The 854,899-nt window shown below is 36.0% G+C and overlaps 2 protein-coding genes and 1 non-coding gene across 4 annotated transcripts; 2 read left to right on the plus strand and 1 right to left on the minus strand.

Annotated features, from left to right (window-relative positions):
• Positions 1 to 240,032: 240,032 nt before the first annotated feature.
• Positions 240,033 to 772,914, plus strand: Nbea (neurobeachin). Of its 2 annotated transcripts, none has more exons than XM_042685587.1 (58): positions 240,033 to 240,377; positions 285,363 to 285,594; positions 289,064 to 289,164; positions 289,399 to 289,494; positions 292,544 to 292,665; positions 294,861 to 294,987; positions 299,829 to 299,948; positions 301,368 to 301,514; positions 311,003 to 311,200; positions 312,684 to 312,817; positions 336,868 to 336,976; positions 340,070 to 340,222; positions 344,765 to 344,933; positions 349,864 to 349,943; positions 350,551 to 350,613; positions 350,707 to 350,804; positions 352,312 to 352,404; positions 361,720 to 361,828; positions 371,892 to 371,973; positions 372,194 to 372,317; positions 373,269 to 373,461; positions 375,876 to 376,892; positions 378,683 to 378,900; positions 381,335 to 381,488; positions 387,217 to 387,225; positions 389,041 to 389,221; positions 391,016 to 391,146; positions 394,315 to 394,422; positions 397,782 to 397,950; positions 399,807 to 399,902; positions 407,582 to 408,020; positions 418,804 to 418,958; positions 421,215 to 421,341; positions 430,692 to 430,819; positions 458,199 to 458,260; positions 475,277 to 475,341; positions 500,494 to 500,602; positions 504,593 to 504,759; positions 558,665 to 558,789; positions 576,354 to 576,497; positions 600,061 to 600,197; positions 664,758 to 664,875; positions 665,792 to 665,894; positions 671,152 to 671,267; positions 681,163 to 681,275; positions 698,731 to 698,871; positions 712,966 to 713,085; positions 726,376 to 726,528; positions 735,553 to 735,720; positions 748,378 to 748,467; positions 750,943 to 751,135; positions 752,865 to 752,936; positions 755,044 to 755,199; positions 755,390 to 755,560; positions 764,947 to 765,048; positions 766,720 to 766,916; positions 767,905 to 768,056; positions 771,078 to 772,914. In XM_042685587.1, the coding sequence occupies exons 1-58, from the start codon at positions 240,033 to 240,035 to the stop codon at positions 771,166 to 771,168; spliced, it is 8,892 nt and encodes a 2,963-aa protein (XP_042541521.1). In that variant the 3' UTR covers positions 771,169 to 772,914. The 2 variants fall into 2 exon arrangements, with proteins under 2 accessions (XP_042541521.1, XP_042541522.1); XM_042685588.1 differs by having other exon boundaries at positions 750,958 to 751,135.
• On the plus strand, positions 406,457 to 406,620 carry LOC122112936. Its single transcript, XR_006148314.1, has one exon. It is a non-coding gene; the product is annotated as a U1 spliceosomal RNA (small nuclear RNA).
• Positions 602,109 to 603,773, minus strand: Mab21l1 (mab-21 like 1). Its single transcript, XM_042685590.1, has one exon. It carries the CDS (start codon positions 603,771 to 603,773, stop codon positions 602,694 to 602,696), a length of 1,080 nt encoding a protein of 359 aa, XP_042541524.1. The 3' UTR covers positions 602,109 to 602,693.
• Positions 772,915 to 854,899: the final 81,985 nt, after the last annotated feature.

The following is an 854,899-nucleotide window of genomic DNA, read 5'->3' on the forward strand; positions in this document are numbered from 1 at the left end:
CTCTGGCTGGATTTATACAATTCCATAAAGCTGTTTTCTTAAGGAACGATTAAATGACCAACTTGAAGATGAAGCTGACTTGCTCTGCACAGACACTTTAAACATGAATATTTCAGTGCATTATTGCCACTAAGGATCTTTCCAGTGGAAAAGAACTTAAAAACATAACTACTGTTACTCATCATTTCAAAGATTAAAAAAATAAATTTGTAGGGTAAAAAAAGATTACTAAATATTGACTATGGGCTTAATGCTAACTTAGCTACATTATGTTCTCTACCAACCCAGGACTCACAATAGATAACAGTTAAATAAACAAATAATTATAGCAAAGTGTTAACTGCTAGAAGCAAAGATGAACTCTGTACAGACGAAAAAATGTATTATCTTTCTCTGACACCAAAATCATATAAGCCATATCCACTTTGTTCTGCACTAAATGATTTTTAATCTCCAACAAAAGAAAAGGGATATTGCTGGAGAGTCCAAATATGAATAAAAGATCTGTTTGAAGCACATAAAATGAAACAAGGAAAAAAGATGAATATGAACATGAGACTTTCCAACTTTTTTCTTTACAATCTTCTCAAAACTCACCAGTTGTGTGCAATATTCTATCCAGGCAACCCTTATGTTGGAAGACAGTTTAATAAGTGAATCTTCCTAAAATGCTAATGATTTGTAGCCTAAGACCTCATCACACATGCCAGAAGGTCATGTTATGAAAGTATTGAGAGACCATGTGACTTATATTTCTGAACCTGACTGTTCTGCCCTGATTTGTTCACATCAAAATACTTGAGTTTTCAATCCCATCCAGATGAAATATTGGTCTAATCAACCTGGGTTCAGATATAAGTAATTTAGTAAACAGTTGGGCATAATATAAACTTTTGTTATAATCCATAGCAATAACAAAATGATTGTTTTTATTTGAATTACTAGCAAACTGGAGATCTCTAACCGGAAAATCAGAACTCTGAAATGTTCCAAAGTCTAAAACTTTATGAACATCATATTAGCCAATACCAAGAAATTTTAGATTTCAGAGCATTTCTGATTATAGATTTGCAGATAAAAGATACACGGGCAGTAAAATCTGTTCAAATATTTCCTACCTAAAAATTCCAAAATATGAAACACTTTCTATCCTGTCCCAAGTGTTTCAAATAAGAGACACAAGCCATAATCATGGAGGAAATGACTCCATCTTTTTAATGGCCTAGGTCCTATTTTTTGTTTCCTCTTTTTCTTTTTCATAGGAAAACTCAAAATCATGATAAGGTAATGTTTAATGAAATGCCTTAATATATACATGTCATAACTGAAAACAACATTCTCATGTAGTAAGGTTCCAACAACTTAACAGCAAAATCCCAGACAAGCTACAAACAGAAAGTCTATAACTCTTATATGTACTATTTAGAGGGAAAATAAACGATGAATGAACCTCAGAAGAAGCTAATGGAATAAAATACATCTTATTTATAGAACAGAGCTTCTCACAAAAGTCAGCATAGAAGGTGTTTTAAGAGGGTTTTATAGACCATCCAAGAACAAGGGTTACTTGAGCTTTAAGGCCCAGCCAGTTGGGACTCTGAGATCTAAGCTCCAGGCTAAGGTAAGTGGGTCAGAGGTCTCCAAACAGGAACATGGAGAAAACCAAAGATAATTTCACAGCAAAACTAGAGCTAAAAAATAAATCAAGCAGCAAGCCAAACAGGAAAGAAATATGTCTAAGATATGGGAGCCAGGGCAGGCTAAAAGTACCAAGATAGGGCACAGAAAGTCTCTTGGAAAAACACCTGGAACTCCTTTTCTTGCCCCTTTAAGGTATTGATAGCTTCCTTGGAAGCTATGAAACTATAAGAAAAGTGGGGGAAGATGTTGGGTTGGGAGGGATGGGTGACATTGATCAAGATGCATTATACTTAAAGCCAATTTGATGAATGGTAAATCCTTTGTACAATTACTTAAAGATAATAAAAGAATAATTTATACGATGAGAAGACTGAAGCAGCCCTTGTTAGAGTATGTTATGTAGCATGCACTTTAAGAAAAAAAGATTCTAAAATTAAGATATGTTAGATTGTAGTAGGTGAAGGTTAGGAAGCCAAAAGAGATAGAGGGATTTTAAATTCCTTTCCATTTTATTCAGATTTCATTTCCCAAAGTACCAAATTACTTTGGTTTCACTAAACTTAATCCCAAACTCAAAGCCTCAGTTCATTAAAAATTGCAATGCCTATCACTCTCCAAGGCTAAGTCAGATAGTTCAAACCTTCAGCAAAGCCTTTTTTAATAGTTTCAAGAAAATTATACATCAAAACTCTTATTGAGGCTGCCTGGCAACAAAACTAATTGCAATACATAAACTCACTGAATACCCTTAGTACATCAAATCTTTACTCAAATGTATAAAAAATTTCCTCCAGCCAAATACATAAAAGACTGTATAATGTAAAAAATATTATCTGTAATATCATATTTCTATCTTGCTTTGCTTAAAACGTATGTGAAAAAATCAATCTACTTCTGGAAATTATCCATTTCTCAAAATCAGAACTTTAATATCTCTTTACTTTTTCCCATCACCTTCATGTTGTGACATGTTTTCTGATTTTTTGTGGAGTTGATTTCTCTTGAAACCATGAAGATCTCTCTGGTGGCATCCATCTGAATGCCTACCCTGCTAAATAGCCTTCCATTCTATTCATAGCACTTTAGTTTGGTAGCAGAGCCCTTAAACTAGTCACGTCAGAACACATTCTGATATCTGACTTGTTTTTATAATGCTGAAAACTATGAGCTTGACAATTCTAATAAAGCATTCAACTCTATGCAGAGACTCCTACAATAAAAATAAAGAAGTAGTATAGTAATAGAGGAATGAAACTCCACAGAGCAAACCTTTTGAACATCTAATGGACAGCTTAACAACATGAGTATCAGAAAGCTGAAACAAGATTGTTTGGGGTGATGAATGTATGAAAAAGAGAAAAGGAAACAAATATACAAAAACACTCAATATAGTTACATGATAAAGGAAGTGGGAACTAGAAAATGAGTCTAGGGACGAAACCAACAAGATGGGGGACAAAAATGGAAGAGATAACTTTGATCAAGATGCACTACATACATAGATAAGCATGCTAAATTGTAATCTCCTTGTCCTATCATTTGAAGTTCAGAACAGAAATCAGGAAGAGTATTTGTAGTCTATATTACCAGACTAATTTTTGTAAAACAAAATTAGGAATATTGTAAAACCTCATAAATTTTACTATCACTGATATTAGTTACTTTAAAGTAGTGATTTCACCTTTGTAAATACCATATATTATTAAAATCATATCTCATCACAAATTCATATCATATATATGTCATATGTACTATAAGCATCAATTCTATGTATGAGTAATATCCTTTATGATCACATATATTACTCATAATTATTTATATGATTCATATAGATATATCCTAGGCTAGGGATTAAACCCAGGACTATGTGCATGCTAATAATGAGGTTTTCACTTCAGTAAACTGTCAGATATTATTCATTTACCCCTCATCATTTGAGCAAGGTGATTGTCATTTATTTATTCTATCCCCCAGAGTTTTAAATTCTTTAAAAAAAAAACAAAAAATTAATGGAAAACTTCTTGGTTTCTAAAACTAAGCTTTAGAATATAAGGACTTGGCTTTTCTGTGATCTGCACTTTGACTGGATTGTTCATTCTGAAGCCTGCAACCATTTAACTATATGTTTAAACCATCTTTTCCCTTCCTACAGTGATGTTTTAGTTTAAGGCCCCAATCTGTACTAAAGATTGATAAAAAATAATTTTACTCTTCCCATTTGATTATGACTAGTAAGAGTCTGAGATAATCTGACAGGAAAAGCAGCACTATCTGAATAACACTTTGCAAAACAATGCTAATTTGATATATCAGAATTCAAAAAAGCATTCAGAAATGCAAAATAAATCACAATCATATTCTGCTCAGGAAACAGCCACAGTTACAGAAAAATGACAAAAGGGCCAGGCTTCACCATGAAAAGCCCACCTAACTAACAACAAATAGACTACTTCTAGTGAAATTCTAGAAAACTGTACTGAACCATAACAAACAGAAAATAATCACATTTACTAGGCAAATCAGACATTCCAATTAGTATCACTTATACCAACACAGTCACAGCATTAAAATTCCCCAGAACTTAAAATTAAAAGGCAATATAATCGTCTATACTGGTTCCTAAATTATTGAATAATGAAGTTAGACACACTCCTAAAGTCAAAATAAATATAAGCATGTTGACACATTCAAAATTAAAGTACCATTAATTGGAAATTATCCAACCTGGCTCTTTCTGAAACATGTTAAGGCTAGACCACATTGGATCTTCCCTGTAGGCTTCTATTCTCCTGTTTTATGAACCTAAGGGCAGCTGTGAATCCCAAAAAGCCTATGTCTATGCTACACAATGCAAGCCCTTTATGAGCAATCATCTTTCAAAGTTCATTACAAGCGGTAAGAGTGTGCAATATTAGGAGAAGAGTATGGAATGGGCACAAAATTCAGCATAAGCTGAACAAACAAGTGATTTTTATCTTTTGACAATAGTCAGATGGATTTTTAATATCCAGGAAGAATTATTTGGGCTTTCCCTTCTGCCCACTATTGTTTCCTTCGGCAGTGCTCATGAATGCATGTGATTTAAGATCTGTGAAGTCAGTGGAAGCAGAGCAATATACTATTTAGCACAGCAGGCTCTGGAGAAAGAGGTTTTAGATTTAAATCCTTGTTTCCACCATTTCTTTTTATGAGAGCGTGGACAAGTGGATGTGCAAGTTCTACTGTCAAATGGGAATAAAAAACTGCACTACCTCTCTAGGTTGGCTGTGAGAATTGAGAGTGCCAGTTAAAGTTCTTGACATAGTGGCTAGCACATGGTCAATGCCTAGAAAATTGTAGTTATTACCATTAATGGTACTTTACACATGTAGGTACTCAATAATTGTTGATTGAACAGATAGATAGATGCAGCCTTGGTTGAAATAAAAGAAAACAGTTGGCGCCTGTAGGCAAAAGCTCAATTATTGTAGACATAAGTCTTGTATGCAACCTGTTTTCTATCATTTATCTATCTGGGCATACCAGAAATGTTGAACTAGAAAATTCCCAGAAAAAGATCAGCCCTGCAAATAGTTCCAGGGAATTGACATGATCAAAAAGGGTAATTTTAGGCTCTAATTTTCTCAATTTTTCAATATATACAGGGGCTTAAAAAAATTAACCCATAGCCGGGCATCGGTAGCTCACATGTGTAATCTTAGCTACTCAGGAGGCTGAGATCTGAGGAACACGGTTCAATGCCAGCCCGGACAGCAAAATCCATTGGATTCTTATCTCTAATAAACCACCAGAAAAAAAACAGAAATGGCTCTGTGGCTCAAGTGGTAGAGCGCTTGCCTTGAGCTGAAGAGCTGAGGGACAGCACCCAGGCCCAGAATTCAAGCCCCACGACCAACAAAACAAAAAATCAAAACCAAAAATATACTCATAAGAACCCCTGCTTTCCTAGAAATTTCTCTCCCAAACTTTGAAGGAGTTCAAAATATATCACCCACAAATATGCGACTTTGACATAGTGATTATTTTGAGCTGAAAGAAAGTAAGAATCATCCAACTCAAGGATGGCCTTTCACTTTCCACTCGGCTATATAAAAACAAAATATAGATTACCTCTTTTGCAAAGGAAATTACATTCATTAAGTAATTTTTTTTATTACCAGGCATATATACTAGGATGACAGGTATTCTGAGACAACTTTTATTACTTGATAGACTTTGCCTACTTCCCAAAGCAATACGTATTCACTACATATTCTCCACACCACTCATCTTCCCATAATTCGCCACAAACACCCCACAGATATCCTGAACCTGAATTTCCTTAGTAACCCCAGTCCAGAATCACATACAACTTTAGCTGCTCTATACTGAGTCAATTTTCATGAGATTTCCATGTGTGTGTACTTAGTAATTAAAATGGTTTTCCTATTCCTCTGTTTATATCAATTTAATTAATAGATCAGCTAAAGAACCTGAAGGGTTGGAGATTTTTAAATTTCCACCTAAAACTCTAATAAAAGGCTAATAAAATAAGTCTCATTTACTCATAAGGAAATAAGAATTATTATCTCATATAGGTGAAGAAATTAGGAGTCATAATACTTTGACAACTTGTCCAAATACACATCTACTAACAGGTATAGTCCATAATCAAGCTTATGTTTTAAATTGCATTTTCAGGGCAGTTTGACCATTATTTCATCTAAAACTGCATGAAACACTTTCTATGTATCTGACAGTTATTTCTGAATTAGGATTACATATGTAAATAATACCTTCAGAATGTTTGTAATTTAATTTATTTCAAAAAACAGACAAATGAATTCAAAATCCCACTCCCATGTTCTAAATGATCTGTAGAAACTGGGTTCTAAGGGCCAGCCCAGGGCTCTGATCGAACACATCATCATCTTATCTGGTCATATATACATAGCTTTTGACCTTTTCTGTTTGTCCCAGACATATACTAGTTATTGCAAATAAGGGAAACCATACCAGACACCCTGAAAACATAACAGGAAAGAACAGGAGAAACCCTAGGTCTCCTAGGCACAGGCCAAAATTTTCTCAATAGGGATCCAGAATCACAACAAATCAAAGGAAGATTGAACAAATAGGACTGCATGAAGCTGCAGAGCTTCTGCATGGCAAAGGACATAGCTAGCAAGATCAATAGAAAGCCCACAGATTGGGAGAAGATCTTCACTAGCCATACAACACACAACAGTCTCATATCTAAAATATACTTGGAACTCAAAAAATTAAATCCTCCAACAACAAATCCTCAAAGAAACAACTGCCCGACAAACAACTGGGTTAAAGACTTATAGAAAAACTTCTCTAAAGAGGAAATAAGAATGGTCAATAGACACATGAAGAAATGCTCAACCTCTCTAGCCATAAAAGAAATGCAAATCAAAACAACATTGAGATTCCACCTTATCCCAGTTAGAAGGGTTAGAATCAAGAACTCTAATAACTACAGAAGCTGCAGGGGATGTGGCCAAAAGGGAACCCTACTGCATTGTTGATGGGAGTGTAAACTTGTTCAATGACTCTAGAAGGAAGTACGGAGGTTCCTCAAAAGACTTCACATAGAGCTCCCCTATGACCCAGCAATCCACTTTTGGGCATTTACCTGAATGATTCCCAAACAAGACCATACTAAAGCTACCAGCACAATTATGTTTATTGCAGCATTATTTACCATAGCTAAGATATGGAACCAACTCAGATGCTCCTCAGTAGATGAATGGATCAAGAAAATGTGGTTTATATATACAATGGAATTCTATGCCTCCATCAGAAAGAATGACATCACCACATTTGTTAGTTATTGGAAAGACTTGGAAAAAATTATATTAAGTGAAGTAAGCCCAACCCATAGAAACTGGATTCTAAAGGCCACCCCAAGGCTCTGATCAAACACACCAGGTGATTAGACTTGGAAAATTGAGTCTTCCCAGAGTAAGAAACCATGTGTATAGGCTTAGGAATGGAAAGGAAGCTTTCCTAGAATGGGTTTTGAAGGATTAATGAGAGTTGTTTAAGCAGGGAACTAGAAGGAAGAGTGAGATATTAGGAGAGAGGAAAAAATATCAGACTTTTGAGAAATGAAACTCATTTGGAAAAAATAGTAGCTTCATGTCACTAAATTAAGGGGAGGCAGAAGAAAGAAGACTCCAATGTAGTTAACTACAGACAAGTCCTCCATGATCCCAAGAACCTCATCTCTGAAAACAGAAAACCAGGGCAGCAGAGGTGGTGTTAGTTTACAAGTGGCACAGCAGCAGTTTGCTCCCTCCTGTCCTCCACCCTAAATTGTCAGATTATGTTAAATGAGCCCTGACTACAGTCAGGAAGAGGAGCATTAAGATCTTTGGAGCTACTTCCTGCTGAAAGGGAGTAATGTGGTATAGCTGTCAGTGTTAGGGCTTGTCATGGAGGGTAGATTGTCCAGAGGTACTTGGTAATCGGTGGTTTTCATTTCCATCAACATTTGTAGTTTGAAATTTCCTAAGCAAGTAGAGACAAATGTGATTAGCAAATTTAAGATATGTGCTCTGAAAATGAGTAGAAGTAGAATAGCGGCCAGGTGGTCCCCAAAATAGAAGGAACCAAGTCAGAGGGAGCCATGACTTTACCTGGTCCCAGATCTGCAAGGTGACTTGTGATTGTAGAGATTGCTCCCCAAGCAATTCTTATTTTTTTAATAATTAGATTTCCTCTGGAAAAGTCTATTACTATAATTGGAATGGCCAGTTAAAATTTATTTCTTACGAACACTGGAACCAAGCCAATAGCAGACTTTAACATACAAAACACATCTTTTAAGATGAGACAGAAAATTTTCAAATTACATTTAAGTTGTTACACCTTCCAAAGCTAATCAAAGTACAGGAAAGTCAGAACAAAATTAGTAGTTATCAATTTTCTGTTCCTTATCATACCAAAGATCAATCTCTCTCATTAGGTATGCTGAACAAATGTAAACTCATTATGCCAAAGACCTTGTCCTGCTTATAGGCTTCCTTAATCTAATGCTTTATCAACATCCCCAGGCTCCAAGGTTTAAAAGCACACCTCTTCTACATATTCACTGTCCATTTCAGTCAGAGCAAATGACATCAATGTTCCATAGACTTTAATTTGAAGCAAGTAGACATATGAGATGAAGGTATCTAGATGGATAGGAGAAATGAAGCAAGAGCATGCTATACAGTGGCCTACATACAGATCATTACAGAAAATAACAAAACAAAGTTTGAGTGATATATTGGTTTCATAATCTAAAAGAAATAACTAAGAGTAAGAAGAATTTACATCTTGAGATGCCAACCATACAATAACTTAAGATAAACACAGAATGGTTATCATGCATTCTGGAGGTCCAGTAGGCGAGGTCATCCATGAGGTAAGGCCGAGAACAAAGGAGAAAGAGAGGCAAGTACCTTCCAATCACAAGGGGCCTCACAGTTAACCTCTAAAGGAGTTACATTACACAACAGTCACAGAGATGTACACCAGAGGCTGAACAATTCAATGTGTGAAAATTTCAGTTATCTAAACTTCATACAAAACTTTAAATAAACCTGGCTTAAATAATACATTGGTTCCTTTTCTAACATAATTTCTGAGGTTGTGCTCTAGCACAGGAAATTTAATCTGAGAGCACTAAGGATGTTTAGTTTTCTTGGTATACTATAAAACTTCATGAATGTAACTGTCCAAAAAAACAGGAAGTCAGAAGGGCTGAAGGACATATGAACTTGCCCCCCTTTAAGGATCTCTTCCTTATTCCTTTTAAATGAAACTCCCTTCCATCCCATTTAATAGGCAAGCCCCTAGCTTGATCCATCCTATCTCTATCTGCCCCCACAGAAACTAGAAAAATGTAATTTTTAGTTGGTTGGAGGACCATGCTTACTTAGAATAATAAGGAACATAATATATAAGTAAGGTCATTTTGATATTTCTGCATTTGTTTGCAGAAATAGCTTCACAGAAGAGTTGAACAGAAAGCACAGAGCTCCAATGTGTCCTTTCCCCCTTTCCCACATGCTCAGTTCCCCTAGTATGAACATCTCGCTTCAGTGAGATATGCTCTTACTCTAACTGATGAACCCATTTTTTTTTTTACTATCAGTAACCAAAGTTCTTGGCTCACATTTTGGGTTATTTTTGTGTTGTGCAATTTTGTGAGTTCAGACAAACATATTTTAATTCTGCTACATTATTTTTAGTATATTGGGGTCCTCAAGAGATGGGTGAAGGCCAGGCCCTTCTTGACTTGAATTAGACTCTGATGAAAAAAGACTATCTCCAAAACACAGCATTTTTTTCCCATAAACAACACAGAAGTTGAACAACTTTTGCATCACAATGGAAGAAAAATGACATTTCAGGAAAAACAGGACCTCCAGGTCTTACATGTGCCTTGGCCTTTGGTATAGGACAGATCAGGAGATGGATCAGAAGAAAACATCCAAGGCAAGGAACTCTTATTCAGGACTATCAGAAATCCTACTGGCAAAAATGAGCTAGCATCTCTCTAGGCTATGGAATACTCCCCACTAAAATTTCTCAGCACTTAGTGTCCAATTCCCATAAAATAAGGTGAATTAATTCAGTGATATTCTAGCAAGATCACTCTGTGTGGAGAATGGATAGGAAAAGAACCAAAATGGAGGCACAAAGACTTGTTGGATGAGATAAGGCAATTTTATGAACAATATTTTTTGAGCTTGGGGGATTAGAAGAGAAGTTGGCAACTGTATTCTGTAAAGGTCACATAGTAAATATTTTAGAATGAGCGAGACATATGTCTTTGTCACAACTACTTAATTCTACCCTCTGAATAGCTTATAGAAGATGGTAAGGCAAATGAATGAGTACCTGTGTATCAAGAAAATATTATTGGGGAGTAGCTCAAGTGGTGAAGTAATCTGCTCAGTAAGTATAAGCACTGAGTTAAAACTCCACTCCTGTGGGGAAAAAAATGCATGAAAGATCAAATTATAATTATAAGACTGAAAACTAGTTTTGTAAGTCATTAGGTAAAGGAAAAATAAGTATGATGGGGACATGTAACATTTTTATTATTTACTTATCCTTAATAATTATGTAGTATTTGAAATGTTAGATTTAAGAACACTTAGTTGGTTCTTACTGAGTGCTTTTATCCCACAGCATATGGAGCTATAAGATTACTAAAGAGCTATGACATTATTTGCTAACCTAAGTGTGACTTAGAGTAGACATTTTCCAGGAACTGGGGGAATCTTTGTGAACTGAAATGACAGGGCAGTCATCTTGGGGCCAGAGATCCACAGCCATAGGAGAGAATTCAAAGCAGGAGGAGAGGTACAAGCAGCAGAGGCAGGGTTGGAAGCCAACCTTGGTGGATGGGGATAAGGTAGAATGGCAGTTCTCAGCCTGGGAGCTTAAGACCTTAGGGAAAACAATTACAGCTACATGGTACTTAAGGACCATAACATTATCTTGAAACTGAAGTAATCCCCATCAGCTAGTGGTGTCCACAGTTTTCAGTGCAGCAAGGTGCCTATACACAGGGTAGGAGCCACAATGTACATACAGCCTATTTGTGCTTACAAAACAAAAAGAACCATTCTTATTTCCTCTTCAGAGAAGTTTAAGTCTTTAGCTGACTGTTGATGGGGTGGTTGTTTCTTTGAAGAATTGTTGTTGGGGGATTTAGTTTTTTGAGTTCTAATGCTCAACTTCTCTAGCCATAAAAGAAATGCAAATCAAAACTACATTGAGATTCCACCTCACCCCAGGTAGAAGGGCTAGAATCAAGAAATCTGGTAACAACAGATGCTGCAGGAGATGTGGCCAAAAGGGAACCCTACTGCATTGTTGGTGGGAGTGTAAACTTGTTCAACCACTTTGGAAAGCAGTATGGAGGTTCCTCAAAACACTCCACATAAAGCTCCCCTATGATCCAGCAATTCCTCTTGGGGCATTTACCCAAATGATCACAAACAAGACCATACTAAAGCTACCAGCAAAACTATGTTTATTGCAGCATTATTTATCATAGTTAAGATATGGAACCATCCCAGATGCTCCTCAGTAGATTAATGGATCAAGAAAATGTGATATATATATATATATAGGAATTCTATACCTCCATCAGAAAGAATGACATCGCCCCTTTTGTTAGGAAATGGAAAGACTTGGAAAAATGTATATTAAGTGAAGTAAGTCAGGCCCAAAGAAACATAGGTCCCATGGTTTCCCTTATTTGCAATAACTAGAATAAGTCTAGGACAAGCACAAAAGGTCAAAAGCTATGTACATATGACCAGATAAGATGATGTTAAGTGAAATGAACCCCAAGATAGGGACATAACTGTTTTTTTTTCTTTCTTGCTAGTGGTTTTTAACGTCTTTAAAATGTACTATATGATTTTTTTTGCTTCCTTTGTATGTGCTTTCCCCATGGCATAACCCCTGATTTCACTGTATTTGACGCTGGTGCCCTTGTATTTGATGTTAGTACATCTTATATATACATTTTTCTAATTTGGAGAGGGGAAGGGAAATAACAAAATGCTGAAATAAGAATACAGATTTACCCATTATAACAATGAGATGTACAAGACACTATGTTGAAAATGAACTTTACAACTAGGGGGGGAGGGAGGAGTTGGGAGGTGGGGAGGTAAGGGATAGTAGGGGATAAACCAAGGAGAAAGTAATAATATTTGAAAAGAAATATGCTCATTACCATACTCATGTAACTATAGCCCCTCTGTACACTATTTTTACAAAAATAAAAATAAAAAAGCAAAAAAGAATACTATCTAATTTCATATAGGTATATTCTATGGTGTTCAGACAATAATGAAATCACATAAGCATTTTTTCAAAATATGTGTCCATTGTTAAGTCCCACTACTATATTGCAATGGTTCTATAAACTAAACTTAATTTCTAACTTCTGGAAGACAAAAGAAGATGGAACTCATACAAAAATACTGACTTTTCTCAAATGTATTAGATTTTACTATAATTAAGGAAATACATGTTTATCTTAAGATAGTACTATATTTATTTAGAGTCTGTTATAGTGTCTCTGTTAATAAAAATTAAAATGGAATCCCTCTAGTTAAGAAGTAAGCACTATTTTAGCTTTAAAAAGAAGATTCTTAAACATGAAAAGATAGACTCTATTGTACCAATAAATCCAAGAGATCCATTCTTCTGACTAGACAAATAAAAGCTTGAGGAAAGTAGAGTGTATAAAGCTATAGAGCAGTCCAGCCATCCTACAGAAAAGTAAAAACACTCTTCGAAGCAGTGGACAGATAAAAGACACAAAAGAATGCAAGCATTCATGCTCTAGCTCTAAGCAAAAAAGCTCAGGGTCAGCACCCAGACCCTGAGTTCAGAAGGAGCACAAACACAAACATGAAAGGAAAGAAGTAGAAAGTTACTGTTACATAGTAAGACCTGTATATAATGTATGTGAGCCAACTGATCTCATCTATATTAATAATAATAGCTAATCATAGGTTATTCCAGGATGTTTTAAGATTTGAAAAGTAAATATTAATATATTAAAGGAAAAAACTAATGTATCATCTTGAGAAGCGATTTAAAAAACAGTAAATTTTGCCTTACATTCATGATGGAGGAATTATATCTTAATATTAATTGATTTAGAAAATACAAGATAAAACACAATAAATGAATCCAATAACACTTTTAAATGAATTTGATTTTCCTGAATAATAGCTAATTTGATAAATGTCAACAAAAGAAACCCTCAATAAACTTCATAGTAAAGCAATGGAAAAGATTGCTATTACTTTTCAGAGTAAGGTATGATCTTATAACCACATATGAAAAGAGTCCCCAAATCTCATTTCCTTACAGTATAAGTTTATTGTGCATACTTGATGAAAATCACTGGTCATATTTGATGTTACCCAATGTTTAGGCCCCAAATACTACATCTTGGTCTTGTATCATACAAACATCATACACACAGGTATCTGTCCAAAGATATCTTTTAGAGTATTATGTAGTAAACACAATTTGGTGAGCCTCTTTATAGCTATTGGTAAAGTGGCTACAAATTATAATAAGTCCTTGCTATAGATCATGAAAAATTTTTTTGAATTAACAAATCTATAACTACATAAGAAAAGCTCTGGAACTATACACAGAAAACAGTAAATCATATCTGGTCAGGTTGTAGAACTGGGAAATGTGATGGAGATATTCTATTTTCTAACTGTCTACTTTCATGGTGCTTAACTGTATTGTCCAATAGTTATATGCTACATGATTATTCCAGTTTGAAATCAAAATTTTAAATATTCTACATGTATTGATTTTTTGCCTTTTTGCTTTGAGTATATATGGTTATACATTTTTTACTCTTTCCCTCACCCCCACTCCTCCATCCCCAAGTTGTACAGATCGTTTCCAACATAGTGTCTTGTGTATATCGCTGTTGCATTGGTTCCCCCCTTGTCCTTTGTCTCATCATTCTGTGGTTACCCTTCCCTTCCCTAATTCAAATAAATGTGTACACAATATAAGGGTAGCAATGCATTCTTAAACTGTTGTTTTTGCAAGCCTTTGGATTTCTCTGAATTCATTTTATGTGCTCCTCTGCCACACTGTTTGCTACAGAAATGTTAGAAAAGAAACCTTGGGCTGAACATATGACTTGTTGGTAGGCCACCTGACCAGCAAGTGTGAGGCCTTGAGTTCAAGCCACAGTAAAATAAAACTAGGAATGCTGGCACATACCTGAAGTTTCACCACTCAAGAGATTGAGGCAGGAGGATGGCAGGTTCCAGGCTAGCCAAGGTTACATAGCAAGACCTTGTGTAACGAAAAACATGATTAAAAGTATGTGTAAATAGTACTCATTGAAGGATTGACCCCCACCCTATCATCTCAGGTACATACAGACACCAGGCAAAACCCAGGTATTCATGGATGAACTTCACATGCAAGCAGGGCTGTAAACAACTGAAGAGCCCAACCGAAAAGTCCCCACCTCCCTAGATCTAATGGCCTTTTCATTAACCAATTCCTCCTTGCTCAGACCCCATATAAGCTCAACCTCAAATCCATCCTCTTACACCACCTCCATAATTCACAGAAAGTCTGTGCCCCTTGCTGGCAATAAGTAATCCTAGCTTGTTGAGAAGCAGTCTGGTCTATTCTTTTTTCCTTTCTCCTCCATTTTCCCAACACTCTTAATTTTTATATTGTAACTATATATCATTTAGATTTGAATTATACTTTTGGGAAATGTGTATTGTTGTTTTTGCTTTCATTCTGTAGGTATTCATTTCTTGTCTTATATGTGTCCTATCCTAACTGATTTTGTGTTTTTCTCATGGATATTGTAAAGCCCTTATTTTAGCAGTGTAACTGAAAAAGGATTTGCAAATTTAATAAAATCTTGAGAGCTCTGGAATAGAGACACCAGGGTCTTCGAGAAAATAGATACCTCTTATTAGGCAGATAAGGAAAACTTTAGTGAAAGTTTATATACTTATTGTCCTAAAAGTTAATAACTATCTATACTTACTCTTTTATTTGCTATAAAGTTGAACTCTTATGTAAACATATTTAGTAACAAGGGAAAAAAACTTCCCTGTAAAATATGAAAGTCCAATAGGTTTAAGAAATGATGATTTAGAACCTTCATATTAAGAATGTTTTCTAGAAGAACTATTTATCTAAACTGTTTATGATTTATTTTAAATAAAGTATGTGTACAATAGTCAAGATATAGAAACAGCTCAGATGCCCGACAATAGATGAGTGGTTCCAAAAACAGTGGTACCTATACACAATGGAATATTACACAAGCATTAGAATGAGCAAAATAATGTCATTTGTATGGAATAGGGTGGAACTAGAACAAATGATGTTAAATGAGGTAAACTAAGCTCAGAGAGACAAATAGTGCATGTTCCCTTTGACATACAGAAATCAGATATAAAATGCACTGGGATATGATAAATCACACAGGATTCTAGATACTAATATACAATGAGACCAAAAGAGGATACTCTTAGGAAAGAATCACAAAGGCGCAATGCCTAAGTGCCTCTTCATATGTATATAAAATAAATGCATACTGAAACTTCAAGACATGGAAACAAGAGACCTCTTTTTTCCCTTCTTTCTTTCTTTTTCTTTTTTCAGTTTTCAGTTTTTGAGGATTCTGTCTTCTTTACCTTACGTATGGTATATTCAAGCATAAATCTTCAGAAGGGTTTGGGGGGAGGGTACAAAACTCAAGGGGGAAAATGGTGAAAAATGGAGCTCTAAGTAAACTTTACAACTAATGGATGGAAATGGGAAGGAGGGACTGGGAGAGAATGAGAAAAGAGAAGGCACTATATGAAAGAAACTGTACTTATTACCTGACTCGTGTAATTGTAATCCCTTTATACATCTCATCTATAATAAAATAAGTTAATTTTTTAAAAGTGTGCTTACTTTCATGTGTACTAAGCTATTTTGTCATATAAGTGTGTGTGCCAGTATTTGGGCTTGAATAGACAGCCTTAGCACTGTTTTTGAGTTTTTTCACTCAAGGTTGATGCTCTACCACTTTTACCACACCTCCACTTCTGGCTTTTAAGTATCTAATTGGAGGTACAAGTCTTATGGACTTTTTTTACTCTGGCTGTCTTCATATCCTGATCCTCATATCTGTTTCCTGAGTAGCTAGGATTATAGGCAAGAACCACCATTGCCCAGGTTCTGGAAGTTAATTGTATCTACAGACTACATCTCACCATGATTACCAAAAGAAACTAATGCTACGTAACCCTACTTCTTTAGGGGATTGTGCAGATTTTTCTGAAAACAAAACATAATTTAATTCTTGCATAAATTATTTTAAAACCTAAGTGACTCGAACAGATTAAATCCTAGGCAGATTTTCAGTTCAACAGCAATAGGACTAGAATAATGAAATACTTTCTTCAGTTCAGGAACTACTTTTGGGAAACTAGAAAAGTTGGATGGAAGTCAGAACACTAAAATTCCACAGCTAGATCTAGCAATTATTTTACTGTTTTCTTTTTTTCCTCTTGTTACATTGGTTTATGCAGTGGTTGTTGTGGTTTTATGATATTGGTATTATATTTGTACACAGGGCCTAATGCTTGCTCAATTTGCTTACATGATTGGTGCTCTATCACTTGAGCCATACCTTCAGCCCTGCTTCTTTTTGGTTATTTTGGTAATAGGGTCTCATGGACTTTTCTTCCTGATCTAGCTTTGAAACAAGAGCCACAGAATCTCAGCCTCCTGAGTAGGTAGGTCTCATATGCACGAACCACTGATACCCAGCTAACATTCATTCACTTTTGAATGAACTTGTGCTGCCAGGGTAGACGCCTGCTGTAAATCCAGTTCAAATATTATGTTGGTTTATTCCCATGGAAGTCCTTCAGTCCCTAGGTAAACCTTACCTTGATCATGCCATATAATTGCTGTTGACCAGCCATGGTGAAGCTATGCCTGTGCACAAGTGATCACAGGTATCTATGTTGTCATCAATCCAATTAAGTTATGTGCATTGACATATGAACAGAGAATCAAATTTCCACTTAAAACATCTGTGTGATGTTTGCACACAATGATTTAACATTGGTAAGAAAAGCTATGATGTACAAGGAGGGGTGTAGAAACAGCCATGGGAAAAGAATTTGATCTTAGTAAAACAAAAATCTGTTATTGGAAGAGGGTCTACAATATTCCCTATTTTCTTGCAAAAAACAACCAAAGTATGTTCTAGGTATTAAAATATAAGTTCTAAACAGATGAATCTGAATCACAGCATAGTGGTGCAGGTTTGTAACTCCAGCTGCTTGGGAGGTGGATATAGAATTTGATGACAGCCTAAGCCAAATTAGTGAGACCTATCTCAAAAAGAAAATTAATGCAAAATGGCTGGAGGTGTGGCTCAGGTAGCTTAAGACCTCCCTATAGGGAGGGAGGGAGAGAGGAAGGGAGGAAAGAAAGTAAAAGAAAGAGAGGAAGGGAGGAAGGCAGGAAAGGAGGAAGGGAGGAAGGGAGGGAGGAAAAAATATCTATGTTATACTTTGTTACTAAGATACAAAGAGAAAATTGGCAATCACACCTAAGCAGCACATGTGAGAAATGAGAGTGCCGGAGCCATTAGAATGGATGAAAAGACTTTCAGAGCAATGAGAGGCTGATGACAGATTTGGGCATCAAGAAGGACTAGTATTAAAGCATCAAGCAGCATTTGTCACAAACTCCCTTCTTTTTTTTTTCTTTTTTGTGGTGGTCATGGGGCTTGAACTCTGGGCCTGAGCTCTACAGCTCAAGGCTAGCACTCTACCACTTGAGCCATAGCACCACTTCCGGTTTTCTGGTGGTTTATTGGAGATAAGAGTCTCCAGGACTTTCCTGCCTGAGCTGGCTTTGAACCACAATCCTCAGATCTCAGGCTCCTGAGTAGCTAGGATTACAGGTGTGAGCCACCGATACTGGCAAAAGCTCCCTTCTTTGAATAGGAAATAGCTAACTTCTGGCCCAGATGATTTAATTAAGAAAAATACAAAATTGAATGAGGTCAAATAGGACATCCTAATGAAACCTTAACTTTCTTTGAAATTATACTATTAATGTCATAAAAACCAAGAAATCAAAATCATGAGTTTAAAATTACAAAAAGTAGCTAATCACTGTGATAAGATGAAAAATGGCTAATGGCCAGAAGATTGATTTCATGTTCATGTTAACCCACAAAAAGTTTAGGATACGTATTTTCCCCTAAATATTAATGTGCTCTTTTCTTATCCATCAATGACTCTTCTGCTCAAGTAAGGTATATAAAAACAAAAAACGGATGAAAGTTGCTAAATCTTATAAGAAACTTCCCGGACAAAAGACTCCACCAATTGTCTTAGTTCTGCTAATCAGTTCAAGACTATGCTCCTTCACTAGGTACTAGTTGCCCATGTCTGTATTCCTAACTGAGAATAGGAAGATGGAAGTTCGAAGTTCAAGGCCAGCCATGGCAAAATCCCCTTCTCAACCCATATCTGGGTATAGTGGCAGGCATCTAGTATCTTAAGCTACATGAGAGGCTGAGATTTAGAGGACCAGGATGCCAAGCTATCTAAGCAGGAAAGTCCACAAGACTCTCTTTCTGTGGAAGGAAAGCTGAACATGGTGGAACATGATTGTAATGTCACCCATAATGGGAGTAAGCAGATCATTATGCTTTCCTAGGCCTGGATCAGAACAGAGACCTTACTAAAAAATAAAAATTAAAAAAAAAAATGCTTTCCTAGGCCTGGATCAGAACAGAGACCTTACTAAAAAATAAAAATTAAAAAAAAAAAAAATGCTTTCCTAGGCCTGGATCAGAACAGAGACCTTACTAAAAAATAAAAATTTAAAAAAAATGCTTTCCTAGGCCTGGATCAGAACAGAGACCTTACTAAAAAATAAAAATTAAAAAAAAATGCTTTCCTAGGCCTGGATCAGAACAGAGACCTTACTAAAAAATAAAAATTAAAAAAAAAATGCTTTCCTAGGCCTGGATCAGAACAGAGACCTTACTAAAAAATAAAAATTATTAAAAAAAAAATGCTTTCCTAGGCCTGGATCAGAACAGAGACCTTACTAAAAAATAAAAATTAAAAAAAAGTGCTTTCCTAGGCCTGGATCAGAACAGAGATCTTATTTAAAAAAAATTTTTTAAAAAAAAGCAAAGGGCTGGAAATGCAGCCTTGTGGTAGAGTGTTTACCTAGAAGCCCTTGGTTCGATTCCTCAGTACCACATAAACAGAAAAAGCCATAAATGACTCTGGCTCAAGTAATAGAGTGCTAGCCTTGAACAAATGAAGCTCAAGGACAGTGCCCAGGCACTGAGTTCAAGCCCTGGGACTGGCCAAAAAAAAAAAAGAAGAAGAAAAAGAGTGAAAATTAGGACTGAAAGTGTATCTCAGTGATGTCAAACTACCCTACCCAGCAAGAATATGTTCCAAGTGGAAACTTGTTCAACCACTTTGGAAAGCAGTATGGAGGTTCCTCAAAAGACTCCACATAGAGCTCCCTTATGACCCAGCAATCCCACTTTGGGGCATTTACCTAAATGATCACAAACAAGACCACACTAAAGCTATCAGCACAACTGTACTTATTGCAGCATTATTTACCATAGTTAAGATATGGAACCAACCCAGATGCCCCTCAGTAGATGAATGGATCAAGAAAATGTGGGATATATACACAATGGAATTCTATGCCTCCATCACAAAGAATGACATTGGCCCATTTGTTAGGAAACGGAAAGACTTGGAAAAAATTATATTAAGTGAAGTAAGTCAGGCCCAAAGAAATGTAGGTCCCATGGTTTCCCTTATTTGGAATAACCAGTGTATGTCTGAGACAAGCAGAAAAGGTCAGATAAGTTGATGTTAGGGAAATTAACCCCAAGGTAAGTATTCAAATGTATTTTTTTCTTTCATGCAATTGTTTCTAACATATTTATAAGATGATTTCTTTGTTGCCTTGTATGTCCCTCCCCCATGGTATAACCCCTGTTTTCACTGTATTTGATGTTGGTATAATTTGTGGAGGGGAAGGAAAAAAACAAATCGTTTAAACAGGGATACAGGTGAACTCATTGCACCAATGAGATGTACAAGTTGTTATGTCGAAAAACAAACTTTACAACTTTGGTGGGGGGGAGTGGAGAATAGGGGGAGATATTGGACGGGTTAGGAAGGGGAAACACAGAAGGAGGCAACAATGCTTGATAAGAAATGTACTCATTATCTTGCCCATGTACTTGTAACTCCTCTGTATGGTATTTTTACAATCAAAAATGAAAAAATATGTTCTTTCATAATGTGTAAGTTTCTTATTTCTGGCAGCCTCAGTAAACAATTGCCAACCTGTAGTGTTTTCACTTGCCAACTCTTGATTTTTTCCAAACATTTAGGTTTATTTTTTAATTTTATTTTATTGTCAAAGAGATGTACAGAAGGCTTACACTTACATATGTAAGGTAGGGAATACATTTCTTGTCAAACATTGTTACCATACCTCATTTTTCTCCCACTTTCCCTCTCCCCCAATCCTCCTCCCCCAAGTTGTAAAGTTCATTTCCAACATAAATGTCTTGTGAGCACCGCTGTTACATTCATCCTTTGTCCTTTGTCTTACCATTTTGTTGTTCCTTCCCTAATTCATATACATGTATATACAATACACAGGGTAATGAACTCCAAGATATGGAAACAAAACACTATGTATAGTTATTTCTTTTTTCTTTCATTTTGTTCTTTTTTCCCCTATGGTTTATCCCTTGTTGTCACTGTACTTGATTTTGGTACCTTATGTATTGTATATTCATTTACCAATTATTTAATGACCACTGAAGGAAAGAACAGGAGTCTCATCACTATCTGCAATCAATCCCTACCCCTATTTTCCATCAAGAACAAACAAATTTTTATTTGATTAAGATGAAAAATTTTGTCTTGTTGCTCCATCCATCCCTTTCTTTTGTGTACAGTCTATTGTATGCAATAGATTTCATGTCCATGTTGAATCACTGTGTTTAAACTTTTTGAAGTTTTGTGGAATGTTTTTTGGATTAACCAAATTAATTCATTGAGAGCAGGCTGAAACAGAGCTTTTGAAAACTCAAACCCAGTGAAATACTGATGTTCCCACATTGTTCAACTCCTCACCCTAAGTGTTTATGTAAAAAGTTCATTCATAAATAAGCCCAATTAGTTCAACTTGGGCTGAAATAATTGTCTTGAAAACTCAAACCTTGTGAAAACCTGGTGTTCTCATATTTTCCAACTCCTCCAACTAAGTTAGTATGCAATAGTTCAAAGTAAGTGAATAGGTATAAGTTCATTTGGCTGTCAACAATGATGGTCAGCTTGTTTATGGTGGATAGATACCTGATCAGACCTGGTATCTTAGAAACAATTCCAGAGAAAATAACAATGTATTCCTTTAAAAATATCTCATCGAACCCAGACACTTGTAGCTCACATCTATAATCCAAGCAACTCAGGAAGGTGAGATATGAGAATCCTGGCTCAAAGACAGTTTGGGAAGAAAGCCCATGAGATTCTTATCTCCAATTAACCCCAAAAGAGCCAGAAGTGGAGATGTGACTCAAGTGGTAGAGTTGTTAGCCTTGAGGACAAAAGTTCAGAGACAGTGCCCAGGCCCAGGATTCAAGCCACAAGATTGGAAAATGTAGTCTCATCATCCAGGCTTTTGATAACATAAAGAATAATATATCTAAGCACCAGTGGCTTACACCTACAATCCCAGCTTCTTGGGAGGCTGAGATCTGAGGATAGTCATTCAGAGCAAGTTTGGCCACATAATTTCTCATCAACCAGTAAAAAAAGCCTAAAGTAGAGCAATAGCTCAAATGGTAGAACAGTAATTAGCCTTGAGCATAAAAGCTCAAGGATATACGCTGGACCTGAGTTCAAGCCCCAGGACTGGCTATATATATATATATATATATATATATATATATATATATATATGCTGGCAATTTGGCTCAAATGATATAGCACTGGTCTAGCAGGACTGAGGCAAATATAATATAAGCATTTCTGGATCGCAGTCAAGAGATATTTAGAAGAGTCAGACTGTGAATAGGAAGAGTTGTTACTTTAGCCAATCCATTTTCCTTATAGGTATTTCTTTTGAAAGAAATTTACAATATATTACTTTTAAACTATGCTCAATAACTCTGAAAGTCTTCTTCAATATGTTTAAGTATGAAAAAAAGATTTGATATCTGACAGAAAGTATTGAGCCATGATTTAATTTGTAGCATTTTATCTTTCTTAGTGGTATATGAAATAATAGTACATCTTAAAATCCATGACTGCTTCCATCTGATGAAATTCAGTATATTTTTGGCTCATTGATTTTTTTAGTTCTCTGTGACAGTTTGGACACCCATATATGCGTATCTTATGGGCTGCCATTTCCACTGGTTGAAGTTCAATTTCAAATTCTTGATCCTAACTTTATTGAGCCATTCAGCTTCACCAAGACACTGGGCAAGCTGTCAGAGATCTTTCTCTGGAGTTCTCTTTAAGGAGTAAGAAGGAGGGTAATATTTGCTAATAAAATAGTTTAATAGCTTTTTACCTTTGCCATAAATATCCTACAAATAATTGATATAAATTTCCCTTATTTCCCAGGCATTTTAGAATACGTTAACTAGTGTTTTAAATACTAACTTAGGCATTGCTCATCCTAATGAAATTTACTTTTTCATGGTCTTTCTGGATTTGTTTCTTTGGTCTTCTAATTAACCATTAGTCAAAATACTAAACCTCAGGAAGGTTAATTAGAGAAGCATGTTTTTCTAGTTTCATAATCCATGTAAAAATAATCATGTAAGGCATCACAAAAATGTAGCATTCTCTCATTGAATGTCATGGGCTCTGAAAAAAACAGCCTGCTGACAAGCATGATAAGCTATATTTAGCACATCACCTTTTTAGAACATTTGTGGTTGTTAATTATGACCATTTGGAGCTCACAGATGGTATATGAAATTGTAGTGTTCTGTTTTAAATAATGAGGGGGGTGGTATAATAAAGAAATTGCAGTGAAACTAAAGGTTGGTGCAGAATATTGTGTATTGATTATCTATGATACATAGTACCTGGGTTATAAATAGTGCTTTATGCTTTGTTTCTAGTCACAGTTTCATCTGCCATTCTGATCTGGGTTTTTTGTTTGTTTGTTTGTATGTTTTTTAGCATGGCTTCTATCACATTGCCTCTTAATTAGATTTATTTGTTTCTATCTTCCTTTTTGCAGCTCAGCTTGAATCCCAAGGCTTCACAGTCAAACAGAAATTTAATGTATCCTTCAGTCAATGCATTCTTCTTCCTAATTTCCTCTTTCCTTTGCTGATTGCCACCCATGATCCTAGAGACTATCTATGCCTATTTGTTCCTCAAAATCAGCCAGTCCTCTAAGGCCTAGTTTAGGTACCAGGATCTCCATAAAGCATCTCCCTCCTGAATTCTAAGTGCACATGCAAATAGTACGTAAATAAATCATTCTCCAAATATATTATCATGTAGGCTGAGCTCAACAAGATGGTTAGGTTGCAAGAAACAGAGGACCTGACATGATCTTTAGCTTTCCTCAATACACAAAATGGAAATGCAGATGAGAACAGAGTGAGTGGGTAGTTAATAAACACCTGTTGAGTAACATTTCTGGAAAATAGCACTTTGAGCCTCATTTTCTTAAAGCATAGCAAGCTGAGTCTAGCAGCTGGTTATTTATAGAATACTGGCTCTGATATTCAGGGCCCCAGTTGTATTGATTACACTATTTGGCAACGTGTTTTATTTGTTATTGCTTAGCATTTTAATATTTCTACCATCAAGATTAATAAGAATCTTAAGAAAACAGTATATAAGTACAAACTAGATCTTAAAAGTTACCTAGAAGGAAATTATTAGGCTCGATCAGCTACAAAATGGTTACATTTACAGCACTTAAATTAGAAAGCAAAAGTTTGCTATAAATTGCTATAAACCAAAGAAAAGGAGGAAGAATACGATAAAGAATCCAAGGTAGTAATCATATTAAGTGAAGTAAGACAGACCCAAAGAAATACAGGCCCCATGGTTTCCCTCAATTGCAATAATTAATATACGTCTAGGATAATTTTATCATGAGCAGAAAAGCTCAAAAGCTATATACATATAACCATATAAGATGATGCTAAGTGAAATGAACCCCAAGATATGAACACAAGAGGTTTTTCTTTGTTGTTGTTGTTTTTAATGTAGTATGTGATTGTTTTCATTTCCTTTGTATGTCCTTCCCCTATAGTATATCCCCTGTTGTCATCCTACTTGATACCCTGCATGTTGTATGTACATTTGTCTAATGTGAGGAGGAGAAGGTAAGTAACAAAACACTAAAACAAGGACACAGAATGACCCATTGCAACAATGATACCCACAAGACAGTATACTGGAAATGAACTTTATAACTTCGGGTTGGGGAGAATGAGGGAGTGGGGGAGGGAAGAGATAATGGAAGACTAATAAGGGAAGGCATAACAATGCTAGACAAGAAATGTACTCATTGCTTTATTCATGTAACTGTAACCCCTCTGTACAGCATCTTTACAATAAAATAAAAATTTTAAAAAAGAATCCAAGGTAAAAGAAATTCAGATATCTTGTCTCTCCCATCAGTGAGATGGAAGCTACCCTGCACGTTTCCCTGAGCAGCCACTTTTCACAGTGTCTTGACACCATGTGCAATTCCAATGCACTAATTTTGCATATATATGTCTCTATTTATAGGCATTATTGGGGTTTGAACTCAGAGCTTTAAACTCACTACATAAATGCTTGAGCCATCCCTCTAGCCCTCTTGTTCTAGTTATTTTTGAGATAGGGTCTCACTTCTTGCCCAACCCAGCCTGATGACAATCCTACTGGCACTTCCTGCCATAGGCAGAAAGGGGGTCTTATAAACATTTTGTGTGGTTGACCTCAAATCATAATCCTTCTGGTCTCCACTTCCCCAAATAGATAGCATTACAAGTGTGAGCCACCAATGTCCAATATGTCCATTCTTGAGGTCATAAATGCAATTGTTCCTTCAGCAACAACCCCTTATTTTGAACCTCACATTAAAATCTGCACAAAATACTATGATTGTGGAAGTGTTACCTAGATAGACACCTGAAATTTGACAGCCGAAATAGCAAGAGAACTCAGTTACTTTCCAGTTTTGCAGCACAGCTGTGTGTATGATTTTTAACACCTCCTCTTAAGCCAGTATTGCCTGGGCTTGACTTTCCAGCAAAGTTGTTGGTAAGAGAAGGCAGACAGGCTATTGGAAGCCTCAGCCTCCTTCATTATATATTATTTTGTTTTCTACAACTATCTGTGTTGCACCTGCCTTTCCAAAAGCCTAGACATTTCAGAATAGGAAGTATGTCATATTTATGTAGGTTCATCCTACAATGTCAGTACGGCGATGAACAAATTGGAAACATAAAATATGTACTTTGGTGATTGATTGCTTTCTTACAAGAAATGAATAGAATAGTTTGCATATGAAAGAAACAAAGTCAAAATAACCAATTACAGAAAATCTAATTATGAACTACATTCCCCATGCAGAATTCACCAGAAGATAGAGATTTCCAAAACTCTCCAACTCAGAATTTTAGATATAGACAGACATGTATGAAATTTTAATGTAAGTTGAGCACCAGTAGAAAATGTCTGTTATCCTAGCTACTTGTGAGGCAGAAATCAAAAAGATAATGATTTTTTTTTTGCGGGGGGCGGGGGGGGGGGGGGGTCCGGTCGTGGGGCCTGAACTCTGGGCCTGGGCGTTGTCCCTCAGCTCTTCAGCTCAAGGCTAGCACTCTACCACTTGAGCCACAGCACCACTTCCGGCTTTTTTTTTTTTTTTGCTTATGTGGTGCTGAGGAATCGAACCCAGGGCCTCAGGCATGCAAGGCAAGCGCTCTACCACTGAGCCACCTTCCCAGCCCAAGATAATGAGTTTTGAGGGCTGCACTTGCAAAATATTTGTAAGACCCATCTTAACCAATAGTTGGGTATGATGGTAAATGCATATCATCCCAGCTGTATATAAAGGATAAATAAGAGGACTGCAGTCCAGGCCAATGCTGGCATACACAAGACCCTATACTTATGTAAGCAGAACTTATTTTTTCATTAATCCTCTGCTTTTCACATCATATTAGTTCTGTCTAACTGTGCATGCAAATTTTCCCCCTTCTCAGTATTCATGCATTTATTCAGCCTTGAAAAGATACTTAAAAAGCACCTAAGTCCTAGGGACTATAAATGATACTGAACACTCGCAACTAGTAAGGAACAAGGGTGTGTGTGTGTGTGTGTGTGTGTGTGTGTGTGTGTGTGTGTGTGTGTGCCAGTTCTGGGGCTTAAACTCTGGGCCTGGGTGCCATTCTTGAGCTTTTTTGCTGAAGATTCGCACTCTACTAGGTGAGCTATATCTCCACTTTTGGCTTTCTTATTTTTATTTTTTGGTAGTTAAATGGACATAAGAGTCTCATAGACTTTCCTGCCTGAGTTGACTTCAAACCACAGTCCTCAGTTAACAGCTTCCTGAGTGGCAAGGATCATAAGCAGGAGCCACCAGCACCTGCCAACACAAGGTTTTAAGTGTATGCAGTAGTGGAAGAAAGTTTCTTGTGCAGTCAAGTGAAAGTAAAAACACTGTTACACTGTTATACTGACTTTGTGAGAAGCATTTGATAAGACTAGCTAAAAATTTACCATTCTCCATTGTCTCCCATTTTAGCAAATATTTTTCCCTATTACTTCAGTATTTCTTCAGAAGACAAAGGATTCTGTAAATGGAATAGCAGGTGTGTGTCAGGTATAATTATGTCCTAATAAAGGTATCCTTTTCTATAAGATTTCTGATGATTGAGTGCTTGCTTTGTGGTTTGTTTTCTAATTACAATCAATCATCTCATCCTTGAAGTCATTCTGGTAACACATCTCTGCTGCTATTTTGGGATCTATGACAAATCATATGCTCTATACTAATTCAGAAAAGTCTTTCATTGAATAACTCTCATAAAATACCACTTTAAAGAAGATACAAACAGTTGTGATTCTAGGAGTTGGCTCTACTTCAAACAGACAGGAAATTAAGTTCATTAGGCCAGTTAACCCCTCAACGAATGCTAAGGGAAGGTCAGGTCTCATCGCTACAATAAGTCACTTGCTGCTCTTGAGAATAGATAGATATACCTCACCAAATGTCTCCCTCATGATAATCTTACTTCTAAATTACAGTTAAAACAAAAATGGTTTGGGGAAAGCTAATACACAAACCTAAATTTACAACAGGTTAAAAGCCACTAATATCACTGGGCAATGATGGCTCATGCCTGTAATGCTAGAGATCTGAGGACTGTGGTTCAAAGACAGCTCAGCAGAAAAGACTGTGAGACTCTTATCTCTAATTAACCAGAAAAGGTTGAAAGTGTAGGTGTGGCTCAAATAGTAGAGCAGCTGCCTTGAGTGAAAAAGCTGAGCAAGAACAAGAGGCCCTGAGTCCAAGCCCAATATTGTCACACACACAAACACACAGGCACATAGAAAAACAGAACTAATAACATGAACTTTCTTCTCCTAGGTGCTAGTGATTCATATAGGTATATGATTTATATATATATGGTTAAATAGATAATTATATATATACATATATAATTATAGCTGCCTGGGAGGCTGAGAATCATGGTTCAAAGACAGCCTTAACAGAAAAGTTACCTTGATTCTATGTCCAAAATAACTAACAAAAAGCAGGGCTGGAGGCATTGCTTAGTCTGCCAAGCTTAAAGCCCATGAATTCAAATCTCAGAATTGAAGAAGATAAAATGAAAAATAAAACAAGTATCTTTCATACAGATGATTGCAAGAACCTTAAAGAGTTTATCATAAAAGGAGGAAAGGACACAAATAATCACTTCAGAGGAGCTAAGTGTACATTTATCCTTATCTGCAGTTGTGGCAAAAATTGAGTCCAATTTGGAGCTTGCAGAATTTTTCCACAATTTGTCATATTATATGCCACCCTTTTATCTGTCAATTTCCTGGCTTCTAGTGACAAGTGATTTAACTTATATTCAAACTACATATATATTCAAGTCTTTATACAAACTATCATTTGTTTTCTGTATAGTTAAAATAAGAGTTCAAAGGATTTTCTGAATTTCAAGTCATGAGAAGACCTCAATTGTTCCCAACTTAATTATTGTCTGGGCATGTTGGGAAAGAAGAAGCAAAGGCTTCTCAAACGGATTTTAATTCTTATATAGGCTTGGTGCTCCAACCTGTTGAAGAACTAGATTTATTTACTGGATGTATAAGTGGAAACACAATGAAACTAGAGAACATAAAAATAAAGACTGTAAGAACTAAGTACCTGATTATAGTAACATCCTTCTCCCTAGATGACTAGCTCTATAACTATGGGCTTCATATGGAGGAACTGGGTTGTATCTGTGTCAGGTAAGAAGACATGAATGAAGCTGGGACACTTAGGAAGAGCACTTAGACAGTAGCACATTTTAGTCTACCTCCACTGTGCCCAAAATGTCACTGCCCTGGGGCTCCTCAGACTTCCTGGTCATCACATTGAGAAGACCTAAGACCAATAGAAAATAATTGTATGGTGTGACAGACATCTGAAAAAGCACTCATGTCTTATTGCGCTTGCTCTTACTAGTCAAGTGGGAAGAATAAGGGTTGCCTTTATAGAATGTTTTGTTGGTAAGACATTTCCCCAAAATGTGTGTGGATTTCAATCAGCAGAGTTCTAGCTGCACAAGTGGTTAACCACTCCATGTGATTTACCCTTGAATTGAGAACAGAGGAAATCAGAAGGTCTAGGTTTCTATAATACAAAGTCGATTTTGCTATGGAAATTTATTCTACACTGGCAGAATGAAGAAGAAATGTGATAGGATCATAGACAGACTATTTAACAAAACAATTACTCTTGTCTGAATTATTCAGGGCAAAGGGTTTCTCCTCCTTACAAAATAGCCTCATAAAGGTAAAATAGCCTTATCTAAATTTCTAACTACGATCATTTTTTAAATAATAGAAATAAAAGATTTAAGAAACTAATTTTAAAAAATTAGCTGGGCAACGGTGGCTCATGCCTATAATCCTAGCTATTCAAGAGACTGAGATCTGATGATCATGGTCCGAAGACAGCCCTGGCCAAAAAAAAAAAAAAGTCTATGAGATTCTTCTCTTCAATTAATCACAGAAAAATCTGGAAGTGGAACTGTGGCTCAAGTGGTAGAGGGCTAGCTTTGAGTAGAAGCAGCGTGGGGACAGCACCCAGACCCAGAGTTCAATCCTCAGGACCCGCAAAAGAAAAATAGTAACAATTACAAACAGTGAGGGAAAGTTTCAAAGTTCACCTATAAAGCAGAAAACCATATTAATTGAAGACAGGGTCTTTCAGAATGAAGCTACCCAGAATTCCTTGGGGTTTTAATTTACCTGAAAAATCATTTTTGTTTTTTGCTGTTGTTGTTGGGGTTTTTTTTTGCTATCACTTAGAAGATAGTTTTGTAGTAAAAAACCAATTTCTCACACTTCCTTGGACCATTTTGTTGATTTCTGACACTCCACATATGCAAAAATCATTTACTCAAAGTGACTAGCAAAGTGGAAAAATTAGAGTTCCATGGTTTACAGATTGAAATTTATACAGATTTTACAGCTTTGCTTTTAAAGAAAGGAAAATGTTTTCTCCAGTTAAGAAATCACTCCAACAGACGGGTCTATCTCTTCCATTTTTATTTCTAGTTGGCTTATGGGAGAATTACCCTGGACATAGTGATAAATTTGAAATAATAGGAACTGCTGAGAGGAGGAATTCTTTCTTTTTTGCTTGTAAAGTACAATGAGGACACAACAGTAGCATACAGAATCTGAAGGAATCAGAAACCATAAAAGTAATACTGTGCTTCTTGTTTTGTAGACAATGTCTAAAACAAGAGTTAAATTTATCTGGTTTCCCATTATTTAATAATGATTCAGCTGAAACTTCAATCCTAGGAGACAACTTAGCTAGTCAATTACTTCCATGTGAATCCAGCATTTCTGGTGATGTATATGTAACATTACAATTAGAAGTGATCAAACATCCAATAATTAAGCAGAGAACGTGGCATCTTTATTTTTATTGGAGGGTTGTGAATGAAGGTGAAAATAAGCTAGAAATTGCTGGTTGATATAACTCCACAATTCAAGTCAATTCTAGCTCTACTAGATAAAGTCAGCACTATCATTATCTATTTCTCGTTCCATGTGTAGATTTGCTAGGTTTGTATATGTCTTTGCCTGCTACTTGCTCAACCCATTGACTATCGATACCCATATACTCTTCAGAAAGTTTAAACTGTTCTTGTCTGATATTTAATTTATTTGTGAGCAACCTACCCTTTCTCACCACCTCACAATCATCTCCAGTGTGTTTCAGAGCAGGGCTCTGTATAGTCAATTCAGAAATTATTAATCCTCTGCCAAAATCTCTCAAGAAGTAATTTCTCAGAAGCCACAAGTTTCAACAGATTCTCTGTAGCATTATGCCCCATATATTTCTAAGCCTGGACCTTGCTAGCACTTTAGAAGCTTGATTTTTCTACACTACACTAGGAAGGTCAGTAGTAGAAATAATGATAGTAGTAATTGTGATAGCTAGCATTCATTGAGTATCTATGACCTAAGAAGCTGGTTCAAAGCAGTTTAGGCAGAGAAATCTGAGAGACTCTATCTCCAAAATAACTACCAAAACACTGGACTGTGGGCATGGCTTAAGTGGTAGCGTGCCAGCCAAGGAAATGCAAGGTCTTGAGTTTAGACCCCTAAGAGGTAAAATGTCAAATATGTAATCTCATTTAATCTTCATAATAATACAAATGTTACTGTCTTTTTTTATTCTCATGATTTTTATTATGATTTTATTAAGTTATTATACAGAGTGGTTACAATCCCATAAGTCACATAAAACTGACTTCAGTTCTTGGACAATATCACCCTTTCCTTTGCTTTCTCATGATTAAAGTATGGATAAGTAAAAGATCTATCAGTTGATTGATTCTAGAAGAAATGATTTGCTAACTTATCCCATCTGTGTTGACTTGCTACCTTCTAGTGAACTCTAAAGACATGCCTCAAAAATATATTTACAGATTTACATCATTATAATAGTTACACAGAAATATTTATCATTGTTCTGGTAATAAAAATGCATTCCAGATTATTGCAATTTCTAATTAAAAGTTAAGGTTTATAACTTAAACATTAATTCATCTATATCTTTCTCCTAGATGTTAATGTCATACCATCATATGTATAGATGTGTGTGTGAATGTATGCGTGTACATATGATATATTCAAATATGCATAAACCCGAATTCATATATAGTTCATATGACTCTATTTCAAAGATATAGAGGCTCCAATATAAAAATATAGAATTAAGCATTTAACAACACATAAACTTCACTTAGTAATTTAGAGTACTATTCACTGCATATGTGTATATATGACTTGTGCTTAAATCTATTTGTGTATGTATACAAATATGTATAGTACAATATGTGTATATATGCATATGAATCATATTTATTGTTCAGGATACAATATTTGAAAAGTATTATTATTTTTAAAAATTTATTTTCTTATTTGATGTTACTGTCTTGAAGGTAGAAGCAAAGCCCTTGAAATGATAAGTAAATTGTTCAAGAATATGCAAGCAATTGTAGCAGAGATAACTGTTTTCTCTTACTATTATACCCTGGATTGCCACAATATTATGTGCCTTAAGGCCTTCTTATGGTTTATTCTGACTACCATGTCAGTCATTGCTTTGTTTACTTCCTTCACTTTAGAAACTCTACCTCCAGCATTGTAAAAGAAAAAGCACATTCGAACCATTTGTTGAAAAGACTGTCTTCCGGCCTAAGTTTTGGGCTCTCTTATCAAATGTTAAAGGGCTATAGGTCTATGAGTTTCTTTCTGGGTCATCTATTCTGTTCTGTTGGTCTTCAGGCCTATTTTTGTGCCAGTACCATGCTGTGTTTATTACTATGGCGTTGTAGTAATGTTTGAAGTTTGATATTGATACTCCTCCAGCATTATCCGACTGCTAAGGATTACTTTTTCTATTCAAGGTCTTCTGTTGTTTCATATAAATTTTTGTATTGCTTTCTCTATCTCATTGAAGAAGGATGTTGGGATCTTGATGGGTATTCCATTGAATTTGTAGATAACTGTGAACACTATTGCCATTTTCACAGTGTTAATTCTTCTAAATCAAGAGCATGCAAAGTCTTTTCATTTTCTTAAGTCTTCTTCAATTTCCTTCCTTAAATGGTTAGTTTTCACTACACAGGTCCTTCACATCTTTGAGTACGTTGCCATGAATCAGGTACTCAAAAGGAGTGGGATGGGGTAAAGGAGAAAGTGGTAGACAAATGAAGAGAAGAGGGGTAGGACTTGGACAAGAACCCAATGTATATCCTACAAAATTAAGAAGAATGAGGGATGGAATGAGGAGAGGAAGGATAGGTGAGAATATCACAAACTGCTTTGTTAAATGGTAACACATTTGTACAACTACATAAAGATAATAATTTAAAAAGAAAAAGATAAAGCATGCTCTATGACTTTCTCTATGAAGTCTTCCTTAGCTACCTATCAGAGAAAAGGGGATCAGTTTTCTTCCAGTCTTTGCACAGTTACACACACATACACACACACACACACACACATACACACATACATCTACACATACACATACACACACAACTCAGACTTCTGAGTTACACACACATACACATACACACATACACATCTACACGATCCTTATTCTACTCATCATTACAAAAGAGTGTAAAGAAACTTTGGGAGAAAGTAAATATGTTAATCATGGTTATGGTTTTATGGATAAATAATATCCTCAAAATATATCAAATATAATTTATGTCATGTATAATATAGTTGTATCAATGCTTATCAAATTGCACCACCTAAATGTGCTCAATTTGTCAATTCATATCAACAAAGCTATCAAATAAGGTGACAATAATCAAAACGCATTATTCTCAGAAATGGCATGTTGAATTGAAATTCCTTTGTACAATTACTTGAGGATAATAAAAATTCAAACAGATTTTAAAAAATTAATATATTATTAAGGATAATATGTCATATTATTATTAAGGATAATATGTTATATATAATATTATTTCTTTTTTTAACATTTACATTGTGATTATTTTTTTATTGTGAAAATACTGTACAGAGGGGTTACAATTACATGGGCAAGATAATGAGTACTTTTCTTATCAAGCATTGTAGCCTCCTCCTTTGTTTCCCCTTCCCATCCCTTCCCATCCTTCCCCAATCCTCCCCGCTCCCCCCAGCCCCCACCAAAGTTGTAAAGTCGTTTTTGACATAATGACTTGTACATCTTATTGTTGCAATGGGTCCACCTGTATCCCTATTTAAATGATTTGTTTTTCCCCTTCCCCTCCACAAATTATACCGACATCAAATACAGTGAAAGCAGGGGTTATTCTAATGTATATTTTTAAATGTTGCTAGCCAGGCACCTGTGGCTCATACCTCTAATCTAGCTACTCAGGAGGCTGAGATCTAGAGGACTGTGGATCAAAGCCAGCTTAGGCAGAAAAATCCAAAAGACTTCATCTCCAAAATAACTAGCAAAAATCTAGATTGGAGGCATGGCTCAAGTGTAGAGCTCTGGCCAAACAAATGCAGACTTCTGAGTTAACCCCCACAAGGCTGGCAAAGGTTTGGTTAGTTTTTAAAAATGTTGTACCTTGTACCTTGTGTACTATATGAGATAAAATGAGTTATTGGCCTGGCGCTGGTAGCTCACGCCTGTAATCTTAGCTACTCAGGAGGCTGAGATCTGAGGATCGTGGTTCAAAGCCACCCCAGGCAGGAAACTCCATGAGACTCTTATCTTCAATAAACCACTAGAAAACTGGAAATGGCATTGTGGCTCAAGCGGTAGAGTGCTTGCCTTGAGCTGAAGAGCTGAGGAATAGCGCAAGCCCAGAGTTCAAGCCCTATGACCGACCAAAATAAAATAAAATAAAAATGAGTTATTAACAAACATTATATACCATGTTAACTTTTTCCAGTTATTTCTTTTTTAATATATATTTTTATTGTAAAGATACTGTTCAGAGGGGTTACAGTTACATGAGTAAGGTAATGAGTACATTTCCTCTCGAGCATTGCTACCCCCTCCTTTGTTTTCCCCTACCATCCCTTCCCTCCCACCTATTATGTTAACTTTGAGGGAAATGAAGTTTATAAATGTAGACTGAAGTGTGCTTATAGTGTGAAACCACAGTGGATAGCTATTTTCAGGACCTGATATTGGAAATCTCTCTATGTCTATTCAGAAAACAAACCAGCTTATTTTTTAGACATATTATAGGCTATTTGTACACACAATACAGAAGTGACTGAGTCATGAATTCTACCACCAAACTATATCCAGAATATGACTCCTTCTCACCACCCCCAGTGAATGCTACTCTATTCATAAAATCCCATCTTTCCTCTAGATCTTACAATAGACTTCCACCTCCTCCTCCTCCTGCTTGTGCCTCTCCCAGCCTTTTTCTTTCTTTCTGATGCTGATTTTCAAAATCAGTGCTTGGCACATGCCAGGAAAACTACCTCTGAACTATAATCCCACCACCAGCCCTTAAATCCTGTTTTTAACACAACCCCAGGCACCTTCAGGCTTTTGTGCTCAAAGCTCTTCAAAGACTCCTTGGTAGAAGCCGAAGTTCTTCCAGGGGCCTTACGCTCTTTCCCATAAATATCACTTTCCTCCTTCTGTCTATTCCATTTACATTTACACTTGCTATTGCATAGCACGCTTCTGCCTCAGGTCCTCCAACATCCTTGGCTGAGAAACTATGTGCTTCCACACAGCTCAATTAAAACTCTTACCCTCTTCAGGGATTGATACAATCGTCACTCCTCTCACTCCAATTTCCACCTTATTCTTCAATGTAACTTTCCACATTATCTGCCATACTATGCATTTAACTTGTTTGGACTATCAGATTGATTGTATTCATGGCCCTCATTATTGCCTTTCATGCATTTATGTGTTTTGCAAAATGATTTATCATTCTATCAAAGAGAAAAAAACGGACTCTCTCTTCCCACCCTTGACCCTAGGGTGGTCTTAGGAATTTCTTTATCAACTGAATACACCAGAAGCAACAGTGAGTCAGGACCAAGGGAGACCATCAAGAGGCATTATACAGTTCTGTTCTCTCCCTCTCCCTCTCCCTCTCCCTCCATCTCCCTCTCCCTCTCCCTCTCCCTCTCCCTTTCCCTCTCCCTCTCTCTCTTCTTCACTCCCCCCACCTCTGTTTTTTTCCCAATACTAGGTTTTGAACTCAGGTCCTAGACTCTCTCCCTGAGCTTCTTTTTGCTTAAGGTAAGCCCTCCACTGTTTGAACCACAACACCACTTCTGGCTTTTTCTGGGTAGTTTATTGAAGGTAAGAGTCTCATGGAATTCCCTGACTAGGCTGGATTTAAATCACAATCCTAGATCTCAGCTGCCTGAGTAGGTAGGATGATAGGTGTGAGCTACCAGCACCAGGCTCTGGTCTCTCTTTTGCTTTTCTCCTCTGCCTTTGCCATGAGTACAAGCTCAGCCCAGATTAGAGCTAGACTCATGAGCATGGCAGGTAAATCCAGCCTAGGACAAGCACTATAAGGAAGTTGGGGGACTGGGCTTTTTATAAAATTTGCCCACACATGCACATAACAAGCCTCAAATCCCTTTTTGGGGGACAGTACTGGGACTTGAACACACGGCCTAGACACTAGCCCTGAATTTCTTTACTCAAAGCTAGTACTTTACCATCCAAATCACTGCTTTTTTTGTTAATTAATTGGAGATAAGAATCTCACATACTTTCTACATAGATTGGTTTCAAAGTATGGACCTCAGATTTCAGTCTTCTGAGTAGTTAGGATTACAGGCGTGAGCCACAGGTGAGATGTCTGGCTCAAATTCCCTCTAAAAGGCATAATTTAGATCACAATCATATCCTTAATTTTAAAAAAGTCACAGCAGATGTTATTATTGCATTTAATAATGTGAATTCTCAAACACATTTTCAGAGACAAAAATCTGGATACTAAACTTCTTTGCTAATACTTGAGAAATGTTTTCAGGGATAAGCAGAGCAGGCAACAGGCAACGTGATCCAAAACTACCACATAGAATCCCTTGCCAAAGAGCGCTAGTGACAAAGACCCAGTAACAGATAAACTTTCACTGTTAGACATTCATTTCTTTAGTCTGAAAAAATCTGTTTTCAAGAGTCATTTATTTCATTACTTAGTTATCATTATCTAGTAGCAGCTAAGCATAAAACATTGTTAGAGTAATATATATATGTACATATATATATATATATTATTCCCACCCTCAAAAGCTTGAAATATAGTTGCAATAAATATGAGTAATTGCAAGAGAGAAAGGGACTCCTAAAATTATTTTCAGCAAAGCAATCCTTCTCTGCTTAAGAAAATTGATGACTAGGACTGAGGATGCAGCTCTAATGATGTGTGGACAGCCAAAAAAAAAAGGAAGAGAAGTGGGAGAGGAAGAGGGAGGGAGAGAGGGAGTAAAGTAAGTAGATAGCTAGGATGGAATTATTTCATAAAAATTCAATTTTCAATTATTTTGTGAAAAATAAGTCATCTATTTCTTCATACTCCTTAGTATCATGCTCAAATGTATCATGAAATGGGAATAGAAGCCTTCTAAAATAACATTTCTGGGCTGGGAAGTTGGCTGAGTGGTAGAGTGCTTGCCTCACATACATGAAGCCCTGGGTTCAATTCCTCAGCACCACATAAACAGAAAAAAGCTGGATGTGGCATTGTGGGTCAAGTAGTAGGGCACTATCCTTGAGCTGAAGAGCTGAGGGATAGTACCCAGGCCCAGAGTTCTGCCCCCAGGATGGACTAAATAAATAAAATAGCATTTCCATTTCAGTTAGTTCTTTTTTGTTTTGATGTGTTTTGTTTTTTCAGGTTCAAGTCAGGACTCAAGCTGGATGCCTGCCACTTTAGCTCATTTACTAGCACTCTGTCATCTGAACCATGCCTTCAACCCCTTAAGTACTCTTTTGTAGGAAGCTGCACTTGACTATACAGCTCAAGAAGTAACATGAGCTAACTCTGGACTCTTTTTCCATTCCAGAGTACCAAGAAATTCAGTAATGTCACTTTCATTTCCTTCTTCTTTCTTTGATTGCTTTAATAACAAACAACCATGAGACAAAGAGATATCATAATTAATACTTATTGACGTAAAAAGCCAAAGATGTGTATCACATGTTTTGTTGGATAAATGATTTACTCATGCATTATTGGCATATGAACTCACTGTACTAATAATCAAATAAAATACTCATGGTGGAAATACCTCAGAGATATGTATCAATGAAAACCATACCCAGGATACATTTTTGTCTCTATCTCTGTCTCTGTCTGTCTGTCTGTCTGTCTGTCTGTCTCTCCTCGTTCTCTTCCTCCCAGGACTAAGACATCTGGCTGCTTGGGTTGGTTTCAATCCTCCATTCTCAGATCTCAGCCTCCTGAGTAGCTAATGTCAGGCTTGATATATTGGCACCTGGTCAAGTGATACTTTTCACAGGACTGTTGTGCTTATTTACTTTGTGTAGAATCATTACAATACTGATACAACAGATATTAGGAGCTAAGCTTGCTTTCCAATATCAAATAGATATAAACTTTACTAAGCAAACACTGATGATGTGATAACTCAGATACAAACTCTTTAACTCATACATCACAAACTCAGGTATTGTTGCCTTAATAGTATATTGTCTGTAGTGTCTGTGAAACTTTTCTCTTATAATTTGTGTGTGTGTGTGTGTGTGTGTGTGTGTGTGTGTGTGTGTGTGTGTATTTGGTCAGTTGTGGGGCTTGAACTCAGGGCCTGGGCACTGTCCCTAACTCTCTTTGTGCTCAAGACTAGCATTCTATCAACTGAGCCACAGATACACTTCCAGTTTATTTTGTTTTTGAGTGGTTAAAGAGTCTCACAGTGACTTTTCTGCTCTATGGTCCTCATATTTCAGCTTTTTGAGTAGCTAGGATTACAGGAGTGAGCCACAAGTGCCCAGCTTCTTTTACATTTTTAAAGACTTCATCCTGTACTTCCAGACAGATTATTTCCATTTCTTGAGTGATCTTGGAGAATAAACTTGTTTTCTGTGTAAATGAAGCAAAATTAAAACAACTTTATAGCAGTTATCTGACTGATAACTTCTATTTCACACACACAGAGTGCTTCTTTTCCAAGGAACAAAATAAGTGTAACAAAGGTACTAAAAATGCCTAACTCATAGGAATTCAGGGATACAAATGGAATTTAAGTTACAGGGAATGTACTAAGCTTGCCTGGAATTTGGCAAGGTCAAATAAGTTTAGACCACAGCTTTATTTTTTTTTCCAAAATGTGACACAAGACCCATAAGCTTAAAGAAAACAATTGCTACTCATAACCTCGAGCACAAATTGCTTCAAGAAGAGGTCCGCTTGAGTCACATGCAATTCTTTCTTTAATACACATGACCAGTCATCAGTTACAGGTCATTGAAGATTTTTCATCTTGTTTACCAAAAATTCCTGCTGTAATAAGTGAGCAAAAATATACTGAGTACCTTTGGGGAAGAAAACTTGGTCCATTGTGTTGGAGGACTCAGCTCACATGGGATGGCTGGTGAGTTCCATTCCATTGAGATTTCTGTCTCTGAACTACATGTGCAAAATATGTAACCCTTAATGTGTAAATGTGTCTGAATTTCTGGAAACCTCTTCCCTCTCCAACAGTTTTATCCTACAGAATAACGCCTTTTATTAGGCTATCTATTACACTGAAATGGTCTTTAATTATCGTTGGCTGGATCAGTAAAAGCATCGCTGTGACCCTCTGAATGCTGCTCTTGGTTCTCATACTTAGAATCATTTCATTTGTCTCTAAGTTTAAGCATGAAATGTATACCAGGCTTGGTGCCACATTTGAGAAGCCAGTACTCAACTCTATAGCCAGCAGGTTTACACATCAACCCTTGACATTTTAAGTAAAACTTGATTAAGTCACTCGGTTTTCTGTAAAGAGGGTTCCTGTATTGTAATTGGTGTGGTCTTTGTCCTGGGTACCTGGCATGGAGCTTAGAATATACTTTGATTTTCCAAATGAGAGAATCTCTTCATTGTTCATGAATCCCTTGGGTCATCTCCGAGTTTATACTATTGAGATGACTTCAGAGAGGAGCTGGTCACCAGAAAGATAAATTGTATTATTGGTAAGTAGTCTTTGAGCGAGCCTGATCTCTGTGGATAAGTGAAAGGCCAGAGATGGCCAATGATTCAATCGGCCATGCCTATGCAATGAAACTCTAATTAAAACTCTGAGCACCAAGATTCAGGAGAGCATTCTGGTTGGGGAACACATTCAATACATCAATAAGGGAAGGGAAAAGAAAAAAGTAAACACATTGACCCTATTGGGGAAAAAACAATGAAAACCCTTTGAAACTTTACCTAAATTTCTCTTCACATGACTGTTCCTCTTTATATCTAATACAAAAAGAAACCCCTATAGGTGTAAGACTTTTCTGAATGGTCTAAGTTGCTTTAGTATATCAAACAAGACTGGCTCATGGTAATTCCAAATTAATAAGCCAGAGATCAGAAATACAGGTAACTTGGGATTCCCCCAAGATAGTCACTGGCTTCTGAAGTAAAGATAATCTTGTAGGACTATGCCCTGAAATCTGTGCATCTGGTGTTAAGTCTGCATAGTTCCCATCAGAACTTCACTGCAGTACATAAAGGTTCATATCTATTGTTGGACCTTTTTTTTGTCAGTCATTGGGGCTTCAACTCTGGGCCTGGGCCCTGTCCCTCAGCTCTTCAGCTCAAGGCAAGTGCTCTACCACTTGAGCCACAGCACCACTTCCTATTTTCTGATGGTTTATTGGAGATAAGAGTCTCACAGACTTCCCTGCCCAGGCTGGCTTTGAACTGCAATCCTCAGATCTCAGCCTCCTGAATAGCTGGGATTACAGGTGTGAGCCAGCAGCACCTGGCTAATGTTGGACTTTCAAAGGGCTCTTTAACCTAATTTCCTCTGCTCTACAGAGTCCTAAAGAGTTTCCCAAATGAAATAAAAGTTCTCATAAAACACATTAAGAAAGCTACCTTAGCCATGAAGAGCAGTCGGTTTCCATTCATTTAAAAAAATAGCTGTGTAAATTAAAAGATGCTTCAGATATGCAAGGTAGAATAAGATTTACACTCTCTTCTAATCTAAATTTACAATGAGAGAAAGAAGAAAGAAAAAGAAAGAGAGAGAGAGAGAAAAAAACTTAGAGAATATAATCAGAGTGAAAGGAAGAGTGATCCTTCATTCCTTGTCTTCTCTACCTAACATGCTTTTCATTCTAGTTCCTCCCATCCTAGCCCATTTCTTGTCACTGCATTTTACAGTTGCTTCTTATGCACCTTAACAGATTTAGAAACAGAACAAGAAAAAATCTTATACTGAACAAACCAAATGCACTTGGCCTATTTCCAAACACATGTGAAGCTAGAACTGTCATTAGTAATAAAAACTTCATTTTCTCCATGACTTCCTTTCTCTCTAAATGTGTTCTTACCTCAGTTTATTGATCACTACACCAGAAAAAGTATTTGGTTTGTTAATTCTAAATCACTCTGCCTTTTATTAAAGCAACTCACCCTTTCATCTCATATTGATGTTTTAATGAATGAAACATTACTACTTTTCCAAAGTTAAAGAGAATAGATCCAAACATTTTATTTATATATATATTTTTGGGGGGGAGTCAGTTGTGGGGCCTGAACCCTGGGCCTGGGCGCTGTCCCTCAGCTCTTCAGCTCAAGGCTAGTGCTCTACCACTTGAGCCACAGCACCACTTCTGGCTTTTTTTCTGCTTATGTGGTGCTAAGGAATCGAACCCAGGGCCTCATGCATGCGAGGCAAGCACTTTACCACTGAGCCAACTTCACAGCCCCGCAAACATTTTAAATGTAAAGATCTATATATATGACCATTGGACTGAAAACATGAAATGTCTATGAAATAAAATAATTAAAAATAAATTAACAGGTCATTGGACATTCAGACCCAAAGTAAGGGCAAAGTTTTGCAAAGACTTTAAATTTCATCCAAAAAAGTTTATGTTTATGACTATAAATGCATGTGTGTGCCTTTGTAAATGGTAAATGAAGCATTGGAAACAAAGAATTCTAAAATTTGTATGCCCTGAAGGTTACTTTTAAAGGAAGGATGGAAGGAAGGAAAGAAGAAAGGAAGGAAGGAACGAACAAACGAAGGAACGAATGAAGGAGGGAGGGAAGGAAGAAGGAAAGAGAGAGAGAAAGAAAGAAGGGAGGGAGGGCAGGAGAGAGAAATGGAAGGAGGGAGGGAGGGAGAGAAGGGGTAGGAAGGAAAGAGGGAGAAAGGGAGAGAAGGAAGGAAGGAAGGAAGGAAGGAAGGAAGGAAGGAAGGAAGAAAGAAAGAAAGAAAGAAAGAAAGAAAAAAAGAAAGAAAGAAAGAAAGAAAGAAAGAAAGAAAGAAAGACAGACAGACAAAAAGACAGAAAGAAAGAGAAACATAATAAAATGAGGTGGTCTGAATATCTTTAAAAAGGAATTGTACACACATACACACACACACATACACCAAAATTGCTTATGCTGATGGAAATAGTGGTAATAAAGGAAAATAGTGCACTATCTTACCCATTGATTGTTCAATAGAACAATAGTTTAGACAATCCAAAAGAATGAATCATCTGTTATCTGCTCAGGACTGCAGCCCAGTACTACTACTGCCATAGTTACTACCACCACCCTACCACTAGGAGAACTCTTCACTCCCCCAAAGGCTGTTATTCTAGTCTTTCCAGAAACTATAACTCCAGAGTTAATGCCTTAATCTGTATGCACTCAGGAAGCAAAATTTGAGGACACAGAATATACTAGGGAAGAAGCTAAGGTCAGGGATCATTTTCAGTTAGGCTGAGTACCCACTCACCACAGGACCCTGCTAGCTGACAGGAGATTGTCCCTAAGGAATATCTTTGAGATGTCTCTGGAATAAGAAAGTGCTTGAATGCAGCATTTAGATGTGTACTGCTATTTCTCCTATTTATCTTCTAGATACAGTGACCCACACAAGTGCTCATGACAAATACCGTTTATGGCACTTCAATGCATAAAAGAGCTTTACCTACCTACTATGTTAAAACCATCACGGCCATCCAGAATGGAGAAATGGCTCTCCCCATTTTAGAAAAACCTGTGTTGCCTATCAACCCCAAGTTTATGTGTAGTGGAGTCAAATTCACAGAGTCACTTGGGTAATGTGGAAAACTTCTTTTCTCTTCTTCATAGATTATGTCATCACACAGCCAACCAGCATGAAGGTCATTAGGAGTCAGCTAAACATCATGCTCCATTGCCTCCTACTGCCGTCTGCCTGTGTGAGAAGAACAGCTGTGTTCATTCCTATGCAGCAACACCCAAAAGAGAGCTTTGAACGTAAGTCTAATTGTATATAAAAATGCTACAAGTTCACTTACAACGGAGACAGCCCTCCAAGGAAGCCATGTAAAAGTGAACACACCAGCAAATTATCTTCGTATTTAAGGAATAAGGTCTTGTAAAGACACACCCGAAAATATGCCACTGAATTTCTTTGGAATGTGTTCAGGAGGTGAAAATAACTGAAGAAATTGGCCAGCTTTCAGTATCTCACATTATTCCCAGCCATCTGTGCCATGTACTTACGAAGATGGTGCTCAGTGCTTAAAATTCTCATCAAAGGAAATGTGAATAGCCAGTTTACAACCTGTGAGAAACAGGGAAGGAATGCGTTCTTTCAGAGCCCCACAGTTCAGATTTACAGTGAGCACGTGTCTCTGTGGGTGGCTGTGCTTGTTTCGTAAAAGGAGATAATTGCACACACCACCAAATAACAAAACAAAAGGGGAAAATGTGTGTGGGAGGTGGGAGTGAGATGGTGGAATAATTTAATTACTGTCAGGTGGTTTTCAAGCTGTACTGGGGCGGTGGGGGCGGGGGGAGAGCAGGGATGCCTTGAACACTATCTATTACCCAGAAAACAACTTGAGTTTTTAATTTCTGTTAATTTTTGTCCAAATAACTCCAAAAGTTCTTAACAATTTTAACAATTTGAAAGCCTGTAATTAATTACTAAATCAGTTGTTATTTGTTCCAAGCACAAAGCTAGAGAAATCAAACACTAGTTAAATTAGGGTATCCGAAGGTAGTAATTCTTGAACTGTTCCAGAATTGCTAGCTGCATTCTGCACGAAGCTGAAGACTATCTATCTCTAGACTATTCTACAATTCTCTAGTATCCTGTGAACAGTATCTGTGTCTGGAGTTCATAGATACTGCTAACTCATCATCCATTTGTGGGAGGTGCCAAAACTGTTGAAGAGGTAGTTTTCATCTGACAAAATGGTTATGGTCTGAAACTAAAATGTTCCCAAAAGATCGTGTGCTAAAGCCTTGGTTGCAAGCCTGTGGCACTACTGGATGGTATCTGTAGCAGGTAGGACCAAAGGCAAGAATTTAGGCATTTGGCCACTTGGGATGTGCTCTTAACAGTGATAAGGTGATTACATACCCCTGAAGAGTTTCTCTCTGTGTCTCTTCTCTGTCTCTTTCTCTCTCTATCTCCCTGTCTCTCTCCCTTCTCTCTCTCCTTCCCCTCTCATTTTCATCCTCCACATATTCCTCATCATAACCTTCTGCTTCACTACAGGCTCAAAGTGATGGATCCAAGTGACTATGAATACCTCTAAAAACTGGGAGCCAAAGTAACTGTGAACCAAAAGTTGATTTTCTCTCAAATTTTGTCACAGTGACAAAAAGATGACTAACATAAAGGAATCAAGGAAAGAGTAAATGGCCATCCATTACAGGAAGAAGAGTTGGTTTCTATTGGGGATCAGAGAAAGGACACATATCCTCCTGACAACACAGCTACAACTCTGCAGGCTCTGCCCAGCTTTCGAGGTCATAGGCTTTGGGGAGGACACTGCAAGGTAGCATGAGTGAAGCACGCGGTGGGATTGGTAAGCAATCTGATGGAAGAGATACAGAACATAGTACCCTGGGTGCCTTCTGAGTCCCACCAGCTGTGACAGCTTACAAGCAAGAAGAACAAGGAAAGGTGAAATCTTGGGGAGAGAGTGTGGGTTGAGAGCTCACCACCGAGTGTGTTTCACTGAAATATATGCATGCTATGTGCTCTCCTGGATTTTGGCTTTGGCATATGTCAGTGTGGACAGTTCCACGGCAGTCACAAAAGTTGCAGCAACAAAATGTTCTAAAGAGCTCAGGAATTGTCAGCCTACAATAGCAAGCTAGAAAGAGGCAATGTTATATTGGTAACTTGGGCCATTCGGTGTAGATCTTAGCATAGGAATCATGGCAGGTCAATTGAAATTATCTCTGTAATGACAAACATATAAAGCCAGCTCTCCTGAATCTAAGAGACCAAGTTGATAGGCTACCCATCTCCCCTTCAAACTCGCCATCCCTCTCCACAATCTCCTCCAAAACTATGCCTGGAACATTAGATCTAGTTGAAAAATTATATTAGCAAATACTTTGTGAAAAGTGATCGATCGATATCAGATCTACACCCATACACTTAACAGTGTTACCTCTCAACATGTCAACAGATAATGTCAAAGTATTCAGTGATTATCACATGACTAGTTAGAAAAAATACTGAGATCTGAGAGCATCTTTGAATACACAAAAGATTACAACTATCATTTTGACATACTACAGAGTTAATTATATGCCAATAAAAGTCAACAATTGTTAAACCATTATGGTTACTGAAATCCAAATGGCATTGTTTGTGAATCATTGGATCAAAGCTATTAGGATCAGTAAATTAATCATTGTGTTCTTTGATATAGCACAGAAAAGTGTTTGCTGATTTGTAATGTTCTGGGTTAATCAGAGAGAAGTGCTTGGGCTGAACCCAGTGCCTTGGTTACAAGTACGTCATCAGCCACACTTAAACCAGGAAATACAGGATTCTCAGGAAGTATACTTGATAATGAAACCACTGTGAGCCCAAATTAGCCAATAGCTGACATTGCTCTTCATCCTGAAATAATGTAATCCTATTTCACAAGACAATCCAGTGGTGGAGAGTTAGCCAGGGAAACCTAAGAGATCTTTTCCCTAGCTTTGCAACCAGTTCATGTGATTTCAGACAACCAGATATTAATGACTCGCCTATGTTTCAGCTTCTCTTTTTTTTCAAAGTCTTGGATATAGGCAGCAGTAATAGCATTTATAAGTTCACACCAGGCAAATCTACTGGACTCAGAGCTTTTATTAATGCCAAAGACAACGTTTTATTCCATAACCATTCGGCACATTGCTTGGTACAGTAACCATTCAACTAATGTTTGCTAAATTATTAACAATCAGAATGCCAAATGCTTAATTGAGCCTATTAGTCACTAGCTGCTTAGACAGGCTTTATTACTGTCCATTGACAATGTTAAATACAGGGCTGGGAATGGGTAGTCCACTCACAGAGTTACAGGGGAAAGTTTGGTATGCCAGGCTATCCCAAAAAGCCACACTGCCCCACTCCCTGGCTTATCTCTGTGAAAGGGAAAAACACTGCATGAAAAATTCAAGAATTCCAAGTCTCCTTATATCTGCTTCTCTGATTTTTTAGCAGTCATGACATAAATACCAACAAAATAGTACTGGAATAGAAGATAATTTTTTAATGTTTATTTCTGGAGATTTCATAGGAATCATCATGTCTTGTGGTGAATGATTACAAATGGAATCTCCTTTATATTGAACAGGAAAAAACATGCACAGACAAATGGACTAAGGAAGCCTTGTTCAGAGGGAGGACTGGGCATATCCAGTTTCTGACCTCTATGATGATTTGCAATCAGACACCTGAGTGATGCTGTAGAGAAAGAACACCTGTGCTTAGCATTACAAAGCTGTTAATAAGCGTGTAAAGTGGAATAGATCCTAGGCCTGGGGTCAAAAGGAATAGATTTGAGGTTTGTCCCTCACTCCCTGTGTGACCCTACATGCTACACTTAACCTATCTAAGTGTTGAAGATCATAACTATTCCTCTTTTTCAGCCTTCCTATGAGACATAGATAAAAACAGCTATGTTTTGAAAGGTTCTGCAAACTGTTGCACACATTATACGTGTTACTCATTATTCTTTTATACATGCTTCTTTCTGTTTATGCAGTAGGAAGTATTCTAACCTGCAGGAACATAACCTCTTGTAAAGCAGTGACTCGGACTCCCTACTGAAAACTTGTAGTGAATTCCAGCTGGTCAGTGAGCAAAACTCAACCCTCAAATTCAGCCGGTGCCCATGTATCAGTGCACACTCAAGATATTTATATCTTGTAAAGTCCTATTTAAAATACCAAGTTTGGTTTTCAATTCTGGTGCTTCCAATATCAGAGTGATTTTTTTGACACCCAGAAATTTTAAGATTGACATTTGTTCCAAGCCTATGACATTTAATATTTTTTTCCTTTACAGTTAAAACTAGTATCTGTCACATAGACAAGTTGAATTTTCATTCACATCTAAAAGTGTAATGACCAAACTTTGCAGTTGTATTTTGCATGAAAATGTTTCCATTTGATAGAAAAGGCTGAAATGTCAAAAGTATGAAATGCTACCCAACCAATTTCTGCTTCCCTATTAACCTGCAATACTTTCTCTGTAAAATAAGCAATTTGTGATGTATTTTCATGGCCCAGTTCCTCTGGTCATTATTAACAGACAAAAATTTTTATGAGTTTCATACTTTTCTATTTCGAATAATGGTGCATATTACAGAAGAAAAATATGCTTAGGTACCATAATTGTCTTGGGTTTCTAGTTAACCATCTTTTTCCCTAAATAGGTGGACTACTCATTGATTTTCTTGTTGCTTTTTTCTGTCCTCTCAAGCCTCGGTCATTGGCCCCTCACAGCTACTGGGCCACTTTCCTATCACCTAAGGGAGGAAAGGTGAGACATCCCATTTCTCCACTCTGGGTTTTATCAAGCTGGGTCTGCAGAACCACACAGAGAAGGGATTGCAGGTTCCATGTTTGCTGTTCTTCCTTCTTGTGCTATCATCAATGACAGTCCAATGGGCCCAGATCTCTGGATGTTTGGTGAGGCCAGACACTGTGCAGGGAACCACCCCAGAACCATCTGTCTCCATAGAAACAGACACATGGGCAGCAGAAGAACCTCCACCCAGCCAGGTGGAGACCACCACAGTGGAGAGATGCCAAAAGCTAGCATATGGAGAAAAACAAGAAACACTGAAGGGAAGACTGAATTTTCTGTGCAAGATCATTTCTCTAGCTGATTTTTAAGAAAAAGGGAGAAGGATAGACCTTAGATAAGTGGAAGTGAAGTTTTAATTGTTCATTTAGTTACACATAATTTCCTCCAGGTCAGACTATTCCAAGCTCATTTCAATGTTCATAACTGTGGATCTGCTCAATTTTCATTATGGACGAGTAGCAAGCAAGTAGTTGATCATGAAAACTATTGCCTACACTTGGCAAATAATCAGTCCCCATTTAAAGCCCTCATCAAGTGGTACACATGATGTGATCTATTAAGTACTTGGCTCTCTCTCTCTCTCCTCTCATTAATTTCATACAGTGATTCCTAATGATCACATTTCAGAAATTGTCAGAAACATTTTTCTCCTTTTGTTGCTTGTTGCCAAGCGAGAACAATCTTGTAATGACACCACACGCTTCAACATGCCTTTTCATAATGAGTCTTTAGGGGAATATTCAACTTAGGAGAATTAAAAAAACAGTCTGCTACTTCCCATAACATCAAAACCACAGGAACACAGTTGTGCATGCATAAAACCACAGTTATAATGCCTTCAACAAAGCAAGCATTACCCTGCATAAATTATGGCTCATAGCTGTCAATCAATACAAATGCAGTAATCGTATTTATGAATATATACACTTTAAGATGATTAATAAATGTCATTGGTTACCATTTCTAAGAACAACATAAGAGAGATATAAAAACAAAACAAAACAAAGAAAGTAAAGTCTCAGCTTTGCCTTTGAAAAAGTCTGGTATGCATGACACATGAGGAAAAGCTCAGGTGCTCAGTAGTAATCCTCCTAAAAAGCAGGATACGTTTGTTCTGTTTTATCACCACTCAAAATCAAACCTAGTCATTAGCATTGGTCTCAAAATAAACCAGTGATTAATAATCAGTGAAGGGAAATAAGCTGGTAAATGTCCATGCACTTCTATAAAACTCTGTCCAAATGACTTCCCATTTGTGACCAGAAGGGCAGAAGTGGCAGCCACTGTCAAAGTTACCAGGAGTGAAATGCAGTGATTGGTTTCCACCAGAATCACCCAAAAGATTTTTATTTTTAAAGAAATGCCCTCTGAGTTCAGTGCAATGATACATCACTGTTTCTATGATATTACAATGTTGGGTTTGGTACATGATAAAAAAATTATTGGAGTCCAACACTGGTGGCTCACACTTATAATTTTAGCTACTCGGGAGGCTAAGATCTGAGGATAGCAGTTCAAAACTAGTCTTGACAGAAAAAAAATCCATGAGAATTTTATTCTAATTAGTCACCAAAAATCAAAAGTAGAACTGTAGTTTAAGAGGATAAGTGCCAACCCAGACACCAAAGTTAGTAAGAATCTTATCTGTAACCACCGAAATGCTGCATAAGGGGAATGGCTCAAGTAATACAATACCAAGCTTGAGTGGAAAAACCTAATTACAAGCAAAAGACCCTGAGTTTAAGCCCCAATATTACCACACAATTGTGCTATGTTGGACATAGCACAATTTTTGGATATTTCAAAGATGTTTTCAAGAAGTCTAATCATTCACTTTACTTATCAAGTACTCTTGATTAGTATTATTTGTTTTAAAATGCTTACCTGGATAGTGATTCTTAAATACATAGACATAACAAGTAAAAATGAGTAGATACTTCAGAGAGTTAGATAAGAACAGAGGAAAAGAGTTCAATCTGGCAGTTACTGAAAACACACCATGTGCCTAGAGCATTTCCAGATGCAGGGATCAGTCAGAAATTCATGACTATTTTTCAAAATGCCTGAGATAATCATCTTCCAATGAAGAATATTTCATTTTGCCTTATAGTTTCAGAGGTTGTAGTTCATTATCAAGGGCCTTGGTGCTCTGGGCGCGAGGTGAGGCAACACTTTAGGGTAGAAATGTGACAAAGGAATAAGCTATTCATGGTAGTCAGGAAGCAAACAGAGAGGAAAGGATAAAATCCCCTTCAAGCTACGCACACCTAATACCTTGCTTCTTCCACTTCTTTCCTTGCTTTCTCCTCTCCTAAAGATTCCACCAGGCTCCCAGTCATGCCACAAGCTATGGACAGAACCTTTAGCACATAGGTCTTTGGGGACAATTATCCATCATGCACTCTATTTCTAATCTTCATAATAAATTATTACAGTTCCCATTCCATCTCAGATAAAGTTCATCTGGTATTTTTTTAAAAAAGGAGTGAGTCTAGGGGCTAAGAATGTAGCTTAGCAGTAGAAAGCTTGCCTAGCATCAAGCCCTAGGTTCATTTCCTCAGAAGTGGTACTGTAGTTCAAGTGATAGAGTGCTAGCCTTGAGCAACTAAAAAAAAAAAAAAAAAGGCTCAGGGACAGTGCCCTGAGTTCAAGTCCCAAGACTGGCAAAAAAATAAAGAATGGGTCTACTTCAGGACAGAAAAGGACCCTAAAATTGACTCTACTTTGTGATGATTCTTTTAAATATTTGAGAGAGAGAGAGAGAAATTCATCTAGAGGAAACTACAAGTATTGGTCAATGTCAATTTTCAGATACTTTCAGATACTTTGAAAACCCTATTAAAGTGCCACTAGGGAATATTATATGGAGTAAGTTGTTTCAGAGCTTATAAATATGGTGATTTAGTGTATATTGTTTGAATGTATAGGGGTGTTATTGTTTGAATGCATAGGCATGTTCATATGAGTGAATATGGTATGTGTGTGTGTTAAGATGTGTATACATGTTAGGGGTGGGAACATGATAAAAGCATATCTAGCACTTTATTGCTTTTTTAATTTTATTTTATTGTAAAGATGCTGTACAGAGGGGTTACAGTTACATGAGTAAGGCAATGAGTACTTTTCTTGTCAAGCATTGTTACCCCTTTCCTTATTATTCTCCCACTATCCCTTCCATCCCCCACCTCCCTCACTCCTTACCCATCCCTGAAGCTGTAAAATGAATTCCAATATAGTGTCTTGTGGGTATCATTGTTGCAATGGGTCATCCTGTTTCAGCATTTTGTTATTCCCCTTCCCCTCCCCAAATTAGACAAATGTATATACAAGATGCAAGGTACCAAAATCAAGTACAGTGACAGAGGATATATACCATATAACTAACACACACACACACACACACACACACACACACACACACACACACACATACTATAAGGGGAAGAACATACAAAGGAAACAAAAAAAATCACGTAGTACATTAAAAACAACAACAACAAAGAAAGACCTATTGTGTCCATATTTTGGGGTTCATTTCACTTAGCATCATTTTATATGGTCAGCTCCTCTATGACCCAGCAATCACACTTTTAGGCATTTACCCAAATAATCACAAACAAGGCCATACTAAAGCTACCAGCACAACTATGTTTATTGCAGCATTATTTACCATAGCTAAGATATGGAACCAACCCAGATGCCCCTCAGTAGATGAATGGATCAAGAAAATGTGGTAGATATATACATGGAATTCTATGCTTCCATCAGAAAGAATGATACTACCCCATTTGTTAGGAAATGGAAGACTTGGCAAAAAACATATTAAGTGAAGTAAGCCAGGCCCAAAAAACATTTTCAATAATTAGTATATAACTAGGATAATTTTATCAGATGAGCAGAAATGCACAAAAGCTATGTACATATGACCTCATTATTGCTTTTTGATCCTCTAAATAGCCACTTACCTGGAACAACAGACTCAGCACTGCTTCTCACCTAACTCATCCTTCTGAAGGCTAAATTTCCTTTCAGATGTCAGCTCTGCAGAGTTGCTTTCCCAGACCAAGCCAATTAGAGTTGACTCATATCCCCACTCCATTCTACATCATGATTTCGTTTGTTCATTGCTGTAGTAATGACATTTTATTTATTTCACCACAGCAATGCAGGCTCTGTGAGAAAATGTCTGTCTTGTTCATTTATTATATTCCAGGACCTTAAACCAGTGAGAATAGGTAGTTGATTTTCAGTTTTAAAAAGGGAGGGGTTGAATATAGAGAATAATTACCGTATGTATGGATCCTCAATTAAAAGATCCATAAGCTAACCAAATGAACTGATACACAAAGAAGAATTCTGTGCTAAGTCATGATCAGTGGCCTCTAGGCCTAAGAGATAAATGTCATTCAAATGCTGCAGTTGTGTGCAGAGAATTTTAATGGCAGTAATCATAGGCAAGGGAAATTGTTCATGCTCCATGCTTTAGTCTCTTCTTTAATATGGTAATATAATTATATATGCTATAAAAATTTCTATGCATCTAAAATAAACAAGAAGTTTCCCATAGCAAAACTGTATAAATTTCTGAAAATGAATTTTTATGATTTGGTGGCTTCCTTTTTACTGTATCTCCCTATGTATGATTATTTCAACTTCTATTATCTGTTACAAAGACATAATGATAGCTGTCATAAATCTGAAGTAACTATACTAGCAACTTAAAATAGCATTAAAACAAAAAAATGTATCTTGAATTTGAGGTAATTTCAAACTGGCAATGTGTCAGTCCATTAAAAGATATAATAAGCAAAATCATAGGCATAAAAATATAGCTCATAACTATATAAAGTAAAAACTAACGGTACTAAAGAAACAATCCAGCAATAGTAGTCAGAGATGTCACTATCACACTGTAATAATACATATAACTATCACACTGCAATAATACATATAACAACTCGTAAGGAAGTCAACAAGTAAAGGAATTCACAGTACTATAAACCAACAAAATGCAACAGACAGCTACAGAAAAATATAGGGCTCAAGACATGTTTCCAGTCAAGAATCATCAGTTTAGCAAGCACAGGGCCATGAGTTCAAACCTCAGTACAAACAAACAAGAGAAGGAAAGAAAGAGAGAGAGTGAGAGACAGAGACAGAGAGAGAAAGAGAGGGGGAGGGATGGAGGGAGGAATGGAGGGAGGAAGACCCACATAACAGGAGAATATACATTCTTCTCAATTATACATATAAGATTCACCAAGACTAATTATATTGAATCATCAGCCTAGCAAGCACAGGGCCATGAGTTCAAACCTCAGTAGAAACAAACAAGAGAAGGAAAGAAAGAAAGAGGGGGGGGAGGGAGGGAGGAAGACTCACATAACTGGAGAATATACATTCTTCTCAATTACACATATAACATTCTCCAAGACTAATTATATTTTAGGCCATGAAACATGCCAAATTTAAAAGGATTTAAATGATGAAAGCATATTCCCTCACCACAATAGAAATAAATTAGAAATTAATACCCAAAGAGACTTAAAGAATACACAAATATATGGAAACGAACAAAATCCAAAGTGATCAATGGTCAGATAAGAAATCATAAAGGAAATTAGAAACAAATTGATCTGAATTATTTTATTTTGGGGTTGTGGGGGCTAAACTCTGGGCTGGACTGGTGGTGACACCTCTGTCCTCCAATTGAAGACCACCACCAAGTGGTCCCATTATGGGTGGCTTATTGCAAATTATTACATGTGATATTACCATAAAGAACAAATGAATTTCAAGGTCATATAACCATAACCAATGAAAATGTGCCAAACCTACCTTGCATGGCTCATCTATGTAATTCTATATAACCTACCTCTATAAAAACCTATCCTCCCCGGAGCTCAAAGTTCTCCATCTTTCCTGGTAGTAGGAAATGGACCCTGAATGCCTGTAATAAAGTGCCTAGCTCCTTTAACTGGGTGTCTTGGAGTCTCTTTTGGATCTGGGATATTATATTTTATCTACCTTTCCTCAGTATCTCAGAACTTTCTATCTTTGATAGTCAAGTCTTATACAGTAAGTTTCCCTGAAACACTGAGGAAACAGTTGTCAGAAGAAAATTAATACCCACAAACACACTATTTTTGTTTTTTTGGTTCCGGTCGTGGGGCCTGAGCTCTGGGCCTGGGCGCTGTCCCTCAGCTCTTCAGCTCAAGGCTAGCGCTCTACCACTTTAGCCACAGCGCCACTTCTGGCTTTTTTCTTTTTGCTTATGTGGTGCTGAGGAATCGAACCCAGGGCCTTAGGCCTGCAGGGCAAGCGCTCTACCACTGAGCCACCTTCCCAGCTCAAACACACTATTTTTTAAAAAGAGGTGGTTGGGGGCATGATTGATGGCAGAGCAAGCCTATAAACCTAGCACTTGGGAGACTCAGCTAGGAATCTGGGGGAATTTGAGACATGGGCTACCTAGTGAGTTCAGGCAGGCTTGAAATAATATAGTGAACCCCTAACTCTGAAACCTGAGGGTTGGGGTTAAAGTGTAGCATTAGAGGACTTTCCTAGCACTAGGCCTTGAGTTTAATCCCCTGAACCAAACAACAACAACAAAAAGCTCAAGTAAGTAATCTAATTCCTCTTATTATCAAAATAGGGGGAAAAAAGCAAACTAAACCCAAACCAAATAATATACGTTCTGTATACCTTTGTCTGTTGTAAATAGTGGAGCAGACACATAATAAACATGGTTATTGTGACTGGCTTTTTCACTTAGTAGCAAGACCATTTTCAAGATTCAAGGAGTCTTCAAGTATCAGAATTTCATTTTGTAATTGGTAAATAATAATCTTTTGTAAATATATAGCGATAGGAATAGGTATCTCTATTATTTTTCCAGTTTATCAATTGATTTCTACAAGCAAACAATAACACTTGATATTTTTCTAAGTACTGAAATCATCCTAATGATTGTGAAGCTGAAGTTGTAGCTTTTATTTGTATTTCCTTTTTTATTTTATTTTATTTTTTTTGTAGTTCATGGGGCTTGAACTCTGGGCCTAGGCACTGTCCCTCAGCTCTTCAGTTCAATGCTAGAACTCTACCACTTGAGCCACAGTGCCACTTCCAGCTTGTTCTGCTTATGTGGTGCTGAGGCATCAAACCTTCCCAGCCCCTATCTGTATTTCTTTAATAAGTGATACTTCTAAGAATATTTCTTTTTATTTTTTTGTCAGTCATGGGGCTTGAACTCTGGGCTTAGGCACTATCCCTCAGCTCTCAGCTCAAGGCGAGCGCTCTACTGCTTGAGCCACAGCGCCACTTCCGGTTTTCTAGTGGTTTATTGGAGATAAGAGTCTCACGGACTTTCCTGCCCGGGCTGGCTTTGAACCAGGATCCTCAGATCTCAGCCTCCTAAGTAGCTAGGATTACAGGCGTAAGCCACCGGTGCCCAGCTTCTAAAAATATTTCTATATGTTGATTGGCCACTTTTATACTTTTATTGGGGTGATATCCAATCAAATCCTGACATTACAGGATGTCAAAGAATTGGAACATACATTATATATTCTTTTCCAGATTGGCTTCTTTTCGTTAGTGACATGCATTTAATGTTATCCCATAGCTGGAGGTATTGCTTAAGTGACAGAGCACTTACCCAGCGATTGCAACGCCCTCAGTTCAAATCCCAGTACTGCCATTAATAAATAAATAAACCTCCTCAATATCTTTTAAATATGAATATTTCTCTTAGCTATGAATAATATTGCACTGACTCGATTGCCACAGCATATCAATACACCTGCAGAAGAACATCATGGTTATCTACATTTTAAAAGTTATTAATAAAGCTTCATTAGCATTCATCTGCAGACTTTCAAGTGAACATCGATTTTCAACTAATCTCAGTAAAATGCCAAGAATCAGAATTGTGGGATTATATGGCAAGAGTGCGCTAAATTTTGTAAGAAATTGTTAAAATTGTTATATTTTCTTATTTGCTGTGTGTGCTAATACAGGGGCTTGAACTCAAGGCCTTGTGGTCTTGCTTGACTTTTTCATTCAAGGCTGGTGCTTTACCACTTAAGCCATACTTCTATTCCCCCCAAATTATTTTAACATGAATTAAAAACTCTAAGTCTCAAACAGAAGAATAAAGCTACCTGAAAAGGAGACCAGAAAACAATGATCATATTCCAGAAACACAAGCACACAAACTTCTGAGAGTTCTAAGCACAGAGAGGTCTAACAAATTGTCTGCATGAATGTCATCAGTCATTTATGGTAAAGGAAGATGATTGTTGTCCAAGGTGCAAGCACACAGATAATGTGTCTCCCAGATAGCCTTCCTTTGAAAATTAGTTGAAATGGATTCTTAACTGTCCAAAGGGTAGAGCAAATGAAGAATTCAAGGATGGAGTAGTTGTTGAATTAGAAGGCAGCATTGGTAAATACAGTGTGCACTGTTCTTTCTAATTACAACATATCCTCCACTGGAGGTTTGTAGGACTAGTGTTTTCTGGATGCCATCTATCTCTATTGCCAGTGTACACATGCTGCTGTAACTACTTGGCTGTTGCTTCCTTTACACTGTGAGGTTCTTAGGCATAGACAGCATATACTGTTCCTTTCATGTGTTGGATATCCCAGCCACCTCCATGACACCTGGCATCAGAGTTGATACTACATTGTTTGTGAATGAATGAGTGTAAGCAAATGAATCTGATGCTTCTTCCCACTTGATGACCATGTGTTTGTGACATGTGTCTCTGTTTTATGAATTCCTCAAGGGCAAAGAATAAGCCTTGTCTCTGGATGCTGCTAAATTTAGTACTAATATTTGCTGAATTTATTGAACTGAATCCTTTGCCACACCTTCCCATTTGCCTAAAACTCCTGCCAGGGTACAGGATAGGCTGTTTTGCATCACCATGTCTTCGTGTATGTTGTGTGTTAGCCTAGATTCTTTTTCTTTTTTTAATTGTGAAAATACCATACAGAGGGGTTACAATTACATGGGCAAGGTAATGAGTACATTTCTTATCAAGCATTGTTGCCTCCTCCTTTGTTTCCCCTTCCCATCCCTTCCCATCTCCCCCCCACACTCACCCCATGCCCCCCATGCCAAAGTTGTAAAGTTCATTTTCGACATAACATCTTGTACATCTCATTGTTGCAATGGGTCCACCTATATCCCTATTTAAACGATTTGTTTTTTCCCTTCCCCTCCACAAATTATACCAACATCAAATACAGTGAAAACAGAGGTTATACCATGGGGGAGGGACATACAAAGCAACAAAGACAAGGAGCGGATATCTTCATCCTGCAGAAGATAGCCTAGATTCTTTTACCCACCTTGCCAGTTCTGAGAAGTTTCAACAGCCTCACTGAAAACTCCAACTCTGTCTGTTCTGTGGATGCTGAGGTGCCACATGCTGTTCCTATGGCAACTGGCCATACTGTATCAAAATAATAGCCCTATTTGCTTGCTAGCTTGCCTCACACAATGGAAGGTGGGCTCCTTGAAAGAAATGATTTTGATTTTTCTGTTACCTAATACATAGGCATTATAGAAGTAACTCATAATTTCCAGGTTTCCTAATGCTAAAGGAATAAACTTCCTAAACAAATTAGATGAACCGACTACTAAAGAGTCTACATGGACAGGTGAGTAATTGGTGATTTACCTATTCAGATGGTTTTGTTGTTGTTGTTGATTTGTGCCAGTACTAGGGTTTGAACTCAGGGCCTCATGCTCCTCCATATTTATTTTTCATTTGCTCAAGTCTGGCACCTCAGTTGCACCACAGTTCCCATTTCTAGCTTTTTGGTGATTAATTGGAGATGAGTCTTACAGACTTTCCTGCCCAAGCTGCCCTTGAACTGTGATCCTCAGATCTCAGCCTTCTAAGTAGCTAAGATTACCCTCATGAGACACCAGCACCTGGCCAGGAGAGTTTTTAATACACAGTACAACTAGTTTATCAGCTGACATGGAAGAAGAAAAAAAAGGGAATTCCATGCATCCAAAAAGGGTCTGCAAAGGCTAGGCCTTTTTAATTTTCATGGGTTTATGTTTTGTCTTGATATGGAGGACAAGTTTGTTCTCTCTTTGTCTTAAGTTTCCATTGCTTTCAGTTTTGATAAAAGAAGCTGCGCACAAAGTTTATCTTATACAGAAAAAATTCTGTCTTTTGGCTACAGTTACGATGCTTTGCTGCTTTCAAGCTTTTTCCTTGAAATTGAAAGAGAAAGGAGAAAAATTGTTTGGTGTCTTTTCAAGTTTTTCATCTCATTAAGAGTTAAACCAAGAAGTGTTCCTTATCCAATTTTCTTTTGGTTGATTGTATTAGACTAATTCTCTCTGACATGTAAAAATGCAGTAATTTTTGATAGAGGATTTAATTAAAGTTTTTATGGGAGAATGTAGTCAGTCTTTTAAACCGTTGGGTGTTTTTTAATGATTAGACTTTCTGAGATATACTCACTGCAACCAGACTTGTTTGCTCCATAGTTGGTTTTTCTTGCATTTATTTTTGCTGAGGTGGTATTTCCGCCCCCTTGCTCTTGAAGGATTGAGACAATCTAACCTGTCTAGCTACTGAGAAGGTTTCCCTGTAAAGTAGTTTTAAGTGGCACACCTGCTGAGAAACGGCTCACACATAAGGAGAACTGAAGTGCACACCTTGTCTAAGAGACTACAAGCAGTTTTGGATGGACAAAGAGACCTGGAACAACATAATCCATGGCATACTAAAAGGAACTTAAAAGTACTGACATAAATTAATCCAGAAAATACGCAACAGCAAATACTTTGGAACTGATATATAGGGATTATATTGAAACAGAAAAAAAAACCAAGGTATTATAAGATTAGCCAGTCATTCTTTATAGACTCACCAAAGTAAGGATGTCCTAGAAAACAGCCTTTCACTTCTATTTTTGACAATGTCAAATCCATATCCTAAACCTGAACTGCTCTATATACAGCCAAACATTGGAGAAGAGGTGTTCAGGATTTAATTTCTTTAACATATGAGAGGTTAAACTTGTTGCTTCTTGCTTACAAATACAAGAAATAGAAATCCTGCTATTAATGTCCCCACTCAATTGTTACCACAAACATTAATAATGTTTTATTATTCTTGCCATTTACTGGTCTAACCTTAGCAAAGTAAGAGTTCTAGAACAGGATCAGGGTGCTGGGATTGTATCTCAGTGGTAGAATGCTTGCCTAGCATGCACAAGTTTGGGATTCAATTATTAGCAATATATATATATATATATATATATATATATATATATACACACACACACACACACACACACATATATCACCTTTATACAATTATTTAATGATAATAAACAATAAATAAAGTAAGTGACAAAGACTTCCAATGTTCAAAATTCAGGAAAAAACAGAATAATTCAGCTAATACATATGCATGAATGCACACATGAAAAGGAAGTTAATCTTAAATACTGAAATGGATTTTAAAATTAAATTCATTTTAAATAACCATTATCTACAACATTATCTTTGTACCTGTGAGATTCTAGTATAATAATTAATACTAATATAAAGAAAAATATATAGTAACCTAATATTGTTAAAAATATGAATTTTTTATTTTTATAGTTTTATATATATGTAATATGCTAATTTTATTATATTGTTACCTTTTAGAGCCATACTATCTGGTATTGTTAACTGATAGCTTGCTAGACAGTTTCAAATACAACTGAGCACTTGAAATGTAGCTAGTCTAAATTAAGTTAATATAAAATGTACCTGGAATATTGAAGACTTAGTAAGATTTCAAAATGTAAAATATTACAGTTGTTTTTACATTTTGATTACATGTTTTTTTTAACTGTATCTACTAGAAGATGTTAAATTATACATGAAGCTCATACTGTATTTCCAATAGACAGTGTTATTGTAGGATATCTCAGTAGAGTTAATTTCTCAGAAGCAATTATCAGTTAGGGGGTTTTGAGAAATCTACCAAACAACACTTGCAATCAATAAATATAATTTTCTATTGGCTATTTTAATGATACAAAAATTATACTGCCTAATCCCAAAATATACATTGTAGATTTAAAAGTCTAATTTAGAATACAGAAATAAATTTCCAAAGCCTATATGTTTATTTTGCTTTTCTCATTTTAATTTTATTGATTCCTAACAGAAGATTTTGTACATTTGTATACAGAGCAAAATATGGTATTAATTATAAGGCAAGAACTCAAAAAATTATGTCAAGTGAGATTTGATAATTACATAAGATAAAATGTGACCAAAACTAACCTCTTTGGAGAAGAAAAATCCAGTATATTACATATTTTTAGACAAAAAAGAATGCCAGTGCTTTTATGGACTATCAAAGATACTAATAGGTAGAATTAGATTTGGAAAAGTCTCTTGTAGGAAAAAACCTATTATCTACCAAGATTTTTCATTGATATGCTCTCTACAGGCCATCAAGATAACGTCATTCGGCCTATGAATTCCAAAACATCATATCTCATAGTTTTTGTTTTGTTGTTTTCTTTTAACTGAAGCACTTCTGAAATGCTAAATTACTTTCTGGCCATTGAACTTTACTTCAGTGACCTATTTTATTCCAGAAATTATCTATCTACCCAAACAGCACCTGGACCACGCACAATACAGCATGTGCTGACTGGCAGTGCCAGGCTGCTTCCGGCATGAGTGTTTTAGAATGACTACTCAGGATGGAGATAGTTGACCCTGCAGAAAAGCCATCCTTTGGATTTTCTCCTAAAACTCATTTGAAAGTTACCTCCCACTGCTTGCTCAGTGTCAAGCCTGATCACTCACCCCAGTTGTTCTTTTTTTTTTTTTTTGGTCGATCGTGGGGCTTGAACTCTGGGCCTGGGTGCTGTCCCTGAGCTCTTCAGCTCAAAGCAAGTTGAGCTACAATACCACTTCCGGTTTTCTAGTGGTTTATTGGAGATAAGAGTCTCACAGACTTTCCTGCTCGGGCTGGCTTTGAACTGTGATCCTCAGATCTCAGCCTCCTGAGTAGCTGGGATTACAGGTGTGAACCACCGGGGCCCGTCCCCCATTTGTTCTTTTGTTACCTAAACCCATGAAGTATTCTTGCTTGCACTTCTAAAATGTCAGGTAGATTGTACAACTAATGTATGCTAATAAAAACAAATAAGTAAAATGTTAGATGGAGAAAAGAGGAAGGCATAGCTTCACTGTCAAGGAGTAAAAATACTTATAAGATCATTTGGGAATACCACTTGCTCCTGAGGTCAACAAAATTGACAAAAAAAATCAATTCTGCATCTACATTACAGGTAAAGGAATATACTTCAGGTGCCTCCTTTCCTCTAAAGCTTGTTTACTCACAGCCGGTGCTCTGTCACTTGAACCACACTTCTAGCCCAGCTTTTTGCTAGTTAACTTAGATGAAATCTTGTGAATTCTTCCTGGGCTGACATCCAACTGGTATCTTTCAAAGTCTCAGCCCCCTGGGCCACCAGCACCTAGATATTTCCTTTTATAAAAAATATAAAAGTTGGGGCTGGGAAGGTGGCTCAGTGGTACAGCGCTTGCCTTGCATGCATGAGGCTCTGGGTTCGATGCCTCGCACCACATAAGCAGAAAAAGCTGGAAGTGGCACCAAGTGGTAGAGAGCTAGCCTTGAGCTGAAGAGCTGAGGGATAGCGAGCGCCCAGGCCCAGAGTCCAGGCCTCATGACTGATTTTTTTTTTTAAGTCAATTTGAGAGCAAAGGCAAAATAAAGCCTTGTTAAATGTTTGAACATGATCTTATCCATAAATAGGGATCCCAGCTATAGAACAACCACCTCACCTTCCACTGTACCAACATGCCATGGGATCTCCCCAATAGACATACTCAACCTAGAATCGCCCAGGTACTCAAGCTTTTAGTATTTGGATTGACCAAAGAAAGAATGTGCAAGGGGCTGGGAAGGTGGCTCAGTGGTTAGAGCGCTTGCCATGCATGCCTGAGGCCCTGGGTTCGATTCCTCAGCACCACATAAGCAAAAAGAAAAAAGCCGGAAATGGCGCTGTGGCTCAAGTGGTAGAGTGCTAGCCTTGAGCTGAAGAGCTGAGGGACAGCGCCCAGGCCCAGAGTTCAGGCCTCACCACCGGACCCCAAAAAAAAAGAAAGAATGTGCAAGGACCTTGGGGGGAAAGAAACATGAAAAAAAAGAAAGAAAAGAAAAAGCAAGAGAAAGAGAGAAATGGACTGATGTGAGTCATGCTCAATCAACCTCTGAGATGAGATAATTTGAGGGGGAAACACATGAAACTTCACACATCCAAGGTACAAGATGTCACTTCACAGGATCTAGTGGTATGAGCAGGTTCTCAGACATAGTGAAGCAAGCCAGGAGCAGGTTGGTATGGCAGAGGTAATAATACTTCACCAATGCTCCCATAAAGAAGGAAGCAAACATGTAGAAGACACACTAACCTTCCTCCTCAGTAACATAGTCTTGCCTTCATCATGTTCTTCATTGTCTTGTCATCACATTAGCACAGCCACAATGTCAACATATTGCCTCTCAAAGGGGAAAACAAGCTGTTGAGAGACAACTTCTCAAATACTTTTAAGAAGGTGATTTATGGGAATCACTCTTTCTTTCCAGCCCTCATGCAGTGTGAGGCAGAGCCCAGAAAACCAGCAAGTATGTACTGTGGCCATTGTTCCACTACAGCTGCTGTCTCTGTGGACAGATACTTTCTCGGGTGGGTTGTCTGTTGGGTCAGATAGGAGATTGGAGGTCTGGGTCAAATGCTTGATCGAGACAAAGCTTAGGAGACTGAAGAAACAGAGTCTAGCCAACCTATTTGTGAGTTCCCTTGCTTGTGAATTCACCTCAGATCATGGAGAGGCCTATATGCTTTCGGATCACATGCAATTTGTCTACCAGGGGATGAAGCACAAGGCAACAGAGTGTGAGGTCAGAATCTCCAATCCTAGGAGTGATATATTTGCTAAATATTTGAAACACTAAGGCATAAAGTATAAAACTAGCTCAACATTTCAGATTACAATTTTTCATCTGAATGAGTATTTCAATATTTATTCCATTATTATTTACTAGATGTGTACATGAATATAATAGTAAATATTTTTCAAAATTGAGTAACATTTTAAATTTCTCTAGAAAAGGTCATATCGAAAGGAATCTGTAATAACACCCCTGGTTAAAACATTGCCAACTAAATGCATCTGTCTCATAATTTTGCATTGCCTTGAAATGGAATATAATTTATATTAAAATTACCATATGCCTGTTGAGCATGTAATAGTGCTATGTTTTGAGATAGGTCCTAGGAGTTCAAGAAGAACAAGATGTTATAACATGCCTTTCTTATATTGCTTAATTCTATTTAGTTCTGCTACAGAAGACCAGAAAAGTAACAGCATGGAATGAACCCCTCAGAAGTGTTAGGCACAGTGAGCAAGTTATAAGAAACTCAGCAAAACTCAGAAAACACATGGCATATATAGGTAATAAGTAAAGCAGGTAACTTGTAACAGAGGAAAAAGTCATTGAATATGTTAAATATGGTAACTTGTAAAATATGTTAGCTAACCATTGATCCATAGAATAAATTTTGAAGCTAATGAAACAAAAGAACATTTTTTGGGGGGGAGGGGTCCAGTCGTGGGGCCTGAACTCTGGGTCTGGACGCTGTCCCTCAGCTCTTCAGCTCAAGGCTAGCGCTCTACCACTTGAGCCACAGCGCCACTTCCGGCTTTCTTTTTGCTTATGTGGTGCTGGGGAATTGAACCCAGGGCCTCATGCATGCAGGCAAGCCTCTACCACTGAGCCACCTTCCCAGCCCAACAAAAGGACATTTTTAAACATAGAAATAAATTTAAAAACAGTATCTTGCCATATCTAGGACGAAACTGCATTCACCTACTCTGTGAAGGCTAATATGGCCTCACCAGGGCTCATGTGTTCTCAGTTTTTTGTCAGTTGGCCTGAGATTTCTTCTCTGTGAACCTGCAGCTCAAACTTCAATGCTATTCCTTATAACCTAACCATACCATCAGCAAAGAACACTGAGCTCTTCTAGCTTCTCATCTCTACACCAGCAGCAAGAAAGGGAACAACAAAAGATACGCAAGCATTATGGTAATTGTGTAATTCTACCTACTCATATCCTAAACTAAGAATATTAGCTTACTTGAATCTGCTTCCCCTGACTTCTTGTGATGAATTTTAATTTGATTCAATGAAATGAGGTAACTCAATTTTATTTTGATTATAGAGCCTTTGTGGCTTCAGTAGCCTTAAGGTAAGCCTTGCATGATAGGGCTGATCTAGAAGATTCTAACCATTTAGATAGTTGAGGATTAGATGACTCAACTAAATCCTAAATAACTTCATTTTGACATATGCTTCATAAACAAGATTGCTCCATAAGACAAAGTCAAGGCTTCACTGTTGAAAAATTATGTTATCTCTAGTAAGGCACCAGTGGCACATGCCTGCAATCCTACTACTTAGGAGGCTAAGGTCTGAAGATTGCAATTTGAAGCCAGCCTAGACAAGTGAATCTATGAGATTGTAATCTCATAGATTAACCATCAATAAACCAGACGTGGCTGAAGTGATAGACCTCTAGCCTTGAGCAAAAATGCTCAGGAGAAAAACTCAGGTCTCAGGACAAAATAAATAAATACAGGCTCAAAATACATATATACATATATACATAGTTATATACATACATACATTGTAAAAATTATGCTCCCTCTTTAATATCTGTACTGAACTTTACTTTAAGCCTTTGAGGGAAAAATTCATGCTTTACTTTTGCTTCAACACACTTAACTATCATCAATAACAGTATAGACAATTGTACTATGTTGAATAAATGTCAATGAATAAATGCAATGCAGAATTTTACATATGAATATTTTATATATTGACTCTAACAAAGCTTACCAGCAGACCAAATAAACTTTATTAAAATTGCAGGAATTAGGTTATCCTGACAGGTTGTCATGGTAAAATACTAAACTCCCCCTAGACAGGACTGAGAGATGAAAATGACTTCCATGACTTACTTAGAGGTTCAGGATTCCAGAACCAGTACATTTCAACCTGATTCCAATTTTAATTACAACAAAGATCCTAAACCCTTCTCTTTCTTGTAAAAGTTAAGTCAAAGTCAGCAAATACCTCTGACATGGAAAAAGCAACCCTATGTCATCAGGCTGGATTTGCTGAGAAACAGCAGAGCAGAGAAGTAATGTGAAAGTTGGGGTAAGGTCAAGCCCCAATACATGAAAAAGGGGAGGTGGGAGAAAAAGAAAAAGAGGAGGAAGAAAAGAAAGAGGAGAAGAAGGAGGGGGAGGAAGAGGAAAGGTGGAAGGAAGAAGACAGGAACGAAAGGGAAAAAGGAGAGAGGAAGGGAGGGGGGAAGGAAAGAAGGAGGGAGGAAGGAATGGAGGGAAAGCTGAATTAGAATGGAAGTATTTGTTTAATTTATCTGGGATGATTTTTAAATCAGAGACCTGTTAGATAAATTATAGTTCATTCCAACAGTATAATATTTACAACTGTTTAAAAAGCTGAAAACAACTTAAGAAGTGACATGAAACAATCTATATTGTCAAGTCAAGAAGCAGTTTGTACAGCATGCTAATGCCTTGTTTTTTAAAAATTATGAATAGCTGCTTGTGTATAGACTCAGTTTTGTGCAGTACTTTGTAGTGTTCTCTCTAGGAAGAAGTGCCCTAGAAATCAGACTTGGCTTTTGGTTTGGGATATTTAATTTTTACAAGTCTTCACGTAATTTGGCTGAAAAGATTAAAATGCAGTACAATGATTAAAACAATTTCTTAAATTTAAAATCAAGCATTTTTACAAAGGCTCTTTAATAAAAATATGTAAAATTGAATATATTAAATAAATCAATTTCTAATCATGTTTTAGTCCACAGCATACTGTGAAATGGAAGATTTCTCATTTAATATTTCACAAAGTAGATAAGAGACTGTAGGCTCTGAGTGCTTTATATACGGATATGCATTGGAGTATTTTTCTTTCTAATTGATAAATATGGGAAAGAGTCACTGATGAGCTAAGTCTTATTCAACTTAGAGGTTCTAGTATAGTTGATTTCACAAACTTTAAAAATTAAAGAAAACCTTTGTGACCAATAAGAAGCAGGGCACCTTAGGTGAGCGCATCAAATCCCAAATTGTGAATCTGACTCTTTGCAAACAGGACAGAGAAAAAAATGAAAAATATTTATATGCCTGGCCTAGTTATTCACCTGCACCCCAAAGTAAATAATAATTTAATAAATACTAGGTAACTAATACAGTTTAGTGGTTAAGTGGAGATATAGTTATTTTATATACACATTGACATTCAAAAACATAAGCTTTTTGGGTCAGGAAGGTGGCTTGGTGGTAGAGTGTTTGCCTTGAATGCATGAGGCCCTGGGTTCAATTCCTCAGCACCACATAAGCAGAAAAAGCCAGAAGTGGTATGGTGGCTCAAGTGATAGAGTGCTAGCTTTGAGTTGAAGAGCTGAGGGATAGTGCCCAGGCCCAGAGGTAAGGCCCCATGACCAACAAAAAAACAAAAACAAAAACTGAAACAAACATAAGTCTATTGCCTTATTTAAATAAAATATAAAATCCTACAGATTCTTGGTCATTGCTGTCCTCTGCCTATCCAAGTGTCTCTCCCAAATAGCCCAATACCTACTTGAATCGGGAATAATTCACCACTCAATATATTTGCAATTAGCTGCTTCCAATGGCTCGGGTACATGAAATTACCAAACTATTGTTCTAATTTCTTACACAGTTGTAAAATTCATCTGATATGATTTCTTTAAGTACAGAGGTTTGTTAAAAAAACAACAACAAAGAAACACAAAAAAGCAGTTCATATATTGACCTTTGAGAAATGAAGACCTTGAATTCAGATCATAAAGATAATAAGAATTTACATTTGAAATAGCAAAAACTAAATTTATCTTCCTGAGGGTTGATATATAAAGATAAGTATGAAAACAATTCATCTATCATTTTTTTATTGCCTTCGTAAACACAGATAAGGCATCATTTGTCTGGAACTTTAGTGAAGACTCATGTTGGTATCTTACATATTCAAAAGCAGCTTATGTTTAAGTGATTAGTCCTTGAAGACAAAGGTAAACTGGATAAAATCACCTTTGGGTCTACATGCTGTCAACTAACAATTATCAGATCATTTTTTATTTGTGCCTAAAACACAAACTAATTACTTTTGCAAATGAGCAGCCATAGTTGCTTTATGAACATCCTAATCTATAATCCTACTAAGGAGATCAAAACAAGCAGACCCAAGAAAGGCTTCGAGAGACCTAAGTAGCTGAATGGAAGTTAATGTGTAGCAGCAAGCGCAGTGGGGTCACCCACTGAGAAAGCCCAAAGCTATTTGGGGTCCTCAGGAACTTTCACTCTTCCCAATCTCTCAGACATAGAAGGAAGGGAGCCAGGTAACTCCTCACCACCATCAAGTGACCTGAGAGGGTTTATACCACTCCCTTTCAGCAGGGACTTCATTGTCCTGGGGCCAACCAAGGTCCAAAAATATTAATGGTATATTCTAGAAATAAAAGATGTAGAAGTTTTGAGTAAATCTTATGGTAGTATCTTCTTATGATTATCCAATTTTATTATTGGTAATCATTGTTCATCTCTTATTGTGCCTAATTTCTAAATTAAATGTTGCAATAAGAATGCTTGTACAGGGAAAAGCATAGTATGTAATGAGTTCTGTGTTATCCATGATTTCTGGCATCCATTGGCTATTTTGGAACATGTTCATTATGGGTATGAGAGGGATAACTAGCTGACCCCAACTAAGTACTTGGGGTGGGGGTGAAATGGGGAAGGAGAGAAAGGTCAACATGGCAGGGACTATGACATACGTTATAGACACAGATTTTAAGAAAAACAAGGTGCAAGATATTAAACGTCTCACTGGGGCCTTCATGCTCCCTGGTGTGTGTGTTTGGTTGGGGGAGGGGAGGTTGGAGGGAGGGTTGTCCAATCAGATTGTGGCTACCACTTAACCAATCAGACCAAAGATATACAAAGGAAGAGGAACAGGACCCAGATATTTGGTAGACCCAGATATTTGGTAGGCCCAGACAAGATGGCTGCAGATACCTAATAGGGGTCTCCCCTCTTTTCAGAGCCTACTCTTGCTAACTCTTCTTTCTTCCCTTTTGGGGTGTGTGTGTGTGTGTGTGTGTGTGTGTGTGTGTGTGTGTGTGTGTGTGTGTGTGTGTGTGTGTGTGTGTGTTTGTGTGTGTGTGTGCACGCACGGGTGCGCACGCACATGCACACCTATGCACATACGCATGCATATGTGCCATTACTGAGGCTTGAACTCAAGGCCTTGGTGCTGTCCCTTAGTTGATTCTATTTAAGGCTGGCACTCTACCACTTGAGCCACAGTGCCACTTCTGGCTTGATGGTTAATTGAAGATGAGTCTTAGAAATTTTTGCCCAGATTGGCTTTGAACTGCATTCTTCATATCTCAGCCTCCTGAGTAGGATTACAGGTTTGTGCCACTATTGGTACCTGGCCTCCTTTTACTTGCAAATAAAATTACTCTTGAAGCACTTTCCTGCTTTTTCATTTTTTGACACAGAAAAAGAACCTACCCCTAGATGGTGTCAGATAAGCAAAGACCACTGTATGGTCTGAGTGAAAGGGGATGGGGAGGGGGGGTGAGGAGACAGACAGACAAGGGGGGAGGGTCCCCGGAGGTGACAGACAAACTGACAAAGACAGAGAAGTACCCAGATGTAAATACACAGAGACACAAAGACACAGAAGCAGAGGAAGAATAACTAGATATTTCTCAGTGTGTATGTGTACATTAAAGAAGGCCCTAAAGGAGAAAGGAGATGAAAATTAGAAGCAGTGTGAGATGTTTGGATGAAGGAACAAGCTTAAAGGAGATCTTTACTCCATGACTCCAATGAACATCCTACTAGGGAAATAAAGCAGGATGATTTCCAAGTGCAATTTTTTTCTGAGCTCTAGCTTCTTTTCAGTCTACTGAAATGGCATCACAATGAGGCAGTACCTCAAACATGTACTTAAAAAGAAATAGAAGAACAGAAGCCCCACAGTTTCCTTGAGTCTTGGGAAGTCTGTTTAGAAGAAAAGGAGTTGTTGTACATGACATTCCTATGACTAGGACAACCTTCACTGGATACTTGGGGATGCCCAGCCTTACCTATATTGAGCTAATGAGCTTTCTGGCACAAGGGGAAGCAACCTCAACTCTAAGAGCGTGATGGGGCTCTGTGCTTCTTCAAACACAGACTTGTGCTTCTAAAAACAGCTATTTTGACCTGTGTCTACTCAGAACTTACCTGGCCCCTAACCATGGAAAGCGAAGTGTGCATTTTAAAACTATTTCTGACACATGAGGGGAAATTTCTTCACTTTTGAACCTTAGCAAAGTGGTTTAAGGGCAGGAAAGGCCATTCTACTTTCACAAAAACCACCACATCAAACTCTAACATTTGTGTTCAGTGGTGAAAACTATTCCAACTATGCCACTATAGCATATTGGGATCGTGAAAAGAAGAAAAAAAATTGAGACAGTATTTGATCTCTTTAGTTGCACTCAAAAATTGCTGAACTCCATAGTTTATTAGGGACACAATCAACAAAACAAGCAAAAAAAAAAAAAGGCCTGGAATTTATTCTGATTATTTTAATCGAATTTAACAGATTTTTGTATAAGAATAATCAAAAAAGAGGAAGTATGTGGAATTGGAAAGAACAACTAATAGATGCAACTACAAATCCAAGTATAAATCTTTCCAGTGCTGTCAAGCCTAGAAAGAGGAGAATTATATAATGAAATACAGGAGAGAAGGGCTAGAGGTCCTTATGCAGATGCAAGCTGATTAAAATTAGCACTTCATGAAATTGCTGCTTTTTTTTTTTAGCTGAAACTCGATTCTAAGTGGGACACAGCTATAAAAGTAAAAAGTCCTCATTTTTCAATCTATGCTGAAGGCTTTTCCCTGTGTGACCTTGTTTGGTGCTTTTAACATAAGACTATAAAAGGCAAGAACTGTTACAATAGTTTTTCCTTACTCTTGGGTTGGTTGTTATGAAAAACTAATGTGCTTGTCTGGAAGCATAGAAACTAGGTTGGTAGTAAGAAAACTCAAATCCAAAGTCCAGGACCCAGAAAAGTCACATCTTTGGACAAATTATTTAATTATTGGGTTAGAGATTCACCCTTAATACTCATTCATAAAGAAGCTGAGAGAAGGTAAGAGCAACTTTTCACAATGCCTGATGATAGACAGATGACACTTAGTAGTGGCTCTATTGTCATCAATATTCATAAATGGTATTACTATAGGGAAGGGAAAACATTGTTCTTCCCCTCTCTCCTCCAGACAGGTACCTACAAAGTAAATAGACAAAAGACCGACTAACCAGAGATCAAACCTAAGTTTGTTCTTTTTACTTTTCTTTTTTCTTTTTCTTTCTCTCTCTTTCCTTCTTTCTTCCTTTCCTTCTTTGTTTTCTGTTACTAAAGCTTGAACAAGGGCTTCATGGTTTTGTGTGACTTTTGTGCTCAAGGTTGGAAATCCATCATTTGAGCAACAGTTCTACCAGTTCCACTCTAGCTTTTTGCTGGTAAATTAGAAAATCTCATACTTTCTTGCCCAAGATGGCTTCAAACTGTGATCTTCAGATCTCAGCTTGCTGAGTAGCTAGGATCACTAGCATGAGCCAAAAACCTACATTTCTTTTATGTGAATGCATGCATGCTTGTTGGGGAGGGGGTCCTAGAACTTAAACTTAGGGCTTAGGCACTGTCCTTGAGCTTCTTTTGCTCAAAACTAGTGGTCTACCACTTGAACCACAGCTCTACTTCTAGCTTTTTGGTAGTTTTAATGGAGATAAAAGTTTCATGGATTTTCCTGCTCAGGCTGGTTTCAAACTATGGTCCTCAGATCTTATCCTCCTGAATAGCTAGGATTACAGGCATGAGCCTTCAGCACCTGGCAAGTGTGCATTTCTTAATATCATGAACATACTTGAGAGTACTCTATGATGAACTCTGAGACTTAGTAAGAACTTAAACTTCTGTCATTTTAACAAAAGACTAATACATTATAGAAAAATAATAAGGTGAAGGAAAGGACTGGATTTCCAAGGAAGAAAATTGTGAGGAGGTAAATAGATGAGAGAAAGTACTGGAAGACAGGAACCAGATCATAGGGGTTGATATATGCCTTTCTCAGGCATTGTCTGTAGGCTTATGAACTATAGAGATGTCTACAGTGGCTGAGGTTCCTTTCTAGAAGAGATGAGGAAAACAATCAGTGCAAATTTATGTCCTGGATTGCAGACAAATAGGATAGAGAGATTTTTTTTTAACATATCTGCTTCTTTTTAGTTGCATTTATTTGGCTAGAAATAATCCTGACATCCAAGTAGCAGACGAGGGGTAGCTTCTTCTGCTATCCTTTAGTACTCAGTTTCCCAAGTGTTACTAGTACATCTATGCTATACTGAGTGCTACACTTGAGTTTACAATGAAATTTTATCATGTCGCAAGTGGACAGATAACGTGAGTCCATTTGATTTGAGAGACAAGAGGTTAAGGTCAAGCAGGACTTTTAACTGCAATTAGCCTTACATGGCTGACTCAGTGCCCGTATGCCATGACACACGAGTCTGTGACCTGGGACTTCTGCAAAATTGTAGCAAAAGATGGAAAGGCTAAATTCTAAGCCTATTTTGTTCCGTTAGTATTTGTAAGATAATATCTCCTTCTGAGATATTTTCCTCATGCGATCAGACTAATTTTGGCGGGCTACCCTACCAACTTTGCCAATTACACCCAAGCATTTTCTGCCTTGTACTTGGACTGCATCGACTAGTGAAGCCCACTCCGTTCTGCTGACTCACCATGATCAAAAGAAGGTCATGTTGCCCGTCACTGGCATTTTTCAGAGATGTACAAATTGGACTAAAACACTGGCAATTAATATTCCACTCATCTCTGCATGACACATACAATATTAAAAGTGGCACTTCACTTGCATAGAACTGGAATGAAATTATGGGAAAAGATGAAGTGTTTTAAAGACCCACATCAGTGCATTTTACTTCCACTCAAGAAAAGACTGAGGTAAAGTGTAGTTTGCGGACACATTGCTTATCACATTTCTCCCAGAATAAGAAATTTTAGGCAGGAAATAGATAACATCCCTATTCTTACAGCACTTCAAAATCCCTGAAAGCATCTGATATTTATCTTGTCATTTAAATAGCTTCATCATTTTAAGTTAGTACAGGAGGCAAAAATCACACATGCCTTGACTCTGAACCCCTAATTTCCCAGATACTATAATCACACCCAAACCTTACCAGACTTCTGCAAAGCTATGGACAATGGTGGTAACAAGTCCAAAGTTTGGTTTCAGGTGGATCCTGACCCCTATCTGTCTGGAATAACCTGCCTTCGCTACTAAATTTCCAGAAGTCACAGGGGTTTGGAAGACAATCTGACCCCTTCCTTCTTGTGCTCTATTGTAGTACTTTCCTTCCATACCTCCTTCAAATCTTCATCCAAATGACACTTTCATGAGCACTAAGTCACTTTTCCTAAAAAATGATGGTACTTTCTCTGCTCCCATCTCTACTTAACTTTTCTCTCTAGCACTCCTCATCTTTCACTTCTCATCTTTCACATATTCAAATATTTCTTGTATGGTCCTTATTTCCATCTTCTATGGAGACATATCTTGCTTATCTCTTCCCTCCCTCCACTTGAGTGTAAGGCCCATCAGAGATTCTGCTATGTTGATTCATTGTTATGCCCTCAGGACCAAAGACAGCACTTGGTATACAGTGTCAAATACTTGTTGAATGTGTGAAAGAGATCTTCACCTCCTGGATTCCAGAGTCTATAAGCTTCCCTCTTACGTCCCTGGGGCCACTTATCAAATTATTTTATCTTATAAAATTAATAATAATTTAGAAATGAGATAAAAGGATAACTTGTTCTGATTTAGTGTCATGCTGAATCATTGTCTGACACCTCTACTCAGGGATTTCTTTAACACTCCGATGAAATAGATCTTAGTTTATCATACTGTGTACAGCTGATTAGAGCCTGAGAGCTCTAGGAAGTTACATGGCAAGTCAAAGGTTTTGTCTGATAGAATTGAAATGAATTCTGTGTAGAACAATAAAACCCCAAAGGTGCTGCTTTTATTTGCACTATCAGACATAAGATGGTTGGTCCTAATCTAGTTTTTCTTCATTGGTTTTTAATACCCATCATTTATTTAATAATAAACAATACTCAAGTACATTTTCTCAGTTAGTTTAGTTTGAGACAGTATAGCTATGAAGCCCAAACTGGTCTTGAACTTAAGATCTTCCTGTCTCAGCCTCCAAAGTGTCAGGATTACAGGTATTTGCTACCATGCCTATGTTCTTAAGTGCCTTTGAACCAATTTCATCACCCTATTGGTTCTATTGGAAATTTGTTAAATAAATTTGTTATGTGGGCTCATTCTATATCTGTATAAGAAAAAGACTTTTTACATTTTTATATTTTCTCAATGCTGTGGTTTGAGAGGTTGCCTCAAAAAGTCATATTGAAGCTGAGCACCAGTGGCTCACACCCACAATTCTAGCTACTTAGAAGGCTGAGATCTGAGGATCACAGTTCAAAGCCAGCCCAGGCAGGAAAATTCCATGAGACTCTTATCTCCAATAAATCACCAGAAAACTGGAAGTGTCCCTGTGACTCAAGTAGTAGAGCACTTGCCTTGAGCTGAAGAGCTGAGGGACAGTGCCCAGACCCAGAGTTCAAGCCCCATGACTCACAAAAATAAAAACCCATTGCCATTGTAGTCATATTAAGAGGAAGAACCTCCAGCTGGTGATTAGAATGGGTTAGGGCAGGAGTATGTGAGTTCTTTCAGGAATGAGATCCTGCTGAAAAATTTTTAAATGACTTGGCTGGGATTTTCTCTCCTTGTCTCAATGTTGCTGTTTGCCTTTCTGTTTTGTTACAATAAAGAATCAAAGCCCTTTCCAGATCCAATGCCAGACTCTTGCATTTCCCAGCCTCCAGAAACATGAGCCTAATAAACTCCTATTGTTCAAAAATTACTCAAACTGTGTGCTGTGTTATAACATTAGAATGGTCTACTATCATTGGGAAGTTATCCCACCAAGATGGACAAATGGATGATCATAGATTATGTCAGAAGTGGAAAATCTGGTTTGTTACTATTTTGATTTTGGTCAGATTATTGGAAAGCTCTATTTTAAGAATGTTCCCACTGGAAAGGGGACAAGGTCATTGAGATCTGGGCCATCGCGTTGTGATTCTTGGTTATCTGTTCCCCTGGAGCTAATGGTACAGAGCTGAAGCAGCAAGCTACTTGCCCAGGTGTTTTCAAGAGAAAAATCTTTCTAAAGTGAAGTGAATTTGAAATATTTCACTATACCTGATTGTATTAATAAGATAGAATGCAGTTCTCATAAAGAGCTCTACAGTTCTCATAAAGAGCTCTATTGTGATCATTTTATCGCTAATACGAGCCATTGCATAAATCTAATGTTGCCAGAATTTGCAGACAATAATGCTCTAATAATTTTAATAATTTTAATGTGCCATCATTCCCACACTCATTTCGAAAAAAACGGAAAAAATTATCAGAAACTCCTAGCTAGAAGATATTTCTATATCAGAATCTTAGCTTGTATAGACAAAATGAATATTTAGACCTATTAGACTTCTTTTATTAGAGTTTGACTTTTCAAACATCATTTAAAAGCATCATCCTCCTGATTTTATCTAGGTAGAAAATAATACAAGAAACATCACAATAAATCCCTAATTGCTTTGTTTTCCTCCCATATCTTTTGTACCATACCACTGGTGTTTGAATTCAAGATCTTGCACTAACTATGCAGTCACTCTAAAGCAGGCCCTACTTGTTTTCTCATGAACACTATTTAATCTGAATTCCTCAAAATTATCATATTACTTTAAGATTAGACAAGCATATGTTTTCAATGATGGAAAACATGATTGAATAGGATTTTAACTGATGACTTTTATACCAACAGTGATTGTGGACTGTAGTATACCAGTTTTCACATAATTAACAAAATAATTAACATTAAGAATATAGCTGGTGCTGGTTACTCATTCTTGAAATACTAGGTACTCAAGAGGCTGTTATACAAAAATCAAGGTTCAAAACCAGCCCAGACAAGAAGGTCTTGAGACCCTTATCTCCTATTAACCACCAAAAAGCCAGATATGGAACTATGGCACAAGTAGTAGAGCATTAGCCTTGAGTGAAAAAGTGAAGGAACAGTGCTGAGGCCTTGGTTCCAGCCCCAGGATAGTCAAGAGAGAGAAAGATACTACTAAATTGAGTTCATTAGTGAATAAGCTTGGAATCTCTGACTATTTCTAATAAGAGAACAGAAGATTCGTCAGGAAGCATAGATTTCAGTTTATTTTGTTTGTTTGCCAATATTTGTGCATGAACTCAGGGTTTTACAATCTTGCTCTGCATTTTCCGCTCACAGCTGGGGTTGTGCCCTATGTGCCATACCTCCACTTCTAGTATTTTATTGGTTAATTGGAGATAAGAGCCCTTAGATATCAGCCTCCTGTGTAGCTGCGATTATAGATATGAGCTATTAGCATTCTCTCTCTCTTTTTAACTAATATGGGTTTATAGTTAAGCTTCAGTATCTGTGAAGGATCACTTAAAATGTTTCCAGATCTCCAGTATTAAAAAACATGGATGCTCTGCAGCTACATGCAATCTCATCCATGTTTTTTTAATACTGGAGACCCTGTTAGTTTAAAAAATCCGTATTACACCATGATCAAAAAGGATTCATTTCAGGGATGCAAAGCTGTTAATATTACTCATCACATCAACAGAAGCAAGAATAAGAGCCACATGGTTATCTCAATAGATGCAGCAAAAGCATTCCGCAAGATCCAACACCCCTTTATGATGAAGGTTTTGGAAAAATTAGGAATCCATGGAACATTCCTCAATACAATAAAGGCTGTATATGACAAACCTACAGCCAGCATTATACTCAATGGTGAAAAACTAAAGCCATTTCCTCTTAACTCAGGAACAAGACAAGGATGTCCATTCTATCCACTTCTCTTCAACCTAGTATTAGAATGCCTAGCCACAGCAATAAGACAAGACACAGACATAAAGGGGATCCAAATAGGGAAAGAAGAAATAAAACTCTCCCTCTTTGCAGATGACATGATCTTGTACTTAAAGAATCCCATAGACTCCACTCTCAAATTACTCAAGCTGATTCAAAACTTTGGCAAAGTAGCAGGGTATAAAATTAACCCTCAAAAATCAATGGCTTTTCTGTATGCCAACAATGAGAAAAGCGGGGCTGAAATTAGGAAAGCAACCCCATTTGTAATAGGCCCACAAAAAATAAAATACCTAGGAATTAACTTAACCAAAGAAGTGAAGGACTTCTATGATGAACACTTTAAAAACTTGAAAAAGGAAATCAAAACAGAACTTAGAAAATGGGAAAAACTCCCATGCTCCTGGATTGGAAAGATTAACATGGTGAAAATGGCAATACTTCCCAAGGCTATCTACAAATTTAATGCAATACCTATCAAAATTCCAACCTCATTCTTCAAGGAAATAGAAGAGGCAATCCAAAAATTCATATGGAACAATAAAAGACCCCAAATAGCAAAAATGCTCTCAACAGAAAGAACACTGCTGGAGGAATATCAATACCAAATTTCAAACTCTACTATAAAGCCATAGTAACCAAAACAGCTTGGTACTGGCACAAGAACAGACCTCAGGACCAATGGAATAGAATTGAAAACCCAGAAATGAACCTACAGACCTATAGCCATCTAATCTTTGATAAGGGAGCTAAAAAAATAGAATGGAAGAAAGCCAGCCTCTTCAGTAAATGGTGCTGGCAAAATTGGTTAACTACTTGTAGAAAACTAAAGCTAGATCCTTATATATCACCCTGCACCAGAATTGACTCCAAATGAATCAAAGCACTCGGAGTCAAAGCAGACACTCTGAAAACATTACAGGATGAAATAGGAAAAACACTAGGTCTCCTGGGCGCAGGCCGAAATTTTCTGAATAGAGACCCAGAAACACAACAAATCAAAGAAAGGTTGGACAAATGGGATTGCATGAAATTGCAGAGCTTCTGCATGGCAAAGGACATAGCTTGCAAGATCAATAGAAAGCCCACAGATTGGAAGAAGATATTCACTAGCCATACAACAGACAAGGGTCTCATATCTAAAATATACTTGGAACTTAAAAAATTAAGTCCCCCAACAACAAATCTCCAAAGAAACAACTGCCCAATAAATAAGTGGGCTAAAGACTTAAAGAGAAACTTCTCTGAAGAAGAAAGAAGGATGGCCAATAGACACATGAAGAAATGCTCAACCTCCCTAGCCATAAAAGAAATGCAAATCAAAACAACATTGAGATATCACCTCACCCCAGTTAGAATGGCAAAAATCAAGAACTCTAACAACAACAGATGCTGGAGGAGATGTGGACAGAAGGGAACCTTACTTCATTGTTGGTGGGAGTGTAAACTTGTTCAACCACTTTGGAAAGTAGTATGGAGGTTCCTCAAAAGACTCCACATAGAGCTCCCCTATGACCCAGCAGTCCCACTTTTGGGCATTTACCCAAATGTTTACAAACAAGACCACACTAAAGCTACCAGCACAACTATGTTTATTGCAGCATTATTTACCATAGCTAAGATCTGGAACCAACCCAGATGCCCCTCAGTAGATAAATGGATCAAGAAAATGTGGTATATATACACAATGGAATTCTATGCCTCCATCAGAAAGAATTCGTTAGGAAATGGAAAGACTTGGAATAAATTATATTAAGTGAAGTAAGCCAAGCCCAAAGAAACATAGGTCCCATGATTTCCCTTATTTGCAATATCTAGTATATGTATGAGTCAAGCAGAAAAGGTCAGATAATGTGATGTTAGGAAAATGAACCCTAAGATATGTATTTTAAATGTTTTTTTCTTTCATGCATTTGTTTCTAACGCAATTATAAGATTATTTCTTTGTTGCTTTGTATGTCCCTCCCCCACAGTGTAACCCCTGCTTCCACTATATTTGATGTCCGTATAATTTGTGGAGGGGAAGGGGAAAAACAAGTCGTTTAAATAAGGATACAGGTGGACCTGTTGCAACAATGGGAAGTACAAGTTGTCATGTCAAAAACGAACTTTACAACTTGGGGGGGGGAGGATTGGGTGGGGGGGAGGGAGGATGGGAAGGGATGGGAAGGGTAAACAAAGGAGGAGGCTACAATGCTTGAGAAGAAATGTACTCACTATCTTGCCCATGTAATTGTAACCCCTCTGTACAGTATTTTCACAATAAAAAAAAGAAAAAGAAAAGAGAGAAAAAAAGATTCTTATCTAGGATTGAACTGGGAACATCTCAAGAGCTTAATATCATGATGGCTAGTGGGGCAATTTTTTGGAGAATTATGTGCAAAGAACACAAAATTATACTTTGTATCAATGTAGGGAGGAAATAAAGCTCTCAGATAAACATTATAAAAAAATCCATATTAGTTTAAAAAAAAGAGAGAAATCGGAGTGCTAGTTTCCCTTATTTTCAATAATTAGTATATATCTGGGACAAGCAGAAAAGGTCAGATAAGAAGATGTTTAGCAAAATGAACCCCCAGATAGGGACACAATGGTTTTTTTTTCTTTCTTCCTATTGTTTCTAATGTATTTATAAGGGGTACTATGTGATTTTTTTTTGTTGCTTTGTATGTCCTTCCCCCATGGTATAACCCCTGTTTTCACTGTATTTGATGTAGGTATAATTTGGCGAGTGGAAGGGAAAAAACTAAATGTTTCGTGCTACAGGTTGACCCATTGCAACAATGAGATGTACAAGTTGTTATGTCGAAATACGAACTTTACAACTTTGGTGGGGGCGGGGGGGAGGATCATGTGGAGGGAGGTGGGGGGAGTATGGAAGGGATAGGAAGGGGAAACAAAGAGGAGGCAACAATGTTTGATAAGAAATGTACTCGTTATCTTGTCCATGTAATTGTAACTCCTCTGTACGGTATTCTTACAATAAAAAAAAATATATCAGCAAAAAAAAAAAGAAAAGAAAAATGAACTTTACAATTTAGGCAGGGAGGGGGAAGTATAGTTGTGGAGATGGGAGGGAAGAGATGGGAGGGGAAAAATAAAGGAGGAGGCAACAATGCTTGATAAGAAATGTACTCATTACCTTGCTCATGTAACTGTAACCCCTCTGTACAGTATTTTTACATTAAAAAACTTATTTAAAAAACATGGATGATCAAACCATTTATACAAAATGACTTAGTATTTGCATATGATCTATACTTATCTTGCATATACATTTTATCATCTCTAGATTAATAGTATCTAATATAATGTAAATACTATTTCATAGTCGTTACACTATATTGTTTAAGAGGTTATAACAAAAAGCCTGCACCTATTCAGTATAGTTTTATTTTTCCCTAAATATTTTCAGCCCTAGATGGGCACTGGTGATTCACACCTATAATCATAGCTACTCAGGTGGATGAGATCAGAAGATTTTTTTCAAAGGCAGCCCAGGCAGAAAAGCCTATGAGAGTCCTGTCTCTAATAAACTACTCTAAAAAACTGGAAGTGATGCTGTGGTAGAGTGCTAGCCTTGAACAAAAGAAGCTTAGAGACAGAGACCAGGCCAAGAATTCAAGCCACCAGGACCAGGAGGAGGATGTATATATATGCAACAATGGGCTGAATATATTATATATAAATATATTATATAATAAATATATATAAATATATATTATATTACATATACTGCATGAATATATATTAATTATATATTACATATAATATATACAAATATATATAAATATATATTCAGCCAATAGGTGCATAAATTCATGGATACTAAATTTCCAAATTTCCAGATCTGGAAGTCAGACTATATACATAAGTACTGGCTTCATAATATGTTGCAACGAGGTTTCATATTTAGTCATGTAAGCATATCTCAACAGGGATGCCATTAGCATTTTGGATCAGGTAAATTCTTTTTGTTAGGAACTGTCCATGGTACAACATCTAGCATCCTCCACTCACTAGATGCAATTAAGCTGGCCATCCCTGTGCCAGCGGTGTTAATGAAATTATGGCTAACATTTCCTGGAAACAAAATTGACAACTATTGTATTAGTGAAACCATTTATTTTTGCCATCTTAAGAGCAACAAAATGAAACCAATGCCAATGGTTCACACTTGTAATCATCAGAATGCTGTGATCCAGCTTCAAAGCCAGCCCAGGAAAGACAAATCTAGAGACTCATATCTCCAATTAACCAACAAAAGTCCAGAAGTAGAGACATGGCCCAACTGTTAGAGCACCAAACATAAGCAAAAGAGCCAAGTGAGACCAAGAAATCCTGAGTACAAGACCAGTACTGTCACAAGAAAAATAATAGATACATGAAGAGTCAAATTGGTATTGGCTTTCTTCTGACTTTCTAAAATATTCATGTTTACCAGTTTTACCCCATATAAATACATCTTGTTTTCTGTGCTAAATATAAGTTATTTCAGTTCAAAGTTAAAAGTAATATAGGTTAGCCAAGCACCAGTGGCTCACGCCTGTAATCCTAGCTACTCACTACTCAGGAGGCTGAGATCTGAGGATCCTGGTTCAAAGCCAGCCCCGGCAGGAAAGTCTGTGAAACTTTTATCTCCAATAAACCACCAGAAAACCAGAAGTGGTGCTCTAGCTCAAGTTGTAGAGCACTAGCCTTGAGCTGAAGAGCTGAGGGACAGCGCTCAGGCCCAGAATTCAACCCCATGACCAACCAAAAAAAAAAAAAAAGTAATATAGGTTATTTATATTACCAGAAACAAGAGTGGCAGAAAAACTATGACTGTAGAAAAGGTAATGAAGTGAACATAAAAGGAGAGGCAGAATTTTATCCTACAATTAAATATCTTGCTTTAGAGTGTAAATGAAGATAATGAAAGTTAAAACTTAAATTGTGGAAGGAATGCAAAAAGTAATTTTGTTGTTTTGACTTCTAAAAAATACAAATGATGAACCTAAAAATAAGCAATGATAGGTTAAAATTTTGGCAACGTCAATGCAGCTCTAATAAGGTAATTCATAAAAGCTATAGAAAGAAAGAATCTTGTAAATCCTTCATGGCCAAGTATTATGTTCACACAAAATGACAATTCTGTCTTCTTTCCATTAAAGTTGGTCTTAGAGTACAGAATTTGCTCTTATCAAAAGGAGGGAAAGGTTATTATTCATCTTTTGTGTAATCTGCCAGGTAGTAGAGAGTCTATATATTATTAGAATAACTTCCTGTGTTTTTGCATTGTCCTTGATTATTAAAAAAAGAAAAGAAAAATTCTCACTGAAAGAGCTAGAGTCATGATTGCTTCTTCTGCACTTATTTTAATATATTTCATTGTAATTTTGATTAATAAATAGCCCAGATAAAACTATTCATGTACTCCAGTATCTATGATTCTCCCTCAATATATTACCAAATTTCTTTTGATAGCTCTTTTGATCTTTACCTTCTCAAGATCACTTTTTAAGAAGAAAGAAAGAAATCTGATGATCTTGCTCTTTTGCCTAAACTGTCATGGGATTTTCCAGAGATAATCGGCGAACAAAAGAATAAAAAACACAGGTTTTTTATTTTCCTTTAGGTATTGATTCTCATTGCTATTGAAACAAATTGTCATAAGTTTAGTGATTTAAAGCAAAACTCTCTTTTACAGCTATGGAGACCAGGAGTCCAAAATGCATTTAATAGGTTAAAATAAAGGAGGAGGCAGGGCTCTTTCCTCCTGGAGATTCTAGGGAGAGAATGTTTCCTTGCTTTTATCACCTTCTAAAGGCTTCCTGAATCCCTTATCTTGTGGCCTTTTACTCCACCTCCAAAACATCATTTCAATCTCTGCTTACATTCTCACATCACTTTCTGCCTTATTTATTATTATACATATGATTGTATTGAATCTACCTCCATAAACCAGGATAATTTTTGAAAATAATTAATCACAATTCCAAAAATTGCTTTTGCCCTAGAGAGTAACATTGCAATGGTTGATCTCGCTCTTCAACTTGACTGGATTGAAACATGTGAAGTATGCTTCTAGGTGTGTCTTTGAGGAGATTTCTAGAAATAATTGGCATGTGGGTCAGTATACTGAATGGGGAAGACCCTCTATGGATTTGAGTAGTACAGTCCAATAGGCTGGGACACAAAAAGCTGAAGTAAGGGGAAGTTATGTATATGACAAGCTCTATTTCCTTCAACTTGTGTGTTTGTAGGTGATATCAGACTCAAGATTCTTCACTCCTTGAATGTGTACTTGGACTATTTAAGGAACATATGAGAGGCTTTCAGACTTAGATTGGGGCTATGTTTTTGTCCCTCTTTGTTCTGAGACTTTTAGTTGCTTAGGCTGTGCAGATCTTGCTCTCCAGCATTCAGAAAAACACTGTGGAACCAGCTTCTGATCATGTAAACAAATCTAATAAAACCTTTTGTGTGTGTGTTGGAACTAGGTCTTGAAATCAGGACTGGGATGCTGTCCCTTAGCTTTTCACTCAAAGCTAATGACCACATGAGTCACACAAGTACAGTTCCAGCCTTTGATATTCCTAATTGGATAGAAGAGTCCACCAACTTTCATGCCAAAGGTTGGCTTTGAGCCAAGATCTTCAGATCTCAGCCACCTGAGTAGCTATGCTTAAAGGCATGAGCTACTGACCACCCAGCCTAAATCCCTTTGTATAATTGATTGTAATAAATATGTTTTTATAATCCTTTCTTATCTATTGATTCTGTTTCTTCTTATCTACTGACTCTGTTATTCAAGTAAAACCCTGAATAATACAATTATGTTCATAGATTTCAGTGATTAGCATATGAAGATCTTCGGTGGGCCTATTATCCATCCTACCACATTTATATAAAAAAGAGAAGTATCTAAAAGAATAAGGATACCTAGTAAGTTCCATATATTTAAATAGCTCCACGTTATTATAAAAGCTATGAAGGAAATTTGGTAACTGAAATAAGAAACAGGCTTCCTCATGTTAATTTTGTACAAGAAGAGCATCATTGATATTAATATGTTTTATAGATCAGGCAGATTGAAAGGCAAATTGATCGACTTTGAAATTTGGCAGTACCCTGGTTATTTATAGTAAGTTCACATGCCCAAAAGAAATAATGGCCAGAGCCTTATGAAAACATTATGTGTGCCAAAAGACAAAATTAACTAAAACAATTGTAGATCTAATGTATTTGGGATTCGTGAATCTGGGAAGCCTCCGTTCTGGGAAAGAGAATGAGAACTTCTACTGGGTAAAGAGCAATGAGCTTTATAGCCAGGTGCAAGTGGCTCACAACTGTAATCTTAGCTACTCAGGAGGCTGAGATCTGAGGATCGTGGTTCAAAGCCAGCCCGGGCAGGAAAGTCTGTGAAGCTCTTCTCTTCTCTTCTCTGGTAACCACCAGAAAACCAAAAGTGGCACTGCAACTCAAGTGGTAGAGTGCTAGACTTGAGCTGAAAAGCTGAGGGAGAGCGCTCAGGCCCAGAGTTCAAGCCCCACAACCGACAAAAAATTTAAAAAAATTAAAAAAAAATAAAAGAGCAATGAGCTTTGTAAGGCAGGAATAGAAACCTGGTGCTGGGGGCTCATACCTGTGATCCTAACTAGTCAGGAGGCTGAGATCTCAGGATCCTGGTTCAAAGCCAGCTCAGGCAAGGAAGACAGTGGACTCACCATCAAAAATCTAGAAGTGAAGTTATAGATTCACATATAGAGTGCCAGCCTTAAGAGAAAAAGCTGAGCAAGAGCACTAGACTCTCAGTTTAAGTCCCAGTACCAGAGCATGAAGTACACAGTACATGAAGTACCAGTGCATGATGTACATACACACACACACACACACACACACACACACACACACACACACACACACACCAAGAAATAGAACCAAAAAGAATTAGTTAAAATCAGATTACTTCAAACTATGTTCTTATAAGGGTTAAGGTAGAGAGGACTCTATACTGTACAGCTTAAGTAGCTCATTAAGGGGTTTGTCTATTAACTCTTATTTCTCTTCTTCTTCTTTTTTTTTTTTTTTGAAAGATGAGGAACTTCAGCACGAGGAACTCCATTTTGTTTTAGTCTTTTGGGCCTAGTACAAACACTCAACCCAAACTAAGGGCATCCCATAAATCTTACTTAATGTACTCTAACAAAGAATTTACTCCTCTGTATTCTGTTTATTGGTCACTGGAAAGGAAATATGGATGTAATGCCATTTTGTTCTCATCTCCACCTTGGTGTCTTGCCCATAGTGAAGACTCTATACCCAGTTCTAAGAACTGCAGGTGTGTCAAGGGTTATTAAGCTCCAGGTAAGTCTTGCTCCAAGGAATTCGTGCCCTGATTACCTGATTATTTCCCCTAGATAACCTCTAAATAGTTTGTTTTGCTTCTTTTCTCTCTTTCCTTCCCCTAGGTTTATAATAAACCCATAACCTACAAATAAGCAAAGAAGAGTACAGAATACAGTGTCCTGAACTAAAAAGGAGGGATTTCATGTAGCATTTGTTTGGGAAATCCCTCAAATTAATTGTAAGGTTTTCTTGGTCAAATGCTAGTGATAAGCTCACCATTAAAGAACAAAGATTATACATGTATGTGGTGCAAAGACATATGTGTGGAGCAGAAGCCTACAGAATTTTCCCAGGAAATGATTTAGCACCTTTTCAATTGTAAGGTTCCCCGAAAAGGAAACCTTTCACATGGTTCAGGGCGGGGGTGAGGGGAAAGCAAACTGCTGGCCCGCAGGAGATGAGGATGTACCAAGACAGAGGGGAAGGAAAAAGAGAAAAAGAGAGAAAGAGGAGGGTACTTTTGTTGAGCCGGATTCCATAGGGAAAGGCAGGAAGGCAGGACCACAGTGGCTGTGGAAGTCATCTCAGAGCTGGGGAAAGTCTCATTGTCCGCGGGAGGCATGCCCAGGGCGGTTCAGGAAATGACCTCAGCAAATGAGTAAGTGACCTCAGAGCCTGAGATCCTTTGCTGACTCACAGGCAGGTGATTGACAGTCAGGTGACTACTGGTTTCCGGCAGGTGAAGAGGAAGTGGGGGAGGGGTTGTTTTCCCAGGTAGACCTAACACCAATGACTTCCAAGTTTCCAGGTTATAAGGGCAGTCAGGAAGGTTAGGCAGCTTGACAGATTGTGATGACCTGGGGGGGCGAGGGGGGGGGGGGGCAGGGCGGCACCAGGGGACAATTCAGCTTAACCAATTTATTAGTATTGAGGTGAAAGCTATAAACAGGAGATGCATAAGTTTGGTTTTCTATATATGTATAGAAACAATAAGACATTTTGTTCCCACTTCGTAATAAAAAGGTTATTTTTTTTAATGTCACCTGAAATTTCTTATGAAATTTCCCAACAGAAGTTAATTCTCTGGACTTATAATTAGTACCATAGAAATCTAGATTTGCTAACCACACTCAGGGAGGCTCATATGTTTAATTAAGTAAAATTACAGAGGCTGGCTATGGTGGCTTATACCTGTAATCCTAGCAATGTAGAAGATGTGGGTCACAGGATCAAGGTCTGAGATTGGCCCCAGGGAAATATACATTCCATTTGGGAAATATAAAATAACTGCATTAAAGAAAAATATTAGAGGTGTATTTTAAGTAATAGAGTACCTGCTTAGAATGGCCAATCTCTTTTATCCTTAAGCAACAACTTATGACCACCCTGGAAAACTTCACTGTCTTGTGTTAATGATTTTGTTAAAATAAAATCATGATTTTCATAAAAATGCACAGTGAAGCCATATCAAAGATTTATTTCAAATGTTAAACAAGCAGCTTATTCCAGTAATGTCCAAAGAAAATTTGAAGAACACATGCATAGGCAGAAGAATAATGAAAGAAAGTTGCAAATAGACACTAGATACAAATTAGCTTCTTTATGGATAAGGAGAAAACATCTTTGCCTCTGAACTACTAAACAGAATGTGTGTGTGTGTGTGTGTGTGTGTGTGTGTGTGTGAATAAGAGCCATATGCATTGCTAGTTGTCTACAACTAAAAGTTTTTAAATAATAAAAGGTAGAGATACCCTAGACAGAGTATTAGGTAGAGTACTTGATCAACATTTATTTATTTAGTCCACCTCTAAGTCTTTCATCATTTTTCCAAACACCTAAGACATTCATATTCTTCTCTCTCATTTGTTTTTCTTTTTCTGTAGAGGCTTCTAAGCCTATTCCATGAAATTTGGAATTCATGTTCTTTTACCTGAAAAAAATGACAACATAAATTACATTAGCATCAAGAAATTCCAATAGACATACTTCCTTCCCAATAATTTCATCACCATATGTAGAGTCCCCCTGGGGGTTGCTTGCATAGCCTCGCACACCCTTGTGTGAATCTCAAGTTCATTGGCTCCTTGAAGACCCTGAACCTCCCAAAGAAAGCATGGACATGAAGTAAACAATCCTATAATCAAAGCTAAAAGCCAGCCAGTCACCATCTCCCCTCATGATAGAAAAGAACTAAACTCAATGTAACTGTTAGAAGTAAGCCATATCCAAGAAACTTTCCAATTCAGCAAACACGCTGAAGGTTGGACTACTCAAAATACCTGGCTTTCTGTAGGCTGTCAGTGGATGAAGTTTCTGGAACCCTGGAACCAGCCTCTTCTCCAGGCTCTTCTCTAAGCCAATACCAGGCCTTCAGGCATTTATTTTTGTTCTCTCTGAGCTAATCTGAAAGTGATCCCCTACTTGAATAGACTTCACCTCTGAAGGCAAGATTTCCAATACATAAGCTGAAGTCATTTTAGATTCCCTAAATGCCTCAGAAACCCATATGCAAATATATGCAAATAAGGTACACCACAGAGTAATTAAAATAAAGTCTAGTAGCCTTAAATAGACACCAAATAATAGCTCTAGGAGAGCTAATTAATTCTATTGTTTACAACCATTCCCTTTGTTAGCTGACTTTTCCCCCCAAATGAAGAGCCAATGCATTTTGTTAGCTTCTCTGACAAAAAGACAAAGGAACACTGCAGTTATTATCAGTCTCATTGTTATCTGTAACAACGTAGCATAGCCATAATAATTTCTATTAACTAGACAGAAAAATAATTCAGAAATGGGATCACCACTTGTAAAGCTTTTCAAGGTCTGGCTCCTGCTTACAACTTCAGCCTCATTTCTTCTGCAACCTTTCCCACAACTCTTCAACAAGCTCTGCACTGAATTCCTTCAAGTCCCACAATCCTACCAGCTGGAGTCCCATATCAAAGATGACATACTTGTCTGTGCTTTCCATCAGAAGGCAGAACAAAGAAAAGCAGGTAATTATGCCATCGCTTTTCCTTTAAAGATGCAAATGTTGGGGCATGTATAGGGGGACATAAGGCTGAAGAGACACTGGTCAGAGAAGTGCCTGAAAGTTGAAACACTTGACTGAGAATTATAGGAAAAATACAGCAGCCCCCTAGGGCTATATATGACAAGCTTCGTAGAGTTCTGAGTATAAGACAAAGGAGAGAGACTAGGAATGGAGCTTAAGAAGTAGTATGCCAGACTCTGACTGGATTTGCCAGGATGAGGAACTTGTATTCCATCTACTAGGGAGAAAGTTACTGGAGAGCACTCAGTAAATGAATAATGGAATACACCCTCCATCTAGAATCTGCCTCTCTATGGAAGGGAAAAGAGGGCAAAGACAGAAAGGGCAGCCCTGCTAGCCAGAAGCTCTTGTAGTAATGTCTGAGAGAGAACATGGTAGCTTTGGTTGAAGCAGTGGCAATGAACAAGGAACACATTTTAAAGATGTTAAGAATGGAGATAATTGACTAACCTGATAAGCAATTGGAATGAAGAAAGTTCTGAACGAGAACAAATTAGGAATCAACATCAACATTTTGTTGTTGAACAACTCTACAGAATGTAATTCTGCATTGAGATATGGTCAGAGTTCCAGGATTAGAAGTAGAAATATGGACTACTATATTGAATGTGTTGTAAAATGATGATGATCTGATATCTGATAGAGCTGACACTTTGGAAGGCACTTGTGATTTAAGTAGGGGACATTGTTGCCAGGACAAGGGAACCCCTTAAGGAGATAATTAGCAGAGCAGGAAAATGATGATAATGCCTAAAGTGGGGCAGAGATTAAGAAAGGATAGATTCAAAGAGCATTTACAGAGGCAAATTGTTTCCTTCCTTCCCTCCAACTATGCAAGCATTAGTCACAAGTTCAAGACTGTTAATTGCTTTTATAGAATCAGTAATCACAAAACTTTGGGCTTGTATTTTTTTTTATTATGGTATCTATAGCCTTCTCAAAAGTTCAAGCATAAAATGGTCAAAGATATTCTAACTTTCTATTTTTTGTGGAGTTAATGGAGTGATTTACTGACAAAGACTGATTATAAACTTTACAGAAATCCCAAGGCCTTCTCATAAGCCCATCTGTACATATCTAAAGTACATAGCTGGAGAGGTGGCTCAAGTGGTAGAGTACCTGAGTTTAACTCATAATGAGAGAAAGGAAGAGAGAGAGAAATAAAAGAAAGAGAGAAGGAAGGAAGGGAGGGAGGGAGGGAGGGAGGAAGGAAGGAAGGAAGGAAGGAAGGAGTAAGAAGACAAGTATGAGGAAGAAAGGAAGGAAGGAAAGGAGGAAGAGAAGGAAGGAAAGAAAGAAGGAAGGGAGAGAAAAAGGAACGGAGGGAGGAATGAAGGAGAAAGAGAAAATAAAATCGTAAGTACCATTACAATATAGAAATCCTGCTAATTTAGCTTACCAGAAGCCTACCCCTGTCTTCCATATCTGATCACTCCCAATATCAAATTAGAGTCTTTATTTCTACCACCCCAACATGACATCTGTGGTGGTAGACTCTGTCAGCAGTTTGAATTAGCCATGATACTTTCTCTTAGTAATTATCAGTCCGTGACTCCCACACAGTTCCTTCACTATTAATGCCAATGCTGTACTTGGAATTATTCCCAGTTCAATACTGCAATATATTTCCCCTTCTTGCAATAATATTGAAGCATATGCCATCTTATCATTTTAGGTTTCTCTTTGACATTACCCAGGTCCCAGAGCTAATTGGTCCAGAGCTAGAACTCTGGTTTCTAATGCTGTGTTGTCTCAACCACACCACACTGCTACAGATCTTTTAACTTTTCATTTACTTATAAATATTTAAACAGCTCTCTACAGATCTACAGAACAATAAAGAAGCCACATTTTAAATAATCCATACTTATACCCAAAGGTACATTAGAGCTAAAACCATATAATTAATAGCCACTTACTTACCCGAGATCAATATATTCCTGGCTGAGATGAGTGATTGGTTTTGAACATAACACAAAAGAGATATGGTAGAGTGAATATGACTAGATGATACTGACAGATGGACAAATGAAGATAATAAAGGGGAGAGGGACTTGCAATTGAATTTGGGAGGGGGAGGAGGATAAAAGACCAGTACCCATCAGGCCAATTCTTAAAACTTGTGTCACAACACACCCCAGGGAAAGATGGAGATATCAAGGAGTAATGGTGGCCTTTAAACTAAGAACCTTGACTGAGAATTTGTAGGTCCAATCTTCTGCTCTAGGCCCAACATTCTGGATGTTTCATTGAGTTTTTAATTAATTTTTGTACGGTTATTGTAAAGGTGATATACACAGAGGTTACAGTTACATGAGTCAGGAAATGAGCAGTGCCGCCCCTTCTTCGCTCTCTCCCAGATTTTCCCTCCCATCCTCCCCAACAGTTGTATAGTTCGTTTTCAATATAGTGTCTACTGAGTACCACCATTGCATTTGTTCACCCTTTGTTGTATTATTCTGTGCTCCCCACTTACCCTCCACCAAACAGATAAACTTACATCTAAGACAAAAGGTACAGTTAACAAAAGCAGTAACAAAGGATATAATAAAAACAAAAGCAAAAATACTCTTCTTTTCATTTTTTGAGTTCATTTCAATAAATATCATTTTATATGATCATATGCTATTGAGCTTTTGTGATCCACTACTAAGACTATCCTCTACTGGTCTCACTAGAGTCCTGTATAATTTATCATGTCCAAGTATATTTCTTTGTCTTTTACTATCCAGTTTACTTGTCAATTTATAAGCACTTCTAGTTAAAACGAATGACAGAAACCATGCAACTTATGTTTGTTTGGGTCTGGCTTACTTCCAAGTCTTTCCATTTCCTTTCGAATGGGACAATGTCATTCTTTTTTATAGAAGTATAGACTTCCATTATAATATGGAATATTATATTGTGTATATATAATATTGTGTATATGTACAGTACATTTTCTTGATCCATTCATCCATTGAGGGGTATCTGGATTGATCCTATATCTTGGCTATGACAAAAATAAATAAATAAATACTGCAATGAATGTGGTTGTGTGTGGCCTTATTTTGTGGTCTATTAGATAAAGGCCCAGGAATAGAATTGCTGGGTCATAGTGAAGCTCTGTGTTTAGTCTTTTGAGGAACTTCCATACTGCTTTCCAGAGTTTACATTCCACCAGCAGTGTAGTAGCATTCCTTTTTGGCCATATCCTCACCAGTATCTGTTATTATTAGTTTTCTTGATAATGGCCATTCTAACTAGGGTGAGGTAGAATCTCAATATTGTTATGATTTGCATTTCTTTTATGGCCAGAGATGAAGACTTCTTCATGGATCTATTTTAACTGATTAATTTTATGTGATAATTCTAAATAAGGAGTGGAAAAACTGACATTCTAAGGAAAAACCTACAATCAAAACAAAACAAGAACTGGATGCATCTGTAATCCTAGCTCCTCAAGAGGCTGACATCTAAGGATTACAGTTCAAAGCTAATCTGGGCAGAAAAGTCTGTGTAATAGTGATCTTAATAAACTTACTAATTACTATGTTGAATATGAACTATACAACTTGTGGGTGGGGGATTGGGAAGGGAAAAGCTTGGAGAAAATAAAGGAAGAGTTAACATTATTCAAAAAGAAATGTATTTATTACCTGACTTATGTAACTGTAACCCCTCTGTACATCACCTTTATAGTAACAATTAAAAATAAAAAACAAAACCAAAAAGGTATAAGTGGATCTACAGCTCAGCTGGTGGAGCACTTGCCTTTAGTGAAACAAATATAAGGTATAGAAAGCATTTAGATCCGAGATCAAGCCCTACTACTGGCATACACACTCAAGAAAAAGATAAGAAAACAGAGGAAAGAAGGAAGGAATGAAGGAAGGAAAGAAGGAAGGAGGAAGGAAGGAAGGAAAGAGAGAGAGAGAAAGAGAGAGGGGAGGAGGTAATGAAATGAGGTGAACTGAATATCTTTGCCTCCTTTGATGAAAATTTAGTCAGGCTTCTCTGAGCTCTTGTCTTGATTAGTCTTCAACCTCAGTTCACATCTTTGCTAGGTCTTTATGGCCCAATATTAGTAAGAATCCGTAAGTCATTGATAGTCAATTATTCTCCATCTGAATTGAACAATTGGTTTAGTGTAGTCAGGATATCTCTCACTCTAGATGTCTCCTCTGAGTAATTTTCTACCCACCTAACTCCTCATTCTGCCTGGTGGGTCACAAATCCCCAGCTAACTTTGCTGATAACCATACTAAAGTTATCAGCACAACTATGTTTATTGCAGCATTATTTACCGTAGCTAAGATATGGAACCAACCCATATGCCCCTCAAGAAAATATGGTTTATATATACAATGGAATTCTATGTCTCCATCAGAAAGGATGGCATCACCTCATTTGTTAGGAAATGGAAAGGGTTGGAAAAATTATATTAAGTGAAGTAAGCCAAGCTCAAAGAAACATAGGTCCCATGGTTTCCCTTATTTGCAATAACTAGTATATGTCTGGGACAAGTAGAAAAGGTCAAAAGGTATGTACATATGACCAAATAAGATGATATTAAGTAAAATGAACCCCAAGATAGGGACACAGTGATTTTTTTCTTTCTTGCTATTGTTTCTAATGTATTTATAATGTGCCATGTGATTTTTCTGTTTTTTGTATGTTCCTCCCCCAAGTATAAGCCATGTTTTCACTGTATTTGGTGTCGTTGCCCTGCATCTTGTAATTTGGGAAGGGGAAGGGAAAAAACAAAATGCTTAAATAGGGATACAGGTTGACCCATTGTAACAATGAGATGCATAAGACACTACAAACGAGCTTTACAATTTAGGGGGGGTTGTGGGGGGAGTTAGTGGTGTAGTTGTGGAGGTGGAAGGGATGGTAGGGAAAAACAAAGGAGGAGGTAACAATGCTTGATAGGAAATGTACTCATTACCTTGCTCATGTAACTGTAACCAGTCTGTACAGTATTTTTATAATAAAAATAAATGTATGGACCCGTTGCAACAATGAGAAGTACAAGTTGTCATGTCGAAAACGAACTTTACAACTTTGGTAGGAGGGGGGCGGATGGGGGGGGGAGGCTGGGAAGGGATGGGAAGGGGAAAAAAGGAGGAGGCTACAATGCTTGATAAGAAATGTACTCATTACCTTGCCCATGTAATTGTAACCCCTCTGTACAGTATTTTCAAAATAAAAAATAAATTGAGAAAAAGGGAAAGGTGCTAAAATTACCCTAAGAAGTTCTTAATATTATTTAATTGAAATGATACTTATGACTCTATTACACTTATTGCATTCTGCCTTTCACATTCTTTTTCTGTTGGTGGTGGTGGTCATGGGGCTTGAAGTCTGAGCCTGGGTGCTATCCCTGAGCTCTTCAGCTCAAGGCAAGCACTCTACCACTTTTCCCACAGTGGCACTTCTGGTTTTCTGTTGGTTAATTGGAGATAAGAGTCTCATCGACTTTCTTGTCTGGGCTGGCTTTGAACTGCCATCCTCAGATCTCAACCTCCTGAGTAGCTAGGATTACAGGTGTGAGCCACCAGTGCTCAGCTCTTTTTCACACATTTCTTTGTCTTTATCATTTCAGCATAGGGATCATGTCTACCATGAAAATAATCTTCTCCATAGAATCTGATACTTTTCATATAACTCACATAGACTGAGGGGTTGGAGATTGAAACAATGAAGGCTTCGGCTTTGATTTGGATGTTTATCTTTCCAAATGTCCAGTAAATGTGGTTGCCATTATAACAGAATTAAGAGGTGGGACCTTGGACTGGACTACAAGGACTCTCATCTTTCTTTTTACCTTTTTATAGTTTCTACTGCACAGAAAGAAAGAAGGCCCTTGATTTCAGCCTCCAGAACGGTGAGCCAATAAATTTCTATTCGTGATATATTTCTTAGTCTCAAGTACTCTGCTGTAGTATCACAGAATGGGCTAAAACACCACCCTTATAGCATCATTGAAGTACTAACTCTAAGAGAGGTTGCACTTTGTTCCCCTGATTTGCTTTGTTAAAATAAATTTTAGGTAACATTACTAGCTTACATTTATTAAAATTGTACACCAAGCCTGCACTAAATCTTTTATTTATTATCTTCTTTACCATCTGTAACAACACTACAATGTGGATTATCATCATGGGCCTGGGCACTATCCGAACTTTTTGGCTAAAGACTAATGCTTTACCACTGCTGACTTTTTTGGTAGTTAATTGGAGATAAAAGTATCCTGGACTTCTGCCAGGTTTCAAGCTGCAATTCTCATATCTCAACCTCCTGAGTGGCTGGGATTACAGGCATGAGCCACAGTACCTGGTGAGTAAATTTCATTTCTGTATGCCCCTAGCCAAGTACATGCAAGTATATTGTTTTCTGTATCATCATCATCTTTTTAAATCTAGGCCCAAATCACTCCTCCATTACCTCTAATCCTTATATCTTGGGCCACTGCTTAAAGGACAAAGCTAGAACTGGAGAGCATAAAGTGGTAGAGCACTTCCAACATCAATGCTGCCAAAAATATAAAAGAGGCATGGGGAATTGGGATGAAGATCTACAACATATCTAGATGTTGCTTTTACTGGGTGCTTGAAGCCTGTAAAGAGGAGCCCCACCACTCCAAAAGAGAAAAGCTAACTCTACCACTTTGAGCCACAGCTCCACTTATGGTTTTTTGAGTGGTTAACTGGAGATAAGAGTTTCATGGGGAGTTTTCTGCCCAGGCTGGCTTAGAATCCTGATTCTCAGAGCTCAGCCTCCTGAGTAGCTAGGATTACAGGCATGAGCCACTGGTGCCTGGCTAGTAGATGTGATTCTTGTGGTCACCAAGATTCTCTTTCTTTTATATCCACTGAACCCCTCCAATCACAAGTGCCTTACCCCAGGCCAGTCCAGCATTCCTAGGATTTGCCTGGGGCAAAGCAGATTTACCATGTCATCTAATAAGCCATTAAGGCACAGATTTCTCTCTTGACTTTTAAAAGGCTTTTTCCCTCCATTAAGCTCTTATAAATGAAAAATATTGATGAGGATTATGAAGCTTGTTTTAAAAACTGAAGATCATTTCTTGCTGGTGAATTGGCTTAAAAAATTTGAATAATGTAGTGGCATGGGTAGCAAACAAATTTTTATAAAAAGTTAAACAGTAAAAATAGGCAAATAGTAAATATATTCAGATAGTCGTTTTATATACAGCCTTTTAAAAATATAAAGACTAGTCTTAGCTCCAGTACTTTTGTAGGACCACAAGATTTGAGAGAGAAAGGGGAACTTTTAGGTATAGAAGGGTAAAATGTGGCAGATACAATATGGTGTTTCTTGTTTCCTTGGTATCTTGGCCTCCTGCTCAAATGTTTCTTCTTCCTATAATACTTTGGGAGCCAATGAAAAGAGCCAGAGCAGCACTTGCACAAGCCATCAATCATCAGCACAAAGCTCAAGGGTGGAGCTATGGGAGGGGCCCTATACAATAAAATCCACCCTGTGGATTGCATCCTGATGGAGAATTTCTGCTACTCTCTTTCATGGCCTTCTGGTCACTTTCAAATAAACTTACTCTGTTTACCTAATACTTATCTGGTGTGTGTGTGTGGGTGTGTGTGTGTGTGTGTGTGTGTGTGTGTGTGTGTGTGTGTGTATGTGTGTGTGTGTGTGTTGTTGATGTTGGTGGTGGTGGTGGTGGTGGTGGTGGTGGTGGTTTTTTGTCAGTAGTGAGGCCTGAATTCTGGACCTGGGTGGTGTCCCTCATCTCTTCAGCTCAAGGCCAGCATTTTACCACTTAAGCCACAGCACCACTTCGGAATTTTTTTTCTGCTTATGTGGTGCTGAGGCATCAAAGCCAGGGCCTCGTGCATACAAAGCAAGGACTCTATCACTGGGCCACCGTCCCAGCCCCAAACACTTATCTGTTTAATTTTCTAAAGGGTAGAGGGCAGAAACCTTCTCCTAAATCATATCAAACTCATTTTAGAAAGAGAGGGAGACAGAAAGAGAGAGAATTTTAAGGCATTTCTACATCTACTTGTCTATATTGAGTTCAGATCGATCAAGAATTTCATGCCTACTGGGAAGCAGATATTAGGACTGTTGAGTTTTATATGTCTAGACTGATGTTTGATCTGTGACTGGAATTTTAAGATTTAGGATGTAAAAAGCTCTTTTTCAAACATATGAATATGTTTATATGTCTTCACTGTATGTTGATATCTACAATTTAGAAAGGCCTTTAAATATTGTTGTGAGACTATGTAATACTTTCCTAGCTGCAGATGGCGAATTAGATTATAAAATCACTTCAATTAAACCTACTCTAGTTGACTTATATAATGGATTATATAACTGAATATTCATAAAATACCACATATGAGGGAAATTGAAATTCCAATAAATTTAGTATCTTAAAATAAAGTATTTTTAATAAAACTAGCTGCTATTTCAGGAATTCCAGTTCACATAATTATCTAACCCTTATTATTTTTGGTTTAATAAAAACAAGTCTTTTCTGAGTTAGCAGCATTATTACACAAGACCACACTTTATATTTTACTTAAGTATATTCTTCTTTTTTTTTTTTTGCCAGTCCCTGAGGCTTGAACTCTAGGCCTGAGCACTGTCCCTGAGCTATCTTTGCTGAAGGGCAGTACACTACCTCTTGAACCACACTTCTGGCTTTTTTGAGTAGTTTGTTGGAGATAAGAGTCTCATGTAGTTTCCTGCCTGGGCTGGCTTCAAACAGTGACCCTCAGATCTCAGCCTCCTAAGTAGCTAGGATTATAGGCCTGAGCCACCTGTGCCTGACTACTTAAGTATATTTTTCTCAAATAACAGGTTTTCTGATGGAATAGTATTTCTAAATGTTTAAATTATGAAAAAATATTATGTAAATATTTCAGTGGATATTATATTTTATAATGTGTCAGTTAATAATAGATTCCATAATGTTTAGGTAACAAAATATTGGACTGATGCTAAATTGAGTAAATTATTTACTTGCTACTTAGATCATAAGATGGAATACTGAATCATTCATTAGTAAGCACAATCTATTTTTGTGTGTCTGTGTGCCCATCCTGGGGTTTGAACTCAGAGCCAATACACTGACCCTGAGTTTTTTGACTCAAAACTAGTGCTCTATCACTTGAGCTATAGCACCACTTTTACATTTTTGCACCAGGCTAAGTTCATCTATTTTTAATCACATGTTTGTAAGGTATATAAAGCTCTATGTTTGAGGTTATATTAATGTCACTTTGAAAACATGTATTATAAATAACAAGTAGAAAATTGTAGTGAGCACAGGGAAAAGTAATCTTATATTTAAACTGGTAAGATCTGGCTTACCATACCATTAAATATTATATTGCTGAATAAGTAGAATACCTCTCTGTCTCTGTTTCTCTGTTTCTCTCTTCTATATCTCTCTTCCTCACCTAATCACTCTTGGTTTTTCATTGTTGTAATTTTGTATTTGAGACAGAATCTAGCTATGTAGACCAGACTGTACAATTATATATAACCCTCATACCTCAGCATCCTGCATACATCGTCATGTATTATTAATTTTCTTTCTTAAAATGATAGAGCCTTATGTTCTGTATAATCTATCTAGATGACAAAGATTATTCATCTTAGAGAAAAAAGATGGTCCATATTCACTTTATAATTCCTTTAATTATTTAAGAAAAAATATTTTTCTTAACTGAAGGGCCCAAGTGATAGAGTGCCAGCCTTGAGCAAAAATGTCAAGCAAAAGCAACAAGGCCCTGAATTCAAGCCCTAGTACTGGCACCGAAAATCAAAATGGATACGTAGTTATCTAATGATTCCGAGAGCCAAATATCTCTTGATCCTGTCTTAATCAAGCATTCAAACTTCTCAATAGCCTTTGATATTCGCCTTTCCAAAATCAAAACATAATTCCCATCTCTTGCATGCTAAAAAATATCTTGGAGATTGTCTAGAAATGTAGGAATTTGTTCATTGGCATGTGCAAAGAGAAACACTACAAATAATTAGACTTCTATGGATATTACTTTTGATGACATGCATGGGAACAATTGTTGAAGAGATACTCAATCTTCCCTGTTAAATTTGTATGAGAAAAAGATTATGGGTATGAATATTTCTGTCATTATATATTGCCAGACCTCTTGCTATGATGTTTCATATGTTTCCAATTATTAGCAGCTTAGAGCTTCTTTAATTTTAGACAGGATAGTGATATCTATCAGTTTCAGTGACTTTTAAAATGTTAAGTGGGTCACAACTTGAATCTAGTGTCTCTGAGTTCAGTTGTCTTCAATGAAGATTTAATTCACTTGGTAATGTTATCGTAGCAATATACAGATGTTAAAAACCATCTCCAGTTGAACTGTACTGTTCATTTGATTTTCTTGATATACTCTTGTTGCATTCTTCCTGTATAATCTGTGTATTTATGCTATGTCAGGACGATTACATAGCTCAAGGTTTCTTTTCCACAATGACTATTTTTATAAATGAGATGTAGTATTTATGCTGTTGTTTGAAATAAGTCTAGTCATTATGTTTATGTTATGTTTTATCTGAATTTTTTAAATCAAATGGATTATCTTGTTTTGCATGCCATGACAAAAAAAATCCCGGTTGTCTTATTCTTGGAAAACATGCTCCTTAGAACTTGTACTTTTGAAATAGGTCAATAAATTAAACAAAACAATTTTAAGCCTATTGTAGCATCCAGTTTTGTGCTTTAGCTTTACTCTGATACGTCCCTCCAAGTACACCAGGCAAGCAGATGGTCTCATCTTCCACAAAGTGGACCCTTTTGGACCCTGTGAGATGAACTCTAATGGGTACTTCAAGGTAGAGGCTTTTGTCTAAACAACATTAATACCATACCGGTAGAACAAGTTAGGACTTCTCAAACCTTAATTCAGAAGCACTTAGGTAGCCGGGCGCCGGTGGCTCACGCCTGTAATCCTAGCTACTCAGGAGGCTGAGATCTGAGAATCGCGGTTCAAAGCCAGCCCGGGCAGAAAAGACCGTGAGACTCCTATCTCCAATAAACCACTAGAAAACCGGAAGTGGCGCTGTAGCTCAAGTGGTAGAGCGCTCGCCTTGAGCTGAAGAGCTGAGGGACAGCGCCCAGGCCCAGAGTTCAAGCCCCATGACCGACAAAAAAAAAAAAAAAAAAAAGAAGCACTTAGGTTAAGACTCAGTACCTTACTCATGTAACTGTAATCCCTCTGTACAGCATCTTAACAATAAAATTACATTTTAAAAAAGACTGCAAGCTCAAGATTTCACAGAACATGAACTAGTTACAGAGGACTAAATGATAATAAAATTGTTCTTTTCTAAATTCTGTGACCCTTCCTAAATGTAAACTTTTAGTCTCCATTGAGTTCATTTCACTTATTTTCTCTTTCTTTACATCTCTGGCTTGATCTGACCACAAACTCCAGCAATGCTGCAAAGTTTCTGGTTGGTGGTGTTGTTATTGTTTTAAATTTTCCAACATTCTCTATCCTCCCTTGACAGTCAAAACTGACTGTCTTCTTGGTGGACCTCAAAAGTTGCCATAGTGAAACCCTCCTCTTTTCTGAAGTAGAATCTCATTCTCCTCTTTTTATACTTTTCCCCGTACTTCTCATACAACACAGCTTACACATTCTTTATGACAAAAACCATGTGGAAGACACATTCTTTTAAGCCCTCTTGTAAGGTCTACATTCTACTCTCACAGCTGATTGACAGTTTGATCATTTGGAAGACTTTGTGTCATTGTTGTCTAGTAAATGTCCTTGGGATTACTCATCCTTTTATGTTACTGCTATCACCATCCTGATCTCTGGAAGGGTTTAGTTTAACTTGGTATTATTATTATTTTTTTGTAAATGTTGCTAGGTATATCTTTTATTCATATTCCTTTTTCAGGTACTTGGAAATTGTGTTCACTTCTGATATTCAGTCTCTCAGTATAGGAAATTTTCCTTCAACTATTTCTTCTATTTTTTATGTATCCCCCATTACAATTTCTGTGGTACAAGTGTGAGGATAACTTCTATTTTCATTCCTGTTGTCTAATTCTTTATCTTTTTGCTACTTTTCTCTGAATATTTCTTGCTAAAAAAAAATTATGAGTAAAACATCATCCTTCAGCCCTTCCATTCTATCTTTAATAGTTTCAATATCCAGGAGTGCTTTGTTCTCTGGATGATCTCAAAAAATAAACAAGTAAAAAAGAAGCAACTAGTGTTCTTTCAGCACTACAATCAAAATATTTTCTTGTCTCTTTGAGGATATTAATGGTGGCTTAGTTTTAAGTTTCTCCTACAGGCTGCATCATGTCTTCTCTTGTCTATATTGGTTCAGTTGATGAGAAGCTTTTCTCATCTTACCTAGCACTGGTAAGTCCATTATTCAGGAACAGTCCATTGATTCCAAAGCCTAACTTTCTTGGCCTTTTTGCCCTTATGGGTTCATTCCTTTTTTATTCCTTCATTGTTATTCAGTGAAACTTTAACAGAAGGAAGGAAGGAAGGAAGGAAGGAAGGAAGGAAGGAAGGAAGGAAGGAAGGAAGGAAGGAAGGAAGGGAGGGAGGGAGGGAGGGAGGGAGGGAGGGAGGGAGGGAGGGAGGGAGGAAGGGAGGGAGGGAAAAGATTTCTTGATTATAGCCATTCTAACTGGGATGAGGTGGAATCTCAATGTTGTTTTGATTTGCATTTCTTTTATGGCCAGAGAAGTTGATCATTTCTTCATACATCTATTGGTCATTCTTATTTCCTCTTCAGAGAAGTATCTTTTTAAGTTTTTACCCCACTTATTAATGGGCAGTTGTTTCTTTGAGGATTTGTTTTTGGGGATTTGATTTTTTGAGTTCTAAGTATATTTTAGATATGAGGCCCTTGTCCGTTGTATGGCTAGTGAAGATCTTCTCCCAATCCGTGGGCTTTTTACTAATCTTGTTAGCCCTGTCCTTTGCCATGTAGAAGCTCTGCAAGTTCATGCAGTCCCATTTGTCCAACCTTTCTTTGATTTGTTATGTTTCTGGGTCTCTATTAAGAAAATTTCAGCCAAGGAGCCCTAGAGTTTCTCCTATTCCTTCCTGTAATGTTTTCAGGGTGTCTGCTTTTACTTCAAGGTCTTTAATCCATTTGAAATTGATTCTGGTGCAGGGTGATATGTAAGGATCTAACTTTAGTTTTCTACAAGTGTTTAACCAATTTTGCCAGCACCATTTACTGAAGAGGCTGTCTTTCTTCCATCCTATTTTGGGGGGCTCCCTAATTAGTATATAGCTAGGATAAGCTTAGCAGATGAGCAGATGAACTAGACACAAGAGGTTTTTCTTTGCTGTTGTTGTTCTCACTGTACTATGTGATTTCTTTTTTCTTTTGAGGTATTTTTCCCCCTATGGTTTATCCACTGTTCTCACTGCATTCAATCTTGGTACCCTAGGTATTTTATATATGTTTATCTGAACTAGGAAAAGGAATGGGAACAACAAAATGGTAAGGCAAAGGACAAAGGGGGAACCTATGTAACAGCAATACTCACAAAACAATATGTTGGAAATGATCTGTACGCTTGGGAGAGGTTTGGAGGGGAAGGAAAGAGGGAGCAAAATGAGGGAAGGGGTAACAAGTTAGACAAAAAAAAATGTAATCACTACCCTCGTATATCACCTTGACAATAAAATAAAATTTTAAAAAACAAAAAAAAAGAAAGGAAGAGAGGAGAGAAGACACAAAAATATACATCTGTACTAACTTCACTATGTTTAAATAGCTTCCTGTTGATTGGTTAAATGGGCTTTTAATTTTTTTTTTTTTTTGGGTCCGGTCGTGGGGCCTGAACTCTGGGCCTGGGTGCTGTCCCTCAGCTCTTCAGCTCAAGGCTAGCGCTCTACCACTTGAGCCACAGCGCCACTTCCGGCTTTTTTCTTTTTGCTTATGTGGTGCTGAGGAATCGAACCCAGGGCCTCATGCATGCAAGGCAAGCGCTCTACCACTGAGCCACCTTCCCAGCCGGGCTTTTAATTTTTTAAGTCTTTAACTTTTTTTCTGTTCCCCTATTTGCTTCAAAGCAAATAACCAAGCTACTGCTAAGTATAAAAAGTTCTAAGTGTAATAAATTTTTCATTCTCTTGTGACAAATGTATTAATTAAAAAAAAAAAAAAACAACAGAGAAAGGAGTCTTTATTATCCACATGGCAACTACACCCCACTATTTGGTTAGTGTAGTGAAGTAAGGTCTTTTTCCCAGCAGCGGTATTAAAGGGAAAAACCACACACAGGTGTTGTTTGTCAAAGTGAGCAAGCAGATTTACAGAAGCAAAACATAGCCTTGAGCTGCAGAAGCAGAAGCAAAACATAGCCTTGAGCAGGGGTAGTATATTTTAAATCTCAAAACATTAGAAACTCATTCCCATGGTTGGAGGTGCACTGAATACATTATTTTTTTTAACATCTAAAATATCACATTAGGCACTTTCCAGGAAGTATTCACCTGTTCTCTAGGGCACTCTCAGTTTAAAGGAAGAATTCAATTCCTAGATTCTCAAGTCTTCCTAAGCCCATATTCATAGAATGGTCAGTTGGCAGTGGGAAGAACTTTCAAAAAATTCCCCCCAATTTTTTAAAGAAATGCAAAAAAGTGGGCTGGGAAGGTGGCTCAGTGATAGAGCGCTTGCCTTGCATGCCTGAGGCCCTGGGTTCGATTCCTCAGCACCACATAAGCAAAAAGCCGGAAGTGGCGCTGTGGCTCAAGTGGTAGAGCGCTAGCCTTGAGCTGAAGAGCTGAGGGACAGTGCCCAGGCCCAGAGTTCAGGCCCCACGACCGGACTCAAAAAAAAAAAAAAAAAAAAAAAGAAATGCAAAAAAGTTATTATAAAATATATGATTGAGACTGGGAAGGTGGCTCAGTGGTAGAGCGCTTGCCTTGCATGCCTGAGGCCCTGGGTTTGATTCCTCAGCTCCACATAAGCAAAAAGAAAAAAGCCGGAAGTGGTGCTGTGGCTCAAGTGGTAGGGTATTAGCCTTGAGCTGAAGAGCTGAAGGACAGTGCCCAGGCCCAGAGTTCAGGATCCATGACCGGACTCAAAAAATATATATATATAAAATGTATGATTAAATCTTTGTAGGATGATAATGCCTTCCCAATAGCTCCTATGGCCTAAAATAAACTTTTAATTCAAACACTTGCAAAAGTCATAGACACATGCTTCACATCTATTTGAAGTACCCTGGAGATGTGCAGGACTCTAAAAATTTGGAGGACACTAAAATGACAGAAAGATTAGAATGCTTTCCCAGGAAACTAGAAAGGCCTTAATGCTTACCAGTCACAACACTTGTAAGAAAATAAGAAGGAAATGGGAGAAGTTACTAAAGAGAAGTAAAGAACATCCCTTCCCTGACCAATATCTCCAATGTCTTTAGTTTACTTGCTGACCTAAAATCATCCATCAGATGATATAACCACTGTGAGTAGGAAGACTTCAGGGATTGACATGCAAATAAGTACTCTAGGCAACCTACACTACTTAAATTCTGTTCACGGAGGAATAGTTGGGGTGTTCATTTGCATTGCATTGGTTAGTTCCCAAAAAAAGCACATTGAGTTCACAGCCATTTTACAGCACTCCCTGTCAGATTTCCGGAACCATCTGAAGTGTCAGGACAAAGGTGATGGTGGCAATGAGCTCTGTAAGTCATAGGAAGACAACATGCCTTCTATTGGGAGCATAAATCTTCCTTAAGATGTGCATCATACAAACAGAGTCTGCCAACTAGTGTGAATACCTCTTGTTTAAGAAAAGCTCTCAGATCACACATTAGGCCCTATTCTGACTTAATCTCTGGACTGCCATGTCTGGGCTTCCAACTGAGCTCCTCTTTGAATCATATCTCACTTTAATGTTACTGCATCTGCTTCTTATTTGTAAAGGGTGAACTTTGAGAGAAGAAATGCTTCTTTCTTTAATCCACAGCAATATTTATGGCTGCAGGGGAATTCCAGTCTTGTCCTTTGGCAAGCTCACAGCTCTCAATTTAAACAAGCAAAGCAAATGCATTTTCTCTCCTTCACTGAAAAGAGCTGTGGTCAACAGGAATTTGTCTCTGAAAAGTATATCCATTTCAATTGTTTTAGTATTAATAAAGAAATAAAAGCAAACAAATGAAAAGGTCATCTTATCTTTCCTGCAGCATCTTTGTAAAACAGCCTGTTTCAGTTTTAAATCATTATTGTTCTCTGGTTTTGTTTGGGTTTGGGTGTTTTTCTTTTTGTGCTGGTAGCAGGGCTTGAACTCAGGGCCTTATGCCTTCACTAAGTTTTTCTGCTCATGATTGGTGCTCTACCACTTCAGCCACCTCTCTAGTTTGGCATTTTGGTGGTTAGTTGGAGATGAGATTCACTCAGAATTTTCTAGTTGGGCTGGCTTCTAACCTTAATCCTTAAATCTCAGCCGTTTTCATAGCTGGAATCATAGGTGTAAACCACTGGTGCCTGGCTTTGGGGCTTTGTTTATTTAGCAACCTCTTATAAGGTCTCAAGGCCCAGGCTAGCTTTGAAGTCGCTAACTTTGAACTAACTCTTGTCTCCACCTGCTATATCCTGGAATTACAGGCACTGGGATTACTATGTACTGGGATTACATGGGGTTCAACTTTGTTAGCTGTGGTTGGTAGCACCTACATTTGTTCTCTAGCCATCAACTTTTTTGTGGTGGGAGGGTGGCTAAAAATCACTTTTTAGACATTGTAAAAGGATATAGTTGTTTTCTAAAGGAAAGAATACCAGGTATCTGGTAGGTTGTATGATGTTGAGCAGAGATGCAATGGAGAATGTTATGCTTACAAATAGGATGGAACAGGGCCAATGATAGCATGTTTTCTTTGGATTGAGTGAAACTTTATTACAGTGACTATTTTGGTAATGAGTTACAAATGACCTGGGGAAAACCCCAACAAGTCTCACTTCAAACATGTGTTCTTCAGCATGAGGTAATTATTTCAGATATGTTGATATAATGTAATTTATCAGTCTTATTCATGAAGCTGATTTAATTTGGGTCTATTACCAACTACATTCTGATGATCCCCTGGAGTTAAATTCTAGCCATTTTTATAAGCAACATTCTAAATGATCTGGTTTCTCAACCTGACAAGGATTATGAAGATACAATACATAAACATAACTCAATAGCTCACATAGTGAGTGATTATTTATGAACAATAAACTGCAAATGGTCACCTCTTCAACAAATGTCTGCCTGGGTTCCTAATGCCTTTAATATCATCTACTTCCTTTCAGCATATTAGTTCTGCTTCACAGGTATAATGCAAACATTTTTTATCACATGCAAACAATAGTAAACTCTATATTCCTCAACTTTTACAACCCAGTGTAAATATTTAACATGGATCTCATGTTCCATCTTCTCAAAACACTTTTCATGTGAGAGAAATGGATTTTAATTCTATTCTTGATATTAAAGAATAGAGATACAAAGGATAAACTGACTACTCATGAGGTCTCTGACACACTGAAATATGAATTCAGAATGATTAAGATGCATTGTTTTAGCACACACAACTTTCCATCAGAAAACATCTTGGTGGAAAGTGTAGGCTTTGTCATGTCTTACTGGTATTCTTTTCCCAGGAATCATTTATTCCTATATTCTCCACCAAACAGTCCAAAAATAATCATTAATGGCATAATCATTTAGGACCTCTAAAACTGTTGAAAATGAATCTGATGGATTAAAAGTTCTGCCCTTTTATGAGTATCATTACCATAATTTGATATATACAGAGTTTTTATTGAGCACTTACCTTAGTCTGTGTCATGCTGTTGTAACAGAATTCCTAATATTAGATCATTTGCAATGAACATAAATGTATTTCTCATAGTTTTAGAGCCTGGGAAATCCAAGATCAAGAAACCAATGTCCTGTGAGGGCCTTCTGACTAAGCTATCCCATGGCAGACACAGAAGGGCAAAAGAGGGCAAGAGGGGACCAAACATGAAGTATCACTCATCGGATAACAAACACACTTGTGTGACAGTGAATGTTCTATCACAATAAGAACATAAATTAATTCATGGGAAAAAAAAAACACTCCTGGCCTAAACACCTGCCATTATCTTCCACCTTCCATCAACTCCACATTGAGGATTGAGTTTTGAGCATATGAACTTTGGGGGACACATTCAAACCCAAGTACTTTTATCATTCTTAAATAATGACAAAAGATTGAGGCACTTTTTTTTAATCTCTTCAGGCCACAAAACATATTAAAATATTTATGTCTTTTTGACATTACTTAGAATAAGTAAATAGTTGATCAAAAGAATAAGCATTTTCACAAAGCTAATATTTGTAACATTAATAACTATCAATACAATAAATTATTTGAAGTATTATTTTTAGGGACTAGTTGATTATCCAGGAGAAAACCCTATTCTACTGACCATGAGTGTCATTTTAGTTTGAAAGTAATTCCTTTCTTGAAGGCAAAGTCCTGTTCAAAGTAATAGTGATTTCACACTCTAGAGAGAGAGCAATTCCAATTGAAAGCTTACCATACTACACAATTTTATTTTGTAGTGAATAAATATTTTGTTTTATATATTGACCAGAAAATAATGTGTTTATAAAAATTATGGAATAATTACTAGAAGGGAGACAAAAAGAGATGAATTTAACTATCATTTATTGATAAAAGGGTCAGCCCAGATGGCTTAACTTAAAAATATGAACATATTTCAGTGAACTTGATAAAATAATGCAGTCATATTTCTCTGCTTTTAGTATCATTTCCTATCATAGCCAATATTTTCTGATTTGAAAAGAAACAAGAGCTTCAGAGTGAACTATGGGGGAGGAATAAAGAAATAAAATGATTACATATTCCAAAAAGAGATCAATCATGGTTGAATGGTCTGCGATTGGGTTGACAGAGAAAAGGAGAATGAAATAAATGGGAATGTCTCAATCAGAGCACATGTATAGAATTTAAAGAAATGTAAGTCCACTGTAAGTAGCATATGTAAAGAGAGATCTCAAAGTGCCAGAGACTGAAAATACACAGAGCCTAGAGCTAAAATGAGAGTTTATTCTACACTTTTCAAAGCCATATGTCTTCCCTTGATTCTGTGTCTCTATTCTGGCCTCTAGGTTTTAAAATTTTCTCTTGAAATTTGTTTCCTGTACTTAGTGTGACAGTGCATACTTGTAATCCTAGCACTGGAGTAGCTAAGACAGGGAGATTGCAAGTTCAAGGTCAGCCTGAGCTACATTGCAAGATCTGGATTTGCTTGTGTTACATAAAGAAAGTCAATGCCCCCACCTCCCCCAAAAATAAAGTATCTTATTTCTTCATACCAAAATCCTTGACACATAAATGATTCCAATTAATCACAGCACTTAATAACTCTCATCCCAGATTACAAGAGGGAATTATTCAATGGCCTGTATTGGCTCCATAATGACTGACTCAGTGTGATTCATACATCTGCCTTCTGTGGGTTAAATAAAATGTCTCCTTGGATAAATGTCCACTTGGAAAAGGATTGGCCCTCAGGGTAGAACTATTGGAAGGGACTGTGGATCTTTAAAAGGTAGAGCCTATTGGGCAGCTTTTAGATCATTGGGGGCATGAACTCAGAGAGAATTGAGAAACTACAGTTTCTTCCTTTAGATTCCTGGCCACATCCTCTACCACATCCTCCTACAAGGATGTTCTGTCCTTCCACATGCCCAGACAAAATGGAGCTAACCAATCATGCACTATAGCTTTTTTCTACTGACAAATTGATTACCTCAGATGGTTTTTTATACTTGCAGAAATCTGGCTAAACTATACCCTTTCCCATCAGACCTGGGAGAGGAAGAACCATACAGAAATATGGTTGCCCCTATTTTGAAGTATGATCTCTAAAATGGAGTTGTAGAAAGACAGTAAATGTCCAGCAACTGTATACTGAGGAGTAGAATGACCCATGTTGAGGGGTTATATAGAAAGCTCCTCCTTGTTTATCAGACCTAAGCATGAGGGTAGACAGCAGAGGTATTATACTGCAAAGTAAAGAGACTGGTATAAAAAAGTAACGATTTAGCCAAGCACTGGAAAACCACTGGTAGGTTGCCCTAATCCTAGCTACTCAGAAGGCTTTTCTTCCCTGAAGCCAGCCCAGGAAGAAAAGTCAAAAAACATTTGTCTCCAATTAATCAGTAAAACCCTCACTGAAAGCATAGCTCAAGTGGTAAACTGTCAATCATGAGCAAAAAGTAGTCACTTAAATTTTCTATAAAATTATATATATACATACAAAAATTATATATATATATATATATACACATATAGCAGGAGAAGAGACATAGTGACAGATTTAGAAAGCTTGCTATGTGAATTTTGCTTAGAGCAAAAGATCAACCAAGGCCATTTTAGAAATTGAAAAAGAATGCTAATGGTTGAGACATCAAAATTATCTTCTTGAAGTGCTATTTTAAAGATATTGTTATCATAAAATGCTGTCAATAAAATAAGCAATAGTATTTCTATTTATTAATAGTTAAATGTAAGCCAAAAGAAAACTTTCATAATAAAAGTCATGTATTAGAGTGGGGGGGTGGGAAAAAATAAATAAATAAAAGCCATGTATCAAAAGTAATCTGTCCATTAGCAGTTATAAAAGCAAAATTCAAAAGTCCAAATCTATACTTCTGGGTTACTATATTAAGTGAATTTACAAAAATAACTCAATCTTTCTCATACGTTTGATGCAGAATTCCTTATATGTTGAAAAATTAGAATTCTTTCTAATAAATAACAAATTTAGTAATCTTAGTGGTTTAAAATACTTTTATTTCATATATGAAGTATTATTTTCCCAAATAACAGATACCTTTGCTTTCTTGGTTTACCTAGCATTCTTTCATAACTAAAACATGTGTCCAACAATTTATATCCAAACAGTTTTAATATTTTCCAATGTGCTTGTTACAATGAGAAATTAATTTAAAAGTAGTGGAACATCTCCTTAAAGGGTATATTTCTAGAACTCTTTTTCTATTTCTATAATGAAATGTTTTGATATTTCACATGGTAGTCTTTTATACACTAAATTGATCATAAATATATAGATATATGTATAATTACATATATGTTCAAGAACACAAAAAATACAAATCACTATGTATTCTAACTATATGTAATATTCTCCTGTATTTTCCCTGTTGTATTGCTAGGATTTTATTGTTTTCTTTTGCCTTTTGCTTGTACTCCAGGGCTCATGCTGACTCAGCTTTCTTGCTCACAGAGCGTGCTTTGCCACTTGAGCTACAGACCCAATACAACTTTCTAATGGTTAATTGGAGATGGAGCCTCTTAGACTTACCTGCCCCAGCTGCCTTTGAACCATAATCTTCCAGGGCTCATCCTCCTAAGTGGCTAGGATTATAGGCATGAGCTACCAGCATCCTGCTGTTCAACTGTTGTTTTTTTAATATGCTAATCACAACCTAGTAAGTTAATTCTACAACCTACTAATAAGTTGGAATCTATAGTTTGAAAAACACTTCACTAGACCAATTAAATATTGTATTTTACTTTGGATTTCTTCCATTAATCGAGCATCTGGAAACAGATTCTGATTTTTGGAAATTATAGCTAAGACCTATGTATGACCATAAATGTTCGTCCTAGTAACTCACACCGCCTTTCTCTACAAATTAGTATGGCTGGTGTCACTGTAAATCTTGAAGGCATTTCCTTTATCTGCAGAAAGTATCTACTTTCAAGTGGAGAAAAGAATCCCCACTGAAAAACAAACTAGACCACATAGTAAATCTAGCAGAAAGTGATGAATGAGCTTGGTTGTCAGCAGAACCCAGTGCTCTTCCTTTACAAAGTGTGAATAGGACCTCAAATTCATCTTCCTTAATATGTTACCATGTAGTGTGGTGTTTTAGAGATAGATTTGCTGGTTAATAATTAATCAGAAAGAATCTACTAAAAGCCTCAGAAGGGAGAATTAATGGGTAAGATTTTCCCTGCATGGAGAAAGGTTTACAACAATGACACTGTAACATAATACATTAAAGATAAAATAGCTATAGCCTATAAAAAGTGTAATCTATGCTACTTGAGGGCAGTGGAGAATTGTGGTTCAAGGCCATCCTGAGCATAAAAGTTTCCAAACTTCATCTCAACCAACACCAGGGTAGAGTGGTGAGCTGTAAACCCAGCTACAGGGGAAGCAAATGATTGGGTGCAGTGTCCTTCAGACTGCTCTTTTTCACTATAAGCACTCTATCATTGCTTGGTTTGGGTCTTTTGCCCCACTTTGACTGGAAGCTTACCTTATTCACTGTGGAATACACAATTCTTATCCCAGTGTCCAGAACACTGATACTCAAATCATGAATGAGTAAGCAGATGGATGTAAGTCAATGAGTTTTTGAAAATACAAATGGTCACATGTTTGCTGCTCCCAAGTAGCAATGGTCTAAGAGCACTCTGGCATACTCTGATCATCTGCTGAAAAGCATCCTCATTTTGTTCCTACTCACCAAACCAAGAAGACTTTGGTCAATTTTAGTTTCCCCCTCCCCATCTTTCCCTCTTGTATCCCAGTCAACTAATCTTTATTGAGTTCCTGCCATGGGCCAGCAACCACAATATCTTGAATCCATCTGTTCCTCTCCACTTCTTATTCCATACACTTTTCTTTCTTGGATGATTCCAGCAGCCTCTTAAATCTTCCTTGTGTGCTGCCCTCAATATACCCTCACCCTAGTCTATTCTACTCATGGCTGGCCAAGTAATCTTTCTATAATATTACACATCATTTCTCTGCTCAAAATCCTCAGAACCAAACTCTGGAGTCTGACATAGAAGACTCACCCTTGTTCCCTAGGGTCTTTCCCCTTTACATCAATTGTATACCTCACTCACATAGCAAAACTCTTACACTTTGGGAGAAGCATCAATATTCTGTTTTCAAAAGGCAGAATCAGTTTGGGGTGGTATAGGTCATATACTTTGTGGAGCACTATCACAAATAGAATGGGAGAATCAAATGGATCTTCAGTTTGGAATCTCTAAAATGTCAGCTCAATCTTGGGCTGGAAAGAAGACTCAGGGCAGAGGGAAGAGACAGCACCTGCTGCCCTGTGAACAAGTGTCAAAGCCGAGATTCCAACAAGGTTCTTAGGATCACAGCTGGTTCTGGAGTGGGAAGCATGTCCTTCCTCACCATATGTCATTCTTTCCACCAAGGGACAAAATTGTATCCACATTTAGATCAGAGGCCATGTTTTTTATTTTTTTTAATTTTATTTGAAGGGTGATTCACAGAGGGATTACACTTATATAAGTCCAGTAATGAGTACATTTCTTTTTGAACAGTGCCACCCTTCCCTCATTCTCTCCCAGTTTTTCCTCTGCCAACACCCTCTCCCAACTTGTATAGTTCATTTCCAACATAGTGTCTGGTGGACCTCACTGCTCAATTGGGTCACCCTTTGTCCTACTGTTTCTGTGCATCCCCTTATCCTCCCCAAATCAGATAAACTTGCATACAAGACAAAGGGTACAGAAATGAAAAACAGCAAAAAAAAAAAAGGGGGGGGGGAGGGAACCACAGGAAAAAAAAGAAAGAAAAGAACCACAAACAGTACCGTCTTGTTTCCATTTCAGTAAGCATCATTTCATATTATCATATGCACATAGCAAATCCTTGTGATGCTCTCCTAGGAATAACCTTCTTCATTCTCACTATGTGAATGTTTACAGTACGCTTTAATTAATTAATCATGTCTAAGTATAATTATTTGTCTTTTACTGTCAAAGAGCCCTTATTTATTTATTTATTTACTTGTTTGTTTATTTTTGCTGGGATTGGGGCTTGAACTCAGGGCTTTGCACTCTTACTCAGATTTTTGCTCATGGATGGTACTCTACAATTTGAGTGACACCTCTAGTTCAGCCTTTTTGTTGGTTCATTGGAGGTAAGAGTATCAAGCTGGCTTCAGACCATGGGCATTGGATCTCAGCGTTGTAGGTATCTAGGGTTCTAAATGTTATTCACCAGTGCCTGGCTTCAAAAGCACTAACCTTTATCTAACAATGCCTGGTAAGGCCGTATTTACAGATGAGCAGTAAACTGAGTCACCCTTAAACATCAAAACTTTGCACTTGCAGAGGACTTTCTGATCTCCATTAATGAGTTTCAAGGATTTTTTTTTTTCATTCCACAGCCCCAGTCAGAATGACTTTACAGAGCATTCTGAGTTTCCTCATAACTGATTTGATGTGGCCCTTAGGCGTTTTCCTGTACTTATCAGAGTCCTTAGCCCAGAGGTAGGGAGTGGGGCTCAGAGACAAAGAGCTTGCCTAGCGTGCAAGATTCTAACCCCAGGAGTGCAAAGAAAAATAAAAGATCAGACTGGACTAGAGGAATGGCTCAAATAGTAAAGCTCCTACCTAACAAGTAAGATCAGAGTACAAACCCCAGTATCACATACATTAAAAATCATATTTATTTTGATGATATTAAACCCCAATAAATCCAAAATATTACTTCAATTTTTTTAAACTTACACTTTGTGAATGCACCATGCTGCTGAATCACACATAATCTGAACATCCCACTACTTGTCTTAAATATCCCTTCTGTATTTCACATGAAACATTCCTGCTTATCTAATGTTCATTATATATGTGTGTGTGTTTCTTCCATTTCAACTTAAGGATTTGAAATATATTGCATTCTTTTTGGTTAGTATAGGGATCTGAACCTTCCAATTATAATACATATTGATTACATATGACAAATGTTTCCAGATATTGAGAAATGTCCTGGCTAAGTGCCATTACTAGTAAAAATAAATGAATAAATTAATTAAGAACAACGATATAAATGTCACTCTCATATTCTTCACTCATCTGCACATTTCTTGAGCCCCAGTGAGAACCTCTATTCCATTATTTCCTCTCTACCATTTTACCTCCTACACTCTAACTACATCCTCTCTTCCCTAACCCTGTCAGTCATTGCACGTAACACAAGGCCTGGCACGCAGTATGTGCTTAATACATATTTGTTGCTTTCTTGATTTGAGTCCAATTTCCTCATCCTCAGAATGGAGGATCGCCTTATTACTGACTACTTCCTAGAAATGTGAAAAATGTTTAAGTAAGAAGGCAAACATTTTTAATTAGGGCATTATATCAAATAAAGCCATGTTACTGTTACTACAATAACATTGGCTCTCCTCTATTAGTTTTATCCTCCCAGACTTTCAATGGTTCCTATATTGCATCTGCTGTAAAATACTATAGTTTACATACAAAACATTACTCCAAATGGCCCATGTGTAGAGGAAGGTTTGGTACTCAGCTTGGGGGCTATTTGAGCAGGTGCTGGTAACTTAGAGGGTGAGGTATACTTGGAGAAAGAAGATCACTTAAGAAAGAGTTCTTGGGGATGTGTTTTTCCTGCTCCCTGTCCCTCTACACACACGATTCTGGGAATCAAACCCAGGGCCTCATGCATACTAAGCAAGTACTTTAGTCTTGAGCCATGTGACCAATCCTTCATAGTCACCATTCTGAAAGGGGTTCTACTATCCTCCATTGTGTAGCCTCTTCCCACAACAAAACTCTATTCAGCACAAAATGTTGTTAGAGCTTTTGGGAAATAATGATCTAAGCTGAGAGCTCATATAAAATAAGAGTCAGCTGGGGAGAAGGATGGGAAGATTGTACAGCTGAGGTGCAAGAGTCAGAAAACAGTGTTCCAGGGAGAACTACTTATATGAAGGAATGCTACACTGATTGATTTCCCAATGTTGTGATAAAATGCATATAGCATAAATTTACTATTTTAACCATGCTCAAGTATTCCACTCTGTGGTGCTAAAGACATTCACATTGGTTTTTAAACTATCATCACCCTTCACCTCTGAGGTTTTTCATCTTTCCAAATAAAATTCTGCACCCATTAAGTCACCCATTAAGCATTAACTTCCAAGTCTATCCCTTCCTCAGCTCTTGGCAACCATAATTCTACATTCTACATCCTCGCCGTATGAATTGCAATGCTCTGGTTCCTCCTAAAGTGTAATAATACAATACTTGTCCCTTTGGATCTGGCTCATTTCACTTCAAAATGTTTTCTAAGTTCACCCAAGTTATAGCCTATTACAAAGTCTCTTATTTTATTCATCCATCCATCAATGGACACTTGAGCTGCTTTTGGCCTTTTGGCTATTATAAATAATGCTGCTATGAACATGAGTATATGAGAATCTGTCCAAGTCCCTCCTGTTAGTTCTTTGAGGAATATACCTAGTCACTCACCAATTATTTTTAGCAATCAATTCCCTGGTATTGTTCTAGTACTTGGTATGTTCTGAGAAAATACCCAAGATCCCTCCATATGGAATTTATGTTTTAGGAAAAATAAACAACAAGCAAGCAAATAAGATCAATTCGGAGAGCACTGCTTATAGAGAAAATGAGCAGAGAAGGTATGGAGACAAGACTAGAAAGGGAGTGAGATGCAAAACAGTGGCAGGAATCTTATTAGGCAGATCAGCCATGCCAGGACTCATATTTCATTTTATAGGCAATGAAAAATTTAAAGAAGTTAAATAAATTTTCCAAGGTCACAGAGCTAATAAATCCTACAAACCAGGTCAGAATCCTGTATCACTGCCTATTATTATTTTATATACTTTCTTTTTTTAGTTGGAAGGTCAAGTTAGGGCACATACTTATCAGACACAAAACCCTGTGTCCTACTTCTCAGACATCTGATCTTCTCTTTCTGTTATTACACTTCTTTCTGGAATCAATTTTATGAATGACAGATGAACATTTTAATGTTTTACTTATCCACGTTTACTCTATACCCAGCTGTGCCCTGGTGTTTCCTCTTTGCTTGTTTAAAGAGATTTCCTACAAGTACAAGATAAAATGATATTGATTCTGAAAAGAAATGTCATACTTGCCTATAGCCTAGCTTTAAAATAAACAACTTCTGTTCCACTCAAAACAAAATATCACATATGACCCAAGTAAGTAATATCTGACAAAATAGAGAAGCATTCTGTCAAACAGAAAGAACACTGTTTCTGCTAACCTTTGCTTTCATTCAAGGTCATGTGCAGCTTCCATAAATATTACATGAAACCTGTTTTGCAAAGAATTATTCTGTCTATGAAGATTTATAAAGACAGAAGTCCATTGGCAATGTCTACCTTTTTAAATATTACGAGCTTGTACTTTCTAGCAAGAGAAGGAAGTGGCCCTTTCTCACTGAGTATGCAGATGTTCTTTCATATAAGACTAAGACCTTAAAACAGTTAATGTATGCAGGAAGATTTATCTTAGGTCCTTTAAGAAAGAATGGGCCAAGTGTCTGGATGTCTGCTATCCAATTCAAAACTCAAACTTCATTGGTTAAATGATCAAGAATAAGTTAAGGCACAAAGTTTTTATCAGGGAAAAAGATAAGATTCTTCTTGTAGTCTTACTTAATATTCTGATGCAACATGAGTTGTTATCAAATTTAAAAAGTGAGTGGATTCTGGAAAAAAAGTGGCTCACACCTGTAATTTTTATTATTCAGAGGCTGAGATATAAATATCTCAGTGCAAAGCCAGCCTGAGAAGAAAAGCCCATGGGATGCTTATCTCCAATTAACCACCAAATAATCCATGAGTGGAGGTGTTACTCAAAGGGTACTGCACCAGCTTTGAGCAAAACAGCCAAGAAGGAACAAGAGGCCCTGAGTTCAAGCCCTATCAGCAGTGCACATGCACATGAACACACACAATACAAACACACACACAACACAAACACACACACACACATACACACAGAGCGAATAGGTTTTCTTCCCCTTTAAAGTACTTTATAAGAGATGGCCAGATTTTGTTTATTATGTTACTTTATCAACAAAAGTGTTTGAATAACTTACATGTAAAATACTTTATTAGATACTATTGAAATTACAGTGTAATGACATGAAGCTAAACATCTTATTAGATATGTGTGTGTGATTTGATTTATCTAGGATAATTTTTTAAAATAACACTGTATATGAAAATATCCAACATACCTTAGCAAAGTTTTATGTTCTTAAAGATCCCATAATTACTACAAAGGGATCTCTTATATTTATCTTTTAGAATTGACCTCAAATACAATTCTTCAAAAATACTTTTTAATATAAGAATACAGGAAGTTGTATTGCTTTTCACAGGATCTCCTTTGGCCTCTTTGTCACTCTCCAGCTGGCATTTTCCATTATTCAACAGTCAACACATTTTTATTAAGAATCAGGCTCAGTGCCTGATACTGAAACTGTGAAGGTGAACAAGGAAGGTGAGGTTACTACTGTGTCATATATGATCTGAGTAGGGAGACAACGACAGCAATCATATGAAGTTCCTAGTTCCCGTGACAGGGAAAGCAGAATTACCATTGAATAACATCCAACCAGGGTCTACCACAGCAGGAAGAGGTAGACAAGAGAACTGGCAGGGAAACACTCCAAAGAAAGAAGCATTTATCATACCCCCAAGAACTATTTTAAGATCACCTTGTTAACAAGGGGAAGAGCCCAAATTTTAAACCTAGGTTTCATACATAATTCTTCTGAGTCCTCTCTGATATACTGCTGGGTGGTCCAGTCCAATACCATACTCCCAACTGGTTCGTTTTTGAATTAGTCACACCTACCTAAATTACTAGATGAGCTTGAGGGGACCCTCGGCACTGTGCTTTGCAAGCTATACCATTATATTTACTTTTAATCCTTTGTTGCCTTGATTTTAGAAGTAAATTTAAATTTGAACTGAGACCAAGGCACTCTTTGGCAACGCCAGAATCCTTATTCACTGCCAAACTCTTGAAAAGTTCTCTGATTCCTCCTACTCCTACACTTCCTGGTTAATCAAAAGGCTCAGTGCTGGCAATTTCTGTTGTAGATTGGGATCTATCTCAACTCAGATAGAAGTTACTAGAATTTCCTCTCTGTAAGACCCTATCTGAAAAACAACCTAAAGCAAAATGAGCTAGAGGTGAATTCAGTAGTAAAGTAAGGCCCTGAGTTTAAACTCCAGGACTGCCAAAAATAAATTAATAAATAATTGCATATGCAAAAATGATTTATTTGTATATGTACATGTCTGCTTTCTATTGGACTGTCCCTATTAGCCTCCAAACAATTACAGATATCTTTTGGTATCAGTTATTCTTTTTTCCTGAATTTTGCATAAAAGCAGAAAACATGAAGAATCTATTTTTCATTTGCTTCATCCTTGATTATGTAAATGGTGGTCTTTGAAATAATACCTGAAATCTTTTTTTCATTATTTAAATATGAAAGGCCTTGTTATAACAAAGCCTGGTACGAACAGTCCTACGGAATGTGATGATAATTAATACACAACATGTATTAAACTCTTACTATATACAGGTTCCAATCTAAGAACTTTATGTATGGTATGCTTTCATATTAGTGAGAATGAATAGGAGCAAGGATTCTTAACCATGACAGTAGCAGGACAGAGAAGGAAGCCAAGTCCCTGAGTAATTAGAAAGGGTGAGAGAATGGGTAGACTTAAATAGGAACAGATGGTGCTATGATAGTTCAATACAGCTTACCCCAAACAGCTCATGTGTTAGTCTTGTCACTGGGTGTGGTACTATTAGGTACGTTTAAGAGGGAGGACCTAGTGAGAAATGGCTAGGTCATGGAGGCTCCCTTCCTAAGAAGGATTAATTACAGTCTCAGGATGTATCTTCTCAAAAGTGGTTGTTATAAAGAGTAAGCCTGGTCCCTGAAGGCTTCTGGCTTCTAGGCTTATCTGCTCACTCGCAAAGATGCACATGCTGTCATGATGTCACCTCTTTTCTCTTACCAAAGACTCAGTCTTAGGTAATTTATTTTATTTTTATTGTTAAGGTAATATACAGAGGGGTTGCAGTTACATTCGTAAGGCAATAAGTACATTTCTTGTTGAACATTGTTATCCCCTCCCTCATTTTTCTCCTACATTCCCTTCCTCCCATTCCCCTCAAATTGTAAACTTCCTTTCTCACAAGACAATATGAGGGAAATGATATTTTATTAATGCAATAAAAAATACAATGAAGAAGAAAATGGTAGGAGAGGAAAGTGGTATATGTTGGAGATATGAGGGGAAAAAAACTGCTGCTACTCTAAACCTAAGCAAAGCTAGAAGTCCTGTCACTGTAATCTGGAGAAGACAAGAAACTAAATTCCACACAAAATAGAAATAAGATAGTGTAGAACACTTAGGGCATAACTGAGTTCTAATAGCCAACTCATACACACAAACACAGGATAAAGTGAAATAATCTTTGGTAAATATAGTATCTCTACTTCAAAACTTTATTCTAGTAAATGGACCATAAGAGAAATGAGTTCTATAACATATTTTCTTTAATCTTGCCTAACTCGATAGTTAATCAAACAACACCACACATATCTCAAGACAGAGTTCGCTGCTAGATCTTCAGTAGTAGACAACAACTCTAGAATGGAGGAAATGCTTGATAATTTTACCAGTGAATTAGACAGTAGAGAAATAGATTAATGAATAAAGAATTTATGCAATTTGTTTATTGTCTTCATTCCTGGTTTTCTCCTTATAAAATTGTGTGTATCTATGTTATATTGTAGTAAGATATTTGGCATTTGACCCAAGCTCCTGCTCAGAAATTTAAGGAAATCTCAGAAGCACTGTTACCAGAACCAAAAAAAAAAAAAAGACATGTTTTGTGTGTACCTCTAGACACAACCATCTACTTTTCCCAAATTTCCCTAGTGTTTTATCATTTGCTGGCTTAGTATGTGAAATATTTTAATACTGAGATAGGAGTCCACTAGTACAGTCGCCCTAAGACACGTTCTGCTCAGTTTCTACAAGATGTCACCTCAGTAATGTTTGAATCCTAGTGACATGATTATGCTGTCCTTTACTTATCTGGATTAATATCTCCAACTAAGTGTTATCCTATTAATATCAGGTACTCACTGTTCCCTTTAAAGTGGCAGAGAAAGCACAGATTTACATATTAACTTAACAAAAACCTATATATACAACCAGAGAACACAATAATTGTTACATGATTTCCAAGTAGTGATTTCTACTTCTAATATCCGAATCTCTACCTTTCCATACAGAAACACAGAAACATCTCAGAAGACAAGCTTGTATCTTAAATGATATCCTCAACACTTAGGTGGGTATTTGCTGTAGAAATGAACAAATGGTCTACTAATGAATAAATACTGAGTTAATCTGTCAGGTTGACACACAAGGTTCATTGGATTTCAATCTCTATTCCATGCTGTAGAAGAGGCAGTAACACGGAATCTTTATCTCAGTACCTGTCCTAGCTTTCAAATATAACATTAAGCATTTTATCCCCAAGAATTATCAGGGCATCACAATTGTCCTCCTTTCCCAATTTATTCACACTGAGCAGGAAAAAAATCAAATCGTTTAGTGAATCTTGGTGTCTCTTATTGACTGGCTCTTCCCAACTGAGAGGAGTCAAAACAAACTCATTGCATCTGTCAAACCCGAACAATCTCCAAAAGGCCTCTCCAATTTTTGTAGAGGTAGCCCTAATAATAGTTTGATGAAATCCCCTTTATATTCCTGGGGAAGCAGGAAGAAGTTCTGGAAATTAGACCTAGTATTTTATCCCAGTAATAACTAGACATTTTCATCTATTTTGCTAAATATCAAATCAAAATAAGCAAGGTCTAGACCTAAATTTTGAAATAATAAAAATGATCCATTTTCCTTTTTAGTGTAAATGTGGATTAAATTTAATATTCTTTCTAGAGAAGCAAAATAGAAGAAGGAAAAATTATAAGGTAATGAAGACAGACTGTTCTAGTATTTAATACATTTTGGATCTTTGGGAGGAAAAACATATAACTTATCATAGCTTTTTCTATCCATTAGAGACATTTTCTTCTTGAGGAAGAACTGAGTCCTCATAAGATGACAACCATGAAGGTCTTGTGAATTCTACTAATGCAGCATAGTAGTTTGCTTAACCAGGAATAGCTATTTGGCATATCTCACAGTTCTCTCAAACATTTCCTTCTGTAGAGTCTCCATTAAGGAGGAAAAGCTTTTAAGTAAGTGCATGGAAATGAAAAGCAGCCTTTTAAATCTTTCATAGAAAGAAATTAATAACAAACATTTTTAAACATCTATAATTAAAACAATTTATGGTCTAGGGAGAAAAAACATTCCATTACTCTCCCAGGAAGAGGGACAGGCAACTGGTCAGTTCTGAGCCAAATTCTTTAAGCCAGAACATTTCGTAGGTGCTATCCACTGTGTTTTTCATTTCAATTGTTACGGCAGACCTGTCAATTAGTTTTATTATTCCCTCATTGTATAGAGAAGTTAAATCTTGAAGACACTCCAAAATCAAATGCAAATAAATGTTTTCAATTAATACTATCTCTTTCAAATGTAACATGGGTCAGATTTTGAATTTTAGTAATGGATAATATGGCTTCTCTTTCTGAACTTGGTCTAATCTTAAGGTGGAAAAGAACACAGGGAGGGGGAAGTCCATCCCAAAGAAGCAGAGGATGTGGTACAGGGAGTTCACAGTTACGAAAAACAGAGCAGCTCCAGTGTGGAAAGGGAAAGGAAATGATGAGAGGGAACCACAGTTTCCTACACGTCAGAGCTTCTCCCTCAGTTTTCTGCCTATGCCTGTACAACTCCCCCTCCCCCACCTTCCTTCTTCCATCAGCTTGAGCAAACCCAATGAGCTTCTAAGGAGAAAGTCCAAAGCATAGACATGAAGATGAATAATGCTCACAACATGCCAAAAAAGCAGTAACTCATCCTATTAAAGATCATTATGCTCCCCAAGACCAAGACCATCATTGCCCAAGCACAGTTCTTTCCATGAGAAAGTGCCCATCTTCTCTCAATATGGAAAAGGCTAATAGAACTTCAAGTTTTCTCCCCAAGATCTGAATATTGGTCATTATCTTCCCCAAGATATAGTTATGCTACAGACAAGAGATTATACATCCTCGTTGCAATTCCCAGTCTACCATCTTTGAGCAGCTCCAGCAAGTCACTATGTTTGTACCATAGTTAATCTGAGAGAAAGAATTATGATTTCATACTCCTGAGCTACACTTGCCTTTCAGGTAGAGTGATTTTAAAAAAAACCTGAAGAGTCCTTGGTTGTTGCAAAAATTGTTGAAAATTAGACCACATTGGGTGCTAGCATCTCACACCTGTAACCATAAGCTGCTCAGGAAGCTGAGACTTAGAGGATCTAGGTCAAAGCCAGCCTAACTGAAGAAGTCCACCAGACTCCCAATCCCAAACAACCAGCCAAAACCTGTGCTAGAGGCATGGCTCAACTGGAAGAGCAGCAGCCATGAGCAAGAAAGCAAGTGAACACGAAACCATCAGTTCAAGTCTCATGAAGAGCGAAAGAAAAAAGAAAGAAAGAAAGAAAGAAAGAAAGGAAGGAAGGAAGGAAGGAAGGAAGGAAGGAAGGAAGGAAGGAAGGAAGGAAGGAAGGAAGGAAGGAAGGAAGGAAGGAAAGGAAGGAAGGAAGGAAGAAAGAAAGAAAAGCAGGGAGGCAGGAAGAAGGAAGGAAGGAAGGAAGGGAGAGAAGTGAAGAGATGAGAGGAGAGGAAAGGAAAGGAAAGGAAAGGAGAGTTAGGCCAGTAAATTTTCTAGAGTGAGTTGCTACACCAGAAACAAATGAACCACATCAAGGGGAAAAGACATGGGCCTGGACAGCAGGGAAGATCCTCTGACCCAGAGTAAAGAACCAGAGCTCACTAGCAGCAAAGGGCTCAGATTCAAGCATTGTCTAGGCACTCAAGAGATCTCATCGTGGTATAAATGAGGAAGGCCCAAGAGAGCCACAAAACCTGTTAATCAAGAGTGACAACTCAGAAATCTGAGAATTTATATTCACCTAGTCTTAGTTTCCATCACTTACAGAAAGAAAATGAACAATCATAATTAAAACAACTCCTGCTCCAGATACAGAACACTCTGTACAAGGTGAAGGGTGTCATTAAAAACCTAAAGACACTGAGAAATCATTGAAGACTTTCTCAGTAGAGCTCACAATGACAATGGGATCTGTTTTAAGAAGGAAAATGTTTTAGGCACAAACTTGCAGTGAACAAACATACAACCCAAATACAATATTATTACAAAGACAGGCAGAGAAACATAAAACGGGGTCTATAATACAAGGAGAACAGCTGGAGATTTTCCTTCTATCAGCTGAAGTCATTAGCCTCAGACAATGAAGTCAAAGCCAAGAAATAAGCACATCTTCCCTGTTCCTCTACAGCATGGATTTGGATTAAAAGACATTCATTTTCAGTTCTGTGGTCTTACAGAAAAGACTTTATTAAAGACCCCTCTGTATGGCACCAAATTTTGACAACTCTGTAACATTTTTCCACTAGTCAAGATGTTTTACATTAAAAAATGCTAAGAGGATTGTGAAATACCAGAATGGAACTCAGAGATGAAAATTTGCTGGGAATGGAGAAAGTAGTTATACAGTCATACCTAAAGAACGAGATCAAGAATATATATATATATATATATATATATATATATATATATATACATATGCATATAAAAATAGGAAGTTGGTCTACTTAATTGTGAAAGAATAAAAAGTCAGATCTAAACAGAAAAAGCTGTGTATGTTTTTCCAAGTCCTGGAAGACATTATTCATTCATTCATCCATTCATTCAGAAAACATTGTGTTTCAAGTATTTCTTTAGGCACTAGCAAAGCAGCTGTACTAATAGAAAGCACCTGTCCACAAAGAAACTATATCCTAGTTAGAAGACAAACAACAAATAACTATACAATATGTGTGACAGACATATATAATTATAAAGAAACATTCAAATAAAGCAGGTTGAAAGAAAAAGGAAAGAAAATAGAATTTATGGTGATCAGGAAAGTCCATGATGATAAAATTAATAACTGAGTAGAAATCTTTTTTGAAGGGAAAATCTGTTCCAAAAAATCAAGATGAAAAAGAAGATCCCAGATAGAGAAAAGAATAAGTACAAAAGTCTTGAACTAGACATATCTGAAGAAAACCTATTAGACCAATATGACTTGAATTGAGCAAATCAAATGAGGTGGTAGAGGCCATGGTAAGATTAGTTCATGTGAGACCTTATAAGCCAGAGTAAAACATTGGATTATACTGTGAATGTGATGTGAAATCATTGGAAAGTTCTGAGCAAAGAAAGGACTGGATCATCTCTCTCTTTAAGAAATATTATTCTCAGGGGAAGGAGGGGTGGGGGAGATGAAAAGGGATGGGAAGAGGAAACAAAGGAGGAGGCAACAAGGCTTGATAAGAAATGTACTCATTACCTTGCTCATGTAATTGTAACCCCTCTGTACGGTATTTTCACAATAATAAATAAATAAATATTATTCTAGAATTGAAAACCCAGAAATGAACCTACAGACCTATAGCCATCTAATCTTCGATAAGGGAGCTAAAATAATAGAATGGAAGAAAGACAACCTCTTCAGTAAATGGTGCTGGCAAATTTGGTTAACTACTTGTAGAAAACTAAAGCTAGATCCCTATATATCACCCTGCACCAGAATCAACTCCAAATGGATCAAAGACCTCGGAGTCAATGCAAACACTCCGAAAACATTACAGGATGGAATAGGAGAAACCCTAGGTCTCCTTGGCTCAGGCGGAAAGTTTCTTAATAGAGACCCAGAAACACAACAAATCAAAGAAAGGTTGGACAAATGGGATTGCATGAAGTTGCAGAGCTTCTGCATGGCAAAGGACATAGCTAGCAAGATCAATAGAAAGCCCACAGATTGGGAGAAGATCTTCACTAGCCATACAACAGACAAGGGTCTCATATCTAAAATATACTTGGAACTTAAAAAATTAAATCCCCCAACAACAAATCCTCAAAGAAACAACTGCTCAATAAATAAGTGGGCTAAAGACTTAAAGAGAAACTTCTCTGAAGAAGAAAGAAGGATGGCCAATAGACACATGAAGAAATGCTCAACCTCCCTAGCCATAAAAGAAATGCAAATCAAAACAACATTGAGATACCACCTCACCCCAGTTAGAATGGCTATAATCAAGAACTCTAACAACAACAGATGCTGGAGGGGATGTGGACAGAAGGGAACCTTACTTCATTGTTGGTGGGAGTGTAAACTTGTTCAACACTTTGGAAAGCAGTATGGAGCCTCCTCCAAAGACTCCACATAGAGCTCCCCTATGACCCAGCAGTTCCACTTTTGGGCATTTACCCAAATGTTTACAAACAAGACCACACTAAAGCTACCAGCACAACTATGTTTATTGCAGCATTATTTACCATAGCTAAGATATGGAACCAACCCAGATGCCCCTCAGTAGATGAATGGATCAAGAAAATGTGGTATATATACACAATGGAATTCTATGCCTCCATCAGAAAGAATGACATTGCCCCATTTGTTAAGAAATGGAAAGGCTTGGAAAAAAATTATATTAAGTGAAATAAGCCAAGCCCAAAGAAACATAGGTCCCATGGTTTCCCTTATTTGCAATATCTAGTATATGTATGAGTCAAGCAGAAAAGGTCAGATAATGTGATGTTAGGAAAATGAACCCTTAGATATGTATTCTAATGTTTTTTCTTTCATGCATTTGTTTCTAAAGCATTTATAAGATTATTTCTTTGTTGTTTTGTATGTCCCTCCCCCACAGCATATCCCCTGCTTTCACTATATTTGATGTCGGTATAATTTGTGGCGGAGATGGGGAAAAGTAAGTCATTTAAGTATGCAGGTGGACCCATTGCAACAATGAGAAGTACAAGTTGTCATGTCAAAAACAAACTTTACAACTTTGGTGTGGGGGGGGGGGGGGAGGATTAGGTAGGGGGGGGAGGCTGGGAAGGGATGTGAAGGGTAAATAAAGGAGGAGGCTGCAATGCTTGATAAGAAATGTACTCATTATCTTGCCCATGAAATTGTAACCCCTCTGTACAATATATTCACAAAAAAATAAAAGTAAAAAAATAACAAATAAAAAAAGAAATATTATTCTGACTGTTATATAGAGTATGAGTCAGGGGACATGGTGGAAATAAGGAGGTCAGGAAGTGGTGACTGTATTAGTTCAGGAAGAAAATGATAGAACAAAGCCAGGGGCAGATGAAGTGATGAGATGTGATCGTCGATGTGATATATTCTTTGAGATTGAGGCAGCAGAGCTTGCAAGCAAATTGATATTGGTTGTGGGGGAAAAAAAGGAAAGTCAGATTGACCCACAGAATTTGTTCAGAGGCACAAAGAAATGGTGGTACTACTTAGTAAATGGAAAGTACTCAGGTCATTGGGATAGAGAGAGAGGTCTGGTTATAAGGCTAGAGGGGGAAAAAGTAAGCTTCAGATTTGTTTAGTTTGTGGTGTCTACTGGAGTTCCAAATGTAAGATGAAGATTGGATAAAAGTATACAGTTCAAGAGATCCTGGCACTGGAGATATAAATGTGATCTCTCAGCATATGGGTCTTAGTGAAATTACCTGGAGAGTGAATGCAAACAGAAAAGAGAGAGCTTGGACTGCGAACATAGATCAATGGTAAAGTAGTTGCCTAGCATGTGTGAGCATAGGGAAAAAATTGAAAGAAAATGAAACAAAGAGAGGTGAACAGACTGAACACAGGGCAATTCTAAATTGACAGGTTGAGCATTGAGAAGAAATCTGCAAATTATACTGACATTGAGCAGCTAAGAATGTGTGAAGAAATCAGAGGAAGATGCCATCCAAGAAACTAAAGTAAAGAAAACCTTTCAAAAAGAGAGGCAGCCAGCCACTGGTGACTCATGTCTATAATCTGAGCTATTTGGAAAGGTGGGATTAGCCTGAAAGAGGGAAGATTGAGTTTCCAGGCTACCTAGGCTGAAAAGTTCTCATGACATCTCATTCAATAGCTGAGTATGGTGGCACACATGTGTCTTATCAGTTATGATAGGAAGGGTAAAATAAGCTGATCAGAGTCTAGACATAATCCCAGGCAGGAAGTAAGATATTATCTTAATAATAACCTGTGCGGAAGAGGAACTTACATACTCATGTTCATTGATGAACTATTCAAAAATAGCCAAGCTATGGAAACAGCCCAAATGCCCTACAACAGATAAATGGATTAAGAAAATGCAGTTCATATACACAATAGAGTATTATTCAACTTTAAAGAAAAATGAAATTACATCACTGGCAGAAAAATAGATGGAATTAAAGAACATCATGTTGCTCAAAAGTATGTCAGAGTCATTGGCTGGGAAGGTGGCTCAGTGGTAGAGAGCATGCCTTGCATGCATGAGGCCCTGGGTTCGATTCTCAGCACCACATAAGCAGAAAAAAAAAAGCCAGAAGTGATGCTATGGCTCAAGTGGTAGTGCGCTAGCCTTGAGTTGAAGAGCTGAGGGACAGTGCCCAGGCCCAGAGTTCAGGCCCCACAACCGGACCCAAAAAAAAAAAAAAAGTGTGTCAGATTCAGTAGGACAAAGGTAAAGTATTTTCTCTCATATGCAGATATTAGCTCTGAAAGATAAACATATACAAAAACACCCACAGGATCTCCTATACAAATATATGTCTCAAATGAGGGGATTGGGGTTGAATGAGGAGAGAATAATAGAGGAAGAACAATACTGCAATATGAGGCATCTGTCAATAAAGAGAGCAAAATGAAACTCAGTGAAAGCTGTTGACTAACAGGCAACAATGAATGAAGGAAAAAAGGAATATACAGCCAGGCACCAGTGGCTCACGCCTGTAATCCTAGCTACTCAAGAGGCTGAGATATGATGATCGTGGTTCAAAGCCAGCCCAGGCAGGAAAATATGTGAGACTCTTATCTCCAATTAACCACCAGAAAACTGGAAGTGGCACTGTGGCTCAAGAGGTAAAGTGTTCACCTTGAGCTGATGAGCTCAGGGACAGCATCCAGGCCCAGAGTTCAAGCCCCACCATTGACAAGAAAGAAAGAAAGAGAGAAAGAGAGAAAGAGAGAAAGAGAGAAAGAGAGAGAGAGAGAGAGAGAGAGAGAGAAAGAGAGAGAAAGAGAGAGAGAAAGAGAGAGAGAGAGAAAGAAAGAGAGAGAGGGAGAAAGAAAGAAAGACAATAAAGAAGATAAAGAATATACAAAGTAGTCAATCTGATTAAACTACTGTACATGCATGTGTGAAATGCATTGGTGCTCCCCTCTGAATGATTAGCATACACTGAAAAATTGGAGGAGAGCAGTATAAAACAAGTCCTGTGTGGGAGATGGGCACTAGTGTGGAGGAATGCAGAGAGGATGAAGGAGAGTGAATATGGTCAAAATACTTGATGTACATGTATGAAAACAAAACAATGAAGCTTGCTGAGACGAAGAAGTGGGATGAGAACATGTGGGAGAGTGACAGAGAAATGAGTCTGATCACGGTACATGGTATGTATATGTAGACAAGTCAAAATAGTGGCCACTTGTTCAAATAAATGATACTAGCAAAAAATGTGATAAAGAGATAAATAGATTCTAGCTTTTTAGATTAATTTTTAAGAAGTGTATAAATGAACTGGAAGTGTGGCTCAGCAGAAGAGAACTTGACAAGCAAGCATGAGACTCCAAGTTCAAATCACAGTACTTCCAAAAAGAAGTATAAAATAAACTATGCAAGGAAAGATGCTCATCGAAACCTCATGCTTCTGAAGAACACATGCTAGAGGCTGAGATGTCACCACTAGTCATGGCAACAAAAAGGCCATTCAACATTCCTGTAACTATAGTTTCAGTGGGGTGGTGAAAACAAAAGGCCTGATTAAGTTTTGAAATTAATACCAAAAGCGTTCATTTAAACATAAAAATAGTCTCTCGAGACTGAAATAAATCTGTCCTTATGTATAGATAAAATAATTGTACATATACAAAATAAAATGATAAAGCCCAAGTATTGTAATAATGATTAGATAAAATCAGCACTACTGTCAGACATAAAACCAAAAGGGTCATGTTACACTAAAATGTAAAGATATTTTAAAAAGATAGTAGCAACAAAAGCTACAAGGCAGTTAGGAATGAAACTGTAAAATACTGTTGAAAGACATTAAAGGCCTGAATAAATCAGAGACAAACTATGCTCACTCATAGAGAAAGTCAGTCATCTAAATGTGTGCACTTTCCCATATTTATTGAGTCCTTCTAGGCAGTTCCAATCAGATTCTCAATGGGGTTTCTGCTGGAATGTGTTAAGCTGATTGCAGGCTTACATGGGTAAGCTGCAGATCAAGAAGAGTCAAAATGGATTTGAAGAAAAAAACAGATGGCAAGAGTCATAAAACTGTGGTTACTGTACAAAGTTTTATAACATAAACAATAATATATAAAGATACAAAGGAGACACAGACAGATGTGGCAATCATATATGCCAAAATCAGGGCACAGTCTGTTAGTTTCAGTCTTCAATAATTATATGTGAAACAGGTGCCCGTGGCTCACAGAAGGATGAGATCAGAAGATTGTAGTTTACCGATAGAATGGAAGTCCATGAGACTCATCTCCAATTAACCAACCAAAAGCCAAAAGTGGAGCTGTGGCTTGAGCAGAAAAATAAAGACAAGTAAGCAACAGCACTCAGGCTCTGAGTTCAAGTCTCTCAGTACCAGCACAGAGAAAAGAAAGAATTCAATGTGCAAGAGACTTATTTGAGGGGAAGTCACTGAAAGGAAGGAAGGAGAGGAAGCAGGAAGACGTTGAAGAGTGTGAGTTCATGAACATTAAGTGGGAGGAGTCTGCGAGTTCAGCAAGGGTCTAGGGAAGTTGTGGTGAGGCCATCTTTGCAATACTTTGAGGGCTTACCCCCCAATCAAGGTGTAGAAAGCTCAATTAGTGTTAACAGTGTTTGGAGTAGACTTTGGGGAGGTGTTTAGATCATGCAAGCAGAACCTTTGCAATTGGTTTAATGTCTTCTAGAGAAGAATTGGCTAGTCATCTCAGGGGTCATGCCTCATTTCTCTTTTCGCATGGTCCCTTTGCACTGATGCTTCTGCTGTGAAATAGCATGGCACCCTCACCAGAGGCAGGTGCACCTAGATTCTCTAGCCTCCAGAACCTGTAAAATACCTCTTGCCTATACACATTACCCAGTTTCAGGTATTCTATTATCACTACTGGAAGCAGAATAAGACAGTCACCTATTGGAGAAGGTCTTGTATCTAACGGAAGTTGGCCTGAACTTATATCTGTATACTGCTCAGCCATTGCTGGGAGCTTCCAGGTTGGAACCCATGGTAAATTTAGAAGTGAGACAGCTAGGACTATCATCAACTTTACTCCCCAAAGCAGGAGATTTGAACAACCTGGTTTTCATAGTGTGGTCCCATTAGTTCTCAGTGTGTTGTCTGTGATGGCAGATGAAGAGGGAGGATTGGTGATGATTTAAGAGAGAAGGAAGAGCTCTAAATGTGGTCATGATATTTTCCTCAAGAAGCTAAGTGGTGGAGACAACACTGCCCAGTGTATTATTTTATCTACTTACTCTACATAGTTATTTATTTACCTACTTTGAGTGAATAAGAGTTTAAAGAGTCAAAGCCATGCTTGCATGGAATTTTACCATAATGAGATCTAACACAGGATTAAGTCATCTACAGCCTTTGGATGCTGAGATTCAGTTCCTTGAAGGAAATATGACATGAGAAAGAAGGAAATTTTCAGGACAGAAGCCCCTAAGTGTGGATGGAGGATGGAGGATGAGTCTCAAGGAAGCTCAAGGAAGATTGTCTCTCCCAATCCAGAAAGAGAAATTGAACTCCCAGGTAAAGGTGAAGATAGTAGAATGGGTTCCTCAGTGGCAGACGAGCACATTTTTCATGATGGATGTTTCCTCAGTCAAATAAGAAGTGAGCTGATAAGCTGAGAAAGAGGAAGAGAAGTGGTTTGTAGGTTTGTAGAGAGTAGAATGCCAAGGAGTCCCTGAGGGTGCACTTGAGGTTTGTGGTCAGAGATTTAAAATGATACCAGTCAGCATACTATACTCTTCCTACCAGCATATACAGGCTGCCTTTGGCTCAGAGATAGGAGGCCTGGCCTTAGGCATGGTGAGGTTTCCTCAAGCAAGTATGATAAAGGAGAACCAGGACAGGGGTTTAAGAATGCAGGAAAGGGGTATTACAGGAGTGAGGATACAAGTGAAACAATGGTGGGAAATGGAAAACAGTGCTGGCACTGGGTTAGGGGATCCTAGCATTGGGCTAAAACACTACTGGAATGGGGGCAAAAAGACAATACATGATAATCAGAGTATATAATATTCAAGCTTGTGATTCTAAAAGTAAGTAGAGTGCCTGGTTTAGGCTGCAGTGAAAAGAGTACGGGTTTGAGGCTGCAAGAGAAAATGAAAATTGCAAGCTAATGAAGTAACCCAGAGGTCAGAAAAGTAGATGGCTGTTGTGTTGATGTTAAAGTCATATCAACTAATGACCTTAATAGTAGTAAAGGGGGAAAAAAAGCAAATTGAGCACAAAACTAGTGAATAGCAAAAATCATTTAACTTCCTTTTTCCACAAGCAGAAATGACTTAAAAAGCTAGCAATAATATCAACCCAAAAGGAAAAGGAAAGGTCTCATTGGCAAGTATGAAACTTTTTTCTATGAGAACAATTTTGGAGTAGTAGTGGCTCTCTCTTTCCTGATTTTATTAGGAAAAATATCAAACATAAAGAACACAGGAGTGAAATTGTAAGATGAACTGTGATTTACTGATTTCTTAGATTGAAATACTTCAACTATTAGCATACTTGCGCTTTTTATTTAATTTTTTAATGTTGTATTTTTCTGAGATAACTTAAGTAAATTCCAGACATCAAGCATTTTTATCCCTGTTTGTTCATATGTTTCTCTAAAAATAAGGACATTTTCTATGTAACTATAAATTATCACGCATAAAAATTTCACAATTATTATTAATATTCTCTACTACCAATTTCATATTCAAATTTCTTCAGCTGTTCCAAAGTATCTTGAACAGCTTGTTGGCCTTGAAACAGGTTGCAATCAAGAAGTACATGCTATGTGTCTTTAAGTCTCTTTAGAACAAAGAGTAAACTTTTTCCCCAAAGGCATGTGCATGTACACACACACACACACACACACACCAGATCTATAAAATTCCCCTGTTCTGTATTTATCTGATTATTTTCTTATGACACTATTTCTTTCTCCCTTTTCTTTTCCCCAGTATTTTCCATAAGCTGGAAGTCAAATTTAAATATTTTATTACTTTCAGATAAGCATTTCTAGCCAGAATAAATTGTAGGCAACGCCATGAAGTTCCTCTTGCTTCTCTTCATGGCCACTCTACTGTTCTTTTCACTACTTTGGCCTGGCCAGAACAATGCCCAAGGGATGTCCACTGCACATTCTTCCACCAATGAACAGAGATTGTCAAGATTCCAATGGTTCAGACCAACTCTAGCCCCTTTCTGTTACTCTGGCCCTCAAATTCTCCCTGGGTTTTGCTGGCACAGTTTAAGTTTCAGGAGATCATTTAGTTGTCCCCTATAGTCCTCACAGATCATAATCGCCATCCACGTTGTCTTAAAAAGAAGGGATGAGTTATATTTAACATTAGAGTGAGTTTATCATTCATTCAAAAACCTCCCGTCATACACTTGATGTACCTGTCAGAAAAGTACAGATCTGGTATACTGCAGAATTCTTTGTAGAGATTATATAAATCCTTTCATTTAAAATAGTCTTTATATTCATAATACACAAAGGGAAATGGCAAAATTGATTTTATGGCAAATATGAGGGATTTTATCCTTAGTGATAAACACCAAAAATTATAAAATGTCATTTTTTAAATGGATGTCAAATTTCTTTTGTGATCCCGAAATTGGAAAATATTTCTAAATACATCCCCTGATAGTAACTGACAGTGGCTCTGGTGTTCTCTAATCTTCCATTTTGAATGTGTCAGAAATACAAAGAAATGCTCTTCAGAATATATTTCCTGAAGAGGAAAACTTCCTCACAGATTGAACTTATTCCAGTGACTCAACTTGCTTCTTGTTTCCCCAAGTTAATTGTAAGATAGAACAAACAAGAATGGGATTGCGTTATAGCAGAAATGAGTCTGAGCCCAGAAGCTTCTATGTAAATACGAATAGCCATTACTGACTCCCCAGGATAGGCACAGGTTGCTCCAGTAGAGATGGAGACTGAGGTATCTCCATTGAAAAACATTGGAAAGCTGTCTACATAATTCTTAGTATTTCTTTGAGGCACTGATCTAAATTATCCTTACCTAAAACCCACAGGAACAGCAATGTACATTAACAAAGTAGGTTGCTGCCTACATGCCTTCATTTGAAGGTGCCCTCAAGCTCTCCCTGAGAATGTACAGTAAGTACCCTGGTGCCTAAAATTTACAGAATGGGACTCATTCTTCCAGGCTTTCAGAAGGCTCCTGGCAAATGTTGAAAAGTTTCTTGGAAGAAAGTACAGCTTATAGCTAAGAAAGCTCTTAAAGATCACATGTGCCCCATTTTCACTCCCAATTATTTTTCTATAGTATCTCCAGCAAGTTATATAACTTCTCTGTTCCATTTAATGCTCTGATAATTAAAAATAAGCACTCTTCAAAAATGAGAATTTATTTTAAATTCAATAAAATATCATAAGAAACCAAGGAAAGAAAAGCTCTGCCAATCTCTGGCAGAATCTGAAGTAACTGTGAGAAAATAATTTTCCAGTGCCAGTCTCTCTCCCTACTTTGTGCTTCTCAAAAAACTCATCATCTTCTGTCTTATAGTCTTCTCTGATTATCCATCTTAAACATGACCATAACGGGTAGCCTCCTAACTGAGTCTTCGGGTCTTTAATTTAGTCACTTCTTATTGAAGGTTTGTTTTTGTTTGTTTGCTTTTGTTTTGTTTTTTTGTTGGTACTAGGGCTTAATCCTGAACTGAAGGTCTCATGGCTGGCTCAACTTGTTTATTAGGCTGGTGTTTTATGATTTGAACCATGTTTCTAGCTCATATGTTGCTGGTTACTTTGGAAGATGGTGTCTTTTGGATTTCTTTTGCCTGGCTTGGCTTCAAACTTCTGTCTTCTATATCTCAGCCTCCCACGTAGCTAAGATTACAAGCCACCAGAACTTAGCATTTATTCTTTTTTGAATACTTAATTGATAATTAATTGTAAATATTCACTTCAATGTTTAATTGATATGTAATTGTATATAGTTAATGTGTATCATGTGATCGTTTGATATATTTGTACACTTTGAGATAATTACTACAAAGAGGTAAATATGGATAAAGATACACTCTATGTGTTTGTGAAAATACCACACTGAAACTCTCTTGTACAATGACTATTATACAAGACTCACAGAAATGAGTCTCTAGCATAATTTCTGAATCTCATTACTCATCCCCAAAATACAAGCCATGTTAGCTAAGGAAATTTGTGAAATTTTCCTTAGGATTGAGGTATTTTATTGAGGTACATTATTTCCTTAAGATTTGAGGTATTTTATTGATTGCCTACTTAAATAAACTTAAAATGGCATATTATCCTTCAGTGCTTTTTTTAAGAAAATGCCATTTACTCAATTCATTTAATATAATTGACCTCACTGATGGTGATTGTCTTCGCATTTCATCTACATTTCAATATTAGCAAAGTAGACAAATTTTGCCTGACTTCTTGGAATGCCTTCTTGAGACCAGGTTTACTTTAATAACTCCATTTTATATTAAAAAACCCAGGTTACTATCTAGACATTGGTGGTTTATGGCTATGAATCTAGCTGAGATCTAAGGATTACAGTAGCACTTCAAAGCCAGCCTGTGAGACTCATCTCCAACCAACTACTAAAAAAGTTGAAATTAGAGCCCTGGCTCAAGTGGCAGAGTATTACCCTTGAGCACAAAAGCTCAGGCACAACACTCAGGCCCTGAGTTCAAGCCCTAAGATTAGCACACACACAAAAAGCAAAGAAAAAAAGTTCACAGTTTTCAAACTACTCTTGCAGATCCACCATTGTTCCCGGTGACAATTTGTGGTGGCTTTTAAAGACATAACACACTCACTTTTGTAGACTTTGCTCTCTTATTTCTGTTCAGCTGGGCCAGTGATGCTTCTTCAAGACAGAAGGCTGCCAGTGCATGATTCATAGCTCCACTTTTTTGGGGCAGTATTGAGGTTTAAACTCAGGGTCTCACACTTGTTTGGCTGGTACTCTTACTACTTTAGACAAACCTCCCGGGTCATGTGTAGAACAGTCTCACTTCCCACCTGAGAAGTGAGCCATGTACTTTGTAGACTTCTTGTCATTTCTAGAATAACTTGCACCCACCAATTGAGATGGAGTCTCTTAAACGTTCCTGTTTGGGTTGCCCTGAAACCATGATTCTCCCCAGGTCATGGTTCTTTTTGTTTTGTTTTGTTTCCCTCCCCCGCCCCCAGTACCTGCATTTAAACTCAGAGCTTCTCACTGGCTCCATGTGCATTCTCAAGCTGGTGCTATCACATGAGCCATACCTACCTCCAGGTTGTTGTTAATTATTCTGGAGACAGTCTCACAACCTGGCTTCAAACCATGATCTTCCAGATCTCAGTCTTCTGAGTATATAGGATTAATGTGATCCACCAGTGTCTATCAACGATTCCATTTTTGAAATGACAAACGTTATCATTTTAAAATGATAAACAGAGGTTTGGGTGATGCCTCAGTGGTAGAGCACTTGCCTTGCTTGTGTGTAGCCCTGCATTTGGTTTCATCTCAGCTCCAAATAAAACAAAATAAAATTACCAAATCCTTTTCAGCATACCATGAAACAATTTTGGAGAAGATGTAAATGAAAAAGGAGCAAAATGAAAGACAGAACACCACAGCTAATCCCAATGGCTGTTACAGAAAAAAAACATTTACTGATAACTTGTTAAGGTATAGTAAGGCAGACTTCATTCAAGTTTTTCATGACCATAGAAATGGGATTTTGCAGCACAATAGAAATATTAGGCTCAACCCTGAATACAGTATAAACAAGTGGGGATTTACAGCCAAGACATTAAATCAGGGAAAGATCTAGGACAGAGAGAATTCTGGATACATCAACCTTAAAAAAAACCAGACTGGATGAAGGCAATCAGTCATCATCCAAAGGATGATGAAGAGTGAGGAACCTGATCATATATCAAAGGTGATTAGACATTAGCTATAGGGTGTTATTGTCAAACTGACTTAGGATACTTGCTAAAACTGGATTTCACAAGGAAGTACAGGGATAGGTCCAAAAGAAGATTCACAGGCCTGACAAGTGAAGAATCTTTGTCCATACTAAAAGAAAACATTCAGGATATGAAGACCCTGAAAAGTCAGAGAGGCTAAAGAAGTAGTACCCAATCTTAAAACAAGGAGACAGTTCAGGAACTATCTCGTACTTTTTTATTATCCAAGGTAATCTGATATTCTCTGTTGTTCCAAACCTCTTGTTATCTTCCACCACTGGTTTAAAAAAAATCTTGAGCAGTTACTACCATATTTATACCACAACCTCAGAGATAAAATAAAGAGCCTGCAGTATTTTTACAGCTATCTTAAAGAAATAGATACCTTACAAAGTTGCACTCTTTGGAGACTAGTGTATAAAATGTAGACAAGTCCTCTGTAGGTCTAAGAAAAGAACATTGTGTGCAATTGGACCTATGAATTCATGTCACACATGAATTATAGGGAAATACTATAAAAACAATCTTAACAGCAATTTGTATTGGATATGTTTCATATCGGCTTCTCAGTTCCACACTCATGAAATATTAATGTTCTTGGAGCAAAACCCAACTCTCCAGTATCTGAAACATTTATTTGGAACTACACTAAGAATATCAAGAGATAAGACAGCAGAGAAAGCAAGTCAATGCAACCACAAAAGTCTACTCCCAGAATAAGTGTGGTAAAAGAGAAATACTGAGAGATCATGGAATGGCATCTTGTCCAGTTGTATCCTTAGTTCTCCAGTCCCTCAGACTACTGCTGCCCCTGTGCAAATCATAGGAAGGGTAAAACTACTAAAATCAACTGTTTGTGGAATAGGAGGACTGGTACTTGCTTAGCTTTTAGCTCCTTTGCAACTTGTGCTGGTTTCTGAACCTGCTATCTTCATAAAGACCATATAGTAATGCCTGATATTTGCAATAATAAGCTACTTGATGGTGTAAAATAGGATCATAAAGGAGAAATTATTTTTGAAACATTGAAAACTGCTCTGTAAAATCTACAATGAAATTATGGTAGGACTTTTTTCTTCAGAAACCAAAGAATGACTATTTCTGCTCCAAGAAACTACAGAGTTGTAGTAATTTTCTTTTCTTGGATTTAAGCAGCACAAGGAAGATGGTTCTTTTTTAAAATGCATTTTTATTGTTAAAATACTGTACAGAGGAGTTACATTTACATAAGCAAGGTAAGAGTACATTTCATACCAAGCATCGTTATCTCCTCCTTTGTTTTTCCCCTACCATCCCTTCCCTCCCATCTCCACAACTACACTTCCCCCTACTCCACCTAAATTGTAAAGTTCCTTTTTCAACATAGTATCTTGCACATCTCATTGTTACAATGGGGCAACCAGTATCCCTATTTAAGCACTTTCTTTTATCGTTTCTTACCATCATTTCACCAGACCTCCTAGGCTTTTGATACAGTTGAGAATTTTATTGAGCTATTTCTCAAGGCAACCAAGGCCCAGAGCAATGCTATATTTCAACATTTTATTATATCAGCACTCCACTTTTTTTTTTTTTAATTTTATTTTATTTTATTTGAGAACATACTGTACAGAGGGGTTACAATTACATGGTCAGGATAATGCATACATTTCTTACCAAGCATTGCAGCCTCCTCCTTTGTTTACCCTTCACCTCCCTTCCCAGCCTCCCCCCTCCCCCCCACCCAGTCATACCCCCCCTCCCCCCCCCTCCGGCATTGTAAAGCTGGTTTTGACATGACATTTTGTACTTCTCATTGTTGCAACAGGTCCACCTGAATCCTTAAACGACTTGTTTGTCCCCATCTCCTCCACATGTTATACTGACATCAAATATAGTGAAAGCAGGGGTTACACTGTGGGGGAGGGACATACAAAGCAACCAAGAAATAATCTTATAAATGCGTTAGAAACACATGCATGAAAGAAACAAAAACATTAAAATACATATTTGAGGGTTCGTTTTCCTAACATCACATTCTCTGACTTTTTCCGCTTGACTCATACCTATACTAGATATTGCAAATAAGGGAAACCATGGGACCTATGTTTCTTTGGGCCTGGCTTACTTCACTTAATATAATTTTTTCCAAGCCTTTCCATTTCCTAACAAATGGGGCAATGTCATTCTTTCTGATGGAGGCATAGAATTCCATTGTGTATATATACCACATTTTCTTGATCTATTCATCTATTGAGGGGCATCTGGGTTGGTTCCATATCTTAGCTATGGTAAATAAGGCTGCAATAAACATAGTTGACAGCACTCCACTTTTAAGGAATCTTTTTCTGATTATCTATGAATTGATTCAATAAACCACTCCAAAACCTAGTAGTATCAAACAAAAGTAAACATTAATCCATTTACAAATTAGAAATTTGTAATTGGAAATTGGAACAGGGCCTAAGAAAAACAATTTGTTTTTATACTACAGGGTCATTTAAGGCTGCTTGAATGAAATCTGAAGGATCTACTTTCAAGATGGCTCAACTGTGCAAGCTGGTGGCAGACATCAACCAGAGCTCGCCTGGAGTTATGAACTTGTCCATGTGGACTGCCTCACAGCCTGCCAAGAGAGACATCCCAAGACAGAAAGAAAAAGTCATGATCTTTGAAACTACCATTGTATCCTTTCTACTCTCTTCTGTTTTCTCTTGTTTTATCATATTGGCAGGAACACCCAGAACAATGGTGTATAGTAATGATGATTGTAAAGATTCTTCATTTATTCTGACTTATAATGAGTCCAGAGAGTTAGCATTGGCATGACTATTTAGGGGATGTGAAAGAAGTATGCACTTAAATCTAGCTTGCTAAGATATTTTATCAGGCATAAACATTGATTTTTTTTGCCCATTCTTATTGACATCAGTGAAGATGATCATATGATGTCTTGTTTAAGCCCATTAAAATAGTGGATTACATCAAAATATTTCCAAACCACTAAATCCTCCTATTTCTTAAATAAATCTGACCTATTGTCTTATGTTAATTTATTGATATCATTTGTATGTCTTCCTTTCTGAAACCAAACTAAAAGTTCCTTAAGATCAGAAGACATTGCTTTTTCTAAGCAATTTCAACTACTAGTATTGGATGGGTACTTAACAATGCTCAATAGGAAATGGACTCATTACCTTGCTCATATAACTATAACCCCTCTGCACAGTATCTTTACAATAAAAATATATATTTAAAGAAATGCCTACAGAATGAATTATAGATGTTCAATAACTTTGTATAAAATCATTGGTGTCTCATTTCCTGTGGGAAGGGGGAATAGAGTTTATCTGTGATTGACAGTCCTTAAGCTTCTCCATTCTCTCTGTTGTGTACATTGCTTGGTCAAGGCTATCATGTCTATAGCCTTAATGCTGCAACTGGATAAATACTTATTGCCCATAGAATGTCTTCCGAAGGAGACAAGTTGCAATTTGTTTCCCACAGTATTCTCTCTCTCTTTCTTTTCTCTCACTTCATATACACATACACATGCATACACACACACACACACACACACACACACACACACCACCACCACCACCACCACCACCACCACCTTACCTTATAAAGGCAACCCCTTCCCAAATAGCTAATGGAAATGCAACATCAATGCAGTAGTTCATTATTATTGCTGGAAAATGTGGGCTTTAACACATGTTTACTGACTTCCTTTCTTAAAACTATAGGGTTCTGAATTCCTGCGTCTGTTCTTCATGCTTCAGTAAACAAGCAGCAAGGAACTAAATTCAAATTTAAGCATATCTGCCAGATTTCAGTGTGTTTCCATGGCTAAGGTATGCTGATGAGTTCCAACAGTAGCCTTAATCACAAACAATTTCCTCCACCATTTGGAGAGACATTAGCAATGTCTTTACTTTTTAAATCAGTACATTTTTTAATATAGAGAAGGCAAATGAAAGCCACATAACCAAATTCAAGCTCTGACTCCAAACTTTTGTCCACAGATTGACATATTCAACATCACTGCAAGTCTTATGGCAAGTAGAATATTTTGAAGCATAATAAAATTCCAAACACAGAAACAAAAAAAAAAAAAAATTAAAGGATACAAGCTTATAGAGAAAAAGTTTATCTATAAGTTTTAGAAAGATTTTTTCAAAGAGTTTAAATCATAAGATGTTGTTACTGGACTAATAGATATTAATACCTAATTGATTTTGCCACCTGAAAGATGTTAAAGCCTTAAAATAATGTGTCTTGTATATGGCAGATACTCGGTAATGAAACCATCTCAGAATTGTAATGGAATTATAGGACCTTTGAAAGTACCAAATGAGATAATATAGATGAAAAGTGTAGATCAGAGCCTAGCACCAAAGCTGAGTATTGTAGGCACTGAATATAGTTGAATCTGTCTCAGTTCTCATTCGCTGAAAACAAATATTCAGGTAAAATCTCTTCAATAAAGCCATTTTTACCATAATTCAAAGAATAATGATAAGCAAGCATATATATTAAATACAAGGAACAGTAAGTGGTGCTGTCGGTCAAATTGGTAGAACACTAGCCTTGAGAAAAAGAGCTCAGGGACAGTGCCCAGCCCTAAGTTCAAGCCCCACAACCAACAAAAAAATAAATAAAAATAAAAATAACAGTATTATATAAGTAGAAGGGAACAGCGCTGGATTTAAAGTGAGAAGAGAAAAAAAAAACTAAGTTTGGGTCCCACTAAAAATAAAGTTCAAGTTTTCCCACTGTCCAGCTGTCTGGGCATCTCTTTTCACTAAACTTGCCTGATCACCCATTTTCTTACTTATAAGAATGGAAATATCTGGGTGCTGGTGACTTACACCTACAATTATAGCTACTCACCAGTCTGAGATCTAAAGATCATGATTAGAAGCCAGCCCACACAGAAAAGCCCATGATATTCTTATCTCCAATTAACTTCCCAAAAGCCAGAAGAGAAATGTGGTTAAAGTGGTAGATTGCCAGCCTTAAGCATAAAAGCTCAGGGCCAGTGCCAGGGACCTGATTTCAAGCCCTAGAACCAGCACGCGCACACACACACACACACACACACACACACACACACACAAATGGAAATAATAGCATCATATAACATATCTTGCAAAGTTAGTGAGTACAAAATCACATGAGATCACTCATTGGAATTAACTACATAAATGAACGATTATTATTGCTATTACACTAGTATTTTTAATTTTACCTCCTCCAAACTGAATCTTTTGAAAAAGATGATAAATAATTTACCTGATATAGCACAAGAAATTTCAACAAGCATATAAAAATGAATACATAACGTTTCCTAATGGTATACAGTTTTATTTAAAAAAAGAAATCACTGAAAAATCAGACTTAATGAATATATTTTGTACTTAGTGCAGTGAAGGACTTAGTTCACATAGTTTTCATCAAGGAAGTTCTTATATAACTTAATAACCAGCTTAGTAGTAGCAAGTAGAGAATAATATAACAAAGACCTTAAAACCATTCACTGACTCACCACTCACTATTCAATTCCAGAACATATTTTCAGACATTTAAAAAAGTAACAGGTAAGTTAGCTAAGGTGTAAAATATAAACTAGCTTTGAATGAACTAGAACAAATAAATTTGAAAAGAAATTAAATAAATACATGTCACCTAATTCATCACAAAATAACATGCAGAGGCTTTAAACATAAAAAGGCTAAATCACACATCAAGATATCTTTGCGATAATTGGACATTTTATTTTTCACAATGAAGTGTTAAACAGTGAGGCATGGTTTCCTAGTAACGACAGTAATGCTAGGTAAATAAGATAGAACTCAGCTTACAGCAATCACCAGCCATTCACTTTCCATCAAGAGGTTGAAATCTCTTGGATGCCTTCTTTTTCATTCCCATTATTACAAAGAAGGAAAAAAAGAAATTGACTTCTAAATATGCAATCATTTGTTCAAAATTTGGAGAAGACATTGAAGTAGTGACCCAGTGTCCCTTATAGACTCTTCCTAACATGTACATGATTATCCTTAACAAGATCATCCTTGCCCAAAGGGTGAAGGAAAAGGCTTACTATATTGGCATAAGTTGTGAAGGGCTGTAGTCAACCTCACCTCAATTCATTAATGTCTGAAGTCTGAAATTCTACATTTAGAAGTAACCTTTGCTTTTGTTTACCTGAGAACATGGACTTGGTTTGTTCTAGTTTTTAATGTGAGACATTCTGTCCCCAAGTTTTTAAATGGAAATTTTTTATGTATGAAGCCTTTAACCTTTCTCCTGATAAGATCTTCCTTCCTCAACTCTAATGTATTCCCATATATACGTGTACATCCAGAAATACATAATATAAGATTGTAGATGGCTAGCACCATTTTCAAACCTTTTAAGCATGTACTACATGGTTTTTATTGTGTTTTATGCAGCAATAACTATGCATTTACAGTTTCTGTAGCATCACTAGAATCCTGAACAGAGTACCTTAATACTTTGGACTCTTTGAAAGACCTGTGCTAAGTGATAGCATTGTGTAATACTGAGAATGTAAATCTAATTCCTATATGATTTCCTCTTTCTTCAAGAAACTATTTAAAATATTTTCCTTTCCAGTACCTTCCTAAGTGCCATTCCATCTTCTTTTCTACTGCTCATGCACATAAATATGTTTTTTAAAAAACTTAAAATGAGAGGTTTATACAAGGTCATAACCCTCCATAATTTAATGTCGGTTATAGGGTTTCTGGAAACCTTAGCAATTACAAAGATGTCATACATGTTAAGTATGAAAGAGATATATCCAATTAACTTGAGAAAAATAGGCAGTTTTCAGAGCATGAAAAGAAAGTTAAAGGACTAACATATCAATGCTTTGAATACCAAGTCTCATTCACTAGAAATCAAAACAGACTACTAAATCTATTGTCTCAGTGACAAAAACCAGTGCTACAGTTTTATTTTTTTCTCAACTTGAGGTTCTGTGTTAAATTCTGGACATGGAATCAGCCTTTGGGTTAACCATGTCATTTAAATAGTATTATAAAATTAAACCAAGAACAAGCACAAAATTTATTCATGGGCCCAAGGGAAGGCAATTTTTAATTGTTACTCAGGATGCAGAAAATGTGATTATAAAGCACTTGTATAATTGTTTTTGTTTGTTTGTTTTTGTCTAAACTGTAATGACCCAGTCAAGAGGCCACCAGCTTTCATAGTTTCAGAATAAATAACCCTTGCCCCTTAGGCATTAATAAGAAACAGCACTCAGGGGTATCCAGGTAGGTCACATCCTCTATGATGATAAGACAAACATTTTAAAAATAAACTGTATATAAGCAATAGAATATAAGAAAATATTAAATTTTAAAGCTTAAAAAATAATTTAAACAGTCCACTATGGTGGCTTACATCTATTATACCAGCTATGAAGGAGGCTATGATCAGGAGGATTGCAGTTCAAGGTCATCTCAGGGGAAAAGCTTGTAAGATCCCATCTCAACCATTAATAAGGTGGAATGATAGTGCATATCTAATAAATAAAGTGATGTGGGGAGCATAGATAGGAGGATGGCTGATTCAGGCCAGTCCAGTAATAAATGCGAAGCCCTATTCAAAATATAGCTAAATCAAAGAGAAGTTTTTTGGTTTTTTTATTGTGAAAATACCATACAGAGGGGTTACAATTACATGAGCAAGGTAGTGAGTACATTTCTTATCAAGCATTGTTGCATCCTCCTTTGTTTACCCTTCCCATCCCTTCCCATCTCCCACCCCGGTCCCCACTCCTAAGTTGTAATGTTCGTTTTTCGACATAACGACTTGTACATCTCATTGTTGCGTTGGGTCCACCTGTATCCCTATTTAAACGATTTGGTTTTTTCCTTCCCCTCCACAAATTATACCAACATCAAATACAGTGAAAACAAGGGTTATACTGTGGGGGGAGGACATACAAAGCAACAAAGAAATATCTTATAAATATGTTAGAAACAATCGCAAGAAAAAAAAAGACATTTGAATACTTATCTTGGGGTTCATTTCACCTAACATCAACTTATCTGACCTTTTCTGCTTGTCTCAGACATATACTAGTTATTGCAAATAAGGGAAACTATGAGACCTATATTTCTTTGGGCCTGGCTTATTTCACTTAATATAATTTTTCCCAAGTCTTTCCATTTCCTAACAAATGGGGCAATGTCATTCTTTCTGCTGGAGGCATACAATTTCATACACCACATTTTCTTGATCCATTCATATACTGATGGCCATCTGGGTTGGTTCCATATCTTAGCTATGGTAAATAATGCTGCAATAAACATAGTTGTGCTGGTAGCTTTAGTATGGTCTTGCCTTGCAAAGGTGAGACTCTGAGTTCAAACCCCAGTGCCCTCCCATACACACACAAATAGATGATAGATAGATAGATAGATAGATAGATAGATAGATAGATAGATAGATAGATAGATAGATAGATAGATAGATGATAGTAGATTTTAAGTCATATTTTCAGTATTTATGCAAAAATCTTATAATACTCTCTTAAGCAAAGTATAATTAAATGGGTGACTATCAACTTATTTCTACCACAAAATAGACAACACAATCTATTCATGTCCAATTTCTATGGGCCTTAGGTCTGAGCCTGATGCCAACTATAATGACAATTTAGGAACTCTGCATATGGGAACCTAGCCATCAGGCAAATTCTGGAAGTAGGTTTGTTTGATTTATCCCCCCTTGGTGAATGTGAGCAGACTTGTGACTGCTTCAATCAATTTGACAGAGCTACCGTCATGCCAAGTGACTTGAGTCTCAGTCAGGAAAGGCCACACAATTTCTGACTCTTGGAATTCTTGTTTGGAATATTTCCTTTTAGGAAACTCCCTCTGGAAACCCAGACCATTCTGTATCAAACTCAAGTCACCTGAAAAATGCTTGTAAAGGTGCTCCGATTAACCGTCTCAACTGATCTATCCTTACAGTGTGTGAAGGAAGAAGCCATTAATTAGATTACTGGCTCTCAAAGTTCAGTATGCATCTGAGTCCACAGGAGGGCTTGGAAATGTCAACCATGGAGCCCTGCTGCTTGAGTTATCTGCTCCAGTTAATCTGAGATGTTCCTAAACAGTAGTATTTATCAATTTCCAGGAAATGTAGAGGCTACACTTTGAGAATCAGTGTCCTAGATGAATTGGGCACAGTTTGATGGGTTACCCAAGATTGTGGAGCAGAGATAAGCCATCCCTATTCTTCTCTGTCTGGAATTCTGACACATCATAGCCATGAGCACAATTATTCCACTTTTTCTTTTCACTCAAGGAGATGTATTAGTATGAAAATGAATTAAATTATGAAATAAATTAAATGATAAGAAAATTTTGATTCATTGTAATTGATCTTAAAAGTACAGGAATCACAAACTTTTATGCTTTTGAGATTTACCTCTGATTTTAATGCAATGAAGCATACCTAAGGAAACATCCCTGGTGTCTCATATGTGGAAGTTTCCCTTGAAAAATTGCATGCTTTGGAATCAGAGCTGGATTTGAATCTCATCTCTGCTTGTTAAAGTAGCAAAGCAATTAGCAAGGAAGAGGCTTTTTTTTATATACCTGGGTTAAAGCTCCAGTTTACTACCTTCTAGCTTGACCTGGAAGAAAATACTTAACCTTCCTAAGCCTCTGTTTCAACATTCTTAAAATGATCTGAAAAGATTGTTGTGATTATTCAGTGATAAAATGTTCCTAAGATGATGCCTGACATTAAGAAATCATTCTATCAAGATTTTATGCAATGGTATGTGCCCCTGTTTTAGGCTTCTTATTTCTCTAGGCATTTCAATATACCTACAGCCACGTACCCATGGCTCATGCCTATAATCCTAGCTACTTAGAAGGCTGAAATCTGTGAATCAAGTTACCAGGCCAGCCTGGACACAGAAATTCAAGAGATTTATCTATAATTAACCAGCAAAAAGCCAGAAGTGGAGGTGTAGTGCAAGTAGTAGAGCAGCAGTCATGAGTGAAAAAGTAAAGCCAGAACAAAAGGTAAGGTCCTAGGTTCAAGACCCCCCCAAAAAAATAAAAACCAGTGTACAAATATCTACTTTGTGAGATGAGATGACTGTTAGGGTTAAATAACAGCCCAACAATAAATGTTCATTACCATTATTATTGCTAGAACACATTTCCTCCTATAAAAAGCATGTCAGCAACTTTGGTTTTGATGAAATGGAGTTTAATGTGGGAGGCAGGCAATATAATGCATAGAGGGTCTTAGTTTGGCATTGAGTACACAGGGAGTAGGTCACGATTGAATGACAGAATCAAAGGGAGTTCTGAAAGTCTGTTCATGTGCATTCTGAGGCTAATATAACACCTGAACTAAAGCATTCTGCTAATAGCCCTGGTGTATCAGATGCAAGCAGTTCTGAATCAAGCAGCACAACTCATTCCTCAGCCCCCAGATATCTCTTTCTCTCTTGAACCCAACATACAGGATCCAGACATCACCCCTACTAGACTCTTTGTTGATTGATTAGGAGATGTGCAGAAGATCCTCTGGACTGTAGTCCAGTAATGAACATGTCAGTTAACACCAAAATGACCGTTTTCAGTAATGAAGAGGGACTTTAAAAAATAACCTACACCATAGTAATCAAAACAGCTTGGTACTGGCACAAGAACAGACCTCAGGACCAATGGAATAGAATTGAAAACCCAGAAATGAACCTACAGACCTATAGCCATCTAATCTTCGATAAGGGAGCTAAAAAAAATAGAATGGAAGAAAGACAGCCTCTTCAGTAAATGGTGCTGGCAAAATTGGTTAACTACTTGTAGAAAACTAAAGCTAAATTCTTTTTTTTTTTTTTTTTTTGCCGGTCGTGGGGCTTGAACTCTGGGCCTGGGCACTGTCCCTCAGCTCTTCAGCTCAAGGCGAGCGCTCTACCATTTGAGCTACAGCGCCACTTACGGTTTTCTGGTGGTTTATTGGAGATAGGAGTCTTAAGGTCTTTCCTGCCCGGGCTGGCTTTGAACTGCCATCCTCAGATCTCAGCCTCCTGAGTAGCTAGGATTACAGGCGTGAGCCACCAGCGCCCGGCTAAAGCTAAATTCTTATATATCACCCTGCACCAGAATCAACTCCAAATGGATCAAAGACCTCAGAGTCAAAGCAGACACTCTGAAAACATTACAGGATGGAATAGGAGAAACCCTAGGTCTCCTTGGCTCAGGCCGAAATTTTCTTAATAGAGATCCGGAAACACAACAAATCAAAGAAAGGTTGGACAAATGGGATTGCATGAAATCGCAGAGCTTCTGAATGGCAAAGGACATAGCTAGCAAGATCAAGAGAAAGCCCACGGATTGGGAGAAGATCTTCACTAGCCATACAACAGACAAGGGTCTCATATCTAAAATATACCCGGAATTCAAAAAATTAAATCCCCTTACAACAAATCTTCAAAGAAACAACTGCCCAATAAATAAGTAGGCTAAAGATTTAAAGAGAAACTTCTCTGAAGAGGAAAGAAGGATGGCCAATAAACACATGAAGAAATGCTCAACCTCTCTAGCCATAAAAGAAATGCAAATCAAAACAACATTAAGATACCACCTCAATCCAGTTAGAATGGGCTATAATCAAGATCTCTAATAACAACAGATGCTGGAGGAGATGTGGACAAAAGGGAACCTTACTGGGAGTGTAAACTTGTTCAACCACTTTGGAAAGTAGTATGGAGGTTCCTCAAAAAGCTCCACATAGAACTCCCCTATGACCCAGCAATCCCACTTTTGGGCACTTACCCAAATGTTTACAAACAAGACTACACTAAAGCTACCAGGGACAAACTATGTTTATTGCAGCCTTATTTACCATAGCTAAGATATGGAACCAACCCAGATGCCCCTCAGTAGATGAATGGACTAAGAAAATGTGGTATATATACACAATGGAATTCTATGCCTCCATCAGAAAGAATGACATTGACCATTTGTTAGGAAATGGAAAGACTTGGAATAAATTATATTGGAAATGGAAAGACTTGGAATAAATTATATTAAATGAAGTAAGCCAGGCCCAAAGAGACATAGGTCCCACGGTTTCCCTTATTTGCAATAACTAGTATATGTGTGAGTCAAGCAGAAAAGGTCAGTTAAGTTGATGTTAAGAAAATGAACCCTAAGATATATATTCAAATGTTTTTTTTCTTTCATGCGATTGTTTCTAACACATTTATAAGATTATTTCTTTGTTGCTTTGTATGTCTCTCCCCCACGGTATAACCCCTGCTTTCACTGTATTTGATGTTGTTATAATTTGTGGAGGGGAAGGGAAAAAACAAATCGTTAAATAGGGATACAGGTGGACCCATTGCAAATGAGATGTATAAGTCGTTATGTCAAAAACGAACTTTACAACTTTGTGGTGGGGGGGGGGGGGGGGGGGGGGGGGGGGGGGGGGAAGGAAAGTTGGGTGGGGAGGGAGGAGGGGATGGGAAGGGGAAACAAAGGAGGAGGCTACAATGCTTGATAAGAAATGCACTCAAGGGGGGGTAGGGGGGGCAGGGGAGAATGGGAAGGGATGGGAAGGGGAAACAAAGGAAGAGGCTACAATGCTTGATAAGAAATGTACTCATTATCTTGCCCATGTAATTGTAACTCCTCTGTACAGTATTTTCACAATAAAAATAAATAAATAAATTTAAAAAAATTAAAAAATAAAAAGAAATGCACTCATTATCTTACCCATGTAATTGTAACCCCTCTGTACAGTATTTTCACAATAAAAAAAAATAAAGGATATACTATGATGATTAAAAAAAACAACCTACAGGGAACCACAGAATTATGATCCATTTTAATATAATGATGGGTCCAAAGATTTCCATTTTGAAACATTTTTTTCTCAGTTCAGATAAAGCACAATAAGAAGCTACTTTCTCCTTAGTCTGTCCTATTACAAATTATACAAGGCACTGACATACTTCCCGTTAATAATTTCTTTTCTCATGATATGTTTCATTCTAGAAGAAAACTTAAGGAAATTTTCATCTCTCTGTATAGGAAAAACTTTCTAAATATAAGACATAAAAATCATAAAGTATTGTTATTATATAAAAATTGAACTATGTAACTTGAATGCCGAGATAGGAGAAGGAACAGAGGGGAAGAATTGTGGAAGAGGTGATTCTGAACAAAATGCCTTGTACTCATGACTTAGGAAATTATGCCTTCTCTGTACAACTACTTAGTGATAAATTTTTACAATAATGAATAAAGTAAAATAATCACAAGGTAAAAAAATACATCTATTTGATTCCAAAACTTAGAAACTTTGGCGGAAGAGGTATCACTGATCAATACTCATTGTACACATGAATTGACATGTTAAATTGAAATACCTTTGTACAACTATTTAAAGAAAATAAAAAGTTGTTTAAAATCTTCCCCACAATGATGAGACACCATAAGCTAAATTAAAATTAAGAAATAAGTTCATCCACAGGGCATCTATATTCTTAATATGCAAATAACTCATTCATATATTGGCAAAAACATTAACAGATATTCTACCTCATTAGAAGAAAAAATTGCAAATTGGAACTATATTCCTTTTCCCTCTTAGCAAATTAGCAAAGATTTAAAATATGTTATAATTTTATGTTGGTGAAAGTTCATTGAGATCAATATCTGTATGACCTTTCATTAAATGATCTAATTTTTCTAGAAAGTAGGTTGGTTAAGTAAAATAGAAGTTATAAAAATATGTTCAGTGCTTGATCCAGTAAGCCTATATCTAAAAAAAAAAGGTAAATTTCCTTAGGAAATAATCAGTTTCAATTAAAATTTCAATACAAAGATGTTAACCAGTTTTATTTAAAATAGCAAAACTGGTAGAAAAACAGACATTTGGCACTAATGGTCAAATTTAGTTTTTTATATTTATAGGAATATATTAATTTTATCATTTCTACCAGTTCTTAAGGATTTAGATAAATGTATGCAAGAAATTAATGAAAAGTAATCAAGACACATAACAGTTCCTATGTAGGAGAGGATGTATTTGTAGTAGCTGACAGAGTCCATTCTGACCTCTGTAGGAAATAAGGTTGTGATCACTGGCTATCATGGGCACAAAAGATGAGGAGTCATGGCACACACACACACGTACACACACACACGCACACATACACACACACACACACACACACACACACACACACACACATTTTGCAGCATCCCAAGTGGTATCCACAGGTTTTGATCCTTTATTAGTACATTCATGTATAGAAGGTGGGTATTTATGTCTGTGTGCAAAAATCATGATAGGTGGGTAGTTATTTTCTTTCTCTTTGTTCCCCTCAATTTTTCCATGATAAATACTACTGAAAAATATTGAATATTTTAAGCTAAAGAAGAAATAGCAAGCGTAAGAACTTTTCTGCCTACCCCTGGCACAAATCCCTGAGACCACCTTATAAGAGGTGACTTGTCTTTCTACTGGGAGGAAAGGAGAGTGTCCCATAGCTCATCAACTCTTGATGCCTGTCACTTTTTTCCATGGCTTTTCACTCATCATACAATATAGCATAAAAGCACTCAGGTTTAATCTTTTTTTTCTGGCTTTTATTTTCTTAAAATGGTTCCTATGTCACATAAAATTTGAATCTGTATGCCTTCCCCCCACCAACCCCTTTTGTTACCAGAGTTTCAGCTAGTGAATCTTAAGGTAAGGAGACAAAAAAAAGGGTATTTTCCCTCTGCCACTTTGACATTGTACACATGTTTTATATTCATTGTTCTGTTTTGTTTGGTTTGATTTGTATATATCCAAACCATTTAAGTGATAGAATCTTACATACACACTGGGGAAGGCCCCCAAGTGTACAGGAATTTTTTAATATATATGTATATGTGTGTGTGTATATATATATATATATAAATCAGTTTTAGAGTTTGTATGCTCTTTTGTTTCTTTTTCTAGAAGATAAATGTATTAGGAGTTAGGCATGTCTTCCCAGATATAGGTTAACCCCAAATCTCTTCAAATTTGCTTATGAGTAAGAATATGGCCTTTGTCTCTTATAGAAATCCAAGCACGTGATAGAAGAGTTCTGTGAATGAGCTTTTTTTTTTAAAAAAAAATCAATTTTCCATCAATATAAATAGTCAAAAGGTCTGAAACCAAGAAGTTCCACATCTGAATGTGCCAGTCTTCTGGTAAGGTATTAAAATTTTAAAACAATTGACACTTTTAGCTTCTTGTGCTAATCTATCAAATACTGGGTCCTGGTCACACTGAAAGCTGATTTGGGTATTTTGGAAGTCTACGTTGCTTTGCCGAGAGCACCTTCAAAGTAGAAAAATGAGTCAAGATGGTGCCAGAGCAGGATGTCTGCTGGCTGGTTAGACTCCCTCAGAATTGAAAACTACAGTCTTCAGGGGAATCAGGGACAAAGGACCCAGATGCAGCTTTTTCTTTAATTAGCTCTGTGACATGAGACAAGTCATTTTCTCTGTTCTCTTCCTGACTTTCCACATTTGTAATATGAAAATATACTGTTACTGCCCTCCAGGGCATAATAGATGAGCATAAATTGAGTAAAAGATGTGTGATGCATAAGCTAGCGGGAGGCTACGTTTCCTACTGGGTCTCACTCCCGGAAGACTGTGTACAAATCCCTCCTAAGGTGTTAACTGATAATTAGGATGTTAACTAGCAGCTAAGCAGTCAGTGATATTGGTACTTCTAAAAAGGAATTAAGTGGTGGGAATGCACCAAATTTCAGAACTGGATGGTATCAGTAAGATGTCAAGTACTGATCCTCCAGGGAGTTTGGGAGAAGGAAGAAGTCAGATATAGTTTCTCATTCTCTTGAAACTAAAACCCATTAGGACAATTAGGCACTTTCTATTAATTCACATTGGGCCATAGTTGAGCGAATTCTCACCTTGTTCTCAGTTGATGCTTGCCTTCCTTTGCTCCTTCCTTATGTTCAGTATGAACAAAAGAAGAAGTGTGAAGATTAACCATCAGTACCCAGAGTTAGAACAGCCTTTGTTTAAGAACTAGTTATTGGAGAAAGACTATATACCCTACATCTTTTGTGTGATAACTTAAATCTACAGGGAAATAATGAATAAATAATGACAGATTTGATTTACTGAGTCTGAAGGGGTTTTTCCTGATGGGAAAAAAAAATCATTATAAACAAAGACAAAAGTAACACAAACTGAAAGTAATTTCAACCCAATTATTTCATAATTTATTAAAATACCCATAAATATTAATTTGAAACATTAGACATGTTTTCCAGAAAGCCTTCACTAATCCCTCTTATTCAATCCCCATCCCCCCCCCCCCCCCACATAACATCTTTGCATAGCCTCTTTATGGTTCCTTCTTTACCCTCCTCTATATCCTAGCAGATTCAACAAATACTTCCTCTGTATAGGATATGATATTATATGCTTCCTATCTATAAGCATATAGCAGAGAAAATCATGAAAAAATGTTACCATGGGTTACATTACATCACTGAGAAGAATTTACATTTTCTAATTGTAGACTTTGTTGTTTAAGTTATCTAAACTCAAATAGCTGAAACATGATGAGTCTTGCTTTTCACTTATTTAGATTCTGAATGAAATGTAGCAAGATGCACTTATGAAATATATATGCTAGGTGATATACTTTATATGTAAAAGTATTTTATAGATGTCTATTTCTCTTCGTTAGGCAGAAAGATAATATGTTTTGAGTTTTGTAATAAAAAGATATATACACATGCATTAAAGCATGTGGTAAAAGTATGTAAAGTGATATTTTGTGTAAAATTAAAGATACTTTAAAGTTTAATTAAAATTGTGGCTGCCTTAAATGATAGAATGCTAGCCTTGAGCACAAAGAGCTCAAGGATAGCACTCAAGACCTGAGTTCAAGCCCAGGACCATCACAAAAAATAAAATTAAAATTAAAAGCTTGACTCTACCCCAGGGTAACTGTTCTTTGTGACTGAAGGTAAATCATATTATCATGAGCCCCTGAATAGAAAAAGAAACTTATCTAAGGTAAAATTTTTTTCTTTTAATTTTAAAGTTAAAAATTAAATTAAATCGAAAAGCTAAAAATATGCATTTCCACTATAATTGATTTGAGATAAATCATTTATTCCAGCGAGTGATATCTTTCCAGCTGTGCAGCCTTCTAACTATTCTCCATCGAAGTAGTAAAATCTGAATTTCCTCTATTCCTTTGGTGTATGTCTCAGTTTCTCAGTGTTACTCTATTATGATTTCCTGAAATAGTGCCAAATCCAGTCATCTTAAAACTAAATAACGAGGAACTCAGATGTGGCTTTATCCACAATGTTAAGCTGTATTTGTATATATCATATAATTCTCATACAACTTGCAACAAGTTAGATGACCCTGCATGACCTTGCATCAGGCCAACTATGAAGGGGTTAAACCCTGCCCCAGGTTGCCCTAAAACCGCTGCCAAAAAGGCTCCAATTAGGCTCACTGGAACAGCAGGAGCCCCCTGCAGCCATGTGGATGAGCAGAATCGGCAGCAGGGAAAGTACAGGGGTACAAACTAGCAGCAGGGACCATAAATGGGGTCAGCCAGGAGGGGAAGCCAGAAGGTTCAGGCAGGGGTGAGGCAGAGTCTATGCTTTGGTGCATAAGTATTCATTATATGAATGATTTGATGTGGTGGGAACTTTCATCTCACCTGGGACTGGCACTTTCTCAGATAAAGAGGGTCAGTGTATAATGCCCCTAGTATACTGCAGAAAACCAGGAAGATAGGGTTTCTTTTTCATATATGTCCATTCTTTTTAATAGGCTTCCTTTGTAGTAGACTTGGGACACCAGAAAGGCAGATGGAGGGAATTAGGCTGAACAAGGCCCTGAAAGGCAGAAGCTCTCTCATTTGCTAACATTATGCCCTCCCCCTTTCATTCTGCTGCTACACTGACTATTCCCAGCCTTCCTTAACAGAGACAGACATAGCATTATTGCAAATAAAATTTTAGTTTAGTGAATTTAGGGGACATAGTCAATGATTTAGGAAGTTTTATTTCATGTGAATATTTTAGAATAATACAAGAATGAAGTCCTTGTTATTCTTTCATTTATTACCCTTATCTGAAGACAAAATGGAGCATTGAAAAATAATTATATATACACATATATTCTTTTCTGAATAAGCATTTATAGAGCAATATAGCAAGACTTATGAAAGGCTCAAAGGTCATCTGATTTTATATAAAAGGTAGACATGTTAGCAAATTTTTTTCCACAATGCATGTTAAGTGTCATCTTAAAGGTAGTAAGTATAAGCCAGCTCACACCTGAGGCTCACACCTGTAATCCAGCTATTCAGAAGGCTGAGATCTGAGGGTCATGGTTCAAAGCCAGCCCAGGCAGGAAACTCCATGAGACTCTTATCTCCAATAAACTACTTAAAAAACATTGAAGTGGTGCTGTGGCTCAAGTTTTAGGGCCCTCACCTTGGGTAAAAGAAGCTCAGGGGCAGCACGAGGCCCAGAGTTCAAGCTCTAAGACTAGCAAAAAAAAAAGGCAATAAGTTAATAAGTATAACCTTGAAGGTAATAATGAAGGAAGTTATTAGGGGACTAGAGACTTTAAGATACCAGAAATATGTCAAGAAATAAATAGTGAAATCTAACCAAAGTTTGGGAGGTTCCATAAGACAAATTTTTGATCTGAGGCATTAGGGTGAGCAGCTCAGTGCTTTGTAGATGAGGGTTGAAGGGAACTTTAAACAGAAGATTGCATTTCCAAAGGTTCAGATAAATGGAGCAACAATGCTGTGCTCAGTAGCATCACAAAATTCAAAATGAAGTGAGTGTGCAGTTTGATAAAAGAAAAAGTGAAAAAGGGGCTCGTAAGGTGGCTCAGTGGTAGAGTACCTTGCATGCATGCATGAGGCCCTTAGTTCGATTCCTCAACACCACATAAGCCAAAAAATGGGAAGGTGGCTCAGTGGTAGAGTGCTTGCCTTGCATGCATGAGACCCTGGGTTCGATTTCTCAGCACCACATAAGCAGAAAACCCTGGAAGTGGCATTGTGGCTCAAGTGGTAGAGCTCTAGCCTTGAGCTGAAGAGCTGAGGGAAAGCGCCCTGGCCCAGAGTTTAGGCCCCACAACTGGAAAAAAGAAAAAGTGAAAGAATTTTTCAGTCAGCCTAAATCCTTGGACTTCTTATAAACATGGTATCATTGCTTAATAACTTAAATAAGGAACCAGTTTGCAGACTGAAATAAGGAAAAGAGGAGAGATTGAAGAGTATGTAGACTGGGTACAGGGAGACCAGCTTAGATGATACTTGTTAAAGCTTTTCTGAAAGATGTTGGGGTTCTAAGATGACTTTAGACTTTAAACTGTGAAAAGGTGATTTCAGAATGAAACCATTGGGTCACTAAATCCCAAATGAGCTGTGCTAAATCTGATTGTAATTATGATGTTTAAAAAAAAAAGAGCTCTAGACTAGAGAGCTGGGCCACTGCCTTCACAAAAGATGACAGAGGACTGGAGATGTGCTTGTGAGTTAGGGGAGATTGAATATAAAGGCTTTTTATTGCATTACATCTAACTGCAAATGATGTACCTTGCTTAGAACTATGCTGAAACCTTTTACCAGGGATAGAACTGGAAATAAATGTAGTAAAATTAGAATGTTGGAGAAAGAGAAAGTAGAGAAAAACTTATTATATGTTAGTATATCACTGGAACTTAGGTTCTACTGCTGAGATATGAGTACTAAAATTTTGCTTCCAGGTCTCCTGGGCCAGGCCAGACATAAGGAGAATTCAAGCCTCCTTTCCAGTTTCACTGTAATTTCATCTGGGAAGCTGAATGAATACCATATCCTTTTAGGAAACCATTCACATTCTCCAACAATAATCTTTTCAGGAGTCACCATGTTCTGATCTTCCTTACTTAGCCTCATTCAGCTTATGAACTGTTTCACCTGAAAGAACCAATCAGAATCCCACTATTTTTTGTCCTCCATCAGATCTAAAGGATATGGAAGCTCATTTTAGATGCTAAATACAGAGTGGACGAGGAAGAAACAAGAGCAATAAGTAGGCAGTACATGCCTCGACTAGATGATAACTAAAATGGTAAGAAGATGAATAGGTTTGAGGCTATTTACAGGACCTGGAGGAGAAATTGAAAGAAGGTACTAAAGGAGAGAAGGAAAATGCTGAGTGGCTATTCTGGTTATTGAGCTTCTTGAAAATTCCATTGTAGATCTGGTGAAGCTGAAGAACCTGTGAGACCTCTTAGTAAGGCTATCCAGTTGGTCAGATGTATATATTTATAAGTCAGAAGAGAAATCTAGACTGGATTCAATGATTCCTAGGTCATCAACATTTAACTAACTATGTTCAGATCTCCTTGGAAGAATGAAATGAATACAAATAGATAAGTCTCCAGAGAAACATTTATATTTAAAAATTAGAGATAAAAAGTCTTTGGTGCTAAGCTCTCATAAAATCCTTAGATCTGAAAAAGAAATATTTTTTGAGACCAATTGAGGGCAGATAAATCCTCTAGACTCTGTAGTGCCAATTAACCAACAAAAAGCTGTGGAAAGAAAGAAAGAAAGAAAGAAAGAGAGAGAGAGAGAAAGAAAGAAAGAGAGAAAGAAAGAGAGAGAGAAAGAGAGAGAGAAAGAAAGAAAGAGAGAGAAAGAAAGAAAGAGAGAAAGAAAGAAAGAGAGAAAGAAAGAAGAGAGAGAAAGAAAGAGAGAGAGAAAGAAAGAAAGAGAGAAAGAAAGAAAGACGAGAGAAGAGAAGAGAAGAGAGAGAGAAGAGAGAGAGAGAAAAGAAGGAATGAAGGAAGGAAGGAAGGAAGAAAAAGAAAGAAAGAAAAAAGAAAGAAAGGGAGGGAGGGAGGAAGGAAGGAAGGAAGGAAGGAAGAAAAAAAGAAAGAAAGAGAAAGAACGAAAGAATAGAGAAAAGAAAAGAAAAAAAGAGGGTGTAGCTCAAGAGATATCATAGCAAAGATATGGAATAGCCCAGATGTTCCTCATGGATGAATGGACAAAGAAAATGTTGTATATATACACAATGGAATTCTGTTCATCCATCAGGAAGAATGATATCATATCATTCATAAGGAAATAGACTTGGAAAAAATTATGTCATGTGACAGAAGCAAAAGTTGCATGGTTCCCCTCATTGTGGTAGCTAGAATTTGCCTATAAATCTATAAGTAAACACACTAAGTGGTATGCAAGCCATTACAATGAATTAACTTAAGTGTAATAGACTTTATGGAGAGCTCAAGTAATACAATTCCTTGGGGAAGACTAAGCCAAAGTCCAACAAAATAAGTACCAAAAAATGAGTATTTGCAAGGGGGTAGGGCAAAGGAGAAAGGAGTTAAGTGGAGAAAATGCAGTCAAGAATTTAGTGCATGTACCATGAAATTAAGAAAAATAGGGAAGGAGTGGGTCAGAGAAGGGTGAAAGTGTTGAAGAGATGATACAGCTCAAGATGCATTGCATAGACAAACTTCTTGGTTACATGGCAAAAACAATTCAATACATGTCCTACAAAATGAAGACAAGTAAGGGAAGAAGTGGGTTAGGAAGGGTGAGTGAGAATATAGAAAGAGGTGACATTGATCAAAATGCATTGTATTCACAAACTGCTTGGTTGAATGGCAACTCCTTTGTACAACTACTTAAGGATAATAAAAATATAAAAAGTTCACCACTTGTATACAGAAATCAATTTTTGCGTGTTAATTCATATATTGTAACTTTTTTAAAGTATTTTATATTAAGATTTTTTTTCAATTTTCTCCTGATTTTATTGTTACTATTTTGTGTATATTTTTATTGTAAAAATACTGTACAGAAGGGTTACAGTTACATGAGGAAGGTAATGAGTACATTTCTGATTGAGCATTGTTACCTCCTTCTTTGTTTTTCCCCTACCATCTCTTCTCTCCCCACCTCCACAACTCCTCGTGTATTCTTTATTATTTTTAAGTGTAAGATAGAAAAATATGGACGATTTGACTTCTTCCTTTTCTACTCATCTCCCTTTCACTTCTTGCTCTGTTGCACTGGCTAAGAACTCAACCACCATATTGAGTGAGAGTAAAGAAAGAAAAGAGGACTTGGGTGGTGGAGAGATAAGGGAATATGATGAAGATGCATCTTGATGTATCAAGATGCATTTATGATAAACTGATATGTTCAATGGTAATCCCTTTGAAAAACTACTCAAACATAATAATAAACATAATTTAAAACAAAATAGTTGTGGTTCAAGAGAAAAAGCGGAGTGAAAGTATGAGGTCTGAGTTCAAACCCTGGCATCTGCACAAAAGAAAAAAAAATGAACCTTTGGGAAAGTCTAAAAACTCTACTAAAGAGGTAGAAAACAAAGCAGGAAAAGGAAAATTTATAGATATGTACAAGAAAGAAAGCATTGCTAAGATTTATTAAATGTCGCTGAGAAATCAAACGAGATAATTGCTAAAACTGTTCGATAGTTTTGAGGACACAGAGAGCAGTTTTAAATGAGATGGTAAGAGCAAAAAAAAATATGATGCCTTGTATGGAAAAATGCAAAGAAGAAATGGAGGCAGATATATTTGCTAAACTAGCCTGTGAAGGAGAGGAAAGAGAAAGAGTACATGAAGCAGGACCTGTAAAGAAGGTAGTATGAGACTGGAGACAAGATGTAAAAACAAAATGATGAAAGACTGATAATGAGACAATCACACACACAAATATGGAATCCATCAATAAGACAGAAATCAAAGTAAAAGTACTGAGAATGTGAGTGACTGCAAATTAATTATAACACATGTTGGTTTGCAGGTTCAGTTCAAATTCTTGTTCTAGTACTTAATAAAATTCCTTATCTGTGAAATGAGGATCATCTTTATTTAAAAAGTATCTGTTTGAAAGTATGCTTATCATTCAGTAAAAATTTATGACACTTGAGTTTTTCTTTCTTTCTTTGCAGGATAAATCAAAGGGGAAAGACGCCTTCAATACAAATATAGATGTATAAAACAAATCTTCATGCATGAAGGGAAGTTATTATTTTCATGTTCAAAGTTCATTGTATTCTGTGATATTGTCAAACCATGACATATATTTTATACCACTTTAAAATCCATTCGGTTGTCCATTTTTGTCTCCTAACAACTCTGTGAAGCAAGTAGGGCAGGTATTCTTGTCCTTTGTTAAAGTTATAGAAACTAGGGGCACACCAAGGTTAAGGAATCCATTCTCAGCAGCCAAGCCTTAGTTACTAGCAGTGGAAGCTGGACAGTTCCTGTGGAGTTTGGTGCTTTCTTAGGGGCTTGTAATATGTAAATAAAAACTCAGTGCAATATCAGTAGCGCCTCTAGGACAATAATATAGAAAATTTTGGTTTCACTTGAATTTTTAGAAATGAACGTAGGGAATCAGTTTAAGTTCTTTTCAACTGAAATTCATTTCATCCCCACAATGACTTAATTCCCTGGCATTGGATCCTCCTTGCTCTGAGCTTGGCCAAGTGCTACAGAAATCTGGGAATGGAGAAATTTAGTCCTGAGATGCAGTGAGTAGGCAAAGAAAGAAAGAACGCACCCAAGAGTGACACAGCAGGAAGAGAAAGGAAACTCAGGCACTACCTCCAGGAGAGAGAGGTCTCTGGCAAAACGGAATTGCAAAAGAACATAGATGTCAACCCAAACAACAATATTTGTGTCACTTCTGCTCCTAGAAATAATAATAAAAAGCTGACTTCAACTTCTGTACTATTTTAAAATAAATCTTGGAACTATATTAATTGTCTTACATAACACCACAAACAATATTTAAACAACAGGTTTTTGGGGTTTTTTTCTCACAGTACTATAAACAGGAAGTCCCTATGGAACTGTGGGCAAATTTAGTTCCTCATACGGGATCTTCCTGTTTGCAAATGGCTACCACCTTGCTGTATCCTCACATGGCCTTTCCTCTATGCTTAGAAAAGTGAAATCTCGGGGGCTGGGAAGGTGGCTCAGTGGTACAGCACTTGCCTTGCATGCCTGAGGCCCTGGGTTCGATTCCTCAGCACCACATAAGCAAAAAGAAAAAAGCCGGAAGTGGCCCTGTGGCTCAAGTGGTAGAGCGCTCGCCTTGAGCTGAAGAGCTGAGGGACAGCGCCCAGGCCCAGAGTTCAGGCCCCACGACCGGAACCCCCCCCCCCCCAAAAAAAAAGTGAGCTCCCTTCTCATAAGGGTACTAGTCACAAAGAATTGAAATTGTGACCTCAGGAACCTTCATTATTTCTCTAAATATAATCACATTGTTTAGGACCTCAACATATAAGTTTTGATAGGGTTATAATGCTGTCTATAACAGGAAATCAAATCTGTGATTTCTCAAACTAAAGTATACAAATAAATAAATGATATTTAAATGAGTAACCTGGAAGCTAAAAGAAGTTATAACTGAATAATTAAGGGCTAGAACTCATGAGAAGAAAACATGAGAACAATAAGACATAACATGAGAATGACAAAAATATTACAGCTTGAGGAGAGAAAGTAATCATGTACTTGATTTCAGGATGCCCCTGAATTGACAGAAGAGAACAGACTTAAAGTGATTGTGGAGATTCAGATGGATATACAAGTAGCATGACCAAGCAAGATTGCTCAACTTAAAAAAATATTATATAGTTTTATTGTAAAGATACTGTACAGAGGAGTTACAGTTACATAAGTAAGGTAATGAGTACATTTCCTATTGAGCATTGTTACCTTCTCCTATTTTTTTCTCCTACCATCCCTTCCCTCCCCATCTCTCCAACTCCTCCTTCCCCTCCCCCACCCCCCAAAATTGTGAAGTTCATTTTCAACATCGTGTCTTGTACATCTCATTGTTACAATGGGTCAACCTGTATCCTTATTTCAGCATTTTGTTATTTCCCTTCCCCTCCCCAAACTAGAAAAATGTATATACAAGATTCAGGGCACCTGAATCAAATACAGTGAAAACAGGGGTTATACCATGGGAGATTAACATACAAAAGAAAAAAAATTACATAGTACATTATAAATACATTAAAAACAACAGCAAGAAAGATATAACCTCTTGTGTCTCTAGCTTGGGGTTCATATCACTTAAGCTATGTACATATGACCATATAAGATGATGCCAAAAAAAAAAAGAATTTTTAAACCAACTTGTATAAGACTTCAAAAGAAAGAACAAGTGAATACATTTTTAGAAGGAAAGAAATATTGAAAAGGCTTGTCTTCTCATCTACATAGCCAGAAAATGATGGAAAAACATCAACAATCCTAGAGAGAAAATAAGACCCCTCCAAAATCTCAAAAGCATCCAAGATACCCTATCCAAAGGAAAAAAAATTATCACACAAAATAAATACCTGCATAACTCTGTTTACTGCAGCACTGTTTACAATAGCTAAAATACAGAGTCAAGTTAGGTGTCCATCAGTGGATTAATGTGTTAAGTTGAATGGACAAATGATATCTGGCATTGGGTCCTCCTTGGTAGAAATGACACGAGTATTATTTGGTCATAAAATCCTGCCATTTGTATCAGGAGAGATTTTATTGTGCTAAGTGAAATAAACAAGATACAGAAGAGGACTACCATATATCCATAAATGGAAATTAGAAAAAGCTGACATAAACATTGAATAGTGACTACCAGAGGCTGGGAAGGTTATAGGGTTAGGGGAAATGTTGGATAAAGGAAAGTTGGATTTGATTGGTGCATGTTGTATGCATGTTTTGAAATATCACATTGAACCTCATTCACATGAAAATTAATACATGTTAATGAAAAGGAAAGAAGCTGAAAGGAAATGGCAGTGAATGTTTAACTTTGCAATGTGAATATACAAACTTAAATGGATAATAACTGAGAATGTGTAAAACAAGGATTCTTGAAATAACATAACCATGCTATAAAAAAAAATTAAGTTGACCAAAATAAACCATACTCAGAGGGACAAGTGATTTCACATATGAGCTTTCTCTCATATGAGCTTTCTCACACATGAGCTTTCTCTCCTATGGGGAATCAGTGGGAGGGGGAAAGTAGGAGAAATGTTAGAAAACAGGAATAGTTGGGGAAAATGAGGAGTTTATATGATCAAAGTATATTATATGCGTGAATGAAGATGTCACTATAAACCCACACTTTACAAAATTAATATGCACTAATAAAAATCAAAGAGAATATTTATAATGATTTGAAAATAAAAATGATCTCAATAAAAAGCTAGCTTCAAAATTTGATGAAAATACATATTGCCATATATTTGGGAAAGCAATTGATATACCTATTAAAATTTCAAATACACTTTCCATAATCCTAGAAGCAATACTCTCAGAAAACAAAATTTCTAGTATATATATATATATGAATATGATATTTATGCACCATTGTGTTAATGGCAAATACAGAAACAAAGAAAAATCCATATATTCATGAATAGTTCAATAAATTGTAGTATATCTACAACATGGAATAGACCATAGTTTTAAAGAATGAATTAAATCTCTACTAAATGATTTGGATTAAATCTATAAATAACTGATTTCCATGAAATATAGTCAAATGAAAAAGACAGGGTGATACTATATGTACTCAGGTTAGCATTTCTTAAACATTAGTTACAATATAGTCTCAGATTGATGGGGGTGGGATGATATTTTCATATAATTTTCTATATGATGACCACTATTTAGATAAATCTCCCTCTAATTCTCCTCTTATACCTAGAAAAAGCCTAATCTTCCTCCCTAGGCTAGCTTAAGGACCACATTCTCAGGAAGGCATTCCCAGTTCCTTAGCTCAAGTTGGATCCTTATCTTATTTGCTTCCCTATTTAAGCTTTTCCCTCTATCACAGCTCTCATGACACATTATAATAAGTATTTTAATTGCTGATCTTTCCCACCTAAGCATGATTTGTGTGAATAGAGACTATCTATCTCATTCACTCCCAGCTTCTTGCACAGTTCCTAACATTAACTAGGGGCTCCAAGCTCAATTAGTATTGATTTAATGAGTGAATAATTCCCTGATAAGGCTCTCAAGGACATTGGTAACATCACTAACATCATCAGTAGCCTGCTTCACTTCCAGTAGTTTAGCATCTTATGTCTCAGCAAGTACTTACTTATTGAATATGACTAGTTGACAGGAGGTATCATAATCATGATACACGAAAGATCTTGTGTCTGATTTCTTATGCAAATCACTGGAGTGTTGGTGATAATGTATATTTATAAGCAGAGATCTTACTAAAGAGATGCGACCTTGCCACATCTAACTACTTGGAGCCCTTCTGTAGTTTCATAGATAAAGGCATGGAAATTCGATCCAAAATGTGCCTAATTTTAGTCTAATTATCAAATTTGAATTTGGGATACTGAGAGATTCTAAAATAATATACTAAAATAATATACAAAATCAGGGCTAAATGTGTGCTAGGGCTGTGCAAAGTCCAGAATAAGCATACCTAGAGAGAGAAGAGGAACCCATGCAGAGAGAAGCAGAGGAACAAAGAAAGTCTGCAGGGATTGTCCAGTACTATAAGGAATAAAAAGAGCATCTCCACTTATCTGTTCATTCACTCATCCATTCATATACTTGCAGAACTTACTAGGGTTTCTACATTACAACAGGTGCTGATATTCAACAATAAATGGGACAACCAAAGTAATACCTTCATAGGGATAGAAGTCAAAAGAAGAAAGAAAGAAAGAAAGAAAGAAAGAAAGAAAGAAAGAAAGAAAGAAAGAAAGAAAGAAAGAAAGAAAGAAAGAAAGAAAGAAAGAAAGAAAGGAGGGAGGGAGGGAGGGAGGGAGGGGAGGGAGGGAGGGAGGGAGGGAGGGAGGGAGGGAGGGAGGGAAGGAAGGAAGGAAGGAAGGGAAGGAAGGAAGGAAGGAAGGAAGGAAGGAAGGAAGGAAGAAAAGAAGAAAGAAAGAAAGAAAGAAAGAAAGAAAGAAAGAAAGAAAGAAAGAAAGAAAGAAAGAAAGAAAGAAAGAAAGAAAGAAAGAAAGAAAGAAAGAAAGAAAGAAAGAAAGAAAGAAAGAAAGAAAGCACCTATCAGGAACTGAAGGGAAACAGTGCACAGTGGTAGTATAGAGAAAGTTCCAAATGCTTAGGGAACATAAAACAGGGGAATCCAACCTGGTGCAGGCAGCTTTTTCTGCAGATTTTTCAAAACCAATCCCATGTGGAACCATTGTCACTCATTCCCGTCCTTCAGTACTTATGAAACTACTCTTTATCCGCTCCAAAATGAGACCTTTTTCCTACTTCATTCAGTATCTGATACCTGATTATTTTATCTGTCCAACACATTTTTGGGAGCTATCATATTATAAACTGTCTTCTTCCGGGTGAAGCTATGATCACAATATGCCAACTCTCCAGCCCCTCAGTCTGGCCAATCAAAACCCTCGAAGTTCCAGCTACTGTGATTGGCTCAGAGGTTGGCATAAAACACCTCACGGTGACTCAATATCCTTTTGTGGAGACTGAAAAAGATTGAGAGAACTGTCTCTGCCCTTCTCAAATCTCTACACTAGGGGCTTTTAAGATTGAAGCTGTTGGGACCATTTTTTGCTGTGTTATTTTTTTGTGTTGTGAGAAAATGCCAGAGTTTAAAAGAGGAAGATTTATTTTGGTTCAGAAGTTTTAGTCCATCATAACAGGGAGTGTGTGGAATAGCAGAACAGCTCACATTATGAAAACCAGGAGTGAGAGAGAAATAGTCTATGCTAGAGGCTTTCTTCTTTATGCTTTTTATTCCATGTGGACCCTTAGTCTATGGGAAGATGTTGCCCACATTCAGGGAATATCTGTCCCTATAGTTAATCCTTTCTAAACAAACACACACACACACACACCCCTGAAGTGAGCTCCTAAGTGCTATTCAATCCAATCAATTTGACAATTAAGACTAACAATTACAATTGGTAAATTATAAGGATTCTTGATGACATCTTTTTAAGCACTTGGGTTTTCCATAATTTCCATGAGCCAGTGAATTCTTTGCCTTCTTTACTAATGTAATTGCCCTCACTAACAACTAAAAGTGTCCTCATTAATACAGCTATCCTAGATAATGTCTGTTCCAAGCACAAATAAACTGTTACCAAAATGATTTAGTGGAGATAGGCCTAGAGAAGACAAAACTGACTTGTCCTGCCTCTTCCCCTATTATTTCCCAGGTTGTAATAACTCACTGTATACTACTTTCCCCTAAAGTTATTGATTTGGTTGCACCAGTGTTTGCCACAATGGTGATTCCCTCAATCTCCTCCTTCTACACTAGGATGACTGTCTTCAATCCCCAACTCCAACCCTGCTCCATTGATGTACAAACTGAAAGAATGTCCACTGGGAAATTAAGAACCTATTAAATGATTTCTTTTGAAGAAGTAAAATTATAACATGAATTTTATTATCCAGCTAAAATATAATTTTTCTTTGGCAAATATTGATATGCAATTAATATATTAGTATTTGTCATAGAAAAATATATTTTATATAATATATATTTTACATATTATATATGATCAGATTATTCATGACCCTTAAATCATGCCAGAGAGTAAGTGTATTTTTTGAAGCCTGGTAAAAATGTGTAGAAAGAGTTACAGAAACAATCAGACATAGGTATCTAGCAGATAACAGAAAAATTGTTTTTATCCAGATTTTCTCTCCTTTTAAATGCATAGCAGCCCTGAGCTAAAACTAAAACACAGAAAACTGGAATTATTTTTAATTTAAAAAAATCTCCCATACTGTAAGCTAGGTTCCTAAAGCTATAGGATTTTGGAACCAGAAATAATTTTTGCTCCATTACTCTAAAAATTCCAGAAAATACTGTTTGGACTGGAATCTTTATTTTTAAAAACTGTTTGTTAATAAATATTCTGATGATGAGCTCGATATTAAAATAAATCACTACATTTTGTTTTATTAACAATCTAATAAGATGAAACTCTTTCAAGCACCATTATGCTTTTAGTATTTTCAAATTCCATTTGGATTTATTATTCCTGCATCAGTTTTTGAAGACTGGCACTAACTGTTCTGCACTAGCAATCCTGCCATTAACTCATCTTCCAAAATAAGTCAGAGGCCAGAATCAGTCAATACACTTTTATTTTGATGAACTACTAATTACAGCTTTATTTTAAAATATAAATATTGCTATTTTTACACAAGAACATCGACTGAGATTTTAAGCATCTATATTTGTGTTCATATTTAAAATGTTTCCTTATTTAATAAATTAAGCAAAAAAAAGAAAGATGAAAGATTCTTCCCCATAACCATCTTAAAATATTCTCTTGGTAATGTTACGATATTTAAGAATTGTTGAAAAATATTTCTATCTTGTATACATAGATGAAACAATATATACTTGCAGAAGACTAAATATATACTTGCATGCAGACTAAATAATTCTACATGATGTGATTCTGGAGAATCTTCATCTTCAAAAATTTGAACTGAGGCAGTGAGCTCTTTAAGAGATAAAAACTAATTGTAAATGCTGCTTTTTAGAAGAGATTATGGTAATTCTCAAGGGATTGTAAATTGTTATAAAATGGATCTTTATTGTTTTGTGTGTTTTGGTATCCTATGTTGACATGTAGTCTCTCCATTCTGCACATGCTCTTGCTTGGCTGCATCTATCATGATGTTATCCATTTAAGGAGATCCTTTCCAAAGTCAATAACATGCTGATTGGACTTTCAACTATGGTCTTTTTTCTTTTTTCGTTAAAAAAAATAAAATCATTTAACAGTATCTGAGAACAGGGGCCTTTGTACTTCCATATACTCTCATGGTCAACTGGCATTGTCTGGCCATAGATGAACAAATCAAATTTCCTATTAGCATGATGTACTAAAGGGACAGAAAAGAGATCAATGAGTTTTTTAGAAGAGTAGAAAGGAGGCAAGCAAGGAAGGTCTAGAATGACTTCACAAATCTCCGAGAGACAAGGAAAGATCAGAAAAGCCCTGGATTACTAGATTACTGGGAGTTGTGAAGACAATAAAAGGTAGGGAATAATGTCAAAGGACCAACACAGTTCACTGGCTTACCATCTTATATAGCATGAATTCTATTTAACAACGTTTTCAAAATACACTATCAGAATCATAGCATTGAGAATAGTCTGAAAGGGAGAAGGAATTCCCCTTATGTAAGCTCACAGAGATAGGGAGCTGACTTTAGCAATGAAATTTAATTATTTTTTCTATTCTCTCATGTATGTATTCTGCTATACCTTACTGCACAAGCTGAAAAAAAAATCAATAAATGCATTCATTAATGATTTAGTAGAACCCAAAAGTAAAGAAAAACTGGAGCCACTCCACAAGTCCCCTATTTTGTCAAAAATGATTAAAGTGTAATCAGGGCTTGTGATGCTAACAGAACTGTGGAAACAAGAATGCTGAGGATTCTGCTGCTTTTGCAGCCACTTCCCATAGGAAGTAGCTGCCTCTCTGACCTTAGAGTCTGCATATCCACAGTGACTGAGTAATAGAAAACTAGAATATGTTCTTGTACAGGGTTCTTCCTTCTTTCCCTTCATTATGCACTAAAAGATATCTAGTAAAATATAAGACATCAGCTTAGAATATGTTAATGCTCATAAATTAAGTTGCTCACAGAAGGTGATCAATTTTTAATGTTTACATTCAAGATGTTCTTTTTAATTAACACTTAGCTACATTTGTACTCTGTTCATTGCAGAAAATGTCTGAACTTGCAGAGCACTGCAATAAGTTGTAAGACATCAAACTACAGTAATTTTTCAAAGTTTCCCTGTTCACCTAAAGAAAAAGGACTTAGCCTCAAAGGGTGGACATTATGAAGAGACCAAAGTGTCTTAGGAAGCAATGGGAAGTTACTCTGAATACACAGGTATTTCGAAAACTACTTATATTACTGATAGGGAGGTGAAAATTCTCCATCCAAACTGTCTATAATATACTCTAAGACATGAAGAATCAAGTGATTTTCCAACTCAGACAAAGTTCATTAATTTAGAAGTCACTGAGTTTTAATTAAAAGTACTTGTTAACTACATAGAACCATGGGAAGCAGATTGTTTACTAGCTGTGTAACCTTGAGAAATTAACTCATTATAGTAAAAATTAGATTCATAACCAATGGTTGTTTTGATGCATATTAAAGAAAGTGGTGCTGCCAACTCAATTGAAATAGGCACCACTTCTAGGACTTGAACTCAGGACCTCTTGCTCTTGCCCAGCTTTCTTGCTCACAGCTAGTACTCTATCATCAGATATAGCTATACTAGAGTGCAGTCCTTGCTAGATAATTGTAAATAGATTCCTCAGATTTCCCTGCCCATACTGGTGCTGAATCAAGATTTACAAGTTTCAGCCTCCTGAGTAGCTAAGATTACAAGCTTGAGCCACTGACATCTGGCTAAAAGTAATTTTTAAAACTAGAATAGATACTTGTCATTCATACAGAGATTTTTTTCTCTTTTGATTTCTTTCTATTTTGTTCTGCTTTTTTTTAGAAAATTGTAAGCATGTCTAATGCAAATTCTTAGTGCTAATCTGAATTCTTAGTTGGTGATAGAGAATATTTCAAGCTTAGATGAAAATAGGAAGAAAAGAGAAAATTTGACATTAGTGAAGATGGGTGGGGTCAAGTCAGGTTTTGAAGATTGATTCAAAATGGATTTGGGCAAAAGGGATAGAAGTTTTCATATCCAAATAGCGTAAGCTACCTGTTGAGCAATTAATTAGAAATGTATATATTTATTATTGAAGGTAGACTAGCTGCATGGGAAGATCTCAAGCCATGTATTTGGTATTAAGTATCCTAAAGTGTGAATTTTTATATTTATAAATACTTTCCACCTATGAAAAATTCCAATAATTCCTATAAACCTTGCTTTCAGATATCTATAGGAATCATTGGTAGGTTATATATTAGAATCATTACTCAAGCCCATGACAAGTTACTTGTGCACTACATCAGAAAAAGAATGAATATATCCCTGTAATATATTTAAAACAGTTATGAGAAGCTTTCTGGTCTATATTTCTTGGATAGTCCTTATCATTTGCCGTATATAGAACTAGGAAAAATTATTTTTAGCAAATCCAAGTTTCATTTACCTATATTTTATCCAATTTGCCAAATATCTTCTAAGTGTTGCAATGTTCTAACAGCCATAAAGAATATGTTCATTCAATAGAACTGATGTAAATCTTTATTCACTTTCACTACTGCACACAGAAATTTTATTTGAACCTTTTTCATAATAAAGTACTTGTCTTTTGTTCTTAAAAAAAAAAAAGGACACCAAAATGAGGCTTGGTTTTATAAAGTAAATGGCTCAAGGATGTTAAGAAAGTAAAGCAAACTTATTCAAATGACTTTTTGCTATCCTAACAATTAGTGCATTTTTAATCCATATATCTGTGAAAGAAATTATTCCACTTTATTAGTAAGAAATTCTAATTCTTTCTGGGCACCAGTGGTTCACATCTGTAATCCTGGCTACTCAGGAGGCTGAGATCTGAAGATCATGGTTTGAAGCCAGGCTGAGCAGGAAAGTCCCTGAGATTCTGATCTCCAATTAACTACCAAAAAAATCAGAAGTAGATCTGTGGTTCAAGTAGTAAAGTGCTAACCTTAAGCAAAAAAAAAAAAAAAAAAAAAAAAAAAGCTCAGGGACAGCACTCAGGCCAAGTTCAAGCCCCAGAACATATATGTGCACACACACGCACACACACACACACACACACACACACACACACACACACACACACAGAGAGAAAGAAAGAGAGAGAGAGAGAGATTAGAATTCTTATAATCAAGAACTTTAGAAAGGCACACCCATTCTGAAATAGCAACCCCTATTCCTTGAAAGTATATTTTTCATTTTGTTAAATTTAAATATTGATTTCCTATGTGATAGTTGAGTCACTATAAGTCAAACTGGGTAGTAAAGCTATCTAACTTTTAGAAGAGCAAGTAGCTCCAGTGCAAAATAACAGTCTGGATCGATGTTTATCCATCCCGATTCATATCAGATTGACTGAATTGCTTTCAAATTAGTACAACACCCAGACCTCATGCAGGTCACTTTTTAAATCGAATGAGAGATTTAAAACAAAACAAAAAAAGCACTATCCGAAATGTAGGAAAGTGAGTAATATCCAAATGCATTGTGTATATGCATAAAGATTCATAAGAAAACTCACTGAAAGCAACAGAGGATGTTAATATGACCAAAGCAAAACATATGTATATCTGTAATGCCTTAGTCCTCTTTGTGCAATAAATATACTCTAAAGAAAATGATGTAAAGCAGGAGTAAACTAAAGAAATGAAAACAGGTTTGATTGAAAGATGGATACCAGAGAGAGCTAGAGGACAAACACAGGATGAAGGAGGATGAGCATGCCACTTTATATGAGTATACAAAAGTAGAACTATGAAACCTGTTGAAATTGTTTTAAGAAAGAAAAGGGAACCAAGCGTTAGTTGCGCACATCTGTAATCCTAGCTATTCAGAGAGTGCTGAGATCTGAGGATGACATTTTAAAGCCAGCTCATGCAAGAAAGCCCTTGAGAATCCTATTTCCAATTATTTACACACACACACACACACACACACACACACACACACAAACAACAAACACTCACAAGTGGAGCTGTGGCTCAAGTGGTAAAATGGCACCCTTGAGCGAAAAAGCTATGGGACAATGTCTAAGCTCTGAATTCAAGCCCAGTACAACACACACACACACACACACACACACACACACACACACATATACACACAGTGGGGAAGAGGTGAGAGAAGATGAGGGATAGTGAATTTTATCCTTTATCCGGGTATATTGTGTGCATGCATGGAAATTTCACAATGAAACTCTTTTGTAACTACGAATGAAAATGAAATTTTAAATTAAAAAAACCTTAAACATAAAAATATATTCTCTAGCTGGTTGGCTTTAATGAGCAGACAGGATTTAAAACCACTGTTTCAGATAAAGCCTTTGCTTTGTTTTAGAAAAAAAGAACCATTCAAAGTGTTCTGTCCATCATAGCTCCTTGAATAGGAAGAATGATCAATAAATGTCAGATCCTTTAGCATTTGAATCCATCAGTAGTCAGCAAACTTTGTCTGTAACAGATCAGAAAGTAAATACCTTAGACATAGCATGTCATAAGGTCTCTGCAGGACTCTTACAACCACTTCAGCCTATCATCTTGGCACCAAAGCAGCCACACACACTCTGAGCTCAATGGGCCTGGCAACAAAACTTAGAAAAGCAGGTGACAGATTGGTTTGGGCCTGCTGTCCCAGTTTGCCAACCCATATAGTACATCTCATCTCCTCTGAGGCCTCTGCAACTTACTGTAGCGTTATCATTATAACTTTAACCTATAGCTTTAAAATATGTCTTTCTAAAACATTGCTACAGATTAAACAACTAAGTAGCCATTATACTTAGTTAATGATTATTAAAGAAATTATATAAATAAGAATGACCAAAATAATAACTACTGTACTTCTGATGAGATTACTATTTCTAAAGTATTGATTACTAGTGAATTTCATTAAATATTATCTAGGCTAGCTAAAATAACTTGATAAGTTATGCCTACTGAGTAGAAAGTGATTAAATAGAAATTCCCTAGTGCTACTGATGCTAACAGACAAGAACTGCTTAATTGTTTCATAGGAAGTACCATGCTCACCTATGGGACACACTGGTTGTTATATAAGGCCATTTTCCTCCACAGAAAAGATATTGCCAATCAGTTAGAACTGAGCCTGGAGTTGATCTCCCAATATTTCTTAACATTATACAAGCAGTCACCACAAATAAAAAATCATAGACAAAATGAAATCCAGATGATTTTTTTTGGGGGGGGTCCGGACATGGGACCTGAACTCTGGGACTGGGTGCTGTCCCTCAGCTCTTTAGCTCAAGGCTAGCGCTCTACCACTTGAGCCACAACGCCACTTCTGGCTTTTTTTTTTTCTTTTTGCTTATGTGGTGCTGGGGAATTGAACCCAGGGCCTCATGCATATAAGACAAGCGCTCTACCACTGAGCCACCTTCCCAGCCCCAAATCCAGATGATTTTAACACAATACAGTATATGTTTTCAATGCAGAAAACAAGCAAGAAACCTTCCTCTCTCTTGGAATATGAATATTCTCTCATCCCCCACAGATGAGTATGCTGATCTTACAAGGGAACATAGAGCCACAAGCTTATATTAGAAATGCAGAGATCTGCAGCAAGCCACGCTCTTCTCCAAAGAAGGTAGTCAGCATTTTGCATAGTATATTTGGAAAAAAGCAGATTTCCCAGAAATCAATGGATAAATGGTCTATAGCTAAACACTATAATTCAAACTTATGCAAAAATGAGTCAAAATACCAGTGGCTCACATCTGTAATCCTAGCTACAAAGTATTGTGGTTCGAAGCCAGCCCAGGGAGAAAATTCCAAAAACAAACAAACAAATCAACAAAAACAACTCTTACCTCCAACTAACCACCAGAAAACCAGAAGTAGAGCTGTGGCTCAAAGTGGTAGAGAGCTAGTCTTGAGCAAAAGAGCTTGGGACAGCACCCAGGCCCAGGCCCTGAGTTCAAGCCCCATGACAAACAAACAAACAAAAAAGTCAAAATTTATATCATTTATATAAAAAATAAACCCTGAAGCAGAGATTGGTCTGGAACTGGAGAGTTATGAGCTACAGAACTTGATCCAGCTTAGCCAAAAACTTTTTGTTTAGCCTAGTTGTTCACAGCATCTTCTCTCATCCTAATTCTCCTCCATCTGGTTTCTCATCCTTTGCTGTGCTAGGTCAGCTAGCTAGCTGGTGGTGGTCCAGAAAAACAAAGGACAAGGGCTTTTGAGCCCAGAACATAGGCACAACTACCTCAACTGCACTCTATCGATCGAAGCAAGATTTTTATCCATTGATAAATAAAGATACTCTACCTCTTGGTGGGAGGAGTTACAGGGTGCTGGAACCTTGGTTTAAAATCTGCCATTCATGGTAGAGCTCTCCTCTCATTTAATATATTCTGTTTCTTCATAGAATTCTGAACTAAATAAACCCTTGTTAATTATTATGTATGGCTAGCAGGACCAGATGGGATTTCTCTGGCACTATCTTAAGATTCTGAGGCTCTGAATGCCCACAGTGAATAAGCAGTTGGTCTAATAAAATTCCATCATAATGAAACTTATTTCTGTCTAAGCATGCCAGTACATCTTACATATTCACCCCCACTTCATATCTAATTTCACAGATTTAAAAGAAGGGAACTTAAATAGCATCTAACTCCATAGTAAGTACAACTGCCAGTTCAGAGAAAAATATAATTTTTACTTCTTTAAAATAATAAGTGAAGATCCATAGGGAAGTAATTATGTTTTCCTATAAATAGGATACTTCCTTTATTGAGTAGTACAATAAGGATACATTTAAGTCACTGAAGGTCTTGTATGTGGCTATAGATACAGACAGGTAGGCAACGTGACCAGTTTTCTGATTTTTTTTTTTTTTTTTTTTTACCGCTCCTGGGGCTTGAACGCAGGGCCTGGGCACTGTCTCTGAGCTTCTTTTGCTCAAGGCTAGCACTATACCCACTTAAGCCACAGTGTCACTTTCAGCTTTTTCTGTGTATTTGGTACTGAGGAATCAAACCCAGGACTTCAGGCGTGCTAGGCAAGCACTCTACCACTAAGCTACATTCCCAGCCCACTTTTCCAATTTTCTAAAAGAGAAATAGGGACAGGAAACCTAAGAATCTTACTGAAGGTCACAAAGCTATTTAATGACAAAACTTATGACACTAGCCAAAACTCCCAGTTGAAGAAGAACAAAAAAATGTTTTGCCAGTGCTCCATTAAAACAATGCCAAAGATTCAGAAGTCATATTAGTCTTCATTCAACAGGTGGTAGTGAGGTCAGGGGTCAATAGACTTTTTCCTGTAAAGGGCCAGTTAACAATTATTTTAGGTTTTATAGGACATGAAGCATCATGATACACCATGCAAATCTTTTTATGTATATTTTTATCATAAAGATACTGTACAGAGGGGTTACAGTTACATGAGTAAGGTAATGAGTACATTTCCTATCTAGCTTTGTTACTCCCTCCTTTGTTTTTCCCCTACTATCCCTTCCCTCCCCACCTTCCCAACTCCTCCCTCCCCCACCAAGTTATAAATTTTGTTTTCAACATATTGTAGCACAAAACAGACATAGGCTTGCAATAAAAAATGAGTATATCTGTAGTCCACTTTATAAACAGTCTAGGTTTGATTAATAGGCCATAGTTTCAAGCACTTATGACTGAGTGAAGCTTAAACTATTAAGAACCATCTCCATTTTTTCCATATTACCATGTTACATCCACAATAATACTATACGTTCATTATAGGTAGTTTTAACCCTTTCAATTTGGGGTTTTATTGTTGTATAAGTTGATTATGACCCCCAGACTTCATATGTTGAAGTCAAAACCATCTCAGCATATGAAATTATCTACACATAGGTTCTTTCTAGGAAATCAATTAAAATAATTTATTAGGATAGGTCCTAATCCAATATGATAGGTGTCCTTACAAAAACAAGAAAAGAGCCAGGTGCTGGTTGCTCATGCCTGTCATCCTAGCTACTCAAGAGGCTGAGATCTGAAGATCTGGATTCAAAGCCAGCTCCAGCATTAAAGGCAATAAACTCCGTGAGACTCTTATCTCCAATTAACCACCAGAAAACCAGAAGTGGCACTGTGGCTCAAGTGATAGAGTGCTCCCATTGAGCTGAAAAGTTCAGGGACAGCATCCAGGCCCAAAGTTCAAGCCCCATGACCGACAAAAAAAAAAAGTTCCAGGCATTGGTGGCTCACACATGTAATCTTAGCTACATGGGAGGCTGAGAACTAGAGGACTGTGGGTTTCAAAGTCAGACATAGAAAAATCTGTGAGATTTTATCCAAAATAACCAGAGAAAAGTTGGACTAGAAGCATCACTCAAACAATATAGCACCAGCCAAGCAAGAAAGCCAAACAAGTACAAGATTCTAAATTGAAATGCCAGTGCCAGTTTTGTTTTGTATTTTTTTAAAGGAAAAATTTGAAGACTAGCACCTGGAGAACAGAAAGACACAAATGCAACCATGAAGAAACCCATCTGTATAAGGATCTTGAAACAGATTCTTCCTTATGGTCTTCAGAAGGGACCATCTTGGAACTTCCAGACTATAAAACTGTGAAAAAATACATTCTATTGCTTATGTCATCCTGTAGATGCAACAATCCCTCACATATTAATATATTATAGTACTTGTCCTATCCAAGAGCAAGAAGTAGCAATGTGACAGGTTCTAACCTGGACTTTAAGAAACCTTGAACTTTTTCTTTAATGTATCTTCTATTGCTATGGGGGAAAAGTACACCCTGATGCTATTCTGTTGGTGTAATAAGCATGAGACACTCTTGAAGTAGACCCATTCTACCCAAGCCCAACCACTAGATCATATGTAGCTACACAAGCAGTTAATAAATTATTTCTGAGAAGCCACTGGGGTTGGGAACACATTCTTACACAGAAATTGCTAATTGATGAAAAAGTTTAACAATAAATGAGTTACCAAAATAGAACTGTTCATGTCAAATACTGAACTATGGCTTTTTCCCATCTATATATGCTTTGTTTCCTCAATTGCAACTTCTCCCAATGAAAGTAGTAATGAATGCTCACGAGTGAATTAAGAGTCAGTTGTCTATCTTTTAACATAGGGGAGCAAATATACTATAGAGTCCTACTCTTCACTTGGTGTTTGAAAAAAAAAATCTGCACTGCTTCCAACAGGTTTGTTTTTATCAGCCAGACTATTTTTTTTTATTGTGAGAATACCATACAGAGGGATTACAATTACATGGGCAAGATAATGCGTACATTTCTTATCAAGCATTGTTGCCTCCTCCTTTGTTTCCCCTTCCCATACCCCCTACCCCCTCCTACCTGATCCTCTCTCCCAACCAAAGTTGTAAAGTTCGTTTTTCGACATAACAACTTGTACATCTCATTGCTGCAATGCAGCCAGGCTATTTCTTTAGAGATAGACCTATAGACAGATATTTTATTATTCTTATGAGCTAAATAGTACAATCTGTAGGAAACACACTGGAATGTAAAATATTCCTTAAATAGACAGCAATAGACTTTTAATTGTTTTTTACTCCTAAGCTTGTAGAAAGCTAAGTAGCCTTTTGGTCTTAGTTTTTAATGGATAGAATTTGATTAGGCTCATTGATTTGACCTATGGTGAGGGTTGGGGTCCATGTGGTAGCAGTATAACTTTGAGAAGGGCTGAGCACAAGTGTTACAAAGTTACTAAAAGTACATGGGTCAGTTACCCTTGTAGTCCGTGCCTGTATAATCAATCAAAAGCCCCAAAAACCAAGGTTTGAGTAAACATCCCTGCATGCTGTCACCCATTATTGTGGGAAAACCTAAAACCTGCTTGTTACTTCATAGAGAAAGAACAACTAATGCCTCATCTCTCCTAGATTCTGCCCTTTTAGCATTTTGCCTTTGCTGATCTTATATACTTTTCTTTAAAGTGGTAAGCCATAATTGTTGAGTCTAATTTTGTGAGCCCTATTATCAAATCATTGAAATCAGAGGTAATATTGGAGGGTAGGCTGGGAGGAGAGGATGGGGAAGAACTCATTTCTTTGTAAACATCCATGACTGAAAAATATAAGGTTGTCATTAATGACTCCTCCACTGACTGTGTATATAATGACTAGGACCCTGCTGTGTTATACATTGAAGGTCTAAACATGACATGTGTATGAGTCTCCCAAGCTTATTTATACTTGAACAAACCACAGAAACTGGAGAAGGCCTGAATTGGCCCTATCGTCTTGATAAAAAGGGTATTAACATTGCCATTGGCCCATTGATCTTTAAAGGACACAGATTTCCCTTTAACCACTCACATAGAAAACTTGCAGTCCAGGCTCAAAATTCCCACTGAACCATTTGCAATCTGTGAGACACTAAACAATTTCAATAAACTCTCTTAGCCTTGGTTTCTACTTGAAAAATAGAAAAATAGCAACTACCACACAGAATTAATGTGAAGTTTAAAGAAAAATAACACATGTGCAATTGAGTACAATGTTAAGAGTGGATGTTTCTTCCCTACTAGCCTACTGGCAGAAACTGCCATTCTATTAGAAAACATAGGGTTAAAAGGATCTTATCTTTCCTTTTCATCTTTTTACCTTTCTCTATCTTCTAAGGGAAATTTATTTTGCCATGCTAAAGAATGTGTGTGTGTGTGTGTGTGTCTGTGTGTGTATGCACGTGTGTACCCACATGCTCCATGGAACTTGTTTTTGTAGGTCTGGTTCTGAAAGCCTTTAGAGTAAATGTGAAAGTTGATGGGAGATGGGATATAAAAAGGATTTTTAAGAAGTTTGTCCCTTCTTCAAAATATTTGTGAATCACAGGTATAGACCTAAGTAACTTTAACTTGTTATACCGAAATTCGGGGACCCCCAAAAGACCACCAGAGACCACGATCAATGTAAGCAACAAAAAGCCGGTTTATTGCAAGCTCGAGCTTGGTCCTCCGCGCACATGATAACTGGTGATGCTAAGAGGCCCTGAGCATAGAATCAGGGCCGTTTTTATAGTATTGAACAAACAACTTTAAGGAACTTTTACATAAGAAATTACATGATTGGTTAAAATTTATATTTAAAGCAAGCTTAACTGGGCAATTAATGATTGGCTGACCTTTACAGAAAAATGTCTTTGGTCCATAGCTTGACCAAGGTTACCAGTCACACCCAAGGTTACTACTAGTCACACCCAAGGTTACCAGTCACACCCAAGGTTACCAGTCACACCCAAGGTTACCAGTCACACCCGGACCAACAGAATGAATGGCATGTCTCGCCCTGGGCTCTGAAGAATGGGTTGGTTAGAAACTCTTAGTCCTAGGTGGGTGTGGGGGGCAACACCACTTGGGGGCTAACACCTGCCTTAAGCAAACGCCATCTATGGCTCCAAGAATTGTGCATGGCTTTCTGTCATAAATTCCTAGCATTGGGGCTAAAATGGATCAGGAGTCAAGTCGCTGAACTGAGATGGACTGTTAAACAAAAATGGAGTTTCTTAGGTTTCTTAAAACATTATATTTCTTCCCTAGAGCCTTACTGCCTCGGCCTCCAGGAGGGGCGTTGCAGCTGTGGGGATAATTCTGAGGACTTTGCCCCCTTGGTCAGGGTTGTAAACCCTTTGAAGACTTTTACTAAGCAACTCTAGGCTCCCAGGCTGACATTCCACTACTGAGTAACTAAAACCAGTCACAGTTAAAATTATACAAAAACCATACAATCATCTAGCACAAAGCAATTCATACAGAAGCAAAAATGGCTGTTAGGTGCTTTCATATATATCTGTATATATATATATATATATATATATATATATATATATATATATATATATATATATATGATTATTTTTTTACGTTCTTCAAACTTACATAAAAATCACAGTTCAAAGAGTAATACAGAGGACCAAAGAACAGTCCCTATTTCTCTATGGACTGGACCTGAAAACAGAGCATCATATTCTTGAATTTGTCTTGCTTTACAAAAATTTTTCCATTGAGTTTCTCTTAAGCTCTATGTCTTTAAGTTATATCAATGAAAAAATAGATTTAAAAAAACTCTTTTTTGGATTCTTTTTTTTTATTGCGGGGGGGGGGGGGGTCAGTTGTGGGGCCTGAACTCGGCCTGGGCACTGTCCCTCAGCTCTTCAGCTTAAGGCTACACTCTACCACGTGAGCCCCAGATCCACTTCCAGGTTTTTCTGCTGAGGAATCACACCCAGGGCCCCATGCATGCAAGGCAAGCACTCTACCACTGAGCCACCTTCCCACTCACCCCCCCCCCCAAAAAAAAAACCTCTTTTCTAATTTGGAGACTTTCTTTCAGTGTAATGCAACATTAGAGAAATTTATTCAGAATTTAAGACCATAAAGAAGTATTTCCCTTTAAGATCTAGTATGTTTTCTTCCTCTGCATACTAATAAGCATGTAGTTTTGACTGACATTCAGATCAGAGACAAGTTTCCAGCCCAACTTTTGTACTGATTTAAACTCTTAAATTCTGCCTATCTGGACTTTGAACTGCCTTCTTTTCATGTGCCCAGGTCAGACTTGGTAGTAGAGGAGGATAAAACAGAATTTGGAAGTTGTCTGTAAAGACATAGACTTGTTTTGTGTGGGAATAGGAAAAAGTATCTGCGAATAGACTTAAGAAAATTGAAAACAAATCATCCTGAATTTAGAGACTACAGTAAGCCCACATGTACAAAGTAGAGTGTTAAGACGCCTTAAGAAACTCCTTATAAAACTTGACCCAGCTTAAAAGATCTAGTGATGAAAACAAGTGTAGTGTTTTAGTTTTAAAATTTAAAATTCTTCCATGGTGAGAATTCAATTCATGGTCAGGTGACTATAAAATATACAGTTTCAATTTTAAAGGACCAAGAGATTAAACCTTGGACCTCACCATATGAGACTAAATGTTCTTGAAGATTATGGCTTAGAAGTTTAAGCAGCTGGAGGTGAAATAGTTTGCAACTGAACAATCTAGATGATTAAGTGAAGTACCACTCAGAGCACCCATAACTTATCTCTGTGATTATAGCATCAACAGTAGGCCTTGATTTAAAAAGAAAAATACTTGATCCATTAGTGCCACCAAAACACAGTACAACAAAGCCTTCTCTTTGAGGGACTTTGAATTGGTTTCATTAACAAAATCTGCATGCCCACTTCAGTTCTCTTTAACTAAATTTGTATAAAAATAAGCATTTTAATCTGTTTGCTTATATAAACTAAAGACAAGACAGAAAGAACACATCAAGGAACCTTAGAAATCATCTAACCTTTAGACTTGAAGTATTATAGGTTTGAAACTAAAATTCACAAAGACTAGAATCACACGGCTCACCTAAAGGCAGAAAACTACTAAAGGGTTTACATTTCTGTGTAAACTCCCACTTCTGCCAGAAAAGCACAGTTATTCTGCCCCTAAATACTCCAAAGACATAAAAAGTTATATTTATGCCATTTCTGCTACAAAAACAAAGACCCACAGTGCAACAACTTCTCATGCTACCCCACAGTTCACATTTGCTTTTTTCTCCTACAAATTATACAATTTGAACTTGTTTTTAAATTTTCAAATCCCCATATAATTTACATATTCCATAAAATTCCCAAGCGACAATACTGAGCATATGTGTTGATGGTAGAGACAAATTTTATCCTAGAACCTGTTACTACATGTCTTTCTTTATAAATCTTTTCAATGTTATTTTATGACTCCAGATTTTCTTTAAAAATTTCCATGGACCAATATTTCTATATTTTCCACTAAGGTTCATTTAGTCCTTCTGAATTAAAAAAAAAAAAAGTAACCTACAGCTATAAATCTATTCCTCAGTAGGGAAATTATACTGTGCAATTCTTGACAGCCTACTTTTCCTCTTGGATTCTTCCGTCCAATAATACTTCCGTTAACTCTGGTTTGTTTACATTAACTCTCTTTTGTCCTAATTTCCATTTCACAAAGTAATTCTACCTACTGAGTAAGTAGGTAGAAGTTTAATATAGGAAAATAATGCAACTTTAAAGAAAGATGTAGAACAGAATCAAGGTCATGTAAAAACAAAACAGGTACATTGTTAAGATTTTGTTTACTTACATCTGTGTCCCATTTTCTTTCTTTTTGTTTTGTTTGTTTTTGTTTTTGTTTTATACCAGTAGTAAAGCTTGAACTCAGGGCCTAGACATGGTCCCAGAGCGTTTTTGCTCCAAGTTGGTTCTTACCACTTGAGCCACAGTTTTTTGTTTTGTTTTGTTTTTTGTTTTTTAATTATTGTGAAAATACTGTACGGGGGGGGGGGGGGGGTTACAATTACATGGGCAAGGTAATGAGTACATTTCTTATCAAGCATTGTAGCCTCCTCCTTTGTTTCCCCTTCCCATCCCATCCTCCCCCCACCCTCCACCCAACCCCCTCACCCCCACCTAAGTTGTAAAGTTCGTTTTCCACATAACGACTTGTACATCTCATTGTTGCAATGGTTCCACCTATATTTCTGTTTAAACAATTTGTTTTTTCCCTTCCCCTTCATAAATTATAACAACATCAAATACAGTGAAAGCAGATGTTATACCATGGGGGAGAGACATACAAAGCAACAAAGAAATCATCTTACAATATGTTAGAAACAATTGCATGAAAGAAAAAAAACATTTGAATACATATCTTAGGGTTCATTTCACTAACATCAACTTATATGATCTTTTCTGCCTGTCTCAGACATATACTAGTTATTGCAAAGAAGGGAAACAATGGGACCTATGTTTCTTTGGGCCTGGCTTACTTCACTTAATATAATTTTTCCAAGTCTTTCCATTTCCTAATAAATGGGGCATTGTCATTCTTTCTGATGGAGACATAGAATTCCATTGTGTATGTATGCCACATTTTCTTGATCCATTCATTGACTGAGGGGCATTTGGGTTGGTTCCATATCTTAGCTATGGTAAATAATGCTGCAATAAACATAGTTGTGCTGGTAGCTTTAGTGTAGTCTTGTCTGTGAACATTTGGGTAAATGTCCAAAAGTGGGATTGCTGGGTCATAGGGGAGCTCTATGTGGAGTCTTTGGAGGAACCTCCATACTGCTTTCCAAAGTGGTTGAACAAGTTTACACTCTCACCAACAATGAAGTAAGGTTCCCTTCTGTCCACATCCCCTCCAGCATCTGTTGTTATTAGAGTTCTTGATTATAGCCATTCTAACTGGGGTGAGGTGGTATCTCAATGTTGTTTTGATTTGCATTTCTTTTATGGCTAGGGAGCTTGAGCATTTCTTTATGTGTCTATTGGCATCCTTCTTTCTTCTTCAGAGAAGATTCTCTTTAAGTCTTTAGCCCACTTATTTATTGGGCAGTTGTTTCTTTGAAGATTTGTTGTTGGGGGATTTAATTTTTTGAGTTCCAGGTATGTTTTGGATATGAGGCCCTTGTCTGTTGTATGGCTAGTGAAGATCTTCTCCCAATCCGTGGTCTTCCTATTGATCTTGCTAGCTATGTCCTTTGCCATGCAGAAGCTCTGCAACTTCATGCAATCCCATTTGTCCAACCTTTCTTTGATTTGTTGTGTTTTTGGGTCTTTATTAAGAAATTTAGGGCCTGTGCCAAGGAGACCTAGGGTTTCTCCTATTCCATCCTGTAATGTTTTCAGAGTGTCTGCTTTGACTCCGAGGTCTTTGATCCACTTGGAGTTGATTCTGGTGTGGGGTGATATATAAGGATCTAGCTTTAGTTTTCTACAAGTGATTAACCAATTTTGCCAGCACTATTTACTAAAGAGGCTGTCTTTCTTCCATTCTATTTTTTTAGCTACTTTATCAAAATTAGATGGCTATAGGTCTGTAGGTTCATTTTCAATTCTATTCCATTGGTCCTGAGGTCTGTTCTTGTGCCAGTACCAAGCTGTTTTGATTACTATGGCTTTATAGTAGAGTTTGAAATTTGGTATTGATATTCCTCCAGCAGTGTTCTTTCTGTTGAGGATCGTTTTTGCTATTCGGGGTCTTTTATTGTTCCGTATGAATTTTTGGATTGCCTCTTCTATTTTCTTGAAGAATGAGGTTGGAATATTGATAGGTATCGCATTGAATTTGTACATTGCCTTGGGAAGTATTGTCATTTTCACAATGTTGATCTTTCCAATCCAGGAGCATGGGAGTTTTTGCCACTTTCTAAGTTCTGTTTTGATTTCCTTTATCAGGTTTTTAAAGTTTTCATCATAGAGGTCCTTCACTTCTTTGGTTAAGTTAATTCCTAGGCATTTTATTTTTTGTGGGGCTATTATGAATGGAGTTGCTTTCCTAATTCCAGCCAAACTTTCTCATTATTGGCATACAGAAAAGCCACTGATTTTTGAGAGTTAATTTTATACCCTGCTACTTTGCCAAAGTTTTGAATCAGATTGAATAATTCGGGGGTGGAATCTATGGGATTCTTTTAATACAAGATCATGTCATCTGCAAAAATGGAGAGTTTTACTTCTTCTTTCCTTATATGGATCCCCTTGATGTTTGCATCTTGTCTTATTGCTGTAGCTAGGCATTCTAATATTAGATTGAAGAGAAGTGGAGAGAGTGGACATCCTTGTCTCGTTCCTGAGTTAAGAGGAAATGGCTTTAGTTTTTCACCATTAAGTATAATGCTGGCTGTAGGTTTGTCATATACAGCCTTTATTGTATTGAGGAATGTTCCATGGTTTCCTAATTTTTCCAGAACCTTCATCATAAAGGGGTGTTGGATCTTGTCAAATGCTTTTTCTGCATCTATTGAGATAACCATGTGGTTCTTATCTTCGCTCCTGTTGATATGATGAATTATGTTAATTGATTTTCATATATTGAACCAGCTTTGCATCCCTGAAATGAATCCTGTTTGATGGTGGTGTATGATTTTTTGAATGAATTGTTGAAGTCGATTGGCCAAAATTTTGTTGAGAAGTTTTGCATCAATGTTCATCAAAGAAATGGGTCTATAGTTCTCTTTCTTTGATGAGTCCCTGCCTGGTTTTGGGATGAGGGTTATGATGGCTTCATAGAATGAGTTCGGTAGTGAACTTTCTCTTTCAATTTCATTGAAGAGTTGGAGGAGTATTGGTGTGAGCTCTGCTTTGAAGACCTTGTAGAATTCCACTGTAAAGCCATCTGGTCCTGGGCTTTTCTTAAATGGGAGGTCTCTTATTGCTGTTTCTATTTCAATGCTTGATATGGGCCTGTTAAGATGGTTTAACTCATCTTGGTTTAGTTTTGGTATGTCAATATTTGCTAGGAAAAGGTCCATTTCTGCCAAGTTCTCAAACTTATTAGCATAAAGATTTGAGAAGTATTCCCTTATAATGTTCTGAATCTTGGTTGTTTCTGTGGTGATGTTTCCATTCTCATCTCTGGGTTTATTTATTTGGGTGTGTTCTCTTCTTTTTCTAATAAGATTTGCTAAGGGTCTGTCAATTTTGTTGATTTTTCCGAAGAACCAACTCTTTGTTTTGTTGATTCTTTCTATGGTTTTTTTTGGATTCTAATTCATTTAATTCAGATTTAATTTTAATTATTTCTTTCCATCTACTGGATTGGGGTTTATCTTGCTGCTCTTTTTCAAGGAGGCTCAGATGTCTCATTAAATTGTTGGTTTCAGATCTCTCCAATTTGTTGATGTAGGAACTCAGTGCTATAAACTTGCCTCTGAGTACTGCCTTTGCTGTGTCCCAGAGGAGCTGGTATTTGTGTGTTCATTTTTGTTGAATATCATGAACATTTAATTTCATTTCTAATCTGTTCCATGACCCACTCATGATTCAGCAATGTGTTGTTCAGCTTCCATGTGTTACAGGATTTTCTTTGGTGGCTTTTGGTGTTGAGTTCTAATTTTATTCCCTTGTGGTCTGAGAGAATGCAAGGTATAACTTCAATGTTTCTGAATTTGGACAAGTTTGCTTTGTTGAGCCACAGTTTCAGTTATAGCTTTTTGGTGATTAGTTGGGGGTAAGAAGTCTCACAGACTTTCCTACACAGGCTGGCCTTGAAATTCTATCCTCAGATCTGAGCCTCCTGTGTAACTAGGATCACAGGCTGAGCCACTGCCAGGCTCCATTCTATTTTTAATGGCATCTGTAACCAGAGTTTTAGGCCAGAGGCCCAACTCCAGGAGTTCCACTATGCAAGGTCTGACCATCTGCCCCAATGTACTAGATAAAGTAATGTTACAAGGCAGAGAAAGGTTGATTAGGAGGCAATGGCTGATAGAAGGAAGAGGAAATGTAGGCATTTCAGCACTTCCTTGGGGTATAGACATGAGCTTTAGGTATATATAGACAAAGAATTGGAATGGGGGCAAAAAGTGTGCAAACTTGTTAGTTAGTCCTAGTCATGGGTATGGGACAGTTGATGATCAGCTCAGGATTGGATAGATGGGACTTTGTCACTCGAAAGCAAAGGCATTGGTGCTAGGGGCCAGTGGTTCACATCTGTAATTTTGGCTACTTAGGAAGTTGAGATCTGAGGATCAAAGTTCAAAGCTAGCAGAGCAGACAAATCTGAGAAACTCTTATGTCCAACTAGACAGCAAAAAGCCCAAAATAACAATGGAAGGCCATTGTTGCCTGTGCTGCTTTTAGTTACCCTTGGAATTTTTGTAGAACCAAGTGAAGAGTTACTGTCAGAAACTGCAAAGTATGTGTTTTATATGGTTATCATTTTAAGAACATTATTTTAATATTTTGTTTTTATCTTCTTGGTTTCATTTTTTCATTATGAAGAACGTAAAAATATATAGACAGTATCTAACAGCCATTTTCGCTTCTGTACCTTTACTTGCTAAAAACTCTGCTAAAACCTTGAGGAGTGGAGTGAAAGAGACAGAAAACTGGACTTCCCTCATCAAAGTAGGCAAGCACCCCCTGAATGAATTTATTAAAAGGCATGGAGTAACATTAATGCTTAATGTAATAGAAATTAGAAGTTATGATTAGTAACCACTCATTTTTGCTTCTGTACAAATTGCTTTGTGCTAGATAATTTTATGGTTTTTGTATGATTTTAACTGTGACTGGTTTTAGTTACTCAGTAGTGGAATGTCAGCCTAGGAGCCTAGAGTTGCTTAGTAAAAAACTTCAAAGGCTTTACAGCCTTGACCAAGGGCGCAAAGTCCTCAGAATCATCCCCACAGCTGCACCGCCCTTCCCGGAGGCTGGGGCAGTAAGGCCCTAGGGAAGAAATATAATGTTTTAAGAAACCTAAGCAGCTCCATTTTGGTTTAACACTCCATCTCAGTTTTGCGACTTGACTCGTGATCCACTTTAGCCCCAAATGCTAGGAATTTATGACAGAAAGCCATGCACAATTCTTGGGGCCATAGATGGCGTTTGCTTAAGGCAGGTGTTAGCCCCCAACTGGTGTTGCCCCCCAGCCACCTAGGACTAAGAATTTCTAACCAACCAATTCTTCAGAGCCCAGGACGAGACATGCCATTCATTCTGTTGGTCCAGGTGTGACTCGTAACCGTTTTTTGGTCAAGTTATGGACCAAGGACATTTTTCTGTAAAGGTCAACCAATCATGTAATTTCTTATGTAAAAGTTCCTTAAAGTTGTTTGTTCAATACTATAAAAACTGTGCTGATTCTATGCTCGGGGCTCTCTGTTCCTGCGTGTTCAGTGAGCCCCATGCTTGGTGAATAAATCCCCTTGCTCTCTGCATGAGAAAACGTCTCTTGGAGTCTTCCTTGTGTGCGGCGAGCTTCTCAACCCTTACAATTAATGTATGTTAACTGTGCAAAGAGTTTCACTGTGACATGATCATTCATAAATATTAGTCTTTCTTAATCCTCCCTTTTGTTTTTACAATTTTAGTTTTTCTGCTCCATTTCACACATGTATATGAAGTACTGTGGTCATACACAGCTTTCCCATCACCTCCTCCTTTTACCCTCCCCTTTCTTGCTGGTTCCTGACACAAACGTTCATGCCATTTTTTTTTTTTTAAAGTCTACATTCCACATACAAGAGAAAAGAGAAAATACGTTTGTCTTTCTGAGTCTGGCCTATATAATTGAACATGGTGAGCTCCAGTTCCAACCATTTTCTTTCTAATAACAAACTTTTGCTCTTAATGGTGGAGTAATACTCCATTTTTTTTTTATTATGACCTTTTAATTTTTGGTGTTTTTTTTTAAATGGTGCTTTTAGCCAGGTACCAATGTCTCATGAATGTAATCCCAACTACTCAGGAAGTTAAGATCTAAGGATTATATTCCAAGTCAGCTTTGGCAGTAAAGTTCCTGCGACTCTTATTTCTAATTAACCACCCAAAAACTGGAAGTGGAGCTGTGCCTCAAAAGGTAGAGTGCTAGCCTTGAGCAAAAAAGCTAAAAGACAGCATTCAGACCCTGAGTTTAAGCACTAGGACTGTCACCAAAAATTTAAAAATGGTGCTTTTGATGTACCTGTGTAACTGACACAGAAATAACTTCACAAAAAATAATTTTTGAAATAGTTAATCTGCTCAAAGTCTAAAATTATAGGAGACCTTGTACTATACAAGAAAAAAATTCTCAAAAGCTTAGATGAGCTAAATTCTGCAAATCATCAGATGTAGTCAAACAATATACAGTAATAATAAACAGTAATAACACAGAATGGCTCTTATCCACTTACTGAGATTTTGTACATGAAGCTATTAGATTCTACTTTGGTTTTCAATTCAACTCTCCTCAAACTTGTCACCATTTAGAGTTCACCAAAAACTGTTATTTAAATGATTGCTTTATCCTCAAAAAGTTTGCTACTAATTATAAATCTATTCAGAAACGTGTCCCCTGAAAGAAGATTAAATTGATCTAGGGGTAAGGTCAAGTATGTGAATTTTCAGCCATATCAAAAGTTCTTCTCAGAGCATCTCAAAGGCATTTCCCTCAAAGAAGCATGTTCTGACTCTAATCAGCACTGCCACAGCCCTAAACATTCCAGAGCTATTTTAGTGCTGCATGATATTTCCTTCCTGTCCTTTTCTACAACATCACTTTCAGGATTAGCATCATTTTCATATGTATTCACACATACTCACACAAGTGAATCACAAACCTATATGTCACCATACTTTCAAGTTGTTTTATGCTTCTATTGTTCTGCATATATGATTATGTAATCATCAACTCTGTTTTACCAATGTTATTATACCTTGATTCATATACTAGTAGTAAAGCTTACACTTTTTTACCTGTGTCAAAACCAACATTTACCTTCCTTGCTCCCTCTCTCCTTCCTTCATTTTCTGCACATTATTCAGAAACCACCTTCATTCTTTCAAGGTTTTCCCCTCTGTATTCAGTGATTCTCAAACCAAGAGAAAAATATTATTTCATGGACTTTTTCAAAGTGTTCTGCCCTAATCCTTCTCTCTCCTCCCATTTTGAGTTTCTGGTAAATATCTTTAGTTGGGAAATCAAGGTCTTAAGATCTCTTTCCTCTCTTGGTCATTTCTCACTTATTCTCTGGTGTTCATAGAATTACATGTAAAACTAGCAGGCATTAAATTTTAAACTGATAGTCATTCATCAGTTATGTTAAAACGTGTATAATGAACACATTTACAGATGCTGTTACTCTTATTAGACTTCAGCAAATAATACCAAATAGCTCTTTATTGTCTGTAGATTTTTTTTCTGTTTGGAATTCTAAGGACAGAGTCCAGAACTCTGAAAATGCTAGCCAAGCCTCAACAGCTAAGTTATCCCCAGCCCTTCTAAGACATTACTTTAAAAAGCTACAAGCAATTGTTTTTTGTTTCTTTGGGTTTTTTGTTTGTTTGTTTGTATTTTCCAATCCTGTGGCTTGAACTCAAGACCTGGGCACTGTCCCTGAGCTGCTTCTGCTCAAGGCTAACACTCTACCACTTGAGTCACAGCACTACTTCTGGCTTTTTCTGATTATATGGTACTGAGGAATTGAACCCAGGGCTTCATGCATGCTGGCAAGCACTCCATCACTAAGCCACATTCCCAGCCCACTACAAGCATTCTTAATGAGATGTAGTCATTATTTCTCAAAATATTTTAAATATTTTTCTTACCGTCACACAATATTGGTTAAATACACTTCCCCAATTATTTTGTATCTATTTGTTCTTATACTTCAGTTAGCTACGTTTTTCCCCCATGACCTGTCATAGTAATCTGCTCACCTTTCCTACAATTATTTAGTTAATGTACTTCACAGCTTATTGGACTAGTGGGGGGGGGAGGGGGGCGGGGACTGTTTGTATGTGTTTGCCAATGTTGGGGTTTGAACTCAGGACCTGGGCATAGTTCCCTGAGCATTTTGTTTTGTTTGTTTTTCCTTAAGGTTAGTGCTCTGTCAGTTCAACCACAACTCCATTTATAACTTTTTGGTGGTTAGTGGCAGATAAGAGTCTCACTGATGTTACAGGACATTTAATTGTGTAGACAACACTTGTTGTTGTTCACACAGCGAGACCGGGAACTTGGTGTCTGGTAGGCAGAAAGGGACCATATCATGTGGGTACAGACAAAGTTTATTAAAACATCATACACTTATCTAGGGCATAGGGGCATAGAAGGAAGGACAGGAAGGTGACCTTAAAGGTAAACAACTTTTGGGGGATGTGGAAGATTACCAAACTTTAATCTGTGATTGGAAAGAGCCATTCAAAGTGATGGGAAAGACTAGTTCAAGATAATAAAAGAGTAATTTGGGAGTGGAGTCCATGGGATTCTTTAAATACAAGATCATGTCCTCTGCAAAAAGGGAGTTTTACTTCATCTTTCCCTAATTGGATCCCTTTTATGTTTGTATCTTGTCTTATTGCTGTAGCTAGGCATTCTAATACTAAATTGAAGAGAAGTGGAGAGAGTGGACATCCTTGTCTCGTTTCTGAGTTAAGAGGAAATGGCTTTAGTTTTTCACCCGATTCAAATGTTTTTTTTTCTTTCTTGAGATGTTTCTAACATATTTATAAGATGATTTCTTTGTTGCTTTGTATGTCCCTCCCCCACGGTGTAACCCCTGTTTTCACTATATTTGATGTTGCTATACTTTGTGGAGGGGTAGGGAAAAAAACAAATTGTTTAAACAGGAATACAAGTGGACTCATTGCAATAATGAGATGTACAAGACGTTATGTCCAAAATCAAACTTTACAACTTTGGTGGGGAGGTAGGGAGGGGGAGGGGGGGGGGACGGGAAGGGATGGGAACGGGGAACAAAGGAGGAGGCAACAATGCTTGATAAGAAATGTACTCATTACCTTGCCTACATAATTGTAAACCCTCCTTAAGGTATTTTCACAATTAAAAAAAAAAAGATAATAAAAGAGGAAGCAAGGTGTAGGTGGGGCTCCATTAAAAAACACAAAAGGAATCTTGAGGCATAGTTCTAAACAATTAACTAGGAGGAGCACGAATGGCACTTCCCGAAACCATCACCTGAATCTGGGGCCCGCGCAGGACCTTTGCCCCGCAGAGGAAGGGGCACCCCCCACCACCACCCTACCCCTCTTCCCCTCAAAGAATGTATGCCAGCACACACCCCCATGGCACACAGGAACTCAGATAGGGTCTTGCAAGTCGATGCCTCCACAACTGACTTTCCTGCCTGGGCTAGCTTCAAACTGTTCTTATGCCCAGATAAGGATCCCAAAAGACCACCAAGGAGCCGATTCCAATGTAAGCACATGAGAGTCGTTTATTACAAGCTGAGCCTGGACTCACAACCATAACAACCCAAAGGGGCACAGTTGAGAGCCCCGGTCCTTCCTCTAGCAGGGTTTTTATAGGGTTTTTAGGGACTTCTATGGATCAGTGCAACACTTAACAAATCATATCACACCGTGGGAGTGGCAGAATCGACCAGATACTGGGGATTGGCTGGTTCATGGAGTTGATGCTCTTCGAAATGATTGGCTAAAGCAGATGGTCTGAGCCGTGACCAAGTGGTCTTTAATGTGTAGGAACATGTGGAACTTTGGGTTTTTCCTGTTACCTGCTGATTAGCTGTAGTTAGTGGAATTTACCATAGAGGGTTGTTCCTAGAATTTGGGCCCAAGGAGATCAAGGGGAGTTGCTGACACATTTCCCGGACAAAATGGAATCCAAACCTAAAATTGCTATATTTTGTTCATGCTTCACTGTGATCCTCAGATCATTCCTGAACAGCTATGACACCCAGCCTATTGGAATATTTATTACCACACCTGCAGTATTAAGTCATTTAGAATTTGTTTTACCCCTGCCCCAGGTAAATGACTCCATTTTCCCCAATAAATGTGATACATGTTCAATTTCCAGGGAGTGTTCAATAATAGACTCAGTTTGAGAGCTTAATTTATTGCGTTCTATTGTTTTTCCTTTTTTAGGTAGCACTTTATTTTAGCTTTTTATCTTTTACTTAAACAGAAATAAGAAAAACCCTGATGCTCTGAAGTTCTTTCATCCATTGTGCCATCGTTCCAGTGTCACAGTCCAGGACTACCAATACAGTCATTTCTCTTGACAATCATGCTTGATTACTTTTCTTGTTAACCTCTTATAATGATCACTGCACACTGCACTGAAATAGATGAACATATCATTTTTAAAGTATTTTTCATCCTTCTAGCAGTCTGCCTGCTGCTTAAGGTTTGGAAAATAAATGATAATGACTTATAAGGTAAAATAATTCATGTGCATAACTCTCTGTTCAAGTAAGATTTTGGAGTAAATTAGAAACAATTTTTTTTTTCTAGCAGCTTTACTACCTAGAGTATAGGATATCTCCCTCCCTTGGCTTTAGATACTAAGGGAAAGTGAGAGGCCTTAGCCAAAGTACAGCCATTCTAGACTTAGACTCCATTTTGAAGGCCTTTACTGAAAGTACCCATTGCAAAGACTTTTACCAGAACGCAGGTTCCTGGAAAAACTGAAATGTCCCAATAATGTTCTGTCCATAACTCTCCTAGCAACAGCCATCAGCAGATGACAGGAGGGTACCTAAAGCTCCGGATGTTTCTTAAGATAGCATAATTAATATAGTTTGCTGCTTAACCCCTTACGCCCCTAGCTAGCCAATAAGATGGTTACAAGATTCACTCACGAAATGTCAACCAATCACTAAGTTGCAAACCCCATTCCCTTGCTGTAACCATAATAACAACCCTGCTAAACTGGAGGTCGGGGCTCTCAACTCTGACCTTGTGAGTCCAGGCTCAAGCTTGCAACAAGCATCTCTCATGTATTTTCATCGGAATCGGCTCCTTGGTGGTCTTGGGGATCCTTATCTGGGCACAAGAAAGGAAGTTCCAGAACAATCTATTACTCAGCCTTTAACCCTACCAGTAGGGTTGCAGCTATCCCTAGCTACTTTACCTGGTAAGCTGGAAGGCTAAGTATCTTTGATCACTGGCTTTCCTACCCAATGTAAGGTCTGAACAGGGACACCTCCTTCCCTCTTGGCTAAGTTTCTGCCCAGTATCTGTTACCTAGGTAACTGGCAGACCTGGAAGCAGTCACCTTCCCCTCCTGCTAGGTCACATCCTGGGCCACCTCTGGTCACATGCTTCCCATCTGACCTTAGGAGGATCCCAGACCTTGAGGTTTCCTCAGGATCCAGAATAGCCACACCTTTCCCTCACCTAGCCACACCTCTTCCTGTCCCTGGCCTAGGTAAGTTCTGGCCCAGAGTGGGTTGTCTTTCCTTTTTCAGCCATGCCTCTTCACCACTCATGGCAGGGGCAGCAGTTCAGTAAATAAACTTCTTCTCCTGCTTGAATAGAGCGTGGTGTTCTCTTCATCGGCATCGGCTACCTAATGAAACTTACCTATTTAATATACCTTACATCCAAGAAACTATGGAGAACAGTTGAAGTGAGTATAAAATATGGAGCCAGTTTCCAATGTTAAAATGGCCTACACCTGTGTTTCTATTGTCTTCTGTAATATTCCACTTAGTCCTTTACCAGAAAAGAAGAAAAAAAGAAAAACCCACAACATTTAGCTTTATTTTCCTGCCTGCAGAAACTTGGCTAGTCCACTCTTTCACATTCTCTGCCCCGCCCCCAACTTCCAGGCCATTTTTAGCTTTTTGACCTACTGCTCTATTTCTTTCTTATATATGTTTTTATTGTGAAGATACTGTACAGAGGGGTTACAGTTACATGAGTAAGGTAATGAGGACATTTCCTATGGAGTATTGTTACCTCTTCCTTTGATTTTCCCCTAACATCCTTTCCCTCCCCACCTTCCCAACTCCTCCCTCCCCCACCCTCAAATTATAAAATTCTTTTTCAACATAGTGTCTTGTTCATCTCATTGTTGCCATGGGTCAACCTGTATCCTTATTTTGTTATTTCCCTTCCCCTCTCCAAATTAGAAAAATGTATATACAAGACACAGGGCACCAACATCAAATACAGTGAAAACAGGGGTGATATCATGGGGGAAGAACATACAAGAGAAACAAAAAAAAACCTAGTACATTTTAAATACATTAAAAACAATAGCAAGCAAGAAAAAAAACATTTGTGTCCCTATAAGTGGCCTCTTCTTTACATTCGCATAACTTAAAGGTACTATCCCCATAATAAAGAACTCATTTGCCCAGAAGACTTGTTGATTTTATCTTTTAGCTAATTAAAACCTGTTTACAGATCTTCAAATAACTAAAGTTAAGAGATAAAGATCTCACTGCCACCTCTACCTCCAATATCCTGGTGGGAAAGGCTTGTATGTGAAACCAGATACAACCTGAGAACTGACTTCTCTGTATGAACTGTATTCTAATAGTTTCCTCTCCATTTAAGGAAGTACATCCTTAGGAATCTGGCTTGGTATGAGAAATAATGAAAACAAAACCTTTCCTCCTCAGCCTAGTGGAAGGGACAGACAATCTGAAGAAATGGAGCAAGTTAAATGTATGTTATCTTTGATAGCTATATGTGCCATGCAGAAAAATAGAGAGGAAAAGAAGATAGCAGCCTAATTAATGGTAAGGTTAGCTCTGAGATTACAAACACAAAGCCTCAAAGAAGGAAAGGTACTACAGGCCAAGGTATACAGTACAGGGAGAGACGGAACCGGAAGGAGGCCAAAGATTAAAATCCAGAAGCTTTAGCACTTAGATCTGATATTCCCCAGAAAACCAAAAAAAAAAATACAGTGTAAGATTAAAGCATAAGGTTGATCATTATCTTAAGTTTTCTTGACCTTTGATGCTCTTTTGAGGTTTCTGAGCTGTCTCAAGAATTTTTCTAGTGTTCACAGAGTTTTACAAGTTTCCTACCATGGTCTCTGAAGTTCCCAATAGTTCTAAGAACAAACATTTCGTATGTTTTTTCTAAAGGGATAGAACCTAATAATACACTGTGGGAATCTAGTTTTGTTGTTGTTGTTTAAATCCCAAGCTGTGTTCTTAATTGCTAAGCAATGGCATCTCATTGACAGATGCCAAGTGTTGACACCAGGCTAGACTCACTGTAATGAAATTGTCTGGCACCTGAGGGGATCTTGGCCTTCTGGTCTCTTCCTTCTCATCTGTGCCCTACTTTTGAGAGCCTGTTTCTTAGGGGAAGACACTAGCATGCAAGAAGTTCTGTTGCTCTCACTTCTTACCTTTAATGCTGTTTTAGTACCACAAAATGGGCTCACAGATACAACCTCCATAATCCTAAATTTCAGGATTCTGTTGGATAAAACAAAGGTGGCACAAGGCCTTAGAGAACAAAAAGGGAATGTATGTTCATATTCCTCCAAAGCATGAAATAAAGGAGGTCCACAATAAAATCTATATTTAGGAGAAAACCAGTCCTTCAATCAGTTACTACAATGTGGAAAGAAAAGCTCACTGTGTCCAAAATTGACTTTAGAAGAAAAGACAGACCGATAAAAATGACTGTTATCAAAAGGCAAGAAAATAAGTGTTGATGATGAGAGTGCTTGTATCTTGTTGGTGAGAATGTAAGTTAATAAAGCCATTATGGAAATCAGTATGGAGGTTCCTAAAAATGTTAAAAACAAGAAGAGGCTAGATCAGGCAAAATTGATAAGTGCATGTCTCAAAAACAAAAATATAAACAAATGTGAAGCCCAGGTTTGATTTTTAGGAAAGAGGGAAAGAGAGAGAGGGAGAAAGGGAGAGAGAAAGAGAGCAGGAAGAAAAGGAAAGGAAAGGAAAGGAAAGGAAAGGGAAACCACTACTAGGTAAATACTCAAAGGAAATGAAATTAGTGTATCAAAGAGAAATCTACATTCTTGTGTTCCTTATAATACTCTTCATAATAGACAAGAGATAGAAACAACCATCAACTGGGGCTGGGAAGGTGGCTCAGTGGTAGAGCGCTTGCCTTGCATGCCTGAGACCCTGGGTTCGATTCCTCAGCACCACATAAGCAAAAAGAAAAAAGCCGGAAGTGGCGCTGTGGCTCAAGTGGTAGAGCGCTAGCCTTGAGCTGAAGAGCTGAAGGACAGTGCCCAGGTCCAGAGTTCAGGCTCCACGACCGGACCCAAAAAAAAAAAAAAGAAACAACCATCAACTATTGAACAGATAAGGAAAATTTGGTTTTATGGCTATTCAGTCATAAAAAGATGAAATCCTATTATTTGAGAAGCACAGATGGACCTGGAGATCATTAGTTAAATTAAATAAGCCAGGCACAACATGATCTCACTGCACATGTAATAATAAAAAAAAAGAAAAAAAAACTTGCTTTCATAGAAGTTGAAAATAGAATATTTACCAGAGACTGGAAGAATTATGGAGAGGGAACAAAGAAAAGCTGGCTAATAGGAAACAAGTTAAGAGTTAGGCCCCAGTGAATTGGTTAAGATATTTCTTCTTAATCCTCCCATTTGACCGGGTTGATCATAGCCTGTTTAATACAGTAAATAAAAACCTAAAATTAAAAAACAAGAGGTGAAGCTAGGTGCCCATGGCTAATGCTTGTTAGCCCAGCTACTCAGGAGGCTAAGATCTGAGGATCCTTGTTAAAGCCAGCCCTGACAGGAAAGTCCCTAAAACTCTTACCTCAAACTACCAAAAACAATAAAACAAAGCAGGAAGTGGAGGTGTGGCTCAAGTAATAGAGCACTAGCCTTGAGCAAAAGAAACTCAGGAACAGAAGTAGCCAGGCTCTGAGTTCAAACCCACATGTGCACACACACACACACACACACACACACACACACACACACACGAAGTGAAGCAAGGATGGCTAACACTTTGTAAATTTCATGCCAACTGAGCCTTGTAGTTAAGATTCTTGGGCTATCATCAGATCAGCAGGAAAAGCACTGTGTTGAATCCTCAGTGCTGAATAATGGAACCTGTGGCAAGTATTTGCCATTCTATAGCAGAACTATAGCTGTGATGATTAATGTTAGTGTAAAATAAGTGTTTCAATTGTTCCTACTGAATTAGTTTTTCATTTCAAATGTGTTTTTCTCAAGTTTCCCTTAGCCTGGGGAAAAGGAGCATTGACATTCAATGAACATGGGGCCCTGTGAATCCTCTGCTGCCTTTGCTTGTAACTGGTGATCAAGCTTACCTTGACAGCATTAATGCAGAAAGGTAAATATCTTGATTTATCACCCAGACAACGCAGATATAATTCATTTGGATTTTTTATTATATTAAAAAATAGATCAAAGTTTTACTGCTCTAGACCAATCAGTCTTCAGATCATTAACTATCTTAATTTCAGTTGATTTATTAGATTATTTTAATTTACTAAAATGAGTTTTGTTTTAGAAAAACAGTAATTTTTAATTCAAAGTCCAGGTATTTTAAAGAGAAACAATAAAGATCAAAACTAAAAAGTAATGTTTAATATTTTAATTCCCAATAAAGATACTGAACCTAAAAAAACAATTTGAAAATGTTTTCCTTTACCAGGCTACCTTAGATGTAAGGGCATTTCAGTGTTTAGCAATACATATGTACATATTTATTAATAGCTTCATTCCATATCATGAGGTTAACATGCCATAAAAATACCATATCCATTTTAAACTAGACACCAAGTATCTATAATCCTAACTACTCAAGAGGCTGAGATCTGAGGATTATGGTTCAAAGCCAGTTGAGGCAGATAAGCCCATGAGACTCTTATGTCTAATTGACTATTAAAAAGCCAGAATTGGAGCTATGGTTCAAGGGGTAGAATCCTAGCCTTGAGCAAAAAATACTCAGGGACAGCACCCAGGCCCTGAGTTCAAGCCCTAGGACCAGCAGACACCCTCTCTCTCCCTCTCTCTCTCTTTCTCTCTTTTTCTCTCTCTCTTTCTCTCTCTCTCTCTCTTTCACACACACACACACACACACACACACATACATACAGCTTATATTTTAAATGTGATTCAATGGTTTTTAGTACTGAATAAGTATGGAGTTGCACAATGATGATTACCACAATATAATCTTAGAACATTATCCAAAAGAAATTCTATACATCTGTCTATTTCCACATATATTCAAGCCCTAGGACCAGCACACACACACACACACACACACACACACACACACACACACACACACACCATATATTTTAAATGAAATTCAATGGTTTTTAGTATTGTAAAGTGTGGAGTTATACAATGATGATTACCACAATGTAATCTTAGCGCATTACCTCAAAGAAATTCTATACACCAGTCCATTTCTCACTGTCAAACTATTCCCTAAACTATCTCTATCATATTATATTCCTACCAACATGTATAAAAGTACAGTTTTTCTCATCCTTCACAACACTTCCTATTATCTGTCATTTTAACTACTCTAGTAAATAAGAAATTAAATATAATTTTGATTTTGATTTCAAAGAAATAGTTTATGGGTTATAGAAAAACAGTAGCAAAAAGATTCATGTCTATCAATTCATTCTGTTTTCTATCTAACACATCCTCTGACAAAACTCCATTCAAAATAAAGGAAGGTCCACAAACTCCATTTCCAGCAATTGCTAACTTAGTGTTCAAATAGTCTACTTGAGTGAAGACTCCAGATTGTAGGTTGTAATCTCAGACTCTACATATGCACAGAAAAGGCTCTTTCAACAATCCCTCAAACCTCTTTCCCATCAGTGCAATGCTGGTGGCTGGAATTCACCAATCAGACTCGTTCTGATATATTTTATATATTTTAACAATCTATTATTTCCATGCTCTTTCATTTGGAATATCAACATTTCAGACCCATAGACTGATTGTAAGGCAAATTCTGTGTTTCAATAGAAAGCTATACATTGCCTATCCTTGCATTTATTTGACTGTGACTATAGAGCTTTCCTACAATTCTAGAAATTAGATTGCTTATAGTACTGCTAAACAGTCCTTTTTATACATTTGCAATTCAATTCTGTCTGACAGAGGGACCCACCTTCCCTCCACAGATAAAGCAATTTTGTTTGTATTTGTGCATTCATTTCATTAGTGCACATCTTTTTGTTTGATTGTTTACTTTTGGGTTCTCTTTTGAGTTAATTTATTGCGGGGAGCCGGGCGAACGCCATTACAGGATGGCGCCCTTGCAGCTTGGAGGTAAACAACTCCATATTAGGCAATGCTTGGCGGGATTGTAGGTCCCGGGCTTTGCGCATGCACGAGCCACGTAGCGTCCCCAGCCAATCCCGTGGCACCTGGTGACGGTGAAAGGCAGATGACCAATGATAGAACGACCCGTGTTCCTATTCCCTATATAAGCGGCGGCATTTTCCTGTACGGGGTCTCTCGCTCAAGCTCTCCCATCAACGCAAAGGCTCTCCAATAAAGTGTGATCTGAGAAGACTCCTGGTGTGGTGGTCGTTCTTCCTCGCTGGCCGAGAAGGCATTCGCCGCAATTTATAATTTCTGCCTGTCTCCCTCATTGATCAAAGTTTAAGTAAGATTGTTAGTACATTTTTTGTTTGCCGTCATATAAGAATCATGATTTTATCTTTCTGAAAATAGTCATTTAACTATACATTTCTTCTTGATTAACATAAATGTGATTCTTAATAGGTAAAATCAATATTTACCTATATTTGTAAAAATTAATCTTTTTGACAACAAAATCATCATGATATCTCATACAATTATTTTCTGCTAGCAAATATATTTAAATAAAACTTTGGAAAACTAAAAACCCTGATTAGTATTTTGTGTTTTTTATTCAATCATCATCACACTTCTTTTAATAAATGTGTTACCAAAGAATATATTTCATAACAACTTTCCCACCCTGTATTATCCTTTAAATCTCATTTTACTTTATGTTATAGAAATAGCAATAAAGAACACAAGCAAATACCTGAAAAAGACTATCTAACACATCGTGTTGAAGTGCTTGCTCTGTTCCAAGACTTGTTCAAAGGACTCTAGTAAGTACTACATACATGTCCTGCTTTTGAAAGGCCCCTTCAAAGGTCATGCAAGAACACATTCACCTCTCTAGCCACTTCCACTCCAGGAAAAGTAAGAGTATATGTTCCTTAAAGAGTTTAACATAACATCAATGCTCAGCAGGATGATAGGATCACCTCCTCAGCCTGTTTTTCAATTCAGCTCTCTGTCCCCAAGGCCTCAGCTTTACTACCAGAGCAAGTTCTCATTTGGCTCAGTCCTGGAATCCAGTGGGAATTAGAAGAGTGAGGGAAATGAGCTGAAGCCATTTGTCAGGGTAATTGGAGTTGAAGATTTCCCATTGATTAGTCATAGAACCAGCCAAACTTTAGAATAAATCAAGGTTAGGGTGAAGAAGACCTACAGCAAAGACCAGATACTGTCTGAATGTGGGAAAGAATAGGAATAGATCATCAAGATGATAAACACTATGCTTTTGCCCTAGAGCCATTTAAATAGGAAATAGATTAGTTCAACACTAAAATACTATCTAATCCATCAATAATCGTGATCACTAAGGAAGTCTACAGAAAGGAAACTTGTCTTGGTTAGTAAGTCCATCCCTCAGCAGATGAAGAAGCAAGGGAAGGATTGTGGGAGAAATGAGTGGTGATTACTCAGTGTAATTTAGAGACAAACACCAACTTTCTTTTTTTTTTATTGTGAAAATACTGCACAGAGTGGTTACAATTACATGGGCAAGATAATGAGTACATTTCTTATCAAGCATTGTAGCCTCCTCCTTTGTTTCCTCTTCCCATCCCTTCCATCCTCCCCCCCAAACACCAACTTTCTAGTCACTGGAAAAGTGTAAGTAGAAAGGGAATGGTTAATTATGATTAATTAATGGTTAATTAATCAGACTTTACTACAGAATAATGAAAACTCTCCCTGATTCTTATTAAATGATATTCTGTTTGTTAGTATCTCTTACTGGCCATCCTAGTCCCAGCAAAAGAAAACCCATCAGTAAAAATCCTTTCATTCTTATACCTAGAGATGAATATCTCACACTGTAAATTATGTTGGCCTCTTGTGGGAGGATTGCCATGTATCATCTTTCTTGAGGCTTTTCAGATACAAGATATTGACAAGGGCTCAAGGCTAGAATGCTAGCCTTGCTAAATTCACCAAAAGTAATGTCATCTATGAGGCTTCTTGACAGAATATTTTCATATTCTCCTGGAATCCCCCTAACCTTTCCTATGGCCCCTTTACAATTTTTGACAATAATATGGTGACTAAGAGTTGGATGTCATCAGTTACCTCTTTGGAAACCTAAGTCCACTTTGTCTTTGTTAGTTGTTTTTTTTTTATTTTATCACTCTACATATTTTTCTTTGATATGTCTTGTTACTTCTCAACAGCAAAAACAAAACCAAAAAAACCACAAAACTTAAAAAAGCACAAAACACACAAAAACAACCCTGACCTTTGGTTAATCAGAAAATAGTCTGAGCTAGTAAATTTAAAACTGAGCATCACTTAGATAAGTATTCAAATGAATGCAGCTGTGATAATCTCCTATCATTCAGTATTTTCTCTAAAATCCTCCCCACCTTCCCGTTAATCTGTCAGTAGGCCTCTGACCCATCACTTCTGAGGTTTCAGACCTATGATTAAGACTTTATCTTATGTGCTGCTTTGGCATCTCATGTGCTCAGTAGGGCCTCCAATGGCTTCATACCAAGTTCTCTCAATTTGCTTCTCTGTCCTAAAGTTCCCTAGCCAAGCAGTCCTTTTTTTTTTAAATTTTTTATTATTGTGAAAATACCATACAGAGGGGTTACAATTACATGAGCAAAATAGTGAGTACATTTCTTTTTCTTTTTTTGGGGGGGGGGGGGGTCTAGTCGTGGGGCCTGAACTCTGGGCCTGGGCGCTGTCCCTCAGCTCTTCAGCTCAAGGCTAGAGCTCTACCACTTGAGCCACAGTGCCACTTCCGGCTTTTTTCTTTTTGCTTATGTGGTGCTGAGGAATCGAACCCAGGGCCTCAGGCATGCAAGGCAAGCGCTCTACCACTGAGCCACCTTCCCAGTCCAGTGAGCACATTTCTTATCAAGCATTTCTGTCTCCTCCTTTGTTTCCCCATACCATCCCTTCTCCTCTTCACCCCCACCCCCACACTCCCCCTACCACCCCCGACCCTGCCCATCCCCCACCCCGCCAAAGTTGTAAAGTTCATGTTTCAACATAACATCTTGTACATCTCATTGTTGTAATTGGTCCACCTATATCCCTATTTAAACAGTTAGATTTTTCCCTTCCCCTCCACAAATTATATCAACATGAAATACAATGAAAGCAGGTCATATACCCTGAGGGAGGTACATACAAAGCAACAAAAAAATCATCTTATAAATATGTTGGAAACAATCGCAAGAAAGATAAAGACATTTGAACCCTTATCTTGGAGTTCATTTTGTCTAACATCAACTTGTCTGACAGTTTCTGTTTGTCTCAGACATATACTAGTTATTGCAAATAAGGGAAACCATGGGACCTATATTTCTTTGGGCCTGGGTTACTTCACTTAATATAATTTTTTCCAAGTCTTTCCATTTCCTAACAAATGGGGCAATGTCATTCTTTCTGATGGAGACATAGAATTCCATTGTGTATATATACCACATTTTCTTGATCCATTCATCTACTCAGGAGCATCTGGGTTGGTTCCATACCTTAGCTATGGTGAGTATGCTGTGGTAAACAGTTGTGCTGGTAACTTTAATATGGCCTTGTTTGTGATCATTTGGGTAAATGCCCAAAAGTGGGATTGCTGGGTCATAGGGGAGCTCTATGTGGAGTCTTTGGAGGAACCTCCATACTGCTTTCCAAAGTGGTTGAACAAGTTTATACTCCCACCAACAATGCAGTAAGGTTCCCTTCTGTCCACATCCCTTCCAGCATCTGTTGTTATTAGAGTTCTTGATTATAGCCATTCTAACTGGGGTGAGGTGGTATCTCAATGTTGTTTTGATTTGCATTTCTTTTATGGCTAGGGAACTTGAGCATTTCTTCATGTGTTTATTGGCCATCCTTCTTTCCTCTTCAGAGAAGTTTCTCTTTAAGTCTTTAGCCCACTTATTTATTGGGCAGTTGTTTCTTTGAAGATTTGTTCTAGGAGGATTTAATTTTTTGAGTTCCAGGTATGTTTTGGATATGAGGCCCTTGTCTGTTGTATGGCTAGTGAAGATCTTCTCCCAATCCATTGTTGGGTCTTTATCCGTCTTTGGACGGATGGGTCCGAGGAGAGGTAAGTGTGAAGTGCAGCCACTAGGCTAGCCCATTCCCCAGCCTCCCTTAGCCCAGGGGAGACAATCAGACATAGCAGGTAGTCAAACCAAGCAGAAACTCGTTTATTAACACAGAGCATCCCCTTTTTAAAGCAAAAGACTTCATGGGAGGGGAGGAAATGGAACCAACCAATCACTGCAAAGGCCACACCTTATCAGCACCTAAGCTTCCATGAGTTGTTTACACACTGAACCTAAACAAATCTGGCTCTGCCCACTCAACTTCCTCTCAGGGCCATCTTTGCTACCTGTGTTCCCCACAGATTTCCCCACAATTGGTGGGCTTTCTATTGATCTTGCTAGATATATCCTTTGCCATGCAGAAGCTCTGCAATTTCATGCAATCCCATTTGTCCAACCTTTCTTTGATTTGTTGTGTTTCTGTGTCTCTATTAAGAAAATTTCAGCCTGTGCCAAGGAGACCGAGGGTTTCTCCTATTTCATCCTGTAATGTTTTCAGAGTGTCTGCTTTGACTCCAAGGTCATTGGAGTTGATTCTGGTGCAGGGTGATATGTAAGGATCTAGCTTTAGTTTTCTACAAGTGATTAGCCAATTTTGCCAGCACTATTTACTAAAGAGGCTGTCTTTCTTCCATTCTATTTTTTTTAGCTCACTTACAGCAGATTAGATGGCTATAGGTCTGAGAACCAATAGAATTGTTTTTCAATTCTATTCCATTGGTCCTGAGGTCTGTTCTTGTGCCAGTACCAAGTTGTTTTGATTACTATGGCTTTGAAGTAGAGTTTGAAATTTGGTTTTGATATTCCTCCAGCAGTGTTCTTTCTGTTAAGGATAGTTTTTTGCTATTCCGGGTCCTTTATTGTTCCATATGAATTTTTGGATTGCCTCTTCTATTTCCTTGAAGAATGAGGTTGGAATATTGATAGGTATCACATTGAATTTGTAGATAGCCTTTTGTAGATAGCCTTGGGAAGTATTGCCATTTTCACGATGTTGATCCTTCCAATCCAGGAATATGGGAGGTTTTTTCCACTTTCTAAGTTCTGTTTTGATTTCCTTTTTCAGGTTTTTAAAGTTTTCATCATAGAGGTCCTTTACTTCTTTGGTTAAGTAATTCCTAGGTATTTTATTTTTTGTGGGGCTATTAAGAATGGAGTTGCTTTCCTAATTACAGCCACACTTTTCTCATTGTTGGCATACAGAAAAGCCATTGATTTTTGAGGGTTAATTTTATACCCTGCTACTTTGCCAAAGTTTCAAATCAGCTTGAGTAATTTGGGAGTGGAGTCCGTGGGATTCTTTAAATATAAGATCATGTCATCTGCAAAGAGGGAGAGTTTTACTTCATCTTTCCCTATTTGGATCCCTTTTATGTTTGCATCTTGTCTTATTGCTGTAGCTAGGCATTCACAGCCCTTCTCATCAAGGGGATCAGGTGCATTTCTGTATATCTTGGGAAGTGGGTTCTATTCCCTGCCCACCTGCAGTTCTCAAACAAGCCAATCATATCCTGTCATAGAAACCAGCATTCCCTTTGCCTTTTTTGAACTAACAAATCTTCTCTCAGAGTCCCTGGCTGACTACTCTTTTCCCAAGTACAAACTTTGTTTAATGTGTTCATGTGATTAAGAAACTGCTACAAACTCTTCTGTCATGTGTTGGCTGCCATTTGAGGCATCCTTGTAACTCTGGGGTAGGACTTTCTCCCATCTCTCTGCAGCAGAGTAAAGATGATGTGACTAAAGTACCCAGCAACAGCAACAGGGCAGGATTAGAGACTTCACTTATAGGATTGATGATTGTGGAATGTGAGGAGGTTTCTTCAGCTCCATCTGATTGCTGGCTAGAATCCTTACCTAATCTGGAGTCTATTCTGGGGATTTATCTGTGTCACTTCTTTGAATAGTCCATTAAATGGATCACAGCAATCTAGAGAGGCCTTGAGAGCTTCTTGAAATGGGTAACCCTATAAGATGAACCCTATGTGGCAAAGCCATTAACATCTGTCCACTGGGAAGTCTCCCATTGGTGGTAGCTGACAAGTAAGCCCAGACCTCAGCTACTTCATTTCCTCATTGACTGTAAGACTGTGGGAATGTCAACATTGCCCCTAGGTTAAGCTTGGCTCTAGAGAAAGCAGATTATTTTGGCCTTTTGTTTATATTGCCCTCTCCTCTCATCTACATTCTTCTCAGTCCAAAGGCAACACAGAGAAGTCTGCCAACTAGAAATGGTGTGTCTGATTCTTCTTATTTGCTTATAGCTACCAAAAAGGATGGTTCAGAGTGTTTCTCTTGTGTAGACAGGAGGTTAGAAGCAATCATCTGCTCATCCCAATGACTTCTTTGCCTCCTTTCTGAATCGTCTCGGGATGCCTACCCATTGCATCCAAGTTTCATGAAGACTGGTTCTATGCTGGCTTTCGCTGCTTCGTGATATCATAGTCACACTTGGTTTTAACCTAACTGCAGTCTCCTTTCCTATGGAAAGGAATCATTATTGATCTTCAAGCTGTCAAAGTCAATGAGAGTTTCCTGGGCCACAGTGTGGCATTTGACAGTGCTATCCCCTTCCTCCTTAAACCTCCCACTTTAGTGTCGATGACACCATTCTCGCTGTTTTACCACCTCTGCTGACCATTTTCCTGATCCCTGCATGTAGGCTCTTTCAGTGTCCTCACTGATGTTGCTGCCATCACTCAGGGTCTGATTCTTTTCTCTCTGTTCTTCCTTCAACACATATTCTCACTGAAGGATCATATGTAAGTCTTACCTGCTCTGTAATGATAAACTATACTCTACTCTCCTCATTTTACATCTTTACCTGAAAATTGCCTAGACCCTTTGTACTAAACATGAATTTAAGCCCTTTCTTCCCTGCTTGCCTGGTGGACAGCACAGCCTTCATTTGGTGGCTGAGTAGACTATCTTATTCTAGACTCTTTCCTTTTCTTTCTCCATCTCTTAAATCTAATTTTACTTCTTAAACAGTATCTTCTACACTACCATGATCATGGATGAGGAGGCCATCATTGTTTGTTAACAGAATAATTGTTTTCTCAGCCCTTACAGGCCACTCCCCCTTACCCAAGTAATGTTTTAAAACAGTTAATCTCTTATATCAGGACGTCTTTCTGCTGAAAATCCTTTAGGGTTCCATAACTTTCAGGATAAAGGTCAAATTCCGTAGCTTGGCTGGCAAGGTCCAGGGCCACTATATGGCACCACATTCTACCTTCTAGCTGTGGGAATATAGACGTTACTTAACCTTTCTAGACTTCACTTTCCTCTACTTCTAAAAAGGAGATACAAATGGCACATATGTGGTCAGACTGTGGTATTAAATGAGATGTGACATACTAAATGCTTGCACAGCATCTAGTATATAGAAATCAATCTGGTTTTGTTTTTGCATCATGCCTAGCACATTGTCAGCTACTTTTTCATCATCCTTTTCATATCACCTCCCATCTCCTCTCCCTTTGGCTTTACAAGTTCACTAAACATTTCTAAATACAGCTTATGGTTTCACTTTCTGGGCTTCCTACAACATTGCTTCTTCCCTGATTAAAATTTCCCTTCCGTTTTCTTCACTAAGTAGCCTGCACTAAGGTTTAAAGTCTGTCCACATCATTTCCTCTAGGAAGCCTGTCCTTTCAGCTTCTACTGTGCTTTCAGAACTCCTTACTGACACATGCTTCTCACCACTCACTATCATGTAAGAGGCATAACTACACATATATAGCTATATAAGACTGTGGGTCCCTTAGAGGCAAGTTGCCACTTTGCACCTTCAATTCTAAGAAAGGGGATTAACACTGTTGAACTTGGGTTTCAATAAATGATTGTTAGGTGAATTAAGGACTCTTCCCCTTAATCAGGCTACATTTGCTTCAGATTAACACCTATCTTTAAATTATTCTTATCTCATTTCTACCTCTGTTCAAAAGCCTAATTTCTAAATTGGAAGATTTAGCACATTACTGTCAGTGATGAAACTAAGCAGTTCAATCAAAAATTAATTACTCATTAATATGCTTTTAAAATATGTTTATTAGCTGGGTTCCCATGGCTGGCTCACCTCTGTAATCTTAGCTATTCAGGAGGCTGAGATCATGGTATCTGAGGATTGTGTTTCAAAACCAGCACTGTCCAATAAATTACCTAAATAAAGCCAGAAGTAGAGTTCTGGCTCAAACAGTAGAGCATTAACCTTGAACAAAAAGAAGCTCAGGGACAGCACCCTGGCCCTGAGTTCAGGCCCTTAAGTTTTCAATGATAATATTTAAAGATATTTAGCAGGGTGAGGCTATAGTAGATTAAGGCAGAGATATAAGTTTCATGAAGAAATTTTTCTTAGCAGTCTTCAAATAATGTTAAGCACATACCCAGTCTCCATAGGGAAGGAAAGCTGTAAGCCTGTTATGGGAGAGGACTCAAATGGGAAAGCTTTTCATAATTAAACAAGATACTGAGATTACCAGAGTAATATTGGTAATAAAAAGGCATCTGACTATATAACGCTATAAAAGTTTGATACAATAGAGTGTTTACTGAGCAAGCATAATGCTCTGAGTTGAAGCCCAACACCACATAAAAAAAAAACAAAAACAAAAACAAAAACCCTTGATACATGTCACCACATGTGTGATGTTAAAGATGATAAATACAGAAAACCATATATTAAATGACTCCTTTTGCATGAAATGTTCAGCACAGGCCAATCTACAGAGACAGGAAGTAGATGGGGGGCTGGGGAGATGGAGCATGACTTCTAAGAGGAATGAGTTTCCTTAGGGGCTGATGAAATGTTCTAAATTAATGGTGATGAGTGCACAACCTGTTGTCTATTTCAAAATTCACTAGATTGTACATCTTAAAAGGGTAATTTTATTGTATACTATTGAATTATAGAACAATAAAAATATATAAGGAATCGAAAATGCCAAGAATAGAAAAAAAACAGTTTGAGTCATTTATCATTACTATTAGAGCATTTAAAAATAAGAATCACAGTTTCAAGATATGAAAGATTATATACCCAATCATTTTAGTAGCTCAATAACCATTTTTATAATTCTTTTCCTACAGTTTCCCTGAAGTCTTCTGTCTTGTGCCTTTATTCACAGGTTGTAAAGACTGCAATGGTCAGTTAGTTGGTATTTTGTTTCTGTTTTAAAATTTCCAATTTCTTTAAGTAATTCCTTTCAATATTATAGTGTTATCAATTTAGCACAGTCAATAAAAATAAAAACTTATATGCTGAAATTAATAACATTTGTTTCTTTTTGTTTATCATAATGATATAACTTCCTGTTATTCTTCACTATAAATTGTACAGAGGCATAAATTGAAATGTTCTTTGGGTAACAGAAAAATTTAGGGACATTATGTTCCTATCATTTTCTCAAAGATCATACAAAATGCTGAGCACTGGTGGCTCACACCCATAATCCTAGTTATTCAGAAGTCAGAGATCTGGAGTTCTCCATTTTTAGCCAGCTCAGGAAGAAAAGTCTGCAAATTTCCATCTCCAAAATAACCAGCAAGAAGATAGGTTAAAGATGTAACAAACAGTAGAGTTAAGCTAAGTAAGATTAAAGGCCCTGAGTTCAAAACCTGGTACTAGAGGTTTTTTTTTTAAGACCATATCAAATTGAAAGATTATCAAAAAAGTATTTAATAAAAGTCCCTGTATAGCTATGGTTCTCAACGTACATGGACTTCAGAGCATATTTTAAAACACAACTATTTTAGCAGGGCATGGTGGCACATATCTATAATCTCAGCTATTTGGAATAGGTACACATGTGTTATTCCCTCTACTTTAATGTAGGGATTGGGAGGAATGTAATTTGAAGTTGAGACATTATAAAAACAACAACAAAGTGGCATGCCGTTGTGGTGATGACACTTCCCAGGGATGGAGTGTCTCTATGGCCACTGCTACTGTTAGAATCATGTTGATGCTACTGTTCCACAGAGAGCCATGAATTGTGTTCACACTGACACACAGGAATACAGAGCCTGGAAGATATCTACTATCACCACTGTCCTGAAGCAAGGCCCACAATGCTTCACTCCTAATTTTCTTGCTGAAACCACTGTCTGAGCAGGAATTCAGAAGCCTAAAATCACTGTTGTATTGTCCAAAGTGTTGTCCCAAGCAAGAATTTAAAACAACTTTCTCCTTCTACTTTTCCTCTAATCTTTTATCCCAGTTACCCTCACGGGCCATGGACAAAGCTTAATCATAAGGTCTCAGGCAAAGGAATCTAGCAGCCTTTCCCCTTCCTGTGGAGAGTGAAGGAGGACTGGAAGGTTGCTGAAAGCAAATAGACACAATAACCAGAAGAGTAACAGTATTAGTTGTCTGACCACCACTATCCCTTTTTCCAGAAACTTTCTTCCACTTGGAATATCAGCTCTGCTTTTTTTTTTTTTATTCTGCAAATCTTACTAAAATAAAGCTGCTGTTGGTAGTAAACTTTTTTTCTGAAACTTTTGTTGTTGTTGGTCGTGGAACTTGAACTCTGGGCCTGGGTGCTGTCCCTCAGCTCTTTAGCTCAAGGTGAGCACTCTACCACTTGAGCCACGGTGCCACTTCTGGTTTTCTGAGTGGTTTACTGGAGATAAGAGTATCACAGCTTTTCCTGCCCAGGCTAGTTTTTGAACCGCAATCCTCAGATCTCAGCCTCTTGAGTAACTAGCCCAGCCTTCTGAAACTTTTTATAAACTTTTATTTTATTTTAGTGTAAAGGTGATGAACAGAAGGATTACAGTTACATAGGTAAGGTAATGAGTACATTTCTTGTCAAACAGTGTTACCCCCTCTCTTGTTTTCTCCCATTTTCCTTCCCCACTCTGATTCCCCTCCACCAAGTTGTGAAGTTAATTTCCCCCATAGTGTCTTGTGAGTATCACTGTTGCATTGGTTCACCCTTTGTCCTTTGTCTCACCATTTTGTTATTTCCCTTTCCTTCCCTGAATCAGATAAACATATATATAAGACACAGTGTACCAAAATCACAAACAGTGACAATAGGGGACAAACTAAAGGGGAGAAATAACTAAAGGAAAGAGAAATAACTTCACACTGCACATTAAGAACAAAACAAAAATCTGTTTTATTTGTATACCTTAAAGTTCATCTTGTTAGCATCATTTTTTTGGGGGGGGGGGGTCTGGTCGTGGGGCCTGAACTCTGGGCCTGGGCGCTGTCCCTCAGCTCTTCAGCTCAAGCGCTCTACCACTTGAGCCACAGTGCCACTTCCGGCTTTTTTCTTTTTTGCTTATGTGGTGCTGAGGAATCGAACCCAGGGCCTCATGCATGCAAGGCAAGCGCTCTACCCCTGAACCACCTTCCCAGCCCTTGTTAGCATCATTTTATATGGTCATATGTACTAGCTATTGAGTTATTGTGATCCTCTTACAGGACTATCCTAGACATATACTAATTATTACATACGAGGGAAACCATTGAGCCTATATTTCTTTTGGGTCTGGCTAACTTCACTTAATAGAATTTTTTCCAAGTCTTTCCATTTCCTTACAAATGGGGCAATGTCATTCTTTCTGATGGAGGCATAGAATTCCATTGTGTATATATACCACATTTTCTCAATCCATTCATTTACTTAGGAGTATCTGGGTTGGTTCCATATCATAGCTATGGTAAATAATGAGGCAATGAACAAAGTTGTGCTGATAGCTTTAGTGTGGCCTTGTTTGTAATCATTTGGGTAAATGCCCAGAGGATTGCTGGATCATAGGGGAACTCTATGTTTAGTCTTTTGAGGAACTGCCATACAGTTTTCCAGAATGATTGAACCAGTTTTACATTCCCACCAACAGTATAGTAGTGTTCCCTTTTGGCCATATTCCCACCTGCATCTGTTATTTGTTTTCTTGATAATGGCCATTCTAACTGAGGTGAGATGGAATCTCAATATACTTTTTATTTGCATTTATTTTATGGCCAAAGATATTGAACATTTCTTCATGTGTCTAATGGCTATTCCTATTTCCTCTCCAGAGAATTCTCTTTTTAATTCTGTAGTCTACTTATTAATGAAGTGGTTGTTTCTTTGAGGATTTGTTATGGGGGAGGAATAATTTTTTGAGCTCTAGGTATATTTTTGATACAAGGTCCTTGTCTGTTGTGTAGCTAGTGGAGATCTTCCAATCTGTGGGTTTTCTATTGATATTCCTATTGATCCTTTATGATGAAAACTTTAAAAACATGAAAGAGGAAATTAAAGCAGATTTAAGGAAGTGGAAAAACCTCCCATGTTCCTGGGTTGGGAGAATCAACACTATAAAAATGGCAACACTCACAAAAGCTATCTACAAATTCAATGCAGTATCCATCAATATCCCAACAACATTCTTTAATGAAATAGAAGTAATCCAAAAATTCATATGGAATAATAGAAAACCCCAAATAGCAAAACCAATCCTTAGCAGGAAAAAACAGTGCTAGAGGAATATTAATACTAAGCTTCAAACTCTAATAGAAAGCCATTATTATAAAAACAGCTTGGTACTGGTACAGGAACAGGTGGAAGGACAAATGGAATAGAATTGAAGACTCAGAAATGATCCCACAGACTTATGGCTACCTAATCTTTGATAAGGAAGCCCAAACCATCAGACGGAAGAAAGACAGCCTCTTCAACAAATGATGGTGGCAGAATTGGCTAGACACATGTAGAAAACTGAATTAGATCCTTATATTTTACCCTGCACCATAATCAACTCCAAATGGATCTTAGACCTCAAGGTAAGAGCAGAAACCCTGAAAATATTGCAGGAAGGGATAGGGGATACACTATGGCTCCTTGTCACAAGTCAAAACTTCCTAAATAATGATCCAGAAACAACAAATCAAAGAAAGTCCGTATAAATGGGATTGCATTAAACTTTTTTTGAAGGCATTATCTATTTGATGATATAAAAACATAGGAAAGGAAATCTTAAAAATAAGTATTAATGTGGCTCACGTGGTAGGACACTAGCCTTGAGAGAAAAAGCTAAACAAGAATATGTGAAGTCCTGAGTTCAGGCCGCAGTACCAGCCCACACACAAAAAGATATGAGTTTGGGGCTGGGAAGGTGGCTCAGTGGTAGAGTGCTTGCCTTGCATGCATGAGGCCCTGGATTTGATTCCTCAGCACCACATAAGCAGAAATAGCCAGAAATGGTGCTGTCACTCAAGTGGTAGAGCACTAGCTACTAGCCTTGAGCTGAAGAGCTGAGGGACAGAGCACAGGCCCAGAGTTCAGGCCCCACAACAGACAAAAGAAAAAATATATATATGAGTTTAAAATCAGATGAAAGCTCTATGAGATCACTTTAATTTTAAAAATTGAATAATAAACATCAGATCATAAAAATATGTATTGATTACTCAGTTGATTTACGTTTTCCCAAATCAAAAGTACACACGAAACACCAATCAACCACTTCCATCAAAGCTCTCTCTTAAACATATTCTACTTTTTTTGGGGGGGTGGGCACAGTCATGGGGCCTGAACTCTGGGCCTGGGCGCTGTCCCTCAGCTCTTCAGCTCAAGGCTAGCACTCTACCACTTGAGCCACAGCACCACTTCCAGCTTTTTTCTTTTCGCTTATGTGGTGCTGAGGAATTGAACCCAGGGCCTCATGCATGCAAGGCAAGTGCTCTACCACTGAGCCACCTTCCCAGCCCTCTACTTTGTTTTCTAAGCTCAGCTTTATCCTACCTCTCTCAGTTCTTTGCGGCCTTGCACTTTTCCAAGTTCTTGACCACGTTCCCCACCTAAAACTCACTCTACCTCCTTAATATTTTCAATCAGTATTTGACAGACCAACCCACCTCTGATTATTTTCTCTATCTCACTCAAGATTCTTTTTGAAAATAAAATCGCATGTATCCAGACACAAATTTTGCTGCTGCTCTAGATGAAAAACAAAGTTGTAGTCATTCTTTGTCTTAAATTCTCAGTTTCTTTCTTTGAGTTATTATTAAGATGCTTTTTTGTTATAAACTTGAAAAGCCCAAGCCTTTTATTGCAGTAAATTATACCTTGCCCTGTACTTCATAGTTCTGTCCTCTCAACTTTATCCCACCAGCTAACATTAATAAATATGCATCCTTCCTTATATGGTAGAATGAATTTTACACCTCTTAGGAAAGTTAGGGGCAAGTCTGTAAAGGTTGGTAACAGGTTGTGGCAAATGATCCATATTATGTTGCAAATAAAATAAAGAAAACATACATTATTTTCTTTCTTTCTTACTTTCAAGGTGTCTCTAATCCATCAAGAAGGAAATAAGACCTATACATAAGAACTATAAAATAAGGCACAATGTGTCACTATCCATAAGAAAGAAAAAAGAGAACTCTCTCTGGTTTTTAAAAAGTGGGCAGCAAAGCTAAACGTTGGGAATGAGTTGAGGCAGACGATCAAAAGTGACAGGAAGCTACAGGAGGATATAGACACCGAAGAGTAGTTAATGTAAGAGAGTCTTGAGATTCTGAAAGACCTTAATGACTTTCTCATCCCTCTTTTATATAATTTTTAAATAAGGTTCACATTCATTGTTATAGCAATGAATTGCAGATATAGATACATTGCTTTATTCTGACCCACATCCTTCAGATACAGGAAATGTAGGATAAAAGTCCTTAAGTGATAGAGATTATTCTTGCAAAATCTATATGGAGACCCTCTAGGAGAATGGGGGTAGAGGCTAAAGCAGACTGGGTTAGCCTGTGAATCTGGGGCAGAGTAAAGAGGAACAACCTAGAAATATTGAGATTCTTCCTTATGTCTTAGGTGATTTGCTGTGCTCTGTTTGAGCCTATGAAACTTCTCTAAATTCCTTTAGTGATTTCTGGACTTCCTAAACCAGGTTAATTTGACTCTACCTCCAAGACATTTTCTACTTGATGATTGGGTTCACCTCATATCCTGATACCCTGTTTCCAAAGTAGCCCCAAAACGTCAAGTAGATTCAGGACTTCCCCTTTCACTACTTTTTAACCCTGGAATCATATGATTCCAAAGAAGGCAGTGAGAGGTGGAGAGTAATGGGAGTGTTTGTGTTCACTATGTTTCAGAAATGCCATTAATGTTTAGTGCAGGTGCAGAAGATGGGGCATGGAGTCAAATGCAAAAACCTCTACAATTCTTAGCATAGTCTAGCAAAAGAACTCTAATTCCCAATAGAAATGGTTCTCTTCATGGAGAAATACAGATTTCTTGATGCCTTTATTTGTAGGTTTAATAAATAAGCCCCAAACAGACAGTCAGCAGGATTATTTTTCCTCACAGTATACTTGATGTATTTATGTTTTTAAATTAAACATGAGGAGGATCTCATTGATATTATCATGATTTTGTCATGGTCTAGTGCCTTAGTCTGTTTTCTGCTCCAGTAACAGAATAGTTGAGTCTTGGTAATGTCTTAAGAACATAGATTTATTTCTTATAGTTCCCAAGACAGGACATCCAGCATCTTCCAGAGCCTTGCTGCCATATCAACACGATTCAGAAATCACATGGCAAGCTAAGCAAAGACAGTAGCTCAGGTCTCTCTTATGAAGCTAAAACTATCATAGGGAACTCCACCCTCTTGAACTCATAGAACTCTAAACAGCTTTCAACTGCCCTATCTCAAAATAAGAACATTTAAGTGTGGGAATTAACTTTCTCACACATGAACTTCTAAGGTATATGTTCAAACAGTAACAGAAATGCAAAAGTCTAAATCCAGATCTACATGTTAATAATATCTTGCCTACTCTGAATGCTGTTTCCCTCACAAGGGCTTCACAGGTATTTTGCATATGGTCTGTCCATCAACAACCTGTCTTCTTCTTGTCCTGCTATTTCACATCTCACAGGGTTACAGAGAGAGTTCTATACAGAAAAAAAGCAATCAGTGCAAAAATATCACTTCATTATTGGCTGAACAAGTGCTTGATACATCAAGCCCATTTAGAAAGTTTGGATTTGAAACCAAGGTTGATATGAGGTAGCCCATTCTGAATTTTCTTCTCTTAACTCATCTATATTCTCAATTCCTATATATCCCCAATTACTTTCATAAACATAGATACCATTTTTCCACACAGCTGGAGTCAGGAAGAAAGTAAAAGACAGAAGTGTATTAATAGCTAGAGAAAATCTTAGTTGAATTTATTAAATTAGTCTTCTTATTAGCCTTAAACAAGAATTGAAAGACACAGAAAATGGAAAAAGAGAGAAATTTGACAATGATCACCAAAATGGTCTTATCCAGTTTATAACCTGAGACAAGTTGGTATAGTTTAGGTTAGGTTTAAGTTTCTTCTAAGGTTTGTATGTTGAAATTTAACACCCATTGGGAGATATTATCAGAGTGGAAACTTAATTCAACTATAATGTTTAGAGGGAGTTTTTGGAAAATGATTGGGTCATAAATGTTGGTTAAAAAAAGTGATGAATATGTTTCCTAAGTGATTGAGAGTATGTTCTAGGAAATTTAGTAATATGTATGATATTTAAAGTAACTAGTAAGATAATTTTTTTCATATTTCTTTTCTTGTGCTGGTACTAGGGTTTAAACTCATGGCCTTGTGCTCTTGCTTAGTTTTATTCTTGGCTGGTATTCTACTATTTGAACCACACTTTCAATCCAGCATTTTACTGGTTAATTAGAGATAGAGTCTCTTCAAATTTTCTGTCTAGACTAGCTTTGAACTAAGATCCTTCTGTATCTCTTTAGTAGCTAGAATTATAGCATAAGCTGTCAGTGCTAGCTCTTTATGTTTCTGGAGCAAGCAAACTGGCTCTTAATTTTTTTTCTCTTAAACTCAGATGTTTTACCACTAGACAGACACCTCCAGCTCAATTTTGCTTTTAGTTCATTTTTCAGCAAGGCTTTTGCCTGGTGCTGGCATCCCACCTATCCCTCCTGTACAGCAAGAATGATTGACACATGCCATCATATCTCATATAGAGCTTACTAATTGAGTTGGAGGGCATCTCCATAACTTTTTGCCTATGTTTGTCCAGAACCTCAATCATTCCACTCTCTGCCTCCCAAAGTATCTGGTTACATGCGTGAGCCACTGCACTCAGCCTCTGATTTTAATTTTTAAATCACAGAAATAACAGTTGCCTCTGCCTGGTGTTATTGCTTTACATATTTTCCTCAATATTCCTTTTTTTCATATAACCCCTTTAGAGAGTCACTCTTATTGTGTTTTGTTTTCTTCTAGTGCTACCTGATTTAATTATTTGCTTATCTTTCTGCCCTGGGAGGCAGAGAATCCTGTCAAGCTAGATCACTAGTGCCTAGAACAAGTTATAAGCACCAACAAATCTCAGTTGACTAAATAAATGAAGTTGATTACCTCCAAGAGAAAGCAATGTTACTATGAACATTTGCAAAAGAAAAACTCTGTATTTACTCTAATTTGGATATGTACACAGAGAAACATAGACAAATGTGATGCTTTGCCACATCCTTGTGAGTTTTCTCTGTGCTCACAGTTTTCTCTCTTTAGCGAATCCTGGGGCATACACTCAAAAGTCCTGCTGTCCTGTATTCTCACAGTGGAGATGCTGTGATTACAACTTCCACAATGATAGACTGAATTCTTTCTAGCATCTGCTGCTTGGAGATTTTTAAAATCTTATTTGGTCCTGTCCAAGAATATGAACAAAAAATAAGTATACTATGATTGCAAGTTCAAAACTTTCCTCTCCAAGAGCAGGGAAATGGATAGAACATCTGAAGAAACCATATGTGGTACAATTGTTGCTGCCTCAAGAAAGATATGACCAAGGCTCTGTAACATTCTCACTGCACAGTTTGTAAATTGCCTAGTTAAGTCTGGACTCAAACTGTGCTACCCAATTTTAAACTGTGTTAAACTTCTTAGTACTTTATAGACTTGATAGGGTGAGCCCATTTACTGTGACAAAAGGAGTACCTTTTAAGTTGGTCTTTTACTTTAAGTACTATTTCTCCTCTAATGAGTCTAACAAAAGAGGGCTGTAGTTTATTACCTGAACAAAAAGAGGATTGTGAATTAATGGCATTCTGAGCGGAAACACTATGATTTATATGGGAGGAATGGTTTCAGATAATCTGCAGATAAAATCATGACATTCAAGTCACTTAGATAAAATGACATAGTATTTGCATATAACCTGTGCATATTCTCTATACAATTGAAATCATCTCTTAATCATTACTTATAATACCTACTGTAATATAAATGCTATGTAAATAGGAAATATTGACAAGAAAAAGACTGTTCATGTTCAATATAGACTATACATATAAATGCATGTATAATATGTGCATATATTATATATGTATCATATATACTATATAGTTAATAATGTATTTGATTATAATATTAATTAATTAATTTAAATATTATATTTAATATATAATAGAATATAATTATATATAATATATACTGATATATACATGTTCATATATATTGTAAATATATATTGTAATATATGCATGTATATATTTTTTCACTATTCAAGGTTGGTTGACTCTATGGATGCATATAGAAGCCAATCTGCACATATATAAGCCAACTGTTCATGTACATTGCAGTACATTATAGGTGTTGGGAGTTGTAAATAGGACCTGGAAAAGCTCATTTGCATTGTGAACACATATTTAAAAGAAAATTAGAATATTTAATAAACTCAAATTGAAAAAAGAGAACATTTTCTCCTACTATATAAGAATCTAAATGCTTACCTTTCTTTAATATTAATAAATCTGGAATTTAGTATTCATCAAAAATGTTGAAAAACATAGTATTAGATATTAAAGATCAACATTTAAGAATTAACAAAAGAATTTTCCCATCAAAGGCACATTCATTTATTAATTTTTGCATCTTTAGAAGTTCTTCAATGTTTTCTCTTGTTCTCTTTTGCAAGTCAGCAGTAATATTATTTTTTGTGATGTTTTTCTTTGTATATATCATTCCTATCTTCCCTCACAAGTTAAGATCTAAGCCAGAATGGAAAAGGTGATACTGATCAAGATTCATTGTACTCATAATCTGACTTGTTGAACTAAAACCCTTTTGTACAACAACTTAAAATATATTTTTAAAAAGATCTATGCCAACAGAATTTATCTCCATATTTCAAGCTGTGTTCTTCAAAGATCTCTTGAAATTTGGCCATCTATATGCTACTTTATTTTTCTATAGAATATTTAACAAGTACACAAATCCCAAGAGACTCATAAAACTTTACATGTCTTTACTGACAAATAGACATTGGATTTCAAATTGATTTTTATTGATCCCTTGAGAGGTGTGCTCCCTGAAGACAGCACTTTAACCTAAAAAGGCACAGTTAAGTGCTTTGGAAAAGACATTTCTGACCTAAGTCAGTTCTCTTTGAAGAAAAGATTGTATTTTACTACCAAAATGAAATGGTGCCATTCCGTACTGTAACATTACAGACAGTTTTGTTATTGTTTATACTCAGTCTCTAACCCTAAGTTAAAGTCAAACAATTCTGGCTGAACAGGATCTTTGCGATTAACTTGTTACATTCTACTAACCATCACCATAATTATTCCAGAAATCACTCTTCATTCAAATCCTATTGTTGTCACTTGGCTTTGCTTGTATACCTTGCAGTAGGTTTTTCTAACATCCAAACCTCATGAGTTTCTAACTTCCACAAGTTTGAGACCTGCACTTTGTCTTGAACTCAGTCTTCCACTGATATGTTCTTTTGACTTCAAAAGATTCAATGCCAAAAATCATGTTTCAATTTGTATAACATAATATTAATTAACATAAAGATACTTATGTTACTCTTTCAATAATTTCTCATTCTTTACCTCTACTTTGGTCTGTGATCTCAGAGTAATGTAGACAGGGTGATCTAGACAGACCTCCTATCTATTTTCCAAGTTTTTTAGTTGTGCCTGTCTTAAGTTTCTTACTTCTTCAGATGGCATCACATAATATATGGTATCATGCAATATAACACAACTATACTCAAGCTAATATCCTTAGCTTCATTTATTGTTTTGGTGCAAGTTCCCAGAAAAGTTCTAATAGCAGATCAATTTCAACTATTTCAACTTTTCTGTTCCTGTATCCAAGCCAACAAATACAACAGAGTATACCCCCCAAAAGAAGGCAAAAAAGTGTGTTTCTACAATTGAGCAATTTATAATTTCTGTAGAAACTTCCGAATGACAACTATTTTTCCATGTGCTGCTATTCTACTTCCCCTACCAAATGTTTCATTGTGTGTGTGTGTGTGTGTGTGTGTGTGTGTGTGTGTGTGTGTGTGTGTGTTGGTGCTGGTTCTGGGATGCTGTTGCTGAGTTTTGTTTTAGTTGTTTTTTTTTTTTCTCAGAAATTTGATGGTTAATTGGAGATGAGTCTTAACAAGACTTCACTTTTTTTATTGTGAAAATATTGTACAGAGGGGTTACAATTACATGGGCAAGATAAAGACCACTTTTTAAGCTGTCTTTGACCCTCAATCTTCAGCTCTCAGCTTCCTGAGTAGTAGGATTACAGGCATAAGCCACTGGCACCCACCTTAGGAAACCCTGTTTTTCATGTTTCTTTATTCTCGACAGACCACTTTTTCTATTATAGGGTAAAAGTAGAAGAGTTCGGGCTGGGGATGGAGGGATGACACAGATTAAACAAACCTTGTTTAGCTTCCTGATACAAATGGATTAATTTGGAGTATCATGATCATTTCTTAGATTCTGGTTTTATATATATATATATGTATATATATATGTATATATATATACATATATATATACATATATATGTATATATATATATATATATACACACACACACACATATATATTAAGAGTTTAGATAGAATGACATTAGAAAATGCTAGAAATTATTTGGATCATTACAATTTCTATTTATAGTAACTCATAGCTAGCAGCACTTTGCCTATAAATCTTGGGGTCATGCTCAGGAAAAGCAATACAAAAATAGATAACACAAAAGGATTATTTCTAAGTTCTTCATCATTTGATTTATACAAGCTTAAGATTAGAATTTATAAAGTTCAATAAATCTACATGTGCTTATCTATCTCTCTCTCTATATATATTTGTATCTTTAGAGATAGTCCTTTGAAAAAAAGTCATATTTTTAAGTAAGCCTTTAAAGTGAAAAACAAATGTATATTCTAAATTTTCTGTTTTATTCTATGTTCAAAATCAAACCTACTCCTCCTAAAAATAACTAGAATTTTGATTTTAGGATGTTCTGCTTTGTAGTACTTTTCCCAATGACTTTTACCATTTTTAACACAATGTTTAATTAAGCCAGTTGTATTAGTTAAGATGTAACCTTGGCTAATGTGTTATATGTCTAAATTAACAGAAAGTTCCCAAGATGGACTGTCTGTTTCTTTCTCACTGCACAGCCTGAGCTAGTATAATAGTTCAATTCTATACAGTGATCAGAGGTCTAGGCTTCTTATTTCTCCAGTGGCTAGGGTAGTATGTTCACCTGCATGATCTCAAGTGGCTTACTAATATCCCCAACAACCAGTTAAATGGGTAGCAGGATGTTTTGCAATGATTCATTCTTTAGAAGTTGAAGACATCACCTCTGCCTTAATTGGCCATACATGGCAACAATAATTGTAAGGATGCTAACCAACATAATCTTTATTCTAAATAGCCAGGAGCTGACTTAAAATCTGGGGATTACTATAAAGACTGAGAACAGGGCTGGGAAGGTGGCTCAGTGTTAGAGTGCTTGCCTTGCATGCATGGCATGCTGGAAGTGGCACTGTGGCTCAAGCGGTAGAGTGCTAGCCTTGAGCTGAAGAGTTGAGGGACAGTGCCCAGGCCCAGAGTTCATGCCCCAGAACTGATAAAAAAAAAGAAAAAAAGAATGACTGAGAACAGATATTGAGAGATACTTAGCAATCATTCACATGAACTCTTTGGCTACCCAACCATCCATAGCCATACTTTTCTCTACATATAAGTTATATTTATAATCTCTACACATAAGCTATGTTTATGTCATCCATAAATGTATGTAGTTTCTCTATGAAGTCCAGAAATAGGTCTATAAATTCAATGATAATTAGCAACTTTGAATATGGAATCTATAATAAAAACTCTTTTGGGGAGAAAACATTAGAAAACATCCCAGTACTGCTAGTTTTCTTAGTTATAACATCCTGGAAATAATCTAACACTCAAGCTTTCTGTCCTGCAAATGGAAGGAGTTACTTGCTTAAGCCTCTGGATCTGCTCTTTTTTTTTTTTTTTTCTGGTCGTGGGGCTTGAACTCTAGGCTTGGACTTTGTCCCTGCACTCTTCAGCTCAAGGCAAGTGCTCTACCACTTGAGCCACAGAGGCACTTCCAGTTTTCTAGTAGTTTATTGAAGAAAAAAGTCTCACGGACTTTCCTTTCCAAGGCTGATCCTCAGATCTCAGCCTCCTGAGTAGCTAGGATTACAGGCGTGAGCCACCGGCACCTGGCTTCTCTGAATCTATTCTTTGGACATATTCATCCATTGTTTTCTCTGGTCAACTTCTGGAGGTTCTCCCCTTATTCACTTTGCCTTTGTGGATCTGAATGTAGAGAATCAGTGACTTCTTCTGAACTGACATGGGGGAGAGATGACAATTTTTGACTTGTCGCTAATAGTGTAAGTTTGGGACCCAGGATATTTAAAAAAATTGTATTGTTATTATAAAAGCGATGTACAAAGGAGTTACAGTTATGTAAGTCAGGTAATGATTACATTTCTTTTTGGACAATGTTTCCCCTTCCCTCATTCTGTCCCAGTTTTTCCCTCCTGTCCCCAACCACAAGTTATAGAGTTTATTTTCAGCATGTCTAATGAATACCACTGCTGCATTTGTTTATCCATTTTTCCCTCCATTTCTGTGACCCTCTTTACCCTCCCAAAGATACATAAACAAACAAGACGGAAAAAGAAACCAAAAGCAATAATGAAGAAAATCTTCTTATTTCCAGTTCCTGGAGTTCCCCCTTGATAAATATTATTTGTTTCAGGAATATGATGCTCAGTCTAGCTATTGAAGACTAACAATGTAATACTTTCAAAATTGTAGTTGACTTGAAACATATTTGATTTTGACCAATTTAATAAGCAAGTTGACCCCACCAAACATCTTTTGATAAAATTAAGACTGTGGATTCCCTAATTTTTGCTTCCCTTTGGATGATGTTACAGACCACCTCCCAACTTAGTAGGAGCTCCTTGAGATTAAGTGTCTTGGTGGGAAGGCAATGCTATTATTCTAATGTTTGCCACTAAGTTGAATTTTATTGTTTGACTTCCAAGCTTGGGGCTACAACCTAAACTCCTGCTAAAGGTATCTCTTAAGAGCAACCTCTTCCAGTTGCTTCAGTGTAGAGAAGTAATTAAAGAAGTTATTTTGCAGCTCTTCACAGAATTTCAGGCTATTCATATCTCAAGCCAGTGACACAGAACTTTCTTAGTGTAGTTGCTATCCTTTTTTACTCTGATCTAGGTTGATTAGCTTCAGTCTGAATTTTGAGACCTTATTAATAAAAGCAAGAAGAGACCATAAGTCTGAAATTTTAAACCTTCCATCGAAGTTATTGGCATGTGGCATATGCTCTTCTTCCCATGGCATCATGGATATGGATAATGGTTTTCCAAATATTTTTCCATGGCCTAGCAGAACTCTTCTGTTGGGAACTCTAATCTAATGCAATCTACTTCAGACTTAGCAGTGCTCTACTCCTCTTCTATGGATCAAATTTTGTATTAGAATATAGTTTTGGTGGCTATGATAAAGGCTCAAATAAGTGTGGCTTGAACAGGGGGAAAGAAATATTTCTCTGGTACATTATATAAACAAATGGGTATGTTAGCCAGCTGACAAGAAAAACAACAAAAATACAACCAAAGTCAATAGGACTGAAGAATACATGCTTAGCAAACAAAGACCATGAGTCTATCTCTAATATCATGTAAGCACACACACACACACACACACACACACATACGCGCCTTTTAGACTCTTAGATAGAACATAGAACCTTTTAATATGTTCAATCTGGTGTAGCTAGTTATATTATTCTAGGCACTTTTGATTTACGACTAGAAGAAGAAATCAGCCATCAAAGTTGGTCATATAGCTATTCAGAAACTATATGAAGCCAGGAGCCGGTGGCTCACTCCTGTAATCCTAGCTATTCGGGAGGCTGAGATCTGAGGATCACTGTTCAAAGCCAGCCCAGGCAGGAAACTCCGTGAAACTCTTATCTTCAATAAACCACTGGAAAACCTGAAGTGGTGCTGTGGCTCAAGTGGTAGAGCTCTAGCTGAAGAGCTGAGGGAGAGCGCTTAGGCCCAGAGTTCAAACCCCACAACTGACAAAAAAAAAAAAAAAAAAAATAGAGGAAGCTATAAGAGCAGTTGGGGAAGAAGTGCATTCTGGGTTGTCAAAATTCAGAAGAAAGATGAAGGATCAGTAGAGATAGGGTGACAGAAACAACCAGTTTGGCACTACTCTGAGTTGCATATGTGTGGTTTTTAATTTTCACTTTAAACTTACACTTATGTAAATTGGAAAAATACATAAACAAATACAACCTAAGAACATTTTCCATTTCATTAATGTGCCCCTAACCTTTGATGGATTTTTAGCCTAACAAATAGGAGCAGCAAAATCAGCAGGATACGAAGAACCGGAATTGACTTTGCTTTCAAAATCCTTTCCTAATAACTGAACCCAGATGTTGCACAAAATTTCAATGTTATTTAATTCATTCTACTATCTCTAGGCATTTAGGCAACCCTGAATTTAAGATATCATGGGTAATTTTCATTGAAAGACCTCCGTGAAAAGAAAGTTTAAAATTTTCCTCTATACCATTTAATGTCTATTTTTTATCAAAATGAATCCCTAAAGTCATTACATAATGATCCATATTCATGAAAAACAAAATACATATGGAACTGACATATGACTAGAACAGAAACTCTTTGAGGACTGAGGTTGTATACCTTTGCTGTAATAGACAATTGCAATTCTTTTAACTTAATGACTTAATTATGCACTTCAAGGTTACTTCAATATATAATTTCTTGTGTTCTATTTTGAACATGCCTATATCTAAGAATGAAAAATGAATCTCTGCTATCAGTAGAAGGGAGGTCAATTATAAAATTCAAGACTTCTCATTGTGTCTTAGCCTAACCACAATGTTAAAGAAATAAAGTTGGAATTTTAAAAGTATTTTTAATCTCCTAGGACTAGACAGCAGGAAATACTAAGAAAGAAAAAGAAAAATAGGATTACTTTAAACTTAATCCCAAGTTCATAATGAGAATAAAATAGGTATTTCCACAAGAAGGAATGAGCAAGTCTATTGACAAAACCTGACAGGTGTCTTCAAAAGTATCTTCCTCCTGAATTTGTGTTTTTACAATATACCTACATGTAGGGCTATTTCAAATAGTTCAGATTTTAATGTATTTACATAGACAACTTATATAAAATTATTTTTTGGAAATCATGACTTATTTTCAACCTGTCATGGGATTATCCATGGTTTTATTCATTTGTAAAGCAATTAAGTCTGCCTGAAAATGATCTCTAATTTTGTAGCTCTATGAACTTTTCACATATTTAAGATGACATATTTTTCTTCCTCCTTCCTTTCTCTCCCCTTTCCTCTCTCTCTTTCTAGTAATAAAGTTTAAATTTCAAAGTTTGTGCTTGCGGGACTTGCTTGTATAGCTAGCATTTTACAACTTTAGCCACAGCTCCAGCCCCATGTTTTCTTGTTATTTTGAAGACAGAATCTCTGGGAATTTTCTGCCCAATCTGATTTCAAATCGTGATCTTCTGGATCACAGCTTCCTGAGTAGCTAGGATTAGAAGTGTGAACCAACAGAGCCTAGCTTTCCAATTATTTCTTAATTTCATTTCCTGTCTATAAAATGAACAGAAAGATTTCTTCAGTTGCCCATTAGTATTAAACATCTAGTTGTTCAATTATCGCTCACATTTCTCCAGTATTAGCAGCCACTAAACATTGTGGAGCTTAGCATGAAAGGCCAGTAAGAAGAAAAATTATCACTCAGCTAACAGGTGCAACGGAAAGGAGGTAGAGAGAGAACTAATAATTGATTCTTACATTCCAGTCACTGTGGTAGGTGTGGCTCATAAAATTAACTCACTTCATCCTAACAACAATATCATGAAGGAGGCTGTTAATCCCAAAAGACTTACATTAAGTGTCCACAACTTATTACTTATTAGAAAACTAACAAGCAATATGGCCATAAAATAACTCAGGCCCAACATCCACATCATGGCATCTCTGAGCTTTGTAAGATGCCATGGGCACCAAAAACATTAACCAGACCCCAAGGAGTTGGAGAAATGTTCATGAAGGGAAAACTGGAATCAATTCCTGTAGGTTGAGCAACAGTAGTCCCATAGATACCTTAGTTTGTGCATGGCTTTCTAGATTATTCATAGAACAAATACAAGACTTAAGTTTAGGAAATTGGAAGTACCTTAGCACAGGAAGAATACTGTAGATTCTAGAGGTAGGCTGCCTGTATTCAAAGCTCAGCTTCTATACTTCTTACCTTTAGTTCTTTGACTTTGAAAAGTTGTTAAATTTAATTTCTTATCTATGTAAGGTAATGCTAACTAATAAAGTTTTGAGGATTAAATGACATAATCTATGTAAAGTATTTTATACAGTGGCAAGAACCTAAGAAGAGTTCTATGAATATTACATATTATGCTGAAATGCCTGGGTTCAGTATTCAAAGGAGATAACGTCAAGGGACAAATTTGAATGCAAAGGTTGAGACCAGGTCATGAAACATTTCCATTCTATAGCATTGGATTGCCCTTGAAGAATTTGAAGTGTCATGTATGTTTGTCTTATATAATTAGTATTAGTTCTTGATCTAAAAATATACTCCTCATGTCAGTGCGAAGGAAAGATGAGAAGTGAGACTTGAGTCAAGAGACCAACTCTGATTATTGCTCTGATCTAAGGAAGCCCCACAAGGACCTGAACTGAATAGAATCATCTGTGAGGGAGAGGTGAGATAGAGCTAAAAACAAACAGCAACAACAACAACCTTAGGAAGCAGTATCAATAAGACTTCATTAAAATATGGGAAGCAGAGACAGTCTAGAGTAATCCCAATCCCAGAGATAGGGAATAGAGGTTGACATGTTGGCTTTGAAAAAGTTGTTTGAACAGTGAAATCAGGTCCTGCCAAACAGTAAAAGAACTTAACATACCCAAGAATATAGTCACAATCCTCTTTGAAAGAGTTACCCAGGGAATCTTACCTGAAGCTTAAAGTTAGAAATAATTTTCTTGCTAACCAATAATTTCATCATAGAGGAAATGTTTAAATTAAAAATTTATTGGATTAAATTAATAGTGTATTGCCATTCATTTACAGAAAACTTAAAAAAATATTTCTCTGTAATCATAGCTATTCAGGAGGCTGAGATCTGAGGATCATGGTTCAAAGCAGCCCCAAAAGGAAAATCTGTGAAAATCATATCTCCAATTAAGCTAGAAAAGTGGAGGGATGGCTCAAGAGGTAAAATGCCAACTTTGAGTGTAAAAGCTCAGGGCAAGTGCCTAGGCCAAGTTCAAGCCCTATAATCAGCACACACACACACACACACACACACACACACACACATACACAAACATACACACACACACATACCCTTCCTTTTCATGTTATGTGTGTAGTGTTAGAAGTCAAACCTACATCTTTGAAAGCATGCTAGGCTAGTGTTTAATCACTGAGTCACATTCCTAATTCTGTAGGAAACTTTTATATAATATACATCTACACACACACACACACAAACACACATACAGTACTTTCACATAATGTATAAATCTGTGAAATATTTGCCAAACTATAAAGGAAGAAGAAGTAAAAAGGACTATGGTAGAGGCTAGGGTTCAGGCAAAAATATGACTCTCTGAAAACAACCCAAAATAAAAAAAGAGTGAGGGTGTGGTTCAGGTTATAGAGTGTTTGCAAGTTTGAGGCCTTGAGTTCAAATTGCAGTACTGCCAAACATATCATGAACAGAGAAACTGCAAAATGGCTGGATTTTATTTATGATTTGATTAGTCAAGAATACAGGTCATAAAGATCAAGCAGAAGCAAATATCACACAACCCAGCAGAAAATCCCATGGCTTCCAATGTCCAGAAATTGGGTACATAAAACCAGATGACAAAACAAAATTTCTGTCTAGATCTACAAGGTCCTATTCCTGCTATGAATATGCATCTTGATTATATTTGTCATAGGGTGCCAATGACCATTATATATTCTGCACTTCCTATCAAAGGAGAACTTGCATCAACACTATCTACACTTCGATTTTTCAGAATATATAAATGCCTTGCTATACCCTGGATGTGACCTCAACTCAGAATCAACAAAGCAATCCTCCTAGGGAAAGTGAATTTCACCATAATTTCTAAGTCATTATAGGCATCAAATAAAAGCTAATTACTTGTAATCAAGTGTGCTTTAATATAGTTAGGGAATTATACAGCAGGTATTTATTTTTAAAACAAATCCCTTAATTCTGACACCTACATAAATACTATTTAACATAAATAGTGTTAACTACTTGGCTAGTAGTAATACATTTTCAGATGTTTAGAACATTTGTAAATATCGCTCATGTACTTTTTTGAACTGTCAATTATGTCCTCAAAATATATTTTATCAGTAAAATATAGTAAGAATAAGAAGTATATTCAATATTGATATATTATCAGCATGTATGAAATTTAATACTTCATTTGAACAGTTAACATTGACTCAGTTCATCATTTCAATCACATGGTATGCCTTAGAGATAGGGTTTCATTTTGCAACTACAAGTACTTCACAGACCAGTTTCAGCACCAGGGACAGTAATCTTCAGGAATAATTGTAAATGCAATGCTGTAGATGAGTAAACGCTATGTGTCTAACTTCAGGTTAATTGCTGGGTTATTATGGATGAGTATAATATGACAGTTGACAGTGCAAGCAAAGGGAAATATTCAATAAATAATTTTTGTCACTGTCCTGGCTGTTATTAGTACACTGAAGTTGATGCAATAAAAAACACACTAAAATTTCTTCTTAGTTTCAAATATAAATATTGTTACAAATATATGTGGAAAGCCAATTATGCTAATTAACTACTTCTTGCTTTGTTCATATTAATTTGAAGATAACAAAACGATTGGCCATTATTTTTAATATTAGATAAATGATCAGTAGTAGAGCACTTATCTAGCATGTGTGAGACCTGGGGTTCAAAAAAGGTAAAAAATCATGGTCTTAAATTCTTCAATTAAACTTCATTAATGCTTACTTATAAGCATAATATTTAATATATTTTTCAAGAAAAATAACCTTTAAACATGGTTATAGGATCCTTATGTATTGTATATTTTCATGAGTTTTCAATTATATCTTTTATAATCTTTTAAAGAATAAAAAATTAGGGAATTGTTTGCTGTCAAATTGTAATATATTACATATTATGTATAATTTTGAAGGACAAAGAACACCAAAAAACACCAAAATCTTCAGGAATTAAAGAAGTATTAACTTAGAGAAATTACCAAAAAGTATCACTGTTTACCCTAAGAATGACTACAAACCTATGAATCAGAATTTGCTTATGTTTCAATTTGTAAAGTATAATTGTTGGCAACTTCTAAAATGTCATTAACATATAAATTATTATATATTCTTTATTAGAAATTAAATAATCTGATTTTATACAATTTTGCAGCTATTTACTTATTTGCTAGTACCAAATATAACTTATATGCTAGTAAAAAATGCAAAACATTGAAGCCATCAATACCTAATGTTTTTTTTTATTGTGAAAATACTGTACAGAGGGGTTACAATTACATGGGCAAGATAATGAGTACATTTCTTATCAAGCATTGTAGCCTCCTCCTTTGTTTCCCCTTCCCATCCCTTCCCATCCTCCCCTCATGCCCACCAAAGTTGTAAAGTTCGTTTTCGACATAATGACTTGCACATCTCATTGCTGCAATGGATCCACCTGTATCCTTATTTAAATGATTTGTTTTTCTCCTAACGTTTTAATAGGTAGAGCTATCCTATCTTATGCTGATAAATCATGGTTATTAAACTCCATATTTAATAGATTTCTAAGTGAGATACTGAAGCTTGAACCTGTTGCTTGCAAACCCAAGTACCAGAAATGTTACTTGAGTGGTACAAAATCAGCAGAAAGCTGAGCATAGATGGCTCATGCCTATAATCCTAGCTCTTAAGGGGGTTGAGCTCTGAGGATAATGGTTCAAAGCCAACCCAGGCAGTAAAAGTCCAAGAGACTCTTATCTTCAATTAACCACTTTAAAAACCAGAAGTGGAGATGTGGCTCAAGTAGTAGAGGGCTAGCCTTAAGCAAAAGAACCTAGGGATAGTGCCCAGGTCCTGAGTTCAAGCCCCAAGATTGGTGCTCACACACACACACACACACACACACACACACACACACACACACACACACGAATCAGAAGAAATACAGGTTATTTTTTTAATGGTCTATTAATCCAACAACTTATAATAGTTGCCATGAACTGAGGGCAACAAGGTTCTTGAGAAAAGAGATATATACTGTGTAGAAAGAACAATAACTTGATGCTGAGGTCTGACATCTTGGGCATGTCATTCTCCCTTCAGACCAGAGGCTGGCCTGAGCTTCGTTGGTGATCACTGAAAACATCCACCTAGTGACACTTTATGGTCAGTTTTGAATTTAGAACTAGAATGCAAAGTTATCAAAGGACACTACTCTGTCCTTATCCACAGGAAGGGTTTTGTCCAGCATTTACTGAACACTACCTCAGTTCAATTTTTCTATCAATTGACTTTAGGTAATAAATTAGTAAACTTAGTTCATACTAAACAAGAGTGATGTAAATATTTGCAATTTCAGCTGAAATAATACATATGGAACATCTAATAATGAGATAAATCGGTGATTTAGACTTTTTACTTTCAAAATATTTTTAAATTTTATATATGTATGTATGTGTGTATTTATTTATTTATTGTGAAAATACCATGCAGAGGGGTTACAATTACATGGGCAAAGTAAATGAGTGCATTTCTTATCAAGCATTGTTGCCTCCTCCTTTGTTTCTCCTTCCCATGCCTTCTCATCTCTCCCCCTATTCCCCCCTACCACCCCCAAAGTTGTAAAGTTCTTTTTTGACATAATATCTTGTACATCTCATTGTTGCAATGGGTCCATCTGTATCAATATTTAAACAATTTGTTTTTTTTCCCTTCCCTTCCACAAATTATACCAACAGCAAATACAGTGAAAACATGGGTTATACAGTGGGGGGAGGGACATACAAAGCAACAAAGAAATCATCTTATAAGTATGTTAGAGACAATTGCAAGAAAGAAAAACCATTTGAGTCCTTATCTTGAGGTTCATTTCAAAATATTTTGTGGTAGCACAAAGTGTAAATCACAAGGGAAATTTTTCTGGAGATCTGACACAACTATAACTTTTAGTCCAATCAGAAAATGGGTTACTACAGTCTTTATATTTTTAAATAAAAATTGTATTAGAAATATTTAGAATGTCAATGAAACAGCTGCAATTTTTTTGCCATTACATAGTGGTACTTATTTAACAGAACAATTATTTCATATAAGCTGTATCAGACCACTGAAGATCAAAGAAATACCATCCCTATATAAAAGTAATTTGTGCTGTGTACCAACAAGAACCTGCTTTGAATTTCCATACCAGTGTACAACTCCCATTCTGTACTAGGCCAAGGTTAGAATCTACTGAAAATAACACCAGGATATGACTAGCCAAAGACACATTCAGTAGCATGTTAAGTATACAAGAATGAAGAAGGAGGAGGAGGAAGGGGGGGGGGAGGGAGGGAGGAGGAGGAGGGATGAGGAGGAAAGAGAAGAGGAAGGAGAAGAGGAAGAGCAAGAGAAGAGGAAGATCAGGAAGGGGGATGAGGAGGAGGAGGGGGCTGCTAAGCTGAAGGAAAAATACAAGAAGGAAATTGCTTCCTACTGAGATGATGAAAAACCTTATTCAGCAACAAAGGGAGTTGTGAAGGCTGAAAAGAGCAACAAAAAAAAAAAAAGGAAGAGGAGGACAATGAGGAAGATGAATAAATTGGTTCCAGCGCAGTTTCTTTTCTTGTCTATAAAGCATTTAACTCCCCTGTTCACAACTTGCTCCTTTTAAAGAAAAAGAAATTTAAATAAGCTTTGTTTCTAAACTGTACAGATTTAAAAAAAAACTAATCAAGATATTGCCAGAGTATCTTCTTGGAGGGAGCTGGTTTGTTCCACTTGCATCCACTTACCTCAGATCCATGCTCTAGATTATCTATCCTTCTTTGATTGATGCTTTTCACCAGGAAATGTAAATATCCTAGAACTGTGGAGCAAAATTGTCATGTCTTTTGAGGATCTTCAATTTAGCCTCTTGTTTCCCTTTTCTGTTCATTTGTGTTTCCAGTTTCGTGACCCTTTTCCTACCACTTGAGTCATAGCCTCAGCACTTTTTGATGTAGTTGTTTTTCAGATGGGGTCTCTCATTTATTTTTATCCAGATAGACCTCAGACCACCATCCTCTTACATAATCTTTCTCTGTAGCTGAGATTACAAGTGTGCACAATTTGATTCAGTCTTTTATTATTATTATTGGCTGAGATGGGGTCTGGCTAGCTTTTTGTTTGGACTTGTCTTAAAATTCCACCTTCCTGATTCCTGCCTCCTGATTAGCTGGTATTTTAGTTTTGCAATAGCACACTCAACCTGTTTGTCCCATTTTAGATTGCCTTCCAGCTCTGTTTTTTTAGGAATTGTGTTTGTCTCAAGTCTCCTTTCCAGGTGAGTGCCAATTATTGCTGTTCTCAACAGTTTAAATTCAGACCATTTGATTCTAACCACTAGCTCGGGACATTGTTTTTGTCTATCCACCTTGTAACTTTTCTCCACTATGGCCCACATTGTGTCAAAACTAGTTTTGTTGCTAGAGTTGCCAGTAATTCTACTCAGGAGTCTCAGAACTGTGGACCCAGGTGTGAAGTCAGACAAGTCCCATGAGTCTCTGACCTCCAGTAAACTGGCAAAAAGCTGAAGTGGAGGAGAGGTTTGAGTGGTAGAGCACCACCCTGGAGTGAGAAATCCAAGGAAGGCTCAGAGTTCAAGCCTTAGTACTGTCACAAAACAAAGATCAACAAAAAGGACCAGTTTTATGTTTTGCCTTTCCAGCTATGCCTATCTACTAGCAGCATACAGCATTTTTAGATCACCGGAATTACTATCCCATTCCATATCTCTAGCAGAATTAATGCCATTCAATTTTTTGTGCTATTCTACACTTTTGAAAACATGATCACATTTTCTCTCATGTTTGTGACAACTTCAGTCTATAAGAGGAGCTGTTCATTTCCATTTTATTGGTAAGAAAATCAGGACTCAAAGAGGCTGACTAATCTCCTCCATCTGTGGATTAGTACATGACAAAGAAGTATTGTGTTATTATTTGCATAATCTTTGGGCTTCTCTATTTTCATAAAACACCAGGAAAAAATACTTACGTTCATAATATGCCTTCTCCCACTATGGCTAGCAGAAAGCAAAGCAAAGTTATTTTGCTAATTTAGTTAATGTACTTAGCAAGGATAAAACATCCCCATTTGAGAAAGAAATGGAAATCATTAAGATTATTATAAAATAAACAAGTGTTGGAATAGAACAGAACAGGCTTTTACCAAACAACAAAGAGAAGAACAACAAAACAAAAACAAAAAAACTGAAGAAAGCACTGATGCTCTATATGCTTTTTGAAGAACAGAAAACCAAGTCAATGGATAAAGGGAAAGTAAGCAAAATCATTATAACTTTTAAAACTCAATGAATCCTTTTTTTGTCAGTCTTTAATCATAATCTCTATCATCTATTGAACATTCATTACAGGTACTGTTCTAAAAGATTTGTGTGATTTATCTGTTTAACCACTTCAAGCCTTACACAGGAAGTACTTGTATTTTACAAGGGCAATAATATAGGGTCAAAGATAATCCAATCTATCTTTTTCTTTTTTTTTTGGTCAGTTGTGGGGCTTGAACTCGGCTTGGGTGCTGTCCCTCAGCTCTTCAGCTCAAGGCGAGCACTCTACTCTGTGGCTTAAGCCACAGCACCACTTCTGGTTTTCTAGTGGTTTATTGGAGATAAGAGTCTCACAGACGTTCCTTCCTGCTTGGGGTGGCTTTGAACTGCAATCCTCAGATCTCAGACTCCTCAGTAGCTAGGATTACAGGAGTGAGCCACTAATGCCCAGCTCTATCTCTTTTCAAACACATTTTTCTAGCTATTATATCATACTTCAAAGGATTGTTTAAGATTAGGATTGGGGAGGGGGTGGTACCAAAGGAGAAACAATGAGAATGTTTTATTTATATTGCTGTCATGTGAACTCTACTGTGTATATGAGTAAAAACCCTATGGAATAAGTTATGAAAATAAACTATGTGGCCTCCATCTTATGCTTGAGCAAATCAAAATAGCCTGAAACATGCTGTTATGTGTTCTTGCTGCCACAAAAGAAACTGGTGGAACTTGTTTTAATGTAAACAAAGAAACTATTGATAAAACTGTGGCCAACACATTTACTTCTGAGAAGATAAGATCAGCTAAACAGAAATGCAGACTTGTTTTTCCTAAAAGAAATTAAACAAATCATTTTTATTTACATCTTGAAGGCATACAACATAATGTATTAAAAGTCAGGGTATTGGGAATATGGCTTAGTGGTAGAGTGCTTGCCTAGCATACATGAAGCCCTGGTTTCAATTCCTCAGTACACATAAACAGAAAAAACCAGAAGTGGCCCTACGGCTCAAGTGGTAGAGTGCTTGCCTTGCGCACAAAGAGGCTCAAGGACAGTGCTCAGACCTTGAGTTCAAGCCTCAGGACCAGCAAAAAGAAAAAAAAAAGTCAGGCAATCAACAGTGTCAAGTTCCCTTTGAAGGCCCTAAAATGAAAATTTTGTTTCCTTTTTGCTTACAAATTGCCTGCGATCCTCTCATTTTCTTGGCTTGCAGCTGTAAACCTCCAGAGTCTGCCACTGTTTTCACATGACTGTCTTTCCTGTGTCTGTCTAAACATCATCTTCCCTATGTATCTTGTCTCTGACTCTTTTCATCTTATAAGAACACCAATCATATTCATTTAAGATTCACTTTACTAATCTTAACTGATTTCATCTATGAAGACCTTATTCTTAAATAAGATCACATTGACAGGTTCTGGAGGTTGGGATTTGGCAGTATTTTGGGGCAACACAACAATTCATCTCAGAACAATATATGTACAATTCAAATATAGGCAATTGTATTATTTTTAAAAAACAAAATTGTTTAAATATTTAAGAAGTTAAAAATTAGTTTTTAGTGATCATTTACATGAAAGTGCCAATTCTTCACAATATATATTTTCAACTAGTAAACATTCATACAAGCTGTGCACCGGTGGCTCATGCCTGTAATCCTAGCTACTTAGGAAGCCGAGATCTGAGGATCACAGTTCAAAGCCATCTGGGGTAGGAAAGTCTGTGAGACTCTTATCTCCAATTAACCACCAGAAAATCAAAAGTGGCGCTGTAGCTCAAAGTGGTTGTGTGTTCACTTTGCGCTGAAAAGCTGTGGGACAGAGCCCAGGCCCAGTTTAAGCCCCACGACCGACCAAAAATAAAAACAACACATTTCTTAGATTCTAGCAGTGTGTGTGTATGTGTGTGTGTGTGTGTGTGTGTGTGTGTGTGTGTGTGTGTGCACGTACATGTATACATAGATTTGGTGGGACTGGGTTTTGAACTCAGAGTCTCATGCTTGGTAAACAAGAATGCTCTGCCACTTGGCCTACTCCTTTAACCATTTTTTGAGGCTTTATTTTTTTCTATGATCTTGCACTTATGCCCATACTAGCCTGGATCATTATCCCCCTTTTTACATTTCCCATATAACTGGGATGATAAGCATGCTACCACATCCTGCTATTAGGTAAGATGAGGCCTTGCTAACATTTTACCCAAGCAGGCCTGGAACTTGAGTGCTTCCCATCTCTGCTGTCTAAGTAGCTAAAATTACAGGCATGAGTCATTAAGTCAGGCAGAAAAACTGTTAATAAATTTAATTCTGCATAGTTAGGAAGGTTGTGAGTCATTGATAAAGGTTCCTATCAGGAAAAGGATGAAGTAAAACTTGACAGAAAGCCAAAGAATGGAGGGTCTTTGGAACTAAGATAAAGACTCAAGGTTTTGTTAGCCAAGAGGGTTTTGAACAGATGATATGCATGCATGTAGAATATATAGTGATTAATAAATAACGTGGGCTAAATTATAATCTCTCCATGACGATAGAACTTTAGGAAGATTATCAATGTGATAATGAAGGAGATCAGGCACTATAATTCTAGCAACTGAATTACAATAGTGCAAATGAAAGAATAGGATGCATTCTGGACATATTGCAAGGGAAAGAGTGGGCAGAGATACTGCTGATTTAATGGCAAATATAGAAATGCATGTAGTACATTTGTGTGCAAATTATATGATGCTTGAAGGTACATGTGTGCTCTGCAACAGGGTATTTGTACTATGTGTCTGTTCCTGAAATTGCAGAGTACATATTATTTTTGTACCATTCTCTTGACATTTTTTATGCATTGACTTACTGATTAACTTTCTATATGTGAGGACAATTATTTCGAATGGAAATTTCAAAATCCTTTCAACTAGTCTATGTTATTTTTACACACAGTAGGCACTCAAATATCTGTTATTTGGAAAGCATCCGCATTGTAATTTTTTCAAGAATGGGTCAAATTACGTAGCTAATATTGAATGCCTCTATCATGTCTGCGTTCTCAATTTAGGAGAAAAATTACTAGAGGAAAAAAGATATTGCACTGTGTTTACTTGTAAATTTATAGGCCCATTCTAATTACTACAAATGAGGGAAACCATTCAATCTATGGGTCTGGCTTACTTCCCTTAACAAAATTTTCCAAGTCCTTCCATTTCCTTACAAATGGTGCAACAGAATTCTTTCTGATGGAAGCATAGAATTTCATACCATGTTTCTTGATCCATTCATCCACTGAGGGGCATCTGGGCTGAAATTAAACAGGACTCTAAACATTCACACAGTGAGACCAAAGGAAGATAGGATCACAAAGGCTCATGATCATATAAATTGATTATCAAAATGAAATCCAATAAATGGAATCAAGAGAATTTTTATTTCACCTTTTTTTCCTCTCCTTTTTGCTGTTTTTGATTTCTGTAGCTTTTTTCTAGTATGCAAGAAAACATTTTGGGGAGGGTAAAGGGAAGGACAGAAATGGTGGGACAAAGGGTGAACAAGTACAGCAGTGACAGTCATTATTGAAAATGAACTATACAACTCGTGGGGAAGGGGGTCGGAGGAGAAACTGGGAGAAAAGGAGGGAGGACGAGATACTGTTCAAAACGAAATGTACTCATTACCTGACTTATATAACTGTAACTCCTCAGTATGTCATCTTTACAATAATAAAGAGATAAACTTAATAGTTTTTTGAAGGAAACTGAAGTTTGAAGAATTTGATAATTGGCAAGTATTTAATCTAAATGACTTCTCCCAACTCCAAGTCAGTACAGAGTGTATCTATTGATCCCGGATGAAACTGGATGCTAGATCACTGAACTCAATGGTCTTTGAGAAGTAGTAGAGGAGTAGAGCTGCCAGGGGACTGAAACTCCAAAGGCAGAGGGAGTAAATTCTTGAAAATTCACAGCTAGTTGCTATTATCACTCAAACTGATAGTAGTTAATATCTATATATTTTCATCTAGAGATAGACTATAGTATATAGACTATCTCTATCACTATAGAGATAGACTATATACAGACTTCATCTAGCCAGAAGTCAACTTATCTTTTGGGCCCATTACAGAAATATGGGCAAGTCCTTAACGTAGTATGGCAGTTAATGAATAGTAAGAGTTTAAACAAACCAAACTTTTTCCTATTACTTGCAGTGGGAAGTAAATTTCACATTGTTGTCTAGTATACATATGTATATGTATACATGTAGATATATGATACATATGCATGTGCGTATATATTTGTAAAACAAGATTCATGAACTACCTGTTGCTTATAAAATAAAGTTTTGTATTTTTATTCTGTGATTTTGTTTTATTCCATAGAAAGAGGATCTACCTATTGCCATCCATTAAATAAATTCCATTACTGATAAGTTGAGATCCATAATTTGAAAAAGGTGAGTTGATTTTATTTATAATGTTACTAGTAACTACTGAGTTATTCTTATCCTGTTCCCTTATTTGCATGACTGTGAAGAAGAGCTGTTTTCAAAATTGTAGCTATTAAGAAGAACAAAACAGTGAATTATTTTCAAAATAAATTCAGGATTAAGACATTTCTAGAATATGGAATTTAAGTAGAAATTTTGAATAAAATAAATTTTAAATAAGTATGTAAAATCTGTGTGTATTATCTCAATATCTAAATGTAGTGATACATATTAGAGATAGGCTGCTGTGTAGAAACAAACTAAAATCCAACAAAACAAAGAAATCTTAAATTTTCTGGTTGGTAAAAACTTTTTAATGAGAAGGAAATGGGAATAAAATTACCTACTATGCACCAAACATGAATCTTTACTATACTACATGGTCATTATTACATTATCTAGATTATTAGGGACACTCCATGTAAGTCTAACTTAATTTAGAGTTGCATCAATGGGAGTTTTATATCTAAATGTAAGGTAACTGTTTCTATTTTTTATTAGTCCCATCCCATATAGAATCTGAAGCATTCTGTTCAGAAGAAACAAAAAACCTGTTTCAAAAGAACAGGCAAAGGGAATATTTAGTTTGAATTATTTTTACTCATTTGTTTAAAAATTTAAATTAGACGTTAGTTATGTTAGATGCTAAATACATTAAAATACTTATGTTTTTCATCACAGCCAATGGACAGAAATACCATTGATTGACAGTTGTTCCACATTAAGTACCTCATATGTCAGCTGCTGTAATTCTAAAAAAATTATATTATAATGTTTACATTGTTTGGTTAAGTTGCGGCTTGGAAGCTCAGCCATTTGGTCAAGATCACACTTAGAAGCAGATGGTGAGAGTGGAATCCAAACTCAGTTCTATTGAATCTGAAGCATGCATTCTAAATCACAAGCTGTCTCTCAGAACTCAGATTCATGGGCTTTGAAAGGTTGTGCTTTGGAATCAGAATCATGGGTATGCAAAATTGTATATAAATTAATATGTACTGAATATACTATATAATTTATATATACTTTACAGTATAGTATACATATTTATAGAATATGTATGTATACATATGCACACACACATAGTCCCTAGGCCTTGTACTGGGCTTCCTACTCTTACAGAAGTTTTTGTTCATAGCTAGAGCTCTACAGCTTGAGACATACCCTCATCTCTAGCTTTTTTCTTGTTATTTTAAGGTAGAGTCTTTTGGATTTTTCTGCTTGGCCTGCTTTTAAACCTCAGACCCCAGATCTCAGCCTCCTGAGTAGCCAGACCTATGGGTGAGCCAGCACATGTTTTTAATCTATAGATTTAAAAGTTAGTATTTTAGACTATTTTAGTGTTATGGAGCTATCTTTCATTTCAAAATATTGTGAATCTAAATACTAAGTATTTGTGCATTTGCAATGTGGCTTCGTAGTCTAGAAGAAAACAGACTTGATTGCCATCTTTCCAAAATGTCATGCCTTGAAAACATGTAAGTGTGAAATGCTATAGGTTTGTATGTGGTTATTAGAGTTTCATGTGTTTACAGACCACTTAACACAGTTCCTGTATACTAACAATACAAAGACATATTACTGTATGTTAGCTGCTGAGATGAAATTATTTCATTGACTTCTCACTTCCCTATGGGGCAGGTGTTATATCTGTTTAAGGAAGGAGTATAATGAAGTTCAAATAGCTGAGCAGACTGTATGGGTAGTTATGAGGTGATTCAAAGCCCTCCCCACATTCCACTGTGCTGTACTGCTTGTAAGGGACTGACAGTCCAAAAGTGAATAGTTTAATTGGTAAGTTCTTTTAAATATCTTTGAAACTGAATAAAAGCACACATTTTGAAATAGGGCTATTCTCTTTAGCCATTCCTATCTCTACTTAAAACATGAACAAGAAAAACAAAGCAAAATTGTAGGGAAAATTCAAACAGAAATGTTAAAGATGATGTTAAACTATTGATTTTGAAAGAAATTAGGAAGTTCAGGTTGTCATTTCTCTCAAAGCACTCATTCAAGATGTGTGAAATACAAGAGGTAGAACTTGCTGCCATACATATAGAGAGATGGATATAGATCTATCTATCTATCTATCTGTGGGGTTATAAAATCCAGTGTGATGACTTTTAAGTCTGGATTCATATATGTAAAAATGATGTAGCAATTTAAATTTGCAAATGACATCATTCTCATAGAAGCATATATCTAGCACAGACAAAAATGTTGTGGATGGACACCACTGGTAGCTTTCACCTGCAATCCTAGTTACTCAAAAGGCTGAGATCTGAAGGATTATAATTCAAAGCAAGTCTGGGTAGAAAAGTCTATGAGAGTCAATCTCCAATTAACCAGTGAAATGATTAAGTGGTAGCGTGCCAGCCATTCACAGGATAATCCAATGTGAGTACAAGGTCCAGAGCTCAGCCTTGATACTAGCAGACACCAAAAGGATGTGCTGTAGATAAGATATAAATGTTACAGGATTTTCAGTTAGAGTCTATTTCAAGACCTACTAGTACAGGTTAAGTCTTACATGTTTCATAAATCCTCATACAGTTAGAATCATGCTAGCATTATATAATTCCATTGCTATTTCATTGAAACGAACATACCAATTTTTCCCAAAAAATTTTGTTCAACTACTTCAATAATACAATCACTTCAGTGGAAGTTTAGACAAACATATGACCAAGTACTAATCCTAATCTCGTTTTTGAGGAATTTTGTTATAAGCTGTGTACTTCAGACTTTTTCCATGTCCCTTGTATTCTGGGAGTTAAGTTCACCAGCGGTAGTTCTAATTAGATGTGATTAGTAACAAACTGGATTATGATGGATTTATATATTGACATTTTTCCATTTGAAATGAACATGAAAAGGATTTGAATATATCTTAAGGGACTGAATATTTCCTGTGAAATGTATCTTTATTGCACAGAACAGGCTTCATGAAATATTCACGAAAATTGCATCTGTCCTTTGAAGGAAGCAACCAGAAGTCATGTTTATTTAGTTTCAATTCAATGCCAGCAGTAAGATTACCATGCACATGTTAACTTCTTAACATTCAAACTAAATTTGGGGGGGGGGGGTTATCTATTATCTGTTGAGATATCCAAATCTACTTTTCTCCTAGTCTAAGGCTGACAGTGAGAATGAGAATCTCCCTTGTATTTAGATCATGTCAAAAATAAAACTCCTAAGGGGAGGCATCATACCTGGTGATCTTTAGGGATTTTTTTTTTTTTAAGTGTGAGATTTGTTGCAAATCACTCAACTATTGCCCAGGGTCACCCAGGCTTGCCTTTTTAGGCTGGGAGGCGAGTTCAAGAGCTATTTGTTGTTCTCAGCCCGTTCCTGAGAGGATCACTGTTTGACAAGTTCTATTTTAAGTCGCGCCTGTGTGTGCAGGTGTCAGCCTCTCTCTTGGCTGTAGGGAGAGAGAGAGAGAGAGAGAAAAAAAAAAGACCCGTTCCACTCCATCTGCATCCTTCCCCCCAGGCAATGCGGGCTCGTCGTCGCCTTCCCTCCGCGTGTGTTTGTTTCTGCTTTGCCAGCCACTTTCCCTTTGGGAAATTTCAGGGAGAGCAGGCGGACCGAATGCGAGGAAGGGCGACGAGGGACCGAGGGAGACGGTCTGCCACTCCCCTCCCTCACCAGACACGTGGCCTTGGCTGGAGGCGACCGCGAAGACCACGAACGAGCGCCCAGCGAGCGCACGTAGGGCCGAGAGGCGGAGGCGGTAGCAGTTTAGGCAAAGACACGCACACTGTGTCCTTCCCCGCAGGGAGAATCCACCCTCCAGGGAACAACCACAAGGAAGCCGCCACCCGCCCCGCCTATGCCAGCTTAGTCCCAGGGTCTGGCAAGCCCGTCCCCATGCACCTGCTCACCTGTCTATCCATTCAGGGTGACTGTGTGTGCGGGGGGAGGGGGGGGGAGGAGGGACGAAGGGTGTCGGGGTGGGTAGGTGGAAGCGAAGGAGGGCAGGGTATATAAAAAAAAGAGGGGGTGCAGCGAGGGCTCCGCCCCCGAAGCCTCTGCGCAGGCGCAGTGGCCGCTACCGCAGGCAGGGGGCGGCAACATGGCGGAGTGAGCGGCGGCGTCGGGGCTTCACAACAACAGTGGCGCCGGTACCAGCGGCGGCCAACAGCGTCCGTATCGCTGCGGCCACAGCCTGAGCTTCAGCACCAGCTAGCGCCGTGGCGCAGCGGCTGTCGCCTCGGGCTTTTGTGCGGGGGAGCGGCGGCAGCATCTCCGCGGGGGGCGGGGGGCGGGCCGGGCCGGTCGGTCCGGGAGGAGGGGGGGGGGGGGAGACCGGCGGCGGCGGCGGCGGCGGCACGGGCACAGCTGCTGGGCGGGCACTGCCGCTCGCTCTCCGGGCTGCGCTTCGCGGCGCCGCCTCCGCCGGGAATAAGGCTGTGAGGATCTGTGGCCGCTTCCACCCGGGCCGGGCGCCCGCGCGGGCCGGGCTGAGGCGCAGGCGGGGAGCGGGCCCGGCGCCGCGGCGCTGGTGGATGCTGGGGCTCCGAGGCGACGGCCGGGGGGCGGGGGCCGAGGCGGGGATAACGGTTCCGGCGGAGGCGGCGCCGCTGCTCTCGCCTTCTCCTCACGAAGGGCGCCCATGGCCAGCGAGAAGCCGGGCCCGGGCCCTGGGCTCGAACCTCCTCAGCCCGTGGGGCTCATCGCCGTCGGGGCCAGCGGCAGCGGCGGCTGTGGCGGCGGCGGCGGCGGCGGCGGCGGCGGTGGCAGCGGCGGCGGAGGCGGCGGCGGCGGCGGCGGCGGCGGCGGCAGCGGGATGGGGGAACTGAGGGGGGCGTCCGGCTCCGGCTCGGTGGTGCTCCCCGCGGGGATGATTAACCCTTCGGTGCCGATCCGCAACATCCGGATGAAATTCGCCGTGTTGATCGGACTCATACAGGTCGGAGAGGTCAGCAACCGGGACATCGTGGAGACCGTGCTCAACCTGGTAAGGGAGAAAGGCGTGTGTGCTTTCCCTTCCTCCACCCCCCCCCCCCATATTCCCGGTCTCCCTTCCATTTTCGGTCCCCGGTGGCTCCGCTTCCTCCCGCTACCCCTCCCTCCTCCACTCCCCCCCCCCCCCCCCCGGTCAGGGTCCCCGAGAGAGCTGGGCTCGGGGCGAGCGCTCGGCGGGGCCGGGGTTGCCCGGCAGGTGCCGTGCCCGGCCGCCCGGGCCGCCCGCGCGCCTGCCCTTAAAGCCGCGCCAACCTTCTCCGTCCTCTCCTTCGGGGGGTTGGGGTGGGGTGGGGTGGGGGGGGTGGTCTCCTCTCCTGCCCACCTGAGCGCGGTGCCCCAACTTCACACCGCTTCTCACTTCTGATGGCTACTAAATCGGTCCTGGCTGGGGAAAGGGTGTGTGTGGGGGGGGGTCGGGGAAGAAGAAAAAGAAAGGTGTTAGGTGGACTTTAGAGTTTAGTTAGGGGATGAGGAGGCCTCCGGTTCCCGGGGTGGGGTGGGGGGTGGGAAGAGTTGGCTTCCTTCTCCAACCCTCTCTTAATTGTCCAATTGTCCGTGGTGTCGCTCTCTTGAGGATGACAGCTTTGCCCCTGGAGCCGAAATCCGCCCCCCCCCCCCCCCCCCCCCGTGCTACTGAAATGTGAGAAGCGCAATGAGCTCCAACTTGAGCAGCTGGGGTGTGTGATGTTTCCGAGGCAGGAGGAGAAGGATGCAGTTTTGCATCTGTCTTTGAATGTATTTCTGAGGCTGTGATGGGAGAGTGTGGTGTCAGTATCCCCCCCCCCCCCCCCCCAAACAGCAATCCCTGCTCTGTGAATATTGCTCGGAATGGGTTGATCTCTCGGTCTTTTCGTTTTGCTTTTAAATTGTGTGCACACAAGGTGTTAAAAGGGAAAGAAGGTACGAAATCATACAGGTTGGTTTCTATGGTTGCCTTCAGCGGCGTGGCTTGAGGCTCTAGACTAAAGCAAAGATTTTAAAATGCAGCCTAGGTTTGGCTTCTTTCATGATAAGAAAGAGTTACTGCAGAACTGTGTATGACTTAATGTTTTGTGCTACCTACCGAGAGGCTAAGGAGTGTTCAAGATGACAGCAGAAGAAAGGGGAAGGGATGGGGAGAGGAGAATCATAAACAGAGCATAATTAAGAGCAGTTCATTTTTAGTGCTTTGTAAAGGCAGTTCTTGCTGCAGCAAAGCATTAAAAAAAAAAAAAAAAACAACAACCCCAGTTTCCTCTGCAATAGCTAGCCTTTGACATAATGTAAGGTTGGGTCTGGGAGGGCAAGGTGTAAATCAGAAGCAGTCACTTGATTATTGTACTTAGTGTGGAGTCACAGGAATGATAAAAATATGCTTGCCAGGGGATTTTTTTTTATAACACCCAACCATGCAGTCTGCTTTTTCGCCTAAGCAATTACTTTTATTTGATCTATGGGAAAATGGAAAGAAAGCTGCTGCTACGCAGTGGTAGTGCCTGAAACATGGATTAGATCATGTCTATGGCTTATGAAACTCTTTCATTTACAGAAAAGTTTAACGCCTCCCCCCATTTTGCTAGTTTGTTGAGTTAAAGATAGGCTATGATCTGCCTTTACTTTGCTCTATTTATTCCTGCTTGAATGCATAATGCCCCTTTCTGCTTTTGTGTACCCTTCAAATAAATATCTACAGAAAGTCAGTGTTAAGTTTGGAAGAATGTCACCACGTTGATATAACCTGTTCTTTTTCAGAACACTCATAGCAATATAATTTTCTTAGCGTTTTAATTTTAACTAGATGCAAATAGGAAGTCAATACTTGTCTTTTTTTCTTTTTAAGATAAAAATGAAATTTCAAAAATATGTTAATATTTTAGCTGGATCTGAATTACTGTATTAGTATATACCTTTTTCTAATCAATATCATTTTTACTTTGGAGAATATGATAATAGTATTTTGTGCTTTCTTAGTTCATATAACCTAAGAGACAGTTGAGCTTTCACAATCTGGAAACTGATTTCAATATGTAACCAGTTTCGACTCTGCAGCAGTAGATATGTATGCAGGATCAGTTCTTAACAGATGGGATTCTTTAGATATACACAGAGTAAGAAAGGAAGTGGAGTATTTATCTAGAAGTAAAAGACACTTTACTCTTTAGTGTGATGAAAATCTACCAAGAAATATGCAAACATTATTTTAGAGATGAGCTTTGCTGTTAAGTTTACAATCTTTAGAAATAAAGTGATTGATACCAATTGGTACATCCCTCAATTCATTGAAGAACTTGTTCCTATCTTGATTTTTTTTTTGGAATAAAAGTATTAGGTTTAAAAATTGGGGGGGATATATTTAAAGATTTTTTACAACAGATTTTAATGAAAATTTTGGAGCAAAGAATATGTGATGAAAAGCATTATTAATTGCAGAATGTAAAGAATCATTTGAAGGGTTTTATTGCTTTATTGCTTCAAAACATTCACAAAGAAACGGTCAGGTCAAAATTTAAGCTAATTCTCAAAACTGTATTTGGAAACTGTAGACATTAAAAATAATTATCAGGATTTAATTTTGTTTAATAAGTAACAAAATAACATTCATTTACGATACAGAGTAACATATTAGAGATGGGATGCCTTTAATTTTATTTCTGAGATTAGTTTCCTCCAATTTCAGTTGCAGTTAAAAATATTGGAAGAAAAAATCTAAGGTGGCAATAGTAAAGTAAGCTTATTACACTGCCCTGTATGACATAATAGGAAGGTTGGGAACTAATAAAACTTCAAAACAGTTTCTACTTAAAACAGTACCCTTGTCCTAGAGTAATATCCTTATCGAAATATGATTTTTCCTGTTTTTTTGCCTATATGAGAAAATTAGTATTTGGTTTTTAGATGCTATTTTATATTTGTCTTATAGTCCACATTGAAAGTTCTGCAGAGAAGTTTTAAGTATCCAGTAAATGACTTGTTCTACATTGGTATGGCTGTAATTTTTCTACTTTTTGTTAAGGTAGAGAGGGCTGTTTCTGTTTCTCATTGTGGAAGTTTGGAAAAGAATTACCAATGAGAAATAAAATGGTTTCATTGTGAATGCATGTATTATGCACAATGATGTTATATTCGACTTAAAACATTCATATATGAGATGAAGATATTCACAATTGGTAAATTAGTTTGTAAATAAAGTTGCAAAGAGAATGTGTTGTCAAAGATTTTTTCATTGTGTCTCTATCAAGTGAATTGATAGAAACCTATCAACAAGCTTTGGTTTTAGGAGAAATTATTTAATATATTTCATTATGAATGTTTAGGTATACTAAAGAAATTTAGTTTGTTGGCTTTCTGTTGTAAAGCAAGCAAGTTCCTGAATGTGTTGCTTCTTTGTGACACAGTTGACACATGTTTACATGGGTCTCTCCATTCTGGAAGGATATCATGTGTAAATATCATGTGCAAATAAAGGTTTACAACATGGAGCTTTATCAGATTTTGATATGAACATAATTTTTAGAAAAGGTAAAACGTGAAAAAATAAGATACAACTTAAAATATTCACAACAGGCTGTTTTCAATAGCTGTGTTGTGTAGTATAATTCTTCAACTATGATACACAATTTTATTGACTTGTAGATTATTTTTCATAAATTAATGAATTTATCATTTTTTATGGATTTGTAGATTTTTATATTATACATATCATGTTTTTAGTTGTAGAGAATGGCAGTTCCTCTAGTTTTGTTTCTTTAATATTTTTACATACTAAAGGGGCATATTCTTTACTGTAAAATTTAGGGGAATTTTGTGGGTTACTGTGGATCATGGTATTTTAATCAAAAGGGAAGTCCTAAGTTACTGTTTGCACTTGAATTGATAGTAGTGCTTCTCTAGAGTTTCTCACTTGTGACTTGGTAATTGGAATCAGTTGTAGCTGGGTAAATAATTTTTATTTTAATGGTATTTAGATTTTCATACACAAAAGGCCTTTGATTGCTATTTATTGAAAAAACATACAGTTGCATCTTAGGTAGACTAATGGAAGTATTTAACATTAATGAAATGACATTTATTCATATTAAAATAATTTTGTATAATTTATGTTGACAGATGAGGCCTTTTATATTAACTCATATATTTATTCTTGCTATTGACTATGGACAATTAAATACATAAATACTGAAAGTTTTAATATTCTCCAGGTAGCCAGAATCAGTAATTGGTTCAGGAACTTTAAGACAAGAATCACAGAGTCATTCTAGCACTTGGGCTTGAGCTTCTTTTGTGAATGCTGAATAGATAGACTCTTTGTGACTGAGTGTCTTAGATTTGACCAATTGTGAAACCAGAAGAGAAGCGGTTTCTTTTTCTATTGGAACACCTTGAGTCAGTGCCTTGGTGATTGTCTTCTATTAGATGCTCTCTTTAAAAAACTTATTATTGCTGTTGTGATTGTTTTAATCAGTTGAAGTTGCATTTTTGTCATTGTAAATAGAAAGTATTCCCACCAACACAGAATTAGTAAGGAAAAAAGAGACATTAAGATCTAGACCTTAAATATTGAGATGAAAGGAAGTGAGGCTTTTGCTGTTCTGCTGGTAATTCTTTTTTAAGAATTATAGAAAGAGGTGACATTGATCAAGATGTATTATATTCATAAACTGTTTTGTCAAATGGCATGTCCTTTTGTACAACTATTTAATGATAATAATAAAATAAAAAATTACAAAATATCTGTTTATACTGTCACTTGTGTTATATTTGAGGCTGGACTCTTTTGATTAATTCCTGAGGCCTCTGGTAATGACTTATATAAAAGAGAGCAATTAAGCTGGGCACCAATGGCTCACACTTACAATCCTAGCCACTCAGGGGGCTGAGAGCTGAGGTTCATGATTTGAAGCCAGCCCTGGCAGGAAGGCCCATAAGACTTGGATCTTCAACTAACCTACCAAAGAGTCTTGAGCACAAAAACTGAGAAACAGTGCCCAAGTCCTGAGTTCAAGGCCCAGGTCTAGCATAAAAAGAGAGAAAGAGACAGAGATAGATTAAGAGAAAGGAAGGGAGAGAGAGAGGGGAGGGAGGGTGGGAAGGAGGGAGAGAGAAGCTGTGGCTCAAGTTGGCATGAAAGGAAAAAGAAAGGAAGAAAAATGTAGTTTTTCCATATAAAAAGAGGCTCTTTGTGCCTCTTTCTGCCATCTAAGATGGAAACAAATGGTAATATCAAGAGCTTTTGATGATGCGTGCTTAAAATTTCAGCTACTCTGGGGGCAGACACAGGAATCTCATAGATTATAGTCCAGTTGGGGCTAGCTGTGGCAAAAGTGGGAGACCTTATGAAAAACAGTTAAAAAGTAAAAAAGGTGTTATTCACATTAGCATAGTGTTTACCAACCTGTGAGTTCTTGAATTCCATCCCCAGTATTGGGAGAAAAAAATAAGAAAGAAAAGCTTTGTAATTTGGGAAAGTTGGGAAGCCTGTTTCTGCCATATGCTGAAGTTGGTAAGAGGAAAATTCAGCATTTTGAATTGGAAAAAATTCTATTTTATGTTTCTTCCAAGCATTTCATGCTGTATACTTCTATCCTATAGACCAAAGCAACATTTAATCCAGTTCTGAACTGGTTTTAAACTAAGATGCAGCCAGGGAACACGTGCCTTCTTTTCCAGATTATTGTTTTAATGCTTCATGGAGAATCATTAAGCTTTGGGTTAGGGGGATAATAGTACTAGGAAGTTCTATTGCCTTGACTAAAACTTTAAGCTCTGAAACCCAGGTTGCTATAATTTATTTTGGCAAGATGTATTGTTTTGAGTGCTAATTTAATCACTTAAGTGAAATAAATTGGCCAAAAAGCTTACTAAGGGTTTAGGAAGTTGTACTTCAAGAGAAACCTTAAGCCTGGTAAACAAAAGCCCGTGTTCTTTGAGTTCTAAGCTCCTGAGGTTTTGCCCAGAGGGAGTGGGCTGCTATAAAGAGTATAGTTCCTAGACAGGAAATCTTTTATGGCCATGGAAGATAATGGGAAAGTGAAACCCTCTGAGGCTGTAGGAATAAATGCTTTCAAAATTTGCAGACTGAAGAATTACATTTATCAGAAAGGGAAATTTTGTTAATTTGACCACTGACTTTGCTTCCTATTAGTGACCATGATTTGCTTAACATTCTCTGCTCTTCTCAGAGGGATTAATTATTATTATTTATCTCTTATGTATTGCACACTAATTGTGAGGGATAGTTCAATTTATTAGGTTAGCTATATGTTATCAGATTATGAGGTAGTACTAAGAAGAATGTACATTTGGACCTGACTTCTAGTACTTTTTGTAATGCAAAAATTGTGGACTTGTACCTATATACAATAACTTGAATTCTTTAAAAATTTTATTTATTCAGCCTGATAATGGTGAATCATGCCTACTCAGGGTACATGAGTTTGACGATCATGGTTCTAAGCCAGTCAAGGCAGAAAGTCTATGAGATTCTTGTCTCCAATTAACCAATGAAAAGCCAGAAGTAGAGCTGTGGCATAAGTGGTGGAGCACCAGTTTTGACAGAAAAAGAGCCTGAGGCCCTAAGTTAAAGCTCCCATACTGGCATGTGCATGTATGCATGCATGCACATATGTATGTGCGCGCACATGCGCACACACACACACACACACACACACACACACACATTCAGAAAATCTACCCACTGGTGAGGTGATGAATAATTTCTGTTGTGGCTAAGATAGTAATAATGTTAACTAGATTTATTAAAGATATTGTATATATGCAAGGGATTGAGTATTTGAGATGATGGCAGCCAAGGGAGTGATGGTGTAGTTTTCTTTTTGTTTGTGCATTCTTTGTGCCCTTAACAGTTGTAGATTTCTAATCTTACTTGGGGAGCCATCCTTTCATTTTTATAGTTTGGGGCTGCCTTGTCCTACACTGCTTTCTTGGACAGACATGGAAATGGATACATGACTCATCAATAGTAGATTCTGGTTACTGTACTTTCCAGACAGCTTGATTACTTCTTTTATTCTGCTGGAGAGAGAAAAGAGAGTCTTTACTGGGTTGTTATATATGTTAGAATGTAAATCTAGAGTTGACTGGCAATCTGTCTACATGAAGGAAACATCTGCTTGAGATGCAGTACCACAGAGCTATCTAGAAGGATAAGATAAATTGTGGATGGCATCTTTGAACTCTTTATTCAATTCTATCTTCAATAGATTAAGCAAATACATTTCCTATCTTGTTTAATCCAGTTTGAGTCTTGTTTCTATCTATGCCTGTCAAAGATGACTAATTTTTCAAATTTAAATAAAAATACCCTTGGGTATTAAATAATATAGAACAAACGTACAAATATTAACTTGTCAAAGAAATTTGATGCATTTCAAGAAAGGAGAAATATCCATGGTTAGTTAAGATTAATAATTTACTTCTAAATAAGAAGGTAAGTTGTAATAGAATAAAAAGGAAGTGATTAAAAATAAATGATTACTGTTTTCTAGGGAATAATTAAGTAATTATTTTCAGCTTACTACAAATATTTTTTAAGTACAAAGAAGGCAGTCAAGGAGGACCATATAGTCACAAAGGATAGGAGATATAGGAAAATCTGTTCAGTAGGATTTCTGTTAATTTTGTCCTCATGTGATTTTAGTAAAGTAGGAACTAATGACATATAATAAGCAGAATAATCTTTAAAATTGTGTGCCCAAAGCAAAATTAAAATGCAGGGCTCTGCACTTAAAATGTATTCCAAACTTCAAAGTGGTGACAGCAGATTCATGAGCCAAGTAGGTGTCTTCTGGGCACAAGACCCTAGGACACCCAAGTTGTTCACCTAAAATCAAAGATTTAAGTAATCATAAATGTTGATGTTAGACACTTAAAATGTTAGAGTTTTTCTGAATGATTTTTTAGCAGTATGTATCAAGAACTTTTAAGTGGCTTTATCTGTCATTGATCTGTAGTTCTTAATTCAGACTCAGGAAAAAAATTACCAGTGGACAGGGTAAATTGTAGTTTTTTACGATTTATGATAACTTAAATATTAAACAGTAGGAACGAGTTAAATACACTATTTTATATCCATATTTTGCATATTCACTGCCAGTGAAGGTGTCTGTGTTTCAGTTTTCTTATGAATAAAATGAGATATCTACCACATAAGGGTTTGGTTTTTTGCAAAGTAAGTCAATATGTATAAAGTGCTTAGGACATAATTAAGTTTATTTACTACTTACTATTGTTATTTTTGCACTTATCTTAGTCTTAAGGGTCATCTGATCATAGAAAAAATAATCTTACTAAAACAGATATCCTATTTGAGTTTAGAATATCTGAGCCTGGTAAACCTGTCCTACTGTAGGTGGTAGGTTTTTCCTTATACCCTATGTTGAGTGAGGTGAATGGAATGTAATAGTCTAAACAAACTATACTGCTTCCTTCACTCATATGTTTGAATCTCATATGAAGACGTAGTAGGACATGAATGGCGATCTTTGACAAAAAGAATTCCCCAGAGGGAAATTTGGAGAATTAAACAGTTATCTCATGATAACTGTTTTAGAAATTTTAGTCTATATTTTATCATCTGTTAGTACTTATATCACATTTGTGATATTGCACTGTTTAATCCTCAGAATAACTGCCTTTTATGTCCACTATCACTGTACAGATTTATTAATTTATTTTGTTATTTAATATATTTTTCATCATACCCATCAAGTTACAAGCTTCTACAGAGCATACAGTTAATATTTATTCACACTTATTTAACACATAACTTATGAAGGTAACTAATTTAATACACATTAGCTTTGTATTTAGAAAATAGCATACTATTTATCACCGCTGTTTATACTATTATAGAGTAGTTCTAGCTTATCTTAAATTACTGTACTTACTGGTTAAGGCTATATCTGTCTTTTGAGTCTACTCATGTATTTGTCTGCTCATAGGTTTATTGTAAGTTTTTTGTTTGCTGTTTGTTTAAAATACCTTGTCTTTATGTTTGTCTATAGCTGAAGCTGTGCTATCTAGTGTGGACACTCCACATTGCCTGCTGACTATTGATATGTGTTAAAATTAAAAGTTGAAATTAATGTATGTACAAAATGCACTATATTTCGAAGACAGGTTTTGAAAAATGTGAAAAATATCATTAAAAACTATTGGTTTTCTATTGAAATGATAATATGTTGGATATATCACTTCTCGGATTAATTTTTTTACAAATCATGTATGTTATTTTAATGGTTTCCTCTTTTAATATAATTACTGCAGGCTTAAAAAATGTTTGTGCCTCATCTTATATTTCTTCTTGATACTTTAGCTAGTTTAGTTATAAAGTAATGTTTGGGGGCTTTGGGAAACAAATTTATTTTTTGTATGATTTTTATAAACTCATATAGTTATTTAATCTTTCTTTGGAGAAACAAATAAAGATTTTCTATTACAATGAAATTAGAAGGTGCTTATCAATAGGAAGGGGATAAGATCAGAATTTTAAGTTATGACAGGGGGAAGTGAGCCCTCATGCCTGATTAGCTAAGTACTTGGTGATGGGCCTGGCACATAGTGAACAGTTAGTAAGTACTAATTAAACACACCAGGAAGTTAGTACTTAAAAGGGGTAGGTGGCATCAGGGGAAAAGCGGTAGAGGAATGAACCTGAGAAGAGGGGGAACATGCAGGCAAGAATCCAATGTATATCCTACAAAATTAAGAAGAGTGTGGTAAGGATTGGGTAGGGAAGAAATTGGTGAGACTGTTGAAAGGAGTGCCATTGAACAAGAAATATTATATTCAGAAACTGCTTAGTTAAATGGCAATGCCTTTGTATAGCTACTTAAATATAATAAGAAAAGTTAGTAAAACTAAGCATGGATAAATTAAATAGTTAAGGGTGAGCTTCTATTTAGTCTTTTCGAACCTATATATATATATACATATATATATATACACACACACAAAATATGCAAAACAATTTTTTTTTATTGTGAATTATTGAAACAAGCTTTCCTTTTACATAGATTCATTAAATGTGGTTTTGACTGAATGAAAAGAGTTGGAAATTGAACTGAATGATGTTGGAAAACAGCTCTATAATTTCCTCTCATAAAGTCAGAATTCCAGAGGATATAACAGCTTATCAAAGTACTGGTTTGCTAAGACTTAGAAGAAAATCCAAACTGGTCTGTGATACATTTAAATACTCTGTTAAGATCACTATGAATAAAAATTTTCCCTCAGCTGGTTTGGTAAGACTACTCTTTTTTATAATTACATTTTATTTTATTTTTTATTTTCTTATTATGAAAATATCGTACAGAGGGGTTACAATTACATGAGCAAGGTAGTGAGTACATTTCTTTTTTTTCTTTTTATTGTGAAAATACTGTACAGAGGGGTTACAATTACACGGGCAAGATAATGAGTACATTTCTTATCAAGCATTGTAGCTTCCTCCTTTGTTTCCCCTTCCCATCCCTTCCCATCCTCTGCCCCCCCCACCCCCCCCATCCTCCCCATTCCCCCCCCCCCCCCCCCCCCCCCCCCCCCCGCACCAAAGTTGTAAAGTTCGTTTTCGACATAATGACTTGTACATCTCATTGTTGCAATGGGTCCACCTGTATCCCTATTTAAACAATTTGTTTTTTCCCCTCTTTTTCATCTACTTATCATTCTTCTGTAAGGAAATCCTGCCCCTTACCACCTCTTAAAGGAATGGGTTTTCATTTCTTTTTGGAAATTTTCATTTAGTTCAGAAAATTGAAAGTACATTACAGAAAAATATGTTAGAAGACAGGTCAATTTTTTATTTTAAATTCTGGTACTGGAGTTTGAACTCGGGGCCTGCATGCTCTCTCTTAGGTTTTTCAAATTGATGCTTTACTACTTGAACCACAGCTCTACTTCCAGCTTTTTGCTGGTTAATTGGAGATAATAATTACACAGCCTTATTTCCCTGGGTGAACTTTCAACATCTGTCCTCATCTCTGCCTCCTGACTAGTTAGGATTACAGATGTGAGCTACCTCAAACCAGGCCTTGACCTGATTTTTAGAGTTGAGATTTAATGATTTATTTTTATCAGTGTATCATTTTCACAGTTGTTAATTGCTTTGGAATTTCTGTTCCTGTGAAGAAAATATTCCAAGATGAGAATTGTGTGTTTTTTTTTCTTACATGTTAATTTTTTTCAGTGTTTGCTTCATTACTATTATTAAGTCATCTACCTGGCAGACAGCAGGCTCTATTTGGGTGGGATTGTAGGTACAGTCTTTTAAACATTGACTATTCTCAATTCAGATTAAAGTGGGAATATAACCCATTTCCTTGATTCCAGTGGTTCTACACAGGTACTGACTAAATCAAATGGACACAGTTCAACAAGATTCTCTGAATGGTCTGAATTGCTTGGAGTTGTATTTTTTATTCTCCTATCCAGGCCTTAATATCAAAAGCTTTCAGTTTTAGAGTGACAGATGTACTTTTTAAAGGTCTGATTGAGTAGCTGTGTAAGCATTTTTTACTCAGTGAAAATACTCATTCATACATGTGTAGGGAGTATGTTAAGCAAATAGATTTTAGTTAAGTTTGCTTAATTTTTTCATTAAAAAACAAAAATACATTGTGGAAATAATGTTTAACTTGATTACTTATTTATACTCTGAAAAATGAATATATATATTTTAGTTACTGCATGACAAACCGTTATTCAGAATGACAGCTGAACCCAATTACATTGAAAAATTATGCTGCCCATTTCTGAAATAAATTTGAGCTGGTCTGCCTAGGAAATACCATAGAATTTTATATTCCTGTGAAAAACTGTGGGGTTTTGTACCAATGTGATGATAGTACAATATGATTTTATATTTTGAGTATTAGTTTAGTATCTTTATATGTGAAAGGATGTAACTTATATTAATGGGATTTATACAGTTTTTAACTTTTAATTTCAAAATAAAATGCTAATGAAAGTGATAATAAAATAGATTTTGCAATTTAAAATTTTATTAATAGATTATGAAAATAAAATTTTAATGTTTGGATGCATCTGTTTGTGGCTTATATTCTTAGTTGTTAAAGAAGGAATCGTTAAATTTGGTTTTACTTATTTAATTTATTTAGGTACTACTGAGGTTTGAACTCAGGGCCTTGTGTTTGCTTGTTTGGCCCTCTACCACTTGAACCAAACTTTAGATTGGCTTTTTGCTGGTTACTTTGGAGATGGAGTCTCTTGGACTTTTTGGCCAAGCTGACTTTGAATCAGATCCTGTGGATCTCAGCCTTTTGAATAGCTAGGATTATAGTGTGAGCCAGGGGTACCCTACTGAATGTAGTTTAGTTTTTAAAGAAAAGTTAGAAATCTTCTAAAAATTTTGTTGTACAATACATGGTCAGATAATACTGTTTAACAAATACTGGTAAATTAATGAGTTGTATACTTTTTCTAATTTCAATTCTAGGATGTATTTAAAGATTATCTACTTGTTTTCTTGCTGGATATTTTTTGTGTACCTCAACCCTATGCCATTTAAATATCTGTCTTTAGTTTTAAATATGTACATATATGTGTGTATATATATATACACATATATCACAATTATTCAAATATGTATTGAATACTTAATATATGTAGTGCTAGACACTGAGACTACAATACAAGATTTCTGCCCTGGAGTTATTAGTGTTATTAGTTATTAGTGGAGTTAATAGTAACTAATGAAATGTAGAGAATGAAGCATGCAAATTCTATGACAAATCAATTTGAGTACAATGGGCTATAATGAAGAAAGAAGTATGCAAGACCAATTAAGGGAAGACTTCCTTCTGCACTTCTTCCTCCTTTTTCCTCCTCCTCCTCCTCCTCCTCCTTCTTCTTCTTTTTGATCATGGGACTTGAACTCAGGGCCTTGAGCACTTTTTTTTCCCCCATGGTTCCAGTAGGAAAGGCTTCTTGAAGGTATTGATACTTGAATTAAGTTTTGAAGATGGTTATATCTGTCTAGAGCTGTTTATTCCAATATGGTAATTCCTAAGCACATGTAGGCAGTGAGCACTTAATGTGTCCTTTAAGTATAAAAATTTACATTTGGTAAAATGTAAGATATTTCAATATTTTTAAAAATATTGATTATGTATTAAAATTATGCTTTGGATATTTGGATTAACTGGTTTAAATAAAGTGAGTTAACGTCATCAGTTTCTTTTCACAATTTTTTAATATAGTAAATAGAAAATTTAAAACAAGATATGTGAGTTTTATCCGTGAATTGTTGTATTATTTTATTATTATTACATTTTGGTCATTCTGGGGCTTGAATTCTGGGCTTTGTGCTTGCTTAGACAGGTGCTCTGAGTCAAGATAATTTTTTAAAGTATTTTGTATTATTTTTATGTCGTTACACAAGTTGTTGCCATTTAAGAAAACAGTTATGAATATAGTAAATCTTGATCAGTGTTACCCCTTTCACAGTCTTACCTATTCCTCCCTACCTACTTCTTCCCTTACTCTTCTTAATTTTGTAGGATATACATTGAATTCTTGACTGCATTTTCTTGCAGTCCTCTTCATTTGTCCACCCCTTATCCCTTGACCCCACTCCACTCCTTTCGAGTACTTGCTTCCTGGTTTTTTATTTTGATGAACTTTGACTTTGCCTTTCTAAGAAATTACACTATTTTGAGTTCTCCCTTGGATCTACCATATTTCATTTAATATGTTTGTATACATTTGCATACTACCCAATGTGTTTACTTATAAGTTTATAAGCTAAATCTAGCTTTCATATATAAGGAAAAACATACTCAACATTTTTGGCCATAAAGGAAATGCAAATCAAAACAACATTAAGATTCCACCTCACCCCAGTTGGAATGACTGTTATCCAGAAAACTAAGGATAACAGATGCTGGAGAGGATGCGGCCAAAGAGAACCCTGATACACTGTTGGTGGAATGTAAACTTGTTCAGTCACTCTGAAAAGCAGTGTGGAAAACTTAAACATAACCTGAGTGCTAGTGGCTCATTCCTGTAATCCTAGCTACTCAGGTGGCTCAGATCTGAAGATTACAGTTTGAAGCCAGCCTGGGCAGGAAAATCTGTGAGACTCTTATCTCCTATTAAGCACTAGAAAACTGGAAGTGGAGCTGTGCCGGGATGTGCATCTGTGGCTCAAAGTGGTTGAGCATAAAGCTCAGGAACAGTGCTCAGGCCCTGAGTTCAAGCCCCATAACCAACACCACCACCAACAAAAGAAAATTAAACATAATCCAGGTCTACTCTGGGATATTAACCCAAAAGATTACAAACCAGGATACAGTAAAACAACCAGCACAACCATGTTGAGTGCAACACTGCTCACTAGAGCCAAGATATGGACTCAGCCCAGATGCCTCTCAGTGGACAAATGGATCAAGAAAATATGGTGTATATGTGCAATGTAATTTTACTTTTCCATTAGAAAGAACGATATGGTACTATTTGCAAAGAAATGGAAAGATCTGTAAAAAATTACATTTAAGTGAAATAAGGCCTAGAGAGACGAAGGTTCTAATACTATTTTTGAAATAGGGTCTTTCTTTTTACTTGGGCCATGATCTTCAGTTTTATGTATTCTGCTGGGATGAGAATTATATACCACCACACAGAGCTTTTACCATTGAGATGAAGTCCCACAAGGTTTTATTTTAGGGTTGGGCTCACTTGAAACCATGATCCCATCTTAACTTCCCACATAACTGAAGTGCTAGATGCTTGCCACCAAACTCAGCTATTGCTAGAAAAAGGGTCTTGTGAACTTGTTGCTTGTCTGGCTTTGAACTGTAATTCTCCTGATCACAGCCTCCTGAATAACTAGTGTTACAAACACGAGCCACCCATGTCTGGCTATTTTATGTTTTCATATTTTGGTTACCTTCTATTAATGAGGAGGGACATTTCTGAAAGCAAGACTTCTAAAGTAAGTGAACCTTCAGTTGTATTAAAAAAACAACTCCATAGACATTTTATCATGCTATGTTTCTCTTCTTTTCTTCCTCTTTTTATGCGTGCCTACAGTATATATGTGTGTATGTATGTATACACATATTATCCTTATATTACTCAAGTCATTCGTGCTTTGGGTTTTCCTGTTATATGTCAGTAAACCTCATCCTAACTAATGGCATTGACTTAATAACACAATTTAAAAACCACATGTCATTGGGGAAAAACTTGTTCTCCTCCTCTGGTAAAAACGTCTAAATAATTCATGGAATCAATATAGCAACAAATTAAAATATATTTTATTGTCAGCAAGTACTTTAGAGGGCACATTGCAAACATTGCTACAGAGTTGAAGAAAATGATTATTAGAATAAATGTAGGAGTTTGTTTTACAGTTGGATGAAAATACTATTATTTCAACATGTTTTGTTTATATTACTTGCTAGATTCTGTCTCCTAATTAAATAAACAACTTTGTATGAGCTACTACAAAGTGTATACTTTAACAGAAATCTGTATTTTGTGTTTACCAAAACCAGAATTTAGAAGAACCCTACTGTTACCTGGAAAACAGGATATATATTTTGTGAAGATTTAAATGAATCTTTTACTTTGTATTAGAGTATCATACTTTGATTGCTACCTTGAGTATTACTTATTAGAGTCATCACATATTAAACAAGCCTCTGAACTGGATAGTGATTTGTTAGTGCTTGATAATATTTCAGAGATCACAGAGGTATTACTGATCTAATCTGGGCTGTTCAGTTTGTAAATTATCATACATCATTTAGGCTCTCTTGAATTTCTAGTCTAGCATGTACTTCTATTATATTAACCTGAATTTTTTGGGTTTAGCTGGTGTACTAGTTGCTAGGTTTGCCATAACAATACCATAGACACGGTGGCTTAAAAAACAAAAAATAATTTTCTCCCTCTTCTAGTGGCCAGAGTTCCAAAACTGAGGTATCTGCAGGGTTTCTTCTGAACAGTTCTGCTTTGCTTACAGGTGGGGCTATATCCTCCCTTGGTCTTCATGTGGTCTTTCTTTCATGTATCATTGTCCTAATCTCTTCTTATTGAGAAACCACATATACTGGCCTAGTACCTATACATATCACTTGATCATTTTATCTTATTTAAAAGTTCTATGTCAAAATTCAGTCACGTTCTGAGGTTTGGATAGTTAAGACTTCAAAATAAGAATTTTTGGGCAATACAGTTTAACCCATACATAACAAGTAGTCTTAACCAAAGTGAAAAAAAGAATGAAAATTATAAAAATATGTTTTATTAGTATCTACTTAAATATCCTTAAAAATGATACAATGACCTTTTACTATCTTACTTGCAACTATTTTATATTTTTTAAGCTTATACTTATTCCTTTTGTCATATTTACATGCCTATATCTGTGCATCCAAATATTATTTTTTAAGCCTGGTTTGGGTTCTGTTCTTTAATTACAACGTTTTTTTTTGTCTATTGTGAGGCTTGAACTCTGGGCCTGGGCGCTGTCTCTCAGCTCTTCAGCCCAAGGCTAGTGCTCTACCACTTGAGCCACAGTGCCACTTCCGTATGACAGCTTTTTAATATCTGCTACAATGCCTGTGGAAAGTGGAGATCTTCACTTGTTTTTTTTTTCTGCAGCAGTAATAATACCAATAATAATGCACTTCTGTTAAGCACATATCTTTAACAGTCATTGTGCTAAGTGCTTTACATATATTAAATATGATAACATTTCCAAGGTTGGTACTGTGTTTAGGTGGGGAAACTTAGTCTAAAATGGGATGAAGTTACTTTTCCAAGATTGCAAGATAGCTCTTGTTAGGCTTCACACAGAGGCAGTATGTTTACTGCTGCTTTCTATGCTTACTGCTTTCCCCACTCCCTTAGAACTCCTAAGAATTTGATTTTGTACTGTCTGAAACCTCAGCTTGGGTCACTGTAAAATTAAAGTGTGGAAATATTGCCATGCCCTCGAGAACTTTTGTGGTAACTTTGGTGTTTACTATGGCAAGCATTTAGTACATTTAGTGTTAGAAGTTTAAATAAATAGAAGATGATTAGGCCACAAATCATTCAAGTAGTCTTCTTTTCTCTTAGTGTGTAAGTATCAAGATCAATAGCATGACATACTCAGCATATTATCATGTCTCCTGCCTCCCCTCCCCCCACCTCCTTTTTGCTAATACTTTTGTTTGACGCAAGGTCTCACACTCACTTGGCCTTTTTTTCCCTTGGGGTTGAAGAGCTCCCACTTGTGCCGTACTTCCACTTCCAGTATTTTCCTGATCAATTGAAGATAAGAGTTTTGCAGACTTTCCTGCCTACGCTGGCTTCAAACCTCAGTCTTCATATCTCAGCCTTCTGAGTAGCTAGGATTACAAGCTGAGCTACTAGTGCTTGGCCCTGCTGCTTCAAGGGAAAATTATTTCTCATAGGCTCTACTAATAAACTAGTTAGTACTCATATTTTGTGGAGTTTAATGGATTTTCATATCTCCTTTGGACTGTTTATATCTTTTAGTTCCACTCTGGGAATACTTTTGTTGATTGTGTGTAGGTACTGTCCAAATATGTTTTTTTTTTGTCTGTGCACTATTGAGGGTGGAATTGGAGCCCAACACTTTTCAAAGAAAAAAGTGTGAGCTGCCCTAAGTAAAATTTCAAATATGTATTTGTATTTAGCCAATTGCCTATTAAATGAGGGGAGGCAGGAGGTTTTGAATAACAGAGGAAGAGTATTATTTAAGTTCCTACATCCACTGGTAAGTAGGTGAACACAGTCCCAGCTGGATCAAGATAATACTGGAACCAAATTAGGCCTTAATGGTTAGCAATAGTAGACTGTTGAAAGGACTATTGCAGGTTCTCCACAGCAGGGCAAAATACAGGACTTATAACATTGTGGCCTAGGAAATCTTGTCACTGTAAATTTTAATAATTGTTTCTTTTTTTAACTTTTGGTGTTGATAGTTCATATTGTGTTCTCCCATTAACAGTATAGTGTATATATCAATCCCATTCTTAAATGGTTTAAACCATAAAGATCTTTAATGTCTTGATGAACTGGAGAAGCAGATTAATTTGAATAGATTTTATTTCTAGTAGTTGGTGGGACTTAGGGATAAATACATTTAAACCTGAGGACAGAGCTGGGTTGGATTCTTGTCTTTTTCATTTTTTTAAATAGAACTGTTGAAATAATTATATCTCATCAGATCATAATAGAATAAACTAGAAATCAATAAGAGAAAACACAGAAAACGCAGAAACAAATGGAGATGGAACAATAAATATGCTTTTTTTATGTTAACTTTTTCTTAGAGGTTGCATTTTTTTTTTAATTGTGAGAATACCGTACAGAGGAGTTACAGAGTACATTTCTTATCAAGCATTGTTGCCTCCTCTTTGTTTCCCCTTCCCCTCCCTTCCTATACTTCCCCCACCTCCCCCCCTATCCTCCCCCCCACCAAAGTTGTAAAGTTCGTTTTCGACATAATGACTTGTACTTCTCATTGTTGCAGTGGGTCCACCTGTATCCCTATTTAAATGATTTCTTTTTTCCCTTCCCCTCCACAAATTATATCAACATCAAATACAGTGAAAGCAGGGATTATACTGTGGGGGAGGGACATACAAAGCAACAAAGAAATCATCTTATAAATATATTAGAAACAATCACATGAAAGAAAAAACATTTTGAGTCCTTATTTTGGGGTTCATTTCACCTAACATCAACTTATCTGACCTTTTCTGCTTGACTCAGACATATACTAGTTATTGCAAATAAGGGAAACCATGGGACCTGTTTCTTTGGGCCTGGCTTACTTCACTTAATATAATTTTTTCCAAGTCTTTCCATTTCCTAACAAATGGAGCGATGTCATTCTTTCTGATGGAGGCATAGAATTCCATTGTGTATTTTGACATGTACATATTTGCTAACAATATACCCTGATCATATTAACTCCTTCCATCACTCTTTCTTCTCTCTCACCCCATTCTTAAAACAATTTTGACAGGTTTTTGGTTTCATACATGTAAGAACTTGGGCTATGTTTGCCATCATTTATCCTCTTCATTTGCCCTATTTCTCCCACTAGCATCCCAGCCCCACAGAACCTGTTTTAACATTCCTGTTATTCTCTGTCTATCTTTTTTAGGTGTATGTTGACTGTTCAAAGAAGTTTCACCATGTTATTTCACAAATTCATCTACTAAGAGAATCAGATTTGCCTTCTTGATTATACTATATTATTCTCTTTTTCCTTTGAGTCTTATCTTTGGGGATATAAAGTTGAAATAAATGAATTTAAACATAGTAAGTAATGTGATTTCAATTTGAATTTAATTTCCTGGATGTGGCTTAAAAAATTTTTTTTGTGACCTTGAGTGCAAGTATATATTAGCTCTCACACCATTGCAGAGGAGAAAGTGATTAGATTATTAGGAGTAACTCAGAAAAACTTTTAAAAGATTTTTCTTCCATTTTTTTGGGAAGATTACTTGAAGCTTGCTGAATACACTGGATAGAGTAAGGACATTCTAGATAAGGATATTTGTGATTCCAAAGTACAAGTTGAATATACCTAATCTGAAAATTTGAAAATTGAGTACTTCAAAACTTTTTGACCCAACCTGATTTTTTAAATGTTTTTTATTGTAAAATTAGTGTACAGAGCGTCACAATTACATGAGTAAGGTAATAAGTACATTTCCTACAGAGCATTGTTACCTCCTCCTTTGTTTTTCCCCTACCATCCTTTCCCTCCCCACATCCCCAACTTCCCCCCTGCCCCAAGTTGTAAAGTTCATTTTCAACATAGTGTCTTAAATATCTCATTGTTTACACCTAATTTTTTGACTAGGGATTTTCAACCAGTAAAACTTAGGTCAATATTTCAAAATTAAAGAATCTCCAATTTCTGAACTACTTCTTGTTCCAAGTATTTCAAATCTCTCTCAGCTAATTCCAATTCATCCTTTAGGACTGAGCTTAAGCTTTTTATCTCTACTGCAGATCATTCTCTAACTGAGATTTGCAGTATTATTTCCATTTTTGTTTTCTATTATCTCCTTATTATAAATATATCAATCTCTTTACCATCTCAGGAGTTACAGGCCTGAAGTGAAACATGATTGGCAAAAGTGCAGTTTTCAAGATCAGTGTCTAGTTTAAAAGGATAGATATATTTATATAGAAACATGTAAATAAAATTTCTGGAAAGTATGTGCTTAAAAATCAGAGTCATCTCCTGTTGATTGTTTGCTTCAAATATAATTACAGTCTCCAATATGGTTACAACCTTTAAAAAATAATTTAAAGATGCTGTACAGAGGGGTTACAGTTATATGAAGTTAGGACACTTTGTCAGTATGATGTTAGGCTGTTGCCTATTTGATTTAATAACTTGGTAGGAAAATAAGAAACACTGTTATACTAAATTTACACTTCAATTGTGTGTTATATCTTAATTTCAAAACTGTTTAATGTGAAAAAAATAATTCTTAGAACAAGGGTTATGTTATTCCCAATAACGTGATTACCTGACATGGGCATTTCTATTCCTATTTTTCGTATAAGAAATTAAATTAAAGGGTTTGGCCAATATAATACAAGATAATCTTGCTAGAGTGATATAAGTAAAGCAGTTGGTTCATTACATGAAAGGTGATATGATTGGATTGGTTTAGTGTCCTTTTATCTTTTTGGGTTTCTCTTCTGGAATATAACTGCTTTGAGAGGACAGCTTTTTTTTTTTTTCTCCTTTCTTTCCTGTACTGAGGTTTGAACTTAAGGTCTTCTGCTTGCTAAGTAGGCTGTCTGGCATTTGAGCTGGAGAGAGGATAACTTGTCCAGTGAAAGTCATATAATTATTAGGATGCCTCTTCTGGTTTTATCTTACACTTGCTTCTATCAGGCTTTTTATTATCATGAACTGATGTACCTTACTCTTTCTATTTAAGATTTGTAAATTAGTGTATAAATACTGTTTTGAGTCAACTCAGTTTTTTTATCCTGATTTTCTGTAAATAGCTTGGCCTTTGTAATATGACTAATCTAAATTTGAATTATGTTCTTTTCTTTTCTTTTTTTGTCAGTCGTGGGGCCTGTCCCTCAGCTCTAGTGCTCTACTTCAGCCCCACTTCTGGCTTTTTCTGCTTATGTGGTGCTGAGGAATGGAACCCAAGGGCCTCATGTATGCAAGGCAAACACTCTACTATTGAGCCACCTTCCCAGCCCCATGTTTTTTCTTTTCTTTGCCTTATCTTGAGCCAAGTATTAGACCATTCTGAGCCTTTCTCTCATTCTCTTTCTATGTCTTGATCTATTTTATATATGTATGAATATAAATATACCTTCACACATATGAAAAAGAAAAAAATGTGACTTTCCCTTTTATTGTGCTCTCAAGAGTAAACTATGTATATAAGTCTGGAAGTGGCTCACCCCTGTCACCCTAGCTACTCAGGAGGCTGAGATCTGAAGATTGCTGTTGGAACCAACCTTGGCAGAAGAGTATCTGTAAGACTTATCTCCAGTTAACCACTCAAAAACCAGAAGTAGAGCTGTGGCTCAAAGTGATAGAGCACTAGCTTTGAGCAAAAGGCCCACAACCAACGAAACAAAACAACAAAAAACCTGTGACAGATTATTATATTATTAACAATTATTAGCAGTTAATAGCAATTTCTACTTCTATATAGAATGTTTAGCACAGTGCTCAACCAAGTATGGGCCCCAGATTGTGCATTTGTGAAATGCTTGCTGGTCTAAGGGGAAATAAGGAGCTTGTGCAACAATATAAATCCACTATGTGACATATTGTTTGTTTCAAATAAGTTTATTCCTTCTCCTAGCAAGGCTTTCTTGATGAAGGAAGCTCAATACTTAGACTCTCATTTTACTTTGATCGCATTGGTTGGACCATTTGAGTTGTATGATGTAGGAGTAACGTTTAGAATAAAATAGAATTCCATTTTAAAATAGAATAGTGCAAATATAGAAGCATACTTGACAGAAACCTTGTTGTTGTTGTTGTTGTTCCTGAATAAATACTTTAAGAGCCTTGTCAGCCACATGACAAGAATGTTGTTGCTAAGGATATGATTAGATAGTTTTGCCCTCAAATAGTCATTTAGTCGGTTTTCCTTTTCTCTAACAATACTTGAGAATGAATGATTTAAAAGTAGAGGTTTATTTTGACTCATGCTTTGGGAGGCTAGAATGTTTAAGATTTGACAGCATCTGGTGGGATTTTGGCTTGCTTCAATTCATCCTGCAAATTATGCAGGTGGGTTTCTATCAGAGACAAAACTGCAGGCTAGAGTTACTGTACAAAGTTTTTCTGTAACAAGGTCTGTGAGAACTAAACTTATTTGAGGAGAGAAATACATTGATTCATTCATGAGGGTGCTTCTTTTATGCCAAACACCTCCCAGGATGCCTTTTCTGCTCACTATTGCTGAATTTAAAATTAAATTTCTCACAAAGGAACTTTGAAGAGGATATACTGAAACCATAGGAATTTCATGGGAAGGGAGTAGAGATAGACAAGTAAATGTATGTGTATGAATACAAATGTATAAATAAATAGTTGATGTACTAAAGACCCAACAAAGTTATACTATAGAAAAAAGGTAAGCAATTTTTTAGAGTAAAAATATAGGTGTTTATACATCTGCTGTCATATATAAATGAAAGTACATCATTTTCTAGTACAGGATTTTTGGCACCAATTAGGAGTCCAGTTCAATTTTGACACTAGCTGCAATTAGTTCAAACCCATTGTTAAAGGACATGTACCTCAAGATTGCCTGCACTTCAGATGCCAACCTCAAGTAGGGTTGTATTTCTGTTTTACTGACTACAAACTTAAAGGTTCCCTAAACCTCTCTCAGGCTTGATAATTGCTAGGAATGACTCAGAACTCAGAGAGTAGGGTACTTAGAATTACAGTTTTATTACAGAGAATACAACTCAGCAACTGCCACATGGAAGAGGAGTAGGCTTAGAATTTACATGTATTCCCTGATCATATTGTCTTCTCAGCACACCACCAGTGTGTTCAAGAATTATTTTCTTTTGGTGGTACTAGGTTTTGAGCACAAGGCTTCACTCTTTCTAGGCAAGTCATTTATCACATGAGCAGGTCACCAACTTTTTTTGTTTTATTTTTCAGAGAGGGTTCCTTCCTTCTTCCCTCCCCTTCCCTTCCTTCTTTCCTTCTCTTCCCTCCCCTCCTCTCTTCCCCCCCCCTTCCCCTCCCTTCCTTTTTCTTTCTTTCTCTTTTCCCTCCCTTTTCTCTCTCCTTTTTCCTTTCTTTTCCTCCCTCCCTCCCTCCCTCCCTTCCTTCCTTCTTTCCTTCCTTCCTTCTCTTTTTCTCTCTCTTTCTTCCCCTCCCTCCCTCCCTCCCTCCCTCCTACCCTCCCTCCCTCCCTCCCTCCCTCCCTCCCTCCCTCACTCTCTTCCTTCCTTCCTTCCTTCCTTCCTTCCTTCCTTCCTTCCTTCCTTCCTTCCTTCCTTCCTTCCTTCCTTCTCTTTTTCTCTCTTTCTTCCCCTCCCTTCCTCCCTTCCTTCCTTCCTTCCTTTCTTCCTTCCTTCCTGCCTTCCTGCCTTCCTTCCATTCTTTCGTTCTTTCGTTCTTTCTTCAGGACAGCTCTGAATCTCAGTGCTCCTGTTTGCCTTCCAAGTTGCTGGGATAACAAGAGTGAGCAGGCTTCATTATGTAGGTAACATTTAGGAGCAACACAGTTGAACTCAAGGTCCATTTCTCTGCTTAGTCCTCTTTGCTTGGTCTTTTGATAGGCTCAGCCCCTCTCTTGATCTGTCTTAAGATTGACCTTGTGTCACCTGTTATTATAGATTAAGTGTGGTCAGGAGGATCTTGTTATGAAGAGCCAAAACCACTTTTTTATACGTTTTTTTTTATTGTAAAAATGTTGTACATAGGGGTGACAGTTACATGAGCAAGGTAATGAGTACATTGCCTATTGAGTATTGTGGCCTCCTCCTTTGTTTTCTCCCTACCATCCCTTCACAACTACCCCCACCACCCGCCAAAGTTGTAAAGTTCATTTTCAATGTAGTGTTTTTATCCCTTTCACATGGCAAAGAATTTTGAAGTTCTATGCCAAGAACCTGGGCCAGACAATTTTTCTAGTTATTTTTAATTCTATTACAGAGGGGTTACAGTTACACGAGTCAGATAATGAGCACATTTCTTTTTGAACAGTATTACCCCCTTTCTCTCTCCTAATTTTTCCCTCCTGTCCCCACTCACAATTCTATAGCTCATTTTCAACATAGCATCTAATGAGTACTTCTGCTGCATTGGGCTAACCACTTTTTAAAAATTATACCATATGTGGCTAGTACCACAAATGGAATTATTATACAAATAAATATTATATTTATTATGAATAATTACTATTAAATTATCATAAATGAATGGAATGAGCCATGTTCCAATACAACTTTATTAACAATGGGGTATCAAAGTAGAATTGATCAGCAGTGCTTTGAAGATTCTTTATATATATACACATATATATGTTTTTATTGTAAAAATACTGTACAGAGGGGTTCCATTTACATGAGTAAGGTAATGAGTACATTTCCTATCAAGCATTGTTACCCTCTCCTTTGTTTATTCCCTACCATCCCTTCCATCCCTACTTCCTCAATTCCTCCTCCTCCCCCTCCCCAAGTTATAAAATTAATTTTCAGCATAGTATCTTGTACAGCTCATTGTTACAATGGGTCAACCTGTATCCTTATTTCAACATTTTGTTATTTTCCTTCCCTTCCCCAAATTATAAAAATGTATACACAAGATGCAGGGCACCGAATCTAATGCAGTGAAAATAGGGGTTATACCATGGGGAAAAACATACCAAAGAAACAAAAAAATCATGTAGTACATTGTAAATGCATTAAAAACAATAACAAGAAAGTTAAAAAACACTTATCCCTATCAGGGTTCATTTCACTTAACATCATCTTATATGGTCATATATACATACCTTTTGACCTTTCCTGCTTTTCCTAGACTTATACTAGTTATTACAAATAAGGGAAACCATGGGACCTATGTTTCTTTGGGCATGGCTTACTTCACTTAATATAATTTTTTCCAAGTCTTTCTATTTCCTAACAAATGGGGTGATGTCATTCTTTCTGATGGAGGCATAGAATTCCATTATAAAGTTTGAAGATTCTTGCTCAGTAGAAGTGGGAAGCTCAGAAATGATTTTCAAAAAGGTGACATTTGAAGTTTTTTTTCTATCTCTGCTGAACTTCTTATTGAATGTAATAGTGTTTTATGCAAGTTTAAAATGATACATTATAATCTCATTGATGTCATTTGTTTTAGTTCAGTAGTACTACTCATAGGGTTTTTTTTAAGTATCAACTGAGAAAGAGCCCAGTTCTTAGACATTAATTCCTCTTTGTGGCTCTGATTCAGGTTTGAAAATTACCTGGTGAATCACAACTGATAGGGACTCTATTGATGAATGATCATTTTTTAAAATCACTTTGATTAGTGATTTTTGTTAAATATATTTCCATTAAAATGCTGGTTACTTTTGCTCATTTTTACTTTGAACCCTAAGGTTTTTGTTTTCAGAAAAAGGATTATATCCTTGGGTTGGAGTTTTATGTTTCTGACTCAAGTGGGCCTATAATGAAGCAGGTTCTAAGTTCTGATAATTGTCCAATGAGGAATTAGAAATTGTCCCTTTTTTGCTGGGTAATGGAGGTCAGAACATGAACATGTAAAATCTTTCCCTTTTAGCCCTTCCCTTCATTCTCCTTTTTGACATTTCTGTTTGAAATGATTTTTTATTCTTGTTTAGTGGTTTCACCATAGAATGAACAGTCATGCTGCTATCACTTTTTGAACTTCTCTTGTTAATTTTATGTCTTAGTACATGGGACAACATTTCAATGGTCACAAATATGAACATTGAGGCCCTCTAAGCCTCTAAGCAGTGGACTATAACTAACTATGTTAATAGGAATGTGCTTTGATGATGGAACAGTAGGCAGAAGATTAGGGGTGAAGTGAGTTGCTCTTATGAATAATGTAAAAATTATGATGAAATGAGGGTAATGAAAAGTAATCTAATGTTCTAGGGAGAAAAGTAAAAGGAATATTCAGAGGAATTAAATGAAGACCATTCAGTGATTATAGAAGTTTTAACTTTAAAAATAAAAACTATGTTTGTGATCATTTGGGTAAATGCCCAAAGCTACCAGCACAACTGTGCTTATAAGCATTATTTACCACAGCTAAGATATGGAACCAACCCAGATGCTCCTCAGTAGATGAATGGAACAAGAAAATGTGATACACACACATACACACACACACACACACACACACACACACACACACACACACACACACACACACACACACACACACACACACAATGGAATTCTATGCCTCCATCAGAAAGAATGACATCGCCCCATTTGTGTTAGGAAATGGAAAAATTATGTTAAGTGAAGTAAACCAGGCCCAAAGAAACATAGTTCCCATGGTTTCCCTTATTTGCAATAACTAGTACATGTTTGGGACAAGTAGTAGAGGTCAAAAGCTATGTATGACCAGATAAGGTGAAGTTCAGTGAAATGAACCCCAAGATAAGGACATAAGTGTTTTTTTCTTTCTTGTTATTGTTTCTAACATATTTATAAGGTACCATGTGATTTTTTTTTTTTGTTGTATGTTCCTCTCCCATGGTATAACCCCTGTTTTCACTGTATTTGATGTCAGTATAATTTGGGGAGGGGAGGGGAAAAACCAAATGTTTAACATGATATTATGTTAAAAAAACAAACTTTACAATTTAGGCTGGGGGTGGGGGGGCAGTATAGTTTTGGAGGTGGGAGGGAAGACATGGTAGGAAAAAAAAAAGAGGAGGCAACAATGCTTGATAAGAAATGTACTCATTACCTTGCTCATGTAACTGTAACCCCTCTGTACAGTATTTTCACAATAAAAAACTTACTTTAAAAAAGAAAAAAATAAAGACCAAACACTTAAATATAATGGATATCTCTTTGAATATGTTTATGTGTATGGACCATAGTAATGTTCTGACAGTCAACAACACGTTAATATCTTTTTCACTCACTTTTTCAGTTGACACACACACACACACACACACACACACACACACACACACACACACATTAAACCTTCATGATGTACTGACATAGGCCCATTAGGAGAAATAAACAGAACCATAATAAATTTACCCTGTAGTTCATATATGAGACTATATATAATCTTCACAATAGATATAGATACAAGGTTCAGATATACATGATTTATATACGAGGAAACAATATTAAGTTACTTGTCTAGGTAAAGCAGATAGAAATGACACCCTCAGGTGCAAGCCTTTTTACTGGTTTTCTTTCTAAAAGACAAAATGTAAGTTTTAGAAGATAAATACAAAGAAAGATGGACTTTGTGCAGATGGGTAAATAACATCTTTGAGGAGTAGAGATTTAAGGAAAGCTTCATAGGGAAGAGATGTGGAAGATGAACCCCAGGCTGAGCATGGAGGTCATTGAACATTAGGATAACATGAAAAGTTATCTTAGTGAAAGCTCTACTTTTCTTCTGAAACCATTTCACATTGCTTTTCTTCTGTAAGAAAAATGTTCAGAGTTATAGGGCTGTGTAATTAAATAGTGTTTTGTATTTAGAGACCTTCTCTATTAGATTGCGTATCTGTGCTGTGTACATGAATAAAAATACAAATGGATGTGGATTGTTCATTAGCTATAACAGAATAAATGGAAGCATTAATAAGTACTTAGAAGTAATCTAATTGTCTTGACATTTGGTGTCATTTTTCCAAGGTTTGCAATGTTTGTTTCAAATTTTTTTTTGCCTGGCACAAATATAGGCATTCAATCACATTGCAAAAGAGTCAGAAAGGATAGAATATACTTTTCATTTAAAGTTGCTTTTCAACCAGTCTTTTAGCCCTTGAGCAGTCATAATGTAAATAATGCTAATTTAAAAAAGAACTTTGGGGAATAGTTTAATAGACTAATTTAATCATACACACAAATATATTAGCAACCATATATTTATTTAGACATATATATCTGTTAGCTTTCCTTCAGTATTTGGGTACATCCCCTCTCCATAAAATTTACAATGTCTAATTTTTATTGGCTCATAACAGTTACACAGTTATATGGGAGGGGTATTGCTACATCTCTACATATTTATATTATTACAATCTACCTCCTCTATCACACTTCCACTAAAAATGAGCATTGATAGTTTTAAATAACTTATTTTGACAGTGTTCAGCCTTCTTTATTCTCCTTGCTGGCACATACTTCCTACTAGTCCCTACCCACAGACAGAATCTATTTCTCCTCACTCTCATTCCCTATTAATCATCTTTCATTGAGTTTCTTTATGCTGATCTCATGTATACTTACAATGTGTTACACTGTTATTCACTCTCTTTCTTTTTCCATTGTTCTCTCTTGAGTAGTCTCTTAGCTTGATCCATGTTATATGTTAAACCATTTCAGTAATTATGCATATGGATATTTATGCTTAGTACATGTTCCTGAACATGAATGCCTTTTGTATTTAGTTTCCACATATAAATGAATCACAAGTGATATCCTCTAGTTGCATTCATTTTCTTGCAAATTATTTTTCATTTTCCTTTTGTATATATACCATATCTTCTTTTTCCATTCAACTGTGATTGGGCATCAGTTGATTCTATCATTTGGCTGTTGTGAACAGTGCTGCTAAAAACATAGATCTGCAGGTGATTTCTGGTGTATTAATTTACTCCCCTTCAGGTATATGTCCAGTACTCTGATGGCAGGGTCATATGGAAGATGTATTTTTAGGTATTTGAGGAACTCCATACTGTACTAGTGTACATTTCCACCAATAGTCTGTGAGGCATCCTCTTTTCACATTCCCTTCAGCATTTATTGAGGCTGCCACAATGACTGGATATTGAAACAATCATACTGAATTGCCTACCAGCCATCCCCAATAAAAGGGTAATATGTGAAGTATCTCAGACTGTGACCTTATTTGAAAATAGGATCTTCACAGAGATCATTATATTAAAATTAGGTAGAGTAGACCTTTATCCACTGAGATTTTTGTTTACATAAAAAAGGAAAATTTTACATGCCTAAAGGGAAGGGAATGTAAAACTTTACTGTAGAGAAGATAGTCATTCACAAGCTAGGTGATCAGGAACAGATTCTTTGCACATAGTCTTCAGAAGAAGTGGACCTTGTTTATGCCTTGGTTTCAGACTTTTAACTTCTAAAAGTTAACTTATAACTTATTTTGACAGTATTCAGCCTTCTTTATCCTCCTTGCTGACACCTACTTCCTGCTAGTCCTTACTCACATACAGAAACTATTTCTCCTTACCCTCATCCCCTATTAATCAGCTTTCATTGAGTTTCTTTATGCTGATCTCATGTATACTTACAGTGTATTACACTGTTATTCACCCTCTTTCTTTTTCCATTCTTCTCTCTCCTCCTCTAGAGTAGTTGTTTAGTTAGGTTTGTATTACTTCCTTGTGGCAGCTGTAGTAAACTAATATATAATTTTGTGATTATTTAAGTCAGGGCTTTTAAAGTTTTCTTGTATTTGTTTTGTGCATATGCTGAATGTATTCAAATATCTATAGTATCTGATTTATATTTTCTATATTTCCCTAATAGTAAATTCTATGAGATATGTCATGTTTATAGGATGCAAATAAGAATTTGTTGTTTTTGGATTTAAACTTATGATTCTCCTGCCATGGCCTTCTGACGACTGGGATATACACCACTGTACCTACATAGGAGTGCTTTGATAAGGAAAATTCATGTTTTAGAACCAACACTGTACAACATAAAATTGGATAGATTCTTAGCACTGAATAGTCCCATGAAATTTATTATTTTTGTTATGCCATTAGACACTGTATTTTAAAATTAATATAACTGTAAAAAATTTAGAAGGAAAAGAAAACAAGATTACCCATCATTCTGTCACTGAAACATTAAAATCACCAATGTGTTTGTGTTTTTAGGTTTTCAGTAATGAAAAAATTTGTTTATTTGTATATGTGTGTGATTATATATGAATTTAAATCTTTTTAGCTAATCTAGTATCAAACCTTATGTATTATTATGAAATTTGTCTAATTTATCATATATATCATCCTATATAACCATGTATGTAACAATATATGAAATTATATAATTTTTCTATTTTTGGATATTTGCATTTCTTTGAAGTTTTCTAATTGCTGTTTGCTTCAGAGAAATGTTTCCTTTATTAGGAAAAGAAATTACAAGCTCAGTATAAAGTGAGGATTATGGATTAAATAAAAGAATATTTTATATTTAATATGGATTATATTAAAATTTGCTTTACCAATGGATTGCATAACTACTAAAGGAATTCTTTTTTATATTCTTGACTTGCAGCCAAGTCTTCAGTCTTATTGATATTATTTTATTTTGATTTATATAGCTATTTTTAATGGTTTTTCTTTGGCTACAATTAATTGCAGTTGTATTCTTAATGTTTACTCCTCTCCTAAATTTAGAGAAAACTCTTTTATCTTTTACATAAAAAGAAATTAGATGGGCACAGGTGGCTCATGCCTATAATCCTAGCTACTCAAGAGGCTGAAATCTGAGGATCACAGATGGAAGCCAGCCTGGGCAGAGAAGTCTGTGAGATTATCTCCAATAAACTAATCAGGAAAGCCATTGAAGACAAGTTGCTATCCTTAGTGCTATCCTTTTTAGAAACTTTTGTTGTCCAATATTGTGTGGATTCTTAGTGTCTTCATTTTTAATGTTTTTCAAAACATATGTAGGTTTTAATTTACTGTAAAAAATTGAAAAATACAAAGGAGGGTCGCTAACTCCGACATTGACTAAACCAAAGCTGCAACTATCATAACTTTTTGAACTTCTTTTGGTATGACATATTTGGATGTATCTTAAAAAGAAAAAAAAAACGGATCTTGGTTTTTAGCCTTTTCCCAATTTCACTTGAATATTTTATATTTCAGAGTTTATACTGCAACTCATTAAAGTTTTGGAAACTCTTAAAATTAATAACATTAAGAGTTAAACCAGCTGTTGGTATGCCAATTAACAAAAAAGTGGATTTTTCTGATTGTTTTATTTTAACTTAAAAGTTAGAATTTGAATTCATTTATTTGAATGTGTGCCTTAAGCTTGAAAACAGCCCTCTGAGATATTTTTATCCATGCTTCACATATGTGAAAGATGAACACCAATGCTATGTTTAAGTTTAATTTTTAAGGTTATACATTCGATTATGTGTCTAGATTTTGACTCAGGCAGTCTATCTCAAAATCTAGACTCTTAAGCATCAAATAGTACTCACATTTATGTTAATCAGGGCAATACAAATTAAACTGTGATGTCTGTCATCATGGATATCTTTAACTACCTTCTGTCTATACACATTTAAAATACTAGCAGATTATGTAAAATACTAGCAGGTTAAAACACTAGTATTTTATATAAAGATTATATATCTTTAAAAGATTGAGAGAAAATAACTTCAAGTTTGATAATCTACTAAAATTAACATTTTAGAATTAGATAAGAACAAGGAAAATTTCATCCTTACAGTATCCATGGAAGGTATCCTGTGCATTAGATCATTGCTGAACGAATTACTAATGGATGTATTCTAGTAAGAGGAGCAATGAACCAAAATAAAATAATGAACTTCAGGATGTAATGATGCAGGATGTAAAGAAAACAGTAAAACATGTTAAGTAAGCTCAAATAAAATTGAACTATTTACATGAGAGTTTCGAGGAAGTGTAAAGGACAGTGAAACATAAGTTGAGATTCCAGTCTTTTTGAAGGAAGCTTGATGTATTTGCTAAAATTAGACTTGTCTAGGAAAAAAATAAATTTTATATCTACTACTAATAAAAGTGGTAGTAACATTATTTTCTTTTACTAAACACTAGTTATGTGCCAGACACAGTATAAACAATTTATTTTGATTGTAAAGTACGTACACACTGCTATGCACACATATATGTACATATATATTTTAAAAGTAGCCAGTATATGTAAGGATACCTACCAAACCTTTATTTTAGGTGTCACTCTCAGGAAAAGAGAAAGAATTGAGATCAGAACTGTGAAATTCACGAGGGAATTTTAGATTTAACTTACTAGATGCTTTTAAAGAAAAAAACTATTTTCATATTTCTTAGGCAATCTGTTACTATTTGTTAAAAATCTAAGCAAATACGCTCTGTGTTAGTTTGCCTTTCATCCCTTGACAGAATGCCTGTAATAATACATTTTAAGAGAGGAAAGATTTTGGTTTACTATTTTGGAGGTCTGAGTGCCTCTTTGTCTGGTTCATTGTTTTTAGGCCTGTGGTAAGGCAGAAACAACAGAATGGCAGGCAAAGAAAGCACCTCAAAGCCCCCAAACAAAGAGATAGTGGAAATAGCTGGGACAGGGTGTCTTTTAGAGGTTCACTTCTAGGAATGTACTTTTCCTACTCAGGCCTTACCTTTCAGTTTTTACCACCACCCAACAGTCCAAATATGACTCTGCCAGTGGATGAATCCATTGATTAGGTTAGTAGGTCAATGCCTTCATGAGCCAATCACTTTTTTCATACCTATCTCTGAACATTGTGTTCATGACAAAGACTTTAATATGTGTGCCTCTGGTAGTTCATATCTAAACAGTTCATATCTAAACCATAACACCCCAAAGTTTCAATAGTGATTAAATCTGGTATTTTTGTATCCTGTTTTTTTTTACTGAAAAATGTGAATTAAAAATTAAAACTCTCTTCAGAGATACTTGGCTAGATGGCTGTATTAGTTGTACAATACTTAAATATTTGAAAATTAATCCTGTTTTCACCTGTAATCCTAACTGTGTAGGAGGCAACCTGTACAGAAAAATCTGAGAGATGTATCTAATTAGCCAGCAGAAAGCCATTACTGGAGGCTGGCTCAAGTGGTAGAGTGCAGAGGCTCTGAGTTCAAACCCTAGTAGCAGTGTATATATGCATGTGCATGTATACACACACACAGACACACACACACACACACAGACACAAAGACACACAAACACACAGAACTAGAGCAGTGAGATTGATAGAGGAAAAAAATAGCAACATTTTTGTTTGAAATACTCCAGATTGAGAGATACAATGAAGAAAAATTTATGGAGGAACAAGGCAATTTGATCAGTCAGGAACTTGCTGAAGAAAGGAGGGAGATGGCCCATATATTATCAGAGAAGGAACAGCTTCTGGAGAGAGGAAGAACCCTGGAGAGGAGTAGATATGTTAAGAGGTATGTTAGCACTGTGACAAAATACCTGGGGGAAAAACTGAAAAGGAGGAAAGATTTATTTTGGTTCACAGTTTCTAGATTTAAACCCATGGTCACTGACACAGTCTGTGCCAGGACGTCATGGTGAGGAGGGTTTGGCATAGAAGAGCTGCAATGGGAAGTTGGGAGGAGGCACAGCTGGAAGGCTCCTGGCAAGCTATAGTTGTGTGGAATACCGACTGATTAATTTCCTCTAACTAGGGTCCTACATCCTTAAGTTTCTAATACCTTCCAATAACATACTTCAATGATGATTAAAGCTCTGAAATGAAATCATTTATTGGGTATTCTAATTCTTTTTGTTTTGTTTTGGATGGTTGGGGCTTGAACTCTGCGCCTGGGTGCTATCCCTCAGCTCTTCAGCTCAAAGCTAATGCTCTCCACTTGAGCCACAGCACCACTTCCAGCTTTTTCTGTTTATGTGGTGCTGAGGAATCAAACTCAGGGCCTCATACATGCAAGGCAAGCACTCTACCACTGAGCCACCTTCACAGCCCGTATTCTAATTCTTATATAACGTTTGTGATATTTGATACAATTGACTGTATAATTTTTGATAGATACTAATGTGTGTATATACTAAAACATAATGAAGATGATTCATAAGTGATTTTTAAGTTTTATCATGAATAAATAATAAGTGGTTTCTTCCTTTGCATAAGATTCCACATGACATATGACTGGGCAATACACTTTTAAGTAGTTCATTCCTTTGCTATTTGAAATATTCAGACCTCTGGTAGTTCATTTGCTTCTTAAAAGAGTCATTTCATTTTCTTTCCTTCATTGCATTAGTTCTTTCCTCCTCCAGTGCTAGAGATTGAAGCCTGGGGTAATTAAGGGGTCATGCTAAGTTACACTCCCAGCACCAGAAAGGTTGGGTTTTGTGGGGGTTTTTTGTTGTTGTTGTTTCCTGTGCCTTTTTTTTAAATTTCATGATTTTTGCAACCTTATGAAATATGAATGGAGTCAGATCTAAACCCTAGTATCAGATCTGTCTGGACACTACAGTAAAGAGTAAGACTAGAAATCTTGGAATTTATGTTCATTATATTGGAAATGGATAATACATAAATCAAGTGCAGGCTATAAGATAATGAAGGCATACTTTGGGTAGTCATTGAGTTCTTTATTGAGTAGATAGCAAATCAGATTGAGAATAGAAGTCACTCATGCTAAAAGACAGTGAAAGCAGATGGCAGACACACAGAACAAAGAGAAAAAGCATGAAAATTTAGGGAATGTAGGTCTTTTTGGAGACTGACTTTAAACTTGAGTTTATTGAGCAAAGAGGAGAGCAATGTGAAATGAGATTGGTGAAGTAGACATTAGTAACATTCACTCAAATTTGTAACTGGTTGGAAAAAGCATGGATTTAGTTATAAGGGCATTGCAAAATTATGGAAAATCTTTAGGCTGTGGAGAGACCTGTTCTCCACATAATCATTTACATTTGGAAAACATATAGCCCCAACAGAATGGGGCAAATACATTGTTATTTTTTTGCTGTAGATGCTAAGTTACATTTTAAAGAGATTTAAAAATCTTTGAAAAAAGCCTTTTGTAATTAATAACATCCTTACTAGTTCTGGCATCATTAAATTTGTGTATGTATTCAAATTTTCATCAATTTTATATATATTCTGTTTTATCTGTAAGCCTCTTTGTTTTGCTTTTATTTATGAAAGGGATTGGGATATTCACAATTAGAACTAAATTGATTTTTTTTTTTTTGGGTCCGGTCTTGGGGCCTGAACTCTGAGCCTGGGCACTCAAGGCTAGCACTCTACCACTTGAGCTACAGCGCCACTTCCAGCTTTTTTTTTTTCTTTTTGCTTATGTGGTGCTGAGGAATTGAACTCAGGGCCTCATGCATGCAAGGCAAGCGCTTTACCACTGAGCCACCTTCCCAGCCCCAGAACTAAATTGATATTTTTAAATTTTACTTTATTTTATGTGTTAAGTGGCTTCAAGTAACCAGGTACTTACTATATCAGGTATTAGAGTAAGTATGGTCTATTAATTTATCTATATTGTAGTCAGTCAGTATATTTGTTGTTATATCAAAAATGGCTATACTGCCTTTTGATAAACTGAGTTTTGTTTTAAGATGTATTTTAAAGATATGCTTTGAAGTAGGAGCTTATTGTTCCCTTTGTTTTCTCCTCCCCTCCCTAGAGTTTTTATGGACTGTATTTGTAGCAGCATTTGTTATACACTTGGGTATAGTTGTTTCTTTACCTCAGAAAAATTGCCAATAGGAATTACTTGTAGAGAGGACTAATTTAAATAGGAAATAAACAAATAATTTTTATTTTGTTTGCCTTTGTTTTTGAGGGTCACTAACTTATGTCCATTCCTACATTACGAAGCATTTTCTTTTCATTACATCATTTATGATGTATTCTAATGGTTAAACAGATCTTGCAAGCAAATGATTAAGCAGTTAGATGATTGGTAGAGGTACATCTATTAGTTTGGGGTAAGGTTTTTCTGGTAATTAATGTTTTGAATACTTGAATTTAAATTCTGATGTGGATACTAACTTTGATAAGTTGGGCAGGTTATTTAATTTTTGGTAAGTTCAGTTTTCTCATATGTGATATCACTTAAGTCATGAGGAATAAAGGAGGTTATGTATAGAAATTATCAGCGCAATATAAAATTACTTACATCTTTGTTTCTTTGGTAAAATTGTATGTAGATACAGCCTTATTTTTTAAGAAGATACCTTTATTACAAATTAATAATAAGAGTTTTGTAATTTATGTTATACTGCTTCCAAAAGTTGCTGTGACACAAATTATCTGTAAGAGCCCAAAAGAGGCCAAAGTGTTTAGGAACATAGAATGAAATGGAGAATAAAAAATGTAGTTAAAGTATTAATAATTAAATTTAGTTTCCTGGCAGCCAAGGCAAAAAGGATAATAATGACGGTTTACATTATTCTGTTTAGTGAAAGCAAATACACTAGTTTGTTTGTATACGTAGCATTTTTTCACTTTCTCTGTGTCTGTTGTGTGTGGGCACGTGCATATGCTGCTCCTGGGGCTTAAACTAAGGGCACTTTCTCTGAGCTCTTGTGCTCTTCTGGCTTTTTGGTAGTTACCTGAAGTTAAGAGTCACACAGACTTTCCTGCACAAGCTGGCTTCAAACAGCCCTCCTAAGATACCAGCCTCCTGAGTAGCTAGGATTGTAGGAGCCATCCTTCCAAGCAGTCTTCCCAAATTTTATAAGGCAAATGTATTTTTTCGTAAAGGGACACTGTCAATATAATAGATTATGTAAGTCGCTTCTAATTTAGATATCAAAGGGGGTGAGAAATGATATTGTTATCCTTTACTATATTGTTATATTGTTTTTCCTGGGGCTTGAATTCATGGCCCAGGCACAGTCCCTGAGCTCTTTTGCTCAAGGCTAGCACTCTACCAATTCGAGCCACAGCTCCACTTCTGGTTTCCTGGTTGTTAACTGGAGATAAGAGTCCTATAGAATTTCCTGCCTGGGCTGGCTTTGAACCTCCCTCCTCAGATCTCAGCCTTCTGAATAGCTAGAATTACAGGTATGAACCTCCGGTGTCTGGCTCTATTGTTTGTATTTTAAAGGGCTTTATGTCTCTTTTATGTCATACTTCTGTACAATGTCATATTATTATAATATATAATACAATTATTGTAGTTCACACAAAACTGTTGTGAGATTAAGAGCGGAGTTACTTTAAAAATTTCTTTTTTTATGTAGAATATATTATTTATTTTTTATCGTGAAAATACCATACATAGGGGTTACAATTACATGGGCAAGATAATGAGTACATTTCTTATCAAGCATTGTTGCCTCCACCCCCCCCCCCCCCCCCCCCCCCCCGCCAAAGTTGTAAAGTTTGTTTTTCGACATAACGACTTGTACATCTCATTGTTGCCATGGGTCCACCTGTATCCCTATTTAAACGATTTGTTTTTTCCCTTCCCCTCCACAAATTATACCAACATCAAATACAGTGAAAGCAGGGGTTATTACCGTGGTAGTAACATATTTATAAGATGATTTACTTTAAAAATTTCTAAAGAATTATTTCAGAAGGCTTTCATGAGGAAGTAGAATTTAAGGTTTTGAGCGTGAGAGTGTGTGTTTTAAATGTATTTGCCAACACAAAAGGAAAAGGGCGAATATAAGTAGAGAAATATGAGTGATATATGGTGGTCACACAGAGAGGTTCATAATGGACAATGGGCTTTGGAAGATTGGATGAAGTTAGATCTCATGCTCTTAGCTTTCTTGCTGAAGGTTAGTGTTCTACCACTTGAGCCACTCGTCCACTCTCTCAGTTTGTTGGCTAATTGTATATCATCTCACAGACTTTTCTGTCTGGGTTGACTTTGAATTCTGATTCTCCAAGTCTCAGCTTTCTATACAGCTAGGGTTATAGATACGAGACACCAGTGAATGGCTAATTAAATACTTTTTTAGTAGCCACATAACATAGTAAAATGAAAGGGTGAATTTAGCTTCAATAAATTTTTTATTAAACTTAGTGTTTCTATTAGTTTTGGACCATTGTACTTTTCCCATGAATACATAGATTCTATTCTTTTATTCTTCATTATATATGACCATTTTGTTATTATTATTATTACTATTATGCTGATGATTCCAGTCCTGAGGCTTGAACTATGGGCCTAGACACTGCCATGAGCTTTTGTTCAAGGCTAGCACTCAACCACCTGAGCCATAGCCCAACCTCTTGCTTTTTTGATTGTTTATTGGAGTTAAGTGTCTTATGGATTTTCCTCCGTGGGATGAACCATGATCCTCATGAGCTCAGCTTCCCCAGTGTGACCAGCACTAATCCATTAATTTTTAACAAGCATGAATGCCATGTACTCCCCAGCATAGTTTCACACAAAATGATTTCATTGACCTAAATTTTACAGTGCTCCACCTTTCCCTTCTCACTCACTGAGCCTTTCACTTTTTCTATGATTTTCAGTTTTTCAGAATGTAATACAATTGGAATCATAAGTACGGATTCCTTTTTGAGTGGTCTCCTTTACTTAAAAATATACAGGAAAGGTTTTTTCCATGTTGTTGGTTGATTTCCTCCTCCTCTTCCTCCTCTTCTTCTTCTTTTTCTTCTGTCTCTTCCTCTTCTTCTTCCTTCTCCTTCTCCTCTCTCCTCCCTCGAAAAATATTCTACCATACAATGCTATTATTTGAATGTGGTTTGTGCCTGCCAAAACTCATATTTCAAATTGGTTACTAGGAAGTATGAGTGGTATTGGGAAGTAGAGTGTTTAGGAGGGATTAATGTCATTTATCCAAGACTGAATTAGGGAACAGATCAATTTTATGAATGTGTGTTGCTATGTGAGTTGGCTTCTTTTTTCTTCTCCCTCTTCCATATGTACCTTTTTGCTACTTTCCCACATTCTCACAATGTGTTGTTATCTGTTATGTTATGACATAGCATGATGCTCTCACCAGATATATCCACCCAATCTTGTCCTTCTCTGTCTCCAGAACTAGGAGCTGCATAAACTTCTTTTCTATAAAAATTACCCAGTTTCAGACATTTTGTTATGGCAAAGGAAATGGACCAAGGCAGTTGTTGTGGCACAATTTATTTATCCATTTACCTATCAAAGTGACATCTTGATTGCTTTAAGTTTTAGCAATTATAAACAAAGCCACCACAAACAGTTTAATGGAAGTTTATTTTAGACAAGAGTTTTGACTTCTTTAGTTAAAGATCAAGGATGGTTGGATTATATGGTAAGAGTTTGTTTCATTTTAAAATAAACTACCAAATTGTGTCTTAAATTGACTAATATTTTGTATTCCCACTAGCCATGAATGAGAGTTGCCATTATTCCCTATCCTTGCCCAACATTTGTCCTTGTCAATATTTTGGACTTTAGTCTATCTAAGCATTACTACTGACTTACTGTTTTTCTTTATTTTCTAATGTGATGTAGCAACATTTATATCCTATTTGCTGTCTACTTTTGCCTGTTTTTACGTGGGATTATGTGTTTTCTGGTTTCTATTTACTAATTTGTTTATTCCATGTATCTCTAAACTAAAATGTAATTTCTTTCAATGTTCATTGTTGGAACCCAGTTGTTAGGATGGTTCTTATCATTTGTCAATATCCAATACAACTTTGTTAAAAGTCTGTTTGTCAACACTTCAATAAATAGAAAGAAGTATGGGTCCTTCTCATCTAGCTCAGTATAATGGACTCATTGTTGTAGTTTTTCCTTGCATGCTCTTTGGCTTTTTTCTGCTATAATACAATTATGTGTCACATTAAACAGTGAACATTCTCACAACAAATCCGTAGATCATTGACCTTCAACGTAAAGTGCAATCTTTTAAAACTTTATTTTAATTAGCATACGTTTAATGTATGAGGGATTTTCATTGTGAAAGTGTAAACCCCTCACCTCTCACATCATACTTCTTTACTCATTCATTTATTATTCAACACATTAACTAATACCAGTGTTTGGTTATTGTGAACATAGCTTCAAAGCTGCAGTAAACATGCAGGTATCTTTCTTTGTATATTGCTTTATTATCCTTTGAGTATAGGATCTAGAGTGGCAAAGTCATAAACAAGGTATATTTGTAGTTTTTCAATAAATCTCTGTCCTGATTTCCTTATGACTATCATTTTACACTCTGATAACAGTGTATGAGAATTAATTTTTCCCCACATTTTTTTGACTTTCAAATTTATTTATGTTTCCCTTTGCAAAACCACAAACTGTGACTTTCTTCTTAAAATAATGGATAAAGACAGCAGAGGGAAATATATCTATAAATAGTAGCCAGTCATGCAACTTCACAACAACTTGCAAATAAAGCTCTAATACAAATTGTTTAAATAGGGATGCAGGTGGACCCATTGCAACAATGAGATGTATAAGACACTATGTCGAAAAACGAACTTTACAATTTAGGCCAGGGGAGGGGGGGGTGGGGTTGGGATGTAGTAGAGGACGTGGGAAGGAAGGGATAGTAGGGTAAAAACAAAGGAGGAGGTAACAATGCTGGATAAGAAATGTACTCATTAGCTTGCTCATGTAACTGTAACCCCTCTGTACAGTATTTTCACACATACACACACACACACACACACACACACACACACACACACACACACAAACTTAAAAAAAAAAGAAGTACCTAAAAAAAAGACATGGTCTCCCTATTTTTCCTAATTTATTTTAGAATAATTTTGTAAAGTAAAAATACCGTACAGAGGAGTTACAATTACATGGGCAAGATAACGAGTACATTTCTTATCAAGCTTTGTTGCCTCCTAATTTTTTTGGTGATTATCATTCTGGCCAGGATGAGATGGAATCTTTGTGTAGTTGTTTTTTTGTGAGGTTTTTTTTTTGTTGTTGTTGTTTTTGTGAGACAGATTTTCCTGACCGGGCTGGCTTTGAACTGTGATCCTCAGATCTCAGTCTCCTGAGTAGCTAGGATTACAGGTGTGAGCCACCAGTGCCTGGCTCTTTGTATAGTTTTGACTTGCATATCTTTGATGCTAATGATGTCGAATATCATGTATGTATTAGTCATTTGTATTTCTTTCTTCTTCTTCTTCTTTTTAATTTTAATTTTAATTTTTTTTTTGCCAATCCTGGGGCTTGAGCTCAGGGCTCAGGACATGAACACTCTTTTTGAGCTTCTTTTGCTCAAAGCTAACACTCTACCTCTTGAGCCACAGTGCTACTTCTGGCCTTTTCTGTTTATGTGGTACTGAGGAATTGAATCAAACTCAGGGCTTCAAGTATGCTAGGCAAGCACTTTACCACTAAGCCACATTCCTAGTCCGTGCATTCTCCTTCCTTCTGAAACCGTCTTTTCAGTTCATTACCCACTTATTCCTTGGGCTGTTAGTTCTTTTTCTGCTTAATTTTTTGGTATCTTTGTGTATGCTGGATATTATAGTTTGGATTCTCTGTTGATTCTGGTAATTGTTTCTTTTGGAAACTGTTTAGTTTGATGTAATCCCATTTGCCAATTCCTTTTATTTCCTGGGACATTAGAGTCCTATTCAGAAAAAAAATTAGCTATGCCTATTGTCAAGAATTTTCTTCATCTTTTCCTGTATTGGTTCCAGAATTTGAGGTCTTACATTAAGATCTTTGATCCATTTGTAGTTGATATTTTTTTAAATAGAGTGAGAGAGGTATAGTTTCAGTCTTCTACCAGTAGATAACTCCAGCTGTTGGAGTAACTTTAATAGCCAAAATAAAGGGTTCTATGACTACAATATTGACACAGTCTTTTAGTCTCATCACCCCTAGCACTTGACAACCATTAATATGTTTATATCTTACGTTGAAATTTTAATTATTTTGTAAAAATTAAAGCATATAGTATGTGACCTTCTAAGATGAATTTTGCTCAGTAAACCTAATTTCTTCATCATCTGTCCAGTTTGTTGTATACATAGATAATTGTTTCTTTTTGATTGTTGGCTTACAATCCTTGAAGTTTTTGTCATGATTGCCTATTTTATTGTATTTTTTCTGTCTGAAAGTCATTTCCTCAATCTTGTTTTTGTTCTTGGTAATCTTTCTTTCAGTGTTTTAAATATGATCTATTGAGCTTCTCATTTCTTGAATTTTTTTTATTTCGAAGTCTCAATCTTTAGTGAGTTTCTCATCTGAGTTGCTGAATTTCTAGTCCACCTTGCTGACGTTTTGTCCAAATCTCAAAATAACTTCCTTATTTCATTAATCCATCCACTTGAATCCCCTTTGAGGTCATTGATCATTTTTAAAATTAGATGTTTGAATTCTTCTTCTGGCAAAGCATCCATCTTAATATAATTGGATTCACTTTTGCCAAGCTATGAACTTTTGGGAGGAAGCATCATTTCTTGCATTTCTCTGTTTTGGTGTATGCATCTTTTGGGGATAAATACCTCTTGACTAGGTTTATATAGGTGTCTCTCTTAGTGTTCAGCCTTCTTTTGAGGGCTCTATTGGGGAGAAAGCAGGTTGTAGTAATAAAAACAACTAAAAACCCAACAGGTACCTGAGGTAGTAAAAAAATCAATTGGAAATATCTAGTATACCCCCTTATAAGTAAAGAAAATGAAGAAGATAAACCTATATGATAAAGTAGAAAGTTAAAAATTATTGAAGGTTATATATTAGCAAGTAAAATAAGGGTATGGGAAAGATAAGAGAGTAAAGAAGATAGGAAAAAAGAAAAGAAAAAATGAAAAGAGAAGAAAAAGAAAATAAAATGCAAATATCTTTAAACCACATATCTGAAACTGTTAGGTTAGTGTAGCAAACTTTAGGAACACACAACACAGAATAGTCAAAACTCTGTTCCTGTATTTTAGAAGTGAACATATGCAAACTAGAACCAAAATTTAAAAGTGAATTGTTTTTGTAATTTAAAAAAAGGTGAAAGATTTGCATTGTATATAAACCATTGAGTAAAAAGCATAAAAGATATAAATTAACATAGAAAGATACACATTTTCATGGGTTAGAGGATTCAAAGTAGTTTACCTATCAAATATCTAATAAATGAACAAATCAGCTTAATACAACTCCTTTAAAAATCAGCCATTTTATACATGAAAAGAATTATAAAATTTACATGAAAGGCAAAGTGAGAGTAACTTCGAGTTTTTGAATAAGGATAAAAGACACGGGATGAATCATTATATTGTTTCAAAACTCACATGCGTAAAACATTCCAGTAGTTACAAAATTCAAAGTTGTGTGATACTTGTAGTTTCATAGAACAGATGTCACAAAAGAGAAAATAAAAACCAGAAACATTCTAAAAAATTATGGTGTACTGGTTTCAACAGAAGTTCAAAAGTAATTCAATGAAGGAAGGATATTCTTTTCATCAACTGGCTATCAACAGCCAAATAATATCCTCTACACATTTATATCTCAAACAAAAATTAATTTAAGGCTGAACTAGGGAAGGTGGTTCAGTAGAGACAGTTAGCACTGAAACCAGATTCTGAAACAGTGTATCTTGTGTGTGGCTCAAGTTGTAGAGTACCACCATTGAGAGAAAACATAACAAAACAACATAACAAAAAACAAAACAAAACAAAAATATTTAAGAAAGAAAAGAAATAAAACCTAAGTGGGAGTATGAGACCTTGAGTGTTCAAGTCCTAATATCAGCACCCCTTTCCCAAAATTGTTATGTGGACAAATTGTGGTTCTTAGTATTGAAGTTCATAGTATCAGCTAAGAATTCTTAAAATTTTGAGCGGAATATCCATAATTTGTAATAAATTGTCCATATTTATAAGTATCTTTCAACAATGGGAAATGTAATTCTTTTACCTCCTATCTGTTCCTAATCTAATTTTTCTTTTGCTTATTCCTTTTCCAATTACTCTAGATTATCGGTCCTTTTTTATTCTTTACATATTTTGTAATCCAGCTCAATTTGAATACTCATTCTTGAATGTACATCTTCCTTCCTACAATCTAGCCCTATCTGTAGCACTATCAAGACATGGCCTTTTTCGTTCCCACTGTCTCATCCTAGTATTAGCATAGAGAGTAAATTCTATACACTAATCAATAAAATTCTTGTTGAATGAAGCAATGAATGAATATGTTCAAATGTGTCAAGTTTTAAATAAATGGTTATTTTATTCCTAAATATTTCATTCATTAGACTGAATGGATGTCCAATTTGTCAAAAATAATACTTAAGAATATGTCAACTTCTGTAATTTGTAAGATTGGAGGTATGTCTCAGGTTGTAGATTGCCAGACAAGTAAGCAAAAGCTTCAGATTCTGAGTTTTAGTCCTGATCCCAGAACAAAGAAAACTAAAACCAAAACCCAAAAACCAAATATGTGACTTGGTCAATACATAGTATAAGAGTATCATTCTGTTGTTCTCCTTGTACTTTTGTATCCCTTTACATACAGTGGCATTTGCTAAGGACAGTGATAACCTTTACTCATTTGACATAATGCAACAAGTTATATTTGCTGTTAAGTCAACTTTCTTAATTCACATTTTTTCTTCACAAAGTACTTTAAGATCTCACATATTTCTCTATTCAATATTTTAAAAATATTCCTTCCATCATTTCAACGGAGCATACTGTAAGTTATACATATTACATATGTTCTGTATTGACCAACTCTCTCCATTTTTTAGTTGTGTGTCCTGAATTCCATTTAGTATTTACATGCTGTAGTTTATTATTGTACATTTGAAAGCACTCTTTTTCATCTTTATGAAAATTGGAGTTTCTGGTCATTTTTGAAATTGTATAGCTCTAAAATTTTAGGTCAAAAAGTATTATACCTGAAGATTAGAATTTTAAAATCATATTTTATTTTATTGTATAGGTGATGTACAGAGGGGTTACAGTTACATAAGTAAGGTTATGGGTACATTTCTTGTTAAATTTCTAATAGTAGCTATGTATTTTTCTTAGTTGTATTTTTGGTATTGTTTATTATGGTATAAGTAACCATTCATACTATTTCTAGTTCTTGTTTCTTTCTGTTTTCAGCTGGTTGGTGGAGAATTTGATTTGGAGATGAACTTTATTATTCAGGATGCTGAAAGTATAACATGTATGACAGAACTTTTGGAACACTGTGATGTAACATGTCAAGCAGAAATATGGAGCATGTTTACAGCCATTCTACGAAAAAGTGTTCGGAATTTACAGACTAGCACAGAAGTTGGGCTAATTGAACAAGTATTGCTGAAAATGAGTGCTGTAGATGACATGATAGCAGGTATGTGACTATCTGATAGGAAAGTATCATTGAACTATTAAAAAACTTGATAGTATTCACAGGTAATACAGATTTGTTGATTTTATCTTAATTTAAAATATGTAGAAATATGTGGGAAATTTGTCTTTTATATTAATGGAACACCTGCAGAATAAAAGAAGAGAAATATAATGGTCATATTAGACAAACATACTTACCATATTTGCCTCTCTAAATCTTAAAAAATATCATTTCTGTGCAGTAAGCACTGTGAAGACCATCAGAAAAATATGGAGTAATTTTATGTACTATATAATTAAATCGTTACATAGTTAAAATGTCACAACACATGTTTTAGTTCTGTGTAATGGATGAGCCCTTTACCAAATTATCCCACTTTCATGGTATTCAATATGCCATGTATGGAATTATGACAGATGACAGGAGGTTCTAAAAGCATGGTATGTCTTTCAAAGTTTTTATTTTAGTTTATTATTGTTTGGGAGAAGCTTCTATATTAAAATGAGCACTATTATGGAATAGAACATAAATTTTGCACGAAATTTCGGATAAAATGTTATGTTTTCTTGGTTAATAGTTTATTTCCAATAACAACTTTGAGATCTGCGATTTGTCATCACCAACCCTTTGCCTTTCACACTACTGTCTTTCTGTGGTTACATACAGTTCGGTGGGAATATGTTTAATGATGATCCTAGAGCAGCAGTTAACTCAAGATATAAATAATTGTACCTGATACTTAAGAAATAGATGAACTCTTGAAATTATTAAAAAATTATATCAAAAGCTACTTATGCTGAGATTCTCAATTTATAAAAGTCAACATTTTAATATATGAACTTATTTTCTAATGAGTCATATTTTTTTCTTTATGAGTATAAGATCGTTTCTAATTGCTTTCACAGCGACAGATGGCTCTATTGAACATGCTTTGGCATTCTTTATAATGGTTAGTAGTAGATAACATTTTGATGAAAAATGAGACTCAGACTTAAATTTTTAAGTATCTTTTTGATAATTCTTTTTTTTTTTGTCGGTCGTGGGGCTTGAACTCTGGGCCTGGGCACTGTCCCTCAGCTCTTCAGCTCAAGGCAAGTGCTCTATCACTTGAGCTACAGCGCCACTTCTGGTTTTCTGGTGGTTTATTGGAGATAGGAGTCTCACGGTCTCTCTTGCCTGGGCTGGCTTTGAACCACGATCCTCAGATCTCAGCCTCCTGAGTAGCTAGGATTACAGGCGTGAGCCACCAGCGCCCGGCTCTTTTTGATAATTCTGTAGCTACTGTAGTCTCCCCTGTCATAAAGTGGATGCTACTTTGCACTAACATGGTACAGTTTAGAAAAGAATACAGAATTACATGCCTATTTTAATTACTAGAATTAATTCCTGAGAATTGGGATTTAATGACAGTGAGTACAGTACAAAAATTCATATTTTGACATTCTTTAGACTATGCAGCTCCCTACTTCTTTTATTCTTTCTGTGTAGTATTGGTAGTAGTAAGAATTTTTTCTTTTTGTTAATTTAAACATTTTCTTCCCAAAGAGCCTGATGGTAGAAGAATCTGTAAAAAGAGAATGAGCATCAGAATACAATCTGTACCTTAATTTTATTTTAGAGAAATCAACATTTACATGTCATACTAAAATTTGAATACCAAGACACTACTAAGTTTTCATCTCTTTACTAAAGTTTGTAAAGTTCAGAGAGGCACTTTTAATTTAATGCCATAGACTTATTACTATAAGACAGTTAAATATTTAATTGATCAGGATTTCATAGTTACAATATTTATTTATATTAAAAAAAATCTTGTCCAAGCTGTTTGCTGGTGGATCATACCTATAATCTTTGCCACTCAGGAGGCTGAGATCTAAGGTTGCAGTTCAAAACTAGCCCTGGCAGCAAAGTCTGTGAAACTTTTATCTCCAATTACCCACCTGAAAACCGGAAGTGAGCTGTGGATCAGAGTGATAGAGGTCTAGCCCTGAGCACAAAAACTAAGTTCTAGCCTTATTATTGACCCTGTCTCCTCAAAAAAAAAATCTTGTATATGTTTTCATGTACAATGAAAATATAAGGAATTAAAAATTTGAAATTACAAATTTGTCACTTTTTGTCACATATATTCTACATGTTACATATAGAAACTTGGCTTTTAAAAAAAGTATCCTCATATAAGTATTTAAGGAATTTTTGATGATGGTTGCTATTTCACTAATTGCTTAAAGTCTTAATTTTTATCTAAAATTCTTTCTTACAAATAAAATCAAAATTTGTATTTACTAACATTTTCATACAGTTTTATTACTGAAGTGATAAAATATTTTGTTTCTTTAAAAGATCTTTCTCAAATATGTCATATCCAATTGTGCACAACATAGAGATCATTTTCTTGTTTTGTTATTAAGGATCAATTAATTATTTATTATTTTAAAAACAATACCTTAAATTTTCAAAATAACTTGTGACATTAGATAATAAAAATCTTATAACAACAACTTATTATTTCACATTACCCCTATCTAACTTTACGTATGTGTGCATTTTAAGTATTTTATATGTGTGCATTGGTTTGTATTAACATGTATAGTATATTTAATTCCTAGTGCTTTAGAAAGTAGAGAAATGAAGTATAAATATTTACATGTTTAATTTCTTATAAATAATATAGAACAAGATATTAATCACAGTGTATAGAAAAAGTGACTAGAGACAAGAGATTAAATGTTTTTTTTTTTTTTAGTATTTGGTGAACTGATGTTTTCAGTATATATACAAAAAATACTCAAATTTGTATAATGGATATTTCTAGTAATGTATTAAATCATACTTCTCCTTATAGATTAATGGGTAATAATGGGAGTTCTGGAGCCATATTGCCTGTTTGAATATTGACTTTACTACTTGCTCTGTTTTTGTTTTTGGACAATTTGATTAAAATATGTGTCACAATTTACTCATTTTTAAAAGAGGATATTTATGGTATTTGTTTATTATGAGGATTTATGACTTTGATACATACTGATCACTTAGAATAATGCCTAATATGTTAGTACTATTTTGAGTATTCAAAATAGTTTCTGAGCTGAGGGATATTTTAAGAGCATATTCTATTAAGACCAGATAATTATGATAAAAAATTCAAGTTTCAGCTTTTCACTTGAAAATAACAATTTGTAATATTATCTTTTTGTCTCTTTCAATATTTTAGTTTGAACTTTTTTGCATACAGTAAATAATGTGTCTGGAAACTGTTAATTGGAATTGCAATTCAAAAGGACATTTAGATTTTATGTATATATATATATGATATATATGTAGGTATATATATATCATATATATATACCTACATATATATATATCATATATATATGGCATTTGATAATATTGGCTTCTTAAAAATGTTTATACCTTGTCATATACTATTCTTTAATAGAGTAGAGAATAACTATATTTTCCTTTGAAGATCTTCTAGTTGATATGTTGGGGGTTCTTGCCAGCTACAGCATCACTGTTAAGGAGTTGAAGCTTTTGTTCAGCATGCTTCGAGGAGAGAGCGGAATATGGGTAAGCTATGTTCAGAAGGAGAAGAATCAGTATCAGTGAATTCATTCTTAAAATTTCAGCAGTTTGTCTCTAGAGAGCTATATATTGAATTGGTAGAGGAATTTATTTTCTTTTTAAACCATTAAGTAAATAATTAATTTTTTTCTAGTTAGAAAACAGTCCAGTGATTATAAAGTGTTAAGTATTATTTGTAAATTTGTATGATGACATTTTTTTATTTCGTTATTTTCTTAGCCAAGACATGCAGTTAAATTATTGTCGGTTCTTAATCAGATGCCACAAAGACATGGCCCTGATACTTTTTTCAATTTCCCTGGTTGCAGTGCTGCGGTAAGTTTTAATTCCATGTGTTAATATTATAATTGCTTTTGACCTTTATGTCAGACAGCTTCTACCTCTTTTCACCTCTGATTTATTTTGTTTTCCTATAGTTTTTGTAGATAATCATGTAAGTAAAATTATATGCTATATAGTATATTGCTACTCTTTTTGAGACAAGGTCTGCTTTGTAACTCAGGCTGTCTTCCTAGCTCAGTCTTTTATGCTTTTCTTCCTCCACTTACGATAACCCTTTTGAGATTGTCCCCAGTTATAGCTTTTATCAGTACTTTATTCTGAATAGTATTGCATTTTATGGCTATATCTTATTATTCATCCGCTAGTTAGTAGACATTTGGGATTTTAGGTTTCAGCTATTGTAAATAAAGCTGCAGTGAACATTTAATGTACATTTCTTCCTGTGGACATAAGTTTTCTTATCTTTTGGTTAAATAGCTGAATGACATTGCTGAGTTTTATTGAGAATATATTTACTTTCATGAGAAACTGTCAAATTATTCTTTATCAGGTTTTACATTTCCATCAACAGTGTGAGTCTCAGTTGAGTTGTATCCTGGACAGTGGCAGTCTTTTTTTTTTTTTTTTTTTTTACTGATTATGTAGTGGTACTTCATTGTAGTTTTATAGTTTTGTCAAAACTTAGGATGTTAAGGATTTCTCATATGTTTATTGTTCATTGTAATTGTCTTTTTTTTTTTTTTTTTTGCAATTTTTGTATTCCAATCTTCTGCCAAGGCCAGTACAAAATGGTTATGTCTTTAAGGTATCTTAAGAGTTTATTCAACACATTTGTCAAATAATTTCTTTCTATCCATGATATATCTATTATTTTAACATTATTTCTTCAACTATAACAGATTTAACTGGTAAAATCTCTAATTAAAATTAATTCTTTCTCTTATGGAATGTGCTTTTATATCCTAAGAAATCAATATTAAACCTAAGTCACAACTTTGTGTTTTTAATGTGTTTATTAGCAATTCTTAGTTTTAGCACTTATATTTAGTTCTGTTTCCTTTGTGTTACTTATATTCACATTTTGTGTGACAAAGTTGGAGGTTAAATTTTATTTGTTTGCATATCCAGTTTTTGCAATACCTATCTATTGAAGAGACAATTCTTTTCACTTCAAGTTACTGGATACCTTTCCTCAAATTAATTGAATTTAGTTTGATCTAGTTTTTTGCATTGCCCTGTATTTCTATCCTTATGCCAAAGTCATATTTTATTTCTTATTTTGGCTGTGCAATTAGGTAGTATAAATACTTAAACTTTACTTTTAACTTAAAATAGTTTTGGTTATTGTAGGATGGTTGCCATTGTATACATTGTTGGATGAACTCATTCAATTTTGTTAAAAAATCCGGCTGAGATTTTGATTGTGTTAAGGCTAGAACAATTTGGAAAACATAGATTACCTTAACATTATTGAATCTCCCAGTTTTTGAACACATAGTTTAATTTTCTTTAGGTATTTCAGTGTTTTTTAGTTTTCAACATAAAACTTGAAGGGCAGATCATCTCAACTTATTTTCTCTACTTCTTTGTTTAACTCACTATTTGATTTTTAATTTAAGGCTATGTAGTCCTGAATATTGAGACTGTTTATGTACACAGTTTCAAGGCAATTGATTGGGAGTTATGAGTGTGCAGCAATAGAGGAAAAGGATGTTTTGGTGTACACCAATAATAGTGCTGTAAGCAGCCACTTTTGTTGATGTAACGTTGATAGTGTTCTTTACAAAAGGCTGAAAAAAAATCTAAACATATGCCAATGTATCTCATGTATGGAAAAGGTAGCATATTCATTAGATGGTATACATAATCCCATACGTTCATTTTGCTACTTAATGTCCTCAGTATTTTTCCTATTCACGTTAATGCTCAAATGAGGTCACATTAATGCTCAAATGAGGTTAGTATTAATTACAATCTTATAGAAGTACCACTGGTAAATGTGGAAAGAAAAGAGAAACCAAGCTAGGATGAACTCCAGGGAAGCTTGAAAGATGAGAGGAATATTAGCCTGGAATTAAGGGATTATGGGGTCTTTTTTGAAAGGAGAATGTTTTGGACAGAAGCAGTGTCATCTACAAAATGGGAATCTTTTAAGTTAATAGGTGGAACAACTGTTATATTAGGTATACTTTGAGTATACGGTAAGATAGTAGAAGAGAAAATTGAAATAGGTGGAGTCATAGTGTGTATGAAGTATTATACAACCTGAGTAAATTTAAATTTTATTCTATATTGAGACAAATTTTAATGTATGGAAGCTTTGTAATATTTTAGAAAGGCCATTATTAACTATATTAAGGATGTGCTTATGGAAAAGATCAATTATAAAATAATAATAGGTATATTTTTGTAAAGAAATTTGGATATCTTTATAAAAAGATAACTCACTCAGATGTTTCTTGAAAGTGAAATAATCAAGTATATTCTTACTACTTGGAATAATCAGATCTCACTTTACTGTTATTATCAGCTAAATTCTGTATTATTGCTCTTCTACTGATAAGAGGAATTTGAATATTTTGGGCCTTAAATTTCAGTGGTTAAGTTTCTGAATAACTAACACTATGATTTCCTCTTTTTTATTTCAGTGTTAAGAGAGTTACAAATATTATCAACTGTATTTCAGCACTGATTTGATTAATATTCTCTACCAAAGCTTAGGGCTACAAAGATTTAACAATCTTTAAGCGAGAGAAATATTTCTAAAAAGTAGCAATAGTCATACAAAATTAAAAAATATGAGGCATATGTATAAGACATTGAGTATTGATGAAATTGGAGGGGACTTAGGAAAACAGTCTGCAAACCACTGTGTAATCTAGAAATGAAATTTAATTTGATAACTGTAATTGTAAACTTTATTTAGTCAATAAGCAGTATGTAATAGACTATTTAAATAAGTTAATGGTTTCTATTTTCTATTCATCAATTTCTGACTATTTTCTTAATCTGTGAATGCAAGGTTTGAACTTAATGACTTCATATTTTCTTTAGCTGATACTTTTTTTTCATTGCTTTGTAGGCAATTGCATTGCCTCCTATCGCAAAATGGCCTTATCAGAATGGCTTTACACTGAACACTTGGTTCCGAATGGATCCATTAAATAACATTAATGTTGATAAGGATAAACCTTATCTTTATTGGTGAGTAGTCTGGTTACTTTTGGGACTTTGTCTTTTAAGTAATTTTATTACTCTACAGTATGGTCTCTAGACTACTATATATTAGAATATATATTATGAAAGTTTATAAATTTTATTTACTTACTCATTTTACTATTGTGATTAGGTAATTTTTCTTACTTTGTTCCTCCTGATTATAGTGTAAGACTGAGGGTTACAGGCTTTTCTTTTCTAGTTTGCTTCAATCTATACCATTTGTAGGATGCTTAATATTGTGGATGCCTGAGGTGGGAGAGACAAAAATCTCCCTCTAGAGTTCATCTATTTTGCCTTTTCAGTTATTAACATATTTAAGCAAAAATAATAGCTATGTGTAAAACTATAACCAAGTGAGTATTTTTGTTTTTGTCAGTTGTGGGGCTTGAACTCTGGACTTGGTGCCATCTCTGCACTCTTCAGGTCAAGGCAAGTGCTCCACTGCTTGACCACAGCACCACTTCGGGTTTTCTAGTGTTTTATTGGAGATAAGAGTTTCACTGACTTTACTGCCTGGGCTGGCTTTGAACCATGATCCTTAGATCTCAGCCTCCTGAGTAGCTAGGATTACAGACTTGAGCCACTGGTGCCTGGCTCAAGTGAGATATTTAATAGTCATTTAAAATTTATGATTAAAATATATTCTTTTAGCTAAATTAAATGCTTTAGCTTTTTAGTTTAGTTTTTCTTTTAGTTGATTAGCTACATGCTCTAAATTTTTAAATTTGTAAACTATTTTTTTTTCATTTTATTTTATTTTATTTTTTTTTGTGAACATACTGTACAGAGGGGTTACAATTACATGGGCAGGATAATGCGTACATTTCTTATCAAGCATTGCAGCCTCCTCCTTTGTTTACCCTTCACATCCCTTCCCAGCCTCCCCTCCTACCCCCAACCCAATCCTCTCCCCCCCCCCCCCCACCAACGTTGTAAAGCTCGTTTCGACATGACAACTTGTACTTCTCATTGTTGCAACAGGTCCACCTGTATCCTTAAATGACTTGTTTTTCCCCATCTCCTCCACAAGTTATACTGACATCAAATATAGTGAAAGCAGGGGTTATACTGTGGGGGAGGGACATACAAAGCAACAAAGAAATAATCTTAAATCTTCACTAGCCATACAACAGACAAGAGTCTCATATCTAAAATACTTGGAACTCAGAAAATTAAATCCCCCAACAACAAATCCTCAAAGAAACAACTGCCCAGTAAATAAGTGGGCTAAAGACTTAAAGAGAAATTTCTCTGAAGAAGAAAGATGGCCAATAGATACATGAAGAAATGCTCAACATCCCTAGCCATAAAAGAAATGCAAATCAAAACAACATTGAGATACCACCTCACTCCAGTTAGAATGGCAAAAATCAAGAACTCTAACAACAACAGATGCTGGAGGGGATGTGGACAGAAGGGAACCTTACTTCATTGTTGGTGGGAATGTAAACTTGTTCAAGCACTTTGTAAAGTAGTATGGAGGTTCCTCAAAAGACTCCACATAGAGCTCCCCTATGACCCAGCAATCCCACTTTTGGGCATGTACCCAAATGTTTACAAACAAGACCACACTAAAGCTACCAGCACAACTATGTTTATTGCAGCATTATTTACCATAGCTAAGATATGGAACCAACCCATATGCCCCTCAGTAGATGAATGGATCAAGAAAATCTAAACTATTTTAAAAGGTCAAGCAGGATGAGAGATCAAGTAGTTATTGAAAATATTAACTGTATGTAAGTAACTTTTGCACTTATTAATTAAAAACAAAGGAGGAGGCAACAATGCTTGATAAGAAATGTACTCATTACCTTGCTCATGTAACTGTAACTCCTCTGTACAGAATTTTCACAATAAAAAACTTGCTAAAAAAAAAAAGATGGTCCCCAGGGTATGTTTACTTGATAGATTTTTATTGATCATTAATTTTCATATATTCCTGATATTTAATGTAAAATATTAAAAACTTCTGTGTTCTATTTACTCATTTAAATTCCTTACCTTTCAGTTTCATAAACTAGTCTATAGAGAATTAAGGTATTTAAATTAATCTATAGAAAATTAAGTTGTATACTCCATAGAGAATTAGGTTTCTTTTTGAATAAAATATTATTTAATTGGTAATAAGTATTTTCTTTTTATAAAAGATTGTTGTGTTAATCTCGTATTCATTACAGTTTTCGAACCAGCAAAGGTGTTGGCTATTCTGCTCATTTTGTTGGCAACTGCTTAATAGTCACATCACTGAAGTCCAAAGGAAAAGGTTTTCAGCACTGTGTGAAATATGATTTTCAGCCACGAAAGGTATGTTGAGAGATTACTTCTGTTGAGAATTATAGAAGTCACCATTTTCTTTGTCTTATTATGGTTTCTGTCTTATTCTCTTTCTTTTCTTTTTTTTTTATTTAGTTTTATTGTCAAAGTGATGTACAGAGGGGTTACAGTTACATACGTAAGGTAGTGAGTACATTTCTTATCAAACTTGTTACCCCTTCCCTCATTATCTTCCCAGTTTCCCTCTCCTCCAAACCCTCTACCAAGCTGTACAGTTCATTTCCAACATATTTTCTTGTGAGTATCGCTGTTGCATTGGTTCATCCTTTGTCCTTTGTCTCACCATTTTGTTGTTCCTCTCTCCATCCCTAATTCAGCTAAATGTATATACAATACCCAGAGAACCAAAATCAAGTACAGTGATAACAGCAGATAAACCATAGGAAAAAAAAAATGAAAGAACAAAGAAATCACATAGTACGTTAAAAACAATAACAACAAAGAAAAACCTCTTGTTTCCATATCTTGGAGTTCATTTTGCTTAGCATCATCTTATATGGTCATATGTAGCATAGATTCCATTGTTTCCCTCATTTGTAATAATTAGTATATGTCTAGGATAGTCCTAGAAGAGGATCACAATAGCTCTCACTTTTTTCTATGACTTTTAATGCTTTTTTTTTGTTCTCTTATCTGCCTTTACTTTTGTTTTCTATTTCTGACTTTCATCTTCTGAAATATTTGTCTTCTGTAAGATTTGTGTTTTGATCTCTGTATTGTCTCTCTCATACTCTTAATTCTTTCTCACCATGACCTGTTCTGTGACATTTTTCAGTAAGTGCTTATTGAATATTTACTGATTGAGTCAAATAGAAAAATCCTTACTTTATATCTTACTCAGGAGTTTTATCTAATCTCATGGTATTCTAATCATATTTTTATTTTCAGAGCTCTACTTTTTTTTGAGTAGCTGCCATCAAGATGTCTTTCTGGCCTGTGTACTTCAGAATATGTAACACTGAATTTACTGTCTATAGTCTCATATCTACTTGTGTTCTGAAATCCACTGATTCAGAGTTCTACCATCTTGTAACAATTGAGACTTGGTCAGCTTTGCTCTTAACCTTTGTTTGATTAATATAGTAGATCAATTTTTTAGTTGCACATAGGAAATACATCTCTCTTTTTTAAGAATATCTTGCTGCCTTGACTCTTCACATTGTTGTTTTTTCATCTTGATGATTTGTCTCTTATTTCAAACATTTTACATACAAAGGTATAAAATATGAATCTTGGAACAAAAATTCCTTTTGTTTCTGAAGGACTAAGGTATGTTTTGTAAATAACTTATATGAAGCAGTTATTTCCCAGTAAAATGAGATTCGTGAGGTGTTAGTTAATTAATTGATAGAAGAAGGCATGGGTCTTAGTTTGCTTAAGTGCTTTTTTGATAGGCAAGGATGCCAAGAACTTTGAGAACAGGATGAAAAGGAGTCATGACTATATATAAAGTACAAATGGTTTGAGTTGTTACTAAAGTTTACCAGCCATTTTTTCTGGACCCAATAAGACATTTTTCAAAAGTGAGCCAGCCAGTTTTTGGTGTTTTAGTAGAGAATCGGAGAATTATTCATGAACACTAAAAAAGATTTTGTGCTTTTTTGAAAAAGTATTTTTTGCAAATTTTGTGGGAAATTCAGTTACTTAGAATGTCCAGTGCTGATAGAATCTCTTAAATCTTCATTTGGATCATCCATTTTAATACATAGTATAATTTATTCTGAATGTAGTTATATTTCATATGTGTAATATGTAAGTTTGATTATATATATAGAATATATAACAATCATGATGTTTTAATCTATTAAAGTAATAAACTATTTTAATCATTATAGAAGAAGATATTGCAAAGATATATGTTCATATGTAAGCCTAATTTTCTTTGCTTGTATTTTAAGAATAATAAGATAGACATTTGAAGAAATGGTAATAATAATTTGTTCATGTTCTCCCATTTTTGTACTGCTTTATTTACCTCTTCCTTCTCTCTTTTGTTCTTCCTAATTATCTTTCTTCTAACCTTCCTTTTCTTTTCCTTTTTCTTCCTCTAAACTTGAGCATTTTTAGATTTGAGTTGTAGAATTCTTGTATGTATGTGTGTGTATGAGTGTGTAGTGTATATGATATAGATAAATAACTCTTTAATAAATGGCAACCTTTTAACTCCCTGATTTAATAGTGCAGAAAGACTTCATAGGAGAGATTCCTGTAACCTGTAATCTAGTAATTTTGAATTTTGTTTCTTGAGATTGAAGGCTTTGACATTGTTTTTTTTGTAGGTCATAGGGCTTGAACTCAGGGCCTGAGCACTGTCCTTGAGCTCTTTTTGCTCAAGGCTAGCATTCTGACAATTTGAGTCAAGGTTGGGTTTTCCTGCCTGGGCTGACTTTGAACTGTGATCCTCAGATCTCAGTTTCCTGAGAATACAGGTGTGAGCCACCAGCACCTGCCTGGATTTGATAATTTCTACTTACTCAAATAATCATAGCTTCAGTATTATTCATTGTAACTGATATGACTCAAGAAATAATGTCTTTGCTTAATAATTAAAGACATTTAATATCATTTTCATTTAATATTACTTAATATATCTCTTAATGGAGTCCAGGTTGAAGCATGTTTTGAAAACTATTATAAAGCTAAACGATGAAAAAAATTAGAGAAACATGCAACTGTATTGTTTAGATTTGTAAGGTAAAATACTTTCATCAGCTGGGGTTTTCAGCAGAGATAAGAATATAAGCGTTCCCATTTCTATATGTCTAAAGACTAGCTCACTATCCAGGTTCAAGTTTAACTTTGGGGCATATGGTAGTGAAATTGTCAGTCTTTCTCAGAAGAGATTACCTTTTACCAACAGGAATAATGTGGGAGTACTTTTCTATATAAATACATCAATAAATACAAGACATCTACTATTTATCATAAATCTGTGTATATGTAGAAATTTTTTGCTTAAATTTTTTGCTTTAATTTAGAAATTAAAAGATTTCTTGAAAATATTAAAAATTGTGTGTTCTTTGTTACCTAGGCAGCATAAATTATATATGAAATTTTGATTCTGTTATATGCATAAACATTTGTTTTGTGATAATGGGGTTTGAAGTTGTACTTTACAGTCAGGTACTTGATCACTTGAGTTGATCTTTTTGACTTTCTCTTTTTTTTAAATTATAAGTATATGTTTTTTATTGTACAGAGGAGTTAAAGTTACATGAGCAAGGTAATGAGTCCATTTCCTATCAAGCATTGTGACATTTTCTTAATTTTTGAATACTACCTTGATTTTTGATCAGACTGACCTGGACCACAATCTCCATATTTCTACTTCCCATGCAGCTAGGAAGACAAGTGTGCACCACTACACCTAGATTTTTATTGGTTAAGATAGGATCTTGGATACTTTTTGTTTGAGCCTGGCATTAAACTTCAGTCCTCCAAAATTCAGCTTTTCAAGTAGTTTAGAATCACAGGCAGAACCACTGGGCTAACCTAAAAATTTTCTTATTTTATTTGAAGTGCAGTGTTCATGGCTTCTTCCTGACAACTTGGTAATATTTAGAAACATAATTGTTAAGTGACCCCTTTACATGTTTCCTCTTTAGATTTCAATTACAGCCAACTTACCTGTGATTTTCTGATCAAGTGAAAGACACAGTTTGCAATAACTTAAAGATTACTTAAGAGGATACATGTTTTTGGTATCTAAATAGCTAAACTGACCTTCTTAATAATTGAGGTACACAGATGTTCTTGTTGAGTGTCAGTGAACTATTTTCTAAATAGGAATTAATGAAATAAGCAATATTTTAGAAATCCCTAATTACTATTATGGTTTTAATTAGTCAAATAAAAATAGAATAATTAAGTGTCATGTGTAATCTGTGGAATAATATGTATTTCTTTTAATTGTATGTGGGGAAGAACTAATCTAATTTAACTTCCAATGGCATGCTTAGTCAAGTATTGTAAATTATCCTTATTGTTTTGTACTTTAGAAAGCATACTTCGATGTTATTAGATTCTTATATGTGGAAAACTTAAGGATATGCAGATTATTACAAAATTTGCATCACTTTATATCAACATTAACACTTAAATTGCTTTTGTTGACAGTATTAAATATAAAATGTCAACTTAAGGTGAACTCAGTAGTTGTTAATGAATATTCATTCATTATTAACTTAAAATATCTAAATTAGTGGATTTTAATAAATTTAGTTGTAGAAATGAAAGCACACAAATCCTGTTATAAGTGTTAAAGTGGAAGCCTAGTTTATTCTTTCCCAGCTTATTCTGTTCTTTTATTCTTAATTACAATCATGTTGATTTGTTATTCTTTTATCTGTTTGGCTCGTGCAGGTCCATTTGTCTAGATCATACATTTCAGGAAAACTAGGCCTGTGGTCTCTCTGGTCAGCCTTGGGCATTTGAAGTGCCTGGCACACAAATGTTACTAAACGAAGGACACAAATGTAGTTGTTCTTGCCACATTATGGCATGGTAGAAAAGGATTATCAGTTTTGTTACTAAATGAAGAACACAAATATAATTGTTTTGCCACATTATGGCATAGTAGAAAAGGATTATTAGTTTTGGGAGGAAGGGGTGTAGCTCTGATTTATTCATTATATACCATACTTTTATCTTAAAAAAAAAGAAATGGAAGAAGGAACATCAAAAAATGCTAATAAATGATCAGTAATCATTTGTCAAGCATTCTTTTATAGGGTTTTATAAAGTTTATGGTTGCATCTTAGGCAATAATAGCTCAACATTATATACTAATATTTTAATTATTTTTATTTCAGTGGTATATGATCAGCATTGTCCACATTTATAATCGATGGAGGAACAGTGAAATTAGGTGTTATGTTAATGGACAGCTGGTATCCTATGGTGATATGGCTTGGCATGTCAACACAAATGATGTAAGTTTCTTAATTTAAAGATCTATGTTCTAGTGAATTTAAGTATATGGTTTATTTCTATCACATGCATTAAATGAATAATCTGATAGAAATGTAAATTTTATTTTCAAAGTTTATTTAACAAATGAAACGTTTAAGTCTTAAATCTAGTGTAGTAAAACTGTTATAATTACATGACTAGCTGGGCACTGATACTCACACCTGTAACACAACTGTACATTGGTACTTCACACCTCACTCCTAGCTACTCAGGAAGCTAAGATCAGTGTATCATTGGTTCAAAACCAGTCCAGTAGGAAAGTCCTTAAAACATTTTATCTCCAATTACCACCAAAAAGCCAGAAATGGAACTCTGACTTAAGTGGTTGAACACTAATCTTGAGCAAATAAGCTTAAGAACAGTAGGCCATGAGTTCAAGCCCCAGAACCAGCACCCTACTGCCCACCCCCTCCAAAAAAACTTAGATTTGTGAAGTATTTATGATAATTCTTCAAAAAGTGGAGAAGTCTAGGCAAAAACACATAATTTATGTCGTAGTATCTTTAGGTTCCATACTTTAAATTATAGGTTAAATTATAATTATTTAATAAGGAATTCTTATTTTGTACTCCATGCCTCCCTGTTTTTTGTTATTTTTTTAAATTTTGTATCTGTCTGTCTGAATGTTTGTGTGTGTGTATATTTATACACACATACGTATATATATCTTTCTGTCACTTGATATATGTGTTTATCACAATTTAGGTGCAATATCCTGTGATTATGGAGAGAGCTAGGAAGTGACTGATTTTGTTATGAAGATGGGTAGGGTTTTAAGGTTTAGAAAGAGTTTTCCTAAGCGTGGCTTCCTAGATGTTTGATCCTCATGATGGAAACAATTGTAATCTCTATGTAAGGCAGCAGATTAAGTGATCTTTGTTTATTTAATACTGTATAATGCCTTCGTACAGCATGTATAATGTATCCATGATGGAAAAGTGACATAGAATTTAAAAATTTTGCTCTTTATTTATAGCTAATAGTTGAATGGAATTTCTTTATTTTAAATAAGTGTTAAATGTGAACAATTATGAATCATTAGTTATGCTTTCATAAAATAAGTTTTGATTTCATAGAATAATTATAGGCCATTGCCTTTAATTAGAAAGTTTAGAAAGTAGTTATGTCTAAAAATAGATGGTTATTTGTTTGCCCAACTTTAAATGTAAATCATTTAACTGATTTTATTTTCTCTACAAATATTTTATATTTTATTGACTCTTATTATTTACATATTCCATGTCTTAATTGATGTTTTCTTCTGTTATTTCTATGTTTATTTCTGTGTTTTCTTATAATGATGAGAACAGGTATCCTTAAGTATTCTGTCACTACAAAATAATAATTTATTTTTGTGTGATTTTTTTTTTTTTAAATAGAGCTATGACAAGTGCTTTCTTGGATCTTCAGAAACTGCTGATGCAAATAGGGTATTCTGTGGGCAACTAGGTGCCGTATATGTATTCAGTGAAGCACTCAACCCTGCACAGATATTTGCAATTCATCAGTTAGGACCTGGTTATAAGGTAAGAATAACTATCTTATAGCTTCTGACAAATTTTTATTTGTCAGTGTGGTTTAGCATAAGATTTAGTGAAAATCTTTATTGTGGTTTAAAACTCTTCTCTATTCTTGAAACTCCAAAAGTGTATTTTTAAATTATTTTTATGACCTATTTAATTCTTCAGAATATTTTCTAACATAATTGACTTTTGCTATCAATTCTGAAAAATAAATTTTTGTTAAAACTGTATTGTTTCTGGTGTATTTGTACAAAGCTTTTAAGTCCAGCACTGAAGCAAGGTGAGGCAGGAAGGTTGAGCTCATAGTTAGCTAGTGCTATTAGTTGAACCCAGCCTGGAGTCCATCAGGATAACTTATTTTAGAGCAAACAAACATATCTCCAGACCTTAATTACTTAATATGCTATTTAAAATCTCAAATCATGGAATATGTGAACTATATCCTGAAATTATGAAATGACCTGTCAAATAAGAGATAATTTGCCAAAAATAGTTAAAGATTTAGAAGGAAAAATAGTATAATGTTATGTGTGATGAAATACTCAATTTTAGCAATTACTTTTGCCTTTCTTTTGCAGTAATAAATAACTGAGTAGAATATTAAGTATCTTCATTTTATAAAACTCATTTTACTTAGGATGACTTATTTTTTTCCTGTTTTTTTTTTAAATCTCTTAAGTCTTTAGGCAAGAAAAGGCATTCACATTTGTGAATTAGATTTTGTAATGTGTAGTGCACTCAGCTGTGGTAGTACGTATGAATTTTTATTAAAAGTACTTTGATAAGTGAATTATAAACAATTTTGAGGCCTGAGAATTATACATTTTAATCTAAGTACTTGTAAATTTTAGGGAATAAACGTCTTGAAGTGCTGTTACATTTTATAACTTGGTGCTTAATAATGAAAGTTCTGTGATATAAAAAAGAAAACTAACCATGAAAATACTATTTTTTCCTTTGTATTATCACAATCATTCTTATTATAATGTTTTATGTTACATTTACCTGGAAACTTGAAATTACATTTACTAAAAGATCTTGTCACTGATTTTAATAATAAAAAATAGTATTACTAGTCTTGTTACTATTTTTGTGTCAAAGTGAATTTACTTGCTGTCTTTTTGTATCCATTTAGTCTTTTTCGCTTCATTAGCCACAGAAGTGAATTAGTGTTAATAGTAAAGCCATTTCTCTCCTACATGGGTTCTTTTGTTTGTTTTGAATCCTGGTTCTTCCATGTGTTGACAATGCATGGAAACATACGTGAACTTCATAGTTTTAGATTAATGTAGAGCCAGCCTTCCTTACTTTTTCATCAGTTTATCCATAAAAATATTTAATGTTGTTCAAGCATTATTAGAATAATACTAAACAGTATGACAAAATACAAAATAAAAATTAAAAAATCAAGGAATACAGATAAAAACTATAAACCTAATATTGTGATTATAGTTCAAAATTGACAAGAACTTCTTGGCAGCAAAAAGAGGAGTAGGATGACATGTAAGTAGTATCATTCAGAAAGGAACAAACATTGTACAAACAGCTTTACAGAGTTTGTAATTTGTTATTTAGCTGTACTTTTTGTGAAAACATGCCATAGTGTCATGTCACCTTGTTCTGTTCACAAGTATTCATGAGATAATAGTCTGTCTCTAATATTTCGAATACCTATATCAAAGTTAGATATTTAAAAAATACTTCTAATTACGAACTTTACATAAAATAATATTTTATTAAATAGCAAAAAATCTAATCCATTAGCATTTTCCAACTTAAAATACCAAAAGTACAATTAGCACCTTAAAGATTGTATCAGAAAAAAAATACTGATATTAAGAAGTTTTCTCTAGAAATTTAGCGAATTGAAACAAAGGAGGAAATGATATAAATGAAGATTCAGTTGGGTGGTTTTAAAATACCATTTTTGTTTATTTGTATTATGCCATGTTATGTTATTTATTTTTGTGCTTGTCCTAGGGCTTGAACTCAGGGCCTTGGCACTGTCCCTGAGCTTTTGTGCTCAAGGCTAGTGCTTTACTACTTTGAAAAACAACTCCATTTCTAGCTTATAGTAGTTAATTGGAGATTAAAAAAAAAAAACCTCACAGACTTTACTGCCTGAGATGGCTTTTAATGGTGATCCTCAGATCTCAGCCTCCATGTAGCTAGCCTTCTAGCAGCTAGGTACCACTGGCAGCTGGTGTATTTGTTTACAAGTAGTGGTGCACAAGGGTTTCAATTCTACAGGTCACATTATGAGTTCTGCACATCTTGATCAGTTGTGGGTTTTTTTTTTGTTTGTTTGATTTTTGGTTTCTGGAGCTTTGGACACTGTTTCTGAGCTTTGTGCCCAAACTAATGCTGTACCACTTGAGCCATATCTTCAGTAGTTAATTGGAGAGAAGAGTCTCAAGACATTTCCTGCTGTGGATGCCTTTGAATCATGATCCTCAGATCTCACTTCCTGAATAGCTAGGATTTCAAGCATGAGCCTGACTCATGGAACAAAGCCAAATATTTCACATATTTTAGTCTCAATTTTCTTGATAAAGTATGGGACATAATCATTCACTGTGAGTGAAAAAGTAGAAATCTGTGTAGTTGGAATGTAAAAGTATGAAGAATGTAAATTAGTTGACTTCTAATTTGAATCATGAGAGAATCTTCACATTACAGTTTCAAGGTAACCTACTATTCTGTCAGAGTTCTTTCTAAAGATATGTAAAGGAAAATTTACTTAAAGATAAATTATTTCTTAAAATTTAATTGGAATATAGAGTTATGAACTATGTAATAAAAATCAAATAGAAATTTTAGATGTGAAAGTATGTCATAATTATAAAAGACTCTTGATTAGTGAAAAAACTTGAATATAGGTTGGTAGATGTGTTAGAAAAGAGATATAAAAAAAGAAAAAGGAATCAGGCCATGGAAATGTTTGGGGCAACTTTGAAAGGTCTCTATACTAAACATAAAGTGAAGGGTCACGAAAAAGTTTTGAAGAAGTAATGATATTTGATTGATAAATTCAAAGAACTATGACTGTAAGCAAAATTAAATCAAAGAGAGCTTATTTAAGCACACTGTGAAGAGCCAAAATACAACTGCAGAAAACCAGATTAAAAGAGCCTGAAAGCAGGTAATTGATAGAAGAAACAAATTTGAGTAACTTACACTTCTCATTATAAAACATGGAAGCCATAGAGGTTTATTTTTTTAAATATATTTTTATTGTAAAGATACTGTACAGAGAGGTTGTAGTTATATAAGATAATAAGTACATTTCCTATGGAGCACTGTTACCTCCTCCCTTGTTTTTCCCGTACTGTCCCTTCCCTTCCCATCTTCCCAACTCCTCTCCCCTCTCAGCCCCCTCCCCCTCAAGAGTTAGGATTGGATAATTTCATTGTGAATTCTGGCTTTTTGCTTAGTAGTTCAAAATGCCTAGAAGCAAAATCGTCATCATTTTCTTAGGATTTTTTTTTACCAACTCTATTATTCTGAGAATATTTATTAGATCATTCTTATTCATAGAAGACTAACATAGCTATCAGGAAAGATGCAATACTGTAAGGAGCTTACCTTGAAAAGGAGAAATTTTTAGTGAAAAACATAAAAAGTAAAGTTGACTAAGCTTCTAATAATGATACAACCTATGAATTCTAAGTCTGATGTTATTACAAAGAGTTGTCATTTTAGGCACTAGGAAATGTTTCTTAGAGAAGGTAACTTTAAAACAAGACATAAGTTTTAAGATTGTTTGTGTAGCCTTTATGTGATTTTTTTGTGTCCAATTACTAACAACTCTGCTTCCCTCGATTACATGTAACAAATCCTACTGTGCTTTAAAATTTTTAATTTTTTATTGCTCTCTACATGGTTTCTTTTCCCTAAAATAATGGAATTTATATTTAAAAAGTAGTAAAAGTAAAAAATAAATTAAGAGAAAGTATTTTAAATACCTACCATCCTGTTACAAACTTTCTTGTTGGGTTCAGTTTAGAAACACTTAACTTGGCTTCTGGTTTTGGCTCTGATGTAGTAGCTGATAATAGCTTTGTTTTACAGTGTAAAACTGGACAAAATGCATAAGATATTTATTTTAGATATTTGTCAAAATACATAGAGCAAGAAAGCAGTTAAGATGTACCCCATATTTATTTTGATTGTCTGGCTATAGCCAATAAAATTTGAGTAGAAAGGTGTTGGTCATGTAGGTGCTCCTGCTGAGCGCATGAGCTTGGGTCAGAATTAATCAACTAATTATTTAATAAAAGAGTGAGAACTTGTAAAGCATGAACTTTTGTAGTATGAGATCTTTGTGAGAATTCCTTACAGGTCCTTGGGCATGGACCGGTTGATGTGCAAGATGAAGCTTCGTAAGTCCGAGGAGAAAGAAGCTGTTATAATTAGTAGAAGAGATACGCTAGAAATTTCATAATTATTGGAGATTTTAGAGCTTTTGCTCAGTGAGTGTAGCTTTCTGTACTTTACAAGTGCTCTGTAATTATTATAAAATTGAATGGCAGTAGTGGGACAGAAATTTGAGGATTTTCCTTTATAACAACTTATAATTACTTTTCTAATCAAGTTATTTCTATAAATTATGTATCTTATCTTTGCATATATTGGTTGAGTTTCCAATTTAATTCTCATATGTTACAAACTACTCATATGGGCATTCTTCCATGATACTCCTTAGGAATCTTTGTATTCATAGGATAAGTTTCTTAGAGTCACTTGATATTAGCAAATAAGACTTTAATAAGTATTTGCTTAGTGTCATTATGTTAAATATCTCTTGGATACTGGCTTATGTCACTAGTGAGTTTTTGTTGTTTAATATTTGAAGTATTTCAGTGATTATAGGGCTAGCACTTGTAGTTGGTATGCTGTAGATTTTAATGTTTTAATAATTTTCTATTATGTTGAAGTACTGATTCCATTTCATTTAGAGAGATTTTCTTTGGTAATCTGTGTCATTACTGTTAAGGTTATAACTGTAATCTTTATTCTTCTCTACATTCTTGCTTGTAAAGCACTGATAATAATGATTATAGGGCATGCAGTTGAATAAAATTTAGCAATATATTGAATATTTATTGTATTGAAGAAAGTGTTCTAAGCTTTAGGGATTAATAATGATTAAGCTCATACTCTTTTTATGAGAATGTAATTACATATCTAAATATTTATAATTAGAAGTTGATATGTGTACCAGCAAGGAAATATAATGCAAATACTCTTATAGTTTTAAGCTAGGCTCATTAATTCCAGCCACAGAGGATTTAGGAAATCTATAGAGAAGGTGTTTTTTTTTTAGTGTTCTTAGAAGATAAATGGATTTCAGAAGGTAGACTGGAGGTAATGATAGTGTTTGAGAGAGAACATAATTAAAAGGATAGGAACAAGGGAATACAGATTATGTATTTACTAATATGTAGGCATGGCTTACATTCTGCAGACTTTAAAAGCTGCTTCAATGTCCTAGTCTTTCAAAATTGCTTAGTATTTTACTTAATTTTTATATTTTTATTGAGTTTTAGTAGTTGAACAAAGGAATAACTATTCAACAAATCACTTTATAAGTACGGTACATCTTAATTGTTTTTATTCCTTTGTCATTCTTTCCCATCCCACTTGACCCTTCCCAGTTTGATAGGATATGCATTGCATATTATACACACATTTTCTCTAGTCCCCTTTTCAGTCCTCTATCCCTTTTCCTTGTACCTACTTTCTACCTTTCCAGTGCCAGCTTTCTGGTATTCTGGTATTTGTTTTATGGAATGTGAGTTCTCTTTTCTAAGGAATTATAGTGTTTAAATTCTCCCCATACAAATACTTTATTACATTTGTGTGCACTTGCATACAACTTGGCATATTTATCAATGTAAATATAAGCATTTATATAAATTTAAATGTTCTGCTTTCATATATGAGAGACAATTGTGCCCTTTGTATTTCTGAGCCTGATTTACTCCACTTAATGTAATTTTTCCAGAACCATTTCTTTGCAAATGTTGTAATATTATTTCTAATGGGATGAGTAAAATTCCATTGTGTATATGGACCATTCATCCATTCACCCATTGAGAAGGATCTAGACCATATCTTGGGTAGGGAGAATAGTGCTGCAGTGCACATGGTTGTGCAACTGGTTTAACTGTATCTTTATTTTTTATTAATAATATTTTGGATAAATGCCTGAGGAAAGAAGAAAGGAAGGAGAAAGAAAGAAAGAACTGAAGAAAGATAAAGAAAGAAAGAAAGAACGAAGTAAAGAAGGAAGGAAGAATGAAAGAAAGAAAGATTTCTCACTGAAGCTAGGGAGCTGTCCCTCAGGTGCTGCTGCTGTTCCTCACCTGGAAATGAATAATTTTTGCCTGGACTTCAGCAGATTTACAGTTTAATGAATCATCCGCCACTGCAGATTCCCAATTTCTTCAAACAAGGCATAGCTTGCTGGTTCCATGCAGTAGATACTGTGAGGATAGATGAAGAATTACGTATTATATCATATGTAATTACATATGATAAAATACACTATTTCTGTGATAATGAGCATTATTGAGTTTAATTGATAGAAATAATTAAAATGGAAGGAATGGGGCACAGTTTGGCTTATTCTTGTAAACCTAGTCACTCAGGAGGCTAAGACCTGAGGTAGTTTGAAGCCAACCTAGGCAGGAAGGCCTATTAGACTCTTATCTTCAATTAACCAGCAAAAAGCTGGAAGTGGAGCTGTGGGTCAAGCGGTAGGATCATTAGCCTTGAGCAAAAGTGTTCATGGACAGAAGAGTCTTAAGTCTGAAAGACCCTGAGTCTAAGACCCAAGATTGTTACATGTGCACGCATATGTACACAAACACACACATGTACACATGCACCCTTTCTCTCTTTCTTTCTCTCTCTCTCTCTCACACACACACACAGAATCTATTCCATTCTCCTCTTTTAAGGGATCAGAAGGTATAGGTTTGCTTGGAACAGATCAGCAAACACATTCCATCTGGCAGGTAACGGTGTGAGGAAGCATTAATAAGTCCTCCTGTCTTTGACATGATCACTGAAATGTAAAACATTCAGAATCCCATGTCTTTACTCAGATACAAGTTAAGCAATTACACAATCAGTAGATTTATGATGGCATCAGGCATCCTCAATGTCCACTGTCCATTCATACTTCCTGCACTGTCATAGTTCCCATAGAGCCCTAGGGTTTCCACAGATAACAATGTAGTGGAAATAAATGTTCCAAAGCTAAACACTTTCCATACCATGTGAGCTTCCACTCTTAGCTCAGTGGCCTGGTGTCAGTGGCTCATGCCTGTAATCCTAACTGCTCAGGAACTGAGATCTGAGGATCATGGTTTGAAGTCAGCATGGACAGAAAAGTCCATGAGATTCTTATTTCTAACAAACTACCAAAGAGCCAGAAGTGGAGCTGTGGGTCATGTAGCAGAGTGCTATCCTTGAGCACAAATGTGCTCAGAGACAGCATCTGGACCAGAGTTAAGGCTCGGGACCAACAAAACAAGCTAACAAAAGAACAGAACCCTCCTGGCTCAGGATTGCTATTTTCTGTCACTGGAGGATGGATGATGCCTTCTGTCAGCTTTCACTTTTCCAGGCAAAAGATATCACAGATCCTTAAGATCAGCTTTTAAAAATATTTTAGTATCTCACAAAATTGGAATGTCTTACAAGGTGAAAGTTTTAGCAAGGATTTATTTTAGTATAATGGACTAAAGTAGGAAAAAACAAAAAAAGAAAGAAATATTTAAAAGACTCATAGAGCCTTTATTTTAAACCAGGGCATTTTTTAAACTCAACTGTTAACTCTAGCTTGGAAAGTTTTAATCAATGAGTTAAGAATATCAATTAAAATGTGAAGTTTTGAGTTGAGAGGCCATGTTCTATATTCTACTTAACTGAGTAGAGAATAAAAGATCTTTTCCAAATAGGGCAATTTTTTATTTTTAATATAAATACTATTTTTATGAATTTTTAATTATGCTTTTGTCCTGGTGCAATTCCTAATAATTAATGGTTTGCATCTAAATTTATGTTAACAATACATTCTAGAATCCAGTCAAGTAGGAAACTGCCTGAACCTGGCCTGACATATGTGATCCACAGTATTTTAATATAAAACCTTAGTGATTTTATTTTGTAAGAGCTGACTTTCTATTTTCTCTTTAAAGTTTTGGAAGAACTGTCAGTATGGCATAATAATTGAATTGAGCAGAGTAGTAGGGGTTTCTTTCAGGTAAACTATGCTGTCTAGTGAAGGAGATCTCCAACCTGACCTACTTCACTTACATGCTTATCAATTTGCTTTCTATAAGATAGTGAGTTTGAAACATTTGAATTATCATTATTATAACATTAGAATGAGGAAATGGGAGACATATTACTTAAATGACTTAGAAGACAATTAGTGGCAGAGGCAGGATTATAACTCATGACTTCTTTTATCAACTCATTGAACACTGACTCTGTGACAAAAGATCGGAAATTGTGCCCTAGTTTGCTTCTTCCTATATCCTCATTTCTATAACACTGATTTTCACAGTTGTGAAACTAACTTCATGGGATATTACAAAGATTGGATATGATTTTTCATTGTCAGATAGCTGTGAGCAAATTAAACTACTGCCAACAATGCTTTCCTTTAATACAGTTCAAATATCTTTTGTTTTTGCCATTATATAAAATAGTACCATGTGAAAAATAAAATATTAACTTGTTTTGTTGAACTCTTGTGATTTTAACATGGCTATCGTGATACTGTTCAATAGCACTGGTATTCAATATGTTTTTTTTAAGTTAAGAAACAAAATATTTTTACATATCAACCTTTTTTTGGGGGAGGGGTCCGGTCGTGGGGCCTGAACTCTGGGCCTGGACGCTGTCCCTCAGCTCTTCAGCTCAAGGCTAGCGCTCTACCACTTCAGCCATTGCACCACTTCCAGCTTTTTTCTTTTTGCTTATGTGGTGCTGAGGAATCGAACCCAGGGCCTCATGCATGCAAGGCAAGCGCTCTACCATTGAGTCACCTTCCCAGCCCATATCAACCTTTTTTTAGTATAAACTGCTAGTTGTTTTCTGTGTTAAGAAAGTCATTTGTCAGGTTCTGTTCACCTTTGTGAATATCTTTAAAACTGCTAAGAAGAAAAATTTGTGAAGCTTAAATAAATTATTTCCAACTAGTGTCTGCATTTTTCTAGTACACTTATTTTTCACATAATCAAAAATTGCAGAATAAGAATATGAAGATCTGAATGTTCTTGTTTGTATAATTAAATCTAACTCTTTGAGAATTTAAGTGAAAATAATGAATTAGTAATGAATCTGGCCCTGTGCCAGACACAAGTAAGGTGCATAACAAATTGTTGATTATTTTAACTCTCTTTCTGTCTTAAAAATGCACATTTTGCCATGTTAAGCTTTCTTTTTAAAGTATTTAGTTTTATTTTTTTCAGAGTACCTTCAAGTTTAAGTCTGAGAGTGATATTCATTTGGCAGAACACCATAAACAAGTTCTTTATGATGGGAAACTTGCAAGTAGTATTGCCTTTACATATAATGCTAAGGCCACTGATGCTCAGCTATGCCTGGAATCATCACCGAAGGAAAACGCATCAATTTTTGTGCATTCCCCACATGCTCTAATGCTCCAGGTGAGAAATTGTAGCTTGTTTTCCATGTTTTTAATCCGCATTGATAGTATTTTTATTTGATACATTGAATATTGCTCATCTATAGAAACATCATCACTCTTTATGAAATGAATTCTTTTTTGTTATCTTTTTGGCATTAGTGGGGTTTGAATTAAGAGCCTTGTGCTTGCTTGACATGTGTGCTACTACCTCTTGAGCCATGCACTCAGCTCTTTTTTGTTAGTGACATTTTTGGGGTCAGGTCTTTGCATTTTCTGCCCATAACTTGCTTTGGAATACTATCCTATCTATGTATCCCACATAGCTCAGATTACCCCAAGTTCCACCACATCTGGCTTGTTTTTGAGATGGAACTTTATCTGGGCTGGCCTTGAATTACAGTCCTCTAGATCGCTGCTTCCCAAATGGCTGTAATGACAGGCATGAAATAGTGTGTTCAGCTTGTTTTTGAGTTCTTTAGTCCCAGTTTTTCTTTCAAATATTTTTTCTGACATAATATATTACCTGGGGATTGTTGCCCTACTAGGAATTCTATTCCATTATCTTGTATTCCCATGTCGTATGAAATAAAATCTACTTATTAAATGAACATAGTTTTTAAATACCAACATATAATTTAAGAATATATAATATTAAATTTATCTTAAAACTAATATAAAAGTTTACCTTAATGCCTTTAAATCAATCAATTGTATTACTTTAAAAAGAATTTGTTTTTAACTTAAGTGTAAGCATCTCCCCAGATTTCAAATTTAAAAGTAATTATCACAGAGCTGGCGGGGGAGGGATGGGAAGAGATAGGAAGGGGAAACAAAGGAGGAGGCAACAATGCTTGATAAGAAATGTACTCATTACCCTATCCATGTAATTGTAACCCCTCCTTACGGTTTTTTTTTTTTTGGGTCCAGTCGTGGGCCTAAACTCTGAGCCTGGGCGCTGCCCCTCAGCTCTTCAGCTCAAGGCTAGCGCTTTACCACTTGAGCCACAGCACCACTTCCCGCTTTTTTTTTTTTTTTTTTTGCTTATGGGTGCTGAGGAATTGAACCCAGGGCCTCATGCATGCAAGGCAAGCGTTTTACCTCTGAGCCACCTTCCCAGCCCCATATATGCGGTATTTTCACAATAAAAAAAAAATTAAAGGAAGTGGCGCTGTAGCTCAAGTGGTAGAGCACTCGCCTTGAGTTGAAGAGCTGAGGGACAGCGCTGAGGCCCAGAGTTCAAGCCCCACGACTGACAAAAAAAAAAAGTCTCCCAAACTCCCCTCTGTATGGTATTTTCACAATAAAAAAAGAGATAATTAAAAAAAATTAAAAAAAAATTAAAAATACCTCAAGTTTATATTTTATATGTATATATCTTTCAAAATTATACCATTGACAGTTCTTAAATATTAATCTTTATTACTCATATAGCTATTTAGGAAAGAGAAATAGTGATGAAAATATGCTATAAATTTAATAAACATTTTTCTGTCTGAATTTAGGATGTGAAGGCAATAGTAACACATTCAATTCATAGTGCAATTCATTCAATTGGAGGGATTCAAGTGCTTTTTCCACTTTTTGCTCAACTGGACAATCGGCAGCTCAATGACAGTCAAGTGGAAACAACTGTCTGGTAAGATTTCTTTCAATGTATAATATCTGGTGTTATCTACACATTTAGATTAAGTATGGCATACTCAGTGCTGTGTAATATAGTACGGCATTTGAGTTCTGTCCCGAAATGGTTAATAAAAATGTTTTTAGAATAAGAGAGGTATTTATACAATATAAAAGAAACTCTGGCACTTAAAGTCTTATTTCTATAAAAAATTCTTTTCTTGACAGTAAATAAAAACAATTCTAGGTATAGCACAGTGATTATAACATGCAATTGAAAATTCTTAATTCTGACCTTATCCTTTGCAAATGTCACACAATAGGAAATTACTATGTTAAGGTTTATTTATACAAAACTACTTAATAACAGTTACATAATTTGTATCTTAAAGACTGGTCTTGTTTTACAGTAAGATTAGCACTAATTGGCATCATTTTTTTCTTTAAATGTAGTTCAATTTTTGAGGAACCAAGCAAAACCTGTAGCCTGAGAATGTATAAAATTGAAATATCTCTTACTGAATTTCAATTCATATACACTTTTTATAATTCATGCATCATATTTAGATTTAGTGTCATGCCCTAGAATAATATATGAGGTTAAATACTAATTTCAGATTCATATTGCCTCTATATTGCATTTTCAAGTACAAGCTATATTGACAAACTTTAATTTTCAATTCAAAACCAGTACAGAAATATTATACATATATGTAAGATTGTTCATAGACCATCCAATTTTGAATTGATGAAAAATTAGTAAATAATCCTGTGTAAAAATTCAAGCACAATGAAATATAATACAGGATTTTCTCATATTAACTGAATTAGTACTAATAACATTGTTTTTAGTATTGCTAATAATATTGTTCTTGTATTGGGACTATCTTTGTATGAAGTATACATTTAAATATGAATGTGATCTTGCTTTTACAGCATTCAGCTTCCATCTATCTATATATCATGCCTTGTATCTTATCAGTTATAGTGCATTGGCTATAGTTTCTAAAGTTTTGAAATGAAAAGCTATCCTGGTTTCTTTTTCCTCTTATACCTCTTTACCATTAGATTTTTAAAACAATTTATGGTTAAGTAATTTTATTGAGAGGAAGAACAGTATAGGGAATTCTAGTCCTGCATTAATTTCCAAACGTTTTTGTTATTTATTATCTAAGTAACCAGGGGAAATTATGATCAGTAATTTAAAATTTCTTAACTAATAGTAAACAGAAGTTGAAGAAAACTCCGTGTAACTTAAACATTTTTATAAATGAATAACAAAGATATAATTTTTAAACTTGAGGTATATTTTGTCACTTAGTAAAGAGACGAGTTGCAAAGGTTATGCAATCTGAAATATTATGACTCAAATTTTCACAATAATTTAATCCTTTTTGAATGTCTTATTAGAAGTGTTAGGCCTAAAACTGTATTTGACAATTTATCTGTCCCATTCATTCAAGACATATACAATTTTTTACTACCTTACTTCAAAACTTATTGTAGTATATATACTATATTTCAATATTATAATTTTATTCATCATCCAGTAGATAAAGAGATGGTGTAAGAAGTCAGTATACTGATTTTTTACTTTGATTTATTTTCCTAAGGACTTTTTAGATCACTCACATTAATTTTTTCCTATAATTATTCAATCCTTTAAAATGATGTATATTATGTAATTAGTTTGTAGCTTATAGAAAATGAGAAAAGATAGTACTCTCTTTAGTAATAATATCTACCTAGTTCTAAACTACACTGTAATTCACTTCTGTTCTATTTGAAATTCTTTTCTACTATTTTTTCACTGCTTGTTTCAAAGTTCTTGCACTTCTGTGAATAAAATTGTAAAGAAAATCAGTCTCTTATTATTTAGAGTCTTGAAAGAGACCAGAATAAGTGTACATACATCAGTGATAGAACCATTCATATTTTAAAATGACATAACCAAGTTATTTATGGTTTTTTCTCTGTTTGAATAATAAAGATTTGTAACTATGAATGGAATTGTAGGATTTCAGATTTTATGCTTATATCATCTGTTTACAAAGATGAATGAGACTTTGTGGTAGGATATATCATCCTATTTTTAGTCCATATTAAATTCTTGCTGATGAATCAGAATCACTTCAAGATTTTAAGTCTTGCACAGAAAAGTCAGTATATATTTTTTGGAAACCTGTTAACATGGTATGACAAAACTTACACGTGTCTACTTTTCAATTACCTTTTGGAGAAAATCAGCAATCTCTCTCTCTCTCTCTCTCTCTCTTTCTCTATCTCTCTTTCTCTCCCTCTCCCTCCCTCTCTCCCTCTCTTTCCCTCTGTCTCTCTCTCTATCTCTCTCTCTTTCTCTCTCTCACACACACACACACATTTGGCTTCTGAATTTCAAGCTGAAGCAGTCCTTCATGTGAACTTGTTCACTGTTGCCTTATACCTTAGCTCATTGGCACTATGGAACTATGTAGTTTTACTTTGATGAGTTTATAAAAATTAAAATATTTCATTTAGGGAGCCTGTAAAGATGGGGTTTGTGTCAGAATATTTTTGTAGCTTTTATTATGGATGCTATATTATTGTAGTTGTTACTTCATATGTGGATTTTCAAGACAAACTTTGAGCTTAATATTGATTATTAGTACAATTTTAAGTGTGTTATTATTTTGAGTATGTTATATCTATCATTATTAAGTCATAATAGTTTGTACTCAAGATTATTTAGACTACATGTAACCAATTAATAAACCATATTAATCACATGTAAGAATTACTCAATACATTCTTAGCCGTTATGATGACAGTGAGCACATTGTTGTCTCTAATGTAATTTTATATTTAAAATACTCAATGTCACAAATTCTAAAGAAATTAATTACAATTGGAACTCATATTACTCTATATGATTTTCCTTTAACTTACAATACTATTTGCATTAGAGAATTACTTAAGAAATTAACTAGAATTTGCCTTGTTGATTTCAATTTTGATGAAAATTGGTTTTGAGTAATTTGTCCATTTTCTAGATGTTGTGATTTAAGGTTGACATATGTCTTAATCCAATTACAGATGACAGCAGCAAGTCAGAGGAACCTGAAATGTTTCTGTTTAGCTGGACATTAGGCTTAACTTCCCCCATAGTACTTAAATTTCCATGAATAATACTGTATATTGACTTAGAAAAATAGTTAAACTTTTATTATGTTATAAAATATTATTAGTAATAAATTATTAATAAATACTATTTAGCTAGGTCTGGTAGCTTGTGACAAAAAAGCTTCTGATATTACATGTTTTCCAGTAAGTAAATTAAGTATGTTTGTACATCATCCTATATATATACATATATATCTTACATTCTCAGTAATTTTTCCTGAATAATTTTCTTTATCTTATATTCTTAGTAATTTTTCCTGAATAATTTTCTAAAGTGATCAAGGCTATTTGTACTAATATTGGGGGGACTAATATTGATTGATTCCTCTCAGTGCAGTGAGTTTGAGTACAAAAATCAAAGATTTACTTTAGCTAGATATTTGATATTTAATAACTAAAGTTGATCAAACAATTAACAAAATAATTCAAAGAGCTTAAGTCTAATCCTGAAATGATGATCGTCATTTATATTTTGTCTGAAATTTAGTAAATAAAACAGAAACTTCATTTTCCTCTGAATTAGATGATCATTTACATTAGTTGCAAATGGTCTATTCTTTTAAAAATGAACTACTTTTAAAAGATTAATTAGTGCAATTAATTTGATAGGCAATACAAAACAAAACAACTGTCCTTCTGTGACTTAGAGAAGCTTTTCTTTGAAAAAGTATCTTTTCTTGAACCAAATACAGTTTGATTTTTGTAATTCAAACAAAATGACACTTGGAGAACTTCTCCTAGATAATGTGTAGTACACTGGGCAAGTGTTCTTTGGTTAAAACCCTGTTGTAGTATATAGTGTCTGATTGTGATGCGATGGTGATGTCCATGGGTTTGTAGAGGTAGAACAAAATAGTTATTCATTACAAGATATCATGTCTATGTTTCATTTCAAAGATAGTTTCATTATCAATTTAGTAAAGTTTTTTAAAGACAAATAGCTACATTACATTCAATGCCAAGAGAACATTCTGAAAAAAATACAAGGGTAATAAAAAGAAATACCATTTGATAACATGGTAGCAATATTTTAAGTATTTTGTTAATGAAATCATTATATTATTCTGATAATGGGGAAGAAAGAAATAGAATTTCTCTTCAAGATCACCTCTTAAGGCGTGGCTGACTCCAGAGTCCTCAGTCTAAACTACAGTGGAATACTTAAGAATTACTATATTTGTGGTAATATCCTCACACAAATTAATTACAACTCATAATTTAAGTGAATATTTGTAAATATGTGTTTTCCTAGGAAAATTTTATTTTTAATTATAAATGAAAGTTTGATAGACTAATAAGATCAATTTAGAAAATCTCATATTAAAACATTCTCTTGCAAAACTTAATGACTTGTTAATTTACTTAGTGAACTTAAGTCATAATTTTTTTCAACACTATCTTGGCTAACTAAAATTATTATAATAATTCTAATTTTTAGAGTGAAAATAATCAAGCAGCCCCATTAAATGCTATATGTAGAGTCATAATTAGCTCTATTGTCATAAAACAAAAAAAACTAGAAAGTTTAATATTTCAATGTTTAACTATTTTAACAATATTTCCTCAGACTCTTAGATGTGGTATATAAATTTTTTGACTAACCATACTCTGAATTTTAATTCAGATAAACATATCCATTGCACATAGATTATTTAAATTTCATTATGTATTTTTAATTCCATTCATTTAGAGTTTATATTTACTGTGCAAAATAAGTGAAACAATATCTTATTTTCTCATGAACATTAATTATTTTATACAATATATACAATATATAATTAATCATTAAATTGTTAATGACGGTTTAAAATAATTTCATAAATTTTGTAATGATTTATGCAATAAAACATCATTCTTAAAAATTTTTAGCAGGCTTGTCCAGTTATATTTCCTTAATTTAAAAGTACGTTTTCTGAAAAAATATACCACTGACAATCATACTTGATTGTTTGTCTTTATGAAAAAAAATTAACAAATTTGTACTGAAATCACCTTTGAAGTAATGCCACTTAAGCAAGCCATATAAAATAAGAGAAGTAGGAAGTGTTATTACATACTGAATGCATAAAGGATATCCCGGTACTGACCCTTTGTTGTACGGACTCTGTACTGATGATACTTCAGTATACTTTAAACCATGGGTATAGATGCATACATGTATCTTTAGAACAACAAAACATTTCTTTTTAGTGGTTGTCTAAAAGCATTAAAGAGTAAGAGCATCTTTTAATTATTTTCTAGAGAGTTTAAGAGTCACGTATAATCTAAAATGTAAATCAGTTGGTTAGTTCCATATTAAAAATATTATTTTGCCCCTGTGGTTTAATTGTTATATTTCAGATGACATCATTAGGCATCCCTCCCTTTTATGACCCAGCATTTAGAAACACGGGAACTTGGCAGGGTCACTTTAATCTTACTTTGTTGGGTCTAATAATTGGAAGCTTGAAAGGGGTCTTATCTAGTGGGAAGGGGAGATTAACAACTTGTACATATTATAAGCAAAATCTTGCTTTAAAATCTATGATCTGTTGTTTTTGTTGCAAGCTAACTCAAGTTGAAATTGGAGGACAAGTTACGATTGCTGTCAACTAGAAGAAGGAAATTTTTCTAGGGAAAGAGATGTAGTTTTATTTTCATTTTGAGGTAAAGTTAACTCATAGCTGTTTGGATATTTGATAGTTGGCTTTTATAAGTCTGAAAGTCAAGTACACTAGTTATCAGTAGTAATATAGCTGAAGATCTCATGGTTAAATAGATTTACAGTACAAAGTAAAACTATAAATAATAGGCAAGAACCCTAGGGTAAAAAGTTTATTTAATTTTGAAGAAAGTAGGTTGTTGATAGACTGATATAAAAGAAATGATAAAGTTTCTGTGAAATGAATATTTAAAACAAGTACTGGATGCATATAGGTATTTGGAACCAAAAATATTGATATTTTCCTATGGGATATGGAATTCCTTCATTGTTTTATACAGTAGTGAACAGGATCAGATAAGATCCTCTCAGTCTTAATGGAACTTCATTTGGACCTAATATTGCAGAGGTTATTACAAATTGATAATCCTAGTTCATAAATAGAGCTCTTTATTAAAGTAGTCTTTGTGAAAGGACTGAATTAATAGACTTTTTGTATACATAGGTTTGTACACACACATACATACATACGTACATACATACATACATACAAACATGTATTCACTCACACTTACACTTTTCTTGGAGATTGCTCCTGGAGACAGAAGAAAATCTTATGGGGGCTGGGAAGGTGGCTCAGTGGTATAGCACTTGCCTTGCACGCTCGAGGCCCTGGGTTCGATTCCTCAGCACCACATAAGAAAAAAGCCTGAAGTGGCGCTGTGGCTCAAGTGGTAGAGTGCTAGCCTTGAGCTGAAGAGCTGAGGGACAGCGCCCAGGCCCAGAGTTCAGGCCCCATGACCGGACCAAAAAAAAAAAAAGGAGAAAATCTTACGTTCCTAGTTCTCAGTAATTGCTGGGTAATATCTGAAGTCCTATTTTTCTCATGATGTTATATTTCATGAATTATAAACTTCTGTTTGTTAGAATTTAATTTCTATAAAAAGGTTAAGTAATTATTAGTTTTGGATTCCATTTTAACAGTTGTGAAGTATTTTGAATAACAGAATGATAAATTTATTCCACCTTAGATACTTTCTTTGTAATTTGTTTTTATTTAATAAGTAATAGTTACTCTCAATCTGGGTATTAAAAACTATAAAATCTGTTGCAGACTGATATGTTTAATTATATTGTGAATATATATATACATACACATTATTTTGTATATTTGTTCATAGAAATTGTCTATTTTTATGAAGTTAGTAAGATTTTTTTAACATTCATTCTTCTATTGTGTATCTGGCAAATGTGACAGAACTGCCGACACATTGAGGGATTAAAAGAAATCTTTGGACTATACCAAAATTGTATCAATTTTTTTTCCTACTTCTGCAACTCAAGTGCAGAATATAGAAGTTGAATTTTTTTTCCTGCTTCTTTTACTTTTTGGAAAGGAGGCTATACTATAGTTTGAACTCAGGGCTTTATTCTTAGTTGGCTTTGTTTCTCATTTAGAGTTCTACCAAGTGAGCCACAACTCCAGTCTCAATTGCTTTTACTAATACAAAGTCATTTTATTGTGAGGTTTCCATGCATGTGTGTAAACAACATACTTTGAAAAAGTTTACACTCTCCACTATATTCCCATTGCTCCTTTTCATCCTCCATACTTCATATAGTGTTTGGTGGAATTCATTGTGCTATTTTAAAGTTTGTGATCTGTGTGTGTGAGTGATCTTTTGATCTTCTCCACTCCCTTATATTCCTTCTCCATCCTTTCTCCTCATTGGTCACCCTATAAAATACTTCTTTATATTCATGTCCCATTTTATCAGTCATCATCATCTCTCAAAGAAATTTTTAAAAATCATTTAATATTAGATGGAGTTTAGTTTTACCTTTGAAGCACCATAAAATAATTTGAAGTGATATTAAAAACTTTTTTTCTCTGGCAAGGCATGGGTGGGTCACTCCTGTAATCCTAGCTACTCAGGAGGCCGAGATCTGAGGATTGCAGTTTGAAAATAGCTCAGGCAGAAAAGGCTCTGTGAGACTTTTAACTCCAGATAACTACTCAAAAACTGAAAGTGGAGCTGTGGCACAAAAGCACTAGCCTGAGCAAAAGAGTACAGGGACAGTGCCCAGGCCATGAGTTCAAGCCCCACATGGACAAACAAAACAAAGCAACAAAACCTTTTTTTTTGTAAGAGCAGTTCTTAAGGACACGGTGGCACACAGATCTATACAACTATGGATTTGGCTTCTGGCATGCCCAGGAGTGCTTGTCTACCATTTGTGAGGTCCAGCATGTGTCCAAGGCCCTGAATTCAGTGTCCAGTACAACTGAAAACACAACTAACTAACCAAGGAAACAACTCCCAAAACTATTCATTAAAAAACATTTCTCCAAAGTTGATACCTGATTTAAAATGAGGAGCCCTAGAGTTTAACCACTTGAGCACAAAATCAGTAGTTATTAGATTATAATGAGTTAAGAATAAGAAATTGTAAAATGTAATTTCATAGTATGATGACTATAGATAACTGTAGTGCACTGTCCGTTTCAAAATTCTAGGAGAAAGGATTTTTAATGTTTTCAACATAAAGAAATGATATATTTTGGAGAAAGTAGTTATGATCAATCTGATTTAAATATTATACAGTATATACAATTATAAAAACATATAGTACCCCATTAATCTGTAAAATTATGCTTTTTATATTTGAGTTTAAAATAAATTTTTTAAAGTTCAGAAGACTTTTTCCAAAGCCATTACAAATTCCCAAAACATGAGTCATAATTAGCATCATCATGACTTTTGATCTGCAATAAATTTTATAACAGTTACAACAGGAGGGTACTCTAAATGATACATGTCACATATCTTGCCATGAGATCATTATCTCAACAGAATCACGAAATATTTTTTCCCTTATTATATAAAATAATCGACAATTTCAGACTTAAAAGGAATCATAATATCCATTATGGCCTTAGAGCCATAATCTAGATGTTTATGAGAAGCCAAATATATATATGATACTATATAGATATGTGTATATATATATATATGATGCTACTAGAAAATATATTCCAGCAGCATCAACTGCAGAAACTTGGACAGTGTACTAAGAAGGAAAACTGAAATTTTCTGTTTTTTTTTTTTTTTTTTTTTTAATAAAAGAATGGATGCTATGGCCAGGGAATCATTTAGATATCAAATCTATTTCATGAATGTGATGAAGACTTTGAAAAAGTGGTCAGGTTTTTCTATAGCTGGACAAAACTTGTTGATATGAGGCATGAGACTTTGAGTAAGGATATTGCAACCCACAGAAGAGTTGAGTTTGTATTTTCCAGTAGAATGGAGGAGTATTTTTGCCTGTAGTATGGGTTCTATGGTTGCTCCTCATTCTGCAGCCATACCTACAGAATGAAGTTATAGGGCAAACATGGTATTAGAAATAGAGGGGAAGCTATAATAAGCACTGAAGCATTGTTTGTTCTTAGGAAACCGTACTTTAATTCGTTCTTCACTGCAAAAGAAGGTCAGGGCCTAACACAATCGCATAAACACAATAAAGAGACTCTAGACAGTACTTGTTAAAAGAGGCCCTTTTATTTTTCTGGTTCTAGGAACAGGAGATAGTTTACCATTTCTTATGCATATTGAGCTTTTGTATTCCACCTTCCAGTATTATTCATAGCCATCTATAATTGTGTATTTCTTTCAGACTACATAGTCTCTACTTACCACCTGTTTGGGACTATGCAAGATGTTGTCATATGTAAGAACGTAGAATAATTTAGTGTTTCCAAAGTGTTTTAAACCAAATATCCTGGGATATCTAATAGAAAAGATAAAATAAAAAATTAGAAATGAAGTAAGGACAGAAAATATTAGTCAGGATATATATTAGTCAGGATAGGGTATGTAATACCAAATTTGGAAACTTGGTGGCTTCTCCCAATAAAAATCTACATATAGCTCAGTTACCTAATACTATACATTCAGGGATGCAAAACGTTAGGGTTCACCATTATATTTTAGAGTAGCCAGTATTTACTGAGGGGAAAAAGAGAGACTAGAAAATTATGTATGTAATTGTTGCAGATTATAAGATAGTTAAGGTAGGGAATATAATCTTCATTATACACATGAAAAACAATATGAAATGAGAACTGTAATAATTAACTATGTCTGTGGTATATTTGGTTCCATAGCAGGTAACATTAGTAAGTTACAATGATTCTTGTTTAGAATTATGCTTCTTGTTACAATATAAATAATATTGGAAATGTGGTGGTCCAATAGTATTAAACCTGACTCTCATAACTGGTGCTGTATCATCTACCATCACCCAATATCTTACCATATTGCAAAAGTATGTTTCATTAGCATGCTAAAGTGAGAATTACTCAGAAAGATTGCTTGGTGGAGAGAAAACATTAGATGATTTTAATTTGTACCTCAAGTCCATATAAAATTAAATAAATTAGTTACAATTACAAATAAAATTGAGTGAGCATATTCTCTTCATGTCACTCAAGTATACAAATAAAACAATATAACATGTTTACATGGGCAGAATTCATGAAACACCTATTTGAGAGGTCTTAAACTCATAGGAGTAGTATTAGTATTTGAATTAGTGGGTCAGTTTACTTTTGCCCCCTCCGGTATTCTAAGGGTGAACTAAATGCACCAGAAACTTAAGAGTTGAGCACAACGATCACAGAAATTCTGTGTGTGCGCACGTGTGCGTGTGTGTATATGTGTGTATGTGTGTGTGTTAAAGAGTTTTAGTGTCTTATTTTTTACCTCTATCCTTTCATGTCCTAGCCTCTGTAGTCTCATCACAATAGAAACAGAGGCACAAATGGAGCACAAACTTTTAAGAGCCAAAAATCTCTTTGATCAGTAAAGCCAGGTCCCCAAGAGAGTGAAACAAAAATGTGTAAGTTTATTTACCTCTTCGACCTTCTGGTGGCTCTGAATGAAGGTAGAATTACAGAATTATACAACAAAATGGGAAAACAAAAGTTATGGGTTTTTTTTTGACAAAATTAGTGGGAAAAAAGAACCCCAGAACTAAGAAATATCGAATTCATGCAAAGAGAAGAATGTGGGAAAGTAATCTGTAATAGTTTTTGTGCTCGGTGATATGCATATCAAGGGTTCTAGTCTATGCAATAAGGTAAGAAAGCAATGCAAATGAAAAAGATTGGAAAAAGAAAAATATAACTATCAATTTTTACAAATGACATGATTTTCTACATACTGATTCTCAAGGAATTGCCACAAAATAAAATTCTAGTGTTAATATGTTTATTAAGGTTATAAGACAAAAAGCTCAAATACATTAAGTTATATATTACTTTGTAGGTTTTTTGCAATACTAAGACTTGAACTCAAGGCTATACACTTCAACTCGACTTCTTGCTCATTTTATCCATGCCTCTAGCCTACTGTTTATTTTGATGATGGAGTCTTGTGGGCTTTTTTTTCATGAGCTGGCCTAGAATTACAATGCTCCATATATCAGACTCCTGAGAAGCTAGCATTAACTGTGTGAGTCAATAATTGTATTTCTTAAAGAGTACCAAACTTTAAAATACTATTAAAATAGTTTTAAAGTTTTTAAGTATTTAGGTATAAATTTCACAAAATATTAATAATATCTGTGTAACTATAAATTTTTAATGAAAAAATCTGAAACCTAAATAAATCTAACTCTTGGATAAGAAAACAGCATATTGGAGGTGACATGAATAAATCTAAAAGAGTCAGATAAAATTCTTGGAAGATAATACATTGATTTTTTTTTATAAAGTTGATTCTAAAGTTTATGTGGTATGACACATGTAACTAAGATAGCTAAAATATTTTAAGAAAGAATTTGGGGGAATTATGTTTATCTAGTTTTAAGGCTTACTGTAAAGCCATAATAATGAACACTGTGGTACTAACAGAATGCTGGGCACATATGTTAATTAAAAAAATAAAGTTCAGATATGGCACGGACATTCATGGACAATTGATTTTTGGTACAAGTACAAAGTAATTTTTAATGGGCTAAGAATTTTCATATGTCGCCGGGCGCCAGTGGCTTACACCTGTATTCCTAGCTACTCAGTAAGCCGCGGTCTGAGGATCATGGTTCAAAGCCAGCCCAGGCAGGAAAGTCTGTGAGACTCTTATCTCCAATAAAACCACTCAGAAAACCAGAAGTGGCGCAGTGGCTCAGGTGGTAGAGCACTAGCCTTGAGCCTTGAGCTGAGGGAGTGTTCAGGCCTAGAGTTCAAGCCCCATGACTGAAAAAAAAAGAATATTCATATATCAAAAAGTGAAGCTCATCCTAAACCACACACCTTATACAAAAATGAACTTGAAAATTAAGCCTAAAGTAAAAAAAAAAATGAAAGTATAAATTTTAGAAGAGACAAAGGAGGAAAACTTTTTAACATTGGTTAGGTCAAATGTTCTTTGATAGGACACCAAAATTATAATCTTATGAAAGAAGCAAATGATATAAATGATCATACTTTATCAAAGTTAATACTTCTGTTCTACAAACGGTGTAATGTATAGACACAATATAGATTGAAAAACATAATGACAAATGTTTTCTTTGACAAAGGTTTTACATAAAGCATACATAAAAAGCTCTCAACCTTTAGCAGTAAGGAAACAACCCAACTGTTTTTAAGGGAAGCTTACGTTTAAGGGCAGCTACTACAATAACTGTATTAATAGGCCTGCATATGGAAATATACTGTCAATCCACCACTGACTAGGCCCAGCCTGTAGACAGCATCATTCTGGCATAACTTGTCTGGATTTCATAGATAATAATGGCTTCTCCCTTCACAAAGTAAATTAGAAGAGACAAGTCTGTGATTGAGTGAAGTGGGAGGACATGAATAGGGTGGGGAGAAATCAATTTTCTTGATTAAGGAAGATATGGACTGGTGTTTTTGTTGGTGATGCTTTGTTTTGCCTATGTATTTACTTCATTGTGTCATTCATGTTTGCTTTTTATACCTTCATCTCATATAATTTCCTTCTCATATCGTACTACTCTAATTTTTTTCCTTCCCTGATCTTGGTTTTATTGCATACTATTACCTTTAATAAAATTTAAATTCTTAGGTTATCATATAAGTATTTTAGGTCTGTTCTTTTCTATCCTTGGGAAATTATTGAATTATTGACCTGAAGTTTATAATTTTTAAACTATATTTAAATGTATTTTTGAATTACGTGTTTGTTATTGCTCTCTGCTTTCTGTCTTCTGAGGCAGTGTGGATCATAATCTCAAAAGAAGGCTACCCACAAAGGAAGCATACCAAAAAACAGCTGAAAGAGATCTCCATCCCAATAGATACACATTCACAATGTAGAAGCACAAGAAACATGAAAAGTCAGTATTATCTCTCAAAGCTCATAGCTCTTCAAAAACCAGATCCAAACTTAATGAAATTATTGAGATACTGCATAAATAATTCAGAAGTCCAGACAAATAAGAAATAAGTTCAAAACCTGGATGAGAAAGTCAACAACATGGATGTGAAATTAAGCAAATGTAAGGGGTAAGAAATGGAAATAGCAGAAATTGAAAATTCAGTAAATTAAAAAATATGCTAGAATTGCCATCAATAAAGTAGATGAAGAAGAAACAAAATAAAGTAATTGAAGACAAGATTGAGGAACTGCTACAAAGTATGACTACAACTTTATGAGTTCTGGGGCATGTTCAAGAGACCAATCTAAGAATTCATGGGGTAGAAGAAATTGCTGAGAAACTAAAGACATAGAAACCTATTTGAATGACATTCTAGCAGAAAATTACCCAAATCTAGGGAAAGGTATGGATGTCCAAGTACAGAAGACATTTGGAATGTCAAATAGACTAGACTAGAAAACAGCTTGTCAATGTCAAGTAATAGTTAAAATTACAAAATTGTAGAATAAAGAAAAAATATCAAATGCTACAAGGGATAAGTGTCATTACTTATTAAGGCAAACTCCTCAGATTTACAACAGTCCTCTGAGAAGAAGCAATAAAAGCCAAGAAAGTATGGAATGGTGATTGGCAAATAATTGCCAATCAAAGACATTGGAGAAAAATAGATCTTCTAAGAGAAGCTCACACAAAAGGAATTAATGACAGTAAGTCAGTATTAACAGAAAATACTTATGGAATCTTATATTCAAGTGAAAAAGAAGGCATCACAAATATAAGAACTCAGAAAAGAATAGATTTTTATGAGAGGAATATATGAACAAATGAAAATTAGGAAATAAACATGTCAAACAGTAAAACACAAAACTTCAAAGATGAATAAAGAGAAAGAAATAGTATTTTAATCAACTGGGGTGACGAATTAAACAATTCATTGGAATCCCTACAGTAACAGGATTCACAATACTGTTGTATATATTTGGTTGTAACTCTGAAAAGATGCAGACTGGGTGATTTGCTTTGTGCACAAAAAACAACTGTATTTTGGTCTCAAGATGCACAACTCACTAGCAAAGAGACATTCAGATTGAAATTGAAAATGTCAGAAATTGCACCCACTAAGCAAATAGAATCCAGAAGCAAGCAAATTTAGCTTGTGCTCATATCTAACAAAGCAAACTTCAAATCAGAAGAAATAAGCAGACTCCATATTAATGAAGGGAATAATCCATGAAATAGATCAGCTATAAATTTATGTGCACTCAATGTTGGTTCATAGAATTTCATAAAACAAATACTATTGGTCATAAAGGGATAGTTTGTGAAAGATAATACAATATTATTTTGTTATTTCACTACCCGATTCTCATCAATAATGATTGTGCAATAATTATCAAATTAGCAAAGAAAATTAGCAAAGAAGTTTCAGAGTTACATTGCACTATGGATCAAATACTTAATGAATATTACAAAATATTTCATCTAACAACTGTATATGGTTTTCAACATCTTACAGAATTTTATCCCAAGTTGCTAACAATTTAGACCAGTAAGCAAGTCATTCCAAAACCAAAAAAAGAGAATCCACAGAAATTAATAACATATTGAAATTGACCAATATATTTTGAAATATAAGTGTGTCATTTAGCAAATCAAGAAGTTTTAAAATCCTTGAATCAAGTGAAAGTGGAAATAAAACCTAACAGATTCTTTTGGGGTATAGTATAGGTAGTTCTAAGAGGAAAGGCTCTACTGTCAGTGCCTTAGTTGCAAAAATCAGAGTGTTCTTAATTAAATAATCTAATTATGTAGTTTAAGTTTTTAGAAAAACAAATGAAACCTATAGTTAGTAGATAGGAAGAAATAACAAAAGATCATGGCTCAAGTTAATGAAATTGAAACTCAAAGAACGAGAAGTTTCAGCAGCATATAGAGCTGAACCATTACCCAGACTAACCAAAAGAAAGAGAAGATAAAACTTAATAAAATTACAGATGAAAAGGCAGTATTATGAAAGGCAGTATTATGAAAGGTACTACTGAATTGTGAGTATCATTAGAGAACATCTTGAAAATTTATATCCTAATAAATTGAAAACTTTGAGTAGGTAAGTTTTTAGACACACAAAACATAGGATTGAAATAAGAATATAAATATTATAATAGAATATATTATAATAAGAGAATATTATAATAAGAGAATATAATATTATATTGCAAGTTTGCAATATAATCAAATCAGTAATAGTTTTCTTAAAAAGGGAAAAGCTGGTAAATAGATGGATTCAAATGTGATTTCTATCAGATTTTTTTTTGTGATATTGTAATTTGAATTCAAGGGTTTTCCTTTGCTAGAAAGGTGTTCTATCATTTGAGACATACTATCAACTTTTTTTTTTTTTTGCTATAGTAATTTTTGAGATAGTGTCTCAGATTTTTCCCATTCTGGCCTGGATTGTGATTCTCCTATGGTTTGCTTCCTGCTGTTCTGCACAGGATAGATTCAAGTCTTATCCTAGCTTTTATTTTCTGTTGTGATAGGCATTCAATATTTTTGCTCAGTCTAGCAGGAAATACGAGAGTCCCAAAGTCAACCTCCGAGAAGATGGCATGACAAGATGAGCCATTAGCACTTGACTTTTTTCTTTGTATTGGTTTATATCACAATTGGCTCTGATCTTTAAAGAAGAGCTAACACCAATACTCCTTAAACAATTTCATATAACAAGAAGGTAAGAAACACTTGGAAATACATTCTGTGAAGCCAGTATTGCCTTGATATAAAAACCAGATGAGGGTGCAACAAAAAATATTACTTAAACAATTACCATTGTAAACAGGAATGTAGAAATCCTCAAGAAGTCCCTTGCAAACTGAATTGATAACACTATGATTAAGTTGGTCTTACTCTAGAGATGCAGTTATGGTTCACTGTCTGCAAATCAGTAAACATGCTAGGACATACAGATAGACACAAGACAAATAGATAAAGAGGAATCCCATGATTGTCTCAATAAATACAGAAAATAATTCAAAAATTCAACATTCTCTCTTCATTTGTCTAATACAGTATTTGAAATCTTAGACAAAAGAATAGTGTATAAGAAAGAACAGTGATTGGACAAGTTTACACTTCCACCAACAATGCAGTAGGGTTCCCTTCTGGCCACATCCCCTCCAGCATTTGTTGTTACTAGATTTCTTGAGTCTAGCCATTCTAACTGGGATGAGGTGGACTCTCAATGTTGTTTTGATTTGCATTTCTTTATGGCTAGAGAAGTTGAGCATTTCTTCATGTGTCTATTGGCCAGGCCCAAAGAAACATAGGTCCCAAGGTTTCCCTTATTTGCAATAATTAGTACATGTCTAGGACAAGCAGAAAAGGTCAAAAGCTATGAACATATGATCAGATAAGATGATGTTAAGCAAAATGAACCCCAGGATAGGGACAGAAATATTTTTTTCTTGCTATTGTTTCTAGCATATTAATAATATACTATGTGATTTTTTTTGTTTCTTTGTATGTTCCTCCCCCACAATACAACCCCTGTTTTCACTGTATTTGATTCCAATGCCCTGCATCTTGTATATACACTTCTTTAATTTGGAGAAGGGAAGGGAAAAAACAAAATGCTTAAACAGGGATATAGGTTGACCCATTGTAACAACGAGATGTATACGACACTATGTTGAAAATAAACTTTACAACTTTGTGGGGAGGGGAGTAGTTGTGGAGGTGGGAGTGAAGGGATGGTAGGGGAAAAACAAAAGAAGAGGCAATAATACTCCATAGGAAATGTATTCATTACCTTACTCATGTAACTGTAACCCCTCTGTACGGTGTTTTTACAATAAAAAACGTATTAAAAAAAGGAAAGAAAGAAAAATGAGAAAAATAAGGAAGAATTTATACCTACTTGTACATGACAAGATCCTATAATTTAAAGGACTTTGATTCTATGAGACAACTTAGATATGATCATCATTTTATCAGAGTATCAAGATACAAAATGAACATACAAAATTAAAGAAACCTATATAACAATAGTGTGCTGAGAAAGGAATCAGAAAAAACAGTTCCATTCGAAATAGTTTAAAAAAATAACCAAGTGTGGGATAAATGCCTGTACAAAAAATGATAAAATACTGAAAAATAATTTTGAAGAAGACACTGTAAAATGGGCAGATTACACATGTTCATGGGCTGGAAAATTGCTGTATTATTGAAAATGATAGATTCATGTTTTACACACACACAAACAGAAACGCAAAATCGCATGCCATTGTTCACAGAAATGGAGAAAGTAATCCTAAAATCTGTATGGAAGGAAAACAATACTTGATAGCAAAGACAGTCCTGATTTGAAAGCAATGTTATAGGTATAGAAATAGCTGATGTCACATTATTACAAATTATACTACCAACCCATGTGACAAAACACACCACACCCATACCCACACCGTCCCCCTCTCATTCTCATGGTGCCCAAAACCCTATACTGAAGAAGAGTTTCCACGAAGAATCAGTCTGGAAAAATTAGATATTCACATGGAGATGTAAAGTAGATTCCTACCTCTCACTCTTAAAAGAAAATCAATTCAAAATATACCAAAGATTTAATGTAAGGCCTGGAGCATTGAAACTACCAGAGGAAAACATTGGGACTACACTTGCAGATATGGACATGGGCAATTATTTTCTGAATAGGACTCTAATGGTTCAGAAAATAATAGCAAGTTAGAACAATAGGATTGCATGTAGTTAAAAAGTTAATGCATAGCAAAGTGGGCAATTTCCAGATCGAAGAAACAGCCTATAGAATGTGAGAGGATTAATACCAATTCATAAAAATTGACACCAGAAGAACAAGCAATCTCATCAATAAATGAGCAAATGAATTGAACATAGTCCTCAAAAGAAGTTCAAATTCTCATCAAATACATGAAAAAAAATGCTCAACAATCATAGCCATCATGGGAATACAAATTAATACTACAATGAGATGTCTTCTTACCCCTTTTGTAATAGTTATTTAGAAAATAACAAAGGCTTTTATATATTGTTGGTGAGAATCTAAATTAACTCAGACACTATGGAAGTTAGTACAAATAATACAACTATTATATGATCCTGCTTTATCACTGATGGATATACATCTGAAAGAATCATCATCGTATAATAGAGATATTTGCACATGTTAATTATGAAACTATAATATATACATTAAGAGGTCAGTCTAGGTGTTCATGAATACATGAATGAATAAAATGTTGCATATATGCATAAGAGTGTGCATAAAAGTCAAATAATTGTCATTCCCATGAAAATGGATGGTACTGGATATGATCATGCTATGAAAAAGCATGTTTTCTCTCATGTGGAATGTAGATTTAATTAAAAATACAAATATGGAAGAAAATTTATGGGTGAACTAGGGTTTAGGGGATGATGGGTGGAAATAGGATCAAACTACATTTCATAGGACATTGAAATGTCATAATGAAAATTATTTTCTACAATTAATATATACTAATAAGAATACTTAGTGTTAAATGTTGGCAAAGATTTTCAGTGAACCAAATGTTACTGACATTCTGGAATACAATTTTTTATTTCATAATAAAGTTAAACATATATATATATATACATATATATACTTCAGCTTCCAACTTTCTGTATATATTTATGAAAAAATGAAAACTGTGTTCACACACAGTTTATGTGAACTTTCATAATATCCCTATCCATAGATTCCATCCCATAACCCAAATGTTTGTTACAAATTAATGTTTGTTACAAATTAATGCCCTAAACAGTACATTTATTCAATTAACACTATTTATTAAAGAAAGAACTCTGGTTTTATGCATCTACTTGTATGAATCTCAAAGGCATTATGCTGAAGTTAAGAATTCAGTCTTTGGACACAGGTTTACATTCTTAAAATTCAAAACTGTAGTGATATATATGTATGTATGTATGTATATATATATATATATATGTATATGAATGAGAGGTTCTGTGTGTTAATACAGCTGTTGAGGAACAGATAATGTAAGTTTTGATGTGATAGAACTGGTTTGGGTATTGACTGTGATAGTGGTTAAATCTATGTATCTCTACACATTGATTCTGCAGAGTTGTATCCCTCAAAAGTTAAATAAAAATTAGTCTTAACTGTATGATCACTGGAAAGTAAAATGAATTATACAAAGAATGGAAAATGCCTGGGCATATGTAATATTTATGTATCAAATGTTTCATATCTGAAACAGTTCTGTGTAGTTAGCTGCTTTTGTTTGCTTTCTTGCATTTGAAAATGTCAACACTTCTATTACTCGGCATTTGGTCTTACTGTTGCCACATTTTGGTCTTCAAGAGCATTTATAATATGCACAGGTATTTAAGATCACCTATGTATGACCATAACTGCCTCTATTTTTTTCTTTCTAATGTTTAACTGATTAGTTTCTCCATAGGTGTTAAGATATAGCACAGTTAAATTTTCTAATATGTATCCATACTAATGAATGGTGTCTGCTATTTCTAACATGTCCAGAAAAGTTTTCATGTTATGAGATCTTTTTGGCAGGGTCAATTAAACTGAAGAACTATTCAGTTTTGTGAGATTTTTGTTCCTATTTGTACGTTTTTGGTAAACATTAAATATCTTCAGTAAATATATGAACAAACATAAAAAAGACTTGTCTTCAAGCTGCATGAATTTTGTTAGATAACTAATGACAGTATACATCAGTTTATAATAAGAGAGTGGATTAGAATTAACTCCTTTCCAACTGAAAAATTTTGTTCCTTTTATAGCACAGATTGATGCATTTAAATTACAAGCTTTTAGACTTTGAAACTTTCTTTTATTTTCTTTCTTTTTCTTTCTACCTTTGTCAGAAATAGGCCAATGAATCATAAAATCAAAATCTGTTAAAAAAACAAAGTAAGACCTAAATATGTAACAGCCTAATTTTGAATAGATCTTCTTAAGGAGGCTCTTTAAGAAGTATCAATTCAGTTAATAAGACAACCTGTTTCTTTATCAGGCTGAAGGGAAAGGTAGAAATTACTTGAAATTTCATCACCAAAGTCAGGCTTAGTCATTTCATGTGATAGTAGGGACATTCCATCTGCATTGCATTTCACCGTTTTCTTTAATACTTTGGCTTGATGTCTGCAACGAAGAATGTGACAGTGTTTGTTTGTATCAGGATTTTGTTGAACACTTAGGCAGTTGTCTTTGAGTTAGAATCTAAAACTGACTGCTAAATACTCACTAAGAAGTTATAGCGTGTTTGTCACTGGGAATTATTTGTCTTGGGTGTGAAGTTATTTTGTGTGTGGACTTTTACAGTTTCATTTCTGATATGATCACTCTTACTTAACAAAGTTTCGTGGTGAAAGAAATCCATAAAATCTGTAGTGTTAGATGCTTTCTATAATTTCATCATCTTTTGAAAGCTTTCAGTTAATTTCAGTATTGAATTAGTCTTCTTAAGAGATGAAACTTTCTGAAATGTCAAAAGATATCTCACCTTTACTGGCACCTGAAATCTTGATGGAAACTTAATCTAATTCAGAATTTATTCTGTCCTTTTTTCTGTAGACTTCTCCAGAGTTTAAACACATATTTTCAAATGAGTAGGGGTATTGAATCTTAGGGGAATCTTTCATTTTTTTGTTAGTTAATTTCTTCTTAATATAAAAGTAAATTTAGCTGTGATTACTTGCTTGATACAAAGCACATTGAATACTTTGTATCTTCTCTGAGCTAACTTTGAAGTGAATTCAGGATATCTATGAATTCTTAAAAATGATGTACCAAGTCTTTAAATACTAGAAGTACCATGAATTTAATATAACCTCTTGGGTTATATTATGAATTATATCCCTTAGTTATTTTGAAATTTTAAGTGGAAAAATTAAGGTGGTTATCAGAATCTGAATTTCTATAAAATTAATGGAATCTAAGTAAGAGTTTATCTTTTTATTAAAAGTTAATTCTATTTATACCATTCTCAGACATAGGTAGGCCAAGACTATTGTGCTATTGTTTTAACAGTATGGATAGAAAGATCTGGAGAGAAATAGATACATTGAGTTACTACAGGCAGCATTATACTGTTTCTTTTATTTTGCCAGGGTCTAGCTCTCGTATTTTTATATTTAAAATTAATACTATTTCTTTACTTAATTAAATTTATTAAGAATTAGAAGATTACAATTATTTTTAAGAAAAACTCAACTCTATAAAACATTAGTGGTATTTTCCTTAAAAAGAGACAGGATTAAAAACCCTTAATCATATCTGAAGTAGTAATGCTTCTTACAGAGTAAATGTTACACTACTGTCTGTTGAGAAGTTTAGCAATTTAACTTCATAGCATAATACAATTTTTGTTTATCAATAGAATGCTCTGACAACACTCTTTCCATTGGTATTGCTATACTTTTCAAGAGAATTTTCTATGTTGTGTACACTAGTTTGGGCTGACATGGCTACTTGCTTTTTGGCTTATCTTGTATATGTAGATCCTCTTCAGATGAACTGATGTGTTCTAGACAGGAGGTGGTATGTAGGAGATATAGGAATGGGCTGAAGTATCCTTTATATTTGCCTTTGTATCTAGGGGAGTTGGAAATAGGCAAGAATGGAGAGAAATTTTGTATGGCAGTACACAGAATTTTGCAAGTTTATTGTGAGCCCTGCAGCAATCCGATGCATTTTAGTTACTGGTAAGTTTGTTAAATTATGTTTGAAAATGTACCTCTTCGAAGATGGCCATCTATTTACTAATACGTCCATCATGTCAAATATACCGTATTTTTAAGATTTTTTAAAAAAAGATTTGGTATTGTTATTGCCTTGGGTTTTAGGTACAAATTAAAAATAGTTTGGTTAGTGAATGCATTTGACTTTTCCATTATTGTATGGCTATTATCAAAGTGAAATTAATATTTTATGGATAGTATAGTTGTATTAAGATTTGGAGATTACAATAAATGATATTCTGTTTTTGTAATGGAATTCAACCATATTTATAGGTCCTAGTTAACATATTAGATGTTGGAGAATGATTAGTTCTTCTGACATAAAATAATTTTAAAATCCATGGCATCTTTATAATTTCATATGGTTCTACTTAGGAGGTGATTTTACATTTTCTGCCTGTTCTCATGGACAATAGTGACCATAGTTAGGTATTTCTAGTCTTTTCTTTTTGACAGAGCTGAAATTTAGAAAACCAGTTTCCTCCTAAATCACTAAGTAATTTTAGATAAAAATTCATGAACAGATCAGGAAATTGTGTAACCTCTATATAGTAGTTTTCTTTATTCTTTTCAAATATATAAGCATAATTCTTAAATGTATTACAGTACTTATGCAATTATTTGTGAAGTGGCCTTGACTATTGATTCAATTTATTTAAAATGGACTAAATTGTTTAATAGCTATACTTCTTTACAAAAACATTTAAAAATCTTAAGGGATCCCTTTGGTAGTTGTGTTATAAATATGTTTCTTTTGACTAAGGACAAAGTAAAAGAATACCATTGATTTGTAATATTTAATTATTTTTGTGGTTTAAGGCTTTAGGGCAAATTAATATAATTGAATTTTAATTTACTGATATGAAGTGCTTTATTTCTTGGTAGTGTACTTTATAAAGCTGGGATCATGTAGCTCATTAAGCCATTAATTTTATGATAGTGATTATGTTGCTATTGGTTCTTGTTATAACAATTCTGATTTGAACAAAAATAGCCACATTATCATAGAAATGGGTTCTTTGTCAATTCTGTTGAAACCAGAGAGCTAGAATAATTCAGAGGCTAGAATAACTTGAGATTCCATAACAGTTGTCAAGTCTTCCACATTACCAAATTTTCTTAGTTTTTGTAAGAATGAATACTATTGTTTTTAAAAAGATAATAGAAATCTGTGGCTTTGCACTTCTTATAACTATAAATAGGTAATTAAGCTAATATTTTGGTAGATATTTTAATTCTTTATGAAATGTTTATAACAATTTGTTGTAAACTATATTAAACACATAGTGAAGGACATATATTTTTACTTTCAGAAATGCTATATTCATGTGATGGTGTTTGAAATCAATATATGTAATTTTGTGAGGAAATACATTATCAAAGCTTTATTCAATACAATCATTTCTTTTTCTTTTTCCCCTTATTCACTCATTCAATGATGTACCTAGTACTTAACTTTTGTCTGGAATATTACTATCTGTGCTTTTGTGTGTTTGTCTATATACTGTGTAATTAATTGCAACTTTTCATTTCAGTATACATGAGTCATTTCTTTCCTATGTTCTCAGGAAAATTTCTGAGGGCATATGTAGAAGTAGATGATATATTGCATATTTCTCTTGGTATCTTTTAAAACTAAAATGTGTATGAGAAGCACATTTAAATAATACATTTATTTACAGCTACTTATGTTCATTCCAAACAATATTGTACAAATATTTAAATTTCTTTGAGTTTGTTTTTCCAAAGAATATTATGATACAATCTATATTATGATATTACATATGTATGTTTTATGTTAGGTTTACTTATAGCAGGAATTATATAGTTATATAGATAAGATTTGATGTTTATGTAATATAAAATATGTAGTTATTTTCCATTTATTCTACCTAATTTTAAAAAATATAAAAGTTTTCTGTTCCTTGTGGGAAGATATATTTATATAAATAACTTTTATCATCAAATAGATATTAGAGTATGGTTGTTATTTTTTGCATAATGATTGAAGTGAAACATATTTATAATAAACATTTAATGACTGAAAAATGAAATTATTTGTACTTTATATGCAGTGCTACTCTTTTGGCATTCCTGGTTGAATTACTTAAAAGTTCAGTAGCCATGCAAGAACAGATGCTGGGTGGAAAAGGCTTTTTAGTCATTGGCTACTTACTTGAAAAGGTAAGTGATATGCAGTTCTCATAACTAAATAACTGACAATTGCTAATCATATTTTCTGTAACTTCCTTTCCCTGGCTCAATGGTCATATCATTTACTAGTTTAAGAATATTTTGCAATTATGGTTAAACATGTTAGAAATGTAATTAGTGGCTGTTTTTTTGAGTGAAAATGAAAACTAAAGAAAAAATTTCATCTTTTATTGAAGTTCCAAGTATCATTTCTCATAGATTTTTTTTTTTTGTGGAACAAAATAGAAGACCCAGAAATAAACCCACTGACCTATAGTCATCTAATATTTTATATGGGAGCCAAAAACAGGCTGGAATAAAGAATTTTTTCAACAAACAGTACCAGTACCAAGGTTTGAACTCAGAGCCTTTTACTCCCATTTGCTGTTTATTTTGGAGATGGACACTTGTAGACTTTAGTTCCTTAAGTGACTTTGTATCTTCATCCTCTGGATCTCAGCCGCTTACTCATTAGAATTACAGGCTTAATCCATTAGTACTTACCTAAATGGCTGTTTCCTTTTTTATTTTTCACTCCACTGACTTATTTTTTTCTTGGTTTTACATTTTTATTTTATTTAAACACTCCCTTTTCTGTTTTAAGTTCAGGAAATAAGAATCTTTATTTAAAACATAAGTACAAGAAGAAAGTTTAAAATCTACATTTATAATTTCTTTTTTATTCTTTTTAAATTAATATGGATTAATTATACTTATTAATTGTGCTCAGTATGATATATTTCAGCATATATATACAATGTGCACTAATGAACCCTAGCCTCCCTCTGTTCACCCTTCCATAAATGCCATTCCCAACCTCTAGAAATACTATTGTTAGCTGAGGTCAGTTTTTACCACATATTTTCTTTTATATGCAGAAAATATTGGTATTTTGTCAACTGTACAGTTTGATTAATGTAAAATTCTTATTCATCATTAATTTGAATTAAAGACTACATTCTCAATAACACAACTCACCCACAGATTTCTTATCTGTACCTTGTATTTTTAATGAGTTTATTAACATCTAGTGTCACACAGTTTACCTTTTCATTTTACCTATTATCTATACTACTATCTCTTTCCTTGAAATAGTTTTTAAGAGGCCAGAAGTTTTTTTTTTCAGTTTTGTTAACTGTTTTTTCCACAGTGTCAAAGAGAGTGTCCAGTAAATATTAAGTACTCACTGTGTATATTTTTTAAATGACTAAACCAAAAGTCTTGAGGTCTACTTTTACAATAAAGGAAATAGACATAAGGATATTAGTTACAGCTTGAAGGGAACAGTATTAGAATGTGTGGGCAAACTTGACCTAAAAAAAAATCTGTTTGGTTCAACAGTAGTTTTTGTTTTGAATTTTATTTCATAACATTACTTGCCACTCAGTTTATTATCTCTAATTCTAATTTACACTTTGTTGTTAATTCATTAAGTTTGAGATGCTCTATGTAGAAGTATGAAAATGCATACTCAAAAATTACGAAGATGACCAGGTTAGAAGCATAAGACATGTAAATAAGTTATATGGAAGGTAAAGATTGGTAAGACAGTTTCAATCTTTCAGACTTTGAATATCCTGTAGTACTATTTTGACTTCAGTCAGTGGAAACTAAGGAAAAAAATACAGTGTGACATGTATTTCAGAATTCATCAATCACTAATTCATTACCTATAATATTACAGAAAAGATCACTTGATGATTTATCAAGGAAGATATGTTTCTGGTATTTGAGTTTAAATTATTACCTTTTATGAAGAGTGTTTTTATGTCTAACATTTTCACTTATTTTAGGATAGCATTGTCCAAAGGAAATATAATGTGAACCTCATATGCAACTTCAGATATTAGTAAAATATTACAGGTGAAACAAACTTAAATTATACATTAAAATATAATTTTAATAATATATTATCTTTAATATAGTAGATGTCATTTAAATATAAGGAAATATTTTATCATTTTTATACTGAATTATGAAACGCTATGATATATATCCTATATATATATATATATATATATATAGTATGTAAAGGAATTATAGTTATATAAAGGAGTTACCATTCAACTAATCAGTTTATAAATCCAGTGCATCTTGATCAATGTCAACCCTTTTCATCCTTCTCCTATCCCTTCCATCCCATCTCCTTCCCTCAGTTTTCTTAGTTTCATAAGATATGCAATGAATATTGTGACTGAATTCTCCTAGAAGTCATATTATATGTATAGAGGAAAGAAGTCTAAGAAAGTAATATTTAAGCAAAGGACACTGAGGAATAGTATAAAGATCATGAAAGCCAAATAAAAACAACTTGTCCAGGAGAGTCTGATCTGTTTATGAGGAGATTAGAACGATTGATGCTAGAGAGAGATGGGGAACTCATTTGTAACTTTTGGAGAAAAGATTTAATGGAATAATAGGGTCAGTTTATTATCTCTTCAGTTTGGAATTACTTTCTGTGAAAGAATCTCTCTTTCCCAATGTTTTTTTTTTTTTACAATTTTTATGATTAAAAATTTTCTATGTATGATATTTCCTTATGATATTTGACATTATTATAAATTTCACTTTGTTAGCTTGAGCCTATACCTTTATTTGATCTGAGATATGTATCTATAATTATATGAAAAATGAACATATATGAAAAATGAGAGGTATATCATCTCTATAACTCAAGGAAATATTATTATATACATATGTATTTTCCCCTGTATTATTGGAGATTAAATTTGTGTTTGGTGAATACTCTACCACTTTAGTTATGCTCCTCAGCCCTTTTATTATTTTTTTGAGGTAGGATTTTGCTAAATCCGCCTTGATTGCACTTAAATGTATGATCCTCTTGCCACCACTTACTTATAGGCATGTATCACCTTGTCAGACTAAAGAAGTATAATTAAATACTAGGTTTCATTTTACAATTAACAATTTATTGACAAGTAATATATAAAACTTTGTGTTCTGAACTTAAACTATGAGGGATAGCAGATGAATAATTCTGTATACTTACATTAATTTATACAATTGTGTCATTTAATATTATGGATCTTTTTAGTTAGAATTTTTGTTGCTGTTTTTCTTTAGTCCTCAAGGGTGCATATAACTAGAGCTGTCTTGGAGCAATTTTTATCCTTTGCGAAATACCTTGATGGTTTATCTCATGGAGCACCTTTACTAAAGCAGCTTTGTGACCACATTTTATTTAACCCAGCCATCTGGATACACACACCTGCAAAGGTTTGAATTTTGTGTTGGTTCATTTTAATATAATGTTATGCTCTATAATTACTGGATCTAAAATACATGGTAGTAACTATCTAATTTTTTTGGATTATTTTATAGTTATTCCACCACAGTTATATTAGCCTGAAATATATAAGTATTTAATGTGTAAATAGAAAATAAATTAACTTACTTAAAAATAAAGTTTGAGGCGCTGGAAAGGTGACTCAGTGGTAGAGTGCTTGCCTTGCATGCTTGAGGCCCTGGGTTCGATTCCTCAGCACCACATAAGCAGAAAAAGCTGAAAGTGGCGCTGTGGCTCAAGTGGTAGAGCAGTAGCCTTGAGCTCAACAGCTGAGGAACAGCACCTGGGCCAAAAGATCAGGCCTCACCACCGACAAAAATGTGTTTTTGATTTATCTTGCTATTGTTTTTAATGTATGTTAAATGTACTATGTGATTTTTTTTTTTCTTGTATGTTCTTTCTCCAGTGTATAACCCTGTTTGCACTGCATTTGATTCTGGTGCCTTGCATCTTATATATACATTTTTCTAATTTGGGGAAGGGAAGGGAAAGGGGAAGAGAAATAACAAAAAGGTAAAATAAGGATACAGGTTGACCCATTGTAACAATGAGATGTACAAGATACTGTTGAAAATGAACTTTACAACTTTGTGGGGGGAGTAGTTGGGGAAGTGGGGAAGGAAGTGATGGTAGGGGAAAAACAAAGGATGGCGTAACAATGCTCCATAGGAAATGTACTCATTACCTTGCTCATGTAATTGTAACCCCTCTGTACAGTATTTCTACAGTAAAAAATATAAAAAATTAAGTTTGCTATAACACTGGTGTAAGCTCTGATGTTATCTGGTATAATTCATGATTTTTCAGTGAAGAGACTTTGGTATACAAATTTTTGAAAGAGGAGGAAAACAAAAAAGGTAATTGTATCATGACTGCTAGAGTCATTTTGATTGGGAAACTTCTTTCATATTGAACATAATTCTTTTTTTCTGTTGGTCCTGGGGCTTGAACTCTGGTTCTGGGGGCTGTTTCAGAGCTCTCGAGCTCAAGGCTAGCACTCAATCTCTTGAGTCACAGCAACACTTCCAGTTTTCTAGTGGTTTATTGGAGATAAGACTCCTATCTGGGCCGGCTTTGAACCATGATCCTCAGATCTCAGCCTCCTGATAGTTAGGATTACAGGGACGAGCCACCAGTACTGGGCTTTTGAACATGAGTTATATTATGACATATAAATAATATTTATTTTTAAATAAGAATATACATAAAGTATGTATTTTTCTAAATTTAGGATAAATGTCTTTTTATTGTGAAAATACTGCACAGAGGGGTTACAATTACATGGGCAAGATAACAAGTACATTTCTTATCAAGCATTGTAACCCCCTCCTTTGTTTCCCATTCCCATCCCATCCTCCCCCCCCCCCCCCGCCCCCAGTCAGTCCTCCCCCCCACCAAAGTTGTAAAGTTTGTTTTGGACATAACGACTTGTACATCTCATTGTTGCAATGAGTCCATCTGTATCCCTATTTAAACGATTTGTTTTTCCCCTTCCCCTCCACAAATTATACCGACATCAAATACAGTGAAAACAGGGATTATACCATGGGGGAGGGACATACAAGGCAACAAAGAAATCATCTTATAAATGTGTTAGAAACAATCGCATGAAAGAATAAAGACATTTGAATATATATCTTAGGGTTCATTTCCCTAACATCACCCGATCTGACCTTTTCTGCTTGACTCAGACATATACTAGATATTGCAAATAAGGGAAACCATGGGACCTATGTTTCTTTGGGCCTGGCTTACTTCACTTAATATAATTTTTTCCAAGCCTTTCCATTTCCTAACAAATGGGGCAATGTCATTCTTTCTGATGGAGGCATAGAATTCCATTGTGTGTGTGTGTGTATATATATATATATATATATATATACCACATTTTCTTGATTCATTCATCTAGTGAGGGGCATCTGGGTTGGTTCCATATCTTAGCTATGGTAAATAATGCTGCAATAAACATAGTTGTGCGGGTAGTTTTAGTGTGGTCTTGTTTGTGAACAAGTAAATGGGTAAATGCCCAAAAGTGGGATTGCTGGGTCATAGGGGAGCTCTATGTGGAGTCTTTTGAGGAACCTCCATACTGCTTTCCAAAGTGGTTGAACAAGTTTACACTCCCACCAACAATGAAGTAAGGTTCCCTTCTGTCCACATCCCCTCCAGCATCTGTTGTTATTAGAGTTCTTGATTTTAGTCATTCTAACTGGAGTGAGGTGGTATCTCAATGTTGTTTTGATTTGCATTTCTTTTATGGCTAGGGAGCTTGAGCATTTCTTCATGTGTTTATTGGCCATCCTTCTTTCCTCTTCAGAGAAGTTTCTCTTTAAGTCTTTAGCCCACTTATTTATTGGACAGTTGTTTCTTTGAAGATTTGTTGTTGAGGGATTCAATTTTTTGAGTTCCAGGTATATTTTAGATAAGAGACCCTTCCTTGTCTGTTGTATGGCTAGTGAAGATCTTCTCCCAATCCGTGGGCTTTCTATTGATCTTGCTAGCTATGTCCTTTGCCATGCAGAAGCTCTGCAATTTCATGCAATCCCATTTGTCCAACCTTTCTTTGATTTGTTGTGTTTCTGGATCTCTATTAAGAAAATTTCAGCCTGTACCAAGAAGACCTAGGGTTTCTCCTATTCCATCCTGTAATATTTTCAGAGTGTAGGATAAAAGTCTTATTTTTCATAGTTGTGTTTAGTCCTATTATGTGCTGATCATATTAGTAATGAGGGATATTTTCACTAGGGGTATCTTAAAAATTTTTAAATCTTTTTTTTTCAAAAAATTTTTATTGTGAAAGTACTGTACAGAGGGGTTACAATTACATGGGCAAGATAATGAGTACATTTCTTATCAAGCATTGTAGCCTCCTCCTTTGTTTCCCCTTCCCATCCCTTCCCATCCTCCCCCCCGCCCCCCTACCCAATCCTCCCCCCCCCACCAAAGTTGTAAAGTTCGTTTTCAACATAACACTTGTACATCTCATTGTTGCAAGGGAGCCACCTGTATCCCTATTTAAACGATTTGTTTTTGGATTAAACTCATGAACTTTGGGTATATTTGATACTAGTTCTGGTCTTGTGAAGAAATATATTTATGAATAACTACTGAAAAGTCCTTTTTTCTTGTCAGTCATGGGCCTAAACTCTGGGACTGGGACTGTTCTTGAGCTCTTCAGCTCAAGGCTAGTACCCTACCACTTGAGCCACAGCACCACTTGCAGCTTTTTCTGCTTACATGGTATGAGGAATCGAACCCAGGGTCTCAGGCATACATGCTAGGCAAGCACTCTACCACCGAGTCACCTTCTCAGCCCTGAAAAGTCTTTTTCTTAAGAATGTTAGCAGGGTGCTGCTGGCACACACATTTGCAATCCTAGTAACCAGGAGGATAGATTTGAGGATAGCTGTGCATAACTAGACTGGGCAGGAAAGTCTCAGAGAGTTTTATCTCCAATAAATACCAAAAACAGAAAAATCAGAAATGGAGCTGTGACTCAAGTGATAAAGCTCTAGATACAGAATCTCAGAGCCTGTGCTCAGGCTCTAAAGGTCGACATAGTTAACTTTAAAAATAATTGTATTTTCTCATTGGATTAATATCTCATTAGATTCCAGTTATTGGTCAATAGCTACCTTTATTGTATTCTTTCCATTTGCCTGCCTGCCTGCCTGCCTGCCTACCTGCCTACCTGCCTTCCTGCCTTCCTTCCTTCCTTCCTTCTTTCCTTCTTCCTTCCTTCCTTCCTTCCTTCCTTCCTTCCTTCCTTCTTTCCTTCCTTCCTCCCTTCCTTCCCTTCCTTCCCTCCTCTTTTCCCTTCCCCTCTTCCTCTTTCCCTTCCTCCCTTCCTTCCTCCCTCCCTTCTTTCCTTCCTTCCCTCTCTCCATTCCTTTCCTTCCCTCCCTCCATCCTTTCCTTTCCTTCTCTCTCTCCCTTCTCTCCTTCCTTCCTCTCTCCCTCCCCCCTTCCTCCCTTCATCCCTTCCTCTCTTCCTTCCTTCCTCTGGACCTTTCTTGAACAGAGTCTGCATGCTTTCCCTGAGCTTGTTTGCTCAAGTCTAGCACTCTACCACTTGAGCCACAGCTCCACTAAGGGCTTTTTTTGTGTGTGTGGTTTACTGGAGATGAGAATCTCTTAGAGTTTGTTCCCCAGATTGACTTTGAAAGATGATCCTCAAATTTCAGCCCTTTGAGTAGCTTGGAATAAATGTGTGAGCCACTGCTGCTCTGCTATTATTCTTATTAAACAGATAACTGTTAATAAAATCAGTGGTGTTAGGATCAATTATATTAGGACTGATTGTATTTTGAACATTTTCCTTTAAAAATATATAATAAGAAAAGTTCTTTTCAAATTCATAATATGGCCTCATTTCTTAGTCTTCACTAACTTTTATTTGAATTAAATTTAAATTTCTACTTATAATCACCTGAGACATTTTATGTTATTAATCTGGTAATTTTCTGTATTAGGTTCAACTTTCCTTGTATACCTATTTGTCTGCTGAATTTATTGGAACTGCTACCATCTATACAACCATTCGGAGAGTAGGAACAGTATTACAGCTAATGCACACATTAAAATATTACTACTGGGTCATTAATCCTGCTGACAGTAGTGGTATTACTCCTAAAGGGTTAGGTAAGTACACCACTCCCAGTGTTTCCATTTCTCTTTGGATTGTTTTGTGTCCTTACTACTATAGTGAACAGCTATGCATGATTATAAAATTGTCACTGTAATCTTTCTTATGAAGTAGACTGGTATTGAGATGGCTTATTGTAAACATATATTTATTGCTTTTCAGTATTAAATTTTTTAGGAGTGAAGATGAGTGTGAAAACAGTAGTCTTCATTTTTACCTGGATATTTTTGTTTTGGTTCAGGAAGATATATTTATCATATCAGAAACTGATGGATGGCTAGGTGATGGTGACTCATTGTAATCCTAGCTAATCAGGAGGCTGAGATCTGAGGATCTTGGATTGAAGCCAACCTGGGCAGGAAAGTCCATAAGATACTTATCTCCAGCTAACCATGAGAAAGCCAGAAGTAGACCTGTGGCTGTAATGATAGAGTGCTAGCTATGAGCATAAAAGCTCAGGATAGTACCCAGGCCCTGAGTTCAAGCCTCAGAACCAGCACAAAAAACAAAAAACAGAACACCCAAATTGATTCATCATATTAGTTACTAGCAATGTTTTCTAATGCTTTTGCTTTCACAATTACAGAGATGCACCTTTCTTTGAATTTTTATTACCAATTTATCGTTTGTTCTGAAGGTTGTAGTAGTAAGAACTAATTTAACCGTTCAAAATCCATGTATCTAGCTCTCCTTTCCTTCCCTAAGTTTCCTCCCTTTTCTTTTTTTCCTTTCCCCTCCTCTCTTTCCCTTTTCCCTTTTCCCATTTTCCCCCTGCCTGCCTGCCTGCCTGCCTGCCTGCTTTCCTGCCTCCCTCCCTCCCTCCCTCCCCCCCCTCCCTCCCTTATGTTCTAAGAAGGAAAGCCAGTCTTAACAATTACATAAAAATTATAGGAAAAACACTATCAAAGAAAAAAATGTTATTCATCAACCAAGCTATCTGAATAATTGTCCTTAGAAATTTGGCATCTTCTCTCTCAGTTTCTCATTATTGAAATATGTGAATTTAGATATTTAGACAAAACTATGATTAGAATCTTTAGAAATTTTTACAAAATTAAGATATTCTTATGTGGTACACACACAGACACACAGACACACACAGACACACACAGACACACACACACAGACACACACACACACACACACACATACACACACACACACACACACACACACACACACACACACTGGAATTCTGTGCCTCCAACAGAAAGAATGACACTACCCCATTTGTTAGGAAATGGAAAGGCTTGGAAAAAATTATATTAAGTGAAGTAAGCCAGACTCAAAGAAACATAGGTCCCATGGTTTCCCTTTTCTGCAATAACTAGTATATGTTGAGGACAAGCAAAAGAGTCAAAAGCTATGTACATATGACCATATAACTTGATGCCAAGTGAAATGAACCCCAGCATAGGGACAAGAGATTTTTTCTTGTTCTTTTTAATGTACTTATGATGTACTAGGTGAATTTTGTTTTTGTTTGTTTCTTTTGTATGTTCTTCCCCCATGATATAACCCCTGTTGTCACTGTATTTGATTCTGGTGTCCTGCATCTTGTATATACATTTTTCTAACTTGGGGTGGGGAAGGGAAATAACAAAACGCTGAAATAAGGATACAAGTTGACCATTGTAACAATGAGATGTACAAGACACTATGTTGAAAATGAATGGGGGTGGGGGGCGGGAGAAGGTGGGGAGGTAGGGAGGAAAGGGATGGTAGGGGAAAAACAAAGGAGGAGTAACAATGTTCAATAATAAATGGATTCATTACCTTGCTCATGTAACTGTAACCCTTCTGTACAGTATCTTTACAACAAAAAAATTAAAAAAATAAAGAACTGTACATTCCAAAAACAATATTAAGATTTTCTTAATTTATGACCATTTTCTTTTTCAGCTCTCTGTAGTAAGAGGATTTAGTATTTACATTATTTCTGTAGTTTATAAAGATGTGCTATTTACATTATATGCATAGTTTATTCAGTAAATACCAGGACCATATGCTTCTTTCTATGTAGTTTGTTTGTTTCTTTAGAATTGATGTATTCATTTTGAGCTTTTGTTCTGAAATATATTTATTTATATTTCAGTGATAGTGTGTTAGGAATCCATTTCTTTTGGGTAAAGGAAATAGCACTTCACTATTTTAATTTTTTATGTGAATTTACTTTTATTTCAGGAACAAGGCTGTAAGAATTGTTATTCTTACTCAGACCTAGTTTATCTTTTCAGAACTTCTTCATTGTTTTAAGTTTGTTGTGATTAAAGTTTATTAAATTCTTGCAACAAGTTGAATTCTATGCTACAATTGACGACATGTTAATGGTTAATAACATATAATGTAGACACATACATAGATTGTATCTTTATATACCCATGTTGTTGATGACATGCTGTTTTATACATTAAGAAATGAAGCCAGGCACTGGTGGCTCATGCCTATAATCCTAGGTACTGAGGAGGTTGAGATCTGAGGATCACGGTTCAAAGCCAGCTCAGGCATAAAAGTCAATTAGACCGTTATCTCTCCCAATTAACCACTAGAAAACTGCAAATAGTGCTGTGGCTCAAAGTGGTTGAGCACTAGCCTTGAGCAAAAGAACTCAGGAACAGCACCCAGGCCCTGGGTTCAAGTCCCATAATCAACAACAACAACAAAAAGAAATGGAAAGTTAGCTCTGAGAGCATTAAAATTTGAATCATTTTTTTAGTTAGAATCCCTTTTTTTTCTGGAACACTACACCATATCCTGCCTAGCAAATAATATAGTCACAAATGTTAATTTCTACTGTCAAACATTAATTTCTAATTTTGCAAAAAACAAGGAAACTGCTTAAAGATAATAAAAATATGATTTAAATTTTTAGGAGAATTATGGAAAGAATTCTCATATGCCCTTTCCCATTTCCTAGTATCTTAACCTTTTATTTCATACACTTTATTACTGTTATTCTCTTTTTATGATCCCTCCATATATTGTGTATGGATACTTTTTAGTATTAATTAAGAATAAATTTTACTTCCCACTGTCTGGTAAAAAATGTTAAAGTTAAAATCAGGAAATTAGCCTTAGTACATCTAATTCAAAGACTTAACTGAGGTTTTACTAATTAGCCCAATAATTTATTTTTTAGAAAAAAAATTCTTTTCCTATTGCTGTTCTGTATTGCACTGACATACTTTGTCACTTTAACATTCTTATGTGGAGTACTTCTTTTATCTTTCATAACTTTGACATTTTTAAAGAATACAAGAAATTACTTTTTCAGAATGCCCCTTAATATAGATTTTTTGGATATTTGCTCATGGTGGTTAATATTTTTTATTTTGCCAGGAATTACAGAAAACTCATTATGTTTCTGTCTCGTTGTAGCATGTCAAGGAGGTACATGATGTTCAGTTATCTTGTCATAAATGACTTTAACTTTGAACATTTGATGAAGCATTGTTTTCCATGATTTTTTTTCAGTATAAAATGTCTCCTTTGTCCTTCAAAACTAAAAAGCAGTTGGTGGAAAAGACATTAAGACTATTTACATACCATATTCTTCAACAAAGCTTTCCCTAGTTGTTTTAGTTCATAGATAAATCATGTTGGAATTGGTCTACTGGAATGGCTGCCAAATAATGCTAGAAAGAATTTTATCCACTTACTATTTTTCATTTATATACTAGTTTTGGGACATGGTAACTATTTTATTCAGTATGTTTTATCAACAATTGGTATGTTTTCTTTGCAAAGCAGATATAGTAAGTGTTTGGGGCTTGCGATACTTTAAAGTCAGTGTTGAAAGTAGATAACCCTGTCATTTTTATTTAGAAATTGCTCTAGGTACTATAAAAGTGCATATGTTTTGTTTGTTCTAATGAAACCACTAAAAACAGATAGCATGGCATATTTAGCCTAAATACTATTCTTGTTCATTCACTTGGGGTTTGTTGTTCATTTCGTTTATTTTTTCACTTACTTTGATGTTTGGATTGTTTCATATTTGGCCAGTAGAAATCTTCACATGAATATGTGATTATGACATAGTCGAACCACTTGTGTGATAGTGTCAAATGTGACTCTTACCTTTCATATTTTGTTTTCTTACTCTACTTTGTGAAAACAATGTTTTAACATATATTACATTTTTCTTGTATGCTTGCTTGCTTGCTTTCTCTTTCTGATGATACTATGGATTGACCTAAGAGCTGTGTGCTTATTAAGCAAGTATAATAAGACTTGAACCATGACTCCCACCTTTTTTGCTTTGGTTAGATTTTCAAAAAGTCTCTCTTTTTATCTAGGTCAGCCTAACAGTGATCAACCTATTCATGCTTTTTGTAGTTGGGATGACAAACATGTACTGCCACATCCAGCTTTTTAATGGGTTTAGATGCCATCTTGCAAACTTTTTTGCCAGAGTTTGGCTAGAACCAAAATCCTTTCAGTCTGAACCTCTCTAATACCTAGAATTACAGGTGTAAGCCATCATGTCCTACTCCCTTACTAGTTTCCACATTACAGGACCAGTCTTTGCTGCGTGCTCAATCTGAATTGTTTCTTTAGTGTGGACTACCATACTGGCTCTCTGGTCTTTGGAACTAATCCTGAAAGGTCTTGCCACCCTTTGTTGACTCCTTGCCTCCATCAGAGCCTCATGTCTCCTTGGTCCCTGTGTCCTTCTAGACCTTGGCCCAAGGGCTTCACTGGTTCCAACCACCTCAAGGAGAGGGAAGTGAGAGAACCAATAAATGAATTTTAATGAAAACTGACAGCAAAGTAGAAAACTATTTTTGTTTCTTATATAATTTATTCTTGTACTCCAGCATGTTAGAGATTAATTTTATTATTTAAGAGCATGTGGCATTCTGGCTTGAATGTTTTAGTCTATACTAGTATGATTTTCTCCCCATTTCTCTAACTTTTTTCTAGATGGTCCCAGGCCATCACAAAAAGAAATTATATCACTTCGTGCATTTATGCTGCTTTTTCTGAAACAGCTCATACTAAAGGTAAAATAATTTATGTAACTCATCATTGCAAAATAAAAAGTGAAAAGGAACTTTCATTATGCTTCTATAATTTTTGTCATTAAATTAGGAAAGACTACCTTTCATGAATTACTTTCAAAATTCCATGCGTCTTAGTAGCAGCTTTTGTAACTTAATTTTTGGTTAAATGTTCCATATTAAGGAATGTAGTACAAATGTATTAACAAGAATTAAACATAAATAATTTATCCTATAAAATCTATAAAATGTTCTTTGTTTCAGTTTATGAAAGCTTGTATAATATATTTACCACAGATTTATTTTTAAGGTCACAATGAAGACAAAAGGAAAGTACAAGCAAAATGTTAACATAAATTGTAAAACTTGTTTTAATGAAAAAGTATTTAGAAAATAGTAATATGAATATTGCTGATCACTATACTTTTAATATTAATAACTATTAATAAAGATAATTTTCTAATATATTTAACTTGAAATGATATAGACTAGGGGGTTATAAAGACTATAGGACTTTTAATTAAGCATTACTGCTTTAATGTTCTGTTTTCTTTAAAAGTAATCATTTTGGTGCCTTTAATTAAATACTAAAATATTTTTTAAAAATTAGGATCGAGGGGTTAAAGAAGATGAACTTCAGAGTATATTAAATTATCTACTTACGATGCATGAGGTAGGCCATATGGTGGGTCTTCTACATTATTTTATTCAATATTTTAGGACTAAAATTTTAACTCACTAAATAATTGTGATTTTTATTATGCAGGATGAAAATATCCATGATGTGTTACAGTTATTAGTAGCCTTAATGTCAGAACACCCAGCATCAATGATACCAGCATTTGATCAAAGAAATGGAATAAGGTATGATTATGACAATAGTAGTTAATAGAATTCAATTGTGCGTTCTAGAATATTCTCTGTTCTCTTAATGTTTGAATACATATAACAAAAATTTAACACATAAGGAAATGGAAAAGATGCTGTTAATCTTCTGATACTCAAGGAAATTAATTAAATGTAAAACAAATTGCATAAGAAATAAGGACATTTCAAAAGTAGTAAGAACAGATTATTTTACAAGATAAGAGCCTATAATATGTCAGCAAAAAAAAGACACAAGAGCAAAACAATGGAACCCCAGGGAAAAGATATAAGCCAGATTTTCATTTGTTTGTTTGTCTTTTATTTATTGATACCAACTCTGGGGCACAGGGATTTGAGTGTGGACTCAGATGTCTATTTTTTTTAAAAATACTTTCATTATCTTTAACTAGTCATACAAAGGAGTTGCCATTTAACAAAGCAGTTTATGAATACCAAATATCTTTGTTGTAATCACTTTCTATACTCTCAGCCATCCTTCCAGTACTATTTCTTCCCTCCCTTTTCTTAATCTTGTATGATAGACTTGGGATTCTTGTCTGCATTTTCCCTCCTTTCTTCTCTTCATATGCCTATCCTTTTCCCCTTGAGTACCCTACCCTTTTTGGTTATCTGCTTCCTGACGTTTTGTTTTGCTGAACTTTGATTTAGGTTTTCTAAAGTTTTATACTATTTGAGCTCTCCCTTAAATCTTTTAAAGAGACAAGGAATCTGTGTTTTTCCTTACATGTGAAAGCTATTTAGCTTAAAAACTCATAGGTAAATTATGTTGGGTGGTATGCAGGTGTATACAGAATTTATTAACTGCAATTGCATGTGTGTGTGTGTGTGTGTGTGTGTGTGTGTGTGTGTGTGTGTGTGCGTGTGTGTGTGTGTGTGTGCGCGCGCGCGCGCCTGCCGCGCCTGCCGCGCCTGCCGCGCCTGCCGCGCCTGCCTGCCTGCCTGCCTGCCTGCCTGCCTGCCTGCCTGTCTGCCTGCCTGCCTGCCTGCCTGCCTGTCTGCCTGTCTGTCTGTCTGTCTGTCTTGGATCTTGAACTCAGGGTCTGGATGTCATTCCTGAGCTTTTCACTCAAAGCTAAAGCTTTCCTTCTTAAGCCATAATTGTAGTTATGGTTTTGTGGTGGTTAATTGGAGAGAAGAGTCTCACTGATTTTCTTGCCTGATCTGGCTTCAAACCTCAATCCTCAGATCTCAGCCTCCTGAGTAGCTAGGATTACAAGCCAAGTTTTCACATGTATATAATTTCAAATTGAAAATCTTAGTTCAGTGTATTGCGAGAAACTAGTTACAAATAACCAATCACACTGCCCTTTGTGTGTACATTTGAAGGTCAGTTTTAAAGAAAGATTAGTGAAATGTACTACCCTTTAATTTGTACAAAGAATTATAAAAGCTCTGAGTGTAATATAATACATACCTTAGTAATTTATTTGTATTCAGTGTTTAAAAAATATTAGTAAATGTTTAAAAGATTATTTACTTTTAGGGTGATCTACAAATTATTGGCTTCAAAAAGTGAAAGCATATGGGTTCAAGCTCTGAAGGTTCTGGGATACTTTTTGAAGCATTTAGGTCACAAGTAAGTATATTTTTTATAATGAATTATAGAAAAGAATACTGAAATTTATTTTTGTTTTGCATATAGATATAATGACTCCTATTTGACATAATGATAAATAGTAGAAAATGGTAAATGTTTACAAAATGTTCTATAACATAATGTTAATTTGTTAATAGTAATAGTAAACTAAGGTATACAATTGCTATTAAAGTAAAATAGTTTATTTTTATTTTCTTCCAGCAAAGATGGTTCACTTTAAGAATCTAATATATTTTATCAAGAGAAATTTTTTATTAGTACAATTTTAGTGAAAACTTTCTTTACACATAATAAATACCATGTATATTTAGTTATTTCTGAGAGGTGATTTTTGTATTCTTTTTGTAACAGTAATTTTTATTATGTTTACAACTCATACATTATACAGTAACTAATTTCTTCCCCCAATATGGAACTTAAATAATTTTGAAGCAATATTTTTCCTATAGCAGTAAATAGATATTTAATGTTTGTAGTTTTTACTGTATTCTTTATTTAATGCATAATACTTTACAAATCTATTTTCTGTACAATGAACTTAAGAAAGAAGTACTATTACGTAAGTATTTCTAGATAGGCTTATTCCTAGAATATCAGTTATACTAATTTTTTCCAGTGCTTACATTTATGAGGCATTTATTGCTAACAGTTATAAAAATTGTACAAAATTCTATCAGGCATATATAACATGCTTAATAGAAGTTTTATGTATTTATTTTTTATATCAAAATAAAATAAGGGAGAATGATGACATCATAGCTATAGGGAATAATTGAGACAAAGCCATGACTACAGAAAATAGATCTATACAGATTGTATACATTAAGTTATAACACTGCTCATTTAAATTGGCTCAGGGACTGGCAAAAGAAAAAAAATTTATGTATTTATAAAAGGAACACATTTAAAAATGTAGAAAATGAGGAAACACAGATAATGCAGTTTTAAATGACAGACAAGTGCTTGAATAAACGTGAATGATTAATATATTCTTTACATATTTTTTTTTATATTTTTCTGTAAAATTTATAAATAATACAACAGGACTAAAAGATATTTAAAACACATTGTTACCAAGATTGAAGATAAAAACAGTTAACTAACTCCAAGATGTATGTTGCTTAATGCTGCTAGATTGGTTAAAGGTATGAAGAATAAATAGAAAGACTAGAGAGAATGATAAAAATGTTGAATAATAGCAAATGTCAAAAACTATCCTTAAAGCACTCTTTTTGAAGATCAAAGGTTTACTTTAAGAAGCAAAAAATCCTTTTATTTGAGGTAATAAATACATTATGACTGATAGCAGAATCCTTTCCAAATCAAATTGGTTTCAGAAAATCAGAAGATGCAAAGGATTATTCAGGTAAGTCATATTTGTGGACAAAATCTGTCTGTGGTTATAGAGGTATAGGTTTCAGATTGTGAAGGCAGAGAAGATGCCTTTGTCTCTTCCCTTCAATGCACAGGCATCTTCTAAATGGCCTACTTCAGAAAATTTGACTGTCAAAAAATTTGTGACAAAGCGGGCAACGGTGGCTCACATCTATAATCCTAGCTACTCAGGAGGCTGAGATCTGAGGATTGAGGTTCAAAGAGCCCAGGCAGGATAGTCCGTGAGCCTCTCATCTCCAATAAACCACTAGAAAACCGGAAGTGGTGCTGTGGCTCAAGCGGTAGAGCGTTCGCCTTGACTTGAAGAGCGCAGGAAGAGCACCCAAGCCCAGAGTTCAAGCCCCACGACCGACTCAAAAAAAAAACTTGGTGCCAGACACTGGGCCCATGCCTGTAATCCTAGCTATTCAGGAAACTGAGAGGATTTCGGTTCAAAGCCAGCCTGGCCAGGAAGTCCATGAAATTCTCATCTCCAATAAACCAATGAGAAAAAGCCAGAAGTGTTCCTGTGCATCAGTTGGTAGATTACTGCCTTTGAACAGGAACTTAGGGACAATGCACACTCTGAGTTTAAGCTCCAAGACTGGTAAACTAGTAGGTGAAGAACATTTACCAGAAAAATATTGTTATGGAGCATTTATAATAATGGGGATTTAAAATTTTATCATGTGCTAAAAAGATGAATGAATTGTTTCTGAGGATGAACACCCAATAAACAATTTCAAAACAACTGAAAAAATGTTTACAGAAAATGGAAATACTGAATTTTGAAATAACAAATTTTAGGGAAAAAAATGGGATGAAATCAACATACATATAAAAATGGAATTGGAAGAAGTTGAAAGAAAAAATCTGTGGTTATCCAGAAAGATACACAGAAGATAAAAATGAAAACAATGTAAATAACATAGAAAGATGAAGAAAATACAGAATTAGGTGGAAAATCATTGATAAGAAAAAGAAGTTCCAACATTTGAAGAAGTGATGTTTCCAAATAAGCAAAAAAGAAAAAGAACAAAACTATAAATATGTATTTATAGATGATACAACTACAATGAATTTGGAGAAGATTGAAGAAGAAAGTATAGTGGGTCCAAAGAGTAAAAGGATTTTCATATAAGCTGACAATTGAAATATTCATTTAATGGTAAAAGAGAGTAAATATGCTTAACTTATCAATACTCACAACCGCAAATACTATACAATGAAGAATTACTGATTTTTTACAAGTTTTTTTCAAAATTTTATAACTGTTGATAAATCTAAAAAATACTTATAGTAGAACTCAAAAAGTCTGTTAAAATCAGGTATAACATGTTTAAACCAAGCAAGTTTATTATAAAAAGCAAACTAAAAGGTTTGATGACAACAATAAAGCCTAGTTCTATATGTAAGAAACCTATTGAAAGAAAAGTGATTTTTGAAAAAAAACTATGAAAAACCAAAGGAATTTAGAAAGATTGAGAGTAGAAGGTATATTACATAAATGTAAACCAAAAGCAGTATTTGATCAATTAGTTTGTAAGTCAAAAACAATAAATATTAGTAATGAAGGATACTTTACAATGTTGAAAGTTTAAACATTCATAGAGTAGAAATTACGAAGACAACCACCTAATAGTTTAAAACTTAAAATAGGTTTTAACAGTATATTATATGCATATATGTCATGATGAAAACTTTTACTACATACAATTTAATACATAAATTTAAAAATAGACTTTCATTCACCTCTTTTAGTCCAGAAAATTTTGGAAGAGAACTGGGCACAACTGGCTCGTATCTGTAGTCCTAGGTAGTCAGGAGGCTGAGATCTGAGGATTATGGTTCAAAGCCAGCCAGAGCAGGAACGTCCCTGAGAGTCTTTCTTCAGTGAACCACCAGAAAACAGAAGTGGTGCTGTGGCTCAAATGGTAGAGTGCTAGCATTGAGCTGAGGAGCTCAGGGACAGTGTCTAGGCCCAGAGTTCAAGGCCTGCAATTGACAAAAGACAAAAATCAGAAGGGAAAGAAATCTGAACATTTATCTAACAGATAGATTAAACTCTTTACCATGTAAATACAGATTACAACTACAAAGTGCTTGTGAAAAATTGGTGACATTTTTCAAATGTTTTAATAGGCACCAAAAAAGAATTTAAAATGTAGAAACCAAGCTGACAAAAACTAGTTGATCTGAACTTATTTGCTGTCAAAGATCTCTACTTATCAGTTCCTTTCCTCTTCTACCTCTATCCCTGCTCCAGAGGAATGTTAACATTGGCTTCATGTGGCTACCAGAAGGCTGAGAGGTACTTGAAATAAGGGATAATCTCCCTGTCTTTACGCATTTTTTTTGGTGGACAGAAAGAGTGCTAGGAAAATGGCTTTGAGGCCATTGAACAGGACTCACAATTTGTCAGATTTAACTCAGTAATTAGAGGATATTCTGCCTTACCACCCCAGCAGGCATTCCATAATTTTGAATTGAGAGCCATGAAACCAACCCAGATGCCCATCAGTAGATAAATGGATCAAGAAAATGTGATATATAATATATATATATATATATATATATATATATATATATATATAATGGGGTTCTATGCTTCCATCAGAAAGAATGGCATTGTTCCATTTGTAAGGAAATAAAAAACCTGGAAAAAATTTATATCAAGCAAAGCAAGCCAGGCCCAAAAAAATACAGGTTTTATGATTTCCCTCATTTGTAAGAACTAGAATATGTCTTTGATATTCTTAGCAGGGGATCACAATAGCCCAACTGCTGAGTGCATAGGACCATATGTAATGAAGCATATCAAAATGAATTCCAAGAATTGGAAATAAGAGGTCCTTATTGTGTCCTGTATGCAGTTATTCCTATGTTTTTCTTTCAGTTTTAGTTTTCTGTACCCTTTGTCTTATATGTAAGATTATCTGACAGGACAAAGAAGAACTAATGCAACAATGATACTCACTAGACACTTGACACATGAACCTTATAAGTTGTGGGGGGGTAGTAAGCAGGAGAAAATGAGAGAGGAGGTAACAGTGTTTAAAAAGAAATGTGCCCCTTACCTTAGTTATGTAACTGTAACCCCACTGTTTACAATAAATTAAAAACATAAAAGATAGCAAATAAAATTTTAAAAAGCCATGAATTGAGAGCCATATGATCTGACCGTCACTAAATAATAAAAATAACTGCCCCAAAGTGCCTTGCTACCAAAGAAAGGAGAGAAAAACAATAATCAATTTGTACTCCCAATGAATGGAAAATAGGGTAGAATATTTTTTAAAAATGTTTTGTAAACGTTTTGAGTCAAGTGAAAATCCACAGTGATATCTTACCCCTTAGTTCATGCAGGGTTTGCTTGAACTAGTGGACTTGGAAGATCTCAAAACATGGGCCAGTACATACATTGAGAGAAAAGATTGAAATCTTCAGAAAACAGGAGATGTAACATGTGATTAATAAAAAGTTCTTCGAGGACAAAAATCAAAAGTAAAAATATATTGCCTGAAAAAATTTGAACTACTAAACTAGAAATGTTGAGAAGAATATGTCAAAAATACTTAAATGCATAGGTACAAAAGTAAAAGAAATTTTTACATGCCAAAAATGAAAATCAAGTACAGAATAAAAAACAAGACTTAAGAACCAAGACAATTAAAAAACATTGTAAGAGAGAGAGAAAATGTAGTTCTTAGGCAAACATTGAGAAAAGGAGGTTAAAATTCTTTATCATTTGAGCTATAGAATAATTTATTGGAAAATCAGTGAACTCTCAAATACAAGATAAAGAGCAGAATGAGCTACAAAAGGAACTGAAAGAGTGAAGGAAAAAATGACCCAAATTACAGTGACTTTAGGAAATGTAAAACAATAAAATGTAAGATGGGGGACGAATTATCTAAAATTACAATGTTTTAATTATATGTCAGTAATACTGTCTTATTCACAATTATTTATAACCAAGTCACCTGAAATATTTATTTTTCATTTTTATTTTTTTCCTTTCTTAACTTTCTATTACATAGGAATGAAACAATATTTTATACCTGTATTTAAGTAAAATAGAGTGGGCTGAATGGTAGGATGGGATAATTAAGCATTCATGAGAACCTGGGTTTGATTTTTCCAGGATTATAATCTAGCATTCAATAAAAAGATGCAATAAAATTTAATGTGATTTTTTTTTCTATTTAGTCATTTTACCTCTCCTTTTCCATTTTCTTCTCTTAGGAGCATGCTACTTTTTGTTTTTATGATGTTACCTTGGGGTGGTAGAATTTTAAAATCTCCACATCTTATTTCCCTGAAAAAATTGAATTTCTGTATTATGTATCATATATAACTCACTAAAACTATTAGTAAAAATGAGTTAAAAATAATTAATAATGCTAGTGGAGAAAGGTTACATAAGGAGCGTTATTATTGACCACTAAATAGTTTCTTTTCAACATTAAATAAAAATGAAGAAATGGTAAGTATTAAGTTTGATAGGTTTTAGTCTAGAAAATTTAAAATCTCTTACCAAAAATAGTATTAAAATTCAGATAATAAGAAATAAATTTCACTTATGTGATAATGGATAATACTTGCCTTGATATTCTTAAAATAATTATAATCAGTAGGAAAAGATCTCAATGAGGAAAAAATGGTCAAAGGACAGACAATATTACAGTTCTTAGAAATTATACAAATGCTCAAAACTCTTATGAAGGATTAAAAGTATGCCTCAAGTGCTAAAGTGCTTGTTTACCAAGTATGAGTTCCTGAATTCAATCCTCAGTACTGCCAAAAAAAAATTATGAAAGTTTGCCAGCATTTCTTGAAAAAGAAAAATAATGTATTTTAACATATCAAATTGACTTTTTACTATTATTGTACTATAAGATTATGAAGAAATAGGAAAACAAACATTCCTCTATGATATATATATTTATATGTATGTATTTTGGAGTCAATTTTCAAAATACCATAAAAATAAAACATGATTTTAATCCATTCATTTCCATTATAAGAATTTATCCTATAAAATAACCATAGCAATGCTAAAGATTTATCTTAAGGAAAGATTGCATATGTTAGAAAAAAACAGATATAATATAGATGTCCAGAAGTAGTAACAGATAAATTAAAATACATTTTTGCTACTGGTTTAAGTATTTAATAAGACAGAAGAGGATATAATATGTTTACTTAAAGGAAGCAAGCAAATTGCCTTATGTAAAATAATGTCTGTCATGGTGACCTTATTTAACATGTCATTAACCTGTCATGTATGTATTTCTGTCCATAGTGATTAATCGGAAGAACATCAATTTATACTTATAATTATTATATTGAAATTATGGAAGTGTTCCTTTTTTTTTTTTTTTTGTCAGTCATAGGGCTTGAGCTCTGGGCCTGAATGCTGTCCCTCAGCTCTTCAGCTCAAGGTGAGCACTCTACCACTTGAGCCACAGTGCCACTTCCTGTTCCTTCTTTTTAAAACCATATTTTCCTGGATTTATTTCAAGAAGTTTTAGATGAATACCCCCATCACACAAAAATAAAAACTTATTTGCTTTGTGAAAAAGAAAATTGGAATGTACTTTAGTGGATTAAGATTAGTATTTAGTGGTTAGTGTTAGTATTTTAATAAATCTTTAATTTTCATTAGTCAAAAGGATATTCTTTTTTAGAAAATTTATTACAGTCCTGATTCAAGTAGGTAAAAGCCTTGTAAATTCAAAAGTTAAAGCAACCTGACAAAGCTAGCATCTGATTAGACGGGGTTGCTAAGCAGATTTATAATGTTATTTTCTCCAGGAAGTGTCCAAATAAAATGTTTCTTGAACTGAATCCATAGAGTATGGTCTTTGTATCAGAGACTTGTGGGAAACAAAGTCATATCATGTAACGGGCTGGTATGCCCATTTTTCTACCTGACATTTTTTTTCTTGACTCCTACAGCATATATTATGTGTGAGTAGTTTTTTCTTTAAATGCAAACTGTAGGAAGAAGTTGACCCATCTTTTCCATGGTATTTATACAGTATTCTCAAGCTTCCTCCAAACTTAGAATCATGCACCTCTGCAAGAATTTACATTGATGGAGGTCAATAGCGTATTAATTTTTCTGGTAGCTGTAGTTAGATAGCAAAGAAGAGATTCTTCTGAAAACCTAAAGGCCCAATTTAGACATACTGTAGTTTTTACTAGTTCTCTGTAAGAGAGAGACATTTCTGTTTTGATATTTCTTCTTTCCTGATCAGGAGCAGATGAAAGCTCCAGGCTTGCATTTCTTGGGGGAAAAACAAAAGCTTTGCTCTCCATCTAGCCCATAATATATCTATAAGTCCTGTGCTTTGTTTGTTTGTTTTAATGGCATTTACCCTGTGTAATCCTAAGTGTTTTTCAAATACAGTCACTGGAAAAAACATAGCTTCCTTCTGTGTATAGATAGTTTTGCTGCTTCCTTCCTAGAACTGAAGGAAACTGGGGGTGGGGACCAGCAACCCTGTGTCTTTGTTGTGTGATATATATGATATACTGCTTGAAGGCTGATGTTAGACTAAGGATTTCCAAGTGAGTAGTACATGGATAAATGCTTCATCCTTTGACTTCTATATTAATTAAGGCAACTATAACTGCTATTATATAGAGACAGTGAGACTTATCAAATTAGTAGTCTCCTGTTCACTTAAAATTGAAAGGCGTTTTACCCAGAAGATGATTCTTTTGCAAGCAGTATTAAGAGATCCAGGTAGCTTCTTCCATCTTATCACATCCTTGTATTTATCACATGGCTCCTGTGTTGCTAGTTCCCAGAAAAAGCACAGATGATTGTGTTGAGTGCATTTCTATGTGCCAGACTTTAAAAATAATCCACCTCTTTACTCAGTTAAACAATCACAATCACATGTACTTATAAGACAGTATGAAATTGTAGTACATCTGTGGACCCAGGGAGAAGTTGGGTGATTACATAGTTTATGTTACTGTTGCCAAATACAATAGGGATTAATAGAAAAAGCAAAGGAAGATACAAAATACTAAGTGTTTGTGACCAACCAATCAGACTTTATGAGAAAGTAACTGGAATAAGGAGCTTGTAGTAATTGCCTGACCTTGATAGAGCTAAGTGTTCCAGAAAGCTTTACTAGAATTTCTAATCTGCATACAAGTGTGAGAGGAGGGAGTTGTTAAATCATCTAAAGTAAATAGAAAAGAACTGTTTTATAATCTATTGGTAGATTACAAACACAAGAGAAAAAGATACGGAATTATTCTACTTTGGAACTCTTGACATAAAGCTAGATCTAGCTTTTGTTTATAATTTTAGATTTTTTTTATGTTAAAGTTTAGTCTGTGTTGGGGTTAAAATGATTTTTTTTTGGTGCCACTCATGGGGATTGAACTCAGGATCTGTGTGTTGTCCCTGAGCTTTTTTACACAAAGCTACCATTCTACCATTTAAGCTAAAGCTCCACTTGTAGCTTTTTGGTGCTTCATTGGAAAGAAGAGTCCCATGGACTTTCTTGCCCTGGCTGGTTTTGGACTGTGATCTTCAGATTTCTGGCTCCTGAATAGCTAGGATTATTGGCATGAGCCACCAACACCCAGCTAAAAACCTTTTTTACAGTAAAAACAACTTTTAAATAATTGTTAATAATTTGAATGCAATAACTCAATATTTTTATATGCTTATATAACTTATGTATTTATGTTTTAGTTTAATATGTAAAATGTTTAAAGCGTAGTCTTGGACTTTAAAAAAAGCTGTGTTAAACTTATTTCTTTCTGTAGATAGAAGCTGCTAAAATAATTTTATGACTCTGTATGTGCTTACAAATATCCTTTCTTATCTAAAAATTACATTATCTCAGACTCCAATGTTTTATGGTGTGTTTTTCCCTCCTTTCTTTCCAGGAGAAAAGTTGAAATTATGCACACCCACAGTCTTTTCACTCTTCTTGGAGAAAGACTGATGTTGCATACAAATACTGTGACTGTCACCACATACAACACACTCTATGAGGTAAAATAAAATATGGGATGAAGTTATTTATAACAGAAAACCTCTGCATCTGTACTGAAGTCGTCATAGTCTAAAATGTCAGTTAATTCCAGAAATATCAAAAATAAAGATGCATACATGCTTTGCATTTTTATTTTTCAGTGTATCCATGTGCAGTTATTTGCCAGTATTTTTGTGTTAGGTTAAGGTCTCTGTTTCATTAGTACAGAATGATTACCCTTGTAATCTTTCTTATATAGATTGTACTCATGTACAATGTACTATGTGCTATGTAGTTTCTTTTCTCTCCATCATGCTTTCTAATATGTAGAGATATTGATATATAGATATAGATATATCAACTACTGACATTAAGATAGAATTGATATTGAGATAAAATGAGGTAAGAACTATTTGTATAAGTGATATTTGGAAACTCTTTAAATCTTATCATTTGAATTTAGCTGTCGCTTTCTGAATTCTCATAAATAGCAAGCTATACAACTTTGAGTACCTTCTCTCCTTCCCTCATTCCCTTTTACCCTCTTTTTTCCTCTCCTCTTTTCCTTCCATTTATTTTAATTTAATCTTTAATTTTTTTACTGTGCTGGGATTAAACTCATAACCTTGCTCTTTCTGAGAAATGCCCTGCATAAGTGGTTTTAATTTTTCTAATGCTATAAAGTTATTAGAGCAGTCATTTATGTTAGCTTAAATTCTTTTAGATCAACCTTAATTTTACTTTCCTGGAAGGGATTTTCAGTGAGTTTAGTTCTTTTCTCTAGTGTTATTGATGTCAGAGTAACAGCACCTGTTTTGTGTAGGTACAAGAAAAAGATGTCTATTTTTAAGTGTTAAAAGTGATCATAAGAAATAACCTATGGAACTGAGCCATAGTTATTTGTTTAGGTGTTCCCTGAGGTTGCTTTTGCACCATGACAAAGCATGTTTGCCATCCTCTCCTGCATGACTGCTTAGAGGCACAGCAGGAACCAGGGCAGTGCCATAGCTCAGCAGCATTTCATGTGCCACATACATTCCCAAACTTTATTTATTTATTTTGGAGTACCAGTGAATATATTAGTTCATATCATTTTAAAACAGGTGAAACTGGTTCTAATGACACACTTTCAAGAGACACTGGATTGTGAATTCTTTCCTTGTAGATTTTTTTGGCAAAGCATTGTGTTGGTTTAAAAGGTCATTATAGTCATGCTAATAGATATCCATAGTATTGCTAATTAAGTTAGGAAATACAGATTTCTTCACAAAACTGTTTTTTTTTGAACCCCAAGATAGGGACACAAGTAGTTTTTTCTTTCTTGCTGTGGTTTCTAATGCATTGATAAGGTACCAGGTGATTTTTTTGTTGTTGCTTTGTATGTTTCTCCCCCACAGTATAACCCCTGTTTTCACTGTATTTGATGTCCTTATAATTTAGGGAGGGGAAGGGAAAAAACAAAATGTTTAAATAGGGCTACAGGTTGACCTATTGTAACAAATGAGATGTACAAGACACTATGTTGAAAAAGAAACTTTACAATTTATGCAGGGGAGTGAGAGGAAGGGAATGTAGTTGTGGAGGTGGGAGGGAAGGGATGGTAGGGGGAAAACAAAGGAGGAAGCAACAATGCTTGATAAGAAATGTACTCATTACCTTGCTCATGTAATTGTAACCCCTCTGTACAGTATTTTCATAATAAAAAACTTATTTAAAAAAGGCAGACTATACTCAAGAAAACGTTAAGTGTGACACTTAGATTATCGAATTCTAATTAATGTAACTAAAAAAGATTTAAAAAAAACTTAAAGGGGCTAGGTACCCTGGTAACTCACATTTGCAATCTTAGCTACTCAAGAGGCTGTGATATGAGAATCCTGTTGAACGCTAGTCCTGTAAGCAAAATCCATGAGACTCTTTTATCGCCAATAAATTATAAAAAAAAAGTTGAAAGTAGAATTCTGGCTCAAGTGCTAAAGCACTAGCCTTGAGCACAGAAACTCAGAGACAGTGTCCAGGTCCAGAGTTCAAGTCCTAGATTTAGCAAAAAACAAACAAAAAGGAAAAAAAGAAAAAGAAAACACTTAAGAGGCATTAAAGAAGGAAGATGATGAGATTTGATATGGGGAAATTGCGAACTTCTCCAGTGTTGCATGTCCCCTCCCCCCATCTCTAGTTCATTCTGTCTTTCTCACTTTCTCCATTTCTCCCTCCCTTTTCCTTCCTTCCTTCCTTCCTTCCTTCCTTCCTTCCTTCCTTCCTTCCTTCCTTCCTTCCTTCCTTCCTTCCTTCCTTCCTTCCTTCCTTCTTTCCTTCTTTCCTTCTTTCTTTCATTCTTTTTGGTTCAAGACAGGATCTCTTCCTGCCTCCAGTCTGCTAAGCACTAGAATTCCATGCATGCACACCTAGCAAATTTTTTTCCTTAATTCTGATAGTATATTCTCCTACTAATAGTTGCCATTTTTTATTGGACACTTCTTAGAACAAGCACTTTGGCAAAACCCATGATCTTAACTCTTACAACTGCCCTATGATACTGGTATTTTTTAAAATTTTATTTTATTTTACTTTTTGTCAGTCATGGAGCTTGAACTCTGGGCCTGAATGCTGTCCCTCAGCTCTTCAGCTCAAGGTTTGCACTCTACCACTTGAGCCATTGCACCACTTCCGGTTTTCTGAGTGGTTTATTGGAGATAAGAGTCTCAGGGACTTTCCTGCCCTGGCTGTCAGCCTCCTGAGTAGCTAGGATTACAGGCATGAGCCCCCGGTGCCTAGCTGGATACTGGTATTTTTTACTTGCCCTTAAAAACAGAGCAATTGGGAAACAAACAAACAAACAAACAAAAAACAGAGCAATTAGGCTAGGATGTAGCTCAGTGGCAAAGCATATGCCTGCAAGTGCAATGTTCTGGATTCACTCCCCAGTACCAAAAAAGAAAAGACAAAAAACTAGTTAAACAAAAACCAGCAGACCAACTGTGATTCATAACACTAATAATTCTTATAAAATAGACAGGTTATGAATACAGTGCCTCTTGATCAATGTCACTCCCTTTAACATTCTCACCCACTCCTCCCACCCCACCCCTTCCCTACCTCTTCTTAATTTTGGGGTTATATCTATTGAATTTTTTTGCCATTTAACAAAGCAGTGTATGTATACAATGCATTTTGATCTGAATCATCCTTTTAGCATCTTCACTCCCCTTCCAATCACCCATCCCTTTATTTTCTCAGTTCTGTGGTGTAAAGTCCATCTTGGGAAGGTGAGGCAGACTCTCCCTCCTCTTGGCTAAGTATGTAGCCAGTACCTACATTACCTAGGTAACTGGCACACCTGGAAGTGACTCCTCTTCCTCCTCCTCTGAAGTAACATCCTGGACCTCCCCCCATCAAGCCTCCCATTGGACCATGGAAGGGTCCTAGGCTCTGAGGTCATATCCACATCCATCTGTGCACACCTGCCAACCCCTCCCCCCCAATCCCTGCCACACCTTCCCTCAGCTTTTTGCTTGATTCTATGGATATTGTCTGCATCTTCAAATCAGACCTCTCTTTAAATCAAAGAGTTTGAACTCAAAGAAGAGAGTGGCATTGGAGAGGATCTGAGGTAGACTGCCAGCAGAGCCATATGCACATTCCACTTTGCACAGCAAGTGGAAGATCTCTCCTTTCTTCATGGTGACCATCCAAATGTTCCAGGCCTTGATAACCTGGCCTTTGCCAAGACTAAAAACAAATGGTTCATTTCTGTCATGACTGGAATCAAACTTCTTTTCATTGGACAATTTTCCTTTGTAATGGATGTAAACTTTGTCACCAATCATTGGCATCTCTTCACTATTTCCCACTCTTTTGACAATCTTTAACACTCCTCTGTCTTTTTTGGAGGTAATATCCTCTCCCTGTTCGGCGACTGGCTGCTGGATTTTCTCCAATGTTCTTGGCACCCTCATCAGTAGTTACTGTCTTCTCTAAGTAAGAAACCTTTCACAGTGATAACTCATTGGCTCCTTTTCTCCAGCAGGTTCACACACTGTTCACCCTGCAGCTGTCCAGCAGGCCTATGTGCTGGACATGCATTCTTGCCTACACTCCATTCATTTTTTTCTTCTACCCCTGTCCTTTTGGCAAATAATTCTTCAGTGCCTATTATCATAGGCACTGTACCAAATAACTCTCTCTGGCATGAGTTAATAATTGTTTTGATTTCTCTTCTTTGTGTATTTGTATTTTCTGTATTTTTAGACTAATCATTTATTAAATTTATAATAAAAATTACGAAATAATATAAAATTGGTTACTCAGTATATGTGCATAAGAATTTACCTCCAGAATTTACCTTCAACCCTCACCTAGTAAATGTTGAACATCCCAAAAGTTCTAAAATGATGAGGAAACATACAGTTCTGTCTGACGAGCTTGATAAAAAATAGTAATGGTTAATACAAATGAATTTTTAAGGAATCTTGTTTTTAATGAACTAATTCTAAAAGAAGAAAAGTTAAAGTAAGTATATTAGACCATCTTAAAAGAAATATGGTAAATGATGGCACTGTTATTTAACATATAGTAAAATGGGTCTTCACCTAAGCTTTAATACTACTAACAAACCTAGTTGTATTTTAAGAATGATATGACAGCTGGACATGGCTTATGTTTATAATCCTAGCTACTTGGGAAACTGAGATTGGGATGGTTGCAGTCCTGGAACCGCAACCCTCCCTACAAATCTTCATCTCAGTGGAAGAAGTTGGGCCTTATGGCATATACCATCATCCTAGCTCAGTAAAAAATGAAAAGTAGGTGGATTGTGATGTAGGTGTACTAGAGCAGGAAGCAAGACATTATCTTAAAAATAAGCAGTACACAAAAAAATACTTGGCATCTGCCTAGCAAGTGCAAGGCCCTGAATTTCAAAAATCACAGAACCACCAAAAAGAAGCAAACCAAAAAAGTGACAGGACAGTGAATTTCTATTTCTATGTCACCAAAGCTTGAAGATTTCATAACTTTTCCTAGTGGCAGTGGTTGAAAAAAAAAAAAAAAAAGAATTCACATACTAAAGCTACCAGCACAACCATGTTAACCATGTTCATTGCAGTGATATTTACCATAGCTAAGATATGGAACCAACCTAGATGCCCCTCAGCAGATGAATGGATCAAAGAAAACACACACACACACACACACACACACACACACACACACAAAAATGAAATTCTCTGCTTCCATCAGAAAGAATGACATGGCATTGCCCCATTTTTTTTGGGGGGGGGTCTGGTTGTGGGCCTGAACTCTGGGTCTGGGCACTGTCCCTCAGCTCTTCAGCTCAAGGCTAGTGCTCTACCACTTGAGCCACAGCACCACTTCTGGCTTTTTTCTTTTTGCTTATGTGGTGCTGAGGAATCGAACCCAGGGCCTCAGGCATGCAAGGCAAGCGCTCTACCACTGAGCCACCTTCCCAGCCCGACATTGCCCCATTTATAAGGAAATGGAAAGACTTGGAAACAATCATACTAAGTGAAGTAAGCCAGACCCAAAGAAACAAATATAATAGACTCCATGGTTTCCCTCACTTTTAATAATTAGTATATGACTAGGATAGTCCTAGCAGAGGATCACAATAGCTATATACATGTGACCATATAAGATGATGCTAAGTGAAATGAACTCCAAGATATGGAAACGAGGTTTTTCTTTGTTGTTGTTTTTAATGTACTATGTGAAGTTATTTCTTTTTTCTTGCCTTTTTCTCTATGGTTTATCCCTTATTGTCATGGTATTTGATTTTGGTACCCTGTGAATTGTATATACGTTTATCTAAATTAGGGAAGGAGAACCACCAAATGGTGAGACAAAGGAGAAAGGGTGAACCAATGCAACATCAGCTTGACAATAAAATTAACAGAGCGAACCTTTAAAAACTGAAGACTTTTGTCTCGGGTTTAATTCACCTGTGAGCATTGCTTAGGCCCTGCACTCATCAGAAGAATCAGTAGATTGATAATTTATAGAGTTTCAAGCCTCTTTTTCCTTTTTATTTCCTTTTTTCTTTCTTTTTTAATATTGAAAAATTACCTTAATTTCAGTAATAACTACTGCACCTTTAGGGAGGCATAAGATTAAGTACAGAAATAATGATAACTGTCAAACTATAATATTGGTAATGCTGCATTAGAAAATAATCACTGATGCATTATTTAGCAGATTGTTTTGAAATCCTGTTGTGATAAAGAGTAGATAATGTGAATAAAATCAAGCTTTAGCAGGGCTTGTCAGACAACATGAAATAAATTATGAAGTAGTAAAATATATCTTCATTATCCTTGAAGCCAAAATATTATGAAAAAAACTTCTGTCTTCTAATTTTTCTAAATGTGTTACACATGATAAGGTCTAGAAGAAAACTATAGCCCCTGAGGTAGCCTAAGATTTTCTATTTATGGCACATAAATTTTAGTGTAGTTCTATTTATAAAGTAAAAATTTAGCTATGGTAAATAATGCTGCAATAAACATAGTTGTGCTGGTAGCTTTACTTTGTTCTTGTTTGTGATCATTTGGGTAAATGCTCAAAAGTGGGATTGCTGGGTCATAGGGGAGTTCTATGTGGAGTCTTTTGAGGAACCTCGTTACTACTTTGCAAATTAAATGAAGTAAGCCAGGCCCAAAGAAACAGAGGTCCCATGGTTTCCCTAATTTGCAATAACTAGTATATGTCTGAGACAAGCAGAAACGGTTAGATAAGTTGATGTTAGGTGAAATGAACCCCAAGATAAAGATTCAAATTTTTTTTTCTTGCGATTGTTTCTAACATATTTATAAGATTATTTCTTTGTTGCTTTGTATGTCCCTCCCCCACAGTATAACCCTTGTTTTCACTGTATTTGATGTTGGTATACTTTGTGGAGGGTAAGGGAAAAAACAAATTGTTTAAATAGAAATACAGGTGGACCCATTGCAACAATGAGATGTACAAGATGTTATGTCAAAAAAGGAACTTTACAACATTGGGGGGGGAGAGGGGCGGGGCAGTGATGGGGGGGAGGGACACCGGGGATGGGAAGGGGAAACAAAAGAGCAGGCAACAATGCTTGATAAGAAATGTACTCATTACCTTATCCATGTAATTGTAACCCCTCTGTACAGTATTTTCACAATAAAAAATTTAAATGTATAATAAAGTCTATATCTACAAATACAATAATTATAAAGTTATCCCTATGCTTAGAATTCATTGTTCTTTACCCAGCCTAATACAATTATCATGATTCTATTTATCTGTTAGTCAAAATGTAGCTACTGTAAATTGAGACATCCTGTCACTGTTAAATATGCCTTGGATTTCATGATCATGTCTGGTTTTGAATCCTCCAAATCATTTTGTTTGAGTTAAGGGCAGGGGTTATTTTTCTGTACATATGTCTCACCAAGAACAGTGAAGACCTCAAGATTTATCTTGAGTCTTAGGCTTTCATCAAACTCTCTACTTATATATACCTCATAATTCCTCTCCTCTTTGTAGAAAACTTACATAGAGTTTTTATGACAGTTTATATGTTTTATTACTTAATAGGGCCAGTGCATATTCATGTTAATGATGCTAGAAATATACTTCCATTTATTAACTTTATTTTCCCTCTCCAAAAAATTAGCAGAGTGTTGGTTCATTCCGGTTATTACTAAATGCACACAAAGTTTCTACATATATTTTTATAATGTATAAAATTGTATTGAATTTAAATATGTTATAGTTTTGTTTTATAGTTTTTGTTGGTAGTAGGGCTTGAACTCAGTACCTGGACGCTGTCCCTGAGTTCTTCAGCTCAAGGGTAGTGCTCTACCACTTGAGCCATAGTGCCACTTCTGGTTTTCTCATGGTCAATTGGAGATAAGAGTCTCACTGACTCTCCTGCCTGAGCTTGCTTTGAACCACAATCCTTAGATCTCAGCTTCCTGAGTAGCTCATGCGTGAACCACTGGCGCCAGGCTGTTAATGTTTATTTTTTTTTAAAGCACTTTCACATTTAGGGCTTTATTTAATCTTTCTAGCAGATTTATTAGATCAGCACAATAATTATTACCCTCATTGTTAGATGATAAAATAGAATTTTAAAAAGACAACATAAAAACTGATGTTTTGAGGTAAATGTCATTTTTTTTGGGGTCCGGTCGTGGGGCCTGAACCCTGGGCCTGGGCACTGTCCCTCAGCTCTTCAGCTCAAGGCTAGCGCTCTACCACTTGAGCCACAGCGCCACTTCCAGCTTTTTTTTTCTTTTTGCTTATGTGGTGCTGAGGAATCGAACCCAGGGCCTCGAGCATGCAAGGCAAGCGCTCTACCACTGAGCTACCTTCCCAGCCCCGTAAATGTCATTTTCTGTGCAATGCAATTTATTCTCTTTTTTGTGGACAAAGTTTTAATTATTCTGTCATATAGGAATATGATCTGATTTTCTCCCAGCTTGACTTCAGCTATTTTGTGTTTCTTACTAATAACCAAAATTATCTAAGATTCTGTTTGTTGGTTCTTATGGGAAGACTAGTATGAAAAATTCCTAATTAATCATTATTTTGCTATGGTTTTCAAAGAAATTTTATCTCACATTAGTTCCAGTTGACTAATAATACATTTTTGAGTTTTATTCAGAAAAGTTGACACTATCCTTCCTCCCTCCCTCCCTACCTCTCTCCCTCCCTCCCTCCCTCCCTACCTTTCTCCCTCCCTCCCTCCCTGCCTCTCTCCCTCCCTCCCTGCCTCTCTCCCTCCCTCCCTGCCTCTCTCCCTCCCTCCCTCTCTCCCTCCCTCCCTCCCTCCCTCCTTTCCTTCCTTCCTTCCTTCCTTCCTTCCTTCCTTCCTTCCTTCCTTCCTTCCTTCCTTCCTTCCTTCCTTCCTTCCTTCCTTCCTTCCTTCCTTCTCTCTGTCTTTGTACCTCTCTTTCTTTTGGGCCAGTTTTATGCCATGAACTCAGGGCTTGTTGCTATCCCTGAGCTGTTTTGCTCAAGGCTAGTACACTACCACTTGAGACACAGATTTTCTTTGATTAGCTAGGATTACAGGTGTGGAACCATCAGTACCTGATGGCACTATTTATTTTGAAGAGTGTGTTCAGTTTTTAACAAAAGTATGGAAATGAGATGATAAGGAGTAATTATATCTGTTAACATTTAATTAACATTAAGCATATTTTTATTTCAATTCAATACCTTAAAGCATTGCACTCCTCATACACCTATGTAAATTTCCTATCTTTTTAGTTTGAGTAGAAAAAATGTGCTACTTCTGGATGTTAAAACTGAATAGCAAATTAAATCACTGAACAAAGGTGACAGTTTTGTGAAACGAAGCCTCATTGAGTTTATATGTATTTAAGAGTAGACATAAATGTAGGCTAAAATACAGTGAGCAAACATAGATGCTATTGTTTATGTATTGTTCATTTATCCATTCTGCCATTTAATAGGTACTGATTGATTGCTTGTCAGTGTCAAAGAAAAACAGTACTAATCATTGGAATGTAACAGAGATGATGTACAAAATCCTGTAGTTGTTTAGCCTATATATTAATGAAAAGTTTGTAAATGTTTTCAAATTCTGTCTTTACTTGGTTAGATTTTCTTTATTTTCTTTCTTAAGTAAAATGAAAAAGGAAATCTCAGTAAGTAACAAATGAGCCACATTTTCAGGAAGAGGGTATCTTTCACACTTCAGTTTTAAGTAGGGACCTTACTATTGACATACTTTCCTTACTTATTTTCTAATTTTTTTTAATTAATAATGACACAAGACATCAGATGTATACAATTCATAGCATAAGCAACTATCAAAGATCCACACTGCAAAGGTATTTTAAACATGATACATTCATGGATTATTTAATCTTTTGTAGACATTGGGTATGGTTTTATCTTTATCTAAAAATAAAATTTGAGGCTTATAGACTTAAAACATTTGCCAGTATGTGGAATCATTACAAAGTTTCTTGAAGAACGTTTCTTTTTATTTGCACTTTCAGATCTTTACATATCTATACAATTTTTAAAATTATTCTCTAAATGAAGTTCAAATTCTTGGTCTTTCAGATCTTAACAGAGCAAGTGTGTACTCAGGTTGTACATAAACCACATCCAGAGCCAGATTCTACAGTGAAAATTCAGAATCCAAGTGAGTAATGGCAGTTCTTTACTCTTATGTGATAGTTACATGCCAACATTAGAGATTAAATCAAACTTTTCTAAAACCTTAACTCATTGTGGTGCTTACCTATTTCATGACACTTATAACTCCCCTATCATAGTTCTAAGATTAATTGAAATTAACAAATGTGATACATATCTTCAGTTCTTATATAGCTAAAATCTTGAATTTATTGTTTTCTTTATAGTGATTCTTAAAGTTGTGGCAACTTTGTTAAAAAACTCTACACCAAGTGCAGAACTGATGGAAGTTCGTCGTTTATTTTTATCAGATATGATAAAACTTTTCAGCAACAGTCGTGAAAACAGAAGGTAAATAGTTAGAGATTTTAATAACAACTTTCATTCCATGATGTTATTGTCTTTCCTTAATTTTCAATCTCTAATTATATTTCAAGTCTCCCATATTGCTGAAACTTTTAATCATTATAGAAATCATTTGTATTTTTATGTAATCTGCATTCAACATTCTATTTTTATATTTTTAAATAGACATTTTAATTATATCTATGAATATGTCTGTATCTCTCTACCTCTCTCTGAGTGCTCTATATAGTTGTTTTTTTTTTTTTTTTTTTGTCGGTCGTGGGGCTTGAACTCTGGGCCTGGGCGTTGTCCCTCAGCTCTTCAACTCAAGGCGAGCGCTCTACCACTTGAGCTAAAGCGCCACTTCTACCTCTCTCTATACATATACATACATACATACAAACCTCTCTAAAAAACTATGTTCTTCCTAATACCTATCTATCACCAACAGTGATGCTTTGAGTTGTAATTGTTTTGGGTTTACGCAAAATCATTTATGCTATCTGTTGTTTAGCTTATGACTATTACCATCTATGTTAAAGCTGCTTAGCTAAAATTCGAGGTACAATATAAGATAAGAATTCTTACCTGTTTCCTGAGCCTGATTTAACAAATAACTTCTATTGGGTGGGAAGCACTGAAGTGTGCAGGGCAGTCTTATAGTTCAGGGTGGCTTTAGTACAGTCTGTTATGGAAGAGAACCATAAACCATTAAGTTTTGACATTTTGGCATTGCAAGTGCTAAATGTGACATGAATGTAGACAATCAATAACTAAATATGATTAGGAGTGCTAGAAAATTATTGTGAGTAATTCAGATTTTTCAGTAGAGAATGATAGAAAATTGGTAGAATATGGATTACTTAGTTAAGATCTATATTCATTACTTTATACAGACTTCAAAATGATAAATTCTAGTTCAGTTATTTTATTGAGGTAATTTTTTTTCCTACCTAGGTGCTTATTGCAGTGTTCAGTATGGCAGGATTGGATGTTTTCTCTTGGCTACATTAATCCTAAAAATTCTGAGGAGCAGAAGATTACTGAGATGGTCTACAATATCTTCCGAATTCTTTTGTATCATGCAATAAAATACGAATGGGGAGGCTGGAGAGTCTGGGTGGATACACTCTCAATAGCCCATTCGAAGGTAATAGAAATTTATATTTTAACATTTTATATCATTGAGATTTTAACAATGGATTAAATGGCTATAATCCCTCATCTGGTGCCATCTTGTGGACATAGTAAGTTATAACAGCAAATTCCTAGATCACAACATTTTCTGTTTATTCAACCACATTGATAGATGGTTAGAGCTTGAAAGAATCTTGTAGATCTCTTAAACATAAAGTTCATAAATTAGGAATTTAGGCACTATATCTATAGCAGATTTGATGACTTGCTTCTGAGCCAATTGCTTTTAAACTAAAACTAATTCTTACAAGAACAATCCATTGTAACAATGAGATGTACAAGACACTATATTGAAAATGAACTTTACAATTTCGGGGGAGGTGAAAGGAGTTAGGGACATAGGGAGGGAAGGGATGGTAGGGGAAAAACAAAGGAGGGGGTAACAATGCTGGATAGGAAATGTACTCAGTACCTTATTCATGTAACTGTAACCCCTCTGCACAGAATCTTTACAATAAAAATATAGTGAAAAAAAGAAAAAAATGAACATCATTAAATATCTAAAAAAGAATAATTCATGAAATGAGCTCTGAAATTACTTTTCAGATGAGTTTTAGTCAGTTTTGATTTCTAAGTAAAAATCATAAATATGTTTACATTGTTCAGTGATCATTTTAATTATTTTATATTTTCTTTAATTCTAAGAATCTGTCTATATTTTAATTTTAAATCTTTAAGTAATCAATTAAAGTGTGTAAGTATACATACATTTGACGTTAGAAATTTAGAGCTAGAGTTTCTCACCATGAGGTGTCATAGAGAAAGGATAGGCATCAGAAATTTGGCTTTGAACCTAGTTATTATCACAATTTAGTTTTGTGATTTGGGGATATTCAATTAGTCTTTTCTTTATAGAATATTGTTAACATTTTATTATATTTTCTAAACCTCCAAAGATTGTACAAAAGATTTAGTTACAATTTAACATTTCCATCTAAGTATCCAGTGCTTTTTGGTCATGGTTAATTCTTCCATCATTCTGTCTCATCCCATCTCATTTAGTCATTTAGCAGGAAATAGAAAAACATTTGAAGAGGATATAGAGTGAATATTTTATGCTCTGTGGTCCATACTGCCTCTCATGGAGCTGCTCCACTCCCTTGTGTACTGTGGCAGAGGACATACATACGAATGGTTGTGGTTGTAACTTAGTAGAATTTTTATTTATCAAAACAGATGGTAAAACTGGTTGCTGATGACTCATGTCTGTAATCCTAGCTATTCAGAAGGGTGAGATCTCAGGATAAAGGATTGATGCCAACCTTCGTAGGAAAGTCTGTGAGACTCTTACCTCCAGTTAACCACCAACAAGCCACAGTGGAGTGTGGTTCATGTGACAGAGCACTAGCCTTAAGCACAAAAGCTTAGGGACAGCATCCAAATCCTGAGTTCAGGCCCTAGGATTGGCGTGTGTACTACGTGTATGCATGCATGTATGCACACACATGCACACAAAATTTAAAAACAAAAGGAAACAAACAGCATATGGCAAGCAGACATGACCTGTTGGTTCTTGATTACTAACTTCTAACCTTTGGCATTTACTTTTTTCTTCTGTAAATGAATTGTTTCTGTTACAAATGTACATTTTACAATATATCAAAAATTTACATCATTTAATAAATTTAAAAATAGTAAAGGAGAGGATGTTGCAAGTCTGTGTACAAAAATATATACTCTATGTGAAAATGTAACTGAAACTTTAGAAGACAGTTGGTATTGGAAAATAATGAAAATGGTGACACTGATCAAGAAGCATGTACACATTAATGGACATGTTAATTTGTAACCTCTTTGCACAACTATTTAAAGGTAATTTTAAAAGTAAAAACAAATCCAAAAGTTATATAATCTGATTGTTCTAAATGAGTCTCTGTGCAATAACAAATTCAGAGTTGCTTATATAAAGATACAATTTTTTAACATTTGTAAATGTATGTATTTATATATATATGCATGTGAATTCCTTTCATAGTGATTGTGATGGGTACACATATGAACAATAGACAATGAAATTTTGAATATTGCATATTATTATTTACTAGTTCCTTACTTAAGTTTAAATAAATATATAGGAGGTAACTGTCATATTTTTGTGTATCATTGAAATACTTAACCTAACAAGAAGAATCTTTATTACTGCTGCTTTACCTGTGCAGTTCTGGGGACAATAATGAATAATGAATCACCAATAGCTTTATTTGATGGTTACATTTGTTTAAGCACTTTTTAGGATTAATGTGCTGATTGGAAGATCTTAAAAATTCTGTTATATTTGCTCATTTTACCTTGATTTTATTGTATTATTTATTCTTTTCATCTTGACATATACAAAATGCCTTAGAATTTTCATTTTTCATTTTCAAGGTCACTTATGAAGCACATAAGGAATACCTTGCCAAAATGTATGAAGAATATCAAAGACAAGAAGAGGAAAACATTAAAAAGGGGAAAAAAGGGAATGTGAGCACCATCTCTGGTCTTTCATCACAGACAACAGGAGCCAAGGGAGGAATGGAAATCCGAGAGATAGAAGATCTTTCACAAAGCCAGAGCCCAGAAAGTGAGACAGATTACCCTGTCAGCACAGATACTCGAGACTTACTCATGTCAACCAAAGTATCAGATGATATTCTTGGAAATACAGATAGACCTGGAAATGGAGTACATGTGGAAGTACATGATCTTCTAGTTGATATAAAAGCAGAAAAAGTGGAAGCAACAGAAGTCAAGCTTGATGATATGGATTTATCACCAGAGACTTTGGTGGGCGGTGAGAATGGTGCCCTTGTGGAAGTAGAGTCTTTGTTGGATAATGTATATAGTGCTGCTGTTGAGAAACTCCAGAACAATGTACATGGAAGTGTCGGTGTCATTAAAAAAAATGAAGAGAAAGATAATGGTCCATTGATAACTTTAGCAGATGAGAAAGAAGAACTCCCCAATAGCACTACATCATTTCTCTTTGATAAAATACCCAAACAAGAGGAGAAACTGCTTCCTGAACTTTCTAGCAATCACATCATCCCAAATATTCAGGATACACAAGTGCATCTTGGTGTCAGTGATGATCTTGGATTGCTTGCTCATATGACTGGAAGTGTAGACTTAACTTGCACGTCAAGTATAATTGAAGAAAAAGAGTTCAAAATCCATACAACTTCAGATGGGATGAGCAGTATTTCTGAAAGAGACTTAGCATCATCAGCAAAAGGATTAGAATATGCTGAAATGACTGCTACAACACTGGAAACTGAGTCTTCTGGGAGCAAAGTTGTACCAAATATTGATGCAGGAAGTATAATTTCAGATACTGAGAGATCTGACGATGGTAAAGAATCAGGAAAGGAAATCCGAAAAATCCAGACCACTGCTACAACACAAGTAAGCTATCTTATAGGAATTCTGTAAATAAACAAGCATTAAATATGATAGTCATGGTGGCACATGCATGTTAACCCAGCACTGGGAAGGCTGAGGCAGGAGAATCACAAGTTCAAAGCCACCATATATTGAGTTCCAGGCCAGCCTGGGCTACACAGCAAGACCCTGTCTCAAAGCAACAACAATAGCAAAAATACTGAATTATTAGCTGTATATACTGAGCTATTAGTTGTGAAATGTAGTAATTTCTTAATAATTATACCATGTTTGTATTTATTTAATGTATAATAGTATTTATACAATTTGGTAGTATGGTGGAATATGTATGTGAAATGAAAAGTATCTGAATAATATCTTCATTCTGCCACATTTTTTGTGTAACTTTGCTCAACCATTCTGGAGCTTGAGATCTTTAAATAGTGCAGAGCATTATACTAGATAAAAATATGGCCTTTAAGGTCTCTTCCAGTACTTAATATTTCATGGCTCATACTTCACTTATACTTGTTTTACTTGAAATCTTTATCCTGAATTCTTCATTAACCTTCTTTCAAGCTTCCAGGCCCAGTGCTATTCTGTGGAGTATAGAAAAGATGACTTATAGCCCAGTAGAAATGATAAATGAATGGGATGGGAAAAGGGAACTGTTACTTATCAAGCACCTTCTGTGTTTTGGGCACTGTGCTAGGTGTATGTTCAGATTTAATCCTTACACCAACCCTGTGAGGTAGGTAATAATGGCTTAGAAAATTTGTAATTAATATCATTGACAATTTTCTACCCATGTAGATAGGAATTTGGTAAAGGTGAAGATTAGGCTTACTAGTTATGAAATGTTAGTACTGCAGTTTGGGCCCTGACATAATAAAACTAAAAACATGTTTTTTGATATGGTTGTTAAGCTAAATAATAGCTTATGACTAAAAGTTTGAGAAATTATAATAATACTTCACCATTAATTATTTGAATTTTGTTATCCTCTGGGTATTTTTTTTACCTGTCTTTAAAACCACTGAAAATAAATTTAACTCATTTCCATTATAAATATAAGAGCTTTAGTAGTGTTTTGTGCTTCAGGAAAAATATTTTATAATCTCTGTTTGGAAAAGATATTTTTATTTTGTTCTTTGTAAACTGCCATTTTCATTTTTTGTGACAGTTGTAATACCATGATAATTGTCAGGGGATGGGGATATCAAATTAGGTAGAAATTTAGAATAAAGGAAATTATGGTGCTTTGTTTATTGAACATAATAATCACTAATACTTGCCTGTTTTTATTTTTATTGAAAGTATATAAGCATTTTTTCTGGTTTGTTATGTAACTTAAATGCATTTGTAATTTTAATTGAAGTATTATGAATGAAATAGGCTTTGGATTTAGCTTGAATATGTTCAAATCCTATTTCTTCTACTCACATGTTTATAGTAAGAACTAGTTAATGACATATCCAGCGTGCTCCATTTCATGTATCCTCACTTTCATGAGTGAGTTATGAAGTCTTGTATATAGACAGATAGCAAGGCCACACGCATCTGGTTTTCAGTGTGAACTTGGTCTTAACCTCTGATTACCTTTACTAGTTTCTTCAATATTAAAATAAAAGCTGTCATATTGGCCTTCTTGTCTTAAAAAAGTTCCTGTATAGGGAATGACAGGTGAATAATATATTTTAAATATATTAACCTACTGAAATCCTACGTTAAAGTGTTACTCACTTCATTTATCCTTATTGTTTTTAAGTCAGACGTTTGTTGCGCTCCACAAACTTTACTTTTTCTTTCTTTAGGCTGTTCAGGGTCGGTCTATCACCCAACAAGACCGAGATCTCAGAGTTGACTTAGGATTTCGAGGAATGCCCATGACTGAGGAGCAGCGCCGCCAATTCAGCCCTGGCCCCCGAACAACAATGTTTCGGATACCTGAGTTTAAATGGTCTCCTATGCACCAGCGACTTCTCACTGATTTATTGTTTGCTTTAGAAACAGATGTACATGTTTGGAGAAGGTATAACGATTTTTCTATAAATAAAATTAGTTTCACTTAAGAAAATGAGTTTTTATTTATTGCCATCAGCTAATTGATTCCTAATTGATTATATCCTTGAATAAAAATGCCCAATTAAGTTAACTAGAAATATTTGGACATTTACATTTTTGAAAGGTTGTTAGGCTTAAGACAAAAAATTACATCTGGCATGGTTTGTTTTATATTAAAAGAGATTTAATTAGAAAACTCAACCATTTCCTAAATTCTTAATAGTGTTTACTGAAATTTAATAAACATCCCTCTCTCTCTCTCTCTCTCTTTCTCTCTCCATATATATATATATATATATATATTTATATATTTATATATGGTTTTAAAGCCTGTGCCATTTAAACCATAGTGGATGTTCATTCAAATATAATCAATGAAAACAAGTCTACAAGTATTAAGTCATGATATTTTCTAATTTTCAATTAGGGTTTTTGTTATTGTTGTTGTTTTGTAGTACTGGGGTGTTGAACTCAGTCCTCAAGCTTGCCTAGGCATCAGTTCAGTTTTCTAATAGCAATTATGCAAATAATTCACTGTTAGTTAGTGTATCATTTACATTTAAATGTATATAAGTTAGTAAGTTGATGGCTATAACAAAGTACCTCAGCCATGGGCAACTTAACAGCATGATGTTCTCAGGACTCAAGTTAGTTTCTGCTTTTCCCAATTTTATTTGAGGATTTAAGGTGGAAGCTTCATCTCCCAGTATCAGTTCAACAAAAGAAACCACCACATTAAAAGGCAGGAACCCTTCCTTCCTTCCTTCCTTCCCTTCCTTAATCCCTCCATCCCTCCCTTCTTCCCTATCTCCTTTTTTCATCTTCCTCATTTCCTTCTTTTACACTTCTTTTTCCTTTTCTTCTTTTCATCTACTTTTATTTTCTTCTATAAAAGACTCTCAGGAAATTTCCCCTATATGATCCATGAGGATCAAAAGTTCATTTCTAAGTCACCTACAAAACACAATAATAAATACTGGCTAATAACCCAATAGCTGAGATGAGGCCAAAGTTTCCTCCTCCTAGCAGAGCTCAATTGTGAATAAAATCTAGACTGTCTTAATAGGAAAGAAGTCCTACTACTGTGGAAGCAGTAGATAGCATCTGCAATAAAAATAGTTTTGCTTTTGATTTTGTGATCAGTTTCTTCTTAGGCTGGTCATACATTTTTTCTTGCTAATGTTGTCACATGCTGAATTACCTGATGAGAGTTAAGGAAAGTGAAGTACCCTGAGATATATTACTGTTAACAAGAGAATACATATGTGGGGAGAAAACATGTAATATACTAATTATACTGTTAGGAACCAGTGACATTACCTTCCACTGACAAATTGCCTTTGTTTTGTTTGTGATTTTCATGTATACTCACAGAGCTTCCCCAGGTAGAATTTTATGTAATTAAAAAAGTATTGAAGCTAGTCCTTATTCCTAGGACATGGGAAAAACATTCCAAAATCCAAACTATAATAGGTAATATTTTTAGTTCACTATTTTTGCATTTTTTTCAATTAGAAACAGTTCACATTCTGACTGACACAAACTAAGGCAAAATACTTTTCTTTGGCCATTTACATTGCATGTTTTCTATGATAAAACCATACTTTTCACCTACTTTGAGCTCTTCCTTTTATTACTCAATATATCTTTGAATTTATTTACTTTCTCATCCTGTCATTTTTTGGACAGTGTATTTTTTTAACATGGCTGGTGAAAAGTCAGGCTACGGTCAGATGTTGGGAGAAATTGAAAGTTCCTAAAAGGCAAAGCTTTCAGTTACTGATGACATTGCTTTGCCTTTCACAACAGAGCAAACAGATGTTGCAAAAATCTGTATTTTTAGTTAAATTCATTGACCTAGTCACATGTTACAATCTAGTTACTACTATATTTGCTTATACACTTAGACACAAAACCCTTATAAATGCTCTGTGTTGATAATGTAAAAAGTGTTATGTTATTTTCTAAATTGTTTTAAATTTCTTTAGGTTCTCTCGGTAGTCTGAAATTAATTTTTAGTTAAAATATTACTCAAAATAAAGTATCTTTAAATTTTTATTGTAAAGATACTGTACAAAGAGGTTATAGTTACATGAGTAAGGTAATGAGTGCATTTCCTATTGAGCATCTTATTCTTCAACTAAGGAAATGTTAATTTGTACTGTTTCTCTTTTTTAGCCGTTCTACTAAGTCTGTAATGGATTTTGTTAATAGCGGAGAAAACATTATTTTTGTACATAATTCAGTTTTGATAATGTAAAAAGTTTTAAATCATTTTCTGATTTGTTCTAAATTTCTTTAGGTCCTCAATAGTCATAAATTCATTTTTAGTTAAAAATATTACTCTAAAGTATCTTATTCTTAAACTAAGGAAATGTTAATTTGTGCTTTATCTTTTTTAGCCATTCTACAAAGTCTGTAATGGATTTTGTTAATAGCAATGAAAACATTATTTTTGTACATAACACAATTCACCTCATTTCCCAAATGGTAGACAACATCATCATCGCTTGTGGTGGAATTTTACCTCTTCTTTCTGCTGCTACATCACCAACTGTAAGTACTTTGTCTCCATCTAGTGGTATGATTGTGTAATAACAAGAATTGAACATTTCAGTAGTGTCAGATACTATAGATTTTAACAAAATATGTTCTTCTAATGGTTTTAGCCATTTTAATTCTTAGTCCATTCTCATTTATTTCATATATCTCTATGTATTTATGAAAATAGTTTCAGGTAATACCTATGCATGTTATTTTGGAAGAGGCACAACTAGGAACAATTTATAATTATTTTCTATACCTTATGATGTAAGCTGTTAAAATCCTTATGCAATATTTTTGTCTTGTATTCTGTACTAAATCAACATTAAGAAGTCCAGCTCCCATGTGTTTCTTTATAAAACATTGCAGTGTATTAATAGAACAAATTTGAAAAACAGGTTGACTATATATGTCATTTAAAATATAATAGATCAATATTAATTTTATTGTTTTAGTTGTCACTTTAAAATATCTTTGATTCAGAGCTGGGAATATGTGTAGATGAGTAAGAGAGCACTTGCCTAGCATTTGTAAAGCCATAGGTTTAATCCCCAGCCACATAATAAAATAATTATAGCTTTGATTTACAGCAAAAATAAGACTCCATAACTATTGCTTACTGAGAAATAATATAGAACTGTACTCCCTATATGATTTGTCATATTGGAAAGCCGTCTAACATTTGTCAGCTTTCTTAAGATAGTTATTGTTTATTATGGTTCTTTTCAAATTGATTGCTGATTTATTTCATCTTTAACAAGCTATTTCCACTTGGCTATTTTCCCCACTGGTTTTGTCACTACTTTGAACAGAGCAGAAGTGAAGCTTAAAATATTCTTGTCTATACATATAGAACTTTCTATCCACAATCCACATAGTAATTTTCACTAGAGAAAACTAAAAGTCTCTATAGACTTACAAATGTATTTCACTCTGATTATCATTTCTTTGAGTGCAACAGTAAACATTTTTGTTTTGTGTGTGTGTGAGAGTGCTGAACAAATGCTTGTTAGATTACAACACTGAATTCAATAATAAAAAATTTTCATGAGTCAAACTTACAAATAAATTCTAGAGAATTTATATTGGGTCAGGAAAGAGCAACTGCTAATGACAAACCCTCATCAGTTCAGTACAGGTAGGAAAAATAATCTACACTCTTTGGCTACTTGGATAGGGTAGATGTACAAGACAGGAACTTTACAATTTATGTGGGGAAGGAGGGTGGGGGGGGGGGAGTGTAGCTCTGGAGGTGGGAGGGAAGGGATGGTAGGGGGAAAAAAAAGGAGGAGATAACAATGCTTGATAGGAAATGTCCTCATTACCTTGCTCATGTAACTGTAACCCTTCTGTACAGTAGTTTTACAATAAAAAATATTTTAAAAGTCACAAAACCTAAAAAACATATTTATGTCTAAAAGTCAAGCAAGCTGATTTAGGAGGGTGTAGAACATTAAGGCCATTATGGAATTAGCCAGCTAATAGACCTGAGAAGAACAATATGAATAGTGGATAACAATAGTGCAAGTATCCTGAGACTCATATGCTATCTTTTCTCTTTAATCTCAGTTCTCCTTTGGTAATTTATACCAAATTCAACTACAGTTTTAAACTATTCTAATAGTAAGACAGGGAAGGCTCTTTTATTTTTCTTTTAAATACTGTATCAATGTTTTCCATGTGACTATTTTCTTTACAGAAATTTTACATTTTAAAGTTTTAATTTGTTGTCAAGAATTGTTAAAGGTTGTATTAAAATTCACTTTAAAATACTAAAGATTTTAAATTTTTATATAGAATAAAATTACCTTCATATGAAATACGTAACATTAGTTATTAAAATTTGAACAATTTTGAAATGTCCACATTACTAAGTGATATTCTAAACTTTATAAAGTCAAAAGATCTCTACTATTAAAATTAAATTAATGAGGTGAATTATAAACTTCACTTATGTACTATTTTACTACCCATATTTTGTTACTTTTCTAATACTATATAATAAATGTGCTGGAATTTTAAAATTTTGGCTCCTAAAATTACCTATGCAATTTTGACTCCTGTAGTTTGATTTGAAACTACTTACACTTTGAGAATTCACTCAACTATAGAAACTTTTGTTTATTGTGTTTCTGTATTTCAGTTATGTCAGTCCATTAACTGATTATGCCTATGCCTGCTGGTATAACACACCTGATTTTTCTATTCTTTAACATGCTGCTTCTTTAAAAGAAACAGCCAAGCCAGATGCCTGAGGTTCATTCCTGTACATATAGCCCTACCTGAGGCTGAGATCTAGAGGATACCAGCTTGGGGCTAGCATGGGCACACATATCCATGAGACTCTATCTCCAGAATAACCAGAAAAAAGCTGGAGGCATACCTTAGACAGTAAATCACCAGTCTAGCAAGCTGAGTGAGCACAATCTGAGTTCAACTCTCAGTAATACCCAAAAAAGGAAGGGAGGGAGGGAGGGAGGAAAGAAAGAAGGAAGGGAGGGAGGGAGGGAGGAAGGAAGGAAGGAAGGGAAGGAAGCAACCTTGAGTTCAAATTTCAGCAGTACCCCTCCCCAAACAAAGAAAGACAACACATAGAAAGAGAGAGAGAAAGAGAATAAAGAAAAAAATTAAAGCTGAAAATAAATGTGGACATTTTGAACTTTTATTTAAAAAATAAAAAGACAAGAAAAGTTTGGAAGTGATAAAAGAAAAAGTTGACAACACTGACAACATACAGGTGAACAGAAAGGCACATTATCTTATAACTAACATTCGAATTTGAAACAAAATTCTTGAGTTCTGGTAATTTTGATTGCTTATAAGGAATTTTTCAAATTTTTATGTCATGTATAGATAGGTACTTTATGAATAAATGGGTTTAATGATGATTATGGCAGTATTAATCGAACTCTCTATGTGTAGATAGATAGTCAGTATTTACATTCTGTGGGCCATATGGTGTCTATCCGGTTACTTAACTCTGCAAGTACAGTAGAAAAGCAGCTGTGGCACATAAATAAATAGGCATGTGCCCATTTTAGTAAAACTGTACTCTTTTTATTGACTGCCTAGTGGAGCATACTTATCCCATGGTCTAGTCTATTAAATACTGACACAGGGTATGACCTCCACATAAAACAACAATGCCATAATAGAATGATGTATAATGAAAACTTTATTGCTTATGATGACTGTACAAAAATCATTGCTTAGAATTTAAGATAAACTTTTCCTACTAATAAGAACTTGACGCTGGGTTCTGGTATCTTATAGCTGTAATCTAAATTACTCAGGACAGTAAGACCTGGAAGCTCACTGCTTAAAGCCAGCCTGGTCAGAATATTCTGGGAGACTTCATCTCCAATTAACCAACAAAATGCTGAACTGGAGGGTTGGCTCAGTAGTAGAGCAATAGCTGTGAACAAGCAAGCCTAGTAAGAGCACAAAGCATTATGTTCAAAGCCCCATTTTGGCAAAGGAAAAACAAGACAACAAACAAATAGAAATTGAATTTGATTTACTAGCCATTTGTTAAAGTTGAACTTTGAAAATAATCACTAAATATTGTAGTCATCTCTTTAAAATCTTTTAAGTTTTTATACTTAGCTATGCAAATTTTTTTGTAATTTGGTATACTTTTGTTGAAATGTGTTAAATTTTGGAAAGATAAATAGAAAACTAAATATTTAAAAAATGATGTCTCGAAGCTCAACCCAAGACTATGCCTTTTTCATTCCCTGAAGCTATTGTAAACAATTGTGTACTTTTCATAAACAAATGTGATTCTCAATATCAGTAAGGTGCACATATGAAATTGTGAGTTAACACAAAGTATATGAGACAAATCTATATTTTAACTTGACCTTCATAGTTTTCTGCTTGTCCTCAAACTTCGTTTCTTCATTTGAAAAGGGATGTTAGTTATATTTTATAGTTTGTGAAAATTAAGTTAGGTAATACTTGTAACATGCATTGGGTGAGGATACCTCTAAAAGTTTCCTTTCTTGTGTCACTCTTTGGAACCATTTAATTTCTTTTGGTTTTATTTTATATAATGATAGAACATTCTTCTATTTATAAAGTAGGCCTGTCATATTCAGAACTTAGAAGTTAAAAATTTTTGAGACAGATTTAGTTATCATGGGCGATCTTTTTGGTAACAAGAAACAAAAATGATACACTCTTTGTGTCTTCTCTTTATATGGGACTAGCCACAGAGGGCTCTGTTTGCTTCCCCAGAACCAAAGATGAATAAATATCTCTACTGGTATAAAATATGTATATTACAATATGTTTTCCTAGAAGAAAAATTTCAGCTTTTCAGCTTAATATTACTTGTAAGGGGATATGTCAGTACAAACATTAAGAACCGAAGACTGGCAGTGTCTTGTTTATGTTGATACAGAATACTCTAAATTTAATATTCATGAAGAAGCAGCACTATTTTGAGGTTTGAGATTGCATAGATTATTTTAAATCGTATTTTATTTATTATTCCATATTATTTAAAATCATGCTACAAAGAAAATAGATAATAAAAGTACTTTTTAAAAAATTAATCAGCTCTTTTTAGACTCAGGAATAATAATGTCACTTGCTATGTGATTTGGTGAGTCTTTCGTTTGAGGCAACTATTATTTTCCTTGTTAACTTTTTCAGTGCATATTATTTATTTCTGCCACATTGTTCAAGTTGTCCAGGAATCAAAGTAGAGAATTGGAGGAAAGAAAATTAATAAAAACAAAGATCATGGATCAACCACAAATTCACTTACTGATTTTGTTGTGTTAAAAATGGCCAACTTAACATGTAGAACACTGAATATTCAGAATTGGATTCAGTTTTACATGTAATCTAACTTTCTCTCTCCTAGGACAATAATGAAATTGGCATTGTGGTTCTCCTAGTTATTGCATGATTTCAAAAAAAAGAGCAAGATTTTCCTGTCTAAAAGCAATGACAAAATCTAAATTTAGTAGGATATATATCTGTCTTATGGCAATGGTTATGCTTTAAGTTTTCCAGATGCTTTTCTATTTTCCAGTGAGTGTGTCATAAAAATATTTATATCCCCATGTATAAATGTATATATGGCACAAAGCAAAGAACAGGAAAGGTTGGTGACTGTTAATTGTGAAACTTAGTCCTTTGTAAATTTCTTTTTATATGAGTATAGTTTTTGATTTAATTATACTCTGAAACTCAGTATAAAATATAATTGTACATAAAACATAGTATATCAGTAAAAATAATTTTTATGTTGTAATCACATAAATATTTCAACTTTGAGTTATAAGAAGGTTTCTGAATGTTTTAATAAATTATAATATGATTGCTTTATAGCAAACTCTAGAATGTTGGTATAAGTAGTTCATTTCCCTGAATCATTTCTGATTACATCAGTACAGATAGAATTTTTGCAAAGGAACACCATTAATTTGTTAAAATGTTTTATTAATCATTTATTCAAAAAGACAATTGTTTTATAAAATAGCACATGTATAATTTTCTATATATGAACTGTATTTACATATATTATTTGCTGTTACTCAAAGTATTTAATCTTATACATATTAGTTCTGAATTTCTCTTCTGAGACTTTTACTTTTAACAAAGTAATCAAATATGATTCTAAATATATTTTGTGTTTCAATTTTACATGTATTTTCATTTAATTTTAATAATTTTCTTTTCTTGTACTTTTTTGGTCTGTTGTCTGTTTTGTCTAATGCATGTCCAGGGTTCTAAGGTTAGTATTACTTCTGAGTAATTTTTAGGTTTTTAGTTTTAAATTTTATTTTTACTTACTTATGAAATTTTTGACTTGGTTATTTTGAGTTTCCATATCATCTTTAACATCAGGCATATCTTTTATATATTTTAAAGATTTGTTAAAATAATTATTTTTTCCAAAGCATTAATGAATTGGCATTTTATTATTCTAAATAATAATGAAATTATCAAATATAATGAAAAAGATTATAGTCAGATGTATGATCAGCTTTTGACATTTTTAAAAATGGTTGAATGATAATTTGTATGTAAGTAATTTTTATTTTTAAACCATATCATAAGATGCTTATATAATACTCATTGTATTTGTCATTTATTCTTGTACATAACAGACTAAGAATTCTCTTTTAGGTTATTTCTGTTAAGAATGTCTGTTAGCTTAAAATCATTTTTTATCCACATAACACTTTGTCAAATCATATAAATAATTTTCTTTATAATATTCTGTTTGTAATTCACTCAGAATAGAAGAACATTTTGAAGGTTAGAACTGTATACTCCAACCCAACTTTAGAAAAAAACCATTAACTAATGAAGTGTTTTCCCCAGACATGTGCATGTTAATGTTCCTACTTCTTCCAAGCAAGAACAAGTTTGGGTAGGGTGATGAGTATAAACAGTGTCAGAATGGAATTTTAAGTAGGAAGAGCAATCTATTATATCTGCTCTTCTTTTAGTGAATATATCAGTTAGTGAAGAGGTAAGGATAATCTCTATGATGAGTGTGCACATTTTCAGAAAGTTTAACCAGTAAATATTTTTATTAATAAAGTATTCCTTACTTTTCTGTCATTCTGGCATTGAGAAAATGAACCCTCCTTGTAAGAAACGAAATCATTAAAATGCTACATATTACATAATGAAAAGTAAAAGGAGGAATGTTACCTTTGCTTATAAAGCTACAAAGTTACACATTTAGGAAACAGAATACTTTTGTCTCTGAAGGTGAGAAATTATGTATTTTTATAGAGAATGTTTTAGTGAAAGTTTTCATATATGAGTGTTTTTATTGCCAATGAGTTATGGGTCACTAACTAAGTATTTAGGAATTGATGATCTTGATCATCATTACCCTAGAGTTTTATTGTACATATGCAGTACCTAGTGGTTTCAGTGTTTTCTAAAATGCATAAGAATTAGTGTTGAGCTTGAGATATGGCTCAATTGGTAGAGTGCTAGCCATTGAGCAAAAGCATCAGGTACTGAGTTGAGTCCTAGCTTTGAATCTAGAAAAGAAGGAATTAATATACATTTCAATTTGGAGACCATCTCATTGTGATGCCAAAAAATGCTACCATTCCTTTTGTTTATTTTCTGTATTCAGAAGAAAAATATAAATGAGAAAAGTATTTTGGAAAGGAATGTCAACTTCATGATTTTATACATTTTAATAAGATAAAACTATTTAAAGTGCTCATGTATAGTTATTCCTTAATAACTTTACCAAATAGTCCTGTTTTTTGTTGTTGTACGAAGAAATTGCAGTTATGAATACAATATGTCTTGATCAGTGTCACACCTTTCAACATACATTTTATAAAACAACTGATGACATTTAAAATCAACATTGATGGTTTTAAAAGTCTCTTTCAGTATTCAAGAATAGTTGAAAGGTAGACTACCATTTTTGATTTGACATAGTCTGCTAAACTATGGTATTAGTTTGTCACTTATACTATTAACTATTGCTAAACTGTTCAGCTGTATTATGTGTTACATGTATTATATTTTCCAATTTTAATCAAGGCTTAAATCTTCTACTTTCTTAAAGACGGAATTGGAAAATATTGAAGTAACTCAAGGCATGTCAGCAGAGACAGCAGTAACTTTCCTCAGCCGACTGATGGCTATGGTTGATGTCCTTGTGTTTGCCAGTTCTCTAAATTTCAGTGAGATTGAAGCTGAAAAAAACATGTCCTCTGGAGGTTTAATGCGACAGTGCCTAAGACTTGGTAAGTCTATTAAGGATAACAGCAAACACGCGTGACGTCATCATTTTTGTAATCACATATACATATGAGGAGACAGGTATTTATGGAGGTAGCGATAAGTTCTGACATGCCAGAGCCAGGATTTAAGTTCCTTTGGCCTGACTTTAAATGCTTCAGTATTGAATTGGGAGTACAGCCCAGTGGCAAAACACTTTCCTATCATTCAAGAGGGCCAAGATTCAATCCAGCTACCACCAAAAAGAACAGCACCAACAGCAGCAAGTCAAAACAACAACAACAACAAACCTATGTGTCAAGCCTTTACTATTGATGACAAAGAATACTTCACTGCTTCTGGAAGTAATTGAAATATGTTAAAAGTTTATTGATAAAGTCAAATAAACTCACTTACCATGAAGAATTGTAAATATTAGAACCTGTTGGTACCTGAATATATATGGTTACTATGATAGCCTAATGAAAGTCATTTTATATGTTGACTGGGCACCAGTGGTTCATACCTATAATACTAGCTACTCAGGAATCTGAGGTCTAAGGATTGTTGTTCAAAACCAAGGCAAGAATGTATCTCCAGTGTTATCCCCATGACTGACCAAAAAAAAAAAAAAAGAAAGAAAGAAAGAAAACTATGACATTTGAGCTTTAATTTGTTGAACACTTTAATAAATGATCCATAAAATTTGGAATTGTGTATGGAAAGGTGGCTCAGTGGTAGACCTCTTGCCTTGCATGCATGAGGCCCTGGGTTCGATTCCTCAGCATCATATAAGGAGAAAAAGAAAAAAGCTGGAAGTGGCTCTGTGTCCCAAGTGGTAGAATGTTAGCCTTGAGCTGAAGAGCTGAGGGACAGCGCCCACTCCCAGAGTTCAGGCCCCATGACCAGACCCAATAAATAAATAAATAAATAAATAAATAAATAAATAAATAAAAAATTGGAATTGTGATGGATGGAGGGTAATACAATAATAGGTTATATCGGAAGTTCCAAAGGTTCTGGTAGGATTGACACAGCAGTAACATGCCTATAACCTCTTCTATGTGGAAAGGTGGAGATGGGAGGATCATGCTTTGAGGGTTGGCCAGACAAACTCAGTGAGAACCTATTCCCCCCCCCCCAAATAAATTGATGAGCTTTGGCATCAGAGTGAGAAGTGCTGCAAAATCACCAGCAGAAGGCCAGCTTGAGCTGGAAGAAAGGCACAAATGGAAGACCATAAATCAAGCAACAAACTAAGGGATATATAAAGCCCTGAGTTCAAATCCAAGTACTGACAAAAGAACCAAATGGGCTGAGGACTGGGTATGGTAGCTATAATCCCACCTCTTCTAACTACTGAGATGTCTGAGATCAGAAAGATCACAGTTTGAGAGCAACCTTGGCAAATGTTCAGCTAGACCTCATCTCAATCAGTAAGTTGGATAGTACCTGTATATCGTGAGCTATGTAGGGATGGGGAAGCGGGGAGGGTGGGGTACTGAAAAGTAAACTAAAAGCAAAAAGTGCTAGGAGTGTCTGTGACTCAATTATGAGGCAGAGTTCAATCCTTGGTACAAAAAAAAAGCTGCTGCTTCACATGACTGGCAGTTTATATGTCTTGCTTTCATTTCTTTTACTACATGCTATGTATTATGCTTTCATTATTTTTCATAATTAAAATAATTATTAATGTAATTGATTTTTAGAATAATGGGTAGATGAAGGGGAGAGAAAATTTTAAGGAAATTAATTAGTAAGGTTTTTCAATACATCACAGTAACAATTTATAGTAATAGTATGTTTTTGATATTTTACAGTCTGCTGTGTAGCTGTGAGAAACTGTTTAGAATGTCGACAAAGACAGAGAGACAGGGGAAACAAATCTTCCCATGGAAGCAGTAAACCTCAGGAAGTTTCCCAAAGTGTGACTGCCACCACTGCATCCAAGGTAATAGTCATTTTCTTTGTAAGGGTTTTATTTTTGTTTAGGAGAACAAAGCAATGTGGTATCTGTAATCAGAAGCTCCAGGCTCTGCTTCTGGCTTTCTGCTCTGTAATTATGTTACCAAAAATTTTAATATCTCTGTGATTTGCATTTGTGGGTTATTGAATGAAGAAACTAATTTCTACTTCCTAGAGTTCTTATATCACATAGCAGTATTTTTTTAGTTATTTCTGTTTTTAATATTACATGTATTTTAGAGTTCAATGTGTAAGTAGTGGACTTTTGAAGTAGATGGCTTTTTGGTGATAGACATAATAGTTAACAAAAATTACCTGAATGCTTATCAACTAAATTAATACTGTTGAGCATTTCAGAATATACTATGAGTGCTCATTCTAAATTTGCTCTCTTTATTACATGTTTTCCTGAACCTTAGCATCATAAAGTTTTATTAACATGACTTTCAGAGTTTCTCATAATTGGTCATTTTTACTTCAGCTATAGCTTGTGTGTAGACTGTATTTAGCTCATCAAAAGAATTTTTAACTTCTTAGATTCTTATGCAGTTTCCTCTCCTTGAAATTCTCATCCTTAATTTTTCCCCAGTTAAAAGTTGTCTAATTCTTCGATTTAGTTAGCTTAAATACTTTCCTCAGGGAAATGTTTGTTCACACTCTCACCATCATTCCAGTCTTGGGTACTTGGTTTCCTAACACTCTGTATGTCTTTCCATTTCCGTACTACACTGGAAATTAAGTATTAAATATAGACAATAATTTTTAACTCAATAAATGAAATCATAAAATAGAAGTTTAATAGCTTTTACAGGTTTTATAGCTTTATGATTATTCAGTTTTCAAGCAGACCAACCACAAACTCCATGTAGTTAAATGTCGTTATGTTCAGTATTGTAGCCACTGTTCTATTTCACCAAGTAATTTGACCATGTATTATTTTACTGCTAACAAGACTGAACAAGGCTCTCCATTGCTTGGTAAATTAAATAGGACTCTGTCATTCTTCTGCTACATGTTAGCTGTGGTAGACATAGTAGACTGTAAATTAACATCTTTCTAACTCCAGAACATTTTGAACACTTTGAGTCTGGTATAGAAAGCTGCAGTTCTGAAGTGGTATTCTGGCTCCATCACTTACTGTTGTTTTGATCTGAGACAAATTCCCTTGTCTTCTATACCTCAGATTTGCAGTCTTTAAATGAATGCTAATACTATGTTATATGATTTTTTATCGATTACATTAAAAATAATATTGCAGTAATTCTTTGTAATTCTTGGGATACAGGGAACATTGAATTAACACTGACATTTCCCCCTCTCTAGCAGTTTATCCTCATGAAATAAATAAATAGAATTTAAGAGAGCTTAGATCTCAACGTTGTCAGTATTTAATAGATAATAGGGAGCGTCTCAAGATTTTCAAGCCAGCTATTGCTATGGTTGTAAAATGTGGACAGAAAAGCCCAGTGAGAAAGACATTTATAGTAATTTAGTTGAGCTACTATGTCTGTCTCTAGTGAGGGACTTGTCAGGGAAAGTAAATAAGTGATAGATACAGCAATAATAAGGGAACATTTGACTTAGTAACAACACATTTCATGACTGAAAATAATTGCATCCAAGTAGTGGTTTTTATGTTTATTTTTAAATTCTCTGTGTCTGTGTGTTTCTTATGTGGCAACCTAGTAAATAAACCATAGTTCATTTATTTAGTATAGTAGAAAAAGGTTCTTGCCACTTATCTTGGATGTATGCGTATCATACCTTATTAAAGATTCATTTTCCCTTTGTGAACAGGAGTCATAGCCAAGCTGTTCCCATCTTATCATTTTTATAAGGATCAAATTAAATTAAGATAGTCTTGTAAAATGTAAAATAGTATATAAAAATCAGGTTTTTCTAGTTTTTTTTCATGTGTGCTATAAATTTAGGCTATAAATTATGCTGCTGTCTTTAATCATCCTGTGATAAATATTGTTAGCCTATGGTTTAGCTAACCTATCTGAGTTTGATCATAGAGTTTGTAAGCTCAAGAATTTGTAAGTTTTAGGATTGTAATCAGAAGCAAATAGCGACCAACCTTCAAATACCATCCTCTTTAGTTTCCTATGCTGCCAAAGACATAACCAATTTTATTTAGTGATTTAGTGAAATATCATGAAGTCCGTACATGTTATATATAAAAACTTATTTGACACTTTATATATACTTTCAAGGTTAAACTATATAATTTGTTTTTGTTTTTAAATGCTGGTCCTGGGACTTGAACTTAGGGCCTCACACTCTTAGTTTATTTTGCTCAAGATTGGTGTTCTACATCTTGAACCATACTTCTTCTTCCATCTTTTTGTTGGTTGAATGAAGATAAGAGTTCCTTGGATTTGGTGTTTTGCTAGGGCTGGCTTTGAGCCAAGATCTTCAGATCTCACTCTCCTGAGTAGCTAGGATTATAGGTTTCAGTCATTGATGCCTAATCTACACATTTCTTAACTAATTACTACATAAGTGAAAAAATGCTAGATTGAGTTTTAGTGACCTTGGCTCACTAATTTATCATGTGAAATATATGATCTAAAATGTGTAGAATTCCCTTTTCTTAACTATAAAAAGTTTTCATGGTCATGTTCTTTAATGTCTTTCAGCTTTAATGGGCTGAGGATATTTTTCATAGGTGACCTTTATTAATTTTTATAGAACATTTACATATATTAAATTCTACATATTAGTTTAATAGTTTCACATAATATAAAACATGATTAAAAATGAATCCACAAATTTAAACACATTTATTAACTAGAGGCAGTGAAAATGAGACTCAGGGAATTTTAGTAACAAGTACACAGTCAACAGTAAGAGACTGGAGTATAGACCTCTTAAAATAGAAATCATTCTTTTCCTGCCAGTCTTACCTGCCTTTATAAATCCTTAGTTTACTTAAGCTGACAAGGAGAAGAACTATGAGAGGACATACCGTAATGTGAGGAGAAGAGAAAATAATATGCTTGTAATAGAGTGTTGATGAAGAGGAGTTCAGTGGTTTGTCCAGTTTAGTATAAGCTGGAAGGACAATTAAAAATGATAATAATTCCATGTAATTTTCTGGAATATGTTATTTCCTCACAATTCTTTCTCTGTCTCTTTCCTTTTTTTTAAGACTCCCTTAGAAAATGTTCCAGGTAATCTTTCTCCTATTAAGGATCCTGATAGACTTCTTCAGGATGTTGATATTAATCGCCTTCGTGCTGTGGTCTTTCGGGATGTGGTAAGTTACGTCTATTTTTTTCTCCAAAATAATATAAATTTTGCAAGTACTATGCATATTAAAAATAAACGACCTGGTGTCTGGGTGTTTATTGTGTATTTCTAATTTTAAAACTGCTGACTCTTACCTTTCTCCAGAAGCTTGCTAATAATAAAAATGATGTGAAAATTTCTTGTATCTTGTTTGTTTTCCAAGAGTAAGGATAGCTATTATAAAACAAAATTCTCCCTTTCTCCCTTCCTCTTGTATTCTTACTCCATCTTCAATGTTTTGTTCAAAACCTTTTTGTTTAAATTCTGAAAACGTCTTGAACATTTTGCTAATACTAATGTTAGATGTTAGTTAAAATTAGATGCTATTAATAATTAATTTTGGGGAAGATAAATTATTTTTCAAAGAAAATATATACGTAAGGGAAATAAATAAAGAAAATAAGGGAATTTGAACTAGAAAACTTGATAAAGTATAAGGTCAGAGATAGTTTAAAGAGATTGTGACTCTCCAGTCACATGGTCATCTACTCAAGGAAATTAAAAATATGATAAGCCTTCTCAGAAATTTTATGAAAAAACATGAAATATTTTACAGCAGATTCAGTGTTGACTGCATATTTTTATATACTTACAAAAATCAGCCACTTTAGATAGTATTTCTCTTATTTTAGTTAGTGATTGAAGAAATGTAAGTGAAAGTTTGTTTGAAACCTGCAAGTAACAATAAATTAGATGTTATATTCTATACTTGAGATGTGGCTAAGATACATTTAAGTTATATAGAATAATATGACATGGCAAGAGTATACAATAAAAAAATTATTACTCTTCAATAAATCACTAAAAAATTAAACAGGAAAGCAAAAACCAGGAAAATATAACTAAAAATAAGCAATGGTTAGGGAATGTGCAATATATGACAACTAACATGAAAAAATATGTTCAGTAGATAAAAGTATGTCGATTAACACAAGAATGGATATTTTTCAGTATTGAATTAAAATCTTTTAGTGCTAATACCTAGCATTTCAAAGTATAGTAAACAATACCTATTATTCAGTTATTATTATATATACATAAATTGGTTAAATATTTGTATATCTTTATGGTGTTTGTGTGTTAAAATTCTTTTATATGTAAAAATCTTTTTATGTGTTTGTGTTAAAAATTATTATTATTATTGATGTCTTATGACCCAACAATTCTATTCCAAAGTTATGTAATAATATGATTAAGTAGTAGATATCGGAGAGCCTGACAGGAAAGTTGGAAGCATTGTACAGATCTAATAGTATTGTTTTGCCTTAATAGATCTTGATATTGACATTATAAATGAGAGAAAAATTATACAGCCAATATTGTAATATTTTGAAGGAAATTTAATGACACAAGAAAATGATTATGATATGCATACTGAATACATATATATATTTACACACACACACCTTTATTGAATAAAAGCAGTAGTTGTTTCTAGGTACTGTTTCTAGGTAAACATTTTTATTTTAACCTTTTTATATTTCTTTGTGATTTCAGTTTTTCTGTAATGAGTCTGTATTGTTTTATATAGTTAATGAACACCAGGCTATTTTTTTTTAAAAATAAAATATTTATAATATTGAAACCATGTTTAAGAATCTCACCATAATTGGGACTCCAATCTAGACCTGGCAAAATATAACATTCTTTTTAATGCTAATTTAAAACAGGAAAAAAATACTTTTAAATGAGTAAGATATTATAGAATAGAAATATTATAACTGATATAAAATAGTATAATATTATAACATGTCATTATGCCCAAAAGACACAGTCAGAATTAATAACAGCCATTGGGGCTTTAGTTATTTTTAAAATATGGTCCCACATTTTCCTCAGGCCAGCCTGGACTGCTTTCCTCTTATCTATATCCCTTTATTGTGGGGATGTCAGGTGTGCACCACCATGCCCAGCCTTAGGTTGGCTGAGATGATGCCTCATGTACTTTTAGCTTCTACTACTCTAAAACTACAATCCTCCCATCCCAGTCTCCTGACTAGCAAGGATTAGATGTATGAAATACCACACTCACCTCTACGTTTTAATTTGAACTTGTGGACCACAATTACTACCAGTTTTGCTCTGAAATGACTAGTTTTACCTAGGTGGTTATGGAAAAGACTTCATAAGCATTTACATTTAGTTCCTTAGATACGATATTAAAAGATTAGACATGGCATTAAAATTGTATGAAATAGCCTTATCATCATTTCTACAAAAGATGTTTATCTATTCTTTTTTTAATAGAATGCTCAAAGTTGCATAGAGCTCACTGTGTTTTGTGAAAAGCAAACTAATAATGAAATTATCTTTTCTACCTGTAATTTGCACTTTTAAACTACTCTCTCCTTGACCTAATATGGCTTGATTACCCATTACACACACATACACACACACACACACACACACACACACACACACACACACATTTATTAAACTATTGTGATATTTCCTGACCAAAAAAATAAAACCTCCATTTCTTCATTGAGTTTTAAAAATGAGTGGTGTCAAATATTAGTAATTGTTTAGAAGTACAAAATAATTAGATAGTATTTCTTTTGTTAATAAAAATCACAGATTAAATTGATGTTTTCTTATGCTATCATATCATGCTTGTAGCTCATATTAAGCTTGTATAAATTTATATTTTATGCACCCTGTTGTTTATGTCTCCATTATTCACTTATAATCTCTTAACCAGGAGTCTTATGTCAGAATTTTATTTGTCTTGTAATCATAATTTATCCTATTTTATTCAATAATATTTAAAAGTCTTGATTTCTTTAAAATACATGACAGTAAGTGTTTTTTTTTCACTTGTGCATATTTATAAGCACACATATTGTATGCAGTAGTGGATGAAAATGGTAAAGAGAACAAGGGCTAAAATTTTGTGACATATTTAGCAAAATATTAAGATTTTAATTTTTCAGATTATATTTCAATTATATATATATTTCAATTATAATTCAGATAATAAAATTTGAAGTATATTATACTTACAGTACTTAGTAAATACTAATTTTATATATTTATATGATCTAATATTTTAACATATTTTATATATATTATATATGGTTGTATTACATATATTTATGCTATATATATTTAATATATATAAACCTGATCAAGTATATGTATGTACTTTTATGTAGATATATACATGCACACACCAATTATATATACACACACATATACTTGATACTTGATCAGATTTAATAAATTTAAATGTCATGTTTTGCCTCCAAGAAAAGCAAGAATAATTTCTTATACTTCTTACACATTTTAAAATTTGCGAGTGTCAAACTTCCTTTTTGTTTTACCCAGGATGACAGTAAGCAGGCACAGTTCTTAGCTCTGGCTGTTGTTTACTTCATATCTGTCCTGATGGTGTCTAAATATCGTGACATATTAGAACCACAGAGAGAGACTTCAAGAACTGGAAGCCAACCAGGGAGGAACATCAGACAAGAAATAAACTCACCAACTAGTACAGGTACTGAATTTTTTCTTTATTATTTGAAACAACACCAATATTTTTCTTTAATAAGTTTTTTATTGTGAAAATACTGTACAGAGGGGTTGCAGTTACATGAGCAAGGTAATGAGTACATTTCTTATCAAGCATTGTTGCCTCCTTTGTTTCTTTCATAAACGTTTTACATCCATATTAAAGCTGTACTCATTCAGAATCATCTCAAATTTTTATGAGTACTTGGTATATAAATAATAACTTAATATTACTTAACTACACAAAAACATATCAGTAATATTTGTGTATTTGCTATATTCTTATTTTGTTAGTGCAATTTTGGTTTTACTGTTTCTTATTTATGAAGATGAATAATGTAGTATGCTGTTACTTAATGCAAGTAATTCATGCTTTAAAATACTTTGTTTTGAAATTGTTTAAATAGGGATACAGGTGGACCCATTGCAACAATGAGATGTACAAGTCGTTATGTCGAAAACGAACTTTACAACTTCGGTGCGGGGGTGGGGGAGGAGTATTGGGGTGGGAGAGTGGGGGTAGGATGGGAAGGGATGGGAAGGGGAAACAAAGGAGGAGGTAACAATGCTTGATAAGAAATGTACTCATTACCTTGTTCATGTAATTGTAACGCCTCCGTACAGTATTTTCACAATAAAAAAATACTTTGTTTTGTAATTTTAAAAACATGAATTTCCTTATGAATCGTTCAATACCTAGAATAAATCAAAACATAAGTATAGCTAAACTCAAAAATCCCTTCCTTCTTCTCACTTTCTCTCTCCTCACTTGTGTTTTTCTCTTTCTCACTCTTCCCCTCACTTCTTTTCTCCTTCTCGCTACTATTCCTCCTGTATTCTCCACATCTTCCTACCAACTTCTCCTTTTTCTTTATTTGTTCTGTGTATGGCAATTTCAATATCTAAGTATTCTACCAATCATTCATAATATGCAAACATACATTTTAAATTTTGTACAATGCTTCAAAATTTGCAAAGTGACCTCAACTAAACTCAGACTTATAAAGAGGTAACATGGACATTAATAAGCTGCTTTGGTTCATGTCTTACTTATTTGCAAAACACACTCACGTTGCAAAAGTTCTTGGATTGTTGGCCTGGCTACTCGGCTTGCAATTTAGAAGTACATTCTGACATCTAATATTTCAGTACCCTGGAGTGCCTTCAGTTATTTGCACTTCCTGCCAGATGTTTATGTCAAGATAATTTTTCTGTTTAGAATGTAACCTTGGTAACTTAATTACATTTCATCTACCGCTGAATTAATTTGTAGTTGAAATTCTCTGTAGTAAATAAAGTAGTATGATCTATAAGTTAAATTTTAAGAATATTTTAAGAAGTTGAGTAGAAACTGGTCGTCAAATCTCTGCAGCTTGGCTGAAAGGGTATTTTAGGTATACCATTTTATTGTTGCATGTCTCATTTTTACACATCAGTGTGAACATGATATTTCATAGTATACTTTTCTTTTTAATTTTATACTATAAAATTCTACCATTCCAGGTTCTCTCCTTTTATCACTTAAAATACTAACACTTTTATCATTTTAACTTTTTATTATTTTAATATGCTAATAAATGTATTATATATATAAAGGGCAATATTATAATTAATCTCCCAGTAATATTTTCCTTGTGTATTTGTATATTACTCAGAGCACTCTATTTAATGAATATATATATTTTTCGTTCTTGTAATACATGAGCTCTTTGCTTCCATCATACCTCGAAGTTAATACTATTTGCATGTTGAAGTAATATAGAATTGTAATGGATCTTCAGTGAACCATGTTGTGGGTTTTTACATTCTGTCTCAAATTCTAATCTATGATTTTCTCCACAGTTGTGGTTATACCATCTATCCCTCATCCAAGTTTGAACCATGGATTCCTTGCCAAATTAATTCCTGAGCAGAGCTTTGCTCACTCATTTTACAAAGGTAATACTGACTTCATCTACTGACCTTTTTGATGAAAATTCTTTTTTTTTTTACTTTTTTATTGTAAAAATACTGTACAGAGGGGTTACAGTTACATGAGCAAGGTAATGAGTCCATTTCCTATCAAGCATTGTTACCTCCTCCTTTGTTTTTCCCCTCCCTCCCTTCCTTCCCACCTCTACAACTACACTCCTCTCCCCTTCTCCCCCTCTCCCTGCCTAAATTGTAAAGTTCCTTTTTCAACAGAGTCTTTTACATCTCATTGTTATAATGGATCAACCTGTGTCCCTATTTAAGCATTTTTTTCCCTTCCCCTCCCCAAGCTAGAGAAGTGTATATACAAGATGTTATTTCATAAGTTATTATAAAAATAAACTTTTGCTCTAATTGTTTATAAATAAGTATACTTACCACAAATAGGATATCCTATTGAGATCAATGGGTAGCTTTTACATATACATCCTATTATATGTACCTACAGATTAAGTACCTAATTATATGTATAGTCATATGTACAATACTGATATACAGCAAAGCTGCACACCTTAAAGATGGGGATAAATTAGTCTGATGTGTAGGCTACTCTACACTCACTGGAAAAAAGTTAAAAAATAATTCCTTTAAGTTCGAAGTCATAATATTCTTCAAAGGAATGCAAAAACTATTTCACCAGAAGACATAGAATTAAATGTCTACCATCTATTAAAACATTGCTAATTATGTAAAGAACAGGAAAACATGAACATAAGCAGTAGAGAAAAACCAGTGGCCAGAAACATATTTGGAAAAAGAAATAATAGCATTGAATAACAGCAGTTGTAAGATTAAAATGTTTTTGAATGAAAAGAAAATGTGAACACAATGAGAAGAGAATCGTAAGACATTAAACAACGATACTGAAACTTTACAGATGAAAATTTTAGCAGCCAAATGATTATGCTTCTTGGTAGAATTAACAAGAGATTAATAGCTGTAGAAAAAAAAAGTTTTAATAGGCAGAATTCTTCAATGCTCCCAGGATTTTCCTGTATACACACTCTGCAGGATTCCTTGGATGGCTAATACTGTGAATTTTACTTCTGTGGTAGAGTTGTGTTCTGTGCTGTTGTTGTTTTTTTTTTTAAGGAAAAGTAGTACCAAGCTTGTAGCATTGTTTCTTTGCTCAAGATTTCTTCAGCTATGTAGAGCTTTTGTGATTCCACATGAATTTTACAATTATTTTTCCTATTTCTGCTAAGAATATCATTGGCATTTGGTAAGAATTTATTTGAGTGTATACTTTGCTTTGGATAGAAAAATGAGCATTTTAGCAATATTAATATTCCAATCCATAAACATGGAATACCTTTCCATTGTGTCTTACTCAATTTCTTAATTATGTTTATAGTTTTCAGTGTAGAGATCTTTAACCAACTTAGCTAATTGGGATTGTTTTCCTGATTTTTTTTTAGGCACTGTGTTGTTAGTGGATAGAAATGCTACTGATTTTTGTATGTTATTTTGTACCCTGAAACTTTACTGAATTTTTAATTTTTTATTGGTGGTCTTTTCTACATAATAAAAACATGCTATCTTCTGATAATTAAACTTGTTTCAGTAGGGAGACTTTTTTTTTGCTTATTTAGCTAAGACTTCCAGTACTTTTCCAAATAAAAAACATCATTTATTCATATATACTGTATCTATTATCTTCCATGGTGTTTAGAAATAAATACAATAAAGTCATTGTCAGGTTATATGATTATGTTAATGAATAAGAAAACTATTCTGTAAAGATAAACAGTGATGATAAACTGAATATTTATTTAACTCATAAGCATAGTAGAGCAAAGATAAGACTATAAGTGGATAACCTGTCCTAGAAGCTTTAGAAACTTTTGGTTTAATAAGAATGAAGTTGCTTTAGATGAACTAACCAATAACATATCACATTAGTATTTATATAATTTATGATCAGGAAAATGATTAATATAGGAAATAAAGATGATAATGTGCTGGTCCAGAATACACACATAGATAAATAGTCTACAAACAGGGTTGAAGTTTCCAAATGTTAATTAATTTATGAATATTCTATAATTATAAATGTAACTTTTCCAATCAAGTGGAGGAATTATCATTTGCCATAGGATGACAGAATAGTGCTTAAGTTCTATATTTTCTAGTAGGATATGATCATGTGATGGTAACAGTAATATCAATGAGAGCAGTAGCAAATATAAAATTAATACATGACATTATGCTATTCACTCTTGTATTATTCTCTATAAGTATTAGTGTAATTTATGTATTCTGTATGCCCACTTTATAAAGGAATAGGCTGAGCAAAGTCAAGGAATGTATTCTAAATCAGGTTAATAAGTAGTAAATAAATCTTGATTGAAAGTCAATCCTAATTTCAAAACCTTGGCTCTTAATCATTACATAACAGTCAAGTTATAGTTTATCTAATTGATATGATTAGAATGACAGCATATTTTGCTATGCATCTTTGTTTTGCAAATCAGAAAAGATGAAGACACTTATGTTGACATTCATTATTAACAATGCTGGTCATTTCCATTATATATTAGAAATACATGATACATTGCAGTAGATGATAGCTGCAGGGTTTCTTTTCTTTTCTTTTTGAGAAGGAAAGAGTAACACAAGTTAGAAAAAAAGAATACCAAACTAGGTATGTTTGAATATTTTATAACTTCTTGTTGATTTTTTCAAAATGCAAAAACTTTAAGCAACATTAAAATTTGAGTTTTAAGCACAATTTGAAGATGCAATGTCTAGTTAGTGAGTAGGACTTCCAAATCTTATTCACAAAAAAAAAGTGAGAGAACACTGGCAAAAATTGTCAAAATTGACTTTTCTTTAGTTCTCTGGAAAGCAATCAAAAGGGGTAAAGCAATCCACAGAGTATTCCTTCTATAAGAATTGTAAAAACCTTAAAAGAATAGAAAGCTTAATAGCAACTTTTTGCTATCCTTTTGCTATCTAGTCTTTCTAGTTGTGTGGTAACCCTGGAAACCAGAGACCAAACAACATTGGCAACTGTTGAAAACAGCTGGAGAGGACTTAGAACTGGTTTGGGAGTTCTTTGAAAGGCTAAGCCCTAGAGCATTGAATGTTTTGGGTTGTTTAAAAGGCCCTTGAACAATTCCATTCACAATACTTTTGGTTATCTGACTTGGGAATATTTACCTACATAATGTACTTGGATCAAATTCAACCTTCTATGACTTTTTGTAATAATAAGTAACTTTTAACATTATAACCTCCTGACATAATAGGCCTAATTTGGAGCAAAGAAGTACCTTCATTAACATCTTACCACAGTCTGAAAATGATATATGTACATTCTTCGGGCTGTTTAGTCCAGGAAGAGCTCTCACCTTTGCTGCTTTATGCCTGCATAGGATGAGAAACATTCAACTGCAGGAGCAGGGATGCTATAGCACAGCCAGACACAAGTACAGAGCCTATAGCAAAGGAAGGCAGGAAGGGTGAAATTTATTGTTTCAAAACCTTTATGTCAGGGGCTGGGAAGGTGGCTCAGTGGTAGAGCGCTTGCTTTGCATGCTCGAGGCCCTGGGTTCGATTCCTCAGCACCACATAAGCAAAAAGAAAAAAGCTGGAAGTGGCGCTGTGGCTCAAGTGGTAGAGCGCTAGCCTTGAGCTGAAGAGCTGGGGGACAGCGCCCAGGCCCAGAGTTCAGGCCCCACGACCGGACCCAAAAAAACCAAAAACAAACAAACAAAAAAACTTTATGTCAGTATTTATGATAACCACTGGCATAGCTGAGGAGAAATTTCGGTTGCTCCAGATAATAGAAACAACACATTTTACAGAATCAGTAAAATAAAGTCAATAAACAGAACAACAGACTTTGTGGGGGTGGATCCGATTTCTAGAATTTCCACATTATTTTAAACGTCTGATTTATCGATCTCAAAAAAAAAACTGAGCTAAACCAAGAAGCAGAAAAGTATGATCCATACATGGAAGGAGAAGAAGGCTTAAATATTGAACAGACCTTTCAAATCAAAGCTACACATATGGTCAGATAATTAAAGAGAACTTTTTCTAGTGAGTTGAACATACGATAGATAGCTATGTCTCACCAAATAACAAAATTAGAAATTATAAAAACCCACCTCGAAATTCTAGAGTTGAAAAATAAAGGTTAAAAATAGAGAATCACAGAAAATCACACAATGACAAAGGCTCTAGAGAAATTTGACAGATTTACATCTACAGAAGGAGCAGCACTCTAGGAGATAGTTGACTGTGAATGTGGTAATTGAAAAATGGAACAACAAAAAGTGAACAACCTCACAGATTTGTCAAGATGTCATTAAATTAACTAAAATATACATCTTGAGATTCCTTGAGTAAAGGAAAGAAAAATAAAGGGACAGAATGAGTATCTGAGGAAATCCTGGCCTGAAAAATATTCCGAGACTTGATTAGAATAATTTATTAGAATAAACTTAACAGTGTTGACTAAGCATCAGTTAAACGTTATCTTGGCTCTTTATTGTCTGTTCCTTAGTAATGATACTAAATCTCTCATGCATTCATATATTTAATATAGCAAACATAAATGAACCATTATAGTAAATACTTGAAAATAATTCCTGGATGCATTATATTTTTATATAAAATAAACTTTAGTAAAGTTGTAAAATTATATTACATTTTTTCTTTAGGGAATTATGGATAAATTTTATGTCACTTAATCTTGTTTTTTTGAATGATATAAACAAAATGTAAAAGTCAGTTGCATACAGCTTTTTATATGAAAAGAACTTAATATTACTTGAAGAGCAAATCATTAATACAATTTTTAGTGCTATGGTAACACATGTATGGTATGTTTCTTTCATGTCATTTCTTATTTAGAGATTTTTAGAAAGTACCTTAATATGTAAAAAATTGAAACATTTCATAAATAACCATTAAACAGGAATTTTGGGGGAAGGAATGTAATAAATGAGCTCACCATATTAACATCACATTGCTTATTGAACTTAACCTCATATTTTTTCCAACGTATGAAAATCTTCAAGGAAAGGAAGCATCTGACATCCAGCTGCCTGTTTCTGATAGGGTTAAGATCACTAAGGCTAGTATTGTTTCAGCTTCTTATATTAAAATGAGAAACCCATGAGAACTACTGAAAATGTTAAAAACCTACTGTCATTAGTATATTAGTATAATGTCATTGGTATAATTAATTTTTCTATTGTTCCTTTTCTAACTTCCTATGTAAAGTAATTATGTTAAGTCCTCAAAGTATGTCAGTGTCATAGGAAGTATTATGCAGACATAAGGTATTTAAGCTGAAATATGCAATATCAGCCGAGCAAATTTGTAAATGGTATCAATGCATAGGGAGAAGGTAGTTTTTTGACTGCTGGTCTATTTTTATTTGCAGTTACTATTTCCTATGGCACTTAATTTTTATTTCTTATATAAACAAAGTATTTGTTTGAATAGGGTTCTTATTGAAATGCCAAAGTTACACTTCTCTTTTGAAATCATTCAGTCCCAGTTAAAATAAAATCAGATTTTTTTGGTGCATAAATATTTGAGTAGCTATTTAGAAATAACTAACATTCAAGAAAAATAAACTTTTAGCCAGGCGCCAGTGGCTCACACCTGTAATCCTAGCTACTCAGGAGGATCTGAGGATTGCGGTTCAAAGCCAGCCCTGGCAGGAAACTCCGTGAGACTCTTATCACCAATAAAACCACTAGAAAACTGGCGTTGTGAGTCAAGTGGTAGAGCGCTTGCCTTGAGCTGAAGAGCTCAGGTACAGCGCCCAAGACCAGAGTTCAAGCCCCGTGACTGACAAAAAAAGAAATTAATACACTTTTAATTAGTAGCTTATAAAACTTCTTATCAAGAAGTCAACCCATCATTAGAATTTCAAGTATGTAGTTAGTAAGTTAAAGATTTTGAGAGTTATATTCTCATTGAGGGCCAATTAGTAAGTAGATAAGCGAAAAAAAATTTGTAGTTGTTGTCAGAGTTTGGATTATTTATTTATATTTATATGATATTTATAAGGTATATTTATATGATGTATATATATTTTTATTTAGTTCTTAGATATTTTGTCTACTAATGAAATTTTATATTTAAGTCTAATATTATTTGAATAGTTTAAACATTTTGTGTAGCTCTTAATGTAAAATACACCATAAGTAAAAAATACCTTGACATTTTAAACCCTCAACTCAAGATCAAATGTATGAATCAACTAAACTTAAACTAAGGACTTAGGGTCAGGCTCATGCCTGTAATCCTAGTTACAGGAGGCTGAGATCTGAGGATCACAGTTCTAAGCCAGCTTGGGCAGGAAAGTACATGAGACTCTATGTCCAATTAATCACCAGAAAACTGGAAATGATAAAGCACCAGTCTTAATCAAAAGAGCTCAGAGATAGCACCCAGGCCCTGAATTCAAGCCCCACAACTGACCAAAAAAAAAAGGAAATAAAACCAAACCCAAGGACTAAGTATGTCATATGTTTTTGTTAATAAAACTCTATAGGATACTTACCTGGCAGGGGAGATACCATGATCACGAAGGTGGTTTTCCCAGGGCGAGGCTTATCCATTGCACTCCGGATGTGCTGACCCCTGAGATTTCCCCAAATGCGGAAAACTCGACTGAATAATTTGTGGTAGTGGGGGACTGCCTTCGCACTCTCCCCTGAAAAGAAAAGGAAAAAAAAAAACTCTCTAAGAAAGATTTTGTGCTTTAGTTAGTTTTGCGCTCATGTTCTTTGTCTTATTGTTCTAGAAATGTCACTCCATTCATTTCTGAATATATTGCTGCAGTTGTTTTCTCACCAAAAATATGACATCTATAGGTATATACTCCTTAATAGTGGATAACAACCTAACCCCTTCATCTCAATGTATGTACACAAATTACAGGTTATATGAGTTACAGGTTTATTCTTTTCCACTGTTAGGTTATACATTTCAGAAACAATATAATTCCTATAATCCTAATCCGTTTATTTTAATTTTATTCACAATCTTCTCTCATGAAGTTTTATTTCAAAAACAATTGTTATCTCTACCTCTGACTTGTACCTTCTCTGGCTTTGCCTGATGTTATTGAGATTATCATCTCAAACTTTAATAATTTATCCTTTTGAAAACTGATTATTCTGTCCTTCACACTTTGATAATTCTTCAAAGTTATGTGTGTATAATTTTCTAAAAGTCAATTAGCTTAAGTATTTCAGCATTTGTTATTGGTTATTGAAGGATCCATAAAGATATAAAATTGACTTCATATATTTAAGGAAAATAACAAATTTTAACAACATACAAGGATTTCTCTCGCATAATTGGTAGATAATAGAAGAATAAAAGGGGGAAATCCATATAATAAATAATTATTTTAAGCTACTTTAAGAAATTGTTCCAAGAATTACTTCCTGATGCTATTAAAGGCATTAATTTTGAAATGCTAGATAATTTTTAAAAATTATTTTAACATCTGCTGACTGAGTGAAACAGCAGTTGTGTGATCTGTTTATGTGATTTGTAACATTGCCACTCAGACATACTAATGGATGTATTTTTCCTGCTGTGGGAATGTTTTATTAATAACATGAGTTTTCACTAGTGAAGTTTTTGAAAATCAATTCCTTTCTTTACAGAAACACCTACTGCATTTCCAGACACTATAAAAGAAAAAGAAACGCCAACTCCTGGTGAAGAAATACAAATAGAAAGTTCAATTCCTCATACAGATTCAGGAATTGGGGAGGAGCAAGTAGCTAGCATCTTGAATGGGGCAGAATTAGAAACTACCACAGGTCCTGATGCCATGAGTGAACTTTTATCTACTTTGTCATCTGAAGTAAAGAAATCTCAAGAGAGCTTAACTGAACATCCCAATGAATTGTTGAAGCCTGCACCATCTATTTCTAGCATTAGTCAAACCAAAGGCATCAATGTCAAGGAAATATTGAAAAGTCTTGTGGCTGCTCCAGTTGAAATTGCAGAATGTGGCCCTGAACCTATCCCATACCCAGATCCAGCATTGAAGAGAGAAGCGCAAGCTATTCTTCCTATGCAGTTTCATTCCTTTGACAGGTAGGTCCTCAACTTACTGCTCACGGTGCTCTTTTTCGTGAGGGGAAAAGTAGGTTGTTAATTTTAAAATATCAGGAAAAAATATAGATTTTTATTACAAAGACTATCAAGCAGAGAGATAAACTTGATGATTATAAGATAAGGAATTGTAATAATAGATCTTTAAAAAGAGGTTTCAGTATGATGAGAGGAATTGAATTGGAATGTGAGAACCCAGATTTTGTTAATAATATATTATCAAGGAACTATAGTACATTGCAGAGCTCATTTTTCTCTTCCTACATTATTGCTTTACGTATAAAATGAGAAAGTAGGTAGGTTAAACCTCTCCAAAATCTATTCTCACCCTCAAATTATAGCATTATTGTATTGTAAGATGCCATACTATTCTAGATTAAATGCTCTATTTAAGTAACAAAATTCAAATTCAAATTTTAAATGGAAATCATTTGAAATTGTTTTCCTTTGAGTTTTCTGTTATCAGTATAAACACCATATTTTGTTGCATGTAATGAAATAAATTTCTGAAAAGCATTTTGGCTGTTTAAGTATCTAAACTACTTATTATTTTGCATTGGCTGTTTTCAGAATAGGGTCTTACTTTATTTATGGACTGGCCTAGACTATGCTTCCTGAGTTATTAGTATGGCAGGCACAAGTTCTGGACCAGTCATTATGCTTCTCTGTAGCTGAGCTAACAACATTGTACTACCATACCCAGTTATTGGTCATAATGGATTCTTGAGAACTAAACCTAAGCTAACCTTGACCTGCAGTCCTCCAATCTGCTTTCCAGCTAGTTAAGATTACAAACTTAGGCCACTATGTCTATGTTTATATATTTATATATAAATGAAAGTATATGTTAGTATACAATCTAAATTAAATCAGTTTATTGATGTTTAAAATGCTTTCTCATACCAAAAATTGATGTGTGTTATGATACAAAAAGGTATATATTTTGTATATGTGATCATATGAAGTTACTAACAAATGTATAATTTTAGTGAGACAGTATCAGATTAGGAAATCAAATATTTATTAAACCGGAAAGTTAAAAAATTTATACATAAAATAAAACATATGTTTAATATTGCTTTCTATTAAAAAAGCCCAATTTGTCCTTAACAGAATAGTAATTTTTATTTTACACTTTGGGGGTAGAAATGTGAAAATAAATTCATTTATTTAGGGTGGATTATCTTTTCATATTTAAAAATTACAATTGAAAATATGCCTATTAGCAATTTAGTATTTTACATATATTCCTTGGGTATAAAAATAATTACAATTACTTTTGAGTTCAGTGAAATTGTAGAGAAATAAAAAATAAAAAATTGCAAGTAATTGTTGCACAGTCAAAATGTGTTGTTCTGAGGTTCTAAAGAAGTGAACAATTGTGAGATCATGAAATGTAGAAAAAATTTAAATCTTTTTAAACTATTGATATTGTAATATTCATATATTCATTCATATAGTGACTCTTCCTTTTACAATTCCATGTATTTGATATTTTTCCAGAGCACTCATGTATATGTTTATGAGTTTATATAAATACATGCCTTTAAATAATATAGTTATAAATATGGAAAAGTTTTTAGATAAATACTACAATGAATTAATTTACGGTCATTTAAATTTTGTCCTACTTTTAAATTATAACTATATTGTTTAAATGCAAATTAATAAATACAGGTAATTATTGTGACTAGCACAAATGAATTAAGTGAAATTGAGTAAAATATTTTTATTTTAATTTGGATTGTTAGAATAACATTCTTAATTTAAACTCAAAGCAGTCACCTGAGTGCCAATATTTATAAGCTTCTCAAAATTTTTATCCTTTTGCAAATATTGCATTATAAACAGAACTTTCTATTTGTTGCTGGCAGCATTTGTGCAAAATGCAGTGGGAGTGGAATCATTATTCTAAATTGTACAAATAGAAATGAAATAGAAGAGCACAAAACATATTTCATTTCTTCTTAGGGAAAGAGTCTCCAGTGTGGTTAATATATGCAGTAGCTCAAGTACTATCAAATGTAAATGACGAGGTGATATTGATGAAAGGAGGGGATTGAGGTCTCAGGGGGCACTGATGACGGATAGAACAGAAGCGGCCTTGCACTGAACGTAACTCAAGTCTGTCGTCTTCACTGCTCAAACCCATAATGGGAGGTGGCAGTCTGAAATGAGTTGCCACGGCAAAGAGTATTATTTTTGAAATGCTTTCACACAAATCACTAGGCCCTGCATACAACTTAGTTTCATGCTTTAATGTCATCAGGAGGCACAAATTGGTGTGTCTAATTGTTTGCCACCTGCCAGCAAAATGAGCTGCCAGCCAGCCAGACGGGTTTGATTGTCTGTCAGCCATTCAATAGATTGAGAGTGACAACATCAAAAATTTAACTTCAAACTCTGAAGCTTTGAGCAGCTTTTCAGACACATCATCCCAGAAGAGCCTCTGGACCACTGCATTTTTCATTTTATTTCTAGTGTATTGCTACCATTTGCCTTATCTGTCTTAAAGTAACTATAATTACATTATGAGGTACATAAACATATTTCTGAAGCACTGAAGTCTGAAGTCCAAGTTATGACATGTCTTTTAACATCAAATCACATTCTTTGAAAATAGGATCCAAGATGACAGGCTTTAGAATGAAAGTACAGAATGATACTAGTTTCAAACACAGAATTATCATGGGTTTCTCTCTATCAATAAAGTATTTCTCATTTTTTGTCTTCAGTTAAATATAGCAGCAATCTCAATTGCTGTATTCTTTGTAACCAAGTCGTGTTTCCTATTACATTAAGTAATACCAATGGAAATCTATTATTTTACATTTGCTGGCCAATTGTTTGTTGATTCCATTACATATATATTAACAATGTATTCTTTATATTTAACCTGTATTCTAGATTGCATGTTTGGGAGTAGTTTCCTAAAATAACTGATACAAGAGAGCTCTGCAAAATTATGTTCTGTGTACATTATTTCTTCCTACGTAGAATGGAGCATTGAATAATTTTAGTATTGGGAAGTTTATAATATATTCATTAAGGAGATTACAACATCAAATTTAGTATTACTTTAAAATTTTTAGAATTACATATTTCATCAATTTGCTTATGAAATACTGTCAATGTTTTTATCTACAAATATAGGAAAGTGGTGATTCCTTTTCTTTCCTGCACCCATCTGTAAAGATTTAAATGTGCATTTTTCTTTAAATGTGTTTTTTTCTAACAGAAAAGCATAATAATCTTATCATAGAATTCAGTGCTATCAACGGTGCTAACTCTTCTGATAGATTTCTATTACAGAACTATGGTGAAATAAATATTCTGGCCAAACTATTACTTTTCATGTATTAGTAACTGTATCATTTTTATTTTTCTTTAAAACCATCAGTGAAGTTTTTTCTGATCTTTCAAACTAAAATTTTAGCCCTATATTCCAATTAATTGTGCCTCTAGTTTAGTAAGACAAGAAAAGGATAGTAGTATGTTTCTCAGTTCATTTTCTTTATTATATTTTAAAATTTGTTGTAAGTCTAGGATATTATAGAAAACATATAATTCTTGCCATTTTTATTTCACACACCCTTTTGTGTTCAAATTACTCCATTTGACCTATTTAAATATATATATATTATTTTCCTCAACTTTAATATCTTGCTTCTAAGTGTTTAACTTTTTAAAAAAGAATGTCTCTAAATCTGTCTTATAAGTAATATCACAATAAAATCAATCTATTTAGAATTCATATTAAACATGAACCTTAGTTTTTAGAATAGTATTTTTCATAGTTTCATTAGCTTTTTATTAAGTAAAATGTTTAGTAGAGTTGATAGAATCTTCTGACAATGACTTTCTTTAGTAAAGAATTATGTAAGAATGTGAAAAGTACTTTTGAGAATCATCACTTTGTGTTTTTATTGCTACTGTTTGAAAATGTTTGTTTTATATATACCACTTAAAAGATAAATGGAAAATTCTCTAGTTTTATCCACTACAAACTGGTTTTCATTAGGCTTTTATATAACTGCTGATTGGACTTAAAGGCCAATTGCTAGAAGGTACAATTTTGACACAGCCTTGTTGCATCCTAGTTTCCCCAATGTTCTACCTTTGTTTCACCTGTCATTTACAGGGATTGATCAGTAAGTTGAATAAAGTATTTGTTTTTAATAGGTGCCTTAATGATACACTCAATTGCTTTCCTACTGGTGTTATCAAATATTTTACAAGATAGAGAAGCATAGTCAATGGAAACATCAGATTTCTGATGAGCTTCAGTCAATAGTAATATTGCCTTAAAATGTTTAGCACATTACTTTTTCCTAATTTGCAGGGTTTTTTTTCAAGATAAATATTTAGCATCTATAAGCCTTGTTAGAGTAGCTTATCTGGAAATTAAAACTGGTCATTAATATTTGATTATTATTTAATTAGTTCTGTGACTGTGATCAGTTAACTGTCTCTTTGAATCTAGTTTACAAACACAAGGAGTTAGTGGAATTAAATGGCCTGAAGTTCTAAATTTCGGTGACAAATGAATGGCCTACATCTACTCTCAGATATGCCATAAATAGGTATTTCCTAGCATGATTAAAAGACTTCAGTACCAGAAGAAAGTACTATATCTGCGAGGTCCTTGACATAACTAATGTTGAGCAATTGTTGAAAGAAATTGCATAGCTCATTTGTTTATGCATATGTTCCCTTCTGGTATGCGTATGATCCCTCAGGCATGGGATAGATCATTTTTTACTTTGAAGCCCCTAAATTTCTTAGTACAATTGTATCCCTAACCTGTCTAATCTTATAGAAAAAACTAAGGACACAGAAAAAGAAAGAGATTCTTATAAAGAGCTATGAATAATTGTAAAATTATCCTTTTTTCAGTATCTTTTTGATTTTTTGCACATTTTAAAAGTTTATTACTAAGTAGTCGTATAGAGGCTATGGTTCATAAGTCAGGTTAAAATAAGTTGATAGGACAACCATGAGGTACAAAGAAGTACTCTTTGTTTTTAAAATAAAATTAACAGACATAATTAATGGAGCTCTAGATTCTACTCTCTGACCACTTTTCCTATCTATTTGCAGTCCTTTTTGATCTTCTTCACCTTCCTGGCATTAATAACCAAGTAGGTGACAGTTGCTCCCATATTTTATATCTCATTCTAAACCACTCTCCTAAACTAGAGGATTGCCTATCCATTTACCAATTCAACCTCACTATCTTCATGATTAATAATTTAATAATTATTTTACTCAAACACAGTCTTTCCCCTTTTAATTAATGATAGTTAATTTTCTAGTTGCTTAAAGGAAGCTATTTTTTTTTTGCATTTTGTTTTTATTTTTCTTGTCCCTAGATCCACTTCTTTTCCAAATTCAGTTCCTTAGCCTTGCCAGATTTTTCCTTTCTTACTTCTGACCTGTCCCTTTGTCATTCCAATTCCAACCGTTCACCATCTTTTCTTGCTTATAGTGTTCTTTCTCATCAGGCTCCCAGCTTCCATGATACTAGTAGCCAGGATGAACCATAGCTATTCCTTTGATAAGGGCTTGATGGCTCTTACCTCACTCACAATAAACTACAAAGCTCAGTGGTCCAAGCCTTTCTTGCCTTTTTCATGTTATCTCTTAGACTTTTCAATGTTGCCTATAACACTTTCTCCTAGATACCTTCATGGCTTCTTTCTTCACCTTTCAGTTTTCTCACTTATCTGCTCTTGGTGTGTCTTCTAACTACTATTCTTTCAACAATATTCCTCCTCTCAGTGCTTTAGTTTTCGTAACATTTACCACTCAAAATAGTATGTTTATTCAGATATGTTCCCATTTAGGTCTCTTCCTCTTATTACATGAGTGCCAAGAGGACAGTTAGCTGTGATACTGTTTACATCAGTAAAATTGAGATTTGGAAAATCATGGGTGAGGTCAGTCAAAAGAAGAATCCACTGGACCCCAATCTCCAAAGTAGCAGCAAAAAAGCAGGGTTGGAGGTATGCTGATAAAACAACAAGCAAACAAGCTTGTTGAACAAAGGTCTTGAATGTAAACACAGTGCAAACCACCAAGAAATAGCAGGCCAGTGAATTTTTTTTCTATACGTGGCTATATCTCTAGAAATTAAAACAGACCCTAACACAATACACTGCTCTGTAAAGATTTGTTAAATGGCTTACTTCACTTAATATAATTTTGGTTTCCCTTATTTGCAATAACTAGTATTATGTATGAGTCAAGCAGAAAAGGTCAGATAAGTTGATCTAGGGAAATGAACCCTAAGATATGTATTCAAATGTTTTTTTTTTTCTTTCATGCGATTGTTTCTAACACACTTATAAGATTATTTCTTTGTTGCTTTGTATGTCCCTCCCCATGGTATAACCCCTGCTTTCACTGTATTTGATGTCAGTATAATTTGTGGAGGGAAAGGGAAAAAAAACAAATCATTTAAATAGGGATCAAGGTGGACTCATTGCAACTATGAGATGTACAAGTCATTATGTCGAAAACGAACTTCACAACTTGTGGGGGGGAAGGAGGATTGGGTGGGTGGAAAATGGGAAGGGATAAGAAGGGGAAACAGAGGAGGAGGCTACAATGCTTCATAAGAAATGTACTCATTATCTTGCCCATGTAATTGTAACCCCTCTGTACAGTATTTTCACAATAAAAAAAATCTGTTAAATGGGTGACTGAATAAAAGGATCTTATTAGCTCACATCTCAAATTTATAGCATTGAGTTAGAATAAATTCAGTAATTCAGTAATTCAGTTTATTATGTACTACTCAGTGAATAAGGCTATCATCACCAATAATAAATTGTTATTTGAGATATATGGAAGCTCCTTCTTGGTTTTAACATTGTTATTTTTCTCTTCTTTTTTTTTTTTGTAGTTTTCAGATCCTTTCAGCCTCTCCTCATATGACTTGTTTTTACTGATATGAGGCCATCCTAACTCTTCCCTTACAGATATGATGCTATTTGTTATTAGTCTTGAAATGTGATGCTCATAGAATCTTGTTCAGGAGGAGTGACCAGAGTGTACTATTGGAGGATTATTGTTTCTTTCAGTTTTGGTAATGTTGCTAATATATATATATATATACTAGTTAAAATGCAGCACTCTTCTACAATATCATAAGTAGTATGATGAGCACTTTGCATGTGGATCTCCTTTTGTCTTTCTTAACTATCTTATACAATGAAAAGCATTAGAAATCTCATTTTAACAGAGAAGAGAATAGAACTTGAGATTTTTTTTTCATATCCACTAGTATTCTAACACAGCTCTGTAGACACTTGAAAGTTGGCTACTTTAGCCACTATGCTTCTATATTTATATTTTTGTACTATACTCAAATACAATATTTTTAAATTTTGTTGATAAGCTACAAGTATAGTAATTTGAGATTTGATTTTTTAATATATATTTTTTATTGGAAAGATACTGTCCAGTGGTGCTGGGAATGTGGCTTAGTGTTAGAGTGCTTGCCTCGCATGCATGAAGCCCTGGGTTCAATTCCTCAGTACCATATTCACGGAAAAAGCCGGAAGTGGTGCTGTGGCTCAAGTGGTAGAGGGCTAGCCTTGAGCAAAACAAGCACAGGGACAGTACCTAGGCCCTGAGTTCCAGCCCAGTACTGGCCAAAAAAACCCACAAAAAACAAAAAAAGATACTGTAGTTACATTAATAGGGTAATGAGTACATTTCCTATCTAGCATTGTTATCCCCTCCTTAGTTTTTATTTCCTTTGTTTTTTTACCATCCCTATCTTCTTTATCTCCCCAACTCCCCCCTCCCCCCTCCAAAGTTGTAAAGTTCATTTTCAACATAATGTCTTTCACATCTCATTGTTACAATGGGTCAACCTGTATCTTGTTTCAGCATTTTGTTATTTCCCTTCCCTTTCCCTTCCCAAATTAGAAAAATGTATATACAAGATGCGGGGTGGGGGGCGGGGGGGGGGGGGGGGAGTAATGCCATGGGGGAGAATATACAAAAGAAACAAAAAAATCACATAGTACATTTTTTAAAACCCAACAGTGACAAAGATAAAAATCTCTTGTGTCCATATCTTGGGGTTCATTTCGCTTAGCATCATCTTATATGGTCATATGTACATAGCTTTTGACCTTTTCTGCTTGCCTCGTAAGATTATCCTAGACATATACTCGTTATTGCAAATAAGAGAAACCAGAGATACAAATTTTTTGTACAGTGCCACTTACTTCTTATATCTCTTTCACTGGATATTACTATGGATAAACACTACTAAGATTCTTTTATATGAAGTATAACAAACTTATTACCCCTGATCTGATAGTAATCTTTGGTAATAGTTTTTCTATTATCTGCAAACTCATTTGATAAAGCTCTATCAGTCAATCTAGGTCTATTTTCTTTTTCTTTGTTCTTTTTTGTCTTTTATGAGAAATGAGGTTTAAACTTATCCTTATACCTGTTCAACTGGTACTCTAACATGTGAGCCACACTTCCAACCTTCTTTATGTTGTTTATTTTGGAAATAGAATCTAGCAGACTTTTCTGTTGGGGCCAGCATTAACAGCTATCATCCAGATCTAAGCCTTCTCAATAACTTAGATTATAGGCATGAGTCACTGGCCCCTGATTCAGCCTATACTTCTTTATCCACAAGAATTTTTAAGAGATGCAGAAAAAATATCTCATTCTGTATTTCTTGTATAATGTCACAGTACCTCACAATGAAATAAATGAAACCATATGCTAAGAACTGACCAGTGCTTTGGTGCTTTTGGTGAAATCGTTGAAAGTTAAGATAGAGATGAAAGGATTTTATTATATCATTGTTACAGAAAAAAGAAGAAAATATTGTGAGCAAAAGAATGGAGGAAATTGTAGCATAAGTAAATTATTTAAGATTGTTAATACCTTTTGTTAAGAAAAGATTTAAGTTTTTCTAAAATTAAGAAGAATAATCACAGGCAAGCTTGGTGTGGGGTCAATACTGTAATCTTAGTTACTAAAGAGATGGAGACTTTGGTCAGACTAGCCAGGACTAAAAGAAGCAAGGTTCCATCAGAAAAGTAGCAAATACAAAAAGGTGCCGGAGATAGGCTCAAGTGCTTTATCTCCTATTTCACAAGGGTCAGAAATGAGTTTGATCCCCAGGATTGCCTCTCCCCTTAAAAGGAGTCACAATTATTATAAATTTAGTTTATAACATTGAATTAGTTATTAAAAATGTTGAGCTTAAACGTCTCTGAGAAAAATGTTAGTGTTAAGGAAACGTGTTTAAACTAAATACTTGAGAATATGCCAATTTGTAGAGCTTTTTTAATGGAAAAGTAGTAATATAGGTACATTAAAGGATATATATTAGGTTTAAAATTTTTGTGTATTGTCTGGCACTAGTTTTCAAGAAAGGTTTAGTTGAAGACATCTCATAAAACTTTTTTTCTAAACAAGTTAACCACCGTTATTGGATAATGTTTGGAAAATATTTGTGAAATTTGGAGTGCTATAAAATTTGAAGGGAGTGGGCTTTCATTGCATGGAAATCTGTATATTTATCACTTTAGAAAGAATCTTGTTATTCATATTTTTGTTTTAAGTTGATGGGTATCAACCTGTTTTTTATCATTTTAACTTAACACATTGCAAAGCTTAGATTTTTTTTAAGTGAAACTAATTTTAAAATTTGAAAATAATATAGGAAAATATTGCACTCCTGTTTTCAAAAAGTCAAGACTCAAAAGCTAAATTGTTCTCTAAACAAATACCTTGTCGCCTCATTTATCATTATAACATTTGTAGTAGAAAACCAATGCAATTTTGATAGAAAAATAAAGTCTAAAAGAGTAAAGTAATATAAAATAGGAATAAAATAGCAGTTACCATAGATGTTGCTTATTAATCTATAGTTCCATTTTCTTTCCTTTTGAAGGCAAGATATTTCTGTGTAGCCTGTTCTGGCCTCAAACTCAAGATCCTCCTGCCTCAATCTCCCAAGTACTGGGATTATAGGCATGTCACTATGCCATAACTAAGTTTTAGCTTTTCTATAAAGAGACTTCATATTTTCCTTATTAATACCTTTTGTTTTTACTTTTTCATTTTATTTTGCAGGGTCTCATGCATATGAGGCAAGTGCTACATGAGCCAACTGCTGCATGAGCCACTCCCCAAGCCTTTTTGTTGCTGTTGTTGTTGTATTTTGTTTTGGATACAAGGCCATGCAAACATTTTCCAGGCCTGGTCTCCCTGGATCTCTTGATCCTCCTGCCTCTGCCTCCCAAGTAGCTGGTAGTTTTACATTTTTCATGAACATTTTACACATGGAAAATGTGATTTGTATAAAGTGGACATGTGATGTAAACTTTGTCAAGAAATTCTATACTCATTCAGCCTGTAAAGTCTACTAACGTTAGCACATATTTCCCAATATTCCCTGATCATGATGGAGCGATTTTAGGAAAGAACTACAAACTCCAGATACTGCATTAATGTTTGTCAAATTATTTTTTTGTAATCAGTTCACTTCGCAGTGTTTCCTTAATACCTATATGCTTTTCACTGATGAAGTTGGTCTCAAAAATTAAGCATTTTCTTAAAATTGAAAATAAGAAAGAGATCAAAGATAGCCAAAGAAAGAAAGCAAACTGGAATGGAGGGAGGGAAGTTGAATTAAATGTTGGCTATGTGATTTTGGTAAAATTAGAATTCATCTTGAACTCATGTTTGTTATTTTGTATCACTGCTGTCTGTGCAGGAGTGTTGTGGTGCCTGTGAAGAAGCCACCTCCAGGTAGCTTAGCTGTCACCACTGTGGGAGCCACCAGTGCAGGAAGTGGGCTGCCAACAGGCAGTACCTCTAATATATTTGCTGCTACGGGAGCTACACCAAAAAGTATGATTAATACAACAGGTATTGTCCTTAAATATTTTTGTGATACCTCATCTTTTTCTTTCTGTTTTCTATATCTTCATTTTCTCTTATTTGACTTTAGAAATTGAAATGCCCTTACCATTTATTTGTGATTACTTTAATCTTAAGAATGCTATACTTTATGTTACAGCTTTTCAGAACTTGACTCTAGTTCTAGGATGCAGTTTTTCTTGGTCATTCTAGGGAACACTATTGTCTGTTTTGAGTTTTCTCAAAACTACAATGCTCTTTTAGAGAAATCAAATTACTAAAAATTATTTGGGGAGCAAAAGTAAATGATAATATGAATATTGAAATTTGTTATGTAAAAATTAGTAAATTGTATAAAAAGTATCAATGTATATTAAAATGCTAGTGACAGAACATGGACGTAGTGACCTTTATTGACTGAATAATAATAGTCTTTGCTAATCCCCTATGGGAAGGCAAAGCTCCCCTAAGAGCCTTGATGATATGCAAGAGCCTCAACTTATCAAAAAGTGCATGTGAATAAAAACTTTGTTTTACATTGAATGAATTTATATATTTAGATTATAATTTTATCCAATCATTGTCCAACAATGTCCTAATGCAACCAAAAATTCCAACTCACTATAGATTTTTAAAGCCTGCCTAAAATATCTTTTTTTTTGTAAATTTCCAGAAATGTTCCTGTTGATTATTAGCTAAATAAATCCTTACCCAAATCTTTGTGATTCCATTTTAGGTATTTATACAACGCAAGATGATCCCTGATTTTCTTCCCTGACTATAGTAGTCTTCTCTTCTCCAAACTGTATAGCCTTGAACTTTTCCATTTATTATCATTACTTAGATTATTCCCATTTTTATTAATTTCATAGCTCTTCTTTGTGCTTTCTGTATCTATCTTGTTTATCATACCACCTGAGTCTGACATATCATGAACAACACATTTATGGGTTGTAGTAAGTAGAATGTACTCTATTAAACATATTTATATATATATATATATACATATATGAGAAGATAAACATATTATTATTGGAATTATGTTAAAGAGTTTTAACAGCTTTTGCTTATCTATATTATAAATAAACGTTTATATATGGCTTGTCTGAAGAAATGAAAGTCTTTCCAGTATTTCAATTTTATATTCATTACACTTATTTGGTTTTCTAGAAAGCATTTTTAACTATATACTATGTATTCTTTACCATATACCAAAGTCTTAGGATTTGTTAACGTACAATGGAAGAGAAGATAATCTAAATTTATTGTTGTTTATTGAATAAAACTTTTCTTTTTCTTAAGATTTAGTTATATGAAAAATAAATCACCTCATGTCTTTGTATGAACAAAGTCATTACTATATACTTTTTAATTTCTCTCTTAAGAATATTATAATTAACAAGTTTGGTGAGAGTTTAAATCAAATTATTACAATTAAAAATAAAATTGAGCCATTGAACTTCCTTCTTAAGAATATGAATAAAGTATTTAAATTCACATATAAATATTTGGCTATATACAAACAGACAGATGAATTGTGGGCTAACATCTAAACTGGGTACATTGTCCAATTTCAATATTGGCACATAAAAGTATATAATTATTAGTGTAGAAATCCAGTAAGTAACTCAGTTTTATGAGAATGAAACGATACTATAATATTTAGAAACACTAGATGTCCCTCAACTCCACAACTATTTAGTATACTCATTGCAAATTATAGGAAAATACATTCTAAAATGGCATCTTCATATCATTGAGGACAACTCAGTATTTTAAAATCAATTCAAATTATGTTCATTTTGGTCTTTTTTACAGAATCACTTTATAAAGCAAACATTTGATACTGCAGAGCCACAAAATTATCCTTAAGATATTGTAAATTATGACTCAAATGATGAATACTAAAGTGATTTCAACATAGAAATAACCATAAAAATTGCACATTTAGACTTGCATTGTTTTTTCAGTTTCATTTTATCTAGAATTTTTTCTTTTGTTGATGTCTTTTATTTATACCCCATTCATATATGTAGTTTTGTTAGATTTTTATAACATAAGTAAATCAACTAGATTTTAATTCAATGCCTGTTATTTAAAAGTATAGATTGTAATTACTATAAAGGCCATTTGGTTTTTAACTGCCAAATGCTGTTGTTAAATTCAGCTGACTTATTCTTTAATGAGCAAATACTAATGACATCATTAAAATTATTTTATTAAAATATTCATATTTAAGACTAAAAATTGTTATTTTGGGAACAGGTGCCGTGGATTCAGGTTCGTCCTCCTCCTCCTCCTCCTCTAGTTTTGTGAATGGTGCTACCAGTAAAAACCTTCCGGCTGTGCAAACTGTTGCTCCAATGCCAGAGGATTCAGCTGAAAACATGAGGTGTGCATAACTATTTTTTTACTCACTCTACTCTCCCTTTTTTTTTTTTTTTTTTTGTCAGTCATGGGCCTGAACTCTGGGCCTGGGCACTGTCCCTCAGCTCTTCAACTCAAGGCTAGCACTCTACCACTTGAGCCCACAGCACCACTTCCAGCTTTTTCTCCTTACGTGGTGCTGAGGAATCAAACCCAGGGCCTCATGCATACAAGGCAAGCACTCTACCACTGAGCCACCTCTCCAGCCCCACTCTCCCTTTTTTAATCACAATGATATGATACATAATAAATACATACATGAGGGTAAACAAAGGAGGAGGCTACAATGCTTGATAAGAAATGTACTCATTATCTTGCCCATGTAATTGTAACCCCTCTCTACAGTATTTTCACAATAAAAAAAAGAAAAAAATATACATGTAGTTGGATTCTTGGTGATATAGGTTAATTTTATATTCTTTATATTTCATAAATATGCTGACATTTTGTTGGTTGTTAAATATCATTTTTACATTTAAGTATAAAATGAGAATGCTGTTAAATATATTAATAAGCATATGTCATATAATATAGTAATATACATTATAGTAATGTATTTTACTATATAATATTAATATATATTACTAATATAATATTAGTATCTGCTATAATGTACATTACTAATTTTCAACAACTTTTAACATGCACAATGAGAGCTGATGAAATTGAGTCAGTAAAATACAAAATTTGAATTGTACAATAAACTCTATACTATATAGATATTTGCTACAGAGAGAGGAAGAAAGAGAGAGAGAGCATTGAAAGTTGAATAAACAAACACTGCCTTATTTATTGTGATTAAAGAGTATTCCTAGAGTGAACTGCCTCTCGTTCTGGAATTAAAGTGTACACATATACATAAATGTATATATATCTGTAATCACATTTCTATTACAAGCATAACAAAAATACAGTGAAAGAGTGAATACACTCATGTTACCATCACCAAAACAAATAAACTCTTACCAGTACCCTAGAATACTTTACTTCAGGCTCCATTCCCTCATGGTTCTCTTCAAAATTTTTAGCATGACTTATAATCTTGGGACTCTTTCATCTTTGAAATTTTAAGTACATCATACGTACATACCTTTTTTCATTTGTTCCAAAATAAGTTCATGAGATTCATACATATCAAGTTGTTCATTCTTCCTTTGGGTATGTATACTGAAACTTTTTAACTCATTTTACTGATGATAGGTATTTGAAATGTCTCATTTTTTTAGCTGTTACAAACAGTACTGCTCTATACATAATAAGCTGCTAATCATTTTAGGTATACTGCAAAGATATGGGTACCTGAATGTGTATCAGTTAGTTAACTGATTCTTAGTGTCATGTTGTTGACTATGCAATGATGTGAAATAATTTTTCAAAGTGGTTATACAAATTTAATAACTGAGCAGCAGGAAGTGAGAACTCAAGTTGTTTCACATCTTTAGTAGGATTTAGAGTTGTCTCTCTTTTATTTTTGTCTAAGCATAGTGGCATTTCACTGTATTTTTAAAGTTCGTTGATCTTTAAGTTTGCTTCTTAAGATTTTTTTCTAGCCTCATTAAAAAAATTGACTTTTGTTCTTATTCATTATGAATAATTATTTATATAATTTGAACATTAGCCCTCCAGTGATTATATGTACTGTGCATCTTTTCCCACTCTGTTGTAGATTTTCTTAGAAATATCAGTATGTTCTCTTTTGACCAATGAAGTTAAACATTTTAATGAAATTCAGATGACCAGTTTTTTTTTTTTGTTTTTGAGTGCTTATTATGTTATTAAGGAATCTTAGGCTATACTTTATCCCACTTTTATCTTCTGGCTTCTTTTTTCTTTGCTTTTTATATTTAAATGTGTACTCTAACTGGAGTTGACTATGAGTGCAATGAGAAAGGAATAATATGAAGATTATCAGCACCCTTTATTTAAAAGATTCTGATGTCCCATGCTCTGCCATTTTTGTCACAAAATGTCAATATATATTATCACAAGTGTCAATATATATATATATTTTTGTAAGTCATGGGGGCTTGAACTCAGGGCCTGGGTGCTATCTCTGAACATTTTTGCTCAAGGCTAGCATTCAGCCACTTTGAGCCACATTGCCCCTTCCTGTTTTCTAGTAGTTAAGTGGATAAAAGTCTCATTGACTTCCTGCCTCAGTTGGCATTGAACCATGATCCTCAGATCTCATTCTCCTGAGTTGCTAGGATTATAGGCATGAGCAACTGGTATATTCTTTGTTACACTTTTGTACTAATCTTTGACCCAATTTGTCTTCTATGGTTATATGTCCATCCTCTGTATGTGGTCAAAAATAGCTTTAATTTTCATAAAGGACAATATGATTTTTGTGTAAAGTCCTGTTGTTTTTCTTCAAGAAAGTCTGAGCTTTATTAATGATGCATAGTTTGATTTAAATTTTAGAATAGTTTTGTCAGTGTTTTCCACTTGGTGGAGTTTTCATTTTTTTTAAATGGCATTTTTAAAGTACTTTTTAAAATTTTGTAACTGGGATCATTTTTTATCTTTATATCTTTTGAAATTTTAATTTCCAAACTATGATTGTGATATATTCATATTCATAAAGATATTTCATATCTTTAGATTTTCCTTAAATTATCCCTATAATCAAATGCCAAAATATCCCTATAATGGTTTTGTTTGCTATATAGAAATCTTATGTTTTTCATTTGACTAATTCTTAAAAATTTAGTATTTTATATTTGTATGTTTTTCTTGATTGGCTTTTTTGAAACCATATGTTCATGATGCTGAAATTTAGTAGAAACTCATCTCATTTAAAGGATATATTTTCATGAGTTTTTACCAGTTCATGAATCCATAAAATCACATAATAATAAAAATATGGAATAAATTCATCATCCTAGATATTACTATTATACCTCATTTATAATTCACACTTATCCTGGTCCAGACAAACACATAATATTTTTTAACATTGTAGCTAAGATTTTATTTTCAAGGATTTAACATGATGGAATTGCATATTTTATATTGTTTATGCATTCTGTAAGTTTTATATTTTAGGTCAATTCCCCATCTATTTGTATATGCTGTCTACCTTCTCAACTGTTGAATAACTCTTAACAGTAGTTACTTTAAATTCTGATACTTTTATGATTATGATTCTACTATTTTGTTTTATTTTCCAATCTTGTATAATGTGTATTTGTTTGAAATGGATCTATTTCTATTTTTCTATTCTCTAGTATCAGGCATTGAAACATTCTAGTCAAGATTTGAGCTGGGTTTTTTTGTTTTTTTTTTTTTCTTTTCATCAGTTATTTTTATTGTACCATAATCTTTGAACTTTTCTGCCTTTACTTTGTATTTAGTTAAGTGTTAGGCTTTTTGATCTTGTATTTTCCACACTAATTTCTTCTTTTCTTTTTCTTTCTTTTTTTGCTACAGTAGACTGCTAATACTTGTTACTAGGTGCTTACAGGCCTTATGTTTAAGGACATATGGTTCTCCATTGTCTTGGTTCAGACTCAGTTTGAGTTATGGGCTGTTCCTTTTCTTAAGTTTGGGGTGCTTGGAAATGAAAGGTCTATAAATATGAGGATCAGAATGTTTTCTGGTCTGTCCCTAGAGCTGAAAAAAATTAATATTTCTCCTTCTTTTAAATAGACTTTCCCCTGAAAGTGATAGGTTTTGCTGCTTTCTCCAGGTCCTTGAGGCTTTTATTCTGTTCAGTAAGGAGATGGGAAGAAGGATGGAGGCAATGCATCATGCCACAGTTACTTCTTCCTCTTAGCCTATGGAAGTAAAGAAATCCTTTGTGCTATGTTCAGTTTCTCCCATGAGTAGTGAAAATTGTTAGAGAAACCTGGTAATTACTGCAACTTGTGTCTGCAACTCTCATAATTTCATATTTTTCAAATTAGTTTACATTTACTTAGAAGTTAATTAAAAAGTTTGGATGAAATCTTACCAGTGTTACATTGACAAATGTTTGTTCTTTGTTCCTGCTAAACAAGGTCCTGTATTCCATTCCTCCATTCCTCCTTGGAGATGCCTATTCCTGTCTTCTTTTCAGTTTACTTCAAGGCTAGTTAGTTGCCTGACAACCTCAGTTTTCTGATGAGTCTTAACCAAGTTAGGATTCTGTGGATTATCTTATTTTTTAATTATTGCAAGAGAGACTTTTCAGATTTTTTAAATTATTATTTACTACAAGTAGAAGTCCTCTGTTTCTTCCTAGATATTCAAATTCTCAAATTCTTTTTTTTTTCCTTTTTTTCCCTTTATTTGGTCGGTCATGGGCCTTGAACGCTGGGCCTAGGCACTGTCCCTGAGCTCTTCAGCTCAAGGCTTTAATTTAGTTTTATATCAGCTACTTAAAACAATTATCCCAACCTTTTATTTTCCTTGGTTTGTTGTTTTGGCTCAGTTTAGTGTCATAGTCTCATCTTACTGTAGTACATTTTTGTGGCTTTTTATTTGCCTAGTTGACTTGAAAAGAAGAATTGTTACATTTACATTTCGTTTATTTTCTTTTTGTTTACAAAATGTGCAATTAGCAATTTCCAAAAATGCAGTCCAAAGAGCTTTTAAAAGGCATCATATTTCTTTAAACTTAAAAAACGTTTATTTGGAATACAGTTTACCCTGTAAATAGTAATCTTCTTGCATACAAGAGATTCTGTTTAGCTTCAATTACTTAATTTTTGTAATTTTATCTGTTTGTTTAATATATATATATATATATATATATATATATACATCATGCATTTGAAATATATATGATTCTGTATAGAAGAAATAGAGAGAAGTGTAAGTTTTGAATTTTACAAAGTAATGGGGAAATAAAATAACTATATGGGGTTTTTTTGTCTCCAGTTTGCTTAGTGCTGCAATCCTACAAAATTGTAGTTAAAAATACCATAAATATGCCCTTATTTCACAAGTTCCGAGATTTAGGATGCATTTTCTCATGAGCTAAATTATATGTCATGTTAGAGATTTAGCAAAAGCTAGATAAAATGTTTAAAGTTGATGCTTATAAGTTGTTACTATATATGTAGCTGGTTAAAATTTAAGTTCACTCTATGGCTTTTCTCTTATTTATACTAACCTGCTCTTAACTTTTCATCTGTGCTAGTTAAGCAAGTAATTTCATTTGCTTATGTATGCATTTTCTAATTTATGTAGGAGTATTAATTTGTAAACTATCAACCATGGCCTAGCATGGTGGCTTATCACTATAATCCCAACTACATAGGAAACTGAGATCAGGAGCATCGTGGTTCAAAGTCATCCTATCCAAGAAATTAGTAGGATCTTATCTAAGTCATTAACCCATGAGTTGTTATTAATGCTTATCATTCCAGCTAGAAGTTATAGGTAGGAGAATTATGGTCTAAAAATGGCTCCAGACAAAAAATTAATATCCTATCCAAAAAATAATTAAATCAGGAAAGGCCTGTGGGGTGTGGTACAAGTGACAGAGTACCTGCCTATTAGGAGGCCCTGACATCAAACCATAGTAATCCCAAAAGGAAAAGAAAGGTTAAAAAATTTCTGCCATAGAATTCACTAATCACTAATTAATCATTTTTATCTGATCTGTAGCATTTAGATACATTTCTTCACATAATATAATTAATTTTTAAATTATTAAAGCCTCTCATTTTTAGTATGACTTAGGAAATGAATAAATTTTAAATTTATTCATTTGCTAACTCAAATTATTCTTTCATTATCTTTTGTGACATTATGCTTAAGACAAGAAAATACAAAAAAAAGTGAAATCAAAATTTAAGTAACCATACTTGATGATATGGTAATGATTTATTAAAATAGAATTCATTGTATAAAGTGTCCTGACTATGAAGTAGAATTTTATAGCATACAACATTGGAAGAATGCTACTTTATTATGAATGATGTTATAAATCCATTTACTTAAATAATAGGAGGTAAGAAAAATTTAGCTTTCTACTAATTGATTTACCTGTATTCACAATGGCCTAAAATATATCTTGAGTCCAAATATAAACTTTTATACTATTTAATAATTTAACTAAGGGTTTTTGTACAGTACGTTTACCTGTGGATGCATTAAAGTTTTAATCATAGACTTCTTACAAATTATCTCAACATGCTACTTAAAACAGATAAAAGACAATACCTAAATTATTTTTTAAACCATGATAGTAAGATCTTGTACCATAAATCATACTGTTTTAATCAGGCATGAGTTGTATAGAGTTTCATCTGATGTACTTCCTTTGAATGTTTTACTTTCCTAGAGTTAGTAATGTTGTTAGAGTAGCTGATAAATTTCTCAAGTTGCAAGAGGAATTTCCTTAGAAAACCAGTAGTGTTCTTTCTTAAAAATGTTTCAACTGAGCCAGTTGCCTGTGGTTCAGGCCTGTAATCCTAGCTACTAAGGAGACTGAGATCTGAGGATCAGAGTTTGAATGAAGCCAGCCCATTCAGATATATCCATGAGACTTTTATCTCCTCTAAACTACAAGAAAAAGTTATAAGTGCAGCTGTAGCTCAAGTGGTAGAGAACCAGCCTTGAGTTTAAAAGCTCAGGAACCAAGACCTAAGCCTCAGAGTTCAGCGTCAGTTAACCACCACAAAAAAAAAAAAGAAAAAGAAAACAAAAATCAACTGATGTAGTATACAGTAAAAGTGCCTGATTTCAGTCCAGTCTGAATCTTCTCTTGTTGGTGTACAGAAAAGCTACCAATTAAGCTCTTTTGCTCAAGGCACAAAGCTACAGCTCCACTTGGCGCTCTTTTTGAGTGTATGCATAGTTAATTGAACTTTCTTCCTAGCCTGACTTGGAACTATGATCCTCACATCTTAGTCCAGAATAAAATGCTGGCTTCATAGAATGATTTTGGTAGTGTTCTTTTCCTATTTCATTAAAGAGTTTGAGGAATGTTAGTGTTAGTTCTCTTTTAAAGGTCTCATCAAATTCAGCTGTAAAACCATCAGATCCTGCTTTTTCCCCCCAGTGGATAGGAGGTCTTTTCTTGCCATTTGAATTTCATAACTTTTTATTGATCTGCAATACATGACTTTTCAGAACTATATTGAAACCAAACCTTACTGGGAAAGTGCTCTACCATTTGAGTACTGCCCTGCAATAATTAGTAAATTCAACCCAGTAGTATAGTTATAATGTGAGCTTTCATGAATCCAGAATTTTTCTCAAAAGTAATTTTATTCCCTCTTTTAATTTCAACTAAAAATACATGTTTATGCTTCCAATAATTAGGTAGATTTTTCTCATAGGCTCAGTTTTAACAAGTTTTACATATCATTTCTTCATAGAGGTGATTAATTTAGCCGGTAAATTCTAAGACATGATCCTGATGGCAGTAAAAGAAGTTCTATTTGTGCATACTAAAAGTCAGAGAAATTTATTGTGATAATGGTTATTCTGTGATTTCAGGCAACTTGAGGTATTATTTTAGGGGCAGGGAATATTTATTTCATTTTACACTACCTTTTAAATTAATTTGTTAGTAATTTAAATTAATACTTAATTTACTATTACTACTTACGTATTTAAATCGTTCCATTAGAGCAGTCGGTCTCAAAGTGTTTTCTGATCAGCAGCCTCAATCAATGTCACCTGAGAATTGTTGGAAGTACATGTTCTCCTTGCATGCCTATCTCTGCTGAATCAGTATTGTAGGGAGGGTAAGAGGGAAGCACTGAAGTCTGTTTTCATCAAACGAAGTAATTCTGAACCACAGCAGGGTTGAAAACCTCTGTTTTATAGTAGGTGATTGCCTTAGGAGTAGCAGTGTGAAGCAGATGCTACAAACTTGGGTCTTCACTCCAAGCCCTTCCCACTTGTTTTTTTTCTTTACTGATGTCCCTCCAGACATTTTCTTCGAGTGTTTGTGGAAGTGCACAAGCCTCAGTTTGTTCCATGTTGGCCTCTTTCTCGAAAGTGTTGACCCAGTTAAGAATAGAAAAAGTTAAATAGAAGTGCTGGTACTGAGCTTGCTTTTTCCACGTTAAGAAATTTATAGTACTCCTTAATTCCTATGAGTTGCTTAAAGAATAAAGTCCATGCCAGAGTTTAGTTTTAAATGTTTTTAATATATTATAAATGATTCCATAATTAGTTTCATTCTTGTTTCATTCTTAAGTGTATCCTCAGCTGTAGTTGTAGAAGAAATCTATTTTGAAGCATTGATTTCTTACCATTCTTGTCTTTCCTGCAGAAGAAAGTCTAATCTGTTGGCCTCACATCTTCCATAACTTACATAAACTAACATTGATCTCTCACTGTGTACCAGGTACTTTTCCATGCACTTTACATGGCATAGTGTTATTTAATCACCAAGTATTGTGAATACCTTGATTTTTACAGGCATAAAAAACCTAATGTCCCATGATCACCTAGCTTGCATCTAGCAGACCAGGATTCCAAGCAATCTTTCTCTAAAGAGCACATTCTTTTTTTTTTCTTCTCAAAGGGGCACTACTGGGGCCTGAACTCAGGGTCTCGTGCTCTCACTGCTTTCTTTCTCTCAGCTGGTACTCTACCATCTGGCATTCTTGCTGGAGTTATTCAGGGATGGAGTTCTCAGGACTTTTCTGCCTGGAATAATGATCTTCTAAATATCAGCCTCTTGAGTAGTTAGGATTACAGACACAGGCCACTGACTTCTGGCCAAAGTTCATATTTCTAAGAAAGAGAGAGATCTGTAATCAAATTATTTATTCACCTAAGTAGAATGTTCTCTTCCTCCATTTTTATATATAATATGAAACTATTGTCAAGAACACCACACAGTATTCATGTAAGGCCAATAGCTTAAAATTCAATACTTGATCAATATCAATAATAATGTAGGAATTTTTAAAGAAAAGTAAATGGGTTTATGAAACAGAAAATGCCTACTTTTGCAAAGCAGTTTAGCCAAATTCTAGTTACTTCCTTAGCTGTCCAGCTTTTTAGGAATTCCTTCTTGAGAGCAATAGTTAAATTTCTTGTACCTGGAATAACATATAATAGATGTTCAATTTTTTAATGGATTATCACATGAGACATGTAAGAAATAACTTTCTTGACATTTGACACTTGACATTTGACGCAACTCTGATTCCTTTTCATAGTGTAGTCATCCTAATCTGGAATCTTTTGAGTAGCCTGTGACTTTGAAACTGTACAGTGTCCCTTCTACAGGAAGCTTTATTATTCTATGGGCTAGAGCTGGAGGTTTATAAATTGTGAAGATTTTAATTTAGAAGTTAAGTTTATTTGACATTTTATATTGAATTATATTTATTAGTCTTTATGTCTTAATTTCAACAGCATCACTGCAAAACTTGAAAGAGCTTTAGAAAAAGTTGCTCCTCTTCTTCGTGAAATTTTTGTAGACTTTGCCCCATTCCTATCTCGTACACTTCTTGGCAGTCATGGACAAGAGCTATTGATAGAAGGTATGATTTCTCTATTTTAATTATTTTAGTTTTCTATAATGTATCATGAATCATGGCATAAGTTTTGCTTCTAGAAGAATATATTTATATATATATATTACCAAAATAATGTAAAGATAATGCATCCATAAATTCTAGTAAGAATTTAAACATATGGTTTCTTTTTATCATTTTAAAATGACATTCTGCACAATGCCAGTGACAGAATTTTGAAAACAAGAACAAACTATATAAGGTGTTGGAACAGGAACCTCTGGCTCTTCTAATTTCAGTCTTATCAGGGCTACTACTATCCTCCCATTAAACAATGTCCTCTAAAATGTCCTTTGGAATCTGAGAGCCATGCTTCTTTACATAACTTATGCATGTAGCATTTTTAATGTGAGAATTCTTAACTGAGAGTTAAAGAGTTTAGAAATACTAAACTTGGAATTGATGAAGTCCTATCTTCTGTCCAACAGCTTAAGTAGATTGAGGCAAAGGAGAGAAATTTATTGTGGTGAAAATTCCATTTATGAAACTGTACCAAGAGAGTAGCTTTGAAAATTATGGCTAACCAAAGTTTTATTTCTTTTTAAAAAAGTTTAACTTTATGACTATCTGTGGGCTTCAGAAAGGAGAAATCAATATCAAGATAATTGAGTAGGTAAATATGAATTTATATGGTCCTTGGAGTTAGCTGTCATATGTACTACTTTAGATTTTACCTCTGGTTTACCAAGGAAGCAAGAATGTTCTGCACCTGTTTTGTCATTGAATCTACTGCTTCTGCACAGTGTTTGTTTTTTTTTAATGAGGTAAAACAGTAACAAATAACAGCCTATGGCTCCACTGCCTTGCTCTATGCCTTTGTGAATTACTGTGCTTCTTGGTACCTTAGTTTCATTTCTGTACAGTGTAATCAATGACAGCATTCCAGTGTTCTGGAAAGAATTAAATTCCATAATGAGCCTTGTATAATGTTCTTCGAACAAAGGCAGCTCATGGCAATATTCAAGAGGAAAATTGTCCATGAATATGGCTCAAGCAAAGTGAACTGGAAAGGGCAGCCAAGAGAGATACCTTAAGGGGGGTGTAAAACGGAGGCTGCTGTAGTTTTGACAAGAGCAGAAATGTCTCTCTTAGTGCTACTATTGTCATTGTTATTTTTATTACTCCTATTTACAAAATGAAGTAGAAAATGTTTCAGAGAACAGGACTTGGAGAAGAATTGCAGTATTTTAAAGGTCACTGATAGCAAATTTAAAAATTATGTAGTTCTTGACCACGGGTTGTGCCTATAATTTAAATAGCTTCGTTGACATATCAATGATTATACACAATTGGCTGTTCATTGATTCATTCAGAAAATATGAATTTTTTGCGTCTTTAGTGCCAGAAGTTAAAAACTATATCTCTACCTCTAAGAGCAAACAGAGTAAAAATGAATAATTACAAGTCAATAAACAGATAGATAGGTAGATAGATACATACATACATACATATAATAAAACTATAGCCAAGGTATAGTTGTAAGACTCCTTTAAGAGCATAAACATCTGACAGAATCAAAGTAACTGTTTATTCCTGGTCTTACTCCTGCCTGTTACTAAATCTGTATACATTTATGAAAGCTTAGTTTGTGTTTGCTTAGTTCTCCTTAATTACTGTACCAGCTCACTATGTTTTCTGAATTCCACACAGATTTTGAGCTACCTTATTTCCAACCAGATAGTGTACTGATACATTAAACTTACTTTATCCAAAATGTACTGATTCTTTTCACATAGCTTTTTATTCTTACATTTATCTTCTTGTTATTAAAATCACCATTAATATAAAAATGTTTTTTCTTAAAACCATTAGCTTTCTGTTATGATATTTATAATTATTTGTTGGAAAATAATTTCTGAAAACAGTACCTTAGAGTCTAGTTCCTCAAATATTCAAATAGTATATCAAGCTATGGTATAAGCCATACCTTAAGGTAGATAAAAGAGGAAGACTTGTAAGACACTAAATTTTTAGAGCGTAATTTTTTACTTTATTTTGTTTTAATTCTTTTCCCTCTAGTTACAACTTAGTGATGAGCAAAAATGCGGTAATTTGTAGTTTAATACTTTTCTGACATCGCACTTTTACAATTAAAAAATTTTAATATTAATTGAAAACCAATCCATAGCTATTCCTCTTATTTTTATTCATTTGTGTTTTTTTCCAAAATTGATGAAATCCATAAATACTGTTAAAAGATAAAATTAAAATATAAAATAAAGTTACTATTGTAGTAACATTATCAGTAATGGGTGTCACATTATTTCTAAAATTAAGTCACAAATTGTTTACTAAGTTGTCTAGATGCCAAAGCAGAGGTGAAATTAGGTAAAGTTGTAAGACTTACATTACCAGTTCCTTAACAAGTCTGTGACAATATTCTTTGGAATTACTCTGTTAACTTTTTAACTGTTGTATGTTGGTTCTTCAGAATCATCATGTATAACCTCCTTTCCTGAATTTTCCGTAGCCAGATATCTCAGCTTTTGAATTCTTTCACTATACAAAGAAAAGTTAGAGAAAAGTGGTTGAGTAACTAGGAACTAGGTTTAGGGCTCCTCTACATTTACCTCACCTATTCTAAATTGAGTTGAAAGAGTATTAACAGTAAATCTCTACTGATAACATGACATAAAGCTAAATGTAGATAATTTAAAAAGTAACTAGACTATAAATGAGATACTGGAACAAGTAAAATTGTTAATTTATTATGTGATTCTCTAGTTCAGTACAACTTTATCACTTTTTATACTCAAAAGATTTTTTTATATATCCAGTTTTAATATTCATGTCCTTCTATGCTGATATAGAGTATAAGGTTTTTTGTAAAAGTTTATCACATGGTAGGTTTTTAAATTGTGGGTTTTCCTTTTAAATGCCATCACTTGGCAAAATAAAATTTTGACAGTCTTAAGCTATTGTCCTTCAATTATTTACTAGTCTGTGCTCTCCAAATATATAGAAATTATTTCTGCCTTACAGAATAATATTTAGTATTGCTCAGAATTTGGTTATAATCTTCTTGTCTAGATTTGACTAATCACTATCCTTTTGTGATAGAAGACATTCCTTGAACATACAAACAATTTAGCCACTGTCACATTTCCTTGTTAGTGTATAACTCTTATTCTGGAACAGCATACTCTTCCTTTTTTTTTTCTCCACAAAGTTAAACTCATTCTTTGAGTCTTGTTTCAGGTTCTGAAAGCCAAATTAACGTCCTCTCTTCTATGTTTCTATAGTATTTTATTCACCTACTACTAAGAAAATGACTTTCATATGTGCACAGAAAGTACCTTAATATTATATTGACATTGCATAACTTAGATATTGTTAAATAATAAATATGAAGTATTTCCCCCTATACTTTAATAAAACATTTTTTCTTTACTGGCAGCTTTTGTAAACTTTGAAAATAGAGAGAGATGAAACAATTTTATCTTCCTAAAGGAATTCTAAGTTCCGACTAGCTATTCATCCCCATAAGTTTCCTAGTACATGTATCCCAAGTGCATTCTATGTAGTTTTCTCCCTTTCATGTAGAAATGCATGGCCTTACCTGTTGTTCTTTTTTCCCCAATATGGGGGTCAAACCCAGGACCTGGAATGTGTTCTACTACTAAGCTTCATCTTCAGTTTCCACATTCTCATTCATGAATGTTCACTCTTGTTTTCCATTTGCTATCCTCTATACCTTTAATGTTACTAGCTTTTCCTCTCTCTGGAAAAGAAAAGCTTCTAAACCATGCAGAACTAAGGGTATTTGCATGGTAAACACATCATTATCTTAATTATTGAATATTACTGGTTAAGAAATAGTATTCATGATTAATAGGTCTCATGGCTTTGACTTCCCCATACTTATGTGTATGGCAGAAACAAAATTTGAGTAACTGAGGATACTTGAGAAAAGACTCTTAGTCTAATTTCACTAATCATAAAATATATTTATTTTGATCTTTACATGGTGCTTTTTATTCAGTTTTTCTTAATAAAAACAGGATTTGGGCTGGGAAGGTGGCTCAGTGGTAGAGCACTTGCCTTGCATGCTCGAAGCCTTGGGTTCGATTCCTCAGCACCACATAAGCAGAAAAAAAAGCTGGAAGTGGCGCTGTGGCTCAAGTGGTAGAGTGCTAGCCTTGAGCTGAAGAGCTGAGGAACAGGAACAGTACGCAGGCCCAGAGTTCAGGCCCCACGACCAGACCCCCCGCTCCCCAAAAAAGATTTTTCTTGTAGAATTATCGTTAATATTTTTTTATTGTGTATGTCTTTTAAACTATGAGCTAAACTAATATCCTTTCAAATTTTATAGTCAAAACTTATAGCCAAAGATGACAAAACAATCAGTGGTTCAAAATGGTTAGATTTGTATGGCTTTCTGAAACAATGACGAATGTACTCAAGAGAATATATGGCACCTGTCTGAAAGAGTGGAGAGGAACTTATTTTAGAATTTGAATCTATGGCCAGTTGTAGGTAGAGTGTTAGCTGCTAGGAAGTAGAATAGAAGCTGAACATTTTGATTTATGAGTTAGAAGTTATCATTACTCATAATCAGTAGAGATATAGTATATTTAAGGGTGTGTATGCTTGCATAGTGTTCATTTGAATGTTCCATCATGGAACAGGGTAGTCTTGCAAAATGGTTTATATTCTGTATTATTTATTTCAATTGGGACCCTGAAAAAATATTCAGGGTTAAGTTAATTATGATGAGTGTACAGCAAAATAAAAGTTTCAAGTGTCTAAGGAAAAAAATGAAATAAAATCAGACTTCAAACAGTTTAGATTTGGGAAAGGGTACTCAGTAACCAAGAGTACTCAAGACAACTTCATATCCTGCTCCTTTTCTATGTGCATTGACTTAGTCTTTTCACAAACCTGTAAAATTAGATTATTTTGCTTAGTCATCAGACTATGGCTCACCCTATCACTTTATTTCTGAATATGAATATTCTTTTAGTCTAAATGTCTTTTATCATCAGACTGTAAGAACCAAGAAAGAAACTAAATGGCTTAACCGCAGTTATGATTGTGTCCTTTAAGAGATGGATGTCTTCTGCTGAAAGCCACTTAAGTCTAGTGATTGGTAGCATGTACTTTTTAGGAACTACATACAAGATGAAATATTTTAAAATGATTTGTAGCAGTGAACGACATTTCAGGTAGTGCTATGAAATACTTAAAGGCTCTTTAGAGTTTCCAAGAGGACTCTAATGTTTCTTTAAAGTATAAAAATACAGGGTTGGGGATTTAGCTCAGCAGAAGAGTGCCTTGCCTGGCAAGCACAAGACTCTGAGTTTGGTCCTCAGCTTGGGGTTGGGGAAGCTATAAAGTATAAAAATACAGTATAAAATATTACAGTATTATTATAAGGAAATAACCCTACTTGAGAAGTCTCTAAAGTGCCATGGACCATTAATAGTAGCAGTATGGCTAAATTCTTAGAAAGCCTTGTGTATGTTTATATATTTATCTCATCAAAATTAAGTATCAAAATATAATTTTAGAATTAACATTTTTAAATTATAATACTGGACAATTCAATGCAACAAATTCAAACATAACAATGAATGAAACATAATTTTTAAATACATGATTTTTTCAAATAAGGATGGAAATAGAAGCTAAAATAATAACTAAGAACAAAAAATGGGTATTCAGAGAAACAATAGAGGTAAAATAATAGCTAAGAACAATAGATGGGTATTCAGTGAAACAATAGAAGGTAAAATAATAGCTAAGAACAACAAATGGGTATTCATAAGTCTAGGTAAAAATGATCCCATTAAACCCCACTGTGCCTGAAGGGAAAAAGTCTAGCTATAGCTGCATAATACATATAGTATGGTCAAATGCATGGGAGATTGGTGGGAAGTAGGCAAGCATTTGAGAAATATGGGTTACACATAATCACTGGAAAATTCAGAAAAGTCCATGAACCTCTCCAGTTAACCACCAAAAAGCCAGAAATGAGAATGTAGCTTAAGTGGTAGAGTGCTAGCCTTAAGCACAAGAACAGCACCCAGGCCCTAAGTTTTAGCACTAAGACCAGCACCAAAAGTCAGTAAATCAGGAAAAATTATTTCCTACATTTTATATAATCCCATATGGCTACTTGTCACTGCATGAACTAAGTAGATAATTTTACATATACAAATAATAAAAAACATATTGAATGAAGTCTGTCATGTAAAAGGGAAATGTTCCAATTATTTCTTACATGCATAATTATTCACAATAAAAACAATTAACATATGTAGGAAATGAGCTAGCCAAACAGTAATCATAAATTTTATGTCTTATAAATTTCAATCATGAGTAACTTTCACAAAAGTTAATATTTAATATTTTTTTTTAATTTTATTTTATTTTATTTGAGAACATACTGTACAGAGGGGTTACAATTACATGGTCAGGATAATGCATACATTTCTTACCAAGCATTGCAGCCTCCTCCTTTGTTTACCCTTCACCTCCCTTCCCAGCCTCCCCCCTCCCCCCCCACCCAATCATACCCCCCTCCCCCCCCCTCCGACATTGTAAAGCTGGTTTTGACATGACATTTTGTACTTCTCATTGTTGCAACAGGTCCACCTGAATCCTTAAACGACTTGTTTGTCCCCATCTCCTCCACATGTTATACTGACATCAAATATAGTGAAAGCAGGGGTTACACTGTGGGGGAGGGACATACAAAGCAACCAAGAAATAATCTTATAAATGCGTTAGAAACACATGCATGAAAGAAACAAAAACATTAAAATACATATTTGAGGGTTCGTTTTCCTAACATCACATTCTCTGACTTTTTCCGCTTGACTCATACCTATACTAGATATAAATAAGGGAAACCATGGGACCTATGTTTCTTTGGGCCTGGCTTACTTCACTTAATATAATTTTTTCCAAGCCTTTCCATTTCCTAACAAATGGGGCAATGTCATTCTTTCTGATGGAGGCATAGAATTCCATTGTGTATATATACCACATTTTCTTGATCCATTCCTCTATTGAGGGGCATCTGGGTTGGTTCCATATCTTAGCTATGGTAAATAATGCTGCAATAAACATAGTTGTGCTGGTAGCTTTAGTGTGGTCTTTTTTGTAAACATTAGGGTAAATGCCCAAAAGTGGGATTGCTGGGTCATAGGGGAGTTCTATGTGAAGTCTTTTGAGGAACCTCCATACTGCTTTCCAAAGTGGTTGAACAAGTTTACATTCCCACCAACAATGAAGTAAGGTTCCTTTCTGTCCACATCCCCTCCAGCATCTGTTGTTGTTAGAGTTCTTGATTTTTGCTGTTCTAACTGGAGTGAGGTGATATCTCAATGTTGTTTTGATTTGCATTTCTTTTATGGCTAGGGATGTTGAGCATTTCTTCATGTGTCTATTGGCCATCCTTCTTTCTTCTTCAGAGAAGCTTCTCTTTAAGTCTTTCGCCCACTTACTTATTGGGCAGTTGTTTCTTTGAGGATTTGTTGTTGGGTGGTTTAATTTTTTGAGTTCCAAGTATATTTTAGATATGAGACCCTTGTCCGTTGTATGGCTAGTAAAGATCTTCTCCCAGTCCGTGGGCTTTCTATTGATCTTGCTTGCTATGTCATTTGCCCTGCAGAAGCTCTGCAACCTTATGCAATCCCATTTGTCCAACCTTTCTTTGATTTGTTGTTTTTCTGGGTCTCTATTCAGAAAATTTGGGCCTGAACCAAGGAGACCCAGGGTTTCTCCTATTCCATCCTGTAATGTTTTCAGAGTGTCTGCTTTGAGTTCAAGGTCTTTGATCCATTTGGAGTTGATTCTGGTGCAGGGTGATATATAAGGATCTAGCTTTAGTTTCCTACATGTAGTTAACCAATTTTGCCAGCACCATTTACTGAAGAGGCTGTCTGTCTTCCATTCTATTGTTTTAGCTCCCTTATCGAAGATTAGATGGCTATAGGTCTGTAGGTTCATTTCTGGGTTTTCAATTCTATTCCATTGGTCCTGAGGTCTGTTCTTATGCCAATACCAAGCTGTTTTGATTACTATGGCTTTATAGTAGAGTTTGAAATTTGGTACTGATATTCCTCCAGCAGTGTTCTTTCCGTTGAGGAGCGTTTTTGCTATTCGGGGTCTTTTATTGTTCCATATGAATTTTTGGATTGCCTCTTCTATTTCCTTGAAGAATGAGGGTGGAATTTTGATAGGTATTGCGTTGAATTTGTAGATAGCCTTGGGAAGTATTGCCATTTTCACAATGTTAATCTTTCCAATCCAGGAGCATGGGAGGTTTTGCCATTTTTTAAGTTCTGTGTTGATTTCCTTTTTCAAGATTTTAAAGTTTTCATCATAGAGGTCCTTCACTTCTTTAGTTAAGTTAATTCCTAGGTATTTTATTTTTTGTGGGGCTATTACAAATGGAGTTGCTTTCCTAATTTCAGCCACACTTTTCTCATTGTTGGCATAATATTTAATATTTTTATTCCTAACAAACTACATACAATTCAAATTGTGAATTAAGTTTTAGTATTTCTTTGTTCCTTAATGTTCCATAAGTCTAGAACTAATTTAAAACAAGGTTTTTATTATATATTCTGTTATTGGTGTATGTTGTCTAGTTTTGTAACCCTTTGAAAATGTAATATATATCTCTAATATACTTGCCATGCGAAAGCAAACTACAGCTGCAGTTGTCTAACTCCTGTTTAAAGGCAATGTCATTATCAAAAAAATAAACTTAAGTGCTATTAATAATATTGTTTACATTTTCATTTATCTGCCTGTGTGTGATGGTATATCCTGAAAAATTCTTATGATTTTCCATATTCCTTTCCATAATATGTACTAATAATATTTTCCTATTTTATTTACTACATGATACCCTGAATCTGTTTTCCTTATAACCTTTAAGAAATATATTTCATGCCAGGCACCAGTGGCTCACTTCTGTAAATCTAGCTACTCAGGAGCCTGAGAGCTGAGGATCATGGTTCAAAGCCAGCTCCGGCAGGAAAGTCCTTGAAACTCTTACCTCCAATTAACCACCAGAAAACTGTAAGTGGCGCTGTGGCTCAAGTGGTAGAGTGCTCATCTTGAGCTGAAGACTCAAGGACAGTGCTCAGGACCAGAGTTCAAGACCCACAACCCACAAATAAATAAATAATTTCATTTTAGTACCAAACTTAACTAGTATAATATAAGCCATCTAAAATTAAATGTTATATTGCTTAAGACTGAATTTTAGCAACTAAAAAGCTTGTTTTAAAATTTCTATTTACTTCTTTTGATAAATTTTATTAGTTCAACACAAGCATTTATTTTCCATTCTTGGCATAATAATATCTGTCTAAGCATAAGTGTACAGGTATAAATACTTTGTTAAAAGGAATAAATCTAAGAGATTTGTTGTAGAACCAAGGACAATACTTAACAATATGTTGTATTATTGAACAATACTAAGAGTAAACAGAACAGAAACTGTTTCTACCAACAAAACGATACACACATGAAGTAATACATGTTGTAATTGGTTTGTATTAATCTTATAAAATGTATATCTGCAAAAACATCCAGTTGTATGCCATAAATACATAGTATATCAATTTAAGTGGGTAGTGCTAAATGTGTTCCTTGGAACTTCCATACATGGCAGTGATTTCTCAAATATGACATCAAAGACACAGGCAACCAAAACATAGACATATTGTACTTAATGACTATTAAACATTTTGTAGATAAAAATCAGTATCACCAGAGTAAAATGGCAATTCACAGAAAAGGAGAAAATATTTACAAATTACTTATTTCCTAAAAGATTATTTAGAATACTTAAAGAACTATTAAAACTCAACAAAATCACAAATACCTAAATAAAAATGATCTGGGTATTTGATGAGACATTTCTCCAAAGAAGATATAAATATGGCATTCAAACACTTGAGATAATACTCAACAGCATTAATCATTAGGGAAGTACAAATCAAAACCACAGAGCTACCACTTGGCAGACAAAAAATCAGAAAGCAACGAATAATAGAGGATATGAAAAATTGAAACTCTGTGTCTCATAATTGTTGGTGATAACATAAAATGGTATGACTGATGCAAACAGTATGTAGTTCCTAAAAAATTAAAAATAATACATGATTCAGCAATTCAGCATGTATTTAGAGCGAGATCTCAAGTAGATCTGTTCACCCACGGGCATAGTTGCATTATTTATAGTAGCTGAAATGTAGAAACAATTCAAGTCCCATTGATAGATGAATAAATAAGGGACATGTGGTATTTGCCTACAGTGGGATATTATTCAACCTAATAAAATGAAAAACTGAAATGGTTAAAATACATTGAATACTGAAGACATTATTCTAACTTTAATACGTGAGTCACAAAAAGACTGTATGACTCTGTTTACATGAGGTGGTTGGACTAAAGTCAAAAAGGCAGAATGTAGACAGGGCCTAAAGGGAAAGAGTAATTATTGTTCAGTAAGTGTGAAGTTTCAGTTTTTTGACACTAAGAATTACAGAGATGAATGGTGGTCATGGTTGTACAAGATTATAAACTTCATACCACTTTATAGGTATACTTAGAAGTACTTCACATGGTAAATTTCAGGCTGTGTGTATTGTACTACAACAAAAAATGAGAATATTAACTTGGAATTAAATAATTTTTTTAAAAACAGACCAGAGCAATATAAAATTCAATACAGTTCTTTTCTGTTTTAATATCAGCAAACAGAGTGAATGTTAGAGGTAATTGTTTCGTGCACACCATAAATTTTTTGTATTCATTTCCATTATTTGTATTCTAGTAAATATACTTTGATGTGAACCAAGTAAAAAAAGTCAGTAATGTATGATAATTCAAACTTAAAATATTCTGAGAAACATATCAAAGGGCTGGAAATATAGCTCATTGGTAGAGCATAATGCTCTGGAATTAATTCCTAGAACACTATCAGGAGAAAACACATTGTTTAATGGAATTCAAAAATTATGCAAGCCAGAAAAATAGTGAAAGCCTATCAGTTGCTGAGCTCTTAGAAATATTCCTCAAAAATAGGTAGGGAATAAATATTTTTACAGGCATTAGAAGCTGGCAAAATTTTTTGCCAGCAGATTATATTATGAAACTAGTAAGCGGTACTTTTTTTAGCCAAGGCTTAATGATAACATGAAAACATGGGTACATACAATGAAAAAAGTAAGAAGTAGTTAATAGTGTACGTTTATTGAAAACAGTTTTCTCAGTTTTAGTTCATACATAACAAGTATGTGTTCACATTCACTCATTCAGTATAAAAATGTAGGAAAACATACCTTCTTAATCAAAAATCTCAACCCCAAATTAATTATCTTTGAAAAAAATAGCAACTAATATAAAACTTCACCATGAAACATGAGGTGATATTGAGAGGGGGACATGAATTTTACCATTCACCACCTTCACCACAGGCTTTAACAAGTAAAGCACAAAAGACCTATAGATTATAGATGAGAAAATAAAACTTTAATTTAGGTGAGACGATTATAAGAATCCTAAGAATCTGTCATCTATTATTGTTCCGTTGTTCAAAATGGTAAAGCCACTTTGAAAAATAATTTGGTATTGTATTAAACTATAAACATTTAAAATTTAGCCACACAACTTTATTTTGCTGTTTCAGATGTCTCTATAATTCTTTTTATAAAATTTCATAGTAATCACAGCTATAAGCACAACTGTAAGCAACTATGTTCTATATTCTTCACAACACAAATAAACAAGTACAGGGATAGCCCTGTGATAGATTTTACAACTCAGCTTTAAAAAAAAAAAGAATTAAAATTTTAAAAAGACCTACTGATTCTCAGAATGAATAAGTCTCAGAGGGGAGTGAAAATAGATGCAGGATAGTGGATAAAATAATATTTGAGGCATTCATTGGAAAAATCTCACAGTGAAATAGAAGAGGAAGGTAGGCTAGTTTAAATGTTATTTGAAATTCTCAGGGAACGGAGATCTATGTTTTGTAGGAAATAGGAAAAACTACCATTGGAGATAATAAATGAAGATGTTTGGTAGGGATAAAAGAAACAATGAAGTTCTCAGTCAATATAGAGCTTCACTTCGGAAGGGAGTTATGGACATTTCTAAGCCCAAAGGAGAATTTATAGAGTAGACTAGGTTTAGGAAATCATAAAAGGAACATTCTGCCCATTATATTTGCTTTATGTTCCTTTAGGAATACCATCATTTTGTTAAATCTGGATTCTTTTTATTTATTTATTTATTTATTTTTTTGTCGGTCGTGGGGCTTGAACTCTGGGCCTGGGCACTGTCCCTCAGCTCTTCACCTCAAGGCCAGCGCTCTACCACTTGAGCTACAGCTCCACTTCCGGTTTTCTGGTGGCTTATTGGAGATAGAAGTCTCACAGTCTCTCCTGCCCAGGCTGGCTCTGAACCATGATCCTCAGATCTCAGCCTCCTGAGTAGCTAGGATTATAGGCGTGAGCCACAAGCGCCTGCTAAATCTGGATTCTAAACAGTAGCTTTTTTAAAACTGATAACTTATGAAAAGAATTCTTACAAAGTAATAGAAATTTTCTAGTCTCAGAACTAACACAAATGTTTATTCAATATACTTATTGACCAAAATATTTATCACAGATTCAAATAACACAAAAACAATGCCTTCTATCTTCTTGATCATAAATATTGGAACTGCACAATTTAGTATTTCAATGTGGAAACATTTTAGCGACTAATACAAAGACATGCCTTGATAAGAATGATTTTATGAATGCCATTAAATAAATATGATTTTATCATCAATTAAAAAGTTTGACTCATTATTTATGACCAATATATTTATGAATATTTTGTGGCTGAGTTGAAACTATATCCACAAATCTAATATGAAATCAGATATTGATGACAAGTTAAAGAACTTGTTTTTACTAAAAAGTTTATTAAGAAGCATAGGCCAGGCACAGGTGGCTCACACCTGCAGTAATCCTAGCTATTCAGAAATCTGAGATCTGACAATCATAGATTGAAGCCAGTCCAGGCAGGAAAGTTTGTGAGACTCTTACCTCCAAGTAACTACCCAAAAAAGGTGGAATTGAAGCTGTGGCTCAAGTGGTAGAGTGATAGCCTTAGCAAAAATGCTTTAGGGCAGTGCCTAGTTCCCTGACACCAACAAAAAAAAGAAAAGGAAGGAAACACAGAGATAATATGTCATTATATTCTAGTCTTCCAGAAGGAAAAATGAGTAAATTGTATAGGAATGGAAATTCACAGAGATTAGAAATGTAAATGACAACATATAAATCTGAAGTAGGACAAAAGGATTAGCACCTAAAAGATATAGGTATTCTGTCTGAACTAGCTGGTATAGGATTAACTGGAGACAAGCACTTTATTAACAATGAAAGATGAGCTTGAATTTACTTAGTATCTGATGGCTCTATCTTCAGGTTGGTCTAAGTAAAACCTACAGTTTTAAAAACTGAATCCTTTTTCTTTCACTGTATAAAATGGAGTGGAAATTTATTTATTTTATAGTATGACCAAAAAAGCTTCAGAGTACAATTTTCTTTTTATTTCTCTTAATTGAAGGATAGAAATTTTGCATAGATCAATTGAAGTGGAACTTAACCTTCATTAGCCCCAGGTGACAGGAATATACAGTGATGATAGATACGAATAGATAATATTCAGCCAGTTATGGACAAGAGTCTTAGAAAGGAACAATTAATTGCAGCCAATTATGGAATAGCAGCCTCTGAGAATGAGGTAGGACAACAGTAACTACATGCTTACTACATGATATCTGCGTATGCCAGTTATTTGATGATTGATTAGTCTAGGAAATGAAAGCTAGCTACTGGCTACTTAAGCATTTTTCATCTTGACCATAATAACAACAAATATAAAGCCATAAGTGCATTTAGTATTATACACACAGTAGACACAAAAGAATTTTGCTTTGGTGGCATGTTTATATAAAGAATTCAGTGAGATCAATGTATTCCATTCCAAGTAATTGAATAAAGTAGAAAAGTCTTTTTATAATTGAATTGTTTGTTTATTAATCATGGGATGCCTTCCATTTGTCTACCTTCTAGATTATGCCTTTAAATCTATCATTGACTTCCTCTAAGAAGATCAACTTCAAGTTTGAAATTCCCTTGGAAACTTAAAACTCTGTCATATAGCACAATATACTTTTTCTTGAGAGCATGTATCAGAATTGTAATTAGGTAATTGTTTGATAATATCTCTATTCTCTGCCAGAGAATAAGTTCTTCCAGAACCTCTATAAAACGTGTGCCCAAAAGCACTTGTTAATAGGTTAGAAGATAAAACAAATGAAGCTTCCTATTGTTGAATGGATGGTATTAATGAGAGAGAAAACTGTAATTTATTTATCAAGAAGCAATACAAAAAATCTTCTGACTAACTTATTCCAACACTGAGTATTTGATGGCAATAGTAACCGTTTTCCATTTTGCTTATTTAGTAATGAATTTCACTGTAATACTGAAAGTTTGTTGGTATTCTACAAAGGTGAGCTTTCTAGTATTTAACTTCCCTGGCATTGCTTTATTTTCAACTCGATAAATTTTTGTAAAATAACAGTACAATATACTAAAAACCACAAGATGTATAACATACTGGTTAGCTTTAAACTTGTATGAGAAACCAGGTATATAGGGACATGTCAGCAGAGCCAGGAAAGTTCTTACTGCTTCATGATCACCATTGAAAGTTAGCGGAAAACAGCATGGAAGTGAGGGGGTGTGTCAGGGATGATGAGTTTGACAAAAGCAACAAAATAGAAGAAAAACTTCTTAAATTTTGAGCATGGAGAGATAAAATCAAGATTTAGAAGCAGTCTGTCAGTTATATACAGCAAGAATTGGCATGGAGGCAAACCAAACAAATACGACTTTTTTTGACCAAATAGGATTTTATTTTATTTTGTTTTATTTTATTTATTTTGCCCATCCTGGAGACTGAACTCAGGACCTGGGCAGTGCTTAAGGCTAGCACTCTACCACTTAAGCCACAGTGCCACTTCTGCTTTTTCTGTTTATGTGATACTGAGGAACCAAACCCAGGGCTTCATGAATGCTAAGCAAGCACTCTACCACTACTAAGCCATATTCTCTGCCCCCAAATAGGATTTTAAATAAATGTTTACATGTGGACAAGGAAAGATAAAGACAGGTAGTTGAAAGCATATAAAAGTGAAAAGAAGACATTGTCCCCATTTTTAGTTTCAGTGTAGTGCAGAGTAATTGACTGCTTATTGCACAGACTTGCTCTGCAGAAACACTTGTCAGCCTTCATGGGGACAATCAGAAACTAACATTTAAGGGCCACAAGATACTCTGTAAATACTTTTGTCTTCATTTGCATACTTTGTGCTCCTGTATTTAAGTCTAGAACAAAATAGAAATCTCATACCTACATGACAAAGACCCTGTATGTATTTAAGTCATCTCTTCCCTTCCATGACAGTTTAGCTCAGGAAGACCTGAGGGAAGGACACAGAACTGTGGATATGTACACTATAAGAACTGATTTTTTTAGTGCAAAAGTTGGCAAACTTTCTGAAATGGGTCAAAAAAGGAAACATTTAGACTTTGTGATGGTCTAGTTTCATATTAAATACTCAGCTTTGCCATTTTAACATAGATATAGCCAATGGCATATATAAATGGATATGACAGTGTTTCTGTAGAACATTATAATACTGAAATTGAATTTTATTCATATTTAAATTATGTTGAAATTTTCTTATTTTTCTCTCAACCATTTCAACCATTCTCTCAACCATTTATATGGTGTCATCAACAAAGCATTATACAAGAACATAGCAAAGCATAGCATAGCATAGAATAACATAGCCTAACATAGATTTTCAGTGAGAAGTGCTGTTTTGCAAAACATTTTCTTCAGTTACATGTACTGCAGCATGATGTAAATTATATTGCTACAGATTTAAAATAAGTCATTAATCTACTATTTACTAGCCAACAAATTTAGCATCAAGAAAAGCAAGTCAGTTTAAATTTATGCATCATTTAGTTTGTAGAGACTACACTAAAACCATTCTAGAATTTGGGTTTAATTATAAATTAGATCCCAATTAAAGCATCCTACAATACAAATAAAATTGCCTAGTTTTGAGAGCTCAAGATTAACAGTAATATATTAAGTTGTTTCAAGGAAAATGAAAGTACTGGTTAATATTAGTATTCCAGTTATTCTTGCTGTCTACCTAAATTGTTTTAAATACCAATACATCTACATAGAACATTTATAAGCTGGCTTTTTCCTGGCCCTTGATTTTGGCTGGCCTAATATGGTGTTACTTGCTCTCTAGTTTCAGGGTAGGAGGTCAGACCCAGGCCATGTCAACTTTTCCATCAGCCTCTCATCTGTCCTTTTCTGGTATCAAAACAAAATTTCCACATTACAGATGCTCCTTAATTAGGTGGAATTACTACAGCTTAGGTGGACCCAGGATCACAAGAGAAATAAACCATCCCTTGCATTAAGTCTTGCTAGAGAATCCCAAGGAAATCAGATAAGAGAATAAACATTTCCTACATGTCACAGTGGAGAAGTTGTTACCACTTTTCTGTCTGCCCTTTCGTACTCATGTAGCTCATTGTGTGCATATAAAGGCCAGTTTTAATACACAAGAAAATACCTTTAATTTTTAAATTATTGGAATTTGTTGTGTTTGAAATTATTTGTGTATGTGTGTTTGAATTTAACACCAATTTCAAAAGGAATGGCCACAAATTAACTATGGAAATGTCTGGTATAATTATTAAATCAGTATTTCATATACCATTGTGAATGAACAAGTTATATTTAATAATTTTATTGGTATCTTTTCAAAATTCTTAGATGATGAAATATGTGACATAAATATAAAGACGGGTGAAATGCCACACATTCAGTATGTACTATAATTTTATTTTTATATGTTTTCCTAGTGTTCATATATTTTTGTGTATGCTACTCAGTTTAAGAATACTCTTTCTGCATAATAATTCCACTATAAGAATATTATATGAGAATACCCCTCTCTGGCGATTGCTAGTAATAGAATTTTATGAATTTACAGTTCTGATTATTGAAAAAGCCATTATAAATCAGAAGACAGAGAGACAGAGAGAGATATTATCCACTTCTACAGCTTTTTCCAATGTAGCCTAGTATTTTCCCTTTCTTCACTACTTTCCCTTACTCTGGAAACCTTCCCTCACTATTGCAAAGTGGTCCTTTGGTTTTCTGTACTGTTTCTTAGACTGCATAGTATCCTGGTACTGTTCCTAATCGTTTCATTAATGTTCCTGCAAAATGTTTATGCTTTGATATACTTAGCATTGTTAGTCTGATTATTAAAAATAATGATTGTGTCTTTGACAAAAAAATATACTGGTCCTGAGGCTTGAACTCAAGATTTAGTATTATCCCTGAGCTTTGTTCTCAAGGCAAGTACTCTGCCACTTGAGCCACATCTCCACTTTTTGGTGGTTAATTAGACATAAGAATCTCTTGGACTTTCCTTCCGGGGCTGGCTTTGAACTGGCTCCTCATATCTCAGCTTCCTGAGTAGTAAATATTAGACTTCTGAGCCACTGGAGCCCAGCCTTCTTTGATTTTTATACTAACAAGATAATACAAACCAAGAATGTGATACTGGTTTTTTCACAAATGGTAAGATTTTCCTTATTTTTAATTATTTGTGAGCCAATACCTATGCAGAGCTGTGACTTCATGAACTTTTTACAAAAGGTTCAGTTTCTCTCCTCCACCCTCCATGTCTGTTTTTTTATTTTTATGTATAGTTATTTTGTTTTCATAATTATTGGTTGGTTGGTTATATACATATTATCCCTCCTTGCTTAGGATAACCATTGTTTGGGGAATACTGAGATTTGAATTCAGGACCTCTTGTTTGCTAAGCAAAAGTTCTGTTGTTTTTTGTTTTGTTTTGTTTTGTTTTCTGGTTGGTCATGAGGCTTGAACTCTGGACCTGGGTGCTACCCCTCAGTTCTACAAAGGCTAGCTCTCTACCACTTGAGCCACAGCACCACTTCCGTTTGCTGAGTGGTTTATTGGAGATAAGAGTCTCATGGCCTTTCCTACCTGGGCTGGCTTTGAACCATGATCCTTAGATCTCAGTCTCCTGAGTAGTTAGGATTACAGGCTTGAGCCACCATACGTGTAATACCCCGGCTATTTTCATATAATGTCTCAAATTTTTACCTGAGTCTGGCATCAGACTGGAAAGTTCCTATGTCCACTTTACAAGTAACTGGGATCAAAGTTGTCTGTCACCATGCCAGGCTTCTTTGTTGACGTAGTTCTCACTCAACTTTTTGGTGGCCTTGAACTGCTATCTCTTGCCTTGAACTCATCATCTCCACCTACTCAGTTTATGGGATTATGGGTGTGAGCCACAGCATTAGGCTAAAATTGAAGCTTTAATCTATTTTTGGCTAATATCTAGTTAACAGAATGTATTGTATTATACAACTCAATCACTAGAAGCAGATTCTTTGACAATACAAGTTGGTCTTGTTATGCCAGTTAGAATATTATTTCCTTCTCCAAATGAAAACATATGATCTGTGATATATGATAAATGTTATTATTCATACTTACCATGTTCTCTATACTTCATAAGGCTGGTTTTATTGCACTGAGCTCAACCAAAGATATTTTTCTTGTTAAACATATAATTATTTAGTTTCAAAACTATTTACTTAAAAAAAATCACATGATGAGCTGGAAATGTTGCTTACTGGTAGAGTGCTTGCTTAGCATGTATGAAGCCCTGGGTTCGATTCCTCAGTACCACATAAACAGAAAAAGCCAGAAGTGGCTCTCTGGTAAGTGGTAAGTAAAGTGGCTCTTTAATAAAAGACGCTCAGGGGCAGTACCCAGGCCCTGAGTTCAAATCCCAGGACTGGCCAAGAAAAAGAAATATAAATCAAAACAACACTGAGATTCCACCTCACTCCAGGTAGAATAGCCATAATCAAGAAAGCTAATAATAACAGATGTTGGCAGGGATGTGACCAAAAGGGAACACTACTACATTGTTGGTGGGAGTGTAAACTTGTTCAATCACTCTGGAAAGCAGTATTGGAGGTTCCTCAGAAGACTAAACATAGACCTTCCCTAATACCCAGAAATCCCACTCCTGGCTTTACCCAAATAACCACAAGCAAGGCCACATATAATAAAGCTACTAGCACAACCATGTTCATTGCAACATTGTTCACCATAGCCAAGATATGGAACCAACTTATATGCCCCTCAATAGATGAATAGATCAAGAAAATGTGGTGTATATATATACATATGCATACATATATATGTATACATATGTATACATATATATACATATATACACATACAAAGTGGAATTCTATGCTTCTATGAGAAAGAATTATATTGCCTCATTAGTAAGGAAATGGAAATATGTGGAAATAATCATATTAAGTGAAGTAAGCCAGACCCAAAGAAACATAGGCTCCATTGTTTCCCTCATTTGTAGTAATTAGTGTAAGTCTAGGATAGTCTTAGTAAAGGATCACATTAGCTCAATAGCTACGGGTTTTTTTGTAATATAATTCTTAGGAATAGGTATACTCTCAAGAGAAAAAGATGTCTGTTAAAATTTAAACAGATATCTTGCCTTATGAAGTGAATAACATAATTTGCGATTACTCGTCTTAGAATGATCCCTAAGTCACTATTTCCCTAGAAATTTGTAACTATACATTATGTCCTGCCTTGTGGCATTTCATAATTTCATTATTTTTGTGTAATTACTTCAATAACATCATTTATCTTGTTCTCCAAGTCACTGTTGTAAAATGGTTTTAGTCTCATATCTTGAAATTACTCAGTTCATCTGTGGGCACACTTAGACTCCAGGCTTCTCCACCACACAGGACATACCTGTTTCGTACATGGGCCCTGACATAAGCCCAGTACACATATTTTTTCTAGATCTGAATCATAATTTGTTCCACTAATTTAGTTTGTTTCTTTTTTCTTTTCTTTTCTTTTTCTTTTTTGTCTGTCATGGGGCTTGAACTCTGGGCTTGGGTGCTGTCCCTGTGCTCTTTAGCTCAAGGCTAGCACTCTACCGCTTGAGCCACAGCACCACTTCCGGTTTTTTGGGGGTTAATTGGAGATGAGTATCACTGACTTTTCTGTCTGGGCTGGCTTTGAACTGTGATCCTCAGATCTCAGCCTCCTGAGTAGTTAGGATTACAGGCATGAGCCACCAGCACCTGGCAGTGTGTTTCTTTTATTTTAAACAACATACACAGTAACTTCTTTAGCACCATTATTGAGCTATTCTCTGGTATATAACATATAATTTGGCCCTAAGATCTTGTTCTGTACTATAACTAGATGAATACACATGACATTTTCTGGTTAGACAAAGTAATTTTACCTTAGTATGCTATTCAGATATATGATTTATACCATATTATCCCAATAAATTGTTCCTTGGGTTGAACTACACATTAATGTTAATATATGTGACTTTCAAGATTATCAATTTTACGAATAGAAAACACTTTCCAAAAAATGTTTGTTCATAAGAATTAATAAAGTTAGACTAATTACACATCTCCAGTATTTTCTTTAAATGGTAGATTCAGTAAAGAAAATTCAGCTTGGCTTGAAATTAAGAGGTTTCGGCTTTCAGCAATACCAGGAGATTTTTGAAGATTTAGTATGCTTTCTCTGGGTACTTCAACAATTTAAACCTACAATTACTGGATAAGTTAATGAACTATTGAAAATAAGTGAGACTAACCTCCACTTAAGCCTGCAATAACCTGAAATAATTTTTATGCTTTTTAAGTTTTAATCAGACTACCACATAGTTTTCTTCTACAAATTTTCTTCGCATTTTGTCTTTGACTTCATGAATACATTATTATGAACGGCAACAACACTTCCATTTTAGATGGTTTATTTACTTAAGCATGTGGAACAAAAGACATTTTTTCTGAGTGTAAAAATTAGCAATATATTATTGAAAAGGCAACTTTATATTTACTTAAATTTGAGAAAGCTTTTGAATATATTTGAGAATTTATATAAAAGGAAGTTAGAATTTAGATAACTTGGAAATATGTAAGCATTGTAAACTCATCCATATTATATATTAAAAAGACATCTATATTTTGTACAATATAAATTATTTTACTTTTCATATGAAAAGATTACTATAGCAATTTTAATTAAATTATAACTTCATTAATTTAGTGTATCTGTTTAAATTGGTATATTTCCCCTTTTGATTATTAAATTTTACTGTAATGATGTGTAAGTTTAAAACATTTGTAAATTTTCATATTTGTTTGAACAGTCTTTTTTACATGATATTGAATTGAACTAGCCATAGTTCAGTAGTGTGTGAATTTAATTGAAGTTTTAGGAATTTGAAGGAGCTTGGGGAGAAGAGAAGAAAGTCAGTAAAGAGTAGTAATATAGGAATAACAATTGGTTCTATACTTAAAGTTAAAGATAATTGCAGAGTCCAGATGATTTATGATAGCAAAAATGTCTTCTGGTTTTCTATTTTGCATGATTCTTTGCTGTTTAAATTAAGAAGTTAATAAAAGGGAACATCACTTGGGTTAGTCACCTTGTGTTGTGAAACTAAAGTTTAATCTATGTATACAACTGTCCCATGCAAACCTCAAAAATTATAGTTTTATGTAATTTGGAAATATAGTTTTGTACTAGAATTATATTTTCAGGACACTACTTTTATACATTTGTATATTTTAGCTCTGTAACTTGGCTGCCAGTTGCTTCATATCAAAGATTATATCTCTTAAATTCTCAGGCCCTTCCTCAATACAAGGCCTGAAGTGGCTTAATTATAATTTGTTAAATAAATTATTTAAAAATAGCAGTTTCAGAAGATAGCCAGTCTCAAGCTGGGCACTGGTAACTCATGCCTATAATCTTTAGCTACTCAGGAAGTTGGGATTTGAGGGTAGTGGTTTGAAGCTAGCTTGGGTAAGAAAGTCCATGAGACTCTGATCTCCAGTTACCAATCAAAAAGCCAAAAGGAGAGCTGTGACTTATCCGGTAGAGCAAAATAGCTCAGGGACAGGGCCTGAATTTGAGCCCCAAGACTGGCAAAAAACAACAATCAAAACAAAACAAAATAAAAACCAAGCCAAAACAAAAGCACCAATCCCAAATTTTGTTAATAGCAAGTAATTTAGAAATTTTAATCCAATTTTAGTATATATTAATTAGAAATACCAATCTTAGTGGAATGTTCAAACAGAGGTTAGTCACATAAAGTAAGAGGTGACTTTGAACATTAACAAATTGTCAACATAGTATGTTGGCAAATATTTGTATTCAAAACATTGAAGAGACTGAGACAGGAACCTTGAGAGTTCAAAGCCAGGCTACCCTACCTAGTATAATACTGCCTCAAATTAAAAACAAAAAAATTGCAAAATATTTTCCTTATACATTTTGAAGGATTAGCACAAATGTAATTTCTAACATAAAGTAATTCTGAAGCCAGGTGCTGGTGGTTCATGCTTGTAATCCTAGCTGTTAGGGAAGCTAAGATCTAAGCATTGAAGTCCAAAGCCACCCAGAGCAGGAAAGTCCATGAAACTCTTACCTACAATTAACCACCAGAAAACCAGACATAAAGCTGCAGTTCAAAGTGGAGGAAAAATGCTTAGAACAGTGTCCAGGTCCTTAGTTCAAGCCCCAGGACCACTACCAACAACAACAACAACAAAAAGAGTAACTTTGACCAAGGTTTTATAGTTAATTGGTTTAATACTAATGTTAATAAGGCTATTAGAATATTCTCTTCATCTCAATTCATAATTGAATCTGATCACTTTAAAAAATCTGTAAGAACCATCACTGGAAAACATACTGGAAAGATTAATAGACCAGTCAGAATGAATATTTGGGAATTATGTGGTTATAATGAATTGTTTAGTACAGCAGGTGTACTTTTCTTTCTTCTAGATTGCTCATTTCTTGTTCCTCAGACTACATAGAGCAAAGTTTGGCGAAATATTTATTGACCTGTCTGAGTTACTGGCCTATTTGCCTCTAACTCTGGGATATATGAAGCAAAGGTAGCTCATCACTGTGTGGTTTGTTAGATCTTAATGCTGTAGTTGCTCGGCCTTCTTCCCACCTTTCAGCATTGTTAATTTTAAAAAATAAAATAAAATAAATTATATATATATATATATATATATATATATATATATATATATATATATATATATATATATCACTTCCAAAATGCTTCAATTCTGTTTGTGGGAAATTGAAATGTTTAGCTACAAAAGTATGAGAAATTTTGGTGGGAAATTTAAGATATTAAATTTGTAGTTTCCTGATGAATTCAGTTGCTTAGCTTTAATACAATATTGAGGGAAGCCATTAATAGCAAGATTTTAATGTAGTTTTCCTTAAACCATTGGAATTAATATATAAAAGAATATAAATCATAATCTTTTTTCTAGTCTGAGAGATAAACTACTTATTATAACTATCAATCAGGCCATCATTATTTTAGCAGAAAAGTAAAGCTATAATTATGATGTATAGCCTTACATTCCAGTTCCATTTTTATCTTATCTTTGTCTCTCTCTCTCTCTCTCTCTCTCTCTCTCTCACCTACATTAACAGGCTGAAAATCATTAGCATAAATAAAGTTTCTCCAGGCAAATTTGCTAGCTACTCTTTCTGTACTTCTGTACTTTATAGTTTCCATGAAGTTCTCAAGATTCCCTACCACCATTGTCTGTCTTAGTAAAGTCACCTACTTTCTTCACTTCCTTTCCAATTAATCATGCCTGTGGTACAGTAAGTTCCCACACTCTGAAAGACCTCTTATGTACAAGATTTCTTTCTGTCAGGCCCTCAAATATTTATTGTCTCTATTCCAGTTGTTCATTTTATGATGGTAAGCTACTGCAGTTTGCAGTATTGGTTTAGTATTTCTGGTCAGAATATTATGGCAATTTGCTTTTCTGGTGAAAATGTGCTATGCAGTGATTCATAATGCTAAGTAGATTTTTGTGGTGAAGTTATGCATGTACAACTTCTTAGGTGCTGTCGAAGCACAGATTGACATCTCTGAATAGGAATGTCATACATATCCATGCTCCATTTTATAATTGTGTCTAAATTCTTTCTTTGACCTTTCAAAATCATTTCTGAGTGTATTTTATTTTCATTTTTACTTTTTGAATTTTAACCTAGTCTTCCTAGTTTAACCTAGTTGCTTTTTCAAATATCCCCTGCACTATAGTCATTCAGCTTCCAAGCTGTAAAGCTCTATTTAATGTTTTTCTCTCTTTGTTTATTGCTTCCTCTGTATCTTTTGTGTTAGCTATTATTCCCTCCCATCTCTGATGAGTACCTTCACTAAGAAAACCATCAAAGTTATGGTTGGAATTAACCATCAGAGCCTTTCCTATAATCGTATATTGTTAATGCTGAATCATACATATAGTTCTGTAGCAAATATTAATGATATTTTTATATGACTTGACCTCAGATGCTAATTGGACAACTTACTGAATTTATCTTGACTAGTCATCTAATATTATCTATTTATTGATTAATAAGTAGTTCAAACTATTTCAAAGTTCAAGTTACTAAGAGAATTAAATGACACAGCATATATAAAAATGGCTTATAATACATATAAACTTAAGTAAACCTTATTTTAAGTACTATCTTGGGTTCTTATCAAACTTACACTTTTTATAATGTCTTGTTTATTTCTATTGTCTTTCAAGTTCTAACATTATCATTTTCTCATACGGAAACATCACATAGCATGATTGAATTATGAATCTCTTGCTTCATAAGAATAAGATAAACTATGTGTGAGACATTTACTGGCAAAATATTTGCTTACTGTATTTACCACATAGGAGTTATTTATAGCATCACCACATAAATTTGACTGTCTTGAGCTTTTTTATTAAAGTTATACAAAGTCATGTTTGTTACATACAACTCAAAATTTTACATAAAAATTCTGTTTTATTAAAGATAAAGAATCATCACAGTTTATATTTTCAACGTCATTGACCAATAATATTGTTAAATATTAATGTCATTGTTCTTTACTGATTTTTGATCATACTGTATTGATATATAAAAAAGTTCCAATGAGACTATAATTTTTGAAGGTAAAAATAGTTTGAAGGTTGCTTTCACTTGAGTTCTTATTGTCAAGGTTAGTTTCTGTTTTCTTTTAAGGAGGATTAATTAGTTTATTTCATCTAAAAGTAGACAAAACACATTCATACAGGAGTTTTCTATGGAGTTCAAATTGCATTCAGTAAAATACTGAGAGTAAATACTGTTAATGAATTTATTTTTCTGTCCTATCAATTTGTTGTTATTGCCTTGAAAAAAGCATTAATATGCATTTGCCATCTTTTTCTTTTTCTTTTTTTTTTTTTTTTTTTGGTTGTGGGGCCTTTGGGCTTGGTCACTGCTCTTCAGCTCAAGGCTAGCATTGTACTACTTGATCACAGCGCCACTTCAGCTTTTTCTGCTTATGTGGTACTGAGGAATAGAACCCAGGGCCTCACGTATGCAAGGCAAGCACTCTACTACTGAGCCATCTTCCCAGTCCTTGCTTATGTAATTTTATGATAGAATGATAGTATATCTAAGCAATCTAAGCATTATGAATCTTATTATATAGTTTTTAGAAGTTTGCTTAAAAAATTAGTTCATAATGAAAGAACAAAGACAGGAGCCAGTAGCTCATACGTATAATCCTAACTACTTACAAGTCTGAGAGTGGAGGTTCAAGGTTCATAAGCAGCCCGAGCAGACAAATTTGTGAGTCACTTATCTAAATTGAGTCAGCACAAAGCTTGAACTGCAAGCCTGGCTCAAGTAGAATAGTAACTGTGAGAAAGTTGAGCCACTCAAGGCCCTGAGTTCAAGCTCCAGTATGTAACACTAGCACCAAAAAAATAAATAAGATTACATTTTCTAATTTTTACTTCAAGGTATTATATATTAAAATGAATACAACAAATAACTATGAATAATTCCATATATCACTCTCACATTTCTAAACCACTATGAATATATAGTTTGTGATCCTGTGGGCTTCTGTTAGTGTTTATTTTGTCATAATTCATATAGTAGGTGACAAACATTCTTTTAATCTTTCTCACTCTAGTCCCTGATCAAGAATATGGCTGATCAATTATTTCTTAAATGATTTTTTTACTTCTGCTTCTTATTTTATTAATTATCTGTCCGCTCAAAGATTTGGTAAGATGATATATACTAGTGCCTTATTACAGTTTGTTCTGTCTATGCAATAAGAACACGGTTGTTGGCAATAAGGTACAAAAGGCCATTTATCTACCACCTGCAATAAATATACGTGCAAGTGTTTTGACAAGATTCTTGAGACCATTTATTGAAATCAGTTTTTAAAAGAACAGTTTTGTTTCAGTTTTCAGCTTAACCACTGCACATGTAAGACTGGGGAATTTCTTGCTAAAAGATACATTTATTTGTTGCAAAAAAAGTTCTTTAAAAATCAGCAAAAAACTTTCAGAATGTCTTCTGTTAACAAACATAATAACTAACGTACCCTTTCACAGAAACTGTTAATTCTGGATTACAGACTGGAAAATTTTTAAACTAGTATTATGATCAGTAACCTTATCATATATAATAATATAGATGAGTCATCTTTTACCTGGAAGAGTTTTGATAAGTAATTAATGTTTAAATTATTTCTAAAAGCGATCTTTTCTTACTTGCAGAACTGAATATTAAAAGATGTGAATTAAAAGAGACAGTGTACGTAGATACTTACAATGTCTCCCAGTTACTGAATTGCCAATTAAGTGATGGTCGTTATTACATACTTATAACATTTAACAGCTCCTACCAGAGCTAGTTGGCAAGTTTTATATGCTATATGAAATTCCCTATTTGTAAATTATTTTAATTTGGTCTTTCAAAGAAAGATCTTCAATGATATGCGAAACAATCACAGAGCAAAAATATTTTGGGGATAAAAACAGCCCTAATTAGCTCAACAATTTTAATAATCAACACTTGCCTACAATATTGTGACCAAATAGTAAGTGAAACATGAAGTCTGCTTTTTAGTGATTCTCCCATGTTCTTGAAATCTAAATCAAAGTGTATGCTAGTGAATATTTCATTTATTCGATTTTAGGAGTTTTGTTTTAAGCAAAGTTTTTATAACTTAAAACTGTATAATGATTTGAACCTTTCTATTTTGTAGGCCTTGTCTGTATGAAGTCCAGCACATCTGTGGTTGAGCTTGTTATGCTGCTTTGCTCTCAGGTACAGAATCTCATTAACCGGACTTCCTTAATATGTATGAGGATTTTTTTGTGTGATTCATAAAATGTATGTTACATATATATGTGTGTGCATGATTTCTTTAAACACCTTTCAGTTACAATAGAGAAAACAGATTTATTAAGCTATTGTTAGAAAGTACTTGGTCTTACCATGTAGATATTGTCTTATCCTCAGTCCTCCATTTTCTGGTGTCTATCTGTGTTTAACTGGATTAGTCTCCTACCCTCCTTATTCTCCCATTTTCTGTCATTCCCTATTGTTTCATCTTTATTGTAGGTCTTTCAATACTGAATGCCCCACCTTTTAAAATTAATGAAATTTATTTCACAATATTGGAATGTATTGTTAGTTGCAATATTTATTACTCTTTGTTAGATAATAATGAAAACTAAAGATTTTTTTCAGTTAGTAGCCAAGTGGAGTATATGTAATACAGCTCACTGATGGCTGACCTTTGTTGTATTGCTTTCCTTGTTTTCTGTGTGTAATGATATAAAAAATGGAGATATAGATTCAGAAATCGATCAGAAACTGTAAAAATCTTAGAGCTGTTTATCTTTAATAATGAGAATCCTTAACAATTATATTCAGCTTTTTAAAATGTATATATTGCAATTTTCTGATAATTAAACTAGAAATGGTCTTTCCTTTTTCCTACTCTGTCTAACCCAGATTATCCTATAAAAACATTTGTACTTACTTAAATAATTTCAAACTGAAAAAAGACCTTCAATATGTTTGTATTATAAAGTTATTACATTTATTTCTAGTTTCTCTAAAAGAAAGAAAAACAAATCTACACCATTCCTCATAACTAGCGTGAAGTCTGCTAAAACTACAGCTTACTCCAAACAACAATATGAATTGATCCTTTAAACATTGACAGAACAAAAGAAAGAACTTACCTATTGATTTCCAGCTTTCAGGTTTACTTTCTGAAGAATATATTCATAGGCAAGTCATTAAGTCTTGTTCTACCTCTTTAGTGAAGAAGAATATTGATATAAAAGAGGATAAGGAAAAGGATATCCTGTAGGAATTCATTTGTAGCCATGTGAAAATTTTGTCACTTAATGCTAAAAAGTGCTGAGTTCAAGAGATGTTCTGAGAGTTCTGTCTGGACCTTTTAGGTTTTTAAGGATCCACCTTCTTTTTCTTTTTCCTTGTTCCTAACGGTTTATGCAAATAAATGGTTTTAGAATTCCTTTTCCTTTCTCCCTGTTTCACAGCAGTTCAGAGAAATAAAGAGGAATGTAGCATTAGGATCCAGTGTCTTTGATGGCCTCATCATCTAATCATAGGTTTAACATTACTCATTTGCTGGCTCCAGGAATTCCTGCCATTAAGGGCCCTAGAGATGAAACTTTGCCTCAGATATTGATTGAAAGGAAGAGTGAGAAATTTAAGCTCTCTATGCAGTGCACTTTCTTTTAGTGTTCAGCAAAGCTGTCTTATAAACATGTCTCTCAGATTATTTTTAACTTCAATTTTTAAAATAATTCAGTGTGTTTGAACACCTTGAAAAATTAAATTGTTTCAAGTGGTTCAGTGATTCAGTATACCTCATTTAAGAGACTTAAAGAAGTATGCTTGCAAAAAAATTAGCCCCAATTATCTTACTATTTTCTGTAAAACCAAAATGTTGCTTTCATAAAATGTTTTTAATAAACAAATGATTTCTTTTATCCAATTTGGATGGGAGGCATTTACGATTATACTGTGAAATCAGGCTTGTAAACTACCATTGTAGATCATTAGTTTATCTCTGGATACATTAAAAGTTTGGTCTTGAGAACAGGAAAAAAATGGACATGTCTTCAAAGTTTTTAAAAATAACCTACCATTTTTGTCTGTTTCTCAAATTCATGATGACTTATATTCTTTCACTCATTAGCAGGACAAACAGCAGTAGCAGATCTCTCATAAAGAGATGTAAATACAAATAGAGTTAATGATGCTATGGAGATTGCTTGGCATAGCTTTCTTGAAAGTAGTGTTCTCTTCTGTGGGCTTTAATGCATCTCTTGTACAATGGAGTTGATCCCTGTAGAATTAGCAAAGTTCTGTAAGCTATCTTCATGCCAAGGCAGAAAGCAAAACTGATGAATCTTTAAAGCCTCTGAGTACTTTTTGTTTTATTTTTTCGGTTAGCCCTATGAAAGTATTGTATAGCTCCACAGGGTGATAATCAGTAGTAGTATTCATAAAAATAGTTTAAAATGAGAATGAGGAAAATATTTGCATTATTATACATACACCTGAGATATCCACAGTGACTGAATTCTTGGTGAAAATAAATTTTCAATGCAAATGAAATTTTCTAGTTAATTTATTTCCTTAGAGTATGTTTTTAATCCCCAAATTTATATGAACCATTGGAAAATCAGAATTTTTGTAGAGAGTAGACAGCTACAAATTGGAAAAAGTAAGGGAAAATTAACATTTTTGAAGCATTTTATTGTTCTTTACTATGATGCATTAGGTGATTTTATTTTTTATTTTGTTTTCATTTTGGAAATTTCATGTAAATTACTACATACTACATATTATTAATGAAATTAGGCTTTTTCCATTTTATTTGAGATCTTGAATAAAAGTACTTTCACTAATAGTTTGTGTCCAAAATATGTTCTAAATTTACATGAGATCATATTACAAGTATTTGAAGGTACTAGTCAAGGATAATTCAGTTCATATGGGAAGTCTTTTAAACTCCAAGGGACACAGCATCTAACTTACCCCCAGTGGAATTTTACATCTATGTGAAAAATGTATTATAACTTTTAAGAAGATATTAGAAGATATATCCAGTATGATATATTTATTATTCTACAAATACCACAGCTATTCCTATATTCTTGGTATTTTTTTCTTTTTATAACACAAATATAATTCAATTATTTATTCACCTTTAATTTGTATTAAAGTTGTAGTTCATAGCCTCTTTGGTTTCCTGTCATTTTAATGTGAAATTAGCTGCATAAAATAATTGATGTATACTTGTATTAGACAAAGTCAGTGCATAGTCAGTGAAGTACAGTGTTTCCTACAAGTTTGTCTATTTATCACAGGTCTGTCTCAGCTTTGTTTTAACTTTTACAATCAGCTGTGAGATACTTTCTATTACTCTTCACATGCACCTACTTTGCTTTTACATTTTATTCTTTTATAAATAGCAAATTTCATTAGCAAGTAAACTTTTCAAAGCACTTTAATAGTTTCTAATTGTTTCCAGATATTTTATGTCTACATGAGAAGTACTCCAGGAAAAATTGATGATGATCCCATAGGATTTCTTTAAGTTTTAATAAGTAAATCTTAACAGATGTTATATATTTGTATTTGGGTGTATGCCTTATCAGTCAATAGAAAATGTTTGTTAAATTGACAAACTGCATATAAAAAAGTATTTCTCAGTATGTAAGTGCTGTCTGGCTTGTAACACTGATTAAACAAATGCATGCTTAATAAATCATTTTATTCTAATTTTAAAAATCTAAAAGTATTTAAGCAAACAAAAGTCCTTGGGAGCTATGTATGTAGTTACTAGCATGAATTATTTTGTGGTTTTTATTTGACCTTATTCTTTTTTAAAACGCTTCATATACTTAAATAAAAAGGATTTTTAGTGACTTTACTGATGTGATCAAGGCATTTTCCAGGACTTCTAAAAGCAACACTTACAAAGGAACCACAACTAAAGAACAATCTTCTCTTTTAAGTGATCTGGCCTTTGAACATTAATGTTTTTTCAATTTTTTCTCCAAGTTGATACAATGCAGTCAGATGGTAAAAAAGAAAAAGACTTTTCTGCATCAAAATGTAATAAAGCTAAGAGGTAGTACTAAAAAGAGCAGTAAGATTAATGTAGAGGACTGTTAAATCATATTCACATAGACTCAGTACTGCAAGAATTTTTGTTGTATGTAATAAAGCTATAAATATAAGGAAAACTTCCATAAAGCATTTGTTTTCTCAGAGTCTTTAGAAATTTCATTAAATTACGAAAAATTATGTTACATTTAGTTGAATAGTTAATTAGTCAATGACTACATTGATAAGCATTGTGGTTCTTTCTAAACCTATAGTGTGATATTTTCCCATTTCTCAAGAAACTTAGGGTTATCTATCCAATTTTCAAGTTCTGTAGATAGATATGAAATGAATGAGGAACAATAAAGCATGGCATCATAATTTTAATTGAATATAATCAAATTCTACTATGTATAATTCATCAAATTGAATCTACGAACCAGTTAAGTGACTGTCATGAAAGGCCCTGTTGAGATGGATATAGATGGATTCTGATATAATGTTTGTGAACACCATTAACAAGGTAGGGAATTCACATTGTAGGTCAAGGTCATGAAGAGGAAAGAACCTGTTAGATGCTCAGTTATGACTGACCTTATTTATAGCACATCTGAAATGAAGTAGCCAGATAATATATTCATTTGGTTATGAGCGTACCACACATTTTGTACCTTTTCTTGGAGTATTTCTATATAAAATATTATACTGTTTTGATCATATAGAGTTGAGAAGTAAAAGTTTCTTTCTGACTTTTAAATTACATTTGGTAGTTCACAGTCATTATCTTTTCAGGTTCATCTTCTATTTTTAGGCATAATTCTGTCTTCTCATTCCTGTCCTGACTGTCTTACAAATCCCTGCCTTTTTATTTGGACAACATTCTGCCCCAATTCTTTTCTGTGGTATTATGTCATTCCATGTTAAAAAAGAAAATTGGCATTTGTTTCTATGCTATAGAGGCTTACAATATGTCCTAGGTGTAAGTAAAAGTTAAACAGAAAAGTTTGGGAATATAGCTTAATGGTAGACTGTTTGCCTAGCATGCATAAAGCCCTGGGTTCTATTCCTCAGTATCACATAAACAGAAAAAGCCAGAAATGGTGCTCTAGAGCATTATCTTTGAGCAAAAGAAGCTCAGGAATAGTGCCAGGCTCAAAGTTCAAGCCCTAGGACTGGCCAAAAAAAAAAAAAAGTTATGCAGAAGGTCAAAAATGTAATGAAGCATAAGATTTATAGTCAACGTGGGTCATGGAAAAGATTGTAAATTTTAAGAAATTTAGTGAAAAATCATATATATATATGGTTTTTAAGGAGTAATAAAATGGATATCTGTAGGAAATAATCAAGAAATATATTTGTGAGGTATCTTGACAAGAATACCTACAGAATGGTTTCCCCTACAGGAGAACCTTAGTTCTGTTATCTTCTCAATTCATTATCACATTTCCAGATGAACCTTTAATCACATAATTTAAGAATATATAATCAAATTTATTTCAATTCCATGAAGTCATCTTGATTAAAAGAAACATCTTTGTTGATACCTTTTAATTCAAATCCTAGAGAAGTTAACAGAAAAAAATAAGTGTTTTAATTGTGTGTGTGTGTGTGTGTGTGTGTGTGTGTGTGTGTGTGTATGTGTGTATTCAATCCTAGGCTTGGACTCAGGTCCTGTGCACTGTCTCTGAGCAATTTTTTGCGTAAAGCTAACAGTCTACCATTTGACTCATGGATCCATTTCCAGCTTTTTGGTAGTTAATTGGAGATGAGTGTCTCATGGACTTTTTTTTCTCAGCCTGTCTTTGAGCCCAGATTCTCATATCACAGCCTCCTGAGTAGCCAAGATTGCAGACATGATCCCTCAGCCCTGACTTAAATTTATTTTTTAAATAATGAATGAACACATAAAATTTTTACTAATTAAGGAAGTTTGTAATGTTTTGATGCATGTATACATTGCAGAATGTTCAAATGAGGTTAAACATGATGTTTTCTCAAAAATTTATTATTTACCTATGACAGAAACTTTAAGAATCTCTTCTTGGAGCTTTTTGAAATACAGAGTTTATTATTGTTACTTACAACTTAATTATGTAGTCTTTTATTACCCATTGATCAACCTTTCCCTATCCATCCCCACTACCATCTGAAACCTTGGTAGCTATCATTCTACTCTTAGCTTGTATAAGACATAGATTTCCTTGTAGTGCTGACAGTAAGCCTACCTCTCTTGCCTGAAATTCATAGCGTGCTACAAATGAACCACTACAACGTTGAAGATAGTAAAAATAATATATATGTATATTTATATCACTATGCAACATTTTTCACTCTTTGTAAGATTTTGTTTTGTCTTACTTTTTTTTCAGTATGCTTGACTTTTATTATTTATGATGCCTTTTTCCCCTATGGCACATTCCCTCACAATAATTTTTCATAATTTTATTATTATTGCTTAAGTAGTTACATGTTCACAGTAAGTTACACATGTAGGAGTACACAGAATTCCATGTACCCTTCCCCCATGCAGAGTCAAAACTTGGAAATTGGCAATGTCTAAACTGTGGACATTATTCAGTTTTCTCTACATACATTTTTGTGCATATAAGGTTCAGTGTAATTCATTCCAGGAATTACTGCAACCAACACAATGGTTATTATTTACTCACATCTTCCCCATTTAAACTTTTTGATTTTTCATGAAATTTTTCTGTTATTTTTAATAGATTGATTCAAATCATTCTGTTATTCCTTTCATTTATTTAGAACATTTTATTTTAATTTCACATTTTTTTCAATTTAGTTTGCATTTATTGAGAAGGTGTTAAGTTACAGGTCATTTATATAAAACAACCCAAAAGGAAAGACATCTTGAAGATAACACAGGGCTTTAGAGACTTTCAAAGTCATGAATGTTATTCATTTCATCTGTGCTAGAAATGTACACTATACAAAGTTCATTCTATTTCTGTAGACAGAGATGCCTTCTGTTTGCTGTAACTGTCATACACACAGCAAAATTTCTAACTCATTGTATACTTGTTTGATGAATTATTAGTTAATTCATGAATAACAGCTAGTAGTTGCTAAAGTGATTTGATTCATGTTGTTATAATAATGTATACATAATAAATGCCATTATTAATATTTCAAGTATACTGGGAAGGAAGGGATAGTAGGGGGAAAACAAAGGAGGAGGCAACAATGCCCAATAGGAAATGTACTCACTACCTTGCTCATGTAACTGTAACCCCTCTGTACAGCATTTTTACAATAAAAACATACAAAAAATATTTCAAGTATACTTTTCAGGGGTCATTAATTACATTCTTATTATCATATAAACCAAGCTCCAAACAAAATCTCTGTACTTATTAAGTAATAATTCCTCACCCCTAGTTCCTTGTATCTGTAATTTAATTTTTATCTGTATCAATGTACCCATTCTAGGTGTTACATATAAGTATTAGTTTTTGTGTCTAGTTTATTTTTATATAATATTTTGAAGTCCATTCATGTTGAAGCATATAACAAAAATACTTTATTATATTTTATGATTGAATGACATTCATTTATCTAGTCATCTGTTTATGGACAGTTAAGTTGTCTTCACTTTTGCCTTTTGTAAATAATTTATTGTGAAGATTGGTGAGAAAGTATCTGCCTGCTTCTATCTAGCACATAGCTAGGAGGGTACATACTAGGAAATATGGTTCTTTCTCTTCTTTCTCTTTTTTTTGGGGGGGTCCTGTCGTGGGACCTGAACCCTGGGCCTGGGCACTGTACCTCAGCTCTTCAGCTCAAGGTTAGGACTCTACCACTTGAGCCTAGCGCCACTTCTGGCTTTTTTTCTTTTTTGCTTATGTGGTGCTGAGGAATCGAACCCAGGGCCTCATGCATGCCAGACAAGCGCTCTGCCACTGTGCCACCTTCCCAGCCCCCTTCTTTCTCTTTTTTATGCTGTTATGCAGCATAAAACTCAGCCTCATGCTGTTACGCAGCTGTTTCACTCAGGGTTGGGTACTCTACTACTTGAGCTATGTCTCCATCCATCTTTTTTATCTGGTTATTTGTAGTAAAATCTTGATAACTTTTCCAACTGGGCTGGCTTTAAACTTCAGTATTAAGATCTCAGCCTCAAGAGTAGCTAGAATTTCAAGCATGAGTCGCCAGCACCTAGATAATAATGCAGAATTTCTATGTTTCATTGTTTCAGGAACTGCTGAAATGTTCTCCATAATGACATCACCATTTTACATTTCTGTGATGGATGTACAAAGTTTCCAATTTGTCCACATGTACTCTAACATTTATTATTTCTGAGGTTTTTTGTTTGTTTATATAACTTGTTTTAAAATTATCATTCTAACAAATATCAAGTCTAAAATAGAGCAGAATGTGTATTTCACATTCATTGTGTTTTTAATTTGCATTTTCCCACTAACTGGTGATACTGTTACATGTAGACATGGCTTTTAATATATATATATTAGAAAATTTTCTATTCATATGTGTTTCCTTTATAATTATGTTTTTTGTTTATTGGCTTCTGTGCATCATATGTGTTCATTGTATGCTTTGAAGATTAAAGCCTTTATGAGTTCTTTTATCTTGCTTTATGGGTAGGCTTTTTACCTTTTTGATTGTATCTTTTGATGCACAGTAGTTTTAAAATTCAGTGTCACCTAATTTACCTGTTTTGTCATTGTACCTATGCTTTTAGTATCATATTTATGAATCTGTTGCAAAAATCTGAGCTTGCATGTATTTATATCAAGCTTGTTTTCTAAGAATTGTGAAGTTTTAGCTCTCATATTTGAGTGTTTCAACCATGGCAAGTTAATTTTAGAAGTGTTATGAGGTAGAGGTGCAGATTTACTCACTGATGTGTGGTTATTTAATTTACTTAGCATCATCTGTCAAAGACTGTCAAAATACCCTAGATGATTTTGGAATGAAAAAAATAGTTTTGACACATTTTGTAAGATTAAAATATTATATAGTTAAAAATATTCTCCCTTCTCTCATATTCTTAATACCATTTAAACTATTTCTTTCAAACTATTTCTATAAATGAACATAAAATTATTTTTTAATTATTAAAGCAAGTAAAAGATGAAACTGTAACATGGTTCACAAGTTTTTCCTCTAATTTCCACTCCACACCAATATTGTCCAATGGAAATAAAAGTGGACCTGATACAATTGCATACTTTCTAGTGAATATAATTAAAATAAAGCTTAAAACGAAATGGAGGGATTGATTTTAATAATAATAAATGTGCTTAACATCAGTCCAATTTCAGTATTTTATCATTATAAAATTAATCAAAATATGTTTCTGCATTATTTCATATTTTATAAAACATCTTCCAAAACTGAAAACTACTACCTCTTTTCATGCTTAGTACATAATTGGCTTATACTAGTCACATGTAAAGTGCTTGTAGTAGACATATGTATCAAGTAGATGCCATATTCATCAAAACAAGCTGTTCTGGGCATATATCAATATTACTATCTTTTATTGTTTTAATTCACCAGTAAAACAAACTTTTTGGGAAGCCCAGAATTTTATAAATCTCAGCTAATTGTAATTATGATTAACTTGACAGTTCTGTGCTGGTATTCACAATAAAATGGAATAAATAAATGGTTCTTTGTGAAGATGTGATACCTATGGTTTATTTATACTTTTTCTTACATTTTTTCCTTTTCGTTAGTAATGGAGAATATGTATGTATGTGTTTTTGTGTGTGCATGTATGTGAACTCACACAAATTTAAATGGCAAAAGATATTCTAGTAGTGAGTTAAAAGTACGATCCCTAAATTTCTTTACAATACTAAAAGTTTTAGAACTGGCTTTTACACATATTTTGGGTGACTGAATTATAATGATCTATTATTAATATAATGGTACATAATTCTGCTTCATGGTACATAATTCGACCAGCAATGATATTAACTATTTAATAATAGAAACTACTTCTATTCTGAAGTGGTAACATTGATCAGGATTATGGAAAAATATTTTTCCATAGTGTGAATTGAATGGTCCTGTGGCTCAAGCCTATAAACATAGCTACTTGTGGGCACAGACCAGAAAATCCCAGTTCAAGGCCACTTTGAGTATAACGTATAAGAGACTCTTATTATTAGTTTCTCAGCATGCCTGTCTTCCCAAACCACGAGGCATGTAGAATGGCTGAATATCTGTCAAACTGCAACAAAGACAAGCACAAATAGTAGGACCACAGCATAAAGTAACACCCTAGCTTGAAAATAATCAGTGCAAGGCTAGGCACAAGTAGGCTCACACTCTAATCCATGTATCTGAGATCTGAGTATCACAGTTCCAATCCAGTCAGGTCAGAAAAGTCCTAGAGACTTTATTTTCAGTTAACTAGGAAAAATATCATACTTGAGGTATGGCTCAAGTTGTAGAGCACCAGCCATGAAGAAAAAGCAGAATGAAAGCACAGGCTCTGAATTCAAGCCTGCCTGGTTTCCAGCAGAAAAAAAATAATTTATGCAAAAAGGAACTGGCAAATTGTCTCAAGGGTAGAGCAATTGCTTAGCACTGATTACCCCGCCCTGCCCAAAAGAATGGAGGTGTGTGTGTGTGTGTGTGTGTGTGTGTGTGTGTGTGTGTGTGTGTGCGCGTGCTCAGGCTTCAGTCTGATGCGTGAGAATGAACAAATCAGGCAAACAGCACCATACAGCATGGTTGATACCTATGCATTCTTGAAAATAGTGTACTTCTCATCATGTTTTATGGGATGTTAATATAAGTGTAGACATTAGTCACAACCTATGATTGTACCAAAAAAAAAGGCTTAAAATGACCCATGTTGAAAAATATTGTGTCTGCTTTAAGGTTAAACTTAAACGTTTGGGACAAAGTTGGATATTGTGTACCGCTTTGATGTTAATGATTTTGATATTTTATATTCATATATTACTTTATCTCTTTCTTCAGTTAATAATATTTTAAGATTATCATTCAAACATAACTATTCTTAGCTTTAAAACAATGTAAGAATGACTATTACAAGAATGATACCAAATGGAATGTAAAGTAATGATTTGGGGACTTTAGTTTTTGTCTCTGCTTCCAAACTTTCAACTAAGAAATAATCTTTTATTAAACATTTATTAACATTTGCTTAATCTCTCATTCTTTTCTGTAATCTTTTACAAAATAGTCTCTGTAACGTTTTCTTGTTCCACAAGAAAATCCACAAATGAATTGGATTATTTAGAAAGAAAATTGAACTCCGCTCATATAACAGCTTTGGATGAACTTTGTTAAAATATAAAAGTATTGGATGTCAAATTATAAAAACTAGAGAAAAGTAGCCATTAAGTTACTGATTACAGACAAGTAGAGGATTCTGATTTATATATTTAAACTTAGAGTATAAGTTTATATTCTACAAGCTCTTCAAACCAAATTATTGAATTCTAAACATGCATTTAAATGTGACAAATAACTTACATCTTTCTAATTTAAAATTTTATTTAACTTAAAAAGTCACAAATTTTGAAAGTTTAAAAAAACTTAGTGGGTTTCTTTTGTTTGTTTTTTGGGTTGTTGTCGGCCCACAGAAGTCTTGGCTTCACTCTGAAGTCCTCACCCCCAAAATAAAAAGCATTCCTTTGATTTTTTTTCATTATTTCTGTCAGCATGGTTTTTTCCATAAAAAAGGCACTCCTGTAATAATTCAGATTTTGTATGTAATGTCATATATACACATGTGTATATATATATGATATTATGAACATAGTTACAGAAGCTATCAAAATGTTACTTTAGTAACTTACTGTACAGATTTATGAGTATGACAGTTATATTGAACATTCACTTTGAAATTTTAAGGACCTATGATGTTTCAATTATAGTTACTGATAAGTAGATGTACAAATATAGGAAATATGAAGTCAGTTATATAGTTTCAGAAGATCTCAAATTTCAATTTATCCCTCATTTTCCCCTTATAATATTTTCCTTCATCTCAAATATTTAAAATGCAATGTATCTCTGAGAATATCACTTTGCTTTATTTAATTGTACAAAAAGAAGAAATAAAAAGTATGCATTGAGCTGATGGAAAGGATTTATGTTCTCAGTCTGAGATTTCTACTAGGTCATCTAACTACCACAAAATGATTGTGAAGAGAACATGGGGATTTCATTGTCATCCTTCTGGAACTTATTTGTCTTCAAAGTGTTTAGTTTCAAAGGGTCCTTAACATGAGATCCAGTTCCCTGAAAAAGTCCTTCATCTTCAGGAAATTTTATGCATCCATGCAGAATTGTTTTTAAAAAATGTGACAAAACTGTTTAAAGATTTGACAGTTCTGTGCAGGCATTTATACCTGAAGTTGAATAAATATATGTGGTTTTCCACAAAGATGTGATGCCACGGCTGATTTTCACCTTTTCCTAGATTTTTTGTTTTCTTCAGCAGTGGGAGCAGGGAGAACATGCATGTGTGGGTGTATTTGGGGAATTTACATTCTCAAATGGCAAAAGATAGTCATGAATGACTTTGAAAAGTAATTTCAGGAAATACTTTTGACCAATATTTACCTAAATGATACATTTGTTGAAGTGCTTTATAAACCATATTCAATCCCAATGTTTTCTGAGAGACATATATGCTTTATTTTTATTTTCTATCACAGTATCTTAAAAATTGAAAGAAATAAATTTGTTTTCTCCATGGCTTTAAGAGATCCATTTCATTAAATGTCACTACTGCAATGAGAGGTGACAAAATGTTTTACAAAGAATCTCAGAACACTGATGAAAGGTTTGTTTAATATTCAAGTTTGTATTGTTACCTCTGTAGCTTAAGTAATTACCACCCCAATTTCTGGCCTAGCAAAACCTTGGTATCCACTGGGATCAAATTGAAGGGGTAGCACATTTGTAAGAATGTCATCAACCATAAGCACAAAATAAGAACTTAGGCCTCAAGAGTCATATTTTTTTATATTATTTTTATAGTATTTACTCTTTTGAGAACTTCCTTCCTCAGCTAGAGGGAGATGAATATGAATCTCCTAAGAGTGACTATATCATCTTCTGGGGATTGACATCTTACCCCCAAATTTGAATACTGAAAATATTAAACATTCTTACTTTTGAAAAACAGTTGGTACCATGATGAGATCTTATAAATGTCGCTAATAGCAGTTAATGTAGTTCATAAGCAATAATTAGATAAATTAAAATTATGGAAATTATTAGATATATTTGATAAGAACATTTGCAAACCTCAAAAGCTGAATTTTTCTGAACATTAACTGATTGCTTTCACTTAGGCTAAGCCCTGCAAAACAACTCTTGTATTATCAGTGTATAACATTAATATATCACCCATATCACATATGGCAAACAAGCAAGTATCCATGTTTGGCAAAGTAGTAGCAAATGAAACCTAGGGGGAAAATATCAGAAAATACAACATTATTAAACTTTATATGCAAGAACTTTTTTATTTTATATCAATGTCAATAATTGAATTGATTTTCTATTGCTTTATACTTGCTTTATACTGTGGAAAACCTACACTACACTACTGTTTCACTACTGTTAAACTTGCATTATTTATTGCTTTTAGCCTTATTATCATCAAAGATGAGTAAAAATAGCTTTTCTTTAAGCACATAATATGCATATGTAGTATATAAAGAGTAAGCTACATTTGTAGAGACATAAGTAAAATGCAGAGAATTTATCTGGTCTTAAACTTCTATGATGATTATCTTAATTTTAAGTTTTATTCTAAAGAGATATAGAGAACAAGGTAGACAGATGACTAATCTTCTTGCCAGGACATAGGAGAACAGAAAATATCTTCTATACCTTAGAAAAGGTTACCTTTCGATGATTAGTGATATTCCTTTATATCTTCACAGAGAAAAAGTTTGATTTTTATAAGGATAAAAAAGCAGTACATTCAATTCGATTTGATCATTTAAAATAGGAACAACTTTAGAGGTCTTATTAGTTTTCACCTGACCTCATGTCTCTGATAAAAGCAACAGATGAACTGCATTTTAATTATTACTTGCCAGCATATCATTAATTCACAATACTTATTTAATATTACTTAGATTGATCATGCTGTAGCTCAGAATTAAAATTGAACTGTTCTTCCGAAGAAGCCAATTGGGTATATCTTTTTAATTCAAAAAGAGAAAGATAAATAAGGCCAAATTGATGCTAATTGTCTGGTGAAGAAGCAAAGCAAATATATTCTAAATTCATTCATGAATATTAATTAACTATTTATATATGCATTTGTAATGTGTAATCTATGTTAATATGTGTGTTAGCAAACAAAATCTTTATCCTCACTACTTTTTACTTGTTCATTTGTTTATTTTGAATTTTGAATTTTTTTGGCAGTTGTGTGATTTAGCTCAGGGCTCTCACTTGCTAGCTAGGTAGCTAGCTAGGTATTCTTAACACTGAGCTATGCCTTCCACCTATATTTTACTTTTTTTCTGAAGAAAGCACTCTCCTTAATCCATTTTCAGGACACTCTGTTCTCTCATACCTTCTTCAAGAAAATTTCCCTGTAACCATTCATCTCTTGTAATCTATGTCTCTTTGTCACCTTCTGTAGGATCTGTTACCATATGTAACATTCTTCATCTTAAGAACAATACCCTTAATTTTTCTCAGTCTGCTGATCTATGTTTTTCTTTGATTTCACTGTAAAACTGTTGCTCATTTTATATTCTAGTTACCAATCTTACCTCCTTCACCTTCAGTGATTCTATGAAATCACTTCTTATGATTTTCTCCAAATCTGTATCTTTCTTATTCAATATTTTCATAATATTACCATTCTTGGTTATCTATATTGAAGACTTAATAACTTACCAGAAATTATTCCATTAACATTTTGGTTCCCAGTCATTTTCCAGCCCGGTATAGTCAGCCTTTCACTGAATGCGCAACATTCCAGTCACAAATATAGGGCCATATTTCATACAATCTCCATCTATAACAATGTGCAAACAAAGAGAGTGATGTTCTTCTTGTATATATAACATCTCTAAGTTCTTGAATGAAGTGAATAAGAAAAACTTCTATGAATGTTTGAAAAGGTGATTATTCCATCCTCATATTTTATTAATAGTGTAGCAACACGCATTGTTTTGCTGTTAAGAAGTCTAATTTCTTATTCTTTGTATAGACCTTTATTCTTCCTTTTAGCCTTTGCCTTAATCCTGACATTCTACAATTTTATGAAGATGTACTTTGAATTTCTAGGAAATGAATTTCTTTAATAATTTCCTACCTTCCATGATTCCTATTTGCTCTTCCTAAAATACTTATTCAGAGTTTCAAGCCTTTCAAAAAAAGGACCTCCAATTTCTTTATATCTTCTCTTTCTACCTCTGTTTTTATTATACATCATTATCCTTTTATACTATTTTCTGGGAGATATTTTCAATTTTTTAAAGGTATTCTTCATCTTCATCATATATATTAATGCAATTTTCTGTTACTTTAATCATCTTTCAGTTTCCAGATTTCACCTTTCTCTTCTTACCTCTACCATAGATAAAGTTTTTCATGTCAGAAGTGTCATTGAAAAGTATGTTCATTTTTAGGTCATGTCAGAAGTGTCATTGAAAAGTATGTTCATTTTTAGGAATCTTTGCTGTTAGGAGAGCCTTAGTGAACAAACAGTACTACACACAAAAAGTGCTTAAAAATTGTCTTTAAGACTCTTACTTTCATAGTGGCATGATTATTCCTAGATAGAATCAGGTTTTAAATTTTAAGACTATACTAAGTGTCATGTATTTCTAGAAAAAAATACGTATTTTTTATTCTATTAATGGTAATATCTAAGATGATGGTAGTAAATCATTTTGCTAAATGTAGGAAATGAAGCCAACTATGATTGCTTCCAATAGGAATGGCTTGAAAAGTTTTAAAAGTTCTGTGAATTGGAATGGCAGCATTGTAATTTGTGTACATTGTAGGTAGAAGTTTTGGCAACTGCACCCCAGTACCTCTAGACTGTCACGAGGTCACTATGTTTTTCCATGTTGTGGATTCTCTCTCCTTGGGAAGTATAGATTTATGATTTCTCCTTAAATCAGAGAATATTTACACTCTCAAGTGCATACTTTTGAAGGATTTATTCTAGTAGGTATACAAAGCCTTCACAAGGAATCTGATCCAGTATTTAAGAGAAAATTTGACAGGAAGACTGTTTCGTTGTGAGGCTGAATTTATGGACAGGTCAGCTGACTACTTTCATGTAGTTATATTTTATTTAAAAATATATGTACCAGCTGTGTTTTAAATAGTGAAGGTTTAATTACTAGAACAGAAAATAAAGATGTTTAAAATGTATGCTCACTCAATATTCCATAAGAAAAGTACAAAATAATATGCTTCCTTAATCCAAAATACTACATGACATTTATGTTCATCTGATGACCCTGACCTGATGGGACTGCCAGATTCAAAAATATGTAAATTAGCACATACAGATCAGTTTATATATAGTAACACTTTCAGTTTTAGGTATTTTTGTATGTTTAAAAAGACTTCATCTGGGCTGGGATGTAGCTCAGTGGCAAAGCACTTGCCTAGCAAGTGCAATGTCCTGGGTTGGTTCCCCAGTACCAAAAAAGAAAAGACAAAAAAAAAAACACAGTTAAAAAGACTTCATTTGTAACTTTTTCCCTTTATAGGTTGCAATCATTTGGAATGTGTGTATAACTAGAGTACTGAATTTCCCAGTCAATCTGAATATAAAGATTGTATTTCCAACTTTAAATTCACAATTTTAATGAAAGATCTCCGTTGGGGACTCAAGTTTTCTACCCTAAATATTTCTGTTCTGTATACTTCTGGAAAAGTGGATTGTACAGAAAAACTTCTGTATTTGTGATCTCATGTTCAATTTCAGTCTGAATCAAGCTTAAAATGGGAACCTATAACAAGCCATGTAGACTATTTTTTAAAGCTTCATTGCTTATAAAAATAGCATTTATGATCAGATCTTGTAAAGATATTTATAAACAAAATAATCTAGAATCTATTCATAACACTGACAGGATCCTTAAACTATATTTTACATGCTCATGTTCATTTACATATTATTTTTCTTATATTTGCTTTGGTTTTCCCTTTTAGGAATGGCAAAATTCTATTCAGAAGAATGCAGGACTTGCATTTATTGAGCTCATCAATGAAGGAAGGTAATTAATTTTGCAATTTTTAGACAACTAAGTGTGCAATTTATTCCATTGGGCAACTGCTTTTCTCTACCATCTGTCCTAAAAAATGTAATCAAGCATCTTTTAGTTAAATATTGCATCACATAGATATGCAAAGTTCAAATCAACAAACTTCAAAGCAGTAAATATTATGTATTATTTGGAGAAAAAAACCATCTATGAAATAAAGAATGAAGGTTATAAGATTTTAGAGATTTGAGCCCATCTTACTGAGCAGTGAAGTGGTTATACACAGATCAAGTGAAGCCAGTCTACAGTCCCATCTGCCGCCCCATCTGCTTTTAGACTATGCTCAGCGTTTAGCTCCTAGCTTCCCATTAGTTCACATGAGTGTGTCATGCGCTCAGTATCTAACTGGAAATGTGAAGCATGTTAAATAGAGAAATCGTAACAGGTTTGGTTAGTAATTCATAAGTAGCATTGTTACTGATGCCATGAATAAAGTTACATCTGAAACCTTTTTTTGTATTTATCACTTTGGGAAAAGGAGTTATAACTATGGTTTTTGTAGTGCCCTATGAATAGTGGAGACAACTGCAAAGATGTGTCTTCTTCCATTTTTCATGTGTAGTGTCTATTAACCCAATACCTGGATCCTTTATAACTTTAATTTCCTATTTGGTATAGGGTATAATATGGAAAATAATTACTGAGCTTTAGTATTATCTATTTCTGATTTACAATCAGATTTAATGAGATTGATAAGGAAATAGTAATGTCTGTGAAATTTATCTTTTTTTCAAAGAGACTGTCATGATATAATATTCCATGAAAAAATAGCTTATATGTTAGATGCTAATGCCTTTTCTAAATATTAATTTAAATGTCCCTCAGTGTTTTCTGTTTTCTCACATTACTGTACTGTATTCTGAGAAATAACTTCTGAATTTATGGCATATCTTCAGATTTTATATTCCTCATTTTTTGTTAATATTAGTCATACATCTAACATTTAAAAAATATTATTCACTTGCTGTAACACAAAATATTCAGGAAAACTTTTATGACATAGTATTTTGCATAATAATATTCACTCTTACAGAACCTCATTGTAATAAAATTTAGTAGAAGATATCTATATAAAGGAAATTTGAAAATACAAATTATCTCCAGTGTCATTTCAGTTTTAGAAATAGCTCTTAATTCACATATATGCTAATTTTTAATTTAAACTGTGAGTGAAAGTATATAATGGCCGTTACTATCCCTTTTAAAAAATTTTTTTGTCAGTCATGGTCTTGAACACAGGGACTGGGTGCTCTCCTGAGCTTTATTGTGCAAGTCTAGAGTACTACCACTTTGAGCCACAGCTTCACCTCCAGTTTTCTGGTAGTTAATTAGAGATAAGAGTCTTACAGACTTTTCTGCCTTGGCTAGCTTCAAACCATGATCCTCGGATCTCAGCCTCCTGAGTAGTAAGGATTACAGGCATGAGCCACCAATGCCCAGCATCATCACTAACCCTTTTAAGATAAGAAAATTTAATCTCTAAGCACTAAAATTAAAATTATGGATATTGCCATGTCCCCGTGGCTCATAGTTGTAATCCTAGCTACTCATGAGGCTAAGATCGGAGGATCCTGGTCCTAGTCCATGAGAGTTGTGAATCCTATCTCCAATTAATCACTAAAAAGCTAGATGCAGGGCTATGGCTTAGATGGTAGAGAAATAGCCTTTGGCAAAAACATCAGGGACAGTATCCATGCCCTGAGCCCTAGAAGTGGCAGAAAAAAAATTATGAATATTAACGGAAAAAAGAGTGGTGGAAAACTTGCCAGTGCATGAGGTTTTAAGCTTTTCTACAGTTTAGTTTTCAGTTGCGTAGCTTGGGTTTGTTTTATATTAGGAAAGAAGTTGAAAATAGAGATTATTTAGAATTGTTTTTCTTTTAAATGAAATCAGAATCTCTTACCATCCTGTGCTTTGTACCACACTGTGTTTGTTTGTTTGTTTGTGTTTGACTTGTAGACAAAGACAGGTGATCCAGAATTCAATGTTCAGTATGTGTTTTTATATATTTAAGAAAGAATGTGACACCTGAAAGAGTTTAAAGTGATGATAATTTGGATAGCAATAAAGGTAGGATACTAGACATTGAACATACCAAAGTCATAGTTATACTTAAGTTTTGCAATTTTCAGATTCACTTAGTCTATCAAGATCGCCATTCTTTTGTGGGTTTTGCAAGTATTGGGCTTGAACTTGGATTTAACTCACCTCAAATTCTCATTTGGCTTGATTGCTTAGGTCCAGGGATTTCACACTTTTCTCACTTGCAGATGAGGTCTGAAAACTTCTTTTCTGAGCTACTTTCAAACTTGTATCACCTAATCTCAGCCTCCTGAGTAGATAGGATTACAGGTGTAAGAACATTTACTCTGCTAAAAGGCCAATTTTAAAAGGATTTTTTATCTTGAGAACATGATGCCTGGAGTTGAATGTTCTGGAATATTCCACAGATCTGTAATATTCTTTAGTATAATGGTATAGGGATAGATTTGATTTTAACTCTTTCATGTTTAGAGATGATGTCAGAAGTTGAGAATCTGACAGCTTCTTCTGTTTTAGAAAATAATCCTAAAGTAAATTGTTGAACAATTTAGAATCCAAAGATTTGATGTAGAAAATTTTGAAATGGTCATCATCATGTCCCTCATTCAAATAGAGCTAAAAAGAAGCCCCATTAATGAAATATAACAGATATCTCTTGAAAAGAAACATGACTCAGGCTTTAGAGGAACTAAGATGAGCTTGAACGATCAGAACATGTGACATGCCAGGCACTGGAAGCTCACACCTGTAATCCTAGCTCCTCAGGAGTCTGAGATCTGAGGATTGCATCTCATACCCAACCTGAACAGGAAAGCCCAAAAGACTCTTATCTCCAATAAACCACTAGAAAACCACAAGTGGTCTGTGGCTCAAGTGGTAGAGCACTAGCCTTGAGCTGAAGAGCACAGGGAAAGCTCCCAAGCCCAGAGTTCAAGCCCCATGACCGACAAAAAAAAAGTGACATTTCTTCAATTAAAGAATGTTTCCACTCTCATAGTAACTGTTAAAAATGAGTTGAGAATAAAAACAAAACTATCATAGCTATCAGTTTTTCAGAACAAATTCTAAGACTCATGATAAACAGCTGCTCAGCACCTACTGTGTAATTAACAATAAGAGAAAAGATTAGAGACATGAACAAGGAAGACATTCTTCTAAATTGGGGGTTGGGAGGAGCAAATAATAGCCATCACATACAATAATACAACATGGTGTGTTAAAGATAGTGAAGATACTGAATTTCACCAGGTGGCAGAGGTTTTAGGGTTTTTCAAAGTGTGCCTGTGTTAAGGGAATGCCCCCCTTGATGAGTCCTAGGGCAGGAGTAGGATATAGTGAAGAAAGAACATAGAAGAGTGTGGGGGGCGGGGAATTAAATTCTAGGCAGTGGTATAGTTCAAAGATGAGGTATTTTCACTCAGCCAAACAGCTTCATAAGAAAAAGCAGCATAGATCATGCTGCGAAAGGGTTAGTAAGCTCTGCTGGGGGTCTATGGGTACTGTGGGGTTTGAGGTCCACCTCCAGTGTGGGGAGTAGATTAAAGGAATAAAGGTTGGGACAGCAATACTGTTGGAACAGCAATCCTGTTGAAGAGGATAGTGTCAGGACAAGAAGTGGTCACAGGAATGGAAATTATATAAACAAAGCTGACCAAGATTTTAGAGTATAGCCATAAAATACTGTAGTACTTTTCCACTTTTGCTAAAGGTTCAGAATAACACATATAACATTTATGACAGCTATTGGCACTTAAAAAGGAAAGAATGTTTATATAAAATAATAAATGTTATACAAAATACATATTGAGAGTTTCTCTGACTCTATCTTTATTTAGGTCATGACTTAAATTTAGTAAATTCAAACCAACAATGTGGTACATGTGTGTAATGCCAGCTTCTTGGGAGATAGAGAACAGGAGGATCACAGTTGAAGCCCAACCTAGGGAAAAAGGTAGCAAAGTCTCGTCTCACTAAACAAGCCAGGCATTGTTCATGAATCCAGATATGAAGCAGGTATAAGTAAATATGATCACAGTTCAAGACTGTCATTCTTTGGGCTTCATGGAGAACCAGGACATGTGAGCTATAAAACATGAAAACATGTTTAAAAGATATTCTGTAAAGCCCAATAAAAAGTATGATACATTATCCAGAAAATAACAAAAGAAAAAAAGACCAAAGGTATGGCTCAGCAATAGAGTGCTTGCCTAACAGCAATGATTCCTGAGTTTAAACTCAGAATGATCTCTCTCTCACACACACAAACACAAACTGTAAAGACACACAAGAAACTGAATTTTGCTGAAAAAACATATAGTACTTGTTATGCCTACTATTTTCAAATTAGATATTTTATACATTCTTTGCTCTCATTTGCATGGACAGATAGGATTTTTTTAACCTTTTCAGCTTAAAATAACTTTTTTTAAACTCACTTTCCGTTGGTTGTTAGAACATCAGTCTTTAATTTGTCCTTGTGGGAATGAAGATAAAAATCTTTAAGTGGAAATTGTTATAAATGTTTATCCTACTTAACAGCTACACTGGAGAATACAATTCATCAATCATAGCTGGAGAAAGCAATTGTGCAGTTGTCTACAATTAACAGAACAAAAACAGTTGATGAATGTGCAGCTGAATTAAAGTACTCCCCAGGACAGGCTGAAATTATAAACGGGATCATTTAAAGGAATCTAACAAAGGATCTTTATAATTAAAACAAAGCAAGGTTAATGAGATGTAAAATTGCCTATAATATCTTGGCAATAATAATTGGAATTTAAATTATTAAAATATGAAGAATAAGGGAATAAGAAAGACTTTTTAAAGTATGGTATGTGACTATAATCTTTGGTAATAAATTAATCATTTGCGTAAAATTAACCTTTTTACTCTTTTGGCAAGAACATAAGATAAAATTAGTGAATAGGTTTCGTCACGAGCCAGAGTGTTTTCATGTTTAGCACTGAACTTAATCTCCAGTTCACAAGATTCTGGCTTTTATTCTTTTCTTTTCTTTTCTTTTGCCAGTCATGGGGCTTGAACTCTGAGCCTGGGCGCTGTCCCTCAGGTCTTCAGCTCAAGGCTAGCGCTCTACCTCTTGAGCCTCAGTGCCACTTCCAGTTTTCTAGTGGTTAATTGGAGATAATAGTGTCACAGACTTTCTTGCCCGGACTGGCTTTGAACCATGACCTCAGATCTCAGCCTCCTGAGTAGCTAGGATTACAGGTGTGAGCCACCAGAACACTGCTCTTTTCTTTTTTCTTTTCTTTTTTCTTTTTTTTATTAGAATAAGGGGAAAATACATATGGCTTGATGGCAAGATTTTAAGATGAGGATGCATCCAATTATAATTCTTTAGTAATTATAGAGTCCCAGTTTGAAAGACTTAGTTAATTTAACAAATGCACTTAAATTTAAACCAATAAGCTTTGGTTAGCTTGAGTTTGTTTATTTTATTTTATTTTTGATTTGGCAAAAGCAAAAATAAAATCAGTAAGACAAGCAAAAAATACTAATAACCTCCAAGCTGTAAAATGAGGAAGTTTTTTTTAATTTTACAGTTGGTACTCCTTTTTAATTTCTAATCAAGAATATCTGACAAGTACTCTATCAGTTTTTCATGTGTACTCTGACCTAAACCTTTTTCTTCCTATATGTTTGCATATATTATATGTATAAGTTACTAAGCATTGAATTTTGTAAATGAGTCAAAATGAGTCTTGTGGTTTTATAAAATTACTTATATAGATCTTAAAGAGTGTTTCTGATTTATAGACCTAACCTTAGACACTGATGATGATGTAAATGTTTTTTGAAAATTTAATAAATCTTAATAATGATTAGACCTCAACTGCTAAGGAAATGTATTTTAAATTGAGTTTTCTTAGTCCATTCTATGCTACTACAATAATGTTAGATACTGCGCTTATTGTAATAAGAAAATATTGACTCATAATTTTGGATGCAAAAAGTTCAAGATTGACATGCCAGCATCTTACAACTTCCTTCTTGCTCATCTTCTCATGAGGGAAAGGTAAAAAGAGATGAGGAGTCAGCAAGAGGGGTCTGAACTTGTGTTTATAACAAAGCTATTCTTGCAGTAATGTGAATCCATTCATGAGGGTTCTCCATCCATGATGTGTTCACTTGTAAAGGTTCACACTTCTCAACACTCTTTCATTGACATATTAAGTTCTTCAAGTGAATGTATATTGAGATGTTTTTCTTCTTAGAAAAAATTATATAGACTTCCCTTCTAAACACTTTATTTTAATTTTGTGAGGGTTAAGTAATATTTCATGAAACAATCATTATCTTAACTAGAAAATAGGAAATGCTAATGTATGCAAAATGTGTCTTATATTTAGTGCATTTGTTTCTACAATGTATTTTCTTGTTTCCTATTTCTGTTGTTTTTGGCTTATAGTAAACAAAAATCAATCCAGATTTTGATAATCCATGTATCTTATATATATGCATGTGATCTTTTATTTCCAACAAACTTAGAATTGAGAGGTTAGGATGTATGTACAGAAGTAACTTAAGCCATTTAAAAAACATAGGCAACGTATGACTAAATGCAAAGCTACTCATGTAAAGATTTCAGCAGCTTGGAGTGGGAAGTTGACTCAGTGGTAGAGCGCTTTCCTTGCATGCATGAGGCCCTGGGTTCAATTCCTCAGCACCACATAAGCAGAAAAAAAAGCCGGAAATGGCGCTGTGGTTGAAGTGGTAGAGCGCTAGCCTTGAGCTGAAGAGCTGAGGAACAGCGCCCAGGCCCAGAGTTCAGGCCCCACAACCGGACCCAAATACAAAAAAAAAAAAAAAAGATTTCAGCAGCTTCAGGAGGTAGAGTTGTCCCAGTAGGCAGTTGTGATTGCAAAAGGCACATGGTATGGGATCAGAAAGACAAAAATAATCTTGATTTTTATCATGAAAAATTAAGGTGTTAGAAGAACAGAAAGTATCTTTATATTTTATCTAAATAAAACAAATGTGGACATACTCTTAACATAATTTGTGTTTGAGCTTTATACTATCTAATCAGTGCTTCCATGCCTTTTAAATTCTAATCATTAATTCATTTGATTCTTAGTACTGATAGATTTTTTACTTTTATCTATTAATATAAAGCATATGGACTTTTATCATTTTCTTTTTTAAAAGCTTTACAAAAGAAGACTTGAAAACATTCCATTAAACAGAAGTCTAGATTTCTGTAATTATGGCACAATGTAAAAAAAAGATCTTAAGAGCAGAGTAGATGTGAAAAATTATAAATATTTTAAGAATATACATTGTATGCACAAGGTCTTTGAGAATGGGTGAGAAAGTTGAAAGGGGTAAAATTAATCAAAGCAGGTTATATTCATGAACCACTTTATTTAATGCAACTGTTTTTAATATGTATTTTTATTGTAAATATACTGTGCAGAGGGGTTACAGTTACATGAGTAAGGTAATGAGTACATTTCCTATCAAGCATTGTTACTCCTCCTTTGTTTTTCCCCTATTATCCCTTCCTACCCCACCTCCCCAACTTCTCCTGCACTCACCGCCTCAAAGGTATAACGTTCATTATCAACATAGTGTCTTGTATATCTCATTGTTACAACTGGTCAACACATATCCTGCTTTCAGCATTTTGTTATTTCCCTTCCCTCCCCAAATTAGAAAAGTGTATATACAAGATGCAGGGCACTGGAATCAAATACAGTGGTTATACCATGGGGGAAGAACATACAAAAGAAACAAAAATCTCATAGTACATTATAAGTATATTGAAGACAACCGCAAGAAAGATAAAACCACTTGTGTCCCTATCTTGGGGTTCATTTCACTTAGCATAATCTTATATAGTCACATGTACATAGCTTTTGACCTTTTCTGCTTGTCCTAGAAATACATTAGTAATTGCAAATAAGGGAAACCATGGGACCTATGTTTCTTTGGTCCCGGCTTACCTCACTTAATATAATTTTTTCCAAGTCTTTCCATTTCCTAATAAATGAGGCAATGTCATTTTTTATGTAGGCATTGAATTACATTGTGTATGTGTGTATATATATATATATATATATATATATATATATATGTCATATTTTCTTGATCCATTCATCTACTGAGGGGAACTGGGTTGATTCCATATCATTACCTAAATAATGCTGTGATAAACATAGTTGTGCTGGTAACTTTAGTATGGCCTTGTTTGTGATCATTTGGGTAAATGCCCAAAAGTGGGATTGCTGGGTCATAGGGGAACTCTATGTGGAGTCTTTTGAGGAAACTCCATATTGCTTTTCAAAGTGGTTGAACAAATTTAAACTCCCACCAACAATGCAGTAGGGTTCTCTTTTGGCCATATCCCCTCCAGCATCTGTTGTTATTAGATTTCTTGATTCTATCCATTTTAACTGGGGTGAGGTTTTGATTTGCATTTCTTTTAGGGCCAGAGAAATTGAATATTTCTTCATGTGTCTATTGGCCATTCTTATTTCCTCTTCAGAGAAGTCTCTCTTTAAATCTTCAGCCCACTTATTAATGGAGCAGTTTTTTCTTTGAGGATTTGTTGTTGGAGGATTTAATGTTTTGAGTTCTAAATATATTTTGGGTATGAGACCCTTGTCCATTGTATGGCTAGTTAAGATCTCCCAATCCGTGGGGTTTCTGTTGATCTTGTTTGCTATGTTCTTTGCCATGCAGAAGCTTTGCAGTTTCATGCAGTCCCATTTGTCCAACCTTTCTTTGATTTGTTGTGTTTCTGGGTCTTTATTAAGAAAAGTTCACCTGTGCCAAGGAGCCCTAAAGTTTCTCTTATTCCTTCCCATAATGTTTTCAGGGTGTCAGCTTTTATTTTGGGGTCTTTATCCATTTGGAGTTGATTCTAGCATAGGATCTCACTTTAGTTTTTTATAGGTGACTAACCAATTTTGCAAGCACCATTTACCAAAGAGTCTTTCTTTCTTCCATTCTATTTTTTTAGCTCCCTTATCAAAGATTAGGTGGATATAGGTGTGTAGTTTCATTTCTTGATCTTCAGTCCTATTCCATTGGTCCTCAAGTCTGTTTTTATGCCAGTAACAAGCTGTTTTGATTACTATGGCTTTTCAGTAGAGTTTGAAATTTTGTATTGATAGTCCTCCAGCATTGTTCTTTCTGTTGTTTGGGGTCTTTTATTGTTCCTTATGAATTTTTGTATTGCTTCTCTTATTTCATTGAAGAATGAGATTGAGATTATTAATAGGTATCACATTGAATGTGTAGATAGCCTTTGGCAGTATTGCCATTTTCACAATGTTAATACTCCCAATCCAGGAACATGGGATTTGTTTCCATTTCCTTAGTTCTGTTTTCATTTTCTTTTTCAGGTTTTGAAAGTTTTCATCATAGAGGTCCTTCACTTCTTTGTTTAAGTTAATTCCTAGGTATTTTATTTTTTGTGGAGCTATTACGAAAGGAGTTGCTTTACTGATTTTGGCCGTCTTCACATTATTGGCATACAGAAAAGCCATTGATTGTTTTGAGGGTTAATTTTATACTCTGCTACTTTGCCAAAGTTTCTGATCAATTCAAGTAACTTGGGAGTGGAGTCCATGGGGTCCTTTAAATACAAGATCATGTCTTCTGCAAAGTAGGAGAGTTTTACTTCATCTTTCCCTATTTGTATCCCCTTTATATTTGCATCTTGTCTTATTGCTGTAATTCTAAATTGAAGAGGAGTTGAGAGAGTGGACATCCTTGTCTCATTCCTGAATTTAGAGTAAATGGCTTTTGCTTTTTGCCACTAAGTATAATGCTGGCTGTAGGTTTGTCATACATAGCCTTTATTATATTGAGGACTGTTCCGTGTATTCCTAATTTTTCCAGAGCTTTCATCATATAGGGTGTTGGATCTTGTCAAATACTTTTTCTGTATCTATTGAGATAATCATGTTGTTTTTATCTTTTCTTTTGTTGATGTGATGAATTATATTAATTTGTGTATATTGGCATCCCTGTGTATACTTGGCATCCCTGAAATGAATCCTGTTTGATAATGATGTATGATTTTTTTTGATGAGTGGTGGAATTGGATTGGCCAAAATTTTGTTGAGAAGTTTTACATTGATGTTCATCAAAGAAATGAGTCTATAGTTCTCTTTCTTTAATGAGTCCCTGCACGGTTTGGGATGAGGGATATGATGTCTTCATAGAAAGAGTTTGGTAGTGAACTTTTACTTTCAATTTCATTGAAGATTTGGAAGAGTATTGGTGTGAGTTCTCTCTTTGAAGGCCTTGTAGAATTCATCTGTAAATCCATCTGGTCTTGGGCTTGCTTTGGGTGGGAGTTCTCTTATTGCTATTTCTATTTCAATGGTTGATATGGGTCTGTTAAGTTGGTTTAAATCATCTTGGTTTAGTTTTGGCATGTCAATATTTGCTAGAAATTCATCAATTTCTTCCAGATTCTCAAACTTATTAGCCTAAAGGTTTGAGAAGTATTCCCTAATAATGTTCTGAATCTTGGTTGTTTCTATGGTGTAGTGTCCATTCTCATCTCTGAGTTTATTTGGGTGTGTCCTCTTCTTTTTCTCATAAGATTTGCTAAGGGTCTGTCAGATTTTTTATTTTTATTTTTGAAGAGTCAACTCTTTGTATTGTTTATTCTTTCTATTGTGTTTTGGACTCTTAATCATTTAATTTGATTTAATTTTAATTAACTGTCTACTGGATTAGGTTTTAGCTTGTTGCCCTTATTCAAGGAACTTCAGGGACTTTGTTACATTGTTGGTTTCAGATCTCACCAATTTGTTGATATCGGAACTCAGAGCTATAAACTTGCCTCTGAGTACTGCCTATGCTGTGTCTCAGTAGAGCTGGGAATTTGGGTGTTCATTTTTGTTAAATATCATGAACATTTGAATTTCCTTTTTAATCTTTTCTAATGCCCACTCACGGTTCAACAGTGTGTTGTTCAGCCTCCATGTGTTACAGGCTTTTCTTTGGTGTCTTTAGAGTTGAATTCTAATTTTATTACCTTTTGGTCTGAGAGAACGCAGGCCATAATTTCAATATTTCTGAATTTGGACAGATTTTCTTTGTGACCTAAAATGTGGTCTATTTAGGAGAATGTTCCATGTGCTGCTGAGAAGAACGTGTATTCTGATCTTGGTGGGTAAAATATTCAATAGATGTCTGTTAAGTCTAGTTCGTCTATGCAATTGTTTAGATCCAAGGTTTCTCTGTTGCGTTTTTTAGGGGGTTGATCTATCCAGCAGGGATAGTGTTGTGTTAAAGTCCCCACCAATTAATGTCTTTGAATCTATGTGTGGTTTGAGGCAAAGTAGTGTTTCTTGGATAAATTTGGGTGCTCCATTATTTGCTGAATAGATATTTAGAATTGTATTATCCTCTTGACGGAGAGATCCCTTAATTAGTATGTAGTGACCTTCTTTATCTGTTCTCGCTTATTTTAATTTAAAGTCTATTTTATCTGATATGAGGATTGCAACTCCCACCTGTTTATGGTGGCCGTTTGCTTGATAGACTTTATTCCAGACTTTCACCTTCAAAATTTGTTTGTGTTTATGGGCAAGGTGTGTCTCTTGAAGGCAGCAGATAGAAGGATCTTTCCTTTTGATCCAAGTAGACAGTCTGTGTTGCTTAATCGGGAAGTTAAATCCATTAATATTGAGAGTTAGGACTGAGAGGTGTTTTGTATTTCCTACCATGTTATCCACCTTCTTGGGAGCTGTGCCAAGGTTCCTCCTATGATTCTTGGATTCTCTGTTTGGGGGCTGTTTCTTGGCCTTGATTGTGCTCTTGTTGGTTTTCAATGTGTATGACATCTTCAAGTATCTTTTGTAGGGCTAGTTTGGTGAAAATATATGGTTTCAATTTTTCTTTACTCTGGAAGGTTTTTTTGATTTGACCTTCGGTTATGAAGAAGAGGTTAGCTGGATACAGTATTCTTCGTTGATAGCTGTTTTTCTTTAGGGTGTAGCATACATCATTCCAAGCTCTTCTTGCCTTCCTTGTCTCTGCTGAGAAATCTGAAGTTATTCTGATTGGTTTCCTTTAATAGGTAATTAATCTTTTCTCCCTGACAGCTTTAAGGATCCTTTCCTTGTTCTTAGTTGATCCTGTGAAGATTACAATGTGACAATGGGATGTCCTCTTCTCATCTTGTCCATTTGGGTTTCTAAAGGCTTCTTGTATCTGAATGGTCCTACCTTTCTGCATGCTTGGGAAGTTCTCTGCTAGGATTCTGTTAAATAAATTTCCTAGACCTTTAACTTATGTCTCTACACCCATTAAATTAAATTAGGCCTTCTGATAGTGTCATCCAAACGTTGAATAGATCTATTATATTTCTTGGATTTGTCTTGAATACTTGTCTGTTCTTTCTCTATAATATCTATGTTGTCTTCAATCTCAGAAATATTCTGCATGGTCTAACCTACTTTCAAGACTTTCTACTTTGTTTTTTGTTGTTGTTGTTGTTGTTGTTTGGTTTTTTTTATCCCTTTTCCTTCCAATTGGTGAAATTTGATGGCTTCAAATTCTTTGTTGAAACTTTGTTTTACATCTTGTTTGGACTTCTTTACCTCCTTAATTTGGTTTTCAGTGTTCATTCTCAAATCCCTTAGTAGATTGGTTATGGTTTCATTGGGCTCCCTTTCATTCTGTTGGGCTTATTCAGCATTCCCTTTGTGGCCTCCATGGATTCCTCCAGCTTTCTGTTTGTGGATTCCATGAATGCCTCTATTAATCTTTTATATTCTCATCCCACTCACAAAATTCCTCTTAATCACTGATTAGTCTCCTCACTCTGGCGAAATTCCTGTTTAATTTTTGGTAAGCCGCATCACACTCATGCATTTCCCTATCACACTCATACAGAGTCTTTTGCAAGCTTCCAATATTTTCCTTCTGCTGTTTCCTGATTATCATGAGTGGAGTTGAGATACCTGGACTTGCCATTTTTCTTGTGTTTCTCTGGCTTGTTCTACCTATTTGGGTTTGAAAACAAAACCAATTCTACACTATAACACTGTTTTAAAGCAAGCATCAAACAGAGCCCTGTAGTTCCACAGATTGATTAATGCAGCCAAAATGAGTACAGACACAATCTAGTTCAATGAATACAGTCTAGTTCCACAAAAAATGACTAGGGATCAAGGGACTAAGAAAATCAAAGAAGGAGTCAACAGACCAGAAATGAATGGGCTTAGGGAAAATTGTGAGAGAAAATAAGATTAAAGTAATGTGGGGAGAGAGCAAGAGAGAGGGAATATTACCAGGACCTAAATTCAGAGAGAAGAAAGGGATAGAAAGAAACAAGAGAGATAAAGAAAAAGGAAAATTTAAAAATGAAACACTTAAAATTATATAAGTATAAAGAAATAGTACTACAATTAAAGGAGTTAAGGCTGAGTGTTTGTGAATTGAGTAATCAATATCTGAATCAAATATGCACACAATGAAGTGTAAGGTCTAATAATCGAAGATGAGAATATATCTGAGGATGGACAGAACAGCAATTAAGTAAAGCAAACAAACAAAAAAAGGACCAAAAGGGAAAAGAAAAAAATATTTTTTTAAAAAAAGTATAAAAATAATGAAAATAATAGAAAAAATTTTAATTTTAATTACATAGAAAACAAAGTTCTTTTATTTGGGGGCAGGGGAAGGGGTGGAGCTGTGTCTCCCCTGTGTCCATAACCAGACTCTTGGTGGAGTCTCTGGTTTGCCTGGGGCTTGATTGGTTTCTTAAATAAGTTTGTTTGAGCAGGCAGGGTGAAACTCTGCCTTGCCAGGGACTTTGTGACCTTGGTCCTGGCTCTTCAGTGGGAGGATGATCTGCTTTTTAGTATCTCTTGTGTTTCCTTGTGGGTGGGGTTGAGGCCTCTCAGTAATTAGTAGCTTTTCCCTGAAGCCTAGCTAGGCTCTAGCCCAGCCTGGAGCCATTTTCAGAATTTATGTTTACTGAATTTCTAATTGTTTTTCTTTAACCCTCTTGCAACAGGGTCTGCTGCCATGCTGCAGTGGGGTGGGGCAGCCTCTGGCTCTGTTTACTTAGTGAAGAAAATCACTTCTTGAGCAGAGCTCCTTCTTCCTGGGAAGGGCAACTTTCCCCAGGGCTGGAGCTGAGCTCAGCAAGTCAGATTCCTTTGTCCTGTTGAGTGGCTCCTATTGTCTTCTTCCAAGTCCTGAGTTATGTGCTAGGTGCTCTGGCAGGGTCTTTGTCAGTATCAAAGATGGAGTTCTTCTCTGATGGTACAGGAGGGGCTACCTTCCCCCCCCCCCCACCTCCCCCTTCTGTGAGAAGGAGTGAGGATGTCTTGGAGAGTATTCATGACTTAACCTTGGTTTTGGGGCCATCCACGGTCTGCAACTGTCTGTGGTCAGCAGGATGAAGATTTCTGCTCCCTATCATTTCTGCTGGCAGTAAGTAGAATCCCCTTGCACATCATCTCTGGTGCCTTTGTCCCAGGTTCTGTCTGTTTATATGGTGGCCACACTAGCAGTCACCACAGCTGCTGCAAACACTGGCAAATGCTTGAATCTGTTTCCTTAACCAAGCTTCCTGAATTTTTCCTCTCTAGATAAACTCTGTACTATGATGGCACGTTAGTGTGACTCTCTAGCCTTGGACTTATCACTGGAATACTAAAACTTTCTCCTCCATCTTCCTCTGCTTCCCTGAATGGCAAGGCTTTTGTACAACTACTTTAAGATAATAAATATTGTAATAAAACAAAAACAAAATAAAAATTCTTTCAGAAGGAGGAGGCAACATTTTATAACTCATCTTACAAAACCTCTGAACCCTGATACCTACCTTAAAGAAATTTCAAGAATTGAAGTTCATGATGTATCCATTGTGAACATCTATGAAGAATCTTTAGCAAGGTTTTTCGTCATGGCTATAAAAATTACGTCATGTATAAGAAATATTTCTTCTGAAGATGCATAGATGTTATAGCATTCTATGTTGTTTATCAGTCAAACACACTCAATCATCAGACTAAGAAGAAATATAACCATATGTAATCATCTTCATGAATGTAGGAAATGTATTAGATATGGAAATACCTACTAAGAAATCTCACTGAAGTAGAATTTAAATTGAAGTTTCAGTAAAAGTGACATCTGTATAAACATATCTAATATCTTACTTAATGGTGAAAGACATGCTTTCTGCAAAGAGGAAAAAAAAAAACAAGGCAAAAATGTTTTTACTCACCACTTCTGTCCTGCATTTGACTTATCCTGTTTATTTGGGAAAGAAAAAAATCCTAAGATACCTTGAAAGGGGCAGTATAAATAATGAGTTCAGCAAAGTGACAGGATACAAGATTACTATTCAAAGTCTATGGTAATGTTTATAACAGATAATGAAATAAAAATATAAGCACTATTAAAATATGCAAAAGCATAGTACAAAGACATACTGTATTTATGGATACAATGACCAACCTTTGTTAAGATATTTTGCCTCACACTGATATATTCAACATAATCTTAATAAAAATTCCAGCAGGTATTGGAGATTTTGTTTTGTGTATTGTGGAAATTGACAAGCTGATTTGAAATTTTATATGAAAATACCAACATAAAAGAACCAAGTTGATTTTGAGACTTGTCCTAAAGCTCCAGCAAGTCAAGACAGTATGGTATTGATATAAAGGTAAAAAGTTCAAAAAAGGAGAAAATCAAGCAACTTAATCATATAAACAAACAGGGCCTGGACCATCTCTACTCCACATGACCTTCCTGCACAAGTCCCTAACCTATTTGATCCATGGATATTATGGACTTCTTTATTATTATTTTATAATTAGTCGGTTCAAGCTGAACTGAGAAACTTATGCACCAAGAGACCAACCTAGGTTGTCCTTTGACTGCAGGAGTTCATTTCCAGAACCCATAAAAATCAATAACTTCAGTTCAAAATAAAAGTTATAGCTAGAGAACAATATCCTGGAGTCACTGAGTTGTTCCCCTGATTGGTCTTCCTGATACCAAGACTAGAAATGGTTTATCCAGAATTCCATACTGATATGGTCACATATCACTATGGACCATTTGCACCAACATGGTCTGCACTTTCCTAATTTCCTGTGTGCATTTGTGTCTGTATTGTGATGAGGCATTTGTCTGGTTGTATCATCATGCACCAAGAACAACAGATGGGGAGTAGGACTATCGGTACAGTAGAGGATTGCTATTTATCATATGCATCATTCTGTTCAACCTGGGCTTGTGTGTTTCTAATTAATTCTCATATATAAAAATTCCCACATTTTATAGGATAAACTCCAAAGTACATAACTTGCTGAAAATTATATCAGTACTGGAAAAGGAGCAAGATACAGAACAAAGTTATCTGACATATTGCCTTTAATTATGGAAGAAGAAATAATATATCATACATATTTTCAAATAAAAGTGAAACTGTGAGCTGGAGGCTAATGAGAGTGGCTACCTTTGGGATATACAATGAAAATAAAATCTATAATAATCTATGACAGTAATAACATTCTAATATAGTAGACAAAGGCAGATATAAGGAAGTAAAGCTCTCTTACTATTTTAATAAATTTGTATTAATCCAACTAGATTGTTGGATAAGGTATCAATTGCAATTCAAGGAGTAATTACTAGAAAAGTAAAACATGGATAAATTACCACAAAGAACAGAGAATATTATTTTTAAAAAGTATATTTTCATATTACATAGAAAATAAATAGCAAAATGACAAGATTAAGTCTCTTTCCTTGTCATATATGTGTGACTACACTACAAGTAAGTGAAACAAATCATTGTTAAAACAAAAAGTCAGATAGAATGTTTTTCTTAAGATTCAACTATGCCTATCTACAACAAACACATTAGATTAAAAACACAAATATTTTGATGTGACATATCATCTAGATTTATCTTAAAAAGAAAAAAAGCAAAAAATCTGTTTGGTATTTAGCCTTTTTGCAATTGCTTTAAATGTTATATATTTCAGGAACTGATGCTGAGAATTACATTAAATTTCTTGAAACTTTTTTAATTAATAGCATTAAAATAAAATTAAACTAGCATACCAACAGATAATTCCAACTATCAAACAAAACACAGAAATAATTGAAAGGAAAATGATGGGGAAATACTGTCCATGCAAACAGAACTCAAGCTAGAATGACTGTGCTCATATCAAATGAAATACATATTAAAATGAAAACTATTTCAGTACAATCCATCAAAAATATACAGTAGCTTTACATATACACTTAACAAGTCAAATGTGCTCTAAAATATAAGAAAAAGTATACATGTCTGAAGGGTGAGATGGAAAATTCGAATATAGGCAATATTAGTTGCAGATGTCAGTGTTCTGCATTCATCCTTAGACATTGCCTAACCCCATGCCAGCATGATAATATTTATAATTATTTTCATTCTTTTTCTGCATTTTTATTAACATCAATTAGTTATACATGGTTGTTTCATTTTGATGTGCTCTAATAGGAGGAGGGGAGGTGAGGGAGAGAAGTGGAAGAGTGGGAGAGGGTAAAGGAAGGGAGAGTGGAAAAATAGAGAAGGACCATAGTATAAACTGTGTATTAACTTCAAGTGAAATTTCTGGTTTACATCTTTTAGATAGACTTTAAAAGAGAGAGGACATGTGAGATATGGGAATATTTGATTCGATGTCTTTATTTAGCTCATGCTGAAGACTGAAGAATTCAGGAAGAAATCTAATATGGGCAAATTAGTGCAGATTACAAAACATAAATGGATTAGCAGGAGACAGCAGGAAGGAAAAGGCTTATGATCTGGTTGTTTAATAGGTACCATTCCCAGGAACAAAACAGTGCGAGGCAAAGTACAAAGACATAGGAGTGGGGTAAGGATTGTGTAGCAAAAAGCACAGAGACACAACAGAGTAAATATGTCAATTATTGGAAAGTCTGTCCTTTGCTGGCATTTTGAATTGTATGACAAATAAACTATATTGTTTTATTGACAATGAGAAAAAGGCATCCTTCTATCATCCTCAGTTACTTGGTTATTCACATGAAAAGCCATTTATAATAGCTCACACAATTCTTTGACTTTTTAATTCAGGAGATCTTTAATTCTAGCTTACTTGAGAAAGTAACTCCACTAGTCATTAGTGGCTATACTTCTTAAATCTTTAGGTTTTGGTCCTTTTTCAGATCATAATCCCCTGTCTTTGCTGCTGTCCCTCCTCTTCTTGAGCCCCATCCAGGCAAAAATAAGCTCCTGACTTCTCATGTCCAGTTCTTCAATTCCATTTTTTTCTTAGTCCTTCATTTTCTGCTCCAATACATTTCTCTTCCCATTAAACATGTGACAATCACCATTTTACCTTCTGTGTCTACAACTTTGTTCTAGGGCCTACAGATGAGTAGAATCACGTAGTATTTGTTCTCTTATGGCTAGTTTACTTTGGTTAGCATAATGTCTTCAAGCTTTATCCATGCTATTAGAATCCATGTATTAGAATTTCGTTTTTACAGTCCATTGTATGTATACTCCATGATGTGTTTATTCATCTGTCAATGGATACTTGCTTTGGCCTTTTGGCTACTATAAAAATGCATCTGTAAGGATAGGTATTCAAAACATATATGTCAGAAGGCTTGAAATCAGGGCCTAGGAACTGTCCCAGAGCATTTTTGGCTCAAGGCTAGACTCCATCATTTGAGCCACAGCTCTGCTTCCAGCTTTTGGGTGCTTACTTGGAGATAAGAGTATTAGGAACTTTCTTGTCCAGGCTGGCTTTGAACTGTAATCCTCAGATCTCAGCCTCCTGAGTAACTAGGATTATAAGTATGAGCCACTGACACCTGGCTCACACAATTTTTTCTGTCTCTCCTTGCTTTCAATTCTTTTTGTATAAAAACAAGTAGAATTGCTTGCTTATGAGACAATTCTTCCATATTGCTTTACATAGCAAGTGCATTACTTTATAATACTATTTAATTTCTCCATGTATTTAATAACAATTTTTTGGCAGTACTAAGGTTTGAACTCAGTGCCTCATCATGTTGCTTGCTCATAGATGGCATTCTACCTCAAGCCACTCAAAAAACTAGAACTGTTAGTTTTTGGCCTTTTAAGTAGTGAGGGGTTTAGGTATGAGCCACCAGTGCCTGACACTCTTTAATAACATTGCAAATCGCACTGTTCTTTTATTTTGCTTCAGTTGTTTCATTTCTAGTATATAGATATGCATGCAATTTTTGTATATCCTTTGATTTTCTATACTTTAACTTGGTGAATCTATTAATTTTAGGGATTGATTAAAAAAGGTAATTTTTTCAGTAACTTGAGACTTTTACTTATATTTTTACAAATTGTAAATCTTTAAATTCTTGTTTTTAACTAATCTCCTTATCAAGAACCTCACAATTACAATGATCAATAGCACTGGTAAGAATGGACAATTAAGATTTGCTTCTGGATCTTGTTCTGAATGTGTGATATATTCACTATTTCTCAAGTATACATAATGCTAGTTGTGATATTCTCTGTCTTTCTCTCTCTGTTTCTCTCTTTCTCTCTCTTTCTCTGTGTTAACACAATTTTTCAGACTGAGAAAGTTTACTTCTGTTACTTGAATTATTTTTTTAATTATCACTAAACAGTACTAAATATTATCTAAAAAGAAAAACATTTATGTGCCCACTCTCCATCCTTCCATCACTGTGGTGTATTACATGGATTCACTTCCATGTAGAAAACCAACCTAGCATAAATTCCCTTTGGTCATGTGATACTGTCTTTATATATGGTACCACATTAGGTTGCCAGCATTTGTTGAGGATTTCTGCATCTGTATTCCGAAGGTTTGTAAGTTTTTTTAAATTTGATTTTATTGTAAAGATGCTGTATAGAGAGGTGACAGTTACATGAATAAGGCAATGGTACATTTCCTGTTGAGCATTATTACCCCTTTCCTTATGTTCTCCCACTATCCCTTCCCTCCCCCCTCCCTCACTGTTCACTCTCCCCTCCCCTGGAAATTGTAAAGTTCATTTCCAATATGCTGTCTTGTGGGTATCATTGTTGCAATGGGTCATACTATGTCCTTGTTTCAGCATTGTTATTCCCCTTCCCCTCTCCAAATTAGACAAATGTATATACAAGATGCAGGGTACCAAGATCAAGTACAGTGACAACAGAGGTTATACCATAGGGGGAGGAACACACAAAGGAAACAAAAACAAACAACAACAAAAAAGTCCTTGTGTCCACAGGTTTGTAAGTTTTATGAAGCTGTACTCATTAGGTTGTCAATTCTGGTTAGTACTTTTTCAAATTCTTTTTTGTTTGTTTTTAATATTATATTTACCTTTAAGTAATTGTACAAAGGAGTCTTTATCCAGGTCTGATATTCATTTAATACTAGCTTAATAGCATAGTACTACATTCCTTTCTGTCTTAGAAAAGTTTGGGGAAAAACATACTTTAAATTGTACTTCCAAGTGTTTGACAGTTTTCACAAGGGAAAATGCATACTCATTTTTTGTTGGAATTATTTTAAACTTACTCAAATTCTTTTTTTAGTATATACTTTTATTGTAAAGATACTGAACGGTTACAGTTACGTAAGTAAGGTAATGAGTACATTTCCTATTGAACATTCTTACCCCCTTGTTTGATTTTCCCCTGCCATCCCTTCCCTTCCCACCACCCCCACTCTTCCCTCCCACCCCCCTCCTGAAGTTCGTGTTCGTCAGAGTGTCTTGTATGTCTCATTGTTACAATGGGTCTACCTGTATCCTTATTTCAGCATTTTGTTATTTCCCTTCCCCTCCCCAAATTAGAAAAATGTATATACAAGATGCAGGGCACTGGAATCAAATACAATGAAAACAGGGGTTATCTTAGGGGAAGAACATACAAAAGAAACAAAAAAATGACATAGTACATTATAAGTACATTAGAAACAACAGCAAGAAAAATAGAACCTCTTGTGTCCCTATCTTGGGGTTCACTTCATTTAGTTTCATCTTATATGGTCATACATACATAGCTTTTGACCTTTTCTGCTTGTCCTAGAAATATACTAGTTACTGCAGATAAGGGAAACCATGGGACCTATGTTTCTTTGAGCCTGGCTTACTTCACTTAATACAACTTTTTCCAAGTCTTTCTATGTCCTAACAAATGGGGAGGTGTCATTCTTTGTTGAAACAATATTCAGATTATCTTAAGTTTAATGTTACATCATTAAGGATTTTTCACATCTCTCTAAGTTATCTAATTTAAGAAGTTTTATAGTATTTTCTTACAATCCTTTTCTATAAGGTCAGCAATAACGGTCACATTGTTATACTCATTTGATTTATTTGAGCCTTTTTTTTCTTTGTCATTTTAGCTAATATTTGGTCAATTTTGAGTATCTTGTAAAAGAATAAAATTCCACTTAATCTTTATTACTATTCCATACTTTATTTACTAATCTTTATTATTTCCTACCACATGCCTCTTTTGGAATTACTAATTTTTTCTTTATTTGTGGTTTGTCTAGTTGAAAGGTTTGGATAATGACTTGAGTTAGTTCTTATTCTTATTTTTAAAGTTAAGTATTTAGAGTAATAAATATCTATCTTAACCCCGCTTTTATTGTATTCTGTAAGTTTTATTTTCTTTTCATTCTCTTCAAAGGATTATGTAATTTTTCCTATGTTTTCTTCTTTAGCCTATTAGTTATTGAGGAGTATGTAATTTAGTTAGCATATAATTGTTGATCTCATGAATTTCTATCTTTTTTGAATTCTTAATTCAGTGCACTGCTGTGGAAAAAGAGAAAGCAAACATTATCATGCAATGAGCCCCTGTCTTTCTGAAGTGATTGGAGAGATCACTGCTGTGTGCTTCCAGGAATCTCAGCCTATCTTAACACTGTGCAAGGCATAGAGATGTCTTTTAACATATTGCTAGAATCATTTCTACTTGGTCCTGGGGAGACAGAATCATTATTTAAGCCAGATCTCATCCTCAAGCAATTATTTATGGTAAACCCAACATTGATTTGGGGGAAAGATAGATAGATAGATAGATAGATAGATAGATAGATAGATAGATAGATAGATAGATAGATAGATAGATAGAGTGATTTCTCTCCTGAAATAAAGAAAACACTCTCTCCCTTATCAGGTTATGTGGAAGATGCCAAAAAATAGTTCATTAATAGAAAAAGTACTAAAACATTGCTATAAGTCAACTTTAGTACATAAGAAAAATCAAACAAATGAAATATAATTAGACTCACCTAAACGTCATGGGTAGATTTTAAAAGTTATTTTTAATCAGTAATTGCAAATATCAGAATATATAATGAGAAAGAGAAAGTATGGCTCAGGTGGTAGAGTGGCACCTTGAGTGAAAAAGTCAGACATATAATGATTTTTTTCTTTGCCTTGATTATTTTTATTAGTAAAGAAGACAGATTTGCCATACTTAAATAGAATGTAGTAAAGACTATGAAAGACATTACCATGAGTTACTGTTTAATAAATACAAATATTGAAACATCTCTCATTCAGATTAAAAATTATGACAGCTTGAGCAAGGAAGAGAATGATGATTCATGCAGAGGCCATAAAAATAAACAATTGTACTTTTGAAAATAAAACTTTAGATTATAATCTTGGGAGATAAAAAATAGATGATAGCTGGGCACCGGTGGCTTACATCTGTAATCCTAGTTACTCAGGAGGCTAAGATCTGAGGATCACGGTTCAAAGCCAGCCAAGACAGGAAAGTCTGTGAAACTTTTATCTCCAATAAAACCACCAGAAAAAAATAAATAAATAAAACCACCAGAAAACCGGAAGTGGCGCAAGAGGTAAAGCGCTCACCTTGAGCTGAAGAGCTGAGGGACAGTGCCTAGGCCCAGAGTTCAAGCCCTATGACTGACCAAAAATAAAAATATAAAATATAAAAAATTAAGAATTACATGTCTTTTAGAATGTTTCTATTTAGTCAAGATGAATGAAAAATTAAAATCATGAAAAGTTTTAAAAATTATGATGTGGGACAAGATTCTGACTATTAGTTTCATCTGTTCAATAATGAAAACAATTGTTTACTACTGAGGATTTGTGAAAATTAAGGACTCTATGTAAATTACCTAGTTTATTAGATAGCCTTTTAGTAAATGGTTTGGAAATAGTTGTTACAATCAATATCAATTTCTTTATTATCTAGTACAACAATCAGTTCTCTCTCTCTTACTTCTCATTGACTGGGCTCAGCTAAGTGTGTTATGGGTTTCTGGCAGCATGGTAGTAGAGTCCCAAGAGAATATATGTCAAGAAAAATCAAATTTGCTTGCCTCACTCATATTGCATTCTGTTGGGCATATTAACTCACAGGGCAAGCCCCTAAGAAGAATGAAGACTCCACTTTTAGATAGGATGATGACAAAGTAACACTGAAAAAGAATATATGATGTGGAAAATACTGAGGCAGCCATCTCTAAAATAACTTCTGTCACATGTTACAAAAGAAGGATGAGTTTTTCTTTGTGCAAAATGTGAAGGTATTTCCAACAACAGTTGCTAAGTAGAAAAACTAGGAACAGCTACTATGAGAAAGTTAAGGTGGTGGATATATATTTATAATTTTTGCACATTATTTAAAATTTATTGAGATTAAGTGATTATATAAATTTCACAATATTGTGAGATAGTGATACTTAGCTAAAGTCACAAACACATTTTAACCTTCACAAAGCAAATTGTCATTACCATGGTCTATAAAGCTTGTGAATTCTACAAACTTTGACAATACAACTATTTTTTCCAAATGGGTGATATGTACATTTCTTTCCTTTTGCTTAGTGTAAGCTGTTCCTTCTTTCTCTCTCATTCCGTCCCTCCCATTGCTGCCCTTGAGTTGCTTAGTTCACTTTCATCAATGCCTAGCGCAGCTGATGAGTCCCTCTGCTATATTTTATCACCTGTTTCCTTCTTATTCTGTGCCCTTCTCCTAGCTTACCTCATATGTGCACATGTATAAACCATAAGTGGGGTCAAGAACATTGAGTCTTCTAAAAACAATCCGACAAATTTTATAAAAGCTCCTTTGTTTCTTGAGTTCTGTTTACTTTGTCATATCTCTTTGAGGTTTGAATTGAACAATTTTTCTACATTTTTAAAGACTGAAAGGAACTCAAGGAATGAACAACTGTGTAGGTCCATTAAAGTTAGAAATCGGGTGGACAAGCCCGGCGCCAGTGGCTCATGCTTGTAAACCTAGCTATTCAGGAGGCTGAGATCCGAGGATTGCAGTTCGAAGCCAGCCCCAGGCAGGAAAGTCCATGAGACTCTTATCCCCAATTAACCACCAGAAAACCAGAAATGGCTCTGTGGCTTAGGTGGTAGAGTGCTAGCCTTGAGCTGCCGAGCTCAAGGACAGTGCCCAGGCTCAGAGTTCAAGCTCCATGACCAACCAAAAAGAAAAAGAGAGGAAGAAATTAGTGGACAAAGGATGTAGTAAGGGGATGCTCTAGGTAACTTATTACACATTTTAAAAGTAATTGAAATATTCCAATAATTAACATAATTGAAAAATTTTTGTCTCATTGCATTTGCTTAAAAATTTAGTGTAGTTTTACTTAGAATTGTACTTTCAACATTTAAAGAAATTTTAGTTATCATTTAGCCCTATCATCCGTACTAATACAAATGAGGATCAATTCTGGAAACTTCTTAATATGAAATATCCCGTTTAAGTTGGAAAGTTTGTTTCTACGGTGTTGAATTGCATTGTTTATAGACACTGTAAAGTATCCATAGAAATCCTTCATTTTCATTGTGTTAACTGTTTTTCAGGAACCGAGTCATCTATGTATGACACTGTTTAACAGAGGCATTGTCAACAGATGGAACTATAAATTAAAATACATTAGTTTTATATAATATAGATTTAATCTAGGATTTATGAATGAGTATTTGTAATAATAAAATTTGATTATTGAAGAAAACTGGACTAACCAAAGCTATCCAAGGAATTAACTCCAAAGGTACTTTTCTTTTTAGATTGTTGTGCCATGCTATGAAGGACCATATAGTTCGTGTTGCAAATGAAGCCGAGTTTATTTTGAACAGACAAAGAGCTGAAGATGTACATAAGCATGCAGAATTTGAGGTAAGGTTTGGGGAATAGATTAAATTGTACTTTCCTGTTGCAAATCAATCATCACTCTCTTGTCACCTTACATAAATTTAATTTCTGAGAAAATTTTTCTGAATGCAACATATTTTAGGTGCTATTATTAAAATCTTTAGTAAATTAAAAAAAAGCACTAGTTTATTTCCATTTTGATCATGAAAGGAAGAAATCCTTTCTGCCATGAGGCTAATTGGTAGACTCAAGTTTTTCTAACTTATTCTTAAAATGAAGGCAAATAAAAATTTATAATCCAGTTACTGTAGTTTTAAGCCAGAGGAAGATAATACACCACTAAATAGATATGTCCATGATATTATTTTATGAACCCAATCATACAATTCAATAAATCTCCTGATTTCAAATTTTTACATATAGCACTTATTCAGCATTTGAGTTCAGTCTTCAACACAACACGTGTCAGAGATATTTGATGACCTGATGGTCAGCACTGGACTCCCACTGGTGTTGGCAGTAATAAATACAAATTTATTTTCTTGATCCACATGCCAAACACGTGGTGTGGCTAGAAATCATAACACACAATTCCAGTTTTGTTGAGTTGTTCTTTTATGTCTGGTGATCTCTGACCTAGCTAGCTGAATAGCATGAAACAATAAAATAGTTGTCACTTTCATACACATGGAGCCTCTGCTTCATTGGTCAGAGGTGACAGCAGACATTTGTCTCATGAAATTGTAGCAACCTTATTTGAAAAAAAATATACTAGATATTTTAAACCTAGATAAAGGTATAATGACAAAGGTTTATTAAAGTAAAATTACCTATCACGTTACCAATGAAAAACATTGCATATTTTCAGAATTATCATTCCGTATTTTAAAGTCTTTGAGGGATATGCTTAGTTATAAGACATGTCAGAACTCACAAAATAAGAATATTCAAATACCTTTTAACTTAATAAAATGTAGAATGTTAACTGAATTCCCTATACGATCAATTTTGAGGCAATTATGTTTCCACTAAAATCAGGATATTTAGTTTAGATAGAAGCTGGTCAGTATTTGTCCTATGAAAGATCTGAGATAGATTTTTCAAGCAGCCATATATGAATCCTGAGCTTTAACACATATCTAACCAAAAGGGACAGCTGGGGACCTTTTTTCAGTCTTGTTTTTTATTGACCCTCAGGGAGTCTTTTAGATATTTTTTTTCCTAATTGCTTTCCAGCTCCAACACATTTTTTTATATAAGTATGTGTGCAGGCTATCGAGCTTGAACTCAGGACCTGGGTGCTGTCCCTGAGCTTTTTTCTCAAGACTAGCATTCTACCACTTGAGCCACAGCTCCACTACTGAATTTTTGGTGGTTAATTCCAAACAAGATTCCCATGGATTTTCTTACCTTGTCTGGTTTCAAACCTTGATCCTCAAATCTCAGCCTCCTTAGTAGCTAGGATTACAGATGTGAAACTGCTGGTTCTCAGCTCTAATGCATTTCTTTTGTCGGTCATGAGGCCTGAACTCTGGGCCTAGGCACTGTCCCTCAGCTCTTCAGCTCAAGGCTAGTGCTCTACCACTTGAGCCACAACACCACTTCTGGCTTTTTTCTGCTTATGTGGTGCTGTGGAATTGAACCCAGGGCCTCATGAATACAAGGCAAGCACTCTATCACTGAGCCACCTTCCCAGCCCCTGTAATGCATTTTTAATACCATCAGTATTCTGCTAATTTGCTTGTTGTTTGTGACCTACTTACACGTTTGTATATTATTTATTGAAAACCTAAAATATTTTTCAGTATTTTGTCACCATAACCTTCATCTGTTAGTGTTGAGAACAATCCCATTACTCATGCACAGCTAGGGATAATAAGTTTTGAAGGGAACATGAAGAATTCGTGTTTTTAAGATTAGATATATGTATCATATATAATGTAGTATAAATCTACTTTTAGGATGGCCATTTGACTTGTAAATTCCAAGAGATTTTACAAAAATCATGTATGTAAGCTTTGCTAGGATTTTTTGATGAGCTTCTCTGTCCTCTATTTAAGCCTGTAATTAAGAGGAAAAGCCTATGTAATTTAACATGGGTATTTAACAGTTAAGCTTTTTTGTTAGCTATTGTAATTATTAAGAAAGAAAAATGAAATTTTAATTTTACTCTCCAATGAGCTAATGAAATATTAACCTCATTACTGAGGCAGATCCTTGTACTAATTGGTGATTCCCTATACAAAAAGATAAATTGGAAAATGTATTAATCCTTCTTAGATTACTTTAGGTTTACTTTAAAAAGAGATGACTTGTAGCAGTAGTCCATTTCAGTAGATAGAAGGAATATGCTTAAGTACATACCATGAAATCGATTTTTTTTGTTTCCATAGAAATGATGAAAGGGAATAGTTACATATATTTTCTCAGATGTATGAGACTTTATTCTTTCTAGTTGCATTATATGTATTACACATTTGTTAATGCTAATCTATAGTCAAGCTAATATGTATGGAAACTACCATAAAAATTAAACTTACAGCCTGGTGAAATGGCTGCATTTCTATAATTCTTGTGGGAGCTGAGATTTCAAGAATCATGTTTCCAGAAAGGCAACCCCATGACAAACGCTCATGTGAATCTGAGTGTCATTTGGTCACATTTGCAAGGATGCTGAGTTCTGAGGATCTAACTTTGAAGTCAGTCTAGGTAGGAAAGTCTATGAGAATTCTTATGTCCAGTTAACCACCAAAATGCTGGAGATATGGCCCATGTATTAAAGCCCCAGTACCAGCACATACAGAAAATTAAGACACCCCACAGGCACAAATACACACTAATCTCAGCCAACAAGCTAGATGTGATATTGTGTTCCTGTCATTCCAGCTATGCAGGAGGCTGAAATAGAGACAATTACAGTTCCAGGCCATCCAGTTCCAAAGACCCAGTCTCAATAGGAAAACTTGGTGTAATGATCTATGCCCTGACACCTAAGCTGTGGCAAAAAGCATAAACAGGAGAATTGAGATCTAGGCCATCCTGGCAAAAAGCGAGACCTTAAATTAAAAATAATCAAAATTGAGGAGCTTGGAAAAAAAATTGAGGAGCTTGGGACATGGCTCAAGAGGTAATATGTCTACCTAGAAAGTATAAGGCTCTGGATTAAAATTTGAATACCACAAAAGGAAAGATTGAAAGATTATTTAAAAGATTCTTTTTTACAAGTTCATGTTGAAAGTTTTGATACACAAAGTGTTCCGTTGATCAGCAGTATTACCAACACTATATATAGACTACTATAAAAATAAAACATAAATACAGCTAGCTGACATGATAATAGAATATTATTGGAAAGCAAAGATTAAAAAACAGAAATAATTCCCAGGAAACACTTTAGAAACATAAAATTAGCATTAGATGGAATGTTAGAAACCTTGTCAGCTCTTCCTTTTGATAACAGAACTAGGTGCAATTGCATAAAGTGAGAATTAAAAGCCCAGGGCTACTAAATTTATAAGTTGCTTTTTTCTTGTATTGTATATTGGTATTGATAAGTGGAAAATTGTAACTTAAATGATATTTTTTGTCTTTAAATTATCCAGAGCATGTCTTATTTTAAGTGAGACACATCATATTAGTAACAAGCAGATCTATATTTTTAGTAAAGCTTTTTTGTTAGATGATTAATTTTCGACATTAAAATCGTATTTTCAAGAGTGAAACTCTAAAGTCATTACTCTAACATTATCCAAAATATCGCACACATACTTTGGAAAGAGCACATTATTTGAGTTTTTAAAGATGAATAGCACAACAAGGGAAGGGGTAACAATGATCAACAAGTAATGTACTCATTGCCTTACTCATGTAACTGTAAACCCTCTGTACAGCATCGTTACAATAAAATAAAATAAAAAATAAAGATGAATAGGTCTTGCCCTTTGCCTTAAAGATAGGTACCATGACTTTATTATAATATGTGCCTCGTTGCACGTTATTGTTCTCTCTTCTCAGTCTCAGTGTGCTCAGTATGCTGCTGACAGGAGGGAGGAGGAAAAAATGTGTGACCATCTTATTAGTGCTGCTAAACATCGAGATCATGTGACAGCAAATCAGCTCAAACAGAAGATTCTCAATATTCTCACAAATAAACATGGTGCCTGGGGAGCGGTCTCTCATAGGTGAGTTGAAATGAATTAGAATATGAGTTCCTAATAAATAAATTAGGAACCCATGAGTTAATTATAATAGATAGAAGTACAATTTACCACAAGTTTAAAATACAGAAAAGTGATTGATTTAACTGGCTCTAATCTTCATTTGAAAATCTGAATATTTTAAAGTAGGTCTAATGAAGCATATTTTGAATTTGTAATAATATATATAATAATGCAAAATTTGTTCAGGCAAGTATTTTGCACTTATCATCTAACATGGGTATTTAAGATACAATGTGGTTTTTTTGACTACTATAAAAAGCTATTAGATTTCTTTCACTCTTAGTTTTTCTTATAGAAGCATTTACTGTGGACCTATTATATTTCCTTTTTCTTTTTAAGTTTTCTTTTATGACTTTAGATGCAGCTTAAGGAAGGAGTTTTCATCTCAGATTAGAATATTTATGATGCTTTAGTACAATGAAATCAAATTAGATTATGTGTGAATTATAAATGCCCTGTCCTTCTCTCTTTGCCAAAATGTTATGGGCCTAAAATTATTTTTGTTTGTACTTAGTTTTTTAGAAAACTGATACTGAGGTAGGTCACTGCATTTAGATTTTGACATTTTTCATTTTTATACTTTTTTTGTCTTTTGTGGGGTTTGAACTCACAGCCTGGGCACTGTCTCTGAGCTTTTTCCCTCATGGCTAGAGTTCTACCACTTTGAGCCACAACTCTGGTTATTTGGTAGTTAATTGGAGCTAAGAGTCTCACAGTCTTTTTTGCCAAGGGTGGATTTGAACCGCAATCCTCAGATCTCAGCTTCCTGAGTAGCTAGGATTACAGGAATGAGCCACCAGAGCCCAGCTCATTTCTTATTTGAAGCCATTAAATATGGCAGTGTTTGATGGTTTGTTAGGTATAGACTGGTTGTTATGAAACTACATTTTGGAAGAAGTACTTTTGTTAAAGATTTGGCTAACTGCCCTTTGATATGAGATAGATAAGGAAAATTGTATTATTTTTAAATTAAGTTAAAATTATAATATGCTTTAAAATAGTCAAACTATATATTTGGTTTTATATAACAATAGCACTTAATAATCAGCATCTAATATGTTGAGTATAATGTACCATACTTAGAAATTTACATGAATTATTTAATATTCAACATACTTATCAAAGTTTTCTCCATTTTACAAAGAATTAACTGAAGATAATGGAGGATAATAAATAAATTTACATGTAATACAGTACTTGTCCAAACAGAAACAGAGTATGTAATTTTATTGAGTTTTTCCAGAGAAACACTGAACTAATAAGATAGACAAGATATTTATGTAAGTCGAAATCAGTAGGATATTTGAGCAGGATGGAAAATGAGACCAGATTTCTGTTTCACAGTCTTGAAAATAAATTCTTTCTTAAAAAAAAAAAACTCTTGCCGGGTGCTGGTGGCTCATGCCTGAGATCTGAGGGTTGCAGTTCAAAGCCAGCCCGGGCAGAAGAGACCATGAGACTCCTATCTCCAATAAACCACCAGAAAACCGGAAGTAGTGCTGTAGCTCAAGTGTTAGCGCGCTGAAGAGCTGAGGGACAACGCCCAGGCCCAGAGTTCAAGCCCTATGACTGACAAAAAAAAAAAAAAACTCTTAAAAAATAAATAAATAAAATAAAAGTTTATTTCACAAAAAAAAAGAAAATAAATTCTTTTTTATATAGAAAATCAGTTTTTGTTCAGACTATCAAATTGGATTGGATGATCCCTAGTGACATTATTGAGGAATATCATTTATCATTTACTTAATATTAACTGATAATAAATCTTGACTCAACACACCTTCACAGCAACAGATGGACTGATGTTTGACCACAATTGAGCATTATAACTTAGCCAAATTGTTACATGGAACTTAACCACGATGCAAAATAAAAGTAGCATGAGTAGCTGTAGAATTTATATCTCTTGCATTGTATTATTTACTTTGTTATGCAAAAATATTGTATAATCTTGCTAATAATTCAGTTGATAAGATTGATGATACTGCCTCAAAATGTCACATTAAGTTTCTGTGGCCAGAAGACAAAGGTTCTTCATAGAAGCAGTCACATGCAGTCAGGTGGTAACATGTTAGACTTAAATTTTGATAATTGGTCAGTTCATCCTTTTTCATGTAGCATATACCAACAGAGAGATTGATAGAAACCTACAAGGAACCAGTTACTTTTTATTTCTTCAAATACTAACTCCTAGTGCTTATTAAATGAAAATAAAAGCCCATACAATTATCTAATACCTATTATCATTTTCTACTAACTGGATCACTGAATTACAAATCTTGAAAGCACAGGTCTTATTCCCTTTAACATTTTTTATTCTTTATTATATTTAAGTAGCTGTACAAAGGAGTTGCCATTTAAAAAGCAATTTATGAATATATCATATAAAACACACCTTGATCAGTGTCACTCCTTTCAATAGTCTCACTCTTGCCTTCCAACTTGCCCCTTCCCTTGCTTTTATTAATTTTCTTAATATTATCTTTAAGTGGTCGTTGAAAAAAGTTGCCATGTGACAAAGCAGTTTATAAAAACAATATATCTGATTGATCTCATCCTTTTCTTAAATTTGTAGGATATACACTAAACTCTTGACGGCATTCCCCTCCCCCAACTCTTTCCTCTTGATCCCCGCTGCCCCCAAGTATCTATTTCCTGGGGTTATGTCTTGTACTGATTATTTCAATATAGGGTCTTGTTGGGTCTTCGTCCGTCCCACAAAAGACGGACTGGGTCTGAGGAAAGGTAAGTGCGGCGCTTGCCCATTCCCCAGCCTCCCTCAGCCCAGGAGACAATCAGACACAGCGGGGAGCCAAATCCAGCAGGTAGAAAAACTCGTTTATTAACAGAGAGCAGCCCCTTTTAAAGACAAAAAGGGTGGGTGGCATGGTTAAGGGAGGAAGAGGAACCAATCACTGTCAAGGTCACACCCTATCATTCACCTGAGCCTTCACGGGCTGGTTAGGCACTGATCGGCAGATCAATTGGGCTCTGCCCACTCTACTCTCTCCCAGTGCCATCTTGGCTGCCCATGTGCTCCACAGGGCCTTACTATTTGTGCTCTTCTATATGTGATCATGATCACATGATCACATATAACTTTATGCTTTCTACTGTACCTAAGATGGAAGACCCACCACACCCGGCTTCCTCCATTGAGATGAAGCATGTTAGTTAATCCAGAATGGCTTGATACTGCAGACTTCTCGAGCTCAGCTTCATATGTAGCTGGGAGTGTACTTGGCTTTTAGTTGAATATTTGTGTATGTTTAGGCTGGCCTCAAACTAAGACCCTCCCAATGTCAGCCTTTTAAGTAGGTAGGTTTACAGAACTGTGCCACCAGTGCCTGACTACTTTGGTTGTTTTTTGGAGATAAGGGCTTGCCTTCGGCCTGTGTTGGCCTGGATCACAAACCCTTCTATTTATGCTAAAATAAGAAGCCTGTTTCTACTGTGCCAGATTTTTTTGTTGAGAATGGTTCTCACAAATTTTTTACTCAGGCTAACTTTGAATCATAGTCCTCCTAATCTCAGCTTCCCAAGTATCCACATTAAAGGCATGAGCCATCATGATCAGAATACAATAGATTTTTTAATTGTATTTTATTGTAAAGATGCTGTACAGAGGGGTTACAGTTACCTGAGGAGGACAATGAGTACATTTCTTATCAAGCATTGTTACCCTTCCCTTGCTGTTCTCTCACTATGATAATTTTTATGGGTAATAACTGCTTAGTTCCTCCTGACTATGACATTGTCGGGGGAACTAAAAATTGAGGTTTCACAATAGAGCGGATATTAATCACTTTATTCACCTTACTGGGCCACTTAACTATATTTGACAGTTTCCCTAAAACACTATATTAAAACATTTCTCTTTCCCTGCTGCCTGACTGACCTCACATCCTGCCATGCATATTCCTAGCTAGTGGTCACTCAGAAAGATCCATTGTACTTGTATGGTATCCCCCTGCTGACTGATCTGCTCAGATATTTTTAAGTGCCTTCCAATAGAATTTGAGCTCAATAGCTATGTGCATATGAGCATATAAAATGATGCTTATCAAAATGAGCGCCAAGTAATGGAAACAAGAGATTTTTTAGTTTACTCTGTGTGGGTTTTTTTTTTCCTGTTTTTCCTCTTCAGTCACTGTTTTTTTGTTTCTGTAGCTTTTGTCTTGTACATAAGTTTATCTGATTTGGAGAGGAAAGGAGGAAGCACAGAAATGGTGGGACAGAGGGTGAACTAAGTCAGCCGTGATGATACTAGACACTATGTTGAAAATGAACTATACAACTTGGGGGAGGATTGGAGGAAAAAAATTGGGAGAAAGGGAAGAGGTGTCCAAAAACAATGTGCTCAATACCTGACTTACATAATTATAAACTCTCTGTACACTTAAATTTTTTAAAAAAGTATATTCTTCTCTGAAAACTCCAAGCTTTAACTATGCTCCAACAATGCACATAAATTTCTTCCTTGTTGATGTGATGATGATAAACAGACATGCATTTGACAAAAACATTAGAGCTTCAATCAATACTAAGAGCTCTATGATTGGTCGTGTGATTTATTGGCTGTGTAATCTTGAAAAAATAGCTTTACCTTTCTGATAATATATTCTCATGCTTAAATGGAGTAAATATCTTCTATTTCATTGTTATTTTAGTATTAAAAGAACAATTGTGTACAAAATGCTTAATACTAATGCCTAACACATAAGAAGTCGTTTATGTGTTTATTGCTTTTCTTTTTTTTCTGTAGTTCTTGCAAAAAGCTTTGAAATGCAAAAAACTATGTATAATCTATTGCCATTATTCATTTTATCAACAGACAAGTCTTGAGCTCTTATTTGTGCTATCACAGTGGTGAATAAACTTACTTTATTATCTGATTAAAAATTGATGCTAGATAAATAAGTGAGCTACAGATACAAACTGTGGCAAAGACGAAAATGAAACCTACAAAGTACTTTGAAGGAATACTTATATCAGAGACATTTATTTTAGATTAGGAAGTCAGAATACTTCTTGGAAAAAGCCCTGTTTATGTTAAGACCTAAGGGATTGTTAGCAAAGGGGTCAGTGTAAACCATTAAGGAGAGATATATTGTAAGAACTCAAACTTCAAAAATTAGCAAAAGAAACTAGTGTGTGAAGAGCTTAGAGAGAAATGGAGAGTAATGTCTTGAAGATGATGTGAGAGGTTACTATTTATAACAGATGATCTAATTCTTGTAGATCATATTAAGGGTTTGTGACTTTATCCTAATTAGCTTGAAAAGATGAGTAACAGGATCTGAATTGCCTCTTTTTTTTTTTTTGATAGTCCGGGTGTTTGAACTCAGAGCCTCATGTTTGCTAGTCAGATTCTTTACCACTTGAGCCAAACCACCAGCCCCCCTGATTTATTTTTATTAAAGAACAGTCTGGCTATTACATGAAAATATACACTGCAGCATATAGGAAAGTATGAATCCAAATGTCACAGATTTCTGTAGCATTCCATGGCATTTTCTATCTAGTCTAATCCCACTTTCTCTTATTTTTTTGCTTTTATCTTTATTAAAATTCTCCAAGGAGTATCACTTAGTATTTTATAGCCATGCAAAAATGTCTGTCCCTTCCAACACACTTAAAGCTTCCCAAATTTAGGGGCTAGCTGATAGTTGTTTTCATATACATGTTAAAAAATACATGTTAAATCTAAAGGGATTTTATTTCTGTAATATTATACTTGCCATTTTATAAAAGAAGGTTCAGTTTTAACATAAAAATCCTTTTACTTCTGTCATTTCATTCAGTGAAACAAGTGGCATTGATATATATTTTTTCATGTAAACATTAGTATTGAGGTTTTATTTCCTGATAAGATCTGGTATTAATAGACATTTAGTGAACTTAGCCATATTTTGTTAATAACTTCTAGAACTTCACACCTAATGTCTCACTTTCATTGTGACGGTTTTCTACACTGGTTATTATTATCATGTATATGTTACATATTATTGTTCTACAGGTAAACTATACCTCAGATTATCCATATTTACATTCTGCTTCTGGCCAAAATGAGACAATTAGTTTCCATATCTAGTAAGAACTGGGACACCTGCGTGTAGCTAGAGGCTCCCGCCATTTCAGTTTGAGTGGATGTCCTTCATTTTAGCACTACATGTTATTTAACCTTCCTGGCCTTACCTAGACCTTGGTTATTATCATATCTTTACCTTCAATAACTTCTATGAGCATCCTCTCTTGTAAGACACTAAAGCTACTTTTAGGAAGGAGTATTTTTCATATCAACTGAGAAAATGATGGAAATAACTTGTTTCCTGATCTCAATATCTTAATGATTCTAAATGGTTCCTTCCTTCGTTCCTTCCTTCCTCCTTCCCTCTCTCCCTTCCACCCTACCTTCTCCCTTCCCTCTCTCTCTTTTCTTTCTTTCTTCTATTCAAATTCCCTACCCCAAGCCTTTCTGCAGCATCCTAAAATATCTGATTCAAAAGTAGTATAAACATGAACCTTTGAGATTAAACTTATAAGGTTCTAATTAATTGAGGCCACTCATTTTAATTATTACAGTAGATAGTAAATTTTAAATCTCAAGTTAGGTACAATCTTTATAACTTCCTGAAGGAACAAACAGAAAAATCAAGGATGTTGCCGTAGTTACTACCATTACTACAGGTGAATAGTATGTTGTCCTGGCATTGAATAATATAAAAGTAACTGGTATAGAAGAAAATATATTGCAGGATGACAGGGCTTAGAAGATGGTCAAAATTCATTTTCATTGATTGAACTCTTAAGATAGGTCACATTGGAAAGAACTCAGAAATGTTGATCAATAGAGATTGAATGGGTTATAAACAAAAATGATCCTAATAATTTCCTAAAAATATCTGGATTTTTTAAAATTAGGATGATTATTTTAATCTTTTGTAAGTAAGACACTATAAAATTCATACAATTAGATATTCATAAATCAATCAAATGAGTCTAGTGAAAAAAATTCAATATACATATAAAAATAACCAATTGCACAAATATTAGACTACTTTCATAGACATAGAAGAGTCTTCAGTTGTTTTTTTTATTTTTTCTTTACAAAAATGAGTATCTTTTAATTCCCACATTAATTACAAATGGCATAAAAATTTTAAATTTTGACAATTTGAAACAAGTTCCTGGATATTATGTAAGGTTATCATAGCCCTTGTTCCTTAATTTAGCTGCTAATAAAATATGCACTAACTACAAAAATAAAAATAAAAATCTTTTTTTCAAGCAGTAACATTGGGTGACTTAAAATACTCTAAAGTATTTTTATTGGATTATTGAAGACCTTACACTGTTCGGCTGGTGAGATAAATCTCTGAATTCATTTACTCTGATTTTTATTTTGTAATTCTTCTTTGTGTTTTAGATGTTTTCATTGAAATGTCATTCATGTTCTCTAAAGCAATATGCTCAACCTATTGTATTTTTACATGAACATATGTACTAGATATTTAAGAATTTGACTTCTAATAGTTTTTTCTACAAATATCCTCTTATATAACTATATTTTTTTTACTACAAATGTAAGGAATGGTTTACAGTGACATTGTATGTTACTGGCCCACAAAAACTAGAATTAGATGGTGAAGTATGTTTTAGTATTTGTGCTCATAAGTAGTTTAGTGTCATTTGTCAGAACTGAGGCTTGTCTGTTTAGTTGGAAAGATCCATTGTCCTGGAGTGCTATATTTTGAAGTCATCTGTCAAGGATACTTGCAGAGAGAAAAGACTATTTATGTTTATGGCATTTTAAGTAACTGAGTTATACCCTTTGGAATATGAAAAAAGCTTGTTTACTGTCATCACTGTTCATTTAATCCTGAGACCTTGACATAATAGCATTCCCCATAAATCTTCCTGTGGGTAGTTCAATAAAGCAGATGAACATCAAAATGTAATGATTGTTTCAGCTCGAAGAATTAACTGTGTAATAGAATAAATACAACCCAGACAGGAAATAGCACCAAGGCATTCTACCAATTCACTAGAATGCTATAATAATAATACTAAACTAAAAAATAATTATTTGTTTTAATTTCTGATCTACTTAGTGATATTATTTATTGTCTTTAATAGTTTATTAAGATAAAGTGATGAAATTATAGGAATTATATATGAATTACAACTGGCTTTTTAATATTGTTAATATGTTAATTTTCATTTTTTGAATATGTTTATTATCTTTAAGTAGTTGTACAAAGGAATTGTAAACTGGTTTATGAATACAGAGCCTCTTCATCAAGGTCACCCCTTTCTGCATTCTCATCCACACTCCTGCCCTACCCCTTTCTTTATTTTTCCTAAGTATTAGGTTATGTAATGGATTTTTTGCAATTTAACAATGCATTTATGTATGTAATGTATCTTGATCTGTGTCCATTCCTTCACCTTCCTCCAACCAACCCCTTCCCTTATTTTTCTTAGTTCTGTGGTATATACAGTGCTTTCTTGCCTGCATTCTTCTTCCTTTCCCTGTTCCTTCTTCTACTGGTTAATTCATTTATAACCCCTTACATACCACCCAATTTGTTTAATTATAGATGTGTAGGATGTTCTAGCTCTCACAAATTTAAAAAATGCAGTCTTTTTCTAAAGGCAATTTTATATTTATATATATATACTTAATTATATATTAAAATATAATATATTAACATATATATTCTTAAAATATAAAAATAATGAAAGTTTAGCGCTAGGAATGTGGCTTAGTGGTAGAGTGCTTGCCTAGTATACATAAAGCCCTGGGTTCAGTTCCTCAGTACCACATACACAGAAAAAACTTGATAGTTGCACAGAAAAACCTAGTAGTTGCACTGTGGCTCAAGTGGTAGAGTGGTAGCCTTGAGCAAAGGAAACTCAGGGACAATGCCCAGACCCTGAGTTCAAGCCCCAGGACTGGCAAATAATAATGATGATGATGATGATGATGATAATGATAATAATAATAATAATGTTTGTATGAGAATATTCTAATAAGGTTGTGGTATATTTGTATTACATTTCTTACTGATTTTCTTCATATTCAATTTTTGATGTTTATTATTATGTAATTCCTCAAATATGAGTTTTTAAATTTAATAGTCCCAGTTAAAAAATTTAGGTCAGGGCTGGGAATGTGGCTTAGTGGGAGAGTGCTTGTCTTGCATGCATAAAGCCTTGCGTTTGATTTCTCAGTACCACATACAAGGAAAAAGCCAGAAGTGGTGCTGTGGCTCAAGTGGTAGAGTGCTAGCCTTGAGCAAAAAGAAGCTCAAGGACATTGCCCAGGTCCAGAGTTCAAGCCCAGGACTGGCAAAAAAAAAAAAAAAAGTCAGTAGAACATTCAAGTAAAAGAAAACTTACCATATACCACTACTGGAAATTTTAATGAAAGGAACTAAATGTGCTTAGCACTTGGTGATTACTATTCTATATTTCAGAGCCCACATTCCTAAGCCATAAGAAATACAACTCTTACTTAACACCATCTGAAAAACTGAGTGCTCTGAATACCTTTTGCTTAGATATAGATCTGTAAGTTAAAACAATTCTAAAGCAAGTTACATGTGTCACTGTTTTCATATGTTAATAAAAATGGCAGCTTAGTTTGGAACAGTAAAAGTACTATACTTTTTAAAATATTTTTATTATAAAGATACTGTACAAGGGCTTACAGTTACATGAATAAGGTAATGAATACATTTCCCATGGAGCATTGTTACCCCTCCTTTGTTTTTCCCCTACTATCCCTTCCTTCCCCACCTCCCCAATTCCTCCCTCTATGACCCCTCCCCCAAAGGTGTAAAGTTTGTTTTCAACATAGTATCTTGTACATCTCATTGTTACGATGGGTCAACCTGTATCCTTGTTTCAGCATTTTGTTATTTCCCTTCCCCTCCCCAAATTAAATAAATGTATATACAAGATGAAGATGCAGGGCACCAGAATCAAATACAGTGACAACAGGGGTTATACTATGGGGGAAGAACATACAAAAGAAACAAATAAAATCACATAGTACATTAAAAACAAAAAAACCTCTTGTCCATATCTTTTTTTTTGTTTTTTTTTAATTTAATTTTATTTTATTTGTGAACATACTGTACAGAGGGGTTACAGTTACATGGGCAGGATAATGCGTACATTTCTTACCAAGCATTGCAGCCTCCTCCTTTGGTTTACCCTTCACATCCCTTCTCAGCCTCCCCCCTCCCCCCAATCCCAATCCTTCTCCTTCCCCCCCTTTCCCCCCATCCCCCCCCCCCGACGTTGTAAAGCTCGTTTTGGACATGACAACTTGTACTTCTCATTGTTGCAACAGGTCCACCTGTATCCTTAAACAACTGGTTTTTCCCCATCTCCTCCACAAGTTATACTGACATCAAATATAGTGAAAGCAGGGGTTATACAGTGGGGGAGGGACATACAAAGCAACAAAGAGATAATCTTATAAATGCGTTAGAAACACATGCATGAAAAAAAAAACATTAAAATACATATCTAAGGGTTCATTTTCCTGACATCACATTACCTGACATTTTCCGCTTGACTCATACATATACTAGATATTGCAAATAAGGGAAACCATGGGACCTATGTTTCTTTGGGCCTGGCTTACTTCACTTAATATAATTTTTTCCAAGTTTTTCCATTTCCTAACAAATGGGGCAATGTCATTCTTTCTGATGGAGGCATAGAATTCCATTGTGTATATATACCACATTTTCTTGATCCATTCATCTACTGAGGGGCATCTGGGTTGGTTCCATATCTTAGCTATGGTAAATAATGCTGCAATAAACATTGTTGTGCTGGTAGCTTTAGGGTGGTCTTGTTTGTAAACATTTGGGTAAATGCCCAAAAGTGGGATTGCTGGGTCATAGGGGAGTTCTATGTGAAGTCTTTTGAGGAACCTCCATACTGCTTTCCAAAGTGGTTGAACAAGTTTACATTCCCACCAACAATGAAGTAAGGTTCCTTTCTGTCCACATCCCCTCCAGCATCTGTTGTTGTTAGAGTTCTTGATTTTTGCCATTCTAACTGGGGTGAGGTGATATCTCAATGTTGTTTTGATGTGCATTTCTTTTATGGCTAGGGATGTTGAACATTTCTTCATGTGTCTATTGGCCATCCTTCTTTCTTCTTCAGAGAAGCTTCTCTTTAAGTCTTTCGCCCACTTATTTATTGGGCAGTTGTTTCTTTGAGGATTTGTTGTTGGGTGGTTTAATTTTTTGAGCTCCAAGTATATTTTAGATATGATACCCTTGTCCGTTGTATGGCTAGTAAAGATCGTCTCCCAATCCGTGGGCTTTCTATTGATCTTGCTAGCTATGTCATTTGCCCTGCAGAAGGTCTGCAACTTTATGCAATCCCATTTGTCCAACCTTTCTTTGATTTGTTGTGTTTCTGGGTCTCTATTCAAAAAATTTTGGCCTGAGCCAAGGAGACCTAGGGTTTCTCCTATTCCATCCTGTAATGTTTTCAGAGTGTCTGCTTTGACTTCAAGGTCTTTGATCCATTTGGAGTTGATTCTGGTGCAGGGTGATATATAAGGATCTAGCTTTAGTTTTCTACATGTAGTTAACCAGTTTTGCCAGCACCATTTACTGAAGAGGCTGTCTTTCTTCCATTCTATTGTTTTAGCTCCCTTATCGAAGATTAGATGGCTATAGGTCTGTAGGTTCATTTCTGGGTTTTCAATTCTATTCCATTGGTCCTGAGGTCTGTTCTTATGCCAATACCAAGCTGTTTTGATTACTATGGCTTTATAGTAGAGTTTGAAATTTGGTATTGATATTCCTCCAGCAGTGTTCTTTCCGTTGAGGAGCGTTTTTGCTATTTGGGGTCTTTTATTGTTCCATATGAATTTTTGGATTGCCTCTTCTATTTCCTTGAAGAATGAGGTTGGAATTTTGATAGGTATTGCGTTGTATTTGTAGATAGCCTTGGGAAGTATTGCCATTTTCACGATGTTAATCTTTCCAATCCAGGAGCATGGGAGGCTTTGCCATTTTTTTAGTTCTGTGTTGATTTCCTTTTTCAAGATTTTAAAGTTTTCATCATAGAGGTCCTTCACTTCTTTAGTTAAGTTAATTCCTAGGTATTTTATTTTTTGTGGGGCTATTACAAATGGAGTTGCTTTCCTAAATTCAGCCACACTTTTCTCATTGTTGGCATACAGAAAAGCCATTGATTTTTGGGGGTTAATTTTATAACCTGCTACTTTGCCAAAGTTTTGAATCAGCTTGAGTAATTTGGGAGTGGAGTCTATGGGATTCTTTAAATACAAGATCATGTCATCTGCGAAGAGGGAGAGTTTTATTTCTTCTTTCCCTATTTGGATCCCCTTTATGTCTGCATCTTGTCTTATTGCTGTAGCTAGGCATTCTAATACTAGATTGAAGAGAAGTGGAGAGAGTGGGCATCCTTGTCTTGTTCCTGAGTTAAGAGGAAATGGCTTTAGTTTTTCACCATTGAGTATAATGCTGGCTGTAGGTTTGTCATATACAGCCTTTATTGTATTGAGGAATGTTCCATGGATTCCTAATTTTTCCAAAACCTTCATCATGAAGGGGTGTTGCATCTTGTCGAATGCTTTTTCTGCATCTATTGAGATAACCATGTGGTTCTTATTCTTGCTCTTGTTGATGTGATGAATAATATTAATTGATTTGCGTATATTGAACCAGCTTTGCATCCCTGAAATGAATCCTGTTTGATCGTGGTGTATCATTTTTTGGATGAATTGTTGAAGTCGATTGGCCAAAATTTTGTTGAAAAGTTTTGCATCAATATTCATCAAAGAAATGGGTCTATAGTTCTCTTTCTTTGATGAATCCCTGCCTGGTTTTGGGATGAGGGTTATGATGGCTTCATAGAATGTGTTCGGTAGTGAGCTTTCTCTTTCAATTTCATTGAAGAGTTGGAGGAGTATTGGTGTGAGCTCTGCTTTGAAGGCCTTGTAAAATTCTGCTGTAAAACCATCTGGTCCTGGACTTTTCTTAGCTGGGAGGTCTCTTATTGCTGTTTCTATTTCAGTGCTTGATATGGGCCTGTTAAGATAGTTTAACTCATCTTGGTTTAGTTTTGGCATGTCAATATTTGCTAGGAAAAGGTCCATTTCTGTCAAGTTCTCAAACTTATTAGCATAAAGTTTTGAAAAGTATTCCCTTATAATGTTCTGAATCTTGGTTGTTTCTGTGGTGATGTTTCCATTCTCATCTCTGAGTTTATTAATTTGGGTGTGTTCTCTTCTTTTTCTGATAAGATTTGCTAAGGGTCTGTCAATTTTGTTAAGTTTTTCGAAGAACCAACTCTTTGTTTTGTTGATTCTTTCTATAGTTTTTTTGGATTCTAATTCATTTAATTCTGATTTAATTTTGATTATTTCTTTCCGTCTACTGGATTGGGGTTTATCTTGCTGCTCTTTTTCAAGGAAAAAAACCTCTTGTCCATATCTTGGAGTTCATTTCACTTAGCATATACTATTCTTTTTTAATGAAATTTTATACTTCATACCCTAATGATAAGTTCTAATCACTATAATTTTTCAAAATAATGTGAATTTTGTAAAAAAAAAACATCATAGAAAGTCTTATTATTATAGAAATATATGTATAAATAGCTGTAAAGATCTTGTTAGTATTTTTAGTTTTTGTTGAGTTTTTTGTTAAGAAAAACAAGGCTTTGAAGCCTGTTAGACAAGAGATCAAGCATTAATACAAGAGAGTCTAGTATCTTTATTAATTTAATCAAGGTTTGTTTTTTCCTAATCCTCCAAGAAAGATGGCTGACTTCTTCCAGTAAATACATGGTCACATATTTGGCATCAGATTGAGTCAGTTGTGCCTCAGAAATATTTTTAGGAGTGTTTCAATGTGACCTAAAGACATATATATTTGATTCATATGACTTACCTGGAAACTACAAATTGTAATAATTTACTTGGGGACAATGTTAGAAGCTGTTTCCAAATAGTGTTCTTTTATTAATATTATCAGTATTCAATAACAGTTACCAAAATTTAACCAAACACTTTATATGCAAAGATACTGTTCAGAACTAGGGAATTGGATATTACATAACTAGCAGTTTTATGCCTTTTGAGTTTTAACATGAATCTTAAATACAGATGATTTTTGAATGAAGAAAAACTTTTGAAGGCTATGAAATAAAATATGCTAAATATAAACTATCAGACAGACATTTTAAAAGGTTGTAAACTAGATTTATGAACAAAATAACCTGATTGTTTCTTAGGTCACTTTAATACATGTCACTAAGCAGTAGAGTAATACATACCTTGATAACTTCTTTTGGAAGTTAAGTAATAGATGTTTAAAATTTCTTTCTTTCAGTAAATTTAATAGTTTCAGAACCAGAAACAAGCGAACATTGTAGTATTAATTCAAGAAGCACAAAGTAAAGACAACTTTGCAATTGTTCTCTTGAGCAGATTCATGTCTATTAAATCTAAGTTTAGTTTTTTAAAGCAAAGCCTATGAATCTATCATGATGATCATATATCACATTTAGGTCCTTTTACTGTATATCTAAAATAAAAAATAAGCGAAATCCAAAAGTCTCAAGTTTTATCAAATACTTGTTAAATAAGTGAATATCAATAATTGGTAAAGTGAATGTTAATCATTGGTAATATATTTAAAAGGAAAACCAAGCTTGCTTGTAAGCCAGGCTGTGTGGGAGGCAGAGACAGGAGGGTTGCAGATGAAGGGTCCTTGGGCAGAAATCAGTGAGACCTTATATCAAAAGCAAACCAAGCATGATGGCATATTCTTTTGGTTCCACTTACTTAGAAGGTTGAAGTGGAAAGTTGAGGTTTGAGGTCTTATTGTAATACTCTATCTGAAAATCAAATTATAACCCAAAATGATCTCTAGGAAGATAGGATGTTTGATTATTACTAAATTCATTGCCAGAGGAAGAAGTGAAGGAAGAAAGGACAGAAGAAGGCAGAAAGGGAGGGAGATTCTAGTTTACCATTATAATTTAAATATGGACATTATTATATTTGTCAAAATACCAATTTGTTTATTTCAAAACCACAAAATGTATGTAAGCTTTAAAGATGCCTTTTTGATTTTAATTACTTATTTTATGGTTTCTGTACTTTTTATTATTAGAAAAATAAAAATTTATTGACAATGGATTTTTACAAATGCATAAAATACATGATTAGAATATTTAGCAAAAAAACTTTTTAAAGTAGAAATGTGGCTGAATATTGTATATTTGTAAAAGTCTTCCAAGAAAAAATAATGTTATAAAATCAGAAATTTCACCTGTGGTTTAAAACTTATGCACAGTATTTTTGGCATATAACTAAATCTCTTGGCATTTGATTGTCCTTCATTTGTAACTACTTTCCTGGCCTTTCCACCATGTAACTACTTTCCTGGCCTTTCAAAGAAACAGATGTGTAACTTGAACACCTCTGTTGGGCTCTTTGCTTCTTAGCTCCACAAGTCTAATTTAAAATTCATGATGCATACTTATTTAATTTTTGATTTATGATCTAAAACATTGTCTTAACTCAGGAACCTTTAGTCATATGATCTCAACTCTAGGCCATTTTATATTCCATATTGTGTATTTGCTCAACAAGTTTTTAATACATTTGCCAAATGAAATTTAAGAAAGTTAAAATATTTCCTTGTGTTTGTTAACAAAAAAAAGGAAATCTTGGGAAATCTATTTATGCAAAAAACAGGATTACATTATCGTCTTAAACCTTTTGTTTTTTCTTCCCTATACTTTAACTGCACCCATTGTTAAACATACATTCATTCTTTATATACACTAAGTGAAAGGTATGTAATCCAAATAGAGTATATTATTATGTCCCTGCTTTGCAAATACAAAGTAGCAAATTGATTTTTATTCTGAGAAATGTCTGAATCATAGTATATGGAAGGTTAGAGTTTATAACAAATGACCAAAGTTTAGTTTTGTAATAATCAGTTACCTTGAATATGTTGTCAGAAAATTAAGAACTTTCAGCAAAAAATAATAGGCATCCTCACTTTTCTTAGTTCATAGTTATATAACCTAATACAGCTTAGTTGTTCCTAGTTGCTTAATAAATCAATTATTGCTACTTGGTTTGAAATATGGTGCCTCTGTGTTAAATAGTAGGAGGGAAAAATGTCTAACTAGATTCAGTTTGTCCATAATTCAATAGATACTATAAATTATAAATCTATTTTTATTTGTTACTTCCTTCTTACTTTCACATTTGGTCAACGATGGGCTAGGGAAGGAAGAATACTCATTATTTCCATAATGTAAAGATTTTAATTGCAGCAGCTGAGGTCACTTTTATTCAATGCTACATTAATTTTTTCACTAAGAGTACTGTTGTAAAGTACAGAGCCCTTAAGCATTATGAAGTTGCTGTCTGGTTTTGCTCATTGATATGGCTATTGTATTTGAATGTCTCAGTCACTCTAGAGTGAAAGGTTTCATCACTTCTTAAGAATGATGTTTCTTTCATTTTAAATTTAGTTACATTTAATTGCACTGTTGTGGTTTGAGATTCTATAAACATATTTAAGCCTGATTTTTCTTGTTTCTTTATTTAAAACTTACATCACTTAAACTAACATATAATTAGAGTGCTGCTATAATCCATAAAATCCAGATTTGTGAATAATGTTTTCTTTAGCAAAAACCAAGAGCCAAATAAACCAAAAACTTTGGTGTCATGTGTATATTTTTTAATCATTTCTCTTTTCATCCATTATATAAATTATATATATATATATATAAAAATTATACCATTTGTCTAGAATTGCCCAAGAGCTAAGGAACAGTCACCAGAAGGCTGGAGTTATGGGGTGGGACTGATATGGGAAGAACAGAGTTTTCTCTCCTCTGGGGACTGAGACTGTCGAAGGAGAGGGGAAGCCTACAATTATCAAGTAGATAGCAAAGGGACTGTGTTTCTGTAGGCACATGCTTCAGTAGAAAAAAGGTTAGTGCAAGTCCATTTTTCTTGGGGTGCCTTTCTGAGCAGGCAGACAGCTCCTACATCCAGAAGGCTGTGTCTAGCATTCCTAGACCTCTTTTCATCCTGGTAGAAAGATAAAACCTATGATGACAATTACATACCTCCTGTCTTTTAAAAAAGAAAAGCTATTTTAAAAATCATATCAAATTTATACTCTAAAATAGCAAATGAGACAACATCACTACAACTATGAAAGTGACCTACAGATACGCCTGTATTATTGATGCTGGTATTGGACTAATGAGGAGCATGACCAGTCATAGTGAGGGTGAAGGAGGAGGCAGAAAGAAAAAAAAGATGCTATTTTGAACACTGAACAGGGATTGCAGTGAGAGATGACAGAATCTGATCCCCGGGATGGCAGGGTCAGTTTGGATTGAACTGTTGAACCTGGAAATACAAAGCAACTCTGCTTTGAGGGTAAGATGTGACAGAATGTCTCTTTCTTGTGCAGCAACAGTCTCTATTCACTATGGCTTTTAAGGTTCATGTCCTTCAAATATAAATGCCTTGAAACTTTTACATCTAAGACATCTGGAACTCCTATAAACTTTCATATCGGAAGCAGCAGTGTTCTCTTTTATTCCATAAACTGGTTAATATTTGCTTCTTCCATTAGAATCTCAGATTCTAGCCATCTGTCTGCACCTGTCAACACAGGTATTTAGGTTTCCACTTGTATCTAGTTGCTTTTGTGGCCCAGTTCTTTACTGTATTCTATCATTTTGGAAACCAGTTGACTCTCCCTACCTTTGTAGTGACTTTACCACAAATTCTGGTACTTGCTTCTGCTATAGTTCTGTAAGGGGCCTCTATTATCTCCGTTTTATTTTTCTAATCACAAGAAACAAACAAAACATGAACACACACACACACACACACACACACACACACACACACACACACACACACACACACACACACACACACACACACGTATATATTCCTCCTTCCTGAAACAGTTCTGGGATTTTTCGGTGAAATGTTGTTTTTCAGTTGGTTGTTTTTTTTGGGGGGGAGGGGGTCCGGTTGTGGGGCCTGAACTATGGGCTTGTGAACTGTCCCTCAGCTCATCAGCTCAAGGCTAATGCTCTACCACTTGAGCCACAGCTCCACTTCCGGCTTTTTTCTTTTTGCTTATGTGGTGCTGAGGAATCGAACCCAGGGCTTCAGGCATGCGAGGCAAATGTTTTTATTCCCCATGTTTTTTATTAACATACACTAATCGTATATGGGGAGACATGCATATGATGCATGTATGCATCTTGATCAAACTGACTCCTCTATTACTCTTCCTTACCTCCTCCCTTCTTTTTTTCCCCTTTGTGTGTGTGTTGGGGGGGGTCAGTGTGTGTCAGTTCTGGGCCTTGAACTCAGGCCTAGGTGCTGTCCCTGAGTTTCTGCTCAAGTCTACCCCTCTACCATTGAGCCAGTTCAACTCCAACTTTTTTTAGTGCTTAATTGGAGGTAAGAGTCTCAAGGACCTTTCTGCTCAGTCTGGCTTTGAACTTCATCCTCAGATCTCAACCTCCTGAATAGCTAGGATTACACTCAGCACCCAGCTCCACTCCCTTTCTTAAAATAATACCATAGGCAAGTCACCAGTGCCTCACACCTGTAATCCTAGCCACTGAGGAGAGGACTGAGATCTGAGAATCATGGCTCAAAGCCAGCCTGGGCAGGAAAGTATATGAGTCCCAAAAAAGCACCAAAAAGCCACAAATGGAGCTGTATGGTTCAAGTGGTAGAATGCTTAGCTTTGAGCAAAAAAGTTCTGAATAGCTCCCGGGCCCTGAGTTCAAGTCCTGGGATAGGCATAAAAACAAAACAAATATAAGCCTGTATCAACGTTTAAATAACTTCATCCATACTTGGCACTTTTTCTTCTTTCAGTTATATTTATGAACTCTTTTCATACGAACTCTTTTCATAGTGAGATTGTGGCTGAATTAAATTCTTTCTTCTATCCATGTGAACAAGAATACACTTTACACTCATATCATTTAATCCATAAACCTTGCATCAGCAATTTTGTTGCTATTTCTTAGTTTTGGTCTTTATAAGGCCTGCTGATAATCACTTTATTATGACAACTCAGAGGACATACATCCTTAGTATCTTTCAAAAAAACTACTATAGCTTTTTAGTTAGAGCATAGCTTTAAAGTTGGAATAACCAAAATAAAGTATGACCACTGGACTTTATTATCTTAGTTTATTTTAAGGAACTTGGATATTCAGTGTGTTGAGTCTTCATTTGTGTGTGTGTGTATCTATCCAAACTAAGTTAAATCTATTTTTGCTTAACTCTCTCTCTCAAACATTTCAGAAGTTCTTGATTCCAGAAATCTCTTTTGCCTAGCTGACTGCTCTGGCTCTTCAAAAACAAAATATTTAAAATCTGTTTCTCCCTCATAGACATAAATCTATTTTGCTAGTGGAATCTAAGAGATATAGAAACAATATCTGTATACAGATTTCAGGAAATATATGGTCACTCTAAACATATTTTAGAGATTTTTCTGGTATATAAGCCATATCATAATATTGGCTGGTAACTTTATAGCCCCAGCCTATAAAGTTAGCTTTGTAAATTTCCTTCACGTAATTTTCCTTCAAGTAAAATCGGGGTTTTGGAGGTCTTGAGTACATTTTACAGGTATGTCATATCAATGAACTTGAATTTTAAACACTGAAATGGATCATAGATTCCCATAATAGAAGGCAAAGAGGCTTCAGTATTTTCTTTCTACTTCATATTAAAGTGTAGCCAACCCACATAGAGAAGAGTGCGTATATTGTACCTGACTCCATGAGTTTTCAAAATGGAAAATATGTATGTTATTCCCACCCTGGATTTAAAAACAAACAAATTAGAGCATTGGTAACTCTCTAGAATTACTTACCCTATGCAAGGCCACTAAGTGAAAACATTTGTATTTGAGTCATCTTAAGAGTCAACATTGCCAGGTGCCAGTGGCTCATGCCTATAATCCTAGCTTCTCAGGAAGCTGAGATCTGAGGATCACAGTTCAAAGCCAGCCCTGGCAAGAAACTCCGTAAGACTTTCATCTCCAATTAATCACAAAGCCAAAAGTGGCACTGTGGCTCAAGTGGTAGCGTGCTAGCCTTGAACAAATAGAGCCCAGGCACACAGTTCAAGCCCCAGGACTGGCAAAAAAAAAAAAAAAAGTCAATATATCACTGAACTCACTACTCTAAATTATAAAAACATACATTTATTTTACTTACTTTAATATTTAAATAAGTGGAATGAGGTAATATGAACTCATTTTTTCTAGCTTTGTGACACTACTTTATGTGTATATGCATATATCATTATAGTTTTACATTGTTCTTATAGGTACATAAATGAATATAACTGCATGTATGTATTAGATAGGTTTTGGCTATTATGAATAGTGTTACTATAAATTCTCATACATCTTTATCTTGGTTTCGTGTGTGTGTGTGTGTGTGTGTGTGTGTGTGTGTGTGTGTGTGTGTGTGTATGCGAGCGTGCATGGGAGCCAATCCTGGCGTTTGGACTTAGGACCTGGGCACTGTACCTAAGTCTTTGTGCTCAAAAAGAGTTCTCTACCATTTGAGACATAGCTTCTGGCTTTTTTGAGGGGAGGGGTAATTAATTGAAGATGTGTCTCTCATGGCCTTTTCTGCCCAGGTTGGTTTCAAACTGATCCTCAGATCTCAGCCTCCTAAATAGTAGGATTACAGACATAAGCCACCAAAATCCAGCTGATTTCCATTATTTTTTAATGAATCCCTGCCTTTTTGTTGTATGTGAAACTCAGAACTGATGAATCATAGTCCAGAGTTATATTTATTTTAACAATTACCAGTTTTCTAAATTGTTTAGTTGCTCTGTATTCTCTCCTACATTTGTCACTCTTTTTTTACATTAGCCATTCCAGCAAACCTATAAAGCTGAATACTTTTATCCAATAGCCTTGTTAAATTTACTCACTGATTATAACAACTTGTGCATCTTAGTAGATTTTCTATGAACACTAATTTATCTGCAAGTGCAAATACTTCTTTTTGAACTTGCATACCTTTTTGTGTCTACTTTGCCTAAATGGCAATAATAAGAGACAACAAGCTCCTGTTGTATATATTGTGAAGAATTCAAAGATGTATAAAATCAGTTTTAGCCCCAGAGAGCTTTAAGTAATTTATGAGAGCATACCAAATCTTAGATGTTGATAACATTAATTTAAAGATATATTTAATATTTGAGTGAGGAATTAACTGGCCTGCATCTTTTCTAAGGAAATAGAAACAGGAAATAATTCCTGTTTCAAGAAATAGAACAGAGGTGAAACATCAGACTTGTTTGAAAAATATTATCCAGAATAACATATGAAAACAGTAGTAAAGATAAGACTGCACAGTAGAGTTCAAATTTAATCAAGAAAGATGATCTTGATTGCCCATCTAAAGATTAGACTCATTCTGTACAATTCAATTCTACAGATTAGGAAATGTATCTTAAGAGGACATGACCTGCCTTTAGTGATACTAAATCAGAACGGGGAATTTATAATAAAGAGAATATAGTCTTCCTGATCCTTAATAAATTTTCTGTCCCTTCCTAGTTTATGTGACCATTATACTAGTGTTACTTTATAGTCATAAGAATTTTGTCTTGTATTTTAAACATTATATATCTCTAATTACATTTTTCAGATGTAAAACTAAATTGAAAAAAGTAGAAAAAACAATTATTCTGTGGCCATGACAGATATAATAGGCATTCATGTAACATGATACTGAATGCTAAAACAAGGTCATAGGGCACTGGAGAAAAGGAAACAAGCAATATACTACCTCAGGGTGATGAATGTGAGGGGAAACATCTTATATAGTCTTCTAGCCAGGATATTTATCATTTAGTGTTGAAACCTGATGACATGATAACAAGGTTTATCTATCATAGCCATAGTCCCAAAACCCAATGGAATTACTTTATGATGACATCCTGCTCCTATTGGCTGGGTGCTTTTTTTGTTTTTGTAATGTTCTTGTTATTTTAATATTTATGATAAATAATTTCATTAATCATTATGTATGTGAGTGTGAGTGTTTTCTTGCAATATAGTGCAAACTGGCCTTCATGAGTATGTCAGAAATATACTCACTATGTATCCCACATTTGCCTTGAGTTTTATGTGCAGTCCAAGCTGGCCTTTGAACTCATAATCTTTTTGTCTCAGCTGCTGAAGTGTTGTGATTCCAGGCCTTCACCATCATACCTCATCATACCTTGCACACCCACACATGTATGTATGTATGTATTATGTATGTATACATGAATATACAAGGGTTATCATCACAGTCAGAAGTTCAGAAAATATAAAAGCATGAACAAGTAAGTACTCAGTGGATAAAAGGGTAATTGATAATTTTATTTATGTATTATGTATGTATGTATGCATGTATGCATGTATGTATGTATGTATTTTTGCCTGTCCTTGGGCTTGAACTCAGGGTCTGGGTGTTGTTCCTGACCTTTGTTTCTCAAAGCTAGTGCTCTACCACTTTGAGCCACTCTGGCTTTTTGTAGTTGATTGGAAATATGAGTCCTGCAGACTTTCCTAACCAGGTTGTCTTTGAATGCTTATCCTCAGATCTCAGCTTTCTGAGATGCTTTCTCACTCACTTCTTTTTGGTAACAATTCTGAAAGAGATTTATATTTTTGGATTATACTTATCTTGTTATTCACTTTAATAATAGTAATAATGATGATAATAAAATAACTAAAACTCTTTAGCCCATTTGATGGATATTTCAGATTTGTAGTCTTACTAGCAAAAATGAATAATCAGTCTAGTATTGACATTGCCACCTCAGCAAAAATTTTCTTGTGCCATCTGTCCTTTTCACAACCTCTGGATTAACAGGTACTGATTCATTATAAAATTACTTTATAATTATTCCTTAAATGAAATAATATTCGCAAATGGGCATCTTGCCTTTACACTAATTATACATCAAGTTAGAATTTTAAGAGACTCATGAAAGAGAAGTTTATGCTTGAAGGTTAGAGGAGGTAAGTAAAACATTCATGAAAACCACCTCTCTAGAAAGACTCCTGAGTCAGTAAATTAGATGGTCTTTAAAATTAGGTTAGAGGACTTTTTAGAATGTTTAAGATCAACCAGAGTTGAGTAGAGAAGAAAGTATATTGTTTAAAGTCAGAAAGTAAAAGTTCTGTCAGCTGGGAACAAGTTGTGCTTTTATAGTTATAAACTGTAAGTGTCCTTGATACTTAAAGAGAGATAAGGAGATGGCATAGAAATTGCTCCTTAATGGTCACATAATGAGTCTAGAGGCTTAAATAGCTCCACAGGCTCAGGTAATTATTGTCAAGGTGAATGGTTGGAAATAAGTCCCCTAACTAAGCACTTAGATTGATATGACTGAAAGGAAAGGCAAAGATTTGATATTGTGGATGAGAAAGTCAAAGCAAATGTAGCCTAGATTAGAGGTATGCTCTTAGCCCAGAGAAAACAGTCACTAAAATGAGTTATATTTTCTGCTGGGAAGACATGAAAGGATATAGTACATATGTACAAACTGAAAAAACAGAAAAGGAATAAAATTATTAATAACAAGAAAAACGTAAACTTTTATCAGTATTGTGTGTGTGGATGGGTGTGCACATGTGTACATGCACACACACGCAAGCCTGCTCTAGGGCTTGAACTCAGGACCTGGGCACTATCCCTGAGCTTTTTTGCTCAAGGATTTCACTCTACCTTTTGAGCCATAGCTCCACTTTCAGCTTTTTAGGTAGTTACTTGGAAATGTGTCTCATAAACTTTTTTGCCCATACTGGAGTCGAACTGGGATCCCAGATCTCAGCCTTTTGAAAAGCTGGGATTACAGGCGTGAGCCCCTGGGGCCCAGCTCTGTCAGTATTTTCTAAAAGCCAAGAGAAAAAAATAATTTTGGTAGAAAGTACAAAATTGTATATTATTAATTATATTCTTAAATATTTCAGAAAAATTTATGTTCCTGTTTTGGCTATTGAGTAAACTAGGCAGAAAGGTATTGACATATGATTTGCTTAGCAACATGAAAAACTTCTAGAACTAACCATGGTAAGTGGAAAGGAAACAAAACACCTGGCTTCATACTTCCTTCAGAAATTACTGTGATATCAAAGGAAAGGTTATAAAGTATGATGAAATACTTCTAAATGTTATCATCATGTTGGTACTTTCCTATTGAACCATTTATAATGTTGTAACTATTATTTATCCTAAACTGTTCCAAAGAAGTAGACTAACTCTGCCTTTTGGAAACATTACTATAAATTATCTCTGAGACATCAAATTTGTATTCTTGAGGTATATAAGAGTAAAATTTATTCAATAATATATTCCCAACAATTTAGTATTGTTGGGAATATAAAGACCTAGAAAGTTTCAGAGCTCCCCAACATAAAGAAATGAAAAATATTTCATGGGAAAAATGCTGATTATTCTCTTTGACCATTATTCAGATGTACAAGAATAATACATCAAATACATGAAGTCATCACACTGTACCCCTTAACTATATAAAATTATTATATAACCATTTAAAAATTAAAAGAAAATAGCATTTTTGTTTATTTAGCATTCTAGGTTAAAGTGTTTTATCTTTGGAACATGTTTAACACAATAATTTCTCTGTGATTGGCTGGCTGGTTGGTTAATTGGTTAGTTGGTTGGTTGGTTTGGGCCGTACTAGGTATTGAACTCAGGACATCACCCCATTCCCCTCAAAAATCTACATTTTTGATGTTGCCTGTTTCATATTGAAAGAAAGGGACTGTATCCATTCAACTTGATATGAATAATGTTCACAACAGTGCCATCCATGCACATGTGGAAAATGGCTTTTAGTAAATGACATAAAATTTCTAAATGCAATTTCTCCATCCTGTTTTGAAAAATAATTTTATTTTTATTATTAATGTGTTGTACAGAGGGACCAACATTTCATAAGTCAGGTAATGAGTGCATTTCTTTTTCTGGACAATGTTACCCCTTCCTTTACTTCTCTGTCCTTTTGACTTTTTCACAATATTTGATATAATTTTCTTCAGAAATTCACAGTAAATGTGATGATATTTCATATAATTATATTAATTTTTCAATAAGATCTCTTTTGTGAATATATATGCTACCAACTACATATAATAGAAAAAAAATAATTTTAAACAAAAATTCTAATATAAAATAAATGACTACTGTAAATTTGGAAAAAATTTTTACCTCAAGATTAGTCAAAAAAAATATTTTCTCCTTCAAGATTTTTAGTAGCATTTATAATAAAATACTAGTGGTGTAACAATAAACATTTTCATTTTGTTTGCAAAATTTTATTTGTTTTCTACTTTAATTCTTCCAGAATATGACAGATGAACTGAGCAAAATATCTATTTTACATAACATTTAAGAACCCCTGTTGTCACTGTATTTGATTTCGGTGCCCTGCATCTTGTAAATACATTTTTTCTAATTTGGGAAGGGGAAGGGAAATAGCAAAATGCTGAAACAAGGATACAGGTTGACCCATTATAACAATGAGGTGTACAAGACACTATGTTGAAAACGAACTTTACAACTTGGGGGGTGGTCAAGGAAGGAGGAGTTGGGGAGGTGGGGAAGGAAGGGATAGTAGGGGAAAAACAAAGGAGGAGATAAAAATGCTTGATAGCAAATGTACTCATTACCTTACTTACATAACTGTAACCCCTCTGTAGAGTATCTTTATGATTAAAAAATGATATATATGTAAAACATAAGTCTTCTCTGCTTCCCAAATATTTCTACTGCAAGGTCTGAAATTTATTCAAAATGCTTTATTTCTGTTTAATGTCACTTGCTTTTATTTAAAAAGTACAAATAAGTTCTATAATAAGTAATAATCTGTTTCATCTCAGGTTTTTATGTCATTAAATCTAAATATCCAGAGTAACCTGTATTTCTAGAACATCAATCTTAATACTAGCACCAGAGTTGAGATACATATTAGATAATGCCAGGCTTGTTAAAAACTGAGAAGGACCAAAGTGAAAAGTAATCATTATTTCTCCAAATATAAAAGAGATATTAACTCAATTTCTTAGTTAACTAGATTCAACAATTATATTTGTAACAGGGATTAACTATCAAGGTAAATAAATCCAAATTTCATTTGATAATTTTACTTACTGAGCCTGTGTTTAAAAATATATTGAGGTTTTATGATTGTTGATAAACGTGGCTACACTAAGCTTATAGCAGAAGATCGATGTTTAAAAAATTGAAACAGTATAGCTTTTTATTGATTAATGTGGCTAAATCAAAATGAGGGTCTTTGTAACAGCTTTCTTAGACAAGCTGCTCCCCAGTAATGGCAACCTATCAATTTTAGCTTTCTACTGATAAATCAGCTTGAAAATTGGATGTCAAAATTTTTTCACCCAAGTAGTGATTTTTCCATGCCCTTTAACCTTTTCTGATACATTAGATTGGTTTATAAGACTGAGCTGTATCTTACAGAAAGCAGTTGTCAAATTGACATTTGGATAGATTTTCAAATGATTATAACACCTGTTTAAATCCAAATGTATAAAATCTATACATGTATAACCATGCATATACCTTCTAATTCACTAACTGCAAGGAATGTTTTTACCTTGAGACAAATTCAAACACACATTACAGAATTGTGGATCTTCTGTTTATGAGTTTATAACAGGTCCAGGTTTCAACTGGAAGATTAAGTAGCATGCTACCAGAGGTATTTTAGCCTTTGTTTAGTAAGGACATAGTTTTGTTTTTCCTCATGAATTTATTTATTCTTTTTCTTTCCTTTAAAAATACTAATGGTTAATTAATGGCAAGCTCTGTAATGTTGTGATGTAGTGAGCAGTCACCTTTATATGCTTTTATTACCAAAAAAAGAAAAAAACACAAAAGGACCAAACATGACAACACTTTATTCCTCTGTCGTGAATCAGTATTGTGGATTTGATATAATACTAGAGATTTGGTTAACTGTACAGAAGAACAAGCTTAAGACTTCAGTGACAGTCAACCATATCATACTTTCATTCCTATATAGCTTATTTTTACGTTTGCCTGAGAAGGTATTGATTTTGAAGTTCCTGATGTATAATTACTTTTTGTTAGGGGGAACAAAGTATGTGGTATATTGATCTGGATGAGAGCATTTGAGTAGCAGTTTCCCTTGGCTAACAGTGAGTGTCATCTTTCAGCCATGATAAATGGTTAACACTCAGGCTAGGCATAATTACTTTGTGGTGAAATGAACCTTCTATCCCCTTCTCTTTTTCCCAGCATGGAGATATAGAAATCATCTATATCTGAAAGCCATGATTTACTGAACTAATCATCCTCTTAATAGAGGAAAATCCTTTCCCTCTAGAGTATACTCTGTTTTTGCTAACTGAAATAAATGCATTTTGAAATGCTAGAATTAAAAATTTTAGAGTACACAAGTACATACCTTTTTAGTCAACTGTCAATTATTCTGACCTCTGCTTTTACCCATCTCTTTACTTCCAATCTTTGATTTTTACAATGGATTAAATTAAAGGAGAAAAAATAGGTGGTCATTTTTATGCTTTTTGGCACACTTATTTTGGCAATAGCAGGAATCATGTAAATAAATCTTAAGTTATTTTTGATGTCTTCTATATATGGTGAGTATTAGTTTATTTAGATGAAATATGTCCCCAAAAGCCTTATCTGGTTTTTACATTTTTATATAATATTAAGTAGTAGACATTTCCATTTTCTAGATTCTTTTTCTATGAAGCATTTTTCTATTAGGAAACAAAATGCTTGAATTTGAAAACTATATGATCCCTATGAATTCTAAAACACTAAGACAATTGACATTAGCTAGCTTTTTGACAAAGATATTTAATGTGTTATCAGTTCTTCCTTAATCCTGTATTACGATTTACTGAAGACAGAGCTGTATTTACTTGCCAGTACTTTAATATTGCCCCTGGGTAGTGACTTTCAGTTAAGTAATTTAAAGAATATCTGTAGTAATTTTAGATCATTTTAAGACTGCTGTGAAAGGCTTGGATAAAGGTCATTTTCAATGATTGTGCTTAGTTAAATAAATGTGAAGGGTTTCACTAAGGGAATCTTGCTTTTCAGTGTGCTGTCATAAATTTCCTGTTAGCACATCTGGGAATACCAAGTAAAATGTAGTTGTTTCTGCCTTGAAGGCAATAAATTTTATGTTTTCATTCTCTTTGTTTATTTTCGTTTGATATTTCTACTTATTCCCACAACTGAGCACAAAGGTTTCATTTTCTCATAAATTACATTCACCACTTGTGACAGTTTGAGGAAGCCCATATGTGTGTGTATTCATTTCAAGTACACAAGTGTATGTGTGTATGTATGTGTGTAGTCTACAAATAACTAGATTATTTTGCTAAGACTTATTTAAAAGAGTAGTTTTTGTTTGTTTTTGCTAATCCTTATTTAAAATGCTACTTTAAAAAAAGACAAGGCATTCTTTCTTGAGTATAACCCAGGTTCACAGTTTGCTCCCATTCTGGCCACAGCTGGCTTCTCCTTCACAGCTAAAAAGTGAAATCAATGCTTGGTCTAACAAAATACAGATGAAAGCCATTCTGATCATACAGAGTCATTTCCCGTAATTTTTTCAGGGTTCAATTACTGTTACAATTTCTGAACACATTGCTGGTTCAAATAAATACAGACCTAATTTTTGTGTTGAGACATGCTGTCTTCTAGGAAAATAATACTTCCGTCATGCCATCAGCATTGTGAATAACTCATCATTACGGAGTATAGTTTTTCTGAAATGACTATTGCTTTTGTTCCCCTAAGGAAATACTACATTACTAATCAAGTCATTTATCATTTAAATTCTAAGAATTTGTACTCTAAGCAAATATACCCCTTATTCTTGTTATTATTAACACAAAGTAAAATTAGGGAACAAAAATGTAATATATCTCAATCCAAATTATCAATGATGTGATTTTTTTTAACATTTATTTGAAGATGATTGGATGAAAAGCTGTTATGTACATGAATACTTTGAAGGTCACAGAACTACAATGAGTTTGATGGAAAACAGCTTTTCTCCTTAGTTTAAATGGTTCCTACTTTGATTACAAGCATTTATTATAATTACCAAGAGATTAGCCTGTTGTTACAGAATCCTGGTAATGGAACCATTTAAAAGGAATATAATGGTAGTTTATTGGATTTTGCAGAAGAGAAAAGCACAGATAAAGTAGTCATTTTTTTTTGTAAATGGTTCAACTGCTGGCTGAATGTACTAATTTTATTATTTTATCTTAGTATGTTTTAGTAATTTTTGGTTGATAACTGTGTATTATTTTCTAAGAAATAACCTGTACTGTGATCATTTCTGTGATTCATTTTATTTATAGGCACACATACATACATATGTACATATATATATACATATTTATGTATATATACGTTCATATTTTATGTACACATGCAAATAAATATCATTCAGTATTCTGTGATATGTGGTCACTGTTTTAAATGTATATTTACATATTCATCCAAAAAATTTTAATACAGTATTTTTGCTTTTAAAACTTATCTATATATGAGTACATTCACTTATTATCATTTCTAATTTATGTGTACTTTTAATTTGAGTGAATCATCCACAATGAATAAATACCCAGTAACTTTGCACATTTAAAACATAAACTATTCCATAATATTATCTTTTCTATTGAGCCTAATGGGGTTGATTCTCAGTCTGGGGACATATTTGGAACTTTCCTAATTCCTCCAATATAAAAATAGGGATTTAAGTATTCTTTTTTTCTTCTTAGACATTAATCCACTTAGAGGTAGACACTAGAAAACACAAGCTACAAACTTTCTTTTTACTTTATTTTTATTTTTTATTAAATTGTTATTGTAAAGGTGATGTACAGAAGGGTTACAGTTACATAGGTCAGGCAATGAGTATAACTCTGAACAATGTCAACTCTTCCCTTGTTTTCTCCCAGTTTTTCCCTCCTAACTCCCCTCCCCCACAAGTTGTATAGTTCATTTTCAACATAATGCATGATGATTATCACTGCTGCATTTGTTCATTGTCCCGCCATTTCTGTGCTGTCCTTTACCCTTCCCAAACCAGATAAACTTACATTCAAAACAGGAGGTACAGATTGACAGAACCTAAGTTCAATAAAGTAGATTTTCCTATCCTTTTCTGGACTTGGAACTGATAGAATTCCAATGTTTGCTAAAACATACTACAGAAAACAGGGAATTGCTGTCTGAAGAGCTAGGAAACGCTGTAGATAGGAGGTGCCAGTAGTAGGTAAAGGACTCAAGTCAGTAAAAGGTTATTTTGAAGTGAGAGACTAAGGTGTATGATTTACTATTTTAGATAAGACAAACTTCCTGAAAGCAAAGATTAGGTAATTGGTGTCCTACCCAAATACTTAAGTAAACAGACTGGGATTTCAAGAATATTTCCAGGGAGGAATATTGCTTTGTTCATGGAAGCATGTTTTAGATACTAGATTTTATTTTGAAGAATTTTGTTTATCATCTCTCCTTTTCTTTAATTGTGTATGTGAGTTCGTATGCATATGCATGCACATATTTTATGTGTGTGCCAGTAATAGTACTTGAACTCAGGGCCTGGACACTGTTCCTTAGGTTTTTCACTTGAGGCTAACATTCTGCTGCTTTAGCCACAGTTCCATTCCTGGCTTTTTGGTGATTAATTGGAGATAACAGTTTCAAATAGTTTCCTGCTTTGGCTGGCTTTGAATATCTATCCTCAAATCTTAGTACCCTGAGTAGCTAGGATTACAGGTATGAGCCACCATTGCCCAGCATATTTTTTATTTTTTAATTTAATTTTATTTTGTTGTAAAGGTGATGTACAGAGGGGTTACAGTTATATAACTAAGGTAACGAGTACATTTCTTGTCAAACATTGTTACCTCCTCCCTCATTTTTCTCCCATTATTCTTCCTCCTGCCCTCCTCCCAGTTGTAAACTTCATGTCCAATCTAGTATCTTATGAGTATCATTATTGCATTGGTTCACCCTTTTTCCTTGTTTTGCTATTTTGTTATTCCCTCTCCCTTCCCCAAATCAGATAAACATATAGACAAGACACAGGGTCCCAGAATCAAAAACAGTGACTACAAGGAATAAACCAAAGTGGGGCGAGGAGGGAGAAAGAACTTCATACAGTACATTTTTAAAAACCCTCTTGTTTCCATATCTTAGAGTTTATTTCAATTAACATCATTTTATATGGTCATATGTACATAGCTATTAAGCCATTGTGATCCTCTGCTAAGGATCCTCTGCTAGGATACTCTGCTAAGAGTATCCTAGACACATTCTAGTTATTACAGATGAGGAAACAATGCAGCCTATGTTTCTTTGGGTCTGACTTACTTCACTTAATATGATTTTTTTCAAGTCTTTACATTTCCTAATAAATGGGGCAGTGTAGTTCTTTCTGATGGAGGCATAGAATTCCATTGTGTGTGTGTGTGTGTGTGTGTGTGTGTGTGTGTGCGTGTGTGTGTGTGCGCGCATGTCTATCACATTTTCTTGATCCATTCATCTACTTAGGGACACCTGGATTGGTTTAATATCTTAGCTATGGTAAATAATTCTGCAGTGAACATAGTTTTGCTGGTAGTTTTAGTGTGATCTTGTTTATGATCATTTGGGTAAATGCCCGGAGTGGGATTGCTGGATCATAGGGGAGCTCTATTTGTAGTCTTTTGAAGAACCTCTATACTTCTTTCCAGAGTAGTTGAACCAGCTTGCATTCCCACCAGCAGTGTAATAGTGTTCCCTTTTGGCCACATCTCCGCTAGCATCTACTTTTATTTGCTTTCTTGATAACGGCCATTCAAACTGGGGTGAGGTGGATTTCAATGTGGTTTTAATTTGTATTTCTTTTATGACCAGAGATGTTGAACATTTTTTCATGTGTCTATTGACTATTCTTATTTTCTCTCCAGAGAAGTCTCTTTTTAAACTCTTTAGCCCACTTATTAATAGGTTGGTTGTTTCTTCAAGGACTTTTTATTGAAGGGGTTAATTTTTTGAGCTCTAGGTGTATTTTTGATAGGAGGCCCTTGTCTTGTATAGCTAGTGAAGATCTTCTCCCAATCTGTTCTTTCTATTTATCTTCCAGCATACTTTTTATTTATTTATTTTTTATTTTTTTATTTTTTTATATTTTTTTATTATTTATGTTTTTATTTTTCCCTTCACCTCCCTTCCCAGCCTCCCCCCTCCCCCCCACCCAATCATACCCCCCCCCCCACACACCGACATTGTAAAGCTGGTTTTGACATGACATTTTGTACTTCTCATTGTTGCAACAGGTCCACCTGAATCCTTAAACGACTTGTTCGTCCCCATCTCCTCCACATGTTATACTAACATCAAGTATAGTGAAAGCGGGGGTTACACTGTGGGGGAGGGACATACAAAGCAACAAAGAAATAATCTTATAAATGCGTTAGAAACACATGCATGAAAGAAACAAAAACATTGAAATACATATTAAAGGGTTCGTTTTCCTAACATCACATTATCTGACCTTTTCCACTTGACTCATACCTATACTAGATATTGCAAATAAGGGAAACCATGGGACCTATGTTTCTTTGGGCCTGGCTTACTTCACTTAATATAATTTTTTCTAAGCCTTTCCATTTCCTAACAAATGGGGAAATGTCATTCTTTCTGATGGAGGCATAGAATTCCATTGTGTATATATACCACATTTTCTTGATCCATTCATCTACTGAGGGGCATCTGGGTTGGTTCCATATCTTAGCTATGGTAAATAATGCTGCAATAAACATAGTTGTGCTGGTAGCTTTAGTGTGGTCTTTTTTGTAAACATTAGGGTAAATGCCCAAAAGTGGGATTGCTGGGTCATAGGGGAGTTCTATGTGAAGTCTTTTGAGGAACCTCCATACTGCCTTCCAAAGTGGTTGAGCAAGTTTACATTCCCACCAATGAAGTAAGGTTCCTTTCTGTCCACATCCCCACCAGCATCTGTTGTTGTTAGAGTTCTTGATTTTTGCTGTTCTAACTGGAGTGAGGTGATATCTCAATGTTGTTTTGATTTGCATTTCTTTTATGGCTAGGGATGTTGAACATTTCTTCATGTGTCTACTGGCCATCCTTCTTTCTTCTTCAGAGAAGCTTCTCTTTAAGTCTTTCGCCCGCTTATTTATTGGGCAGTTGTTTCTTTGAGGATTTGTTGTTGGGTGGTTTAATTTTTTGAGTTCCAAGTATATTTTAGATATGAGACCCTTGTCCGTTGTATGGCTAGTAAAGATCTTCTCCCAATCCGTGGGCTTTCTATTGATCTTGCTAGCTATGTCATTTGCCCTGCAGAAGCTCTGCAACCTTATGCAATCCCATTTGTCCAACCTTTCTTTGATTTGTTGTGTTTCCGGGTCTCTATTCAGAAAATTTGGCCTGAGCCAAGGAGACCTAGGGTTTCTCCTATTCCATCCTGTAATGTTTTCAGAGTGTCTGCTTTGACTTCAAGGTCTTTGATCCATTTGGAGTTGATTCTGGTGCAGGGTGATATATAAGGATCTAGCTTTAGTTTTCTACATGTAGTTAACCAATTTTGCCAGCACCATTTACTGAAGAGGCTGTCTGTCTTCCATTCTATTGTTTTAGCTCCCTTATCGAAGATTAGATGGCTATAGGTCTGTAGGTTCATTTCTGGGTTTTCAATTCTATTCCATTGGTCCTGAGGTCTGTTCTTATGCCAATACCAAGCTGTTTTGATTACTATGGCTTTATAGTAGAGTTTGAAATTTGGTATTGATATTCCTCCAGCAGTGTTCTTTCCGTTGAGGAGCGTTTTTGCTATTGGGGGTCTGTTATTGTTCCATATGAATTTTTGGATTACCTCTTCTATTTCCTTGAAGAATGAGGTTGGAATTTTGATAGGTATTGCGTTGAATTTGTAGATAGCCTTGGGAAGTATTGCCATTTTCACGATGTTAATCTTTCCAATCCAGGAGCATGGGAGGCTTTGCCATTTTTTTAGTTCTGTGTTGATTTCCTTTTTCAAGATTTTAAAGTTTTCATCATAGAGGTCCTTCACTTCTTTAGTTAAGTTAATTCCTAGGTATTTTATTTTTTGTGGGGCTATTACAAATGGAGTTGCTTTCCTAATTTCAGCCACACTTTTCTCATTGTTGGCATACAGAAAAGCCATTGATTTTTGGGGGTTAATTTTATAACCTGCTACTTTGCCAAAGTTTTGAATCAGCTTGAGTAATTTGGGAGTGGAGTCTATGGGATTCTTTAAATACAAGATCATGTCATCTGCAAAGAGGGAGAGTTTTATTTCTTCTTTCCCTATTTGGATCCCCTTTATGTCTGCATCTTGCCTTATTCCAGCATACTTTTTAAAATCAATACAACTATCATTGTGAAGCAAAAGTACTAATGAATAAGAGTATTTATTTCATTTCTTAAAACTTACCTAAGTGTAGGAGGAGGCATGGTTCAAGTAGTAGAATGCCTGCCAGATAAGCACATAGCTGAGTTTATACCCCCGTACTACAACAAAGAAAAACATTTACCTGAAAAAATTTTCAGTTACTTAGTATATATCATAAGAAGGCTTTATTTGAAGTATGTTTCTAGAAACAATAATTCAAACAATATTCATATAATAATTCATCACTGTTCTTTATGTTATACATATTACAGGAATTTGAAATTGTAGGTTTATGCCTGTTTATATAGATATAAAAAAAAAAACGATCTGTTGGGAAAGCATGATTCAGAAAGACTGAATGCTGGGCCTGTGGCTCATACCTGCAATTCTGTTTATTCTGGTGGAGATCAAGAGTATGGCTATTTAAGGCCAATTTGGACAAAAAGTTCATGGGAATCCCATCTCAACAAATAGCTCTACATGGTGGTGTGCACCTGTCATTCTAGCCATATGGGAGACTGAGATCAGGATATCATGATTCTAAGCTAGACTACTCAAAATATTTTTGAGATTCACCCATCTCAACAGAGGAAAGCTAGTCATGGTGGTGCACAACTGTCATCCTCGTTGTGGTAGGAAGTGCAAATTGGAAGATTATGTTCCAGACCAGCCCAAGCAAAAATCGGCCAAGATCCTATCTCAAAATTATAGCAAAGTGAATGGAGCTGTGGCTCAATCAAGTAAAGTACTTGCCTAGCAAGTGAGAAGCTGTGAGCTCAAACTCTAGTATGACCAAAAAAATTGTGGACTCATAGGATAGTGGTGGTGGTGGTTGTTACTGTTCTCCTGGGGATGGACACTGGCCCTGAGCTTCTTTTGCTCAAGGTTAGCATTCTACTACTTGAGCCACAGCATCACTTCTGGCTCTTTGTTGTTGTTGTCAAGGTGATATACAGAGAGGTTAGAGTTAAGTAAGGTAATAAGTATATTTCTTGTCAAACTTGTTACCCCTTCCCTCATTTTTCTCCTACTTTCCCTTCCCTCTAGTCCTCCCCCCAAGTTGTGTAGATCATTTCCAACATACTATCTTGTGAATGTTGCTGCTACATTGGTTCCTCCTTTGTTCTTTGTCTGACCATTCTGTTGTTCCCCTTCCCTTCCCTAATTCAGATGAACATATATACAGTGCCATTTCTGGCTTTATCTGAGTCATTTATTGGAAATAAGAGTGTCATGGACATTCTGCCTGGGCTGGCTTCAAACTGTGATCCTCAGATCTCAGCCTCCTGAGTAGGTAGTATTACAGGCATGAGCCACCAGAACCCAGCCATGAGATGTTTTATAGATAACTAAAATTATAGAAACATAGAACACCAAAATGTTATATAGTTTACAATGATTCCTGTGAGAAACTACACTTTAAAAATATAAAAAGTAATATAGGCAGTGATGGTTCACTCCTTTAATTTTAGCTACTCAGAGGGCTAAGATCTGAGGATTACAGTTCAAGACCAACTTGAGCAGGAAAGACCATGAGACTTTTATCTCTAACAACCACCAGAAACCTGGAAGTGGCACTATAGCTCAAATGATAGAGTGCTAGCCTTAAGCAAAAGAGCTCAGGGACAGCACCCAGGCCCTGAGTTCAAGCCCCACAACCAACAACAACAACAAGTAAAAAATGTAATAAGTAACTGACATGGTCAATTGGAGATTTTCAGTTACTGATTGCCAAACTAAATCATTTGGAACTGTTATTTCTTAAGTCCATTTTAGATGAAAACTGTATATATTAAACCTGAAAGTCATTTTTCTCTATGGCTTGTTAGTATTTTTCTTAGGTAACATAGATAAGCAGTATTGCATGTGATTATTCTTTCATTAATAAGAATATGGTCAATAGTGGTCCTGGAACCTATCTATAAGCTGGATGTCTAAGATGAATTGTGGTCAGTTTGGTAAGAAGCATCACAAATGTACTGTTTTGTTTGATTTTACTTGTTTACTCTGTTTACTTGCTACAAGTATAATAAGATAACTGAGTAACATTCTTGCAAAATTAAATTAGGGAAACTGATTCATTTAAGCAAAAAAGAAATAAAGGCTTTGCTTCTAGAACCACTTATAGGTATTACCCTTTAAAGAGCTTTAAAAACTCTTAATTTTTTACAAAAACATTTGTTAGAAAAATCTGATTTAAGTTAAGCTATGTGACTATTTATTGTCTTTATGCATGTTTGTAGAAATGTGAAGTACTAACCCAAATGCACTAGGAATGATGCATACTACAATGCAATTGCACATAATTTTCAATCATCTAAAACGTTTTTGTAAAATATTTTTAATTTTAAAAGTCACCCAGGAGTAGGGAACCTTTTTCCTACAAAGGGCCATTTAAATACTTAGAACGTCATTTAAGGGCTATACCAATACAGACAGACAGCTTTAGAACAGCTGATGAGAAGCATACTAATAGTGTGCATGTCTGGCCTGTCATTTACCAAATGATTTGACAAGTTTTAAATAGCCTATAAACCAGATATTGCCCACTACTTGTAGGGTAAGAACTCTGCAGTGCAAATAGCAAATCAGAGCTGCTGTAAGACTTGAAGAGATCAGAAAGGAAAAAAGAATCAAGAGTTTTAGTCTGTGGATAACTGAGACTTTCTTTTCCCTAGATTATTTCCATTTAAGAAAGATGACCACACCCATACCAAAGAGTTTTGAAGCTCCAGAAGGGAAGTCCAGTTGGGTGTATTCTCATTGTTGGCCAGTTTCCAGGCCACAGATGAACATTCCAATGAAAATTATTTCTCGTTAACAGTCGCACTAGTTAGCTCTGAAGAGCCATTACTTTTGGAGTCCCATTCAGTAATGATAATTTATATTCTTTCTGAGAATCTACATCTCTAAACTCACTGAATCATCTCTTCCACTATGAATGATCAGTTTGTTTTGTTGTTGTTGTTGTTTGTTTGTTTGCCAGTATTGGGGCTTGAACTCAGGGCCTGAGCTCTTGTCCCTGAGCTTTTGTGATGAAGATCAAGCTCTACCTCCTAAACCACAGCTCTGCTTCCAGCTTCCTGGTGGTTAATTGGAGATAGGAGTCTCATTAACTATCCTGCCTGCTCTGACTTCTAACCAAAATCCTCAGACCTCAGGATTACAGGCAGGAGTCAGGGGTGCTCAGTTGACCTCAGCCTCCTAAATAGATGGGATTACAGGCAGGGGTGCTCAGTTTTGAGTGATTAGTTTTTTGTTTTTTTTTTTGGGGGGGGAGTTCTGGTCGTGGGGCCTGAACTCTGGGCCTGGGCGCTGTCCCTCAGCTCTTCAGCTCAAGGCTAGCGCTCTACCACTTGAGCCACAGCGCCACTTCCGGCTTTTTTCTTATGTGGTGCTGAGAAATCGAACCCAGGACCTCAGGCACACAAGGCAAGCGCTCTACCATGAGCCACCTTCCCAGCCCCCTGAGTGATTAGTTTTAAATGGCATTTATTCAGTATATTTTGTCCAGTTGTCTCAAATTTGAAGGATACAATGGAAGTTTCAGCCATCTTTTTTTTTTTTTTTTTTTTGTCTGTCGTGGGCTTGAACTCTGGGCCTGGGCGCTGTCCCTCAGCTCTTCAGCTCAAGGCGAGCGCTCTACCACTTGAGCTACAGCGCCACTTCCGGTTTTCTGGTGGTTTATTGGAGATAGGAGTCTCACTGTCTCTCCTGGCCGGGCTGGCTTTGAACCGCGATCCTCAGATCTCAGCCTTCTGAGTAGCTAGGATTACAGGTGTGAGCCACCAGCGCCCAGCTCAGCCATCTATATTGATTGCTGAATCATAAGACAAGAAATGTGGAACAGTAATGGGATCTTCATCCCAAAATACACTTTAATAAATAAAAAGATTTATTTTGAAAATTCTCCTAGAAGGCAATCAAATGTTAAATTGCAGAATTACCCCCCACAGTTTTGTGCCCACCCTAGTGGATACAAATTATAACAAGTATACCATTCCAACTACTAAAATAATCATATCCAAAAATAATTAGTAAATAATAATAACAGATTTCATTATCAAACTTAAATATACTATGGTTTGTGTTTTTCTGTGAAGTTAGTTATTTGGTGACGTTAGAATATGAAACTTTACTTGGCACACTAAGTTTCTGGTTATCTTACTAAGTGACAAATTTGAGGCCCCTTTTTATCCACTTTCAGGCATTTATGGAAAATTCAATATTTCTAAGTATCCTTTTCTAATTTTATGAAGTTGCTAAAACAAAAATAATATGAAATACAATTTCAATTCCTTTTTTTCTGACTTAAGGGAAAGAAACACTCAATTCTGTGTCTTTGAATCCTGTCTTCTCATTTAGATTGGTTGTTGACCAAACCAGCAAACCAAGGCTCAAGCTAGACCTATTCTAATTGGCTTATTACCCAGTAAATGTTCATTAAACTGTACGTCTTCCACATTTGTTGCTAGGAGTTTTATTCTATAGACCAAGGGCCTTTCTAGGAATTTTCAACAATGACAATAAATCACAGTAATTGAGGCTTATCTTTCTATTTGAACTATTTTATGTCCTCATACCTAGATAGAACTACTAAATGCCAGGAAATAGTACATCCTTCTTCTCAAAAAAGACAGAGACTGTTTATTTAATTTATGTGCACATCTGAGGGAACAAGAATTAACTTTTCATCCATTGGACTTTCATTGACTCTGAGTCTAAAATATACTTTTTTATTTTTCATGTAACTTTGTGTTATTTATAAATGTTATTTAATTTCCAAATATATTAGTGTTTATGGGAATCTTGTTATTTCTACTTCACTTTTATTGCATAGAAACATTCTCTTACTTCAGTTATTTTGACTCTGAAGATTATTTTATGACTCACAATATATGATAGAAAACACAGGAGGGAGTAACAATGCTCCATAGGAAATGCACTCATTACCTTGCTCAAGTAACTGTAACCCCTCTATACAGTATCTTTACAATAAAAATATATTTTTAAAAGAATATATGATAGAATTTAGCAAACATATGTGCACTTGAAAATAATGTTCATTCTTCAGTCATTGAGCATAGTGGTCTATAAGATTTCATTACACCAGTGTGGTTGATGGTGTGCTTCAAATGACACATATTTACTAACTTGTTTTTCACTCATTCTATCTATTGAAATAGTAGTGTTGCTTTAGTATACTGATATCATTTCCTTCAGATATATATCCACAAGTGAAATAGTTGGGTTGCACAGTAGACCTGTTTTCAGGTCTTGAGGAAACGCTGCACTGCTATCCATAATGCTAATTTACATTATACTTACTTACAAATTTACATTATACTAATTTACATTATACTAATTTACATTCCCACCAGCAGTGTACAAGTGTCCCTTTTCTCTATATCCTCTGTGCCTTTTTGTTTGTTTGTTGTTTGGTTTGGTTTTGCTGTGGGGTTTTGTTTTGTTTTGTTTGTTTTTTGCTATCAACCATTCTGACTGAGATTAAGTAATGCTTCATTGTGATTTGGGAATGGTGAGTGATGTTACACATTTTTCATATGTTTGCCGACCGTTTGTATTTCTTCTTTTCAGAAATTTCTCTTTCAAATCATTTATCCACTTAAAATTGTATTGTCTGGGGGAGATTGTTGTTTGGTTTTTTGAGTTTCTTATATATTCTAGATAATATTATTTGGGGGGGTGTCCAGTCGTGGGGCCCTAACTCTGGGCCTGGGCGTTGTCCCTCAGCTCTTCAGCTCAAGGCTAGCGCTCTACCACTTGAGCCACAGCACCGCTTCCGGCTTTTTTCTTTTTGCTTATGTGGTGCTGAGGAATCGAACCCAGGGCCTCATGCATGCAAGGCAAGCACTCTACCACTGAGCCACCTTCCCAGCCCAGGGATAATATTATTTTTAAGATGAATAGTTTGCAAATATTTTCTCCATTCTGAAGGATTTTTTCACTATTGTTAAGTTTTCCTTTGCTGAGCAGAAGCTTCTTGGTTTGATATAATCCTGTTGTTTATTTTGTTTTTCTTACCCATGCTTTTAAGGTCTTAACTACAGAAGTTTTTCCCATACCAGAAAAGGAAGGAAGGAAGGAAGGGAGGGAGAGAGGGAGAGAAAGAAAGAAAGAAGGAAAGGAAGAAAGGAAGGAAGGAAGGAAGGAAGGAAGGAAGGAAGGAAGGAAGGAAGGAAGGAAGGAAGGAAAGAAGGGAGAAAGAGAAAGAAAGTGTTGGAATTACCTATTATGACTGATTGTGGGATTTTGTATTTTTCTTTAATTGCTAATTTGATGACTGGATTTGAGGTTCCTGACATTAGCTAAATACATATTTGTGAGTATCATACCTTCCGAAGAAATGTTCTCTTTACCACTATAAATAATCTTTATTTCTGGTAACAGAATTTGTTTGAAAATGCACTTTGTCTGATACTAATATAGCCACTCATTTATTGTTATTATTTCTATATTTTTGTGTGTATTTTATAGTGCATTTGTTTTACATAGCATATAGTTGTGCATTGTTTTTTAATCCATTTTGATCCCTATAACACAATTAGAAAGTTCAGTGAATTCGTATTTAATATAATTATTCATACAATTAGATTTAGCTCCATAATTTTAATATTTGTTTTCTGGGCCATACATCTGCATACATGGGAAATACCACAAACATATGCCACCTTTCTTTAAATTTTATATACATTAAAGAAACTGAGTTGGAAAATAGTTCAATTTCTCAAACATTTATCTAGTGCTCTTAATTCATTTTTGAGAGCTTAAGTTTCCATCAAGTGTTTTTCCTTTTGCTTAAATTTCTTTTACCATTTCTGATAGTGTACATGTGTTCTCAGTGAACTCTCATACTTTATTTTTGACTGAAAACGTGATTATATTTTTCTGTCTTGGGATATTTTCAGTGGCTATGTTATTCTTTGGTTGATGTTGTTATTTTTCACTTAGTAATTATTTTTATGTTTTCTGTCTTTTAGGTCATTCTCTTTTATGTATTGTCTTTTTTCTGTTATTTTCAACATCTGTCTTTGTTTAGAACAATTGATTGCTTTTTCTACTTATAGTTTTCTTTATTGTTGTCCTCTAGGGGATCATTCAACTTCTAAAATCTAAACCTAAATCTAAATCTAAAATTTATGTCATCTGAAATACAAATGCATTTGGCAATATTGTTCCAGAATATTTTCTTTGTGTTCTATCTCTCTTTCTGGGATTCTAACTGCATGTGTCATAGATTTCATTATGTTGTATTACAAATTCCTAAAAATTCTATTTTATGTTTTTCTCCAGGTTAGAAAATTTCTATTGGTCTACCTTCAAGTTTACTATCTTTCTTTTATATTTCTATTCAATCATTACGCTTATTCAGTGAGCTCCTATTTTGTAATCTTCCCATTCTAAAATTTCCATTTGGTTCTCTTACATTTTTCATTATTGAGATTTCCTATCTTTTACTCATTATGTATATTTTAAAACTGTTCTAAAACTCTCATCTGAAAATACCAGTGTTTGAACTCTCTTGGCATTGCCATTTATTAGTTGTTTTTTTTTCTCTTGAGAATGAGATATATTTTTAGGCTCATGTAAATTTTGTACTGCACCTTAAACATTAGAATATTGTATAGTAGAAATTCTAGAATCTTTTGTTGCCTCTAGGGATGCTATTGTTCTATCAGGCATGTGAAATGATCATTCTCCATCTGTAAATAATGGCTTATCTCCAGTAGGCCATATCTCAGGTCTTACTGCAGTTTTCTTTGTGTGTTTCACTCCTGTATGGTTCAGGGATCAGTGAAAGGCATGAACAGAAGTTAGGCTTTGAATTCAATGTTCCCAGCTCAGACACTCTTCTTTCCACTGTTCTCGATCTGCACTGCCCTTGTTACATCAGACTTCTTTCTTGTTCCTTATCTTCTGAGAGGCAGAATTTCTATTAGGGTCACCAGCATCCTATACCCTTGCCAACACTGCAGCTGTCTTGAGGCAAGCCCTCAATAATGGAGCATTTACCCTATACTAGCCACTTTCTCTAAAAACCATCTTATATATAGTTTCTTCTCTGGAGCCCTCAGATGTGGTTTCTGTTTGGCCCAGATCTTATAGATATTACCTGACAGGCATTCCATTTTTCAGTAGTGTATTCCTGCAAATTACAAACAGAATTTCACCCCATGGATGATTTTTCATTCTTTTCCTCACCACTCCTTCAGTATTTCTCCCTCTGCCTTGTATTGTGTCAGCTAGTTAAATTGGCTCTATATACAAAATATATTCCAATTCTCAGCCCTCCTGTCTTCATCGTTTGGCTCCATCCTCCTTCCTCGTACTGCCTCAGCTAGAATAATTTCATCTTCTGTTTACACTGTGGAATTTGTCTCCTGGAATGTCATCTGAAAATGTTTAAATGAGATTCAAACTGTGGGATGATTGAGGTTGTCATAAATATCAATTAACCAAAATTCATTTGTCTATTAGCTCATTTGCAGAACAATCCAATGTTATGAAAAGGGAAAAAAACACTAAGAAACTTTTATTATTAGAATAGATACATTTTGTGTATGTGAGTGCTGGTCGAAGTACTTGAACTCATGGACTGGGCACTGTCCTTGAGCATCTCTTGCTCAAGGCTAAGGCTCTACCATAAAAGGCATACTTTTCCATTTATTCCTATTCAAGGCAATCAAACCACAAGATAATTGTCTATACTTTACTCATCTACTTGTGCATTCTTCTTTATCATGTAAGAGCTTATTTCTAGCATTACTGTCCTAGATTATCCTTGTAAGCTCATAATTCCCTCAAAGCACGTTCTGAAACATTAACTTCCAAATCATGCTGTAATTACCTGTATATTTGTTTTCCTTTCCACAATACTATATGCTTTTTAAGTTTTGTTGTTGTTTTGTTTTGTTTGTTTTGTCAGTTGTGAGTCTTGAACTCTGGTCCTCTGCGCTGTTCCTGAGCTCTTCAGCTAAGGCTACCACTCTACCACTTGAGCCACAGGGCCACTTCCAGTTTTCTTGTGGTTAATTGGAGATAAGAGTCTCATAGATATTCCTGCCCAGCTGGCTTTGACACTACCCTCAGATCTCAGCCTCCTTCATAGCTAGGATTACAGGCATAATCCACTGGTGCTCGGCTTTAATTTCACTATTCTTTGTTTCATTAATTCCTACCTCAGTTTTTAAAACATGGGATCAAAGCAGGTGCTCTTAACAAGCTGTTTTAAGCACTTGGGAATGCAATACTCTGTACAGAAAGGGCCTCTGTTCTCATGAACAAATGGGAAGTTTTATGAATGAGCTAACATATACTTACTACCCCTAGCCTCATACTTTTTTTGGGGGGGAGGATCGATTATGGGGCCTGAACTCTGGGCCTGGGGCACTGTCTCTCAACTCTTCAGCTCAAGGCTCGCACTCTGCCACCTGAGCAGCAGGGCTACTTCCAGCTTTTTCTGCTTATGTGTGCTGAGGAATCGAACCCAGGGCCTCGTCTATACAAGGCAAGCACTCTACTGCTGAGCCACCTTCCCAGCCCTCATATCTATTTTTAAATGAACAATCACTGCCTCCCTGAGAACATATTTGAGAGTATATCCATGGATAATAATAAATGTTTCTTAAGTAGGTTATTACATGGTCAAAGGGATTTAGACAATGTTGCATACAGAACAATGAGTTTTGTTTTCTGCACATATTCATTTATTTTGAAAATTCTTCACCATAGCTCCCTAAAAAGGACAAAATTCAAAAACAAGCCAAATAAAATTCTCTAATTTATGTAATCATGTCTTTTGTAAGATGTAAAAAAGTTAAAAGCTTCCACCTATCTTACAAACATCTTTAAACATGTCCTTAATAAGATTTGTCTATGGCTTTATTTTTAGGGAAAGCACTGGTCATTTATGATCAACTAAATACACATCATTTTATGCTCATTATTTAGATTTAGATCTAGATTTCGGAAAGGCTTCTGCAGAAGGTCAAATCAATGGAATATGGATTAGTGAATTGTGAATCATGTGGCAAGTTGTCTAGTCAGTTCTCATGCCATAGCTTACACATTTAAAGGTACCTTTATCCAAGAGAAAAGAATTGGGAATTGATTACTGACTACTGTCCACTTGTACTTAGAAAATATGTAACATGTATTGAAAACATTAAATTTTTAATGTTATACTTATTTTTGCATGAACTATTTAAATTTTGACTATGCAGTCAAAAGACACAAAAGTAAAAACTTAATGAAATAGCTTAAAACCACTATAATAAGTGAATATGAAAAGTTTCAAATATTACATTTTTGTATAATATTTTATCTAATTGTAGTAGCTGACATTTAAATTTTGAAGTGAATATTTAAATATATTTAAATTACCTAATTACAAGTTTATGTTAACCTTGAGAAAAACGTATCACACCTAAATAGTAAAAGTGAGTTCAACCAAAGTAGAAATGGGGTTCAAGTGATAAAGCACAAGCTTTAAGGAAAACACTATTATAAATATAAATTTTAAATAATTCCTGAATTACTGCTTTTTCATGAATATACTTTTTGTTTGGTTGGTTTTGCGTTTGTTTGTTTTTTTGTTGGTCGTGGGGCTTGAACTCTGGGTTTGGGCACTATCGCTCAGCTCTTCAGCTCAAGTCCAGCACTCTACGGCTTGAGTCACAGCACCACTTCTAGTTTTCTAGTGGTTTATTGGGATAAGAGTCTCAAGGACTTTCCTGCCTGGGCTGGCTTTGAACCGTGATCCTCTGATCTCAGCCTCCTGAGTAGCTAGGATTACAGGCATGAGCCACCAGCGCCCGACATGAGTATACTTTTTAAAATATATGTTATTGAGAGTTAGGAGATCATAATATAATAAAATTGAAGTACTAATATTGAAGACATACTTGATGCTTTTCCTTTATGTCTGCTTATTATTATAATGCAACTGAATGGTAAATGTAAAGCAGTAAAGAAAGTTACTTTTAAAATGGTTTTATTTTTTGTGCCAGTATGAGGGCTTGACCTCAGGGCCAGAGCATTTTCCCTGAGTTTTTTTGCTCAAGGCTGGTTCTCTACCACTTGAGCCATACCTCTGTTTCCTACTTTTTGGTGGTTAATTGGAGATAAGTGTCTCATGGACTTTCCTGCTCAGGCTGACTTTGAACACAGCTCCCTGATCTCAGACTCCTGTGTAGCTAGGATTACAGTGTAGCTGTAATTAATATCAAAACTAATATATCATATAACTTTTGCCAGAATGGAAACATTTCTTGGCATGCCTCATAGGAAAATGATGAAATACAAATAGCTAGACATTCTTTACTTACTGAGATGATTTTATAGCCTAAAGCAAACTTTACAAAGACATACTGAATTGTCTCTACGTTCCTATTTTACCATGTTATGTCGCTGTTTGGATTAAATAGGATATTGGAAAATGTCTTTTTATGTAGGATAGTAAGCTATTAGAAGACTGATAGTTTCAGCTCTATTATCTGTCTTTTCATAACTACTTGCATTCCACTGTGTGCACTAGTTAAGCTACAGAATAGGTTGTATATGGTTTTGTTAAAACTAATGAGCATCCTTAAGCTTTGAGGCTTTTTAGGGTTTATCTGTGTCATAATTTTATTCTAAAAGTGTAAGCTCATTACGTAAAAATATTGTGAGAAAACAGCCAAGTTAACAAAGATTTTTTTAACCTAATGTTTGCAGAGGCTGTGTAGTTTGTACTTAGGACAGATACCTGGATTTCTTATTGTTTATTATCTATTAAGATTGTCAAGGTGTAAATGTATAAGGTATTGTAGTTTAGAGAAAAGAATGTTGTGTGATTCAAAATAAACTTCCAAAACATAACAGAGAACATAATTAGTTGCCAGTTGAGCACATATAAATACTAATAAGAGATATAGCATAGAACTAGGAATGAACAACATAACATTAGATGAAACACCCAGGAGGAATAGAAATTCTAAATAAATGTAATAGGAGTGATGAAAAGAGAGCCCCATGACCAGACAAGAGTAAGTTTAAACATGTATCTGGAACATATATTGTTTTTGTTTGGTAAATTCTCAAAATATACTCACTTTCAGTTGGCATAAAAGTTGAGGTAATTACTACTTGATGTAACTACTACTTAGTTGATATAATTACTACTTGGACTTGTGAAAGCACAAGGCAAAAAGAATACATAAGAACTACTATTTCCAAGTAGTATGGAGATTCCTCAAAAGACTCCACACAGAGCTCCCTATGACCCAGCAATCCCACTTTTGGGCATTTACCCAAATGATCACAAACAAGATCACACTAAAGCTACCAGCACAACTATGTTTATTGCTGCATTATTTACCATAGCTAAAATATGGAACCAACCCAGATGCCCCTCAGTAGATGAATGGATCAAGAAAATGTGGTATATATACACAATGAAATTCTATGCCTCCATCAGAAAGAATGACATTGCCTCATTTGTTAGGAAATAGAAAGACTTGGAAAAAAAATTATATTAAGTGAAGTAAGCCAAGCTCAAAGAAACATAGGTCCCATGGTTTCCCTTATTTGCAATATCTAGTATATGTATGAGTCAAGCAAAAAAGGTCAGATAAGCTGATGTTAGGCTAAATGAACCCCAAGATATGGACTCAAAGGTTTTGTCTTTCTTGCTATTGTTTCTAACATATTTATAAGATGATTTCTTTGTTGCTTTGTATGTCCTTCCCCCACTGTATAACCCCTGTTTTCACTGTATTTGATGTTGGTATACTTTGTGGAGGGGAAGGGAAAAAAACAAATCGTTTAAATAGGGATACAGGTGGACCCATTGCAACGATGAGATAGATGTACAAGACATGTCAAAAAACGAACTTTACAACTTTGGCGCCGGATTTGGGGGGGGAGGGTGGATGGGAAGGGATGGGAAGGGGAAACAAAGGAGGAGGTAACAATGCTTGATAAGAAATGTACTCATGGGCTGGGAAGGTGGCTCAGTGGTAGAGCGCTTGCCTTGCGTGCTTGAGGCCCTGGGTTCGATTCCTCAGCACCACATAAGCAGGAAAAAAACAAAGCCAGAAGTGGCACTGTGGTTCAAGTGATAGAGTGCTAGCCTTGAGCTGAAGAGCTGAGGGACAGCACCCAGGCCCAGAGTTCAGACCCCACAACCGGACCCCCCCCAAAAAAAATGTATTCATTACCTTGCCCATGTAATTGTAACCCTTCTGTATGGTATTTTCACAATAAAAAAAAAAAAGAAAGAACTACCACTTCCAGACAGCTGAGGAAAAAAAATGAATATTCAGGAAAGTTGTCATTCACCTAGCAAGTGCCAGGACTAGGATTTGAACTCATAGCTGATTAGTCTGCTTCTAGCTGTTGCTGACACATACACCAGACACTTTAACCTCTATTCCTTATATCAATATATGAAGAAGGTATTATTTATCCCCATTTTATGCATGAACTGAGGTTTAGAAAATTATGGTAGTGCAAATCAAAAACTTCAGAATTTTAACTAGTACTAATTATAAATATTGTTTAACTAATAAGATATCCTTAATGCAGATTATATATAGGATTAAAATGTTGATTTGGAGGTAGTAGATATAAAATTTTAAGGTTAAATAAAAACTATATAATTTAAAGTAATTTGTCAAAGTAAGTCTTTTTCTGTGGGATTTCTTTTAATAATCTCTGAAGTCTAATAAGGAAGAATTTTATTTATTTTTTTAATAATTTTTAAGGAAGAATTTTATTATAATTTTTAAAAATATTCAATCCTATACACTGTAGCAATAATGATTAGGAAGAAAGAATACCTACTTTCTTCAAGTTGGATAATTGCTCTATAAAATTACATGTTTCATGTGAATTTTGCAATTTCGTTAATTAAGATTAAATTATTTCTACCCTATGATTGCTTTAAACTGAGAGTATGGCCTCTACTGGGAGAAAAAAATGTTGCTGAAAAGAATATCTTGTCAAGCCGGGCGCTGGTGGCTCACGCCTGTAATCCTAGCTACTCAGGAGGCTGAGATCTGAGGATCGCGGTTCAAAGCCAGCCCGGGCAGGAGAGACCGTGAGACTCCTATCTCCAATAAACCACCAGAAAACCGGAAGTGGCGCTGTAGCTCAAGTGGTAGAGCGCTCGCCTTGAGCTGAAGAGCTGAGGGACAGCGCCCAGGCCCAGAGTTCAAGCCCCACAACCGACAAAAAAAAAAAAAAAAGAAAAAAAGAATATCTTGTCAAAGATGCATAGATCAAAATTTAAAACATAATTCAATATTTGCTGATCATATGTGTAATAGAGCTCATTGAATAAAGCTTTAGAAACAAAACTATTTCTATTCTGTGTTTTCCAGTGCTGCCATCTTGTTTAATCTTTGAGGATATTAGAACCATTTCTTTTTGCTGGTCCTAATAAAGTAAAAATGTATATTCAGTTTTCCCTTAGCAGGTTTCACCCTTGAAATCCTTTTGTTTACTCCAAGCAGATCTCTTGCATAGGTCAGTCTAGTAAGAGGTTCTTCAGAACCTAACACATCCAGGAAGTGAGTTGACAGTGCTCTAGTGGGCGCTTTTCCTCTTTGGTCATAACGTGAAAGAGCTCAGAAGCCTCAATTCTGCTGTTCCATCTGCTCATTCAGGTCCCAATTGTGTTCCTCTTCTTTTAATTCAGATTCACATTTTAAAAACTTTACAAATAACTATTTTGTTAAAATTATACTTGATTTGATGGACATCTAATTTAAAATAGTTATTTGTCCTATGTCTTACAGTAACATAACTGAACCGGAGGTTTATGGCTTATTTTTTCCATCTGTCATTTTCACACTAAAAACTATCCGTTAAAGACTTAATTCCTTATGATACGATGAAGTCAGGCTTGTGAGAAGTGGAAGTCTATTTAAGAGATTAAGAAGAGACCACTAAATATTTTTCCTTCAGCTGTGTTCTCTGAAAAATAAAAGGAAAATTTAAATATCAAATATAACATCTTTCATACTCTCATCTTTTTATGCAGAGTTCCAAATAAATGTCTTATAAAGTGTCTCATATAATTATTTGAGAAAAGCTAAAGATTTCCTGGCAAAGGATTGGATTTGCTCTGCCCATTGTTAAATAGAAATGTATCTATTTTAGAATATGATTACAAAGACTTTTCTTGGGTTACTAGAAACAAAGCACACTATATGTATATGTGAAAATGTAACTCTGAACTGCATTTACTTTTCACAATTAATTATTGCTAATAAAATGTTTTTAAAAGAAAATAAAGCACCTCTATTTAAAAATTAAGACACTTTGACAGGATTTTTCAAAGCTCCTTGTGCATGTGTTGTGAATTCACTGGTGTAGTATCATAGATGCCTAAAGGTTTTAATTTTCATTGTATAACTATATCATTTTACTTTAATCAAATTGGACCACCTTTTCCTCTTTTTGAAAAATAAGTCAGGACCAAAAGTAAGAAATATTATTGTAGCTGTGATGAGCTAACTACACAGTAGGAACAAAAGGGAGGTCAGCAACATAACCAAAGGTTTGGTAGTAATGCAATAAAAATAAGAAACACATGCGGGAAAGAATGGTCATTATTGTTTCTGATATGAAACATGCAGCCATTCTAATTGTTTTACCTCTCTAAGTGAGATGCCTTTTTTCTGGCTGCTTTTTATAATTTTCTTTGTCCTCGGTTTTCAGATTAATTGTGGTATGTCTTGTCATGAGTTTCTTTGGGCTTATTAAGTTTGGAGTTCAGTAAACATCTTAAATTTTTACTTTGTTTTTGATGATTTTAGGAAATATTTACCCACTATTTCTTCAGATAACATTTCAGCCATGAGCACTTTCTCCTCTCCTGGGAGTTTGATGACATAAATATTAGCTATCATATTCTACAGATCCCTGAGGCTATGTCCACTTTTTTTCAGTCCATTTCCTCTTGGTTAGTCAGATCAAGTAAATTTCTTTTTGTTCTACCTTCCAATTAAATAAGTGTTCCTTCTATAACTGACCATAACCACTAGCTTTTATTCTGGTGTATACATTAATCAGGTCTAAAGTTTCTGTTTGTTGTTCTTTACATTTTCTATATCTTAGCTGAGGGTTTCTGTTTTTTCACTCATTTCAAGCATTTTAAAATTGCTTGTTAATAGTTTTGTTGGTTGTTTTTTAATCATAGCTGGTTTTAATTCTTTACCAAAAACTTACAACATCCTTTTATACTAGGATTTACTTGTTATCTTTTAAATTCTGTTTGAAATTTTAACTGGTTCTTAGAATGGTAAGTGATTTTTAGATTGAGACCTAGTCTCATTATGTGCAAAGATTTTTATCTTATTTAAGCCTTCTCTTTTAGTTGACTTCCTGGACAGTTCTTCATCAGGAGAAGGGGTCACTACCTCATTACTTCCAGAGACAGGAGACGTATAGGTTTCCCATGTGGCTTCCACTAGAACCTAAGGAATGAGCAGTTTCTCCTTAGTTGATGTGGATGAGACTTCCAGCTAGCCTAATTACTGTCTAACTTGGCTGTCTACATTGTCTTCTCTGACTCCAAGTGGATGGGGATTCCTGTTGTCCACTAGCAGACACCAAAGTCCTGTTTCTGTAATTGCCCTTCTGTGATGCCACCTCCACAAAAGTGTAGAGATGTCTCCTTACTCCTTCATGAGGGTGTGGGTCTAGGTTCCAAACTCATCCCTTGCTCTGCAGATAGATTGGATGCACAGGTATTTTGTGAGGTGTAGCTTCAGTATGGCAGGTATGGCCTGAAAAGTGTTCTGTCTTGGTAGGCTGCATATTTCTTGTTCTCTCCAGAGAGCAAGGTAAGAAAAAGGAAGCTCAGCACTTGGTGGTTCAATAGATCCTGAGTCCCTAGCCACCCTGCCTCCTCTTCACCTTTCCATATTCTTTTAAAAAAGATACTACTTCAACAAACATACATACTTTCTAGTGTGGCTCAGTTGTGTTTATGCAACCAATATTAAAAACTACATGGTGAGAAATTTGAAATAATAATAAACCTGTGTTCTCCTAATGAATTCAGTTGATTAATTTTAATGTAATGTTGACAAAAACCATTGATAGCAATATTTTTGCATAGTCTTTTTTAACCTGCTGCAATTAGTCTATTTATTTAAAAGGATAGAAATGATTTATTTTAGTCAGTCAAAAATACGTTATTTATCTAATTATTAAACAGCCAATCATTATTTTAACAGAAAAAGCCATATTTAGGATCCATGGAAAGAATAATAAGGACATTATACTTTTATATTTTTATACAGTCTTTATATTATTGTGATTTGTTACAATGGAGTTTGTAGAATAAACTTTTATTGCTATAAATATATAATATTAGTAAAAAGTAATTTGTCTCAATGAGTATACATGTCTATAGATTTTTTAATTAAAAAATGAATTCAGTGAATATTCAGTTCACAATATACTGTTAGCTGGAGACAAAGCTCAGCGGTATGCTAGCCTAACAAGGTGGAGATGCTGAGTTTAACCTCAGAACTGAACAACAACAACAAAAAATCATTTTAACTGAGGACTAGTGGCTCAGACATATAAATGCTAGTTACTCAAGAGGCTGAAAAACTGGAAGGATACAGAGTCAAAGCCAGCCCTGAAAGAAAAATCTCCCAAGTCTCCAATTTCAAATAACCAGCAAATTTTCAGGCTAGGGTATTGCAGAAGTAGTAGAGTGCCAGCCATAAGAAAATCAAGCAAATGCAAGACCCTGAATTCAAATTGAAGTGGCATCCAAAACCAACCAGGTCTGACCATAATCAATTTTAGGTGTTCTCCTACAAAAAATATCAAAGTAAAATATGAAGTTAAATATTGTGTGAGATTATTTTATATTTAACTTGTATATTAATAATATATAATTATAATCAACTATATTTTATCAATATTATTATAAATAATTGTTTTATATATCATATATTATTATATAATCTTATTATATTATATTTTGCTGTGCTGCTCAGAAATATTAGTATGTCACCTTTTTTGAGAGTATCATTCCAAATACTATAAACAGAAAATCCTAACTTCTCATTTAGTGTTTATTAATATTGTTTATTGAAATTAAATTGCAAATCAAAATTATATCATGAAATATACCTTGGTTATGCAGTGAACATATTTCAGCACTTTCTGAAATGTCTATGGATTTGTAAGACTGGCTTAGAGTTTGAAAGACAATGTTACTCAATGACTACCATAGTTGTTAATTATATTAGGTGAAAGCTGTAAAATCATCCAAGGACTCAGTTAGCATTAGAATAATAATTTGCCAGGACAATTACCACATACTGGAATTTTTTACAGATCTAATTCAGTATTATTAATAATGGATAAAATTGCACTTTTCTCAGGTTGCTGTGGGCAACAGGGAATTATTTCAATGAATATTTCAGCACATTATTTTAATCATTGCTCCACTAAATCCAAATAGGCAATATTTTATATGTCTACAATGTCATGGTCATTAAATTGTTCACTATTTGTAGTGAGGTCAATCCCGTGATTTACAAGCCTTGTTAGAAACAGTGAAAAAGAAAGCAAACTGTGTCATTAATACCTGTAGTTTGATGTTACATTTGTTACAAAGTTCCCCTTGATTAATGGTTCTAGTAAAGGAAAGATAATTGTTGTTGTATTTTTTTAAGAAAAAAAAGAAAAAGCAGAGCTGAGTGTTCAGTATGTGAAAAAATAAAATATGAGCCTAGCACTTGTGATTCATGCTTGTAATCTTAGCTTCTCAAGAGGCTGAAACTGCAGTTCAAAGCCAGCCCTGCAGAAAAATTTGAAAAACTATCTCTAATAAACCAGCAAAAATACAGGCTCACCCTGATAGGCAGAGAGAGAGGTGGGAGGGAGAGACAGAGAGGTGGTGAGGGAGAGAGAGAGAGAGAGAGATGGGGGAGAGAGAGAGAGAAGGAGCAGAAGGAGGGGGGAGGGCTTGAAGACAAGAAAGAGGGATAGGGAAGAGGAAGAAAGAGAAAGGAACAGGAAAGAAGAAAGAGGAGAATTTTACTATTTAAGTTCTACTCACTTGTGAAAAAATATCTACAAACACCAAACACAAGTGCAAAATATGTAAAAAATAAACCTAGTTTTTCTAAGTAAAAATAAGGCTTTAATTTTATGGAAAAATTAATTTCTAGTCATGAGTTTTCAAAAATATTAATTTCTGCTGTTTCTGTCTTTTCCTATAATTAGCCAATTGCATGATTTCTGGCGTTTGGATTACTGGGAAGATGATCTGCGACGAAGAAGACGATTTGTTCGCAATGCCTTTGGCTCCACTCATGCTGAAGCGTTGCTTAAATCTTCAATAGAATATGGTTAGTACTGATGTCCCTTCAACAAAAAGACTTGTGAATGTGAGGCGACCCTCCATAGATGATAATGTACTTTTTTTTACTAGTATATATTACCTGTGTGGTAAGTAAGAAATATTTTGTTAAGTTTCATGTTCCAGCATTATTTGCTTAATATATGATTTTTTTTACAACAGATGTATTTAAGAGATGTCAACTTCTTTTTAAGAGATTTAAGGCCACATATTTGGTTATTACAGTTTAATTGTAAAACAAAATCTTCTTTTCAATATTTTCTAACTTTAAAGAGCAATGATAGAGAAAACAAAACAATACATTTTAATCCTGTACTCAGACCAATAGTCTTTTAGGGATAATTTTGTATCTCTACAAACACTCATTATCTGTATATATCCAAAATATGTACACATGTAAAATACATACACAATAAAAATATATGCACAGATACACATATGTATAACTGAAACATCTTTTCTAACCTCTTTACATTACATCCTGTGTTCCATTTCCAGCCTATTCTTTTATGATTAATAAAATTGAAGTTCTGTTATAATCTGACAATCTCCCATCCTAGAGTTTGAAAGAGACAGATGCCCATTTAGTATCAAAGTAGATTCTAAACTATCTTTCATAAATGTTCAAAAATAGTAAATATTAAAATACTTTATAGTTTAATAAAAGGCTACAACTTTATTCTATTTTCTATGAGTAGTAAGGTGCATTTTTACTGTTTATTCATTTTAAATTTTCTAAAAATTTTAAATTTGATTAATGATATCAGAATTTCATTTCACATATGTTGAGATAAGAGTAAGAATTAATATTGTCCTATATTTTTGTTCACTTTTTATTCTTATGCTTACTTGTATTTTATTGTATTAATTTTCATTTGGGAATGATAAGTAAGCCATCCATTTTAAAGGTTACCATAATTGGCAAACTATTTTATTTATGTATGTATGTATTTACTTATTTTTGGTGCTAATCCTGGGGCTTGAACTCAGGGTCTAGTCGCTGTCCTTGACTAGTGCTCTACCACTTGAGCTACAGCGCTATTTCTCGCTTTTTGTTTTTAATATGCATCTCATAGGCTTTTCTGCCTAGGCCAAATTTGAACAGTTATCCTCATATCTCATCCTGGGTAGCAGGGATTACACACAGGATCCACCAGTGCCCAGCTGGCAAATAATTTTACATCACGGTATAGTTTATATTATTCAGTACCAGTCTTGTTCTTAATGAATTGTACAGAGATACTGGTTAATCACAATAAAAAAGGAAAGTGCAAAGATTATAAAATCTGTCATTCCAACAAGCTGTTAATTGATTAAAATGAAGTAAAATTGAGTAATCCTAAGTAAACAATAAACACGAGGATTTCATATGAAACCATTACACCGAAGATAATTCCTATATAGCAACTGATACATTAAAAGCAAATTTGGATAAAATACACTTGAAACATTTATAGGAGTTCTTAATTCAGGGCATTTCTTTAGTCAACTCTAAAGATAACCTGAGACTTTTAATATCCTGAATATAAAAATGTCTATAATTCCATAGGGAAGAGTCTTAGAAATTTAACTGCCTACTTGGCATAGCATGCTTTAAAATATGATCCGAAAATTACTGAAACTTAATATTTACACAGTAATTTGCACAGTAATTTCAATTAACAATTGAAATTAGAATCATCTAGTGAGAGTTTGCAGAAGAGATTAGTCTAAATTATATTAGTGATACATAGTATGAATTCTACCTCATATCACCTTGTACATTCTACATGTTAATTTTTTGAAGACCTTCTTTAGAAAATGTTTCTTTTTTGATGGGGTGCTGGTATTCAAATCTGTGACCTAGGTACTAAGGAAACTGAAATATGAGGCTCTTGGTCCAAAGCCACCTGGAGCAGGAGACTATCTCCAATTTACAACCAAAACACCAGAAGTGGAGCTGTGGCAGAATGCTAGCCTTGAGCAAAAAAGCTCAGAGGCATTGCTTAGCCCCTGAGTTCAAGCCTCAGCACTGGCAGCGCTGCTCCTCCCCCGGAAAAAAGTGTTTTAAAGTTGGATACTTTATATATTTCATTTATACTTAATTTTACAATATTTTGATTAGCAAAATTGTATTGACATTCAGAACTTTAAAGTATTTTACCTTAAAATTATTGAGATTTAAAGTCACATTTTAGTAACATGGTAACTATTATTATTATAAAAAATCATATATATTACATAAAGTGCTTGGAAAATCAACATGGTAAGAATGAATGCTAGAGTTACTCCAAGGCTCACATTTTTCAGAGTAACATTAAGGAATGGAAGAGCAAAGAAAATGTAAACAGCTGTCCTCTGAAAACATTTCTAGGGTATACTTCTACTCTTCATCAACTCTGGACTTAAGAGAACTAAGAGAAGGCTGGCAGTAAAATGTGGGAGGCTGTGAAGGAAGGAATGGGATGCCATTCCTTGAGTTAGCTCCACAAAGAAGTAGACAGAGGAATTACTAAGTGCCAAAAGAAATTATAGTACCCCACTTTTCTCTCAGCCTCCCAGTGTGCCCTCTAACCTGTGTGTAAAATATTTCTCCTGGGGAAATAGAAAGCCAGTGTCAGTAATTTTTACAAAGTACTTCATCCAGCAAAAGTAGATGTTGAAAAACATATAATTGAAAACATATTTTCTCTTCAGAGAATCCTATAAAACTTAAGAACCCTAAACCATGAACCAGGAGGTTGAGATCTAAGGATCAGGATCTGAAGCCTGACAGATTTAATAAACCGTTGTCTCCAACTAACAAAAAGCTGGAAGTGGAGGTATGCCTAAAAATGGTAGAGCCCCGGCTTTAAGCAGAAAAGCAAAAGGCTGAATGAGAGCAAGAGGCGCTGAGTTCAAGCCCCTGTGCGCTTTCCAAATGAAATTAAAACTATGCTAAAAATATAATGCTTAGCTTATCAATGGAATGCTCTGCCAATAAACATTTAAATGTGTTTATATTCATTAAAATCTGACATTGTGTGGACTAACATCCAGATAACTGAATGTTTGCTGTTTCATAATCATAGGCAAATAATGTATTTGTAGATCTGGGTGCAGGTGGCCCATGCCTACTATAATCCTAGCTACTCAAGAAGCTGAGATTTGAGGATCACAGTTCATAGACAGCATGGAAAGAACGTCCAGGAGACCTTACCTCTAATTAACCACCAAAAAGCCTCAACTAGAGTTGTGGCTCAAGTGACAGAGCACCAACCTTGAACAAAAATGCTCAAGGACTGTGCCCAGGCCCTGAGTTCAAACCCTAGGACCAGCTTAAAAAAAGGAGGAAGGGTATATTTATAGAACAAACATGAGAATTGTGAATGCTCTTCTAGGGAAAATTAATTTAAGGAATTTTTTCCTCACTGTCAAACAATTTTGTTATTTCAATTTCTTGGTCATTAAAATTCTCTCTTCAAAGTTAAACTTTACAAATACAAATACAGAACTCTGCTGTAAACTTTGGTCAAAAATGTTTGTGTGTGGGGCTGGGAAGGTGGCTCAGTGGTAGAGCACTTGCCTTGCATGCCTGATGCCCTGGGTTCGATTCCTCAGCACCACATAAGCAAAAAGAAAAAAGCGGGAAGTGGTGCTGTGGCTCAAGTGGTAGAGCGCTAGCCTTGAGCTGAAGAACTGAGGGGCAGCGCCCAGGCCCAGAGTTCAGGCTCCAGGACCGGACCCAAAAAAAAAAAAAAAAAGTTTGTGTGTGTATATGGTTGCAACTAGAATGTTTCAAAAGAATGCTTTATGAATAGAACTTTCAGTATGACAAAGTGACATAATCAGGGATCAGATAATTCATAATTTTACAAATTGTATACAATGGGAGACTGGCTGTAAAATATTGAAATACTTGACAATCAAAACCTTCCCTGGGATCAAAATTTGTATTGAACTTTATCTATTATTGTTAATCATATATTTCAGTAATATAATACTGCATTCGTGTGACAAAAGTGAAAGAAGACTTACCAGCTGGTTGTTTTAATAAAACTATTTGAGTCACTTATACTTTTATATGCTAAACTTAGTCAAATATTTTAGATTTGAGTTAAACTTTCATAGGATGGAAAGGAACATTTTGCTACATTTTAGATTTCATGACATTATTTTCCAGTCATTTATTTGGAACCTTGAATAAAAATATTGTTTTCTTTTAATGAGTAAACAATCAGAATTGGATACAATTCAAAGAAACAAAAGACAGTAATTTTATTTCATATTTGCTTTGAAAAGCTTTCCCTTCACTTCATTATTAAAACTTTTAGTTGACCTTTTTTTCGGTTGGAAAATATCCTTTACACTGATGGAGTTTTTCATGCTTTTTAGTAACACTAATGAGTTGAATAATTTATGAGGTTGTCATGTGCAAAAGATTTGGTGTGATTTGATATACTCTCACCCTCTGGTGTTGGAATGTGATTAATAAAACCTAGAGGCATGTAATTTTTTTCCTTGATGTTTAATGTCCTAATTTTGCATGTGGTGAATGTGTTATTTAGGTATTTTCTAATGGTAAAATCTCAAACAAGTGAAAATATAATTGGTTACCCAGATTTTACAGGCTACAGCAATGGAACAATATAAAGAAAATATTTTAAACCTCATAAATTCATCTCCTGAGTTTATTTCTTCAGGGTAATTCAGAAAATAGGGCAAGTTAGTAGAAAAGGAGAGTTTTGCAAATTGTTCTTAAGTCAAAGTAAAACCTAAACTTGTCAACTTCTAATACATTTCTGGTGCTTGAAAATTATGGCTATCAAAGAATAGTTCAGAATCTTAATAAGTTTAATTGTCTTTATTGACTGTCAGTTATCATTTAAGCTTCTGTTTCCCTTCCATAAAATTACACTGTAACAATGTTTCTTCAAAGCTTAAGATTGCAAGGGCCTCCTTGTCTGTGATCAAAGCCATCATCTTAAACAGGTCTGATCTGGCGCTGCAGATCAGGGCAGGCTGCCTCAGCCTGAGGAAAGGAAAACATGGAGCAAAGATGACAAAGTTAATCAGTCATTTCTTTGGCAATAAATAATAAGATATGCCGAGGACTGCAAATGAGACCATTCTTAGGTTCCTCAGAGATGTGTCTGCTTAACACCTGATTTATCTAAGCTTGTGCAGCCATCAAGATATGACCTTGATGAATAAAAAGCAGCTCTGTAATGAATCTGGCATTAAATTAGTTTTGATGCTATATGCAAGCCTACTATAATATGCTACTTGTAGTCATCAAGAAATCAGAAAGACACAGAATAAAAATACCATTGTTGAGAAAAAAGCTATGTCAAAGTATTGGACTTAATTTTTCAGTCTGCAGTTATATAATACAGGAGAAAGATTATTTGATTTTTTTTCTTTTTACCTAATAATGTACTGGCGTGTTATATAGATACTTTAATATACTTTTTTATATAGATGTTCTTTTTTATTGTGAATATACCATACAGAGGGGTTACAATTACATGAGCAAGGTAATGAATACATTACTTACCAAGCATTGTTGCCTCCTTTTTTGTTTCCCCTTACCATCCCTTCCCATCTTTCCCCCCTTCCCTTCCTGCCCACCACTCCCCCTCCCCCCCGCCCGTGCCAAAGTTGTATAGATGTTCTTATAACTCCACTTTAGTTGATGTTATTAATTGGGTCTCCTTACCTGGAGTTAAATAGATTATCTGATTATAGTTCAAATAATTTACTGAAAATTGAATTATGTTACTGTTTTGGCTGGTTTGTTTTTTGTTTGTTTGTTTGTTTTAGTGTCAGTCCTGGGACTTGAACTCAAGGCTGGGCACTACTCCTTACCTTTTCTGGCTCAAAGCTAATGCTTTACCATTTAAGTCATAGCACTATTTCCAGCTTTTTAGTGGGTAATTGGAGACAGAGTCTCTCCTAGACTTTCCTACCCAAGTTGGTTTTGAACCATGAATCTCAGAGATCAGCCTCCTAAGAAACTAGGAATTCAGGCATGAGTTCCTGGTGTACCACTTGAAATAACTAGGGATTTTTTTCGGGGGGTTGTTTTTTGTTGGTTGTGAGGCCTCAACTCTGGACCTGGGCGCTGTCCCTCAGATCTTCAGCTCAAGGCTAGCGCTTTACCACTTGAGCCACAGCGCCACTTACGGCTTTTTTCTGCTTAAGTGGTGCTGAGGATTTGAACCCAAAGCTTCATGCATGCAAGACAAGCACTCTACCACTGAGCCACCTTCTCAGCCCATGAAATAACTGTTTTTTAAGAGGAAAGTGTCTGTGAGCTCTTTCTAGTCTTAGGATAGCTTAGTCTCAAAGGCTTAGTCTCATCACTATTGTAAGTCTGGTGGTGCTAGCCTAGAGCACAAAATAGCAGGGACAGTGCCCCAGTCCTGAGTTTAAGCCCATTATCCACACCAAAATAAATTAAATAGATAAACTAACTTATTAAATATGCTTAAAAAGTATATTTTAGATTCAGAGTATTTTTATGTTAACAAATATTTTAACAAACCACCTGTTGTATGTTGAATACCTAAAATATGAAGACTTTAAATACATTCAAGTAACTTTGTGAATTAAAAAGCACTTATTGAGTAGCATAAAAACATTCTGTATTTGAATATTGAAAGTTTTTGCCATCTAAGAGCACATAGTTCTCTCCCCCTTCTCTCTCTCTCTTCCTTCCTTCCCTCCCTCCCTTCCTCCTTGTCATTACCAGGATTTGAACTCAGGGCCTCATGCTTGCTTGCTTAGCTGATACTCTACCCTTTCAGCTACGCCTCCAGTCTGGCTATTTGCTGGTTATTTTGGAGATGGAGTATTGGCTTTGAACCAAGATTCTTCTTAGGTAGGATGATAGGAATAAACCGTCAGTGCCTGCTATAAAAAACATATGTTTAATATTTTTGGTATATTATTTTGTACTGGTTGTCTCACTGTGTAGTTGGGCCTGTCCACAAACTTGAGATCCTCTTTGATTCTGCTTCCAAATAATGGGATCATGTACATATACTACTGTTAGTGTTTTTAAAAGTGCTTTTAAATAACCTATTATCAGCATCATCTCGTAGGGTTTTTTTCATAAAATAGAAAGAAAATATTGTTAATTGCCTCTTGCCTTCCATATCTCTAAGCCAGTTCCTTACCTATCCAAACCATCTCCTATTCCATTTCCCATAGTTCCACTTTTAAAGTAAGTTTCTCCCATTGAACTTTTGACAGATTTCAAAAAGTAAAACTAAGCATCATTCCTAAAATCAATGTCACCCGCTGCCATTGAGAGACTCTCCATCCTCTCAGCCCTCTTTCACATTGTGTAGTTCACTTTTATTTCATTAAGACGGATTCTAAACTTCTAGCTTTCACTATCCTACTTATCTGCCACCATCCCCTCTGGACACTTGATGCAGACTTGCCTTTATTGTCCCTCCCTCACTCCTTTTCTTCTCCCTTTGTTCCCTCTCCTCCCTTCACTCTTATCTTTACTCACCCCACTTCTTTCCCCTTCCCTTTTATTTTCCTTTCTATCTAGAAATTCAGGTGTAGGGGGAGAAAGGGCATATGATCCATCTTTCTCTTTCTCTTTGTCTCTCTCTCACACACACATTATAAAGATAGCTCTCATTACCATTGTGATGTATTTATTTAGTCTTTTCCGGTGCCTAATGTATCATAAGCCTCAAACTCAATACAATGTAACCAAACAGTTACAAGGATGAATAATATACCATCTCTACTCTTTATAATGCCTAGATAGTTTTTAAACTGGCCAAATTTTTCTATATGCTTTATAATTGTTTTTGACAAGTAAAATGTATCATGTTATTTTTTAATGTAATCAAATCTTATTTTAGATAATTAAACATTATCCTAACTTCATGATTAATCAAATCCTACAGATTAATACCTGCTCGAAATTTCAGAAACACTTGATATTTACCATCACTTTAAATATATTTTATCCAATGTTCAGGATAGAATGCACTTTTCTATCTTGCATCCATTAAGAATATAATATTCAGTTAAAATCACATATTTACATAGTGCTTCACTTAAGTTCAATAGCATTTTCTTGTACCTTTTTAATTGCATTTTTTAAAACCATTATTTATATGAATATCCCCTTTGTTGGTCTTCTTGTCTAAGATATTGCTTACATATGAATATTTTAAATTAGGAATAAATGAAATTCTACCTTTTGCTGTCAGAAACAAATTTTAAAAATGCATTGCATGTCTTTGAAAATCAGTATACTCTATTAGCAGGCTTGTCAATATAAAAAGTGCATTCCATTTCCACCTCTTGCTCTAATAACCTTTTCTGTGTTACTCTGAGGCAGTTCACATAATCAGAGTATATTGTCAGCTTACTGGAGTTGGGGAAGCATGAAATGAAAATCACATTAATATTGATCCAATTCTTTTACTTGCAAGTGTCCTTGATGTCCTTTCCTGCTGAGCAATAACTGTTGGTGTTAGGTAGCCATTCTCTTCTTTCGTAAATTTCAGCAAATTGTTGCAAACATAAGTGATCTGAATAAGTATTTAATACTTGGAATAATTTCTATAAACATTGAAGCTTAGTATATACCCAGATTGCTAGTGGTACATGTTTATTAGCCACTGAACCTTTTTCCTCCAGCTTCCTAGAGGATCCTTGCCTGGAGGTATGATATATATTACACATTAACTCCTTCAAACAAATGAAAGTCTATACAAGTTCCTCTGTGGTCTAATCACAATGATAACTATACTCTAATTTTAAGTAATATAATAATGTGCTAAAATAGATCATAAGTATTACTGATTCAACTAAGAATCGTGTTTGTCAGATATTTGAACCTGGTATTTAGGGTTTTCATTTTATGGTAGTACAGATAATATCTATTTTTGATTACTCAGTACATTCTCTGTCAACCAAAAGGAATTTACATGGGAATCATGATTAGATTTAATTCATTTAGAATAAAATGTCACAACTAAAAAAGGAGTGGTTTGATGGCTTACAGATTTTATATCCATATCTATTAAATTGGCTCAATAACTATTCAAATTTTTAGTTAAAGTGTGCTTGCAACAGCAAGCAGAAATTGTCTGCTTAAAAAGAAACAGCCAATTTCATTTGTGGAAATGTTTCATATGAGAATTTTATATGGCTAAAATTAAGCTTCTGATTCAACAGAAGATATAAAAATGGTGTAAGATGTTTGAAATGTGTGTTTTTCTTTTTACTCTAGTGCTTTTTTGTGTGTTTTTTATTGTAAAGATACTGTACAGAGGGGTTACTGTTACATGAATAAGATAACGAGGACATTTCCTATAGATCATTGTTACCCCCTCCTTTGTTTTGCCCCTACCATCCCTTTCCTCCCTTCCCCAAGTTGTAAAGTTCAAATATCTTATTGTAACAGTGGGTCAACCTGTATACTTATTTCAGCATTTTTATTTCCCTTCCCCTCCCAAAATTAGAAAAATAGATATACAACATACAGGGCACCAGAATCAAACAGAGTGAAAACGGGGGAGAACATACAAAAGAAAAAATCATACAGCACATTACAAATACATCAAAAACAACAGCAGGAAAGATAAAACCACTTGTGTCCCTGTCTTGGGCCTTATTCATTATCATTAACTGGTTTTCTACCACTGGAATTTTTCTACTGAAATGCATCTTTTCTAAAAAAGAAAATTCTACAAAGGAAACGATTTTTTCTTAATATTCAATAGAAAATGGATGTTTACATAATCATTTATGTTTCTTAAGGAATTGTTTATTCTGCAAAGTCAAAATACAAAGTTAAATTTAGAATTTAAATTTAAAATATGTACTTGATTGTAAATGGTTATTACAGCAATGTTTCTATTAGATTTATCTCACAGCTTCACTAAGGTCAGCATAAAAGGATTTTGAATAATAGACTCCAGTATAAAAAAAATTCACAATATATAAAACCATGCTTTTATCCTTTTTAAAAATGTTCATAGTTGTAAACATCTCAGTAACAGATTGGTTCATATGAATAACTGAAAAAGATCATGTCACCATAAATGAAATTAGTTGAAAGGTATATGTGTCCTAAAATTGTTTCCTTTTAGTGGAAGTTAAATAATATCATTTAGAATTACTAAAAGTGCTGGTCTATAAAAGTATTTGTTGTTCTTACTTGAGTTGTAATAAGAAAATGTAATGTTTATTTTAACATTTTTCTAAATACTCATAGTATTAAAACTTTTAAAAGGAGGTATTTAGTTCTGAAAAATAATTGGACTACTTTGTTTTATTTTATTTTCATAATGGTAGATTTTGTCTAAGTGCATTGAACAAGCTAAAAATATTGTGAAATGGCATGTAACCAATAGAACTTATCCTTTGAAAAAGAATGCCATCTTGTGAAACTAATTTCTAGATGTTTTGAAATATTAGAATTTCCTGACCATACACTTAGACGAAATTAAAATAAATTTCCATTATGCCAATCATTTTGCCAAGATTTCCTTAGAAAGATGAAAAAGAAACTAATATTAAATGTGCTAGCTTTTATATGGGAAGCAATTTTTCCTTCAAATACCCAAATTTTTAAACATATTATTACGATTTTACTATATACAAAATCAGAAACAGAATTATACATGTTGATATTTACATATTTATTTAACAACTTACAATCAATAAAATGCTTATAGGAAAAGAAAGTATTGAATGTAGCAGCTTACACTCCACTCTGTGTTAAAAGTACTTCATAGCACCTTCGCTACCACCATCCTCTGTCCTCAAGGACAATACGATACAATAAAGGAGACTAAGGTTCATATTTCATTGTAATGAATATAAATAGACTATTAGGAAAGCATGTTGGAAAGTAATCTAACTCACCTGAAGGAAAGGAGACCATTACTCAATACCTTAATTTGGTTAGGCATTGTACTGTGACCTTCGACTCATGCTTTATCTTTTTGAGATTCTAATTGTCAAATAGCCACCTCCCCCCTCCCTTTACATAAATTGTGTGCAACACTATAATAAGCAACAAACCTTTAATTATACCTTTGGTCAGTTTTACTTTGTACTCATTATATATTTTTTTTGGAGGGGTGTCCGTTCGTGGGGCCTGAACTCTGGGCTTGGGCGCTGTACCTCAGCTCTTCAGATCAAGACTAGCGCTCTACCACTTGAGCCACAGCGCCACTTCCGGCTTTTTCTTTTTCTTTTTGCTTATGTGGTGCTGAGGAATCGAACCCAGGGCCTCAGGCATGCAAGGCAAGCGCTCTACCACTGAGCCACCTTCCCAGCCCTCATTATATTTTTTTATGTGTAGTACCAGGCATTGAACCCAGGCCTTTGCACATGGTAGACAAGCATGGTAACTCTTGACCTATGCCCCAATCCTCATTATAATCTGAATACTCATTAATTTGCTTTATTTTTCAAAATGTTTAAAAATCCATCATCTCACTTTAACTTTGCAACAATACAATATGTTGAAATATAATTATTCCTCTTTTAATAGACTGGATATGAAATTAAGAAAGGGACTTGAATTTTTTTAAAAAAATTAATGTGGATTGGAGGAAACAAAGAATGGTAAATCACAAGTACAACTTCCTCATTTATTAAAAGCCGATAAAGGACATGCAAAGAGCAATAAGTAGCCAGACGGCAGTATCTCACGACTGTAATTATAGCTACTCAGGAGGCTGAGATCTGAGGATTGTGGTTCAAAGCCAGCCCAGGCAGGAAAGTTTGTGAGACTCTTTATTTCCATTAAATGACTAGAAAACCGGAAGTGGCTCTGTGGCTCAAGTGGTAGAGTACTCGCCTTGAGCTGAAGAGCTGAGGAATAGCACCCATGTCCAGAGTTCCAGCCCCATGACCAAAAAAAAAAAAAAAGAACAATAAGTAATAGTGTAGGACATGCTTAATAGGTGAATTTTGTTTATGTTTTCATGTGCTTACTGAGCAATGTTCATTGTCACGTTATTTGATATTTACCTGTAGAAATTAAAGTCTTCTAGGAGGGCTGGGGACATAGGCCAGATTAGAGCACTTACCTTGCATAAACAAAATAATGGGTTGTATATCCAGTATGCTTGGTAAGAAATGTACGCATTATCCTGCCCATGTAATTGTAACCCCTCTGTACAGTATGTTCACAAATAAAATAAAATAAAATTAAAAGAAAAAGAAAAAAGAAAAACAAAGCCACTGAAGTCCACTATAGCAATTAAATAAAAGGCTCAGAAAGAAATAAGGAAAATATGTTACATGTATAGTCTGTTTCTAAGATACAAAAATTAGAGAAGCTGAAGGTAGTTAAGAAAATTGCAAGTATAAGATATTGCAGGGCTGGGAAGGTTGCTCAGTGGTAGAGCACTTGCCTTGCATGCATGAGGCCCTGGGTTCTATTCCTCAGCACCACATAAGCAAAAAAGAAAAAAGCTGGAAGTGGCGCTTTGGCTCAAGTGGTAGAGCCCTAGCCTTGAGCTGAAGAGCTAAGGGACAGCGCCCAGGCCCAGAGTTCAGGCCCCACAACCGGACCCCAAAACAAAACAAAACAAAAAAAGAAATTGTACATACCAGACTTAAAGGTTTGAGGCAATATGTAATGTTTAAGGAAAGAAGCATTCAGGTCTTGGGGAAAATCAGTTGTAAAGAGGAATAATTGTTAAATTAGTGGAGGGAAATACTCAAAAACTAGATTGTAAACCGTAAACTATAAATCACACAGATTAAATAGGGTTGCAAATGTATTCTTATTAGAGTTGACTATATAATAACTTCTTTAACAATCTAAACTACTATATACTGTTTTCCTCTACATTGATGATATTTATCAATAGAAAATGATATAAAAAGAAAATGAGCTAATTCTTGAACCTTATTCTTTGAAAATTCAAGATAGTCCTATTATTTGAGATAGACCTGAGTTTGTAAATAAATTAAAGTATCTAATTTGTCAATTCTGTGTTTTATCTTGCTTTTTAAAAATAGCAATAAAATATTTAAAATGACAATAATTTAATTGTAATAACAATAGAGAATAGTAACAATCCTAGGAATATTTTAGTTCTTTTGTTCACTTTTAAAATATACTGTTTTGCATGGATTCCTTTGAAAAAGTAAATTTATGAAAAAGAAATTTAAGTGCAGGAAATGAAACATTGCATATATAGAACTTCTTCAAGTATATATGTTTACTGGTATTGGTAACACACTATGAAAAGAAAACAAATCTTTTGGATTTCACTTAATCTTTTAAGTTGGTGACTTTTTTAAATCTAAAACTAAATTTTTATGACAGTTTAAAAATTTTTTAGGAAATAAGCATACATGTCTGTCTTATCTAGCTTTACACATAATTTCCTTTTATCAGTCTAAGGATTTCTGGAGGTTTATGGTATTCACTTGTTAATTTTTTGATGAATGGCTGAAGAGACCACGAAGTGCATTTGGTCCAACATGTCTTCCTAAGACAGACGATCTCAAATAAATTCTCTTACAAATCAGATTTTGATTTGTTGGGTGATAAAGCAATTCTTTCTAAGGACAGTGTTTACAAGCCTTGTAATGAGACAGCCCTCTGAGACCTTGCTTCTTTTTGTCTGTAATTTTGATGAATGAAACTCTAATTCATAAAGGATATTTGTGATTGAAAAACACCTTTAGATCTCATACACTTTAATTTAGATAAATGGGGGCTGTCGTTCCATAAAATTAGGAAGTTTACTGAACTACAAGCCGATAACACTTCAACAAGGTTGATGAGTTCAGTGTACTAACAGGATTTTTTAATCATTTATTTTGAGACATGAATATTTTAGTGCTTTAAAACTCGAAGGGATAAAAGTGAAAGTTCAATATATTTCATTTCTTCTTTCTTCTGTCTTTTCCTTATTAGTAGAATATTATTTTGGCAACAAGAGAGTTTTTTAAACCTTTTTTTCTTTTTCTCTACATGATTATGATACAAGGAAAAACTTATTTTATTAAGCTAAGTCATACTTAAAGGACTACACTGATTTCTATGTAAAGAATTGAGTTCCCTTTCATGTAAATACATAGATTCTCTCAGTTCATTCCACACTGAAACAAGTCCCTAAGGTTCTAATATATCTTAGGAACTTCAGACTTACAGGCAAACGTTATGCCTCCATCTATTCAAGATTATAAGAGCAGCCAAAAGTGAGCCAGTGGCTCCCTGTAATCCTATCTATTCAGTAGGCCAAGATCTGAGAATTGAGGTTGTAAGCCAGCCCAGTCAGGAAAGTCAGTGAGACTCTTATCACCAATAAACTGCTCAGAAAATGCCAGAAGTAGTACTGTGGCTCAAGTGGTAGAGTGCTAGCCATAAGCAAAAGAAGCTCAGGGACAGTGTTCAGGCCCTAAGTTCAAGCCCCAGGACTAGCAAAAGAAAGTACTGACAACACAAACTTGTTTTCAGCCATCATCTGGACTACTGACAAGGTAAATATTAAAAACAATTGCAGTACCTGTAAGCACTTCAGTAGCAGGATTTATGAGGTATGGCAGAAGTAAAGAGAAAGACTAAAGAAATCTACCTGAAGAAATTAGAGAAGAAAAGCTGATGGGGAGAGTGAGCTTGAAATTTAGTTAAGCACATATTAGTTTCACCACTGCTGGATACCAGACAGTAAGGCTACCAAAGTGAAGGAGAGGGCAGACACTAAACAGACTCCACCTGTAGAGAGCAGTTGGTTAGGAAACACAGTTGAAAGAAGTGTATTTGAAGGGCAAGTTAGAAATTGCCAAGAATGGAAGAAGGAATATTCCTCACAATAACATTAACATGGGTCAATAGATATATGAGAACATGATGTATTTTATTTTATTTTTATTGTAAACATACTGTACAGAGAGGTTACAATTACATGGGCAAGATAATGAGTACATTTCTTACCAAGCATTGTAGCTTCCTCCTTTGTTTCCCCTTCCCATCCCTTCCCATCTTCCCCCCGCCCTCCCCCACCAAAGTTGTAAAGTTCGTTTTTGACATGACAACTTGTACTTCTCATTGCTCCAACGGGTCCACCTGTAGCATGATGTATTTTAGAAGCTGTAAATGGTCTAGTACTGCCAAGAGGGGAGTGGTGACGGGTAATGTGAGTGATAACAGGTAATGAGTAGACAAGAAACCTTGGTCAACTGTGCTAAAGAGACTTAGCACAGTTATATTGTAGTGTAAGTCTTATTTTGAGTATTACTGATTTGTAGGAGTTAGTAGAAAGTATTTTTTTTTTTGTTCCGGTCGTGAGACCTGAACTATGGGCCTGGACACTGTCCCTCAGCTTTTCAGCTCAAGGCTAGCGCTTTACCACTTGAGCCACAGTGCCACTTCTGGCTTTTTTCTTTTTGCTTATGTGGTGCTGAGGAATCGAACCCAGGGCCTTAGGCATGCAAGGCAAGTGCTCTACCACTGAGCCACCTTCCCAGCCCCTAGAAAGTATTAAGCAGAAAAATACCATCCACTAGTTTGTGTGTTGTAATAACTATGCTTACAAAGTCTGGAGCGTGATAGTAGAAAGGCAGCTATTAAAACCTCTGGGCCAAAATGATAACTTGCTCTAGAGCAGTGGCTGCCACTAAATCACTGGTTTGATCTAAAGAGGAGGAAGAGCAGGAGCAAATAAGCTCAGGGAAATAGTTACTATTATTCATCCAAGTAAAGATACTAGAAATATGGCCATGAAAGCTTCCAGAGTAACATCTGGAATACTAATCATTGCTTTTGTCTCTGTTAAACGATGCAAACTCCGAGTTTATCTAGTTAAGTTAGTACCTAACATACAGAGAATAAGTATATAAAATAAAATTAGGATTAGGTTCAGAAGAATTCAGGGACTTTATTCCCAGTTCTTCATTACGGAAATTATAAAACCATCTATAAGCCAATGAAAAGAGAATATACATGTACACCATTTTATTCTCCCCAATGAGACATTGATTTATAATAATAGTATATTTGTCTCTGAAGTATTTGTCAAAACATGTATTTAACAATCTATCACTTTAATTTCTAAAATTGTGCATTAACTATGCTCTCCATATGCTATTACCCAGAATGAGTTGGAATGACAGAATACCCTTCTCATCCATAGCCCTGCAGTAGTTTCAGATAATGGCTATAGTCACTACCATGTGTTTTCACAGAAACTTCAGTGGCCTTTGAATAGGTTGCCTCGTGTTGTAAGGCACTTAGAAACTGATTTTAAAAATGCAGAGAAAGAGATAATGAAGGAGAAGGAGGTAGACAGAGAGGGATGAAAGAAGGGAAGGAAGGAAAAAGGGAAGGTCAGCCCTGGTTTTACAAGTTTTTTAAATTTTTTTGCAAGTTTTTTTTTTTTTTTTTTACTGTTTTATAGCACCTAAATGCACTTCCACAAAACCAGTTGAGTAAATCAATAGAGAATGATAGGCTGCTGGCATTCCTGTTTGACCATGAGGGAAATAACCCAAGAATACTGTGAATTGTAACCATAGACAAATTTGGCCATAGATATGTCATAATTTGGGAGACACAATTGCCTGTATAGCGACACCATACCATCACCTAGAAGTAAAATAGAACACCACCACAAGGACTGATTTCACTCAGATTTCCAGGAATGTATCTACCACAGTAAATAGAACAGGAAGGTATTTTCCTACTTATGTTGTTTTTGAAGCTTATAGTCTAACATCACATCGTGTTTCTTCACACTGAATTTCAACATCAAGTGATATGAAATAAGATATCTATAAATATAGTTTGCAAAGTATTAAAGTAAATGAGAAATATATAAACTAAATACACACATACACATATGTACAATCTTAGATTCATTATCCTGGGCCAAAGAGGTGTTTAAATGTAAATAACAGAAATATTTGTTAAGTATGAGAAGAGAATCCATAAGGGATGCTAATACATTAGTTTTCAATTTTTACATTGATTAGTATGTTTATGACAGGTCAGAATTTACTTTATTTCCATTTTCTGATGTTTTGATTTTGTTTTTTTTATGTTACTTTATATGCCCAACTAAGGAAATCTCCCCCCCCCCAAAAAAATATCAGTATTTAGTTTATTTGTTACTAAAGAAAAGTGTGAAATAGATCTATAGCTCCCCAGTGACAACCACTTCCCCCTTAAATATAAATGCTTTCTTGTTTCATTCCTACCTACCTCTATTCTGAAAAGGCAGCTGGTCAGTTAATTAGCTAATTCATAGAACCATTTAATTATGTAAAAATTATCTGACATCAGAAAACTGAGCTGGAAGTGAGGTCCGTATTTTTTGTGGACAAACACTGAAAAGTCTTCAGGTATGGATTATAGCTGTCTTGCCAAAGTATGTCCCTTCCATAACCTGTTTACTCATCTGTGAAATGGCCTTTGATCTGTAATGATCTGAAATTATCTATAATATGACCAATGTCATAGAATACTAAAAAGATAAAGAACTTTAAAATGTTCTGTAATTGTATCCAATTAGATCTAATACTCACTGAAAACAAAAGCAATCACAATGACCTAAATTATTGTATTTCCATTGTAATTAGGAACAGAAGAAGATATAGTGAAGTCCAAGAAAGCATTCAGAAGTCAGGCAATAGTGAACCAGAACGCAGAGACAGAACTCATGCTGGAAGGAGATGATGATGCAGTCAGTCTTCTGCAGGAGAAAGAAATTGACAATCTTGCAGGTAACTTTTAAAATACCTTTTCTTTCTATTTGTTGTGATAAGTACACAGAAATTAATCATTTTAATATATTAATGTATCCTAATGAGTAAATGTGCGACAGTAGTGTCATAATGCTCAATCGTGTTAATTGTGTTAGTAGTGTATCACATATTCTAGTGTTGAAGGGGATTGTGATCTTTCCAATAAACGTGTATTTGACTGGCAATAAATGAGGAACACCAACTTTCTATGCAAAAAAAGAGCCATGTTTTATATAGAAGAAATAACACAAAGAGTAAGCTGTCCTCATGTAATTGTCAGTGTCATTGGGAGGCTGAGCAGGAGGATAGATCCCCCTTGACTTATTAACCTACTAAAAATCCATGAAGAATAGCTGCTTTGGCCAGGTCACCATGGAATTTGCTACTTCTCCCTCACTGCTCTTTTGTTCTCTAGCCTCATAATGCTAATTCCCCATTCCTAGTAGACATTCTCACCGTCCCACTCTCAGTTTCACCTAGTCCTGGTGCTGATATAAGGTCTAGTACAGCATCTACAATGACCAAATGGGGTATGGCTCAGATAACCTTTATTTTGGTTTCACACAAATTTGAGAATCTAATGAAGGCAAATGACTTCATAAAGATGCACAGATAACTCTGGCATAATTTCAGAGTATTCAGTAATCCTGAGAAAATACCCTAGATCCTGGGATTAAAAAGTCTACTTTCATTCAACTCTGTGGTACATTTCTGTAACCTTGTCACTTGGAAGATGGAGGGAGAAGGATCATGAGTTCAAGGACAACTGAGTTACATGAGACAAATCCTGTTCCCAAAACACCAAGAACCAAACAAAACCCACTCTTCTGCTTTTGAATCTTAAAATGTGGCTGTCTTACTTCAGTTCTATATTTTGACCCATGTAGCATTGGAGAAGTAAGTAGTAATAGAGAAATGGTCTTACATTTTTCATTCCCCAACAGGATACATGAACTTTTTAGATAGAATATTGCCTTCCTTCATTCAAATATTCTAGCACATATGTTTCATAAATGTTTACAATTTAGTTTAGGATGTCTTGTCCTTTGTCCCATTCAAGATGAATGAGTCAATTCAAATTTGCCTCATCTCCTTCTTGTAATGGCAGTGACACAGTCTAATAACTCGTTTATATTTCTCTCCTTCAGTAGCAGCTACATATCAATATTAAATTATGTTTATAAACAAAACTTTAAAAACACACTAAGTCCAAACATTTGAGAATAATGGAAGTACTCTTGAAATAAATTTATATCAAAGTTTATTAATCTTGACTATCACAACAGTGACAATGTTAAACAAAATTCTTATTAGAAAATAAAGATTGCCCTATTCCACACACATTCATTCTGCCATGTCCCCTCTAACCCCATCCTTTACCTTATTTTCCTTTAAGCAGATCTGCCCCTTTCCATACTTTCCATACATGCCCCAACTCACTCATACTTTAGTGAGATCCTTGTGTCTGAAACACATTATAAACTGTCTTACAATGCTTATTCCTCATCAATCTGTAATGTTCATTTTTTAAAGAGCAGCTCAAAATGCTGCTTAAAACCTTTAGTGAACCAGGAAAAGCAGAGGAAGATGGCTATTCTATGAAAGGAAGCATCTGCATAATGCACAAGAATACACAAATTTATTTTGTACATGCCAGATATACTTATTAATCCCAACTGTTGTGAGAGAGGTATGTCACATAAAATTCATTTTGAGAACTTAATTATAAACCAGAATTCTTTACTATTCATAATTTATCCTAAAAACCTGGTAACACTGCACTGCATAAAGAAAGCTTTGTCATCACAAAAGGACTGAATCTAAATTTAAGCCCAAAATTACATAAAATATTAATATAATCTCATATTTACTTGTCTAAGAAAGTTCTATAAAATAATGTTGCTTACTTCTATCTCACAGATGAAAATTACTGGTATTTACCTTCCTAATTTAATTTAATGATGTGAATTGTAAATTATGTCTAAAAATATACCATCAAAAGTATCTAAGAAATATATATCAATATCAATCTGTCACATTAATATTAACAAGATATATTAGAAGCCGAACCAAGCAAAGTCTCTAGGCCCAGAGTTCAAGCCTCAGTACTGGCACCAAATGTAGTATCTGAGGAGATGTGGGGAATTCTTCTTTCTCATGTTTACTTTCCTTTGGAGTGCTTTACTTTTAATAAAGTTTAAATGTTCACACAATGTTCTATAGCTTTAAATGTCAAACAATTTTCTGTTTCACTTTTAGTTCCCTTTCTTCCAAAGCTGTTCATCTCAAGAGGCAAGTTAAATGTGTATGATTACTAATTACTCAATTTAGAAGTATGTCAGTCAATTAAATTATTATATTAATAACACCTAACTCAATTTATTCTAATTGATATTTTTACTTTGAAGTAGTTCAACAAAATGGATTAGCGTATATGATTACATATGTGCTTAAATATTTAAATTTACTAATTATATTTTATTTAAAATATTGAGATTAATTACTATAACAATATATACTAATCTAAAATTTCAGTTAACTTCAAACTTAACAGTTTGGTTCTTGAAATAAACTTTTAAGTAACTGAATTTCAGATTAACTTAAATTTATGCAAATAGACTATAAAAATGTTATTCAATTTACAAAATTGCGTCTTGCTGGTAAAATATTAGAGATATATTTTGCAAAACAAAATTGGAATTTATTTAGATTCCTTTCTTGTGCTCTAAATGTTAATAATTTTATTAAGTAGGGAACATTGAGTTAATAAGGATGATAGTTATCCCTATGCTTTATTATCATTACAATAATTTTAGTTTACATGTAAGCTGGCATTGCCAACAATTCATCTATTCATTTGTTTTCAAGTAACATAAAAGATTTTCCATAGGCTTAAACTAAAGTCCAGTCTTCTTTCTTCATGTGAAATATACTTTTAAAATATTATCTTTAGTTTATAATATTTCTTTTTTTTTAATTTTATTGTTAAGGTGATGTACAAAGGGGTTACAGTTACATGTAGAAATGTAGTGAGTACATTTCTTGTCAAACTTGTTACTTGTTCCTTTTCATATCTCTGTTCTGTACTCTCCCCATCTCTTTGTAGCAGAAAACCCACCCATTTGTAAGGCCCACTTAAAACACTGTCAGCTGGGTATAATGGCTCATGTCACCAGTAGGAGGATAACGGTCTGAGCCTGGACCCTGGCAGAAATGTGAGTTTCCCTGAAAAGAATGTAAGCAAAAAAAGTTTGTGGCATGTTTCAGTCAGAAGAGAGGCCCTGAGTTAAACACCTTTACAGCAAAAATAATAATATGTTGGGTCTTCGTCCGTCCCACGAAAGACGGACGGGGTCCGAGGAAAGGTAAGTGCGGCGCTCGCCCGTTCCCTAGCCTCCCTCAGCCCAGGAGACAATCAGACACAGCGGGGAGCCAAATCCAGCAGGTAGAAAAACTCGTTTATTAACAGAGAGCAGCCCCTTTTAAAGACAACAAGGGTGGGTGGCATGGTAAGGGAGGAAGAGGAACCAATCACTGTCAAGGTCACACCCTATCATTCACCTGAGCCCTCACGGGCTGGTTAGGCACTGATCAGAAGATCAATTGGGGTCTGCCCACTCAACCCCTCCCAGAGCCATCTTGGCTGGCCATGTGCTCTCCAGTAAATTAGGCTCTGCCCACTCAACTCCCTCCCAGCGCCATCTTTGCTGCCCATGTGCTCCACAGATTCCCCCTTTTATTTTTGTTTTAATGGCAGACCCACCTAGCACAGTAATAAACATCAGTCCCACCACAGTTAGAAATGTCCGAAGCAGTTCAACTAATTCCTGGGCACCTGGTGTCTTTTAAGTACGCCAGTTCCTTGTATGTGCCTTTAAGCTAGCACAGGAGTCAAGATGACCTTTGAGCTTTACTGTCAGCTCCCAATTGCTCCCAACATCATCTCCCCCTGTCTTTGCTTAAAGAAGTGAACCCGCCTGTCTTAGGTTGGGTGGATCGCCTGGTCTGCCTTACCCGTCATCGGGAACTTCTTCAGAGCGAAGCTGAAGGCCCTGTCTTAGGTTGGTCAGACTGACACCCCCTCTTACCCGTCTCTGGCTGCGATTCCTCTCGTGGGGGAAATTCATTCATTTGGAGCTTGATAACTGGCTGGCTAAGCTCATAAGAGTTTTGCAGTGCACGTATAATGCAAGGAAGGCATAGAAAAACCATCAGCAAAAGCATTCCCAGGCCAGGAAATGTCACTACTAGTCCTTTAACCTTAGTGAAGGATGGGATAGCAGTCTTTGCCACTTCAGAGTCCAGAGGTGGGGATTGTTCTAATCCAGCTATTTGCCTGTGGGGTTGGACAAAATCTAAACTGGAAGCATAACAAAAGGTGGTTGTTTAACAATAAGTATGGATTCAATGCTGCTATACAAGCAATTAGTAGAAGAACAATTAAAGCAGGTAACATTAAAATAATTAACTCCTACAAAAATATTAAACAGTCCATAGGGTGGTGATCAAAATGAAGGTCAGGCCACCAGCTCGAAGGGACAGCTTCTCTTGTGGTGCTCCTGACGATTTCTGCATTGCCAGCATTGATCACTGCCCAGGTCACCCGTTGAGGTTGATGCAGGTTCCGTAGGGATTCGGAGAGTCAGGACAGCCAACAGCTGAAGTATCACCATCTGCAATTGTTAGAGAACACAAGAGCTTCTCAAGGGCTGGTTGCCCTTGGGGATGGTTAATAATTGTCTTTCTGGCTTTTGTCTTTAAAACACAAGCCTCAGCCATGCTTTTTGTTGTTGTTGTTGTTGGTTAGCTTATTAACTAGGGGGTCAGGTAAAGGGTTTTTGAATGTCCTGAAGAGCCATAATTACGGCCAGCATTTCCTTATATTGTAATTGTAGGGACAGAAACCCATGGCAACAGCCAATTGATTTCCCCTAAAAGACTCTGAAGTTGGGTTAAGGTTAGAGAGGCTGGAATATCCAGCAAAGGCTTAAGGGGGCTGGCCTGAGTCAAGGTAAGGTGGGTCCCGAGCACCTTAAAAGGAGCTACCTTTTGAATTTTATTAAGGGCTATGGTAAAACCCCCCTTTTTTAGTATGTCGAGGACCTGGGCCAGAAGGCCCTCCAGGCAGCTTGGGTCTCGGTGCCCCAGAATTATATCATCCACGTAGGCATAGGCAAGGGAGGTATCTGAACCCAGCACAGGCCCTAAAAGTGTGGCCAAGTATTGTTGGCAGAAGGCAGGGCTATTGGCCATACCCTGTGGCAGTACCGTCCATTCAAACCTCCGGTCAGGCTGGGAGAAATTAAAAGAAGGTATAGAGAAAGCAAACTTCTCGCAGTCATCTGGATACAGAGGGATAGAAAAAAAACAATCTTTAATATCAATCACAACCAAAGTGTATTCTGAAGGTATAGCAGGAGTCCAGGGCATGCCTCTTAGGGGCGTTCCTACTAGCTTTCATTTACCTTCCATAGATCTTGGAGCATCTGCCAAGCCCCAGAGGCTTTTTGAATAACAAATACGGGTGTGTTCCAAGGACTTATACAAGGGCGGTTATGCCCGAGGCTTATCTGTTCCTCCACCAGAAGGTGGAGGGCGGCTTCAAGTTTAGGTTTGGTCAATGGCCACTGCTCCACCCAGATTGGGCTTAGGGCGGAGTCCGTCCACCAGGGGGACGGTCCAATGGGCCTGGGTCACCCTGCCACGAGGCTGCCTGGGCCTCACAGCAGGGGGGGGTTCCTCCTAGCGTTAAAGGGGCTAGAGGATGCCCCTCCCCAAGTTTAAAGACTTCCCATCTAAATCAAATTTGTATCCCTCCCTGCCCCTGGGGTAGGGTATAGGGGGCGGTTTGCCCACGGGCCAGTTGGCAGGGGATTGTTGTAAACAATCCCTCTTAAAGTGCCCTTCCTGCCCCCATTTAAAACAAGTCCCTCTCCCCGATGACCTTGGGGTTCCTTGGCCCTGGGCTGCCAGCGCCTGAGTAATGGCCTCAGTCATTGTAGATGCCTGAGCCTGTAAAGCTAAAGCTAGTGATTGGGACTGGTGCTGTTGCGTTCCCACATCCTGTGAGGCCACCACCCATCTGCTCAGGGAACTCTCTCTCAATCCCTTGCAGGCCATGCGGCGGTCTGCATTCCCTTCCCAGACCAGCAGCTTTACAAACTGATCTCGGAGGTTCCCTGTCGGCAGCTTGAGGTGAACACTCTGTTGGACTCGGTCTATGAAATCAGGTCGAGGCTCACCCAGTTTTTGTCTCACTTCTGCCATGGGGGACTCAGTAGGCCCATCATCTAGTTTGTACCACACGGCAAGTCCTGCCTGCCTCACCTGGTCACGGTACGGGCCAGGTATTGCGGCCTGTTGGATGCCGGTGGAGTACCCTTCCCCCTTCCCTGCTAGCATGGCATAAGTAATAGGTTTTGCTGGTTGAGCCTGCCGGTTACTCTCCGCTTGCACTCTGCATTCCTCCTTAAAGAAAGCACACCATTTAATAAACTGAGAACTAGTGGTCTGGGCCCAGGGAGAGTTTGGGCCATCCTCCGCCACCGCCTTGTGGAGCTCTTTAAGATCCTTAGCTTCCCATGGATACCATTCCAAGGGCCTGTTAGCCCCTGATGCCACATTGACCGGATACGCTTGGGGAAGCGAATCCTGTGGCCGAGAGTCTGGGCTCTTGGGTGGCCCTTCCTTTCCAGAGGAGGTCTCCGAGTAGGTTACTTCCTCAGCCCTTGGTCCCTCCATGTGGTAGGGGTCTGGGCTTTGCAAGTCCCTCTCGCAGGTCTCGTAGGGCGCCGTACCTCCCGTCCAATCAGGGGAATAGGGAGGGGGCCTAGGACCGTCCGGGGCACCTGAGTAGCTGCCTCCGCCCCTGCATGCACAGATAGTGCGTTCCCGGTTGAATTTGACCTTTTCCTTTTCCTTTTTACTTCCCAAGTTCTCCTGTACTCCTTCTAGGCCTAATGTTGCCTCCTCCTCCTTCTTCTGTGATATAGCATTACCCATATTTAGGGTTTCACTTACCCCGAGAGACCGCTTAGCCTCGGCCGGTATCTTTTCCTTTCGTGCCCCACGTTGGGCGCCAGATGTTGGGTCTTCGTCCGTCCCACGAAAGACGGACGGGGTCCGAGGAAAGGTAAGTGCGGCGCTCGCCCGTTCCCTAGCCTCCCTCAGCCCAGGAGACAATCAGACACAGCGGGGAGCCAAATCCAGCAGGTAGAAAAACTCGTTTATTAACAGAGAGCAGCCCCTTTTAAAGACAACAAGGGTGGGTGGCATGGTAAGGGAGGAAGAGGAACCAATCACTGTCAAGGTCACACCCTATCATTCACCTGAGCCCTCACGGGCTGGTTAGGCACTGATCAGAAGATCAATTGGGGTCTGCCCACTCAACCCCTCCCAGAGCCATCTTGGCTGGCCATGTGCTCTCCAGTAAATTAGGCTCTGCCCACTCAACCCCCTCCCAGCGCCATCTTTGCTGCCCATGTGCTCCACAATAATAAACACTATAGAGTATTTGCTGGTCAATTTTCTAACCCCAAGCCCAGGCAGAAGGGGATGTATATGAGATTCCCATCTTCAAAGTACCCAGCAAAAAGCCAAAGTGTAGTTCCACTGAGCAAGCTAAGCAAGCACACTAAGAGAAAACAGGCTCTGAGTCTACCCTGTACTAGGAAAAAATAAAAAGACAAAAAAATAAGTAGAAGAAGAAAAGGAAAAGGTTCAACACCACCAATCAGTTTTAGAACATTTTATAACACCAAAAATATACTGCATATCCTATTTCTCTATAGCCTAGACAACCACTAACCCTAATCTATTTTCTATATGTATAAAAGTGTCTGTTCTGCACTTTTTTGGGGGGGGGGATCCGGTCCTGGGGCCTAAACTCTGGGCCTGGGCGCTGTCCCTCAGCTCTTCAGCTCAAGGCTAGCATTCTACCACTTGAACCATAGCACCACTTCCGGCTTTTTTTTTTCTGCTTATGTGGTACTAAGGAATCGAACCCAGGGCCTCAAGCATGCAAGACAAGCGCTCTACCACTGAGCTACCTTCCCAGCCCCTGTTTTGCACTTTTTATTTTTATTTATTTTCTATTTTTATTTTTTTGCTGGTCCTGGGGCTTGCTTGAACTCAGGGCCTGGGCACTGCTGAGCTTCTTTTGCTCAAGGCTAGTGCTTTTCTCCCTGAGCCACAGTGCTGCTTCTGGCTTTTTCTAAGTAGTTTATTGAAGATAATAGACACATGGGCTTTCCTGCCCAGATTAGCTTTGAACTGTGATCCTCAAATCTCAGCCTCCCAAGTAGCTATTATTACAGGCATAAGCCACTGACACCCAGCTATTTTGTACATTTAGTTTTATCAGTGGAATCATGTAAATATGGGTTTTGCACAATGTTGTCAAGGTACATTCATGTTGTCCTTTCTAAGGAGAATGGTCCATTGAATGTATATCCAACATTGAGATTACTCATTGGTTGGTAAACATTCAAATTACTTTCACCTTTTGACTGTTAAGAATAATGTTCCTATGAACATTAAGGATTTATATAAATATAAGGGGGTTTTGTTTTTTACCATTTCTCTTGAGCATATGCCTAAGAAGGGCATTGATTGATAAAATGGTAATTATGTTTCAATTTTTGATGATTGACAGGGGTTTACATTCTTATCAACAAGAGTGTGAGGTTCTGATTTCTCTACTTCCTCCAAAATTCTGGTTATAACACTTTAAAAAAAATAACTGAACCATAACATTTTGATTGTATCATTCTTAACATACCACATGAAGTCACTTATTGAAAAGGTTTCCTTTTTTTTTCTTTGTGTGCTTTTAGTGAGGTTCTTAAAAGCAGCGACTTATATACTATAAACATTTGAACCATGAAGAAGCAGTTTAACATAATTATTGAAAAGACTCCACTGAACCTTTGGTTAAAAGGTTAACAAAATAAATAGGAAAATTTAGATAATTATGTAATTATTCCAGAAATTAATGGCTTATTGAAATAAGTATTTGGGAGCTTAACTCATTATGAGATTATATGTTTCAAACTCATTGACTCACTCAAATAAATAACTGGGTCCATCACTTGACTTTTCTATAATAGAGGGACATTTAGTCAAGTTAGTCTTATTCCTAAATCTGTTAATTGTATCATTTTAACTAAATGTCTCTTAAGGCTCCCATTTATAAGGTCAAGATACTACTGCTCCTCTTAATCAAAAAAACTGCTTTGTCACAAAGAAAACTATTGTATAACCAATGGATTGTAATGGCATTTTACATATTTTAAAGCACCAAGTTAAAGCCAGACATAGTAGTACACATGCTTATAATCCAAGCTACTCAGAAACATTATGAGTTCACAGCTAAGCTCAGAAAAGGTAGTGTCAATACCTTGTCTCAAAAACAAGATTGAATGTTGATATCTCATGCATACATTCCTAGCTACTCAGGACACTAACAGCTGGAGGACTGGTTCAAAGTCAGCTAGAGCAGAAAAGTATAGAAGAATCCATCAAAAGAGCCAGGCTGAACATGTAGATAGTGGTAGAATGCCAGTTGTAAGTAAACATGCCAAGTGTACATGAGGCTTCTGAGTTCAGGACCCAGGACAGGCAAAGACTGGAAAGAGAAGGCGGGGCAGGGGCAGAGAGGGAGGGAAAGAGAGAAATAGAGAGAGAGGGGAAAGAAGGAAGGAAGGAAAAAGAAAGGAAGAGAGGAAGGAAGGAACGAAGGACCGAAGGAGAGGAGAAGGAAGGAAGGAGGAGGAAAGGAGAGAGAAAAAGAAAGAGGAAGAAAGAAACAAAGAAAGAAAGAGAAAGAAAAGAAAGAGAAGGAAGCAGAGAAGAGAAAAAGAAAAAGAAAAAAGGAAAAAGGAAGAGATAGAGATGGAAAGAGGAAGAAAGAAGAAAGGAGGAGATCTGTCTCATAGCCCAGGTGGTAAAATGGTTGGCTAATATGTACAAAGCCCTGGGCTCAATCATCAGTACTAGGAAAAATTAAATTAAAATTAAAAAGAGTAGTTAGGATAGGGAAATAACTATGCAGGGAAGAAATTATATGGTACATGGTTGTATGAGTGTTTTTCTGTAGGGGCATGAACTTAGGACTTCGGATTCTTCTCATCTTTTTCAGTCATAACTAATGTTCTGCCACATGAACCATGCCTCCAGTCCAGCATTTTTCTAGTTGATTGGAGATGGAATCTTGTTGACTTTTCTGCCAACACTGACTTTGAACTAATATCTTTAGATCTCAGTCTCTTGAGCAGCTAGGATTTCCGGCATAAATCATCAATGCCTATCAGATTTTATATGTTTTTTTAAGCATTTTAAGCATTTTTAAGCATTTTAAGCATTATAAGTTTTTCTAAGCATTAAATTTCAAACATGAATGCATGCACACAGACACACACACACACACACACACATTTAGGTCTTAGAGAACCTGAATTACAGGATTTAAGAATAGGAGCAGTAGGTGGACACTGGTAGCTCACGCCGCCTGTAATTCCCTGTTGACACTGTTTTTTATTTTGTATTTACATTTTTTTGTATTTATTTTTATTTTGTATTTACATTTATCTGATTTGGGGAAGGGAAAGGGGATCACAAAATGGTGGGACAAAGGACAAAAGGGTCAACCAATGCAACAGCGATACTCACAAGACACTATATTGGAAATGAACTTTACAGCTCGGGGGGGAAGGGAGTTGGAGGGAGGGAAAGTGGTAGAAAACTCCAGTAGGTAACACTGTTGGACAAGAAGTATACTCATTACCTTACGTATGTAACTGTAACTCCTCTGTACATCACCCTGACAATAAAGTAAAATTTTAAAAAGAACAATAGGCAGTCACTGGTAGCTCATGCCTAAAATCCTAGCTAGTCTGGAGGCTGAAGTATAAGGATGACAATTCAAAGCCAGTCCTGGAAGCAAAGTTAGTGATACTCTTATCTATAATTAACCACCAAAAAAGCTGAAAGTGGAGCAGTGGCTCAAGTGGTAGAGCCCCAGAACTGGCACTAAAAAAAAAAAAAAAAAACAACAAAAAGAATGAGAAAAAAGGAAACAAGGAAGTCTGTTAGGAGGCTATGCTAAGTCCCAGCACCTCCCCTATGACTTACTCTGAAGTCCCTGTTAGGTCTTTTGCAGTTCCCAGATGTAAGCACCCTGATGTTTTTAAGCCCGTTTTTTTCTTTGCTGGAATATTTTTTTGTATCATGGTATTACCTTTAAGTAGTGATATAAAGGAGTAGCCATTCACCAAAGCAGTTTATGAATACAGTGCATCTTGATCAATGTCAACCCTTTCAACATTCTCATCCACCCCCGCAACCCTCCCTTTCCCTGACTTCTCTTAATTTTTAGGTTTGTTTTTGTTTTTGCCAGGGTTGGGCTTGAACTCAGAGCCTGGGAGCTGTCTCTGAGCTCTTTGGCTCAAGGTTAGCTCTCTACCACTTTCAGCCACAGTGGCACTTGCAGTTTCGGGATTTTGTTTTTGTTTGTTTTTGTTTTTTCAAGACTATATTTTATTTTTTAAGACTATTTAATTACTAAGTATTGTCACATAGCTTCTAAAGCTCTTTAAGGGTTTTATAAAGTTTATGTTGCATCAATAGCAGTTTATAGTTAGAGGCATTGGGAATTACATATTTTATTTTTTCTTTTTATATTAAATACATTTGTTATTGTAAAGACACTGTACAGAGAGTTTACAGTTACATGAGTAAGGTAATGAGTCCATTTCTTTTTTTTATTGTTACGATGTTATACGGAGGGGTTACAGTTACATGAGTAAGACAATGAGCACATTACTTGTCAATCATTATTACCCCTTCCCTTCCTTGTTGTCCCACTATCCCTTTCCTCCCCCAGCTCCCACACGCCTCTCACCCCTTTCCCCCCTCGCGGCCCAAAGTTGTAAAGTTCATTTCCAATATACTGTGCAGTAGGTATCTTCGTTGCAATGGGTCATCCTGTGTCCTTGTTTTCAGCGTTTTGTTATTCCCCTTCCTCTCCCCAAATTAGACATATGTATATGTAAGATGCAGGATATCAAAACAGAGTAGTGACTGGAGGAAGATGGCGGAGATGTAGCTGGGTTTTGGGTTTTGAGTGGCTTATTGGATATGAGTCTCACGGACCAACCCCCACTACCCCCTCACCTCCTATCCCCCCACCCCCCACCCTGCCCCCTCCACTGGCTTCAGACCATGATCCTTAGAGCTGAGCCTCCTAAATATCTAGGATTACAGGCATGCACCACCAGTGCTTAGCTTTACAAAGATGCATTTTGATTGAAGAGGGATGATGATGTTGAAACCAATTTTTTAATAATCAATTTTTCCTTTTCTTATAGTTATCATTCTACTAATTCAAAGTAAAATAATGAAAATATGGATAGAAAGGGAAACATTAATTAGAATTTTTTCCTAAGGTTGGTTACTTCTCTTTCCTTGAGTTTCTCTTTGACTTGACTTTCTCATTGATTTACTTACTTTCTCACATCTTGTGCCAAGGAATTAAGCGACTGTAGAATACTGGTCCTTGCTCTGCAATGGCCTGTGGCCACTCAGAACCATGCTATCCTACCTGTCTGTCACTCAGACAACCAGGAAGCTGTGTGGTATGCAATGCACCAACCTTCCTAATAAATGAGACAATTAAAAAAATCAGTCATACAATTTATATTGTCATAGTTCTAACCTGGAATATCCAGACATAGGTGAAATTACTGATATAGAGAGTGAATGCTACTATGGACCTAGAAAGATTACAGCAAAATATAGAAAGAAGACAAGTCTGAAAATACTGGGAAAATATAGTAAAATTAAAGTAACAATGGAATTGAGGGAAGGAGGGAGGGAGGAGGGAAGGAAGGGAGGGAGGAGGGAAGGAAGGGAGGGAGAGAGAGGGAGAGAGAGAGAGAGAGAGAGAATGCTCTGGTTACATGACAAAGATGCATATGACCTCAGCCTCCTTATCCAGGGCAGGCCTGGCTACTCCAAGCTGCACAATTCCAGCATGGAAAGGGAGCATAGCATGCTTTCCCTGACAAAACTAGGAATCTTAAAAGATTCTTCCACATTTATTTTTAAGAATTTTAGTTACAGTGTCTAACTAGGATTAATTCAACCTAATATTGGTAGTTATGGGGGGGGGGGTATCTTTTAAACATTCTGGATTCTCTAAATGTATTTTACTTTTCCCTTTAATTTTTAAACTCATGTGCATTTCAAGGGAAATTTAATCCATATGTCCCTGACTCACTCACACTTAACTCATCAAAATGTTGTTTCCCAAAAGCTATTTGATGTTGAAAAAGCCTTATAAGTCTTTATAAGTTTTTTTTTCTCTCTTTGAATTTGGAAGTTTCTTTGCCAGTCATAAATAGTAAACCCAAAGGGTTCACATGCAGCCTCAAACACAGAATTCACAAAGCTCATAGAGACAACATTAACACATGCTCATTTCTTACAATGTTATTTGTTAGATTGTAAAATATTTAAACCTGTACCTTAAACTGTCAAATAAGAGAAAAGTTTTAAAAACAAAAGCTTTATCTTGCATATATAGATTTCTTTGTATTCCATTTCTTTCACAAGTTCTTTTACAAGCCTATTTTTGATTTGTTGATATTTTACTGTAGACATATTTCTGAGTTTCCAAACTTTTGTGTTTTTTTCAATCATGGCTTCTGTAGTCTATAAAACAATTTTGAAGTACTCTTAATACTTATGATATATCTGGTACCCTAATTATGTAAGTTAAACTATAATAAAAGAATATGTTAAAACCATGGTTATTGGACATCAACCATGATTCAAACTACATATAACATTGCTTTGTCTTTTTTATTTAAATAATAAGCCACCCTTGGTTTTAGGCAAGTGTTTCATAATTTTGAGATCTGTTCTAATACAACACTCTAGTTGAAACACTTTTTTTTCTTTTTTAATCAGGATAGAGAATTTCAATGAATTTATAGTGTCAAGCTGACATGGGGGCAATAAGCAACTTCCTACCATTGGTGATATCTTTCTATCGTAAGAGATAAAGCTTTCATAATGTGATATTTATTAGAAAGTATGTGGAAGATTTATGAATCATGATGTTACTCTTAGAGGGATTATGGGAGGTAACAAATCTATCCTCTTGTGAACAAATAGTGGATGCTCACAAATTGGAGAGGAAGATATGGACAGTTCTTTGTTGATTTTTTTCACTGACACACTTGAATGCCCTGGTCTTCTCTCTGGCAGACTTTGGCACTGGTTCAAAGATTATGTGAATCAGTGATTTTTCTACTACTACACTTAATAATATATAAAAGACTGACAATCATTTTGTATACTAAATTTTTTCTTAATTTATTTCTGTAGTTTGGTGCTACAGAGCAGAATAGCAGCCTGCAAAAGATACTTATACATAACAACTCTGGGAACAAGAATCTACATGGCAGATTATAACAGTCATAACAGTTATGATGTATCAGTTCAACTTGTCAGTCCAACAAACCAAATCTACATCTTTTATCAACAAAAAGAAGACAGATGGTTTACTGTCTAAATATTGTTAGATATTTTCCACACAAAATATTTAAGCAGATTTATTGATCAGAAAATTACCAATTTCTGTGTTTTTGTTCAAAACTTCCACTGATTTATTTCTATTAAATCACTACTCTGTGGTGGCGGGAGGGAGGATGTGGGTGCGCACGCGCATGATAGTCCTGGGACTTGAACTCTGGGACTAGGAGCTGTCCTTGAGCTTTTGTGTTAAAGGCTAGTGCTCTACCACTTGAGCTACAGCTCCACATCTAGCTTTTTGTTGGTTATTTGGAGAAAAGAGTCTTACAGACTTTTTTGCTGGGTGCTGGGGCTGGCCTCAAACCATAATCCTCAGATCTCATCCTCCTGAGTAGTTAGAAACCAAGGTAGATAAGTAGTAAGGTAAAAGTGAATCAGGGAATAGGGCTTTTGGAAAAGGGAATCAAACGTTCATTAGAGAAAACATTACTACAGGCATAAATAGTGCTACAACTCTGTGACTTACATATTGTATTTAATTTTAAGATATGGAAAGTTAGGTTCCATTAAAAGAATACTCATTCATGAGCCAGGACTGGAATCTATTTTTCTTTCTTTGGTTCTGAAAACCCTTTGTTATTCTAATACATTAGTGTTTTGGGTTTTTTCCTTGTTGTTGTTTGTTTAACATTGCAACTCTTTGGGGGGATAACGTATCAGTAAAATAAGCATTACCAACATTATTTATAAATGAAAGAAAAGACAAAAGAATATATTGCAAGAGAAAAATGCCAGAAACTATACATTAAAAGCAAAATCTGGACTGCCTTTATTTTTTGATGTCAGATCCCACTTTACTATAGTTGGATGAGGTTATCTAAGCAAAACATATATAAATATCTAATATCTATTCCAGGCAAGACATTAAGTGGCCGACATATATGATTAAAGTTTTTGCTTTCAGTGATCTGTTCAACTGTGATTGTTGCATTTGCAAAATTTTCCAAAAGATGTAAAGATCTGAAATTTGAGAGCTAAGTAGGGCTTGAAGTTCAAAATGAAAACCGTAGAGATCACTTAAAGAAAGTGAGAATATAGGGAGCAAATAGCAAAAGGAAATGTCAGGTCCCCTGTGGAACGAGGTTTAAGGGCAGTCAGTGAATAGAGCCATCAGGGATACCAAGAAGGAAGTCAAACAGTAAAGCCCAAGAAAGACTCCTGTGCTTTGGAGGTCAAGGGCTCAACAATTTCAACCTGGTGGTCTATGGAACACAAGTATTTTTAAATATGGTAATGAGAAAAGATCTGTAAGTTAAGATCTGTAGTTAAATGTGTTAATATAATTAAATATTATAAGTTATCTAGTTAGATATGGTACTGAGAAAAGATGTGTAAGTTCAGATCTTCAGTTAAATGTGTTTGAAGAATTCTGAATATGTTGCCAGACAATGGTGATTATGCCTGTAATTCTAGCTACTCAAGAGGCTGAGATCTGAGGATTAAGGTCCCTAGCTAGTCTAGACAGGAAAGTCCCTGGGATGCCTATCTCTAATTACCCACCAAAGGTCAAGAAGTAGAGCTGTGACACAAGTGATTGAGTGGTAATCATGAGCAAAAATGCTCAGGGACAGAGCCAGAGTTAAGTTCAAGCACTGTGCGTGCGCGCACACACACACACACACACACACACACACACACACACATACACACACACACATACACAGAAGGAAGAAAGGAAAGAAGGGAGGGAAGGGAAGGGAAAGGAGAGAGAGAGTAAGAGATCGAGAGAGAAGCTATTGCTCAGACTTGAAGAAAGAAGGCAAGTTTAGAGACAAAGGAAAAGATCTTGATGTGGCAGAGGAAGCAAGGACCAAAAGCTCAGAAAGAGAAGGTAATTGACTTACCCAGGAAGAATGATGATCTCCTGAATCTAGAGATAAAAACAGGTAAGGATAAATGAAAATGCAGAAAAATGCTTCATTTAGGAAGGTATCAAGACAATTAGTTTTTCTCCAAAATAAGAAAACTGTATTATACAGTTGGGATGGACAAATGTGGTCAGATGAATTTTTCTAGGAAAAAAAAAAAACAACACGTGTATTGAACTGTCTTCCTCAAAAAATCAGTGAACCACCAAAAGCAAGTAATGGCTACTCTGCATTGAAATTCCCAGCTCTAATCTCCGGAATTACCGTTAAAAAGTCTAATGCTGAAAACTACATGGTTGTGTGTGTGGTTGTTTTTTTTTTTTTAAATCTCAACTTACCGTTTCATGAGTCTCAATCTGTCCAGACTTATTTTGTGCTTATTTATCCCTGCAACTATGTGCTTGATCAGACTGTTTTTCCCTGCTTACAGTTCTATCCCCTCACACCCACCTGTCTGTGTCTTACCCACCATCACAGCTCACGTTAGTTGTTGTCATCCTCATCCTATTCCACTTATATTCCCCTCAAAAATGGGAAGTCTCGTCATTCTATGAATTTCCAAAGAATTGCTCCTTCCCCTTTCTTGGTAAGAGGCAAAATTTATAGTAGTTAAAAACTCCAGTTTAGGAACCATTAAATCCTATCTCTGCCACTTGCTAGTTGTGTGACCTTTGCTAAATACCTGATGGATAAGAGGAATAAATGAGATTAACTCATTTAAAATTCTTTACTCAATGCTTAGTTAAGCTCTTTCTCCCACATGTCATCATTTTCTCCTGTACTTTTATCATTTTTACCCTATACTATAATAAAGTCTACATTGTAATAATGTATCACTATGTTCTCTTCTCCTGAAACCAACTTAAATATCTGAGTGCTGAGGTAAATGGCTCTATACATCTTATTTACAAAGCAGATGCAGCCTAAGTACTAGGAAAAGTATGGAAGTTATAAACTTCTGTCATTTTTATTAAAAATGTAGTATGTTTATCGTCTAGTTAGCATGACCAAATATAACTGAATGACTTTTAGTATGTTTCAAATTTTGTTTTCTATAAAATGCAGTTTATGACATGTTTTTAAAGACTTTGAAATTTCTGGAAAACATTCAAGGTATAACCTGTACTTTTAAGTGGCTCTTTACTGTGAGATAGGTCCAGAAGTGTGCTCTGTGTCATTTCCTATATTCAGCTCTGTAAACACAAATTGCACGTATGTGATGGTACTGTGTTAAATGAAGAAAATAGTGCCCTGTCTTCAAGTAGTTTGTGCCAAATTATTTCACAATACTTTTAAGCACATATATTGTAAGTCCTGAATTAAAGGTGTTCCCAGGAAATAATGAGGACAGAAAGGCAAGTTCTGGAGTACAAAGACAATCATACTAGTCCTACAGATTTAAATCATCTTCTGGTTCATTCATTCATCTACTCTAGTAAGAATATACTCTTTCCAATCAGTAAATGATATCCTAGTACCATAAAAGAGTCAGACCTTTCCAGAAGGTGAAAAATGCATTCCATATGTTGAACTAAATGTAATATAACTAGAAACACAAATCTCAACTCACTCACCTATTAAATCATAAGACAGCAAATTATCACACTGAACATTAGATCTATTGCTAGTTTTTTCCCAGTACTTTTTGTGTTGGAAAATAATGCTATTTTACTTAGACTATGCTATCTAAGCTTTTTCTATTATAAAATTGCTAATTTCTGTTATAGGATATACACTAGTTTTTTGGTTACTTTTAATATTAAAAATTACCAGTTGTACAGATAAATTAGAAAACATAAATGTAGGTTTAAGTTAGAGCCTATCAGATTGTCTTATACTTTTATTGTCCATTCCATCATTATTTATAAAAGTGAGAAAGTAACAAATATCAAATAATAGTGGATTAATTAAATTTTCATTTTTTCTCAGTACTTTTAAAATTGTTTACTATGAGCACATTAAATAAGCCAATATGCTGAATTACAATATCCACTTTTTTTCTTGTAAGAGGTCTCCATTTTTTTCGTTTGTTTCAGATTGAACAGACTTAGGCTTTGAAACCATAAGTTTGCACAAATCTCAAAAAGATCACTCTGTGTTCTTAAGCATCTCTCTTTTTTTCTACAATAACCATCTCAGAAAAACAGCAAGCTGTGAGGATAAGTAGCTTATTGCTAATCTCAGTCCTAAAATAGATTATACTCAGATGTCACAAAGAAATAAAAAGGCCACTTCTTGAGTAGAGTATAAACTGTTCTTAATGGACATTTTGGAAACATTGTGTGTGTGAGCATGATGAAGAGGGAAGAGTGCTGAAATTAAATTCATCACTCTTAAGGTACATTTCTGAAATGTTTAAGTTATCCATTCCTAATTCATCTCCTATTTCCATGAAAGTGAAGTATGTTAAAATTTCAGAGGATGTTTATTCAGATCATGTATTCGGACAACTATCAATATTCTTCATATAAAGAAAAAACTTGTCTAGAGATATTTTTATGACTTCTTTACCCTTAAGACATTGTGCCTGAAACACATGGCGCTATTCTGGACAATAGAAATATAAGAATGTTTATAGTATTTTTCTAAGACTACTCTCCCTACTGGCACGTATATAAATACTGAAGCTTTCTTAAGAATCCAAGCTTTCCTAGGTTTTCAAAACAAACTTCCAACTTCCTTAGACCTGTCAGTAATTTATTTTAGATTGTTTTGAGATATAAAACATCATATTATTTTAATTCTGTAGGAAAATGTTTTCTTTAAGATTGATAAGGCCATGGTTTAGAATAGTAAGATACTTTAGCTGCATATTCAGTTGTTCACACTGGGAGTTTTTTCCCACAGTTTTATCAATTATACAAATGATTGTATTTTTATCTTAATTTTTTGGAAAGAATATCCTGTTACTCCCAACATAAAGATTTTCAAATTCATTTGGACTCTTCTGAATGATGTCAAGATTTTAAGTTTAATTATTTTATCAGGATTTATCAGTGTTTATTATGCCAAATAGTGATCCTTTACATGTTCAAGAAGAGAGTAAATGTGGTTTAAAAGTAATTGAAACTGTAGAAAACTCATACAGTTAATAAAACTTATAGCTATAAGTTTAGGAAATGCTAAAGTGATTTGGAAGTACATTATAACTCATGTATCCTAAGTATAGTTTTTGCCTGTTGAATATCATATCAAATAAATATAAAAAATTTCGTTTCTAATTTAACTTCAACTTTTTTTCTCCCTAGTTAGTCTTTGCTCTGTTTTATGTTAAAACTTGTAGAAAAGCTTAGCATTGTTTGAAAATTGAATTGTTCTAATTGCATTTTAATAGCTATGATGCTGTTTACCTTGCTAAAAAAATGCATCAGACAAAAAAAAAGTGGTTATGACCTTTGGATACTGGCCTGAACTGCACATAGGCTCTGTGTTCGAGCTTGACTGAAGTTCATAGCTAAGCATAACGTTTCTATGTTGAACATTAAACAGAAAAACAAAATGGACATCAGTCAGGATCATAGGATAAGGATGTGAGACAAAACAACAAAAAAACTTAATAATTTTGTCTAAGCTTAGACAAAAACAAGGTCACAGTGCATACCACAAAAATACCAAACATCCCCCTCTCCTGGCTAATATGAATAATGCTACTTTTCAGCTGCAGCTCTTGACTACCTCTAGCCTGTGAAAATGGCCAATCACAGAATTATCCCTGATCTGCCTCTTTGAATTTCAAATCACTTGGTCTTAGGCAAGACAGCACTAACAGTACCACATGCTTGTGCAGTAGACTGTTAGTTAAATAACAGAGACTTTTATAAACTATGAAGTTTTGCTAAGATGTGAATGCATTATTACCAAGATTTCTAGGCTAGGAATTTTTATTTTCAACAGCATAATCCAGCTCCATGAGTGTTTAACATGCTTTTTTAAGTATACGTGAGGGATAATTCCCTTTTCAAATGTAAAATATATGTATTTTATACTCAAGTAATTGATGAAGTTTACCATCTCAACTGATCCTATGATAAAAAGAATTTTGTTCTTTCCAAGATACCTCTTAGGTGATCTTTGATCTACAGTTTAAATTAACATTTAATGCCAAGTAATATCACCAATCTTGTAATATAGTAGTGGATACATATTTTTAAAATATTATACCATCAATCATAAAAAGTAAATAACTTTTTAGCATTTAATTATCACTTTAAATGGAGGAATTTTAAATTATTGTATGCATCAATACAATAGAAAGAGGCTTATTCATTTAACTATCCTTTAACATCATTACTTGTATATGTGTACTGATGAGTTTATTATCATGTATCCTTTTATGACAAGTCAAAATTGGAATTAATATATTTACAGCCAGTCCCCAACTTACTACACCACACCATTTAGAAGGTTCAGTTTGTAGTTAAGATCACCTGTAGGACCAGATCTGCCATTATTACCATCTCCCTGGCATCCAGTGATGCTGTCCTTTTGAAACCCTCTATTTAGCAAGAGATCAAGGTTTTCAAATAACCAGGTACCATATGGACAATCTGCTGTTTTGTGATTGTGCTTTAGGTAAACGTTTTAATATAGGATCCCTAATATCCAGAGTCTCCCCCAAAGGGGATTAGAACATAATCCCTCTCTCTATTGCTGTAGTGGATTAACTCGGTATTCTCTCTGTGGCTGGTTTGCTCCCTGAAGGCTGCAACAAAAAGACTCAGTGCTCCTTAAACATGCTACGGAATTGGAAGTTGTAATTGGAGATTTCCAAGGACAAGAGCGAAAATGACACACTATTAAGGCTGAATATTTCATGATGTGTCTTTTCTTAAGGAGCAGTTCGAAATCCTTTCTTATAAACTCCCAGGGGAAAAAAAAATCTCAACTCAGTAGAATGAAATTGGAGTCGAATCAAAAGGAAGTGCAGAAATTCAGAGAAATAAGTAGAGTAAAATGTGTTCGCTGTTAAAAGTTCATGGGGTGCATACTTAAAATTCTTAATTCATTTCAGTAAATCGGTGAATATGGTTTCCATAATTCGTTTCACGATCTTATTCTTTTCAGTTTTCCCGATTTAATTGTGTGGATGTGTTATATTACATTTTAGGAGTAAGAAGCGGTTCGCCATTTTTAGTGTCTCTGACTATTCTTCGTCTCCAAATGCCAGAAACCTCTATTAAGCCCTAAATCACGAGTCCTTGGTATTTGGAGCGAAGACTTTTCTAAGGTTGCAGCCAGGCCCCACAAAGATGACACTTTCCGGTGGGAATCACATCACCTTTCTTCCTCAGGTCGCCCCTCTCAAAAGTAAACAGCGCAGATTTCTCCGAAGTTGAAACGGGAGAAGTGGCGTCCCGAGGAGCGGTCTGGTGGTTTAAGGGTTAAGGGAGCGGTCGGAACCGGCCGCCGCGCCGGGGGACTCGGAGGAGGGCGCGGGCGGCTGGCGGCGACGCCGCGCGCGGAGACCCTCCAATAAACACAAAGGAGGGCCTGGGGAATAGAAACCCAAATCCACTTGTAATCGTACAAGAGATTCGGGCATAATTACTTGAGCAACCTAGATTAAGATTGATGAGCCTTTAAAGTGGCGCTTCAGATCGACCGCCTCGCCCTTTGCAAAGAAAAACCAGGGTCCCGGAGTCGGGAAGGACCTGGACTCCGCCGGGCTGGGCGGTGGAAACCGCGGCCCCGAGTCCCCAGGGCGCCCCGGGGACCGAACGCAGACCGACGGAGGCCTGGGCCGGGCGGTAGAATGACGGAGGCGGTCACCCTCGGGGGTGAAAGCTGGCACTGACGCCTCGTGCTGCAGAGCCTCTCCCCTTTAGGTGCCACCGAAGCCTGCCCAGCCCTCTCTGTTCTCCAGCCACGGAGACGGGGCTGGACCGTCGCGGACTAGGGGTGCGTGGCTCCCCGGGACGGCAGTTTTTGCCACCGCCAGTCTCCCGCGCAGGCCGGGCCCGGTCCACGCTGGGCGGTGGCGACTCCAGTAGGTCTCTCCGCATGGTGCCGGGGCCTACTAGGGCGCTGGGGGTCTGGCTTTTTATTGCCTTTCTCCTCCTGTTGGCTTGGCTCATTTGACTACATGCATTTGAGCCGGTAGGTGACGGGTTCTGGAGCGCCGTGGGTACCCCAGCGGGAGAAAACGACCGCGTTGTTTCTGATTTCCATGTCCTGTGTTAAGACAGGATCACGAAGTATGCCTCCACTTTGAGGAATTTTGACCAGGGCATTATGATCACCACATCCTCCCCTCCTACCCCTCAGAGGGGGCTCCTCCCCCGCCCCCATCAGTATTCTAGTGTCCTGGCGTTCAGATTGAGGAAATTCCAAGAAAGCACCCATAGGTTCACTTTGTTTAAAATAATAATAAATAAATAAATAATAATTAAAAATATTTTACTGAACCCTAGTTCTTTCCACAGTTGGCAAACAGCACTTGCAGATGCCTTTTCTAGGAATCGTTTTGTTTCAGCGTCTTTCTTACATTTGCATCTTTTTTGACGATTCTGTGGTAAAAAAAAATAAATAAATAAACTAGTTAAAAGATTTCCGTTTTCTGCATAAGAACTTTAATGTTTTCTCTCACGCACGTGTGTGGTGGGGCAGAAACTCTGATATTCAGAAAGAAAAAAAAACCTCAGGATGCTGACCTCTCAGTACAGAGCAACTTACATATTTAAATCTTTTCCTCCTCTGCCTCTTCTACCTCTCCTGGGGAGCCATGTCACCGATTGGAATGGCTTGAAATGGTGGTTGGTCTTTCTGGCGATGCCCAATAGCTAGGGTCTTTTGGAAAGCGGGTGATGCTCAGTGGAGAATCTAAGCATTGTGCAGCCCTTTCTGCAAATGAGTTGCTTGACCTCTTGGGTTTTATAGAATTCTTTGTCTCCCAACTCTACAAGTAAGTATTTTAAAACTGAGCAGATCAGCATATCTTGTCTAATGTGAAAAGATTTTGCCACATAATGTAGGCATCATTTTTTCATAGCACATCTTTACAAATAAAACCCTGTTGGTGCCCTTTGGGGGAGTAGGAGAGGGTCAGGGGCACAGCCTGACTCCATTCTCTTGTCTTTTAGGCCCTGTGGTTCTCAGCACCCCAGCCCAACTCATCGCTCCAGTGGTGGTCGCCAAGGGGACTCTCTCCATAACCACGACAGAAATCTACTTCGAAGTAGATGAAGATGATCCTGCCTTCAAGAAGATCGACACGAAAGTGAGTTAGAGTGATTCCATGTACAATATTAGTGGCTTTTTTGGCAGGAAGTGGTTTTCGATTTTGCTTGGATTTTAATGAAAATGGGGGAGGGGAATGCATTCTCTTTCTCACAGAAAATAAAATGAATGAAAAGACACATGCTCTCTCTTATGGAATTGGAGTATATATGAATGAGTTTAAATCCTGTATTACCAGAGCATACACACTTCAACAGTTTTCCTGTGAGTGCCTTTGTGTGCACTTGGGCAGATTTGATAAAGACAAGTGCTCCTCAGAGGTACTTCCCCACCCCCAGCATTTCAGTGAGGAAAGGTCTTAGGAAATTTTGTATAAGATTACTATTAATTTCCAAAAGTATGCGTTGCAGTATGAATTATTATTTATTGAAATGTTATAAGGAATCTGGGATGGGATCCATTAAGATATAATTTCATCTACATTATTGCATCCATTTTTCATATTCCAAAATAAGAATGGATTTTACATATGAATGTAAGAGAAAGAGCAACTTACAAATGTATACACACAGCATATTCTAGCATATTCTAGGTTATATGCTTCTTCAGATGTTACTCCAGAAAATAGATATTTGGACCATTTGAAATCATATATTTGATCTTACAGATTTTAAACAATTGAGCATTAGAGCAGCTCTATGACTCAGAACTCTGTTGTTTTAACTTTCATGTGACTGTAGAATATGAAAACTTTTTCCTGAATTTAAGAATTCAAGATAAATGTCATACTAGATATTTTGGCATTATTGTGCAAAGATCTTCCTTTAAAATATTTTCAGAGACAGTCATTGTAAAATAATTTATAACCCCTGTAAACCTATGAGTGTATTCTTGTTTAACTTAGATACAGAAATAAAGCAGTATGAAGGTGACTGTAAAATAACAATTCAAATTCTAAAGTTTATCACCACCTGGATTAATTAAGGCCTATTAGTAATGAGACCTTTCAGCACTTGTAGGCTATTAAAACACTCCAAAAGACTTGTTGTAGCTCCAGAATTAATGAATTTTTTAAGTGAGCTTGGATGCTCTGTATTTTAAGTAGTTAAAAGCTTGCTCTGTGTTTTAGCTTGTCCTTTGAAGTACAAAAAGAAATTTTGGTTTTGTGACTAATTTATTCTGCTAATGGAACACTTACATTACATAAAATAAGGTTTGACAAAGTATATTGGTTAGAAATTATCTTTATCTTATCAGCTTACCTTCCATATCCAAATTTCACAATTTTTCATTATGATGTTAAATTTATTTGCTCTAAATTAGTCTGATTTTTAAATAATTCATTTGAACTACTATCATGATAGATTTCGTTCCTTATATTGTCAAAAATGTTTTAGAAATACTAACCAGAAGAGCAAGGTTTCAGAGGTTGATTTAAATTGTGTAAGTTGTAGGAAGGAAGGAATGGTCTTATAAACAAGCTAAAAACTGAAGGGAGATGGAGATCTTCTGTAGCTAGACAAAAAGAGCTCTTCTTCAGTATCTTCATGTTTATTTTTAACAATTTCGAAAGCCTATTCTATTTCCCAAAATGTTTAAATATTCAAATGCAATCGACTTTCAAAATGGAGCATCACATCTTTTGATAGAAAAACAATTCAAAGCAAAACACAGCAACTTGGTATTTTACTTCATTTATTAGCTTCTAATTAAATAAAAATCAGCAACAGAAATTAAAATCTAAATCACAAAAGTAATTATCCAGTGTATTTCAAGTGCATTTTTCAAATATATAATTCAGATATTCAAGCGTTATTATATAAGCTGAATTCAAATTCCTTTGAATATATTTAAATAACATTTCAAGTATATTTATGGAATGTTAGAAATAGAACAAGCAATATATTTGAAACAAAAAAAATGTAAACTTTTTAAAGTTCAGACACTTTCAAAGACAGATAAAAGTACCAGGAGGAAATCTAACTTTAAATGGTATCTTGGTTAGTGAAAAATGTCTGGAAGTATCCAAAAATGGCAATTTAAGTTCTGTTCACCAAATCACAAAACACCAACATCCACACTTTAAAAGACAATGTGAGATCACAATTTTTGTTACAAACCAAAATATACATTACACTTTCCTTCAGATGGCAAATCCAAGTCGTGTTTACTCACAGACAGATGTACCTAAATCACAGAATTGCTATAATCCTTTGATCAAGGCAGTGTTCATGGTTCTTCATTGCAGCGGCGCCGATTTCCCGGTGTTATCCTGTACTTTTTAAGGGAGATAGGGAACCGTGTGTAAAGAAGTCTTGTAATACTTGTTTGGGTTTTTCTACCTCCTTCACTGCTTCTTTTTCTCCCCTTGATGGGAGAGGTGAGATGATACTTACACGTTGATAGTACTACTCCTTTTTAAGGAAGAGACTGTTTGCACTGTCTGGCCGAGTATTTGATAGGTCTCGAACAGGAAGTTTTCATTTCATGAGGACTTGGAGAAGAGTAACATTTCAGCTCTTGATTAGATCATCCTCTAAAGTTTTTCCAAACTTTTCGGGTTGGTCAGGATCTCCCGTGCCAGCCGCCACGTTTGTTTGGCAGCGTTTTCCAGGGCTGAGTGAGGCTTGCCTTGAAACAGATCTAAGTTCGGTAGGAAGTAGTGGGGACACCGCCGGCACTGCAGGCAGGAGATGAGTTGCAGCAGAATCCCGTTCAGCCGATCTCCCAGACAAGACTCGTCCCAGTCCGACTCCCTGGGATGCTTTTCACACTCGTAGGACACTAACGTCTTCATGTGGTAGTTGTTCAGGGGCTGGCCTGGCAGTTCGAGGTGTCGATCCCGTAAGGTTTTGAGGATGGAGAGGCATTTCTTTCTGCAGCCCCCCATCTGCAGTCTGTTCTCCGCCTCCGCGAACTGCAGCACCCAGGCGTCGCTCTCGGCCGAGCTCTGCTTGCCGGCCAGGGAGTGGCACTCCTTGGACAAGAGATTGAACCCTTCCGCTTTGACCTCCGCCACCCGGTTGGGCCCCGGCCAGGGGATGTGAGGAAGCGGCCAGTGGGCAGCACTCCTGGGCCAGATCCCGGTGCATTTAAAAGCCGGCGTGATCTGCACCACGTACCTATCTCGGATTCTCAGTTTCACTTCGCTGGTGTCAGCCACCATCTTTACCACATCCCGGTAGCTACATTTGTCTACCGCTTGAGCCACCAGCGTCTGAAACCGGGAGCGGATTTTGCGCGCAGAGAGGTAGCCGGAGGCGGTGATGAACTCCACCCAGAGGGACATGCTCCTCTTGCGCCCGTCGCTTAACTTCAGCACCGCGCAGCCGGGCAGCGAGCCGTCGTCCACGAAGTTGAACACCCCCATTTGGTTAAGATAAAGCACCACTTCAAATTCGGTTGGCGAGATGACCTCGAGGCCCTCGTAGCGATTGTCCATCTCGTTGAGAGAGCTGATGAACCGGGGTTCCTGCACTTCCACTTCCTTCAGTACGTCGGAAACGACTTTGCAGACTTCCCGGATAGTTTTGGCGATGGCAGCTTTCCTGGCTTGGCATTTTTCATTGTAGTACTTATTCAGATGGTAGACCAGCTTGGCTTGGGCCGCGATCATGTTGGGGCAGAGATCCGGATTGTACACCGGAGTCTCGCAGTAAGCTGTGGGATCCAATGCGGCTGCTAGAGCAGGAGCCAACTTCGGTGCAGAAATGGGCCGCAGCGCTCAGGAACGTCTCAAAAGTGTCTTTCCGACGGGCTGCCGCGGTGGCCTCCGGGCGGCCGGCTCTCCCCTTCCTTTTATCTGGGAGCCCAGCCGGTCTTAAAGTGATAGGTGGCTCTCCCCCTCTTCTGCAGTCTCTCTTCCTCTTTTACCGAGTCCTCCTGTGAGAGAGACGCATGGAGAGATCACCCCCTCGGTAATAAAAACAAAAGTTGCTCTGAGACCCAGCAAAGCTCTTCCAGTAGCCAAAAGAATCACCCTTTCTGTATTTATTTACGTTTTCCTGTAATCATTGTGTGTGCAAGACTGTTAATCAGGTGGAGGAAAAGTGTGCCCAGTGTGCGTCGGGCGTGAGTGTGCGTGTGTATATGTCAGAAGAAGCTGCTGTAGGTTTGCCTAAGAGCCCAGATGCACTGGTGTGGAAATTATAAAGGCAGGGCCAGGCAGGCGGGCGGCCAATCGCCACTGGGCTCGTCACGACAGCCTCCTTCAGCTCCAGCCCGGCTAATTAATCCCCCCTCGTGGATCTAAGCACACAAAGTAAAGGTAGGAAGCTGCTGGCGGCAGAAAACCACCCAGGCCACCTAGACAGTTTGGAAATCAAGGAGAAATCTCTCGGCTTTGGTATTACTTGAAGCATATTGACGTTTTGAAAAGACTTGGCAAAGTGGCTCTCTCTCTTCTGTACTGAAAACCCTGCCTGTCTGTTTACCACTGAAATGCAAATACAGGTGTATTAATGGTCATCCATCAATTAGTGAACTAAATAGGGCTTTCTAAAACAAAGTCACTAACTTGCATTTAGACGAAGATAATTAATGTCCGCTAATCCTCAGGGTCTTTTTGAAGTTCAGGTTCAAAGTTTGTTCTTTCATGCCTGACTACTAGCTAACAGAAGCTGGATTTAGGTGGAGTATAGTACTTGAGTCGTTTTTGCCTTTTGGATGTTTCTTGTGTGTTAGAATGACACACACACACACACACACACACACACACACACACACACACACACACCTTAGGCAAGTAGCATACTCTATGCCTCCTCTGCACTTGTTGAGAAGAACCTGAAAATTATTGCTGAATGTGGGAGACCCTATGCTCCCCAGTTTAAACTAGAATATTTTAAAAAGTATCTGCTCTCCTCCCATTTGCAGTCAGTCTGGCAAGTAGGTAATTTGTCCAGTGCTTCAAGCAGAACACTAAACCAACCCTTTATGTATTTGTAAAAATATTTTAAAAATAAATGTCTCTGGAATTTCAGGATTATTTTAGTGTGATTTCATAGTCAGCTGTATCATGATGCATGAAATTCAGAAGAGATTATAGAAATGAGACCCATTGACACAGTTTCCGGCTTGTTTATAGGTATATCTCTTAGCTTAAGCAGCCTTAGTGGTGAATTTTAAACTATTCCATATGTTTCAATTAAGGGAAAATGGTTAATATTATTAATTTACAGTCATTCTCACTTATTAGCATTAAACATCATTTTAAAAAACTGAAAGAAATTTTAAAAATTTCTGAATTCTGGAACCTTAAAATAGGAGGAAAATGGTTATGTAGGACTTGCTTATTCTTGGTAGTACAGAGTTGTATCCTTCATGAGCAAAAAATAAAGAAATATATTGTACAAGGTAGCTTCCCTAAACAAGTTTGTTTGTTTCAGCTTTCTACCTTTACTTTAGATAACTGCTCTTTCAAACTAAGAAAATATTTTCATGGAAATCCATAGCTCCAGGAAGCAGGTATCTAAACACTTTTTTTCAGAACCACATTTAGCAGGCTCATATTGAGAGCTCCCTCCCACCTGCCCTGTTTCGCTCAAGCTTTGGGATTTTCTTGGGGGGAGGGAGGAGCAGGTGGGCATTGATCAGCGCATCACAGAGCCTCCCATAATTTACTTCCTCATTATAGAAGGATGATGGATTCCGATTTACGTTAAAATAGTACATTACTTTGCGGGCTGGTGACGCGCACTTCATTGCCCAGGTCCCTTCCTTTCCTAAAAGACTGGAAACCCAAAAGAAGCTCCTCCCCACTTGGCAGGTGTTGCTGTCTTTTGGCAGTTTGAAGGGGAGGAAGAGGAGGCAAATCAGAGCCCGAGGGACCCTTAAAAGCAAAGAAGTGCAGATATGGAGCTGTCTCTGGGGAAGGGCCACCACAGCCCTCTCCTCGCGCTGGTACTCCCGTGCACCTAGCTGCCCACCTCTGTCCCAGGGCTCTGCACTCCCAGATCCTCTTTCTTCCCGCTCTCTTCTCTGTCCGATGGACTTCATTTATTTGAAAAGGTTATTTTTAAACTCCTCTTGGTGTGCTCGCCTTGTCCTCGTCCTTTGTAGACCTTGCTCTGTGTCCAGGCCTGCCTCAGACCTCGCCTCTTCCCCATCCAAGAATGGTGGCCGCGGAGCCTGGCGTTTCCTCCACAGGGCTGCGGGCCCTTGTGCCCGGCGCCTCTCATTTGGGTTCTGGCCAGTGATGCTTGGCCTCGGGGCCACCTGCAGACTCAATACTCCCCCCCCCAACACGCTCCCACCCCCAGTTGAGGGTGGGAGGCAGCCAGGGACGGGGAACCCCGGGCCGTTCGGGTGGATCTAAAGGGAAAGACACGGGCGACAAGGGGCGCCGCCTGGCCTTGCTGGAGCCAGGCGCGCAGGTGGTGCATCTTCGGGGCTCGCTGCGCTGCTTAATTGGGTTAAAGCGAAGCTAAACACTGAAACACTTTGTGCAAACTAATTGGTGCAACCGGGGCCTTTTCACTAACCATTTGCACTTTGAGAGGGCAAAGTAAGATGAGGAGAAAAAGGCTGAAAAACTCGTTCGCCTTAGTATATAGCAGGGAAGTGAAGTCATTGGGTTTTAGCCTCACCAGGGCTGGGTTTTCTGAACAGCTTCCCTGAGCCGTCACACCCGGCGCTGACAGTGATTTACATAACACAGGACTCACCGGTCCGCCGCTGTCGCTGGGGGTGAACTGAGCGCCCTGGAATAATACTCAGCACAAGTAGTGCTTGTTGCTGCAACACTGCGATTTTCTGTTACACTGAGCACGTGAAATGAATTGCCGTCTGTAGCTGAATCCTTCCAGTGATCTTAACACCCTACGTGGTTGGAGGGAAAATTAAACTCTTCAGTTAACCGTTTGACTGTTTTCTACCATACTTATTTTTTTAATTGAAATAACCTATAGAACGGAATTAAAATAATAGTATACTAATTAAACTAGCTATAACCCAGGTTTTGGAGCTAGATTTGTGTGTGTAATGTTTGTTAACTATGGTAACTTTTTAAAGATAATCTTACCTAAAGAACTAGTTATTTCAAATAAAGATATAAGATATGGCTGGTTTTAAAATCTATTTTTTACTTACATGTAAAATTTATAAAAGAACCATAGTGATACTAGTTTTGCTTTTTTGCTGTAAATATAATTGTTATAATTAGAAGTAGACTAAATGTGTGTGTGTGTCCCTTGCTTTAATACACAAATGTTAAATTGTGTTCAGTGGTATGCAGGCAGACATCTTTGACTTGAGCTAATAATAGAACAATAATTGAAGAAAAGTGACCTAATTGATAGGAGAAAATACACCAACAATCTCATGATTTAACGATTGAGATCCTTACATATGACTGTTGTTTTGGATTTTAAAATCTTTTTCATTTCATTTCTTACCAAAGCAACCTTGATTTAAATGTAGCAGTTAGAAAAAAAGTTTAATAAAGACACAGCACACCAGTAAATTGTTGGTGGTATCAATGAACATAAAATAAATACATTTAGTCATTTTTTAACACTACAAAGCATTCCAAGTAACAATGGCAAACAACTTTTCCAGAAGTACTTTTTCCTAGGGAATTTATCTCCTTCTGTAGACCTGCTTGTGTAGGATACAGAAAATAATCCTTAAATAATCCTTACAAGCTTTAAAGAAAAAAAAAATGATGTGACTAGAAATGTAGGAATCCAACATTTTTGTATTACAAGAACAAAAGCTTAATTTTGGTTTTGGGTTTGAGCTCAGTGGTAGAGTGCTTGCCTGAAAGGTAGGAAGCCCTAGGTTTAATCCTCAGCTCCACAAATTTAATAATAATAATGATAATAGTAGTAATAATAATAAGCCTAATTCATACTTGAATTAGGTGTTCACAAATTTCAGCAATTGTAACCTTTCTGGGAAAAGGTGCCTATTAGGTGATAGACACACATTAAGTGATTATATAGATATTGTCCTGTGGTTTTTCATTATCCTCTGGCTGCTAGTTTATTCACAAGTATTCATAAATTTAAATTTTTATTTTTTAATATATGCCTATTACACTGGGGAGATAAAAAGAATATGAAGTTGAGTTTATTAAATTATTTATCTCAACTGCTGGAGTGGCTTTGAAGGCTCATTGTATGCATTTGATTTCTTCCTTCTTCCCCTTTTTAAAAAATGCACCCAGGCTATTTCAACCGTTTCATTCTGCCAGACACAGTATATTTCTTTTATTACACTAGAGAAATTAAAGACAGATATTTGTGCAGGGTTTTTTATGTGTCACATTAAATAAAGTAAAATAGAGGGAGTTTTTATTTTTTCTGGTAACCTAATTTGATGGCATCTATACCTTTCTTCCTTTTGTGACTTGTGGTATGAGAACATTGAAACAAGCTTGAATGCTTCAAAAATCTCAGTGACTTCTTAAAATATTATTTCATGTTTATTAAGTAAGTTCTTTACAAAGTCATAGAGAGGAGGAGTGAGGTTACTAGTTGCACAGTGTAGACCCCCTATTTTGGATCATCAACCAAGTACCCTGAAAGTGTGGTTTAAAAAAAATCAAATTCTTCACTTGAATTAATCATTAAGGCTATTGTTTCAGTGTTCTTTATCAGCCTAGTACACAATCACAAGTTCCCAATACTGCTCATCCGGCAGTATTGCTTAGTAAACTTGATATTTGGTGTTAATAGGTATTGAAAAGAAAAGTAATTTTGAGATTAAAGATGGAAATTGGAAGTACATGTGCAAGAATTACCATGTCTGCTTGGCTTGCAAATTGAAGTCATCCTTAGCCTTTTCTTTGGAAGGTAAAGAAATTTAAAGCCTGGATTATTTGTGTAATTGTCTCAGTTTCTTTATTGCATTTCAATGTGTACACAGCATTGTAGAATATTTTAAGTTGCACCTAGAAACTGAAAATATAAAAATAAAACAAAGGTCATCAATTAAAGGAATTTCTTATTGTTCATAATAAATTGTGATTTCTAACTTCTTCCAAATGTTTATGGACCATGGGCTTATTTATTAATTTCAAAAGTATTATGGAGGAAATGATTATTGCACTATTTTAGTTCCTCCACTGCCCTTTATTAAGTCATCATTATCTTTCTAATTGATAAACCTGAAGTTCTTTTTGATAGATCTAAGACTATATCTTTCATTCAGATATCATAGGTGATTCTCAATAGCTAACATAGATTTCCATGATTTTGTGATATATATTTGCAGCCATAATACTATTAGTAGGTAATATTTTTACTGTGCTTAGAAAAAACATAGAACAGTAGATACACTTTCACTGTTTTAATCTCCACATCTGTAGCTGGTCATCCAGAAATGCATTACTGTCATTACTGCTCCATACTGTATGTGATTAAACCACTGGAAATATTCAACATGACCTTGACCCTAGAATATGGCTCATGGATAATCTACTTCCAGTGATTGTGTATCTAAAATAGCCTCTCTTACTTCTAATTTGGCATGTTGAAGCTTATTTTTTAGTTCGCAAAGCAATTTTTCTAAATTAGGATTTATTTTTAAATGATCAGCAGAGTAATAAGTGAAGACAATAATTATACCTAATAAACATTGATTACCTCATATATTACATGTAATAATAAATAATTTATAGAAAAGAGAAAGAAAATATATAAGCAGGAATTTCTTTTATCTCTTTACAAATGAATATCAGTATTTCAAATAGGTGCAGATTGCAGACATTACACTTAGACTACTTAAATAATACTTACTCTTCACTTACATATTTACTTTGACTATTCTAATAATATATATTTCAGTAAACACTGTGTACTATTTCCTGAAAGCATCTGGTTTCATATGGTAAAAAATATACCGTAAAATATACAATAATAAAAATTGATAAGTAGATAATAATTTTAAATTTACCTGTTCTTATCTGTTTTACATAAATATACATACTCAAATTAGAAGTGATTGTAATTTTAAGATAGTGTTTCTAATACAGATTGAGAACTCTGTAAAATAAAATACAGTCTTATTCCTATGTGAAATCTATTTCTTAAAGTTATGTACATTCATATATAATTTTCATGAAGTACTATCCAACTCTTTTTTGTGAATATGCTGTTCTGAGAATTACTCAACTAAATTAGCAATTTTAGAGGCATATTTGTAATATTACTTACTATCTGAATGGTATTAGGAAAACTAATCTTGAGCCCATTAGTATCTATATGTTTTACTTTACTTTTAATAACTGAACCTTCTGTTGCATGATTTAGAATGAGGGTTATTTAATGCTAGTTTTAATTAAATATATACATTCTTGGGACATATGCATCTAATCCAAATTTTATATGAAATGCACTGTCATGTAAATTTAGATGAATACAAATAATCCAAACAAAGCAACCTTAAATTGTAGGAGTGTAGACATTTTTGGTGATAATGGTGCTTTTTCAAGTACATTCTTTTTACAACCTGGAATAGTGTAACTCGTTTATTTTTTCCCCTAAGAAATACAAATTATTTAAATGCTTTGTGTTTTATATTTTTACTTGGCAATTACAGTAGAAATTTTAATGTTTTGCATGCTTACAGGCCTATTAACAAAGAAGTTATTGCTTTGTTAATAATCTTAAACCATTTTCAGTAAATATACTTTCATATGGTTTATAAACTAGCCTGTGCATGCAGACTGTGTATAACGGAGGCTACACACACACACACACACACACACACACACACACACACACACACATACACACAGTATTTTAATAAAAATTGAATTGGCTTCTATGAGTTTTTACACTAACCTTTTGAAAGAAGAAAAAAAGTACTAAAGAAGAATTTTGTTGCCACTATTTGCAAAATTGTCCATAAAACTTTTATCAGGTTTCAATAATGTCTTCAGAGCTTGATGCTGAAAGGATTTAAGAGTAACAACTGGAAATTCCAACAGTATCTACCAAGTCACTATCCTATGGCAGTTTTGAGTATCATAAGCATTTAATTCTGCAGTTGAGAAATTTCAGTATCACTAGCCCTTCTGTTCATAGAAATAAAAACATTGCCTAAATATCCACTCATATTAATATTATATCAATATACATTAAAACAATTTGCTAATTTACAATCATTTTGTAGTTTTAACAACAGAACATGGCCAATTCTTTTGAAACCTCAACCTGCATTTGATCAGCAGAATTCAGACCTCATCATAGGGCCAGTAAGGCCAGGGGTTTTGTTTTGGGTTTTGGGGTTTTTGACTAGCAAATCCAGTTCTTCATTTGTTTTGCTCTCCACGCTGCATTAGCGCTGTTTTCCCCTGTGTACATCTGCCAGTGTACAATTTAGCCACGGGCATCTGTAGACCTTGTGGTGATCAGTATTGCAGGCAAAAGCCATATGTGTTTAAATAAAAAAAAATCTCTTTATTTCATTTGCTGTTTTAACTGGATGGATAACTTTTGTGCCTCAAGACAGAAGAAGAAAAAATACAGAAATAATTAATTGCCTCTATTCTTGAGGCAGTTTCATTTCCCCCTCCAATATGGAATGCTTGTCAGCTTTCCTGATAAATGACTGCATGTATTTGCATAGATTTTACATTAACACAAAAATTAGTTTTATTTGTGGAAAACTAGTTTACATAATAATATGAAACCTAGTGTTATTGATTATGTTTCTAAGCATTGATGACTAGTGCCATCGTAGCATTCTAAATTTTCAAAAGTCTAATCAACCTGTTTCTTAATATAAACTTTTAATATGTTTTTTATTGTAAAAATACTGTACAGAGGGGTTACAGTTACATGAGTAAGGTAATGAATGCCTTTCCGATCGAGCATTGTTACCTCCTCCTTTATTTTTAATAAAAAATTTTGATTTTTATAGTTGTGTACTGACTAGATATAAAAATGTATCTGTCAACTTTTAAGCTTTAAAAGATATTTTTCTAAATATATTTGCCACAACTCATTCAGACATGTAGTTAATGCCACTTACTTGGAGAAAAAATTTTAATTTTAAACATTTGCCAAGCAATATTTTTAATACTTATTACCAGCTATGTACATATCAAAGAATTGGAGGACACAGTGTAGGATGATTTCAATTTTCGTATTTATTTCATCAAAAGGGAAGTGCCATGTGGTTTGTTCCTGGGAAGTTATGCGTTGTTTACAACCTGATTTAAAATATACCTTAGAACCGTTCTCTGATAGTTCTTTGAATATATTTATTTGATCGCCGTAACCCAACTCTGAAAAGAAAAACCAAGACACCACTGCTAGAACAGTTCAGATACTGAAGACAAGGCAGTAGATGTTTATTCAAACTGTAATCTGGCATCATGTTGTCTAGAGGCAACCTGCTAATTATGTGCTATCATTGTATTATCCATGTTATGGAAAATTCAAACCTGTTCAGTGCTGTTAGTTACATCACAAAGCTTTTCATAAAATATACTTGATCCTCAAGAAACCTACTATACTTAATGGCAACCTAAACCAAGCGTGCCTCTGCCACTTCTTGATTCTGGGACACCCTGGGTGCCAGCTGTCACAGCTCAGCTAATGATGACAAATGCCCCTCTCTATGCAGATTGCAGAGCTTGCAGGCTGCTGTGAGAGGCAACGAGATTACCTTTCTCCAGATAGTAACTTAACCTTTTAAACTCATGTCAGAATGAAATGATCAGTTACGATACTTTCAATATCTGTATCTTTAAAAACAAGAATTAGAACACTATTAAACTTTCCACTATTTGTGTGATTTATTATCTTACTCTTGAATGCTACCATATGCTACAATGGGAAACAAAGGAAAATATACTTCACAGCCACTTGAGAGTATGCATTTAAATCAGATACTACGAATAATTGAGATTTTCTAAATTGTTTAAGCCAACACATAGGCTAGTAAAGTTTTGAAGGAAAAATATCTTCTTCTTCTCTTCACCTGATTGGTACAGCCTTTATTCTTCTACTCCATATAGCCCCAGCATATTCCAAATAAGATGGATATGGTTTTCATTATTTGAATTACTTGAAAATCACTTAGAGACTGATTGTGGGGAATAGTTACATTATCTTAGTACTGTAAACCTTGAGCTTTTAAAATTGTTAATTTGCTCTATAGAAATGTTTACTATGACACTATACAACTACCTGGATTATTCAAAACAATAATAAACAACAGCAACCGTAATGTAATACAGTGAGATCAATTACCTGTCAACTGAGATAATGCTTCACAATAATAACGTTCTTTTTAATTTCTAAAAGACTTGAATGTGTTTATTCATTTTATATTTAAAATAATTCTTTATTTTGGGAGAGAGGAGTGAGAAATCATGAGCATCAATACTTAAAAAGTATTTAATCTCATTTAATCTTCACATTTATTAATAGATACTGGATTTTGAAAGGTTAATAAGCATCTCAGCAAGCATCACCTAAGTAATTCCAGAGCCAGATTTGCCTGATTGTGACTGCTCTTAGCTCTGTAATATCTGAACTTTATGCTAAGGAGGTATACACACAATTATGTATTTCCTATCTATATTCAGATATAACTTGTGGCAACAGCTACTCTGATATAATTATTACTTTCAAGAGGCAGTTATAGCCTTTGATTACATTAAGAATATGATTTTTTTTTCTCATGGGGCTTGAATTCAGGGACTGGGCACTGTCCTTGAGCTATTTATACTCAAGGTTAGCTCTCTACCACTTTGAGCCATACACTACTTCCAGTTTTCTGGTGATTAATCAAAGATAAGAGTATCACACACTTTGCTGCTCAAGCTGGCTTTGCACCATGATCCTCAGATCTCAGCCCTCCTGAGTAGCTAAGATTATAGGCATGAGTTACCAGTGCCTGGCTAAGAATATGTATTTTTTGATGATTTTAAAGATTAAGGTCTGTAGAGAAAACTTTTAGCTAAGTGAATACCAAGAGACTTTATGTTATGAATTTTAGTTTTAAGAACATATTCACTGATTTCTCATATAGTAAAACTATTTAGGGACGATCTAAACTAATGAATACCAAATTGTACTAATTCATCTAAAGAAACACTTCATTATAGAGACTACTAAGATTAATAAGGGTATCTTTATTAAATGCTGAAGAAAAAGACATATCAACATTTATTTGAAGAAAGTATCTTTACACTTTATCTTGTATCAATGGAGTTTTACTCTGTGATATAAATTATATCAATGTATAGCAAGCATATCAACTATATAAGCCACAATATAACTTTTCTTTTAAGACTCATTGAAAATATTCTTAATTTAAAAAAAATTTGTGAGTAGCAAGGTTCGAACTCAGGTCCATGTGCTTGCTAGATTGGTGTTGTAACACTTGAGCCACATCCCCAAACATGCTTTTTTGCTGTTTTTTTTTAAAAATTAGCATCAGTTAGTTATACAAGGGGATTTTATTTTAACATATTCACTTACTTATATAATGCACTGATTACAGTCACCCACTTATCATACTTCTTACTCCCCCTCTATTTGCTGGTTATTTGGAGATGGAGTCTATTGACTAGACTGGTCTCAAACCAAGTTCCTTCAGATATCAGCCTTCTGAGGATCTAGAATCACAGATATGAGTCATCAGTGCACTGCTAAAAACTTTTATCATGAATTAAATGTGTCTATTTTGAAGAAAGCTATGGAAATTCCTTTTTTTATTCCTTAGTAAATTGTTTTTTAGTATAGATACAACAATGTGATGACTTTTTAAAAAAATCATTAAAAAAACATTTCTGGCGAGGTGCCAGTGGCTCATGCCTGTAATCCTAGCTACTCAGTAGGTTGAGATCTGAGAATCATGGTTCAAAGCCAGCCTGGACAGGAAACTACATGAGACTCTTATCTCCAATAAAACACTCAGAAAACCAGAAGTGGCACTGTGGCTCAAGTGGTAGAGAGTTAGCCTTGAACTGAAGAGATGACAGCGCCCAGGCCCAGTGTTCAAGCCCCATGATCAAATATAAATAAATAAATAAAAATTCTGGTAATGTTGCAAAGGCTCTGTAAATATGACTGGTATTTACCAGTAATATTAATGCTTAACAAATTATATTCCACTGTATATAAAATACATAAAATATATAGTGACTTTGATTAAAGTATATTATGTTGATAGTGTCAGGAAGAATAGACCAATTCTGTCTTGTAAGTCAGATACTTCATATCAGGGCACATAAGGCTCTAAAGGAGAATGCAGTGTAATCTTTTGAGTCTTCTCCACACCATGATTGTTGGTGGTAATCTGACTCAGATTTCCTCTACTCTGCTGATGAGAAACTTACTACCAGTTTGATCTTACAAACAGTCATTAGAAAAACTTCCTAATATTGAACCTTTATCCTTGAAGTTTTCACCTTTGGTCCCTATTTTTCTTTCTGGATAGTCATATGCCTTTAACTAATCCCCCTAAATTCAGTAAAACAGTGCTCAAATTACAATTGTCTTACTTAATGTTGTTGTCAAAACGTTAGGAATTCAGTGGAAAGTACACTTTGAATTTTGAATTGGCCTTTCCTCTGGGATAGCATTACATGGTACAATCCTTTCTTAAGATTCCAGGCAGTGGCAGAAAGCCATAGTCCCCAGCAACTCTATGATCATGGGAAACACCCAATACTCTACAAGGTAATCATGCTGCTAAGCTGAGATATTTAATAGGTGAATATTAAATGCCTTTTTTTTTTCCCTTTTGCGTGTCCCAGGGCTTGAACTCGGGGCCTGGGCGCTGTCCACTGTAGCCTCTTTGTGCTCAAGGCCAGTGCTCTCCCATTTGAGCCAGAGTACCACTTCTGGATTTTTTGAGTTTTTATTGCAGATAAAAGTCTCATGAAGACTTCTCTTCCTGGGCTGGCTTCAAAGCATGATCCTCAGATCTCAGCCTACTGAGTAGCTAGGATTCCAGGTGTGAGCCCCTGGCACCCAGCTTTAAATGCATTTTTTACTTTCATTATTTTTAGTTTATAGTTTAGTTAGTTTAGTTAGCTATTTTTAGTTTAGTTTAATTTAGTTGTGATGGATATATTGGGACATAACTCCCTTGAGGAAGGGAAACATCTAAATTTGAGACATCAAATTTGTGTCTTTTGGTCATCATGCAGATAGAGATGCATATTTCAAGCCACCAGAAAATTCAGGAGCAATTCTGTTATTTTTGTCAAATACAGTGTCTAGAATTCTTTTCTGCAAGAAAAATTTAAAATGTGAAAAGCTTTCTATTTAGTTACACCTAGTCATGTTAGTGTTTTCACTACTCACTTGATGTGAGTCAAAAAATATTTTGTGTAGATATATATGTAATTGGAGCTCTCAGTATTTGGCTTTTGTGTTTTTCGAACTCATTGTATCTTTGTATTTTTAGGTAGTCTTTCATGATTAAACTTATAATAACAGGCTTTATGATATTATTTAGCTAGAATAACCATGCAGCTCTTTCTACACATTTGTGATTGATAAGCTACATATGAAACATCTGTAGCAAAACATAATTTAATTTCGGTGAATTTAATATTTTTACTCATCCTAGGAATAGAAAGAGGCCCATTTGTGGGTAGATAAGATTTACTAAATAACTTCCCAACCTCTGTATAGTTTTTTGAGTAATGGCTAAAATTAGAATAGTAGTTTTTCATGATTTTATCAAAATATATAACTAATAAGCTCCATTTTTAAAAATAGTGTATATTTTTATACTTAGCAATTTTTTCATCAATAAAATTTGCATCTACAAAAGGAATGTACAGGTTTCCCAAATGCTTGGTCATTGTACAGAAAAGTTAATAGACTTTAAATGCAATAAATATATTCCTAAGGTATATAGACCATTGTAGGGATAATTTAGATAATGATCTTTTAATATTTAAACTTTTTAATGTAGTATCTTCTAAATAATTTAAAGTGACCCGAGAGGTAAATATCTTTAAAGTGGTATATTAATATTCTAAAGTCAGTGTGAAAACTATTTTATCAAGCTAAATTAGTCTTAGCAGCCAGACTTAACAGCCATGACTTTGTTCAAGTGGCACTGCTAGAACTGAATGCCTAGTATATCAAAGTTAGCTGGTGGTTGCAAAGGGGCCTCTACATTGTCCAAAAACAACAGTTAGTTTACAAAAAAAAATTTCTTTTCTTTGTGTTTCTCTGTGTCTATGTGGGACAGTAACCTCATATGATTTAACTTTTGTGTGAATGTTGTTTACTTTAAAGCCTTAAGTTTCAGTTACTTTGTAAGCAGATAACTTTATTTACCAAGTTCTTCCCCCTAAGTGAAAATATTTTGGTAATACTGTATTTACTGTTTCTGTAACATTTAGGTGATAAAACACAGACAGCCTGCCTTCTTGCAGTTTGTGTCTTGAATGGAGAATAAAGAAGTCTAGTGCTTGTACAAAAGAAAGCTTCTCAAGTGAAGAGCTGCCATCTGTCTCATCTGGTGGCTTATGCAATAAGAAGTGTTATCACATGAATCCAAATGCAAAAGCAGTTGTTTTATGAACACTTCCTGTGCTTGGAGGAGTTTATAAGTTGCCCACTCTATTGTGTGCCAGTCCCAGCTGACCCAAGTGCATTCTGCTGAGCATATTTGGGGGATAATTAGAACTAATGAAGCCTGGAACACAGCTAATTTTCTAAGTGATTTATTCTCATGCTCTTGTCTTTTTTCCTAAGAACTCTCCAAAACCATGATCTATGCCACTTACTCTTTTCTAGCTTTGTGTTGATATACCTACTCTATTTTTATGTTTGTTTGTGAAGAGCTTAAAAAATAAATTAGGTGGACGAAAAGCTGAGACATACGTTTCAAAGTAAAAAAATATATATTATTTGTTAGTCCCTGAAAAGGAAAAACATTTCTTTGTCATATTTTGCTTTTATTTAAGTCACAAATTGTTTATGGTACTTGTGAGTAGATAGTAGCATAGAAAACATCAAGTGTTAAGAGCATTTAAAAAATTTATCCTGAGAAATGAAAACTACTAGTAGTATAACTGAGAGTTATTAATGGAAGATTTTGATTTCTGAATTAAGGTTCCTGTAGAAATTTGGAGATTTTTTTAGAAACCTTTATGAACAACCTTCACGTTTCCAATGTCTGTTTCATTAAGATGGCCTCTGTGTACTAGCAGTGGTGAGAATGACATTTTGTACTTGCCCTCACCAAGTTGTGAGTGATTCAGTGGCCTGTAACACTAAATCCCATCAGCTAGCTTTCCTTTCCTGTTATAACTGTTTCAATGAGTGACACTTTTGTTGTGCAGGTTAAGATCTGGAAACTTACTGAGGACATACTAGAATAAGGACAGACACAATGGCCAACAAAAGAAGGCTATAACTTTATTAGAATCTTACATTCAATAAATAAGATACCAAGGTCTCTCTAGGCAAGTAGTTTCTGTAGGTTATGTCCTCTTTGCTCTTCCCTTGCCTAGAAAATATAGTGGAATAAATTGATACTTTCACTTTTATGTATTGAAATATACTATGAAGCTCAAATAATACCACTTTATTAGCTGTACTTCAGCACATGTACATCAGTGTAGATCACAAACCAGAGTAAGGATTTACTGAGGGACCAGTTATCCTTATTTATGAGATCATTAAATACCACCTCAGACAAATACTAATCTTAATGTATATTCTGATTTGAAGAGTTTCTCTCCTCATGTATTACCCTCCATATGAAATATTCAAATAATGTGTCTTCACACTTTGAGCTGGGAAGTTTCCTTTTTTTAAGAAAAGAAGAATAAACTGTAAAGGTGAATTAATGTGGAGATCTTACTCCATCTAGGTACATACTAAGTTTTTATTGATAGCACTGTGCCTTCCCCTCTCAACAGTATTATGAAGTGGATACTACTGCTCTCATTGTGTTACTAAGAAAGTGAGACGCCGTGAAGTTAAGTAACTCCTCTTAGCTAGAAGTGTGCAGAATTGAGGGTTTTCATCTATATCTGCTGATCTCAGAAGCCAGAGCCTACCTTTTATCCATGACCCTAAACTTCTCTAAGTTTATTGTCCCATGTGAAAAATAGAGATAATATCTACATAGTGAGATTTTTGTATGGATCAAATGGACAGGTGCACATAAAAAGTTTTGAATACTTTTAAATGTGGACTTTACCCCAAGTTGACACAATAAATCATAGAGCTAGAATTCAGCTCAGATCTTACTCAAGCGCCCTGAACATATCTAGTATAGCTCTTAGGTGAATTATTTGTTGAATTAATAATTAATTAGATTTTGTCTGTTCTGTATTGCCCTCATTCATGGAAGATTTTATTAACTTTGCTGGTTATTTGATAATTTACTACAGTGTTTTTAGGATGAGTAAATAGTTCTTCATTCTAGCTTTCCAATCATAAATACTCTCTATATTGATTCACTCAAATTTGTGTCTTCAGCAAAGATCCTTTCCCTCAACTCCATGCTCATTTGTCTAACAGTTTCTTCATTCTTCTACATATGTTAAGATGTATTTCAGAGTTAACCCTTACATCCAACTGAGTGAGCTTTTTTTCTGGTATTTATATCTCAATAAATGGTAACTCCTTTCTTCCAGTGTCTCAGGTCAGCAATTTTGATTGGTTTTTTACTCTTTTCTTACTTTCATACCCAGTATCCACAGCAGCAGCAAATCCTTCAGAATCTGACCCCAACCTCACAGTTTCTATCCTCATCAAGCCACTGCCATCTCTTAGAAGTATTAAGTTATCTGAGAGGCATCCCTGCTTCCTTCCTTATCCTTTTCCTGCCATATCCCTTGACCTATTTTTCTTAACATAGCACCTGCAAAGAAAGCTAAGTTATGCCCCTTTACATTCACCATTATTAAATAACTTTTCAATCTGAGTAAAAGTCTAAATCCTTAAAATGCCTGATTAACGTGTACACTTGGCATTTTCCCCTTAACCTTGAAACAGTTCATCTACTCTGTTGCCAATGCTCTCTCTTCACCAGTACACGGACACTCTTGCATTTGGTCTTATGCATTTGCTGGTTCTTCTAAGTAGAACTCTGTTTCCCATATCTGCATGATGTCTTCCTTCACCACCTGAAATTGTTTGCTCTCTCTAAAATTGCAGTTTACGTGCCTGCTAGGACTCTGCATGCTCCCTCTGCCCTTTCTTTTCCTCTCCACTTATCACTACCTAACATATGCTTTTACTAATTTATCATGTTTAATATGTCTTTCCACTGATGTAAGCTGAGCTCCTACTGAAAACTAGGATTTCGTGTCTGTGTTGCTGCCTATCCGGAATCTAAAGTAGTGCCTGGCTTATAATGAGTGCTCAATAAATACCTTTTTACATGAAGAAAGAAAAGACGAGAAAGAAAGAAAAGATGGAGAAAGAACAGAAGGAGATGTAAAGAAGATAAGAAAGGAAGGGCTAAAATGAGGTTATTATTGATATTGTTGAATTTGTTTGTATAATGCCATTAAAGCTATAACTAAAAATCCCTAGAACTGTGCTATATACATAGTACATGATCTATTCATAAATATTGTCCTAATTAGGTATCAAAAATTCAGGAGAACTTACTGATTTTATTGATTGCAAGAAAAACTGGTAAAAGTGATGATGGTAGTTATTTCATGTGCACATTGATTACAAATTTGGCAAAATAGTTTCCACATATTATATCCAAGAACACTGTGGTAATATAACATGCTAATACCATTGGATGAAAACTGACTTTTATTTTCTTTCCTGATCATTATTCAAAAATCAAAATTTGATAAGTAGGTTAAGATTCTGAATAACCATTTCAGCTACCATTGTTATCTAATGCTATAAAAATATAAGCCAGGTGTGGTGGCACATATATGTAATTCCAGAAACTCAAGAGACAAAGTCAGGAAAATCAAGAGTTCAAGACCATCCCAGACAAAGTTAACAGTCAAATTCTATCTCAAAGAATTTTTTTTTAAAGGCTGGGTGCATAGCTCAAATGATAAAATGTTTTGCTAGCATGGGCTAGGCCCTGGGTTCAATTCCCAGAATTGCAAAAGGTAAAACAAAAATGTACCATAATGCAGTTTCTATATGGACATTGGCCTTAGAGTGGTGATAAAATTTGTAGTAAACCTTTGGAAAGTAGTATGGAGGTTCCTCTACACATAGAGCTCCCCTATGACCCAGCAATCCCATTTTTGGGCATTTACCCAAAGGATCACAAACAAGGCCATACTAAAGCTACCAGCACAACTATGTTTATTACTGCATTATTTACCATAGCTAAGATATGGAACCAACCCAGATGCCCCTCAGTAGATGAATGGATCAAGAAAATGTGGTATATATACATAATGGAATTCTATGCCTCCATCAGAAAAAATGACATTGCCCCATTTGTTAGGTAATGGAAAGATTTGCAAAAAAATTATATGAAGTGAAGTAAGCCAGGCCCAAAGAAACATAGGTCCCATGGTTTCCTTCATTTTCAATTACTAGTATATGTCTGAGACAAGCAGAAAAGTTCAGATAAGTTGATGTTAGGGAAATGAATCCTAAGATATGTATTCAAATGTTTTTTTCTTTCATGCGATTGTTTCTAACATATTTATAAGATTATTTCTTTGTTGCTTTGTAGGTCCCTCTCCCATGGTATAACTCCTATTTTCACTGTATTTGACGTTGGTATAATTTGTGGAGGGGAAGGGAAAAAACAAATTGCTTAAATAGGGATACAATGAGATGTACAAGACGTTATGTCGAAAAATGAACTTTACAATTTTGGTGGGGGGGGTGGAGGAAGGGCAGAGGAGGGAGATGGGAAGGGATGGTAAGGGGAAACAAAGGAGGCAACAATGATTGAGAAGAAATGTATTCATTACCTTGCTCTGTACGGTATTTTCACACACAAAAAAAATTGTGGTAAAGAAGGAAGGAAGAACATTCAGGGTACAGAAGGGAAGAAGTATGAAGAATAGAGTAAACCATGTGCTGGCTCACACCTGTAATCTTGCCTAATCACGCTTCTAAGATCGTACATTGAATCCAGTCTGGAGAGAAAAGTCCAAGAGACTACTCTAATTACCCAGCACGAAAACTGGTTTGGAACAGTGGCTTAAATGGTAAAAACAGAAACAACTAAGCAAGAGAATGAGTCCTTAAATTCAAGCCCCAAAGAGAGAGAGAGAGAGAGAGAGAGAGACAGACAGACAGACAGACAGAGAAACAGAGACAGACTTATGTTATATGTGTGATATGGACAACAAGTGGAAGTAGCAGAACCTGCACTAAACCATAAACCATAGTGGTAGGAGTAGCCGGGGCAGTAGAAGGCAAAAGACCCTTCACAAAACTATTTGTAGGCCAATATTATGAATACTTCTGAAATATTTCATCAAAAAATTTGATAATCATTATCTTATAATACTAGAATTGACAAATCTGTTCCCACAACCAGGGCAATTATTAAATTCTTACTAAAGATTCTGATACTACATATGAAAGTATTTTGAGAGGACAGCCAAAGTATTATATATGCAGGTAGTTCATCTGTTTGCAATACTACTGAACTGTCAGTCAGTGTATTTAGAAAATACACTGATGAAAATCAGTCATCAATTTGATATGTATAAAACTAAAATTATTTTTATCTTTGTGCTGTTTCTCACTTAAATTCTTTTAGTTTTCCAGTACACACAGAGAGAAACTCTTGACTAGGAATCATAAAGCTTGAATTGCTCTTCCTTTAACTAACTGCTGATTTTTATTAATGAGCTCTGTTGCCTGCCATGTCAGATGGGAGCACGGATCTGATGATGAAAGCATCTAAGCAGAGATGATCTCTAAAGCCTCTTCTCCTTAGCTCCTTCTAAACCTTTTCTCTTTTCTGCACTTATGTAATTTTGAGATCAGTACAAAATTTGCCAGTTTTACCTCTGATGGTGTATCTCATAATGTGAAGAATGTGTGTTGCTGAAATGCTAACAATAAATAACATTATGATATGTTATATTTAGATGTGGACTTCAGTTTTATTTTTCAGTAAACTCTTTTAAGAGCAAATTCTTATTTTATAATTTAAATCACATCTTTATAATTTTAAATGAAACAGTTATTAAATAATTGTTAAATATAATTTGCTATGATTCAACATAGTGTGTTCCTACCAAAACTCATGTTGATACATTATTGCTCAATAGTTTTAGGAGGTAAGGTCCATGAAAAGTGTTCATGGAGGTGTCTCCCTAATAAATGGATTAATGCCTTTTTCATGGAAATAGGTTAACTATCGCAGGAACCATTTCCCTTCAACTTCCTTCAATGAGTTGAGGCAGTATAGGTCCTTCACAAGAATATGAGGTGTAGCTTTCCAATCTTTTTTTAATGCTAAAAAAAACCCTCTTTTTCTTTTTACATGGTGATGCATGCCTATTTCAAGGTCAGTGTTGGCTACATAGTAAGACTAATTTTTCTCAAGAAGCAAAATTTGATTACTTGTTATTCATAGCTACAACAAGCACCATCTAATTAAGAATGTATTTAGAAGTAATTGCAAGAAAGTTCAAACTTTATAAAAATTGGTGGTGGTGTGTTTATTCACTACTGTCACACTCAATAATCACCTAGTGAGTTTCAAATACATTGTCACATAGAACACATCAAGAAATATGAAAGAAAAGCACCTTCCTAATCACAAAATTTACATTCTATTCAAGAAAACAGAATACGAAGTGTGAAAAGGGAATATTGAAGTATATAGTATAGTAAATTGTTCAGCTGTTCAATCTTGAACTTCCCAACTTCCACAACTGTGAACTTAATGAAACCTCTTTTCTCTATAAAAGTCTCAGTCATTTTGTTATGGTAACAAAAAATAGACTAAGACACAGCTTTATATACACTTTGTATTACCTAAGAAAGGATATATTATGATCAAAAGAAAAACAAATAATAAAATAAGTAAGCACTTTAAATAAATTTTTAATTTGACTTTAGTCATTTTTGATGAAAGTAAGGTTGAGAAAGTAAGGTATATTCAAAGTTATTGAGAAGTAAGGTATGTTCAGAGACTGCATAAAGATAAGATATTAGGAAATTTTTATTTGATACCTTCTTTTTCAACATTGATAGCAAATATGTTTCCCCTCTGAAAGCATAGGGAAAAAATTCAAGTGTACTTCAGATGCTTGGGATAAACAAGTATGATCCTTTTTTTTTGGGGGGGGGGGGGAGGGGTCAATCATGGGGCTTGAACAGTGGGTTTGGGTGCTGTCCCTGAATTCTTCAGCTCAAGGCGAGCACTATACCGCTTGAGCCACAGCTCCACTTCTGGTTTTCTAGTGGTTTTATTGGAGATAAGAGTCTCACGGACTTTCCTGCCCAGGCTGGCTTTGAACTGTGATCCTCAGATCTCAGCCTCCTGAGTAGCGAGGATTACAGGCATGAGCCACCGATGCCCAGCATGATCTTTTTTTTTTTTTTTTTTTTAATGCTAGTCCTGGCACTTGAACTTGGCCTGAGCTTTTTTGGTCAAGACTAGCACTCTACCACTTGAGCCATAGTTCCACTAATGGCTATTTGCTGGTTAATTGGAGATAAGAATCTCACTCATTTTCCTCCCTGGACTGTCTTTGAACTGTGATCTTAAGATCTCAGGCTCCTGAGTAGCTACAATTACAGGTGTGGGCCACTGTTGCCCAATTTTTAGTCATAAAACTATGTGCTAATAAATTAAGGTACGTATCAGAAACCCTTGTGTGATCTCTAAGTAAATAACTAAAATAACTATAGTCATTTCCCAATAACCATAGGGATCATATCTGGATCCAACCCACAATTACCGAAGTACATAGTTCTCAAGTCCCTAATATAAATGTAGTAGAATTTATATACAATTTTGCAGCCTTCTGTGTTTTTAATACAGAAAAATATCTGGACATACCATATCAATAATAACATTAAGTGTAATCACTAAACCAATGAAAAAGTAGAAACTGAAAGACTGAATTAAAACAAGACCCAACTATATGTCATCTACATACACTCATATCCTGTAAGCTTTATTCTTTGACTCAGTTTAGATGAAAAGATGTGTATGAAATCTGGGGTTGTAGCTCAGTGGTAGGCCATTTAGCATGTACAATACTACATTTGACTCACAGCACCTCAAATAAACAAAAACCAAAGACAAATGGATTAATAATATAGTATATATAAACATGTAATATGTGTGTATAAAGGTTTAGAATGGCTCCAATGATATTAAGCAAAATAAACATTTATATTTAAAAAGTCTAAATAGAAACAAATATTTTACTAAATATAAAGAGAAACATTTTGTGATGATTAAAGGATTATATAAATCATTATTGAGAAGATAACAAGTTATCAATTAATGTGCAACTACCAATAGAGCCCAGTGTATGTGAGGCAAAAATAGATAGGACTGAAAGGTGAACTATACAGTTCTACAATAATAGTGAGAGACTTCAATACCCTGACTTTCAGCAGTAGATAGAATTGAAAGCTATTCAATTCATATATAAAAGACTTAAGTAGTCTTAACCAACCAAATCTGACATAAATTTATAAAATGTTCTACCAACAATAGCAGGGTTTCCTCTAGTGCACATGGAACATTCTTCAGGAGGAAACATACATCAGGCCATGAAACAATCTACAACAAATTTAAGAGGTTTGAAGTATTATAAAGAATTTTCTCAGACTCAAGAGCATAAATTTAAATTGATATACAAGTGACACAAACCAAATTAGCAAAATTATCAAAAGTTTGTATAATAGGTAACTTTCATAAGTGATATAGAAATCATGTGAGGCTATGACTGGGTAGAGATGCGACAAGCTGGACATAATGGTTTTCTAAAAAACTGAGTCATTTTAGCAAGGATTATATATATGTTCTTCCTCAGGACACAAGACTTGTGTACAGAAGATATAGGTCAAGATAAGGAAGAGTGTTCTAACAATACTTTCCAATAAGTTATAACCAGCACTATGCTATCATATATTCTGCCCTTACAGTGTATTTTTAAAGTTCTCAGTATGAAAGTAAAATACATAGTTTTAAAGAACATTCTATTGTCAGCAAGCAAATAAATATGTAAAGTAATTTATGGAGAGTATCTTTTCCCAAAAAGTCAAGAAGCTGTAGTAGCCAAAGATTAAGGTGCACATGTAGCTTCTTTTTCTCCTAGCATTAGAGATATAATTTAGAATCTAAGCCCTTTTGTTGAATCATTCTCAACAAAATTATGTTGCTTCTCACTCCCAACAAACTCAGCAAACTTCTAAATAAGGTAGATTTATTCCATATAGAACTCGGTTTAATTATTTGGTTGATAATTAATGGAAAGGAATAAAGTATTTAGCTGTAGAGTATTGCATAATATTCAAATTTCACTTTATCCTAAATAGAACCCTGTTTAAATATTTGGTACAAAATTAGTAGAAAGGCTGAAGTATTTGACTATATAACATTAGGTAAGATTATATATAATCTGAAGTCTCAATAGATACTGCTAAGATTTTAAGTGTTCCCATTTTGTCCACTATTAAGAAGATAACCCATCATATCTTCCTCATTTTTCTCAAAAAGATTCTCATAGTTCTCAAAAAGATTTAAAAGTTCCACTTACGAATAATAAAAGACATTTTCTTAATGCAGAGAAATATAACAGTAATGAACATATGCCAAAACACATATAGGTATTTCAGTCCATTTTCTGTGTATATACATAGAACCATACATAATAGGAGCACTGGCTTAATGTCAGACTCTGAGATAGATACTTAACTTGACCCAGTCGTTTTTCTACAGAAATTCTCCTTAGGTTGGAAGCATTTCATTGAAGTCCTTGTCTCCTCAGAATTGCCAGCATATCTTTCAAGAGATGAAGCAAATAATTGATGGTTTCTGTTTGGTCTTTTCCTCTCACAAGCAAGCATATTCCAATTTAGGATCCAGGGCAAGGGGACAAAAGGCAAGAATCCAACTACACTGATACTAGTTGGAATAAGGCATACTGATATATCACTACTATATATTCAAAAACATTATGAATTATTTATTTTAGAGATGGCATAGCACTATCAGATAATAAAATATTTTCCTTAAAACACTAGCAGAGTCAGGCACCCATAGCTCACACCTGTAAATAAATTTATCTATCTATCTATCTATCTATCTATCTATCTATCTATCTATCTATCTATCTATCTATCTATCTATCTATCTAATCTATCTAGGACTTGAACTCAGAGCCTGAGCACTGTCCCAGAGCTTCATTTGCTCATGGCTAGAGCTCTCCACTTGAACTGCAGCACCACTTCTCTTGACTTTTTCTGAGTAATTTATTGTAGAATCTCACAGACTTTCCAGCCTGGGCTAGCTTCGAACTGAGATAATCAGATGCAGCCTCCTGAGTAGCTAGAATTATAGGCATGAGCCACTAGTGCCTAGCCACACTTATAATCTTAACTACTGGGGATACTGAAATCTGAGGATCTTTGAAACCACCCAGAAGATGAATTCTAGAGACTTTTTTTTTGGGGGGGGGGTCCGGTTGTGGGGCCTGAACTCTGGGCCTGGGTGCTGTCCCTCAGCTCTTCAGCTCAAGGCTAGTGCTCTACCACTTGAGCCACAGCGCCACTTCCGGCTTTTTTCTTTTTGCTTATGTGGTGCTGAAGAATCTAACCCAGGGCCTCATGCATGCAAGGCAAGCACTCTACCACTGAGCCACCTTCCTAGCCCTCTAGAGACTTTTTATCTCCAATTAACCAGCAAAAAGCCTGTAGTGGAGTTGTGGCTTGAGTAGGAAAATACCAGCCATGTGTGGCAGGCACCAAGCCAGACTTGAAGCTGTGAATTGAAGCTCCAGAACTGGCACAACTGAATAAATAAATAAATAGATGCACTAGCAGAATGGGGATTATGCTTAACATTTTATGAAAACTTTATTCAGGGAAATGTGAAGATCCTCCGAAGACCCTCTAAACAAAGTACTCCAACCCATTTAATAAACTATTTTCTTTGCTTATGTAACTTATTTAAATGTACCCTGAAAACATTTTGCGGTTCAAAGCTGAACCTTAATAAAACTACAATTAAGTATATAAAAATTGTATTTCAATTACTTACATTATATATTCAGTTTTCATTATCAGTTAAGTGATATCTGTCTGCACTGATGGTAATAAGTATACTAAATGCTCCATTATTTTTTTCTCTCTATGAGATTATGTCCAGCCATGCCTGGTCCATGCAACATGTACGGTTCTGACATTATTAATGAGATGTTCTTGACCTTTAGGTTAAGGTTTGTGTGGTGTGGTTCTTTAAGAAGAAAAGGTTTTCAGTGAAACTTAAGGGACCATACCAGGGAATTAAAAAGTAGTGGACATTATTTCTGGTCCTTGGGTCTGTAACCCACCTTAGTCATGATTACTTGTAAAAGAAAATAGTTTTACCATAGCAAGCAGTTTGGGGTTTTCTTTTTCCAAATGAGAGAAACTTAATGTAATGCTCTTTACATTGAATTTTGCAGAAAACCTTAAGATCTGTTTACCTGGTTGAGATTCAAATTGTTTTATTATGGTGTCAATTCTTTGGTTTTGGCAGCACTTTTGAAGTGTCTATTCACAAAAAGACTCCCCTAGTGAATGAATGCTAGTGTTGACACCACCTAACAAGCAAGGATTATGTGTTTACAGAGAAGTAATATGATAGGTCAGGTCTAAGGCACTTCTCAAGAGCACTTCAGCGCATAATGAGTGACTGACTAGGAAGTATAGAGCTGCCACTCTGGCTCCAAGTCCAGGTTGATGCCTGCCTCTCTTCTCCAGAGCTCACTTGATCATGTTCAGCTGCTCTGTTCTCGCGTAGGGAATAATAGTAGAGTAAAGCTTCTTTTCTGTCTCATTTTTCTTGCTAATTTACACATTCAAGCCATTTTTTTGTTTGCTATCCTTATTTGCTATTCCCTTTTGTCAAGGCACTGTTCTCCTTTTCGCCTCAGGCCTAAGAACTAATTTGAGCTTCTATAATTACTTCATGTTTTACACCTGTCTGCATAACATGCAAACTCCTCCCCCCTCTCCACCCCAGTCTATGCACTTACACTGTATATTTCCTTGCAGAAAAGCTAGTTTTCATATACAAGCACTCCTAAGTTTCTCCCCTCAGACTTCTGACAGAAGAAACACAATTAAACTGTTGCCATATCCTCAGCCATGTGGCTGACCTTTGCAGTTCATGAAGGACAAATGAATGCTGTCTGCTCAGACAGTTTGTGTTAAGACATTGTGGAACAGAGCCTGAGCTTTGTTCCTTGTGAATGAAGCAATGGTTGTAGTCATTTTAAAATCATTAAGACTCTGAATGCACTGACTCATTCTCCGGTGTTTGCTCCACGGCTGCTCTTCTGCTTTAATAGCCGCTTATTAAATTTGGGTCAAGCATACTCTGAAGAGTATCACAATGAAGAAACTGTTCTAAAAGTTACCTGTTTGAAAAAGGCAATTGATTAGATTTTTAACTTAAGTGACAGCTGCAATTCATTGCGTATTCTTTGTGACGTCCAGCAGCCCTAGCCGCCTTTTGTAATTTGGGCTTCATTTTGTAAGAGCTTTCCTGAATAATCCAGGGTTGCTTTCCACTTGGAGCCTGCTTCAATCCAATTAGGAGTTTAACAAGGGTCAAATTAAGGAGACTTTACACTTGGTGTTTGGATCATTAGGCATCAGATTGTTATGGGAGTACATGACTATGTCAGGAAGAGGGGGAGAGGCTGCTAGATGGGACAGACACAAAGCTGTCATTTACCATGTGCAGTGCCCCTTCACTGATGGAGGCTCAGCAGGCTAGCAACAACATCTCCAGTTGTCTTTTGGGGTTGTTGCCTTGTCAGATCACTGGTATACAGTTGTTGCAAGGTTACAGGTGCTGGCTGGGGCTGATGAAGAAGCGTGTTTTTGCCTACTCAGTTCTCTTCTCGTAGTGCGTTGTGATTGGATAAACCACTGGGAAGGCAGAAAGTTGAAACCTCTTGAGCATTCATTATTTTTGATGAGATGACAACTATCTAGGCTCCTGTTCTCAGCCTCATGTTCTTTCCTACTTTTTTTTTTTAAAAAAAAGAAAACATAATTGTTTGTTCAGTAAAATATTATCATAAGAAGTAGAAACTTAAGTTTTTAAGAGTTAGGTAGAGGCCTTGCAAAGATTACTTACCTCCTATTCACAAAAAGAAGAGCTCGTAAGTATATTTTCAGAATTCAGTTCCTAGGAAAGTATAGTTTCATTATGTCTATACCCATACTGTCAAAATGTATTTATATCTGTTATTGTGCTTTAGCCACATTAGGCCACTATTTAAAGAAAATGACCTATTTCTACAAAGAAGAGACAACAGAATTCTCCTAATCAGAGTGTGCATGTTTGGGCTATTGCCGGAGGACTGACTGCTGGTGCACTCATGAGCAACGCTTTGTGCTGATACACACAAAGTAAAGATTTGTCTAAAAATAACACTTTCATTGTTCCTTTCTTACCTCCTCAACCCATTAATAGGTACTTTAGTATCATGAGAGTTTTCATAGTTTAATCCCCTTTCAAAAGCTTTTCAGAATAAAAGCTCTAAATGGTCCTCAGTATTAATTTGATGTGACTTCTGTACAATATGGTTTAAAACTCTTAGAAGCACATTTTTGCTGCTCACTCCTTTTCACTAGAGCAGTGTGTGGAAAATGCCAGCTAAATGTTTATTGGTCTCTTCTGTGAGCCATTTTGCTCTTTTCTTACATAGCTATCCAATTAAATGATATAAATGATGTAAATGTTCATCCTCAAGAATACTATTTTTGGTTGAATATTATTTTTTAAAGATTTTTTTAAAAACACTGATACTTTTTAAAGATATATTTTAAGTCTCAGATGTGCCAAGAATTTAGAGCCAGTAATGAAGTCAGCCTGGTAAATAGCAATCAGGCTTGATTATATGCAGTTGGTTACATCTTTGTTTATATTAGGACCACTAGTTTGAAACACAAGCCCTTTTAGCTCTAATAACCCACTTCATTTTCTTCATGTGTTTTGTTGCTTTTGAATACACATCTGTTTTTCTTAAAAAAAAGTAATATATGAAAAATAAAAATGTTGCCATCTACAAATCATTGAATACTGGACCAATGCATTGCATGCCAAATTCCATTTTCTCTCTTTTCATATATCTACCAAACTTCTATTATGAAGAATGAAAAAAAGCTCTATTATTTCTTTTGAACTCCACATTCCAGCATTGAGTTTCAGCATTCATGTTTTCCAGGATAATAGATAAATATGTGTATGCTTATGTGTTTGTGAATATTTTCATAGAAACATCTTTCCACGATCGAAAAGCTATTCATATTGAAAAAAAAATATTTTTCAAGCTTTTGCTTGTGGCAGTCTAAGCCAGTAAAAGAGGAGTGAGGTCAAACAGTACCACATTGTGCCTTGGGGCTTCAGTGGAGTGGCAAACAGACTAAAGTTAGTAAGTGCACAAATAGGTTTAACTCCACAACTGAGAAGATGCTGCTATTGAAGAAAGTGTTCAAGGACAGTTTTCCTAAGAAAGTAACTTTGATTCCACCTATTGAAGACATCTTGCTATAAAACAAACAAATCTTATTTATTTCCAAGGAACTGAAAACACTTGCACATAGGCTCTTGACTGGAAATTTGCAAAGATAATAAAAAAAATGTGTTGATATTAATAAGGGTACACAGAAAAAGGCATGTGAGTGAGACATAAATGAGCATTTCAGGGCTGACTAATCCCTGCGGAACAGCTATACTTCTAGCTTACTTACTTCTCCAATTTATCTTTTGAGGAATCCTCTTCTCCCCAAAGTCCTATCTCTGGAATACCCCCAACTTCAGTCTATGGAATAATTTTATAGCTCTTCCTTTGGTAATCTCATTCTGTCTCATGGCTTTAAATCATCATTTATATACTGAAAACTCCACAATATATATTTTAGACTCAATCTTTTATTTAAGCACCAGATTCTTTTATTCAAATGTCTATATGGCATTAATGCTTAAGTGTCTAATGAATAAATCAGATTTACTTTGTCTAGTTCTGAGCTCCTATTTTCCTTCCCTCCTGCCCGCACCAGATTTCTCTATTCCAGTTTTTTTTTCTTTCCAAATCAATGTTTCTTATAATTTTGCCAATTTATTTGGTCAAGCCAAAACCTTAGAAGTTATCTCTCACTCCTTTTCTTATACCTTTACATTTTCCAGTCTTTAGCAAATCATATTGTGTCTACTCCCAAATATGTCTAGAATTTTACTACTTTCTTGGACTTTGGACTTGAGAAATTTTAGGAGCAAAGTAGATGAAACTTTATCTTATTTCTAGTATAATCTTTTAATTTCTACATAAAATAGTAAAAACTAAAAAAAGTAAATGAATAATCTGAGCATAGTTCATTTTTTTCCTTTTTATATATTTTTTTTATTTTTTTATTTTAAAGAATTTGTGTGTGTGTGTGTGTGTGAGAATACCATACAGGAGTTACAATTACATGGGCAAGATAATGAGTACATTTCTTATCAAATATTGTTGACTCCTCCTTTGTTTCTCCTTCCTATCCCCTTCCATCTCCCCCTCCCCACCCCATGCACCAAAGTTGTAAAGTTCGTTTTTCGATATAACATCTTGTATATCTCATTGTTGCATTGAGTCCACTAGTATCCCTATTTAAACAATTTGCTTTTCCCTTTCCCCTCCCCAAATTATACCAACATCAAATACAGTGAAAACAGGGGTTATAGCGTGGGGGAGGGACATACAAAGCATCAAAGAAATCATCTTATAAATATTTTAGAAACAATAGCAAGAAAGAAAAAGCATTAGAGTTCTTATATGAAATGCATTTAAAAATAATTGTAATCAGTGAAAGTTTTGGAAATCCTACGTAAATACTCAAAACGATTGGCTTCTTTTGAAAATAATTTTAATATTGATATATTCATAAATAGACATTTGTCAAATGACTACTGCATGGAAAGCATTTTTCAAATTGCTGTAGAACCACATATGCTGTTCTTGCTTAAGCCAGCCAGGTTTTATTTATTTATTTATTTACTTACTTACTTACTTAGTACTGGTCCTGTGGCTCAAACACAGGGCCTGGGTGCTACACTTGAGCTGTTTTGCTCAAGGCTAGCCCTCTACCACTTGAGCCACAGCTTTTAAATTTTTCTTGTGTCTTTTCTTTCTCTCCTTCCTTCCTTCCTTTCTTCCTTCCTTCCTTCCTTCCTTGCTTGCTTGCTTGCTTGCTTGCTTGCTTGCTTGCTTCATTGGAGATGAGTCTCACAAACTTTCCTGCCTGTGCTGGCTTTGAACCGAAATCCTTAGATCTCAGCTTCCTAAGTAGGTAGGATTACAGGCATGAGCCCCTAGTAACTAGCAACAGCTGCAATTTAAGGAATTTTTAACTACATAAAGACTATTTTTTAAAAAAAACTGTTGAAGGATGGTTATCAAATGCAACAATTTCCTTTCATTATGTCTCAGAAAACTTAAGTACTTTAATTGACCTAAACCTGTAATGAATTATTAAGTACACAAGTCTACTATAGATTTACTGGCAGGAAAACACATTTGAGAGAGGAAGAAAACTTTAGTGTAATTATTCCTGCATTTACTTATCCCTGAGTACAATCACTTTAAACATTAGACATTGATTGCAAAGTGTATATTTGAATGCAATTAAATACTCTCTATATATGTACTTAGCAATGATAACCAAATACATTGATATAAATAAGACAACAATTTGTGGAGGGGAAGGGAAAAACAAATTGTTCAAATAGGGATACAGGTGGACCCATTGCAATAATTAGACGTACAAGTCATTATGTCGAAAATGAACTTTACAACTTTGGTAGGCGGGGGAGGAGGGTTGGTTGGGGGGGAGTGGGGAGGAGGATGGGATGGGAACGGGAAACAAAGGAGGAGGCTACAATGCTTGATAAGAAATGTACTCATTACCTTGCTTGTGTAATTGTAACCCCCTCTGTACAGTATTTTCACAATAAAAAAAGAAAAAAAAGAATCTTAAAAAAACAAAAATAAACAAATAAGACAACAGTGTAGTATATCACAATCTTTATTTTAACAAATTCTTGAAAGCACTAGGTCATTTGATTTGTTTCTTGCTATAAAAAAATCCTTTTGAAGTTATCCCACACCTTGCTATTTTCAAATATAAAAGAAGCTATATACAATACATAGCAATGTAATAATCACATCATTCAGTTATCAGAAAGTAGTATTTGCAAATAACTATTCTTAGAAGCTGACTAAAATGGAAATCTTGAAATTGCATCATCTGCAAATTCCTTTACTGAAAGTTTGTTAGGATGGGTGTTTTGGGGTTGATTGGTTGGTTGGTACTGGGAATTAAAATCAGGGACTCAGCTGAGCATGTGCTCTACCACTGAGCTACACTCACTAAAATTTTTGTTTTTCTAAAAATGCCCCATGTAGACTTGATATTTATAGTTGCATATTTATTTCTTAGTTAAAATCTCTCGACTATTAGCTATGGAATAAGAATATAAATATAGAAATTCTATCAGTCTGTGCATTAGAGAGGACCCACACTTACTTTCCCAAACAAATTTCACTCTTCCTCCTTATTACCTACAGGTGAAATAGAATGAACTTCTGTTCAAACAAGTATCTTTAAGAACGTCAATTGGAAAAAAAACAAACAAACTAATGCCTAACTATAAGTGAAAGCATACAATTTTGCTGTACTACAGATACATTTCAGGAAGTAAAACTGAGTAGACAGGTACCCAATACCAATTAAAATCTTAGCTAAATCGAACAGCATCTATAGAGGATTAAATGAAAAAAGTCTATATTCCTAAAGTCTTGATTTATGAGAAATTATGAATCACATACACCAAGTTGACTGCTTCTGTTGTCATTCAATTCTTTAGTTACATGGAATACACATTTAAGTTACCTCAAGAAATAGAGGCTTTAGGGCTGGGAAGTTGGCTCAGTGGTAGAGCGCTTGCCTTGCATGCCTGAGGCCCTGGGTTCCATTCCTCAGCACCACATAAGCAAAAAGAAAAAAGCCGGAAGTGGCGCTGTGACTCAAGTGGTAGAGCGCTAGCCTTAAGCTGAAGAGCTGAGGGACAGTGGCCAGGCCCAGAGTTCAGGCCCCATAACCGGACCCAAAAAAAAAGAAATAGAGGCTTTAGACCTGGGCATGGTGGTACATGCAGGTAATCCCAGTACTTGGGTAGCTAAGTCAGTAGGATTGCTAGTTGAAGACACACCTATGCTATGTAGAAAGACCGTAGGTCAATAAATAAACAAATAGGCTTTATAGTAAGGGTATATGTATTTAGAGTCTGGAATTTAACTTAAAGAACTGAGTTTGTTCTAGCAATTATCAACTGCTTTTTCTATCTCCTGTCCATAAACCATTTGTCCTACTCATCTCTTGAGAGTTCTTTCATTCTCTTAACAGATAACCTCCCTAGACTTACTCATAGCTGTAGTTTCCTTATGTTTACAGATTGTTTTCCTGGTCTCTTACTACATGATGATGTTTCAACTTCAGTTTCTATTGCCAATTACACAGTTCATTCTCTGCTTCCTTCTTCTAGTTTTCCAAAGACAAAATCTGACTCACTGAGCTTATACTCTTGAGCCAGGCCAAACCGCAGACCACTGGCAAATCTCTAGATTAGTTACCATTGATTCAGGGTGGAGGAATTACTTTGTGATCCTCAGAGGTTGGCCCTTCCAGGGGAACTGTGAAGGAGCCCTGGATTGTCAGAAGACAAGTGTGGGCTTTTTTGTTTTACCTCTGAAGAACTGATTTTTCAAAGTTATGCTTTGGGAAATGCTATAAATAAACCTTGAAACGTGTGAGGTATTACTGAAGATACTATTCATTATACTATACAGACCCTCTTCTGAAAACCCCTGGCATAAATGTACTTTTAGCTTTAATATTAAGAATAATTGATTAATTATTCCTAACTGGTTTGTTTTTATATTATTAACTTCATGATGAAATTGTTGCTTTATTTTCAACATTACCTGTTGAAAATTCATACATTTGTGGTCCAAATAAAGGAAGTTTAAATACCCTTGTAGTTTGTTATTTTCATCATCAACCTTATACCTGGATTTCTTTTCTAATTTTAATCTTTTTTCATATATTTCTATTCTATACATTTCTATTCTATACATTTCCATTTTATACATTACTGTAAGTCACATCACATCTTTTCAGAAGCAAGATGTAGATGTAAACCATAGAAATGTAAACTATACAAACAGAATTGTAATATATTCTGGAGTATGGCAAAGTTAACTAGTTTTTAGTTAAATGTGAACTAACACTTAAAAAATTTGATGATGTTATTAAGATCATATGTTTTTGTATGTTTGTACATTTATGAAATGCTACTTTTTAAAATACATAAAAATTGTTCCGACATAGAAATACCATTCCAGTAGTTTGAGATTAGAGTAAATTTTATTACCTAATCATAACTTTTTAACATAACTGTAACATATTCCAGTTACAAACAAGTTATATGTGTAATAACATTGGTTACACATTTTCAATTGTTTATCTATAACAACAGACTCCTCTCCAACTATACTCCTAGAAATATTTTTCCCAGACTCTACTTCTTGGCTACTTCTTTTTTGTTTTAAAGAAAAGAAATAGACATGAATTTTATATAAATGAAACCCTAAAGGTAGAAAGTTAAGGAAGGCTACATGAGTTTATAGCAGACAAAATGTCACTTGCATTTTGCTACTCAGTAGTTTGATATACTCATTTGCTGATGTGAAATGACGAGGGCTTACAAAACAGGGTTTTGTTTTTTAGTTGCCTGTGGACCTAGTGGGGCCTAGCAGAACCCAGTCAGCAGGTCATTAGCTCTGGAGAAAACAGCTTGCATTAATATGCTCTAATCCGGTATAATTAGTCAAATTACTGCACGCCGACCAGCTTGTCATGTGTTGTCAGATTTGGCATGCATGCTGGATTGCCTGGGTCCCTCTGGAATGCCACCCTCAATCAGGGAAAACTGCTCATTTGTAGTGATCTTGAACTTTCCATAGAAAAGCCTGCCACAACATTGGCCATAGAGGAACTTGTTCTAATTCTTGATGTTAAAAGATTTTTTTTCCATTAAAAATAATCCAGGTGAGGAACGACTGTGCATGCCTCTCTCTAAAGTTTGATTTCTAGCTTCATTAAGTACTATACATGGAAATACGGTGATTACTAATGTGAATAAGCACATGAAATGCATTAAATTTTTATTAACTGTAAAAAAATCAGTATTTTTGGTAACTGAAATAGAATCTTGTAATTTCTACAAGCACATTTCCCATAGCATATCTATGTACTTGTGCAACAGAAATCAACATTGATGTGAAGGAAAATCTTGAGTTATTACCAGTTGAGCATCAATATCTTGGTACATGAGAGGGTACAGTTTTCTGGGTTTGTGTATGTGTGGGTCTTTTTCCAGTAGGGTAAGAGGTTATTAAACTCTAAAAGGGCCACATTAGCATAAATTTACAAGAGCTCTTGTTCTGGCAGCATGATAAAAACCAGTGTTACCTTTGCATTAACACTGGATTGCTTGTTGTGCTTTTGGCAATGACAGATAAGTCAGTGTAATTCCCCATTGCAACGGAAATGATGCTCCTGATTCCAAACGCATCCTGAAGATGTCACTGACAATAATCTTCAAAGAACGGCCAGTGAAAGTGGGCTGTATGTTTGTAGGATGATATACTGCAAATGACAGGAAGAATTATGTGAGTGAAGACGAATCTGTAACATATTATTAAGCAATTTCATGAGAATAACAGGGATAAAAGGATAATGGATGAGGGTGTCATTATTACCTTCATGTAGAGGGAAAGCAAAAGCAAAGGTAGAAAGACAAGATTAATTGAGGAAGGGTGAAGCATTCATTGCTCATCAGCTCTTTTGTACTCTTTGCTCCTGAAATTCCAGACTGGGGGAGAAAAAGGTGCTCACAGCTGCATTTTAATGTAGCTGGCAAGCAGGAGTGGAAAACTGACAGGGCACTTTTTAGTCACCTCCCATTTTATCAACAAAGCACATAATGAGTACTATCATTTGAATGTTCAAAAGTCAACACAAAAAACTCCTACCAGAGTGTTTATTCTTTTGTGTGTGTGTGTGTGTGTCTGTGTGTGTCTGTGTGTGTGTGTGTGTGTGTGTGTGTGTGTGTGTGTGTGTAGGTTTGGGGGGGAGCAGTTTTCAGTATTAGTGATGCTTCTAAATGCCAAAATTATAAGATTTCAAAATGCATTATTCCATATCTTCCAAAAATACTATACTTTTATATTTAGAAGATCACATTTGGTAATAACAGTTTCAAAATTCATTTCTATTGTCTTTAGATCATTGGAGGTAATAAAATTTATAATCAGTTTTGTCTATTCCAAAGCACATTTCCTTTTTATATAGTGCCCATTTTTTACATAATAATAAATGTATTTACCTTTATTAAATGAAGCATATGAATGATTGAAACTTTTAAATACCAAAGTTTCCTCATTGTGATTGCCTTTATTATCTGTTCTTTTATAACTTCTCATTTAACCAATTATTGCAAAGCACATATCATGTAATACACAGCAAGATGTAATTATAATATAACAACCATTCTCCTTCTGGTTACATAATACTAACACAGGTGTTTTGCTGGAACCTAAGAAACCTTTGGGGACATGAATTCCCTTCTGACTGAAATTTACTCTCGACATGAAGTTAGATTTAAATGTTGCAGGAATTTTAAGAACATCTACTTGTTTGCTAGCTAGTTTAAAAAAGCAAATTATAGACTTAGATATATACTCATAGTATCAGTAATTACACAGAGTTGAATTAACAAGAAACCACTATTTCATCCTATGTATCAAGTTCATATATTCAGAAAAAGCAGCAGAACTCTGAGATTCATATTCAAGAAAAATAAAACCATGCAAAATTGATAGCCAGTTACCATCTAACTTTAATATGTTTGTATGTGGTTCTACCTAGCAGTAATGTTATTAAAGGCTACACACATGTGACATACAGAAGTATCTTTTCTTTTCTCTCCTTTTTATTTAATTTTTGCTGGGCTTAGGGATGGTGGGTACTAGGGATTGAACCCAGGTCCTGTCTGTGTATGCCAAGCCACTATACTGTAATTTTGTCTTCTTATATCCTAAGTAATCTTGCAAAGTCATTCTTTAGTGAGTAGAACTACACTTTCCATTTTAGTTCTATACATGAGAAAACTGTGGGGCAGAAAATTAAATGAGTATACCCATGTAGTTCCACACCCTTCTAACAATAAAACCTTCTTCAGATACCTCATCCAATGTACTTCCCATGTGCTGTTTGATTTTTTTGATTTGTTATTCATGCCATATTCCTGTCACATTGTGTCTTTTTAATTATTTAAACATTTATTGATGGAAGGAACATCCTGTACCTGTGTTTGCTACCAAATATAGGAAGAAATGATGGTGTCCTATTCTTAATAGGTACTAGACATTATACTAGGCATTTTGTATACAGTATCTAATGTTCACAGCGTTTAAGTGAGCTGGATATCATTGTTATCATTCATAAAAGACAAATCTAAAATTCAGAGACCTCAAGTCATTTGCCCAAGCTGAAAAGTACAGTGTCAGGTATTCAAAATGAAGGCTTCTTGGCTCTGAAGCAAAATGCTCTTTGAAACACTAAACCATTTTCTCTTGTCTGGACTGTATCTTCTGTATCCCTGTTTTTTTGTATCTCTCTTCCATATTTTGGGTCTTCCTTGATTTCTGCATAACATTTTGACACTTCTGAAATACTAAACATTTTTCTCAATTTAAGTGGTTAAGTCTTCTTTGATAGCTGCTTTCCTTCTGCTAAGCCCTTAATATGGATACTCCCTTCCCCCAAAGACCTGTCCTTCCATCAATAGGCATTTAATCCTTCTCTTACACTTTCCCAGTACAAGATTATCTACATAGTGAGTCCATGTCTTACAAAACCAAAAATGAAAACAAGGCTATTTGGCTTATGAGTCTAGTAACTGTAAAGTCCAAATAGTATGCCACTCACATCTGAAGAGAGCCCCACCTAGCTAGCTATGTCACAGCAGGCAGAGAAGTGGAGAGGATAATGACTGTATGCAAAAGCCTGTGTGAGAACAAGGAAACATGAGAGCCTAGAAGGATCAGGTTTGCACTTTCTTTCTTTCTTTTTATTTTATTTTATTTTTGTCAGTTGTAGGGCTTAAACTCAGGGCTTGGGAACTATCCCTGAGCCTGTTTGTGCTCAAGGCTAGTGCTCTACCACTTGAGCCACAGCGCCACTTCCAGTGTTTGAATGATTAATTGGAGATAAGAGTCTCACGCAGACTTTCTTGCCATAGTCCTCAGATCTCAGCCCCCTTAGTAACTAAGATACAGGCATGAGCCACCAACCAGTGCCTGGCTAGGTTTTCTCTTTTATAATAACTCCCTGTCCTGGGAATTAATGAAATTTATGAGACTTTACACTGAGAGATAGCGCTTCACAAGGATGGTCTTGACCTAATAGTCACTTTTCTCTAGGCCCCTTCATTACCATTATATTTGGTAGGAGTTAAGTCTCAACATGAATTTTGGTGGGAACGAACCACATTCAGACAGCCACAGTAAGGGTATGCTCTGCACCATGAAAAATGAATTTAAAAGCATAATTTGATTTGGTGAATTGCTCAAGTAGAAGTCAAGCCTAAAGTACTTGCTATCTTGGTGTCAATATAACCAGCATATATAATGATACTCAGAGATGGAAAATGAATCAGGCTCTAACTTGGGATGAGAACCATACTGGGTCCTATACAAAAAGATGTTGAAATATTTCTTCCCTTTGGCTCCAGTGGCACCTAGGACAAGAGCTTCTATGGGATAAGAGACTGGAGAGATGGACAAAGGGAAGATCTATCAGTGTAGAGGAGTAGGATTTCGAAACAGTAATAAACACCCTGGAACATCCTGCCAAAGAAACTTGTGCAGGTCCGTCTCCCCTGCCCCCTCTCTCTCTTTTAATCTCTTCTTACCGTGTTTCTTTCCCTCTCCCCCTCCCTCTTTCCTTCTTTCTCTCTTTCACTCTTCTCCTTTCCCTCTCTCTTCCTTTTTCTCTCCCTCTCTTCTCTCTTCCTTATCCCTCCTTCCCTTCCCCTCTCTTCCTACCCCTCCTTTCCTCTTTCCCTTCCTCCTCCTCCCCATCTCATTTCCCTTCTCCTTTCCTTTCCCCTCCTCTCTTCTATCAGTTCTGTAAATTAATTATTGTTCATCTCCCTTTTCCAATGCTATATATTGCCATGGCCTTCGTTTCTTTCTTGACCCTGTCATAGGGATGGAGAAACATTTTTCTGCCAAAGGCCACTTGAATTTTTTGTTGTTGTTGCTGATCCTGGGGCTTGACCTTAGGGCCTAGGTGCTGTCATTGAACTTCTGTGCTCAAGACTAGCACTCTACCATTTGAGACACAACTCCACTACTGGGTTTTGGGGTGGTTAATTGGAAATGAGAGTCTAATGGACTTTCTTGCCTGACTTCATACAGTGATCCTCACATCTCAGACTCCTGAGTAACTAAGATTACAGACATGAGCCACTGGTGCACACCAACTTGAATATTTTTAACATTAAATATCATTTTCTGATCATATGAAATTATCGATACAAGTAGATTGGCCACAGGCAGCTGTAGAGAAATATATAAGGAACAAACCTGTTTGTCCTTGTCATGTACCAAATGATTCTGTCCTGTAGGCCAGATGTTCCTGCTAAGGGAAGTGCACACATTAGCTTCTCACTGCTCCTCTCTCCATTAAGTTGAGCACAATGTCTGTAGGAAGCTTCTAAGTATTTATGTTTCTTCAGCTTGAAGATTGTTCTTGAAACTCGTGGTTTATTTAATGAATGACTTAGCAAAACATAGCAAAGTACATAAGTTGTTTGAAAAAAATACTTGTCATCTCTGCTTTGTCTTTATTGAAGAAACTTCTGCCCCAGCTTTTGTTGGTCTCCTACAGGACAGAAATTTAAACTCTGATTTTCCAGAGCTGAAATATTGGGCCATAAAACTTTTTGTTGAGCCAGTGTCATGTTAACTTACCTTGTCATTGTTCTCTTAAGGTATGCACACCTAGATAGAATGGGATCCCTTGAGGTGGCTGCTCCACCTGTTTGCTTCTGTTTTGTTCTATAGAATCAGTAAATGGAATTGGACCTTCTGGAAGCCCAGCTATATTTTCCCCATGGGCTACTTAGGTATATGTATCCCAAGATGCTCTTTTTTTGATTGTAAAAATACTGTACAGAGGGGGTCACAATTACATGGGCAAGATAATGAGCACATTTCTTATCAAGCATTGTAGCCTCCTCCTTTGTTTCCCCTTCCCATCCTCCCCCCCGCCCCCCCACCCAATCCTCCCGTGCCCCCCCTCCCTCCATCCTTCCTGATTCACTCCCCCCTCCCCCGCGGCCCCCCCCCCCCCCCCCCCCCCCCCCCCCCCCCCCGCACAAAAGTTGTAAAGTTCGCTTTCGACATAACGACTTGTACTTCTCATTGTTGCAATGGGTCCACCTGTATCCCTATTTAAACGATTTGTTTTTCCCCTTTCCCTCCACAAATTATACCGACATCAAATACAGTGAAAGCAGGGGTTATACTGTGGGGGAGGGACATACATAGCAACAAAGAAATAATCTTATAAATATGTTAGAAACAATCGCATGAAAGAAAAATAAACATTTGAATACATATCTTAGGGTTCATTTCCCTAACATCACCTTATCTGACCTTTTCTGCTTGACTCAGACATATACTAGATATTGCAAATAAGGGAAACCATGGGACCTATGTTTCTTTGGGCCTGGCTTACTTCACTTCATATAATTTTTTCCAAACCTTTCCATTTCCTAACAAATGGGACAATGTCATTCTTTCTGATGGAGGCATAGAATTCCATTGTGTATATATGCCACATTTTTTTGATCCATTCATCTACTGAGGGGCATCTGGGTTGGTTCCATATCTTAGCCAAGGCAAATAATGCTGCAATAAACATATTCGTGCTGGTAGCTTTAGGGTGGTCTTGTTTGTAAACATTTGGGTAAATGCCCAAAAGTGGGATTGCTGGGTCATAGGGGAGCTCTATGTGGAGTCTTTTGAGGAACCTCCATACTGCTTTCCAAAGTGGTTGAACAAGTTTACACTCCCACCAACAATGCAGTAAGGTTCCCTTCTGTCCACATCCCCTCCAGCATCTGTTGTTATTAGAGTTCTTGATTTTAGCCATTCTAACTGAGGTGAGGTGGTATCTCAATGTTGTTTTGATTTGCATTTCTTTTATGGCTAGGGAGGTTGAGCATTTCTTCATGTGTCTATTGGCCATCCTTCTTTCCTCTTCAAGAAGTTTCTCCTTAAGTCTTTAGCCCACTTACTTATTTTTTTTTTTATTTTATTTTATTTATTTATTTTTTTTGGTCGGTCGTGGGGCTTGAACTCTGGGCCTGGGCGCTGTCCCTCAGCTCTTCAGCTCAAGGCGAGCGCTCTACCACTTGAGCTACAGCGCCACTTCCCGCCCACTTATTTATTGGGCAGTTGTTTCTTTGAAGATTTGTTGTTGGGGGATTTAATTTTTTGAATTCAAGGTATATTTTAGATATGAGACCCTTGTCTGTTGTATGACTAGTGAAGATCTTCTCCCAATCCGTGGGCTTTCTATTGATCCAAGACCCTCTTTTTATGTAGGGTGGTAGAGCTCTTGTTTTGGCTTGGTAAAATAGCTTGCACTGAGAGAAAGAATGTCAATTATTTTTTAGCTAATTGTTTTACATTTGATTATTGTCCCTTCCACATTTTCCTCAGCTACAATTCTGAAAGTCTCACACCACTTAGCCACTTCTAATCTGGATGATCACAGTTTGTGGATAGCTGGGGCAGAAAAGTCCCAGAGACTCTTCCATTTCCAGTTAACCAGAAAAATGCCAGACTATGGGTATGGTTCAAGTGACAGAGCCAGCCTTGAGCAAGAAAGCTGAAATCCTGAGTTCAAACCCTGGTACTGTCACACATTTCACAAGAAAAGAGATGGTAGATAGTATGATAAGACTCATGCAGCAAAGTTTCATACCTAATCCTTACTCTATTACTGCTAAGTTTAATAATTATTTGGTTGCAAGAAATATAACATATTTACTTATTCTGAGTAATTAGGAAGTTTAGAGGTTGGAGGCATGGTTTGGTTGGTGGCCAGTGAATGGTGTCAGGTATAGACCTTTATTTCTGATCTCAAACCAAAAAAGAAGTTTATATAATCCAATAACAAATACAGTCAAAACCTGAGGAAATACTGGAACTGAGAATTGAAAAAAAATGTGTATAGGTTTCTCCTACTTCGGGTCGTGTGGTTTCTTGTCTGCTCTTGTTTCTGTTCCTAGATTGAATTCCCTTAAATCTTTCTGCTCAAAAAAGCTCAAAAGCTATGTACTTATGACCATATAAGATGATGCTAAGCAAAATGAACCCTGAGATATAGAAACAAGAGGTCTTTGTTGTTGTTGTTTTTAATATACTATGTGAATTTTTTGTGTATACTTTGTATGTTCTTCCCCCTATGGTATATCCCCTATTGTCACTGTACTTGACTTAGGTACCCTGCATCTTGTATACACATTTGTCTAATTTGGGGAGTGGAAGGGGAATAACAAAATGCTGAAACAAGGACATGGGATGACTCATTGCAGCAATGATACACACAGATACTACATTGGAAATGAACTTTACAACTTGAGGGTGGGAGGAGTGAGGGAGATGGGGGAGGGAAGGGATAGTGGGAGAACACAAAGGAGGGGGTAACAATGCTGGACAAGAAATGTACACATTACTTACTCATGTAATTATAACCCCTCTGTATAGCATCTTTACAGTAAAATAAGGTTAAAAAAACTTTCTGCTAAAAAATGTATTCATCATAGCTCCCTTACACTTTATTGGTTCTCTATCACCTACTACAACTTTTATTTCAAATTCTAAGAAGAGTAAGTATGATTAGCTAGCCTTTATCACAAGCGGCCACCCTCATCTCTGAGCTATGGCCAGAAGAAGTAAGGATGCAGCCCTTTCAGCACCAACTTGGAAACTTTTGTAATAAAAAGGCTATGATTGGGCCATCACTTGCAAAAGTCTAGCTGCCTTAAATATTTTGCTGCTTCCTTCCCTCAGAAGGAAGAAAAGAGAAATACCCAACCCAGATTGGAGACTGACAGGATGAGCTACTCTACTATAGCTGATCAGAGGTAGCAGGACATTCCTTAATGATAGAAAGAGCACTGAGTACAAAGGCATGGAGAATGTACTACATGGAATTCTCAAAGAGCAGAGAGGGGCTTAGTAGGTGAAGCAGTGGCAAGAGAAGACACAAAGATCACAAAAACACACAGCTTGCAGCATGGCTGTAGATTGCTGGGATGGGAGTCAGTACAGTGGAAGCACACCCATGGCCATGGCTGAGAAAGAATGAGAGAATTAGACAACCACTCAGATCAAGTAGAGGTTTTCTTAAGAACATAAAGAGAAAAGGACAGGTTTGAGAAGTGTTTTGGAGCCAGAATTTTAGCTACCATTTATATATACAAAATGAAGTGACAAAAATATTTAAGATGAGTACAGATGAATTTCAGCTCTGACTTTTTTTGGTTTGGTTGAGTTTGGATTTTTGTTTTTGCTGTCTTGTTTTGTTTTGGGGTGGGTTTTTAATTTTTTATCTTTTACATAGTTATTTGTTTATGTTTATTTATTTTTTGAGACAATGTCTTGCTATGTAGCCGTAGACTTTCCTTAATTTGTAATCCTACTGCCTCCATCTCCCTCCCAGATTTTAGGATTCCAGATGTGTGCTGGCTGCCACACCCAGTCATTACTTTATAAATAATGATACCATTACTATAATGACCGCATATTTTGCACTGTATTAAGTCCTTTTCCATCTTCTGTTTCACTTAATCACTATAATATGTCTACAATCTGGGTATTATTTTTACAGTTGCAAATATAAGAACAGAGTCCTGAAGGATTTGCATTATCCCGAAGTTCAGAGTTTACACCCATGGCCATTTCTGCCAGCAACTACCCTGCACTTAGGTTTACTTTGTTAAGGATGAAGGGTAACTTTAAGGAAAAGATAAGCTTTGTTTTTTTTTATTTCCTGCATTGAATTTCCTATGAGACATTAAGCTGAATTTGCACAGTGGGCATTGAACTATGGATCTGCATCTTTGAACAGACTGGGCTAGAACCTCACCTGTGTGACATGGGTTGGCACAGGAATTAGGAAAGGAATCCCTTAAGAAGAGACTGCTTAGTAAGTCACCTTGTAAAGCACACACTGGCTTCTTGGATGTGGGGCTAGCTGTGTCTTTTGACAGTGAGAATAAAAGTCATCTTCAAATACCCTGACACACAATTTTTCAGATTATTCATTTTTAACTTTAAAGTTACTCAGCACGTAGGTAGCATATGTATCTCATGATTTTAGAATTCCTTCTCTATCTGTTGCTATAGCCATATTTTTAGACTTTTAAAAAGGATATTCCTAGAGATTTATCTTTTTATTTGTGTTGTCAAAGAGCCAGTTTTCGGGCCTTTTAACTGTCCACTATTTTACTTTTATTTTAAATTATTTTCTTTTCCTACTCTTTTTCCTTCAATGTTTTGTGTTTTGAAGTGTATAAATAAAATGTTAAATTTATGTACGTTGTATAGTTTGAGATGTTTAAAAACAAAAAAAATTATCATTCTATTTTTGCAACACATTTCATTTGATGTTTTAATATTCATTATTTCCTAAGTGCTGTGTTTGCTGTTTTCAGTCCTAAGAGAATGTCATGACCCTGAATGAAATCAGTTGGTAGAATGTCTTTGGTGATAAGGTATTTGGGGCACTGGCTAAAGGAAAACAGAGCCTGGCACTGCTCACTCCCTCTAGGGTCTATATCACACATTACCCAGCCAACTCAGCATCCTTAAGGCAGAACTGAGCTATAGATTTTTAAAAGAACGATCATTTCTTTGTTTTTGAATATGCTCTAAGGAACAAGTAAAATTATTTGGTTGAGTTCCAACCAACCAAGTCATCTCTGAACAATGTGTTCTGAGTGAAGAAGAGAGTTCTGGGAGAGCTGAGCCTCCTTAGGCCTTGTTCCCACTACCCTAGGTTCTTATTTTTATCAACTTATCATCAAAGTATAGTAAATGCAATTGCTTGATATATTTACTTACTTTGTTTACTTCTTTGTATGTGAAGCCATCAAACATTTACCAAGATATACAGTAAATGATTGTGAAGTCATGGGAAAATATTACGGTATTAATGAAATAAACTTGAGAAAGCATGGGGAAATGTGTATTCTATATAGGGACACAGAGGCAGAATACTTTCAGCGTCTAGTCTGTTTGGGCTGCTATATTTAGAACAGGGTAAGAGTTAAACAACAGGAATATTGCCCATTGTTTGAGAGTCTTGGAAGCTCAAAAGTGAGGGACCCGATTTGGTGTCCAGTGAGGGCTGCTCTGTGCTTTCTGGATGGTGATGACTATGGCCGTATCTTCATATGATGGGAAGGCAAGGGACATTTTTCAAGCCTATTTTGTATAAGGGCTCAAATCCCATTCATGAAGGTGGAGGTCATGTGAGCTAATAATCACCTCCCAAAGGCTCCAAATCTAATATCATTGTGAGAATTGGTTTCAATGTATGCATTTTGGGAGAATTATGTCTCATCATGCCCCACAAATATTATGACCTCTCTCATTGTATTCTAGTCTCAATTCCATAAATATTGAGATTTATTTGACATGATGAAGTGACTGAGCATCAGTAAATCATTTCTCCCTCACTGATAAAATGGGAATAAAATATTGTAAGATGAATAGAGTATTCTATATTTGTTACCTAACTATTTACTCAAATACTGGATTCTTAAGGGTTATTCAAACTGTCCTATGAAATAATCCAATGAATAGAAAAAGTAGAGTAATATAACCAATGCGAGGTTTCCAAATATTCAACTTTAATATAACAAATATCTGTCATATTTGCCTTTTGATCATTTTTACAAAACAATTTATTATAAATATAAGCTGTATCCCACTGTGGTCCTATTATCTCCCCTCTTTAAAATTTTCATGTTTTTTTAGGGATAATTTTTAGGGAATATTTTAGGGAAAGTTTTGGAAATTTTTATGTTCAATTTTGACTTCCTATTCAGTGTTCAGAGTTTCTTGTAAATCTAACAATTTTGCTTCAAGATTGAATAGATCCATTATTATGACTTTTTTGGGGGGGGTCTGGTAATGGGGCCTGAGCGCTGTCCCTCAGCTCTTCAGCTCAAGGCTAGCGCTCTACCACTTGAGCCACAGTGCCACTTCCGGCTTTTTTTTTTCTTTTTGCTTTATGTGGTGCTGAGGAATGGAACTCAGGGCCTCAGGCATGCAAGGCAAGCGCTCTACCACTGAGCCACCTTCCCAGCTCCTATTATGACTTTTAATAGCAGAACAGAACATTTATATAGATTTCCAGATACACTGAATTCTATTGTCATCAAGAAAACCTGTAATCAAACTCTATTTGCCTGTTGTTTGCTTTCTAGATGTTAGTGAATGCCAAACAGAAATAAAATGTATTAGTTTAGGTGCATATATGTTTAATCCTTTCTTGGGAACAGATAAAGTAAGACTACCAGCGATTTTATAACTTGATTTAAGTTGCAATGGTAAGCAAATTTAGATGACAAATATTAATATTTACCATATTGGGAATAGGTTAATATTTCAAAGCAAGGTTGACAGGAGAGAAATTCTCTTAGTTTGCAAAAAGGAAATTTGTTTCTTTAAGTGAAAATTGGGGTCAGTAGGCCATAGTTCTCCTTGCTCCTTCATGACTGAAATGAATTAAATAATGCAACAGCAAACCAGTAGTGAGCAAACTAATGGCAAAATTATACATTAAAGCACAAATAAAATCCACACACATTGGAGACGTGTATTTTGTATAAGAAAATATGCAGTGTTAACTACTGCTCATCCAGACTTTATTACCTTAGAATAGCAAATCTAAATCCTGTCCACTTTTGCTCATTGAGGAACTCAGGTTCGTTTTCCCGTAAGCAAAGGCGATAACCCTCTTCTTTTGAATATTTTCCAGTCTTAGTTACTTCATTGTATCCACTGATTAATTTTAATGTGATAACAAAATCCTTGTTCTTGATGCAGTAGAAACTATATTCGGCCTCATATGCTACTTGTTTATAGTGTTTATAGCTGTTTTCTAAAGAGTAATTGTGATTTTGAATTGTTTACTTGGCACTGGCTGGTAGTAAGTTCTTAAATCACTCTGTCCTCAGCATTCCTTGTGCTATGTGCCCAGTGCTCACTGTCTACTCCACGACAACCCTGTAAAGCAGATATCCTTTTCTTTGCTTTATAAAGTAAGCTCAGAGAGGTAGACATTTGACAAAAGTGAGCAGGCTAGTAAGTGGCAGCTATTATAAACCAACTCCACATATGCACTAGTAACATTGTTAGAATTATATTTTCTAATTGAAAGAATATTAATATTTCAGTATTGAATTTCATGATTCAATAAGAATTGAATGGGACCTATTTTTAGTAATTAGAATAAATAGTGCCCTAATGGCATTCTAAGCATTTTTAATACATTCAGACACGCATAGAATATTGTTTTTGGTTTTTGTGGTTTCAGTGCCAATATCAACAGTTACTCCATGGAATGTCAGTGAAAACACTAAAGTCTATGAGGTGTGTTGTATTATGCCGTCACTTATATGAGGAATGAACAGAGTTGACATGCATATATAACACTACTTTGAATAGTTACATGTAAATCAAATAGATCTGTACTATGATCTGTAAATACTGCAAATTAGAGTACAATTCACAAAAGATATTTGGTTGTGATGTCCTTTTTACTTCAGCTTTTCTCTGTTTAATCCTTCATGCCAGGTTATACAAACTGGTCTAAGTTTTCTTTCTGGAGTCTAGTTATTTATAATGACATTTTTTTCCAATGTCACAAAAATCCGATTTTGTGTTGTACAGCCACATAGAAATAATAGTTTTATCCCATTCCTCTCTTCAGATGTTTTGGTTCTGAGAACACGGAAAATAAAATCTTTACAAGAAGATTGTATGTGAAGATAAGGATTTTGAATATCAATAAATGCAATTGAAAACAGTTAAATTTCCAACAGGACATGACTTATGAATTAGAAGAAACAGAGGTGTTCTTACATTTATTTTCTTTGTGTTCATATTTTCAAAGTAATCTGTATGTATTTTTCCTCTTATAATGACATTTAGATTTTCTTGTTTTAATATAATGTGGGTTGAATGTTTAGTAGATTGTTTCTAATTACTGTGTAAAAAGTGATCTGTAATTCTAACAAAAAGCATTGTTTCAAACCCTAATTTTTTCTTCCTAGAGTCCATCCTGTCAAGCTGAAAGCGTGAAAGTTATTTTCTGGTGGTGTGATTAGATTGGGGCTGAACTCTCCAGCTGGCAGGCCTGTCTATGACTGGCGGCGGCCTGTCCCTAGTGCTTGTCATTTCCTGACATGCCTGACAGGATGGGGACAGCCGCTCCAGACAGGTTCATTAGATGGTGTTTGCTACAGCTGGGCTAAAAATAAATAAATAAATAAAAACTCTGTGCTTTGTCGAGACTGGAGCTGTAGGGGCCCTTCTTGTTGGTTTAAACCAGGGCCTTGTTTTGACAAATTTTGATCTGTGAGGTTTTTAGATTTTTCTGACACATTTTTGTTTCTTTCCCCTTTGGCTTGCACTTTGTGCTCTCTGCCTTGTTGCTGCTTCAAAACCCTAACATGGTCTTCCCGAGAGAAAAGGAGGCACAGTTATGGAGGATTTAAAAGAGAAAAAAAGAGTGTAATACCTCAGATAGTAGTAGTTAATCTATTTCCATCGTGATCTGTGCAATGGGAGGGAAACCTACATTGAAGCTTGCAATAAGCCAATTACAAGAAAGGTTAAGAGTTTTTATAGTGCCAGAAACATGCCATTTACATGAGAACACAGGATCATTACTAGCAGTCTACACTGTCGAATACATTGCTCTTTAGAACCGCTAGAATTTAAGTTGTCTTCATTCTTGTGTTTTTAGGAAGCTGACAGAGCATTCTGATTGGGTTGATAGGCTTTCATGCCAGAAAGAGAAATTACCAAAGATTATAGGATACCTGTTCATTAAAACCAGAAATAAATTCCAAAGTGAAATTTAGAAATCAATTGTTTTATGAATGCTACAGTCCCTTTAGCTAGATTTTTCCCACAGCTGGTGTGCCTTTGACACACAAATACATGCAATCATGATTTATCATTCTAAACCATAGATTTAAACTTTTAAACTGCAGTACTGAAAAGGACAACGATTGTTAGCAAAAAAAAAAAAAACCTTCCTTGATTAAACCACACAATTAAACAGTAGAGGTGGACTTGTTAGCCACATTGTCTCTGTTCCCCTGCTTGCTGATGGTCGCATTCCATTGGGAGGAACATTTGATCTTAATTTTGGGTAGGTAGAACAAGCCCAAAAAGAACACATTTGACCATATATTTAACTTTTAGTGCCACTGTCAGCTCTCTTTCCTTTCACATCATGTAAAGGTACAAAATGTAATATGTTTGTGTCTCATGTGCATTGTCATTGGTGTAATAAATGGTATTGCTGGAAACAAATCAAATTCCTCATTCACAGAAATCCTACCCCTTACCTTTCCTTTGTATTGTTAGTTTCTCTGCAGCTTTAGTTCCCGTCTCTATGACAACTGTTTAAATTGGGATGGGCAACTGTCATCTGGAGTATTACTGAGAGAAAAGTGTTAGTGAGCACACAGTTCCCACAGATAGAGCATTTCAATATAATCCAATTTTAATTGAGCTCCAGAGACTTTGATGTGCTGCTCAAGGTTTGGAGAGAGCTATTCCAGGGAGAAATTAAAGCAGCCCAGCCAGGCTTCTTGCTCCAGACTGTCACCAGTTTAAGCAAGCATTAGCATCAGACTTAACCTGCCCCTGTGGAACATCTCACTTCTTTCTTCAGCTTTTCTCTGATTTATTTTGCCATATGTAAAAGCAAAGCACTTTATCTATCTATATCTATATCTCTATATATGTTTTTACACACATTCTATTAGACTTGAAAAACTTGTACCCAGATCCAAGATTCATCCTATGCTGTCTGTTGGACTTCACTTGGTGGATCATAAAAGAAATCGAATGTAAAGTAGAGATTAGTGAGAAATTGTCAAATACTATCTATTAAAGTTTCTTTTACATATTGCCTTGTAAGACCCTATCTAAAAGCTAAAATATTGAAGGAAGGGTAATTTTCATATAGTTTTGATTTGCCATTGCATTTCACTCTAATGCCTAGATTCCTGGGCATCTATTAGAAGCTAAGAATTTTATTTGAAAGTGCATTAAATCATCATTTCTTATTACTAGATTATAGAAGTTGAACACATGCACATCAGTCCTTAATGAAGAAATGAGTATTCCTTTATTGTTTTTACTGGGGAGGAAAATTTTTTTCATGTAAACTCAAAGAATGTTGAAATATTTTAAAAATGTAGTCATAAAGTAATACTAAGATTGATATAGGATCACATTGTTAATTAAAGTAATTAAGTAAATATTAACTTTTATGCTTGAAAAAATAAAAAAGTTTAGGTTATTATATGTTATTTTAGCCCTAAGACTTCTGATCTATAGTGACACGGTAAAGTAATAAATTTGCAACATATTGATGAATTAACTAAAATATTTAGAAATTAGTTTGAGGATATGCATCATCACAAGTATAACTAGTTCTTAGACCCTGTTGCTGAAACTTCATAAGCTTATAGCTTCAGCTTCAGGGTCCCTGACTCTTAATGCCCTTGGGAGAGATGAAAATGGCTAAGAATTGTATAAGGGTATCAGCTTACTGTGACCTCAGAAGTAAAGAACCTCTTTTCTGAAGTGACAGCAATATGGGGTTATATTTTTCTCAATGTATACTCACATAGGTAGGTTTTTTTTTCCTTTTTTTTTCTATAGCTTTGTGTTCCTTTTCTTTAAAAAGATCTCTTAACTTTATTGATTTTTTTTTTTGGGTCCGGTCATGGGGCCTGAACTCTGGGCCTGGGCGCTTCCCTCAGCTCTTCAGCTCAAGGCTAGCACTCTACCATTTGAGCCTCAGACCTACTTCCGGCTTTTTCTGCTTATGTGGTGCTGAGGAATCGAATCCAGGGCCTCATGCATGCAAGGCAAGCACTCTACCACTGAGCCACCTTCTCAGACCTCTTAACTTTATTGAATAAATATTCCATACTTTCATTAGCTCTCCCAATAATACTGACTTCCATTCATTTGTTATTATAAAGAATACTACAGAGAATAATGAGATACTTATTTTGTAAGAGTATAGCCACTTGATAAATTCCAAGGAGTGAAACTGTGGAGGCAAAGGGCATACGTATTTGAAATTGTGAAATAGAATTTTAACTTGCCAGAGAATTCAGTTGAAAAACATAGAAAGTAAAAAGAGATGATGAATGAGAATTAGACTAGGCAAATAGGAGAAAGATGTTTCCAGAGCATCTACTTTAGCTTTTCCATATGAAACAACAGGACATGCAGAGAAGACTGAATGAAAGATGAAAGCCAGCATGGTCAGGTCCTAGAGACATAGTGATATCAGATAACACTACCATGACTACCTTCTTACTGTCTTTTCCTATTCTAGATGGGTTGTTTCTGAATATCTCATGTTCACCTCATCATGAGGGACTAAACGATTGGATCAGTTAACCAACATTCATGGGAGCATGACTTTGATGGACAGGGTTTTCACTGCCACATTCCCAGCTATACAACTTAGATAACTCCCTTTTAGTTGTCCATCCTGACTCAGTCTACTGGGACATGCTGGTGTGGTTTGTAGTAATAAACTTGGTGCAAACAAACTTCTTAGAAAGGAATATAGTTCGTGTTCTGTTCTTTCCAGTCCATAATGAATTAACAGTCAACTTGGGATGCTCAGTATACACCATAACTTTTCTACATATGTGTATATCAAATATAGATATTATTACTAATAAGAGCCAGGTGTCAGTGGTTCATGCCTATAATCCTAGCTCCTAAGGAGGCTGAGATCTGAGGATCACAATTCAAAGCCAGCACGGGCAGGAAAGTATTAAGACTCTTATCTCCAATAAACCACCAGAAAACCAGAAGAGGCTCTGTTGCTCAGCTGAAGAGCTGGGGGACAGCATCCAGGCCCAGAGTTCAAGCCCCACAACCAACAACAACAACAACAAAAATAATGTACTGTTTGCAATTATTTCTTTTTTCTGTTTTTTATTTTCTTTTGGTAGATTCCATGTGTTACTGTTTTCCCCTGTTTTGTTATTTCTGTACCTTAATTTATTTCTGTACTATAATTTATTTGATTTGGGGAAGGGAAGGAAAATCACAGAAATGATGGGACAAAGGGTGAACCATTGCAACAGTGATACTCACTAGACACTATGTTGGAAATTAACTTTACAGCTTGGGGGGAAGGGTAGTGAGGGAGGAGTGGGAGAAAATGAGGGAGGGGGTAACACTGTTTAAAAGGAAATGTACTCATTACTTTACTTATGTAACTGTAACTCCTCTGTACATCACCTTTACACTACATTTTTTAAAGTAAAAAAAAGAAAAGAATTAGTAATGGTAAGTTTCTGCTACATACTGACCTTTGTGTTAACCATGGAAAATATAGAAATGCATTGAAAATTGTTTTCCTAAGTGAGTTCACAAGTCTGCAGAGGCAGGAAAACCTTAAAGAATAAAATGGGAAGGTATAGAGAGACAGAAGAAATTCCAAGTACAGCAGTATAGTAGCATGGCAGAAAATAACACACTGGGGAACTGAGAAATATTCAGGATAATTAAACTATAAGAGATGAAAAACACTGATATCATGGATAAATGCAGGCTATTGCCATTATTAGTAATAATAGCTACTGCTTTTACAAAGCTTACTATGTAACATACCATATATGCATTATATATATAAAGCTCCAATGAGATTGTGGTGACAATTAACAGAATGTTTTTAAGTGTGTGTTGCAAATGGGTATGAATTTAAAACTCCCTTGATACTTTTATTATGTGAAATTTCTTCAGATTAACATCAAGAAATACTAACTTGGAACTAATAGAAATATTAATTGGGAAATAACTTTATTCCTTAAATTGAAAAATATTAAGATTTCTCACTTCATTACACACTTCTCATTACTTTGTGTATTTTTTTCAAAGGAAAAAGTTGTAATGCTGTAAGAGTTCTTTCATGACATAATTAGATCTCCAGTGAAGAATGAGTCTCTTTTATGTCTACTCTGTAAGCTGAGGCTGATTTGCCTATTACAACAATAATTATGTCAACTCTTCCCTCTAATCTTGTGTCATTTCTTACTGTGCCTAAAATTTTAATATGAAATACTCCCCAAAAGAGAATAATTTTGCTGACAATTGTTAGATAGTATCCAAAAAGTCAGACCTTGCAACTAAATTGCTTCAAAAGAAACCTCTCAGAACTCCAAATAAATAGGAGGAAAAAAAAATCTGCTCTCTAAAGACGAACTATAACTACTGCATAAAAGTGTAACAATGAAGAATAGTGCAAGAGAAGTTAATGTTACAGTTTCTGAAAAATTGAAACCACTATCTCTCCAATAGTGTAGAGTCTCCCTCACCCTCATCCATTTTTAAAATAACAGCAGAGGGGAAAAGACTTTAGAGTGTGCCAAATTCGAGAAAATGAGGAAACACCGCCAAAGTCATAATGTTTACACATGGGGACATTCCTGAATAGAATAAAAATGAAGAAATCTTGCCAATATTCCTTTTTTCATTTTAAGAGTTTTACCATAATTTGGAGAATATGTATTTGAAGATGAAGTAGGCACAGAGGACTCCAGCTGCAGTTCGGCTGATTTGTAAATTAAATTGTTAAATATTTTACTCAACAAAAACTGAGATCCTTCTCTGTGCAAGTTTTGCAAGGAATATATAAATATACAACCTTGTTTCTATCCTTATGAAGTCTAGTATTTTAAAATATATAAATAATAAAATGGATCAATTTTAAACAAATTTTCTACTAATGATTATAAAATAAAATAGCATTTACATAGATTATTGGAAGTGCCTTGTCTTTTTTTTTTTTTTAGTCAATTGTAGCCATTATAATGATTGCTAAAACGCATATTTCATCATCTCACCTCTTTGATTAAAATCATCTAGTGGCTCTTCATTGTCCTTAGATCAAAATCTTAACTCCATCATGAATTCCATGATCCAGCCTTATGCTCCAGCTTTACACTTGCCCTTTATTATTTGAATTTTGCTTTTACCTCCCTCCTCCACACCATGTAGGTTCAGACAGCCTAGACCTATTATCCACAGCACCTTAATTACATGCATATTGCTCCTTGTCTTTGAAATAAGAACCCCACTCCCCTGCCTTTGCCCGTTATTAGTGATTCTTCTCCAGCTTACGTTGTCCCAGAGGCCAGGGACTTTACTGCCACTGTTCACCATCAACTCATGGTGGTCAACCCATAATGTTTCTTAAATGAAATTGACTGATAAAAAATTAAATTACTGAATAATAAGAATAGGCTTTTTGGAAAAAAATGTTCACCTAGTTACAGGCTATTTATAAGACAGAAAGAAACTTTCTCAGTTATCAATACTAATAATGAGAGGAGAGAGGTAGCTGGTTATCTAAATAGTTGAGTTTTATACTTCAAGGTTATTAATGAGACTTTACATAATTTCTGGAATGCAAATAACCACTTAGGAAACAATAATGTGGCCCTTAGTTCAGTGAAACATTGTGTGCTGTGGTCCTGGTTTTCAGAATCCAGTGGTAGTCATTTATGAAAATGTGTGTGTGTGTGTATGTGTGTGTGTGTGTGTGTGTGTGTGTGTGTGTGTGTGTGTGTGTGTGTGTATACACTAAAATATGGGGATAAGGAAACCAAAGGAATATATTCTTAGGAGAGGATCACAAACACTCAAAAGCTATGTACATATGATCATATAAAATGATGTTTATCAAAGTGAACTCTAAAAAATGGAAACAAGGTTTTGGGGTATTTTTTTTTTCTTTCTCTTCTCCTTTGTCTCTGCCTTTTGATTTCTGTGCCTTTTTTTTTTTTCTTTTGGTCAGTCGTGGGGTTGAACTCTGGGCCTGAATGCTGTCCCTGAGCTCTTCAGCTCAAGGCTAGCACTCTACCACTTAAACTACAGCTTCACTTCCGCTTTTCTGGTGGTTTATTGGAGATAAGAGTTCCATGGCCTTTCCTGCCTGGCTGGCTTTGACCGGGATCCTCAGATCTCAGCCTCCTGAGTAGCTAGGATTACAGGCGTGAGCCACCGGTGCTTGGCTTTCTGTACTTTTTGTCTTGTGTATAAATTTATCTGTTTGGGGGAGGGTAAGAGGGAGCACAGAAATGGTGGGACAAAGGGTGAACAAATATAGCAGTGATACTCACTCGATATTATCCTGAAAATGAACTGTACAATTTGTGGGGTAAGGGGGCTCAGGAGGGAAAACAAGGGAAGAGGTAACACTATTCAAAAAGAAATGTGCTCATTATATGAATTATGTAACTGTAAAACCTCTGTATATACCTTTACAATAAAAATAAAAAACATTAAAAATTAGCCAGGCACTAGTGGCTCATGCCTGTAATCCTAGCTACTCAGGAGGCTGAGATACGAGGATTGCGGTTCAAAGCCAGCCTGGGTAGGAAAGTCCATGAGACTCTTACTTCATGCCCAGGGCCCAGAGTTAAAGCCCCACGACCAACCAAAAAAAAAATTTTAAATTATTAATTCATTCAGGTTAACAAGTATTCGATGAAATTAAGTTAACGTATATGGGATCTCACAGCTAGGGAAAAATGGACATTTTATAAATGGACATTTTATAAGGGGACATTTTCTCTTTACACTCATATTTCCATTCAATTTCTTCCCCAAAATATATTTAAATTAAAATATGTATGTTTGAAAGTGTTGACTACTGTATTATACTCATCTAATAAAAGTCTGTATATTTATTAAGATTTTAAGATTCAAATTGCTAATACTATAAATTCTAAACGTTTAAAATTTTATTCTCTATAAAATATAATCATAAATATTAGCAAATAATAGTAAATATATGGTGAGTTTTGAAAAATAATTATTAAACATAAAAGAAATAATGATACTTGAAATTCATTCCAATAAGAGGAATAATGAATATACCTATCTGTGATTACATATTCTAGAAAAATGTAATATTAGGGCTACTCCTGACTTTCTTTTGTATAGATGTATTGAAAAGCTTGTTAACATACATGAAGAGAAGAATGCTAATTTTGTTGTGCTATTTACTGTTTTCCACTCTTTCTATGTTTTATGCTAAAAATCTTATAGTAATCTGTCATCAAAAAGTTATTTGTGATTATTATTCAAGTGATAGACCAATTAGATCCAGCCTTTTCTCTTCAGAAGTAAAGACTTGGGAAGCCATCTGACTTGCAAAAGGATCTCCTCCTCCTCCTTCTTTCCTTTCTTCTTTCTTCTTTCTTTTTTCTTTTTCCAGTACCAGGGCTTGAACTCAAGGCCTTGCACTTGCTTTCCTTCCTTGAGCCACATCTCCAGCCTGGCATCTTGCCAGCCATGTTGGAGATGCAGTCTCCAGAACTTTTCTGCCTCAGTTGGCTTCAAACAGCAATCTCTCACATCAAAGCTTCTTGAGTAACTGGGAGCCCACCTGGGTGGTTCTTTATTCCAGTCATCAAAGCAGTTTTCCTAACACCTCCATCACTATTTTCAGTTGTCCTTTGTCTAAGGCTCTTGGATTCTAGCAGATCAGATTCTACAGTCAATGCATCAGAAAGAGAATTTTCCATATGAAAAAAGGAGATGAGAAAAAGAACTTTCTTTGAACTGATCTTTCATACTTCTCTTTGCCTTTGGTGGAGAAATACCATAGCCAGGACTTGAAAAGTGGAAAAGACAGTATTCCAGTTAAGGCCTGCCCTTCCTGCTGTGTATCAAACCAGCAAAAATCAATCCTTGAATGGCTATTTCAGCATTCAAGCTTCTTCCATTGTGAGGTTCCACTTTACTGCAAGGTTGAGAATCCTTTCTATCCAGTTGGCAGATGTGGAAAGAGTATGGATGATTACATAAAAATGTAAATCTGAAATTGCTTATGAGCTCTGCCATCTTGAATATGTTTTCTTTGACCTTGAGCTGTTGATAATGTCATGAGGACTTAGAAAGGAAATTTACAATTTTCCATTCCATGACAAGCTCCTTAATTAGACTATTGAAGCTATAAGTGCCAATTAAATATGATGACCTCATGAGCACCAAAAAGGCCAGGTCCACTCTTCTTCAATATCATCAATCCATAGCAGGACATGCAAATAGATGCAAAATTTAGAGTTTTCATATTCTAAAAGAAAAATATTTTAACACATTCCAGTATATATGTTAGATGATTTGAGATCAGTGAAGCCATTGCTAAACAAATAATATTTAGGTTGCACAATATTAGCTGCCTCAAACAGAAAAAAGATAAACTTGTTTGACAGCCATATGCCTATTTCTGACCACATTATACATATCCTACACATGTGAGGGCCCAGGAGCCCCGTTTTTCTTCAACATGATCACCGGATATGTGATAAGCTCATATTTGAAAGGGAATACTATTACATGTATTTTATGTTGCTTTCTGTGCATATCAACTCATAGTTAAGGGGGGTATACCTAGGGAATAAGGCAAGCATGGAAGGTTTTTGGACACTAGGCAGTTATTTCAAAGTAATTCAGTGTCACTTAAAAATTACAGTGTTCAAACAAAGGAGGAGGCAACAATGCTTGATAAGAAATGTACTCATTACCTTGCCCATGTAATTGTAACCCCTCTGTACAGTATTTTCACAATAAAAAAAAAAGAAGAAAATACAGTGTTCAAAAGACTCGGGGTCAAGATGGTTTAATATTCATCTTTATGGCCTTTACATTTTCAGAAAATGAAACTCAATGGGGTAGTTAGTATTTGTTGATTAGATTTCATAGCATATTAAATAATTTGGAAGAAGTAAGCCAGCATAAATTAGATAATACAGGAAGGTTGACTTATGAAAAATAAAACCACAAACCTCAACTAGAGATAAAAGTATTTATATTATTTAGAAAAACCTCTTGGACTATAATGAAAAACAAACAAAGTCTTAAAACTTACAGAACATTATGTAACCAGTGAAGGTATAAATAAAACAGACAATTTTATAGAATCAGTTTGTATTTCAGAGCTGGGCTTCATGCCCAGATTTTTATAGAAACACGCCATAAACTCAGCATTTAATCGACTATAAATGATATTCCTTTACATTTCTGAAATGTATACAAACTGATTGAACTCCTCATCGCTTTCCTGAATGGTATGCCATCTGGTTACTCCACCTCCAGTCTCACAACCGCCCACTTCATCCTGCACAGGCTCCTCCAGGGGATCTGTCTGAAATCTTATTATTACCTTCTTATGCTCCAGGATCTGCCTGGACCCAATCAGAGGAGAGAAACCACATAGCAATTTAATGTAAAATAAATGACTGTAATATAAACTATTACAGGAGATTGGAGGTACAAGGGAATGACTACTAAGATATAAAGACTATAGAAATAGCGCTTGAAAGAAATGTCCATGCCCATAGAACTATTCTGGAACCCAGGGACAGGTCCTGGTTGGGCTGATGGGAGTAGGCTAGAGCTCATCAAAAGGTAAAATTTCTCTGGAGCTCTGCAGCCAAAGCTCCCTAGAACTCTGTCCTCTACAATTTCCCAGAAGCCCACTTCTAAGGAACTGATAAAAGGTTCAGGGTGGTGTCTCACTAGAAATAGTGCTACAAAACTCTCCTTCAGTGAAGGGAGTGCTGAGAAAACTGCAGCAGTGGGTGGTATTGGCTATGGGGTCCAGAGGAGTTGGCACTGGAGAGCAGGAGCCTGCTAAGTGAGCACACCAGAACCCAGGACAGAGAAGAGACCCTTCAAATTCTCTTCTCAATGTCCTTTCCTGACAGTGTATCCCTGTGCCAGCTAGCAAAGGAAAAAAAATTGTTTAAAGGGCACAGATTCATTTCCACAGAACAAGTAATTAGCAGTTAAGGTGAATCTGAAAGGTCATAAATTCCTAATTGGCACAGTTTGAGACAGTTCTACATGGAACACAGAAGGACTCAAACTACCTGCTTGAGCACATTTCTTTATATCATAGTTTCCAAAGACCAAAATGATCATTTCTGTATGTATGCCCATGTGGGTTATATCCACAGATATGGATACAGAAACCTCTTCCTGGCACTCCAGCATCAGTAGATGCTGAGCTTTCATGGGGCAATTTTACTGATCAGGTTTCAAAGTGTCTTAATTTTTTTCTATAGTGAAATAATGGTCATATCTGGGAACAGTTTTCAACTTTTTGTCTTAAAATATTTCTTCATACACAGTCACAAAAAATTAGTAATTGTGAATTGGCATTATTATTATTATTATTATTTTGGGTGCTGGTCCTAAACTCAGGGACTGGGTTGGCACTCTGCCACTTGAGCCACAGCTCTACTTCTGGGCTTTTGGTGATTAATTGTAGATAAGACACAGACTTTCCTACCTGGGCTGGCTTCAAACAGCCATTTGCAGATTTCAGCCTCCTGAGTAGCTAAGATTACAGATATGCCTTTAATCCTAGCTACTTAGAAGGCTGAGATCTGAGGATGACTGTTAAACACCAGAAAGACCAGAAGTGGAGCTGTGGCTACAGGGTAGAGTACCAGCCTCAAGTGAAAAAAGCTCTGGAGCCAGTATACACACATACACACACACACACACACACACACGCACGCACGCACGCACGCACGCACGCACGCACGTGCACACACACGTTATACTGGTTTATGTTATGCAAGTCAAAACTCTATTATAGCTAATTAAGTATTAAGCTGTGGCAAGTCACTATAAACCTTTTGGAGGCAACAATGCCTCATTACCTTGCTCATGTAATTGTAACCCCTCTGTATGGTATTTTCACAATAAAAAAACTTATTAATTAAAATAAAAACCTTTTATGAGGTCTGGAGACATGCCCCAAGTGGTGGAATGGCTGCCTTGCAAGCACCAAATTCTAAGTTCAAACTCAAGTAACACTAAAAAATAGTTTGTGAAATGTATAAAAAAGAAGGTTTTGTTTTTATGTTTTGCTTTTGTTTTCTGGTGGTACCAGGTTCAAAGTCAGGGGAAGTACAAGTAACTGTAACATAGCCCTTTTGTGCTTTAGTTATTTTTCAGTTAGGTGCTTGAGTTTTTGCCTGAGGATGGCCACGGCTTACTGTTGTGATCGCTGCCTCCTGACTAGCTGGAATTAAAGTTGCGAATTACCACATCAAGTCCAAGTTGTGTGTTTAGTTGTCAAACGAAGCTCAGCAACACAAACATACTAAATTATGAGCAGAACTTAATAGGACCACAGTCTTTGCATTGATTATCTTTGCTTACTCAATAGCAGGTATTATTGCCACTATTTTTCAGATGACAAAAATCAGATGGAGTTAGGTAATTTCTCCATGGTCCTATGGTTAGCAAATGGCAGAGGCAAAAGTAATAGAAATTCTACTGACTCTAAAATGTTTCAGGACTGAAATAGATGTCTAATTGCTCCCTTAAAACCTATCAATTTTTAGACCAAAATGAGCACCAAATTAAGGGTTTAAAAATGAAATTTATTTTTTTAAAGACAAAAATTGTGGCTCACATCTATAATCTTTATTTGGTGGAAAGCTGAGAAGGAAAGGATCATGGATTGAGGGCAGCCTTAGCAAAACATTCACAAGACCCCCAACTCAACCAATCTGGGCACAGTGGTCCAGACTGTTACCCCAACTACACAGTAAACATAGCTAGGAGGATTGTAGTCCAGGTCATCCTGGAGACAAACACTAGTTTCTTTCTATTTTAAAAAAATAATTAAAGCTAAAAGGGCTGGCGATGTGGCTTAAGTTGTAGAATGCCTTCTTAGCAAGTAAAAGGCTCTGAGTTCAAACCCCAATACTACATATATATGTATATATATATATATATATATATATATATACACATATGCCCACATACATATGTAATGAAATAAATTTAAATAAATTAAAAATTAGAAGATAAAAAGGTTATTAATACTTAAATTTCATGAATAAAAGGGAACTTTGTAGCCATCTTCAAAGTCAAAGAAAACCACTCATTAACTAGTTTCCATTTTCCCCAACGCAAACACAAGTACAGTTGAATATATCAGAGCAAATAGCAAAAACACTTATTGTTAAATATACATAAATGATATGTCAAGAAAAATGTATTTGCTGCACACTTGACAACTGTGGTTTAACAAGTATGGATTGAACTTACCAGGAGTATAGAAAGTGCAGATAGAGACCATTGCTGAGATTGTTCAGCTTGTTCTGGTTACCTCAATCTTCTTTACACGGTCCTCTACAAACTACTACAGTTTGAACCATCATATCAATCAGGAGGGAAAAGGGCCATGCAGTTATTCTTAATCAACTTTTCTGAAACATCAAGAGCTGTGTTCAGCTTTTTTCTCATTAGCCAGTGCCTGGTCAAGTTTCCTCTCCAAAAGCCTCAAGAGAATTTGGGAAAGCAGAGAGGAACATTGTCACAGTTAGCTTAGAATGTGGGTGAGCAAATTCTGACCTTGTTCCAAATTAAGTCAATTTTGTGCAAATAAAGTTTTATTAGAATATAGAATATACTCTTTTACGTATACATTGTTTGTGTCTGCTTTCATACTACTAGGTCAATAGTTACAACAATGACCACATGGCCTACAAACTTGAAAATACTTACGATATGGACTTCTACCAAAAATGTTTGCCAGTCTCTGGTTTAGACCAATCATAATCCATTGCTTGGGATGCCTGGGGATGATATGATTTCCAAGAAGCAAGATATTGGAAAGGATCAACAATAAATAGCACAAGGGTTACCAGGCCCAATTAATCATTTGTAGTGCTCTAACACAATAACATGTTTTCTGTTGTAAGTCAGACTCACCTTGAATGTGCAATTTTTCTACAATTTAACTTTCTCATGAGCTAAGAAAATACGGAAAGGCAAGCATTTTTGCAAATACATAGTATTAAATGATGGGCAATGTTGTTGTGTATCATGAATTTAGGAAGATACTCTAATCCTAATGTACTTACTTAAATATAATTCTAAAATAATCTCAAAATCTTAACTACATATTTTGCTGATAACTACTTCCTTCTAAACTGTTTGCTTTAGGTTCTTGCATACACTGAGGGACTTCATGGAAAATGGATGTTCAGCGAGATACGAGCTGTGTTTTCAAGACGTTATCTTCTGCAGAATACTGCTCTGGAGGTATTCATGGCAAACAGAAGTAAGTCCTCTTTATTAAATTAAGTAGAAAACTGTGCTTGAAGGTTAATATTACAAATTGATATCACAGAACTGTCATGACTTTGGCCATTTCATTTTTTACTTTGCTATCCTCTCACTAAAACAAACAAAAATTCTTTTTGTAGTTTTTAAACTGAAAAGAATGTTTGAAAAAGAGTTGTTAAGACTGGAGATGTGGCTCAGCATGATCGTGCCAGTCTAGCAAGCATAAGAAGGCACTGAGTATAACCCCAGTATTACCAGAGAGGAGAGCCAGGTGCTGATCGCTCACACCTATAATCCTAGCTACTCAGGAGGCTGAGATCTGAGGATTATGGTTCTAAGCCAACTCAGGCAGGAAACTCCACGAGAATCTTAGCTAAAATAAACTACTCAAAAAAGCCAGTAGTGTTGTGGCTCAAGTAGTAGAGTGCTCACCTTGAGCAAAAGAAGCTCAGGGACAGCACCCAGGCCCAGAGTTCAAGTCCCAGAACTGGCAAAATCATAAAACAACAAGAGAGAAGTGGGGGAGAAGGAGGGAGAGAGTGAGGAGAGAGGGAGGCAGAGGGGGAAGGAAGGAAGGAAGGAAGGAAGGAAGGAAGGAAGGAAGGAAGGAAAGAAGGAAGGAAGGAAGGAAGGAAGGAAGGAAGGAAGGAAGGAAGGAAGGAAGGGAGGAAGGGAGGAAGGGAGGGAGGAAAGAAGGGAGAGAGGGAGAGAGGGAGGGAGGGAGGGAGGGAGAGATGGGAAGGAGGAGGGGGAGGCGGAGGAGGAGGAAGACAAAGCTATGCAGCAGGATCATTTTCCGTGAAGATTCAGTACCATTACAAATAAATCATAATAGGCACTTGAAAATTATTTCTTAAATTAGTTAGTTTTTCTGTAATTTTCTAAATCACATTCTTTTCTTCTTTCTACAGCCTCTGTTATGTTTAATTTCCCTGACCAAGCAACAGTAAAAAAAGTTGTCTATAGCTTGCCTCGGGTTGGAGTTGGGACCAGCTATGGTTTGCCACAAGCCAGGTAATTATATGATATTGCACATTGTCTATAATTTGTTCACATATTTCAGTGCTCAAAATGTCAGAAATGTAAATATACGTCTACCATTATAATTATTTTGAGAACCAATAGTTCTCTTCTGTGAGTTATTTATAGGCAAAGAGGTTATGAAAACATACATTTTAATAATGACAGAGTAACTAGTGCAGATTTTTACTTAAAACATATCTAAATAGGTAGGTAGAAAGGTAGATTATCTATAACTTCTAACATAATGAAGATGCTATTTCTTGGTTGAAATCTTATAGGAAACATACCTGAATTCTTTCAAGGTTTTTGTGATTAATCACAATAATGAAGAAGCTTTTTAAAATGCCTCTTAGCCAGGCACCAGCTCATGCCTGTAATCCTAGCTATTTAGGAGGCTGAGATTTGAGGATTGGGGTCTGAAGCCAGACCAGGCAGGAAAGTTGATGAGACCCTGGACTCCAATTAACTACTGAAGAAAAGCTCTAAGTTGAGCTATGGTATAGTTAATAGACTGCTAGCCTTGAGCAAAAAAGCTCAGTGACAGCACCCAGGCCCTGAGTTCAAGGGCAGGAACAGTGCACATGCTTATGTGTGCATATGTGTGCGCACAAGCATACACACACACACACACACACACACACAAGCTTTTTTTTGAGGGGGAGGGAGTCTGATCGTGGGGCCTGCACTCTGGGCCTGGGCACTGTCCCTCAGCTCTTCAGCTCAAGGCTAGCACCCTGACACTTGAGCGACAGCTCCACTTCCAGCTTTTTTTTTTCTGCTTATGTGGTGCTGAGGAATGGATCCCAGGGCCTCATGCATGCAAGGCAAGCACTCTACCACTAAGCCACCTTCCCAGCCCCCACTAAAGCTTTTTAGAGTTTATTAAAGTATAATTTTAACCAATATCTAAATCTTTCATTTTAGTATTCTACAAGAATTGTCTTGAAGCCTTATTTTATTAATAGAAAATAATCTAAATGTAAAGCACAGTAATTAAATGCATTACTATATATATAATAGTATCATTTTCTATTTTTGGCTCAAAGAAAATGAATACCTAGCTAAAAGTAGACTCTGTGTGTATGTGTCTGTGTGTGTCTGTGTGTCTGGGTGTCTGTGTGTCTGTGTTTGTGTACGTTCTACTATAACAGATCAAGAGTTAACATCTTCTGTGTGTGTGTACATTCTACTATAACAGATCAAGAGTTAACATCTTGCCAATAGGGGCTGGGGAGGTGGCTCAGTGGTAGAGCGCTTGCCTTGCATGCCTGAGGCCCTGGGTTCGATTCCTCAGCACCACATAAGCAAAAAAAAAAAAAAAAGATCTTGCCAATAATGGTTCAGAGACTCATCAATGTCATAACTCTATGTTGCCCTCATATAAAAATCACCGCAACTGTTCAAGATACAGCATCTTTTCCTGTTTACATTCACATAAGAAACTGGGAATATCCCTAAAAGTTCTTCGTTTTGGAAAGAGTATATTTCTCATATGTCTCCAGCAAACTTTATCTCAAGTTACTTTGGTGACCCATTGCAACAATGAGATGTACAAGATGCTATGTTGAAAAATGAACTTTACAACTTTGGTGGGGGGTAGGCAAGTGGGAGGGTACAACTTTGGCAGGGATGGGGGAGTATAGCCTTAGAGATGGGAGGGCAGGGATGGTAGGGGAAAAACAAAGGAGGAGGCAACAATGCTTGATAAAAAATGTACTCATTACCTTGCTCCTGTAATTTTAACTCCTCTGTATGGTATTTTCACAATAAAAAAACTTTTTTAAAAAATCAAGTTACTTTGGTGAAACGGGTTTACCTTCCTAATACTTGAATCAATAAGTAGTAAGTATGATGACTTAATGATTACCTAGAGTTTATAGAACACATACTCCTGAGAATTAACTACCTCTGACCTGAGCAAAAGAGATTCAGCTGATGAGGGAAAAGGGGAAATTGGCCTCAGGTAGATAAGCAACAATGTCTACCACAGAGACCAGTACAGCCCTGAGGATTATTTGCAGGCTCTTAGTTCAGTGGAAAAGAAAACTAATCTTTGTCTGTCTTTCCTTAAATGGCTTACAGACATTTTAAACACAAGGAGTGTGTTTTACTTATCTTTTAATCTGCAGCACCTAGCACACTGCCTAATTGCAGAAGTGCTTTATAAGTGCCATTCAACTGGAGTTCCCTTGCATTACATCTTATCTCTTTAAGCTTACTATGGAAGAACAATCCACTGACATGTATGTACATGCTCAGGTTATTTGCTCAGAGAATGACAAGATTAAGTCCTAAGTACTTAAGCACTTATATAAAATACAGGTCAAAGAAAAAATGCATTTAGTCTATCAAAGACAATGAGATTAGTTTTGCAAGACTTATTGAATTTAAGCTGATTCATAGTAATCACTATTTCCTTTCCCATGTGGACACACACTGGTTTAAGCACCAATTCAAAAATTTTCCAGGAATAAATATTAAGGACTCACAAATTGGTCTAACTTGTTTCTTTGTCAGACAGAAAAGATGCCTCCTGGCATCTTACTCAATGAACATGATTCCTGAAAGATTACTGAAGCGATTTTCTAGGTGGCATGTGTAATTTCCTTGAGCACTCCCAAACTTGTCTGAATCTGAGTTCATTTAAAACAAACAGCAGCTCTCTTACGTATTATGAGAGTCAACTATCTTTTAATCATGTTTTGTCTTTCTTTCACTTTGGCATAATACTTTTCTGAATGGAGAAACTAGAAGCCAAATAAATTGTCAGAATTTTTGTTTCTCTGTTATTTCATGAAGCCATTCTATCTCAGAACACCCTTTTATTGACCTTAACTTTTCCTTTGTTTCCTAATATTGTTCTTGTAGGCTGTTTTGTTTGTTTGTCTTATGTTTTTGGCTGGTTGGTTGGTTGGTTGGTTTTTGTACTGGCCCTGTGGCTTGAACTCAGGGCCTGGCACTTTCCCTGATCTTTTTTACTATTTGACCCACAGCTCCAGTTCTATTTTTTGTTGTTGTTGTCATTGACTAGTTGGAGATCAGAGTTTCGAGGGCTTTCCGGCTCAGGATGGCTTTGAACTTTGATCCTCAATCTCAGCCTCCTGAGTAGCTAGGATTACAGGCGTGAGCCGCCGGCACCGGGCTCATCTAGCTCACTTCTTCAGTTCCTATTCAGGAGACTCACATTAGTGCTAAAAGCAATTCCTTCACACACTAAGAAAAAAATAATGACAAATACTTGTTCATATTCTAGACTTCATACCCATAACCATTTTGTGGGTTTTCTATCAACCAGTACAATCAATTATATTTACATTTTCTTAGATTCTTCAATTACCAAGGAAGTAGCCTAGTTATATGTATAGAGTTGATGAACTTAAATGGTCATCATGTGTTAGGATACTTAATACTCTTTATTTGTAAATTTCAACTTTAAATAGTACTCTTGCTTTTGGATGATAACTTTGTGAAACTGGCTACTGTGTTCAAAACAGAGCTCCATGAAAAGTTAGCATAGAGCAGGAAAAATGAAGGTGTAGTGCCAGAACCTACAGTGCCCATCAGGGGCACTATTTTTTGAGTGTTTATTTCCAAACAGCTGTTAAATTCTTAAGGTGTTATTTTAGCTCATTTTGCAATGCTACACAGAATACCTGATATTGGGTATAAAGTAAGGAAGTTTATTTAATTCATAGTTTTTTGTTTTGTTTTGTTTTGTTTTGTTTTTTCTTTTTTTTTTTAAATTTAATTTAATTTTATTTGTGAACATACTGTACAGAGGAGTTACAGTTACATGGGCAGGATAATGCGTACATTTCTTACCAAGCATTTAATTCATAGTTTTTGAGTCCAAAAGTCCACTATCAGGCAGTCTCATCTGTTTAGCGGCTGGTGAGGCCCCTTGATTGTATCACAATGTAATAGAGAAAGAGAAAATAAAAATGCCTTCATAGAGAAGGGGCCAAGAACATATAATGACAACCCATTTGAACAGCCTGTGCTCCTGACAAATCTCTCCAGTGCACCAGCACCAGCATCCTGTGAGGATTATGTTTCTCTGACCTAAAACCTTCTGTGAGACCCTCAACACTACCACACTAGTGATTAAGCTTTTAGCACATGAATCTTTGAGGGACATACTCAGTCCACATCCAAACCATAGCAGATATAAATTATTTAGTTAGTTGTTTAGATTTAACTACATAATAAGCAGAACTGATAGATATTTCTCTTAGCCAAGGAGCACCATGAAAAAGTTACTGAGGCCAGGTACCAGTGGCTCACACCTGTCATCCTAGCTACTCAGGAGGCTGAGATCTGAGGATTGTGGTTTGAAGCCAGCCCAGGCAGGAAATTCTGTGAGACTCTTATCTCCAATAAACTACTCAGCAAAAGCCAGAAGTGGTGCTATGGCTCAAGTGGTAGAGCACTAGCCTTGAGCAGAAGAATTTTAGGGGGGGCTGGGAAGGTAGGTCAGTGGTAGAGCACTTGCCTTGCGTTCCTGAGGCCCTGGGTTCGACTCCTCAGCACCACATAAGCAAAAAGAAAAAAGCCGGAAGTGGCGCTGTGGCTCAAGTAGTAGAGCGCTAGCCTTGAGCTGAAGAGCTGAGGGACAGCGCCCAGGCCCAGAGTTCAGGCCCCACGACCAGACCCCCCCCCAAAAAAAAAACCAAAAGAATTTTAGGGAGTTCAAGCCCCAGGACTGGCAAAATAAAAATGTTACTGAGACACTAAAGTTGACATGATATGAATTTTAAAAGTCTGAGATACTTGGTTGATCATTTGTCATTTATTGTGGAATGATACATTTTTTTTTTTTGCGGGGCTTAGTTTGTTTTTTACATCATTGGAGGTATGTGTTATTGTGTGGGTACATGTACTTTAGGGGCAAGTGTAACACATTCAGTGTTAACCACCATTGTATAAGATTTAAGTGAAATGCTGGCAGTCAGGTGTCTAACTAAATACCTTTACTCATTTTGAGCATGATTTTAACTTTTTTTTCTTATATACATTTGCAGCTACAATTTACAAATAGAGTTGTTTTCAAATTTACTTGTCTTTAATAATTTGAAATATAATTCTCAAATATTGCTAATTTCTGCATTGAGGACATAGTCTATGATTCATCTCTGATGGACAAGTTATAAATTATTTTCATTTGGATGTTATCAAACTAGCATATATTAGTAATGAATTTTTAAAAGGTATGAGTAAAAAAAATTGTTGTGATATGTTCATTTACTAGGAGGATATCCTTGGCAACTCCTCGACAGCTTTATAAATCTTCCAACATGACCCAGCGTTGGCAAAGAAGGGAAATTTCAAACTTTGAGTACTTGATGTTTCTCAATACTATAGCAGGTGAGAGATCTCTCTTTTAAGTTCATCATAATATGTTTATCTTCATCAAATTCATTTGTAATATGACTTGACATGATACATTTTTCTCTTAGGGATTCAAAGGCACCATTACAATAAATATTGAAGCACTCACATTACATTTTATTAGAAACGGTACAAGCCAATACCAAGGTTTTAGATGCATTTATTGTTGAAGAGACTTTTCCTTGGCACTCTTTCTGCCATTTCCTTTGCTGACAGCTTTGTCTGAAGGTTTATTAGAGTCAACAAACCATTGCCAGAGAGAATCTGGAAATAATAATGGGAAATGTAATTTCACTACTTTGTCATTCTCAGCAATAGTGACAAAGACAAGAAAATAACAACAGGATTCTGCCTAGTACAGATGTCTCCTGGATTATGACATGATTGGGTTACAGCACCTTTTTTTCCCCCTTAAAGTTTTTCAATAAAAATAAAAATCTTATTATTATTTCTGAATGGTGAGTAACTGCCATCAAGCTCAGCATTTACTGTATGTGTGAATTAAACAAAGAGGTATAGTAGCTTTTGTTTTTCGGCTAAATCAGTAATTGTCAGTGAGTAAATATGCCTATAAGTTTTAAGTACCTTATTTTCCCCCTGAAGTTGAATTCCAAAATTTTTTATTCACATTGACTCAGAAACAACTCACTTCTATAGATTAGGCTGACAAAAACTTGTAGCTCTATGAATTTAACTATATAAATGTATATGTTCATGTGTAGTTTATTATTTCATTATGACTGTCCTATAATGAATCATTGCTTTTAAAAGATAACTACATAATAACACTTTAAAAATCTTAGGGGCTGGGAAGGTGGCTCAGTAGTAGAGCGCTTGCCTTGCATGCATGAGGCCCTGGGTTTGATTCCTTAGCACCACATAAGCAAAAAGAAAAAAGCCGGAAGTGGAGCTGTGGCTCAAGTGGTAGAGTGCTAGCCTTGAGCTGAAGAGCTGAGGGACAGCACCCAGGCCCAGAGTTCAGGCCCCACCACCGGACCCAAAAAAAAAAATTAATAAATAAAATAAATAAATAAAAATTTGTTATATGTAAATATGAACAAGAATATAGTAAGTGAGCTGGGAAGGTGGCTCAGTGGTAGAGCACTTGCCTTGCATGCATGAGGCCCTGGGTTCGATTCCTCAGCACCACATAAGCAAAAAGAAAAAAGCCGGAAGTAGGTGCTGTGGCTCAAGTGGTAGTAGGTGCTGTGGCTCAAGTGGTAGAGCACTAGCCTTGAGCTGAAGAGCTGAGGGACAGCACTCAGGCCCAGAGTGCAGGCCCCATGACGGGAACCCCCCCCCAAAAAAAAGATATAGTAAGTAAATACTAAATATGTCATAGGTGTGTATTTAATAGGTAAGAGAACATAACTTGTCAATATAAAAGGATAAAGTTTTTTGCAATATTTTAAAAATCTTAATCATGTTCATATATATGCATTCATATACATAGTTTATATGTAGTATTTACATATAAATACACATATATGTATATAGAGAGAAGAAACCTATTTATTCCCTCAAAGTTAAAACAAAGATGTTTATATTATTTAACTCTAGAACATTATTTTCACGTATAGATCTAATGAATTTAAATATTTGGAGTGTAAAGAACTTAATTTCCTTAGCAGTAGCCTTCAGTATCTGAAGGGATTGGTTCCAGGATCCCCTGCAAGTATAAAATGTGAGGATGCAAAGTCTTCTATATAACATGGCAGAGTGTTGTATAATCTCACATTCTCCCATATACTTCAAATCATGTCTACTTAGAATGGCTAATATGATACAAATGCTATGTTAAATAGTTGCTAGATTATAACATTTATGCAATTATGACAAGAAAAAAATTCAGTTACGTTCAGTGCCTCATTAAAAGAAAATTGATCCATTGTTTGTTGAATCCATGGTGCAAAAACTGCAATTAGGAGAACCCACTGTATTTAGGTTGCCAACACGACTGAGCAGAAAAAGCCTAAGTCTCAGAGCCAAGGAAAATAGGGAGCAAATCTCAGATCTTCCAGCTTGTGGCATGAAACATAAATTACACTCTCTATCTTGAACTTTTAGTCTTTTGGTAATAGTATTAGTTATCTTTGCATCCACTAGAGTAACTGGTATGCTTGGTCCTAAGCCATTCTGTTGCATACTATTTTATGGGTTTTCTTGCTTTTCATATTGTTTTGTCCTTATTTGGTAACATGGATAATTTTTTACTCACCACTTTAGTGATTTAGAATGTTTGCATCTTTCTTTTATTCCTAAAACTATATTTAATTTTGAACAACTTCCACTGTATTTCCCTTATCTTTGAAATAAGTCGACTCTTAGTTCCGCATTAGATATTTTAACTCATGTATATTCAATTGTTTATCTTTATAAGTATAATTTGCTATCTGAAATCTGAATGATTATTAACTCCTTATTTTTTAAATCAAAGTATTTCTCACATTGAGAAGGATTTTAATTTGTTAAAATTTCTTCTTGTTAATGCAGTATGTATTTTCAGGTCCTTTCCTAACATTTTTGGGTAGCATTCTTTTTATACTGAGTGCAATTTTTTTTTCATATTCCCTGTATTATCTTTATTTTTGTTTGTTGAAAGTTTGTCAGGAGGAAGTACCTGCCATTACTTGAGTTTTTTGTTTGTTTGTTTTGTTGTTGTTGTTTTCTCTTGCCAGTGCTAGTTTCATAGAGTTGTTGGATTAAAACTGGAGAGTAGAATAATATACTTTTCTTTCAGTTCAGTTTCCATTCCATTTATATGAAAAGATCCTGCTGTTCTGAGATGTTCTTTACTCTCTAGATGGAGTTTTTTCTTTTTCTTTTTCTTTCTTTCTTTTGAAAGCACTTGAACTCAGCGCTTGGGTGCTGTCCCTGACCCTTTTGCTCAAGGCTAGCTCTTTACCATTTTGAGCCACAGAATAATTACCAGTTTTGAGGTGGTTAATCATGAGCAAAAAGGGCAATGAGCTTGAAGCTCTATATTCAAATCCCCATACTGGCAGTTTAAAACAGCTGATATTAAGGCTTGAATAAGTGATATGAATAGTGAATTCTGCAAACGCTAAACAGAAAAGAGGACTTTGAAAGTGTGTTAGGGAAGAAATGAATAAGAGCATCATATTTTGACTGGAGCAGAGAATAACAGATAATATGTGAGCTATTAGGAGCCAGATTATAAACAGGCTTTTAGGAGTCAGTATAGTTTTGAAGGAATGCAATGTGGAATATTAAGAAAATTAAAATGATAATTATGTGTGACATGAATTGGAATTATAATAGCTTATAATTAGAGCTATAAGAAGAATATTACAGAAATGTAAATTGACATCAGTTTGCTCATTCCAGTAAATAGTTTACTGTGTTTTGCATTGCAACTATTAAAGCAAATAAAGTATGCTTTTTGTCTCTGAAGAGATCATACTATACATGTACACCAGTATTCCAATAAATCAGAATATTTGTAATGGGAGTGCAAATGAAGCCATTTGGGAGTCACAGATCTAGAAGCCATTACTTTGAACTAAAAGAGCAGGAAATTCTCTCATATGTGACCTTTAAATTGGGAACTGAAATATAAGCAAGAAGAACTTAGAAGGCAATCAGAAGGCATTCTAAGGGGTGAAGGTGGGGGAGAAAACAAGGAGGTAAAGTTAGATAAGAATAATGGCAGAAGCCGGGCGCCGGTGGCTCACGCCTGTAATCCTAGCTACTCAGGAAGCTGAGATCTGAGGATCGTGGTTCAAAGCCAACCTGGGCAGGAAAGTCCATGAGACTCTCATTTCCAATAAAAACCACTAGAAAACCAGAAGTGGTGCTGTGGTTCAAGTGGTAGAGCACTCGCCTTGAACTGAAGAGCACAGGAACAGAGCCCAAGCCCAGAGTTCAAGCCCCACGACCGACCAAAAAAAAAGAATAATGGCAGTATGGATGACCAAAAGATTGAAATGAATGACAATATATATGATATTATTAACCAGAAAAGTTATAAAGTCACTGTACTCTTCGCTAGTTTAATGCTTCTCCAAGAGTTCATCATTGGCATCAGTATTACTTAGGGACCTTTAGAGCTGTAGATTCTGCAAGTCTTCCTTACACCCACTGGATCTGAAGCTGTACTCCAGCAGCCTGCCTCTCAGCCAGCCTCTAGGTGATAGTGATGCAATGAACTTGAGCACTGTTGCTCTATCTAGCTAAACATACTGACTGGAAAAACTTGCATGAAAAGATAGTGAAGAATGTATTTAAGTGCTGCTAGATTTAATGAAAGTTTTGAAACCTGAAAAGTCAGTATGAAGGTTCATAGAAAAGATGAGCGTTAAGCTAACTCCTTGATAGTTTTGTCAGACATTAGTGATTATCCTGACAAAAAGAGCATTTATAAGTAGAATGACAGTTGGGAAAAGTTATGTATATGAACATCTTGATGTGCTCTCCTGACTATATTACTATTAATTCTTCCCTTGACATCATCCTAAACTACCAGTTTATACTTAAGCATCAACATGAAGGTCACTAATACCAATATTAAGCATTGGGAAAGCAATAGGAATTGTCTGTTGCTATGAATTGTAGAAAATATGTGTATCAAAAAAAAAGAAAATATGTGTATCATTTGTATCTTCAGACAACTCTCAGAGTTCTCTGAAGATACAAAAACAAAGACACTCTGAAAACAAGTGTGCCAGTATCACTTTTGCTGACAAATTCTTTCCCATTATTTCATTTACACAGTTTCAGAGATACAGTTATTATTCAATAAATATTTAATGTAATTGATTAAAACTTAAAATTTATCATTCTAGAGAGGATATAAGTATTGTTTTTGACAAAGATTATTTCTATGATATTTAATGTGCTAGATAGTCCAAAGCTAGAGAATAGTTGGTTTGGATCTTGTCATAGCTCTTTTAAAACATTTATTTAATAATTGTTGGTATCAAGATCTGATTTCTGATATCAAAATATCAAGAGTCAAAAGTATTTTTATTGTTTCTTTTTCATTATTTAATTTGGAACACCTCTGTAATTGTTGATATCAAAATTCAGGAAGATATAACTAGTAGTTAATGTTTATTGAAATGTGTAACATATGCTAAACACTGTTCTTCAGGCTTTATGTTTCTTTACTCATTTAATTTCCACAGCCCCAAAATTTAAGTTCCGCTCTTATCCCTAGTGAGCAAAGGAGGTACAGGGAAATTAAATAACTGTTCCAAGATCAGAGCTAACAAGTGACACAGTCAGAGTCAGTTTTGAGTGTACACTGCCCCCCTGCTCCAGGATATTCTTTGAGCCTTTCCATTGCACCTCCAGCCAAAGCCCTTTTCTAGTAGATGCTCTAAAACCTAAACAGCAAATGATTCAAAACAGTGTTACTTTCTTTTCCATTCATCAGAAGATCCTTTGAAGTTTATTTACTATCATGACATTTTGCTAGAGGGGCCTAGAATTATTGAATTTGATGTAGGCCCTCACTTAGATCTAAACAGATTTTGAACAGAAATTAGCAAAGAAAATTTTATGGTGAGGACCTTTGAGATCACCATGGTGGGAGAGCAAGAAAGAACGAGGTAGAATTTAAGCTCCAATGTCGTTAAAATAAAAAATTCCACGGATTTCTGAGCGGAGCTGGGAACCTGAAGCTGACTTGATAACCATTCTGAGTTGTCTTGCAGTGAGGCAAGTGGGCTAGGCCTTTATTACCTTTGCTCTGCAGCCATTGAAGTGACTCCTAGAAAGGAGATATGCTGATGAAAGGGATCTTAGCGAGGGACTTAGCTTAGTGCCACTAGCAACGACACTCCCATTACTTGCTCAAGTATGCATCTACTGGGCCAAACAGTTCTCAAATTTTACCACACTGCAATCAGGCTTTTTGAAACAGAGAAGGTTAAGCCTCACCCAAGAAGTTTTAACTTGGTACAGACTCTGGAATTTTTATTCCTAACATATTCCCACTTAATGATTATACCATTGTACTACACTGTACCTATATTCTGTAAAAAAAATGCATATAAAGATAAGTTTATTAATTACAGTTCCTATAAATATTTTAGTTACTATCAAACATTCTCAGGTTGTTTTTTTCCTAAAAATACTATTTTGCCGGCCATCAGTGGCTCACGTGTGTAATCTTTACTACTCAGGAGGCTGAGATCTGAGGATCACGGTTCAAAGTCAGCCCAGGCAGGAACATCCATGAGACTCTTATCTCTAATTAACCACTGTGGCACTGTGGCTCAAGTGGTAGGGTGTTCTTGAGCTGAAGAGCTCAGGACAGTGTCAGACCCAGAGTTCAAGACCCACAAACAACAACAAAAATACTATTTTAAAGTCAAATATGAAGTCTATTTTATGACCTATTTCTTGCTCTCTACTTCTTTCTTAATGTCTTATATTTGACTGTCATATTTTTCTCCTTTCTATGTGCATTTAAAAAAAAATGAGACCATAGCCTGCTGCCAGAGGCCCACACTGTAATCCTAGCTACTCAGGAGGCTGAGATCTGGGATCACGGTTTGAAACAAGCACAGACAGGAAAGCCCATAGGACTCTTATCTTCAATAAACTACTCAAAAAAAAAAAAAACCTGGAAGTGGAGCTGTGGTTTAGGTGGTAGAGTGCTAGTCTTGAGCAAAAGAAGCACGAGTAGGCCCTGAGTTCAATCATGACAGGCAGAAAAAATAAAAGAAAGGAGACTCTATAAAGCATTTTGGCAGTAGTGTCTTGGTATTGAAGCATTGTATGGGCTTTTCAGATGCCCATGTGTTACAGGTATTTACACATACATACATAGATATGTATGTATGTATGTATACACGCATACCTATATACCTATACACATGTCTGTGTGTGTATATGTGTATGCATACATATATCTGTGTGTGTCTCAACCTCCAAAGTATTGGGATTACAGGCATGCACCCATACACTCAGTTTCACTTCATTAAATATTCTTTTAAGGCTTGATTTAAAAAGAAAATCTGCATGTGAGTCTGTCTTAGCAAAATTTATTTAACTGTTTTTGAAACACGAGAGATTTTTTTTTTTCAGGAAACACTAAATTTTGGAAGACTGAAAGAATTTTAATTATGATTAGATTCAACTAAAAATACCATTTCAACCTCTATTTCCAGACTTGATTTCTGTTCCTTGTGTTCTGAAAGATAGAACCTATGCTTCATTTTATACCTTATTAAAAAATACTAAGAAAAAGATGTTCAAATCTGACATCCTTACGTTAAAAAAAAATGATTGCTAACATACTTTTGTGCAAATGATTCAGTTCAACTTGAGAGTTTTTGAGTTGCTTTTTTTTATATGATTAGCTAATGAATTCAGCATAACTTCCCCAACCCCATCCTTTTTCTCCTGTTTAGCATTTTCCACTTTTTTACTCTGTGATGAACAAGCCCTCCCTGGTTAATTATGTATATATTTAGCTTCTGCATGTGTTGGGCTTATTATTGTCATCTAATTAGATGTAACTTGAACTGCTTGCTTCTAGAAAAATCATTAAAAATTCTTTCCTAATGACCTAGAGATGACAAAATGTCTGTAAAGTGTGAAGAAGCCGACAAGCCCAGGAACATCGCTCTTAAAGCGTGTTAATCCAGATGCTGCAATCATCTAATTAAACAATATTTTGCTGTCATTAACATTTTCACCAAGGAATTGCAGTTATAATTTCTTTGTCAGCTGTCTCTAGATCATTTTACCTTCAAAACTAAAGTGCCATATAAAAACATTAAATTGGATGGTTTAATTAAAAAGTTTTTTTTTAAATGAAGAAACATACCCAGTGTTTCTGAGATCTCATTTACTGTGCTTCATTCTTATTGTTTGAGTAGATTAGTGTCACAGGCTTCCAATATTTAATATTCATCCTCTAAGATAAATGTACGTAAGCAGAGTTAGCATAACCTATGTAAAATATATCCTGCTTTTAAGGAACGAACTCTACCAATTACAGTATAGTACATTTATTAAATTTAAACTGTCTTCAAAAACAACAATTACAAACAGAAAGAATTGGCAAATAAATATCCAGAACTTAATAGAGATTACTTTGGAATTGTTCTCTTACAGTAAACTAATTTTTTCTTTATTTCACAAGATCTTCAGTAAAATGAAGGGATTATGCTAATTAACTCAAATTTAGAGTATAAAAATTACAAAGTACCCCACTCATGTTTTTCTTTCCTGTAGTATTAAAATCTTATTAAATATATATAGGCTGACCATGTTGCAAAACAAAAGTGGAAATTTTTATTAAAATTAGTTTTTTATGTAATTTATGTTTATTAAGATTACTATAAGATTATAATTTAAATGAGAGTTTCATAAACTTAAAACAAGTCCATTTATTGGTTTGTCTGAGTAGTTGCAAACATTCTAGTTCCACATACACAATCCTCTCTCATTTATAATTCTATGCTTTTGTAAAAGTCCTCATCCCATAAAAGAATGTTCAGAAGTTTTTCTTTGTTTGACTTAGTTTACCTTTTAAAATTTAGCTCATTTTATTCGAGCTTTGATGCACACCCACACACACATACACATACACACACACACACACACACACACACCTATTTATTCCATCAACAAATATTTTATGATTGATCGTATGCACCAATATAAAAAGATTTTGAAAGGTAAAAACAAGTCAGACCCTACATCCAGATTAGACTGCTGAAGAGGCTGTGACTTCATCTCAGTAAATACCGAGAGGAAGCAGCAGTAATGCTTTCCATCAGTTCCCTCTAGGTATAACCCACTCAACTCAGCTAACATATTTCAAACAGCATGTAGTTTAGATGCAAAATGAATGATTTGATATCAGATAATATTATTACCCAACAAGATGTTAAAATAATTCTGTATTATATATATATATATATATATTTACCAATTGCTGTTAGCATATGTATCATTTAGTGCCATTTCCTAATAATGAACTGCATGTTGCACTACTGGACCTATAATATGTGTATCAAGACTTACTGAATGAAATACATATGACTAAATGATAGGGAAAAGGCTGTTTTCTGTGATTTGGAATGAACATTTAGAAAGTTACATATGACACATGATTAAGTTTTGTCTAGATCCTTTAAGTTTGGATTTTTTTTTTTTTTTCTGGTCCTGTGGCTTGAGGTCTAGGCCTGGGAGCTGTCCTTTTGCTCAAAGCTAGTGCTCTACTAAATTAGCCACAACACAGTGCCACTTCTAGCTTTTTCTGAGTAGTTTATGGGAGATAAGATAAGGACTTTCCTGCCTCGGCTGGTTTTGAACCATGATCCTCAGATTTCAGCTTCCTGAGTAGCTAGGATTACAGGTATGAGCCCCTGGCGCCCATCTTAGATTTTCTTAATTTCATTTGATCATATGTTCTTCCAGTAAATTAGGAGGGCAAGTATTGTACTTTCTCAACTTGCATGTCTCTGTATCCTTCTTGGAGTATTTAAATGATTCCATTAAAAATAAACAGACAAACTCAAACAACCCTGAAAGTCTCTACCTGAGGCATATCATCTCTGTCCATAGGAACCATATACATAGGAACTAAATCTATGCCAGAACTATTTGTAAAAGAAGCTAGCCCAAAAGGAAGAGAATGATGGCCAACCAGCAGTATGTGTATATATCAGTCTTATGTATAGTAATTCTAGGTATTATTTTTAAATTATTAAGGGACCTCGTTTTAAATGCATAATTAGCAGAATGTTTTTAATTAAACACAGACATAGTTCAGTAAGTAAAAGAGTTACTTTTCTTCTGAAATTTAATAGTTTCCTTATCTATTACAAGAAGATTAATGACTTCATAAGTAATTATCATATTCTAATTTTTATTTGTTGTTTACAAGGGCGGACATATAATGATCTAAACCAATATCCTGTGTTTCCATGGGTCTTAACAAATTATGAATCAGAAGAACTGGACCTGACACTTCCAGGAAACTTCAGAGATCTCTCAAAGGTAACTTTTAAATACATAGAAGTTTATATCCTATAGAGGTTGCAATCTAAAGGATTTCTACTAGTGCATAATTCCAATTAATGTTGATAAGTAAACTGAATTGTCTCTCCTGCTTTTATAGTCAATTTCTTTTATAGTCATCACTTAAAACCACCCCAGAAAAAACACAACAAAAGGACAGATTACTGCTATTATGGGCAAAATTAAATGAATGTTTAGGAAAGAGCAGATATAGGAAGAGATTGTTCAGATACTGCAGGATTTAAATGGCATGGTAACAAATCTGAAAGTAATAAAATTATAATGGCCAATTATTGCTGAGATACATTTTCTAGACAATAATGCATGTTAAAAATATACATATATAGCCAGTTGCTGATGGCTCATGCCTTTAATTCTTGCTACTCAAGAATCTGAGATCTGAGCATCAAGGTTTGAAGCTAGCCTGGGTAAGAAAGTCATGTGACACTCTTATCTCCAATTAAAGGCTAGAAGTAGAGCTATGATCCAAGTGGTAGAGCACCTACCTTGAGTGAAAAAAACTAAGAGACAACACATTGGTACCAAGCTCAAGACCTTGCAATGGGCACACACACACACACACACACACACACACAAATCAGTGTCAAAGAGAACTTACTTTTGAAAAGGATAAAGGATCTGTTTAAACACAGAAAGAATATATGCCCTAAAATGGCAAGGAAAAGATTTAATGGGAATAAAAATTACAAAGCAAATTTTGGGTTACTTTATGTCATTTGTCAAGAGGAAATTTAAGTAGGGTATTAAACTATTTGAAATGCAATGAAGAAATAAAAATAACCCCAAGAAGGTGCTTAATAGCCTTAATACCTTATAGCTAATATGATGAGTCATGTTTCTGAGTTATAAACTCAAAACTTTTATTGTGTATGTGTATATATATTATATTATAAAGATATACGTGTGTGTTTGGATGAATATATGTTATAGTATTTAATATATAATGTTTTATGGCCTAAGCCCAATACTAAATTTTATGTGCTTTAGCCATAAATCATCTCTTTTGAAATCATCTCTTTTCTGTCAAACTTGATTGTCTGGTTTAGCAATCTAGAGAAGGTTAAAAAGTATATGTGTACACTTGATTTTGTGGGAGCATGCTTACTTAGCTCATGGCCTGGGCTGTTATAAAACATCTAAATTAGAGAAACATCATTGTACCCAATTTAAATTTCATGCCACAGGTGGCTCTTAACAGCACATCTTCTTCGCTTCTTATCTTGCTTTGAAAGCTAGACCTACCCAGGCTGAAGATTTGTATCCACTTTTTTACCTGTGTGGTCTCAAGCTGCTTACTGTTTGTTCATTTGTAATTAGAGAATGATGGTATCCTATGACCAAATAGTTGTTAAGTTCAAGTGGCATGTACATTTAAAGAATATAAAATAGTACTTGGCACATAGAAATATTGTACCAATTATAATTTATTATTTTTTTAAAAAATAGAATATTTCTTAGCCCAGTTTTGAAGGTTGTTTACCTATTTTTCCATATTCTTATATTTCATTTACTCTCTAGCTCAGTGACTTCCCTTATCAAATTATAGTTGTGACACTTATGGATGATAAAAAGGATCCAAGAAATGAGTTTAGTAGCATCTTAAAGATCAGACAGATGCTACTGAAACCTAGTATGTTTGCAAATACAATACTTTTTTTTTTTTTAATTTTATTTTATTTTATTTGAGAACATACTGTACAGAGGGGTTACAATTACATGGTCAGGATAATGCATACATTTCTTACCAAGCATTGCAGCCTCCTCCTTTGTTTACCCTTCACCTCCCTTCCCAGCCTCCCCCCTCCCCCCCACCCAATCATACCCCCCCTCCCCCCCCTCCGACATTGTAAAGCTGGTTTTGACATGACATTTTGTACTTCTCATTGTTGCAACAGGTCCACCTGAATCCTTAAACGACTTGTTTGTCCCCATCTCCTCCACATGTTATACTGACATCAAATATAGTGAAAGCAGGGGTTACACTGTGGGGGAGGGACATACAAAGCAACCAAGAAATAATCTTACAATACTTTTTTTAATGTGATTCCAGTGAACAAAAACTCCAATCGTTACCATGTTACAAATAACCATTAGGGATTAGGTAAACAGAAGCATTGTAATTATGAGGCCTCCCCTCCTATTATCAAACTAATAAGATCAGTTGCCACAAAATTAAATAAGGTATTATATTTTATAGAGAGATATGCAGAGAGACAATAAATAGTGGTTAGGAGCTAGAACTCTGGAGCTAGGCTGCATGGATTGAAATCCTAATTCTGCTACTTATTAGCTGTAGTATTACTTACTTCCTGGCCTGTGTAATGGGGACAATAATAATAGGATTGTTGTGAGGAACAATGAGAAAGTAAATATAAAGAACTTTGAATAGTGCATTGCATCATTATTAATTATTAATTAGTGTTTGGATGTGTAGTATGTATTAAGATATTTCTGAATCATTGAAATAGGCCATGTACTTAAAAAATGTCTTCAAATAATAAATGATAAATTTCTACTATTACAGCCATATTGTAATTAGTAATCTTCAGTATTGTAGTCAGTTATATGAATTTGGGGCATGACTTTCTAAAGTTGAGGTATAAGTGGTGTAAAACGAAACCAAATTAAACTATTGATACAAGAATGAAAACTGTTAAAATAGTTATTTATTTGTATATATTCTGTTTAACATTAATTAAACAGGCATTGTATATTAAATATGATAAATTGTATTAAGCCTCATAAGCTGATTATTACTACAGTGGTTTAAGATTCTTTTTCAAACAAGGAAGGATGTCTTTTTTTCTTTGAAATCCAACTTGGCTATCATAAGGAAACTTAGAGACAAGATTTTCTTTCTTTCCCCCATTAATTTTTTATTTATTCTTTCAGTAAGTCATCAGATATTTATCATGCACTCACTACCTATAGGTTCAGAAGATAGATTTCTGTACTAGGTAGAAAAAAATCACATGAATTAAATATGTGACTAAAACATAGTCACAGTCTCTTGACAGAGGTTGATTCCTGAGCAAAGATGAGAACTCAGTTAACAGAAGCATGAGGCCAGTGTGTTAATATGGCTGTAGTGGGGACTGTACCACACTTGGAAGTACATACTCAACTACTCTGACATGTGGACAGATACATTATGATTAATGTGGACTGCTGAGACATCTGGTAAAATATTTGCTAGTAGTAAAAGACATTTAGTTTATCCATGTAGAAAGGGAAAGATGAATTAAAAGAAAAAGTCACTGTTTCTAATATAAGTGGAAGACACAAACCTTCTTCAAGTTTCTTAAGCTGATATATTTCATCTATATTTCTTTTGGAAGAGCCTTTCCTTTTGTGACTTACATGTATTGTTCCAACTGTCTATAGTGTTAAAAAATAGTAGAGATAAACAGACAAAGCCTAATAAATTAGGCAGCATGAATCAGACTGTACTTTTGCAAGCATGAATTCCTCATGTTTTGAACAGTTGAGCTCATGAGCTCTTTAAAAAGATAGATAGCTTTTTCTTCCAATTCTACTGTTTTCCATGCTTTAGCGATTTGTTCTTTCTATTCTGTCACAGTAACATGATAGGAAAATGTTAGCAAATTAAAACCTCTTGATATGTTAATAAATTACTCTTGCATTGTTCCCATGCTTCATTGAATATCTTAATAGGAAATTCTTACAAATGGTCTAGAAATCCAAGTCTGTCCTGTGTAAAAGCCATTAATAAACAAGATTTTAATACATGAAAATATATCTTCTTATATGCCTAATGGGAAAATGGCATTTGAACTATAATAAAATAATTAGAAAAAAACCTGCACTAGTACAATATGACTGTGATGAAGGACAGCACCTGAATTTCTTGCAGGTTTAGTCAGTGCTACAAATGGAGGTTTTCATGTAGAATTTGTTACTTTCACAACTTCAAGAAACAATTAGACTAATTCAGCATTATTAACCAGGAACATTCTAAAATATTCCTAACAGAAAAAGTACTTTCTAAGCAAAAAATAGGAGTCTTAATCCAAGTAATAATTCCTAGCAGCACAAAATTCTAGAATTTGGTTCAGCAAATAATTGTGGCCCAAAATAATTTCATGTTCTGTGTAGTATAGAAATTAAAATGTTATAAAGTATACAGCCAAAAAATATTGAATAATTCTTTTTATTTGTACCACTATTTTACATTATACGGGCTTCATAAACTTCTATGTTTTATCAAAAACTTTCAAATTAAAGTTTCAGAAAATCCAATTCTTAAAGTGTGGGGGTTTTTTTAACAATATTTTCTTTTAACTTTATTCATTTTTTATGTATATGGTACCAAGAAATTGAACCCAGGGATTCATGCATAAGCCACATTCCCAGCCTCAAATTGGTTCAAACCAAAAGACATATATAAAGTTTTGTCTTTTCAGCAAAGTTTTAGTGTTCTGATCATACCACTAAAAATCTTATTTTACCATTGTTTGTTGCCTTCCTTTACACTTACCTTTGGCTGAATAGCCTACAATAGCTTTCAACTTTCTCTTTCCTTCTGAAAAGGTCCATGTAGTTCTCATAGAATATAACAAATTAGTCTCAGAAAACACAGAAAATGTCTTCTATCTCACTGGTGTTGCTTAAGAGTAATAGGCAATGTATAAGCTTGGCATTTCTGTGTTTGGAGTTAGAAGTAGACTCAGAGAATCCTACCTGTCCAAGGACAGTGGTTTATAAGAAATAGGAAATTTGATTTCCTGTTTCCAAAGGAAAGGGAGCTATTCGATGGTCAATAAGTAAACTTTCTATTATAAAGTGTCAAATAAAATGTATCTGATTTTTTCTTTATGATATATATGATGAAGCAACTAGCAAATGAATACACACCTGTTTATGAGTAGCTATTACACAAATGAAGCTTTTCAAGGTAGCAAGAGATCTTTAAGGTACAGTTCTAGCTCTCAAGAATATTATTGTTTAGGAGAAAACAATAGGCTGGAAATTTTGCTCACGGCATGTGTATCCTTATAATATATGAATATTCAGTGGAGTCTGAGCTAAATTTACCATGAAACTAATGAAGCTTAATCCTTAGAATCCCTCAGTTTCCAAGGTTTTTCCCTAAACTTTGCCCTTAATTTTATGAACATAGTTATATGTTCATTTTCTTTAAGAACCCATTTCAGTCCATTACTGTCTGAAAAATACCTGACAAAATAATTAAGGAAGTGGTTTAATTTGGCTCATGATTCTAGTCTAGTTGCTTGGCAATGTCTCTTTAGGCTTGTGGTGGCATAATACATTTCAGGAGCACCTTGTGGTATCTGGGAAGCTAGTTGACCATCAACTAACTCCTTTTCATCTTGGGAACAGAAAACCAAATTTCCTTTGACCATGAGCTACCCTACTACACTTTGACATGTGGGACCCCACATGGGTTCTAAAACAATGGAAATGATGGACTTCTTTATCCCTTTTCCAAGAGCATACCTCATCCCTGTTAAGCAACATCAATGAGATGGAAGACGTTTTCTGTCTTTCTGAAAAACAAGAGTTTTGTGGTTGTAGCATCCTTTTTCAAGGATGTACTCCCTCAGCACTTTCTTTTTCCAGGTTTCATCACTATAGGCTAAGAAGTAACCCTGTAACACTTGAATCTTTGGAAGATATTTTGGGTCCAAAGTATACCAAAACCTCTATCATATAAATTGCAGAAAAGTCTCACATGACCTGAATTCACCCTTAGTACAAAGGAAAAAGCTACCTCTTAGGTAAACATGGATGGCTTCATGGAAGAAGCAAGTAAGAGTTACACAATTCCATGAACTAATGAAATATATTTCCCATATCTGATCCAACCTCATAATTCCACTATTACATGTACATCTACACATTTCCCCCAAACATTCTAACAGTATGACAAATACTTGGTTTGCTTTTTAAAAGCGGCATCTAATATGTAACAAGAACATGTTTTTAAAAAAGATTAACTTATTAATTTTATAGAATTTTGGAGAAATAAAGCATCACATGAGAAGCATAGTAAATAAAGAGTAATTTCTCGATAGAACATACTTTGCCTCATGCACTGATGGCAGGGACCGGATGATAATGTGAGCTTGGGCTGGCTTTCTTGCCTTTGCTAAGTTCACACTACAGCCAGGTCCATAGCACTCATTTCTCACGTAGGAAATTGAATCTTTTTTTTTTTTTTTTTTGGAGTGTTTGTTCTTCTAACTTTGAATGGTTAACCCTGGAATTACCAAACTCTTTCTATTTTTCTTTCTTTGTACATATTTCTTTCTTTATATTTGAATTGAGAATTCAAAAACAGAGAGACTGTACATGGACATGATATAATGTGGAATTTGTTCAAATTTTTCTCTGTCCCATATTGTATAAATTAATGCAGGTTTTCTGGGCTCTCAGAACCTTAGTGTCCTCTTCTGTAAAATGAACATGATAATACATGCGTAACGGGTGTTGAAAGAAGTACACATACTAATGTAGATATAGTACTTAATGAGGTGCCTTAGCCACAGTGGCGTTCAGGGAATCAGAGCTACACAGCAAATTTTTATAAGCATCACTATCAGGAAAAACACAGTGAAGTCATATTTGATTCAATTGATTTAATTTAGTAAAGTCAAAAGAAATATCATTCAATAAACTATTTCAGGCAAGTAACTGTTTTACCATCTCCTTAAATTGTCAAATTATCAAAACACTGACATTTGACTAAATTTTTATTAGAACATAATATGCACATTTATTTAAACTGAAATGTTTTATATTTATAATATTTTACTCTTTCTCTATTTAGCATATATAATTTTCTTATGTTTTCTTTTATTGAACAATTGAAGATCACAGGAACAAGAAAGTTTTTACCAGTAAAATGTATTAGTTCTTCCGTTTTATTTGATATCACGGGTTCAAGTTTTACTTATTATACATACAGGTGATAGGCTATATTTTTTTGACACAGTCGACAGCAAATTAAGTAATTTAACACTGAGGTATAATTTCAGTGCTAAGCAACAGCAGATGTAGAGATTCTACCCTTTCCCCCACACACACACCTTTATACAGATATTCCCTATGGAGATGAGCTGTTGGACTGAAATTCATCTTAAAACATGAGATGTGCTAGTATTTCGTTTATTTACATAAACTCATGGAAACTTGACTCTTAAATTATAGTGGTTACATGAGTTTGACATAAAGTACAGGCTCTGCTTACTAAAGTGTAAATGGAATTTTCCTATTTACCAGTCATGCCCTCTGATAAATGAAATCATTCCATCACAAAACCAAGTCCTGCTAATATTGACAAGAGTATAAGATATATCACACACACACACACACACACACACACATTCATTGAGTGGAAAAATGTATTTTGTTAACACAGGAGTTGTTTGACTGACAGATGATGATAAGCATAACCACTTTCCCAAATTATTATGCCACTTAAAAAAGGAAGTGATAATGCCTTAAGGCTTTGAAATGTGATAATGCAAATGGAGGCACTGAAGTGTGAAACTCTTCAGAGTCCACCCTTGATTCTGCCAAATGTCTATACACCATGGTAACTTAGGGAATACACAACTCAGAAATCAAGGATAAGTTTTTGGGGTTATTTATCTTTTTCACCACAAGTAATAATCTACAAAATTAATATAATTCTATTTACTTTATTATGTACTTTACCAGATGTTTTGTTTTTAATAACAAATATAAACTGTAGAAAAAACTACAAAGTGTGTCAGTATTTGATTATGATGGTATAAAACTATTAAGCTATAAAAATATGAGTGGGTAAATTTAACTATGTGATATTACTCTAAAAATTGATTGCTAAATTTGAACTATTTGTCTAAGTAAGTGTTAGCTGTCTCAATATGGGACCCACAGTATACTAAAAATTGTGTTTGTTAGGCTTGTCTATGTGACAGTGGTGAAGTACTATTTTCAAGAAACGATATGAGAGGTAGTTTTTGTATACTGTTTTAAACTCATTGAGTAATCATTTATTTAAATTAATCATTTTATTCATTCATTCATTATTTTAATTCACAGATATTAATTGCCAAGCTACTCTGTGCTTGGCATTGGAGATAGAATGACAGTAAGAATAAGAAAATATCCTAAAAATTTAGTCCCTTTTAGTTTGCCCAGTGTCATGTATTTTCCCTTTATTTGAAAAAAAGAACCAAGGAAAGTGCAAACGAAAAGATTGCTTTCCAGAAACTATGGTAGCCAGCACAACTGAGGTGTATTTGTTACTCTCTCCACTTTTGATTGTTGGAGACATTCAATAGCATAGCAGGGAGCTTTATGGGTTTACACAGACCTTCCAGACCAGCCCAAGACTGTCTGCTTCTGCTAAAATATCCCTTTATCCTGTTTTCTGTTCCTTCTCATTGACCCACTTGTCCAACTCTTCCAAAAGAAGGAGGATGGGGATAGGAATACTCACTGTGGCTTGCCCTGCTGTGAAAATTTTAAGCTTTTAAAGAAGAATCTAGGCCAGGGTGCTGTGGCTCACACCTCTAATGTTAGCTGCACAGAAAACTGAGATGTGATTGTTTTAGTTTGAAGCCAACCTGGGCAGGAAAGTCTGTGAGATTCTTATCTCCAATGTACTAACTCCCCAAAAGCCAGAAGTAGAGATCTGGCTCAAGTGGTAGAATGCCTCGAATAAAAAATACTCAAGTACAGTGCCAGGCCCTGAGTTCAAGACTCAAGGTGAGATTTAAAAAAAATTGCAATGGGAAGCAAAGTCACAGTCTTTAGTATGTGTTCACAGAAGAATTCTTCTGAGGGAAGGCAAGGAGCTTGCCTCTTTCACTTGTATTATATACCAGCCATATGTCACCTCCCTCACAGACCAAAATTTGCCTCCTTTTAATCCTTTCCAAAGGAAGTTGAATATTACATATCTAGAGCTGTTCAAAACTAATTTGTAGCCCTATCATTATCTTTCTCTAAAACCTTAGAAAATATCTAGAACAGACATAGAAAAAATTAACATAGTACTTGTTTATATTTATTTTTCAGTAAGATTCATAAAACTAATTTTCTTAGGAATACTCAGATAGTGATAACAGTATCGGCCAACATTTGTGTGTACTGTTTACATGCCAGTCATTATGCTAATAAATGCTTAAAGCTTTTATTCCTACAACTCTGTGATAAATTGCACTGGTTATATGGGCTGCAATTTATTTGTTACTTAGATAGGGCATACTAAAAACAAACACAATGTTAGTGACTAATTCGTCTTGTAGGTGCTCTCCATCTTTCTTGGAAGTTTTATAAACAACTTTTAAAGAACCTGTTTACCATCTGACAGAGGACCAGTATGTCTCATATGAGTAGGAGTAGTAGAAGAAATTCACTGAGTGAGACACTCTACACTCCCACATCTCTTGGTCTTATGTGGGACTAACATACTGCAATGTGCTAATAGATTTTGCTAATCAAAATGCAACATTTTTTATAATATAGTCAATCATGTTATATATCCAATGAGGAAGCATAAAAAGATATATACTCTATTACCCAGCAAAAATTCTCAGGACACTTCCTTTTACTAATGCTTTGTTTCTTCATGTTCTAAGAAAATTAATATAGTAATGAAATTGCAAAGAGGAGATTTTAATCCACTTGAGTATACATTTGCACACAGTTTGGAAACACAAAATCGCTAAGAATTTTACTTGTTATCATCTGAAAACAATTCAAAACATAAGCAGCATAGAAAGGAATTAGTTTGAATTGAAAGATTTCATTTTATTTTTCAAACTCCACCTTAATGTTGAGTTTTTATGGTGAAAATGTTCAAGTACAAAGAAAAATACTCATAACAAGATTTTGTGATTATTGATACTCAAACATTTTTGTGTTGCTGAAATATTGTTAAAGTAAATTGAAGCTACCATTCTTTATTCCTAAGTGCTTCAGTTTGAAAAAGAACATTTTCCCTTATAACCAAAATATCATTAGGATATGCAAGAAAAGTTACAATAATTCTCTTAACACTGTGTCCATAATCAGTGTTCTTTGGTATCTCCCCTACATCCTTAAAAATGGAGTTGCTCAATGTAAGGTTCAGTCAGTGACCACACAGTAAGTACATCTAATGATTCTTCTGTCCTTTGTGTCTATTAGGCTTGAATAGTTCCCCTTACCACCACCCACTCCTCCCCTCACTCTATTGGCTTGCTGAAGAGGTAGATCAATACCAGTCATCCTGTAGAATATTTCATCCTTTGGATTTATCTTTTTCTCCCTCCAATTTTGTCCTTTAGTTTGTTTTAACTGGTACCATTTTGACATATGTCATGAACTCAAATGCCAGTGAAAATTGATAGTTAAGAATTTATATTAGAAAATACTTGATTTCTGTTGTTTACTAGCCAGAAGATAAAGCTACTGTCATCAGTTATACTTTATTACAGTTGGAATGTTCACATATGAAAGATATTTCTGGGTAATATAATTGGAAAAGCCATCTAGAATGCTATATGAGAGATAAACCAGATTCTTGAATGAACAAATGAGGTAGAAAGGAAAGACTATCATTCCCACTCTACAGAAGCAATAACTTATTCTTTCATATATTCTCCAAAAACATTTCTCTGAAGATTTAAGCAAAAATGTATTACATATTTATTGTAAAAATTGTAGAGAAATTTCGTTAATATTACAGGATCAAGTTTATGGAACTAGCTTTTTTGAGTCCTATCACTATTAATAATTTAGTGTTGCTTCTATAAACTATTCTCCACAATCTACTTAAATTCACTTTCTAAACTCTAGCTCAGATGTGGTTTATCTCCCACTTAAAACAAGTAACTTCTACTGAATATGCCTTTTAATAATTTTTCTCCTAAATATGTTTCTATCTAATAACTTTTCATCAAACAGGACTAAAGTCCTCTGATTAACATATGCAGCCTTATATATTTTCCTACTTCATTTCCTATATAGTATTTCAAGCATACTGTCTTCTGTCCCTTGAACTGAACATGTCATTCAGGCCCTCCCTAGAGACACGTATTAGTTCTCCTCTGGATTGAATTGTTCTCTTACTCTAGAAGTTCACATCTGGCTGCCTCTTGTCTTCATACTTCATCTCAAAGGAACTTCAGAAACATCTTCCTTGTTTCCCAATCACTGCAACACTCTTTTAATCATCAACAGATCACATGATTCTGAAATTTTCTTATTTACCTAAATGTTTATATTTAGATTTTTTTGTCTCTGTCTCTACACTTATACACATTCACATTCTCATCAAATGCATACATACACATTTGAATACACATTTCATGAAAGCAAGGACCTTCTTTATTTAACTGTATTGTCTACAATATTTGCAAAACCATAGTAGGTACTCAATACTTATTGGATGAATTTACCCATGTTATCTAATTAGTTTTTAATTAGCTGCATGATATATAGCTGTATAGGTATCTCACGTATATTACCAGTTCCTTATGCAATGGTGAACTATTTCCAGATTTTTATTTCATTTTATTTCATGCTATTTCAAGTAACACTATGTTCTCATAGTGCTCAGTATCTCTCCATATTATAAATACCTCAGAGTGGAATTACTATATCAAATCACATTTTCCCCCAGTTTGCCACCCAACAAAAATACTTATCAATAATTAAAAAGATCTCATTTTCCTACACCTGAAGCTATTCTGAAGATTTAAAACCACATAATTTTTACAGTCTAGTAAATAGAAATAATTTTTGTTTTATACTTTTACATTTGTGTGTATACATATATAAACGTGTGTGTGTGTGTATATATATATAATATATATATATTACATATATTTACTGCATGAAACAACATCAACTTAAACCCTGAGAAATCCAGGGTTGGGTCAGCTCAAGAAAACTGGGTCCGAGGTCTCACCAGTGTCTTAGGATGCTAAATCTCTGTTATTTTCTGCATTGGCTTCATTCTCAGATGGGTGTGCCCTGAGGCTGCAATGATGCCTTTGTAACCACCAAAAAGAGTTTCTTTCCCAGATAGTTAATACCCAAGTTCCTTTGGATCAGCTTGGATAATAGCCCATTTCTGCACCAATCATAGAGGTTGGCCAAATTAATAGAATATGCTGATTGACTAGTCTGAATCACTTGTCCCTCCCTGGAAGTCAAGTAGTGAGGTCAGCCTACCTACAACAGGTAGAGTGGGAATAAAGAAGTAATGGTTCAAAACTTAAGGCATAATTGGTGCCAATAGGAAAAAAGAGAAACTTCATATTATACTCTAGAAGCTGGCAATATATCCTCCTACATGTATTAGAATTTGGCATTTTCTATGTACTACCTGTTCATATCTGTTCATTTATTTCCTGGGAGTGTTTCTTACTGATTTGTAAAACCTCATGGTTTAAAAGTAGCTTGTTCTTTTTCATATGCTATAAACACTTTTTTATTCATTATTTATATGTTGATTTTTTGTTAAAATTCTGTCTAAAGAGCCCACATCCAAGTTTTATAGGATATTATATAATCTGACTAATCAGCCTTCTAAGAAATTCACCATTTATTGCTTATGTAAAGGGTCTAATACTACAATGAGTGCTGAGAATTCAGAGATGAATAAAAGATAAGACATTCTCTTTAAAGACTACTCTACTGGGGAGATAGACACAGAGACACAGAATAAGACATGGAAGGGGATGGGGGGCTTATAAAGTTACCTAACTATTACCAGATGGTTTCACAGATGAAATCTGAATTGTTTCCAGAAGAATGAGTTGATGTTCCCTGGTCAGATAAGAAGAGAGGCAAAGAAATAATTTGAGCACACCAGTCTGTATGAATCATTTCTACATTGTCATAACAGAGGTTTTTCAGGCTGATGTCATGTAGTTCATGACTGAAAAGATAGAGAGAAAACAACAATATGTGAAGCATACCTAAGGATTTTTCAAGCCCTCAATTGTTATTATAAAACTTAGGATATTTCAGAAGCTCTGATTATATTTAGAATACTGAAGCCGGGCGCTGGTGGCTCACGCCTTTAATCCTAGCTACTCAGGAGGCTGAGATCTGAGGATCACAGTTCAAAGCCAGCTGAGGCAGGAAAGTCCGTGAGTCTTTATATCCAATAAACCACTAGAAAACCAAAGTGACAGTGTGGCTCAAGTGGTAGAGTGCTCACCTTGAGCTGAAGAGCACAGAGACAGCGCCCAAACCCAGAGTTCAAGCCCCATGACCAAAAAAAAAGAAAAAGAAAAAAATAATACTGAGACAATTAAAACATCTACAAAGCCAAACTGATACTCACTGAGCTTCCAGCTTGCTTTCTGGAACAAAGTCGTAGCTGTTGCTGTAACATGGGTAACCACCAACTAGCTAGCAGTGTGATATAGAGTTGACTGTTTCAGTGTTCTCATTTGTTACACAGGAACATGGGACTAGTAGTTCTATGAGTAATCTCCATTTGTAAGGCTTTCGGGTGGACAGAGAAGTATGAAAGCAGTTCTAGATAAAATAAATCACAGGAAAGGCCATATTTAGATACTAATGAAAATGCAGTCCAGTGGCATGGATCAGATATGATTCAGATATGTTTCCTCATGATAAACAAGGTTCATAAGGAATATTTTGCTGGCCTCAAACAATTATACATGAAGTCAACAGCTTATACAAATATATAATACTGCTAGCATTCATAGCAGCAAGTAGTAAACTTTTCCATGCAAGTAGAAACCTATTACTGAGTGCTTCAACACTAACATTTTAAGGCTTTTATGATATATCAAAGCTCATTGTTGAGATTACTTTAATTGGATCTTTTATTTCTTTTTGAAAAACTTTTTTTGTTTTTCTTCCTATGTTTTATTGAATAGATGGTTTTTTTTCCTTTTTAAACTTCAGTTGTTTAACTATCTTTACATAGTTGTGCAAAAGGGTATAAAAGGTTCTTAATGATGAAATTGATTGTTCTTCAGTCTATGAACATTTACTTTTTTATTTATTCAGATCAATTTAAGTCTGTGCTTAGATTTTTCTCTAGAAGTCCTTCTAATGTCGGACACAATTCCATTAATTCAATAAATATTTTGTATATATAATTTTGTTGGTCATTTTCCTACTTTAATTTATATGTACTGTACTTATTCTGCAAAAAGAATTTGACGTAATGTAGAAGGCTTTGTAAGATAAAAAAGATATTAATCAGGGCTAAAGGGATACGGAAAACAAGACAGAGAAAAAAAATGTTATCACTTGCATACCAAAATGAATTTCACCAAATTTCATTGAAGCACAAATCTAAGACACTGGGTGTGGTGATATAGTTCTCTGTCCTCAGGAAGCAAAAGCAGGAGGATTGCAAGTTCTCTGCCAAAGCCATCCTTGGCTACATAGCAATATCCTCTCTCCAGAGAAGATCAATTAAACAGAATGACCAAATAGTGCAATCAAAGATCTCTTGGTCTTGTGCATTGTTGTAATGAAAACAAAATGAATATGGTTCGTGTAAAAATAAGCAAATGAATAAAATACACAGAAGATAAACAAATCTATTAATGATAACATTTGTCAGAGCACTTTGTAATGCAAATCTATATAAGAATCTTCCAAATCTATATAAGAATCTTCTAGGAGTTTTACTCCATTGTAATACATTCCCAAAGTGTTTTCAGGAAAACAAAGAAAGAAGAAAAAAGAAAGAAAAGAAAATAGTATTTATGCAAACTATGTAGGCTTCATAGCAGATTTACAAAGCAAAATTATTGTTTTACAGGTATAGAAATTATATCTTTTATTTTAGCATGATTTGCTCTTGTGATTTTCTATTATTTGTTATAGTGTTCCCTTGTAAAATAAAGCCTCACAAGAACAAAGCAGTAATTGATCTAACATCGTTTTAAACTTTCAGGGAAACTTTTTTTATAGGGCAAGTATTAAAAAGCACATGGTGACTTTATATGCCCAGTGGGAACTATGATAAAAGTTGAGACAGCAGTTTAAATATATCCATTCTATTAATTATGGCCTTGCTTTTTCACCAGAGTTCTTATCTTATTCATCTGCCGAATTCAAAAGGTATTGACATTGCACTGTTTGTACAAATTTTTAAAGGATGGCAAACTTGCAGCTATATCAATAGGTAGGTAGGTAGATCATTGATGGGTAGATAATTGTGGTATGATATGATATGTATTTGGATCTCATACACAGGTGTAGTCTTATTTCCTAAATATTTTGAAGCTTTTGTCTTCAAATGATTTATTATTTCTTAGCTAGTAGAAGTTAAAATGATAGGCAAATACCAAGCATAGGTGAAATTATTTTTATTTTTATTTTATAAAATTCATTTGTACCTGCATTAGACAAAAACCACAAAATTAGCTAAAAGTCTTAAGGAGTTTCTAATGGAGCCATGCTCAGACTTTAATACTGTGCAGCTGATTCCTACAAAGCGTTATTCTGTAAGACACTATTAAAGTGACTTTAATGAAACTTGAGTAAGATGGAAAATGTAAATGTTTATTTTATCCCTTTTCCAGTAGTTGAGGAAAAGGCTGGAAAAGATTAGAGGAGAGACTCTGTTCCCCTTTTCAAGAATGTTTTGTGAGGGCTTAGATAACAAACAATATCAGATAAGAGCAATTCCCAGGGATTGGGCAGACATTTTATACAAATGAAACATCTATTAGCATATTCAAGACAAAGTGGTATAACATCGTAAATGGTTTGAAAAATATACTTATTGAATTAGCTAAATCTGCACATCTAGAAAAGTATAAAATACGTTGGCAATTTTAAATGAAAAATTCATTTCAATTCAGTAATAGACTCCATCCACTCTATATAATAATAATTACCTTTTTAATAAAATGAATTGTTTGTTTAAATAATATTAAGATCTTATGTAATGTTTGACAAAAATGCTTTTCTTTTATTACATCTAAGTAAAAAGACTTTGTAGGTAACTAGTGAAATATAGCATAGAATAACACTTAAGCCTTTGGGTATTGAAAAAATTATGTTTAAGCCAAAGCTTTATACTTTTATACTTCGTTTTATAAAAATGAAGACAAAGTATTTTTAAATTTTTATAATATTAAAGTTCTTATACACTAGAATGAAGTCTTTAAAAATAAGTAAGTAATTTTTAAAATTATGTTAGGATACAATTAATGAGCATACAAAAATGAGCATAATTTGCAAAGAATTTTAATATTCAGGCTAAGCACCTTTGCGAATAAGAGTTTATTATGGAGATTCTAATAGACTTTCAACCACTGATATCATTGTATTATTTGAATTAGTCTCTTGGGACCAAAAGAAAAGGCACATAGCAATTTATAAATGGATCTTTATCTCTTGTGTAACAGTATATGTCCCATGGAAACACTAATTTTCTACTACTTCTCTTGTTAAAATGAAGCCTTGGGGGAACTTCATTGTTAACTATTAATATTAAATTTTGAAATGAAGTAGTAAGATATAGCACTTAATACTTATCTTTTGTATTTCCTATAAACACTTATTTTTTACTGTTTGCAATTTAAAGCAAAATAGTTATAGCTGTTTCATGAGAGTGGACTCCATATACAAAAGTCAAAATCAAACAAAAACTTAAACTAAGGTTAAGGGTATTTTCTATTTGTAATATGAAAATATTGTATAGAACTTCTCAATAGTTGGCTGTCTTAAGAAGTTTGAGACAGTGATTTGATAATTAACACATGCTTTATTGAAGGGAGATAATATAGTCAGCTACTTCACTGGCAGTATTATATCATAATGGGTAAAAGAATGGTCCTGAGAGGAGAAGGCTTAGTGCCATAGCAAATCACTTAACAGGGAATGTGAATTTTCTTGATTAGTTCTTCTCTCTTTCCTTTGTACTTTAAGTAATAAAATGGATAGCAGTTGTGTCTGCAAAATAACAGAATGAGTTTGGCATTCCAATAGTGCTCTATATGGAGATGTATTGTTTTTTCTCCTGGCAATGTATTGGGAAGGCCATTTTCTATAATATGGTTGTCTCCAATGTGGTCACTGCTTTCCCTTGTTCTTCTGGAGTTTCTTGTACCCAAGGCTAAATCTTCATTATGTGAAGTAAGTAGGCAGGAAAATATCATAATATTTACTTGGCCTTAACTGACTCAACTTTTGTAATCTAATTTACTAAAATTCTTAGTATAAGTCTATCAACTTTACACATGTAAATAGTCCTCTTGGGTAATTTTGTTTTAGCAAGCATAATGATTAGTAATCAATATAAAAATCCAGTTCATAAAAATATAATATAAAAATGTACGCTCTATTGTTAAAATGAATTAGTAGTCACTTTCAGGAAAATGACAGTCTTAGAATATGTAATCTGAGCATATTAAATAAAATGATTCCTCTTATTTTTTTATAGCCAATTGGTGCTTTGAACCCCAAAAGAGCAGTGTTTTATGCAGAGCGTTATGAAACGTGGGAAGATGATCAAAGCCCACCCTACCATTATAATACACATTATTCAACATCAACATCAACCTTATCCTGGCTCGTTCGAATTGTGAGTATCTTCCTTGAATTATAATTTATCTTTAGTAGTGTAGCTATTTTTTAATTTAAATTTTACTACAAAGGTGATGTAACAGTTACATAAGTAAGGTTTTATTTATTTATTGTGAAAATACTGTACAGAGGGGTTACAATTACATGGGCAAGATAATGAGTACATTTCTTATCAAGCATTGTAGCCTCCTCCTTTGTTTCCCCTTCCCATCCCTTCCCAGCCTCCCCCCGCCCCCCCACCCAATTCTCCTCCTCCCCACCAAAGTTGTAAAGTTCGTTTTCAACATGACAACGTGTATTTCTCATTGTTGCAACGGGTCCACCTGTATCCTTATTTAAACGACTTGTTTTTCCCCTTCCCCTCCACAAATTATACCGACATCAAATACAGTGAAAGCAGGGGTTATACTGTGGGGGAGGGACATACAAAGCAACAAAGAAATAATCTTATAAATGCTTTAGAAACAAATGCATGAAAGAAAAAAACATTTAAATACATATCTTAGGGTTCATTTTCCTAACATCACCTTATCTGACCTAAGCTTGACTCATACATATACTAGATATTGCAAATAAGGGAAACCATGGGACCTATGTTTCTTTGGGCTTGGCTTACTTCACTCAATATAATTTTTTCCAAGTCTTTCCATTTCCTAACAAATGGGGCAGTCATTCTTTCTGATGGAGGCATAGAATTCTATTGTGTATATATACCACATTTTCTTGATCCATTCATCTACTGAGGGGCATCTGGGTTGGCTTCATATCTTAGCTATAGTAAATGATGCTGCAATAAACATAGTTGTGCTGGTAGCTTTAGTGTGGTCTTGTTATAAGTAAGGTGTTAAACATTTTCTCCCACTTTCCTCCTGGAATCTCTTCCCACCACACACAAGTTGTAAAGTTCATTTCCAATGCAGTGTCTAGTGTGTTGAATTGGTTCACTCTTTGTCTCACTATTTCTGTGATTCACCTTCCCTTCCCCAAATCAGATAAACTTATATATGAGATGCAGGGTACAGAAATCAAAAACAATGACAACAAGGAATAAACCAAAGGGAAAAAAAGAAAGAAGAAATAACTGAAACAGTACAACAGAAAACCTCATTTCCATTTCTTGGAGTTAATTTCAATAAGCATCATTATATATGGTCATATGCACCTACCTAGTAAGCCATTATGACCCTCTGCTAAGAATACCCTAGACATATTCTAGTTATTACAAATGAGAGAAACAATGCAGTCTATGTTTCTTTAGATCTGGCTCATTTAATACAATTTTTTTCCAGGTCTTTCCATTTCCTTCCAAATGGAGCAATGTCATTCTTTCTGATGGTAGTGTAGAATTCCATTGTGTATATATACCACATTTTCTTGATCCATTCATCTACTGAGGGGCATGTGGGTTGGTTCCAAATCTTAGCTATGAGAAATAATGCTGCAGTGAACATGGTTGTGATGGTAGCTGTACTGTGGCCTTATTTGTGGTCATTTAGGTAAATGCCTAGTAATGGGATTGCTAGGTCATAGGGAAGGTCTATGTTTACTCTTTTAAGGAACTTCCGTACTGCTTTCCAGAGTGTTGAACAAGTTCACATTCTCACCAGCAGTGTAATAGCGTTCCCTTTTGACCACATCCCCACCAGCATTTGTTATCATTAGCTTTTTTTTTTTAATTGTGAAAATACTGTACAGAGGGGTTACAATTACATGGGTAAGATAATGAGCACATTTCTTATCAAGCATTGTAGCCTCCTCCTTTGTTTCCCCTTCCCATCCCTTCATATCTCCCCCCCCCCCCAGTATCATTAGCTTTTTTGATAATGGCCATTCTAACTGGGGTGAGGTGGAATCTCAATGTTGTTTTATTTTGCATTTTTTAATGGCCAATGATGTTGAAGATTTCTTCATGTGTCTATTGGCCATTCTTATTTATTCCTCAGAGAAGTCTCACTTTAAGTCTTTAGCCCACTTATTCATAGGATTGTTGGTTTGTTTTTTTTTTTTTTTGAGGTTTTGTTGGGGAGGAGGTGTAATTTTTTTGAGCTCTAAGTATAATTTAGGTATGAGGCCTTGGCTGTCATATAGCTAGTAAAGAGCTTTTCCCTATCTGTTGGCTTTCTATTTATCTTGCTTGCTATGTCCCTTGCCATGCAGAAATTAATGCAATCCCATGTATCAAATTTTTTTAGATTTGTTGTGTTTCTGGATCTTTACTTAAGAAGTTTTGACCTGTGCCAAGGAGCACTAGTGTTTCCCCTATTCCTTCTTGTAATATTTTTAGGATGTCTGATTTTATATTGAGGTCTTTGATCCATTTGGAATTGATTTTGGTGCAGAGTGATATATAAAGAGCTAATTTCAGTTTTCTACATGTGTCTAGCCAATTCTGCCTGCATTATGTGTTGAAGAGGCTGTCTTTCTTCCATACTGTGTTTTTGCCTCCCTTATCAAAGATTAGGCAGACATAGATCTGTGAATTAATTTGTGGGTCTTCAATTCTATACCATTTGTCCTCAAACCTGTTCATGTGCCAGTACCAAACTGTTTTTATAACTACAGCTTTGTAATAGAGTTTGAAGTTTGGTATTGATATTCTTCCATCACTGTTTTTCCTGCGAAAGATTGTTTTTACTATTCATGGTCTTCTATTATCCCATATGAATTTTTGGATTGCTTTTGAATTTGAATTTTTGGATCATTGAAGAATGTTGTTCGGATTTTGATGGGTATTGCATTGAATCTGTAAATAGCTTTGGGCAGTATTGCCATTTTCACAATGTTAATTCTCCCAATCCAGGAGCATGAGAGGTTTTTCCACTTCCTCAAATCTACTTTAATTTCTTTTTTCTTTTTTTTTTTTCTTTGTCGGTCCTGCACACTGTCCCTGAGCCTATCTGTGCTCAAGGCTAGCTTTCTACCACTTGAACCATGCCACTTCTGGCATTTTCTGTTTATGTGGTACTGAAGAATTGAACCCAGGGTCTCAGGCGTGCTAGGCAAGCACTCTACCACTAAGCCACATTCCCTGCCCTTATTTCCTTTTTCAGGTTTTTAAAGTTTTCATTGTAGATGTCCTTCATATCTTTGGTCAAGTTAATTCCTGGGGTTTTTTTTGCGGGGAGGGGTGTTGAGGCTCTTACAAAAGAACTTGCTTTACTGATTTCAGCCTCGCTCTTCTCATTGTTGGCATACAGAAAAGCTATTGATTTTTTTATTGTGAAAATACATGGGCAAGGTAATGAGTACATTTCTTATCAAGCATTTTTGCATGTTACATGTTACATGGGTAAGGTAATGAGTATATTTCTTATCAAGCATTTTTGCTTCCTCCTTCCCATCCTTACCCTCCCATCTCCCCCTCCCCTCGCCAAAGTTGTAAACTTCATTTTTCGACATAATGTCTTGTACATCTCATCGTTGCAATGGGTCCACCTGTATCCCTATTTAAACAATTGTTTTTTTTCCCTTCCCCTCCACAAATTATACCAACGTCAAATACAGTGAAAACAGGTGTTATACCGTGGGGGGGAGGGACATAGAAAGCAACAAAGAAATATCTTATAAATATGTTAGAAACAATAGCAAGAAAGAAAAACCATTTGAGTCCTTATCTTGGGGTTCATTTTGCCTAACATCAACTTATCTGACCATTTCTGCTTGTCTCAGACATATACTAGTTATTGCAAATAAGGGAAACCATGGGACCTATGTTTCTTTGGGCCTGGCTTACTTCACTTGATATAATTTTTTCCAAGTCTTTCCATTCCTAACAAATGAGACAATGTCATTCTTTCTGATGGAGGCATAGAATTCCATTGTGTATATATACCACATTTTCTTGATCCATTCATCTACTGAGGGACATCTGGGTTGGTTCCATATTTTAGATATGATTTTTGTGGATTAATTTTACACCCTGCTCGTTTGCCAGTTTTTGATTAGCTCAATAACTTAGGAGAGGAATAAATGGTATATATATATATATATATATATATATATATATATATATATATATATGATAATGCCATTTGCAAAGAGCAAGAGTTTTATTTCTTTCCCTGTTTGGACCCCCTTTATGTTTGTCTTTTGCCTTATTGCTCTAGCTAGGAATTCCAATACTATATTGAAGAGAAGTAGAGAGAGCAGTCATTCTTGTCTCATTCTTGATTTTAGAGGAAATGGTTTTCCTTTTTCACCATTAAGTATAATACTTGCTGTAAGTTTTTCATATACAGCCTTTATTATATTGGGGAATGTTTCACGGATTCCTAGCTTCTCCAGAGCTTTTATCATAAAGTGTTATTGGATCTTGCCAAATATTTTTTCTGCATCTATTGAGATGATCATGTGGTTCTTGTCCTTGCTCCTATTGATGTGTTGAATTACATTAATTGAATAGCATATATTGAACCAATTTTGCATCCTTTTGATCATAATATGTGGTTTTTCTGATTTTATTGAAAAGTTTTATATCAATGTTCATCAAAGGGGGTCTAGTTCTCTTTCTTTGATGAGCCCCTATCTGGTTTTGGGATGAGGGTTATGCTGGCTTCATAGAATGAGGTTGGTAGTGATCTTTCATTTTGAATTTCATTGAAGTGTTGGAGGAGTATTGGAGTGTGTTCTCCTTTGAAGGCCTTACAGAATTTGGCTGTGAATCCTTGTGGTCTTGAGATTTTCTTGGATGGGAGGTCTTTTATTGCCATTTCTATTTCATTATTTGTTATGGATCTATTTCGTTGATTTAAATCTTCTTAGTTTAGTTTAGGCATATCCATATTTGCTAGTTCATACATTTCTTCCAGATTCTCCAATTTGTTAGTGTAAAGGTTTACAAAGCATTTCCTTATAATGTTCTGAATATTAATAATAGAATAAAGTTTTAACACAATAAATGGAACAAACATCAGACTTACTTGTTATTTATTTTAAAGTTAGAGATGCAAATTAGAAATTAAAAATTCCACAGTCTACTGAAAACTAAATCTGTTGGTTTTATTTTTTATTTTGTTTTATTTTTGGCAGTACTGGGGTTTAAATTCAGCGCCTCATACTTTCAAGGTAGGTGCAAGTGCTCTACCACTGAACCACATTTCCAATCTTTTTTTTTTTTTTTGAGACTGGGTTTCCATATGTAGCCCAGGCCAAACTTGAACTTGAGATTCTCTTGCCTCAGCCTCACAAGTGCCCAGATTACAAGTAAGTACCATCATTTCTGGCTTTCAGTCTTTTTTTTAATGAAATGTCTTATATACATGATAAGGCCATGAAGATAATTTTTTGTGATCTCCTTAAACTTTAGCCAGTTATGTGTGTGTGTGTGTGAGCACGCACGCGTGCATGTGCATTTTTGTGTCTTAAGGAGGAGGAGTAAGGAAGTATAGATCACTGTAGAATACCATTATACAATGTACCTTGAATTCAATCCCCAGTCTGTACTACATTACCACCAAAGCTCTTTAACAAGTCTGTTTTGTCCAATCTAGTACTTAGAAGCAGTCATAGAGTCAATGATCTGATATCAGTTCTTTTTTTTCTTTACCTCACTTTTTGTTTCCTTCCTTCCCTTCTCTTTTCTTCTTTCATTTCTTCCTTCTTTCCTTCTTTCCTCTCTGACAAAATGAGGGGGAGTACTGTGGAATGTTAATCAAATTAGTAATTTTTTTCCATTACCAAGATATACTTGAAATCTCTGTGGTACAAAGCTGATATGCCTCAGAAACACAATGGTAAAGCAGCATACATAAAAATACATCTCTTACTTCAAAGATCATATTTTATGTATTTCTTATTTAGTGTTAAGCCCAAAGGCCAGGTTTTGTTTTAAGCTCTTCCTCAAGTGTTCTTCTATTTACACTTTAGTCAAATTTCTATTTCAATAAAACATACCTGAGATACCCAGCTTAAAAAGAAGAAAAGTTTATTTTAATTCATGATTTCAATGATAAAGCAGTACATCATGATGGTGGAAGCATGTAATAGATGAGGCTGCTCAGCTCATGCTGCCTGGAAGGAGGAGAGTAGAAGGGAAGAAGAAGGGAGAGAGAGAAAGAAGGCTTGGGACAAAAGATACCTTCAAAATCATGTTCCTGCTTGACTTCCTTCTTCTAACTAGGCCCAACCATAATGAGTATATCACCTTCAATAATACCACTGGCTGGAAAACAACTCTTGAGCACATGACCTTTTGAGAGCATTTAAATCCAAATCATAATATCACTAGGGGAAAAATTAAATTGACAAAAAATATATATACTTGTAAACCACTAATAGGTGACATACTATAATTACTGTTATTAAAAATAAATTGTCAGAAGTTCAATTGAACATGGTGTTTTTTTCCATTTTATATACTCCTAAACTAATGTAAATTAATGAGGTTTAGATTACAATCTGTTGAGACTAGATCCAAATTTGACTTTAAAAATAACTTGAGTTGATTAAAGGTAAACACATAAAACTATTATGCTTTTAAAACAAAAATATAAAGTTAGCATAATTTATCCAATGATTCAGTTTAATTATGTGACATTGGATTCTTTTGGGGGTTAGAAAATTGTTTTTAAATTCTAACACTGTTGAAGTATTAGAAGTTCTATTCCCCTGTTTTGTGTTAATTAGATTTCCATACCTGTCTATCACTACAAACCCATCAGAATAGAGCCCCTTTATTTTACAAGTGGTAATAATATTACCTTGAGAGGAATGAAAATACTTCTCATTCAGGCAAAAGAGAAAGGCTTTCTGAATCACAGACAAACAGAGTTCACAGCATCTATTCTGCAGCAGCAGCCACAGGTCAAAGAGATGCTAGAATTTACCTCAAGATTTCAAAGAGATTATTTTCTTTACCATGGACATAAAATATCTGCTTTATTGATTTGTGCTCTGAAATAGACAAAGAGACTTATCAGTTAGATTCTCTGATCCCCAAATACCAAGCCATAAATTAAATTTCTAATCAAAGAAGAAAATCTGTTAGAGGAAGCAGAAATTGTAAACCCAAAGAGAAACAATAACAATGTCAACAAAGTTAGTTTTGTTTACTGCCTAGGATTCACCCTAGAAGCTAAGAAAGGATGTACCTGGGCTGAATGAAGCAGCCTGTGAGAAATTGATCTTAAGCTACACAATCTATTTGGGTTCATCTATTAGATGAACCCAAGGTCCTCATAGAGGACCTTCAAGATTGCAGAGATGGAGAACTTTAGAAAACATTGACACCAATATTTTTACCCTAGGAAGTCTTTTCAGAGACCCTGTCTGATAATCAGTCCACAGTGAGCCACTACCATGGAGGGACTGGTGTATTCTCTCAGGTACTTATGTACTTTAGTGTGTGGTGAAGAGATTCAAGAGCCATTTCTAGGAGGAAAAAATATCAACTGTATGCTCTTGAGAATAAAACAAGAATAATATGTGGTAGCATTTTAAAATATATAAAATGATATTCTGTGCTTTTTACATTGACTTTGTTAGTCAAATCTGGACCCAGAGTTATAAGAGTTGAGTATGAATCTATAAAAACTCATATTCTCAACCACTTGATTTAAGTTAACTCTCCTATCCTGAATAAACTCAAAGCTTCCTCAAATAATAAACAATAATTCATCCTGCAGTTATTTTTCCAGTAAAATAGAATATGAACATACATCTTGGAAGGACTCTGCAGAATTTTCTACATAGATGTATCCTACATACAGCAGGGCTGTACACAGAAATATAATTGCAAGTGGTTTATATAATTTAAAGTTTCTACTATCTAAAAAGAAAAGGAAACAGGTGAAATTGCCTTTAATAAGTTACTTGTTAATTCAGTTTATCCAAAGGTTATCATATGATATAAAAATTGATACCTTTTATATTTTATTCTAAGTCTTCAAAGTACAAAGAATGTTTTACATTTTCAGCACATTTGTATTTAAATTAGTGGCATCTCAAGAGTTTATTATACACCTGTGGCTATTGGCTACTGTATCAGACAAAACAGATCTGCAGTTACTTTTATGGGGACTAATGTAGCCCAAACATCTTATGTCATGCTGTTATTCACAGAAGTATTGTGGTCTAATGGCATACTGAATGTTTAACCTAATGGCCCAAGGAATTGCGATTTCCTCTCAGCCCAAGGAGTTTATGAAGTAGAAAATGTATTGAAAGTTTTGTCACTAAAAACTTGCTCATAAAAATGTAATACAAATTAAAGCCTTTCAAGCCTTTAGACCTAGTCATCAAACTCAGTATTAGTTTCAGTCAATATACCAAGTCTAACTATGATAATAATTGCATCAAATGCTAATTAACTATGGTATAACTTCATTACTTGAAAGTAAAAATATTCCTTTAGACAAACTACCAGTGAAATAGTTGTCGAAGTTTCAAGGCTCTAGAAAATTTATGTTCTTGGTAGTTGTCTGACAAATGATGACTAAACTATCATATGTCAAGAATTTCTTTGTGTTTTTGAAGGTTAATTTGTAAAATACATTGTAGTTTAGAACTTCTAAAAAATAAATTATGGAGCTTTGTCAAAACTTATCCTAGAGCCCCTTTAAGTCATAATGACTCTTTAAAAATGTATATTTATAATAAAAGTAATAGAAACAGTTTTGCAAGTGTTGTAATTAAAAACAAAAGATACAACTAAGTAAATATTTCTGCCATGTTTATTTTGAATACTGATGTTTAAAGGACAATGCGCACTTTACTTAGAGGGAGATGAGGAATAGTCAACTCTGAGTGCATAGGAGACTCAGAGTTAAATTAATTCTTTTAGAAGATTCTGAAAGTTACAGGTTCTTTCAAAAAAATGAGATGAACATTTTTCTTGATTAAAGACCAATAAAATTAATACTTCCTGCATTGGCTAGAATGTGACTTGCAACTTTCACCGATGTGGAGAGGTAATAATTATAACTAGTTTGAAATACCAGTGAGGATCATTAACTGAGATACACAGTGAATAGCACAGAAAGGTGCACTATCTAACTTAGTTCCCTTTCCTAGGTTTTGACTTCTAAGTGGAACAAAGAAAGGGAAAAGAAGATAACTACAAAGAGAAGTTTATAAAGAAGACTTATAAAGACTTCATGAGATGATTAAGAAAAAATATCACAGAAAATAGAATTAGATAAAGAGAAGAGGGAAGAGAGCAAAGGCATTGGGTTACTCAGGATAGAATTAACTGATCTGTAATCCTTAAACTCAAGAAGTATGCTTAGTGCCCTTGGAGGAGACTAATGGATATAATGGAGTACAGAAGTATAATGTTTTCCAGGATACTTCAACTGAGTCGGGTTTCTATCCCTGAAAAAGGACTGGAACATACAGAGTCAGTTTTGGGGTGGATGTAAATTAGAAGGAAGTCTGCCATTGGCCACTGATATTGTCAAGATCTTACCTGAAGTTTTAAAAACCCAATGAGTGTCAATATATTAATTTCTTGAAATTGTATTTAATACTTATTCACTTATACGTCATAATCACCAAGCTGAAAACTTTTCTGTCATAATGGAAAAATAATGGCTCATTCAACCCATCATCAGGTGAATAGACGTAAAAGTACTTTATATTTCACATAGAACTTGGTCTTCTGTAATAGGCAGGCAGGCATGAGTTGAATTTAAACAAAAGGTTTTTACCATGGCTTCAAGGTAATAGGGAAACACATAGAAAAAGTAATCTCCACAGTAATCAGAGCTTGGCAAATCAATACTCACTTATAAACAAATAGGCTATCAATTTCTATTAGTACTCTACTACTATAACCACTGGAGGCCTTCAGGAATAATGAGAAAATATGTCAGTAATGCAGAATGTGGCCCTGAGACAGTTGTTAATCAGATCTTCTTAAAAGTTACTTAAGACAATGAAATTTGGAGTTCTTCAGTATTCCCTACAAAGGGTACCACTAGATTCATAAACTTCTTTTCAGGAATAAAAATAAAAAGCTTCAATTTAAGACTTATTTTTACTGTACCAGTCAGTGTTATTCTTACAATGCCTATGGTAAGAGTTTAAAATGAAAAAAGATTTCATAATTAAGGATGAGAAAGAAATCAGCTTCAAGTGGCTGATGACAAGTAAATCTTTTAAAAACATGGTGACAAGTCTGATCCTTCAAATTATTCTCTGCCTACAATCTACACAGGAAGAGATGAATGACTTGCGTCCTAGACTAATAAAATAGTAAAAGTCAGTAAATTCTGGACCTGGGCAACTTCTCTGAACTTCTGCTCAAAGCTAGTGCTACCACTTTAGCCACAAAACCACTTTCAGCTTTTTTGAGTAGTTTATTGGAGGTAAGAGTTTCACGGACTTGCCTGCCCAGGCTGGCTTTGAACCATGATCATCAGATCTCCGCCTCCTGAGTAGGTAGGATTACAGGCACGAGCCACCAGTGCCCAGTTTGACAAACATTTTTAAAACACCACTATGAGCCATGCTCCAGGCTTGGTGCAGGAATACAGAAGAGAAGATGACATGAGGAACTGAGAGTCTTTCAAGGGAGCCCAGGGGTCTGTCTGGTAGTCTGATGGGGAGCCAATAATTAAATATGTGGCATGGTGCAGAAAGCTGGTAGTTATTTTCTAGCTCTATGTCAGGTAAGATACATCAAGCTTTCTCTATATTACTTTATATAATCTCATCTAAACTCCACAATTATCCTTAAGGATAATTTTTACATAGATGAAGAGAGGTACGTTGCTTGATGCAGATGCTTAAGATAAAGCAACTTGCCCAAGACAGAGAAATAGTTCAACCAATATTCAAATTTATATCTATCATATTTTATTCAATTTATCCATACTTTTTAAAAATATTTATATTTAAATTTTGATTAATTTAGTGACCAGATATTTTCACTACTGATTTTTCATAGTGAATTATATCTGCAAAGCAAATTAATCAGTGAAAAGCATCTCATAAATGTTTTATTCCTAGTCTAATTTTGGTGCCATCTATTTGTCTCTCATATGTCACTTAAAAATCTTAAATAACAATATTAGTGAAACAATAATAATGCCTCCCATCCTGCTGTATTGTTGTATCATTCTGCCATCACACTTTCTTTCATTCAACACTAATGAAATGTTGGTAACATATTACAAACATACAATGGATGATATGCAAGCACACTAAATTTCACATGATATTGAGAATGACAAATACTTGTAGTTATTGCCCATTACCTCTTGAGGTTAGTGGGAAGTAAGAGAGTTTGAAAGAGAAAAGCCATGGTTAATGTACTTAAAGGGATGAACAGACATATATTAAAGAAAAAACAAGTTTTTAGGAAAATGGCATATAGCCTATTAGCATTATCAAACTTGGGAATAATATATCATCAGTCTTCTTTTAAGAAAGAATTCAAGCATGGCAAAGGAAAATGTATTTTATCTTTTCTAAACTTGTAAGTAATTGATAATTCTTTAGTAAAAATAAATATTATTTAATCTTTTTTTAACTAGAAGGAAACTTAATGTCATCAAGAACAAGGTGGCCGCTGGGAAGATGACTCAGTGGTAGAGTGCTTGCCTTGCATGCCTGAGGCCCTGGGTTCGATTCCTCAGTACCATATAAGCAAAAAAAAGAAAAAGAAAAAAGCCGGAAGTGGTGCTGTGGCTCAAGTGGTAGAGCGCTAGCCTTGAGCTGAAGAGCTGAGGGACAGTGCCCAGGCCCAGAGTTTGGTCCCCATGACCGGACCAAAAAAAAAAGAACAAGGTGGTACAGACCTGTAATTTCAGCTGTCTGAGAGGTAGAGGTAGGGTTTAAGCTCCACAACATTGAGATAAGATATCCTAAGGTTTTTCTGCTATAAGAAGATATCTTGGATGACAGACACTGATAACCAAAGATAGCAGCCTCAGAATAGAGCAGGAACTAGAATTTACCGGAGCAGTTTTGCTAAGTACTGGAGGTAAGATGTTGGATAAGCTAGATATGGAACCTTCTTACAGTAGGGAATGTAGACAAGTTGACAACTAGTTATAGCCAAGAATGATATTCAGTGCTGAAGAAATACAGATTTCTAGGAACCCACAGGAGAATTTTGGTAAAAGTTTGTCAGGAGGAAAGTGTCATCCTTTGCCTGAGACTTAAAAGATGAAAAGGATAGTAAAGGAAAGTAATGGATATGTTCCACCCTGCAAAAGAGAAAAAGATGGAGCTTTAGAGACTTTTAAATGTGTGGGAGAGATGATATAAGATGTTAATGATTCCAGATCATTCAAGTTCATTTAAAATAAATTAAGTATTTAGACTTTCTCTTTAAAACCCTGAAGTAGTATGGAGGTTCCTTAAAAGACTCCACATAGAGCTCCCCTATGACCCAGCAATCCCACTTTTGGGCATTTACCTGAATGATCACAAACAATACTAAAGCTACCAGCATAACTATGTTTATTGCAGCATTATTTATAATAGCTAAGATATGGAACCAACCCAGATGGCCCTCAGTAGATGAATGGATCAAGAAAATGTGGGATATATACACAATGGAATTCTGTGCCTCCATCAGAAAGAATGACATTGCCCCATTTGTTAGGAAATGGAAAGACTTGGAAAAAATTATATTGAGTGAAGTTAGCCAGGCCCAAAGAAACATAGGTCCTATAGTTTCTCTTATTTGCAATAACTAGTATATGTCTGAGACAAGCAGAAAAGGTCAGATAAGTTGACTTTAGGTGAAATGAACCCCAAGAAAAGGATTTCAAATGTTTTTTTTCCTTTCTTGCTATTGTTTTTAATATATTTATAAGATATTTCTTTGTTGCTTAGTATGTCCCTCCCCCATGGTATAACCCCTGTTTTCACTGTATTTGATGTTGGTATAATTTGTGGAGGGGAAGGGAAAAAAACAATTGTTTAAATAGGGATACAGGTGGATCCATTGAAACAATGAGATATACAAGATGTTATGTCAAAAAACAAACTTTACAACTTTGGCGCCGGGGTGGGGGTGTGAGAAGTGGGGGGCGGTGGGATGGGAAGGGATGGGAAGAGGAAACAAGGGAGGAGGCAACAATGCTTGATAAGAAATGTACTCATTACCTTGCTCATGCAATTGTAACCCCTCTGTACAGTATTTTCACAATATCAATCAATCAATCAATCCCTGAAGAACTATTAAAGGATACTAAGCAGATTTATTGTTTTTATTAATTTTTATTTTCTGAGCTGGTCCTCAGGCTTGAACTCAGGGCCTGGGTGCTTCCCTTGAGTTTGCTCAAGGCTAGCAACCTACCACCTGAGCCATAGCTCCACTTACCACTTTTGGGTATTTAACTGGGGATAAGAATCTCAGGGAATACCTTGTCTTGGTGTTTTCCAGCTGTGATTCTCAGATCTTAGCTGTCTGAGTAGCTAAAATTACTGGCCAGAGCCACAGGCACTCAGTGTAGAATTCACATCTTAAAGGTCATTGAAGCAAAATGTAGAACTAGTTCTTGAGTAGCCTTTCATAGGTGCCTTAAGAGGTACATTACCTATCTAATTCCATACCATACTGACATAGCACCAGAGTGACTTTTCTCATTGAAGTGTTAGTGTATATGGCCTTGATTATTAGAACGAAAATTTTAGTCCTAAGTGTTGTTCAAAGTCATTTATCACAAGATCATAGACTTTTGCACCCCATGATTTTACAAACCTGAAGACAACTCCAACAAGCTCATCAAGGCTGGGAGCAGGTGGCACACACCAGTAATCCTAGCTACTTTGGCGTCGGAGTCTGAGGACCATGATTTGAATCCAGCCCAGGCAGGAAAGTCTGTGGCATTCTTATCTCCAAATGACCACCAAAAAAGCCAGGAGTAGAGCTGTGGTTCCAGTGGTACAGTGCTAGCTCAGAGATACTGCCAAAGGTGCTGAGTTCAAGCCGCAAGATTGGCAAACAGACTCATGAAAAGAAGCCAAGGCTGTAAAGCATAGGTGCCAAAGTGGTAGTATCCCAACCAAGCCCACTTGACTCATTAATATTGGTACTTCTTCCATCTCAGAAGGGTCTCAGAGATACTCAAATTGTACCAAAGAATGAGGAAAGACTGTGTTTCAAGTGGCCAATGTCCTGATTCTCTTTTTGTTTTAGGAACCTTTCACAACCTTCTTCCTCAATGCCAACGATGGAAAATTTGACCATCCAGATCGAACCTTCTCATCCATTGCCAGGTCTTGGAGAACTAGTCAGAGAGATACTTCTGATGTAAAGGTAAGCATTTTTATTTGTTGCTATTAATTAAATTTGAAAACTCTGTAGAAGTTTTGATTTTTTTAGTTAAATTTAAGTGGGTGCATTAGACATTTTGTTCCAATCATGTAATCCCTCTAATCTTAAAGGAAATAATTCTAAGCATCATAAAAATGTAATTCGGGATTCTTTCAGTTAAAGCACTCTCTTTGTTATTTCAGACAATTCCTACCTAATTTAAATGGAATAATCAGGAGATGGAAAGAAAAGCTCATAAATTGCCTCTCCTGCTGTTCACTCAATATTTGGCCTATTCCATAAAACACAGCGGGAATTGGATTTGACCTTAATGTGTCATACTGTTATAGCTTGCCCGGCTTTGGGTTTGTGTAGCCCGGGGCAATTAATAAAGCATTAATGACAAGACCCATTTAAAATGTAGGCTTTTCTGTACAGCCTTAGCTTTTACTTGACTGTGCCTGGGGATACTATGCAACAATACACATTAGATTAAACCAACACATACACATACACAATATTCAGGAACTGCCAGAAAGCAGAGTGATTTTACAGTTGGTACTACTTAACTATTGTTAAACACAAAGATTTGTTACTCATTTACACAGGCTCTTGTTTTCAGAAAAATGTAAAGATTTTATTTAAAAAAAATAAAATGTGTTGAAATGTATTCAATGCATGAAGAAAAAATGCATTTTTAAATTTTTGCTTTATGTAAGAATACATGATCAGGTTATTGCAAAGGCAAAGGATATTTTCTTATTAAAGCCTCTTTTTCTTCATGGCAAGCTTTTCCTATTGCGGTCACTCAGTATAAAGATATATTATCCTTCCGCTTTAGATCTTAATCTAACAACAGCCAATGGGTTAAAGTCAATTTTTGAAATATTCATATATGCACTTACCTATGGTAAAAAAAACATTTACACAGCACAATTACTTTGTTACCAAGCTCAAAAGTATATTGAATACCTGCAATTTCTTTTTAGTTCTTTTCCAAAGCAGAACACAAAGGAAATGGAACTGACTGTAGTACATCCGTATGTGTTGTTTGTGTTGCTTTCAAATGTTATATGATTACTAATTTATATATACAACTTATTCACATTTAGAAAAAAAGATAGCATCTCTACTTAATCTCTGGTGACCCATCTTTTCTTCTAATAGACATAACTTATGTGAGGAATTAATTGTAAAATTATCCATAAGCCTTTATTTTAAACTGATTTCTCTGCTTCCTAAGTAGTATCACTTTGAGAATAACACAGAATAAAGAAGTCCACCAAATTTCACTGATCAGTATCATGAACTGGCACATTTATATAAAAGCACTCAGTAAATATTTTGTATGTGCATTAATCATTCTTATCAATAATTGAAGATTTTCAGTAACATTTTTGATTACTTATATCTGAAGAGAGGAATATCATCTCATTATATCACATTATTGCAAATGAAAATGCCAACTTACTGTTACTTGACATCAGCAAGAAAGAAGATTGGCTTTTCAAGTAAATTCAAACCTGCTCTCATGTACCCATGATCAGGTCATTTTATTTATTTATTTATGTAAATATAGTTCTTGTTTCTCCCCACCCCCTTCTAGAACTTTATCAGTGTTTAGACCACCAGATACTTCATCAAGTTACCTTTCAGTCTCTGGTGACCAACAACCCCCTTATCAGGCTTTTCCCTCTAAATCCTCCCAGCTGTTTTCCTGCTCAGAACCAATTCAGCAACATTCACATTTTGTTACTAATTGTTCTTCTGGGCTCCTGGAGTCATATCATTAAGGAAAAGACCAATGTGGCTATCACTAACTTGAGAGGCTTTTTTGTTTTCCGTCCTCAGGCAATCATACAGAATAAACACCCCCGCCCCACTCAGTCTTAATTGGTTCATAAGGAGCTCACTTCCCTGGCTTGACATTACACAGATTGCTCTCATTTTCAGTTCCCTCTACCACCAACCCAACCTCTCATATTGTATGGTAATATATCGTGAATATCTCGCATGTGGGCCTAGCCTTTTCTTTTTAAAGGGTGCATGCCACACACATATACAAGAGTTAGCTTATTCAGTTGATAAAGGTTGTCTTTCTGACACTGTTAAGCTGCATTAAATACCCTTATATGGGCGTCTCTGTGACCTTTTTTGTGTGTGTGCAAAGGATGATTTCTTTTAGTGAGATCAGTGGCTCAATGACCATGTACATTTTATAAATTTTTTGAAATATTGCAAATCTCATTCTTAAAGTTGGTAATTTCCCCTATAGCAGTAGGCAAGCTGCCTCTTTCTAAATTCCACATCATTGATTGTTGTTAAAAGCAGTGATGATTTGATGAGTGAAAACTGGAGTAGCCTTTGTTTAGGTTTGTATTTCTTTGAGTAATGGTCAACATTTTTTGTACATTTATTCACCTGTAAAATAACACATATTTTTCCCACTTTTCAGTTGGGTTTTGAATCTTTAGTGATCTGAAAACAATATTAGATATTATAGAAAATTGCATTACAAGTGTGATTTCTCAGTTTTTCAGTTTTAGGCGTGTGTGTGTGTGTGTGTGTGTGTGTGTGTGTGTGTGTGTGTGTGTGTATGCATATGCATGTATGTCCAACCAAATATATATATTTCCTTCACATGCATACATGATATCTCTATATGTATGATGTGTAAAACATGATGTATGTATAAAATATATTTTATGTATATAACCACTATTATTCTAAAATAATTACCAATTTATCAGAAAAGACTATATTACTAAGAATGTTAATCATTAACTGTGGGTGAAAACCTTAAGTTTTTATTTCTTATCCCCAGACTGTAACTCAGCATTCTATATATTTTTTAAGAAAATGTGTTTTCATTTCCAGAGAAGAAAAGCATCTCTGCAGTATCTTCTAACTGAGATAATCCTGGAAGGGAGAAAACTAGATGCTTTCATTCTGTCTCTCTCTATTAATGTCAGTCTCTTCCTGTGCTAATGAACGCAAGCTGGGGAAGAAGGACTGTTCTGAAGTGACCCCTTAGCAGAGAGGTCTCTGGAGTTGAGACAAACCAGTTAGTTTGTACTTGATTTTTATTTTCTCTTGAATTTCTTTCTAGCTTAGTCCTCCTAGTGAGGACATCCACCTTACCACGGTTCTTCTACTAATTTTCCTTAATGCCTTCAAAAGTTGTTATATTACTTTTTGAATAGCTATGTAGATGTCAGGAAAGGTAGCTGTGACAAAATGTCATTAAGGTGACATAGTGTAAATTAATGCAGTTAATGGAGGTGCTTGCCACTGACTCAGTGACCCATTATGCGCTCTGGTGGAATTAACGAATGCCCAGGCATCAATCTTTTGGGGGGAAAAAAGGAATCAGGGTAGAGCTGGCAGCTTTAAAACCTTGCAGTGAATTATATTAGAAAAGTGAAAACGTCTGGGTTGGATTTGATTTCACTAGGAAGCCATAAAGTGGTACGCTTTCTCGACAAAATATATTAAACTGAAATGTCAGATTTGATGCAATAGGTATACAATTATGATAGTGTTAATAGTGGTCTTCTATCATTCTAAGACATACTTTCAAGTCCAATTTCTCTGCAGCTTGAACTTGTCATAAGCTTATAAATTAGAAATTGTGTTTGAAGATATTTTCTTATTTTTGACAGAATGCATATAATGCTATTAACTGTACCAAAGGGTTTTACTGTGGCTGTTAAAACTAGAAATCACATTTGCAGGCACAAAATGCCTGTTGCAATATTCATTTTTACCATTTTTAAATAATAGTATCTTCCCATACTGTTTGTTGTTTCGGAAATTTTAAACTACTTGGCCTTTTTCCTTAAAGAGAAGCTGATTAACAGCAGTTTATCAATGGGAGAAAAGTAGGCATAGCAGCAGGTTACCATAAGTAGGCAAACTAGTATCTAATGTGCTTCCATATAAGTACACTACAAGTTGTGGTCATTGACCCCATTCTTTTTTAAAAAATAAGGTTTAGTTTTAAATAGGACTTGTTTGTTGCTTATATGATACAACCTACAAAACAGGTCCTATTTGGTAGAAGTGGTACCTAGGTATTAAGTGCTGCATAGATTACACATAGGCAGGTAAAGAAGAAGCCAGAACCATCAGTGAATCCATTCAGTGATGTCAGTGCTTTCTCCATTAGATGGCCTGTTGCCCATTGCATGATTATCTTCTCAGAACCTGCCACTGTGACTATTTGGAATTGTACATTCAAGTCATACTCCGGTTCATCATTGCTGAGAAACTACCCTCAAACTTGGTGGCTTAAAAACACAATAATGACCATTAAAGAACCACAGTTCATAAAGAACCCAGTTCTGCAATTGGGCTTATCAGATACACATATTTTGGCCCTTCTGGATCTGGTGGATTGAAATAACTCCATTCACGTGTCTGATGGCTTAGCAAGGTTGGAGGAAAGAATGTAGCTCTGGCTGATTCTTTCTATCTTTCTAGCAAGGTAACTCTACTTTTTCATCATAACTGGCTACCACGAGGATCCCAAAATGGGAGCTAAAAAGCCACTTAATTCCCAGGCCCTGAAGTAGAGACTAAGAGAGAAGACAATAGACTCCACTTCCTAGTAAAATGGATGGCAAAGTCATATATTAAAAGGACATGGATACTGGGAAGGATTGTTGTAGGCACCTTTGGAAACGATGTACCACGATCTGCACTCCAGTCATAATCCCACACACCTCCTACATTCAAAATATGCCGAATTTGTTGCATACAAATCTCATCTCCTACTGTCTCAGTCAAAGTCTTGTGACTTACGATCTGCACAGAACCACATGCTAATATTGTACAGCATTCCCTAATTCAGAGATGTAGGAACTATAAAGACAGATATCTGTCCTGTGTTCACTCAGCTTACTGTGTGTCAAGAACAGGTAAATCTCAGCAGACATCATTTGAAAAGAAGAGAGTGGGTAGGTGGATAGCAATTGCTGGTTCATAGTAATTCTGAAATCCAGCTGGGCACATGGGACCAGTGTCCTGGAGTAGGCAGTATCCTAAGTTGTGGCTATTTAGGCATGGCTCCCCATTCATTGTGCCTTCATTTTATTGTTACATTTCCTGAGGTTTATATTTTTCCTTATGAATTATTCTCTATGGGAAAGGGAAGAAAATAGCCTTGTTTATATATGAGTAGCTTTTTCTCCCTGCTTCATCACGGTAGGAAGCTAGAGCCAAGGCCTCCTTTGCCCAAGTTGGTTAAGCAGCTATAAAATCTTTTGGACTTTTTGTATGTCAAATTAAAATTTCACTATTAGAAAGTAGTCATATAAATCCTTTTGCAGCAAGATCAGGGTGAATATTGTTTATAATGTCTTTAAGATTTCTAGAATACACTTGTGTAGCTATACATGTCTGTAACCCACTATCTTAAATTTTACGGAGTGGTTTTGCAGACACACTCTTGACTTGAGCTTTACCCCTTGGCTCGATTTTGTTTTCAGTATACAGGGGAAATAATCCTCACCCTGGACCTCTGTCTTTTATTTTAAGAACCTTTTGATGTCCAGAGATATTGTCCTAGACCTAAATATTTAAAAATACTACCACAAAAAGCACACAATGAGCAGAGGTCCACTCTGCCACACAATGACAGCTGGGGAACTTGGCTAGGCCAGAGAATCCTAAATCATCTGGGGATTGCTGAAGCCTGTCTGTCTCTCACATGATCTCTCCAGCAAGGGGAATACCCTATTTAGGTTGTAGTTGGCTTCTAAGAGGACAAAGCCCATAAATCTGTTAAGTATTAGGCTTCCCTAAAAGCCCTAAGTGTTGTTTTGTCATGCACTGTGTCGTGCTCAAAGCAGCCTGTATGCAAAAATCAGGGAAATAGACTGCCTTTTTATAGAGAGGGATGCTAATGATCCCACTGGGATCATGGGTGTTATGCAGAGGGAATAGGGAATCATGGGAATGTTAATGTAGAATGTTGAATAATGTAGAATGATAATGTAGAAACACCACAGGGATGAAAGGTGTTATGCAGAACACCCTTCCCTGAAAAAGGTCTAAAAGTGACCAGTTAAAAGGAATTCTAGTTTGGTTTATACCATTCCATCTTATTGTATATTTAAGTATAAACCTAGAAGCTGAAGTGCATATTACTAAATTAGTCTAAGTAAGTATAAATTAGTCTGGATAGTTGATAAAACACCTGAGTCGTCTGAATTGTCTACATAGGTATTTATTTAACACAAAGTGATCACATCATCCTACAAAACTGTAGGAAGAGTTTGGTACTGGATAAACTCAGCAGTAGTAATTTTAATCAGTAATAATTTTGATCTCCAAAAGTAGGTAGAGATTAGCCTCTGAAACATTTTATAATATCAAGCTGTGAAATGCATTATTGTGCACTCAACTAAATTCACATCTACCTTAAAGGTTTATTGCTTTCATCCTCACCATTTTGCAAATCAAGACACTTATTTTTTCATAAGATTAAGAAAATTGCCCAGGCTAGCTAGAATTCTGGATTTCAAATCAGCTGTAGTTGATTCTAATGCACGAAAAATAACAGTTGCCCAATAGGAGGGTCCATCCTAGAACTGCTGCCTAGGCCACCATCTTCTGATCTTCCCTCTATGTTAATAAATGCAATGTAAAAACCAGGGCCATCAGTGTTGTTGTTTTGTTGTTGTTTGTTTGTTTTGGCTTTTTTTTGTGAGTCATGGGGCTTGAACTCTGGGCCTGGGCACTGTTCCTGAGTTCTTCTGCTCAAGCTCTATCATTTAAGCCACAGTACCAATTCCAGTTTTCTTTGGTTTATTGGAGACAAGAGCCTCATGGACTTTCCTGCCCTGGCTGGCTCAGCCTCCTGAGTACCTAGGATTATAGGCATGAGCCACTGGCACAAGGCCCATCAGTGTTTTTAATCAATATTTCCTGTGTGAACTTCATAACATGGTGAACATATTGCAATATTTGCTTCAGTTTTTAATTTTATGTATTTATTTTAATTCATTTAATTGTAAATTAAATTTAATTGAACTTGGAGCTTGAACTCAGAGCCTCACTCTTACACTTGACTGTTTTGCTCATGGCTAGTGCTTTACCAACTGGAGCCATAATTTCAATTCCTTGCTTCATTTTTTAACTTTTTAATTCCACAAGTATTTATGGGATGTGTATTATGTGTTGGCACACTTTTTGTTGTTTTTTGTTGCTGTTGTTTGTTGTTGATTTGTGGTTGTTGTAGTCGTAGTCCTGAGCTTGAATTCAGGGCCTGGGTGCTGTCCCTGAGCTTTTGTGCTTAAGGCTAGCATTCTACCACTTGAATCTCAGCTCAGCTCTCAACTATTTTTTGGTAGTTAATTGGAGCTAAGAATCTCACGGACTTTCCTGACGAGGCTGACTTTGAATCACGATCCTCTGATCTCAGCTTTCTGAGTAGCTAGGATTATAGGTGTGAGCCACTGGCACCTGATTGTGTCATTTTTTAAATGAATGAATGTTAATAATGGAAAAAATTAGGCAAGATCCCTACTAACATGTATTTTTCCCTTTGTGGAATATAAAATCATATGAATTTTAAAAAAGAATAATAGCTATAATATAGAAAATTAAAACAAACTAGTCAGATGAATGACTTCATTGCTGCTTTAAAAGGCAGAAAGAATAGGAGAGCAGAGACCCTGTGATTTAAGTGCCAGGGTTTAAATGTTGACTTTACCATCCATTTGCAGCAGCCAGTGATTAGCAATTACCCACTAGCAAATTACCCACCTTTTTGAATTTATGTTCATGTCTATAAAGGAAAGTGAGAATACCTCCTTCATAATGTTTCTGTGGAGATTAAAAATATTTTAAAAACACTTGGAAGCTTTTCTTTAATGTTAGAAACACTTAGAATTGTGCTAAGGCTTAGTAAGACACATTAAATGACACCTGTTCTTTCAAAATGTAGTGACCAGAGATAATATTCCATTAGCTTCTTTTGATCTGAGAGCAAAGATATCCTCTCATATAAAACCAGTAGACCTCAGAGATAATATTCCCTTAGTCTGTATTATTAAACCAAGCAAATCTTTTTCTTTCTTTTTTTTTTGTTGTTGTTGTTGGCCATACAGCTTGAACTCAGGGCCTGGGCACTATCTCTGAGCTTTTTCCTTCAAGGCAAGTGCTTTACGACTTTGAGCCACAGCATCACATCCAGTTTCCCAAGCTGGCTTTGAACTGGGATACTCAGATCTCAGCCTCTTGAGTAGCTAGGTTTCCACATGTGAGCCATCAAAGCTTGGCTTACCAAGCAAATATTTTGTGCAACACAAATGTAACTATAAATCACATGCTACTAATGTGCATTAGCATATTAACTCTTAATAAAATAAATGCAATTCAAGATTTCAAAACAATAAATCTGAGATACAAAATATACACATTCTGCTGCTTCAACTCCATCTCCCTAGAGTTGTGTGATTGGAGTCATCCTTCCCCTTTAGATAGTCATATATTGTCCCCACCCTGGGACTTACGGCTTAGACAGCTTCAGTCACTGATAACTCTAGTATTTTGGAGCTTCTGAGACCTTGCCAATAAATGTTGCTCTAGGTATCCTCAGATCTGCTTAAAAATGTATCTGTTCAGTGATTATTCCCACCATTGGAAATGTGGGAAATGTGGAAGAGCTTGTCCCTTCAAATATCAAACCTCTAACAGCTTATGCCAATAGCCTAGTTAACACCCTAATTTATAACCACATTCTCATCAACTAAATAAAAGACAGGGGCTGAAAAAGTCCTACCATATGAGGTTGTTCTAAAGGCTGGTAACACTACTTACTAGGGCTAGCTCTAGTAAGAATATCTTAGGATGTTCCCACTGAAACACTCTGTCTCAGTCTCCATTGGCAGACCTATATTAGCCTCACTCTGTCCCTGGTAAGGGCCAGCTCCCAGTGCCCTCATTCCACAGTGCTTACATTAGGTTGGCAAATGGCCTCCTGCTGCAACCTAGGAACATTTGTGGTGACAATTTTTAAAAATTCTGGGGTTTTTTTTGTTTTTTGTTTGTTTGTTTACTTTCCTTCCAGATACTGGGGATTGAACTTAGGGCCTTCTATATGCTCAGTACACACTATAATATCAAGCCACATCCCCAGGCCTTAAAACCAACTTCTGCTAACTTAAATTTAAATCCTTAGTGTTCTGAGTCTTTTAAATATAGCTAGAATAAACACTGTAATATTTTTCTTGAAACTGCAAAAGTTTCCCTACAAAAGTGCAAATTTCAAGGCTTATTATTTAACTTATTTAATAAAGTTCTTCATTGAGTCCTTCCATATCTTGGGGCATTCTTCCAACCATCTGCAGATTCCCCAGAAGTCCCTAGTGATATTAAAATAACTTCATCTAATATCTTCAGTAGTTTAATATTTAATGAGCACCTGCTGCATGCAAAGCATAGCACCAAGAGCAATGAGGGATTCATCTCACAATGAAAATCTCACAAAGTAATGTTTGAAAATTTGCTTTTGCTCAAACTGTTATTAATATTAAGTCCTATGTGTCCTGTGCCTTTATGAATCTAATTTAATGACATTCAGTGAAAGTTATATTTACTAGTAGGTACTAACCATGAATTTTATAGGATGCTATACCACCAGAAAGAATGAGAAAGACTCCATGAAACACTTGTGCCAAGATAGTGGATGATAGATTGAGAGTCTTTGGACTGTTTAAATAAAAAATAAATACATGTTGCTCTGTCAGTGTGGGTATATATCTTTACTGTTCCTGAAGACAAAGACATAAGCACATTGGACAGAACCACAAATAACTGAAGGAATGCAGCAAGAAAAATCACTGACTTCTGTGAGTCTGTTACAAATAAATCACCCTTCAAGCCAAAACTGCATGAGCATTCCCAAACAGTAAAAAAAAAAAAAAAAAGAGCAGAAGTAAACTGCATCAGGATAATACATCGAAGTCATTAGATAATAATTAGTCATTTCTGGTTAGATACACCTAAGAGTAGCAATGGTTCTTTCCTCTGCCTTCTGATCAAATGGCTCCTTTGCTGATTGATTGACTGTGCCCTGCTAACCAGCTCACACATCAAGTGCATGATAAACATGTGGATAAACATTGCAGAAACATGCTGTAATTTCTGTCACCACCTAGGGTTAAGACACATTATTATTGGCAAATAAACATGTCCCTCCATATAAGCCTTTCTTTTCTGTTTCCCTCTCATATTTAGATCTTTGAAAATGTGTTTATATTTATTGGAATTCTCTCCTAAGCAGCTCAAGTCTGGTACAGTTAATGTCCCGTGCATAGTTTTCTATGAATACATATTTGTTTCCAGTATGAGTCATGTAATTTTCCTTCACTTCTATGTAAGCGTGGACTCCCAAATTTATATATTCATCCCTACCCCCAACTCACCCTGGCAGTCCTGTCCCAGATCATGGTGCTGTTCATTCTCCTCCTCCCCACAAACCATCAAATCTACTCTCTCTCCTCTCCAGTCAGCCCTTGCTTTGTCACCCAGTTTCATTCAGTAAAACAGAATGAGCATGACCATAGTCTTTTCCAGTATTTGGTTGCCAACTAGACAAAATTCAAAGAGCCTAGCCTTTGCAAAACAGTCTCTATCGTCTGTCTCCCTATACATCTCGCATACACCGCCATCCTGAACTGTCTCCACTATTTCTTATCCTTACGACTTCCACCCTCACTCCTCCGTTTCTTACCACCCCTTCTTAGCACTCTCTAATGGTCTTCCTGCTCCTTCCGCTCATCTTCTTGTCTGTGATCTACTCACAAGTATATCCTCACTTGCTCGAAGTTCCCTGCTCTCTTCTCTCTACCCCTTTCTTTCACAGGTATTTTGGTTGTTCATTATAGCCATTTATGGATACATCAGCCATGTAGAACATATAGACATGACAAGGCTATGTCTTTTCCATTATTTTCTCAATATCCAGCATAGTTTCTGGAACTCAAAACCTTTTTTAGATGAATAAACAAATGTCAAGGATTTTGCTATAGCTCACAATGATTATATCAAGATCATATGCACCTAGAGTATTACTATGAGCACCCACTTTCGCTGGGACAGGTACATTATTTTTAGTAGCAGAACTGTGAAGATAGAGCTTTCCATATGATTTTCTTTCTTTTCTTCCTTCCTTCCTTCCTTCCTTCCTTTCTTCCTTTCTTCCTGTTGTTGGTTGTGGGGCCTGAACTCTGGGCCTGGGCACTGTCCCTCAGCTCTTCAGCTCAAGGCAAGTGCTCTACCACAGCCCATTTCTGGCTTTTTCTGCTTATGTGGTGCTGAGGAATCAAGCCCAGGGCCTCAGGCATGCATGGCAAGCACTCTACCACTGACCCACCTTCCAGCCCTCCATATACTTTTCTTAGAAAATTAAGAGCCAAATACATTTGAGATCCCAAAAATCTGATAACTTTAATTTTTTATATACATCTCTATAGAGATTACAATAAGATTCAAAGTTCAGATGCGATTCTGTCAGTACTAATCAAGTTACACAAATAAATGTATTATTTTATTCAGCATATAATTTAAAGTTTTGAAATTTGGGAAAGGATGGCACAAATGGTATGCACAAAACTAAGATTATAAGTGTGATCAACCCACACCCCTCTGACAATTTTTTTTCATGTTTCATGTTTTATTTTTCATTTTCTCCCATTTATAAAAAAAGAACACTAAAAACTTTTATGATCTTTTTGTTTTCTTTAAGTAGTTGTACAAAGGAGTTGCCATTTAATGAAGCAGTTTATGGATACAGTACATCTTGATCAGTGTCACCCATTTCAACATTTTCACCTATCCTTCCCTACCTACCTTTCCCTTCACCCTCCTTAACTTAGTAGAATATACATTGGATTATTGTCTGTATTCTCCCCTTCTTCATCCAGCTATCTCTCTCCCCTAAACCCCATCCCACCCCTTTCTAAGTATCAATTTCCTTGTGTTTATTTTGTTGAACTTTGGACTTTGGAATTACATTGTTAGAATTCTCCCTTGCATCTACTGTAATTCAGTTAATACATTTTTATATACTTGCATACTAACAAACATATTTAATTACAAATTTATAAGCTAAATCTAGCTTCCAAATATAAAGGAAAACATGTCTTTTTGTCTCTTTGGGACTGATTTACTTCACTTAACATAATTTTTCCAGGTGTTTTCATTTCTTTTCAAATGGTACAATACCATTCTTTCTAATTTTTCTTTCTAAACATCAGTTTTCCTCTTTCAGATTTATTCTGAAGTATATTAGCCTCATTACTAGACATTAGGCAAAACACATGAAAGTTGGTTATATCATACTTAGCTGTATAAGTAAAACAATTTGTCTTTACATCGAATTTATTACTAGCCTATATTTCAGTGGCATATATTAAATATTTAGAACTAATGGTATCATGATGTTCTTTTTATTGTGTTTAGTAGGAGGTATAAAAATAATTTATTTGAAGACAGTAGTAAAGTAGTAGAGTGCTTAGCATGCATGAGGCCCTGAAGAAAAACTTGTCAGAGGTGTGGGTAGATCACACCTGTAATTCTAGCTACTCAGAAGGCTGAGATTTTAGGATTGCAGTTTGAAGCCAGCCAAAGCAGCAGAAAAGTCTATGAGACTCTTATTTCCAATTAACCAACATAAATGCTGGAAGTGGATCTGTGTCTCAAATGGCAGAGTAGTAACCTTGAATAAAAAGCTCAGGGACAACACCCAGGCCCTGAGTTCAAGCCACCAATTGGTACAAAACTTTTTTCATCAAGTCAAAACTTTGTGCTTTTTTAAAAAAAATTTGAGCTTTTTATAAATATATTGTAGTGTAATTACTAGTATATTAAAAAGGGAAAAGAGAAAATGTGATGTTTAGTAAATAGTGTCAACAACTTTTTAGAACTTGAATTCATTAACATTTTAAGCAATGTTTAAGCAATACAGACTTGTTGGTATCATTTTACATATTTGATTACTAATGCTATTGTGAAATGTATCTATATTAATTTGAGGCAAGCAAAGATCAAAATGGGTAATACTTTAAAATAGTGCTTTTGTAAATTTTCAAGCCAATTATTTAAGAGAAATGTTTTAGCTTCTCAGACTCAAAGTTTGAAAAATTAAGTAAAAGAATAGGTGTACTAAACTATTGATTTTAGGTGAAGAAAGTGTTTTATGCCATTTAGTAAGTTAAAAGCTAATAATTTTATTCAGTGATTTTATATTAAGTCATTAAATTTGTTACCTTTTATTCATAACAGGAATTAATTCCAGAGTTTTACTACCTACCTGAGATGTTTGTGAACAGTAATGGCTACCATCTTGGTGTTCGAGAAGATGAAGTAGTGGTAAACGATGTTGATCTTCCTCCTTGGGCAAAAAAACCTGAAGATTTTGTACGCATAAACAGAATGGTAAGAAAGATTTTTGTCTTGACTCAAGCAATCATCAGAAATTTCAATATTCTATAGTTCTGTTTTAAGTATTAGATTTCAGCTTGTACTCATGAAGCAATGAAAGGAACCATGCACTGGGATCTTGCTCTATTCTAAACCAAATCCTGTTATCTCATTAGTGAATAGAGAAAGACTTATGAACTAAGTCTTTGCTCAATGGATTGAAAGACGACCTGAGGTAGTGTTTAGGGAAACTATACTGTCCATGCCTTGGCTGTCTATATCACCAGAAACAGTGCCAGGTTAAGTAGATGGTATACAGGAAATAGCCTGGAACTTAGAGGTGACTTCAGAAGCATTTCTTCTTTGTGTCTTCAGCTGGATCTTCCTAGGAGGGTCCCTACAGGACTAAAATGGAAAATTCCCTATGTATCAGCAGGATACTATGTCTTGACAGTCTTTGTTTGCTTCAGAGTTACAGTTAAAGGACAAACCCAGAATGCTGCCTCTGGGAACAGCCATGGCTGCAAAGCTGTGGAAAGACAGCTAGCTCATCCAATGTGGCCATGTCTCCTGAGATGCTACTCTTAATGTTTCTTGAACTTGAAGTTATTCAGGGTAGAAATTCCTGCCTCCCGCTTTTAGTCAGTTTTCCCATACTGTTGATGGGGTCAGCAGTCATACCGATCTTATGAAGGTATGTGCCAGACGAGGAAATATGTAACCAGTAAGCTACATATTTTGCTTTTTCTTGAAGGAAATTTTTGGCATGTATTTCTAATGCACAATGCCAGTGCATAAATTTAAAACACAATATAAAAGTATTTGAATTATCCATAAATTCCATGAATATAACCACCATTTACTGTCCTGTAACATTAAACCTTTCTACCTTTTACTGGCTGGAGTTTGTGTAGGATTTAGTTCTTCTAAATAGGTTTAGAGAAAATTTGCTCTGGTATATTTATAATTTGGACTGGGATTATCTTCAGTGATTTGCAGGAATTCTTTATAATGAGCCTAAAGTGTAAAATGAAAATGTCAAATATCTCAAAGAAATGACATTCCCAATGGTAAAAAGCCTTCATCTCTTTGTACAGATTAGTATTCTGTATCTGGAGCACCCCTCCTTCTTCTTTCAAGCTGTCATTAAGAAATTCAAGGCAAAAAAGACAAAATAATATGAAAGGGATGATATCATTGACTTCTAAATGTTCCGGTTCATTATCCCATGCCAACAACTGATCAGGTGTTTGAGACGTTGTTAGCAGCCTTTGTGTGTCTACAAACTAATTTCCTATGCTAATTTTTAAAAAATGAAATAGTACTTTGATTTTCTAAAATCATTACTATATATTAATGATACAGAATGTTGATTTTCATTGAGATGTTTTCATGCACGTGTATAATGTACTTTGATAATATTTACCTCTAGCCAAGTAAGTTGGGTTTTGAATGATGCATTTCTTGTATTGTTGCTTAAGTTGTGGACAGCAGCATGTAGAAAGGATTAGAATGGTCTATGCTTTATAAATACAATGATGAAAATTAATTATTTCACTGAAGAAGTGTAAAATTCAAATTTTAGTCTCAGAAAACATGGAAAAATTAGTCACTTTTAGCAGACATTTTACTAAATTCTATGTGTATTAAGTTTATACATCAAGAATTGGTTTAATTTATCCTCAAACAGCTAGGCTTATTATGAGTGGCTTACTCCTGAAACATGAATAAAGCATTGTGTGGGGATTGGTTCAGTTCTAACATGATTATAATCTGACCTCCCCACAAAGGGCAGAAATAGAAAGTATCTCTGATAACATTACCCTAATGCTAGGTTCATCAATCATAATCGGCCTTTGTAAAATTTGTTTAAGAAAAAGGCCTTTTAGCGATATGTACTGACAATCTCATATAGCCCCCAGACCAGCAGATTCCTAAAGCTTTTAGATAAAATGTATCATGTGCCTGAAATTCAAGTCCATGTGCCCTTCTTTTCACTGACATGTATCTTTTACAAAATTTTCATATTTTAAAGTAAAGGACTATTTTATGATAGGTAACAGTTTGAATTTAGGATATATTCCCAGGTTTTTTTTCCCCCATAAAACAGCTACCTTGCTATAAAAAGAGCACTGAAGCAGCCACCTATGAGTCTGTAATCCTTGTTAGAAAGCTGAGAACTGAAGATCATAGTTCAAAGCTACCCTAGACAAGGAAACCCAAGAGATTCTTATCTCTAAGTAACCACCAAAAACACAAAATAAATCTTTGGCTCAAGTGGTAGAGTACTAGTCTTGAACACAAACACTGAGCAACAGTGCACAGCCCTGAATTAAAGCCCCAGGATCTCACCAAAAGAAAAAAAAAAGCAGTGATAAACTTCATTCAGTTTGACAGGCAACTACTGAGGGTTCCATGCACTGTTTCTCATGCTTGAGGAACATCAGTAAACAAGCAAGGATCTCTGCTCTTGTTGAGGTTACAGACACTAGGTTAGCCAGGTGCTGATGGTCCACACCTATAATGCCAGTTATTCACAATGATGAAAGTGGTGACAAGATGCAGTGTACTCACAAACTGATATTGATGATCTACAAGCCCTTTATACAACTACTTAGTGCTTTTTTAAAAAAAATCCAGAAAATTACAGTTAGAAGTAAGCTGAGGCATAAAAGTTTATGAGATTCCACCTCCAAAATGAGCAACAAAAAGGCAAGCTGGAAGAATGGCTCAAGTGGCAGAGTACCACCTGAAAGAGCAAGCTGAACAAGCAGCAGTCCCTGAATTCAATTCTCAGTACTTTCAGAGAGAGAGGGAGGATGAGAGAGAGAGAGAGAGAAAGAGAGAGAGCTCCAAGTCAAGGAGAAAGAAGACAGAAGCAATAAATAAATAAGAAGAAGGTTTAGTGTGTTAGAAGGTGGTCATACTCTTCAGAATAGGAGGTTGTTCCAGGTAAGGAGATCAGGAGTGCAGGGAGGTGGGTCAGGAAGCTTCCCTTTGAAGGTGAAATTTGAGCAAAGGCCTGGAGGTGAGGGAGTGAGCCAAGGTGGGAAAGAGCGCTGCCAGCAGAGAGGATATCGTGAGTAGGCAGTGGGTAGGCCAAGGTAGAGTGGACATGTAAGTATATAGAAGAAGAGCACTGAGCAGCAGTGGAGAGGCTCATTACCTGGGATACTAAGACTATTAAGCCTGTCACTTAACACTAAGATAATGCATAGCAATTCTATAAAACCAGACAGTGCAACACACGGAATGGGTTTACTAATTAGCACATCACTTCTTCGAAAGTGCAGTGTGAATCTTCTCCTAGAGAGTAAGGCGGTGTTCTTTAGCCCAGGAATACTGAGATACAAGATAAAAGAAGTGAATACAGTCCAATCTCTCCTGTGCTCTTAATTACCCTGAGTAACAAGGAGAGTCATCAGTGTTTTGAGCAGAAGGGTAAAATGATATCATGTAAATTTCTAAGGGATCACACTGATATCAGTGTTGACCAATGAATGATCAAAGCATAAGAATCTGTTAAAGAGAGATGGTGATAGATTTCTTTGGGGAACAACAGTGAAGGTCATAAGAAAATTTATCCATTCTGGATGTATTTGAGATCAGACGTGGATGTATTTGAAAGCTGGACTTATGACTGCCTACCAGTGAACTTTTCCCCTCAGATTTCCATTTTGCACTAGCAACTAAAATGTAGGAGGGGGGTGGGAAACCTGTTGTCAAGTTGCATTATGACAGTATTTCTAAGCCACAGGAAAACCCAAAATCAAGACATTTATCCCCACTAGATTGATCTTTTTGAAGACAGAGAGTGCTTATTTATTTGTGTATCCTCCATGGTTGTGTCTAACTTATAGTAGGTAGTCGGTAATTTAGAGCAGAAAAGAGATCAGATAGCATTCATCTCCAATTAGAGATTTTAAAAACCTGTGTCTCAGTATTCCTGGGCCACAGAACACTGCCTTACTCTCTAGGAGAAGATTCACATTGCACTTTGAAGCAGTGAAGTACTAATAAGTAGTACTGTAAACCCATTCTTTGTGTAGAACTGTCCGGTTTGTATGTAAACTGGTTTTATAGAGTTTGTGTGCATTATCCTACTGTGTTAAGTGACAAAAGGGTGATTATGAAAAACATTGCAGACACTTCTAGGACAAAAAACAAATGTTAACAGAAATCTCAGAAAGCAGATACTAGACCTGAATAAGTATGGGCATGCCGAGTGCTGGTGGCTCATGTCTGTAATCCTAGTTACTCAGGAGGCTGACATCTGAGGATTGCATTTGAAATCCATCAGAGGCAGGAGAGTCTGTGAATCTCTTACCTCCAATTAACTGCCAGAAAACTAGCAGTGGTGTCGTGGCTCAAAGTGGTAGAGCACTAGCATTGAGCTGAAGAGCTCAGGGACAGTGCCCAGGTCCAGATTTCAAGCCCCATGACCAACAAAGAAAGAGAGAGAGAGAGAGAGAGAGAGAGAGAGAGAGAGAGAGAGGGAGGGAGGGAGGGGGAGGGAGAGAGAGGGAGGGAGAGAGGGAGGGAGAGAGGGAGGGGGAGGGAGAAGGGAGAGAGAAAGAGAAAGAAAGAAAAAGGAAAGAAAGAAAGAGAGAAAGAGAGAAAGAAAGGAAGGAAGGAAGAAAGAAAGAAAGAAGAGAAAGAAAGAAAGAAAGAAGTATGGTCATGCTTTCAGAAATGCATGGGAGAGTGAACTGTTTCAGTGTTATGGAGAAGGAGCAGTCAAGGTGCTAGGTGACACCAATTGCTGTGTGCTCCAGTGCTGTGACTGCCTGTTCTCCCTGGGTCAGTATGTGTATTAGGAAGCTATGTGGCCCAGTAGGAGGTAGCATCCCGCGAGGTTTAGTGGGGTTTATGGTGAATGTGTTAGGTTGGGAAGAGCTGTGATGAGTATGAAATAGAGGACACAATGTGAGTGATTATGGTGGCTTCAGAAGGCTGCTCTCTACCAACAGGGTACAACAGGATTAGAGGAAGAGATCCAATTCTATTGCTCAGTTGGACAGCAGAGAGAATTGAGAGGAAATAACCTTGTGTATTCTATATAAAGTAATCCATCAAGTATGGAATAAATTAACGCCCTCCCCATAAACATTTATAACAATATTTTTTAAATTTAAAACTATTGCATGACTGAAGTTATGACAGAAATTCATCTTAATCATGATAAAAAGCAAGCATAGACACTACAAAGGTACAAATATGATTTTTGATTTTTTACTTGAATACATGCAACCCTACTTGGATATGTTTTATTTCTGAAAGTAGAGTTTTGAGGTAATAGAGAAGAGGATGAAAATGTTATTCTGGTCTAGAAGAGATACAAATTCAAAACTCACAAAGAATTCAGGAAGAATAAATATTCTTTCCTCAAAGTTCATGTCAGTAGCCTAATATTCCTTTTCCATAAATTTTAAGAAAGGTTTTATCCCTAATCTATTAGAGAAAGAATTCTCTACCATCTAATCCCATAGGAGAAAATGGAAATTAGAATTAGATAAGTATTATCCATCTCAGAGATAACACTCTCTGGTTTTAGTATCAGTCTTTACTTCCTTCCTCAAGATCCCCGGGGTAGAGAGTTATGAATTAGGAATTGGTTTATCTAGGCTTAAAGCAATTGCTTCTGCCTTTAGATATGCAAGTAGATGGTAAAGAAAGCTATTAGACCATTATAACAGTAATAGCTTAGCAATCAAGTAATCTTTATATTTTTCAATTGTAAGTATTATACTAGAATCAAGTCCAAAATGTATTTGTTTAGAAAACACACCTCTAAAACAGAACAAATGAGTACATATCATGTATTTAGTAACAGACTAGTACTGTCTATGCTAAAGAACCCTTGTGTCAGGATTCAGCATTTTATACTGTAATTATATGAGAGCTGATATTCAGTTCTTAGATATGTATTTGACTTAGAACCATATTTAGCTTTTAAATGTTCCAAACTAGATTTTCTTTTTCTCTGCACAAGACTAGCAGGACAAAAATTCTGAGACTTTATTTGGTTAGCTCCTTATTTTTTTGTCATTTAATTGTACAAGAAAAAAGAAAAATTATAGAGATTTACCTACAGTTTTCAGTTAGTTTACCACCCTACCTCTAATATATAGCCTATATTGTATTAATATATGCAATAGTAAATATATGTATGTATAAAACAAAAGGTACAGGTTTTTATTAAAGTTTGTTATGAACTAAGCAATTTTAACATTGAGATGAAATGGACAAATACTGGGCAAAATGTTTTTTTAAAAATGCCCAAAATAGAGACTTTTATGAGCCTTCAAGCAATTCAGTAAAATTTTCCTATAACCCTAGAAAATTTACAGCCTATATTAGGTTTTATGTAAATCCTACTAGGAATTTCAAAAGATTATATATTCATCTCTCTCTCTCTCTCTCTCTCTCTCTCCTCCCTCCCTCCCTCCCTCCCTCCTTCTTTCTCTCTCTGCTTGAACTCAGGGCCTCATACTCTCGCTTGGCTTTTTCACTCATAGATGACACTCTACCACATGAACCATACCTTCACGTTTTTTTTCTTGTCAATTGAAGATAAGGGTCCTATGGATTTGCCTCCCTGAGTTGGCTTTGAATTGTGATCCTCGGATCTCAGCTTCTTGAGTCTGTAATATATATTTAAATATAAAGATGACACCAATACATCATCCTGGAGGAGTGTATTTAGTTTGCAATATTAAAATATAACTCACATGGTTATTGGTCATGTATTACTACATAAAAAGTAAAACTTTGTACTTCTACCACATGTGCTTGCAAGTAGTAGATTTTAGATGGATTAAAATGTGGAAAATAAACCCACAAATGTAAAGCTAATGAAGAAAAATATAGAAAGCTGTCTTGTCACATCAGAAACCTTAAGAGCATAACTATTTAAAAATGTATTAAGTTATTAGAAATTGGTATTCGATAAAGAACGTGGGTAAAGTTAATACACATGTGATTGTGTTGCTTAATTTTTTATTTTATTTTTGTGGTTGTGGAGCTTGAACTCTGGGCCCGAGCACTGTCCCTCAGCTCTTCAGCTCAAGGCTAGTGCTCTACCACTTGAGCTACAGTGCCAACTTTTTTTGCTTATGTAGTACTGAGGAATCAAACCCAGGGCTTTATGTATGCAAGGCAAGCACTGTACCACTGAGCCACCTTCCCAGCCCTGTTGCTTTAAATATTTAGAGAACTTTCACAAGTCAACAACATAAAGACAAAAACTTTCATTTTAAAAAATGTGTAGAAATATGAACAGGATTTATAGAAAAGGAAATTCTAAAGACCAGCAAGAATCTTTAATATGATGCCAAACTTACTAGCAATAAACATGAATACAGAGTAAAACAATGTTTCTATTACACTAACCAATAGTTGAAACCCGGATAATATAAGGAGTTAGTGGAGATGTGGACACCTGTGCCCAGTGGAGGAAATGGGGACAAGGCAGTCCTCTGAAGAGAAGCTGGGAACTAATGATGTGGAGTGTACATACACCAGTGCAGGGATGCGTAAGTCCCACTCCAAATCATAAATCACAAAGGAATTCTCAGAAATTAAGAAGCCAGGGGAAGAAACAGCCTATGTCACCAAGAGTTAGAGGTAACAAGGTGTTAGCTTCTGGGGGAGCCTTGTGCAGCCATGAGGAGCAATGGATTAACTTCATACATGGTGGCAGTAGGTTGATCTTGAAAGCAATGCTAAATGAAAAATTAAGGAACATGAACTACAGAACACTAGACCATGTTTATAGATCACAAACACATGTGATGTGTCCATGCACAAAATGAGTAGTGCTTTATAAGAACAAAAGGAGAAACATTAAGCACATAATAGTCTCTTTGGCGAAAAAGAGAGATAAAGAGGGTGTTGAGATTAAAAAAAGAACTAAACTCCTTTTAAAATTTCAAATTAGTGAAGAGTCTTCATTCTGTCTCTCATGATAAGCATTTTATTCAACAATCATTTTGTCTAATAAAATAATAATAAATGTACCAATCCTTTTTTTGTGGTATCCACAGCGTTTATTTTAAATGGTTACTGCTTTAGACACCATGGAGGTAAAAATCTTTCTTTAAATCATAATTTCAAAACCATTGGATAATGAGTCCACATATGTTAATCTTTTAATCCCATCCATTGCTACTCTTACTAATAAACGTATTGAGTTTTTGTCTTAATTGAGTAGTTATACTGAAACAACAGAATTATTTGTACAAATGATAAATACAAACTTAACCAATATAGAATTATAAGTAATGTCTCCTTGGATGTATTTTTGTCTCATTTCTTATATTCTTTTCTGAACAGTTGTTTTAAAGTTGTTGAGCTACAGATTACAGAAATTCTGTTTAAAATCTCCTTACCTGTCAAGATTTCTCTCAGATTCTTCTGGTAGCTTCTTAGGAAAGACAAGGACTTCTTTCTTCTGACTCTTTATAGAAACTCAGCATGGTCACTGCCTCCATAATTTCCATTTTTTCTCACTTGCTAGTAAATATCTCGATTTCCCAGTGATTCCCAGGCTCCAAAATAACTAAGCTAATTTACAGCAGAAGAAAGCATTCCATTTTTGTAGTCTCCTTAGAGGTGAGCTAGAAGGATTTAGGCAAGAAAATAGATTCATTTCAAAGGGATTTATAAAATTCTTTAATTTTAAAGGAACACTGAAAAATTAGAAATGAGATTATTTTAAAATGGCATTAAAATAGCTATGTCAAATTATTGTTTTAAACATGAGTATGTTTTTGAAACTATTTTTTTGTATACATAATGGAACCATGGAAAACTAAACACTTTAAATTTTTTTTAATTTCATTTAGGTCTTTGGTTTATAAAACATAATTGAAAGTTAGTAATGTACTAACTAGGAACTGAAGGCCTAATTCAGATAAATCAAATGGGAATGTAAAGAGTATGTTCTCCTTTTTATCCAAAAATATTTCACTATAAGAAAAAACTATAGAGCTTTGCTAAGTTTGGATAGACTCTCATTTTCTTCTTGCTTTATTTTAGGCTCTAGAAAGTGAGTTTGTCTCTTGCCAACTCCACCAGTGGATTGACCTGATATTTGGCTACAAACAGAGAGGACCAGAAGCTGTTCGTGCTCTGAACGTTTTCCACTACTTGACCTATGAAGGCTCTGTGAATCTGGACAGCATCACTGATCCTGTGCTCAGAGAGGTAGGTGTGAAGTTCCATATTCTTCCAAAAATGTCTGACATCACTCACACACAAATTTGACTTTCTTTCTCTTTTTATGTAAATCTCCTTTCACCATAGCTCTGGGCTGCACAGATTTCAAGTTCTTGACAAATGTGAAAAAAAGGAATATATGTTCAGATGCAAGTAATGAGGCCAGCACATTGTTTCTCTTGGATTGTAGGCATGTGCAATGCACTTCTGTATCATCATTTTATTTTACTTCAGAATCTTCATTAAAATGTCTAATGCATTGTGTTATAATAAATTAGACCTCGATGAATAACTAAATATGAATAATGCACATAAAAATAATCTGCGAATGTTTTTTTAAATAAAAGCAAAACAGCACCTTTCAAAACATAACATTAAAGAAAATGTATCCATGAAAGAGATGCAATTACAATATTTTATTCCCATATGTTCTCATCCTGAAATGTTTATAGTTGAGAATTATGTAAGTATGTTTGAAAACATTCATATAAAATATTATTTAAATCACTACTCCTTTGCATAAACTGGTTTCAGATATGTAGAAAGAGCAAAGATGCAACAGCTGCTATATAAAGTATTGCTGCAAGGAAGCTATATACTAGCCTTCATCCACTCAATATATGCCATCTGCTGTATGCAAAACAAGTCATCATTGCTAGGTCTCCGGGCAATAGAATGTCTTGTTTTTATTTTAACTTTGGAAGTAGAAAATGTGTAGTTTGGGAAATGAACTCTAGGTTTTTTTTAAAAAATCCATAAAGATACTTCTCATATACCTCTATTAAACCAAAATTATTCTATTTGTATGGCACCAAGCAGAGAAGAGGAGAGTGAAGGGAAGCATTTCATTGGACTCAGGGTGAATACTCATAGAACACATTACAAACATGTTATTAGAGGCAACATGGTACCATGTCATGGGCACAAAGAAATGAAATTAGAGATACAAAATGAATGAAGTTGGTAAAAAAAAAAAAACAAAAAAAAAAACAAGGTATTAAGAATTTGGTAGGTGCAATAAGGAATTTTCTCCACTCACCATTATACTCATCTAACTTTGAACTTTCCATTGTGTATAAATAGTAATCAAATTATTTGGTAGGAGGTAATCCTTAGCATATTCTTTTTACTGTATACCTTTGCCTGTTATATAAATTCCTTACAACTAAATTCTTCTTTCAGAACTAAGATCTTTTAGAGTCAGAAAAAAGCATAGTTTGAATAACACAACTCTGGCATTCCAAGACTAGGTCCAAACTGTTTTTTTTTGTTTTGTTTCATTTTAAGTGTTCTTGTTTTACTGTGTCTTTTTACTTTTAAAGCTCATAGACAGTTTTGATCCTGAGTATTTTATTATACATATTTATCCATTATAATATTCAGTTCTTATAGGGAAAGTTATGTTAATCTGTTTGGCAAAATGCAAATATATTGAACCTTAGGGATGATGAACATACAAGGCAGATTTAAATTGACAGAAAAATAGCAGGTTTTCAAATGTAAGTAAATATTAAGTAAAAGATGAAAGAATAAATGAAATAAGAATTAGAATCGAGACCTTCTTTACATAAATATAATATATGTAGTTTGAACCCTATTAAAAAATATGTACTAATAAATAGCAACCATTACTTTGAACAGTGAAAAAGCCAGGTATTCATTGCCCTTAATCATCAAGTTGTAACACTTCCTAAATAAAACTGCATAAAATATGTATCTTTTTATTTTTGTTGTATGGAAGGTGTCTAGTTACATGTTTGCTTATTATAGAGATGCTCTGAACAATATTTTATAGACTATTATTACCTCAGAGTAATACACTACCTGAGTTAGCTAACTAGGGTGTTTGCCTCAGGAGACCCTTCTAGCATTCTCATTCTGAACACATATTTGCCAGATACTAAAGTTGACTAGATTCCAAAATTACACTTTGATATATATATATGTTGTTACCCCAATCATTACCTATATACCTGATCTCAGCATAAGAATATTAGATGTGAGGGAACCCATACCCGGAAGACTATACCTCCCATCTCTCAGCTAATATATTTTCTGCACTAACAATTAAGAGCTTGAGAAACAATATCCTCCTCAATGGATTAGAATACACCTGGATCCTGCGAGCTCATTGAAGATGGTCAAGTTATTGAATCTCACTCTGCTTTAATTGCTCACTCTACAAAGGGCAACACATATGTTGCCTAACATAAGACTACTTGGCCTCTATTGTCACAAAAAAGAAATCTACAGATGAGTGGGATGAAGTATAGCATGCTCACTATTTGGTGCCCACTTAGGTTCCCCTACCAATTCATTGCTCCTGTGAGTAAACCCTCTGGGAAGCACAATACCTGTCTTTAAGTCATCCATGTTCGATTTCCTGAAGATCTTCTGTAGCGTACTCTGACATGAGAGTTAAGCTTCCTCTGGATCATTGAACACAGGCTCCTGCAGAGACCACAACTCAAAATGTCAACCCTTTTGTTTAGCTGCATATATTCCCTTTATTTAGAATGGTTATCTTAGTTATTTTTTTAAGTACAAAGATCACATGAGTAAAACTAAAGGAAGATTATAATTGTCTAATATTAAATGCCAGCTAGCCAAGGGAAGATTTTTTTTTTTTAGTGTTCAAATGCAGGTTTAAAAAAGAAATACTTAATATTTAAACATCTACATATGTTCCCTTGTTTAAAATTTTCTCCAATCTGCCTTTAACTTTGAGCTTTGAAGTTAGTGCTAAAATCTGAGAAATGGCTTAAGGTTATTGATTCATTCTTTCTTGACAGGTGAAATCACAGAGCAGCACTAACCGCAGCAATTACAGCATTAAAATGTCAAGAAATTAGGGGTCAGAATAACAGATAATTTTCTTCTCTGTGTCATATTAAAAATTGACATTCTTTGACAGTTTAGGATCTCTAGCTTAGAAAATTATGACAGCTTAACTTATTTTATACTTGTAAAGCAGTAATTGATAATAAACTTTATCTTGACAGCCTCCAGGCAGAAACATGACAGTACAGTTCTGGTACAAAGCTCTTCTTAATATGTAAACACTTGATCTGTTGGATAGTAGATATTATTTAAATTGTCTCAAGTCTTGCTTTACATCATAATCTAGGCACTTTTTTCACAAATGTCTCGACTGACTGTTTGGACAATGTTTTTCAAGCATGATAATGGACAGTCTTTCTTATTCTTACAGATTAATAGAAATAATATGATTTGCTGTATTTTTTTTTAGTAAATTCAGTCCTAGAACCTGCTTAGGAAATAAGGGATTTTGGTTAGCATCTATCAAGTCCCATAGGTTTTGTTTTGTTTTATTTTACTTTGTATTACTAGGGTTTGAACTTAAGGCTCTGTGCTTATTAGGCTGAATCCTTACCTGAGCCACACCTCCAGACCTGTTTCTCATTTTTCTTACTCCTTGGTTGTCAAATGTGGTCCAAAAGCCCAGTTGAATCGTCACCACCTGAGAACTTGTTAGAATGTCTGGTTGGAAGCTCATAATTCCCTGAACTACTAACTCAGAAAGAGCATTCAATGGGACATGTAAGTGACTTGCTTGAGACATTTAAGTTTAAGAACACTGCTCTCTGACAGCTCTGTTAGAATTATTTGGAATTTTTCCATATAAAAGTAGAGAGACTAATATAATGAACCCCATGTACCTATCACCATATTTCAGTTCATTGCATCATCTTCCTCAGCCCTATCCCTACTACTGTTTTAAACACACATGGCCAAACCCAAGTTCCCAGCTAACTTTGCATCTACCTTTTCCTGCTGATCCCATAGACATTTCCAAATATCTGCAGAGAGACTTCAAACAGGTTTATTTGGGGGAGGGAAAAAAAATCCCTCCAAAACTTTTACATACATTCACAGTTCAAAATTACTAATCCAGCCTGACACTCTGACTAAATAATTTTCCAAAATCACCCATCTGAACAGCAGCAGAACCAGGACTTGGGTGCGGTTACCCTATTCTCAAGTTAGACTTTCTTTAGTACCATTATTGTTTAGGAAACTAAAAATAAAGCCATTCTCTATGGCTCCAGAAAAATAGTTCTTAGAATTTTAAGGGCAATCAGAAACCAGTAAGTCATGCCTGTAATTCTAGCTACTCAGGAAGCTGAGATCTAAAGCATCTAGATTCAAAGCCAGCTTGAGAAGACATCATCTCCAAAAATAACCAGCAGAAAGCCAAATGAGATTTTGTGGAGCAAGTGGTAGAGTACAAGCCAAGCAAGCTGAGAAAGCCTCATACCCTGAGATTAAACCCATGTACTGGCAAAAAAAAAAGTTTAAATGTGTACTTCTATTTCACCAATCCAGACTGTAATGTTTTTCTTTCTATTCATACTTCTAAATTAGTTAAATATTTCCAATTAGTAAATTTTCCAGTAATAATAGGAAGAAAATTCAGATTATTTCAAGGAAAAGTTCAGATGATTTTTAAGAAAACTTCATCGGACATTTTATTGACCAATCGTTCTATTATTCCTCAGGAAAAAAATGTCATTTTATCATCTTTTGAGGGTTTCAAAGGAACTATGTGCCATGTGCCATCATTAGTAGTTGGTTAGTAGATGCTACAAATTAAATGAACGCTACAAAACATTAACATTCTTTTATGATGAAAAATATTTTAGTCTTCAACTATTTTAAGAAATGATTACATTTAGGATGATAGAATTATTAAAGCCTGTCTGCCTCAGGTATGCAGAGGCAGAAGAATCAGATTCACAGCCCATCTTCAATAATTGAGTGACATTAAGCCCCTCACTAACCTTAATGTACCTTCTTCCCCCACCCTAAAAAAAGTGATGGCAGAATTGAAACCTAATTCATGGAAACTGTACAACACAATACAGATAGAGATTATTGCCCAGAAGTGAAGAATCGTATAGGTTTGTATTAATAGTATTATGTAATATTATATTAATATTATTATGTAATAAAGTAAATGTAACCAAAATTATCAGTTTAATAAAAAGATCTATGATAACAATAGATACACTAATTAATTTGTGTTTGTGTCTTGTAGTTGAAGGATATAGTATATAATGCTTCTTTTCAACAATATCTACAAAGTTCTATAAAGATTCCCTAATTGCAACCTGTAACACTTTCTTTGACTTGATAAAGGTTAATCACCATTGATTATTATATCATTATTAATTATATTATTTATAGTTTACTACTATTTTCTGTATGATTAGTTTTTCATTTGAATTATGAAGTGAATTAGCATGAGTATGGTATTAGCATTAAAGTTCTGCCTGTTCAGCAAGACAAAAATATGGAGACTACATTCCAACAGAAGCTGTAAGCTCACATCAGACAAATTATTAACAAGACACTAAGTTCTTAGCTTGTCATGGAACTTGTCATACTTACTATTGACATTGCCAGACTGAATGACTTAGATGATGTCTTTTTGACAGTGAGAGGTATGCACACAAGGCTATCATAAAACAGTGTTTGGCTGGAAGCTAATGGACCATATGGGCCATGTAATATTTACACATTTATTACATATATACACTTATCTATGTTTCATTCTAAAATATTGAATATATTTTGTCATTATCAGCAATCATAAAAATGAGCTATTCTTAGTTTAGTTTCTGTTTTTTGTTGTTGTTGTTGGGGTTTTTTTGATGCTGGTCCTGAAGCTTGAACTCAGGACCTTACTGTCTCACTTGCTTTTCACTCCAAACTGGTGCTCTACTACTTAAGCTACACCTCCACTTTTTGCTGGTTAATTGGAGATAAGAGTTTCAACAGACCTTTCTTCCCAGGCTAGCTTTGAACCTTGAACCTTGGGATCTCAACCTCCTTTGTAGCTAAGATTACAGGCATTAACAACCAGAGCCTGGCTTCTGTTACTAATATTTCTTGTACTTCCTAGGTATTTTCTCCTTTTTTCTCTTCCTCTCAGCTGGCAGGTTTAACAAAGCATCCCTTTGGATCTGCTGTGGTGAAAATATTCCTTCCCCCTCCCCTTCCCCTGCCAGGAAGTACAGTGGGTCACTTCAGGTTTCACTTGATTTTCTTGCTGAAATAGTTTTTGCTACTATAGAGACCTGACGTGAACCAACAAGACAGATGGGTCTTTGACCAAAACAGCTGCAAAGCTGGCTTTCCTTGAAAGATGAACTCATAAATTTTAAAATGGAAAATATTAACACACGTTTCACTCTGATGATGTAAATGAAAAGTATTGATAGTGACAACATTGATGGCCTCTACCACCATGGCTTATTCCTGTGTACATTTCTTATTCATGTTCCTTTAGCAACTTGTGACTACTTTCTTTGGACCTGCCTGAATGAGTTGTATAACATAGCATTTGCTGCTCATTTACACATAGTAGGAGGCCTGATGGCTTAATTGTCATCATAGATAGAGTTCTTTTCCTGGGCAGGTCTTCAGAAACATAGTTGGAGCAAATGAGCAACAAATAGCTAATATACATATCCTAAAACCATCTCATCTTCCTTCTTTTATTACTGAAAGTTTTAGGAAGTAAAAAATTTTAGCAAAGTCAAAAGCCAAATTAAACACAGAGAATAGCCCTACATTTTAATCATTGGAGAGGAAATAGATAAATTGTTTCCTTTAAAAGCTAGACTATCACTTTGGGTGCAAGAAGAATATTATGGCCCCTGAACCTGAAAGTATATGGGGCTACATGAATTTTTTGTGTTTCTCTTTTATAACAATGAGGCTTGTATTGTGAAAATTTGACAATAAAGTTTTAATAGAGAAATGAGAATCAAGGAAATGAATAGCACATATTGAACTTTTTAAAATTTCAGGGTTTTTTCTCATAATTACTGAAGTCAGGGTGGTCTATGACCATTAATTGTCCCCAACAGAAGCATAAATACTGCAGCTAGCCAAAGTAGGATGTATATCATTTATCTGAAATGTGCCTTTTTCTCCACTTTGTGTTATTTTCATTGTGTTCAGATGAGAAATTGTAATTGTTGATTTTCAGAAATTAGCAGTAAATGCTTGGTCATATTTTATTCAAAAGATGAAGGGTGCAAATTGCAACTTGCTGTTTGTAGAAGAAATACCTGGAAGGGATTTCCTTATCTTCTACTAATATCAAGTTTGTAATTTTACACATTTGTTATCATCAGCATAAATAATTTTTCAAAATATATTGCATGCTTCAGTGTATAAAGTAGGTATCACTCAATCTAAGTGGCTAAACATTTCAGTTAGTTATGACTCAATTTTAAGGCTTTAAACATATTGATAATGACCCCACTTGAAGTTTTAATATATTCTTTCTAAACTGTTGCTTCCTATTTATGCTAAAATCTAAGATGATATTTTGTTTAGCTGCATACATAATATTTTAATCTGATTTGTTTTAATAAAAACATATTGCCAGACCAGTGGCTCACATCTATAATCCTGCTACTCAGGAGGCTGAGATCTAAGGATTATAGTTTGAAGCCAGGCCAGTCAGGAAAGTGTGTAAGACTGTTTATCTCCAATTAAACAAACAAACAAAAAGCCAAATGTAGATCTGTGGCTCTAATAGTAAACCACTAGCCTTGAGCAAAAAAAATTTCATCGACAGCACCCAGGTCCTGAATCCAAGCCCCAGGACTGGCACAATTCCGCCCCCCTAAAAAAATAGTTTATGTTTTCATTTTGGAATATTTCTATTATCACCTGTTGAACCTGTCTAGAAGTTATTCTACATATCATTTTCATTATTGTTGTCATTTTCGTTATTATTGTCTTCCCATGATTAGACAGTCCAAGTGAACTTACAAAGACTGCCACCACCTGTACAACTACTCCTCTCCCATCTCTCCTCTACCACCACTATCTCCCTTAGCTTCCCTTCCTCCTCTCCTACCACCTGGGTCATCCAGAACATAACACAGTTAGAGAAACTATTCAACCAAGGAGAATTAGGGATGCTGTTCTGATTCTTCTCACATATGATTATGTATGCTGGGTTGAATCCACCCTTTATATACTATACAGTGATCACCCAAGTGTGAGCAAACAACCCCAATCCTGGAAGAATCATTAAGAGGTTGTCCACAAAAAAACATTTGCTTGTAAGTAATTAAGCCTGTGTATCATCCAGAAAGTTATTTCTGTTACCTTTTGGAGGATTAGATAATAAAATATGCAAACTTATTTGAGATATCCAGGATAGGCTACCCACTGCCAACTACAGTGAAATACATGTACTAGCCTGGCACATACCTATAATTCCACCTACTTGGAGAGAGAAATAGGATGATCCTAAATTTGAGGCTAGCTGAACAAAGTTAACAAGACCCTATCTCCAAAACAAAATACAAATAGAAGAGATAAGGGTTTGGGTAGCATGTTTCATGCCCTGATTTCAATCCTAGTACCTCAGAGAGAAAAAACGTCCATAGATTCTAACGTGAATAAACTTACACTTGAAAAAGTAATGAGCGAGTTTTCCACCAACAAATGACTTAAGAAGAATATATTCTGGGTAGAACATTTGTATCCAGAGAAAATGGTAATTATTTTTCAGGTTCACTTGCTGAGTCAGTTATATAAATTTATCATTATGATTTATCATGCCAAAGTAGAAATATGATTTATCTGAAGAGGGCCCCCTTTATGTGATTTAAGTTTATACTATGAGTGAAAGCAAGAAGGAAGGCAGCCAATGAATTAGAATACTCTCTCAAATATGTTCTAACACAGTATGCTGCTAACTAAAGCAAATGTGGTCCTTTTATACTTGAGTTATCCAATATTTGCTTAAATATTTAATAAATTTTCTAGAATAGACTTTAGACTTAATATTGTTGAACCTTAAAACAAAAGGGGAAATATTTGTGGTTCTGTTTTTGGTTCCTATGAAAAACTAGAAGCAGTTGAATATAAAACAGCATTTTAATTTTTTATACAGTTTAATGTTTATAAGGCAAGAAATAATAAAGTGCATATATTACTTGCCTGATTTACTTCAGTCCCAGTTTTCCAGCATTAAAAAGTAATGTTTCTATGATCATGTTTTATTATAATAATAAACCAGATGCAAAAGCTTATCAGCTATAATACACTCAGCCAGTAGGTAACCTTTCCCTTTATCATTTCAGACATCTCAATATTCTACTGTTTTTTGCTATTTTTCTTATATGGTAATAATGTTGAAAGTTGAAAAGCAGGATAATATAAATTACATATATTACTTTTGTTTGTGTCAAATTTATATTTTCTGGGGTTTTTGTTTGTTTTTTGATGGTCGTGGGGCCTGAATTCTGGGCCTTGGCACTAACCCTCAGCTATTCAGCTCAAGGATAGCGCTCTACCACTTGAGCCACAGCAGCACTTCCGGCATTTTCTGCTTATGTGGGGCTGAGGAATCGAACCCAGGGCCTCAAGCATGCAAGGCAAGCACTCTACCACTGGGCCACCTTCCCAGCCCCTATTTTCTGTGTGTGTGTGTGTGTGTGTGTGTGTGTGTGTGTGTGTGTGTGTGTGTTTTAATAGCAGATATATTCAAATTTTAAGCACTGTAAGTAGCAATGCTAAGGAAACCTACTGAAAAAAAGTTTTACGTGTTCCTGAGCAACCACCTTTACAATTTTTTTCTTGAATTTTCTGAGGATTTTCAATAAAATAAGCTGGTTGTTGGGACATAGTGCAATGTATTGGAATTGCAGAACCACCCGCTTTTCTTAAAGGCTGATAGTTCTGGCAATAGATTTAAAAGCTAAGACAGAGCAAGCATGACAGGTCATTTGAGAACCATGAATTGTTAACTCCCTACTCTGTTTCTCCCTGTACTGTAGACATTTTGTCAAAAGACACTGAATTATGTTGTGTTTTTTTAAAAAAAAAAAAAATACCTAATAGCTTTAAAGAATCTATGAGAAGAAAAAAATATATCTGGGTTAAACTAACCTACATTGTGCATAAAACAAAATTAACTAGTTTGTTTTTTTTTCCCTTGGTACTAGATTTAAATGTAGAGCCTTGTGCATGCTAGGTAGGCACTGTACCACTTAAGCCACACCTTCAGCCATTTCTGCTTCAGTTATTTCTTGAATAGAGACTCTTATTTGTATCTGATCCATCTCCTATTTTACTTCTTTCCCAGCTGGAGTGACACACATACCATCAGGGCCAGCTATTTATTGATTGAGATGGAGTCTCATCAGCTTTTTGTCCAGGCTGGCCTCACACTGTCATCCTCTTTTGCTCTGCCTCCTAAGTAGTTGAAATTAAAGGCAGGGAACACCATATCTGCTAGATTAACTGAAGTTTTCAATCTATTGCATCCCGGAGAAGATACACCTACTATATTTTGGCTTACCTGTTGCCACACTCATTTTCATCTTGGCAATAAAATCTTTATCAAATCTTATTAGCAGGAATGCATAGAATACACATATACATATAACCTATTCCTGCCTCTTCTGAAGTTTAGTCTCGAGTAATCTACAGAGGGAGTAATAAGCTCATAGTAGGGCTGGGAAGGTGGCTCAGTGGTAGAGTGCTTGCCTTGCATGCATGAGGCCCTGGGTTTGATTCCTCAGCCCCACATAATCAGAAAAAGCCGGTAGTGGCTCTGTGGCTCAAGTGGTAGAATGCTAGTCTTGAACTGAATTAAAGTTAAAGAAAATATGTTTGAGCTGGGCATTAGTGGCTCAGGCTACTCAGCAGGCTGAGATCTGAAGATCATAGTTCAAAGCCAGCTGAAGCAGGGGAAATCCATGAAACTCTTACCTACAACAGAAAACTGGAAGTAGAGCTATGGCTCAATGTGATAGAGCACTAGCCTTGAGCAAAATAGCTCAAGGACCGTACTCAGGCCTTGAGTTCAAGCCCTACAACCTACAAAAAAAAAAAAAAAAAAGGAAGTCTGGATGTCTGTTTGTTGATGTAGTTTTCAGCGAGCATTTAAATGCTAACTGTGAGGCTACTATCCTCATGGGTGTTTGTATTGAAGGAGTTAAAATACAAAGTTTGTTAGAGTCTTATGCTGTTGATGATACACTGCTCTTGATATTGGACATTAACTGGGTTGGCTTTAATAGTAAAATTACTGCTTTTTCCTCCCAATAATTCTCAAGAATTTAATGTTAATAATATGGACCTAAGCAGAAATGATCTCTGCCTCTTTTTATAATTATAAATCTTGCAGTAGAGAGGCAAAGTATGATCATATATTTGTGAATACAATTTAGTTAAATAGACACATTTTGCATATGAGTGGACACTGCAAATACTTGTATGCATTAAATTGGACAGCACTTAAAGTGATTTAATAATTGATCCTATTGCTTCTGCAAATAAGCAAACCAAAATCTCATTTTTGTAGTTGCTAAAATATGTTGGATAATGATCCATTCATGTTTAATATTGCTATTAAATTTGAAAGTTCACATTTTTATTGATAAACATTTCCTGAAATGCAGTCTAGGACAGATTGTTAAATTTAAGTACTTTATAAATGAGAATTGTAGATAGTGATTCAATTAGAGGCGATGCTGTGTGAGGAGCCATCTACCAACTTACCTGCATTTTGTCAAATACTCCGCAGTGAATTTCGTATTTCACTTTTATGTGCAACCAAATTGCACACAATTTTAGGAGAAAATTAGCATGGTAACAGAGTAATGACCATGGTAAATATTGTGCTTCTCCTTGTTGACTTAAATTACATACATAGACTATTTCAGGAAAAAATTATTTCTTAGTCTGACTTAATATGTTGAAATGTTTTATCCATAGAATTTATGTGCAGCAGAAAAACTTAAATCTTTCATAAGCCTCTCTCTCTCTCTTTCTCTCTCTCTCTCTCTTTGTCACACACACACAGACACAGACACAGACACACACACACAAAGATATATTGTGTGGTCCAAACAGTTTGAAGTCTAAATTACTTTGAATCTCATTAATACCTCCATCTGCACAGGCAGATACAACTCTTTCCTTCTTGAGTGATTTGTCTCTAAAATGCCAGGGAAAATACTTGAGAGAAATTAATTCATACCTAATAAACAGTGTTCTAAAATCCACCTTAAAATAACATAGCAAGCTAAAATGCATTTTTGTAGTGGAAATGTTGTCATATTTAACTGTTACACAAAAGTTCCAGTGTCCTCTCTGCTAATTGCCCGCTGAATTGATTGGAATGTCTGATTTTTCTGAATTTTATTTTGTATCAATGGTGGACTTTGTGTCTCATTTTCTTTTCCCATTAAGATTCCAGAAGTTTATTTCATTAGAGATCCCCATACATTCCTCCTCACAAAGGACTTTATTAAGGTATATGTTCTGTATTTAGTGCTAGAAATGTTCCTTGGTCTTTAGCTGCATGCATGAAATCACAGCTTAGCATTTCCACATTTAACCCCAGCTTCTGGTAATAAGAACAGTGATGTGGTTAACTGAAGCATGTTTGGAAGAAGAAGCCAACCTTGTCTACAAAATACTAACACTTGAATGGTTCTGCACCCTGGGAAAAGAACACCCGGTGAATTTTCTGGACTTTTTTTTTCATGGCTGACTTGGGATCCACTTGCATTGTCAAGAGTGTGTTGACCTCTCTCTTTGTTGCATATTGATTATGACAGTCGCCCTCCTTCCCTGCAGGCCATGGAAGCGCAGATACAGAACTTTGGACAGACGCCATCTCAGTTGCTTATTGAGCCACATCCGCCTCGGAGCTCTGCCATGCACCTGGTAAGACATCAGCATGTTAAGGTTTTTTTCCCTTAATACCTGAGCTTAGAGCAAATAAAATTGTGATTTTAGCAGCATTTTTTAAGTCATCTCAACGTATTCATTTAACTCTTCAGGCTAAAGGATGTATGGATACCCCAGGGAGAAACAGGAAAGAAAGTACAATTCTTACCATGAAGTCTAAAACTAGCCCAATCTTGGATTCAAAAAATAACCATAGAGTATGCCTCTATGTAAAGTCATTCATACACAAGCAGGCAAACAAACACATGCTGACATTAAAATTAAATTAGATTTGTAAATTACAATGTAAGTATAGACACAATATGATATTGCCAAATTTAATTTGGGGGGGCAGTATGGAGTAAGGGGAGTAAGCAGAGGGGGAAAAAAATAAACGTATTTTATGTCCCCTATAGAGAACCTGTAAAATAAAGTAGATAAAAGTTAGGACTCCTGAGCTAGACAGGGGCTAAACACCATCCCTGCTACTGAGTAGCTAACTCCTGCAAGGTACTCAACATCCCAACATCTGTAATTTAGGAGTAAAACTAATTGCTATCACTGAGAATCTAATAACTCAATCCTGCATTAGCCATTGGATTGTAAGTTCTCTATAAATATTAGCTGGCATCTTTATCAGTAGCCTTTCATGTTAAACTTTTATTCCCAATGCAAGGAAAAAAGCATATTATTTTTATTTTTATCCAAAGTTAAAGTCTATTTTATAACAAATGAGCTGATAAACTTACTATCTGCTATAAACATTTACTTCTTTATTGTTTGTATTTTGCAATTTATTTTTATTATCTTTAAATAGTTCTACTGAGTACAGTGCACCTGATCAAGCTCACATCTTCCATATTGTCCTCTGAGACCCCCATTTACCTCAACCTCATCCATCCCCTCAAAATACATAAAAAGTAAAAATTTTCTGAGAAAAACATCTTTTAAACTGAGATTTCTTTGCTAGATTTTTGGTTAAAATGTTTAAAGGTAAAAATACTTCCCAAATGAATTCAGCTTATCAACGAACATCAAAGCACCAAGTCCCTGGTAATGGAATAAACAGCTCTGAAATGTGCCCCAAATTTAGATATTCTTTCCTGAAAAACATTATTCATGTATTTATGTATTTTATTTATTTAACATATTATCAGTTATTTAACCAAAATTTTTGGAGCCTCATCTGCAAAACAGTAGAGGTACAGAGACAGAGACATCCTCTACACCCTTGAGGGACCTCCTCCCAAGTCCTAGGGAAATAGAGCTAAACATGCTTGTTTTCAAACATTTCTTTTCCTGTCTACCATCAGCCCCTTGGCTACTTACTAATGCACCCTTTGGTCCTGCTGTGATAAAACATAAAGGTTTGACCAGACCCCAGCCTCTTCCCAGACAAACCCTCAGCCACAGTGCAGTGATATGGTCTTGGAGATCAAGCTTCAAGAAGAGGCAGCTTTAATAATCTGTCCAGAAGAGTATCTCTAACACTATTGTATGAAATGGGCTGGCAGATGAGTGTGCCTGTCTTAATTATCTGTTCAATGGTACTAATAATAATTTGTATCCTGGAGAAATGCCCAATCAAAGCTCACTTCTTTCCTAGGGGTAATGTTTTGAGACTAAATTGGCACACAATTGTTTTAAAAACAGTATCTGAGCTTTCTTAGTTCATGCTTCTAAGCAAAGGATTCATGTGTAGAGGACACAATCACAAAACATGCACAAAAGCTAAATAGTGAATGCTCTCAGCATCTTTATTTCCTGTTTTTAATACAATAGTGTTTATATGTAATGCTTACAGTATCTACTTTCTATCTAGATGTTTAAGAGGAAAAAAAAAGATTAAAAAGAAAAGGGAAGAGAAAGTACTGGCTGTCAGTAAAAGGGAGCGGGGAAGCATAAACCATAAATTCAGTTAGCACCAGAGCAGAAATGTGCATGAAACACTGACAGGGGAGCACTTGGACTGCTTTATGGAGGCTGTTATATTTTCATTATTTAGACTGTAGCGGTGACCCCAGATCAGGCAGATAGGAATGAAACTAGCAACGAATTCACTCTGTATTTCATGTCAACAGTATCAGTCACATGAATTCACCTCGTGTTTCATGTGAACTCTATCAGGCATCGATTGACTATTTTTTTCCACCAAATTCATTTTTTAATAGCACTGAACAGTTATGTCACATCTTGTGTCCATATCTATGAGCAACTTTTCAAAGGGTATTCTGGCCATATCTAAATCATGGCTGATTGTGAGCAATCTGGCGTCCTATGTCAGTGATTTGGAGAGTCCTAACTCAAGTGGAGAGTGCTATATTTAGGACAGATATGAGATTGCAGGACAGTACAGCTTGCTCCATCTCCCTACCAGCCTTGTCTAATGTTGAGCTTCCTTCTCCCCAAACCTTCCACTAACTGCATTATCCCTTTTCTTTCCTTTTGTTCTCTTCCCTTTCTACTCAACAGTGTTTCCTTCCACAGAGTCCACTCATGTTTAAAGATCAGATGCAGCAGGATGTGATAATGGTGCTGAAGTTTCCATCAAATTCTCCAGTGACCCACGTGGCTGCCAATACCCTACCCCACCTGACCATTCCTGCTGTAGTGACAGTGACCTGTAGCCGACTGTTTGCAGTGAACAGATGGCACAACACAGTAGGTATGTGAACCTAAGCAAGGCACTCACTGACGACTTAAGGTGAGAAAGGGGTATTGGGATAGCAGTGTCATTCACAAAAACAACAGATCATTGTCAAGCCCAGCTAAACAATGCAGGTCAGCCTCACTGACTGCAGCTACACACTAGTGCCTCACAAAAGACAGAATATGGTTAAACTCTCAATGGATATTTGATCAATTTAAGCAGTTATACAAATTAATCAGATCTTCCCCCCAAAAGAATCCCTCATTTTTATTATATATTAGTCAAAATGAATCTGTGTTTTCTGGATAATAATCTCAAATCCTGTTTTCTTAATGTCATTAATTTATTTAGCAGATATTTGAATAGCCATTACATGCCCAAAACCCCTAAACACTTGGAATAAAGCAATGAAGAAGACAAACACTATCTCTAGTTGTCTAGTGATTTCACACATGCAGTTTCCAAATCCGCTTGTGATAGTTTCTGCCAACACATCTTGAAGTGATATAATACCACTGCAAAAATTTAGACATATTGATAGTTATTTAGCCAGGACAGAAGTAGCTGTGACCAGATGATTTAGTTGACCTACTTTACCACTTAAGCTCTCCCTGGAAGCCCAGGACTCCCACTGTCCCTCGAACTGGACAAATGAGCCATGCTGATTTAACCTGAATCCTTCTATTGTACTCACTTCTACCTTGCCCTGAAAAAGACTGATTTATACAATAGCTTTCTCCCAAAGAGTTTCCATGTGCACCTATTTTATGGTTGTTGGTGACAGAATCACCATAGGGTAGCACTACTCTTATTCAACCAGAAGCATGTGGTGCACATCTTAAAGACCATTATTCACAGGAATCTCATTCTTTACAAATGTTTTATGTTGAGTACAAACTATAAAGGGATAAATATTTCTTTCAAATTGCTCAAAAATATTATGAATATATTATGTAATCACATGGAAAAATGAACTCTCAATCAAACCCTAAATGTTAATCTACTGAAAGTACCATTTAATGAGACTGAAGATTTAAAATGTGGCTCCATTTTATATCTTCAGTTTACCAGTCATATATGGAGAAAGGATCCAGTTGAGTAGGAAACCCCAGATTCGCCCAGCGCTGGCTCAGGAGAGCTTCTGCTCCTACTATACCTTCATGGAAGCCCAGCTTTTAAAAAAAAAAAATTTAGTCTTATTGTTTGTTTGCTTTCTTTAACTTTTTAATGGGCTCAATAAATGTTATGATCCTATGTTTTATCGAGATTTTTCTTATCACTCCAGTTTTCTACATCTTAAGTAGGAACCTGATATCCCTGATGTGATGATGGTGATTTTTTTATTAGTTGTTTATTTTTTGTGTCAGTACTGGGGCTTGAACTCAGAGCCTGGGCACTGTCCCTTAGCATTTTTGCTCAAGGGTGGCACTCTACCCTTTGAACCACAGCTGGTTAATTAGAGATAAGAGTCTCATAGACTTTTCCTGCCTCTGCTAGCTTTGCACCCTGATCCTTATATCTCAGCCTCCTGATAAGCTAGGATTATAGGCGTGAGCTACAGCCACGTGGCTTTGTGATGATGTTCTTAAGACTTACAGCAAGGTTACATAATGCTTAAAATAATTTACCAGAATTTTAAGCCAATAAACATTTTTTATAATTATCATAAACAACTCTCTTGTTAGGAAATCCTTTTATAATAATTTTATAGCAGTCTTTTCTGTCTCTCTTGGTAAATTTTTAGGCCTCAGAGGAGCACCGGGATACTCCTTGGATCAAGCCCATCATCTTCCAATTGAAATGGATCCATTAATTGGTAGGCTAAAATAATTTGTTTTCAAGAATACTAAATATGAACATATTCCTACATGTAATATTTTTTTCTTCCACAAACTTAAAATTCAAATATCATCAGATTAAGATACATATTAATCATAATTTCCCTTCAAAGAATTTTTTGCTATTCAAGCAATTCTTTATGACATTTTTGAAGGTCATTTAATTGAACATAAACAAGGCAAATGATTTAAAATCTACCCTTTATTTCAGTCTAAAATATTTCTAACAACTTTTTATTACATAAGGGTTCAAAGAGGAAACTAATACTGAAGGGCTAAACATTTATAAAGTAAAAATGTTTCTTAAACTCATGTTCTATATTTCTTCATGGAGAGTATTAAAATATTTAAATAATTGCATATATTAGACATTGGTTTATTAGACCTGTGGTCCAGAGCAAGCCCCTAATCATTCTAGACTTCTCAGTTTCACATCTGTGAGATTGTTCATAATAATGCTCTTCTAACTATCCTGTGGGATTATTCAGAAAATTAAATTAGAAAAAAGCAATCCTATAAAAATTATTATAGTGTATATGAGCTCTGGGTTTTTGCTCTTAGATTAATACATAGGAAGATGTATTGAACTAAGCAAAGAGATATAGCCATATGTGCCAGTTACTTATCCCTAATAACATTTTACATATCATTTAGAGAATATAAGATTTAGAACTAGAAATATTTTTAGAGTCCAGTCTAGCTATTCCTCTTTTCAGCAGACATTGACAATGTCTAGTTTGTAACTATGGAAAATGGATTTCTTTGTTATAATTAACCAGGCTCCACTTATATAGCTTTCCAGGACTTTGAATTTATTTTCCCTTTCTTTCTTTTTCTTTCCTTTCTTTTTTCCTTGCTTACTTTCTTTCTTTCTTCTCTCTTTCTTTCTTTCTTGCCTTCTTTCTTTCTTTCTTCTTTTTCTTTTTTTTCTCTCTCTCTTTTTTCTTTCTTACCTTCCCTAGTAATTATTTTTATAGTGTTAGAAGGTATCTACAAATAGTAACACTTGGATTTAATTGGTGTTGGAGACTGGTGGTGGTGACCTCCTACATCTGCATTTCCTGTTTAAGAATTCAGTCCAGGGATTTTTGCCTGAAAGGATGGCGTAGCATCAGGGACAAGCTGGCATCCAGACAGGCACTGGGGAAATCAGATGTGTCTCTGAGTTCCTGATTTTATTCAGATTCAATCCCAGTGCTATAGGCTGATTCTCTGCCTGTCTTTTTCCTCCCATCTTTTTTATTCCTCTCCTCCCTGCCAGCCCTTGCTAGAAAGGCCTTCTGTTTGTTGACAATCCAGGTCTTTAGAGCTGCTGACCTAAAGCTCCCTGTGGGGCTTCCCAAACAACAACATGCCTTGCTCAAATCTCTACCCTCTTCTTTTTTACATGGATTGTAAATGTCATTGGAAAATGACAGATTGGGGAAAATGTAAGCTCTCTTTTTCTATATGTTTCATGTAATATTTATCCTTTTTGGCTCTTATTAGACATTCGTGCATAATGAACATCACTAGAATCATGTGCATTTAAGTATTAGTTATTATGTTTTAAATGCATTCTCTTGAATTCTTCATATGCTTCTTATTTTTTGGTGGAGGAAAAACTTGAAATTCTGGCATGCTTTTTAAATATATTATATTGTTCATGAATAATCATTGCTACTAGGAAAATGTATATCCCCTAAGGGGAGCATGTCAAAATCTTAATAATTGTGTAGCTTTAAAAACCTATTACTGAGCCTGGCGCCAGTGGCTCACACCTATAATCCTTGCTACTCAGGAGGCTGAGATCTGAGGATCATGGTTCAAAGCCAGCCCAGGCAGGAAAGTTCATGAGACTCTTATCTCTAATTAACCATCAGAAAACCGAAAGTGATGCTGTGGTTCAAGTGGTAGAGTGCTTGCCTTGAGCTGAAGAGCTCAAGGACAGAACACAACCAGGCCTAGAGTTCAAGCCCCACAACTGGCCAAAAAAAAAAAAAAAGCCTATTACTAGATGAAGCACAAAAGTGTTCTGTTCCTTCTGTGAAGGCTTGGTGGAATTCTTTTGCAATCTTTCTTGAAATTCCTTCTATTTATTTATAGCTAATAACTCCGGTGTGAACAAACGGCAGATCACAGATCTTGTGGACCAGAGTATACAAATCAATGCCCACTGCTTTGTGGTCACAGCAGACAATCGCTATATTCTTATCTGTGGATTCTGGGATAAGAGCTTCAGAGTTTATTCTACAGAAACAGGTAATCCTAACTATGCAATACATTATTCTCTTTAAAATAATGTACTTAAACCAAAGGTAGGTTTTAATTTGCTTATAAATTTGAGGGTGTCTCTACTTACTCTTCACATATTTAGTAAAAATGAAGTTAAGCTTACTATCATCTAAAGAAAATGAGTAAATTAAGTGAACCCATTGCCTCACTGCTGCAGGAAAACTGACTCAGATTGTATTTGGCCACTGGGACGTGGTCACATGCCTGGCCAGGTCTGAGTCCTACATTGGTGGAGACTGCTACATCGTGTCTGGATCCCGGGACGCCACCTTGCTTCTCTGGTACTGGAGTGGGCGACACCACATCATAGGAGACAACCCCAATAGCAGTGAGTGCTTTCGAAATTGTCCTGTCACACTCTAAATTCACTTACATATATTTTATCTTCCTGATTTTCCAAACTGTTTTTCTTGATTCTATAAGGACTTTAAAATATAAATGCTTAAGTGGTATAAATCTTTCTTGGAATGGGCAACAGCTATCATTGTGGGCCAGGGGTGACTCTCATATCCTCACCTATAAACTTCTGTTCAGCCGCCCGACCCCACAACCACTTGGGCTTCAGAAGTTTCACGTGGTCCATTAACCCTCCTTACAACAGGAGCTACATACATACAAAATGGTTATATTAATCCTTAAGAATAAAACTCTGAACATTATATTTCTTTAAAACAGCATTTTATGTAAGCTTTAAATAAGGGCAAGTAGTTATTATGGCAGATTATCTGGATTATTTATATGTGATTTTCAGTATTGCTTCCATCTATGAAAATTTATTCATTGGTCAGATATTTTTTGCTTAATGCCAGTAGCTCACACATGTAATCCTAGCTACTTAGGCTAAGATTTGAAGATTGCAGTTTAAGGCCAGCCAGGGCAAGAAATTCCATGAGACTCTTATCTCTAATCAATCACCAAAAAGCCAGAAGTGAAGCTGTGGCTAAAGTGGTAGAGCACTAGATTTGAGTAAAAAAGTTCAGGGACAGCACTCAGACCCTGAGTTCAAGCTTAGGAGCATCATGCGCATGTGCACACATACATGCGCGCACCCACCCCCACACACACAATAATTGGAGGGGGGGAGATACCTCTTGTCATCATTATGAACTTACCTCCATAAAATGCACTCTGTAAAGACTTCATTAGATATTTCAAGTGGACATAAAGTACAGCAGCTTCCATTACTTTCATGTAAGAAAAAAAATGTTCCTATTGATAAATGGGAAAAGCACCTACAAGATGAGACAAGCACTAAATAAATATATGCTAAATGTCTACTGTGTGCCTAGTGTTCTCTTAGCAGCTAGAAATTCTGGGTACATACATTCCTTAGAGTTGGCCTTCTGGGGTTAAATAAGGACCTCTCTCTCTATATATATATTTTTTTTGGGGGGGGGCTCCGGTCATGGGGCCTATACTCTGGGCCTGGGCGCTGTCCCTCAGCTCTTCAGCTCAAGGCTAGCACTCTACCACTTGAGCCACAGCGCCACTTCCGGCTTCTTTCTTTTTGCTTATGTGGTGCTGAAGAATCGAACCCAGGGCCTCAGGCATGCAAGGCAAGCGCTCTACCACTGAGCCACCTTCCCAGCCCGGACTTCTATATTATACTCATCACAAAACTACTTTTTCTATTGAATGTACTGAGGATAGTGTATTAATTACATGAATCATTCACTGTAATAGATAATATTTTGTATAAGTTCTTTGTTATCTATATAGTAATTAACCTTACATCTTGAGCATAGATTGATTACATTAAAAAAATTGTTTCAACGTTTTTCCATAATGAAAATAAGAATAGTAAAATGAGTACATCGAGATGTAGTATTTGATTGGGCTAGCTGACTTATGTGTCATTTATCTGAATCAGCCAGCATAGGAGTATATCCATGCCTGAGTAGAGCAGTGGTACATTGGTCAGTTCACTTTTATTTTCCTTCTTTTTTTATTGTCAAGATGATATACAGAGGGGTTACAGTTACATAAGTAAGGTGATAAGTACATTTCTTGTCAAACTTGTTACCCCCTCCTTCATTTTTCTCCTATTTCCCTCCTCCCAGTTCACTTTTTTTTAAAGGTATTTACAGAGCACACTGAGCTGATGGTCATGTCTGTGATCTGACTGTGGTGTTTAGTCATCCACAGACATAGTTGTTGACATCCATAAACTTACAATATGAAAGAAAATGATTCTTTTTCTACTCTAGTTTAATCTACTCTGGCTTCCAGTTCACAGGTCAAAGAACCAGGCTATCTGTTTTCTATTTCAAATCCAGTGTTGCTCAAAATCAAAAGGCCAGTTATGTAATTTGTATTAAAGTGTGTGACACAAAGCCCTTAGATTTTAGAGGTTGTATGCATTAACCTAGACTTGAAAGGAGATGCCTAGGCATGAAACATAATATCCTCATAGCTGTTGTAAGTCAGATGTTGATCTTAGTGTGGACATTGAATCACTTTTTATGGCAGGGAGTCCAAATGTACTTTTTTGTCACATCATGAAATGTTAACATTTATCATCTAATATTATATACACATCACTGAAAACCCAAAGTAAATTCAAGTGGCTTTAATATATTTGTTTCTTTTGCATTGTTGTTATTGTATTATTATTGTAATTTTAAGTAATCATAGAAAAGATCTATGCTTTTTGTGAAATTCATCATTGTGACTAATTTAGACATCTCAGAAGTACTAGTTTTTCTAATTTTTTTCCATTTAATGGATTCATCACAAAGACAATGAAAATGTGCAAGCAGTTTATTACACAGAGAGTTTCAGACCATAAAAGAAATGAGCAAAGGCTACCTAGCATATGTTAGAGTTGAATTATAGTTGTTTTATTAATGCATTTTATACTAGTAATACTCAATGTTATTCTTTCCAACTTGTGACTTTGAACATAGGAAATTATCTTGGAGATTTTAAATAGGTCCCTAACTAGATAACAGAATTGCAAAGATGTGAGGGACAGATGCTTTCATCTGTAACAGTCTTACACAAATTCTGAAACTAATTTGGAAGTGATAAAAATTAATTTGCGCACTTTAATTGGAATCAGTCTCCTGCATGAAAGAAAGCAGAGCAGAGCAGGCAATTTGTGCTAAAAGCTGATTGAATTTTTTGTCAGGTAGGTATCTTGGACTTGGCCGCTTATCCTCTAGAGTCCTCTGCAATATATTACAACCCATCTCTGACTGGTGTTCTTTAAAAGGATCAATGCTATATCTGTTGAATCCCTAGAGTCCAAAATTTCATTGATCTTGGGACTTGACATTTCTCATTATGTGCTGTAGCTTCCAACAAGATAGTCACCAGAGGGGCAAGTTAACATTGTTGTGTCTTCAATAGGCACTGAAAATACATTGGGACCTCAGCTCAAAAGCCATTATGCTTTGAAAGTCTGCAATTTAAAGGTTTATACCAGATATAAGATGCCTTATAGAGAGTTTGATGATACATACATATGGAACTTTAAAAATCATAGCAGTATGAAACTTTAAAAGGAGATTTACTTTTATCTTTTCAAACCAAATCAACAATATTCACTTAGCAGTGTGTGTAAGACATCATTCTATGCCGTTATACTCCGTATTTTAAGCACAGTCTTTTAGCTCATGTACGTGTATTACAGAAATGATGAAAGGATACGCCAATTGGAAAAGGGGTATCCAGCTGTGCACACACACCTTCTCTGGGCTCCTATTGTGTAGGCCTCAGCCCTGGACACTGACCCTCCTGCCAGCCACAGCCTGTCATGAAACATCTGCCAAATCATACTCTCTCTTTGTTTGTTTCCAGCCACTAGCCATGCTACTATAAGAGACTAAAGCGTTGACAACTAGCCCCAGATACTTTTAAGTACATTTATATTTATATAGAGGTAGATAACAGGTATCTATTATTAAATAAATATGTGCCACTTCCCAGAGCAAGGATTTAGTAAATGTTAAACCTTAAATTAAAATAGGTACCAGCAAGAGCATAATCAGATGTATAAGAATTTTTACCTCTCAGGGCTTTCTGGGATCTCGTGGCCATATATGTAATGCAACAAAGGAAACCACTCAGCACCTTGTCCCCAGTCTAACATCTGAAGACCTTTAGGGTCTATGACTAGGAAACAGAACGCTTTCCACTGGTCTCTGCTTTCCTTTTCCGTATCTAGACCTGAAACTTCAAGAAAGGTCTTCGACCTGGTCGGAAGCAATACTTTAAAAATTCCTGGCTAGTTTCTTCTTTGACCAGATAGCTTCAGCTCACAGACAAGGGGCGTCAAGGCATCATACAGATCCCAGCTTCCTTGGGAAGGGCAGGTGAATTTTTGTTTGGGGGCAGTGTGGGAAGGACCAGTATGATACTGTGTCCGAGATCCAGGATCCAGGAGTTCAGGGGAAGTCCAGCTAGTACAATCAATGTCATCTCATCTCTGAAGAGGAAAAAAAAACTTAGAGTAAATTAATAAGTAGGCTCACCTATTCACTCGTTCGTAGAGAATGGGTCTCCTATTCTCCACTGAAGAATCTTCTAAACTTCATTAAATACTGAGTATATGTTCTTCTAGTTGTCATTGAATATTTTGTGATATGAATCAAAGAAAATCATTTCTAGCCCATGGACTGTTTTTACTGTGTTGCGTTGTGGCTTTGGGAAATGTGGACCTAGTCATGTTTGGGACTTGATCTAGACCTCTGTGGCAACTCACATGTGACTGAGGACTCAATGTTTTGATATAAGGGACTCCTCACTGACACTGCCCATCTCTGTCCCAGCAAACATGTACATAACACTTTGAAATACTCAAATTACAGTTGCAATGAAACAACTACATCTTTTGACTAAATCCTTTACTCTGTAACTTTAAATTGAAAACCCATCATATTTTATGTACGTATAATCAGAAATGAAAACAGATTCTACCACGCTTCTACAATGACTTGGCCAAGGTCAGAGGCAAAATTTGAATGTCCTTCATCACCAAAGGGCTCAACTTCTGGCTTCAGCAAAGCTACTCTGAAGAGTTTAGTTCTTAGAGACTCTACTATCCCTTTTCCGCTGATTCAGAGGGACCTATGTTTCCCCTGTACAAGCAGAGTTAAATAAGAATCATGAGTAATCTCTACTTGGACCATCAATCTAAGAGCCATAGAGTATCTGTTAAGAGTCTCCCCTCATCAGCTCTATATGAATAGATGCGTCTAATATGTAATTTCTTTCTCATCCAGGAAATGACTTTGGATTTACATGAGATGCACTGTTCATTTTATGAAGACTGGAAACTCGACCTGTGTTGTTATTCTTACAGCAATTCCATCACACAGAGGGCTCTTGTTGAGGAAATGAGAAGCAACGAGAGCCATGGGGCTGTAGGCCTAGGAGGGAGGTCTCACCTGCAGATCCCTCCACAGTGGGCCCTTTAACCCTGAGCCACATCCATCAATTGTGAATGGGATAGTGATTTCAAGTGATTGTTGGTGTGTTTAACATCTGTCCCTGGCAATAAATAGAGGGAATATATTTTCTCCTTGATGTAGATTTCCTTTCAGAAATCCTAGAATAACATTTTTATTTGCTTTTCTCCAGTTTACATTAGAGCCCATTAAGGAGGCTTCCAGGGCCCCTAAACAATACCCCTTTAAGTTTTACCATTTTGAATAAATTTGAATAATTATCTAGGGAAATTATAATGATATAATAACACATTTTAAATTCAGTAAATCACATGCAGCATTTAAAGGCCTTACTTATTAATAGAAATTATTGTAATGAATATTTTTGTACATTTTTCCAATTCCCTACAATAAAATAGAATTAAGTTGAATTTTAGGGTTTTTTTTAATATTTTGAGTTAGGTCACAAGAACTCTATTATAAAAATTTTATGAAACATAGTTGAAAGGCTATCCAGGACAAAACACTCAGAAAAATTAAAAGAAATATCACACATAAAATCTTATCAATACTTAATGCTGGTATTATCAGTAAATGCAAGGTATCTAGGAAACATAAGTTTGTAAATTAAGAGAATATATTTCAGACAAATCCAGAGCTCCTGGAAATATGATCCAAAACTTATTATAGTAATATAATAAGATTTTATAGATTTAAATACAGTGGAAGGTTGGTATGAGTGGGATGCCAGTCCTCTTCTCCCACACGGTTTTAGATATGCTTCAAAATCAGAATGGCAGTATGGAGGTAGATGGGTGAGAAGACTCAACTAAAACTGTGAGAAAGAGAAAAGGGGTGTGTTAAGGGGTGTGTTGATAGACCAGAATGGAGAGTACATGGCATCTTACTAGGTGAGAATTTAAGTACCAGTTCAGCCATCCAATATTCCTTATTAAGTCATATCAGTGCCAAAAAAGAGGTATGCAGGAGGCAGGTGTCTCACAAGATAGTTCCTGAATGTTTATGTCCTATATAGTGAAGATAAAGGTCTCAAGCCAGTAAACAGCTCTTAAAAAGTAGACCAGATCAAAGACCAAAGTGCAGAGTGGTTCTTGAACATGAATAAGGAGCAAGGGGCCACCACCCACCCAGAACAGGAATTCACAGAAAAAGGCATACATCATGCAAGCTCAAGCTCTGTAAAAGAAAGACCTTGAGCCAAACACTCTGCTTCTCAGTAAAGAGTAATAAGAGTACACAGTAAAGAGAAGTAAGAGAAATACAGAACTTTAAAATGACTTCATATCCCCTAAGAAATAAGATAGTGTTAAGGTTGCCAGAAATGTTCTGTATTTCTTACTTTAGTGATAAGAACAAAAGAATTAATTATATTCTTAGTCTTAGACATACAAATAATTAATATGTAACCAGCATTTAAAAAATTATTTAAATCTTAAAACAAGAAAACTAGGGATCTGTGAGAAAGCTAACACCTTGATCTCTTAAGCCAAATTATCATCTATAGTAGCTGCCCGCCCCCCAAAAGGAAGAATGATGAGTATATTTTGGATCCTCTGAACCTTAATTTGAGCAACATTATCTCTTTTTTACCATGTTGACATTTACTTTTTATTTTTTTAATTTAAAGTTTATTGTAAACATGATGTACAGAGTTACATAAGTTACATACAGTTACATAAGTCAGGAAATGAGTATATTTCTTTTTGGACAGGGTTCCCCCTCATTTTCTCCCACTTTTCCCCTCTCTCTCCCTCCACCCCAAGTTGTAAAGTTCATTTCCAACATATACATATTATCTAGTGAGTATCGCTGCTGAATTGGTTCACACTTTGTCTCACCATTTCTGTATTTCTGCTTCCCCTCCCCAAATCAGATAAACTCTCTTCGTCACTGATTTTTTAATCCTGTACCCTTTGTCTTATACATAAGCAATATTGTCTTAATAATAATTAATTCATCCTAAAATATATAAAATTAAAATTTCTATAGCAAAAATTATTACAGCATAAAACATAGCAGCAAAAAAAAGAAGTTTCATCTTTATAATAGTTTAAGAAATTTTGCAGGGGCTGGGAAGGTGGCTCAGTGGTAGAGCGCTTGACTTGCATGGCTGAGCTCCTGGGTTCCATTCCTCAGCACCACATAAGCAAAAAGAAAAAAAAAAGACAGAAGTGGCACTGTAGCTCAAGTGGTAGAGCGCTAGCCTTGAGCTGAAGAGCTGAAGGACAGCACCCAGACCCAGAGTTTAGGCCCCACAACCAGACCAAAAAAGAAAAGAAAAGAAAAGAAATTTTGCAGTTACATCAAAATATAAATCTGAAATCTGAAGTTTATCACAGACTTTCTATTTTCCAAGCAAGAGTAAAAAGTATAAATTGGAGAACTACAGTCCAAGTGCGGGCCAAGGCAAAAAGTGAGACCCTGTCTCAAAATAACCAGTGCCAAAAGAAATTGTTGAAGCATGATTTGGTGATAGAACACCTGCCTTGCGAGAGCAAGACCCTGATTTCAAACCTCAGTACCCAAACTCAAAAATCCCAGCAAGAGAAATGGGAGCATGTGAGCAATGGAAGATGTTGTCCAATGTATGAGGCTGTTAGTGTAAGTAGTGGGGTATTAGAAGGCATTAATAAATATCTATTGAATTCACATTGAGTGATCCAGATCCAGACTATATTATTTTTTTCTTTTTTATTGTGAAAATACTGTACAGAGGAGTTACAATTACATGGGCAAGATAATGAGTACATTTCTTATCAAGCATTGTAGCCTCCTCCTTTGTTTCCCCTTCCCATCCTCCCCCCGCCCCCCCCCCAATCCTCCCGGCCCCCCAGACTATATTATTATTGCTTGTTCTGTGTCTTTTTCTCTCATCACCTTCCATAGAGATTCATTTCAGTGAATCAGGTCTTCACATCCTGCCCAGGATGGCCATCACTGAATCTTCTTTTCTTCTCTTAAGGGAGATGGAGAGAGCTAGGGAGGCAGTCAATAACAACTTTATTCTCTTTAGAAGGGCTCAGTGTATAAGTTTGAGTAACATAATTGTAGGCTGTATTTTTCTTCAAGTTCACAAATTCTTATCAATTTGTCAGCTCCCACAGCTATCTAATTTTTCAAATATTAATTATATATTAAGCATTGATAATATATATCTACCAAAGAAATCACCCCAAGCCCGCCATCTACCAAGATGGTGCATGGCTCCATTTACCTTCTACATTCCTTTCAGACATTCTCTTACTTCTTTTCTGCACCCCCACCCTGACACTCCTGTACCTCAAGACTATAGGCATTACTCATTTCCATGCCAAACTGGCTTCTCCCAGGAGCTTCCCCAGCCAAGGCAGTGCTGAGTATGGCGCTCTCCTAAGTTTGCTGATCCTTCTCAAATGTTCCAAGTGTTCTGGTTTTCTCTTCATTCATGTGGAGATAGATTTCATTCCTTCTGAACACACGTGCACACATTCCTTCTTCCACACACTTGTTCATTTTGAGTGGCTTAAAGTGGTAAAAGCATACAAACACCAAAAGTATTTGATGTGTTGTGGTTTCAACAGTTTCAGGATAGACCTTATGACTTAAACCTCACCCACTTAGAAGATCGCTTGTCCTTAGAAGGCATTGATTGATTGGTTCAGTCTGTGAGAACACTTACCAGTGAGAATGCCAAATGATTCCACCAGACTTAGGTTTACTCCACTAAAGTAGAGAATGAAGCTTAATGTTCCCTTTTCTCCTTTCTGACTTTCCCCACACCCATTCTCTTACCTCCCCCCAACCCAAACAATCATCTCTGCCTGTTCTGTTGGAGAATTTAGGGAATGTTTGTAATTTCGTAAGAATATGGCTTTCACAGTTAGAAAGCTGAAATTCAAGTCGAATACTTGCTAGCTCTGTGAAGTTTAATAACCTTGTTGTACCTGACCTCATAGGAATATTGCCATGATTAAGTGTAAGAACATGCACAAAAATGCCTTGGCAGACATTACACCATTTTTATACCAGTTTTATAGTCAGGGGAAAAAGCATACTATCACCACCGTCATAGTGTTCAAAGCACATTACATGTTAACATGTCACATCCTCTAAATAGCCTGTGTCACAGAGGAAGTACTTATAACCATTGAACAAATGATGGAAGGGCAGAAAAAGTTTAAAATGTAACTGGTTATGGTCACACAACTAGTAAAAGCCCTTCATAAATCACTGGTGATTGCTTTATAAGACATTGAACTTAGTAGCGTTGCTCCTTCTATCTGCCTTTGGTCTGGAGAGACTCACTGCGATTCTTCTCTTTCAGGTGACTATCCTGCTCCCAGAGCTGTCCTCACAGGACATGACCATGAAGTTGTCTGTGTTTCTGTCTGTGCAGAACTTGGACTCGTTATCAGTGGTGCTAAAGGTCAGAAGTCATTAATTTCATTTGAATTGTACCATTTTCTCAAGGTGTACTTTCTGGTTTATTTCTTCTAGAAGACTGGTCACACACAAATGAAACCCCTAGGTTCTTTGAAAGTGTTTAGTTTTGTTACTAATATTTACTAGTACTAACATTAAAATATGAATAAAATTTTTGTAGCATTTTGTGGTCACCAGCATGCTAACCATAACACTGGTAAATTAAGTAGCTATGCACCAACAAGATACAACTGTTAAAGAGAGTATTTAAAACACAAAGGATTGCCAAGCACCAGTGGCTCATACCTGTAATCCTAGCTAGTCAGGAGGCTGAGATCTGAGGATCACAGTTCAAAGCCAGCCCGGGCAGGAAAGACCATGAGACTCCTATCTCCAATAAACCACCAGAAAACCAGAAGTGGTGCTGTAGCTCAAATGGTAGAGTGCTCGCCGCCTTGAGCTAAAGAGCTGAGGGACAGCGCCCAGGCCCAGAGTTCAAGGCCCCCGACTGACCAAAGAAAAAAAAGCTAAAACACAAAGGGAAATGTCCTCCTGCAGTGGGGATTGAAGGGTCAGGTCACTCATCATATTTGCCTTGGATGCACCTTCCTCTGCAAAGTCCCCTTCTTATCTGTTTGTTTTTAAGAGAGAACAAGGTGTTTGTGGCTCATGCATGTAATCCTAGCTAGTCTGGAGGCTAAGGCCTGAGGATCTGGGTTCAAAGCCAGCCTGTATGGGAATGTCTACCAGACTTATCTCCAATTAATCACCAAAAAGCTGGAAGTGGAGCTGTGGCTTAAGGGTAAAGCACTAGCTTTAAGCATAAAAGCTTAGGGACAGCACCCAGGCCCTGAGTTTAAGGCCCAGAACCAGCAAAAGAGAGAGAGGACAAGGGGGGAGGGAAGGGAGAAAGAAAGAGAGGAAAGGAGAGAGAAACAGAGAGAGGGAGAGAAACAGCCACATAATACCAAACACACACACAATACAGACACTCAGAGTTTAATTAGTGGGGTTTTTTTTATCTTAACACAATTTCTACAATGGTAAAATCCTACTGAAACTAAAGTCTCCCTCAATTACTTTTGTACCCTTGCATCACTGCTAATATATTTAAAAGACAAAAATGTATTTTAATATATAGTCTGAATTACTTGATCAGTTCCCTACTTTTCCTTTTGTATTTTACATATTGATTATAGATAAAGGTAAAACTTCTTGATTATGTATTTATATAGTATACCATGAAAATTTTGGTGCTAGAGAAAATTAATACTATTTTGATAATTCTCTTAAGCTTTCCAGAAAAAAAATGTACAAAAACATCAGGAAAAAGCCTTCTGGGACATTCAGTCCTTTATTCTCACTTAGTCTATAAATTATGTCCTTTTATTATGACTATTACTATCCAATGTCTGAAAACTCAGTTGTTTGCCTGGATACGTTTGGAGCAATTTAGGAGTATGGACTGAATATGTACATATTCAGTATGTACTGAATATATATCTGTTCTGTTGCAATATAAGTTCAGTGCTCGGCTCTGGCCAACATACCTCTTTCCTTTTCTGTCTTCTTTCAACAAATCTGAATGCCACCCAGGTAAGTTTTTAGCCTGATGAAATCTGCGGAGCCATTTGTGGTCACTCACTGACCTGTTACTGATGTCCCCATTCTGCAGAGGGCCCTTGTCTCGTACACACCATCACTGGAGACCTGTTGAGAGCCCTGGAGGGACCTGAAAACTGCTTGTTCCCACGTTTGATTTCTGTGTCCAGTGAAGGCCACTGTATCATCTACTATGAGCGAGGGCGATTCAGCAACTTCAGCATTAATGGGAAACTTTTAGCTCAAATGGAAATCAATGATTCAACACGGGTAAATATGCATGTCTAGTGCTAAACAAGATAAAAGCAAGACCAAAGATTGTTTATATTAAACAACATAATAAGCATGTCTGTTACATATAAATGTGTGCTGGTTTAGCAGATATATAAATTCAAAAAGATACTTTGAATAAATCCAAAACTCCATTAATCCCAAAAAATTGACTCAGTGAATTAGACTTTAGAGACCATAGTAGTTGTTTCATAAGTGGTTTTTAAATCCAGGATTAAACTATGGAATTCCATACATGAATCCAGTACTCTGAGTAATGGTAAAAGTCACACCCATCTTCATGATCTTCATGTACATACATTTGCTTTTGGGTTTAAATAGAAGGAAGAATTAAGAAGATGGACATAATTACTATATAATCTCAGTCTCAAGTGTGTGTTTTTTGTCATTGGTGGATGCTATAGGTAGTCCAAAAGCTAATTGCCACAGGATTCCTTAACTAGGACCCATTACAATAAGATCCAGGGATCACCAATTTGAAGCCAGCCTGCACAGGAAAGTCCTGTTGAAGATTCTTATCTCCCATTAACCAGCAAAAAGACAGAAGTTGAGCTGTGGCTCACTTGGTAGAACACCAGCCTTGAGTGAAAAGACTAAAGGATAGTTGCACCAAGCCCTAAGTTCAAATCCAAGAACAGGCACAAAAAGAAAAGTCATTGCTTAAATTGTTTTTATAAGATCCTTGGTTTCTTTGATGAATTCCACTTTGGAGATTTATGGAATGGACCTCTTGCACAGGGGACTGAGTAAGGAGGTAATTATTATTAGGGAATGGGTGTGTGCTCTCCAGGTTGCTGGGTAATTTTTGTTCATTTTTCCCTTGCTGGAGATCAAAACAAGCTTCACACATGCTAGGGCTCTACCCCTGAGCTGCCCTCCAAGCCCAATAGACTGATATTCAGTACTTACTATTTATTGTGAGGGGGAAAAACCTGAAAGAAATGGTGGGTTTTGTCTTTCTCTGAAGGCCATTCTCCTGAGCAGCGATGGTCAGAACCTGGTGACTGGAGGGGACAATGGCGTGGTGGAGGTCTGGCAGGCCTGTGACTTCAAACAGCTGTACATTTACCCGGGATGTGATGCTGGTATTAGAGCAATGGACTTATCCCATGACCAGAGGTGAGCTACCTAAAGAACAAAAGTAGTCACAGAACGGTCATCAAAAACTCCTTACACACCCAAGTGCAGGGGACTCATGCCTATCATCCCAGCTATTCAGGAGATCTGGGATTACAGTTAGAAGTCAACCCCGGCAGGAAAGTCCACTATCCGCCATCCCCCACTAAAAAATCCAGAAGTGGATCTGTGGCTCACATGGTAGAGCTCTAGCCTTGAGCACAAAAACTCAGTGACAACACCACTTTGCTGGATTCAAGACATAGGCCACCTGTTAATATTCTAAGGTGAATGGACTAGAATAAGCATAAAAATGAGTTCCCTAAGGAAGGATCTAAGCAGGGAAACAGAGGGAGCAAATACTAAGAAATCTCAGAAATGGATCTGTTGAATGAGTGTATCCACATACATTTTAAGGGCCCAAGGATACCAACTAAGGATAAGGATTCATCTTCTCTACTTAATAAAAAATTTAAAGGCAGGAAAATGTTTAAAGCAGACAGATCAAGTTTATTTGAAAGTGAAAATAGAGCATAGACTCTCCACAGACAGGGGCTGCAATAGAGTCCTAGCCCTGTCATTACAGTACAGGGCTCCTCCCTGGGCTTTGCCTGATTGCTTGCATGTCCTCCCCACCCCACCAGCAGCAATTTTTACTGGGGGAGCCGTTACCGAAGGCATGTCAGTAAAAGAAGCCCATGTCGTCTGCCACGTGTTATACCTTCCATAGATTTTTTTTTTTTTAATCTCTATCTACCAAACTAGGGAGGCTTACCTCTCCCTCACCAAGACATAGAACTTACGTTCCTTAGTATCTCTCCTCACAGACCCTCAGCTTATCTTATACAGGATTGTCCTGGCTGTGATACGAGAAAGAAAGGTTTAATTTAGCTTTGTTTTGTTTTTTAGCAGAGGTTTGTTTCAGCAGGGTGAGGCTTACATCTAGCTAACCAAACTCCAGCATAGATGAATGACAGCTTGCCTCCAATTCAAAGATATAGGTTGTTTACTAATTATCTGAGTCACCCCCACCCCCTGGAGTTTCTTGCTTACCTGTTTCTCATGTCACTTTGTTGTATTTTATGTATTCCCTTAAAATATTTTATATGAACTTTATTTAATACAAGTTTTCATGGTCTCTGCAACAAGATTTTGTTATTTCCTAAAATTCACTTTGAGTTTGTAACAAAGTAAAAAGAATACAAGAAATATAAAGTTTAAAGTTTCTCAGTTAAACAACATGAACTAAAAAACCTATCATCTCTCAATGTCATAGAGTATATCAGTTTGTTATATATTGAACAGAAATAAGAAAAGCCTATCAATCAGCTTTCAATTATGTGAAATATTTCTTGCAAGGCTATTGGTTTTAAAATAGCTTAAATATTAAGATATATAATAAAGGTCTTAATAAGATAGTAAAATAGTACTGAAGTCATCGAGGGAAATAATGTAATTTAGTCTGGTGAAAAGATACTTGGTCCCTAACCAGATTGTTTTTAAAGAAAGATGAAGGTTATTGTTATAGTGTTCCAAAGCACTATAATCCATTTATGGTAATAAGTTAGGAGTGGATAATTAAAATTATTTGTTTATATATGAGTATTTGTTTTTTAACTCTTGAAAAATTTTATTAGTTTATATTAAGTGAACAAAGGGTTTCATTTTGCTATTTCCATGCATGTATATTGTACTTTGATCAAATTATCCCCTGTATTTCCTCTTCTTTAATTCCACCCCTCTTTCCTCCAGAATTTTTTTTACAGTTTTTAGTGGGTTTCATCATGCCCTTTTATCCATGGGTACAATATATTCTTTTGTCCCATTACATTCCTCTCTCCTCTTCCTTCTTCCAGTCCTCTCCAAAAAGAACCATATAAAATTATCATAACCACTTGGAGATATTCACTATGAACAACACTTGGCAATGAGTTGGGTTTTTAATTTTAACTAATAACTAATCAAGACATTTCACTTTGTCTCACATTAAGTTGATGAGTCTCACAGATCATTGCTTAAAAAATTGGCATAATAGGCCATACATGGGTATTTCTAAAGAATTTCTAAAGAATCATGTTCTCTACTAGGGAACAATAGTTCATGTTCATTCATGTATCCATTTTGCCAACATTTGCATGTACTGTTTTGGGTGAAGTATTATGCAGAATGCTAAGGGTACATAATACAATTACTGAGCCCTCTGAGCTCCAGTTTTCCAAGACTCAGTGTCAGGAGTGCCTAACTGGAATAAGGAAAGATACTAATTAAGTTTCTATGTCTATTTTAATTTCATGTTTAATGTTGATTGTTTTTGCTGATAATGAAACAGCAGTAGTATGTGATTAAGCATTATAGACAGCTGTATAAACACACACTGGTCATATATACTCAAGAAATATTTACCTAATGAAGAGTTAGATTAGAAGTTAAACACACTAGGTAATGGAACGTGGACTATGAACTTACTAGCAATGAGCCTGGGATGACCTCATCCCACAGAAAGGAGCCTTAGAGCACTTGACTGATTGGTTGGAAGGCATGAAGGAGAAAGGACAGATGACATGACCTATGAGGTCAGCAGGCAGACAGTGCTCAGAGCAGATGTGTTGAGTCTGAGGTTTCTTTCTGTGACACGGCCTGTTGTCATCAGTAGGCAAAGACATCCAGTGTGCACAGAGAAAGTGTCATGAGAAGATATTATGACTGTATCTGCCCAGGCTCAGGGAGAGGATATAGAGTGAGGATTGAAAGAATGAGGCGATTAAGGGAGACTAAATGTTAGAAAGGTTTGGAGAAAGGCCAGAAGTTCTCAATGGCATAGGTATGATTGTGAGTGGCAGCAGTGGAGGTGACAGTATATCTGCAGATCCTCAGCTACCCAGAGAGGCATATGGCTGACTTAGCATTTCTTGGCAAAACCAAGAAGAAATTTTGTTCCCATCTCAGTGGACACAAAGCTAAGATTTAGGAAACTTTGAGATCAGGAGTTTCTATCACTGATAACTACAGTTTCTGCTTTTCCAGGACTCTGATTACTGGCATGGCTTCTGGCAGCATCGTAGCTTTTAATATAGATTTTAATCGGTGGCATTATGAACATCAGAACAGATATTGAAGAGCAATGAAGAACCAGAAGCCAAGTTCAAGTAGAGCACAAGTGCTGCATGGCAAGGCAACATCTCTGGTGGGAACGCTCCTCTGCATCGGCCTCTGTTTGTACATTCCATCACACCCAGCAATAGCTGTACATTGTAGTCAGCAACCATTTCACTTTGTGTGCTTTTTCAGGACTGAACACCAGCTGCTGTCAAGCAAGCTTCTATCATGTAAATTATATGAATTAGGAGATGTTTGGGTAATTATTTCATATATTGTTGTTTATTGAGAAAAGGTTGTAGGACGTCACAAGAGACTTTTGACAATTCTGAGGAACCTTGTGTCCAGTTGTTACAAAGTTTAAGCTTTGAACCTAACCTGCATCCCATTTCCAGCCTCTTTTCAAGCTGAGAAAAAAAACACGTTTGATACTTTGTACATCAGATGCATCTTATTTAAAGGGATACTTTTATAAAAGTAAAACCTTGTATAAAGAACAAAACTGTTTCTTAATTTTATTGTGGAGTTACAACTTGCATGTTCTTTACTCCTGATGTCTTGATGGAACAGGTGCGTTCACACGATGAAACAGAAAAATCTGTCCAAGGACACAGCTTGTAGGAATGGGTTGAATTTGGGCTCAATCAGTAATTTTTTTTAACATTTTCCCCAAATATAATTTGCACTTTTTAATCAAAATTCATCTCTTCTAAGTGAAATTTGCTCATAAAGCATTTGGATACTAAGCCATTATTTGCCATTTTTGGTACCTTATACAAAGAAAATTCAGCCCTACCCTTTATAATTTCAAGACACAGCAGAGAGGGGGCTTAAGGATGAGATCCTGGTTTTTATTGGTATTTATTATTATTATGAACAGGAGTCAAGATCATTCGTCTCATAGTAATGACTTCCCCACACCTGGACATCTCTTCCAGAGTCATCCCACTGGCGTAGTGTGTGTACATTAGGGGAGGAGAATAATGCTAACTTTTCTTTTTTATCCTCTTTGGTTCTTGAATAGCTTAGTTTCTTTAATAATGACTTGTTTTACAACAATAACTAAAGTTATGCTTTTAGGTTCTTGTGAAATTCTCACTAAAAGCCACACTCTTCACCTAAGGCACTTCATCTTTTATGATATAAGATGATGGCTATCAGATGATTTTCCATCATTGTACTGATCCAGTTATACACCCAGGGGTATATACACTTTATCCATGTTTCTTCTTTGTATATTTGGTGACTGTATTGTCATAGATGTACATATTGTGTCAGTAGGGCTATGAGGCATGTTACAGGAATGTAATTTTCTCAGAATTTACACTCACTTGCAGTCATTTATTTAAAAAGATAAAACAAGATCATGAGTTCTTTGTATTGGCACTTTGCACCAGAAACATATCATTATTTATTGATGTGATTACTTATTTGTTACCCACCTTGTACTAGTAAGTTTTAGCACTGAATTATTCCTTCTTCATTGTCGTTTGTATTTATGAACTTCTGAAATTAAGGGGAATCAGCATAATGATTAAGTTATTCATCACCAGGCTGTAAGCAATATCTTGAGTTTGTAGCTTAGAATGGGGAGGAAACTGAACATCTGGAAGACAAGTTCATTTCATCTTGAGATCATGGTGAAATATTTTGGATATATAAATTCCTTAAGCTATTGTAACCATGTTTTATTGCAAAGATGTAAAATATGCCAGATGTGTGTGAGTTGGAAATCAAAAAAAGAAAAATAAAATATGCAAAGAATTCACTGGTTGTTTCCCATTGTATCAGGCACCTCACTAATGTACATCCGTTAAGCTGTTGTATGCATTTCAGAAATCAGCAGTGCGTCCTATAAGGGACGAGCATACAAAAACACGAGATCCAGGCCTAATGAGGATCCTAATTTGCTGAAACGTGAACTGCTCTGCCGGACCATCTGGCAGGGATTTGGGGCAACAGTGACCACAGGGAAATAGTCCTGGTTGTTTATTCTGCATAATCCACCTCGAGGGTTTTTATTTTAAAGAAACAAAATGATGACCGATATAACTCTTTATCTGAGTACATCAAGAAATGCTGTTTTCATTTGAAACCACACTCTGTAGAATTCATCGTCAAGCAAGCATGGCATAGGCAGAGATTGAGAGGCCTGCAGAAGCCCAGAAACTGCTGGCCTTCAGGGTGAGGGTCAGGAGAAACTGCTGTAAGGACTTTGGCTATGTAAATTGCAAATCGACAGGTGTAGCCATACCTCTGCGATCCAGAAGGCCCTGGGCAGTGAGAGAACTGCATAGTAATGTATCCATCTGGATTCTGGGGACCAAAAGGACAAAGCCACCTGGTTCCCTGAGAAAGCCTGGCCTCTGACTCTCCATCCTCCCTCAGAACATATTGGTCATATGGGGCCCACAGGCTGCCTCCGTGCTGCCCTTCTCACAGCCTGTCAGTGACCAGCAGGTGGCCACTCCCGCAAGTGCCTTCTACTGCTCTTTCCTTTCCAGCACTGTCATCTGGACTGTCTCCAAACCTGCTGACCAGTGGCTGATCTCTAACCTGACTACCTCTGTCCATTCTATGCCCTGCCTGGCACCTTGCAAGGCTAATGCCAGTAGCGTAAGAATGGTGTTCTTAAATTCTAAAGGTTAAAGCAAAATCACCTGGACAGTTTTAAAAAGCAGAATCTAGGCTCCCATCCCCCATACCAGCTGATGTAGTAACTTAGCCACTACTAATTTGAAGGGTAAAATACAAAACTCATTAGAGCAGAGAAATCCTTACAGAGGAACAAATTCTTCACCAGTCGACCACAATTTAGGCCACTGTATCTGCCACAAGTCCCAGAGAACACTCTTGCACCCTGATCCCTGAGTCCTTTCTGCTTGGGTGCCTCTCTGCCCACACTGCCTTATTTAACTCCGTGTTGCAAATTGACTGTTATGTGCAGTTACGTTTGTCAAGTAAAGTTGTCCCCAAGTCTTACCTCCTCATCCTCATTAGGGTATCATGCAAATAACTTTCAGGACCAAGTTCTGCCAGACGTAAATAATGCTAATTAACTAAATACATTTCAGGAAACTAACACAAGACCATTCCTACACCTCTTCGAGATGGATCAAGTCTAGTGTTCTGCCTTTTTAAGTAATATGACAATCATTTTGTACCAAAAGTACTCCAAATACAGAAACACCAGTATTCTGGAAACTGGAGAACATGAGACTTACAGTAGAATTAGCAACCAGAATCCTAACCCATGTGTTTAGAAAACACAACTTAGACACCATTCTAAGACAGCAAGTTACATCTTACTATGGAGAGATAGGAAATGGCTCCTGATTATGTTAGCCAATGCATACTGAATTCATATATATTAAGTACCTCTAGCTTCATCAACAAAAGACCATTTCTATCATTCATCGTAATTTAGAAACCAGTAATTTTCTCAAGTGAGAAGTCATCTTTAGCATTTATCATCCAAATAAGCTTCTGATTTCCCTTAGGATTAGGAATCTGGAATTGAAGGTATGATGAGATCTTTCTGATTTGATGACCAGAAATGTACATTTCAACTGCACTTAGAATTCAGTGTAAATAAGCACATTATATGTATCCACTAGATACTTTAAATTCTAACATCATGACTTGCTCCATAGTTTTACCGACAGCCCTGGAATCATTCCTGCTGTGTGAAGTCTTCCGAAGTCGTCTGTGAAGAAGACTGGGTTGGCTTCTCCACACTGGTGTGTCACTGGCAGCACTGGCTAATACGTTGTCATCGCATTTGTCTTTCCACACCATTGCCTGTGAGCTCCTTGGATACTGGGATTCTTTAACTGAATAACCTGTTGCTGGCTTCAGAGCAGATTCTCAACAAACGTGATAGACACTGAAGGCATGATAAACACGTGAATACCACATCCCCCAGTAAACATCAGAATTACCTGGGGCAATCAGTGACCTCCCTTCTGGCTGTCCCCAGCACACTGCAGCCCCACATTGCCTTCCCACCTACTCTAGAGCCCTGTGCCCCAGTGACTACTCAACAGTGCTTTTGTGGTTTGTTGTTTTTCTTTTCAGAAAAACATCAATAATAGCAAATCCCAATAAACAGCTCAGATTATGTTTCAGATAGGATCTCACATTTTTCCCCAAGATTGGATTGGCCTCAGACTGTGATCCTCCTACTTAAACCTCTTGAGACTAAGTAGTGTGTATGTGTGTGTGTGTGTGTGTGTGTGTGTGTGTGTGTGTAAGCCCCAGTCCTGGGGCTTGAACTCAGAGTCTAAGTGCTACCCCTCAGCTTTTTTTGCTCTAGACTAGTGCTCTACTACTTGAGCTACAGGTCCACTTCTGGCTTTTTTTGGTACTTAATTGGAGATAAGAGTCTTAAAGATATCTATCCTGCCTAGGATAGATTCAAGCCACAATCCTCAGATATCAGCCTCCTGAGTGGCTAGGATTACAAGTGTGAGATACAGATGCCTGGCTGAGACTTAGTAATTTTTGAACAACAAAACTGTATTACAATAATATTACTCTATAGTCTGGGACATCCGAGGTCCAGGTACCAAGGGGTTTTTGGCCAGTGAAGGCCCATTCTCCGCAGATGTCACCTTTTATGTCTTTACATAATGGAAGAAGCAGATACATCCTTTGGTCTTCTACATAAAGACACTAATCCCACTTATGAGGGCTCTAACCCCCACACCACCACCTCTTAGATATTAAGTTGGAATGTATGATATGGGGAAGATGAAAACATTATCATTGGTTATATCTTTTCTGTTGTGTGACAGCTTAGCTTCAGGGATTTCTTCTTCTTGGCGTCCTGGGCACATAACAAAGAGTATATTGTCACTGTCATTTATATATCTTTCTTTCTCCCTGGACTGTTAATTCTACATGCTAAGTCTTTCTTCACCCTTCATAAGTGTCACAACAAGCACTCTAGGACATGAGCTAACAGTAGAAAAGCATAACGATTTTGTACATCGAAGGTTAATGCAAAGTGTGGCATGAGTGGCTCACACATGTAATCATAACCACTCAGGAGGCTGAGATCTGAAGATTGTGGTTTGAAGCTAGCCTGAGAAGAAAAGTCCCTGAGACTCTTATCTCCAATTAACCAGCAAGATAGCCAGAGGCAGAAGTGTGTGATTTAAGTGGTAGAATAAAAGCCTTGAGTGAAAAAGCTGGAGAACAGTACCCAGGCACGCGCGCGCACACACACACGCACGCACGCGCACACACACACGCACACACCATTTTAATGTGGCACAGGAGTCTCCAGAATGCAAGACCCAGGATAAATTGTCCATTTTGATGCTTAGTTCTGTTGAAGGCTTAACAACCATGTACAAATGTGAGTGGATGAATTGAATCTGAGACAGTGTGACAGACGGAGGATAATTTGATACTTCTTGACTTTCAGCTGCTGTGTTTCTTCTTAGGTACAAAGCAGAATGTGAGGGTTCTATGATCTACTATCAGACCAAGTACACCAGAGAATTTCTTTTGTGGCCAGCCCTTCATAGAAAGCCAGTAGAAGATGATGAGAGTAATAATTTTAAACTTTATAGCTTGCTTTGGGGAAAAGGGTTCTAGCTTCTACTACCCACCTAGGGGAAGAAGAATTCTGGTTTCTATGACTCACTGCATGAGGGGGAAGAGAGGTGAGAGGGGAGGTCCAATGATCTGAAAGACCTTGGTTCTGAGGCTGCTTCCAAGACCTTCCAGAGTACTTTAGTCAAACTACGGAGCATATCGAAGCACCATACTTGGGGTAACATTTTCTGAGCCCCAACAAGTAAGTATATGCACAGATCCACATGGGCCCTGGAGGCTTGGGTTTGCATCCCAGTTTCTACACATTCTAGCTCTGAGGTCTTGGGCAAGTTATTGAACCTTTCCCAGGCTTGTTCGGCCATACAGTAGACTGAAGTCCTTGAGAAGTTCACATGATTTGTAGATCACAAGACGGGCCTCATTACTGCAGGATTACCACCAAACAACCAATCCTCAGGTACTACTAATTCTGGTGCTTTTAGGACTTGGCCAAATCTCACAGGAAAGTTGGGGTTTTGTTTTGTTTTGTTTTTTAAGTGAAATCCATGCTCTCCTTGGGAGAGGCTGAGCCAGCGGCCTGCCACCTCTACATGTAGACATAAATTTCGCCTCTGTTTAGCATCTAGAAGCTAAACAAAGACTTCGGTTTTGTTATTTTTTATTATTTTTAATTAAACCTACGAGTTAGTTAGTCTAAGAAGCCATTCAAGGCAATTGAGAAAGCCATCTTGGCACAGGCCCTTCCCTGACTAATTATTCTTTTATGGACAAATGAAATGTTTGCTTCTAGAGCTAAATAGGCTAGTAGGGAAAGCTCTGATCATAAGTTTAGACACCTGTTAGTCAACTTTCTGTCATAGTGATAAAAGAGCTAAGAAAAAGAACCTTAAAAGGAAGAAAAATTTGAGAAAGCTCCAGAGATTTCAGTCCATAGTTGGTTGTTTCTATCCCTTGGGACCTGTGATGAGGAAGACGATCATGGAATACCATGGTGGAAGTACATGGTGCAACAAAGCTGCACACCACATAGCAGAAAGCAAGAGAAGAGACTGAGATCCAATATTTCCTCCAAGGGCACCACTCTCCCCATCCCATCCCCTCCACAGCCCCCCCACCCCCTGTCTCCATGACCAAACATCTACTCCACTAGGCCCCACCTCCTACAGGATTCTCCACCCCTACCAGTACCATCAGATGAGAACCAAGCCTTCAATATGTGACCTTTTTTTTTTTTTGAAATGGGTCAGTTGGGGGGCTTGAACTCAGCGCCTGGCCACTGTCCCTGAGCCTCTTTGTGCTCAGCACCACTTCTGGTTTTTGAGTAAGTAATTGGAGATGAGTCTCACAAGGACTCTTCTGCCTGGACTGGCTTTGTACAGTGATCCTCAGATCTCAGCCTCCTGTGTATCCAGGATTATAGGCGTGAGCCATCAGTGCTTGGCTCACGTGACCTTTTAAAAGGGGAACATTGAACATCCAAACCATAACAACACCCCTGCTCACTTTGTTCCTTTCTCATGGCAAGAGATTCCCACAGGAATGGGTCAAAGGCTAAGGAGTTTTGCCACAGCCAGGAGTCCTGGGATGATGGACCCTAGCCAGCACTGAAGGTAAGAAGGAGAAGCCATGTTCTGCCTTTCCAGGGTTATGGCCCAAGACAACACAGACACCACAAGGGCCTTTAGGAAAGTGAGGATTGCAGGGACTACAGAGGCTGCTACGCCTTCCCCAGGTCGTGTCCCAGATACAAGGTAATAGAATTCCTCCCCATGTCCCTGTCTTCCTTTGAAACACAGATGGGACAAGACTGGAGCATCTTTGATGGGAGTTTGGAGTGGAGAGTTTGTGATTGGGTTCTCCAGAAAAGAGACCCATAGCAAGCAGACACCTAGGTGCATACACACACACACACACACACACACACACACACACACACTGCTGCTGGGGTCATTGTAGGGGGACTGGCTCACATAAGTTTGGAGGCTAAAATGTCTCACAATTTGCTGACTACAAACTAGAAGCCCAGGAGAGTAGTAGTCCCTGATATAGTTCATTCACTGAGAACTGAGGGAGCTAGTGAGGACCCAGGCCCACAGCGTGGGTGGGAGGAGGCCAGGAGGTGAAATGGACTGTCTCAACTCAAGCAGGCAGGAACAAAAAGTACATACCCACGGCATAACCCTTGCTTTCACTGTATTTGATGTTGGTATAATTTGTGGAAGGGAAAGGTAAAAACAAATTGTTTAAATAGGGATACAGGTAGACCCATTGCAACAATGACATGAACAAGACACTAGGTCGAAAAATGAACTTTACAATTTCTGCAGGGAGTAGGGGGTTGGGGTGGGGGTGGGGGTGTAGCTGAGGAGGTGGCAGGGAAGGGATGGTAGGGGAAAAACAAAGGAGGAGGCAACAATGCTGGATAAGAAATGTACTCATTATCTTGCTCATGTAACTGTAACCCCTCTGTACAGCATTTTCAAAATAAAAAAAAAAAAACAACTAAAAAAAAGTACACAATGAGCCAGGCACTGGTGGCTCACACCTATAATCCTAGCTACTCAGGAGGCTGAGATCTGAGGATTGTAGTTCAAAGTCAGCCCCAGCTAGGAAATTCCATGAAATTCTTATCTCCAATTAACCAGCTTTAAAAAAAAAAAAAAAAAGGAAGCTCACATGAAGCTGTGGTTCAAGTGGTAGAATGCCAGTCTTGAGCAAAAGAGCTAAGGGATAATGCCCATGTCTTGAGTTCAAGCCCCAGTATGGGCACAAAACAATTGAAAAAAATTTAATACAAGGTGCATAAGACTCTCCACATACAAAATGCTCTACCCTTCCCTCTCCTATGCTCACATCTTTTTCTCTGTAGGCCTCGGGTGGAGTAGCTATGTCCCACAGTCATGGAGAACATCTGCTTTCCTGTATGCTAATCCTACCTCTGAAAACCCAAAACTCGTGTTTAATTTAGACACCCAATGGCTGGTCAAGTTGACAAAGAATTAAGCATGGCAGCAGATGGGTACCACTGCCCAGGTCAGCAGCACACCCCTCACTCCTGGAGGCCAGGACTAGAAAATGGGCACCAGGTGTCTCTCCAACGTTATACCACAGGTTTCCAGCCCTGATCTGCAGGTCTAGAATACCAGGTCCTCAGTCTGAATGAAATCAAACAAAAAATAGAGAGTAGGTTAAAATGGGCTAGCCGTTCCCTTTCAAATGAGCTTATGAAACATATAGATAATTATTATTCAGGTCTTTCTTGATAAAATAAAGTCAGTGTTTGAAACTTTTTGTAAATACTGCTTTGCTTTTACTAATAGTAGTAGTAGTAGTGGTAGTAGTAGTAGTAGTAGTGGTAGTAGTGAAAGACCCCCCTCCCCAACCTACCAGGCCCTGAGTCCCTTTTGAAAAAGAACAGATGACTAACCAAGCAATTTCTGGCTTCTGTAACATGCTTTGCTAAGAAAATTACCCCATACTCTCCCTTTAGTAATTAAGTAGTAACCACCCAAGTTAATCGATAAGCTCACATCCTGCTAGCCGACCCTGCAGCTGGCAGAAACAAAGCCCAGGTGCTGACTCGGATAGAGGTCATTTCCTCATACCAAGGGCCGGAGGTATGCAACTCAGCCGGAGGTATGCAACTCGGCCCGTACACCCTGTTGAACCCCACCTAAACAATAATTGGTCAAGGTGTAAGATTTATTTTTAAAAGGATTGACTGCCTGCGTGCAGACCTGGTTGTAATACTTTAAATTTACTGGCTGAAAAAGCGCGGACTCTACTGTAACGGACTGAGGGGTCCTATAAAAGGACCAGCTCGGGGCTCCCAGCCACTGACCCGAACCTTGCGGATCTCGAGGTCACATGCACCTGGGAGCCTGGGCATGCCCAAATAAAATCCTCTTGCCTTTGCATCTGGTGTCTCTGACTGGTGCTTGGGGCAAGGAGGTCCTGATTTGGGAGATACCCGAAGTCGGGGGTCTTTCAGTAGTAGTGGGGATTGAACTCAGTGCTTCTCCAACACCTTCAATCCTTTTCTTTTCAGTTTGTCTTCCAGATAGGGTCTCGTACTTTTGCCTGTGTTAGCCTTGGACTGTGATCTTCTTACCTCTGCTTCCTTAGTAACCGGGCTTGCAGCTGTGAGCCACTGGACCCAGCTCAAAACGTTGTATATTCTAGAAATTCCACTATCACCCTCTAATAATCATCTGATGTCTGCCATCAGAAGAGAAGAGGGTCAGTTTGGGGTAGCCTTGGAAAAGGTAGAGTCCTAAGTCCCCAAATTTAGTTGGCTAAAAGTAAACCTACCTGGATTGAAGGTTGGAGACAGTACTTCTGCTGGGAACGAAGCTACATTTCACTGAACCAAACCAGCTAACTCTTTCTCTCTGGTCAAATTAAGTGGAGTTTGGATGTATGCTTCCTTCAGATAGCAAGAAACCACCATCTTGGCTCACCTGAAATAGCAGAGATTATGTCAAAAATTTTCTGTGAGAGTTTCCACTGTTCCTGCCCCTGTCCAGTCCTAGTAGGCAGAGAAGGTGCTGGTAGGGCCCAGGGAGAGGTGGCAAGCACTGCAAATTCTGGTTCTATCTGGCAAACTCAACTTCACTTTAACAGATGAAAGTGAGCCTTGCGGGCTGATTGAGGGGCATGGCTGGAGGCCAGGGCTCCAAGGTGGTGGTGTGTCTCCATGGGCCCCCTCCAGGCTGGGGACCAAGTACAGAAGCTGGCAGTGCAACCACAGGATATCATTCTCCTTCTTTGCCTCTTTCTTAGAAGTAAAGAAAGTCAGGTCTAGTGAGATGAAGCAGAGAAGTGACTTAACCATGGAGTGATGGGAAAAGCCTCCAGTACCTTAGGCTGTGAAGATGAGCTAGAAACCCCAAATGCCCTTCCCAAATGCAACACCAGAATGTTGAATAGAACACAAAAACCATCATTCAAATGCGCCGCTGAGCTCACACAAAAGGAAGTCCCTAGAGGCATGCCACACAGAGAGAAGAGGAGGCCCTGTCACTGCACTGGGTTGTTTTGGAGACTAAAGGAGTTAGTATAGCTGGGCCTGCTGCCTAGAAGCCTGGAAGACCTTAGCAAGTTTCAGCTTACATCATGAGCCTGAAGTTGTGTGTGTGCTGGGGGGGGGGGGGGGGGGGGCAGTGGATACATATGTTATTACTTTTTTGGTTTGGTTTGGTTAGGCTTGGTTGGGAGTAAGAAAATAGGAGACCGCAAACACACTTAATAGAGGTGGAGTATGAGTACTGCCAGACTAAAGATATTTACAAAATGTATGTCCTCATAGGGTTGGGCTGGTGGCTCAATGGTAGAGTAACTTCCTACCAGGCTGGGGGTTCCGGGTTCAAGTCCTGTAAAATTTTTCCATAAAATAGGGATTTGCAAAGAGAAAGCAAGAAGAACCAGGAAGAAAAGCAATTATGTGGCTGATACCCAATGTGCTCTGAGTTTTCTGCCAGAACCAGAAGACAAAAGCAGAGAAACTTAATCATAGCTACATAATCACAGCTATACTACGTTCTTATTAATAATCCTACTGGGTGCCTACTGGGTGCCTGACAATTTTTTTTGTGACTTAAATACATTATCTGGTCTTCTCAACAGCCACCTATTGTAGACATTATCATTCCAATTATGCACGTGAAGAACTGAGACCCAGAAGAGGAGTTTAAATATCTTATCCAAGGCTATACCCAAAAAGATCTCTCTATGCTAAATTCTGAAATTCATTATGTATGGGACACTGAGAAATCAAATGAACAATGCTTACTCAGCACATGCAAACACAGTTTTATGTGGCTTTTCAGAAATAGCATTTTGGTAAAATCCAAGGGACATAATATGAAAGCAGTTCAATTAGATTAACCTCAAACATGCAGAATTAGAAGGAACCAGGTTTTCATCCCTCTGGAAATCATGTTCGAGCAGCTGTGGCTAGGTTGGTGAATTACAATGTTTGAGAGCAGACAAGCTAGCCCAGCCAGTGCAGGAAGGGATCTGGCTGCCATATTGTAAGCAAATCTGGGTGCAGTGAATATGAGATGGAAACAGTAATCTCTCAGGCTAAGAAGATCAGTAACCATTCTTACTGGCAGGGAAGGCTGCCCCATTCACCAGCTCAAGCTTTCCCACTGCTATCTGAAGCCATGGGTTTGGAGAAGTAGCAAGAGCCTTGGGAAATGCTGAGTAACAAAGGCAAAAGACAATGTAGATCTCCAATAGTATTGTGTTCTATCTTGGAATACCAAAATCACTATATTTATGTAATCCCACTTTAAAATATGCTACATCTAAACCGTTGTTCCTATACTAAGTAACTATGGTTCAAAGTAGTCTTTGTTGCCTTTCTTGCTAAGAGCTGTCTACAGTGCAGACCTGAGGCTCCTCAATCTTTTCAGCTGCTTTCTTCTGGAAAGAAGATCTAGAATAAAATAATTATCTAGTGCAGGAGACAGCAAGCTCTCAGGGACCTACAAAAGAAAATAGCTAGACTGTAACTCGCACCTGTACTCCTAGCTACTCTGGAGGCTGAGCAGTGAGGTTCAAAGCCAGCCTCAGCAGAAAAGTCTGTGAGACGCTTACCTCCAATGTCCCAGCAAAAAGCCAGAAGTGGAGCTATGGCTCAAGTGGTAGAGTGCTACACTTGAGTATAAAAGCCAAGCAAGAGAGTAAGGCCCTGAGTTCAAGCCCTAGTACCTGTATATGCACACATGTATGCACACACACACACACACACACACACACACAGGAAAAAAATGTGGTTGTACATGAGGAGATCCACAGAGATGGAGGAATCCACCTCTAGAATTGCTGGGTTAGGAACCTTCCTCCCTCTCTTCTCCCTCTTTCCCCTCATCACCCCTCCTCCTGTTTGCTGTCTTTTCCACCTCACCTTTGTCCTAAGTGGTTTTCTAGCTAAGGAAGTTAATGGAACTCCTGCTCCTCTTGCCTCTGCTTCCTGAGAGCACACACCACCAACACATGGCTATCAACCTTATTAAATACTGTACAGTAAGCTAGAATCCTGAGAGCTGGTCACTATTGCTGCTGCTGCTGCTGCTGCTAAAGATGTAGGAGGAGCTCAGAGTGTGCAGAGAGGCTCCTATAACTAGGGCTATAAGGCTTCATGGAAGAGTTGCTGGCCAGATGTTGAGACCCGAAGGATAGGGAGATAGCAGAGGCTGCAAAGAGGCATAGAAGGCAACCTCATTCACTGCTTCTTCTTTGCTGCCATGATGATGTTTGCATAGGCAGTGCTCTGAGCAAAGCCAGGGCATTGTCCCAGAAGGATGTCTCATGGACCTCAGTGATTCCAGTGTAGACATTTCCATACTTCGCTATCCTCAAAGCTCTGGCCACCCTCAAAACACATTTGATAATTCAGGGGAAAAGATTTCTGCTGTGTCCCTGGAACCTAAATATGTTTCCTTTTTTAAAAAAAAATGCAGGTACTGGGACTTGAACTAAGGACCTTAAGCCTGAAGCTCTCGTTAAGCCTTTTGTCTCAAGGATGAAGCTCTACCATTTGAGCCATATCTCCACTTCTGGCTTTTTGCTGCTTAACTGAAGATGAATCTCCTGAGCCATGCTCCTCAGATCTCAGGATCCTTAGTAGCTAGAATCATAGGTGTGAGCACCCAGAGCCAGGCAGGAGTTGCTTTTTTTTTTTTTTTTTTGCCAGTCCTGGGGTTTGAACTCAGGGCCTGGGCACTGTCCCTGAGCTTCTTTTGCTCAAGGCTAGCACTCTGCTACTTGAGCTACAGTGCCACTTTCAGCTTTTTCTGTTTATGTGGTACTGAGGAATTGAAACCAGGCAGGGTTTCATGCATTCTAGGCAAGCACGCTACTACTAAGCTACATTCCCAGTCTAAGAAGTTGCTTTTTTAGAAAACATTTCATCTTATACTTCAGAACTATGATGTGACCAAGATGGAATCAAGATATGCCTTCCTAAATATGTTTGCCTTCTTTCCTTGACTCCCAGTGGCGCTTCCTTAAGGGGTTTCACAGGCAGAGAACAAGGAGCTTTCTGAGAGACTGTGCCCTGGGTTGAAGAGAGCCAAATGAGTTTGCTCTTCCTGTATAAAAGTAACCACCTCATTGTGACTTCAGATCTTATCCTTAGTTCTGTCCCTGGGAGCAGGACACACTAGCACTAAGAAAAATAAGAAAAATGAACAATATGTTTGGTAACAGGAGTCATCATTGTGCTTGGAAAACACATATTGCTTCTGGAAGTGATCTTAACAATACCTCCTGACTCATCTTCTGATATGATTTGACAAAAGGGCGCAAATGAGTTCACCACAAAGGAAGTCTAGACTACTTAGTTATGAATTAAGGATAGATGAGAAAGCTTAACAAAATATCTATTTCACAGAACTTCAGAAATCTATAATATAAAAAAATTGTCTCTCTACTACTTTTATGAGTAGAATTCTGATTTCAAAAGATTATTGAATTTCTTTTGTACTGATACTAGAGCTTGAATTTAGGACCTGGGCCCTGTCCATTAGCTTTTTATTTTTGGAGGGGGTGGGGAGAAACATGGGGCTTGAACTTGGGGCACTGTCACTGAGCTCTTTTGCTCAATTCTAGTACTCTACCACTTTGAGCTACAGTTGCACTTCCAGTTTTCTGGTAGTTAATTGTAGGTAAGAGTCTCATGGACTTTCTTGCCCAAGCTGGCTTTGACCCATGATCCTCAGCCTCCTAAGTAGACATGATTGTAAGCGTGAGTCACCAGCACTCAGCTTTCCAGTAGCTTTTAATCTGAAGGCTGGTGCTCTACCACTCGAGCCACACATTCAGATTTTTGGTGGTTAATTGGAAATGAGATTCATAGACTTTCTTCCTCAGGCTGGCTTCAAACTGGAATCCTAAAACCTCAGCCTCCTGAGTAGCTAAGATTACAGGTGTGAGCCACTAGCACATGGTTAGGTTATTTATTGTTGGTCCATAGATGGACTGAGGAAAAGCAACAGTTGTAGTATCTCTGGCAAATTTCTATATAAGGTGAAGGGAAATACGGAAATCACCAGTATTGGGAATGAAGTCCAGGTATTCTTCCTATAAAATACTATAATGAGGAATCCAGACCTGAAGTTCTAAGCAGCAATCTGGCACAAGTTTAGAGGAAAAGCTATTAAAGTAAATGAGCAAGCCTATAGGATATTGACCTAGGGATGTAGGGTGATCCTTTGAGAAAATTAGGTAGACTACCTTTCAAGTTTGTCAAGAAAAGAATAAGTAGTTTTTTTAAATGGTAAGAATCAGAGCAGACTATTTAGATTCTATTTTGGTCATATGGAAACTTAGCTATTTTAAAAGCAATCCCACTACAAAACACCTTAAAATATCATAGATGGCAAGAATATAAGGGAGGTCACCAGAGGCCGAAAACAAACATGAATTATGAGCCAGAGAAGCAAATCCTAGGAAACTTGCAATTATAGTAAGGCTGTTTGCCAATTCAAGTTTCTAAGGCCCCTAAAGAGAACAAAAGACAAAGAATAGACCAAAGTGAGAGGATGGGAACATAGCCACTACCCCAATAAAGGCAGAACTTCTAAAATGCTAGATTCAAAAGAGTGAACCAAGAAAACAACTACAAAGGAATTTTCCTACTTTCCTTTGGCTTTCGGCTTTGTACAGAGAAGGTGAAAACTCTCTACTGACACTAGAATCACAGCCCAGCCCACTTGGATAAGGTTGAAAGCCTCAAGCCAAAGATTTAATTTAAAGCGACCCTAAACTGAGCATTGGTGGCTTACGCCTGTAATCCTAGCTGCGCAGAAGGCTGAGATCTGAGGACTGGATTGCAGTTCAAAGCCAGCAGGGACAAGAAAGTCAAAAGTCCATGAGACTCTCCTCTCCCATAAACTACCAAAATAGCAGGGTGTGGAGCAGAGCTGTAGCTCAAGTGGTAGAACACTAGCCCTGAGCAAAAATAAAACTCAAAGATAGCTCCTAAGGCCCTGTCAAGCCCCAGGACAAGCACACAGATACAGACACAGACAGATACACACACACACACACACACACATATACACACACACACATACACACATAGAGCCACACTGGAGGGATGGCTCAAGTAATTCTATTACCCATAGCACCAGCTGTGAGCAAGAAAAGCTGATCAAAATACTAAATCCTGAATTGAAGCCTCAGAACCAGCTGAATAAATGAATGAGTGATGGAATGAATGAGTGAATAAATAAATAAATAAATTGGCACTAGATCATGAACTTGAGGCCAGTTTAGGCTGGCTATACAGCAAAATCTTCTTTCAGAACAAAAAAACAGCTGAGCCCTGGTAGCTTACAACTACAATTTTAGCTACTCCAGAGGCCGAGATCTGAGGGTTGAATTTCAAAGCCAGCCTAGGCAGACAAATCTGAGAGACTCTTATCACCAGTTAGCCAGCAAAAAGCTGGAAATGAAAGTATGGCTCAAGTGATAGAGTGCCTGTCTTGATTTTTGGAAGAAAGAAAGAAGAAAGACAGAAAGAAAGAGAGAGGGGGGCTGGGAAGGTGGCTCAGTGGTAGAGTGCTTGCCTTGCATGCTCGAGGCCCTGGGTTCGATTCCTCAGCACCACATAAGCAAAAAGAAAAAAGCCGGAAGTGTGGCTCAAGTGGTAGAGCGCTAGCCTTGAGCTGAAGAGCTGAGGGACAGCGCCCAGGCCCAGAGTTCAGGCCCCACTACCGGACCCAAAAAAAAAAAAGAAAGAGAGAGAAAGAGAGAAAGAAAGAAAGAAAGAAAAGAAAGAAAGAAAGAAAGAAAGAAAGAAAGAAAGAAAGAAAGAAAGAAAGAAAGAAAGAAAGAAAGAAAGAAAGAAAGAAAGAGGGCTGGGAAGGTGGCTCAGTGATAGAGTGCTTGTCTTGCATGCATGAGGCCCTGGGTTCAATTCCTCAGCACCACATAAGCAGAAAAAGCCGGAAGTGGTGCTGTGGCTCAAGTGGTAGAGCGCTCACTTGAGCTGAAGAGCTGAGAGACAACGGCCAGACCAGAGCTCAGGCCCCACAACCAAAAGAAAGAAAGAAAGAAAAGAAAACAAAGGAAAGAAAGAGAGAGAGAGAAGGAAAGGAAGGAAGGAAGGAAGAGAGGGAGGGAGGGAGGGAGGGAGGGAGGAAGGAAGGAAGGAAGGAAGGAAGGAAGGAAGAAAGAAAGAAAGAAAGAAAGAAAGAAAGAAAGAAAGAAAGAAAGAAAGAAAGAAAGAAAGAAAGAAAGAAAGAAAGAGACCAAGCAAATACACAAGCATTAAGGTCTTATGTTCAAGCCTCATTACTCACTCAGACACACACACACACACACACACACACACACACATACACACACACAGAGTGACACTAGTGCTTTATTTATGGTACTTTCCAGACACCTGGAAAATGAATGCAAATTTATACCTGGAGAAATGGACTCTCATTCTTCAGCAAATTCCCGTGGTTATATTGCATGGAATATAAGTGCTGCCTGCCTGCCTGCCTGCCTGCCTGTCTGTCTGTCTGTCCGTTTGTCTGTCCTCTGTCTGTCCTCTCTCTCTCTCTCTCTCTCTCTCTCTCTCTCTCTCTCTCTCTCTCTCTCTCACTGTCTCACTTGCTCTCATACATAGTACATATATCAAAAAGAAGGAGAAGGAAGGGATGATGAGAACAAGGAGGATGTCAAGAAGGGAAGGGGAGAGAGGGAGAGAGAAGAGAAAGAATCATGCCACCAGGTACAACAGGACCATTGCCAGCTGAATTAGACACTTGTTTTCCTTCCAGATCCAAACTATAGCAGAAATTCGATGCCTTGGTGAACCACAGGTGACCAACAGTTACCTCTCAGTAAAAGTGACTAAGTTCTAGGTATAACAGTTGTCCTGGGATAAAGGAGGCTTCAGGATTGTCAGTGAGGAATCTACTTCTAAAACCTTCTATCCTTAAAACTCTCAGAGCTCAAATTTCCCTAAGTTATAGATCACAGCAAACCTCAAGGTGTAGGTTTACTTTATCTTGCTATTGATTGCACATCAGTTTTGCTTAGGCAAACAAAATATTAGACAACCAAATATTAAAGGTAACACATCCACAAAGAACCTGAGAAGTTTCTTAGGTGTTATACTTGACCTGACTGACTTATGCACACTTGGTTTTGTGTCTGTGGTCACCAAACCAAGAACTAGAGGATGGAGTCCATGTGCCCCACAGGAAGTTTCTGTAGGTCTAAGAGTTAGCATAGCTGCTTACATTTCCCAGAACCCTTTAGAAAGCAAACAGGATTCTAATGAACAGCTATCTTTCTGGACTAAGACAGCCTTATAAAAACTGGCACAAGATGGTTTGCGAGAGAAATAACTTCCTTGAATACTTGAGGCTGCAGGGATGTGACATGATGCCACTCAGGGCAAGAAATAATTCATTCAGGGGATCATTTCCTGTAGAATCCAATCAGCAATTCTTCTGCCAGTGAGCTGAGAATGAAAAGTAAAATAACCTAAGATCAGACCCAGCCAGGAGGTCAGGGAAGGGAAAAATTAATAAACCATTTCAAATGCTTATGAGAAACCATAGAAAGGAGGAAGTTTCTTCAGAAATTCTGTTTTGAAGATTGCATTCTGAAAACAAATCCTGATGATTACACATCCACAGATAAAATATTTCTGCACAAAAATTATGCACAACAACGAAGGGGAGAGAGTAAAAACCCAAGTCACACCTCAGAACAACTTCCGCCCATGCTTAACTCCAGCAAGAAAGAGAAGTTAAATTTTATAATAAAAAGTTTTAGACATGTGGTTTTAGACATATTCAATCAATATTTTTTAATGTGCTGTGTTTATTGTGGTTGTTGTTTTTCTTTCTTTCTTTCTTTCTGAGGAGGAGGAAGCTAGGTAACTACTCTTCATGTTGCCTCTAATGTCCTACATTCAAGAATTTCTCCAAGGGCTTGAGGATGTAGCTCAGTGGGAAAGCACTTGCTTAACATACACAAGGTATGCGTTAGAGACCTAGCACTAACAAGAAGAAAAAGGAGAAGGGGAAGAAGGAAAAGATGAAGAAGGAGGAGAACAAGGAGGAGAGGAGGAAGAGAAAGAGGAGGAAGAAGAGGAAGAGAAGGAAGAGGAGGAGGACAAGGATAAGGAACCTTAGCTACTGAGGAGGCTGAGATCTAAACATTTACAGTTCACAGGCATCCTGGGTAGACAAATCCATGAGACTTATGTCCAATGAATCACCAAAAAGGTGGAGGTAGAGCTGTGGTTCAAGCGGTAAAGCTCTAGCCTTGAGCAAAAGACTTAAGGGAACGCATGAAGCCCTGAGTCCAAGCCCCAGTACAGCAGAAGGAAGAACAGAAGGAAGAAAGGAAGAAGAAAAAAAGAACATTTCCAAGTTTTGTCACTGAAGTCTTTGCCGGGAATAAAATGTACGGCCAAGTAAGGACAGAAGTGTGGCTCCCTCGATGGGATAAAATCAGGGAAACAGCTGCTGTTAGGTTTTTGGTGAAGTCTCTTTCCTCAGTTTGAGAAGCAGCTGATAGTGTCCTTATAGAAAGGAAGCTATTTAGCCAGGCGCCGGTGGCTCACACCTGTAATCCTAGCTACTCAGGAGGCTGAGATCTGAGGATCTCGGTTCAAAGCCAGCCTGGGCAGGAAAGTCCGTGAGACCCTTATCTCCGATAAACCACTAGAAAACTGGAAGTAGCAATGTGGCTCATGTGATAGAGCGCTCGCCTTGAGCTGAAGAGTACAGGGACAGCGTTCAGGCCCAGAGTTCAAACCCCACAACTGACAAAAAAAAAAAAAGAAAGAAAAGAAAAGAAAGGAAGATATTTCTGGTCTCTTCCTCTTAAAAGATCACAGACCTATCTGATTAGAGCCCTACCCATATGACTCCATCTAACCTTAAGTATCTCCCTAAGGCCTTGTCTTCAAATACAATCTTGTCTTCAAATGTCCCACAAACAAATTTCAGAAGGATATGATTCTGTCTCTGACAAGAATGTTGCTTCTCATGTGGTTCATAGGAGGTATGTGAGAAGATGAAAAATTCCACACTTGATTAGAGCTCCTGGCTGAGAGGATGTATTGTGCCTTTCCCTTCAGATGCGAAGGGATGAATCATCAATCATATAACTGTTGAAGCCATCTTGGGTAATATGTGACTCACTTTTGGCTGCTGTGATAAAATACCTGAGAAAACTCACCTTTAGGAGGAAAGATTAATTTGTGTTCAAGCAATCCAAACTCACGTAGCTCTGTTGTTTCTGGATCACAGTACGGCAGAACATACTTCAAGAAGGGCGGATATGACACAGGAAGATGAACACCTCATGGTGGCCAGAAAGCAGAGAATGAGACGAAGGGAGCTAAGAATAAGAACTCACCTCCAAAGAAATGCTCCAATAACTTACTGCCTCAACTTAGTCTCCATCTTCAAGTTTCCACCCCCTCCCAATAATACCATGAAATGAATCCATGAATGAATTAGTCCACTGATTATGTCAGAGCCTTCAGGATTCAATCACCCCCTGATGATTCCACCCGCCAGCTGAAGACCAAGCCTTCAACACAGGAGCCTTTTGGCTCAACACTTCATATTCAAATCATAATAGGCATTAAAAATAAAAATAAAATAAATAAAATAATAGGCAAGTTCCTTAACAGAATTTTCATAGTGAGCAGGTCATGTAAAACACTTCATGAAATGTGTACTCTTGAGTTCTACACATAGTGCCAAACTGATAAAACCTTACTGTCCAATATCACTCTTTTTGACGATTCTGTATATTCCAGATGTGTGAAATGAAAATTATATGATTGGATAAGGTCAAAGAATTTAAAGGAGAACAAAACTGGTTATTTTATGGTAAAGGAACTTGAATTTGTTTTCAATTTCTCAAGGTTAATTCATTTTTCCATTTTAATTCCATGGTATCAAAATATGAAAAGCTGGACTGCCAACATTATTTCCTCTGTTCTATTTTCTGATGCTGTTTTCCTTTTTCTTCCCAAAGTAAAAAGGGATTCAGAGTAACAGAAGAATTAGTGTCAGTGTTTTATTCATGGAGAGAAAAGAAAGAAGAGTTCACTTAGTCATTTCTCTAACAATCCAGTGCTCTGTCTTTTGTGTTGAATGACATCTCTAATGTTAATTGACAGTTTTCTGGAAACCATCTCTTTGAAATTCTGTTTCTGGTCCATATCTGTTTGTAATGTCACAGAATTGGAAATCAAGAAACTTCAGGGGAAAAATGTGTGTGTGTGTGTGTCTATGTGTCTGTGTGTGTGTGTGTGTATGTGTGTGTGTGTGTGTGCCTACTCTTCTATGCTGTTTTTTATTCTAGGAAGACCATTTCAAGAGAGAAAAGGAAATGAAAGAAGTAGAAGTGAAATTAGACCTGTGTTTATACAGTTCTCCTCATTGGCCCAGGACGTATTTTTGAAAGTTTGTAAACTAGCCTTCCAGTTTAAATTGAATAAGTAGGTGCACCTGAGTAAATGGAGAGATCTGGGTTTGCAGCCATGTGTTTTCACTTTAAAACGACATTGAAGAGCAACAGAGGGGGTTAGAAACAAAAATAAGAAAGAAATAAGACAGGCTAGTTTTGAAGAGAAAATGTGAGAAAACGAAGAATCAAATCAGAAGCCTTTTTTTTGCGGGGGCGGGGGTGGGGAGGGGCTGGACCCTATGGGGCTGACAGCCACTCTATACTGACAGGAGAGAGAGCCACCCCTCAGATCCTGTGCATGTGACTCAGGGGCAGAGGGGAGAAGCTGAGAAGAAAGGGTTGCCCACACCAAAAAGATATGTGCTGGCACAGAGCCTTTAATTAAAGGGTCAAGGAACATCCTTGGATGGTCTTCTAATAAGAAAACTACCTCCAAAGAAAGACATTTATCGGCTAATCTTGATGTCCAAATTAAAATCGCCATCTTGGTCCTAAATAAATAATGACTGATCTCCTTTGCTGTTCTGAACTATTTTCAACATTGTGTCCTTATCCTAAAATCTAGATGCTAATTCCCCCATGTATTTAAAAATCGGGTTTTGTGTTGGGCAAAGTGGCTCATGCCTGTAACCCTGTAGGGAGGCATAAGTAGGAAGATTCTAGTCTAAGGCTGGCCCCAGGCCAAAACTCAGGATTTTATGTAAAAAATAAACAAAAGCCAAAAATAAAATTATTGAAGACTGTGGAGGGTTTTAGTTTGCTCCTTGTTTAGTCCTTGCGCTTATTTATTATATTACTGAAGTCCTATTCAGAAAGTTATTGCCTATGCCAATATGCACTCATGTTTTCTCTATTTGTTCCTGTAGTCGTTTTAAAGTTTCAGGCAATATCCTTGATCTACTGAGTTGATATTTGTTAGGGCAAGAGATGGAGATCCAGCTTCAGTCTTCTGTATGTGGATATCCAGTTCCCAGTTCTCACTGCACCATTTGTTGAAGTGGCTGTCCTTTCCAAACATATACTTTGGGCTTGTTTGTTAAAAACAAATGGATTTTTCTACTCTGTTCACTTGTCTTTCTGTCTGTTTTTGAGGCCATACTTTGCTGTTTTTAATTACTTTGTTTTTGGTCCAGATTGATTTGGCTATTCAGGGTCTTTAGTGCTTCCATATGAATTTAAAGACTAATTTTTTTTATTTCTGAGAAGAATAACATTGGGATTTGATAGGGATGGCATTAAATCTGTAGATCGCTTTAGGTAGCACAGACATTTTTATGAAGCCAATTCAGCTAATCCATGAGTGTGGGAGGTCTTTCCATCTTCTAGCATCTTCTTAATATTTTTCTTCAAGGTTTTATAGTTTTCACTGTAGAAATCTTTCACTTCCTTGGCTAAGGCAATTACCTGTTTTTAGTCCATTGTGAATGGAATTGTTCCCCGGACTTCTTTCTCAGCCTGCTTAATGTTGATGTACATACAGAAAAGCTAACATAGTAAAATGACCCGAAAAATACATGAAGAAATGCTCACCATGGGGGCTGGGAAGGTGGCTCAGTGGTAGAGCACTTGCCTTGCATGCATGAGGCCCTGGGTTTGATTCCTCAGCACCACATAAGCAAAAAAAGAAAAGCCGGAAGTGGCGTTGTGGCTCAAGTGGTAGAGCGCTAGCCTTGAGCTGAAGAGCTGAGGGACAGCGTCCAGGCCCAGAGTTCAGGCCCCACGACCGGAACCCCCCCACCAAAAAAAACCCAAAAAAAAACAGAAATGCTCACCATTCCTGGACATAAAGGAAATAATCACAAAGACACTGAGATTCCATCTCACACCAGTCAGAATGACCATTATCAAGAAGACAAACAGCAACGAATGCTGGTAAGGATTACAGAGGAGGATAAAAGCCAGGAAAGTAAGACAGGTCCTGTCTGGTATAAGAGGGGAAGGGTGAGCAGGGTGAGCAGAGAGAGTGAAGGAGGGTGAAAATGTTCAAAACACTTTATGTCCATGTGTGAAAATGGAAGATGAAGCTTGTTGAAATTGGCCTGGGGAGGTGGAAAGGGGAGGAAGAAGAGTGAAAAAGAGAGTGAGTCTAATCAAAGTTCCTGGAATGTATATATGGACACGTCACAATTAAACCTCCTTGTATAACTAATCAATGCTACAAAAAATTGTAAATAATAATAATGATAATAACAATGACTTTCTTCTCAGGGTTTATCTCCAGGAATCATGATGGGAATAATCGCCCGAGTGATTCTTGTGATTATCCATGGTTCCAGAAGACCTAGGGTTTGATAATTTGCCTATGAGTCCAGCTCTCCATTCTCCTGTCTTCCATACACCTTCTGGCCGGGAATTGCTGACTATATTTTACCTCCTATTCTGGTGGTTCCTCTCTCCAGAATGCCCTGTGGTTCCACAGCTCTTCTCTACTCACTTGAAGCTTCATTTCCTCCCTGAGTTGTGACTACTAGGCTATACTTTTTTTTGGTGGGGGGAGTGGTTGTAGGTCTTGAACTCAGGGTCTGGGTGCTGTCCCTGAGCTCTTTTGCTCAATGTTAGTGCTTTAACACTTTGAGCCACAGCTCTAGTTCTGGTTTTTGAGGGATTAATTAGAGATAAGAATCTCACAAGGATTTTCTGCGCAGGCTGGCTTTAAACCCTAATCCTCAGATCTCAGCCTCCTGAGTAGCTAGGATTACAGGCATGAGCCACCAGCACCTGGCTTAGACTATACTTTTAAATTCTCTACTGAGTCCATCTGTTTGGAAATCCTCTAACTCAAAGCCTAGCATATATCAGGTAAGCTTTAGATATTTGCTGAAGCAATGTATAAAATAAAAACATACACGGAAGGGTGAAATATAACGACAGATGGATTAGTCTATCACTGTGTAACAAATTGAAACAAATTACAACAGAATTTTGTTTCTCACGGTTTCCATGAATTGAGACTAGGTCATCCAGGTTTCAGGCAAGCTGGTGGCTAAGCCTCACTAAAATATGAAAAGTCTACTTCCAATGGCTGCTAGCAGGCTTTTCTCCTTCCTGGTTCTTCACATAGGGGCCCCTCCCTAGGAAATCAAACATAATTCCCTAATAATGAACAACGTTGCACTTCATACTATGACCATTTGATACCTGGAGGTGGCAGGACACCAGTGGGTGAGTGGATCTCCTGAAGAGGCCCCCTGAGACTTGATGGCTCCTCATCACCCCTTACAAGGAAGCCCATGATGTGGCGAATACAGAACCATGGCTGCCCCCCACCTCCCCATCCCCGAGACAAGACTGGGATCACTTTACTCCATGTGAGTAGTGCCTACTCTCCCGTGCTCTTTCCCCTCTGCCTTCCTCCCTCTTGACTCCATTTATTATCATCAGGAAAAAACAATGGGGTCACATTTTACTTCAAAGAGAAGCAAAGGATTCCTGTTTCAAAACTCCAGAGGCCTCTTCTTCGGGATCATATGGCCCTCTCTTCTCTGCTGTGGAAAAATTGGGGACAGATCCCAGCTTTTGCCCAGCTAGTGCTCCAAGTCATGGTGAGACTACATTTGTGTAAAGGTGGACCATCACCCACCCACATGAACCCTGTGGAAGAGCCTGAAACAAGATGGTTGGGGGATGTGGGACTAAGTTCCCAGGATAAAGACATAGTCCCCCATAATGAAGGTACGGGATGGGGGTGACTTTAACCCATTAGCTGAGCAGCCTCAGGGCTTCCTCGTCACCTCCGCCCCCCACCCCAAGTGTGCTATGAACTCAGCCAATCAGCTGATGTAAGTGTCAAGGGTCACAGCACAGCTAAGTTGGCCAGAGGGGCCTTGCTGCCCTAGTCTCCAGTGGGTGGTGAGTGATTACTCTGCAGTGGTGTAGCAGAATTAGGGGGCCCCTAGCTGTGTCTCTGTTTCCCCTCATCTCACAAGCCTGGGAAGGCACAGTGCCTGTTCCCCAAATGCGCCTCAACTTTCCCCTCCAGTGCATCTATCTAACCCATTCCTTTCTCTCATTTAATAGCATTTTCGTAGTGAGGGGAGATCATTGTGGCATTTATCCTTGGATGCTGTAAAAAGCTCAGAATGTCCAGCTTCTGTTTCAGGGGCTGGCATAGAGAAGCAGAGGAAGTGACTTGAAGAGTTTGTTACAGCCTTGTCACTGGCTGTGCCATTTGAACAAGACATATGAAACTTCTTTTTTTTTTTGTTGGTTGTGGGGCTTGAACTCTGGGCCTGGGCGCTGTCCCTCAGCTCTTCAGCTCAAGGCGAGCGCTCTACCACTTGGGCTACAGCACCACTTCCAGTTTTCTAGTGGTTTATTGGAGATAAGAGTCTCACAGACTTTCCTGCCCGGGCTGGCTTTGAACCACGATCCTCAGATTTCAGCCTCCTGAGTAGCTAGGATTACAGGCGTGAGCCACCAGCGCCCGGAGACATATGAAACTTCTTAGTTGTGTTCAGTGAAGCCAGGCTCAGAGAGACAAAGGATGCATGGTTTCTCTCATGTGTGAAAGTTAGATGTAAATTATATATGTATATATATATATATATGACATATACACATATATGATATATATATATATATATATATCATATGCTAGGTCATTTCCATTATACACAAAATGTTCACTGAGGTATGTGTGGGGGGGGGATTGCAGTGGTGTAACTCCTTTGAACAACTCACTTACAGTTTAACAACATGAATACCAGGAAGCTGAAACATGTGTTGTCAAGGAGGTGGGTGAGGTCCAGAGAGGAGGGAACAGACGAATGAAGACAGGAAGAGTGGCAGATGCAGTCATGGTGTTCAACGTGCATGATACTCAACTTTGTAAACTGGGGTGGACAGGTGGGGTTGAGGGAGGTGGAGGAGAATGATCAAAGGGGGTGACATTGATCAAGATGACTTGCACTCATACACTTCTTTGTGGAATGGCAACTCTTTCATACAGTGACTTACAGATAATCAAAATCTATTTTTAAAAGATGCATTGGTGATTTCATCACAAACTGACATGTTGAATTGAGATCCTTTTGTACAACCACTTGAGGATATCAGAGATATAGAAATACTTAAAAATGCATCTATATATATGTTCATGGGAACTTCTGTATAGAGGTAGGGCAATCATACCTCCTTTGCAGACGCTGTGTGTGTATGTATGGGGGTGGGGGATGCATGTAAAATACCCTGACAGACATTCAGTTGCTTCATTTTCTTTTTCCTGGAGCAGATTCACTCAGGTGGGGTGAAGAGGACATGTCAGAAATGAGATCTGTAGATACCCATGTGACTTCTTTTCTGCCCTTGCTGTTTTCAAATTCCACAGCCACAGTCCACACCCTGGGAGGTGCTGGACACTCTAGGGCGAAGGTCTCTGAAAAATAAAAGTTGCTCCTTTCTCACTCCCCCTCTCCCCTAGGTTGCATGAGACAGCCACATCAGGAAATGATTTTCTTTCCCTCTTTATTTCCTTCCCCCCCCTTTCCTTTTGAGACAAATGGAGAAATAATTTGATCTCCTTGAATCTTTTCACCCCTGGTATTTTCCCCCCTTCACACCCGTGCACCGCCCCTTGATAAATGAGAACACATGTGTTGAAATTGTGGCCTTCGCCTGCCGGACTGACTCTCAGAGTCCTCCTCCTCCTTTCAAACCTCAAGGATAAATTCATCACAGCAAGGAGAATATTGTGTTGCTTCAAAACAAAGAAACAAAAATCCCCCATCACAATTACACCATTTGGGGATGAGAGGTAGAGAGCTCCTCCTTAATCTCAAAGCAGCTTCTCTCCTGCTCTGATTGAGGCAAAGCAGACTGAGCTTTTGCTAAGTCCCCACTGATTCAGTGGCATTTGGAACCAAATGCTGTATCTTTGGAATGTTATCCTGGAGGTAGATTTAAACTCATGGCCTGGTTGTGCGTCCCTTAACTTTTTCACTCAAGACCAGCACTCTACTACTCAAGCCACACCTCCGTGTCTGGATTTTTGCTGGTTAACTGGAGATAAGAGTCTCAAGGGCTTTCTAGTCCCAGTTGGCTTTGAACTTCAATCCTCAGATATCAACCTGCTGTGTAGCTAGGAATCCAGGTGTGAGCCACCAGTGCCGGGTGTTTTGTTTTTGAAAAGAATCCACTTGCAAGCTGAACTTGCTGAAAATATGTTGCGGATCTTAAAAATAGTATTCAACGCCTGTCCCTTTACCATCCCAGTTCATAAGCAAACAGCTCCTTTTTTTCTTTACCAATAACCCACAACAGCAGATGCCGTATTATAGAGAAATTCAGCTTTGTAATTTGAATATCTCTGGTAGACCATGCTCAGAGAACCAAGATTCACCACTCAAGAATTCCTGTAAACTCTCTTACACTTCATTTGAAGGAAAATGGCCTAATTCATTGCATTGTCTGTCCTTACTGCCTGGGATTTTGTTTACACGTGCTCTCTGTTTGTCAAAATCTATACTTAATAGATGCACTCATGCACATTGGAGACGAGTATTCTTTCAAACTCAAGCACTTTCTGAGCAGGAATGAAAGGGGGGGGGTGGTGTTGGCAGCCCTCCATCACGTGGCCATTTATTGTCATGGAATGTAGCAGAAGACGGCTCCTGCTATTTCCTTTTGATTTTGGTGTGTAAATCTGCTCTCACCTAAAGTTTGACCACATGACGGTACAGACACACATTAAACTGATTATTTCTGTCTGACTTGTGTGTAGACTGTGCACTCTAAATTGCACATAAAAATGTTCTCCAAAATAGTACCACCTGCCGGCATGAGTATCATTTTCTTTCATAAAGACAGGCGCCAAATGTGTTTGTGGGGCTTCTGCAGCCTCTGGGCTCATTGGGCCCTGTGTGTCTTGGGTACAGCCAAATCTGAACAAGGGATGTGGCTCCTAGGGGCCTCTCCTGGCTTCACTCCAGATATGTTGAGGATCTTCCTGTGGTGTTTTGGTTCTAGCAGAGAAGACTCTCAGCTCTTCTCCACCACAATGAGCTATGGTACAGTTCAGTACAGCCCCAGAAGAACATGAAAGAATGATCCACACCATCTCAAGCCAGGAAAGGACTTTTTAAAAAATTATTATTAGAGCTCTAGTCTAATTTTCTGTTTAAATTTTTTTATTATTATCTTTAAGTAGCTGTACAAAGGAGTTCCCGTTGTACAAAACAGTATATGAATACAAGGTGTCTGACAACATTGTCACCCATCGCTCCTAACCCATCCCTTCTCTCACTTTTTTAAAATTGAAATTAGGTGATTACATAAATTTACATATTTCACAGTATTGTGGAGGAATGATACTTAGTTAAAGTCACCAACACATTTTAAACTTCACAAGGCACATTGTCATTATCATGGTCTATATAGTTTGTGAATTCTATGAGCTTTGACAATACAAATTATTTCTTCCACATCAGGTGATGTTTACATTTCTTTCCTTTTGTTTAGTGTAGGCTGTTCCCTCTTTCCCTCTCATTCTTCCCTTCCCACCGCTGTCTTTGAGTTGCTTAGTTCTTTTTCTTCTATGTCCAGTGCAGCTGATGGGCCCCTTTGCTGTATGTTGTTCCATTTCCCACTTATTCTGTTCCTCCTCCTGGCTTCCCTCCGTTGCATGTATATATCTACCCTATAGATGGTCAAGAACATGGAGTCATTTAGTAATGATATGACAAAATGAATGGCTGTCCTTTGTTTTGCGAGTCCTGTTTATTTTGTCATATCTTCTTGCATTTTGGCTTTAGCATCCACGTATCAGGGAGACCATGGGCCATTTGTCCCTTTGTTCTTGGCTTACCTCGCTCAAAATGATTTGCTCTAGTCCTATCCATTTCCCTGAAAATGCCATTATTTCATCCTTCAGGAAAGGGCTCTTAAAGACCAGGAGAGATAAACAAACCCAGAGAAGAAGAAAGAGACAGGGATGTAAAACTAACAACCAAGAGAAGAGTTTCTTTTTCTTTTTTTTAAATTTAAGGTAAAAATGAAAACTAAGCCCAGAAGGTAAGGTTAAATTATTGTGACGTTTTTGTCTGATTAACAAAAGAGATCACAAAACTGATTATCTTTATTGTCTTTCAAACATCTGTCATACCCTTGCCAAGTGAGAGAAGAAAGGGAGGGAGGAAGGGAGGGAGAGAGAGAGAGAAAGAGGGGGGAGAGGGGAGAAGGAGAAGGCGGAGGGGGGGGAGGGGGGGGAGGTTGTTCTTGTAAGGAAAGTCTGGGAGATCAGGCTCTAAGAATATTTCTTCCCTGGCTCCTTAAGCTACATTGTCCAGAGAAAGTGGCGTCATCTGGTCCTGTCTTTGAGCTCTGGGCTACCCAGTGTTTCCCATGCCTTAGTATTATGTGTCAAGTGTTAGAACTATGTTGTCATGGCCCTTTGGGCTCTAGATACATTGTTCTAAGGATCTAAGCATAGCAGTTAGTGGAAACTCCTTGGCAGCTAGAAATGAACAATTTAGGAGCATAATCCATCCATCCATGCCTTCATTGGCCCAGAAGACTAAGACTGAGGTGCTTTCTCAGGCTTGGCATCCTCTCTATCCCTGGTAGTATGGCGCTTGTCCTTCTTATCCCTAGACTAGTTTTTGCTCCCACTTTCCACTTCACACAAGCTCCTCCAAAATACTCTGTCTCTGTATCTACGTCATAGTCTATAGCAATATAGCAAGCATCTGCTCATCAGCTTTCCTCTCCCACACCTACAGGTTATTATTATATTTTTCTGTACCGGGCTTTGAACTCAGAGCTGCTTCACACTTTCTAGGCCAGCTTTCTGCCACAGGAGCCACACTCCCAGCTCTTTCTTGCTTATCAGATATGTTCTCATATTGTAGCTCTAAATTCATTTTAGACAGTGACCCTCTTAACTGTGCTTCCATCAAGGGTAGGATTACAGATGGGTGCCACCGCACCTAACTTATTTGTTGAGATGAAATCGCACTAACTTTTTGCCTAAACTGACCTTAAACTGAAATCCTCTTGATCTCTGCCTCTGGAGTAACTGGGATTACAGGATTGAGCCACAATGCCCATGGAATATGTTTTAAATATGTGTAAGGTTTGGGGTTTGGGGCGTTTTTTTTGATATGTTTTTGGTAGTATACCAGGAGAACCAAATCAAGTAGGTAGAGAAGAATGTCTCTACCTCTGAGCCAGAAGAGGACATCCATTTACTCCTTCCCTTTCTTTCTTCCCCACAATTCTTATTACAGACTGCCATTCACTTCTTTTTTTCCCAGTCCTGGGACTTGAACTCTTGGCCCAGGCGCTGATAGCTCACACCTGTAATCCTAGCTACTCAAAAGATTATCTGAGGACCTCAGTTGGAAGCCACCCTGGACCAGCAAGTCCATGAGACTCATTTCAAATAAGCCACTAAAAGGTCAGTAGAGGCGCTGTGGCTTAAGTGGTAGAGCCAGAGCTCAAGGATAGGGCTCAGGTTCTGAGTTCAACCCCCAGTACTGGTGAAAGTACACAGGATTCCCTGGCTGACCACTGTGCTCTCTTGCGCCCTCCAGTGGTGGGAGATGTAATCAGAAAAGACGTTACCCTTGGGAAGGAAGCTGACAGGTGTAGCCGAAGAAAAAAATATCAGGGAAAGGATCTGGGGAAATCTGTGATAAGGAGGGGCTTCTTCTTATAACACCAGAGCAAAGAGGTGTGTGTGGGGGGGGGGAGTCAGGTGACTAGAAGGTGAGCTGTTCTCCTGGGGGAGGGGCATGTTTTGTGTGAGGCAGGTGAGTTCCTGCTGGGGGAGGGGTGGAGAGCCTGCTCAGGAACCATGGAAGAGGAAAGGCATCTTGCTGCCATGCTTCCTTGATGGCTTCTGGAGCTTTTCTTCTCAACCTCAAAAGCCCCCAGACAACCAGGGAAGGGACTGACCTGATGAGCAGAGTGTCCCTAGCAGGGGGCGGATGGAGAGACACTGGATAAGGAAGGAAGTGGGGTAAGAGTGTGGCCAACGTGCTGAGTTGGCTTCTAGGGAGAGGCCCAGGACAGAGGGCTGTGGGGGGAGGGAGGGAGTCCTGGATGCAGTGGATGGAGAAACAGGGCTTTGTGGCCAGCAGGTGGGAAGATGGAGTGGGGAGGGTGTTAGGTTTTTAAAAAGAGGTAGCCGAGTAAGAACAGCACCAGCACGCACGTGGTATTCAGGTAAGGGGTAGGTTTATTCAGTAGACCTGCTGGGACCAGGCAAGGTTGGCACTCCACGTGGTTTTGAAAGAGAGAGGAAAGAGCTAGAGCAGAGAGAGAGCTAGAAAAGAAGAGCAAGAGCAAGAGAGCTAGAAAACAAGAGCAAGAGCAAGAGCTAGAAAAATGAACAGAGAGAGAGAAAGAGAGAGTCTGGGCCTGGGCTAGCCCTTATCTAGGGTATGGGGGGGGGAGGGGGGGGAAGGTGTGGCCACATCAAATTCAGATGTGACCTCAGCGGATGCAGATGTGACCTCTTCCAGGTGTCTCAGTTGCCTAGGTAACGCAGGTACTGGGTGGAGACTTTGCTGCGAGGAGGGTGGAGTCTGCTTGCCATCCAGGGGCGGACCTTACAGAGGGGTCTTCAGGAACAGCTAAGTGATGTTACAAGTCTGTCAGTGGCTGTAGGAGTGAATGGCGTCTGAAGCTGCCAAGCCAGCTGGGGTGTGGGAAATAAACTCGGGCTTTCCAGGACATCAGAGGGGGAGGACCACCTCAGGGACCTCAGCTGATGACCTCAGAGCAATGTCCAGTAATCTCCAATGTGGGTGGGGTGGGGTGTGGGAAGACTACAGAGTTGGAGAGCCAACTGGGGATAGGGTGGAAGCCCAAGGCTTGGAGTCCAAGCTGTACTGCCTGAGGGGGACAACACTTCCCCAGAGAAGCCATCTGCTGCACAGGCCCTTATGGTCTGGAGCCTGACTTCCATGTGTGCACCCTTTTTAATAGTAAATTATGGGGCCCTGGTTTATTGTGAAAAAAGCATTAGTGTCAGGTCTTCAACTCCTATATAATCTAAGCACTTACCTAGGGTTTTGTGGTGGTGGTGGAGGTTGTGGTTTGGTTTTGTTTCATATTTTGGGTGGTTTTGTTTTCAGGGTTGGATATTAAATATGCATGCTAGGCAATGGTTCCACCACTCAACTACGTCCGCAGCTCCTATTGTGCAAGACGTACACCCTTCATACAGTTATTTCGCCAAGAACACAAATATACCTAGTCCAATGTCGTTTGTGGCTCTGTGTTTTCCTTGCTCATGTAGCATCTAAAACATACTTCTGGACATCTCTTCTTCGCAGTCTAAAATGAATTTAGAGCTACAATATGAGAACATATCTGACCATATTCTCTCTCTTTGTTGAGAAACCCACTTCTAAATATTAAAAAGAAAAATGATAACAACATAAAGAAACTCATTTCTTCCTTCCTCCTCGGAGAAGGTACTTTTTTCCCAGAATCTCATTCTGTTTCTTTTAATTTATTTTCTCTTGTGTGACCTTTTTTTTTTTTTTTAAGTTAGATACCAGCTTTATTTAAAAGCTGGATACAGTGGCATACACTTGTTATTACAGTTTCTTGGGAGGCGGAGGCTGGAGAATTGTGAGTTCGGGGCCAGCCTTGGGATGTAATGAGATACCATCACCTCCTCCCCCCCCCCACATACACACAGAGTAATTATTACTTTCAATGCATCCATTAAGTTAAAATGTTCAGCTCAGTGGTGTTTAATTGTACATCTATTACATCTCAGTAAGTTCAGAATAGTCGTGTTATTCTCAAAAGGAAATTCAGATGTTAGTGAGAAGTTTGTATTTCTGTGCATGATAAATATCTTAGAGAATCAGTTTTGGGAATGGAAATTTGGCTCGTGGTTTCACAGGTTTTAGAGCATGATTGCCTGGCCCTGGGGTTTTGGGGGCTGGGATAGGGCACAGTGACAGGGTAAGAGTGGCTCACTCATGTAGCCCAGGGAGCAGAGAGTACAGAAAGGAGTCAGGGCAAGATACAGCCCCTAAGAACGGACTCCTCCCCATCTGCTTCCTCCACATGCTCCCCAACCAAAATTTCTGACGTTTTCCCAAATCTCACCAAGGAGGACTAAGTTGTGGGAGACATTTCGTACTGGAATCACAACACTATTGTCTGTATGTAATCACTTTTCTTTCTCCCTTCTTCTTAGATCCTGGCAACCATTCATCTTCTTTCTTTCTGTATAGATTTTCCTGTTCTGGATATTTTATATAAATGTTATCTAACAATATGTGGCCTTTTGTTTTGATGTATTTCACTTCGTATGATGTTTCAGAGTTCACTGATGTTGTAGCCTAACTCAGTAATGCATACCTATTTAGAGAACAATATGGTGAAGAGACTAAGGCTCTGCTAGATGACCCCAAAGCAAAACCTGGTCTCTTGTGGTTCCTGTCATGATTCATCCAGGGAAACAGAATCAGAAGGACACCTGCACCTGGAGGGATTTACTCTGAGGAACTGACTGAGCTTGTCAGAAAGGCTTTGAGAGTATAAGGGGAGGCACAGAAATGGAGGGACAAATTGTGAATAAATGCAGCTATTGTACTCCTGGATACTGTGTTGACAATGAGGTATACTGCCTTTGGGTGGGATGGGAAGGAAAAACTTAGAGAGAACAAGGAAAGGGATGAAATTGTCCAAAAGGAAATGTACTTTTTGCCTTACTTATAAAACTGTACCCCCTCTGTGTTTAGCAATTTATGATAATAATAACAATAATAATAATAGAAAGTCTTTGAGCCAGCCTTAAAGGATGAATGATCAGGATTGGGATGGACCTTCCAGGCAGGCAGAGGGACTACTGTCCAAGGAAAGCCCACACCTCCTGTAAGGCCTTCTAACTGATCCAAGTATTATATCCCACCCAGTTCTTATATAGCCACCTATAATCAGTCAACTGATTGTGGATTTTAAGTACATCTGCAAAACCCTTATATTTATGTTTGGTTGAATACCTGAAAGAATGCTGAGTCTGATATAAATAGATAATTACTCCTCCAAGCCAAAAAGCTGAAAGGAAAGAACATTTCTCATGGCCCCGGCTCAGCTCATCTGAAAACATACTAGAGAAGTAATTCTGAGACATATAATTAGTTCACCACAAAGCCATCATACTTGAGTTCCTCAATAGAAAACCTTTAGTAAAAAGCCCTTAAAATTGGGGCTGGGCACTGTTGTAATCCAGCTAGTGTGCAATTGGGAGGATCAGAGCTCCTACCTCAATCAATAATCCCAGTGTGGTGGTGTTTGTCTGTGGTCTCTGATATGTGGGAGGCCAGAGGTAAGAGGGTCATAGTCTAAGTTGATCTCAGGCAAAATAAGAGATCCCACCTGAAGAATCTCTGAAACAAAAATGAGCCACAGGGACATGGCTCCAGTGGTAGAGTGTCTACTTAGCAAGCACAAGGCTAATTTCAACGGGGTTCATTCCTGTAATTCTAGCTACTCAGGAGGCTGAAATATGAGGAGCACAATTTGAAACCAGCCTGGGAAGAAAAGTCTGAGAAGCTCTTATCCCTAATTAGCCAGCAAAATCCAGAAGTGGAGCTGTGATTCAAGTGGTAGAGCACCAGCCTTGAGTGAAAAAGTTAAGCAAGAGCATGAGGCCCTGAGTTCAAGCTTTAGTGCTCTGTCTCTCTGTGTCTGTCTGTCTGTCTCTGTCTCTCTCTGTCTCTGTCTCTGTCTCTCTCTCTCACACACACACATATACAAAACAGTTCCACCAAAAAAAGTCTGTTTTTGGTCCAGCTCAGGTACCTGATTGTCTCAAGCCCAACGGCTGTGAACAAGAGGAAGTATAGAATGCTTGGGCTAGACCATGACCACCTTTTGATTAAGAAGGGAGGAAATGGTTATGGATAGCCTTCCATGCCATCTAACTGAGGAGGAATAAGTCCCCAAAGAAAGATATTTTAAAAAAACAGCAAGACAGGAATCCTCATCTCTGATATTCTGTAAGATAAAGCTTCATGCCCAGAACTTGGAAGATATTAAAAAACAAAAACAATAACAACACACACACACACACACACAGCAGAAGTGAGCTGGGCACTAGAAGCTCATGCTTGTAATTCATTCCTGTAATTCTAGCTACTCAGGAGGCTAAGATCATCATGGTTCGAGGTTAGCCCAGGCAGAAAAGTGCATGAGACTTTTATCTCTAATTTGTCATGAAAAAAGCTGGAACTGGAGCTGTGGCTCCAGTGGTAGAGTGCTACTAGCCTTGAGCAAAGAAAGCTCAGAGAGAGTGTCTAGACCCTGGGTTCAAGTCCCAAGACTGGTACGTGCATGTGTGCATGCACACACACACACACACACACACGCGTGCGCACGCACGCGTGCGCACACACACACACAACCACCCAGAAGTGAGGTGGGTCCACACAGTGAACACTGACTCTGTTTTTTTTGTCCACTCACCACCTTTGGCTGGCCTGGGCTGAGACTCAAGAGAAAGCCAAGTCTTTCAGTCCCTGTGGTCTCCACATAAGCCCTGCTGCTTCCTGCACATCAGGATTGGCTTCTCTACAGTCAGTGCCTTTCCAATTTTCAGAAACAGTTGTTATTGTCCAAGACATATTACACATCTCTACAGCCAGTACTCTGCTTGTTCACACTCAGTTTCCTAGGGAAAAATCTCTGGCTAACACCATCTGGCCTCAGGAGGGAGACTGATCACAGGTCTTTTGCCTCCTTCTCTTTAGACTTTAACCTATCATGTGGTCCTGAGAAGCCCCGCCCTGCCTCCATTCCCAGAGCTGTTGGCCCAACTCAGCCAAAGCACCAGTCCCAGTGGCATCATTGTGTTGGTTAATTGAGGCCAGGCGAATGATGCCGAGCTAGAAACTCATCCAAGTTTCAAGATCTCTCTCATCTGAATGGTTCCAGCAGGAAAAGGAGCCATGGCTGGACATTTATCCTGAGCTGGCCCCTAGGCTGCTGTTCAAGTGGGCCTTGAGCTGGGGCTCAAGCTGGTATGATTCCATTTTGAGCTTTGCCTTTGTTTTAGGGATTTTAGACTCCATTTTTGAAGCGTGATGACTAAAAACCTTTAAACCATGTTCAAACTAGAAGAAACAACCTTAATCACAGGGCCACATCTTGACTCGACAGCCCTAGATCCCGGAATAAAAAAACAACAACAAAAAAAACATCTGGTCCCCCTCCCCTTAACAACCTAACTCACCCTTGATTGTTCAGTTAAAGACTGACCAATAAAGCAGGTAGGTTGTAATCTTACTCAACTGGCAATACCACCCGCTTTTTGCCCCCCAAATTCGCAAGCCAATTCAAACCAAAATGATAGGATAGTTAAACAACTAGTATAAGACAGACTGTAACTCCACTGGCCACCTGCGTGTGGCCTAACATGACTATGCAATCCTTTGTGTGTGTTGCAAACCCATTGGTCACCTGCTCATGGCCAGACTTGACCGCATGGATTTGCTTTAAAAACCCTAGCTTGTGGGCCATCCTGGGTCACAGTATCAGCTCCTGAGCCTGTACTGCAGCCCTGACCAGTCAGTGTAGGAACCTTCTCAATAAAGTTGCTTCTTTCTTAACAACTTTGTTGCGGTGGGCTCTGTCACTCTGGATGACTAGGTGGGCTTGCCTAGGGGTCTTCCTACTACACTGTAAACTCCTTGGCAGGAAAAGCCATACCCTATTCTTGCTTGTATGCATCTCCTTGCCTGGAGATGTGAAGGGCAGGAGGCCAGTGTTTAACATTTGCGGATGAATTCTCAGTGAGGGGCAGAAAGGTTTTCTACCACTAGAGGAGGTGGGGAGGGGCTAGCTGTACGTGGCTTCCTTCTAAGCAGTCAATAACTGGGTTTAGACATTCTGAAAGATTGTACCAACAATGCAAGAGGGGTTGGAGAGCTGGAAGCCTAACCCTCCCTGCTGGGTACTCTTCAGGTCCTCTGACCTTTTGTTTTTAATTATGTGTAACACCTTTCATTCTAGGCTCTTCTAGGAGACTGGGTTTCTGCACAGGAGCCGCCTTATGAGGCACACAGCAGGCACTCAATAAATAAGTGATGAATGAGAGAAAATGTTCTGCCTGTCATCTGGTAAGCATATTTAATTCAAAGTATCAGAGCTTTCTAGGAAGGAGAGTTAGCTCTGCCATCTCTTTTGCTTGAAATCCTACTTCTGATTTTCTTTTTTTTTACCATTTTACAAATTGATTGATGACCCATCAATCTCATTTTTCATTATTTATCCCAGACAAATAAAAACATGTCCTCACAAAAAACTTGCAAACAAAAGTTACTGTTCATTTTCTTCCTCCTCTTTCTTCTTATACTAGTAGGCCTATAATCATTTTAAATAACATTTTTCTTTCTCTTTCTCTTTTTATTTTTTTGTCAGTTGTGGGGCTTGAACTCTGGGCCTGGGCACTGTCCCTGAGCTCTTCAGCTCAAGGCTAGCACTCTACCACTTGAGCCACAGTGCCACTTTCGACTTTTTCTGTTTACATGGTGCTGAGGAATCGAACCCAGGGCCTCATGCATGCGAGGCAAGTGCTCTACCACTGAGCCACCTTCCCAGCCCACATTTTTCTTTCTCTTTCATTCTGAAGTAATGAGGTAATACCATTATTTTTCTCCACTCAATCCTCTTTCTTTGAAATTTAAGCATCAAGCAATAGGGTATTTTATTTTATTTTTTACCAAGTATATAATGCAGTAACAATAGAAATGCTTCCGGGAGACCTGGGTTTAGAACCACATCCCGTGCCTTGGGGGCAGACTGAGTTTCCCACAATCGCTTTAAGTAGCTGCAGTACTTGAGTTAGAGTTCTGTGAGTGCTTAATCCAGGGTGTGTTCTGGGCTTTGTGTTCTTCAATCCCATGTGACTGACTGACCTTTGTTTTCCTTCTCTTGGAATGGCTGGCATTTGGGAAAAGCTGTTTACTTTTGGTGTGGATTGTAGGGATCAAAAAACAAAGTTTGAACTCCAGGACTCAGATGAGTTGGGGGTGGTGGGGGGGGTGGGGGGGGGGCGGGAGGGAAGAAGAATGGGAAAGATTTCAGGATTGGGGCAGAATGGGGATTGGGGGTGGGCTGGGCTAGGTAACTGGGAAGAAAGTAGACCGTCCCTGCCCAGTCCCACTCCCCCCAACCCCCCAAACCCCAGCCTCTCCACTCAGGGACCAGTGCCACAGCCCCAGGCAACAGAGACAACAGCACAAATAAATAGAGGAGCTGTTTCATTAAAATCTCTGTAATACACTGCACTCTGAGCTCAGTCTCCTGTGACCCCTGGAAGGAAAGAGGCCATGTGTTAAAGGCAGGATGGCCCCTGAGGCCAGTCTCTGTATCAGGACAGGGACAGGGCAGCTGAGGGTCAGCCAGGGCAGCCTCCAGCTGGAGAGGGACCACAGGTCTCAGCATGTCAGCAGCTTGGTAAGCAGAGGAAGCTGAAGCAGCTGGTGCAGCCAGGGACCCGGTGTGTACCTGAGCTGGTAAACCTGCCTGGACCCTAGTGGTAGGTAGGGATTGAAAAGTAGCAGACAGTGGCAGATACCATGTGGGCCCATCATGCAGTTTCTCATTCCTACAGTGCCCAGAGATTCTGCTCAAATGCTTTCTCTTCCCATAACACACTCTGTGTCTACTTAACCAATGAAAGGAGCTGGGGGGGGGGGGTGCGGGGGAGGTACATGCACAAGACATCACACAGTGTAAATCCCGAGATGGAGATAGGGGAGGAGCCATGTACATTAAACCTTCCTCTGAGAGCATTTCATTGGACTCCCCCTTCCTCTTTGTGGTGCCTTTCTGAATCAACAAGGCCTTTACATTCCTTTCTCCTCCTTTCACTTTCAAATAAACTTACTCTGTTTACTTGACTGCTTTGTGTGTGTGTGTGTGTGTGTGTGTGTGTGTGTGTGTGAGAGAGAGAGAGAGAGAGAGAGAGAGAGAGAGAGAGAGAGAGAGAGGAGAGAGAGAGAGAGAGAGAGAGAGAAAGAGAGAGGGGGGAGGGAGGGAGAGGGAGAGAGAGAGAGAGTGTGTCCTGAGGAACTGTCCTTGAGATTTTATGCCCAAAGCTAGTGTTCCACCACGTGAGCCACAGCTCCACTTCTGGCTTTTTGCTGGTTAATGGAGATAAGAGTTTCAAAGACTTTCCTGCCCAGGCTGGCTTTGAACTGTGATCCTCATATATCTGCCTCTGGAGTAGCTAGGGTTACAGGTGTGAGCCACCAGCACATGATTTAACTGCCTTTAAATTATTATTATTATTTTTTCAGTTGTGAGGCTTGAACTCAGGGCCTGGGCACTGTCCTGACTTTTTTGTACTCAAAGGTAGCACTGTACCAGCTTTTTCTCAGTAGTTTATTGGAGATAAGAGCCTGAAGGACCATCCAGTCTGGCTGGCTTCAAACCATAATCCTCACATCTCAGCCTCCTGAGTAGCTAGGATTAAAGGTATGAGCCAGCAGTGCCTGGCTTGCCTTTTAATTCTTTAATAGGTGAAGAAACCCAATCCTTGGCCCTAGGTGTTAGGTTTTTAAAAAGAGGTAGCCGAGTAAGAATAGCACCACGCACGTGGTATTCAGGTAAGGGGTAGGTTTATTCATCGTTCCAGCTGGCACCAGGCCATCTTGGTCCTCCAGGTGGTGGGGAAAGGCCTGGGAAAGAGAGAGAGCTGGGAAAGAGAAGAGCTAGGGAAGAGAGAGAAAAGAGCTAGACAAGAGCAGAGAGAGGGCGTCTGGGCCTGGGCTTGGCCTTATCTAGGGTCTGGGTGGAGAAAGGTGTGGCCACATCAAATTCAGATGTGACCTCAGCCAATGCAGGTGTGACCTCTTCCAGGTGTCCCAGTTGCCTAGGTAACGCAGGTACTAGGTGGAGACTTTGCTGCGAGGAGGGTGGAGCCTGCTGGCCAGCCAGGAGCAGGCCTTATACTAGGCAGCATCACTGGAGAAGACAGAAAGGCTGAGGTTCCTGCAAGGTAATAGGCTCAGTCAAGAAATGTTTTTGCCCATGTAATTGTAACCCCTCTGTACAGTATGTTCACAAAAAATAAAAATAAATAAATAAATAAAAATAAAAAAAATGTTTTTGTCAGGGAAGGTGGCTCAGTGGTAGAGTGCTTGCCTTGTATGCATGAGGCCCTGGATTCGATTCCTCAGCCCACATGGTATCTGCCACTGTCTGTTACTTTTTAATCCCTACCTACCACTAGGGTCCAGGCAGGTTTACCAGCTCAGGTACACACCGGGTCCCTGGCTGCACCAGCTGCTTCAGCCTCCTCTGCTGACATGCTGAGACCTGTGGTCCCTCTCCAGCTGCATGACTGGGGAGAGTAGAGGACATAAATGGCATCTTTAAGTGACCAGAGTCTACGCTGTGTAACATGAGGCCCCCCATGAAAGGATCTGTCACATCCATCCCAGGGGACCATGCAGAGGTAGGCAGGTACAGGAGAAAGATTATTATAAGGTTTATTAGAGGAGCCACATTTGCTCCGGAGAGAGAGCACATGGCACCCCCACTATCCAGGTAGCAGGAGGGTCTGTTGGTAGGAAGTGAGGTAGGTGGGAACTCAGGTGGGTCTGGGCAGAGAGGGGGAGGGGCCAGCTGTATGTGGGGGAACTCCAGGACTGGGAGGAGCTCAGGTCTGGGTGGAGCCAAGGACCAAAGGAGGGCATAATGCTTACACCCCACAGTCCACCTCTCATCTTCTACAATTCCCAACTGCATTTATGGACATACCCTTCAAAGATTTTTTTTTTTTTTTTATCTATCTCTCTGCTTTGGCATGCATTTCCCAGATGCTCTAGTGCATAGCAATCAAATTAGCATCCAGGCCAGTTTAATTAATAAAATGAACCCGTAAACATCTGCAGGCCTTCCAAGTAATTACCAAATCACCTCCTTTTGTACATGAATTCAGCCTGGTAGTGTGTCTGCACACACACACACATACACAATCAAGGATGACTGAACTGTGACGCTTACCTTAGAGTTGTTTTTTTTTCCTTTAAAATACAAATTGCTTTGGCTGAGACCTTTTGGAAATTTCTTTCTTAAAATGACACTCATTCTCATCAGCATCTGAGAAGGCCTGTGCTTAGCACAAGGTGAGGCCTAAACTTATTGGATGGATTGAACCCTCTTGTCTGTTGCTTAGTTCACCTCAGAGCCTGCATTTTTTCCATCTTTAAATGAAGCTAATACAAACCACTCCTATAGGATTGAGGTAAGAATTAGACCTACTATGTGTTAAGCATGCCAATACCCTGTACCTTAAGGCAAGGCAGCATACAAATAATGGGATTTCTGGAAAGGAATCTAGCTCTGTTCATGAATTCCAGCTCTGTATTACATTGATTGACCTTCAAAAAGCCCTTCATCTTTCTTTTTTTTGTAGAAATATCAACAACGGTTTTACTAGCATTAAATGAGATGATGCGGTTTGAAGCAAGTTGGAATTTAGGAATTGACAATCAAGTCCTATACTTTTATGGTAATTGTGCATCCTCTACAGTTAGTCTTCTTGCCAGAGGAACAGAAAACTATGGGACCATTCAGTGGCCCAGTTAGTCTTCTTGCCAGAGGAACAAGAAAACTATGAGACCATTCAATGGCCCTTCCTAGCTATGGAATGGGTAGATATTCCAGCTTGGATTCGGTGGAGGCATTCTTGAGCCCCATTGAGTCTCACAGCACTCCTGAAAAACACAACACATTACTGTCCATCTTTCCCCCTTAGAATTCCTTTAGAATTGATTTCTCTTTGTGTCCTACAGTCAATTGAGACTATCTCCATAGTGATTGGTTGGTTGGTTGGTTGGTTGGTTGGTTAGTTGATTTTACTTATGTATTTTCATTGGAGGTGGGTTTCCCTCACCTCACCTTTTAGAGCTGTTACCCTTTGCACATCATTCTTTGGAAGCACTACTTGGTGAATGAACAAATGTCACTTGGGGATAGCTCTAGGATATCACAACACATAAAGCAGTCAGTGCGAATATCTGCACAGCTTTGTGATCTCCTGTGGTTCCAACATGCGGGCTGAGTCTTTGATAGGCCTTGGGGGCCTCAGAAAACACTGCTGAAGGAAAACTCATGTGGGGAAAGGCCAAGACAGGTCACTTTCCACTGCAGTTACCAGGTAGAGCAAGTTGGCATTGGTATGCTGGAATGGCTATCTAAGCCTAGACTCCACACATGTTGGGCAAACTGTCTTTAGCCCATCCCAACTAGCCTTTGTGGTGGCTTCAAAAGAATGGAAAGTTCAGGGGCATTTCTTGAGGGTTTGAGGAGTAGGTGTTATCCTGGTCTAGCCCCTGAATCTCTGCTTCCCTTGGCTGGGCCATCCCCTGCTTTCCACTCATGAACTAGTGTGTTCTATGATGCACAATTGCCTTCCTCCCAGGCTACCCAAAGCTCTGGTTGGGGTACCTCTCCTAAAGCCATGTTTCTGATGTGACACTTGAAATGGCAATGTCCACCTATCTCCGAACCAACAGCCTGCAGTCTCTGGAATTTTTCTGTACCTTATAATTTACCTCTATGTACCAAGTGGCTAACAGTGGGTCATTACAATAGGGACATGTGGCTTTTATGGGCATTTCTGCCTTTACAAGCACCTTCCTCCATAAGACATAAAAATAAATAAATAGCTGGGGACCAGTGGCTGATGCCTTAGGGGACTGAGATCTGAGGATCACAATTTAAAGCCAGACTGAGCAGGAAAGTCCATGAGACTTTTGTTTCAAATTAATCATCAAAAATGCCCGAAGTGGAGCTGTGTGGCCCAAGTGATAGAGCACACTAGGTTTGAGCAAAAGAAGGGACAGTGCCAGGCCCTGAGTTCAAATCCCAGTAGTGGCATAGAAAGAAAGAAAAAAAGAAAGAAAAAAAAAGAAAGGAAGAAGGAAGGACGGAAGGAAGGAAGGAAGGAAGGAAGGATGAAAGGTTATTATTATTGAGACTGTTGTATAAGACAAATACAATCCAGGCCAAGTTCATGATTGTACTTCTGATTATAACAGAAAAGTAAAAACTATAGGCTAGGAAATAAAGCTTAAGATGTTATACAAGGCCTTGGGTTCAGGCCCAGCAGGATAGATAGCTAGTTAGCTAGCTAGCTAGCTAGATACAATAATTTCCAACACCTAAACCAAACCTTAAAATTAAGTAAAACTCTGGTTGCCAGGCTCTCTACCTACTTGGCTTAGTGGACAAGATGTTCTTGTGATGATAAGCTAACAGCTCGTATCTTGATATTTTTCCAGCTTGGCTTACAGTCAGAAGTTCTAGTACTGAATTGGTCTTAGCTCATCTCTCCTACACATTCGCCACATTGGCAATTTCCCAAGGCTAGGGACCTAGGCTTACTTACCTTTGAACCCCACCCTCTCTTACACATCTTTAGAAACCGAGTGAAAGTTTGTGGCATTAAAATGAAGCACTGAGATAAAATTTCATAACCACAACACAAAGAGGAAACTTTAGAAAGTCAGTCAGCCCACAACCCATAGACTCTTCTCCATCAAGCTCTCTCACATCCACCTCTTGGCCACTCAGGGCTGGGTGAGCAACTGTAAGTCCAGGAGCAACCTTCTAGCAGTCCACACCGGAGCAGCAACACAGAACCTGTGAGGAACATAGAAGATAAAGTCTGTTCTGACAGTGAACTTGGAAATGTGGCCATTATTTCAGGGATAAAAATTATGACCATCTTGGTGTGGGAGAATAAGATTTTTAACGGAAACAAATGATTTTCAAAATCCCTCTTTGGGTAATCTTCCTCCTTCCCATTTCCTTAACCCCCTGATCCCTACCCACCCTCTTTTCTGGAACTTTCTAGATACAAAAAGATAGAAGATAGAAAGATAGTCACTTCCTGCTTCAGTGTCCCAAAGCTGAGACCTTTCAGGGCATTGTTAGTTGCCTCTGATGAACACTTGAAGGGAGGGGGGACTTTCTTTTGGAGGAAGAACCTTTCAAGTTGAAAAGGATTTCCCCTCCTGGAATCTGGGGGGTGCAGTGGGGGTGGGGGGGTACAGAAAATGCTCTGCAGGACTGAGGACGACCTCAAGGTGGCTATCGGAGAGCGACTTAATAGTTTCCTTGGACAGAGTCCTAAGATTCAGTGGAAGAACCCCGGGTGGTTTCCAAGATGGGGTTGAGCCATTGGCACAAAGAACTCACTCTATACTTCAGTGCAGGGGAGATTTCTCATACCTGAGAGATTCTCTGACCTATATAGACCTACATGAGACTCAACCCCATAGTGGAGGGGAAGAAAAACAGGGCCAAACACCACAGGAATGTGTTTCTGATAATCAAGTGAGTAGTTTAGTTTAGAAATTGAATTTGGGGGAGGGGAGAGTAAAATGTTTCCTTCTTACACCATTGAGTTTGTGGATGAGACTTGTGCTAGCTATAGTCTCCAGGACTCATGGCAGATGCCAGACACAGGGGACCTGGGAGTCTCCACTGAAACAAAAGAATTATGGGTCACACTGGTTGAGGCTTCTTCTTCAAGTAGGGAAAGAACTTACCAGAAACAAGGTCCACAGAACTCTCATTCTAAAGGGCAGATGGATTGTTTCAATAAATGCCTCACCAGCTCAGGAAAGACCTGAGCTAAACAGACACTTGGAACGATTCTCAGCCTGTAATAATTGCCAGGCCTGGGGAGATTCCAGCCTCCTACCCCCACATTGGACTCCATTCTTGGATCTCCAATGTGGATATTACCAGCTGAGCAGCGTCACTCTGTGATGAGCCTCTGCTTGAGCTTAGCTTACTTTTGCTTCATTTTGTTGTCTGGCATGTGAGAGATACTTGATCAATGTTGACTGAAGGTTTGAAGCCTTCTTTGTTGCCTATGCCAATGAAGTCTTTCTCTAACTACTAAGGTCTGAGTTTTTCTAGCCAATAAAGTCTGAGTTTCTCTAGCCAATGAGGTCTGAATTTCTCTAGTGCCTCTTTCCGCTCTAGGGGATGGAATTGCTCCTCAGTAGCCAGCACCTCAGGCATCCAGGCTGTTGTTCAAGGTTCCGGCCTAGGTCTACCTAAATGCTACAGACTTCTGGCCAGATGACTCATCTTCAAAGACGGTGTTTGGCAGTCTTTCTGAAATAGTCCTGGGTGTGTGAACCCCTTCACCAAGCTCTTGTCCAAACCCCTTGCTCTGCAGCGACCCACTTACCTGACTCTTCCCCTCATACCACATGACTCCCTAGCACCATACAAATAATGGAAGACTCAACTGGCAATTGTTATAAAAATCAGGACAGATGAATTTATCTACTCAAGGTTAGGTAATGGCCATGCAGAATTATACTCCAAATCATTTAGTGGTAGTATGTTGGCAATCTCTGTTCTGGGCTACTTTTTACAAGGTTCTTACATTGTTACAAATTTCCAGTAGTGAAGTCTTTGAATTTTCAGTAGAAACGTCTGAGGCAGGCAAGCCCCCGGGGGAGGGATAAAGGCCATAGTTCAACTCTGCACTTCAGGTGCAAAGAAGGGAGAAGAGCAGAGTCTGATGATCTCAAGGGACGCTTGGAGCTAAGAGAAGAACCTTGGGGCTCAGCAAACAAAATGCAGCCAAGCAGATGATTAAGGTTGAGTTATCTGCCTCTTCAAGGTCGCTGAGGGGGGGTGGGGGTGGGGGGTGGAAAGAAGGATCGGTTAATATGCTGGTCCATTCCCCAGGGAGTGGGATGATGCGTGTCTGCCCCCTGGTGGTCTTCCAAGGAAACTACAGGGTTCTGAAAGCATCGTCTCAGGCGGGAAGTGGCTTGTCCACTGCGAGGAGCCAGCATCACCTGTTAGGGAAACGAAAAGAATCAATCAGGGGCAGGGGATCCAGAGTGTTTTAATTAAGTGTCTGACACCGTGGGATGTCTTCTTAGTGAGTCTATGCCCAGTTAGTCTATGTGGATTGATTTTGTGATTACATCTTGAAGTCAGGCCGCTGGGAACCTTGATAAAAATCTTTACATCTACATTAATCAGAGAAACCAGGTAAGCACCTCAGAGCACTTGCCAGATGTGTCCAGCCGATGAAGGCCCTCATGGCTGGTGTGGGTTGTGAGCGTCAGCAGGACAAATGGTATGGGGATGGGTGTGGGGTAGGGAAACTTGTTGAGGAACCAGCAAAACCACCAGTCCCCATCCTGAGCAATCAGCAGCAGGAGTACCCCTCCTGTTGGAGCAGACGGCAAGTCATGGTTGGTTGGCACAGAAAAGTCACCAGGGTTCTCCCAAAGAGCAGTCTTATTCCACAGATTAGGACTAACCCTATGGGGAACCCCCCCCCACACACACAAAACTCCAAGGTTCTTTCATTCCCATACACAAGATGAATCATCTCATGAAGCAATAAGTATCTTAAAAATTTATGCATCAGACAGTTCTAGATTAATGTGAAATAGTTAACCAAGAGATTTTCATTTTGTTTATTTTATTATTTTATTTTTGTGCCAGTACTTAGAACTTGAACTCATGGCCTCATATTCTTGTCTGTCTTTGTTACTCAAGGCTTGTGGTTGAGTAAAAGAAGAGAGTACTTCCACATCCTAACCAAGGGATTTTTTTTTTGGAGAGCAAAGCATTCCATGTTGTTCCTTAAAACACATGGATTAAAGATAATCATGGTTTTGCTGGAGGTGTAGTTCAGCCTGTGTTCAGCATGTTAGATGTCCTGGGGCTAATCTTGACGATGCTGATGTTGATGTTGTTGTTGATGATGGTGGTGGTGGTGGTCATTTCCTATATCAAATCTTCTTCAGCTGGGTGCCAATGGCTCACACTTGTAAATCCTAGCTACTCAGGAGGCTGAGATCTGAGGATCATAGTTCAAAGCCAGCCTGGGCAGGAAAGTCTATGAGACCCTTATCTCCAATGAAGCGCCAAAAAAGCCGGAAGTGGAGCTGTGGCTCAAATGGTAGAACTTTATCCTTGAGTAAATCATGCTCAGGGACAGTGCTCAGGCCCTGAGTTGAAGCCCAGGACCAGCATAGAAAAACAAAAACAAAAACAAAAAAAACTTTTCTAGTTCAAGAATCCAAAGTACCAAGTGCCTAATCAGATTCCACCAAAGTAACACATAGTTTAAACTGTAAAAACACAAAATGGTAGTTTAAACACTGGTGGTGGTGGTCATTTGTGTCTTTACAATTGCCAAAATAGTTTAAATACTATGGCAAAGGTTTTTGTTTTTGCTTGGTAGTAGGGCTTGAACTCAAGATTTAAGCACTGTTCTCTAGTTTTTCACTTAAGGCTAGGGTTCTCTCTACCTTTTGAATCACAGCTTTACTTCTGGCTTTTTGCTAGTTAACTGGAAATGAACTAGCAAATTAACTAGTCTTCCTGGGCTAACTTTGAACTTGGATCCTCAAATCTCAGCCTCCTGAGTCCCTAGAATTACAGCTGTGAGCCACAGGCATCCAGCTAAACTTTGCTCTTGTGAAAGCATACACTGGCTAGCCAAATTGGTATTTTTAAAATCTGAGCTAAACGAACTTAGTTTATGATAACAACCACACTCCCATTTAGTGGATGACCACAATGAGGCTATTCGGGTGCTGGATGTGTTTCACAGCTGAGATGTTGGGAAAGCAGAGGACCCTGGCCTCTCTCCATCCTTCCACAACCAGGGTCATGTGTTTCTCCACGTGCATATTTCCTAGAGGCCTTGAAGCCATGCCTCTGGCAGCCATACTTGCTCCCAACTTCTTGGGAAACACAAGCTTTGAGAAATGACTCCTGAGAAAAGCCATATCTCAATGAAAAACTGCTCATAAAACATAAAACGAGGAGTCTCCTCCTCTCGCCAACAGTAATGTGTCTTCTACTAAATCCTGCCTTCCAATGGAGTCAAACAGCATAAGCGCTGAATTTGAAACATTTGCTGCATTAAGTAAAAATTGAGCCTAGCCAGGATCTTTATGGGCCTTATAAATATTTATACTTAATAACATCTGGGCCCTAGTTTTAGTTTCAAAGCTTGTGGGTGCTGAATGAGTCTAGCTTTATTTTGCCCTTTTTTTTTTTAATTGAGGGACAAGGCTTGTAGAGGACACCTTTAATTTGCTATTTTTCCTGATCATATTCATTCCTCTTAGCACAGCTCACAAAGCCAAGCCTAAGTTGGGTTAATTTATTCATTGTATTACTAATCAAAAGGCAAAAAGTAGAGCAGGATGGGGAGAGGGTGGAAGGGGAGGTGGAGCTCCCGCAGGACCAGCACACACAGCTGAGGGTTGCACAATTATCTGCAAATGTCAGGCCCCAAGTCCACTTTTGCCTGAATGAGATGACTGCCTGTCCCAGAGGTCCTGGATTTCCGCTAAGTAATTGCATAATGTTCTCACTTTGTTTCAGCTAAGAAGACTTAGTCATGAGAATCAGGCAAATGTTGTTGATCTCTTCAAATTTTCCAAAAGCTTTTGAGGACTGATTTATTATTTTTGGATAGGTTAAAAAATCGGCCATGTTTGCATCGCCAGAGAGCAATTATGTCTTTTGGATTCAGGGGACAAAAATGTGTGAATGCAAATGAAGTCACCCCTCAGTTTTCTGCACTGGGAAGAGAGAACAGTATTAAAAAGTCAGCAGTATTTGGTTTGGAAAGGGATGTGTGCTTTTAATCAAATGCAATCTGTTTAAATTTGGGGGACAAGCACTTGGAGCTAAGCAAGGAATTTTGCCTTGAAAAACTTGTATCCAAGGAATGAAGGAAAAGTCTCTTCACATTTGTCTCTTGTTTGTGCTTCAATAAAACCTAGGCAGGTGTGGGATGGGCAGGTATGGGGTCTTACACCAGTAAGATCGCAGCTACTCTGGAGGAGGTATAGAGTGGGATGATCGCAGTTCAAAGCCAGCTGAACAAAAATGTCAGTGAGACACTCCCTAACCCTGCCCATCTCAACAAACAAGCAAGGCATGGTGGCAGGGGTCAGCAGTCCCAGCTACAAAGGATGCATAGGTAGGAAGATCACAACCCAAAGCTGGGTCAAGGACCAAAAACTCAAGACCCTCTCCCCCACAAAATAACAGAAACAATAAAGGGGTTGAGGGCATTGGTCCGGTACCAAAGCCTGGAAAGCTCAAAGCCCTGAGTTCAAGCTCCAGTACTGCCAAAACAAAACAAAAGGAACAAACAAAAACAAAACAAAAAACCAGGAGACAGAAGACCTTAAAGCCAAACAAACAAACAAGCCACATCAACAACAACAAAACCCTGGGGGGAAAAGGCAAGACTTCTTTATGAGATCTCAAAGGTTTTGGGGGAAAGTCATACTGCTATTTCACTGTTTCTAGTGCACAATTGGTGATGTAGTTTATGTTGCAAGGGACTTCCTAGCAACAGTGAGCATTGCAGAGAAAGCAGGTGCAAACCTGAAGAGTTCTACATGCCAGTTAAGCCAGGACGTCATAAGTTAATGCTTCTTGCAGGAAAGAGCGAGCTGTCAACTAGGAACATAATTAAATAGTAAATGTTTGTCAATGATAGAAAAAGTTGCCCAGTTCAACTAAAATGCAGATGACAGAGACCCTGCTTACATAGCAGATAAACACAGATAGATACCAAGAAAGATATTATAACAAGAAGGAAGTCAAGTGACTTGCTCAAGGTCACTGCTTAGGATTTTTCCAGTTATTGGTGACCATTGACCCCTGGTTCCCAGTATTGATAGTGTATCACCTTGCATGATTTGCACAAGTATTCCTTTTAATCTGCTAGTAAGTGGAAGTGTGAAGCTTAACAGATCTTTTTTGGGGCGTTGAGAAGCAAGGTGTGGCAGATGCATTCTACCGCAGAGCTACATTGTCAGCTCTCTCGTTCCATTCTTAGTGCTGGTCTTTTCTAACTCTGAACCCAAGCTGGGTGTCTTGTCTGTCACCCAGAGCAGAGCTAAACCTCTACGCTTATTATTAAAAGCAAAGGGAGAGGAGAGGGGCTGACTCTCAAGTGGTAGAGTGCTATCCTTGAGCTGAAGAGCTCAGGGATAGCACCCAGGCCCAGAGTTAAGGCTCCATGACAGACAAAATATTATTACCCTCCTTTCTTTCTTTCTTTCTCTCTCTGTCTCTGTCTCTCTGTCTCTGTCTCTCTCTCATAAAAAAAAGCAAAGGGTTTGAGAAAGTGATTTTTTTTTCTCCATCCATAGCTTATCATACAAAACATGATGGAAAATGAGAATGAAATAGAAAATAAATGGCCTCCCCTCACGCAAAGGTAGAAGCCACCTTTGGAATGGATGGGAGGTAGAATTACACTTCACTTTTCTAATGAGACAGGCACTATGATAACTTTGGAAATGTAATCCTCAACACGATCCCCATAGGAATGAATCTCATAAGTGATTTGAAAGCATATAATATTCTTGCTGTGGAGCAGAGCAAGAGAACCATGAGATTAGATTGATTTTCCTGTGTTTTTGTAAATGAGGCTGAGAGGCAGGAAGAGAGAAGTATGGCCTACTTCGTGATACTAATATTCTGACATCATGTGACTATGTTCTTAGGCCTGGATCCAAATGGTCCTCGGGCGGAGGGAAATCCAAGCTGAAAGCTGAGAACCATCCATCTCAAAGCTGAGCTTTTTCAGATGCTTTCTGAAAACTGAGTACGCACAGGATGTCCAGCGCTGCCCATGATTTCTAAAGTCTGGGGACTTGGAGAATGCACTGATGAAAAGAAATCCCAGGGGTGTTGACAAAAACCTGGCCTTTGAAACAGAGAGTCAAATTTCAGGAGTAAAACAAATGAATTTGTTTTTAGCATAGTCCGAAGAGAGTAAATGCTACTTGAATGTTTGAGCTTTGTAAAGAAAAATAAAATTAAATTAAAAAAAAAACTCCTTATGCAAGAAAGAGATGTCAGAGGCTTCTAGCCAAGGATTTAAAATATAACAAAAACTAGGGAGATATGAGTAAAAGGAGCTGGTTAGGGCAAGAGGTGTAGGAATATTTCTCACTAAAAAGAACATAGGACCCTTTAGGACTTGACATTTCTTTTTCTTTCTTTCTTTCTTTCTTTCTTTTTTTTTTTTTTCCAATTCTCTTTTCTTTCTTTGTGCTGGTACTGGAGCTTGAATTCAGTCAGAGGAGCACTGTCCCTTGTCTTTTTGCTCTACCACTTGAACCACAACCCTACGTCTAGGGGATAAGGGATAAAAGTCTCAGGGGCTTTCCTGTTGAGGCTGGCTTGGACCACAATCCTCAGCCTCCTGAGTAGCTGAGATTGCAGATGGGCCCACTGGTGCCTGTCAGGGCTTGACATTTCTATTGGATGATAACTACTCTTAGAATGATAGCTAGTTATTTGTTGATTGGCACTTGCTAGCTGAGATATTACATTAAGTGCTTTATAAATATTCTTCTGGTTAGTCTTTGTGACTATGAGGTAGGAATTATTTCTATTTTCTGAATAAGGAAACTGAAGTTCAAAGAGGTAATCTACTCAGTTGGAATGTAGACTAGCAAGGATCCAAACTCAGACTGAAGATCCTTTTAATAAGTTATTCTATGTCACACTCTGATAGTTCAGGTTTCTTTCTCTGCAATATGAGAGAGAAAGAGAGAGAGAGAGAGGCAGAAGGAAAGAAAGAGAGAGAGGCAGAAGGAAATAAAGGAAGAAAGAAAGAAGAAAAGAAGAAAGAGAAAAAAGAAAGAAAGAAAAGAAAGAGAGAGGGAGAGGAGGGGAAAGGAAGGGAAGGGAAAGGAAGGGAAGGGAAGGGAAGGGAAAGAAAGGGAAGGAAAGGGAAGGGAAGGTTTTCCAATAAGCACCTGAAGCTCAAGCGCAGGGGAAAGCTTGGAAGTCTAAGGAAGTTCCCAGGCAACACCTAAAAGCTCTGTTCCAAGAATATTCCAACATGGATGGGAAATGCGGCTTAGTGGTAGAGTGTTTGCCTAGCATGGATGAAGCCCTGGGTTAAATTCTTCAGTACTACATAAACAGAAAAAGCTGGAAGTGGCACGATGGCTCACTTGGTAGAGTACTAGCCTGGAGCAAGAGAAGCTCAGGGACAGTGCCCAGGCCTTGAGTTCAATTCCCAGGACTGGCAAAAAAAAAAAAGAGTAAAGAATATGCCAATAAATATCAATGGACAAAGAGCAGAATTCACTAGATTTAACAGGACTGAATTTGATGAGAAGAAATGCCAAGTGGTATGATCATTCTGAAGAATTCCTAATATATGAGTCACAAAAGGCAAAGAAGAGATATTCACACCACACTGAACTTGAGCTGAGAAAGCAGCCTAAGAAGAGAGGTCTGTAATTAAGAGCAAGGAGTTCATTCAGGGAGAGCGAAGGGGAATGGCTCTGACAAGTCTGGGTGCCAAGATCAATATTATCTTATATTAAAAAAATAATTGGAGCTGATACAAGGCCTTTGCAGACCCAAATTCACCATGACCAGGAGAAGAACAGGGGGTGGGGTAGGCAGTCTAGGAGAGCAATCCATTTTTCAGTAGCCTGGGGAAGGAGAAGAGAAAATGATGAAATTCAATATTGCAGAAGTTAAAGCTCTGTGCTTGCAGAGAACAAAAGAAAAACATGTCTAATGGAGGAGAATAATAAAGAGAACATTCTGCATTCATAGGTATTGGGTCCTTCAAAGACCTCTGCAAATAGTCCATGCCTGTACACCTGTGGGGTATTAGTATTTGCAGGCTTCTCTTGGAAGAGAGCCTGCACACTGACAATGGTAAGAAAGGATCACCAACATGATGATGATGATGATGATGATGATGATGATGATGATGATGAAGATGAGGATGAGGATGATGATGATGGTGATGATTACATTCTTAGCCTTGAAGGGATTAGGATTCAAAGCCACCTGGGAAGAGAACAGTGTAATAGAGGCTCAGGAGTCCACTGCTTGGGTGCTCTTTTTGCTAGTGGGCAGGAACTTTGCCATGTGGTCCCATAATGTAATGTAACCTTATCTCCTTTTCCTACCACGCTCCCTGCAGAATACCTAAAGTTCTGCAAGGACTCTCTGGTAAGCATCACATGGCAAAAGCCAAAAATCACATATGTGCATGTAGTAAATGGAGATGATCACTTTTTAATTTAAAAAAGTGTCATTATCTTCCATCTATTTATTACATTAAAATTTCCGTGCCTGTAATCCTAACTACTCAGGAGGCTTAGATTGGAAAATCACAGTTCAAAGCCAGCCCAAGCAGGAAAGTCCATGAGACTCTTATCTCCAATAAACTACTCAGAAAAAGCTGGCAGGGGAACTGTGGCTCAAGTGGTATAGGACTAGCCTTGAGCACTAGCCTTGAGAGTCCAAGTCCATAGTTCAAGCCCCAGGACTGGCAAAGACAGAAAGGAAGCAAGGAAGAAAGGAAGAAAGGAAGAAAGGAAGGAAGGAAGGAAGGAAGGAAAGAAGGAAGGAAAGAAGGAAGAAAGAAAGAGAAAATTTAGCAATCAGAGATGGGTACTGGTAACTCATACCTGTAATCAATGTAATCTTAGTTACATGGAAGGCTGAGGGTATGGTTTGAGGCTAGCCCAAATAGAAAACTCCATGAGACTCTGTCTCAGTGACTGAATAGCGGGAAGCCAGCATGTGCCTGTGATCTCAGCAAGGACAGGACAGGAAGTCTACAGTGGGCAGATTATTGTCGGAGGTGGGTTGGGGTGGGGTGGAACCTTCCTAAAAATAGCCAGTGGAAAGCAAAGCTGACAGCATGGCTTAGTGGTATCACACCAGCCAAACAAGTGAGAGACCTGAGTTCAAGTGTTTCAGTGTCACCAGAATAAATAAATAAACATCAACAGCCAACTGGATATAATTTTATTGACGATCAATTCTCTGAAAAAAATTTCAGAGAATGAGGATATGTTCAAGCAAGGATCAGAAACCATTTTGGATTCAATTCCCTCTACAATAATTCTAAATATCTTAATGCCTGTCATTTTCAGTCAGTATCTAAGCTTTGTCACTGTGAGTTAATGCAATTGCTTAGGCTGGAACTTCTGTCACGTGGTAAAATCCTGATGACTGCTATTCACTCTCCTAAACCAATCTAATAGATTAATAGATATAATACCTATCAGCATCTGTTTTTAGAATATAAGTACAAATTTTCTCCTTCTCCTCTCCTCCCCTCCCTTCCCCTCCCCTCCCCTCCCCTTCCCTCTTCTCTTTTCCTTTTCTCCTTTCCTTCTCTCCTCTCCTTTCCTCCTCTTCTCTTCTCTATCTCTCTTTCTCTGTCTGTCTCTGGTTCTGGGTATGGAACATAAGCCCTTGCTCATATTACATCCCCTTGAGCTATATTCCCAGCCTCAAATTCTTTATTTGTAGAAATTTTTGTCATTCCATTTTCTCTTTGGCATTTTATTTCCATTCTAGTTATTTTTCTCCTCTCTCTCTCTCTCTCTCTCTCTCTCTCTCACACACACACATACACACACATATCTTTGAGTAGCTGTACAAAGGGATTTCAATTCAACATGCCAATTTATGAGTGCAATGCACCATGATCAATATCACTCTTACTATAAGCTTTAATGTATTATATTTTGGCTTGTCTTGCCATCATATTACTGTACCTTTCCTTGGTCAGTACATATGTATATGTTTGTGTATTTTTAGATGTATATGTTTAAGGACTCGGTGTTAGTGTGTGTGGTTAGCATATGGAAAGATCCTAGGTTTATTCCTCAGTACTCCATGTGAAGATGACAGCTCCAAACCAGATGGTGTAGACCTCATCATTTATTTTCCCCTCAGTGAATTAGAGAATCCATGTAGAGCTCCTAATGGGGTAGACCCCGTGAACAAGGTGAGGTTCCCCATATTAACTGACCCACAAAATAAGATCCATAGTATTATTCACTTCACAGGGCTGTTTGGAAGATCTAAGAACACACATACAATGCCAGCACAATGCCTGGCATAAGTAAACATTCATTAAGTACCAGAAGTTCTAGCCAGGAAAGCTAGCCAAGAAGAGGAAATAAACGCTGCTGGAATGAGCATGGAGACATAATACTATTAATATCTGTTGGTGACATGATCACCTTAGGAGATTCCTAGGATTTATTGTTGGTGAACCTCCCCTTTCAAGTAGAAATTCTCTCAATAAATTCTGGAGTGGAATTGGAAGAACAATGCCTACACATAAACTTTTCCTTTTTTCTTCTTCTTAAAACATTTTCATGTAAGCAATTCAAGTAGGCAAATCACTTTGTGCTTGATGTTTATCGATGGGAATGGAAGCAGGCACAAGGCAGAGTTTATGGAGTGATACTAAGAATGTCTGCTTGGCTCCCAGGCATCCATCTCCCAGCAGGAGAGAAAAAGAAGTCTGGACCAGGCTTTGACATCTTGCTGGGATTGTTCCCAGGACTTTTGATGGGGCAGAGGTTCAATGAGAATCTCATAGGAAGGATGTAGCAGGGCCTCCTGAGGTTGAGATTTAGGAACTTTAAAGTGGTTAGTGCTCAGAAAATGTTCCCATAGTTGAAGTTCTAGTGAGTATACCTACCGTATACCAATTGTGAATCTTCCCCTACCCTGACCCTCTCCCCTGTCCTGTCCTTGGAGGAGGGCTTGACTGTGATACTTCTGCACACAGTGGTTTTAAATTCATGAGTTCCCAGTGCCTAGATCAGTGCTGCCCAATAGACATACAGGTGGCTCAGTGATAGAGAATTTGCCTAATATGTACACGCACAGACTCATGTTTCCACTTCTAACACCAGAAGGTGGAAGGCAGGCAGTCAGGCAGGCAGGAAGGAAGGGAGGTAGAGAGGGAGGGAAGGAGTGAAAAGAAGGAAAGAAGGAAGGAAGGAAAGAAGGAAGGAAGGAAGGAAGGAAGGAAGGAAGGAAGGAAGGAAGGAAGGAAGGAAGGAAGGGAGGGAGGGAGGGAGAGAAAAGAAGGAAGACAAGAAAGAAAATTTGAGTCACATATTTAAAATTTTTCAGAAGCTAAATAAAAATCATGTAAAGAAACTGGAAAAAATTAATATAAGAAGGCAAATATACCTAAACTATTTTCACATAACCTATTCTCAAAGTCTTATCATTTTAACATGTAATCAATGTAAAATTAGTCCTATGCTTTTTTAAGAAAACTTTTTCTTGTATATTGTGCTCAACATGTATCTACATTCTGCTCACACACCCAGAACAATGCAAGTATATGCCAATACCCAATGTGTCTTTACTACAATGTCATTGAGTTTTGTCTCTATAAATTTTGAAGCTGATGTAACAAACTACCAGAAGCACAATGAGTTAAAACAGTGAAACTTACCATCTTACTATTCTGGAGGATGGAAGTCTGAGATCACGGCACTGTCAGGGTTGGTTCATTCCTGAGGCTTAGGTTGACAATTTGTCCCTCAGCTTCTGGTGCACGCAGGCAATTGTTAGTGTTCTTCAGTTTGTAGAAGTATCATGCCAATCTCTGCTTATCTTCACCTGGCCTTGTATGCCTCTCTTCTTCTCTCTGTCTCTTCTAAGAATACTCTCATCTTTTCTACCACTTGAGCCACAGATCTACTTCTGGCTTTTTTGGTGGTTAATTGGAGATAAGAGTCTCACAGAGGGCTAGGAAGGTGGCTCAGTGGTAGAGCACTTGCCTTGCATGCCTGAGGCCCTGGGTTCGATTCCTCAGCACCACATAAGCAAAAAGCAAAAAGCCAGAAGTGGCGTTGTGGCTCAAGTGGTAGAGCGCTAGTCTTGAGCTGAAGAGCTGAGAGACAGCGCCCAGGCCAAGAGTTCAGGCCCTACGACCAGACCCCCCCCCCCCCCCCCCCCGCCCCAAAATGAAAAAAGAGTCTCACAGAATTTTCTGCCCAAACTGACTTTGGAACAATAATCCTCAGATCTCAGCTTCCTGGGTATCTGGGATTACAGATGGGGCTCTCCGGCACCTGGCTCTATCCTTACTTTAATAATATTTACAAAGATCTTTTTTGAAATAAAGTAAGGTCACATTCTGAATTTCTAGGTGAACATTAATGTATGTGTCTGTGTGTGTGTGTGTGTGTGTGTGTGTGTGTGTGTGTGTGTGTGTGTGTGTTGGAGGGGGGATTCAATCCACACCAGGAACCTAAGTACTTAAAATTGTAAATAGCTCACTGCTGATTCTCTATCTGGCATGGGCTAAAAATATTACCTTACTGGATTCTAGAATGGCTTGCAAAATGGGATTATTATCTCACTTTTACTAATGGGGAATTGGAAATCTTTTCATCCAGTGATCTGCCCAAGTTCTTGATTCTTGTAACAAATGAGTTCTGTGTGGGTCCCAAGTCCACACTTAGAAAACAGACCTCCAGCCCATCTCCTGTCTTCACGGTCTGTGGATTCCTATTAGCAAAAGTCCTTTGTGGAAGAACTGTTTCCTGTTCAGGGTTTGTGGTCATCGAGTCAGTGGTTTGACATCACAACTCACTATCTACATCCAGTGCGAATGATTTGTCTGTATTAGAACCATCCTTGCCATGTGTTATTGAAGGTTAAGAAAGGGATTTGTTTCTTTTCATTTTAGAGCTAGGGAGATTATGGGGAAAGGATCAGTTAGGCACAGTAATATATTAGTATCCAGTCTTTGAAAAACGATCAGAGCTAGGAGCAAAATCTCGTCAATGTGCCTGCCACTGGAGACAAATGGCAGATTCATAGTCTCATCCAAGAAAAATTGCAGGGGTAGACACACAGAGACATTTTGACAGAGCAAGTTTGTTGACTGCAACCTTCAAGGAGATTCTGGCCAACAACCTCACCACACAGTTGAGTGTCCTGAGCCCAGAATCTAAGGCACTGTTATGGATATCATTAGGGTTTAATGATTATACCAAAGCTACATATACAATTGTGGAGTTTCCTGAGAAATTAGAGGGCATATCTAAGAAAAAGAGAATGGGGAATGGTTTGGGGACCTAAAAAGGAGTCATCATTTGAGGGGCATGCATGTATGAAACCACTATGAAATGTAAATCAAGCCTCTGAGCAATCTTCAGGGATGGAAAAGTCACTGCCAGAAACACTGTTAGCCACTGTTGTATGAAGGAGTCCCGACAGTGCTCAACTATTATTCCAGGATATGGTGGTGCAGGATATTTGGCAGAATGTACTTGGATCCAGTACTGCACCTGATTTTCAGCTCCTTTTACCTTCCTGTTCCTTTTCTACATGCCTGCCTACCCATCCCATCGCATATCCAGTGCTGCAGATACCTCTTGGAAACAGTTTTGTGAAGAAAGATGTTTTTAGATTGTGTGTGTGTGTGTGTGTGTGTGTGCATGTGTGCACATGCACCTCCACACTGGGACTGGAACTCAGGACTTAGGTGCTATCCCTTAGCTTTTTCACTCAAGGCTAGTGCTCTTGAGGCACACCTCCAATTCTAGCTTTTTGGTGGTTCATGGGAGATAGAAGTCTCATAGCCTTTCCTGTCCCAGCTGTCTTTGAACCATCATCCTGAGATCTCAACCTGTGAATAGCTAGGATTACAGATGTGAGCCACTGACACAGCCTGAGTCTTAATTTCTTCTCCTTGGCTATCTCCTACTTGCACCTGAGCTATATATCCCACTAAATTTCTGTTTGTTCTTCTCTTGTTCATCAGTTTTTTGTCATAGGATCCTGCCCTGGTTGTTTCTGAGAAACGCACTAGATAGTCTGAGGAAGGAATGCAGAATTAGCCCACTAAACAGAGCATGGGTTGATATGAAAGACTTATCCTTCCCTCCAAAATTCACATGATGAGATCTAATGAACAGAAATCTAGAGATCGAGTTAATAATGGTTCTAGGTTGTTTTACTTGTGAGAGAATGAGCTGGAAAATAGCACTTGTGATTCTTCGTTTTCACATACATGTGAGAGTGAGCACAGCTCACAACACCTTTTCCATTTTCATCAAAGTAGAGCCTTCCGTGCTTCCCGTTCACGGCACTGGGAGTTGACACCACTTCCATGCCATGAAAAGGTGGACAGGCCAGGTCAGCTCAGGGCTGTCTTTGGACAGCCTGGGAGCCTGCCTTGGTTCCCTGGTGTTGATATGGAGGAATGCTTTCCAGTGGTGCCCAGTGCCCTTGCTCAAGGCATCTGCTGCCTTTGTCGGCACCGACATGTGTCTCACTATGACATTTCCAGGCTTGGCTAAGTATCTGATGGACACTCAGATTTGGTGGAGCAGGCCTTGAGAAGATATGGAGTCTCTTCCTTTGCCACGGCAGGAACTTTGTTATGGGATCACCAAATACAGGTATGCTACCTGGCTACTAGGAAAGAGCAAATGAACCAACATAATGAAAGGAAAACAAAACAAAACTCCAAACCTAAATCCTAACAAAGCACAGTTGTTTGCACTCCTATCTGGGTAAACTGCCATCATAGTCATGTTTGTGGTGGAAACTGTAGGTCCTATTAGTTTTGCTGTTGCTGGGCTTATACTCGGGGTCTTATTCTCTCACTTGGCCTTTGTCTGTTTGTTTGTGCTGGTCCTGGGGCTTCAACTCAGGGCCTGGGTACTGTCATTGAGCCTCTTTGTGCTCAAGGCTAGCACTCTACTACTTGAGCCACAACACCACTTCTGGCTTTTTCTGAGTAGTTTATTGGAGATAAGAGTCTTACATACTTTTCTATCTGGGTAAGCTTCAAACTACAATCCTCAGATCTCAGCCTCTGGAGTAGCTAAGATTGCAGGTATGAGCCATCAGCAGCCTTTCTGCTCAAGGCTGGTTCTCTACCATTTGAGCCATAGTTCCATTTTTTTCTGTGTTGTCATGTTTTTAGGTATCTTCAAGTACTTGTACAAGGGGAATGCCCTCACCAGATCCCAGCCTTTTCCCCGAGCTTCCCAACCTCAAGCACAACAAGAGAATAAAGTCCTGTTGTTAAGGATAGCTGGTCTACCTGGTTTATTCTCTTTTGTCATATAGCCTGAGCAGATAAATGCATTGTGAGAAACTCAGGCAAGAAAGAATATTTGGGCTCTCCCCTCATCCCTATCTCTTACTGGTATAGGCCTCATTCTAATCTGTAGGGGTATTTGGTGGTGGTGGAACTTTTAAGAGGTAGGACCCAGTGAGATGTCTTTAGGCTATTGGAGGAGTGCCCTTGAGAAGGATATTGGAGCCTCTGCTCCTTCCTCCTTTTTACTTCTTGGCCATGAAGTGAGTAGCTTTGTTTCACCACGTGGTCCTAGCATGATGTACAGCCTGACACCGGCCCCAAAGCAATGGGGCCAATTAATTAATCAACTCCCCAAACTGTGAGCCAAAGATACATCTTTCTTCTTCATAAATTGATTATCTTAGGCATTTAGTAGAAAGCCAATAAATGCACAGAGCTGTTCTTTATTTAACATCTGTCATTAGAATAGCATATGTAACACTAGCCCCACTATTACTTTTGTCTAGTTCATAGAGTTTTCTAGGCCCCAAATGTTTGGCAATGGAAATGGTAATACTGCTCTTGTCATTATTGTTGTTACTGATTGCCTTTTGAAAGCCTTTGGAGAATGTCTTTTCTTTTAAGCATAATGCTCCCCTACCCCACTCCTGCTCCCCCTTCCAGGTATGTGCACCTCCTTCTCTTGGATTTCTCCCAGATGGGGTGTTTGTTAGGCCCTGGTAATTTATGTGCACCTTGCCCTCATTGGCTACATCCTATAGTTACATCATCATTTCCTTTCACCACAGAGAATGTGTTCTCTAGCCAACTATTTTATTTCTTTCCTTCTGTACAGTTGTGGAAAACAATGGAACTAACATGCTTTAGGCTCTAGTTTCTTTCCTTTGAGGTGATGTTCAAGCTTTCAACCTTTCTCTTTAGTTCTCTGAATTGCTGATTTCTTTCTGGTTCATCAAAACTCATTAGTGCTCACAAAACTCAGGGCACACTTTGGCTCATTTCATGAGCACTAACTCCTCTGTCTTCTCTTCCTTTTTTAAATAGTTTTGATGTTTAATGGAGTTTATTTTCTCCTTTCCCTAGAACTAATGGGACCATTTTTGGAGTTTCGCTTGTGTTTAACATTTCTTCTTGCCAGTTTCTGCCTTCCAAGGTGGTTCTGTGACTTTCATAAATTTAACTCTATTTAGGATTGTGGCTGTTCATTGGTACAGAAACCAGTGGATCCATGATTCTTACTTAGTCTGTCATGTATCAGGTTTACCAGTCTTTTGATTCTGAGTCACTTCTGAATACTTCTTTGACACAGTTGGGAGAATTTGATAAGGTTAGTCCTGGAAAGACATGGAGTAGAATGTCTGAGAGATAGTAGGTATTCATCAACATGTGTTGCAATGACAGTGAAGTTATTGTTATCTAATGAGACATCTGCTCTAATCTGAATCTCCTCCTAAAAAAATGCCTTAACATAGACATTCCTTGTGGTGGAGACATGAATTGGAACAAGTTTATTGATCATCAATTTTACCACATTTATCAAATACTTTAAAAGTACATCCATTGTACAGTAATTCTAATCCAGGATTTTTTACTAAGGAAATCTGTCTAAAAGCAATAGCAATAGTCCAAAAGCAAAGTTTTTGCTATGATGATATGAGACAGAAAAAGACCCAATGTGTTTCTTACCTTCACATTAATCATAGAATATTCCCATGACCAAATAATGCGTATTCCTGCATTCTACATAAAATTACTCCAAAGGAAGAATTCTGACAGTGTGTATATGGGGATCATGTCAGCAACCACAGAATCAGGGCACAGTCCTACAAGACTGTCTCCCCTCCTTCACATGTCAATTGCAGGCTTTATGTGGTACCCTGCACTTATGAGCAAATAAACCTGAATTGAATATCTATGACCTCTTTCTCAGGTTTCAGTATTTGCTAGGATGGCTCATCATATATAGAGAACACTTTGGCCATTCATTGTAAAGGATATTACAATAGATACTGATGAAGATGTAGATTAAAAAGATACAGAGGGCCAGTCGCCTATGGTTCACTCCTGTAATCCTAGCTACTCAGGAGGCTGAGATCTGAGGATCATGGTTCAAAGCCAGCCTGGGCAGGAAAGTCCATGAGACTCTTATCTCCCATAAACCACTAGAAAACCAGAAGTGGCGCTGTGGTCCAAGTGGTAGAACACTCGTCTTGAACTGAAGAGCTGAGGGATAGCACCCAGACCCAGAGTTCAAGCCCCACAACTGACATAAAAGAAAAAAAGAAAGAAAAAAGATGCAGAGGGTAAATTCTCAGTGGTATCATCTCTTTTCATGGATTTGGGGGTATGTCACCTTAGCTGGCAGATGGATGTGCTTGCCAACCTGGAAACTATCTGAACCAAGTAGTCCTGGGATTTTTGTGCAGAATTCATGGCATAGGTATAATGGATTATCTAGAGGCGATCTGAAGAACATGGCCTCTTTCTGGAGTGTGAGGTACACAGCTGAAGCTTCTAATCATGGCATGGTCCTTCTGATAATCAGCCCCCATCCAGGAGCCCAGCAAATGATAGAACAAAAGAGATTCCTAATTCCTAAGGAATTTCAAGGGCTTAGTTCTGCACTAGGAATAGAAGGCAGAAAACCAAAACATGATTCATTATGTCACAGTATAACATAGGTTGTTCACTGGATCATTTTTTTCAGGTTGGTAAAGTATTGAAAACAACTTAAATGCTCATCAGTAGAGGACAATCTAAAAGATCATGGTGTGTCCATGTAAAAAAAAAAAGTACAGTCATTCAAATGGTTTTATAGATGAATTCTGGATGACAAGAACAATATTCATGACATTTTCACTGAGAAAGGAATGTTAAGACACACTTGGGTATTTTATAGACAAAAATAAAACTTGCTCATTTAAAAAGTGTAAGTTCTGATCTTCATCCACTCATCAAACATGTTCTAACTGTTGCCAGCAGCGAATGACAATACCATCCTTCTAATTGCTCAGGATAAAACATGAGAGGTGGGTTGGGAAGGTGGCTCAGTGGTAGAGCGCTTGCCTTGCATGCATGAGGCCCTGGGTTCGATTCCTCAGCACCACATAAGCAGAAGAAAAAAAAAAGCCGCAAGTGGCCCTGTGGCTCAAATGGTAGAGCGCTAGCCTTGAGCTGAAATGCTGAGGGACAGTGCCCAGGCCTAGAGTTCAGGCCTATGACCAGACCCAAAAAGACAAAACAAAAACAAAAACAAAAAACATGAGAGGCATCCTGGATAATCACAACCCCCCTCCACTAATCTGGAAATCCTTTAACTCCTTGCCTTCAAAGGATACCAGAAACACAATCTCACCAGACCCACCACAGCCCTGGAACAAGCCACCATCATATCTCAGCTGGATCATGGCAGTGGTCTCCTGCTGGTCCTCCTGTTGTCATGCCTAACGAGTTGTTCTCAATGCAGCAGCAGAGTATCCCTGATTAAGGCATGAGATCTCTTGAAGGAGCTGCTGTGCCCAAGCGCTTCCCATCTACTCGAAGTCAAAGAGACAGAGGTAGCCTACAAAATCCCTATCTGTGCCTCTCCCGTGACCTCTGTGAGAATAAAAAGTGAAATTAGGATAGAAATAACATTGAAAGAGCCTTTCAAAATGCGGTCTGGAGATCCATGAGAGAGAGGGGCAAGGAATATGGATTCCAGTTACCTTCTGACTAAGGCAGCTGGAGCACATAATTACATTGTGCCCATGTGCATGTAAAGAGGTTAATGAACTCTTGTTTTATGGGCATGCTTACTAAATGTAGACAGTCTTTTGTCTTCTTTTGGTCACAGAACCCGGGCCTTAGCTTGCTCAATTTTAATACAAACTCCATACAAAGAACCTCGTATTCCTTTGTCTGGCTTGTGCACTTAAGATCTCACTTTCTTTTCCTCCTTTGGAACACTGATTCAGTATTTAACCTGTATCTCTTGAATTGTACTTTCTAAGACCCCCAAATAAAATCCTTATTTTTTTACAGTAAGTTCTGAAGTTGAATTGCTCAACAGTTCTTTGATGACATTTCTTACTACCTTTCCCTCTGTTCCTTCCAACATATCCACATTTCTTGAACACATCAGCAAAAATTTATTATTTCAAGATTTCTCCACTGGCTATTCCCAGATAGTTGCAAAACTCCATCCACTACTCATAAACCTTGCCCAAACCTTCTCAATCAGCCAGGTGAGATGGTGAATACCTATAATCCCAGATGCCAGAGAGGCAGAGGAAGGACCCTTGCATGTTTGGTAACAACCCATGCAGAGTTACTAAGACGGTGTCTCAAAGAGGGATAGGAAAGTGATGGTAGTGGTAAAGTTCAATCAAGCCCTGCAGTTCAAGCCCTAGTACTAAAACAACAAGAACAGAATCTCATTGCCACCTTTCATGACTGCTGTGTTTCCTACCACCAGCACCTCTGATCATATTGCCTAGCTATAGATTTTCCAAAAGCAATTATGACTTTCTAAATAGTATATTCCATTGATTTATCATATACATTTTCTACAGATATCTCTGATGCTGAAATGCAGCTGGCAATCATGGATATCTTCTCATTTACATGTAGCCTTTCCTCTTTTTGGGGGGGATCTGAGAATCATTGATCATGCAATGGTGGTGTATCTTCGAACTGATGACGTGCTTGTGAAAATGATTGCAATTTTTCCTTCTTTGTATCCACATCTGTTTTCAATTTTGTAGTTCCTCTGTTTCCCTACCCCTTAAATCTTGCCTGGTATTATAGCTTGCTTTGATCAATAGATTGTGGCAGAAATGAAGGGCAAGTTCTAAGCCTAGGCCTCAAGAGACCTTGTGCACTTCCTTTCTGTTCCCTGGAACTCAGCCTGTGCCATATGATAAACACCAACCTAGCTTGCTAGACAATGAGAGACAAATAGCCTTGATGCTTCCCCTGCTTCAACTGACAGCTAGAAAACTGCCTAGCTGGAAGGTGGATGACGTGGATGCAGGAATAAAGTCAGAGGAGACAGGGGGGCCACCAAGTTGAGCCCTGAAAATGGAGTAGATATTTAAATAATTGTTCTAATTTTGATGTGCTTTGTGATGCCATAGCAGGTAACAAATAATAATGATGCCTGGAATTCAATGACACAATAAATAATTATCATATTCTGACCTATAATATCTTCCCCTAAGCAGATGTAGAGGAGAAAGAATATCTCCTTACTCATTGAAAGGATAATGATACTACACCAAAAGACAGATTAACTAAAGAAAATGATTCACATTGATGTAATGAAACTTTCTATATATATATATTACGAACAGCTACACTGGAGTGTGGCTAGAAAGCCAAAGTGTGCAATAACTGGGAGAGCCTGGCCTGTTCGTTCAGCATCTTATTGGCTTTCAGGTACAGGGCAGGATCCTGCTAGAAGGAGGGCCTTGTAATCTATTTTCAAGGGAAGCAGGTCAGAGAATTCTGTATGATCTACTTTAGGAGAGGAAGGTCTGAGAGTGGCCTTCTTGCTTCTGTGTGGGTTTACCAAATTCTTTTTAGCTTAAAATATTCAATATGCTAAGGTGCCATCTTTTGGAGTGTCATGTTCTGAGCCCTGACATAGAATATTGATTTCTGCCCTGTCTTATGGACATATGCACCTCCCATACTATATGAATATTAACTGAATATTCATCTTGAGTGCCCAAGCAAAGGACAGTCCTATTTTTTTTTTTATAAAGAACTGAAAGTTAGTCTTCATTTTTCAGAGTTTCTGTATTTTATATTTTGCTTGCTCATTAAATATATTTATAATCTTCAAATCATTATTCATGGTACATTCATCATCATACTCAGACATATGCAAACATCAAAATTTTTTTGTTACACACTGTGTAGATTGTCAGCTGAGGCTGAGTAATATAATCTGACTCTTTGTTTCAGCAGGGATAGTTAAATGGCTTTCTCCCCCCCCCCCCCTCCTTCTCCTCCTCCTCCTCCTCCCCCTCCCCTCTTCCTCCCCCTCCCCTCTTCTTCCATGATTTCCAAGCGGTTTTTTTTTTTTTTTTTTTTTTTTTTTTTTTACCACTGAGCTACATCTCTAGGCAACAAGTATATATTGTCTCTTCCGCGCCACTTATAAAACATTTTTACTGAATCTTCTTGGTAATTTGGTACTGTAGTTGAATTACAAATGAAACCCCCTCTTTTGTTTATCTAGAACGTTATTTTTCTCTCTTACTGGCTCTTTCCTCATGTTTGCTGGGCAGTCATTCTTCTTGCTGAGCTGCACCTCCAGTCCTGATTTTTGCTGGTTATTTTCAAGATAGCATCTCACCTTGCCCACGTACTTGTAACCCCTCCGTAAGGTATTTTCACACACACACACAAAAGGATAGCATCTCATTTCCTGCCAGGGCGTGGGTGATGCTTCCCATTGTAGCTTAGGATAACAGGCACATGTGAACTATTCTGGCACGGCTTGAACTGTGGTCTTTCCAACCTCAGTCTCCCAAGTAGCTAGCCCTGCAAGTATGAGCTGCCAATGCCCAGCTTATTATGTTCAATTCACTTTTGGAAATATTATTTTTCTCATTAAGAAGAAAAAAAAAACAAAACAACAGCAAAACTTCCTGGAGGTAGAGGCAGGACCATTGTGATTGAAGCCACCCCAAGTATTAACATAGTAAGAACTTGTTTCAAAAAATCCAAACCAATAAAAACCATTTTTCTTTGGTAAGTCAATAAATAATAAATGAATGAATGAATAGAAAATATTTGATGTATTTGAATCATACAGCAATAAAATTGTAATTCAACTGACTAACTTGAGTGATATTCCCTTACTTGTAACCTGTGCTCTAAAGTTATATGTACGTTTCTGGCATCTGGGTTTCTGGGGTTAAGGTGACAAACATTTAAACTGCTGAGGGAAAAGTAACAACTTTTAACAACCTCTTACTTCCAGGCTTGAGTCTATTAAAATTGTTGTTACCCTAAAGGTTTTCCTGATTTGCCAGTTTAATTCCATACATGCTAAGATGTAGTTAACACCTCTGCACAGTGATATATGATCAGTGAAGTTCTTATTTGCAGCTATTAACACATCAAAATGGTGTCTGTTAGAGAATTAAGAAACAGTTTACTTTTCTTTGTACTAAAACCTTAACATTTGTTTATTGAACATCTTTTTTTTGTATAACCATTAAAAGCCAGCTTTGTATTCCTACTTACTAACTAAATACAAGTCCTGTAGGCTTGAAGAAGATGGTGGGGTCAATCTTCCTCACTTACATTTGCACACATGTGCTTGCACATTGGTTATGGTAGAAGTTAACATTTTAGAAGGGGAATTTCCTTTTACATTGGAGGTCTCCATTTGTAAGCATGTCCATCCCTGGAGGGAAAGTAGGACTAACCATTAAACCAATAGGGACTCTGATCAATGATGAAGACAGGAAATACATATGCATAACAAATCTTACCTGAACACCTCTCCACTTCTGTCTCTCTTCACCAACCCTTTTCTTGGTTTCAAATGAAAACAGTGTTCAACCAGAATGCAAAGCCACCTCTGTGAGTCTTTTTCTTTTCCCTTTTTTTTCCTTTCTTCCCTCCCTCCCTCCCTCCTTCCCTCCCTCCCTTCCTTCCTTCCTTCCTTCCTTCCTTCCTTCCTTCCTTCCTTCCTTCCTTCCTTCCTTCCTTCCTTCCTTTCTTCCTTCCTCCCTTCCTCCTCTCCTACGGCTTGAACTCAAGGTCTGGGTGCTGTCCCTAAGCTTTTTTTGCTCAAGGTTAGTACTCTTGAGCCACAGCTCCACTTCCAGCATTTGTGTGTGTGTGTGTGTATGTGTGTGTGTGTGTGTGAGAGAGAGAGAGAGAGAGAGAGAGATGTGTGTGTGTGTGTGTGTGTGTGTGTGTGTGTGTGAGAGAGAGAGAGAGAGAGAGAGAGAGAGAGAGAGAGAGAGAGAGAGAAATTGGAGATAAGAGTCTCATGGAATTTTCTGCCAGGTCTGGCTTTGAACCATGATCCTCAGATCTCAATCTCCTGAGTAGCTAGGATTATAGATGTGAGCCACCAATACCCAGCCTGAGTCTTAATTTCTTCTCTTTGGTTATCTCCCACTTGTATCTGAACTACATGTCCCACTAAATTTCTGTTTTTATCTTGTTCATTAGTCTTTTGTCATAGGACCCTGCCCTGGCTCATAGTTATAAAGCATAGAGAGAACATTATCATTTCTCCCCTACAGTATTTTATGCCATTTGTGAATGCTTTTTCTTCCTTGTGGACAATTCTCTGTGCTCATTACAGCATCTTTGCTCCATCTCTCCATCTTCTTCCTCCCACATTGGTCAACCACCACCATTTTTTCTAGGCCCAGTGCTGAATATTACAGAGAGAAACATGAATAAGTCAGTTTCATTAAGAAACTCAAATGTTACGGCAGACCTACAAGCACACTATGGAGTTTAATGGTAATGGTTTTGAAATAGTACCATAAGATGCAAAGAAGAAATGATCCAGTTTACTTTCTGGGGATGGAGGTGGGAACAATTAGCAAAGGCTTTTACATTTTCCAAATGCATAGAAATCAGCAGCTTTTTTAGTTTAGAGTTGTGCATTCTCCAAAATACATCCGAGGATCAGCACTAGAGAGATATATGCAGAAAGATCGTCTCTCCATTAATCCTCATGTCTCAGTCTCCAAAATGTTGAGATTACAGGTCTTCACTGCTCTACATGGCTCAAACTTTCTCCCTAGTACTTTTTAGTTGAGCCTCTCCTCCCGGCTTTCACAGCTGCTTTCTATTGGGTCCTTCCTACTTCTCTAGATGCTTGTCTCATTTCCTTTCCCTCCCTTAATCACGAAAGTCTAGAATTCTTCCAGGCTGTGCCCTAGTTACATTACGATTATTCTGAACCCATCTAAGCTACTCATCTCTCAGTTCTCATATGTAGACAACTGCCATAGCTGTATCGTTTCTGAGATCCAGATCAACATCCTTATGCTCGGGGTCGGTCTCTTGGATGTTTCAATGACACCCTAAAATGCATTTCTAATATTAAGTTTAGCATTCACTTCCATTCACCCAACTAATTTTCTTCCAGATGTCTTAATATTAGAAGACTGAGGGAGACCATTATTCATTTCTGCGCAGAACACCTAAAATCATCCCTGATCACTTTTGTTCAAATCCTTTTTGATCAAGTCATTTTAAGATTTAGCTTTCCAATTTTCCACTACCACTAATTGAAGTTAGCTCCTATCCTGTCATTCTATCCCTATCTTCTCAGCTTTATGTCTGTAATTATCTAGGTTGCAGGGAGAATGATCTTTTCTACTTTTTTTGGTGTTTTTGTTTTTTTTTTTGGCTTATGTGGTGCTGAGGAATCGAACCCAGGGCCTCAGGCATGCAAAGCAAGCGCTCTGCCACTGAGCCACCTTCCCAGCCCCAGAATGATCTTTTCTAAAGGGAAGAGTTTTATCCTCATCCCCACCCTCTATCAAAATCCATCAGTGACTTCCCCTCATTCAAAATACAAAGATAAACCATTGGTGTTAGTCTCTAAAACTCCTTTCTGCCCTTTGAAGTGTCCTGTTTCCCTCCACCTCCAAAGCTATGTAAAAATTGTGCCCTTATATTCTCTTTTCTTTCCTTTGACTGATGAACTCTTATTCATACTTCTAATGGCAATTCAACTCTCACCTCCTTTTAACTGGGTTTTGTATTTTGGTCTTTTCCTTTTTGGTATTGGGGATCAAACCCAGGCCATTGAACTTGCTAAGCAAATGTTTTGCTTCTGAGCAACATCCCAGCCTATCTCCTCTCCTCTTAGAAGCCTTTCCTGATCTCCTCACCTCCTCTAAACCCCTCCATAAGTCTTCCTACACTATCTTTTTTTCTCCACTTTATCATACACATTTTTATTTGTGCAATTATTTCATTCATGTTTATTTGCTTCTAGATTATAAACTACAGTGCAGAAGGATCTGTTTAATTCTCTATTGTATATTCTAGTTCCCAGCAGATGCCTGGCGCATGGTAAGTAGGCACTTAACAGTTATTTGTTGAATGAATGAACAAATGTCATACTAAGAAGTTTGCAATGTATTATATAAGCTCTGCTGATAGAATGAAAGCGGGAAAAACAACGTGACTTAAATTTTTAAAAAAGGAAACCAGTTAGCAGTATTGAGACAAGATGGCCAGAGGTTGAACAGACTATTTGAAATTGGCTGCAACAGTGCAGCTGAGAAATGATGAGATCACAACCCAAGCTCAACCAGTGGGGGTTGAAAAGCAGAGAGTAAGCTGCTGAAAGGGCAGGCTGGCTGTCAGTTAGGTCCCAATGGGATGGCTACCACCTTCATAGAGGAGAGGCAGGAATGCACTATTTAATCCAAGGCATGTAGGAGTTGAGAGAGGTTTGTGGTAGGAGAGAATAGCATCAGGTTCAAACGTGATTCATTTTAAGCCCCTGCAGTCATGCAGGGGGAGATGTCTAATAGGAGGTCTTAATATTTTCAGCACTTCTTAGATGTTATTTATTGAGCAATTTTTAATAATGATGCATAAGATTCTCTTAATCCCTCATTGTCCCAGCGGGTTATTCCTTATACTTGCCCCTTTCCTTTCCTACATGGTGTCATTTAGCTTTGGGTTCAAAGTTTTTTGTTTTTTTTTTTTATGGTTTTCACCTAAAGCTTTAGCTTTAGAAAGAACCACCTTCTTGGGTCAAGTTTCCACATGGAAAGTTGTGCCGTTAACCTTCCCCTTGCTGCAACTGCAGGCCTCTATTTTTTTCCTGAAATCATGGACCTCATTTTACCAAACCTATGTCATGTTCTGTCAGAACATCAATGCCTTTTTCCTCCTGGCTAGGCCTTCTCTCTCTCTCGGCTCTCCAGAAAGCATGAAAGGCCCTATCTTCCTAAGAGCAGCGAAAAATGCACTGAAATGCAGACGGCACACGGATAACTTCATTTGGGCTTCTAGAGCTTTGCCACAGAAGGGAAGAGATTTTTCAGCTCTAGTCATAGTGGTTTCTTTTCTATTTGTGAACAAGGGCTACATTCTTTCTTCTTTGAAAAGTTAAAGCACTTTCAGGAAACTTAGCCTTGTTTACTATTCTCAACCAAATATGTTGAAAGAGCAGAAGACACATGCTTTTTCTGCAGACTCTCCTGCTGCCTACTTCCTGCCTTTGGCATAATGGATGCTCAGGAAATGATACCTCTTGTAGTTTGAATACATAGGCTCTTGTATGGAACACTTGATTCTCAATTGCTTAGTGCTATTTTGAGAGGTGGTGGAAATTAATTTTTTTCAAAATCATCTTTAAGTAGTTGTACAGAGGAATTGCCACTTAAAAAAGCAGTTGATCAGTGTCCCCTTTGTAACTTTTTCACATACCCTACTCAACCCATCCGTTCCCTCACTTGGTGGGGGAAATGTTGAGAGGTGGAGTTAGCTGGAGGAAGTAGAATACTGTGAGTGTGCCTTTTCTTTTCTCCTCTCTCCTGTATTCTCTTTTCTCTCTCTCTTTCTGTGTTTCCTGTCCCAGATGTTGTGAGAAGCCTCTATCATATACCTCTGCATCATTATATTCCTCCTCTGTATAGGCCTAGAATCAAGAGAGTTAAGCACAATAAACTCAAATCTCTGAAATGATTAGCTAAGTGATGGGCATAAGGAAATTCCCTAATCGATCTTATTTGATTATGTCATTAGTCTCCCCCATTTCCATTCCAAGAAAGGGATGGGATACCTAAAATGCTTTACAAAGAGGTCGAGAAGAATCTCACGACATCTTTCTGTCCTCTATTACTATTCAGTAGTCATGATGCCCTTTTTGTCCAATCACAAGTCTACACACTGGTCATGCTTCATTGAAGTTAAGCATAAAAATGGATAGTTCACGCTGACTCTTTGGGCGTTCAGGCAGAAAGCTCATGTGTCACATAAAACTATGATCAAATAAAATGGTTAGACTTTTCTCTTGTAAGCCAGTCTTTTGTATTAGGAGTCTCATCCCTTTTTTGGCCCTACAGGGGCTGAAACTACTTTCAATAAGAACACTCCAGAGGTCAAACCCTGTGCACCCTGAGAAATGGAATGGAGAATAGCCAGGCCATAGGTAAAAAGTGTACCTGCAGTTTCCTGCCAAGGAAACCAATTTTGTCTACAATAAACAGTCGTGTAATCCAGCCTCTATAAACTAGATTTACAAGAGGCCAGATTGCTATTGCTAATGACAATCCAGGAAGCTAGACAGCTTCTGTAGCTTCTGTAGTAATTGGCCCTACATGTCTAGGACTTGATTAATAATTTGAGTAATTATTGGCAGCTTCTCTTTTTTCCCTCCTACTTCCAACTTGGGACCCACCCCAGAAAGCCAAATATGCCGCTAGCCAATCTCAGGTGATGCTTCGCTTTTTGGATAGCCTGCCTGTAGCTTCACCTAGTCCTAGCCTCCATCAGGCCACAGCTCTGTAGTGGAGTAGAAAAAAAACACTACAAAATTTCCCCACTCCTCTGCCTTTCAGGAGTCTTTGTCCAAACACAATGACCATGGTTAACTCTGCTGTAGCAACTTCAGAATATATAGCATTTTTTATTTCCCCATGTGGTTGGCATTTATTTATACAACCCGTCACTCTTTAGCTGAAGGCTCCCTTTAATGCTACTGTTCATGTTCTCTGAAACTACCTCCATCAACCTCCACCCCCATCCCCCCGGAATTCTGATTAGCAGTCTTTGGTGTGCATGATATCTTTCCTTCCATTTGGTGCTCTTCTGTTCGGAGCTTATGGAGGGGCTCCTCCTTCACCCTCTTTCTGCTCACAATCGTGCATATTTGGGGGTGACGGCACCTACTATCAAAGTTTTCATGGCCACTGTGGAATTCTGTTCCCAAGTTACTGGGTCCACCAAAGACATGTTCTTATTATCCCCTTCCAGATGACCCACAGCCACCTAAATTCAGCATATTCAAAAGTCACTCCTTGCTCATGCATGCCTCTCCTTTCCCCTTCTCTCTTCTCAGTCATTCCACCCTCACCAAATCACTCTGCTTGAATGAGTAAATGCTACAGATTCATTTCTCCTCTACCTATTTCCCTAGTGTACTTCCTCTGTATGCATTCCCATCACCTCTTCAAGACCTTACTATCTCTTCCTAAAAGATTACAGGCGTCGCCCCACTGGTTTTCTCCTTGCCATTTCTCCTTTCCTTTCCAACCACCCTTGACTCTATTGACAGAGTCATCTTTGTAAAACATAAATCTGAATAGTTAAGGCCTGTCAATGTCTCTTCGTTATTTAGTATGGCCTACAAGAACTCCATGATGTTCACACCAGCCGTATTTCCTGCTATGTGAGAGTCTCAACTTGATACTCTAAGCAGACACATAACTCCATTTTGGCCCTTGAGACCATGAAACTATGAATTTGTCCTAGGTCATGTGAAAGCTCTGATGATATTCTTTCTCACCCAGCACTTCATTGATGACTTATGATCTTAGGTTGGAGTCCATAGAGAACTGTCACAGACAACTGTTTGATGCCTAGAGTTTTCTGCTCAGGTGTCTTGCTGGCAGAAGGACCATGGCTGAGCGAGTTAACTATGATTTGTGAATTTCATTATTCCCTCTCTTGGAAGCCTTAGCTTAGATTTAGCTTTTAGGTGGTACTGAAACCAAATGGAAAATATATGTCTTCCAAGGAAAAGGGAAAATTTCAAGTCTCATCCTTACCAGTTTTCGTCTGCTGTAGAATGTGAGTCCCTGCTTATGGTTTCACATGCATCCCTTTCCTTTCAGAATCCCCATTGATGTTCTTGCCAGATAGGGAACATAGCAGCCCTCCACCCCCACCCTCTGCTCCCCAGAGACTGACAAGCCTTCCCAGCAGGCCCTCTTCTGTCAGCCAAACCAACAGGAAGAAAGAAAGTCAATATCAGAGGGCAACTGGCTGATTGCTAAAGCTGGGCCTTGTGTGGAGGAAAGATAATGGTCTGGTGATTTCACACGTAAACATTTTTAAGATGCCAATAGCCAGCAGGCAGCCTTTCACATCAGATATCTGTGAAGAGATTCAGCATTTGGGGAAGGCTGGGAGACAAGAAGTCCCCACCCCCCAACCCCCAACAGAAAAATCCCACAGCTTGCACTGAGGGAAAGGAGCTTCTTGGTTTTCCAGTGCCAGACTCTGCCTTCCTGATTTACAGCAAAACTTCCCAGGCTGACTTCTCAAATCTAAAGTTACTACAGCTGCCTCGGTGCTGCTGTGAATGATAAAGCAGGAGACTGGGAGGGGGTGTAAATAGAGCTCTGGGAGGCCAGCTCAGCCAGGAACAGGTCCCAAGTTACAGTGGACTATTAAGACTGACACTGTGGGAGAGGAAGATAATCTTTATGGGGGCTGAGGGGGCTGGAAAACACTAAGAAACAGAGAAGCTGCTTACAGTAGCGGACATGGTATTGTATGATGCCGGCTTGCATCTTCTATCACCATGAACCCAACATTCATGTGCATTTCCACACTTATATATACATATACCCTTATGTGCACACAATACACCTAACAGGCACACACAGCCTCACATCGACACACATACACACATATCATCTACATATCCACCCACAGCAATGTACATACAAACTACCTATACAAAACGCATACTTCCTCCACACATACTTATGAATACACACCTCTATACCTGTATATATTCTATGCACATATATGTACATGCATATCATGCACACACACACACACTTCTTTCAGGATATCTTGGTAGCAGTGGCCTGCGTGACCCTGAGGTGGTTAATTCTTCAGTACAATAGAAAAAACTCATCGAGACAGAAGAGCAACCGTAGTGATGCTGGATCTAAGTTCTCAAAGCTCAATACTGATGTGTCAGACTCAGAATGGGAAAGCTCCATTTCTCTTTGGGTTCAGGATTAATCAATGTATTTGGGCCCTGCAGGACAGTGTATAGTAAACACATCCCTTCCCCATCCAACCACAATTTTTACTTTGTTGAAATGAGTTCTGGTGCTCTCATTGAATGCATGCCCTCTTGTGAAGCAGAATCTTCTTGGTATCAAGAACTAGACCTTAAGAGACATGGTGGAGGCCAAGGTCAGAATATAGGCAGAGCTCATTCTCCATTTAGGGCCAAATGGAGAAGTGAAGCGGCGAGTGTTTATAGTAGATCAGTCTCAGGGTTTCACTGAGAATGGAAACGTTTTCCACTGAGTCACATCAGAGTTATGTGGCTGTCTTTGCCCAAATACAAGTGAATGGAACTGGGCATTGGAGGGGATACATGCTAGGAATAGGAGACTTGACTTGATCCTGTAAGATCCTAACCTTGCTCTTGCCTGGGAAAGTTCCTTCCAGTTAGAGCAAGTCCTGATGGGACACAGCAGGATCAGAAAATCCTCAGATTATAACTAATGGGGGCCAGTGCTTAGGACAAAAGATACCCATTTCCTGCTGATGTCTGGCTTATGCAGGAGTCACAGAAGCTCCAGACAGCTGATACAGAAGGTACTCAAGACCCATCAGTGAACAAAAACAGTCCCAAAGTCCACTGGGCTGGCTCTTTTTACCACTAACTACATTTTGGAGATTTGGGGCTATGTAGGTAAATCACTGCCATTGGTGAATTTTCATCAGAATCTTTTTGAGGGGGCAAACATATTGAGAGAGGAAGGCTTTGTGAGAGGCCTTAGCCAAACTACAGCCATTCTGAACTTAGACTCCATTTTGAAGGCCTTTACCGAAAGTATTCATTGTGAAGGCCTTAACGAAAGTACCCACTGTAAAGACTTACCAAGTGTAAGAACTCAGGTTCCTGGAAAAACTGCGAAATGTCCCAATAACATTCTGCCCGTAACTCTCCTAGCAACAGCCATCAGCGGATGACAGGAAGGTACCTAAAACTCCAGATGTTTCTTAAGATAGCATAGTTAACATAGCTTGCTGCTTAACTGCTTAGCCTGCTCATGCTAGCCAATAAGATTGTTAACAAGATTCACTCACTAAATGTTAACCAATCATGTAACCACTAAGTTGGAAACCCCCTACCCTTGCTGTAACCACAATAAAAACCCTGCTAAACTGGAAGTCAGGACTCTCAACTCTGACCTGCTGCATCCATGACGGTTGTGAGTCCAGGCTTGAGCTTGCAATAAATGACTCTCATGTGCTTGCATCGGAATCGGCTCCTTGGTGGTCTTTGGGGATCCTTATCTGGGCAAAACATCTCTTGTCAGTGAGCCTCGTGAGTGCAGCAGGATGAAGCCATACATCCATCATGGCAACATTTGTGCAGGAAAGCACACCAGAGGTACGAGCTACAAATCTAGTAGGCCCAGGATGCCCTTTGAGCAAATCAGCAAATGCCTGTGTTAGAGGCATTTCCTCCCAAGCAGGAATTTTTGGTTTTCCAAAGTAAGAAAGCAATGAGGACAGTTTCTTTCCTCTATAAAATAGGTCAAAACAATAGACACTTTCTATGAAGCAAAAATTGCTTGCTCGGTGAGATAGCAGCCAGCTTAGAAAATGTTATTAGAAGATGGAACATCCACAGAGTGAGAACAGAGGGGACCATGTCAAGAGAGGAAATTGAAAATGTCTGCCTTGCTGGAGACCTTGATTTACCTGTTGAAAAGGAAAGGATATTTCACATTCTGAGCGACGAGTCTGCGCTGACAAGTTCACCGCTTAATCAGAAGAATCCAGCAAATTAATAGGTAATTCTGATGGAATAACAAAACCTCTCTTGGGTGGAACATTAATTATCACCCTGCTGTAAGAGAAAGGTGACAATGTGGATTTGTCCAGGAAGAAGGCAGGAGAGTGCTATTTTCAGGGTCAGTGGATTTCTTTTCATTTTTTTTTTTTTCTTTTTGCAGAGCAAAGAGAAGCAACACAGAAGAATGAAATTTTTTCCCCCTGGGAGCAGAGAGCTGATAAGCTTTGTGAACTGCAGATTCCCCTGTTACAGGAAAGGATTAGCATATGGCCAGATCCTTTGTTTGCACAGGGAGACTACAGTCTGCTATTGCTATTGGGAACAACTGGGATCCAAGAGAGTTCTGGGGTCTCTGTTATTTCCTTGAATGTTGTCCACCCTGCTCCACTTTCCTTCACCACCCCTGGGACCCACCGTCTAGGATGCTTTCATTTGGCTGCTTAGCCAGCACATTCACACAGCTAGGGGATGGGCTGGTCCTCACTTCTGGGCTGAGGATTTGTGAGGCCCAGCTCCCTAGGCTGGCTCCTAGCCCCCCTGGGACTGACCTTAGGCCTCCCTCCCACAGATGCTGAGGACTTCCATCTTCTCTGAGTGTTTGCACAGACAATTCCCATGGCCTTGAATGCCTTCCTCCTATTTCTCTTGGCTAATTCCTCCTTGTCCTTCAGCCTCTGACTCAAGGGCTCTGCTCTAGTGGAAGTGTGTTCCCCAAGGCTTCTGAGGTTGAAATTTAATCCCCATTGTGAGGTAGTAAGAGAGCGGAAACTTAATCTAGCTGTAATGTTTAGAGGTGGAGACATGGAGGTGATTAGAATTAGATGAGGTCAATAGGGGAGACCCCCATGATTAAATCCTGGTGAAAATAATCACCAGGATCCAATAAGGAGAGAGACCAGCTCATACCATGCACATGTGCACAGACTGACACAGACACAAACCACACACACACACACACACACACACACACACACATACACGTGCACTCCCTGCAGTGCCCTGAGCTACATCACGGCTCTGCCAGTGAGGCCATCACTAGATGGAGTGTCTTGAGCCTTGATCTTGAACCTCAGAACTATGAGCTGAAATGCCCTCTTCTTTCTCTGTAAACATATCCAGAGATCTTGAGTTATTAGCAACTGAAAGCAAATGAATGCAGGCTCTTTTTCCAGGAAAGTTCTTCTAAGTATCCCACCTTAATTGGATTTACAAAGCCATCCCCAATTGTCCCATCTAGTGCCTGATATATCACATCCTTGATCATGCTGGATCTTTGTTTCCCCCTGGGGCTGTGGACATGAGCCAGGTAGTACTCACAGATGGTTTGTGTCCACCCCTACTCCCCACCGAGGGTCCATTGATAGGAACTTGCAGGAAGTGGGAATAGAAGACTTTCCCTAGATAGCAGATAGTACAAAGGATGTGTCCTACCCCCAGGTTGAAATTCCCTCCAGTAGTACAGGTTCATACTCTAGGGATAGGAGTAAAGAAATGAGTCCTGAGGGAAGGCCCAGAGAATCAGAAGCTTCTTGGGAAATGTTCCACCTCTGGTTTCTACAAAGATGCACTGATGGCTCTACTAGTAGTACCTTCTTATTATTCACCCTATCTTGAGAAAAAAAAATTTTTCCTGGAAGAAGAATGTGGAAGAGACTTAGAATTTTGGTTTTTTTTTTTTTTGTTTTTTGGGTTTTCTTGGGGGGGGTCCGGTCATGGGGCCTGAACTCTGGGCCTGGGTGCTGTCCCTCAGCTCTTCAGCTCAAGGCTAGTGCTCTACCACTGGAGCCACAGCACCACTTCTGGCTTTTTTCTTTTTGCTTATGTGGTGCTGAGGAATTGAACCCAGGGCCTCAGGCATGCAAGGCAAGCGCTCTACCACTGAGCCACCTTCCCAGCCCAAGAGACTTAGAATTTTGTTAAATCTTTACAAAGTATGCTGTAGTATTCCTACAGTGTAGCTCCCAGGGCTGGCTTTGAGGAAGACATATTAAGAGACTAATATTTCCTTTCCTTTTAAACCCTCTAAATGATATACCAGGTTTAAAGACTGGGTCAACTTTGGTTTTATTAGCCTTTATTTCTGTCTTCCTCTTTCCTTTCCTTTTTTTTTTTCTTTCCTTTCCTTCCTTTCTCCTTCCAGGATTTTTTTTTAAAGGATGTAATAGAGCAGGCCATAAATGTATTTGCATGTGACTGATGGCTGGTTTTTAGACAGCCTACCCTGGCTACACATGTGGAGAGGGCCAGTCTCAGGCTGGTAGGGTTGCTGTGCCCCTGACAAGCTGGTATTTGGCCATCTGTGAGTGATAAATCAGGCTCTCCACCCCCATGAACCTTCTGAATAGGAAGATTTCTCACTTGAATGAGATTCTTAAGGGCGAGAATTGTGTCTTGTTTTTCTTCGTTTGCACTAGGTAGATCATAGTAGGTCCTAACTAAGGTAATGTAGGATGGCAGTGTGGTGTTGGTGTCTGATAAGAGATTAAAGTCTCATGTTAATTACAGATGGTAAAGAGGCCTCTGTGAGACCTTCTACCTCAGAGCCCAGGAGCCAAGCCAAGCAGACCATGGGGTGTGTGTACCATCACAAAGGCAGATGGCAAACATACATCCTCAAGTCCAAGAATCAGAGTCTCAATACACACACAAGGTTTGCTAGGTGTGCATGTATTGGCCATGTGAACCCTGAACTAAGATTCTCAAATAAATGGCATACTTTTTAGCTCAAGGTATTTTTTAGTCTAATTTTCTGACCCATAGTCAACACAAAAGTGGACAACTCAATTTCTTTTTTTTTTCTTTTCTAAACCCAAATGAAGTGCTTGCCTTGCATGGTTTTGGCACTCACTCAAGAAACATTTGAATGAATGATTTGGAAGTGCAGGCAAGCTGGCTGGGACATCTGTCACAGTGCTGATGGCCAGCGTAGATTTGGCTGTTCCAGCTGGCTCGGTGTGACTTGTCTCTGCTTCAAGCTCCCTCCTGGAGATGGGATGGGGGGAGCAAGCTACCTCTTAAGTTAGGACAAAACCTTCCTTCCATTTAGAAGATATTCAAAGAAAATGTCCAGGATACTTGCATACCTGTTTGTTATAACCCATGTATTTACCTCTGTTTGCCTTCTGTGTGCATAGCATGCACCCCATTTCTAGCTCTCAGTCCAAATGGCCTAGACTAGTGGAAGGGCTTTCCTTCCTAGTTCCCCTATGTGCCAGTTTGAACATCTTCAACCTCAGAGTAGTGATGGAAGTTTTCCCAGTCAAAGCCCATTTTCCCTCTGGCAGGTGTTTGGTGAGATTACTAGCCTCACCAAAGAAGGGATTGGCCCTTAGAAAGCAGTCATGATAGCGATTGTTTTTGCAATACTTGTTCAAAAAGTGTAGAAAGAACCTAATGATGTCACAGTAAGCATATCAGCAGGCTGGGGATGGTAGGGGTGACTGCTAATTTTACAATGCTTGGAGATATTCTGGCACTTTTATAAGATACCAGGGGACCTGCAGTCCTTCTCATTGGCTGCCTTTCCAATCTCCTAGCATTGAAATGCTCAATAAGAAAGGAAAAAGTAAAATCCCCAAAACAAAACAACTTTATGCCATGGTACAGTTTTGCAATTTTCTCTGAGGTCAATACTGCTTGTGGAATGCCTAATGGGAACTTACAATAAAAACGGCAGCTAATTACAAGCTAGTGGCTAAAACACTTCTCTGAGGGAGCTTACACATTTAGGTTGAAGAATAAAATAGGGCTGGATGGTGTTTCATTGTGTATATTCAAGTCACTGGCCCAGGGAAGGAAGGTAATATATGAAAAGGGACATTTTTGGAATAGTTGTTTTTGAATTATGCTCATGAAATACATACTGTGTGATGAGGACATGTGGGAAAGCTACATTCTGACTGCATGACTAATTTTTAAAGCCTTACACACAGAGAATTCCCCTCGAGAACACAGCTGGGCTATTCCTTCGTGGACCCAATGTGTCAATTATGAACTGAACTAAAATGAAATTTCATCCATTCTGGCAATTTGAACTGAAGACTGGACACAGCAGCTTGGGGTATTACGTAGTAGTTTATACACTAAGAGCTATTATTTTATTAACTTTAAGACAGGTTTTACATAAAAACAGGCAACATCAGAAAATCTCAGTTGATAAATGAACATAATATATCACAGCTGATTTCATTCCACATTAACCTACATTTATTAGTTTAAAAAACAAAAGGGTTAGGAACGAAACTGGACCTCATTCCACCTTTAATCATGGATACAAATTGTTTGAGAATTATTTCATTTGAGTTCTGAAAAACAAACATTAACCTATGCCATCTGATCCATGCAGCAAGTGATAAATTCAATATTTTCAAAGGTAACATTTATTTATTTTTTTCTCCTACCAAATTGAAACCTTTTGGAAACTTGTTTAACTGTATCAAGTTCCCAGCCTACCTTTTTAGTATGCAAGAGCACAATGCTATTTAATTTCACACTCAACTAATCCTTTAATAATTTTCTTTCAGTCAGAATGGAAAAAGCTATTATTAATTTCCTATTAATGTTTTCAAAGTTATTGAGTCTATGACTCTAACCTTGGACCATTTTCAATTTCTTCTTATGTACTCTGAGAATACACTAAAGATTAATGTCAATGGCAAGTGAAAAATTGTCCCTAGAGAACAATTCAAGGTCTTTTCTTTACCACATTTGATTCAGTTAGGATGAATTGACATTATTAGAATCTTTAACATTGCTCTTAGAATTCTACTTAAAAAAATACCAACAGAGAAGGCTTTAGAACTATTACTTAATTTAACTTAATCAAGTATGTCACAGACAAAAATATACAGTTTTACATTAGAGCAACATTAAGGGTCTCAGTTTAGTTGACCCCCCCTCCCTAAAATACTAAGGAAATTTACATGTATGGTTTAGTTTTAGAGATTGCTTTTTCTTTAGGGAAAAAGACTGGACCCAGATTCCTCACTTTTCTCCATGGACAAATCTCCTCATCAAAACACCTTCCAGGTAGATAGTCTACTCATTCAAGAATAATCACCGAAGCCTATGTTGACACCAATAACAAAAAGAAAATCATTCTTACCAGAGGCAGACTAAGTCTCTACACTGAATGTCCAGTTTATGACCCTTAATGTTACTGGATGGATGGCTGCATATTTGAGATGATTTGAAAAATAACAGACTGGCTTAAAAGCACCTCCTCCTTCAGTATGTAATTACATACAAACTAAAGATTCCATCCAGCCGTCCAGGGGACCCCATATGTAACTGTTTCATGGATAAGCACCATTGAACCAAATTTTAAAGCACTTTTGCAGCAATCAAATGTTTCATGTATCCTCAAGTTTCATTGATTCATTTACCTCTAAGCAAAAAACTGTGGAGTGTCATGCTATGCCCTCCTTGTATCTGAATTGACAAAAGTGTTAAATTTGGAAGAGATTTCAATTGTTGTTTTCCTTGACAGGCTACAATGGCATCATGAAATTCAATGATTAAGTTAGAAAATCCTTATTAATGAAGAAGCATGGATCTGTCTTTCTATACCTCATGCCAAATAAAGGTTTATTTTAGAGAATTTTCCCCACAATTCCTAATGGGAAAGGCAGACAACACTTGGGAAAGGCTGTCCTTTAATTGAATAATTTCCAGTTTAAAAATTCATGAGTGTGTGTGTGTGTATGTCTTGTGCACACACGTGCACACACTTGCACATGAGAGCACACATGCACATGTGTTTGCATATGTGCCAGTACCGCCACTTTAACTCAGGGCCGGAGTGCTGTCCCTGAGTGGTTTTGTACAAGGCTAATATTCTACCATGTGAGCATCAGCTCCACTTCCAGCTTTTTCTGAGTAGTTTATTGGAGATAAAAATCTCACAGACTTTTCTGCCTGGGCTGGCTTCAAACTGTGATCCTCAAATCTCAGCCTCCTGGGTAGCTAGGTGCCTGAGTATTCATGTAGCATTTTTTTAAAAATAATGACTTAGAAAATATGTAAGGAAAGCCAGATACTGGTGGCTCATGTCTATAATCCTAGGTACTTAGGAAGCTGAAACTTGAAGATCATGATTTGAAGCCAGCCTGGGCAGGAAAGTCTGTGATATTCTTAATTTTCAATTAGCCACAAAAGTTTGGGGGTGGAGATATAACTCAAGTGGTAGAGTGCCAACCTTGAGTGATTAAAAACTAAGGGACAGCTCAGCACCCAGGCCCTGAACTCATGCTATAGTATCATGTGCTTGTGTGCACGTGCATACACACAAACTGACACATACCCCCACACAAAGGTAAGAAAATGTGTTAGCTGCAATATATGAATATGGCCCATTAAGAAAAAACACATTGAAACAACTCATTATATTGAAATTTTGGGATCTTGGTGCTGTCCAAAATTCTGAAATCAGTAAGACATAGTCTAGCTTTGTTGTTGTTGTTATTTTTGTTCTTTTCTCAGAAGAATTGGAAAGAAGTTGGTAAGAGAGGGAGGTGAAAGTTCATTCTTTGATTCAGGCCCTAAATAGCAAACTTCAGCCTGGGGCACATTTTTCATGGTCAAATTAAAAACCTCTGAGAATAGGAGTTTATCATGAAAATGCTGACAGATCCTTACCTAGAGAAGGGCTAGGGGCAACACAATAATATTAAGAAAGCTCTCCCTTGGCAAAATTGCTCTTCAACACAGGGGAGAGAGTTGTCTAACAGATGCCTTTGGCCAGCAAACAACTGTGATTTAATGTTCTTGAGCCCTGATAGTAGCTCTATGACCCTCTAAGTCAATTTTTCTTTTCTTTTCTTTTTAAAATTCCAACTGAAATATGCCTCAAAGGGTAAAGGATTGCAATTTCAGCCTTCATTCATGGATATATTGCTTTCTTTCAACAATATCTGATGGGCCTGTTAACCACCTCCCATGTGGGTGGCTAAGGAGGGTGTGGTAAAGTTTCATTGAATACAAAACACCAAGTATTTTCAGTAGTTTATTCACATTTTTTTCTCTGCTTATTTTTAATATGCACCACGTGTAAGTTAGATGAGGGCTATGGTTAAAAAC

Source organism: Dipodomys spectabilis, unplaced genomic scaffold, assembly GCF_019054845.1.
Source record: "Dipodomys spectabilis isolate Male_0828 unplaced genomic scaffold, ASM1905484v1 ptg000095l, whole genome shotgun sequence".
NCBI classification, from domain to species: Eukaryota; Metazoa; Chordata; class Mammalia; order Rodentia; family Heteromyidae; genus Dipodomys; species Dipodomys spectabilis.

Excerpts from the sequence above, each read along its gene's own strand:
- Nbea (XM_042685587.1), top strand. The coding sequence starts at position 240,033 with ATGGCCAGCGAGAAGCCGGGCCCGGGCCCTGGGCTCGAACCTCCTCAG. Across the intron at positions 336,977-340,069 it reads TTGGCTACTTACTTGAAAAG|TCCTCAAGGGTGCATATAAC; the intron begins GTAAGTGATATG and ends GTTTTTCTTTAG. Across the intron at positions 766,917-767,904 it reads AAATCAATGATTCAACACGG|GCCATTCTCCTGAGCAGCGA; the intron begins GTAAATATGCAT and ends CTTTCTCTGAAG.
- Mab21l1 (XM_042685590.1), bottom strand. The coding sequence starts at position 603,773 with ATGATCGCGGCCCAAGCCAAGCTGGTCTACCATCTGAATAAGTACTAC.